At 38.9% G+C, this 1,147,632-nt stretch overlaps 29 protein-coding genes and 3 long non-coding RNA genes across 63 annotated transcripts; 17 read left to right on the top strand and 15 right to left on the bottom strand.

Annotated features, from left to right (window-relative positions):
- The first annotated feature begins 8,505 nt into the window (after window positions 1-8,505).
- Window positions 8,506-47,391, top strand: LOC114245256 (alkylglycerol monooxygenase). The gene is made up of 10 exons (XM_028177359.2): window positions 8,506-8,705; window positions 20,922-21,092; window positions 27,246-27,373; window positions 28,122-28,273; window positions 29,031-29,134; window positions 33,009-33,171; window positions 37,668-37,819; window positions 42,007-42,141; window positions 43,271-43,384; window positions 45,843-47,391. The coding sequence occupies exons 2-10, from the start codon at window positions 20,937-20,939 to the stop codon at window positions 46,107-46,109; spliced, it is 1,371 nt and encodes a 456-aa protein (XP_028033160.2). The 5' UTR covers window positions 8,506-8,705; window positions 20,922-20,936; the 3' UTR covers window positions 46,110-47,391.
- An 8,734-nt stretch (window positions 47,392-56,125) lies between these two features.
- Window positions 56,126-123,010, top strand: LOC114245254 (uncharacterized). The gene is made up of 6 exons (XM_028177356.2): window positions 56,126-56,356; window positions 102,429-102,551; window positions 113,913-114,032; window positions 116,982-117,096; window positions 117,623-117,785; window positions 122,405-123,010. The coding sequence occupies exons 2-6, from the start codon at window positions 102,492-102,494 to the stop codon at window positions 122,535-122,537; spliced, it is 591 nt and encodes a 196-aa protein (XP_028033157.2). The 5' UTR covers window positions 56,126-56,356; window positions 102,429-102,491; the 3' UTR covers window positions 122,538-123,010.
- On the bottom strand, window positions 106,043-110,082 carry mmm (missing minor mitochondria). Its single transcript, XM_089729609.1, has one exon. It carries the CDS (start codon window positions 109,373-109,375, stop codon window positions 106,106-106,108), a length of 3,270 nt encoding a protein of 1,089 aa, XP_089585735.1. The 5' UTR covers window positions 109,376-110,082; the 3' UTR covers window positions 106,043-106,105.
- A 35,156-nt stretch (window positions 123,011-158,166) lies between the features above and the next one.
- On the bottom strand, window positions 158,167-161,927 carry LOC149502355 (uncharacterized). Its single transcript, XR_016323507.1, has 2 exons — window positions 161,816-161,927; window positions 158,167-158,463 (listed from the first exon to the last, which is right to left on the bottom strand). It is a non-coding gene; the product is annotated as an uncharacterized LOC149502355 (long non-coding RNA).
- A 10,565-nt stretch (window positions 161,928-172,492) lies between these two features.
- On the top strand, window positions 172,493-174,372 carry LOC114245261 (carcinine transporter). Its single transcript, XM_028177369.2, has one exon. It carries the CDS (start codon window positions 172,564-172,566, stop codon window positions 174,301-174,303), a length of 1,740 nt encoding a protein of 579 aa, XP_028033170.2. The 5' UTR covers window positions 172,493-172,563; the 3' UTR covers window positions 174,304-174,372.
- Window positions 174,373-197,904: 23,532 nt separating this feature from the next.
- Window positions 197,905-469,524, bottom strand: CenG1A (Centaurin gamma 1A). Of its 5 annotated transcripts, XR_016323567.1 has the most exons (16): window positions 469,060-469,524; window positions 250,306-250,452; window positions 248,167-248,252; window positions 221,151-221,292; window positions 220,741-220,875; window positions 219,536-219,663; window positions 211,202-211,729; window positions 210,374-210,539; window positions 209,635-209,832; window positions 207,642-207,808; window positions 206,423-206,534; window positions 205,772-205,889; window positions 205,181-205,300; window positions 204,394-204,616; window positions 200,001-203,891; window positions 197,905-199,834 (listed from the first exon to the last, which is right to left on the bottom strand). XR_016323567.1 is itself a non-coding variant. In XM_028177295.2 (15 exons), the coding sequence occupies exons 1-15, from the start codon at window positions 469,253-469,255 to the stop codon at window positions 203,487-203,489; spliced, it is 2,871 nt and encodes a 956-aa protein (XP_028033096.2). In that variant the 5' UTR covers window positions 469,256-469,524; the 3' UTR covers window positions 197,905-203,486. The 5 variants fall into 5 exon arrangements, 4 of the variants coding, with proteins under 4 accessions (XP_028033096.2, XP_089586038.1, XP_089586039.1 ...); XM_028177295.2 differs by having other exon boundaries at window positions 197,905-203,891; XM_089729912.1 differs by having other exon boundaries at window positions 197,905-203,891; window positions 248,167-248,249; window positions 469,060-469,518.
- Window positions 389,235-393,509, bottom strand: LOC149502354 (uncharacterized). Its single transcript, XM_089729911.1, has one exon. It carries the CDS (start codon window positions 392,762-392,764, stop codon window positions 389,369-389,371), a length of 3,396 nt encoding a protein of 1,131 aa, XP_089586037.1. The 5' UTR covers window positions 392,765-393,509; the 3' UTR covers window positions 389,235-389,368.
- A 4,750-nt stretch (window positions 469,525-474,274) lies between the features above and the next one.
- Window positions 474,275-552,845, top strand: LOC114245205 (angiotensin-converting enzyme). Of its 4 annotated transcripts, none has more exons than XM_028177284.2 (12): window positions 474,275-474,377; window positions 537,442-537,663; window positions 539,928-540,183; window positions 540,975-541,118; window positions 542,563-542,754; window positions 543,183-543,450; window positions 546,412-546,536; window positions 547,551-547,678; window positions 548,698-548,912; window positions 549,663-549,803; window positions 551,590-551,765; window positions 552,675-552,845. In XM_028177284.2, the coding sequence occupies exons 1-12, from the start codon at window positions 474,363-474,365 to the stop codon at window positions 552,755-552,757; spliced, it is 1,965 nt and encodes a 654-aa protein (XP_028033085.2). In that variant the 5' UTR covers window positions 474,275-474,362; the 3' UTR covers window positions 552,758-552,845. The 4 variants fall into 4 exon arrangements, with proteins under 4 accessions (XP_028033085.2, XP_089586034.1, XP_089586036.1 ...); XM_089729908.1 differs by lacking the exon at window positions 546,412-546,536 and adding an exon at window positions 546,256-546,380; XM_089729910.1 differs by lacking the exon at window positions 474,275-474,377 and adding an exon at window positions 525,314-525,479.
- On the top strand, window positions 497,034-498,714 carry LOC149502353 (uncharacterized). The gene is made up of 2 exons (XR_016323506.1): window positions 497,034-498,183; window positions 498,269-498,714. It is a non-coding gene; the product is annotated as an uncharacterized LOC149502353 (long non-coding RNA).
- A 5,911-nt stretch (window positions 552,846-558,756) lies between the features above and the next one.
- LOC114245204 (angiotensin-converting enzyme) lies at window positions 558,757-574,014 on the top strand. Of its 2 annotated transcripts, none has more exons than XM_028177283.2 (13): window positions 558,757-558,867; window positions 565,812-566,033; window positions 566,229-566,484; window positions 567,505-567,648; window positions 568,196-568,387; window positions 568,809-568,906; window positions 569,358-569,530; window positions 570,195-570,319; window positions 571,230-571,357; window positions 571,640-571,854; window positions 572,270-572,410; window positions 573,043-573,218; window positions 573,876-574,014. In XM_028177283.2, exons 1-13 carry the CDS (start codon window positions 558,757-558,759, stop codon window positions 573,953-573,955), a joined length of 2,061 nt encoding a protein of 686 aa, XP_028033084.2. In that variant the 3' UTR covers window positions 573,956-574,014. The 2 variants fall into 2 exon arrangements, with proteins under 2 accessions (XP_028033084.2, XP_089586146.1); XM_089730020.1 differs by lacking the exon at window positions 558,757-558,867 and adding an exon at window positions 561,639-561,857.
- Window positions 574,015-582,948: 8,934 nt separating this feature from the next.
- Window positions 582,949-773,540, top strand: Ance-3 (angiotensin-converting enzyme Ance-3). The gene is made up of 12 exons (XM_028177281.2): window positions 582,949-583,732; window positions 599,698-599,856; window positions 600,304-600,544; window positions 600,828-600,910; window positions 601,094-601,300; window positions 602,868-603,037; window positions 615,131-615,255; window positions 627,633-627,876; window positions 635,588-635,686; window positions 763,405-763,545; window positions 771,924-772,112; window positions 772,980-773,540. Exons 1-12 carry the CDS (start codon window positions 583,094-583,096, stop codon window positions 773,107-773,109), a joined length of 2,427 nt encoding a protein of 808 aa, XP_028033082.2. The 5' UTR covers window positions 582,949-583,093; the 3' UTR covers window positions 773,110-773,540.
- LOC149502352 (UPAR/Ly6 domain-containing protein crok-like) lies at window positions 615,997-620,883 on the bottom strand. The gene is made up of 3 exons (XM_089730022.1): window positions 620,726-620,883; window positions 618,322-618,483; window positions 615,997-617,095 (listed from the first exon to the last, which is right to left on the bottom strand). The coding sequence occupies exons 1-3, from the start codon at window positions 620,784-620,786 to the stop codon at window positions 616,890-616,892; spliced, it is 429 nt and encodes a 142-aa protein (XP_089586148.1). The 5' UTR covers window positions 620,787-620,883; the 3' UTR covers window positions 615,997-616,889.
- On the bottom strand, window positions 640,921-642,746 carry Vajk1 (chitin-binding protein vajk1). The gene is made up of 2 exons (XM_028177287.2): window positions 642,439-642,746; window positions 640,921-642,075 (listed from the first exon to the last, which is right to left on the bottom strand). Exons 1-2 carry the CDS (start codon window positions 642,448-642,450, stop codon window positions 641,038-641,040), a joined length of 1,050 nt encoding a protein of 349 aa, XP_028033088.2. The 5' UTR covers window positions 642,451-642,746; the 3' UTR covers window positions 640,921-641,037.
- CPG12 (cuticular protein glycine-rich 12) lies at window positions 675,543-677,325 on the bottom strand. The gene is made up of 2 exons (XM_028177286.2): window positions 677,168-677,325; window positions 675,543-676,929 (listed from the first exon to the last, which is right to left on the bottom strand). The coding sequence occupies exons 1-2, from the start codon at window positions 677,177-677,179 to the stop codon at window positions 675,877-675,879; spliced, it is 1,065 nt and encodes a 354-aa protein (XP_028033087.2). The 5' UTR covers window positions 677,180-677,325; the 3' UTR covers window positions 675,543-675,876.
- Window positions 707,690-715,377, bottom strand: CPG13 (cuticular protein glycine-rich 13). The gene is made up of 2 exons (XM_028177285.2): window positions 715,217-715,377; window positions 707,690-709,024 (listed from the first exon to the last, which is right to left on the bottom strand). The coding sequence occupies exons 1-2, from the start codon at window positions 715,226-715,228 to the stop codon at window positions 707,930-707,932; spliced, it is 1,107 nt and encodes a 368-aa protein (XP_028033086.2). The 5' UTR covers window positions 715,229-715,377; the 3' UTR covers window positions 707,690-707,929.
- Window positions 773,541-778,869: 5,329 nt separating the features above from the next.
- On the top strand, window positions 778,870-799,422 carry NimA (Nimrod A). Of its 12 annotated transcripts, none has more exons than XM_089730019.1 (8): window positions 778,870-778,946; window positions 790,273-790,469; window positions 790,900-791,026; window positions 791,871-791,982; window positions 793,584-793,701; window positions 796,085-797,760; window positions 798,143-798,268; window positions 798,948-799,422. In XM_089730019.1, the coding sequence occupies exons 2-8, from the start codon at window positions 790,351-790,353 to the stop codon at window positions 799,229-799,231; spliced, it is 2,562 nt and encodes an 853-aa protein (XP_089586145.1). In that variant the 5' UTR covers window positions 778,870-778,946; window positions 790,273-790,350; the 3' UTR covers window positions 799,232-799,422. The 12 variants fall into 12 exon arrangements, with proteins under 12 accessions (XP_089586145.1, XP_028033111.2, XP_028033114.2 ...); XM_028177310.2 differs by having other exon boundaries at window positions 778,880-779,067; window positions 790,251-790,469; XM_028177313.2 differs by having other exon boundaries at window positions 778,880-779,229; window positions 790,276-790,469.
- Window positions 799,423-803,644: 4,222 nt separating this feature from the next.
- Window positions 803,645-824,128, top strand: LOC114245247 (uncharacterized). The gene is made up of 9 exons (XM_089729988.1): window positions 803,645-804,061; window positions 805,000-805,055; window positions 806,102-806,135; window positions 806,226-806,260; window positions 808,983-809,024; window positions 812,777-813,335; window positions 820,823-822,210; window positions 823,060-823,187; window positions 824,059-824,128. Exons 1-9 carry the CDS (start codon window positions 804,026-804,028, stop codon window positions 824,073-824,075), a joined length of 2,295 nt encoding a protein of 764 aa, XP_089586114.1. The 5' UTR covers window positions 803,645-804,025; the 3' UTR covers window positions 824,076-824,128.
- A 9,054-nt stretch (window positions 824,129-833,182) lies between these two features.
- Window positions 833,183-841,309, top strand: NimB (nimrod B). Its single transcript, XM_028177315.2, has 8 exons — window positions 833,183-833,326; window positions 833,930-834,059; window positions 835,337-835,429; window positions 836,841-836,889; window positions 837,431-837,737; window positions 838,581-838,662; window positions 839,473-840,426; window positions 841,144-841,309. The coding sequence occupies exons 2-8, from the start codon at window positions 833,935-833,937 to the stop codon at window positions 841,274-841,276; spliced, it is 1,743 nt and encodes a 580-aa protein (XP_028033116.2). The 5' UTR covers window positions 833,183-833,326; window positions 833,930-833,934; the 3' UTR covers window positions 841,277-841,309.
- A 19,574-nt stretch (window positions 841,310-860,883) lies between these two features.
- LOC114245248 (uncharacterized) lies at window positions 860,884-901,785 on the bottom strand. The gene is made up of 8 exons (XM_028177345.2): window positions 901,437-901,785; window positions 899,853-899,937; window positions 896,950-898,670; window positions 870,840-870,924; window positions 864,988-865,811; window positions 863,828-863,929; window positions 862,015-862,151; window positions 860,884-861,121 (listed from the first exon to the last, which is right to left on the bottom strand). The coding sequence occupies exons 1-8, from the start codon at window positions 901,547-901,549 to the stop codon at window positions 860,970-860,972; spliced, it is 3,219 nt and encodes a 1,072-aa protein (XP_028033146.2). The 5' UTR covers window positions 901,550-901,785; the 3' UTR covers window positions 860,884-860,969.
- A 2,876-nt stretch (window positions 901,786-904,661) lies between these two features.
- LOC114245228 (uncharacterized) lies at window positions 904,662-915,006 on the bottom strand. 4 transcript variants are annotated; one of them, XM_089730009.1, is made up of 5 exons: window positions 910,686-910,811; window positions 909,826-909,929; window positions 906,617-907,698; window positions 906,128-906,568; window positions 904,662-905,040 (listed from the first exon to the last, which is right to left on the bottom strand). In XM_089730009.1, the coding sequence occupies exons 1-5, from the start codon at window positions 910,725-910,727 to the stop codon at window positions 905,027-905,029; spliced, it is 1,683 nt and encodes a 560-aa protein (XP_089586135.1). In that variant the 5' UTR covers window positions 910,728-910,811; the 3' UTR covers window positions 904,662-905,026. The 4 variants fall into 4 exon arrangements, with proteins under 4 accessions (XP_089586135.1, XP_089586134.1, XP_089586133.1 ...); XM_089730008.1 differs by having other exon boundaries at window positions 906,128-906,748; window positions 906,797-907,698; XM_089730007.1 differs by lacking the exon at window positions 910,686-910,811 and adding an exon at window positions 914,709-915,006 and having other exon boundaries at window positions 906,128-907,698.
- Window positions 915,007-918,402: 3,396 nt separating this feature from the next.
- On the top strand, window positions 918,403-955,523 carry LOC114245230 (uncharacterized). 3 transcript variants are annotated; one of them, XM_028177325.2, is made up of 8 exons: window positions 918,403-918,754; window positions 932,111-932,311; window positions 945,606-945,749; window positions 950,277-950,438; window positions 951,037-951,213; window positions 951,436-951,588; window positions 953,714-953,958; window positions 954,237-955,523. In XM_028177325.2, the coding sequence occupies exons 2-8, from the start codon at window positions 932,143-932,145 to the stop codon at window positions 954,303-954,305; spliced, it is 1,119 nt and encodes a 372-aa protein (XP_028033126.1). In that variant the 5' UTR covers window positions 918,403-918,754; window positions 932,111-932,142; the 3' UTR covers window positions 954,306-955,523. The 3 variants fall into 3 exon arrangements, with proteins under 3 accessions (XP_028033126.1, XP_028033125.1, XP_028033124.1); XM_028177324.2 differs by having other exon boundaries at window positions 951,436-951,684; window positions 953,714-953,940; window positions 954,237-955,025; XM_028177323.2 differs by having other exon boundaries at window positions 951,436-951,684; window positions 954,237-955,023.
- Window positions 955,524-956,371: 848 nt separating this feature from the next.
- Window positions 956,372-961,632, top strand: LOC149502351 (uncharacterized). The gene is made up of 2 exons (XR_016323598.1): window positions 956,372-957,673; window positions 957,849-961,632. It is a non-coding gene; the product is annotated as an uncharacterized LOC149502351 (long non-coding RNA).
- A 5,187-nt stretch (window positions 961,633-966,819) lies between these two features.
- Hsc70-4 (heat shock cognate protein) lies at window positions 966,820-970,151 on the bottom strand. The gene is made up of 3 exons (XM_028177341.2): window positions 970,064-970,151; window positions 969,210-969,414; window positions 966,820-968,650 (listed from the first exon to the last, which is right to left on the bottom strand). Exons 2-3 carry the CDS (start codon window positions 969,412-969,414, stop codon window positions 966,906-966,908), a joined length of 1,950 nt encoding a protein of 649 aa, XP_028033142.1. The 5' UTR covers window positions 970,064-970,151; the 3' UTR covers window positions 966,820-966,905.
- Window positions 970,152-973,190: 3,039 nt separating this feature from the next.
- Window positions 973,191-982,434, bottom strand: emei (transmembrane protein 161-like emei). Its single transcript, XM_028177362.2, has 9 exons — window positions 982,031-982,434; window positions 981,585-981,947; window positions 980,803-980,882; window positions 980,184-980,399; window positions 979,098-979,214; window positions 978,667-978,807; window positions 977,055-977,229; window positions 976,288-976,491; window positions 973,191-975,883 (listed from the first exon to the last, which is right to left on the bottom strand). The coding sequence occupies exons 1-9, from the start codon at window positions 982,031-982,033 to the stop codon at window positions 975,764-975,766; spliced, it is 1,419 nt and encodes a 472-aa protein (XP_028033163.2). The 5' UTR covers window positions 982,034-982,434; the 3' UTR covers window positions 973,191-975,763.
- A 5,773-nt stretch (window positions 982,435-988,207) lies between these two features.
- LOC114245249 (V-type ATPase subunit a family protein Vha100-1) lies at window positions 988,208-1,027,948 on the top strand. 6 transcript variants are annotated; one of them, XM_028177346.2, is made up of 19 exons: window positions 988,208-988,527; window positions 991,263-991,442; window positions 991,983-992,111; window positions 994,386-994,474; window positions 995,751-995,789; window positions 1,014,009-1,014,135; window positions 1,015,814-1,015,990; window positions 1,017,927-1,018,139; window positions 1,018,359-1,018,509; window positions 1,018,949-1,019,088; window positions 1,019,923-1,020,159; window positions 1,020,646-1,020,758; window positions 1,021,781-1,021,929; window positions 1,022,010-1,022,146; window positions 1,023,150-1,023,236; window positions 1,023,751-1,023,864; window positions 1,024,563-1,024,689; window positions 1,025,548-1,025,680; window positions 1,026,701-1,027,948. In XM_028177346.2, the coding sequence occupies exons 1-19, from the start codon at window positions 988,411-988,413 to the stop codon at window positions 1,026,798-1,026,800; spliced, it is 2,559 nt and encodes an 852-aa protein (XP_028033147.2). In that variant the 5' UTR covers window positions 988,208-988,410; the 3' UTR covers window positions 1,026,801-1,027,948. The 6 variants fall into 6 exon arrangements, with proteins under 6 accessions (XP_028033147.2, XP_089586130.1, XP_028033149.2 ...); XM_089730004.1 differs by lacking the exon at window positions 1,026,701-1,027,948 and having other exon boundaries at window positions 1,025,548-1,025,921; XM_028177348.2 differs by lacking the exons at window positions 994,386-994,474; window positions 995,751-995,789 and adding an exon at window positions 993,475-993,560 and having other exon boundaries at window positions 988,213-988,527.
- Window positions 1,027,949-1,029,045: 1,097 nt separating this feature from the next.
- LOC114248975 (uncharacterized) lies at window positions 1,029,046-1,033,428 on the bottom strand. Of its 2 annotated transcripts, XM_089730003.1 has the most exons (6): window positions 1,032,996-1,033,426; window positions 1,032,714-1,032,905; window positions 1,031,681-1,031,986; window positions 1,030,751-1,030,880; window positions 1,029,691-1,029,792; window positions 1,029,046-1,029,345 (listed from the first exon to the last, which is right to left on the bottom strand). In XM_089730003.1, the coding sequence occupies exons 1-5, from the start codon at window positions 1,033,236-1,033,238 to the stop codon at window positions 1,029,707-1,029,709; spliced, it is 957 nt and encodes a 318-aa protein (XP_089586129.1). In that variant the 5' UTR covers window positions 1,033,239-1,033,426; the 3' UTR covers window positions 1,029,046-1,029,345; window positions 1,029,691-1,029,706. The 2 variants fall into 2 exon arrangements, with proteins under 2 accessions (XP_089586129.1, XP_028038226.2); XM_028182425.2 differs by lacking the exon at window positions 1,029,046-1,029,345 and having other exon boundaries at window positions 1,029,366-1,029,792; window positions 1,032,996-1,033,428.
- Window positions 1,033,429-1,037,761: 4,333 nt separating this feature from the next.
- Ppox (protoporphyrinogen oxidase) lies at window positions 1,037,762-1,039,375 on the top strand. Its single transcript, XM_089730002.1, has one exon. It carries the CDS (start codon window positions 1,037,924-1,037,926, stop codon window positions 1,039,334-1,039,336), a length of 1,413 nt encoding a protein of 470 aa, XP_089586128.1. The 5' UTR covers window positions 1,037,762-1,037,923; the 3' UTR covers window positions 1,039,337-1,039,375.
- Window positions 1,039,376-1,040,123: 748 nt separating this feature from the next.
- DCTN4-p62 (dynactin subunit 4) lies at window positions 1,040,124-1,052,640 on the bottom strand. Its single transcript, XM_089730001.1, has 8 exons — window positions 1,052,294-1,052,640; window positions 1,051,588-1,051,852; window positions 1,051,078-1,051,232; window positions 1,050,640-1,050,805; window positions 1,050,388-1,050,571; window positions 1,049,904-1,050,102; window positions 1,042,384-1,042,535; window positions 1,040,124-1,041,605 (listed from the first exon to the last, which is right to left on the bottom strand). The coding sequence occupies exons 1-8, from the start codon at window positions 1,052,420-1,052,422 to the stop codon at window positions 1,041,398-1,041,400; spliced, it is 1,458 nt and encodes a 485-aa protein (XP_089586127.1). The 5' UTR covers window positions 1,052,423-1,052,640; the 3' UTR covers window positions 1,040,124-1,041,397.
- Window positions 1,043,006-1,049,381, top strand: LOC149502350 (uncharacterized). 2 transcript variants are annotated; one of them, XM_089729999.1, is made up of 2 exons: window positions 1,043,006-1,043,419; window positions 1,043,975-1,049,381. In XM_089729999.1, the coding sequence occupies exon 2, from the start codon at window positions 1,044,052-1,044,054 to the stop codon at window positions 1,049,302-1,049,304; it is 5,253 nt and encodes a 1,750-aa protein (XP_089586125.1). In that variant the 5' UTR covers window positions 1,043,006-1,043,419; window positions 1,043,975-1,044,051; the 3' UTR covers window positions 1,049,305-1,049,381. The 2 variants fall into 2 exon arrangements, with proteins under 2 accessions (XP_089586125.1, XP_089586126.1); XM_089730000.1 differs by lacking the exon at window positions 1,043,006-1,043,419 and having other exon boundaries at window positions 1,043,427-1,045,255; window positions 1,048,352-1,049,381.
- A 10,312-nt stretch (window positions 1,052,641-1,062,952) lies between the features above and the next one.
- Window positions 1,062,953-1,098,370, top strand: LOC114248978 (phospholipase B1, membrane-associated). Its single transcript, XM_028182428.2, has 7 exons — window positions 1,062,953-1,063,324; window positions 1,087,932-1,088,187; window positions 1,089,821-1,089,990; window positions 1,092,966-1,093,182; window positions 1,093,614-1,093,759; window positions 1,094,915-1,095,083; window positions 1,096,178-1,098,370. Exons 1-7 carry the CDS (start codon window positions 1,063,244-1,063,246, stop codon window positions 1,096,354-1,096,356), a joined length of 1,218 nt encoding a protein of 405 aa, XP_028038229.2. The 5' UTR covers window positions 1,062,953-1,063,243; the 3' UTR covers window positions 1,096,357-1,098,370.
- Window positions 1,098,371-1,106,808: 8,438 nt separating this feature from the next.
- Tua2 (alpha-tubulin) lies at window positions 1,106,809-1,139,422 on the top strand. The gene is made up of 10 exons (XM_028182389.2): window positions 1,106,809-1,106,964; window positions 1,129,991-1,130,213; window positions 1,133,683-1,133,855; window positions 1,134,253-1,134,381; window positions 1,134,798-1,134,968; window positions 1,135,849-1,136,052; window positions 1,136,506-1,136,561; window positions 1,137,020-1,137,116; window positions 1,138,113-1,138,225; window positions 1,138,635-1,139,422. The coding sequence occupies exons 1-10, from the start codon at window positions 1,106,962-1,106,964 to the stop codon at window positions 1,138,816-1,138,818; spliced, it is 1,353 nt and encodes a 450-aa protein (XP_028038190.1). The 5' UTR covers window positions 1,106,809-1,106,961; the 3' UTR covers window positions 1,138,819-1,139,422.
- Window positions 1,139,423-1,140,704: 1,282 nt separating this feature from the next.
- LOC114248951 (palmitoyltransferase ZDHHC6) lies at window positions 1,140,705-1,146,057 on the bottom strand. Its single transcript, XM_028182390.2, has 7 exons — window positions 1,145,741-1,146,057; window positions 1,145,001-1,145,182; window positions 1,144,640-1,144,724; window positions 1,144,228-1,144,355; window positions 1,143,707-1,143,877; window positions 1,142,921-1,143,127; window positions 1,140,705-1,142,146 (listed from the first exon to the last, which is right to left on the bottom strand). The coding sequence occupies exons 1-7, from the start codon at window positions 1,145,793-1,145,795 to the stop codon at window positions 1,141,829-1,141,831; spliced, it is 1,146 nt and encodes a 381-aa protein (XP_028038191.2). The 5' UTR covers window positions 1,145,796-1,146,057; the 3' UTR covers window positions 1,140,705-1,141,828.
- Window positions 1,146,058-1,147,632: the final 1,575 nt, after the last annotated feature.

The raw sequence follows: 1,147,632 nt of genomic DNA, 5'->3' as shown, positions 1-1,147,632 counted from the left end.
GAAGCAGACACGCGGTCGCCTGTATAGCCGTGCAGTATGTTATGACCTTATCAGTGTGTGGCTCCGAAACTAGCGGTATATTTAGTATCGACTTTTCCTTCTCTCTACCTTCTCAACAATAAATAGGGCAGGCTTTACTTTATGTCTTTTTTTTGACCTATAGACAGATGAGCATACGGGCCAAGCCAGAGCCAAGCCGTTGCCTACCGTTTAATATTCTCCAACAGCCTCGTTTGAGGAAGGATATGTCATAGCGCTTGGGAAACACCGTGGAGGGAAAGCTCATTCCAAAGCCGGAAGGTACGTGGCAAAAAAGATCTCTGGAAACGCACTGTCTGTACCAATAAGGCTAATTTGTAAGGTTTGTTCAATCATAATCTGGTGATTATTTCAATTGAATTTTATGCAGCCCAATTACTTCCACATCAAATGCCCGTTACAGTAGTATCCTCAATGACCTGCAACCCGAGCTACCCTCCAAGTAAAAGCCCACCAACCACAGCTGATAGAATGCCGGCTGTTTATCTTCAGTCTTCAGTTTCAGTCACGAGGTAATGCGATCTCGTACAAGGATCAATTACTGGTTATTGAACCCGATGCACTAACGGTGCTTTTAGGTGACCCAAGCACTGGTCATCGTTCTCATCGAACCCTTCGCTTACGACGAAGGGCTCGGCGTATAAATTAACCCCCAGACACAGTCTACTGAGTTTCTCGCCGGATCTTCTCAGTGGGTAGCGTTTCCGATCCGGTGGTAGGTTCTGCGAAGCACGGCTCTTGCTAGGGTTCATGTTAGCAACATCGTCAGGTTTGAGCCCTGTGAGCTCACCTACTAGCCCGGCGACGATGGCATGGTCTCTCTAGACCATCAGCTTAGGTAGGAAAAAAAAAACGTTATTGAAATGCAAGATTTAGGTCGGACCAAATAGCGGAGGAACTGGGGATACCTGTCAGCGACGCATTCCCCCAAGCTACAAAATGGGATCGATGGAGACAGCTGGTTGACGGAATCTGACGGAGTCACGATCCTCAGCAGTGAGGGACCGATCGAAGAGACAGAGAGAGAGGGAACTCGATCTCATAACCAAAGGTACATTGTGGCATTCACCTTGGGGTATTTATGGATTCCGATAACTGCTTAACATCAGTCAGACTGTGACCTCGTCTGCCAACCTTAGCTAATAAATATAAACCACAAAAATATTTTAGTGAAACTACGTGGGGCGCGATGACTGCATTCGTTTGCAACTTTTTAAAATCTGCACCATTTGCGACAAAATGGTTTTTTTTGTCATGGCTAAGCGAAAGATCTCAATGTTTCTCTACCTCCACTTTCAAACACCAAAACTTATAATATTTTTATATCCTTTGTTATCTGAAATAAAATACCCTAAGTTTTTTTTTACGTTGAAAATCGCAGTATACATTTCTCCTTTACTTATTTATTTAAGTTACAATCGTAACAGTAACATAAGATACTATATTTTTACAATTTTCGGTACGCAGCGGCTTGGTTCTGCCCCTGGCATTGCTGAAGTCCATGGGCGACGGTAATCACTCACCCTCTCACCATCAGTTGGGCCATATGTTCGTCTGCCTACAAGGGCAAAATAAAGGCGAAAAAAACAATGGTCCACTGTATAGATCGTATTTTTTAGTTTGGAGATTTACTTCCTGGTATGATGGTATGAATGATTGGTAGGTAGATCATTTTTACATGTTGTAGTTTGATATCGATGCAGTTTTTTTTATTAAAAGAAAAAAAACCTGTGAGAGAGTCAAATTGACAAATGTTCTTAAAAGACGCCCGTTGCATTCGGGAAGCGAGTAATTACACACCCGATCCTGCGGACCGAATGGTAAACAGTCGACGTCACCGTAAACATGTTATTACAGATTCTCCCGATCCATTAACGATACTCTTCGGTACCTCAGGCACCGGTCACCGTCCTCGCGACGAAGGGCTCGACGAGTAAATTAACCCATAGACACAGCCCACTGAGTTTCTCGCCGGAACTCCAGAGTGGGTCGCGTTTCCGATCCGTTGGTAGATTCTGCGAAGCACTACCCTTGCTAGGCCAGTAATAGCAACACTCCCGGTTTGAGTCTCGTGAGCTCACGTACTCGCCCGGTTACGCTCTCAAGGCTCATCAGGTTAGGTGGGGAAAAAAAAGCTGCCCTGAAATCTTCCTGAGGCGCTCGGACAACTGTTAGTAAATCCTACCCCTCCTGGCTGAGCCTTTTCTCGCCCACTCTGTCCTGGTGAAATCGGAAAGACCTCCGGGCCACCAGTAACCCTTCCTATCAGTCGAATTAAATGTTGGGCCTGTGCTACTTCATGGTGGAAACCATTGTTCACGTAATTACGTTGCAAAAATTGACAGAACGAAAGTGCTAACACACCGGTGAGGTTACGCCATACACCATTTCTGTTTACAATAGTGTATAAAGTGCTGCATTTTAAATAACTATGATCTGAGAACTATTCAAGGACTCAAATTTTACTTATGAATATTCAAAAATTCGTAATGCACCTAGGGTCTTCGGAAATATTAAAGTCATCTTCGATGGTACCTACTTTGCATGCATTTATTCTCTTACGATTGTCCTCATACATTTGAATGTATTTTTTTATTCTGGGTTTTTATTATTTATTATTCAAATTCGTGAACGCTGATAGTCATCAGATAATGAGTGGCCACGAGAGCATAAAAATAAAAAATACATACACATTAAAAACATAAAGTCCGCCACCCACCTTGAAACATGAGTTCTAAGTCTCAATTCTATAGCACAACGGCTGCACCACCCTTCACCCTTCACCTACTATTACTGATGTTAGGACCTCTTGTGAGTCCGCCTGGGGGAGGTACCACCACCCCGCCTATTTCCGCCGTGAAGCAGTAATGCGTTTCGGTTCGAAGAGTGGGGCAGCCGTTGTAACTATACTGAGAAAATTGCCAGATGCTGGTTTGTTGGCACTTAGCTACCTGTGCAGGTTCACAAGTCGCCCTACTAAACGCTTTAACTTTGACTTTAGAATGATTTAAAAACCTGATACGATAAAAACCACAACGAACTTCAAATATAAACTAAAATTAGTAATGCAAATAAAAAAAAATGCTTGGTTTGGAAACGGGACGGTATCCGTCCATGTTTTACACAAAAAAGACGCACAGAATTCGAATTGAGATATCTCTTCGTCTTATTTTAAATCGACTAAATAGGAATCTATATATTAATACGTGAAGCAAAAACTTTGTACCCCTTTTTACGAAAATTGCGCGGACGGAGGAGTATGAAATTTCCCACCCTTATAGTGATTATAGAGAAGGAGTGCAGAATGCTATTTTTTTTTTTAATTATGCTTTAAAATACATTAAATCAACAAAAAAACATTACACACACTACCATGTATTCGACACACACTCGCGTGCATACTCTTATACATATTCATACTTACTCATTTACATACTCTTTGTTTATTTTCAAACTTTTATTATTGCTTAAAGTCTGGGGTCGAATTGAGAATATGTTAATATTGTTTATCTTTATGAGATCGTTATTCTACATCTATTATCTTTAAAACATAAATAATAATTTGTCTATAGTGTAGTCTTGGCGAAATCTGTGATTATAGAAATATAATATAGTCTTTGACAATAGAACGACAATAATGTTCAAGCTTATAATTTCAATTAATTATAGTCTAATTTCGACTACTGCGGCACAACTAGTAATTTTCAAATAATCGACGAAAAGACAGCTGATAATAATTACGCGCCCACGAAGACTTTAAGTTGAAATTTGTCTAAATAAAGATCGAAATGGCACCGCGATTGAGAGAAACGCAATATGCAGAGATAGACAGTAACTCATTTAAACTGATAGTACGTTTTATCTCTGAGAAAGTCGAGATAAAATTATCTGATTCAGCTTCGTAATAAAGAACCATAATAGATAAGATAGTCGATAAGCACAAGATTGTTATTAAACTTAAGTTGCACTGACCGTTGTTTAAGATATCTTTTTTGTATATAATATGTATCGAAAAAAAAAACTTTGGATATTATGTATGTAGAATAAGGAGGATAAAACAAGTACTGTTCCAAAATCTTCTGTTGTAATAATCTATATATTATATAAAAATGAATTGCTGTTCGTTAGTCTCGCTAAAACTCGAGAACGGCTGGACCGATTTGGTTAATTTTGGTCTTGAATTATTTGTAGAAGTCCAGAGAAGGTTTAAAAGGTAGATAAATATGAAAGTTACATAAAATGCTCGGAATTAAATAAAAATAACAAATTTGTTTGTTTTTATTTATTTTATACAAAAGTTTAGGTCTTTTATTTATCGATTGAGGCACTACGAAGTCTGCCGAGTCAGCTAGTAATAATTAAAAAATTATTAACACTTTTATTACGCCTTGCTCATTTTTTAACCGTCCTCGCCATCTTACTTTTCTTTGTCATTCTGTCATTCTCTTTTCTCTTTCTTTCCGTTTTCTCTTACTCACTTCTTAACACTCCGTTCCACACTCTTTTCATACGTTACGTTCTTACCAATCCTACGTAGTTATGTTTATCCTCTATGCGTTCCTAAGTTCCAGAAAAGGTTTCTGTCTACTTACAATAAGCGGAGAGCGACTTTGCAGTAATGCGTTTCGCTTTGAAGGGTAGGGCAGCCGTTAGACTGTAAAAACTAAGCCTTAGAACTCAACGGAGAGCGACTTTGCAGTAATGCGTTTCGCTTTGAAGGGTAGGGCAGCCGTTAGACTGTAAAAACTAAGCCTTAGAACTCAACGGAGAGCGACTTTGCAGTAATGCGTTTCGCTTTGAAGGGTAGGGCAGCCGTTAGACTGTAAAAACTAAGCCTTAGAACTCAACTCTCAGATGATGGTGGCATTAACCTAGTAGATTTTTATGAGCTCCGGTAACCACTTAATACCAAGTGGGCTGTGAGCTTTGTCCACCCACGCTAACAATAAAAAAAGGTTTACGTTCAAGGATTGAAAATTTTCATAATCAGCAAATGAGTAATGTGTGACCAAGTTTCACTAGTATTAATAAACCCTCAACCTTTGCTCGCCCACCTGGTGAAACTGGAAAGGCCTATTTGAAACAAAAAAAATAATAATGAAACAGAAGCAGAGAATTTGCTACTCTCTGGATAAAAGTAAATACTATAATTTAAATATTTACTGTCCATACGTGACCGAGTGACATAGACAATGCAAAGTACAGATATTCGGTATAAAGTATAAATATTAAATGAATCAACGCGGTATGTTGTTATGGCTGCATACGGCTAGTATTTACGGCCCACTTAATATTAAAATGTTACCTTAAGAGATGTCCATAGATCAAAAACGACTTTTTCACCTTACAAACTACGCGGCAGAAATAGGCGAAATTGTGCTGCCTAACCATTGTCAATAAAAAAAAATAGTTTAAAAAAACTAAAAAACACGCTTTACATAAAATTCAACTAAAAAATAGAAAATAAATTTTAATAAATTTAAATTGAAAATAGTGTAAAATATATTTTATTGTAAAAAAAGCGTGGGGTGCATGGTGTTATTAGTTATATTTTTCTGACAGATATGAGTAGAAGAATTATTTATTTTTCATTTTTTAGTTACATTTTCTATAAAAGCGTATTTTTAAAACTATTAAGTACTTTAACATCAATTCCTGCCTTATCGACTATAGATAAAAATTATATAAATTGGCAATAATCTTATTTTGCAAATTGAATAATGGAATAATCTTATCAAATTAGTGTATTGTCATCGGTCCTCGATAAATCTACAAAGTTTGAATGAAATCTGGCCGGTTAAAGTGGGTCAAAATCGCGTCTAAAGGAGTCAATTACAAACATACAAACATACATACAAGTACAAAGCGTGTAAAAATAGCAGGACACTCTATGATTCCCCAGGGAGAACAGGCTGAAAACTGCAAGCTTAATTACGAACTGACTACATCAATGTTTTCTAAGTAAAAGGGTCGTGTCTACAACAAATGTATACATATGTATACACAATGTAGTTTGCGGCAAAGAGCCGTGCATGTGTGTTATCATAACGTAAACACTCGCCGATGTGTGATGTGACTTCGAGAGATATTAATACGATATCTTAACCCTCTAACGATGACTGGGCGCAAGTGACAGCCGCTGCAAATTAAATTGTTTTTCAATTATTCAGTTATTAAGTTATTAGTACGGCAATTAATTTCATAGTAGATCTGACAAAAAAGATGCGTGGTGTAGTAGGACACCGGATAGGAACGAAGCTCCTTATTATAAAAATATTAATTTTAAGTTCTATTCGAGGTATAAAGAAGATAAAAGGTTTGAAGGTTTCGCAACAACCCACGGTCATTCGGTAACGTGCGAACTTATTGTGGTACACTTCATTCATGGTTGTTTGCATAAGAGTTAGTGTATTGCGCAAACGAACGCTCTGAGATCGTGGTCAATGAATGATAAAAACATATTATGTTATTTTTTGTACGTCATTACAAAGTTAAGTCGTACACTGTGTGCATTACTAATAAAAATTTTACATTACGGAAGTTTTTTCCTTGTAAGGGTACCCCTTCGCATAGTCCCATAAGGAACTTCGTTCCAAAAAAAAACACGTGTGGCACTCGGGGACTGCCGCGGTAAAGCTAGCATAGCTAGCATAGCATAGCATTTTATATCAACTTATGCAATTATATCAAAATTAGACAATTATAATTTATTATTAAAACAATAAAAAATAAGACCACGCTGTATTTATAAACATTAACAAAAGCAAAACATTAACTGTCCCCTTCACACTCATAAGCTAAACCGCGCGAGAGAGAGAGGGACAGACTTTTCATGATGCGTATGCAGTGCGACGTCACGCCGCGCGCTTATTCACAAACACTACACAAGCGCAACGCGTGAATGTGTTCAACGTGAGCTACATGGTAGCCGGATTGGGGCTGTTAGATTTTATTTTTATTACGGAATTTCTTGAGTCGGTCGCCGCGCTCAAAGCCCGCGATAAAAACTATGCAATAGCTTAAAAATTGTTAATGTGATAGTTTTACAAATTTAACTAAAATCTAAGCTTAAAATTACCGTAGAAATTATATGAAAACAACAGGAAAAAAATCAATATCTACAGTGTAGCATTTCAAGTATAATAAAAGTCACAACTGATAAGAGTATCTTGACTGACACCGTTTGTAACTAGTTAGAGCTGAAGGCCATTTGAAGCATCAAAATTAACGTTAGTTAGTTTTAATATGCTTGACGTTAAAAAAACACATACTGGACGTAATTGTCGTATGATGAAGCTTGTTAAATAGATTTCAGTGATGGTATGCCGTATTTTACATCCATACACGTTTGTACTTTGTTTTTTACAGCCCACCTGGTGTTAAGTGGTTACTGGAGCCCATAGACATCTACAACGCAAATGCGCCACCCATCATGAGACATAAGTTCTAAGGTCTCAGTATAGTTACAACGGCTGCCCCACCCTTCAAACCGAAACGCATCACTGCTTCACGGCAGAAATAGGCTGGGCGGTGGTACCTACCCGTGCGGACTCACAACAGGTCCTACCACCAGTAAGGTCCTACCACCAGTAAGTACTATCATTCCGATAAGCATACATTCACACAAACTTGTCGTTGTAAGGTTATGGGTCTAATAACTAATACACGGTGGGCTGTAAGATCGCATACTAAAATTTAAAAAATTGATTCGCGTAATAATCCATTGCACTATGGCATAGCGAGTATGCATAGCTCACAATACTATACAATGGAATGTAATACAAAATAGTTGACCGTGCTTAGCAGACCAAACTAACAACAATTTTTTTTCTTTTTTATTGCTTAGGTAGCGGACGAGCTCACGGCCTACCTGGTGTTAAGTGGTTAGTGGAGCCCATAGACATCTACAACGTAAATGCCGCCACCTACCTTGAGATATGAGTTCTAATCAGTATAATTACAACGGCTGCCCCACCCTTCAAACCGAAACGCATTACTGATTCATAACAGATATATAGAATGTGAAAAAAATAAATTTAAAACTGAAATACATTGGGTGACTTATCAAGTGATCTATTCCAGTAACCATTGCAACGAGATGGTTTAGGTAATTGGAGAGCTTACGTATACACGCATGACCTGCTTTTTTTGCCACGTACCATCCGGCTATGGAATGAGCTCCCCTCCACGGTGTTTCCCGAGCGCTATGACATGTCCTTCATTAAAAGAGGCTTGTGGAGAGTATTAAGCGGTAGGCAGCGGCCTGGCTCTGCCCCCGGCATTGCTGAGGTCCGTGGGCGACGGTAACCACTCACCATCGGGCGGGCCGTAAGCCTACAAGGACAATAAAATAATAATAATAATAACAGACGATGAAATGATTTTAGTACATCGCATAGGTCATAAAGACACCGTACAGCGGACGAAGTGTTACCATACTTGTCTTAGCCGCCCGGCTATTTATACAAATGCGACCTCCGTAGTCGGACTGTCCGGATTCGATTCCACGCGCGATCACACGTCCGGCTTCGTTCGGAAAAGATTTAAAATTTATTAAAAATAATAATTGCAAAGTTTTTTTTTTAAGTGTTCAGTGAGTTACGATGTATGAAAACTTTCAGTGAAGACTGTATTTAGATCGTTTTTATTTTGTTGCTGTCAATTCGGTGAGTAGTTTTATTTGTTATTTTGTTTTTTTATTGCTTAGATGGGTGGACGAGCACACAGCCCACCTGGTGTTAAGTGGTTACTGGAGCCCTACATAGACATCTACAAAGTAAATGCGCCACCCACCTTGAGATATAAGTTCTTAGATCTCAGTATGGTTACAACGGCTGCCTCACCCTTCATACCGAAACGCATCACTGCTTCACGTTAAAAATAGGCAGGGTGGTGGTACCCACCCGTGCGGACTCACAAGAGGTCTAACTAAAAAACTAAAAACCAGTGTAAACAAAACCCAATGATTGTGTATATATGCAGCAAATTGGTTGACCAATAATCTAATCCTAATCATCAATGAGCCGTAAATCAGTCGACCTAAAAAGACAATAAAAAAATTAATACTTTCTGTGGGGCGACTCACCGGTCGATGCTTCTGTCTCGCGCAGCGAGAATTTATGAAGTGTCAGAGATCATACAGAACACCACTCACTATCCAGAAATTATTACACCAACTACGAGGAGAGCTAGTCAAACGGTATCTTTAGCTGCGTTGTTCAGGGATTCGCGTCTAAGTGTCAAATAGCGATCAGGGCGGTTGGAAACACATCTTAATATTCCGCTTATTAAGCCGCTTTCAGACTACGTTCAGCCCACTGAGTTTCTCGCCGGATCTTCTCAGTGGGTCGCGTTACCGATCCGGTGGTAGATTCTGCGAAGCACGGCTCTTGCTAGGGTTCGTGTTAGCAACGTCATCAGGTTTGAGCCCCGTGAGCTCACCTACTAGTTAAGGCGACGCTGACATAGCCTTTAAAGGCTATCAGCTTGGTTGGAAAAAAAAATCAGACTACGCTATAATATAATAGCATATAGTATATAGCTCATAGCACAACAATATCGCACACCATACATTGTTATGGGCACGTTCACATTGTACTGTTCTATATATTATTGTCTAAGTACAGGCTATATGGCACTATAGTATAGCGTAGTCTGAAAGCAGCTTTAGTTTGTATCTGAGAGCTAAATTGTCAAATTACACGCATGACAGTTTCCAAACCAGAACCCCATTTTACCAGCGAACGAAACTAGCACACACAAAAACATGTGTACCAAATTAATAAAAACTACATAATCCTATTTTGAACTTAAACGTTTGAAGGATAAGCAAAACAAGGGTACTTACTACTTGCATTGCAAAAAGTACCCTATAGCTTTAAATCTTCGTGCGTAATTTCATTGAGACCCATACAACTATCTTTGCTTGATTAAGTAACAAACATATAAGAGCCAAATTTCCACATTTACAATATAGAGAGACAGCTCACGATTAAGAAAACTATAGAGTATTCGAAACTGTATATTGTTTAGACTTCGACTTCACTTCTCTATGAGCATGGCGTTGTTAATGTCTTTGGACTAAAGAAAACACTTGACTTGGAGTACTGTATTAACCTTATCAATTAAACCAGAGCAGAAAAAACGGGTATTTGGAGCATCAAGGTGCGGCCTCGTGAGGCTCCTTGAAGAGTAACTAAAATAAAGTATATTGTAATATTTCTGGAATTCGTACGACGCTTAATAAAAATATCCTAAGCTAAACAAATACGCGACACTATGATCTAAAGTAAAACCTCATCCATTCCACGGTTTCCGTGTCAACGGTATCGCGTACAATGAATCGATTACGAAGGAATATCAGTGATATCCTTGTTCATTTCCCATAGACCCTAGGGTTCGCCGTCCGAAATGTGAATGCCTTTTAATCTATAAATATAAAAATGAATTTCAGTTCGTTAGTCTCGCTAAAACTCGAGAACGGCTGGACCGATTTGGCTAATGTTGATCTTGAATTATTTGTGGAAGTCCAGAGAAGGCTTAAAAGGTAGATAAATATGAAAACGCTCGGAATTAAATAAAAATAACAATTTTGTTTTTCCTTTAATGTGTCCCCCGTCGGACGGATTCCTTTTGTTTGTTTTAAGTTTATTTTATACAAAAGTTTAGGTCTTTTATTTATCGATTGAGGCACTACGAAGTCTGCCGGATCAACTAGTCATTGATATCTTCTTGCCCGTATGTTGTTAACAATTGAAAGTATTAATCTCGCACACGTCATTTCGGATCCTCTCGATCCACTAACAGGGCGTTTAGGTATCTCAAGCACCAGTTGCCAATCTCGTCGAACCCGTCGCTTGCGACGAAGGGTTCGCCGAGTAAACTAAGCCTCAGACACTGCCCACTGAGTCTCTCGCCGAATCTTCTCAGTGGGTCGCGTTTCCGATCTGGTAGGGGCTTTTAGGAAGGACTCTTGCTAGGGTGTTACTAAAATTTGCCTTCGAGCCCCGTGAGCTCACCTACTCATTCCGTGAATCTAGTATGACCCCTCGAGGTCACTAGAATAATTAGTAAAAATTAAAGTTAATCTCGCTGCTCGCAATCAAGACATTAACTTAGTAATTTAGCTAAATAAAATTAATCATTATATCATCAACTCGTGTTATTTACGTTAATTGGTTTTAAAACCAGTACGAAAACATCGGTATCCGGTTCGGAATAACGTTTTCATGTCAACAACCTTATTGTATGTTGTTTAAAAATTCCAATAGCGTTCTTACTTAACGTTTTGTTTTATTCAAAGTCAAAGGCAATGGTTTTTTTATTTATTTTATTTGTTTATTCATTTACACGTGTTTTAAAATATTATTTTCATTTTAAACAGTCAACTTAAATACATTGTTTCCATATTTTTTTTATTGCTAGATGAGTGGACCAGCTCACAGCCCACCTGGTGTTAAGTGGTTACTGGAGCCCATAGACATTTACGACGTAAATGCGCCACCCACCTTGAGATATAAGTTCTAAGGTCTCAAGTATAGTTACAACGGCTGCCCCGCCCTTCAAACCGAAACGCATTACTGCTTCACGGCAGAAATAGGTAGTTCCATACAGTAATATCACTGTGTGATATTGTTCTTAAATCAAATGTGTCATTCTAAATTAACCGGCAGAGAGGAGGCAAGCACTCTTATCATTTTTGATTCATTAATTTCGGTTCAATGAACATTTCATTAATTCACGGAGGCTAGCCACGAAGTTAGCTTAGAGGGTCTATGAATGATCATAGTGTGATATTGTGTCAGTGGTTTAGTCCACTATAATATAGTGTAGATATAAAATATGTGTATTTGACTTGGAAATCATCGTATCCTAATTTTTTTATTATACGCACGGCCCGCCTTGTATAAAGTGGTTACTGAAGCCCATAGTCATCACAATGTAAATTCTGTCACCCATCTAAACACATGAGGTCTAAATCTCGATTGTATGGTATAACGACTGACTCACGCTTCAAACAGACACTCATTACTACTTCGCAAAATAAAACGGGCACTATGGGAGTATACTAATGGTAGGACCTCTTGTGAGTCCGCACGGGTAGGTACCACCGCCCTGCCTATTTCTGCCGTGAAACAGTAATGCGTTTCGATTTGAAGGGTGGGGCAGCCGTTGTAACTATATCTTAGAACTGACCTTAGAACTTATGTCTCAAGGTGGGTGGCAGCCTTTACGTTGGAGATGTGAATGGGCTCCAGATATCACTTAGCACCAGGTGAATCTAAGAATTAAAAAACTCTCTGCTACCAGTAGATCCCAGCTGTCGATAGTCGATCACTGTAGACTGGTATAATACTGAAGGAACGCTACTGCCAAATGTGCGGTGGTGCGGTGAATCCCTTGTTGGCTTTACGATACTGGAGCAAATAGGATGAGGTTATTGGAGTGGTGGGCCCAAGGTGGGTTTTCGGTTTTCAAATTCTGCATTTTGTTGACGTAGGTAATAAGGTCTAATAAATCGTTCAACACCGGCTGCACGCACGAAAAAGTGTCACGTTCCGCGAACGTGCAAGTGAGAGGGTGGAACAAGCGATAGAGAGAGAGGCACGATCGGCCCAAACGTTAATCTATCGAAGAAATTGTAATTTTCAATTAAATCCTTCTTTGTATTATACGAAATAATGATGATTCAGTGATAATAATTCAATTCATAAAATTATGCAATTTTTCATCAATATTTCTTTATGACTTTATCACATATAAAACTATCGTTCATAAACCGACCTTACAGACAACCAAATTTTTTTTGTATTATTAATATATTTTCTATAAATGGATTTTAGTTTTACATATTACATAATGATTCGTTTCGTAACAAAAAACATACTTTTCAAATGTAATTTTCAAAAGGCATTGCCTTACGTATACGACCTAGCACGACAGCGGTTTTTTTCCATGCAATAAAATGTAGAGGTAAAAAAATATATTCTCATCTGCCCAGGTGAATAGGCTTTAGGTATTAATCGCGATTCTTCTATAAAAAAAACAGGGATTTTCATTTGTTTCATTGTAGATATATTTTTTTTATTGCTTAGATGGATGGACGAGCTCACAGCCCACCTGGTGTTAAGGGGTTACTGGAGCCCATAGACATCTACAACGTAAATGCGCCACCCACCTCGAGATATAAGTTCTAAGGTCTCAAGTATAGTTACAACGGCTGCCTTACCCTTCAAACCGAAACGCATTACTGCTTCACGGCAGAAATAGGCAGGGTGGTGGTACCTACCCGTGCGGACTCACAAGAAATCCTACCACCAGTGATTACGCAAATTACAATTTTGTGGGTTTGGTTTTTATTACACGATGTTATTCCTTCACCGTGGTAGTCAATCGTGAACAGTTGTTGAGTACGTATTTCATTAGAAAAATTGGTACCCGCCTGCGGGATTCGAACACCGGTGTATTACTACATACGATTGCACCGGACGTATTGTCCTTTAGGCCACGACGACTTCATTTTCGACGATTTTCGAAATTCGAATTCCTTTAAAGACAGGTGGTATAATAAAATTTCTAGAAGAAGTTTCTACGAGACCGTCCAAATTATAGATTTATTTTGAACAAACCTTTGAAAGAGTAGAGGTAGAGGGGGAAGAGGTTGACCGAAGAAGACATGGATAGAGTGTGTGAATGACGATATGAGAGAGAGAGGAGTGAGTGTTGAGATGACGGCTGATAGAAGAGAATGGAAGAGAAAAAATAGTTGTGCCGACCCCACCTAGTGGGATAAGGTGGAGAAAAAGAAGAAACCTTTGAAAGAGTAAAGGTAGAAAAATAAATACACGTTCTTCTTTCTTCTTGTTTTCAAGTATGGCAATTTACTTCTAGCACGTCCATATTCCCAGTGTCGAATTTCTAAAAAAATCTTTAATTATTAAACACATACATATTCTGTCATATAAAAAATTATATAAAGCTAAATAAGATCAAGTTTAATTCGGGGCTTTAATCGAGATGAAGTTAAATGAAACGAGATGAAAGCCTTAGTAAAATGGTTACTCATTGCGAATTTTTCAGTGGACTTTTTAGAAGAAACCGAGAAGCTACGGACAGCGGCTTTGTTTCATTTTCCCACATTTGCACTTTCTAAACAGTTATCTAATGAACCACCTTTATTACTTATTACAGCTTCAAGATACACTAAATTAACAAACAAAAGAATTCACACAGTTTCGCTCCACGCGTTGCCGCCTAATGCACATCAAAGGACCTGAATCTAGGTAATAGGCAGCAAGCTTCACTCGAACCTTGCATAGAAAACATCGGAAATTAATCAAAGACCCCTTTGGTACATCAGTTCCGATTACTAAGATATTCGATAAAATTAAAAGTTATCTAAATATTCAAACGGCTTATCTCTCGTTAAATATAGAGTTGAGAAATAATCAATACATCTATTTCTTGTTTTCTCAAAATCACCACATTGGTAATGTATTTTAACCGTAATTTCGAAGGACAGAGACCGTTACAAAGGATTTCGAAGCGGAATAAATTCCTATGATTACCAATTGAAACATCAGAAATTTAGAAATTTGCGTAATTACTGATGCCAGTGCGTAGTGGAAGCCGGGACTTGTGGTTACTACGAACCCGACTATTTCTATAGCGAAACAGTCACGAGTTCCGCTTCTTGGTTTTTGACCTCATGTCTCAAGAGTTTGAGACGAGAACCGGCCGTAATTATGGGCTATCGAGGAGGGCAGTTGATAACCACAACTAGTTCAGGAAATATCACAGTTATTTTTTTTTGGTACTGTCGTCCACGGACTTCAGTTGAATAGCGATTTTTTTTATTCCTACCTATGCTGATAGACTTGAGAAGCTATATCAGCGTTACTTTAGCGTGTAGGTGAGCTCTCGGCGCTTAAACCGGAGGTGTTGCTAGCACTGGCCCTAGCAAGAGCAGTGCTTCGCAGAATCTACCACCGGATCGGAAACGCGACCCACTGAGAAGATCCGGCAAGAAACTCAGTGGGCTGTGTCTGTGGGTTATGCTTTTTCAATATGTTTTTACTTTTTATAGCATCCTTTATGCTACCTACATAAGAAAAGCAGACACTAGCCAAGGCACAGATTCGTTTTATTTACTTCCTACAACATACGTAAATTAACAGATCGTACCCCTGTAAAACTGAGGTCAGCTCGCTTATAGATAACAATTAAGCATACATTAACTTATTAACGTAATGCACATTCACTATATACAATAAAATATTAATTGCACGTGCAACTTACGTAATATTTATTGGAGTCGTGACAAAATTTTGAATAGCATGAGTATCATTCGTACCACGTACTATTTTGTATCTAAATTCATTTTTAAACACGAAAAACACACGAGTTTCTTTGCCCTGTGGCAGATGTAGAGCAGAAGTTAACACACTTCTTGTGTTAACTTCCTCTCTTTTAACTACCTTTTGTAAGTCCGCATGGATTGGTACCACCACCCTGCCCGTTTCTGCCGTGAAGCAGTAATGCGTTCCGGTTTGAAAAGTGGAGCAGCCGTTGTAACTATACTGAGACCTTAGAACTCATATCTCAAGGTGGGTGGCGGCATTTATGTTGTAGATGTGTATGGGCTCCGGTAACCACTTAACACCAGATGGGCCGTGAGCTCGTCCATACACCTAAGCAATAAAAAAAAGTTAAAGAAGAAAAAAACTTATATGTGCGGAATCACAAAATATCTTACCTACCCAGTAAAACTCAGTTGAGGATTGCGGAACGCTAGCGATTTATTGAGTCCAATCTTCAATCTCAATCAATAAGTAATTACAAGAAAAAAAATTGAATAAAAAACCTTGATCAAATATGCTGACAGCGAACATATTGATGATATACGCTTCGAAGGTGTGTTTGATGCATCCTAATTCAAGTACCTCATATCGCGGACACGGCGACTCACATTATGAGCTTATTGAAGTTTAGTGGTTTATGAGGTCATGCCTTTTATTTTGAGGTCAGAGGTCGAAGGTCCCACGACGTGCCCTCGCCTAGGGGGCGCACGGGGTATATGGGAGCGGATGGTCCGCAGATGTCGGGAGTATTTAGGGCCATAACCTCTAAACGACCCCCCTACACTCTCGCCCAAGCGTCCGACCCTCCGGGGTCAGACGGGCGGTCAGACGCATGGCTCTCCTCAAGGACGCCCGGCCAACATAACCTTTATAGCGAAAAAAAGGCTTTGGAACGTCGATCGTCTGGGTATTATTAAGTCATACCTATTTTTGCATATTAAAAATTAAAAAAAAGCACTGATGAAATTTATGAAACTGGTTTGACAAACGACCTTAAGAAAAAAAACGTCGAATAATAAAATTTAAATTTAGAAAACAAGCAACATTTCGAAAACGGAATAGTTTATTGACTGGTTTTTGTTTATTAAAATGTCAAATAAAAAATAACATTTCGAATAATATAAATTGATACTTTGAAGTACTAAATCGAATACAACGGTTGTATTTATAGCCGGTGACTTCATGCTTCCAAAAATAACAGGCTCTTTTTTATTTTATTTTCGATAGTTTATTGGATTAATATTCAGAAGAAACGGCACGAAAATTGATAATCTAAAAGCAGCAGTATATTATCTTCTTATTACATACACTATTATAATAATATATATCCCTAATTATTATAATGAAATATCAGAGTTCGACGTGAAACTTAACTCATACATCAGACCGCTGAGTTTCTCGCCGGATCTTTTCGGCGAGTTGCGATTCCGATCCGGTAGTAGATGCATTCGCGAAGCAGCTGCCCTTAAGTTGTTAGGTCACCTCCGGAGGCCCTCGGGCAGCTGTTAACAAGTCCCATCCCTCCTTGACTGAGCCCGTGCTCGTCCACCAGTCCTGGTGACACTGGAAAGGCCTCAGGGCCACCAGTGATCCTTCCTTTAATATATATATATCTCTTTAATCAGCATTCTGTAGTTAATTTGTGGCGGGAACTGAAACACGTGTTGCAATCTGACGCTCATGATAACAGCTGGCTTAATCATTGGCTTAACAAGCTCACAATACGATATTTGTTCTTTGGAGCGTATAAATAAATGGAATAAATAGGCTAAGATGGGCAGCATATCTTTAATATAATCAAACACATTTTTTTTTACTTAATTGGGTGGACAAGTTCACGGCCCACCCTATATTAAGTGGTTGCAATTGGCAATTTGCGCCCATAGACATCTACAACGTGAATGCCGTCACCCACCTTGAGAGTCGTCATGGCCTAAAAGATAAGACGCCTGATGCATTCGTGTCAAACAATGCACTGGTATCAGAATCCCGCAGGCGGGTACTAATATCCCTAATGAAATACGTACTTAATAATTGTTCACGATTGACTTCCACGTTGAACTCAATTGTACCGTGAAGAAAAATTGTTACCTGCCTGCAAGATTCGAACACTGTTACATCGCTACGTATGAATGCAGCGGGCGGGCGTCTTATCCTTTAGGCCACGACGACTTCGGTATACGATATCCTAGCTTAAATCATAAATATTATAATTATATATAAACGACCGTCTGGTGTAGTGGTAAGTGACATGGTCACTACACAAGGGGGTCGCGGGTTCGAATCCCGCCAAGGAAAGATATTTGTATGATAAATATAAATGTGTTTTCCAGGGTTATGGATGTATATTAAATATATGTATGTGTATAATAAAAATCTTACATTTATTTCCGTTATCTGGTACCTGTAACACAAGTTCTTTACGAACTTAGCACGGGACCAGTTAACGTGGCGTGATTGTTAATAAATATTTATTTATTTATTATTATTTATTATTTATTTATTATTATTATTTACTAGGGCTGCCATACGTGCGTTTCTTCCGGTCAAATATTATCTAACACAAGAAAGTCTCTATTATTTTACTCTAAAATTAATATTAGAGTGATTACATCTATGAGTCGTTTATCTCACTGAATGCACGCGTACAAATTTAAAGCCAATGTGTTGGATTCGATTATTGGGTCAAGTGCAATCTTATCATCGTAATGTTACACAAGATTTGCATGCTCCGTAATTATTACGATAAGTTATACGTTATTATAATATAATAACAATATGTAGGTGTATCTTTAAGCGAAAACCAAAACAGACTTCAATAAAATAAAATTAGAACATCTTTAATGTAGTAAGTCAGTTACATATAGGTTATTAAGGATAACCCAAAACTCTTGCTATCTCTAGATATCTTGATAAAACTTGACCACTTAAGAAATACCAGCTTTCAAATGAACCTTATAGAATGAACGCCTTATAGATATACAGGGTGGCCCATAAGTCCTTTGATATGAAAAAAAATTATTAAAATAAAACTAATTACATTATGAATTAAATTTTTATTTACATAAAAAGCTTAAAAAACGGGAATTATTTTTTGAAAATAACATCTCCTAAATGTAATCCGTTGCGATCACGGCACTCTTGCAAACGACGTCTAAAATTGTCGATGACTGCGCGGCACGTCACTGCTGAAATGCTTGTCATTTCTCTGCGGATGTTTTCTTTTAGGGCCTTAATTGACCGCGGGTTTGTGTCGTATACTTTAGCCTTAAGGTAGCCCCACAAAAAAAAATCCATCGGGGTCAGATCTGGACTACGTGGAGGCCAGGAAATGTCTCCTCTCTTAGAGATAACTTTGCCAGGAAAAAGTTGACGGATAACGGGCATAGCAGTGTTAGAGGTGTGAGAAGTGGCCCCATCCTGTTGAAACCACGTCCTGGCATTAAAGCCTGAAAAGTTTTGCAATTCTGGTATGAAAAACTCTTCGATCATAGCCACATATCGCTTACGAGTTGACTGTGTCGGATTTTCGCGAATAGACTGTGTCACTGTGTCTATGTTTTGTTCCGTACGTGACGTCCTTGGGCGACCCAACCGCGGTTTATCTAACGTCGAACCGGTCTCCTCGAACTTAGCAACCCAGTTCTTAATCGTTTGAAGAGTTGGAGTGTCGTCAAAGTTGTGTAAACCTTTGTGTTCTCGAAATTTACGATGCGCAACGGTTGCCGAATTGTCGTTTTTATAAAACTCGCGCACACAAAACGCACGGTCCGCTCCGGTAAAACGCTCCATCGCGACTAAATTCCCAGAAACCGAAGTTACTCCCCCCGTTTCCCCTGCACCGCTCACGCGCGCCCTGTTCGTTTTATTCAAATTTTACTTTTCAAAGGACTTATGGGCCACCCTTTTTTATTTTTTCCTACCTATGTTGGTAGCTTCGAGGGGCTATGTCAGCTTCTGCGAGCGAGTAGGTGAGCTTACAGGGCTCTGATCTGACGAGCTGCTAGGACTTGCAAGAGCAGTCCGTGCAAACTCTACCACTGGCTACTACCGGCTTTACAAACTCTACCACCGGATCGAAAACGCGACCCATTGAGAAGACCCGGCGAGAAAGTCAGTGAGCTGTATGTACAGATACGCTGCGTGTTACGTTTTAATGCTGCAAGACAGTGAATTCCAGTTTTAAGGGGGTAGGAAAGTCATTCAGCATCGCACATTAACATCTCATGTCTATGGACTCTGGTAACCGCTTAACACAAGACGAGCCGTGCGTACCCTGCATTGATCATGTTAAAATCACAATTTTCCACAATCAAACCGATTTAGGCGTGTCAATAAATTTTATATGCTTTATAAATAACTTTTAATTAAAATGATATATATTTTTCCAATCATGTAACCGATCGAACTCTTCCATATCATTTATTACAGAAACAAAAAAATATATATTCATTTAATTAGTTAAAAATTAGAAACACAGGATGCGATAAGTGACCTCTGTCGGCATAGATGAACTCGCTTTCTGCGATAAAAATTTGTTTAGTGACAGAATCTTTTGTTTTATACGATACATGTTTTGTTAGGTCATGTTGCGTTGGTATCATTTTTTTTTTTTTTTTTTTTTATTGCCTTTGTAGGCAGACGGGCATACGGCCCACCTGATGGTGAGTGGTTACCGTCGCCCATGGACTTCAGCAATGCCAGGGGCAGAGCCAAGCCGCTGCCTACCGCTTAATACTCTCAATCATACGTTGGTAATGCTGTTAGGTTAAATTCCTTTCCAATGGAGTGCCTGCTGATATTAACTTTTCCATTTTTGAGCCCGTAGGATTCTCTTCCTATTCGTACACTCTTGACAGAGTAGTCGTGGTCATGCATCAGTCGGATTCTGCGATACCGATGCTCTCGCGATGCGACGCCATGTGGCATGGTATTTCGCAGAGTGAGAGCAATCATTTATGTTGGAGCGAGTCACAGATTTTATGAGGTCGGTCCATCGTGCTGGAGATCGTCCGCGAGATCTTTTGCCCTCGACTTTTCCTTGCCCGCAGGATTAAACAAATGCAAATATTCCAGTGTTACGTCTCGAGGTGAGCAGTGGTATTCAGATTGCGATATTCTTGGGCTTTAGTAGTTGCATTTTACCACATAACCTATAAAGCTCTGCCTATTCAATGAAAATACCTCCCAGTCACGATGACTATTCAGTTTTTTTTTTATCTCATTGTTTATTCGAACTTATTTTAATTTTTTGTAATCTCGCATGACGAAAAAGATTATCAACAAAACACAGATTTTTTTAAAGCTTTGATTAAACACCGAGTTTTAGGGTTCAGTGGCCTATTGTTTTAGTGTAGACAGGGCAGCTCACTACCTGTTGTTGATGTCTATGGTCTCCGATAACCACTCAAGAAAAGGTGAATAGCGTGATCGTGCGTCCATTTTCACGTTTAAAAAAAAATTGCCTCCGATTATATGTATCTATTTTCTTTTTTTAAATAACGGCGTCCATTTTGTTTGCAGATAACTTAGAACAAAATGGCGGAATTCTCGTTCGCCAATGCGAGTGTCGAGAACGGTTTCTCGGATTTCGTTACGGATCATCTGAAGGGAGTCGGAAGACTTTTCTACATAAATTCCCCTCAAGACTCTATGTTTGAGAAGAAAGATGATGTGCCGAACTTTTTCAAGCAGGTAAATAATAGTAATAATATGTAATGTTTTTTTTTTTTTAATTTGAAAGATAAAAAACGCGCGGATTATTGTGATTCGAAATTAGATTCATACTCGCTCACTAGCCTTGATTTAAAGTTAAAAATCGCATAATTTTTTGTGTTCTCATTTTGTGTTTTGTGATGTTAAATGTTTTTTACTAATGAAACGGCTTAAAAGTTTCTAACATAACTAATACTAATTTGATATACTAATTTGATTTGATGATTTTAATTTTTGCTTGGAATATTGTTATGACCAGAAATTTTAAATGACGTGAAAGCTTAATGCACGTTGTATTTTAAAATTAAGAACATGAAACTTTATAAAATTATATTTTATTTGTGTTGGTATTCTAATTAATTTGTAACTGAATTGGTATTTGTGCAATTCCATCCGATCTGGCATTTTAAATAATTTTTTGATTAAGCAAGGATAGTAAATCGCGTACATAATCTCGCGTATAATATGTATTGAATTTTAAATTTATACGGGATTAGAAAAGAATCCTCATGGCAGCATCAATTTGTACCCCCTATGCATAATGACGTTGACATTACCATCTAAAGCATTAAACAATTGAAGATTCGAACTTCAAAGATACCGATAATCATCATTCTTCTGGCCTCTCCCAGTCACCTGGGGTCGGCGCAACATGTTTTCTCCTTCCATACTCCTCTATCATATACCATTTCTTCGCTCACGGGGAGTGCCTTAGACATATCATCTTCCACACAATCCAACCATTTTTTCTTAACCTCTTCCTCTAAAGCCTTCCATATTCATTTTTAAAACTCTCTTACCAACCTCATTGTCATTTCGTCTCATCACATGTCCATAACAAAGATTCCGATAATAAACCGTAAAATACAATCTCATGCAATTAAAGCTAAAAATAATATCAAACTTGTAAAAAACGTTTCGAAATAAGAACCTAAAGTATTAGCCTTGGCATTCTAATATGTAAATAGCCGTATCTATTTATATGCAATCGCATATATTGGGGTTACAACACATTTCATTGTCGCAATGTCATTAATTAGAAATAAAATGGTATTCAAGGTTTATGCGGAGTAAAGTCAAAAAGAAACAAAAGATTAAGCCTTTTTTTTTAAGTGAAGACTTATTTAGCACTGTTGTAATTTCAAAATCGATGAATCGAAGAAGACACTAAAACGATACTAAAGAGAAATAAACATATAGACACTTAGGACTTAGTCTGCAACAAACTGGGATCACATGTTTTTTTTTTGTATTCTTTTGTAGACTAATATAATCAAGTACCTATGCTATATCTGAACCTGCTAATGTCTAAAAATCTACTACTATCTTTCTTACAAGATATAAGCAGGCTGCTTAGAACTGAAGAAGCAATTGCATCTGGTGGTAGGACGTCTTGTGAGGCCGCACCGGTCGGTGTCACTACCCTGCCTATTTCTGCCGTGAAGCAGTAATGCGTTTCGGTTTGAAGGGTGGTGTAGCCTTTGTACTATAGAATTGAGACTTAGAACTTATGTCTCAAAGTGGGTGGCGGCATTTAAGCTGTTGACGTCTATGGGCTCCGGTAACCACTTGACAACCAGTGAGCCATGAGCTCTTTCACCAGTCTAAGCAATACAATAAAATAAATAAATGAATCAAGATCTAAACCGAACATTCGGAGTCAATAAAGTTGGTTTTGTTTGTACACGTGTGAAATTCCTACGAACTGTTTGCCAAGACATTACGGAATTCTTTTATTTGCAACACAAAATAAAATTACAATAATTAAAAATAATAACTTTTATGCTAAAATAAATTTTTACCCAACATTTTTGTATCTAGATGACAGCAGAATCGTATTGTTTTCGTATAGGATTCTTCAGAAACTGCTCAAAATATCTACTGGTTGCCATGATTATTCACATATGTTTTTCATAATTTTATTTATTAGAATAGAAAAAGTAATAATTGGTAAGGAATAACATCGTGTAATAAAAATCAAACCCGCAAAATTATAATTTGCATAACTACTGGTGGTAGGACTTCTTGTGAGTCTGCACGGGTAGGTACCACCACCCCGCCTATTTCTGCCGTGAAGCAGTAATGCCTTTCGGTTTGAAGGGTGGGGCAGCCGTTGTAACCAGACTTGAGACCTTAGAACTTATATCTCAAGGTGGGTGGCGCATTAACGTCGTGATGACGTAGATGTCTATGGGCTCCCGTAACCACTTAACACCAGGTAGGCTGTGAGCTCGTCCACCCACGTAAGCAATAAAGAATAAATAAAGGGCAGGAACATAATAATAATATATATATGTAATTGCTAAAATATTTACATATTAAAAAGAATTTATAGTAACTAGAACTAAAATATTAAAATAATCAAAACGCTACTTTATTTTGTAATCGATTACATGAAAAATGTAAACTCACCATTTTTATTCAACCTAAAAATGCGTGAAAAACCCGCATATTAGATCGAATTTTTTTAATGTTTCACCAAGTTGCGATTACAGGTTGACCTTTGAGATTGTATTTTTTAATTTTATCATGATTATATAAAGCTTTTTTTACTGTATTATATTATTACTGAACAATTGTAATTGTTGCCATATAGTTTTTTTTTCTAATCAAAAGTTTGCTTGAACTTTGATAAATAGATAATGATGTTGACAGTAAAATTCACGGAGAAGTAAAAATAATTTTTAAATTGGCATTCCTAATGTGATGTTCATGGCCCCTAGTAACGATTAACACCAGGTAGACAGTGAGCTCGTTCACTCACTTAGGCCATAAAAAAGCTAAAATACAATGATAGAGATGTCATGAACATACATATAGTTCAAATAAAAGCCTACTCAGTTTCTTGCCGTATCTTCTCAGTGGGTCGCGTTTCCGATCCGGTGGTAGATTCTGCGAAGCACTGCTCTTGCTAGCGCCAGCGTTAGCAACACTCCGGATTGAGCCCCGAGAGCTCACCTACACGTTAGGGCGAAGCTGAAATAGCCTCTCAAGGCTATCAGCATAGGTAGGAAAAAAAATGTTCAAAAAATCCAAGGTCAAATACACGTATTTTATATCTATAGTATATTATCGCGTCCTATACAACTGATCCTATATTACACTGTGATCATTCATAGACCCTCTAAGCTAACTTCGTGGCTACCCTGCGTGAATTAATGAAGTGTTCATTGAACCGAAATTAATGAATCAAAAATGATAAGAATCCTTGCCTCCTCCCTGCCGGTTAATTTAGAATGACACATTTGATTTAAGAACAATATCTCACGTCATATTAAACCGTATGAAAACAATGTATTTAACCTTATTGTTTAAGAATAGAACAATAATTGAATCTGATAAAAAACATTTCATGTGAAATATTAAATCGATTGCCGATGCAGGGTTTATTTCATACGATTCCAAATTAAAACAAAATTCTATATAACCAAACCAACAATTCAAATTCAGATATCTCAGATCAGTTCAGTTAATCTATATATATTTATATATAAAATAGGTACTACAATAATTGTATATTTTAATTAACTTTAGAATCATTAATTATTTTACGAAATTTAAATCAAGCAATAGCATGATTATATAAGGTTAAATGAAAAAAAAAAATTAATAACTTAAATTATTGACTGTGGTGATCGTTTGATAATAATTAATCCTAAAACAGTACACCAATTAATATTTTAAAAACACAAACTTACGCAAACAGCTCTTCTTATTATTTGAATACAATTCTGTCACTCTTTAATACGGTTGATTTTAGATCGACTAGCATTATTAATCGGTCAACGTTCTGAATACGTAATCAGATACTCACCAATTGAGACACGAAACATAAAACCGAACACATTAGAGAAGTGACGAACCAGTGATCCAAGATCTGATACGGTAACAGGTTACATACGTATTAAAAATACTAGTACTAAAATATAATAGGATGTTTTACTTTTGTATTGAGAGATCAGTATCGGTTAAAGATAGCTAAATAGTCGCACGGTATTTTATATTGAGTCGTCTATTATCAAAGGTGGCAATCTGTGCATTTGGACAAACAAATGTTATTGATATGGCCATACAGATTGATTTGAATATAATCGTCTCCTTCAAAGAATACGGTTCAAAACCTGCATTAAATAAAGTATCAACTTAACCTGTTATTTATCTAAGATGTCGTTCAGAGGAGTTTTGTGACTGCCAATAGAATACAAAGTCAATAATTCGTTTTTATGATTTACCAATAATTGTCGAAAAGTCACATTGCCGGCTTTGATAATAGTCGACTCAATTATAAGACTAGTTCTTCATTAACTACTGCAAAGTATAACCGGAAGTGTAAGTGAGGAAGTAAGGAAATGTATAGTAGTGTAAGTGTAGTAGGAGATTTGTATGCGCATAATACAGTTTGTACGTGTTATATCCTAACCAACCAATAACTGGTATTTTTAATACCAGATGTACCCAGCGTTTTCCTTTTCACATCACTTGCCTTGATAAAAGTGTCCTGTGTTAATTCAGGTTAAAAGCCCTCATTGAGCGAAATTTAATTAATGGAATAGTCAAATTTATCCACGGAAAACTTTCATTTGCGAATTCTTCGCCCTCCCACTTTCGAAGGCAGGGAAATAATTAATGAATTCAACAAAGTCTACGAATACAAAATTTAAATCAGAGAACGCTTGAGTGGTTCAGGTATCCAAATAGATAGTGCGAACGTTACAACGACGCCAAATCAACGACACAAATACTGTCAATTCAAATTTTTTTTCCTACCTGTGCTGATAGCCTTGAGAGGCTATTTCAGCTTCGCCCTAACGTGTGTAGGTGAGCTCACGGGGCTCAAACCGGACTGCGGCTAACACTGACCCTAGCAAGAGCAGTGCTTCGCAAGATGTACCACCGGATCGGAAACGCGACCCACTGAGAAGATCCGGCGAGAAACTCAGTGGGCTGTGGAATTCTAATATCTAGGCTATGATATTCTATGATATTCTAACTTGACTAATCGGCAAAGGGTCGTAAATTTTTAATGTCCATCGTCCAGCCATTGTTCCAATTTTAATTTCATAAACAGTCTAAAAAATGGACGACGCTCTTGAAGTCCAACGTTTTCTAGATTCAAAAATAGATAATTGCTATTTTGAAATTGTACCTTGTACGTAATAAAATTTTATTTGGTAAATAGTCTGCCGAGCAAAATGTCATAATTACGAGTATATTTATCGAAAGCATTCTAAAGTACCTGTCAATGTTCTAATCAAACAAAATTGAAATAAATATAATTATATTACCAATAAACAAACCAATGTTACGAAATCAAATTTGGATTCTAATTACATTACATTTCGCAATTTAACCACATTAGCGCGGTGAAGTTTATCGACACCTACAATATTGGGGTGTATATTTCTTAACCCGATTTCAATCAAAACAGTACAAGCTTTACGAATTTAACAAGAAATAAATGAATGTATCTGTGGTATTGATTATCAAATTTATTTTCTGTACATATTTGGACAACATCAGAGAACACAAACCGTCTGAAGATAATTGTTGAAGCCAGAACAGTACATATCATTAGCGGCAAAAACAAATAAAATATTCTCGTCATATCTTGTGATATGTAACATCCCCTGTCACTTGTTTGAAGTGTGATAGCCGCGTAATGTAACCGATACTTCAACCTCAACCTTGGTAGGCAGCGGCTTGGCTCTGCCCCTAGCATTGCTGAAGTCCCTGGGCGACGGTAATCACTCACCATCAGGTGGGCCGTATGCTCGTCTGCCTACAAGGGCAATAAAAAAAACAACCTCAGTCCTAAAAGCCCAGGCCATTAGTCCTCACTCCATAAAATAAGTAATTCTTTTTTTTTTTATTGCCTAGCTGAGTGGACGAGTTCACAGTCCACCTGATGTTAAGTGGTTACTGGAGCCCATGAACATCTACAACGTAAATGCGCCATCCACCTTACAATGTAAATGCGCCTCCCACCTTACAACGTAAATGCGCCACCCATCTTACAACGTAAATGCGCCACCCACCTTACAACGTAAATGCCCCACCCACCTTACAACGAATTCACATCAGACAGGCCACAAGATCTACTCCACAAAACTAAACACCTTTCTTTTATTACAGTCATGGCCGTATTTCTTCATCTTCATGATCCTGGAGCACATCGTCCTGAGGCTGGAAGGGAAGCCAGGCGTCAGACTTAACGACGGAATCACAAGTATATCGCACGGAATCTTCCAAGAATGCGGAAGGTTAGTCTCATTCCGTGAACCCATTTAAAAACAGTACTATTATTTGTAATTCTAAAATTACTGACCTACTTACGTTTTGCTATTTTATCCCAACTACGTATCCGCAAAATATGCTACTAAAGTAGAACAACGCTATTCATTTTCACAACACTATGATGAAAAAATGACGAAGCCGTTTGCTTGCTACTTTCGAATAAAAAAAGCAACAAAAAAATATTGACCCAAAGACCGTACTATAAATAAAAAATGCAAAACTAGTAGGCTTTGGAACATGAAGATAAACCAATAAAGATTCTTCGATAAATTATATGTGTATTTCTTTTTTCTTTTTTTTTCCTACCTAAGCTGATAGCCTTGAGAGGCTATTTCAGCATAACCTTAGCTAGTAGGTGAGCGGACGGGGCTCAAACCGGAGTGATGCTAACAATGACCCTAGCAAGAGCAGTGCTTCGCATAAAAAAAGGTAGGCAGCGGCTTGGCTCTGCCCCTGGCATTGCTGAAGTCCATGGGCGACGGTAACCACTCACCATCAGGTGGGCCGTATGCTCGTCTGCCTACAAAGGCAATAAAAAAAAAAACCACTGAGAAGATCCGGCGAGAAACTCAGTGGGCAATATGTGTATTTGATAAGCTACAGCTTATATACCGCTATCATACTATAAGGTTGGAGATACAGTGGGCTCTTTAGTTTTATTATTGCCATTTTTTGCTAACAGTTGAAAAACTGAACTTATTCCGTTTGTTTTAGAATTATTTGGCGTGGTGCTGAATCTTACTTGTACACGTGGATCTACACCAACTACAGATTAGTGGAGCTGCCCTGGGACAGCACGCTGACCTGGTATGCGGCAGCTCTTGGCGTCGACTTCTGCTATTACTGGATGCACAGGGCCTGCCATGGTATGAACATCTTCTAATGTAATTCTCCGACTGTATTGTTCGTCCTAATAAAATGAATTCGGTAGCAAACGTATCCATTACGTAGTTTGATTTGGCCATTGCATACAATATTCTGACAGTCGCGTGCCAATTACTGGTGGTAGGACCTTTTGTGAGTCCGCACGGGTAGGTACCACCACTCTGCCTATTTCTGCCGTGAAGCAGTAATGCGTTTCGGTTTGAAGGCTGGGGCAGCCGTTGTAACTATACTGAGACCTTACAACTTATATCTCAAGGTGGTTGGCGCATTTACGTTGTAGATGTATATGGGCTCCACTAACCGCTTTACACTAGATGGGCTGTGAGCTCGTCCACCCTTTTAAGCAATAAAAAAATGCTGCCGTAATTATAAGACTTAAATTAGTAAATCTACTTAGGGAGACTATTATACTGCATATAGCGATTCACATTTAACTACAAGAATAATATTTTCTTCGTGCTTTTTTCGTAATTTTAGCTTGAAGTTTAATGCTCTGTATAAATACTTAAACATCATACGTAATAGGCAGCTATGTAATAACTTGGCAGGCTTAAATTACCGTTGTACCAGTGATGCATGATTAAGTAATGTACTAGTAATGCATGATATAACAGTGCTTGTTAAGTTGGTCGGTAATGTACATTGTGGGACAACAAGGCTTTATTGTTTATGATAAAAAAATAAGTTAAAAAAAAAGAATCTCCGTAAAGCATACTCAAAACGATACTTTTGTCGCAGAGGTCCATATACTATGGGCGCAACATCAAGTGCACCACACGTCAGAAGACTTTAACATGGGCGTCGGAATACGTCAATCCGTTCTTCAAGGCTGGTGCGGATTTGTAAGTCATTAAACATCACAATTTTTCAGCTCTTAAAATCAAAAAGTGGTATTATTGGTGGTATTATTATATTATTAAGTGGTGTTGCCACGTACCATCCGGCTATGGAATGAGCTCCCCTCCATGGTGTTTCCCGAGCGATATGACACGTCCTTCTTGAAAAGAGGCTTGTGGAGAGTATTAAGCGGTAGGCAGCGGCTTCGCTCTGCCCCTGGCATTGCTGAAGTCCATGGACGACGGTAACCACTCACCATCGGGTGGGCCGTATGGTCGTCTGCATACAAGGGTAACAAAAAAAAAAGATATATACTTGGGCTATCGTCCTGCTCTTTTCTGACGTGAACCAACCATTTATTTCTGTCTAAAGACTAATATAGCGGTTATAACCAAAAATTATCGGTAGGTGCACTACTGTCATCGCCAGTATCAGCGATGTCCCTTGCGTTCGGGACTCTATTCAAATCATATTTATAGAAAGACTAGCTGACACCCGTCCGCTTCGCTGGGCATTTAAAATTAACATTATTATTTCTCACTCCCACAAAAATTCTCATCACTAATGCCCCCGCAGCTGATGTAGGGAGTCCAACACTCATATAAATATTAGCCACTGTAGATTTATATATTAGTATAGATATGACCGGCAAAGTGGAAGAAAAGAGGTTTAGGGGGCGTAGTTCCACGTCCTGGTCCGATCAGATTAAGACGACTTTGGACTTCAGCATTAATGTCGCTATCCACTGCGCGGAGGACAGGAAGGAATTGAGGAACATAGTCCTAACAAAAGTGCTCTGTAAAGATCACGGCCCTCAGCACTGAGAAACACAACGCATGAAGGATCCCAGAGCAGAATAGTCATCATCATCATCATCATTTCAGCCTATCGCCGTCCACTGCTGAACATAGGCCTCTCCAATAGATTTCCAGTGCGACCGGTCCATTGCCACCTGCATCCAACGAGACCCAGCGCTTTTTACTAGGTCGTCGGTCCATCTAGTAGGTGGCCGTCCCACACTGCAGAATAGTATGTAGGAAAAATATTAAAACGTACGGCCGATGATCCCAACCGTTCAGATGGCTTGAGGTTTTAATAGTAGAAAAGTATTAGCAGTAGTAGTTCTCAAAACTCCACCGGTGTACTCAAAAAAGTCGTCGTGGCCTAACAGATAAGGCGTCCGGTGCATTCGTGTTGAGCGATGCACCGGTGTTCGAATCTCAGGCGGGTAGCAATTTTTCTAATGAAATACGTACTCAACAAATGTTCACGATTGATTTCCACGGTGAAGGAATAACATCGTGTAATAAAAATGAAACCCGCAAAATTATAATTTGCGTAATTACTGGTGGCAGCTCGTCTTGTGACTCCGCACAGGTAGGTACAACCACCCTGCCCATTTATGCCGTGAAGCAGTAATGCGTTTCGGTTTGAGGGGTGGAGCACCGTTGTAACTATACTGAGACCTTAGAACTCATATCTTAAGGTGGGTGGCGGCATTTATGTTGTAGATGTCTATGGGCTCCGTTAACCAATTCACACCAGATGGTCTGTGAGCTGATCCACCAATCTATGCAAATTTTATTACCATAGGATAATGACCCCCTACCTTTGTGATTTAAGTTTCTTCTCAGGATTGTGGTACCAATCGATTTGACCTTACAACGTGTCCTAATCCAAACAATTTTTCATATTCAAATCATACAGAGTACATATTTATTATTATTATATTTAAATTCGCACATTATCAATTTAATACGTCAATAAACACCGAAGTGCTAGCAAGCAATTATGATTGTTATCTAAAGAAGTCAAGTTCCAATTTCACGTATACTTTCACTGTTTTCTGAACGTATTAACTGCCTGCAGTGCGTGACACTGAATATATTACGAACGTAGTTGATACACGCAAGGAACCCGCCTCATTTTGTTCCTTATATACATCTCCAAACGAACCATAAAAAATTCAACATAACACTTTAATTTTTAAATATTTTAAATATCACAAGTGTTTATCTGGCTTCAAAGGTGGAACCGGCATTATTATATCGACTTAGATCATGTCATAAATACACGTCTTAAAGTGGTGGCATTCTCATTGTGATTCCTATGCCTAAGCACAAGGTATAAAATAAATAAACTCACTTTGAGACGTACAGATGTAGTGAGAAATTATTTTCCTTCGGGAAAACTCGGATCTTTCGGAATACGATGACACCCGAACTGTCAATGAATGATCGTATTAAATGAGTGACATTTGTCATCCATTAATTTGGAACTTTATTGTTTGGTGTCAAATATCAAAATGAATAATGTTATTGTACTGAAGTTATCTGAGAGAGCACGATAAATACGAACTTTTCCGAAAAATTACGAAGGAAAATCTTTTCTCACTATATCTATAAAATGGGTGTGTTAATATTATTTTAATACGATTCTCTTATCCTTTAGACTAATTCGGGCTAGAAATATAATAGAGATACCCAGACAAAATCGATTTATATGATAGTATTCGAATCATTTAAATTCAATACAAAATAATTCACAGAATCAGACGTCCACGGAATTTATGTGTAAATGTCGATTGAGCGATCCAGCATAATAATAGAGATTCCTGTTTTATAAGAAAATATTGAAACAGCAGTTCGTGTAAACATTGTGGGGAACAGATAAACAAATGTTGTTTTAATTTTGTATTCTAATGCTATGATAACATGGACGATATTACCAGAAAACGTAATATTATGATACGCAGAAAACTATATAAAGTAAATGTAGAATATTTATTTTACATTGTTAAAGTAATACGATATTTATTTTATGAATCGTATATGATGAAATCAGAAATACATTTCGAAAATATTATTTTTAGATTTCCACAAATTCTATAGTTGTTTAGCTTTTCAAATTAATTTTAAATCTGCCTCTCTAAAAACTAGAAGATGAAAAGTATTCGGCAACTCAAGGTTATTTATTGTATTGGAATCATTTTGATAATTTCGCTTAGAGAATATTCAAGTCAGGAAATTAAAATGAAAAACACTAAAGTGTTGAACTTTAAACTAGTGGTATTGTTATTGTAATTTTCTGAACGGCTGCTGCATTGAATTTAAAAAAAAAATACGCGTTAAAATAAGTGTATGTAGTAAGCTTTTCTGATTCTTTAAAATCCGCTCTTCAAAGTTCAATTTTTTCTAAAAAATATATTTTAGTATTCCGTTTGATTGTCAATACTTCAATTCACTTCCTTATTTATTTATTTATTTTATTTAATATATTTTGTACACACAGCTGTTAGTAGAAGCACGACAATAAGGATACAGAGTACAAGAGAGGCACTACTTATTTCATGTTGAAACCTCGTATGCTTCAGACAAGATTTTCAAACTATAGAAACAAACAATACAATAGTAAAATACTTACAGCTAATATTAAAATGAATAGAACAAGGTAATTTAACGGCAATTCGATTTCTTAATTCCGTTTTCAATTTCAATTGAACACAAATTTATACTGAAGCATTACTGAACATAGGGATTTGAAGATTTTTTTAATTGTAAGTAAAATTCGAGAGTTGCAATGCGGCGAAGCTATCCCAAGTGATACTTTATTGATTATTGACTAGACTGGGATCAGCAATATCCAAATCCTCAACAAACACAGGCGTTGTTGAAAATTGTAAAATATATTTTGCGTTTGATTGTGTTGTGTTCTGTCCTTACTGCTTAAAGAGCTTAACATAATATCTTCATCTGAAAGTATTGGAGACAATGAAAATAATCTTAAGAGACAAGTTGTGTTAAACTTAGAAATACCAAGCATTTCAAGCAAAAATTATTGACATTTCACGGAATAATGCAAATTCTCTTCTTTCCTCAGATATTCTACCTACCTCTGGCATTTGCCATACCACCAGCCCAGTTTGTTGTTCACCACCAGTTCAGCTACCTTTACATGTTCTGGATTCACACCGAAGCCATCAAGAGCCTTGGTCCGCTAGAATATATCCTCAACACTCCAAGTCACCATAGAGTGCATCATGGTGAGTTTAACTGTTTGTTATCATGTTTACTTTTCAATGATAATGACACGATTCATTATTTAATCGAAAATGTACTGGCAATCCCGATAATCGTGGATAAGGGTGGCAGTATATAGGGTATCCCTAAAGAGAAGGATCTCTTAAGGGGGATGGATTTAGTGCAATACGCCAACCGATAACGCCGACAGCTATTAAGCCAACGGCTGCTGGGCCAGCATCTCGTCAAGGAAGCTGGCGAAGCTTGCATCAGCCATCACTCCCATTTCCCTTATCGAGTTTTGTATTAGACACTTGGATTTAAAAGTGACGTGAGGTTGATTAGTAGGCTCATCTCTCTACTACTACACGGCCCCAACATGTGGTATAATAGTAATTCAATCGCTCGCAAAAAAAAAAAAAAAAGTCCTAAGCAAGGCAAATGCTTTGACTAAAGTTAGTGACAGCTGCCTCCCAAGCTGGGATTTTCCCCTACATATTGGGTGGTGGAAACATACCAAAGCGAGACTAAAACAAATACTACATCGAGACCTTATTTTACTGGTGGTAGGACCTCTTGTGAGTCCGCGCCGGTACCGGTGGGTACTACCACCCTGCCTATTTCTGCCGTGAAGCAGTAATGCGTTTCGGTTTGAAGGGTGAGGCAGCCGTTGTAACTATACTTGAGACCTTAGAACTTGTATCTCAAGGTGGGCGGCGCATTTACGTTGTGGATGTCTATGGGCTACAGTAACCACTTAACATCAGGTGGGCTGTGAGCTCATCCACCCATCTAAGCAATAAAAAAAAAAACCTCAATTGCCAAAAACATTAGATAAGATACAGACTGTGTAAATAAAAGTCCCATTGTTCAAGTACAATTAGTTTCATTCGTAAAATCATGACCATATAACATCATAATAAAATCTTTTATAATGTAATTTTTTGAACATTACCGGCCGGCCATATCAAAGCCAGACTCCGTGGTGGAGCAGTCAGATTCATTAAATACTAAATCAACCAAACAACTGTCAGCCACAAAATACTCTTTTGTCAATTCAAAAATATACTCTGCTTCCAAATATAAAGGACTAGAAAGTGCGATATATCCATTTCTAACAAACAGTGTAACTTGGTTTGCGAAATCCCTAGTCTTTCTTCGATTTTTATTTCGGGCTTAAGTGATTGTGTGTAACGAACTGTGTCTTTGAATACGAATGGAATTCATTTATTCTAGAAAAAAAAAATCGTTTTTGGTTGCTGATGTCTAAATTTCTAAATTAACACACTTTACTTAGTGGGCTCATCTAAGCATGAAACATGGGTTAAAAGTCTCAGATACATGGTTTAATAAATAAATAAATAAATAATAAATATTTTACTAACAATCACGCCACGTTAACTGGTCCCGTGATAAGTTCGTAAAGAACTTGTGTTACAGGTACCAGATAACGGAAATAAATGTAAGATTTTTATTATAAACATACATATATTTAATATACATCCATAACCCTGGAAAAGACATTTATATTTATCATACAAATATCTTCCCTTGGCGGGATTCGAACCCGCAACCCCCTTGTGTAGTGACCATGTCACTTACCACTACACCAGACGGCCGTTGCTATATGCTATACGTGGCTATACCCACTTCAAACTGGTAGGATTCGTTGTAATGTGTCAGAAATAGGTTGGACGGTGACGGAAATCATCTAAACAGCTAATCAAATTACAAACCGGCTTATTAAAGCTTTTTAGTAATCCTTTCAACCCGAAACGCATTACCGTACAAAATAGGCAGCGTAATGGTACCTACCCGACGGGGCTCAAAAGGCGTCCTACCACAGGAAAAAGTATTACTACTAAAGTAATAATACGTATTCTGAACACAAATACCGTTTTCGTCAAACAATATGTAGTCAGCTAAACAAGCCGCCAGTTCACAAAGCGCGCTACGAATATCTTCACGACGTGACAGCTCCTTGGCTTACGTTACTCGTCAAAGAAAGTGAATATTTGTTTTGATTTTATCCATCGCTGGTTGTTGTTTATCTATAGTTTTATATTAAGATAGACACATGAGCATCTGGTCGACGTTTCAATCGTTTAGTTTTCCTTAAAGACTGAACAAAACGCAATCTTCCAATTGTCCATTTTAGTCAAATAGCTTTCGTGGCCGAGCCTTTGAGCTCACCCACCTGTACTGGTGTAGTTGTAAAGGTCAAGAAATAATATATTACCTAATGTGTTCATACTTAGTGCATAGAATGACCTTACCTTCTCTTAAATTGAGTACTGATGATATGACCTACATATATCCTTTTGGCTTCTTGTATTACTGACATCCATGAGCGTTGGCGAATATTCACCGTCATCTTTCTAAAAACAAAAGAGAAACCATAGCACAAGCATTAATGTGATGATTTATAGACTTTTACTATATAAATCCCAAGTCCCATTGGCCTCATTGATTGGATAAAACCAGATATCCCAAAATGTTACTTATTTAATCACACTAAAATATATTGACCTAGTTAGTAGCTTAAAGATAGTGAATATCGTAATTAAATTGATTGCCGCAATAGTGTTAAATTAAAAATGATTCGAAACACTTAAAATTAGTTAATTAATTAGCTGTCGTAACTTTTTAAGAGCTAAAACTCTACAAAATCTAATAAATTATGTGCAACATGACAACCTTGACTAACCCGCTTAAACAGCCCCAAAAATTAATACGAAAATAATACGAAATCAAATCCGCAAAAGCATGACATCAAATCAATTTCATATCTCGGATCCCACTGTTATCTGATGCCATTATCCGGTGTACAAAAATCGTACGTACCACTACGAGTTAAGACATAAAATTCGATGTAAATTTTTACTCAAAAGCGATCTTCAAAAGCCGCCATTATAATATCGTTATGAATCACATAATCTGGTATTTTATATGTATGTAAAGAGTATTCGTGAATTAGCGCTGTCGTTCTAGAAATACTTGGACTGTGTAAAAGAGGATAAAATATACTAGAGAAAGAATGTGATGATGTATCAAAACAAAAGAACTTGATGCGCCGACTCGGCATAGTGGGATTAAGGCAAGTAGGAAAATAATAATTCTACAATTGCCATAGAAAAGATACAATCACGATAAAGCATTCCTGTCCTGAAAAAACACTTTAAGTGGGACCTTATTACCTTAGAGGAATAAATTGAGTTTCTCATTTCTAAAAAATGTTGTACATTTTTAAATTTTTTTTTTTTTAAATACAATAATTAAATATGACAACATTATTAAGAATCCTTGCGATATAGCTGCTAAAAAGTAAAATAAAACGGTAAATGCCACATTGGCAACACCGAATAAAATTATCTACGAAGAGTCGTGTATATATTACTTTTGCGTTATTAAGCGGTAGTAGGAATAATATCCGGTGTCTACCCCTAAGTAAGTTTAGCAAATTATCTTATGGCTCGCTGATAATTTCAGAACCTCACGTGAATGTCCACTGTGAGACATTAGATTTATTATCTGCATTAATATACATATAATATAATATACATACATAGCGGCCGTCCAAAATTTTAAGCTTACGAGGGGTCGGAGTTCATTTGCTTATCTGACTTTTGATAAATGCGACCTGAAATAAAAACGGGATAACAATCGATCGACACTACTGTATTCATTTTAATATCAATAAATTCTAGAACTATGGAGGTATTAAAGAAGAAGTATTGTTTTATGTATGTTTATATATATGTATTTTTCATTTTATATTAGATTATTATTACTTTTTTTTTTCAAAGATGAGTTTAACAGTCATGCTTTGATACCTTTTATATTGTACACTTTTCCCCTCTTATACATCGTGTTTCTCTCTGCTAATGGTTGGCTGGAAGAAAACTCATGAATGAGTTAAGCTCGCCTTTAGTATTTGGACATTCTTTAAATCTGTTTTTATTGTATTTTCTTTTTGTGTACAATAAGTATAAAAGAAAAAGTATTTTGAATGAAACCACATAATATTAGCAAACGAATTAAATCTCTAATTGCTATAAAAAAATTGACTGGAAGAAAATGAATTAATGAAAAGAATTTAATTGGCTCAACGTGATCAAAAAACCAGAGACTGTTCTGGTACTTTTTTATACATGCCCTGTACCACTGTTTGTATAATACCAAACCATAACATTATACAAATTTTAAAAACATGGAATTTAGATCATTGCCGCATTATAAGGCCTAATTGAAAATTAGATTGGAAAATTTCAATGGAATTTTTAGGAAAGAAAATATTTATGATGCAGAATAGATGATGGCTTCATGTTGTAATTTCTTATTCGTTCCCAATTTAAAAAGGTTTTTAGAATTGCAAACGAGATTTCGACATTTTGGATATTGTAAGCAAGTAAAATCAGAACTCCATAGGGACGCCAGTACAAAATTCACATAAATCTTTCTTTCTACAGATTAGGTTAAGTGTATGAAATTTTAAAGTGTATTATTTTTTTTGTTATAGGCAGCAATAAGTACTGCTTAGACGTGAACTACGGTGGAGTCCTCATCATTTGGGACAGACTCTTCGGCACCTTTAAACCCGAAACAGATAAGATCGAGATCGTATATGGACTAATATACAATCAACCTTCATTCAACCCTCTGTACTTACAGGTAAGGAAATTTAACTAAACAATACCGTGCTCAAGAACCAAAATTTAAAAGGTGGAAAAAAAATTATCATTCCCAAGCTAGAATTCTATCTTCTGGTATGGGCACTGGAAATACACATAGAAAACAAAAACTAATAAATGTTTCGTACTCTGAATGCCAAGTAACTAATAAATAATAATAATAATAATATATATTATGTAATAGTTATTGATTAAATTATTTAATAAATATATTATAGAACATATTAACATTCCACTACTCGAGCTCTTGGCTCGGCTTACTGAGCTCCCGCCCCGAGACCCGAAAGGGTGGCTCAGTTTCCCCTCCTACGAAAGACCGTATCTCCCAAGACTTTCGTGATGATGGTGACTGTGTGTATGACAGCTTGTTTCTGCATGATGTGTGTGTTCATGTTCGCATCTAATTCCTCTATTATATTTATGCAATATAAATATATAAATAATATATTATATAATAAATAATAGTTATTGATTCCGACTACTATCGAACCCTAATCAGGTGGTATAGGTAACTAATCACTAGAGAAACAAGTTGACCGATTTTTTTCCAAAAAATATTGTTCAGAAAAAATTGTTGGTAATTTGGTTCTAGCTAATAATGTCTACCGTAGTAGTAAAATCGAATATTCAGCTTTATTTACAGATACTGCAATAATGTTTAGGGCTTTGTTGTTCACGCGTTCTCGCGCCGTGTTGGATACACATTGATCTTTAAATTCGTAGTTGTTTTTGGCACTTCGCAGAAATATTTTTGGCATAGTGCCATCATCATGCAAGAAGTGACGCTTGAGTGGTTTTAAATTGGCGCACTTCGAATCACAACAAAACACGAGAGCGATTCGCTTAAATTTTATTGTTTGGTTAGTTTCAATTTAATATAAATAATAATCAGTGATGTTAGGACTTGCTCTGAGCCTGTAATCAATTCTGGATTGGACAGTTATGTAGATGAAACACAATTTTTTTTTCCTTTTTTCTTTTTATTGCTTAGATGGGTGAACGAGCTCACAGCCCACCTGGTGTTAAGTGGTTACTGGAGCTCATAGACATCTACAACGTAGACGCGCCATCCACCTTGAGATACAAGTTCTAAAGTCTCAGTATAGTTACAGCGACTGCCCCACCCTTCAAACCGAAACGCATTACTGCTTCACGGCAGAAATAGGCAGGGCGGTGGTACATATCAGCGCGGACTCACAAAGTGGTCCTACCACCAGTAAAAAAATTATTGATTTAATTGCACCAACAAAGTGATCATCAATACAAAACACTTACAAATTGACAATAAGTACATGACAGATCTCATCTTAATGATAGGTGCAATCGACAGTGCAATAGTTGAAAATATTTTTAAAATTAGAACAGTAAAAATACAATGAGTAATTGAAAGTTAAATAACAAAACTTATGTTCATATTTAAATTTAAATTTGAAACCTCTACATCTACTTCTAATTTATCTGAATGCCTTCACAAATATAAAAATAAAAACCCTCAAATTACTTTAGTAAGGCATATTTTCATAGCCAATAATTCAGTCTGGTATCATTTCGCGGAAATACAAAGTCCCCTATTCATCTTCTCCTCGTTGATGGAGTGGACATCGTTAATATACTTCCTAATTATTCCGGAAACTTCCGAGAAAAAATCTACCGGAAAACTGTGAAAGTAGGAACTAATTTAATTTGACGTTTATTAGAATCCGCTAATGGTTCTTTTAATATTTGAATTGTCCGAAAGAAATCTACAACAAATTTGTATATTAATATATACCTAAAACAAAGTACTGAGAGTGTATTTTATTTCACCTCACCTCAAATCGTCATAATTTTGTACGACACTCTTATCTATTTGTTTTTTTTATTCCTTTGAGTATGACAAAAGTACTAAACCGAATCAAATTAAATATTTAATGTTACAATAGTTACTACAATTACGCAAATTATTTATTGTAGCAACATAAATTAACAACAAGATAATTACAATACATTTAATAGTAAAACCTATTTGATATGAGCCTTTATTTAAAGTACGTTCTTATTTTTTATTCAAAATCTAAAGCTTTTTTTTTATTGCTTAGATGGGTGGACGAGCTCACAGCCCACCTGGTGTTAAGTGGTTACTGGAGCCCATAGACATCCACAACGTAAATGCGCCACCCACCTTGAGATATAAGTTCTAAGGTCTCAGTATAGTTACAACGGCTGCCCCGCCCTTCAAAGCGAAACGCATTACTGCTTCATGGCAGAAATAGGCAGGGTGGTGGTACCCATCCGCGCGGACTCACAAGAGGTCCTACCACCAGTAAAACCAGTGATTCTCTACTATGTAAATTTACTCATTTTGGGTTTATAAGTTGTATAAATTAAGTAGAATACAAAACGTTGCTTCGTAACCATAACTTTAGGCCTAATTAAGAGTAAGTGCTGAACATGCGTGTGTTCTAAATTTGGTTTCGTTTCCTACGTAACATCAAGTTGGTCAAACAACAAAGCAAAATTAAAACCACTTAAATTAATGGGGAACTTCCGGAAACCGGAAATCAAGCCACCGTATACCCAAGGCAACCATTGCGGAGCTTTGAGTAAAACTTGTTCTGAGCTTTAAGTAATTAATCAAATATAATGTTTTATCAAATATTCAAGGCGCTAACCAAACACAAGGCAGCGGAAAGTCGCCCCACACATACATATCTACTTTCAGTCCTTTTGAAAAATGTATTGATTAAAATTTACCACAGCAGATGCTCAGGGGGTTAATATTGAACCGCAGCTTAACTAGGCGTCGAAGCATCTGTAATTGTAAAATTAATTACATAACTAGTATTTATAATAGTGATTGTTAATTTAATAAATTTGACGGTAGATTGCATGCGCTACATAGATATCGCAATAGATTCAGTGCATCTCTGGAATTGCTAACGTCCATGAGCAAGGTTTTTTTACTTTTATGTTTTGATCCCCTCATATCCTTTTTATTATCGCATCTCCTGCCATCGGAGCAGAGTTCATCCATATTATCTGGAACCGCTGCGTTCATTGACAGTGCGTTTTCAAAGATCTTTTTTTCCACGTACCATCCGGCTTTGGAATGAAGTCCCCTCCACGGTGTTTTCCGAGCGCTGTGACATGTCCTTCTTCAAACGAGGCTTACGGAGAGCACTTAATGGGAGGCAGCGGCTTGGCTCTGCCCCTGGCATTGTTGACGTCGATGAGCGACGGTGACCACTTACCACCAGGTGGGCCATATGCTCGTCTGCCTACAAAGACAATAAAAAAAGACCACCTACCTTGGAAAATAAGTCCCAATTTTATCTGTTATGCTGTGGAAATTCCCGTGAAGGCTTCCAATGCGACCTACCAGCTATAACAATCCGAACTGTATTTTTTTTTTACGAAAAAGATTTAATTTGCCAATACATAATAAATAAATTAAGATTTATTACTAAAACTTCCATTAAGATGAATCTAGATAAACTTAGAAAGTGTAAACACTAACACGCTATCTACATAATAATCAGTCAATGTCGTAGTACGGTAGATTCTCAATCTAGATAATGTATACATTATATTGTAACTTGGAATTACTGACATTTACAGAGGACTTCAGTAATTAGTTCGTGATGTGTTTAATTAGTGTGGAGTCATATAGATAGATTAGAATTCAGACTAGTTGATATGCACGTTGAGATAAATATGTTAATGAGTTATGTTTGAGTATAAATTAGCAAGTTCATAGCTGTATTAGTTTAACTATAAAGTACTCATTTTTTTTATCAGACCTATATTATATAGTGACAATTCACATTACGATCAAATGATAGATAGAAATGGATGAAGATTTAATGAAAGAAAAAATCATATCTATTGAACTTTTTTATTTATTTATTGCTTAGATGGATGGACGAGCTCACAGCCCACCTGGTGTTAAGTGGTTACTGGAGCCCATAGACATCTACAACGTAAATGCTACCCACCTTGAGATATACGTTCTAAGGTCTCAAGTATAGTTACAACGGCTGTCCTACCCTTCAAACCGAAATGCATTACTACTTCACGGCAGAAATAGGCAGAGTGGTGGTACCTACCCGTGCGGACTCACAAGAGGTCCTACCACCAGTAGACCTACCGTTACTTAACTTACCGTTTCAAACAAGTATTTTATTTCAGTCGTTCTATAATGGCTACGTGCTGGAGAAGTTCCGCAGCTATGAATCCTGGGGTGACAAGATGAGGGCTATCTTCTGGGGTCCGAGTTGGGAACCTGGCTCACCGAGACTTGGAGACGAGGACATGAAAGTTGACGTGAGTATTTAGATTAAACCTAACTACTGAACCGACTTTGAAACAAGTCGATATTTAATTACATAATATCTCGATGCACCTCTCTATTTCTGCAGCAAAGTGGATACCAGATACTGTTTAATATTACATATTCAATAAATCACGATAAGTATCAAATAAACCTAACCAAGTCAAAAACTCACAAACTATTATATCAGACTAGTAAAAGCTTTTCGTATTCTGATAAAAACTTCGTAACACGAAAAAATACCATCCGGTTTTAATTAACCGGGTAACAGTAACCGAGACAGTTACCACGATTATCGCTCGTAACTATGGACGCACTAAAAGCGCTGTAAAAGTAAAAGCACTGTTTTATTAAAGAGGCCTCACTTTCTCCAATTAACAGGCACTCCTGATTTTTGTAAGGGAAAAATAAAAAGCGTTTAAAAAGCATCGGGTTCAGGTTTTTTTACCTCAGCTTTTGAAGCACCGATCGTTATTTTAACAGATTAAGCTCCAAAACATTTCATAATAACAACTAACAGAAACTTCTTGTCTCCATTTTTGTACACTGTTTTATTCATTTCCAACAAAAAAAAACTATTGCTTAATGGGTGGACGAACTCACCGCCCACCTGGTGTTAAGTGGCTACTGGAGCCCATAGACATCTACAACGTAAAAGCGCCACCCACCTCGAAGTTCTAAGGTCTCAAGTATAGTTACAACGGCTGCCCCAACCTTCAAACCGAAACGCATTACTGATTTACGGTTGAAAGAGGCAGGGTGGTGGTACCTACCCGTGCGGAATCCCAAGAGGTCCTACGGTGGTAGGACTGTATTTACTTGTGAGTAAATACACAATTGTATAAAGCCATTGAGTACATAAGGCCGTCCAAGATTCGTAATCGCCACTAATGGACATTCCTCATGTTGAGGTAAATCGTTATGGTATTATTGGTATCCATTAAATATTCTGCTTACATCTGGTCTGAAAGAAAGTTCGACAAAAAATTAGACTGAAATAAGCATAGCTGGTTTTATTTTTATGCTTCCTTTTCACACCCCTATTGTTAAAATCAGAACACATTGAAGAGAAAAACCTTTTTTGTTTTTTGTTACTGAAAATGTTTTAACTTTTTTCCTCAGGTCGAAAATAGGGAAAAATACGACGTGCATTTACCAGCGTGGTGTAACACGTACTTGGTGACCCATTACGCGGTTGTTCTGTATGGATTCTTCGAGCTTGCTTCTAGACACATGGTATGTAAAAATAATATATTTACATATGTACATTACTTCTTGATTGTGGCGTTTATTTCACAACCCCCGATCACTGTCCTCGTCGATTCCGTCGCTTGCGTCAACGGGCTCGATGAGCGAATTAACCCACAGACACAGCCCACTGAGTTTCTCGCCGGATCTTCTCAGTGGGTCGCGTTTCCGATCCCGTGGTAGATTCTGCGAAGCGCTGCCGTTGTTAGGGCCAGTGTTAGCAACACTCCGGTTTGAGCCCCGTAAGCTCACCTACACGTTAGGGCGAAGGCCTCTCAAGGCTATCAGCATAGGTAGGTATAAAAAAACGGTACAAATATACATGGGCTATGTTTACTGTTTTCAAAGACACGTGATCTTACGGCCCACCTGATTGAAAGTGACTACCATCGCTCGTGGACATCAGCAATAACAAAAGCACAGTCAAGCCGTTGCCTACCATTCCAGACCATTTCTAATTTCGGTTCATTCAAGAACTAGATCGTATGGTCCAAAACGTTCCTTGCAATTTCAAGATATTCATGATGATGGTCTTAGGATAAATGTGAGGTGGGGATGACGGATTTTTTGGGTTAAGCTCCGAAAAATTGTTGTACAATTGTTGTCGCTGCCTTCAAATTTCATCTTATGACCACTTCCCGGCAAAAAAATAGGCAACACCGTATTAGCTACTAGTATGAACTCACAAATAACTGAAAGCATTAAGCAATGCTAAAAATTAAAATAATTATTAACATAATACAAATGTGTAGTTAGTTTTAATATAAACATCGAATGATAATATTTTCAGTCCGACTCTTACAGTGGTCTCAATTTATAATGTAAACAATCCCTTTTTGAAAACAAACAACATAATCCCAGTTTAAATATCAACCATATTTACAGTACGTAGAATACACAAAAACTTCGCTCCCCTAAGCTTCGGGCCATTCCGAGCTCAGTGTGTACCCGCCTTAGCTTTGGATAAATCCAGAATTTGCTTAATGAATTATAAAATCTAATTCGGTTACGTTCGTTCAATTTCAGTTTGGATCGCTCGTGACGTAATTACTAGGGTCCGTTAACGGCTCGGGGGGATAAGCGGAAATAAGTTTCAGGTCCCACAACTAGTCCGATTCATTATTTAACTTGTTACGAAAAATGATGTATGCTCATTCCTGATCCTGCGGAAAGAATGGAAAGCAGTCGACGTCGCCCCAAACACGTCATCTCGAATCCTCCCGATCCACTAACGGTGCTTTTAGGTACCCCAAGCACCGGTCACCGTTCTCGTCGAACCCGTCGCTTGCGACTAAGGGCACGACGAGTAAATTTACCGTCAGACACAGCCCACTGAGTTTCTCGCCGGATCTTCTCAGTGGGTCGCGTTTCCGATCCGGTGGTAGATTCTGCGAAGCACGGCTCTTGCTAGGGTTCGTGTTAGCAACTTCGTCAGGTTTGAGCCCCGTGAGCTGGAATAGCCTCTCAAGGCTACCAGCTTAGGTAGGAAAAAAATTTAAGACGTATGTAAAATACATCGGTTTGTACGTAAAAATGTCAAACGTATTCGTATGTGTATAAAGACAAAAGAGTTCAGTAGCATTTTCACATTTTCCAATCAATTCTGCCGCGAAGTCAAGACGACGATACAATTGTGATTCTTCATGTCTCATGATTTCCGATCACGATTTAACATCGGCGATATGCAGGCTTGACTGTTCAGCTACAGTTATAAAACAAGGGATTCATTCGCGAAGCAGTTGCTCTTGAGTTGTTAGGTCTCCTTCGGAGGCGCTCGGGCAGCTGTTAGCAAATCCCACCCCTCCTAGCTGAGCCCCTGTTCGCCTACCTATCGCGGAGAAACTGGAAAGGCCTCCGGGACACCAGGAATCCTTCTATCGTTAAAAAAAACACGTGTGGTACTCGGGGACTGCCACGGTAAAGTTATTGCATAGCATTTTTTATCAACTTATGCAATTATAATTAGACAATAATAATTTAATATTAAAACAATAATAAAATAAGACCACGCTATATTTATAAACATTAACAAAAACAAAACATTAACTGTCCCCTTCACACTCATGAGCTAGACCGCGCGAGAGAGAGATGGGCAGACTTTTCATGATGCGCATGCAGTGCCACGTCACGACGCGCGCTTATTCACAAACACTACACAAGCGCAACGTGTGAATGTGTTGAACGCAAGCTACATGGTAGGCGGAGTGGGAGTCTTAGGTTTTATTTTCGTTATGAATTTTCTTGATTCGGTCGCCACGCTCAAACCCGCGATAAAAACTATGCAATAGCTTAAAAAACAAGGGACAGATGGCGCTTGGGTCGCATCCACAACTTAATGTATTCCGTATTCTTTAATGGCCGTTACATTAGTTTATTAATTTTTTCTCAATATAAATCTGTTATTATAATGGAAGTTTATTTAAACTAAGCAATTTTTTTGTTTCAGGGCATGACACCCATCTCGGTTTTGATATTCGTCGTTTACATCATAGCATCGTTATCTGTAATCGGAATGCTGTTTGACAATTCACGACACGCTCCTATTTTAGAAGTCCTAAGATGTTCAGCTCTGGCGTTCTTGACTAGAACCATAACACTTACCAGCCCAGCTTTGGGCACGACCCTCCAGATATTCTACGTGGTCTCGGCAATGTTCTGGTGTTTAAATATGCTTAAGCTGTTAGAAATTAAAAAGACGAGAAAAGTGGATTAATTGAGATGTTCCTTGGTAGTTTTTAAGGTTTAATTCAATTTTTTTTGTTTTTTGTTTTATGCTTTCCCTAAAGCTTCAGTTCATGTCAAAACTGTTTTATTGTCATGTTATTAATCTTTATGATTACATAGAGTAATTATATGTAAGTAATTTAAGTAAATATCAGTCGTGCAACATCAGTAAACTACTTATTATTTGTCATGATCTTCATATCTTTAGATCGTGTCTAGACTGAATTTTCCCGGATCATATCACCATTTCATATCTTTCTGAGCTCAGCCTTGGTTAAAGCGAAGGCAGACGAAGCTGGCTTTTTTAGATTAACTAGACAGATGCTTTCATTTCGATAGCCTTTTAAAAAAACTGGGTTAAATTCGTTTATTGCTATTTGTGTTCCGCGGTTCCACCCGCGTTAAAATTGGAATAAACAATGTGAACATAAAAGAAAGGGGAACTTATATATATATAGCTTCCACTAGGTGGCATCAATAATATCTAAATTAATTTTAAGAGAGATTTTTAGTTCCGGAAAGTGTTTGTAAATAATTACATGTACACACATATCTACATATGTATGCCGTAATGTATCGCATAGCTGTTGATATGTGACTTAACTACGGTCAAACTTCAGTTTGACTCATAGCTATCTACATATAATCAGTGATGAAGCCCTGTAGAATGCAGCAATTTATATATAATTAGATAGCGTACACCAAATAATTAGGTAAATAAGTTATGAGACTATTTTTAGAGTGTTTTTTTATATATATTTCAAATGTATTATGTGTCGGATGATTTAATAATATTTTTAATGAGATTTTCATTTGCAAAATATTATTTTGAACTAAATTATAAATCATTTAATTATACAAAGTATGTTGATGTTTCGTAATTAACGCGGCGGTAAGGATCGCGTTCACACTCGATTTAATAAAACCAATGTAGCAATTAAATACAAAAATATTTCAAACTTTTTCCATGGTACACGCAAATGTAAGTGAAAATTTGAGACGTGAAATGTGAAGTATAGATAGCTCCTGAACTTTTTGAACGAGGAAACGTGAAATTTGTCGAAAAATATCTCAAAATTTTAATCAATCACTAAAAACAATTTTTAAAGCATCCACACATAATATACATTTGAACTTGGCAAATGTATTTGAATAAACTAACATAATTAGTTAAACAAAATGAAGCATTTCCTTAGTTCTAAGAAAATATTATGTAAAGTAATATTGTTAATGTAATTTATTAACGGATCGATATTAAAATATACAAACGATATTACTTATTTAATTATTCCATGTTGTTGTCCATGTATAAGATTTACCCTCTCTTGAAATATACAATATGCAACCCATATTCTAAATCCGGCTGGTAAGCACTGCCACTTGACGCATTTCTGCTGTGAGAAATAAGTTCATAGCTATACTTCAGTGGTGAGACAGCCACTAAACAATACCACTGAATCTTGAATCTAATTTTTTTTTCCTACCTATGTTGATAGCCTTAGGAAGCTATTTCAGCTTCTCCTTGACGCGTAGGTGAGCTCACGGGGCTCTAGCTGGGAATGTTGCTAATACTAGCCCTAGCAAGAGCTACTTCGCAGAATCTAACACCGGATCGGAACGCGACCAACTGAGAAGATCTGGTGAGAATCTCAGTGGGCTTGTCGTACCTAAGAGCACTGTATCTCAGAGTGACAGTTCTACGTAAAGTTTATTGGATGATACCTACTTAAGCCCAGGCAGATAGCTTTTTTTCTGGGCCGGGGCCGAAACTCCTGCGTGGACCCTGCGCCTAGGGGACTGCGCGTGGTGTATGTGGAACTAGAAGGTCTGCAGATTTGGGGAGCGGACCGTGGCCCCAAGGATGGTAGCTAGGCCCCTACTTACCCACTAAATGACTCGAATGCGTCCGATCCCCCTCCCAGGTCAGAACCCGGGTAGGGTAAGGGGTTACCGCGGTGAACACTACATACAGACGCACAGCTCACCCCAAGGCAGATAGTTTATCTTTTTAACAATCAGTACAGAAAGTTTGTTACATATTTTGTTCTAAGTAAAGAATAAAACTCATCCTTATAATATTTAGATGTAATCTCAAAAATATGCATTTTAAAGAATAGTTCAAGCTAACGTACCACTTCCATTCAAGAACGAAGCCATAATAAATAACGGATGTCAATATTCGCAACGATGTCACGTTATCGCGGATAAGATGTGGATCCAATGAAGATGGATATATGAAGTCCTTTGGGACGAAGTTTGGACCCATACGAAATAGGTTACCACATACATATTTTTACATTGCATACCTACCGAACATACCTCTTTTGCTAAGCCCTAGTGGCTTTTCACTGTATGACTTTAATACCTAGTATAGACAGAAAAGCTCGCGGTTCAACTGATGCTAAGTGCACAAAAGTACCAAAACTTTAGGCTCGCCCTTCAGACCCATGACTGATTCGTAACAGAAACATGCAGTACCATATTGGAATAACACACTAATTACACTTACGAATTGAACAAACAAGTCCATTCTAAGGCAGCTATACATCCGAAAAAGGCTCTCTTCCATCTGCCGGGAACGTGTTATGAGCTTCTTCGGACACATCATACGGTCTCCCAGACATGAATTAAAGGAGCTCATAATTACGGGTCGCATAGAGGACAAGCGCGCCGTGGGCAGAACACCAGCCAGATGGTCAGATCTAGCAAAAGAAGCACTTGGTGGTAGTCTGTACCATGCAGTCCATGCCACCCATGATCGAGCACATTGGAAGTACGTCGCATGTGGTCGCGATCCTCAGTAGTGAGGGAACGATATAGAAGAGAGATTAGAGAGGAGATGTAGATTTAGGAAAAAAAGGAAGATTCTGTTCCTGGCATAGTAGTTACAATAGTAAAATAGTTTAGAATTCATTCCGATAGAGGCACCCGTCACGTGCGGACGTGCTCATCGTCCACTCGATCGCCCGGTCTTTGTTCGCCCGGCTTTTGTTAGCCCGGCCATTGTTCGCGCGGCCTGTGTTTGTGGTACATCTGCCGACTAAGTGCTCTTTCTGGAAGTTTTTATTTGTTTTGTTTCCTTTTGTTGTTTCTGTGTTCGTGGTACATCTGCCGACAAAGTGGTTTCCTGCAAGTATTTATTTGTTTTGTTTCTTTTCGTAATTTCTGTTTTGTTGTGCTTTTTCTTTGTCCTGTAGTAATCGCGCCGCATTGCCACCTGTGTTCAATAGAACCGCTCAGGTCCGAGAAGTTGGGGCCTCGCCGCAAGGCGAGTGTTTTCAAGACCCGGGGCCGCCCCACCTGGGTACTCAGCGATCATGGACGCTGTATTCGCGGAATTCCTCCGACTTCGCCACCCACAGCTCGCCTCGGAGTTTTTGGCCTTCAAGGCCAATCACACTGCGAGCCCTCTCGAGGACTCCGCCGCGCTCGCTGCTCCTGCGTCGCCTGTACCTGCGTGCAGAGCTTCTGCATTGAGCACCGCAGCCTCTGTCGTGCCTGCCGCTCCCGTGTCGCCTATACTGGCGAGAAAAGCTGCTGCGTCGTCCGCCGTGACCATCGTTTCAGCTGAGCGATCATCCGCGGCCTCCGTCGCGCCCTCTAAAACACCTACACTTGCTCGTAGGTCGCCTGCACCCGCCTCCTCGTGCTCCGACTCTGACTCGGACATGGAGGTCGACCTCGCCCCCGCCTCATCGACGGATGGATTCACCCTGGTACAGAAGGGTAAGAAGCGGGCCGCGGAGTCTCGAGCTCCCGCGGCCGCTAAAATTAGCAAAGCCGTGAACGCGTCGCGCCCCCGCCCTCAGACTCCCGTTGCGCCCCCAGCCCGTGCCACTCCGTCGCCGCGTCCGGTGGCACAAAATAAAACCCAGACCCCTCCCCCGGTTATCCTTCAGGAGAAGGCAGCTTGGGATCGAGTTTGCCTGGCCCTTAAGGCCAAAAATATAAATTTCACGAATGCCCGTAACCTCGCGAACGGCATTCAAATTAAGGTTCAAACACCCGACGACCATAGGGCCCTCTCTTCTTACCTCCGTAAGGAGCGTATAAGTTTCCATACGTATACGCTCCAGGAGGAGCGCGAACTCCGCGTTGTAATACGCGGAATCCCTAAAGAGTTAGATGTAGAGCTCGTAAAAGCCGACCTGTTAGAACAAGGCCTACCAGTGAATTCTGTGCACCGTATGCACACCGGTCGCGGTAGGGAGCCATATAATATGGTTCTAGTCGCTCTCCAGCCTACCCCCGAGGGTAAGAAAATCTTTAACACACAGACCGTCTGTAGGCTCTCTGGTATCGCTGTCGAAGCCCCCCATAAAAAAGGCACTCCTAGCCAGTGCCATAACTGTCAATTGTACGGGCACTCTTCCCGTAACTGTCACGCGCGCCCCCGATGTGTTAAGTGTTTGGGCGATCACGCCACGGCCCTCTGCGCTCGCGACCAAAAAACCGCGACGGAACCGCCTAGCTGCGTCCTGTGTCGAACACAGGGTCACCCCGCGAATTACCGTGGTTGCCCCCGAGCCCCTAAAATAAATCGCCGCGTCGCCCGCCAAAACCGCCTCCGAGCTTCCGGCCCAGACATCAAAGCCTCGGCACCCTCTGCGTCGCAGGCTAAGCCAGCGTTCGTTCCGGCGGCGGTGCCCAGTGTCTCGGCCTGGGCAAAACCGCTGCCGTACACGAACACGGCTACAACTCCCTCCTCCGCGATTCGTCCCGCCCCCGCGACTCGTCCCTCTCCCGCGACTTGCCCTCCGACCGCGTCCGACAATCTCGCTTTAGCGATCGACTTCTTTCAGTCGATCAACTTTGAGCGCGTTAACGCTTTGGGCGACGCCATTCGCGCTGCCTCCACTGCACAACACTTTATCGCCGTTGTGCAGGAATACGCCGACGTATATGCGTCATTAAATACGTACGTCCTCCCCTCACTCCGCCGGTAATCAATGGCGTATATAAGTAGAATAAAGCCCCTATCCGTAACGATAGGATTTTTTAACGCTTACGGTCTCGCAAATCAACGTGATCAGGTTTCTGACTTTTTGCGTGACCACCAAATTGATATCTTTTTAGTGCAGGAGACCCTACTTAAGCCCGCGCGCCGTGACCCTAAAATCGCGAACTATAACATGGTCAGGAACGACAGGCTCTCTGCCCGTGGTGGTGGTACCGTCATTTACTATAGAAGAGCCCTGCATTGCGTCCCGCTCGATCCTCCCGCGCTCGCTAATATCGAAGCATCAGTGTGCCGAATCTCACTGACGGGACACGCGCCGATCGTTATCGCGTCCGTTTATCTTCCACCGGATAAGATCGTTCTAAGCAGTGATATCGAGGCGCTGCTCGGTATGGGGAGCTCTGTCATTCTGGCGGGCGACCTAAATTGTAAACACATCAGGTGGAACTCACACACCACAACCCCGAATGGCAGGCGGCTTGACGCGTTAGTCGATGATCTCGCCTTCGATATCGTCGCTCCGCTAACCCCGACTCACTACCCGCTAAATATCGCGCATCGCCCGGATATACTCGACATAGCGTTATTAAAAAACGTAACTCTGCGCTTACACTCGATCGAAGTAGTTTCAGAGTTAGATTCAGACCACCGTCCCGTCGTTATGAAGCTCGGTCGCGCTCCCGATTCCGTTCCCGTCACGAGGACTGTGGTGGATTGGCACACGCTGGGCATCAGCCTGGCTGAATCTGATCCACCATCGCTCCCGTTTAACCCGGACTCTATCCCGTCTCCTCAGGATACCGCTGAAGCCATAGACATCTTAACGTCACACATCACCTCGACATTAGATAGGTCATCGAAACAAGTTGTAGCGGAGGACTTCCTTCACCGCTTCAAATTGTCCGACGATATTAGGGAACTTCTTAGAGCTAAGAACGCCTCGATACGCGCCTACGACAGGTATCCTACCGCGGAAAATCGTATTCGAATGCGTGCCCTACAACGCGACGTAAAGTCTCGCATCGCCGAAGTCCGAGATGCCAGATGGTCTGATTTCTTAGAAGGACTCGCGCCCTCCCAAAGGTCTTACTACCGCTTAGCTCGTACTCTCAAATCGGATACGGTAGTAACTATGCCCCCCTCGTAGGCCCCTCAGGCCGACTCGCGGCGTTCGATGATGACGAAAAAGCAGAGCTGCTGGCCGATACATTGCAAACCCAGTGCACGCCCAGCACTCAATCCGTGGACCCTGTTCATGTAGAATTAGTAGACAGTGAGGTAGAACGCAGAGCCTCCTTGCCACCCTCTGATGCGTTACCACCCGTCACCCCGATGGAAGTTAAAGACTTGATCAAAGACCTACGTCCTCGCAAGGCTCCCGGTTCCGACGGTATATCCAACCGCGTTATTAAACTTCTACCCGTCCAACTCATCGTGATGTTGGCATCTATTTTCAATGCCGCTATGGCGAACTGTATCTTTCCCGCGGTGTGGAAAGAAGCGGACGTTATCGGCATACATAAACCCGGTAAACCAAAAAATGATCCGACGAGCTACCGCCCGATTAGCCTCCTCATGTCTCTAGGCAAACTGTATGAGCGTCTGCTCTACAAACGCCTCAGAGACTTCGTCTCATCCAAGGGCATTCTTATCGATGAACAATTCGGATTCCGTACAAATCACTCATGCGTTCAACAGGTGCACCGCCTCACGGAGCACATTCTTGTGGGGCTTAATCGACCAAAACCGTTATACACGGGAGCTCTCTTCTTCGACGTCGCAAAAGCGTTCGACAAAGTCTGGCACAATGGTTTGATTTTCAAACTATTCAACATGGGCGTGCCGTATAGTCTCGTGCTCATCATACGGGACTTCTTGTCGAACCGCTCTTTTCGATATCGAGTCGAGGGAACCCGCTCCTCCCCACGACCTCTCACAGCTGGAGTCCCGCAAGGCTCTGTCCTCTCACCCCTCCTATTTAGCTTATTCGTCAACGATATTCCCCGGTCGCCGCCGACCCATTTAGCTTTATTCGCCGACGACACGACTGTTTACTATTCTAGTAGAAATAAGTCCCTAATCGCGAAGAAGCTTCAGAGCGCAGCCCTAGCCCTAGGACAGTGGTTCCGAAAATGGCGCATAGACATCAACCCAGCGAAAAGTACTGCGGTGCTATTTCAGAGGGGAAGCTCCACACGGATTTCCTCCCAGATTAGGAGGAGGAATCTCACACCCCCGATTACTCTCTTTAGACAACCCATACCCTGGGCCAGGAAGGTCAAGTACCTGGGCGTTACCCTGGATGCATCGATGACATTCCGCCCGCATATAAAATCAGTCCGTGACCGTGCCGCGTTTATTCTCGGTAGACTCTACCCCATGATCTGTAAGCGGAGTAAAATGTCCCTTCGGAACAAGGTGACACTTTACAAAATTTGCATAAGGCCCGTCATGACTTACGCGAGTGTGGTGTTCGCTCACGCGGCCCGCACACACATAGACACCCTCCAATCCCTACAATCCCGCTTTTGCAGGTTAGCTGTCGGGGCTCCGTGGTTCGTGAGGAACGTTGACCTACACGACGACCTGGGCCTCGAATCAATTCGGAAATACATGAAGTCAGCGTCGGAACGATACTTCGATAAGGCTATGCGTCATGATAATCGCCTTATCGTTGCCGCCGCTGACTACTCCCCGAATCCTGATCATGCAGGAGCCAGTCACCGTCGACGCCCTAGACACGTCCTTACGGATCCATCAGATCCAATAACCTTTGCATTAGATGCCTTCAGCTCTAATACTAGGGGCAGGCTTAGGGACCCCGGTAACCGTACTCGTCGAACTCGACAAAGAGGTCGACGTGCAACCTAACCCATGCATCAGCCCGCTGAGTTTCTCGCCGGATCTTCTCAGCGGGTCGCGATTCCGATCCGGTAGTAGATTCATTCGCGAAACAATTGCTCTTGAGTTGTTAGGTCTCCTTCGGAGGCGCTCGGGCAGTTGTTAGCAAATCCCACCCCTCTTGGCTGAGCCTTTGCTCGCCCACCTGTCCTGGTGAAACTGGAAAGGCCTTCGGGCCACCAGTAAACTTTCAATCATAAAAAAAAAAAAAAAAAAAAAAAAAAAAAAAAAAAAAAAAAAAAAAAAAAAAAAAAAAAAAAAAGTTTAGAATTGAAGAATAGAAATTGTCAGAATGAAATTCGATTCATTATGACTATTTCAGAATAAACAATAAAAGACTTAATCGTGTGTTCCGTGATGAAATAACAAAACAATATTTAAAGCCTTTAAGCTCTTTTAATATTAAAAATTAAACAGTAAACAGTGTTAATAAACTGCACAAAACTGAACTCTCTTTTTACTCAATGCCAGACTTCACTCCATGACACGCAGAAAAATCCTTTTTAAAAAACTAAAGAATTTTAAATAATAAAGGTTTTTCTTTGCATGTCTATAGTCGAATACAATAGATTGAAACATAATATATTCGTACAAGAAAAAGCTGTTATTTTCCTACAGAAACATGTCATACAATATAACATTCATTTCTATCACAATGAACGTAACAATAACACAATAACATTATTACGATACGCTAACAAACTACCGAACACAATTGATTAATGTAATAAAATGAGTTGTTACCTCGGTCGTGGTATACGAGAGAAATTGTTATATCTCGCCGAATTATTGAATACTAGCGACCCGCCCCGGCGTCGCATGGGTAGTAGCGCACGCGATGTAAAAAAAAATATGTAATTTTTTACACGTTGGGTTACATTATTGGAGTTTCAGTAAGGATCCCAAATTTTTTTTAAAATATAATAAATATAGCCTATGTCACCCGGAGATAGCGTAGCTTTCCAACAGTGAAAGAATTTTTCGCATCGGTTCAGTAGTTTCGGAGCCTATTCAATACAAACAAACAAACAAATCTTTCCTCTTTATAATATTAGTATAGATATAGATTGTTATTAGTTTTTCAGTCTTACGAGTCCACACGGGTAGGTACCACCACCCTGCCTATTTCTACCGTGAAACAGCAATGCGTTTCGGTTTGATGGGTGGGATAGCCGTTGTAACTATACTGGGACCTTAGAACTATATCTCAAGGTGTGTGGCACATTTACTTTGTAGATGTCTATGGGCTCTAGTGACCACTTAACACCAGGTGGGCTCTGAGCTCGTCCAGCCATCTAAGCAATAAAAAAATAGACTATTAAAAAATTTGGTGAATGGCTTACCGCGCTTAAGACGTCGTCAAATGTCGGCAAAGAAACCTCGGTCGTCGATGGTGACCACGAAAACTGTAAGACATTCGAAACGTGGTTTACGCATACTGGTGGTAGGACCTCTTGTGAGTCCACACGGGTAGGTACCACCTCCATGCCTATTTCTGCCGTGAAGCAGTAATGCGTTTCGGTTTGAAGGGCGGGGCAGCCGTTGTACTGTTAAAAGTGAGACCTTATAACTCATATCTCAAGGTAGGTGGCGGCATTTATGTTGTATGGGCTTCCGTAACCACTTAACATCAGGTGGGCCGTCGGCTAACTCACCGACTTAAGCAATAAAAAACTCTGAAAAAATAAGAAAACAGTAAAAGTAGTATGTAGCTTTAAATAATTTATGTACGACTCGCGTTATCCGAGGATAACACTAAATCTTTGTATTCCTATGAGGCTGTTAAATTTTTTATAAGTTTCTTTGTTATTTTTTCACTAAACGCGCTCACGGTCCCCCGATGTTTAGTGATAACCGAAAACCATAGAAATCAGAAGGTAACGGCCAGAAAATTTTAGATTTTAGCTCTATCAAGTGAAGTTGCCGTTTAGGCGGACGAGCATATGGCCCACCTCATAGTGAGTGGTTACCGTCAGGGGCAGAGCCAACCCACCGCCTACCAAATTACTATTGGCAGTAACTGTAGCGGTAAAATAAGTTAGATGGTAATGGATCTCAGTACAGTCTACCAACAAGAAACAGTTAAGCATTATTGTACGAATAACTTACGCGGCTTCTTTCAAATTACCAAGCTCGAAGCTCAGTCGCTCACCAGCATTCGGGAAGCGAACACGTCACTCCGGTGACGAAATTTCCATTCGGCATTTCAAATAGAGAAACTCGAACTTAGAATTTCCCGTGCTTCGATGCTCTCGAATATAAAGTTTTGTGTGTGTTAATTTAAAGACTGTTTTTCTGTGACAATTTTTCAAGAATTTTTTTTCGTTAAGCTAACTTTGAAATGTTCGTGTTTCGTTTTTGAAACTTCAAAATCGGTGAGTAGTAGTCGTCTATAAAATATTTCCATCATTAATTTAAGTATACTTCCTATTATTGTACAGTAATATAAAAATAATAAGAAGATGTTCATCAAAAGTCGCATGACTTAATTTCAAAGTTAAATCTAAGCGTTTCGTGTGAAACGATCTCAAACTTTTTTGTATGTCGTAGATGTAGAAGAATACACAAAGGAAGAATACATACACACTAATAGGAGACAGAAATATGTAGAACCCTGTCATAGCAGTTAGTTGGAGCACAACAAATCGCCACAAGAAGCTTTTTTTTAAATAGTCCTGCCCCTTTGTTTCATCTGCATTAAATTTGTGATTGAAAAATAATGAAACACACTAAATTATTCAAGAATAAATATCACTTGTGTGACACTCTGGTCCTTAAATTATCAGTCGCTTTAGAAAGATGTTTGTACGTAAAATCAGTAATCATTACGCCCAATGTCGTATTTATAATAACAAATACGCGTACCCGGTGTTTCCCAGTTAGTAAAATTCACTTTAGTAAAAAGTACCTTAAAGTGCTAATCCTTATAAACTATTTTATCAGAAACCGCTCAGTGTTTTTTGCAAAATTTGCGTACTTAAATTACAATATATATGTGTAATTTATGATTAAAAGTACAGACATATAGTTACATATGCATACATATACTACAATATATACATCTAGAGTTGATAAAAATAAAAAATAAAAATATTCTCTTAAGTCATTAGCAAATATTTTTTGAGTTAACGCCTTGAATGAACTTCCTATGAAAAACATTCTAATTATATCAAAGATGGTCGATAGACTAGCGATTTGCTTAATGAGAACTGATCATTGACCTTCGAAATACCAATACTAGCAATAAACATTATTGGCTATGGAATGAGCTCCCCTCCACGGTGTTTCCCGGGCGCTATGACATGTCTTTCTTCAAACGAGGCTTGTGGAGAGTATTAAACGGTAGGCAGCGTCTTGGCTCAGCCCCTGGCATTGCTGACGTCCATGAGCAACGGTAACCACTCACCATCAGGTGGGCCGTAAACTCGTCTGCCTATACGGCAATAAAAAAAATACTTCCAAAATTCTCGTTTAGAAAGAACGTTGAAGCACCCGGGTAACCAAAGCCGTGAGTTAATTCCGAAGCTTGAATATACAGATCTCTCAGACATCACGAATGGACTTTGAGCCACCGCTATTGGGATATCACACATTTAACATTAAAGTGGCTTAACTAAAAAAATATTTCTTGTGAGTCCGCACGGGTAGGTACCACCACTCTATCTATTTCTGCCGTGAAGCAGTAATGCGTTTCGGTTTGAAGGGTGGGGCAGCCGTTGTAACTATACTGAAACCTTAGAACTTATATCTCAAGGTGGGTGGCGCATTTACGTTATAGATGTCTATGGGCTCCAGTAACCACTCAACACCAGGTGGGCTGTGAGCTCGTCCACCCATCTAAGCAATAAAAAAATAATAAGAAAATGCGTTTCATACTTCGAAACAATTTGTAAAATATTCTATCAGCTTATAAAATTAAACAGTCTCTTTTAGTCCAGAATAGGACAAACGTACTCTTTCCGTGTCTTTTAAACCAAGCGCATACATTAAATAATAAAAAGATCGAAAAACTAAAAAAAATTCAATTCTTCAATTTTACATTTTTAGAGTTTACAAAAAAAAACAATAATACGGTTGCTTCGCCGCAAAAATGTTCAGTATAATCACGATTTTATTGAACAATGCTGTTCCTACTTCGTGGAAGTCGTTCATAAGTGAGTCATCGCGAAAGCCACGATACATTGAATTCGAATTAGGACAGTGTAGGTATATTAAAATTCTAGCACTCCAGGAAAGCCATCAATGTATCACGAATTCTCGGTATTGTTACGTATACCAACCGAAGTGACATCCATTGCTCTGGGCGCAATCTTTCAAGACGTTTATTTAATGGGCTTTGTTTCGTATTAAAATTTTTGATCGTACAAAACCTTCGATCGATTTCAAATTGTTTAAAATTCAACAGTCTACAAACGCTCAATAGGTAACATTTAATAGTGGAATATCTTCGGACAAGTTGACTCAGCGGTCTAAATTGGACCGCTGAGTCCGCTGAGTCAACTTGTCCGAAGATATTCCACTATTAAATGTTAAGTTGACTCAGCGGTCTAAATTGGACCCCCGTGACAACGTTGCGGCGTTGCGACGTCCGCAGCGCGCGATTGCGGTCAGGGCGGTTCGTGGATACCGCACCGTCTCGTTTGAGGCGGCGTGCGTGCTAGCTGGGACGCCTCCCTGGGACCTAGAAGCGGAGGCGCTCGCTGCGGATTACGCGTGGCGATGCGATCTCCGCTCCAGGGGGGAGCCGCGTCCCGGCGCGGCGGAAGTTCGAGCGCGGAAACTTCAATCTCGGCGTGCCGTGCTCGAGGCGTGGCCTCGCCGCCTGGCGGACCCCGCCTACGGGCGACGGACTGTCGAGGCGATCCGCCCGGTCCTCTCGGACTGGGTGAATCGCGACCGAGGACGTCTCACCTTCCAAGCGACGCAGGTGCTCACGGGACACGGCTGTTTCGGTCGCTGCCTGCACCTCGTCGCCCGGAGGGAGCCGACGCCGAAGTGCCACCACTGCAGTGGCTGCAACGAGGACACGGCGGAGCACACGCTCGCGCGCTGCACCGCTTTCGCGGAGCAGCGCCGCGTCCTCGTTGCAAAAATAGGACCGGACTTGTCGCTTCCGATCGTCGTGGCTACGATGCTCGGCAGCGACGAGTCCTGGCAGGCGATGCTCGACTTCTGCGAGTCCACCATCTCGCAGAAGGAGGCGGCGGAACGGGAGAGGGAGAGCTCTTCTTCCCTCTCGGCGCCGTGCCGCCGCCGTCGAGCCGGGGTTCGGAGGAGGGCGTTTGTCCAGCTCCAGCCCCTATGAGGAGGCAGTCTCCTCCCGGTGATGGTCACGGGGCGACCTAAGGGGGTTGAGGCTGCACCGCACGCTACCGTCACTCTAGCGCGCTGGCACCAGGAGGACGGGACGGCGCGTCGGCGGCTGCGGACTGCGATGCGGTCCGCATTTTCGTCGTCGCTGTCGTCGCCGAACATACTGTTGAAGAGCAACTCGGTCGGCGGTGTATCGCGTTCCGACCCGGCAGGCTGGTTCTGGCAAAGCGGGGTATCCCGGAACACCAGCGGCACCGCCCGGGCGGCCTGGTAGGGCCGCCGTACCGCGGAGACCGACGTCGTTGGTCGTCGACTATCGCCTCGACGACCCGTCGGTCGGGCGTCCTCGGGGTGGCGCCGCGTGTCTGGTTGTAGTGTTGACCGCGGGAACCCCCCTACTCTGAACGGGTTCTGACCCCGGACGGAGATCGGACGTCGGGTGTAAGAGTGCAGGGGAGTCGTTTAGTGGGTGGGCCCTAAAATCCTTGGGCCCGCGATCTGCTCTCAACACCTGCAGATCGTTGAGTCTGACATACCCCGCGCGCCCCCTAGGCGCGGGGACCTCGTAGGAGGTTAGGCTCCCGGCCCGAAAAAAAAAAAAAAAAAAAACGGTCTAAATTACCTAAAATACCCTTATCGTGATAGAATATGCATCTACAAAATTGATCAATTAGCATAGCTGTATCGGTAATTAAAGATTATTTTCCGTTTTAGTTTTAGAATCAGTTGATGTACTTATTTTGTTCACATACAACCTTCATTGCGGCCTGAGAGTAATGTACCCGATATCGCCTCTCCTAATATTTAAATGCAATCCAAACTCTTAGCCATATGGACTCACTGGGCCCCAAAATTTTTTTGGTAAAATACCATCAAAACATTTTTTTTTTCTTTGTCCGATCACTCTTGTCAGAGCGGTCGTAGTGGTCAGTCAGTAAAGCTGTGGGCAGTCATCAGTGGGCAGATATTCTGCGGCTCACGGGCAATCGCCACTTTTCTGTATTTGTGGTGAGCCTGGTACACTCATGTAAATAGCTCCCAACTTGACTTGATCGCATGGGCAACCTTTCAGCAACAAATATGCGAGTTCAATTTTTTTTTTTTTATTGCCTTTGTAGGCAGACGAGCATACGGCCTAACTGATGGTAAGTGGTCACCGTCGCTCATGGACGTCAGCAATGCCAAGGGCAGAGCCAAGCCGCTGCCTACCAAAATAGAATCAAGAATAATAGAAGAAATAAGATCAAAATGTAAATATTATTGTTTCAAAAGCAGTCCATTCCCTCAAATCAGAACGTTAAAAATCCACATCTTATGTTTTAAGCAAAAAACTAGACTCAACAGCTTTTTTTTCTGTTCTTTATCAACACTTTAGATAATAAAGTGGGGAGTGGAAAAATATTCTAACTCTCGGCTTATTTTTTCTTTATACTCTGATATTCTTATATATTAACTTAGTATGTTCATAATATGTATTTTGATTTGAAATGCTTTCCATTTTTACTTGTTATATGGTTTTGTATTTACTATGCTTTAATTAAGCGAATTGTTTCCATTAAATGTCAATGACGTTGTTACAAAAGGACAATTTCCAAGATAGTTTTTCTGTGTTTTCCTGCAGACGACATAGTTCACAGAGCATTATTGTCTTTCGAGGAAAAATTCCATCATTTCCACGAACCATAGAGTACATGTTCTTAAAATTCCTCTGAAGCAGTAGTGTTTTTTTTTATGCCTTAGATGGGTGGACGAGCTCACAGGCCACCTGGTATTAAGTGGTTACTGGAGCCCATAGACATCTACAACGTAAATGCGCCACACATCTTGAGATATAAGTTCTTAGATCTCAGTATAGTTACAACGGCTGCCCTACTCTTCAAACCAAAACGCATTACTGCTTCACGGCAGAAATAGGTAGGGTGGTGGTACCTACTCGTGCGGACTCACAAGAGGTCCTACCACCAGTATTGTTAGAAGTCATAATTTTAAAATTTCGTATTCTCTTAAAGAATTAAGCACATATTTTTTTTTTTTCAAATATTACAATGTTTTTATCGACTCATTTTCCCTCATCATTAGCACATTTCTTCCATCTTGAGGTACGATGTTTTTGCAATAGTGCTCTGGGGATCTGTACTTTACAAAGTTTATGAAGGCCGCTTTCTCCACCGTTTCCTGATAACAATTTTTTTCCTTTTTTTGTTATTTTATTGCTTGCTGCTGAAAAAACTCACAGTTCACCTGATGTTAAGTGGTTACCGGGACCATAGACATAAACAACGCAAATGCCGCCATCAATCTTGAAATATGAGAATAGAACTCATTCTATGGTCTCTTTTTTACAGTACAATGACTGTCTCACCCTTTAAGCCGAATCGCGTCACTGCTTCATGACAGAAATGGGCAGGACGGTGGTACCTATCCGTGCGGACTCACAATCCGTGTATCACTAATAATTACGGAAATTATATTTATTGCTGGTTTGATTTTTATTAGACGCTTTTTTCCTTCACCGTCGAAGTCGATCGTAAACATTTGTTAAGTACGTATTTCATTAGAACATTTGGTACCTGCCTGCGGGATTCAAATACCTACACAGTTTCATCGCTTGATACGAATGCAACGGGTATCTTATTATCCTTTAAGCCACGACTTCAAAGAGAGAGATTTCCTTGCAAGAAATTGTCCGAATTGCCGAGAAAATTTGAATTCGGCTGTAATGTTAGGATAGTTCTCGATCGTTAGAAGGTCTAGCGATAGTGTGGAACAGTAATAGCGAAAATCGATTGACTAGTCCCCTTATCTGAGAGTCATTATTTGGGGATTTTCGCGATTTACATAAAAGACAATTGACAAGTCAAGCCCCTTTATCCGATAGTCATTATTTGAGGATTTTCGTGATTTATAACTGCTAATTTTGATGTACCAAAAAATTAAATATGGACAATACCATCTACTATGTGCATTTTTAGGTTTTCATTATCATAGACTCTACTCTGCCCTGCAAGTCACAATTCAATCTATCTTAATTTTCACATACATACTCATCACACCAGAACATTTTCAGTGCATATTCAGATCTATTAATGAAGCATCAATTTCTCGACAATTAATTAAGACAAACTGTGACGCTAATACCTTAGTCCTTCATTAAGGATCACCTATAAGCATTTATTTTAACTAGTGGCCCCGCAGTAGTCGAAATTCGACTACAATTAATTGAAATTATAACTTTAAGCATTATTATGGTTCTATTGTCAAACACTATTATACTTCGATAATAACTAGTCAGGTCATAGGTAAGTATTGTCACACAGTAAAAACTTTTTTTTTAGAATGCTGGCCACAAAAAAGTTTATTGAATTTGAATTTCGAATTGTTCATTAAAATAAAAATGTATACTTTTAGAATTTTAGTAATTTTTAAATACGGAGTGGACGCTTAAAGAAGACCGTGTTGCAGTTATTGCGTTGCATCGTTGCGGTTACGCGCCAATTCAAATTTTTAACATACTGAAAAATTTGAATATAACCAAAAGATTCGTTTATCGTACCATCAAACGATACAATGAAGACTTTAGTGTAGATGACAGGTCAAGAAGTGGTCGCCCTCGGTCTGTTAGGACTCCAGCAGTGATAAAAGCTGTGAAGGCGCGAATTCAAAGAAATCCCAAACGTAAGCAGAAACTGTTGGCCCTTCAGATGGGGTTAAGCAGAACCAAGGTGAAAAGGGTGTTAAATGAAGACTTAGGGCTTCGGGCATATCGAAGAAAAACAGGACATCGTTTGAATGCTCGTCTAATGGACCTGAGACTGAAGTGATGCCGCGCTTTGTTGAAGCGGTACGCGGGAAAAAAATATCGGGAAATTCTTTTTTCGGATGAAAAATTTTTTACCGTAGAAGAGAGCTACAACAAACAAAATGATAAGGTGTACGCACACAGTAGTGAAGAAGCGAGCTACCGTATTCCGCGTGTCCAACGAGGTCATTTTCCATCCTCGCTCATGGTATGGTTGGGAGTTTCTTATTGGGGCTTAACAGAGGTACATTTTTGTGAGAAAGGTGTAAAAACGAATGCAGTTGTATATCAAAATACAGTCCTGACAAACCTTGTGGAACCTGTTTCTCATACCATGTTCAATAACAGGCACTGGGTATTCCAACAAGATTCGGCGCCAGCTCATAGAGCGAAGAGCACACAAGACTGGCTGGCGGCGCGTGAAATCGACTTCATCCGGCACGAAGACTGGCCCTCCTCCAGTCCAGATTTGAATCCGTTAGATTACAAGATATGGCAACACTTGGAGGAAAAGGCGTGCTCAAAGCCTCATCCCAATTTGGAGTCACTCAAGACTTCCTTGATTAAGGCAGCCGCCGATATTGACATGGACCTCGTTCGTGCTGCGATAGACGACTGGCCGCGCAGATTGAAGGCCTGTATTCAAAGTCACGGAGGTCATTTTGAATAAACTTTAGTGTCATAAGAATCTATGTTTTGTTAAGTTCATTTTGGTATATGAATGGTTACATAATGAATAAACTTGTTTCAATTATTTTACATTAAACATGTGACAGAATTTATGACCTGACTAGGTATAATCACAGTATTCGCCAAAACTGCACTATAGATCAATAATATTAAAAACAAACAATATTAATCTATTTTCAATTCGACCACAGACTTTAAACAATAACAAAAGTTTCCCAATTGACAGTAAACAAAGAGAATTTTTTTATGTATGTGTTGTGTGAAATACATGGTAGTGTGTGTCATGTTTTCTTTATTGTTTTAAAGTATATTTTATGCATTATTCTAAAAAAATATTAGCATTGTGCACTCCTTCTGTATATTCTCTATAAGTGTGAGAAATTTCATACTCCTCCGTCTGCCCAATTTTCGTAAAAAGGTTTACAAAGTTTTTGCTTCACGTATTAATATATAGATACTACGTCATATTTTAATACTACGTCATTTCCGTTAGTACCTGGTTTTCCTTGGGGTTTATTTAAAACTTACCTGGTATTTGAAAATTAACGGAACGCTTTGAAAATTCAAAACAACGGTCTGTGGGTGACTCACATGTATTTTTTTTTATTTTTCATTATAATTACACTACACAACAATACGTACATACATACATACTTTATTTTATATGAACACATTCATGTAGCACACAATCATACAAAACATTATTTACACTATACAAAATTAATTCACAAGCACAGTCAAAGCAAAGACATTATAATTAATATTACAGACAACCTAAGACAACTAAACGGTCAGTGTCTAGTCCATACTTCAAGATATTATCGAGCTTATTAAGCGGGTGGAGCAGTGGCTCAAAATATGTCCTGCCATGTATAGAGTCTACATTTGAGATTTGAATTTCTTAGTGTGGGCAGTAAGTAAGATTCGCTTGGCCAAGAATATGTAGTGACCGAAAACTTAATCTGAACCGTTAGCTCTTCAATCTATATTGAAGATAAATATATTTTACTTTAACATTCAGAACATAAAAACGAAAAACTTAGTTGTAGCAGCTATTAATGGCGTTGAATGAAAAATATCTCACGTTATTTGGATACCAGAGCACATTTATTTTATATGAAAGGTATTTTTTTTTATAATTTCGGTTAAATTCGGTAGACAGCAGGTTGGCTCTGCCCCTGGCATTGCTGATGTCCATGAGCGACAGTAACCACTAACCATCATGTGGGCCGTGTGCTCGTCTGCCTACAAGGATATTAAAAAAATAATAATAATGAAATAATAAATTTGGAATATATCCTTATATTTTTATAATGAGAACTTTGTGAAGATAAATGTCATCTTATTGTCTTAGAAGACAAGCTGAATATTCAGAAAAAGCTTAAACTAGTAAAAGCGTAATTGAAAAGGCAATAAAAATTATATCAGAGTGAGACTTACAACACATTTCATTTCAATAAAATCAAGATCAAATTTATGTCCATAATGTTCTAACAACGGTTTTGTGATAAATTAATATTTCGTAAATTGTGTGCTTGGAGACAGAAAATTAATTTCGTTTCTGTCTTAGCGGGAATATTAATGTAATCTTTGTTTAATGTACGAGGAAAATACTGTGGCAATTAAAAAAAATAAAAACGTGTGGCACTCGTAACTGCTGCGGTAAAGCATAGCATTTTTTATCAACTTATGCAATTATAATTAGACAATGATAATTTAATATTAAAACAATAATAATACAATAAGACCACGCTATATTAAACATTAATAAAAACAAAACTATAACTGTCCCCTTGACATTCATAAGCTAGACCGCGCGAGAGAGAGATGGGCAGACTTTTCATGATGCGCATGCAGTGTGACGTCACGCCACGCGCTTATTCACAAACACTACACAAGCGCAACGTGAGAATGTGTTGAACGCCGCCTACATGGTAGGCGAGTGAGGGGTGTAAGGTTTTTTTCGTTACGGAATTTCATGATTCCGCTCTCAAGCCGCGCTCAAGGCCCACGATAAAACCTATGCAATAGCTTAAAAATAAAATCGTTATTCTGTGTTATAATGTAGGTACAATATTTCAGTTAATATATTTCGTTAAGAGGAAGTCACCGCCGAAATAATAAGTACCACTCCAAAAGAAATTCGTTTTATAAGCACTCCGTTATCGTGCTCAAAGCTTTTAATTTCGATAATGGAAAATATGAACGGAAAACTCTTACTAACTTTGATTTTCTTTTATTTTGGCGCGTGAATGGTTGAACGAGTACACTGCCCGCATGGTGTTAAGTGAACACCGGAGCCCATGACAGAATCATTTTTATTTATTTATTTATAAGGCACACAATACACATTACAAACTGAAAAAAAGATTAACCACAAAAAACAACAAGTAAAAAATCTGACTTGAAACATAAGCCATGTGTGCACAACTAATCAAAATAAATACACTAAATAAACAATATTCCTTACAACTAAAATAAGATAAAATAATATGATAACGAAAACTAATCTTAAAATGTTACGAAAGCAATTCTACTCACAATAAAGACTAAACAATTTTTTTTATTGCTTACGTCAGACGACTCCCAAGAGGTCCTACCACCAGTGATAATACGTACTAAACAAATGTTCACGATTGACTTCCACATTGAAGGAATAACATCGTGTAATAAAAATCAAACCCGCAAAATTATAGTTTGCGTAATTACTGGTGGCAGGACCACTTCTGCGTCCGCACGGGTAGGTACAACCACCCTGCCTATTTCTGCCGTGAAGCAGTAATGCGTTTCGGTTTGAAGGGTGGGGCAGCCGTTTTAACTATATAACTGAGACCTTAGAACTTATATCTCAAGGTGGGTGGTGCATTTACGTTGTAGATGTCTATGGGCTCCGGTAACCACTTAACACCAGGTGGGCTGTGAGCACGTCCACCCATCTAAGCTATAAAAAAAAAAAACATAATGACTGCCTCATAAAGCAAACGATTTTACCTCCCATCTGATGTCAAGTGCTCACCTGGGTGCTTAGTGCGAGTTTTTTAACGTTCTCGATAGCGTAAAAGTTAAGTCAAATTTATATGCAGTTGTAACAGCGCCCCAAGTTTTTTAACGTTCTCGATAGCGTAAAAGTTAAGTCAAATTTATATGCAGTTGTAACAGCGCCCCAAGTTTTTTAACGTTCTCGATAGCGTAAAAGTTAAGTCAAATTTATATGCAGTTGTAACAGCGCCCCAAGTTTTTTAACGTTCTCGATAGCGTAAAAGTTAAGTCAAATTTATATGCAGTTGTAACAGCGCCCCAAGTTTTTTAACGTTCTCGATAGCGTAAAAGTTAAGTCAAATTTATATGCAGTTGTAACAGCGCCCCAAGTTTTTTAACGTTCTCGATAGCGTAAAAGTTAAGTCAAATTTATATGCAGTTGTAACAGCGCCCCAAGTTTTTTAACGTTCTCGATAGCGTAAAAGTTAAGTCAAATTTATATGCAGTTGTAACAGCGCCCCAAGTTTTTTAACGTTCTCGATAGCGTAAAAGTTAAGTCAAATTTATATGCAGTTGTAACAGCGCCCCAAGTTTTTTAACGTTCTCGATAGCGTAAAAGTTAAGTCAAATTTATATGCAGTTGTAACAGCGCCCCAAGTTTTTTAACGTTCTCGATAGCGTAAAAGTTAAGTCAAATTTATATGCAGTTGTAACAGCGCCCCAAGTTTTTTAACGTTCTCGATAGCGTAAAAGTTAAGTCAAATTTATATGCAGTTGTAACAGCGCCCCAAGTTTTTTAACGTTCTCGATAGCGTAAAAGTTAAGTCAAATTTATATGCAGTTGTAACAGCGCCCCAAGTTTTTTAACGTTCTCGATAGCGTAAAAGTTAAGTCAAATTTATATGCAGTTGTAACAGCGCCCCAAGTTTTTTAACGTTCTCGATAGCGTAAAAGTTAAGTCAAATTTATATGCAGTTGTAACAGCGCCCCAAGTTTTTTAACGTTCTCGATAGCGTAAAAGTTAAGTCAAATTTATATGCAGTTGTAACAGCGCCCCAAGTTTTTTAACGTTCTCGATAGCGTAAAAGTTAAGTCAAATTTATGTGCAGTTAGAACAGCGCTCCTAGCGGCAAACGTAGGCAAAATTTGAATTTACTTTTACGCTATACTAAACACACTGATCTCATAGGCAGCTCGGAAGTTTGTTGATGATTGCAAACGAAGTAGCGTAACCGTCACTTGTTTTGGCATTATTTATTAATACTCAGTACAATCCAGAAGATTTCAAGTCAAGTCTGCGACTTTTAACTTCCTATTTATAATCAGGCATGTCAGGAATGCATAAATGACAGCTCTGGCGGGACGTCATAATGTGTAGAATAACTCCAACCCGTGCGTGTCGATAAAGTTGTCCAAAAAACACTTATCGGAAAGTGAGCAACTTGATGTAAATTACGGCATGCTGTCTTCACCGGCCCGTATTATTTAGGAGATTTTTATTTATTTATTTTTTATTGCTTAAATGGGTGGACGAGCTCACAGTCCATCTGGTGTTAAGTGGTTACTGGAGTCCATGGACATCTACAATGTAAATGCGCCACCCACCTTGAGATATAAGTTCTAAGATCTCAGTATAGTTACAACGGCTGCCCCACCCTTCAAACCCAAACGCATTACTGCTTCACGGCAGAAATAGGCGGGGCGGTGGTACCTACCCGCGCGGACTCACAAGCGGTCCTACCACCAGTAATGTCACTGACTTTTAAACCTGAGGTCATATTAATACATCGTAAACTGAACGATAAATACCTCTATGCGTAATTTGCTCGAAACTAATCAAATCAGTAAGTGTTTACACCCTCTAAGCACTTGTTTTAGGAAACGTGCGGTGCATATAAATAAATGTTAAATGCCAATAATAGTCGCTACAAATGAATTACTGTTAGGTAAAATTATTGGTATTCTAATGACTATATTGAGAAAAGTATTTTTGATGACATTAGATTTTTTTTAAGCTTGAAGTACGGAGTAATCTTTAATTATGTAGAGAATTTCATAAGAGATAGATTCTTGTATATTTAAACCAAAATCTATCTCTTATGAAATTCATCGTATTGATGATTTGTTTTTATAATATGATTTATAATAACTAGAGATCCCGCAGTAGTCGAAATTCGACTATAATTAATTGGAATTGTAAGTTTGTACACTATTATGATTGTATTTTACACTTCTATGATCACAAATTTCGCCAAGGCTACACTATAGAAAAATATTAATAACTAGCGACCCGCCCTCGCTTCGCTTCGGAAACATTAAAACACATGAAACCAAAAAAATTAAATAAAAAATAAAATAAAAAAAGTAGCCTATGTTCATCAGGGACAATGTCGGCTTCTAATGGAAAAAGAATTTTTCAAATCGGTCCAGTTGTTTCGGAGCCTATTCGAAACAAACAAACAAACAAACAAATCTTTCCTCTTTATAATATTAGTATAGAAGCACAAACAATATTTAATCTATTCTCAATTTGACAACAGACGTCAAGAACAAAAGTTTGACAATAAATAGTATGCAAGCGTGTGTGCGTCAAATACATAGTATGTAGTGTGTGTAATGTTTTCTTTATTGATTTAATGTATCTTTTATGAAGTAAAAATACATAAAATCAATAAAAAAAACATTACACACAATCTACCATACATTGACACACACACGCGTTCATGCATACTATTTGTTTATTGTCAAACTTTTCTTATCGTTTAAAGTCTGTGGTAAAATTGATAGTCTTTGACAATAGAATCATAATCTATACCTACTAATATATAAATCTACAGTGGTTTTTACGGATGGTCCGGTATAACTACTGAACCATGCATCCGATTGACTTGAAACTTGGTATCCATCTAGAAAATACATGTACTTAATGCATAGACTAATATTTATATGAATGTTGGACTACCTAATAATAATGACAATAAATAATAAAGTTAATTTTAAATTCCCAGCGAAGCGGGCGAGGACGGCTAGTAGTCTACAAAGTTATAATTTCTATTAATTATATTCGAATTTCGACTACCGGGGGACCACTAGTTAGAATAAATTAAGAATGTATTCAGCTAACAACGAAGAAATACATGTTTTTCTTTTATGAAGATATTTGACCAAACTCACGGTCCATTGGATTTTAATGGCTAAAGGAGTCCATACCAAAACACCGTCGAAGCTTTCGTTGTATTCGGTCAGTCAGTGTGGCTCAGCTGAATTGTTCCCGGATGAATAATTCTGTTCAGCAAATAAATCCAATACTATCTAGTTCTATCTAGTTTCCAGATACAAGGCGGACTATTTTACAGATATGAATAGAGTAATGTAGACTGTAGTACAAATTAAGTCACACATTTGACTTTGAAACGCTAATATAACTATAACTTTGCAATTCTTTTTAAGACAAAAACCATTACAACATTAGAAATCGTAACAAGAAGGCATGACGAGGGATAATATATGCTCATCAATCTTTCCCTTCAAGTGACTCGTGTGTAGAAACAGTTCACAAACCTCCATCCAAAGAGGATTGTGATGAAAAATGACGACTCTACCCGCGCTCCCTCTTATCAGTCTATTTGTCAATGTCATAATAAGTTTTTCTAGCTAAGTCCATTTGCCTTCATGCAGAAGATGGCTGTTGGAACTGTCGATAACTCCATTCCGGCAAAACGAAAACTCTGACTTTACGGAGTGAGGTCGGGTCTTTCTGGATTTTGTAACTGTGTTCTGCGTATCGTATGTATTGTCCGTGTGAAGTGATCTAAGAAATTGTCTGAGATGATTCCTTTCTGATTCCTTCTTTTTAGCCTAGCACCATCTGCCAACACGTCAGAAGTCACCTACACCACTTAGAACTACTGCATTCATCCGCAATCCCTTTCTAGATGTGTTTTTTTCACGTACAAGCCTACTTTAGAATTAGGCGCACCATACGATATTTCCTGAGGGCTATGACCTGATCTTCTTCAAATCGGGTTTGAGGAGAGTCCGCAGCGGAAAGTAATAGCTTGACTACACTTCACTCACCATCAGTGACTCATCAGGCTCTTCATCAAATTGTTTAATCTCTTTAATTCAACATCACCCAATCTAAATTTAGTCAATTTAATTCTCACCGTGCGATATTTCCGAAAATATAATCTAAACTAAATTTGAATAATTCGTATACAAACGACTACGTTACCCGCTTTAGATCTCGAAGTACGTACTATCTAAATTTAAATGCAAAACAGCACGAAAATTGCCTTACAGCCTTCTTACTTGGGGCCAAGCAATAATTATACCGTTGGCAAACAATAAATTAGCTTAGGCAATTGGCTATGCTGAATTATGAAACCTATCTATTGTTATATGTAAGTTTTGTGTTGACATTGACGTTGACGATACGACGATCGATATATCAGATCGATCGATCGATATATCAGACGATATATCAGATCAGCATTCAACCAGAAGAGGGAGCCACAAGTGGGAAAAAAAAAAGAAACGTGTTTTTGTTCTCGATCGGAATAAAATATATAATTCATTAAAACTCTTTGTGAATTTGCTTTATTATAAAACAAAAAAGGACGATTCAAGTTTGAATACAAGAATAGTAAATTAATATTTTATTGTAAATTTGTATTGTTAAATTGTAAATTAATAATAATATTTTACTGTCGATTCTCTGTTTTAGGTTAGTTATTATTTCATTAGTTGATATTTGTTAAGCAAAATATATCTGTATTTGATAAATTTTGATGATAAAAACTCTGTTTTAGATGAATTACGTAGTGTTTTGCTTTAATAAGAAATATAATAGGTTATCTTATATATAGATTTATAGTTGGATGAGCAAATCTAGCTGCTGAACAATGTTTACCGAACCGTACTATGCTTACCGGATATCACAGCTCGAATTCCTCCTCCTACCTCGATACATGTTCCCGGGTTGGCTCTCGGGCGGAGATCGGATGTCATTTCAAATAAACCAAGCCGTTTAGTAGATGGGCCTCCTTCAGCCCAGCCTTTACCATATTTGGCTGTAGAATCCCGCAATTCCCGCAAGTTTCCATGTTGCGGGAATCTCAACGAAAGTTAGATTAGGAAGGTTTAGGGTCCTGACATTACAAAAAGGTGTGTGGTGTCGTGGGACACCGGATAGGAACGGAGTTCCTTATTATAAAAATATTAATTTTAAGTTCTATTCGAGGTATAAAGAAAATAAAAGTGGAGATTTCGCAACAACCCACGGTCATTCGGTAACGTGCGAACTTATTGTGGTACACTTCATTCACGGGTTTTTTCTAAAGAGTTAGTGTATTGCGCAAACGAACGCTCTGAGATCGTGGTCAATGAATGATAAAAAATATGTTATTTTTTGTACGTTATTACAAAGTTAAGTGGTACACTGTGTGCATTACTATTTTGTACGTTATTACAAAGTTAAGTCGTACACTGTGTGCATTACTAATAAAAATCTTACGTTACGGACGTTTTTCCCGGTTAGGGTAACCCTGCATCGGCCCATAAGGAACTTCGTTCAAAAAAGGTACATGCATAAGTAATTTATTTTTTATAGCTGATCTATAATTATATTTACGGCTGATATTACAGACTGTGTCGCCGGTACAGGTTAGCTCTTCCACTTGGCCTATTTCTGCCGCGAAACAATAATGCGTATTCAAGAGCGTTTATGCTCTTTAGTAAGAGAGCATCAGTTTTGTGAGTTCGTGTGTCCATCTAAAGCTGAAAAGAGAGCTATAATCAAAACTACTTTCACGACCTAATATCAAGATTACCTCTTCGTGGTCAGACTATTAAAAACTTCTAATTTATTTTTTAACATCTCAAAGATTACTTTTAAGCCGAAAAAGGGAGTAATGACCAATGTAATCATAAAATACCCTAACACAAGTACGACTTTTTTTTCTTCAGTCCAGCCTTCGTCATGAGCACCATTAACACAAAGCAGCTCTAATTAAATTCATTCAACTGCATATTTCCAGTGCAGCGATCCAGATAGGTAATAATTCGATTTCGATAATGCTGCGGCATAGCGTATGCGAATGGTTCATGTGGCCAAATGTGGAATATTGTTCGAGAAAATCAACAGGGTTGGGCGGAACTATGATAATAATGTATTTTAAATTATTGCTGAAACTCAATTCCATTCCTTTAAATTAACGGCCGTCTGGTGTAGTGGTAAGTGACATGGTCACTACACAAGGGGGTCGCGGGTTCGAATCCCGCCAAGGGAAGATATTTGTATGATAAATATAAAATGTCTTTTCCAGGGTTATGGATGTATATTAAATATGTGTATGTGTATAATAAAAATCTTAAATTTATTTCCGTTCTCTGGTACCTGCAACACAAGTTCTTTACGAACTTATCACGGGACGAATACATTTTTACTGAGTGAGTGAGTGAAGCAATAATGCGTTTCGGTTTGAAGGGCGGGGCAGTCGTTGTAACTATACTGAGACCTTAGAACTTATATCTCAAGATGTGTGGCGCATTTATGTTGTAGATGTCTATGGACTCCAGTAACCACTTAACACGAGGTGGGCTGTGAGCTCATCCACACACCTAAGCAATAAAATTACAAATAAAAGCTACACATGCTATTTATATAACAATTAGCCATTACCCGCGGCTTCACCCGCGTGGTTTGGGAGGAAGTAAAGGAACCAATGTAGCTTCTTGTGGGAATGATAATATAATGTATTTTTAGGATAAAAGATAGTTAAAAGTGTGACTTTCAAAAAAATCTAGATCCGTTGCTTCGTTTCGACGTAAAAGAAGGACAAACAAACAAACACCCAAATACTTTCACACTTATAATATTAGTATGGATAACAATATTACAACAGAAACCTGCCCTACAGTTCAAAAACAACTATACCGAGCTTCATAATCCGATAAACGACTTAAAAACACATAGATTAAGACAAAGAAACATTTATATTTATGTATTTGTTCTAAACATTTATATGATGAAACATCAATGTCTTAAATAGTCTGAAAAGCCCTGGAGTCTCGGCGAACTCAATAATGCATAGTGCTTTCTGAAATGTGTCTAAGTTCTATTTGAATTTACGATACAGCGACGAGAGAAATGTTGTAAATACAAGAAACTTTGAAAATATAGGTACACGTTTATTTACATTTGACGTAAAAGAGACGCGTAGCTTCGGACGATACGAATTACTTAGAACATATAATTTCTAGTTTACCGGTGGCAGGGTAAATTGAATTCTATATAAATACGGTATTAAGATGTTATTAGAACTTGTCCCTCGTGCCGCAAAGTGAGTGGCGGTGTTGACGTTGCGATTTCTATAGACTCATGTAGTCACTTAACACTAGATCAGCCGTGAGCTCTTCAGTTCGTTGAATGGACCAGAAAATAAATCATTATTTTTTAAGTAAAAATTTCTTTAAAATGTTTGTTTCGAAAGTCAATGAAACGAAAAAGCGACAGTAAAAAGAGACAGACACATAAATTCATAAGATTTAACGTGAGAGTAAATGAGATAGGAAGCATTGTACGGTGTTTCTTAAATTGGTGGTTCTCTTTGTGCTCTGCTTCATGCCTAATATTTGTACATTCTGAATAAATCTATCTAATATATACGAATAAAATGTAAAATAATTATCAAGCTTTGTATCACTATCATTATTACTAAAACATACAATTATCCTCTTCCCGAAATTTTACATTCGTCTCATTATCTTGAAGCCAAAATTCTTGAAGGTTTCACTTTTACCACGTGTGAATTGCACATGTTTTTTTCAAACTTATTAGATAATATGATAATATAACAGTGTAACTAGTAATTCTTCATGAATATAAAGAACAATTAGGGCTTGCAAAAATGTGGAAATTTTAAATTAAATTTCTGGCTGCCGCACAGCCCTATTTATCCTGATCACTAACGGTCACTAATCACATAGACGTGCAATGTGCACTTAATGTGTCTTTCCTCAAATAAATCTATATGGCTAAAAGCTTTTAATGTGAACACAATAATTATTGCGTTTGTTGTGTTGAAAATTACGAGACCGCCAAAGAAACAAGAGACCTTAGATGAGTGGAAGAGCTCGCAGCCCACCTGGTGTTAAGTGGTTACTGGAGCCCATAGACATCTACAACGTAAATGCGCCACCCAATAAGTCCTAAGGTCTGAAGTATAGTTACAACGGCTGCCCCACCCTTCAAACCGAAACGCATTACTGCTTCACGGCAGAAATAGGCAGGGTGGTGATACCTACCCGTGCGGACTCACAAGAGGTCCTACCACTAGTAAACCACCACCTACCACCAGTAAGTATCGTCTGTTAAATTGCCATTTATACAATAATGTGGATTTATGGCCACCAGTTCATCACACCACGCGTGGGGCCTGCCTAAGAGTCGTACACATTAAACAATTTGCAGCAAACACCTCCGTCGCTCTCTTAGCGATTAGTCTTCCACAATATCCATTCTTCAAATTATTTTTATAAGATGCCAGAGCGCATCTTTAACGCCACTGCTGTCGGTCGTAGACAATGCCTACGCTCTAGGAAAGGCATCGCTACGAAGCGAGGTCGGTGACGGTGGCGTAGAATTCCAAGAGATCTCTATTTGTTTTTGAAGTCGTCGTGGCCTAACGGATAAGACGTCCGGTGCATTTGCATTCGTGTTGAGCGCGATGCACCGGTTTTCGAATCTCAGGCTGGTACCAATTTTTCTAATGAAATACATACTAAACAAATGTTCACGATTGACTTCCACGGTGAAGGAATAACATCGTGTAATAAAAATGAAAACCCGCAAAATTATAATTTGCATAATTACTGGTGGTAGGACCTCTTGTGAGTCCGCGTGGGCAGGTACCACCACCCTGCCTATTTCTGCCGTGAAGCAGTAATGCGTTTCGGTTTGAAGGGTGGGGCAGCCGTTGTAACTATACTTCAGACCTTAGGACTTATTCGGTGGCGCATTTACGTTGTAGATGTCTATGGGCTCCAGTAACCACTTAACACCAGGTGGGCTGTGAGCTCGTCCAACCATCTAAGCAATAAAAAAAAACCTTTTGGTTAATATCTAGGGTATCTAAGGAAAATGACCTTGTATTTGCAAGTCAATTGAGGAATTTGTGACAGGGTTCATTTATGAGCAAAGGCTAAAATTCCGGGAAAGAAACAGATCATTAATAGAACCTCTGATGTATAACATAACGCTGTGATAATGACATATTATAAATCGTATAAAAGCAAATCATCAATACCATATCTAAAGATTATAGAATCTAACGCTTCTGAGCTTCTCTGCACCATCAAAGATAACTTTGAGCTTCAAGTTTAAAAAAATCTAGATTTCACCAAAAATACTTTCTTCAATGTAGTCATTAGAAAACGAATAATTTTCCCGAACAGTAACCATTTGTAGCGGCTATTGTTGGCATCTTTCAACAATACGGAGGGGGAGAGTGATCAAAGAGATGTGCTTCGCACTAAATCTGAAATACTAAAAAATATGTAAAGGTCAATCTTTGACTTTCAATTCTATCATAGATGATGTTGTCAGGTGTAAATTAAACAACTTTTATTTTGAAAAAGATATATATTTTTCAGGAAAAAAACCCATTAAAATGTGAATTAAATATAAATTAATAAATAAATAAAATCAAACACAAATGCACAGAAAGGCATGGTCATATTTTAGAATTATTCAATAAAAATAATTACAATTATCTCTTTATGTACCGCCATCCTGTTTCCTATCGCGAGTAATGATTTCCAGCTTAAAGGACGAAATAGCCATTAATACCATTGAGAATACGACCGCATATCTCAACGTGGAAGCATTCATATTTTGATGTCATTAAACTCCAGTAACTCCACTTAACACCATCGCACATCACCCCACATCGGAGCAACAAAAAGTTTCAAGGCAAACATTGACCGACCCTCATCAGGTCGCCTAAGACTTCTTTCACATTCATGTTCAAAAAGCAATATCGCGGCCATTCAAGAATCACAATATGAAACATGATCGATCCCCGCGTCAGTACTTTGGATAAGAATACTTGACGAGGTGGAAATTGCTCTTTAATACGAACGTGTTGGCTTTTGTAGGTTGATAGTTGAGTAGAATTTGTTCGAGAGGTAATTCTTTGGAAGCCGATATTGTAACATCATAAGATCGCCTTGTTGATCTAGTGTAGCAGGATGTTAGATTTGGTTTCCGTTCTCGACGAATTACTTTTTTAAAGATATAACATCTGAGTTCGCTACAAAATATAAAACTATTTACTAATGTGATTAAGATAGCCTAGCTCCTTTTTAATACGCTTTTATTAGCTTCAGACGTATGTATGTTTGTAACGGAATCTTTGAACATGATTTTGACCCCCTTCAAAACGTCGGATTAACTCAAAATTTCATATACTTATTAAGGACCAATGACAATTCAAAATAAAATAAAATATGAAAAAAAAAATTAAAATTGAAATTAAACTAAAAAATGAAAAATAAATAATAATTTAAAAAATTAACAAAATACGCTTTTCTAGGAAATCCAACTAAAAAATAGAATATAATATAGCTTTTCAGGATATTATCAAAATAACCCTTCTACTCATATCTGTTCATAAAATATTTATATAACTACTGATACCATTTTTTCTTGCACTATTTTTAATTCAAATTTATTAAAATTTATTTTCTATTTTTTGTTGGATTTTCTGTAAAAGCGTATTTCGTTAGTTTTTAAACGATTGTTTATTATTGAGTTAACATCGTACCCATTAACATCACATGTAAATGCCGTCAGCTATCAAAACGAGATAGTCTCAATTCTAATGCTAAACAAATATCAATCTGAACTGAATGACTACCCTGTGGGATTAATGTTATCGGATTAGGTAGAACGGTGCTACCTACCCATTGGTGCTTACAATACGTTCTGCAGTACACTTCTCTAATACTCAGAGAACGTTGCTGACCATTACTCATTCAATAGTCTTAGTGGCTCTGTACAATACCTACGGAAAAATATTGGAGGCGCTATTCAAGTCCAAAAATACAGCAAAGTCCACATCTAAAGGCCCATTTAACGTAATAGTATCTGAGTCAATAAACGTTAATATTGTCGCTAATGTGCGGTATGATGTCCTTCATTGCCAAAATATAAATGAGTTTTCTAATCTCCAAACTGTAACTAGTAGGACAGATAATTAGGCATATAAAGAAAACTTCTTCTTTGGAGGAATACTGCACATTGTATACCGTTATATATCTTGGGACACCAATGGTCAGAATGTTATTGTTCGGAAATTTATTGTTGAAAACTTATCTTGGAAAGGTCGTTAGCGCGATTCAGGATTCTGTTAAAATATCTTCTATTCTGTGACAACCACTGTTATATTTCTAACATTAACTGATAAACTGGAAGTAGTGGCTAGTGGAAAAATTCTTGAAAATTAATAGCCTATTACATAACTGTTACTATTACCTACTGTATAACAACTGCCCATCTATTTACTATCAGAATAGAGTTGTTTTTTAAACTGCAACCTTTTTACCTGAATATCAAGTCAAATATGGTGGTAGGGCGTATTGTGCGCCTGCACGAGTACTCATGTTTCAAATTCGTGGCGGCATTAATGCTGTAGATGTCTATGTGCTCCGGTAACTACTTATCACTAGGCGAGCCATCAGTTCGTAGGCCAAACAGAGCAATAATAAAAATTAAAAGTACTATTATACAATAATGCTAGTGTATATCTATTAAAAAACCGAATAAATCCGAGAAATATCATACCAGTTCAGAATTACAATATCAGTACTGTTAATGTAACAAGTAAAACACTAGCTCAAAGTTGCAAGCAAGAAGGTTTTCCATATGCGTTACAAAATTAATTCGTATACAACGTCACAAATATCAGTTGAAGTCTTCGTAAAATTTATCCATTTGAACAAGAAATCTCTACCGTGTGTACCTCCTCAATAACAAGAGCCTATTATCGTATTTTATGAGCTATCAAAAGCTTTTGAAAGCCGGCCTCTCCATAAACCCCTTTCGCAGCTTATGTTCGAAGTGTCGAGGCTTAAATTTGCAAACATAATACCAGATGATTTTGGTTAAACGATGCTTTGAACGAAGTAAGTGATTTGGTTACTTGGTCAAATTTAAGCGTGACCGGATCAATGCTTGAAGTGTACTAATCATTCATTCTGCCGTAATTCCATACTCTAATAATTGTAATTTTCCTTTTTCTATTTTCCTATACGTATTCGGTAACAGTATTGTTACGTCGGTAAGAGTAACGCCATCTATCGCCGAATAGTGGAACGAATATCGAAGGATCTAGTAGCACCCAGAATGCTCAAGAATTACAATGCCATCTATTTACAGATAGCGGAAACTACGACCAGAGATGTGTGGAATATTCTCGATAATTCTAGGGATGAGGTATCGGCTATAAAAGCGTTGTAGGGATGGCACGCAGTCAGTCAGTAATCGGAACTACTCGAAGCGAAACAGCGAACGGATCACCTGAAGCGAAACGGAACGAGCGAATAGAGAGTTTTAAAGTGTTTGTTGAGTGTTTTAAAGTATTTGTGAAGTGTTTAAGTATTTCAAGTGTTCAATACAGTTTTTAAGTTGTACTTTGGTGAAGTTTTATTTGTCCCGAACCCCAGCTGGTAACAGTATTCTGAATTTATTTAAAAAAATCGGTTGTCTGTAAAGTCGATTTACTGACGATAGTTGAACGCGACAACGTCATAAGAAAATACGCCTCAGAGCGAGGTAACGCCGCATGAGTCATGTTTTTTCGTGCGTGCTGCCGGCTTCATCGAATTATAAGACGTCACGTCAAAAAAACTATTGGAACTACTGGAAACTAATTTGGAATCAATTAACCACGATTCTTAACCATAATAAAAAATACATTTACAGTGTAATGAGTATATTATTATCAGCACAATATTCAAACCAATATTAATTACCTTAGTCGTCCATGGTCACAAAAACTATGCAGTTTTCGAAACTCCAGATTAAACAATAAAAGTAGCATTATGTTTACGACTAGCAAAAATACGAATCCTACAACTAACAACAGCATAAAAAACTTTTGTACAAATCATCAAGAGCCAAAAAAAAACTTTGCCTTAATTCAATTACAATAGATGTAAAATTTTAACTAAATTTAAATCCCATTTAAACCTAAATTGGAGCTTTGACAAAGCTTTAGCACTAACAAGCTGAAAGTCAAACTGGAGGTCATCAAGGTTCACTAATTTCGCCTTGTTATAAAACACGCCAATTAATACTAAGCCCTAAGTTCTCCTGTTAAAGTTGAAAATTCATCTTCATGGCGTTGATGTAGTTTAAAATTTTAGTCAGGAATATACATTTTTTGCATAAGCACGTACGTTTTTCAAACTGATGTCGTTTTTCGTTGAAATCTGAACAATTTCTCTGTTCGTATTTGTACGAAAGAGCTTTAAAATCCAAAAAGCTTTTAAAAATACGTAAATCTGTTTGATAATAACTTCTTAAATCAAGCTGTTGTTAGGGAACTATTATTAAATGGGTGGGAATCTAAGAAAATAATACTCAATCTAACTACATTTCAACTAAAATATTTGCATTTGAAATTTCGCAACTTCTTTCTTTTTTTAACACCTTAAGTCATTGGAGAAACAGTGACACAGTTTATTTTCATTTAAATAATTAGACATGACATCATCCAAATGATGATGAAAATCATCAATTACAATGATTTAAATTAGATTAAATTTACTAAATTTTTTAATTAGACTAATTTAGATTAAAATTAGACAGTTAGGTTTGATAAGAAAACGAGGTTAAAAACTGCTAGTAGTTTAGATTCTTCTACAGCTCAGCTGTTAAGTGACGAATAAAACCTATAGACATCATAACGTAGATACCACGACTCTTATTGAATCAAGGCTTAAAGAAGTCCCAACTGCAAATCTGGTACGTTTTGGGACAGAAACACAACCTACGACCAATAAAAAAGTGTCGGTCAATTGTTTACCCAACCCCCTAAATCTATGTTAATATATTATATATAATATATAATTCCTTGTCATGATACTTATCTCGAAATTAAGATTCCAATAACTATAATATACGCCGGTAAGAGTAACGCCATCTATCGCCGATATAGTCGAATGAATATCGAAGGATCTAGTAGCATCTAGAACGCTCGAGAAGTACAACACCATCTATTGTCAGATAGCGGAAACACAATACTAGAAATGTGTCGAATATTCTCGACTATTCTAGGGATTTCGTCTCGACTACAAAAACGTTGCAGACACGGCACGCAGTCAGTCAGTAATCGGAACTACTCGAAGCAAAACAGCGAACAGATCACCTGAAGCGAAGCGAGAGAAGCGAATTGATGATTTTAAAGTGTTTGTTGAGTGTTTTAAGTGTTCTAAGTGTTGAATACAGTGTTAACCTGTAACTCGGTAGAATTTTTATTTATCCCGAACCCCAGCGCGTAACAATAGCAAAAATCCTGACCAAAGACTTTAAAAGATCCAAAGCATAGCAAAAAATTACCAATTAGCTTTCCATCTGCCACTTCCATCACGTGCACTACACTTTATACCGCTCATCAGTAGGCTAAAGGATGCCCTAAACGATTTCCATTGGAAATTTCGTCAAAATTGATTTAATGGAAAAACGTAATAGTCAGAGCCACTTTCGTATTTTATATAGATTCATCTGACCCATTTATTGTATCAATAAAATCAATTTTTTTTTAATCATCTAAAAATTCTACATCTTTTATCACATATTTTATATGCAATCTCTTCGCGAGCGTCATTTCTTTTAACTTTAAATCTATTTTAATTCTACAAAAGGAAATACGAGTACATGTAAATGTTCAAGACTAGGAACAGTATTGAAACTTAAAAACCACTTATCTCACACAAAGCATTGTTAAATCTTTCGAAGCTCCTTTGAATTTAAAGCTCCAGTAATCCGCTTTAATCTTACTCACTGAACGAAGGTTAAGTATGGAAATTTCGTTTCAATAGAGGGACGAATATTATTGTGGATTTACAATTGAATTTACATAGAGAATTCGCCATGAATAAATTGGATGAATTATGATTAACTACAATAAGAAAAATTTAAAAGTAAAGAGGGAGGGAACACAGATTATTACAATAACTCGATATATTTATTGTGGACTAGCTGACCCAGCGGACTTCATAGTGCCTCAACTTTTGTATAAAACAAACTTAAAACAAACAACCCCGTCCGATGGGGGAGACATCAAAGGAAAAACAAAATTGTTATTTTTATTTAATTCCGATCATTTTTATATTTATCTAACCTTTTAAACCTTCTGTGGACTTCCACAAATAATTTAAGACCAAAATTAGCCAAATCGGTCCAGCCGTTTTCGAGATTTAGCGAGACTAACGAACAGCGATTCATTTTTATATATAAAGATGTTTTTCGTGGCTATAACGTACAGTTTCGTTAGGAAAAATCTTCTCGAAAATACTAGGCATTTTGTCCTTAAAGCCAAGAAGAGTGCTTCAATCTACACTCGTGTGAACCCTAATTACCTTTGCAATGCATTCTTTGTTTAAGCTCTATTCTATGCCCCAACTCCATTACGACGCTGAAAGTAAACAAATATATTTTGTAACTCATACCCTGCAAATGAGCTGCTAATGGTTCTCAAACGTTACGCAGAAAAGTAATATTTCCGTTGTTCGATAAAAGCGTACGAATTTTAATATTGGCGTTCGGGGAATGCGAAGAATACGCTTAGAATATTCTTCAGCCAGTGAAATATCCATTGATTATTTTTAAATGGATTCGCGGAGGCGTTTCGACTTCACTTGATCGGATTAGTATTTGAAGGTTGTGTATTTTTTTATTTATTGCTTAGATGGTTGGACGAGCTCACAGCCCACCTGGTGTTAAGTGGTTACTGGAGCCCATAGACATCTTTAATGTAAATTCTAAGGTCTCAGTATAGTTACAACGGCTACTCCACCCTTCAAACCGAAACGCATTACTGCTTCACGGCAGAAATAGGCGGGGTGGTGGTACCCGTGCGGACTCACAAGAGGTCCTACCACCAGTGATGTTGTTGAAGTTTGAATATGGTGTTGATGTGTTGAACATGCTGTAGTGTTTAATTAAATGCAGTAATTAATTCCGATGGGGAGTGAAAAGAGTGATATTGAAAGAGTTATCAGAGGAATTGTTTCTATTTATTTTATCATCTTGTGATTGAACAGCTTTAGACTTTTCTTTGGGGCTATGTGATATGTGATAAGGGGAAATGGCCCAAAATCGACTCAAGACCTCAAAGATGTAATTCGTAGTTACCGAAGACACGTAGTCGCAATATTTGTGTATTCCTGATTATAAAATTTCATGAAAAGATTATGATGCTACAAACCTAGCCGTAACGGTCATTTGGGTGATATTATTTTTCATTATTAATGGCATACCCTCTTCATCATAATTTAATAAAAATCGGATGAATTCGCTTAAAAATATTCGTTATTTTTTTAAATATAAAAATGAAACCTCTTATTGGAAGACCTTGTACTACATTATGAATACACATACTTCGAGTTTTGAATTAACTTCGAAAATTAACAAAAACAAAGACGATGCTTTTGTCAAATAGTATCAAGTTAATCTATATATTAGTACGTGAAGGAAAAACTTTGTATCCCTTTTTACGAAAATTGCGCGGACGGAGGAGTATGAAATTTTCCATACTTATAGAGAATATAGAGAAGAAGTGCACAATGCTAATATTTTTTCAAAATAATCCATAAAATATACATTAAATCAATAAAGAAAACATTGCACACACTACATACCATGTATTTGACGCGCACACGCATGCATACTATTTATTGTCAAACTTTTGTTCTTGACATCTGTTGTCAAATTGAGAATAGAATATGGTTTGTCTTTGTTAATATTTTTTATAGTGTAGTCTTGGCGAAATTTGTGATTATAGAAGTATAAAATACAATCATAACAGTGTACAAACTTACAATTCCAATTAATTATAGTCGAATTTCGACTACTGCGGGACCTCTAGTATAAACTAAAATTGTATAATACAATTTCACGTTAAACAGTAAATGAATAATTTATGAAATGCTTATTTCACTGATATAGTGAAAAGCGTGGGTCTTGTTGTTTTTGAAATGAAGAACATATTTTCTTCAAGGCATTCCCGGCGACGAATCTTGTATTAAATTTGCATTTACATTAAGAATCAACCGACAGTACTGTCTTATTGGTAAACTTTCCGTGAATATTTTGCCATTTTTGGAATTTCAATATCAACAGGAACGTCAACCAGTGCTAGCTGAGGCCCGTGGCCGGCTAATATTATCTGTTTCGTGAAGGATATGATAAGTTAGGCGGTATCTATCACCCATTGTGGTTGCAGTCATTGAGATTGAGGTATAGTATAGTATTTAAAAAAAAAAAATTGTTTTTACTTATGGTAGGACATCTTGTGAGTCCGCACGTAGGTACCACCACCCTGCCTATTTCTGCCGTGAAGCAGTAATGCGTTTCGGTTTGAAGGGTGGGGCAGCCGTCGTAGCTATACCGAGACCTTAGAACTTATATCTCAAGGTGGGTGGCGCATTTACGTCGTAGATGTCTATGGGCTCCAGTAACCACTTAACACCAGGTGGGCTGTGAGCTCGTCCACCCATCTAAGCAATAAAAAAAAACAACAAAAAAAAAAGTATCCCTGGGTGGATTGTGATTGAACCATCCTCTTTTGCTTCCGGGTGCTGGATCCTCGACTATCGGGGTGACCGTCTCGCTAAGCCATCTACTCCCAACCACTGGTACATTTTAGTGTCAAAGTTAATAGTAAAAGGTAGTTAACGAATCAAGAATCACAAAAACTGGACTTCGAGTACGGTACTAGCGCGAATAACTGGGTGCTCCACTTAAACTGTTTAGCCATCTGCCAACACAGGCCAATTTAAAATTAACTCATTCATTAAAGTACTTTTCGTACCAAGTTTAAAAAAATATATAAGAAAAATAATCTAATTCGTCTTTCTATTTTCTTTCAGTCCCATAACCGTAGAATAATATTAAAGTCCACAAGTAAGGTCAACGTTTGAAAATAAAATATCAAAAAGCAATTATCGGTAAAAAAAAATAACGAGTAATATTTCAGGGCGGGAACTGAACAAACAGTCGGAATAGATTCGCAATGGAAAGCCACTGTTGACTTTGGCTCTGTACTACTGTCGCAGTATATTGAGCACTGTGAGCACTGTAGATACTGAGAAGTGGGTATAAGAAAATTTCTTTTCAAGAACCTGGATGTTTTGGATGGATGTTTTCGACTTGCTATTCTGGATTTTTGTTGTTAAAGACTATGAATAAATACAATAAAATGACACAAAATAATACCACTCAACTAATATATTGACTCGAATCAATAATCGAATCGAGATTGTGTGGTACAGAAAACAACCTCATCATCTTCATCATCCTCATCAGCCTTTAGCAGTCCACTGCTGGACATAGGCCTCTCTAATTGCCGGTGCTGACAGCACCCTCACTAACCCCGAACAAACAATTCACGAATCCCGAAACTCACGTGGTAATGGTATGAAGTATTATTATCAGTTTGGTTATTTTCACATTAAGTTATGCACCTACCACAGGATTCTCTACACAACCCTTGGTTGACTGGTAGAGAATGCCTCAGGCATTAAGTCCGCCATTATACTTCCGTGCATTAAGTTAAATAAATAAATAATCAAAAGTCATGCGATGCTAAGTGTTACTAGAGCCCAAATGCATCTGCCCTCTTGGAGAAATAAAAGGTATTTCTAACAACCCGGGTGCATGATTGCCTAGCTATAGAATAGGTATTGTAGGAATATACGACAAAGAGAAGATCTTCCACCGAGCGGGTGATATTGCTCGGTAGACCGACGGTCCAAATGTTGTTGTTCGGAACTTGTATATATGCGCTTTATCTTGAAAATGTCGTAAGCGAGATTCAGGCATCTGTCAATTATCTTGCGTTGTATGATGGCTACCCGCCACATCACTCCCCTCCGAGACTGGAGGTCGTGTCATTTTTTAGTTAGCGTTGTCCGTGCTGAGATTAGCTTGCAAGGGCCAGTGCTGCTCGAAGCCTGCGGTGAGTCGAGGCTGAGCTTGAATGCTGCGTGCGTGTCACCAGTGCTGCTCGAAGTTTGCAGTGAGTCGAAACTGAGCTGAATGCTGCGTGATTGTCGCCAGTGCTGCTCGAAGTCTGCGGTGAGTCGAGACTGAGCTTGAATGTTGCGTGCGTGTCGTGCGTAGTCCATGTGATGCAGAGCTGCCACGCCGGAGATGTGTGACCCCAAGCGTTGATGATCCGGTCGTGGGCTGCGATGAACTGTAGCGGCGTGATGAGGCAGTGAAGTTGCGTGCCGTAGGACCAGGAAGCGCGATGAGTCGGCTGCGATGGTCCTGTTGAGGCTGCGGTGCTGGCTTGCTGTGGGACGACTGTCAATGACGTTTTATTTGCGAGAATGCGGGGATTGTGGTAGCCGAAATTCTTGATGCGCTGATGATGAATCAGAAGGTTGCGTGTTCAGATCACGTCGCAGGTCACCAGTTGTAGGAATATACGACAAAGAGAAGATCTTCCGCCGAGCGGGTGATATTGCTCGGTAGACCGACGGTCCAAATGTTGTTGTTCGGAACTTGTATATATGCGCTTTATCTTGAAAATGTCGTAAGCGAGATTCAGGCATCTGTCAATTATCTTGCGTTGTATGATGGCTACCCGCCACAGTATCATAGAATTATGATAGCTCTTACTACTGCTAGCTTACCCACCAGTTTTAAGATTGAAAGACTTTAGATCGTAAAATGTGGCCAAAATATTGATACTCCGGACTGTGAGCGAAGTGCAACCAGTCCTTTAGACACTGAAATTATCCTCTTAGAATTTAGCGCTTAATGTTAGAAGCATTTCGTAAATTCCCAATTTGGCCAAACAAAGACGTACGTTGTACACAGTACATCAGAATTCTAACCACAAACGGCACTCGGAGGTGCGCCGGAAAAGCCTCACTTACACAATCAACATGTTCTCTATCAAAGCGGAATTCCACGGAACGAGGGTGGCAGATAAATAAATCCACCAACTACGTGTTTGTTTAGCCGACGTGAGGCCTCTTTGTCTTGTGAACTACGTCCAGTGATAGCTATACCATGACTAATTGAAACATTGAACAAATTCAAACAAACAGAAGAATACGTAGATAAGAACTTTAATTCTTTTTTAAACGGTTTTATTTAGCTCGACCTGTACGGAATTTGTTTTTTATTTATTTGGGTCAAAATTAGAAATTGAAATTTAAGCACCTTACCGTTGTCAGATTGATCTGAAATTTGGTACACACATTTAATTTAGATGACAATACAATATAATAAAATCAATGACATTATAAATCTAAGATGGCCGCCGATACAAAATGGCGGATTACATATTTTTCCTTAAACCCCTCAATATGGGTATCAAATGAAAGGGCTATACTAGTAAAACACGATGATTATGTCAAAATTTAAAATTCAAGATGAACGCCGTTCCAATATGGCGGACTAGGTACATATTTTTCCACAACCACCACAATATGGGTATCAAATAATAGGACTACACTAGCAGAATACTGTCATTATGTCAAAATTTCGTATTAGGTGTTACAAGTTACAAAATGGCGTATTAGGTGGGGGCATGATTAGTCGTGTCGAGAACAGTTGCGTCCAAGATTGTGTGACGTTAGAGGGGCAGATAAAAAAAAATAGGTAATTAGATACCTCGTTAGTAAGCGGTAGCTATACCACCCAAGTTAAGGTAATAGGTTAAAACGTGCCGAGGACTGTATGGCATTAGGGTGGGTAAAAATGTAATGTCGTCAGCGCTTCCCCCTCAAGATTGGGCGCATCTTGTTGTATATTAAGCCTTGCCCCTTTGCTGGACTTCTGGCGGGGTCGACCGTCAAAATGCCCCTTAATCGTGGGAACAACATGGTAACAATAAATAAAAAAGCAAACAAAAATAAAAACGAAACTGCTACACAACGAAAAAGAAGGCTCGAAAAGGCAAAAGAAAAGTATAGAACGAAACGTGCAAAGGAAAGTGAAAATGAAACCCACAGTTGACTACAGAAACGGAGAGAACGGTTAGCAACAGAAACACCTGAGCAACATGATACCAGGTTAATAGCACAACGTGAGAGACAAAGGCAGCTGGTAGAGTCAGAAACACCTGAGCGTCATGAGTGCAGGCTAGCATCACAACGTGACAGACGAAGAGAGCTAATAGCGTCATAAACACCCGAGCGTCATGAGTCCAGGCTACCATCACAACGTGACAGACAAAGAGAGTTGTTAGCATCAGAAACATCTGAGCGTCATGAGTCTAGGCTAGCACCACAACGTGACAGACGAAGAGAGCTAATAGCGTCAGAAACACTTGAGCGTCATGAGTCCAGGCTAAGATTACAACGTAACAGACAAATAGAGCTATTAGCGTCAGAAACACCTGAGCAACATGAGGCCCGGTTAACAGGACGGCGTGAGAGACGAAAGGAGTTAGAAGCTTCAGAAACACCTGAGCAACGCCACGGCAGGTTAAATAACCAACGTGAGCGTGCACAGCAACGCAGAGCTGAAAATCATGTACAAGCGTTTGAAAATGCCATTAACACATCGTGTATACACGTTTGTGACATTTGCACGAAGCATTAATATCCTAACCAAATTCATACTGTACGTTACAACAGTTTCCAGCAAAATTCAATTATGGTACGGCTGAAAGAAGGATGTTGCCCTTAGTTTTGTCATGGGCATCCACCGTCCATAAAATGCAGGGCAGCACCGTCGACCATGCAGTAATATATTTGGGCTCAAAATTGTTTGAGGAAGGACAAGCATACGTGGCTCTAAGTCGAGTCAAGTCTCTGGAAGGGCTATCTATGTATTGAGAAATTAGATTGTACTAAATTATCAGGTAAGAAACCATGTAATAATGATGCACTGAATGAATTAAATAGAATGAGGAATATTCGGTAGACAATTTCACTAAACACTAAAAACAAGAAAATAAAAATTGGTAAAAAAACTTTTAAGTTAAACGGTTTTATTTTATGTGCACTGAAAACTACAAAATAAATAAATAGTTACTTACCTATCAACCTACGTAGGTCATCTCGGTCATTAATATCTCTGATGGTAGTGGTTGTCATAACATGAACCATGTCAGCGGCCGAAAGGCAGTTCATGAAAGAACACTAACACCAGGGTTTGCTTGGTAGGTAAACTAAGCAGCCCACACTATAACAAGTAGGTATTTTGACCTTCTAGTTCAGAAATATTTTAGTACTAGGCCGAATAGCTTTTAGGCATATTAGACTAAAATAAAAACGTGGGGCCCCTCTGAAATCATACTATTAGTGTTCTTTCATGAACTGCCTTTCGGCCGCTGACATGGTTCATGTTATGACAACCACTACCATCAGAGATATTAATGACCGAGGTGACCTACGTAGGTTGATAGGTAAGTAACTATTTATTTATTTTGTAGTTTTCAGTGCACATAAAATAAAACCGTTTAACTTAAAAGTTTTTTTACCAATTTTTTTTGCTTATATTACTTGTATTAATTACTGTAAATTCGCGTACGGAGTGTCCTTGAACTATAACTATCGAAGATAGCATCAAAGACGTCATCTTCGTGATAAACTCTGACAAAAGCGTGATCCATCAGCAAATTAGGGAGATCTCAAAATGAGTGAACCACAAAATTTTTTATCACGCATGTTTGGGCATCAAGAGGCTTTGTGCAAGATGATTTGGACGAACATGTCATTAAATATGTCATCATCAATTTGTGTCGCGAAAGGTTTTTTAAAATTGACGACGGTACCTTTAAAACCGAATGGGGTGAATTGAACCAAGTTCAACCCGATAAAGACACAAGTTTGCACGTTCACTGCGAAGAAGGACCCCTTTGTCATGGCGCCGCAATTCCAAGGAGTATCCCTGCAACCTTCCGAGAATATCGGGATACTTGGGGTCGACATTTCGAGCGATGTCCAGTTTCGGAGTCATTTGGAAGGCAAAGCCAAGTTGGCGTCCAAAATGCTGGGAGTCCTCAACAGAGCGAAGCGGTACTTCACGCCTGGACAAACACTTTTGCTATATAAAGCACAAGTCCGGCCTCCCATGGAGTACTGCTCCCATCTCTGGGCCGGGGCTCCCAAATACCAGCTTCTTCCATTTGACTCCATAGAGAGGAGGGCCGTTCGGATTGTCGATAATCCCATTCTCTCGGATCGTTTGGAGCCACTGGGTCTGCGGAGGGATTTTATACCGTATGTTCCATGGGGAGTGCTCTGAGGAATTGTTCGAGATGATACCGGCATCTCGTTTTTACCATCGCACCGCCCGCCACCGGAGTAGAGTTCATCCACAGTGCGTTTCCAGAAATCTTTTTTGCCACGTACCATCCGGCTATGGAATGAGCTCCCCTCCACGGTGTTTCCCGAGCGCTATGACATGTCCTTCTTCAAACGAGGCTTGTGGAGAGTATTAAGCGGTAGGCAGCGGCTTGACTCTGCCCCTGGCATTGCTGAAGTCCATGGGCGACGGTAACCACTCACCATCAGGTGGGCCGTATACTCGTCTGCCTACAAAGGCAATAAAAAAAAAAAAAAATGTATGTTACACTCGTTACAATTGTCGAAACCTTACATTTTTGTTGCAATCCCTTTACCAAAAGTAAAGCTCAACGGAGGGTGTTTCTTTCTGAAGAATTACCAACAAAAGCAAAGAGAGGATGGAGCATGGGGTAAAATATGCTTCATTCTTTAGACGAACTGGCTATCACGATTGACGAAGAAAAAGTTAAATTCAAGGCGATATACCTAAATTATATGCCAGGTAGTTTGGAAATAATTCGATAGCAACGTCATCCCAGAGGATCCTCCTGCACCAGAACAATACGTCGGCACAGTCAGTTAGATGAACAGTAAAATTCTCGGAATCTTTTGGAAAGGATTAATTAGGATCAATTAAAAATAACACAAGGCTATAACTTCGACCTCCATAACATGCTCTTTTTATTTAGTTCCAAAATCAGAATAAAAACTAAAATAAATTTGATATCAAGAGTGGTGGCAGCATTCCAAAAGGCTACACGAAAATTATAGTTTCACTCCTTTTCTCAGTACCTTCATCGTTATGCAACGACACTTAAATTAAGATAGATTCATTTAAAAAAATAACTCGGTGTTTTTTTATTTTATTTGGATAATTTTTGGAAAGTTTCACTCTTATATTACAACTCATTTTGCCATCTTAATTTTTGCATGATAATTGCAAAATTAGCTGTAAACCAACTTACATGAAGACTATTGGCAACTTCATATATCATGTTATGACAGGACGCAAAGGATAAAACTAGCAATATGGGTCAATATTCGGAGGGAGACAGAGAGAATTTACGAGGAAAAGGAAAAAATACTGCTCCTTCAGATAAATTAAGGGAATGAAATAGCGGAAGCCCTACCGTGTCATTTTCTATTCCAATTGATTCTGTGTCCCTAAAATTATAACATAGCGTTTCTGTTTGTCACATAATAATATAAAACAACCCCCAGCGCTAAATTTAGATTGTGTTCTGACCTCCCTCGTGTTTTAATTATGTTAATTATCATAAATTTAAGTCTTGATTACGCAACATGATTTATAATTAGGTATTCTAATTTTCTATGGTTTTCGGGAGTCGTTGGCAAAATTAAAACTACTTTAGTTATTACGTTACTGTTTAGTCCCGCGTCTTTTGTTATTATTATTACTATCTCAGACGCTTCAAAAACTTTACAGTGTTCGTGGTCAATGACAAACTTGAAGACCCTTTAAACTGTAAGCTGTTAATAGTTTTAATTATAATTATTCTTGGTTACACGTGCACCGGACCGATTTAATAATAATATTTTTCAACTAGCTTCATGAGAAATTAGATAGTAGCAAACACTGTTGACTGAATGTTTTAATTTTTTAAGCTATTGCATAGCTTTTATCGCGGGCCTTGAGCGCGGCGATCGAATCATGAAATTCCGTAACGAAAAAACCTGACACCCCTCACTCCGCCTACCATGTAGCTGGCGTTCAGCACATTCACACGTTGCGCTTGTGTGGTGTTTGTGAATAAGCGCGTGGCGTGACGTCACACTGCATGCGCATCATGAAAAGTCTGCTCATCTCTCTCTCGCGCGGTCTAGCTTATGAGTGTGAAGGGGACAGTTAAGGTTTTGCTTTTATTAATGTTTAATATAGCGTGGTCTTGTTTTATTATTAAATTATAGTTGATAAAAAATGCTATGCAATAGCTTTACCGCATCAGTTCCCGAGTGCCACACTTTTTTTTTTTCATTTTAATTTTTGACGGATCAATGAGGTTAAATAATTACTGGAGTGCATAGATATCACAATTTGAATGCCGCTCCCCTTCTTGAGACATGAGGTCTACGTCTCAATCGTATAGTCTAACGGCTGTCGCATCCTCAATATCGAAACGTACAACTGCTTCATTACAAAATTGGAGATAACGCAGTTACTTACTTACCCATTCGCGGTCACAATGTGTAGATTAGTAAATTTTTATGATTCGATATTTACATTTTAGTCAACGATGCTATTTATGGTGGAAGAACCTCTGGTGAGTCTGCATCGCTAGATACCTGCTTATTTCTGCCGTGAAGCAGTAATGCGTTTCGGTTTGAAGGGTGGGGCAGCCGTTGTAGCTATACAGAGACCTTAGAACTCATATCTCAAGGCGGGTGGCGGTATTTACGTTGTAGATATCTAGGGGCTCCGGTGACCACTTAACATTATGTAGGCTGTGAGCTTGTCCACCCATCAATGCAATAAATAAATAAAACATAATCGTTGTAGTCGTAGCAATCATAACGTTCGTAAAGCTTTCGTCTTCCGGAAAACTTAATCGCTTTAAACAATCATGAACTTTAAGACGTATGTAAAAGAATTCAATATTACAAATGAATATATTTATTATATAAAAAAAAAAAACCCCTAAGGGGCGTTTGTGCGACCCTTTTAATAATAACGAAAGGAATTCTCATTCATAACCCTTTTCAGGGTACGTCCAATAAAATTTTCACAACACAAAAGATGACTATTTATTTGATCAAAGTAGGTATTATTTTTTTGTTCTGTGAAACAAAGGAGAACTCGTTTTGTAAATGGAGTTGAGGAAATCAGATAATGCTGGGGCGAAGGATGAATAACAAAACTCTTCACCGAAACGATAATTAAAACTCAATCTATACTAATATATAAATCTACAGTGGTTTTTACGGATGTTCCATTATAACTACTGAACAATGAATCCGATTGACTTAAAACTTGGTATCCATGTAGAAAATACATGTACCTAATGGATAGGTTAATATTTATATGAGTGTTGGACTCCCTACACCAGTTGCAAAGGCGTTAATCATGAGAATATTTGTGGGGGTGAGAAATAATTATGTTAATATTAAATGCCCAGCGAAGCGGACGGGTACAGCTAGTTTAATTATAAAGGTAGATTTCACTATCACAATTCACTTTTACGCTTGGCTTGTCAGGTAATCGGTACGTTGCTGTGCTTCGAATAGGAAATGCTTTATGTCGCCTATGACACGTTATTAAAGAGGTGTCGATTATATCCACAATTTTCCAGAACGTTCCCGATAATACTAGTTGTTTTGATATGCGTTTGCTTGCGTATCTGACGACAAATAGCGTTACTTGTACCAGCATAATAATACTATAACGCTCATGACTCTCACGAGTCTCAAGAATAGCATGTAATTACTAAATTTTCAATCAAGTGATAAATAATTAATGGTCAATATGATATCATAGTTACCTTCGTTAGTGTTCTGGTATTAATCAAGGAATGCGTTGTACGAACCACTTCTTACGATTAACACTGTCAATAACAGTAATATTCTCCTATTTGTCCTACTTCATATCCTATAAAGCTCTTCCATTTTTCAGTAATGTTAAGGCGTGCAGGGCCCTGAAACTGCGATACTGCCAAACTAGCGTCATCTTGTAGCGGATGTCCCTAAACTTATACGTTGTTAAAGTTTATTATGGTATAACTAAACACAGAAAAAATTTAATAATAAATCATACAAGTTTTTATTTGTTAGTTAAATTGATAAAATTTTATCAATTTGTGATTTCCGAAAATTTACAAAATCCCTCATTAAAAATAAAATATTGGTAATATGTTACTGCCGTCTACAGGGGCAATGAGAAACTAATCGAAGCGAATCCATCTAGTGGCCGATGCCCGTAAACATTTTTGTCGAGTGCTTGAGTTGCTTTTCTATATTTAATTTATGTGTATTATCTATGAAGGCGTGTTTTAACCTCTCACACGCGAGTACAGCCATCCTACCTGGCTTAGGAAAATAGTATTAATGTATTCTGGATTAAGGAGCAGAATAGATTATTCCAACGCAACTCAGACTCTGGCCATATTTTGATAAAAAGATGAGAAGCAACTTTCATTAGAATTTCCATGTAGTAACTGCGTAACAAATCGGTGGGTCGTGAGTTAATCTTCGCAGCTGAAATAGTTTAATAAAAAATTAAAATTACATTCGTTCAAAAATTCCTACGACAGACCACTTATTTAGCGCATTAACAGGGCTAATGACATGGTAGTGGTTGCTTTGAAGCCGCTGCCTATTTTAATAGAGAGACTTTATCATTAAAAAAACCATTAAGCAGTCTATCTTATCTACACAGTTGTACTTATATACACAAGACTAATTGGCCCAACCTCTAATTTGCACTGCGGCGCCCTCGACATTGAAGCCTATATAATTACTGGATAAATAAAGACATTTTCCCAGACAAATAGTGACTTTGTCGAATTTAATTAATAGAAAGAGATGTGAATTTTTTTTTATGAAAATTTTACAAATTTTAATATTTTATGAACAAATATGAGGAAAAGGGTTAGTTGGATTTTCTATAAAACGCGTATTTTGTTAGTTTTTTTTAAACTATTATTTATTTTTCACTTTTTAGTTGAATTTCAATTTTTTCAATTTTTTTTTTAATATTGACTTGTCATCGGTCCTTCTTAATAAGTATACCAAATTTCGAGTTAATAAGGCGTTTTGAAGGGGGTCAAAATCATTTTCAAAGATTCCGTTACATACTAATTTATATAGTAATACGTTAGAAGCTAATATAAGCGTATTAAAAAACAAAATCCTGTCCAAGCATCATAGACACGATCCCAGCAGTGAAGAAACGACGTCAGGAGACGAAGGAGAATCTTCAGAGTTAGTTTCAACAACCTTACACATTCTATTGGTTTACAATTGGCTTAACTTGCCGCTAAACGAAGGGAAACGGTTCCAACTCCATAAAAAATTGAGTTAACTTTTACGCGATCGTGAAGTTAAAAAACTCGCACTAAGCAGACAGACTTGTCCGTTTAATGGTAAGTAATCGATCGTGATATTAACAATGCTTAATGTGCCGGAATGCTCTACGGACCGCGAGCTTTGGACGCGTCATAAAAATATATAATATATTAATACGCTTTTATTAGCTTCAGACGTATGTATGTTAGTATGTAACGGAATTTTTGAACATGATTTTGATCCCCTTCAAAACGTCGGATTAACTCGAAATTAACTTACTTATTAAGGACCGATGACAATTCAATATTTAAAAAAAAATAGAAAAAATTTAAATTCAACTAAAAAATTAAAAATAAATTATAGTTTAAAAAACTAACAAAATTGGGTAATTTTAGAAAATCTAACTAAAAAATAGAAAATCGATTTTAATAAATTTGAATTAGAAATAGTGTAAGAAAAAATGATTTTATTGTAAAAAAGCGTGGGTAGCTTTTCAGGATATTATCAAAATAACCCTTCTACTTATATCTGTTCATAAAATATTTATAACTACTGATACCATGCATCCCCTATTTTTTTACAATAAAATCATTTTTTCTTACACTATTTTTAATTAAAATTTATTTTCTATTTTTTAGTTAGATTTTCTAAAAAAACCCGATTTTGTTAGTTTTTTTAAACTATTATTTATTTTTAGTTCGGATTCACTCAATATGTTTTTCATAAATAAATCTAATTAGCATTTCAAAATTAAGTTTCACGGCAGACAGTGGACAGTTGCTATTACGTGGACTTCTTTTAATTGCCTGTGAAGGCAGACGAGCATACGGCCCATCTGATGATGAGTGGTTAGCGTTACTCATGGACGTCAAATTCTAGGAGCAGAGCCAAGCCGCTTCCTACCGCTGCCTGCTGTAATTGGTTTAAATCGGGCAATCGATGAGGTGCATAAACTACAGCATTTTCAGTTTAGTTCGCTAGTATGGTGTACGTGCCCTAATCAAGCCGAGCTTAAAAAGCAATAAGAACCACATAATGACATCGCGCCATAACCTCATTAAGCGTTTTTAAAATCCCTCCCACGAAATTGCCTTTAACAACCGCCTTTCAATTTTTAGTCCACGACGTTATCACAAAGGCTATTTATTACGAGAAAATTGTGAAAGGGACAAAAGGTGCTTTGTTAGGGCTGTCACAATGTATTCATCAATTTTCTGCATGTTTCTTCATGGCGATTCAACTCGAATTATCTCGGGTGCTCACCGAAGGCTTGTTTGACGTGTCAGTTCTAATCCCTTTCTTATTCATATTAATAACATACAAAACGAAGCGACTACGCTGAGCGGTCGTAATCCAGGTCTTCGCCAAGTTTCTCTTATTCGGTTATGAAAATTTATAATTATAACCGTCTATATACCATATATACCAGGGTCCAATATACCGTCCGTATACTAGGATCTTGGAGACTCAGCTATTTTTTTTCTTATAGAAACCTGGCTGAACACAAACAAATAATAGGACAAATCGTCTTTTATTGTAACATGCTATTTTAATGTGTTAAGTCTTTAACGCCCTTACGTGTAGCAACTATTAAAAAATTTTCATACATGGTAAGTGTTAAAAAAATTAATAAGCCATCAGCAAAAGGCAGCCACTGTTTCCAAAACCTGCAAGAGAACAAACTTTCTTATCAATCGATCTCATTAAAAAAGTTATTCGAATATTATACATTAAATAATAATTTTGTTTTTTTTTTGTTTGTTAACCCTACATTTTGTCGTCTGGGTGTCCTTTGTCGCCTTTTTTGCGCCGGAGGTAATTCGGGTGTTAAATTATCAAGTACAGGATATCTTTTAGGATAAAGAGCGTCGAGGCACGACGGTTATTACTTTATTTTTATCTCTTCCAATTTCGGATACATTTTTTAATACATTCTATTACGTTCAACAAAAAAAATGCCTAATCAAAATTGAAAATAGGTTCCCAAAAATAATTTTTTGCTTAGATGGGTAGACGAGCTCACGGCCCCCCTGGTGTTAAGTGGCTACCGGAGTGCATAGACATCTACAACGTAAATGCCGCCACCCACCTTGAGATATGAGTTCTAAGGCCTCAGTATAGTTACAACGACTGCTCCACCTTTTAAACCGAAACGCATTACTGCTTGTATTTTCTCCTTCCATACTCCTCTATCATATACCATCTCTCCGCTCACTCCCCCTTAACACGTATCGTCTTCCACACAATCCATTCATTTTTTCTTAGGTCTACCTCTTCCTCTAAAGCCTTCCAAATTAAAAACCTTAAAACATGAAGTCGAAATCTCCATTGTATAGTATATAGAGTAGAAATACATTATCTCCTCAGAAATAGCTCCCTGATACATTTTTTTTTCAGCCATGAATTGTCATTTTCAGTCTTGATTCACGAATAGCTTTGTAAGAACAAAAGGCTAGATTTATAGGTCTCCGTTCAAGACGTAACGCTATCATAAAAACTGTCAGGATTTCAAAGTGGCTATTTCAAAAACTAGACGTGTGAAAAAGAATCTTTAAAATAGATAATATCTATAATATAGATAAATATTTTATTTTTTTATACTCCATGTAGAATTGTAGATAGACGAGCACACAGCCCACCTAATGGTGAGTGGTTACCGTCGCCCATAGACATCAGCAATGCCAGGGACAGAATCAAGCCATATTTACATTCGATTGGGGATTTCGTTTAAAACTTTGTTTGCATTAGATTAGACTAGCATACGATCCATCCGGTGTTAAGTGGCTATCAGAGACCATTGATAACGCAAAGTGAATATTGCCACTCGAAATGAGCAGATAAGAAGAAGTCACCATTTTGTATACAATGGCTACAATTTTCTAACCGAAGATATTATACTTGTTTTTTTTATTGCTTAAATGAGTAGACGAGCTCACGGCCCACCTGGCGCTAAGTGGTTACCGGAGCCCATAGTCATCTACAACGTAAATGCCGCTACCCACGACTGCCCTGCCCTTCAAACCGAAACGCATTACTGCTTCATGGCAGAAATGGGCAGGGTGGTGGTACCTACCCGTGCGGACTAACAAATCGTCCTACCACCAGTAAAAACAAAGAATTTTGAAGTTATTCCCACATTTGGAAATTCTTGAAAGTAACTTTGAGTGATATCCTTTACAAAGATAGATCTAATTTAAGCTAATCAAATCGTGTCAAAAATATTATTCTTCCAACTTACTTCTAAAAATCAACAGACTAATAATAATTGCGGTTAGTAAATTGCCGATGAGTTGTTTTCCTTGATACTTAGAGGTCGAAGTCCTACTGAAATATACTTTACCGGATTTTTTACTATATTATGGGTGGCGCATTTACGTTGTAGATGTCCATGGGCTCCAGTAACCACTTAACACCAGGTGGGCTGTGAGCTCATCCACCCACCTAAGCAATAAAAAAAAATGTACGAATACATTATGCATACTTGATATGAGAGTTTATTGTGTTTTCTTATAAAATACGCTATATTATTATTATCTTCAGAGAGTGGTTTAATTGAATTGTGTATCAAAATAATCAGTGTCCAGAAAAATAAACATTTTTATTTTATTTTATTTAAATAACATTTGGTTTCCATGAGAGTTTCATATCTACAAATAAATTAAAAATGAAACGTCAGTCTGTAACTTACAAACTTTTAATCGTAATTTCTGCAAGCCGGGACAGCCACCAGCCGCTTCAGGCAAGAAGAGTTTTGATCTCGTACGAAGCCAATAAAAACATTATTGTTTTATTTCGTATCTAGAGTAGTGGAGGCACATTTTTTTTTTTTTTTTTATTTCTTAGATGGATGGACGAGCTCACAGCCCACCTAGTGATAAGTGGTTACTGGAGCCCATAGACATCTACAACGTAAATGTGCCACCCACCTCGAGATATAAGTTCTAAGATCTCAGTATAGTTACAACGGCTACCCCACCCTTCGATCCGAAACGCATTACTGCTTCACGGCGGAAATAGGCGGGGTGGTGGTACCTACCCGTGCGGACTCCCAAGAGGACCTACCACGTGACGGTATACCATAATTTCGGAACGTTATTAAAAGAAACTACTGGTGGTAGGACGTCTTGTGAGTCCGCACGGGTAGCACCGTCCTGCCTATTTCTGCCGTGAAGCAGTAACGCTTTTGGTTTGAATGGTTGGCAGATGTTGTACTAAAAAAACTGAGACCTTAGAACTCATCTCTCATGGTGGGTGGTGGCATTTACGTTGCAGATATCTATGGGCTCCGGGAACCACTTAACACCAGGTGGGCCGTGAACTCGTGCACCCATCTAAGTAATAAAATAAACAAATTCTCTTTTAAATTACAGCGTCATATAAACTTTCTTAAAAAAAAAAAAAGTTCATCATTTTAATTTTCAAACTCCGGCATAATAAAACTGACAGTAAATATGATCATTATTAGAGCCGTGTTTACGATTTGTGAAATCGTCACAAAAAAAAAACGCACCGAGGCACCTGGATTTCTTGAGGCGCGGCCCCATAAATCCCGCGCCCTCGTTCTTAATAACCTACGCACGAACTAAAGACAAATCGCCATAAACATGTGTAGCATACAATCATATCAAATTCTATGTACAGGGTGTATTGGTATGAAAATAGTTAAGTACAAAGCTATGCGACTATACCGGGGGTTCGATTCTCAGAACAGGCATCGATAATTCAAAAACTACTTCCATTATAAATGTTAAAATGTGATACAAATCTTTTTGTGGAAATCTATATAAAATATTAATTAAAATGCTAAAAAATATTAATCTAGTCTCAATTTAACCACAGACTTTAAACAATAACTAAATTTTGATAATAAACAAAAGGGTATATATTATTCGTGTGTGTGTCAAATATACTATGGTAGTGTGTGTAATGTTCTCTTTATTGATTAAGTGTATTTTGTATGCAAAAAAAAAAATTAGCATTCTGCACTGCTTCTCTATTATTTATTATTATTATTAACACTTTATTTCAGTTTTTTTTTTTTTTTAAAACCATAACATTTTGTTAGTAATAATTACTTATAATCTATGTTAGTAACTTAAAAAAAAAAAAAAAAATCTAACACATAACTATCATTATATACATTTTACACAATTTTTTTTTTTTTTTTTTTTTCTCCTTCCAAGTGCCTACTGCAAAGGCTATTGATCAGCAGTCCCTCGATCTTGCTCGATACGATTCTCAAAAGACTTATATTCTCTATAAATGTGGAAAATTTCATACTCCTCCGTCCGCGCAATCTTCGTAAATAGGGATACAAAGGTTTTGTTTCACGTATTATTATATGTATAGATACTCTGCTTACCTTAGGGTGGATTCCGGTCACCGTCCTCGTCGAACCCGTCGCTTGCGACGAAGGGCTCGACGAGCGAACTAACCCATAGACACAGCCCACTGAGTTTCTCGCCGGAACTCTCTTCTCAGTGGGTCGCGTTTCCGATCCGGTGGTAGATTCTGCGAAGCAATGCTCTTGCTAGGGTCAGTGTTTTTTTTTTTACGCCTTTCCCCGCCCATAGACTCGGCAGGACCTTATTATTCTATGTAACACATTCATACAATTTCTCGCTTGTATGCCTTTCGCACTGACATGCCTCATACTATATCTTTCTTTCATCCATCACCTTCCTTTCTTAGCCGGGTGGGACTCCCGCTACTTGACTACCTTTTATTGTTATCTCTTGGGGGAATAATTTTGCTACGTATGTGACCGTTTATTGTAACCTTGGTGTTACTACATACTTTTTTGTTTAACAGCTTTACAACATTGTCCAATACAATACAGCTACAACATTTTTAAACTTCTATTTTCTTACTGCTAAGGTCAGTGTTAGCATTACTCCGGTTTGAGCCCCGTGAGCTCACCTACTAGTTACGGTTACGCTGAAATAGCCTCTCAAGGCTATCAGCTTAGGTAGGAAAAATAGGGTGGTTTAATGCTGTTACGATTTCTGGAACAATTTTTACACACCCTGTATGGGCCATATAGGAATCAGCTTTTATAACAGGAACGTAATCGGAGTCGACAATAAAACTGGATTTTTATTGGTTCTCATTGAAGATATAACGACCTACGTTAGTTCGGTAGGGTCATAATTTCTTTTTGGCACACAGATGGGTGTACCAGTTTACGACCCACATGATGCTGACAAATGGGAATACTCGCTTTGGGACATGAGGTCTAAACTCAATCAAATGGTAATAACCAGTCTCTCGCCTTTTAGAACACATTACTGCTTCGCACCAGATATAGTGGTGGTGTTTATCTATATGCAGGCTCAAAAGACGCCTTACCACCAGCAAAACATTTTTTCTACATACCTACTACATTAAGGTTTTTGTTTTATCTTTAGCTGATTCACTCAGAACAGATACAACGGCGACTGGTATTTGTTAATTTAAAGTCCAAGTGTTAGATTGAAAATCAAATTTTAGGGATAAAATATAAAATATAATAAAACCTATTTAGAATTTTAATTCAAAAGAGAATTCATCTCGAGCGTTATTAAAACAAATTTGCTATTTTTCAGTATCTGAACGTCAAAATGTCAGCGAGCGACGTCCGCCATGACACTATTCCTCTTTCGAATCTAGCCGCCAAGAGCAACACATCAATTTTATATTTCTCTTAAGTTATTCTTTAATTTGTCATATAAAGGACAAATAAATATCTCAAAACAATAAATACAGTCGACACTTATTTACCACAACGCAACAGCTATAAAACAAAAAGATAACTGATACAACAACATGCCAATATATTATATATTATATAGTTAAGTTCAAAACTACTGAATAATAAGAAAAAAACAACAAAAAAACAAATGGAAAACTAAAGATAAAGTCATACTCCGCGGCAGAATCAAACAAGCTAGAAGTACCGTATATCCATAAAGAAACTAAGTTAAATGTCATTGTAATGCTTTTTTAACTCTACCTAATTTTATTATCCACCTGATATTTATCGATACTTGGAATTGAAGTCTTAATTACATTGTTTATATGCTATTGTGTTTCTTAAACTAACAATTATTTATTATCGTTCTTTTTTCCAGATAAACTATTCGACGTTGAATGTCATGCCGTGAAGCGTTACAGAAGGACGACACGTAGTACTTATGAAGCGAAAACTATGCACTCCGCCCTTTAACTGTGACGACATGGAAGAGCTAAATGTTGTAAGTAGTTAATAATTTTTTGTGCTATTCATAAATTTTTTTTGACACGTTATTAAAGAGGTGTCGACTATATCCAGAATTTTCCAGAACATTCCCGATAATACTAGTTGTTTTGATATGCGTTTGCTTGCTATCTCACGACAAATAACGTTACTTGTACCGGTACAACAACATTATAAATATTATAACACTCATGACTCTGTAAAGGGTCGCAGGTAATCTTTTTTTTTTTTGCTTAGATGGATGGACGAGCTCACAGCCCATCTGGTGCTAAGTGGTTACTGGAGCCCATAGACATCTACAACGTAAATGCGCCACCCACCCTGAGATATAAGTTCTAAGGTCTCAGTATAGTTACAACGGCTACCCCACCCTTCAAACCGAAAGACATTACTGCTTCACGGCAGAAATAGGCAGGGCGGTGGTACCTACCCGTGCGGACTCACAAGAGGTCCTACCACCAGTAACGATTAGGCCGGATTCATTGTTTCGGAAACCCAGAGACCATGTGGGATCAGCGGTGGAGGCAGAAGTAAAACTAAAAGACATTCATGCCGTACGTACGTATGTACGAAAAATATTTAGCTGACTTATAAAATTTACTTTTTGTGTGTGACACTTCTGATATCTTACAATACTGTAGCACATTAATTCATGCCTATATACCGACATCAGAAACAAAATCAGTCAAGAGTGAAATCGTCTAATACAATCAATAGCATTTTGAACAAAAACCGAACTCAGACGTAACCTTAATCAACGGCATTACGTTCCTTTCACGAATATTCCATTTACGATTTCATTACATTTATTATGAACACCTCAATCTGTATTAAAATAGAATACGAATAAAGAAAAGCTTTCCTCACGTAAAATCCCCGTTTCGGCCATTTATCATTTCTGTAACCTTAAATCTCTGTAATGATGAAATATTTCGTCCAACGACCGAGCCATACTTAGCTTCTAACTAATTACTGAACTTATAAAATATTACTTAAGAATGACTAGCCGGATTGGGTGAATGGAGCTTCGATCGCGAAGATGCCGACTCTTCTAAAAGCCACATTTTGGGGTTACGCGAACAAAATGAAAAACAAAAAATCGAACCATCTTAATCCTTTAACGTTTTTTGATTTAATCTGTTTATTCGTCACCTGGTTGCCTGATAGCGAACTCGCTATCAGCAAAAGAACCATTTGCATAAACAGATTTATTTTTAAACAAGCTGTACCCGTCCGCTTCGCTGGGCATTTAAAATTAACATTATTATTTCTCACCCCCACAAATATTCTCATCATTAACGCCCCGGCAACTGGTGTAGGGAGTCCAACACTCATATAAATATTAGCCTATCCATTAAGTACATGCCTTTTCTACATGAATACCAAGTTTCAAGTCAACCGGATGCATGGTTTAGTAGTTATAACGTGACATCCGTAAAAACCACTGTAGATTTATATATTAGTATAGGCAATTATGAATGTATGCATTATGAAATGTAAATGAGATTAAAAAATACCTTTTCATACGGCAGAGTCATATTACTAAAAACCGACTAATATTGTAGCTAATAAATGAACAACGTGCATTGCATGTGTTAGTATTTAGAAGTGATATACTTCAGAACCATCCATCATCTAGACTAGCTAACCGTCATAATATATATCAGACTATAGTCTCCGGTCACAGCACCTGATACCTTCTACTATATTTTTTTTATTGCCCTTGTAGGCAGACGAGCATACGGCCCACCTGATGGTGAGTGGTTACCGTCGCCCATGGACTTCAGCAATGCCAGGGGCAGAGCCAAGCCGCTGCCTGCCAAATTTACCAAACCTACAATTTTTTTATTTATTTTTATATTTTAATTGCCTACCAAACCTACTATTTTTTTATTTATTGTTTAGATGGGTGGACGAGCTCACAGCCCACCTGGTGTTAAGTGGTTACTAGAGCCCATAGACATCTACAACTTAAATGCGCCACCCACCTTGAGATATAAGTTCTAAGGTCTCAGTATAGTTACAACGGCTACCCCACCCTTCAAACCGAAACGCATTACTGCTTCACGGCAGAAATAGGCAGGGCGGTGGTACCTACCCGCGCGGACTCACAAGAGGTCCTACCACCAGTAATTACGCAAATTAGAATTTTTGCGGGTTTGATTTTTATTAAACGATGTTATTCCTTCACCGTGGAAGTCAATCATGAACATTTGTTGAGTACGTATTTCATTAGAAAAATTGGTACCCGCCTGAGATTCGAACAGCAGTGCATCGTTCAACACGAATGCACCGGACGTCTTATGCTTTAGGCCACGACGACCAATAAATCTACGATATTAAGAAAATAAAGCTACTGTTTACTATACAACAGAAATAGGCTTAGGTACTAACGAGAAGACTACTAACTAACTAAGCGAAATAATTCCCTGATCTTTTCATAATTATTGTAAGTATATGCTATGATGAAATAACATAATCCTTATTGAATGCCAGGAACACCTTTGCGTTTAGACCTTAAGAAAGGATTATAAGGAACGCTTTGAACGTCGAGAAAGCTCGAGGTAATTACGTAATAATTATTTTCATCTACTTAATCATGCCATAAATGAAATTGCTATGAGAAAAACATTTCTTTTTTCTTTCTTTCATGTAAAAATATGATTCTTGTGTTTATTAGTTCATATAATATAATAGCAATCGTAATAATATTTTAAAAATATACATATCTTCATTCAATAAAAATTGTCTCTCTCTTTTAATACAATTAATTTAAACATAGTGGCCAACTATCGATTGAAATGCGCACTTTCATCATGGGATAACAATTAGGATCTCCAAATTATCATGGGGTATGATTCTGAATGAGAAATAAAGCATTATCAAGCGATTTAAGATCGGGAGTATACGATGGCCACTCTTCAATTCTGTAGTCGTTATTTTTCCAGCTACACTTCTGTGGATCAAGAATTCTGTCCCGTTGCCAAGCCTTGTTGAAAGGACCATTCTTGGTTAAGGAACGTGGTGTTGTCAAGGTCAACAGGTCAAGAGAGATCCACCTTCTGTAGAAGCGCATCTTGACACACTAAGCTCGGTGTTTTGATAGATTTTTCACAAAAATATAGCACAATGTATAATTTTATTGTTTTTTTTCTTATTATTCTTATTCTAATATAGTATGTATAGCCAGACAGTGTTTATCGCTTTGATTGATACACATAATAGGTACCTAAATAGTACATGACCTCGTAGTATTTGTGTTGGATATACATATATTTCAACGACGGAGATGCTTTTTTGTCCGATATGAAAAAACATTATTGCAAAATACATCAATCTTCAACTTTTTCTCGTCTATATCACTGTTCGGATTTACTCAAATATTTATTTAGTATGCCATCTGTCTTCTTCGCCACTTCAGAAGAATGATCAACATCTACATATACCTATCATTAAAATAATACTACCAGTAAAATATATAAATAAAAATTAAAATAAAACTTCATTTATTCAGAATTTTTACTAACAATAAAAAACAATAATCCTACAATCCTATTCAACTAAGACGCTGGAAATATCGTCCATTTGTTTATCAATTTCTTCCGAAGCATTTGACTCGTCTGCTTTGTTCTGAGAAAGCATAACAATAGACTCCCTACCATCTTCTTCGATTCTTTTCTTGTGCATTTTAATAAAGTCTTCGTGGGCATTTAATGCTTGCCGTCTCTCTTTTCCTTCAGCTATAGTCGCCTCCCAAGAGAATGGTATTTTATAAGGATTTTCTTTCACCATTTTGTGAGCAAAGCTTTTTAGATTTTCATAATCTTCAAGATACTCTCTTTTTAAAGATTCTTTATCGTCAGAGAGTAAGCTCTTCTTTACTTTTTCTTTCTTCTTTATCGCTTCGGGAAATAATATCGCGACAGTGTCATTAAATATCGTTTTTTGGTTTTTCATTATTTCTAGCATTCGTCTTTCTTTTTCTAATCTTTGAGCTTCTAGTTCACGTAAGGGTTTTTCGTGTTCAATCAATTCAGCTCGATTTATCCTTTTTTTGACAGCTATAGTTCTTTCTATCAACTTTTGGATAATCTTCTGCCACCTTTCCTCTGGGCCGACAACTTTTAATTTTGCTAGCCTCCTCGCTTCTGCCTCTTCTTCTAGTTTATTTTGTTCTTCTTCTCTAAGTCTCTTTTTTTCTTCTTCTTTTTCAGCTAGCAAAGCGCCTTCTTTCCTTTTCATTTCTAGAAGAATATGTGGATTATTCTTCATCCATTTGTCTTGCCACTCTATAAATGACGTCATTACTTTTAATTCTCTACTCATCATGTTTTCCATTCGAGATTTGTAGGTCGGGTTTTCAATCATAAATATAGGCGGTACTAAAAACATTCGAAATGACCCGTTTACGTCACTCACGCCTATTATATTCTTAGCCAATGGCAGAGTATGAAGACTAACTCCTGTCAACATATTTCCAGAAAGGGTCTGTATCGAAATCGGTTGATCGCTCCTTATAAGTAAATCCCAAGTCTCGAGTTCACCTTCGTAAGTGGTTAAAAATAGCAAACTTGGCTTATACAGAGACCAGGCGGCATCTGTCAACCGATACGGCCTTTTCTTCCAGAATAGCGGTCGTTGCATGAGATTATCAGACCAAATTGCGAAAATTTTACCACCGACTGTCACCGTTATACCACTGATAAAAGGATTTTTCTGTGTACACGTTATTATTCCATCGTGAAGAGTGCAAGAAAATTTAATATCACAATATTCTGAATTCACAACCTCCCCTGTATTAAACTCGTGGCCTTCCCATTGAATGCGTCTTATCTCTCCGTGCTGTGAACCACTATATACGATGGTATTTATGTCTGCTTCAGTTTGAGGCACGATTTCACATGTAAAATACTTTCTACCGCTACCTGTGTTTCTTGGAGTGTGAATGTAGTTTATAATTGGGGCATTCAATCCGAAACTTTGCACAGGCAATATTTCGGGTTGACCTGCGACACCAAGTATTAATTTGTACAACGGCTGCAAATTTCTATCCAAAATTTTATACGGAGAAACATCTACTAATAAGCCAGACGGTCGTTTTGGAACTCTTTTAGACTTTTTAATTTTTTTAGCATCAAATTGACTTATATTTTGTACTGATAAACTCCAAATCAAAATGTTACCATCGTCAGATCCACTTAGAAACATAAAAGTCTTCTTTTCCTTTTCATTTACCTCAAATTTCCCTGTGGCAGTTATATTAAAGTTGGGAGAGAGCCATTTAATTGCTGTGACAGATCCATAATGACTTGTCATCAAATTACTTAGAGCAGTGCTTTGTACCACAGAATCGTCTCGTATATTTTTCATCCAACCCATATGAGCATTCATTGCTATACGATACTTTTCTCTAGTCTCGCTTAAAACTTCAATCTTTTCAACATTATCAAGCCTGTTCGTTATATCCCATATTACAACTTGACCATTAATTAAACCACCTACAAGAATATTTTCATCAAACGGACAAAAAGACAAAACTTTCACCTCTCGAGGCGATTCTAAATACAGTTTTGGTATTAAACTATCAATATGACTCCAGATCATGACTGGGTTCATTCCGTAAACAGCTCTTTGTATTGGATCTTGACGCGTGCTTATCGTTTTCATAACGGAGGGCGAACCATCGGCGTAGCAAATCGCAACAATACCTGACCACATAGGGTGAAATACTGCACTAGCAATATATTTGTCTTTCGCTCTGACGTCAGTGAAACAAACGTATTCTTCGAATATCATCGAATTATAAATATCGGTTGTTTTTTGAACTATTAAATTTGGATAATCATTGCAGTACATGTCCATCACTGTATTGAGTTCTACTATCGTGTCCATTTCTTCACACTTCTTGGTCACAAAATTATTGATCATTTTGATATAGGACGGTCGTCGCATACGTTTCAACGCAGCTCTGTACGCCGCCAGTCCTACTTCATCTGGAGCCTGTTTGACCTCCGCTTCGTCCTCCTCAGAACTTTCTTCTTTATTTTTAGTTGGTGACGTTTGTCCTGTATCACCACCAGCCTCTACATCATCTACTTGACTTAGAGCATCAGCTATAGATTGAGTCCACATATTTTGAGGATACCTTAAGTCGGTTTGAGCTTCCCTATTAATCTTTGCAGGCGCTGCTTGAGAACCACAATCTATTCTACGCTTAAAAACATTATTAAACTTCTGCCGATAAGGTGTCAGCTCGATATAACCATCACGAACTGAACTTGTATCACGAATACGAAATTTATCAGGTTGATAAACAGTAGGAAACTTTGCCTTTACTTCCATTTCCATTAGAGGTCGTGTATTGATTGGAACGAGCCCCTTAATTTCCACTTCACTTCCAAAACTTTTCCAAGGCCTTGGTTTCTTTTGGACAGCCTTTTCTAGTTTCTTCTCTTGTCTCCTTATAAATTTATCAGATTGCTGCTTACAATGATCTCTTGCGTCTTTTGTAAGGCACACATAGAATTCATCAACGTCGTTTGATTCATCAGCAATGTACCCCATAAAAACTGTTTCACTATCATACGCTTCTATTTGTTGTTTCAAAGAATGAAATTCTGACAGTTCACCGCCAATATCGATTGTCTCTAATATTTTGGACTTAATGACTTCCTTCCAAGGATATTGAGCATTTACATGTGTTCCTACGACCATTTCGATTTGACTCTGTGTTTCTTCGCCTAGAACAACTTTGAATACTCCTTCTACTTCATATTTGGGTATGAATCGTTTTCTTCGTGGTTGTGGTTGCTGCGATAACATATTATCTTGCCTTGGCTCTTTGGTTTCGACTGAAATAAAAATGTTTCTAATTTAATATCGCAATTTGATAGTTACGTCAATTTATGTGACGTTTATTCATGAAGGTTTACAAAAGAAAACTAAACTGGAACTCTGTTCATAACAATTATTTGTATATTTAATATTTTATTGGTATCATAAACCCAATGGAGTAGATTCCACCATACAACTTATTTCAACAGCAATTGAACTATGAAGGTACTATTATAGTTTAGAGGCATAACACCAGGGGAACTCCGACTCCAACTCTACATTTTTACTAAAAACATTTAGAAATACCTATTAAATAAGTACATAGTTTCCTTTTTTTTAAGACGCTTTTTTAACAAGATTTCGAAATAAGCACATCATAATACGTTGAGGCATTTTTTCTTTAATAAGTTTCCCAAATAAGAGTATTTAATTTTTCCAAAATTATAATATGATTACATAAATTTGCTCATATCTCGCATCGAACAACGTACACAAAACATAATCAGGATCGAAGAAATCGACGTAAGTAAGTACTGTTACCCATTAACATGCAATTTTTTATCAGATTATATGAAGTCGCCGTGGCCTAAAAGATAAGACGTCCGGTGCATTCGTGTTGAAGCGATGCCCCTGTGTTCGAATCCCGCAGACGGGTACCAATTTTTCTAATGAAATACGTACTCAACAACGGTTCACGATTGACTTCCACGGTGAAGGAATAACATCGTGTAATAAAAATCAAACCCGCAAAATTATAATTTGCGTGATTAATGGTAGTAGGACCTCTTGTGAGTCCTCGCGGGTAGGTACCACCACCCTGCCTATTTCTGCCGTGAAGCAGTAATGCGTTTCGGTTTGAAGGGTAGGGCAGCCGTTGTAACTATACTTGAGACCTTAGAACTTATATCTCACGGTGGGTGGCGCATTTACGTTGTAGATGTCTATGGGATCCAGTAACCACTTAACACCAGGTGGGCTGTGAGCTCGTCCACCCATCTAAGCAGTAAAAAAAAAAAGATTAAATTTTACACGATGTACCTTCGCAGTGAAAAAGTTTCGTACCATCATACGCATAATGATTTAGAAAAATATTAGTCTAGTCAAAACGAAGCATCGGTCATCTTACACATTAGACCAACACAATGGACTCATAGAAATAACTTTAAGCAAACTTAGTAAATTAAATTAACGAATTCCACTCGCTTGCAAATGACAAAAGTTAAGCTGCTTGTAAATTAAACTATCGCATCTCAGCTAAAAGCTTTCCCTTTCGTATAACTTAAAATGTTCGTTAAAGTAATTTACGAAATATTATGACTTGGCTTTTGAGATTTTAACTACTTTATACTATTATAGTTTGAATGATACCATCGTGAGGTTTATTAGTTTTTTCATATATCTAGTGCATATGAATTGTAGTGCACTACAAAAAACTGGGACTATAACTGTTTGAGAAAAAAATGTTAATTTAAAAATCCTTTGTTTTAGCAGTTTGATAATATATTTTGTGATTTTGTGAGCACGCAGTATATGAATACGTACAGCAACTCGAAATCTCTAGACCGATGCTATTTTACGACTACCTGCCAGATTATAACTTGCGTCAAAAAAAATAAGCTGCGATTTTAAATAAATAAATAGGAACAAATCGTATATAATCATGACCTACTAATTATGTACATAATTCCTTAATTTAATAAGTTAATCTTCAAATTCTTTAATTTTTGTATATCTATATTTTGTATCTATCTAATTATACAAAATATAGATATTTAAGGACTTTTTGGCGGGAACGCGTGGGGTGAAGTTGTGCGATTTGTTTTATTTTGCCTATTTAGTGTTTCTTCAGGTTTAAATGTGTAATAACGGAGGTTTATTAACTGTTTAGAATCTGTGAAAGTGCACAAATGTGGGAAAATGAAACAAAGCCGCTGGACGCAACTTCTCGGGATCCTCCAAAAAGTCCACTGAAAAAATCTTAGTAAATGACCACCATTTTACTAAGATTATATTTCATTCCATATCATCTCATTTCATTTAATTTCATCCCAGTTGATTAATGTCTCAAATTAATCATTTTCATTTCATTTCACTCCATTATATCATTTTTCATAAAAATAAGAATATAAATTAAAATAAGACATGACTTAAAGGTCTTAGTTACCAGGTCATAAAATCACTTTAAAAAAAAAAAGATATTTAAATATTAAACACCCAGACATATTACATTACGTATTAGAGAAATATTAAATTTCCAGAAGTCTCTTTACTTATGTACGGTTTGTTTTAAAATAATAAAAATAAAAATGTTCATGTTAAAGTTAAGGCAATTTTCGGATTGCCAAATAGCAACACTGTTGGTGGTAGCAATGCCAGTAGTGTGGTCGTGACATAATAAAAAAGGCGGTAGTCTGAAAAAACGGGACAGAAAAGCAGTGTATTCGGTAGTGAGCAGATGTCTAAAGATTGTACAAGTGGAGTTACGAATAAAGCAATACAAAATTAAGTAAACTACTGCAAACTGCGTATTATTTCCTGATTGTTGGAAGCGTAGTCCTACACTTAGATGACAATTATTTCCCAGTTATATTTTACTAAGTAGTTATTTTAAGAGAATAAGAATAAGTAGTTATATCTACCCCCTTGGTTTATGTATTGCCTTTGTTCGTAGAAAAGCGTACGGCGTATCTGATGATAAGTAGTCACTTTTGCTCATGGTCATCAACACTGCCAGGGGCATAGTCCAGTCGCTATCTACTGCTGAGGATCTCCTCTAAGCCTAGTTTGAAGAATGACGTGTCATAGGGTTTGGGAAACAGTGTGGAGGGGAGTTCATTCCGATGCCGGATGCTACCAGTTTAAATAAATCGTTTTTGTTTACATTTTCTATCCCGAAAGATGAATCTTATTTTTCGTGGTTTTATGGACAGCTCAAAGCTATCTAATAAACAGAGTTTTTGAAGTAAAATAGATGAGCTTCGCTTTAGTTGGAGATCGTCTAAAGAAACAAGTAGATATAAATAAATAAAAAATTCAGAGTAACATTCTATACAGTTCACGGAGAGTAATCATTGTGTCTCCAAAGGTTTCAACGACTCTTTGTATGTTTTGTCAGTGTTAATGTCATTGGTGGCGATTTCTTTTAGAACCACTTGCTCTTCAATCACAAAACTAAATGAGTTACAAAGCTGCTTACCATCTCTCGGCGTCCCTGAATCTTCTGTTGTGAACTCATCATCGTCACTTGATTCCGAACTACCCCTATCTTTATCATCAACGCCTTTACCCTTTTCATTTTCACTATCAGTATCACTCATTTTGTTTTTTTTTATTACACAAAACATCCAATTAAACACTCCGAAAACACTCTATTTGCTTTTATTTATTATAGAACCAAATTAAGCTATGAAAATCAGATACTGTCACATCGCGGTTAAACTTTAACCTGATTTCGTGTTATACATTAGGTCGGCAAACACGTAAACGAGTTATCATTCCCTCCTAACTTCGAACGGCCATTTCTGTTTGTTTATGTTTCTGTTAAATATTTCCATAACTCCTTCTTTAAAATGTCAAGAACAGCTGCAACAAGTCACATTGCAATAGGATGAATGGTTAAGGGACGCACGAATAATAAACATGTTGAGAAACAGTCGTTTTTGTAAGTGTAGAAGACTAATGGTACGCATGCGCTGAAAATCCTGGTACTGGCAGGTACTGAGGGTTACTAAGAATGTTTTTGGAAGAACTGATCGTCAGGTTTGATTTTTTATTGGATTCATAACGTAAAGTTGTTTTGAGATATTTTTTACCGCCTATTGTAGTCCAAATGTATCTGCTGGTAGACTTTTCTTTTATGTTGTATTTTGGTGTGCAATAAGGTATATTATCTACTATCTACTTATCTTCTAGAATGCTCACGGTATTTTTTAATATTGCTCAGATGGGTCAACGAACTCTCTGCCCGCGTGATGTTAAATATTTACCGAGGAACATAGACATTATAACGTGAAAGCCACCACCCATCTTGAATTAAGAGATCGGCAGAATGGTGATACCTCCCAAGACGCCCTACCAGAACATCTATTTGATGTCATGCGACTGTCGGAACCCAATGACACGAATGCGGCGGTCCACCTTGAGATAAAGTGAATCCATACATAACCTATTACTGTTTCAAAGAGACAACAGTCTTAACTTATGAATCTTTTTGACATAGAACTAGGAAAAGCGGTGACCATCGTTAATGGGAACTTTGTATTTAATCAGTGAAGAGTCTTATTTCCAATTGCAGTATTAGCTAAAATTCTGATCAATTTTAATGATTCATGACATGCTCTGTATAGGAAGATTCTAGCATGGTTTATTTTCCAACGAAATCAAACGTACATATAGTCTTATAACAGTTTTAATTATAATTAAAGTGTTTTTTTTTACTTATTCTAGTGTATTTGCTTACAAAAATCTGTACTCTGCTCATTTTGTAATACATATGTAATTAAAAAAATTTCCTTTTTTTTTGCAGACAGCTCTATCGCGGCGGAAGGAATCCGCGGCTCCGCTGACAGGAGAAAGAGAAGGAACATTCTTCCATCAATCAACAACCTACCCTTTCGCTTTAGTACTAAGACTAAGGGTGTTGCAGGTAAATAAAACATTATCAAAAAAATTATTTAAATTGATTATTACGTCATCATGTCAAATACTAAAATAGGATAAAACTATGTATGATTTCTGTACCAAAATTATTTCTGTCCTTTTATTTGCTAGATGTAACTCATGGCCTTACATTATATAAGTTGTTGTCACAGTTCATAAGTATCGCTTTCCTGCCTATCGCTACATTTAAAAAGTCAGATGTTTTGGTATGAAGAGTGAGCCAACCGCCATATAAGTCATCAATTTCTTGCCTCAATATGGGCGGCGTTATCTATCCATAATTACTCCAATTACCAATGAATATAAGTATTCGTAGCCTATGAAGATAAAGTGTTACTTTGTTACAATAATTCACAATTCAATTCACGATTCAGAGATAAAATAAATGAAGTCCATCGTCACGAAAGACCCGACCGACTCGAATTTTATAATCCATCGTTTATTTTAATACTTATAATCCAGTCAACTTTAGATAAATCCTCTTGGAAACTGTTGAATATTCAGTTGTTTCACGGTTTTAATAAAATCGGGGAGACCTCTCTTAGATAACGTTATGGGGCCTACAATTTTCAAACTATTTCACTTTAGGTTTTAAACTCTAATGCAAATTCGAGCATAGTGTATTTTTATATATATTTTTTTTGTTTTTTGTTATTACTACATAGTACGATGAATGAGCTCACTGCCTACCTAACGTTAAGTGATTCATGTATCAAATATACAACTTAGGAACGGAACGAATAATATTGAAAAACTGCTTTGAAGCTCAATCCATACAATAACAAAAAAGTCACCCCGGTAACCGTACTCATCGAACTCGGCAATAAGCTTGACGTGCAACTTAACCCATGCATCAGCCCGCTGAGTTTCTCGCCGGATCTCCTCAGCGGGTCGCGATTCCGATCCGATAGTAGATTCATTCGCGAAGCAACTGCTCTTGAGTTGTTAGGTCTCCTTTGGAAGCGTGTAATAAAAATCAAATCCGCAAAATTATAATTTGCGTAATTATTGGTGGTAGGATCTCTTGTGAGTCCACACGGGTAGGTACCACCACCCTGCCTATTTCTGCCGTGAAGCAAAAATGCGTTTCGGTTTGAAGGGTGGGGCAGCCGTTGTAACTATACTTGAGACCTCAGAACTTATATCTCAAGGTGGGTGGCACATTTACGTTGTAGATGTCTATGGGCTCCACTTAACACCAGGTGGGCTGTGAGCTCGTCCACCCATCTAAGCAATAAAAAAAAAAATAGCGCTCGGGCAGCTGTTAGAAATCCCACCCCTCCTGGCTGAGCCTTTGCTTGCCCACCTTGGTGAAACTGGAAAGGCCCCCGAGCCACCAGTAATCGTAAGGATTCATAAAAAAAAACAAAACAAAAAAAAACATGAAATAAAATGCTTTAAAATATTTTTCCGTAATTTTTATTCCGGAAGCTTCCACGCAATTAAGTGCTTACAGTCAGAAGCCAGACAAACTTTGTAAAATTTCGCTTTTCCTCAAAATATTGTACAAAATAAGTTAAGGCACAATTTGTTTTTCACAGTATTCTCGGAACTGAAACTAAGTGGTTAGCTCTTATAAATTAGTATCCCGGGTGGTTGTGCAACCAACTCGATCGAAAACGTGGCTTGTACCAAAACAACGCCTTATTTTTTTCTTTTATTTATTATTTTTTCTTCAGTCTTCAACAATCATTCTTCTTCTCAGTCGTTTGCACTCTTGGCAGAGTGGTCGTGGTCATCATTTCGGGTGGTGGTGTGCTTCACCGGATGTCGCCATTCCTCGCCAATCATAGACATGATTAAAACTACACCCACGATTGAAATTTCGCGATTTTCATATATTTTTGCTCTCATTATATTATACTAGACGATGGCCACTTCCAGCCAGCTTCGCTCGGTTTTTTTTTTTTTTGATGGATTGTATTTTTTAGAAATTATATTTAAATACGAATTACATATTGATAAAATGATGAATTATTCCAAGAACGTTTAGGCATTTTTAAGTGGCTTCGGGTGGCTTAACAACGCCATCTGCTGAAATAACTTTAGTGTTATTGTGTCTTTAAAGCAGTTAGTTGCTCTCAATTATGAAAAATAGTATTATTATTCGCCAATAGATGTCGGGAAGAGTCATAAAGTTGATTATTGATAAAGTTGACACGAACAAAACAACATTTCTGAAAATAAATCGTAGCCAGATCGATTAATCGCCCCCGAAATCCCCTGTATAAGTATTATATATATAAGATATTATATTACTACCGACGTTTCAAATACTCCACAATTTTCATGGTCAAGGACTAAAAAGATATTCGCAACGTATTTACTTAAAATTACTACTTTTATAAAAAAAATAAAAAAATACCATTCACTACTAAAACGCCTCAGTGAATTACCAAAATTATATTTTCCGGTAAATTCAACTAAAGAAACATTTTAAGGAAAACCTCCCAAATGAAATCCTATTACAGCTTCTAAAGAAAATGGATTGAGGTTACTCAGAATGCTTTTCACAAAGAAAGATCTTTTTCTAAAGAAAGATTTATTAAAGATGCATTCATGACTAAAACGTCTAGAACAGTTGTATAATGAATAAGACAAATAATTATGTTACCAAAAATAAACCCTTCCGTCGCTTTTCTGTCCAAGGGTGCGATCCCCGCAGATGGCTACCTAGCAACATTTTCAACAGGTAGATTCAACTCTCTTTCCACATGCCACTCGAAAGGGTGGCGTCCCGAAAATTCAACCACAAAAACCTTTGCATGTTTTCACAAGACTGCTACAGAAAGAGGGTTTTTAAAATTAAAATCATCCAATTTTAACGCAAATATCGATTCATTGGGGTGTCGAAATCCGTTAAAATTAAAATCAAATCTAATTTATTTTGGATAACATTAATGCGTTGCATTAATAAAAACTATATTGTTTACAGATAGTATGTGGAATTTCAGCAATGGTGATGGGCAGCGTAGCTTTCATAGAAGAGAGGCAAAAGTTCAATATGGGTCTCGGAATACCGGCTGGCGGCCTTAGTGTGTTAGCAGCAGGTAAGCCTCAGTGATGCCTATAAATAAAACGATTTCAGGCGCGTGAAAACGCTTAGTATATTTTTTTCGCTTTTTTTTTCACATCTACAAAATCGAAATCTACAGCTTTACAATATTTTGTTTAAACTTCAAAACTACAACTAGCCCAATAACCAATTTCTTTTTTTTGTCATTGATGGGTGGGTGGATGACACCAGGACGTGAGCTATCCATCTAAGGAATAAAGCAATTATGAATTTACGTAATTAGTGCCCTTTATTGAAGAATCTATTTCAGTTCAAGATGTATCTTTGTGATCCTAATATGATCGTTCACGGCTGAACAGACATTCGACAGGTCGAACGAATTAAAAATAGACGCTTAGTTAAGGTGATACAAGCTACTAAGCAAATTAATAAAACTAATAAAAGGCAAAGTAGACTCACAGAACTCAAAAGCTAAGAATTCAAATAAAGAACACGAATAGGTTTTAATTATAAAAATAAATTAGAAATTAGAAATGTGAGTACAAAATGCTCTTCCGAAGCGGTCTCTATCCACACATCGCGAGGTTGGAGCACTGTGTCGGGTGTGGCGGGCGCAGGAGCGGGAGCGGCCAGCGTTTTGTGGGCCGCAGCCACGTGCTTACTACTTGCGCTTATCGTGCAATGCTGCAGAACTATCCTGGATCCGCCCGGGGTTAATCATAGGTAAGTTTAAATAAATCATAGCTTAAAAACGAGCCATTTACTAATTCTCCATTCGTCACCTCCAACTACAATATAACTTACACTCAATATTATGTTGGCAGAGAGCATACAACCACAACCTAATATCGAGAGGTAAGGTAAATAAGGTGAGTCGGTAAGGGCGAATACACTGCTCACTAAAAATAAAAGTCACACTCTCTTTCGGGCCTACTGAAAGGCCTTTCACACGCGCAACTTGTGGGCCTGGTATAGGCAGCGCTCGTCGAATGGCCTCCGTGTTCAATATAATAACAAGCTTAGGATACTGGTGCGGCTACTCCGCTTCTCTACCGCTTCAGACATGTTCGCAGATGCTCGAGTATAAAGTTTTCACACAACGTAAGGCCCATAGCACACCGCGTGTTTTAAACGCGCAGTCGACGCATAGATAACGCGCGTATATGCGCTTCAAAGGAGATTCGAACGAGCCCTAAGCACAAGCGGTGATCATGAAGCGCGCGTGTACTGCGCTTATGCGCGCAAATACAGCGATACAGACGCTTTGTGGTCGCTTGTAGCTTCTACGTTTTGATACTACGGCATGAGCGCGCGCCCCTCCTCTACCTCTCCTCCGCCCCTTCTTTTTTTTCCTACCTAAGCTGATAGCCTTGATAAGCTATTTCAGCGTAACATTAACTAGTAGGTGAGCGAGCTCACGGGGCTCAAATAGGCTGTGTCTATGGGTTAATTCGCTCGTCGAGCCCTTCGTCGCAAGCTCGACGAGGACGGTGACCGGTGCTTGTGATACCTAAAAGCACCGTTAATGGATCGGTCCGCCCCTTCGTTCGCGCTTCAAACGCTTTACGCGTGTTTGAATCTATACAAAGGCAAAAATCGGCATCTACGGCGCAGATGACGCGCGTTCCTGAAACACGCATCGTCTGCGCGTTTTAACTGCGCCGTGTGCTAGGGGTCTAAGAACGTGTCCTTGGCTTGCTGAGTGAGGGGTGGTTGTAAGAGCATTGCAAGACGTCTGGATAATACATGAATCGCTGCAGTGCTATTTCTCATGGTACGGCGATGGATGGCAGTGCGACTCAATATATGTATTTATGTTTGTAGCTCTAAATACTCTAAGATAGTTTTTGAGTTGTGCTAACATCTATGAGTCCTGGTCACTTGAAATACTATTATTATTATAGAGAATGTTGCATATCGTGTGTTTTAGCTTTTATTATCATGATCACTAAAAAATAATAAAATCATTCTGAAAAGAAAACCGATATTATTGAAATGCCCGAAACCCGATAGCGGTGACATCATGTAACATCAAATTAAAACCATCTTTAGTAAAATTTCAATAACTTCAACCCTAGAGTGTTTCTGTCTTAATACGTCAAAATAAAATCATGTCTTTAGTAAAATAATATTGTAATTAAAATTTTGGTAGCACAACTTTTTGATAAAATAACACTATATCAACATTCAAGATCAAGGAAAATTCACGGTACTCATTCATAATGTAAATTATGTATAAATAATAGCATGAACATTATTAAAACAAGCTGTATCCCTAAAGGATACACAGGGTTCAAGCTCTGTATTAATATAACACATTACAAGTTTATCTGATGGATAAACATTATCCATCAGATATGTACCAAGATCTGGAAAACAGGCCAATGGCCCAGTGATTGGACAAAATCTGCAATAGTACCACTTCATAAGAAGGGCTCCACAGCGAAGTGTGAGAACTACCGAACTCTGTCGCTCATGTCCCACGCGAGTAAAATACTCCTTCGCATAATAAACAGCAGACTATCAGCTTTCATAGACCACCAGATACCGAGAGAACAGACTGGTTTTGTAGCTGGAAAAGGAACTCGCGAGCAAATTTTGAACGTCCGAATGCTCATTGAGAAATTTCGCGAGTTTAACAAGCCTCTGGTGCTATGCTTTATAGATTATGCGAAGGCGTTTGACTGTGTTCGGTGGAGTAGCATGTTTGATGTGTTAATTGATATGGGCGTTCCTTCTCATCTCACACTACTGATACGGAATCTGTACCTTGATGGTTCTTGCTTCGTGAAACTGGATAATCGATCTAAACCCTTCAAAACAGAACGTGGAGTGCGTCAGGGCTGCATTCTGTCACCCAAATTATTTAATATCTACGGCGAATATATAATGAGAAGAGCACTTGAAGGCTGGAATGGCGGTATTTCCGTGGGCGGTGAAACACTCACAAACCTGAGATACGCTGACGACACTACCATGCTTGCATCAGATGAGGAGGAAATGGCAATTCTGCTGAGCCGTGTGGAAGAAGAAAGTGCTAAACTCGGTCTTAAAATTAACCACTCCAAGACCAAAATAATGATAATAGATAGAGCGCAACTTCTTCCACGTTCTGATGCACTCAGTGGCTACGAGAAAGTAGCAGAATTAATATATCTTGGGTCGCAAATAACATCCGAGGGTGGCTGCATGGGGGAGATACGCCGAAGATCCGGAATGGCTAAAAGTGCGATGGCCAATCTCAGGAAGATATGGAAAAATCGTAGCATCCGATGTAAAACCAAAGTGCGCTTGGTGCGGGCACTGATCTTTCCCATATTCCTCTACGGGGCGGAGACATGGTGCATAAAAAGCCGGGATATCAAAAAGATCGATGGCTTTGAAATGTGGGTGTGGCGGAGGATGCTGCGAATACCGTGGACTGCCATGCGAACAAACGAGTCCATTCTAAGGCAGCTAGACATCCGAAAAAGGCTCTCTTCCATCTGCCGGGAACGTGTTATGAGCTTCTTCGGACACATCATGCGGTCTCCCAGACATGAATTAGAGAAGCTCATAATTACGGGTCGAATAGAAGGCAAGCGCGCCGTGGGCAGAACACCAGCCAGATGGTCAGATCTAGCAAGAGAAGCACTCGGTGGTAGTCTGTACCATGCAGTCCATGCCACCCATGATCGGGCGCATTGGAAGTACATCGCATGTGGTCGCGATCCTCAGTAGTGAGGGAACGATATAGAAGATTACAAGTTTCTAAGTATTAATAAGTAGATACACGCCTAATCATAATAACGGTAAATTGTTGGTTATTCCTGATATTTTCTTTATTTTGTATTTTGTAACTACTCGTGTACTACTAAAATATAACATATTTCACTCTCTACTTAATATATGTGATTTTGATGGTAGAAACTTGTTTGGTTTTTGTTTTAGCTATTTTTTAATATATTATTATTTCTTTGATTTGTACTGTTGGTTTTCCAAATGAATAAATATTCACGCTTTCATTCAAGCATTCACCTTTCGTTACCGCCTACCGTTCAATTTTTATATATATGTAATGAATGATTGAATGTCAATCTGTCATATGACAATTGATAGTTGTTTAAATAATTTTTCGGTTAATGGACGTTGCGAAATGTGTGTTAAAGAATTATTGAAGAAAGGGCATTAAATGTTGTTTCTTGTTGTTTAGAAGAAACGCAATTTCGTCTTTTCTTATTTAAACACCGTAATTACCATTATATTTATTTTTTTAAATCTGTCTGATTTCTTCCTATACCATGAGCTCTAGATCCCTGTCTGAGTCAAAATCTTCGTTTAAAAAATTTAAGAAACGAAAATGTCTTAGGATTCTATCTGTTATTTTGTTACTTTTGTGCGCATAGTTTGATACCACTGTTTTGCTTGTCTCTGCCATGAAGTTACTGAACGGTTTCATTCTATTTAAAGGGTAATATTGCCATTTATTAACTACTAGCTGACCCGGCAGACTTCGTAGTGCCTCAATCGATAAATAAAAGACCTAAACTTTTATATAGAATAAACTTAAAACAAACAAAAGGAATGCGTCCGACGGGGGACACGTCAAAGGGAAAACATAATTGTTATTTTTATTTAATTCCGAGAATTTTCATATTTTTATACATTTTAAACCTTCTCTGGACTTCCACAAATAATTCAAGACCAAAATCAGCCAAATCGGTCAAGCCGTTTTCATGTTATGTCGTGACAACGGAAAACGGGTTTCATTTTTATATATATAGATAATTAAAATATCAGTTCACATTGTAGCAGATATAAGCTCCAGTGGCAGCTTACAACCAAGTGGCAATGGCTTCTTTCCCTTTGAAGCAGAAGCTCCAGATATAAACATTTAGAATAACGACTACCCTCATTTAAAGTTTATAATTATTTAGTTATAAATATATATTTTTTATTGCTTAGATGTGTGGACGAGCTCACAGCCCACCTAGTGTTAAGTGGTTACTGGAGCCTATAGACATCTACAACGTAAATGCGCCACACACATTGAGATATAAGTTCTAAGGTCTCAGTATAGTCACAACGGCTGCTCCACCCTGCAAACCGAAACGCATTACTGCTTCACGACAGAAATGGGCGGGGCGGTGGTACATACCCGTGCGACTCACAAGAGGTCCTACCAGCAGTAAAATCCACTAGTAAAACGACATATTATGCGTCATTGGCAGATCTCTAATTATAATTACATATAATAATTAATGCAAACATATTTTCCAGGCAACCCCATAAATAATTCAAGATTCTCGAAACATATTTAATAGGGCAATTTAACGAAAATAACTATTCGTATTTTGTTTTAGCGACGGACCACCAGAGGAGGAATCGCAACCCTCGTCACGCGATTTAGTCGTGATCGCTTGCGTTCAAATAGCCCTGGCATTAACCACGTTACTTAGCGCGGCAGTCTGCGCTCGGATAGACTGTGGCTCATGACGGGAGCCTCAGCGCTCGCTCACGCGACGCCGCGTAAGTGAAGCCCCGCTACCCGCCACCGCTTCCGCTTCAGCCGAACATAACGTGTCCGCACCCGACGACAGTGCTATCGAACGAGAGAAAGGAGGACGCGTTGCCTGGCTGATTTAATTATAAACTAAACGATATCATTAGTAGTTAATTTTAAGTATAGAATGAATAAAATGTTCTAGATTTTTTCGTATCTCTAACTATTAATTCGGTATTTGTTTAATAAATTAAAATTTTACTAGTTTATATAAATGTTTGAATATAAAAAAAACATTCGTTGCAAAATACATACAAGTGTAAAATATTACTTTGGAGATCCTAAATACGTATCTGTAATTATTAAGAAAATTTATGACATTTACCAAAATAGTAAAAATGTAAGTAGAATCTTCCAATGAATGTTGACATAAGTTTTCTAAATAAAATTTCATTTAGTAAGAGTATATTCAACTTTCATTTATATCGAGCTTAAGTTGGAACCCATACCAGTATTTTCATCGATTTTCGCAAATCTTGAACATAATTAAAATATTTTTACAGTTTAATTGCCGTTTAGTATACAGAGAATTAAATTTATTTTTAAGTAAAAATTTTTTTTTTTTTTTTATTGCTTAGATGGGTGTACGAGCTCACAGCCCACCTGGTGTTAAATGTTTACTGGAGCCCATAGACATTTACAACGCAAATGCGCCACCCACCTTGAGATATAAGTTCTAAGATCTCAGTATAGTTACAACGGCTGCCCCACCCTTCAAACCGAAGCACATTACTGCTTCACGACAGAAATAGGCAGGGCGGTGGTACCTACCCGCACGGACTCACAAGAGGTCCTACCACCAGTAATTACGCAAATTATAATTTGCGGGTTTGATTTTTATTACACGATGTTATTTCTTCGCCGTGGAAGTCAATCGTGAACATTTGTTGAGTACGTAATTCATTAGAAAAATTGGTACTCGCCTAATTTCTCATACATAATGCAGATCCATAGCAATGCTGGTGCTATTCGGTAGAAGCTATGTATTTTAAGGTAAGTTTTCATTTGGGGCATTGCCTAGGTGCTGAGTCAAGAATTACCAACACGAAGACCGCTTATGACTATCGTAAATAATCCAATTTTCATCGCAAGCGTTGTCAATTTGACGAAAATGAACCAGTTTTTTTTTTAATATTAAAGTTGAAAGCTACTACTAGCTCAGTAGTAGTAGTAACTTTCACTATCGCCTTTAATTCCTCGTTGTTGACTTGGATTTTTTGTTGTTGGATGTCGAAAAATAATAAACTTAAGATTAAAGCGTTAAAACAATGTTAATTATGCCTACCCATCTTTATTTTGTAACGAGTGGTAAAATTCAAATCGATACCTCCCCGTCACTGGCGTCCCAAAGTTCAAATGGAAAAAAAAGTATTATATCGCAGGGTGAAAGGCGTTGCTCAAAGCGACATTTCCGTTAATACGCGACATTTATCTTTGTAACTAGCGACCCGCCCTCGCTTCGCTTCGGAAACATTAATACACACATGAAACCAAAAAAATAAAATAAAAAAAAATAAAAAAAAGTAGCCTATGTTCATCAGGGACAATGTTGGCTTCTAATGGAAAAAAAATTTTTCAAATCGGTCCAGTAGTTTCGGAGCCTATTCGAAACAAACAAACAAACAAATCTTTCCTCTTTATAATATTAGTATAGATAATTTAAGGTCGTTTTTATTTGGTATTAGTGTCAACAGCACGATGTTTTTAATTGAACTCCTATTAAGTTTACTCCATTCAAATAGTTAAAGAAGTTTTTTTGTTATGACATTTTATCCAAACTTTAAATGGCGCTCCTGTAAAGTTGCAAAAATGTCACTTAAACCAAACCAAACCGTTTCACCCCTCGATCTGCTAGGAGTATTCTACCATAGTGTTAGTGGATCTTGGATCGTTGAGTTTAGTGATTAATGGTCGTGACAATACCCTTGTTCTCGATTTAACCAAAACTTTGCATGCCAGCCATTATAACAAATCACCATGTCTAAATGACGCGGCTACCTCACTCATTTTAAGACGCCAATCTAACCCAACAACTTTGCTACCTCTAACGGCTAGCATAGACAGCACGAGTAAAATAAGCACCCAAGAAAGTAATTAGTCAAAAATTTATGAAAAGGTTAGAAATTAGAAGAAAAAAGAATAAACCCGAAATCTCTTATTTGAATTACATGTTAATATGAGAAAATTTCGTGAAAGTTCATTTTAAAAATGGCTCCAATAGATATTTAATGAAAATATGAAATATTATATAATTTACGAAACATTACAATGAAACTCAAATAAAATAATGAATATAGAAAGGGCTTCGGATCGAAAAGGGGCACACAAAGCAATTACTGTTATTTGCTATACTTTCGCTCATAAAATGGAAAACAAATGGCTTTTTGTTATTGGTAATCCTGGCAATTTCATTATTTAATCAAACATTTTCGAGGATTTCGCCGATCGTAGGCGTTCAACGAGGGCGTTCGTTACAAAAAATAAATAAATATAAATAAATGATTGATAAAATGATTTTTAATTGCGATCTATGTGAATTCTTAGGCAGATTATGTGGGCGGTAAGAAAAATTTTAAACCATAATCACTAAATGTATTGTTTTAAAGCCATCGTGGCCTAACGGATGAGACCCCCGGTGCATTCGTATGTAGCGATGAAAAAGTATTCGATTTTTTCTAATGAAATACGTACTTAACAATTATTCACGTTTGACTTGCACGGTGAAGGTATAGCATCGGGTAATAAAAAGGACATCTTACGAGTCCGCACGGTTGGGTACCACCACCCCGCCCTTTTCTGCCGTGAAACAGTGAACTGAAATCTTACAACTGGTTCGAGGTGGGTGACGGCATTTAGGTTGTAGATGTCCATGGGCTTCGGTAACCGCTTAACACCAAGAGGGCCGTGAGCTAGCCCTCTAATCTAAATAAGCAAAAAAAAATAATTAGACCTTAGAATGACAGGGAAAATGCGAGATCTATTTATCTGATCAAGACAATTACATAGTCTTTTTTTACCTAACTATGCTGATAGCCTTGAGAGGCTATTCTTCTCCTTGACGTGTAGTTGAACTAACGGAGCTCAAACCGGGAGCGTTGCTAACACTGGCCCTAGCAAGAGCAGTGCTTCGCAGAATATACCACCTGATTGGAAACGCGACCCACTGAGAAAATCCGGTGAGAAACTCAGTGGGCTGTGTCTATGGCTTAATTCACTCATCACGCCCTTCCTCGCAAGCAACGGGTTCGACGGGGACGGTGATCGGTGTTTGTAGTACCTAAAGGCACCGTTAATGGATCGGGAGGATCCGTAATTATCCGTGTATAGCATTAATCCATGTTTAGGGCTTACATAGTCGAAACGCACTACTTATTGCTTTAATATGCTGCAATAAGTCCAATCACTTTCACATTTGGCTCATTTCTATGAAAATACTTGCTTGACCCGTTCAGTGAAGTTAACTCGCTACTTTCTTCATTGCTCTAGGTTCATGGTTCTCGTAGGCAGCATAATGTGAATGAATGCAACCACCCATGTAAGAAATAACATCGTGGATGTCATTCATAAAATACACCTGAATTGGAACCAGAAACATTCACATTTGCCAAGATAACTTTTCCAATACAGTCAGGTTCACTTGTTCAGTGGATTAGAATGATAAAATAAACATTAAATTCCCTATTTTATAGTACTAATGGGGCCTTTCCAGTTTCACCAGGACAGGTGGGCGAGCAAGGGCTCAGACAGAAAGGGGTGGGATTTGCTAACAGCTCTCCGAGCGCCTCCAAAGGAAACCTAACAACTCAGGTGCAGTTGCTTCGCGAATAAATATCTACTGGATTGGAATCGCGACTCCCTGAGAAGATCCGGCGAAAACCTCAGCGGGCTGATGCATGGGCTAAGTTGCACGTCGAGCCATTTGTCGAGTTCCAAGAGTACGGTTAACGGGGACCCTAAGCCTTCTCCTAGTGTTACAGCTGAAGGCGTCTAATGAAACAGTAATTGGGTCAGATGGATCCGTAAGGACGTATCTAGGGCGTCGACGGAGATTGGCTCCGGCGTGAGCAAAATTTACGGAGTAGTCACTCATAGTTGATCACTCTTTATTTAGAAGAGAAGGCAATTCATATGATCTCCAAATATCCGTTCGATAGACTTAAAATTTGGAACTTTTGTTATATAGACACTCACTTATAAAAATTTTCCGGAAGTTTTAGAAATAGATCTTTCATTTACTATTGCTTAATAGCAACCGTTGCTTTAGGACTTTATCCCAAAAAGACGCAGCAATTTCTTCTTATCTTTCTAAACAACCAAATTGACGCTGATAAAACTACGGGCCATATTATAATAACTTCAGGCTCAAATAAGTTGTCATAAACAAGATAATTTTCTGACGTTCGAAGATAGATAGAAGACGATTGATTATAAGTAAGATAGGATCTAGTTACAGGATTACAACCTAATACACTTAATCGATCACTCGGGATTTTATGTTCGTATAAATTTCGCTGGATTACAGTTTATGGTTCATTTGATTTCATTTCTTTGTTGCATAAACTTGTGACAAGCTCACGGCTTATCTGATGTACAGTGGTTAACAAAACTCAGTGTTTTTTTTTATTGCTCAGATGGGTGGACGAGCTCACAGCCCACCTGGTGTTAAGTGGTCACTGGAGCCCATAGACATCTACAACGTAAACGCGCCACCCACCTTCAGATATAAGTTCTAAGGTCTCAGTATAGTTACAACGGCTGCCCCACCCTTCAAACCGAAACGCATGGCAGAAATAGGCAGGGCGGTGGTACCTACCCGCGCGGTCTCAAAAGAGGTCCTACCAGCAGATTCGCAGAAAAAAACCAGTGACCCTTGCGTTTCACTGCCTAACCACAATTGTCTAGATTTTTCTCATTTACATTACGTTCTTTCGTATTGTTGAAAAGTTATCAGCTTTCCTAAGTACTGCACTACGTGGTTGTAGTTCAACACGGTCGGTATCAGTATTATAGTCAAAGTCATTTGGTATTCGAAATACTCGCTCTTGGATATGTGTTTAGTACTTATGATAGATACCGAAACAAAACCTAGCATTAGATATTCGAAGTGCGTGAAAGGTTTTTGAAATGAACCTACACCGTTTGTCTAGATACTCGCTGATAGGAAAACGATAATAAAAGAGGGACAAACGTATAGATTTAAAGAATACTAGCCGTACTCGCCCGCTTCGCTGGGCATTTAAAATCAACATTATTATTAGGGAGTCCAACACTCATATAAATATTAGCCTATCCATTATGTACATGTATTTTCTACATGGATATCAAGTTTCAAGTCAATTGGATCCATGGTTCAGTAGTTATAACGGAACATCCGTAAAAACCACTGTAGATTTATATATTAGTATAGATTTGACAGTTAAGACATCCCATTTGAGACATAAATAAAGATGTTCACCGTTTGTAGAATTTATCACGATATTTAGTATCACGTGAGGCATTAAGACAAGACTTTTCAGGGTTGATATTTGTTTTAAATTCCACTTAATGGTTGTACTAGCTGACAATCCAACTGGTGTCAATTACCGAATTGTCAATTGTCAAAGTGACAATTACTCGTCAACACCATATCTTTAGAAGTCATCGTGGCCTAAAGGATAAGACGTCCGGTGCATTCGTACCTAGCGATACAACGGTGTTCGAATACTACAGGCGAGTCCTGGATGAACTCCGAATCGACGACTTTCAATACTAGAGGTATACATGATACCATTGAGCTATGTGTGCATTGTCTGATTAATCATAAGAATACCCGTCGTCACATTTACGTTACGTTGATTCTACATCGGAATCATGTAGCATCGCCTAATTGTATGGCACAGTTCATATTCAAACAGTCATTCAATAGGGCAATATAAAATCGTTTTGGTTCAGTAGGGAAGATCTTGTAAGGTTAATATAACGACGGTGTTTTTTTTGTTAACAACTTTGTTTGGTTATTCGTTAAATTTTAGCTGCTAACGTAACTAAACTGAGGAAGCCTTATAGCTGTGTCGACTAGAAAGTGTATCGATCGAGGATTCTCTTCAAATGATGCTTGAAGACATTTTATAGCTCTTAAGAAAAATCTTGGGAGAATGACATTCCAAAGTCAGACGGTAGCTGTAGATGACATTGAACTTCCGGATAATTTCATCTGGGCTAAATAAGATTCAATAAAAGTTAGTAGGAATTAAAAATTGAGGTTAGGTACAATTCGAGCGGAAAAAGGTCATTCCGGAAAAAGCTAATGCCACTACGGATGAGTTACAGCAGTTACAGATAATTCAATTACTGGTGGTAGGACCTTTTGTGAGTCCGCACGGGTAGGTACCACCACCCTGCCTATATCTGTCGTGAATCAGTAATGCGTTTCGGTTTCGAAAGGTGGGGCAGCCGTTGTAACTATACTTGAGACCTTAGAACTTATACCTCAAGGCGGTTGGCGCATTTACGTTGTAGATGTCTATGGGCTCCAGTAACCACTTAATATCAGGTGGGCTGTGAGCTCGTCCACACATCTAAGCAATAAAAAAAAATCCAAGATTCTTCTTCTTCTATATCGTTCCCTCACTGCTGAGGATCGCAACCACATGGTGCGTTCCTCCACTGTGTTCGATCATGGGTATGCCACCATTTAGTTCTCGAATATTGAAATGGATTAAATCTGAAAACAACGGTCTTGAGATTATAATGAAAAATATCGGAAGCGAACCCAACAAATATCATTGAAATTTTTTTTGTCCTTATAGGCATACGAGCGTACTGCCCAGCTGATAGTGAGTGATTACCGTCACACATGAACCAGAGCCAGGCCGCTGCTTACCGAGGCAATCGATGGAACTATTTATAAGCGCACTGCGACCCACATACACCTGTTTTGACTGCAAAATAAATAAATAATCATGACATAGAACTAAACATAATAACTTAATAATCTTTTGAAATAGCCAAAACATTCTCTATTGATTCAGATACTCGTAAAATTTTCGACAAACCACATCAAGCATCATAAACCGAACAGTAAACAAGTTTTGATAGGGACTTTCACCTTTCTCTGGCTCGCTTAAAGATTATTTCCCTTGAAGCTGTAAAGTTTATCGCGTCGTTTGACTTAACGTCGGCTATTAAGGAGAATTACAGAACAGCGATATATGAAATATCGGATTCTCATGGATACATCTTTGGAACGGTAACAGCGGTCTTTAACTTGTATTGATTTTGAAATTCCGTAAATATTAGAACAATCTAATTAATCTACTGAAACTTTTAATATATATTTTTTTATTGCTTAGATGGGTGGACGAGCTCACAGCCCACCTGTTATTAAGTGGTTACTGGAGCCCATAAACATCTACAACGTAAATGCGCCACCCACCTTTGAGATATAAGTTCTAAGATCTCAATATACTTACAACGGCTGACCACCTTTTAAACCGAAACGCATTACTGCTTCACGGCAGAAATAGGCAGAGTGGTGGTACCTAATCGTGCGGACTCACAAGAGCTCCTACCACCAGTAAAATAGGCAGGGAACAAAGCGTCACTTGCAAATGTGGATGTCACCTTAGAGAAAATTTAGAGGTACAATTAAAAATTATTTAAAGGGTTTAATTTCGCGTTTGTTGTTTCTGACGTTTGTATACACAGTTTTCGTAGTCACTGATGACGGAGCCTTTTTAGTCTTCCTTTGTGTGTTAAGCCGTCTAATTTTCAACAAAAATATGCCTTGATATTTACGGTAGTAGTCATAATTACGTTCACGACTGGTTGAAACCGTTGAAAATTCTTTACTTTAGAGATAAGCTCTAACTTTAACCAAGAAATGTTTAATCTTAATTTGTTTATTTACGATTACAAAACTATATATGTCTTTTTTTGACACAATAGCACATGCTTTTAGGTTTCATCTGTACGTGTGTGTGTTTATTTGAGCATCAAACACAAACTGCCGAAATAATTTGTATTTAGGAAAGTCTATAGAACGAATTTTTTTTTTCAGTTTACCCTAAGTTAGTAATAATATTACCAGTGAATTTTGGGAACAAAATGCATACACCCTGTATTTAAATTCAGATTTCAAGTTTATAGATATGCACTATTAAATCAAAATACATTGCGAGCGACACTGTGGGACTTATCAAGTAGTAATCTGGGTATGAAAATAGGCGATATGGTAAGGTGGAACGTCCTAAAAAGACTTGGATGGAATATGTTTATTTTTTTTATTGCCTTATAATCCTAGTCAATATTTGTTTATATAATGTATTATGCAAGTAATTTAATAAAATTAATTATAGTAACCGTCATACGTGGTTTCTTCTTCACCATCACTCATTGTTGAACAACTTCTAAAATACCGATTATTTCTTATAATTCTCATTAAAATACAAAATATCCTAGTAATAACGAAGAATGAAATAAATAAATAAAAACACATTAACTTCACGAACAATACCTAGAATAAAATTACGCATACTGCATGTCACTTGCTCTGTGGCCTTCTTAACCTGCGTTCTGACGTCAGACTACATAAATATAATGACATCGTCGATATATCTTATGTCTATATAAGAAATTGGCGTATATATTTTTTCCTTAACATTATATTATTTCTCTGCAGTCTTCCTTTTATCAGAAACACGTATATTTATTGACACGGCTGGGCAATTACTGTGAATTTCTTCCTGCAGCAGGCTAATAACTGCAAAATCCTAGAAGACGCATTCTAACCGTCTGTAAATTATTCATTGAGTGTTTCATAAAGTCTATGTTCTATCCGCTCAGCTGTTTATGAATAAGTCTTATGGGAAAAACTGATCACAAACGTTGGATCACGCGTTAAATACTACATTACTTTTTCTTCTACTAATTCCTAGAGCTGTCGGAGCACAGTTCTCAACTTGGGCAGGCTATATACGAAATCGTATATTCAGATTCGTATTCCTCAAGCGTATATTGAAAAACTCTGTTTGTCCCATTAAATATTATATGTATATACATAGGTATACATTGATTTTCAATCTGTTTTATGTTTAAAATAGCAAAGTTATCATTGGTATTATTAAATATTGGTCATATTTTTTATTTTTATGAATATATATAGAGAAAAGATGCATGTGACTAGGAGTACTACTACTAGGAGGACTAGGAGTGATGTATGGAAATGGTAGTGCAAGGTAGAGGGGGAAGAGGTCGACCGAAGAAGACATGGATGGAGTGTGTGAATGACGATATGAGAGAGAGAGAGAGAGGAGTGAGTGTTGAGATGACGACTAATAGAAAGAAATGGAAGAGAAAAATTTGCTGTGCCGACTCCACCTTTTTTTTATTGCTTAGATGGGTGGACGAGCTCACAGCCCACCTGGTGTTAAGTGGTTACTGGAGCCCATAGACATCCACAACGTAAATGCGCCACCCACCTTGAGATATAAGTTCTAAAGTATAGTTATAACGGCTGCCCCACCCTTCAAACCGAAGCGCATTACTGCTTCACGGCAGAAATAGGCAGGGTGGTGGTACCCACCCGCGCGGACTCACCCGCGCAGAAAATTTAAAAAAACACCTCACGTAATTTATGGACGCCCCCTAATAATATAATTTCATAATTTTCAAAGAGAGATTATCAAATAAACAATGTAGAGAGAAAATTTTGCCGTTCAATTTATATGTTAAATTTAACTCTCAAAGTACATGTCGCAAAATGTATCCCGACTGTCCTTTGAGCTCTCGAGAGATTCCAAACTAACGGTATTATGACAACGAAGGTACTTGAAAAGGGTCAGACGTTAAATTTAATAAGGTTCCCTCATAATCTTATTTTAAATGATAAGCTAATTTTAATTATCATGTATCAGTCAATGATTTTAATTAAACTAGTATGAGATATGTTAGTGCTAATTAACTTATCGGTAGGCAGCGGCTTGGCTCTGCCCCTGGCATGGTTGACGTCTATACGCGACGGTAACAACTTACCATCAGATAGGCTGTATGCTAGTCTGTCTACTAGGGCAAGAAAAAAAAAAATTGTGAGTGCAAAAAGTTTAACCACTTTTAGCTATTGCCAAAGAACAACTCCTAGTAACTGATCCCAAAAAAATGCATATTAGTTTTGCTAACCGCCCATCGGTTTTTTTTTACTTCGTAATGTAACGAGTTGAAGTCGTCGTGGCTCAAAAGATAAGACGTCCGGTGCATTCGTATCTAGCGATGCACCGGTGTTCGAATCCCGCAGGCGGGTACCAATTGTCCTAATGAAATACGTACTTAACAAATGTTCACGATTGACTTCCACGGTGAAGGAATAACATCGTGTAATAAAAATCAAACCCGCAAAATTATAATATGCGTAATTACTAGTGGTAGGACCTCTTGTAAGTTCGCGCGGGTAGGTACCACCACCCCGTCTATTTCTGCCGTGAAGCACTAATGCGTTTCGGTTTAAAGGGTAGGGCCGCCGTTGTAACTATACTTGAGACATTAGAACTTATATCAAAATGGGTGGCGCATTTACGTCGTAGATGTCTATGGCCTCCATTAACCACTTCACACCAGGTGGGCTGTGAGCTCGTCCACCCATCTAAGCAATAAAAAAAAACGTCGCTGCTCGGAAAAAAAGCACTGAGCTATCAGTAAAAGCTACATATTCGTTCCCATAATCTTAACAATATCCAATATATGAAATCCTCGATCTGTCCGTCGACGTTCTGATGTAGTAAAAAGCATTAATAAGTTTTTATGTAAACATTCAAATGTAAAAATACACTGAGAGTCCTTAGACATTTACAGCGCAAATGCAGCCACCCACTATGAGAAATGAGTTCTAAGGTCTTAGATTTACAGTAAAAACAGCTGCCCCACCCTTCAAACCGAAACGCATTTCTGCTTCACGGCAGAAATAAGCAGAATTATGATGCCTAGCCGTCCGGACTAGACGTCCTACCACCTGTAAATTACATACATTTATACGAAAGATCTACAGATAACCGAGAACTCATTACTGTTTCAGTTTAATATAAACTGTATTTCTTGTGAAATTGTCTTTGTGTAAATTGAAATAGATGGTTTTCAAATATTTAATCTATGAGCGTGATAAACCATAATAATTCTAAACGTTATAATTAAAAGCATTTCGTGGGTAGTTCAGTTTTAAAAATCGCTAAAGGGGTACCTATTCGAATTACGAAAACTAGAATGAAGATTTTTATGAAATACTAGCTGACCCGACAGACTTCGTAGCCCCTCAATCGATAAATAAAAGACCAAACGTTTGCATAAAATAAACTTAAAACAAACGAAAGGCATCCGTCCGCCGGGGGACACATCAAAGGAAAAACAAAATTGCTATTTTATTTAATTCTGAGCGTTTTCATATTTATTTCACCATTAAACCTTCTCTGGACTTCCACAAATTAAAGACTGAAATTAGCCAAATCGGTCCAGCCGTTCTCGAGTTTTAGCGAGACTAACGAACAGCAATTCATTTTTATATATATAGATAGATAGATAATATATTATGTATTATATCTTTACAGACTTGAAGAATAAGGACAGGTTCATCTGACATAATTACTCGCAGCGTATTCAAAAACTTTGTGCAATATACAGAGATGATCTTAGAACTGTTCATAATCTCTTTAGATATTTGAATTAAATTACCATAGCGCCTGTTCGAGGCAGACCTATTTCCGATGTCGGACTGATGGCGACGTCTCCCGCAGTACCGGCGATTAAACAATCTCGATACTTTAAATAAGATTTAGTTATTTGTAGCATAAACATTTTACTCTTACTACTACTACTACTTAAGAAAGATTTCATGGTAGGCAGCGGCTTGGGTCTGCTCCTGGCATTGCTGAAGTCCATGGGTGACGGTAACGACTTACCATCAGGTGGGCCGTATGCTTGACTGCCTACAAGGGCAATATAAAAAAAAGAAAACTCGATCTATAGATATGATCACAAATAACCCAGAGCACTGACGATTATATCTTACGTCATCACATTAAGGTTGTTTTGATTCGTACTTGCTTGAACGTATAGTATCCGCGATTAAACAATCTCGATACTTTAGCTAAGATTTAGTTATTTGTAGCATAAGCTTTTTATTCAATCTATAGATATGATCACAAATCACCTAGAGCACTGAAGATTGGATCTTACGTCATCACATTAAGGTTGTTTTGATTCGTACTTGCTAGAACGCATAGTAGCGGCTGTTAAACAATCTCGATACTTTAACTAAGATTTACTTATTTGTAGCATAAGCTTTATATTCGATCTATATATACGATCACAACCCACTTAGAGCACTGAAGATTGGATTTTACGTCATTACAGTTTTTTTTTTAAATAATATTTTTAGCAAAAATTTTATAATCGCAATGATACCTCATATGATTACCGCCAAATACCGTTGGTTACTTGTACCAAGATCTCTTGTAGCTATTTCGATTTCGTAACTCACTTAAATAATTGAATTTGGTTCTATGTGAGCCTATAAACTTCACGCCTAGAGGTTGATATTTAACGCACAAAAAATAAAATAATTTTGTGGTTGATTCTCAGGTATACCTACCTATTATTTTAATTTTTTAAAATTCTTACTGTTTCAGTAAGGCATTGTTTTTTAATATTTTCTTCTTCTTCTTCTTGCCTTCATCCCACATTCTGTATGATGGCCTTCCAAATGAAGGACGATGAGTGTTCTTTGTATGTATTAAATATACAACTTTCAAACATAATTATGAAAAACCTACCTTTTTTTTACCTATGCTGATATCCTTGACAGGTTATTTCAGCTTCACCCTAACGTGTAGGTTGCTAACACTGGCCCTAGCAAGCGCAGTGCTTCGCAGAATCTACCACCGCGCACCAAACGCGACCCACTGAGAAGATCCCGCGAGAAACTCACTGGGCTGTGTTTATGGGCTAATTCGCTCGTCGAGCCCTTCGTCGCAAGCGACGGGTTCGACGAAGACGGTGACCGGTAGAACCTACCACAACTCATTCATGCCAATCAAATCTTGTTTGATTGTATAAAAAAAACATTTATTAGCGTTTAACCATAATCTATCATGGTGCTAGTAAGCCGGAAGATGATTATTAAGCCAAAAAGTACAAGAAGACCTTTTTCGCAGAATATAACTCACACAAAAATAAATGTTAACGCGGTCCTCACAAATCAATTCCAAGGAAAGCCTTGCTTGATCGATTCTCTCCTTATTCACGATAATAAAGTTCAATTTTTTGATATTTATTTTTTATCTTGGTATATTCATTGAGAGTCTAAAATAACAAGACATTCTGGAGAAATTGATAAATTGATTGGCGTAATAACTTTTTATGTGACTACGTTGATAGACTATCGAATCTCGGCACACAGCGACTCGATTCTGACACGTTTTTACTAGATCGCTTACTCGATATCTCTCCGTGTGGAAGTTTGTCAAATTTAATTAGACTTGCTGAACGTTTTGAGACTTGTAATTTTAAACGGTCGAATGAAGGAAGGATATAAAAGGAAATTAAGTAAAATAAGACAAAAATGGCGGTTAGTTCTTTTTTATGATTGAAGGATTACTGGTGGTTCGGAGGCCTTTCCAGTTTCACCAGGACAGGTGGGCGAGCAAAGTATCAGTCAGGAGGGATGGGATTTGCTAACTGCTGCCCGAGCGCCTCCGAAGGAGACCTAACAACTCAAGAGCATTTGGTTCGCGAATGAATCTACTACCGGATCGGAATCACGACCCGCTGAGAAGATCCGCGAGAAACTGAGCGGGCTGATGCATGGGTTAGGTAGCACGTCGACCTCTTTGTCGAGTTCGACGAGTACGGTTAGCGTGGTGGGTCCCTAAGCCTGCTCTTAGTGTTAGAGCTGAAGGCGTCTAATGCAAAGGTTTTTGGATCTGATGGATCGGTAAGAACGTGAAGGTGTTTAGTTCCTAGCGAGACTCAATCTCCTTAAAACCTAGGGAGTGTGATTAATTAATTAATGTTCGTTAGCCGATTACCAACCTTGAGCCTTGAATTCTCAGTTGTTTAGTAATTACACCTTTTTTAATATTTGATTTTAATTACACGATGTTATTCCTTCAACGTAGCATTAGTGGACATGATTTAAACATGTATTTTATTACAAAAATTTATACCAGTCGGTGGGATTCGAATACCGGCACAGTTCGATCACTCGTAAAGTACACAGCAGGCGTCTTATCTTTTGGCCACAACTACATGGTTTTTATAATTGTATACTCAAAAGAAAAGAGGACAATCCAAAATGATAACTTACTACGTATCAGCATATGTAATAACCGACACGATCTAGGAGAAAATGCCCCTGAAACACCCGCAGAGGATACCTTTATACGACTTTCTGATTGAGATGATTTGACATATAATTAAAACCAACATTAATCGTCGCCGTTTATTATAACTTACGAACCTTAACAGTCATCTTATGGAAATGGGTCAAAATCTCAATATAGGTAACGTCCGCACAAAAAATACGATTGTACATTACGCGGTACAAAAACATAGGGTAGCCGCACAATCCAACACACGCCCTGCCATTAGTCGCTTTAGAACTTAAAGAAAAACATCTCTTATCTTCTGCCTAATCGCTGGATAAACAGATTATCTTTATTACGTGTCTTAAATCGACTAATCTTAAAGAAATGAATCAAGCTCTAACAAAAGCCAGAAGAATAAATAGCGCATTCGCAATTTATATTATATAATTTACAAAAACAATGAATTTTGGTGTTTCTTGAGGGCAATCTCTAATGTTGAATGGTATAAGTTAAGAGATTATAGAAGTTATAGATTTGTAGAGATAGTCTAGAGCCTGAAAAAGACGTAGGCTACGTTTTAATGCGAAAAAAGGGATGTAAAGTGTTGAAAGGGGGGGGGGATGAAAAGTTGTATGAAAGCATCGTCATTTTTAAATCTAAAAGATTGAAACTTATTTTTTAGGCTGTGGATTCGATATCCATAACGACGATACTAAGCTTACACATCAGAATAACACATAGACTATAATTTATACAAATATTGTACGAATTACCCAAAATATAACGATAAGTGTCAAGTAAGAAGGAAAAAATCTGCCGTCTGCGAGCTATTTTCGCATGCAATTATGTAATTTCAGGAGAAACGTTGGAAAATTCAACATCTTATTATATATAGTTCTGCTAGACTAAAGAAATAAAAACGATAATACATATTTAAACTAAAATTTTAAATTTCATCAGTAAAAGCAAACATCTCACTGATATAACTATTAAAAAATGTATTTTCTCATACTCAGTTCAGTTTTAACAAAAATTGCATAAGTGACTTTATAGCACCGTATGTGCGATATGTTGATATTAAATTAATGTCGCTCACGGAAATCGAGAAATACAATGATAGGATGAAATGCTTCAAGCCCGCTTCCGCTTATGAATTGTACACCTGAACAGCGCAGGTGTAACTCCTGCTGCTGGAATAGCAACAAAGAGAAACATAACGCCCCCGGCAATCTAACCCCGGTTTTTGCGCGAACCTTACAATTCGGACGTTTCAGCTATTTTCTGGGTTAATCTTGAATTTTATCTTTGTGCTTCATTTATTAAGCACTTCACAAAGTAATGCTCTGAATTGTCTGTCCCTTTTCTGTTACTTTAAAAATGTTTTCTTAGAGACAAACGAAGATAAAGTTTTAAGTGATATTCATTGTCATATTTTTAATGGTATATATTTTTTCTGTTTATTTTAACTGGGAGAGTTAACTCCGTGATAGGTCTACTTAAGCTATATTAATACGTGAAGCAAAAACTTTGTATCCCTTTTTACGAAAATCGTGCGGACGGAGGACCATGAAATTTCCCCCACTTATAGAGAATATAGAGAAGGAGTGAACAATGCTAATATTTATTTACAATTATGCATAAAACATACATTAAATCAATAAATAAAAAGATGTGTAGTGTCGTGGGACACCGGATAGGAACGAAGTACCTTATTATAAAAATATTAATTTTAAGTTCTATTCGAGGTATAAAGAAAATAAAACTGGAAGTTTTGCAACAACCCACGGTCATTCGGTAACGTGCGAACTTATTGTGGTACACTTCATTCGCAGTTGTTTGCATAAGAGTTAGTGTATTGCGCAAATGAACGCTCTGAGATCATGGTCAATGAATGATAAAAAAATATGTATTTTTTTTTACGTTATTACAAAGTTAAGTCGTACACTACTAATGTCGTACATTACTAATAAAAATCTTACGTTACGGACGTTTTTTCCCGGTTAGGGTACCCCTCTGCATCGTCCCATAAGGAACACATTCCAAAAAAATTACGCTCGCTATCATGTATTTGACACACACACGCATATGTAGTTTTGTTTATTGTTTAATTTCTGTCGTCAAATTGTTAACAGATTAGTAATGTTTGTCTTTAATATTATTTGTTTATAATGTAGTCTTGACGACACCTGTGATTATAGAATTACAATAGTATTTGTCAATAGAGCCATAAACAATAGAGCCATCAACTTATAGATTACTAGCGACCCGCCCTCGCTTCGCTTCGGAAACTGTAATTTATTATTGATTTCTCCACTATTTAATGGATGTTATTATACATATAAACCTTCATCTTCAATCACTCTATCTATTAAAAAACCGCATCAAAACCCGTTGCGTAGTTTTAAAGATTTAAGCATACATAGGGATATAGGGACAGAGATAGCGACTTTGTTTTATACTATGTAGTGAAATTAGGAATTATAGTCGAATTTCGACTACTGGGGGACCACTAGTAATAAATAATTGTTGATGTAAGGACTACCCTAATTCCCAAGATGGTTGCTCGTGCTTGGCGAAGTAGAAAAACAAACTTGTAACAGTTTTTATCCCCTTTATAATATCCTGGAGTTACGCTCGCTACGGCGCTTCGCCCTCGATTCTCTCTTCAAACCGAAACGTATTACTGCTTCACGGCAGAAATAGGCGGAGATAGAACCTAACTGTGCGAACTCACAAGAGGTCCGACCGCCAGTAACCACCAGTTTTATATTAGTGTTGGCACGTATGGACGCCTTAGAGCACTCGCACATTCCGTTTCGCAAGCAGCCGTCAGTGGAGACTTCGAATTCCCCGGTAACCATTTAATACAACGTGGGTTATAATTTATTACAATTAAAAAAGACAACACGACGCTATTATAGGTATACAACCTAGTAATCAAGCGCCAAAGAGTCACAACAGAAATAAGTTACAGACAAAAAATAACATTTAATAGTATAAAGGCAAAAGTATTAAAAATACTAGCTGACCCGACAGACTTCGTAGTGCCTCAATCGATAAATAAAAGACCTAAACTTTTCTATAAAATAAACTTAAAACAAACAAAAGGAATCCGTCCGACGGGGGACATATCAAAGGAAAAACAAAATTGTTATTTTTATTTAATTAAGAGCATTTTCATATTTATCTACCTTTTAAACCTTCTCTGGACTTCCACAAGTAATTCAAGACCAAAATTAGTCAAATCGGTCCAGCCGTTCTCGAGTTTTAGCGAGACTAACGAACAGCAATCTATTTTTATATATACCTATATAAGTATAGATAAAGATAATAATGACAAAATTAATAATTAAAAACTTAAATCTTAAAGATGTAAATTACAAAACTCTCTGGCGTCACTCGTACCAATTAAAAATCCGAAAGACAAGGATTTTCATTATCTGAGGATCCGAGGATAACACTGATACGGGAAAAGTTAAGCAGAGATGAATTCAGAGACGATGGAATGATTACTTGTCGATTGGCTGGCTTGACATGCGTTTTCTTAATTCTAAATTTCGTAATCAGTTAACTATTCTCAATGTAGTATTATCTACGGTGTTCGCGTGTCGCAATTGGATCTTCTTTTAAGTTTTAATTTCGCCTTTTTTCGTCGATCACGCAAACTGTACAGTATTCGAGACATCGGTAATAACACGGAGACAATAAAAAACCTCCTCCTCTGTCTTTCTGTTAAACTATTTTCATTTTCGTCTAGACGCCATTCACGTGTTTCAGTGTTGTGGAAAAAAAAGATCAAAACGGAAAACGCAATGTATTATATAAATCTATATATTAATACGTGAAGCAAAAACTTTGTATCCCTTTTTAAGAAAATTGCGCGGACGGAGGAGTATAAATTTTTTGCACATTTATAGAGAATATAGAGAAGAAGTGCACAATGCTAATATTTTTTTAAAATAATGCATAAAAGATACATTAAATCAATAAAGAAAACATTACACACACTACATACCATGTATTTGACGCACACACGCATGCATACTATTTATTGTCAAACTTTTGTTCTTGACGTCTGTTGTCAAATTGAGAATAGAATATGATTTATCTTTGTTATTATTTTTTAGTGTAGCCTTGGTGAAATTTGTGATTATAGAAATCTAAAATACAATCATAATAGTGTACAAACTTACAATTCCAATTAATTAATTTTAGTAGAATTTCGATTACTGCAGGACCACTAGTTTAAATTAATTGCCAGTATATTTTGGTCCAATTTCGATCACTGGACGAACAATAGTAGCAATAAAAATCGGAACAGCTGGCGCAATCGGTTCCATATTGCATTGCATCGCAACATAAATTGTCGCAGTACAGGAACGGAGACACTTTTACGTGAAAATATGTGTACCGTTAAAACGTATTCTCATAGAAAATCATGTGAATTGCATTTCAACAAAATTGTGCACTTTTATTAATACGCTTTTATTAGCTTCAGACGTATGTATGTAACGGAATCTTTGAACATGATTTTGACCCCCTTCAAAACGTCGGATTAACTCGAAATTTGGTATACTTATTAAGGGTTATTAAGGAATATTTAAAAAAAAATTGAAAAAAGAGTACTGCAAAAATTGAAATTCAACTAAAAAAATGAAACATAAATAATAGTTTAAAAAAACTAACAAAATACGCTTTTATAGAAAATCCAACTAAAAATAGAAAATAGATTTCAATAATAATAGCGTGGGGTGCATGGTATCAGTAGTTATAAATATTTTATGAACAGATATGAGTAGAAAGGTTATTTTGATAATATCCTGAAAAACACCACACGCTTTTTTTACAATAAAATCATTTTTTCTTACACTATTTTTAATTAAAATTTATTAAAATTTATTTTCTATTTTGTAGTTGGATTTTCTATAAAAGCTAATTTCGTTAGTTTTTTTAAACTATAATTTATTCTATAGATCGTTGAAGGAGCTCACTGCTCTTCAGGTACAAAGTGTCACCCACCAAATTACATTCGAAGTTTCAATGGTAACAGCTGTCTCTCTTTCAAACCGAAACGCATGTTGGCTGCTTAATGACAGAACTTAATATTGGAACTTATCGTACGAGCTTCGATTGCGCTTTATCTATATCTATACTAATATTATAAAGCGGAAAGATTTGATTCTTTATTTGTATTGAATAGGCTCCGAAACTACTGATCCGATTTGAACAATTCTTTGACTGTTTGGAAGCTACATTATTCCCGAGTGACATAGGCTATAATATTTAAAAAAAAAAAAAATAGTATCCCTATTTACAAAAAGTGTCGGGACAGCATATGTGTAACTACATATTATAGATATTCCGCATTTAGTGTTATTTTATTTTAAAAAATAAAACAACGTCAAATATCGTTGAAAATTTTGTTAAAGACCCGAGCGGAGCCGGAGCGGGCCGCTTGTGACCTATAATTACGTAAATCTATACTAATATCTACAGTGTATCTATAGTAAATCTACAGTGGTTTTTACGGATGTTTCGTTATAACTGCGGAACCATGCTTCCGATTGACTTGAAACTTGGTATTCATGTAGAAAACACATGTACTTAAATGGATAGGCTAATATTTATATGAGTGTTGGACTCCCTACACCAGTTGCCGGGGCGTTAATGATGAGAATCTTTGTGGGGGTGATAATGTTAATTTTAAATGCCTAGCGAAGCGGACAGGTACATCTAGTTATACTATTTTTTCAAACATAATTGAGATATCAGCTCGTCAGACACATTAAATTAATGTGATACATTGTTAAAGTCCAGGAAATCCACTTTGTTCGATAAGCCTTCACAAGTTCGATGAATGGGGGGAGGCTTGCACAGGGCGGTTTTGTGGCGAACTGCAGGCACTCCATCAAAGGGAATAGTGCCGATCAATATCTACTAGAACCGAGATGGAAATTAATTAATTTGAGCTTCGGTGATCCTTTAAGTATATGATTAAGCGTCGAAAATCGATTTGATGTGCTTCTCCTCAGTTTTACATTTTGCTCAAAAATTAAATATCCACTCTCTCTGCCTAAGAACATGACTTTATTGTTCTTTTTTAATTTATTTATTATATCCATAATATTCTCTTATGTAAAGATTAAAGTGGCGATGGGCTGGCCACGTAGCACGCTACAGTGACAAACCATGGACAATTGTCCATGACAAAATGGAATACAAGCGACAAAATGGAAAGGGTCTAATGGGAAAAGAAGGCAAGAGCGACCTATGAAACGATGGAGTGATGATATCATACATAGTCACCGCTGGGAAGGAGTGGCTGAGGCAGGCTGGGAACAGGGAAAATTGGATTAAGCTGGAGGAGGCCTATACCCAAATAGGGGTTCCTGTCGAGAAAAGTGAACGGCAATGGAATTGGATCTGAATGTGGGAGTCATATATGGTTGAGAATATTTACATGTAATATTTAGGTTTCTAGACGGGTAATAAAAGGCTTATTATTATTACTAATATTCTCTTATCAATTGTTTGTTATTAAAAGTTTGTCAACTTTAAATCCACCGATGTCGGACAGTTTAGTGTTATGCGCATTGTTTAAATAAATAAATGATTATTTAACTTTATTTATTGCATTAAATGAATTAATAAACGTCTCCTCGATTACAGCCCCGCAGAGGTACTTCTCATTATTCGTAAGGAAATCGTATTAACTGGCATATTTAAATATCTAACTTCCTTTTTTGAAATTTTTTTATTAAAAATCCGAGTCGCTGCGACGTTGAAAAGGAAGTTATAATCTAATATTTCGTTTGATGTGCCGCTTCTATTTATTTCAGAGTTTCAATCTTGTTTTAAATTTAAAACGAGTCAGAAAAATATTTTCTGAGGAATGAACAGTACCTAATAATTTAAAGTAAATTGAAAATTATAACATTTTACTACGAGTACAAACAAACAAAACAATTTTTTTTTTTTATTGCTTAGATGTGTGGACTAGCTCACAGCCCACCTGGTGTTAAGTGGTTACTGAAGCCCATAGACATCTACAACGTAAATGCGCCACCCACCTTGAGATATAGTTCTAAGGTCTCAGTATAGTCACAACGGCTGTCCCACCCTTCAAACCGAAACGCATTACTGCTTCACGGCAGAAATAGGCGGGGCGGTGGTACCTACCCGTGCGGACTCACAAGAGGTCCTACCACCAGTAATTACGCAAATTATAATATTGCGGGTTTAATTTTTATTGCACGATGTTATTCCTTCACCGTGGAAGTCAATAGTGAACATTTGTTAAGTACGTATTTCATTAGAAAAATTGGTACCCGCCTGCGGGATTCGAACACCGCTACATCGCTAGATACGAATGCACCGGATGTCTTATAATTTAACTGTGCTTTGGCATTGATTTGATAGATTTGATTGATGATTAAACAGATCATGATATGATTATACATGCTTTGCGGCGGCAGAAGTCGTTAGAGTAGGTAACTACTCGTGCGAGCTTAAAATATTCCCTGCCGCCAATGATTACGCTTTTTTGCCGATTTCATTTTTATTGTTACGCCGGTAAGAGTAACGCCATCTATCGACGAATAGTCGAACGAATATCGAATGATCTAGTAGCATCTACACTCGAGAAGTACAACGTCATCTATTGTAAGATAGCGGAAACACAATACTCGAAATGTATGGAATATTCTCGATAATTCTAGGGATGTGGTATCGGCTATAAAAGGGTTGCAGAGATGGCACGCGGTCAGTTAGTAATCGAAACTACTCGAAGCGAAACAACGAACGGATCACCTGAAGCGAAGCGGAAGAAACGAATTGAGAGTTTTAAAGTCTTTGTGAAGTGCTTAAAGTGTTCCAAGTGTTGAATACGGTGTTCACTTGTAATTCGGTAGAATTTTATTTATCCCGAACCCCAGCGCTTAACATTATTATACGATGTCATTGTAGAAATTGTTCGTCAGCACTTGCCAGATATTTAGTTAGAATACTTGGAAAAGCTAAGTTTTTGACGATTTTAAGACAAGTATAGCCTCATCACGCGATACGAGCACAATGTCTGATCCTTACCCATTAATACAAGGACACTTCAAATATTCGAAATCTACATTGTTAAAACAGCTCTTACCAAGGCAAAATTGCGTCACGCGGGAACATTACCTCATTTGTAACCTAAGGGCACATCAGCTAAGGACCAGAGGAAATAATTTAAGAAATACACGCACATTTTTATTTATTTTAATGGCCAAGGAAAAGGACTTTAATATTCGTATCTAAACAAACAGAAGAAAACATAACAGCAACTAAAGACGGTAGATAAACAAAGTCGTTTGTCAAAGCCATTCCGTTGCATCCCGAGGTCTTACCGCGCAGCTTGAATTCCGGGAATATCTGGAGGACTTAGACCCCAATGGGGGGTCGTATCAGGGATTATAGAAATAAAACCGATATGAAGAAATCTTTCCCAGAGTTCAAATATTATACCTTATCGAACTTCATCAATGTCAGTTCAATGGTTAAAACGTAACAACAGACAAACAGAACTATTTTCTTATTAATTATATTATTAAAGATATAGCTTCGAACATCCAACAGTAAGTAAGCAATTAAAAAAGGGCAACAAAAAAAATACATAGCTTAAATTCTCCTCCAAATTAATATATTTTTAGGAAATTAATATTAAAATCCATTCCTTAGTTCCCACGATGTGCTCGAAAAAACCAGAAACAGCAGAGTTTAATTGTAAAAAAATTGCTTATTTATGTTCTATTACAGCTCTCTAGATACTACTCCCTTTCTGTTTTATTACTTTTCTTGGATGTAAAAACATATAGGATTTTTTTGTTATAAGTATTGATTGATGATGATGAGTTAACCTTCATAAGAAAGTTTTGTCAGATCGCGCACAAAATTGGCCAATTCTATTGCCACATCACATTTTCTTCCTTCGTCTAACTGCCACATAGATGTGCCAAAGTTTTAGGAAATTACCTAACTCCAATGGTGTTTGGGGAAACCAGACAAACTTTCTGATGTTTTGGTTACGGATTGGCTATAAGATTTCAGGTGATATAGATTCAATTTCATGAATTCATTTATTAAACATTGAACGTTTGAGTCTTATTTTTAAACATTTCCAAACAATTCTTGCTGCTTAATGTATAAGTATTAACTCGACCAGCATGAAACACTAAAAGTCTAATGCAATACCAACTAAGTTTTTGAAGATAAAAAATGCGAGAAACTATTAAATGAACTATCACATCGTCTGTATTACTTATTATGTGCCAAAGTTGGTCGGTATATGTAAATAATCACTTTTGAGCTTTAACGATGAAACTTTCGTACAGAAATGGGTGACTTTTATTTACTAATGGCAGAGTGTCGTAAGTCCGCACGGGTAAGTACAACCACCCTGCCTATTTATGCTATGAAGCCGTAATACGTTTCAGTTTGAAGAATTACCGCATCATTGTACTACAACACTGCGGCATAGAACTCATGTCTCAACACCACATGGGCCCCGAACTCATGTACCCATCTAAACAAAAAAAATATAAAAATATATCTCTATTGCTAGTTTCTTAAAATATTAACTATGTAACGGTCCGAGTCTCAATTTGACTATGTAAAAGCTGCCTAACCTTAAAACTGGAACGCATGACTGTTTCGCGACTTAAGTAGGCAAGATGTTAATGCCTACCCACGAGGGCTCACGATACACCATACCACATAGTTACGCAGATTTTTAGACATTGCTCCCTGGCATATTAGCACCACTGACAGCATAACATTTATTAAAATTACCAGGTTCAGTCCAAACAGATCAACTCTTCAAAATAATATCAACACCAAGAACACCTCTATTGATTTACATTATTATAGATATATTAATACGTGAAGCAAAAACTTTGTACCTCTTTTTACGAAAATTGCGCGGACGGAGGAGTATAAAATTTTCCACACTTATAGAGAATATAGTGAAGGAGTGCCGAATGCTTTTTTTTAAATTATGCTTTAGCAATTCATTAAGTCAATAAAAAAAACGTTACACACACCCATATATTTGACACACACGCATATGAATACTCTACGTTTATTGTCAAACTTATGATGCTCTGTTAGTCTGTGGTCAAATTGAGAATAGATTAATATTGTTTATTTGTCTATAGTGTAGTCTTGGGGAAACCTGTGATTATAGAAGTATAATAGTCTTTGACAATAGAACCATAATAACGTTGAAACTTATAATTTCAATTAATTTTAGTAGAATTTCGACTACCCACTGCGGGACCACTAGTTATTATAGATAATTCAATAATAAATTTTTATATTTCTTTTTGTATCTGACACAAAGACTGAACTATCCTGTAAAATGACCTTTTCCGAACCTCAATTCGAAAAATACTCAACAAATCGTATTTCTCTCTGCCGTGGAAGTTCGTTAAGAAACTTTATAACGACCCCCGGAGACTTGGAGGCGATTACTTTTTCCTTAGTTACGGCGAATTGTTCCTTGTAACTTCAGATTTTGTATTTAACATTATATACCTTTGTGATAAGCAGTGAGCATGCGCTAGTAGGCACTACCATCCTTTCTTGTATATACCACTTTTTTTTTCCTACCTAAGTTGATAGTAGACTTGCGCAAAACATCACTTCCCAATGTAATGTGATATGACATCACTTTTACAGACAGGTGATATTACTCGAAAACATTACACATCACTCTTAACATTACTCGGTGCGTTCAATAGATACTGTGACGACGAATACATTGTATCTATACACCCGAATCATTACTTAAGTGATGTGTTCATACTTTGTATTGTAATACACTGTTATATTACTTGACAGAGATTGACTTACTTAATAATATAATAATTTTATTTTTTACTTAATATAATTTATTGTGGGATCAACGGATTTCATATGGCGACTTAGACTGCAAATTGAGCTCGACGATAATGTTAATATACGATAGCAGTAGACGCATTATTTCGGCGCGGTCTCCTCAAAATGCATCCAAAGAGGACTGTACTTTCATTTAGACGCCATTCTTTTTTTCACTTATTAAACACGCATTAAAACAAATAATAAAACTATCTTCAAACAAGTGCTTAAGTAATTCAAACACAAAAATTAATATGAAATATTCTAAACAATTACGAGCAACTAGCGATTTTACAAAAGTCGCGAATAACAAATTAAGTAACTACTTGCGGGGAACTACCGGCTGGCCGCATGAAAAGTATAAACACAAATACCTATATTAAAATTCAGACGTACCGTAGGTATAAAAATGTACCTAGCGGCCAGGGCATACGGTTCAAAATCATTAGGAATAATTCCGTGTCGCTTGCTCATTTATTTTGCCTAGTGCTGTAGCACTGCACGTCAAGCCATCGCGTTGCAGCGTCGATCGGTCTGTCTCGCTCGCTCGGTTCCGTTCGTGCATTAAGCAACATTACACGACAAAGAAAGAAACATGTTGGGTGATAGTGTGATGTTTGTTTCCTTCGCGTAATGTGAGATGTTGCATTACATCGTAGAGTAATATTACCGGAGTAATATCACTCGCATTACTTACACATGTCTAGTTGATAGCCTTGAGAGGCTATATCAGCGTAACCTTAACTAGTAGATGAGCTCACGGGACTCAAACCTGACGACGTTGCTAACACGAACCCTAGCAAGAGCCGTGCTTTGCAGAATCTACCACCGGATCGGAAACGCGACCCACTGAGAAGGGCCGGCGAGAAACTCAGTGGGCTGTGTCTGAGGGTTAATTTACTCGTCGAGCCCTTCATCGCAAGCGACGGGTTCGACGAGAACGATGACCGGAAATACCACCAATCCTTCATCAACACAACAATGTAAATTCTGAAATTTCATCGCGCTAACGTCGTTGTCTTCACTTCATTTAAATGTGGATTGTGAGCTGGTACTGTCTAGAGCAGCCTTTCCCAAAGTGGGCGATAACGCCCCCTTGTGGGCGCTATGGGCCTAAAGGGCCCCCGTTTGAGACCCCCTAAGAGACCCGGAAAAAAAATGGGGGCGTTGTATAGTGGCTTGGGAGGCGATTTGTAATTTCATCTAGAAGAACTCTTAGACTCCGACTGAGCTCTCGCTATTGTGGTTTTTAAGTAGGTGAATAAATGGGGCGCTAAAAAAATAATTTATTCTCCAAGTGGGACAAAATAAGTTTGGGAGCACCTCTGGTCTGGAGTATAGTATAGTCGCAGAAAAAGCTTCAATAACTTAATATGGACAGACCGTGGCGAAAATAAAAGTAGAAAACGAAATTCAAAGCTAGATGCTCCAACAGTAAAAACAAATTTGGGACTTTTAAGGTATGAGTGGTATAAGCTCGCCTGACTTCCACGCCAGTGGGTATTAGCACTTTCTCCGCTGATAAAAAGATAATTTCTTAAATAGTTTACAAGATTAATATAAATTATATAACAAATGTGCGTTCCAACGTGCGCTTAAAGTATACTTTTTAAGTAAAAGAGGTAAACAAACGCATCTTTTATAATACTAAAAGCATTTATATACTTTAATCAACTTTGTTTATATTAATTCGATATAAAACACTGTTTACATATACATAATCTTATAATAAATAATAAATGTAAGCTATCTACTGTCGGATACAAGTATTATCATCTTCATCATCATCATTATAAGCCCACAGTCGATATGATCAAATTTATTTAATTTTCGGCTTCACATGATCCAGACTCAAATACAAAAGAACAGTTTATTTAAATTAGTAAAATGCTTTTATCAAGCACCGAATAACCTACAAAACAATAAAAATACACACTAAATAAACACATAAAATAACTACACCATTAAGAAAATAAGCCGGGAAACTAGCTCGCTTATATTCATTAACGTCAGCGAATACTTCGTATAGCCTTCTGTTTTATTTAGCACGCACTTTATTGCCCGCACATCTGTAAACTTTTTTTCTTTTTTGTTGCTTAGATGGTTGAACGAGCTCACAGCCCACCTGCTGTTAAGTGGTTACTGGAGACCATATACATCTACAACGTAAATGCGCCACCCGACGCCTTCACAGTGTAGTGTTTCATTGTATTTTCACACACAAACAGTATAAATTATTTAAAAAAAAAAAGATAGTCTCTTGTATAGCTCGACATAAGTAAATTCCACATATCGATTCTTGATTAGTATCACTCTCAGCCTCTATTGATGAATTTACGTACGCCGTTAGATAGAAACCTGTAGTGATCTCGGGTAGTTAAGATATGCATTACGTTCTTTTAGAAAAAGAAAAACATAGCTTTTTTTTAATTGCTTAGATGGGTGGACGAGCTCACAGCCCACCTGGTGTTAAGTGGTTAATGGAGCCCATAGACATCTACAACGTAAATGCGCCACCCACCTTGAGATATAAGTTCTAAGATCTCAGTATAGTTACAACGGCTGCCCCACCCTTCAAACCGAAACGCATTACTGCTTCCCGGAAAAAACAGGGCGGTGGTACCCACCCGCGCGGACTCACAAGAGTTCCTACCACCAGTAAAATATTTTATAGTTTATTAAAATTTATATAATTTTTTTTTAAATATTTTTAGTAGCTATTTTAGAACTCCAAATATTTCGCTATGAATTCATTTATCAAAACATGATAAACCGCCAAAGCAGTTTTATCCAGCAGCCGTTTCATTTGACGGTTGTAACATCCGTAACAATCGAAACATCGACTTCACGTGTCAAAGTAGATGCCGTCCATGGGCTCTAGTAGCATCCAGTAAAACACGATCTCGTTCGCTTATCTAGTGCAACAAAAAACATAAGCCTTTACAGTGCCTTAAATGAGTTGCCTCCATTGAGATAGTAATATAGACTAGTGGTCCCGCAGTAGTCGAAATTCGACTATAGTTAATTGGAATTGTATAATAACTTTGTACACTATTATGATTGTATTTAATACTTCTATAATCACAAATTTCGCCAAGACTACACTATTAAAAATATTAACAAAGACAAACAATATTTAATCTATTCTCAATTTGACAACAGACGTCAAGAACAAAAGTTTGACAATAAATAGTATGCATGCGTGTGTGCGTCAAATACATGGTACTAGGCTGCACTAAAAGTATCGGGAATGTAATATTTCCACTGTTCCTGTCATATTAAAATCTTTTTAATTGAATACTCCTTGGTTTTAAAAATCGAATACCATTTGTTTATTTTAAAAAAGATTCTCGGTCTTGTCACAAGGTTTTGTCAAACTTGTTTAGTCGTTGAGAAAATGGAATTGACTCGAGAAAATTCAAGAGCGATGATTTATTATGACTTTCGAAGTGGTTTAACACAAAAACAGTGTGTTGACCGGATGATTTCTGCATTTGGTGATGAAGCCCCATCCAAAACCACAATTTATCGCTGGTTTGCTGAGTTTCAACGTGGACGTGTCATGCTCAGTGATGATCCCCGTCAAGGTCGTCCAAAAACTGCAGTCACCCAAGAAAACGTTGATGCTGTGCGTAAGCTGATTGAGGAAGATCGACATGTGACATACCGTGAAATTCAGGCAACTTTAGACATTAGCATGAGTCAAATACAAATAATCTTGCATGAACAATTAGGTGTAAAAAACGTTGTTTTCCCGATGGATACCGCATTCGCTCTGTGAAGAGCAAAAAGCAGCTCGCGTTACTTGGTGCGTCAGAACTCTCGAAAGATTCCACGCAGGATCCTCAAATGCTGTATACAACATTGTATCAGGTGACGAATCCTGGATATACGCGTACGAACCCGAAACAAAAAACCAGTCACGAGTTTGGGTGTTCGAAAATGAATTAAAGCCAACAAAAATTGTTCGTTCACGGAGTGTTGCAAAAAAAATGGTGGCCACGTTTGTCTCCAAAAACGGCCATGTTACGACTATTCCTCTTGAGGGACAAAGAACGGTTAATGCAGAATGGTATGCTAGCATTTGTTTGCCACAGGTCGTTTCTGAACTCCGTAAAGAGAACTGCAACCGCCGCATCATCCTCCATCACGACAATGCGAGCTCTCACACCGCGCACAGAACAAAAGAGTTTTTAGAGCAAGAAAACATAGAATTATTAGACCATCCGCCGTACAGCCCCGACCTAAGCCCTAATGATTTCTATACTTTCCCTAAAATAAAGAATAAATTGCGTGGACAGAGATTTTCATCACCTGAAGAAGCTGTGGACGCCTACAAAACGGCCATTTTGGAGACCCCAACTTCCGAATGGAATGGTTGCTTCAATGATTGGTTCCATCGTATGGAAAAATGTGTAAAATTTCGCGGAGAATACTTCGAAAAGCAATAAATACATTTTTAAATAGTAATGTTGTGTCACTTCGTTAATTCCCGAAATTTTCAGTGCCGCCCTCGTATGTAGGATGTGTAATGATTTCTTTATTCATTTAATGTATTACATCTTTCATGCATTTTAAAAAAAAAAATAACATTCTGCACTTCTTCTCTATATTCTCTATAAGTGTGGAAAACTTCATACTCCTCCGTCCGCGCAAATTTCGTAAAAAGGGATACAAAGTTTTTGCTTCACGTATTAATATACAGATTGATTGATAATACGAATGGCTATTAATAGTTAATGGCTATTAATAGTTAATGGCTATTAATAAGTTTGTACACTATAATAGTGTACAATGCCAATTAATTAAAGTCGAATTTCGACTACTGCGAGACCTCTAGTACATATAATAAGACAATGGAATTGGTGTGTCTCTATATTCAAGAAAGGAAATCCAAATGGGAAGATGGTTACTAAAATTGACTGATTAGAAATTGACTAAAATTTATTGACTCATTGAAAGTTTCGGTTACTGATGGTAACTTCTACTGGTGGCAGGACCTCTTGTGAGTCCGCACGGGTAGGTACAACCGCCCTGCCTATTTCTGCCGTGAAGCAGTAATGTGTTTCGGTTTGAAGGGTAGGGCAGCCGTTGTAACTATACAGAGATCTTGGAAGCTATATCTCAAGGTGGATGGCGCATTTACGTTGTGATGTCTATGGGCTCCAGTAGCCACTTAACACCAGGGGGGCTGTGAGCTCGTCCACCCATCTAACCAATAAAAAAAATTACTGGTAGTAACTCGTCTTGTGAGTCCGCACGGGTTGGTATCACCGCCCTGCCTGTTTCTGCCGTGGGGCAGCCGTTTTACTGTAAAAACTGAGAGTTTAGGTGGGAGGCGGCATTTACGTTGTAGGCTCCGGTAACCACTTAATACCAGGTGAGCCGTGAACTGCGGGCCCATGGTACCTCTTTAACAATGTTTGAAAATATTGCATAATGCCTTCCCGCTTTCCTAAGCCAGACCAATTTAGCACATACACCACAAAACTTTATTTTCCTTAATCAGTATGAACCAAACGAATCAGTAAGTGACAAAAGAATATCATACTCATAAATAAATTCCACGTTCGGTGGACAAAAGTCCACGTGATCAGACCGCCAGCTGTTGTCTAACAAAATAATATTAAGATGATATTTCGTTACGACAAAGAGCAATCCAATTAGTATGTCTTGTTCAATTTGACGTGTGGTGTTTGCGATGAACGATTGACGAGTTTCTGATAAACGTACTTCTATAAGTTTAAATACATACATATATATTAAGTCAGTATCTGAAGTCGTCGTGGCCTAAAGGATAAGACGTCCGGTGCATTCGTGTGTAGCGATGTACTGGTGTTCGAATCCGAAGCAGGCAAGTTCCAATTTTTCTAATGAAACATACGTACGTATATAGATAACAAATGTACACGATTGACCTCCGCGGTGAAGGAATAACGTCGTGTATAAAAATTAAACCCGCAAAATTATAATTTGCGTAATTGCTGGTGGTAGGACATCTTGTGAGTCCGCACGGCTAGATACTACCACCCTGTCTATTTCTACCGTGAAGCAGTAATGCGTTTCGATCTGAAGGGTAGGGCAGCTGTTGTAACTATACTGAGACCTTAGAAATCATATTTCAAGGTGGATGGCGCATTTACGTTGTAGATACTATGGGCACCGGTAACCACTTAACACCAGGTTCGCTGTGAGCTCGTCCACAAAGAACGACAATAAACACCCGGACAAAGAGCAACAAGCAAACAAAGAAAAACCAAAACTATTCATCGCTCAATGTTTACCTGTTTTAAAAATCAAACCCACGACCTTCGGCGCAACGGTCAGAGGCGCTAAACAATACACCACCAAATATTTTTGCTTATGTAGTTTTATATGTTTAAAACTTGAGAAACACAGTAGTAAATTCTAGATTGAAAAATGGGCTATTTATGGATACTATCCAATTGAGAATTGTTCCTCACATCTGTAAAACCCAGTTCGCAGCGGCATACGCATTGTCATATCTAAGGGCTTCGGTAAGCACTAATTGACAGGTTGTACCAAATGTTTGTATTTCCATACATCGTGCAGACAAATAACAAATCAGGTGGAGTTAGGTGTTGGGGGATTACATTCAAAGAGTCTGCTGTCCACGACACCGGACACAAATAAATCTGGATAAGATTTACAGTGTCGAAAAAAGATATTTTTAAAAAACATTACGAGTAACATTCACGCAAAAATATACAGGGTATATCGTCGGCTTCCCCCCAAAAATATACAGGGTGTAGATAAAAAGCACAATCTGAATGCCTACGCGAACCTTAAAGTATGTGATAGGTATAAATTGGAATTGTAGAATGACAACCTTCATTCCGCTTCCACAAACTTAGCTCCATGTATAAGTACAGTGTGGGGTTTTTATTAGTAGAACTAGCGGACCCGGCGAACTTTGTTCCGCCACACAGTTTGTTTTAAACACATCAACTTGTTTTTCTTTTTATTGCTTTTATGTGCGGCCGAGCTCACAGCCCAAATGGTGTTAAGTGGTTACTGGAACCCATAGACATCCGCAACGTAAATCCGCCACCCACCTTGAGATATAAGTTCTAAGGTCTCAGTATAGTTACAACGGCTGCCCCACCCTTCAAACCGAAACGCATTACTGCTTCACGGCAGAAATAGGCAGGGTGGTGGTACCTACCCAATTTCAAAATTCTACTATAATTAACCATAGAATATATTACGTTTAGCTGTAAGTTGCGTTTTGTTATTCCATATCAGTTGCGTTTTGTTATACCACGCTTTATGTCACTTCCCACGGGAACGTGTTAAAAAGTGTCCTATGTCCTTCTCCTGGTTTTAAGCTACCTCCTCAGCAATTTTCAGCCAAATCAGTTCAGCCATTCTTGAGTTATAAATAGTGTAACTAACACGACTTTCTTTTATATATATAGATAACAAAAGCTTATTATAATCCAGTTTAGTAAAATAAAGCTGTTCAACTATTCATATGAATATTCCATTTCTTCTGAATTGGGCCAAACATTCTCATTTGTGCTTATTTATTTTCTTGTGCACTTGTCACGGGGATTAAGTTCGTAACTTTAATAAGCTTTAAGATAGAATTATAAGCACTAAAACTATTTATACGTCATCAACTTTCTAAAGAAAACTTGATATAAATTTCTCACAAAGTTTATAATTGTTATAAAACTAAATTTGTAAATTTAAAACTGAAATTATATGAAATGATATGAATTAACTTTAATCAATAAGTCACACATATTTTGTAACTAGTTAATGTTTTTATTTTATTGAAAAACTTTAACTCTTTAACTTTAATAAAGAAAAAGCTTAATGTACATACATTGGCGCGTTGCTCTGGATTCGACGAGCAACGCGCCGCCCTCGTCGCGGTCATAGGAGAGGACCTCTCGCTGCCGCGCGTCGTGGCTACGATGCTCGGCAGCGACGCGTCCTGGAAGGCGATGCTCGACTTCTGCGAGTCCACCATCTCGCAGAAGGAGGCGGCGGAGCGAGAGAGGGAGAGCTCTTCCCTTTCCGCACCGATCCGTCGCCATCGAGCCGGGGGCCGGAGGCGGGAATACGCCCGCACGTCCCGGCCCCTGTAGGTAGCGGCCTCCCCCCGGTGAAGGTCAAGGGGCGACCTGAGGGGGTGAGGCCGCGCGGCGCGCTACCAGCACTCTAGCGCACTGCCGTGGAGTGAATAGAGCGACCGGTCGACGGTGTATCGCGTCCCAACCCGGCAGGCTGGTTCTGGTCCAGCGGGGTATTCCGGGACACCAGCGGCACCGTCTGGGCGGCCCGACGGGCTGCCGTACCGAGACGGCCGACGTTTCAGAGCCTTCGATTCGCCTCGAAGGCTCCGTCGGCTGGGCGTCCTTGGGGTGAGCCGCGCCGTCTGGTTGTAGTGTTGACCGCGGTAGCCCCCCTACCTCATCCGGGTTCTGACCTCGGAGGGGATCGGACGTCGGGTGTAACAGTGCAGGGGAGTCGTTTAGTGGGTGGGTCCTAAAATCCTTGGGCCCGCGGTCTGCTCACAACACCATGCAGACCTTTGAGGTAGGAGGTTCGACCCTCTACCCGAAAAAAAAAAAGGATCTCATAACATTAATTTTTCTATATGAGCACAGCACTCAACCGAGTCCTTGCTTGATTAAATTGAAAAAAGACATTTAGAGATGAGAACGTCAGGAGAATCTTGCAAAATATTGATCTTTTTAAACTGACTGACAGTCTTTGCTAGATAAATAAAAGGTCGGTTGGTTCTGCTCTATTCATGCCAATAAAAAATACTTAATTTAGTGTTTGCCAACATTGACCACCAAAAATGTGAAATCAAATCTATATGTATGGGCACTACAGAAAATTCAGTTATTCGTTAATCAGTCCTACAAACAACTAATAACAATGATGATTGATTATAAGTGAAAAAAAATATGCCCGCGTTACTGACTACTGACCAAAGATTTGCGGAGTACTTTTGCCGTGTGAAGTATCATTTCGATTTCATAATTTCATGCCTCTGATTTGGACACGTTCTATGCGCGAAATAAAGTAGTATAAGCACATGAAAGGGAATTCCAATAACAATATCGGAAACCAACTTAAGCCTGACTTTGAGTGTATATTCCGTAGGAATTCCAGTATGCTCGTCGAAGAAGGCCCAGAGCTAGAAGTCCAATGCGCTGGTTAGACCAGATACGCTCCACTCTCAACACTTCAGTCCACGTTGCTATCGACACAGCCGAGGATAGGCAGGAATGGCGCAGGATAATCCAGGAGAAAGTAGTTTGAGGAGGCCACGACCCTCAGCATTGAGGATTATCGACGCAAGGAGGAGTAATGCTACTGGCTGCCTGTAGCCTACGCAATGCACATGACATTGTGGTTTGTTATTTGTCCTTCGCATTCGCGGGATATTTTACTCCGAACAAAATGCTGTCTGTGGGTGGCGCATTTACGTTGTGGATGTCTATGGGCTCCAGTATCTACTTAACACCAGGTGGATTGTGAGCTCGTCCACCCACCCATCTAAGAAATAAAAAAAAATAAAAAAAAAACAACATTAAATACCATTGAGTACTTTAGACGTTACACAGATAAACGTGGACTGTAATTTGTAGACTTATGTGCTCTGTTGAGAAGAGAAAGCTAAATGCTAAACCAAAATACTATTTTAATCACAACTTACTAATCACAAATTAATGCTCATCTCATCTGTATTCAAGACAAATTGGCTGCGAGGGTCAACGGGCTCAGCATGTGTTAATGAAATTGGCATGGTACGTATTCATGGAAGGGATAGCGTCAATACGACTTTATTGGTTTTCACCGTAAGGAGCGAAGTGAAACGGTAACTTTTGTTGTAAAAGTATTTATTTTATTTATGTACACACAAAAAAGAAGACATAGTACAGAGTAATATGAAAATTATGTACAAAGGCACTGCTTTTTACTTTAAGAATTATCTTCCAGCAGACCTGCGAGAGGATCATAAGAATAAAAAAAACCAAAATGTGGTGTCGTGGGACACCAGGTAGGAACGAAGTTCCTTCGGCTAATGTAGAATCGACACAATTTGCAAAAAAAAAATCGTGCTCAATTTTATGTTGGTTTTCTTGATTTTTCTCTTAAATTTTGCTGATTAGTTTTTATTTAAGTACAGGAAAGTTTTTAGGAAATTCAGTATTTTAGGAAATAATAAATTACGTAAAATTAAAATAAAATCATAATTCAAATTATCAATTAAAATAACAAAATATGTCTCTTTATTTTTGTTTGAGAACATAAAATTACATAGAAATAGAAATAATTACAAAATAGAGAGAGAAGGGATGAGAGAACGAAAAGAAAGAGGGAGAAAGAGAAAGGTATTATACACTACTCGCTTGTGTATACGACTGTCGCGCCTGCGCACGTCTCATTTAACGGTTTTATTCCACGCACTTTTTTCCACGGATTTTTTCCACGCACTTTTTTCCACGGATTTTTTCTTACGGTTTTACTATCACATTTTTTTCAGTTCGGTCGCGCAGCAAAATCCCTATCCCCTCCAAGCCTGCCGTAAGGAACTTCGTTCCAATAATTAAAAGTGATGAGTGTGTGTGTAGAACAGCTAAAATAACAAATACAACATGAGAATCATAGTAATGCACATACACATAGCAAATATTGTTAAACTTGAATACAAAATATTATAAGTAACACAGTATATACGAAGAGTATAGAACAATGATCATTCGGTTGATGAGAGATAGAATTGTTTGACCTTGTATTTAAAAACACAAACAGACAGAAACAGACAAAAAGAGACAGACATTTATATGTTTTAACAGATCACGATTGATTATCATTAAATTACTTTAGTGGTAAGGTATTTTTTTTATGTATTCACTCAAATTTATTTAATAAACATAAAATATACTATTGTACAATATAAAATATATTTTTCATATAATTTGCTAACTAATGTACATAAAAAAGCTAGAAGTGTAAAAAATAAAATATACTAGATGAAGTGTTTAAAAATTCAAGAAGTACCTAGATTTTTTTTATTAAAGTGTATAAGGCGAAAAATTTATGAGCTGCGTTTAATTCATACATCCGTTACATCCTTAGACATTTATTAGATATTAGACACAAGAGTTAAATTAGTATATCGTATCACTAATAAACGGCTAGCATTTCTCTGTATTTATAAATAATTTATTTCCTCTTATAAAGCAATCTTGATGAAAATAAAGACGGCTTCGAATCAAGATGATTAATTTTCCACCCCTTCAGACGTTCATAAAATACATTTCATAGGAAATTTTCAAGAGAAAGACAGCGTTCCATGAATCATCTTCGAAAATATTATAATGCTAGCGGCTCCGGCTCCGCTCGGGACTTTAACAAACATTTCAACCACGGAATAGATAAATAACCTTATTTATCTATTCCGTGATTTCACCGGTATTTGACGTTGTTTTATTTTTTTAAACAAAAGAACACTTATTGTGGCATAATTATAATAGTAAGATATATGCCGTTACGACACTTTTTATTAATAATAATGTGTTCTACAAAGTCGTAGTACATTATTTTATTCTAACATCAATAGTTTTCGCAGGGCACGCGATGTAAAGAATATTTAAGGTAATTTTTTTACACCTTGGGTTACATTATTGTAGTTTTAGTAAGGATCCCTAATTTTTTTCAAAAAAGATTATAGCCTATGTCACTCGGGAATAGTGTAGCTTCCAAACAGTGAAAGAATTTTTCAAATCGGTTCAGTAGTTTCAGAGCCTATTCAATACAAACAAACAAATCTTTCCTCTTTATAATATGAGTATAGATGAGTATAGATATAGATAAAATGTATATACTATAATCTGCCCAGATTTAATCGCGAAAACAGTCTACGGCTTAAAATGATGATATTAAATTAACACCATCGCACCGCATCGGAGTTGAGTTCCATACAACCTGGAGTCACTGCTTTCATCCACAGTACGTTTCCAGAGATCTTTTTTTGCCACGTACCATCCGGCTATGCTTTAAGCTCACAGCCCACCTACAACATTACCTACCTTGAGGTATGAGTTCTAAAGTCTCAGTATAGTTACAACGGCTGCCCCACCCTTCAAACCCAAACGCATTACTGCTTCACGGCAGAAATAGGCGGGGTGGTGGTACGGGTACTTACCCGTGCGGACTCACAAGACGTCCCACCACCAGTAAAAACACACGCCTTTTTAATTTTTTTCTGCGCTCCAAAATTAACCCAATAAAAAAATTTTGAAATGCTCGATTGTGACTAAGCCTTGGTACTACGTAAAACTGCACTAGAATTAACTAAATAACTTCATTGTAGTATAGAGAAAACGATTCCATCTTGAGACGAGAATAGTTCGGGAGGTCAAAAGGGTTCTGAGGGTTCAGCAAATTTCGCAAGTGACCGCCATTAGACCCGAGTTTCAATATAAGGAGTACTTCAAGTGTACTATATTGGTGCTCGCCGGATATTGGCTCACCTTTTACTCTGTGTTTAAGTCTCGTTACAACGATACGGAAAATTTAGTTTCAGTAGTAGTAGTTTGCGGTAGGCAGCGGCTTGGCTCTGCCCTTGGCATTGCTGAAGTCCATGGGCGAGGGTAACCACTCACCATCAGGTGGGCCGTATGCTCCTCTGCCTACAAAGGCAATAAAAAAATAAAAAATAAACCTTGTTTTTTATTATTTTACTAGCGGCCCGACAGACGTTGTGCTTCAAAAATTAATTCAAGTCTATCCAGCCGTTTAGTTGTAGTACATATAAACAGCCTAGATACCGGCTGCAGCGCCATCTGCCGGGCTGATTTGTGAATCTAAGCTATCCAGGGTATCACTCTAACGTATACAAAAAAAAAAACATTCAAATCGGTAGAGCCGCTTAGGAGGAGTTCAGTGACAATCACACGCACAGAAGAAATATTTATATGTTACTAGCTGACCCGGCAGACTTCGTAGTGCCTCAATCGATAAACTTTTGTATAAAATAAACTTAAAACAAACAAAGGGAATCTGTTCGATGGGGGACACATCAAAGGGAAAACAAAATTGTTATTTTTATTTAATTCCGAACATTTTCATATTTGTCTAACGAACAGCAATTCATTTTTATCTATATATTAATACGTGAAGCAAAAACTTTGTATCCCTTTTTACGAAATTTGCGCGGACGGAGGAGTATGAAATTTTCCACACTTATAGAGAATATAGAGAAAAAGTACATAATGCTAATTTTTTTTTAAATAATGCCTAAAAGATACATTAAATCAATAAAGAAAACATTACACACACTACATACCATGTATTTGACGCACACACGCATGCATACTATTTATTGTCAAACTTTTGTTCTTGGCGTCTGTTGTCAAATTGAGAATAGATTAAATATTGTTTGTCTTTGTTAATATTTTTTATAGTGTAGTCTTGGCGAAATTTGTGATTATAGAAGTATAAAATACAATCATAATAGTGTACAAACTTACAATTTCAATTAATTATAGTCGAATTTCGACTACTGCGTCGTATACGTACATACATACGTATGTATAGATATAGAAGATAATATAAAGTTATTGAAAGTATCTGTCACATGCTATGTCACTCAGTATCATGTAAATCTGGGTTGTTTGTTTTTGCGCCTGATAATAAAACAAAAAATGTCGTGTATCACAAGGTACTTAAATGAAGAGAAACCTATTTACTAAAATACAGAAATAATTATGAATGATTGATGTAGAAATTTAATTTTTTTTGTATTTTTTCCAATAAAAAAAAAATCTGCTTATTTATTGACATTAAGGCGGAACAAAGTTCGCCGGGTCAGCTAGTTTAATAATAAAACATAGACTAGGTACGTAAAAATATACATAAGCACACCTAATAGATATCCTTGAGGAATTTCAAAACAATAAACTATTACAGTTGCAACAACTTACAGCAGAAATTTAAAAAGCCGTATTTTTTTTCATTTATGCTGATAAACCACACCCACAGACAGTTCCCGATAAGAGTCGAATGAGTGTCAAGTGAGTAAACTGTCTGCTTTATAGACTAATTGGATTGGCTGAAAAGGTGTGGGCTGCGTGTCTCCCTAGATTAGGATCTACTGCGGTCAGACTGGGCGCAGTATCTGAATTATTTACAACGACAATAACGATCAGTTTTCAGGTTAATGTCTGCAATAATGATATCGGTTTATAGTACTTAGGTCTGATTACAATACATTAAAAAATCCGAGCGTTAGGAATTCTAAAAAAAAATCAAAGTTTTTTTGTTTGTCTTCTTTTGTAATTCTAATTGAAATAGACTTTTTTGTATAATTAAATTTAAGAATCTTTTTTTTTATTGCCCTTGTAGGTAGAAGAGCATGCAGCTCACCTGATGGTGAGTGGTTACCGTCGCCCATGGACTTCAGCAATGCCTGGGGCCGAGCTAAGCCGCTGCCTACCGCTCAATACTCTCCACAAGCCTCGTTTGAAGAAGGACATGTCATAGCGCTCGGGAAACACCTTGGAGGGGAGCAGAAACACTACCTTTTACCAGCAGTATTATTCGCGTAAACGTATGAAACATTAAATACATATTTTGTGAATACGCCTTTTTTTGACAATGTTTTTTTATAATATCCATCTCTGTATCCCTAACAACATGTTTGCTAAAATTCTTCAAGATCGGTAAAGCGAAACAAACCAACATATTTGTGGAGCAGACAGTGGCTTGACTGGGCTCCTGACATTGCTGAAGTCCAAAAGCCACGACTACTAATTACCATCAAGAGAGCCGTATCGTCGTCTACCTATAATCGCAACAAAAACACAAACAAACTCACTTAAGCATTTAATTTCAATGTTAATATTAAAGATTTAATTTTTCAACTCAATGAATTTATTACATAAGTACACATAATTTTATTTACAAAGCAAATACATACAAGCAAGAACGGCGAAGTTTCATTGACGTCAATTTAATTGTTTAAATAATATAAAGGATTTCAAAAGTCAATTAACGGAGTGTACTGAAACCATACGGGTAAGTACCAACCTCTCTTTTCCTACCGTGAAGCAGTAATGCGTTTCGGTTTGAGTGGTTTTTTTTCCTACCTATTCTGGTGAACTCGAAGGGTCATACTAGATATACCGGGCGAGTAGGTGAGCTCACGGGTCTCTAACCTGGCGACGTTGCTAACACTAACCCTAGTAAGAGCAGTGCTTCGCAGAATCTACCACCGGATCGGAAATGCGACCCACTGAGAAGATCCGACGAGAAACTCAACGGGCTGTTGAGTGGTAGGGCAGTCGTTGTACTGTAGAACTGACATTTAGAGCCCATCTCTCAAGATTCATTTTACATTACTAATAGGTACCAATAACTGTCTAACACCATACCAAGGTATCAGCTTTTTTCAGACTTCAATTCGATAGTTTTAGTTAAACATTTCAATTACATGCAGCAGAGATGCTGGTGGTAGGACCTCTTGTGAGTCCGCGCGGGTAGGTACCACCGCCCTGCCTATTTCTGCCGTGAAGCAGTAATGCGTTTCGGTCTGAAGGGTGGGGCAGCCGTTGTAACTTACTTGAGACCTTAGAACTTGTATCTCAAGGTGGGTGGCGCATTTACGTTGTAAATGTCTATGGGCTCCAGTAACCACTTAACACCAGGTGAGCTGTGAGCTCGTCCACACATCTAAGCAATAAAGAAGAAAAAAAAGATGCGAATGTTGCGATGGATATGTGGAGTAACGAGAATGGATAGAATACGGAATGATTAAGTTAGAGGAAGTTAGAAAGTGGCACCTGTGACAGAGAAGCTGAGAAGTTCGCGTTTGGGATGGTATGGACGTGTGATGAGACGAAATGAAAATGAAGTTGTAAGAGAGTGTTAACTATGAATGTGCAGGGATATAGAGGAAAAGGTAGACCTAAGAAGAAATTGATGGATTGCGTGAAAGACGATATGTGTAAGAGGGGAGTGACCGAAGAAATGGTATATGATAGAAGAGTATGGAAGAAGAAAACGTGTTTTGTGCCGACCTCAAGTGACTGGGAGAAGGGCAGAAGAATGATGGTGAGTTAAGCATTTCAAAATACACACAGCAGATTAAGTATTCAACACATTCTTTAAAGGATGGCGCAGATGCCAACATTACGGCCATATTGACCAGATTGTGTACCTTGAGTAAGGAAAACAGAAACGTAACGAAGTTAAATGTTTGTTCAAAGGTTTGTTTAGTGTATTTGAACTTGTCAAGTGCTCCCGAAGTAAACAAGATAAGGGCTACACTTCGGGTTACAGTTGATAATCAAAAGGGCGCCCTTTCAACCAATGAAAGGAAACGAATACCTCACTCAACTTGAAAAGGTCGTGTAGTTTCGAACGGAAATTGTTACAGCCTTCACAAATATTCAATTACTACATTGAACTACATTACATACGTTCTTGAAAATTCAATTGTTAGAGCGACAACTGAGTTGGCGGAAAATTGAAACTGGGTATTTGCGTTGCCACCAAACGGACAATGGTAGATGTAGATATGTATGTTAAGAAAAAGCTTTATTATTTAAAACTCTTTAGTTTTTTAAAAGGATTTTTCTTCAGTGTCATTGAATGAAGTCTGTAATTCATTAAAAAGAGAGTTCAGTTTTGTATAGTTTATTAATACTTTTTGATTTTTAATATTAATTTTTAAAAGAGTATAATGGCTTTAAAAGTTTTTTTTTTTTATATCACAGAAAACACAATTAAGTGTTTTATTCATTTTGAAATACTCCATATCATTATATGTATATTCATGTTGAAACAGCTTGTTCTAAAAACAGCTCGTAAAGCTAGAGATATGCGAGTATTTGACAAGAATAATTGTTTCCTGACTTTTATGACACTCGATAAAGCAGAGTTGATGTCCTTCAAAAATACTATATTGGGAATTTGAAAACTTTTGTCGAAAATTATATATTTAACCACAACAACGCCGTGAAACAGAAGGTAAAACTAATTTGAAACGAAATTATAATCCAGGTATGAAGAGAGAATCAAAGATTTAAACATTCTTCCAGAGGCACAATAAAACCGTCACGTACCTCTACTATTGACGCGGCAGTTTCACAACTGAAAATCATCTTCTAGGAACTCACTTAATCTTTTCCTTATGTATATGTAGCGTATGTATGTATTATACGTGAAGCAAAAACTTTGTACCCCTTTTTACGAAAATTGCGCGGACGGAGGAGTATGAAATTTCTCACACCTATAGAGAATATAGAGAAGGAGTGCACAATGCTATTTTTTTTTTAAATAATGCATAATTAATACTTTAAATCAATAAAGAAAACATTACACATACTACCATGTATTTGACACAACACATATATAAAAATATACTCTTTGTTTACTGTCAATTAGGAAACTTTTGATATTGTTTAAAGTCTGTGGTCGAATTGAAAATAAATTAATATTGTTTGTCTTTAATATCATTGTTCTATAGTGCAATTTTGGCGAATACTGTGATTATATTATCGAATTATAATAGTTTTTGACAATAGAACCATAATAATGTTTAAACTAATAATTTCATTTATTTATAGTCGAATTTCGACTACTGCGGGGCTACTAGTGTAATAAAATGAATGAGATGACGGCTGAGAAAGAACTACATACATTATTGTTTGTTAATTGACTATGGTACACTACTATCCTAGTACATATTTTTATTACTAGGTGACGTTAGTATGAATTAAACTATTATTATTTTCATCATAATAAACATATTCTAACAAAATAAATACTTATAAGATAATTTTAAATCAGTGCAAATAACAAAGGGTGACTTGAAGGAGAAACAGTGTTTACTTCGGTTTCCGAGTCGTAGATGTAATCAAAGTAACTTTTCCAGATTAATCTCGCTAAATTAGATGATAACAATTTTTACATTTCGACGAATAATACTTAGTTGTTTAGTAGTAAATATTGTTAGTCGTCCGTTTTTAATACGCTTTTTATTAGCTTCAGACGTATGTATGTTTGTAACGGAATCTTTGAACATGATTTCGACCCCCTTCAAAACGTCGGATTAACTCGAAATTTTGTATACTTATTAAGGACCGAAGACCATTCAAATTAAAAAAAATTGAAAAAACAATGAATAAATTGAAATTCAACTAAAAAACGAAAAATAAATAATAGTTTAAAAAATGAAATAAATTTTAATAAATTGGAATTAAAAATAGTGTAACAAAAAAATGATTTTATCGTAAAAAAAGCGTTTGATGCGCTTCAGGACATTATCAAAATAACCCTTCCACTCATATCTGTTCATAAAATATTTATAACTACTGATACCATGCCTACTTATTCGCTGGTAGCCTAAGCAGCTACGTGCGGACGGGTAGGTGAGCTCACCTGTAACTGACCAAAATCTATAACTGAATCAGAATCGCGATGCACTGAGAAAGTCTGGCGAAAAACTCAGTGGGCTGTGTTCATGGGTTAGTTCGCTCGTCGAACTCTTCGTCTTATCAACGAGTTTGACGAAGACGGCGACCGGTGCATAAGGAAAATCGTCCATCATCATCATTCTCCTGCCCTTCTCCCAGTCACCTGGGGTCGACATGTTTTCCCCTTCGATACTCCTCTATCATATACCATTTCTTCACTTACTCCCCTATTACACATATCGTCTTTCACGCAATCCATCAATTTCTTTTTAGGTCCTCTTCCTTTATATCCATCCACATTCATAGTGAACACTCTCTTACAGAAAATCGTCCGTGACCATAAAAAAACAGTAAAGTAGGAAAGAATATAATGGCATTAGAAAAATGCGATATTAAACCGTAAAAGTATTTTTTTTTCTTTTTGACAGATCACACATGGTTATCTGACCTCCAACTAGGATTCCCCGTACTACTGGAAACACAGACTAATATGCACATACACATACAAATTAAGCAACCAGATAAAGGACAAACAAGCTTATTCACCACACGAATGTTTGCGCGATGTGGGAATCGAACCTACGACCCACGGTCCAGCAGCCAGGAGCTTAACAACTGCGCCACCGAGTTAGTCAGTAGTTACGTCTCCGTGGCCGATTACTGACCAGAGATCCGCTGGCGCCATTGCTGTGTGGGCCGCAAATCCAAGTTCATGCGTTTTCGTCAATCACACAATTGCCGACTGTACATTAAACCTCCGCTATTGAGCTACTAAACCAAACACTTCTGTGATCATCGCCCTCAGCCCCGCCAATAAATAATTTCTCAAATTGTACCCAATCTTGAGCGACCGACTCTCGATTTCCCTCGAGTGAAAAATCTAGAACAAAAACACGAATAAAACTGAATATTATATAACTAAACACTGCTAGATATTTAACCGCTTTCATGAGTATATTTTTTACAGCTATTACACAACGACAAACAACTGGTGGAAGGACCTCTTGTGAGTCCGCACGGGTAGGTACCACCGCCCTGCCTATTACTGCCGTGAAGCAGTAATGACTTTCGGTTTGAAGGGTAGGGCAGCCGTTGTAACTATACTGAGACTTTACAACTCATATCTCAAGATGGAGGGCGGCATTTACGTTGTAAATGTCTTACACACTTAACACCAGGTGGGCTGTGAGCTCGTCCACCCATCTAAACAAAAAAAAAAACTTTCAAGGTAGATCTGATATTATGTGGAACTATAGCATAATGGTAGGAAACTTCTTGGCTATACCCCTGGCATTGCTGATCATGTCCATGAGTGACGATAACCACTCATCATCAAGTGGACCGTATGCTCGTCTTCTTACAAGAGCAATAAAAAAAACAAATATAAGTATAGTTGTAGTAGTGTAGGGGAATGATACCCCGTCCCGCTTAGCTTAGTATGCAGTTATTGTGCATATAGTAATGAGCAGATACGTTAGTCAGTCAGTGGCCAACGTGCAGCGATCCACTGCGGTTGCTGACGCGAATAATAAACATGTAATTAATTATACGTAGTGTTTTATTGACCACTCTGATGAGGTTTCCGGAGGAGAGCGCACAGTAAGCCCTCAACATCCACAAAGCCTCACAGTAGTAATATCACCCATACGGTGCTGTAAAGTCACTTATGCAATTTTTATCAACACTGAACTGAGTATTAGAAAATACATGTTGGAACGAAGTTCCTTACGGCAGGCTTGAAGGAGATAGGGATTTTGCTGCGCGACCAAACTGAAAAAAATGTGATAGTAAAACCGTAAGAAAAAGTCCGTGGAATAAAACCGTTAAAAGAGACGTGCGCAGGCGCGACAGTCGTATACACAAGCGAGTAGTGTATAATACCTTTCTCTTTCTCCTTCTTTCTTTTCGTTCTCTCATCCCTTCTCTCTCTTTTACCACTCCACCCCGCCAATACATAGTATATACTCATGAATTCATGGACAAGCACGTGGTGAATACTCACATTATAGATACATTTTACTCGTGAGTAGCCACGTTTATTTTTGTAATTATTTCTATTTCTATGTAATTTTATGTTGTCAAACAAAAATAAAGAGACATATTTTGTTATTTTAATTGTAATTTGAATTACAATTTTTATTTATTTAAAATAGTGCATAAAAGATAAATTAAATCAATAAAGAAAACACTACACACACTACATACCATGTATTTGACGCACACACGCATGCATACTATTTATTGTCAAACTTTTGTTCTTGACGTCTGCGGTCAAATTGAGAATAGATTAAATATTGTTTGTCTTTATTAATATTTTTTATAGTGTAGCCTTGGCGAAATTTGTAATTATAGAAGTATAAAATACAATCATAATAGTGTACAAACTTACAATTCCAATGAATTATAGTCGAATTTCGACTACTGCGGGACCTCAAGTACTCTCAAAAAGAGCAAGCGGCATTTAAAATCTTACATCCATTCTTCAGTTTGACGCGTTAATAAACAAATTTAGATGGAAATTTGAAATTGAATATCGAGCGTGTCATTTTACGTAAATTGTGTCTGACTTGTGTTTCATTAATGAAAAATTAATTTCGCGAAACTTTTTGGAGGTCCGAAATGGGAGGAGACAAGCTTTTCGCTACCGACCCGGTGCAAACAGTTAATTCGCTTTATAAATGAATAGTAAGTACCTAGTAGCATGTTTTGTTTAGTTTCTAGTATTTCGTATGTCCATGATCTTATCTAAAACTATCGACCCGCCCTCGCTTCGCTTCGGAAACATTAAAACACACATGAAACAAACAAAAAAATTTTTTTTTAAATTAAAAAAAGTAGCCTATGTTCATCAGGGACAATGTCGGCTTCTAATGGAAAAAGAATTTTTCAAATCGGTCCAGTAGTTTCGGAGCCTATTCGAAACAAACAAACAAACAAATCTTTCCTCTTTATAATATTAGTATAGATATAGATTCCGTAAAACTTTGACTATATGCGACAGCTTTGCTATGTCGTGACGGAAAAAACATTTATTTAACATTGCACAATTTTCATGGCAGGTATTTTATAGGCCCGTAATTCCTGAGCATTTAATATGTTCGGTTATTTATAGCTTTGTCACGAAAAAATGGGGCTATGGTTTTTGATGAATATCCGCACACATATAATACTTATTATCATGGTATGAGTTAACCCGAGCATTGACTGTTTACCGAATTATTGTGACTGCCTCTCCTGAAATTATATATTAATAACAAATACAAATTTCTACAGCATCAAAACAACGTGGGACTCAATACAAAGGAACGTCTGTACTCACTCCACTTCTCTGACGTACAAACTAATCCAAAGACCAGACAAATAATATTCTAATAATATCTACTAAAATATTTAGTAAACTCCCTCCGATTGAGAATTGAAGCACTATTCTGTATACAAGGTTCTTTATAGCGATTAAACAGGTACACTTTTTTTTATAAGCAATAAAAAAAAAATATGGGTGGACGAGCTTACAGCCCACCTGGTGTTAAGTGGTTACTGGGGCCCATGGACATCTACCACGCAAATGCTCCACCCACCTTGAGATATAAGTTCTAAGATCTCAGTATAGTTACAACGGCTGCCCCACCCTCCAAACCGAAACGCATTACTGCTTCACGGCAGAAATAGGCAGGGCGGTGGTACCTACCCGCGCGGACTCACAAGAGGTCCTACCACCAGTAATATAATATAAAAATATAATAAGTATTATCACCATATTTACTAACTAAGTTTAGAAAAATATTTACCATCTGGTTGTATAGCTATTTTAGTCTAAGACTATGTCACTCTATAACGGAACTATGACAAAAACAAGAAAAGCATCTAAAGCCTACCTTCATACCCTTCCAGAGATATGATAAGAAGGTTCAGATATGAAGCTATGAAAGAAAATAGTTTATGTGACATGCTCTTTTTAATATTTCATAATATATTAATAATTAAATTCGGAAAAGCATTAACCATTTAAAACAGCTGTATAGATTTTATTATGTAAAAAAAAACAATCCCGATTCCACTACTTTTATTTTAGGTTCCATTGGAGGTTACGAAAATATTGGCTTGTTTAGTATATTTTAAATTTATCTCACTACTTTACACCGGAACTCTTATTCAATCGTATGTATGCTGGAGTCAGTACATTTGATATTCTGTGGCAGGGTGTACGTATTTACCTACGAGTATGTGCATGATTCCGCAATCTACAATATGTTTACTCGCTAAGTATTATGTACGTTGAGTTTACCAAAGAATCGGCATCTTGTCAGATCTTCTCAACGAGTCGCGATTCAATAGTAGATGCCCTCGGATTGAGGTAGGTCATCGCGTAACTGTCAAGCCTTCTCCGGAGACTGAATTGATGAATTAATTGAACAGTTGTTAGTAAGCTTTCCCTTCCTAGCTGAACACAGGAGTTCGCCCATCTGCTTCGGTTAAGGATCTAAGACCAAACGCAATCCATCCATTCCAAATATTATTTTAAATATAATTATTTATATTAGATATTATAGGTATAATTTTATATGTAAAATAACTAGTCAGGTCATAAGTATTGTCACACAGTAAAAACTTTTCTTTTAGAATGCTGGCCACAAAAAAGTATATTGAATTCGAATTTCGAATTGTTCATGAAAATAAAAATGTATACTTTTAGAATTTTACTCATTTTTAAATATGGAGTGGACGCTTAAAGAAGACCGTGTTGCAGTTATTGCGTTGCATCGTTGCGGTTACGCGCCAATTCAAATTTTTAACATACTGAAAATTTTGAATATAACCAAAAGATTCGTTTATCGTACCATCAAACGATACAATGAAGACTCTAGTGTAGATGACAGGTCAAGAAGTGGTCACCCTCGGTCTGTTAGGACTCCAGCAGTGATAAAAGCTGTGAAGGCGCGAATTCAAAGAAATCCCAAACGTAAGCAGAAACTGTTGGCCCTTCAGATGGGGTTAAGCAGAACCACGGTGAAAAGGGTGTTAAATGAAGACTTAGGGCTTCGAGCATATCGAAGAAAAACAGGACATCGTTTGAATGCTCGTCTAATGGCCCTGAGACTGAAGAGATGCCGCGCTTTGTTGAAGCGGTACGCGGGAAAAAAATATCGGGAAATTCTTTTTTCGGATGAAAAAAATTTTACCGTAGAGGAGAGCTACAACAAACAAAATGATAAGGTGTACGCACACAGTAGTGAAGAAGCGAGCAACCGTATTCCGCGTGTCCAACGAGATCATTTTCCATACTCGCTCATGGTATGGTTGGGAGTTTCTTATTGGGGCTTAACAGAGGTACATTTTTGTGAGAAAGGTGTAAAAACGAATGCAGTTGTGTATCAAAATACAGTCCTGACGAACCTTGTGGAACCTGTTTCTCATACCATGTTCAATAACAGGCACTGGGTATTCCAACAAGATTCGGCGCCAGCTCATAGAGCGAAGAGCACACAAGACTGGCTGGCGGCGCGTGAAATCAACTTCATCCGGCACGAAGACTGGCCCTCCTCCAGTCCAGATTTGAATCCATTAGATTACAAGATATGGCAACACTTGGAGGAAAAGGCGTGCTCAAAGCCTCATCCCAATTTGGAGTCACTCAATACATCCTTGATTAAGGCAGCCGCCGATATTGACATGGACCTCGTTCGTGCTGCGATAGACGACTGGCCGCGCAGATTGAAGCCTGTATTCAAAATCACGGAGGTCATTTTGAATACACTTTAGTGTCATAAGAATCTATGTTTTGTTAAGTTCATTTTGGTATATGAATGGTTACATAATGAATAAACTTGTTTCAATTATTTTACAATAAACATGTGACAGAATTTATGACCTGACTAGGTATATTGGAACAGCAAATCCTAGCCTAGCTGTCGTTGATTTTGTAGCAAAGTTTGTAGATAACAACATCAAGTAACGTATTATTTATTAAAAAATATACATATTATGAAATTTCTTCAGCTCATAATTCTATTTAAAGTCATCTCAAACAGTTCGTCTGGAAAATAACTTAATCTTAAAATGATACTATGAACAAACGTCATAATAAACACACAAATCGTTTAACAAACAAATACCATTTGCCACTTTAGAACATTATCTCTGACGCTTACAGAAAATTATAAAAGACCTGTTTGAAATGAATCGTAATCATTTTAATGCCATTAATTGTAGAATAAACAACAGTAACAATAACATTAATAGAAATTAATACGGAAATGGCCATGGACACGATGAAGATAGAAAACAAATTTGACCGCGAAAAACGTATTGAACTAGAAAAGCCAAAAGAAGGAGCAGTCAAGCAGATAAACTTCGATGAACTATTGATAGCCGCTGGGGAATTTGGTATTTACCAAATTTTGTTGTTTTTCGCAACCTCTCCGTTTTTCTTGTTCGGTGTTTTCGTCTACTATAGTCAAATGTTCATCACTGAACCCTCCCCGAACCACTGGTGCTGGGTTCCTGAACTGGCAAACTTGACTGACACAGAACGGAGAACATTGGCTATTCCGATAGACGATTCGACAAAATTCGGATATTCACATTGCCAGGTCTATGATGCGAACTGGGATGAGGTATTAATAACTGGACAAATACCTAATTCAACATGGCCGACAAAGGCTTGTGAACACGGGTGGGAGTTTAATAAGACCGAAATACCTTACCCAACAATAACAAGCGAAATGGATTGGATATGTGACAGAGGCAGCTACCAAGCCACGGCACAAGCTCTTTTCTTTGTGGGGTCCATTATTGGAGGATTTCTGATTGGTTGGGTAGCTGATCGGTACGGTAGACTGCCAGCAGCTGTTTACAGCACCTTAATTGGATGTTTAGGAGGAATACTGACCACGTTTGCAAGAAACTTCACCGAATTCTCAATATACCGATTCATAGCAGGTATGGCATATGACAATTGCATGATGATGGCATACTTAATATTATTGGAGTATGTGACTCCTAAATACAAAACGATGGTGGCCAATATGGCATTTGCTTTATTCTACACTAGTTTCACTACAGCAATGCCATGGATCAGTTTGGCATGTGGACATTGGAAAACTATATCCATAGTGACTAGTGCGCCATTATTATTAGCTGTGTTAGCACCGTGTTGCATACCTGAAAGTCCTCGATGGTTGCTCTCTATGGGGCGTGTAGAAGAGGCTATAAACAAAATTTTAACGATCAGCCGAATTAATAAGAAAGAAATACCGCCCAAGATCATTGAACAATTCAAGTGTACAGTCTCGAAAGAGACGAAAGAAGAATCTCATAGCTGCTTAGAAATATTTAAAAGACCGCCAATTAGAAGAACGTTTATTTTGATGTGTTTGGAGTTCACCTGTTGCACGATCATCTTCGACGCTTTAGTAAGAAGTACTGGACAGCTGGGCTTCGATTTCTTCATATCATTCTCCGTGATCTCCTTTACCGAACTTCCATCGATGTGTGTTGTAGCTTTCATTATGGATTGGATGGGACGTAAGTGGATGACGATCAGCTGCATGATGCTCTGCAGCATCTTCGCCTTGTTAACTGTATTTGTTGGCAGTGGTGTACCTTCTGTGATGTGTACGGTGCTCGCTCGGTTCTTCGTGAACATTTCCTACAATGCAACCATGCAATGGACTGCAGAAGTACTTCCTACGCAAGTCAGGGGCTCTGGGGCATCTGTCGTCCACATTTGCGGGTACATAGGTACGGCTCTCTCTCCTTATATTGTGTATCTTCAGATTTACATAAGCTGGCTGCCGTTTGTGATAATTGCCGCTATCGCTGCATTCGGAGCCTTCATTGCCTTCGCGTTACCGGAGACCACGAAGAAAGATATACCGCAAACATTCAACGAAGCCGAAGAACTCTCAAGGAACATCAACCTGTGGGAAATGCCTTGTTTAAGTCGACCGAAAAATGTTGTGTCAGGTCACGAAAATGAGAGCTTCGAAATGTAATCTTGCTCTTTATTTTTCATAGCGACTTTTAATAAAATTTGTGAAACAATTTAATATTTACGCGGCACATGATTGTCTTTTATTCGAACTTTATTGAAACTTTAAACATTCTTATTGTACTAGCTTACATAAGTCTTCAAGGAATACCAAAAAGCATCTCGTCACCTCCCTCGTCTTTTCCATTTTTCTCTACGGCGCGGAGACTTGGACCCTCAAGAAAGCCAACCACCAACGCATCGACGCGTGTGAGATGTGGTGCTGGAGGAAAATGCTCGGGATTCGTTGGACAGAACACAGAACCAGCGAATCCATTCTTACCGAGCTCAAGATTCCAATGCGCCTCAGCACTACATGCGTGCGGAGGAGTTTCGAGTTCTTCGCACATATCGCCAGAAAGAGAGGTGACAATCTGGAGAAGCTGCTGGTAACAGGCAAGGTATGCGGGAGAAGGCACAGAGGCAGAAATCCAATGCGCTAGTCGAACCAAATACGCTCCACTCTCAATACCTCAGTCCACGTTGCTATCCACACAGCCGAGGACAGGCAGGAATGGCGCAAGATGGTGCAGAAGAAAGTTATTAGAGGAAGCCACGACCCTCAGCACTGAGGATTATCGACGCAAGGAGGAGGACATAAGTCTTCCAAACATTTACTTTGGAAACTTCTCTGATTGAGTATGCTCAGTAGACTTGTTGCTATTGATAGATTTCCTGTGAACCGAAAATATCAGACGTTCCTAAGTACCTAAATCAATATCAACCGTACACAATTTATTTCATTAACACCTCCAAGTGGTAAATTTCGTAAACAAAATCACATAAGTTACGAAATAAGGAAAATTGATTTTATTTTATCTCTAAGTTATGATATTCTTGGACTAGTTGAACTAAACTAGTTGAATTAACTAAAAATGATCTACAGAGTGTCCCAGAAAGAATGGATAATCCCAAAACACGTAATAGAAGATCTATTGGGGATTCAAAATAAAAAATAAAATAAAAAAATTCTTAGGTAGCACCCAAATTAAAAATAAAGAAAAATACCAAATTACATGATTAAAATTTAAGTTCATATTAACTTTTATAAAAAATTACACTAGCTACTCATACGATTTCCTGCATATTCCTTAATATAGTCCATGTAAAATATTATAACACCAAAAAGCCAATGGATTTCATTTATTTGTAGCTGTTGTAAATTCCAGAAACGCACAGCAGTATGAAAAATATCAACTTTTTTTTTTAAATACGTAATTTGGGTACTACCTGAGAATATATTTTTTTGTTTCCCCAATAGCTCTACTATGAGGTGTTTCATGACTTTCCGTTCTTACTGGGACACCCTGTGTAAAATTAACCTCCGCCTTGGTTGAGTTCTGTACAATTTTTCTCATGAATCTAGAAACATTTTGTGTGAGGATTCAAGTATGAGTATATTCACTCATCCCCCGAAAATATCAATCCAGAAACATTTAAATCATTTATTTTTTATTTGCTATGAAAAAGGAACATCTTTTCATGGCAAATTTTTAAATGGTTTCACCATAAAATCCCCTTTGTGTCTGTATATGGGTACAATTTAGGACGGTTATTAGAAAATATTGACTTAGAAATAAAACACTTAGTAACAGTGTACAAATATAGCATTACATTATATACGGGTTACATTATATAGCATTATTTTTTATTGGTGGTAGGACCTCTTGTGAGTCCGCGCGGGTGGGTACCACCACCCTATCTATTTCTACCGTGAAGCAGTAATGCGTTTCGGTTTGAAGGGTGGGGCAGCCGTTGTAACTACACATGAGACCTTAGAACTTGTATCTCAAGGTGGGTGGCGCATTTACGTTGTGGATGTCTATGGGCTCCAGTAACCACTTAACACCAGGTGGGCTGTGAGCTCGTCCACCCACCTAAGCAATAAATAAAAAATAAAAAAAAAAAAAATGCATTAACGCTAAAACTCAAAATACATTCGCCAGCGAACTGTGTACTCAGTGCGAGTTTTTTTTAACGTTCTCGATAGCGTAAAAGTTAACTCAAATTTGTATGGAGTTGGAACGTTTGCCTATGTTTGCCGTTACGGGCACTGTTCGAGCTGCATACAAATTTGAGTTAACTTTTACGCTATCGAGAACGTTAAAAAACTCGCTCTAAGCACACTGTTCTATTGTTTGGCGACTTCTACAGTACCTCTACCCCAGCTCCGTAACAACTACCGCACGCAAACCTGTAATTAAATTAATAAATTCAAGAACTCCAAATGAAGTTTAACTGTGGCAACACTTCCTCGCTGGCAGACTTGTTCATCTGTACAAACAACACACAGCGAGTTACAAACTATGTAGAAATAAACAAAGTTATGATTGCATTATGAAAATACAATTTCCGTGCAACTTCGCCAACGCGTAGTATGTAATTATTAGCTCGATCTATGACATCAGACTGACCTGAATTTTTATAAGTATTTATTATTATTAGCTAATTACTTCATGTTTTTTTTTATTCCTTAGATGGGTGGACCAGCTCACAGCCCACCTGGTGTTAAGTGGTTACTGGAGCCCGTAGACATCTATAACGTAAATGCGCCACCCACCTTGAGATATAAGTTCTAAGATCTCAGTATAGTTACAACGGCTGCCCCACCCTTCAGGCCGAAACGCATTACTGCTTCACGGCAGAAATAGGCAGGGCGGTGGTACCTACACGCGCGGACTCACAAGAGGTCCTACCACCAGTAATTACGCAAATTATAATTTTACGGATTTCACTTTTATTACACGATGTTATTCCTTCACCGTGCAAGTCGATCGTGAACATTTGTTGGGTACGTAATTCATTAGAAAAATTGGTACCCGCCTGAGATTCGAACACAGGTGCATCGCTCAACACGAATGCATCGGACGTCTTATCTCTTAGGCCACGGACGACTTCATGTGATAAAACCAGCGTTGAATCTACACAGCGTCTGTTACTGAACAAGGTGCTTAGTGAGTGTTTTTTATAGTTCTCGATAGCGTAAAAGTTAACTCTAATTTGTATGGAGTTGGAACGTTTGCCTACGTTTGCCGATAGGGGCGCTGTTCCAACTCCATACAAATTTAAGTTAACTTTTACGCTATCGACAACGTTAAAAAAGTCGCACTGCGCACACAGAATAAGTATTAAATATGTTTAATATTTGTAATGAAAGTACTGAAGAAACTTATTTTGTTGTTTTCTTTTTTTTTCATTTAAAAGTATCTTTCCTAACTAATAAAAGAGTCATTAGTGAATATCTCGTGCCAGCACAGACTAAAACTAAATTCAACTGTTTCGAAAATGCACTCCGACAAACATGTATCTTAATTCAGTACGTACTACAAATCAAAGATCAGCGTTGAATAATTTATGTCCTCAGGTACTTCAGGTACAGGAAAAAACCAGTTCAAAGGACTAGAAAAATAAAACCCACTTGAATTTCCTGAGACGTCAGCGCACTACGAGTATGACATGTAGAGCGTTATGAGGTGATGTATATTTGGAGCTGTGTGGGAGAGTACGTGACATGTACATTCAATTTTAACCGATTTCATTTTGTTCTGTATCCGTCTTGTTTGAGCTCACAGCCCACCTGATGTTAAGTGGTTACTGGAGCCCATAGACATCTACAACGTAAATGTGCCACCCATATAGTTACAACGGCTGCCCCGCCCTTCAAACCGAAACGCATTACTGCTTCACGGCAGAAATAGGCAGGGGGCGGTGGTACCTACCCGCGCGGCCTCACAAGAGATATGTAAACTAATCAACGCTAATGCCACTACATCCGTCACCCGATACACTAAATTTATACTATGTTCCGGCATTATCCTTCCTTTTGTAGTTTATATATCCTTAACTTTAACACAGCATCTAAAACAGTTCGTAAATATTAATATACACGACACTATTATGTACAATATAAATCGCGAATCAACAACAACGCACGACTTCCCTTCGGAAAACGAATCAAAATAAACAATGAAAAATTGCGGGATGCACGCTTCACAAAGCGTGGGACTTTGACAAATAGCGGCGATCCATCCGGAGGCCGCAGGGATTTCGACAGCCTTAATGTATGGGCGATAAGAGCGGGAATCAAACGAGCCCAGGTCATCGAGCCAACGATTTATTTCTGAGAACTAGGGCACTAGAGCTCTACCTCGAAATATAGTTCGTAAGTTTTTGCCAAATTTGAGACAGAGAAACTAAGAGTCCACGTGGACTATACTGCCTGAATGCCACCGTTTGCTTTGAGGCCTGAAGTCAAATCGTCGAGATTAAGGACAGAATTGTATAGGAAATCATTAAATTCTCCAAAATCGACGATAATCAAACTAACTTTTCCGCCTACATAAAAGAGCTCATGAACTAATCTTAATGCTTATTACCCTAGTAAACGATTATGACTCTTATAAACGAATGACAATGTTAATGCACCGCGAACCGTTTTGGAACAAATAATGAACGTAAACTTTGCACCTACCTTAATCGCAAAGCAATAATACGTCCGTCAGTATTATTAATATATTTTTTTTATGCCCTTGTAGGCAGACGAAGCATATGGCCCACCTGATGGTGAGTGGTTACCGTCGCCCATGGACTTCAGCAGTGTCGAATCTCAGGCGGGTACAAATTTTTCTAGTGAAATACGTATTGGTACTACTGGTGGTAGGACCTCTTGTGGATGTCTATGGGCTCCAGTAACCACTTAACACCAGGTGGGCTGTAAGATCGTACACCCATCTAAAATAAAAAAAAGACGATAGTCGATAAAAAAGACGATAGTCGATAGCCGAGACGATATAAGATAGTATGAGCAGGGATGTTTACTTGTGGTAGGACGTCTTTTATGTGTCCACGTACCACCCTGCCTATGTCTGCCGTGGGGTAGTTATGCGTTTCGCTATAAAGGGTGAGGCAAGCTTTGTACTTTTCTGTTGAGACCTTAGAACTCATAACTCAAGGTGGGTGGCGGCTTTAACGTTGGTGATGTTTATGGGTTCGATTACCATTAACACTAAGTAAGACGTAAGCTCCTACACCCATGAAAGCAATAACAAAAAAAAAAAAAACTCATATGATGTAATGATAATATGTAGAATAGATTATTGTGGAATTACTGCACTGGTGGTTTCGTTTAGAAGATCAAATAAAGTTAGTATGTAATAAGTAACCTAGAAAAACTATAAAACTAAGTAGTAATAAATTATTTTATATCATTTCATTATTTTCCTTAGGCTCGTCCCAAACTTGCCTACTACGTTAAAACGGAGCCACGCTATTGATAATCATTATTATCAAATAAATATTTATCACAGCCCATAAAGGTGAGGATTACCTTGACAATAAAATCAAAGGTCAAAGGATCAGGTCAGAATGTGACCTTTGTTATATTATCAACGATAACATCTCTAACAAGATATTCCACATAGTTGACTTTTCAAACTAGAAAATGAGAATGAATTGATGAATTCGGAAGGAGCTTCGTTGTAGGTTGTATTCGCATTTCATATGTGTATGTCTGGGTTACCAGGAACTTTGAAAATATGAAATGCAAATTTTTTAAACCTTTTAAATGTAAAGTTTTTTAAAGGATTAAAAATGCCATTGACATTAAAGTTTTTCAAAAGCATAGGCCCGAGCATATAACGTGTAAAAGTAGGATGATTAGAATGATTTTGAATTGCTTATAGTTTTACTAGCATCTGTAGAGCGCCCGAGTGCGGTCCTACGCCCAGTACCGCCCAGCGCCCAGTATAGTCTTACGCCCAGTACGGCTCTGCGCCCATGCATCGTGGTAGAATCTTCGAAGACGCTCACCAGTGTATTATTCTCATCAGCCCGTGTCAGATCTACGCTAGGTGCCCGCACTAGCTAATGATTCCTTTCACGATTGGTGCATTTTCTTTTTCATTTTGAACTATGAACTTACTACTATTACTACTACTACGGCTACTACTACTACAACTACTACTAGCGCCCTTGATTGTTGCACCGAAGGCTTTGGATTCGATTCAGGCTTGTTTTCTCTTTGTCTGGGTACTTTCACTTTAAGTATGTATGTCAGTCTCTGGTATCCATAACACAGGGAATACTATTTTGGGGGCGGATGACCGTGCGTGATTTGTTCCTAGTTATTTCGTTAATAAAAAATACAACTTATGAAACAGAACGCAGTGAATACCGATTTCTGCCTAAACTTGCAACATTGGCAGCAACACGGAATCAACGCTGGTTTCGTGTTACTTGCAACACTCAAATAACAGAAATGATTTGTTTTGCACACATACAAAAATTTTACAGCGACTGAAAAGCTACTGTATAAATGTGACTGTTTCTATGTAGGTACCTACGTAGAGAAAATCTTCCAAGTGGGCGTCATTACTCGGTGATTTGTAGCCATCTTAACGTCTCATGGAGCGGCTAATGCGGATTATCGTGCCTGATGTATCTCTGTCTTGTGTATCTCTTTATCTTAAAAATAACATCTTGAGAATAATCGTCTAATCCAATTAGGGTTAAGTTATAAAAATTTCATTTTATGTTGACGAATGGAAACACTTAAAGAACTAATAAAAATATTTCATTATAGCTGAGTCCCGGGATGCTACCAGCGGTGATTGTCGTACCGCAGGTGACACCGCGGGGCGAAGCTAGTCTAAAAAAAGTAGCCTAAGTTACTCTTTATATCATCAGCTACCTATCAGTGCAAGTCCCGTCAAAATGGGTCCTGCCGTTCCAGAGATTAACCGGAACAAACAGACAGACAGACAACATTTAAACAAAAATGTTATTTTATATGTGCTGTGTATACATACTTACGCATTTAGTAAAATAAAAAGTAGTTAGGTAATTCATTATAACAAACAGACACTCCAATTTTATTTATTTGTATAGATAAACGAAATAATTCAATTTTTTTTTCATATTTTTGTGGTAAAACTCTTGTGATCTAAAATTTACAAAGTCTATGTTGACATTTTCTTTTCTCGTTAAAATTGCTTAAAAAATTATACACTATTAGGCTAGCCCCAAAGCCGGCGAGTAAGAAGGCTAAAATGAAGTATCTAACTCCAAATATTGTTTCGAATTGTTTTAAACTTTCGCGCTTATCTACGTTATACAGACTGTTATTTTACAGATTCTTACAACGATTTGTACATTTCTTGAGTTCCCCATATTTCGAAACTGTTAAAGGGGCATGATTACGGGTATACTTACAGTTGTAACAATCACATACGGATACACTCACCAGAGACAAATCACATACGGTCATCTAGTCCCTAGTTAAGATACCTGACTTATATACCTACGTTTAGAAGGTTTAGATATACTACCCTAGCAAGAACAGTGCTCCGCAGAATCTACCACTGGATCAGAAACGCGACCTAGGTACTGAGAAGTTCTGGCGAGAAACTCAGTGGGCTATGTCTGTGGGTTAATTTACTCGCCGAGCCCTTCGTCGCAAGCGACGGGTTCAACGAATCTCCTGGTGAAGCTGGAAAGGCCTCCGGGCCGCCAGTAATCTATCAATCAATAAAAAAAAAGGGTTCGACGAAAACGCTGACCGGTGCTTGAAGTACCTAAAAGCACCGTTAGTGGATAAGGAGGATCCGAAACGACGTGGCTACTGACAGGCTGACAAGAACTTCGAGGAGTTATACTAGCTTCACCGAAGTCTAGGAGTGGACGGGGCTCAGTCTGCGAGACCTTGCTGATATGTACTTCGCTAAGCCTACTATCGGATCAGAATTGGGACTTCCTGAGAAGATCCGACGAGAAACTCAGCGGTCTGTGTCTAGGGATTAAGCTACACGACGAGCCCTTCGCATTTGACGGGTTGAATTCACCAAACCTAAGGCAGGTACCCTGCATTACGTTACAAAATCACTACTAAAACAGTACAACTTTGATTTTAACCATAACATAATCCGCTTGCGATTATATCATAGAATTGGATTCTCTTTCTTTCATCGCACGCCATTCTAGGAAACGAAAGAGCTGTTAATATTTGTCCAAATACGTATACTGATCCGCTTCACGCTTTTCGAGTACTTTAGTGTCCCTAAGCATAGATTTACATATCTTTACCCCGCATCCGACGCGATAAGTTCCCAATAAACTAAGCTCGCATATATAAGTGCTAACGCTAACTTTTTTACTGACGCTATTTCCAACGTGGAATGTACATAATATATTACTGAAGTATGAGTCAGATGAAATATTTAAAGGCGATTTCTACATTGCTCTGTTTCATTTGAGATCAAAAGCAAAAAAAAAACACGCTATATTTTAGTAAAATTTTTAGTATTTTTTTTTTCTTTTCTAAAATATAGCTCAGTAAAAATAAATTGTTCATCGCGAGTTCAAACGAGATTACGAGCTCTTCAAGCAAAAATGAATCGCGCCGATCTCCCAACTGATCTGTGATTGAGTTCCAGTCATTACCGAGGGCTATTAAGTTAATTGCAATTTTTATGAGTTTACATTGAGATCGGTCGTTAGATGCTCTGTCTTCTTAGTTGTTTTTATTATTATTGTGTATTGGATAATATCTTCTTATTATTGCTTTTGACGTTTGATGTTGACTTCAAAATCCCAGGCTATTGTATTTTCATTATGCCTAGCCGTGCGGATTTTCAATACGCCTCCTGATATCATCCAGATTTTATAAATAAATAGTTACTATACTACAGGAAAAACAATCACAGATATATCAAATTTCAAATAAAACAACTGAAATGGAAATGGACTGGACATTTAATACAATATAAACTATAAAAATATCCAATGATACCATTCTCTCACTTCTTTGTCGCATTTTATGCCAATGATATGAAAAGGGAAATAGAGGAAGACTGCAATGATAGACGGGAAGATGACATTATAATAGTGGCAGAAACGACTTGGATGAGACATTATTATTAAACGCTATCTTTATCTTTACTATAGAAAAGACAGTGATTAAAAAATTGTTTTCAGTGATCTTAAGCTTTGCAACGACCATGCAACTATCTAGCAACTGACTGCTCTCACGTATTATGAACGCCTTTGAAACCTTTACCCTATGGGAATTTCCAAGTTTGCCACTTAGGGAATTGATTTGTAGGAAGTTATGTCATGTCGGTTTGTGAATGAAATTTCAAACAGCTATTAGAATTCTGTTCAATATTCACGGTCTATTAACGTGCATGTATGATTGAACATCGAAATGACGAAAGCTTCTTGAGTGAGGCTCAGTTAACTGGTGGTAGGACCTCTTGTGAGTCCGCACGGGTAGGTACCACCTGCCTGTTTCTGCCGTGAAGCAGTAATGCATTTCGGTTCGAAAGGCGGAGCAGCCGTTGTAACTTTACTTGAGACCTTAGAACTTATTTCTCAAGGTGGGTGGCGCATTTACGTTGTAGATATCTATGGGCTCAAGTAACCACTTAACACCAGGTGGGCTGTGAGCTCGTCCACCCGTCTAAAAAATAAAAAATATATTGGTACACGGCACACTGTTGTTAATTTGGCTACATGTTACCAAAAGCATGAACCAATCATGATAAGGTTGAAAGCGGAGACGCGTCGAAAGATAATAACAGTCGAGACTAAATATTATCAAGAAGCGGATCACCAACTTTTTTGCTTGTAGACATTTTGTAGTTATCCACATTTTTATCTGGCTTCAAACTAGGACCCTTCCATAATGAGAACTTACATATAGACACTTGACGTGATATCAGAAAAAAGGATACCAAAGTTTTTTGTCATGCGCATGCTTACCTAAAGTGTGTATAGAACTATGACCTTTGATTAATCCAGCTTGATTTGCATTTCCATAAACAAAAGTGAAGACTATTACGATGGTCTATTCATTCCACCAAGGTCTTGTAACTCCTCGAAGCAACAGAAACGACAGTAAAATGCTAGAAGGTGCTTCTGTGTAGGCATTTACTTTCGGTACTCACACGGCAACTCGGACAAGAGCGACTTGAAGGATTACAATTTGGTAAACGCTTCAGCACTAAGTATCAAAAGTAAGTTCCTGAAAATCATGTTGTTCCTGTACATTCGTGTTGAGCGATGCACCGGTGTTCGAATTACAGGCGTTATCGTGATCTATTGAATAGCGAGATAAACTCATAATTCTATCAGTCACCAGTAAAAGATCTTTCGACATCAAAGTTTTAAGTATCATCGTCTCAGTAATCAGAAGTATAACTTGATAATTATCTTGTTCTTAATTTTGCCTAACGGCTAAAGGACCGTTGATTCCTATTCGTCCCAGTTTATTAACATAGCTCGACTCGTGTAGGTATGTATGTAGTATGTAAATCGAATTGTCGGATATTTCATTTATCAAAGTTCCACGTGAAAGTTGCACGGCGGCCGCGTTATGGAATTCGTTCGACGTACAAAATGAATTTCACAAAAAACTGGAAGGCTCGGTTCTGAATTTTTAAGCAGTTATTCAATATTTTTTTCGTTGTTTCTGTTTTGTTTTTTTGTTCGGAATGCGAATTAATTGTTTTTGTAGGACGGTTCCACGCGGTCTTTGCGTAGGTTATTAATGAATAGTATTTAGCCCGTACTCTTGATTGTTACCGTCCAAAAGATTTCTGATTTTTATTAAGCATGATGCTTAAGTTAATCTCGTCCGCGAGAAGCTGAAATAGCCCTTTAGGCTACCAGCGAAGGGAAAAAAAAGAAGTTGATGTACGTTTTTTTTTTATTTATTGCTTAGATGGATCGACGAGCTCACAGCCCACCTGGTGTTAAATAGTTACTGGAGCCCATAGCCATCTACGACGTAAATGCGCCACCCACTTTGAGAAACAAGTTCAAAGGTCTCGAGTATAGCTACAACAGCTGACCCACCCTTCAAACCGAAATGCATTACTGCTTCACGGCAGAAATAGGCAGAGACAAAAGCAGTGCTTCGCAAAATCTACCTCCGGATCGGAAACGCGACTCACTGAGAAGACCCGGCGAGAAACTTAGTGGGCTGTGTCTATGGGTTAGTTTACTCGCCGAGCCCTTCGTCGCAAGCGATGGGTCCCACGAGAACGGTAGCCGGTACAAGAGCTCCAAAAACGTAATAACGTATAGCTTTTAATTACTAGGTATTGGTGGACGATACGGTCGCCGTGATAGTGAGTGGTTAGTGATAGTCACTATATAAGGAATATTCTAACATAATTTTCACTAACTTCGTCCGCTTAACTTGAATATTTCACTGCACAATAAAATTTTATGAAAATATAAAAAGTGCTTTGTTCTAATATCTTGCTCAAAATCACAAGGATACTAAAATGTTTTTTTAGTTCGAGAGCAGTGAAGATAAGACAACGTATTTTGTTGGTTTTTAAAATATATATTTTTTGTTTTAGTTCGATAGTAAGGAGTATCTGTTGAAATTATTTCCGAGGATTTTACCTTACAAGTAGTCTGACTTGAAGGCTGAGACTATTAAAGCATTGACCTCGTATCTCGATTACTGTTAGTATTTATCTTCTTCTTCTTTTCTTCACCTACACTTTAGACAAATATTAATACAGACAAACAATATTGAATCTAATCTCAACTTAACCACAGATTAACAATAAACAAAATCATATATATTATAAATATGCGTGTGTGTCAAATACATGTTAGTGTGTGTAATGCTTTCTTTATTGGTTTACTGTATTTTTTACGCATTATTTTAAGAAAATATTAGCATTGGGCACTCCCTCTCTATATGTATAGTAATATATATAAATCTACAGTGGTTTTTACGGATGTTCCGTTATAACTACTGAACCGTGCATCCGTTTGACTTGAAACTTGGTATCCATAAAGCAAATACATGTACTTAATGGATAGGCTAATATTTATGAGTGTTGGACTCCGTACACCAGTTGCGGGGGCGTTAATGACGAGAATCTTTGTGGGGGTGAGAAATAATAATGATAATTTTAAATGCCCAGCAAAGCAAGGGCGAGTAAAGCTAGTTCCCTATAAGCGTGGGAAATCTCATACTCCTCCGTCCGCGCAATTTTCGAAAAAAGGGATACTAAATTTTTGCTTCACGTATTAATATATAGATAAATTATCTTTGTAGCTCTCATTCACCAGACCTATTTATTACCCGTCGTCTTTTTGCAGGAAACTAATCCTGAAAACCTTTACATCTTTCACACACAAACAATAGATTTGTATGAGCAACCAACCGACTCACCCTCCAAGCATCTGTCAGCTTTTCCCGCAGTGAAATTGATAACCTGACATAATAATAATGTGACCGGTTCATCGGACCGGTTCTGGCCAACGTTATCTCGGGATATTCTCGTACAAAGAGGCGTCTCGTATGATATCCACGTTTTCTTATCGACGTCGCATTTTGTAGAGCCTGGGATGTTAAAATTTGCTATGAATGTGTGGAATTATGGATTAAAGTTTCGCGGAATCTGGTATTTCGACAACATATGATTTGCTTGAAAATTGTTTTTCAAATATCCGATAAAAATACATGAGTTTTATTGAAATACTTAAAATAGTACAGCTTAAACAAATTATGTAATGTACACTCAAGCTAAAAACTATTCAGTGAATAACTTTTGTCTGTTTGTGGAGAAATGAGTAGCATTAAATATGCATTAAAGTTGCCCATTTTAGGTAACAAGGTTCAACCATCTTTTTTTTTATTTTTTATTTAATATATTTTGTACACACAGCTGTTAGAAAAAACACGACAATAAGGATACAGAGTACAAGGGCACTACTTATTTCATGTTGAAATCTCTTCCAGTAGGCTCGCAAAAGGAGAGAAGAATTATGAACTCAAACCTAGTGCATACAGTAAACATTACATATAATAATATATACATATTACAAGATACAAAGCAATACATATGCATACAAATATACAATACACACATATACTTACTTTATATTATAATACATTATACAAATATATATACTTTTATTTAATATGGTAAGGATAAATAGTGTTCTTTAACAGATTTCTTGAACGCTGCTAAGTTTAGGGTGCTGGTGGTGCTGCCCCGCTTTTGTAGCGCATCAGGGATGTTTGCAGACGCGCACATAGATTGTTTTTACGCTACCATGCGTAAGAGGTGTACAACTCTGGTAAACAGAGTGAGGGCCAGCTCCAACAGTATTCTGAGCATGATCGCAAGCAGGCTGGACTGTATATACATGGGTCGCTGTGGTGCCATCTCCCATGGGATGTTACCACAGTAATTCATTGTGATCTAAATATAACTACTAACATAGGTCAAGTTTTATTAACAATTTATATGAGTCATGGATACTTGAAATAAAAACATTATTATTATTATTATTATTATTATTATTATGGTTTTGCACGCTCGTATGCTTGGAGGGAGGGAATTCCAAAGTATAACATCGTTATGTAATAATAATAAAAATATGTTTTTATTGCTTATGTGGTTGAACAAGCTCATAGCCTACCTGGTGTTAAGTGGTTACTAGAGCCCATAGACATCTACGACGTAAATGCGCCACTAACCTTGAGATATAAGTTCTAAGGTCTCAAGTTTCGACGCACTGTCCGCATATATATTTCTGCCGTGAAGTAGTAATGCGTTTCGGTTTGAAGAGTGGGGTAGCCGTTGTACTGTAAAAACGGAGACCTTAAAACCCATATCTCGAGGTGGGTGTTGTTAAAACCAGGTTGGTCGTGAGCTCGCCCACCCATCTAAGAAAAAAAAAGCACATTTTTAATTCGTTCAATAAAAAGCAAAAACAGGCAAACTTTGTACATATTAGTACTTTAACCAGACCGACGGCACCGGACACATCACTTTTTTCAATTCCAAGCCGGAAATTGCTGACACATGTAAACATGGGTGCGGTTCAGAGTTTTAATGAAAAGATTTTGCTGAAATGATTCATTTGGGAGTATATATTTTGGCAATATATATATTATATATATTTCGGTATATATCCATTTCTTGTATGTATATATTTTCTATAATGTATTGTCAATGGTACACCGCAATATACCTAATATATTTTTATATTTTCCAGAATTTCTGTAAATTAAACGGTTGTCTGGACGCTTTTAGTGATAAGACCGCCTATGGTACAAATCTATCTACTTTTTGACTGTCTTTGAATGTAAATTGTGTTTTGGTGTGCAATAAAGTGTATTCTCTCTCTCTCTTTGGCAGATAATTTCTTTTTATTCTGTAACTAGTTGACCCGGGAGACTTCGTAGTGCCTCAATCGATAAATAAAAGACCTAAACTTTTGTATAAAATAAACTTCAAAGGAAAAACAAAATTGTTATTTTTATTTAGTTATATACCTTTTAAACCTTCTCTGGACTTCCACAAATAATTCAAGACCAAAATTAGCCACATCGGTCCAGCCGTTCTCGAGTTTTAGCGAGACTAACTAAAAGCAATTCATTTTTATATATAGAGATAACGTTTGAACTAATGTGATGTAATGAGAATCATCTTTACATGTTCTACAAGTGAATTCAATTAATCAATTAACTACATTCGTTTTGAACATGTTCGTTTGCAGGTATTTTATTCTATTCCATCATATACCGCGTTGACGAATAGCTAAATTATATAGTATTAGGTAAGTGGTTTGTGGTGGTGGTGGTTACTCCTATATAATATATAATACCTAAGCTGATAGCCTTGAGAGGCTATGCAGTATAACCTAACAAGTAGGTCTAACGCGGGTCTCAAACCTGACGACGTTGCTAACACTGAGCCTGGCAAGAGTAGTGCTTCGCAGAATCTACCACCGGATCGGAAACGCGATCCACTGAGAAGATACGGCGAAAAACTCAGTGAGCTGACCCAAGCTACCCACAACATTTACTGTCGTTACTAAACATTACTGAAAATATGGTCACCCCTCCATATACCAGAAAGGTCAAATATCTGGCAGTCAACTTACTTCCACATAGTCTGCCCGTTACCGCGCCGCATTTAACCTTGGCAGACTCCACCCTATCTACATGCGGAGTGAGCTGTCGCTTCTTAGCCAGGTGACTCTCCAATAACTTCCCGGTTCCATATTCACCTACGCTAAACCTAACCGGTTGTATCATCCCGCTGGTTTACGCTCAAGATATTTTCAGCGGGTCGCGATTTCGATTCAGTTGACGATAATTCACAAAATGGCTGCCCTTGAGCTGAGAGGTCTTTTTTTTTTATTGCCCTTGTAGGCAGACGAGCATACGGCCCACCTGATGGTGAGTGGTTACCGTCGCCCATGGACTTCAGCAATGCCAGGGGCAGAGCCAAGCCGCTGCCTACCGCTTAATACTCTCCACAAGCCTCGTTTGAAGAAGGACATGTCATAGCGCTCGGGAAACACCGTGGAGGGGAGCTCATTCCATAGCCGGATGGTACGTGGCAAAAAAGATCTCTGGAAACGCACTGTGGATGACCGCAGTGGCTCCAGGTAGTATGGATGAACTTTACTCCGGTGGCGGGCGGTGCGGTGGTAAAAACGAGATGCCGGTATCATCTCGAACAATTCCTCAGAGCACTCCCCATGGAACATACGGTACAGAATACAGAGGGAACCAAAGTCCGTCCGCAGACCCAGAGGTTCCAAACGATCCGTGAGAATGGGATTATCGACAATCCGAACGGCCCTCCTCTGTATGGAGTCAAATGGAAGAAGCTGGTATTTGGGAGCTCCCGCCCAGAGATGCGAGCAGTACTCCACGCGAGGCCGGACTTGTGCTTTATAAAGCAAAAGTCTTTGTCCAGGCGTGAAGTACCGCTTTGCTCTGTTGAGGACTCCCAGCATTTTGGACGCCAACTTGGCTTTGCCTTCCAAATGACTCCGAAACTAGACATCGCTCGAAATGTCGACCCCAAGTATCCCGATACTCTCGGAAGGTTGCAGGGATACTCCTTGGAATCGCGGCGCCATGACAAAGGGGTCCTTCTTCGCAGTGAACGCGCAAACTTGTGTCTTTATCGGGTTGAATTGAACCAAGTTCAATTCACCCCATTCGGAGACTCGCCCCAGAGAGTTCTCCACTTCAGACACAAGTTTTGATCGTCTCTCTTGCACCGCGCTCCGAGAGAGACTCTGATGGCCGATATATCGCGCATCCCCCGTGCTGTCATCCGCATAGCAATGCATGCCATCAATAGACAGCATGTCATTGATATACATACAGGATGAAAAGCGTGGGGGAGAGCACCGAACCTTGTGGAACGCCAGCGTTAATGGTCATGGTATCAGAACAGTCACCGTCTACAGCGACCGTGATGCTCCGCCCATCCAAAAAGCTAACGATCCACTTGCAGAGACCCTCGGGGATTCCGTAAGATGGTAGCTTCGATAGAAGTGCCCTATGCCAGACCCTGTCGAAGGCCTTCGCGATATCAAGGCTCACAGCAAGAGCCTCGCCCTTGCTCTCCAAGGCTTCAGCCCACCTGTGAGTAAGGTATACAAGAGGATCGCCAGCTGAGCGACCGTGACGGAAACCGTACTGTCGGTCACTGATCAGCTGGCGATCCTCAAGATACTTCAGGAGTTGTGTATTTATTATTCCCTCCATCACCTTGGAAAGCAAGGAAGTTATCGCGATAGGCCTATAGCTCGACGGGTCCGACCGGTCACCCTTCTTGGGGATAGGGTGGACGTGGGCGGTCTTCCATGAAGACGGAACCCTGTTAGTGCAATAAGAGAGGCGATACAAACGCGTTAGCGCAGGTGTCAGTTCAGGGGCGCACGTTTTCAGAACCACTGCGGGGATGCCGTCTGGCCCACTCGACTTATGGACGTCCAGGAGTCGGAGCTCCCGCCTAACTGCACACTGTGTGAAGCAGATATCCGGCAGGGAGCTATCACACCGGGGGATGTTCGGTGGTGTGGCACCCCCGTCGTCCACAGTCGAGTTCGAGGCGAAGAGTTTGACCAGAAGGTCAGCCTTCTCTTTCACGCTGTGGGCCAGAGTGTCATCGGACTTGCGCAGTGGTGGGAGACTAGACCTGCAAAAGTTTCCTTCTGCAGCTTTGGCGAGCGACCAAAAAGCACGGCTCCCGGAGGGATAGCTCTTTAATCGCTCGCCAACTCTAGCAACGTGCTCCGACTTCGCCTCGGCAATTACCTTCTTGTAGGACCTGGAAGTGGCGTTATATTTCCGCCTTTTCCCTGAGATATTAGGATCCCGACGTCTCCTGGCATTATCTCATGCCACGTATGCGGACCGCTTGAGGTGTGCAGCATCCCTGCTGGCAATGTTATACCAGGGTCTGCTGCGACCCCCAACAGGCACTTCAACGGAGGGAATAAACAATTCCATCCCCCGGAGCACCACGTCTTTAAGACGGTCCGCACAGACGTCAGGATCAGCAGAGGAAAAGCAGAACCGCCCCCATGGGTAGGATGCGTAAAATTCAGGCAATCCATCCCAATCTGCTGACATATACCGCCAAACTCTACGATACCCGATCGTCGTTCGACGACCAGGACGAGAGAGTGGTACGGCAGCACGAATAAGGCAGTGATCAGACGATCCAAGCGGAGCGTCGACCACCACACTGTATCCGGCCGGATCCGTGGTCAGCAGATGGTCCAACAAAGAAGGTTCGTGCCCCTCGATATCTGGGACACGGGTGGGCTGTGTCACCAGCTGTGAGAAGCCGTAGGCCAAGGCGAAATCGTAGGCAGTCCGACCCGGGAGGTCAGTGGTTCTGGACCCCAACCACTCTTGGTGGTGAGCTTAGAGGGATGGACGAGCTCACAGCCCACCTGGTGTTAAGTGGTTACTGGACCCCATAGACATCTGCAACGTAAATGCGCCACCCACCTCGAGATATAAGTTCTAAGATCTCAGTATAGTTACAACGGCTACCCCACCCTTCGAACCGAAACGTATTACTGCTTCACGGCGGAAATAGGCAGGGTGGTGGTACCTACCCGTGCGGACTCCCAAGAGGTCCTACCACCAGTGATTACGCAAATTATAATTTTTCGGGTTTAATTTTTATTACACGATGTTATTCCTTCACCGTGGAAGTCAATCGTGAACATTTGTTGAGTACGTATTTCATTAGAAAAATTGGTACCCGCCTGCGGGATTCGAACACCGGTGCATCGCTACACACGAATGCACCGGACGTCTTATCCTTTAGGCCACGACGACTTTATTTATAATGAATAATATCTGTTTAGCTAGTTAACCGCGATCGCGTGCTGCTGTGACCACGGCTAAACGTTTAAAATGCATTTAAAGAAACGATACATGTAACGTCTAAGCTAACCTGACAGTGATATTGATACTGCTACGGTACCCTATAAACCTTTGTCTAGAATTCAACGGTAACAACGGTTAAAGAACGCTTAAAAGACAAACATAGAAAGAAACATTGTTTTTATTGAATAGTTCAATTTTTAATTTTATATTTGTGTATTTCTTATACCCAATGATTTTTGATGCTTAAAAATTTGATATAATAGTATTTACGTAACACAAATGGATCCAAAGAAACGTTCTCATCAAGCTCTCTGACTACACGACAGTCTTCACAAAATTGCCTGGGAAATACTTTCCAGTTCTTTCCGAGACGAGGAAATGGCACGCGATTGTTCTCAGTATAGGGGCCGTCCACTCAATAAGCTTCGGAAGAAATATTTTTCTGCTAAGAACTATGTTTGTCCTTACAGAGTCAAAGGTTTGGTGTTTCATTCAATTTAACGTTTTAACAAATCATTATTCATTTTTTTTTTTTTGTTTTGTTTAGATTATTTAAATTTGATTTAATTGCCTTATATTAGTTATGTTTTCAGTGACACGTGTAAAATGTAAAATGAATGTGAAAATTTATAAAATATCTTACCTATAGAAGACCGAATGTGTTTAGAAAATTTGTGTTCGAAATTTTCTCTGTCTTAATGTGTAAGTTTTCATTTCCTAAATAAACCTTTATATGCAAAAACATGAATCGATTATCTGATGACATTTTTTATAAAAAAAAAACGACACTGTTACTTTACGATTTTCGCCAATGGCCTCGAGGGGCTATTTCGGATTCACTTAACGGATAGGCGAGTTCTCGGGGCTCCATGTAAAAGGACTTGACAGTAGCCCTAGCAAGATCAGTGGTTCGTTGAATCTACCACCGTGATTCACTGAAAACAAGCCAAAAAATTCAATGGGTTGTGTCTTTGGGTTGATTTGTAATTCTAAAGATGGGTAGACAAACTGCCCACCTGGTCTTACAATACAGCGGGCTATAAGCATAAGATCAAAGTCCCAATAGCGTGACAGCAGTTAAACTGAAACGCACGATTCCTTCGTGATAAAAAACAGGATAATTGTGGTATGTTGTGAATGTCTTGTGTCGGCCGAGAATAGTGTTACGACGCGCTGGGGTTTGAGATAAATAAATGTTCCACCAGAGTACAACTTAAAACTGTATTAGCACTTGAGAACACTTAAAATACTTCACAAGCATTTTAAAATTCTCGATTAACTTCTTCTGCTTGGCATCAGATGATCTGTTCGCTGTTTCGCTTCGAGTAGGCCCTATTACCAACTGACTGCGTGCCATCTCTGCAACGCTTTTATAGCCAATACCACATCCCTAGAGCTATCGCGAACATTTGTCAAAAGTTAAGCACTTTCGAAGCGTGCTTCCGCTATCTGACAATAGATGGCATTGTACTCCTCGAGCGCTCTAGATGTTACAGGATCCTTTGGTATTAGTTCGGCTATTCGACGATAGATGGCGTTACTCTTATCGACGTAACAAGAGCATACTCCATCTCTTGCCGTTGGCGTTGTAAAAAGTGGCAGAGGGATTTACATGACAACAGCTTTCTCTGGTATGGGATGTAGTGGGCAGCTACGGCTGGCTACCACCATCCTTTCACTGACTACCGCTGTCCACCGCTCCCGTTTTACATGGTGAAACATCCGTTATACATCTGAGTCTTCGTTTTCATGTCGGATGACGGCATACGCAAAAGGTGCCCTTGTCAAATCACAATATTTATTATAAGATTATATTTTGACTGTGGAAATCGTTTGTGTTCACTCACTACATACGTGTTTGCAAAGAGAAACATGTGCCTACCTTCAATGTCTAAGTGCTCATATCACTCGAAATTAATACTCAGATCGTCTTACTCATTATTACGAACATGTCGGAGAGCCCGCATTATTAAGACCATCATCAATCAGACATGATAGGGGCGAATAGGGTGATCGAGTTAAGTGGAATATTGAGTACACAAAACTTGAGAGAGAAACTTTGTGAGAGCTATGCTGAGTCGCACGGGCTGAGGTACAATGCCAAGAAGAGTGAATTGCTAGTGTTCAAAGCGCAGAACAAAACTTACGAGAACGTACCTACAATTTGGCTAGCGGGCGCAACGCTTACACAAGTCAAGTGCTTCAAGTAGGTACTTCGGTCACTGGGTAACAGAGGATGGTACGGATGATTGTGATATAGATAGGGCGCGTAGAGCGTTGATAGTAAGATGCAATATGCTGGCCCGCAAATTACTGGTTGCGATAGCTATGTCAAAGTTAAAATTTTTAAAGCTTATTGCCAGAATTTTTACGCCAGTAGTCTGTGGACCACATATGCGCGGAGAGCTTACAATGCCCTACGTGTTCAATATAATAATGCCTTTAGGACGATGTTGTCACTGCCGCGCTTTTGTAGTGCATCCACAATGTTTGCGACATCTCACACCGATGACTTCTTTGCAATAATGCGGAAGAGAAGTGCATCGTTATTGCGTCGAGTCAGGGACAGTGGCAACAGTCTCGAGGGACTGCTGATTAATAGCCTTTGCAGCAGGCACTTGGAAGGAAAAAAAACAAATCTAATATAATGATATAAAATGTATGTAATGATAGTTATGCGTTAGATTTTTTAAATTACTAACATAGATTATAAGTAATTCTTACTAACAAAATGATATGGTTTTTAAAAAAAAAGATGTGGTGACGTGGGACACCGGATAGGAACGAAGTTCCTTATTATAAAAATATTAATTTAAAGTTCTATTCGAGGTATAAAGGAAATAAAACTGGAGGTTTCGCAACAACCCACGGTCATTCGGTAATGTGCGAACTTAGTGTGGTACACTTCATTCACGGTTGTTTGCATTTTTTTTTTTTTTTATTGCCCTTGTAGGCAGACGAACATACGGCCGACCTGATGGTGAGTGGTTACCGTCTCCCATGGACTTCAGCAATGCCAAGGGCAGAGCCAAGCCGCTGCCTACCGTTTAATACTCTCCACAAGCCTCGTTTGAAGAAGGACATGTCATAGCGCTCGGGAAACACCGTGGAGGGGAGCTCATTCCATAGCCGAATGGTACGTGGCAAAAAAGACCTCTGGAAACGCACTGTGGATGACCGCAGTGGCTCAACAATTCCTCAGAGCACTCCCCATGCATAAGAGTTAGTGTATTGCGCAAACGAACGCTCTGAGATCGTGGTCAATTAATGATAAAAAAATATGTTATTTTTTGTACGTTCTTACAAAGTTAAGTCGTACACTACTAATGTCGTGCATTACTAATAAAAATCTTACGTTACGGACGTTTTTTCCCGGTTAGAATACCCCTCCGCATCGTCCCATAAGGAGCTTCGTTACAGAAAGCTGAAATAAAGTATAAATAATAATAAAACACGTTTGTAATCTTAGAACAATTTGGAAATCTTCTTTTGGCGTTAGCAAACGAAAACGAATGACAGTTCTTAGGATGGAGGCACCGCTCTTCAAGAAGGCTGGTTGGCCTATGCGCGCCTCTATCGGCTAGGCTCTGTCGTAGCACGAAGTTAGCCGAGGTCCGACGACATTACGATCGTGTTGTCACCTCTCGGGAATCGTGCTGCGCTTCGTTTTGCTACCAAACTAATGACCGTCTCCGACAAACAAATATCGACTTAAAGACTTGGTAAGAATGTTTGCTCTGTTAAGGGGTCCTCAACAGAGCAAGCATTCCTCGAGGCCTTCTCTATAAGCCGGAGACCCGAAACTGAACTAGGCCTTAGTGTACCAGTGCGTCTTAGTCCGAGAACCAAACAATCATTCACAACAAATACATCACACGTATGTACGTAGTCCACCTTCTTAGTGGTCGTTCGTGAGCCTCATAGATACATAGAAACAGTGAGGTCACGGAGCACTAATAAATAAATAAATATTTACTAACAATCACTCCACGTTAACTGGTCCTGTGCTAAGTTCGTAAAGAACTTGTGTTACAGGTACCAGATAACGGAAATAAATGTAAGATTTTTATTATACACGTACATATATTTAATACACATCCATAACCCTGGAAAAGACATTTATATTTATCATACAAATATCTTCCCTTGGCGGGATTCGAACCCGCGACCCCCTTGTGTAGTGACCATGTCACTTACCACTACACCAGATGTATTTATTGAACTTCGGATGCTCGTTGCGATGGACCTAGAAGAAACTGACGCAGTTGGCGGACAACTAAACGAATGTAGTAGTATTCTTAAGTATTCTCTGGACATTTTTGCTGGCACTGTTGACAGTTTTAGACGAGAAGTCTACAACCTTTCTCAATGAGTTTTTTCAATTAAGTAATAGCTTATTTGGTAGTAAATGTAATAATGTAAGATCTTCATGTAATGTTATATATAGTTTTTTTTTTGTTTTTTTATATATAATGAACCGCTTTTTTTTCAATACATGCAGTCGGTAATTGTGTTAGCATTTAGTGTGAAAGTGTGAAATCAATGTATATTCTGCCGTGAAGCAGTAATGCGTTTCGGTTTGAAGGGTGGGGGTCGCCTATATATAACTATACTTGAGACCTTAGAGCTTATATCTCAAGGTGGGTGGCGCATTTACGTTGTGGATGTCTATGGGCTCCAGTAACTACTTAACACCAGGTAGGTTGTGAGCTCATCCACCCATTTAAGCAATAAATAAAAATGATACCTGTAATGTTCTGTGCTGAACACATATTGGTACCCAATAAAAAAAAAATGTTTTCATCGCGAGACTCCCCGAGGCCATTGACTCGAACGCAAAAATCGACGTGCTTCCGAGAGCGAACGACAGCCATGAGACGAGACGAGGATACCATTTACACAAACTTCCTCGGCCTGTCTCGTGGTGTCTCGACGATCGTGTACAGCTGGCGTTAGTCGTTTCCGTAAGCAGCGACTTGTTTACGTTTGTCATTCAATGATAAATACCCACCCTCATTTAAATTAAAAAAAATAACCTTTTTTTATTGCTTAGATGAGTGGACGAGCTTACAGTCCACCTGGTGTTAGGTGGTTACTGGATTCCATAGACATCTACAACGTAAACGCGTCAGTTACCTTGAGATATAAGATCTAAGGGTCTCAAGTACATAGTTACAACGGCTGCCCCGCCCTTCAAACCGAAACGCATTACTGCTTCACGGCCGAAATAGGCAGGGTGGTGGTACCTACCCGTGCGTACTCACAATAGGTCCTACCACCAGTAAAACCAGTTTACCTTCGATTCCAGTCTCACACAGCTATGAGAAACCCACCCAAACGTCTATTGCCTATTAGGTGTTTAAGTAAAAACCAACTATGTCCGTATTACATGTTTATTTTCGCAAGATCAAGAACATCAACAAATCTTAAGATTACAACAACGAAATACTAAAAAATATTACGCATTTAAACATCGTTGACACGCGACTCATATATTTACATAGATTATTTAAGCTCTTTGGCCTGTACACAAACAAAATATACAAAACATAATAATAATAATCAAAAAGCATACTGGGGTAACGTTAATTAAAAGTTAATAATAATAAAACAAACAACTGTAACTGCCTTCGTCAAGAGCTGAGCGACAAACGAAAGATTTCAATTGAAACATTTCAAAATTAGCTCGGACTCTGTCTTTTGTCTCGATGAGCGAAACATAGAAAGAGACAGACACGAACACTAATGTTTATTGGGACATTTGAATAATCAACCCAGATATCATCATAATATCAGAGTACATTGGAAACTAAAATATTTTCGTCTTCATTGTACTGTTACATAGTTTGAACAGTCAAACTACAAATGCTGCCTTGAATAGAAATATCCAGTAAAAAAACGCCTTGATTATTTAAATGCAAACAACTGACAATCGATACTAATTTGAAATGTTTTAATTATTTTGATAACACACAAACTGAACTATTTCGTTCGTGTAATCATGAAATATGTTATTAATTTATAATGCCGGCCCTTCATTTGGCATTATTGACAAAAAAATATCATATTTTAACGTGGAAAAATCAATTTTATGCTTACTAAGGTTGAGATGGTTTTGCTTTGACCGAACAGTGCGAATGTTAATCGGCTTCAAAATCACAAAACACCGAAAAAAACAAACTTTCTAATTCTCGATACTTCAAACTCTATATTAGAAATATTAGAACAATCATTTAAAGATTTTAACCTTAAAATTGTCACACAGATTACCTCCAAAATATTAGATTTATTATAAGGCTCTTTTACGAATATTCTTATGCTTCTTAATTTCGATGATATTAAACACCAATTGAAGTACCAGCAATGAACGACGAACAAAATACTAATTCCTATGACCGCGTGCTCTCTAACATGCGCGTATATATTACACGTATTCCAAAAAACAGCCTTTAAATAGTTCGAGAGTGAGACGTACTAAATCTAGAACTATCGATAGGTTATCGTGAAGCAAAAACTACCTAAGTAGGCACAGAAGGGTTCAGTACATTTGGCTTATTGCGGGGACGACTTTATCACAACAACTACTCACACGTACATCGAGCGAACGATGCTAAAATATATATATATAAATAAATAAATAAAAACCGAAACAATGGAATGTCTTTTATTGTAAACTTCTAAAGTTCTGCTTTGATACTATAGATCGAACAATAATAATAATAATAATGTTTATATATTATTATATTAACGTATATACTTTGATTATTATTTTTAAACCAATAAATTGCATTTCCGCCCGTGCAACAAGGATAAAGCGACAATAGTTTAACACTAATTAAGTTTCATATTATTAAAACCTATAAAATTTTATCCTACAAAATAACATTGAGCTGAGATCTTGCACCTACTAATAATTTATGTATACCTAATAAAATTCATCTGTGTTTTTATTCAAACAAACAAAAGAGGAAAACGTTACGTAAACAAAACTTTACCGAAATAAACAACAGAATTTGATTAACATTAAAAGTAAGATCTGCCACTCCCAACAACATAACTCTAAAAAGTTTTTTTTTTTTTCGATTATAATTTTGGACTTCCCATACGACATCTTTCAAAACGTAAAGAGAAAACAAACTAATCATAAAATGTCGTGTTGTTTCAAAATCAGAAGCCATTCCAAAACTCGGACATAAATTTTACAAAACTTCGCAGAGAGCAAATTCATTACAAGTGACGTCACGTGGAGCCAAAAATCTACGAGCTTACCACAGATTATACGTTCGCATGACGATTGACCGCGTAAGACCTTAAAGAACCAACCACCAGTAATTACGCAGATTATAATTCTGCTGGTTCATAGTTTAATTTTCTTCGTCTTTATCGAAAACCAATTTCTATTAAGGATATTTTGGTTTTAATTGACGACTTCTGTCACAGATTATACGTTTGCATGACGATTGACCGCATAAGACCTTAAAGAACCAACCAGCAATTACGCAGAATATAATTCTGCAGGCTTGTAATTTAGTTTTCTTCGTCTTTATCGAAAACCAATTTCTATTAAGGATATTTTAGTTTTATTCGACCACTTCTATGTATATAATTATCAAAATATATATCGAGGGTGATATTAATTGGTTTAAGCAACATTTCGCTTAACCCGCAACATTTATCTTTGTAATTAAACGTGTGTTTTATTTGGTATTAGCATCAACCGTTCGATGTTTTTAATTGAACTTCAATTAAGTTAACTTCATTCAAAGAGCTGAAGAAGTTTTTTGATTTTGATGATTTTTTTTCCAAATTTTAAACTTAAAATGGCTCTCCTGTGATGTAGCAAAAATTTCGCTTAAGCGAACTATCTTTTCACCCATCGATATTATAAAAAAAAACCCACAAAACAGCACTTATATTGGGCTAAACAGTAAGATACATATTTTAGAGCACTGCGTTTATAAGCACGCACAGTTTTATCAATATGACACAATCTTGCATTTTTATTGATGAAGACGACGAAGAAACGAATTAAGCATTCCCAGATCGCGGTCCTGAAATCGATAAATGTTGTATACGAAACAAAAAATTATATCAAAATTACATTACGCTTTTTTATCGATAATGCTTAATTTTTTTTATCGACTATTTCATTAAAAATAAAATCGATATCGTAATCGTTAAATGATAATCGTTTCGTCCCTAGTCAACGTGAATGCGGCCACCTACCTCTCAAGTCTCAAGCCACTCTACCACTCAAGCTTCAAACAATAGCGCACGTTGGCTTCGGACAACGGTACCGGTCCGCGCGGATTGCTGCCAATACCATCGCCACCCTTCTTAAATCTTGCAATAAACTCGCTTGTCGATATCTCGACGTGCAGTATATAATAATATAATTGATATGGAGAGTAGAAGTAAAGAGCACTTTTTTTTAAAGGATTTTATGACCTGGTAACTAAGACCATTAGGTCAAGTCTTATTTTAATGAACAAAGAAATGAAATGAGATGATATGGGATGAAATATAATCTCAGTAAAATGGTGGTCATTTACTGAGACTTTTTCAGTGGACTTTTTGGTGGATCCCGAGATGTTACGTTCAGTAAAATGGTGGTCATTTACTGAGACTTTTTCAGTGGACTTTTTGGTGGATCCCGAGAAGTTACGTTCAGAGACTTTGATTGATTTTCCCACATTTGTGCACTTTAACAGATACTAAACAGTTAATAAACCACCATTATTACACATTTAAACCTGAAGAAACACTAAATAGAAAAAATAAAACAAAGCACAGAACTTCACTCCTCGCGTTCCCGCCAAGTCTCAGTAAGGAGCACGATCTCAGTGTATTAAAACGTGTCCGCTGAAAAGGAGCCAATTAAGATGGCGCCACAGTAGCAAGTGGAAGGATTTTAAAAACAGCACCTTAAACTATTAGAGTGGGAAATTAAATTAAGAAGGAAAGAAACACTTCCTATATAAATATAAATACTGCATATTTTTTTAACTACAACGAAAACTATTAAATTTTTCAAATCTGCACACTTCACTGAGTTAATTTTTTTTTATTGCTTAAATGGGTGGACGAGCTCACAGCCCACTCGTGTGAAATGGTTACTGGAGCCCATAGACATCTACGGCATAAATGCGCCATCCACCTTGAGATATAAGTTTAAGATCTCAGTATAGTTACAACGGCTGCCCCGTCCTTCAAACCGAAACGCATTACTGCTTCACGGCAGAAATAGGCAGGGCGGTGGTGCCTATCCGCGCAGACTCACAAGAGGTCCTACCACCAGTAATAATAAGTTTTGCTATATTCATATCATTTCCATTTTCTACACTAGCGCTATTTCGGTGGAGCTTTCCTACAATAACCTTCTGTTTACGGGTGGATACTTTCTCAATTTGTCTCCTATAGAAGATGGTTCTCCTTACTTCTACTTCTCATAATATCATTCATTCAATCGATAGGATGTCCATGATTTTTGCAAGATATCCAAAAACTTTTGTATAATAAAAGTAAAAATATATAGTCGTGAATTACATATTCTCACTACAAATTTACAATTTATAGTCACTTCTAAATTACTGTTCTGTAAATAAATAAAAGCATTAAAAGTACATATAATAAGAAAATTAATTGTGTTCATTTGAAAAAATCCACGTATCATTATAGAACATGTCATTGTGAATTCACTATAAAATTTTCTAAGTACTAATTTCGTAACTAACAAATATCTATTTACCGAACTAATTAATATTTGAACTATCAATTAATAAAAAAAACAAAATACGAATAAATTTATATTTAAAAAAAATCATTTATATATTTTGTATACGGATATTTAAAATTTTAATTAACTTTTAAATTGACGAAACGTAATTTTTTTTGTTTAATTCAAAAACATTTTTACTAAAAAGGTTTCAATTGTAATTTTATGTCATAAAATTTAAAAGGTTTTTTTTTTCTTTTTTCGTCTAGTAAAAATAGTATTAGAGAGTTATTTACAATTATTAAAAAATATATATAAATTAGGTGGGGGTCGGGGTAACTGTTCCATCTTTGAATTTAAAAATTAAAAAATAAAAAAGTCCAGAAAACATTTTTAGAGACGTCTTAGTCATGTTCCACATTTTCCGCAATACTGCAACGCAATACGATTGAAAGTAGAGCGAGCCGGTGTCCGGACTCAAACCTGCGGCCCCTAGAACCAGACGCTCACAGCGCAGAGCCACAAACGCGATAGAAGTGACACGGATCTGTTTTGTCACTCAATTAAAAATATATTAAAAACGAATGTTCCAGAACGATTTTTTCGGTCACAAATAGAATAATCAAAATTACAAATTAAACTTTATACAATATGACAACATCATCGCACACGGCTGCGCACGGAAACTATAGAACGTATGATTTAAAACGTATCCGTATTATATATTTACCTCCGTGATTCAAATGGACCTTAACTCAAAGGAATAACGTCGATTTTTTATTAATGTTGAGAATAATTTCAATATGAAACAACTCGGAATTTCGATTAAGCGTTCAGTGATCCTCAAATAACGACGACACAAAATTCCACTTCGAGCCAATTTACATTTCATTACTTAAGCCGACAAGTCCGAATTCGCAGCGGTAAATTTAAAAAATCCTCAATATCACAAGCCAAATTCGACTTTATCACGTTCACGGAGCGTTCGGTTTAGACCAGGGATTCCCAAACTTATTTTGTCCACTGCCCACTTTGAGAATAAATTATTTTTTAGCGCCCCCTTTTTTAACCTACTTAAAAACCACTATAGCTCATTCGGTGTCTAAGAGTCCTCCTAGATGAAATCACAAATCGCCTCCCAAGCCTCTACACAACGCCCCTATTTTTTTCTGGGTGTCTTACCGCCCCCCTTTAGGCCTGCAGCGCCCACAAGGGGGCGTTATCGCCGACTTTGGGAAAGGCTGGTTTAGACGATGCTCCCGCACTTCCCGTTGGTCAAAGAGAGATTTTGGCTCAGGGTCGGGCGGCCGAGCGTGTTGTGGGCGTACACTAGATTCGAATCGTAGCCGTTCGTGTAGTGGTTGTTCTGGAGGCCGATCAGCAGCTCGACCAGCGCGTTGCTAGCGCTCTGGGCGTTCAGGAGTTCGAATATGATGCAGTTGCACTCCGGCTCTGGACTCTTGAGGCTCTTGGAGCTCGAAGCGGACGAGGAGCTGGACGCGTTGGAGGGCGGCGTCGGGTGCAGAGGGCACGTCAGCTGCAAGTTCCGCGGGTACTGGGTGGGGATGCCCGATAGGTGGTTGGCGGCCGCGCGCGCGTAGAACACGCACGTGTGCCCGTCCGCGTCCGGGAAATTAGGGTTGCCGTTGTGCTGTAATACGAATTGTAGCCTTATAGATCTTAGTGCGTCGTGTTAAGAGTGCATTTTTTTTTATTGCTTAGATGGGTGGACGAGCTTACAGCCCACCTGGTATTAAGTAGCTACTGGAACCCATAGACATCCAAAACGTAAATGCGCCATCCACCTTGAGATATAAGTTCTAAGGTCTCGAGTATAGTTACAACGACTGCACCACCTATCACCGAAACGCATTACTGCTTCACGGCAGAAACAGGCAGGGTGGTGGTACCCACCCGCGCAAACTCACAAGAGGTCCCCACCATCAGTAGCTACGCAAAGTATAATTTTGCGGGTTTCATTTTTATTACACGAAGTTATTCCTTCACCGTGGAAGTCGATCGTGAACATTTGCTAAGTACGTATTTCATTAGAAAAATTGGTACCCGCTTGAGATTCGAACACCGGTGCATCGCTCAACACGAATACACCGGACGTGTTATCCGTTAGGGCGCGCCGAGTTCTAGAACCGTACCCATATGAGCAGCTGCGCGGCGGCGAGGTGCCCGGCGGCGACGGCGGCCCGCAGCGCCAGCGCGCGCTCGTGCGGGGCGGGCGCGCGGGGCGGGGGCGCGGCCAGCAGGCGCACGAGCTGCCCCACGGCGCCGCGCGCGCCCGCCCCGCGCAGCGCCTCCAGCCCGCCCGCCGCCTCCGTCGCGCTGTAGAACTGCCGCCGCTCGTACTTCAGGCGGATCCATCTGTCGGCAAAATATATGTTAATTTTGGTGTGACTGCATTTCATTCTTTCATTTTAAAAGGCGCCCTGAATAATTTTTTTTAAGATCTCATTCTCTCTACTGCGGCTGCCGGTGGGTATGACAATTACAGTTACATTAATAACACTATAATGGCTCACGCGGGGCCCTGAAACTGCGATACTTTAAGACCAATTTTTTTTTGTATGGAAACTATCGACATCTTGTAGCGAATGTCCCTAAACTTATATGTTAATAAAGTTAAGGCATTTAATTATTGTGTAACTAAACACAGAAAATAAAAATTAATAAATCATACCAGTCTTTATTTGACAAATTAACATGTACAAATTGATTAAATTTTATGAATTAGTGGTTTTGAGAAAATTTACAAAATCCTTCATTAAAAATAAAATATAGGATAGGTAATTTGTTACTGCCATCTACAGGAGCAATGAGAAACTAATCGAAGCGAAGCCATCTAGTGGCCGACGCCCCTAAACTTTTTTGTTCAGTGCGTGAGTTGCTTATCTAAAACTAATTTATTTGTATTATCTATGGGCTCACCGCTCTTTTTCTTCCCGGGAGGAAGTCGCAACCGGTTTCACGTGTCCCCGGAGGTCGGCCTCCCATATTGAATTGGCTAAGGCGTTACCGATCGACACCATGACGCTGACGTGACTCAACCTGTGAACAAAGGAGACGCAATTTATTTATTAATCAAAAGCAGGGCAGGACGCCCTCAGGCTCGATGGAGTGATGATCTGTGCAGGGTGGCTGGTAGGAGTTGGATGAAAGAAGCCGAGGATCGTGCTTAGTGGCGAGCAATTGGAGAGGCATATGTCCAGCAGTGGACTGCTATAGGCCGATGATGATTCATGTATTTATTCAGAGACGCATTTCAAGGATAAGCTGGGTAAATATTACTGGAGCTCATAGACATCTACAACATAAACGCGTCACCCACCTTGAGATGTAACTTCTAAGGTCTCAGTATAGTTACAACGGCTGCCCCACCCTTCGAACCGAAACGCATTACTGCTTCACGGCCGAAATAGGCGGGGCGGTGGTACCTACCCGTTCGAACTCACAAGAGGTCCTACCACCTATCCTACCACCCCCCAGCAGGTCTAAAACAATCCTAGGAGGTACACTTACGGCCATTCGTCCAAGTCCAGCGAGCGCACTCGCGATATGTGGGAGCCGAGGTTGCGGTGTACCCCGGAGCACTCTATGCAGATCAGCACGCCGAGGTTCAGACTCGCCCAGTCCGGATCTGTAACGAGTTTTATTTATACGCTTTTATTAGCTTCAGACGTATGTATGTATGTAGCGGAATCTTTGAACGTGATTTTGACCCCGTTCAAAAAGTCGGATTAACTAGAAATTTGGTATACTTATTAAGGACCGATGACAATTCAATATTTAAAAAAAAAAATTAAAACCAAAAAAAAATTAAGAAATTGAAATTCAACTAAAAAATAAAATTTATTTTCTGTTATATTATAGCCCTATTATATTAAGGCGTAGTCTGAAAGCGGCTTCAACTGTTTTTGATTTTGAATTACATTACTGGTTTTTTTTTAAAGTAAACTAATATATTTTTTTGCTGTACTTACATGATGAGCGTAAATAATGGTAATAAAACGTTTAAAAAAAATGATTTATTTTTTTAAATCAGTTTCGATTTTTTCCGTCGCATCATCAAAGGTGTCATTAGTACGACAAGACAGACGGATTGTCTTCGTTTTCGGAGGCGGTCTCCTAACACCCAGTACAGAGTGTAGTGTGGGTGGTGGTGGGACAGACCTGGGGCGCCGCAGTCGCAGCACTGGTGGTTGCCGGCGACGCGGCGCACGTAGCGCGTGGCGCGCACGTCGCCCGTGGTGTTGGCGCCCGTGGGCAGCGGCTGGCGCGACGTCTGTCGGGGCAAGCCGGTATGTCGGGTCATGAAAAGTTACCTTCATAGCGTAGCGACAGTTCCTCTCTGCCGGAACGCATGCTTGCAGCAAAAGCCTTGAGAGGCTAACTCAGCGTAACCTTAACTAGTAGGTGAGCTCACGGGGCTCGAACCTGGCGACGTTGCTAACACTGGCCCTAGCAAGAGCCGTGCTTCCCAGAATCTACCACCGGATCGGAAACGCGACACACTGAGAAGATCCGGCGAGAAACTCAGTGCGCTGTGTCTGTGGGTCAATTTACTCGCCGAGCCCTTCGTCACAAGCGACGGGTTCGACGAGAACGATGACTGGTTAAAAATCTCTATTTTTTCTTCTCGGCCGAGGGCTAACCCTCCTACATAGTGCTTGCACCTAGATGTCGCGCGAAGTACGCGCGAAGGTCCGCAAATGTTGGAAGCGAACCGCAAGCTCAAAGATGGTATTTAAAGCCCTACCCACTAAACGACTCCCCTACACTTTCATCCAAGCGTCCGACCGCTCCCGAGGTCAGAACCCGAGCGAGGTAAGGGGGATTACCACAGTAAACACTAAAGCCAGACACGCGGCTCACCCTAAAGACGCTCGATAAAAATCATAACATGAAAATTGTTTTTTTTTTAAGTGAAACTTCTAATGCGACTTCCAACAAGGTTGCGTTAAACGTTACCGCTACCATGGAATAGAAAGAGACAGAGCGAGAGTGAATGCGCGGCACTCGAACGCATGCGCGTAGTATACCTGTTACAGGTCAGCGCGAGCGTTAGCAACGAGTAGCGCCCAATATTTTAATGAAGTATTTAAAAAAAAATTATATTTATTTATTTTTCTATCTATAATTTAAAAAATATATATAATATAAATATTGAAAATGTCGCATATATTAAACACTGCATTTCCTATTACAAGAGCAACTGATTTAAGGATGAAAAATGAAGGAAACCACAATACTACACATCCAAAAAAAAGTTTCGCTTCATTCACGTGCAACAAGTTGCATGAGCGCAGTTTTTTTTTTTAAATATGCCTGAAACTTTTAACCACGTCACGTATTTGAATGAACAGATCTGCTTAGATTAGACGTTCCGTACCCTGCCCTGTAGGGAGGCGAGGATCTGCGCTTCGACGGCGGCGACCCAGGCGTCCCGCTCGGCGGCGGCCGCGGCCCCCGCGCCCCCCGCGCCGCACACCTCCCAGCGCCACCGCTTGCCGTCCAGACTCACGATCGTGAACTCGCACGACGTGCCGCACTCCCCCTCTGCAACAAAAACGAAATATTTTACTGGTGGTAGGACCTCTTTGAGTCCGCGCCGGTAGGTACCACCGCCCTGCCTATTTCTGCCGTGAAGCAGTAATGCGTTTCGGTCTGAAGGCTAGGGTAGCCGTTGTAACTATTCGGAGATCTTAGAACTTATATCTCAAGGTGGGTGGCGCATTTACGTTGTAGATGTCTATGGGCTCCAGTAACCACTTAACACCAGGTGGGCCGTGGCTCGTCCACCCACCTAAGCAATAAATAAATAAAATGAGCGAACGTCTCTCTACCTAGGATTTTCTGCACTATTTAAAACACACAAAAATAACGAATATTGGGTAAATTAACTGAAAGTACTGAAATAAGGAATGAATGTATAAAATTTTGATGAGCGAATGATGAATGCTTGTATGAATGATTGGATTGTGATGAATTACAAAGGCACAAAAATAACGAACTTTGGATACTTATATAAACTGAAATCACTGAATTAAAGAATGAATGTGTACAATTGGGGTGAGTGAATGATGAATGATTGAATGGTAATATTACTTTACTGGTATACTTTAATGGTATTATTACTTATATAAATGGTATTATTAGTACTGAATAAATAAATAAAAATCAAAGAACTTTGATCGATGTCGGATATCAGAAATTTCTTCAATGCAATTTCTTTTAATTTCCTCCAAACCAATTCAAAATCTTAACGATCAATACAAACAATATTATCTATGACAAGTGAAGGAAAAATTATTGTATTTCTTGTTTTCCTTCTTTGTCGTTTAAAAAAATCAGTTGCGTGCCACCATTCGTGAAACCTAATTTATTGATCAATTAATAACAATTATGATATATTACTGATACTAGTTATAAAACCGCCGACGCTGTTGTAATCGCACGGGACCTTTTAAAGCAACTAGACTTTTATTTAAATACAAAAGTAATGTATTATTCGACATGAAATATTTTCATCGGATGAAATATTAACACATACATAATGTAGACTAACCCTTTAAGACTATCTTAATTTCCTTCTTTTTAGGATCGACAAAAAATCCAATTTTTCATTGACGGGAAAATATTGTGTTCACGGCCCATCTGATGTTAAGTTATTAGGGAACTCATAGAAATCACAATACGAATACCATCACTCATTTTGAGACAGCTTCAATTCTCATTGTTATGTAGATGTCTATAGGTTCCGGTAACCACTTAGGTGGGCCGTCAGCTCGTCCACCTATTGGAGCAATAAAGAAATAAATAAACTATCAATTTTAATGTTCGTTTATTAAACATTACTGTGGAGGTAGCTATACATGAAAAAATGATTAAAAAAAAAAACGCGTGCGGCCCTCGGGGATTGCCGCGGTAAAGCTATTGCATAGCATTTTTTATCAACTTATGCAATTATAATTAGACAATAATAATTGCATATTAAAACAATAATAAAATAAGACCACGCTATATTTATAAACATTAACAAAAGCAAAACGTTAACTGTCCCCTTCCCACTCATAAGCTAGACCGCGCGAGAGAGAGATGGGCAGACTTTTCATGATCACGCCGCGCGCTTATTCACAAACACTACACAAGCGCAACGTGTGAATGTGTTGAACGCGAGCTACATGGTAGGCGGAGTATTAGGTTTTATTTTAGTTACGGAATTTCTTGATTCGGTCGTCGCGCTCAAAGCCCGCGATAAAAACTATGCAATAATTTAAAAATTAAGTTGACAGTTATATGCCTTATGCCTTTGTGAAGGTCTTGTGTCTAAATGAATCCAAGAAGGTCGCATCGCAATAGCTTAAAAAGAGGACAGAACGTACCTTCGTCTCCGTCCTTCTTGAGGCCGGTGCTTTTCATTCGGCGGTGTCGTTTCTTCACATGCGGAGTGTCCTTGTCGGCTCCGTTGGTGGAGCCCACGTCCGGCTCTGAGGCGAGCGACTGCCGGCTCGAGGCTGGCTCCTTCATCGTCTCAAACGCCGACATCAGCGCTTTGTCTGTGGCCCGTTTTTCTTTATACCCTGCGACGTTGTTAGCAGAATTTGCACTTCCCTTTCTTCTACGTTACTAGTGGTAGGACCTTTATGAGTCCACGCGGGTAGGTACCACCACCCTGCCTATTTCTGCCGTGAAGCATTAATGCGTTTCGGTTTGAAGGGCGGGGCAGCCGTTGTAACTAGACTTGAGATATTAGAACTTATATCTCAAGGTGGGTGGCGCATTTACGTCGTAGATGTCTATGGTCTCCAGTAACCACTTAACACCAGGTGGGCTGTGAGCACGTCCACCCATCTAAGCAATAAAAAAAGTACCTGCTATTCGCTTACAAAAATTGGTACCTGCCTGGGACCTTTCAACACCAATGTACGAATGCATCATCTTAACATTTAGACCACGACGTCTAAATTAACTTCATCTTCCATTTATTCTGCAGACCGTACTTTTTTGTATAATCTATGAATGTTTTTGGCCAATAAAAAAGCTAGAGTTAACTTAACGCTTACACCTACACCCTCTATACCAATGACTGGTAATTTGTGATCAGTATTGTCCACCACTCACCAAGAGAGAGTCCACTGATGCTGTCGTGTATATCCAGACTGCTGTATCCGTTGTATCCTGGTACTGTGGTTATGATGGACTTGGAACCTCTTGGCTTCTGTCCTGGTACTTTCACTGTCACATACTGAAGGGATATCTCTTTTCCATTGACATCTTCCATGTAGTCCTGTAATTAATGGGCAATTTCATTGATTTATGCAAACTATCACTAGTGTTCGGTTTGTATAATTTTATTAGTGGGGAAAATTAAAAGGTTTCATTTTCATTTTCTGTTTCCTAAGTTTTAAAACATCAAATACAGACTTTACTTATCATCACTTAACTCGCAATTTCGAGATGCCTTGACCCTATTTTGGACTGACAAAAATTTGAAGCTACGACTTCAGCATATCTGAAACTACGCGGAAAGATCTTCTTTAGGTGTCCATGGACTTCACAACTTAAGATCAGAGACTACTCTATCTGCTCATCTGGATAGGTTTGAATTTTTTTTTTATTGCTTAGATGGTTGAACGCGCTCAAAGCCCACCTGTTGTTAAGTGGTTACTGGAGCCCATGGACATCTACAACGTAAATGCCGCCACCCACCTTGAGATGAGTTCTAAGATCTCAGTATAGTTACAACGGCTACCCTACCCTTCAAACCGAAACGCATTACTGCTTCAGGGCGTAAAAGACAGGGCGGTGGTACCTGTGCGGACTCACAAGAGGTCCTACCACCAGTAAAAAATGTGTTACTGTAACTCCAGGTGAACCGGAAACCCTCTTTTCGTACGCTACCAACACAACCAGAAAAGTTAGCTGTTTCTTTATTAGCAAACTACTTACGTGTAAGCTGGGATGGTAGGTCAATCTCCCATCATCACACAGAGTCACATACTTTTTCTTCCACTCTTTGTTCAGAGCCTTACTGCTTTTCTTGTACAAGTATCCCTGTTTCAACGGTATCGCCCTCCCTGAGCCTAGCTCTCCATTTTTCAATCTATCGTCACCCTTCTTCGACGGCGTGAAGAGATTCGATCTTCTCCTGGTTTTCCTCGAGGTTGTGGGAGTTGAAGACGGTGTGGGCAGGTCTTTGGGGTCTTTCAGCGGCTGCAGATCGTCCAAGCAATGCCTGGCTGTGTATTTAACGTTGTTATTCTCCGTTGCTATGGAAACAAGGCCGGAAGACGATCCGTGGCTGCCGAGAGAGTTGCCCCATCGTGATGACGTATCGGAACCGTTGGTGCTGTGGATCTCGACGACGTGCGTGGACGAGATGCCGCTGCTGTTTGATGAGGCGTCAAATGAAGAAGCACCTCGATGTAGGTGATGAGATGACGCGGAGAGCGTGTGATGGCCCCGTGGTAATGAATCCTATTAACAAAAACGACAATTACAGTTGAATTTTATTGCTAAGTCAATCGTGAACATTTGTTAAGTACGTATTTCATTAGAAAAATTGGTACCCGCCTGCGGGATTCGAACACCGGTGCATCGCTACATACGAATGCACCGGACGTCTTATCCTTTAGGCCACGACAACTTCAAATCGTTCTTGACTACCACGAAAGGAATTTGAAGAAGACAATAGTCCAATACAAAAAGTAATACATCACCTAAAACGAAGTAGGTAATTGCGTTAAATTTCAATTAAAATTAACTTAATGCGACAGCTTCCTTCCTATTCGAGCGCGCTGAACTGAATAAAAACCAGTTTATCGCAAGTAGGCCATTTCCTATGGGGGCGACTGAAACGATGGCCCTATGTAGGACGAAGCTCCAGTATAATAATTGAATTTATCAACGCAACTGTATCTAATTGAAATAATGAGACCACGTGCATCAATGATGGTAGATAACTACTACGAGTGTTATTGTCGAAGATAAATTAACGTTTTGTTTCGGAGTTATGAAGTATATTTCCGTTATTATGACGAGTATAATGTTTTATTGACATAAGCCGTATAGTGCCTATCGTGATAAACAGACAAGACAACCCATAGACATCTACAACGTAAATGCGCCACCCACCTTGAGATATAAGTTCTAAGGTCTCAAGTATAGTTACAACGGCTGCCCAACCCTTCAAACCGAACCGCATTACTACTACACGGCAGAAATAGGCAGGGTGGTGGTACCTACCCGTGCGGACTCACAAGACGTCCTACCACCAGTATAATCACGTTTTTTGTTGTCGTTATATTAGTTCTGACGTTCGAATACTTAATAATTACTTAGATAATACAGTTTTCGTGGTCACCGAGTAGTACTTCACTGACATTTGTTTAATTTTTAAGGAATATTTCCGATTCGATTTGCAAACTTGTGTGTACACTATTTCTCGCGGCGATGACAGGAACCAGACACAGTCACAACGACACCCCATATTGAAAATAAATAAATCGATGCCTCCAATGAACACTACTCTGACTCCAAATTTTTTTATTTTCGTTTTTCACGCATATCGCTTCACTATTTTGAAAGTACTAGAGGTCCCGCAGTAGTCGATATTCGACTATAATTAATTGGAATTGTAAGTTTGTACACTATTATGATTGTATTTTATACTTCTGTAATCACAAATTTCGCCAAGCTTACTCTATAAAAAAATATTATTAAAGACAAATAATATTTAGTCTATTCTCAATTTGACCAGAGACGTCAAGAATAAAAGTTTGATAATAATTAAATAGTATGCATGCGTGTGTGCGTAAAATACATGGTATGTAGTGTGTACACACATGTTTTCTTTATTGATTTAATGTATCTTTTATGCATTATTTAAAAAAAATATTAGCATTGTGCACTTCTTCTCTATATTCTCTATAAGTGTGAAAAATTTCATACTCCTCTGTCCGCGCAATTTTCGTAAAAAGGGCTACAAAGTTTTTGCTTCACGTATATAATATGTCGCAGGCAATTTGTATGATTCCGCCGTTTACAAACGGCGTCGTCATTATAAAAACGCTCGCCGTTATGTAAAATGCCGAAGGCAAAATGATAACTCGTTCAATAGTTATAATTTCGACATTGGTTGTAGTTTTAGGGTGACCATAATAAAATGCAGTTTATAATAATCAGACTTTATTTCCGTAATCAAGTACTAATGAAGATTTCAAGTAAGACTAAATTATGTGCTTTGTTCTCTTAAAGTACTTAGTTAAAAAATTTAAGTAACAAAACAACATTTAAATTACACACTTTATATACTCATGACAATAATAAAACTTCTAAGGATAATATGACACTTTCAAATGAAACAAACAGGTCGTAAGTAAAACCATATTTTGAAGTTTGAAGTATTCATGGTCTTTACTCTGCTCATTAAAATCTCGAGATATAATCGGTTTAACTACGATACCTTTATTTGGTATGTTACGTTTGGATTCATAAACAGGACATAACGATACGAATAAATCAATCGCTTTTCTCACACTAATAAATCTATCCTTCGTTTGATACTGAATTTTGTCTCGATCACCATGTCCGCAACCTCTATTAATCTCTAACAATACATCGGAATATTCGTTCAACGGTATTACACGAACGGTTGGACTATCAGGGCTATCCCTTTTTAAAATAAGGTAATCCAATTCACTGATGCTCAGGACCTCGTATTGTCTTGACCAGTAGTAATCTGCAGGAGTCCTCCGCGAACTAGATTCTGTGGCCACCTTAGCATTTTTTAGGTGCCGAATAACTTCAAAAATCTTACTATTTGTCCAAGGCTTTTTTACAGCTTCCATTTGAGAATTGTATTTTTTTTTTAATTCACTATAATATATACCTTTAAAATCAGAATTCTTTCCTAAAATGTCTTCTCCACACGATATATTTGCACTGTTTTCAGTTATTTTTTGACGCGGTTGTTATTATTTTGATCAACAGTGGCGCACGTGGTAAAAAATTGAACTAAGCATTTCAATTTGCCGCGGCATTATGAAAACGGCGTTTGAATTGTCGATGCTATGTTGTGGCATATTATAAAGTGACACGGCAATATACATGTTGCCTTCGGCATTTTACATAACGGCGAGCGTTTTTATAATGACGACGCCGTTTGTAAACGGCGGAATGATACAAATTGCCTGCGACATATAGATTACAAATTCATTATTGATGGGGTTTGAAGCAAGAGTAAATCAGCTAGTTACACAAGAAAAAACCATAAATATATCTGCAATAATAAAGATTTTATCAACTTTTTTTCGTAGTTTAAACGCTCCTCCTGTAAACCTACGAATTCGGAGTTTGAGTAGTGTTCATTGGAGGCATCGAAATATTGTTTCAACAGTTGAAACATTACGGGGCGAGCTTCCGTTTCTAGAACTTTCATCAGAACACGCATACCTACATCCTTACAAATCAACGAATATGTCAATATGTACGGAAAGTCACGTTTTCACCGAAACATTACACATGATTATTATTGTATGTACACAATCATTAGATAAGTCGTTTTGATAAATTTTCAAAATAAGGAAGTACCTAAACTCTTCTATCAAGAGACTACTTATCCTCAAGCCGCCGACTCATTGAGGACATTCACAATGTACCTATTCAAGCCCTTTTTGGATGAGATGTCACCACCTTCGAAGGTCAGAGACACAGTGAGACGTGTCAGTAATAATGATTTTTTTTTATTGCTTAGATGCGTGGACGAGCTCACAGCCCACCTGGTGTCAAGTGGTTACTGGAGCCCATAGACATTTAGAACGTAAACGCGCCACCCACCTTGAGATGTTAGTTCTAAGGTCTCAGTATAGTTACAACGGCTACCACCCCACCCTTCAAGCCGAAACGCATTACTGCTTCACCACCAGTAATTACGCAAATTATAATTTTGCGGGTTTGATTTTTATTTTTTTACGGAATAACCATCAAATTATACGATTTTATTCGTTTAAATTTTGTTTTATTGCTTTACGCTGAAATACGAGCAAACGGTACAAGTCCGGCGAGTTTCAGATGCGCTCCCGCAAACTATCAGAAACATGACGGATCGATTATCCTTATTAAACGTTCGTGTTCGAGACGGAAGACACAGAAACTACGAAGGTAAACTGACGCAGCTGAATCTTTGACTATATCAGACTTTAAATTATTTAGTTACTGGTGGTAGGACATCTTGTGAGTCCGCGCGGGTAGGTACCACCGCCCTACCTATTTCTGCCGTGAAGCAGTAATGCGTTTCGGTTTGAAGGTGGGGGGGGGCAGCCGTTGTAACTATACTTGAGACCTTTTAAAACTTATGATTCAAGCTGGGTGGCGCATTTACGCCGTAGATGTCTATGGGCTCCAGTAACCACTTAATATCAGGTGGGCTGTGAGCTCGTTCGTCCATCCAAGCAATAAAAAAAAAAAAAAAAATTATAGAATTTATAAATTTCATTTTCAGACGACATGAAACCAGTGCACTCCTAGCCTTAAGGCCCGACCGTAAAATCAGTGGGTCACCAAAGCTATATGAGACCAAACGAATTATGATACGTTAAATTTTTCGAAAATTTCTTTTCTTATTCTTCTTCTTTGTCTCCACCTTATCCCACTAGGTAGGGTCGGCGCAGCGAATTTTTCTATACCATCCTCTTCTATCAGCCGTCATCACTCCTCTCTCTCTCTCTCTCATATCGTCATTCACACACTCCATCCATGTCTTCTTCGGTCGACCTCTTCCCCCTCTACCTTGCATTACAATTTCCATACATCTCCTAGTCACATGCATCTCCTCTCTATACGCATCACATGTCCATACCACGGAAACCGTTCGCTCTTTAAGAATAGCTCTTCAAAAGAATAAATTCATAAAGTACATTCGCCCCCAAAATATGCACGATAAATGTTATCCTGAACAGATTAGATATTGGTCGCACCGTCGTCCGTCGCTTGTTTTATTGGAAAACAATAAATCAAGGACATCATTATTATTCACTAAATTATCTTTGGATGATTAATCTGATTCAAAATTTACGAGTATTGAGATTCTTGACCGTGTATACATTATTTTATTCCCATTTATATATTCTTATCAGCATAACTCACTGTTGGTAGGGAATACAGTGAGCACACACGGATAGGTATCACCATACTGCCTATATTTTCGGCCGTTGCATGTACTGTAAAAATTGAGACGTAGGACTTATGTATATCTCAAGGTGGGTAGGAGCATTTAGGACGTTGATGTCTATGGACTCCGGTGACCACTAAACACCAAGTGGGCCGAGAGCGCATCCAACCATCTTCGAAATTATTTTTTAAATGTGGCACCCGGTGGTGTAAACTGTTGCCGAATTTCGGCGGCCCATACTTTAAGGCTTCGTCTAAGCAACTGACCGCGACTCTTTGGTCGACCTATTCTTTGTCCACTCTTAGGGTAGTGAATCGGAACTGAGGAAGTCTATAAATCGATTCACAGTTTTTAGTGCTCAATAAAAAAACTCTTTTGAGTAGTAAAGTAAATTAGCGTATTTTAACTTTGCAACATAATTAAAGAATGATATTAATTTTATTGCAAACGTTACACGCTTGAAATCATTTGACTGATCATAATTGAGTTATTAGAGTGAAATCGGATTACGTAATAACCATTCCGTTTAAATCATTTAGGTGCGTACGAGACGTAAAATATTTAATTATATTGATAATATTTTGTTATTATTTTTAAAAAAGGTTAGCTAATGAACGTTTGCTAAATCGTGGCCAAAAAGACGCCCAGTGTTACCTACTCATATCAAGCGATACGATCACGTTCTGATGATACAGTTTTCTCTAAGCGAATACGTACAACAAATATTCACCGATCGACTTCCGCAATGCAGGAATAGAATCGCGTGTCAAAAAATCTAACCAAAATTGATTCAACTAAGTACTGCCGTAGCATTTTCATTGGTTTTTGGTCAGTCGTAGACATAATAGTATTTGTACGATTTAATCTCGCGTTTATTATTGTAATAATATTATTTACATACACAAAAAAAAACACTGCTAAAAAAATAAATGATCTCTAATCAGAGTACCGAAAAGATAACTGGAATATATGAAATCAAAAATTCCCTAACCAGACCAATGTACAGACTTATAGAGTATTGTGTTCAATTAAAAACAAATTTCAATATTCCAAATTCAAGAAAAACATTAATTCAATAAAAGTAAATCAGTATGGAAATATTCCTTTCTACTGTTAAAATTAAATACATTATTTTTTTGCCGTAGGCAGCAGCTTGCCTATACCCCTGGTATTACTGAAATCCATGTGCAATAATAATAGTAAAAAATGAATTACATATTTGGATGTATTAGCTCACGGCCCACCTGGTGTTATGTTTACCGGAGCTCATAGACATCTACAATGTAAATTGATCCGTGATTCACTTTCACACATGAGTGCTAAGGTCTCAGTTTTTACATTACGACAGCCCCACCCTTTAAACCAAGACGCATTACTGCTTCACGGCAGGAACAGGCGAGGTAGTAAGTTAAAACAAGTTAAGTGCTGCTATTGGCTTACAAAAATTGATACCTGTCTGAAATATTTGAAAACCAAGGTACAAATGAATCATCGTAACATTTAGACCACAACGTCTAAATTTATCATCATATATATATCATCATCATTCGTCTTCCATTTGTTCTGCTGGCCATACTTTTTTGTATAATCTATGAATGTTTTTGATACCTACCCATGTGAACAAGACGTCCTACCGTTAGTAATGAACTTTTACTTACAACAGTATGATTACCAACAGGTAGACGGTATTCTGCCTACAATGGCATTTAAGAAAATATATATACGAGAGTGTATATTGCATATATTACCAGTGAAAACATAGAATTTAACACACATTCTCTTTAAAATTCTTTAACAATTGGCAATATTATTTTTGGTTATTTGCAGTCAAAACAATTATACCTTCTATTCAGAACATGCTATCAATTGAATTTGTAATATGTATAATGCATACCTGTCTTAATAGTAGAAGACAAAATGTTTAGATAATTTGAATACATATATCCCAATTTTGTTATATCATTTATGTCAATGATGAATGTTTCCAGTTGCCAGCATGTATTATCAGTACGCCTTCAATTCAAGCATTCAGCGATTATTTGCCACAAAATATTCATTCTTACTAGTTTATAGACTGTCATACATGACAGCCCTTTAATAATATTATATCAAAGCTTCCATCTCTACAACTAAACTTAAACCTATATCTCAAAAATCTTTATTTGTATTTAGATATTTTTTTTCTCTAAGCACTTGTCATTTTTGTGTATACTGTGACATTGGCAATCAAACACCGAAACAGTTGCATCGCTCGATACAAATGCACCAGGCATCTTATCTTTTAAGCTACAACAACTTTAGTCAATCACGAACATTTGATAAGTATTTGGCTAATATCACTGATAGATACCAACAATGCTAAGGACACTGTCAAGTCAGTGTACAGCTAATGACTTTTTCTCAGTTCTCATAAGGACTTGCCATAGGACTCAGGGAATACCTCGGTGGGAAGCCAAATCAATTCCTCGGAACACAGATATGACCATATCAGCTACAAGAAGTCATCTGTGACTCCAATGCTTTTAAGAGATTTTTTTCTATATATTTTTTCTATATAATTTTATTCTCTTCGATTGGCTACTAGCATTGTTGTATCATTTCATTCAGAATTTTATAGCACAGGTAATAATACATTTTAGTTTCATTTGCATATTAACTTGAATTTTGTCACAAAGCCAACGCTTGTTGTCTATTTCCAGAATTTCTAAATTTCAACTCAAGGTCAGCCATCTCTTGGCAAATACCGATTATCGTTTTTGTGTATAAATTGTACACAGTTTTTAAATTACTCATATAGGACATGGTTTTATCAATATAATTTAACAGACTTTTTTAATAAAAAAATTTGCTACAATAATTACATTAGGTATTGTATTAATGATATTTAACGTTAAATTGATCAAGAACATTTTATTTTTTGGGACATATTTTAGTACAATTTCATAAATAAAAAAGCATTCTCTATTTAAGACTATCTTATCACCTCTTATACATACTTAAGTTAAAAGTTTACTGTTCGGAATGCACAAAACTAGTAAGAACCTACTTAGGAAGGAATATATGGATTTTACTTCATTATTTTTTGCATGTTTTTTATAATAATAACGACTGACCTTATATAAAAACGATGTATGATTGTGGCTAGGTGAATTCGCAAGAGGCTGCGGAGTTGCCGGACGCGAGCCCCCGGAGAGGCACTGGGATGACGCCGAGAGCCTAGTCCCGACGATCTTCTGACACGCTGTAATAAACACCACGTTAAACAAAACACAACACATCGACTTTCACGGCACATTTTTTCATATTACTATTTCACGCACATTCAAACTTAGTCGATTTCCTACGATCGCGTTCTTCGGCTCTTTGTATGTTGTAGCACGAACTCCTACGTCTTAAACTTGAAATAGGCGATAGATTAGACTTGAAAATGAGCGTTCTCTCCATCCTTCCATTCAGAATTAGACTTTTTAATTTAAAATCAACGAACAACACTTCCGATGCTAAGCACTGTCAAAAATGTAAACAATGCGCGGAACGAATGAACAAGAACGACCACTCAGCTACAGGCCGGTGTTGCCACTAGCCGCGAGTAAACTCCTTGCGTCTCGCAATCGCCGAACTACTAACGCCCAACGCCAGTCATCGCGATGTAAAATCACGCGAGACGATACTCGTAAAATCATGTTACGTAATTTTATAACTCTCTATCTGATATCGATTTCAACGGAACGGATTCCATAAACTCGCTAGATCTGATAATGTGCATTAATAAAATTACTATAATTAATTTACGATTTCTTAAGGTTCCAACATTACTCTTCGTTTAAGGAACTGATTTTTTTTCCTTTCCTTAATCCCTATGATTGTTTACTGTTTGATTATTTAATTTTATTGTGAATTATATTTATACAGTATATACAATTTATACAGTAATTTTCTGCATCATGTTTCCTTTTTCTTTGAATTTAGATAATTTTCACAAAATGAATAAATAGGCCCTAAATTTCTTCTTGTTCTCCGTTTACTAATTATTTGAATATAACATAGTCAGCTTCTGTTTAAACTATAGAATGTGCAACTAACGACTTATGCCCGCTATACGTTTCAATCAACGAGATTGGAAATAAAATTGAACATTGATTCTATAAACGAATTCACACGGTTAGATTTCAATCAAAAGATAAACAACAAAAGAATTTCATGCAAATCGAGAAACGGTAACGGCATTCCTTGATAAAACTAACCAACGAAAACCTCGACTGGGCTGACATCATCCATATTTAAATATTCCGCGGCTGACTGAATTCGTTACACTTACCATCTTGAAACACTCGCTCCACGTTTAAGCCATAGGTAGCACATGTCTCGTAGTATGAACATCTTCGTAGTTCATTGGACAGCTTGCGAGCGCGGTTGTCGTCTACTACACGTGGACTACTTTCACTTATGGCATCTGGAAGAGCAACCAATAATTTAATAGGAAATAATTTATTAAATATCGAACCGTTTACGTAATTATGCATAACGTTTGGAAACTACTCTGTATTATTTTGTGAACAGCGAGTGGTCTTTTGAGAACAAATTTTGTCGTTAACATTCAGAACACTTAGATTCGAATTGAAATATACAAATCTAATCTTGTACAGCATAAATCTCAAAAGACAAAACTTTAAGGCAGATGTTTATTTAATCCACAAAGGGTATTGGAAGATGTGTCAATAAACTCACCTTGGGTTCCAACCAATATGATTGGAATTTCTGCTGAATTTCTATAATGGGACATTTTATTGAAGTAGCTAGATATTGTGTTGTAGCTGATCTCGTTCTCCAGGCTGAAGACAAAAATTACCGCGTCAACCCACGCGGTGAACTGAAACAAAAAAAAAACATATACATTTATATCATATGTTAATGTTGTGTGATTATGTTTCGATGTGTTGGTAAATTTTTTTTACTGATTACATAGATAGACGAGCTCACGACCCACCTGGAGTGAGGCGGTTACCGGAGCCCATAGATATCTACAACGTAAATGCCGCCGCCCACCTTGAGATATAAGTTCTAAGACCTCAGTATAGTTAGTTACAACGGCTACCCCACCCTTCAAACCGAAACGCATTACTGCTTCACGGCAGAAATAGGCAAGGTGGTGGTACGTACCCGTGCGGACTCACAAGACATCCTACCACCAGTAAAAAAATAGTTTTGTAATATGGATATACTGTTTGTCCACTGAACAAGCCCTTTGTACTACTACTACCAGTAGTACTGTATTTTCCTGGCTCACGGGAATTCTAGGTTTCATAGGCATATTTATTGTATTTGACATTGATTCTAGAACTAATTCGAAAATTATAAAGAAAGCTTTTGGGTTTTTAACAAGCTAAATTAATTGTCAATTTTAGAGTCGATTTCATTCATAATCGAAAATATTCAGTGAAATCTTTAAAAACAACTATCGCTTTTTTTGGTAATCCAATATTACGTATATCCCCATAACCCTAACATTGCAAAATTAAGCCCGCAGGAAAAAACCCACACCCTTGTCGAAGAGCCCCATTAAAATTACTTGGGGTAATTTCGTGCAGTCGCAGGGGTAAACAGAAGGGTTGCGTAAAACACGGAAAAGAAAGCTATAACATATGCAAAAGAATGCACATGTTATAATGTCTGCCACAATTTAAAATATTACATTAATTAATACAGATAATATAAAAAATTGGTGAATGAATTCGTATGTTAGACTTTGTTATTGAACATTCTTGTATGTACTTTGGTTAACAATAACACAATAGGCAAGAGAACACTATTGTTTCAATTTCAAGATTCAATTATTCAAGAACGAACATTACATCGTCATTTTGATTTGAAAAAAAATCCCGAGGTCTTTATTTTCGGTTAAATCTTAAGGAAATAATGTCATGGTTCTTTTTTATTGCTTAGATGGACGAACGAGCTCACAGGCCACCTGGTGTTAAGTCGTTACCGGAGCCCATAGACATCTACAACATAAAGCCTCTACCGACCTCAAGACACAAGTTCTAAGGTCTCCGTTTTTACAGTACAACGGCTGCCCCGCCCTTCAAACGGGAAACTCATTACTAATTACTGCTTCACGGCAGAAATAGGCAGGGCGCTGGTACATACCGGTTGAGACTCACAACATACCCGTGGGGACTCATAAGCGTCCTACCACAAGTAATTAAGCAATTTATAATTTCGTATTACTTTAAAATGTTCTAATCTCTTTAAATACTCATATTAAATATAGGCGTATGTCAATTTAGCTGGAGCCTGTCAAGTATATGACTAGCCCAGCTTCCACTCGAACGGACGTTGCGTAGGAGGGTGCCACCCCTTTACTCGACGAGTTAAACAAGAGCCGTCATCCGGCACCGGAGTGCGTGTCCGTGATGAGAGAGGAAAAACCATAGAAAAACCGGTTCTACCTTGAGAGTTCTTTGTCTAACTTATTCGTGTAAAGAGCGTCACATTTCAAACGTAACAGTTTCAACGGAACGTCTGTGTCAAGGACGTTTTAATAATATGCATGATTCATTGTTTTTAAGTGTGGTATGAAAAAATACAACACCCGGCAATATTATGTAATTACAGTTGAATAAGCCGATCATGAAAACAGCCACAATTAATTATAACAAAATATTTAGTATTTTTACTGGTAAAAAATATTTTTACTGATGGTAGGACCTCTTGTGAGTCCGCGCAGGTAGGTACCACCACCCTGCCTATTTTTGCCGTGAAGCAGTAATGCGTTTCGGTTTGAAGAGTGGGGCAGCCGTTGTAACTATACTAAGACCTTAGAACTTATATCTCTAGGTGGGTGGCGCATTTACGTTGTAGATGTCTATGGGCTCCAGTAACCACTTAACACCAGGTGGGCTGTGAGCTCGTCCACTCATCTAATCAATAAAAAAATATATAATAACAATAATAATCATCTAATCAAAAAGTATTACGGTTTAATGTTGTGTTTATGATTTTCATTTCATTATTTCCGAGATATCCCGAATTCTTTACACTTTTCGGGGTCAAGAGGTTACACAAAAGTCGTTTTAATTATATCCGCGATTTGCGAAAACCAAAGACAACACAGCTAATTATTTATTTACATATTTAATAAAATGTTTTGCACGCGCATTTCAGTGCTAAAAGTCCAACGTATTCCTGTCCAGAAACATTAATATAATGCGTTCCGGTTTGAAAAAATTATTAATCACATTTGCAATGTAATTGTAATTTCCATTATATTTCTTAGTATGGTTTTTATAGCTTGAAGTTACCGCTTAGTACCAGCCGGAGAATAAAGCCATCTGTTTTCTATTTATTATTTCTACACTTAGGTACTATTTATCATAACCTAAGCCTTGTACTAACATGCATTCTATTGTTTCTGAAGTTGTTTGATGCTAGTTAACTTTTTTTAATCACCATCACTATTACGAGTAAAAAGTTAAAATTGTCAATAATTTTAAAAATGTGTTAACAATAGTTTTTTTTACGAACATGTTAGTACTAATATGTAATAATAAAATGAACATATGAATACGTGTACATAATTATGTATGTGTATTAAATTATCTATACTAATATTATAAAGCTGAAGAGTTTGCTTGTTTGTTTGAACGGGTTGATCTCAGGAGCTACTGGTCCGATTTGAAAAATTCTTTCAGTGTTAGATAGCCCATTTATTGAGGAAGGATATAGGCTATATAACATCACGGTAAGACCAATACAAGTGGAGCACCAATAAATAATGTTTCAAGATAGGGGTTTAAATAGCTCCTTAACATTATATAATTCAAAAATATTTTCACTTTCTACGTAAATGAAATGGGGGGTAAAATGTAGCGTTATGCCAAAGTAACTATTCCACGCGGACGGAGTCGCGGGCAAAAGCTATGTAATAATAAAATGAACATGAATACGTGTACATAATTATTTATGTGTATCATCGAAATATTACTTTCCGAAGCCAGACACCCGGAAAATGTTAGTTTAAATGGCGCGTGAAATAAAAGTAATTTTATTGCATTCGTAAATTTAACTGCGGACCTTCGCTCGCGTTCTTGAAATAAGTATGACGATAAAAGAAATGCTGTTGTAATTCATAAAAAATATATGTAATAATCATCAGTCTAGAATTTAATGAGTGTAGAGAAAATATAAGTCAAATTAACGATAGGCAGCGGTTTGGCTCTGCCCCTGGCATTGCTGAAGTCCATGGGCGACGGTAACCACTTACCATCAGGTGGGCCGTATGCTCGTCTGCCTACACGTACAATGAAAAAATATTTTTAAGCCATTAAAATGATTTCTAAAACACCTAGTCTCTCGACCGTAATAATGACTGAACCTCAAAAGTAACTTAAATAATCTTACCACTAGGTTTACTAAAATTAGTCAATAATACAGAGCAGTTGGTTTTAAGAAGGATTATAGTAATCTCACCGATCCATCACGAATTTGAGATGTCAATAATAACACGATGGTTTATTATACGATATGAGACAATAATCTCATAATTTATTACTTTTTATTTTAACGAGCTGTAATAAAACAAATGCACACTCCACGAGCAGCTCTTGGATACTGGGCGGGCGGGCGACTTCAAGTGTAGGGCGGTGAAACCTTTCGCTATTTGCCTTTCAGTCGCACTCGTGGTATTCAGCATTTTGAATGAGATTGAAAAAGAGATAGAAACAAATGCATAGTGCAAATAACTTGTACCGTAGCCCGAAAACAGTAGTTGCTTTAAAGCCATTATTACTTTTACAATTAATAACTTAATTTTGAGTAAATTTAACTTTATCTCTCTCTCTCTCTCTCTCTCTCTGTATTCGTTTCGAACTGTTTAGAACTTAGAACAGTGATACATTAACAGTCATTTACTATGATATTTCATAAACAGCCAAAAATTGATTACTTGAGACTTCAGAACTTATATCTCAAGGTCTATGGGCTCCAGTAACCACTTAACACCAGGTGGGCTGTGAGCTCGTCCACTCATCTAAGGAATATAAAAAAATGTCTTCATCGAATATTTTTTTCATCCTGTCCAATAATTAATTTGTCTTACTACAGACTAGGTAAATTATTCTAAATATTGGACCTCAAAAATAGAGAACTAGCAGGGACGTCATCAAATATGTAATAGTAAAGCATGTAGTCACTTTAAGCTCGAAAATAATAAAAGCTGAATGAGACCGTTCTGTGTATGGATCCTAGACTTAAATCAGACACAGAGTTCTTATCTTGGTACTGGCGAGGTTTTTGAGTACAGCGTTGTGCATTGTAATTGTAATTTCTTAAAAGTTTTAGTGCAACACCCCAACAAGGTCAGACAACGAGAGAGAGTTTATGAATCTAGAAAACGAATTGATTTTGAAATTGCCGATTCACAATATCAATATCAGTTGTTTCGGTAATCGTTTTTCATAGCTCGTGAATAATGTACATAATATATATACCTAGTCAGGTCATAAATTCTGTCACATGTTTAATGTAAAATAATTGAAACAAGTTTATTCATTATGTAACCATTCATATACCAAAATGAACTTAACAAAACATAGATTCTTATGACACTAAAGTTTATTCAAAATGACGTCCGTGATTTTGAATACAGGCCTTCAATCTGCGCGGCCAGTCGTCTATCGCAGCACGAACGAGGTCCATGTCAATATCGGTGGCTGCCTTAATCAAGGATGTCTTGAGTGACTCCAAATTGGGATGAGGCTTTGAGCACGCCTTTTCCTCCAAGTGTTTCCATATCTTGTAATCTAACGGATTCAAATCTGGACTGGAGGAGGGCCAGTCTTCGTGCCGGATGAAGTCGATTTCACGCGCCGCCAGCCAGTCTTGTGTGCTCTTCGCTCTATGAGCTGGCGCCGAATCTTGTTGGAATACCCAGTGCCTGTTATTGAACATGGCATGAGAAACAGGTTCCACAAGGTTCGTCAGGACTGTATTTTGATACACAACTGCATTCGTTTTTACACCTTTCTCACAAAAATGTACCTCTGTTAAGCCCCAATAAGAAACTCCCAACCATACCATGAGCGAGGATGGAAAATGACCTCGTTGGACACGCGGAATACGGTTGCTCGCTTCTTCACTACTGTGTGCGTACACCTTATCATTTTGTTTGTTGTAGCTCTCTTCTACGGTAAAAATTTTTTCATCCGAAAAAATAAGTTCCCGATATTTTTTTCCCGCGTACCGCTTCAACAAAGCGCGGCATCTCTTCAGTCTCAGGTCCATTAGACGAGCATTCAAACGATGTCCTGTTTTTCTTCGATGTGCCCGAAGCCCTAAGTCTTCATTTAACACCCTTTTCACCGTGGTTCTGCTTAACCCCATCTGAAGGGCCAACAGTTTCTGCTTACGTTTGGGATTTCTTTGAATTCGCGCCTTCACAGCTTTTATCACTGCTGGAGTCCTAACAGACCGAGGGCGACCACTTCTTGACCTATCATCTACACCAGAATCTTCATTGTATCGTTTGATGGTACGGTAAACGAATCTTTTGGTTATATTCAAAATTTTCAGTATGTTAAAAATTTGAATTGGCGCGTAACCGCAACGATGCAACGCAATAACTGCAACACGGTCTTCTTTAAGCGTCCACTCCATATTTAAAAATGAGTAAAATTCTAAAAGTATACATTTTTATTTTCATGAACAATTCGAAATTCGAATTCAATAAACTTTTTTGTGGCCAGCATTCTAAAAGAAAAGTTTTTACTGTGTGACAATACTTATGACCTGACTAGGTAGATTGATATGCAGGCGTAGTGAATTTCGAAAAGTTTCTAATGAATATAAAACGAAGATGTTTTAGGTTTATTTATTACTATAGATGTACAGACCACGTCTTGGCCCCACCTTGTTATTAATTCGCTGCCTTAGTTCATAAAATCCTAATGTGTATAACAACAACCGGTTCGGAGAAATGCTGTCTCATACTTATAAACCTAACAGTCAGATTGATGGTACCCATCTAGTTATGCACCCATTTGTTATTGCTATTTAAGTGCGTCGAGAACAATACCACTAGTTTAATGGCTTTAGGTTTTATATAACGAACATATTATTACTGTATTTGTTTAGACTGTTCTGATGTAGCCTTGAAACTTCTATAAAGGCAATTAGATAACGCATTCGAGGAAATTCAACGAGAACTCGATTTCTTTTCCAAAAATGCGTAACTTTACCTTGGAACATGCAATGTTCAATTATATCTCCAAAACAAAATCGCTACCATTCTGTGCTAAAATTGCGATGAAAATGAATGAAGCCTAGTGCGTGTCATACATATTTCAACAACACATAAATAAAACCCTGACAACAAAATAAAAAACAAAGATAAAACGAGATATGGACCCTTGAAGAATCAACTTTCAAATGTAGTCAAAAATCTACATGGGTATATATATTTTTTATGAGATTGTTTATATTGCTCGTAAACTCGATCTTGCATAGGTTTCGGGGGCTTTTGTTATCTCCAATGAACTCGGAACCTGTTTTCGAGTATCCACAAAAACGGGGTATGATATGAACAAGATACAGTAAACAAAGTCGAAAGTGTTGGACGCTTTCTATTTCCGAAATAAAATTCGAAACTTGCTGGAGCATCGAAATCGAGACAAGTGATAACAAAGAATATCAGTTCATGTTAGTTTTTCTTAAAAGACAAGTAGGTAACAAAACATGCGGAACTAAGTTAAACAAACTAACTAAGTACTATCATGATTCTAAATTGAGGCCATCAGCGCAAAATAGGCCTAACCCACAAGATTCAATCATATATGACGTATATTGGAATTTATTTAAAATATAATAAATTTTGATGCAAAACCGGCCTATCCATAGTTTCACCCATAGATAACAGATAGCTTTGTAAACATATTTTTTGCGCGTATTGTTTTTTTGCCTATTCAAATTCAAATTCATAAAAATTCAAACCTAATTGCCTCCATACTAACTATGGTAAGCTTAGGCCACTTTTGCGCTGACGGCCTCTATTAACATACCTCTTTGATTGACTTTGCAGTTTTAGTCGATTTAATAGTTCACCACTTCATTATGAAGAAATAAATCAGTGCAATTGTTTTTTACCGAAAAACAATTAATTTAGCTGCTAGAGTTTGATACAGTTCTTATTTATGTATGAAGCATGAATATAACAACGCAGGGCCTGGTAACTCGATACGTTGTGACCCCTGTGTGTTGTCGCTTTGTGCAAGAGACATGATACTTTTACAACTTACACAAAGACCATACAAAAGAAACGGTTCAAAAGAATATCACAAAAGGATACGGGTTCAGGAAAGTGCTTCGGAGATTGACGGATTTACGGTCTAGTTGCTTGTAGTGGTGACAGTCTCGCTAGGGTATATCTATCTATACCAAGTTAATTAAATATAATATACTGAAGCTGAGAAAACATTTGGAGCTTGATGATAACAGAGAGAATTCAAATACCAAAAAGGTGCAATGAAAAAAGATAGTAGGTGGTATCATAATGAAGCAATAATGACCATAACTTTTGTCCATTTACGATACAGATATCTCGTATACACGTACCTATATAACTGTCGAAATCATTTTGTGCATCACTCTAATATTCCCGCATATTAATGGCTGCAATATTATGATTCGTTAAATTGTAAACTCCGTTGTCCGTACTCCGTGTTGTCATTATTTCAAGCGCATCTAATTTTGCCATAAAACAGCAACCAACCAACCAACCAGCAACCGAGCAACCAACCAACCAACAATAGACATCTTTTAATTTAAATTATTTCCGAAAGAGATTTTAATAAAGCTTTGTTAATTTGGATTTTGGGTAGTATAATTAATTGCTTTCATTCATCAAAGTAACAACAGTACCTAAAAGTCAGCAGCCCTATTAAATATGTATAACTGAATGACACTAAGATCGCTATTGATGACATCTTTAGTAATTTAAAATGACATTGTAAGTTTGAACAGTTCATTCAAAATACAAGGTTAATGTCGTCTACATATTTTAAGGTCACAGAAAAAAGAAACTTTGTTAGAGTTCTTAACGTTAGAAATATATTATTCAACTAATCTCATTGAGTATTATTTATCAACATCAAAAGCATTAGCGATTCGAATGTCTTTCTTTATTTATATTAAAACAGGATTAAAAGTGCAAATGCAAATTAATGAATCATTTAGTGCATGTAAAAAAGTATTTTAAAATATTTAAATGTCATGACAAACGAAAATTATATTTGGAAAGAGAAGAAGGTAACTCTTTTCTATGGCAACATTTTGAATGAACTAATTTCAGCAGAATGAAAACAGATTAGGTAAAACTACCGTCACAGAAATTGTAGTTGTCATACGTACTGCCGGCATTCATATTATTTAATTTTGTTGAAATTCTGTACAACTAATTACTTAAATGTATGGTATGTATGGCAAATATATAAAATGGTGTGTGGATCAATAATTCAAAATAGATGATCCATTTATTAAGTCGTTAGGTGAAAAAGTGTGCGAAATATTGAAATGTGATTTTAAATTTTAAATCGACGCATTCTAAGTATTCCTCCAAATCGATTTCGACAATAATCTATCGTCCAATTCTATTATCAGACAATGGCTTCCCATTACGGGATATATTCTTCAAACTTTGGCAATAACAAATGGAGCTGACGACCGCCTATCGAAATACGTATGAGCAGTTTAGTTTACATTAGATGCGTATCTCTGCCGAAATGTTGCTACCGACACCGATGAGTTAGAAGAACTGTCACGTACCAAACGTAACGCGGGGAAATGTTATAACGTTCGAATACATTCAGGGGAAACATCTACTACCTATTTATTAATAAAACTGTTTTTTTTTTTTCGATATATTTATTTCACGGTTATTATTACCATTTTTTTTATATTGCTTAGATGGATGGACGAGCTCACAGCCCACCTGGTGTTAAGTGGTTACTGGAGCCCATAGACATCCACAACGTAAATGCGCCACCCACCTTGAGAATAAGTTCTAAGGTCTCAAGTATAGTTACAACGGCTGCCCCCACCCTTCAAACCGAAACGCATTACTGCTTCACGGCAGAAATAGGCAGAGTGGTGGTACCCACCCGCGCGGACTCACAAGAGGTCCTACCACCAGTAATGAAGGATCCACTAGGAGATGTATGGAAATGGTAGTGCAACGTAGAGGGGGAAGAGGTCGACCGAAGAAGACATGGATGGAGTGTGTGAGTGACGATATGAGAGAGAGAGAGTAGTGAGTGTTGAGGTGACGGCTGATAGAAGAGAATGGAAGAGAAAAATTAGCTGTACCGACTCCACTTAGTGGGATAAGGTGGAGAAAAAAGAAAAAGAAAGAATTTCCGACGAAGACTGCTGCTAAGCTGTTATTGGTCACGTGGTTGGACGAGCTCATGGCGCTCCTGGTCTTACGTAAATGGTTTCCTGAGCCCATAGACATCAACAACATAGATACCGCTAAGCACCTTGCGACATGAGTTCTAGGGCTGCCCTACTCCTCAAATCGAATCAAATCACTGCTTAACGGCAGGAATTGGCAGGGTGGTGGTCCTACCCGTGTGGGCTCACAAGATGTTGGACCACCAGTATCGAATTTGAATATTATGCTAATAAAAATACTACTGGATGTGTCTCCACCGTTATATTGCTATTGACTACGATGACTTAGAACTTGAAAATTGTATCAATCGCAATCCAGCGAAGCTTGTATAATGCGAATATATTTAGGGGATGCGTAGGTATGTACATTTATGATAAGGCGAAATACGTATTCGACATGAATAATAACATTACAATATTTTTTTAAATATACAAGTTTACTCATGTGCTCACGGACCTCTAATATACTGTAGACACCGGAGCCCATAGTCACTGTCATGTCTACAACTCAATTGTATTATATTCACGGCTCAGTCTGAAGCGGTACAGCTAACTAATTCGCGGCAGAAATAAACAAATGTTGGAGCTTGATCGTGCGATATCAAATCAATTAAATAAAACTAAATAAGTTGTTAAGTTGAGATTATTTCGACACATAAATTACGTTAATTCGTTGAGCTCGTCCAACCATTTCTGCAATAAAATTAATAAAATAATAATAATATAAAAAAATGACTAATTTATTGTATCGTTGAAATGATTGGATTGGCGTATTAGGTGCGGGCCAATTCTAATTAATTATTCGAGAATGATTTAGGCGTACATTAATTACGTAATAAAATACATGAGGCTGTATGAATATCGAATAATTGTAAACAGACATGCTTTAACAAAAACCGACTTCAAATAGAAAAAAAAAGATATTCGAAAATAAATTAATATACACTAAAAACAATAATCATCGAAATCGGTTGGCGTGATATTGAGTTATTGAGTTATTCATCTATTTGTCGCGCACGTACTTAATGCAAATTTAAGACTTATATGGTTTTCTCATGGACACCATTATCAGAACTGAAAATTAAATGGGACCACACGGGAAGCGTCAGCTTTCTAATAAGAAAAGGAATCATCAAAATCGGTTCACCCAGTCAAAAGTTATGAGGTAACAAACCAAAAAAAAACATACAGTCGAATTGAGAGATTAAAAATATATTAAACTAGCTGACCCGGCAGACTTCGTAGTGCCTCAATCTATAAATAAAAGACCTAAACTTTTGTATAAAATAAACTTAAAACAAACAAAAGGAATCCGTCCGACGGGGGACACACCAAAGGAAAAACAAAATTGTTATTTTTGTTTAATTCCGAGCATTTTCATATTTATTTACCATACCTTCTCTGGACTTCCACAAATCATTCAAGACCAAAATTAGCCAGATCGGTCCAGCCGTTATCGAGTTTTAGCGAGACTAACGAACAGCAATTCATTTTTATATATATATATATAGATATAAGATATTTAAAAATCATTTCTACGTTGTTTGAAAACGACCTTTAAATCAATCCAAAAAGCGCTTTTATTTGTTGCTTCATTTAAATTTAAAAGTAACAGATTCAACAAACTCAAAATTCACAAAATAATTTCGATTCAGCTCTCGTCGTCGCCTCGATAAACCTTTCGTACCTCAAACATTTGACCTTCGCGACTAGCTCAGCGTTTGTGAACTATGAGATCAACGCACTCTCAATGTTAACGAGTCAACGGACCACAGTTCGAAGTTCGAATGCAGCGCCAATCGAAGCCGGAAAATCGATTTTGAACATCGACTTTTTTTTATTAGGTCTAATGAATTGTTTAAATTCGCTTTTAGTCCAGTTATTTTTTAGTTTAGTTTTTTTCTGGTGGTAGGACCTCTTGTGAGTCCGCACGGATAGGTACCATCACCCTGCTTATTTCTGCCGTGAAGCAGTAATGCGTTTCGGTTTGAAGGGTGGGGCAGCCGTTGTAACTATACTTGAGACCTTAGAACTTCAAGGTGGGTGGCGCATTTACGTTGTAAATGTCTATGGGCTCCAGTAACCACTTAACACCAGATGGGCTGTGAGCTCGTCCATCCATCTAAGCAATAAATGAAAAATCACATTATTTCATCTGAATGAAAAATGATTATTATAAATAAATATATAACTGGGAACAAATCACGCACCATCGTACGTGTCCCAAATTAAGATTCCTTGTGTTATGTCTACCAGAGACTGACATACATACTTAAATACGTTTAAATATATACATATATAGATAATAAACACCGGACAAAGAGAAAACAAACCTGTTCATCACAAAAATATTTGTCAGATGTGGGAATCGAAACCACGGACTCCGGCGCAACAATCAGGAGTGCCAACTACGGCACCACCGAGTCATCATACAACAACATCTTAATAGAAAATGTTACTATGGAATTGGTCGTCGTGGCCTAACGGATAAGACGTCCGGTGCATTCGTGTTGAAGCGATGCACCGGTGTTCGAATCCCGCAGGCGGGTACCAATTTTTCTAATGAAATACGTACTCAACAAATGTTCACGATTGACTTCCACGGTGAAGGAATAACATCGTGTAATAAAAATGAAACCCGCAAAATTATAATTTGCGTAATTACTGGTGGTAGGACCTCTTGTGAGTCCGCACGGGTAGGTACCACCGCCCCGCCTATTTCTGCCGTGAAGCAGTAATGCGTTTCGGTTTGAAGGGTGGGGCAGCCGTTGTGACTATACTGAGACCTTAGAACTATATCTCAAGGTGTGTGGCGCATTTACGTTGTAGATGTCTATGGGCTCCAGTAACCACTTAACATCAGATGGGCTGTGAGCTCGTCCACACAGCTAAGCAATAAAAAAAAAAAAAAAAAAAAGTATATAAGCCCAACCTTAATTTATCACAAATTTTATTATATAATGTTTTGAAGATTTAGAAGAACTTATATAAGTGAAGATTTTATGCAAATTCGAAACGAATTTATATTGACTAAAACCAGCAAAATCACTTGAAAGAATTCGAAGATGAACTTCTTAAAATAACACAGGGACGATTAATTTTGGTGGACGAAATAGCGTCTGCCTTATGATGGCTGTTATAGCCGAAAACGTGGTCACAGTGAAATTTTTACTGAAGGGAATAGGAAAATTACACAGGCTGGGATTTAGCTTAAAATCTAAATCGGGAAGAGTTCAAACGTGCGGCACACGCGCATCTTCGCATCTTCCCATCTAAGCATTAAAAAAAAAGAATAGTCTCACGCTGGTCATTGCATGATCCCATAGAAACTAAGAAACGGATCTAGGTTGAATGACTTTACAGAATATTTTGAAGCAGGCTCGTCTCGGCGCATTGGATATGGGTCATGAATATCGAACACCAATGACAAAGACCTGCAGCGACTTTGCATATCAAAGCGAAACGAGCGGGAAGTGAGCGTATAATCGCCTTTTCTAAGGTATTAGTGTCGGTATTTCTCAGAGATCAAAACGGTATCAATGATGCCGAATGCCATGATATCACACCTTTGGGTTGAAGTTTTACTGCACTGATAGTCCATAGTCCGGCTTCATAGTGCGCTGACACCACCACAACCTTACCGTGTACTAGACAATAAAAAAAAAATGGTGCGCGTGTAACTTGGTGCACGTGAAAGAAAGTGGAACATCTTTTGCGGTGTGCAATGTTGTGGTTTTCTTCATTTTTCATCCTTTAATTAAATTTCTCTTGTAATAGCGAATACTGTGTATAAGAGAAACAACCTAGCTCGCTTTGTCTGTTTTCTCACTCTCACTTTTCCTAAATTGTGTCTTTTCTCTCTAGAGTCTAGAGACGTAACTAATCTGTCGCGAGTTAAATTTTACTCTCAACGCGCCTAAAGAAGTTTCACTTCAAAAATTCTTTTTGGACAGCACCCGGTCAAACCTTTATCCGCCTTAAAATAAAATATTATATTGAAATACACATAATTTCCGCAAACTGATAAAACATTCACCGTTTCCTATTTCGAATCGGTATCCCACAAGTATTTACGTCTATGCATGTGAATAATAAACGCGTAAAACGCATTTACGATTCGCACAGGTGCCGGTATAATTCCGGTCAGAATTTATGAATACATTTATAGAGCGTGGTGAACCGTCTTCAGAGTGTTTTAAAAAAACTGAAAGGGGCTTATTCGGGATTTAGTTGAGAAACGGAAACGATTGAAATCGAAAATCTGATTTTCATGTAATTTCTTTTTTTAAATGCATTATAATTCACAAACACAGTAAGTAAGTAGCAAATTTAGATAAAGTAGTATCGTAAGAAAAACAAACGTATTTACAACACATTCTTGCAGTGCAGATGAGAGTGAGTGAGTCCGCACGGGTAGGTACCACCACCCTGCCTATTTCTGCCGTGAAGCAGTAATGCGTTTCGGTTTGAAGGGTGGGGCAGCCTTTGTAACTATACTGAGACCTTAGAACTTATATCTCAAGGTGTGTGGCGCATTTACATTGTAGATGTCTATGGGCTCCAGTTACCACTTAACACCAGGTGGGCTGTGAGCTCGTCCACAGAACTAAGCAATAAAAAAATAAAAAAGATATTGGTTTCTTCTTGTTTTTAGGCCTCTATACTAACCCAACACCGGGTCATCCGTGGACTCTGCTAATAAAAATAAAAGCCATTTAAATTACGCAGTCTAAATGTCACGCCAACCCCTCATTCGTTGGAAACACGCTTACCCTACACGAGAGACTGCCTAGATATATTTACAATAATATGTAAGTTACCAAACATGAACCAAAACCAGGGATATGGATTAATATCGTGTGACGAAAATAAAACCTCGCAAAATGTTTTCCAAAAGTTTGACTGTGTTGGCATTGAAGCAATCATGCTTTTGGAGAGCAATCGCACCCCAATCTAAGGTCGCAAGGTCGCATCGTTGGCTTTTAAATTTTACCCTTTAATTGGTTATAATAATAGTTGCTATCCACACAGCCGAGGATAGGCAGGAATGGCGCAGGATAATGGAGGCCACGACCCTCAGCATTGAGGATTATCGACACAAGGAGGAGTTACAATAAAACTATAGAACACCATTTGAGATAAAACTTTTCAACGTAGATAGACTTAACAACGTCGAAGCAAATAAGTCCGAAAATTAATTGATTCTATTTCTTTAAGCGTTGCACTTTCTCCAAAACTGATGACGCTCAGACATGCCAAACCCGTGCGAGATAAAGACACCTCGGTGGATCTTGATTCTCAGTAACATATTCAAACCCTCAAGAAAAGTAAAACCGGGAATTTGAACTAGAGCAGTTAGAGTCACATAGAACCTTAAAATGGATCGGAATTTTAGATTCCTGAATGAATACAAAGAATTAATAATGAAACGGACATTAAACATGCAATTTGTAGCTTGGCTTTCTAGTATTCTCGGTATAACAAACACATATGGGCATAGAACAAATATAGCCCGAATTCGAATAGCAAACATATTTAACAAAGACATTTACTATAACCGCGAAGAATATTTAGAATCATTAACGACCAGGCCAAAGCCCAATGTGTTTAGAGCGAGTTTTTTAACGTTCTCGATAGCGTAAAAGTTAACTCAATTTTGTATGGAATTGGAAAGTTTGCCGCTAGGGGCGCTGGTCCAACTCTATTAAAATTTGAGTTAACGTTTACGCTAGCGAGGACGTTAAAAATCTCGCACTAAGGACACTGATCAGATATTTGTAGGTTACGCCAAATGCAGGACATTTAAAAAAACTTTGTATCCATCTTAAGTTGAACACAACTTCATTTGGGTTTTTAATTCGGAACCGTACGAAACAAAATAGGTTTTAATATAATTAAATCCATCCAGGTATATTAAATTACACTTGAAAGAACTCGAAAGGGTGTTTGACAAATAAACCAGTGCCACCCCTCGGCGCCACACTGTCGGCGCGTGTTTTGTACGTACTATTCTGAACGCTTACTGTTTTATACTGGTATTACTGTGTTGCACACATACATAATTAGTTAAGGCATCGAAATATTCGCTAATATTAACCAATATTTCTTGTTACATTTATGTGGATGATGAAAATATCTCCTATTTTACTAATCACCAAAATTACAACCGGTTATTATTTAATATTCGCAAACAGAGAAACTTCATTCTGTACTACTTTTATTTATACTCGTAGTATAAAATTGTTGCGGGTAACCATCATACAACGCAAGATAATTGACAGATGCCTGAATCTCGCTTACGACATTTTCAAGATAAAGCGCATATATAATACAAGTTCCGAACACGGCATTCCCGATCCTGCGGACAGAATGGAAAGCAGTCGACGTCGCCCAAAACACGTCATCTCGGATCCTCCCGATCCACTAACGGTGCTTTTAGGTATTTCAAGCACCGGTCACCGTTCTCGTCGAACCCGTCGCTTGCGACGAAGGGCTCGACGAGCAAATTAACTCTCAGACACAGCCCACTGAGTTTCTCGCCGGATCTTCTCAGTGGGTCGCGTTTCCGATCCGGTGGTAGATTCTGCGAAGCACGGCTCTTGCTAGGGTTCGTGTTAGCATCGTGGTCAGGTTTGAATCCCGTGAGCTCACCTACAAACGTTAGGGCGAAGCTGAAATAGCCTCTCAAGGCTATCAGCATAGGTAGGAAAAAAAAAAACAACATTCGGACCGTCGGTCTACCGAGCAATATCACCCGCTCGGTGGAAGATCTTCTTTTCGTCGTAAACTTCCCCAACAAATAAACATTCAATAATCAACTCAAATTTTGTTATTTCACATGTCAACGTTTAGACAGTTCAAAGCAGGTGCTAAACAGAATGAAAACTACTACTTTTTCTACTATACTACTCTTAATAGCAGCGGCTTGGCTCTGCCCCTGGCATTGCTGATGGGCGACGGTAACCACTCACCATCAGGTGGGCCGTATGCTCGTCTGCCTACAAGGGCAATAAAAAAATAAAAAATAAAAAATATTTTTATCATGATAAAATTAGACTGTTCCAAACCCTGATAAGTGAGAAATGTCACTCCAAATCGATGACCAAGGACCTGTTTTGCTGACCGAAAGATATCACAACATCAATGCGGCCGTCCGCCTCAAGTCCACCATGGTACCCATGTCTCAAGGTCGATTTAGTTTGAAAGTCTCCATTGAATTATTTAACAGTTATTTTATCGTTCAAATAATTACCGCATCGTGGCTATCATGCAGGTTGGAAGTACCCACACGTGTGGACTGACCTGCCACTAATAATTCACTACACTCCCTCCTTATATACCTGTCACCATTTATTCATTATTATGTTAGTTAACTGTTTCACTATGAAACGAATACCAAAATTTTCCAATTTGAAGTTGTCAATCGTCTAGTCCTGGGTTTCCCGCTAATTAATTCTGAGGGATATTCCCTATCGATTTCCCCTTTTGTCCTTTTGAATCATATTCGGTCGTCGGGCAAATCATGATTACTTACAATAAATCCTCAATTTTACGTAATGAATAAGGGAGCTATCTATATTCGTGTTGTCGTTGATGTCCCAGAAATTTCCGAGGCCCAGTGAAACCGTTCACTATAACCGGGAAACCTCTACTGAACTCTACTACTCGTATTGGAACGATCTAGAAAAATCGTTCCATGTATTAAGTTCAGAAACGCATCGTTGCGGCTTCCTATATAAAAGATAGAAATAACTATGCGACGGTAAAAAGAAGACGGGACTTTCTTCTTCCTCTTTCTATACTCTTTATTCCACTAAGTGGGGTCGACACAGCGAATTCGAATTTTTTCTATTCCATTATCTTCTATCAGCCCTCATCTCATGACACACTCTTTCTCCCTCTCTCTCATGTCGTCATTCACAAACTCCATCCATGTTTTCTTCAGTCAACCTCATCCTCCTCCACGGAACCATCAAAAAGAATTACACCAAGCACATCAAATCAAACGACCTATATATAATTTATATAAAATCTTCAAAAAGCAACTAATACATTTAAGACGACTAGCTAATAAGTACGTATTAATAATTCAAAAGCCAGTGCGCGTGGGGGTAGACAATCAAGTCCCCTGTTGAACTTCAAAGGAGGATCATTCATATTTGATGTCCCTTCAGTGAGCATTCGTAATCATGTAGTGTATATTTTCAGCTTCTAATTCTTATATTAGCGTCACTTGTATGTTTCAATGTAACGAAAATTATAAATCACTACTTAAATTACATATAATCCACTTTGTCCGGGTAATATGTAATTTTTCAAACGCATGTATATTTCGGACTCACTAGCAATTTTTGGCCAATTTTGAAAAGGTAAGTAAAAGTAAGTAAGGTACATATATATGTAACTGATGTTTATACAATAATTACTTTTCACTGCGTCCTAACAGTGGCTGGGTTCAAGGACTACACGACAACCTGAAAATAGATCCCTAACTCAATCTTCTTTTGTTGTGTTTGTGGTTTTTAAGAAGAAAAAAAACCCATTCCCATTTATAAAACTGTTATCAGACCAATTATTATAATGTTCGGAACTAAAGCCTTAAAACCGAGAGATATTTCGCTCAAGATTTTGGGCCCAATCTAAAAAACGGACAGTTACTAGAGAGAGAAAGAGAATTTGTGGTAACTGAGTATAGACTGGAGAAGTTAATTGCCGATATAAATGATACAGGAGTGACCAAGATTCGGCGGGACCGATGGATAAGTTCACTTACAGTTTAGAAGAGAAAGGATCTGTATTAGACTAAAGCGTATCTTAGAATCCCGAATTACTGCCAACCTGACGGAGCTAATGCGGACTTGCATGAGGGTAAAGTTGAAGAGTGGCTAGAAATATCGCGAAACTGAAACCGTTTACGTTCTATCCACATTACTGGACGCTACGAGCTAATTTAGTTCGCGGCATGACCAGATGGGTAAGTAGTGCAAGTTTAATTGAACCAAACTACGAGAAATTGCAGTACGATTACAAAAAAAAACCTTAAATAAATATATCATAACTAGCTGACCCGGTAGACTTCGTAGTGCCTTAATTGATAAATAAAAGACTTAAATTTTTGTATCAAAATAAACTTAAAACAAACAAAAGGAATCCGTCCGACGGGGGACATATTCAAGGGAAAAAACAAAATTGTTATTTTTATTTAATTCCGAGCATTTTCATATTTATCTAAATCATTTTAAACCTTCTCTGGACTTCCACAAATAATTCAAGACCAAAATTAGCCAAATCGGTCCAGCCGTTCTTGAGTTTTAGCAAGACTAACGAACAGCAATTCATTTTCATATATAATATAGAAGATAGAAGATAGATAAATCACAAAATAATCATCAGTTGATATTTTGAAAGCGAAAGTATATGATCTCTTTTTCAAAGCACAGATTGCTTGATCGTTTTGTAGTACGTTGTGGTTTATATAATTTATTTTATTTGATATGGTGGTAGGACCTCTTGTGAGTCCGCACGGGTAGGTACCACCACACTGCCTATTTCTGCCGTGAAGCAGTAATGCGTTTCGGTTTGAAGGGTGGGGCAGCCGTTGTGACTATACTGAGACCTTAGAACTATATCTCAAGGTGTGTGGCGCATTTACGTTGTAGATGTCTATGGGCTCCAGTAACCACTTAACACCAGGTGGGCTGTGATCTCGTCCACACATCTAAGCAATAAAAAAAAATGTATTTCTTATCTATGTATTTATTTATATATTTTGGTAATGTAATTATAACCTAGTGTTAATTTTTACTCATGTCTACTATAATTCTTTAAATTATCGCCATGTATTAACTTTATCACATCTACGCACTACTTAAATCTTTCACTTCATCAACGAGGGTTAACTGGAAGAGAATGCCTGTATGAGGTTAAGTTGACCCTTGTACAATGTTTTTGTGCAATAAAGAATTTTTAATCAGTCAATCAATAATTAAGTTTTCTTTAATGAAGACTAGCGACCCGCCCTCGCTTCGCTTCGGAAACATTAAATTTTATTATTGATCGATAGGCGAAACCCGCCATGTTGCGCGCGGTACGACAATAACTGCGCGTGACGCCGCGGGGCAAAGCTTGTCTAAAAAAAGTAGCCTAAGTTACTCCTTATATCATCAGCTACATATCAGTTAAAGTCTCGTCAAAATCGGTCCAGCCATTACAGAGATTAGCCGGAACAAACAGACAGACAAAAATTGTCAAAAATGTTATTTTGATGTATGTACCGTATATATATTTATATGCATGTAGTAAAAAGCGGCTATTTCAATATTACAAACAGACACTCCAATTTTATTTATATGTATAGATGTTATGATACCGCTTCATTAAAATATAGGAGTCCATTGTTATCACAGCAATACATTTTGTGAATCAATAGTCTCAATAATACTCCTCATGCTTTCGAATGTTCCAGACTGAAAACGCCCCTATAAATAAACGCGAGTCCCACGTCTATATCCCCATGAAAACCAATTAAAAGTTGGCAGGGCGTTGGCGGGCTGTTGCTTCGTCCGGTTACGAACCTCCAGCGAACTAGGTCGCACTGCACTTTGCACTTCCGCACTTGGAGGCACGTTTTCAATTTAACACCAATGTGAAAATGTATACACACATAATGTACATAGTGCGCGAACGTTTGTTACGCTTTCAATATAACAGATTTGAAGAATCAAATTTTATTATATAACAGATTTACTGGTGGTAGGACCTCTTGTGAGTTCGCACGGGTAGGTACCACCACCCCGCCTGTTTCTGCCGGGAAGCAGTAATGCGTTTCGGTTTGAAGGATGGGGTAGCCGTTGTAACTATACTGAGAACTTCGAATTTATATCTCAAGGTGGGTGGCGCATTTACGTTGTAGATGTCTATGGGCTCCAGTAACCACTTAACACCAGGTGGGCTGTGAGCTCGTCCACCCATCTAAGCAATAAAAAAAAAGATGATTTCCTCAAGGGAAATGTGATACCGTGTGAAAAAATTTATAGAGCCCGATTTATAACAGAATAGTTTCTTTTTGTTGTTTAGACGATAGAATGAACTTACCGGTCACATAGTGTTAGATGGTTAGCAAGGCCCATGGACATCATCAAAGTAAGCGTTGCCACCCACCTCAAAACATGAGGACACGAGGATTAAATTAAATTAAATGTAAATCTAAGTCTCAATTATATTTCGCACTGGAACGTATTACTGCTTTGCGAGAAAAATAGGCAGGGTGGTGGTACCTACCGATGCTCACGAGACACTTGCTATCAGTAATATAATATAATAATGATTATTTATGTTTAATTGTACCTTTTTATAGACCTAAGAAAAAATCAATGGATTGCGTGAAAGACGATATGTGTAAGAGGGGAGTGAGCGAAGAAATGGTACATGATAGAGGAGTATGAAAGGAGAAAGCATGTTTCGCCGAACCCAGGTGACTGGGAGAAGGGAAGGAGAATGATAAATTGTTCCTTTTTTATAATGGACCCAATATTATTATAATATCACGTAAAATGATCGCATAGCATAATACGTCGACACTAAAACGAACGCGTCAAAGTGAGCTATATTTAGAGGACTATATCGGAACAATCAGACCACGGCTCGTAGGGTAATCTCGGCTAATGTTATGACGTCACCCAACAACCTCGTTTAGGGCAGAAGGGTTGGGTCCGGTGTTGTCGGGCGTAGGGTGTTGCTCGATATTTGCCGATTTTTTTTGTTTTATATTTGAACTAAATCTTTATACACGATGAGAATTTTACTCGATAATAACTGTTCATGATCTACAGATAAAATTTTCATTGTTTATTTCTAAAAAAAATACCAATTTCAACAAAATAAAATGATAATGTCAATGCAGTCGATGCATTTTGCACCTTTTGAAATTGACTTAATCCAAAATTCTTTGTTTTTGGTAAACGCTAGAAATGTGAATACTTTAATACGGCTGATAGAAGAGTATGGAATAGAAAAATTCGTTGTGCCGACCCCACCTAGTGGGATAAGGTGGAGACAAAGAAGAAGGCAAATGAGAAGATGATGATAAGGCGACTACAACTACATTAAGGAACTCTACAGTATCATGGCGTACATGGAGTAAGGAAACATCAAATGCTGAAGTCGATGGTGCAGTAGTACATAATATCGTAGTACACAAAACATTTAGTAGTTACGAATGTATTATAGTTCGTATTAGTAGTGTGTTCATCACTTCTCTTAATTAACATTCTTTTAATAAAACGGAACACGTATAGAAATGAATTCCAAACATTCCGAAACGCCTTTTGATTTCTTCTAATTTTTTTTTGTATTAATAAAATAATAATGATAGCTCTTTAACTAGTGGCGTAAGATTATATACTCTATGATCATCTCTTAAGTAAACCACATTTGTTGCAAGTTATTTCTTTTATTTTAATACTATTAAAACCATATTTTGAAATTTTTCTATATTTGAAATTCAGAACTGATTTTATAATAGAAAAAAAAAATATCAAAACACCTTTTGATCGTTTGAAATCGGCAACCCTGTTCTTTTTATCTCGCGCGCCAAATTGCCGGATAAACGGAAACGGAAATAGGCTCGCATTCGAACACAGAAGGTTAGATTAGGTCATAAGAGATATTTTCTGGTCTATTACGTAAATCGGGAATGCGACAAGCACGCGATATTAAAAACGAGCTTGAGTTAAATGGAGCGGGGGAGGAAATCTATAAAAAAATCCTTACATTACGTAGATGGTTTTTTTTACAATTGCAAATAGCAAATAGTTAGCAAATAGCTTTGACGATGAAAGAATAATATTATGCCAATTGCATATGCTATGCCTATTTTCTGCCGTGAAGCAATAATGCGTTTCGGTTTGAAGGGTGGGGCAGCCGTTATCACTATACTGAGACCTTAGAACTTATATCTAAAGGTGGGTAGCGCATTTACGTTGTAGATGTCTATGGGCTCCAGTAACCATTTAACACCAGGTGGGCTGTGAGCTCGTCCACCCATCTAAGCAATTAAAAAAAAGTTTCTATTATCGCAATGGAAAGCTTCAATTATATCAATAATATTCAAATATTTGTAATTTCTGTGGGTAGTCTGTGAATTGGGCTGCCATTATCCATTTCTATCGCGAAGAAGTCTTGCCTTCCCGTTTGAACATTTGCCTACAGTACAAACTGAGGCCTCGATAGCAAGATTCAAAGCGGCTTCCACATTATAATGTCTATGATAATCTAAGTGATCATCATCAGACACCGAGTGGACGAGAAAATCGCCTACCCACACTGTTGAATAAAAAACGAATTACTGTATATTACGTAAATGTACATATTGAAGTAATTATTTAAAAATACCACTCGCAATTAAAACGATGTTCTAATTAGTTGAGCGGTTCAGAAATATTAAAATGCTACATTTCTTTGAAATTGCTCACATTTTTCCGAGTTTTTTTTTGTTTCCTCTCAAAGAAGCCCTGCGGGCTGACGCTGTGCCCGACTTTTGGTCGAAAGTTTCTTTGATGTAATTATAAATGGGACTAGAAAGGCTTGGGGCAAAGAAGGAGAACAGAGATTCATAACAAAAATACCAAGAAATTTGGTTTGGGAAAGTAAATTTGGACAAGGGACTATGACGGCCCTTGTTTTGATGCTGTGTATATTTCGGTACATTCATAAGCCCTGGAAAAAGCTTAACTCGGAAGATCTGCGGTTGGCCCGACAACTTTGCTGCTTAATCAAACCGTATGAGCCAAACGCACTGAGTTTCTCGCCGGATCTTTTCAGTGGATCACGATTCCGATCCGGTGGTAGATTCTGCGAAGCACTGCTCTTGCTAGGGCCAGTGTTAGCAAAGTCTTTCAGGTTGAGCCCTTGAGCTCACCTATCCGTCTTTTTTTCCCTACCAAGGAATAGGTAGGAAATAAAAAGAAAAAGATGTGTCAACTCCAGTATCTAGCCAAAACAGAAAGATTAGCTAACTGCACGAGCGTCTTCGGAGGCCTAGCAGCTGGATGGTAGCTGCTTCGCGACTACATCTACCAGCGGAATCACGACCCATTGGGATATCCGGTGAGGAACTAAGCGGGCTGATACCACGGGCTGGAGTCACTATACTTTGACGGTGACCTGACTTTTTGGTTTCTCCATTTTCTGTAAAAAATATACCTTACCACCTTGTCATCTATATTAATAAGATAAAGCTGAAGAGTTTATTTGTTTGAACGCGTTAATCTCAGGAACTACTGGTCCGATTTGAAAAATTATTTCAGTGTTAGAACTGTTAGATAACCCATTTATTGAGAAAGGCCACACGGTAAAAGGCAATAAAAATGGAGCACCAATAAAGAATGTTTCAAAATAGGGGTTTAAATAGCTCCTTAACATTCTATAATTCAAAAATATTTTCACTTTCTACGTAAATGAAGTGGGGGGTAAAATTTAGCGTTATGCCAAAGTAACTATTCCACGCGGACGGAGTCGCGGGCAAAAACTAGTATGTTTCATAATACGTTACTTAATATGAAGATTATAAGAGAAAATGAATACTGGTATCGTATTTCCTATTACAATAAAAACAAATAATAATATATTTCGATCGAAAAATTCATAATCTAAAATAGCTTAACAGAAACGATGACGTCACTGAAAACTTTCACATCCTATTGTACTGATAAGATATAAAAATACAGCGCAAAGATATGTGAGTCTGATATGGCCTGAAAACTCTAAGCGCACCGATAATGATGACCTATTGTATTCATATATTGTTATATATGAAGTCGTCGTGGCCTAAAGGATAAGACGTCCGGTGCATTCGTTGTTGCGATGCACCGGTGTTCGAATCTCGCAGGCGGGTACCAATTTTTCTAATGAAATACGTACTTAACAAATGTTCACGATTGACTTCCACGGTGAAGGAATAACATCGTGTAATAAAAATCAAACCCGCAAAATTATAATTTGCGTAATCACTGGTGGTAGGACCTATTGTGAGTCCGCACGGGTAGGTACCACCGCCCTGCCTATTTCTGCCGTGAAGCAGTAATGCGTTTCGGTTTGAAGGGTGGGGTAGCCGTTGTAACTATACTGAGACCTTAGAACTTATATCTCAAGGTGGGTGGCGCATTTACGTTGTAGATGTCTATGGGCTCCAGTAACCACTTAACACCAGGTGGGCTGTGAGCTCGTCCACCCATCTAAGCAATAAAAATAAATAAAAAATTCTAGATCAGTCGCTGGAATTTTCAGACTTCTTACAATTCACAGAAGAACGCTTCGAAACAATTGTTCCTATATACATACATACATAAATGTATACACTTCAATCGTTATGGTTCTGAGATGTATACAGACACGTGACGATTAGCTGCTTGCCTACTTATTTATTGTGCTATTCAATAAAATTAGGTACCATTAGTGGAACAGTCACTTTATCAATGCATCGAGTAAGCCTTATAAAAGCTCGGTACTCGGCGTGGATGATTTTGATTATACTTTTTGAAAATTAATTTGTAATATGATTGTAAAAACGAAAATTGAGTAAAGCACTTTTGATGCTAATAGTACTAATTACAAATTTCAACCCACAGACACAGCCCACTGAGTTTCTCGCCGGATCTTCTCAGTGGGTCGCGTTTCCGATCCGGTGGTAGATTCTGCGAAGCACTGCTCTTGCTAGGGCCAGTGTTAGCACCACTCCGGTTTGAGCCCCGTGAGCTCACCTACACGTAAGGGTAATGCTGAAATAGCCTCTCAAGAATATCAGCATAGGTAGGAAAAAAAATAAGAAAACAAATTTCAAAAGTAACTGTGGCTTAGGGACGGAATGCATGTGCTCCTGACCTTGCTGATGTCCATCTGAAAAGTGGTAACTGGAACACGTGAAGATCACGGTTTTAATGTTGCTGCCCATCTTGAGACTTGAAGATTGCATCACTGCAGAAATAGGCAGGGACCACCACCCGTACGTGTTCACAATACGCCCTGGCCCAAATACTTGTGTCGTTACTAATTTAACCCACTGAGTTTCTCGCCGAATCTTTTCAGTGAGTTGCAATACCGACCAGTGGTAGATACTGCGAAGCGCTGCTCTTGCTAGGGCTAGTATTTGCAATTCTCTCGGGTTGAGCCCGTGAGCTCACCTACCCGTCAGCGCGAAGTTGGAATAGCCTCTTAGGTCACAAAAAACAAGGCAGGAAAAAAAGGTAGGTACTAATTTCATGTTTTCGAAATTATTCCTTTAAACTTTCATTAAATGTTCGTGTTTGTTTTATTTTTATTGCTTAGATGCATGGACGATCTCACAGCCCACCTGGTGTTAAGTTGTTACTGGAGCCCATAGACATCTACGACGTAAATCCGCCACCCACCTTGAGATATAAGAGGTCTCGAGTATAGTTACAACGGCTGCCCCACCCTTCAAACCGAAACGCATTACTGCTTCACGGCAGAAATAGGCTGGGTGGTGGTACCTATCCGCGCGAACTCACAAGAGGTCCTACCACCAGTAAAGATTCAGCGAAGCACTGCTCTTGCTAGAGCTAGTATTAGCAAATTCTCTCAGGTTGAGCCCGTGAGCTCACCTACCGGTCCGCGTGAAGTTAACCCTTTAAGCTAAAAATGATTCGGTAGCAAAAAAAATCATATTTTCGAAATTAACCATCGAGACATTCATTAACTGTTCGTATGCCGACGATAAAACAATCGCTCGCTGTTAAATTATTGATTTTCATATGGGGGAGGCGAACGACAATGAAAAGTTTCAGGTGTGTGGATTGGTAATATATTTTTTCGATTTCATGAATGTAAAAAAGGTTCTATAGTAACGTGTCATTATTATTTTTTTAACTTACTTAAAATTCCCTATGACCTAGAACACAAAGAATTCACTATTTATGACGTGCGTCTAGGAGAACAGACTAGTATCCAAGTTCCTTTGTTTATAATTGATGAGAGAATGTTAAGTAGTTAACTCTTGTTTTCATGTTCTTTTCAATAATTTTTTTGTCGTACTGTTAACATTTAAAATTAACCAATTTTTCCGCTGTTTGTAAAATTGCTGTATCATGTCATAGTGTATTATTATAAGAGATTGCTGTACATGCCTGTAACCGGCTTACATACCAGTACTTAATTTTATACATGTTAATTTTAACCTTAATAAAATACTATTTTTAACAAACACTACTAATAAGTTGATTACCGCTGATGGCGATGTGTACGAGCAGTGATAATAATAATGATAGCGCTAAGTTTTGAAACTAACCTGCATCTCTGGTGGTCCGCCTTCATCTCTGATGAGCAGGAGATAGCTGTGACCGTCTATGATGACTTCCTTCTTGAAGCGACCTCCTAGAAAAGAAATCGTACTAATTTGGTGTTGGAAATAGACGTTTTATAATAATAATTTTTTATTGCCCTTGTAGGCAGACGAGCATACGGCCCACCTGATGGTGAGTGTTTACCATCGCCCATGGACTTCAGCAATGCCAGGGGCAGAGCCAAGCCGCTGCCTACCGCTTAATACTCTCCACAAGCCTCGTTTTAAGAAGGACATGTCATAGCGCTCGGGAAACACCGTGGAGGGGAGCTCATTCCATAGCCGGATGGTACGTGGCAAAAACGACCTCTGGATACGCACTGTGGATGACCGCAGTGGCTCCAGGTAGTATGGATGAACTCTACTCCGGTGGCGGGCGGTGTCATGGTAAAAACGAGATGCCGGTATCATCTCGAACAATTCCTCACAGCATATTATGTACTAGCGACCGGGTAGGCTTCGCTTCGGGAACTGTAGTCTATTATTGATCATAATGAATTCTCTTTTATACAATTCTGGTTCTGACAGTAACAAACACAATAAAAAAGAATGTAACAAACCAAAAATCTAATCGTTCCTTTTCTTAAATTCATGGTTTACTATTTTGTGGATAATTGGCTTACACATTAAGGAAAGATATATGCTTTCGCGGTCTTTTTTGTAGGACTATTTAAGATAAAAATTTACATTTTACATTATTTATACGTGTAACTCCAACGGTTTTTGCAATGCACGCCAGAATACCTCGCAGATGGCTGATTTTTTCCTACTTATTGGACGCTTATTGTTATTGAGTAATTAACACTATAACTTTATAAATTAGCCTATATGTTATTTTGATATGTAAGCTATATTATTGTAAAGTTTCATGTAAATCCATTCGATAGTTTTTGCGTGAAAGAGTAACAAACATATACACTCTTACAAACTTGAAGTAGGATAACTTGAAGTAGGATATTCTTGAATGGCACCGGTGGGAGGGTTAGTCAACTGCCTTAGAGTTGACTTACCAGGGTCCGTGAACACTGACGTTTGGATTTCAGCAGTACTGGTGGCACAATCAGTCGACCGAGCACGGCCAAGTGGATCCTCCTCGAAGAAGGACACATCATAACCAACTTTCACTAGCTTGACTTATTTACATTTACCGAATCTTTCAATGTAATTTTCACTATCATCAAGACGTTGGATAACCTCAAAAATTCGTCCACATATCAAGAACCGATGATAACATTGCAACAATTTTATTAATTTGGCAGAGCATCCTAATATAATAAAATAAAATTATTTCACCCTTTTGTCCAGTTATAGATGCCTATTTTTACTTTTAAAAATAAATTTCTATATTTCTTAAATTTAGAGTCTGTTCTCTTTGCGATGCGATCTTCTTAGGATTCATTAGAACCCTCACAGAGGCATAAGGCATATAACTGACAACTTAATTTTTTTCTTTATCATAGTTAGATTTAGTAACATCATATTTAAATAATAAGAATAGACAAATCACTTAAAATAAAAGACCTTAACATTAATTTTTCTAATTCAATTTACCTATCTAAAATAAAGTCCACGGCAATAAGCATCAGCCATGTCTCAATATTGTTCAAAGGCCTGAGCGAAGGTAAACATTAAAATTAACACAAAATCCTACATTTTATTACTGTTATTAACGTTTGTTTACTGACAGTCTCAAATACAGGTGAACAAGTTTGTCTACTTTGTGTAAATACGTAATTGGCTCATCGAACGTCAAATAAATATATTAGATACAAAACCCACGCACAAGTATTGTAAAGTTGTCGTCCACTGTCGTCTATCAACGGGGCTCGATAAGGTCGATGAACCTAGATAATATTTTTTACTTAAAAAATATTCTTGTGCCATCTGTTGGGCGTGCTTAAATATGTTGTGGAGTAGAGCGACATCTAGTGTTCACTTTCGATAGCATTAAAGCTGGTTTATCGCCATCTAGCGGTAGGCAGTGAAACAAATGCTCTTCAAATTTTAGTTCTATAGATTTTGGGTAGATGGCAGTAATATAAAATTTTCTTAAAGTACAAACTAAGTTAATTGAAATAATAGTACCTTCAGGGCTTTCCTCTTGCATGTAAGCTCCAGTTAGGTATCGATGCACTAAGGCTGATTTTCCACTATCGGGTGATCCCAAAACACCGACTCTTAACTCTGTGACGCCCCTTGCTGCCGTCCATTCTTGACTGTTTACAAAAGAATCTGAAAAGAAGCGAAGTGAATTAAATTACGTTCACCAATTTAACAACAAAATTAAAGCATATTAGATTGCGATTGATGATAACTGGAATGATTTGATCAAAATGTTCTATTAATAGACTAAATCACATTAGATTAAATATTTTAGTTATTAAAACTATTAATAGATGGCAATAGATGGCGCTAGCAGCTATTCATTTAAATACAAGATGATTTATTAAAATCGGCTGCTACGCTCAGTACACGTGTACACGTGCTGAGTGCAACTAGTGTAGCAAGACTTCAGTATAAAAAACTACAACTTCTTTACCTATAAAAAATATACAAAAGTAAATTATTTATCATATTGATGTTCGGAATATCAAAAGACAAACTTTTAAATACTATTATTTATCATGTTGATTAATACTTATATATGCAGAATTTTGTATTTTTAGTGTAGAAAACGTGTTTATGGCCAAACTTTGTATGAATATGTGGTTTCTGCTAAAATATTCGTTTTACGTAATGTTGCTAGCGTTTATTGAAAAAACGCGTTTAGCGTCGGACAAAGAATGCGTAACAATCCTTCGTTGAACGATAAAGCAAGAATTTAGACACAGCTGACACTTTAATTTCAATTCGGTTCTAATAATAATATAACTCTTTATTTAACACCATATGTACAGAGTAGACAACAAATAATAGACGGTGACATAAATTGGTGGCCTTATCGCTGAAAGCGGTCTCTTCCAGGCAACCTTGCAGGGAGAGGAATAAGCAAACTAGCATGGACGGTGTTTTCCCTACTAATAATATATAAATGTGAATGTAAGTTTGTTTGTTACGCTTTCACGCGAAAACTACTCAACCGATCATCATGAAACTTTGTACACATATTCTTGGAGGTAAGGTAGAAGTAACATAGGACACTTTTTATTAAGAAAAAAAAAAATATTTTTTACGAAAAATAAAAAAATTGTCAAAAAATCTCAAAATCTAGCTTCTTCAACGCCATCTACCGGTTCAGTAATGAAGTTGCAATCCTGAGTACTGTAATACCGTTGCACTGTATTACCGACGGTCACGTCAATATCCAATCCAGTTGACTATAGTTTTAGCTGTTTGGGATTTTTCGCGCTAATCTCAGTAACTACTGGTCCGATTAGAAAAAAATCTTTCAGTGTTAAATAGCCCATTTATTGAGGAAGTCTATAGGCTATATAACATCACGGTAAGGCCATTACAAGTGGAGCACCAATAAATAATGTTTCAAAATAGGGGTTTAAATAGCTCCTTTATTAACATTCTATAATTCAAAAATATTTTCATTTTCTACGAAAATGAAGTGGCGGTAAAATTTAGCGTTATGCCAAAGTAACTATTCCACGCGGACGGAGTCGCGGGCAAAAGCTAGTATCTTAATAAACTTACATAAAAATACTTCTAACATTAATAATAAAAAAAAAAAACCTTCAATTCGATACATAAATACATAATAAAGAGGCCATAATTATGTCTGTAAATAATAGAGAGCTAGAAATAAAAAGCCTCCGCCGATAAGAGTAATAATGCTAATATATTTACAATTGTGAATTTAGACATTTAACATCCAAATGCCGCAAAGATACAACACTGGTGGTAGTACTATTTCTGCCATGAAGCAGTAATACGGTGTGAAGGTTGGGTCAGCCGTACTGAAAACTGAGATTTAGAACTCATGTCTGAAGGTGGGCGGTGGCATTGACATGGTTCATGTCTGTAGGCTCCAATTACCGCTATTGTTAACAATGAAAATTAAATTTTAAAAACAATCCAGGTAGGAACAAATAGCACCTAGTTCTCGGACGTCAATTATGTCCATCGATTTATTTTACTGTCATCTGTCTCTCCCTTCAGAGCGGAATGCAATATTGCTACGCGGTAGAAATTAGCAGCGTGATATTTTAACTAACATAAATACTATATATAGCAAACTTTTCCTTATTTACTAATATTTACGATTACGAAACATTCAATAAACTCTCTCTATATTGAAATGGTCGATGAGTGACCAATAAATAGTCAATCATAAAACGTTATTTCCAAAGACACAAAATTTCTGAAACTTTCGAGTGAAAAAAACCTTTTGAGAAGTTAGCACGTGCTCGCCGCTCTGCACAATGGAACTCGTCATTTGTCACAGTCCAGCGAGCTGTGAACGGGCCATTAAACCAGCGAGATAATTTATTTTATTTTATTTTAAGCTTACCACAGCCCGCTTTTTATTCCTACCTAAGTTGTTAGCCTTGAGCGGCTATTTCAGCGTAACCTTAACTAGTAGGTGAGCTCACGGGGCTCAAACCGGAGTGATGCTAACACTGACCCTAGCAAGAGCAGTGCTTCGCAGAATCTACCACCGGATCGGAAACGCGACCCACTGAGATGATCCGGCGAGAAACTCAGTGGGCTGTCTATGGGTAAGCCCTCTATGTAATGACAGACCAACGGACGATATTATCATAGTTCTCATGATATATTGTATAACAGTAGGTGGCTTAGTGTGTGGATAACGCGAAACTCCTGATCTACCAACAGAAAGTACTGAGACTTCAAGTATAAAATGATATGAATAAAAAAAAAAAACAAAATGTGTGCAATTCACACGTGGTAGAAGTGAAACCTTCCAAAATTAAAATACAATTATCCTAAACGTCTTAAGTATATGTAAAATTTTGTCATTAGTAAATAATTATAAGGTAGCGCCCTCTGTGAATTGATATTTTAATTTAACGTATAATCCTAAATTAAAATTCACTACAAGAGCTTTCATACACACGTTAGTATTAAAAAATCTCACAGATGGCGCTGTATTAAATAGTATGTATATTTCTGTCTCATTCTTTGCTGGCTTCATCCTACACATTTTTGTATTTGTGTCTCTTACCTGTCGTTTTTTCCGTTGCATCCGGTTTGAAATCACAACGATTCTAAAGAAGTTTTCACTTCAAAAGTGTTTACCGATTGACATGATCATGCACTATTGGATGTTATTAAGCCCTTTTGATATTTTTACGTCAAGGTACGTTGTACGTTGTAGCTGTTCTTCGATTTGACTTGCCGTGACTTGTAAGTGAGTTTTGTTTTAATGTTAGATTTGTTCCTTGAAGTTAACACCATTTAAAAATTGCACTTTTAATGTAAACCAATCTAATTGTTAAAGATTGTTTACTTAAGATGCTGTTTGAGGGATGATTGCTATTTTTTTTACAATATTTTGCGTCTGCTTTTACAATACATATACAAAGCTTAAAGTGTGTTTCTTTTTTAGTTTGCATGGGAGATGTAAAAACAACATACCCATAGACACAGCCGATTGAGTTTCTCGCCGGAATTCGGTGGTAGGTTCTGCAAAGCACAACTCTTGGGTTTGGCTTGGACTAGTGTAAGCAAATTCTCTCAGGTTGAGCCCGTGATCTCACCTATCCGTCCACGCGTATCTGGAATAGCCTCTTAGATTACCAGTGAATAGGTATTTTGAAGTATTTTAATATCGATAAATTTAGATTTGGAACTTCTCGCGTCTCAACGATATTTTTCAACTATTTCTTTTTCTATTTTAAATCGCCGTTAGCACGGCCTTAGTGGCCATCATCGAGACGTCACGACTCCGATTGCGACACCTACCGAAGCGAAACGTAAAATATCATCCGTAGCAAAACGAACCGAGTGACAGTCTAAAGAACAACAAAAGCCAACTTCAGTATCGCAAAGAATTGGGAACTACAGTGATTGTTTTAATTACATTTTTTTCCCTAAGGTTATTAAGTTTAAAATCTAAGCTCCGACTTAGAATGGCTTCGGGTCATTATCAAACGATATTGATATTGACCTTAAAAATTTTAAAGGGGGAATTACAAATCAATCAATACAGAATTAAGTAACTACTGCAGTCTGTATATTATTTCCTGTCCGGTGGAAGCCTAAACTTATAACACTAAAACAATTGGGAAGTTATTAAGATAACAAAAATTGCTCTGAAAGATTAGTGGCGTTAATCGTGCCTTCATATTCATTCGTCAAAATAACTCGAATCTGCGGAATAAATCACGAGACCAAACATTCTCAATACGTAACAAACACATTTTAAAGATACAATAGATAAGAAACTTCGTGTAAGTCTATAAAATAAATGGCCCCGTAATTGAAGTCGCAAATTTGAATACACGCAAAACCCTAAATGCTCTTTGAAACGCGCAAACAGTGTAATGATCGAGTTCTTAAATGAATAAGAGACAATTTACAATGTGAGCCTGTAATGTCATGTTCAATAAAACATGTCAAATGTGGATCGGTCGTAAAAAAAAGTGTTCCGAATGGATTTAAAGAACGCCGCTTTTGTATCAAACGTTTATTATAACTAGAGGTCCCGCAGTAGTCGAAATTCGACTATAATTAATTGGAATCGTATAATAGGTTTTTACACTATTATAATTGTATTTTATACTTCTATAATCACAAATTTTGCATAAGGCTACACTATAAAAAAATATTAATAAAGACAAAGAATATTTAATGTATTCTCAATTTGACCGCAGACGTCAAGAACAATGACAATGAATAGCATGCGTGTGTGCGTCAAATACATGGTATGTAGTGTGTGTAATGTTTTCTTTATTGACTTAATGTATCTTTTATGCATTATTTAAAAAAAAAATTAGCATTGTGCACTTCTTCTCTATATTCTCTATAAGTGTGGAAAATTTCATATTCCTCCGTACGCGCAATTTTCGTAAAAAGGGATACAAAGTTTTTGCTTCACGTATTAATATATAGATAATTTATTTTTACTTACGTATATTCCGTAGAGCACTCAAATTTAAGCTTTGAATTAGTTTATATAAAACTTAAATGTTGCACGACAGAAATTGTTAATACGGCAAAGTACTGTGAGCAACGCATCTATATGATTGGTTGCGAACTAATCAGTTGTGAGTTCTTAGTTACGCTGTCAATGTATGGTGTTCATTTTAATTATAAAATATATAGTTTTTACTGGTTAAACTATTTCTAATTATGCACATCCTAACAGAAATAAAATTGAATAAGTTTTATTTTTTTATATAATAACATAATATTGATAGCAAAGGTCAAGAAATCTTAGTTCATCAATGGTTCGACCAAAAAAACCAGAGTTTTTTTTTATTGCTTAGATTGGTGGACGAGCTCACAGCCCACCTGGTGTTATGTGGTTACTGGAGCCCATAAACATCTACAACGTAAATACGCCACGCACCTTGAGATATGAGTTCTAAGGTCTCAGTATAGTTACAACGGCTACCCCACCCTTCAAACCGAAATGCAGATACTTATCATTTTTGAATATTCACCTACCTATTCGCTGGTAGCCTAAAAGGCTATTCCAGCTACGCGCAGACGGGTAGGTGAGCTCACGGACTCAACCTAAGAGAATTTGCTAACAGTAGCCCAAGCAAGAGCAGTGCTTCGCAGAATCTACCACCTAACCGGAATCGTGACTCACTGAGAAGATCCGACGAGAAACTCAGAGGGCTGTGTCTATGGGATAGTTGAAAGAACAACAGACAAACTTTATTCACACTCTGATTTAATCTGCCAATTTTACATTGATGTATCCTTTTCAACTGCCCTCTTCTGACCGCCTGCATACACTTTTAAATATATCTCAGTCAGCTATCCCCTCTTGACCGGTCACGTGGCTTAGTCATGTGACTTTAAAAACAGTCAATTGAGCAACTAATAAACAATAATATTTAAATGTTTTGCAATATAAGCCTCATATTTAATAATAATTCTTAATATCTACAGGACTCCATATAATCATATTAATTTAAATAATCATAAATATTACACAACTGAGACAATCTATCAACAAACAAAGTGCGATAAGTTCGCGTCATACGTAAAGTATTCTAGCGTTTTTTTGGGCTGTACACAGCGCTCGTGCGAAGCGACTCTTCAATGCAAAAGGGTTGCCTTAAATCAGAGTTTCGCTGTGGGGGGAACTTTTGAACAAATTATACGTACGAACCCACCTTTATCCTGTTTAAGTGCTTATTAAATGCTAGTTTTGTCGGTGCTGTTATAAAGTCAATACATTTTATTTCGTTTAACGGGAGGGTTTGTTGTTTTGGTTCATTAAAATGCTTGTTTACATATTCAATTTCTTTCATCTTCAGATCTCGTTAAGCCATGATTGTGTGGCGTGAGCCATCATACACAAATGCCTGAATCTCGCTCACGATATTTTCAAGATAAGCTTGCATATATATGCGAACAACAACATTTGGACCGTCGGTCTACTGAGTGATATTTAACCAGCTCGGTGGAAGATCTTCGCTTTCTCCGTCGGTAAAACTACAAAATTGCATCATGACATATGACGGTTGTGTTAACACAATCATAACACGTTCAAGACAGGTATTGCTTTCCTGTATGTACTATTATCTGGTGTCTGGTTCTACCACCAGACTATCATGGGTTCCATGGGTGGGACAGCCACCTAACGTCAACTTCTTTTTTCCAGTTGGACGGTGATCTGGGCAACCCATTTAAAGCAATAAAACGCATGAGGATCATCGACACATCTGATACTATCCTTCCGTCGCGGAAACTGACAATTCCTACTGTTTCTAATAGCTAGGCAGTTGGCATGCACAGAGGAGGAAATATTTTTGCCAAAATCGACTTTACTTCGGTTTCATATAGTTCTTTTTCTCTTAATATTAGTGTCATGATCTCTAATGCAATTGAAAGAAGATTTATCGCCTTGTTACTTATATAATAATACGTGAATGTGTCAATCTGATTAGTATTTTGATGTAACGGCTCGATGGACGAGCTCACAGCCCACCTGGTGTTAAGTGGTTACTAGAGCCCATGGACATCTACAACGTAAATGCACCACCCACCTTGAGATATAAGTTCTAAGGTCTCAGTATAGTTACAACGGCTGCCCCGCCCTTCAAACCGAAACGCATTACTGCTTCACGGCAGAAATAGGCAGGGCGGTTGTACCTACCCGTGAGGACACACAAGAGGTCCTAACACCAGTAAAGATAGTCCGACCAGATTCCTTCAACTCTCAACTACGAGCTACATGACGTATGTAAAGCCAAGGATAAATACAGTCGGAGGGGAATCATTCAAGAAAAAATAATCTCACATAGGTTGAACAACGACTCCTCAGTAATGAAGAAGACGGGGCGAGGAAGTGGATATATACAAATAATCTTGTTTACCTACCATATTGATTCGCATACACTCAATATTTCGCGGCGACTTTTACACTAAACCAACCTTTTCCAAAGTGAGCGATAACGCCCCCTTGCTGCAGGCCTAAAGGAGGGAGGTAAGAGATCCAGAAAAAAAAAGGGGGCGTTCTGGAAAGGCTTGGGAGGCGATTTGTAATTTCATATAAGAGGACTCTTAGATACCGACTTAGCTCTCGCTATAGTGGTTTTAATTAGATGAAAAAAAGGGGGGCGTTCAAAAATAATTTATTCTCAAAGTGGGCAAAAATAAGTTTGGGAGCCCTTGACTAAACCGAGAGTTCTCTCAATTCGCTTTAGTTTCAGAGTAAAGATTAGTGGGAAAACAAACGTTTGATTCCCATAACGTTTGCCATGCAATATCAAATTACTGAGTATTACACACCGATAAGTGCTGACTTTAATATTGTTTTGAATTACATCTATCAGTCGCTTGAGTTAATTAACATACATAGGTTTGTATAATTCCTCTGAACTGGTCTTATCGTTGAACTCTTAAAGGGAAGAACCGGTTTTGACGATTTTTTGGTGTGCTTCTGCATTTTTATTTATTGCTTATTTGGGTGGACGAGCTCACAGCCCACCTGGTGTTAAGTGGTTACCGGAGCCCATAGATATCTACAACGTAAACGCGCCACCCACCTTGAGATATAAGTTCTAAGGTCTCAGTATAGTTACAACGGCTGCCCCACCCTTTTAACCGAAACGCATTATTGCTTTACAAAAGAGCGGTAGAAATAGGCAGGGTGATGGTACCTATCCGTGCGGACTCACAAGAGGTCCTACCACCAGTAAAAAAAAGGTCCTACCACCAGTAAACAAGAGGTCCTACCACCAGCAAGCAAGAGGTCTTACTACCAGTAAACAAGAGGTTCTACTACCAGTAAACAAGAGGTCCTACCTAGATGGTTTAGACTTATAAATTGGAGCCGGTGGGCGGCGCGGTGATCTGATTACAAACACCTTATTCAGAACAGGACGTTTTCTTATGAAACATCGTGTTTTGAGGGAATATTGTCTTTGCTTTGTCTGATTTTGTAAAATTGACACAAATTATAGGCGTGTTTTCGAAGCTTAAAACTTCAGACACCTCCATCCTTATGCTGTTTGGCCAAGGTTTATAATCAAGGTACATTATTTCAGTGGGTGGACAGGAAGACAAATACTTATTCGGTTAGACCTAACCTTGCATTGTTTGTGAGTAGGTGATCTATTACCTTTACTAAATTTCATTTTATTTTAATATTATATTAGTAGTTGAATTTTTAATTCAATTTCATTTGATTGGTTTGGTTTTTATTTATTTGTATTCTTTTTATTACTTTTTAATAATTCTGATAAGTTGTAATTTTATTTCATTTTATTTTGATTTCAATATTATGTAATTGTATGTGAAATGTTATGGGGTTAAGTTGCCTGAAATAAATGCATTTCATTTCATGTCATAGTACCTATAGCAAAAATATTTCTTGAAATGCAAAAACAATAACAGTACAGTAAAATTTTCACACGGGTAGGCACTACTGCCTTGCCTGTTTGGACCTCATATCTCAAGATAGGTGGAGGTTCATTCACATAGTGATGCCCATGGGCTCTGGTAACCACAAAACCAAGAGGACCGTGGGATTAATCATCACGCAAAAAAAATCAATCAATAAAAATACTGCTATTACTGCCGCAAAGCAATCATTGTTTGAACTCTGGTTTGAAAATTTTTTAAGTGTGGTCATCGCGGATTGCAATGAAGGCTTGGTCCCAACTCCCAAAGATGGATGGTAGATGGAGATATTCACAATATATACGAGCCCTGTTGACCACTTCTTATCAAATGAGCCATGGTCACTTGTGACAAATACGAAAGTATTTTTTTTTTATTTGTTACCCGTATATTAAAGCCGTGCAAGTAGTAATTACTTCGTAAAGAACCTTCACAATAATTACAATTCAGTAATTACGAGATAAAAACGACTGTCACGCTTCATCATACAACGTCTCCGTTACAATGGAGATGACCTCACTGAATGAGGTCGTAACAAAAACGTACATTACTGACCTCACCTTATTGCACTATACTCGCTTATTGTATTTTACTGTATTGTTATTTATGACTTTGGAATAACAAACCAAAAAGATTGACTGAGTTTTTTGGATTTCTTACTGGTAGGACTTCTTGTGAGCCCGCAAGGTTAGGTTAGGTTACCCTATCTATTTATTTATTTAATTTTTTATTACTTAGATGGGTGGACGAGCTCACGGCCCACATGAAGCTAAGTGGTTACCGGAGCCCATGGACATCTACAACGTAAGTGCCGCCGCCCATTTCGAGATATTAGTTCTACGTCTCAGTTTTTACAGTCCAATGATTACCCCAAGTTGCCCCAAGTCTCACAACAAATTAAAGAGCGGACGGTTAGTCCGGTATGGACATGTGATGCGTAGATAGGAGATGCACGTGACTAGGAGATGTATGGAAATAGTAGTGCAAAGTAGAGGTGGAAGAGGTCGACCGAAGAAGACATGAATGGAGTGTGTAATAACGATATGAGAGAGAGAGGAGTGAGTGTTGAGATGACGGTTGATAGAAGAGAATGGTAGAGAAAAATTAACTGTGCCGACCCCACTTAGTGGGATAAGGTGGAGAAAAAGAAGAAGAAGAAGAAGAAGATGTCTATGGGCTCCGGTAACGACTTAACACCAGCCGGGCCCTGAGCTCGTCCATCCCGTCTAAGCATTAGAAAAAACCATTAAAGTTCAAAGCCTCAACGTATGATCAAGATGATGATGTGTTGTTAGAATATCACGTACTAAAAAACAAATCTGGACAATTAATAATCTGTAGACGGACAAATTATATGGCCTAAAGGACATGTGGCAGAGCAGTGATTTATCATTTTTGGCGGGAACGCGACGCGTCAAATGTCACTGAGAAAATACGCGGTCTATTGAGTTTTATTGTGCATTCCTTAGAATCACTGATACTTTTACTTATCACTAACTTGTGGTAGTGCCAATCGATGAATGATTATTAAGATGTCTGTTTTTACCGCGAAGAAATCACGCGTTGCGTTAGAAGGGTCAGATATTATCGCAGCAATTTGTTTCATTATCTCCCCGTTCCATTTTAACATCACAGGATTAATACTGGCGTATTGGCGCCAAAAGTTAGAAAAACAATTGCACAACACAGATTGCAAATTTAAATATTTTTTTTGTGTTAAAGTGTGTTTATGGACACCGTTTTTAAAGCTGTTTAATTGACACAAAGTAGATTTAACTTTTTTTCAGGGATTTTATGACCTGGTAACTAAGACTTTTAAGTCATGTCTTATTTTAATTTATATTCTTATTTTTATGTAAAATGATAATATGGAGTGAAATGAAATGTGAAGATGATTAATTTGAGACATTAATCAACTGGGATGAAATTAAATGAAATGAGATGAGACGATATGGGATGAAATATAATCTCAGTAAAATTGTGGTCATGTACTGAGATTTTTTCAGTGGACTTTTTGGAGGATCCCGAGAAGTTACCTCCAGCCGCTTTGGTTCATTTTCCCACATTTGTGCACTTTCACAGATATTAAACAGTTAATAAACCACCGTTATTACACATTTAAACCTGAAGAAACACTAAATAGACAAAATAAAACAAATTACACAACATCACTCCTCGCGTTCCCGCCAAACAGTCAATAGATTTAACGATATTGTCAACAAACAAAATTAAATATCATATTTATTTTGTGCAGATTGTACCTGTATTTACTTATACGTTGGATAAACGACACCTCTCAGCCGGTAAGCATTTAATGTAACCAATCTGAATTTAACTTTACAATCAAGACGATTAAGTCGTAATTTCTGTTGCGTTTTACGACTAAAAATAGTGGTAAAACGAATGCAATGCAACATCCAGTTAGGAGTTAGGACCATTTAGGGCATATAATTGCGTCTCGCTCAGTTTTATCACCATTTCTAATAACGAGAACGAGACAGATCGAACTAGTTCGTAAGCGAATCGTGTGACCTTACATAAATTGTATACAGAATTTGAAATTAGTTTGACGTAAATTGCTGACTGTTTTCTTGTGAGTCCGCACGGGTAGAAACCCCTTCAAACCATTCAATCCCGTTTTTGCAGGATAGTCGTCCGTGGTTCGTCAGAAACGTCGACTTTCACGACGACCTGGACCTAGAGTCCATCAGTAAGTATCTACAGTCGGCATGCGCTATTTCGATGAAGCGGCACGACACGAGAACCCTCTCATCGTGGCCGCCGGTAACTACATAGCCGATCCTGCAGACCAAATGGTAAGCAGTCGACGTCGCCCAAAACACGTCATCTCGGATCCTCTCGATCCACTAACGTGTGCCGTGAAGCAGTAATGAGTTTCGTTTCGAAGGGCAACCGTTGTAACATATATCAAGGTGGGTGGCGACATTTACGTTGTAGATGTCTATGGGCTCTAATAACCACTTAACACCAGGTGGGCTGTGAGCTCGTCCACCTATCTATGCCATAAAAAACCAAATAGACTTTCACCCGGCGATATAATGACTAAATTAAATTCGGAATTAGCTGTAAAATGTGTTTTAATTATGTGCCTAAGAAAATGGTATATTTTTTAACACGGTCAAAGCAAGGTGTGGCGTGCCGTGTTCATACTAAATATATTAAAAATAAGGTTTTAACCTAAACCTTACCTAGAACTCTGGTGTGAGGGCGTAGTAACATTACCGGTCACGCAAATAGTAGTAATAACGTGTTTAGGTTTAATTATGTCCTATATAGGAAAAAAGGCATTGCCATGTTAGGTGAGAATTCAGATTTACGATAAAGTACAATGTAAGAATCATCTTTAATTGATGTGTATTTGTTTATGAATATGTGTTCACGTCTGTTTATTGTAAAAAGTATATATAATAAATAGGGGTTAAAGTATGAAATTGCCGTTACGTTCATTGTTTGAAATTTTTGAGTGAAACTTTTTTCAAATGGTGCCTATGAGGTTCGTCTTTTACAAAATATGCATCTTTAATTACAAAGATAAATGTCGTCTATTAAGCGAAATGTTGCTTAAACCAAATAACCTTACACCCCTAGATATGTTAAATACTTAAATATTTAGTAAAATGTAATCTTTATACCAAGTATTTTTAAGCGCAAAATACCTACTTAAAGCAAACAAAAAGATACTGAAATACTTCCAGAAAAAGTCTCAAAAGGTTATTAACCTGTTTTTTTGCAACTACCGCTGTCCCAGTACACTGCAGGACATAAAAAAAACTAGTTTTCATATAACTGGAGTTTGCTTGGTGCTTGCTATTCGAGCCGTGAAATTGGACGCTGAAAACGGGGCGACATCTTGTTTTTTTTATTTTCACAAAGAAATAAAAAATAAAATTGATACTTCGGTTAGTAGTCGGCACGTGTAGAATAAAATAGAATAGAAAAAAAAAATCGGATATGAAAGTGAAGTGAAGTGAAATGTTTTCTGTATCTTTTACCGTGCCATATAGTAGTAGTAGTCTGTCTTTGAAGCCGTACATTAAATAAAATGGAGAAGTGAGAAGAACATAATAAACATATTGTGTGGATTGAGTCAATTTTTAATATTAATTAACGTATGCTTCACGCAAAGGGTTCTAATCACGTCGGTAGCTTCTACTAGGCGAGTTCACGGGTGTGTCAACAAATTAGTTTCACTGCTAATTCATAAGGAAAAAAGTCAGTTGAAACATTTTCTATTTGCTTTTGTAAGGTTTGTTGTAAAATATATTTTTTTTATTTATTTATTTATTTATGTACACACAGAAAAGAGGACATAATACAGAGTAATAGGAAAATTATGTACAAAGGCACTGCTTATTTCTTTAAGAAATCTCTTCCAGCAGACCTGCGAGAGGATAATGAGAATAATAATAAAAAGTGATGAGTGTGTGTGTAGAACAAATACCACATAACTAAAATAACAAATACAACATGAGAATAACTATTGTATAAAATTTAAAATGTTGAAATTAAGATAATTTTGGGATTGCCCTGTGGCAACACTATTGATGGGAGCGATGACGGTTGTATGGACGAGATATGTATATCAAAAACGACAGAGAACGAAGTAAGGGGGTAGTCGAGAAAAAAAACGTGGAAGACTGTGTACTATGAAGTGAGCACGGATCTAAAAAAATTTAAAGGGGTAATTACAAATAAATCAATACAGAATTAATAAACTATTGCTGTATTAGTATTATTTCTTGTCTGAGGGAAACGTAGTTTAGGGAAAGAGAGAATGTACTTAATTGCTATGCTTGATACCTTACAACTTATATCTCAAGGTGAATGGCGTATTTACCTTGTAGATATCTATGGGCTCCAGTAATCACTTAACATCAGGTGGGCAGTGAGCTCGTCCACCCATCTAAGCAACAAAAAAAACTAAATCTCAATTAACATAAAAAAAACAACAAACAAGCAGATAGATTTGTACAATAGGCGGTCTTATCGCTAAAAGCGATCTCTTGCAGACAACCGTAGTTTACGCTTTTGATATTCCAGAAATACTCAACCCACCATCATGTTATAATAAACATCTCATCCAAGAGCTCGTAATTTAATTAAGAATCCACAATGGCCGTGTCTGTCCGTGTGTCGCGTTGTTCTTGACAGCTGCTCCAGTTTACCTGCACATCTGCCCGGCGCCTTTGTACTGATCGCCTTTTGTGTTTACACCATCTTTGTGCCAAAGCCGTCTCGGAGACGCGGATCTCCCGAATTGAAACGTAAATTGTCGCGTAAATTCGCTAAAAATTTTATTCCGCGCATCCATTTTTTTTGGCTTACACTGTATTTTACCAGATGATTATTATTAATGCGGTGCGGTAGCTACGATTTGAATTTTAAAATTGGCGAAACGTGTCTAAGTAACCCACTCGTATTTTAAAGATAAAAATGTTGTTTAAAAGCAATCTCTGATAAAATTATACTGCAGTGCTGAATTCCGTTGTTACATACATATCTTTTAAATTTATCCTGAGACTAATAATTATTCAAAAGGTAGTTTTTGCAAAGGCTAAAGGTTTGGTTAAAAATGTTATGACAATGTAAATGACACCGAAATTTTTTTTTTTTTTTCGGGCCGCCGGCCGAACCTCCTACGAGGTCCCCGCACCTAGGTGGCGCGCGGGGTATGTGAGACCCAACGATTTGCAGGTGTTGAGAGCAGATCGCGGGCCCAAGGATTTTAGGGCCCACCCACTAAACGACTCCCCTGCACTCTTACACCCGACGTCCGATCTCCGTCCGGGGTCAGAACCTGGTCACAGTAGGGGGGTTCCCGCGGTCAACACTACAACCAGACACGCGGCGCCACCCCGAGAACGCTCGACCGACGGGTCGTCGACTAGCCTCAAGATGGGTTGATATTCACGTCACGTCAAGGGCTCTATTGACTCCATTGACAACTTTACTTCGGTGAACGAGCTCACGGCCCACCTACTGTTAAGTCGTTACCGGAGACTATAGACATCACAACGTGAATGACGTCGCCCACTTTCATGTCTATGTCTCAAATGTTTTTAATAACTATTTATAATTTTTGCGATTTCATTAGAAAAATTGGCGCCTGCTTGCGGGATTCGAACACCGACAGTCGTATTGCTCAATACGGTGGTAGGACCTCCTATGAGTCTAAACGGGTAGGTACCACCACCCCGCCTATTTCTGCCGTGAAGCAGTAATGCGTTTCGGTTTGAAGGGCGGGGCAGCCGTTGTAACTATACTGAGACCTTAGAACTTATATCTCAAGGTGGATGGCGTATTTACGTTGTAGATGTCTATGGGCTCCAGTAACCACTTAACACCAGGTGGGCTGTGAGCTGGTCCACCTAACTAAGCAAAAAAAAAAAAAATTAGTACACCGGGCATCTTATCCTATAGACCACTAAGACTTCTATATCCAAGCTAATAAAAACTTAAATTACTAAAAACCATAAGTGATCTATAATGTATAACTAAAAAAAAAATTAGTACACCGGGCATCTTATCCTATAGACCACTAAGACTTCTATATCCAAGCTAATAAAAACTTAAATTACTAAAAACCATAAGTGATCTATAATGTATAACTAACTTTGTGTACAAACAGTAAGTAACATGGAAACATAATTTATAAAAAAAATTATCATTAAATAACCGCAGACCTATATAGAATTTTCTTTTGCGTTCGAGCATATCAGACAATAGATCTTAAGTGATGGAACAATGCTCGACCTATTTTATCGATAAACAATATCGATAATTTACTTTCGATAAGAACGAAAACAATTGTTTTATTATACGTAGGTTTGTATTAAACGCGGGGTTATCGAACTACAATCGTAAACGTGTCCGTGTTCATTAGAGAGACAAGATTAGATTTTATTTTTTTATTGACAACTCATGTTATTCATTTTGATAACTATAACGACGGACGAAAGGCTTTCGGTTTAACCGACATTCCGCTTAATACGCGACATTTATCTTGGTAATTAAATGTGCATTTTATTTAGTACTAGCTGACCCGGTAGACTTCGTAGTGCCTCAATCGATAAATAAAAAACCTGAACTTTTGTATAAAATAAACTTAAAACAAACTAAAGGAATCCGTCCGACGGGGGACACATCAAAGGAAAAACAAAATTGTCATTTTTATTTAATTCCGAGCGTTTTCATATTTATCTACCTTTTAAATCTTCTCTGGACTTCCACAGATAATTCAAGACCAAAATTAGCCAAATCGGTTCAGCCGTTCTCGAGTTTAGACTAACGAACAGCAATTCATTCCACTTCGATAAAGCAGCACGACACGAGAACCCTCTCATCGTGGCCGCCGGTAACTACATTCCCGATCCTGCGGACAGAATGGAAAGCAGTCGACGTCGCCCAAAACACGTCATCTCGGATCCGCCTGATCCACTAACGGTGCTTTTAGGTAATTCAAGCACCGGTCACCGTTCTCGTCGAACCCGTCGCTTGCGACGAAGGGCTCGACGAGTAAATTAACTCTCAGACACAGCCCACTGAGTTTCTCGCCGGATCTTCTCAGTGGGTCGCGTTTCCGATCCGGTGGTAGATTCTGCGAAGCACGGCTCTTGCTAGGGTTCGTGTTAGCAACGTCATCAGGTTTGAGCCCCGTGAGCTCACCTACAAAAGTTAGGGTTACGCTGAAATAGCCTCTCAAGGCTCTCAGCTTAGGTAGAAAAAAAAAAAAAAGCAATTCATTTTTATGTATATAGATTAGCATCAACAGTTCGAAGTTCTTAATTAAACTTCAATTAAGTTTACTCCATTGAATAGTCGAAGAAGTTTTTTTGTTATGATACTTTTTCCAAATTTTTAACTGTTTTAAATGGCTCTCCTGTAAAGTTGCAAAAATGTGGCTTAAACCATATAACTTTTTACCCCTCGATAAAATTATTGGAACAGAGACATTTATTTATTAATTACACATCGCTTTACATATTAAGATAGTATTTAATTCGCTTTTCGCCTCTTGTGAATCTTGAAAAAAAATTAAGTGACATCCCTAATATGGTTTTCATTTCAAAAGTCATTGTACCGAATTTGATGTCTAATAAAATCGATAACACAATAAGAACGCAACAAATTTTATCGATTCGAAAGCACGTGTTTACTTACCAGCCACGATTTACGATTCAGTACGTGGCGCCTAAACAACGACTTCCGTTTCCTTCGGTCGAATACAAAGACACGTGTACGCTGCGGTACACGCATCAGTATTGACGGCATTCGCAAGCAGTTTTATGTCTTTTTGAAATTTCCATTTTAATATACGATATTTTTTCTCTATATTACTTATACGAAATGTTGCTAGTTCTGTATACTTGACGTGTGAAATATTATTTAAAATATTCGAATAATTGACTGTAAGCTATCTATGGCCGGCTTCCTTTCCTATTTTTAGTTAATTTAAAAAAAAACCTAATATCATTTTAGTGACGTATCAAATTCGATGCAAATATGAAATTTTCATTTTCGTTTTCTGTTCTGCTCTATAACAAAGCAAACGATTACAAGCCCATAAATCCCAAACACAAATAGATAATTCAAACTTTTATTTTATTTATTTATTTTTGTACACACAAAAAAGAAGACATAGTACACAGTAATAGGAAAATTATGTACAAAGGCACTGCTTATTTCTTTAAGAAATCTCTTCCAGCAGACCTGCGAGAGGATTATGACAATAATAATTAAAAGTGATGAGTGTGTGTAGAACAGCTAAAATAACAAATACAACATGAGAATTTTATATTATGATCAATAATACAATTATTACCCGAAATGAGTAACGCGTAATTTAAAAACCTACTAATGTTTCAGGAATTTCACCTTGAATTTAATTCACGGTATTCCGTTTTATGTATACCGTTAAAACGTGACACGCTATATGATTTGTTTCTTTGAACGGGTTCCACTGAAATTAACTGTAGGTACACATTGAATTACCTAATGACTGAATAGCATACCGAGCGTTAGTATTACTGTTACACCACAGCTTGAACTGTGATTTGCTGATACCTACCCACGTGGAAGGCAAGCGCGCCGTGGGCAGAACACTAGCCAGATGGTCAGATCTAGCAAGAGAAGCACTCGGTGGTAGTCTGTACCATGCAGTCCATGCCACCCATGATCGGGCGCATTGGAAGTACATCGCATGTGGTCGCGATCCTCAGTAGCGAGGGAACGATATAGAAGAAGACCCACGTGGACTCAAAAACATATCTAGCTTTTTTTTTGTTTTTATTGCTTAGATGGACGAACGAGCTCATAGTCCACCTGGCGTTAAGTGGTTACTGGAGCCCATAGACATCTACAATGTAAATGTACCACCCACCTTGAAGTTCTAAGGTCTCAAGTATAGTTACACCCACTGCCCCACCCTTCAAACCGAAACGCATTACTGCTGCACGGCTGAAATAGGCAGGGCGGTGGTACCTACCCGCGCGGACTCACAAGAGGTCCTACCACCAGTAATTACGCAAATTATAATTTTGCGGGTTTGATGTTTATTACACGGTGTTATTCCTTCACCGTGGAAGTCAATCGTGAACATATGTTGAGTACGTAATTCATTAGAAAAATTTGTACCCGCCTGGGATTCGAACACAGGTGCATCGCTCAACACGAATGCACCGCACATCTTAATAGGGCTAAATAGGCGTAAACAAATCCCGACCGGCGCCCTCTTCTTCGATGTAGCGAAGGCGTTCGACAAAGTCTGGCACAACGGTTTGATCTACAAAATGTACAACATGGGAGTGCCAGACAGACTCGTGCTCATCATACGAGACTTCTTGTCGAACCGTTCGTTTCGATATCGAGTAGAGGGAACTCGTTCTCGTCCCCGTCATCTGACTGCCGGAGTCCCGCAAGGCTCCGCACTCTCCCCGTTACTATTTAGTTTGTATATCAACGATATACCCCGGTCTCCGGAGACCCATCTAGCGCTCTTCGCCGATGACACGGCTATCTACTACTCGTGTAGGAAGATGTCGTTGCTTCATCGGCGACTCCAGACCGCAGTAACCACCATGGGACAGTGGTTCCGGAAGTGGCGAATAGACATTAACCCCACGAAAAGCACAGCGGTGCTATTCAAAAGGGGTCGCCCTCCGAATACCACTTCGAGCACCCCACTCCCCAATAGGCGCGTAAACACCTCCGCCGTTAGCCCCATCACTCTCTTTGACCAGCCCATACCGTGGGCCCCGAAGGTCAAATACCTAGGCGTCACCCTCGACAGAGGGATGACATTCCGTCCCCACGTAAAAACGGTACGCGACCGCGCCGCGTTTATACTAGGACGACTCTACCCAATGCTTTGTAGACGAAGCAAACTGTCCCTCCGTAACAAGGTAACCCTCTACAAAACTTGCATACGCCCCGTCATGACGTATGCAAGCGTAGTGTTCGCTCACGCGGCCCGCACCAACTTGAAACCCCTTTAGGTTATACAATCCCGATTCTGCAGGATAGCCGTCGGAGCACCATGGTTCCAGAGGAACGTGGACCTCCACGATGACCTGGAGCTCGACCCCGTCAGTAAGTATCTACAGTCGGCATCGCTGCGCCACTTTGAGAAGACGGCACGACATGAGAACCCTCTTGTCGTGGCCGCCGGAAACTACATACCCGATCCTGTAGACCGTTTGGTAAACCGTCGACGTCGCCCAAAGCACGTCATCACGGATCCTCCTGATCCATTAACGGTGCTTTTAGGCAATACAAGCACCGGTCACCGTCCTCGTCGAACCCGTCGCTTGCGACGAAGGGCTCGACGAGCGAATTAACCCACAGACACAGCCCACTGAGTTTCTCGCCGGATCTTCTCAGTGGGTCGCGCTTCCGATCCGGTGGTAGATTCTGCGAAGCACTGCTCTTGCTAGGGCGGTGTTAGCAATTCTCCGGTTTGAGCCCCGCGAGCTCACCTACACAAGCTAGGGTACGCTGAAATAGCCTCTCAAGGCTATCAGCATAGGTAGGAAAAAAAAAAAAAAACGAATGCACCGGACGTCTTATCTCTTAGGCCACGACGACTTACCTAGTAACTTTAGTAGTATTGCTATACACGCCACAAACAAATGATACCACTTGAACTATAAGTTTCTGGCACCTACCTGCGTTGACTCAAAAACATATCTAGCTCCAGTGAATCCTGGTTTAAATCACAGTACACAGATATATCGTTATGGTAATAGTCAGAGAACGTTGCTATTTCTGCCGCGAACCAATCATAAGTTCCGCATTTGAGAGTGAGACAGTCTTTATCTATACTAATATTATAAAGCTGAAGAGTTTGTTTGTTTGAATCTCTCTCTCTAATCTCAAGAACTACTGGTCCGATTTGAAAAATTCTTTCAGTGTTAAATAGCTCATTTATCGAGGAAGGATATAGGGTATATAACATTACGCTAATACCAATACAAGCGGAGCACCAATAAAGAATGTTTCAAAATCATGGTTTTTTTCCTTTTTGAGAGCTTCCGCTGCGTGCGCTGCAGAAACGATTAAAGTTTCGCTAAAATAATGTATAACAGAATTGCTCTCCTTTAAAAGATCTAAAAAAAAGTCCGCGAAGCATATGTCTATATGTTAAGGTTGGCTCACTATAAAGTTTTTTATGCTGAGGAATATCGAGGAAGGCTATTATATAGGGTTAAGCAATAAAAAAAAAACACCATAAGATATATCTGTCAATCTCCAATTCTACATTTTTTTTAAATCAGTTATTCATTGTACAGTTAGACGACGGCGTGGCTATTTTCATAAAAGTATTTATGCCGTATAGAATAATAATACACGAAATGAAACACCGGAGGCAACCTTAGAGAAATTCCTGTACGCCTGCGTCATCATCATGAAATCTCAAAATTAGATTCACGAATATTTGAATTTCGAACCGTATGAAATACGACACGTACACACATAAAAAAAAAACAAAAAGTTTCAAAATTTTATGAAACAGTAGATAGAGAACACTTTTCGAATACATTCAAAGTTTGACAACCAATGTCTTTCGTGACCACGATTTTTTTATTTATTGCTTAGATTGTTGGACGAGCTCACAGCCCACCCAGTGTTCAGTGGTTACTGGAGCCCATAGACATCTACAACGTAAATGCGCCACCCACCTTGGATATAAGTTCTAAGGTCTTAGTATAATTACAACGGCTACCCCACCCTTCAAACCGAAACGCATTGCTGCTTCACAGCAGAAATAGACGGGGTGGTGGTACCTACCCGTGCGGACTCACAAGAGGTCCTACCACCATTAATTACGCAAATTATAATTTTGCGGGTTTGATTTTTATTACGCGATGTTATTCCTTCGCCGTGGAAGTCAATCCTGAAATTTGTCAAGTACGTATTTCATTAGAAAAATTGGTACCCGCCTGCGAGATTTGAACGCTGTTGCATCGCTAGATACGAATGCAACGGAGGACTTATCCTTTAGGCCACGACGACTTCAAAAACGAACTAACGAGATAAGATGACGTCAATAAAGGAAACCAATAATCCTCTATTGAGGAGTCATCTCGTCACATCTGTGTTCCGCCGTCTTATTCAATTTGGAAGCGTAATGCACATCTAGGGTTAACACTAAAATATTAACACTTTTAAATTCCAATGAACTTTTGCTCAGTTTCATCAGTCAGTTACCGTCGCTCATGGACGTCAGCAATGCCAGGGGCAGAGCCAAGCCGCTGTCTACAAATCAAGCGCTTCCCAGGTCCTAGGCAATGTGGACATTAGAGAGCATAACTTGTGTTTTTTTTAAAAGGCAGACCTGTATTAAATTATCGGGTATAATACGAAAACCTTGAAACCTAAAACCTAAATCTAAATCGGTCTAAGCCCGAATTTTATTTCATAATATTAATACAGTAATGGAAAGGGAGATGGTGGTACCTACTCGTGCGGCTTCATAATGCAGAGTAAGGTTGGCTATCACAATACGCGAGTATTATACAATATTCAGACGCTGCTCCTCATTCTCCGGTAAATGAATTTTTTTTTAAAACAATCTTTTACATAAAAAAATTACAATAAATTTATGAAAACTAGTGGCAGCCCTGATTTCCGGCAATTGCTGTATCCGGCGCGCATTTTATTTGCTCTCAAGCGAAATGTTTCAAGCAATTTAACTTTGCAATATTGTACATCTGTAACTCGAATACTCGTACTGTCGTTCTCATCAATACTGTACTCCCCACTGAAATTCTCGCCGGATTTTCTCAGTGGATCGCGTTTCCGATCCGGTGTTAGATTCTGCGAAGCACTGCTCTTGCTGGGGCCACTGTTAGCAACACCTCCTAGTTTGAGCCCCGAAAGTTCACCTACACGCTGATATAGCCTCTCAACGCTATCAGCATGGGTAGGAAAAAATATCTCTCAATACTGCAAAAGCATCAACCTTTTCAGAAACTGAAGAAGAGAAAAGAATTGTTGCATAATGCAGTCGTGGATTTTCTGTAGGTGGTGACCTCCCCTGGTTAAGGTCACGGGGCGATGTGAGCGCGTCGAGGTCGCGCGGCGGACTACAAGCACTCTAGCCGGTCAGGAGTGACATCATCGTGAAAAGAGCGACCGGTCAGCAGTGTATCGAATCCTAATCCGGCTGGGTGGTTCTGACTCAGCGGCCGCCTGGACGTTTTGGACGGAGCTGCCCTATCTGGTTGCAGATATGATAGGGGCAAGCCCCTTACTCCACTCCAGTTCTGATCTCGAGAAGGATCGAACGTTTGGGCAACAATCCAGTTCCAAACACCTAGCGCGTTCCTCAAAAGCCTGGGACCTGGTAGGAGGACCAGCATCAGACCCAAAAAAAGTGGTCGTAGCTTTTACTAGAGCCCATACAAACGCATAGTTGCTTGACGCAGATTTAGGACTGTGTTACACATCCGTCCGTGATTAATACGAATCACCATATGGCACACACCACTCAACCCAAATGAACTCACTTGAATGGTACAATGGCGCACAAAAGAGTCGGCGTATCAAAAACCAAGGCTTCTATTACCTTTTTTTCTTAAGGCGCTGTCACAACTAACGAGTTTCTATTGTGGTTATAAAAGCAAGCAATTTCCTTGAAACTAGGTCAACTGTCACATCGCAAGCGACCCTCGGTCCGGGCTAATGGTTTTTCCGATTGCATAGAAGCTATGCGACCTATATATGGACTTGCAATTTTTTTATTCTCCTATTGAACGAAAACAAACGGGTTTAGATTATTATAAGTTATTGTCAAAAACCATTTTTGTTTACAATGTTGGTAAAATAGAAAAAAATATATTTGGATTCGATTAGTTAGAAACGATTTTTCGTATTACCAGTTAAATCACTAGCCCCTATGACGAATCTGTTGAGGTCTTCCAGTATTTTTGATGCACTTGGCCTCACCTTCGAGCTTTTACTTTGATACTGTACATCGCTTGAAACATTGATCCCCAGAATTTCAATACCCTTAGTAGGCTTGAAATTGTGAATTGAATCCAAAAAGTTAGCGACAGCAGACTATGGGGATTATGTAAGCTGGTAACTTCGACAGTAGAGCCTCACATCAGACCCCGTCGTCGGCTCTCCAAGGCTTCAGTCTCCTTTTTTTTTGTAACGCTGGGGAATCCGTTTACGGATACCCGGTCGTAGTAGTAGTAGAGGCGTAACAGACCGGGTTATCTCGGACTCCGGCCTCCAGATTAGAAGAAGAAGAAGACCAAAGTCCTCCTCTTTTTCCAATTCCTAGCGGGTACGCTTTGAGAAAGGCGCGCCAGGCGCTGCGCGGCGTCAACTACGTTAGACCCGCCCCGCAAAACCGACTACCGACTAAAGGCTTAAAGGCTTCAGTCAGCCTGCGAGTGTAAGGTTGCAACACCACTTAATAAATATCAAAGTACGCTCCTAGATAAACCAGCGAAACTTAGCGATCTTGCCTTTAAATTGCAAATTAAAATAGATTTTAAATACACAAATTACACGATCAAATTATCATTAGGCATCCGCCGCGCACGGCAAGGTCGATTGCTACCAATAAAGTCAATTGTGTGAATCATAGGTTAGACGAGTCGCGAATGTATGAATTCTATACATTACGTCAGCTTTCAGAACCACTTGATTATGGTAGGATTTTGTGAAATTGAAATATGTTTTTCTCTTCTTCTTCATAGCGTTTTCCCGGTCTAGTACCAGGATCCGCTTTGCTACTTGAACTCTTTCACTTTTCCCGATCTTCGGCATCCTTCTGTGTGAGATTATTAAAATTTCCTCCATATGCGCCTTTACCACATCCAACCAGTTTCTTGGGCCTACCGCGCTAATTTAATCTATACTAATATTATAAGGAGGAAATATTTATTTGTTTGTTTGTATTGAACAGGCTCCGAAAGTACTGAACCGATTGAAAAATTCATTCACTGTTTAGAATGACATAGTGAGTCCCGAGTGACATAGGCTATAAATCTCTTTTGAAAAAAATTAGAGATCCTTCCTAAAACTCCAATAATGTAATCAAAGGTGTAAAAATTACCTAAAATATTCTTTACATCGCGTGCCCTGCGAAAACTATTGTTGATAAAATAAAATAACTTGTAATTCGGTAGAATTTTTATTTATCCCGAACCCCAGCGCGTAAAAAACAGTATGTACATAGTTCACTCTGACTCTCAATAACTACGTAATCACACTTAAATTTTTTTTATTCCAGTCAGTATTTTTTTCAATAATCGATTTTTCACCAAGGAGATCCAATTAAATCCCAAAGTAAGGTTTCCTTTCCGAAATCCCAAGACGAGTCCAAGAAGTCTTCCAAATAAATATAAATTGACGGGTGGGTACGAGCCGGGAAGCGATCCCGCGAGTGCGATACGTGTAGTAATAAACGCCTGCCGCAATACTTCGTGCGGAACTTGTTCAATAACGTAAGCCCTTTGACTGACCCCAATAAATTGCTCGAAGACTCGCTTAGGGATAGTTGAGCTATGAGAGATATAGCAGTTTGAGGGAAAAGCGATAAGCGAGTAAAAAATTGGAAAGATGATCTCTCACACTTTACTGCTAATTATTTTTATTATAATAAACCGGTTACCCGTGATTAGAAGAGAACAATGACCAGACATAAGTATTACTGGTGGCCCGGAGGCCTTTCCAGTTTCAGCAAGACAGGTAGGCGAGCAAGGCTCAGACCAGACGTAGACCTAACAATTCAAGAGTAGCTGCTTCGCGAATGAATCTACTACCGGATCGGAATCGCGACCGGCTGAGAAGATCCGGCGAGAAAATCAACGGGCTGATGTATGGGTTAGTGGCATATCTACGTCCGCTGTTCTTTTTTCTGTGATTGAAAGGTAAATTATTTTAAACACGCTGTCATTAGATTCACCTGCATGTCCACGTATGTTTGTAACTGAATCCTGGAGCGTTATTTCAATTCAGCTCGCGCTTTGTAATTAATAATATTGTTGATAGCTTTATTCTTATTTAAAAATTATTATTTTCTTTAATTATAATAAACCAGTTAACATAACATCGAAACACTCCGAATTTAATTTATATTATTCAATTGTTTGATCTTCGGTTAGTGACGAAAACATATTATCTGTAGGTACTAATATATAGATCTAGTGGTTTTTACGGATGTTCCGTTATTACTACTGAACCATGCATCCGATTGACTTGAAACTTGGTATCCATGTAGAAAATACATGTACTTAATGGATAAGCTAATATTATATGAGTGTTGGATTTCCTAATAATAATGACAATAAATAATAATGTTAATTTTAAATGCCCAGCGAAGCGGGCGAGTACGGCTGTAGTACATATTTTTTAGTCATTTTTTTTTTAAGTTACCGTTCGAAATCGCGTTCAAATTCTAACATGCGCCACGTTCCGCTTATATTGGCAAGCGGGCATTAAATGAATTTATTATAAGTTCGGAGAGCGGTGCGAAAGTTTTGCAATGCGTACAGCGTTCTTACGTAATGCCTCCCTTTCTTGTGCGGTCTAGTTAGATGGGATTATGTTTAGGAAGCGACGCAGAGGCTTGCCAATTTTTATAAAAATTAGACGCCTACGATGGGCAGGACATATGATTCGAATGGAGAAGACCAGAATCAAATCAAATCAAATCAAAAAAAATTTATACAACATAAATGAAAGTACATACTTGTTGAACGTCAAAAGAACTACCGCCAATTCACAAGAACTAGACTCCTTCCTGAGAAGAATTGGCAAGAAACTCAGCGGGCATGTCTTTTTTTTTTAAATATTAGATTTTTTTTTTAATATTAGATTTTTTTTAAATATTTATTTTTACAATGAGTATTATAACATAACAATTATTACAATATTGAAATGCCCGGAGCGAGCAACTCATTCCCACTTTGTGCAATCTTCTAGATAATCATTGACTTTATAGTAAGCTTTATTGCACAGATGTTCTTTAATAGTTTTCTTAAACCCATGTATAAGTATATGAATGCTAAGACAACTGCTCTATGGCAAACCAGAGGGCCGCAGAAGTCGTGGCAGACCCAAACTCCGATGGTTGAATGGCGTAGAGCGCGACCTCAAAGTTAACGGTGTCAGGAACTGTAAGGAAAAAGCCATGAACAGAGCAGTCTGGAGAGACATACTGGACCAGGCTAAGGCTCTGGGCTGTAAGGCCTAAGATGATGATGATAATGCAGAGGCTTGCCAGCGAAATAGTCAAGACATGTAGCTCTAGTGAACACATAAAGTACTGTAAAAACTGAGACCCTAGAACTCATATCTCAAGATAAGTGGCGGTATTTACGTGGTACATGCAGTGGCGGATTTGCAGTCTCGGCCGTCCTAGACCCCAAGCCATCAGCCGCCCCTTTCTCAGCATCCACCATACAGACTACATAATGAAATTACTTTATTGCCAACTTTTATCTAAATAGATTTAGATATTTAGGAAAAAAAAAATAGTTTTACGGGGTATAGATTGCACCATGCAGTGCAGTCCGCCCGCCATACGTTATAATAAGTTTTTGACACGATTGGGGCCGCCCCTAAATCTGGCCGCCCTAGGCCTGGGCCTACCGGACCTTAGGGTAAATCCGCCACTGTGTAGTCTGTGGGCTCCGGTCACCACTTAATATTAGGTGGGCCGTGAGCTCGTCCATGAACTTAAGCAATAAAAAAACATAGGAGACTGATCATTCCGAAAGAAAAACTTTAATATATCTCGAGGCAGTTCAACCAAACGCAATGATTGCAAATGAAAGACAGTCGTGATAACAATTGAGGTTTCTGACCTCAGCTCTCAAGGTTCAACACTCACGTTGCCTGATGTCTATGGACTCCAATGAGAATTTAACGGTAGTCAGACCGCGGATCCGTCAGCCAATGTATACTAACAAAAAATGTTTCTTCGCATCGTGTGACCGATTTAATAGTTAAAGTACCCACTTTATGTAATATATGTACCTATGTGCGAACATTAGTTGTTATAATTCTTGAACGCGATCGAACTATGTGCCTACGTATTTATTCAAGATTTACCAAATAATATATATTAACAGATAATTTTACTTATCAACAATAGTTTTAAAGATATAGAGCCTCACGTCAAATAATATTTAGATTGAAATGATAAATTACTTTTGTATATTTAACTTAGATATTAAAACTTTTTCTTTTCTTTTTTTTTTCTTTTCGTCGAAAGGTTTCTCATAATACAGAGATACTCACGAACCGTGATGTAAGGCTCTTGTATTTCCAGTCCTTAAACAAATGGATAATTTAAAGAATTATAAGCATACACTTATTTCATTCTCTAAAATAATACTGCCTTTAGACACTAATCAGTCGCTATTATTCAAGCGGCCTTGGTTTTTACAAATAAAAATATATCTTGAGAAATGAGAAACACGATATCGTGAGAAACAATGGCGTATGTGCGACAGGAACAACAAATCGTCTGATAGTGTTTGAAGAAATTGATACTTTATTTTTAATGCATTATTATTAACGTTCGCAACCAGATGTGGCGAGGGTTGGCGCTTCAGACAAAAAGAATTAGGGATGTGCAATTGCTCAAAAATAATGCAGAAATACCAAAATAGTAATTTTTATATATTTACCTACATATCAATAGCAATTCGTTCATATAGACTCTTGGTTAACTATTGCTAGTAGCCTCAAGAGGTTATGTTAGCTTCACTGAACGCGTAGGAGAGCTCACGGGGTTCAGCCTGTTAAACTTTGTTAACATCTGCCCTAGCAGCAACCTGCAGCTCCTATGTGGCATTTTGGAGGCAAAATGATGTTTTCATATATTATTAAAGCTATTTTGAATCTACTCATCATACTCAGCAAAAACTCCCATGTGCATATCTCAATATTTCACTTTATTACGCGTCAATCTTAAAAAATCCCAAGTGTCGGTTTGCATTTTATTGTGGATCAAAGTATCTTATGTGCTAAAAAAATATTTGCATATTTTTTTTTCAGGAGGTAGTTTTATTAGATTTTCTCGAAAACTACTGGTGGTAGGACTTCATGTGAGTCCGCGTGGGTAGGTACCACCACCCCGCCTATTTCTGCCGTGAAGCAGTAATGCGTTTCGGCTTGAAGGGTGGGGCAACTGTTGTAACTATACTTGAGACCTTAGAACTAATATCTCAAGGTGGGTGGCGAATTTACATCGTAGATGTCTATGGGCTCCAGTAACCACTTAACACCAGGTGGGCTATGAGCTCGTCAACCCATCTAACCAATAACAAAGAAAAAAACCTTTATAAACATAGGAAATTTCAAATTTGCAACGAAAAAATAGCCTTACACCACTCGGTATGTATAATTTCATAATTTGCTTTCGTCTGTCTGAACTAGATACTTAGTAATCGATATGTGTATTAATCATACAACATATTATTATTATATAATCGTATCGATTGATGGCAGGTGAGGTAGTCGAAACGTCGCCTTAATACAGAAACGTATCGATTCCCAATAACGCGGATGTTTCGTATGCGAAAACGATATTATTCGAACTAGAGTAGGTCACACGGTCTGAAATGACAATCGACGTGTCCTTATTATGGGCATTGCAGTGCTTAAGGCCCACTTCGATAAAGCGGCACGACACGAGAGCCCTCTCATCGTGGCCGACGGTAACTAGATTCCCGATCCTGCAGACAGAATGGAAAGCAGTCGACGTCATCCCAAACACGTCATTTCGGATCCTCCCGATTCACTAACGGTGATTTTAGATACCTCAAGCAGGGCTCGACGAGTAAACTAACCCATAGACACAGCCCACTGAGTTTCTCGCCAGATCTTCTCAGCGGGTCGCGTTTCCGATCCGGTGGTAGATTCTGCGAAGCACTGCTCTTGCCAGGAGTTCGTGTTAGCAACGTCATCAGTTTTGAGCCCCGTGAGCTCACCTACTAGTTAAAGCTATGCTGATATAGCCTCTCAAGGCTCTCTATCAGCTTAGGTAGAAAAAAAAAGCTTAAGGGCTATTTTATCATGAAATAAAGAAAACGTTGTTCACTGAGTTGATGTTCCTCGGGATAAATATAAGTTGTGAATCGGGTGATTTCTAAGATTATAATCACATAAAAAAAACGCATCCAAGTATATTTTTTTTTTACTAATATTGTTCCTATTCAAATCATATAAATTCACGTCAGAAACAAAGTTCCTATTATTAAAAACGTATCCTTAAGGGTCGGTTAATGAATCAAAACGGCAGAGTGATGTTTTAAGATTTTATCAGTTTAAATTTTTTTATTTGTAGCTTCTTCAATATTGAATTAAATTCTTCAAAATGTCAACCACGTCGGTAGCGTTATCCAACATGGTCTTCGGTTTTGAACTAAAGAGATGAAATAACCTCAATCATATCTGTACGGTTCTTTCATAATTCACATAATTTACTAGGTATATCAAATAAGAATAAGACATAAGAGCACAAAGAGAGAATTTTAAAAACCTTACTAACGTAATATTAAATAAATTCAAATGAGGAATTATTTGTTTTTTAACCGTAAGTATCAACTAAGCATACCTTTCGTTTTTCCTATAAATGGTATCCAAAATAGCTTAATACGTGCTTACGTTAGTATCCAACACACCAACAGCTCTTACTAAATTGTTTATTACAAAACATACCATCATAAAATGATATATGATTCTTTAATTAAGGTTACACATGATAGGTCAAAATAAATTGGAGTTCTAACGTAAGCTGTGACATTTCACTACGGCACGCGCCAGGTGCCACTCTAATTAGTGCTGTGACGTTGCGGTCGAGAGAACACGCAGGATATCGATAAAAAAAAACCCAACGATTATTCATTAGTCGTTAAAATAGGGTAATCACGAATTTTGTTATTTAATTGATACGATAAATTTTGATTTCGGCTACCTTTTAAGATTTTGAAGCAATCAACGGAATATATTTTATTAATGGTTTAAATTGAATGTAACAGCTGCCGTCTGTTTTAAAATGTGAAATGCAAGACTTAATTCTACTATACTAGGCTTGAAATAGAATTGTAGGACTGCTCCGAAATGCTGCAGAAATAAATGACTCTTGTAACAACTCTTGTAATTTTACACTGGTTGAATATTTCATTCAATGCATTCACTACCCAAATTATTAACACGTTGACTGCCATGTAGATCACCTGTGATCTGCGTGGCGCACTAACGTTCTACCCCACCTTTCAAACCGAAACGCATTGCTGCTTCACAGTAGAAAATAGGCGGGGCGGTGGTACCTACCCGTGCGGACTGACAAGAGGTCCTACCACCAGTAATTACGCAAATTATAAATTTGCGGGTTTGATTTTTATTACACGATGTTATTCCTTCACCGTGGAAGTCAATCGTGAACAATTGTTAAGTACGTATTTCATTAGAAAAATTGGTACCCGCCTGCGGGATTCGAACATCGGTGCATCTCTAGATACGAATGCACCGGACGTTTACGACTTTAGGCCACGACGACAAAAAGAGACGACGACGACTGCAAGACTTAATTCTACTATACTAGGCTTCCAATTGGATTTTAGGAGTGGCTTCAAAACAGAAATAAATGACTGTAGTAACAGCTCTTGTAATATTTCACTGACTGAATATGTCAATGTATGCACTACCCAAATCTATACTAATATTATAAAGAGGAAAGATTTGTTTGTTTGTTTGTTTCGAATAGGCTCCGAAACTACTGGACCGATTTGAAAAATTCTTTTTCCATTAGAAGCCGACATTGTCCCTGATGAACATAGGCTACTTTTTAAAAAAAAAAATTATTTTATTTTTTCGGTTTCATGTGTGTTTTAATGTTTCCGAAGCGAAGCGAGGGCGGGTCGCTAGTTATTAATAAAACGATGTTGAGAGCCTGCCAACTGTGAGCTTACATGAACCCATTTCACGTTACGCACCTACATAATTAAAAACCTGAAAAAGCAGTTTATATTTACAGTCCCGAATTTGCAATCTCTTGAAAGACGCACGCATCGAGAGCCCAGGGCTCGTGCCAATTAACCCGTCCGCTTTATAAACCTCGTTCATTGCACCGTCTGCCCTTCGTTTAACATTACAACACTGTTTATCGCTTACGAATCGATCTCAAAGCAAATCGATACGAACCCCATCGGATAACAGAATCCAATCGATTAATTACTTCATTGGTGGTCGTGTTTTAATAGATTTTATCGATTTTTCTATATGTATCGATTTCGATTTATCGTTTTAGCTTATTTAAATCGTAACGTACTAATATTATATGATATGACTTTAACAAAACTGACTACCATCATTGTTTTGTTTAATTCTACCGTAAAGCAATCATGCTTACCGATTAGAAGCGTGGTCAAATGTTATTCCAGTGGAACTGACTGGTAGACCTCTTGTGAGTCCGCACGGGTAGGTACCACCGCCCTGCCTATTTCGGCCGTGAAGCAGTAATGCGTTTCGGTTTGAAGGGTGGGATAGCCGTTGTAACTATACTGAGATCTTAGAACTTATATCTCAAGGTAGGTGGCGCATTTACGTTGTCGATGTCTATGGGCTCCAGTAACCACTTAACACCAGGTGGACTGTGAGCTCGTCCACAAATCTAAGCAATAAAAAAAAAAAAAAACTGAGATTTCAACTTCGTCTCAAGGCGAAAGCGCTAATTTCATAAGTACTTTCAGTACAGCCAACATAAATTGTTATCAATGAATCAGTGATTAAAAGACTACAAAGCAATTTCTAGTGCAAAGGACGTTGCACTCAAACAACATTACCAACCTCAGAATCTATCTAGTTCACGTCTTCTTTATTGCCAATTTATTGAAACAATTAAACTATAAGTAGGGTTGCCACTTATTTTTTTGAAAATAAAGTACATTGGTTATTGTAGATGGGAAAAAAGTACATGGTATTAAAATAGAGTACAATTTATCTTTTATTATTATTATTATGTTTAAATACACATTTTTTCTTATAATTGAACAAATTAAACAAGAAATTGTGATACTTAGTGACAGTGACATTGTTGACATTATGTTGAAATTTAAAAAAACGAGTGCTTAGGTGATGTGGCATTGGCGAGTGGCGACATCGATTAAGCAATCGATATATTTCGCTTAACGAAAAAATACTCAAGACAAAACTTTTCAAAATCCCAAATATACCAAATCATGCCAATAGAGTATTTTCGTGTACTTTATTGTTCACATAAAGTATAGAGTATAATTAGCTGGAATAACGTATAATGCTTTATTATAAAGTACAGGTGGCAACCCTAACTATAGGTGATATTAACCACGTATCTAGGTGACTATCGTCAAATTATATTACTGCCCGCGTTGCCTTTCCTACGCTGGTGTTGCGGGAATAGAAAAACAACTGTACAAAGTCTAAGCACGAATCAACTATGCGCGAACGCTTAGAACCTGTACAAACATTAAAAGTTTTATTCGTTCATTAAGGTATTGGAGTTTATGTATTTTCATAGACATCTAATTTGATATTTCAGTAATCTTTAAATTAATACGTGAAGGAAAAACTTTGTATCCCTTTTTACGATACTTGCGCAGACGGAGGAATATAAAAGGACAATGCCCAAAAGTGGGCTAACTTTATGTCAAAACTATTTGTACTTGAAAAACTATGCCTTATTTTTTCACGTTGTTTAGTTTATGTATCAACATTTCTTTCAACCTGGCATTGTTTTCCAAAAAAATAAATTACTTATTTGATAACATCCCAAAACTATCCATGCCATAGTTTTTAAATTCGCCAATAGGCAAAAGGCTTAGCCCATACAGCCTTATAGCAAACCTATATGCTGTCAAACGAAAGAGTTGTTTGTGACTTGAACAACAAATAAAAAAAAATTAGCTAATGCTTATAATTCACAGGCTTCTTAGTTTATTTTTGTTCAATTCAATATTTATATATTGTAATAATAATTATTACTTAAAACCATGAATTATTTAATATTTTTAGATATTAATGATTCCATTAATAAAAATATCAATGGCCTACCATTACTCTATTCTTATTATATATGATCAGAGAGTTTTGGCAGCAACCCGAGTTAAGCGTCACTTGAATTTTTATTTTAATGTTTTTTTTATAGTTTATTGTGTAATTTGTATTATTTGTATTTGTAATATTGTGTATAAAAGGTCTGCGTAAACTCATGCTCAGTCAATGTGGTATTCGTTGAGTTGACGTCAAAACTCCCAAAAAGCAATAAAAAGAGATACACCGGCTTTTTATTGACATAAAAAATATATAACTTCGACAGACTAGGCTGTATAGACTACGCTCTTTGCCTGCTTATTGGTGAATTTAAAAACAACAACAACAATATCGTTGCCGGCTTCCGGATTTTCATTTTATTTTATTATTATTATGAGGATACAATAATAATAAAATGTACGTAAGAGCTTATTTCTACCAACATTAACCACAATTTACTTATTGAATACTGTAAATAATGATGAGAGCGATTATTGATTTCGAAGAAAACAATTAACAACTTAATTTTAGTTGCAGAAAAAAACAGATTTCTCTTAAACCTGGGTGAGAATATAAAAATCGTTTTCTGAATATTAAACGATATTTCTTTGTCTATCAAATTAAGTTAAAACCATCATCACAGGACAACTTTTTTTAGGGGCCCAAACGCCCATAGAAAATGGGCATTGTCCTTTCCCACACTTATAGATTCAAATTCAAATTCAAATTCAAATTCAAAATCATTTATTTCAACTTGGATGTCATCAAAAACACACTTGTTGAATGTCAAAATGTAAAAGAAAATGTTAACTCTACCACCGGTTCCAAAAAAAGCCACAGTCCTGAGAAGAACCGGCGAAACAAACTCAGCGGGCTTTTTTTTTTTTGTATTTTCTCAACTATTTTCTTTTTTTTTTTAAACAAGAAAACATATTTACAGTATACAAAAAAACAAGTCAAAAAAATACAATTCAAATAAATAATAATATAGAGAAGGAGTGCAGAATGTTAATATTTTTTAAAATTATGCCTAAAACATACATTAAATCAATAAAAAAAACATTACACACACGCACACGTTATTTGATGCACTCACGCATGCATACTATTTATTTATTGTCAAACTTTTGTTCTTGACTTCTGTGGTCAAAATGAGAATAGATTAAATATTGTTTGTCTTTATTAATATTTTTCTATAGTGTAGTTTTGGCGAAATTTGTGAATATAGAAGTATAATAGAACGAATTTCGACTACTGCGGGACCACTAGTTGATATTAGTATGTCTTTATCACAGTGTTTATTATGTCGTACTTTTTTTAATTGCTTAGATAGGCGGACGAGCTCATGAACCACCTGGTGTTAAGTGGTTACCGGAGCCCATAGATATCTGCAACGTAAATGCCGCCACCCACTTTGAAACATGTGTTCTAAAGTCTCACTTTTAACCATACAACGGCTGCCCCGCCTTTCAAACCGAAACGCATTACTGCTACACGGCAAAAATAGGCAGGGCGGTGGTACCTACCTGTGCGGACTCACAAGACGTCCTACCACCAGCTAAAATAAGCATTGGCCATTGAACAAGAGGCCAGGCCCACTCTGGAACGCAATAGTCAAAGGACCTCAAATATTTTGTTACTATGCCGAAAACGAAGGAGATAAAAACTCATCTGACAAAAAATTACAGTCGTCGTCTGTGGTGATCACGAAAACCGTACGTACAGTTTTTGTAACGACAGAAAAATATATATAGCGACAGTAAAAACGCGAGATTAAACCATAAAACTATTGTTCAGTAAAACATTTTACAGTCTGTTACATGACCACAAACAATGTAACGAGGCAGATTTAAAATTTTCTGATTGACATTTCAAACAATGCACGTGTTGCCGGACTTAATGGCAGTAATGAATAGATAGATTAATAGCAGAGTATTAAATACACTTGACATTGGCGAAATCTAAAAGGAAACGCCATAAACCTAAGAGATAGATAGATAATGTTATCGCTGTCATCTTTTGTATACATTATACAGAGTGTCCCAAAACTCAACGTCGCACTCAATGCTCCAATAAAAAAAAAATGTGTGTGTGTGCAAGTCACACACGGTAGAAGTGAAACTTATAAACAAACTAGCTGACCCGGCAAACATTGTTTTGCCATATATAAGATTTCTAGGGAATTTCTAGCGTAGAAAACAAAACTAACTTATTGTAAGTGTGTAAGGATGTGGTAAATGAGTGAAAGAGGTATGTAGTGCTGTGAACGATGAGGGAATATATAATAAAAATAACAAAACCTCATTCAACCACATAATACCTCATTATAACAAAAAAAAAATGTCCAAATAAAAAAAATATGTTAGGAAAAAAAAAAAAACAAAAAAAGGGGTATTCCGGGACACCAGCGGCACCGTCTGGGCGGCCCGACGGGCTGCCGTACCGAGACGGCCGACGTTTCAGAGCCTTCGATTCGCCTCGAAGGCTCCGTCGGCTGGGCTTCCTTGGGGTGAGCCGCGCCGTCTGGTTGTAGTGTTGACCGCGGTAGCCCCCCTACCTCATCCGGGTTCTGACCTCGGAGGGGATCGGACGTCGGGTGTAAGAGTGCAGGGGAGTCGTTTAGTGGGTGGGTCCTAAAATCCTTGGGCCCGCGGTCTGCTCACAACACCATGCAGATCGAGGGGCGCGCGGGGACCTCGTTGGAGGTTCGGCCCTCTACACGAAAAAAAAAAAAAAAAAAAAAAGGTTGGACAACCCTAATCACTTAGGGGTATGAAAAATAGATAGTAGCCGATTCTCAGGCTTACTGAATATGCATAAAAACTTTCATGAGAATCGGTCAAGCGGTTTCGGAGGAGTAAGGGAACGAACATTGTGACACGAGAATTTTATATATTAGATAAAAATAATCGCAAGGGTCAACCACTAACCACTCCGCAGTGCAACAATTCCTGAATCGCGATGACGAGATGTTACACAGTTGATAGACGTTCTCGAGCTCGAAACTAAATAGAAATAATTGTAAATCATCTTTTATAGAATGAGGTAGCGCCGTCTGTGAATTGATATTTTAACTTCACGTTTCATTTTTTCGTTTCATCGAGTTTGAAATCACACCCAACGATTCTAAAGAAGTTTCACTTAAAAAATCTAGGGGATATAAATCTGGGGAACGGGCTGGCAACAAGATAGTGCCTGAACGTCCAATCCACCTTCCCAGATATTCCTGGTCCAGGAAATCTCTTACTTGCAGTGCGTAATGCGCTGGGCAGCCACATCTCGTTGATAACACATGTGGCGACGATCTGTTAGCGGTACGTCCTCTAACAAAGTTGGTAAATTTTCTCGTAAAATTAACAACCAAACTGCATAGGATATATTTTTTTCTGATTTTTCTCATGGTGGTTACAATCAATCCTGGCACCCCGTTTCGGCTTGACGTTGAGTTCTAGGACACCCTGTATTTGTTTCAATGCAATTACTGTGAATCACGTTATCAGTTACGTCAGTGCACGATTCTTTCTGTTTATTTATATGTCGGAGCATCAGTGGAAATAGCTTGATTGATTAGATTGCAGACGCCAGGTTAATTACCTGGGTGGAATCGGAGATGGCGCTGCGATCGTTATTGTTTATGGGTAGACTTGTTATTGACTCGTTCTATAGACTATATTATGTTCTATGTGTGTCAGTTAATCTGTGGATGACGTGTGACATTTGAAAGTGAAAGAATTCTCTTTGGAGATACCATTGCGATCGCACCTACCTCTAAGATCACCGCGTTTCTAGTCTGCAATTCTTTAAGAACACAATTAAAATTATTTCATATATATAGAGGTTACATCTCCCCCCACCCTCTCCTTCTAAATTATAAAGTTTGAAATTATTAATTAAGCCTCCATATGATTTATGACATAAATCTTATAGAGGTTATATAAAAACGACGTAAAAAGTCGTCGTGACCAGAAGGATAAGACGTCCGGTGCATTCGTATCTAGCGACGCACTGGTGTTCGAATCTCGCTGGCAAATACCAATTTTTCTAATGTCTAGCGTACTTAACAAATGTTCACGATTGACTTCCACGGTGAAGGAACAACATCGTGTAGTAAAAATCAAACCCGTAAAATTATAATTTGCGTAATTACTGGTACAAATGATTGCTCTCACTCTGCGAAACACCGTGCCACATGGCGTCGAATCGCGCGAGAATCGGTATCGCAGGATCCGACTGATGCATGACCACGACCATTCTATCAAGAGTGTACGAATAGGAAAAAAATTACTGGTGGTAGGACCTCTTGTGAGTCCGCACGGGTAGGTACCACCCCCCTGCCTGTTTCTGCCGTGAAGCAGTAATGCGTTTCGGTTTGAAGGGTGGAGCAGCCGTTGTAACTATACTGAGACCTTAGAACTTATATCTCAAGGTAGGTGGCCGCATTTACGTTGTAGCTCGTCCACCCACCTAAGCAATAAAAACATACATAGTATCGCAACGTGGTCAGTCTTATTAGACACAAACACGGATAAGTATGAACAGAAGATGATTCGCATCCGAATCACGTTTTCTCGAATCCATATTCAGCGGCCACAAACAAAACACTACAGACTTATTAAACTTGTCTTCATTACTTTATTACCTATGTTCGGAGCTGATGTCATTTGAAAGATTGAATTGTGAGCGCGATCTTAGTTAAGGTTTGGGTTGGTTAGCCAGGTTTTTTCGAATTTCGATTGATGAAGAATATGTAAGTTTTTTTTTATCGTAATTGTTCAGTCTTTAATTTTAATTGCGCAGCGGAAGACGTAACGTGGGACGCCCCCTGGCTAGATGGTGCGATGACCTCCGCACGGTGGCCGGCAAGAAGTGGATGAGGAGAGCCGCAGACCGGGCTCAGTGGTGTAGATTGGGAGAGGCCTATGTCCAGCAGTGGACGATTGTGGGCTGTTGATGATGATGATGATGATGAATTGTTCAGTCATGCTAAGGCAGAGATTACTGTTGAATCGGAAGGCAAAGATAAATGCGTACAGGCTAAAACTATGTACAACCACACACTGCCAGCAATAAATTATAATTGTGCAAATTTACAAACTTTACGACAATCGTTGTAAACAGTATTTATTCTTCGAACGTGGTTCATAAACATGCCACTTGTAAATACCATTAGTTAAATGCCACTATTCACCTTGAAACAAACATTACAGATAAATACGTATCAGATTGTTTTCCCTACCTATTTACTGGTAGCTTATGCGGCTATTCTGCTTCTCGCGGTATTTGAGTTTCTCGCGGATGAGTTGGTGAGCTCACGGGCTCGACCAGAGAGAATTTGCTAACACTAGCCCTAGCAAGAGCAGTGCTTCGCAGAATCTACCACCGGATAGGAATCGCGTCCCACTGAGAAGGTCGAGCAAGTAACTCGGTGAGCTGTGTCTATGGGTCGTAATATTACTGGTGGTAGAACCTCTTGTGCGTCCGCGCGGATGGGTACCACCACCCTGCCTATTTCTGCCGTGAAGCAGTAATGCGTTTCGGTTTAAAGGGTGGAGCTGCCGCTGTAACTATACTTGAGACCTTAGAACTTCAAGGTGGGTGGCGCATTTACGTAGTAGATGTCTATGGGCTCCAGTAACCACTTAACACCAGGTGGGCTGTGAGCTCGCCAACCCATCCAAGCATTTTTTTTTTTTTAAATCAACAACATCGATGAATTCTGTGTCTGGTGCTTTGAAGAATGATTGGATGGAAGAAAAAAAAAAAACATACACTACCACTCACCAGATTTCCGTTTTTCATTAATCAGCACCAGAGATTTCGTTCTCTTGACTCTCAATGAACGTCTTCTTATAGACCTCATGAGAGCCTCCGGCATCCGCGAGAAGCGAGGCGAGTCCACCCTTTTATCGGGCATAAAAAAATTCTTCACGGCCAACATTTTCAGAACAAAACAATTCCCATCACTAATGTAGACGGAATAATTTAATTTTTATACACCAAAACAGAACCGTTTACTTTAACAACACTTTAAGTATGTATTTAATTCGATTTATTTGAGACGATATTTTTTATTCGCGAACTTTATCGATACCCGTTAGTTACACCATTGTTCTGTTTTCGGTATCGTCACTATTGTTAGTTGTCATCGCTATGCAAGGGTTGTCGTTTAGCGGCGAATCGGTATATCGTTAAAATCCGGTGAGTCGGTAACACACGACCGCTCGATCACGGCTCCGGCACCGAACTAAATTTTATTCATGTTGTGTTACCAGCCCAAGCTTTGGTGTAGAAAATTTCGCTGTTTTTTTTTCTGTTTGATTTCTCTGGCATGCGCAGTCTTTCAGGTTTTTTTTTATATAGCGCGGCTCTTGAAGATGTTGTGTTCTAGATATTCGCTTGTTTCGGTATTTTACATTTAACGTTAAGTTCGCTGAAATAGAATCGAATTCAACATTGTCATATTATATATCTAGTAGTAGGTATTCATTAGTTTCTTTTGATCCATCCACGCCCCATTCTCAATTGTAATTTAGAGTAATTTTATTAGTTGCGTAAACTTGATTTTAAACTACGATGACAGACCTTCCTGAAGTTTTTTTTAACCTATGCTGAGCCTTGAGAGGCTATTTCAGTTTCTCCTTGATGTGTAGGTGAGCTCACGGGGCTCTAACTGGGAGTGTTGCTAACACTGGCCTTAGCAAGAGCAGTGCTTCGCAGAATCTACCACCGGATCGAAAACGCGATCCACTGAGAAGGTCCGGCGAGAAACTCAGTGGGCTGTGTCTACCTTGAGACCTTAGAACTATTATTTCAAGGTAGGCGGCGGCATTTACGTTGTAGATGTCTATGGGCTCCGGCACCACTTGACATCAGATGGGCCGTGAGCTCGACCACCCACATAAGCAAAATAAAGGCTACTATTCAAATCTACTATTAAAATCATTTCGATAAGCATAAATCAGAGGCAAATATACACATCGTTATCATAATACATATACAAGTTGTATTTATATAAAAAAATGCGTTATTTACACCGACACATATATTTATATTTATTTAAACCGTTTAACCATCTGATTATAATATCAATATATTGTACGACGCACCGTATTATTCCGTGAAATTTTTTAACTAGCAACACGATGTTCTCATACAAGGTCGAACGACTCTCACGTGCGCTATAGCAATCTTTATCAAAAACAGGTTATATCGCAAACTAAAACATTATTGTAATTTGCATTATATAACTCATGACTTAAACACATGATGATAATTGAGTCGACTATTATCAAAGCCGGCAATGTGACTTTTGGACAATTATTGGTAAATCAGAAAAACGAATTATTGACTTTGTATTCCATTGGCAGTCACAAAACTCTTCTGAACGACATCTTAGATAAATAACAGGTTAAGTATTAACCTTTATTTAATGCAGGTTTTGAACCGTATTATTTGAAGGAGACGATTATATTCTAATCAATCTGTATTGACATATCAATAACATTTTTTTGTCCAAATGCACAGATTGCCACCTTTGATAATAAACGACTCAATTGTCTGATTGAATAAAACTCAACCTTGGCTTCGTTAAACTACTGAAATAGTTAATAAAATAAGTTTGTAATGTAAATTAAGGTTTTTTTATTTTTATCGCTTAGGTGGGTGGACGAGCTCACAGCCCACCTGGTGTTAAGTGGTTACTGGAGCCCATAGACAGCTACAACGTAAATGCACCACCCACCTTGCAATATAAGTTCTAAGGTCTCAAGTAGAGTTACAACGGCTGCCCCACCCTTCAAACCGAAACTCATTACTGCTTCACGGCAGAAACAGGCAGGGCGGTGGTACCTACCCGCGCGGACTCACAAGAGGTCCTACCACCAGTAATATTTTATTTAATTTTCGCGATTCGTAAACATAACTAAAACGCCAAAGTATTCAAATTTAATTTCGAGCTTGTGGTCATATTTTTATTTCTTACATTTTCTATTTAGAATCTACGCCATTTCACTATGTCTATATCTGAAATGTACATATCGCCTGAAAGGTACTCTACCTTCTGACCAAAGTTAATAATACATCTTAATGCTTCTCACTACTTTTTTTTTCACTGGTGGTAGGACCTCTTGAGAGTCCGCACGGGTAGTTACCACCACCCTGCCTATTTCTGCCGTGAAGCAGTAATGCGTTTCAGTTTGAAGGGTGGGGCAGCCGTTGTAACTCTACTTGAGACCTTAGAACTTATATCTCAAGGTGGGTGGCGCACTTTCGTTGTAGATGTCTATGGGCTCCAGTAACCACTTAACATCAGGTGGGCTATGAACTCGTCCACTCATCTAAGCAAAAAAAAACCATAAACAATGATAGTTTACAGTATAATGATTATATAGATGCATTATAATAATAGCCTTTTATTTTTTTTTCTACGCTGATAGCCTTGAGAGGCTATTTCAGCGCAACCTTAACTAGTAGGTGAGCTCACGGGGCTCAAGCAGGAATGATGCTAACACTAACCCTAGCAAGAGCAGTGCTTCGCAGAATCTACCACCGGATCGGAAACGCGACCCACTGAGAAGATCCGGCGAGAAACTCAGTGGGCTGTGTCTATGGGTTAATACGCTCGTCAAGCCCTTCGTCGCAAGCGAAGGCTACGACGAGGACGGTGACCTAATAGCCTGTGGTTGTGCGTGTTGTAAGCGCGACATGGTAGGTACGAAAGTACTGTTGGTTTCTACCACAAAGCAATTATGCGCTTTGGTGGGACAGCGACTACACAATAACAGCCTTCATGTCTCAATGTGACCTCATAGTCTAAGCCTCAGTTGTATAATATAACTTCCTTTCAATGCTAAACTATGATTGAATGAATTATGAATGAATGAATGATTTATTTTATTTCAGACAACAATAAGTCCATAGGTGTACATACTATCATTGAAATATACTTAAAATTAACAAAACCAATCAAATAAAAAAGATACATTTATTAAAAGTAATTATCAGTTTTTTTTCTTTTTTTTGTTCTTTCTTGTTTTTATTGCTCTTGTAGGTAGACGAGCATACGGCCCACCTGATGGTGAGTGGTTACCGTCGCCCATGGACTTCAGCAATGCCAGGGGCAGAGCCAAGCCGCTGCCTACCATGCCCACTTGAATACATTTCAAATATTCCATTCAACTGATACTTACTTCGAACCAACCATTATTATTATTATTATTTAGTCCGCAAGTGAACCATGGTACAATGGTTCAAGTACCGACTATGTCCACGCGCAAAATGATGATACACTCATATGCTTTACCGCCCACTAAGCTATAAAGAAACGCATATCCAAACGCGCTATCATTATTATTTCAATGTAATTGCAACATTACCTCGACGTCTTTAGAACGACTTAACGTTTACCATTTTAAAGATAACGACTTTATGCTGAGCTCGGCAATACAGGAACGTATTTAGTAACAATAAGTGGGGACCAAAATACTTAATATTTTTTTTTATGATTGAAGGATTACTGGTGGCCCGGAGGCCTTTCCAGTTTCATCAGGACAGCTGCCCGAGCGCCTCCGAAGGAGACCTAACAACTCAAGAGCAAACTGCTTCGCGAATGAATCTACTACCGGATCGGAATCGCGACTCGCTGAGAAGATCCGGCGAGAAACTCAGCGAGCTGATGCATGGGTTAGGTTACACGTCGGCCTCTTTGTCGAGTTCGACGAGTACAGTTACCGGGGTCGCTAAGCCTGCTCCTAGTGTTAGAGCTGAAGGCGTCTAATGCAGAGGTTATTAGATCTGATGGATCCGTAAGGACGTTATACTTAATACCGTGCGAGCCAATCGTATAGTAATCATGCTTTATTAGTATTATTAATTACACCTCCTAATTTTGTTTTATTTCATAGCCTTGATAGGAAAATAGGATTGCATTTAGTTAGTACAAACCTATTCTCATGTTTACACTGGATAATGACTCCAGAGTTAGCCCACTGAGTTTCTCACCGGATCTTGTCAGTGGGTCGCGTTTCCGATCCGGTGGTAGATTCTGCGAAGCACTACTCTTGTTAGGGCTAGTGCTAGCAACGTCACCAGATTATAGCCCCGTGAGCTCATCTACTCATTCGACGATCTAGCATGACCCCTCGAGGCCGCTAAAATAGGAACAAAAAAAATGTATCCATTGAAAATGTTTTACACAATATCTCTCTATTTTCATATAATATCTGTCCGCTGTCATCGTCTTTTTTTTTAAATCAATTATTATCAAATTATAAAAACCTTCAAAATTTTGTTAAATTTCCTTTTTAATTTGTTTCAATTTTGATTCAATATTAAAAATTATTGGACAATTACATTTTAAAAAAAATTCAACTTAGCATACCCGTTAGTAAGTAGAAGTTAATTTGTTAAAAACACAATTTTGACGAAGCATGTTGCTGATAACTTTATTTCTGTAATATGACGAAGCATGTTGCGGATAGTAGCGTGTACTTTTAGGTTAGGAATATTGTGTTCTTTTTTTTTATAATAAATAAATTAATTATGAAAATTAAAGAGGTCTGCAAAAAAAAAAAAAAAACTAAATACGTTCGACTCTTGTAAAACTGGGATCATATTCTTAGTTACGTATTCCACGAGCTAAATGTTCCAAGTAAATTCAGCGAAACAAGCGCTTCACGCTTACATAGCATCATTTACATTAAGATTTCAGACGTGGCTGCGACCTTGAGCTGAATAGGAGTGTCATCCAGTCACGGCCAGTCTTGGGCCTAGTATAGGTTTTTTAGAATCCAAGATTATTTTCTTAGGACATTTTAGTCACATCTTATCTTTTTAGTAATTTCGGGTTCAGATGGGATCGGAACGTCGTGAATTTTCTTCGTATTAATAATGAGTTTCTATACGGATATAGAACAGGCGTACCTCGCGGTTTCATTTGCGATAAATTTGTATTTCGAGTCAAAAGGGAAATGAATTGTATGTATGAGTAAAGCTGGTCAGATATGCCGAACAATAATAAGAATGAATGATCCAAATTATGATATTTAAAAACTCCGAAAACAAATATCTAAATATTTTAGACAACGCTAAGATGCCATACATGAAATACACATTAACGGTCTTAATAAATACGTTGGTCATAGACACAGCTCACTGAGTTTCTCGCCGTATCTTCCCAGTGGGTCGCGTTTCCGATCCGGTGGTAGATTCTGCGAAGCACCGCTCTTGCTAGGGTTCGTGTTAGCAACGTCGTCAGGTTTGAGCCCCGTGAGCTCACCCACTAGCTCAGCGAATCTAGAATAACCCCTCGAGGTTACTAGAATAGATAGGAAAAAAAAACAAAAAAAAAGACACAATGCAAAATTATAACAAAGAAAAAGACCGACTCTAACAAAATAAAATAATTTTACGTCAACGTAAATGGAAGTCAATTAAATATGAATTATTAAGGAAAAGTACTGTACAGACCTTGACAAAATTTAAATGCGACCACACAAGCAACGCTAGATTTCAATGGAATCATCAGAATTGGTTAATCGAGTAAAAAGTTTTGAGGTAGCACTCATTATAGAAAATTTGTTGAATCTGAGAACCGTATCCTTTTTTAAAGTTGCTTAGAAATGCAAATAGATGTACTTATTTCTTGCAGCTTAAGAACAAAAGCGCTTTTTGTTTCTCTACATTACAAAAACTAAAGTCGTGCAAACAGCAATCTCCCATCGCAGCGTACACATCGTGTACTCTAAGTTTTACGAACCATTATAATTGGATCCGTGTACTTATTACACAAGAAAAGTTTACGTTTTGCCGTAGCACAGTCTAGGTACCAGACTAATCTGGTTGGATGGTTTTGCCAAGTATTCGTAAGCCAGTAAAGCGTTTTGCAGTATAATTGAAGCCTCTGGGTCTACGGATCGATTTTGCTTCTCGCTTTGTTTTGCCAACCATAATTTTCCTTCTCTAGCCAACTAGTGAGTGAAGCAATTCCAACGAATGTCACTTCTCCTCCTTGTTTTTTTTTATTGCTTAGATGGGTGGACGAGCTCACAGCCCACTTGGTGTTAAACGGTTACTGGAGACATAGAAATCTACGACGTAAATACGCCATCCACCTTGAGATATAAGTTCTAAGGTCTCGGTATAGTTACAACGGCTGCACCACCCTTCAAACCGAAACGGATTGCTGCTTCACGGTAGAAATAGGCGGGGTGATGGTACCTACCCGTGCGGACTCACAAGAGGTCTTACCACCAGTAATTACGCAAATCATAATTTTGCGGGTTTGATTTTTATTATACGACTTTACTCCTTCACCGTGGAAGTCAATCGTGAACATTTGTTAAGTACGTATTTCATTAGAAAAATTGGTACCCGCCAGCGGGATTCGAACACCGGTGCATCGCTAGATACGAATGCACCGGACGTCTTATCCTTTAGGTCACGACGACTTCAAACGACACGATGTGTCGATAATCGCTCAATGCTGGGGGTCGTGGCCTCTTCTAACAACTTTCTCCCGGATTATCCTTCGCCACTCCTGCCTATCCACGGCTGTGTGCATTACAAGGTGGACTGAAGTGTTGACAGTGGAGCGTATCTGGTCCGACCAGGGCATTGGACCTCTGAGCCTTCTTCCGCATACCTTGTCTGTTACCAGCAACTTCTCTAAATTGCCCTCTCTCTTTCTGGCAACGTGTCCAAATAATGTCACTAGCAATGTTAATAATATGTCTCTGACGTATTTGCGTTTTACTAACATTACGTATGACTAACTAATAGACATACTTCCCGATAAGGTATGGAATATCACACCAAAGTCATTCAGCAAATGGTTTCCACAAACAAAATATATCACGGATGTTTCTAGATTTTAATATACATGTTTGAACTCCAAAGAATCCACATGATTATTATTTTTTTACAATCTTTCAAGCTGCAAAATTCTCTCAAATGTAATAACTTCACGCTTCTTATCATAATTTATCAGTTGTATGACTAATGTTGCGGTAGTGAATTTATCCCGAGTGCGGTCTATAGACGCAACCAGTTCTGTAACTGCCAAAGTCAGCGGTTCCCAAAGTAGTCGAAATTGATATGAGCTCACAAAACTTTAAAGATTCGTGTGTGGCTACGACTAAGAACAGGCGCAGTTAACTGAAAGGACGCGTGAACAAAAAAAACTGGGTATCACAATCTGGAACCATAACTGAAAATGGTGTGCACGACGACAATATTTGAGAGCCACTGACTTACGCAAACTCGGACTACCGACCTGTTACAATCGTGATAGCTAGGTAACGGCTGATGGTAAGTATATGATAGTCTAGATTGCTTTCGAGGTACGTTTTATACAATACTTGGTAACAACTTTGTAACTTAATAACTTGTCATTTGAAGTGCAAGCGTAGAAATATGAACATCTAAAAGTAAGTTAAATCTATATATATAAAATATATAAAAAATGAATTGCCGTTCGTTAGTCTTGCTAAAACTCGAGAACGGCCGGACCGATTTGGCTAATTTTGGTCTTGAATTATTTGAGGAAGTCCAGAGAAGGTTTAAAAGGTAGATAAATATGAAAATGCTCGGTATGAAATATAAATAACAATTTTGTTTTTCCTTTGATGTAGGTATCCCTCGTCGGACGGATTCCTTTTGTTTGTTTTAAGTTTATTTTATACAAAAGTTTAGGTCTTTTATTTATCGATTGAGGCACTACGAAGTCTGCCGGGTCAGCTTGTCGTTTATAAAATACAGACGGCGAATCTTGTCGAAATAATTGAATGTTTAAAACTCTGGACCCGTAAACTAATATCAAGTATTTTTTTATGATGGAAGGATTACTAGTGGCCCGGAGGCCTTTCCAGTTTCACCGGGACAGGTGGGCGAGCAAAGGAGGGGTAGGATTTACTAACAGCTGCCCGAGCGCCTCTGGAGGAGACCTAACAACTCAAGAGCAACTGCTTCGTGAATAAATCTACTACCGGATCGGAATCGCGACCCGCTGAGAAGATCCGGCGAGAAACTCAGCGAGCTGATGCATGGGTTAGGTTGCACTTCGACCTCTTTGTCGAGTTCGACGAGCACGGTTAATATCAAGTATTGGGAATATCGTGAGAACGAAACTCATGGATGGAGCTGGTCACGACCCTCAGACACGAGGAGTACGAGTCAAGGAGAGTTGTAAATATATGCAGCATACTTATTGGCTGACGAATCAGAACATTACCATTGCAGTTTATTTGATTTGTGACGTAAAATTTGCTCTCTTTTTACCTGAAACAAATCAAACAGTTCCATTAGCATTGGTATCCTTAATTAATATTTTTTTTATATTTTACGACCATCATTGATTCAATATTGAGTCAATACTCTTAGCTAATCGCAGACTTTAGGAACTAAAAAGATTCAATATAATAGTTATGTTGCAAATTCTTGAGCACACCAACCGTGATGTGTCAAGCAAGTTACGTGAATTATTTTATTTTAACGTAATGCTCACCACTTCCCGAAATGGTGACCATGACCACTCCCTCTGACCTCTGAGTGCAAACAATTAAGAAGAAGATTACCAATAAGCCAATATGAAGTCGTCGTGGCCTAAAGGATAAGACGTCCGGTGCATTCGTGTTGAAGCGATGCACCGGTGTTCGAATCCCGCAGGCGGGTACCAATTTTTCTAATGAAATATGTACTCAACAAATGTTCACGATTGACTTCCACGGTGAAGGAATAACATCGTGTAATAAAAATCAAACCCGCAAAATTATAATTTGCGTAATTACTGGTGGTAGGACCTCTTGTGAGTCCGCGCGGATAGGTACCACCGCCCTGCTTATTTCTGCCGTGAAGCAGTAATGCGTTTCGGTTTGAAGGGTGGGGTAGCCGTTGTAACTATACTGAGATTTTAGAACTTGTATCTCAAGGTGGGTGGCGCGTCTACGTTGTAGATGTCTATGGGCTCCAGTAACCACTTAACATCAGGTGGGCTGTGAGCTCGTCCACCCATCTACGCAATAAAAAAAAAAAAAAAAAAAAAAAAAAGCATTGACACCATTACCTAAATACCGAAGACCTAACCTCTTTGTGAAATAAAACTGAAAGTCTCATTTATACTGGTATTTAGAAGGCTCCAAGCTGGATTGGATAATTTCTTCGCGGAAACATGCCCCAGTACCAGTTCTTAAGATCCGAATTAGGTTCTTCGAAATATCAAAATTAGAAAAACATTCCAGGATAACAGCAATACTATTAATTCAAGATAGGTAATAACAGTAATACATCTTTTGATTAATATCTACTCAAATTTTTAGTAGGTAAGGTCTTCTGACCTTTCACCGAGGGTATGAAGGTCAATGATGTATGAGATTAAAGAATTGCCGCATAAAAACATATTTCTGTATCCAAATATGCGGCCAAAACGAAAAGCGATATTACTATAATATTTTGTAACCCGTAAACTCAATTAAAGGAACGTAAATTTTTTTTACGATGCACATTATGAAAAAGAGGCTTACAAAATCACGTAGTAAAAATGTCTTTTGTGATCGTCATAAATTCATGTTCCCGATTTTGACCGGCTACATTTTTTGGCTATAAAACTTTAATCGCTTTTGTGACAAGTCGTGACAATTATTGGCAATTTGGGGCGTACGATGTATTTTTGTGTGTGTCGGGCAAAGTTGAGTATCATTCCAACGCGAGCGGTAGAGTTATCCATCGCGTTCTGGCTGTTTGCCGGGTTTAGTACCGTAATACACTTCTTATTAATATACGATTTAGTAGCAACATTATGCTTTTTTTTACCTACCTATGCTGATAGAGCTCTCGGGGCTCAAGCCGAAGGTGTTGCTAACACCGGCCCTAGCAAGAGCAGTGTTTCGCAGAATCTAGCACCGGATCGGAAGCGCGACCCACTGAGAAGATCCGGCGAGAAACTCAGTGGGCTCTATCTATGGGTTAATTTACTCACCGAGCCCTTGACCGGTGTTTGAGGTACCTAAAAGTACCGTTAAAGGATCCGTAATGTCGTGGCAACATGTGCGCCTGTGATTCTCAGTTTTATACGTTTATTGTCTCCTAAGTATTACCAGCATAACTAAAGCAGGAAAAAATCCTAACTCTCGCTAGGCAGCGGCTTGGCTCTGCCCCTGGCATTGCTGAAGTCCATAGGCGACGGTAACCACTCACCATCAGGTGGGCCGCATGCTCGTCTGCCTACAAAGGCAATAAAAAATATAAAAAATCATTTTTATTTTTTGCATGAATGAACGAGCTCACGGCCCACCCGATATTAAGTGATTACAGGAGCCCAAAAAGTCACGATTATGTATGCAACCGTTTTTTTTATTTCTCGCAGAGCCTACGGTACAATATTTATTCGAAGTTTTCTTCAAAAACTAGAGGTTTCAGAGCTGCAACAATATGTATCTTATTGGTATCTGTTGTTCAATGAATTAAATTGCGTCTCCCTTGAACTACTTCCAGCGCGGCCGATTGTGAACCGTTCACGGGACATTAGACAATAAATTAATGAATGCGAATTCGTAATTGTTTTGATTTTGCACGATCGTTTTGTTCGGGTCATCGGTTTGTTTGTTTCTTACTAATTTTTTTTCCTTCTTACCTAAGCTGATAGCCTTGAGAGGCTAATCTAACACCGGATTGGAAAAGCTACCCACTGAGAAGATCCGGCGAGAAACTCAGTAGGCTGTGTCTGTGGGTTAATATACTTGTCGAGCCCTTCGTCGCGAGCGACGGTCTCGACGAGGACGGTGACCGGTGCTTGAGGTACCTAAAAGCACCGTTAATGGATCGGGAAGATCGGTAATGACGTGTTTATGCGACATCGACTGTTTATCATTCGGTCCACAAGATCGGGTTAACACAAAGACGTCAGTGAATGACTTGAAATTCGACTCACACGCACAAGCAGTCCATGAGAACACAGTGTGTAAAAAAAAACAGCAACCGACCGATCAATATTACGCCTGAACGATTCTCAAACTATAAATAATCGAGACATAATCGTTACGAAAACTATATTTATATATATGGTGTATCGGATACGCGAACGAGGGTACAGAAACCGTAAATTCAATTTAGTTTTGGTTCGTAAATTGCTCAGGCCTAGTTGATGGTGAATTATTGTTAATTTATTTGATTTTTTTTTTCTGCATCTATCGGAATAATAGGGTGTGGATGAATAAAAACGTTTACCATGCCACATGTAACGGCCTTTATATATTTTTTTGCTTTTTCCTACCTATTGCTACTAATCTCGAGGGGTTTTGCTAGCTTCACTAGGCGTGTGGGCGAGCTCGCGAGTTTCAACTCGGGAGACTTTGCTAATAGCCCTAGTAAGCCCTAGTAAGAGCAGTGCTTCGCAGAATCTATCACCGGAACGCGACTTACTGAGAAGATCCGGCGAGAAGCTCAGTGGACTGCGTCTATGTTGCGATGTCCTTTACTCCTTGGCTATAAGAATAAACGCACCCAAAATATTACGCATACGTTTACCAAAGATACTGGCTATTGACTTGTTCTTTGGCCGCGGGTTGACTATGTCCCTGGCATTGCTCAATTAAACTAAAATATATTGGACATTGGATGAAATAGGAAAACAAAAATTCCTATCGGAAAAGCAGCATAATTAGGCTAATGAGGTGCTATAAATTTCGAATAAAAATATAGCAGGCGGCAGATTCAAGCAATGGTACAATAATTTATGCAAATACTATAAGGTTGTAAACCGCTCAGCGGCGAATGTTTCTCGTTTCAACTCGTGTACCGCGTTAATACGCAATTCAGGACATCCACTGACGTCATAGTAACAAAAATAATATTATTACGAACAATAACTCTGATCTCAATACTTTCTCGTTTAATAATAGACGGGTTTGAAGACAGAATACTTATTTCTTGACACGGGAGACTTAAAAATGATTGGTACAATTCCAATATCGTGAGTGCGAAAACTAAGAAAATAACAAGAATCTATATATTAATACGTGAAGCAAAAACTTTGTATCCCTTTTTACGAAAATTGCGCGGACGGAGGAGTATGAAATTTTCCACACTTTTAGAGAATATAGAGAAGAAGTGCACAATGCTAATATTTTTTTTAAATAATGCATGAAATATACATTAAATCAATAAAGAAAACATTGCACACACTACATACCATTTATTTGACGCACACACGCATGCATACTCACGTCCTTACGGATCCATCAGATCCAATAACCTTTGCATTAGATGCCTTCAGCTCTAATACTAGGGGCAGGCTTAGGGACCCCGGTAACCGTACTCGTCGAACTCGACAAAGAGGTCGACGTGCAACCTAACCCATGCATCAGCCCGCTGAGTTTCTCGCCGGATCTTCTCAGCGGGTCGCGATTCCGATCCGGTAGTAGATTCATTCGCGAAACAATTGCTCTTGAGTTGTTAGGTCTCCTTCGGAGGCGCTCGGGCAGTTGTTAGCAAATCCCACCCCTCTTGGCTGAGCCTTTGCTCGCCCACCTGTCCTGGTGAAACTGGAAAGGCCTTCGGGCCACCAGTAAACTTTCAATCATAAAAAAAAAAAAAAAAAAAAAAAAAAAAAAAAAAAAAAAAAAAAAAAAAAAAAAAAAAAAAAAAAAAAAAAAGCATGCATACTATTTATTGTCAAACTTTTTTCTTGACGTCTGTGGTCAAATTGAGAATAGATTAAATATTGTTTGTCTTTATTAATATTTTTTATAGAGCAATCTTGGCGAAATTTGTGATTATAGAAGTATAAAATACAATCATAATAGTGTACAAACTTACAATTCCCATTAATTATAGTCGAATTTCGACTACTGCGGGACCTCTAGTTGAAATAAATGTAGCATATTTGAAACAGCGCGGCGTCGGAAGCGTATTTGTATTAAGCGAAGCGACTTCGCCTGGAATCGAATGGGCCTTTAGATTATCTATGCATCCAAGCAAAGTAAAATTAAGCGAGTACAACATGAGATCATGTAGATATTGAACTACAAGATAACTCACGTTTGCAAAATACATACACCTGCAATGACTAATGCAGATTATAATTAAATAGACTTCAATCGATTCCGAGACTCGTGTTTCAAAAATGACTAAACGATTGGATAGGTCATGCCAATGTCAATACGAAAATAAATCGAGTGCATTATTACGTCACTTTGAATGTGAAATAATTCAAAGCGGTTAGTTCATAAAATCATTCATCGGTAAAAGAATCGATTGAAATAGTTTCAGAACTCAACTCAACTCATAGTTTGGGTCAATTCTTTTTTTATCTAGTTACAAAATATTCTGCCAGTCATTGTTCAAACGACATTAAAGAACATTGAATTATAATTAAGATTTGAGTGATTTAGGTAATCGGTATCGGGACCGCAATATATGGATACTCCTATTGGGCGTATTGTGTTTTGAAGTTGGTTAGGGATACGACCGGATCCGCGCCACCCTTGATTCCACTGTCTGAGATTCTCCTCGAGTAGCCGAAGATAGGATCATATGGCACATAATCCTGATATCGAAAGTCACAGATAAAGGTGGTCACAACCCTTAGGTATGAAGAGCACGACTGAAGAATCAGGAAAATTGTCTTTAAGGTACAAATTGTCTAGCAACCGTTTACCGTAATGGAATTAAGATAAGATGTAAATAAACTTTTTTTTTCTTACGCAGTAGACAAACGAGCATTCCCTACATCTGAAAAACAGTTTTCACAGTAGCTGATGGACATTAGCAATGCTAGGGGCACAGTTAAGGCAATGACTACCGTTAATGAGTCCTCTAGCCTCGTTTAAAGAGTTCGAGGAACATCAAGGTAGGTGGTGGGACCTGTTGTGAGTCCGCAGAAGTAGGCACCACCACCCCGCCTATTTCTGCCGTGAAGCACTAATGCGTTACGGCTTGAAGGATGGGGCAGCCGTTGTAACTATATTGAGACCTTAGAACTTATATCTCAAGGTGGGTGGCGCATTTACGTTGTAGATATCTATGGGCTCCGGTAACCACTTAACATCAGGTAGGCTGTGAGGTCGTCCACCCATCTAAGCAATAAAAAAAAGTCCATTCCAGTAACTAATCTCTGAAAACGCATTATTAATCAGCGCAGTGGTTCTATGTAGTGGCGATGACCTCGGCTCCGGTGGCGAGTATTATGATGACGATAAGTTGACGGGATCGAGTCGAACAATTCCTCAGAGCATTCCGCTTCTAACAAAAGTTTCAGCTACAGAAGTTTCACTGAGATATAACAGCCGTCCAAATATTGTCTCGCACATACTATGTGTTTGATTATGTGTAATTAATTAGAGTATTAAGCGGTAGGCAGCGGCCTGGCTCTGCCCCTGGCATTGCTGAAGTCCACGGGCGACAGTAACCACTCACCATTAGGTGGACCGTATGCTCGTCTGCCTATAAGAGCAATAAATAAAAAATCTCAGGTGACTAGATTCTGGTCTACCGTAGATATGAGTCAGAGAAATACTATAGTTATTCTACTGCGGGCGAACTTCCTATAATTCCCACCACCAGCAATTCCACGACTCTGAATAATGCAGATATAATTTTGTTTACAAGATATTTTGAAAATTCCATTCCAATACGCGAACGTATCGCCATGTACTTGCCGGCGATAGTCGGTCGGTCTGAACGAAAGTTCTCCAACTAAAATGACTCCGCTAGAGCTTGAAACTTCAAAGCTCCTTAATGCTAATAAGTCTGCAAGCTAATTTGTGCTCAAGTTTTGATAGGCTCCGCCGGCGCAGTTCGAACGAAGTTTTGGTAGATTGTAGGTTCAAGGGTGTTGGGAGTATTAATAAACTAGTGTTCGCCCGATGAATTAAATTTTTAAAATTATATAATTATAAACTAATTTAAGAAGACAAGGAAAAGAGACAGGCGTTCTTGAATGTGTAGTTTAAAACAAAATTAATGAATGATGAATGATTTAAAAAATTAGTACGTTTATTAATAAAAGGAACGCTCGTATAGTAGTCTAAATATTGTACAAAATCTGTTGAGAAAGCGAGGAAAAATTTGTACTTAAACTGTTTTGCTTTTAGGTATTTATATCAAGATAACTCGTCAGGAAAATATTACAGTACAAGTCATTGAAGTATCGGTGACCACGCTAACTGCAAAGTATACCTACATAACGTCGTAAATAATAAAATCTAAATAACAAAACCGTAAAAGTAGTTTAAATTTCCTACGCGTCGCGGACGTCATTAACATTTACTGTTTATGATGCAGTATAGTTAGGAAGTTTGAAAGTGGCACCTGTGACAGAGAAGCTGAGAAGTGCGCGTTTGGGATGGTATGGACATGTGATGAGACGAAATGAAAATGAGGTTGGTAAGAGAGTGTTAACTATGAATGTGGAAGGACATAGAGGAAGAGGTAGACCTAAGAAGAAATGGATAGATTGTGTGAAAAACGATATGGGTAAGAGGGGAGTGAGCGAAGAAATGGTATATGATAGAAGAGTATGGAAGGAGAAAACAAGTTGCGCCGACCCCGGGTGACTGGGAGAAGGGCAGGATAATGATGATGCAGTATAGTTAATGATCATAGATGGCAAAATGGAAATAAAACGTGACATTAAACCATAAAAATGATTTTAATTATACCCGCAACTATGAATCGAAACGGAAAATTCCTTTTAATGATAACTCAGATGATTTCAACTTGTAGAATATTGATGGTTTTCGCACTGATAAATATGTCATAATCGACAAAAACCCGCGCTTTGTCTTTTCATCGTAACCACAGACGGTATCCAAACAATTAACCCACAGACACAGCCCACTGAGTTTCTAGCTGGTTCTTCTCAGTGAGTCGCGTTTCCGATCCGGTGGTAGATTTTGGGAAGCACTGCTCTTGCTACGGCCAGTGCTAGCAACGCTCACCTACACGTCAAGGTAAAGCTGAAATAGCCTCTCAATGTATCAGCATAGGTAGGAAAAAAAATCCAAACAAAAGAACAATTGTCATACAGCGTTAAATCCATTCTTCAACCCGTATTCATCTAATGCTGTGTGTAGGTCTCTTCATATGCACTCCATTCTTTTCGGTCTCTTGCCTTTCGCACCCAGGTCCTACCAGCTATTATATTTTGACCAGGTCGACGGTCCACTTCATTACTTTTCTGCCCACATGACGATGTCGAATACGAGGTCTCAACTCCATTACTTTTATGCCCCACCAAACAGTGTTAAATACTACAAAACATTTGTTACAAACCACACACTTAAAGTTTCCCTTTGCGGAACGAAAATTACAATCGTTTCGATAGAAAGCTATAAATCTTTCGCAATCGCCGGTTCTCGACTTTAAAGACATAGCATTTAAGGCTACCTAGCAGTTACTAATACCAATTACCGGATGTGTGTTATAAGTGACTTTAATGTTGCGATTTTCCCTTGTCGTGTGTCAATAAATTTTTTTCAATACACATGAAAACGGCAGTTATAATTTTTGGGGTACCTCAATATAACGCGCCATATTTTTCAAGTGAAATTGGTCACGAAAAACATTAATACGCAGTCAGACTATGTTGATGAACAGACCTATTGTCGCATGTTGTGACTTGGAAGAGATCTCTTTGAAGTTTCAACATTTTATTTATTTGTTGCCCTTGAAGGCAGACAAGCATACGGCCCACCTAATGGTGAGTGGTTACCGTCGCCCAGGGACTTCAGCAATGCCAGGGGCAGAGCCAAGCCGCTGCCTACCAACATTATTTCACTTCAGCGACAATTCGAATTTAACGAGTGTATTGTCTTTCTTATTGCTTAATTATGTGAACGAGATCATGGCCATCTAGTTTTAAGTTACCCTAAAACCCCAGGTTTTATTTATCAATTCCTCCATCTATAAAGGCGGAACGCGTGACGGCTTAGCGGCCCAAATAGGCAGGATGACGGGACTAAGTCATGCGGGCTTACAAAACATTGTATTTCCCTGCCTGCGTGATTTGAACCTTGGCACTGTCGTATCGAGTGCATTGAGCGTCTTATCCTTTAGGCCACGACGACTAATAAGCTATGAAGCAACAAAGAAAATAATGTAATTTGCATAATTCTATTTGTATCTGAATATGTTTTATTTGGCTACCCGACTGTTTAAGACAGATAGCATTACATTACATCGTTTGAATTCTATTCCAGACAATGCAGATAAAACAAACGTCAACATATCCCAATATTATTTCACTAAAAGCGTATTCAGACGTAATCTATCAGGTTTAATTCAGAGCATGACTCGTAGATATTGATTCAAAAAAAAAAAAAAGTTGCACCCTCAAATAAGGGACGATATCACCCCCGTACCTACTAACAATACAGCGTTTCAAAAGACATTATTCTACTTGAGTTTTCCCCTAAATGTCTTTATAATATGTCCCTACTATATCTAACTATTCGAAATTTATAGTGACAAGTTGGAATATTGTGGGCTTGTAGCCAGATTTTTTTATTTGTGTGGTCACACTATTTTTCTTTCAGTCTAATGTTTTGATAAAAAAGAAGAATCGCGAATTCAGTGTGTCTATGTCGTTATTAGTGTTGTAGACAATATGGAATCGGACATAAGTTAAAGAAACGCGGCCATACGCAACTTACTGCCATTTCGTGTGACGTCATTTGAGGCTAAACTAAGCGACGAAATAACATACAGTGTCTAGGTAATTTACGTCATAATGCGTTGTAGCTGTTGTAAAGCTCACGGCCCACCTGATGTTAAGTGGTTACTTGAGCCCATAGACATAAACAACTTAAATGCCGCTTAAAAAAAATGCTTGCTTAAAATACGTCATCTCTTTTTATCATTCACACTTATGCTATAAAAACAATCGAAACATCTATATTAAATTTATTCATCAAATACCTGTCTATAGTTTGCTCCAAAGTTTCATAATTAATTACATTGAAATCGTAAAGCCATTTTTTTAAATCAAATTAATTGTCGATCTGTATTTTATTTGTTTTTTCACCGATGCCTGTCTGAGATTTTTATGCGTGTTGTTCACTGGCGCGTTTTTAATTGCGTCGCGTGTCGCCATCGCCCCTGTCGCGTCAGTACGCGATTGCGGGGGTGTGCATACACCCTAAAATATGGAATACTTATCACCTCTGTGTAGGGTCAGAAAATAATGGTAATCTCCATGACGCCAAGGACAGACACAGATGGAGGGGTATCATTAAAGAAGAATTGGGGAATCACGACCCTCAGTAACGAGAAAGTTTACGCGAGGAGAATCACTGTTGCAATAAGCGGTAACGATTTAAAATGCTACTCGAAGTCATACGATTTCGGTAAAATTCCTAATACAGTTTAATTAACACCCGCATTTGATCTTGCGAAAATTTAGCAGAATTATAATCTTTCCTTGTCTCTGAAAAGAAAGTCCGACGATTCCACGAGTCGTAGGTAGGACCTCTGCTGGTGGTAGGACCTCTTGTGAGTCCGCGCCGGTAGGTACCACCACCCTGCCTATTTCTGCCGTGAAGCAGTAATGCGTTTCGTTTGAAGGGTGGGGCAGCCGTTGTAACTATACTGAGATCTTAGAACTTATATCTCAAGGTCTGTGGCGTATTTACGTTGTAGATGTCTATGGGCTCCAGTGACCAGTTAACACCAGGTGGACTGTAAGCTCATCGAACCATCTAAGCAATAAAATAAAATCGTATTTTATTAGTGATTAAAAAACCAAAGACGAATCCAAGAATCTTCCGCTCCTAAATGACCATAAAAAAACCCCAATTATATTCAATACTCATTGAAAAAAAAAGAGCCGGTTCGATACAACAATGACACGCTAATTGTCGCAAGAATTACAATATCAATACTTGTCAAACACGAAAACGTGACGTGCGTTAAAGGATATTGACATCTGACAATAGACTGTAAACCAGAACTAATCCCTCGGGCGGGGGGTCCAATTACGGTAGTTCGAGATATTAATCCTCGTGATGGGATTTCAGTTTTTTTTTCTACCTATGGTAATAGCCATGAGAGGCTATATCAAGTTAGCCCTATCGTGTAGGTGAGCTCACGGGGCTCAAGCCGGAGTGATGCTAACACTGGTCCTAGCAAGAGCAGTGCTTCGCAGGATCTACCACCGGATCGGAAACGCGACCCACTGAGAAGATCCAGCGAGAAACTCAGTGGTCTAATCAGGATTTCGGCCGAAACAATTCGAAAATAGTTCAAGATTTCTGTGTGCTTAGTACGAGTTTTTTAACGTTCTCGATAGCGTTAAAGTTAACTCGAATTTGTATGAAGTTGGAACAGCGCCCCTAGCGACAAACGTAGGCAAACGTTGGCAAACGTTCCAACTCCATACAAATTTGAGTTAACATTTACGCTATCGACAACATTAAAAAAAAAACTCGCACTGATGACTGAGCATACTGTAAATCACATTAACTTTTCAATGATAATTTCTCACCTAATTAATTTAAAGATTTAATATCTAATTGAGAATTTAATTTTACTATTTATATTCTGCTTTCAAATTCAAATGACGGTACAGAATTATTTTAAGCTTTCACTGATATATTGCATTACACACACTCGGAGGTTGCGGATACAGTTTTTATTTCACTACTTGCTGACCCGGCAGACTTTGTACTGCCTCAATCGACAAATAAAAGACCTAAACTTTTGTATAAAATAGAGTTAAAACAAACAAAAATTCCTTTTGTCCGTCCGACGGGGGACACATCAAAGGGAAAACAAAATTGTTATTTTTATTTAATTCCGAACATTCTCATATCTATCTACCTTTTAAACCTTCTCTGGACTTCCATAAATAATTCAAGACCAAAATTAGCCAAATCGGTCCAGCCGTTCTCGAGTTTTGGCGAGACTAACGAACAGCAATTCATTTATATATATATATATATATAGATTCTTTAGAGCTCATTGTATCTTATCGCAAGATACCTGTCCTTTGGAGGACCCTTCTTCTTTTTCTAGCTCTTATCCTGCATTATGTGATTTCGGGGCTGCATGTTCTCTTATCATGGCGCATAGAGTTTTGGCATGAGCTTCACGACAGCCAGCACGCCAGTATCTCTGCAGCACCCTTGTATCCATAAGACAGACTGCAGACTGTGACGAGACTAACATTAACCAAGCTGAACGTATCGTCTTAGTTCCCATAAATAAAGATATCATTATTAGTCTGAGTTTTTTTAACGTTGTCGATAGCGTACATTTAACTCAAATTTGTATGGAGTCTGAAGATTTGCCATTAAGGGCGCTTGCTATATGGGCAAAATACTGCAGCACTCTATATACACATATAGTGGATAGCCTCTGGTCAACTTTTATCTTGTTGTGGATGAAAACGTTCGTCTGGAAAGCCGTCCAAGTGATGCGCAATATGCGCCGCCAGCACCACATCTCAAACGCGTCTATACGTCGCATATGTGACAGCACATATATTGTATTTAATTATAGGTATTGGTATTATAGACAGATGGAAGATGGACCAAAAGAGTTACTTTGTGGAGGGGTCCAGTGGGAAAGAGACACAGAGCTTACACAAGATGGCATGACATCACAAGGACAGCGGGTCCAAACTGGATATAAGTGGCCCAAAATAGGGAGCATCGGTTTTCGTTGGAGGAAACCTTCACTCGAGGAGAGGTTCTTGCAAATAATGAATACTTTAAATAATAATAATCATAATTAAATATGTGCCGGATTATTCGGAAGTTTTTGCAGGACGAAACATCGGACGAAATTAAAAATGAAAATGAACTCCACTTGGCTTAGGCCCGTGGTTTCCAGTATTTAACGAAATTCTAAAAAATTCGAGAATAAACAGTTTGTACATAATAATCATAATCATAATAAAAAAGAATTAAATTATTTTTATGTATTATAAGAGTTGTAAATTATTGGTTGCAAGAAATAAAAAAAGCTTTTTTATTTCTATTTATTTTTTATAGACAGTCATTACAAGCCCGTATGGATATGTCCTGTGGTCCTGCCTGTTTCTACCTCGCAGCAGTCCTACGCTACGGCTTAAACTATACAAAGTCCCAACTTCGTTTTCGTCCAAAGCAAAAACATTTCAATCGAGTACCGTAAAATCTCACGGTGCAACTTGAAGTCACCGAGTAAATAGTTCTCGGTAAATTATTTTCGTAGGGACCGGTTTTGCAACACGGAAGTTCATTCACACGGTTCATTCCCGTTTACCGGATAAAGAGGTCTGTACCAAACATCTGTCGGTCAAGATCATTGCGTAATGCTGTTTTTTATCGATTTGTGCCCTCAAGCAATCTGACTATGTAACTATGCGTTCCAGTATGAAAAGCGGAACAAGAGGTATTTACTGGTGGTAGGACTTCTTGTGAGTCCGCACGACCACCCTGACTACTTCTGCCGTGAAGCAGTAATGCGTTTCGGTTTGAAGGGCAGCCGTTGTAACTATACTTGAGACCTTAGAACTTATATTTCAAGGTGTGTGGCGCATTTACGTTGTAGATGTCTATGGGCTCCAGTAACCACCTAAGACCAGGTGGGCTGTGAGCTCGTCCACCCGTCTAAACAATAAATAAAAAAATATTCAAAGCAAAGAAATAATTTAACTCATTCAAAATGACTGGCCACATTCATGGCGCAGTCTTTATGGAACGCTTTTTTTTTTTTTTATTGCCCTTGTAGGCAGACGAGCGTACGGCCCACCTGATAGTGAGTGGTTACCGTCGCCAATGGACTTCAGCAATACCAGGGGCACAGCCAAGCCGCTGCCTACCATTATCGCTTGCCATTAAGAGTGTCTTAAGCGGTAAACTCGGTTACTTACTACTTAAACTAGTTCGTTCGTACTACTCTACGAATAAATACACTTATTATTTATTCGTAGGTACTACTGCTCAAAATATATTATGACATTTGTAACAATCGAAACTCTCTTGAAAGTATTAAACTAAATAATCTACAAATCGGTTGATTTAATAAATAATGGTTTTCGTAAATGCGTTCCAAACATATTAAAATTGTTCAGTGTGAATTTAAAAAAAAAAGCTTTTATATTTTTATTCAATTTAAGATAATCGAATACGCGCGAAATCAGGAAAAGGTAAGCAATTCTTATCACACAAATATGTACTTTATAACATACGAGTTAAAAGACAAAATTCCATTTTCATCTCTACAATTACATAAGGTCGTGTGAAACACGTCGACCTGCTTTTTACGAGACGTCACACATCATTCAAGGGGTAGTCTGACAGCCTTTGACGTGTCTCATTGCAAATTCACATATAGTTACTTTTTAATGAGGCCGACTTGTGGGGTCGTGGAGGGCCACTCAAGGGATGTTTGCAAAATCGTACGCCATCGCGAGCCCCAGCGCTATTATTCGAGTTTTTTTCACTCTAGATTTTACGGGAATGTTTTTCCTACTCTATGCTCTTACTACGTACTAGCTACCCGATAGTGGTGGGTGGTAGGTACGGTAATACCAATTATTTTTTTCCCACCTATGCTGATAGCCTTGAGATGCTATTTCAGCCATACCCTAGCGTGTAGGTGAGCTTTCGGGGCTCAAACCGGAGGTGTTGCTAACACTAGCCTTAGCGAGAACAGTACTTCGCAGAATATACCACCGGATCGGAAACGCGACCCACTGAGAAGATCCGGCGAAAAACTCAGTGGACTGTGCCAAGGACTACGTGCTCTAATGCCAATAATAAGCGTCCAAAGACAATAGATACAAAACTCTATTGAAGTAAGCCAAAACCTTAAATTAACAATGAAAATGTTACAGTTGTTGGATTTATCGCTTCTCTTCTACAGCTTATAATAGTATTATGTACCCTTCAAATCCATTGCGTTGTGACGAAAGATTCAAGGTCGCGTTTCCGTCCATTGCGGGCTCAGCATTCAGTGCGGTGTACAAAAACCTTAATCCCTTTCGCGTCAAGGAACACCCCTAATGTCCCTTACCAACGATTGATTTAATCCCTATTGTGGTGTACGATAATAGTGCTGTCAAATATTACCCTTGCCTCGGAGTCCGAGACCTCTTTCTTCTTGAAAATATTTGCGGGAGAGTGTGCTTACATTAGCCCCAGCAAGAGCAGTGCGTCATAGAATCTACAACCGGATCAGTATCGCGACCCATTGCGAAGATCCGGCGAGAAACTCAAGAGGTTTTTGTGATTACCACTCTTACTGCGGCAAACCCAAACGTTGCTTGCTGACGAGTGAGGTACCCGCTAATTCACAGCATCCTCAACTTCAAATGTCTGTTGAAAAATTGCAATACAATTGTGTCTTGACAAAAACTAGCTGTACCCGTCCGCTTCGCTGGGCATTTAAAATTAACATTATTATTTCTCACCTCCACAAAGATTCTCATCATTAACGCCCTCACAACTGATGTAGGGAGTCCAACATTCATATAAATATTAGCCTATCCATTAATTACATGTATTTTCTACATGGATACCAAGTTTCAAGTCAATCGGATGCATGCTTCAGTAGTTATAACAGAACATCCGTAAAAACCACCGTAGATTTATATATAAGTACAGATTCCCCGTCGTCATGAACAAGCGCGATGTTACGTCAATCATTCTCAAACAACAAACAACAACAACAAAAACATGTTGGTACCTTTAAGAAAACAGGAGCGAATGGCACTGCCGATTCGGTGACCGGTCCGACTTTGTCATTGTGCGCATTCACAACACTGTAACTGCATTTCAATGCGAAATTGAATTGGGCGAATCGCATAACACAGACGCCGCGTAAAAAGGGTTTGATTGTCGCGACGAAAATTGCGTATGTAACAAATTTGTTTGTACACAAACACAGCTACTTGAAGAATAACTCGGTCGACTACTAAGCAATTACTAGAGGCCCCGCAGTAGTCGAAATCCGACTATAATTAATTGGAATTGTAAGTTTGTACACTATTATGATTGTATTTTATACCTCTATAATCACAAATTTCGCCAAGACTACACTATAAAAAATATTAAGAAAGACAAACAATATTTTATCTATTCTCAATTTGACCACAGACGTCAAGAACAAATGTTTGACAATAAATAGTATGTATGCGTGTGTGCGTCAAATACATGGTATGTAGTGTGTGTAATGTTTTCTTTATTGATTTAATGTACCTTTTATGCATTATTTAAAAAAAATATTAGCATTGTGCACTTCTTCTCTATATTCTCTATAAGTGTGGAAAATTTCATACTCCTCCGTCCCCGCAATTTTCGTAAAAAGGGATACAAAGTTTTTGCTTCACGTATTAATATATAGATTGAAGACAATCGACATAGACACGTCGTGTGGCCAGATGCGGTGAAGCTTTCTTCAAAACGCGAGTACTGTCCATTGCTGGCTAATATACGAATTAGGGGACGCTGTGTAAAATAGTAGCCTACGTGTAATCAATGTTATGAGTTTCCCACTTAAAACTCCCGCGAAAGCATCACGCATTTCGTTCCAAAGTCGGAAGGAATAGCCTTCAACATGACTAGTACTAGCTGTCCGCTTCACATCAGATGAACCGTGAACTCGTGTCCATGCAAATCCAAAAAAATGTTCTTCGTAATGAAAAAAAAACACACACACTTACACATAAGCTAATAATTGGGTTTCAAAATTAAAGTGTACAATAAAAAAATGTTCAAACGAAAAAATTTCAAATAAAAAAAAATACTTACAATTTTAATGTCACTTACGTTATTTGAAAACAAGCCACGGAACGAGTCTCGCAAATAATCTTGCTCGTTACCGAATACAAATCGTTTGAGCTGAAACGTATTTTATGGGAACTTATGAATATACGCTAAACATATACTTATAGAACGGCACCAACGTATCTGCCGCATATGTTTTATTGTGCTGTAATCTATACTTCTATACTAATATATAAATCTACAGAGGTTTTTACGGATGTTCCGTTATAACTACTGAACCGTGCATCCGATTGACTTGAAACTTGGTATCCATGTAGAAAATACATGCACTTAATGGATAGGCTTATTTATATGAGTGTTGGACTCCCTAATGATAATAACAATAAATAATAATGTTAATTTTAAATGCCCAGCGAAGCGGGCGAGTACGGCTAGTAATTGTATAAAGACGGTACTAGCTTCAATGAGGCATCGATTGCTTCGCGACAGAAGTTAGTAAGACTGTAATAGATCGGGATTTGCATATAGCTATATCCTTTTCGTTAGCGCTCGTACAGGAGCGTATACTATCATTTTTTGGACAAGTCTCCCGGCGAGGAAACAACTCCATAGAGCACCTTGTCGTTCAGGGCAAAGTAGAAGACACCAGACCGCGTGGAAGGTTGCCCATGCGATGGACCGACCAAGTCAAGTCTGCATGAGTAGTTGTTTGCATGAGTGTACCAGGCTCACCACGAACCGGGAGGAGAGGCGATTGCTCTTGAGGCGCATAGCATCTGCCCACAGCAATGATACCGAATGACGACTACGACCGCTCTGACAAGAGTGATACGACAAAGAAGATTTACTCTTTACTGGTGGTAGGACCTCTTGTGAGTCTGCGCGGGTAGGTACCACCACCCTACCTATTTCTGCCGCGGAGCAGTAATTCGTTTCGGTTTGAAGGGTGGGGCAGCCGTTGTAACTATACTTGAGACCTTAAAACTTATAATATCTCAAGGTGTGGCGCATTTACGTTGTATATGTCTATGGGCTACAGCAACCACTTAACACCAGGTGGGCTGTGAGCTCGTCCACCCATCTAAGCAATAAAAAAAATCTTTTTACGTTCATAATTAACTAGCGACCCGCCCTCGCTTCGCTTTAGAAACTGTTATTGATAATGAAAATGAGATTTTTTTCTCACTTACTTGACACTTGTCGTTATATTTTGGATAATTCACACTATATCTTTATAAATTATAGCCTATGTGTTATTCTGATTTATCCGTTTATAATAGTAGTGGGAAGTAGGATAGTTGAATTATTTTTTTACATTTCGATTGAATTGTGCCAAATCGTGTTCTTGTTAGCACAATTATCGCTCAATGACTCGCAGGTGCGATACAAATTTGTAGTCTAATTGTTTTGATAGTTAGTTGTTTATTTTCCATAGGTAAGTTGATACTAGTATTTGTACGTATTGGAAAATTTCAATGCAAATAATCTGTGACTTATTATTATGGAATTATATTTCATTGTACATATTTTAGAAATCAAATGTATGATAGATACTTGCGGTAGGACCTCTTGTGAGTCCGCACGGGTAGGTACCACCACCCCGCCTATTTCTGCCGTGAAGCAGTAATGCGTTTCGGTTTGAAGGGCGGGGCAGCTGTTGTAACTATACTGAGACCTTAGAATTTATATCTCAAAGTGGGTGGCGCATTTACATTGTAGATGTCTCTAGTAACCACTTAATATCAGGTGGGCTATGAGCTCGTCCACTAATCTAAGCCATAAAATAAATAAAAAAGTGGTCTGAATTCGTTCGTTTCAATCCTTTAGGTGTGCGTCGGACTTCGGTTCCCTCTGTATTTTGTACCGCATGTTCCATGGGGAGTGCTCTGAATAATTGTTTGAGATGATTCCATCATCTCGTTTTTACTATCGCACCGCCCGCCACCGGCGTAGAGTTTGTCCATACTACCTAGAACCACTGCGTTCATCCACAGTGTGTTTCCAATCCATTGCATTTCTGTGAAGTCATAGAATGCAATTGACACAAATTTTTTTTACTTTTCGTATCAATTGAATGGTGTCACGGTGTCGAATTAAATAACTCGTTTATACGAACAATAAATTTGTTTAGTTGTTTACATTTGTTCAAAATTATGATACAATATTTTATTACGACATTTCGATGTTGAAATTTTGAAAAGAAAAAAAGTTTGTTTAAGTGTTTTAATTCCTATTTTTCGGGTTTTAATCATCTGAACGTTAGGTAGTAGCTAGGCTATTTTTATTGCACAAGATTTTTCAATATTAATCGAATTCAAATAAAATGGAGAATGACAACAGTTCGGGACTAGTCCATTAAAAACTTATTTTTGTCTTCTATTGACATCTAGTGTTCAGTTGCTGAACTAAATCTCAATACTAAACATAAAATGTTATTATGAATTGTAACTAGATGGCGCAATGTTAAAGCATGTAATATTTTCTAAAACTGCTAATAGATGGCGTTAGTGCGTTCACTTCAAGCCATTGTTTTGATTAATTTACCTTTAGGTTTAATTACTGAACTTCATACGCTCAAATTAAAAAAAAAAATGCGGGAGGCCGCATCGGAGCACTAACGCTAAATGATTCCATTAACTTTCTCTTCTCTTTATGATGCCTAAAATAACTTATCCAACCATAATATTTTAATGCTTTAGTCATTGAGCAATTCATAGAATTTCACTCCTACATCAAAACGTTTTCATAACATGAATAATCAAACCTTTAATCTACTACATGTAGGTTTGATTTACAAAGCAATCTTCTACTGCGAAAACAATCCTCCAAAGTAATGCATAAACAATTTGCTTATTCCTTCGTGTTCCTAACGCATACATTGTTAATAATGGGTTATATTAGTCGAGCGAGATTCGTGCCGATTATCCTATTCGTTTTTATCAGTTTACGCGGCGAAATGGTATTCTGAAGATTGAGGCTGAAAATTTTATTGGCAAAGGGTGTTTTCTTCATTAATACTAAGTTGATATATTTTATAATGTTCTGTTTCTAATACGCGAGATTAACCTGTAATAATCATGCGTTCTCACTGAATGTTACATGGCATACAATTGAAACAAACTTAATATTTTTCATCGGATTTCGAGAGCCGTCTGTCTATACAAGTAAAAACTACTTCTGTGTATTACAGTAAAATAGATATTTATAATAGTGTGATTTTACCGAAAATTCAGTGATATTTCCCCTTTAAGCTAATAATCACTACATACCTAGTATAAAACAAAGTCGCTATCTCTGTCCCTGTGTATGCTTAAATCTTTAAAACTACGCAACCGATTTTGATGCGGTTTTTTTTAATAGATAGAGTTATTGAAGATGAAGGTTTATATCTATAATAACATCCATTAACTAGTGTAGAAATCAATAATAAATTCCAGTTTCCGAAGCGAAGCGAGGGTGGGTCGCTAGTACCTTATAATTTACCTTTAAAAAATATTCCCGTTCGATTTTACCTGTAACAATGAAACATTATCATTAACGCATTTTCCAAGGAATTTAAATTAATACACCAAATCAGTTAATATATTTTTTCTTTCACATTACTTCGAGTTTATATTTCTAAAAATGAATTTTAGTTGATTAAAAGTTTGCTCGATGATTCTTCTCAAAACGCGACTGCAACGGGTAAGAAGCTTAAAGGTTCGCCGGATCTTCTCAGTGGGTCGCGTTTCCAGTTTGGTGGTAGATTCTGCGAAGCACTGCACTTGCTAGGGCCATTGTTAGCAACACTCCCGGTTAGAGCCCCGTGAACTCATCTACGCGTTAAGGAGATGCTGAAAAAGCTTTTCAAGGCTATTTTGGTAGGGAAAAAAAACTTAATTATTTTTAACAAATATTATTTCTTTACCTATAAAATTTCCGTTTAGTATAAAGAAAAATAGTCTATTATTTATAAACTAGCTGACCCGGCACACTTCGTAGCGCCTCAATTGCTAAATAAAAAAAAGACCTAAACTTTTGTATAAAATAATCTTAAAACAAACAAAAGGAATCCGTCCGCCGGGGGACACATCAAAGGGAAAACAAAATTGTTATTTTTATTTAATTCCGAGAATTTTCATATTTATCTACCTTTTAAACTATACTTGAGACCTTCGAACTTATATCTCAAGGTGGATGGCGCATTTACGTTGTAGATGTCTATGGGCTCCAGTAACCACTTAACACCATGTGGGCTGTGAGCTCGTCCCCATCTAAGCAATAAAATAAAAATAAAAAAAAGGACCAATATCATTTTGATGCTATTGGTTCAATTCAAAATGTTTCAAAATAAAACTATTTGAATTGCCAGTCACAATTAAATTACGTTTCAAGGTGGGTGGTGTTGGGATTTAACTTCTGATATCTCTGGGCTACAGTAGTGACTTAACACCAGCTGGGCCGTAAGCTTGTCTAGCTATTGAAACTAAAATTAATCTTCAATATTATTTTAAAATTATCCGTACTCGCCCGCTTCGCTGGGCATTTAAAATTAACATTATTATTTATTGTCATTATTATTAGAGAGTCTAACACTCATATAAATATTAGCCTATCCATTGAGTTTAAAATTAACATTATTATTTAGTGTCATTATTATTAGGGAGTCTAACACTCATATAAATATTAGCTTATCAATTAAGTACATGTATTTCCTAAATGGATACCAAGTTTCAAGTCAATCGGATGCATGGTTCAGTAGTTATAACGGAACATACGTATTAGTATAGATATAGATTCCAAACAATATTTAAAAAATATAAAAAATAGCTCCATTGCCACTTTGCCTCATTCGGACAATAGAAATGTTTTTCCTTAAGAAAATATAAGGGTTTCATGGAATTCCCTGAGTCTAATGGACGAACCGACGCCCTCTTTATGGGGTACATAAAAAACGATAACGCACCATCGGTTATACGGAGGCTGGCTTTGTGAACACCATCAATAAATAATACGTAGAGGTGTTCTTACTTACCTGGATATCTTTGGAATGATTTAAAAAAATATGTCTTAGAAGGCCGACGAGCTTACCACCTATTGTTGAGTGCTCACCGACGCTCACGGACGTCGCAACCAAGCCGCTGCCTACCGCTGAGAAATCTCCTCAAACAGTGTTTCAATCTCCGCGGTGAAGGAATAACATCGTGTAATAAAATCAAACCCGCAAAATTATAATTTGCGTATCTTATGAGACTGCACGGGTAGGTACCACCGCCCTGCTTATTTCTGCCGTGAAGCAGTAATGCGTTTCGGTTTGAAGGGTGGGGCAGCCGTTGAACTTTAAAAACTGAGACATTAGAACTCATATCTCAAGGTGGGAGGCGGCATTTATTTTGTAGATGTCTATGGGCTCCGGTAAACACTTAACACCAGGTGGGCCGTGAGTTCGTCCGCCCCTCTAAGCATTAAAAAAAAGCACATCGGGATGGTATAAAGACTTATGTATGGAAGCTCACTGGACATGCAGAGCAATAAGAGTGAACTCTGTTCTCGTGTCAAGTTGTGCAATTCCAAGCCGTGCCCAGCGAATGAGAGGTAGGGTTCGTCGTGCAACGTAATCAGCCCGCTGTATTTCACGCCAGATCTTCTCAGTGGATCGCGGTTCCACAACCAATCTAAAATCTAACTAAAATCTGCCCTAACAATGCCTCTTGTTAGGGCAGATTTTAGCAAAGCTTTTTTAATGATTGAGGGTTTAATGGTGGCCCGGAGGCCTTTCCCGTTTCACAAGGACATGTGGGTGAGCAAGGGCTCAGCCAGAAGGGGCGGAATTTGCTAACAGCTGCCCGAATGCCTCCAAGGGAGACCTAACAACTTAAGAGTTGCTGCTTCACGAATGAATCTACCGGATCGGAATCACGTTTAGCACAGCAAGGCTGAGACCCGAGAGTTGGGCAATCATAAAAAATATATTTAACGGGGCGTCTCAAAAAAAATCGTTAAATCGTTGTAATATGAGCCGTGTGATAAAACATTTATCTATATAAAAGGTTTATTGTTAAATACGATTTCAAAGATCCAATCGTAGCCTAAAGGCAGGAACTAGTGAGGTGATATAGTATTAACAGAGTATTAAAAATATGTACATTTCCTAAAAAATGTACAATAAAACAATCCCGTTATCGAACTATAAATCCATAGTACCAATAAGATAACAACGCATCTCTTACCTTATTTCTTTCAGCTTCATAATAATGTTTATTCCTGAACCGAATCGACGCTCAGCCGCTGAGCGAACGAGGAACCCTTCAGGTATTGATTCAGAAACGACCTGATCATAAAAACGTTGCGATATCAAACTGTACAGCGCCGTGATGTACGGCCTGGCGTTGTTTAGGGCCATCGGAAAATGTATACTTACAGAATTCCGTTTTTTAAGTTATTGCATAGCTTTTATTGGGGGCTTTTAGCGCGGCGACCGAATCAAGAAATTCCGTAACGAAAATAAAACCTAACACCCTCACTCCGCTTAACATGTAGCTCGCGTTCAACACATTCACACGTTGCGCTTGTGTAGTGTTTGTGAATAAGCGAGCAGCGTGACGTCGCACTGCATGTGCATCGTGAACAGTCTGCCCATCTCTCTCTCGCGCGGTCTAGATTATGAGTGCGAAGGGGACAGTTAATGTTTTGCTTTTTTTAATGAGCGTGGTCTTATTATATTATTGTTTTAATATTCAATTATCATTGTCTAATAATAATTGCATAAGTTGATAAAAAATGCTATGCAATAGCTTTACCGCGGCTGTCCTCGAGTGCCACACGTGTATTTCCAATCAGAAGTGGGTAGATGATATCTATGATTTTTACACGTAAATGACTTTTTGGCTGAAACGCGGGAAGTGAAGTTGTGTGATTTGTTTTATTTTTTCTATTCAGCGTTTCTTAAATGTGTAATAACGGTGGTTTATTAACTGTTTAATATTTGTGAAAGTGCACAAATGTGGGAAAATGAAACAAAGCCGCTGGACGTAACTTCTCGGGATCCTCCAAAAAGTCGACTGAAAAAATCTCAGTAAATGACCACCATTTTACTGAAATTATATTTCATCCCATACATCTCATTTCATTTAATTTCATCCCAGTCTCAAATTAATTTCATTTCATTTCACTCCATATTATCATTTTTCATAAAAATAAGAATATAAATTAAAATAAGACATGACATAAAGGTCTTAGTTACCAGGTCATAAAAGCCCTTAAAAAAATTACAGGTAAGTCGTAAAAGTAATTTTATTTATGTACCTACGCGATTCACACAAATCGATGAAACTACAATTTTTACCAATTAAAGAAATAACAAAAAAAAAACTAAATTGTTTTGACATCATCCATTCGGGTTAATGTGTAAATGGTAAATACGTGTAAAATTCCTTACAAAAGGAATTGCAAATTTAGATACATTCCAACAGCGAATATTATAGGCAGCCCTGGAGAGAATATTGAATACATTTTACTTCCACTACGGTACGACTTTAGGGCATGCGGATCGCCTGTGCGCGCGGCTGATTGAATTGTTTCATATAACATATTCTTGTATTTCAATGTACAGGGTTTTCGATATTAAATTTTACTATAGTGACGTACAGGCAATTTTAATATTTATAAAATACTAGCGACCCGCCCTCGCTTCGCTTCGGAAACATTAAATTTTATTATTGTCAGTTATCAATATGCTCCTATGCAATAATGTCCCGCGATGTTACCCGCGGTTATTGTCGTCCCGCGGGTGACGCCGCGGGGCGAAGCTAGTCTAAAAAAAGTAGCCTAAATTACTCCTTATATCATCAGCTACCTATCAATGAAATTTTATTATTACAAACAGACACTCCAATTTTATTTATTTGTATAGATGTGTATATCGAAATACGGACATAGTTCTTATTGATATTACAACTACATTCACAGTTATTTCATCAATATTTGATTTTTACTACACTGGGTGAGGAGCCCAGTCTATCTGGTGTAATGTGGTTCATGGGAATCAGCAATGCTGGAGGTACAGCCAAGTCGTTGGCTATTGTTAGGGACATTAGCTAAGCTTAAACACTTTTTCAACTAAGAAAAGCGTCCTCCTATGGAAAAATATATAGTTAACTAACAGATACATTAGGGAGACGGAGATATTTAAGAAATTTATTCTAAGCCTTTCTGTATTCAGCATCGATACATAGAGAAGATCGGAATTTTGAGTGATTTTGACACTTACTTGATTGATTAAGGAAATAAACATTAAACAATACAATAAATACAAGAAATTGAATATTTCAATGCAATTACATCTCCGTAGGTACAGCGGTGAGTTCATGCAAATTATATGATGCACTCAGCTGGCCCTTATTTCCCTTGGGGCTTGATCTTTCTTGTCTCGTTTGAAGGGTTGAAGCCCTTCAGGGTTCGAGATGATACTCGGAGGTTACAAGTTGGAATATTTATTTTTATTGTATTTCTTTTATTGAATTTGTGAATATTTTCGTATAGATTTTTTTGTTGAGGTCATTTATAGGCAGGTTTGTTCGTGGAACTTTTGGCTTTAAGTTTTAGCTCGTATTCAAAAACCTTTTTTTTCCGCCATCTATTCGAGCCAAAGGGGTTCTCTCAGGTTGAGCTTGTGAGCTTACCTATCCGTCCCCGCGAAGCTGAAATAGCCCTTTAAGTTACCAGCGAATAGGTAGGGAAAAAAATCGATAAATATTGTGTACTAGCTGACCCGGCAGACTTCGTAGTGCCTCAATCGATAAATAAAAGACCTGAACTTTTGTATAAAATAAACTTAAAACAAACAAAAGGAATCCGTCCGACGCGGCGACGGGGGACACATCAAAGGAAAAACAAAATTGTTATTTTTATTTAATTCCAAGCATTTTGACATTTATTTACCTTTTAAACCTTCTCTGGACTTCCACAAATAATTCAAGACCAAAATTAGCCAAATCGGTCCAGCCGTTCTCGAGTTTTAGTTTTAACGAACAGCAATTCATTTTTATATGTATAGATAGAAGATAGAAGATAGAAGACACCTTATTATGATAGCTGGCTAATACAGTGTATACATAATTATGTTTTTAACGATTTCTTACCACGTTTTTTTACACTAAACGAGTTCCCTATATTTCGGCGTGTAGCAAGCTTCATGATCATAGATAATACACACAAATTAATTATAGATAAGCAACTCAAGCAATCAACAAAAATGTTTACGGGCGTCGGCCACTAGATGGCGTCGCTTCGATTAGTTTCTCATTGCTCCTGTAGATGGCAGTAACATGTTACCTATTCTATATTTTATTTTTAATGAAAGATTTTCTGAATTTTCAGAAATCACATATTGATAAAACTTAATCAATTTGTCTATATCAAATAAAGACTTGTATGTTTTTTTTTCTGTGTATAGTTATACAATAATTAAATGCCTTAACTTTAACAACATATAAGTTTAGGGGCTTCGGCTACAAGATGTCGCTAGTTTCCATACAAAAAAAAAATTGTCTTAAAGTATCACTGTTTCAGGGCTCTGTTCATGATCACGAGTAAACTGAAGATTGCGGGTAAAAGGTTAGTGGTAGACAAATCTGCCTACCCTCCTCTTTATAATCCGTTCTACTAGTGGAACTCGACAAATCGCTCCAAATGTTTATACTCACGGTATCGACAGTTTTTTTCTGAACCCTTTGAGAACGCATTGTTTTTGGTTTACTAATTACTGGTGGTAGGACCTCTTGTGAGTACGCGCGGGTAGGTACCACCGCCCTGCCTACTTCTGCCGTGAAGCAATAATACGTTTCGGTTTGAAGGGTTGGACAGCCGGTGTAACTATACTGAGACCTTAGAACTTATATCTCAAAGTGGATGGCGCATTTACGTTGTAGATGTCTATGGGCTCCAGTAACCACTTAACACCAGGTGGAGTGTCGAGAGATCGACCATCCATCCGAGCAATAAATTAAAAAAAAATTTGGAAATTTTTGTCAGAACACTTTAAGGAAAAGTGCGTTTAAAACTTACTTAAAACGTCTTCATAATTTTAGAACGTTTTTTTTTCTTATAAAGCAATTTCTTTAAGACTCACAAGTGCTATCATATCTTTGTTTACTGGAGGTAACCTTGAGAGCTCGCACGCTTACCAACCACCGCCATACCTCTGTAAGTCTGCCGCAAAGTACCAATGCGTTTCGGTTTAAGGGGGACAATTTTAATAAACAATTGAAACTTAAACCTCATGTCTCAAAGTGGTGGTAGGACGTCTTGTGAGTCCAGACAGGTAGCTACCACCACCCTGTCTATTTCTGCCAGGAAGCACTAATGCGTTTCGGTTTAAAGGGTGGGGCAGCCGTTGTAACTATACTGAGACCTTAGAACCCATATCTCAAGGTAGGTGGTGGCATATATTTTGCAGATGACTATGGGCTCCGGTGACCAATTAACATCAGGTGGACCGTGAGCTCGTTCACCAACCTAAGCAATAAAAAAAGTTCGGTATTCACATTGTGATAACTGTGGTTTTCATTAACTTAACTCTTCTATGCAATGAAAAAACCTCAAAAACATTATTTAGATGTATAATCATTTCCGGTTTCAAACCTTCAACGTTTATCGTAAGTATATTAAGCTCATACAAGCTGTAGTGTGCTTATGTTGGAGGGTCCTTGTGATCGAGAGCGCTTCAGAACTATTACTAGGAATGCGCATTTCACAAGGAATACGAAGTTAATTTTATTTATCTACAATCCTTAGAAACTTCTGTTTCGCCATTCGTGTCGTCACTAAATATGTATATTTTAAGTGAATTTCTGTGAAGTTATTTTCTATTTATATTCTTGTTACTAATATATTTATTTTAAACTAGAGGTCCCGCAGTAGTCGAAATTCGACTATAATTGGAATTGTAAGTTTGTACACTGTTGTGATTGTATTTATACTTCTATAATCACAAATTTCGCCAAGGCTACACTATAAAAAATATTAATAAAGACAAACAATATTTAATCTATTCTCTATTTGACCACAGACGTCAAGAACAAAAGTTTGACAATAAATAGTATGCATGCGTGTGTGCTTCAAAAACATGGTATGTAGTGTGTGTAATGTTTTCTTTATTGAGGTAATGTATTTTTTATGCATTATTTTAAAAAAATATTAGCATTGTGCACTTCTTCTCTGTATTCTCTATAAGTGTGGAAAATTTCATACTCCTCCGTCCGCGCAATATTCGTAAAAAGGGATACAAAGTTTTTGCTTCACGTATTAATATATAGATATTCTATACAATTTTTACAATAATTAATGAGTACGTTCACATTTTTGCTAGACATGATTTCACTTACGCTGTCAACCGCTATCTTTGAGACGAGGAGGTTTTCAGTATTGTGCCGCTCATTTCCATATATAGGGCACTCACTCTGTTATTATGTGGATACTGGACTAAGACTTGTTTGGCTCACAGACGCACGAAGGATTTTCCTAGCAGTTGAATCTGCAAAAGTACTCAGAAAACCCTCCGTGCCCCGTCAGTATTTGCGTGGCGATGCCATCAGTACCAATACGATTTCACGATTTTGTATGCCGACATTGCATGAAGCAAGAAAATCTTAGTTACATCACCAGTAGTGCTTTCTTGGTACCTGCGATCCCACTCTCCAAATGAACGCTTTAGAATAATTCTCCTGGCGAATGAAATCGGGCTTCGATCGTACTTCGGTTTCCTTTTGGAACTTAGAGCAGACTCTTTGGTCAGATGATTGGCCCGCTCATTCCCCTCCCGCGCAAATCATGTAAGGTTTATTATAGTAAAAACAAATACAATAACAATTCCTTTATCAACCATAACAACGTAGGTACCTACCTAACAAACGACATTGACTGATAACTACGCAACGTATTCAAAAATGATTTCCATTTGGTAGGCAGCAGCTTGGCTTTGCCCCTGGTGTTGCTGACGTCCATGAGCGACGGTTACCACTTACAATCAGGTGGGCCGTATGCTCGTCTACTTACAAAGGCGAAAAAAAAAAACATTTGTCTGTTAATTTTTTTTGTACTGCAGATTGTCAGAAGATAACCTGACTTACATCGTACCAATACCGGGTGCGCTTCGGTTCGAACTACCAATTGTTTTATAGCACGTATGTATGTATAGTGCGCAACATCAACTTGTTAAATTAGTTTATTTATTCCACGTTTCTCACAAACGAGTCTTTAATCATAACAAACAGCCAGTGGCTCTCAACTGTGCGACCCCTGTTACCAAATAAATGCGATTCAACACCCCCGCGTTCACCTATCAAAATTCGCAGCGTGTCCGAACGTTGGTGAACTCTTCAGACGAATATTACGGGAGCTAATTCTGAGCGATGACGCCGTATTTGTATTAGCCGACGAACGCGCTGATGGAGACGACACGCTTTCTCTATCTCCGCGTTTTTATTATGATACAGACCAACTCGGGGACAGGGTTTCGCGTTTTTCAACATGGTAGGGGATGTGTGTAGACCGTATAGCACTATCTACGGAAGGTTTCACATATACTGGGTGTTAGAAGACCGCTTCCGAAACCGAAGACAGACGATAGTACTAATGACACCTTTGATGATGGGAAGGAAAAAATCAACCCTGATTAAATAAAAAACATATTTTTAAACCTTTTATTAGCATTTTTTACACTCGATCATGTTAGTACAGCTAAATGAAACCATTTTTTTATAAATAATACATTACTTCATTAAATAAATAAAAACCAGCAATGAAAATGTTTAAGCTATTGCATAGCTTTTATCGCGGGCTTTGAACGCGGCGACCGAATCAAGAAATTCCGTAACGAAAATAAAACCCAACACCCCCACTCCGCCTACCATGTAACTCGCGTTCAACACAATCACACGTTGTGCTTGTGTAGTGTTTGTGAATAAGCGCACGGCGTGACGTCGCACTGCATGCGCATCATGAAAAGTCTGCCCATTTCTCTCTCGCGCGGTCTAGCTTATGAGTGTGAAGGGTTCAGTTAATGTTTTGCTTTTGTTATTGTTTATAAATATAGCGTGATCTTATTGTATTATTATTGTTTTAATATTAAATTATTATTGTCTAATTATAATTGCATAAGTTGATAAAAAATGCTATTCTAAAATAGCTTTACCGCGGCAGTCCCCGAATGCCACACGTGTTTTTTTTCCGTCATATCATCAAAGGTATCATTAGTACTATCATTTCTCTCTTCGTTTTCGGAAGCGGTCTTCTAGCAGTCGGCATAGAGCGAACGTTCTGATCGTCACACCACGACAGGATTTGGACGCATTATTAGAAAATTTTGGAATTGATTAACAAGTTCTATACTTCACGTACCACAGCTGTATCCATACCATACCGATATCGAAGAAACGGTTTACGTCGTGGCTTTTAAAAAGAAAATGTGCCAATCGCGTCTGGTGACGTCAAAGTATCTGTAACGGACGTGACGTCAGCTGCCATGTTCTGGGTGGCGGCATTTACGTGGTTGACGTCTTTGGCCTCCGGTAACCATTTAACACCGGATAGGTCGTGAGCTCGAGGAATTTTACTTCGTCCCTCTAAATATTAAAAAAAAAAAACGTATTTGACCGCCCACTATAAATCTTTCGTTCATTATAGTATTTCTTTCGGGTTTTGTGAGTCTTACACACAATTAAAATAGTTTTATGGTTAGATCTCGTTTATTATTATTAATTTATCACTATTCCGTAACCAGGAAAACTGTGAAGTACATTTTCGAAAATGGTTTTCATCATCATCAGAGATTTCAATTCTATAAAGCGTCTATTCTCTGAAAATACCTCCCCTTATGTTATATTTCCGTGTAACTTCCGAACAGAAGTCTGTGTATGTTCAGCAAACGTTTCCAACCGTTCACAATAACTATCCTCGTCCGGAGAGCTATTGTCCCGTCTGTCCGTAACGGTACGTCTTGTCTGGACGTAGCTTCGGTATTGACGTTTGGTCTAAGTCATGGGAAAACGCTTTCGAGATCCACTATTGTTTTAGTTAAGAAAATATCTATTGGTGTTTTGTGAGCTCCGAGGTTTACTCCTACATTAATAATGGGAGGAAACAATTCATCCACAGTGCGTTTCAAGAGTTTTTTTTGCCACGTACCATCCGGGTTTGGAATGAGCTCCCCTCCATGGTGTTTCCCGAGCGCTATGACATGTCCTTCTTCAAACGGAACTTGTGGAGAGTATAAAACTATAGACAGCGGCTTGGCTCTGCCCCTGGCATTGTTGACGTCCATGAGCGACGGAAACCACTCACCATCAGGTGGGCCGTACGCTCGTCTGCCTACAAGGGCAATAAAAATAATAATAATAATTAGTTCAAAGTCACTAACGTGGGTTGAGGTTTCGTAGTCACCTTGTTTGTAGGTTTTTTTTTCAAACTTCAGTAAAACAGAATTAATATTTAAAACTAGAATACTAGTAAACATAAATCGCGTTAATATCGAGAATTCTGGAATAGTAAATAAATAAATAAATAGCTGGGAAAAATGACGCACGGTCTTCCGACCCCAATTTAAGATTTCCTGTGTTAACGGGTACCAGAGACTAACATAATTATATTCGTTTTAAAAGTCGTCGTGGTCCAAAGGATAAGACGTCCGGTGCATTGGTATCTAGCGATGCACCGGTGTTCGTATCCCGCAGGCGGGTACCAATTTTTCTAATGAATTACGTACTTAACAAATGTTCACGATTTACTTCTACGATGAAGGAATAACATCGTGTGATAAAAATCAAACCCGCAAAAGTATAATCTGCGTAATTACTGGTGGTGGGACCTCTTGTGAGTCCGCACGGGTAGGTACCACCACCCTGCCTATTTCTGCCGTGAAGCAGTAATGCGTTTCGGTTTGAAGGGCGGGGCAGCCGTTGTAACTATACTGAAACCTTAGAACTTATATCTCAAGGTGGGTGGCGCATTTACGTTCTAGATATCTATGGGCTCCGGTAACTACTTAACACCAGGTGGGCCGTGAGATCGTCCACCCATCTAAGCAATAAAAAAAAATTTATTACACGAATTTTTGCCGCTATGAGAATCGAAATCACGTACCTTGGTGCAACAGTCAGGGGCACTAACTGTAACACCGAGTCGGTCAATAGTACTTACAAATTTTGAATAAATTGATTTAGACCGTCGTTCTGTTTAGCAAATAAATTGGTTTGACTGTGAACGAACGAACGGTGGTGTAGAAAATAGAAAGGCATCGAAGGAAAGAATACAAAAGCATCAGACTAAATAACTTTGAGGCACTGTGTTTTCAGTTCTTCAAATGTCAGGGCATCAGACCGCCATTGTTACACAAATATTGCGTTGGACGATGGATAAACGGAAACAAAATAAGAGCGAAAGCGAGCTGTTTACGTTTTCACCCATGGTAATCAGTAGGCATTAACCAGTATTTGAAGGAAACTGATCTATTCCTGTTACAAAATACTCATGCTTCTCGGTTTGATCCTTTTGATACTGCTACGGCGGTAAGAGCAACGCCCGCAATAAAAGCTATGCAATCGTTTAAAAATATATAACTTATGTTCGCTGCTTGTTCATAGCTTGCGACCAAATGTTTCCCGCTGTGTGTGTATCCCCTGATCGTCATTCAGATCCCGTGGGCCCTCCTGGCGATGTGACGTCGGATAACTCAGCACGACACCCGTTAAACGCCCCGTATCACTTGTTTCCATTTCGCACTTCATATTGTTATTATTACTAATGGTCCCCCGGTAATCGAAATTCGACTAAAATTAATTGAAATTATAAGTTTGTAGACTATCATGATTATATTGTCAAAGACTATTATACTTCTAATATAATCACAGATCTCGCCAAAACTACACTTTACACAAATAAAGGCAAACAATATTTAATCTATTCTTAATTTGACCACAGACTATAAGCAATAAGAAAAGTTTGACAATAATCAAATAGTATGCATGCGTGTGTGTGTCAAATACATGGTAGTGTGTTTAATGTTTTTTTTAAATTGATTTCATGAAATTTTTAAGCTTCATTTAAAAAAATATTAACATTCTGCACTCCTTCTCTACGAGTATATTCTCCATAAGTGTAGAAAATTTGATACTCCTCCGTCCGCGCAATTTTCGTAAAAAAGGTTACAAAGTTTTTGCTTCACGTATTAATTTAAAGATATCAAGTGTTTTTTTTTGTCAACAGTCAACAGAAAAAGCGGTCTTGTGTTACTAATTCAATTGTATTCGTATTTCCGTGTTTAATCTACGTTAACCGGGCTTGTTGCAAGCTTTTCTCAGAGCAAAAAGCTTGGTAGCTTATTGGATATACAATGTTAGTACTAGTTATTATATTATAAAAATGATTATGTTTGTACAAGTTATTTGAGAAAATAAAATCGTCGAATCATTTGTTTCTGTGGATTCTTTTGCAACTTCACTTGGATCACTTTTATTATTTTACTAGCTGACCCGGCAGACTTCGTAGTGCCTCAATCGATAAACAAATGACCCTAAAGTATTGTATAAAATAAACTTAAAACAAACAAAAGGAAACCGTCCGACGGGGGCGACATCAAAGGGAAAACAAAATTATTATTTTTATTTAATTCTAAGCATTTTCATATTTATCTACCTTTTAAACCTTCTCTGGACTTCTACAAGTAATTAAAGACCAAAATTAGCCAAATCGGTCCAGTCGTTCTCGAGTTTTAACGAGACTAACGAACAGCAATTCATTTTTATATATAGAGATTAATTGCCACAATATGCGTAGCAGCATACGGTTCTTCTAATGGTAAACAATGTCAGTAATGGTCAGTAGTTGCCGATTGAATTAAGACACTGCTTAAATTTAACGAAGCCTTCGGAACGGACTCTTTTAGACAGTATATTTACACGAAATTCTTTATTAAAATATCGTATTCATAAATGGGGGTAGACACAATATCTTTTTTGCCTGTCAGCTGTTTCGTAAATTAATTGTTTGGCCTTGATCCGACGGGCTCGCGACGTCTGGGGATCTGTTATCACATTACAAAGACCACTTTGAACCTGCGACAGCCTGTACAAAGATAGCAGGGGCGGTTTTCACATCGGAACTCGATTTAAGCAAAAATTATATTAAACTTAATTTTCACGGGACATTTTTAGTAAAATTTCGATTTAAACAAACTACACTTATAATAAATTTATGTAAATCATTAATTATAATTATTGGTGTATTTTACGAAATTTAATTTAAAATTATTTATCATGTTTTTTTATCATGTTTATATTAGGTTCGACTCCCACATACCCCACCTGCCGTGCGGGTGGGAATCCGGCGATTTTCTCCTGTGGAAAAAAAAATCATGTTTATATTGTGTTGCTTGTCATAATGACAACCATCATAATATGATTCCACTTTTCTGTGTGTTTTCTAATAAACAACCCGAATATATATATGTATATATTTCTATAACGCCATAGCTCGCTATAGCTCCATGGCGATTCCGATCCGGTAGTAGATTCATTCGCGAAGCAGCTACTCTTGAGTTGTTAGGTCTCCTTCGGAGGCGCTCGGGCAGCGGTTAGCAAATCCCACCTCCTCCTGGCATAGCCTCTGCTCGCCCACCTGTCGTGGTGAAACCAGCAACCAGTAATAATCAAAAATAATAATAGCTCCATGGCTTCGTGGCTGAATGGGGAGACAAGCCGAGCTGGATTACAATTGAATGGAGTGTCTCGATAAATAAACGCACCGTTCGTCCAATATACAAGATTAATTTGAAATCGCTCGTTGACTCTCGAGTGCTGTTGACGGGACCCGCTTTACCGAGTGCTGTCTAGTGTACCCAGTAATGTAGTTGTGAAATAAACGTCAACTTCATTGAATTATAGTTTAACTAGCTGTACCCGTCTGCTTCGCTGGGCATTTAAAATTAAACATTATTATTAATTTATTGTCATTATTATTAGGGAGTACAACACTCATATGAATATTAGCCTATCCGTTAAGTACATGTATTTTCTAGATGGATACCAAGTTTCAAGTCAATCGGATGCATGGTTCAGTAGTTATAACGGAATATTCGTAAAAAAACACGATAGATATATTAGTATAGATGACTTTCCATTGGTTGATGGCTTTGTTTTCAGTAGCAGGTTTTGGTATTGTCTTTCCGTTGATTCAATTTCGATATTGGGATTCGTGATGTGGTAAGTTACCGTCGACGAAGAATATGGTGGACGAGTCGTGACACCGATACGAATAAGATCTTTTTTACCATCTGGCTTTGGAATGAGCTCCCCTCCACGGTGTTTCCCGAGCGCTATGACATGTCCTTCTTCAAACGAGGCTCGCGGAGAGTACATAGGCATTGCTGACGTCAATGTGCAACGGTAACCGCTTACCACCAGGTGGGCCGTATGCTCGTCTGCCTGCAAATGTAGTAAAAAAAACCGAGCGCCGCAATTCGCACTGAAACTTAAGTCTCCGTTGAATAGTATTTCGTCTGACCCACAGTTAAAAGGGCAACGCGGGATAGCATTAAGGTATAAATACCAAAATAAGCTTGTAAATGTGTTGATTCTCAATGCTCCCCTAAGCCCACTATAAGCAGTATATGCTAGGTTTGTTTGGTCAGCAAACTACTGATGGCTTTTGTCAATTACTTCAGTTCGGTTTCATTATAATGTATTGACAAGTCAAAAAATACAATGTACCATAGTGACTCAATACATAAAGGCACTCCCGTATGCAGTGAGGCGTGGCGCCCCATAGTCTACACTAAGTCATTGCAAAAAAGGGTTGAAATTAAGTTAACTGATTACAATCTTGTTGATTTTACGAGTGGGAAACACGACTCCGTAAGTGAGTGTGGTTTGTATTTATATTTTTGCTGTATGTTTAGAACGAGACCACGTTACACCTTTTCTTCAGCTCATAGATATCATGTTTACGAATACGGCCACGAACCTTGGAAATATCAATTGAGTTGCATGATTGTCGCACCATTCCAACCGGAATTCATGCCTGCTTTGTGGCAGAAATAGCCAGTTGACTATATTTCGTTCAAAGTGCTATTCGAGATTCATGAATAGTACCATTATAAATTCGACAAGATCTGTCCAGATTCGTCGTGCCACAAGGATAGTGCAAGATCGCACGGGAGACCACCCATGCCCTCGGTAGATCGACCAAGTTTACGGTTGGAAGTTCTTAAATGAGGTAGGATAGTCTCGAGCAAGGAGATATGGCGGTTCATCGTATTATAATGGGGTTTATTTCATTTAATTTGTACTTTTGGGTTAGTTAAGCAATAGTATTTTTCAGGTCGGAGGCCTAACCTCGAAGGATGTTCCCGCTTCTAATGGGGCCTGTCGGTGGCCGAAAATATTTATCATGCCAAGCTTAAGATGTTTAAAGTCCAATCGACGACTAAAAGACATAGCTTTGTTTTGTTACAAGATTCATGGCTTAATTATCTTATAGAAACGCACGTAGTTTGAAAGCCCACCGGACCCACTTTACTGGTCGTAGGACCTCTTGTGAGTCCGCGCGGGTGGCTACCACTGCCCTGCCTATTTCTACCGTGAAGCAGTAATGCATTTCGGTTTGAAGGGTGGGGCAGCCGTTGTAACTATACTTGAGACCTTAGAACTTATATCTCAAGGTGGGTGGCGCATTTACGTTGTGGATGTCTATGGGCTCCACTAACCACTTAACACCAGGTGGGCTGTGAGCTCGTCCACCCATCTAAGCAATAAAAAATAAAAAAAAACCCACCCCGCCACGATTTTAGTTCCGTTGTAACCAAGTTCTGCGGCGACTGTGTCTCTGACAATGAACGCTGAAATATTTATTAGTTAGAAATTGAGAAGAGAATTAATCGAAAAAAGTCAAACTACCGTGCATCCTGGACCGTTTCTAGTATAGAGCCTAGCATAGAATTGTGGCGGGTAGCCATCATACAACGCAAGATAATTGACAGATGCCTGAATCTCGCTTACGACATTTTCAAGATAAAGCGCATATATACAAGTTCCGTACAACAACGTTCGGACCGTCGGTCTATTATAAGCAACCATGTTTTTGGTTAGATGTTACAAGGTGGACGGACGACCTGTGAATAATCTTAATCGTAATCGTAGACTGATTTGTTCAACAAGCCCCAAACGTAAAACCCTGTAGGGAGTACCATCTGGTCGGCCTAATTACGCATTACGCTCCTTAACTAACAAAGACCATTTATTATAAAGTATTATAAACAGTAAAACGAAAAAAAAAACGAGCTATCGCACCCCGCACCGTAATTCAAATTGGATCATGAGACGGGAAATTACGTTAATTTAAGGAAAATATACAATGTTAAGGGCGGCTCTTTTGTGGGACCGTTTCTTGTGGAGTACAAATTGTATAAAAGGATTCCGTATAGTTTTTTTTTATTGCCTTTGACGGCAGATGAGCATATGGTACATTGTCGCCCATGGACTGCAGCAGGACCAGAGGCACAGACTGACTACCACCGTAGATTCCTTGTGATAATCCCGTTAGTATTATCTAATCTTACCTACTTGTATATGTGACCGTAATCAAGACATTTGATAAAATCTCCCGATACCTGCATTAAAAAAATCGCGATCGACAAACATTACCAGAGTGATTTGTTTTGCGAATCTCATAATGGAGCTAATTAAACCCCAACTGGGGGGTTCTTGGTATCGCGAGGGCGTTCGCTACCAGAGAAAAAAGAGTGAACAAAAACTTGAGCTTATATTACGATTACAATTTATGTTATCAGTTCATTTATAAGCTTAAAGTATATGAATATGATTGAGATATGAATATTAATTTTCATCTGAAGTAAGTTTGTGGTATTTGTATCGCAGACATAAACAGTGACGTCATTATTCGGGTATGAAATGAAAACGCCTAGTTTTTTTAGCCACAAAACGACACTTATAAAAAGATCTTGATTTAATTTTCATTTATCTTGGTGTACTTGGGATTCGTTTTTTGTTTATTTTAATTAATTTAAATATTTACGTTTCAGTATAACTGCAAACCGCAATTGACAATGTTAAGGTACATTGTTTTCTTTATTTATTTATTTTATTTTTATTTAATATATTTTGTACACACAGCCGTTAGAAAGAACACGACAATAAGGATACAGAGTACAAGGGCACTACTTCTTTATACTCGATGTTACGTGATTACAAGATCCCTTGAGAGATTACAACGTACTTATCACCATTGACCAATAAATTGTAACATATCTTTATATCGAAGCGCATTACTGCGCTGCGGCAGAAATAGACCTCGATAGTCTAAAAGGGTTTCCGAATGAGAAAAGTCTTCATTAGTTCCACAAAGGAACTCTAAGAAAAAAACGAGCGGAATCAGTAAAGAAGGGGAGTATTATGAGGTACACAATTTATAGTCTCAATCCACGTATACCAGCTGCGACATCGACGAGAGGGATTTAAAAAAAATTACGTTTTAAATTCCCTCTACGTGTATTAAGTATTATTCACCTCAGATAATGTTTCCTTAAGGATTGGTCGAATTGCAATGGAATACTTTTTATAGCTGCGACATATAATTCAACTCAATCATACGTACTACTTGTAAATCACTGCCAGATATATATACCTGTATATATACTACTCTATACTCGTGGCAGAGCAGTCGTGGTCTCTTTTTTTATTGCTTAGATGGGTGGACGAGCTGACAGCCCACCTGGTGTTAAGTGGTTACTGGAGCCCATAGACATCTAAAACATAAATGCCGACACCCACCTTGAGATATGAGTTCTAAGGTCTCAGTATGGTTACAACGGCTGCCCCACCCTTCAGACCGAAACGCATTACTGCTTCACGGCAGAAATAGGCAGGGTGGTGGTACCTACCCGTGCGGACTCACAAGAGGCCCAACCTTCAGTACTTGCGCAAATTATAATTTTGCGGTTTTTATTTTTATTACACGATGTTATTCCTTCACAGTGGAAGTCAATCGTGAACATTTCTTAAGTACGTATTTTGGAACGAAGCTCCTTATCGCGCGTTGTGCAAGGGAGCTAGACGGAAAAAATTCTTACGAAAAGTTGTCACGACACTTTTTATTTTTAGAGATACTACTGCCATCTATCAATTTTTATGGGAACAACTTAGACTGTTGAAATTATGGAATGAGTGCAACAGTTACTAACGCCTCTAACATCTGTATTATATTATAATATGAATGTCACACAATAATAATAATAGAGAAGTAATGAAATGTTCAACTATAAAATTTGGTGAGCCACAAAAAAACAGCATTGAAATCATTTGGTCGGCGTACAAAGATTTTGTTTGCAATTAAAAAAATCAGGCAGCAATCCTTGTTGGAACGAACAGCAGAAGATTTTTATTATTTATGTATAGTCTTAGTATAATTAATGGCTATAGTGTCTAATGTATAGTCTACATGCTGACGGTCATTATTATTATTCACATAAATAACTGTTTCTTTGTATATTACTTATATTTATTTTTGATAAATCATTGTGAATAAAATGAAGTTGATAATGTAGTTTTTTTATTGTTATCAATAAAAAATGTATACCCGAATAATTATTTTCTTTATACCTCGAATATAACTTAAAATTAATATTTTTATAATAAGGAAATTCGTTCCTGTCCGGTGTCCCATGACACCACACATCTTTTTATTAGAAAAAATGGTACCCGCCTGCGGGATTCGAACACCGGTGCACCGTTACATACGAATGCACCGGACGTCTTCTTATCCTTTAGGCCACGACGACTTCAAAGACCTTGACAGATCTTCTCCATAGCTCGCGAACTGAGGCTTGGCGCACGCACTCGTTAGCGGGGTTTTAGTAAGGTCTTTCACCTGATCAGTCCAACGCATGGGGCTTCGTCTATTCAACTAATGCAATATAAAAAAATTAAAAGTGTCATTGCCAGTTTCCTTTTTTTTTCCTACCTAAGCTTAGCCTTAACTAGTAGATGAGGTCACGGGGCTCAAACCTGATGACGTTGCTAGCACGAACCCCAGCAAAAGCCGTGCTTCGCAGAATCTACCACCGGATCGGAAACGCGACCCACTGAGAAGGTCCGGCGAGAAACTCAGTGGGCTGTGTCTGAGGGTCCAGAGTTTCAAAAACCATTTGTGCCATACAATCTGTTTGCAACAGGTATCTAGTCACGCTGGTTAGATCCTTAAACAGGAAGATGTACTCGCTACAATCTGAATGGTTTATACTTGCGTTATATGATTCTATTTCCAGACTTTCCGACTCTAATGCGATTAGAGGAAATCTTCTCTTCGGATGTTATTGAAGGATGTTGCTGGGCGATTTGTTTTGTTGAAAATTTTCTTAGAGAAATTTTTAAAATCTTTATGCTTAGTAACAAAACAGCGTGGTGCCAAATTTCTGCTTATGTCAGTGAAGAAGTGATAGATTCTGGAACCTAAGATAGTGGCTATTACAGTAAAAATAAGTTTATAACCAACCTTTTTCTTAAAGTAGACGGGGTAATCCAAACTGTATGTATAGGATATGGTAACATTAGAACTTGACGGGTTAGATGTTTCTTCATCTCTTTATTGTAAATACCTTCTTGTGACGGAAAGGCGAATTCATGAAGTCTATTGATATCTCCATTCTAACCTCGAATATTTCACGACCATTGAAACATCCAAACACAGATACAATCAAGTAACTACAGGAAATACAATGAAGGCGTACATTTAATTATAATGCGATGATTAGCAACCATTTTCACGGGAAGCCGCTGATGAATATCAAACGGAAGCTTTACAATTCATGAAAGCTTCGTGAATCTATTGTTTCAGGGCCATTAAAAGCTCATTGTGGTAGAGCGCGCGGACGCCAAACGTAATAAGTTTAATTGACTACGTTGAGATGGACCGAACTCTAAAAATTTTAGAAGGGGGGATATTAATTTAGCTAAAGGCAATGTTTATCTGTGCAGCACTACTGATATCCTCGTGTATCTTTAAGGCGAAGGTGGATCTCAGCATCCATTGCCTCCAAGCAATCAAATGTTTGATCTTAGTCCTAGTGGTTCTCTATTGCTGTATGCTGTATATGAGTTACTTAGAAACAGTCCATCTTGAAAACTCCACGATGGGCGGACGAGGCTAAGGCCTACCTGGTTTTAAGTAGTCACCGAAGCCCATAGACATCAGCAACGTTAATACTTCCACAGACTTTGAGACATTCGTTTTAAGTCACAGATTTCAGTACAACGTTTGTCCCACCATTCAAACCGAAACGCATTACTGCTTCATGGTGAAAATACGCAGAGTGGTGGTACCAACCCGTGCGGGTTCACAAGACGCTCTACCACCAGTGTAGTGAGATTTAATACCACCTGCTTTTTTACGACTCCATACAAAAGTTGGACCTTCGAAGTTCTGATCTGGTTGATCACTTGAATTCTCTTAGAACTGCTCTTGACTTTAGTGAAAATTACGTTGATAGATTCCGATACACAGATCTAGTTCAAGCTATTAAAAGCGTGTTAATATATAATACGTTGTAATTATACTGAGACCTTAGAACTCATATCTCCAAGTGGGTGAGGGCGTTTACGTTGTAGATATCCATGGGCTCCAGTAACCACTTAACACCAGGTGGGCTGTGAGTTCATCCACCGACCTAAGCAATAAAAAAAAATGCCCCCCAAAATTGTTCCCTGAGTACGTCCGGTAGATTGAGTTCGCTTAGTAAATTGTAACCGGAACCACTGCTTGTGTTGCTACACGGTCCACATGTGTGACTAATTGCATTTACCATGAGCAGGATAAAGGATAAACTGTGATAATAACGTTAATACCACATTTTCTGGTTGCAGAATTTAATGGGCTCTATAGTGTATATTTATGGTGGTATCTGCTAACGTTAGCCGTGCATGTCATGAATACCAACCACCACCATACCATGTGTGTGTTTTTAAATCAACTTTAATATCTAGTCACAACAAAAATCTACGCTCCTTGGGGCCAAATAAATAAAATGAAATGAATGAGAACGTCATTAATATCAGAAATTTATTTGAAGTTTACGTTACGAAAAGCGGTCCTGCTGAAATGCGACACGCAGATAAAAAAGGGTTCTGTTGGAAAAGTTTTTTTGTATCATTGTATTTTATGAGTGTTCGAATCTCCTTCAATATATAAAGGCTTTCATGTCTTTCAATATCTTTTTAAGTAACTAGTGTATCCATTTTTTTTTTCTTTATTTCGGGCCGGGGGCCGAACTTCCTACGAGGTCCCCGCGCCTAAGGGGCGCGCGGGGTATGTGGGATTCAACGATCTGTAGGTGTTGAGAGCAGACCGCGGGCCCAAGGAATTTTAGGGTCCACCCACTAAACGACTCCCCTGCACTCTTACACCCGACGTCTGATCCCCTCCGAGGTCAGAACCCGGACGAGGTAGGGGCGTTACCGCGGTCAACATTACGGCCGGAGTCGGGCAAAATACTTTTTTCATTGCATACGAAGGTGCACGGTACAACCACGTGTCTTAAACTGGGGGCGTTTACATCAATCACTTAACACCCAATTGTCTGGCATTTAGGGAAAATTATGGTCATATTGGCCTTGCTGATGGCAAACAGGTATCTTGCCTCATGTACATTGGCAATGGGGCATAGCCATGCTGCTGTCTGCAACTATTCAATCGTGTTGTAGATTGTCTGGCATTTAGGGAAAATTATGGTCATATGGCCTTGCTGATGGCAAACAGGTATCTTGCCTCATGTACATTGGCAATGTGGCACAGCCATGCTGCTGTCTGCAACTATTCAATCATTTAAAGAGTGCTTGTCTGAGCACTCAGGGAATACCGTGTACAGGTAAGATTTTCCCAACGGAAGGTAGCTAATTGATCACTGGAAATGCACTGTGGATGATGACCGCTATTCCTGGACTGGACTCTGCTTAGGTAGCGGGCGGTGGGTTATCTCAAAGCACCCAATTCTTCTAGGGACCCAGAGTGTTTTAGATATAGTCACAGCGATCATCAGCCTAATCTCATCAAGAGTATTATGGTCATCTAGGGACATAGCAACCGGGCATATTGTCGCCAGAGTAAAATTAGCATATTGCCAGCCAAAATGAGGCACAGAGCTAGCAGTGTCGTATTGTTATAGCTGACACGTGAAATTACTTAAGAACAGTTTATCATTAAGCCGCAAATCAGTTTATATATCGATCCGTAACACCTAATCCTGTTACAACCGACACGGATCAGTTACGTACACTGTGCGATATTTGGATTTATTTGTTTAAGTTAATTATGAAACTGACTGGATTTAATACCCAACTTTCACGGATCAATATAACTAATTCACAGAGAGACTGGGAACGATTGCTGTATACCAATCGGGCGAGTGGATCTATACCTATTATTTTAATATACTAATGGATCAGGTTAATGAAAGTTAATAGTATGCTCCTATTCAGTGCTAGACCCATTTTTTTGCTTTTTTAATAACCATACATTTTGGCTTGCGTGAAAGACGTTATGTGTAAAAGGGGAGCGAGCGAAGAAATGGTATATGATAGGAGTATGGAAGGAGAAGACATGTTGCGCCGACCTCAAGTGACTGGGAGAAGGGCAGGACAATGATGACATACATTTTGGCTTGGCTTTCCTTGACTGCCACCAAAGACACGGAAGGCAGCATTTATGTGGTGATGTCTGTGGGGTCCACTTCACCCTAGACCGGCCCTGAGCCCGTTTTATCATTCATCTAATAAATAAATAGAAATACGTCAGGAACGCGCAGATACACACAAAAAAATATGTCTTTGAATAGCGGGTTCAGGGCTTATCTGATGGTTAAGTTATTTCTAGAGTCTATAGCCATCAGAAAGAATTGTTTAAATAATGGATTTTGTTGGACCCTCAATAGAAAGCTGCAGCCAGTTTAGTGACAGCCAAAATTTGTGTTGTGAGGAACTTCAGATAATGCTTGGCAAGATCACTTTTACTTGCATAGGAAATATTGACTTTATTTTTGTTGCAAAAAACATTTATTCTATTGTGTTGTTTTTATGACACGGAACCCTAACATCACGGAAACAACCCCGCTTTTTAAAGTAACACCACTTAACGCAAATTGTCTCCTGTACCTGATAAAAGCGTTCACTTATCTACATTAATCACTGTGAGATGATAAATTATACTTTAACTTTAGCTCTGAAGGAGCCGCCATATTTTGAATTATACTTATTAATTACGCGTATTTAGTATTATTCCTTTAGATTTATGCCGGTCGTGGAAAAATTATTGAAAATATTTTTACGAAACTGTGAAATATTCAAAACGTCGAATACTGTTTAGTGTTAATGTTAATTCAAAAAAGGTTTTAGCTTTTGATAAGAAACGTTTTTTCTTAATTTTAGAAGTTCTTATAAGCTCCTGTCTGAGGCCTTGGGTTCTCTCATCCATCCTGTCTGAGCGGGAAGGTTTTTCAAGGACCACCGCAATGAATCTTTTACTGGCGGTAGGACGTTTTGTGAGTCCGCACGGGTAGGTACCACCATCCTGCCTATCTGCAGATTTAATTGAAATTTCTTTTATAAATTTGTTTTAAGCTACATTCAGTTTTTTTACACCCCCTTTTACAATATTTGCAGCACGCATTCTGTCAATGTTATGTCAAACGTCATACGGTTACATTAGAAAATTTAATATGGCGGTTATCTATTCTAAAATGTTTTTATTTTGCGCGCAATTTTCTTAATTTTTTCTTTCTTAACAACCTTCTCCTGACAATAACAATAACAAACGCAACACAAAAATAATAATTATCCAATTCCGATTTTATATTGCCGACGTTCTGAAGTTAGGCGCGTACATACATTACACAGATTCATTTTTATATATAAGAAGATGCAATGCAATACCGAGTTTTATTTTATTGGGATGGTCCAGAGGCTTTTCCAGTTACAGAGTTTGTTAGTTAGACTTTTAGGTCTTAACTACTAAACCAAATCAATAGCAATAAAATCTATACTAAAGCACATATCTTTTTTATTTTTTATTGCTTAGATGCGTGGACGAACTCACAGCCCACCTGGTGTTAAATGGTTATTGGAGCCTATAGTGCCAGTGCCCACATACACGAGACATTTACAACGTAAATGCGCCACCCAGCTTGAGATATAACTTCTAAGATCTCAGGATAGTTACACCGGCTGCCCTACCCTTATCCTTCATCCAGTAAACAAAGCTATTAATGGCTTGGAATTATTGTTTTCTCTGGTAAATAAACGGGACCGAAGCCTCGTTAAAAAGTTAGTTATATTCATCAAGATACAGATTAAATACAAACGTTCAATTTCAACATTAAACACAATTGAATATGTTTCAACACAATTTCGAAAAGGGCACATGTCGCATATCTAGTCAAATACGTTTTTTCATATACATGCAGTTTTGAGGCTTACCTACACCCATTTTATAATAATTATAGTAATTTTCAATTGCTAATTAACACTAAAATATATCTCAATAGTTAATATTTTAAATTTTACACTGCTTTAGAAAATAATCAGTTTTTTTTCATTTCATGAACATTTTACATTTTCAGAGATGTGCCCTTTTCGAAATCGCATATTCAATTGGAGATGCGTCTTTATGTCATTAACAGTGACCTGTGATCCTTTGTCTAGACGCAACTGGCGATTTAATTTCAAAACTCCAGGTGATGTTACGCTTCGAATGTAAACAGCGCGAAGCGGTTCCGGAAATGGATTCAGATTGAAATGTACGTGATTCACGGTTGCCGCGTTCGCCAAGTCATCAAAGTCGTGTAATAATAATATTATTAATAATAAACAATTATTTGGAGCATAAATTACAAGAATTAAAAAAAATTATATAGAAGCTTGGAAACGCTTACCGACGCAGCATTCTCATGGGCACAGCCCACTGAATTTCTTCTCAGTAGATGCCGATTCCGATCCGATGGTAGACTGCGAAGATTTTAAGCTATTGCATAGCTTTTATCGCGCATGCTTTGAGCGCGGCGACCGAATCAAGAAATTCCGTAACGAAAATAAAACCTCACACCCCCACTCCGCCTACCATGTAGCTCGCGTTCAACACATTCAGACGTTGCGCTTGTGTAGTGTTTGTGAATAAGCGCACGGCGTGACGTCATGACTGCATGCGCATCATGAAAAGTCTGCCCATCTCTCTCTCGCGCGGTCTAGATTATGAGTGAAGTGGGACAGCTAATATTTTGCTTTTATTAATGTTTGTAAATATGGCGTGGTCTTATTATATTATTGTATTAATATTAAATTATTCTTGTCTAATTATAATAGCATGAGTTGATAAAAAATACTATGCAATAGATTTACCGCAGCAGTCCCAGAGTGCCACACGTGTTTTTTTTTAACTATAATATGTATAGCAAAGTACAATATGATGCAACGACAAGCAAAATATAACGATTCTGGCTTAAATGATACACAATATCACAATCACATCAATGCAAATTTAATAGTAAAAAACAAGCAATTATAACAACAATGAAATGTATAAAATTATTGTTAGTATAGATCGCTCTGTTACCAAAAACGATATATTAATTTGGATAAAAACAGCACACAATGCCAATCCACAGTTATAAAACTAGTAACTACTTAACCATATGATATATTTAGTCTTTATTAATCAATGTGAACACAATGTCAGTGCCAAACAGTTATCCACATCAGACAGCCCGTTCCAGAGTGGAACACCTTGAATAAAGAAAATAGTTAGCGAGGAAACCAGAGTAGCGCCAAAATAATACAGAAAAGCAGAGTATCAGACTGCGTGGGCTGTCTCATACTTGTAGTTACAGAGATTTGGGTGTCGGCGTGCGAAATAGACTTTCCCGTTACGAATTCCACGCTGTAAAATATTAATGGTATTAAAAATATTAATCACTACAAAACCGATTTCAGTTGAGTGATGATTACTTTTAAAATACATTTTGTGTTATCATAAAATAATATAAAACGTGCCATCCACTGCCTAGCATGGCTCACTTTATGTTCAGTTATTGTTTCTTCTTGTGGTGTGTGTGTAACGCTGTGGACTCATGCAATAAGTCACCGGCAATCACCGGCGAATATCTCGACGGCCAGGAGGGGCGACATTCGAGCGTTTTCCATTGCAATCGCGACAGCTTACGATTCGCCTATTCAAATATCCGAAGAAATATGAAAACATTTTCAATTTCTTATGTTTTTCTGACTTTTAAATTGATACCTACCTAATTTCTTAGTCGTTCTGCGCGTCATACAGAGTTTCTAAATTCTAAAGTGTTACTTGTGTCTAGTGAAACCTACGCACTGCTATATTGACTACAAATTACTGGTAAATATAATACTGGTGGTAGGACCTCTTGTGAGTCCGCGCGGCTAGGTACCACCACCTTGCCTATTTCTGCCGTGAAGCAGTAATGCGTTTCGGTTTGAAGGGTGGTGCAGCCGTTGTAACTATACTTGAGACATTAGAACTGATATCTCAAGGTGGGTGGCGGAATTTACATTGTAGATGTCTATGGACTCCAGTAACCACTTAACATCAGGTGGGCTATAAGCTCGTCCACCCAACTAAGCAATAAAAAAAAGTATCGGTAATTACCCAATCAGGAGAGCCGACCTCACCGAATGTGGGATAAGGAAAAGAAGAAGAAGATTTATTTATCGCCATATGTGTTCATCTTTAAGTTGAAAAACTTTCAAACTTTGTTATCGTATGGGATTCGCCCGTCCATCTATGGTACATTAACAATAAAGCTGTGGTCCCATTTATTGAACGTATTATACTTATTTTATCGCAAAACGTGGTACCTTTTGGCTCAACACTCAGGATCAGAATCATTTATAGCTAGCTCTTAAACTTTGAGGAGGTGCGCGAAAAACCCTCAGAAGCACACTTCATGTATTAGGGTAAAAGGTTTTTTTTTCTTCCTAAATTCGTACTTATTTTCGGGATTATTTATTATGAGTTTGGTTTAAAAGCGTATCTAGGTTACCATGCTGTTAGATTAGACTAGATGTTGGGATTTATGAAAACTAAATTGATTGGTGCTACCTGATTGGTGATACGTACCTGACATACCTATCATCCCTAGTTCTTTAGTTTTTTTTCCTACCTATGCTGATAGCCTTGAGAGGCCATTATAGCGTAACCCTAACAAGTAGGTGAGCTCGCGGGGCTATAATCTGACGACGTCGCTAACACTAACCCTAGCAAGAGTAGTGCTTCGCAGAACCCGGATCTACTACCTCTGCTCTAGTATTCTACCACCGGATCGGAAACGCAACCCACTAAGAAAATCCGTCGAGAAACTCAGTGGGCTGTGTCTGTGGATCAATTTACTCACCGAGCCCTTCGTCACAAGCGACGGGTTCGACGAGAACAATGACCGGTGCCCTAGTTCTGTCGTAAATAACTTAAGCATTTCGTTTTGCGAGCAAGTGCATTGCGACAGAAAAAGATAGAAAAGTGGTACATATCCGAGCGATAGCCCTACACTTTACTAAATTTACTTTACCTATTACTAAAAGTAATAAATTTTGCGAGTTTGATGCTTAAATAATTTTATTTTCCCATGGCGAAAGTCATGCATAAACACTGAATCAAGTCGGAACTAATCTGGAAAACAGTAGAACTATGTGACCCATTAGGCCAACGACATCTCAAAAGCCCAAAGCCTAAAACCCGTTATAAATAACAGTAATCCATCCAACTGGTGGTAGGACCTCTTGTGAGTCCGCACGGGTAGGTACCACCATCCTGTCTATTTCTGCCGTGAAACAGTAATGCGTTTCGGTTTAAAGGGTGGGGCAGCCGTTGTAACTATACTGAGACCTTAGAACCCATATCTCAAGGTGGATGGCCCATTTACGTTGTAGATGTCTATGGGCTTCAGTAACCACTTAACATCAGGTGAGCTGTGAGCTCGTCCACCCATCTAAGCAATAAAAAAAAAAGTAAAAAAACTTGCTGATGGACAAATATAGACTATTGGAGACGATATCGATATCATTAAATTTTGTTAACTTTGCCCAAGAGAATTTTAAATGAACAATAATTTGGGAAATCGCAGTTTTATATATTGCAACCCTTAGCTCGCTTGAGTGGCGGCACGTGTCCTCGCATACAGAAGAGTTCTACAGGCGTGTTTCAATTTACAGTTTTTTTTTTTAACAGGAAAAAAGGTTTATTTGCGTTCGAAAAGGCTGCATCGACGTAATAATTCTGTTACGTTACGGCCGTGATGGAATCGGAAGGGTTGATTTTTAAGCGCAAACATTGGATTTGCGAGCCTTTGGGCACATTCTCTTTGAAAATTTTGATTAATGTTTTATTTCTCGGTTAATATTAATATTTAATGACAGATTTCCTATTAATATTTTATAATGTTTCAGCGAGCATGACCGGTGTTGCTGTCGGTCCGTGCCGGCAGTAAAACTCAGAGGGGCGGCATCAGAATAGAACCTCTTGTGAGTCTGCACGGGTAGGTACCACCGCCCCGCCTATTTCTGCCGTGAAGCAGTAATGCGTTTCGGTTTGAAGGGTGGGGCAGCCGTTGTAACTATACTGAGACCTTAGAACTTATATCTCAAGGTGTGTGGCGCATTTACGTTGTAGGTGTCTATGGGCTCCAGTAACCACTTAACACCAGGTGGGCTGTGAGCTCGTCCACACATCTAAGCAATAAATAAATAAATAAACTAATATTACGAGATCAATTTAGAAGACTAGACGCTACTAAATTGACTTTAAAACAAATTATTAAACAGGGAAGGTATTATTGCCGCCACTTACCTTGAGACATGAATTTTAAGGTCTCTGTTATTACAGTACAACGGCTGCCCCACTCTTCAAACCTAAACGCGTTACTGCTTCACGGCAGAAACAGGCAAGGTGGTGGTACCTACCCGTGCGGACTCACATAAGGGGGCCTGCCACCAGTAATTACGCATTATAATTTTGCGGTTTCGATTTTTATAACACGATGTTATTCCTTCACCGTGGAAGTCATCATCATCATCATCATCAACAACAGCCCACAGTCGTCCACTGCTGGACATAGGCCTCTTCCAATCCTTCCTCCATGAAAGACCGTGGAAGTCAATCGTGAACATTTGTTAAGTACGTATTTCATCAGGAAAAAATCCTTCGAGTCACTTAAAACATAAGTCGCGCTAAAGCAACATTCCTTTATAAAAAAATAAATAGGTTCGTTTATTTAAAGAGAACTAAACATGAATTTCCGAAGCGTTTCCTGAACATTTCATTGTAGTAGTGGTATCTTCTTTCCTTATACCACATTACGTAGGGTCGACACAGTCCCTACCTCATCCTATATGTGAAGGAAATGTGATCTCATATTCATGATCGGTCCAAAGCCAGTTTTGTTTACAAAGAAAATACCTATAAGGAACTTCGAAAGTGGTGCTAGTCACGAAAGCTTTGACTAAAGCTTGTTAGAACAAAATTACTTAGAATAAGTAGAATATTGTGGCGAACAGTCTAATTATGATGATATTAGAGAAAATAAACAAAGACTGACAGCTCAATCCAAGTCAATTTGATTTTGTGAAATACAAAGCCCAATTCACAATGTAACTACACTATTGTAAGAAAAAATGTTTTCCAGTTGACTGTCAGGCTAATGTTTTGGTAATATTCCTCATAGTACTGTGAGTTATAAATATTTAACAATAAAATCTGTCTTACCTTAAGTAGAGCGCCCTCGTAAATTATGCAACGTGTGTCTTACCTGAAAAAATTCAATCATTTTAATGCGGATTGTTAAGGTGCAACACTTTTTTTTTTATTATCGTAAATGAACAAAGAAACAAGATGTTTCTCGAGTATTAAGCGGTCACCGGAGCTTACAGACATTTAGAGACACTTTTTCTTTTTTTTTCTACTTATGCTGATAGCTTTGAGAGGCTATATCAGCTTCGCCCTAACATGTAGGTGAGCTAACGGGGCTCAAGCCAGAGTGTTGCTAACACTGGCCCTAGCAAGAGCAGTGCTTCGCAGAATCTACCACCGGATCGGAAACGCGACCCACTGAGAAGATTCGGCGAGAAACTCAGTGAGCTGTGTCTATGGGTTAATTCGCTCGTCGAGCCCTTCGTCGCAAACGACGGTTTCGACGAGGACGGTGACCAGTGCTTGTGGTACCTAAAAGCACCGTTGATGGATCGGGAGGATTCGTAATTAGAGACACGGGTTTGAAGTCTCATTATATAACATTGCGAATGTCCCACCCTTAACACAATAAATAATTATTGCTTCGCCTATAGAAGGAGGTAAGCATACGTTAGTTCTCCTAACAAGGTCATCCAAGACAAGAATTTGTATGTCATATGCGAAAATAATGTTGAGGATTAGTGGTTTTTTTTATTTATTGCTTAGATGGGTCGACGAGCTCACAGCCCACCTGGTGTTAAGTGGTTACTGGAGCCCATAGACATCCACAACGTAAATGCGCCACCCACCTTGAAATATAAGTTCTAAGGTCTCAAGTAAGTTACAACGGCTGCCCCACCCTTCAAACCGAAACGCATTACTGCTTCACGGCAGAAATAGGCAGGGTAGTGGTACCCACCCGCGCGGACTCACAGGAGGTCCTACCATCAGTAATATAGAGCAAGGTGTAAGCCAACAAAGGTAGATACCGTCACCAAGTTATGCATTCCGATTTGAAGGTTCGAATAGCAATCACACCATACAATTGGCAACTTAGCCTTCATGTTTCAATGTGGGTAGTGACATTCGTATTGTGATACCATGATATGCGGTACCTGCTGAATACCAAGTGAACAGTTAGTTCATTTAATAAATAATGCAATTTAAAAAAAAGTTGTCTTGGACATCAACATTGTCAACAAAGCAAAACCGCCGCTCACCGGTGCTGAGGGCTATTTTCAAAATACATGCGAATGGGGACATCTTATAGCACTCCCGATACACCGAGCCAACTGTGTCAATAGAACGACCTAACTAAACCTATGTCAGTTGTTTGGACTGGCGACTAAAAATAATCCAATAACATCACGGGCATGGGTATTCTGCTCACGAGTGTTACGTCACACCGGACAAGATTAATGTTATCCCAAACACTAACAGGATATTAACTTTCTCGACCGAAACGTTGGTCAACTAAGGGTTCAGGGCGTTTCAGAGGCCACGATTACGACACATCGTATCGTGTACATACACATAGAGTGAAAAAATGGTTAAAGCATCATACTAGTCGTAAGTGACCGTTCAGTCGGCTGTACCAGGTATATGCGCTTCTTTCGACAGCTAGATTTTTTTTTTTGTTGCTATATGGTTGGACGAGCATACAGCCTACCTGTTGTCAAGTGGTTACCGGAGCCCATAGATATCTACAACGTAAATACGCCGCCCACCTTGAGATATAAGTTCTAAGGTCTCGGTATAGTTACAACGGCTGCGCCACCCTTCAAACAGAAACTCATTACTGCTTCACGGCAGAAATAGGCAGGGTGGTGGTACCTATCCGTGCGGACTCATAAGAAGTCCTACCACCAGTAATAGTAGTACTTAATATGGTAAGTACCATATGATAAGTACCATATGGTAAGTACCACATGGTAAGTACCATATTAATGGAAATTTTTGGGCCATACGGAAATCGCCGGATTTCACCTACTAACCTACCTAAACGGCCGTCTGGTATAGTGGTAAGTGACATGGCCACTACACTAGGGGGTCGCGGGTTCGAATCCCGCCAAGGGGAGATATTTGTATGATAAATATAAATGTGTTTTCCAGGGTTATGGATGTATATTAAAATATATGTATGTGTATAATAAAAATCTTACATTTATTTCCGTTATCTGGTACCTGTAACACAAGTTCTTTACGAACTTATCACGGGACCAGTTAACGTGGCGTGATTGTTAGTAAATATTTATTTATTTACTTCTTGCGCATTGGGGGAAGTAAGCGGGTCATGTTTGGGTTGCACCGACTAAAGCTCTTTACTACTCAAGAACCCAAGTCTGACTATCGGCACCACGACCAAAGGACCTCTTGAGACGATAGCATAAAAAAGAACCCATCCTCTTTTTATAAAGCTGGAAAAAACAAAAATAAAAATCGTACTTTATGTCAGGACTTTTCAACTTTCAAACTGTGTCCGTATCCCTTTCGAAACTAATGATGTTTGTATTGTAATTCATTCTCGCAGAAATGGCGAACAATCAATCATTCACTCGTGGAAGTTTGAGGGCTCATTAGGAAATATGCTTTTTGGGGTTTCGTACCTTCTATTAATTACAATTTAATTTAATGTTGAAAGGAAATCTTGTTTTAATATATCTTTAGTTGCAACTAGACGTGAGCTCACGGCTGGTGTGAATGCTTAGGTGGGATTTACGTATTTTCTATTCCTAAGGAAACCATCTGAGATGTGGCATTGAATCAATTGTATAAGCAAATCACTGCTAGCGATACCAGTGGTGGTTACAGGTGGTTAAGGGCTTACAGAACGCTCCATCACAAAAATAATAAATTTCCGCCTTTTCTGTCGTTATCTCTAAGTTATTTTATCATAGCAGCAGACCCTCATGAGCGCCGGCAATGCCAGGGGGAGAACTAAGCTGCCGCTTGCCGTTAAGTACTCTCCACGAGCCTCGTTTGAAGAAGGACATGTCATAGCACTCAGGTAACACCGTAGAGAGGAGCTCATCCCAAAGCCTGTGTGTAATCCCAAAGTATGGTGCGTGGCAAAAAAAAAAACTGTGGAAGTGCTCTGTGGATGTGGATTTTATTGGTGGTAGGACCTCTTGTGAGTCCGCACGGGTAGGTACCACCACCCCCCATTTTCTGCCGTGAAGCAGTAATGCGTTTCTGTTTGAAGTGTGGGGCAGCCGTTGTAACTATACTGAAACCTTAGAACTTATAACTCAAGGTGGGTGGCGCATTTACGTTGTAGATGTCTATGGACTCCAGTAACCACTTAACACCAAGTGGACTGTGAGCTAGTCCACCCAACTAAGCAATAAAAAAAAATTACGTTGTAGATGTCTATGGGCTCCAGTAACCACTTAACACCAGGTGGGCTGTGAGCTCGTCCACCCATCTAAGCAATAAAAAAAAAGAAAGTTGACGGTATCACAGATGCGTTATTTAATATCATAACTTTTAAATACCTTAAGTTTAATTTCGGATTATTATTATTATATTGTTCATGTTACCCGCGTCGCCTCGCATGCGGTCTACGCACTCAATACCTAATTACGTGACCTGAATAGTCGAGTGTGAAAATAGCATCTACTGCCGTGAGCGAATTGAGAATGCATACCTGGCGACAATTACGTCATTTGAACCTGAATGTACGGTGGATTTGACCGTATAGTGAAGACCGTATAAGCGGTGAGAACTTTGGCGAGAACGCGAGGAGAAAAGTTGTGTAAATTGTTTTATTCTGTCAATTTACTGTTTCGGCGGGTTTAAATCCACTTTAAAGGTAATTTATTAACTGTTTAGTATCTGCGAAATGAAACAAAGCCACTGAACGAAGCTTCCCTAGATCATCGAAAAAGTTCACTGAAAAAGTCTCAGTAAATAACCACTATTTGACTGCGACTTTATTTCATCCCATATCACATACCATATCATTTCATTTCATGCCAATTGATTAATGTCTCAAAATATTCAACGTCATTTCGTCACGTTGCTTCATATCATTTTTGTTATAAACAGAACATACAAAAGATTTGGCTGTGCGCTGTGACACCTTCGCCTTTCGAGTTGGAAAAATGGAACTACTACTTAAAAACGTTTTATGCTTTTCAATTTATGATATTCCTAGCGATATAATATATGTAATTTCTTAAATATATGTAAATTCAAATATATGTAAATTCTTAAAACACAATTATGTAAACCGCAGTCTATTTTACCGCATCCAATCAGGAACATTAAATTTAAAGATGCGTTAAGTATTATGTCAATAGCACGGTAAACCTAATAAAGTCGGCCATCTTGTGAGACGGTGTGTAAACAAAATGGCGGCAAACTGAGTACACTTAGTGACAGTTACCTAACTGCAACGTAGAGGAGAAAACTTTGTTCTCACACAAGTGCTCGCTTGAATTTCACGTAATTCACGTTGTTTCAAGGTATTTTTTTTTAATTTAAATACGTATACATGTTTTCAGATTTATTATATTATTTGTAGCGGTAATAAACATGCCGTACTTGAGTTTTGATTTTCTTTTGGACTTGAGGACTGTATTTGGTTAAATTGAAAGACGTTTATCTTTTGAGATAATAATATTATAAAGAGGAAAGATTTGTTTGTTTGTTTGTTTCGAATAGGCTCCGAAACTACTGGACCGATTTGAAAAATTCTTTTTCCATTAGAAGCCGACATTGTCCCTGATGAACATAGGCTACTTTTCAAAAAAAAAAAAAATTTTTTTGGTTTCATGTGTGTTTTAATGTTTCCGAAGCGAAGCGAGGGCGGGTCGCTAGTCTTTTGAGATACCAGTTGGCGTGTGTATTCTTAATTAGCAATCTTACAGTTTTATAGGATAGTGGATTCAGGGAACAATATTCTCATCCAATAGCAACCGCACATGTTTCTAGCGTCACACACAGCTCGATTATAATTGGTCGCGAAAATTTATACAGTAATACCAAATAATAATGCTAATAACAAAATACAGATACAATAATTCCACGGATCGACATCCTCAGCATTGCAGATGCGTGAACATTATTATAAACAAGCGGCCCGCTCCGGCTTCGCTCGGGTCTTTAACAAAAATTTCAACGATATTTGACATTGTTTTATTTTTTTAAATAAAAAAAACAATTGTTGCGGCATAACTATAAAAGTTAGACATATGCTGTCGTGAAACTTTTTGTAAATAATAATGTGGTCTACAAAGTCGTAGTACATTATTTTATTCTATCAACAATAGTTTTCGCAGGGCACGCGATGTAAAGAATATTTTAGATAATTTTTTTACAGCTTGGGTTTACATTATTGGAGTTTTAGTAAGGATCCCTATTTTTTTTTCAAAAAAGATTATAGCCTATGTCACTCGGGAATAGTGTAGCTTCCAAACAGTGAAATTATTTTTCAAATCGGTTCAGTAGTTTCGGAGCCTATTCAATACAAAAACAAACAAACAAATCTTTCCTCATTATAATATTAGTATAGATTAAAAATGTATTTTTTCATCGATAACCTGGATCACACTATAAGTAAAATCCCCACTAATGACCGGCGCGGTACTAAATCGGTTTATTGGTCGTGATTGGACACACGTGAACCAACATAGAGCACTTAGTTTCGTGTTGCTATTACGAGGGATTACTTTATACGATCAACAACATTACAAGGCGTATGAATGGATGCTCTACTCGTTCGAGAATAATCTACAAACATACATTATGTTTAAACATACACATACAGTTGATCAACATAACTAAGAAAAGTATCTGAATACGAACACTGATGGTAGGACGTCTTGTAACTCATGTAATGTAATATTGTAATAATATTGGTTACTGGTGGTAGGACCTCTTGTGAGTCCGCACAGGTTGGTAGCACCATCCTGCTTATTCCTGCCGTGAAGCAGTAATGCGTTTCAGTTTAAAGGGTGGGGCAGCCATTGTAACTATACTGAGACCTTAGAACTTATATCTCAAGGTGGGTATAGTCTTACACACTTTATTAGAAAGCCGAACTTCAAGATAAATTATACACATTTTTTTTATCTTAGTGATCGTTGTCAAGTTGTTTTTTATTGCCCTTGTAGGCAGACGAGCCACCTGATGGTGAGTGGTTACCGTCGCCCATGGACTTCAGCAATGCCAGAGGCAGAGCCAAACTACTGCCTGACGCTTAATACTCTCCACAAGCCTCGTTTGAAGAAGGGCATGTCATTTTTTTTTTTTTTTTTTCCTACCTATGCTGATAGCCTTGAGAGGCTACTTCAGCGTACCCTAGCTTGTGTAGGTGAGCTCGCGGGGCTCAAACCGGAGAATTGCTAACACCGCCCTAGCAAGAGCAGTGCTTCGCAGAATCTACCACCGGATCGGAAGCGCGACCCACTGAGAAGATCCGGCGAGAAACTCAGTGGGCTGTGTCTGTGGGTTAATTCGCTCGTCGAGCCCTTCGTCGCAAGCGACGGGTTCGGCGAGGACGGTGACCGGTGCTTGTATTTCCTAAAAGCACCGTTAATGGATCAGGAGGATCCGTGATGACGTGCTTTGGGCGACGTCGACGGTTTACCAAACGGTCTACAGGATCGGGTATGTAGTTCCCGGCGGCCACGACAAGAGGGTTCTCATGTCGTGCCGCCTTCTCAAAGTGGCGCAGCGATGCCGACTGTAGATACTTACTGACGGGGTCGAGCTCCAGGTCATCGTGGAGGTCCACGTTCCTCTGGAACCATGGTGCTCCGACGGCTATCCTGCAGAATCGGGATTGTATAACCTGAAGGGGTTTCAAGTTGGTGCGGGCCGCGTGAGCGAACACTACGCTTGCATACGTTATGACGGGGCGTATGCAAGTTTTGTAGAGGGTTACCTTATTACGGAGGGACAGTTTGCTTCGTCTACAAAGCATTGGGTAGAGTCGTCCTAGTATAAACGCGGCGCGATCGCGTACCGTTTTTACGTGGGGACGGAATGTCATTCCTCTGTCGAGGGTGACGCCTAGGTATTTGACCTTCGGGGCCCACGGTATGGGCTGGTCAAAGAGAGTGATGGGGCTAACGGCGGAGGTGTTTACGCGCCTATTGGGGAGTGGGGTGCTCGAAGTGGTATTCGGAGGGCGACCCCTTTTGAATAGCACCGCTGTGCTTTTCGTGGGGTTAATGTCTATTCGCCACTTCCGGAACCACTGTCCCATGGTGGTTACTGCGGTCTGGAGTCGCCGATGAAGCAACGACATCTTCCTACACGAGTAGTAGATAGCCGTGTCATCGGCGAAGAGCGCTAGATGGGTCTCCGGAGACCGGGGTATATCGTTGATATACAAACTAAATAGTAACGGGGAGAGTGCGGAGCCTTGCGGGACTCCGGCAGTCAGATGACGGGGACGAGAACGAGTTCCCTCTACTCGATATCGAAACGAACGGTTCGACAAGAAGTCTCGTATGATGAGCACGAGTCTGTCTGGCACTCCCATGTTGTACAGTTTATAAATTAAACCGTTGTGCCAGACTTTGTCGAACGCCTTCGCTACATCGAAGAAGAGGGCGCCGGTCGGGATTTGTTTACGCCTATTTAGCCCTATTAAGATGTGCTCCGTGAGGCGGTGCACTTGTTGTACGCACGAGTGTTTGGCGCGGAATCCAAACTGCTCGTCTATTAGAATTTTATTCGCGGTAACGAAGTCCCAGAGGCGTTTCCGAAGGAGCCGTTCGTAAATTTTGCCTATCGCTGGGAGGAGACTGATCGGTCGGTAACTAGCGGTTTCATTATTCGGTTTGCCCGGCTTGTGTATACCGATAACGTCTGCTTCTTTCCATACCGCCGGAAAGATGCAGTGCGTCATAGCGGCATTTAAGATGGTAGCCAACATTGTTATCAGTTGGACTGGTAAGAGTTTTAACGCGCGGTTGCGGATGCCGTCGGAGCCGGGTGCCTTCTTAGGTTGAAGGTTGTCTATTACTTCTCTAACTTCGTCAGAGGTAATGGGGGGTAACGCGTCCGAGGGTGGCAGGGAAGCTCTGCGCTCGACCTCCCTGTCGACTGCCTCGGTGTGTTCGGGGTCCGCGTATTGAGTGCTGGTGGTGCACTGCTCTTGCAGTGCATCGGCCAGCAACTCTGCCTTGTCATCGGGGCATGTCATAGCGCTCGGGAAACACCGTGGAGGGGAGCTCATTCCATAGCCGGATGGTACGTGGCAAAAAAAGACCTCTGGAAACGCACTTTGGATGACCGCAATGGCTCCAGGTAGTACGGATTAGGCCAAAGTAATAAAAATCTAGAAGCATCACGGGTCCTTCGTACGTGTGAAAATTTTCTAGTTAATCAAACGTCATGTACGTAGTTGTTGAATTTTACATGAAAATATTCCATTACATAGACAAATGTTTATGTAAACAGATCGAGCTAACAAAAGCTTATTAAAATTTAATTTAAGATCGGAGAGAAAATTCATCACTTCGTTTACATTGATCCTTTCAATGTTTTTTGTTTTAGCAGCATGGTAAATTCCTGCTTATAACGTATAAATAACTAGCGACCCGCCCTCGCTTCGCTTCGGACACATTAAAACACAAATGAAACCAAAAAAATAAATAAAAAATAAAATAAAAAATAAAATAAAAAAAGTAGCCTATGTTCATCAGGGACAATGTCGGCTTCTAATGGAAAAAGAATTTTTCAAATCGGTCCAGTAGTTTCGGAGCCTATTCGAAACAAACAAACAAACAAATCTTTCCTCTTTATAATATTAGTATAGCTGATATAGATTAACATTTAAAAGACGCGTGTAATAACGAAGCAGGGATGTGGAGTAGGAGAATGTCGCTATCTCTGTCGCACACCTATACCAATTGCAGTAAAGTCATAAAACATTCGTCTTATAATTTGATGGAGCCGGCTGCACGCACAAAAAAATATGACTCATGCGGCGTTACCTCGCTCTGAGGCGTTCCATTTACGGCTTTAAGTGCAAGCGAGAGCGCGCAACGAGCGACAAAGAGGCACAATCGGCCTCCGCGTTCGGCAGCTCTCCTACTTGAGTGAGCGATGTATCCGCGTGGACAGCTGTTATACAATAATACATTTACATGTTTTCGTCAAGTATGAAGTTCAGTGAAAAGTGAATGTTGTGTCAATTGTTCATACAAAATATCTATCAAACAAATAAAATTAAAATTTTCTTTTGAAAAATGAAACCATTTCATCAGTATTTTCTTATGACGTTGTCACGTTCAACTATCGTCACTAAACCGACTTTACAGACAACCGATCTTTTATCGTATAATCTTTCAGGTTACATTGATGGTTATTGTAGCTCCATCGCTCGGTGATAAATTAGTATGACATTGCCTAGTTCATTTATTTATGCGGAAAATAAATCTTGATAAGTAAAATTTGGTAAAAATAATATTTATTGCATTTGGACGAAGACGAACAAATGGCCATTTTACAATGTGTGGCCATCGTCACTCGTGAAAACGAGAAATGTCAAGATACCTAACGATAAACTTAATCGCTAAAGGATTACTTGGTATTTGTGTTTATCAATTTATCTTTATTATTAAAAATAAATTCACCAACATTCTAAGTCACAAACACTTTTTTTTTTCTTTTCGAAGCTGATTATAACCTTGAGAAGCTACGTCAGCGTAACCGGGCGTGTAGGTGAGCTCACGGGGCTCAAACCGGGAGAGTTGCTAACACTGGCCCTAGCAAGAGCAGTGTTTCGCAGAATCTACCAGAGATTATATGAGGATTATACCGCCAATGGCATTTACTGGTGATTGGGCCCCAGGGGCGGTACCACCGTCTGTCTATTTTTGCCGCCTTAAAAATATCTGACACAATATACAAATTTCGCCGATTACCAAAACCACACGTTTAATAAGTTATCAAACGCCAAATTTCTCTCATACTTGCGATGATTATGAAAACATAATAAACGAAAAACTGGGCTCTGACCCTCGGGGCCAGACTGTAACGGCAGAGGAATGCTCGAGGCGAACACGAAACAATTTAATTAAGACCCTAAACACAGCCAGAGGCATATGGCGAGGCGTCTAACGAGTAACAAGATACCTGATCAGCGAAACAACCGTAAATATTAAAACAGTTTTGTGACAATAGACAAAATCGAAATAAATATAGTTTCAACCTAAAAAAGGACATACCCAAGTACTTAATCAAACTAAAGAATGTAATTTTTTGATCTGATCATGCTGATATTAACTAGGCCAAAGTAAGAAAATTATTGGACTGTCATCGAGGCATTTGATACGTTTGCAAAATTTCAAGTTGAATACGTCAGTGAGGTCTACGTATAAATATTCCATGCTTTATAGCGTGTTGATAATCAGAAAAATTGTGAAGTTTTATGTTTTTTTCAAGATATTTTATCATATAAGTTGAAAATGTATGCTGGGATACATAGACTTTTATTACTTTAGAAGCACATTAGTATTTAAATACGATTTACCTTGTACGTAGTGAGCTTTTTTTTATAAATTACTAGCTGACCTGGCAAACGATGTTTTGCCATATACAAGATTTCTAGGGAATTTCTAGGGTAGAAAAAAAAAGTAACTTATTGTATATCAGTGTGTAAGGATGTGGTAAATGAGTGAAAGAGGCGTGTAGCGCTGTGAACTATTAGGGAGTATAAAAATAACAAAACCTCATTCAACCACATACCTAGGTAATGCCTCATTATAACAAAAAAAAAGTCCAATAATAAAAATAAATGTTAGGGGTGGGCAACCCTTATCACTTAGGGGTATGAAAAACAGATAGTAGCCGATTCTCAGACCTAGTGAACATGCATATAAAATTTCATAAAAATCGGTCAAACCGTTTCAGAGGAGTATGGTAACTAGCATTGTGACATGAGAATTTTATATATAAGATTAAGAGTATAATGCACCCCAAAATTATAAATATGAATGTAACTCTGTATGTTACGTTTTCACGTCCAAACCACGGAACCGATTATAATAGTAATACTTTGTACACTAGGAAAGAGTATAAGGCTATCTCTCATTCTACAGCTGAGCATGGGTCTCCGACCAAGCGATATAAGCTGCATTATTCCATGCGAATGAAGCTGTGGGCACAGAGCTAGTTGTTTATATAATGAACCTACTTTTAAAGACGGTGGACAACAGTAATATCATACAGTTGAGATTATGTGCCAAGGCGGCGTGGTGACGTTTATGTACTCCAGTGAGAAATTAAAACTAGGTCAGCCGTGAACTCATCTGATCATCTAAATTACATCAGAATTGTGGATGGATCATTTTTTTATTATAATGTTTTATTTATTGCTTAGATGGATGAGCCCACAGCCCACCTGGTTGTTGAGTAGTTACTGGAGCAAAGGTGCCAAATGCGCCACCCACTTTGAGATATACGTTCTAAGGTCTCAGTATAGTTACAACGGCTTCGCCATCCTTCAAACCGAAACGCATTACTGCTTCACGGCACAAATATGCGGTGAGGTGGTACCTACCCGTGCGGACTCACAAGAGGTCCTACCACCAGTAAAGTTGTTTCCCTAAGATTCACACCATACCGTGTTGCACTTTGTCTAGAATTACAAAATAACAGTATCAACGTCGCTATATCCAAGATTAAGTAGGCTTCTCTCTTCACAAAAGGATATCGAAAGGACGGGCAAAACAAAGTTAAAAAAAAATAACCTGGTGATTACGTTCAGAATTCGTGCCCGATTTTGAGCGGTCATGGAACATGGCATGTTCTGATGACATTCCGACAAGTGCTCACGTGAACACAGTCGTTCAACAGACGGGTGGGATGATAAAAACGAGTATTCCGATTGTATTTAAGATCATCTTTATGTTCCGCGGCTGAATAACCGAAACGATAATGCACTGTGACACGTAATGCCGAGACGTAATGCTTTGAATTAATTCGATATTTATGTATTTAATGTTTGACTACTTTTTCATTTAAGGTGGATAGTACTATGGTGTATATGTACGGTTTATTAGGGATTAAAGTATTGCTGAATCCTTTCAATACCATAAATCCGGGGACACACTGATCTTATGGCCCCAAACTATTTTTTCTTCTATTCCTTATACGGGAACCAGTGTTTGATGTTCATACACATATTATGTAGATATCCAACACACATTTTACTGCGCCATCAAGTCAGTGAGACATCAATATCTTTTAAGAAATAAGCAGGGTAGTGGTACCTAACCTTGCGTTTTGACAATATCCGCTCATGCCAGAATGTGGGGGTAGGGGATCTCAATTTGTGCATAGAATACTCAGATAGTACTGCTGTCCAGATCATGTTTCGTTGTTTTTAGAACGCCCACAGGAAGAGAAAGGGTGAGGCTAATCTAGGCCACACAGACAAACTATTGTAGAATTATGGATGAATAGTTTTGGGAAGACGAGGTGACGAGACTTCTATACTAATATTATAAAGAGGAAAGATTTGTTTGTTTGTTTGTTTCGAATAGGCTCCGAAACTACTGGACCGATTTGAAAAATTCTTTTTCCATTAGAAGCCGACATTGTCCCTGATGAACATAGGATACTTTTTTTAATTTTTTTAATTATTATTTTTTGGTTTCATGTGTGTTTTAATGTTTCCGAAGCGAAGCGAGGGCGGGTCGCTAGTAGTTAATAAATTGCGCTTCATCAGCTTGTTCTATGATCACATTATAACAAGATTTTAGCTCTCTGTAACTGCTATAGTCCATATATAAATGTCATCACCGACATTCAACATAACGACGAAGTGTCAATTTTGTTAATAACAATTGGATACCCCTATCAAAACCCAAAAACCTGACTGCGCTGATGTGGTACTTATCCAGGCTAGTCATACCACGTTTACGCCCAACTCCCAAATAGGTAATTTGTAGTTAAAACGAATGCGAAACCAGACTTTACAAGACCCGATAGAAACGTACATTTCTGAAATTCTAAAGATATATTCATAACCCTTTACAGAGATATTGAAGAGAGCATTTCGAAATTCTCTTCGAGCATTCTGAAGTCGAGTATGTGAGCTTGGAAATTTTATTTATTCCCCCGTTCACGGTGCAAATGCGCTTCGAGAATGGAGTGGGAATCCAGACAGGGATACGTTATGCAGATTGGAGAAGCGAGAACGCATTTCTCGATTTGTTGTTGCCGAACTCTTATTGTAGAGCCCTATTATTATTTGATTATACGCGGATTTCTCAATCGTCCCTTCGTTTCTTTAGATTAGATTAGATATTTCAAACAGTACTAAGGATCAATACTATTGTCATTATAACCTATAGAGACAGCCCACTGAGTTTCTCGCCGGATCTTCTCAGTGGGTCGCGTTTTCAATCCGGTGGTAGTTTCTGCGAAGCACTGCTCTTGCTAGGGCCAGTGTTAGCAATACTCCCGGTTTGAGCCCCGTGAGCTCACCTACACGTCAAGGCGAAGCTGAAATTGCCTCTCAAGGCTATCGTAGGATAAAAAACAATTTGCCAATAAACGACAAAAATAAATTTGGACTTGGCATTACGAAAATGGAAAATAAGTAAGCTTGAGAATGAAAGCGCTCGCGATTTCACTTACGTGACTCTTAATTTTAAATATACTCGTAATATAATATGAGTGATTTAAGGCTTGTAAGCCATAGGAATTAGTACATTTACTGGTGGTAGGACCTCTTGGGAGTCCGCACGGGTAGGTACCACCACCCCGCCTATTTCCGCCGTGAAGCAGTAATGCGTTTCGATTCGAAGGTTGGGGTAAGCCGTCGTCATTATACTGAGACCTTAGAACTTATATCTCGAGGTGGGTGGCACATTTACGTTGTAGATGTCTATGGGCTCCAGTAACCACTTAACATCAGGTGGGCTGTGAGCTCGCCCATCCAACTAAGCAATAAAAAAATAAAAAATAAAAACATGGATTTAGATTTTTTCGTGTCTTTTTTTTTCGATGTTAATCTGCGAAACGGTTCTAGAAATTGATAAGATATATTTAATTGTAATTTAGATTGATTTCTATTTAATTTAATGTGAGTTTTATTACGGGATGCAATCTTCAGTAGATAAACAAATGAGATAGTCAATTGTGAGTAGTCTCATTATATATTCATTAGCGTCTATCAATCGGTCCAATGCACTCAATAAATACGTTTGATCGGTTAGTGAATAGACTCGCTTCGGCATTGTGTCAATTATTCGATTTGCCTGGTTAATTAGATCTATTTAATAATTTTTGTAGTGACTCATAATTGCACAGGTGGATGAACGAGCCCTTGCCCTGCTTGATGTTAAGTGGTTACCGGAATCCGTAGGCCAACAACGTGAATACCGTAACCATCTTTAAGACGTGAGGTCGAAATTTCGGATGTATTGTATCAGGGCTATCCCATTTATCCCAATGGAAAGCAAAACTACTTCCCGGCAGATATAGACCAATCAGTATGAATTTACTATTATACTAATTCATATTTTTACCGGATTTTCTTTATACTACACGATATTCCTTTAAAAAGGTAGTCTTTTGTGAACAACTACGTATGAAGGTTATTAGGTAGATTGAATTTAACTTAGGCACAGTAACAAAGGCATCATAGTTTATACAAGTAGACCAGGTTTCTTATCCTTTAGGTCCCGATGACTTCACCAATACCCGCGTTTCCTTTCATCATAAATACAAATATGTAAACCATCCTCACGATTCCCTATAAAAAGCGAAGCTGACATTTAAAAAAACATTCTGCGAAGGCATTTACGCTACACGGCCCAGTTCCACCCCTATTATGGGGGTCCATTCATAATCCCTCTATTTAGGTCAGGAGTGGTTTGGTCTGTAGGTTTCTGTCGAGTATATAGTTTCGTATAACTACATACTTTTTCATTTGAAACTGATCGATCAGTAATTTTAAGGTATCTTCAAATAAATGAGTTGCGTTGCCTGCCAAACATAAACGCCCTGAGGAAATTTTATTCCGAGAGAAGCGTCCGTGGCCCAGTCGGTAAGGCGCCCGGTGTACTAATGTAAATTGTTCTAAATAAACATGGCTTCGACGAAAAAGGAACAAGACGGTTAGTTACTACAATTCTATAAACTTTTAGTGAAGCAGTCATGATTTCTTGTTTGTTGAGTGAGAAATTCGTGGAAACGAGAATCTACACACTGAAATTTTACACAAACGATACGGCTACAATCACGTTCATAATAAATGTATTTACTGGTGGTAGGACCCCTTGTGAGTCCGCACGGGTAGGTACCACCACCCTGCCTATTTGTGCCGTGAAGCAGTAATGCGTTTCGGTTTGAAGGGTAGGGCAGCCGTTGTAACTATGCTGAGATCTTAAAACTTATATCTCAAGGTGGGTGGCGCATTTACGTCGTAGATATCTATGGGCTCCAGTAACCACCTCACACCAGGTGGGCTGTGAGCTCGGCCAGCCAACTAAACAATAAATAAAAAAACAAAATGTGTGCAATTCACACGTGGTAGAAGTGAAACCTTCCAAAATTAAAATACAATTATCCTAAACGTCTTAAGTATATGTAAATTTTTGTCATTAGTAAATAATTGTAAGGTAGCGCCCTCTGTGAATTGATATTTTAATTTCACGTATAATCCTAAATTAACAAGAGCTTTCATACACACGTTAGTATTAAAAAATCTCACAGATGGCGCTGTATTAAATAGTATGTATATTTCTGTCTCATTCTTTGCTGGCTTCATCCTACACATTTTTGTATTTGTGTCTCTTACCTGTCGTTTTTTCCGTTGCATCCGGTTTGAAATCACAACGATTCTAAAGAAGTTTTCACTTCAAAAAAATTCAATTAATTACTGTAAAAATGTAGGTGCAACCAATACATTTCAATTTGAATTTACACTATTCTTATATTCATCCTTATAACGAGAGAGATAAATACCATTTTACTACTAACTCGAAACGATTCGTTATGTATATAAATCGTGATAAGACATAGATTTTCTCAGTTCATTTGTTTTTTAATCTAAGTCAGTGAAGGAATATGTATAGTGATTTATTATTTTAGGGACCACTATGCGCAATTGCTTCGCGGCAGAAATATGCACATCAACGAAAGTCATCCTTGTGTGCAAATTTTACAAAAAAATTAAGGCGCTAGCTTCTAATATTACGAAAACTATTATAATTTTTCCAACATCGGGCTACGTAATTTTAGCAAAACAAAATAATTGAAGGAGTAATTATTAGAAAAGGGAATACGACACGTTACATTTTACTGCAGGTACCACCGCCCTGCCTATTTCTGCCGTGAAGCAGTAATGCGTTTCGGTTTGAAGTGTGGGGCAGCCGTTGTAACTATGCTGAGATCTTAGAACTTATATCTCAAGGTGGGTGGCGCATTTACGTTTTAGATGTCTATGGGCTTAACACCAGGTGGATTGTGAGCTCGTCCACCCATCTAAGCAATGTTATACCATTATTTGTGTTATACCTTTGCAAATTGTTATTTTACCTTTTTCTTATATAAATAGAAAAGTTTTGTCGATAAGTATTATATTTCCCGTTTGTTTTCCGATTTCGATACCACATTCTGTAGCGGTTTGAATACTTCGTTTGAGACTTGCATCTATTCTCCGGGCTTAGTAGTCGTAAGGCGTCTTGTAAGTCTGCACGGCTATTTATCACCATCCGCCTGTTTTTCACTTCTACCACTTATTGTACTTCATTTTAAAATATCTCGAGTTACTGGTCAGAAGATTAATACTATGTTAAGGAACATATACATATGTGTGAGGATTGGTATTTTTTTAGTTAGTTAACACTGGCACATTGGGTTTGTTTTAATGAAAATGAAATGGCCAATGTCAGTCATCGATGGATTGAGCTTACAAGATTACAAGTATTCTTTTTTAAATAAAAAAAAGATGTGTGGTGTCGTGGGACACCAGATAAAGATATTAATTTTCAGTTCTATTCGAGGTATAAAGAAAATAATTATTCGGGTATATGTAAATTTTTTTATTATGATTTTTTTATTGATAAAAATAAAAAAGATACTACTTTACAAAGTTATCAACTTTCTTTTATTCACAATGATTTATAAAAAATATATAATAAAAATATGTTCTTTTTTGTACGTTATTACAAAGTTAAGTCGTACACTGTGTCCATACTAATAAAAATCTTACGTTACGGACGTTTTTCCCGGTTAGGGTACCCCTCCGCATCGTCTCATAAGGAACTTCGTTCCAAAGTTTTGGTTTTAAAGTAACTTTTTTCCCGGCAATTCCGCATATATACTATGCCATAGATACAGTATGCCACGGTATAATATCACAATATCATCTCAGAAGGTAAAAAGGAATTTGAAATCGTTTGCAAAAAGTTAAAACCTGCAAAGGGGAACGAAGGCAATTCGATTAGTTCACACTGGCACATTGGGTATGTTTTAATGAAAATGAAATAAAAAATGTCAGTCATCGATGGATTGAGATTAAAAGATTACGAATGTTTTTTTTTTAAATAAAAGATTTTGGTGTTAAAGTAAGATTCCTCAGGCAATCCCGCATATATAATATGCCATAGATAGGGTACACCACGGTATAATATCATCTCAGAAGGGAAAAAGGAATTTGAAATCTTTTGCAAAACGTTAAAACCTGCAAAGGGGAACGAAAGCAATTCGATTAATTGAAACAATGAAAGAAAATTGTAACACGAACGTTTAAAGATTTATTTATTACCTAACAAACATATTTGAAAGGGGAAAATTTTGACAGACGAAACAGAATATTGTTTTGTTAATAAAACACGGCATGTTTACGCCTTGATCGGCTTAAGAGTCTTTGATGTTTTTGTTGCCAGAGCAACGGAAATGTCTTCAATTCTCGATTTAGAATAAGCACCGCGTTGTTTGTTTCCCGGACACAATCATTATTATTGTTAAAATAAATAAATTTATAAAGTAGATCATAGAAGTATTTGTAAACGTTTTGTTACAGATTTTTTCAATTGATGTGTGTTATTGTGAGAGCTAATATAATTAATTGTGTCCTTTAAAGAAATCTGAATAGAGTTTTATTGAAATACTGCCAAATTCCGATAATTATAATACGTAATTCATCTTAAATTTACAAGTCTAGAAGCGGCACATGGTCTTTATAAAAAAAAACATTCAATGTCCTGAAAACCATCGACACGTACGCTACTGATTTTGGAATATGATACCCCTTGTTTACGGGGGCGGTTAAACATGTCGCATCAACGTATTGTACATCTATGTTATGCTTGTTTGCATTAAGACCCCTGCGTTTTATGCACGGTTTTAATGATGCGAGCGTGCCTTGTCATTTTACAATGTTTTGTCGCGCGATCGACGTATTCATCGCCCTAAATATTCAGCTATCTTCACTTTTTTTACATTTATATTTGGAAGATCTCACGACCTCTTTTGTTATTGTTTTCTTTATTGCTTAGATGGGTGGACGAGCTCACAGTCCACCTGTTGTTAAGTGGTTACTGAAGCCCATAGGCATCTACAACGTAAATGCGCCACACACCTTGAGATATAAGTTCTAAGGTCTCAGTATAGTTACAACGGCTGCCCCACCCTTCAAACCGAAACGCATTACTGCTTCCCGGCAGAAATAGGCAGGGCGGTGGTACATACCCGTGCGGACTCACAAGAGGTCCTACCACCAGTGAACAGTTGTTGTTGTTATTGTAGTCCTAGGATACCCCGCTGGTACACAGGGCCCTCACAAGCTGTCTTCACTTGACCAAGTATGCAAAGGGCGATCAGGTCTTCTCCTGCTAAGCGGTTGCCACTCAAACGCGATGCTGCGTTGGCTCCGCTACGCCATAGAGTGTGTCCTATATTTTTTATATATGTTTAGTGATTACCGGGATAAACAAAAAATAAAGAATTTTATGGTGCTTAACGCGGTCAAGAATCAAAATAGAAATGACATTATCATTATCCATTAGATATTACATCTAAATAAAACAAATACCGCGCATTGATTAATGTTAATTAAATCAGCATTATTATATCCGTTTCCGAATGGCCGCACGAATAAACGAAGTTACTTTTATGCGACCATCAAAAACCCCATCAATGCTATGAAAGGTTTATGGCGCCCAACGTGGCACTGCCGTAAACATTAATTTCATTGCCTACCCGCGGTTATTAAGATTTCACGTTCTAGTAAATTGATCACGATTTCTGGAAGTTTTGTATGTAATTACTCATTGAATGAGTTGAGAATTTGAGTGTAAATGTCACGTGGTTGTATTGAGGCTGGTATTTTATATGAATCATGATTGCTACTTCATCATCGAGAGCATTTCACACATTTTCATTACCTCTCTTATTAGCTCGGCGTATATGTATGCTTTTTTTTCCTACCTAATCGTTGGTAAGGGGCTATTCCAACTTCGCGTGAACCGGTAGGTGAGTTTGCTGACACTAGCCCTAGCAAGAGCGGTGCTTCGCTGAATCTACCACCGGATCGGAAACGCGACCCACTGAGAAGATACGGCGAGAAGCTCAGTGGGCTGTGTCTATGGGCTAGTTCGCACGATGAACTCTTCGTCGGAGTAAAGGTATGCTTGTTTGTAAAATAACAGAATCATTGAACATCACTCTCGCCGACTTCAAGAGGTTCGATTATCTTGAAAATTTCCACACGCATGATGGACCGATGGCAATACATTTTTTTTTCCAATAACTTTAGTTCTAATATCTGACCTATCAATATGATAAAAGAGATGAAATTAATTGTAAGTTCGGTATGCTATTTAAACATATTTTTTAACAAAAGTATTTCTGTCAAAAGTAATCAGTGTATACCTTTTTGAAGTCGTCGTGGCCTAAAGGATAAGACGTCCGGTGTATTCGTATGTAGCGATGCACCGGTGTTCGAATCCCGCAGGCGGGTACCAATTTTTCTAATGAAATACGTACTCAACAAATGTTCACGATTGACTTCCACGGTGAAGGAATGACATCGTGTAATAAAAATCAAACCCGCAAAATTATAATTTGCGTAATCACTGGCGGTAGGACATCTTGGGAGTCCGCACGGGGTGGTACCACCACCCCGCCTATTTCCGCCGTGAAGCAGTAATGCGTTTCGGTTCGAAGGGTGGGGTAGCCGTTGTAACTATACGGAGACCGCAGAACTTATATCTCGAGGTGGGTGGCGCATTTACGTTGTAGATGTCTATGGGCTCCAGTAACCACTTAACACCAGGTGGGCTGTGAGCTCGTCCACCCAGCTAAGCAATAAATAAATAAATAAATCTACCACTATAAAAGTCTTTAATCAACGTTACAGTCGCTAGAACGCGTCATCATGTACAAACTAAGAAACTCAGTTACGTTATACACGTACTAATTTTATAAATACGAATGTTTGTGAAGACGGATCGATTTTTTGTTACTTCTTTGATGTAATAACTACGGGACGGAATTTGAACAAGTTTTACAAAGCAATAGCTTACATGCCAGAAGAGTACAAAGACTATAGTACGTTTAGCGTTTGGTAGATAGTCACAGCGAAGCGTGATCGAATTTCAGTAGTATCTAAAAATCGAATTTCTAAATCGCAACAACACTCTAAAAAATCTCGTTTATCGATTTCTGACGTTTCGGATACTTTATTTTCATATAACACATATATTTATTTATTTATTACACTTCATGTAAAATTTACATTGGCGGACTTAATGCCTAAGGCATTCTCTACCAGTCAACCAAAGGTAGAGCAGAGTAAATAGTGGTAGGTGCAATGCAATTTATATTAAATTACAAATAAATACACAATATATATATCTACAATCACATATACATACATATAATGGTTTATACAATATTAAAAGGAATATATTAATAATGAGGAATATATCACATATACTATAATATTAATTTACATGATGTATTCATGTTTGAATGCCAATGCATTGCTCTGACCAGATCCGCACACCACCCTTGATTCCGCCGTCTGCGAAGTTCTCCGAGTAGCCGAAGTTAGGCTGCACAATGTCGTGAGGACGAAAGTCAAGGATGGAGATGATCACAACTCTCAAGCATGAAGAGCATGAATGGAGAAGGAAGATACATTTTTTTTATTGCTTAGTTGGGTGGACGAGCTCATGGAACACCTGGTGTTAAGTTACCGAAGCCCATAGACATCTACAACGTAAATGCCGCTACCTACCTTGCGATATGAGTTCTAAGGTCTCAGTATAGTTACAACGGCTGCCCCGCCCTTCAAACCGAAACGCATTAGTGCTTCACGGCTGAAATAGGCAATATATTAATAATAAATATACAGTGCACGTGGTCAAAGAAGATTGAAATGGCATTGATCATTAATCTGACGTCAACGGTTGGGTTATAAACGGATAATTATAATTGATAAGTTAACAAAGATTAATCATATCTGATGAGTAGTACTGTTCAGATGTTCTCAATTGTTCAATCAAAACATGAACATTAGTATTATATTGAATATTTGCGTATATTCTTATTTTATTCATTTAAATTACAACTTGCCATGCACGGGGCTAAAAGGCTGGATCGGAAGAGAGGGTTGCCAAGCGCCAAACTTAAAATTAGCAACTTAGAACTTAGGTGTTACATTATAATATTATAATATAATTCTAATGTTCATATTTCGATTGAACATCAATGTTGAACTATATGAAACAGATACAAATTTTGGAGGATTACGATGAAAGGGAAGATCTTCCACCGAGCGGTGACATTGCTCGGTAGACCGACGGTCCAATTTTTTTTTTTTTTTTTCCTACCTAAGCTGAGTGCCTTGAGAGGCTATTTCAGCGTAACCCTAACTTTTGTAGGTGAGCTCACGGGGCTCAAACCTGATGACGTTGCTAACACGAACCCTAGCAAGAGCCGTGCTTCGCAGAATCTACCACCGGATCGGAAACGCGACCCACTGAGAAGATCCGGCGAGAAACTCAGTGGGCTGTGTCTGAGAGTTAATTTACTCGTCGAGCCCTTCGTCGCGAGCGACGGGTTCGACGAGAACGGTGACCGGTGCTTGAAGTACCTAAAAGCACCGTTAGTGGATCGGGAGGATCCGAGATGACGTGTTTTGGGCGACGTCGACTGCTTTCCATTCTGTCCGCAGGATCGGAAATGTAGTTACCGGCGGCCACGATGAGAGGGTTCTCGTGTTGTGCCGCTTTATCGAAGTGGCGCATCGACGCCGACTGTAGATACTTACTGATGGACTCTAAGTCCAGGTCGTCATGGAGGTCGACGTTCCTGACGAACCACGGGGCTCCGACGGCTATCCTGCAAAAACGGGATTGAATAATTTGGAAGGATTTTAAGTGAGTGCGGGCCGCGTGAGCGAACACTACACTTGCATAGGTCATGACGGGGCGACGGTCCAAATGTTGTTGTTCGGTATATATGCGCTTTATCTTGAAAATGTCGTTAGCGAGATTCAGGTATCTGTTAAATATCTTGTGTTCTGTGATGGCTACCGCCACAAAATAATATATATAGTTTTGAAAATACATACCTCTCGAAACGTTCATAAAAAATAATAAGAAAGACAAAATTTTTTAAACGTATTACCTAGAGAAATTGAATATAATAATCTGTTGATAATGTAATTCTCGGATATAATCTGTTAAGATCCCTCGAGGCTAATACTGTCTGCGTAATTATTGTACGTTACAAGCCAATACCCGAAATATTATTTAGGATTTCTTTAACGCACACTCAGGATTCGCGAGCTTAATTTTCCTTTGATTAACTAGGAATAAATATTATGTTCTTATAATTTATTTTATTCTCGTGTTCATCTTTTTAGATGATTTTGCCCTTGGCGTCTATCGGACAGAATTAAAAAAAAGTAACCAAATGACACTTCAAAAAATACCATCAAACATAGGCTTATAAATACAATAAAACAATCACGACTTTAAACAATTACAGAGTAATGATGATGATCGTTATATCCTAATGATTTTATTGATCATAATGAATTGTGCTTAGCTACAGCAGCTTTATAATCTTGTTGTAAAGAGATTAGAACTATTAGTAATAATCGTTAGATAGATTTAAAATCTAACTATCTCTTCAATAAAAGAGCTTGTTGGGTCTGATTTTCTTCATAGAACGCTTTTGAAGTTTTTTATTTTTTTTTATTTATTGCTGAGATGGGTGGACGAGCTCACAGCCTACCTCGTGTTAAGTGGTTAATCGAGCCCATAGACATCTACGACGTAAATGCGCTACTCACCTTGAGATATAAGTTCTAAGGTCTCAAGTATAGTTACAACGGCTGCCCCCCCCCCCTTCAAACCGAAACGCATTACTGATTCACGGCAGAAATAGGGAGGGTGGTGGTACCTACCCGCGCGGACTCACAAGAGGTCCTACCACCAGTAATCACAAGAGGTCCTAATCACCAGTAAAATCTAAAGTTGAATTCCCAAAACATTTTTCTACTGTATTAGCTTTAACGTACTCACTTCAATCTAATTATATCTGTTAGCCGACGGTTGAGAAATGTGATCCTTTAACTGAAGCGGCTTCGGAAAAACTAATTTCGAACGCCTCTTGTATTATCGCAATCGAAACACCAGTCAAACGACGTGCATAACACACGTCGTTTTAGAAAGAATGTTCATAAATGTTTGTTGCGGTGATTGAAAACCAATCCTAGAAAAACTGGTGGTAGGATCTCTTGTGAGTCCGCGCGGGTAGGTACCACCGCCCTGCCTATTTCTGCCGTGAAGCAGTAATGCGTTTCGGTTTGAAGGGTGGGGCAGCCGTTGTAACTATACTTGAGACCTTAGAACTTATATCTCAAGGTGGGTGGCGCATTTACGTCGTGGATGTCTATGGGTTCCAGTAACCACTTAACATCAGGTGGGCTGTGAGGTCGTCCACCTACCTAAGCAATAAAAAAAAAAAGATAAATTTTTTGGATGATGAGCAATTTCACCAGCGACTGTCGCTATTATTGATCTTTACATGAAGATTTACAGCTGAATCGCAAAGTAAAGTTGTCAAAGTCCCTGAACTCTGCGCAATAGCAATCGTGCGTTACGATTCGGAATGTAGGATAAAAAGAAATTGCATATCACTTGATTATCCTTCAAGTGGCCAAAGAAGGCGTGCGGCCGTTTCCAGGTGTGCTTAGCTAATCGAAGTTGCCTCAGCATATGCTTGTGGAGTAATATTAGGTTCATATTTTCAATCTGTTTCCATCGGTTGATATTCAATTGCTTTTCATTACAAAACGCAACGTACACATTCTTATATTAGTAAAAAACTTAAATTAATATTTACCTCCCACTCGTTTCTGTACGTAGCCAACGTAGCCAAGAGCAGTACAGTGGTAATAGATAAGGTCATACGTGGATAACAGAGCATTGAACATGTTCCACTATTTCGTGAGAAGAAAACGGTATTCGTTGCTAATCAACATAAACTGGATATCTATGAGCTTCAGTTATCACACAGCACCTGGTTAGCTTGTACATCTACAAACTCCAATAAAATTTAAATAAGCCAGTGTGCTTAGGGCGAGTTTTTTAACGTTCTCGATAGCGTAAAAGTTAACCCAATTTTGTATGCAGTTGGAACAGCGCCCCTAGCGGCAAACGTACGCAAACGATCCCGTTCCATACAAATATGAGCTAACTTTTACGCTATCGAGATCGTAAAAAAACTCGCACTAAGCGCACTGATCGCTCGAAAATTGGGTGGGCCAACGCCTTGAGCATCGTTTGCGGTAAATTAAAAAAAAAAACACTCATTAAAACCGCTAAAACAACCTTTGAGCGTAACAAAGAAGAATAAACAAGTTGGTTAATTATCTAAAACATGTGTCTAAAGTTTAATGCGTCGAAAAGTACACACGGTACCTTTCCAGAAGTTATGGAAGTTATAATGTAAAAGTTCTCTTCGTCGTCGTAACGTGCTGAGAGACTAGCGCCGATGGCTCTCAAACACTCAGGGGACCTTTTTTCATTGCACTTCATATTTTCGCAACGATATTATAAAGCAAAGGTTTTGTTGATTTAAACTTACACGCGTCAACGGATCGATAGTTAATTAGTGGTAGATATATTAGTGGTAGGACCTCTTGTGAGTCCGCACGGGTAGATACCACCACTCCGCCTATTTCTGCCGTGAAGCAGTAATGCGTTTCTGTTTCAAGGGTTGGGCAGCAGTTGTAACTATACTGAAATTTTAGAACTTATATCTTAAGGTGTGTGGCGTATTTACGTGGTAGATGTCTATGGACTCCAGTAACCACTTAACACCAGGTGGGATGTGAGCTCGTCCACACATCTAAGCTATAAAAAAAAAATCGATTAACTTTTGGGGGGGTCCTCCAAAAGTTTGTCGATTTTTTTACCACCCGGTAATAGAGGCTAAAATTTATTCCGAAAATCAAAAGAAAGATGTGATTGTTCTTCTACAGTTACAAAAATCTTAATGAAAACATTCGCCAATCAATGTAATGCCTAAAGTTTTTTTTAACATATGCGATGAGTACCGAAAATAAGTAAGGGCACATAGAGACAGAACCGTAATGCGAAGCACTGCTCTTGGTGGGGCCAGTGTTATCAACACTTCGGGTTTGAGCCCCGTGAGCTCACCTACTAGTTCAGTGAATCTAGAATAACCCCTCGTGGTTACTAAAATAGGTAAGAAAAAAAAACGAAATTTCCTCTCCAAAGATACCACTGCCTCTGAGTGCTAATCGAATCCGGACCGCATGGTCCTGTGGTTACGCTTGTTCACCCACCACTATACTAACGAGGCGATCCAACAAATACTCGCAACTTTTCTTTGGAGAAATTTGATAGGGCCAAATTTAATATGAAACATGAAAGTGATGTTGATGTTTCTACCTTTTGTTAATTAGAACCTTACTAGAAAATATTTGAGAAAAAAAAAGCCCGCTGACTTTGTTCGCCGGTTCTTCTCAGGACTGTGGCTTTTTTTGGAACCGGATGTAGAGTTAACATGGTTATTAATATTTTGACATTCAACAAGTGTGTTATACTGACATCTAAGTTGAAATAAATGATTTTGAATTTGAATTTGAATTTGTGCTATTCGTGAATACATTAGTTGGATGGATATGTGATTGCTTTGACTGCAGGACTCTCGTGACCTTGAGCTATTTTTCCGAATGTATTTATTAGTAATATAAGGTATATTGGAATGGTGTTACAAGCCGAAATCTATCTTAATAGTTTACTGAATTGAGTACAAATACTTTTCGATTTCTGATCACCTTAAGGTTTGGATTTATTTAAAGTATATAATGCTGTACTTTGATTTATTTATTAACATTTTCTCTTGCAAAAGTGAAAGAGAAAAAAATATTTCCTTTTTTATTGATAACACTAAAGTTCGTCCATCCAGCAAGAGCAGTGCTTCGCAGAATCTACCACCGGATCGGAAACGCGTCCCACTGAGAAGATCCAGCGAGAAACTCAGTGGGCTTTGCAAGCATGTCATTTACAATAAAATTGTATTTTCATCAAAATAACATCGACAACTTAGTTGCGGATCTTATCTATGCATATAAATAAAATTGGAGTGTCTGTGTGTAATATTGAAATAACCGCTTTTTACTACATGCATATGAATATTATATATACGGTACATACACCAAAATAACATTTTGTACAATTTTTGTCTGTCTGTCTGTCTGTTTGTTCCGGCTAATATCTGGAACGGCTGGATAATTTTTTTTAGACTAGCTTCGCCCCGCGGCGTCGCCCACGGTACGACAATAGCCGCAGGTAACATCGCGGGACTCAACTATCAATAATAAAATTTAATGTTTCCGAAGCGAAGCGAGGATGAATCGCTAGTATTTTTTTATAAATACTTCATTCGTCTTCATCGATACTGAGCTCTTCGCTTTTCCTTCTCCGTTTTAAACGAATATTTCTGTTTCTCGCAACTATTTGTAGATAATAAATCGATACCCGACCTTCACTAGTCTCTGTCTCGAGTCGGGATGTCTTCACGGAACCGTTTCGATTGCGATAATACAAGAGGCGTTCGAAATTAGTTTTTCCGAAGCTGCTTCCGTTGAAGGATCGCATTTCTCAACCGTCGGGTAACAGATATAATAGATTGAAGTGAGTACGTTAAAGCTAATACAGTGGAAAACTGTTTTGGGGATTCCACTTTAGATTTTACTGGTGGTAGGACCTCTTGTGAGTCCGCACGGGTAGGTACCACCACCCTACCTATTTCTGCCGTGAAGCAGTAATGCGTTTCGGTTTGAAGGGTGGGGCAGCCGCTGTAACTATACTGAGACCTTAGAACTAATATCTCAAGGTAGGTGGCGCATTGACGTCGTAGATGTCTATGGGCTCCAGTAACCACTTAACACCAGGCGGGCTGTGAGCTCGTCCAACTATCTAAGCAATAAAAAAAATAGATTTTGGTTGGGTTTAAAAAGTTTACCCATTAACCACATAAGCGCCACCGGTTCGATTATTATTAATGCAGAAAATACAGACTACCTTCCATTTGACTCGTGAATCCTTTGGATTCGGTTGGAAGGGTGGGGCATCCGTTGAACAATAACACTGAGAGCTGAAAAGGAAGGAAGCATTTACGTTGTCTATGTCTAAATCCATTAGCCACTGGACACCACGGGAGCCATGAGCTTCGTCCTTCCATCTAAGCCATAAAAATAAAGTTTGAATTTACGGAGGTCGTCTAAAGATTTGTTTGAGATGATCGTGTCATCCGCTTTGCTATTGGATAAATTCCTGCGATAAACAAGATCTTGACTGCGCCCCTGACGTCCATAGCGACGGTGAATACTGACCATCAGGTGGGCTTTATGCCGGCCTGCCTACGAAGGCAACCAAATACAGATATTCAAGTGATACTGGACTTGAAATCCTACGAAAGGTACAATTTTTTGTAAGTTAAACACAATCTAGCCGATAATTCAAAGCAGTGAAGTCTCCGCAGCTAAACTAAAAATCTTATTATGTATTTATATATACTAGAGGTCCCGCAGTACTCGAAATTCGACTATAATTAATTGGAATTGTAAGTTTGTACACTATTTTATACTTCTATAATCACAAATTTCGCCAACTACACCATAGATTATACACTTAATATATTCGAACTACACTATAAAAAATATTAACAAAGACGAACAATATTTAATCAATTCTCAATTTGACAACAGACGTCTAGAAAAAAAGTTTGACAATAAATAGTATGCATGCGTGTGTGCGTCAAATACATGGTATTTAGTATGTGTAATGTTTTCTTTATTGATTTAATGTATCTTTTATGCATTATTTTAAAAAAATATTAGCATTGTGCACTTCTTCTCTATATTCTCTATAAGTGTGGAAAATTTCATACTCCTCCGTCCGCGCAATTTTCGTAAAAAGGGATACAAAGTTTTTGCTTCACGTATTAATATATATATTTCTCAATATATTTATTTTCCCCGAAACATTGTCTAATGTCAACATATTACTTTGACCTCACTTCATAGTATATATACAGTTTAACGTGTTTGTTCGAGAGTTACTAATCTCTTCGTAAATAATTTCACCCGAGTGTCCAATGAGGGGCCGAAACTGTGATTCGGAGCAGACCTCCTCCCAACCCTCCTTCTAGCCCCCTCGTTAAATTTCCTCTTATTTGCGGTTGTCCATGGAGACAACCATTGTTTTAATACTATTTGCTAGTTTTAAGCAGTTTATTTGAGTGTTAAAGACGTAAACTGTTTGTTTGCTGTTTATTTTTTTTGGTACTAAAGTGGTAAACAGGTTTCTATCTGAAGTTAAGGAATTATCGAAGAATATCGTCATCCAAGTTAAAACATAAAAATGCTGAACTGTATTATAAAACTGTGGTCGTATCCTTCAAACGCAAGCCTGTTTCGTAGCAAATAGATCCAGAATGTTAGTGTCATGCAAGCTCACAGTACGTTCCACCATGAGTAGTTTCATGGTATTTTAGTGCAAAATTTGCATGTACTCATTAACTGCCTGCTCTTTTTGTACCGAAAATCCGTTGAGTGCTCACTCAGTGAATTGCCCAACCCGTCGAGATTACTCATTTTGGAAAAATCCACACAGTGATGGTCTTTCACCGAGTAGATGGTATTGTGCGGTAGACCCGAATGTTGTTCAGAAGTTTAATTTGTAAGTTTAATTTGTAAATTTCGTTCGTTCGTGATTCGGAGTATTACACGTTATCAGTTTCTTCTATAAGGGTAACTGATGCAGCTCATTAACCAGTAAAGTATTAGGTCTTGTAATATCTCAGTTTGCGATATATTAATTTGTATTTAAATGAGGGTAGTTTTTAGTTTTGTTTGCTCATGCTGGAGTGTTATTTTATTACATGATGATGATAGTCTCGTTTTTAATTTTTTATTATTAAATTATATTAATAGGTTACGGGACCTTTGTACGTCATTATCACCGCCTTCAAGACATCCGATGAACGTGAAAACTACACACAAGCATCAAATATCAATGACAATACAATAATTTTATAACTTTCCTCTGATATCCTGACCGGTATCAACTGGATACACTGATTTACTGGTGGTAGGACCTCTTGTGCGTCAGCACGGGTAGGTGCCACCACCATGCCTATTTCTGCCGTGAAGCAGTAATGCGTTTCGGTTTCAAAGGTGGGGCGGCCGTTGTAACTATATTTCAGACCTTATAACTTATATCTCAAGGTGGCTGGCGGCATTTACGTTGTAGATGTCTTTGGGCTCCAGTAATCATTTAACACCAGGTGGGCTGTTAGCTCGTCCATCCATCCAATCAACATAAAAAAAATGGTAATAAATAATTAGATCCGTTTTGGTCCTTTAGCCGGTTTTAAACTACATATATTTTGGAATACAAAATGCATAATATTTTTAATGGCGTTGCGGCGAGTGATTTGCGTACTCTCAGATGTTAGGATACTTTCTCGACCACGATGAGTTAGCGAACATGGGATCTGACAAAGCAATCGTAGTATTTGAACCGTGAATAGAAATTCCAATGACGATAGTTCATAACGCACTGATGAGATACTTACTACTATGAATTATATGAATTACTTAATGGGATAGTATAGGACTTGCCGATTCTGAACGGAGGATATGCAAATTGTGCCTAACAAGAATATAACCTAACATCATAGGCAATATGTACGTTGAGCAAGATGTCTATAAGCTATAACCTCTAAGCCATATTACAGGATCCAATTGGGCGTTGTTCGGAAATCGGGAGGTGTAGAGTACCGAGGCATGAATGAAAAGATCTCAAGTTCAAAATGTCGGGTCATTTCTTGCCTAGTCCCCAGAATTCAAGATAAATAAATATAAGAGACTTGTAAAGCATTTTAGATACTAGAATAATAAAAGTTGATTACCATTTAAATTGAAACATTCTCGAGACACATTTTATGTAAATGCAAAGTCTTTTCGGAAAGGTATCAAAGGTTCCGTCGGCGGAGTCTCGACTTGAGCAAATAGTAAATTATATTTATTTTAGTATTTTCTTTGCGAACTTTTTAAACTGCAAAAATATCCCACATGTTTATCCTAAGGTTTTTACTTTCATGTTTTGAACTATGTTGAGTGTAGCCTGCGGTTGGGTATTTATTATAAACAACAACATTATTCGGGATTCGACCTCATGTGTCAAGATTGGTGGTCAGTATCCAAGTTGTGATGTGTTCCGGGGCCTACCCAATTGCAGGCGGGTAGGAGTGAATTCATCTAACATTCCAAAACAGTAAAAAGAGCATAAGGCTTGAATATTCCAAATATTTTCCTTTTCTGTTAAAATTCAAAATTACCGTCTGAGTGAGTGCCTTTTCTAGTGACCGCAAGCTAAATTGAAATGTTTGCATTCCGTGGACAGGTCGCATCGCGGCCAGACGTGTGCACCGTCGGGAAATTAATTACATTTATAATTAAAATACACGTCTATAGCTCTGTGAGGTAGGGAATAGCGTAGGTAAGCTGCTATTAATAACGTGCTATCCGGTCTAAGCGTGTGGTATGCTGTCACTGAAATGATAAATGCTATTAATGCTATTATTATGTTTATGTTAGTGATATCAAAAGTATCTAAACAGTTCGAGTTATGCATTGATTACTGAAAACATAGCGGTGTCTCTTTATGGACAGAGATTGTAGTAAATCTCCTCGTTGATGAAGTAGTCAGTCTAACCGTTAGACTGACTACTTGATCCATGGGTACCGTGTCTATAGGTTAGACTCTAGCCCACTTTGCGATCCGGTGGTAGGTGAGCTCACAAGGCTCAAACCTGACGTTGTTGCTAACACAAACCCCAGCAAGAGCCGTGCTTCGCAGAATCTACCACCGGATCGGAAACGCGACCCACTAAGAAGATCCGGCGAGAAACTCAGTGGGCTGTATCTGTGTGTTAATTTACTAGTCGAGCCCTTCGTCGCAAGCGACGGGTTCGATGAGAACTATGTCCGGTGCTTGGGATACCTAAAAGCATCGTTAGTGGATCGGGAGGATCCGAGATGACGTGTTTTGGGCGACGTCTACTGTTTACCATTTGGTCCGCAGGATCGGCAATGTGGTTACCGGCTACGTGAGGCTTTTAACTAACCATATTTTTGTATTTAACTAACATTAACCCTTTTTTTTTAACGCTGGGGAATCCGTTTACGGATACCCGGCCGAGAGAGGTAACAGACCGGGACATACGAATAACTAACATTAACCCTGCTTTTAACAAACTATATAGTCGATTCTATGTAGTATCAGAGAACGTGTAAAATAGCGCGCTAAATAAGTTAGCCGAAGTGCTTTTTCGCAATGCTGTTGATTCGAACACCACTACACAAAGCATTATTTTAGCTGAAAATTGAATTTGTAGTGCAAAAACAAAGGGAAAACAGAATAAATCATTTATACAGTTTTCTAGTAAAATGAATTTGATAATATTTGTTTTAATTGTGTGTGCAATATTTGTTCTAGGCGTCACTTTTGAAGTTTTAACGGATTTTTTTTTTCAATTTTTTTTTATTTTTATCTTTCTTCATGTCTGTCTTTAAAGGTAGTTTACGGAGAGTACTTTTAATGGTAGGAAGCGGTCTGACTGTACACCTGGCATTGCTGACGTCCATGGGCGACGGTGACCACTATCATTTGTACCGTATGTTCGTCTGCCTATATGAGCCATAAAAAGTGTTATTTTAAGTAGTTCCCTATAAACATTACAATACCGTAAAATTGGATTCGCTAAATTGAATTGAATTTTAAATTAAGATTTAGATCGATAGATTTATATTTTTAGTCGAGGTCGGAGGCTTAATGAAACCAGAATTTCACAAACTATCCAACATCCTATTTCAAAAGCCTCAATATTTTTTATTACAAGCTCCGAGATAAACACGGTTCAAAAGTAATTACGCCATAAAAAAAGAGGTTGGTACTGAAATTTGAGTTTTCTACATTTCTTTCCAGCGACTTTTTTAACTATTTACAGGGTAATTCGAATTTTCAGAATTTACTAATAATACTGCGGAAAGATAATACTGTTACACTTTCGAAATTAATCTCCCTATCGTCACGAAACCGAACTTCAGAAGCAAAGCAATTTCAAAAGGCAAAGGAAAAGCTCTCTAAAATCAAATGATAGATCAACAGTGCCTATTATCAAAGGAATGGTTGGCTGCAGCCGTATCGGTATGAAAATATATTCAAACCTTCATATAACTTATCCATTTACAAAATAAATATGATAGGACAAAATAAATATAAATCCTCTCAATGCCCATACCGGACATGCGTCATCAGTCGATAACGGCGAATCACTGTGTCATTTTATTGATTGAACTGAAGCTCTCTAGAGTTTATTATTAAAATATGACGCAGTGAAGTTATTAAAATATTATTTTAAGATTATTTTTTATTCCCGTAAATTTTGAACGATGACCTTCCCAGACGTTAAGTAGTGGTAATAACGTGAATGCTGTCCACACTGAAATATCAGGAGTAAGCCTCGATTTTGTTGTACAACGGCTGCCCTGCCTCATTAATTGGAACTCATTGTTGCTTCGCGGTAATTTTGGTACCTGCTTACGGCATTTCAACACCAGCTTGGTCCTATCGGTAGATTCCAGTACAACGATCGCTGTACTCTGTAGGGCGAAGACGACTGGAATTGAATTGTTATTTTCGAAAGAGCTGAACAGTAGAAGGAAGGGTTAAAGCATTAGTGGAAATAAGAAAAAAAGGGAATAGAAGATAGCATGTGTGAAAAATACACTGGTGGTAAAACCTCTTGAGAGTCCGCACGGGTAGGTACCACCACCCCTTGCCTATTTCTGCCGTAAAGCAGTAATGCGTCTCGGTTTGAAGGGTGGGGCAGAAGTTGTAACTATACTTGAAACCTTAGAACTTATATCTCAAGGTGGACTGTCAGCTCATCCACCCACCTACGCAATAAATAAATAAAAATGCAACTACATATGTATAGGTCGACTTTAATCCAGTCTAAGGAATTATGAGGAAAATTAAAACATCTGCTTAATTGAGAGTTACTACGAACTACTGAGTTGGCTGCACATGTAATTTATAATGGCTATCTCTGCTAATAGCAAATATCATTCGATATATTGGTCTTTTAAGTGCGACAAAATAGTATCAAATTTATTTAATACCGTGGACTTAACAATAAAAATACCGATAACACCGGTAACTTATCCAAATTCAAAGATAATCTGCACCGCATATAAAATTCTGCACCGAAATTGAGTCCCAAGACCTCGGAGCCAGCCTAATAATGGGCCGGAAAAGGTGAATCCTCTCATATGGCCGGATCAAAGCATAAGCTCTGCTTAAATTGAAAATCCCACAGCTATAGAAGCGGAATTTTCTTAAATTTTCTTTTTCATTAACTGAATCTGAACACCTTTATTAAAGTCGCACTTCGGGATGGATTTATTATTTGAGTTGACGTGCTAGTATGGGTTAGTACAACTATTTTTATTATTCTGCCTGTTTTGTCACAAAGATTAGTTTTGTAAGTTATAAAAGCCGTATGTACTCTAGACTGATGTTGGTCATTGAAAAGCACATGTACATTTATGGAATATTCAGTAAATCAATCAACTGCTCTTGAGTTGTTAGGTCTCCTTCGGAGGCACTCGTGCAGCTGTTAGCAAATCCCACCCCTCCTGGCTGAGCCTTTGCTCACCCACCTGTCCTGGTGAAACTAGAAGGCCACCAGTAATCCTTCAATCATAAAAAAAAGTAAACCAATGAATACACATTTTACCAAATCCCCTTTCGATATTCCTGCAAGTTTTCTTCGAAAGAAATTATAATAGAATGAGACCCGAACCGAAGCAAAGGTTCGTAATTTATCACCGAAGGAGACATCCAAGAAAAAAAACCCTCATAAGTAAGTGTTGAAAGTGAAATATTAAATGCTGAACGCTCCTTTAATTTGGTGGCAAATTGAAGGCTTGTTATTGTTGGAGGTTCTTTGGCAATAACTTTAAGGGAATTGGAATCTCTCGAGATATTTTTCACGAGACCGTTCGGTTCGGAAGTACTTTTTTTAATGTTCTATTTATTGCAGGGTTGATTGTGGATAATGTCAAACTTGGATAGGATTAAGTAAAGCTGTTAAGAGCCATTAAAACTCGAAATGTAGCCGTTAAATCGTTTTTTTATTTTCATTGCTTAATTTGATAGTAAGGAGAGGCGTCAAGCGCTTCGAGAAATCATGAGAGTTTATTTCAAAGCAAGAACAAGCATTTTACTGACAAACACTTAAAAAAAATGTTTCTTTATTTGGACAGATGATAGTTTTTTTTTTATTACCCTTGTAGGCAGACGAGCCCACGGCCCACCTGATGGTGAGTGGTTACCGTCGCCCACGGACTTCAGCAATGCCAGCGGCAGAGCCAAGCCGCTGCCTACCGCTTAATACTCTCCACAAGCCTCGTTTGAAGAAGGACATGTCATAGCGCTCGGGAAACACCGTGGAGGGGAGGTCATTCCATAGCCGGATGGTACGTGGCAAAAAAGACCTCTGGAAACGCACTGTGGATGACCGCAGTGCCTCCAGGTAGTCTGGATGAACTCTACTCCGATGACGGGCGGTGCGATGGTAAAAACGAGATGACGGTATCATCTCTATCATCAGTTCCTCATTGCATTTGTTAATTTGCGTAGACGGGTGAATTAGCTCATAACCCATCTTGTCTTAAATGGTTACCGGAACTCATTGACATCAACAACATAAATGCCGCCACCCACCTTTACATATCACTTTTTGGGATGTTTAACGACGGAGGGAAGATCTTCCAGACGTTTATCTCGAAAATGTAAGCGAGATTCAGGCATCTGTCAAATATCTTGTATTCTGTGATAGCTACCGCCACAACTTCTATGTCTCAGATTAATAATACCACGGCTGGCTTACCTTTCAAACCGGAACGCACTACTGCTCACCTAATGTTAACATTTGTGCTTAAAAATACTTTTGTTCCGCAAACGATTCAAGGTTGTTCAACCATATACCCTGATCGTATCAACCACCCTTATTATGACGCCATGAACATTCCACAAGGGTAGCCGTAGATTCATGAGCTGTAAATCATATAGCTCCGTGAAAGTTGCCTCGTAAATTATAGTTTGCAATGTGGCCATTCTCCATTATTGTATAAATAGCTTCTGCTTATATTTTGTTGCTTTTGCCTTTGATCTAATTGAAACTACTTTTACCGTTAAATCTCTCGTTTCTTATTGTCATTATTACTTTCGACGAAAATTCCGATGGAATAAAAGAGTAGATTAAATTATGACTAGATTGCAAGGAAGAATGGACACAACCCCGAGAGGCTCATCGTGACCGGTAAAGTGGATGGGAAGGAGGTAGGTAGATGGTGGTAGGACCTCTTGTGTATATGGATGTCTATGGGCTCCAGTAACCACTTAAAATCTGATTGGCTGTGAGCTCGTCCACCCATCTAAGCAATAAAAAAAAGCGTTGTTACATTTCATGATTCATGTAACCATTTAGTTAGATTGTAAGTTCATTTACCGATATCGGCAATAAAATAAACCATAATAGCATAGAAACTCCATCGTCATGCCTGAAAGTGGGCGGTGACATTCACGCAACCCGTATTGCTTCTAGGGCGGTAACGATTCAGCGGTAGGCAGCGGCTTGGCTCTGCCCCTGGCATTGCTGAAGTCCATGGGCGACGGTAACCACTCACCATCAGGTGGGCCGTATGCTCGTCTGCCTACAACAGCGATAAAAAAAAAAAAAAAAGATTTCATTTTACTTCACAATTAGAAGGTCTCTTATCGCTTCATTCCCAGATACGAAAGTCTCTTTGAGCTCAGATACTGAAACTACATATTATACGAATCGAAGTTGATTTATAAAACCAGACTGCTTGAAAGCGGTTTCAAAGAAAAACTTTGAGAACATTATACATAATTTTTTTAATTTGCTATGTGATTTTATTTCATATGAAAATCGTAAAAAGAACTTTAGCATACTATACATGCAGATGCTATTTATTGAGAGAGATTAAGATAGATATTGAGGCGCTTTCGATCCGGTGGTTGATTCTGCGAAGCACTGCTTTTGCTTGAGCTAGCCAGATCCCTCAGATTGAGCCCGTGAGCTCACCTATCTGTCCATGCGTAGCTGGAAAAGCCCCTTAGGCTACCAGCGAATAAGTAGGAGAAAAGAAGAGATATTGAGAAGATGCATTCGCCTTGTGGTATCTATTGGCTCTGACAGTAAGTGGATCCTGAACTGTTGGCCAGTGAAAATATTATAGAAACAAAAATCGCATTCAAAATTCGTTCGAAAATACGATAACATGCATATTTAGAATGGAATGAAAATATTATTACCTATATACTAATACGTGAAGCAAAAACTTTGTACCCCTTTTTACGAAAATTGCGCGGACCTAGGAGCATGACATTTCCCACACTTATAAAGAATATAGAGAAGGAGTGCAGAATGTTAGTATTTTTTAAAATTATGCGTAAAAATGTCATTATATCAGTCTAAAACATTATACACATTACTATTTGACACACACACGCATGCATACTATTTGTTTATTTTCAAACTTTTTTTATTGCTTATACTCTGTGGTCAAATTGAGATTAGAGTAATATTGTTTGTCTTTATTAATATTTGTCTAAAGTGTAGTCTTTGCGAAATCTGTGATCATAAAAGTATAGAAGTACTTGACAATAGAATCGTAATAGTGTACAAACTTACAATTTCAACTAATTATAGTCGAATTTTGACTACTAAGGGACCAGTGACCACTATTATCTGTTCAAATGTTAACAAAAAAAAAAGAATCGCATTGACTATGAGGAAAAAAAGCACGACTCCAACTCCGGGTCGCTCCTTACAGAGCACAATAACTAATGACACATTCACGATATTCCAAATAAATAAAAAATCCACGTAAAAGGAGTTGCGAATCATCCATTGTGCTCGCAGGACGTCCGCGGGCCTTATTAGGTGTCCCGCGGAGGTGGGCACAGGGCCCTCTCAGTTCGACGACCTCGTTGCGATAACTACGCCGTATATATAGTTATTCATAACTAGCTGACCCGGCAGACTTCGTAGTGCCTTCTTCGACGTCGCAAAAGCGTTCGACAAAGTCTGGCACAACGGTTTGATTTTCAAACTATTCAACATGGGTGTGCCGGATAGTCTCGTGCTCATCATACGGGACTTCTTGTCGAACCGCTCTTTTCGATATCGAGTCGAGGGAACCCGCTCCTCCCCACGACCTCTCACAGCTGGAGTCCCGCAAGGCTCTGTTCTTTCACCCCTCCTATTTAGCTTATTCGTTAACGATATTCCCCGGTCGCCGCCGACCCATTTAGCTTTATTCGCCGACGACACGACTGTTTACTATTCCAGTAGAAACAAGTCCCTAATCGCGAAGAAGCTTCAGAGCGCAGCCCTAGCCCTAGGACAGTGGTTCCGAAAATGGCGCATAGACATAAACCCAGCGAAAAGTACTGCGGTGCTATTTCAGAGGGGAAGCTCCACACGGATTTCCTCCCGTATTAGGAGGAGGAATCTCACACTCCCGATTACTCTCTTTAGTCAATCCATAACCTGGGCCAGGAAGGTCAAGTACCTGGGCGTTACCCTGGATGCATCGATGACATTCCGCCCGCATATAAAATCAGTCCGTGACCGTGCCACGTTTATTCTCGGTAGACTCTACCCCATGATCTGTAAGCGGAGTAAAATGTCCCTTCGGAACAAGGTGACACTTTACAAAACTTGCATAAGGCCCGTCATAACTTACGCGAGTGTGGTGTTCGCTCACGCGGCCCGCACACACATAGTATTCCGGACGGCCACCGCTCAGGTTTCGGCCACCACGTGTGATTTTTAGACTTCTTACTCGTTGAAACGTGGTGGCTCGAGTATTGCCGCAGTGGCTGTCGCGGAACGGGTGCTGGGATTGGTTCGAGGAAAATAACGAAGGCTTCAAGTATGGCGTTCACACGGTCCTCGTGGCTTGACCGGCGCAGGGCGTAGGAGCGAGTCTTTTCTTGTTCGGTTGGCGCTCTCCTCTTCTTCCGGAGAGGTCTTGACTCGTCGGCTCGCTGTCTCGAACTGAATTTGCAGCGAGGTAGGCCCTCTATTTATGGTCGCCCACACGCACTCGGCCAGCGCTATTATGAGTCCGAGCACGGTGGGCGTCTATTGTTCTCTCGGCCGCCTCGCTCGCCTATTGTTTTGCCTAGTCGCTCTATTAGTTGCCCGTATTGTGACTCGCTCCTGCGTTCCCACGCCAAATTAAAGACCACGAGGGCCAATCTTTATTTTCAAACAAATATTTACAAATTTACTTATATCTATTTTTCTATTTTTAACTATCTCTATTCACATTTATTATTTCACAACATATCCGTTTATTTGGATGTCTATTTATTTTCGCTGTTCTTGGCGAACATATCTCTATTTAACTATTTATCTATTACTATATTTTCTATCTATTTTAAACTATCAATGTTCGTCGCGAACAATATCTATTCTAATCTTATATTTATTCATGTCCGTCGCGAACATCCTCCCGCCGTGCAGCGTCGTTCACGTCGCTGCATCCTCCCTGGTGAGCGGCGGTCATCGTGGGCAGCACGATAATCTTCTTCGCCGGGCGTCGCAGGATACCGCCGGCGGTGCGCACGTCGACCACTCGAGTGATGCCGTCGGCCCCCGGGTAAACCTCCTGGATGATCCCACGTGGCCAGGTGTTCCGTGGGAGCGTTCCGTCTGCTATTATCACGACGTCGCCTATCTTCAGGGCGGGCCCGCGGCTGTGGGGCTCCCGCCGGTTCTGCAGGTCGGGCAGGTACTCCCGGAGCCAGCGACTCCAGAACACATCTGCCAGACGTTGTGCTGCGCGCCAGTGTGCGCGCCCTATGAGGTCGGCGTCGTCAAATTTGCCCGGCACGGGGACTCGCGCCGGGCCTCCCAGCAGGAAGTGGTTCGGCGTCAGAGGGTCGGGATCGTCGGCGCTCACCGATACGTGAGTGAGAGGTCGGCTGTTCACGGTGAATTCTGCTTCAGCTAGCAGAGTGTGAAATATTTCGGGCGTCGGGTGCCTCGGCTGTTCCGTGGCCGAGAGCGCGGCCTTTACCGCCCGCACCATTCTCTCCCAGGCGCCGCCCATGAAAGGCGCACCCGGTGGGATGAAGCGCCATTGTATAAGCCTTAAGCTCGCTTCATGCTCGGTCGCCTTGTCCAAAGCTTGGCGCAGCTCCTTGTCGGCACCCCGTAAATTGGTGCCGTTGTCGCTCCATATCTCCGTCGGAGCTCCCCGGCGCGCGATCATGCGCCGGAGTGCCATCACCGCTGAGTCCGTGCTGAGGCTCGCTGCCGGTTCTAAATGTACCGCACGCGTAGTGAGGCATGTGAAGATGGCCACGTAGTGCTTCTGTGTGCTTCTGCCGGTGGTGACTTGATAGGGCCCGAAGTAATCGAGGCCCACGTATGTGAATGGTCGCCGATGGTGTGCCAGTCTGCTCGGTGGGTGGTCGCCTGTGGCTGGACGCGGTGGAGTGTCCTTGCGGATACGACACGGAAGACAATTGTGGATCACGCTCCGTGTCACTGGGCGTAGGCGTAAGACCCAGTACGACTGTCGGCACTCGGCGATCGTAGCTTCGGTTCCGGCGTGGTGCATCTTTCTATGGATGAAGTCTATCATCAGTCTCGTTTCGCGTCGTGATCCGTCTAGCACGAGAGGCGAGGTGATGACGTCAGCTCCCTCAATGTTGCCGATGCGTCCGTTTATTCTCAATATCCCGTCCGTGTAAGTTACGGACAAGTTTCGCAGTCGGCTCGCTGGGGATATTTGTTTCCCTCGTTGGAGCGCCAAAATCTCTTCCTCGAAGGCCGCCCGCTGGCTCTGTCGCCAAATGAGCGTCTCGGCGCGTCGAAGCGTGTCGGCGTCTAAAGTTTTCCATTGAATGACTGCTTGCTCTGGCGTCCGCGGTGTGTTCAGCGGGGTCTTCGAAGTCGTCTTCTTTCTATTTCTCTCCCACGTCGGGTCCGAACGCGGGTTCCGCCTGGTCCTCTCGTAATGAGTGCGCTCGCGACTTCTGCGGCATAGGTCGACGAATTGCAGTATTCGCCCCGTTGCACGCAGGTACTTCTCCCACTTGGAGAAGCGTCTTGGGTCCGGGATCGCTTCGCCGAGGCTCTCTCTGCTCACGGCGAGCGTTGCGCACTTCTCTTCACCCGTCTCTTCTGCCCTTCTTGCAGTCCGTTGTACGGGCCAATCATCCGGATGCCGTCTTAGGTATTCCGGGCCTATGAACCAGCGGTGGTTTCCTTCAAAGCCGACGGGTAGTTCTCTAGTGGCGTCGTCGGCGACATTTTCCTTCGTGGGGACCCAGCGCCATTCCTCCACAGTGCTGTTCTCTTCTATCGCTGCAATGCGGTGAGCGACGAACGGTCGATACGACCTCGACCCCGTTCGTAGCCAGGTCAATACGGTGGCGCTGTCTGTCCAGAACACTCTCGCGTCTGGTTTTCTATAATGTTTTTCCGTGACGGCCGCGGACATGCGGCTGCTCATCACGGCGGCTTGTAGCTCGAGACGCAGTATCGATGTCGGCTTTACGGTTGCGACTCGGGCTTTGGCTAGGGAGGTCCTCATCTCCCTGTCGGGCGTCTCCACGCGCCAGTACAACGCGGCGTCGTGGGCGTACTTGCTCGTGTCCACGTACGTGTGGAGCTTGAGGTCGGCGGCGTCCGGGTACTGCAGTCGGTTCTTCACACAAATGGCGGTTGCAGGTGAGCTTGTCGTGCCGAAGATGATGGACCTCATCCGGTATTCTATAGGCTCTTGTGAAGGGTCCTCCCTCCACAAGTACCGGAGCGCGTTGCGGTCCTCGCTTCGGACGTCTATCTGTAATAACATCTCCGCGATGTCCGTGGAGACGGCGACGGCGTGCTGCCTGAAGCACATCATCGCTCCGGGCAGCGACTGCAGCAGGTCCGGGTCGGTGAGCAGGAAGTTGTTTGGGCTTCTTCCCTCTAGTTTTCGCAGCGGCGTCGTGCACGATGCGAGGCTTCTTCTGCTTCGTCGGATGTGTTACGCCGAAGTGCGGCAAGTACCGGGTTCGCTTCTTCGTACCCGTCGACGGAGCTACTTCGGCGTATCCTTTCGCTACCAGTGCGTCCATTTGTTGCTTGTAGCGCTCTTTCAAATTTGGATCCTTCTCCAGTTTCTTCTCTACGGACGTCAGGCGATTCCGCGCGGCTTCGAAATTGTTGGGCATCTTCAGGCCCTCCTCACGCCACAGCAGTGCGGTCTCGTAGCGGCCGTCGGGTCGCTGTTGAGTGGTCCCTCGCAGGATCTTCAGCGCGCGCTCGTCTGGGTCATTCTTCGGCGTCTTGGCGGCGACGGTGAGTCCCTCGATCGCGAAGTAGTGCCTGAGGGCTTCGTCCATGTTCGTGTCGACCGTCGTCGTGTGTGCCACGAAGTTGACGCGCTGTCTCTTGCCTCCCGGGTGTGCTCCGTGCACGACCCACCCGAGCGGAGTACGAGACGCCACTGGTTGATCGCGTCGTCCCGTCCGCATCTCCTCCGTCACCAGCAGGTGCCAGTTGTCTTGGCCGATCAGGATCTTCGGCGAGGCGTAGCTCGTTTTGAAGTGATGGCGGAGGTCGGTGAGGTGATGGCACGACGCGAGGACTTCGACGTTCAGTCGCTGTGGTGTTAATTTTAAGCCGTTGACTGTCCGTAGGTTCAGGTCTTGCGGTTCCCCCGTGCGTCCGCATAGCTTCAGCGGGACGCGTCGTGAGCGTGTTGCGTCTATCTTGTTGTCTCCGATGGCAGTGATGAAGAGGGGTTCGATCGGTCCTTTGGCGCCCACTCGTCTCGCGAAGTCTTCGTCGATCAGCGAGATCGTTGACCCGTCGTCCAGCAGAGCCCATGTATCTGCCTCTCCCGCCGGTCCGATGACAGTAATTGGCGCCATCTTTAGGTAGGCTGTCGCTCTGCTTGCGGCCCACGTCGAGGTGACCGCCTCTTCCTTCTCTGCTGGTTTCTGCCATGCTGACTTCTTATGCAACAGCTCGTGGTGCGTGCGTTCACAGCTGTCGACGCCGCACTTCTTCTTTTTGCATACGTGTCCCCGGGACCGGAACCGTAGGCACCGGAAACACAAATTCTCGCGCTTCGCCGTATCCCAGCGCTCGCTGACGGCTGCTCTCTTGAATTCGGGACAATCTTGTGGGATGTGCCCCGGCTTCTGACATGCTGCGCATTTCCTCTCTTCCTTCGCTTGCGTGGTGTGCGTCCTCTGAGGCGTGTTCACCATCTTCCGCCGACCGCTGGTGTTCTCCACTCTCGTCTCTGGCTCCGGCTGTGCGTATGGGCTGCACAGGTCCGCCTCGCGTTGCAGGAAGCGCGACAGCTTGACGAGGTCCGGTTCTCCCGCCGGTTGAGTCGCTGAGAATTCGAACCAGCGGTGGCGTAGAGTGGACGGCAGCTTCTCTGATGTGATGTTGGTGAGCTCCGGGTTGTACATATAATGTACGCGGTCGAGGGCCCTCAGAGCGGCGACGACGTTGTTCACCTTATTCGCGAATACGCAGATGTCCCTCGGTGTGTCCGTGCAGCGTGGCAGCGCGCGCAGTCGTTCCAGCTCCGTTGCGGCGATTGCTTCTGGACGTCCGAAGCGCGATTCTAGAGTCCGCATAATCTCGGCGGGCTCGGTGTAATGCAGCAACAAGTTTTCGACCGCTTCTCTTGCTCTTCCTCTCAACGTACGCCGAAGTCTCGCAGTGTTCTCTGCGGCGCTGAAGCTGTCCGCTGATTCGGCGTAGGCGACCTTGAAGGAGAGCCATTCTTGGTGCGATCCACTGTACACTGGAAGCTCCCCGTAGTACCGATGCGATGGTCCGGGCCTGGCTTGGCGGGCGGCCGTCGCGATGGCAGCTGCTAGTTCGGCGATGTCGCTCTTCGGTGCGACAGGTACGGCAATCGGTGCCGCGGCAGGGGCCGGTAGCTTCAGCTGTTCTATTGGTGCGGGAAGTTCCAGTTGCGGTTGCTCGATGGTGGCTGGTGATCCGTGTGTTGGCTGCATTACTCTTTCTTCGACTCCCTGTAGCGCGATCGATCGTTGTTGACTGAGCCATGTATCGATGCGCTGTGATTGCTCGTTCTCGTCCTCCGTGAGTGTTGTGCGCGCATCTTCCTCCTCTTCAACGAGCGCTTCGGCTTCTAATGTTGAGATGCGGGCGGCGGCGAGCTCTGCTTGGAGTCGGGCTTGTTCTTCTTTGGCGCGAAGATGCTCTTCCTTGAGGCGCGCCATAAGCAACAGCCGTTGTGACTGTTGACTCGACTTTCTTGAAGATCCTCGTACTGGTGGCGCCATCCCGTCGCGGAGTGTGGAGCCTTCTTCTGTCGTCGAGATTTTGGCAGCGGCGTCCGTGATGTGGGACCCGTGTACAATTGGATTGGCCGTGAGCGCTGACTCTTTTCTGTTCTGGCTCGCGGATACGACGCTCTCCGTTGCTGCGTCGCCTGAAGTTGTTGCCGGTGTCGCGGTGCTGGGAGGTCTGACCACTCGTCGACAGACCCCGCTGTTCGGTCCCGTTGGCGACGCCGGCGAGTATTGCGTAGGCAATATTTGGCGGGAGGGGGGCATCGCTTGTGAGCCCCGCGGCACTCCCGGACACTTTTCCACTTGGGAGGAGGGTGCCGCCATCGGTGGCGGTCCCTGCGTCACTCCCGAACGCGGCGCGGTTGACTGGGAGGAGGTTGCCGCCATCGGTGGCGGTCCCTGCGTCACTCCCGAACGCGGCGCGGCCGACACAGCTCGTTGCTGTGCGTCTTGTACAGTTGAGCCCGAGACAGCTTCGTTGCCGGGCCGGTCAAGGCGTGACGACCTCATCTTCTCGGACCGTGTGAGCACCATTTCTTCAATCTTCAATCTTCAATTTTCTTCGATCTTCCTCAAATGAATCCGGCTCTCGAAGGACCAATATTCCGGACGGCCACCGCTCAGGTTTCGGCCACCACGTGTGATTTTTAGACTTCTTACTCGTTGAAACGTGGTGGCTCGAGTATTGCCGCAGTGGCTGTCGCGGAACGGGTGCTGGGATTGGTTCGAGGAAAATAACGAAGGCTTCAAGTATGGCGTTCACACGGTCCTCGTGGCTTGACCGGCGCAGGGCGTAGGAGCGAGTCTTTTCTTGTTCGGTTGGCGCTCTCCTCTTCTTCCGGAGAGGTCTTGACTCGTCGGCTCGCTGTCTCGAACTGAATTTGCAGCGAGGTAGGCCCTCTATTTATGGTCGCCCACACGCACTCGGCCAGCGCTATTATGAGTCCGAGCACGGTGGGCGTCTATTGTTCTCTCGGCCGCCTCGCTCGCCTATTGTTTTGCCTAGTCGCTCTATTAGTTGCCCGTATTGTGACTCGCTCCTGCGTTCCCACGCCAAATTAAAGACCACGAGGGCCAATCTTTATTTTCAAACAAATATTTACAAATTTACTTATATCTATTTTTCTATTTTTAACTATCTCTATTCACATTTATTATTTCACAACATATCCGTTTATTTGGATGTCTATTTATTTTCGCTGTTCTTGGCGAACATATCTCTATTTAACTATTTATCTATTACTATATTTTCTATCTATTTTAAACTATCAATGTTCGTCGCGAACAATATCTATTCTAATCTTATATTTATTCATGTCCGTCGCGAACACATAGACACCCTTCAATCTCTACAATCCCGCTTTTGCAGGTTAGCCGTCGGAGCTCCGTGGTTCGTGAGGAACGTTGACCTACACGACGACCTGGGCCTCGAATCTATACAGAAATACATGAAGTCAGCGTCGGAACGGTACTTCGATAAGGCTATGCGTCATGATAATCGCCTTATCGTAGCCGCCGCTGACTACTCCCCGAATCCTGATCATGCAGGAGCCAGTCACCGTCGACGCCCTAGACACGTCCTTACGGATCCATCAGATCCAATAACCTTTACACTAGACGCCTTCAGCTCTAGGAGGAGGCTTAGGGACCTCGGTAACCGTACTCGTCGAACTCGACAAAGAGTTCGCCGTGCAACCTAACCCATGAATCAGCTCGCTGAGTTTCTCGCCGGATCTTCTCAGCGGGTCGCGATTCCGATCCGGTAGTAGATTCATTCGCGAAGCAGTTACTCTTGAGTTGTTAGGTCTCCTTCGGAGGCGCTCGGGCAGCTGTTAGCAAATCCCACCCCTCCTGGCTGAGCCTTTGATCGCCCACCTGTCCTGGTGAAACTGGAAAGGCCTCCGGGCCACCAGTAATCCTTCAATCATAAAAAAAAAAAAAAAAAACTTCGTAGTGCCTCAATCGCTAAATAAAAGATCTAAACTTTTGTATAAAATAAACTTAAAACAAACAAAAGGAATCCGTCCGACGGGGGACACATCAAAGGAAAAACAAAATTGCTATTTTTATTTAATTCCGAGAATTTTCATATTTATCTACCTTTTAAACCTTCTCTGGACTTCCACAAATAATTTAAGACCAAAATTAGCCAAATCGGTCCAGCCGTTCTCGAGTTTTAGCGAGACTAACGAACAGCAATTAATTTTTATACATATAGATAGATTTAACGCAGATTTTTAAACAAGAGATGTTGCAAGCGTCAATGTGCTCGCTCCAGTAACAGAAGGATTCTTCTTCGGTAGGCAGCGGCATGGCTCTGCCCCTGGCATTGCTGAAGTCCATGGGCGACGGTAACCACTCACCATCAGGTGGGCCGTATGTTCGTCTGCGTACAAGGACAATAAAAAAAAAGATACGTGCATTCGTCCGGTATCCGTCTATTGATATAGGAATCTTGTTAAATATATGGTAAGGTTCCCTCTAATTAAATTTGGTGAGAGTTAGCATATTTTTTTTATATTTTTTATTGCCAAGTTGTGTGGCCGAGCTCACGGCCCACCTGGTGTTAAGTGGTTGCCGGAGTCCATAGACATCTACAACGTAAATGCCGCCACCCACCTTGAGATATGAGTTCTAAGGTCTAGTATAGTTACAATGGCTGCCCCACCCTTCAAATCGAAACGCAGTGGTACATACCCGTGCGGACAAGAGATCCTATAACCAGTAAAATATAAATATAAATGCTATTCAGCTCTGAAATGAATAACGAATGAATGGTTATATCTTCAAACACAAATATCCTTAGTGGTGTAACATTGAGATTTTCGATAGCAGTAACAAAAAAGAAATTACGCAAGTAACTACAAAAAAAAAAAGAACACAATATCTTCGCAAATGGAATAAAAATTCTTCCGACTAAAACTCATGAAAAGAAATAACAAATTTTAACTTGTAACATTCGAAGCTCGACCGTCTCGAAGTAAACACGTTCTGAATCGAATCTAGACACGGGACATTAGACGAATCGAACGACAAGTTTTATTTAAACTAAAAATCCTTTCTATAGATCGTCCATTTTGTTTTGTACGACACGAACACATTGTATTGATTTTACGTTGTTCTGAAAACAGTTTTTATGGTAATGGAAATAAAGAGTAATTTTCCATTCTTATCTGAATGATGTTAATTTGTGTGGCGAAAAGATAAATGTAAATTTAGATTTGACATAATATACCTCTTCAAGATACGTAGTGATTCTAATGATGCTTGTTAAAATTTTTGAGATCATCTATCTATATCTTAATAAGTGAAGCAAAAACTTTGTATCCCTTTTTACGAAAATTGCGTGGACGGAGGAGTATGAAATTTTCCACACTTATAGAGAATATAGAGAAGTGCACAATGCTAATATTTTTTTAAAATAATGCATAAATGATACATTAAATCAATAAAGAAAACATTACACACACTACATACCATGTATTTGACGCACACACGCATGCATACTATTTATTGTCAAACTTTTGTTCTTGACGTCTGTTGTCAAATTGAGATTAAATTAAATATTGTTTGTCTTTGTTAATATTTTTTACATTGTAGTCTTGGCGACATTTGTGATTATAGAAGTATAAAATACAATCATAATAGTGTACAAACTTACAATTCCAATTAATTATAGTCGAATTTCGACTACTGCGGGACCTCTAGTTTATATAAAAATGAATCGCTGTTCGTTAGTCTCGCTAAAACTCGAGAACGGCTGGACCGATTTGACAAATTTTGGTCTTAAATTATTTGTGGAAGTCCAGAGAAGGTTTAAAAGGTAGATAAATATGAAAATGCTCGGAATTGAATAAAAATAACAATTTTATTTTTCCTTCGATGTGTCCCCCATCGGACGGATAAAGCTTAGGTCTTTTATTTATCGATTGAGGCACTACGAAGTCTGCCTGGTCAGCTAGTAAATAAATAAAAACATGAATAATATTTTTAGTGCAACATTACCTTATTTTGAAATTTTCACCCTTTAAGGAAAGGAATTTAGCGCACCTATTACTTTTTTTCCTTCTAGATATGCAGGCGATGAGATTTACTTCGAAGTTGTTATAGGTTCCAATAAGCATCACAACTTGTTGATGATGCTACACACCATGAGGTATAAGGTCGAGCTTTGAATCGTATCATAAAACGGCCATTCCACGCTTCGAATCAGGAGCAGGAACACTCACAATGTGCCTCACTTTTGTGCTTTTCATAACAAAAATAATTAATTTTAACCAAATAATTTTGATAACCCTAATATTTTCACATTCAAAGCTATATGCAGGACTGAGTAGGTAAACGGACTCTTCAGCTAGGGTTGACAGGTAGATCCCTCGGAACCTTTGTCAACTGTTGTATTAGCGTGCATGCCTACAGTTTTTCTTGGCGACTTATTGCTTGTCACTTTAAAAAAAAACCTTTATTTATAGGCGCTTTTTTATATTTGTCGCACAATTAAGCCTTACGAAAATATTAGAATATTTCAAGACGAAGGATGGTCTATTCTCTCAAACTATTGGATTTTTTTTATTTTTTCCTACCTAAACTGGTAGCCTTGAGAGGCTATGCTAGCGTAACCGAGAGCTTAGGTGAGCTCACGGGCTCTAACCTGAGGACGTTGCTAACACTAGCCCCAGCAAGAGCAGTGCTTCGCAGAATCTGCCATCGCATCGGGAACGCGATCCACTGAGAAAATCCGGCGAGAAACTTAGTGGGTTTAGTTAGTTTACTCGTCGAACCCTTCGTCTCAAGCAACGGGTTCGACGAGAACGGTAACCGGTGCTATTACAAAAGACCGAAACATTGAAGCACTATTTCTTGTCAATATCAATTATAATTATTATTAAGCGCTAGCCGCCGTAGCCGACCATGAAGTCGTCGTGGCCTAAAGGATAAGACATCCGGTGCACCCGTGTCGAGCGATGCACCGGTGTTAGAGTCCCAAAGGCGGGTAGCAATTTTTCTAATGAAATACGTATTTCACAAATGTTCACGATTGACTTCCACGGTGAAGGAATAACGTCGTGTAATAAAAATCAAAACCCGAAAAAATTATAATTTGCGTTAAATAAATTATAAACTGGTGGTGGGACTTTTTTTTTTTTTTTCCTACCTATGCTGATAGCCTTGAGAGGCTATTTCAGCTTACCCTAGCTTGTGTAGGTGAGCTCACGGGGCTCAAACCGGAGAATTGCTAACACCGCCCTAGCAAGAGCAGTGCTTCGCAGAATCTACCACCGGGTCCTCTTATCCGCACGGATATGTACCACCGGGTGGTGCCTATTTCTGTCGTGAAGCGGTAATGCGTTTCGATTTGATGGGCGGGGCAGCCGTTGTAATTATACTGAGACCTTCGAAGTCATATCTCAAGGTGGGTGGCGGCATTACGTTGTAGATGTCTATGGGCTCCAGTAACCACTTAACACCAGGTGGGCTGTGAGCTCGTCCACCTATTTAAGAAATAAATAAATAAAGAGTACTCGTAACCATAATTAGCATTACATAATACAACTCACGTGATCCACGTGTCTTAAATTAAACTTACTGTGACACGAAAACGGTAAGTATGAAAGTAAATCCGTAAAAGTTCGAATTCAGAACGATGCTTCAATCCAGTTTGATATTTTCATTGTAAAGTTTCCTCATACGTTTTCTCTCGGGAAAGTAATAAAATAACTTAACCGGAGATAGTATTGGCCTCCGCCGTTGTAATGGAGAAACAGTATAGCAACTGTGTTATTATTTTCATTTTATCCTTATATACTAGTATATCCATGGTGTATTTTTATTTAGCTTCTTACATATTATCAAGAGCATCCTACTTTGCATTAAGATTCCTTGAAAAGCAATGGATATGAACTACTAACAAACATCACTTCTACAAATAACTCCAAACATTTCAATGGGGACATATTTTCAACACAACTTCAGTTATTGTCTGATACTTTAATGACGCAATATTTGTAGAGTTCCTTTAATAATTTTATAAAGACGTAGAATAAAATAGATCTTCAAAATATTTAAAAATATCGATCATAATTGTAGGGTTATTATTTATTGATGGTATGATCTATGGTAAGCCCGGCATATGCTTTGCCATAAGTATGGGTTTCAACTTAGCACCAGTGCGTTTACTGCGAGTGTTTTAACGTTCTCGATTGCGTAAAAGTTAACTCAAATTTGTATGCCGATGGAACAGCGCCCTTAGCGGCAAACGTAGGCAAACGTTCCAACTCCACACAAATTTTAGTTAACTTTTACGCTATCGAGAACGTTAAAAAACTCGCACTAAGCACACTGGTAGGCCATTAGCTAGCTCGAAAATATATATAATATACTGTACCTTCAATTACTCTCGTTTTTTTCAATGCAAACCGAAACTCTATTATTTGCAATAAACTAATAACAGTCAGACGGAGTTTATACGATTTCGATTTGATTATTTATATTTTTCTCTTCTGCAAGTTTCGACCGGGCTATTAAGATAATTGAACGGCTGTATAGTGGTGTCCCCTGATGGATGCAACAACGTATTTGAAATAAGCTATCAATGTAACACGTAACGCGGCATAACTAATTCTAACTTATCTTCTTAGTGCTGTTTGTTTGCATCATCATTTATTATTTCCATACTGTTGATGTATTATGTGTATGTAAGTATATTAGTATGTATTGTATGTAAGTATGTATATTGGTATATAATAATAAGTATATATTTCATATTATATGTAAACGGTATATATTTTGTTTATTGTATGTATATATTTTCTATAACGTATTATCTATAGTACACCGCAACATACCTGCTATATTTTTTTATTTTTTCCAGAATTTCTATAAATTATACGGTTGTCTGGAAGAGATCGCTTTTAGCGATAAGACCGCCTATTGTACAAATTTATCTGTTTTTTGATTGTTTTTTTGAATGTAAATTGTGTTTTGGTGTGCAATAAAGTGTATTCTCTCTCTCTCTCTCTCTAAACAATGTTCATTGTTCATTATGGTATTTTCTTCGGTTTTCGTAAGACCCACACGTGCTATTGTTAAAACTTTTATATTTAAAACTAATTTGGCTGAACGAAATGCACCGAAACATAATAAATAATAATAATAATAATATTTTACTAACAATCACGCCACGTTAACTGGTCCCGTGATAAGTTCGTAAAGAATTTGTGTTACAGGTACCAGATAACGGAAATAAATGTAAGATTTTTATTATACACATTCATATATTTAATATACATCCATAACCCTGGAAAAGACATTTATATTTATCATACAAATATCTTCCCTTGGCGGGATTCGAACCCGCGACCCCCTTGTGTAGTGACCATGTCACTTACCACTACACCAGACGGCCGTTAAATGATGAATGAATAATGAAACGTAAACGTGTAAAAATATTTATCATAGGACAATAGACGATAGTCAATACTTGTTAACGATAGTTAATCAGCTTGTTGGACAACAAAAGTGGCGGATGAAAGGCGATTGCATGCAGCAGAGATGCGAATGTTGCGAGGGACGTGTGGAGTAGCGAGAATGGATAGAATACGGAATGAATATGTTAGAGGAAGTCTGAAAGTGGCACCTGTGACAGAGAAGCTGAGAAGTGCGCATTTGGGATGGTATGGACATGTGATGAGACGAAATGAAAATGAGGTTGGTAAGAGAGTGTTAACTATGAATGTGGAAGGATACAGAGGAAGAGATAGACCTAAGAAGAAACGGATAGATTGTGTGAAAGACGATATGGGTAAGAGGGGAGTGAACGAAGAAATGGTATATGATAGAAGAGTATGGAAGGAGAAAACATGTTGCGCCGACCCCAAGTGACTGGGAGAAGGGCAGGATAATGATGAATGATGAGACGATAGTTAATACAATGTTCAAATTTCCACAAATAACGCCTTAATAGAAAAATGTAATGTATTCGAAACTTAAAAATATTAAGACAACAAAAACGTTTAATTAAACCGTAAGAGTAGTTTTAATGTTAATTTTTTACTGGTGGTAGGACCTGTTGTGAGTCTGCACGGGTAGGTACCACCAACCTGCCTATTTCTGCCGTGAAGCAGTAATGAGTTTCTGTTTGAAGGGTGGCGCAGCCGTTGTAACTATACCGAGACCTTAGAACTTATATCTCAAGGTGGGTGGCGCATTTACGTTGTGGATGCCTATGGGCTCCAGTAACCACTTAACACCAGGTGGGCTGTGAGCTCGTCCACCCATCTAAGCAATAAAAAATAAACATAAATAATCTATAGCCCATCGGTCATTGGTTACATTATTGATTCACTCTAGTTAATCTGGTTGTCTAAAACCCATATGAGGTCTATAAAAATACAGAATATTATAATCGATAATGCGACCGATCGTTGACCGAGTGAAGAACGCTCGCTCCCGTAATTGGATCATATGCATCACTGATTCCCGATACATTTATAGCTTTTTGAAAACAGGGTCACCTTTAATTTAATATTAATTTTATAGGTGAAAACCTTGATTTAGGAGTGGCGGGCTGTTTGTACCACCGTCTTAACAATTCGTTTTTTATACTTTATACTCGGTAGGTAGCGGCTTGACTTTACCCGTGGCATTGCTGACGACCATTGGCGACGGTAACCACTCACCATCAGGTGGGCCGTATGCTCGTTTGCCTGCAAAGGCAATAAAAAAATACTCCTTAAATGTTAATTTTTCTTTTTTTTATTGCTTATATGTGTGGACGAGCTCACAGCCCACCTGGTGTTAAGTGGTTAATGGAGTCCATAGACATCTACAACGTAAATGCGCCACCCACCTTGAGATATAAGTTCTAAGGTCTCAGTATAGTTACAACGGCTGCCCCACCCTGCAAACCGAAACGCATTATTGCTTCACAGCAGATATAGGCGGGGTGGTGGTATCTACCCTTGCGGACTCACAATAAGGAGGTGGTAATTTTCCGACCACTTTTTTGTTTTTTTTATTGCTTAGTTGGGTGAACGTTTAGACCGCCTGGTTAAGTAGCCACCAGAGCCCATAGGCACGTCAATTAAACCATCCACCTTGAGACATTAGTTCCTAGTCTCAGTTCTGTAGTACAACGGCTGCCCCACCCTTGCAACCGGAACGCTGCTTCGCTCCAGAAATAGGCAGGGCGGTGGTACCTGCCCGTGAAGGCTCAAAAGTCGTCCTACCACCAGTAAAATAATACTCATCCATGTTTATCTGCTACACTATAAAATCTTAGTTTCAAATTATATCACACTAGCGGCCCGCTCCGGCTCCGCTCGGGTCTTTAACAAAAATTTCAACGATATTTGACGTTGTTTTATTTTTGAAAATAAAAGAACACTTATTGCGGCATAACTATAAAAGTTAGACATATGCTGTCGCTTTTTGTAATTTTTTGTAAATAATAATGTGGTCTACAAAGTCGTAGTATATTATTTTATTCTAACATCAATAGTTTTCGCAGGGCACGTGATGTAAAGAATATTTTAGGTAATTTTTTACACCTTGGGTTACATTATTGGAGTTTTAGTAAGGATCCCTAATTTTTTTCAAAAAATATTATAGTCTATGTCACTCGGGAATAGTGTAGCTTCCAAACAGTGAAAGAATTTTTCAAATCGGTTCAGTGGTTTCGGAACCTATTCAATACAAACAAAGAAACAAATATTTCCTCTTTATAATATTATTATATTATATATTATATTATATATATAAGTATATATTTTGCTGCTACATCTGGCTGTAATAAAACATCAACAGTGAGCTTAGCTATAGTGGCATCTTAAGATTTGCATTTCAATCCGGCAGAGCAGATGCCGTCTTAAGAACCATGGTTTGAGTTGTGTTAACTTGTCAACTCATTTGCATTCGCGCCCTTTGTCATGGGATAAACGCGACTTTTAAATACATGTTATGTCATTTTTTGTATTGCTTAGACGAGTGTACGAGATCACGCCTCGGGAGCAGTGTTAAGGGGTCACTGGAACCCTGGTTACCTGAGTCATGAGGTCGAAATCCCAACCCCAAAATCAAACCCGCAAAATTATAATTGCGTAATTACTGGTGGTAGGACCTCTTGTGAGTCCACGCGGGTAGGTAAACAACACTATGCCTATTCCTGCCGTGAAGCAGTAATGCGTTTCGGTTTGAAGAGTGGGGCAGCCGTTGTAACTATACTGAGACCTTAGAACTTATATCTCAAGGTCTGTGGCGCATTCACGTTGTAGGTGTATATTGGTTCCAGTAACCACTTAACAACCAGGTGGGCTGTGAGCTCGTCCACCCATCTAAACAATTACAAAAAAAAATTGTATTATATTCTTAGGGCTGTCCGTCTGGCAAACTGGAGCGTATGAAAGCCCCGCGACAGAAATAGGCAGATGTCTGTAACCTTGTGACCTAGATCGGATATTATTTCCATATATGTGCCGATCACTGACGGTGCTTTCATAATCTACTGCCTTTGGTCTGTTGCTTTGAACGAGCGTGTATCCACAATTGTGATCTTTGACATATTTGCAATTTTTTTATCAATGTGAAAATGACGTTGAAAAATCATGTTAATTTTGACACATACGCCAAGCTAATGAAGGGGTGCTAAACATAAGATTTTACTAATACTTTATGCATTGTACGCAATATTAATTATTAAGAATCAAATATAAACACAAGGGAAACCGGGCGAGGCTTTTTTCTTTTTCTTATTGCCCTTGTAGGCAGACGAGCATACCCACCTGATGGTAAGTGGTTACCGTCGTCAAGTACTCTCCACAAGCCTCGTTTGAAGAAGGATATGTCATAGCGCTCGGGAAACACCGTGGAGTGGAGCTCATTCCAAAGCCGGATGGTACGTGGCAAAAAAGATCTCTGGAAGCGTATTGTGGATGAACGCAATGGCTCCAGGTAGTATGGATGAACTCTACTCCGGTGGCGGGCCGTGCGATGGTAAAAACGAGATTATCTCAATGGTGGTATTATCTCAAACAATTCCTCAGAGCACTCCCCATGGAACATACGGTACAAAATACAAAGGGAACCGAAGTCCCTCCGCAGACCCAGACGTTCCTACCGCTTTCAACTGCTAGTGCAGATAAAGTTTGGAATAACTATAAAAACACAACTCTGTACATTTTCATAAATTAACATGTTTTCTTGTTCACATTGCTATTATAGTTAATCGTTGTTGAGGCTATCGACATCTTTACAATCTACAGTCTTTCTATGGATTTGATAGGCTACAATTGAACTACAATTATACATTAACACGAGCGCTATGACATTAACATTTAAATTGGCAGTTATTACTGAGAGTAAGATGAGAACAGTCTGTCACTTGCGACCTCTGACTTCAATTAGCAGCGAGTCGGGCCTTCCAATTAATATACTCACGATACAATGACAATGAGTGCTAGTGTGGTATTAGTAGGGTTGTTTCAGTAAATATTAGGTACGTACTGAACGACGGCTGGATAAGAGCGATGGTAGATAGGTTTAGCATACTAGGTATTACTAGGTATTATTGTTTTACCTGCCTGCTCTAGTAATGATTTCGAACTGTATGTGCATATTCAGTATGTTTTACAGAAAGAAACGATGTCATAGGATTGGATTCAACCTGAGTAACATAAGACTAAATATTATGTAAAAAAATAGTAAGGACTAAATATATAAAAAAAGAAGAAGAGATATTTTTATACTAAAACAATTTTTCATTTGAAACATTAAAGTTCGTTATCGCTTGAATAATTTGGTCTTGATTCGCGAGCTTGTAGAGTCGTAAGTTCAGACGCCTTAGCGGTCAGAGTTCACAATTCTAAACTTGCGGCTGAATTTCCAAAGTGGTTTAACTCTGCAACTTGGTATCTGATTGTAAGTAATTACAAGATAGGATTGGATTTATGTTGAATAGTGATACGTATAAAGGCGATTGCATGCAGCATAGATGCGAATGTTGCGATGGATGTATGGAGTAACGAGAATGGATAGAATACGAAATGAATATGTTAGAGGAAGTCAGAAAGTGGCACCTGTGACAGAGAAGCTGAGAGGTGCGCGTTTGGGATGGTCGGGACGTGTGATGAGACGAAATGAAAAAGAGGTTGGTAAGAGAGTGTTAACTATGAATGTGGAAGGATCTTGAGGAAGAGGTAGGCCTAAGAAGAAATGGATGGATTGCGTGAAAGACGATATGTATAAGAGGTGAGTGAACGAAAAAATGGTATATGAAAGAGGAGCATGGTAGGAGAAAACATGTTGCGCCGACCCCAGGTGATTGGGAGAAGGGCATGAGAATGATGAGTGTTACGTATAAAACGAAACTAGTCAGAAGTATCTGGTAACCGAATAATAAAAGTGCCCTGTGTACCCGATATGAGTGATTGAGCCGTCATTCCGATTCTGATTGGGTTAAATCATCATCAATAAAATTCTTTATCGATATTCACGATAACCGTACAGTACATAGAATAGAATAGAACTGAAAAACACTATTATTGCATATTTACTGACGGTATATTGTGGGGGCCACAAATGCGTTTCGGCTTGTAGGATATGGCCTGTTTCAATATTAAATTTATCTCGTCCAATTTTCTTTAACAAACTTACAATCTAATTCTAAAATAAAATTCCAACCCCAAGAACGTCTTCCCCTTCAGGCCTTCAAATCCAATTCCCAATTCCCAAAAAAATAAACAACTTTTATCTACAATACATTGAAAGGAAAAATGAATCTAATTTATGACATGTTTAAAATTTATATTTCTATGTCATTCCCTCAATGTAACATCTATACAATACAAGCATAGTGACTATAAGGAATTCGTATGCGCTTACAGTTTGAGAATTTTAGAAGGAGGCAGTTTTCTCCGATAGCGTGGTGTTATTTCTATAATGAACATGTGAAATTCGTCAAATGTTAGAAGGAGAAAGTGTTTAGTGTCAGAAGAACGTTGTTTTCGTTCTTAACACATTGAACGCCATGCGACAGCCGGTGGGCCTAGCGTAAATCGGTATATTTATCAACTTGAAATTTTCACTCTAAAAAAATTTGATGTGTGGTGTCGTGAGACATCGGATAGGAACGAAGTTCGTTATTATAAAAATATTAATTTTAAGTTCTATTCGAGGTATAAAGAAAATAAAACTGGAGGTTTCGCAACAACCCACGGTCATTCGTCAACTTATTGTGGTACACTTCATACTATACTTGAGATCTTAGAACTTATATCTCAAGGTGGGTGGCGCATTTACTTTGAGAATGTCTATGGGCTCCATAACCACTTAACACCAGGTGGGCTGTGAGCTCGTCCACATCTAAGCAATAAAAAATAAATAAAAAAACACGATTGTTTGCATAAGAGTTATTGTGTTGCGCAAACGAACGCTCTGAGATCGTGGTCAATGAATGATAAAAAAATATGTTATTTTTTGTACGTTATTACAAAGTGAAGTCGTACACTGTGTGCATTACTAATAAAAATCTTACGTTACGGACGTTTTTTCCCGGTTATGGTTCCCTCCGCATCGTCCCATAAGGAAATTCGTTCCAAAAATTTATAAAGTGCGATAATTTGCATGGAACATAAAAATAAACGAATCTGATCGCTTCGTGAAGTTTACATGAACCATAATAGCGTGTTTATCATATTTATACGTGTATATAACACTGAAGAACTAAACCGTCATAATAAGTAACTTTATTCCGCAGCGAGTACTTTCGATTATTTGATGATACTCTTTCTCGAGTTATAAAATCACCCTCAAAAACATGACTTGAAATTTTAAATAGATCTTTGAAAATAACGACAAAATTACATCAAACCAAATACGCTCCATGAAGCTCAAAGCGCAACAATGCCTATCTGTCTGTTTGTCAAACCAAAACACTGTTTTGTGGCTGAAATTAGAAACTATTTGTAGCATTGAAATCTTGCACCTAAGGCCTTTCTGATCATGGCAGTACGATTTTACCAATTAGAACCAACAAGTCCAAAGGAAAGGTATGTTAATTACATGTGTCCAAGTCGTGAATGCGGTAAGTGTAATTAGTGCTAAAAGCCCTCACAAAGGTAAGGCATGTAATATTCACTGAAACACCACATTTCTCCCGACAGCGGAAAGACGGAGGCTAACGTTGTAAGCGCGCTCGTTTCGACGGGGTATTGTTGCAGGGTAAACGTAATTGAGTAGGTACATTAAATAAAATGTTGGTTAGAACTTTCCTTGTTTTTAAGAATCTCTTTATTGCTTTATTTCGATCCGCGATCCACGATATTTGATCCCACGGCCCACCTGACATTACTGCTTACTGGATTGTATGTGGACTAAGAGTCATTTGTTTTTATTTTTTAATTGCTTAGATGGTTGGACGAGCTTACAGACCACCTGGTGTTAAGTGGTCACTGGAGCCCATAGACATCTACGACGTAAATGTGCCACCCACCTTGAGATCTGAGTTCTGAAGTCTCAGTGCAGTTACAACGGCTGCCCCGCCCTTCAAGCCAAAACGCATTACTGCTTCACGGCAGAAATAGGCAGGGTGGTGGTACCTACCCGCGCGGACTCACAAGACGTCCTGCCACCAGTAATATATAAGGACTATTCTACCTAACAAGCGTTTGTATGACTGTACTGTGGCAGTAAGTAGCTATATGGCACGTGATGGTTCATAAACAGTCCTACCATCATACCATCATTAAGTACAACTACAAAACTATCATTTGATACAATTAGCATTATGACTCCATAGAGCGCCTTTTTGTTCAGGGAAAAATAGAAGGCACCAGACCGCGTGGAAGGTTGCCCATGCGATGGACCGACCAAGTCAAGTCGGCAGTTGGCGGCTGTTTGCATGAGTGTACCAGGCTCACCACAAACCGGGAGGACTGGCGATTGCTTGTGAGGCGCATAACATCCACCCACATCAATGATACCAAATGACGACCACGACCGCTCTGACAAGAGTGATACGACAAAGAAATCATCGTGCTCCACCTTCAATATTTAACTTTAATGTCAGATTTTAAACAGAATAAATCATCAAATCTGTCTTGAGAGATATGAAAGTCAACCACTATTCAACGTTTTCTGGAACCTTCTCGAACAATCATAAAACTATATAGATAATTCCGAAACAGCACGAATGAAACTATACTTACCGCTAGCTGTTTACTCTGAGTTTCCCCCGGAATAAGCCAGGTAGATTCTTGATATAACTAAGGATTAGGGTCATTGTCTCGCCCATTACCTGATTCTGGGTTTTTGTTTACCCCTATATAGTTAAAATATTCCTTTCGCCGACCTTTGTAATCAACATGTTCGTTTACAAAAGTAAAAGTTTCTCTCTTTAATTGATAATTACAACGCGAAAAGCTTTTCGGAGTTTAGACAAATTAAGGAGTCAGATTACAGGAATATGAAGTTTCATTTCGAAAGTTTCCCTGATTGTGTAAGGATTTTAGAGACTTTTAAGTGATGACTCAGGAAATCGATTTGAAGCCCTTTTGTATTCAAGCATATTGGTTGAAAGATTATTCTTGTAATCGGTACATCATTGCTTTAAGGTGTGACCTAATAAGTAAGATGCCAGCCAGATCTAATTATATGAATACTAGAATGCCTTGGTTCTAGACTGGAGTACATACAATTTTTTCTATATATTACCTACCTTTTTAAAACGGGTTACGGGTTCGCCGAGGACGGCGACCGGTGCTTGTGGTACCAAAAAGCACAGTTACTGGTTCGGGAGGATGATGATGATATTAATTTATCCCTAATGGGAAAGGCTGGATCGGAAGGATCCGTAATGGTGTGTAAGCACGTGTCAACGAACTGTCATGAATTTAATCTAAATGTGTTCCAGTTTTAAGAGTACGATAACCTTATTTCCGATGCAATTACGATTCTGACCGAGTTATTTGCTTCAGCAAAAGGTGACCCTGCTGTTTGTTTACAGTGGCAAAATTAAAATACCACTGAGAAATTAAACAAGACGATGAAATCAATGCGAATGGTACGAACGAGTTATGTGACTATTAAAACCAGGGTATCATCGTGTTTGTACAAATAATAGATGAGCAGAAACACGTTAATTATAATTTCAGGTAAGTTACTATTAGCTGCAGTAAATTTCCCATTTATTAATAATACACTTCTGCTAAATATGTGGCTATCGCAGAGAGGTTGGGCATATTTATGGATTAAAGGCCTATATATTAATAATGGAGAAATTCTATCCGGTCACCGTCCTCGTCGAAGCCTTCGCTTGCGACTAAGGGCTCGACGATTGATTTAATCCATAGACACAGCCCACTGAGTTTCTCGCCGGATCTTCTCAGTGGGTCGCGTTTCTGATCCGTTGGTAGATTCTCCGAGGCACGGCTCTTGCTAGGGCCAGTGTTAGCAACACAAGGAGAAGCTGAAATAGCCTCTCAAGGCCATCAGCGTAGTTAGGGATAAAAAAAAGGAGAAATTCTCTTACTGCCAATAAAATGTCGGCATTGTCGACTCAACTGTACCGAAGCTTTTTACTATAGGCACCGTATGCTCGTGATAATTCAAAGTGGATGGCGGCATTAATATTGTGATGTACCATTTAAAACCTGTTACTTCGTTCAGTTGTATTCACACGTTAACAAAGGTTAGCCCGGACAAACAAACAGGCAGGCAAACAGAAATAAGTTGCGTTAATCGTGTACAAACAACCAAGTAATGAGTTTATTAAAGTCCTTATTCGGAAATAATAGGCTTACATTAAAAGTTTATTTATTTACATTTGTTTGTTATGAGATTTAAAAAAGAAAGGTGTCTATTTATGCTACACAATAGAAAATGAAACGACCAATACTGAGTTTTTTGAAACAATTTATTCTTTCACATACCTGCAAAAGATATGAGGATGAATAACGTAACTTTATACTAAAAGACACCTGACAAAACTTATAATTGGGTTGGTTCAAACAAACGTGAATGTACCCTCAATACAATATTTCTGACGTCACAGTTCTCTGAAGACACGATGTATGATTAAAATATGACAATCTGTTATGGTACTTCTGCATATTGTGCCCTGTTTATTAATGGAGTCAGCCAATTGTGTGTAGCTATTTGCCTGCATCATACTATAGATCTCAAAAGAGCTTGCGATTAGTATATTAAAGAAGTATCTCTTGATCTTAAAGTTAAAAAGAAGTAGGGCCAAAAATCCAAACAGCTTTTTATTTCGTTACCATTAATAGAAGCACCCCATTCTGTAATTCTATTGAACAAATCGATATTTTATTTTGTTTCATAATCATTAACTATATGTAGTGTTTTTTCAGTAACTTAAATAATTCCAAAATATTCTTCATCTTACACTGGAATTTCAAGATTGTGGACACTCATGATACCCGTGATGGCAGCCTAAGCTTCTCATTATTTCGAATATTTCTTTGTTTTGCAGATGATCAACAATGACTTTGCATAAAGGGATGCAGTAATGTCCAAACATCGTAAACCTTTTAATTTATAGCGTACTTAACAGCTATCGCGGCGCACAAAGCATTGACAAATACAATTTCGGTCACGCCCGAATAAACAACGAAACACCAATTTTATATGTTAAAATGAGCCGACTCAGGTTAGGGATTCAGTTGAAAAGTTACTGGATAATATTTCGGTAAATATTGTAGGATATTTTAGGTGGCATTAAATTGAACATCTCGGTCCTACATCAGCTTAAAATGGAGAACGCTCAACGCCTGTCTGCCACCTGTCTGCAACGCATAATGCGCTACTTTGGCCACGTTGCCCGCAGAGGTGTAGACAACTTGGAACGTCTGATGGTCACTGGGAAAGTAGAAGGAAAACATCCTAGAGGCCGGAGCCCCAAACGTTGGTCCGACCAGATCTCCGAGCAAACCAGCGGACCACTTAGCGCTGCACTACACCAGGCAACTGACCGGAACCGATGGAGGCTGACAGTCGACAAGCTAAAACGGAGTCACGATCCTCAGCAATGAAGAAGAAAGAAAAGTGAGGTTAAAAAAAATCGGTCGTCTGTAAAGCCGGTTTACTGACGATAGTTGAACGTGACAACGTCATAAGAAAATACTGATGGAATTGTTTCACTTTTTCAAAAGAAAATTTTAATTTTATTTGTTTGATAGATATTTTGTATAGACAATTGACACCACATTCACTTTTCACTGAACTTCATACTTGATGAAAACATGTAAATGTATTATTGTATAGCAGCTGTCCCCGCGGACGCATCACTCACTCAAGTAGGAGAGAGACAGATGTCGAACGCTGCCGAACGCGGAGGCCGATTGTGCCTCTTTGTGGCTCGTTGCGCGCTCTCGCTTGCACTTCAAGCCTTAAATGGAACGCCTCATGAGTCATGTTTTTTCGTGCGTGCAGCCGGCTCCATCGAATTATAAGACGTTGTCACGTCAAAACCGTGTCGCGAAACCCGAAACTTGAGTTTTGTACAAGGTCAATCCCATGATGACTGCGTTTTTCTTTAACTCAGAAAGTCACAACGAAGTAGGAGTGGGTAATATCGGTTTTGCCGCGTATCGAATCGTATCTATATATCGAGGATCAATATCGGATATTGAATCTATATATTTTCTGAATCTATAAATAAATAAATAAATAAATAATAAATAAATAAATATTTACTAACAATCACGCCACGTTAACTGGTCCCGTGCTAAGTTCGTAAAGAACTTGTGTTACAGGTACCAGATAACGGAAATAAATGAAAGATTTTTTATTATACACATACACATATATAATATACATCCATAACCCTAGAAAAGACATTTATATTTATCATACAAATATCTTCCCTTGGCGGGATTCGAGCCCGCGACCCCCTTGTGTAGTGACCATGTCACTTACCACTACACCAGACGGCCGTTCTATATCTATATATTGATGGATGCTAGTAGATTTTCTCGATTCATGATATTTGAGATTTGAAACGATACGCTGATATAATATCGTAGTAGATATAGATTTAAGTCAACGTTATACGGTTGGTTTTCTGATATCAATTTATAATATGATCTTAAAGTAATAAAAAGAACATGAAAATAAAAATATCAAAAAAACTTGACTTCATGCTTTTACCAGGCTTAGGACTGGCTACATTATTTTCAGTTTTTAGTATTTTGTGTCTTAATTTAAAATTACAAAATATACCAAAAGAGTGTAGATTTCAAAAGTTTAATACAAACACAAGAAATAAACTCAATTATTTGGATTCAACTAAAAATAGAAAAATGTGTACTTTAAAAATCAAACACAAAAAACTTTTAAGTATTTATAAACACTTGTCCAAAAATTCTAGTTCAAGGTCAAAGCGCGTGAAATCAAATTCAACGATGCAAATAGGCTATACTGCATTCAAGTTAGGGTCGAAAGTTGAAACTTCTTTCCTTAATTGTATCCTGCTGATACGCTAAGAATAATCTACAGACATATGGACTTAAATATAAGGTTTACAATTGTATGGATAATGCTTGTTTCTGTTTCATTCATCACATGATATCCCTATCGTGCGCTCACTCACTCTGGCCGATTCGATACGAACCAAACGAATATTGCTGATATTAACGAATCGGTACGATATGCCGATGCGCATCACATCGAGCAATATCGTGTATCGGCTGATATCGAAATATAGATTTCGATTCACGAATCGGTACGATATGGCGATGCATCACATCGAGCAATATCGTGTATCGGCTGATATCGATATATAGATTTCGTGCGGGGCGATATCGGATTCAACGATATTGCTACGATATATAGATATTGAATCTACATACGATTTATATCACCCACTCCTACAACGAAGTGTTATTTTGGTTTCGTAGTAGGACAACGAGCTAATATGTCCTCGGGTTTCCATTTTTACTCATCAGAGTCCAAAATTCACCAATCATAACATGAAGATGAAGATGAAATCGAAGGCTATGTCGATGTTCAAGACTCCATCCGAAAAATCAAAATACAATTGATAATTGTTACTAAATCGCCTGGTTTCGTGCAAGAAAAGCCTAGAAAACAAAGCTTTGCAATTTTTTTTTATTGCCGTATAGGCAGACGAGCATACGCCCACCTGATGGTGAGTGGTTACCGTCGCTCATGGACGTCAGCAATGCCAGGGGCAGAGCAAAGCCGCTGCCTACTTTTTTCATTGAAATATCGCTAACCAGACATTTTCGAAGTGCCATGAGAGATGTAATTTTGAGTCGGTTCAATTCAATACACTCCAATATTCTGCCTTTCCGAGTTTCGTTCGCCATTGCGAATTTAATCGGTTCGTGGGGTATCGGAGCCTCGTGTGATCCTTGGAGCGTATTGTTAAGGACTTTCAAAGGATTTACCTCGACGTGTTACATTAATTTAAATTCTGAAGACCTGTTGCTTGGATTGTACATAATAGATTCGATTTTATGGCTATAAATTGATTAACATTTAATATGTATTTGTAAGTGATGCTAGGTAATAAGAAATAAAACGGACCTTTATTTACAAAGATAACTGCCGCGTATTAAGCGAAATGTCGCTTAAACCAAATAGCCTTTCACCGCTCGATATATACTCAGAAAAAAGTTCTGAAAGTAATTCCACAACTACATGTTAATTATTTTGACATGATCACTTTAATGCTTCGATTCATTCAGATAACGAAAATTCTGCTTCATATAATTTAGTGTTCTTGTATTTCCAGAGAATGTTTTCTCAGCTAACATCGATCAAGCAGTTTACTGTGAAAAAATAATAATGAAATCAAACCTTTGGAATTGTGAAAATATATTTTTCTCCGCTCTCCTACTATATATATTTCCAGTACACTGAGCCCTTTGGATGTACACCGCATTGGCTTGCTTAGATAAACGCACATTCTGAAGGGGAACACCGTACGTTGCCGAGATTATGGGTGTCTGCGATTTGTTTTCGAGGATTTTTGAGGGTAAGGACGAAATTCCGTTGTGCCAAATATTGTTATGAGTAAAATATACAACCTCCTTTGGCGGATTGAACGTGGTGTGAAGGAAATTTTGATAATAATGTATAGGTTTTGAAGTACCTGTTTGCGTCAAGTTCAGTAATGTCGGTGTCGATGTTATATATGTTTTTGGGGAGATATACGACAAAGGGAAGATCTTCCACCGAGCGGGTGATATTTGCTCGGTAGACCGACGGTCCAGGTGTTGTTGTTCGGAACTTGTATATATGCAAGCTTATCTTGAAAATGTCGTAAGCGAGATTCAGATATCTGTCAATTATCTTGCGTTGTATGATGGCTACCCGCCACATGTTGTTGTAAAGCATACCAAAAAAGAGTAGTTCTGCACCAATCGACGTCCTTAAATTACATTTATTTTGGGTGTGGTTGGGGGATCTTAGGAGGATCATGCCAGCACCGCCAATAAGTCAACCGCCCCGGGTGACTGATCGCTACTAGATCATAGCGGAATATGGCAAAGTCGAGGAGTACGCGTGCGGCTATCTCATCTGTCTCCATGCAGGTTACCAGGCTACTGGACATGATCACCGTCTCCCACTTTGAAACATGAAGTCTTAAATGTATTGAATATCGGGGAACCTACCCTTTAGCGAAAGAACGACTGCTTCATGCCAGAATTCAACGAGATGGTAGTATCTATCCGTGCGGACTTACAATACCAATCAAATACGGTGTTCGGTGAGCTCACATGGACCAGTGCTGTCGCCTGGTTTGTATGCGTCGAAAAGGAACATCTCTATATGGGCATTATTATTATTATTTATTGCCCTTGTGGGCAGACGAGCATACGACCCACCTGATGTTGAAAGGCTACTGTCACTCATAGACGTCAGCAACGACAGGGGCAGAGATAAGCCGTTGCATACCGATAAGTACTCTCCACTTGTTTGAAGAAGGACATGTCACAAAGTGTCATTTGTAGAGTATTGTTTAAGTTCCATTGACACTTCGATCTCTTGTAACTATACTTGAGACCTTAGAACTTATATCTCAAGGTGGGTGGCGCATTTACGTTGTGGATGTCTATGGGCTCCAGTAACCACTTTACACCAGATGGGCTGAGAGATGGTACACCCATCCAAGCAATAAAAAAAAAAAAAACTTGTCTTAAAAGCAGCAACTATACTGTAACGGTAGATTTTTTTAATCTACTTACATACTTTACTAATTCTCTTTTTAAAAAAAAGCAAACAACAAAAACAAAACAAAGTTCAAAAAAACTTCACTTCGCCCGGGCAGACTGTCCGAAAAGTTTTTTTTTTTTAAAGTGGAAACGAGCCGAGCGTAACGGAATTTAAATGTTTTCAGAAAAATTCCGTGAAACTTACAAGCGAACGTCCCGGAAGCTAATGATTTAAGTTTCAAGCAAATCTTTATAGCTCTTGTAAGGGCACTCTAAATTGCAATACAAATGATTTATTCAGAAAGGCGTCACGGTACTGGTGGTAGGACCTCTTGTGAGTCCGCGCGGGTAGGCACCACCGCCCTGCCTATTTCTGCCGTGAAGCAGTAAGGCGTTTCGGTTTGAAGGGTGGGGCAGCCGCTGTAACTATACTATGAGATCTTAGAACTTAAATCTCAAGGTGGGTGGCGCATTTACGTTGTAGATGTCCATGGGCTCCAGTAACAACTTTTTTTTTTGTAGAGCGAATTTAGTATTGTTAAGTTATTTTGTAGTAAAAATTCAATTAGTCGATGTCCGTTTGCACTCCTCTTTCCAAATCCATGTTTGCCCATTATCAGTTCTTCTCCGGGTTCTCTACAGCCAACTTGTGCATTAAAGTCACCCATGACTATGAGAAAGTTCTTATAATATTTTTTTATAATATCAGATAGTGTGCAGTAAAATCCCTCTCTTTCACTTTCCAATGCTAATTCTGTGGGTGCGTATGCTTGTATAATTGTCCAGGGTTTTTTGTATCTTGGTAAGTGAATGTTGAGTATTGCTATTCTGTCTGAAATGCCTATCAGTTCTTGTATAAAGTTCTTTAATGATTTTTTAATTAAGAAGCCCACACCTCTTTGGCCTGCTGTTTCACCTTTCTGATATAATATGTAGTTGTTTCGTTCAGTTATTTTTTCATCAAGCCTTCTCATTTCACATATTCCCAGGATATCCAGTTTTATATTTTGTAACGCCTTGTCCAGTTCAAGTAGGCTTTCCTGTGTTCGCAGAGTTCTTGTGTTGAGTGTTGCAATGTGGAATGTTTCGTTTCTTTTTGCTGGAGGGTTTTGGTCTAGTGCTCCCGCGGAGACCAGCCGTTGTGGGAGACAATTTGTTCGTTGTTTTTGCTTAAGCCTAATTGTTTTAGCCGTTTCTATTTGTTTCCGGTTTTCTAGGGCCTTAATTAATTTTTTGGGGTATTGGGGCAGGTATCGGATCTTGTTTTCTCTATATAACTCAGTATGTTTGGTCTTATAATTTCATTTTTCTGTATTTTAGTACTTGGTTTGGTTGTATTTCTGGCTAAATTACTTGTACTGATTTTTTTCTGTGTTGCTTGATTGGGAGAATCTGAGGGTTCTCGCCTTCTTTTTCTCTGCTATTGTCGTCCGGTTTTATTACTATGAGCTTGTCATGTTTTAGATATGCAATGTTACCTTTCTTTTTTTCTTCTTCCACTTGGGATTGTAGTTTTTTGCGCCTTTCCAGAGTTTCCTTGGAGTAATCCTCTTTAACATATATATTTGACGGGAGATTAGACTTGTTCTTGAGTACAAGATGCTTCTTCCACAGGGTTGTAAAAGAAATTACGACTGGTCGGTTTTTGTTTTCCGTCTTTCTTCCGATTCTATATATGTTACTAATCTCTTGGCTGTTCATTTGCACTCCTAGATCTTCTATGGTATCTTTTATATAATCTACTAATTCTCGCTCGGATTTTCCTATTTCCTCTACTCCGAAGAAGACGAGGTTGTTTTTTCGTTTCTCTCTTTCTAAGGATTTAATTTTCAACTCTAGTTCGGATACTTTGTTTGTGAGGAGTTTATTTTCTTCAATTATCGCATTTATTTTCTCGTCTATAGCTTCTGTGACGTTCTTAGTTACCGCCTTTGTTATCTGGTCGGCTTGTTTATCTAATTCTCTTCGAGTTTACGTAGAAGTAATTCCATATTTTTATCCATATTGGTTTACTACTCTGGTAACTTTCTAGTTTTGTGGTGTTTTCACTGTTTTTTGTAGAGATTTTTAATTATTTTACTGGCAGCCCCGATGTTGATATCGACTAACGTCACTGACACTCGAATATATTAAGTGTATAATCTATGACTGACACTGTATGAAATGTTGTGAGGTTGGCACTATGTAAGTGACGAGTCTATTCTATTTATTATCACTTTTTAGGTTATAATGACAGTGAATGAATTTATTTATTTTCGTAGTAAGTAATCGCCCGCACTGATTTTTATTTCTAAGTAACTTAATAGTCTTCGTTTTATTAGATTGTCACTGGAATAGTGTTGTATTCACTATTTTTGCACTGTTTATAAGTTATTTCACGCGGAGGTCTTTAGCGTACGTGTTGACACTTTCAATACCGGAAACGGATTTTTTCCATAAATCCATAAATAAAAGACCTAAACTTTTGTATACAATGAACTTGAAACAAACAAGGAATCCGTCCGACGGGGGACACATCAAAGGAAAAACAAAATTGTTATTTTTATTTAATTCCGAGCATTTTCATATTTATCTACCTTTTAAACCTTCTCTGGATTTCCACAAATAATTCAAGACCAAAATTAGCCAAATCGATCCAACCGTTCTCGAGTTTTAGCGGGACTAACGAACAGCAATTCATTTTTATATATATAAATAGACTAGACTAGACTAGATAACAATAAAAAATTAATGACACACACAAAAGTATGCCGCTTAAACTCCAAAATCTCTGAGTGCATCACTGTTTATCGCATATTTGAAGTATCGAGATTGGCCAAGCGCGTGATCCTATGCGGTGAAGTTTGGTAGCGATCAGACCAAAGTCAAATTAATGATTGATCAGTAAAGCGAGCCGGCTTATGGTGATAAATTTGAGCAATTAAGTAAGTTAATTTGACAAATTTAGATTAAGTTTTCAAATTACAGATTAGTGTGTATTTTTGCTAACGAGAACAATATTAGGGAAGCTCCGATTTCTAGTTTTTTAGTAGCTAAATAAATCGATAATTACATAAAACTTTTTGTAATTACTCATCGAAAGCTTTGATAAATACTGTTTTTATTAAAGTGCAAATATTTTTTATTATCATTACCGTGTACGGGTTCTGAGGCAGTGTGCTCTACACAAAGAATACAGTAAATGAACTTTCCAGGCAATAGTTGTCATATTATCTCGTATATTTTCATAATTTTTTTTCCTAAATTTAAAGTAAGCATTTTATCCTTAAATGTTCTCTTCCTCAAGAACATTTTCATCCCCAATTTTGTTTATCGAGACCAGCAGCACAATCGAGGTGATAGAATTTATTTTTGAATTTATATTGTGGCCACTCTTTCGCTGTTTAATAGTAAATATTGACACATTAAAGCTTGAGGAACAACTTGGTATACCGTATATATATTTTATCAATATTATAAGCAACGCAAAAAAAATTTGTATTCTTTATTTTGCTCTGGTTCCGAAAAAATATACTAGGTACTCCATAAAAATATATGTTTCTTGATCTACTTTATTTTCTACTAGCTGACCCAACAGACTTCGTAGTGCCTCAATCGATAAATAAAAGACCTATTGTATAAAATAAACTTAAAACAAACAAAAGGAATCCGTCCGACGGGGGACACATCAAAGGAAAAACAAAATTGTTATTTTTATTTAATTCAAAGCATTTTCATATTTATCTACCCTTTCAAACCTTCTCTGGATTTCCACAAATAATTCAAGACCAAAATTTGCCAAATCGGTGAAGCCGTTCTCGAGTTTTAGCGAGACTAACGAACAGCAATTCATTTTTATATGTATTGTTTGATCTACTTTATTTTCTATTACGCAAAAGGGAAGTCATATTTTCGATATTCTGACGTAAAAGGCGACATTCTAACCGACTACACTATAAAAGACCACGAACGATGACAGAATGCATCGACTGGCGTTATTATTAGATTTATCTTCTATACGTTGCACTGCGAACTCAATTACCAACGTCAGAGGGCGTGCTGAACGCATGCGCGTGTACCGTTCTATCTATTACTGCTAAGAAACCCTCATGCGACTAAGAACTTCTGCGTGATTTAAAAAAGTGGGGATGCCTTAAAAAACCACGGCAGTATACATCTTTACTGGTGGTCGGACCTCTTGAGAGTCCGCACGGGTAGGTACCACCACCCTGCCTATTTCTGCCGTGCAGCAGTAATGCGTTTCGATTTGAAGGGTGGGGCAGCTGTTGTAACTATACCTCAAGGTGTGTGGCGCATTTACGTTGTAGATGTCTATGGGCACCAGTAACCACTTAACACCAGGCGGGCTGTGAGCTCGCCCACCCATCTAGGCAATACAAAAATTAAAAAATACATGTTTGTGTTAAACATTAAGTCCAGGGGGCTAAAATCTAGACATAAACTTGCTTCACTAAGCCTGACCAGCAACACGAAACAACAAATTTATTATTTCAAATTGCTATTTACTGTATTCGAGTCGACGACAGCGGGGTGTTTTCGCGTGTATTCAAACAGACATTATGAAAGAGGAATTATTTTTGAGCTCCCCATTCACACGGAGTCGGGTTTTAGATGAGTTCGCTCCGCTTTTTTAAATTCATGCTTCATTATTTTTGTGTAAACGTTGTATATAGTTTTTGTTGATTTAAAATGTTCTGCTTCTCATTCGAGTGAGATAATGGAGGGCCAATTCGAAATAGTCTATATTTTTAGCAACGGCTTAATAATTTAAATAAATAAAAATACAAAAGTGGGTAGGAACGATCGACACAGAATATTAAATCTAAGACAAGTGAACGCTGTGCGCGCTTCCAGCAAAAGTGATCCGAGGTGGCGTGATGTCCCCGCTGGTCGGTCAGTTGCCCCTCCAGATGACGTCACGAGTCCACGTGAGTGCTCGTCGTCAATGGCTCCGCCCATCGACTTTGACTTAAGAGGGAATCGCCTCTAATACGGCCTCTCCTGACTGGTGGACGTCCACGTTCACCTCGATGTCATGACCGTCTTCAATCTCTGACGATGCAGGACTCACTGTGTGCACAGCGTTGCTATCGGGGTGTTCTATGATATCGTCATAGAAATAGATTGTTTTCATTACAATAATGATTTTGGTACCATGAACCATTAGTAAAAGTTAGTAGTTTTTGTGAGCATTTTACATAACATTTCAGTGTGTTCATGTATAGTAGGCTCTTGTTGATTTACGTTAGATGTACTGACGACACGGCACTGTTACCATATCGGGTGTATAATATACTGTGAGAGTAAAGTCTGGTTGCCATGGCCAAGTTAACATGTCAAGCTAATACACTCGTAACGTGAACTGCGTTACCACGTCACACCTTTACGTGAACTTTGTTACCACGTCATAACATATACGTGAACTATGTTAACACGGTACAACATCTACGTGAACTATGTTACCACGTAAATCTCTGCGTGAACTATGTTACCACGTTACAACATCTACGTGAACTATGTTACCACGTAAATCTCTGCGTGAACTATGTTACCACGTTACAACATCTACGTGAACTATGTTACCACGTAAATCTCTGCGTGAACTATGTTACCACGTTACAACATCTACGTGAACTATGTTACCACGTAAATCTCTGCGTGAACTATGTTACCACGTTACAACATCTACGTGAACTGTGTTACCACGTAAATCTCTGCGTGAACTATGTTACCACATTACAACATCTACGTGAACTGTGTTACCACGTAAATCTCTGCGTGAACTATGTTACCACGTTACAACATCTACGTGAACTGTGTTACCACGTAAATCTCTGGAAGCATGCAGTCAACCCCAAGAATGTTTGACATTACGCGTCACTGGTGACTCAACTAGTGCCTGAACCCTACGAGGACTCGGCCTTACCTGACCTCCACCAAAAATTAAATCAAATCGTGAATCTGTAGACTAGCGTTCGCGAGTCAACCAGAGGGCCCATTATGCCCCGTATCATTATTAAAGTTCCGAGTTTGTCAGTCAGACCTCTGACCATCTTAAGACAGAGCAACGATCTCCTGGCCCACTCGACGTATGATGCAAAGCAATCTGATGCTAATTGCATAGCATTATAAAGAATATTGGCATAGTCTAACTTTTGCGGACCCAACGGCTTAAAGTCTTTTACGAAGTTACCCCACGTCCGGTCACTAGACAATTACACGTGTAACCAAGTACGCTCATCACTCTTAAGACAGCCCAAAACTCGTGACAAATACTTGGTGCCTTCCCAGTTAAGGATCTAGCCCGTTCTACTTCCTTACACAATGTGTCTATGTATTGCACGGCAGGGTAAAACTTAGAAATAAGGTAACCATGAGTTTGATCTGAATTTACGAATCTAATGGATTCGGTTAACATCCGTGCTGATGTGGTAGTTGCCTCTTTATTGTCACAACGCGTGGTGGAACTATTTTACATCTATTCTCAAACGCGGGTACAATCGACACGGCGATGGAACAAGACGGCGTCCCGTTTACATGATCACCGACTTGGACAGTCGGACTGTTGTCTAATTGACGTATTGATTGAGTGTGCCGACTAGTAACATTTTGAACCCTTCGAATGTTATTTCCACCCATCGAAACTGAGCATTCAGTCTCGAGCATGTTCTATCGCGTCAATAAAAATAGACCGTAAGGTCGGTTGTGATAAAGTCGTTGACCTAGTTACTTGGTGATTTATTACATTTGATAAGAGGGTATCCGACAAAAAATCTACTTCGCACCAAGAATCGATATCATTAACGCTGGGATCAAAATTAGAAATATAAAAATGTTTCGACCTTACTTTGGACAGTGCACTTAATGCTCCGATGATCCTGTCTGTAGCGTCGTACGCGCGGGACTCTGACGGCGGCGGTGATGTGATTCCCAACGCCACCACGGGTCCGGCGCCACCACCGTCCGCGGTCGAGGGACGTGCGTCTTCTATCTGCGATCCTAGCGGGCTCGACTCACGCGCAACGTTCACATTTGAGTTTTAAGCAATTAAACGCGCCCATATTATTCCTAATTGGTCTCGAACATTCGGCGAATGCGAGCGTCCTCCTATCCTGCTTCCAGTTACACGTATATCGGTCATTACGTTGTTAATTTAATGCAAATTTTAAAAACAAACTGTACGCCAGGATAACCCAAAAGCGGATAGGGCACAAGCCCTATCCCACTTCTGATTTTAGCAACGGCTTAATAATTTAAATAAATAAAAATACAAAAGTGGGTAGGAACGATCGACACAGAATATTAAATCTAAGACAAGTGAACGCTGTGCGCGCTTCCAGCAAAAGTGATCCGAGGTGGCGTGATGTCCCCGCTGGTCGGTCAGTTGCCCCTCCAGATGACGTCACGAGTCCACGTGAGTGCTCGTCGTCAATGGCTCCGCCCATCGACTTTGACTTAAGAGGGAATCGCCTCTAATAATATAATATATTTAATTAGTGCTATTTCCTTCGGATGACGCGAGTTGTATACACAATTAAAGCTACCGTTTCTCTTTTTAATATCGCGTTTATTATTGTCACATTGAAAAAATAATTTAGTCGTTTCGTCATCACGGACAACTGGCAACATAGTATTTTCTTCGATTTTCGCAATTCTTTACGAAAACTAAAATTAGTTTATAAAATAATCAAAGACTCTCAGAATTCTTTTTAAAAGAGACTAAAGTTGATTTTTGATTTCATTGCCCTAGTCGCCCTATATTGCGACGTGAATTAAAACCGACCTCAAGAAGTGGTGGTTGGAGTCTCAATTGCATTACGTGACGGCTGTTCTACTTTCCAAGCCCGAGCCCATAACTGTTATTCCTGGCTGAGCCCTGGCTCGCCCTGGTAAAACTGGAAAGGCCCTCGGCCCACCAGTAATCTCTCAAACATAAAAAAACCATCATTGTTTTACGGCAGGAATCCACAAGACCAAAATCAAAAGATCAACTGTTTAACTAGTGAACACCGGTCAAGTTCCGTTGTGACAGTCGCTGATTTAATAAATAATAATTTATAAAAACTAGCAAAACACGCTTTCATAGAAAATCCAACTAAAAATAGAAAATAAATTTTAATAAATTTGAATTAAGAATAGTGTAAGAAAAAATGATTTTATTGTAAAAAAGCGTGGGGTACTTTTCAGGATATTATCAAAACTAGAAGTCCCACAGTAGTCGAAATTCGACTATAATAATTAATTGGAATTGTAAGTTTGTACACTATTATGATTGTATTTTATACTTCTATAATCACGAATTTTGCCAAGGCTACACTATAAAAAAATATTAATAAAGACAAACAATATTTAATCTATTCTCAATTTGACCACAGACGTCAAGAACAAAAGTTTGACAATAAATAGTAAGCACGCGTGTGTGTCAAACACATGGGTAGTGTGTGTAATGTTTTCTTTAAAAGATTGTTTTAAAAAAATATTAGCACTGTGCACTTCTTCTCTATATTCTCTATAAGTGTGGAAAATTTCATATTCCTCCGTCCACGCAATTCTCGTAAAAAGGGATAAAAAGTTTTTGCTTCACATATTAATATTATCAAAATAACCCTTCTACTCATATCTGTTCATAAAATATTAATAACTATTGATACCGTGCACCCCACGCTTTTTTATTTATTTTTCATTTTTAATTGAATTTAAATTTTGTCAATATTTTTTTAAAATATTGAATTGTCATCGGCCCTTAATAAGTATACCAAACTTCGAGTTAATCCGACGTTTTGAAGGGGGTCAAAATCATGTTCAAAGATTCCGTTACATACTAACATACATAATAATATGTCTGAAGCTAATAAAAGCGTATTAAAAATCATCGATTTCTTGAGAGCACTCCGAAATGCTATAAATTACAATAATTTTTAAAATGAAGATCGAAGTTACGTAAACCGCGCATTTAATAACCGTGAATAGCTACGAGTTAATTCACGAAAAAAAATAATCTAACAAAAACATTCTGTAGGAAGGACATTTTTTGAAGAGAATTTATTTAGCGAAAGGCAAAAATGTCAAGTCGAAAACCATTCTGTATAGATACTTGATATCAAAGGACTTTCACGGTATTCAGGTTATTTCATTCAAAGGATGTTCTACAGAATGTTTTCGTTACAATAATTCGCAAAGTTATTTTTCAGGTAAAACGCTGTGGTTTTATTTAACAAAAATTTATTGAACGAAATGTAAAAATATTAAGTAAGAATTCATTGAAAATCGGGTACAGTCATATTACATCTTTACCCTATTGTCCGAATGGCTGACTTATTAAACAACCATAAAAACATTACTAGTGGTCCCCGCAGTAGTCGAAATTCGACTATATTTAATTGAAATTAATAGTTAAAAAATTATTATGGTTCTATTGTCAAGCACTATTATACTTCTATAATAATACAGATTTCGCCAAAACTACACTATAAATAAATAATATTAAAGGCAAATTATATTAATCTATTCTCAATTTGACCACAGACTTTAAAGAATAATAAAAGTTTCACAATTGACAATACACAGGGTATGTGTTGTGTCAAATACATGTGTAATGTTTTCTTTATTGATTTAATGCATTTTTAATGCACAATTTAAAAAAGATATTAGAGTTCTGCACTTCTTCTCTATGTTCTCTATAAGTGTGGGAAATTTCATACTCCTCCGTCTGCGCAATTTTCGTTAAAAGGGGTACAAAGTTTTTGCTTCACGTATTAATGTAAAGATAAGCACCAATAGGCTGTTGTATGAATTCAGAGTTTATTATAAATGCGATGTCTGGTACCGCGAGTACTTACTGGGTAGGAATCGTCAATTTTCTCATTTAAAAAAAAAACATGTCCAAAAGTTAGTTTCAATTTGCCTAAAGCCCTTGTTTGTGCTGTACCTAACTTGTTTAATTTCGGCCCGAAGCGCCTTTGTGGCAGATAATAAAAGTTTTACCTCACAATTCAAACGTGAATGTGAGCGAAAAAACAGTATACGTTATATTTCATCACATAAACTCATGTTATAAATAACTATTGGTATATTTACAAAGTTCTACAACCGTGAGTGAACAAACATCATGTCTTTAAAACGTGTTCCAATTAGAATGTTGTTGTTGTCGTCGTGGCCTAAAGGATAACACGCCCGGCTGCATTCGTATGTAGCGATGCACCGGTGTTCGAATCCCACAGGCGGGTACCAATTTTTCTAATGAAATACATACTCGACAAATGTTCACGATTGACTTCCACGGTGAAGGAATAATATCGTGTAATAGAAATAAAACCCGCAAAATTATAATTTGCGTAATCACTGGTGGTAGGACCCCTTGGGAGTCCGCACGGGTAGGTACCACCACCCCGCCTATTTCCGGCGTGAAGCAGTAATGCGTTTCGGTTCGAAGGGTGGGGTAGCCGTTGTAACTATACTGAGATCTTAGAACTTATATCTCGAGGAGGGTGGCGCATTTACGTTGTAGATGTCTATGGACTCCAGTAACCACTTAACACCAGGTGGGCTGTGAGCTCGTCCATCCATCTAAGCAATAAAAAAAAATCAATTTATTTCAAACGATATTTCGAAGAGCCTCTTCATTCAATGAAGGAAAACCTAGGACCGATTTTAAAACATTTCTTCTTTACTAAATTGCTTTAAAATTAAAAATAACAAATCCGTTACGCATAATTTACACAAGACAAAGTAAAACACTAAATCCATACAGCTACTTGGCCTACAGACAAAGCGAAACATTCAAAACTATCTGCTAGTATTTTACTAACAAATTCAATTAGACAAAATCAAACAGAGCAACTCATTTGAAAGGTATACGTTTGACAAAACCTTCACTACTAGAAAATCCCAACAAGATCAATACTTTTCAAGTTTCTATATGGCGTGCTTATCAAAATTCAAAACGGAATAGCAATTAATCATGAATTCAGCAATCAAATAGCATTGAAAATGGGCTTTGAACGTTTCGCTTCAGGCACTTACCATTGCTAATACGGGCTTTTAGCTTCATTTGCGTATGATAATAGACTTGTGCGGGTCACAACTAGTCATAGTTTCAGTGGACTATTTCAAGACTAAAATTGTAAAGTCGAATTGTATAATGCGGATATTTTTAAGATAAGATTTTTTTGACGAATAGCTCTAAAAATTACTATAGTCGTTGAGGTCCTAAAAAATACAAAATAACTCCAAGGAATAAACGTGTAAAAAAGAAGATTCTGATTTTGAAAAGGTTTTGCAGCCAACTAATGATTATGTGAAACCGCGAAAATGTATTAGCATTAGTGTTTTGGTCGGAAGGATTCTTTTGTTTTCTTAAAAAAAGATCCTTACTTCTTTTTTTCGTCTCCAAAAATTTAATGACTCAGCAACCAAAAAAAGAGAAAGCAATAATTAATCGAATACTAAGGCTGAATCTCATCTGCCATCGCATTCGTCAGAAGGAAGAGAACAGAGAATATGACTGGCAGAGACTTATTGCAAGAGATTTTCAAGCTCCACGAATATTTCACGGAACAAAAACAGACGGTACCAGGTACATTTGTAGACGTTGTCGACTTGCACGTTTTAGAGGGCAGATATTATTTCACTGCCAATTTTTTTGACGCTTACGAATGTAGTGAATGTTTGAATTCTTGTCTTTTTTTATTTAGTACTAGCGACCCGCCCTCGCTTCGCTTCGGAAACATTAAAACACACATGAAACCAAAAAAAAAAAATTAAAAAAAAAAAAAAAAGTAGCCTATATTAATCAGGGACAATGTTGGCTTCTAATCGAAAAATAATTTTTCAAATCGGTCCAGTAGTTTCGGAGCCTATTCGAAACAAACAAACAAATCTTTCCTCTTTATAATATTAGTATAGATCATATTCTGTTTATAACTGTTCGTTCATCTCATCTTGTTTTCCGGTCAAACTATTCAATGTACCCCCGGTAAACTGGAGAGCGATTTTAAAAGTATCCGTTACCAATGTTGTGAACAATGAAATAAGCTGTCACTTGTTTCCGATGACGAGAAATTTATAATAAAAGTTGATACTATCTAGGTATGTCCACAGTTTCATAAAAATGATCCCATCACAAACAATGAATCCCAATCTCATATTATAAGTTTGAATAACAATACCAACATCGCGATAGTACTTAACATAATCAGTACCCAAAATACTTTTTCTCATAATACCATCGAAATCCAATTCCGGTCATAAACGTACCTATAGCAAACAATACTGTGCGATTTCATGTTGCTCAATGTTATCTTTGCGCGAAGTGAATTCGACTCTCTAGTGCGGTCATTACATAAATGAGGATATTGTTGCGGAGTACTTACCCACTTTAATCTTATGTTGCCCTCCTTAGGAGGGAATTAGTATTATTCCCTTCGGTAATACTCGTGTGGAAGGTAAAATAGACACTTGGGTTAGAAACATTTTACGATTATCTTTTTGTTCAGTGTTAAATAAAAGACTTTTGTTATCTTTACAATAGATTTTTATAACTAACCTATTCCAAACTTCACTGCTAACTGTACTAACCATTTATTATTATATGAAATGCTTGGTTATAGGTTATTTGTTAAAATGTCTTGCCCGCTTTTATTTTGATCATGCAAATTGTTATGCAAGTGCCAACATGTAGAAAGAATGGTTTCAACTCATTTGAATGAAACGTCATGCTAATGCAAAAGATTCAAGATGGAAGCGAAAAAAAAGTTTGTAATCCGTATCTACTAGAACCTGTTTTCGGCTTGAGACTAGCTGTTACGGTATCCAATAAGCTTAAGGACTTCTATGTTGCCGCCAATCACGAAAGTGTCTATTAATTTTTAAACCGACTACCTTACACGTTTCGCAGCTGAAGCATACAGGACGGTGGTACCAACCTAAGAGATCTCTGCACGTCCTCTTCTACTGATATTACTCGTGATTTAAAATAGGTTTACTTTTTACCTGAAATAGAAAAAACATTATTTGAATATTTAGTAAAAACAATAATCTAAATTTTGTTTAAAGTACTTAAAACTTCAGAAAGCGTTCTTCCAATCTAGAAGATAAAACTGAGATTATAATAACATAGTATGCAAAATAAGGTTCATGCTGGATAATCAATATTACTCTAGCGTGTCGTCCGGGAGTGACATCATAAGATCGACCGGTTGGTAGTGTATCACGTCCTGAAGTGGCAGGCTGGTTCTGACCCAGCAGGGTATCCCGGGACACCAGCGACATCGTCTGGCCGGTCTGACGAGAGGTGATATGTCGGTCCCCCGCCCCAAAAAACATACATATTACCATAACAAAAATGATTCATAAATCTAGATTTAGTGGCAAAGTCAATTAATTCGTCCATGTCCATAAATGAATTTATACTTAAGTAAAGGTTCGAGGATATTTTTTTAAATCGCTTGGAATCAAAATATGCATCAATAGTGACATATATAGACATTCTTCTTCTTCTCTTTCTTACCCTTATTGACTATGTGGGGTCGGTGCAGCATGTCCTCTTTATCCATTCATGCCCGTTATACGTCATCTCTGTACTGACACCATTCTCTCCCAGATCCTCTTTCACACAGCCCATCCAAGCTTTTATAGGCCGCCATCTCCTCACATTACCGTCTACTTTCATACACAGTTTCCACAGCCATAAATAGAAGTTTAGATAATTCACGATACGGTTAAATGTGTGATAAAGAATGTCATATTATATTGTTTGGTTGTATATGGTATGTATGAAATAAAAAAGAATTGCAGGCCTACTTAGATTGTTTTTGAACACAATTCACACACTTCCAAAAATTTGCAAAACATCTGTGGATCTCCATTATCTCGAACAGGCAATCTCGTGATTAAAATTGCTGTAAGATAGGCGAAACGATTCTTTAATTTTGTATTATCGGTGCAGGAACATATTTATTTAAGCACAGTTATTAAGCACAGTTTACGACGAAAAGTTTTACGCTTGTTAACATTTTTTTACAATTTGGAACTAGCCTCAAACTTTGTCTCGCTAAAACGCCTGACAGTGACATGACCCTCTCACAAACCCACGTTACCCAATATGTCTTTTGCTCCAACGAGGTATGTACATATTTTCTACTCATGAACGTGTACTTGATATATTTCTTTCAAGATACGTTCAACCGTAATAAAAATTATGATAACAAACATCACGATTTTATTCGGCTAACGTTATTTTAAGCTCAAGGCGAGTCCCGGACGCAAATATTTTGATGTTATTATAATAGTGAACATTTCCTTTGGATATTATTTATTTTTCTCAAAGCAGAAATTTAACGATTGTCACTTTTCTTTTTAAATTTCTCTCAAATTTAACTGTCGGTTAGGACGGTTTAACAGGCTTACACAGACTCTTGGCTTAATTTGTGAAATATCCGGCGTGATGCCAATGCCGACTAAGCCGGGCAGGATTTGACAGCCATCGTTAGGAATCCCAAGGGATGAGATGGCGAAACGTAATTCTTGTACCGTACTATAACTATTGCCTTCCATGATTCCTCTCCAAAACAAAGATCAGAATTTTTTTAGACGGGTGCGCCCGACTGTAACAGAATCTTAATGACATTGACTTGTAGTCGTCGTGGCCTAACGGATGAGACGTCCGGTGTATTCGTGTTGAAGCGATGCACCGGTGTTCGAATCCCGCAGGCGGGTACCAATTTTTCTAATGAAATACGTACTCAACAAATGTTGACGATTGACTTCCACGGTGAAGGAATAACATCGTGTAATAAAAATGAAACCCGCAAAATTATAATTTGCGTAATTACTGGTGGTAGGACCTCTTGTGAGTCCGCGCGGGTGGGTACCACCGCCCTGCCTATTTCTGCCGTGAAGCAGTAATGCGTTTCGGTTTGAAGGGTGGGGCAGCCGTTGTAACTATACTTGAGACCTTAGAACTTGTATCTCAAGGTGGGTGGCGCATTTACGTTGTGGATGTCTATGGGCTCCAGTAACCACTTAACACCAGGTGGGCTGTGAGCTCGTCCACCCATCTAAGCAATAAAAAAAAATCGGCTACGCGTGGACGGGTAGGTGAGCTCACGGGCCCAATATTTGAGAATTTGCTAACACTAGCCCTAGCAAGAGCAGTGCTTCGCAGGGTCTACCACCTGATCGGAATAGCGATCCACTGAGAAGCTCCGGCGTGAGACTCAGTAGGCTGTATCTGTGGGTTAGTTCGCTCGTTGAACTCTTCGTCATAAACGACGAGGTCGCTGCCTTTAAACCCCAAGAGTGGATCCGACAAGACATGTTTCGGTCGATGGCGGCTTTGCGTTGCCCCGTCGCCTGGGTATTAAATACCTTGGGTATTAAATAGCTTGTATGCCCACGTACGCTTTCAAAACTAATAAAAATGTCAAGTGGTTACCATGGACCACTACAGTACCGCAAGGGCGACGTTATGAACATTACCTAAAGCCGCAACTTTTCCATTAAAATGTTTACATAACAGTAATCTTCGTTAACGATGTTCCTCTAGCATATAACAGTTAAATGGCTCCTGTCATGCCCGTTTTCCACTTACTTCATACCATTCAACATTTTATTTTCCTGTATCTATATCAGTAATAGAATCTGGAATTACTCCGGAGACCCAATAAAGTCTCCACAGCGATAGTAAACCTGTGAAGTAGCCCTTGAATTATCTAGAAACATCGTAAAAATGTGCGATTCGTCACACAACCGTATTATATCCTGTTTGTAGGTTTCTGGACTTGAACTTTTGTTGTAGTTGGATTGGATTCCTGTAAGCTAGCTACTGTGAAATTGATTTACATAGAAAAATATAATATCTGCAAAATGATTGAAATTTATGCATGCATAGTCTCATTTTCCACTCTAGGAACTTTAAAACGGGCAGTGCGGCTATTAGAAAGCACAGATATGCCAAATCGAGCTGCTACTAAATCATATCATCATCCTGCTGCAGTTACTGTTATCTTACCTTATTTCTGGAGCTATTAATTCCTGAATTGATTTCCCAATTCATGGTCTACCATTCCCGAAGACGGATGATCTAATACAAAAGTGCGCCAGTTGTAAATTTGTAAATTGATCATACAACAAATTTTCGACTTCTCCTTGCCCTTATCCTATAATATGTGGGATTGGCGTTGTATGTCCTTTTACCATGCTGCATAAGAATTTGGGATGAGTTTTCAGACCGGCACCACCTGCCTGACATCGACCTTCCTTGGTTATATCTCCACTGCAACGGGCCATAGCAAGAGACTTTTCTGTTCATTATTTTATATAATATGTTATTACGATATATACATCATAGTATAACGATGATGCTTATTGTTTAAAAAGGAGACATAAAAATTTAAAGACTACTACCTACTAAGTAATTTCATTCGTTGCAACTTGTTTTTCGAAAGTTAATTGCATGGAAATTAATGGCAGAATTTACAAATTGAAAAATCTCCTCCGCCATCTTGTCAATTCCGCGTTTTCAAAACCGGTTATATTCGGTCCGGACCGCTTCAAATTGGATTCAACTGAACGGAGCGCAACGCGACCTTACATCGTAGTCTATTTTATTTATTTTTTGGTTGTTTTGGAACCGTGGTTTGTTCAATATAAGACAGTTTCATTGTTAAGGTACTTTTCCCGTGAAAGGTAGAAGAATTACCAGGGGAAAACCCCGAAACAGTAAATTTTTTGCACTTTTTTTTTTTTTTGTGTAATACATTTCAACAGATACATTAACCACAATTTTGAAAACTAGAGATACTTTTTTCGTTAGGATATTCTATTTAAATTTTAATGTCCCTTTGATCGTATTAATTCAATGAACACGTTGTATATATAAATCGTGGACAAAGTACAAGGTTTTGCTTTTAGTGAATTTAACTCCGGTTCGTCGAAGTCATTTTTATTTAATACTGTGCCTATTCTGTTCCATAATATTTTTGGAACTTCAATTTTGCGTTTTCCATTTAAATATGGTACTTGATATATGAGTTGGACTTTGATCATTACTGATATATTCTGCTCGTGATCTCAACACGAGAAAATTAGTTACAGCAAGAAAACAAACGTAGAGTTCAAGTAGAAATCAAGAAGCAATATTAACAAGATGATCATCTACTATCAAACTTGGAGAATTAGTCAATCGTACGTAATTATCATCAATAGTAAAATTAACAACTTTCCATCATCGTATCAGCTCAGAGATCACTGCATTTAAAGTACTTAACAAAATCAATAACCAGCAAGCCCTGTCCATGTTTTTAAGTTTCAAATCTTGCCAATCTTGTTTGTTGAACTATTGTTACATTAACGATTGCAATATGCGAAATTCATAATCATTTGTTTCATCTTGGATGCCATGTAAATTATACTATAGGATCTGAAGAGAACCACACCTTGTGATATTTAGGGGACGCCGATATTTCCTATTTTGAGTAACCATTGTCGGTTATTGTTTCATGTCCGCTGGGCCAGGATATCTCCTGCCATTTTAGCTTGGCTTAAAAATTACAAATATACAATTTTCCATCAGGTATTTTTGTTCGAACTCTGTTCGTAACTATTACCAAAGAGATTGTCGGAACTGTCCGAAACGATAAGGTCAGGATTCGCGGACGCTGTCACAGTTCACAAAGGGTCATACCATTGTTGGGTCCCTTTGACGGGATTATTGTTCAAAAACGCTTTGTTCCCCTCCGTTGTTAGGCTTTCATCGAGTTTATTATGTACAAAGATCTCTCTAATGTTAATTACCTGCTTTTGTGTTTCTGATGTTTTATTTATAATTCGTTAAATATTTGATGTGCTTATGATTTTGCGAATGAAATATTAAATTGTAATTATTAGATTTGGAATATCTTAGTACTGGGAAAACGACAACATAATAAGAAGCGTCTTTTTACAAACGAGGTATAAAAAAATCTTACTTTTTTACTGCAGGAGATAGGTAGATGACCAAAGTCTTTTTGAAGCTTGAGATCTATATCTCAACTGTACAAGGGCGGGTTCTCGGAAAAAGGTCAGACTTGCAACTATTTAAATCCTTTATTAGCTTAACTTGTATCTCTCTACCTCTATACCTTTATAAAGAAACCTTTTAACGTAAGATTAACCATCTCCAAGAATATCGACTAACTTGAGAATTTGCACGTGCGTTAAGGATCGATTGTAACATAAAGAAAATATTAGTTTGGCCAGACGAGATATTACGAAGTGAGTATTATGAAGACCAGTGAAGATAATAAAATATAAGTGTGGTTCGGTTTACTATTAAAGCGTTTTTTGGGATGGATGAATCTCTAGTCCTCTCTAGTCCTTTTTAGCTTAAATAGGATAATCAGATAAATAGAGCAGATAGCGCTGTAAGTGCATCAGATGGACGCATCAGGATACGTCTAGGGCGTCATAGATGACTGACGCCAGCGTGAAACGCATCAGGGGTGAAAAGCATATCGTTTCCCGTATTCCGACACTTTAAATAGGTACTACTTATCTATCTGGTTCGAAACCTTGCGATATTGCTCCATTTGAATACACCGGACGCTTATTAATTTAGACTACGGGCGTTTAATAGCGTTAGAAAAATGTGTGGCTTCTTGCCTGATAACGACAATGTCATTGAGTACTGGCAGCAACTAACGATAAGGTTCACTGGTAATCTAATTCTAAACAAAAACTCAATTACAAAATTATGGAAATAACAGAAACCCGTAATCCCAAAATACAAAATTTCAAGGGCTCACGAATGTAATTCGAACCAACTAAAACCCCGTAGGCGAACGTCGAGGTAAAACGTTAATTAATTAATATTCATCGTATAATTAACGTAACATTAAACCGACTGCGGGTCACAGCCTGAGGTAAGAAATCTATTAATGCCTACCATATTAAAATATTTTTTTAACTTTCTCTGGGTTTTTTTTGACTTCGATAGACATACGAGGTTACTTTTAATAATGAGCTGATACAAAGTACCCTGTGAAAATCGAAGTCTTCATTCCAAAGTAAGCCATTGCAACATCCGAAATTAATCTAAATGCTAAAACTTTACACGGTGCGCTGTGGCTACCCATACGCCACGCGCATTGCTCTCACCGCTGCCACAACACTAGCTCAGTGTGCTTAGTGCGATTTTTTCCTAACCCTCAGACACAGCCCACTGAGTTTTTTCGCCGGATCTTCTCAGTAGGTCGCGTTTCCGATCTGGTGGTAGATTCTGCGAAGCACGGCTCTTGCTAGGGTTCGTGTTAGCAACTTCGTCAGGTTTAAGCTCCATGAGCTTCATCTACTAGTTAAGGTTCCGCTGAAATAGCCTCTCAAGGCTATCAGCTTAGGTAGGAAAAAAAGCGATTTTTTTAACGTTCTGGATAGCGTAAAAGTTAACTCAAATTTGTATGCAGTTGGGACAGCGCCTCTAATGGCAAACGTAGGCAAACGTTCCAACTCCATACAAATCTGAGTTAACTTTTAAGCTATCGAGACCGTTTAAAAACTCGCACTCGTACTGTAAAGCTAGCCAAACAATTGAATTACTAAACCACTATTATTGGCGTATTAAAAACAAGTAAAGGTTTTTATTATAGTCATTCGCCTAGAGATACTTATAACAACACAATAAAATAATAATGTTATAACATGACTTTGTTAGCGATACAGAAGTGAAGTATGTTAATTCTCAATTGAAGTTCTACCAATGTTTGTCAAAACGGAATTATTTCATCTCGTAAAATACCGTAAAAGGGTTTTCCCAACGGAGTATTGTTACGAATTAGGGGCTGAGGACAGAAGCACGAGGCCAGTTTATTGCTCTCAAAATTTATTCAGCTTCAAACTCGTAAATAGTAGTGTGGTACAGCCATGAATACGTAGTTGATAAACATTTATTTTAGTTGCCTTGCACGACAACTATTGCTCACTAAATTCAATTTTGATACCTTCTGCCCACTGAGTTTCTCGGCGGATCTTCTCAGTGGGTCGCGTTTCCGATCCGGTGGTAGATTCTGCGAAGCACTGCTCTTGCTAGGGCCAGTGTTAGCAACACACCCGGTTTGAGCCCCGTGAGCACACCTACTCGTCAAGGAGAAGCTGATATAGCCTCTTAAGGCTATCAGCATAGGTAGAAGAAAAAAACCTTATGTTAAACAAAAAAAAACATGTTACGGCTTGGTGCTAATAGTACCAAAACGTAGATTTAAGGTTTCATATCAGACAATTGAAGATATGACTGGATGAAGGAGATATGATGCTATTTGTTAATTTTTAGAAAACGGGCTTCAAACTTTTATTACTTGTACTTTTTCTTCGCATATAACTCCTTCGTCACATGGAATTTCTGGAAATAGCCTTTATACTTGGAGTTTTAAGGTCTAATATGGTTTATAGACACACAACACCTTCGTTCAATATAAAAACTGAAAATTTTTAAATATGGTACTTAACCCCTTCATCCACTCATGTCTTCAATTATTAACGTTACATTGGAGTGTTGGCTGTGATCGAAAAAAGATCATGAAGACGACAGTGAACCCACAGGCTATCTACTACACCATCTTCATGTATTCAGATGCAAAATAACGCCACAAATATCTAATCAATATCTTTTTTAATGATTTTATAAATTACAATTAATAACAGATGAATATGATGGGAACGGATGCATTTCGTTAAATGACTCGACGTATGCAGTAACTGACTTGTCACCCCTGCCCTCTACCCGAAAAAAAAATGGGGATTTTTTTTTAAGGGATTTCGCGTTTCCGCCAAAAAGTGTCACCTACGTAATGCCGGCTACTGACATAACTGCGCGCAAATATTCGTACATTGTACGAATGTTTGCGCGCATGTGAAGGGCCGTCAAACATTCATTCGCAAATCTAGCGGCTGTGCAAATGGGTTCGCACACTCAATTTGCGAACCCGTTTGCGCTTCCTCCTACACTTGTTTACGAATGTCTCACGAATTTCTCCTCCTTTTCAATTCGTCAATAGAACATTGAAGAGAAAAAGTCTTGAATTCTTTCCCAGACATCATTAACAGCCATGCTGATTTTATGGAATTTCTTTTGATGAAGATACGCTACACTGTAGACGTCACGAACTATGAAAATGGCGTTACGTCCGTTACCTTCGCAATCGTCGGCGCAACTGGGCAAACGAATGTGTGGGAGATTACCCGAAGGTTCGCGGTTCGCGCGCTTAGATGTCTGATAAAAAACCGACACAGCTTGGAAAACCACGAATGCAACGAAAACTTTGCATAATCATTTGCAAATGTCGTCCCACACTTGCGGGTTTGCGTATTCGTGCGCATGTGAGTGACCGGTGTAAGAATGATAACCACAGACAAGAAAACTGCATTGACATTGATGTTTTGATGACAGTTATGACAGGCAGTTCTCACGAGCGACATTCGGGTTTTTATTTTTAGGTTTAGCCTTTCTGATATCGATCATTCAATTGAGTTTATGTTTCTAGCGTGTAGCATTTAACATCTTTAAGCAGTGATGCATTACATTACATTACTTACATTACATTACATTACATATACACTTATCAACATATATGTGTATCTCATATATAAGGCGATTATCACACCACAAAAATTAACGATTATTTAAAATTTCACCTTTTCGAGAACCGTTCGTTCTGAGTTTATTAAAAAAGTTTATATGTCAAACTTTGTCCTTTATGGTGCTCGGAACTGGATACATAAATTATAAGGTTCCAACTACACTGGGAGCAATTTAACACGATACAGCCCGTATTCTGGATTCGTGTATTTATTTCACTACCAAGAATAATGTTTTTATTTTTAATATACGTCGTAGCGACTTATAGGCTGCGGGCTCGATGTGCTCCTAGCGTTGTGAGGCGTTGCGTTGATGACGGTAACCACTTACCACCAAAAGTTCCTTTTAACGGTCTGCCATCGACAATAATAAAAACTAAGCGATTATGAAGGTAGAGACGTGGTTGTGCCCCTGGTATCCTGATGTCCACGGGCGACAGTAACCGCTCATTATCAGGTAGGGCTGCCGTCCGTTAATGGCAATAAAAAAAGAGTAACGATAAATTAGGTGAGGATGCGACTACCACGGACTTATAGACAAAAGTAGCAGTGCATCAAGAATCCTTTGATTATAAATTATCAGCCCGGTCACCGTCCTAGTCGAGCCCGTCGCACGCGACGAAGGACTCCACGAGTGAATTAACCCACAGCCCACTGAGTTTCTCTCCGGATCTTCTCAGTGGGGCGCGTTTCCGATCCGGTGGCGAAGCACTGCTCTTGCTAGGGCCAGTGTTAGCAACCTTTCCGGTTTCAGCCCCGTGGTAGCCCACGGGGCTACCTACATGTTAGTGTGAAGCTGAAATAGCCTCGCAAGGCTATCAGTATAGGTAGGGAAAATGATTATCAGTAGACCAAACTATCATTACTGATATCCTTTGATCTTTATACTACTTCGTAGAAAAAAAAAACAGAATAAGGACACGGGATGCATTTTTAAATTTCTCGTTACGAAGTTACACAGTACGCTATTCGACTACGACATCCCAACTTAGTCATTGTAACGTCACAACCAAGTATAGGTTCTATTTAAATTGGTACGTAGATCTTTCATCATCATCATCATCAGCGTGCTTAGTGCGAGTGTTTTAACGTTCTCGATAGCGTAAAAGTTAACTAAATTTTTTGTGGAGTTCGAACGTTCGCTGCTAGGGGCGCTGTTCCAACTTCATACAGGTTTGAGTTAACTTTTACGCTATCGAGAACGTTAAAACACTCGCACTAAGCACACATCAAACAGTCGTCCAATGCTGGACATAGGCCTGTCCCAATCCACATCACCCGGTTTTCGGTTCTCCTCATCTATGGGATCTTTTAATTCAAGTATAGTACGCCATTTTGAGCGTTAATTAACACGTTCTTGTTTTGTTGTACATGGCATATGTTCCCATTGACAATTTGATTGCCGCCGAAAGTGCAATATGCGAACCATCGAAGTTTTATTTTTATTTTTTTATTGCTTAGATGAGTAGATGAGCTCACAGCCCATCTGGTGTTAAGTGGTTACTGGAGCCCATAGACATTTTACAACGTAAATGCGCCACCCACCTTGAGATATAAGTTCTCAAATATAGTTACAACGGCTGCCTCACCCTTCAAACCGAAACGCATTACTGCTTCACGGCAGAAATAGGCAGGGTGGTGGTACCCACCCGCGCGAACTCACAAGAGGTCCTACCACCAGTGCGAATCATTGAAGTCATTTTTATGTCCCATTAGGTCTGTGCCACTCTTCAATCAGGAGTTTCAGTTCAATTCTCAGGACAGTGTTATCGTGTCGTGCCGTCACAATACAGCTCAATTAAAGTTTCTCAGAGGATTAATAAGGATTAATATAGCCAAACAAAACATTTTACTATGAGCGAAAGAGGGAAATCGGCGAAGTTAACCAATATCTCCCATCGATCATCTAATACAGGTTCCAAACATTGTTGTACGGCGATTCATCTTCAAGAAAGTACAAACTTTTGATTTCGACGTTGAGGCGTCTGCGTCATCCCATCCATCTTGTGAAATTTCGGGCGAGGTTTGTGGATGTTAAAAATTAGAGTAGGTAAAAGTAGAACATGAAAAAAAAAACCTTAATATTTTCCAAAAACTAAAATGTTTGTTGATTTGCCATGTTACACATAGTTTACGAATCGGTCAGTGAAATAAGTCAGAACTTATAGTTTATCCCAAAAAATACACGTATATAGCACAAATCAAAGTTTTGGGAATGGTAAGCTGTTTGGTATTGCAACATAAAATTACAATAAGAATTAATCTGATTTTAAACAGTGATTATTTTATTAAATTTCACAATAATAATAAAAACAGTATTCACACACAAGAAACACGAGCTCGAGTTGATTGGTGTGCCCTTCTACATAATTTATCTTCTACTAGCTGACCCGGCAGACTTCGTAGTGCCTCAATCGATAAAATAAATAAAAGTACTAAACTTTTGTATAACATAAACTTAAAACAAACAAAAGGAATCCGTCCGACGGGGGACGCATCAAAGGAAAAACAAAATTGTTAATTTAATTGAACTCCGAGCATTATCTACTTTTTAAACCTTCTCTGGACTTCCACAAATAATTCAAGACCAAAATTAGCCAAATCGGTCCAGCCGTTCTCGAGTTTTAGCGAGACTAACGAACAGCAATTCATTTTTATATATATAGATTATCAGCATCCTTGTCATGTGAGATCTTATGACCTAACTAAATCTTAATCCGTACCAAGGAATTATCCGGCCGAGCATTACCGAAGTACTAATCAATCCTTCAAAGACATTACGACTAAACTTGGAACATTAACGGAATTCGAAGGCGAGAGCCTCAGCATTCGAAATGCCATTAAAAACGTTAAATGAACACTATAAAGGGTAAAAACGGGTGTTAAAACGTGAAACGACCATGGCCGCCCCTCGTAAACATTAGTCATTTGAACGTTCCCGAAGCGGGACCGTGTCGCATTGTCAGCTATAAAGCGATTGGAAAAAAATTCGGGTCACAATTTTGGCAACTTTAAATTTACTAGTGGTCCCGCAGTAGTCGAAATTCGACTATAATTAATTTAAATTATAAGTTTGAACATTAATATGGTACTATTGTCAAAGACTTTTATTATACTTCTATAATCACAGATTTCGCCAAGACTACACTAGAGACAAATAAACAATATTAACCTATTCTCAATTTGACCACAGACTATAGAGCAACAAGTTTGTCAATAAACATGGAGTATAAATAGGTGTGTGTGTCAACTATATGGTAGTGTGTGTTACGTTTCTTTTATTTATTTAATGTATTATTGATGCACAATTAAAAAAAAAATACTATTCTGCACTCCTTCGCTATATTCTCTATAAGTGTGGGAAATCTCATACTCCTCCGCCCGCGCAATTTTCGTAAAAAAGGAGTATAAAGTTTTTGCTTCACGTATTAATATGTTGATTTCAAGAAATTATGCTAGCTGCAAATGTGTCTATCCAATTACGGCTATTAGAAATATGCGTTGGATTGGCCACGGCTTTGGTCAATGTTTTATAAAATTTGATGACACTGACAAAAATATAATGAAGCACAGTCATTCACAAGAATACAATGCTTTTTTTAATTCCTCACAAAAATTCTACAATATCAACATAATATTATTCTGTTGTATTGCATTTGAAAACAGTTTCTTTTGTACGTGCCCAATCCGATAATAACGTCTAACCATATTATGAAATACGAATAGATAAATCTATAGCATATCTATACCACTGCGACTAGAATATCCGTTTAATTTTATTGGTCACTCTGAGAGCATTTTATTTTGATGGGATTAAAGAGTTGAAACATTAAGCAAGCGAGTTGATAGAAACTGTCAGTACAAGCTTTAGGGTTTTCAAGTGAAATCGAATCGGTGGTTCGAGCGCGGAAATAGTATTGGCCTCATTCAATTGCATTTGTGACTTTTGTATTGGATGATTTACAATAAATTCCAGCGGGTGATGAGGAAACACTGAACCTTCTAGGGTTGGCGCCAGTCTTTTCTTTTTTCTTTCTTTTCTTCTTTCCTTTTTTTTTTTATTGCCTTGGTAGGCAGACGAGAATACGGCCCACCTGATGGCAAGTGGTCACCGTCGCTCATGGACGTCAGCAATGCCAGGGGCAAAGCCAAGCCGCTGCCTACTATTATTTACTACTTTCTATAATATGTTACATATTTAATTTAAAGACATCGCCTATTTATAATCGGGACCAACACAAAATTTTATTTATAGCTATTTCAACTGTTGAGGAATCCCAAGTTCTTCTCTCAAATGGTCCTTGAAAAGTTGATGTAAATGTTTGTTACTCTTTATCTTTAACACTTATAACAGAGACGTTGAAGTCGTGCCGTCAACTGCTTAAGCCTCTAATAATATAATAGCAGTTGAGTTAATCACAATCATTCTTAAAGCCATCCCAAGACCAAAAAAAACATTGAGGCCTCTAAAACATGGTAAAAAATTTCAAATACTGGTAAATATTTCCAAATCATTAGTAAATTTGGATTTTCGTACAATGCTTTTTCCATTAGCGTGAGTGCAAACGACCTAAGAGCTAATTGTAGATTGAGAAATAATAACAATTACAATTAGAATCGCTCGTGACGTAACGATCGTGTGCTGTTCTCTGACAGTCGGAGCAATTTTCGTGTATCACCTCTTGATTCCCTTCCCTTCCCTTCCCTCTGATGTCGAGAAATGTGAAACTACATTCGTTTTTATTAGTTAGGAAGCTTTCTATCGCAAAACAGTGTTACCAGTTATTCTAGCATTTTTACCATTTAAAATAAACTATAAGTCTCAAGAGTTATGTACCGAAAGTTTGCCAACTGGTGAGAGGATGGCGAAATGTCAGGGCCTCACATTTACAAATTATTGTTGTAGCATTTTTTTATGTTTTTGTAACGATAATTACCACATAAATTTTAACAGGTATGTTTCTAAATGATGATGTAGATTTTAATTTATCGATGACCGGAAAGAGTTGTTCAATATTCACACGTACGATTGGTGGTATAAACACTAATATCACGTTAGCGAACAGCCCAGTTGTGTAAAACTAAATCTTTTCAAGGCATCGTCTCGCGTATAATATTTAGAAATCTTGCAGATAATTAGAACTGCTTTTACGATTTAACCAAATGTTGAAGAGAGTATTGTCTTGAGGATAAGTTCCGATAAGTTCCGCTTTGCCTTTTCATGAGTTCTGTCTCATGAGAGGCTCGGACGTGAGTTGTTGAGCGACAGGAGGTTTTAGTCGGTTAGACTCCGACACACCCCGCCCGCCATCCCCAGTGGAGGGTGGGACTCCGGCGATTTCCTCCTGACCAAAAAAAAGGGGGCTATTCCAACTACGCGCGGACGGGTAGGTGAGCGCACGGGCTCAACCTGAGAGAATTTGCTAACACTAGCCCTATCAAGAGCAGGGAATAGCGACCCACTGAGAAAATCCAGCGAGGAATTCAGTGGGTTAACTACCCTAACAACCAATCCAAACGGCATGACTGTTTCGCGGCGAACTATAAATAAATAAAAACAAACACAAAAACTGGAGCAGATAAAATTAAGAACGAACTCATTTTTAGATGCAATAATCATAAATAAAACCCACGTTTAAAAAACACGTCATCTGAATTAATTTATACAATTATATTACAGAGACAGACAGACGGGTACATAATAATGTTACTGAACTTGCTTTATTAATAGATAAAGACGATCAGAGCTCTCACGCTTACAATACCCATCAAATTTGCACTGGATACGTTGACATAAAATACAAATACTGGAAAGACCATATAATATAAAAAATGATTTTATAAAAATGTGTTTCTGGAAATAGCGATTGATTCGTTGATAGTAGTGATGTAGTTAATGTTGGAATTCCATTACTAGTGGTAGGACCTCTTGTGAGTCGGCGGGGGTGGGTACCACCACCCTGCCTATTTCTGCCGTGAAGCAGTAATGCGTTTCGGTTTGAAGGGTGGGGCAGCCGTTGCAACTAACTTGAGACCTTAGAACTTATATCTCAAGGTGGGTGGCGCATTTACGTTGTGGATGTCTACGGGCTCCAGTAACCACTTAACACCAGGTGGGTTGTGAGCTCGTCCACCCATCTAAGCAATAAAAAAAAAAAGAATATCAAAACCGCTTTTCAGATTCTTTTGTCACGACAGATTACTTTGATGTCAAGAATACAGTCGCCCGTAAGTAATAGTTGGGGCTCTTAAGTTTTCTTTTCACAGAGCTCGCTAAAATGATGTGTATTTCAGATATATATAAAAAGAATACAGATATTTTTGTACATAATTTATATTCATTTCCAGTTGTGCACACGACGTCCGCGTCCAAGTCCGAGTGTCTGGAACAACGCCAAGGAGCCGACAGCATCAGTCGCGTAGCAAATCAAGTGAGAAATCGACTGGAAAACGATATGCCGATTTTATGGCTGACCGAACTCACTGCATATTCAACGAGGATCTCATCGATGCAAACGTTTCATTTCTGGGAATTGCCGAGGAGAATTCGGGCTATATACATTGCGTACTGCTTTTTGTATGTGACGGAATCTTTGAACATGATTTTGACCCCCTTCAAAACGTCGGATTAACTCGAAATTTTGTATACTTATTAAGGGCCGATGACAATTCAATATAAAAATAATAATAATAAAAATTATTGAAAGGACAATGCCCATTTTCTTAAGGCGTTTGAGCCCCTAAAAAAAGTTGTCGGGTCTTGATGGTTTTAACTTAATTTGATATACAAAGAAATATCGTTTCATATTCAGAAAACGATTTTTATATTATCGCCCAGATTTAAGAGAAATCTGTTTTTTTCTGCAGCTAAAATTAAGTTGTTAATTGTTTTCTTTGAAATCAATAATCACTCTCATCATTATTTGAGTCGTCTATTATCAAAGGTGGCAATCTGTGCATTTGGACAAAAAAATGTTATTGATATGTCAATACAGATAAATTTGAATATAATCGTCTCCTTCAAAGAATACGGTTCAAAACCTGCATTAAATAAAGGTTAATAGTTAACCTGTTATTTATCTAAGATGTCGTTCCGAAGAGTTTTGTGACTGCCAATGGAATACTAAGTCAATAATTCGTTTTTCTGATTTACCAATAATTGTCCAAAAGTCAGATTGCCGGCTTTGATAATAGTCGACTCATTTACAGTATTAAATAAGTTAATTGTGGTTAATGTTGCTAGAAATAAGCCCTTACGTACATTTTATTATTATTATATCCTCATAATAATAATAAAATGAAAATCCGGAAGCCGGCAACGATATTGTTGTTGTTGTTTTTAAATTCGCCAATAAGCAGGCAAAGAGCGTAGCCTATACAGCCTAGTCTGTCGTAGTTATATTTTTTTTTTCAATAAAAAGCTGGTGTATCTCTTTTATTGCTTTTTGGGAGTTTTGACGTCAACTCGATGAGTGAGCACATTGAGTGAGCGTGAATTTCCGCAGACCTTTTATCTTGAAACTCCTGAAACCAGACACTGCTATGTTAGCCACAGTTTTATTCCAATGCCTCAATAATCGTGAACAACGATTATTGACGTTTAATACACAAAACAACACCCAATTTATATATTACACATCACAATAAACTATTAAAAAAACATTAAAATAAAACTTCAAGTGACGCTTCACTCGGGTTGCTGCCAAAACTCTCTGATCATATAATAATAATAGAGTAAGGTAGGCCATTGAGTTTTTAATAATGGAATCAATAATATCTAAAAATATTAAATAGTTCATGGTTATAAGTAATAATTATTATTACAATATATAAATATTGAATTGAACAAAAATAAACTAAAAAGTCTGTGAATTATAACCATTAGCTATTTTTTTTTAATTTGTTGTTCAAGTCACAGACAACTCTTTCGTTTGGCAGCTTAAAGGTTTACTATAAGGCTTTATGGGCTAAGCCCTTTGCCTATTGGCGAATTTAAAAACTATGGCACTCAGTTTTGGGATGTTATCAAATAAGTAATTTATTTTTTTGTAAAACAATGCCAGGTTGAAAGAAATGTCGATACATAAACTAAACAACGTGAAAAAATAAGGCATAGTTTTTCAAGTACAAATAGTTTTGACATAAAGTTGGCCCACTTTTGGGCATTGTCCTTTAACAAAAAAAATTTAAAATAAATATTGATAAATAAAAAAGGGTGCTTTTAAAGATTTTATCGAAATAACCCTTCTACTCATATCTGTACGTAAAATATTTATAACTACTGATACCATGCACCCCACGCTTTTTTACAATAAAATTATTTTATCTTACACTATTCTTAATTCATTTTTATTAAAATTTATTTTCTATTTTTTAGTTGGATTTCCTATAAAAGCGTATTTTGTTAGTTTTTTTGAACTATTATTTATTTTATGACTACCGCATCTTGAATCTTGATCGGAAATTGATTGAATCGGGTTCTTGACCTTAACATACTAAAAAAAAAAACATTTCAAACGATTTTAATTCCCTCATCAAAAACACTCAACGTAAACCTAACACAACAAACTTAACAACACTGAATGAGGCAAGGATTGAAGTTTCCGTGGCAAACGTCCGAATAAAAACAATAGCTTTAATTAAATACTCCAGTATAAAGCTTAAAGTTTTTTCTTACAGAGAAAATTCAGTGAAGAATTCAGTGTAGAATAAGGAATCTTTTTTCATTGCCTTTGTAGGCAGACGAGCATACGGCCCACCTGATGGTAAGTGGTCACCGTCGCTCATGGACGTCAGCAATGCCAGGGGCAGAGCCAAGCCGCTGCCTACCATAAAGTGTGGTGGTGGTGGAAGTGTGGTGATTTAGTTAGATAATTTTGCGGTGGGCGAAACAGTTGCCCGTTTTTGTCAAAGTTATTGTCATGCTAGGAGACGGTCGCGTATGAGGACTTTACATGACAAGCTTCTATTATAACATACTGCTGGTACGAGAGTCTGGTGGTGACGAGAGTCTGGTGGTGACGAGAGGCGGATCCGGAAAATGACGGAGATCGCGCAATTTCCCCAACAAACTATTTGTTCACAAACGACTTATACAATGAAAAACAATTCAATCGAAAAGCCATCATTTCTGATATAATGGTTTTTTTTTCATAATGCCGCAGGCCCCTAGAGTATATCGTAAATATATACCTCAACCTTTACGTACCAAGTTTAAGATCTTGCGGTAGACCTAAGAAGCGCTGCTTGGACGTGGTAAAAGCGGATATAGATTTACTGGTGGTAGGACATCTTGTGAGTCCGCAAGGGTAGGTACCATCACCATGCCTATTTCTGCCGTGAAGCAGTAATGCGTTTCGGTTTGAAGGGCGGGGCAGCCGTTGTAACTATACTGAGACCTTAGAACTTATATCTCAAGGTGGGTGGCGCATTTACGTTGTAGATGTCTATGGGTTCCGGTAACCACTTAACACCAGGTCGGCTGTGAGCTTTTCCACCCATTTATGCAATAAAAAAAGACAAACACGTTCTTCTTATTATATTCAAAGGGACATCAAAATAAGCAAACTGTAGCGTTGGCTATTCCCTATTCTAATTTTACTGACATTTAATTTACTTACACAATCAGGGATTACAATAATAATTCACGATTTAGAAGTAGTGGGTTTGTGAATGCATGATCCCATGACAAACACAAATGCATCTAGTGTTGCCCACTCTTAATTAAAATTACCATTTAGTCGAGTAGAAATCGATTAATCGTTATAAAAATAACAGAATAATTCACTAACGAATAAAAATATATACCAACTATAAATTTGAACATTTAAAATTCACGCATTGTTCGTCCTTAAAAAAAGTCACGCGTCGTTATATATTGATTTTTTAAGTGACTGTTCCAGGTAGTTTGGGAAGTTCATTCGCTTCGTGAATCTAACGAACAGCGATCCTGATATCTTAAATTTTATACTAACTGAACATAAGTAGTCGCACAGATACGGTTCTCAGACAGACATCCTCGTCTGAGCGTAGCGGGAATAGCCCGCTAGACTACTAGCTAATAGGTAAGTTTACTGGTGGTAGGACCTCTTGAGAGTCCGTGCGGGTAGATACCACCATCCTGCTTATTTCTGCCGTGAAGCAGTAATAAGTTTCGGTTTGAAGGGTGGGGCAGCCGTTGTAACTATACCTGAGACCTTAGAACTTATGTCTCAAGGTGGGTGGCGCATTTACGTGGTAGATGTCTATAGGCTCCAGTAACCACTTAACACCAGGTGGGCTGTGAGCTCGTCCACCCAACTAAGTAATAAAAAAAACAGACGTAAGCTTAGTGAAAGAGAACGGTATTTTAGTTGTAGTAGAAAAGACATTTGTATTTCCGTAAATGTTTTATTATTAACCACACCAGCGTTTAAGGTACGAACCAAACAGCACGTATTATTGTTAGAACAGGGTATAATGCCAATAAAATAACAACTATCCCCTTAAATTTATGAACACACATATATTTTTTTCAAAATACAGTTTTTATTTATTTATTTTTTATTGACCTTGTAGGCAGACGAGCATACGGCCCACCTGATGGTGAGTGGTTACCGTCGCCCATGGACTTCAGCAATGAAGGGCAGAGCCAAGCCGCTGCCTACTGCTTTTTGGTAATCAAATTTGAATTAACCTAATGGAATAAATCAATCGGAAAATGATAGATGGGATTTACAAATCACACCAAGTCAAACTGACTGAACTTCAGCACACGACTGTGTTACAGAATGTGAGAAGGGCGGACCACTTCCGCCCAGTCATTTATAGATAGCGACGACCTACCCGTAAATAAAAATCTATACTAATATTATAAAGAGAAAAGATTTGTTTGTTTGTATTGAATAGGCTACGAAACTGCAGAACCAATTTGAAAAATTCATTCACTGTTTGGAAGCTACACTATTCCCGAGTGACATAGGCTAAGCAAAGTGAGGGCCAGCTCCAACAGTATCCTGAGCATGATCGCAAGCAGGCTAGACTGTGTATACATGGGTCGCTGTGGTGCCATCTGCCATGGGATGTTACGACAGTAATTCATTGTGATGTAAATATACTAACATAGGTCTAAGTCTTATTAACAATTTATATGAGTCATGGTTAATTGCAATAAAAACATTATTATTATTCTTATAATCTTTTTTGAAAAAAAATAGGGATCCTTACTAAAACTCCAATAATGTAATCCAAGATGTAAAAAATTACCTAAAATATTCTTTACATCGCGTGCCATGCGAAAACTATTGATGATAGAATAAACTAATGTACTACAAATTTGTAGAACACATTATTATCTACAAAAAGTGTCTCGACAGTGTATGTCTAACTATTATAGTTATGCCACAAAAAGTGTTCTTTTATTTAAAAAAATAAAACAACGTCAAATATCGTTGAAATTTTTGTTAAAGACCCGAGCGGAGCCGGAGTGGGCCGCTTGTTTTCACATAAAAAAAGAAGTAAGCATCCAACATTCGCAATAAAGTTATTTGTGCTACGCATCCAGTTCTCTAAAATATCCAACATAAAAATGATTAATTACGTCACATTACAACGCTCTTATTTAAATAACAAAAAAATGTTGTAAATTATATTTCACGACGTCACTATCATTAGGGGCGTGCGAGAGAGATAGCGCGATGTTCTCAGTTTTTCTTCTAAATTGGGCATATTATAAGCACTAAACTCATTAGCAATATCTGATTACGTGTAATATAGGAAAGGAAGTGTTCTTGCAAACCCTCAGATTTCCAAACACCAATTATGTCCGGAGATGAGTTTGACGTTATAATCCGGCTCGAAAGAGCATTTTGTAGTTGGGGAATTAAGGCGGTATTATATCATCATAGGTGATTGCGTTAAAAGCAAGGATACCTTTTGTGGAATCGTCTCAATCTCGGCAATAATGGGTTGAAATTGCTTTTCGTTTAATTTGATAGCTGAATAGATAGACGATAGTGGATCATGAACTAATCTACCTTACGAATAGACTTTAAAACTATTGCACTATATTCATTAATACAAAAACCTAATAGACAGAAAATGTAACTATACTGAGACTTTAGAACATATATCTCAAGGTGGGTGGCGCATTTATGTTGTTGATGTCTATGGGCTCCAGTAACCTCTTAACACCAGGTGGGCTGTGAGCTCGTCCAATCATCTAAGCAATAAAAAAAAAGTTTAACTTCTAAAATTAAAACAGTGAAACTTCAGCGCAGTCATCCTTCTTCCTTATTTGACTCACCGTCTAAGAATCCTAGCTCTTTCAGCAGTAATTGACGTTCGGGGCCAATTTAGCTGTTAATGGAATAGCCGATGTCACTGCTTAATGTGTCAGTTCCTATTTATAGAAACACCGGGAACTCCTCGGGACCAGAGGCAATTCGCCTTGTTGCGCGGCAGGGAATTAAGATGTACATTCTAATCTTTGTTACGGCGCGCATTAACTATCGGTACGGATTAACGTTTCTTTCTTTTGGTATTTATTAAAATTCACATTTCCCAAATTTTAAGTGGTAGTAGAGTTCATTGACCTTTTCAACGCTGTCTCGTACAGAAATAGTTGACATGACAGGATTTTTTTTATTGCTTAGATAAGACGTGCCCACGACCCATCTGGTACTAAATGGTTACCGGAGCCCATAGACATCTACAACGTAAATGCCACCACCGACATTGAGATATGAGTTCTAAGGTCTTCGTTTTTACAGCACAACGGCTGCCCCCCCTTCAAACCGAAACGCATTTTAGGAATAGGTGAGCCACTCGATCCAACAACGTCGTTGCTATCAGATTACTGGAGTTAAAGAAACCTATTACCAACGCTGAGCGAGTCTCCAACAAATAATAAGATAACGTAGTTTTATCCCAAATAGGCCAAAAAGGACCTTATTCCAAATTTAATAAGATCTAGAATTATATATTATATATGTTATAATCTCTATTTAATAAGATCGAGCTCGGATGGAGCAATTGGAGTCTCTGAACAACAAGCCGATCAAATTTCCTTCGACTGTTAAATGTTAAATAGCTCAATTTAAAAACCTATTAAAAAAAACACCAATCACTATACTTTACAAGTGGCAAACAGTCTGTCTATTCAGTCAATACTGACGAAGTAATACATGCCGATTGTTTTTATATAGAACAATAGCCCACAAGGTGATAAAGTGATGATATTATCAGTTTTATGTTTATATAGCAATCACTCGATAAATTATAGATTGTATTTTATTGTTACAATACTTGAAAACGGAGAATAATCGATGCTTACGGTTTTCAAGTGTTTTGTGTTAATGATGAAACAATGGCTTTCTTTATTGTTATCAGAAAGCGTTTCTTCTTCTAAATTATTTTATGTAAGTAGATAATCCGCAGTAATGCTAGTGCCATTTGGTAAGAAACTGTGATGAGTTATATTGGTACTAGATCACCGAACAGTAACCATGACTTTTTTCGGTGTAAGTTTTCGTTTGGGGATTTACTTAGGTGCTGAACTAGAGTCTAACGCAGGTGATAATACAGTTCAAAATCCCTTCGTCTCTGTGCCTGTTAAGCAAAGCAAGGTATACCAAACGCGTTCGTTGCTCTGGTGGCTCAGCTTGCGTGGTACCCGCTTGTCAAGTATTTTAGTCGTCGTGGCCCAAAGGATAAGACGTCCGGTGCATTCGTATCTAGCGATGCACCGGTGTTCGAATCACGCAGGCGGGTAGCAATTTTTCTAATGAAATGCGTACTTCTCAAATGTTCACGATTGACTTCCACGATGAAGGAATAACATCGTGTAATAAAAATCAAACCCGAAAAATTCTAATTTGCGTAATTACTGGTGGTAGGACGTCTTGTGAGTCCGCACGTAGGTTTTCCGTAGATTGTCCGTAGATTTTCATGTAATAAAAAAAAGTTGCCAGAGATACTTAAAGCATGAATACTCGGATGGATATTATTTACATGAAAATAATCTTCACATAAGTCCTCGGCGTCCTTGACACCGAACATGTGTTCGAATTAGTCAGGATTATAGTATTATGAAGTCATACTTCCAAATACAATACGTTTGTTACATACATGTGTCCGTAGCCGCGCCGTCTTTTTTTTTTATTGCTTATATGGGTGGACGAACTCACAGCCCATCGGGTGTTAAGTGGTTACTATAGACATCTGCGACGTAAATGCGCCACTCACCTTGAGATATCATTTCTAAATTCTCAAGTATAGTTATAACAGCTGCCCTGCCCTGCAAGCCGAAACGCATTACTGCTTCACGGCAGAAATAGGCAGGGTGGTGGTACCTACCCGCGCGGACACACAAGAGGTCCTACCACCAGTAAAAAATCCAAACAGTTCTATCCAATATATTTTTTCAAGCTCTATGTCATTACCCCTCTCATAAACAACATCATACACAACAGGCAAGACGCTGAAAAATTATCCGCTAAAAGACAAACAGGTATCCTTACAGGAAGATTGTTTCTATTCGTGCAAGCTCACGTCACTCCAACTGACAATAATTTTCGAGCCTTACCTAAAACAATAGGTAATACGGATTAAATAATTTCATTCAAAAGAATACTTAACTGAAAACATAAAAATAAAAGCGAAGATCTTCCCACGCGCAGTTTGGTTACCATCAAACAGCAAATTAAGTGTGAATCTCAAGAACGTAAATAAACTTAACGAACAGTCATTGTGAACAGGGGAAGCGGTCAACGAAAGTAAAACGGCATGAAAGGGAGAGTCTTGGGAAATACGAACACAATGACATAGGTACCGAAACAAAACTAGAGAAAGTGAAACATTAAGATAAATAATACGGATTTAGAGAAACCTGTCTAAACTTAATGAAGACCGTGTTTGCTCTGTGTAAAACTGGTGACAAAATTTTTAATTATTTTTATTTATTATTATTTTTTACTAACTAGCTGACCCGGCAGACTTCGTAGTGCCTCAATCGATAAATAAAAGACCTAAACTTTTGTATAAAATAAACTTAAAAAACAAACAAAAGGAATCCGTCTGACGCGACGGGGGACACATCAAAGGAAAAACAAAATTGTTATTTTTATTTAATTCCTATTTTCATATGTATTATTCATTTTCATTTTAATTTCATTTTCATATTATGCATTTTCATTTATCTACCTTTTAAACCTTCTCTGGACTTCCACAAATAATTCAAGACTAAAATTAGCCAAATCGGTCCAGCCGTTCTCGAGTATTAGCGAGACTAACGAACAGCAAACCATTTTTATATATATATAGATAGATGATCTAACCGCATCTAGGAATAGAAGATGGTAGTAATCGCTTTTCAAGATCGTAACGAAATCATCTAGCGAAAGAATTAATTATAGACAATTGTAGTTCATTCATTTAACTAAGAATTGATACGGTCTTCTCCTTGACGCTATACCATGAGATAATAATCACTAACGCCAGAGGCACAGCCAAGTCGTCGCTTACTAATTGCTCCGTGTCCATTATATCTATATATGAATCTGGTATTCATTCAGAATATTTGTAAGATACAAGAAAATCGAAAATCGACCTTAGGTCTGGAAAAAATAACGTCATATTAACAAGGCAATCATTAAGAACGTTATAGGGCAATATAGGGTAATAAAGCAAAAGCCTAGTAATAAAGCAAGAGTTTCCTTTTGTGGCAAAAATAACATCCACTTTCTACAACCGTTTTATATCGCTGTGTGCAGCAATATGGGTTTGAAAGAACGCCACAAAGAACCCGGCACCTAAGCAAATAAACTTATAAAACTTACCTTTGACGTACGTACGAGTTTTCAAAGTCCATCCGTTCGTCTATAAAACCATTGTGGTACAGGAAATGACAACTTATGGTTGTGATGTATGCGGACGCCGGCGACCACTTTATACGGTACCTACCTTTCTTTTCTTAATCGCAATTAAAAAATGTAAAACAAAGGCGCCACGAAACTAATGTAACTACATATGTATTTATATTATTTATTACGGCCAGTGTGATTGCTATAATGCAGCCTAGCATTAGGTTCGACGATCGACCGGTGGTCCAATAATGATGCATTTTTGTCTTCAAAAGCATTGGACTCGATCTATAAACACTGGTTTTACTGATGCTAGGACTTCTTGGGAGTCCGCACGGGTAGGTACCACCACCCTGCCTATTTCTGCCGTGAAGCAGTAATGCGTTTCGGTTTGAAGGATGGGGCAGCCGTTGTAACTATACTTGATACCTAAGAACTTATATCTCAAGGTGGGTGGCGCATTTACGTTGTAGATGTCTATGGGCTCCAGTAACCACTTAACACCAGGTAGGCTGTGAGATCGTCTACCCATCTAAGCAACAACAAAAAGGCTACAACTCACCCTAACCACCGGTCCAATAATGATGCATTTTTTCTCTTTGGAAGCATTGAACTCGATCTATAAAGTGTTTGATTTATATAATGGTCTACGGGCGATACATATTAACAATAATGTATCACTATTAACAGGGTACGGTCAACGCGTCGGGCCCCTTGGCGTGGTTCCTCAATGATCACGAAGGTGTGAAATGGCGTTCCGTTGTTCGCGCGGCTAACGGTTATAAATCATTTAACAATACATCTTTTAAACTGTGGTATTGTCTGCTCTAAGGTTGCAGTGAAAGAAAGCCGAACTGTTGAGGCTAGATTTCGTGGAACCCCGATGAAACTAAGGACTTATTAAGGTTACGAACAATTATAGCAATGCGATGAGCCCGTCTATTTTAATTGGTGGAATGAAAGCTTTGGCTCATGGCCTAAGACGGTGTTTATGCGATTATGCCATAGCTCGAACTTAGAAGCAGGTGCAATTTTATCTTAGGAATAATTTATTAAACATACTATAATACTGAATATATGCAAGTATATGTTTTTTTTTCGCTCTGGGAACACCTTGTAGGGGAGCTCATTCCATAGCTGGGCGGTGCGATGGTAAAAACGAGATGCCGGTATCATCTCGAACAATTCCTCAGAGCACTCCCCATGGAACATACGGTACAAAATACAGAGGGAACCGAAGTCCCTCCGCAGACCCAGAGGTTCCAAACAAGGTTCCAAATATGTCGGAATGACCGACAATATGATCACGCCTTTGGCTACTCTATGTGGGCTCATTGTAGGAATCCAGGCCAGAGAGTAATGTCCTTAATATTTTAGGTTTAAAGCACAACTACAATCACCTCAAAAATAATAGTAGGGCACATCATAGTCCGTTTGCCACTTTTTTTCATTCTACCCCACTCAAACTGTATAAATTTACACAGCGTTCGTGGGCTGTAAAAAGCCTGTACTTATGATCCGGGTGCTATATATAGATACCTATAATTAAAGGGAACTAAGCCGTACAAAAAGAACTTACATATTTACAAGTTTCAAACAATAATATTTGGACTAGCGGGCAATAACACGGGCTCGGTGGAAGACCTCCCCTTTGTCTCTCCCTATAAACAACTGTACACGAACGACTTACACGATAAACTGTAATAGTAAATTCAATCCCAAACGAAATATGAAGCGATTGTGAGATCACGCGGGTAGGTGCGTAAAATAAGCAGGAAATTGGAACTCCCCCAAAAAGAAGAGGTAAAGGTTACTTAACAAGTGAAAAATGTGTCTATCTTGTACTGAATTAATAGGCGACTAGATTGTTATCAGTATACGTTCATCTGATCTCGAATTTGCTCAAATTTCCACGTAAACGAGCACAAGCCAATCTTAAAGATATAACTAGGTCTCACAAATCACAATTCTTCAACGTTTCCTCAACTTAATCCATTTACAACGTTACGGCCTTAGCAGAATGTAATTGATTGGAACGTGATTCAGCTATTTCTCTAAGACTGAGCAATATCAGAGATTGCCTGTTGAATGATAAGAGGGGCTAACGTATCGGAAAACGTTATTTGATCGGTCGAGTGGTCCAAGATGATTTATTTACACACTTGTTTGACGAGTGTCAGATATCGGTGAAATGTTATTCTTCTTAGATAGGTTGCTTCTTTTTTCGTTGTAGCCCTTTCTTTTAGTTTTAAATTGTGTTTAGCATTCAATAACCTCGAGACTAATAGGGTGGTTAACATAGTTAATATTCCAAAAAACAACAAATAAATTTCGGTAACACAAACAGTCCACAGTAATTGTCCCCAAGCTGGAGCTTTCTAGGTGTTATTGAACACAGATATGAGACTTGTAATCCCAAATACCAAATAAATTTGGTAAGTCCGTCTAGCTATTCGTATGGAGTACGCGTTTCTGACCATCTGGTACTTTTTACCCTTTCAATTCTTTCCCTTTGCTTTATCCTATAAAGGGCACATTTTAGGCGAGTTAGTACGAGTATTCCACCTATTGCTGCCGCGAAGCATGCACTTGATACGATCTAAGGGTTATGTTAGCAGTATTACAACACCATAGACCAGTGATCGGCAACCCGCGTTTCGCGAGCCGCAAGTTGCTCTTTTACTCGTCAACTACGGGGCTCTTTGGCGAAAGATCAGAAACAAAATATTACTTAATATCTTGCCTTGTAACATACGAGTAAACATTTTGGAAACACAAGGTTATAAAAATATATGTTAAAAGAATGGTTCTTTGAATTAATTTCAATTGTATGTTATCTATATTTAGCTCTTTTGGTTGACCAGGTTGCCGACTATTGCCACTGTCACATATTCACTTTGTAAAGTCTATATGGAATTCTTTCGCTTATAAAATTGGAATTGAATGATAATTGAGGAATGATATCACGCAGCGGCTTCTAGCAAAAGGTCTTGAAATATCACCCAGTTCATACCGGTTGTCCTTTAGGCTAGGACAACTTTAACTTAGGTTGCTTTAAATTTTATTATCTTGGATTAGTAAGGACGTTACCGAACTTGTCCTAGAAAGACATTTCTCTCATAATTTTAGATTTTGGGTGAAATTAGTTGTTTATTAAAAGAATTGGCAGTTAAATTGACCGGTAATTGGCCTGTTAAATTGATTATTAACTTTGTACTCTATACGCACGCTATAGTATATTGATTTAGGGCTTTAATATCTTTGATTTAACACAAGAAAAAAAAAAATTCCGAAACGTTAAATGAGAATATTATAGGAAAAAATATTAATGAACCCAATCAGCTGTATTTTTAGTAACTAAGTATCGATTTTGTTTATCATTGCCTACTATCAGATATCTCTTTTGTACTCGATGCACGAGTATATTTTTATACGACTTCAATAATGATATACAGTGACCTAAATTCGAATGAATACCTAATACCTTCACTGATTAAAATCAATTAAGATTTTTTACATTTTTTCACTGTCATTAACACTGTTTATTTAAATTGGTCCACATTCGGCTCTTTTTTATGGTTTAGGCGAGTGGACGAGCTCATAGCCCACTAATTGGGTTTAAGTGATTACTAGATCCCGTAGACATCAACAGCTTTAATGTCACCAGATCTAGCAAGATAAGCACTTGATGGTAGTCTGTACCATGCAGTCCATACCATCCATGATCGAGCACACTGGAAGTACGTCGCATGTGGTCGCGATCCTCAGTAGTGAGGGAACGATATAGAAGAGAGTGCAGCTTGAGACATGACGCCCTACCAGCAGGTTTGAAGGATAGCTTAGCTAGACAGTCTAGTGGTACTCAGGGGCTTGGCTTTGCTGATGTCCATGAACGACAGTAACCACTCTGCATCAGGTAGGCCGGCGTACGTCCCGGCCCCTGTAGGTAGTGGCCTGACCTCGGAGGGGATCGGACGTTGGGTGTAAGAGTGCAGGGGAGTCGTTTATCAAAACCAATACGATAGAAGGTTGGAAATGTATAAAAAATCACTACTAAAATTAGTCTTGTACATATTGACATAGCACTCAATTAAGATCACAAAAAACACACACACAGAAAAAAAGCGTTAACTCTAAATCATGTTTCAGCGCCTATGAATAAATGATTAACCCTATTTTTAATTATGCTTGTTTTAATAATGTTCAATGCACTGTTTTATTTGGATGTTATTGTAAATGTATGTAGACTTCTTGTACCGCATGTTTAATGCCCCCCCCCCCTTCATTCGAGTTTTTCGAGTCATTTCCTTTTTACCATCGTACCATTTTTTTTTTTTTATTGCTTACATGGGTGGACGAGCTCACAGCCCACCTGATGTTAAGTGGTTACTGGAGCCCATAGACATCTACAACGTAGACGCGCCACCCACCTTGAGATACAAGTTCTAAAGTCTCAGTATAGTTACAACGGCTACCCCACCCTTCAAACCGAAACGCATTACTGCTTCACGGCAGAAATAAGCAGGGCGGTGGTACCTATCCGCGGACTCACAAGAGGTCCTACCACCAGTAATTACGCAAATTATAATTTTGCGGGTTTGATTTTTATTACACGATGTTATTCCTTCACCGTGGAAGTCAATCGTGAACATTTCTTGAGTACATATTTCATTAGAAAAATTGGTACCCGCCTGCGGGATTCGAACACCGGTGCATCGCTTCAACACGAATGCACCGGACGTCTTATCCTTTAGGCCACGACGACTTCAAGCTTGCTCGAAGCCTTGTTCATCTTCACCACCTGCTATTTCATTCACCTGCGTTATTGTTTCACCACGTTTCATCCATTTTATTTACCTTGCTTCAGTGCAGCTGTCTGCGGCACTTAGCGTCTTGATTATTCCCTGAAATTCCTTATCATCGTTGTCAAACCGAAATCTGCTATGTGCACTTTTTGAGATTTTTACTTTTTGACCTTTTCGTATAGTTCACAGACCTATCTACCGTATAAATAAAACACGTGTGGCACTCGGGGACTGCTGCGGTAAAGCTATTGCATAATTTTTTTTATCGATTTATGCAATTATAATTAGAAAATAATAAATATTAAAACCATATTAAAATAAGACCACGCTATATTTATAAATATTAACAAAAGCAAAACATTAACCTTCTCCTTCACACTCATAAGCTAGACCGCGCGAGAAAGAGATGGGCAGGCTTTTCATGATGCGCATGCAGAGCGACGTCATGCCGCGCGCTCATTCACAAAAACTACACAAGTGCAACGTGTGAATATTTGAACTCGAGCTACATGGTAGGCAGAGTGGGGGTGTTAGGTTTTATTTTCGTTACGGATTTTTTTGATTCAGTCGCCGCACTCTCTCACGGCCGCGATAAAAGCGATGCAATAGCTCAATAAAAAAAGCAATTGAAAATATTCATTCTTTGTAACTTGCCAGTAATTAGCCACACATAAATAATTGAATTAATAAAAAGCTCCAATATTCCTACCGTTTTAATTTTTTCTACCGAATATAAGATATAAGTAAGTACTCAAATTAAAAAAAGCTATTTATATTCTACTAAATATATATTCACTAATCACTTTTATTACATAGTAAATTCCATTTAAACAATCTTTCAAAATTATAAATATGTTTCATTCGCAGTACCAAAGTTAACATATGTCGTCAATAGATGGCGTTGAACGTTTCCTGAATCGCGCCATCGTAATATGTAACTCTATTATAAGAGGATGCTGATACTATTTGTCTGTTGCAGAAATAGGCAAAGACTTATGTCTCTTGAAGACATGTCATTTTTTTAGAATCGACCTAGGCAACTGTGTATACAGTTGCTAGAGGTGATCACAAATACTCTATCTAATAATAAAGGCAGTAAGGGCGACTCAGTCTTGTTTCAAAAATTAAAAAATCATTAAAAATTCTGCTATACATCGATAGATGGCAAAACTAAAAAGTATCGGAAAAATGTCGGAGTGGGGGGTGTTAGGTTATTTTCGCTACGGAATTTCTGGATTCGGTCTCCACGCTCAAGGCCCGCGATAGAAGCTATGCAATAGCTTAAAAAAACTGTTATGTGTCTATAGATTTAATATTTATCTATAGCTTTCATTTCATATAGTTCTTAAAAATTCACCTTCATTTAAACTTTTATACGAAAATGTTTTTACTCGTTAATTCAAAATAGAGTTGTCGTACAAGGCCGTAAGTTGCTCTAACTCCGTTAGTAATAAAGATGATACTAAGCTTTACGGAGACGAATTCATGATCCATCACTAAGTGGTTAGATTACTTAGATACTGTAATCATCACAGAGTGGTTGCCGCCACTTAGGGTGATCGAGACGTGAACTTCAAGGCTCCGCAATAATGGACCTATTACGTATTAAATCAAAACGAATTATTTGTTTGTAGCAGAAATGGCTGGTAGTAAGGTAATTTGATATGCCGCAATCAATCCATAGTTTTAACAAACAACACGTCAATAATAATTCGTAACGCAATTTTATTTCGTCGGATGAATGTTTTGTGTATGTTATTTTTTTTTTCATTTAGTTCCAGTCTTTATTACGCAAATTTACTTCAATTTTGTGAATACTTCCCAATAGGGTGATTCTTAATTAAGTGATTCGGATTTTAAGCTCTCGAGAGAGCGTGGGTGGATCTAATTGAATTCGTTATTGTCTAGGGAAACATTGTAGTACTTTGTGGCGTTCATTTGCAATATTTCATTTCTGGGGCGAATTCGAATTTAAGTTTTAATGAATTCTGTTAAAGAATTGACATTTTATTATTATTTATTGATTATTAATACTTTAATTGGGGATTCCAGTTTCCGGTTAATACTACCCATTTCTTCTTATTCACAAGCTACAAATTTCTCACGTACACATGCCAACGCGGGTGTCAACTCAGCAGTGTAGGCACACACAAAAACGAATAAAAATATCACTATACGTTTACGGTCAGTGACTTATCACGTCGCACAGCAAACCGCTGTACAAAAACACGTGGGCAGGACCGGAATCGCCGTCCTTCAGCCGCGTAACACCAGTCTTGCATTAAACAGTGGATTTCATCAAATTTGTCTTTACAACCCAAACTCACGTTGCAACGAGTTAAAGTTTAAATTACAATGGGATCAATACAAATCAAGTGAATACAGATGATTTCGTCGCGCCCACGCCACGTTGCGAAGTTTGGAGTTGCCAGTAAAATATTTGTTTATCTTGATGACTTGTTAATTAGTAGCGGAGTTGTGTTCGTTTTTAAATAGATAAATTTAGAAACGTCAGGAATATTTGTTTTTACCTATTATAACACCAAATTTTAGCCACTCCATCCAAGTTGCGAAATGATTGGGCAGTGTATTTATTATTTATGTGTTCTATTTAAAATATCTGGGCTTCTGTTTTCTACTTATATCTCCGAGATATTTCCTAAATGTCAATAATCAATTAGTAAGTTTGCAGTTAAATATTATGTTTTCGTATAAAAGTACACTTTACTGGTGATAGAACCTCTTGTGAATCCGCACGGGTGGGCACCACCACCGTGCCTATTTCTACAGTGAAGCAGTAATGAGTTTCGGTTTGAAGTGTGAGGCAGCCGTTGTAAATATATTGAGACCTTAGAACTTATATCTCAAGGTAGGTTACGTTGTAGATGTCTATAGGCTTCGGTAACCACTTAATACTAGGTGGGCTGTGAGCTCGTCCACCATCCGAAGCAATAAAAAAACATTGAAAAATTGTATTGTTAACAACTACGCCTACTTCGAAAACGCAAAAAAAAAAGTTTTCGCTAAACCCGTTCTCAACCTTATACAACGTTACTCAGCCAAATATGTACATTGTGTTAATGTACATCAAAATTCACGTCACGCAATTCGTAATTACCGTATTCTCCACTGATTGAGACTGCGATGATTGTGTGTTGAAATTATATGCTCGAAATACGTTTGATAAACACGCACAGTACAAATTGAAAATGCGAATAACGCATGCTGTTTTCAAGGTCTCTCTAAGCGAGCACTGGAAGTTTTAGCTTACACGGAAGTCGGTTAATCGTATTTACGGTGAGTTATTTATAATTAGATATCAACATTAATGTTTATTGAACTACTTTCTTTGTATACGTTTTAATAATTAAAGTAAATTTAGGCTCACACGACCGCATGAGGTATCCATCGCCGGCAGATTAACTTATTTTTTATTGCTTAGTTGGATAGACGAGATTACAGCTCACCTGGTGTTAAGTGGTTACTGGAGCCCTAGACATCTACAACGTAAATGCGCCACCCACCTTGAGATATAAGTTCTAAGGTCTCAAGTATAGTTACAACGGCTGCCCCACCCATCAAACCGAAACGCATTACTGCTTTTACGGCAGAAATAGGTAGGGTGGTGGTACCTACCCGCGCGGACTCACAACAGTTCCTACCATCAGTAATTACGCAAATAAAAATTTGCGAGTTTGATTTTTATTAAACGATGCTATTCCTTCACCGTAAAAGTCAATCGAGAGCATTTGTCAGGTACGTATTTCATTAGAAAAATTGGTACCCGCCTGGGATTCGAACATCGTGCATAGCTCAACACGAATGCACCGAACGTCTTATCCTTTAGGCCGCGACGACTCTAAATACTATTAGCACGGGATCTAATCTTAAAGGGCGCCTATGATATATTGTACAATATAATTATTAACCTCTAAAATCTTACAATATTTCTACTAGGTGGGAATAGCCCTGAAAAAAAAAATTCTAGTACATTTCGTAACAAAGCTACAAGTTTTTTGTTTCACTAATGTTAAAGAAAGTTTCCAAATCGATCACCGCAATTTTCGTCGCACAATAAATTCTTTTGATCAATTCATCGTACCTAATTAGAAGTCCAATTTCAGTTTCACTCGCTCCTTTTCCGTACGAATTACAAACGTTAATGACTCTGGAGACTTCCATGGAATTTTCCCGAAACCGTTTATACGTAAAATATAATTACATTGAATTATATTATCTATACATATAAATAAAATTGAAGTGTCTGTTTGTAATATTGAAATAACCGCTTTTTACTACATGCATATGAATATATATACCATTCACTAAAGTTTGTTTCGGCTAATCTCTGGAACGGCTGGGCCGATATTGACGGGACTTTCTATGATAAGTAGCTGATGATATAAGGAGTAATTTAGGCTACTTATTTAGACTATCTTCGCCCCGCGGCGTCATCCGTGGTACGACAACAACCGCGAGTAACATCGCGGGACTCAGCTAGTATATTAATATAATTGTAAAGATGTTGGTTTTTTTTAATTCATTTTACTTTTGTAATTTTTGATCAAAATCGGTTTCGCTCTGTCTCGCAAATCATGTTTATTTTAACATTAGAAAGCCTAATAAAGAAAACAGAAACTTTCAAAAACGTTTCGTAACACTTCATTTAAATCTACTAATATATTTTACTCTCAAATGTTTGCAGGCGTCTTTGGGGTGAAGGACCGGTTCTGCTTATAAGAGTATCAAGAAGCTCAACGCTTATGGTGTTAATTGAGGGATTGATCATCTATAGTATGTATATCACATCTAACATACCAACTTCTATATGCGAGCCAATTACATCTCGACGTTCGATTCTCTATCGACACCAGTACATTAGTTTAAGATATTCAAGGTTTGTGTTTCGGCACATTGGTGATTGTCTTGTTGTGTATTTCTAATGCCAGTAACACAGCAGAAAATTCTAGATTAGGGACGATTGGTGTGGGAAGTTTGGCTTCTATTAACTCCAAGCATTCATAAGGGCTTAGCTTATTTATTATTTCTGTCCAGCTGTTCCGATAAATTTGATGTTAGTTGCCCTACAAATTAGGTTGCTCAGTTGCTTAAGTTATTCGATTGAAAGTCATTTTTAATAGTGATTCTGAATGAAATGTTACAATTATAATAACAAATTCTTCATATTCGTAATTACAATAAACTAGCGTGACGTTCAATTTAAAACAAGAAGGTAGGAATAAAATTTAGTTAACACAATGAGAGCGATGCACACTATAAAAAAAATGAAATATAAATCACAAATGTAGCGAAAGTGTAAAATAACTCACTGTTCACGACTCTGAATGTTTATTTATAGATTAATTAGTAAAGTATTGGCACGTCAGTAGGTATAGTTTGGAGTTTGGATTGATGTATTCACGATGATTGATGCTTCGCTTCTCAGATAATTAGTGTTGTTTAGTGATTCAATTCATTATTTTCATGAATATAATTATTACTGAGTGTGTTTATGTGCCGAGCATTTTTTTACCTCGGCCGGTAAATGAGCGTACGACCCATCGAGTAGTTACTGCGACTCATGGACGTCACCAGCGCCAGAGGCAAAGTGAAGTTATTGCCTTTTTCCCTACTTAATCACTGGTAGCCTAAGGGGCTATTCCAGCTACGAATAGATGGGTAGGTGAGCTCACGGGCTCAAACTGAGAGAGTTCCTAACACTAGCCCTAGCAGGAGCAGTGCTCCGCTTAATCTACCACCGAGAAGATCCAGTGAGAAACCCAATGGGTTGTGTCGATGGTCTAGTCAGCACGTCAAACTCTTCGTCGTAACCGACAGTTCGACGAGGACGGTGACGGGTATTGGAAGAGCCTAAAGGCACAAAGAGTGGATCTGTTATGTAATAAGCATGCTGCCCATATAAGAGGGTCGTGTCGCGCCGCTTTATCAAAGTCGCGTTCTGAGCTACCTTAGGATACTTACGCATCGGTTCTGAATTTAAGTCGTCGTGAAGATGGTCATTCTTCGCGTACAGCTGTGTTCCGATGGCTATCCTGCAGATACGGAATTGGATGATTGGGAGAGTTAATATGTAAGTGCGAGACGCGTGAGCGAATATTACACTTGCGAATGTAGTGAGAACTGCAATGATTTTATTTTTTCTTAAGCGAAAGGAGATATCTATTCGTCTGAGTAACTCCTTCAGTCTCTAGCGCGGTATCTACTGTTTTTTTTTCTAATAGTCGGGAACGGCTGTCCTAGGCCACGACGACTTCAAGTTTACACAGCGCTGTTAGATGTTTTTCATCAAATAAGGTTTGAAGAGTCCTTGGCTGTCGAGACTTTGGCTTATTATACATCATGTGCAGGACCACTTTCTTCGGGCAAACCGTAAGAGCTATAAAAATCAGAATCTAATTGAAGTCGTTCGTACGAAAAAGTCGTGATCGCGTGCTCGATAATCGAACATTTCACGAACGTTGTACGTAATGCAATTACGCGGAAAGAATTAAAGTTTTTTTTTTATACTGTTAAGTACTTTATTCTTTTGACCGTGGCCTTGTATCGGTGGTACGTTGAGCGCTAAACGGGTTCGCGCGTTGCGACGTACGATTGAGCCGATACTTTTGATAGCTTTAGTGGCACGTATAACTGTTTGGACGGAATTATTCTTTGTAAATTCCTCTATCGATAAATTCGAAAGCGGTTCATCTAAAAAGGCTTACCTTCATTCGTTTACTAATATATTAGTGCATTTTTTTTTTATTGTAGATGGGTGACCGTGCTCACAGCCCACCTGGTGTTAAGTGGTTACTGGAGCCCATAGACTTCTAAAACGTAAATGCGCCACTCACCTTGAGATATAAGTTCTAAGGTCTCAGTATAGTTACAACGGCTGCCCCACCCTTCAAACCGAAACGCATTACTGCTTTACGGCAGAAATAAGCGGGGTGGTGGTGCCTACCCGTGCGGACTCACAAGAGGTCCTACCACCAGTAATTATGTACGCAAATTATAATTTTTGCGGGTTTGATTTTTATTAAACGATGTTATTCCTTCACCGTGGAAGTCAATCGTGAACATTTGTTAAGTGCGTATTTCATTAGAAAAATTGGTACCCGCCTGCGAGATTCGAGCACCGTTGCATCGCTAGATACGAGTGCAACGGACGTCTTATCCTTTAGGCCACGGCGACTTCAATACTAATTTTCTATATATGCATATACTACATATTTCTTGCATATACTAATTTTCTCATTTCAAACAAGTAAATTTGACAGCGAGCGAGAATACTTTGTCAAAAACGGCGTAATGCATTCATTAATTTACCTGAACCAGGCAATATAATACATCGTAATAAGTGACCGATTTTAATTCTGCCTAATATGACTGATTGAGTAAAATGTGCAGACTCAGTATCAATCACGGTCGACGGTCTGTTGTGAATCTAAATGACATACTTTTATTTATTTCTATATCGAAGTAGCTGACCTATAAGGTAATTTGCCGCAATTTATATTTATATTATATCAATACGTGAAGCAAAAACTTTGTATCACTTTTTAAGAAAATTGCGCGGACGGAGGAGTATGAAATTTTTCACACTTATAGAGAATATAGAGAAGGAGTGCACAATGCTCCTTTTTTTTTTTAAATAATGCATAAAAGATACATTAAATCATTAAAGATAACATTACACACACTACCATGTATTTGACCCAACACTTAGATAAAAATATACTCTTTGTTCACTGTCAATTGGGAAACTTTTGTTATCGTTTAAAGTCTGTGGTTGAATTGGAAATAGATTAATATTGTTTGTATTTAATATTATTGATCTATAGTGCAGTTTTGGCGAATACTGTGATTATATTATCGAATTATAATAGTGTTTCACAATAGAACCGAATTAATGTTTAAACATGAAATTACAATTAATTATAGTCGAATTTCGACTACTGCGGGACCACTAGTATTTATTAAAAGATATGGATGTGCCACGATACCATTATAATAATATGCCCATGGTAGTTGCATTCTTATTTACCCATAATTCTCTATTTCTAATTCTTCATCTGTTTGCACCGGTGTCCAGAATCCCCATCTTATTTATTATTTATTAACCTAACATTTACACTGCGTTCGAAATTGAGTACTGGTTTGAGGACATATTGTGAGCGCGCGGGTTAGTATCACGATGTTCATGTCGTTTCGTTTTTGGGCTTTCGCGCACTGCACGTGTTGACGACCTGGTTTGTTCATCTAATATCTACCTATCCAATAAACTAATAAAATAATTATATCACGGAAAACCAGTCGTAGTAGGCCCATCAACAAGGTTTCTCAAAAAGTATTAAGTAAAAGACGCACGACTTACCAAGTCATAGGAATCAGTTACTCCTGGCAGAGCCTTTGCTCGTCCACCTATCCTGGTGAAACGGGAAAGACCTCCGGGCTACCAGTATACCTTCCTTCATAAAATTTAGCTCAGGAATCTTTGAGAATGTTTATACTTAAAAATAGATGTCAACAAGCAAATGAATATACTCCAAAAATTATTCTGTATCGATCTATTAGACAACAATTCAAAAAGTTAAAACGTAATTCCTAACTGCTTAAACGCAAAAATCGTTTTCTTTACTAAATGATTCGTCATAAGAAACGAACAATTTATTGATAACAATTTGAATCTTATGTCATTCGATATTAAATTGGTTATTTGTGCGCCGGCATTCGAAAGGGTTGTGCACCTTGCTTTGAAGATTAATGATGACAAGGAACGGCTTTTGTTGAATCAAATTAGACGCCGGGCGTTGGATATACAGCTTATAATTTGCTAGCGCTAGCCATGCACTAATTGGAAAATCTTGAGGCGTGGAACGGGATTTTTTTAGTAGCTTATGCTGACAAACAAGCGGATTTAACAGTAACAGCTAAGTAGTAATGAGCAGTCAATAAAAAACGGCTGTTACCGCCAATAGATGTGCCAATCACTTTATTATGGAAAGAAGTTTACCCGCATCTTCAAAAGTAAGATATGTCCTTATTTTTGAAATAACGGCTATTATACCCTTTCTATCAGAATTAAGGGATAGTTGGGGTTGAAATTGGTAGATCCATGGAACTTCCCTCTAATATAGATCGTATAGGAAAGATCAATCTTATTCTATAACCATCCAGCTATTCCATCAATAGATTTGTTTATGGTCAGGCGTTGTTATTACGCCGGTTGTAAATTCTTATAATCTGTCTAATATTGTTGCGATTTCATTTAGTTGGCTTAAACAGATGGCGTGTTGTTTATTTTTTTATAAATGAGGGATTACTGGTGGCACAGAGGCATTTCTAGTTTCATGAGGACAGGTGAGCGAGCAAAGGCTCAGCCAGGAGGGGTGGCATTTGCTAACAGCTCTGGCATGGGCGCATACTATCATTTTTTGGACATGCCTCCCGGCGAGGAAATGACTCCATAGAGCGCCTTGTCGTTCAGGGCAAAGTAGAAGGCACCAGACCGCATGGAAGGGTGCCCATGCGATGGACCGACCAGATCAAGTCGGCAGTTGGCGGCTGTTTGCATGAGCGTACCAGGCTCACCACGAACCGCGAGGAGTGGCGATTGCTCGTGAGGCGCATAACATCTGCCCACACCAATGATACTGGATGACAACCACGACCGCTCTGACAAGAATGATACGACATACGACAACACCTCAAAAGGAGACCTAACAACTCAAGGGCAGCTGCTTCGCGAATGAATCTACTACCGCGTCAGAATCGCGGCCTGCTGATAAGATCCAGCCAGAAACATCCACCCACCCTATTTCCGCGGCGAAGCATCAATGCGTTCCGGTTTCAAGGGTAAGAGGACTACCGTTGTGTTATGCAACTGGCATTTACCATTTTGTTTTGGAGTTTTCATTGATTGAAAAACCATTACGAGGAAGAGGCTAGCTGATGACTGAAAACCAATTATTCACGAAGAACAATCTTTAAATACTAATAATTTTAATCTACGTATGTGTGTCCTCAAATGGCTTCATTCAAACAGATAATATAGTCTACATTGTCATTTATTCTGTGTACTCGAATGTAAAGTTATGATCTTATTTATAACCTCACAATACTTTATCTTTCAACGGGTGACTTGACAGAAGGATGAAAGGAGTAATGTCACAGTATTTTTTTTAAGGCAAAGGCTCCATTTTTTAATGCCACTGATGATGGTAATATTTCCAATTTATTATTTAAAAAAAAATATGTGTAAATTAAAAAATGTATATTATTAAATCAATGTCCATTGAGACTTATTTATGGTGACGCAAAGTGGTACTCAACACTTCGACAAGACATTGACATTGTCATATCTTTGGGTTCAGGAAACTAATGAGTCCGTTTACGCCTCAAAAAATATTTAAATCCGTTATTTCATAAGCAGGGTCGAGGAGAAATAAAAAAGCAGATGGATCTTAACTTTTTAATAGCTAGTTTCATTTAAATTTTGCATGAATTGTAATGATTCTGGCAAAGTTTCTGGGAAATACACTTTGAGAAGCGCTTTCGATTGGCGCATTCAATATTCAGACACAAGATTTCGAGACTGGTCAAAATGACGGCATAACGACTGTCGTGGTTACAAATATGATTAAATCTTGTCAACTCAGAGGTATGTAAATTCTTTGGCATATCCTTCGAAGTAAACAAGATATGCCTTAATATATTTTCTTATATAAAACACTGTTTGTTATAAAATTCCAGAAATATGCTTCCCACTTCCCAACTCCGGTATATTCTTCGATCTACGAAAACAAATTATATTTCCTGAATGAAACAAAACGTATTAGGTTGAAAAGGAAATGATTTAATTATTTCTTTACAAGAGAGGAGAGTAAAATATTTTCTGTACATTTTTTTATATTTTATACCCGATTCCGACGACGCCAAATAGCATCATACTTCTTTCTGTATAGGTATAGCCGATTAGCTTTAAGGTTATTTGCATCCACGGAGTAGATAAATAAGGTTTGCATCTATGCGACTTTCTTATTGAAGTAGAAGGTTGTCGGAGAGCACCGTGATACACGAGTTCGAAATGTCTGGCTAATGGCCGCCCTTAGAATTGGTAAGCACGATTAGTTGGCGCCAAAAATAGTAGGACGAGCTGACAACTTTTTTTATTGCTTACCTCGATGACCCACTTGGTGTCAAATGATTACCGAAGCGCAAAAGCATCAATAACGTAAAAGCCGCCACCCGTCTTGAGACATGAATTTTAAGGTCTCAGTATAGTTACAACGGCTACCCCCTAATCTTCAAACCGAAACGCATTACTGCTTCCGGCAGAAATAGGCAGGGTGGTGGTACCTACCCGTGCGGACTTACAAGACGTCCTACCATCAGTAAATACGCAAATTATCACATTTACGGTTTTTTATTGCACCATATTAATCCTTAATGGTGGAAGTCATTAGTGAAAATTAGTTAAATACCATTTAAAAAAATTATACCTGGATATGAACACCGACCCAGTTACATCGCTCAACACGAATGAATCGGGCGTCTTATCCTTAGGCCACCACGACTTCAAAACATATCCCAGCTAGTTACAGTATCCCAGTCATTACCGAAATTCAAAATTCTGTGACCTAGAATTTATTGCACAAAAGAATTTATAACCGCATTACGTCAACGTGTCAGATTTCAATTTTAAAATGTAATCTCTAGTATTGATCGTGTTCATTTTGGCTTCGTGATGGCAAACGGTCACTGCGAAATCACAAAGCGGTTTATAATTTCACGCGACTATCAACCATCCCAGTGGCCACTAAAAATCTTCGATATTAATAATTTAAATGACACTAACCTCTCGAAAAATAAATGGATTAAACTGTTTTGCAAATCTAGGTGTCACCTACAATTAAATTTTACATACATTAAGTAAAATATAATGGTGATAATTAAGTAAAAAAATATTATAAGCGATTGAAATTGATTGTACGAGTAATTTAATATTGTCATAAAATAATTTTTATTTGTAACTTTAAAATTTAATATTTTCGTTTATTATTTATGTGCACAATATTCTTAAATCGAAAATTTAAATATCATCATCGCACTCATATCCGTATTCGATTTGGCGTACTAACAGTTGACTTTTTAACGACCTACAGTTTTATTAATGTTAATAATTGTTAACACAACATTAGTTTGTTATCATTGATAATCGTCAACAATTTGTAACATGCTAGTGGCCGTCTGCAATTTCTACAACTTGTTCTAACAATATAGGTTATCCAGCATGCCTTATCTAAATAAACAACAATATCGTCTCCCTAGAAACCGATGATATTCTTTTCAACTAAACAAAAAGCACAATTTACACTACGTACCTTCAATGGCAACGACGTGATCTCTTATCTGCTGAGCGAGCAGTGGATCAGGCACCAACTCGACCAGATCGTAAAGCGCGTATATCGATGGATGTACACTTTCAAACCGCTGTATCTCTTGTCGTATCGACAAAGATGTATTCAGGCAAGCCTGAGAATGCTGCCGGCTGCACATATTACCCCTGTAGCCGAACATTTATCCAGATAAATGTGTACATACAAACACTCCACGACACTAAAAATGCATTCTCGGTTTACGCTCTACGTGAGCAATCCACCGGTCATTTTTGATCATTAACTTAACAATGCACTTGAATACACGTTAGTGTGGTTCGTTACAAGAAGAAGACACTGTTAACACAAAACACTATTGGTATCGGTTATAAAGAACATGTAAATAAACAATCTACACGCTTTCGAACTCCGACATATACACACCGCCTCATCGGCAGCCATTACCGGACTGTCGCGTTTTTGCCCAGCCAGGAATGGACGGGGTTGCCCATTATAAAATTTTCCGAAACTAAACATGTAAATTACAAAATTTGTATGCACTATTGTGTGAACTAGTCAACTAGCTTATGTATTCAAGTCAAATTTTCTGAACATTACAGTGATAGTATTTTGATCATATTGAAAAAAAACTAACTGAATATTATTATGCACGACAATTGCATAGGTATTATTTCGAACTTGTTATTTTTTTACAAAGCAAAGTTTGCTTTGATACATAATAAATTAATTAGGTCATCATATGTCATAGTTGAAAAAAAAGAATGATAAACGACTTCAACTAGATTTATTTAAACCATACTTTGTGTTTATTTTCTTAACGAGAAAAATCTTGTGAAAAGTTTGATTTGATTTTAAAGTATAAAAAGATCTTTTTAACATAGTTTCAAATATTAATAGTGAAAGGCAAGAGTTTAGCTGTGTCTTTCTGAGTGATAGTAACCACTTTCCACAAGTGGGTCGTTCACCGATAACGGATGATATCAAATTTTATTACAAACAAAAAACATATCAACGTGATTATTACTTCTAATGATATTTTGTTGTTGTTGTTGTGTTGGCGATAAATTTTAAATGACAGAGAAATTTCAAAAGCTGGTAGCACTAATTCAGTGCATGATTCAAAGACGAACAGAGATTTTTAGTTTAGCGACATCTATTGGATTTTATATAAACTTCTACATTGCAAAGCTAATGGTGTGACATTTTTAGTTTTCTAAAATTGTACCAGGGTGCGGTATTTTAAATAAAAGTAATTATCCCTAAAAAGGTTATTAAATAATAAAACCTTTTTTTTTTTTTCCTACCTAAGCTGAGAGCCTTGAGAGGCTATTTCAGCGTAACCCTAACGTTTGTAGGTGAGCTCACGGGGCTCAAACCTGATGACGTTGCTAACGCGAACCCTAGCAAGAGCCGTGGTTCGCAGAATCTACCACCGGATCGGAAACGCGACCCACTGAGAAGATCCGGCGAGAAACTCAGTGGGCTGTGTCTGAGAGTTAATTTACTCGTCGAGCCCTTCGTCGCAAGCGACGGGTTCGACGAGAACGGTGACCGGTGCTTGAAGTTCCTAAAAGCACCGTTAGTGGATCGGGAGGATCCGAGATGACGTGTTTTGGGCGACATCGACTGCTTTTCATTCTGTCCGCAGGATCGGGAATGTAGTTACCGGTGGCCACGATGAGAGGGTTCTCGTGTCATGCCGCTTTATCGAAGTGGCGCATCGACGCCGACTGCACTGGTGTACTAGGTCGTCGTGGAGGTCGACGTTCCTGACGAACCACGGGGCTCCGACGGCTATCCTGCAAAAACGGGATTGAATGATTTGGAAGGATTTTAAGTGAGTGCGGGCCGCGTGCGCGAACACTACACTTGCATAGGTCATGACGGGGCGTATGCAAGTTTTGTAGAGTGTCACCTTATTTCTAAGGGACATTTTACTTCGCCTACATATCATCGGGTGGAATAAAACCTAAGGACTCGTTCAGTAATTATCGAAAAACTTGTTTTTTTTAAATTGAAGAGTGCAGCATATACGTCAAACTAAGTGTATTTATTAGTTTAGACTACAACAGTAAGCTACGAGTGAGCATGAAAGGACCTTTTGGCAGGAACCTGAAGAGTGAAATTGTGTGATTGTTTTGTTTTGTTAATTTAGAGTTTTTAAGCTATTGCATAGCTTTTATCGCGGGCCTTGAGCGCGGCGACCGAATCATGAAATTCCGTAACGAAAAAAATCTAACACCCCTCACTCCGCCTACCATGTAGCTCGCGTTCAACACATTCACACGTTGCGCTTGTGTAGTATTTGTGAATAAGCGCGTGACGTGACGTCACACTGCTTGCGCATCATGAAAAGTCTGCCCATCTCTCTCTCGCGCGCTCTAGCTTATGAGTGTGAAGGGGACAGTTAAGGTTTTGCTTTTATTAAGGCGAATTTACATTACGAAATTAGTGGCATGAAACTAATTTCGTGACATTAGTTTTACCAACAGTTTCACGTGTAATTTAATACTTTCGTAATGCATGCATTAATTTCATGCATGCAAATTAGTTTCGTGCCCTGCGCGATTTTTTGGTGAAACTAATGTCATGCAACTAATTTCATAGTGTAGACGCGACGTGAAACTAATGTCGCGAAAGGGCCTGCGCCGCGCGGACGTTGATAAAAAATGCTATGCAATAGCTTCACCGCGGCAGTTCCCGAGTGCCACACGTTTTTTTTTATGTTTAAAGTTTGATGATGGTGACTTATAAATTTTTCTAATACATGGTGACATCTAAATTATTGGGAAAATTAAACACAGGCATTGGACGCAGCGTCTCGGTCTTCTCCAAATATTACAGTCAAGTTTCAGTAAATAACCACCATTGTACTGAGCCTTTATTCCATCCCATCTCATTTCGTTTCATTTGACATAAGATGGAAATCTCATCTTGTTTTATTTAATTTCATTACAATTTCTTGCGGTCTCAAATGAATTAACTCTTTTATTTATTTTTATTGCGTAGATAGGTGGACGAGCTCACAGCCCACCTGGTGTTAAGTGGTTACAGGAACCCATAGACATCTACAACGTAAATGCGCCACCCACCTTGAGTTATAAGTTCTAAGGTCTCAGTATAGTTGCAACGGCTGCTTCACCCTTCAAACCGAAACGTATTACTGCTTCACGGCAGAAATAGGCAGGGTGGTGGTACCTACCCGTCCGGACTCACAAGAGGTCTTACCACCAGTAATTACGCAAATTATAATTTTGTAGGTTTGATTTTTATTACACGATGTTATTCCTTCACCGTGGAAGTCAATCATTAGTATTAGAAAAATTGGTACCCGCCTGCGGGATTCGAACTCCGGTACATTGCTACACACGAATGCATCGGACGTCTTATCCTTTAGGCCACGACGACTTTAACTTTAAATTATTTCGTTATAAATAATTTTTAATATAGCTTAATTATGGTATTTATTTAATGAAGATTTTTATAAATTCGACACTGGCAACAATGGCATCGAAAAAAGCCAACTGCCATACTTAAAAAAGAAGAAGAAGAGCAATGAACGTAATCATTTAGCCATTATTGTTATCTACTTCTTCTGTACATTTGAAAATATCATCTTCTCAATCTGTCTCGAACCTACAATCTCTAGTCATGTTGCCACTCAGCTTTACCACTATGGGAGCGATTTCGATACAATAATGCTATTCATGTTTGTAAAACAGGGCGGCACATTTTCTTTGCTATAATAGTCGTATAAATTAATACTTGCACAACTGTGAGGTGCGATAACACGCGTTAGTTTGTTTGTTATGATAATAGATTAATTGTAACGTTCCGGTTAAATAAGGCTTTATTTTAACCATAGAATACTACAGGATTTTTTTTTAAATAAAAAATAAATCTAATATGGCGCCTGTGGGTGGTACGCGAAAGTAGCTACGTATAAGAAGCGGCTAAAAACAAGAACCTGCTATAAAAATATTTAAAAACAAATGCTTAAAAATTAAGAGACAGAGTGAGGAGACGCGACAAATAGCTTACTTGTAAAACTGCGTATTCAGTATTTAAAGTATATATGAGAACAGATTTTTTTTTAGTTGTTCATAGACAGACGATCTTTACCAACCCCGTTTTAAGTCGGCAACGGAGATAGTAGACATCATATCGTCGCCGTAAACACTTAAATATTAAGATTATCCGTATTTTTGTTTCAATTTATTCAACGTACATTAAAAAAATCACAAAAAAGAAATAGAACAGAGGTTTCACAAACCGCTTTTTAATCGAGGTCCGCGTTGTTTAAGCTGTTTGATTCTGAATGTAGTTCCCGCGAATTTTGCTGTCGTTCAAAACTTAAGTGAAATATGTCGAAGTACTAGTTATAATAATAAATCTTAAATCTATATAACTATATAAAAATGAATTGCTGTTCGTTAGTCTCGCTAAAACTCGAGAACGGCTGTACCGATTTGGCTAATTTTGGTCTTGAATTATTTGTGGAAGTCCAGAGAAGGTTTAAAAGGCAGATAAATATGAAAACGCTCGGAATTAAATAAAAATAACAAAAAAAAAATTTTTCCTTTGATGTATCCCCCGTCGGTCGGATTCCTTTTGTTTGTTTTAAGTTTATTTTATACAAAAGCTTTATTTATAGATTGAGGCACTACGAAGTCTGCCGGGTCAGCTAGTAATAAAATAAAATAAAAAGCCTTTTATTTCCTGCTAAAATACAAAGTAAATAGGTATTTAATAATTTTATTTTTCTTCACTAATGTTTGGCAGGAACCTATTAAAGATGGCGAAGGCCTCCTCCAAGTCCTTCCATTTGGTTCTATTTTGGGCTACCTGTATCCAACGAGGGCCAACAATAACTTTTATATCGTCCTCCCATTTTTATATCGGGCGACCCTTTTTTCTTTTCCCTTGTGGCCCTTCCCATGCAGTTATTCTTGCAGTCCATCTCTGGTCCTTGAGTCTTGCTACATGACCAGCCCACTTCCACATCAAGCTCTCTATAGATTTTGTTTTTTCTCTAATTTTTGTGTGCCTGATTCTATGAATCTTTCTTATATCCAGCAGACTTCGCTCCATTCCTCGTTGGCAGGACTAGTTACTTTCTAATAATTCCGACCCGATATCACAACAATGTTTTGTGTATTTTATTTTCTGTCGCTTCTCTCTGTTAGTGGCTAGTAATTTAGTAATTTATTTAGTGCGCGTCTAGCGTCGGTCGCGAGTAGTCGTTCATACGAATTGGTGTTGTGTCTCGTTTTTTCAATGCAGTAATAATGTTGAAATTCAAGGTAAGTAATGTGTCCGTATAAATTAACTTTAAGTTGGTTTCGTGTTGTGGCGATAAGGCTCGCCGTGAGATGCCAGGATAGGTGCTATAAGTTTGAGACAGAGCAGCATATTTTGGCGGGAATCGGACATTTGAGTGGATGACCATTGCATAAGGATTTTTTCTATGGATTCGAACCTGCAGCCCACCTTAAATCCTCACGTGAATGATGATTCTGCTATTCAATGACCACAAAAAATGGCATCAGTTAGGTAATAAATGCAATCTGTAGTACGAAAATCCACAACCAATTTTTATTCCAGATTATTTACTTGCATATTTTTAGTATTTATTTGTATTTAATCGTATGTAAGTCTATCTTATATTGTATTTATTTTTCACATGTGTATATAATTATATATTTTTATGTAAGTTTAGTAAGATATAGCACCGTCCAGTTCGCTTATTCCTCTCCCTGCAAGGTTGCCTGGAAGGGATCGCTTTCAGCGATAAGGCCGCCAATTTATGTCACCAACTATTATGTGTTTTATCTGCTTACTCTGTACATATGGTGTTAAATAAAGTGTTATATTATTATTATTATTATTAGCACCTTAACAAAAAATGACGAAAATTTTTTTAAATACATAATGTCACTGATCTTAACGTAATGTAGTTTACCCGGATAAGTTCCATTATCATGCCTGTTTTTGTTGTGAAAGACGGGCTAGTCTCCATAAATTACAATTGAGTCTTCAACCGTGTGTCCCGATATGGGAGGCAACATTCAATTCATAGCTTCGTGAGGCAGCAGGCTTATCTCTTCAAATAAAACACAGCTACTAAAATAATTGTTAATGTATTTTGTTATAGAAAATTTAGTTTTAATTGTATTTTCGTGGAAGCCTGTCATTGGCTTTCAATATTTTTTTATCTGTGATCAGCACAGATTATATTTTATATTGGTTCATTCTTATTAAATAGACTTTGGGGAGACTATTTTGACGTTAATCAATAAATTTCCGTTGTGTCAAAATTATATATTTCTAATTTATGTAATCGCGAGAGATCAAAGGAAATTGTATTAAATATAAATATTGTATTTTGTTGAAATGAGGTAGGTCTATGCGAATATAATTGTAAATAGACATGCTCTAACAAAAACAGACTTCATATTATTATAGAAAAAAAAGATATTACAAAACAAATTAATATACACTAAAAAGAATAATCATCATCAAAATCATCAAAATCGATTCACCCTGTCAAGAGTTATGAGTTGACAAACAAAAAAACATACAATCGAATTGAGAACCTCTTTTTTTGAAGTCGGTTGAAAAATATTGCAATCGGCCCGAACGTTAAATTAATATTTATCTATACATATAAATAAAATTGGAGTATCTGTTTATAATATTGAAATAGTCTTTTTACTACATGCATAATAGTATGAATGTATACGGTCTATACAATATACGGTATATCACCAAAATCATTTCTTACAATTTTTGTCTGTCTGTTTGTTCCGGCTAATCTCTGGAGCGGCTGGACCGATTTTGAAGTAACTTTTCACTGATAGGTAGCTGATGATATAAGGAGTAACTCTTGGCTAATTTTTTAGGACTAGATTCGCCCCGCGGCGTCACCCGCGATACGACATAAACCTCGGGTAACATCGCGGGACTCAACTAGTATTACATAATTACATTGTGGTTTGCTACGTGTTTACAACGTTATAACTTTTAACAAAAAACAAAACCTATTAAACCACGTAAAATTCACGTTTTCCTGTATTTAAATTAAGATCTTTTTGTGTTTAATATCGAGTAGACTTATGTGAATGTATACTTACTTTAGCACTGAATGTTGTTACAAGGACAACATTAATTTTATTCTATTACATAAAACATTAATTAGTTTAGTGTGTCTTAGTTTATATTTCGATGTATATTAACATTTGGATAATATGAGATCCGTATCACACGGCGTGAGGTCGGGCGAGAGTTTCGGCTTTTCAAAAAATGAGCGGGCTAGATGACATCCCCTGTGTTACCACGTTTGCATCACCTGTCTTATAACACTAACAAGGTTTCAAGGGACCACTGATGTCCAATCTCAAGAATCCTTAGAAATCCTCCAGCTACACGCCCATGGCGACAGCTTCCTTGCTTTCTAAAGTGATGAAGCGAATAATAAATACGCGACTCCTTGAGTATCGTGAGAATTGCCAGTTAAGTCACAATTATTAACACCATCGTCAGAGATATAGGGCGAAAAGGGGGATCGAGCTAAGAGAAATATTGAGTGCACCAATCACGTCTGTTGTCTTAGAACAATTTAGGAATCTTCTCTTGACGTTAGCAAACGAAAACAAATGACAGTTCTTAGGACGGAGGCACCGCTCTTCTAGAAGGCTGGTTGGCAACATAGATAATACACTTAAATTAGTTATAGATAAGCAACTCAAGCACTCAACAAAAATGTTTACGGGTGTCGGCCACTAGATGGCTTCGCTTCGATTAGTTTTTCATTGCGCCGCGCCTGTAGAAGGCAGTAACATATTAACTATCCTATATTTTATTTCTAATGAAGGATTTTGTAAACTTTCAGAAACCACAAATTGATAAAATTTAATCAATTTGTCTATAACAAATAAAGACTTATATGATTTATTATTTATTTATTTTCTGTGTTTAGTTATACAATAATTAAATGCCTTAACTTTGACAACATATAAGTTTAGGGGCATCCGCTACAAGATGTCGTTAGTTTCCATACAAAAAAATATTTGTCTTATATATAGTATTGCAGTTTCCGGGCCGTGGTTCCCCGAACACACCGAGGCAGTCGACAGGGAGGTCGAGCACAGAGCTTCCCTGCCACCCTCGGACGCGTTACCCCCCATTACCTCTGACGAAGTTAGAGAAGTAATAGAAAACCTTCAACCTAAGAAGGCACCCGGCTCCGACGGCATCCGCAACCGCGCGTTAAAACTCTTACCAGTCCAACTGATAACAATGTTGGCTACCATCTTAAATGCCGCTATGACGCACTGCATCTTTCCGGCGGTATGGAAAGAAGCGGACGATATCGGTATACACAAGCCGGGCAAACCGAATAATGAAACCGCTAGTTACCGACCGATTAGTCTCCTCCCAGCGATAGGCAAAATTTACGAACGGCTCCTTCGGAAACGCCTCTGGGACTTCGTTACCGCGAATAAAATTCTAATAGACGAGCAGTTTGGATTCCGCGCCAAACACTCGTGCGTACAACAAGTGCACCGCCTCACGGAGCACATCTTAATAGGGCTAAATAGGCGTAAACAAATCCCGACCGGCGCCCTCTTCTTCGATGTAGCGAAGGCGTTCGACAAAGTCTGGCACAACGGTTTGATCTACAAACTGTACAACATGGGAGTGCCAGACAGACTCGTGCTCATCATACGAGACTTCTTGTCGAACCGTTCGTTTCGATATCGAGTAGAGGGAACTCGTTCTCGTCCCCGTCATCTGACTGCCGGAGTCCCGCAAGGCTCCGCACTCTCCCCGTTACTATTTAGTTTGTATATCAACGATATACCCCGGTCTCCGGAGACCCATCTAGCGCTCTTCGCCGATGACACGGCTATCTACTACTCGTGTAGGAAGATGTCGTTGCTTCATCGGCGACTCCAGACCGCAGTAACCACCATGGGACAGTGGTTCCGGAAGTGGCGAATAGACATTAACCCCACGAAAAGTACAGCGGTGCTATTCAAAAGGGGTCGCCCTCCGAATACCACTTCGAGCACCCCACTCCCCAATAGGCGCGTAAACACCTCCGCCGTTAGCCCCATCACTCTCTTTGACCAGCCCATACCGTGGGCCCCGAAGGTCAAATACCTAGGCGTCACCCTCGACAGAGGGATGACATTCCGTCCCCACGTAAAAACGGTACGCGATCGCGCCGCGTTTATACTAGGACGACTCTACTCAATGCTTTGTAGACGAAGCAAACTGTCTCTCCGTAACAAGGTAACCCTCTACAAAACTTGCATACGCCCCGTCATGACGTATGCAAGCGTAGTGTTCGCTCACGCGGCCCGCACCAACTTGAAACCCCTTCAGGTTATACAATCCCGATTCTGCAGGATAGCCGTCGGAGCACCATGGTTCCAGAGGAACGTGGACCTCCACGATGATCTGGAGCTCGACCCCGTCAGTAAGTATCTACAGTCGGCATCGCTGCGCCACTTTGAGAAGGCGGCACGACATGAGAACCCTCTTGTCGTGGCCGCCGGAAACTACATACCCGATCCTGTAGACCGTTTGGTAAACCGTCGACGTCGCCCAAAGCACGTCATCACGGATCCTCCTGATCCATTAACGGTGCTTTTAGGCAATACAAGCACCGGTCACCGTCCTCGCCGAACCCGTCGCTTGCGACGAAGGGCTCGACGAGCGAATTAACCCACAGACACAGCCCACTGAGTTTCTCGCCGGATCTTCTCAGTGGGTCGCGCTTCCGATCCGGTGGTAGATTCTGCGAAGCACTGCTCTTGCTAGGGCGGTGTTAGCAATTCTCCGGTTTGAGCCCCGCGAGCTCACCTACACAAGCTAGGGTACGCTGAAGTAGCCTCTCAAGGCTATCAGCATAGGTAGGAAAAAAAAAAAAAAAAAAAAAAAGGGCCGTGGTTGGTAAGTGTGATGGCGTCTATGCGCCTCCATCGGCTAGGCTCTGTCGTAAGCTGAGTTCCGACGATACCGCAATCGTACTGCCATCTCTCGGAAATCGTGCTGCGTTTCGATTAGCTACCAAACTAATGACAGTCTCCGACATATTTAATAGCATAAATATTTTTTTATTCCATAAATAAAAGTCTATATGACTAAACCCAGCAAAAAACATCATTTGTTTTGCAAAACATAGGTAATGTGTTCTAAAATGTTAATCGTTCATTCATCTGTGTGTCGTATCTTTGTTTAAAAATCGGTGCGGAATTCCGTGGTTGTCAATCTGTCAATTTTACTTTTTGTTACTTATACGAAACATCTTACACGGAACATTTTGGAAATTACACTGAAATATACAAAGACTGACGCGTCTCTAAAACAAAATAGCTTGCTGTCTTTGCTCATTGCAAACATTCGAAGAGATAACATTGTATTCAGCTGCTATTTACGATTGTACCTCGATAAGCGCCTACTTCGATTTGAAATTAACATAAATAGGACTACATTTACGAACTAATTTCGAGTTTTTATTGTCACTATATCATTTCCGCCGTTTCAAAGACTTTATAGTTTTCATGACCACGGACGACTAAGCTGTTATATACTTGTTGATATTTCAATTATATTGCACAAAGTATCGAATATATTTGTGGGGAAAAAGATACTATTTTTTTTATTGCTTAGATGGGTGGACGCGCTCACAGCCCACCTGGTTGTTAAGTGGTTACTGGATCCCATAGACATCTACAACGTATTTTTTTTTTTTTTCCTACCTATGCTGATAGCCTTGAGAGGCTACTTCAGCGTACCCTAGCTTGTGTAGGTGAGCTCGCGGGGCTCAAACCGGAGGATTGCTAACACCGCCCTAGCAAGAGCAGTGCTTCGCAGAATCTACCACCGGATCGGAAGCGCGACCCACTGAGAAGATCCGGCGAGAAACTCAGTGGGCTGTGTCTGTGGGTTAATTTGCTCGTCGAGCCCTTCGTCTCAGGCGACGGGTTCGGCGAGGACGGTGACCGGTGCTTGTATTGCCTAAAAGCACCGTTAATGGATCAGGAGGATCCGTGATGACGTGCTTTGGGCGACGTCGACGGTTTACCAAACGGTCTACAGGATCGGGTATGTAGTTTCCGGCGGCCACGACAAGAGGGTTCTCATGTCGTGCCGCCTTCTCAAAGTGGCGCAGCGATGCCGACTGTAGATACTTACTGACGGGGTCGAGCTCCAGGTCATCGTGGAGGTCCACGTTCCTCTGGAACCATGGTGCTCCGACGGCTATCCTGCAGAATCGGGATTGTATAACCTGAAGGGGTTTCAAGTTGGTGCGGGCCGCGTGACGCGGTACGCTTGCATACGTCATGACGGGGCGTATGCAAGTTTTGTAGAGGGTTACCTTATTACGGAGGGACAGTTTGCTTCGTCTACAAAGCATTGGGTAGAGTCGTCCTAGTATAAACGCGGCGCGATCGCGTACCGTTTTTACGTGGGGACGGAATGTCATCCCTCTGTCGAGGGTGACGCCTAGGTATTTGACCTTCGGGGCCCACGGTATGGGCTGGTCAAAGAGAGTGATGGGGCTAACGGCGGAGGTGTTTACGCGCCTATTGGGGAGTGGGGTGCTCGAAGTGGTATTCGGAGGGCGACCCCTTTTGAATAGCACCGCTGTGCTTTTCGTGGGGTTAATGTCTATTTGCCACTTCCGGAACCACTGTCCCATGGTGGTTACTGCGGTCTGGAGTCGCCGATGAAGCAACGACATCTTCCTACACGAGTAGTAGATAGCCGTGTCATCGGCGAAGAGCGCTAGATGGGTCTCCGGAGACCGGGGTATATCGTTGATATACAAACTAAATAGTAACGGGGAGAGTGCGGAGCCTTGCGGGACTCCGGCAGTCAGATGACGGGGACGAGAACGAGTTCCCTCTACTCGATATCGAAACGAACGGTTCGACAAGAAGTCTCGTATGATGAGCACGAGTCTGTCTGGCACTCCCATGTTGTACAGTTTGTAGATCAAACCGTTGTGCCAGACTTTGTCGAACGCCTTCGCTACATCGAAGAAGAGGGCGCCGGTCGGGATTTGTTTACGCCTATTTAGCCCTATTAAGATGTGCTCCGTGAGGCGGTGCACTTGTTGTACGCACGAGTGTTTGGCGCGGAATCCAAACTGCTCGTCTATTAGAATTTTATTCGCGATAACGAAGTCCCAGAGGCGTTTCCGAAGGAATCGTTCGTAAATTTTGCCTATCGCTGGGAGGAGACTAATCGGACGGTAACTAGCGGTTTCATTATTCGGTTTGCCCGGCTTGTGTATACCGATAACGTCCGCTTCTTTCCACACCGCCGGAAAGATGCAGTGCGTCATAGCGGCATTTAAGATGGTAGCCAACATTGTTATCAGTTGGACTGGTAAGAGTTTTAACGCGCGGTTGCGGATGCCGTCGGAGCCGGGTGCCTTCTTAGGTTGAAGGTTTTCTATTACTTCTCTAACTTCGTCAGAGGTAATGGGGGGTAACGCGTCCGAGGGTGGCAGGGAAGCTCTGCGCTCGACCTCCCTGTCGACTGCCTCGGAGTGTTCGGGGTCCGCGTATTGAGTGCTGGTGGTGCACTGCTCTTGCAGTGCATCGGCCAGCAACTCTGCCTTGTCATCGTCATCGAAAGCCGGTGGTTGGCCTGAAGGGCGTACGAGAGGGGGCATAGTAGCGGTAGTTTCGGATTTGAGAGTCCTTGCTAGTCGCCAGTATGCTTGATGAGAGGGCGCGAGTCCTTCTAAGTAACTATCCCAATTCTCATTTCGGGCGTCGCTTAGGCGAGATTTTACATCCCGCTGTAGACGACGCATCCGAATCCGGTTTGAGTGCGTGGGAAGTTGATCGTAAGCCCGGATTGCCGCGTTTCTAACTCTTAGGAGGTTCCTAAGTTCGGGGGACAGTCTGATGCGGTGAAAGCTATCCTCCACATCGACTTCTTTTGAGGATCTTATGATCGCGGAAGAGATGTGATCCGTGATGATGTTTATGGATTCGACTGTGTCCTCGGGGAGTTGAATCCGGGCCGCAGGGGAGGATTGGTGGAGCGGCATCGGCTAAGCATTTGCCCAGCTTCTTCCAGTCCACCATGGTCCTCGTAGCTGTGACTGGGTTGTGGGGGCGTTTTTTTTTTTTTTTTTTTTTTTTCCTACCTATGCTGATAGCCTTGAGAGGCTATTTCAGCGTACCCTAGCTTGTGTAGGTGAGCTCGCGGGGCTCAAACCGGAGAATTGCTAACACCGCCCTAGCAAGAGCAGTGCTTCGCAGAATCTACCACCGGATCGGAAGCGCGACCCACTGAGAAGATCCGGCGAGAAACTCAGTGGGCTGTGTCTGTGGGTTAATTCGCTCGTCGAGCCCTTCGTCGCAAGCGACGGGTTCGGCGAGGACGGTGACCGGTGCTTGTATTGCCTAAAAGCACCGTTAATGGATCAGGAGGATCCGTGATGACGTGCTTTGGGCGACGTCGACGGTTTACCAAACGGTCTACAGGATCGGGTATGTAGTTTCCGGCGGCCACGACAAGAGGGTTCTCATGTCGTGCCGCCTTCTCAAAGTGGCGCAGCGATGCCGACTGTAGATACTTACTGACGGGTTCGAGCTCCAGATCATCGTGGAGGTCCACGTTCCTCTGGAACCATGGTGCTCCGACGGCTATCCTGCAGAATCGGGATTGTATAACCTGAAGGGGTTTCAAGTTGGTGCGGGCCGCGTGAGCGAACACTACGCTTGCATACGTCATGACGGGGCGTATGCAAGTTTTGTAGAGGGTTACCTTGTTACGGAGGGACAGTTTGCTTCGTCTACAAAGCATTGGGTAGAGTCGTCCTAGTATAAACGCGGCGCGATCGCGTACCGTTTTTACGTGGGGACGGAATGTCATCCCTCTGTCGAGGGTGACGCCTAGGTATTTGACCTTCGGGGCCCACGGTATGGGCTGGTCAAAGAGAGTGATGGGGCTAACGGCGGAGGTGTTTACGCGCATATTGGGGAGTGGGGTGCTCGAAGTGGTATTCGGAGGGCGACCCCTTTTGAATAGCACCGCTGTACTTTTCGTGGGGTTAATGTCTATTCGCCACTTCCGGAACCACTGTCCCATGGTGGTTACTGCGGTCTGGAGTCGCCGATGAAGCAACGACATCTTCCTACACGAGTAGTAGATAGCCGTGTCATCGGCGAAGAGCGCTAGATGGGTCTCCGGAGACCGGGGTATATCGTTGATATACAAACTAAATAGTAACGGGGAGAGTGCGGAGCCTTGCGGGACTCCGGCAGTCAGATGACGGGGACGAGAACGAGTTCCCTCTACTCGATATCGAAACGAACGGTTCGACAAGAAGTCTCGTATGATGAGCACGAGTCTGTCTGGCACTCCCATGTTGTACAGTTTGTAGATCAAACCGTTGTGCCAGACTTTGTCGAACGCCTTCGCTACATCGAAGAAGAGGGCGCCGGTCGGGATTTGTTTACGCCTATTTAGCCCTATTAAGATGTGCTCCGTGAGGCGGTGCACTTGTTGTACGCACGAGTGTTTGGCGCGGAATCCAAACTGCTCGTCTATTAGAATTTTATTCGCGGTAACGAAGTCCCAGAGGCGTTTCCGAAGGAGCCGTTCGTAAATTTTGCCTATCGCTGGGAGGAGACTAATCGGTCGGTAACTAGCGGTTTCATTATTCGGTTTGCCCGGCTTGTGTATACCGATAACGTCCGCTTCTTTCCATACCGCCGGAAAGATGCAGTGCGTCATAGCGGCATTTAAGATGGTAGCCAACATTGTTATCAGTTGGACTGGTAAGAGTTTTAACGCGCGGTTGCGGATGCCGTCGGAGCCGGTTGCCTTCTTAGGTTGAAGGTTTTCTATTACTTCTCTAACTTCGTCAGAGGTAATGGGGGGTAACGCGTCCGAGGGTGGCAGGGAAGCTCTGCGCTCGACCTCCCTGTCGACTGCCTCGGTGTGTTCGGGGTCCGCGTATTGAGTGCTGGTGGTGCACTGCTCTTGCAGTGCATCGGCCAGCAACTCTGCCTTGTCATCGTCATCGAAAGCCGGTGGTTGGCCTGAAGGGCGTACGAGAGGAGGCATAGTAGCGGTAGTTTCAGACTTGAGAGTCCTTGCTAGTCGCCAGTATGCTTGATGAGAGGGCGCGAGTCCTTCTAAGTAGCTATCCCAATTCTCATTTCGGGCGTCGCTTAGGCGAGATTTTACATCCCGCTGTAGACGACGCATCCGAATCCGGTTTGAGTGCGTGGGAAGTTGATCGTAGGCCCGGATTGCCGCGTTTCTAACTCTTAGGAGGTTCCTAAGTTCGGGGGACAGTCTGATGCGGTGAAAGCTATCCTCCACATCGACTTCTTTTGAGGATCTTATGATCGCGGAAGAGATGTGATCCGTGATGATGTTTATGGATTCGACTGTGTCCTCGGGGGATGGAGTTGAATCCGGGCCGCAGGGGAGAATTGGTGGAGCGGCATCGGCTAAGCATTTGCCCAGCTTCTTCCAGTCCACCATGGTCCTCGTAGCTGTGACTGGGTTGTGGGGGCGACCGACAGCATAACGACAGGTCGGTGGTCTGAGTCGAGCTCTGACATTGCTTCGATGGAGCGTAAGCGCAGAGTTACGTTCCTCAGCAGTGCCAGGTCTATAGTGCTCGGACGGAGCGCGATGTTATACGGATAACATGTTGGAGTTGGGGGACCGACTACTTCGAAGGTAAGGTCGTCTATAAACGCGTCGAGACGCCTACCGTTTATGTTTGAACTGTGGCAGTTCCACCTAGTGTGGTGGCAATTTAAATCGCCTGCCAGGATGACGGAGTCTCCCATGCCGAACAGTGACTCGATGTCACTGCTCAGAAGGGGCTTGTCCGGGGGGAGATAGACGGATGCGATGACGATCGGCTGGTGTCCCGTCAGCGAGATACGGCACACTGACGCCTCGATATGTGAGAGCGAGGGGGTATCGAGAGGGACAACGTGCAGGGCCCGCCTATAGTAAATGGCAGTCCCGCCTTTGGAGGCGGTGAGTCTGTCATTCCTAACCATGACGTAATTCGCGACTTTCGGGTCACGACGCGAGGGCTTCAGGCAGGTCTCCTGCACTAGCAGATTATCTACAAGATTGTCGCGGAGGAATTCGTAAATTTGATCGCGTTGTCGCGCGAGTCCGTTAGCATTGTAGAATGCTAACGTAAGGGAATATGGTTTCTCTCTAGCGTTTTGCGCCATTGATTACCGGTGATTTTAGAAAGTACGGGCCACGGACTCGTAAACGTCCATGTATTCGAACGCGGCCGCGAGCCGTTGTTCGGGGTTTACCGCCCTTCGCATCGCGTCTGCGAACGATCGCAGACGGTCGAAGTTGACCGCCGTGACGAAGTCGCGCACGAGCGTGAAGTCGTTGACGGCTGAGGGTTGCGGGGGACGGTACGCGGGCGCGGGGGGAGGTGCGAGCAGGGGCTGCGGCGCGGGACGTGTCGCGAGCGGGGGCTGGGGTGCGGTTTGTGTTCCCGACCTCGTATACGGCAGCGGTTTGTTCCACGCCGAGCCGGTGGGAACCGCAGCCGGTACGAAGGCGGGTTTCGGTGCTGAAGGCACCGAAGTCTTTGGGCCGACGGTACGGGGGGCTGGGTGGGTCGGACGTTTTCGCGGAGCCCTAGGACATCCACGGTAATTCGCGGGGTGCCCTTGCTTAAGGCATAGGACACAGCTTGGAGGTTCGGTCGCGGTTTCCCTAACTCGCGAGCAATCTACCGTGGCGTGATCGCCGAGACACTTCACGCAGCGGGGGCGCGCGTGGCAATTCCGAGCCGAGTGGCCATATAGTTGGCATCTGTGGCACTGTCCGGGAGTGCCACGTCTATGGGGGGCTTCAATGGTAACCCCGGATAGGCCACATACTGTCGCGAGACATGCGATCTTTTTCTTGGCCTCCGGGGTTGGTTCTAGAGCGACTAGAACCATGTTATATGGTTTTTTGTCGCGTCCGTTGTGCATCCGGTGCACACTTACTATCGGGAGGGACTGAGCGGTCAGATCCTCCCTTACGTACTCTATGTCGAGTTCCTTCGGAACTCCGCGTATTACTACGCGGAGCTCGCGGTCCTCCTGAAGAGCATAGGTATGGAAACCTATGTTCTCCTTTCGGAGGTACGCGGATAGAGCCCTATGGTCGCCCGGCGTTGCGACCTTTATTTGAATCCCATGCGCGACGTTACGCGCATGGGTATAATTTATTTTGTTTGCCTGAAGGGCCTGGGAGACGCGGTTCCATGCTGACTTCTCCTGGAGAATCAGCGGGGGCGGGGCGACGGTTTTTTGCGCGGGTGCGGGCTTGGGACGCGGCGGTGGGGTGCGCGGCGGCCGGAGTCCGACTCCGGTGTCACGACTACCTGCGGACGGGAGGCAGTCGCTGATTTTGTTTGTTTTGTCGTGGAGCTCCGGGACTCCACGGCGCGAGTACGTTTTTTCCCGCGTTTTACCGTTTGGAACCCATCCGAGGTTCCGGGCTGCGGGCTCGTCGCGGACTCGAAGTCCATCTCCGATCCGGTATCGGAGTCTGAACCTGAGTTAATTATTACGGACGACGCGACGGATGAGATTGGCGAGAATGACGTCGTGGGTGCGTTAGGCGCTTCGTTGGCGCTAGGCGCTTCGTGAGTCGCTACGTGCGTACGTGCGCTCAAATTGGGTTTGGGGGCGGGGCATGACTGCGCGGCTCGAAATGACGCGGCGAGGGACGCGGGCGGGGCGGGACTCGCGCGGGCGGCCCTGTAGGCCGCGAATTCGGCCGTGAGGTTGGATAGCACCGGGTACTTCTCGGCAAGTAACCCGAGAAACCCTAAGAGCTCTTCTTCCATTTTTTTCGTTTTTGCCCGGGGGGGGGCGTCCCCGGGACTTAAGGCACACTCGCCGAAAGGCGAGTCCCCTGAGTAGGAGTTCACCCCCTGAGCTTTACCAGCTCCAAGGGGGGGGAGTGCCTTTGCCGTGAAAACGGCAGTCGGCTAGGATTGGGGTGGTTCGCCCGATCACGATGTTCGACCAGCCCATACCGTGGGCCCCGAAGGTCAAATATTTAGGCGTCACCCTCGACAGTAGGATGACATTCCGCCCCCACATCAAGACGGTACGCGATCGTGCCGCCTTCATTCTAGGACGTCTCTACCCGATGATATGTAGGCGAAGTAAAATGTCCCTTAGAAATAAGGTGACACTCTACAAAACTTGCATACGCCCCGTCATGACCTATGCAAGTGTAGTGTTCGCTCACGCGGCCCGCATACACTTGAAATCATTCCAAATTATTCAATCCCGTTTTTGCAGGATAGCCGTCGGAGCCCCGTGGTTCGTCAGGAACGTCGACCTCCATGACGACCTGGACTTAGAGTCCATCAGTAAGTATCTGCAGTCGGCGTCCATGCGCCACTTCGATAAAGCGGCACGACACGAGAACCCTCTCATCGTGGCCGCCGGTAACTACATTCCCGATCCTGCGGACAGAATGGAAAGCAGTCGACGTCGCCCAAAACACGTTATCTCGGATCCTCCCGATCCACTAACGGTGCTTTTAGGTACTTCAAGCACCGGTCACCGTTCTCGTCGAACCCGTCGCTTGCGACGAAGGGCTCGACGAGTAAATTAACTCTCAGACACAGCCCACTGAGTTTCTCGCCGGATCTTCTCAGTGGGTCGCGTTTCCGATCCGGTGGTAGATTCTGCGAAGCACGACTCTTGCTAGGGTTCGTGTTAGCAACATCGTCAGGTTTGAGCCCCGTGAGCTCACCTACTAAAGTTAGGGTTACGCTGATATAGCCTCTCAAGGCTCTCAGCTTAGGTAGGAAAAAAAAAAAAAAAAAAAAAAAAAAATTGGGGTGGAAGTTTGGGAAGGTGGGGCCCCACTGGGTTGTGAGAATGCCACAACAAGCGGTGATCTCAGCGGGGGGTTAGTCTCGAAAGAGACTGTTTTACTCGCCGAATAAATAAATAAATTTAATAAATGATATGAGTGGATGATAATGTGAAGTCGTTACGAATGCACAATTGACAAGTTCGAGTTGCTTTTACGACACAAGGTCGCGACGCCAGCGATAGTGCGTCAAGAATTCGCAACAATGCCGCGATCGATGCGACAACGACAATGCAGCGAAACTCAAGACACAAGATCGCGACGGCAGCGACAGTTTCTCGCAAAAACACGTCCGGACTGTAAGGTGATGCAATCGGAACTGTGTGGGGGCGTCTACAACGTAAATGCACCACCCACTTTATATAAGTTCTAAGGTATAGTTACAACGTCGTTCCGATATCGAGTCGAGGGAACGCGTTCCCGGCCCCGTCACGTCACAGCAGGAGTCCCGCAAGGCTCCGCCCTCTCCCCGTTACTATTCAGTTTGTATATCAACGATATACCCCGGTCTCCGGAGACCCATCTGGCGCTCTTCGCCGATGACACCGCCATCTACTACTCGTGTAGGAAGAAGGCGTTGCTTCATCGACGACTTCAGACCGCAGCTACCACCATGGGACAGTGGTTCCGGAAGTGGCGCATCGACATCAACCCCACGAAAAGCACAGCGGTGCTCTTCAAAAGGGGTCGCCCTCCGAACACCACGCTGAGCATCCCTCTCCCGACTAGGCGCGTCAACACCCCCGCCCCCGCCGTTCGCCCAATCACGATGTTCGACCAGCCCATACCGTGGGCCCCGAAGGTCAAGTACTTAGGCGTCACCCTCGACAGTAGGATGACATTCCGCCCCCACATTAAGACGGTACGCGACCGTGCCGCCTTCATTCTAGGACGTCTCTACCCGATGATATGTAGGCGAAGTAAAATGTCCCTTAGAAATAAGGTGACACTCTACAAAACTTGCATACGCCCCGTCATGACCTATGCAAGTGTAGTGTTCGCTCACGCGGCCCGCATACACTTAAAATCCCTTCAAATCATTCAATCCCGTTTTTGCAGGATAGCCGTCGGAGCCCCGTGGTTCGTCAGGAATGTCGACCTCCATGACGACCTGGACTTAGAGTCCATCAGTAAGTATCTGCAGTCGGCGTCCATGCGCCACTTCGATAAAGCGGCACGACACGAGAACCCTCTCATCGTGGCCGCCGGTAACTACATTCCCGATCCTGCGGACAGAATGGAAAGCAGTCGACGTCGCCCAAAACACGTCATCTCGGATCCACCCGATCCACTAACGGTGCTTTTAGGTAATTCAAGCACCGGTCACCGTTCTCGTCGAACCCGTCGCTTGCGACGAAGGGCTCGACGAGTAAATTAACTCTCAGACACAGCCCACTGAGTTTCTCGCCGGATCTTCTCAGTGGGTCGCGTTTCCGATCCGGTGGTAGATTCTGCGAAGCACGACTCTTGCTAGGGTTCGTGTTAGCAACATCGTCAGGTTTGAGCCCCGTGAGCTCACCTACTAAAGTTAGGGTTACGCTGATATAGCCTCTCAAGGCTCTCAGCTTAGGTAGGAAAAAAAAAAAAAAAAAAAAAGTTACAACGGCTGCCCCACCCTTTAAAATGAAACCCATTACTGCTTCACGGCAGAAATAGGCAGGGTGGTGGTACCTACCCATGCGGATTCACAAGAGGTCCTACCACCAGGATCTAGATGTTTTCAATAAATTTCGAAATGAATGATGATATATGATAGATTTTATTTTGTTATCTTAAAGTAGTAATCGTAAAATAATCATAATTTTAATTTTATTTAAGATCCTACATATGCTTGTAGATAGATTGATATCTATATTTGATAATTGTGGATTATAGTGTTATTGGTGTCCATTAGTTTTCAAACCCCTATCAAATATGTACTTCTAAATCACACGAGTGCGTACTAAAACAATTATGACACTCTAATTTATAAGGCAAGCGGGCATAACAATTGAATAGCAGTTGGCTAGTTATTTGCGACAATTAAAACTGCTAAATAGATTCCACAGTTTTTTATTGCCGGTTATTGCCTCCTCGTGTATTTCCGTTTTCGTCTTCGGTTGATTGATCTTAAATATCATTACGCAGTATCTCAATTCAGACTGTACTTTGAATGTCGCTAAAACCGCGTCCATTTGAATGTTGACAACGTAGACTAAGTTCTTTTCTAAAATCGCATTGCTTTCGACTCTGAACTAATAGCTGTGTAGAGAATCTCGAGCTTGAAGTCTCGTTTGAAGAAAAACATAGCAGGGGGATATATATACTTCTGCGACTCCACCATATCGCAGAAAGAGGCGGTGGAATGGGAGAGGGCTAGCTCTTTTTCCCTCTCGGCACCGTGCCACCGCCGCCCAGCCGGGGGTCGAAGGATGGCCTTTATTCAACTCCAGCCCTTTGTGACGTGGCAGTCTCCTTCCGGTGATGGTCACTGGGCGACTTGAGGGGTTCGAGGTTGTGCCGTACGATATCGTCACTAGCACCAGGAAGATGGGATATTACTGGTGGTAGGACCTCTTGTGAGTCCGCGCGGGTGGGGACCACCACCCCGCCTATTTCTGCCGTGAAGCAGTAATGCGTTTCGGTTTGAAGGGTGGGGCAGCCGTTGTAACTATATTGAGACCTTAAAACTTATCTCAAGGTGGGTGGCGCATTTACGTTGTGGATATCTATGGGCTCCAGTAACCACTTAACACCAGGTGGGCTGTGAGCTCGTCCACCGAACTAAGCAATAAAAAAAATTTATATTCCTAGTTACATGTCTACCCCTTTCCAATGAGACCCAGAATTATTCAACATTCCTCTTTGTAACTTCGAACAATGAAAATGAAACTACATTTAGGCTAAATTGAAATACAATTGAAACATTGGAACAATCGATCTCCTCTGCTGAATTGATCTATTTAAAGTTCATGATCCATTTTTTTTTGTCTCCCCGTCTGATATCTTATTACTGTGTAACTGTTTCGTGAACATATTTCTTGAAAATAACTTGCGTAAAATTATACAAAGTGCGCAATATATTTTTTCCCCTACCTAATCGTTGGTAGCCTTAAGGACTATTCCAACTTCTCCCGGACCGGTAGGTGAGTTCACGGGCTCAACCTGAGAGAATTGCTAACACTAGCCCTAGCGAGAGCAGTGCTTCGCTGAGTCTACTATCGGATCGGGATCGCGACCCACTGAGAAGATCCGGAGAGAAACTCAGTGGGTTGTGTCTGTACGCTAGTTTGCATGTCAAACTCTTTGTCGGAGTCGACCAGTTCGACGAGGACGGTGACCGGTGCTTGAAGAGACTAAAAGCAATGAGCGTGGATCCGGGGTATCCGACAAGACATGTTTAGGGCGACGGCGGCTTTGCTTTGCCCCTTCGCCTGGGTCGTATTTGTAGTTAACTGTGGCCACGATAAGAGGGTTTCGGTTAGTTTACTATTAAAACTATAGTTAAGCTGCTTCTAAATTAATAATTAAAATCAAAAGCTAGACAAGCTATTTAAGACACTAACGTAAGTCACCGTGTTTATTGTTTTTTCTGGATTCACAGAGGCGTCATTTTTAAGATATTTAAGGTTTGTCTTTAGTTTGGTCTATTTCTCTACAGGCGGAACTGGCGGTGTACTGGGGATAGTTTATTGTACTTGTTCGATCTTTCGTACAAAATAATTCCAGATGGACCTAATATTCTAAGAAAATCGCATCGTAATCACTTAAATGATGACAATTGAGAAATAGTGCGTGATATAAAAGCAATGCCATCTCTTTCGCGTGTTGGCCTTCAACGATAATAGTCAACGTGATTGATTTTATAATTTTACAACTACAATCGGATCGAAAGATTTCTTAGTTAATTCAGAATTAATGTATAAATTGACATTCATTTTATGATTTTATTTTATTGCTCTTGTAGGCAGACGAGCATACGGTCACCTGATTGTGAGTGGTTACCGTCGCCCATGGATTCCAATGCCAGGAGCAGAGCCAAGCCGCTGCCTGCCCTATTTAAGCTGTAAAAATTATAGGATATTATAATTTTTTTAAGACTTCAGCCTCATTCGAATAAGGGGCATAATCGGTAATTTGTAATATGAATCGGCTCGTAAGCGCTACGATCTGGGGTTGTATACTCTTCGTTATTGGGAAAAAAACGCCAAAATGTCAGAATTCGTCAAATTCTCACAAGATACCATAATAAATTCAAATGTTTGGAAATCACGTAGCTAAAAGGTCAATCATCATTGGCTATGCCACGTATAAAATATGCTAGTGACCTCAGATATGATACAATTGATACACGACCTCCTTGACATGCTAGATTCTGTCACTAGAAGTCTCCGGCTCTAATCTGGTATTCCGAAGATATGGCCAACCAATATATAATTTGGTGGAATCGGGAGAGTGGCGCCAGCGCTGGTAAACGATCCCGTGATATGAGCTGATTAGATGGGAAGAGATATGCAGCGTACTAAATACTTCGCGTCAGGTGCGTTGCTCCGACCGAGGTATGTTTAATTGCTTAGATGGGTGGACGAGCTCACAGCCCACCTGGCGTTAAGTGGTTACTGAAGCCCAGAGGCATCCACAACGTAAATGCGCCACCCACCCTGAGATATGAGTTCTAAGCTTAGTCTCAGTATAGTTACAACGGTTGCCCCACCCTTCAAACCGAAACGCATTACTGCTTCACGGTAGAAATAGGCAGGGTGGTGGTACCTACCCGTTATTGGATCAATACCAATATATCCCGCACGCAACTCCCAGCGAGCGAAACTGCCGCTATTTCATCCCACAAAGAAAACAAGGTACACCAATAGTAATTAGTAAAATCCTATTCAACAAATTGTAGCGAAATATAACGTTGAAATATTGCGCAGATAGCATTAAGAGATTGCGTGCGGTGTGCGTTCGGTAAAACGGCGATGAGAACTAGGAAAATAAACTTAGAGGCTGTTTTTTTAGGTTTCTTAGAGATAGACAGAAAATGTAGACAGGAAATGATAAACCATGATTAAGAACCGGGTAAAAAAACTCTTGTTTTTAGACTTTTCAGAGGTTGAAGGGCAGTAATATTACGAAGAGAGAGCGCTTCGTTCAAGCGCATAGTTCTTTCGAGTATAGGTCATTTACTTCATGAAATACCTTGTTTTTGTGTTGGAGTAGGATAAAAGAACTCACAGCTCATCTAGTATAAGAGTTTACTGGTGGTAGGACCTCTTGTGAGCCCGCGCGGGTAGTTACTCTGCCGTGAAGCAGTAATGCGTTTCGGTTTGAAGGGTGGAGCAGACGTTGTAGATGTCCATGGGCTCCAATAACCACTTAACACCAGGTGGGCTGTGAGCTCGTCCACCCATCCAAGCAATAAAAAAAAGAGCCTGACATAGTATAAAAACTACCGCTGGACACAAAAAATTTTTGTACTAGTCATCCCCTGGTTGTCGAAATTCGACGTTAATTAATTGAAATTATAACCTTGTACACTATTATAATTCTATTGTTAAAGACTGTTATACTTCTAAAATCACAAATTTCGCCAAGACTACACTTTAGACAAATATTAATAAAGACAAACACTATTCAATATATTCTCAATTTGACCACGGACTTTAAGCAATAACAAAAGATTGACAATAAACAATGTATATGTGTGTGTGTGTGTGTGTGTGTGTCAAATATGTGGTATTGTGTGTAATGTTTTTTTTTATTTAATGTATTTTTAATGCATAATTTACAAAAAATATTGACATTCTGTACTTCTTCTCTATATTCTCTATAAGTGTGGAAAATTTCATACTACTCCGTCCGCGCAATTTTCGTAAAAAAGGGTACAAAGTTTTTTCTGCTTCACAGATTAATATTTTTGTATAACCGCTGTGAAGAATGCTCTGCACGCTTGATTGGAGTTTTATTTCAAAATCACTTTCTCCTCGACCACAGCGTGATAACAAAAATACATTTTCTATTAAAACAACGGTTAACAGTAAACAAACAGTTCCGCCCCAAATAAATTGTGTACGCATGTAGGCAGGAAGCGTTGAATGTTGAGTTAACGTTCCACTCGTGTCCATCTCAATTACGGAAGGAAAACTATGTAGGACATTCCTGTCGTGATTCACACGCTTAATCCCGATATGAAGACGGAGACAGTGCGGCTTTCGATACAGCATTCAAAATAGATCCAGACTGAAAATACTTGTCGATAAAGTCGAAATCCATATTTAGTATTTATAGGATTAATCAAACAATCTTTGAGAGAGTCTCATTGAATGTAATGCATTCCCGGAAAAAAACCCGTCGATATTTTCTAACCTCTTAATTGAAAAGTGTACTTTATAACAAACTAGCAACCCGCCCTCGCTTCGCTTCGGAAACTGTAATTTATTATTAATTTCTCCACTATTTAATGAATGTTATTATACATAAAAACCTTCCTCTTCAATCACTCTATCTATTAAAAAAAAACCGCATCAAAATCCGTTCAGTTTTATAGATTTAAGCATACCTATATAGGGAGAGACAGATATAGGGACAGAGATAGCGACTTAGTATGTTTTATACTATGTAGTGATATTATAGAACACTTTTATTTATTGCCCCACGATTTTTAATTATGTTCTGCGGCCCGTTGACCTGAGTCTTGGATAGCAGTCCCTTGGCGGTGAATTGGATAGCACTTATCTGACTATAACAAAAATTATTTTTTCCTTTATATGTCAGTCCTCTATCTGTTCGTGTTCTTGGCGCTTCAAGGAAGGTTTTTGTCTCAGAATAGAGTCATCTTTTTTTATACTTGCAACGATAGGAGTTTTTAATACGCTTTTATTAGCTTCAGACGTATGGACGTATGTTTGTAATGGAATCTTTGAACATGATTTTGACCCCCTTCAAAACGTCGGATTAATTCGAAATTTGGTATACTTATATTAAGGACCGATGACAAATCAATATTTAAAAAAATATTGAACAAATTGAAATTCAACTAAAAAATGAAAAATAAATAATAGTTTAAAAAAACTAACAAAATACACTTTTATAGAAAATCCAACTAAAAATTTAAAATACATTTTCATAAATTTGAATTAAAAATAGTGTCAGAAAAAATGATTTTATCGTAAACAAAGCGTGGGGTGTTATAACTACTGAGTTATAAATATCTTATGAAGAGATTTGATTAGAAGGGTAATTTTAATAATATCCTGAAAAGCACCTCACGCTTTTTTAGAATAAAATCATTTTTTCTTATACTATTTTTAATTCAAATTTATTTTCTATTTTTTAGTTGGATTTTTTTTTAGCGTATTTTGTTAGTTTTTTTAAACTATTATTTATTCTAATAATTCTTTTTACAAAGATTGTAAAAAATATGTATATCGCAGAGCGATATTTGTACATTGTAAAAATATGTATAGTCAAAACACAGTACTACTTATGTGTTGAACTATAAATACATATAAACGACGCATTACACAACTCTACAAAAAAAAATCGTTCTTTGTCCTAACGTTTATACTAGGTTTTTCCCGTTAATTATTCACAAAAACGAAAAAAAAAATACCTTTTTTTGGTATAAAGTTTGCTTTTGTGATAGTTATAGTAATAATACCGATTTTTCAATTTTTTTATAAATTTTAATTAATTTTAATACTTTCAAAAAAACCGCGCTATGAGAGTGGGGTGTTTACGTTTACACAGTGCCACTAGATGTCACTCGAGTCATAAACAACGATCAGGTGTTTTGTACAAGCCCAGAAAACTTAATATGTCACGAAAGTGTAAATACGATGCTGATGCATTTTGTTTCATATGTGGTCAATTTTTTAAAGTTCAAAAGCAAACTGTTTCATGCCATGTATATTTATTTCGACTAATTACGATCTAAAATATCGAAATTTTATGCTTTGCAATCAAAGTCAAATTTGGTGTTGACCCGTGTTATTGATATGCATCATCACACCGAGATCGCATTCTAGTTTAGTTAGTTGATGATAAAGCCATAAAGCCATTTGTGGTAGGCGCGGTAGGGCACGTTCGATTCTATACAAATGACCGCGGTAGACCAGATTTTCATAGTATTCAGTGCTATTTCAAGGTCAGAACTAGACGTCATGTTATAATTAAAACTACTATTAAGATATTTTTTATTTATTTTACTATTTTTTTATTGTCATTATATTATAAGGCGTTGATACGCAAGCCCCTTTTCTCCACAGCCACACGGAGATCCTCAAGTTTTACTAGCACTTGATCCAAAAAAAAAATTTTTTTTGTTGCCCTTGTTGGCAGACGAGCATACGGCCCACCTGATGGTGAGTGGTTACCGTCGCCCATGGACTTCAGCAATGCCAGGGGCAGAGCCAAGCCGCTGCCTACCGCAAATCCGGCGGCGTCAATACTATGCCGTCCGCATAGTCAATCTTCTCCAAGATATTAAGAAAGTTAAGGAGCTAGCGCAAGACTGGGTGAATTGGAGATAACTAATGAGGGCAATACAAATTATATCTAACTTTGCGAATAGTTTGTATTTTACGTGGTCACAAATGACGGTGCTATTCGTCGACATTTCAATATTGTGCCCCTTGCTATAAATTTCCCTAAAAAATGTACTTCTAGACATTTAATTCACGTTTGATTCCACACAGAACGAGCTAATAGTATGTTGAGATCTCGCAGTTAATTTCTCTTTGCTTTTTATTTATACATATAAATAAAATTAGAGTGTATGTTTGTAGTATTGAAATGACCGCTTTTTACTACATGCATATAAATATATATACACCAAAATAACATTTTTTACAATTTTTGTCTGTCTGTCAGTCTATTTGTTCCGGCTAATCTCTGGAATGGCTGGATCGATTTTGATGAGACTTTCACTGATAGGTAGCTGATGATATAAGGAGTAACTTAGGCTACTTTTATTAGGCTAGCTTGTAACGCTAGAAAAATTTAAATTGTTTTTTTTTTTAAATAACGCCCTCTAGCGTATTCGTGGCGCAGTGTGGGGAAATAATATGATTATGAAACATTGCTTAGTGCACTTATTCGACACTGCATGGCGTGACTGTACTATCTTGTCTGTGGTTCGAGGGTGAGATTGGCACAGCACTATAGGCGGAACATTCGAGAACCGTAAGACTATTAGTATAAAAGGACAAGTCACTTTGTCCGAAGCCTCCCTCCCGACTAGGCGCGTCAATACCCCCGCCCCCGCCGTTCGCCCGATCACGATGTTCGACTAGCCCATACCGTGGGCCCCGAAGGTCAAATACTTAGGCGTCACCCTCGACAGTAGGATGACATTCCGCCCCCACATTAAGACGGTACGCGACCGTGCCGCCTTCATTCTAGGACGTCTCTACCCGATGATATGTAGGCGAAGTAAAATGTCCCTTAGAAATAAGGTGACACTCTACAAAACTTGCATACGCCCCGTCATGACCTATGCAAGTGTAGTGTTCGCTCACGCGGCCCGCATACACTTAAAATCATTTCAAATCATTCAATCCCGTTTTTGCAGGATAGCCCTCGGAGCCCCGTGGTTCGTCAGGAACGTCGACCTCCATGACGACCTGGACTTAGAGTCCATCAGTAAGTATCTGCAGTCGGCGTCCATGCGCCACTTCGATAAAGCGGCACGACACGAGAACCCTCTCATCGTGGCCGCCGGTAACTACATTCCCGATCCTGCGGACAGAATGGAAAGCAGTCGACGTCGCCCAAAACACGTCATCTCGGATCCTCCCGATCCACTAACGGTGCTTTTAGGTACTTCAAGCACCGGTCACCGTTCTCGTCGAACCCGTCGCTTGCGACGAAGGGCTCGACGAGTAAATTAGCTCTCAGACACAGCCCACTGAGTTTCTCGCCGGATCTTCTCAGTGGGTCGCGTTTCCGATCCGGTGGTAGATTCTGCGGAACACGGCTCTTGCTAGGGTTCGTGTTAGCAACATCGTCAGGTTGAGCCCCGTGAGCTCACCTACTAAAGTTAGGGTTACGCTGACATAGCCTCTCAAGGCTATAAGCTTAGGTAGGAAAAAAAAAAAAAAATATCCGAAGCCTTTTTCAATCAACATCTCTCAAGCTGCAGTGCAAGTTTTATTACGTATTTACCAAAGTCAATTTATCAGTTCCTTGGTGTATTTTTATTCAACCAGGGTAAGTGTTTCATAATTTATTCTCCACACTGTGTCCGCAACCTATATCTAAATAGAAGTTAACACCACTTTGTCTTGTCGTGTAGGTCCTAATAACTGGTACATTACATGTACATCAGTTAGGGTGCGGAGTGTGAACTTATTATCACCTTCGAGATCCCGCAGTACTTTTCTGCGTGGTCGCTGCCGGAAGCGAGGTGCTCTGGCTAGGCGATCCAAGAAAGTACTTGACTACCGTAGAACAAGAAACACACCTGCATACACAACCTGGCTCGGATCCAGCAATCCCAGTTGCAGGGAAGCCATCCAGTGAACGTTCATCGTCAGTTTGTGAACTAAACTGGTGATACCGTCTTTGTATATAGTATTGTTATTTAATCTAACTTTCATTGAATACTTTCTCATGTGTTCGGTATACTTACCGACACACATTTAATCAAGGATACCTTACCACTAAATTTATTCTGTGTGAACAATTATAACCATCGAATCTGTATTCCTGTGTAGTGAATAAACTCAAGTGTAATATATATTGTAATTGTTTCATTTATTGGCGTGAGTCTCCCAGAGCGGTAAGTGGTGGCGCCCTGAGATCCTCCTCACAGAGTCTCCTGTTCACCGGTTGTCTACCGGTGGTGACGTGTCTAGAAGTGGTGCGACTCGGCCCCGTGTCTCTCGACCCATAGACCACCTTTTGGGGAGTGACGCGACTGGGCCTCATGTAACATCGGCATACCAGGGACACCCTTAGACACAGACACGTTATATATATCGCCCCGCGGCGTCACCCGCAGTTACGAAAATAACCGCGCTCAACATGGCGGGCTTCGCCTATCAATAATAAAATTTAATGTTCCCGAAGCGAAGCGAGGGCGGGTCGCTAGTCTTCACTATAAACGTGTTAGGCCAAAACCGCAGTAAATACTATGATAAGTAATGTTATTATGATAAGTAATGATAATTTGGAGATTTTTAAATGGTCCTCTACAAGCTTCTACTTTTGTTTATCTGTTATCAGCACGTAATAGTCGACAACACGAGATTTTAGTTTTTAAACGTACTTCAATCGAATTACTTCACCGTGCTTGCCTTCAAAGAGAAACTTCGTATTTAAAATACAATAAGTAATATTGTAATCGAGGCCCCGTTTTCAACAGCGTTGTTAAACGTACAAAGGTTTCACTTTTTGTATTGTGTATATTGGTACTTATTTGTGAAGTAATTTTCAATAATATTTATACACAATACAAGAGCCGGTTGCAACATAGTGCAGATACGTTTTTTTTTTAACTCTGCCTTTTTGTTCGTGATTGACAAATATAATTCAAGACGTGAAGATAATATTGTATTTATTGATTTGCTATATTTAATAGAGTTACATAGAAATCAAAAGATGATTGGCTTTGAGATCGAAGTATCAATTTGATTTTTAGGCTGCTCAGACCTTCATAACGGAGAGAATTGATGCCTAGCGAAAAAAACAGCGGAACATTCTATAGACATAAATCAAATTTAAGTTTGATTTATAATGTGATTTTAAAATCATTTACATATTTGCATCTTACGTCATTTTTTTTTGGTATTAATGAGGAAGGGGTAAAATTTGTGAACGCTTAAGGCGTGAAAACTTTAGACATTTGATTCAAAAAGAAAATTTATATTATATATTTACAACGCTTCAAATAATTTACAGTTTTTGTGGACAACTAACGTAATTAATAAACGGGAGGTTAAGCCGTATAAGTAATTGAAATTGTATCGACGAGTCCTGAGAACCGAAGAAGATACTATTCAAGGAAATATTTTCCTGAGGTTTCATCTATCGAATCAATTTTCTTTAAATATGATTTAAATGGTATTAGTATATTATTTGAGTTGGAAAACTTTGAGGAAAGCAGACGATAATATGAGAGGGCGTCTTAAAAGACTTAGATGTGCTATGTGGAACAGGATATGGAGAGAAGGGTGTGAATAAAAATGACGCATGATAAACCTGAGTGGAGAAGAAGTTTTATGTTGGAAAACTTTCAAACTTAGCTATCGTATAAGAGTCGCCCGTGATTACACAATCTGTGCAGTAATCGAAATATCTGAAATAATAAACGTGAATTGTCTATATTGTCTATAAGTAGTTTTAATTATGTCTACAACTCGCGGAACACCATAGGAAATACTGTAAACATATATATTTATTTTGTAACAGTATTGAGGGTAGTTTGTATATAGCTCTTAGATTCTTGTTTGAGATAGACAGGATAGCAGTAAGAGCCCGTGTAGACTGTCTCAACATTTGACTCAAATACAAGTGTTTGTGAGCTGCATTATCGCATGATCGCGTGATTGTCCTTCTGTTTGTCGTAGGTCAAACGTTAATCTGAAAATAGAATTACAATTTGTATCATGCGCATTGATTTATGTGTTTCTTATCAATACACGACAGTCATATTTGCGTTAATAAGAAATATAATTAATATAATATTATAAAGAGAAAAGATTTGTTTGTTTGTTTGCATTGAATTGGCTCCGAAACTACTGAACTGATTTAACAAATTCTCTCACCTTTGGAAAGCTACGCTATCCCCGGGTGACATAGACTATATTTATTATATTTTAAAAAAAAAATAGGGATCCTTACTGAAACTCCAATAATGTATGTAACCCAATGTGTAAAAAAAATACCTAAAATTCTTTACATCGCGTGCGCTACTACCCAAGCGAAGCCGGGGCGGGCCGCTAGTTAGAAATAAACTAGTTAGTTGAATTTGTGTTTCATACAGTGTGCTCTAGCGATGTGAGCAGGTTACAAGTTTTTTCAAAAAACCGGTAATAAACCGGAGCCAGAAAAAACCGGTTTTTTGGGGGGAAAAAACGTTTTTTTAAGGTATTTTTAGGTTTTTTCCATAAAGGCTAAATAATCACTAAATAAAACAAATTTACGCGCAAACGAAGAGTTTTCTTCATACAATTAATTGGGTGAGCATATTTTATATAGGCTTTTAACATATTTGTATTATCCAATAATAAAAAGCTTTTTATTTTTATGCAAGTACTATAGTTGGTCCACTGCGTCATCCAGAAGCCTGCTCCTTCTGGATGTTAGCACGTACCCCGACGTCGCAAACATAGGTACGTTCGGAAGGCACAGAAGTTGCTGGGACTGATAGGCACATAAATGCTATTTTGTTTAAAGGCCTTAAATGAGTATTGCTCATCCAAAAAGTGCCAGCAATTTCGGTGTGATTTCCTGTGGCGGCTTCAGTCTCAATATATATAAGATTATTAGGCAATGTCGTTTTATTAAAATAAAACTTCAATGTGTTGCTCTGAAAGAACAAAGAAACGACGTTAAAAGTTTATTTTATAATCTTGTAACTATCTAAATAGAAATTATTTTTTACAAAATTTTACACAATGACATATTGTTTATCTGTCAAGGCTTTTCGACTTTACAGCACATGCGCGGACGTTCCGGCACATGTCGACAGCGCATGCGTGACTATATTCAAATTAAAAAATCAAATTAAAGAAAGGAATAACTTTCTTTACATATATTCACTGCGGCCGCCGCGCCGTGTCGTTCGGAATATCCCGTTTTTGCAAAAAATCCAGAATACCAGGCTTTTTAAAATTGCTTGTGGTTTCTTCTGGCTGTTCCGATGCTATAGCGAGAGTTTAAAATTCTTTAAGAAGATTCCCCAGTTCACGACGCACCATCTCTTTTGCAGACAACATGTGCTCTAGTTGGCGAAAGCCATTTCTGAGTGTTGGGTGCAGATATGTGGATATTTGGGTCACGGTCCTCATTTCGTACGCTAAAAGTCTACCAACCATATTGTGGTTATTGCACTGTAGTTTTTAAATGTAATGCACGGTAATTTGAGTCTGAAACACGGTTTTTTTTACGTAGCTTGTATATTTGATCTGGTAGAACTGGTGTGAACTGTGAATGTAACGCGTAATTAAAAACCGGTTTTCTTAAATAAAAACCGGTGTTTATCGGTATGTATAAAAACCGGTTATTCTCCGGTTTTCTTCGAACCGGTTTACATCCCTAGTGTGCTCTTGATATGTTAGAAATTATATTACGAATTGGAATTACAAACAAATTCCATCATTTTACAATCGCACCGCCACCGGAGTTAATTCTTACTTCCCGGAATTCCTACGCTAATTAACAGTGCGTGACCAGTTCTGGTACTAGGTTCTGGAATATCTTTTACATGGTGTTCCTAGGACACTCTTACTAGTTATTTTTCAAATGATGTTTAGTTAAAGTGAGTCCTTATTGGTAGGCAACCCTCATTAGTAGGGCTTAGCATTGGTTAATGTTCTACACAACGCACTTTAAAAGGTAGTATTTTTGCTTGTCTGCCTTTGAAGGTAATAAAATCGTTTATCTAGCTCGTCTAAGTAAAAGAGTAAAAGTATGTTTTATGTAGGTACTTACGTAACGAACACCACACAGTGGTAGTTCGGGTTTTAATACGCCCTAATAAAATTAAAGGTCTAAAATCTCTGGTCTTCGGTCATATCTCCAGAAAAGAGGACTCGTAGTCCAAGATTGGTAGTCCAAGGCCGGGAGGAAGACAGGAGACCACACGGCCGATCACCAACCCACTGGACTGACCTAATGAAGAAGGCAACTGAGTCCATTATGGTCGAATGTGCTCGAAACGCTTAGAACCGCCACACCTGGAAGCTCATAGCCTGGACGGCGGTCCTCGGCAGCATGGGCGACCTAACGGGTTTTACTGCATGTACATCTTCAGCGAAACCACGACCGCTCTGACAAGAGCTATTACTGGTGGTAGGACCTCTTGTGAGTCCGCGCGGGTGGGTACCACCACCCTGCCTATTTCTGCCGTGAAGCAGTAATGCGTTTCGGTTTGAAGGGTGGGGCAGCCGTTGTAACTATACTTGAGACCTTAGAACTTATATCTCAATGTGGGTGGCGCATTTATGTTGAGGATGTCTATAGGCTCCAGTAACCATTTAACACCAGGTGAACTGTGAGCTCGTCCACCCAACTAAGCAATAATAAAAAAAGAGCGTTCGACTAAGAAGAAGAATAAACACAGCCTTTAGGAGTTTCAGGATTAAACTAGTTGTAATGTTTTAGTCGTGCGAGAAGAGGTCGGAACTGAGACTTTAAAACACCTGCATTCTTGATTTTTCAAAGGTTTTGTTTTTGCTTAGACAAGTGCTGGACAACCCACCCCGTGTTAGGTGTTTGCCGGTGGAACTTTAATAACGTAAATGCTACCTTGAGACCTGAGTTATAAGTTTCAGTTAAAAGGACAACGGTTAATCCACCAGTTAAACCGGAACGCATTACTGCTTAGGCATTCTAAGGCATTCTAGGCATCTATATAGGCATAGTGGATGTACCTAGCTGTGCAAGCTTGTGTTTGTAACCTCATAACAGAGGATACAGATCATCAATGTTTATTTTTGCCCTGTATCATTAAGTCGGCCTGCAGTGCAATGTGATAGACACAAACAAAAACACGGACAAACAAGCACCTATTGTATTCTATTCATGTCCGCTGCAACTGACATTTCATGATCACAGCATATTAGGGCTGTGCAACAAAAATTTTATTATAATGGAATATTTACTTACGTTAGAATTATATATTTTTTTATCAAGTTACTAGCTGACCCGGCAGACTTCGTAGTGCCTCAATCGATAAATAAAAGACCTAAAGTTCTGTATAAAATAAACTTAAAGCAAACAAAAGGAATCCGTCCGACGGGGGACACATCAAAGAAAAAACGAAATTGTTATTTTTATTCAATTCCGACCATTTTCATATTTATCTACCTTTTAAACCTTCTCTGGACTTCCACAAATAATTCAAGACAAAAATTAGCCAAATCGGTCCAACCATTCCCGAGTTTTAGCGTGACTAACGAACAGTAATTAATTTTTATATAAATAGATAGATAGACTGATCGGGAAGGAATTCTCTGGATAACAACCCGATCGTAAGTATTGGAAGTTGATAGTAAAATTCGGAAATAGTGGAGGCTTCCGACAGCACTGTAGCAGTACTATAAAACCGAAACTTGTATTGATATCATAAGGTGGGTAGCGACTTCACGTTGTTGAAGTCTATGGGTTCCGGTAACTACTTAACACCGGGTAGCTAGCGAAGTCGTCTACCGGTCTGATCAAGAAAAAAAGATCATCAACTTTTATATTGCTCATAGTTGTACAGTACCCGGCGATAAATATTGCGTACCGACTTTTGGTAAGAGACAATCGTCTAATTTTGGGTCTACCTATCCTATTAACATCGAGGGGTTATGCTAGCTTCACCAGACGTGTAGGCGAGCTCACGGGGCTCAGCGTGGAGACTTTGCTAACCCTAGCCCTAGTAATGGTCAAAAATTACTGAGACCATAATAGAAGAATCCTTTTTTTATGTTTGAGAGATAACTGGTGACCCGGAGGCCTTTGCAGCTTTACCAGGACAGGTGGGCGAGCAAGGGCTCATCCAGGAGGGGTGGGATTTGCTAACAGCTGCCTGAGCGCCTCCAAAGGAGACCTAACAACTCCAGAGTAGCTGCTTCGCGAATGATTCTACTACCGGATCGGAATCGCGACACTGAGAAGATCTGATGAGAAACTCAGTGCACTGTGTCTGTGAGTTAATTTTCACGACGGACCCTTCGTCACATTCGACGGCTTCGACGAGAACTGTGACCGGTGCTTGGAATCTCAAAAACCACCGATAGTGGATTTTAGGCATTCCCACATTATCTTCGTTTTTCAGTCTTCCTCCAAGGGTTGTAGCGTGCGGTCCTAATAGATATCAGACAGTCAGTGGATTTTGGAACCGCTGTTCCAACCATCAATCCGGATACATTAATGCTTCTCGGTAAGAATAGACAGGCTGGTTTTAGTACAGGCAGAGGCAGACAGGTTGGCTAGCTTTAGTAAAATTTACTGGTTTGTGCATTATTTCGCGAAATACATACTTGTCAAACAATCATTGTTTCCGCTTGGGATAATTTATTGTTGTTTCATAGTTAGAAACGCTCTGTATGTCTGTGAAATAACAAGATGAGAACCTTTTCCAATGAAAGTATATGAGAATGTCATCACCAGTGGTCGGAGTAGGTAGACTGATTTTATATACTTGCGTAAAGATATTATAATATGGACATGCCATTTTATGCATAATAATTATTTTCTTAAATTGAAATAAAATTATTTTTAATTTTCATCGGATACAATTTCTATATTTATGAGATAAAGTAACAAAAGCCCTGTCAAAGTTTTGTCTCATACTGACAAGCGTCATTTCTAATTCAACAGAAAGGGACAAAATACGGTGTAACTATTCCAAGGTGTTTTTGTATAAAATAAAATACTGATTTCTTTCACCATTAGCTAGCTAGCACTGGTAGCATAGCTTAATATTATTAATATGTTTTTCACCTTAAACACAGATTCATGCTAATTTCAAAATTCCGGAACAAATATCTTTTTTTTTTTTTTTTTTATTGCCCTTGTAGGCAGACGAGCATACGGCCCACCTGATGGTGAGTGGTTACCGTCGCCCATGGACTTCAGCAATGCCAGGGGCAGAGCCAAGCCGCTGCCTACCGCTTAATACTCTCCACAAGCCTCGTTTGAAGAAGGACATATCACAATAAATATGAAGCTCCGATATATTGGAGGCATATCCATACTATCCTCAACGTTTGACGTCAACGACCTTAAATCTATCTAACTACTGCGACCTCTAGTCATCACTTAGATCACCTAAAATTAAATTATTAAAAGTAACTCAAAAACAACTGGTCAGATTCCGATCTTGATAGAAATTTATATGGTACCACATGAGAAGCATCAATTTTCAAAGAAAAAATATAAAAAAAAATCATCCAAATTGCTTTTGAACGAAGTTCTATTGTAACAAAACTTTATTACAATCGAATTGAGAGCCGCAATATTTGAAGGTCGGTTAAAACAAACATGTTTCGACAGCAAAATAACCATAGTTTTAGTAACTTAAAGGCCACAAGCCATATTAATTTATCATGTATCAGAAGGGACACTCTTATTGTTCTTGAGAATCAAATACAACATTTATTGAAGATTTTAAGATATTGGAACTTTTAAATTTAATGCAAAAATTAACAAATAATTTCATTTCGTTTTTATCGTTTTCACACTAGCAAGGATATTAAAACAAAATTATTGTGTTTCATTGGTCCTTGATGAGTGTGGCAATTTTTAAGTTACTGGGAAGTCTTAAGGTCTTTGAAAATTACTGTTTTTTTTTTAAGCTGGTAGCCTGAGAGCCAACGTTTACGAACGAGAGAAAATGACGTTCAAATAACATTCCATACAAATAGATACCAAGCAAATAAGTGTCAAGGCGGGCTTCGGATAGCCTGCCGACCGAGAGGGCTGGTGGTCGTGGCCCCGACGACCGCCAGTCCGGCGTCCCGAGGGGTAGGGTGATGAGAGAGATGTGCTCCGCACTAAACGCTTCGCTTTCCCCCCTTTGCCTTTTCATGAGTTCTGTCTCATGCGAGATTCGGACGTTGGTTGTTGAGCGACAGGAGGTTTTAGTCGGTTCGACTCCGACATGCTCCGCCCGCCATCCCCAGTGAAGGGCGGAAGTCCGGCGATTTCCACCTGACCAAAAAAAAAACAAATAAAAGCGTGTTAAAAATCGAGTTGGTCGGGTGAGCTGTGTACACGTCAATCCAAATACATACTTATGGCCAGGAAGTCAATAATTTTTTCGTTCGACTTGGTAATTTGAAATTGGACAATTTCTGAACGAGCAATAGGTTACTCGGTCATTTGTGATTTGAAGACATCATTTTGCACAAGGTTGTATTACGTTATTGGTTAAGTTCTCTGGTAGGTAAATTTAAAAAACTCCGTCAGAGTTCATGTTCATTTTCCAGGTAGGTACTTACTGTACGTTTCTGGATTTGAGAATTACAATGTTGGATTTGTTTTTTTGTTTATTCGTGTGTCTTTTTTGCCTTTTTTCAGGGGTAATTGAATTCAATCATTTTATTATATCTAGTGTTTTCTCAATCGTACATTATCATCATCATCATAGTCGGTGGCTCTTGGCAGAGCCTTGACAGATGTTTTCCATAGTTTGCGAACCGAGGCCCGGCGCACGCACTCGTTAAGTGGGGTTTCAGTAAGGTCTTCCACCTGATCAGCCCAGCTCATGGGGATTCGTCCACGAGATCTCTTACCATTGACCCTACCCCGAACAACAAGTTTTTTTATTATATTTTTTTATTGCTTAGATGGGTGGACGAGCTCACAGCCCACTTGGTGTTAAGTGGTTACTGGAACCCATAGACATCTACAACGTAAATGCGCCACACACCTTGAGATATAAGTTCAAAGATCTCAGTATAGTTACAACGGCTGCCCCACCCTTGAAACCGAAACGCATTACTGCTTCATGGCAGAAATAGGCGGGGCGGTGGTACCAACCCATGCGGACTCACAAGAGGTCCTACCACCAGTAATTACGCAAATTATAATTTTGCGGGTTTCATTTTTATTACACGATGTTATTCCTTCACCGTGGAAGTCAATCTTTTTTTTTTTATGATTGAAAGTTTACTGGTGGCCCGAAGGCCTTTCCAGTTTCACCAGGACAGGTGGGCGAGCAAAGGCTCAGCCAAGAGGGGCGGGATTTGCTAACAACTGCCCGAGCGCCTCCGAAGGAGACCTAACAACTCAAGAGCAATTGTTTCGCGAATGAATCGACTACCGGATCGGAATCGCGACCCGCTGAGAAGATCCGGCGAGAAACTCAGCGGGCTGATGCATGGGTTAGGTTGCACGTCGACCTCTTTGTCGAGTTCGACGAGTACGGTTACCGGGGTCCCTAAGCCTGCCCCTAGTATTAGAGCTGAAGGCATCTAATGCAAAGGTTATTGGATCTGATGGTTCCGTAAGGACGTGTCTAGGGCGTCGACGGTGACTGGCTCCTGCATGATCAGGATTCGGGGAGTAGTCAGCGGCGGCAACGATAAGGCGATTATCATGACGCATAGCCTTATCGAAGTATCGTTCCGACGCTGACTTCATGTATTTCCGAATTGATTCGAGGCCCAGGTCGTGGAAGTCAATCGTGAACAATTGTTAAGTACGTTTTCATTAGAAAAATTGGTACCCGCCCGCGGGATTCGAACACCGGTGCATCGCTACATATGAATGCACCGGACGTCTTATCCTTTAGGCCACGACGACTAAAGACTCGATAGAGTCTGCTGGCCGTGCGTGCCCAAAATATCGAAGAATCCTGGATTGCACTGCAACAGTGCAATCATACATATTCGTTCATAAATATTCAACAGTTGTGTAGTTGATATTTAAAAAAATGTGCTAAATGATAACTCTCGTCCACGATTGCATTGGTAAAGGGAATTAGTTCCCACTAAATGTAAAAACAACTCAATTAAATTTTAAACCAAAAATAAACATTAATTTTAGTTCTCGAAATAGAAACTCTTTAAATCTATCATTTGTTACGTCATTCAATTGATTTAATATGGAAACATGTCGTGAGATTTACCTGTGTAAACTTTAATGAAACTGCAAAAACATTTATTTGTTGATTTATTTCTTCATTATACCTTTAGGTCATGTCTAATTTTAATTTTCTGAATAGTAGACGGTCAACGCTCTCGCGGCCGATCATCCACAAGGTGGACAGTATTGGTTAAGTTATCTACGAAGTGTTCCCTTACTGAATGTACACGTACCGCCACAAATAGAGAGAGATGGAGAAGGCTGTCAAAAGCCGCAACCAAACATTAAGACTTACGTAACCACGACCACACCGTCAGGAGTGTACGACTGAGAAGAAGAAGAATTTTAATTTATACTCTTATTTTATGAAAAATGATAATATGGAGTGAAATGAAATGAAGATTATTAATTTGAGACATTAATCAACTGGCTTGAAATTAAATGAAATGAGATGAGGCGATATGGGATGAAATATAATCTCAGTATAATGGTGGTCATTTACTGAGATTTTTTCAGTGGACTTTTTGGAGGATCCCGAGAAGTTACGTCCAACGGCTTTGTTTCATTTTCCCACATTTGTGCACTTTCCCAGATATTAAACAGTTAATAAATCACCGTTATTACACATTGAAACCTGAATAAACACTAAATAGACAAAATAAAACAAATCACACAACTTCACTCCTCGCATTCCCGCCAAAAAGTCCGCTCGTGAGTGATAATAGGTTTCATTTAATACCTTGCAATGTAGGTTACCCGTTGCGACTTTCGATAAATTAAATATTTCTGGGCTTCGGTGACCCTGTAACAGAGCACGTGCTCTGGACTTGGACGATTATTGTCCACCATATCTGTAAACACAAAGCAATCTAAATAGCTGTTGTTACGCGGTAATGACACTTGATAGTGGTACTTATGTATGGTAAGTACTTATGTACGGTAATAGGATTGTTAGTCCCAATGGGCAAACGAGCTCACAGTGTACGATGAAAATACACTTTGAGACGTGAGGTCGGAGTCTTGTGACGATGCATCTTTCGGAACCGACATTGACAATTTGCGGGAGTAATAACGATGATGGTTGTATCAATATTAATTTGTGTCGCAATAAGTTATATAGCAAGATTTTAGTTAGTCACTTGTCTGTACCCTGTAGCCTTGAGAGGCTATATCAGCTTCGCCCTAACGTGTAGGTGCCATTCCGATAGAGGCACTCGTCACGTGCGGACGTGCCCATCGACCACTCGATCGCCCGGCCTTTGTTCGCCCGGCTTTTGTTAGCCCGGCCATTGTTCGCGCGGCCTGTGTTCGTGGTACATCTGCCGACCAAGTTTTTTTCCTGGAAGTTTTTATTTGTTTTGTTTCCTTTCGTTATTTCTGTGTTCGTAGTACATCTGTCGACAAACTGCTTTCCTGGAAGTTTTTAATTGTTTTGTTTCTTTTTGTTATTTCCGTTTTGTTGTGTTTTTTCTTTGTCCTGTAGTAATCGCGCCGCATCGCCACCTGTGTTCAATAGAACCGCTCAGGTCCGAGAAGTCGGGGCCTCGCCGCAAGGCGAGTGTTTTCAAGACCCAGGGCCACCCACCTGGGCACTCAGCGATCATGGACGCTGTATTCGCGGAATTCCTCCGACTTCGTCATCCACAGCTCGCCTCAGAGTTTCTGGCTTTCAAGGCCAATCACACTGCGAGCTCTCTCGAAGACTCCGCCGTGCTCGCTGCTCCTGCGTCGCCTGTACCTGCGTGCAAAGCTTCTACATCGAGCACCGCAGCCTCCGTCATGCCTGCCGTTCCCGCGTCGCCTATACTGGCGAGTAAAACTGCTGCGTCGTCCGCCGTGGCCACCGTTCCAGCTGTGCGATCATCCGCGGCCTCCGTCGCGCCCTCCAAAACACCTGCTCGTAGGTCACCTGCGCCCGCCTCCTCGTCCTCCGACTCTGACTCGGAGATGGAGGTCGACCTCGCCCCCGCCTCATCGACGGATGGATTTACCCTGGTACAAAAGGGTAAGAAGCGTGCCGCGGAGTCTCGAGCTCCCGCGGCCGCTAAAATTAGCAAAGCCGCGAACGCGTCGCGCCCCCGCCCCCAGACCCCCGTTGCGCCTCCAGCCCGTGCCAGTCCGTCGCCGCGTCCGGTGGCACAAAATAAAACCCAGTCCCCTCCTCCGGTAATCCTTCAAGAGAAGGCAGCTTGGGATCGAGTTTCCCTGGCCCTTAAGGCCAAAAATATCAATTTCACGAATGCCTGTAACCTCGCGAACGGCATCCAAATAAAGGTGCATTCATCTGATGACCATAGGGCCCTCACCTCTTACCTCCGTAAGGAGCGTATAAGCTTCCACACTTATACGCTTCAGGAGGAGCGCGAACTCCGCGTTGTAATACGCGGAATCCCTAAAGAGTTAGATGTAGAGCTCGTAAAAGTCGACCTGTTAGAACAAGGCCTACCAGTGAATTCTGTGCACCGTATGCACACCGGTCGCGGTAGGGAGCCATATAATATGGTTCTAGTCGCTCTCCAGCCTACCCCCGAGGGTAAGAAAATCTTTAACACACAGACAGTCTGTAGGCTCTCTGGTATCGCTGTCGAAGCCCCCCATAAAAAAGGCACTCCTAGCCAGTGCCATAACTGTCAATTGTATGGGCACTCTTCCCGTAACTGTCACGCGCGCCCCCGATGCGTCAAATGTTTAGGCGATCACGCCACGGCCCTATGCACTCGCGATCAAAAAACCGCGACGGAACCGCCTAGCTGCGTCCTGTGTCGAACACAGGGTCACCCCGCAAATTACCGCGGATGCCCCCGAGCCCCGAAAATAAATCGCCGCGTCGCCCGCCAAAACCGCCTCCGAGCTTCCGGCCCAGACATCAAAGCCTCGGCACCCTCTGCGTCGCAGGCTAAGCCAGCGTTCGTTCCGGCGGCGGTGCCCAGTGTCTCGGCCTGGGCGAAACCGCTGCCGTACACGAACACGGCTACAACTCCCTCCTCCGCGATTCGTCCCGCCCCCGCGACTCGTCCCTCCCCCGCGACTTGCCCTCCGACCGCGTCCGAAAATCTCGCTTTAGCGATTGACTTCTTTCAGTCGATCAACTTTGAGCGCGTTAACGCTTTGAGCGACGCCATTCGCGCTGCCTCCACTGCACAACACTTTATCGCCGTTGTGCAGGAATACGCCGACGTATACGCGTCATTAAATACGTACGCCCTCCCCTCACTCCGCCGGTAATCAATGGCGTATATAAGTAGAATAAAGCCCCTATCCGTGACGATAGGATTTTTTAACGCTTACGGTCTCGCAAACCAACGTGATCAGGTTTCTGACTTTTTGCGTGACCATCAAATTGATATCTTTTTAGTGCAGATGACCGCGCCGTGACCCTAAAATCGCGAACTATAACATGGTCAGGAACGACAGGCTCTCTGCCCGTGGTGGTGGTACCGTCATTTACTATAGAAGAGCCCTGCATTGCGTCCCGCTCGATCCTCCCGCGCTCGCTAATATCGAAGCATCAGTGTGCCGAATCTCACTGACGGGACACGCACCGATCGTTATCGCGTCCGTTTATCTTCCACCGGATAAGATCGTTCTAAGCAGTGATATCGAGGCGCTGCTCGGTATGGGGAGCTCTGTCATTCTGGCGGGCGACCTAAATTGTAAACACATCAGGTGGAACTCACACACCACAACCCCGAATGGCAGGCGGCTTGACGCGTTAGTCGATGATCTCGCCTTCGATATCTTCGCTCCGTTAACCCCGACTCACTACCCGCTAAATATCGCGCATCGCCCGGATATACTCGACATAGCGTTATTAAAAAACGTAACTCTGCGCTTACACTCGATCGAAGTAGTTTCAGAGTTAGATTCAGACCACCGTCCCGTCGTTATGAAGCTCGGTCGCGCTCCCGATTCCGTTCCCGTCACGAGGACTGTGGTGGATTGGCACACGCTGGGCATCAGCCTGGCTGAATCTGATCCACCATCGCTCCCGTTTAACCCGGACTCTACCCCGTCTCCTCAGGATACCGCTGAAGCCATCGACATCTTAACATCACACATCACCTCGACATTAGATAGGTCATCGAAACAAGTTGTAGCGGAGGACTTCCTTCACCGCTTCAAATTGTCCGACGATATTAGGGAACTCCTTAGAGCTAAGAACGCCTCGATACGCGCCTACGACAGGTATCCTACCGCGGAAAATCGTATTCGAATGCGTGCCCTACAACGCGACGTAAAGTCTCGCATCGCCGAAGTCCGAGATGCCAGATGGTCTGATTTCTTAGAAGGACTCGCGCCCTCCCAAAGGTCTTACTACCGCTTAGCTCGTACTCTCAAATCGGATACGGTAGTAACTATGCCCCCCCTCGTAGGCCCCTCAGGCCGACTCGCGGCCTTTGATGATGACGAAAAAGCAGAGCTGCTGGCCGATACATTGCAAACCCAGTGCACGCCCAGCACTCAATCCGTGGACCCTGTTCATGTAGAATTAGTAGACAGTGAGGTAGAACGCAGAGCCTCCTTGCCACCCTCGGATGCGTTACCACCCGTCACCCCGATGGAAGTTAAAGACTTGATCAAAGACCTACGTCCTCGCAAGGCTCCCGGTTCCGACGGTATATCTAACCGCGTTATTAAACTTCTACCCGTCCAACTCATCGTGATGTTGGCATCTATTTTCAATGCCGCTATGGCGAACTGTATCTTTCCCGCGGTGTGGAAAGAAGCGGACGTTATCGGCATACATAAACCCGGTAAACCAAAAAATCATCCGACGAGCTACCGCCCGATTAGCCTCCTCATGTCTCTAGGCAAGCTGTATGAGCGTCTGCTCTACAAGCGCCTCAGAGATTTCGTCTCATCCAAGGGCATTCTCATCGATGAACAATTCGGATTCCGTACAAATCACTCATGCGTTCAACAGGTGCACCGCCTCACGGAGCACATTCTTGTGGGGCTTAATCGACCAAAACCGTTATACACGGGAGCTCTCTTCTTCGACGTCGCAAAAGCGTTCGACAAAGTCTGGCACAATGGTTTGATTTTCAAACTATTCAACATGGGCGTGCCGGATAGTCTCGTGCTCATCATACGGGACTTCTTGTCGAACCGCTCTTTTCGATATCGAGTCGAGGGAACCCGCTCCTCCCCACGACCTCTCACAGCTGGAGTCCCGCAAGGCTCTGTCCTCTCACCCCTCCTATTTAGCTTATTCGTCAACGATATTCCCCGGTCGCCGCCGACCCATTTAGCTTTATTCGCCGACGACACGACTGTTTACTATTCTAGTAGAAATAAGTCCCTAATCGCGAAGAAGCTTCAGAGTGCAGCCCTAGCCCTAGGACAGTGGTTCCGAAAATGGCGCATAGACATCAACCCAGCGAAAAGTACTGCGGTGCTATTTCAGAGGGGAAGCTCCACACGGATTTCCTCCCGGATTAGGAGGAGGAATCTCACACCCCCGATTACTCTCTTTAGACAACCCATACCCTGGGCCAGGAAGGTCAAGTACCTGGGCGTTACCCTGGATGCATCGATGACATTCCGCCCGCATATAAAATCAGTCCGTGACCGTGCCGCGTTTATTCTCGGTAGACTCTACCCCATGATCTGTAAGCGGAGTAAAATGTCCCTTCGGAACAAGGTGACACTTTACAAAACTTGCATAAGGCCCGTCATGACTTACGCGAGTGTGGTGTTCGCTCACGCGGCCCGCACACACATAGACACCCTCCAATCCCTACAATCCCGCTTTTGCAGGTTAGCTGTCGAGGCTCCGTGGTTCGTGAGGAACGTTGACCTACACGACGACCTGGGCCTCGAATCAATTCGGAAATACATGAAGTCAGCGTCGGAACGATACTTCGATAAGGCTATGCGTCATGATAATCGCCTTATCGTTGCCGCCGCTGACTACTCCCCGAATCCTGATCATGCAGGAGCCAGTCACCGTCGACGCCCTAGACACGTCCTTACGGATCCATCAGATCCAATAACCTTTGCATTAGATGCCTTCAGCTCTAATACTAGGGGCAGGCTTAGGGACCCCGGTAACCGTACTCGTCGAACTCGACAAAGAGGTCGACGTGCAACCTAACCCATGCATCAGCCCACTGAGTTTCTCGCCGGATCTTCTCAGCGGGTCGCGATTCCGATCCGGTAGTAGATTCATTCGTGAAACAATTGCTCTTGAGTTGTTAGGTCTCCTTCGGAGGCGCTCGGGCAGTTGTTAGCAAATCCCACCCCTCTTGGCTGAGCCTTTGCTCACCCACCTGTCCTGGTGAAACTGGAAAGGCCTTCGGGCCACCAGTAAACTTTCAATAATAAAAAAAATAAAAAAAAAAAAAAAAAAAAAACGTGTAGGTGAACTCGCGGGGCTCAAATCGGAGTGTTGCTAACACTGACCCTAGCAAGAGCAGTACTTCGCAGGATCTACCACCGGATCGGAAACGCGACCCACTGAGAAGATCCAGCGAGAAACTCAGTAGGCTGTGTCTGTGGGTTAATTCGTTCGTCGGGCCCTTCGTCGCAAGCGACGGGTTCGACGAGGACGGTGTCCGGTGACATGAGCCACGGTGACTGCTTGCCATTAGGATTGTCTTGATCATTGTATTAATGAATGCTTGAACGAAGTAATCGAGTTGTTTACGATTAGGGCTAAAAAACTGAATTGCCTAAATTTTAGATTCGAATGTTAGACCTAAAACTATATGTAGAAGGAATGTCGCAAATTAAAGTGCAAAACGTAATCGAGTGAACGAAGTTATTAAGTGGGAGCTTGGTTTTTTAACTCCCATTTGTTATTGTTGTTTTCACGAATTTTTGACGTGACAACGTCTTATAATTCGATGGAGCCGGCTGCACGCACGAAAAAACATGACTCATGCGGCGTTACCTCGCTCTGAGGCGTAGGTAAATGTTTTCGTCAAGTATGAATTTCAGTGAAAAGTGAATGTGGTGTCAGTTGTTTATAGCAACGATAATTGCGATAATTGAAAAATGAAACCATTCCATCAGTATTTTCTTATGACGTTGTCACGTTCAACTATCGTCAGTAAACCGACTTTACAGACAACCGATTTTTTTGTTGAAATTTAAGGCCGATCCGCAAACTATCGGAGCTTCGGTAAGTAACTAGCTGGATAGATTATTTCCGCCGAAGATCCACTTAGAATGTCTCGTAGGTCAAATGGTATCGTAATTTCAAAACGCTTATCTTCTAAGTATCAGATTCCTTTAAGCATTTAACTGCTAGGATAATAATAATATAACGTAATGGTAGTAGTGCTTACAAGTAGTTATTGCGTGCTTACTTGTTTCTCGCCGAATATTATTATAAAATTTAATATTTAATTCTTTTTAAAATATACCAATAGATGACGCTTTAACTAGCATCGGTCGTGACATCTATACGGAAGATTAATAACTATATATTTTATTCTGCTTAACGCTAGATGTCGCTTCTTCCCATTAAAACAAATATATTTAGTAATCTAACAAGCGAATAGGAGATGGACAAAAATCAAATGTTTTAGGGATATTAAATAATTAATCCTAAACTAGAACTAATGGCCGCGACATAAATATATATTAGTATGGTTTTGTGCTGACAACATGTAAAACTAGGAACTATGAGGGCGAGGGCAGGAAGAACTTGGGATGGAAAAGATGGTCGAAGAGAGGGTACTAAGCTGATGCTGATTTGACCAGGGTCGTTGACCTGAATTTCGCAATGAATGAACGGCACAAATTCTAATCAGTAATTTGTTAAGCATAATTATAGTATTATTAAATTGTATTATATTTTACTGGTGGTAAGATATCTTGTGAGTCCGCGCGGGTAGGTACCACCACCCTGACTATTTTTGCTGTGAAGCAGTAATGCGTTTCGATCAGAAGGGTGGGGCAGCCGTTGTATTGGGTCCTTAGAACTTATATCTCAAGTTATGCAATCTCAATTTTATTTTATAATGGCTGGTCCATCTTTTACACCGGAAAAGCACGGTAGAAATAGGCAGTTATAATATCTAGGCGTACATGTAGACTCATGGAGTAGAATTCTCTGATCTTTAAACCTGAATTCGTATGATTGTCCTTAAAACCGAAACCCAGGGTTGCTGCGTGGTAGAAATGTCTATCGACGGGTAGACTAACAGCAGCGCCATCCAGCGGGATAATAGGCAAACGAAATCCATATCATTTAATTTCATTTTTCATAATATTGACCAAGTTTTTTTAAATATAGATAATTGGTATATTATGATGATGAATTTCGCGTTATTCGGAGGTGTGTCCAAGGTTTGATGCCTGCGTCGACTCGTCCATTGACCCGGCCAGGGCCAACGACCCTCACATCCGTACGCATTTAAAGCCTTTGTAAAGACTCTTGGATCTCATTTCATTACTGAATTCGTTCATTATAATATATGCAAAATCCGTCCGTTATGTGCTAATTCTTGTAGAAAACTAGCGACCCGCCCTCACTTCGCTTCGGGGTCTATAATTTATTATTGATTTTATTTAATTTAATTTTTATATATTTGTTTCAAACAATATTCCAGTTTTTTTTACATCCTCTTTTATAATATTTATTGCACGCATTCTGTCAATGCTATGTCAAACGCCACAAAATTACATTAGAAAATCATTAGAAAATTTAATGTTAGTGGTTACATATTTATTCTTAAATCTATAATATATTAATACGTGAAGCAAAAACTTTGTATCCCTTTTTACGAAAATTGCGCGGACGGAGGAGTATGAAATTTTGCACACTTATAGATAATATAGAGAAGAAGTGCACAATGCTAATTTTTTTTTTAAATAATGCATAAAATATACATTAAATCAATAAAGAAAACATTACACACAATACATACCATGTATTTGACGCACACACGCATGCATACTATTTATTGTCAAACTTTTGTTCTTGACGTCTGTGGTCAAATTGAGAATAGATTAAATATTGTTTGTCTTTATTAATATTTTTTTATAGTGTAGCCTTGGTGAAATTTGTGATTATAGAAGTATAAAATAGAATCATAATAGTGTACAAACTTACAATTCCAATTAATTATAGTCGAATTTCGACTACTGCGGGATCTCTAGTTTTCTTAATTTTGCGAGCAATATTCTTTTTTAAGAACCTTCTCCTCACAATTATAAACGCAACATTTTTTTTTTGCTTAGTTGGGTGGACGATCTCACAGCCTACCTGGTGTTAAGTGGTCACTGAAGCCGATAGACATCTACAACGTAAATGCACCACCCACCTTGAGATATAAGTTCTAAGATCTCACTATAGTTACAACGGCTGTCCCGCCCTTCAAACCGAAACGCATTGCTGCTTCACGGCAGAAATAGGCGGGGTGGTGGTACCTACCCGCGCGGACTCACAAGAGGTCCTACCACCCGTAATAAAAAAAGAATTATCCAATTTGTTGCCAACGTTCTGAAGTTATGCGCGTACATACATTACACAGATTCATTTTTATATATACACGTAAGATATTTAGATTGCGTTGCTAAAATTTATCTCTGAGATGATTTAATTTGAGATGATCTAGCGGTATCCCGGGATTATTAAGTTAATTTATCGATGACATAATATTTTCTTTGATTTTTGCAGGTCGTAGACATAATAAAACTACTGTTACGACCTAATCTTGTGTGTGGTTTATTGTCAGTACATTATTTCTGACCTTTAGAATATTGACAAAATAACCTGCGGTCACCGTCCTCGTCGAACCCGTCGCTTGCGACGAAGGGCTCGACGAGCGAATTAACCCATAGACACAGCCCACTGAGTTTCTCGCCGGATCTGCTTAGTGGGTCGCGTTTCCGATCCGGTGGTAGATTCTGCGAAGCACTGCTCTTGCTAGGGTCAGTGTTAGCAACTCTCCGGTTTGAGCCCCGTGAGCTCACCTACAAATGTTAGGGCGAAGCTGAAATAGCCTCTCAAGGCTATCAGCATAGGTAGGAAAAGAAACCTTACAGCATTAACGCGGCAACATTGAAACTTAAAGAAGAAGTTTCAAATCACCATCCAATTCTCTAAATTATGTTAAAAAAACCGAATAAAAAAATTCACTCGATAGAAGATAATTTGTAGATCTTGTTATTCAATTGCAATTCGTAGAGGTTGTTACTGGTGGTAGGACGCCTTGTGAGTCCGCACGGGTAGGTCCCAAGCGGAATCAAGGTCAAATGTAACTCAAATTTGTATGCAGTTGGAACAGCGTCCTTAGCGTCAAACGTACGCAAACGTTCCAACTCCATACAAATTTGAGTTAACTTTTACGCTATCGAGAACGTTAAAAAACTCGCACTAAGCATACTGCGCATCAAAATGAAGTTGACGTATCAAAAAAATACGTTCAACAACACCCAAACTAAGCATTTCACACAAATTAAAATTAACATATATGTAGTTTCATACAAGCAGGATTCTTTATAATAGCATGTATTTATATTTCATCCCATATCATCTCATCTCATTTCATTTGATTTCATCCCAGTTGATTTATGTCTCAAATTAATCAACTTCATTTTATTTCATCATTTTTCATAAAAATAAGAAAATAAATTAAAATAAGACCTGACTTAAAGGTCTTAGTTACCAGGTCATAAAATCCCTTAAAAAAAAAAAGTATTAGTAAGCTGTGAGAACTCGCAAAACTCCTAATTAATCATTCGACGCTTTTAAGCAAACCTCATTAAAAATCTCAATACCAGCCATACTAGAGACCTACATTCGTTTATTTACAACTGACGTCGAGGTCACGGGTGTTCATGTCCTGAAAGTAAATTCGTTAAAAAAACTCTCCTGCCTTTCGTAATAATGTAATAACAAACGTTTACATAAGGACTTTCTGTGTCAAGGTTTCTTTAGAGTTTTGAGGTTGGAAATTCCGTAGCTTAAGCTCAATTTGTAGGTCTTTGTGATTACTGATAAAAATTAAGAATCAAAGAAACAGAATCTTTTTTAACCGACTTCAAAAAAAAGAGGAGGTTCTCAATTCGACTGTATGTTTTTTTTATGTTTGTCACCTCATAACTCTGGACTGGGTGAATCGATTTTGATGATTATTTTTTTATTAGAAAGCTGACGCTTCCCGCGTGGTCCCATTTCCATTTAGTCCGGTTCTGATAATGGTATCCATGAGAAAACCATAATACGATTATAAGTCTTTTTACATTAAGTACGTGCGCGACAAATAGATGAATAACTCAATAACTCAATATCACGCCAACCGATATCACGATTATTGTTTTTAGTGCATATAGTATTTTAATTTGGACAAACTTAAACTTCGTCTGTGTCTTTAGTTTAGCTGATCGAAAACGGTATGAAGTGGTCAATTTTGTTGAAGGTTCCTCTGAATTTTTAAAACAGTAATACTCGAAAAAAATTTACGGTAATGAGAAAATAAATTCACATGATTTGATATATATAAACATATCTACTGTAAGTGATTATTAATCTTTAGCATACAGTATTCATCATTCCCCTGCTCTTCTCCCAATCACCTGGGGTCGGCGCAACAAGTTTTCTTTTTCCATACTCCTCTATCATATATCATTTTTTCGCTCACTCCTTTCTTACACATATCGTGTTTCACGCAATATATCCTTTTTTTGTTAGATTTGCTTCTTCCTCGAAAGCGTTCCACATTCATAGTTAAAACTTTCTTATTAATCTTATTTCGTCTCATCACATGTCCATAGCATCCCAAACGCGCGCTACTCAACTTCTCTGTCACAGTTGCCACTTCCAGGCTACCTCTAATATATTCATTCCGTATTCTATCCATCCGTTACTCCACACATCCATCGCAACATTCGCATCTCTGCTACATGCAATTCCATTTCCTTTCATCCAACACTTTAATGGTGCAACAAGCTGATCCATACAAGACTGCAGGTCTTATTAAGGTCTTATATATGAGTCGACTATTATCAAAGGCGGCAATGTGACTTTTGGACAATGATTGGTAAATCAGAAAAACGAATTATTGACTTTGTATTCCTTTGGCAGTCACAAAACTCTTCGGAACGACATCTTAGATAAATAACAGGTTAACTATTAACCTTTATTTAATGCAGGTTTTGAACCGTATTCTTTGAAGGAGACGATTATATTCAAATAAATCTGTATTGACATATCAATAAAATTTTTTTGTCCAAATGTACAGATTGCCGCCTTTGATAATAGACGACTCATATCTTCTCCCCTTGTAGGGGAAGAGAAATGTGTGAGCTACACGTGGCCGCGTGGTGCCCGTGACCTGCCGCCATTTCATCCATCCTGCGTCAATTCTGTGCCTCACAGTACTTCATTAGTATATATAGTATTACTAGTTAATGACCGAGCTGTGCTCGGAATTTTTTTTTGGTAAATTGTGTTTTTTAGAAATTATATTTAAATACGAATTACATATTGATAAAATGATAAGATATGAACAATATTTTTCGATCATACCAACAGTATAATAAAAAAAATATGAACTGGTTATTTAAAGAAAAAAATCAAAATTATCAATAAAGTTGATTATTGAAAACACGAATAAAACAACATTTTCTGAAAATAGTTAGATCGATTTATCGCCCCCGAAATCCCCTGTATACTAAATTTTATGAAAATCGTTGGAGCCGTTTCCGAGATTCATATTATAAAATATATACTTATATATTTATACACAAGAATTGCTCGTTTCATGATATAAGACAGTGTAGTAAGTATTCTGGGGGGTAAAGAGAGGTAGGTATGCATTTTTAAGGACCAAACTTAGTCCGCGATTCCTATTAAGCTATTTTAATTTTAATGCCTAAACAACAAAATGTTTGTTTTCTTCACTGTACGTGGACAGGAAAAGCTATTAAACTATTCAAATCAATATTCTGTCGGCACTTAAATAATTACAGCTACGAACGCCAGCACATTCCTCGTTCATTTGTCAAAGAGGTAAGTGCAATTTCACATCACGTGTAAAATACTGTGCTAAATATTAATTTGTGATTTATGGCAGCACTGTTATCGAAAGCACGTAGAATAGTCGCATATTACGTTTTAATGGCCTCTGTGAATAAATACGACGCCATGTTGACTATGCGATCGAAAATAAATTTTAAACGATTTTGCTAAATCCGTTTCTCTCGCACGCCCCGTGTAGCTGAAACTTATTATTTTGTTGAAGATGTTCTAATTTAAGTGTGCGTGTATTTTCCAAAAACGAAGAACTGTTTTTTTATTATTATTATTATTTTTAAATCTCTGTTGATATATTAATGTAATGCATGCTGTGATTGCCTCTAATTATTAGAGTTGCAGTTATCAGTTGCTCTATACATGTCAATGTTATTTTAAGTCTTACTGTTGGTAGTCCTTAAATAAATAAATAAACTCAAATTTGTATGGAGTTAGAACAGGTTCCCTTCGTTTGCCGTTAACGTTTACGCGATCGAGAACGTTAAACATACTTAATGAATCACTTACCATCAGGTGACCCGTATTGCTCGTTTACTCTCGATGTTATAAAAAAAAAAAAAAAACAATTCGCACTAAGCTCACTGGTTGTAGTACTCATCTAAAGTTCCTTGAAAAATACAAACGTATTAAAACACGTCATCATCATCATCATCATCAACCTACAGCAGTCCACTGCTGGACATAGACCCCTCCAATTGCTCGCCACCGAGCACGATCCTCGGCTTCCTCATCCAGTTCGTAATAATAAAACACGTACTTACGGTTATATTAATAGATACAACTTTTATTGGTGGCAGGACGTCCTGTGACTCCGCACTGGTAGGTACCACCGCCCTGCCTATTTCTGCCGTGAAGCAGTAATGCGTTTCGGTTTGAAGGGCGAGGTAGCCGTTGTACTGTAAAAACTGAAACCTTAGAACTCATATCTCAAGGTAGGTGGCGGTACCACCTGAAGCCACTGCGGTCATCCACAGTGCGTTTCCAGATATCTTTTTTGCCACGTACCATCCGGCTATGGAATGAGCTCCCCTCCACGGTGTTTCCCGAGCGCTATGACATGTCCTTCTTCAAACGAGGCTTGTGGAGAGTATTAAGCGGTAGGCAGCGGCTTGGCTCTGCCCCTGGCATTGCTGAAGTCCATGGGCGACGGTAACCACTCACCATCAGGTGGGCCGTATGCTCGTCTGCCTACAAGGGCAATAAAAAAAAAAATTAGGTTATAAATGTCTATGGGCTCTGGTAACCCCTTAATACCAGGTAGCTGTGAGCTCGTCCACACACTTTAGCATTAAAAAATAAATGAATGCAAATGTTATTCGTTTTTATTAAGTCACCAGCGTATTGCGAACGGAATGTGATCGCCAACTACTATTTACTTGTGGTAGGACGTGTCTGAGAACGCTACCACCACCTTCCGCGCTGCCTGTATTGCCTTCATATCTGCTGCGAAGTAACAGTCCTTTGATACCATATTTCTAACAGAATGAGGTTCCAAAGTGGTTTCACTTGTGAGCCAGTCTGTCCACTTGTAGCAATAAAAAAAGTCCTATTAACCTGTGTTCAGTTCACACGAGAAGCGCACTTGTTACGAAGGCGTAATTGCCTCTATCGTATAAACATGTACACGTGTATAATTTTTGCTGTATGCATAAGTACCGTTGCACGACTCCGGTCCTTAGCTACGCAAGTAAACTGCGATGACTCAAACTCGGCAACTTGTTCCTATACTGTCGAGAGCAAAAGTGTTTTAAAATTATTTTATTTTGTATTCACGTCAGAATTTTTGTATGCAATTGAAATCGTGCACTCGTAACTGCAACGAAAATGTAGACATTTTGAAATATGAATGAAAGCTAAATAAATTAAAACACGGTAATATCCGACGCACAATTACAACCAAAAATCTTCATAAGTTTGTACATGGAGATCCGGACAGAGACCATCAATTTTATAAATAAACATATTATTGCGTCACTGTTGGTCAGTTATAACCGGAAAAGCTTTACGTCTGGTATTTAATCAATATGGACATGCTTAGTCTTCACAACATCAACTTCGCTGCCCACCTAAAACTTAAGGCGAATTTCTCAGTTGATTTGTATGAAAACAGTATCGTCCCACAGACGTGACGTTGATCTAATGACAAATGCTAATATTGTCTTCTTCTCAATCGTGTCACTGTTGACAGAGTAGTCGTGATCGTGTACTGTTGGAAGGGGCAGACTTGATGTGTCTCACGATGTCCCGCCATCTCTTAAATGTTGTAGAACCTATTTAATTTTGTTCCCGTTCGAACTGGCCAATATTTCACATTAACTTAAAATACGTATATAAACACCGAAAATAAAACAAAACATTTATCAGTAAGTAAAATTCCGAATTCAATGTTCCTAATTCAATTTCACGTGAATTTTTTATTTTTCAAGTTCGCTAATTTCGCAAATTGTAAAACATTTTTCTCGTCGACGCTCCTGCGACATTACAACGACAGCCAAGTCCGCAAGTCGTGTTGTCACCACACACAAGTAAACACACGGTCAAAGATAATCACGTAGACTGTCTATTCTGCTAGGTTTCGATTCGGTTCAATTTGGTCATTTATATTTTACAGAATTACCGGCGGTTCGGCGTATTGTGAGTTCGCAGGGTAACTTTGAATGTTGGGCCGGGGGTTATACTAAAGAACTGATACTTCATCCTCATTTCTCGACGTCGCTGGTACCGACCAAGTGGTTCTGCCTACGAGTTACGGTTATCACAGCATGATCGTGGTGGATCGTGAGGTTGTTTGCGCGTATAGGTATAAAAAAATGGAATATCGTAATGGAATAAAACAGTGTGCTTAGTGCGAGTTTCTTAACGTTCTCGATAGCGTAAAAGTTAACTCAATTTTGTATGCAGTAACAGCGTCCCTAGCGGCAAACGTACGCAAACGATCCCATTCCATACAAATATGAGTTAACTTTTACGCTATCGAGAACGTTAAGAAACTCGCACTAAGCACACAGGTTTTAGTTGATAGTGTCGATGCACCGAAAAAAAAACGCTAATTTTTCATCTAACAAATTTCCACTATTTTTGAACATAATCATGAGCTCTAGTGGTGATCTAGCTCTGCCTTGAACTGTCGCGAAGAAAATAAGTGTTCTGTTTTGTTTGACAGGGTAAACGTACGTCAAATGGTACTAAAATTTCTATGTGTGTGCAATCATACTCCTTCCACTTCTCTTCCGGATTTCTGATTTCTGAACAATAGCGTAAGCATTATCGGACTTTTAGTTTAATTAAATGCAGCAGACCCATCGTTCCTAACCTAAATATCAGCCCGCTGAGTTTCTCGCCGGATCTTCTCAGCGGGTCGCGATTCCGATCCGGTAGTAGATTCATTCGCGAAGCAGCTACTCTTGAGTTGTTAGGTCTTCTATGGAGGCGCTCGGGTAGCTGTTAGCAAATCCCACCCCTCCTGACTGAGCCCTAGCTCGCCCACCTGCCCTGGTAAAACTGGAAAGGCTTCCGGGTCACCAATAATCTGTCAAACGTAAAAAAAAACCACTGTCAAATCTATGACAAATTCTGTATACATCGAAACGTGCAACGTTTGTGTGAGTGAGGCGGCATGCAAGCGCCGGCCATTCACGTCGTGTCGTCAGTCATCGACTGGCCGGTACACGAATAGGCTGGCGTATATTTTTAATTACACCAGAACATCGCGAATTCAAACCAACAAAAAAAAATATCAATGAAGTTTTCGTCCAACGCCTAATTAATACAAGTAAGTTTTATCTGTAAGTTAATATGATTGTCGTTTTAATTATTTTCGACTTGGACTCGTAAACGGATCGGATTGCTAATTTCTCTTTTAAATATTAATCCCGATGTTTTTCTGTGTTTTGTCATCATAAGAACGTGAGTGTTGGACAAACGACATAGTGAAATAGGTATGTTACTTTCATTATGCATCTCGTATGTATTATATTACTGGAATTTTTATAAATGTTGATTGTAGAATGTGTGTCTGTGTATCCGTAGTGAAGTCGCTTTACCTCGTTCAAGAATAACTGCATTCCTTGAAACAAAAAAACTTTTTCCTGTAATATCTATGATTGGAATGTCAATAATCAGGCTTCGAGTCAATGTCGCCTCGTCGTAGCGAAATTTGAATTGATTAAAAACAATTTTACGGTTTTATTCCAAGAAATCAATGGAATATTATAAATTGTTCGGAAAAAGTCTGAGACAAACTGAAGATTGAAACGTAAAACTTTAATAAGTAAAGTAATCTTATAAGACGCATTTTCATATTACGCGACGTCAGTACCTCTCATAACACGGGTATTCCCCGTATAACGCGGGAGTTTTACTGTTACATTTCTCTACTGAGAAATTTTTTAATGATTTGTGTTCCTAGTTTTTTTATTGTAAAAACATTGGTTATATTGTATTATATATTTTGTACATAACGCGTTATGCGAGAAATCCCTTACAACGCGTTTCTTATAACCAATCTACGGTGTTATGGGGGGATTATTGTAATTGTATAATCAATTCTTGTCATTATTGTGTTTTTTTTTAATTCTTATTATGTAATAATATTTTCGGCTCCAATCTGTTGTCACGGGCCAGATTGACGTGAAATCAGGACGCTGGTACCACGGCCATCCCATACGTGAATTCTAAAAACATCGGGCTAGAAATGATCATGCTTATATCTACGGCGGCAGTTCCAATTCGGACTTGCTACATCTACCACTACATATCTAGTGGATTATTTATTAATTAGGAAGCTAAGTATTACTACTGCGGTCGGTTGATAGCGAAGTGGTGGTAGGAAGACAGGCTCGCAAACCCGCGAATCGCCTGATCAATACTCGGTTAGACTAATGTCATTATCATCGTATAATTGCATTATACTTTTGCGAAAAACTAGTTATATATTGTATACATATACGACTAATGGTTTTGGTTGTCTGTTGATGATTACCTCGATGCAATAAAGCTTGTGACACATTCATACAATTGTGAGTACTGGTAGTAACTTACTGGTGGTAGGACCTCTTGTGAGTCCGCATGGGTAGGTACCACCACCCCGCGTATTTCTGCCGTGAAGCAGTAATGCGTTTCGGTTTCAAGAGTGGGGCAGCCGTTGAAACTATACTTGAGACTTTCAAACGTATATCTCAAGGTGGGTGGCGCATTTACGTCGTAGATGTCTATGGGCTCCTGTAACCACTTAACACCCTCGCTGTGAGCTCGTCCACCCATATAATCAATAAAAAAAGTAAAATTGTATTTAAACATGAAATACCAACAATAGTTGTTATTTAGGCCTTTTTTTAATTATAGCTTTGTATTTTTTTTTCTCGTTGGCTTTTTATTTACGTGCTATTTAGTCGCTTTTTAGCGCTGAAGTCTGGCGTAGTCCGCGTTAAGCCTTAAATATGCTGTTGCATTACGTATTCAAGTCAATAAAGTTTCAATATAAAAGCAAATCGTTTTTCTTAACCGTACGCTACTTTTCCGTTTGTGTGATGAAATCATTCTGTGACCTGCTAATTTTTGTATATCTTGCATACGTAGTAATAAAGCTAGAACAGGAAAAACAATATACTAATTTAATAAAAAAACATTTTCCTTGTATGTCAGTAATCTATCTATATATCTTCATTCTCAGTATGCTTCGAAATATATTGTTTCCGCTAACCAGCTTAAATACAATCTTGCTCTGTAACGAAGATACGTCCTTTTGCAGACGAGAGTTCGAATTCTAGAATTTACTAGAATTGAATTGAATCTCGCCTTTATTATCAATATGTTTTTATTATTATGGTGAAGGAATAACATCGTGTAATAAAAATCAAACCCAAATTATAATTTGCGTAATTACTTGTGGTAGGACCTCTTTTTTTTTATTGCCCTTGTAGGCAGACGAGCATACGGCCCACCTGATGGTCAGTGGTTACTGTCGCCCATGGACTTCAGCTATGCCAGGGGCAGAGCGAAGCCGCTGCCTACTGCTCTTGTGAGTCCGCACGGGGTAGGTACAACCACTCTGCCTATTTCTGCCGTGAAGCTGTAATGCCTTTCGGTTTGAAGGGTGGGGCAGCCGTTGTACTGTAAAAACGGAGACCTTAGAACTCATATCTCAAGGTGGGTGGCGGCATTTACGGCGTAGGTGTCTATGGGCTCTGGGAACCACTTAACACCGGGCCGGCCGTGAGCTCGTCCACCCAGCCAAGCAATAAATAAAAAACGATAATTATTATACTATTCTCAGACGTCTGTGCGAAATTCATGTCTTAGACCAATGTATCCCTCTCTGTTAAAGATTTGTGTAGTTATTACGCATTTGCATAACGTGGTTGTCAAACCAAAATCTGCTATGTGCACTTTTTGAGATTTTTACTTTTTGACCTTTTCGTATAGTTTACGGCTCTATCTACCGTAAAAAAAAAACTGTCATGTGTCTATAGCTTTAATATTTATCTATAGCTTTCATTTGATATAGTTCTTAAAAAATCACTTTCATATAAAATATTATACGAAAATGATTTTACTCGTTAATTCAAAATAGAGTTTTTGGACACAGCAGATTTTGGTTTGACAGCGACGATTTGGGAAATCAAAGAGGTCAGAATAGACGATTCATAAAAAAAAAATTCGCTGTAAATAAAATCAATTACGTATCTCTACGTGGTCTCCCAGTAGTCGAATTTCGACTATAATTAAGTGAAATTATAACTTTGAATATTATTATGGTTCTATTGTCAAAGACTATAATAGACTTCTATAATGACAAATTTCGCCATGACTACACTTTAGACAAATAATACAACATTAATTAATTAGACCACAGACTTTAACAATAACTAAAGTGATTTAATCTATATAAATGCATATTTAAAAAAAAAATAGCATTCCGCACTCCTCTATATTCTCTATAAGTGTGGAAAACTTCATACTCCTCCGTCCGCGTAATTTTCGTAAAAAGGGGTACAGACTACAGAGTTTTTGCTTCACGTATTAATATATAGATTCTAATCTATTCTAAATCTAATAAATTGAATATGTACGAAGCAAGATTTTGTAATGATCAAAAATTTAAAATATTGATTATTTAATTTATAACAATATTACTTAAGGCACTTGAAATTTTATACATTTATTTCGGGTAATTCAGGTTTCTAGCGTAGCGTCATCAGTACAAAAATCGTTTTCTTTCATACCTACTACATCAATTTCGTTAGCATTGCAAAACGGGCCCGAATTTTGCAACTCAGCTACTTATATGATTTACTGACGCGTGATAAAATAGCTTTAAATCAGTTGCGACCATCATTTTTCGTTTACGTATTATTTATTACAGTAAGCTAAAAGATAAATAAGTCACCGAATAAACTCGGAAGAAAACGCTTTATTCAAAAAAGGTCCCTTAATCATATCGATGTATAAGATAGAAAAAAGCATGTTAGTAGATTTATTGCAACGTTTTTCTTTCGTTTTTTTTTTTCCAATCTACATAATTATAATTTGCATTTTTATCACAAAACGTTTGATGATTGTAAGTCATAAATTATAATTTTATAGCAGAAGCACGGTTTTTATAAGTAATAAGAGGCGGAACTAAATTTATAGTGCCATTAATGAAATTAATTAGAGATCGAAAGATATTCCTTTATAAATTAAGTCTTGGTCGGATCGCCCAGACTCACAGACCTAATGAGGTAATGTGACGTCACTTATATTAACGGTTCTTACCCATCACATTTTGCCCTAATAATATTATTTTATATAACAAGTCAAACTTAATGCCTACTGTTAATTTTATCTTTTGAATTATTTGTATTATCGTCTACAGATTGATAACCTTCTGTCGTAATTTTTCATGTTTTTGTTCCATTTATCTCGTTTTGTTTACGTAGTGTTTAATAAATTAAATGTTTATTAAGTCCTTCTGTTGGTATGTAGTTAAAGCTTTTTCGAACTGGAACACGTGATGTCTGCGAGGGAGATATGGACAGATTTTTTCTATATACATAGATATTTCGTTGTTTTTATCGGTGCTTTTAGGTACCTCAAGCACCGGTCATCGTTCTCGTCGAACCCGTCGTTTGCGACGAAAGGCTCGACGAGTAAATTAACCCACAGACACAGCTCACTGAGTTTCTCGCCGGATCTTCTCAGTGGGTCGCGTTTCCGATCCGGTAGTAGATTCTGCGAAGCACGACTCTTGCTAGGGTTCGTGTTAGCAACATGGTCAGTATTGAGCCCCGCGAGCTCACCTACTAGTTAAGGTTACGCTGAAATAGCCTCTCAAGGCTATCATCAGCTTAGGTAGGAAAAATGTTTTTACCAGCCGATATTTTACGTACATCATCAAAGTTCGCAGTGAACGTATCTTAGGTTGGTGAGTTCTTAGAACTCATTCAAGGAAGCATGAGCATAGTCGTGATTCAAATCTTATTTTACTTAATATGTTAAATCATTTCTCTAAAAATATTGTTTCCAAGAAATGAGCGATGATCCTGTCAGCAACCAAAAAAAAAACAATTCGACTGTTTTTTTTGTATAGGGTTGCCAACACTTTAATTATTAAAAAAATAACTACTGACACACTTCACTACTGTTATTAAAATTATTTAAATTACATTTAAATTATTGCACTGCTGACTCCCGAATTTCCAAATTGGAGAACCGTGCTGCACACGGTCTAAATATTGACTGATTTTAAAAATTGGAAAATATAATGAGCTAAATGCACCATAAGTACTTAGACATAAGGGTTATAATAGAACCCTTACCGTAAATTGAAAAAAAACTCCCAATCTTTGTATCAGGTCCTGTATATATCATCTTTTGGCAAACAGAGGTACCATATTTCATAAACGATACTGAGGAATGAAACTATATGAAATTAAAAGCGTCTTGAAAATGTTCAGTTTCCACATCAGTTCATCATTAATAATAATAATGTAGTAGTTTTAAAAAATATACATTGAAATAGCAAACCTACCTTAAAATAATTTCATACTTTTTTATCATGTCCACGCTGGTCAGGATATTAGCGGAAAATTACAAAATTATCGTATTAGCATCGGTCCTTGACGCGTCCTTGCAAATTGTATACTCAATCAGAAGTCTTGAAGTCGGCGAAAATTATGTTTATAGAGTCAAGCTAACAATAGTTATCATCAATATAAAATAACTCACTTAGAAATTTCTGAACATATTATTATAAATACCACAAGATATAGTTGCGTGCTTAAAAAAAGGTCGTAGATAAGAAAATATGCTTTTTAAATAAAATCGCATTGAATGAGATCACGTTGAGAATTTCGTCTTCAGTATGGAACATTTCGTCCAGTTTTATCCGACAGGGACTTTAGCTCTATTTTTTTAAATTACAAAACCGCTGCTATCGACTGTACCTAGGTACTTCTGTGAGCTTTTTGCGTCTATCCGAACGATGAGGTTTTTTTGTAGACGCCACAGAGTGCATGTGGATACCGGTTGGAGGTCAATGACACTTGGTTGCATTCCGAAGGTTTTTAACCCCATTGAAATGGGTTGGTCAGTTGAATCTTTTGTTTATAATTTATTATATTTCATTGTTTATACTAGAAGAGAAAGTACCATTTATTTGTTTAATAAGAAATGAAAACCAGCAGTGGAAATGAAGATTTTTTATGTCAGAGAAAATTTTATCAGGGGGTTGTACTTAAGATTATATTATATACCTGGCATTGATAATGAATATCAAAACAAGAATTGGATTGCTTGTGATATGTATAAATCTGTCATTTGATTATTATATGGTATTGTTTGTACGTATATAATGATGAAGTATTAACTATAAAGTCTACATATTAATTACTATAATTTTTCAATAGCTTTCTTGTAGATTTCTCAATCTATGTTACAATCATTTTAATAAATTTTACATTTCATCGCTCCAAGAAAGGATAGGTAAAATCTTCTCTCCTTAATTTGGCTTGTAGAGCATCGCAAGCCTACACGAGTGGACCCGTCATGTCATCGTTCGAAGGTTATATATAATAGGCGCTATACAACATAGTTGAAAATTTAATTCAATGTCTAAAGGTGCCTGGTTTGCACGCAGCAGAGATGTCAATGTTGCGATAATGGATAGAATACGGAATGAATATTTTAGAGGAAGTCTGAAAGTGGCACCTGTGACAGAGAAGCTGAGAAGTCTGGTATGGTATGGACATGTGATGAGATGAAATGAAAATGAGGTTGGTAAGAGAGTGTTAACTATGAATGTGGAAGGATATAGAGGAAGGGGTAGACCTAAGAATAAATGGATGAATTGTATGTATAAGAGGGGAGTGAGCGAAGAAATGGTGTATGATAGAGGAGTATGGAAGGAGAAAACATGTTGCGCCGAACCCAGGTGACTGGGAGAAGCGCAGGAGAATGATGATGTGTAAAGGTGCCTGGATGTATTCGCCTTGTAATGTCTGTGAACTTCAGTAGCCTATTTATATCAGCAGGTCGTTGAGTTCTGCTAACTGACTCTCTCTCCATAATTGGTATCTTCATTGCTGAAGGACACCTCTAACGCTGATCGGCTGATGCATCATGTCTAGTCAATTAAAAAAAAAATGTTCAAGATTCAAAATAAATACTCTCAAGACTTCGATCGTTCGAAGCACATTTCTCCGTTTGATCTATGACAAATATCATCTGAAATAATTTGAATTAGAATGCCCTACCAAGTCTGAAAAACTGAAAAGCCACCACTTATAAATTCGTGGCTTACCTCGCCTTCAAACTTGTGGTACTTACAAATCTATATATACTTATACTTATACTTAATATTATAAAGAGGAAAGATTTGTTTGTTTGTTTGTTTCGAATAGGCTCCGAAACTACTGGACCGATTTGAGAAATTCTTTTTCCATTAAAAGCCGACATTGTCCCTGATGAACATAGGCTACTTTTTTTTATTTTTTTTTTATTTTTATTTTTTGGTTTCATGTGTGTTTTAATGTTTCCGAAGCGAAGCGAGGGCGGGTCGCTATATAAAATAATAACCAAAAAAAAACTAACGTATTAACTTCAAAACCATTTATTTTAAAATCACGTCTTGAGCGTTACATTTCAAACTATTGTTTGTATCATTTGTTTTCAAATCTTCAGATTACATTAACAATAAGGTTTCTTGTCCACCAATGAGACATGTCACAGAACTAATCAAGAGCAGTTTTGATCAAATTATTTAATTGCACTTTTAGAGCAATGCGTTACTAATATCCTGTAACATTAAGCTTAAGAGGTGTATTTTGAGTGAGGTGTTTTTATAGTGTCTTGTAGGTAGAAGATAGAAGGAGCATACGACTCACCTGATAATAAGTGATTACTGTCGCTCATTGACTCCAGCAATGCCAGGGGTACAGTCAGACACTGTCTGCCTCTATCTATGCGTCTAAGTGAATGGCAGCAATCATCATTAGCATCAAGCAGTCCGAAATCTTGACTGACTTGAACATTGGCAAGCATGTTAGCAAAATATAATAACGCATTACGAGTACAATGTTTTTATCCCTGCTGAGTTTCTCGCCGGATCTTCTCAGTGGGTCGCGATTCCGATCCGGTGGTAGATTCTGCGAAACCCTGCTTTGGCTAAGGCGCAGCTGAAATAACCTCCTAGGCTACTAGCAAATAAGTAGATTTTTCTGTATTGCATAAATAATGCTTAAGTAACCACTTAATACCAGGTGGACTGTGAGCTCGTCCACCCATTTAAGCAATAAAAAAATATTAGATATATATCATCTACAACCTAAATGCGCCACCCGCCTTGAGGTATAAGTTCTAAGGTCTCAGTATAGTTACAACGGCTGCCCCCACCCTTCAAACCGGCTTCACGGCAGAAATAGGCAGGGTGGTAGTACCTACCCGTGCGGACATAGACAAGACAAGAAGTCCTACTACCAGTAAAAGGTAGGTGAAAAAAATGGTTTTTATATCTGTGACCCACAAACACAGTATAGGTGTTACGTGCGTGTATGTGATATTTAATTCATAACCCTCCTTCGTCTAATTCGTTACGGTTTTGAAACTACTTCCCATCATCGATTCGGGTATTTTTAAACGCGTTTTTTTTTTTATTGCCCTTGTAGGTAGACGAGCATACGGTCCACCTGATGGTGATTGGTTACCGTCGCCCATGGACTTCAGCAACGCCAGGGGCAGAGCCAAGCCGCTGCCTACCGCTTAATACTCTCCACAAGCCTCGTTTGAAGAAGGACATGTCATAGCGCTCGGGAAACACCGTGGAGGGGAGCTCATTCCATAGCCGGATGGTACGTGGCAAAAAAGACCTCTGGAAACGCACTGTGGATGACCGCAGTGGCTCCAGGTAGTATGGATGAACTCTACTCCGGTGGCGGGCGGTGCGATGGTAAAAACGAGATGCCGGTTGCGTCTTCAAGGAGCGTCTAACTTTTTTGTAATAAGACCGTTAATATATACAGAGCTAATTGCTTAGTAGCATAAAGTCTGTAAACATAATTACGCGACAAGTCAAAAAAATATTTACAATTGTTCACGGTGAAAAATTCAGAAACATCTTCTGTTTTTAGAACAAAACAATATATGCTACAACATAACAATATCATTTTCTTCGGTTTTCTCGAGACATGAAACATATTTAAAACAAATTTTACGGTTTAATCTAGATCTTTTTATCGTCATTATATTATTATATGTTCGACGTTAGGAATACTTTACAGTTTTCGTGGTCACGGACATGACGGAAATATAATAATGTAATGATGATTTTAAAAAAAGACGAAAATAAAGGGTAGTTTAAGTTTAAAACAATATAATAACAATACGATTGACTAGGTAGTGCAGTAGTTCCCATATCGATCAAACATTATGTGATTACCAGGTTTGTTTGATCTTCGTCTGGGTGTTTATCTATACTAATATTATAAAGATGAAGAGTTTGTTTGTTTGAACGCGCTAATCTCAGGAACTACTGGTTCGATTTGAAAAAAATCTTTCAGTGTTAGATAGCCCATTTATTGAGGAAGGCTATAGGCTATATAACATCACGCTAAGACCAATACAAGCGGAGCACCAATAAAGAATGTTTCAAAATCGGGTTTTTTTCCCTTTTGAGAGCTTCCGCTGCGTGCGCTGCAGATACGATTAAAGTTTCGCTAAAATAATGTATGACAGAATTGTTCCCCTTTAAAAGATCTAAAAAAAAATCCGCGACAGCATATGTCTATATGTTAAAGTTGACTAACTATAACGTTTTTTATGCTAACCATATTTTTTCTAAAATAAAGCATTATTTGTGAACTATTCCACGCGGACGAAGTCGCGGGCAAAAGCTAGTTATCTATATGTTATGTATACACTCTTAAATATTTGAATGTATCTCTGTCTCTGGTACCAGAGAATCCTAATTTGGGGCCGGACGACCGTACGTGATTTCTTCACAGTTATTTATTACTATTATTTATTACAAAACGCGAAATACCTATATACTGTCGTGCATACGTGCTCATGTCCGTTATACGAGCACATACGTAAAATATGGAATTTACGGATAATACGGAAATACGAATTTCTATTTGTTGAAATTTATGTTGTCTTTGTTGTTCATTGAAAATGAGATAAATACTAATCGAAGCATGTTTAATGAGAGGGAGGAAATATTTTGAAGAGTAGGGGTCGTAAACGAATGAAAACCTCTTTTGTTTATAACTCCAGATGGGTAGTTTGGTAGTAATAAGTCACAGGAGCTCACTGAGTGAATTCCGTTACCCATTAACCCACCAAGGAAACTCAGTTCAAATTTCTAGCCGAATCTTCTCAGTGGGTCAGCATTCCGATTAGGTGCTAGATTTAGCGAAACACTGCTTTTGCTAGGGCCAATGCTAGCAATTTCGTCAGGTTTGAGCCCCGTGAGCTCAACTACTAGTTAAGGCTACGCTGAAATAGCCTCTCAAGGTTATTAGCTTAGGTAGGAAAAAAAAATTGGCCGCGCCTTAGGTGGCGACAGGGGTGAGGGGGCGGGTTGCCTACTGCTCTATCAGGCTGAGCCCGGTGAGTTCCTATACCTATCTATCAAGATAAAGCCACAATAGCCCCTCTAGGTAGATAGATAAAATGAAACCGCTACCTATCTCGGGAAATGAGGTGGAAAGCTCCCTTATATTGTGAAAAGGCTGTCTGGTCCTACGGATCAGCACTGCCACATCGCGGTAGGAATACTCTGTATGTTGGCACCCGTCCATGCTCACAACATCGGTTACCACCAGTGCCATATTTAAAAGAAGACAACATTTAGGAAAAAAGTGATTGCTCCAAAAAGCTATTGAAAAATACGATTTTAATAGTTCTATAGTGTTAATCCACAGTGCGTTTCGAGAGGTCTTTTTTGCCACGTACCATCCGGCTATGGAATGAGTTCCTCTCCACGGTGTTTCCCGAGCGCTATGACATGTCCTTCTTCAAACGAGGCTTGTGGAGAGTATTAAGCGGTAGGCAGCGGCTTGGCTCTGCTCCCGGCATTGCTGAAGTCCCATGGGCGACGATAACCATTCATCATCAGGTAGGCCGTGTGCTCGTCTGCCTATAAGGGCAATAATAATAATAATTGTAAATCATCAGATGCTATAGTTTAAGAGGACATATTATCATGTTGATTTTGTCCTTCACTCCGTCGCGAGTGACTGCGCTCGGTTGGTTTCAACAAACCTCGTCTATGGTATTAGTTAGCGTTAGAATTTTTTAATCAGAAAAAGGTAATTAAATATATACTGCTTACCTTTTGGTTTGTACATACCCTTGTATACACAGGATTTTGCGAATCGTTAACCGGTAAGACGCCCGGTATAAAGGTGGCAAGTTAAGTTATACATCTATACTAATATATTAAATCTACAGTGGTTTTTACGGATGTTCCGTTATAACTACTGAACCATGCATCCGATTGACTTGAAACTTGGTATCCAAAAAGAAAATACATGTACTTAATGGATAGGCTAATATTTAAATGAGTGTTGGACTGCCCACACCAGTTGCCGGGGTGTTAATCATGAGAATCTTTGTGGGGGTGAGAAATAATAATGTTAATTTTAAATGCCCAGCGAAGCGGACGAGTACAGCTAGTTTAAGTATATATTTAAACGTATTTTTCTTGCCCTTGTACGCTGACGAGCGTACGGCCCACCTGATGGTGAGTGGTTACTGTCGCCCATGGACTTCAGCAATGTTAGGGTCAGAGCCAAGCCGCTGCCTACCGTATATAATAAGCATGTCAGTCCGTATCTGGTACCCATAGCACAGGGAATCCTAATTTGGTACCAGATGAATTTGCGTGATTCTTTTTCTTCTTTCTTTCCTATTACCCTCTGCTGGGTTGTAGGGTTCGAATCAAATCCTTCCATTTAAATCGGTCTTGGGCAGTCTATTCTAGCTACGTGCGTGATTGATATTTTTTTAATTTTTTATTTATTGCATAGATGGGTGGCCAAGCTCACGGCCCACCTGGTGTTAAGTGGTTACCTGAGCCCATAGAAATCTACGTAAATGCCGCCACCCACCTTATGATATAAGTTCTAAGGTCTCAGTATAGTTACAACGGCTGCCCCACTCTTCAAACCGAAACGCATTACTGCTTCACGGCCGAAATAGGCAGGTTGGTGATACCTACCCGCGCGGACTCACAGTAATTTTTTTTTTTTCAACAGACGATGCTGAAAGTGGGGGGCGGTGCGGTTTTGATCGCGGCGATCGTTGCCGTGTTCATCGTGGCCACGCAGGGACGGGACCCGGACCTGGAGGCGCGAGAGCATGAGGCGCGGGAGTACATGCTGCATCTGGACAAAGCGACCGGCCTCAGGAAGAATAGGGCCAGCTTAGCCGAATGGGAGTACACCTCGAATATCACGAAGGAGAACGAAGAGAAGTCGGTACGTCATTTTCATTATTGTTATGCGCTGGGGCTCGGGATAAATAAAACATTTAAACACTCTTCACAAACACTTTAAAACTCTCAATTCGCTTCTTCCGCTTCGCTTAAGTGATCCGTTCGCTGTTTCGCTTCAAATAGTTCCGATTACTAATTGACTACGTGCCATCTTTACAACGCTTTTATAGCCGATACCTCATCCCTAGAATTTTCGAGAATATTCCACACATCTCTAGTCGTAGTTTCCGATATCTGTCAATAGATGGCGTTGTACTTCTCGGGCGTACTATGTGCTTCTAGGTCCTTCGATATTCTTTCGACTATTTGGCGTTAGATGGCGTTACTCAGCGTAACATTATTTTAAATCCAATTTAAAACCCATCCAGCGAATTGTAGACCAAAAGGGGTCGATTTCAATCAAAAATATGGGCAAATTCTTTTAACGGAAATTCATTTATCATGATATTATTCACACAAACCTCAAACCTCGACCTTTAAAGGACTCACCGGAGAAGAAGTCCTATTTCAAACGAGCTATGAAAACACTAGTAAAGTCCCAAAAAGTAAAGGTTTTTTTTAGTATTGAAGGATTACTGGTGGCCCGGAGGCCTTTCCAGTTTCAACAGGACAGGTGAGCGAGCAAAAGCTCAGCCAAGAGGGGTGGGATTTGCTAACAGCTGCCCGAGTGCCTTCAAAGGAGACCTACCAACCTCTCTGTGCCTCTCCTATTATTGACGTGAATAGCGATACTGACCTTCAGGTGGGTCGTATAACTTACAAGGCAGTTCTAAACCTACATTGCGTTGCTTAGACACGTATTCCGGTCTGGTTATCATTAGTTAAACCACCTTTTGCCTAACATAAAGATAATAAAGTGATTGTCTAGTATTGCATTGACTACCACTTGATTCAGAGGCAAGTAGCACACGCTGTGACCACTTTTGTACAGACATTAGAATTCGTGATTGCGTGTTAGATTATAGTCTTAATGTCGTGATCGTAAGCACCGCATTTTAATACGTCTCGGTAATGATCAAGATAATAGGTTTGCGAGTGTCATTATATCTGAAAATAACCTACAAAACGTCGCTTGATCCTATAACTTCGTCGGTGTGTTGATAAATGCAAAATGAAAGACCTTTGCAAAACTTTTTGCAGTATTACTATTTTTACTATTTTCATTTAATATTTTTTATTACTAACTAGCTGGCCTGGCAGACTTCGTAGTGCCTCAATCGATAAATAAAATACCTAAACTTTTGTAGAAAATAAACATAAAACAAACAAAAGGAATCACTCCGACGGGGGACACATCAAAGGAAAAACAAAGTTGTTATTTTTATTTAATTCCGAGCATTTTCATATTAATCTACCTTTTAAACCATCTCTGGACTTCCACAAATAATTCAAGACCAAAATTAGCCAAATCGGTCCAGCCGTTCTCGAGTTTTAGCGAGACTAACGAACAGCAATTCATTTTTATATATGAGTCGACTATTATCAAAGCCGGCAATCTGACTTTTGGACAATGATTGGTAAATCAGAAAAACGAATTATTGACTTTGTATTCCATTGGCAGTCACAAAACTCTTCGGAACGACATCTTAGATAAATAACAGGTTAACTATTAACCTTTATTTAATGCAGGTTTTGAACCGTATTCTTTGAAGGAGACGATTATATTCAAATCAATCTGTATCAATAAATTCTTTTTGTCCAAATGCACAGATTGCCACCTTTGATAATAGACGACTCATAATAGATATGGATGGACGAGCTCACGGTTCATCTGCTGTTAAATAGTCACCGGAGCCCATAAACATTAACAACGTAAATGCCACCATCCATCTTGAGACCCGACTTCTAAGTCTCCGTTTTTACAATACACTGGTCCCTTACTCTTTAAGCATTGCTGTTTCACGGCAGAAACGGGTAGGGTGGTGGCACTAACCCTACAAGGTCGTAGATGTCTATGGGCTCCATAAACCACTTAATATCAGGTCGGCTGTGAACTCGTCCATCCAACTAAGCAATAAAAAAGAAAAAAAAAACATTCTGTCCGGACATGAGTTTGACGTCATCATTTCGGCTCGAAAGAGCTTTTTGTAGCTGGGGAATTGACGCGGTAACGACAGCATATATGTAGCATATACATAATATGTATATATGTTTAAATCTACTTTCACAAATTATTTATAGAGTTTCATAATTTTTTTTATATAAAAAGGTAATGTTAATTATTTGGGTTACTACTCTAAATTTCAGATACAAACTCACCTGGAGCTCTCGCGTCAAGAGAAAGCAGCCTGGGAGGAGACCAAGATGTACGGGTGGCAGGACTTCCAGGATTTCACGTTGCGTAGAATGTTCAAGAAATACAGTCAGCTGGGCGTTGCGGCTCTGCCTGACGACAAATTCCAAGCTTTGATGAGAACTGTATCGGGAATGGAATCGAACTACGCCACCGCGAAGATCTGCTCGTACAAGAATGAAAGTAAATGCGATCTATCTTTGGAACCTGGTGAGTAAACTTGTTTTTTTATTTTTATTGCTTGGATCGGTGGACGAGCTCACAGACCACCTGGTGTTAAGTGGTTACTGGAGCCCATAGACATCTACAAAGTAAATGCGCCACCCACTTTGAGATATAAGTTCTAAGGTCTCAAATAATAGTTACAACGGCTGCCTCTCCCTTCAAACCGAAACGCATTACTGCTTCACGGCAGAAATAGGCGGGGTGGTGGTACCTACCCGTGCGGACTCACAAGACGTCCTACCACCAGTAATTGTTAGTAGTAGGTTTTGACTGTTGTGACGAGTTGGGTGGCCTCGATTCCCGAATCAGGTAAACATTGTGTGATGAACAGGTTCTTACTGGTGGTAGGATGTCTTGTGAGTCCGCATAGGTAGGTACCACCGCCCTGCCTATTTCTGCCGTGAGGCAGTAATGCGTTTCGGCTTCAAAATTGGCACAGCCGTTATACTATACAGTCGTATGTATCAAAGGGTGTTAGCGAGATTCACGTTGTCATGTTTTTAGACTCCGATAGTTATTTAATGTAAAGTGGGCTGTCTGCCCCTCTTATACAAATCCAACCACCAGTAGTTCTAAAATAATAATAATGGTGAGAGTGCAAAAAACGGAGACCTTAGAACTTACGTCTCGAAGTATGTTGCGGCATTTACGTTGTAGATGTCTATGGGCTCCGGTAATCACTTAACACCAGATGGGCCGTGAGCTCGTCACCCAAATAACAAATAAAAGAATTGCGTTTGAAATTCGACACGTTGATTTTTTACGATTGTTCACAGAGATAACTGAAATATTCTCCACGAGCCAAGACCCTGAGGAGTTGAAGCATGCCTGGGTGGAGTGGCACAACGCGGCCGGCGCGACAGCGAAGAAGAACTTCACCGACTACGTGAACCTTTACAACGAGGCTGCCAAGCTTAATGGTGAGATTTCAGAGACCCTACTCCAGCCATTTATTTATACTGACTAGTGATCGCCCGGTAGTCGAAATTCGACTATAAAGAATTGAAATTATAAGTTTATGTACTATTATGATTCTATTGTCAAAGAATATTATACTTCTATTATATAATCACAGATTTCGCCAAGACTACATTTAGACAAATATTAATAAAGACAAACAATATTTAAACTATTCTCAATTTGACCACAGACTATAAAGCAATAAGAAAATTTTGACAATAAACAAATAGTATGCTTGCGTGTGTGTGTGAAATACATGGTAGTGTGTGTAATATTGTTTTTTAATTGTTTTAAAGTACTTTAATGCCTAATTTTAAAAAAAATTTAACTTTCTGCACTCCTTCTCTATTTTCTCTATAAGTGTGGAGGATTTCATACTCCTCCGTCCGCGTAATTTTCGTAAAAACGGGTACAAAGTTTTTGCTTCTCGTATTAATATATAGATATTAATCTTTTGTGTATAGGCAGGCAGATTCTTACCACCCCCCTCTTGAGATATGAGGACGAAAGACTTAATAGTTCTCTCGTTCTAACTCGGACTATGTAAACAAAGCATGGTTATGCCCACTCGTGTGGGATTAGAATTGTACTTTTTATAGTTTGGGAAACAGCTCTGCTGAAGCTGTTAGACGTGATTGAGGGTGGTAATAGAGAGGTGTTATCCGTGCGGACTTACATTACGCCATAGCACCGTTTTTGCCATGATTGAGTTTTTCTGATACTGGATAGGAGATCCGCAATATTCTGCCTACCCGTGATCATGGCGCTGAATTATGGAACTCAGTAAATCAGACTGCTCACTGAAAAACTCTGTAGCGATAGTTAAAAACAGGATACGTCATATATAGATATTTGGCTTTGATGGGTGAATTAATTTATTGCCTTACTGGCCTAGAGTGGTCACTACTACATGCTGTAGCTACATGCAGTCGAAGTTTCAATTGTATTTTAAAACGGTTCTCGTAGTCTCTAAACCTAGAGAGTGGCTTCACGACTGCAGGCCGCGAGTCTGGTTGTAGTGTTGACCGCGGGAACCCCCCTACTCTGACTGGGTTCTGACCCCAGGTGGAGATCGGACGTCGGGTGAGAGAGTGCAAGGGGAGTCGTTTGGTGGGTAGTACCCTAAAACATCCTTAGACCCGCGGTCTGTTCTGAACATCTGCAGACCGTCAAGTCCTACATACCCCGCGCGCCGCCTAAGCGCGTAAGCCTCACATGAGGCTCGGCCCCCTCCCGAAAAAAAAAGTCATGTCGGTAGGCAGCGCTTTGTCCCTGCCCCTGGCATTGCTGACGTCCATGGGCGACGATAATCACTCACCAGGTGGACTGTTTGCCCGTCCAGGATTACAATACGGAGCGTATATATACCACCATTACAATCGATTTCTTCAAACTCCCTTACAGGCTTCGATAACGTAGCCGAATGGTGGCAATCAGAATACGAAGTACCGGACTTCGAGGAGCAGCTGGCGAAGCTGTGGGAGGACGTGAAGCCTCTGTACCAGCAGCTGCACGCCTACGTCAGGAAGAGGCTGCGGGACAAGTACGGAGACAAGATCGTGTCCGCCAGAGGACCGATACCGGCGCATTTACTGGGTAACGCAGATACTTAATAAATAATTTTTCTTTTTTTTATTGCTTAGATGAGTGGACGAGCTCACAGCCCACCTGGTGTAAAGTGGTTACTGGAGCCAATAGACATCTACAACGTAAATGCGCCACTCACCTTGAGATATAAGTTCTAAGGTCTCAAGCATAATTACAACGGGTGCCCCACCTTCAAACTGAAACGCATTACAGCTTCACGGCAGAAATAGGCAGGGCGGTGGTACCTACCCGTGCGGACTCACAAGAGGTCCTACCACCAGTAATTACGCAAATTATAATTTTGCGGGTTTGATTTTGATGAACGAGTATATAAGTCACGACAAGTACTTACTTTTAAATCTTTGGATATGAAGGCACAGGGTTCGTTCTTTATACAGCCAGCTCAAATAACGTGTGTGTATTTTTTGTAATTCCAGGCAACATGTGGGCCCAGACGTGGAACAACATCGAATCCTTCACTCGTCCTTATCCGGACAAGAAGGAGATCGACGTCACACAAGCGATGAGAGACCAGAACTACACTCCGATGAAGATGTTTCAAATGTCAGACGAATTCTTTAGGTCGTTGAACTTGACCGCTATGCCCGAGAAGTTCTGGAAGAACTCTATAATAGAGAAGCCGACGGATAGAGAAATCGTTTGTCACGCCTCCGCCTGGGACTTCTTTGATGGCGAAGATTTTAGGTAATTTATTGATATATTTTATACGAGGGCGGCACTGAAAATGGGAATTAACGAAGTGACACAACATTACTATTTAAAAATGTATTTATTACTTTTCGATGTATTCTCCGCGAAATTTGACACATTTTTCCATACGATGGAACCAATCATTGAAGCAACCATTCCATTCGGAAGTTGGGGTCTCCAAAATGGACGTTTTGTAGGCGTCCACAGCTTCTTCAGGTGATGAAAATCTCTGTCCACGCAATTTATTCTTTATTTTAGGGAAAGTATAGAAATCATTAGGGCTTAGGTTGGGGCTATACGGTGGATGGTCTAATAATTCTATGTTTTCTTGCTCTAAAAACTCTTTTGTTCTGTGCGCGGTGTGAGAACTCGCATTGTCGTGATGGAGGATGATGCGGCGGTTGCAGTTCTCTTTACGGAGTAGAGAAACGACCTGTGGCAAACAAATGCTAGCATACCATTCTGCATTAACCGTTCTTTGTCCCTCAAGAGGAATAGTCGTAACATGGCCGGTTTTGGAGACAAACGTGGCCACCATTTTTTTGCAACACTCCGTGAACGAACAATTTTTGTTGGCTTTAACTCATTTTCGAACACCCAAACTCGTGACTGGTTTTTTGTTTCGGGTTCGTACGCGTATATCCAGGATTCGTCACCTGATACAATGTTGTATACAGCATTTGAGGATCCTGCGTGGAATCTTTCGAGAGTTCTGACGCACCAAGTAACGCGAGCCGCTTTTTGCTCTTCACAGAGCGAATGCGGTATCCATCGGGAAAACAACTTTTTTACACTTAATTGTTCATGCAAGATTATTTGTATTTGACTCATGCCAATGTCTAAAGTTGCCTGAATTTCGCGGTATGTCACATGTCGATCTTCCTCAATCAGCTTACGCACAGCATTAACGTTTTCTTGGGTGACTGCAGTTTTTGGACGACCTTGACGGGGATCATCACTGAGCTTGACACGTCCACGTTGAAACTCAGCAAACCAGCGATAAATTGTGGTTTTGGATGGGGCTTCATCACCAAATGCAGAAATCATCCCGTCAACACACTGTTTTTGTGTTAAACCACTTCGAAAGTCATAATAAATCATCGCTCTTGAATTTTCTCGAGTTAATTCCATTTTCTCAACGACTAAACAAGTTTGACAAAACCTCGTGACAAGACCGAGAATCTTTTTTTAAATAAATAAATGGTATTCGATTTTAAAAACCAAGGAGTTTTCAATTAAAAAGCTTTTAATATGACAGGAACAGTGGAAATATTCCATTCCCGATACTTTTAGTGCAGCCTAGTATAATGTAAACAAGTGAATGAACTAGTGGCACAGTTGTCAAGCGGTACCAGAACCCATGGGCAGTTCAATGTCAATACCACTAAGTAATTGGAGAAATCTTGTCTAAGTCCTCAAGGTACAGTCCTCCTCGCGTCGTTTTCCTCATTACTGAGGGTCGAGACTCCCCCGCTGCATCAGTTTCTCCCGTACGACATCCCTCCATCTGCCGCGATCCTTTGCTTCATGAAGGGCATTGTGGAAATTGATGCTCAGAGAAGATCGTATTTGGTCCGCCCATCTCGTGGGACTGCGTCCTCATGGTACAGTACCCAACAATAAATACTGCCCATCGAAATTTAACCTTCCAGACAGATGAAAATAGCTCAACGGTCGATGTGCGGTATTTATCGCCGGGTACTGTACTGTATAACAGCTTTACTAATCATGCTTCACGAAAGAAATAGGCAAGGCGGTGGTCCTAGTACGTGCACGCTCACAAGACATCATACCATAAGTAATCATCATGTATCGTATATAATTCATATTCTAACATTTCAATGGTCAAACTACCTATATAAAAATATTGGTTGTCTGTAAAGTCGGTTTACGGACGATAGCTTAACGTCAGTAGCAGAATAATTCGAGCTGCTAGCTCTGACGTCACGCGATAAGAGAGATAAATGTGTCACAAGCCAACGTTTGGGTCGATCGTGCCTCTCTATAGCTTGTTCCGCGCTCTCGCTTGCACGCTCAGGTTCAGGGGGAACGTGATACTTTTTGGTGTGCAGCCGATTTTCATTGATTTATAAGACGTTATCACGTCAAAAAATGTTGATTGAAACCCAAAAAATAATAGTTTAATAAAACTAACAAAATACGCTTTTATAGAAAATCCAACTAAAAAATAGAAACAAAATTTTAATAAATTTGGATTAAAAATAGTGTAAGAAGAAATGATTTTATTGTAAAAAAGCGTGGGGTGCTTTTAAGGATATTATCAAAATAGCCCTTCTACTCATATCTGTTCATAAAATATTTATAACTACTGATACCATTCACCCCACGCTTTTTTTACAATAAAATCATTTTTTCTTAGTGTTTTTAATTCAAATTTATTAAAATATATTTTCTATTTTTAGTTGGATTTTCTATAAAAGCGGATTTTTTTAGTTTTTTTAAACTATTATTTATTTTTAGTTGAATTACAATTTTTTAAATTTTTTTTTAAAGATTGAATTGTCGTCGGTCTTTAATAAGTATACCAAATTTCGAGTTAATGCGGACGTTATGAAGGAGATCAAAATAATGTTCAAAGATTCCGTTACATACTAACATACATACGTCTGAAGCTAATAAAAGGGTATTAAAAAAAAAATTTTTTTTACACAACATCGCCAATATCCCAGACAATACACTAACTGTGTAAGTTTGAATACGGAAATACTAACAAACACATAACACACAAGTATCAAGATTGTTTAAGAAAACTCATAACGTATCCATTTCGCTTCGAAGGATCAAACAGTGCACGACAGTCGATTACGAATACTTCCAGACCACCCACCACGAGATGGGGCACATCCAATACTACCTGCAGTACCGGGACCAGCCCGTTGTGTTCAGGGACGGAGCGAACCAAGGTAAATAAACGATTCTCCTTTCCACGTCCAGGATCAAAATGTGCACGACGGTGAACGTGGAACACCTGAGGACGGTACACCACGAGATGGGCCACATTCAGTATTTCTTGCAGTACAGGCACCAGCCTTCGGTTTTCCGCGAGGGAGCTAATTCAGGTGAATCTTGAGTCTGTTGTTTCGGGACGTAAAGAGGTCAGAGAGACCTTGAACGAAGGCCGTGTTTTTGATTAGAAACGATCGGTTAATTATAGAGCGCGCGGAACTAGATCGTTTTCGTTGAACCCGTTGCTTGCGACGAAGGACTCGACGAGTAAATTAACCCACAAACACAGCCCACTGAGTTTCTCGCCGGATCTTCTCAGTGGGTCGCGTTTCCGATCCGACGGTAGATTCTGCGAAGCACGGTTCTTGCTAGGGTTCGTGTTAGCAACGTCGTCAGGTTTGAGCCCCGTGAGCTCACCTACTAGTTAAGGTTACGCTGAAATAGCCTCTCAAGGCTATCAGCTTAGGTAGGAAAAAAAAATTTGGCCGCGCCTTAGGTCGCGACAGGGGTGAGGGGGCGGGTCGCCTACTGCTCGTAACGCAAATGAGATTACACAGTGATTACTAAATAAATAAAAAACAATTTTAGAAGTTGATATTGAACCCATTTAATTATATTGTAATTAATAGTAAAATAAACCAAAAACAAATTTAAGTATATGAAATTATTCTGACATATCCTCTAAATCACTTGTTTCTGAACTCTCTGAACTTGGTTCTGGAACTTACTAGTGGTAGGATCTTTACTGGTGGTAGGACCTCTTCTGAGTCCGCGCGGGTAGGTACCACCACCCTGCCTATTTCTGCCGTGAAGCAGTAATGCGTTTCGCTTTGAAGGGTGGGGAAGCCGTTGTAACTATACTGAGACCTTAGAATTTATATCTCAAGGTGGGTGGCGCATTTAATTTGTAGATCTCTATGGGCTCCAGAGTAACCACTTAACACCAGGTGGGCTGTGAGCTCGTCCAACCACCTCTAAGCAATAATAATAATAAAAAAACCGGCCAAAGTGGTACCAGTAAATGCACCAGCTCTTCTGGTGCATTTACTGGTACTACTACTAGGTCTGGTACTAGGTGGAAGTCTCCAGGACATCGGTCAGCTAATCCGTTCTGTTTTTAATTCCAGGTTTCCACGAAGCGGTCGGGGACACGATAGCTCTCTCAGTGTCGTCTCCGAAACATCTGCGTCGGGTCGGGCTGGCCACGGGCGATGCCGAGGATGAACAGACAGAGATCAATCAGCTTTATAAGATGGTTTGTGATTTAGCCGCGAGTGTGCGTGGTTGTAAAGCGTTGCTTGGACTATGTTCCTGTGTGTTCCTCTGCGCAGTGGATAGCTACATTACTTTCTGCACCTTATCCCACTAGGTGGGCTCGGAACAGCTAGTTTTTTCCTTCCATTCTCTTCTATCAGCCGTCAGCTCACTTCTTTATCATATCGTCATTAATGTAATAAAAATCAAACCCGAAAAATTATAATTTGCGTAAATTACTGGTGGTAGGACGTGTTGTGAGTTCGCACGGGTAGGTACCACCGCCCTGCCTATTTGTGCTGTGAAGCAGTAATGCGTTTTGATTCCAAGGGGCAGCTGTTGTACTATTAAAAGTGAGATCTTAGAACTCATATCTCAAGATGTGGAGGCATTTTCGTGTAGATGTCTATGGGCTCCGGTAACTACTTAACACCAGGTGGACTGTGAGATCCACCCATATAAGCAATAAAAAAATATTGATGCTGAAATCTAATGTCGTCTTAATTTGATCAGGCCAGAGCATGGGACTACGCTCCCTAGGCGTATACTAGAAGAATTCAAACAACTATAAATAAATAATTAGGATATGTAATACATGGTCACTTCACCCCACATTAGGACTCTGCCTATTATGTGAACTAAAGGGACATACAGTCTTACAAATAGTTAAATCTATATATATAAAAATGAATTGCAGTTCGTTAGTCTCGCTAAACTCGAGAACGGCTGGACCGATTTGGCTAGTTTTTGTCTTGAATTATTATATATCAAAATGCTCGCAATTAAATAAAAATAACAATTTTGTTTTTTTTCTTTGATGTGTCCTCCGTCAGACGGATTCCTTTTGTTTGTTTTAAGTTTATTTTATACAAAAGCTTAGGTCTTTTATTTATCGATTGAGGCACTACGAAGTTGGCCGGGTCAGCTAGTATCTTCATAAGAACCTCCTCGTCACACGGCTGCTTAGTGGTAACCACAACTGTCTGGAGTCACTTAAAATAATAGGCTTCCTTCTTTCAGGGAATAGACAAGATCGTATTCCTACCGTTCGCATACACCCTGGATCTGTTCCGATACGGTGTGTTCAGAAGGAAGACGCTGCCGGAAGACTACAACTGCCACTACTGGAAGCTAAGGGAGCAGCTACAAGGCGTGGAGCCGCCCGTCAATAGAACTGAGGACGACTTCGACGCCGCAGCCAAGTACCACGTGTCTGCCAACGTCGAATACGCCAGGTGAAGGCTGAGGGCCGGGGTGTGATGGAGAGCTTAGCATGAACCCAGTTGTTGTAAATGAAAGTCGTCATTAACTCACGCACTTGTATATTTACGGGAAATACAATAGGTACATGCAGGTTTATTATAGCTATCTAAGTGGAACTGTGTTCGCTGTATGACCGTTACAACTGGACTGTCGTCCCAATATCCTTTTCCCACAAGCGTGGAATGGTGAAGATGACACCTCGCATTACGTAGCCAGGTAACACGCCACGTACATGCCACGTACACGTACAAGCATGTGTGTGTGATCCTACAGAAAGGATACCAGCAGCGCCTGAAAGAGCTCACGGATCATACGGAACTCACAGACATTAACAACGCAATTCCCTCTACCCATCTTGAGGCATGAGTTCTGAGTCTTAAATCTATAGTCTGTAAGGTAGGGTACCTACTCGTGTAGGCTCACAAGACCAGCCCTACTTCTTCTTCATCGTTCCCTCACTGCTGATAATCGCGACCACATGTACTTTCCTTCACAGTGTTCGATCATGGGTGGTATGGGCCGTAAGGTATAGACTACTACCAACCGCTTGCTTTGCCAGACCTGACCATTTGGCTGGTGTTCTGCCCACAGCGGCTCCAGTAACCATTTAGCACCAGGTGGGCTGTGAGCTCGTCCACTCATCTAAGCAATAAAAAAAAAACTGCTACACAACACGAAATACCCGAATGCTCTAAACTGAATACGTAATCCTGTTGTTTCAGATATTACGTGTCGTTCATAATCCAGTTCCAGTTCCACCGCGCGCTGTGCCAGCTGGCGGGCGAGCACGCGGCCGGCGACCCCAACAAGAAGCTGGTCGACTGCGACATCTACCAGAGCGTCGCCGCCGGGAACGCGCTCGCGTGAGTCTGCTGCGACCTGATGACGTACTCGTGACGTCACACGGTCTAGTACACATAATATTTAGTCGTATTTTTTATTAGACTAAGTCAACTGACGTTTACTGTGTTGTCAGTTTTTGATGAAATAAAAAGAGTGTTGTGAAAAAGTGAATGATTGAAAAAACTCCTGAATTAATGAAATTGCTTCGTTTGTCTAGTGAATAGTTAGTGTGTCGAACTGCCGATATCGGGTACGGGGTTCGAATTTTAGTCGTGCTTTGTACATACTAACGAGTTTTCGACGGCTATGTTCCTATAATATCTACCTATACTGAATACTGAGTGTTTTAAACATTAAGGAAAACATTGCGAGGAAACTTGTAAGACTGTCCTATTTTCAATACATCATATAGTTGAAACTATAGATGTATAAAATATAACAATTATAGGTAGGTAATGAAAAGAAAAAAAACTGATTGTAGTTACATACTACTAGTAACATAATAATATATTAGAGCACTTTAATACAATTTTATTGTAAAATAGAAATAATATTATTTTATAGTTTGAAATGATTAACTATTCACCCTCATTGTTCATTCATCTGATTGAACGAGAACTGAACGCATCACTATTACTTTAAATATGGCAACATCATTTTACAAAGTGACATTAGCTACTGTCAGTTGGCTTCGTCTAATTTTTAAGGGATTTTATGACCTGGTAACTGAGACCTTTAAGTCATGTCTTATTTTAATTTATATTCTTATTTTTATGAAAAATTATATTAGGGAGTGAAATGAAATGAAGATGATTAATTTGAAACATTAATCAACTGGGATGAAATGAAATGAGATGATATGGGATGAAATATAATCTCAGTAAAATGGTGGTCATTTACTTAAATTTTTTCAGTGGACTTTTTGGAGGATCCCGAGAAGTTACGTCCAACGGCTTTTTTCATTTTCTCACATTTGTGCACTTTCACAGATATTAAACAGTTAATAAACTACCATTATTACACATTTAAACCCGAAGAAATACTAAATAGACAAAATAAAACAAATCACACAACTTCACTCCTCGCGTTCCCGCCCAAAAGTCCGGCTTCGTCTAATAAAAAATACGACTATATAGAGTACATACCTTCCGAGCCGGAACGTGCCGGGTTTATTGCGGACGGACAATGTGCGCCAAGACAAGTTGCTTTTGTTTGAGTCAGAGGCCGAACCTCCTCTCAAGTCCCCGCGCCAAACTGGTGTAGTTGCAGTTGCAGTAGAAGCCTAATGCTGCAGATATTTTTTGAGCTCGCTTTCATTAGTTCACAGAATCATGTGTACAATTCATGTGTGGCAGATCTGAAACCCTCAGTACTCTTTCTATCTCATTCTCTCACAGATTAGTTAATGTTGATTTTTCGTTTAATTGAGTTTAAAATAATTAAGGTCCTAAGCTTTTTATTTTAAAAACCTTCCGATCCACTATCGATGCTTTTAGACATTACAAGCATCGATCACCGTTCTTGTCGGACCCGTCGAGTGCGTTGAAGGGTTCGTCGTGTAAATTAAATCACAGACACAGCCTACTGAGTTTCTCACCGGATTTTCTCGCCGGGCCCAATTCTGATGGAATGGTAGATTCAAGCACTGCTCTAGCTAGGCAGATATTAGCTAATCTCAGAGGCTGAGCTCCGTGATCTCGTCCATGCATTCGGTGAAGCTAGCAAAGCCCCTCGAAGCTCCTAGCAATAAGTAGGTAAAGAAATATTCATCCTCGAAGGCGATACCAACTCTGTTGTCTTCCTCAGAAATATGCTGAAGATGGGTTCGTCTAAGCCCTGGCCGGACGCGATGGAGGCGCTGACCGGACAGCGGGAGATGAAGGCGGACGGCCTCCTGGAGTACTTCCGGCCGCTCCACGATTGGCTGCGGGCGGAGAACCAGCGGACCGGCGAGCACATTGGCTGGGAACCGACCAACATGGGTGACGTCATACTTACTGTTATTCATGAACACATCACAAACCGGCACTCCTGTGTGACCCTGCGATACTCAACTGAGTTGACTTCGACAAGACGGGCAGATAGTCACACTCATATACCTAATATAGAACCTCATTTTAAGCCAGTTTGTGTCTTGTGCTTTTATGGCGAATGGTGTTTTTTTTAGATGTGTAGACGAGCTCACTTTTGTGTTGACTGGTTACCGGAATCCATAGACACTTACAACGTAAATGCCGCCACCTACCTTGAGATTTGAGTTCTCAGTACAACGGCTGTCTCACCTTTCAAACCGAAACGCATTACTGCTTCACGGCAGACATGGGCAGGTGGTGGTACATTTGGGCGCGCACCGCGGTACCGTAAGTTTCGTGTAGTTGGTGTGGTGGAGCTCGATGGGGCTTAGTCGGTAGTTGGTTCTGCGGTACAAGTGCTTCACGCGCCCTTTTTCAAGGCGTAGTTACTCTCCTGTGAGAAATTAGGGGAGGTGAAAGACCTCGGCCCTTCTCTTCTCCCCTTCTTCGTCTCAGGAGGTGCCGGAGTCCGACATAATCCGGTCCGTTACCCCCCTCGACCGGGTATTCGTAAATGGAATCCCCAAGGTTAAAAAAAAAGGGTCGTGGTACATACCCGTGCGGACTCACAAGAGGTAATACCACCAGCTTCAAGAAGAAGTGAAGTGAGTAAAGTGAAGTCAAACAGGATACGAAGGAATAATATATAATATTTTCACTATACGTTATTATAATTTCGTGGGCGTCGAATTAACGTTGTTGTTGCTATGGGCTCCGGTAACTACTAAGCTAGCGGAGAGTTCGTTTTCTCGTCTAAATGATATTTAAATAAATTAAAAACAAATATTATAATCATATATGTTTTTGTTTGTCCTTCAGAGTACTGCACACCGAGCCAATTGTCGGAGCTAAACGTGAAGGAGCCGTCGTCGAGTCCAGCGACGCAACAATCTGACTCTTGACAAAAATAATGTACTTATTTAGTTTAACTTATACAAGCCGAGTGAGACAATATTTTTAAAATGCAATAAAAACAGATTTTTTTTTTCACTTTTTTTTTTTCTTGAGTCTAGCAACACATAAACGCTCTTGAAGATATGATTTTCTTGTGCTTTATGTTGCTTGCTTGAAAATAATACGAGGCAAAAACAAGTGTAAAACGACAAGTAGAAAATATACGTTTACCTTAATTTATGTAGTGACATTTTCTAATGTATCGCTTCTAAAACGATATAGCTTATTTCTAGAAGACAAGAAAGATGAAATGAAATGAGTTAAGTCATCAATAGCAGTGCTAAGACCATCACGATCACCCCTCCTACTTCCCCCGCTTCAGTCCTGGGCGAGGGTCGAGGAGCTTGGGCGAAAAATGAAGAGGATTCGTTTGGGTCGTTCCTTAAATTACCGCCATCTATTGGTGGGGGACTGCGTTTTGGGCTAAAGGTCGCGGGAGCCGCTGGATGCGGGCTGTGAGCGATCCGTCATTGTGGCGAACCTTCGGGAAGGCCTGTGTTCAATAGGGAACATTTGTCATATTGAACCATAGATAATACATATAAATTAGTTATAGGAAAGCAACTCAAGCACTCAACAAAACAGTTTACGGGTGTCGGCCACTAGATGGCTTCGCTTCGATTAGTTTCTCATTGCTCCTGTAGATGGCAGTAACAAATTGACTATTCTATATTATATTTTTAATGAAGGATTTTGTAAATTTTCAGGAACCACAAATTTAAAAAGTTTTATCTGTTCATGACGATGGTGAAGAAGAAACCACGCATGACAGTTAATTTAATAGTTTAATGATTTCACGTAACAAAATTTAAGGCGCCTTGCATTAGATGCTTTCAGCTCTAACACTAGGAGCAGGCTAAGGGACCCCGGTAACCGTACTCGTCAAATTGGACAAAGAGTTCGATATGCAACCTAACCTAAGCATCAGCCCGCTAAGTTTCTCACCGGATCTTCTCAGCGGGTCGCGATTCCGATCCGGTATTAGATTCATTCGCGAAGCAGCTGTTCTTGAGTTGTTAGGTCTCTTTTGGAGGGCAGCTGTTAGCAAATCTCACTCCTGGCTGAGCCATTTCTCGCCCACCTGTTCTGGTGAAACTGGAAAGGCCTCCGGGCCACCAGTAATCATACAATCATAAAAAAAGCTTAAGGCGGACGACATCGCTGTATGTTCATATTGAAGTTTTACTGAAATTAAAATTTCTATATCTCTGAACAAGTGTGTTTCATATAATTTTAGGGGCTTGAAACTACGAAATCATTTTAAATACAGTCAAACCTGGGTAAGTGAGAACTGGATAAGTGAGAAAACTCTATAAGTGAGAGTAATAGCCAGGACCCGACATTTTAAGCTCCCAAAACCTCTATTAGCGAGAAATAGAAACCTCTGTAAGACAGAGTCGTTTTTCCCTCATGGACCTCCTTAAGTGAGACTGCTACTTATCTATACCTCTATAAGCGACAGTCGAGCTTTATTTATTTATATTATTTAGGAGGAACTGCTCTATAGGAATCTGCTATTTTATAACTCACTCTTAACTTTCGTGGTACTTCCTACCATTGTTTTTGTATTGTTTTCTCGTCAATATTGAACCTATTTATTTCGTGGAACTAAATAACGTTGTTATTTTATCGCATTTTTTTTGAATGCACACGTATGCCTGTGTACCGTCCTGTTTGTCGGACTTACTCAGTTTATCGTTAATAAATTGCGAAGGAAAGTTCTGTTCTGCATCATGTCAAAACGGAAAATTAAAGTACTGTCATTAAGGGATAAACTTAAAATAGTGAATGCCTTTGAATCCGGAAAATCGCGAAATGAAATTCAGAGGGTGCATTAGCGAGAAACTCGGGTTAGTGAGAAACCTCTATACGCGAGAATGAGATTGTGCTCCCTTGAACTCTCGCTTATCCAGGTTTGACTGTATAAATTGTCATAATGAATATCTGAATCTATAATAATATTCAGTATTTTTGTATTCTGCATTACAAAACATTATGTAGACATTTTTAAATGATTTTGTAACAATATTTTGCGATAAGTATCGATAAGCTCATCCCGAATAGACTTATTGATAAGTACACACTTGTGATAAGATGAAGAAATGACACTTCATTTTGACTGCGTGCGTGAAATTCCCAAATACCTAATTTTGTATTTTTTGTAACTTAGATTTTGTGGAGATAACGAGTCATCTATTAATACGTGGTTATCGGAGCCAATAGATATTGAAATGTTAATGTCGGACGAAACTTGTGATACTACGCTTTACCGATTTGAGTGTGTTTGAACTTGGCGATTGACTGAATTAATTACAGGAAAAATCTGTCGCGGATCATCTCCCAATTAAATTAATCTTAAGCAATGAATGAAATGTATTCAAATCTTAGCTGTATATTTTTTTATTTTTGATGTTAATGCACTGTCGATTGCACCTATAATTGAGGTGACATCTGCCATGAACTTTTGTCAATTTGTCAATGTTTTGTATTGATGATCACTTTGTTGGTGCGACTTAATAAATAAATAAATAAATAAATAAACATGTCATTATCATCAGTTGCAGTGCTGCTCCCTTATCGTTAGATTATATGGAAACTGTCATTGACAGTCATTAGAGGTAGAGAAAGAGGTAGACCTAAGAAAAATGGATGGATTGCCTGAAAGACGATATGTGTAAGAGGGGAGTGAGCGAAGAAATGTATGATAGAGGAGTATGGAAGGAGAAAACATGTTAGACCGACACCAGGTGATTGGGAGAAGCGCAGGAGAATGATGACGTCATTGACAGATCGTATCCCTTAATGTGTGACTCCAATGTAATAGCAGAGGATCCCCGGTGAGATCGACTTCCACCCACCAGGGTACCCAATGAAAATGATATTTAATCAAAACAAATATATGTTTCTGAACATATCCCAATAAGGTTGCCGCAAAATATGTTCATGGTTATAATTAATTAAAATTATCAAAAAACATAGGTTAATCATTTAAAACACTTCCTGTTTAGAACTTTGATTTTGTTCGTGCTGTTTTTATTATTATTTTTTATTGCTTAGATGGGTGGACGAGCTCACAGCCCACCTGGTGTTAAGTGGTTACTGGAGCCCATGGACATCTACAACTTAAATGCGCCACCCACCTTGAGATATAAGTTCTAAGATCTCAGTAGTATAGTTACAACGGCTGTCCCACCCTTCGAACCGAAACGCATTACTGCTTCACGGCAGAAATAGGCAGGGCGGTGGTACCTACCCGCGCGGACTCACAAGAGGTCCTACCACCAGTAAAGATAAGTAAACCATTTATGTTTGTTATTTTGGATGTTTCGATTACTGCAGTTTTTGTGATCACAGACGACTCCTGTATGATAATTAAACTTGAAAATTTTCCAACATGAATCTTTTTCTTCTTGACCTTATCCTCCTATAGGGGGTCGGCGAGCATGTTATCTTTTTTCATATTATATATCATCTATGCACTGACACCTTTCTCTCGCAGACCTTTTTATATAGTCGTTGCGTCTACTTTCATACCTTCTTTTTTATTTTATTTTTATTGCGTAGAAGGGTGGATGAGCTCACAGCCCACCTGATGTTCAGTGGTTTGCGGAGCCCATAGACATCCACAACGTAAATGCCGCCACCCACCTTGAGGTATACGTTCTAAGGTCTCAAGTATAGTTACAACGGTTGCCTTTCAAACCGAAACGCATTACTGATTCACGGCAGAAATAGGCAGGGTGGTGGTGCCTACCCGCGCGGACTCACAAGAGGTCCTACCACCAGTAAAACCTGCGAATCATTAGTCATACATTATCAAAGATCAAACACATTTACACAATTTAATCTTCAATTCATGTGCTCTTATCTAGGTTAGCTGCATAGTTGAGGAATTAATGAACTTATCCTGTTATTAATGTATTCGCTCTATCAAATATTCATGTCGGTGATGTCAATCGGATCGACCGCTGATATGACTACATGATTTTAGCAGTAGAATCCGCTGGATGCAGGTTACGTAGGACCGGATAACGAGGCGTACCTTGGGTGAGGGATATGTCCCGCAGTGGAGGTCGGTGGCCTAAAACTGAAATAGATGAAGAAAGTGGACTGCCTCTGAAATGAATTATGCCGCACTTGCGCAGTTAGAAGAGGAGTTCGAATCAATGAGGATTAACAGTAAAAAATTAGTGACAGAGATGAAAAAATATGAAGATATGGAATTAATTTCTAGTGCTGTGAACTACTTTAATACTTTAATACTTTTTTTATTTATTTATTGCTTAGCTGTGTGGACGAGCTCACAGCCCACCTGGTGTTAAGTGGTTACTGGAGCCCATGGACATCTACAACTTAAATGCGCCACCCACCTTGAGATATAAGTTCTAAGATCTCAGTAGTATAGTTACAACGGCTGTCCCACCCTTCAAACCGAAACGCATTACTGCTTCACGGCAGAAATAGGCAGGGCGGTGGTACCTACCCGCGCGGACTCACAAGAGGTCCTACCACCAGTAATTACGCAAATTATAATTTTGCGTAATTACTTAATACAAAAATAGTCTTTAAATGTTGATACCTTGTATTTCCTGGTTATAAATATATACTACTAGCTGACCCGGCAGACTTCGTAGTGCCTCGATCGAGAAATAAAATACCAAAATTTTGTATAAAACAAACTTAAAACAAACAAAAGGAATCCGTCCGACGGAGGACACATCAAAGGAAAAACAAAATTGTTCTTTTTATTTAATTCCAAGCATTTTCATATTTATCTACCTTTTAAACCTTCTCTGGACTTCCAGAAATAATTCAAGACCAAAATTAGCCAAATCGGTCGAGCCGTTCTCGAGTTTTAGCGAGACTAACGAACAGAAATTCATTTTTAGATAGATTAGTTTATTATAGTTTAGTATGTAATTAAAACAAAGAAAAAAGCAACATCTTCTTGTATTGTTTTCCTCAGCGCTGAGGGTCGTGACCTTTACGGAGCATTTTTGTTCGGACTACGTTCTTCCATTCTTTCCTGTTCACTGCGCAGTGGATAGCTACCTTGATGCTGGAGTCAACAGAGTAACACATTAAAGTCTTGTTCGAAATTACAACAAAAAGTACAAATAATTAAACGTTTATAGTACTTATAAACATAAAAGTTACTATTCTGGGAATATGGTATTAAAGTCGTATTTTTTCTTCCGGTCATATTGTGTTTGGTGGGACAGCTGTGAAATGTAGGGAGCTTTTTTTTGTATTGCTTAAACGGGTGGACGAGCTCACAACCCACCTGGTGTTGAGCGGTTACTGGAGCCCACAGACATCTATAACGTAAATGCGCCACCCACCTTGAGGTATACGTTCTAAGGTCTCAGTATAGTTACAACGGCTGCGCCACCCTTCAAACCGAATCGCATTACTGCTTCACGGCAGAAATAGGCAGGGTGGTGGTACCTACCCGTGAGGACTCACAAGAGGTCCTATCACCAGTAAAAAATCTATCTACTTCTACTCTATCTATCTACTCTCTATCTATTTCGATCTAATGTCAAGGCCAAAGGCGGTATTCATGTTGTGATGACTACGGACGCTCACATCAGTTTGTCCATGAACTCGTTCGTCCAAATAAATGAATAAAAACTTCGAATCAAATAAAAAATAAAAAAATAAAATAAAAATCATTTAATTCTGACCATCTTAAGTCCATAATAATATGTTGTAAGTAGAGTAATATTTAGAACTATGTTAATAAAATTAAAATTAAAATTAACAAAATTATTAAAACATTTAAACATTTAATTCATAAATCTGCGTTGCTTTGAGGCACCAGGTACATGGGTAATCCAGTGTCTCAAAAAAGAAAATAAGAAATAAGTCTAAATAAGTCTCAAAATAACAAACAAACAAAATTTTTATTGGAAATTTACTTAAATTAATTTCTGAATCACTTGAAATGTTTATATCTGATCGTCTCTCGAGCTATCGGCTTAGGAACGAGATAAATATAAGAATACATGTGTCAATTGAATCAGTGTCCTCTGAAGACCCGAGGAGTGAACATCCTGTGAGTATATCAATCACTACATAGTATAAAACAAAGTCGCTTTCTCTGTCCCTATGTATGCTTAAATCTTTAAAACTACGCAACGGATTTTGATGCGTTTTTTTTAATAGATAGAGTGATTGAAGAGGAAGGTTTATATGTATAATAACATCCATTAAATAGTGGAGCAATCAATAATAAATTACAGTTTCCGAAGCGAAGCGAGGGCGGGTTGCTAGTTATAAATATTTTTATTTGGGGAACGCATACGCCCGTATTGTGAGTCCACACAGGTACGCAATCGTCCTTCCCATATTTTTGCCGCGTGGAAGTCAATGGTACCGTTTTGAATGGTGGGGTAGCCGTTCTAGAATACAACTAAGACTTTGATATCATGTTTGAAATTGAATAATGATATTTACGCTGTTAAAAGGCTCATAAAAACAGGGGAATGCAAGTTTTGTAACAATTTTGAGCAAAAAAATCACTCGTTTTTGCACTACCTTTCATTTAGAAATGTGTGTTCTTTTTGGGTGCAAATAAAATTAAGTGACGCGCTGGGTCAACGTTATAATGGTCGTTGATAATATTACCTTTCTAATTTAAAATTAACGTTTAATTAATATAAGCTATGTAGGATGTAGGACCTCTTGTGATTTCGCGCGGTTAGATACCACCACCCTGCCTATTTCTATAACTATACCCTGTAACTATACTTAGAACTTATATCTCAAGGTTGGTGGCGCATTTACGTCGTAGATGTCTATGGGCTTCAGTAACCACATAGCACCAGGTGGGCTGTGAACTCGTCAACCCGTTTAAGCAATAAATAAAAAGAAGCTAAGCGTGAAGTGCATGACTTGGCCAAAACGTTTTTATTACCTTCGTAACGAATATATACCAGAATACCCTGATGATTAGTGTTCACTGTTGCCCATGGATACCAATGCTACGGGCACAGCTAAGCTAGTGTCCACCGGTTAGGATTCCGCTGTAGCAACATTTGAAGAAGGTCATGATGCCACAGCGCTCAGAAATCATCGGAGGGGAGTTTATTGCAGAGACGTATAGTAAATGTCAAGAAGAGTCTCTGGAAACGTACTGTGGGGGAACACAGCAGTTCTAGGTTTTAGAGATGGTCTCTGCTCTGGTAGCTGGTAGTAACCAAGGTTAAAAGGAGACGAGAGAGTTATTTAAAGCACTATTCCACCGAAAATACAATACCTTTATACTCTGTAATGCCATTAATTGGGTTGACGGTACCATGTTTAGTTTCCACTGAGTTTCTCGCCGCATTTTCTCAGTTGATCGCGATCCCAATCCGGTGGTAGATTTAGCAAAGTATTGCTCTTGCTAGGGCCGGTCTTTCTCAGGTTGAGCCCTTGAGCTTTTAGGCTACCATGCAATAGGAAGGGGAAAAAAGTTTACGAGGATATGCTCAAGATAGTAAGTAATCTTTGTCCAAAAATGTCACTAAACACGTCACTCGCCAGAGTATTTATCCTATATATATATTGTTTTTTCACGGTTTTTGTGTATGTTCGTTTCGAAGTTTGAAATAATATGGATAGTGTTATACGTTAAATAGTCAAGATTTATTTTTATTTTATTTTTATGTAATTTTGTTGAAATGTCTATTCTATCGATGTCTTTACGTAACAGTTACAAATCGTGAAAGAGTAGTTAGTATTCTGGGGAGACAGTGCCTTTTTTGTTACATATACCCTTGTACAACAACCTCACGCTCCACCGGGTTTAAGTGGTTACATTTGGCGCCCTTAGACTTTACAACATTAATGAATGCCCATCTTGAGTAATGAGGTCTGAGCTCCAATTATATAATATAACGGCTGTCTCACACTTCAAATTGGAATGTATTACTGTTTCGTGACAGAAATAGGGAGGACCTACCCGTGCGGACTCACAAGGCGTTCTACCGCCAGTTTAGTTATTTTCCAACATATAGCGTCATATACATTTACCAGATTTTTTAGATATATTAACCACTAGCGGCCCGCTCCGGCTCCACTCGGGTCCTTAACAAAAATTTCAACGATATTTGACGTTGTTTTATTTTTTAAAATAAAAGAACACTTATTGCGGCATAACTATAATAGTTAGACATATGCTGTCGAGACACTTTTTATAAATAGTAAGGTGTTCTACAAAGTCGTAGTACATTATTTTATTCTATCATCAATAGTTTTCGCAGGGCACACGATGTAAAGAATATTTTAGGCAATTTTTTTACACCTTGGGTTACATTATTGGAGTTTTAGTAAGGATCCCTAATTTTTTTCAAAAAAGATTATAGCCTATGTTACTCGGAATTAGTGTAGCTTCCAAACAGTCAAAGAATTTTTCAAATCGGTTCAGTAGTTTTGGAGCCTATTCAATATAAACAAACAAACAAATCTTTCATCTTTATAATATTAGTATAGAAGTATAGATATGGATTGTGGGACCATATCTAAACTATTAAACATTTAGCATGCATACTGTATATTTATAAAAAAAAGTCTTAATAATTATTTTATTAGATAGCCGACGTGCTGATGTAAAGTGTTAGTATTTTAACTTACGGTTATTTGTGAAGTTACACGAACAAATTCTCAAACGTATATCGGTAAAATTTCTAGTATAACATTGTCAACGGCTTATGCAATTTCAATTGGTTTCTGATCTTTCAGCGAAATGGCTAAAATAAAATTTTCAAGGCTAATTGTAAATTTTTAGCTACGTGCTGTACATGAGCATCCGTAAACCATTTTCTACAACAGCACTCCGAAGACAATAGCTTCTAAATCGTCCACAAGCATGACAGACAGACCAACAACTTAATTCATTTACATGATAATTAAAGATTTTTAAATACTAAAACATTGTTCCAGTCGTTTCGTAGCTTTTGCGTTGAAAAGTAGTTTTAAAACTGAAGTGGATTTGTGTTGAGTTTATATATATGAAAAATGCCTTGCGGATATTTCAGTGAGACCACCAAAAAGGTTTTGTTTGTAAGTTATCATTTTACTACTAAGGGCATGTCTGAATCTGATGGTGTTACAGAGGTTAGAAGGCGCCATACCGATTATCATGCCTTGTTTGTTGTTTCTTTTATTATCCTTGTGGGCAGACGAGCATACGGCCCATCTGATGGTGAGTGGTTACCGTCGCCCATCGTCCTCCTTGCGTCGTATTCCTCACTGCTGAGGGTCGTGACCACTCTTTTGTATCACCTTCGCACGCCCGATCTTTCTCCATCTATTCTTGTCTCTGGCGGTGTGGAGGGCGTTGTGAAATGTGGACTGTCGCCCATGGACGTCAGCAATGCCAAGGGCAGAGCCAAGCCGCTGCCTAGCATTGTTATGTGATGTGTCTGGAGTGAGAGATTTAGTATAATCGTACATGAAATATTAAAATCTGAATGTGGCCTGAAATCATTACGAGAACACCATCACCAGCTTCAAAATTTCAAATGAAAGCTTAAAAAAGCCATTATTCCTTTGCAGAAGCAATAGGTGAATGTGATAAAAAAATACATATTGCAGAAATCAGTATATTTTCCTTTAATTATCGGCTATTTTTGCCAAGATTATTTTTTAGAATGCTTAGACTAGATACAAATGTCATGAGAGTAATAAGGATTGATGGTCACTGGCGTACAAGAGGGCTATATGAGCATGGAAATTTGAAGGTTTTGAGGAAATAGCTACTAGCTTCTTTTGCTTAGATGGTAGGACAAGCTCACCCACCTGGTGTTAAGTGGTTACTGGAGCCCATAGACATCTACACGTAAATGCATCACCCACCTTGAGATATAAGTGCTAAGATCTCAAGTATAGTTACAACGGCTGTCCCATCCTTCAAACCGAAATTCATTACTGCTTCATGGCAAAAATAGGCAGGGCGGTGGTACCTACCCGTGCGGACTCAAGAGGTCCTACCACCAGTAATTACGCTAGTTATAATTTTGCGGGTTTGATTTTAGCTATACCTTTATAACATTCTCCCTCTTATAATTAGTAGTTTACTGGTCAAATATTTTCCTTTAGTAGTGCTGATCACCATTCTTTTGTACACCACACTTTCCCATTACATCGTAGCTCCAATGTAAGAGATCTGATTCTGTGTGTGACTTTGACGAAATATGTGCTACAATTCGATGTTCCCTCAAATCGTCTTCTCGCATTAAAACTGTATAATCTCAAAACTTACTAATTTTACAGGAGAGTGTTTTAAAGGTTTAACATGTAATGTTTTTAATATTAATCATCTTTGCAACATTTATTTTGTTTTTTACCAGATACATTATCTGTCTTTTAAAGTAAGATAAAATTATGTATTAATTTTGTTAATAGTAGTCAAAATATAGGTTATCTTAAAATATATATACTAAAACTAAAAAACGCTCTTTTGACAGTATTTATGAGAAAAATACTGGTGATATCAAATAATTCCGCATATTAACTCAGTTTCGAATATTTTTGGGAATTGTACACTTTTAATGCGAAAAGACGAAATGTGGCTGCGACCTGCGAGATGTGTATGTAGTTTGCGTCTGTACGATCAGTGGATTTGACGTAGTCCAAATATGAATCGGTATTTTAATTGCTGAATTATTTAAACTCGAGGTCCCGCAGTAGTCGAAATTCGACTATAATCAATTGGAATTGTAAGTTTGTACACTATTATGATTGTATTTTATACTTCTATAATCACAAATTTCGCCAAGACTACACTTTAAAAAATATTAACAAAGACAACCAATATTTAATCTATTCTCAATTTGACATTCATTCAATCATTCAAATTTGACACAGACGTCAAGAACAAAAGTTTGACAATAAATAGTATGCATGCGTGTGTGCGTCAAATACATGGTATGTAGTGTGTGTAATGTTTTCTTTATTGATTTAATGTATCTTTTATGCATTATTTAAAAAAAATATTAGCATTGTGCACTTCTTCTCTATATTCTCTATAAGTGTGGAAAATTTCATACTCCTCCGTCCGCGCAATTTTCGTAAAAAGGGATACAAAGTTTTTGCTTCACGTATTAATATATAGATGCTCAATGCTATAAATATGCAGTCAATAAACTCTGTTAGTGTCTAATCTCTACAAGTAAATTTGAAAGACATGAGTTTTTTAAATATATTTGGCTATCTGAATTTGAATTTATTCATTGGTTGCGCTGGTTTACAACTGTCAGTTTTTGGTTTCGGAAGATCACAACAATAATTTGGTTTTTGCAAATCCTGTCCCATCCCTCTTCCGCACTTTACCTGCCGACGCGTGCGAGCGAGGTCGTGTAGCGACGTCGACTCTAGAAGAAAATGTGAAAATGACTGAACTACCGAGCGCGCGCGCTACGTGCCTCTGTTGAATTTGTACGAAAATAAGTGAAATTGTTGGTGTTTCTCATCGCTTATCGGTATGAGCCTGCAGTAAGGTAACATAAGCCTACATAAGGTACTGTGCATCCTCCATTTACCGCAGAACTGCCGCTTCTTATCGTTTCTGTCCGCAGTCTGTGTCCTTCCTTTGCAACGACCGAATTTCGAAAACTGCAACATTTCGTAGTTATCGCATTTTATGTTTTTACGACACCATAACTATTTTTTGTTATCGCTTGGTAAATTTCTCAAGGATACATTATCCTATCGTCATTACGGGATTAGAGGGTGTACCGTAATTCCGATGGAGGAAAAGTATTTGAATGTAGTAAGATAGGACGTAAAAAAGAAGAAAAAAAAAACATAAATAAATATGAATAATTAAATCGTTGGGATTACGATGTCTTGGTTAGTCAAGAAACCGATGATTTTTGCATGTTAATTAGCGCTTTTATTAAGACATACAAAGAGAGGTGATTTTGTAAAACTTAAAATTATTTTTTGCTAAATTAAGTATTCTCTATAAGCAGATAATGTAACTAAAAAACTCCGTAGACACTTTGTATGACTTAACCGTGAACCACTTAGTATTAGTGACAAGAGTGGTGACAAGCGGCAATAACTAACTACATCTTGACTTCTGTGCGTCAATAAATACTCAAATATAAATGCAAAAGTGAAGTCATTTGTTTGTCACGCTCTGTTGTCTTGACTCTACACAACAGATCTTGAATTTCGCATACACATTGTTAAAGATACAGAAAATAAAATATATGTCATCAAAGAGAAATACAGTAATTCAATACAATATGCTTATTTGCTTACATTAAACCGAACGAAGCCGCGAACAAAAGTTCGCTATATAACAAACGTGTAGAGACGTGTTTTATGCAATAAAACTCTATTGAATCAAACTGTTACCTTGACATCGCACGTCGTCCGACATTTTACAATGAAATCTGACATTATAAATATATAGAGATGGAAATCGTTTAGTAAGTGTGTTATTTATAGTGTGATAGTTACGATCGGAGAGCATCAGTAGGTTTGGCTTGTTTTAATTTTTATTAATTGAATTATGCCTTCGAACAATACTTTCAGTTGGTGGAAATAGTTTCGTTAAACCAGAAAAGCGTCATAGTGAGACTTACGTTCATTCTTTTTTTTATTGCTTAGAAGGGTAGATGAGCTCACAGCCCACCTGATGTTAAGTGTTTACTGGAGCCCATAGACATCTACAGCTTAAATGTGCCATCTTGAGATATGAGTTCTAAGATCTCAGTATGGTTACAACGGCTGTCCTACCCTTCAGACCCAAACGCATTACTGCTTCACGGCAGAAATAGGTATGGCGGTGGTACCTACCCGTGCGGACTCACAAGAGGTCCTATCACCAGTAAAAAACGCGCCAGTACTTCCAACGCAATATTCACTCGTGCTATTGAAAAACTAACGTTAGTGATAAACGGAGAGCTTCCGTGATCATATTACTCTCATACGAAGATCTAAAATGTCAATAGTCTGGAGTAAAAAATCAGTAAATTATTCTAAATTAATCAATCTTTGAACCAGATGATAATGAAAATTATCGGGGAGCTCGCCCTTCTGGGTGCTATCGCGTCAGTCTTCCTGGTAGCAGCCCAGGGTCGGGCAGCAGAACGAGCTGCAGAGGAATCCGCTGGGCGAGATTACGTGAGGACTTTGGACGAACAGACTTCTCGGCTCAGGAACAAGAAGACGATTGCCTCTTGGGACTATGAGACGAATTTGACAGTCCATAACGAACAGAAATTGGTAAGTCTTAAGGCTGCGTCAAACAGAACGCGTACTTAGCGCGCGTCAGAACGCTAAACTGACGGCGCGCTGTGACGCCGAGATGTGTTGCACTACTATGGTAATATACTACGGTTTGACGAAGCCTTTATTAATGTCGCAAAAGCGCTAGTGAAACATTTGCGTCCATTGATTGTACAATAATTTAAATTTCAGTTACAAGTATCCTTAGAGGTGGCAAGCGAAACGAAGGAATATTGGAAGGAGACCATGAGCTACCTCTGGCACGAGTTCGAAGACCCGGACCTGAAGAGGATGTTCAAGAAATACACGGAGCTGGGCACATCAGCTCTACCCGAGGATTTGAATCAGAGATTGATCGTGGCCATCAATAGCATGCAGTCAACTTACGCTAAGGCAACGATCTGTGATTATAATAATCGGACTAAATGTGATTTGCATGTTGAGCCTGGTGAGTTTACTTTGACTTGATCATTGTGTTGTCGTAATGAGTGCTGTATTTAGAACAAAACAGTCTGTTGTTCGGAGTAGGGATGGCGCGCTTTCTCTAATAATTATCGATCTTTATATCGATTCGAGTTGAAATTTGAAGAATCGATTTACAAAAAAAAATCAGAATATAAAATACCAATAAAAATCAGCTACAATCAGCTACGTTATCCAAAAGATTTTCCAGGAGTGTAACATGGTTTCCTTTAAGATCAGAGTTGGCTTAAGAAGAGTACATTACCGTAAAACGCTTTGTGATGATGCTTCTAGCATGCTTTTCAGAGACAATTACTAAATTTTACTACGCTTACTAAATAAGACTAGGAGATATAAATAACACTCAAGATATAAATAAGACATTTTTTATATTGTTGTTTTGAATTTTCTATGATATCAAAATACCTGCTTAATATCAAATAAATAGTCGATGTTTTTGTTCAATATTTTTATGCTTCAATTAAACGATTTCCGATTACTATTCATTGTTCGGAGTCTGCATGTCCTTGTTCATGTCTAGTCTTGGATTTTTTAGCTTAGAAAATTCTCTTTTTCTTTTTATTTCTCTTTTTATTCTTGGATATTTTTACTTTCTAGGATAGCTTGATTAACGATTCGTATTCAAATAATTTCAGTTGTAAGTCAACCTAGATGTATACTCTTCATTTTCACCTCTGTTTATAGCTGTAGATGGAAAAATTGACTTACCACATAAGCGTATAAAGTAGCATGTTGCTATTAGTATAATATTATATACTAATATCTTTTTTGTAGTTGTACAATGGTTAATAACATTTTTCAAATCCTTGTTTGATATATCGTAGCGATTGGGAAGCAACGTAGGGTATTTAACAAAATTGATCTCTGTCAATTCAAGGGTTTCATTGATGAACTCTGCTCCGGTCGTTAAACGATAAAAGAAGTTGATGTGCTACTCAAACAAAAATAAAACTCCTCCGATTTAAGCTTTGGTTTTTATTTCTAGAAATCACAAACATTTTTGCGACAAGCAGCGACGCTGAAGAACTCAAGTACACATGGCTTGAATGGCATAAGGCAGCGGGTGCTCCATCAAAGAGTAACTTCACCGAGTACGTTCAAATGGAGAACGAGGCTGCCAAATTAAATGGTAAAGATCAAATTACAGATCTATATTATGTGACGCTAGACCAGTTTTTATCTTAGCTATGAATTATACAACTCTATAAGGCTATGAACCTTAGCAGTGTTATTAGTCCTTTTAAAACAAGAGAACACGTTCGAGATAAACCACGTACCAATATGTCAGTTTATTTGAAAGTCTTAGATAGATAACATATTTATATTGTGACTAGCCGTATTCGCCCGCTTCGCTGGGCATTTAAAATTAACATTATTATTTTTGTCATTATTATTAGGGAGTCCAATGAGTGTTGGATTAATATTAGCCTATCCATTAAGTACATGTATTTTCTACATGGATACCAAGTTTCAAGTCAATCGGATGCATGGTTCGGTAGTTATAACGCAACATCCTTAAAAACCACTGTAGATTTATATAATAGTATAGATAGTATAGATTGTTAGCAATATGTGTAGCACTGGTAGCCGTGTGACTGCTTAAGCTTTAGGTAATAAAAAGCTAGGCTTAAAAACAGTTGAAAAGAGAATGTTGAACAGTGTCAAATCCATTTCAGGCTACGACACTGTGGCCGAATGGTGGCTCAGTGAATATGAAGCTACAGACAGCGAGGACCAGTTCGCAGCGCTCTGGGCGCAAATCAAACCGCTCTATGAACAGATTCATGCATACGTCAGAGGGCATCTTCGTGTGAAGTATGGAGAAGAAGTCGTGCCGAAGAAAGGACCCATTCCAGCTCATTTGTTAGGTGAAGCTTTTAGTATCTCTCCGTTTGATACAATTAATGATACCTACAATGATAACATGAAAAACAACTTCCAGTATTTGTGGTGTATTTCATTTCTTTAAACTCATGTATTTGGATATTTTTAATTTTGAACTAAAATGAGTTAGATTTTAAGATAACGTTAATGATAACAAAAAAGTGTCTTTATTAAAGTCTCTTTTATGTTACTGTTTCAAAATGAACTATTTTTTTGTTTTTTTCTTTTAATTGCCCTTATAGGCACACGAGCATACGGTCCACCTGATGGCGAGTGGTTACCATCGCCCGTGGACTTCAGCAATGCCAGGGGCAGAGCCAAGCCGCTGCCTAGTGTGGAGTGGTACGAACTTTTGGACCAATGTTTTCGAATTTTTTTTTAATGTTGTCGTTGTTTTATTTTTAGGTAACATTTGGGCCCAAACTTGGGGTAACGTTGAAAAATTCACAAGGCCGTATCCGGATAAGACCGATATTGATGTAACTGCCGCGCTCATTGCACAGGTAAGTGCGTATAAGAAGCCCAAAAACAATGAAAGTGTGGTTAGATTTAAATAGAATAATTCGGAGCGTGTAATGTGCTTTTAAATCACTAAATAACATCCATTGCTTACGTTATTTCAAACGTGTCTCAACGCTTATTGACTGCAGTTGCTTAGTTGACGCTAGTACATTAATAGATAAATCATTCAATACAATTTATTCGTGTTATTTATTACTGTTGGTTGATTTGATAAAATCTGAAGCGAAATCTACCCACGAACCAGAATTAGCTCTGAAAATATTAAAAAGCGATTTTTTGTATTTAATGTTACAATTTTGGCTACATAAATAGATGGAAAATAGGTACTAGGGAATTTAAGACATGGTCCAAAATCGAAAAGCAAATTATTAAAAAAAATATCCCCTTGAGTTGCTTAATACTGAGTATTGCATCTGCTCAAATTGTTCTCAGAATTACACAGCCCTTAAGATGTTCAAGACAGCAGAGGAGTTCTTTACATCATTGGATTTATCTCCAATGCCAGAATTGTTCTGGGAAAGATCCATCTTAGAGAAACCAACTGATGGAAGAGAAATGGTCTGCCACGCTTCTGCTTGGGACTTTTTTGACGGTGAAGATTTCAGGTAACATTTTTTTTTCAATAAGTTCAAACCTTAATATAATATTATTGAAGACAGGAAGTTTTTCTATTGCTGAATAGATATACACATTACCAACTTAGTAGATTAAAAAACTTATTTGGTCGATCGGCTTCAAATGATTTGTCTACGCAAATGATACGCAAAAGATAAATTTGAATATTTACATTTTTGTTTATTTGTTAATCGATCAGGCAAGAATGACGAATGGATATAAAATATGTGAAATTTCGTACAAACATATTTATAGCTAGGATTGGCGTATAGTATCCTTATCAGGATGAATGCCAAATATATATTTGCCAAAATAAATATGATAGTGTGTTTACTAGATTTTCATCAGTTTACTTCAATTCTTAATTTATGTATCAAAAATGAAACGTCTCTAATTTTTTCCGAATTACAATTTGGACGCCATCATAATCGTGGATGGTGGTACCTTGTTCGTAATATAATATTTTCTAATCAACGTTGCTTAAGCTGAATAAAAATCCACTAAGGTGTTCGTAAAGATAAAATGGCAACCTTTTAAACAATCTGCTTATAGTGGAGATGTATAGAAGTTGCGAAAATTGGAGAGTTAGGCCTTTGGTTAAGAACAAAAGTCGCAGAAACAGATACTTTCATAGTGTCGGCTTTTACTTTTCAGAATCCGTCAATGCACAACCATCACGGACGCGTTCTTCAAGACGACCCACCACGAAATGGGTCACATACAATACTACTTGCAGTACAAGGACCAGCCGGTGATTTACAGGGCTGGAGCTAATCCAGGTAGCGAAGTCATAAAAACGTATTCATAACACGAGAATCTAGATGAGAGCCCGATTTCACGGCCTATTTCATGCGGTCTCCACCTAATGACTATTTTATTAATACTAATAATTAAATGGGTTTATGTATATAATTTACCATTCATTAATCCATAATTCAACTAATAATTAAAAAAATCCATTTATATTGAATGTCGTCCCTAAGAAAATCATTTATGTGATAATAATTTTCACTAATAAGATTATTTTTTAGTTTTTTCTTAAAATGAAAATCGTCTAGGTCTCTTAAGTTCTTTGGTAGTTTATTAAATATCCTAACGCTCATACCTAGTATACTATTAGTCTTTAATGTAGTTTTGGATTTTGCGAAACATAGTTTATCGTTGCGGCGATTTCTATTTGCCACATTAGACATCTTGGTGAATCTATTGGGACAAGTTTTAACAAAAGATGCAACTTCGTATATAGACAAGGAAGGGTAAAAAGTTTATGCTTTGCATAATATGGCTTGCAGCTGTCGGTTATTGTTAATCCAAACATAGACCTTAAACACCTTTAATTTCTGTAAATTGTACTGTTTTGAGCTCTCTGGAGGCACAAAATGTTAGATTTGCTCGGTAAACGTTACTCAGCCAACTATAAGGATCGCTTGACAGTTCATCCAAACCCGTTGTCCGGTATGCTCTTGCAGCCAAATCCGATTAGAAGACTTAAGAGAGCTGAGAGATCCTACTAAGGCGAGACGGAGCATTGGCTCTGCCCCTCTAAACCATGACCTCCCGCAACTCACCAGATAGTCTTGGCGACTAATCACAGGAGAACTATTGTATCCACCTCATTACGCTGACCAGTAGTTTTATTGTCTGTAAAAATTATAGCACGTTGTTTCATCCACTCACAAATAATTACAGGTTTTCACGAAGCAGTTGGTGACGTTATCGCACTGTCGGTGGCGACGCCGAAACATCTACGGGTGATGGGGCTTCTCGAGGATGGACCAGAAGATTTGGAATCTAACATCAATCAGCTTTACAAAATGGTACATATAGAAAATTTTTCTTTCATTGAAAAAGTTACTGCAGGAAAAGGTTGACTTGTAGAAATCGTCACGTAACAAAAAGCGTTAGTTATGTCTTAGCTATTAAACACTTAATCTTAAGTGACTTTTAAATACAATCTTATAAAGACTTAACTCGGGTGCACTATTAACGTGAAACATGTGTTTACAAGTTTTGTTCGATCTTTAAATTGAGAAAATAAATTTATCGCCTTTCAATATACAAGAGGTAATTCTGTTATTGAATCAAATTTCTTATTCTAGGGTCTGGACAAGATAGTTTTCTTACCATTCGGCTACCTCCTTGATCTCTTCCGTTATGGCGTCTTCCGAGGAACTACCACAGTTGACGACTACAATTGTCACTTCTGGCAACTCAGAGAGTCCTTGCAAGGCGTGGAACCTCCGGCGCCACGAAGCGAAGCGGACTTCGATCCTGCTGCAAAGTACCATATAGCTGCCGATGTGGAATACATGAGGTAGATATCCGCCTGCATTGTCAAAGTTTCAATTGACCTTGAGCTATTTTTTATGCCAAACTTTCGGATTGATCACCAGACAACGATTGGAGGATTTTTTAATTGAGATTTATTAAAGCCACGATTCGATTAATTATTCAAAACGAGACCTAAGATTTTTTGTAGCAGCTAATCCAAAGACGTAAATTATTAATTTAAGAAAAACTGCGTAAAACTTTCTTTTGAGGGTCGAAACTCTTTGCTTGCTCTAGACATTGTTCTCTTCCCGGACGTGGGTATTTTGTAGGATATTGGGACCTTCAATTCTGTTCAAAAACTGCCGGTATAGCAATCAACCGTCGAAATGACTTGACTGATATGTCAAAAGTGACGCGCTAAACAAAAATAATCGAGATATTTTCTGTTTTATTTTCAGATACTACATCTCTTACATTATCCAGTTTCAATTCCATCGTTCGTTATGCCAGCTCGCCGGGGAGTACGCGGTCGGCGACTCCAGCAGGCTGCTCTCAAACTGCGATATTTACAACAGCACGGCGGCAGGAAACGCTCTCGGGTAGGGTCAACATTAAAACCATAATCAGGAAACATCATTCATCATCATTATCCCGCCCTTCTTCCAGTCACCTGGGGTCGGCGCAACATGTTTTCTCCTTCCATACTCTTCTATCATATACCATTTCTTCGCTCACTCCCTTCTTACCCATATCGTCTTTCACACAATCCATCCATTTCTTCTTAGGTCTACCCTTTCCTCTATATCATTCCACATTCATAGTTAACATTGGTTTACCAACCTCATTTTCATTTCGTCTCATCACATATCCATACCATCCCAAACGCGCACTTCTTAGCTTCTCTAAAAAAACAGTCAAAAAGCAGATACATTTGTATAATAGGCGGTCTTATCTCTAAAAGCGATCTCTTCCAGACAGCCGTTTAATGTACAGAAATTCTGGAAACTATAAAAACATATACATTTATTAAAAATATATACATATATTGAAATAAAAGTGGATGAAACGGCTTTAAATGAAAAACTAATGGAAGACTTATATTTGACACACTACTATAATCATTAGTATTAAAAAATACCATGACCAAAGTTAAAATATGCAATTTATTTGTTTGTATATAAGACATGATTTAAAATTAAAATTCACACGTATTATATTATTTGTACATTAGCAAAATGCTGCAATTGGGTTCTTCGAAGCCGTGGCCCGACGCGATGGAAGCGATAACTGGACAAAGGTTCATGGATGCCAGCGGCGTCCTGGAGTACTTCCAGCCTCTATACGATTGGCTCAAGGCCGAGAACGAACGAAATGGAGAATTTGTCGGTTGGGAACCTAGTACCGTCCGTGAGTTGATAATCTTAACTAACTCGATCTGTTAAATTTAACACCTTGATTGTGTTGAACGGGCTTAAAAAGCCCCTTACGCGATTGTCTCCTATTCAGCAGTCAAAGCAGTTTTTTCCTCGTTACAGGAGGTGTCTACCTTCAGATTTCTATGGGTATGGGCTTATTCAAAAACGCTCTTTTTTGAGGCCTATCTGGTCTGATACGCACTGTAAAAAAGTACAATATCGCCTCGAAAAGACCTTACACGCACTGGCTCGAAGCTCCTTTGAAGTTTGATTAGGTTGACGTTCTGTTGGCAATGTGTTTAAAGTTTACAACTGGAGTGACATGTCTCTGCCAAAATAAGGGTATTAAAAATGTTGTGCGCATAATCGAGTGTTCCAGTTTGAAGATAGAATTGAAATTTCAACCTTTTCTTTAAGTTCAGCGGCAATCACGATGTGGTTTTTGGGACCGTTGCACAGACATGTATAAAATATCATCATAGAGTTGTTGTTAATTGATATAGATAATATAGTCAATTGTTATATTATAATGTATATAAATACTGTATAATATATTATGAAATACTTTATAATAACAACAATTATATAGTCACATTACGTGTAGACAACAAATTGAATTTGTGCTAATGTTTTTGTTGTTCTGTCCCAGAATTTTGTACTCCAAACCAAAGAGCAGCGATGGAAGCGACCGGCTTTAACAAGAGATTGAAGAAATATGCAGCTCTATAGATATTTGAATAAAATACATAATCGTTAAATTTAATAAATAGTCTTATTACGTTACGTTATCGACGTGTTTTATTGTATTTGTATACAGACACTCCAATTAAAATGTAAAATTTTAATAATCGTCCATTCTAACTAACTCATAATAACTAACGGCCGTCTGGTGTAGTGGTAAGTGACATGGTCACTACACAAGGGGGTCGCGGGTTTGAGTCCCGCCAAGGGAGTCTATTTGTATGATAAATATAAAAATGTCTTTTCCAGGGTTATGGATGTATATTAAATATATGTATGTGTATAATAAAAATCTTACATTTATTTCCGTTATCTGGTACCTGTAACACAAGTTCTTTACGAACTTACCACGGGACCGGTTAACGTGGCGTGATTGTTAGTAAATATTTATTTATTTATTCTAGACTCCTAGATTCCTTCAAATGTGCGTTTTCTTTATTTAGTGTTCTTTATGTGTTAACGTGTAATATTGGTGAATTCGTAATCATTTAGCTTTTACGTAAGTGCACGAACAACAAAGGAACCAAGTCACCAAACGTGGTCACATGGGCACTTCCAAAAAGTCGTAAATTCCCTCCATTTTACTCTAATATTATTTCATTTATACCTGGAGCCACTGCGGTCGTCCACAGTGCGTTTCCAGAGGTCTTTTTTGCCACGTACCATCCGGCTATGGAATGAGCTCCCCTCCACGGTGTTTCCCGAGCGCTTTAACATGTCCTTCTTCAAACGGGGCTTGTGGAGAGTATTAAGCGGTAGGCAGCGGCTTGGCTCTGCACCTGGCATTGTTGAAGTCCATGGGCGACGGTAACCACTCACCATCAGGTGGGCCGTGTGCTCGTTTACCTACAAGAGTAATAATAATAAAAAATTAAATTTCATCTTGTTTCATCCTAATTAATTCAATTTCATCCAAATTGATTATAGTCACATTTAAATTCACTTTATTATTTCTATCCGTTATGATTATATGAGTATTTCATTCCTCTTCAACAATTTCTTTATTTAATAGAGTATCTTTCTAAAAAAAATATTGAATTTTATAAACTCGACAGTTGCAATAATCGCATCGGCTGAAGCCCATTGTCTAACCGAATAAAAAGAAGAATTTCATTCGATAATACATTTTTAAATAAACATTAACTTAGTATAGTACCAACAACTTATAATAAACATAGGTAGCCACAGTTTATTATTGACTGTAGCAAATTTTGGACATATTAACTATACAACATCCTTCTATAAAAGAGGCTTGTGGAGAGTTAAGCGGTAAGCAGCGGCTTGGCTGTGCCCCTGGCGTTGCTGAAGTCCATGGGCGACGGTAACCACTCACCATCAGGTGTGCTCGTCTGCCTACAAGGACTAAAAATAATACATACAACAGTTTTTTTTAATTTCAATAGTCAACAGTAAATTAAAGAAATCGATTAATCCAAATGAAATTTTAACGACATTTAAAAGTAATGAGCTCGACAATAATCCAAATAGGCCGGAGCATGTCTAACCAAACGCTAACGCAACAATGGGGGGAAATGACTCAACTAGCTACCATGACTTTTATGACAAAACTTTCGTTAAATGGAAATCACCAACACTAACATCGGTGGTAGGGCGTATCGTGAGCCCGCTCGGGTAGGTACCATTCTTGACCTATTTCTGCCGCGTATAAAAAGAAAGATAGCCTTGAGGTATAGTTCTAAGGTGTCAGTATAGTTACAACGGCTGCCCCACCTGTCAAACCGAAACGCATTACTGCTTCATGGCAGAAATAGACAGGATGGTGGTGCATACTCTCAAGACGTCCTACCATCAGTAATTGCGAAATCATAATTTCGCAGGTTTGATTTTTATTACACGATGTTATTCCTTCACCGTGGACGTCAATCGTGAACATTCGTTGAGCACGTATTTCATTGGAAAAACGCGACCCACTGAGAAGATCCGGCGAGTGGGTTGTCTATGGGTTAATTTACTCGTCGAGCCCTTCGTCGTGCTTGAGGTACCTAAAAGCACCGTTAATGGATCGGGAGGATCCGTAATGACGTTACTACCAGAACGGCAATACAACCAGCTTATATACCACGACATAGTTACATAACTATCCAAATTGTATACGCCATGAAGACTTTCTCATCGCAAATAAAATCGGTATCTTAGCCACATAAATCATAATAATATTATATTTATTTCTATACCGTACTTTTTACGGTGAGTTTACACAAAGGACACTTGGTCACGGATGACCTTGCTGCGTTCTTCGTTGATTTGCGGGCGACCGTGCGGGTAATAGAACCAACTCTATTAAAATAATGATATGACAACGTAATTTAACACCAATCTTTAATGTTAGCTGTTTCAAAAAATAATCGCTTTACTTCGCGCTTCCTCTCGCGATGGTTGTATTTGATTTTCTCTATGAAAGTTTCCCAGATTATAGATAGCTACATAAGTTTGATGAATTTTGAAAGCGAATAAGCCTCAGCGACATTTCTCAGCGATAATCGCCTTGAGAACGGAGGCACTAAAAGCATCCTATGTTATTCATTACGGTGGTATAAAAAATGCATAGGTACTAATATGGATGATCGCTTCATGGTAGAATAAGGCCGAAATTCGATAATAAAATGCAGTTCATGCGTCAATCTGGTAATTGTTATCAAAAAAGGAGAAATAGACACCATAACCTTACGACTCTTGCACCGAAATAAAATAACTCGAAAAAGTACTGGTGCTAAATCACGTCCCCTTACTTAATTAGAATATTATTTTACAAATTTTATTTTACGACAAGGATACCTTCTCTCAATCACACGTACAGACCCACAGACAAATACACACACGCTTTTGTCGACTAATGCACCCGTTGTAATTTCTGCCTAAAAACAATATCAACCTCTGTGTATTTTGGCAGCATATGCAATAAAGTAATTTAGATTGTAAATAAAACTTATATTTGTATGTAAATTTAATTTTGTGAAAACAATTTACCTTGCGACAGGGCATATACGATTTTTAATCTTAACTACCTTTTGTCAGGGTCAATTACAGTTTTAATGCGCTTCTGACCCAGTGGTCACATGCCATACGCTTAATCGCGGGTCCTAAGGTCAATCCAATGTCAAAAATCACGCTAGTTGACGACCAAGCTGTGTTTTGCTGGTGCCTGGAGTTAAGTCATGATAAAAATTAAAGGATCGAAGTATCCAAAACATCCATCCACACCAGAATTGAAAATTACTCCCATACACATTGTTTTTTTTTTTTTATTGCTTAGATGGGTGGACGAGCTCACAGCCCACCTGGAGCTCGTAGCTGGAGCCCATAGACATCTACAATGTAAATGCGCCACACACCTTAAGATATAAGTTCTGAGGTCACAAGTATAGTTACATCGGCTGCCCCACCCTTCAAACCGAAATGAATTACTGCTTCACGGCAGAAATAAGCAGGGCGGTGGTACCTACCCGCGCGGACTCACAAGAGGTCCTACCACCAGTTGTGGGTGTCAAGTAAGAAAAATAATTGATATTTTAATCAATAGATATCCCAACAAATATGTCTATAGACTGTAAACTTTTATTACTGTTAGCAAACTCTTTCGAACGATGATCAGAGACTGATTAAATTCAGATGATTGGAGAATGACACAACATTTTCTAAGGATCAAGTAAGACAAGATAAAAGTTCACTACTCATGACAACCTTGAAAATTCTATTCTTTAATTGTAATAGCTCATTGGCAGGCAAGCATCATGCTTTACTACCTTATAATATAATACTATAAACATAATTATATACTATAAAGCTATTAATATTTGAGTCATTCACTGTAAATAAACAACGAGTACCCGTGCAGACTGTTGTGAATTTAAATATATATAATTACGTATGTATGCGTCTAATTCCCACGGTGGAACTGGGACAATAGGAAACTTGCGTTCTTTGCTACAATGACGATTATACATCTATATAGAGCTGATGATTTTAATTTTTTTTTTAAACTAAAATGAGCGTAAGTTTGTCCGGCTATTCGTAGAAGGAATACATTTTAATACTTCCGGAGCGCTTTCTGACTCTGTTATATCTGATGCATTTATTATTCACTCGAAATATACACATATATGAACATTTTCAAGTCTTCTACCGCAAAATTTTTTTTATTGCTAATTTGGGTGGACGAGCTCATAGCCCGCCTGGTATTAACTGTTAACCGGAGCCCATTAACATCAACCGCGTTGATTTATGCGTATGAGGGAAGTTTCTGATTAATTTCTATTCAATTATTTTTTTTGCTTATATGAGAGGACGAACTCACATCTAAGACGTAAATGCGCCACCCACCTTGAGATAAAAGTTCTAAGGTCTTGAGTATAGTTACAACGGCTGCCTCATCCTTCAAGCCGAAACGCATTACTGCTTCACGGCAGAACTAGGCAGGGTGGTGGTACCCACCCGCGCATTCTCACAAAAGGTCCTACCACCAGTAATAATAATATTTCAAAGACGTCGACTTAATAATTTTTGTATCGTCTTAATATCACAACACAAAAACGAAAAGTAAATGACGATTGTATCATCATCATAGTCGGCTACTCTTGGCAGAGCGGTTGTGGTCATGTGAAATCCTTGTTTATTAAAGCCTTGACAGCTGCTCTCCATAGCTCGTGAACTGAGGCTTGACGCAAGCAGTCGTTAAATGGGGTTTTGGTTAAGGATTTTCACCTAGTTGTATAAGTTGCATAAATAAATAAAAGTAGTTGTAACAGCTTTATGTAGATAGCATTTTCGCAGCCACCCCGCCATGGTTCGTAGTGTGTCTCAATCATTTTTCCTGTTTAGTTTAATCTTTTACTGTAGTTTCTTCAGTTATAATGAATATTCTGTTAACCTGTAAGAGTATATGTAAGAAGTTCCACGAAATGTCGAGGGTCGATTATGAATAAGCATAATTTTTTTTAGTTATCTCAAAACACCGTTAGAGATGCTGACACATCTATGCCCATGTTGAAACACTTCTGGTGGACATGAAGTCGTCGTGGCCTTAAAGGATAAGACGTCCAGTGCATTCGTATCTAGCGATGCAACGGTGTTCGAATCCCGCAGGCGGGTACCAATTTTTCTAATGAAATACGTACTCAACAAATGTTCACGATTGACTTCCACGGTGAAGGAATAACATCGTGTAATAAAAATGAAACCCGCAAAATTATAATTTGCGTAATCACTGGTGGTAGGACCTCTTGGGAGTCCGCACGGGTGGGTACCACCACCCTGCCTATTTCTGCCGTGAAGCAGTAATGCGTTTCGGTTTGAAGGGTGGGGCAGCCTTTGTAACTATACTGAGACCTTAGAACTTATATCTCAAGGTGGGTGGCGCATTTACGTGGTAGAGGTCTATGGGCTCCATTTACCACTTAACATGACGATAATTTTCTCATTTTTAAGATTTGAAGTCGAAATCTCAGTTTTATGGTATCATGACTGGTTTACTCTTCACGAATGGCTGATACACGGTAGAAATAGACAGGATAGTGAACTTACCCAAGGAGGCTGATACGATCACTACCACTATTACGAAGACACGGTAATAGCTCGAAAAGCTTGAGAAAACCAGGTTCACATGCCTATATCTTATGAACTGTTTGTTTTATTGCCCTTGTAGGAAACTGATCTTACGGCCCACCTGATGGTGAGTGGTTACCGTTGCCCATGGACTTCAGCAATGCCATGAGCCAAGCCACTGCTTACCTTATTAATGCCTGTTATTGGCGCAGACCTTTAAGCTAACCATTCCGACTTTTGAAGAGTTCCTAATGTTGTATTATATGTTTCGGTGTATCGTATCACGGTTCTCCCATCCGCCAAGCCAGAGTTTACACATACTGTTTACACATATGCCGTCACATTAGTAACCCAATCGGTTTTAGTTGAAATGGTATTTTAAGTCGAGCACACACTATTTCAACAGGGGGTTATTTCCCAGCGATACGGTCTGTTATCTAACGCATCGGTACACTTACGGGTTGCGCAAAAATGCCTTTACACTCTTGTGCGCCGTACTTTAACAACGTTTGACAATTAACACATTTTTGAATGGAATTTTAGGAAAACACGCGGCTTTTGTAACCTCAGCACCAATGCCTAGTACTAACTTTATCTAGTCCTTTGTTATGGCTGTGATATATAGATCGGCTCGTAGAATATATTATAACAATCTCGTGTTATTAGCTACTCTCATAGAGACATGGAGCGGAAGCTTTTATTGTATTGCACATGTTTTTTTCCTACCTATTCTAGTAACCTCGATTGGTTATTCTAGATTCGCCGAGCTAGTAGGCGAGCTCAGGAGGCTCAAATCGGGGGTATTGCTAACACTGGCCCTAGCAAGAGCAGTGCTTCGCAGAATCTACCACCGGATCGGAAACGCGACACACTGAGAAGATTTAGCGAGAAACTCAGTGGACTGTGTCTGTGGGTTAATTTACTCGTTGAGCCCTTGGTCGGAAGCGACGGGTTCGACGAGGACGGTGACCGGTGCTTGAGGTACCTAAAAGCACCGTTAGTGGATCGGGAGGATCCGCAATGACGTGCTTAGGGCGACGTCGACTGTTTACCATTTGGTCCACAGGATCGGGTGTATTGTACAGGTTGTCAAAGCCAAACGTTAGGAAGCTTACAATACTGTTACGCAAAACAATTTTTTTTGATTTGATTATTTTTAATCTGGTATATGCGGGATTTGAACACGGGCATAGTCGCATCCATTAAAACAGAATGAACCGGGCATCTTATCCTTTATGCCACAGCGATTTCATAACGCTCGACTTTTTTCGAATCAGTGCCCTGCCTTGCCACTTAACGCCTTCTTTTACCGCTGATTTAAATTGAATATGCAATTTCGAAAAGGGCACATCTTTGAAAATGTAAAATGTTCAGGAAATGAAAAAAAAACTGATTATTTTCTAAAGCAGTGTAAAATTTAAAATATTAGCTTTTGAGATATATTTTAGTGTTAATTAGCAATTGAAAATTACTATAATTATTATAAAATGGGTGTAGGTAAGCCTCAAAACTACATGTATATGAAAAAACGTATTTGACTAGATATGCGACATGTGCCCTTTTCGAAATTGCATATTCAATTGTATCTAATGTTTTTACAGCACGTAGTTATGGAGTGTTGTCTGTCTTCGAAGTAATTCCTTAGTGACTTATCGCTTCGCTTTCGCTCTTATCATCACACGCATGGACGTTCTTAATGTGACGAGTTTAAAACAAATACTTTTGTTATAAGAAGTAATTTATTCTTGTAGGTCACAAGGTCCGTTGTCGTCCGTGTTTTATTAAAGATTTCAAGTCTTTCGGCTATTATTAATTTTCCTATTTAAATACAAAACTGGGTGGATCTTAAGGAAATAAATTTGCAAAATTTATAGACATCGGTAATCGGCATTAGGGCATATCAGGGTTAGCACGTGTCGACTGGTGTCACTTAGGACCGTATAAGCGGTCTTACATTCTACTTTCAACGACCAGACAGCTGTTATACGATAAAGTTAAGACCTAATATCTCAATGTGGGTCATTCAAGTTGTTGTGCTCATGGGCTCTAATAGTATTTATCATCAGATGGAGCGCGATCCAATCTGCTAGAGCAACAAAAATTGAAGATAAAGACAAAAATACAAATGTACAAAATAAATTAATTGTCACAGTTAATAAGATAAACGGTCAAGCTTAAATCCACTCAGAGATTGATTACAAATAACTTGCGTTTAAGTGTAACTATTCTAAGTTATATTAATTGATACAAAAGGCAATGAAGCGTGCAATTGTTTTTGTCAAGGCTAGACAAGTAATGGCTTATTGTGATCGACTAAAGATAGGTACGGGTTGTGAAGAATATTCTTTATTAATTCGCAGCAATACTACGAAATAGTTTGAATACGGAAAACTCGCATTTAAATCTCAAAATCAAACACACCCAGATCTGGAATATTAAATATCTAACAGATATACTGACCGTCAATATAGCCATGGTTCTTTGTTATCGCAGTTAAGTAGTCTAAGAAAAAACAACAATGGTTCGGTTTCTCTTGTTGCGGATTTTGGTAAATTATGGTAAAATATAACTATAAATGTACTACTATATATATATATTACTTATAGCCATTTAAGGTATAAAATTTGGAAAAAATATTGTAACAAAAAAAAAACCTTCAGCTATTTCAAGGGAGTAAACTTAATTGAATTTCAATTGAAATAATCGAACTATTATTGCTAATATCTAATAAAACGCATCTTTAATTACAAAGCTAAATATCGCTTCGCCTAAATAGCCTTTCTCTCCTTGATATATCGCCCATACGGTGCGATAACGTCACTGGTGGTAGGACCTCTTGTGAGTCCGCGCGGGTGGGTACCACCACCCTGCCTATTTCTGCCGTGAAGCAGTAATGCGTTTCGGTTTGAAGGGTGGGGGAGCCGTTGTAACTATACTTGAGACCTTAGAACTTATATCTCAAGGTGGGTGGCGAATTTACGTTGTGGATGTCTATGGGCTCCAGTAACTACTTAACACCAGGTGGGCTGTGAGCTCGTCCACCCATCTAAGCAATAAAAAAAAACTCAGTTCAGTTTTAACGAAAATTGCATAAGTGACTTTATAGCACCGTATGTGCGATATGTATTATGAATATACCATATAATTTTCAATTGTAAATACCTATACCAAAAAAATACCCAAGCAGCGACCAACAGTTATTAAGACCTAAGGTAGCTTCTTACTCTATTGGTGAGTGCGAAAATTTGACCGATCCATAGGCATCCTCCTACACATGAAATCTGTTGCTAAATCGTGCTAACACGTGACCTTCGTCGATACCAAAAAAAGCGCAAACGACCCTCCCGAATACGTGTCAACAAAGAGTCAAATTGAACTTGATCCAAACAAAAGCAATTCATAGTGGTCGACCGTGCATTGTGCACCGAGACGCGGCTTCAAACAGAGGCGATTCTCACGGCGGGTTCATAGGTAACGCCAGTCCGCGACGCGATACCAACCGAGCACAACGCTCCATTGAATCAGCAACGCGTTAAACTAGGCCAGCTTATCGGCCAGGAAAAAATGGCCTGTCTCACTAGGAAGTTTTCCCTATCATGGGTGCAGCTTGGTCTGGTTTTGTGCTTTATCTATTGCGCTATCGGCGTTCCGCAGTTAGACCTACCGCCGATTCCCAGTACTTCTCAAAGCGGCTATGGCCTATCCAGTACTCCGTCGTCTCTCAATTCTCCCGGGAATCAGTTTGACAGGAATTATCAGTTCAGCACTGCGAGACCGAGTCCTACCAGCACGCCTGGAGTTTACCAAGTTTCCTCCACCCCGTTTAACGGAATAAGTCCGGATATAAGCAACAATGGGTATCCAAATGTTGACTATAACAGTAGAAACCCTAGTTCTACGCTCCGGCCTTATGACGAAGGTAACGGAGACGACAGAATCGACATTAACAGTGATCCGAACTTCAGAAGAAACGACCCAAACTTTGTCAGGAACGACCCGAACTACGTAGGAACTAATCCGTATGATTTCAATCGGGGTGGGGATGTAAATAGTATTGATGATAGATACCGCCAAGTGAACTTGCAGCAGCTCAGAGATTTTCTGGCACAGGCTGACGATCAGGCTTCGAAGGAATGCACCAATAATGTTGCAGCGCAGTGGAACTTCGAAACAAACGTCAATGATGAAACACAGCATGCAGCGGTGAGTGATTACATCTTCTATACATCTTCAAAACATAAAAGCTATGTACTTTACAATAGATTGATAAAATGAATTGTAAGAAAATATGATTGAAAATCTTTTCCGATTCTTTTGAAAAGTTATTTTTTTATTGCTTAGATCTGTGGACGAGCTCACAGCCGACCTGGTGTTAAGTGGTTACTGGAGCCCATAGACATCTACAACGTAAATGCGCCACCCATCTTGAGTACATAGTTACAACGGCTGTCCCACCCTTCAAATCAAAACGCATTTCTGCTTCACGGCAGAAATAGGTAGAGTGGTGGTACCTACCCGTGCGGAATCACAAGAGGTCCTACCACCAGTAATTACGCAAGTTATAATTTAGTTAAATGATGTAAGAAGTTAATAACGACTACTGTTGAGAAAGTATTCGTGCTTCCGTGTTCACGTCGTGGTGTTAATGGGTCCAGGGACCTATTTGAAGGATTTTAACCATTTAAACCGTTTAAAGGATTCTCGATGTTGCGGGAAGACGAATTTAAAAAAAATAAAATTCTGCTCTAAGATTTACTCTATGGCAAGGGCCACGGCATGGATGGATTTGTTTTATTGCCCTTGTAGGCAGACGAGCATACGGGCCACCTGATGGTGAGTAGTTACCGGCGCCCATGGACGTCTGCAATGCCAGGGGCAGAGCCAAGCCGCTGCCTACCGAAAATCTCTAAAAAAGGATCTCTTCTGTAGAATGAAAGAAAAAAAATTGACAACCTTACCTCATAATATAATATTCATATTTCTTAAAATAATTCATTTTATTTTTATTCTATTATTCTTCCTCATCTAATTTCAAGATGTTGTTAATTATTGCACTGTCGATTGCGCCTATAATTGAGGTGACATTTGTCATATACTTATTGTCAATTTGTCAATGCTTATGATTGGAATTTGAGGTGCAACTAAATGAATAAATAAAATAATAAGTTGCAATGTAAAAAGAGCAGAAAGGGCTGGATGTTCAGTGTCAACTTCACTGGCGGTATTTTTCTGGTGGTAGAACCTCTTGTGAGTCCGCGCGAGTAGGTACCACCACCCTGCCTATTTCTGCCGTGAAGCAGTAATGCGTTTCGGTTTGAAGGGTGAGGTAGCCGTTGTAACTATACTAGAGACTTTAGAACTTATCTCAAGGTGGGTGGCGCATTTACGTTGTGGATGTCTATGGGCTCCAGTAACCACTTAACACCAGGTGGGCTGTGAGCTCGTCCACCCATATAAGTAATAAAAATAAAAAAACATGTTTGTGGTATACACGCATAGGCCTATTTCTATAGAGAAGCGTGTCTTTATACAATTGAGACTTCGAACTCATATGTCAAGGTGGGTGGCGACAATTTCTTTGTCTAAGACTTCCACTATTGGTTACTACTCGGCAATGATTGTGAGCCCATTTAAGCAAGTCTCGGCAAAAAAAATTTTGAAGAGCTTAGGACGTATCTTGTCAAACAATAAAGAATTTAGTTTCTCGGAGGCTACGCGAGTTGTCTTAAATCTGATTGTGTCTGTTAGATTTGTTTTCATTTCTTCTTTAATCTTTGATATAATACCGTCATCTCCAATTTTATAATGATTCCAACCGTCATATTTATCACTCATTAATATATTATTATGGAAATCAACCCATTCCCCTAGCGCATTCTCAGATATATTTTGATCCACGTGCCCGGCTCTGAAATGAATTCTCCTCGAAAGTATTACCCGAGTTCTATCATATTATGTTCTATCACAGACAAGACATCGATATGTACTGACATTACTGAAATCATCACAAATCATTGGCCGCATAAAATATCTGAACGCATAAAAATCTCTATAAACCTTAACAATTTAACGTCACACATTCTGTCTCGTAATTAAAGCAGCTTTAATTTTCACATAACTTTTTTTTTGTTTACATCATTTCATACGAATTCATCGCCAGTAATTATCGTTAGTGCTGGTACTCGCCTTCCGAGATTACTATCAAACGGACAATGAAGGAACAGATTTGCGGTGACGCGTCATATTTTATAATACATCATGAGAAAAATAAGTGTTATTAATCCGTGAAGCAAAAACTTTGTACGTATCCCTTTTTACGAAAATTGCGCGGACGGAGGAGTATGAAATTTCCCACACTTATAGAGAATATAGCGAAGGAGTATAGAATGGTGTTTTTTTTTTAATTATGCCTTAATAATACATTAAATCAATAAAAAAAGCTCTACGCATGTTTTTGACACACACATTACTCTATGTTTATTGTCAAACTTTTGTTGCTCTGTTAGTCTGTGATTAAATTGAAAATACGTTAATATTGTTTATTTGTCTCTAGTGTTATTTTACGTTTTTTTTGAATCACGCTTGTTTGCAATACGTCAGGTGGACAGAGAGCTATTTATCGCAAACGCTTAAAAAGCAAAGCTCTTGAATATTCATTTTTAATTTTTAAATAAATAATTATCTTTTTTTTTTATTGCTTAGATGAGTGGACGAGCTCACAGCCCACCTGGTGTTAAGTGGTTACTGGAGCCCATAGATATCTACTACGTAAATGCGCCATCCACCTTGAAATATAAGTTCTAAGATCTCAGTATAGTTACAACGGCTGCCCCACCCTTCAAACCGAAACGCATTACTGCTTCACAGCAGAAATAGGCAGGACGGTGGTACCTACCCGCGCGGACTCACAAGAGGTCCTACCACCAGTAAAAGTACCACCAGTAATTTATGCTAAAACAAATTTAACGCTTCAAATTCTGTCGAATAAAGCGTTACTGAAACCCGTGGTACAGTCTTAAACTCCGTAAAGAAAGACGTTCGATTGGGTAACCTAATATATAATCTGGTATAGATACTCGAGTCTGAGCGACTGCATCTAAAACTTAAGCGTAAAAATGAATACTCCTAAAAGCTTCTATCTGCTACGGAGCATACGACGACCTTGCTTCCAATTTTCTTGGAATTTCCAAGCCAGTACTGCTGAAAACTGACCCCTACGACTTCATCCTAAGCCCATTTCTATGACGGATCTCCTATACAAGCCATAAACTATACCCGAGAGAGAACAACACGTGCCTTTTCTATTTAGAAAGTTTAATTTCTCTCACACATTATTAAAAACAGTGCCGGTGTGAATGTTGTGTGTAGTTTCTATGCTTTAAATGAATGTCTTAGTTTTTCGTCCGATATTGTTCCGATGGCTGATATAATTAAAACGAATATTTCTTGTTAGCAGTTGTGTTGTTGTTTTCGTGACAACAAAGAGAGATGGGAGGGAGCAACTTTTCTAAATAGAAATTCGAAAAAAAAAAATGTAATTATTTATATTACTATGTACCTATAATTACTAGTGAATATTATACCTATTACTAGGTACCTATAATTACTAGTGAATATTATACCTATTACTAGGTACCTATAATTACTAGTGAATATTATACCTATTACTATGTACCTATAATTACTAGTGAATTTTGACCAAGTTGTAGTAACTACAATGTGTCATTCTTGGAGGATAATGCAGTTGTCTCGGAATTACGAATGTTTATAAACAGAGAAATCAATAAGAATGTGGCCAATTGAGCCCAACCCATTGAGTTCCTAGCCGGATTTTCTCAGTGGGTCGCGATTCCGATCTGGTGATAGATTCAGAGAAGTACTGCTCTTGCTAGGGCTAGTGGTAGAAACTTTCTTAGATTGATCCCGTGAGATTCGTAGCTGGTATAGGCTCTTAGGCTACCAGCGAATAAGTAGAAAAATAATGTAAGCTATTTCAAAAACAAATTAGCGAAACAGAAAAACACTATTTTTTTTTAATTATGCCTTAATAATACATTAAATCAATAAAAAAAGCTCTACGCATGTTTTTGACACACACATTACTCTATGTTTATTGTCAAACTTTTGTTGCTCTGTTAGTCTGTGATTAAATTGAAAATACGTTAATATTGTTTATTTGTCTCTAGTGTTATTTTACGTTTTTTTTGAATCACGCTTGTTTGCAATACGTCAGGTGGACAGAGAGCTATTTATCGCAAACGCTTAAAAAGCAAAGCTCTTGAATATTAATTTTTAATTTTTAAATAAATAATTATCTTTTTTTTTATTGCTTAGATGAGTGGACGAGCTCACAGCCCACCTGGTGTTAAGTGGTTACTGGAGCCCATAGATATCTACTACGTAAATGCGCCATCCACCTTGAAATATAAGTTCTAAGATCTCAGTATAGTTACAACGGCTGCCCCGTCCGTCAAACCGAAACGCATTACTGCTTCACGGCAGAAATAGGCGGGGTGGTGGTACCTACCCGCGCGGACTCACAAGATGTCCTACCACCAGTAAGAAACCACTATATTACGTATTAATAAATTTAGTGTTGTTGTTCTTGAAGGTATGTTTTAAATGTTTTTATTGACAACTAGCTGACCCGGCAGACTTCGTAGTGCCTCAATATATAAACAAAAGACCTAAACTTTTGTCTATACTTCTATACTAATATTATAAAGAGGAAAGATTTGTTTGTTTGTTTGTTTCGAATAGGCTCCGAAACTACTGGACCGATTTGAAAAATTCTTTTTCCATTAGAAGCGGACATTGTCACTGATGAACATAGGCTACTTTATTTTAATTTTTTTTTATTTTTTTTTTTTGGTTTCATGTGTGTTTTAATGTTTCCGAAGCGAAGCGAGGGCGGGTCGCTAGTATAATATAAACTTAAAACAAACAAAAGGAATCCGTCCGATGGGTGACACACCATAGGAAAAACAAAATTGTTATTTTTATTTAATTCCGAGCATTTTCATATTTATCTACCTTTTAAACCTTATCTGGACTTCCACAAATATAATTTTTTTTTTTTTAGACAAGTTTTTTTCTTTATTATCCAATATTTCCTTATTATCCAATATTTATCCTAAATAATGCTTATCTATTATTGACCTCGACCATGTTGATGATTGTGTTTTGTTGAAGCAGGTTAAAGTTTTTGTATTATTATTAAGAACCCTTGTAGTCAGTGACCTCCTTATTTTTTTATCGCATTTTTGGTTTGTGTAATAGATACAAAATAACAAATAATATTTTTTTCACTAATGAGATCTTATCTGCTGATTTTTCGTGTGAACGAATTGGCTATGCCTATACAGTTCGTGATTAATATTTTTTGTATACAGTTACTTCAATTATGCAAATTCGAGAACAAAATAATTCAACTGTTTATTTGAAATCAGCCTTTTTTTTGTGCGTGACTGTATTGTAATTAAGTTTTTATTTATTTATTTATTTATACTTTATGCACAAAACAAAAGTTGGTACACAGACGGATTTAATGCCATGAGCATTCTCTTCCAGTCGATCATAGGGTGGTGCAGAGATAATGCATGGTAGGTGCATTAACAAAAGAATAACAAACAACAACAAAAAAAAAAAAAAAAAAAAATCAAAACAAAATAATATGCATAATATGGACTTTAATATATTTGCATATTGATGATATAATATTATGATAATATGTTTTATTCAACAGAAACGCTTTTTGGTTTTGCTACTTATTTGCTGGTATCATAAGGGACTATTCCAGCTATGCATGGACGTGATCTCACGGGCTCAACCTGAGAGAATGTTCTAACACTAGCCCTGGCCAGTCCTACGATCAGAACGGAATCGCGATCCACTGAGAAGATCCGGTCAGAATTTATTCCCATTATGTCAAACCAATGTCGTAATGTACGGATTTAGCAATTCCTACAGAATTAGTGAATCAAACATGATTGACTCGTAACATCCTGCGTCCTGCTTTTACAGAAATCGAACAATAGCGTTGCAAACAAAATCAAATTTGAATCGTGCAGAACGCAATTGTTTGAGAACCCGAAATGAGTTTTGTAATATGTGCGTTTCCAGAGGTCTTTTTTGCCACGTACCATCTGGCTATGGAATGAGCTCCCCTCCACGGTGTTTCCCGAGCGCTATGACATGTCCTTCTTCAAACGAGGCTTGTGGAGAGTATTAAGCGGTAGGCAGCGGCTTGGCTCTGCCCCTGGCATTGCTGAAGTCCATGGGCGACGGTAACCACTCACCATCAGGTGGGACGTATGCTTGTCTGCCTACAAGAGCAATAAAAAAAAAACGATGTGACAAAGTTTTTAACGTGTGCTTACGTTTAATGGTGCATTGAATGATGACGTCACTATTCAAAATAGAGAGAGAGAGAGAGAGTATTCTTTATTTTACACTAACAGAAGAAGCAATGCGAAACATTAAATACAAAAAAAGTACAAAATAACGTTCCTTATCCAGAATAAAAGTTAATCGTCAAATTTATTACCATATTTAATTTTACCACTGAGTTTCTCGCAGGATCTTTTGAGTGGGTCACGATTCCGATCCGATGGTAGATTCAGAGAAGTTCTCAGACTGAGCCCAGTGGATTCGCCCAGTAATCAAGGTTGAGAGAGAATAGCCTCTCCAGGCTATCGGCAGTAAGGCAGACAAAAAACAGTTATATATTTTTTCTGTTTTATAAGAATCCTCATTCCTGTAGACCTTGCTTTGTGCTTCACTCTACGGTGTTTCCCGAGCGCTATGACATGTTCTTCTTCAAACGAGGCTTGTGGAGAGTATTAAATGGTAGACAATGGTAGACTTGGCTCTGCCCCTGGCATTGCTGATGAGCGACGGTAACCACTCACCATCAGATGGACGGTATGCTCGTCTGCCTAAGCCGGCAATAAAAAAAAACCAAACATATCTCAACATTAACGAAATTGTAAAAAATACTCAAACAGCGGATACATCGTCAATGCATGGTGCAACAAGACACATGTGGGAATGTCCTTACCACAATAGACACGGTAGCTTGTGAGAATCAGTACCGACAGCACGGCGTGACATTGAGATTGGTTCGACGGATTGTCTCATCATCAATCTGAAACTACTTTTACGGCTTAATCTTGAATTATTTCGCGTTATATTATTTCTAATCTATCGTATATTTTACAATTTTCGTGGTCATAGACGTATAAGATGACATCCGAAAGCTAATGACATGAATATTTTAATAACTGCCGCCTATCTATTTAAAACCTCAATATTGGAAAAAAGGTCATTCGTCGAATCCTATCGGTCAAATACCGCAGTGTCATGGACGAGAGTCTTTGACCAGTATGTATTTCCAGTGATGACATACGGTAGTGAAAGGTGGTCGCTGACAATAGGCGTTGATCTTCTCAGCAGGTCGCGATTCCGATCCGGTAATAGATTAATTTGCGATGCAGCTGTTCTTGAGTTGCTAGGTCTCATTCGGAGGCGCTCTATCTTAAGCCAACCCCTCCTGGCTGAGTCTTAGCTCGCCCGCCTGTCCTGGTGAAACTGGAAAGCCCACCAGTAATCCTTCAATAAATAAAAAAACAATTGTCCTTATCAGAAGGCTCAAAGTCACACAAAGAGCAACAGAGAGGGCTCTTGCTTAGAGTTTCCATGCGAAACTGAAATCAGAAATTAAGAGATTCGGATGATATTCACGATAAACAACAGCCTAAATGACTCCCAGGTGGAAATGATAGTGGGCAGGGTACGTGCTCGTAGAATTAGCCCCTAAAAGTTCTCTAGTGGCAGCCGCGTACTGGAAGACCTAGTGTAGGTAGGCTTCCCACAATGTGGACCGATGACCCGTTAAAGGTAGCGGGAATCCGATGGGTGCATGCAGCACAGGACAGATCTTTTTGGCGAGGTTTGAAGGAGACCAATGTCCGGCAGTGGACTGAGCCGGTTTCAAGAGATGAATCTATTCCTTTTTTTTGAGTTTAGTTGTGTAGGCGAACTCACGGCCCACCTGGTGTCAAGTAGTAACCGGAGCCCATAGACATCTACAACATAAATACCGCCACCCACCTCGAGACATGAGTTGTAAGATCTCAGTTTTTTAACAGTAAGTACAACGACTGCCCACCGTTAAAACCGAAACGCATTACTGCTTCAAGGCAGCAATTGGCGGGGTGGTGGTGCCTACCCGTGCAGACTCACAGCATGTCCTCAAACAGATGTAAATGGTGTCTCAATTGTTTTAGTTCCGTCAATAAATCCTTTAGAATAAAGCGTAACGCGGTGATTATGATTAACTAAAACAAACACACGGTTTTTCCTCGTACGCAGATCGTGACAAGGCGAAGCTGTTAATGTCTCAAAATTAATTAGCGCTGTGAGACGTCGTTTCAAGTTCAACTGAGCCGTGGGAACTTGAAATAATTTTTATGTAATAAGCAAGCATTTATAATTATGTCGACGCTTGGTAAATATATTCATTTTAGTGCTAGTCATTCTCTTGCGTTTTACGCCTACGACAAGAGGGTTTTCGTGTCGTGCCGCCTTCTCAAATTGGCGCAATGATGCCGACTACAAATACTTACTGAGTCAAGCTCCAGGTCATCATGGACATCCACATTCCTTAGGAACCATGGTGCACCGACGGCTATCGTGCAAAAACGGGATTGAATGACTTAAAGGATCTTAAAGTTAGTGCTGGCCGCATGAGCGAACACTACACTTACATAGGCCATGATGGGGCGTATGCAAGTTTTGTAGAGTGTCACCTTATTACGAAGGCACAACTTTACTTCGCTTTCAAATCATAGGATAGAGGCGTCCTAAGAAGGCGGCGCGGTCGCGTACCCTTTTAATGTGGGATCGGAATGTCAGCACTCTGTCGAGGGTGAAGGTCAAATATCTAATTTGACCTTCAAGGCCCACGGCATGGGCTGGCCAAAGAGAGTGATGGGGCTAATGGCGGAGGTGTTAACGCGCCTATTAGGGAATGGGCGGCTCGAGGTGGTGGTTCGGAGGGCGACTCAATTGAAGAGCACCGCTGCGCTTTCCGTGGGGTTGATATCAATGCGCCACTTCCGGAACCACTGTCCCACAGTGGTTACTGCGATCTGGAGTCGCCGATGCAATATCGACTTCTTTCTACACGAGTAGTAGATAGCTGTGTCATCGGCGAAGAGCGCTAGACGGGTCTGTAATGACTGCGATTTGTTATACAATGTGCATATAAACAAAAAAAAATTAAAAAATTAGAAGAAAGTATTAGAACACAAAAAACTTTAAATAATCTAGATTTTAGATAAATTTTGGTTTAAGGCATAGTCGTAAACAAGTTACAAAAACATTAGATCGCAAAACGAGTTCAAGTTTACAAACAAAAGTACAATCGTATACGTAAGCCGTTAGCACTAATTTTCGAAGCCTTTGGAAAAAGCTCTCGGAGTAAACTATTCAAATAGTGGTTTTAAGCAATTCTGAGTCTTAGGCCAAGGTGTTAAGAATTATAAAAATTGTGAACGGCTAAGGTCACTTGTTTGTCATCAATTAGCGCTGTTTAGAACGCGTGGGATCTGTGAATTACTGAATTGTTGTGTAGTAAAGTGAATCGGATTTTCAATGTGGTACTTGCGAGCTAAAAACGATAAGCTAACTGCATTAAGGTCAGAAGTATTTTGTCTGGATTCCATTATCCTGTGTGATTCTACTTACCACCAAGAGAACTAATTTTTTGGGGATGGCAGAACTGTCATAAATTAGTCAAAGGACGTTTCCATCCATTCTCCTTTAAATCCCATAATTACATTTTATGACAGTCACGGGAAAAGATGGGGTAGTACTATTCTCTATCACGGTGTCCAAGATGATCAGTAAGATAAATCACCAGGCTCGGGTGTTAACAAAAACGGACGCTGGTCAATGGGCAAACATTATTTCCAATACATCTATACTAATATATAAATCTACAGTGGTTTTTACGAATGTTCCGTTATAACTACTGAACCATGCATCCGATTGACTTGAAACTTGGTGTCCATGTAGAAAATACATGTACTTAATGGATAGGCTAATATTTCTATGAGTGTTGGACTCCCTAATAATAATGACAATAAGTTAAAATTTAAAGGCGCAGCGAAGCGAGCGAGTACGGCTAGTATTAAATAAAATTAAGTTTAATCCACATTTTTACGTGCGACTGTACCATAGGACGCAATTATTCAATGGAGCGAAAATGGCGCCAAAAAATTGTAAAACTCGCTCGATGACGTCACAGTAATGGCCGTGACATAACAGCTGATTACAAGGCGAAGGCTTATTTGTGATTAGAAGCATGCAATTATAAAATATTAGCGATGTACAAAGAAAATTTGTTTTATCAAAAATGGATGCGTAGTAAAAGAGTGTAAATTAAATTTTAATTTACAGTTTGAATCATTTTAATAAATAAAAAAAAACATCCAGGTTTAATAGATGTTGCTATGACAATCTGATCAACTATGGCGACTCGGACTCCACTCGAAATGGAGTGGTAATTAATATGTTTGCATAAATACGCGACATAAAATAGACGAAGAATAGCTTTCAATAACAACAACGGCAATAACAATTTAATTATTTAACTAAGCGATTAATTAATAATAAATTTAGAAATTTGTTAGGCCTTTGTAATTGCAAACTATTAGTAATTTATTAGTAATAATTTTATTATTGTAAGGCGTTATTAGATGTAGGTGTAGGTAGGTATGGGGACAAATTGAGAGCCTCTATTAATGGTACTTCGAAATACGGAAGAGAATAAATTATATTTTAGAATGTCATAGCATATAGAAAGGTATTAGTATCTTTTATAATGCATTTTATGTTTTGTTTTTGTTAAAAAAGTAAATAATACCTTCAAGGTTTTGATTGTGTACGTGATAATCTAGAATGTCACGTAACGATTTGTTCTTTGAGGTTTTTTTTTGAAAAAGTTCTAATGCGTTACGATCAAGACGAAGGAAGTCTGGTTTCAATTGACGGACTATGACGAGGATTGAAGTGCTCGTGAATAATTTCCACGAGGAAGGAATAACATCGTGTATCGATTGCCTATTTCGTATTACACTGGGGGAATTTAGGGAACTAAATTGTCTTTCTGTGCGCCCAGAGAAGTGACACTTCTCTAGGCGCACAGAGCGTCTCGCAATCGATTCGACCGTCGAGAGGGAAAAGCCAAAGCGAACTAGGTCGTTTCTCTTATACACAGCGTTCCCTATTACAAAAGGAATTTGGCTTAAACATGAAAAATGAAGAAAGCTACAATACTAAACACCGCAAAAGAAGTTTCACTTCTTTCGCGTGTACTAAGTTGCCCGCGCACCAATTTTAATTTAATTGTATAGGGCCAGCTGGTAGACCAGAGGCTATTTCACCTTCATCAGGCAAGGCATGTCTGCCAACAACTGCCTAGCGACTAGATCTAGTCTAATCTAAAGTGCGAGAAGCTCCTGCAAGAAAATCAACGAACTGATGTTATGGCTAAGTCTTCAACGAGTTCCACGAATATCTATGCGTCAACTGCTACTAGCATTAGAACTCTCAACCTCCAACAGAACTGACAGAAGATGAGTTGGAGCCCTTAGGTCGCCCTAAGGGTTAAAGCCCCTTAGATTCGCATCTAAGGCGATTTCCACTCTAAAGTGGTATATGCGATTAGATTTATTCACGAATATAATGTACCACGTGAATCTCGACAATCGTACTACACCTGTCAATGTCGTCTTATCTATTAGTATTAGTAACATCTTCATATATCTACGTAGCATTTCAAAGAAAACGTCTTTATACGGTCAAAAAACTATTACACGTATGCACCGAGCCACCAACTACATAATGGCCTATAGATAAAACGAACACAATGAGAAGCCTTGGAGTAACGTATTATCTGTTTGTCTCATAATCACAAGCCTTATAGGTCAAGAACCTGCTTTTATAGGTTAGAATTAGTTCCGCCATTTTGTGAGTTTTGTGTACGCCATTTTGTTTATTGGAGAATGCTTTAAATTTAATTCAATTTCAACAAATGCGTTCGTCTTTAACAAAGATACTGACCTGAATTCCATTCATGGTACGGTAATCAATGTCACAAAATGGACTCCCAATTTTTTATTTAACCGTTCAAAGTATTGGCCAATGTTTGCGATCCGGTAGTAGATTCAGCGAATTAATGGTCTTGCTAGTATTACCAATAATCTCAGGTTGAGCCCGTGAGCTCACATACCGGTCTGTACGAAGTTAGAATACCCAGATAGGCGGCTAACAGCGCTTAGGTATGGAAAAAACTCACTAACTATGTGGTAAGAAAGCGTTTTATTGTTTTCTGAGAAATTATAAAAGTTTTGTGATAAACAAATAATAAACGCTGCGTGCGCTGATAATAATTAGGAAGCGTGGACATTTGGATTTTAATTTTAATTGTACGACGCATTAGTAATTGTAAACGCGATTAGATTCCTTTTTAAAAAGGTCTTCGTTTTGTTTAAATTGAATTCTAATGGAATTCCTAAAATAACAGTGAATCTTTTGCTAATGGCATGTTACAGATGAAGCGTCAAGATCGTGTTGATTTGAACTTGAACGTTTTTAAGTGAGAAAAACCGTGAAGATGACAATCTAACAATTAGTTCCCAAGCGGAGTCAATGTCGTGTTAATGAATCAAGCCTTTGTTAAGGGAAAGGTTTTAATTTTAAATTAAGATGCCTTGTTTGGCTAGATCAATTTTTCAAAAGGCAGCCGGTAATGACGCTGACGTTTGATACGTAATTTTAGGATCATATTTTTTTGGCAGAATATCTTCACAGTTAAATTTTCATAGTATTTTTTTATTGTCATCGATGTCTTTGTTATCTTTCATAATCATTGGACATTCCATGGATGCTGTTAGTCAACCAGTGTTGACTCTTTTCCAAGTCTTTGGAACAACCTGGTAGAGCATCTTGTGGAGACCGCACGGGTAGGTACCACCGCCTACTCGTTGAGTCTCACATAGCCCTCGCGCCCCTATTGCGCGGGTACACATAAAAATTAAAACTAAATTAAAAAAAAAAAAAAAAAAGGTTAGGCCCCGTAACCGAAAAAAAAAAAAAAAAAAGTTACCACCGCCTATGCCTATTACTAACGTGAATCAGGTACTTTACAGGTTACTGTATATTATTTTTAAACATTAGACATATTCTCTATAATAAATGTTGTCTAAAAAAATATTACTTCTTTGTTTCAAATAATAACCATAACAATTAATTATTTTACGTCGATTGCCAAAAAAAGTGGGAGAATGATACGTTACATGTTATTGTTTAAGGTCATCATCATGATGAGGTATAACTTCGTAAAAAATATTTTTATTGAGTGAATTAAAAATAAATATTTTTGCAGTGCGATGACCCTATTCAATTTACTTTGCTCAGATATACTATAAGGCTATTAAAGTGCTTCTGTTTTAATTAAAACTGTTCTGTCAACCGTGACCACAGTAACTGAATATTCTAAAAGTCGTAAATTATATAATGACAATGAAAACGCGAGAATAAATCACGCACCGTCGTCCGGTCGCAATTTAGGATTCCCTGTGTTATGGGTACCAAAGTCTGTATAGGTTTTTTTTATGTCTCAGACGGGTAGACGATCTCACAACCCACCTCGTGTTAAGTGGTTACTGGAACCCATAGACATCTGCAACATAAATGCGCCGCCCATCTTGAGATATAAGTTTTAAGGTCTCAGTATAGTTATAATATATGTTTTGCGTATAACATAGGAAGTGCGCGTTTGGGATGGTATGGATATGTGATGAGACGAAATGAAAATGAGGTTGGTAAGAGAATGTTAACTATGAATGTGGAAGGACATAGAGGAAGAGGTAGACCTAAGAAAAAATGGATGGATTGCGTGAAAGACGATATGGGTAAGAAGGGAGTGAGCCAAGAAATGGTATATGATAGAAGAGTATGGAAGGAGAAAACATGTTGCGCCGACCCCAGGTGACTGGGAGAAGGGCAGGAGAATGATGATTGAGATCTTTCGATCGTATGCAATTTTTATTCCTCGAATTTATATCGCCACAAAATGGCGCTCGGTTTGTGATTTTCTCACATTCACATTCAAACCTGTCTGACTTATGAAAATCTGACTTATAAAAAAGCATTCAAAACAATAACTCAAAAAAAACAAAAAAAAAACGGATTCTCACAGTGAAGGTTCTAGCAAGTTTTATTAATTTTCTCAAATCACGTCACACGATCACATTATCTGGAGTTATCAGATGAATCACTAATGGTGGCACTACGCAAACAACTTTAATTGATGTTCTATGATGAATAAGCTTTTTTTTATTGCTTAGATGGGTGGACGAGCTCACAGCCCACCTGGTGTTAAGTGGTTACTGGAGCCCATAGACATCTACAACGTAAATGCGCCACCCACCTTGAGATATAAGTTCTAAGATCTCAGTATAGTTACAACGGCTGCCCCACCCTTCGAACCGAAACGCATTACTGCTTCACGGCGGAAGTAGGCGGGGTGGTGGTACCTACCCGTGCGGACTCCCAAGAGGTCCTACCACCAGTGATTACGCAAATTATAATTTTGCGGGTCTGATTTTTATATTACACGATGTTTTTTTACACGATTTTTATTACACGAAGCTAGTGTCGTTTGGAGTCAGAAGCTTAGTTAATTGATTTTTTTTATTAAACTGGTGTTTTTGAAATCGAATGATCCTATTGAAATCAGTCTCGTTTGAAATTGATTTTTTAAAATTTATTTCTTATTGCTTATATGGGTGGACGAGCTCACAACCCACATGGTGTTAAGTGGTTGAAAAATCAATGGCCTTAATTTAGGACGGTGAAGGAATAACATCGTGTAATAAAAATCAAATCCGCAAAATTATAATTTGCGTAATTACTGGTGGTAGGACCTGTTGTGAGTCCGCACGAGAAGGTACGACCACTCTGCCTATTTCTGCTGTGAAGTGGTAATTCGTTTCGGTTAGAAGGGTGGGGCAGCCGTTGTAACTATACTGAGACCTTAGAACTTATATTTCAACGTGGATGGTGCATTTACGTTGTAGATATCTATGGGCTCCAGTAACCACTTAACACCAGGTGGGCTGGCGAGGTGTTCTTGAGGCGAGCCCCGCGTCTAGTTTCAGTGTTGACCGCGATAACCCCCTTATCCCGTCCGTGTTCTGAACTCCGGGGGGATCGGACTCTTGGGCGAGAGTGCATAGGTGTAGTTTAATGGGTAGGGCCCTAAATACCATATTTGGGTGCGCGGTCCGCTCCAAACATCTGCGGACGGTCCAGTCCTATATACTCCGCGCGCCCCCTAATCGTGGGGGCCTCGTAGGAGGTTCAGCCCCCGGCCCAATAAAAAGGGTATGCCACTAAATGAATGAGCACCAGTTAGTTAATAATTAGTTTTAAGCTAAATTAATTAAATTAAACTGGAAACATTCTTCTTAAATACGTATCTCCCATGAAACGACCAGTTCCGACAGGGCAGGAATATACTGACAGTTAACCTAAAAATTCACATGATAATTTCCCATTGAGGTTGTGAAATGAAAATCTGCGACCTTGTACTACCGTGTATGGAGACGATGTGTGATCTCGTTAAGGCTCGTAGCGTCCATTGTCACTTGTCCCTCGACAAACTTAACCTTGCTGTTGTTGTTAAGAATGACCCGTGCATTTTAACTGCCGTCAAATAGGTTATTATTCAATTATATTGACTTTATTTTAAATTTTCATAGAGAATAAGTTTAAAATAAAATACGACCTTTTTTATTGCTTAGATAGGTGGACGAACTCACAGCCCACCTGGTGTTAAGTGGTTAGTAGAGCCCATAGACATTTACAACGTAAATATCGCCACAAACCTCGTGATATGTGTTCTAAGGTCTCAGTATAGTTACAACGGCTGCCCCACCCTTCAAACCGAAACGCATTACTGCAGATATAGACAGGGTGGTGGTACCTACCCGTGCGGACTCACAAGAGGTCCTACCACCGGTAAATGTTAGCTGGCAACCTTTAGCATGATCATCTTTTTATAGACGCGTTAATGTAACTTTTACTATTAATTTCAGCTGGACGCCCAACAACGCTATACATTGTTCCAGCGAGGACTCTGGGAGGCCGCTCAGCAAATACCTCGTGGAGCTATCAGGGACTTTGCGACCTTCAGACAACTCCGGCTTCTGTCTATTATAGGACCTGCAGCTCTACCCCCCGATCAGCTGGATAGGGTAAGTTATTATGTTAACTTAGATGACCAACTCAAACTTGGGTAACCAATGTGTCGAGGTCAAATTCGGTTTTCGGCAGCTGGTCACGTTACCTAACAAATATGGACCAAATGCAAAGACCTTCAGATCGGAACTTACGAATGTTTTGCAACAGATGTAGGTAGGCAAGCAGACACAGTGGTAGGCACACACCTGTGAATCACCAGTAAAGTATTTAGGGCTATGAGGCAGGAAAAGTTGATGACAAAAGAAGGTCAAAAGTGCATACGACTACTACAAATGAAGTTGTCGAAAGAAGTAAGCGGTAAGTAACAGGTTGTGCCTCTGGTATTCGTGTTCTCATCAGTGGCACGCCATCTGCTTTGGTTGGTCTGACATATTATTATTAGGATATTAGCTTAGGATCTTCTGACCGCAATTTCATCTATTACCTTACCCACTTTTCAGTACAACCGCATAATAAACGACATGCTGGCTGTTTACAATACCGCCGAGGTCTGCGCCTACAACGAACCATTTAAGTGTGGTCTCCATCTCCAACCAGAGCTGCAGTACATCATGTCCCACTCCAGAGACTGGGACGAACTTCAGCACATCTGGACCGAATGGAGGAGGAATACCGGTAGAAGAGTACGGGATTTATACGAGCAGTTGGTTGACTTGACCAATCAGGCAGCTAGATTAAACAGTAAGTTTCTACTGCTTGTGGGAATCAGCAGCTAATTTTTAACGGGATCCACAGTTGATCAGGATCTTACCTGCGAGCAATTATTTCCGGAGAAACCACTTACATATCAACAGATTTAAATAAAATAATCAATCAACGTCTCTCATCTCAACATTTACATGTAATCTGGCTCAGCTATTTTAACAGAGAAGAAAAATAAAGTTTGTTCATGACTTGATTAAGAGACCATAAACAAGCGCTTGTGTCGCACGAATGTCATTTTTGTAATTGTATTTTTTTGCAGATTTTACTGACGCATCCGCATACTGGATGTTTCCTTACGAGACTTCAAACATGCGGCAGGAGGTCGATGACGTCTGGCAGCAGGCAAGTATACAAAGATATTCTAATGATCAATATTTTAGGCCGGTATGGACGTAAAAATCTTTCGATAAGTCATATTAATTTCATACTTCAATTGGTCCTAAGGTGGATAAACGAGCTAACGTATTAGTCATGATAGTTACACGTTTATGAAATAAAAATTAAAAAAGCCTTTAATCATTCCAGATCAAGCCCCTTTATGACCAGCTTCACGCCTACGTTCGTCGTCGTCTGCGAGAAGCCTACGGTCCTGAGAGAATCTCCAGATCGGCTCCGTTACCAGCCCACATCCTGGGAGACATGTGGGGACAGAGCTGGTCGGGTATCGTGCCTTTTACCCTTCCTTACCCTGGGAAAAACTTGCTGGATGTCTCTCAAGAAATGGCGAAGCAGGTATGTTCTTTAAGTCTACCATCATCATCATCATTATCCTGCCCTTCTCCCAGTCACCTGGGGTCGGCGCAACATGTTTTCTCCCTCCATACTCTTCTGTCATATACCATTTCTTCGCTCACTCCCTTCTTACCCATATCGTCTTTCACGCACTCCATTAATTTCTTCTTAGGTCTACCTCTTCCTCTATATCCTTCCACATTCATAGTTAACATTCTCATACCAACCTCATTTTCATTTCGTCTCATTACATGTCCATACCATCCCAAACGCGCACTTCTCAGCTTCTCTGTCACTGGTGCCACTTACAGACTTCCTGTAACATATTCATTCCGTATTCTATCCATTCTCGTTACTCCACACATCCATCGCAAAATTCGCATCTCAGCTGCATGCAATCTTTAGGTCTACCATTACCTCCAATATCACGTCACTGATTACGTTGGCATCTAATACGATGCAAGCAAAACAAGGACACAAAATGAAATTAGAATTCATAGAGGTGACCCCCGATCCGTTCAGAGTGCTTTCAAGCCCTACCAAATGTTATTCTTCAAATGAGGTCTTAATAGAGGTCTCAGTGGTAAGCGTCGGCTGTAGGCCGTGGATCTGGCTTTGTGAGTCGGGGCCTAGGACGTACCTATGTTTCCGAAAGCTATTACAAAAAAAATGCATTTCACTAACATCATATATTATGTTAAGGTCCTTGGGTATAAATAACGTTAGACCCAAATTGCACATAACCACAAGGCGGAGGACTAAATACCTATTTGTTTTCTTCGGTGTTCTTCGCGAGTCGTAGCCATAATTAAAACTACTTTGATGGTTTAATATCGTGTATTTTTTCTTCGTTTTATTATTTTAAATATTTCGAATATTTTACAGTTATTATAAATAAATATAAATATAATATAAATATTTACTAACAATCACGCCACGTTAACTGGTCCCGTGCTAAGTTCGTAAAGAACTTGTGTTACAGGTACCAGATAACGGATATAAATGTAATATTTTTATTATACACATACATATATTTAATATACATCCATAACCCTGGCAAAGACATTTATATTTATCATACAAATATCTTCCCTTGGCGGGATTCGAACCCGCGACCCCCTTGTGTAGTGACCATGTCACTTACCACTACACCAGACGGCCGTTATGACCGCACAAGAAACAATTCGTCCCAAGATTAAAGCGTAGAAGTAGTTTTTACTGCTGTTCACAATTGGCGTGGACATTGCTTAGTATTATGCTAAGCAAAGTGAATGCTGTTAGATGTATTATCACTACATAGTATAAAACAAAGTCGCTTTCTCTGTCCCTATATCCCTATGTATGCTTAAATCTTTAAAACTACGCAACGGATTTTGATGCCGTTTTTTTTAATAGATAGAGTGATTGAAGAGAAAGGTTTATATGTATAATAACATCCATTAAATAGTGGAGAAATGAATAATAAATTGCAGTTTCCGAAGCGAAGCGAGGGCGGGTCGCTAGTGAGTTAATAATCTGAACTTTAATCAATGACTCGTTCAGTTTTGTAGTCCGTATGTTGTTTCAGGGTTTCACTCCGCTCACCATGTTTCAATTAGCTGAAGAGTACTTCGTGTCCATGAATATGTCTGCCATGCCTCCTGACTTTTGGGCCCTCAGCGTGTTGGACCAGCCTCCGGACAGACACATCCACTGCCAGCCTTCTGCTTGGGACTTTTGCAATAAGCACGACTATCGGTAAGTGGGTCAATAAATAGAGTATAGGGGACCCTCCTGTTAATCCGTTTACACGTAGTGTTGGATGCCCAGGAGTGACGATCTATGCAGAGTGGCTGGCTGGATCAGAGAAGCCGAGGATCGTGCTGAGTGGCGTTTAATTGGAGAGGCCTATGACCAGCAATGGATGTTATAGACTGACGATGATAATGATGGCTTAGGATTGGTTACATTAAGTTCCATGAGTACAGTTACCAGTCTCCCCTATGCTTGCTCCTAGTGCAAGAGCTGCAGGCGTCTAATAACAGTGACCGAGTGGAACTCACGCATATATCAAGGATTGATGCCAGTACAAAAGCTTATGACTTGACCAAGGTCACCGATACATAAGCAACGTGGGTGAAGGTTTGAAGGGTAGGGCACCCTTATAACTATACCTGAGACCTTAGAACTTATGTCTCAAGGTGGGTCGCGCATTTACGGCGTAGATGTCTATGGGCTCCACTAACCACTTAACATCAGATGGGCTGTGAGCTCGTCCAACTATCTAAGCAATAAAAAAAAACGTAAATGCCACCACCCAACTTGAGACATGAATCCTAAGTATCAGTTTAAGTACAACGGCTGCCTCACCCTTCAAACGGAAACGCATTACTGCTTCACGGCAAAATTAGGCAGGGTGATGGTACCTACTCGTACGCACCCACTATACGTCTTACCATCAGTAAAAATACGATGTTTTTTTGTATTTGCCCTCCCAATAAATATGTATATTGAGAGGTGAAAGGCTATTTGGTTTAAGCGACATTTTTGCAACTTTATAGGAGAACCATTTAAATTCGGAAAAACTATCATAACTAAAACACTAATGCCCGTATCTTTAGACGTTTCGTAAAATAGTCCTCCACTCTTAACTCATCCGATGATGCTCGAGAATTCCCTCCAAACTTACTCGAGTTTGGTATTTTTAGTCGACCATTACAATATTCCTCAACTGTCCTCGAGTGAGGTAATAATGATGAAAATTTGATCAAGCTAGCATCAAACCCATAGAGTTCTGTAGTCTATGGTCATTGTTTAATGTCAAAGTCAGGCTGCCGCTGTCTGTTTGACACTAGATGAACTTGTTTGATGTTTTGGTTGCTGAGTTATTCGTAAATATGTGTGCGTGCGGTAAATCTGAAAGTATATTACTTATTTTCTAACCTATTATTATTTTAGATTTCGGATCCGGCTTTGTATTTTTATTCGCCGCTTTTGTGTGATTTTGGTTGCATCGTGTTGTTGAAGTGCTTTTCCACAACCACCAGTTTATTATTATATAAATAAAACTTATAATCGCATTGACTTTATTTATCAGGTAGTAAGCAAAATATGACTCTTATGTAGGTAAATAAAATAAAGAGTTTCAAATGTCTAACCTCGAACTATTTACTTTATTAATAAATATTATCAAACTTAAATTATCAAAATATGCGCGAATCATGCACAGATCCAGGCCATTGCACAACAATATCATATATTTCCATTTGCGGTCCACATACTATTTGGACATCGATAGAAAACCAGCCTTGAGGAACGTTCAAGGTACGTCGCGACGTACCTTAACTTGACGGATCGGTCACTTCACTCCGGTTAGGAAATTTTTCCAAGGACGTTTGAGTGGAGTTTATTTTTACGACTAATCATACCAAAACGCGCGTTGGAGGTTAAGTCGAGTCGAGTTAAGCTCGTGTAAACGACTAAAGATACGGGTGTTACACCCGTATCTTTAGTCGTTTGCTAAAGATGCTAGCTTGATCAAATTTTCATCATTATTACCTCACTAGAGGACGGTTGAGGAATATTGTAATGGTCGACTAAAAATACCAAATTCGAGTAAGTTTGGAGGGAATTCTCGAGCATCATCGGATGAGTTAAGAGTGGAGGACTATTTTACGAAACGTCTAAAGATACGGGCATAACACCCGTATCTTTAGTCGTTTACACGAGCTTAACTCGACTCGACTCAACCTCCAACACGCGTTTTGGTATGATTAGTCGTAAAAATAAACTCCACTCAAACGTCCTTGGACAAATTTCCTAACCGGAGTGAAGTGACCGATCCGTCAAGTTAAGGTACGTCGCGACGTACCTTGAACGTTCCTCAAGGCTGGTTTTCTATCGATGTCCAAATAGTATGTGGACCGCAAATGGAAATATATGATATTGTTGTGCAATGGCCTGGATCTGTGCATGATTCGCGCATATTTTGATAATTTAAGTTTGATAATATTTATTAATAAAGTAAATAGTTCGAGGTTAGACATTTGAAACTCTTTATTTTATTTACCTACATAAGAGTCATATTTTGCTTACTACCTGATAAATAAAGTCAATGCGATTATAAGTTTTATTTATATAATAATAAACTGGTGGTTGTGGAAAAGCACTTCAACAACACGATGCAACCAAAATCACATAAAAGCGGCGAATACAAATACAAAGCCGGATCCGAAATCTAAAATAATAATAGGTTAGAAAATAAATAATACACTTTCAGATTTACCGCACGCACACATATTTACGAATAACTCAGCAACCAAAACATCAAACAAGTTCATCTAGTGTCAAACAGACAGCGGCAGCTAGTCAAGTTGCGGGCCACGCGGAGTACGTTTTAAAAAATAGAAATTATATTTTATGAACGTTTATTCCGTACCAAATCTGACTTAAGACTAACTTATTACTAATCTTAATCTAACGGGAAGGGCATCGGACCACCGGTCCAGCGGATGCCGTCGTCTGCGAATTCCACAATTCAGCAGTTGAGTTCGCCGAAGATCTGCCTTTGCAGACATGCGTCAGCAGAGGTGCCCGACGTAACTCCTCCCTCCTTAAGAACGGAGTTCTCTGTTTCAGGAGAACTACGTACTGAAATCTTACAAAATTTCATACGGTACTTATATACTAAGGCACATAACATGAAAGTTATTAAAATTACATAGATGCAAAGAGTCCAAACGCTAACACTTTTCACATGGATAATTGCCTTTTCACTGTTTTCACAACCACTAACACTTTTCTTCAGGGCGAATGAGAGCATCTTCAGGTCTGTAAGATCGACGTCTTCCAGGTGCACTGGTTCTGCAGTTTTTATTTTACTCGTTGAATCAAGTAGGGGTAAATTGAGCATCGGTGATTTTGTATATTCTATATTTTCCACATTGGTTTGGCGTATTTTCAGAGTTATATTTCGGACCTTAATTTCACAGGGGTCATCAAGGGTGAGTATATAGGTGCCTTTGATTTTCTGTCGGGATATTTCTTCAGGACAGGTTTTGGTAAGTAATGTCTCATCTCTAGCGTATAAAATCCATTGGTTTTGTTGTAGAATCTGAATTTTGATGTCTTCTATAATTACTGGAATTTGAATGCATGATTTCACGCTGTCTACGTACATCATTAGATCAGTTATGCAGGGGTCTTGTATGAATTGCAGCATCTCATCGTTGATGCAGATGAAGCTGGCCTCGTCGATTTCCTGACATGGCTGGGCAAGCAGTCTGATCTTCAACCCTTTCGCTAAGAGGTAGGGATATTTTGGAAGGATAATTACTGTGGGATTTTGAGATACGGGCAATGGTATTAGTTTATAATAGATATAGGTTTCCTTTTCGATCAAAGGTATTTCCAAAACGTAGGTAATTTGGCTCTTCTTAAAATAAGCCTTAAGTGTTATCGTTTGCTCTATCTTAACTAAATTTTCTAAACTAGGGGTAAAAACTAATTTATCTTTCTTATGAATATTTTCAAGTAAATTTAATAATTTGTTTGAATCAATAATGGATTGATGTAATATTCCTAATCTACTAAGTGCAAAACTAGTTTCTATTTCACTTAGTTTAGCATGAATCGTCTGAAGGTTATGGTATATTTTATTGTATGCGGATATGATTTGAACTTCAAAGTGTTCAATCCGTAAATTTTCAGTATAATTTTGCCACAATGTTGCAATTTCCTTATTCAATCGAATGATGTTTCTATTTAAGGTAATGGTTGAATTAGATACAATTTGCACCATTTCAGAGATTAACGTTAATTTTTTATCATTAGCGTCTTGATCTGATTTTATTTCACTAATTAATTTATCGTATTTTATGGCATCATCGTGATCCAGATTTCCTATAATGATTTTAATTAATGATCCAATTGGGTTAATCAGTCCGCGTTTGATTTTAAAAGTAGGAGTGATTTGTTCGAATTTGCTCACTGTTAGATTTTGCATATAGTCTACTTGTTCTCTTACATCTATAAAATTATAAGTAAAGTTCTTAATAAACTTAATACTAACTAAGCTATTTAGTTCCCTGAAACATTGAATATTAAGATCTAAGTCTTCTCTAATAGGTTTAAAGTCCAATACTCTTGCTATTATCCACTTGTCTTTGCTGAAAACAGCAGTGCCTTCCCTGACGGGTAAAACTCCGGGATTGTTATTTAATACCTGAAGTTGAAGGGCGTGGACTTGCGTCGTCATAATCGTCATCAGGAGGACGCGGATGTGCCTGTGAAGGGCGTTTAATGTTTTTTAGTGGAACTTTTGTAATGCGTTCTTTTATTTGAACGGGAACTGTGTTTCTGACTATGTCATCTGTAACTATAGCTTTTTGGTAACGCGGCTTATCTTTGCTAATTCTTTTATTTGTGTTTTTGGAAAATATGGTGTCTCCTGGTTTAATATTAAATTCTGTTTCTCCTGCTCTTTTTTCGTTTCGTTTTTCTTTCATTTTTATTGTTTGTTCCGAAATATGTTTGTATAAAAATTTAGTTCTTTTTGCGTGTTCTTTTATTAATTGTTGTATATATTGCTTATTAAAGTCGGCATCAAAAGTATTTCTAGAGTCTGTGTGACCTAGGAATATCTCGAATGGGGTGTAGCCAGTACTGGAGTGAATAGACTGATTATAGGCCATAATAGCATAGGTCATTATGGATGCTGCATCCGTGTATTTTTGTTCGTATTTAGCCAATCTATATATTTCTAGTATTGTGGAATGGAACCTTTCTATGAGTCCCATGGAGTTCGGGTTGTTAGGTGTACTGATGTGTAAATCTATTTTGTAAAATGCTAAGAGTTCTTTTAGAAGTGCATTATTAAATTCTGTACCGGGATCCGAGCAAATTTTTTGGGGTATCCCATAAAATGAAAAGTATTTTATTAGGGCTCGTACTACTTCAGGAGTAGATCGGTTTGTAATTTCTAGTGCTTGTCCCAGTTTGCTGAAGGCGTCAATAATAGTAAGATAGTAATGTCCTTCGATAGTAAATAAGTCGATAAAAAGTTCTTCTAAAGGTTTAGTCTGTGTCTGTGTTAATTGTAGTGTAGGTCTGAGGGGTTTCCTGTCATATTTCATACGTTTACATACTTCGCAAGAGTTTATGACACTTGAAACGGTTTGTTCCATTTTATGCCAAAAGTATGTGCGTTTAATGTGTGTAAGTGTTTCTCTTATACCTCGGTGACATGTTTTACCTGTATGATATTTTTCAACGATTTCCTTTTGTTCTAATTCATTTTCAATAAAAACTACTCTTATAGTGCATTCGAAAAATTGTACCATTTCCTTTTTGAATAAAAAGATTACTGCTTCTGTAAATTGTCTCCTATGTTGGTCATCTTCGAAATAAATGAAGTATTTAGTATTGTTCTTTATGTATTCCTTAAGAAACTGTTTAACGAGGTCAGGTCGATTAACTGGTAGGTGGACTTCTAAAATTCTTTGTTTTTCTCTAGACAAATTTTTAACTGAGAGTTTGTCGATAAGCCATGTATAGACTAAAATTTGATTTGGTTTTGTGTCTATGGCTTCTTGTAAGATAGGAATACCTTTCGATTCTGTATCTTGTGCGGAATGAGCAGTTTCTGTGTTACTAGGTGAACCTTCGGATGCGGTCAGGGTGGAACTAGAGTATGGTATTGAGTAAGGTGAGCGACAATGGGCTGTTAAAGTTCTCTCAGAGTCTGTGTCGGAAATAGACATAGTTTCTAAATTTTCCTCGGGTTCTCTACGCAAATTTTCTATTTCTTTAATAATTTCTTTTACATGTTTATTTCTATTTCTATCTTTGTCAACGTTTACTTTCAATGAGCTATTATCTTTGTCTAAGGCATTTATTTTAATACGCGATAAGGCGTCTGCGTTATTATTCAGTTTTCCACTTTTATGAATGATGTTAAAATCGTATTCTGATAGTCTAAGTCTCCAACGGGTCAGTCTACTGTTTGTCTCTTTAAGGGTATTAAGCCAAGTGAGGGGTTTATGATCAGTCACAATTGTAAATTTTCTACCATAAAGATAGGGTCGAAAATGTTTGACTGCCCAAACGATTGCAAGCAGTTCTTTTTCAGTTACACTATACCGTGTTTCAGCATCATTTAAAGTTCGGCTGGCATACGCCACAGGTTTGTCATTTCCTACTGTTCCTTGTGATAATATTGCACCGAGAGCGAATTCTGAAGCGTCTGTTGTTAATATATATGGTTTTTCAGGGTCTGGATATTGTAAGATAGGGGCATTTACTAATAACTCTTTACATTTTTGGAAGGCGGCTATATATTTTTCGTCGTCTATTGGCATTGAACGTTTTTTTTTTAATCTAGCGGTCATAGGTTGTGTAATCTTTGCAAAGTCTTTTATGAAACGTCGATAATAACCAATTAGTCCTAAGAAACTTTTTATTTCGGTAGTAGTACGGGGTAGGGGGTAGTTTAAAACTGCTTTAATCTTATCATTATTAGGCTTAAGGCCATTGCTCGTGATTGTATGTCCTAAGTATAGAACTTCTTTCCTCAAAAATTCTGACTTGTCTAACTGTACTTTAAGGTTGGTTTTTCGAAGTCTGTCAAAAATGGTCCTTAATTTGTCTAAATGTTCTTGAAGGCTAGACGAATAGACGATAATATCATCTAAATAGACTAGGCAGTGTATTCCTTGTAGTCCTCGCAGCACATTATCAATGGTTCTTTGAAAAGTAGCCGGAGCTGTCTTAAGTCCGAAGGGCATACGAGTAAACTCATAATGTCCTGCATTTGTGCTAAATGCGGTTTTTTGTCTGTCCTTTTCAGCGACTTCAATTTGATGGTAACCACTAGCTAAATCTAGGGTAGAGAAGTAACAGCTGCGTCCTAATTTGTCAAATAAGTCTGTAATATTTGGTAATGGGTATTTGTCATCGATGGTAATTTCATTAAGTTTACGGTAATCTATTACAAGTCTATATTTCTTTTCATTACTAGCGTCCATTTTTTTTGGTACTAGGTGCACGGGTGCACTCCAGGGTGAGTGAGAGTGAGTTACTATATTATTTTCTAACATTTTCTCAACTTGTCTATTTATTTCGTCGTTAATCACTTGGGGCTGTCTATATGGTCGTATAAAAATAGGGTCTTCGTTACGAGTGCGAATGTGGTGTTTAACATCGTTGGTAAAAGTCAAGGGTAGTTTTTCAGAATAAAATATATCTTTATATTCTGAGCAGAGTTTATGAATGTATGTTTTCTCCTCTTCATTCATGTGATCTAATCGTAATTTATTATTTAAATTTTCGGTTAATATACTATCTATGTCTATGTTTGTCATGTCAATGTCAGTTATATTGTTAATTTCACATGTGTCACTATTGTATTCAGTTACAGTTACTGGTGTAAGGAAATTTAAAGTTACTTCGCGGTCTTTAATGTTTTGTATGACTGTCGTCGCGAAACCGTTTTCGCATCTTACTATTGCACTAGGCATTCTAACTCCATCACAAAATATTTTATAATTCATTATTGCTTGTCCGTTCCGTAGGTTTGTAGGTAACCTAACTCTTTGTTCACAACGTGGGGCTATTTTAATTGAACAACCGGGATTATATATTATAGGTATTTTAGTGGTATTTGTATGTAGTAGTAAATTTTTCATATCAATTTTTGTATCTAGCTGTTTTAGTAGATCACTTCCTATTAGTCCGTCGTAACGTCCGTCTACGTCATATATATAAAATTTATGCATCTCGTCACTATTAAAGGTTGGAAATAATGGTATATATATTACTTCGTCGTGCTTACTAGTTGCGTGTGTGCTAATTACTTCAAAGGGTTCATAGTACTTAAATTTTTCGAAATATTTACTAACCAGCTTAGGGCTAATAAATGAGCGTGAACTTCCGGTATCTATCATAAATTTACCATTAATTTCGGGGATGTTAATATATGGTAATTTTAATGCGTTACAATTTAAGTTTATTATCTCGGGGGTTGGTTGTTGGTAATTATTTGAAAATTTTCTACTACGGGGTCGTATTCTTCGGTTTGATCAGTTTCTAATGTTTCAAACTCTTCCATTACTTCTGTATTACTATAATCATCGTATGAGGGCTTCTGAATTTCAGAATTGTTATAATTATTATCGTCATCGTTTAAGTTGTATAATTCGTTCATGCGTATTCCTAGTGGCTTAGCGGTACGCATACTAACATCAGTCGGTCCGTTCCTAGGTTGTAACACCTGTGGGGGACGATATCCGAAATGTTGGGGTTTATAACCGAATTGGGGGTTATTCTGATTTAACTGGGGTCGGTAACCGAATTGAGGTTGATTTAAGTTTGGTTTGTAACCAAATTGATTTTGGTTCAAAGGTGGTCGATATCCAAAATGAGTTTGATTTTGAGGTCGATATCCAAATTGTTGCGTTTGTGGTAATTTTAATTGTTTGCTAGCGGGAATTCCAAATTTAAATTTATTTTGCTGTTGAGGTTGATTTGACATGGTTGCGACATTCTGTGGAATACCGAATTTATACTGAGGCTGTGTGTTACTAACGAAATGAGGTTTTATTACATTTTTATCTGCAAACTGAAAATTGTTGAACGGTTGAGGTCTAGGCGCCGTACACTGGGTATTTTGTTGTTTTAACATTTTATTGCGTGAACTATATTGGAACATAAAATTAACTTCTTCTAATACTATACTTAGTGCTTTTTCTAACGAATCACATCCTTTTAATCTAACTATACGAAGAAGGTCCTCCGGTAGATTATATAAGAACACATTCATAGACATGTTGTCATATATTATCACTTTACTTTTACGAAGGTTATCATCCTGTATTAAATTTACTTTTGCAATCAAAGTACTTTTAATATGCTGTATTCTATTACAGAAATCTAGATACGATTCTCCGTTATTAATTTTTAAAGTTTCTAATTCTATTGCAATACATTCTTCCGAACGTGGATCTCCAAAATGTTGTTCTAGGGCTGTTTTTAATGAGTCCCATGTATCTAAGTCTTGTCTTTCGCTAATAAGAGCTGCGGCTTTCCCACACAATCGGGATGTCACAACATGAAATATATATAAGTCCTGTTCTCTACTATCATCTACACGACACAATCGAATTACATATTCGCATTTTCTAATAAATAAATTTAATAACTTTTCGTCACCATCGAATTTGGGGATGACGTTAGCAATTTCACGTGGTATCTGAGATATGTTGTACATGTTAATTTATTGTATTAATTAATTTGTTTAAATAAAATTGAAATAAATTTAATAAATATGTCGTATAAAATTTTGTAATTCTTATAACTAAAAGTAAATTTCAATATTCTTTAATTTTATGTATTATATGTACTTTTATTAATTTTACACTTAATTTCTACCTAAAAGAAAACTAAAAACACTTTTCGAATTTTGGAAATAGCGCTCTGTCTTCTAGAAAAACGTATAACTATTATACTAAGGAATGGAATGGAATGAAAATAGCGATTAGGGTCTACTCACAGACTGTCCATATCCTCGGGGTGAATCTCAAGCAGATGGTGGTGACTTCCGGAGCTGTTGTGGTCGTGTTGTCTTGACGAATTTATTTTGTTCGAATTTCCGTTAAACGCGTAAAAACGTACGTCGCGATTACTTCAAGATTGAGTTCGCGATCGCGGAAATCCTACCGGCTGCGCCAGTCAAGTTGCGGGCCACGCGGAGTACGTTTTAAAAAATAGAAATTATATTTTATGAACGTTTATTCCGTACCAAATCTGACTTAAGACTAACTTATTACTAATCTTAATCTAACGGGAAGGGCATCGGACCACCGGTCCAGCGGATGCCGTCGTCTGCGAATTCCACAATTCAGCAGTTGAGTTCGCCGAAGATCTGCCTTTGCAGACATGCGTCAGCAGAGGTGCCCGACGTAACTAGCTTGACTTTGACATTAAACAATGACCATAGACTACAGAACTCTATGGGTTTGATGCTAGCTTGATCAAATTTTCATCATTATTACCTCACTAGAGGACGGTTGAGGAATATTGTAATGGTCGACTAAAAATACCAAATTCGAGTAAGTTTGGAGGGAATTCTCGAGCATCATCGGATGAGTTAAGAGTGGAGGACTATTTTACGAAACGTCTAAAGATACGGGCATAACACCCGTATCTTTAGTCGTTTACACGAGCTTAACTCGACTCGACTCAACCTCCAACACGCGTTTTGGTATGATTAGTCGTAAAAATAAACTCCACTCAAACGTCCTTGGAAAAATTTCCTAACCGGAGTGAAGTGACCGAACTGTCAAGTTAAGGTACGTCGCGACGTACCTCGAACGTTCCTCAAGGCTGGTTTTCTATCAATGTCCAAATAGTATGTGGACCGCAACTGGAAATATATGATATTGTTGTGCAATGGCCTGGATCTGTGCATGATTCGCGCATATTTTGATAATTTAAGTTTGGTAATATTTATTAATAAAGTAAATAGTTCGAGGTTAGACATTTGAAACTCTTTATTTTATTTACCTACATAAGAGTCATATTTTGCTTACTACCTGATAAATAAAGTCAATGCGATTATAAGTTTTATTTATATAATAATAAACTGGTGGTTGTGGAAAAGCACTTCAACAACACGATGCAACCAAAATCACATAAAAGCGGCGAATAAAAATACAAAGCCGGATCCGAAATCTAAAATAATGATAGGTTAGAAAATAAATAATACACTTTCAGATTTACCGCACGCACACATATATACGAATAACTCAGCAACCAAAACATCAAACAAGTTCATCTAGTGTCAAACAGACGGCGGCAGCTTGACTTTGACATTAAACAATGACCATAGACTACAGAACTCTATGGGTTTGATGCTAGCTTGATCAAATTTTCATCATTATTACCTCACTCGAGGACAGTTGAGGAATATTCTAATGGTCGACTAAAAATACCAAATTCGAGTAAGTTTGGAGGGAATTCTCGAGCATCATCGGATGAGTTAAGAGTGGAGGACTATTTTACGAAACGTCTAAAGATACGGGCATAAGTCTTCTTCAGCTACTTCCATAGGAATAAACATAATTGAAGTTAAATTAAAAATATTTAACTGTTGATGCTAATACAAAAAAAAAAACGCATTTTTAATTATAAAGTGAAATGTCGTGTATTAAGTGACATATTGCCTTTTACGCCTCGATATCATTAAATGATTAATCATTGTGTGAACAAAACTTCAATTATGAACTTAAATCGTCTCCATTCTCTCGCGGGCGCACCATATGTGTTAATGACAATTGAGGGCTATAAAATCAAAGGCAGCTAAACGCCTTAATGTAGTAAAATGGATTAACTATGACGCCATCTTGTTTAGTTAGTTGGACACGCTTTAGTATTTTCATGTTATAACAAATGCAGCTAAATCTCTAGCAAATTCAGTTCAAAAATTTTATTTTTACTCTGTACTCAAATATAAACGAAGTTTTATCATATAAAAATCAGATTATTAGTAATATTCTCATTCTTTATAAATCTGCTTTAAAATAAAGAATATTGTAGCTACCCGAACAAAGTTATTTCGGCTTCTCAAACCGGGAGTGTTGCTAACACTGGCCCTAGCAAGAGCAGTACTTTGATGGATCGGGAGGATCCGTAATGACGTGCTTAGAGCCGATTTTTGTAGTTTTCCTGAATATTTGACAGACTTGGATTAAGCTGTCTTTGATTTTATAAACCTCAATAATGACAATCGCCGTAACGAAACACTCAAAGACAATTTAACGAAGACCTTGGTGAAATGTTCAGTGGTTTCTTTTGCAGCATCAAAATGTGCACACACGTGGACATGAAGGATCTGGTGACGGCGCATCACGAGATGGCCCACATCGAATATTTCCTCGCCTACAGGAATCAGCCGAAAGTTTTCCGTGATGGTGCTAATCCAGGTATGTTCCTAAAGGATCTTTTAAAAAAAAATACCCTATACAAAAATTTATAGGTGGTAGGACCTCTTGTGAGTCCGCACGGATAGGTGCCCTGCCTATTTCTGCCGTGAAGCAATAATGCGTTTCGGTTTGAAGGGCGGGGTAGTCGATGTAACTATATTCTGAACCCTTAGAACTCATATCTCAAGGTGGGTGGCGGTATTTACGTTGTCTATGGGCTCCAGCAAACAGTTAACACTAGGTGGGCTGTGAGCTCGTGCACCTATCTAAGCAATTAAAGATATATATATAAATATATATATCTTAAGCGCGACGCATCAGGGTATGTATTACATACATCTCTTCCCTTTATCAAGTTTATGTAGTTAATGGGTAATAGGGCGGCCTTGTTAAAAGTTCTCCAGTGTGCTTAGTGCGAGTTTTTTAACGTTCTCGATAGCGTAAAAGTTAGTCCAATTTTGTATGCAGTTGGAACAGCGCCCCTAGCGGCAAACTTAGGCAAACGATCCCATTCCATACAAATATGAGTTAACTTTTACGCTATCGAGAACGTTAAAAAACTCGCACTAAGCGCACAAGACGACATTTAAGATGAGTTCGGCCCTGAGTTCAGGAATGAGGCCCGACCGATCAACTTCTGAGAATTTATTCAAAACTGAACAACGTTGAATATCATACACAGCAGACTTTGTCTTCTAAATAGAATAGATAAAAATATTAAACACATAGATCAAACGTCGTAGCATTTATTTCCTAATATCGAAAACATTTTAATGCGCGTTCTAAATTTTAATAACAAATGACTAGAATTGGATCATTATAAAACATGGCAAAATACGTATTCAGTTGATTTACGATGTTAATAATATTTGCTTATCTTCATATTATATCAATTAATAAAGACAAATAACTTGTTCTTCGCTACGACCAGTGCCATCTCGTGATTGTTTTACGCAACTCTATCATATAGTTTGAATCAAAGATCAGCCAAACATTCAAAATTGCCGCAAACCTCTGAATCCGTTTACCACATTACGCATAAAATCAATAATACTTTGTCTTGTAAAATTAAACTTTTAAGCGCGTGATCAAATATTGGAAGTAATTCTATGATTAGGTTTGCGACTTGTCAAATACTAAACCTTGTAAAAAATGCCAAATGCCTTTGTACATAATTTTCCTATTACTATGTACTATGTCTTCTTTTTTGTGTACATAAATAAATAAATAAACCAACCAAGAGAATACTAAACGAAATACATTACATTCAAAGATTGAATAAGATAGATAAATCTTAATGAAAGTCATTCGAAGTATTTTATTAATTAATTTTAAAATCTTCACTTTGAAAAAGCCAAAGAAATGACCCATCCGACCAATACGATAGTGCCGGTAGGTACGTTTAATATTTATTTATTTATTTGCTACTTTTTAATTTACAACTTATTCATAACAATAGATTTAACAAAAATAATTAAATTAAGTAAAGAACAAAATAAATTTGGAATCACATCAAAAACAAACCTTATACACTAGTGAACAGCTTTGTAAGTAAGTACGAATAATAATATAAGCTTATTCCATTACAAACGAAATCACTAGAACTATTTAATATCTGTACGTAATTACAAACTTCAAAACAAAAACATTAATAAAATAGCGCCTGCAATCAACGCCATCTCTTGATAATTTCTTGCAACTCCGTTGCACAAATCAGTGTTGCAAGCGCAATAAGTCACAAATACTTCTCCTACTCCGACAAGTCTGCGACATGTCGTAGAATTCCATTCGTTGTCGGTTAAGTATCCACATTGTCGAACAATGCGAACTTTGGTGCTTACTGAAATGTGCAAGTAAACAATATAGACATTATTGTAAAAATAGTAAAACTTTTGTACTCGATTTTATGAACATTAAAATTTACATCCTTTTCAATCTACGTGAATCTACGTATGACGTGAAGTAGAGAACTATAGACCCTTAGGTCGTTTTCAATTTTGTGGCCAAAAAAGTAACGATTTCATTAATTAAACTTTGTGTAATCTCCATTTTTTCTTCCATTTTTTCTTCTTTCAAAAATAGCAAACAAGTTAGAATTTGAATTTCGAACTAGTGATACGAATGAGATTTGGGGTAGTTTTTATTAAATAACTCCTAATTTAACAGAGTTTACGAATATATAGATAAAGGACCACGTGCCTGTTGTCATGACAACAAATTTACTGTACTTATATTTACGGTAACATTAAGCTTATGAGAATTAAATCAAATAACTCGCTTTTGGCCCCAAAGTTGAAAACGACCCCGAAGGGGTCGAAGTATTAGTTGCCCAAAGTAGGTCGTAGATGAATCGCGGCGGACTTGACTTGGCTAATCTGGGCGCACCCAAAACTAGTTATAAAATATTCTAGATAGCACGAAGCAGTGGTAAAATTGCACTTCGAAAAAATTTGTTTCGAACGGCGTCGAGATGGCTTGATAAGTGCAAAAACAGCGCAATAATACGCAGAGCAATTTTATCTTATACCTTTAATTAAACGAGTAATTCTTGTATATATATAATCTGAATCTCGGAAACGGCTATAACGATTTTCGTAAAATTTAGTATACAGAGGATTTCAGGGCCGATAAATCGATCTAGCTACGATTTATTTTCAGAAAATATTGTTTTATTCGTGTTTTCAATAGTCAACTTTATCGATAATCAACTTTATACCTCTTCCCGATATCTATCGGCGAATAATAATACTATTTTTCATAATTTCAACTAACCGCTTTAAAGACACAATAACACTAAAGCTACTTTAGCAGATGGCGTTGTTAAGCAACCCGAAGCAAATAAGTGTTTGATTTAAGGTTAGACCAAGAAAATGAATTGCTTATTTATATTATTTGTGTCTTTTTAACTCACGTGTTCACATAAAAATGCCTAAACGATCTTGGAATATTTCATCATTTTATCAATATGTAATTCGAATTTAAATATAATTTCTAAAAAACACAATATATAAAAATAAAAAAACCGGTCATCATCTAGTTACATAGTATTAAACAGTGCGAACTCACTTTCCATCTTAATAGTCCTGCAGAATGTTGGTTCAACAGCACCTATGTGCTCGGGCGGGTCTCTCAGGGAGCAGTTGACGACGCCCAAGCTAAACGAATCGAACTCTTCGCCGCAGCGCGGATCGTAGGCACTGTTACAGTCGTAGCAAATGATTGGCGATACTGGAAAGTATTGTAGCAAGCTCTTAAAACGAAAGCGAGAAATATAGTAGCGACATCTATCGACGAATAGAAGAACCCTAGAAGTAAATATTATAGTCCTTCGGTAATTTTTTTTTCATTGCTCACAGCCCACCTGGTGTTAAGTGGTTACTGGAGCCCATAGACATCTACAACGTAAATGCGCCACCCACTTTGAGATATAAGTTCTAAGGTCTCAGTATAGTTACAACGGCTGTCCCATCCTTCAAACCGAAACGCATTACTGCTTCACGGCAGAAATAGGCGGGGTGGTGGTACCTACCCGTGCGGACTCATATGAGGTCCTACCATTAGTACTCATAAGGGGTCCTACCACCAATATCGGTAGGCAGCGGCTTGGCTCTATCCATGGCATTGCTGAAGTCCGTGGGCGACGGTAAACACTCATCATGTGTGCCGCTCGTCTGTCTACTGGGGCAATAAATAAAAAATCTTCCATACAGCATTTGGAATTGCAGTGGCTTAACTAAAAGTTCTAAGAAAATCAATTTTATAATCCGAACGACCTATAGACATGTATGTATTCTATCAGTTTTTATTATACTTTACGTACAATTATTTTATTATTAACATACTGTGTACACGGACGACTTTATTAATTAAGAATTAGTCCGTGTTAGTAGTTCAAATTAAATTGGTTTCTGGTAAAACGTTACAAATTTAATTTAGATTAGTACATGAAACCCTACGACCTCCTTGCGGACAAATCGGATCGCTGATCCTGTTACGTTGTTGACCACTGTCATTTTGTAACGTAAATATGCTGACGGCTCTAATTAGCCCACTGAGTTTCTCGCCGGATCTTCTCATAATCATCATCATCAGCCCAAAGTCGTCCACTGCTGGACGTAGGCCTCTCCCAGGCCATACCACTGAGCCTAGTCTTCGGCTCTCTTCATCCACTTCTTGCCGGCCACCGTTCGGATGTCATCGCACCACCGAGCCAGGCGGTGTCCCACATTACGCTTTCCGCTGTGATCTTCTCAGTAGGTGCTATTCCGGTGGTAGATTCTGCGAAGCACTGCTCTTGCTAGGGCTAGTGTTAGCAAATTCCCTCAGATTGAGCCCGTGAGTTCACCTACCCATCCGGGCGTAGCTGGAATAGCTTCTTAGTTTACCAGCGAATAGGCAGGTGAAAAAAAACCTCTAATACATGTGTATTAGAGTTTAGCTTCGACGCTGCTCATTGCTGCCACATGCGTTTCAGTTTGAAAGCCGTTTTTCTAAAAAACTGAGATTACGACCTTATGTTTCAAGGTGGGTGGCGGCATTTACTTACGCTGTAAATAGTTCTGGTAACAACAAACACCAGGAAGGCTTGAGGTCGTTCATCCAATCCAATATAAATAAATAAAACTGAAAGCCAATGTTAGTGTGGCAATGTCAGGGGAACAGCTAAGTCAAGTAATGATCCCCGCGAATCTCATATGATGAAGGCCATGCTATGGTGTTCGGAAGACCGTCGAGGAGAGCTTATTCCTGAAGCTGATGGTACGTGGCCAAAAATATCTCTGGAAATGGACTGTGGATGAACACAGTGGTTCTAGGTAGGTATGAGTGAACTGTGCTCTCCTGGCGCTAGGTGCGATAGTAAAAAGGACCGTCTTGATCAATTCCTCAGAGTACTCCTCAATGAATATGCTCCCCATATTTATAATGATTTATCTCCTCTTAGCCTTAGGGTGTAGATATTAAAGCTAACAGTCATAAGTCAAGGTTTCGGAATTACTTTACATAATATTATATTTTGGGATTTTTTGTATTTTGTACTTAACTGGGAATGATTTTGTACGTCTTGGCATAAGACCGAAAAGAATGCTTCTAGCATTAGATCCACGTTTTTTTTTTAATCCTACCTAAGTAGCCTTGAGAGGCTATGACAGCGTAACCCTAACATGTAAGTGAGCTCTCGGAGCTCAAACCAGGAGGCTTTGCTAACACTGGCCCTAGCAAGAGCGATGCTTCGCAGAATCTACCACCGGATCAGAAACGTAACCCACTGAGAAGATCCGGGGAGAAACTCGGTGGGCTATTAATGCTAGTACCCGCTTATAATTACGAGATCAGTGGGCTATCCGTGTTAGTACCCGCTTATAATTATAGCCAGCAGTATGCGGCGGCGCCACTGTTTATCTGGAATCGCTGTGGTCCACGGATGCGCGCGTCCATTTCCTAAGAGCGACAAAAAAAAAGGCGAACTTACCATTTTTTATCGAACACATAAACGCAAAGCAAAACACGACTACGTGACTTGTGAAATTCATTTTCAATGGAGATATGCAATATTTTGTTTTAATCTAAGACAGACAGATGCATTGTCGTGACCAATAATAGCCGTCGACTAAACTGGGTTTGTGTAACGCACGTTAATTGAGTTATCATTAGGCTGTGGCAGTTTAAAAGATAAGCTATTGTATTTCATAGCTTCACTTTTCAGTTTCAGTATTCCCGCGCGATCATGTACTTATTTCTACTTTTCAACTATGCATATTTTAAGACAGAAAGAAAAAAAAATTATGTCGTCGTGGCCTAAGGAATAAAAATCCCGGTATTCACGTTCGACTTCTGCGATGAAGAAATACGAACATGTATACAAACTTAAAGCCACATTTTTGATTTCATGAAATAATCATCCGTTCAAATTCCCGATCCCCTAACGGTGCTTCTAGGTACCTCAAGCACCGGTCATCGTCATTGCCGAACCCGTCGCTTGCGACAAAGGGCTCGACGAGTAAATTAACCCACAGACACAGCCCACTGAGTTTCTCGCTGGGTCTACGCAGTCGGTCGCGTTTCCAATCCGATGGTAGATACTGCAAAGCACTGCTCTTGCTAGATTGCTAGAAAACATTATACTTGCACGCGCTAAGACACGCCCGTATAGGTACCTCTTGTGCTTACTGGTGGTAGGACGTCTTGTGACTTCGCACGGGTAGGTACCATCACCCTGCCTATTTCTGCCGTGAAGCAGTAATGCGTTTCAGTTTGAAGGGTGGGTCAGCCGTTGTAACTATACTAAGACCTTAGAACTCATATCTCAAGATGGGCTGCGGCATTTGCGTTGTAGATGTCTATGGGCTCCCGTAACCACTTAACACCAGGTGGGTTGTGAGCTCGTACACCCATCTAAGCAATAAATAAATAAAAATAATTGCAAAAAAATACAAAAATTAATGCTCAATTCATACCAATATTATTTTAAATTGCTGTTAAATGTTATCTATAATCAAACTGTGCAATAGTCGGTAATCCGATGCTCCGCACTTTATACGCGTTAATAGCGAGTCGATTTATCAACGGTTCCGCTGAAAGGGTTAAGCGATCCGCCAGTGCCATCGAAGTAGAAACAAACAAGCCGGTTTTTTTAAATTATTTATGTATGTCATTATTTAAATTCTACACGTAAGAAACCTCCCAGGTCTGTTTATGTAAGCGTAAAAATGAATAAACATTAAATAACATAATCATAAAAGTAATTATTCTTAATAAATGTAAGTGGTTTAAAAATATGCTTAAAATTACATTATGAGAGCATTCGAAAGTGGACCGATCTGGGTAATGTTAATATATTTTAAGAGGTTTTATATTTATAAATATATTTAAAAAAAATACCTTTTGTTGGAAACAGGGTCGGAAGGAAATTTTAAAAGAATGTAGCAAATTGCTTTTTTTTAAACGATGAATTCGAATTCTAAACATTTTGCTATGCCCCTACCTCGCACATTTATCGTTGACTTCACGAACCATTACATGCTGCTCTGTTATTGGAAAATATCCACCAGGAATATATTAATTAAGACACTTTTACTGCTTCGTGTTAGTGACGGACACAATGGTGATTACCTCGTGGGGTTAGGTCGCGGAATTCGTGGCCTCATATTAAGGATCACACTCGACGTATCAGCCGTCTTTTCCGCGCTCCCTTACTAATATTATAAAAGGTTGTAGGATGTTTTCCGAGCGTTATGACATGTCTTCCCTACCTATTCGCCGGTATCATAAGAGGCTATTTCAACTACGTCCGGACGGGTAGATGAGTTCACGAGCTCAACCTGAGAGAATTTGCTAACACTAGCCTTAGCAAGAGCAGTGCTTCGGAATCGCGACCCACTGAGAAGATCTGGTGAGAAACTCAGTGGCTTGTATCTATGGGTTAGTTCGCTCATTGAACTCTTCTTCGACGAGGACGGTGACCGGTGATTGAGTGTCCTAAAAGCACCGAGTGTGAATCCGGGGGACCCGACAGGACATGTTTCTGGCGACGGCGGCTTTGCGTTTCCCGTCGCGGTCAGATAAGTAATTAGCGGCGGCCACGACAAGAGGGTTGTCGTGCCGCGCTGATTTTTCAAAGTAGCGTTCTGAATGAGAAGTCGTTCTTCAAACGAGGCTTATGGAAAGTACCAAACAGTAGACTGCGACTTGGTTCCATCATCAGGCGGTCCATACGATCGACTGCAAGAAAGCTTTGGTTTGAGAATGTATATTCTTAATTTGTTTTTTATCGAACATACACTTGTGTAAATTTAAATGCATCTCATATCCTATCTATAGTGAGTCATTCATCCTATATTTGTATACTATATAATATGTACATTGCTTATATAATATATTGTATACTATAATTATCTGTAACAGAACGCGTGCTCAGATTTATGTAATGCATGTAATCAATGCTGGCGCATGCTTGTGAAATATGGAACGCGGTGCGTGTTGAGAAATGCCTTTTTCTATGTGACGACTCTTTAATGTTTATTCAAGAAATTATGATGCGACTCTTCTATGTTATAATTTGCTATGCCTAGAGCTAGAGACAAAGGTCTTCCACTAAGCTGGTAATATCGCTCGGTAGACCGACGCTCCGAATGTTGTTGTTCGGAACTTGTATATATGAAAGCTTATCTTGAAAATGTCGTAAGCGAGATTCGGGCATCCGTCAAATATCTTGTTTTGCATGACAGCTGCATTACGTGTTTATTCATTGTGGGATGTCGTGCAATCCCAGCTATGGCATTCTATTTCGTTTCTATGGAAGAGAACCAAACAAATTGTTTTTCAAACATCAAAATGGGTTTCTTTGAAAGTAAATCGACGCACGAGATTCGGCAATCAAACCGGTGTCGTCATAAGCCTATCTATGGAAAGTCATCGAATAGGACTATGGTTGTACACAAGCGTTACTAATTTCACTTTTTTTGACTTTATCGATCGCCTAATGCAAGATGTACCATGTATTTTACGACATTTGCTAGCGACTGTAATACATGTCGTCCTTGCTACTATACTATATTTTACGATAATCGCACCGTTGAGATTATCTTGTTGTATGACACTGCCTTTAGTTACTGACATCAAAAAATAGGTCGAACCGTCTGCTTTCATTTCTTTCTACTATCACACTGGTTTTTACTGATGGTAGGACTTCTTGGGAGTCCGCACGGGTAGATATCACCACCCTGCCTATTTCTGCCGTGAAGCAGTAATGCGTTTCAGTTTGAAGGGCGGGGCAGCCGTTGTAACTATACTTGAGACCTAAGAACTTATATCTCAAGGTGGGTGGCGCATTTACTTTGTAGATGTCCGTGGGCTCCAGTAACCACTTAACACTCGTCCACCCATCTAAGCAATAAAAAAAAATTTTTCGTTCGTAGTAAAAGATATTTCCATTTTACGAGGATGAAGCTTGTTCTGTCTAAAAGCAGTTATTAACTTAAATAAAAACGTAAAAAAATAATCGCAAATAATCTTCGCACACTAGCTTATTGGACGAATAGTAAAAAATTCACGGAAATTAATTCTGAAGATTTATGTCGGTCAATTTATGTAACGCACGCGCGCATCTTAACGACTGGTGACTGGTTACACCGATGTGCATATAATGGAAGAGCCGTTGGACAGAGAAACTCCACAGACACAGCCCACTGAGTTTCTTGCCGGATCTTCTCAGTGGGTCGCGTTTCCGATCCGGTGGTAGATTCTGCGAAGCACTGCTCTTGCTAGGGCCAGTGTTAGCAACACTCCGGTTTAAGCCCTATGAGCTCACCCACACGTTAGGGCGAAGCTGATATAGCCTCTCAAGGCTATCAGCATAGGCAGGGAAAAAAAAACGGTTGACTGTAAAGTCAGTTTACTGACGATAGTTGAACGTGACAACGTCATAAGAAAATACTGATGGAATGGTTTCATTTTTCAAAAGAAAATTTTAATTTTATTTGTTTGATAGATATTTTGTATGGACAATTGACACCACATTCACTTTTCACTGAACTTCATACTTGACGAAAACATGTAAATGTATTATTATATGTATAACAGCTGTCCACGCGGATGCATCGCTCACTCAAGTAGGAGAGAGACAGATGTCGAACGCTGCCGAACGCGGAGGCTGATTGTTCCTCTTTGTCGCTCGTTGCGCGCTCTCGCTTGCACTTCAAGCCTTAAATGGAACGCCTCAATGAGTCATGTTTTTTCGTGCGTGCAGCCGGCTCCATCGAATTATAAGGCGTTGTCACGTCAAAAATACAGAGAAAGAGCCCGCTGAGTTTCTCGTCGGATTTTTTGAGTGATTCGCGTTTCCGATCCTATGGTACATTCTGTGAAGCACTGCTCTTGCTAGGGCTAGTGGTAGCCACGTCGCCAGGCTAGAGCTCCGTGAGCTAGCCTACGCGATCGGTTACGCTGGTATGACCCCCTAACTGACCTTACCTGATTACCTAGGAAAAAACGGTGCACGTGAATGAAGTAAAACTTCTTTTTTATGTGTACTATTGTGGTTTTCTTCATTGTTCATCTTTAAATCAGATTGCTCTTGTAATAGAGAATGCTGTGTATAAGATACGCGACATCTTCAACATTTATGTTATATATATTTCAAATTATAGATAGAAAAATAAATATATTTATTTGTTAAATACTTCATTAAAATATTGGACGCTACTCGTTGCTAACGCTCGCGCTGGCCTGTAACAGGTATACTATGCGCATGCGTTCGAGTGTCACGCACTCACTCTCTTTCTGTCTCTTTAGGGATGAAAAATGAAGGAAACCACAATACTAGACATCGAAAAAGAAGTTTAACTTCATTCACCAAGTTGCAACTACGCCGTCTTTATAATTTGGCTGTTACTGGGATATGCAAACTTGTTTGTCACTTCTAGTACATATTTAATTCGGCTGGATTCGTTTAGGTTGTATTTTTTTCTTAGAAGCGATTGATACACACACGTAACGAGGTCAAGTCCAAAGCCTACGCTGTGCTTTTTATAGTTTAGAAAGTTTTTAATATTTTTAGACTTAAAAATATCCGTTTTTTCTTGCATTAATTTACATACGCAGTCGCTTGCTATCGCGTTAGCTGTTTATAATTTGAGCAGATTATAATTAGATAAGATTCAAGTGTCAAACGAATATTTAACTTCTACAAATGTTTTTTTGTTAATGAAACAGAGTAGGTATATTTGGCATCGGTTCGCTTGATTTCAGGCAGTGAACTTTAAGATTTAACGAAATAACTTTTTTTAATTGCTTATTTGGGTGGATGAACTCACAGCCCACCTGGTGTTAAGCGGTTACTGGAGCCCATAGACGTCTACAACGTAAACGCGCCACAAACCTTGAGATATAAGTTCTAAGGTCTCAGTATAGTTACAACGGCTACCCAACCCTTCAAACCGAAACGCATTACTGCTCCACGGCAGAAATAGGCGGGGTGGTGGTACCTACCCGTGCGGACTCACAAGAGGTCCTACCACCAGTCATTACGCAAATTATAATTTTGCAGATTTGATTTTTATTACACGATGTTATTCCTTCACAGCGAAAATCAATCGTAAACATTTGTTAAGTATGTATTTCATTAGAAAAAATAGGTACCCGCCAGCGGGATTCAAACACTGGTGCATCGCTAGATACGAATGCACCGGACGTCTTATCCTTTAGGCCACGACGACTTTTAACTAACTAACAGCCGTTCCACGCTACTAATGTAAAGTCGATATCACAATTCGCTCGAAAGATAATGGCTATATACCACTCGATCCAAAACACATGGTTACCTCAGCGGCCAAAATGTCAATGAACTCCAATTCTGTCGAAGCTAGTATTTACGGGACTAAAAAAGTCGGCGCACACTTTCATTCAAAGCACGTACAACTCATAGCTCTCTTGATTACACTACGGGTGCCCCACTACACTAATACTAAAGTTGGTGACGACAAAAGAATTGCAACTTTAGTGTTTTCATTCGTGAGTGTAATCTTAATGTTGTTTGTGTTTGAGGAATTAGGGCATAATAATTGACGCGTTTGTGCGTCTGTTACTCAATGGCTTTACTTGTTCCTTTAGAAGAATTTAGAAGCTATCACTGTCCAATCTATTTCTGCAATTTTTTTTTATTACTTAGGTGGGTGGACGAGCTCACAGCCCACCTGGTGTTAAGTGGTTACTGGAGCCCATAGACATCTACAACGTAAATGCGTCACCCACCTTGAGATATAACTTCTAAGGTCTCAGTATAGTTAGTGACAACGGCTGCCCCACCCTTCAAACCGAAACGTATTACGGCTTTACGGCAAAAATAGGCAGGGTGGTGGTCCCGTGCAAGAGGTCCTACCACCAGTTCATGTGTTTGATGTTTGAGATAACCAGTACACAATATAGAACCTTCGATCTCATGTCTTAAGGAAGATGATGGCATTTACGATGTCTATGAACCTTAGTAACCCTTAAATATCGAGTTCTTCTGTGTAAGTTGTCATTCTCCCGTTAAAAATCATTAAGTTAATAGGAACAATCAAACCTTCTGCTTTTTATAAATCTTCTTTGTAAATGGACGAATCATAATGCTGGTACAAATATTCAGACCATTTTAAGTCATCTTAAGTAATAAAATTATTAAAATATTTAAACATTTAATTCATAAATCTCCGTTGCTTTGAGGCACCAGGTACATGAACAGGTATGTATATGAACCCAGTGTCTCAAAACAGCACATTCGGGTTTATTACCTATAACCATCAGGATATTGTTAGTACTCGCACGAACCCTACGCACCAGTGAGGCGGTCCGTTTATATATAACCCGTAATAAATAACCAAATTTCAATTTGTCAAAAGGTTTCCACGAAGCTATTGGCGAGACAATAGCACTGTCAGTTGGATCCCCTCGTCACCTGCAAACGCTGGGTCTGGTCCAGCGTTCGGTAGACGACACAGCCCACAACACGAACTTCCTGTTCACCCAAGCTATGGACAAGTTGGCGTTTCTTCCGTTCGCGCTGGTGATGGACAGGTGGCGTTGGGACGTGTTCACAGGAGACGTCCGCAAGGAGCAGTACAATTGCCATTGGTGGAGATTAAGGTTTGTAGCTTTCTATGTCCTTCTACGAGCTTTTTACTCCTGCGCGGGCGGAGGAGTATGAAATTCCCCACACTTATAGAGAATATAGAGAAGGAGTGCAGAATGTTAATATTTTTTTAAATGATACCTAACAAATACATTAATTCAATAAAAAAAAACATTACTCACACTATAGTAACCGGCAAACTTCGTGAGCAAATGACCTTGACTGCGCAGAACCGAATTTTAGATCACTTTGGTGGTGAGGGTGAGGCGCGACGGCAGGGGAAATCGTATCGAGCGCGTTATTGGTAGATCAGTCGAACCCTGCGCCCCGCACCGCGCCCTCGTTCCGCTTGCTCCCAAAAGTACGCTTGCGTACAGTAAAAAGTCTATCGTTATTAATCGTTAAGTTATTTGTTATAATTGCTTGTTGACTTTGTTGCCATTGCTATATGTTGAGTGTTTGTTGATTTTTTATAAAAAATACACTATGGCGTAGTATTCAAAAGAAAGGGTAGAAAATTTGTGTACGACGTATATTGCTTCATTATAAAACAGGAGAAGAATGATATGGAAAAAGTAAAACAGACTTCGGAAGCAAGAAAAACATCAGTGAGTACTGCTAGGTGCATTATTAAGGAAGCTAAAGACTCTGGCTTGCTCGCCGTATTTTGGACTCCGGGTAAGAAAAGATCAGGGAAGAAGAAAGTTACTACGAATCGAATATCTTCAAAAAATAATTAATTATAGACAAAAAAGAAGACCGAACCGACCGAGTTGTAAACTACACCGATGAGCCCTATGTCGACTCATCACGATGATAGCGACTCGGGTGATGAAAACATTGATGATGATGCTGGTCAAGATTATGATAACGAAAAAAAAAATACAAATACCAGCTTCGCTTCAACTGAACCAAGACCTGGCAACAGCTCTAGTTTTGACTTAATAGAAGGAATATCTATTTTACCCCAAGATTAAATTATTACAATTATTAACCTATATTAAATACATAATATGTTGATTTTAATAATTTAATAGCATTATGACGCAGAGTAAATATTGTTTTTGCACGTGAGTGTACCATGCGCGAACTTACCCCCACTACGTCGACAAATGCTTTTTTTTTTTTTTTTTTTTTTTTTTTTTATGATTGAAACTTTACTGGTGGCCCGAAGGCCTTTCCAGTTTCACCAGGACAGGTGGGCGAGCAAAGGCTCAGCCAAGAGGGGTGGGATTTGCTAACAACTGCCCGAGCGCCTCCGAAGGAGACCTAACAACTCAAGAGCAATTGTTTCGCGAATGAATCTACTACCGGATCGGAATCGCGACCCGCTGAGAAGATCCGGCGAGAAACTCAGCGGGCTGATGCATGGGTTAGGTTGCACGTCGACCTCTTTGTCGAGTTCGACGAGTACGGTTACCGGGGTCCCTAAGCCTGCCCCTAGTATTAGAGCTGAAGGCATCTAATGCAAAGGTTATTGGATCTGATGGATCCGTAAGGACGTGTCTAGGGCGTCGACGGTGACTGGCTCCTGCATGATCAGGATTCGGGGAGTAGTCAGCGGCGGCAACGATAAGGCGATTATCATGACGCATAGCCTTATCGAAGTATCGTTCCGACGCTGACTTCATGTATTTCCGAATTGATTCGAGGCCCAGGTCGTCGTGTAGGTCAACGTTCCTCACGAACCACGGAGCCCCGACAGCTAACCTGCAAAAGCGGGATTGTAGGGATTGGAGGGTGTCTATGTGTGTGCGGGCCGCGTGAGCGAACACCACACTCGCGTAAGTCATGACGGGCCTTATGCAAGTTTTGTAAAGTGTCACCTTGTTCCGAAGGGACATTTTACTCCGCTTACAGATCATGGGGTAGAGTCTACCGAGAATAAACGCGGCACGGTCACGGACTGATTTTATATGCGGGCGGAATGTCATCGATGCATCCAGGGTAACGCCCAGGTACTTGACCTTCCTGGCCCAGGGTATGGGTTGTCTAAAGAGAGTAATCGGGGGTGTGAGATTCCTCCTCCTAATCCGGGAGGAAATCCGTGTGGAGCTTCCCCTCTGAAATAGCACCGCAGTACTTTTCGCTGGGTTGATGTCTATGCGCCATTTTCGGAACCACTGTCCTAGGGCTAGGGCTGCGCTCTGAAGCTTCTTCGCGATTAGGGACTTATTTCTACTAGAATAGTAAACAGTCGTGTCGTCGGCGAATAAAGCTAAATGGGTCGGCGGCGACCGGGGAATATCGTTGACGAATAAGCTAAATAGGAGGGGTGAGAGGACAGAGCCTTGCGGGACTCCAGCTGTGAGAGGTCGTGGGGAGGAGCGGGTTCCCTCGACTCGATATCGAAAAGAGCGGTTCGACAAGAAGTCCCGTATGATGAGCACGAGACTATCCGGCACGCCCATGTTGAATAGTTTGAAAATCAAACCATTGTGCCAGACTTTGTCGAACGCTTTTGCGACGTCGAAGACGAGAGCTCCCGTGTATAACGGTTTTGGTCGATTAAGCCCCACAAGAATGTGCTCCGTGAGGCGGTGCACCTGTTGAACGCATGAGTGATTTGTACGGAATCCGAATTGTTCATCGATGAGAATGCCCTTGGATGAGACGAAGTATCTGAGGCGTTTGTAGAGCAGACGCTCATACAGTTTGCCTAGAGACATGAGGAGGCTAATCGGGCGGTAGCTCGTCGGATGATTTTTTGGTTTACCGGGTTTATGTATGCCGATAACGTCCGCTTCTTTCCACACCGCGGGAAAGATACAGTTCGCCATAGCGGCATTGAAAATAGATGCCAACATCACGATGAGTTGGACGGGTAGAAGTTTAATAACGCGGTTAGATATACCGTCGGAACCGGGAGCCTTGCGAGGACGTAGGTCTTTGATCAAGTCTTTAACTTCTATCGGGGTGACGGGTGGTAACGCATCCGATGGTGGCAAGGAGGCTCTGCGTTCTACCTCACTGTCTACTAATTCTACATGAACAGGGTCCACGGATTGAGTGCTGGGCGTGCACTGGGTTTGCAATGTATCGGCCAGCAGCTCTGCTTTTTCGTCATCATCGAACGCCGCGAGTCGGCCTGAGGGGCCTACGAGGGGGGGCATAGTTACTACCGTATCCGATTTGAGAGTACGAGCTAAGCGGTAGTAAGACCTTTGGGAGGGCGCGAGTCCTTCTAAGAAATCAGACCATCTGGCATCTCGGACTTCGGCGATGCGAGACTTTACGTCGCGTTGTAGGGCACGCATTCGAATACGATTTTCCGCGGTAGGATACCTGTCGTAGGCGCGTATCGAGGCGTTCTTAGCTCTAAGGAGTTCCCTAATATCGTCGGACAATTTGAAGCGGTGAAGGAAGTCCTCCGCTACAACTTGTTTCGATGACCTATCTAATGTCGAGGTGATGTGTGACGTTAAGATGTCTATGGCTTCAGCGGTATCCTGAGGAGACGGGATAGAGTCCGGGTTAAACGGGAGCGATGGTGGATCAGATTCAGCCAGGCTGATGCCCAGCGTGTGCCAATCCACCACAGTCCTCGTGACCGGAACGGAATCGGGAGCGCGACCGAGCTTCATAACGACGGGACGGTGGTCTGAATCTAACTCTGAAACTACTTCGATCGAGTGTAAGCGCAGAGTTACGTTTTTTAATAACGCTATGTCGAGTATATCCGGGCGATGCGCGATGTTTAGCGGGTAGTGAGTCGGGGTTAGCGGAGCGACGATATCGAAGGCGAGATCATCGACTAACGCGTCAAGCCGCCTGCCATTCGGGGTTGTGGTGTGTGAATTCCACCTGATGTGTTTACAATTTAGGTCGCCCGCCAGAATGACAGAGCTCCCCATACCGAGCAGCGCCTCAATATCACTGCTTAGAACGATCTTATCCGGTGGAAGATAAACGGACGCGATAACGATCGGCGCGTGTCCCGTCAGTGAGATTCGGCACACTGATGCTTCGATATTAGCGAGCGCGGGAGGATCGAGCGGGACGCAATGCAGGGCTCTTCTATAGTAAATGACGGTACCACCACCACGGGCAGAGAGCCTGTCGTTCCTGACCATGTTATACAAATGCTCAAGAAGTTTGCCGGTTATTATACCATGTATTTGACGCACACACAAATGCATACTATTTATTTATTGTCAAACTTTTGTTCTTGACGTCTGTGGTCAAACTGAGAATAGATTAAATATTGTTTGTCTTTATTAATTTTTTTCTATGGTGTAGTCTTGGCGAAATTTGTGATTATATTATATTATAGAAGTACAATAGTCTTTGAAAGTAGAATCATAATAGTGTACAAACTTACAATTTCAATTAATTATAGTCAAATTTCGACTACTGCGGGACTACTAGTGTGTTTTAATTGGCACGGATATGTACCACTATCCGACCTACTTCCGCCGCGAAGCCGATATGTCACAGTTGAGTTTTTGGTCTCATGTTTTAAGACAGTATTCAAGTTATGTTGCTTATAAGCTATTACTTACAAGGCGGACCATGAGTGCGTCTGTCAACCTGACGTCAAAAATATCTTATTAACGATTTTTTCTTTTATCTGTATCTTTTGTTGCTATTGAAAGATAATTTGACAATTGACCTCGAAGTTCTAGTGTATAAATTAGTTAATTTGGATTATTTTACTACTTTTCGGAGGTAATTAGGCTGCTAATCGCGGTTCTCATTAACAAAGAGTTATCCACGTACTTAATGAATACGATTAACAACCATGACAAAAAAAAAAAAAAAATTGGAACACTTGATTTTTCCCGGATTGAGGTTGCACGATCTATGCGTGGCTCTTCCATTTTACAACTATCACATTACGACCAACCTAAATTCATATAATTACAGTGGAACTGATTTAATGAGCATATTCAGCGAACACGTAATCTATTGACAGACGAAAAGGTATTTGTATGTAACTATTCAATGAAGCGTCTTATTATGTCATTTATTACCAATTATACATTTTTTATGTTCGCTGCCATGTTTTTTAGGTTTGCCAATATTGGTTGGTAGGTAGGTAATGTAGGTTATATAAGTTTTTTTTTGAGGAAAAACTGTTTTTTCAACGTTATAGATTGACTGAACTCTCTGTCGTTGAGAAAAAAGATGAGTTCAGTTTTATTTAATTCAAGAATACTATGTAATAACATAATTTGTGAAAAATAAAGGTTTTAAATGTTGTCTCCTTAATATTGTACAGAAAACGTTTTTTATTTAACGTTAAGTCTTTTATGTAACCACTTTTAGAATATTCCATATCATCAAATACATATTATATACATATTTCAATCATATAGTTTACCGCTACATTTAAGCAGTTTCCTGAATAAAGGTACCTACATATTTAGTTACAAATCTTATCACTTTGAAAAAATGCCCTATATAGTTCATTAGAGTCAATAAACTAAAAGTACATTGTCCTATTAGTAAACCGCAATTTAATTTTAGATACATAAAATTACACGGCGCGCAACATTTGTGTTTAGATAGTGATGGCTTTGCGGTCATTACACGGCCTTGACTCACGAGTAACGGGTTCGAATCTCGAATGAAAGGGACAGTGGTTGCAATTTACAAGCGGTAGCGAGTTTACATTTATTTATATCTTTTCTTTGTTGGTAACAGTCAATGAAAGCTGTTGACGCATGTTTGACTGTTGGTCATAAGTGAGTGCTATGCTATCCTAGCAGTTCCCAAGGTGGATAATGTCGATTAATGAAGACAGAAACTAAGAATATCAAAAGAATCACTTTAAAAAAAGATGTGTGGTGTCGTGGGACACCGGATAGGAACGAAGTTCCTTATTATAAAAATATTAATTTTAAGTTCTATTCGAGGTATAAACAAAATAAAACTGGATGTTTCGCAACAACCCACGGTCATTCGGTAACGTGCGAACTTATTGTGGTACACTTCATTCACGGTTGTTTGCATAAGAGTTAGTGTATTGCGCAAACGAACGCTCTGAGATCGTGGTCAATGAATGATAAAAAAATATGTTATTTTTTGTACGTTATTACAAAGTTAAGTCGTACACCGTGTGCATTACTAATTTGTACGCTATTATAAAGTTAGGTCGTACACTGTGTGCATTACTAATAAAAATCTGACATTACGGACGTTTTCCTCGGTTAGGGCACCCCTCCGCATCATCCCATAAGGAACGTCGTTCCAAAAAGATTGTCATGAGCTGCTTAATGCGAATAGGAGAGTATAGTCTAAAATATGATATTCACCGGACAACGATAACTGGGGGACAAACAAAGTTTGAGAGCCTATGGTTTGAAGTTATTATTACGAATTTTAGTGTTCGAAATACAATAGGAAAATATGTATTAAGAAAACCATATTACTTTACATCTAAGCCCAATCTGTCCATTCTGTATCACTCGATATGATTACACATAAAAAATGTGATTATGGCGAATGCAATTAATTCGATTTCATCGACTAATCGCTACATTACATGGTCTTTGACTCGAAAGGTCTGTTCAAACAAGATACACCGAGAATGCGGTATTATGTAAGTCGTATGCATCGTGTGTTTACTAGTGGTCCCCAGTAGTCGAAATTCGACTATAATTAATTGAAATTATAAGTTTGAACTTTATCATGGTTTTATTGTCAAATTATATTATACTTCTAATCACAAAAGTCGCCAAGGCTACACTATAGACAAATAATATTAATCTATTCTCAATTTGACCACAGACTTTATATAATAATAACATTTTGACAATAAACAAAAGAATATGCATGTGCGAGTCAAATACATGGTAATGTGTGTAGTGTTTTCTCATTGATTTAATGTATTTATGCATAATAAATAAAATATTAACATTCTGCAATCCTTCGCTATATTCTCTATAAGTGTAGGAAATTTCATATTCCTCCATCCGCGCAATTGTCCTAACAAGGGGTACCTACAAAGTTTTTGCTTCACGTATTAATATATAGATACTCTTAGAAAATTGACTTAACTTGTTTATTGAACTGATATTTATGAAGTGAAAACTTCTTTAGAATCGTTGTGATTTCAAACCGGATGCAACGGAAAAAACGACAGGTAAGAGACACAAATACAAAAATGTGTAGGATGAAGCCAGCAAAGAATGAGACAGAAATATACATACTATTTAATACAGCGCCATCTGTGAGATTTTTTAATACTAACGTGTGTATGAAAGCTCTTGTAGTGAATTTTAATTTAGGATTATACGTGAAATTAAAATATCAATTCACAGAGGGCGCTACCTTACAATTATTTACTAATGACAAAATTTTACATATACTTAAGACGTTTAGGATAATTGTATTTTAATTTTGGAAGGTTTCACTTCTACCACGTGTGAATTGCACACATTTTGTTTTTTTTAACTCAATCTTAAAATTATTCAATGATTATTAATAAAAAACTTTTTAAAAAACTATGTGTCGTAGTGGCACTGTTCCGGTGGTAGGTTCTGCGATGCACGGCTCTTGCTAGGGTTCGTGTTAATAACATCGTCAGGTTTGAGTCACATAAGCTCACCTACTAGTTAAGGTTACGCTGATATGGTCTCTCTAGAGTATCAGCTTAGGTAGAAAAAAAAGCGGCGTTACTGCTGTGTTTTTTATAAGCTTCGTTAACACGAGGTAGACAGTGAGCTCATTAACCAAAGTAATATAAAAAAAACCTGTTAGTTATGATCTTCGTTTCCCCAGGGAGCAGTACCAAGGTGTGAAGCCTCCCGTGCTGCGTTCCGAGCTGGACTTCGACCCTGGATCCAAGTACCACATACCGGCCAACATTCCCTACATAAGGTCAGTTTAGATTATAGATTATAAGTAACCCACTAACTATACTCGATTCCAATTACGAATAATCTATACATATAAATAAAATTGAAGTGTCTGTTTGTAATATTGAAATAACCGCTTTGTACTACATGCATTGGAATATATATACGGTACATACAACAAAATAACATTTTTACAATTTTTGTCTGTCTGTCTGTCTGTTTGTTCTGGTTAATCTCTGGAACGGCTGGACCGATTTTGACGAGACTTTCACTGATAGGTAGCTGATGATATAAGGAGTAGCTTAGGCTACTTTTTTTAGACTAGCTTCGCCCCGCAGCGTCACCCGTTGTTATTGTCGTACTCAGCTATCAATAATAAAATTTAATGTTTCCGAAGCGAAGCGTGGGCGGGTCGCTAGTTTGAAATAATAAACATTTTTGTTCATGGTCGTAAATCATCATTAAAAAGATACACAATCAATCTAAATCATTATAAAATTAATTCACATACACACACAATAACATAATAATGGCATCTGTCAAATGGGGACTACGTAATTGGAACAGAGCAGGGGTGGGCAAATATTTTGATAGTCGGGCCACATTGCAGATGAAAATTTGACCTCGGGCCAAACAGTTTTTTTTTCTAATTTTATATTGTGCGACTATTATACATACTGTAATTGTTCAATTATCATAATTGTATTTTCGAACAGGGTGCGCTGAAAATAGCGGTTGTCCGGGAGAACATTTTGGCTCCCAAGGGTCTTGATAATATGTATCAGTATTGCTTAATATTTTATCTAAAAAAAATTATGCACCAATTTATGTTAGACAAAAACTAATAATATATACAATGCTTCACGGGCCAGACAAAATTCTACCGCTATTTACCCAGGCCTGGAATAGAGTATAAAGACCAGCTCCGACTTCGCAAAACTCAATCAGGACATTGTACTGGACATAGCAGTTACTGTGTGCATTAAAATAAATAATTGATTTTGTATTATGAGTAACGCTTAGCAAATGTTATGCCATTGAATTCCGTGTTAAAAAAGCAATGAACTTCTCAGTTGTATATGCAGTCGTGTCTTTTACGTGACTTCTACGACATAAACGGGAAAATATGGGGTTGTGCTGTTCTAATTTCACTAGTCTTATCAATCCATTCGAAATTACATAATTAGAAGTTACTTACTACCTTTTTTGTAGATCATAGTGCTCGATGTAAGAAATTCTATAAATAGTACGGCTACGTTTTCCTAATTTCGGTGCGAATTAGATTTTTTTTTTTTAATAAATAAATATTTAATAACATTCACGCCACGTTAACTGGTCCCGTGCTAAGTTCGTAAAGAACTTGTGTTACAGGTACCAGATAACGGAAATAAATGTAAGATTTTTATTATACACGTACATATATTTAATATTTAATATACATCCATAACTATGGAAAAGACATTTATATTTATCATACAAATGTCTTCCCTTGGCGGGATTCTAGCCCGCGACCCCCTTGTGTAGTGACCATGTCACTTACCACTACACCAGACGGCCGTTGGATTAGTTGTCTTCTGTAGAGCTTCAGATTAAAACGAAGCTTTGATATTTACATAATGATGTCTATACAGAAAAGAAAATAATCAAAATACTATCAACTGTTAGAACACTCTTCTAGTTACGTGTATGTTTTTATTTCATTAGCGAGATGATTAATTTTTTTACGGAAATTACGAAAGAATTGCGGTTAAGTGTTGCTTTATTTAATTAAATCGTAAAACGAACAGCGGGGAAGTGAAAATGCCACGACCGGGACTTATGGCAGGATTTGGGGGAGGTCTATGCGAAAGCCAAACAATCTTTGCCGATGTCAAATGCTTAGAAAAATTACATTAACAAAATTATGCATAGATACGTGGACGAGCTCGCAGCCTACCTGTTGTTCAGTGGTTACTGGAGCCCATAGACATCTACAACGTAAATACCACCACCCACCTTGAGAACGAGTTCTAAGGTCTCACTATAGTTACAGCGGCTGCCCCACCCTTCAAACCGAAACGCATTACTGCTTCACGGCAGAAATAGGCAGGGGGTGGTACCTACCCCTGCGGACTCACAAGAAGTCCTACCACCAGTAAAAAAACAGCATTAATAGTATGTACCTAAATAATAATTTAGGTTGTTAATAAAGGCTTCTTTATCTTTATCTATGAATAAAAATAAATCCGCGTAAATAATATTCATTGATCACTGACTGATATTTTAAGAAAATATTTAAAATGAATGTCGTAATGTCTACTTAAATTATAATTTTAATTTCACTTTTCTACAATAACCTAAAAAAAAAACATGCATTTAGGTAATCTGCATGTCGTATACTTTATTATTAAATACTTTATTTACCTCTGTTAGCGTAATTCCGAGGACGAATTGCCATAGTCTTGTCATCCGATCCATACACTCGTAAAACATAATATGATGCGTGTAAAATATCTCTGACATAACTAATTAACTCAGCGCGAGAGATCTTAGAAAATAGGCCTAAATAATAAAAGATACATTGTATGAAAATAATGAAACTAGTATATACCGTAATTAGTTTAACTTCAAGTCGTTACAAATTAACGCATTACCGTTTTGCGTAATAATTGTGTAATGCGCAAGTGCCGCACTAAATTTACTGTCGTTTCTTCTACTATTGCTATTGGTGCATTGCTCAATTTTTTTTTCTCTTTTGTCCTTCATCCAAAATCTATTAATATTTTATGTTTTCTGAGCATCGATAGATTAACTCACGACACAGCTAACGTTAAATGGTGACACGAGTCGAAAGGGGCTAATACTACAGCCATCGTAAAATTGGATGCGAAGTCCCATATATTTTTCAATTATGTTTGTTTTTTAAGCCCATTTGCGGTAAAAATGGGCAGATTGCATGAATTCGGCGTGCTCAAATGATTCATGCCACACTAATCTGGTGATTGCGTAAATCAATATCTAATCAGAATATATTCTATATTAGAAATCTGATGTTTAAAACATGTTCGTTTTGCAACGAAAATTGCAGAGAAATTACAAATGCAAGCCGCAAATGGGCACGATAAACGATTCGTTTTGTATAACGTAATCATAGCCCCAAAAACATGCTTCGAAAACAAGCAACGCTGGCTCCATTTCACATGTGTTTATGTTGTCGGTTCTAGGCGCTCTTGAATGCAAGCGACTGTCTCCGCTGAAACGTGCCCTGTGGGGGGACAGCCAAGTTTAAGTGCCGTTGTTAAACATAGTGTGGAAACATCGGGCGGACATTTTAGATTAGGAATCTTTAATCCCTTCATAAATAAATAAAAAAGTTTAATTCCGGATTGTAGGACCAAATACCGTTTGTTAAATATAATTTGGAAACATCGGGCGGACATTGTAGATTAGGAATTTTTAATCCCTTCATAAATAAATAAAAAAGTTTAATTCCGGATTGTAGGACCAAATGCCGTTGTCTATACTAATATTATAAAGAGGAAAGATTTGTTTGTTTGTTTGTTTCGAATAGGCTCCGAAACTACTGGACCGATTTGAAAAATTATTTTTCCATTAGAAGCCGACATTGTCCCTGATGAACATAGGCTACTTTTTTTTATTTTTTTTTATTTTTATTTTTTTGGTTTCATGTGTGTTTTAATGTTTCCGAAGCGAAGCGAGGGCGGGTCGCTAGTTAAATATAGTTTGGAAACATCGGGCGGACATTTTAGATTAGGAATTTTTAATCCCTTCATAAATAAAGAAGAAAGTTTAATTCCGGATTGTAGGACCATGTGCCGTTGTTAATCATAGTTTGTAAATATCGGGCGGACACTTTAGATTAGGAATTTTTAATCTCTTCGTAAATAAATAAAAAAGTTTAATTTCGAATTGTAGGATCGGATATGATCTTTTACAGAGCTTATCTTTGGGCACAGTATTCTAAACATCATCTATTTTATACGCACATCGTCGATATAAAGTGAAGCCAAAAATCATGTGACTAGTGACGAAATTCGTCACTTTTGGGGCGAGAACATTATTTATAATTTATATGAAAATAATTCGTGCCACATTAATTAATTAATTTGTTCACTGAATGTTTGAATGTATAAATCGTATTATTATTAAGAGAGTTTCATAGCAGGATACATTGGTGAAGTAATATCTCCATATCTTTTTTCTAATTCAATGTTTCGTGTTGTCAACTTTAGTTAGAGTACTGAATTGTTTGAATGGATTGGAATATTTTTAACACCAAGCGATAATTCCTGACCTAACTAAATCAAAATGAAAATTGAAACTGGTGGATTTGGGTCATGCGTCAAGGTCAATATTCTTAACGTATATGTTGCACTACTAAGTCACCTGTGTGCTTAGTGCGAGTTTTTTAACGTTCTCGATAGCGTAAAAGTTAACTCAAATTTGTATGGAGTTAAAAAACTCGCACTAAGCACACTGAACTGTCGGCTCAAAACAGTTTTAAACTGTGACACGGAAACACAGTTTTTGGCTCACGCATTACAATTTGTATAAAGACAAAATAACAATGAGCGAATCTAACAATGGACGTCCTTATCACTTAGCGTCTCTGTTCCCGTAAACTTTATACGGAAATAAACTATTCAATGTCGACACTAGAATCAAACTTTCTCTTTTTCTTCAAACGCGAATGAAATTTAAAAATGGAAATTTAATCATACGTTTTAGAAGAAATCAAAACCGGCCAACAAAAATATTGATATTACGTAAAAGTTCGACTGATGAGAATATGTTTAACGACTCAAAAAAGGCAGGAGGACCAGAATAATGTTTTTTTTTCTCTTTCTTAGAAAAAAATAATATTATAAATAATATATTTTCTTTACAAATCTTTTCCAATCAAGAATTGTAAAAGACATCGAACTATAAGATGTCAATTAGATATTTATTTATGAATAAGACTCTACCACTGCCTTTGAATTGGATAGGTTTGTCCGGAGCAGTTTTTTGTTATTCATTGAGATTTCCACCTCATATCTCAGAACATTGCCTTAGAGCCTCAGTCACCACTTATCTGAAAAAAACTATCTAAAGATAAACTTATTTCTACGCTTAGAACATACAAATGACATTGATAATTAATTACTCCAATAAAGTATTTCACTACAACTTTTACTACGTCGTATAACAACTAAAAACGTTCTTAATGGAATTGTTTAGTGAATTAAATAAAAATTAATTAAAAAAAAACCACAATATTTAATACTTTCGTTTTTCAACTAATCACATCACCGCACACGTATGCAGACATAAAAACAAATCTAGACACAAGATAACACATTAAAACTAGAGATTAATAAAGAGATCAGTTCTTTAATGATGATGGTGGTCTTCAATGTGATGATGATGGTCGTCGTTGTGTTGTTCGAAGCCGTGATGGTCGTCATGGCTTCCGATGTGCTGGTGCTCCTCCTCGTGGTGGAAAACCGGCACTCCGATCTTCACGGGATATGGCACGTGCTTCTCAACATGGACTGCCACGTGCTTTTCAATGTGCACAGGAACGGGACGGTCGACTGGAATTTTGACGGGGATGGGCACTTTCCTTTCAACGGGATACGGTATTACTTTTTCTACAGGGTATGGTGCGGATACCGGTACTTTCACGGGGTACGGTACGGGCTTTTCCACGTGTACGGGCACTGGGCGGTCGACGGGCACTTTAACTGGGTACGGGACGGGCTTCTCTACGGGATAGGGTACAGGTTTCTCTATATGCACCGGCACTGGTTTATCAACATGAACTGGGATGGGGTTGTCGACTGGTACCTTCACAGGGTAGTGGATGATCTTCTCTACCGGGTACGGCACGTGAACTTTCACTGGAACCTTAACCGGGAAGGGTACTTTTTTTTCTACTGGGTACGGGTGCGGTACAGGCACTTTGACGGGTACCGGCACGGCCTTTTCAACTGGAACTGGCACGTGCTCGTATACTTTAACAGGTACCGGATTGTCGACGTGCACTTTGACCGGTACGGGTACGTGTTTCGTGACCGGGTACGGCTTGGGAATGTACTCTGGCACTTTGATGTATTCTTTAACCGGGAAGTGAACAGTTTTGATCACCGGGTACGGGTGTGGGACCGGTACTTTAACGGGGTAGGGTACGTTTTTCTCCACCGGTACTGGTATGTGTTTTTCTACGGGGTACGGCACAGGAACCTTTTTGACAACAGTGATGGTTTTCACGTGTTCTTCGTGGCCTCCTCCGTGCTCGTTGTAGCTTCCATAGTATTCGGACAGTCCTCGCTTGTCTTGTTTCTTAGGTTCTAGTTGTTCTTCAGCCTTCGCTGCCTTTTCCTCTGCTGCAGCCAGGCCTATAACCACAGCCAGGAGTAAGGACGATCTCTGTTAACGAATTATAAAATTTTAATCAGAATGACATCGAATTAAAACTATTTCTTGATTGTAATAAAAAAAAAACAATCAAAAGCGGTAATAGATAAAGATTTATTGATTAAATATTATAAATATGTAAGAGAGCTCAATCGCGGAAGTATTACACAGCTCGTGGCGCACTCTATTACAAATTACTTCGAAACATTAACGCTTCCGCGACAGTATTCTGATCCGTATGTTACCACCAGCTGGACGGTTATGCAAATCGGGAAATTACGTAATTTTTCGAAAAAAAAAAAAAACACAAAATAGAAAGAGATAGAGATTATTTCACAGGACCGCGTCACTGGGTCGTATTTTTTATTTATTTACCATTAATCTCATGTTCGCCTTGCTTTCGTCGTTTAGCGAATGTTAAGCCGGAGTGAGTTGCCGTATGTGTGTTCCACTTGTTTTATACTAAGTTTTATATGCGTGTGATGCAAACGCTTTCGCTGTCTCATTGCTGGCGCGTGTGCGTTTTAAACTATTATTATTTTCTCATCAATCGATGGGATTCCATATCGGGACGTGAATTTATCAGCTAGTTTACCAGTTGATACGGTCGTGCGCCCTTACCGGGGTGTGGTGCAGGCCTCGGACAAAACTACCCCGGCAGAAGGGTGGTACTAGAAAAATACTGTCTACGCTATGTCAATTTTCGAGATATTTCGTTGAGAAACTTTGTCTATTGAAACCAGTCGACATAGATTATATATTAATATATCAAAATAGTCCTAGGTTTGGGGTCCGAATAAATACGTTTATTTCGAAGTAGCCATAATAGACCCATGTAAGCCATAATTTTCTGTTGGGATGGAATTTTATAACTATTAAACAGCTACCAGTAAATTCCAGTTGTCGATTTCTGTATGCTTGGTGCGAGTTTTTTAACTTCTCGATCGCGTAAAAGCTAACTCAAATTTGTATGAAGTTGGAACAGCGCCCCTACCGGCAAACGTAGGAAGCTGTCCGAAATATAGTTTCGCATATGAGGACATTGAAAGAAGAAATAAGAGAGGTATTCATCTTTGTTCTTCTAACAAGTATATTATTATTAAAGATTCTTTCTTCATGCGATTGCACTGTATTTTGTAATTGTTTTATTCTTGCAAATACCGAATATGGTTTATTGCCTTTAATTATAGCCTGTTGGGCGTAGGCACATATTCACTGTCAGATATTTATCTATGTTAATTGTAACGTATAAATGTTAATGGTATTAAATTTTAATTGTTTTTATAGTAAGAGCGAAGAGCATAAATTATGTCAAAATGATCATGCTCATTGTTGGCTTATCAATGAACATTTCGGGTATTTTTGAAGCTTTTTGACAATTGCTATAAATGGCCTATAAATTGCTATAAAACTGACTTGGTTCTTCCTGTAAGTGTTGTAACAGGGTGAGCAAGAGATTCATCAGGGAAGCTTTGAGTTCCATACCAGAGAACAATGTGCTTAGTGCGAGTTTTTTAACTTCTCGATCGCGTTAAAGTTAACTTAAATTTGTATGGAGTCGTATGTTTAGCTGTTGACGTCGGAGAAGCTAAAATTAATGAAATGATGCTAAATTACAATGTAATTGTTATGAACGTCCAGCATACTATTATATGAACTAGAGGTCCCGCAGTAGTCGAAATTCGACTATAATTAATTGGAATTGTAAGTTTGTATACTATGATGATTGTATTTTATACTTTTATAATCACAAATTTCGCCAAGACTACACTATAAAAAATATTAACAAAGACGAAAAAGAAGAAAAAGATATTTAATCTCAATTTGACAACAGACGTCAAGAACAAAAGTTTGACAATAAATAGTATGCATGCGTGTGTGCGTCAAATACATGGTGTGTAGTGTGTGTAATGTTTTTTTTATTGATTTAATGTATCTTTTATGCATTATTTAAAAAAAAAAATTAGCATTGTGCACTTCTTCTCTATATTCTCTATAAGTGTCGAAAATTTCATACTACTCCGTCCGCGCAATTTTCGTAAAAAGTGATACAAAGTTTTTGCTTCACGTATTAATATAAAATGAACGATTACGCTATCCTTTAATGAATTATATGTTTTTCTAAATCTTTGACAAACTCAAGAAGGAGACTAAAATTTAAATGAGTTTCAACAATGCGGTGTTATTAGATTCGTCTTAGTTGTTGGAATGACACGATTCAATGTATTGTCTGTAAAAAAAATTAGAATGAACGAATAATAATTAATCGTTACAGAATACAGAATACCTAAGTATAATAATTTGTAATAAAGAATTGCTGTGGAATGGACTACCAGAGTGTTATTATTACATACGCGACGTAATGTGGTAAGGAAACAGTTAAACCTTATTACAATGCCTCTATTTTCACACAGATCGGTTTAAATCTCAAACCGACAGCGCAGATTACGTTATATTAGATTTATGAACGTGAATTATATTACGTGATTCGTTGCAGCCTGTAATTTTGGAAATAACGACAAAGGGATAATGCTCCACTTCTTTTTTTAATGAATGAATTTCTTTACCAGAATCTTGGCAGAGTTCAGCAGTTTCTGGAATCTTCTGGGTTTTTTTTATTTTTATTGCTTAGTTGTGTGGACGAGCTCACAGCCCACCTGATGTTAAGTGGTTACTGGAGCCCATAGACATCTACAACGTAAATGCGCCACACACCTTGAGATATAGTTCTAAGGTCTCAGTATAGTCACAACGGTTGCCCCACCCTTCAAACCGAAACGCATTACTGCTTCACGGCAGAAATAGGCGGGGCGGTGGTACCTACCCGTGCGGACTCACAAGAGGTCCTACCACCAGTAAAAAAGTGGTGGTAAGTGGGTTTCGTTCTAGGGCGTTTTCGGCGACCCTTCTTCTCTTTTTGAAATTCTAGAGTCATCTAATCTATCCCTACGGTAGTTCTGGAGCGCACATATCTTCCCTCAAACTCGATTTCCTACGAGGGCAATAAAAAACTATAAACTTTGAAGCATTGTGAGACTACACAATATAAAGTGGGAACAAGCTATTATAACATGATTACTATTTATATACATAAGTCTACTTTCATTGTTATCCTAGATAGGGTTGGCAAAACTTATCTTAGAAAAGGTGAAATTTGGACTGGTAAATCCAAAGTAATTAAATGAAAGATTCTAGTAAATTCGATAATGTAACATTAGAAAATGAAGCAGTGTTAGATTTAGTTAGTCATTTTTTGAAAGCTATTTTATAAATAAATAAATAAATAAAATTCATTTAATTCAGACCCTCTTAAGTCCATATGTTGTAAGTAGAATAATACTTAGAACTATGTTAGTAAAATTAAAATTAAAATTAGCAATTAAATTTTAAACCCTATATTTTTAACAGGGGACAGGGGAGTCTCCAACATGACCTAGAAGGGGGCCTTAAGGGGGCTAGGGATCTTTGGTTGGATGAACTCACAGCCCCCCTGGTGTTAAGTGGTTACTGGAGCCCATAGAAATCTACAACGTAAATGCCGCCACCCAACTTGAGATATGAGTTCTAAGGTCTCAGTATAATTACAACGGCTGCCCCACGCTTTAAACCGAAACGCATTACTGCTTCACGGCAGAAATAGGCATGGTGGTGGTACCTACCCGTGCGGATTCACAAGAGGTCCTACCACCAGTGACAAGAGGTCCTACCACCAGACAAAATTGGTCATACCACCAGTATCGGAATCGGATCGGAAGATATTGTTGCCTCTATCTAGTTCTTATTTACGAAACTGTTTGCTGTTAGATTATGCCCTGTGGAGGATAAAGAAAAAGCTGCTCTTCCTGCTGTTTATTGAACCCTACCATATGCCATTTTATACATGTACCCAGCTAAGACCGTAGGATCTATAGGACTGGCATGTTTCCACGTTCTTTTCACCAGATTAATGTACGAGCTTCTGAGATACACGGTTTGAAGCAGTTGTACCTTAAGACATGATGAGGAAGTCTGAATCGTGGTGTACAGAGGCAGCATCAGCCTTCAAGCCAGAACGTACTATTGCTTTGCGCTAAAAATAGGCGAGACGGTAGATGTCAATACTCTCCACAAGCCTCTACCTCCTATCTGTTATATTTTCTAGGAATCATAGGTCCCTCCCTTAGAATTTGAGCCTCCCTCAGCATGGTCATGTAGTTTACATATTACAACACCAGAAATTGCAAGTACAGTTACAATCTTTATTTCGACATAATGTTTTTAATATGATTCCATTCATTTAATGGGATTACCCAAGAAAAGCACACAGATCGTTTAGTTTGTGGGTGGTTTATTGGGTCAATCCATAAATGCATTCATTGCGCACACTCAACATACTAATTTGTAATATCAGAATATTCAATAGGAATGTAAATAAACAAAATGCCGTAATTAGATAAATTCAAGCCCTAAAAATACATTATATAGATGGAATGTTCATGAGGCTAAATGATAGGAAGATTTTTATTTATATCAAGTAATGAAAAAACACGATAAAATGTTTTTTCTTGTTCCCCAATACTGAACTAAAAAAAACTGTTGCTGCTAATTATGGGAGAGGTGATGGTGTCTGTTAGCTTTCTTCTCCGTCTGACTGGAAGGTAGTCGTCGTGGCCTAAAAGATAAGACGTCCAGTGCATTCGTACGTAGCGATGCACCGGTGTTCGAATCCCGCCGGCGGGTACCAATTTTTCTAATGAAATATGTACTTAACAAATGTTCGCGATTGACTTCCACGGTGAAGGAATAACATCGTGTAATAAAAATGAAACCCGCAAAATTATAATTTGCGTAATTACTGGTGGTAGGACGTCTTTTGAATCCGCACGGGTAGGTACCACCACGCTGCCTATTTCTGCCGTGAAGCAGAAATGCGTTTCAGCTTGAATGGCGGGGCAGCCATTGTAACTATACTGAGACCTTAGAACTTATATCTCAAGGTGGGTGGCGCATTTACGTTGTGGATGTCTATGGGCTCCAGTAACCACTTAACACCAGGTGGACTGTGAGCTCGTCCGCCCATTTAAGCAATAAAAAAAAAAGTTCAAAATATATATCTACATATTAACTATGAATCTTTATTATGTAAATACTACGAGTATAATGAAGAATGCAAATTCAGATATTAATATATTTCACGTTTTGTTTAACCAGATCCTTTAAATAAATACATAAAACATACGTTAATTTATTATCATAATTTACTTTTTTTTGTAACCGTAGTAATGAATGGCCTGAATCATACGAAAATCTGCCGACTGCTTCGTCACCATTTACACCGTAGCGTAGCGTTGTTTTTATTTATTTTAGTGTAATTTATCGCAAGACGAATTCCCGGCCCACTCGGTACGAATTATCTGTCAGAGTTTGTATGCAAATCAAATGCTGTCATCTTGACACATGAGGTCGAAGCCTCAATTATATTGTTATAGACATTATAGTGGAATGCATGATTGCTTAGAAATAGGCTGGATGGAGACAGTCGCCTAGTTAGCTAACTAGCATATCTAGCTTCCAGAAGATAAGATAGGAATTAGGTATGTAAGTGAGAAAATATAATTGTGATCAACATTTCTAAGTTCATGTTACATAGTGACCGACATTAATTTTTAATTTATGATGAGTCATGCAGATACTCTGCAAAAATTTCACAATATAAGAATAATTTTATTTCAAAATAATTAGAATGTTATTAGGGCAGGACGTATTGTGAGTCCGCACGGGTAGGTGTCACCTACCTACAATTAACCTACCTGGTGGTGCTGTCCCTGCCTATTTACGCCGTGAAGCAGTAATCCGTTCCAGTTTGAGACCTTAGAACTCATGTCTCAAGATGGATGGCGGCATTTCCGTTGTTGAAGTCTATGGGCTCCGGTAGCGACTTATAACCAGGTGGGCCGTAAACTTTTCTACCCATGTAATAAATAAAAAGAATAAAAATGCGTTCTTCGTAGCAATCATTCATGAACACTAATATCCAAGATTCACGTTCAAGAACGCCAAAAATACATATAATAAAAAAACTGACGGTTAGAAGATACCACAGCTTATTACAACAGATATTATTATAGTCGAGAAAACTCTAAGTGTTAGAGAATTGAAAGAACACATCATTTTTAACGCTACGGTGTCACACGCAGATTAATGACGTAATAGTTTTGCGTTCGTTCAGTGTGATACACAACGAGCCTCCGAATAATAATGTACACTCCGGAGCAAAAGTTTCGGCCGTTTTTTTAAAAAAGGATTTTTTAATTATCGCACATTTAGATGCACAGTCTACATTAACCGACAAACGAATACATTCGTTCCCTTTTTGTAAATATTATAAAAACAATCAAATAATTTATTTGTTACATCTTTATATGTATAATATCTGCAACCTTCGACATACTACTTGCTGCTTACTGACACGGTTATTGGTACGGACCACGGTTGAGTTTGATGTCGCCATTATTGTTTTCATTTTACTTTTTTTTATTGCCCTTGTAGGCATACGAGCGTACGGCCCACCTGATGGTGAGTGATTATCGTCACCCATGGACTACAGCAATGCCAGGGGCAGAGCCAAGCCGCTGCCTATAAGTTTTCCGACAGTTTGAATACTTTACAGTTTTCATGACCAAAGATGGTGATACGAAAACCGTAAACTACACAAAAGCGGTGTTAATTATGTTTACAATTCGCGAAGACCAAACAAAATTCTAAATAAAACGTTGTTTATTTACTCACTTCGAAGTACTACAAAACGAATTTAATAATGGCGTTGTTGTGATGGGGGATATCTCTGCTGACATCACAGATAGATACTTTGACCATTCAGTAAATGGTCAAAGTACTTTATATTATCAATATATTATTTTTGACGTTTTGATTAAAGTAAAACTAAAAGGTCGAGAAATAGGTCGCTAGGTAGCTAATACAATATTTAAAGTGACCACGAAAACTATGAAGTATTTGAAATGTTGAACTTAATATAATGATAAGAAACAAAAAACACTTTGTTTAAATTATATCTAAGACTCGCGAAACTTGTAGTATAAAAAAATCTTAATAAATAAAAATTCGTGGCATTTTAATGCGATTAACTGTACGCGGCATTAGGGTCACCTGGCATCAATTGTTTTAGACTTTATTATGTTTTAGTTTTCATCATGCGTAATCTTCGAATACTATTCGTTGTACAGAATACGTGTTTTGTAACCTAGAGTACTTTGTTAATGTAGGAAGTTATTGCAACAAGAATTGAATTACGTCAATTAGGTTAGGTTCGGGAGCGCATTTTGTACCTTATTGTGTTTATTACCCTACTTTCTAAGCTTTACGTTTTTCACAGAGTTTTTTATCTATACTAATATTATAAAGAGGAAAGATTTGTTTGTTTGTTTGTTTCGAATAGGCTCCGAAACTACTGGACCGATTTGAAAAATTCTTTTTCCATTAGAAGCCGACATTGTCCCTGATGAAAATAGGCTACTTTTTTTTTATTTTATTTTTTTGGTTTCATGTGTGTTTTAATGTTTCCGAAGCGAAGCGAGGGCGGGTCGCTAGTTGGCTATAAAATAGGCTGTACAACCGAAATTTCATTAATTTGATTAGTTTTATCAATATTGTTATCCTACGTAACAATGATAACCATAGACAAACAATTGCTTACTGCATTGACATTGACGTTTCATAGATTTGACAACTGACAGGCTGAATTTTCGTGGAATGTTCTAATGAGTGACATTGACATTCAGTTTATGTAATTATTGCTATGTCGAGCGTTGTGACATAATTTATGTAATTTAATATCTGTTAAGAGTATACTGCTATTCCTTAAAATTAGTTTGAGAGTAGGTTCTTGCTAAAAATATCCTTATATTGTCAGGCTTGGACATTTCATAGCTTTATTGTAAGGGAAAGCTAAAAATACGGTCTTCGCATTCTTCGGAAATCTTTCTTGCAGACTGGGGCTTAGCTTAATCGTACCTTAGACTATTGGCATTGTCTATATAAACTAACAGATTTTAGCAAAACTTAAAAGCTAAATAGCTGTTATAACTTATTTTTAGAAGTAGCAGTCTAATATTCAACAGAGAGGCAAGTATTGTAAAACTCTGTCAGATTTAGATACACCCAATAAAACCTGATAAATTTGGAACCCAACACCACATCGCTAGTTAGTTTTGTAACAGCATGCACTTTGTTTCGGCTGAGTCAGCATAGAATATGTAAGCGTGCAATGTTTGTTAAGATGAAATTTCGACACAGTGACAATCAAATAGAATCGAGTAGAAATCTTATGCAAAGTTACACTTTGCTCGAAAATGTGTTAGTAAAACGTGGCCAGACCGTTGGGCAAGTATTTTTTACGTTAGCAGATGTGCAAGTGACTTGCAACGGTGAGTGAGTTTCCATACATTACTCTGAGGAATTGTTCGAGATGATACCGTCATCTCGTTTTTACCATCGCACCTCCCTCCACTGGAGTAGAGTTCATCCATACTACCTGGAGCCACTGCGGTCTCCCACAGTGCGTTTCCAGAGGTCTTTTTTGCCACGTACCATCCAGCTATGGAATGAAATCCCCTCCACAGTGTTTCCCGAGCGCTATGACATGTCCTTCTTCAAGCGAGGCTTGTGGAGAGTATTAAGCAGTAGGCAGCGGCTTGGCTTTGCCCCTGGTATTGCTGAAGTTCATGGGCGACGGTAAACACTCACATCTGTCATCTCTACCCGAGTCTAACATAAAGTGGTTTCCGAAGGACACAAAGATATGCCATAATTCGATACATAGGGCAGATATTGATTGTTAAGTCGGGTGATTTGGATGCTATGAGACACCAAATTCCTTGACGAACTCGTGACTGCGACGAAGAGTCCGATATGCTAACTAGCGCAAAGACACAGCCCACTGAGTTTCTGGCCGGATCTTCTCAGTGGCTCGCGATTCCAATCCGGTATCAGATTCAGCGAAGCACTGCTCTTGCTAAGGCTAGTGTTAGCAATTCTCTCAGGTTGAGCCCGTGAGCTCACCTATTGATCAGCACGAAGTTGGAATAGCCCCTTAGGCTACCAAAGTTTAGGTAGGGGAAAAATCGCCAAAAGTGAAATATTAATCTAATATGGCAGTTGCCTGCAGATTTGTGGTACCTGAATTTCTTAAAAGGGTAAATCACTGAACTTTTACGTGATTGCACAGTTCTGTGCATGTTTCACGAAAAAACTTTCGTAGGTGGTCTGTTGATAGCGGAAGATGGTCTAGGACATCATGGCTTGGGGTTTGCTGGTTTTAGAAATATAGTTGTTCGAGTTCTCGCGTGACCTAAAGAATAAAATCGAGTTTACATAGGAAAATTTGCATAGGAATTTGACACATTATTCCAAAATTGAACTCATACATGCATACTCGAATCCCCGTGTTCAAATGAAACTGTGAGGCCCCACGTACGTACTTTGAAAGTATTGGCCGATATTTCAAGGTGGACTGCAGATAAAATATCGACATCTTATTTAGTGTGGTACTTACTGATCCACGTGTGCACACCAGTTTACCTTTCTGGGGGATGGGTTCAATTTGAACTGCTCTTATTCAACTTCAAGCCATCGATAGTTAGCCGGTTCTCCTACACAATCAACCCAACCAAGTCGTTTTGATGGCGCAGTATTTGCAAGCCAACCCAATCCAATATTAGCCGAGATGTGGGAGCCTCAAGACTGTATACCCGCATACCGATGGGCCAAGAACAAAAATGTACATACATACGATAAATTGGTTCACGTTTCAATTACTTCAGACCGCTGCGTTACACAAACGACAATTTGCAAAATGAAGATTGCATATAACCGATACTTTTAACTTTATTATTACTTACTAGCTAACCCGGCAGACTTCGTAGTGCCTCAATCGATAAATAAAAGACTTTGTATAAAAGAAACTTGAAACAAACAAAAGGAATCCGTCCGATGGGGGACACATCAAAGGAAAAACAAAATTGTTATTTTTATTTAATTCCGAGCATTTTCATATTTATCTACCTTTTGAACCTTCTCTGGACTTCCACAAATAATTCAAGACCAAAATTAGCCAAATCGGTCCAGCCGTTCTCGAGTTTTAGCGAGACTAACGAACAGCAATTCATTTTTATATATATATAGATAATATGACTTATTTTTTTAATTATTTATATTCGAACTATTATTTCGATGTTTCGAATATTTTACAGTTCTCCAGGTCACAGAAATCACAGAAGGCTAAAGCGTTATTTGTCGATATTATCGATATAATATCGTACTAATTACCGTAAAATTTTATATGCAAACTATTAATGATATTTAAGTTTATTTACGCAAAAAAGGTATTATAACTAGTATTTATTGGTAATAAATAAGTCTTTTGGATTATCTTCAAGAGGATTTTAGGAGTCAGAACAGGTGCAAAAAATGAACTTGAGCTTAAGCCGTTAACATTGTATTAACAAAGTTAACTTATCGGGTAGTATGTTGGAAATATACTACCCGTAATGTTCATTATATCCGAGATCATGCCGCATGCAAAGATGCTGACATCGTTACTAGTTCTGGCCCTAGCAAGAGCAGTGCTTCGCAGAATCTAGCACCGGATCGGAAACGCGAGCCACTGGGAAGATCCGGTGAGAAACTCAGTGGGCTGTGTCTATGGGTTCACTCATCGAGCCCCTCGTCGCAAGCGACGGGTTCGACGAGAACGGTGCCTGGTGCTTGTGGTACCAAAAAGTACCGTTAATGGATCGGGAGGATCCGTAATGACGTGTTTAGGGCGACGTTGACTGTTTACCATTCGGTCTACAGGATCAGGTATGTAAATTAGCTGTTAACTGCGGCTTCGCCCGCGTGTTCAAGGTCAATAGTCTAAATTATTTTTTATACGGTGTCAGGTAATTTTTTAGTTCGTAATAAATTTAAACATACATAAATTATTATGTCATCGACATGTGATAAGAATTAAAGCACAAATTACACGAAATATGTATTTATTGTTTTTTATTTTTTTTTATTACACTAACAATCACGCCACGTTAACTGGTCCCGTGCTAAGTTCGTAAAGAACTTGTGTTACAGGTTTAATACATAAAAGGTTTAATACATAAAGGAAATAAATGTACGATTTTTATTATACACATACATATTATTATATTCAATATACATCTATAATCCTGGAAAAGACATTTTATACTTATCATACAAACTAGCGACCCGCCCTCGCTTCGCTTCGGAAACATTAAAACAAACATGAAACAAAAAAAACAAAAAGTAGACTATGTTCATCAGGGACAATGTCGGCTTCTAATGGAAAAAAATTTTTTCAAATCGGTCCAGTAGTTTCGGAGCCTATTCGAAACAAACAAACAAACAAATCTTTCCTCTTTATAATATTAGTATAGATATCTTCCTTATCCTTAAATATCTATCTTCTATAAGAAGCAATGCAAAGCGCTTACATTTCGATCGTTTTTCATAATTTTTAGTGATGCGGTAATAAATAATACGTTGATGGACTAATAAAAGACAAAAGAATGTAGAAAGGTATGCATTGTGTATGCATTTTATATATTTTACATTGTTTAGGCCCCATCGGATTTTTAATGTTCTGAATTTATTTAATACATTATTAATACATTAACAATTAATTATTATTAAAATTAATGTTATTTGAATTAAAAATTATAATAAATCAAGTAAATTTATCCTCTTCCTCTTCGCTAAGTCTTAGATTTGCCATTTAGTCTATCTAAGTATGTAATAGTTTAGTATGGAAAATTGTAAAAACTATTTAATTTTATTCGAAGAAATAAAGAAAATCAGCACACCCCTAAACGTAAAACCTAATCTAAATAGCAGCCCTTGTTTCGCTGCACTAACGTAATGAATAGCATAGAGTTAAGTAATCACGTAACTAACTAGCCTATGCAATGTTTTTATCTCGATAAAATTTATCGATGAAATAACAACACTAGGCTAGAGTTGCGCAACTTGTCGGTGTGATCGAGGCGCGCGCGTTCTTCCGCTGAATTCGATTGCGAGTACTCACAGCTGGTACTGTCGAGTTCAAAACGTTTTCACAACTCGTACTGTCGAGTCCAAAATATTTTCACAGCTGGTACTGTCGCGTCTTAAGCGTTTATGTTGCATTACAAGGTCGTCTCGTTGTCTCGTGTGCCTCTTGTCGCGTACAGGCTCGACACGACACAACACCTTGTACACACTCGCTGTATCAATTGAACTTCGGATGCCCGTTGCGATGGACCTAGAAGAAACTGACGCAGCTAGCGGACAACTAAACGGACGAGTGTGTACAGGCGCACTCTCGTTTTCATCGCGCGACTCCCCGAGACCCTTTGACTCGAACGCAAAAACCGACGCGCTTCCAAGAGCGAACGACAGCCACGAGACGAGACGAGGGTGCCATTTACAGACACACTTCCTCGGCTTGTCTCTTGGTGTCTCGACGAGCGTGTACAGCCGGCGTTAAATGATTATATAGTTATTGTACATTTAATCCTCCTAAAACACGGTACTTCTACAACACGATAACGAGATTGTTGTTTAAAAAATGATTTAGAAAATTACATTATGCACTATGAACACACAATATATGGGAATAGCCGAAATTTTATTGCTTATTGTTTTTTGTTTAGTCAATAAAATACATACAGGCATAGATGAGATGTATCATTCAGAAAAATTACTATCCTTTTCGTACTGATCCCTAGTCTCATTTAAAATGGCTGGCAAAAAAAAAAAAAAACCTGTGTTCTTAACATTGGAATGATATTTCTGACTAGGCTCTAGGGATTACTCGTAATAGTTAGGGTATTGATCAGAATAAGGGATCGTAATATGACAATCACGGTTCCAATGATCGAGGAAGGCGATTGAACAATAATTCCCCTTCTATTATCTTGTTGCTTCACTTTAACCTTTCTATGACGTGTTTTGATTAAAAAACGTGACTGCTTTGATTAAAAAATTCTTAATACCGCTTTTCGTCTTGACTATCCACGCGACAAGTCTAACGTAACTCAGTCTATGTGACGCATCAATTTCCTTATTATTATTATTTTTTATCAATAAACCCAACGACAGCTCTCACATTTCGAGTATCGAGTTTTTGTGACACGTTCACGTCACTAATTTCCTGTTAGTGTTAATGGTAACCTAATAGAGGTTGGAAGAGTGTTAATTGACATGTCATAGACATTCCTTATTAGTGATGTGGAACGTTGTTTTTCTTGTTTGGTGTATATGATGTAAGCGTCCTTTTGCTGTTTAATATTAGTACGTAATAAATACTTATAATCTGAAATGTTTTCAGAATGTTTTGTTTTTGTGGTAAGGATAAAATTGGCCGAGGTTCAGTCTACGTTGTAAAACATATCAGAGTCCAGTAGATTAAAATCCTATGTCACTCAATAGTCCTCGCCAAACCCATCGCTTTCGACAAAGTGCTCGACGAGTAAATTAGCCGTAGACACAGCCCACTGAGTTCTCTCCGGATCTTCTCAGTGGGTCGCGTTTTCGGTCCGGTAGTAAATTCTGCGAAGCACTGCTCTTGCTAGGGCCAGTGCTAGCAACACTCCCGGCTTGAGCCCCATGATCTCAGCTACACGTAAAAGAGAACCTAAAATAGCCTCTCAAGACCATCAGCATAGGTAAAAAAACGCTGTCTTCATGGAGCTCCCTCATACGTCCCTTAGCCGGCAAGCATAACTTAGGTCATCATTTGAGCGAAATACCTGACAGATGCCCGAATCTCGCTTACATCATTTCCAAGCTTGCAGATATACAAGTTCCGAACAACAACATTCGGACCGTCGGTTTACCGAGCAATTACACCCGCTCGGTGGAAGATCTTCCCTTTGTCTGAATCACAAAACTCTTTGAAACTATAAATCCACAAATTAAACCAAAGGCCAGCCGTCTCGACAATAACTCGATTACGCTAATCGAGGAAGCGAATTCACTACAAGTACTGGCTGCTTACATAACGTAACTGGTTTAATGTAATTTTATTCATAAATTAAATAATTAAAGATGATTGGCGCTCGTATTGCGAGACGCCGGAGTCCGAGTGAGCCGGTTTTCAAACAGGACTAAAGTTACGACGAGTTGGACCGGTGACTTCCACTGGTAGTCATGGGCAAATGAGTTGTCGGATTTGTTTGTGGAATGTGCTTGTGGTGTTACTATTTATCACGGCGGTAGGGTCTATCGTCACTCACCAGCCCATTTGAAGTAAAAGCTATGTGACACAGCTGAGACAACGATCTCGGGACCGGTCATCGTTCTTGTCGAACCCGTCGCTTGCGACGAAGGGCTCGGCGAGTAAATTAACCCACAGACACAGCCCACTGAGTTTCTCGCCGGATCTTTTCAGTGGGTCGCGTTTCCGATCCGGTGCTAGATTCTGCGAAGCACGGCTCTTGCTAGAGTTCGTGTTAGCAACAATGTCAGGTCTGAGCCTTGTGAGCTCAATTACTTGTTAAGGTTACGCTGATATGGTTTCTCTAGACCATCAGTTTAGGTAGAATAAAAAAAAATTGAAGTTAAAAAACTCTTACTAAGCATACAGGTTCGTCCAGAGCGTCCAATAATTACATACTTTACTGCTAGTCATGTGAGCCCGAACGCTTGGGTTAGCCCTGTCTATTTTACCGCGAATCAGTATCGCTTTCCGACTTGAATAGTGGAATAGTCGTTCTACTATACAATTGAGACTTAGACAGTCTCAAGGTGAGCGGTGGCATTTACGTATGGAAGCGGTTCGTTAACTATTCCAAAACCGCGTCGGTCGGGAGCTATTTCATTAATCTACCTAATAAAATATATATCGCTAATAATAAGTCCACCCCGCTTGAATTCACCCTCTTCTTGTAATTACGAGGCGTACCAATTTGATTCTATATACATAGTAGTTAGAACACAATTCCAATGGAGTGGCTTTCAACTTTTTGATTCGAAAACGAGCAGCGATAATGATCTTCTAATTTCTAAAATTACTTTAAAATTAAAGTAAACTATTAATATTATATAACGCATGCACAACGCTGTTTTAATTATCCAAATAAATGAATGTGTAATTATCGGATGTGTAACACAGAACGCCCTCGTTGTGCACTCTCGAAAATAAATAAATTAATCGGAAATTACTTTAAACATTATTTCAGCTTAATTAATAATGCCTTTGGTTCGATTTTCGCTTGTCGTAATTACTCTTTACGGCCTGGCCACGGGGATCGGCGGTGCGAACAGCGAAGCGGTGGGCGAGGCGACCATTCGCGCAGCACCGTTTGCAGGCCACGGGTACTCACGTTCGCCGCCGCGACTAGTAAGGAAGTCCGACAGCGAAATGTCTATATCGAAATTATCTCGATATTGCTTACAAATTAATAGTTTTTTGGTTCAGGACCTATTATTTGGAAAAGATTGTGAAGTACATGATTTGAATAAGAATCGGAGTATACCTATAGATGGAGAATTCCACAAGAAGTACGAGAAATACTTTGAGTGGCTAGACTTCCAAATAGCTGGTCTAGCTAGTATTTCAACTATTTTTTTTTATTGCTTAGATGGGTGGACGAGCTCACAGCCCACCTTGTGTTAAGTGGTTACTGGAGCTCATAGACATCCACAACGTAAATGCGCCACCCACCTTGAGATATAAGTTCTAAGGTCTCAAGTATAGTTATAATGGCTGCCTCACCCTTCAAACCGAAACGCATTACTACTTCACGGCAGAAACAGGCAGGGTGGTGGTACCCACCCGCGCGGACTCACAAGAGGTCATACCCCCAGTAATTACGCAAATTATAATTTTGAGGGTTTCATTTTTATTACACGATGTTATTCCTTCACCGTGGAAATCAATCGTGAACATTAAAATTTGTTGAGTACGTATTTCATTACAAAAATTGGTACCCGCCTGATATTCGACTACCGGTGCATCGCTCAACACCGGACGTCTTATCCGTTCGGCCACGACGAGTTTAAAAATATAAAAAAAAAAATTAATAAAAAATATAAAATATAAAAATTTCGGCGTTCATTTTTCGCGGCGAAAACAACTAAACTCATTTAATCACTGCACTATTCGCCGCGACTACCGCTCGACTCCGTGGCTCGCGCCGTCCTTATTCATGCATTTGTTTTGCTCGCCCGCCGCACCGCGCGATTCGCTCGGTACATTTCGCCGGTCGCTTCGCCGGTCGCCGGTGCGCGTGGCTTGTTAGGTACATTTCTATGCGCTTGTTTTAGTCGCTAGACGCTTCGCCGTTCGCACCGCGCGAATATTCGTATCGGCGAATGTCCCGTGGCCAGGCTGTTAAGGTTTAATCAAGCGTTTGTTATCGTTTTTTTTTTTTTAAGGGATTTTATGACCTGGTAACTATGACCTTTAGGTCATGTCTTATTTCAATTTATATTCGTATTTTTATGAAAAATGATAACATGAAGTGAAATGAAATGAAATGAAGATGGTTATATTGAGACATTAATCAACTGGGTTGAAATTAAATGAAATGAGATGAGATTATATGGGATGAAATATAATCTCAGTAAAATGGTGGTCATTTACTGAGATTTTTTCAGTGAACTTTTTTAGGATACCGAGAAGTTACGTCAAACGGTTTTGTTTTATTTTCCTACATTTCTGCACTTTCACAGATACTAAATAGTTAATAAGCCACCGTTATTACACATTTAAACCTGAAGAAACACTAAATAGACAAAATAAGAAAAACACACACACAACTTCACTCCTCGCGTTCCCGCCAAAAAGTCCGTGTTATTGTCATTACATTATTTATGACTTTTAGAATACATTCAATACTAATATTAAATTTAAAATCAAACCAGAAAATTACATGTTTTGCAGGTTTTATTTTTGTAACACCCTTCATTCTTGAAGTCATTGATGTATCGCAGAATTGTGAAGGAATAATCCTTATTTTTTGTTTCAGGTAAGGCTGGCTTTAGAGCTCTACAAAAAAACAACTACATATACAATTAAACGGTATTTTTTTCTAATATCCTTATTAAGCTACGGGAATCCTATAATATGCTAATTATAGGTAAAGGTACTTTTTAAATTTAATGTAAGATTTCTTTCCATTTCATGGTAAAAAAATATACAAAGATAGGTACTCTAAAAATTTTAGTGTCTCTTAAATATTGTTTCCAAAAAAAAAAAAAAAAAATTAATAGTGATTTTAGAACCACTAAAACGCGCACTAGCGCCACAAAACCAGTGTCATAATTGGGTACTATAACACAAGCATCAAAAATTCAGAACCATACACAACACACATATGCACAACTACTTTTACTTTTTTTAAATCCGAATATCTGCCTAGTTCAGCGGCTGAATCAGAGATGTCGCTGTTAAAAATTAAGTTAGCAACTTTAAATTTAAATTTAATACCATATCGAGAGGTGAATGGTTGTTTATTTTAAGCGACATGTTTGCAATTTTACAACAGAGCCATTTAAAGTTTAAAATTAGGAAATAATATTTTAATAACTTAAACTTTTTCATCTATTTGAATGGTGATATTGAAGTTCAATTAAAAACATCCAATTGTTGATGCTAATACCAAATAAAACGGATCTTTAATTACAAAAATAAATGTCGCGTATTAAGCAATCTAGTCTTTCACCCCTCAATATCATTTATTGTCTTACAATTATTAGCTTCTGCCATCTTATAAATCACGTGAAGTCACTTTTATTTCAAAAACTCTTCAAGCAGTTCCATCCACTTATCCAAGCTAGTCTTTGTTTCGTATTGAAACGAAGCAAAGGCTTTTAGGCATTTTAACATGTCTTTTTTTTATATTAGAAGTGTTAGTTTAGGTCAGTGACGTAGGCTACTTTTTATCCCGAAAACCTTTTCGGATACTGAAATGGGATAGGTTTAGGAATTTAGGAAACTATAGTAACACTTGATCGCATGTACAAAGTCACGAGTAACAACTGTTGTACGTATATTCTAATGGGGAGTCTATCTATGCTTTTAATGTTATTGCTTCAATTTTGAGTAGTGCATCAAAAGAAAACTGAAATAAAGAGGTACATACATTCAGTTGCCAGGCAACTTAGGTATATTTCCCTTTCAGTTCCAATAGTTTGATCTAGAAAGGGTGTATCTATAATAATATCATATACCAGATAGGTAAGGCGATTAGTATCATATTGATTTATCGTGGTTCGTTAATACAATTTAAAATAGTGAACTTTAATTATTTTAATGGCCCACGGTGTAGAGTGAACACATAAATGCATCCAGACATATGCAGGAAGGTAGTACTAACCCAGATGAGCTCAGAATTTGCTCTACCACTTAAACTTATAACACGAATTTGGAAAGATGAATTTATTTAATATTTTATCGTGGATGTTATTCGTCGACCTCTCAATCTCATTGTATCATTCGATAATGAAACAGGTGGCGTGATCCTACCCTTTAATGCGTTGCTAAAAGTTAATCCCGATTTTTAGTAATCTGGAAACATAGTGGAGCGGTCCTGGTTTTACAACTCACCACACCACTGGGACATGATCACAGCGACCTTAATTTTTTTATTTTATTTAGCTTCAGCCTTTTGATACCCACTGATAGGAATAGCCCTCCCTTTTTTATGCCATAATGCTCGATCGCTCGCCAATCTTATCCACGTCTGTCCTGGCATCCTATGTCATCGGTCCACCATGCCATAGATCTTCCAGCGCCTCTACCACCTAATCTTGGCCGTCATTCCGTCACTGTGTTACTCTGTACTGTTATCATTTGGTCTTGTTAACAGTCCAGCTTAACTCCATTTCAGATTCGCTACTCTCTTACCAACTTCTGTAACTTTTGTTTGGCGTCCACTTTTGGTATTACGGACCCGATCTATTGTATTATGTCTTACTGACCTTTAATATTTGACATTTCAATCAAAAATCACTGTTCGTGATAAAAATTCACGGAACTCACAACAAAATGTTGACATGGTTTACTCCTGTGTGTCACAGAAAGTTCAAAATTTGGCATTTTATTTGGGGGAAGAGCAAGCGATCTTAAATACAGCCGTCATGCCACTAACGATGTCAGCATGCTTCGGAGATTTTGTCGATCGTTGACACTCAGTACTGAGGTTTCTGCTGCAATGCTGTCTCAGAATCTATAGATTAGAATATCTATAGAAGAAGAATCTATAGAATCTATAGATAGATCAACTTAAAGCCAGGAAAGCCGTGAGCTCGTCGAACCGTCTATGTAATAGTTGAAAACTGTTCTACCAATACTTTCAAGTTAGCGTCAAGTCTTCGACCAGTGTATGCTAGTTATGCCGTACTACCAGACTCAAAGACACAAAAAAATCACCAGAATGGGCTAAGCCTGATGAAGTCTCCATGCGAAGTCGAATCAAAAATGATTAGGATAACCACACTAACTATACAGTGGCCAAATAATAAGAAGCCCTTAAGCTTCTTTCTTAACTTATCTACAGAATTATGAAAAAACTTTAGACCAAGACTTCCACGTAGCTGTGCATATGACATTGAAGTTCTTTAAAAGAAATTTTTTAGTGCTTTTGAATACATTGAATACATACACATAGAAGCATCACCAACCCACCCGAAGACCCAAACCTCTATCTACCGTCAAGGATTCTATTTAAACCTCGTTTGAAAAAAGACATTACATCCTGCCCGGAAAATTTTATTCAGCAGAGCACATACCGGAGCCGATTGCGCACGTTTTTTATTTATTTATTTATTGCTTAGATGAATGGACGAGCTCACAGTCCACCTAGTGTTAAGCGATTACTGAAGCCCATAGACATCTACAATAGAAATCGGCAGGGTGGTGGTACCTACCCGCGCGGAATCACAAGAGGTCCTACCACCAGTAAAACGGCAGGGCAGTAAAGTGGCACGTGGCAAAAATAGTCCAGTGGCATGTGCAGTCTTTAGATTGAGACGAGAGGATGATCTCGAGTAAAATCTCAGAGCACTAACACTAGAAACACGTTGATATCAATCTTTAATGCCACCGAAAAAGATCATCTCAATTGCATAAAAGGCTGCTTTAACAAATGAGGAGTTCGTCTAAAAGAACATTGATAAACGAATGTACTAGCGGCGAGTGTAATCAGTGTAGCACACCGTTGCGCAATCCAAGAGCCCTCGTTTCCGCAGCGGCAAGGTCAAGAGCGAAAGTGAACCAACAGCATTGCGATGTAAGATTATGATGTTGTACTCTGCTTTGTAGCGCTTATTTACTCTGCGCGTGTCTCCGCGTACTACAAGACGTAATCGTTGTTGGTGAACTTTTTGTTGGCTTATTTTTTTCCGCTACTTATTTGCTGGTAACCTAAGGGGCCATGCCAACTACACCTTTTTTTTCTGGCTGGGGCCGATCTCCTACGAGGTCCCCGCGCTTAGGGGCGCGCGTGGTATGTGGGACTTGACGGTCTGCAGATGTTGAGAGCAGACCGCGGGCCCAAGGATGTTTTAGGGCCCTACCCACCAAACGACTCCCCTTGCACTCTCTCACCTGACGACCGATCTCTGTCCGGGGTCAGAACCCGGTCAGAGTAGGGGGTTCCCGCGGTCAACACTGCAACCAAACACGCGGCGCCACCCTGAGGACGCCCGACCGACGCGACGGGTCGTCGAGGCGATAGTCGATGACCAACGACGCCGATCTCCGCGGTACGGCGGCCCTACCAGGCTGCCTGGGCGATGCTGCTGGTGTTACACCGCTGAGCCAGAACCAGCCTGCCGAGTTGGAACGCGATACACCGCCGACCGAGTTGCTCTTCCACAGTATGTTCGGCGACGACAGCGACGACGACAATGCGACCGCAGCCGCTGACGCGTCGTCCTGTCCTCCCGTTGCCAGCGCGCTAGAGTGACGGTAGCGTGCCGCGCAGCCTCAACCCCCTTAGGTCGCCCCGTGACCATTCTATGGGGTTGACATGTCTTTCTTTAATGCGATTTGACGAGAAACATCAGCGGAAGACTTGATTGCGCTTGGCTGTGCCCCTGACAGTGATGATGTCCGTGAACACCAGTCACCACGTACATGTGGGCCAAGTGTTCTTCTGTTTTCGCAATAAATATAACATGTAATCATTCCTGGGTTACGACATGCTTATTAGCCACAGGGTTAGTGTCTGTTACAATACTCAACAGACTTTATTACCCAGTTAATTACGCTCACTGATCGATTACCGTTGCACCGCAGTTATTGAATACTGTTATGTAATCGAGTTTTTTTTAGTCATTTGGCCATTGCCAATTATTTAGTGCTAAAAACGTTGGTATAACCATCACATGTAAATTATTCAAAGCAATTTCATCAGTTCATTAAGCTAGAATCTTATGGATTACATCAACAGAGGTAGGCAAGTTAAGACTGAGTTCGAATGTAAATTATTCCTAACGGTTCGGTATGATTCTTGGGCATTTGGCCCTTTAATCTTTAAACCTAGGTAATTGAACAAAGAAAGAAGAAGCCACTGCTATACCAGAAGTAATAAGTATGACAGATCGTTCAAACTCTTCTTACGGTCGCGTATGACGAATCCTCTATAATAGATAGAAGATAGGCAGCCGATCTCACAGTTCACTTGATGACAGGATCTATAGACACCACAGTAGAGCAGTAAAGGCACCAATAAATAGAAGGAAGGAATTCGGCCGCGAAGTATTTATGTGGTCCGGTTTGACAACTGCCGCCACGATAGTATTGAGGCTTTTGGTTCATCAGGTCATAAAGTTGATAATGGCATTCGCGTTATTCATCATCTTTTGGGATAGTGGGTTTGTCTTACGTTGTGTTGTTAGGCCATATCGTGACGAGGACTGATCAAAAATGACAGACTGTTATGACGTTTCTAAAACTTAATTCTGTTACTTTTAAATCAATTATAGTGACCCCAATCCAACAGTTCAGCTGTGTGGAAAGCGTGCGCGATAGTAGATACTAGAGGTCCCGCAGTAGTCGAAATTCGACTATAATAAAATTGGAATTGTAAGTTTGTACACTATTATGATTGTATTTTATACTTCTATAATCACAAATTTCGCCAAGACTACACTATAAAAAATATTAACAAAGATAAACAATATTTAATCTATTCTCAATTTGACAACAGACGTCAAGAACAAAAGTTTGACAATAAATAGTATGCATGCGTGTGTGCGTCAAATACATGGTATGTAGTGTGTGTAACGTTTTCTTTATTGATTTAATGTATCTTTTATGCATTATTTTAAAAATATTAGCTTTGTGCACTTCTTCTCTATATTCTCTATAAGTGTGGAAAATTTCATACTCCTCCGTCCGCGCAATTTTCGTAAAAAGGGATACAAAGTTTTTGCTTCACGTATTATATAATAATATATAGATGATATTCTCATCTGTCGTGCTCGAAGTGTACTGAAATGGAATAGTTTCTGTGATTCATGACTTATACCACGTTTTTATTAGCTTTATATATATGTTTGCTTGTATGTAACGGTGTGTTTGTCATGACATTTTTACCGACTTCAAGGGGGCAGATTAATAATGAAACATTCCATACATACCAAGGATTGAAGATAATAACCAATTTAAAATCCTGATCAGAATCAACGGGATAAAAAAGTCCAGAATTGTTAGTTCGCTTAGCTATTTAATGGCGTTATTAATTTTTAAAATTCTATAATTTATTTTAATAAGTTCAATACAGTCTGAAAACAGACTCAAGTTCTATTTAATGATTGAACCAAGTGTCTCTGCAATGATCTCGGCTTGAAAGTTCCATACGAGGGCGGCACTGAAAATTTCGGGAATTAACGAAGTGACACAACATTACTATTTAAAAATGTATTTATTGCTTTTCGAAGTATTCTCCGCGAAATTTGACACATTTTTCCATACGATGGAACCAATAATTGAAGCAACCATTCCATTCGGAAGTTGGGGTCTCCAAAATGGCCGTTTTGTAGGCGTCCACAGCTTCTTCAGGTGATGAAAATCTCTGTCCACGCAATTTATTCTTTATTTTAGGGAAAGTATAGAAATCATTAGGGCTTAGGTCGGGGCTGTACGGCGGATGATCTAATAATTCTATGTTTTCTTGCTCTAAAAACTCTTTTGTTCTGTGCGCGGTGTGAGAACTCACATTGTCGTGATGGAGGATGATGCAGCGGTTGCAGTTCTCTTTACGGAGTTCAGAAACGACCTGTGGCAAACAAATGCTAGCATACCATTCTGCATTAACCGTTCTTTGTCCCTCAAGAGGAATAGTCGTAACATGGCCGGTTTTGGAGATAAACGTGGCCACCATTTTTTTTGCAACACTCCGTGAACGAACAATTTTTGTTGGATTTAACTCATTTTCGAACACCCAAACTCGTGACTGGCTTTTTGTTTCGGGTTCGTACGCGTATATCCAGGATTCGTCACCTGATACAATGTTGTATACAGTATTTGAGGATCCTGCGTGGAATCTTTCGAGAGTTCTGACGCACCAAGTAACGCAAGCCGCTTTTTGCTCTTCACAGAGCGAATGCGGTATCCATCGGGAAAACAACTTTTTTACACCTCATTGTTCATGCAAGATTATTTGTATTTTACTCATACCATTGTCTAAAGTTGCCTGAATTTCGCGGTATGTCACATGTCGATCTTCCTCAATCAGCTTACGCACAGCATCAACGTTTTCTTGGGTGACTGCAGTTTTTGGACGACCTTGACGGGGATCATCACTGAGCTTGACACGTCCACGTTGAAACTCAGCAAACCAGCGATAAATTGTGGTTTTGGATGGGGCTTCATCACCAAATGCAGAAATCATCCGGTCAACACACTGTTTTTGTGTTAAACCACTTCGAAAGCCATAATAAATCATCGCTCTTGAATTTTCTCGAGTCAATTCCATTTTCTCAACGACTAAACAAGTTTGACAAAACCTCGTGACAAGACCGAGAATCTTTTTTTAAATAAATAAATGGTATTCGATTTTTAAAACCAAGGAGTTTTCAATTAAAAAGAATTTAATATGGCAGGAACAGTGGAAATATTCCATTCCCGATACTTTTAGTGCAGCCTAGTATAAGTCATTAATCAAAAGAGTAAAGTTTCGTTATAGTGTTGGAACTAGCAACGTAATTGTTTATAAGCTTGTTAAAGAATAAATTAAATTAATGCAAAAAAATCGATTAATAAGTTAATTGGATTGCACAAAAATTATATTAAATATGTGATTAGTAAAGTTTTTGCAATGCCATAAATATTTTAATGATAACATCGTATTTTCTGTTGAGACGTTTTAGCGAACGATTGCATGTTTAATTCAGGGTTAAATATAATGATTTGTTTCTTTAGAAAACTTAACGAAATAATATTTAATTTAAATAAAGTTTCGTACAGAACACAGTGATCCTCTATTTTGTTATTTATTGAATTGACTGAGAAAATCTTCTATATATATATATATATATAAATGAATTGCTGTTCGTTAGTCTCGCTAAAACTCGAGAACGGCTGGACCGATTTGGCTAATTTTAGTCGTGAATTACTTGTGGAAGTCCAGAGAAGGGTTAAAAGGTAGACAAATATGAAAAGTCTCGGAATTAAATAAAAATAATAATTTTGTTTTCCCTTTGACGTGTCCCCGTCGGACGGTTTCCTTTTGTATGTTTTAAGTTTATTGTATACAAAAGTTTAGGTCTTTTATTACTCGATTGAGCCACAACGAAGTCTGCCGTAATTTCTAGTTAATTTTGAGTTACAATATATCTGCCTTTATTTAGTCATGATATCCTAAAAACCAACAACAACACGATTTCATTATTTAGACCCGCAGACCACAAGCTATTCAAAATTTGATTAATTGCCTCCTCTCTTTTGCATAACCAAATTCAATTAGACGAATAAACAAACCGTTTTGTGTTACAATATATTTTATTACCGACGTGTGATAACAATCGTTAATCTGTTATTACGTTTTGATATTATCATCAGTTCTTTTCGTTTGGCAATCGCCTGCATTAAAAATTTCGACTTCGACAAACTAAAGACGGAGCATTCGATATGTGAAATAATGTTTTTTGTCGTATGCGCTTTGATTAATGTATCTTCGTTTTTTTAGTCTGAGATCGGATACATTAAGGTCTCTAGTATCGATTAAGAAATCAATTGAGTCATAGATATTGGGGATTATTTATTTTTATTCAAACAGCGAAAACGTAATGAGAAGGAAAATAATATTATTGTCTTTCTGGTCTCTAACTACTCACTGGTAGCCTATGAGGCTATTCCGCTACGCCCTGACGTGTAGGTGTTCGCAGTGCTGGGCAGAATCTACCACCGGATCGGAATCGCGACCCACTGAGAAGATCCGGCGAGAAACTCAGTGGGCTGTGCCTATGGATTAGTTCGCTCGGACGGTGACCGGTGCTTGAGGGTCTTAAAAGCACCGAGGGTAAATTCGGGGGATCCGACAAGACATGTTTCTGACGACGGCGGTTTTGCGTTGCCCCGTTTCTGTGGAATAGCATTACGATCATTCTCAATGTGTATAATAAAGGAAACATGCTTTATATTACTGACAGACTTAAGCAAATGCACTCCTGAGTTATGCAGTGCTAAAGAATTTGCAAGAGCCGAGAAACTTCGCTGCATCAGTGTCAACAGCCTTGAGAAATTTGAATTTCAACAAAAACTATCATCTCGTGACGTATTAGTGAATACTCAGAATACAGAATATTTGATGCGGCGTCCAAGCGTGTCACCCATTAGGCCAAGGTCGCCTCAAAAAAATAGATTTTAATACTTCATTTTCTAATCCTATATTTAGCTTCAGTTTTACTGTACCACGTTCTATGGTTATTTACATTCTTGTAGTTGGTTAGTATCCCACAGCACGAAGGTCGCAGTGAAAGGCCTTTTGGAATGTATTCAGGAGCCATTGTTGAGTCTTGCTTAATACCTAAATTCAGGAATTTGTTCTAGATATTTCTATGCGTTATCGAGGCATTGCTAGCTCGTATTGTAGGCTGCAAGTGTAGTCACCAGTATCCTATTTATTTATCAATTATCTTTCGGGTTTGAAGGATCCCTTCTTTCCGTTACACAATATAATAATTAGGAGGTCACTCTTATGTTTTAGGGCGAGTGGCTGTAAGCACGTTTGTTATATCATTAATAATTTTACACAATATCAATTGGGCTGTGAGGCCGACTTCTTATTTTGTGCAAAACATCTAGAACTCACGATAAGCACTCATGCATTTCAATTTAACTATCTTTAATAATATGTACGTTACATATAATTATTAGGTCCGAGTGTATGTTAGTAAACTCCTACACGGCTGGACCTATTTTGATGAATTTTTTTGGGCGTGTTTCAGTGAATTTTAGAATGACTTAGATTCAGACTTCGGTCCACTAAAAATGCATTTTTTAATTATATTTTTGTGAAGAAAAAACCTTATAATTTTCTGATTTAGGGACAATGTTTGTTGAATTTACTGGTGCATATGTATATTTGATGATTGAATGAGCATGCCAATTTTTGATCGTCTCAATGTAGCCCGTGGACTTACAAGCTTGTCAATAATAAAAAAAATCGAAAAAAAGCTCGAGGACTGCATTGACCTAAAATAATATATAGTATATAAAATTAACTGAGGCTAATACAAATTTGCAGTCGATATATTGGCATCTCTAAAATATGCTTCTACTAAGCTTCTGAAACTTCTGAAAGGAGGCTTGTGGAGAGTATTAAGCGGTAGATAGTGGTTTGGCTCTGCCCGCGGCATTGCTGAAGTCCATGGACGAGTGGCGACGGTAAACAGTCACCATCACCAATAGGTGGGCCGTATGATCGTCTGCCTACAAGGGCAATAAATAAAAAAAATGTAGCTCCCAACTCTATGCGTGATGTTATCGACGAGGAACAATACTTATCATATGAGAAACACCAAAGCGAGTCATTAGATGATGACAATAGCAATTGTAATCAAATCATATTGTTTAATACAATAAATCGTTGACCTTTCTGTTTGCGATGTAATCGTGGAGGTCAAGCGGCTAAACCAGTTTCTAATTTACACATACTTATATTTACTGGTGGTTCCCCAGTAGTAGAAATTCGACTATAAATAATTGAAATTATAAGTTTGATCATTATTATTTTATATAACCAAGGTAAAACTGCTAAGTTGGAAAGCAATTGGGGATATTTACTAAGGCCAGAATTTGACACACTCACATCTAATTAAAAACCAGAGATCCTTTTCAATAGCATTCTTTCAGTTCTCAACTATCGCATACACTGTTAATTATCAATGATAAGATAAAATACAGTTAAATGGCGTAAAATGTATTGTAATAACAGAGCTAGACGTTTATTACACGGATAATGCGATAATTTGGTGTTTATGAACGAAATTAACATACTTCTTCAATAACATTTACTTTGAGCGATTGTTAACTCAAGGTCTAGGTTTTTTAATTAACAAGATGGTTCGGGATTTCCATCCGATTTACTTGTGTATTTATGAAGGTAAGTCCTGGATCAGATTTAGCAGATATTACTATTTAATTATAGCTAACTTTAGGGGGATCAATTTTCTGTCTACAACTAACTCTCAACTTGAATAAAACAAGTAACTTTAATTATAATTGTGTGAAAATGTCATAATCAGAATACCGATTATGACATTTTCATCATATCATATTTTACATAATTTAAAATACTAACAAGGTAGCTTAAATCAGTTTTTAAAAGTAAAATCAAATCTTATGATTGACGTGTCGAAGGATATTTAGCTGTTAGATCTATTCCAGCTCTTGGCTGTGTATGTAATGTAAGGGCCCCCATCTCACCCACCTCAACCACTCCATTTCTTCCTGTAGTTGTTGGCGAAAAACATATTCTCCTAATAACTACTACGATTTCCTACTGATACTTATTGTAAGACGTATTGTTAGACCGCATACCAGCGCTCTCCAAAGTACCACCGTCCGAACTACATCTGCCGCGGAGTAATCATGTGTTCAAGTTTGAAAAACGGCACATTAGTTATGATGTAAGATTTTTTTATTGCTTAGATATGTGAAAGAGCCCACAGCCCATCTGGTATTAAGTGGTTACTGGAGCTCTTAGAAACCTACAATGTGAACGCCACCACCAGGTCTCAGTTTTTACAGTACAACGGCAGTGCCATCCTTCAAACCGCAACGCGTTACTGCTTACCTACCTTACCTAACCGTGCGGACTCACATGACGTCCTACCACCTACCTGGTAAAAAGGTATTATAAATATTAGTATTGTCATCGATTCATCAAGAAAAGGCAACATATATAATCCTATTTGGGCTTTAGAAGTTGAAAAAATAAATATAAGCACACAAAGTAATCGTTAAGTAGTAAAAGTATGCATAAAAATATAAATCAGGAAATCCTTAATAACACAAAAAACTCAAATTAAGAGCGTTGCATTTCTGGTAACTGTAAAAAAATCATTGCTTTTTCCGTTCTGGAACGAATTCACTAGGCATTAAATTATGTTTACTCATATTGTGTCCTTGATGCGAATACGTTTTGGGGATACGCTCTGATTAACTGAATTTTAATAGCAAATGCTGTTATCAAATCTAGACGAATAAATAATTCAATAACCAAGGATTTTGGTGCATTTAGTATGCACTACGCTATCCATAAATTGATACAAACTAATCATAATAATTTGGTCAGAATTACTTTCCTCATCTTGTACCAAGCGTGTAATTGATAATGGTATATTAATTAAGTATTAATTATGGCTGGGAGGTGTTAATGCATCCGCCGTATAGACCTGACCTTGCACCTTCAGATTTCCACCTGTTTCGATCTCTTCAGAATTCTTTAGGCAGTGTCAGGTTAACAACACGAGAGGACTGCCAAAACCGATTGTCGCGGTATTTTGATCAGAAGCCCCAAAATTTCTATAGCAATGGGATCATGTCCCTAACTACAAGATGGCAAAAAGTTATCGAACAAAATGGTATCTACATACTTTAGTTAAATGTCTCTTAAAAAATGAGAAGAAACTTTTTCCCCAACCTATTATATAGCTAAATATATTTAATAATGTAATGAATGAAAATAATTGGTGATTGTTACTAAATCGAAACCATAAGGAACCTGCCTCGCTTGCATGCAGGCAACTAGCCAAAGAATTCCCTCCAGTAATGGCAGGAGTCACACGCGACTGAAGATGTATGACAGACTTGAAAGTGAATTAGCACATCGACCAATAATGACTCATAACAATATAAATTGTACAGAAGGTTCATTTTTTTTTATTGACGTAAAAAACGATTAAGTACCTATTGGTAAATTTCAGAGTCTGTACACGCTAGTAATTTCCTCAAAAGTGGATTATCATTAATGGCATTATTAATTAGGATATTATTGTCTGGCGTTTTTGTGTCTTGTACAGAAGAAAACACTGTATACTACAGATCAGGCTTCAGATTTTGTTATATCTATACTAATATATAAATCTACAGTGGTTTTTACGGATGTTACGTTATAACTACTGAATCATGCATCCGATTGACTTGAAAATTGGTATCCATGTAGAAAATATATGTACTTAATGGATAGGCTAATATTTAGATGAGTGTCGAACTCCCTAATAATAATGACAATAAATAATAATGTTAATTTTAAAAGCCCAGCGAAGCGGTCGAGTACGGCTAGTTCATTATAAAAAAATTCTTGAGTCGTGACCGCATACCGGAAGGAGTAGCGTGGTTAGGTATCCCACAAGATGGCCCAACGACCTATCGAGGATCGCGAGGATTCGTTGGATGCAGGTAGCGCAGGACCGATCTTCGTGGTGAAGCTTGGAGGAGGAGGCCTATATCCAACAGTGGAAGTCTGTGGGCTGATAGATAAATACAAATATAAAATTGGAATCTAACCCTGCAAAGAGCCCAAAACAACGTTTAAAATAATTAATTTAAAAAGTATTTATTGACGATTAATTGAGCGGTTTGCAAATGTAACACCTAAATAAATTATAACGCACATTCTGTAAAACTAGTGCTGTGTCCTCACTCGTTAACTGCTTGATTATCTGATTGTCTGTTTGTTGAACGAATACACCGTGGTTTTGTAACACATAGATTGCGTTCGCTAATTATTTACGATTTTTGAAAATTACTTGAAAAAAAATATAAATTTTCCGAGTTTTGCGTCAATGGGTTTCGTAAGTGTGGAGTAACTGATAGTATTTTAACATTAAAACAGTATAAATTTGAAAACGGAACAAATTATTGGAGTTTTCATATAACAGCAAAACAATTTTTTATTTATTTATTGCTCAGACAGGTGTAGGAGGACATACCGTGGTTCATGAGAATCGTTGACCTACACGACGACCTGGGCTCCGAATTCATCCGAAAACACATGAAGTCAGCATCGGAACGCTACTTCGATAAGTCTATGCATCATGATAATTGCCTTATCGTTGCCGCTGACTACTCCCCGAATCCTGATCACGCAGAAGTAAGTCACCGTCGACGCCCTTGACACGTCCTTACGGATCCATCAGATCCAGTAGCCCTTGCATTAGAGGCCTTTAGCTCTACCACGCAGGCTTAGGGACCCCGGTAACCGTACTCGTCGAACTCGGCAAAGAGTTCGATGTGCAACCTAACCTAAACATCAGCTCTCTGAGTTTCTGACTGGATCTTCTCAGTGGGTCGCGATTCCGATCCGGCAGTAGATTAATTCTCGAAGCAGCTGCCCTTGAGTCATTAGGTCTCCTTGCACTCGGGCAGCTGTTAGCAAATCCCACCCCTACTGACTGACCCTCTGCTCGCCCACCAGTTCTGGTGAAACTGGAGAGGCCTCCGGGCTACTGTAGCCCATTGATATCTTGCACCTTGGGACCCGAATTCTAAGTCTCAGTTCTATAGTACGACGGCTGTCACACTCTTGAAGCCGGACCGAATTAGATGTTCTTCGCGGTAGAAACCAGTGGGTGGAGATACCTACAAGTGCGGGCTCACGAAACGCCTTACCACCAATAAAACTTTGCTTTACCCGCCAACCTAAAAACAATTCCTTATAGTATTTTCGTAATAAACGTGAACCATGTTATTACTGTATACTTTATGCTGTCGTCATATTTGTAGTCACGGTGAAAATTACAATTGAACTTGGGCTGGCACGGAGGACATAATAATATTATCTTTAACATGATTTTAAAACCTTATTATAGTTTTATTTTTATTTTGGTGCTTTTATTTTGCTACCTAAGCTGATGGTCTAGAGAGACCATGTCAGGGCTAGTAGGTGAGCTCACGAGGTGCAAACCTGAGGATGTTGCTAACACGAACCCTAGCAAGAGCCGTGTTTCGCAGAATCTACTACCGGATCGGAAACGCGACCCACTCAGAAGATCCGACGAGAAACTCAGTGGCTTGTGTATGTGGGTTAATTTACTCGCCGAGCCCTTCGTCGTAAGTGACGGGTTCGACGAGAACGATGACCGGTGCTTGGGATACCTAAAAGCACCGTTAGTGGATCGGGAGGATCCGACATAACGTGTTTTGGGCGACGTCGACTGTTTACCATTTGGTTCGCAGGATCGGCTATGTAGTTACCGGTAGCTACAATGAGAGGGTTCTCGTGTCGTGTTGCATTACTGAAATTGGCGCTAACTTCTGTCATATCGTATCGTGTAAGTCTACCATCTCAGCTGTGAAGCAGTGACGCATTACGTTTGTAGGGTACGTTTGGTATTGTATAATAAAATTGCCTGTCTGACCTACTGCTTTAAGTTAAAAGGCCCGTAATAACTTAAGCCCAGGCCGTAAACTTCAAGAACTTCTTAAAAATACGCAATGTATTTAATTCAACATTATCATGATCAATATAATTTAAGTAAACTAAAATTTCACAGCAAAATTTTACTTAATTACATTTTCTGACAATTCTGGAAATGAAATCGGACATTTCCTCATATGATAATCTAAAATTCTAATAGGCCCTAAATCGAAAATGTTTTTTTTTAAATCGACTAAAATAGTATCTAATTGTGCATGTGAAAACCCTACACAGACGCTAGCCATTTCTTAATGTCACGATTAATAAAACTGTTGAAGTTCGCTTATAAAATTACATTATTATTTTACGTTTCATTAAAGACATAATATATCTCGACATTAGGGACCAATGGCATATCCATGATAACAGCCTTCCAAATTGATACCGCTGTTCAATATTTATAGGCTATCTTTTTACTGAGCGAATACTATAAAGAATTAAAGTCTAGACATAGAGAGCCCTAGAAAATTACAAAAAATAAATCCTGATGTGTATGATGGAGTTTATACTCTGCGCCATCCATTCCTGCAGTAAATTGGGAAGTGTCTATGGTCTACCCCTTAACCACCGGTCACAGTTCTCATCGAAGTCGTCGATTACGACGAAGAGTTTGACGAGCGAGCTAACTCATAGACTCAACCCGCTGAGTTTCTCTTAAGCTGGACATCTGGAGGACTAGTGTTAGCAAATTCTCTCAGGTTGAGCCCGTGAGCTCACCTACCTGTCCGCGCGTAGCTGAAATATCTATAATAACCCCTTAGGCTAATAGGTAGGGATAAAAAGGTCTACATTCAGAAGTTTATGTGGTGAATTGATGGGAAGATATCTATGTTTGTCTAAATGCTCCGCCTCACGCTACCTTTGCCACATGAGGTGCCGCGATCGATTATTATTTTTGAGTAATAGATTTTAATTGATTCAACTCAAATATATCCCATTAGCCAGTTGTAGATCTTGAGTTGAAGTCAATAGACATTTGTCTTCTGACCGAAAAAACCAGTTAACGATAATATGAATCCGTATAATGAGCATGCGTTAGTAAATCGGTTCTATCGCCTGAATTCATAAACTTCAATTTGCACTTAATAACAAAATTAATTAAACATTCAATTTTCATAATTAAAATAAGGTAACAACAAAATTATTTACGCAACACGTAACGCGTTAATAATGTTACCGCAATGCGTAATAGCGCAAAACAAAACATTACGCAAAAATACTCTAAGATCACATACTGTGTACATTGTCAAGTAAATAAGGAGGTTGCGTAATTTGGAGCATGAAGCCTTAACCGGGCCATATCATTTCATATTTTGCAATAATCACCTACTTACCATGCTAAATGGTCAGTTGGATTTATCATTACGATAATCGCCTTTTGGGGTAAGCAGAGCAATACGTTTTACTCTCACAGTTTTCTTGTAATGTTAGGTAATTTTGCTTTGTAAGAATTGTTTTAGTGTCTGACTGTTAAATCGTGTTTTCAATGTGAATGTACTTAGAACGCGTTCCACAATGTTCTGTATATGTTACAAGCAATGATATAATCGTAAATGGAAACAAAATTTGTTTATTATTCGAAAAAAACTTTTATTTCACGAGCAATTAATACTCATTTCGAATTACTAATAAAAATTGGAGACAGCTTTTCGTAACTTAACCATAACAGGTACATCAACTCAAACGTAATTAATTAAAAAAAAATCACAACAAAAAAATTATTAAAAATACATAGACTTAGAGTATTAAGTCAGTGCGTTCGATCTAAGGACGTGGAATACGTTAGGATCTGGAATCCGACCACTATCCTATTAGTGACACACGCCTCGTCTTTTATGTGCTAAGCTTATATTTATATATCACAATCAGATGTCTGCTTCCTGCAGCCTTAATAGCCTCCATGATGACCGAAGTCGTGACCGTGTTCGTGACCATGTTCGTGGCTGACGACGATTGGTACCGGTACCTTAACTGGGTACGGTACGGGCTTCTCGATGTGCACAGGCACGTGCTTCTCGATGTGTACTGGGTATGGCCTGTCGACGGGGATGTTAACTGGGAACGGCACGGCCTTTTCTACTGGGTACGGGATGTGCTTCTCGACGGGGTAAGGGGCGGGCACTGGTACCTTGACGGGGTACGGAACTGGCTTCTCGACATGGACGGGCACTGGGCGGTCAACGTGTACTTTAACGGGGTAGGGCACTGGTTTTTCTACCGGGTATGGGACGGGCTTCTCGACTGGGTAAGGCACTGGTTTGGGAATATGCACGGGGTAGGGTCTGTCCACATGGACCTTTACTGGTACTTGTACCTCTTTGTATACGGGGTAAGGAGCAGGCACATGTACGGGGACCTTCACGGGGTAAGGTACCTTCTTCTCTACTGGGTAAGGAGCGGGCACGTGCACTTCGACTGGAACATGAACTTTCTTTTCAACGGGGTAAGGTTCTGGCACATATACCTTGACGGGGACGGGTCTGTCGACTGGGACATGTACTGGGTAAGGCACCTTCTTTTCGACTGGGTAGGGTTGCGGTACGTGAACTGGTACCTTGACAATCTCTTTAACTGGGTAAGGGACATGTTTGACAACGGGGTAGGGTTGGGGAACGTGCACTTTCACGGGGTAGGGGATTTTCTTTTCTACCGGGTAGGGGATGTGCTTTTCGACGGGGTAGGGAACGGGAACTTTCTTAACGACAGTTACGGTTTTGTGGACCTCCTCGTGCCCGCCATAATGACCGCCGCCTCCATAACCACCGCCTCCATAACCACCATCGAAGCCGCCGTGCCAGCCGATGTCCAAGAGCCCTCTCTTTTCGTGTTTCTTGTCGTCAGCCGCCGGTTCCTTATCGGTCACTGCCACTTCCTTTTCTGCTTTTTTGGCTTCTTCCGCGTAAGCGAGGGCCAATAAAGCCACCAGACTGGCGGCCACGAGCTGCAAAAAACGAGAAAGAAAAGTTATTTTTGTGAAATTTATTCATGTATTTTTAGACTAATTAGAATGGGATTTTGTATATATCGGTAATGGTATATCGAGATTTTTCACACGAGTTTCCCGTTTAATTTTCTCTCTATTTATGACAAGACAACCCTAGGGGCGTTCTGTATCTGAATCGCGAACACATTTTCTTTGAATCACAACGTAACACACTGTATTATTATTTTGAACACACCATTGGTCTCATGATGCTGCACTAGTAGGTTGCACTGAAGTCAGCGAAGTCCTGAATACGAATGATGCGTGTTGGTCCGTAGCTTCGCTATATATATGCGGTATGAGCGGCCGAGCGAAGAAAAAAAACTGGCGGGCAGAACGTAGGACCACGTTACACTTTCGCTTTCGAAGGGGTTCGGAGCGCGGCACAAAGTCTGTTCCATTTCTATATTACATTCAGATTTGCGGCGACCGGTTCGGTTCATTTCGACAATTATATGCAATTTAAAGAGATGTAATGAACGAATCGATTTAATCCCGTTTTTGGAGAATCGATTTTTTGTTTGCTGACCCATTTCTGTTGACTGTTTCCAAAAAGAGTTTATAGTTTGAATTTTCAACAGGTCAAACGAAATTAAGTCTTAATGGTACTTTTATCTTTAAATTCAATATTTTTAAATCGTTAATGCACGTGATAATGATGTGGCAACGATTCTTTTTATTTATTCTTATTAACCTTTAATTTTTACGATGCAATTCTTGCGACATTAATTCAGATGTGTTTTTGACGAGACATTTTTAATGAAGGTAATGAATGTATCGCAGAGCGCATCGTCCGTGACCAAGTCACAATGAAATACAGTTTAGTGTTAGATTATATCAATGGGCAAAGGCAAAAGGTACTTTACCTGTACTAGGTACCAAGACTTTTGTATTAAGAAGCCAGGGGCGAAACGTTGATGGAAATGAAATAGAACGCATTTAAATATTTCAATAAAATAGTTCACTGGTGGTAGGACCTCTTGTGAGTCCGCACGGGTAGGTACCACCACCCCGCCTATTTCTGCCGTGAAGCAGTAATGCGTTTCGGTTTGAAGGATGGGGTAGCCGTTGTAACTATACTGAAACCTTAGAACTTATATCTCAAGGTGGGTGGCGCATTTACATTGTAGATGTATATGGGCTCCAGTAACCACTTAACACCAGGTGGGCTGTGAGCACGTCCACCCATCTAAGCAATAAAAAAAAAAAGTTGGCAATTATCGAAACTTTAACATATAGGAAGAATCCTAAGAAACCACGTCTAGCGATCTTGTTCAATTTCAACACGCTTTTGCACTTCCAAATATTCGTTAACAACAAGCCAAATACGTTTAAACCCGAAATACTGCTAAGATGACAATCAAAGAAACTATTTACGTGCCTTCATTCCTCGCGTTCCCATCAAAACTTGTCAGCCTTTATTTAAAGTGAGTATAGCTGTGCACCTTGAAACATCGCATCGAAGTCTTGGTAACTTTGAAATCTACTTTCATCTACTTTTGGAACTGGAACGCTCCAACGTGGTCGAAATATATGGAATAATGACAACCACCATCATGTGTAACCATGAGACTTTGCTAGCGGCAAACAATGAACCCTTGTTTGGTCAAATTTCCTCTCAGAGTCTAATCTCACTAGACAGAGGTAACACAGTAATTATCGCTTTGCTATCTATCCATGGGCAGACGAGTGAACGGTCCATTTGTGGTTTAGTTTCGGTGCTCGAAGACTCAAGTTTTGTTAAGTAACGGTTGCAATTGCAGTTGGTTTACCGATGTCTGCAATAGTAAACTAGTTTGGAATAGGATAGGAAAGGAAGACAGAAATAAGTCGCAGCGTGCAGGATCGCGCACTTATCTCTAACTAACCAGGCGGACTGTGTATTGTCATTGAAGACACGCCGACCTCTACATTTTTGGACTGTGTCAAATTACCATTTTAATTATGTTTTATTCAACGAATCTCGAAAAATTAGTAAGCATAAAGTTTTTGTGTATCCTTCGATTTTCGCGAGTCGCTGACCTAATTAAAACTAATGCTTTGCAGCTTAATCTCTTGGTTCTGTTTGATGATGTTAATTCAGAAGTTCCGCAGACTTACAGTTGTCGTGGTTTGGACGACGATTACTCCAGTGTACCAAGTGCGAGTTCTTTAACGCTCTCGATAGCGTAAGAGTTAACCCAATTTTGTATGCAGTTGGAACAGCGCCCCTAGCCCCTAGAAAACGAACCCTTTACATACAAATTCGAGCTAACTTTTACGCTATCGAGAACGTTAAAAAACTCGCACTATGTACACAGGACAACGGTCGTTCGGTTAACTTAAGTTGCGGACGTCAAGTATAATCGGGCGTACAAGTCTTCAGTTTGTCAACATTTTCTGGGCAGTGATGTCAAACATTTTATTAGACTTTATAAACGCGACGTGTCGTCTCATTGAGTAAGTAAAATCTTTACTGGTATCTATTGTATTTCTACAAGTATATGTATTTTAAGCTCATTTTCATTTCGTTAATTCCTAAATTTCGAATATTTTACAGTTTCCATGAACCCTTCTTCTTCTTTTTCTTCACCTTATCTCACTAGGTGGGTTCGGTACAGCTATTTTTCTCTTCCATTTTCTTTTATCAGCAGTCAACTCAACACACACTCCTCTCTCTCTCTCATATCGTCATTCATAAACTCCATCCATGTCTTCTTCGGTCGACCTCTTCCCCCTCTACCTTGCACTACAATTTCCATGCATCTCCTAGTCACATGCATCTCCTCTCTACGCATCACATGTCCATACCACGCTAACCGTCCGCTCTTTAATTTGTTCATTACCAGGGCTACTTACACACTTCCTCCATACTTACAGATTCTATGAGCATGAACCGAAAATAGACGACGAAATAATAAAATTAGAAATACTAAACGCGTGATTTAACTCTAAAGGTATTTGAACATTGAGCAGTTGGGATAGAATGTTGATTATCGTTTCTAAGAGCTTCCCTAGTCAGTCAGCGCTTAAGCCACAAGAATTCCACCACCGACTTATCAATAAATTCCATTAGCTTTTACGAAACTAACTAATTCTATTTTACTAACTAACAATTTTACTTAAATTTTATATAAGCAGCTTTAATAAATGGAATTTCCGATATAAACTTTCAACCCCTAACTCGCGCTCTTATAGGAAAATAGTTGAAACACGCTGACTTAAATTATTATATTTCTAACCAGGAACGGGTATTCAAATAATGTTATTTTTATACTCCAAAATGATAAACTTCTATGCAACTTTTATTGTTCCAATCTCTCTACGAAATCTCTCAAAGGGTGACATTTAAAAAATCCTATCCTAATGCGTGATGCGAAAAGCATAAAAGGCATCTAACATCCAAATTGAATTTTGCATTCGGAGCAGTTGTAGTCTGCTTTAATGGATCAGTTCAAAGTTGGGACGAGTAATCATATATATAAACTAACTGTACCCGTCCGCTTCGCTGGCCATTTAAAATAAACATTATTATTTCACACCCCCACAAAGATTCTCATCATTAACGCCCCCGCAACTGGTGTAGGGAGTCCAACACTCATATAAATATTAGCCTATCCATTAAGTACATGTATTTTCTACATAGATACCAAGTTTCAAGTCAATCGGATGCATGGTTCAGTAATTATAACGGAACATCCATAAAAACCACTGTAGATTTATATATTAGTATAGATATTAACGATTTCAATATCCTTTTTGGGTTATGATGTCGAAATTTTTTTAAGGACACATCTACATCGCATAGTCTACTTCGCACAGATTTGCATTGGCGCCACAAATTTATGATATCACATTCTACTGATTCAATATTAGTCGGTTCTCCGATTTAAGAAACGTATACATAATATGCATCATCATCATCATCATCTTTGGCCTTACAGCCCAGGGTGGGCCTTAGCCTGGTCCAGTATGTCTCTCCAGACTGCTCTGTTCAGGGCTTTCTCCTTTCAGTTCTTGACGCCGATATTTTTGAGGATTATATTATAGATATTCGTCTATCGTTGTAGTCTTTGGTATATTTTGTAAGAATGGTCTCAAAGTCCTGTTTTTTATCTATGCTTCTCAAAGTTTATCAATAGTTTCATTCATGTACTTAAAATATTAAAACCACTAAGAAAACTCGGCAAGAACTTCAGGGATTTTTGTTTTTCTAATCTTCCTTTATCTCTCTCCATTTTTCTCTAAGCATTTCTCTTTATCTCTCTCTATTTTTCTCTAAGCATTTCTCTTTATCTCCCTCGATTTTTCTCTAAACATTTCTCTTTATCTCTTAACATTATATCGTGCCTATTTCTGGTGTAAAGCAGTAATAAGCGGGTTTAAGGGTATGAGAGATACCAGAATTCTGAGACCGTCTCAAATAGAGTGGGGCATTTACAATGCCATCTCTAGCTGCTCTAGTGCTGCATATATATTCTGTTTCTAGCAAGGTTCGAGAAAGGTCCGTTGGCTACAAGCATGCTTAGGTAAATAGCTAATAATTTGTAATAGCTTTTGCGTTTCGGCTTCAAGGGTGGGGCAGCCGTTGTAACTATACTGAGGCCTTAGAAATTACATCTCAAGGTGGGTGGCGCATTTAGGTTGTTAATGTCTATGGGCTCCAGTAACCAGTTAACACCAGGTGGGTTGTAAGCCCGTCCACTTATCTAAGCAATAAAATAATAATAGCTTCGCAATTATGGTTTAAAAGAATTTCAGTTTTCTTCATTCAAGGAAGCGCAAATGCATTCTTTAATTAAAAAAGAACATGTCTCTTGATTACATCTAAGGAAATAAATTCTTATCTAAAGGTCGTTCACCTATTCTACTGAAACAAAGTAAAATAAAAAAGATGATTTTTAACAAAACTCCGCGAGGTCACAGCTTCGCGTTCCCGCGCATTCATGATTTTGTAATTATGAACATTATGAATAATTATTCGATAAATTATTTAGTGTTCGACGGCGCGTGGGACGATAAATAATACCGGGTTTGCATATTTTATTGGGTTGCGCTGAGAGACGAGCGAATATTTTAAACTTAGCAGCTTCGAAAACGACAACTTTTTTATATATCGTCTTTTCGCATTAGAAGTGTACAATTTCCAAAAATATTCGAAATTGAGTTAATATGCGGAATCATTTAGTATCACCAGTACTTTTCTCATAAATACTGTTAAAAGAGTGTAGTTTAGTTTTAGTTTTATTTTTAGTTTACCTAAATTTTGTCTACTATTAAAAAAAAAAATACATAATTTTATCTTACTTCAAAAGACAGATAATGTAACTGGTAAAAGCTAAAAAATAAATGTTGCAATGATGATTAATATTAAAAATATCACATGTTGAACCTTTAAAACATTATTCTCCTGTAAAATTAGTAAGTTTTGAGATTATACACTTTTAATGCGAGCAGACGATATTTCTCTTTAGGTCTCGTGAATCGCCCGGTCCTAACATCACACAAGTATGTCGCTACCCACCTTGAGATATGAAGTTGAATTGTTAATAGCTTAACAGATATTTGAGTCAGCGATTGCAGTATTCTCGTATAATATACAGGGTGTCCCAGAAAGAATGGATAATCCTGAAACACCTCATAGTAGAGCTATTGGGGACTCATAATAAAAAAGAAAAAAAAAATAGGTTTTTTTTTCGGGCCGGCGGCCGAACCTCCTACGACGACTCTGCGCCTAGGGGGCGCGCGGTGGTACCACCACCCTGCCTATTTCTGCCGTGAAACAGTAATGCGTTTCGGTTTGAAGGGCGGGGTAGCCGTTGTAACTATACTGATACCTTAGAACTTATATCTCAAGGTGGGTGGCGCATTTACGTTGTAGATGTCTATAGGCTCCAGTAACCACTTAACACCCGGTGGGGTTTGAGCTCGTCCACCCATCAAAGCAATAATAAAAAAAACATACCTACTAAGTACGGCTGTACAATTAATAAACTCAATTTATTTCAGACACAAGAGTTAGAGCAGTTTATAATGCACGTAATCGATGTAATGTAACATTAATCAAATTAATTATTAGTTCGAGAGAGGATGTGCTAATTTTTATTATACTGTTCAAGGTTTTACGTTTCTATATACTTAATGGTTTTATTGGGGATTTTTTATTTTTATTTTGACGGTCACTGGTATTTAGCAAGGTCTAAAGGTCACATCATCTCTAGGCCTCTCTTTGCGCATGAGACTGAAATGTCAATTAGTTTAACGGCTGATCCTAACATAAATAAAGATAGATTGCAAGTTAATAGAGTTAGTATAAGACTGTGTTAGCGTCGTCCGTTGCCCAGTATACTGGTATAATGTAATGAGGTGCCTATTTTCCTATTAAAATACATCCGTGTTCATGAATAGGCCCGATATGATGTGAATGCGGCCTCCCATCTTTAGGCATGAGACTGAACAGTCAATTAGTTGAACGGCTGATCCTAACATTAATAAAGACAGATTGCAAGTTAATAGAGTAGTATAAGACTGTGTTAGCGTCGTCCGTTGCCCAGTAAACTGGTATGCTGTAATGAGGTGCCTATTTTCCTATTAAAATACATAATTGTTCATGAATAGGCTATGAAGGCTTTCTTTTTTTTATAGCTTAGGTGGTTAAACAAGCTCACGGCCCATCTGATGTTACGTGGTTGCCAGAGGCCATGGTCATCAATAACGTAAATGCCTTGACTCGGCTTGTAACATGAGTTCGAAGTTTCAGATACAGTAATTATGGTATCGTGTAATAAGAAAACAAACCCATGTATTTTTATTAATTTACTGGTTGTAGGATGTATTGTAAGACCACATGTGTAGGTAAATTAGACCGATTAATTACTATCATTTATGATTTGTTGTTGGAAAGTTAGCCAATACTTACAAAACAATAATGTCTTTAGCAATTTAATTCCCAAAATGTGTTCATGTTTTTCCTTAGACTTTCTCTCTTGCTTTTCTTAAACGCATTGAGCTATAAAATGTGCTCTTATAAAACATGCCAGTAGATATTCACGACGATTCAAGATCTTAATTTAACAAAATGAAATGTGTTTTCTCTTTTTTTTTTATTGCTTAGGGTAGTAAGTGGTTACCGGAGCCCATAGATATCTATAACGTAAATGCGCCACCCACCTTGAGATATAAGTTCTAAGGTCTCAAGTATAGTTACAACGGCCGCCCCACCCTTCAAACCGAAACGCATTACTGCTTCACGGCAGAAATAGGCGGGGTGGTGGTGCCTACTCGCGCGGATTCACAAGAGGTCCTACCACCAGTAAAAACTATTAACTTATTTACTCCGATTTTCTTCTGAAGTGGCAATATAATTCGGACCATAACAAGATACGTAAAACGGAATACCAAACCGAATTCATAATGGCGTCTACCCCAGAAATTACTCAATGTCCACATTTAATGATATATTACCTAATTGTTTCCACTTTCAGCTGCATAATTAAACCAGATTACGTAATCGAATGATTACTTTATGTCGCCTTGTAACATTCTATGTACTCGTGTGATATTGAATTCTAGAAGACTGTCGTATTCTGCGGCGGTGCAGCCAGAACATTTTCGTAATGAGTAACGGTGATTGATAATTTCATTTGGTTCATGTTTGACGCTATTATGTGATTGTTTCGTAAGTACGCTCTGACTGGCGTCGAGAAACGCGCGAGACAATATTCATTGCTTGGCGTTGCTTGAAAAATATATATTTTTCTATTTTTCCTACCTATTCGCTGATAGCCTCAGGCGGACACATCAAAGGAAAAACAAAATTGTTATTTTTATTTAATTCCGACCATTTTCATATTTATCTACCCTTTAAACCTTCTCTGCACTTCCACAAATAATTCAAGACCAAAATTAGCCAAATCGGTCCGGCCGTTCTCGAGTTTTAGCGAGATTCACGAACAGCAATTCATTTTTATACATATAGATAGATAAAGAAGTATCTTTATCTTTAGATAGTATATAAAGAAGTATCTTTCTTTTGTACTCATTTTGCATTATGATATTCACCGTTTGACTTTTTTATGGAGTGTTTTGTGTATGAGGTATGTTGATACAAGAATTTAAAATCAGATCTTAGATAGCTTTCGTCAACTATCAGAATAATGAATAGATCGAAGGTACAACGATATTTGTTTCGGAAATTTATCAATACACATCTGTATAGCAAAGTTGAGTCTTATGTTTGCTCCATACTAATTGATGATGATGATGATGATTCAAATTATCTTTACTTATATCCATCTATATATCTTAACTTATACTAATTATCTTTAATTGAAAAAATGTAGCGAATTTGACAAAAGAGAAAAGGAAATATTAATGGTGAAATCCCAGATTAATTTGACGTATTTAAAGCCTAAGGCATTCTCTACCAATCAACCAAAGGCAGTGCAGAGTAAATATTAGTGCATATTTTCATTCCATTATTGGATAATCTAATGAAGCTTGATCAGTCTTATGATTATACAGTTTAAGTAAATTCCAACGAAAACCATTATCTATCAAGTTAAGTGTGTGTCTGTGTACTTAATATATTGGACCGAGCGTTTTTTTAACGCTGCGTTTATTGAACGCCTGTGGTCGCCGGCTTAGACACGCACAGAGTTTGTTTCGCAAAGCCGTTACCTACTCGCCGCTCTTTCCCGCCGATTGTCATGCGGACCAAGGTCCTTTTTGTTCTCTATACAGTTTTATTTTTATTAGGATTATATAGTTTTAATTGAGTGTTTCGTAAAAATGCGAGCGTTGTTTCAAAACGGAGTATTTACTACAATTGCCTAATCTTGTTTAATTGTACATAGTATGTATGTACCTTTTTATAACAGCGTGGCTGATCTGTTTCGCGGTTTGATAACGCTATTAATGTTAATAGATCGAAAGAGCGATTTACGGCTTAGTACATCGTGTGAAGCGAAAGAAATATGAATAATTTGCGGAATTAATGTGTCTGTGATTTATTTTAATGATTGAGAGTTTACTGGTGGCCCTGAGGCCTTTCCAGTTTCACCAGGACGGGTGGGCGACCAAAGTCTCAGCCAGGAGGGGTGGGATTTGCTAACAGCTGTCCAAGCGCCTCCGAAGGAGACCTAACAACTCAAGAGCAGCTGCTTCGCGAATGAATCTGCTACCGGATCGGAATTGTGACCCGCTGAGAAGATCCGGCGAGAAACTCAGCGAGCTGATTCACGAGTACGGTTCCCGGGGTCCCTAAGCCTGCTCCTAGTATTAGAGCTGAATGTGTCTGTGTCTGTCGGTCTGTGATATTGAGATTTACTGATTGTTAGGGCGTTCTTTTTGGCGCCAAGTAATAACACTTAGATCTTAGACTTGGATTGTCAATGTTTATAAGCGTTTCTCATGCATTTGTTTTTTTTTGTTTCAGGTAAGACACGGCAGATTTTAGCGATATTGACATTGGATTGAGTGAGTGATTAGACAATATCATAATTAGATTGAGCTACGATTTTTTTCTTACCAATTTGTAAAGTACATGTGTACAAAAATGACATCTATGACCTAGGAACACCGTCGATTGAATCGACCTGAACATAGTTTGTAGTTTGCGTAGGTTCTGGCGAGATGTCTTCTCTCCATGGATGGTCCAAAGCACCGTCCGTGCCTTAGGCGGTAACTTAGTAAGTACAAGCTGAAATGCAATATTGACTTAACGCGAAAGGCAAAGTTAGGGGTTCAATTTGTGATGTATTAAGGGGGAAATAAATCAATTGGATTTTTCCTAATTTTAACTTTGCTGTAGACAAACTTCGCTGCAGACGAGCGCTATGACATTTCCTTCTTCAAACGAGGCTTGTGGAGAGTATTAAGCGGTAGACAGCGGCTTGACTCTGCTCCTGGCATTGCTGAAGTCAATCGGCGACGGTAACCACTCACCATCAGGTGGGCCGTATGCCCGTCTGCATACAAAGGCAATAAAAAAAAAAGGCAGTGTGCTTAATAGCTATGTCTCCTATGTGGAATGGGAGGCGATATGGAAAAAAATCACGACCTCACAAAATAATTACCGTAACTAGACGCTGCTTGAGACACGGCTCAGCTGTAATGTAATAACTTTTTGAGGCAACATAAGTTTAATGTTTTCGCGTGTTACTTAAGTATTACCTTGACAATGTTTTAAGTTGTCTGTGTAATTGGTATTGCAAACCGTCTGACGGAGATGCCAGCTGATCGTATGTGGAGCGAGACACGACATAATCGCCCGCATCACAAGCGATAAGCATAAGCGTTTTTGAAACGAACTCACTTTTATTATATAAATATATTTTAAAAACTAAATAAATATGAGTTGTAATGTATGCAAACCCAAAGTTAAACACAGTTAACCAAAACACAGTTAAACACAGGTCAAATAGATATTATATTTTTTATCATAGCGACCCCCAGTCGGGATATTATGCAAAAGTAAGTAAGAATTGTATTATATGTATCTTGAAGTAGTTTTTTATTAAAATTGTATTAGTCTTAAGCAAAAGAAGCCTTAAACGGAGTAAGAACATTTTTTTATTGAAGATGTTAATGAAACAATTAATGAATCCTTTATTCTATTTCCAATTAATCGATGTCTACCTGTGAAATCTACATAAAATTCCGTCGAATAATGCCGAAGATGCAAACAAATAGACCGACAGAAAAGAACAATCAAAATTACCGGCTTATTTTCCATTACTATAGTTATCCCATCCTTTTTGTTCTTATTATTTGATATACAGACACATCCGAACGTGAGACTGTGTTATTATATTGACTAGCGATCCGCCCTCGCTTCGCTTCGGAAACATTAAATTTTATTATTGATAGCTGAGTCCCGGGATGCTATGTCCCGTCGTACCACGGGTGACGCCGCGCGGCGAAGCTAGTCTAAAAAAGTAAAGCCTAAGTTACTCCTTATATCATCAGCTACCTGCCAGTGAAAGTCCCGTCAAATTCGGTCCATCCGTTCCAGAGATTAGCCGGAACAAACAGACAGACAAAAATTGTAAAAACTGTTATTTTGGTATATGTACCGTATATATATTTATCTGCATGTAGTAAAAAGCGGTTATTTCAATATTACAAACAGACACTCCAATTTTATTTATATGTATAGATGTATAGATATACCTAATTTAAATAGTCAAAAGCTGATCACTTACACCATTCATTCGCGAATTTAAACGCACGATATTAAAAATTAAGGTTCCCGTAAAAAAGTGATTGTACAACGTAATTCTTCTCCTACAAATGCAATTTTATTTTATTTTTTTCTTACTTCTTTACTGGTAGACTATGGGGCTATCTCAGCATCTCGCGGACGGGTAGGTGAGCTCAAGGGCTCAATATGAGAGAATTTGCTAACACTAGCCCTAGCAAGAGCAGTGCTTCGCAGAATCTACCACCGGATCGGAATCGCGATCCACTGAGTAAAACTGGCGAGAAACTCAGTGGTTTGTGTCTATGAGTTCGACGCTATGTAATTTGATCGCCGATTTCGAAATCGCGAACGCTAGTTCAAGCAAAAAATAAGCTCTAAATAAATTTAATTAGGTATGTTAGTGAATTAATCATTAATACGTAATGTAGCAAGTACCGTGACTGGACACTATTGTGTGAAGTTATGGCTTTATATAATTTTTATTATTTTTTTGTTGCTTAGATGGGTGGACGAGCTCACAACCCATCTGGTGTTAAGCGGTTACTGGAGCCCATAGACATCTATAACATAAATATGCCACCCACTTTGAGATATAAGTTCTAAGGTCTTAGTATAGTTACGACGGCTGTCCCGCCCTTCAAACCGAAACGCATAACTGTTTCACGGCCTGAAATAGGCAGGGCGGTGGTACCGACCCGTAGGAACTTACAAGAGGTCCTACCACTAGTAAAAAACGTATAGAGTACCAGGAGCTAGGGATACCCATCCTAAATAATAACTCATGTGAAGTATTTCTTTACGCTTCAATTTCAAGTTTTACAGACGACGCAAGATAATATATTATGTTTTATCCAATTGTAATAGAGGTGTTAATCAATTCTTTGAAGTCGTCGTGGCCTAAAGGATAAGACGTCCGGTGCATTCGTGTGTAGCGATGCACCGGTGTTCGAATCCCGCAGGCGGTTACCAATTGTTCTAATGAATTACGTACTCAACAAATGTTCACGATTGACTTTCACGGTGAAGGAATAACATCGTGTAATAAGAATGAAACCCGCAAAATTATAATTTGCGTAATTACTGGTGGTAGGACCTCTTGTGAGTCCGCGCGGGTAGGTACCACCACCCTGCCTATTTCTGCCGTGAAGCAGTAATGCGTTTCGGTTTGAAGGGTAGGGCAGCCGTTGTAACTATACTGAGATCTTAGAACTTATATCTCAAGGTGGGTGGCGCATTTACGTTGTAGATGTCTATGGGCTCCAGTAACCACTTAACACCAGGTGGGCTGTGAGCTCGTCCATTCATCTAAGCAATAAAAAAAAAAAAAAAAAATTATGCGCTCATAAGTAAGTAAGTTGGTTTCAGCTCTTGTTTATTTATGAGGTGCTCAACGCGGAATACCGTGCTCTGTTTGTTTGTTATCATAACGATAACAGTCATCTAACATAACAGTCTGTTATAAGTTCATAAAACTGTACCCGTCCGCTTCGCTGGGCATTTAAAATTAACATTATTATTTCTCACCCCCACAAAGATTCTCATCATTAACGCCCCCGCAACTGGTGTAGGCGATCCAACACTCATATAAATATTAGCCTATCCATTAAGTACACGTATTTTCTACATGGATACCAAGTTTCAAGTCAATCGAATGCACGGTTCAGTAGTTATAACGGAACATCCGTAAAAACCACTGTAGATTTATATATTATTAGTATAGATAATCCATCGAAACGTTACATAAAACAATTAATGATTCCGCAAATCATATTAATCGGACACTTTGCGTATTACGATACGGTTCTGTCAGATATTGACGTGTTGCAATACAATACTTTCACAACGATACTTAATAGTTAATTTTGAAATTCGATTTAGTCGTAGTCGTAGGTAAAACCCGAAATTAGGGTTAGCGTTCAACGAGCAAGCGTCATCGGGTTCTAGTGGTGGGTTACGGTCGCCGGTGTCGCCGGCACGGGAGAGTACCATCATTTTTTTCACTACCTATTCGCTGGTAGCCTAAGAGGCTATTCTAGCTACGCCCGGACAGGAAGGTGAGCTCTCGGGCTTAATCTGAGAGAATTTGCTAACACTAGCCCTAGCAAAAGCAGTGCGTCGCGGAATCTACCACCGAATCGCGACCCATTGAGAAGATCCGGCGAGAAACTCAGTGGGCTGTGTCTATGGGTTAGTTCGCTCGTCGAGCCCTTCGTCGTAATCGACGAGTTCGACGAGGACAGTGACCGGTGCTTGAGGGTCTTAAAAGCGCCGAGAGTGAATCCGGGGGATCCGACAAGACATGTTTCTGGCGACGGCGGCTGCGCGTTGCCCCGTCGAGGTCGGATAAGTAATTAGCGGCAATCACGATTTTTTTTCCACAGGAGAAAATCGCAATGCTAAGTGGGTACCGCAACCCTATGCTTTTAAAAAAATGTTACTTGTCGGGAAACTCTCATTATCTTAGATTCACTCCTACTAATATAATAGTATATCTAAATAACTACAGCACGTATAAAAGACACTGTACTGTGGTTGTTATTTATTTTTGAAATAAACAGATGCCAGCAGTCCGATTTTAGTATGAACTTCGCTCCGCGGTGTGTCTTCAAATGAGGTTTATGGAGAATCCTTAGTGATGAGCAACCCCTTGGCTCTGCTTCTGATATTAATGTCCATGAATGACTGACTTGTTTAACCTGTTTTTTTTTTGTTCTAAACCTTATCTAAAGTAACGAGGAACAAACAAACAAACAAACAAACAGACATATGTGCTAAAAATTTAAATTTATATTTTTTAATAACCTTATTTACTTTCTTAATCAACTTATTTATCTTATCTAAGCTTAAGTAATTTGACGTTACAAATAGACACTTCAATGCTATTCATTTGTATAGATTAAGTGAATTGAGCAGACGGCCCGCTTGATGCTTAACGTTCACCAAAGCCTGTAAATACTGTAATATTCATATCTTTGGTCAAGTAGAGGCGTCATGTTTTAACGGCCGTCTGGTGTAGTGGTAAGTGACATGGTCACTACACAAGGGGGTCGCGGGTTCGAATCCCGCCAAGGGAAGATATTTGTATGATAAATATAAATGTTTTTTCCAGGGTTATGGATGTATATTAAATATATGTATGTTTATAATAAAAATCTTACATTTATATCCGTTATCTGGTACCTGTAACACAAGTTCTTTACGAGCTTATCACGGGACCAGTTAACGTGGCGTGATTGTTAGTAAATATTTATTTTTTTATTTATGTTTCAATCGATTTGTGTCAATGGAAATTCTTCCCAAACTGGAATGTAAGATCGCTTCGCAGCAGATATTGGCAATGCGGTACCAATCCATATTTGGGTTCTAGTGACCTTCACGAAATAATTAAATTAAAAATGATTTAAATGATAAACTTAATTTCTGTCATGTTTGTTTGAGGAAATATAATAACGTTTATAGCAATTTAATACGTATAATTTTAATTGCTGTTAATAACATCTAGTATGTATTTCTTGATATTTCAAGAGTAGTCAACACCGGTTTTTATTTTGGCCAACTGCTAGTTTTTCTACGGATTTTTTTGTATTTATCTTATCTAAAAAGAACCCAAATTGTAAGTTGAAAACATTTAATATCTTAATGTATATTATATAATTCTTCGGTCCGTGTGTATGTTAGTGAATTTATCCTAAAGGGCTGGATCGATTTTGATGAATTTTTTTGTGTGTAGTCCCGTGAGTTCGAAAATGGCTTAGATTCACAATTCGGTCATCTTCAAAAGAAATAATTAGTTAAAGATTTATAATAAAAACTTGAAATTTTCGGATTTAAGACAAGATTTACAAGATAACGACTGTCCGGTCCACAAGTAACCGTATAATGTACCGGACTAGCTTAGTGGACTGCAACGCTTATTTCATTTCTGAATAGCTATTATTATTGTTAGATGCTAAGTTTTGTTAAGATTAATAATATTAGATTGAAAGCAGACAGTAAGGTTAAGTTAACGAAGTTCAAAACTGTATTTTGGTTGACGCGACCTGCGATATGCTAAATAATAAAACTTAAATTATTATATTCAAAATATCTGTACCATCGTAGCTGCTTAGTTAAAGTTGTTTTAAGCTAGGACTACAAGCTCAGCTTTTAATCGGTGTTCACACTATAAGTATCTTCTTCTATCTATGCTGATACCCTTGAGAGGCAATTTCAGTGTAAACTTAACTAATAGGTGAGCACGGGGCTCAAACCTGACGACGTTGCTAACACTAACCCTAGCAAGAGCAGTGATTCCCAGAATCTACCACCGGATCGGAAACGCGACCCACTGAGAAGATCCGGCGAGAAACTCAGTGGGCTGTGTCTGTGGGTTAATTTACTCCCTTGATTGAGTATCGGAAAGATGTACCGTATCTTTGGTACGCAATATACATTTAAAAAAACTTGCAATATTGAATTGCAATAAGCGTTGCGATATTGAAATTAGGAATTGTTGCATTCTGAAGGACGCTCGTGTGAAACAAAAAAAAAATCAAAATCGATGCATCCCAATACAGAAATAAATGTATAATTTAACGCTTCGAAATAGCTATGCATCAAACCTGGGAGTGTCAGAATTGCGGTTTCACCATCTACGTAACATTTTATAACACGTTATAATCCTGATTGCTACATCCAAAAAAAGTATAACGAATAAATAAATGGTAATTTGGTTTTTGCGAAATATTATACATGAATATTTTTGTACTGCTTGGCTTAAGGGCCTCACAGAGATCAGTGTTAATGGCGTTATTCACCTCAAGTAACGAGATGAATGTCTCAATATTATTACCTAAACTAAGAAATGGAGATGCACTCCGCGACAAACGCGCCATCTTTTTTTTTTGCTTTGATGGATGGACGAGCTCACCGCCCACCTGGTGTTAAGTGGTTACTGGAGCCCATAGACATGTACAACGTCTAAGGTCTCAGTATAGTTACAACGGCTGCCCCGCCCTTCAAACCAAAACGCATTACTGCTTCACGGCAGAAATAGGCAGGGTGGTGGTACCTACCCGTGCGAACTCACAAGATGTCCTACCACCAGAAATAAATGTGTAATAAAAAACAAACGGGTTGATTGTGGTTCTGGAGTTTCCCGCTTCAATGGCGAATTAATAGTCCGGTATTAATACTATCCTATTGATACATATTCATAGTTATAAAATGATTATATTGTCATTCTTCGTACGCGTTTAGTCTACTAATATATAAATCTACAGTGGTTTTTACGGATGTTCCGTTATAACTACTGAACCATGCATCCGATTGACTTGAAACTTGGTATCCATGTAGAAAATACATGTACTTAATGGTTAGGCTAATATTTATATGAGCGTTGGACTCGCTAATAATAATGACAATAAATAATAATGTTAATTTTAAATGCGCAGCGAAGCGGGCGAGTACGGCTAGTTTTCTTATAATAATATGTCATAAAATAACAATCAAAAATTCCGTTACAAACAAACAAACGTCCATAAAAACATAATATTCATTATTAAAACTTTTCCTATATTGATTTCTTTGTTTTAATGAATGACTTCATGTAACAATGTAAATGAAGGCAATCAAACAATCCAAGTGAAGGCTAAGTTCGGCGAATGCTATGAATCTAACATGCTGTCACAACTAAGTCATGTTCAAGAAAACACCGATTATAAATATTTGAAATTGACGTTTTATTTACGAAAAACTTGACACTTAGGTTCAATTAGTTAAAGATCATTTTTGTTTATCGAACACTCAAAGGGATTGCGGTAATATTTAACGTTTACAAACACGAATTGTCGAATGATTGCATCCGTTTGCATCAGTACGGATACTCAACGACCTCTGGCTAACGTAAAACTAGTATTATTCAGGAATTCTGTTGTGAACAATTAATTATATTTACGTCACATCCGGTCAATAGTACAGTTTGATAGACGACACTCGTATATGCCTCATTTCAACGGTGAATTAGCTACGCGTGAGAAGATATCGTCCAAAATTATTCAATGCGCACATTCTTTACTCAAATTACATTTTAAGAATTGTAACATTTACAAAGGAAATTGAAAAAACCGCTTTAACTCTTAGTTTAGATTTACAAAAAAGCTTTCAGTCTAAGCTCGGTTTAAAGCTAGACAACGAATTGCGGGTCCGGTTGCCTATATTAAAGACAATGAAAAAAGCTCTCAGCGATAAACAGAGCACACCAATGAAAGCTGTGCGGATAGCCGATCGCGTTCTGATATGGTCTCTCTAGACCAGTGATTCTCAACCTTTTTTTTGTTGCGGCACATATTTAACGATTTCAAAATTTGGCGGCACACAAAAAAAAAAGATAAAAATTATTTACTTACTACAACACACTGCATAAATAGTTTATCAAAAAATTTTAATAAACGAAATAAACTAAAATATACTACAAATTTTTTTTTGTGGATTTAAATATATATTCATGTTTAAAATATTTTTCTTTTAAAATGATATAATTTAGTAATATTAATATTATTATATATTCGCAAAATTTGGCGGCACATTTTTGAAATTTGGCGGCACACAAAAGTGCCGCGGCACAGTGGTTGAGAATCGCTGCTCTAGACCATCAGCCTAGGATATAAATAAAAATCAATAAAGAAATTTCGGAGTCTCATTCGTCGTTCGTCGCGCAATGCGTTAAAGTCTGCTGGTGCCACTACTGCTACTACTGCTGTTCCAATACAAAACAAACCGACAAGTTCGTCTTTTCATACATACATTTACCTCACAAGTGTTGTACACGTATGCTCTCGTGAAAGGCACAAACAACAACGCAATAAGTGTAGCTAAATACAAAATAAGAGATCCAAAACCCAAATTATCTATAACATTCTAAATTTACGTTGTGTAACTTTCGTATTTTGCCTTGCAACTACAGTATACAGAAGTTTCTTTTGTTACGTACAGAAGATAGTTTTTAAATGTTTCCTTGTAAGATATACAGTCCTTTCCAATTTTTAGCTTTCGCCGAAAATTCTAAACACTCTTTAGTTATACATACTTCCTTTTGATGTGAAACATCTATAGCCGCACGTAAAACCGATTTCTGGCGTGGCGACACACGCCGTGGCGACGCGTCGCCACGCGATATGATGGTATATATATACAGTCTATATGCAGTAGTGTGTCGGTGTGGCGACGCGTCGCCATGCGCAATCGACTGTGCGATTCTCTCCCACTCGATCCGGCGTTAAGCCATCTCTCTCGCTACACTGAGCTCGGATACCTATAGTGTATACTCCGTAGTGTATACAGTGTTGTTTACTACAGTACACATAACCTGTGTTTTACTTGAAAACATATTATTTTTTCGTAATATTTTATTTTATCATTATGACATATTTAGTTCCTATCACAATCTGTTCTTTTCTGCATATAACTTTTACAAAATAATGTCGATGTTTCACATCTGCCAGGCGTCCCGTAACGGCTCACATTTTTTTAATAACTTATGCAATTATAATTAGACAATAATAATTTAATTTTAAAACAATAATAAAATAAAACCACGCTATGTTTTTAAACATTAACAAAAGCAAAACATTAACTGTCCCCTTCACAATCATAAGCTAGACCGCGCGAGAGAGAGATGGGCAGACTTTTCATGATGCGCATGCAGCGCGACGTTACGCCGCGCGCTTATTCACAAACACTACACAAGCGCAACGTGTGAATATGTTGAACGCGAGCTCTATGGTAGGCGGAGTGAGGTGCTATGTTTTATTTTCGTTACGGAATTTCTTGATTCGATCGCCGCGCTCAAAGCCCGCGATAAAAGCTATGCAATAGCTTAATATATAAATTTCCTTACCCAATATACTTTCAGATATCGTCCTGGTTCTGCCTTCAAATTAAAATCGTTGTATATACATACTTTATTAATAATATTTACATAAATTATGGGCATGAGGATTGACTCTAAATAAATATATTTTAATCATACTTCGATAGAGTTGGTTATTAATTCTACGTCTGTTTGTTCATAGTACTGCAATTTATATAAGTTGATCCTTCATGAGTATAGTGTAGAAATGGAATCATCACCTTATTTACATCAATGTTTTAGCTCGTTTGTTTAAATTACGTTAATAAATATAATGTTCGTAACATAATGCTTACACTAATTACCGTTTTTGTAAATAAATCTCAGATATTAGATGGCGCCATTAGGTTTAACTTCGCAATTCGCGAAACAATTCAGCGCGTTTAATTTGCTTGCTTTGTATACGACATAATTGTTCGGGTGGAATATTTATTGCTTTGTTCGATAAACAACTGGTGGTAGGACCTCTTGTGAGTCCGCGCGGGTAGGTACCACCGCTCCGCCTATTTCTGCCGTGAAGCAGTAATGCGTTTCGGTTTGAAGGGCGGGGCAGCCGTTGTAACTATACTGAGACCTTAGAACTTATATCTCAAGGTGGGTGGCGCATTAACGTTGTAGATGTCCATGGGCTCCAGTAATCACTTAACACCAGGTGGGCTGTGAGCTTGTCCACCCACCTAAGCAATAAAAAAAACTATTTTTTTCATACCTATTCGATAGTTTTAAGGGGCTATTCCAGCTATGCCCGGGCGGGTGGGTGAGCTCACGGGTTCAACCTGAGAGAATTTGCTAACACTGGCCCTAGCTAGGGTAGTGCTTCTCAGAATCTACCACCGGATCGGAATCGCGTCCCACTGAGAAGATCCGGCGAGAAACTCAATTCCACCACCCATCACGAGTCACGAATTCTAAGTCTCAGTTTTACAGTACAACGGTTGCCCTTTTTTTTTAAGAATGAACTGTAATAATATGGCTGGACAGGAAATTCGTATGATAACACAATAATCAAAAAAAAATTCTTGCTAAAAAAATATTCCTCTTTATGGAACTTTGAGCTTCTCGCGGTAGGCCCAAGAAACGTTGGTTGGATGTGGTAAAAGCGGATATGGAGGAGAATAACCTCAACCAGAAGGATGCCGAAAACTAGGCAAAGTGGAAGAGTTTTAGTAGGAAAGCGGACCCCGGCAAACCCGGAAACGCAAGGAAGAAGAAGAAGACGGAGCTTCGAGCTTAAAATGCACCTACCTTTAAAGAGATTATATATAAATGGCAGGCCCCTCGTTGGGAGGCCCAAGCACAGAACCGCTTGGAGTGGAGACGCTTGGTACAGCAGGGCGTGCATGTCTTTGAAAACGACAGGAGGCGCGAACTGGACGACAGACGAAATAAACTGAAAAATAGACCGCCTCCACCATTTTTTACAACTTCGTGGGTGGTGTTCTTACGTGTAGCTTCTGTTTGCGCACGCTTAAGAACAAGATAGGCTACCATAGCCATATTGGAGCGCATGAGAGGCGCGACCACCAGCTTTTAAGTTATTTAACAGAAAATTTTGGTCGCTGTTGCCGAAACCGGCTTGGAACCATGATGATGATGATGATATAAATGGCAATGAATTCAGCCATTTACCCGAATAAAGGTTGATGAAGTTACAATTCTATTGTTTAACGGCATCCCACCCTTCAAACTGGAACGCTGGACTTCGCACCAGAGATATACATGGGTGTGCTCAGTTCTCGACGTCCTCTTCTAAAATGGCTTGGTTCGACTGTACGAAATAGGATCTGCGAGAGAAGTGTTTGAGTGAAATGATGACGTGTGATAGGCCTGAATGGATGAAGAGGATATGCTGCCCTGACCCCATAAAGTGGGATAATGACTAGAAGAAGAAGATCTCTCCCAATGTGGTCTCACAATATGCCATATCGTCATTTATTGCACACACAAAACAGATAATCTCTACCTATATATATAAAAATGAATTGCTGTTCGTTAGTCTCGCTAAAACTCGAGAGCGGCTGGACCAAATTTGCTAATTTTGGTCTTGAATTATTTGTGGAAGTCCAGAGAAGGTTTAAAAGGTAGATAAATATGAAAATGCTCGGGATGAAATAAAAATAACAATTTTGTTTTCCCTTTGATGTGTCCCACGTCGGACGGATTCCTTTTGTTCGTTTTAAGTTTATTTTATACAAAACTTTAGGTCTTTTATTTATCGATTGAGGCACTACGAAGTCTGCCGGATCAGCTAGTTTATGATAAAGATTCAACATCCGTATCATGTTCATAGATAATACACATAAATTAGTTATCACATTTTAAACACATCCGTTTCTCTTGCAATAAACTAATGCTCGTTTGAGTTTATCAAAACGCAAATGTCGTAATAAGATTAAATATATCCTCACGTGAAACATCATTTAAGTAACTCATGATCTGATTTGCTTGATAAATTGATACATCGATTTTGATCTTCCAATTCGAACGGTAGATTATATAACTTCTCAACTACATAGTTAATAAGAGCGCTTTTTCTACATTGAAGAGTAATTAAATGAATGATTGTACTTATAAGTCAGTGTTATTTATAAAAATAACAGGGGATTTTAAATATTTTTACTATACTTTGCTATACTTTTATCATATTGGCCTATTTAAATTTATTGATATAAATAAATAAAAGCAAAAGAGCTATAAACCTACCGTTTGGCCGTTGTTTGTACTGCCTATTTCTGCCGTGAAACAGTAATGCGTTTCGGTTTGAAGGGTGGGGTAGCCGTTGTAACTATACTGAGACCTTAGAACTTATATCTCAAGGTGGGTGGCGGCATTCACGTTGTAGTGGGTTCCGGTAACCACTTAACCCCAGGTGGGCTGTGGCTCGTCCTTTTATCTATGCATTAAATTCTAATTCAAATTCAAAATCATTTATTTCAACTTAGATGTCAGTATGACACACTTGTTGAATGTCAAAATACAAATAACAATGTTAACTCTACCACCGGTTCCAAAAAAAAGCCAGTCCTGAGAAGAACCGGCGATACAAACTCGGCGGGCTTTTTTTTTGTTTTTTCTCAAATATTTTCTTTTTTTTAAATAAATAAAAATATTTACAATAAAGGAAAAAACAAGTCAAAAAATACAATTAAAAAAAAATAATAATAATGAAAAATGAAAAGGCCAGGAGCGAGCGCCTCATTCCCACGTAGTGCCATCTAGTAAATAATCCTTAACTTTATAATATGCCTTGTTCCTTAATATTTTTCTTAAATCTAGGAACAGGTAGTAATAGAACGTTTAGTGGGATCTTGTTGAAAAGTTGTACACCCAGCCCCCTAAAAGAGTTGCTTATTTTCTTAATTCGAGCCGCCGGCAACGCAAGCCTATGTTTGTTCCTAGTGTTCACATTGTGCAAATCGCAGACTCTGGGGAATTCTTCAATGTTTTTACGCACGTAAAATAAATTTTCAAAAATGTATTGGGACGCTAAAGTTAGAATTTTGATTTCCTTAAACTTGTCCCTCAAGGATTCCCTCGGGTGCATATTATAAATAGCACGAATAGCCCTCTTCTGCAGGATGAAAATCGTTTCGACATCGGCAGCATTGCCCCATAGCAAAATGCCATAGGACATAACACTATGAAAATAACTAAAATAAACCAGGCGTGCCGTATCTTCATTAGTATACGTTCGTATTTTTTTTACCGCAAACGCTGCAGAACTAAGTCTACCCGCTAACTTGCATATGTGAGGACCCCACTGTAGCTTGGAATCAACTGTTATACCAAGAAAAACTGTCGAATCCACAAGCTCCAGTGTCTCTCCACTTACAGTAATATTAGTGTCTACTTGTCTAACATTAGGTATGGTAAATTTTATACATTTTGTTTTTTTGTTATTTAATAACAGATTACTAACACTAAACCAATGTACCACGCGCGAGATAGCATCATTCACATCGTCTTATCTTCCAAATGTCGTTTAATTTTAAACAATAATGATGTATCGTTAGCGAATAATACGACCTCGTGACGGGTTTCAAAAAACTTTGGTAAATCATTGATATATACAAGAAATAGGAAATCCCAATATGGAACCCTGAGGAACACCCATATTAAGTAATTCACCGGAAGATCTCGTTCCTTTAACGTCTACCTTTTGGATTCTTCCGGATAAATAAGATTTAATAAGTTCTAATGAATAAAATAGATGTCCGTTTTTTTTATTTATAGGTATGAAATAACTTGACAGACACTTCATTCGCTTAATATCTATATACATCTTTCTATATTTAAGCTTAAATAAGTATGTAAATAAAAAAATCTATACAAAAAAAACAAAAACAAAATCGTCAAAAGAAACACATGATGTACGGCAGAAATAGCTAAGACGGTAGTTGCCAGGCCAGACTCTATAAATTTCCTACTGCATCAGCTTCTAAGATTAGGAGACGGACAGGCGGGACAGGAAATTATGTATTTGCAGTAATACCCATCGCATACTTGTATTTTTAAATTAATTTTCATTATGATCTTGGCTTTAATGCTACATCAGCGTTACTATTAATCTCTAAGCCTAATCTTAAACCTAATCCTAAACCTAAATCTAAACCAACTCCGTATGTAACTAGAGCTCACTTTCCAATGTTCGATTCCATCAACATTTAATAATTGTTTTGAAATTTAATTGAAGATCCTCCGTAATTTAGCCATCGTTATTTTTTAATTTTTTCAGCTTTCAAATGAATACCACCTATCGGTCACAAACGGAATTAAAAGCACCGTTCGAAACAAAATTCTTTCCACACGAACTAATATTATAGGCGCGTATCAAAAATACATTTACTTGCCAACGAATATAGATGGCGATAGTACGCTGCGTGCGTTGACCTTTAGCACGTTGCAGTCGGTTGCAGTGGGAGTTCTCGAATATATTAAGTGTATAATCTATGTATTAAGTGTATAATCTATGGTGGGAGTCGGTGTGTATAAAATATGTAGTATTCGTTGAAACTATGGGCGTTAGTGATTAAATGCAATTAATGTGGCTAATTTTACCCAAATACAGTTTTTATTATTATAAACAATAATAACAAAGTATATAAATATTTTTTTTGCTGATGCTACCCCTCGTTTGAGGCCATATTGTCAGTGGCAAACTTTGCGCGAAAGGGTAGTACTACCGTAAATTTTACTAATCACTAGAAAGAGACAATCGAGTAGCTTTCGCCAGTATTGTCGTCTCTGTTGCTCTATACACGAACGTCCCGCGTCTTTTTTCTTTTTTTTTCCTACCTAAGTCTAGAGTACTCTAGAGTCTAGAGAGACCATCAGCGTAACCTTAACTATTAGGTGAGCTCGCGGGGCTCAAACGTTGTAGATGTCTATGGGCTCCGGTAACCAGTTAATACCAAGTGGACTGTGAGGTTGTCCACCAAGCAATAAAAAAAAATCGTGTGTTGAACCAGAGAGAATTTGCTAACACCAGCAAGAGTGGTGCTTCGTAGAATCTACCACCGGATCGGAAACGCGACCCACTGAGAAGATCCGGCGAGAAACTCAGTGGGCTGTCTGTAGGTTAATTTACTCGCCTAGTCCTTCGTCGCAAGCGACGGGTTCGACAAGAACGATGACCGGTCCTTGGGGTACCTAAAAGCAAGGTTAGTGAATCGGGAGGATCCGAAATGACGTGTGAATAAAAGCATCGAATATAATTAATACAATATTTATTTACTGCATATATTCATAATTGGTTGGCAATAAATATTTCCGAAAAGTAACATGGGTTCAAAATAGCCGATCCTTTCCACCCGGGAAAATCAAATTCGCAACAAAATGTTTTAATAATGCTTTCTATGGTTTATGGTATTTATGGTCTAACATGAGGAGGAGCTTACAAACCGCTTCCACGTTCCATTCAAGTTTGTAAATACAGAGATTTAAGTTTCACATCTCATGACCGATGCTTTTTATTGCTTAGATGGGTGGACGAGCTCACAGCGCACCTGCTGTTAAGTGGTCACTTTAGCCCTTAGACATCTACAACGTAAATGCGCCACCCACCTTGAGATATAAGTTCTAAGGTCTCAGTATATTTACAACGGCTACCCCACTCTTCAAACTGAAACGCATTACTGCTTCACGGCAGAAATAAGCGGGGTGATGGTACCTACCCGTGCGGACTCACAAGAGGTCCTACCACCAGTAATAGTGAGTTTACCTACTTTTTATTTTACTATGCCTATTCGCTGGTAGCCTAAGGGACTATTCCAGATACGCGCGGATGTATAGGTGAGCTCACGGGCTCAACTTGAGAGAATGTGCTAACCCTAGCCCTAGCAAGAGCAGTGCTTCGCAGAATCTAACACCGGATGGGAATCGCGACCCACTGAGAAGATCCGCCGAGAAACTCAGTGGGCTCGCGCAATGGAGCCTAAGTTACAACAGACGATTACGTTAATATGAATTAACATATTTTTCAAAAAAGAACATTGCTCTGAATTTATTAAAGAACACCACACATTTCCCCACACGTATTGCGTATGTGCGCTTAAGGCGATGAAACAATGCACCCATTCAGTTGCATTGTGCCATTGTCGCTTTTTTCGCAAACCAACATACACGTACAGTGGCGTGCAAAAATAAAGATTATATCGAGACGTGAAAAGCTGTTTGGTTTAAGCGACATATAGATTTATAATTAAAGGTGCATTTTATGTATTTAGTACTAGCGACTCGCCTTCGCTACGCTTCGGAAACATTAAATTTTATTATTGATAGGCGAAGCCCGCCATGTTGCGCGCGGTACGACAATAACTGCAGGTGACGCCGCGGGGCGAAGGTAGTCTAAAAAGTAGCCTAAGTTACTCCTTATATCATCAGCTACATGTCAGTGAAAGTCCCGTCAAAATCGGTCCAGCCGTTCCAGAGATTAGCCAGAACAAACAGAGAGACAGACAGATAAAAATTGTAAAAATTTTATATAAGTGTATGTACCGTATATATAGGTATATTCCAATGCATATAGTACAAAGCGGTTATTTCAATATTACAAACTGACACTCCAATTTTATTTATATGTATAGATTAGCATCTACGATATGTTTAATTGAACTTCAATTAAGTTCAATGCCGCTCTTGTGAAGCTGGAAAAATGACGCTTAAACCAAATAGTCTTTCTGCGCTCGATTTTGTGATTTAACTAACGAAGATGGCTTTTGTAGATAGATGTCTGATCTGATCGAGAGACCTGAGCACTAGTGAATACGTTTCATCAATATTTTGCTACAAATTGAAACCACTTTTAATAATTATTAATTATAATTAGGACATTAGTTTAAAATAATAATAGAATCCACTAGAATTAATTAATATGTAAGAAAAGATGAATGAATGTAAATGAAAAATAAATGTAAAAAAGCTTGAATATAGCCAAGGTTTTCCATTTATGGACATTTGATACGCATTTATTAACTTGACCTGTATACATATTATGTAGGCGTTCGCTCCTGGCCTTTTCATTTTTCATTATTATTATATATTTTTTTTAACTGTATTTTTTGACATGTTTTCTCGTTTATTGTAAATATTTTTACTTATTTAAAAAAAAAGTAAATATTTGTGAAAAACCAACAAAAAAAGGCCCGCTGAGTTTGTTTCGACGGTTCTTCTCAGGACTGTGGCTTTTTTTGGAAGCGGTGGTAGACTTAACATTGTTATTTATATTTTGACATTCAACAAGTGTGTCATACTGACATCTAAGTTGAAATAAATGATTTTGAATTTGAATTTGAATTGGTATATTTATGGAATCCTTCGCCGTAATTTTCGCCAAATTCAGCCGTCTGATCAACTGGAAATTTGCACATCAAAATTTACGAATCTTTATTTTTTAACTACTACTTATGGTAGGACGTTTTGGTCCGCACTATCCGCACTGATAGGTACGACCACCCTGCCTATTTCAGCCGTGAAGCAGTAATGCGTTTCAGCTGGAAGGGTGGGGCAGCTGTTGTAACTATACTGAGACTTTAGAACTCATTTTTCAAGGTGGGTGGCGGCATTTACTTTGTAAATGTCTATGGGCTCCAGTAACCACTTAACACCGGGTGGGCTGTGTGCTCGTCCACCCATTTAAGCAATAACAAAAAAATTATAATCTTCGTATCATGCCGATTTGAGCACTTTGATACTGGAGATATACGATACTACTGCTGTGCGGTGTAAAGAAATTTCTGATTGTGAGTGGTAAGCTCATACTTAGATATATGGTATTTCCGCTTACCGAAGGCAATAATAAAAATGTATCTCATGTTCTATCATCTACTACGTTTAATATGGACGTAACAGCGCGTTTCATTTAGTAATCTTTAAAAATACACGCTTCTAGAAAATTCTCACAGGTATCTAAATAATTAATCCAACGGCATACATAATGGTCAATTCGAACGAAAAAAACAAATGCAAACAATAATATAATTAAGTGTAGGCAGCACTATTGTTCGCGATTGTACAAAGAATTTGCAAGTTCTTGTGAAAAGTTCCCAACTTGCCTTTTTCTGGTTTCGCCATTAATATAGTGCATCGCGAGTAATTAGGTAGTTAGTTCGATTGTTACTAATGCTAAAGCCAGCCAACTGAGTTTCTCGCCGGATCGTCTCAGTAGGTCGCGATTCCGATCCTTAGGTAGATTCTTCGAAGCATTGCTCTTGCTAAGGGCATTCTCTCAGGTTGAATCCGTGAACTCACCTAACCGTCCGGGAGTAGCAAGAATAGTCTGTTAGCTAGGCTATCAACGAATAGGTAGGGGGAAAAACTGTTAAATTTCAGTGGTTAGTTGCTGATGCTAATGAACATAAGTACTAAAATATCGTTTTATTTATATTGATGTGTTTATAAACCGTTTTTTTTCTTTCCTACCTATGCTGATAGCCTTGAGAGGCTATATCAGCTTCACCCTAACATGTAAGCAAGCTCACGGGGCTCAAACCGAAGTGATGCTAACACTAGCCCTAGTAAGAGCAGTGCTTCGCAGAATCTACCACCGGATCGGAAACGCGACCCACTGAGAAGATCCCGTGAAAAACTCAGTGGGCTATAATATTTTTTTTTTTTTTTTTTATTGCCCTTGTAGGCAGACGATCATACAGCCCACCTGATGGTGAGTGGTTACCGTCGCCCATGGACTTCAGCAATGCCAGGGGCAGAGCCAAGCCGCTGCCTACCGCTTAATACTCTCCACAAGCCTCGTTTGAAGAAGGACATGTCATAGCGCTCGGGAAACACCGTGGAGGGGAGCTCATTCCATAGCCGGATGGTACGTGGCAAAAAAGACCTCTGGAAACGCACTGTGGATGACCGCAGTGGCTCCAGGTAGTATGGATGAACTCTACTCCGGTGGCGGGCGGTGCCGGTATCATCTCGAACAATTCCTCAGAGCACTCCCCATGGAACATACGGTAGCACTCCCCATGGAACATACGGTAGGTACATATATAACGCGTCTTAAGTTAGTGCGAAAGTAAAGTATTTATTAGAAATGTCGGGAACTGCAAAATGTACAAATATAATGATGTGTTGGGATCTCGTAAAAATATTGCCTCATTTCTTCCTATCGTCCATAAATTTGGATAAATGTCCGAAGTATAACTTGATAAAACTTACATAATGTTAACTGTAAAAACGAAATTTTATTAAGCAAGAAAAATGCGCTCTGTAGTGGTTCGCGCTTAAGACATCCATTCGCTCAATTTACCGTACTCCTTCATAATTATCACTGATTTTAATACGACCACAGCTCTTATAATTATTTCGATAATTAATTCGATCATAGAAGTCGTCGTGGCCTAAAGGATAAAACGTCCGGTGTATTCGTATGTAGCGATGCACTGGTGTTCGAATCCCGCAGGCGGGTACCAATTTTTCTAATGAAATACGCACTCAACAAATGTTCACGATTGACTTCCACGATGAAGGAATAACATCGTGTAATAAAAATCAAACCCGCAAAATTATAATTTGCGTAATCACTGATGGTAGGACCTCTTGGGAGTCCGCACGGGTAGGTACCACCACCCCGCCTATTTCCGCCGTGAAGCAGTAATGCGTTTCGGTTTGAAGCGCGGGGCAGCCGTTGTAACTATACTGAGACCCTAGAACTCATATCTCAAGATGGGTGGCGCATTTACGTTATAGATGTCTTTAGACTCCAGTACCACTTTACACCAGGTGGGCTGTGAGCTCGTCGACCCATGTAAGCAATAAAAATAAAAACCCGGAACACAATGTTCACCCGACCATGTATCGGCTAAGTCATGTTATATTAAATCGATGCTAATCCCTGATGCAATGTATATTAATCAAAAATGCAACAAAGCTATAATATGCTAGTTAAATAATAATTACCTACATTACATAAAATAGCTAATCTGAACTGATGCACTGAGAGTGTGGACTTGATAAAAAGAATTAAATTATATTATTTATTTATTTTCTGCGTAGTAACCGTGGAATGTAGTCACCATAATCAGGGAAACAGATATAGTATTGTCATTCTAAGCAACACAACAAAAAAAAAATTGGATAGTTTTTTTTTTACGTACGCTAGAACGAATAGTGCCGAAAGACAAAGATACATTACGACGTATAGCTTATTAAGTTCTCCACATTAAGTTCTTCACACTAATAAAAATGCAATAAATATCAGTTGTAATACATCCAAACGAAAATTGTAAATGCGATAGTGCCTTTCTTTGCTACGATTTTGCGTATTAAATACTCAACTGATCATGATATTTTCTATAGACATAGTTAGTCATTGGAGCCCATAGACATCTACAACGTAAATGCCACCACCCACCTTGAGACACCAGTTCTAAGATCTCACTTTTAACAGTACTACGGCTTCCACGCCCTTCAAACCGAAACGCATTACTGCTTCACGACAGAAATATTCTGGGTGGTGGGTACCTACCCGTGCGTACTCACAAGGTGTCCTACGACAATTTCTAAACAATTATACTTAGTTTGTCATATCTTATAACAACTTAAATTTGTCAAATTTTTAATAGCACTGTAGTCATCGACGTTTGATTCTTATTTAGATTATAGAAAGATCGTTTATGCAATCTCTTTATATTTAGAATAATTTATACTAATATTATCTTACTTGGTGGACAGTAATGTCGTCTGAACGATATTATACAAGAATTACGCAATCGTAATATCAAATGTGATTAAGTTGTGAAATCCTTTTGACAATCTAGATTTGCCTTAATCTAGTCTTGGAATGTTGATATTGAAATTGTATTCGGATTTCGTAATATATTGATTATAAATTATAGAATAAATACGTGGGTGTATAATTACCTTTTGAATGAGCGGAACGAAAGATTTTAAAGAATTAATGAGACATTAAAATTTATGTGTTGAAATTTTTATTGAAATTTTTTTTTTTTTGGCTCAGGTTCCTAGTTTATGTATTAAAGCCGAGTACCGCGCTTGCATTCACGCAATTCAAATATTTATTATACAAATTATAACCGCGAGTAAGAGGCGTGAAGGCCGAACATTGTATGGCCTTTAGTCACGGCTTTTACTGCCTTTTCCTGCTAACAAGATCACTTCCCCAACCGAATGAAACAAACAAAAAAGTTTATTTACCTTTTATTACTCATAGCTTTTTACATTCGACTTAAAACTAGAAATGGTAACCTTTTATATCACTACGTACACGTGCATCTCTCTGCATACATGACATAAATAAAAAAAATATACATTTTAAAAGATAGTGGATCGAATTTTGCTGATGGCCCGGCTGTGCTAGGCGAGATATTCATAAATAATTTCGATAGTTACGAATGAACACGATGTGACTAAAATTAATTAATTTAGTGGCCGTAGTACGAACCGCCGTAGTTGAGTTGGCTGTAATGGTCGTGGTGGTCGTGATGGTCGTGGTGGTCGCTGACGAGGTAGGGAACCTTCACTGGTACCGGGACTGGCTTCTCGACTGTTATGGGCACGTGCCTCTCAACAGTTACGGGGTAGGGCCTGTCAACGGGAACTTTGACGGGAACAGCGACTGGCCTGTCGACCGCGTACGGCACGTGCTTGTACACGGGGTAGGGTTGGGGCACTGGCACTTTTACGGGAACGGCCACGGGCTTCTCAACGTGCACGGGGTAAGGCCTGTCGACAGGAACATGGACGGGGTAGGCCACTGGCTTCTCAACTGGGACAGCAAAGGGCACTGGCTTCTCGACGGGGTAAGGAGCAGGCACATGCACGGGGTAGGGCCTGTCGACGGGCACCTTGACGGGGACACCGACGTGCTTCACAACGGGGTAGGGCTGCGGTACGGGCACCTTAACTTCGACGGGGTATGGCACGTGTTTCTCCACGGGGTAAGGTTGGGGCACTGGAACCTTGACGGGGTAGGGGACGTGCTTTTCGACTGGGTAGGGCTGGGGCACGAGCACCTTGACGGGGTAAGGCCTGTCAACTGGTACGTGTACGGGATAAGGCACCTTCTTTTCGACTGGGTATGGCGCGGGAACGTGGACGGGAACCTTAACGTACTCCTTCACGTGATATGGCACGTGTTTGACGACCTCGTAGGGTTGGGGCACGGCTACCTTGACTGGATAAGGCACGTGCTTCTCAACTGGGTATGGAACGGGTCTGTCGACGGCGTAAGGTACAGGGACGCCTTTCACGAGGGTGATGGTCTTGGTGACGTCGGTATGTCCACCGAAGTTGAGGCCGTAGCCGGAGGAGTAGCCTCCGTCTACATAGTTGTAGGCGCCTCCGAGTCCTTGTCCGTGTCCGATGTAGCCAACGTCAAGACCATCAATACCGTATCCATACCCGAGGTTCAGGAGACCACGTTTGTCCAATTTCTTCTCTAGGGGTTCAGCTTTGCTTTCTGTCGTCTTCTTCTCACTGGCAGCCGCTGCTGCTACCAGCAGGAAAACTAAGCAGAGCTGCAACAAGGATAACATAACACTGTATTGAAATGCTTTATTGCCTTTTGGAAAGTAATTATTACGTAATATAAAGACGTAAGAATATATATGATAAAAAATGTACCCATTTTCTTTTGGCATTAACCCAAAATGGTGAAAGTTATTTACGTCAGTAGAGTCAATACGTTATACAAAAAATTATTTTAATTCTAAAAAGAATAAAATAACTTTTTGGTTAAAATAAATCTAAGGACACCTTAACAATGAGGTCAATAGAGCGGTTTATAAAAAATAGACACACAATTTAAGTTTTTTTTCTTTCTTATTATTATTGATTTAATGTAGAATAAGTCCTAAATCTGTTCATCAGTTTTAATAAATTCAACTGAATATTTGATGAATTAAATACATAAGAGAATGTATCTAGGATGGATTAGTATAAGAACTAACTGAATAATGAATACCTAGTTCATTGGGTATTGATTGGAAATGTTAGAACTGTGATATCGATTCGTGACAGCACGCTCTGTGCTTTGAACTATGAATATTCTATGTTAATGATATTAGAATTGAAAACAATTTTAAAATAACTCGACTAATCCGGTTAGGTAATTTAAACACATTTAACTTATTATAATTGTATTATCTCTAATTGTATTCAGTAAACCAGATTAGAAAAAAGCGCCATCTTGATTTTATTTCTAGAATGTTTTTCATTTATTTTGATATATTTTTAAAATTAATAGTTTTTTTATATTCAAGATATTCAAATAAATTAAAACTTTTTTTTTAATGTTTTCGTCGATAGAAAATTAACGAGATTTGAAATCTTAATAGGTTGCTGATAAAGCTATGATGTAGTAGATAAATAATTTATGAGCTAATTTTAATTTTTAGCAAGTTTTGCGACAAACAAATAGATCAGTTTTCATAATAGTTGCTTCTGATAAATACAACAAAATAATTAGAACACGAAAAAAGATACACTATCTTGTGTGGCAAAGCACAAAGTACATACACCGGAGGGCGTCTTTTGAGACCGTACGGGTAGGTCGTTGTACTATAATATTATTAAGACTTAGACCTCATGTCTGTAGTGATTGAGTTCAAATTGCGATTACTATGGGTCAGAATAGCCCCTTTACACCAGATGAGATCGTTGATCCATTTATATAATAAATAAGTCATTGTTCTACGTGAGCCAACTTTCACTTAAATTTCATAGCCTGTTAAATACCTACCTTGTTGAAATAAATCAGTAACTCAGTATTTATGAACACTAACAAACTTATAGCTCATTGCGATCAATAAGCAATCGGCAATGTTCGAACAAAATAAATCATTTAAAGAAACCAAAACATCATTAGTTGACTGGATCATAACGAGTTGCAATAAGCCCCGATTGAATATAATAACCGCTAACTACCGTTTTAAATATCCGAATAGCTTAAATCGATGGAGGTAACCAGACATTAAACGCGATCTGTCGTAACAGCCTCCGAGCGAAAAACGTAGTTATACAATTCCCGTGGGAGAATTAGCTTGCGCGCGTGCCCTGGTATTGCTTTATTACAACCGATTGTGCTATTTAGAAGAATAATATGCTTTTTATCGATAACGATCCGATTATAAATAAAATTGTCGGATAGTGTAAACGCCGCGAACGATGCCCTAAAAACAGGGTCAACAAACAATAAACATAACACAGCCAAGTTACGGTTGTTGCAAACAAGTTCCACGCTCAATTCTGTCCGTAATAAAAAAATTAAAAGTCAGGTCGAATTCATAAGAGCGATCGTTACGTATTTTATTATAAATTTAAATCGTACGATTTTTGGAATTCGTAATGAGATGATTATAGAATTAATCTGATTATAGGAAAATGTTTATTAACCCGAGACTTAATATTCGGAATATCGTCTATTTTGAAATCATTTTAATTTTCGTTTTGTATTTAAATAAATATATCGACGTTTTTTTTTTTTTTTTTATTCCTACCTATGCTGATAGCCTTGAGAGGCTATATCAGCGTAACCCTAACTTTAGTAGGTGAGCTCACGGGGCTCAAACCTGACGATGTTGCTAACACGAACCCTAGCAAGAGTCGTGCTTCGCAGAATCTACCACCGGATCGGAAACGCGACCCACTGAGAAGATCCGGCGAGAAACTCAGTGGGCTGTGTCTGAGAGTTAATTTACTCGTCGAGCCCTTCGTCGCAAGCGACGGGTTCGACGAGAACGGTGACCGGTGCTTGAAGTACCTAAAAGCACCGTTAGTGGATCGGGAGGATCCGAGATAACGTGTTTTGGGCGACGTCGACTGCTTTCCATTCTGTCCGCAGGATCGGGAATGTAGTTACCGGCGGCCACGATGAGAGGGTTCTCGTGTCGTGCCGCTCTATCGAAGTGGCGCATGGACGCCGACTGAAGATACTTACTGATGGACTCTAAGTCCAGGTCGTCATGGAGGTCGACGTTCCTGACGAACCACGGGGCTCCGACGGCTATCCTGCAAAAACGGGATTGAATAATTTGAAATGTTTTTAGGTGTATGCGGGCCGCGTGAGCGAACACTACACTTGCATAGGTCATGACGGGGCGTATGCAAGTTTTGTAGAGTGTCACCTTATTTCTAAGGGACATTTTACTTCGCCTACATATCATCGGGTAGATATATCGACGCTTGACAGGCTAAAGTGACTAAGCGACAATGCGTGAACTTTACAGTAGACTAATTTAAAGTTGAAATACCTGAAAAAAATCTATTTTAACGAATCTAACTGCAGGATTGAAATGATTTTAATAGACCTAGAAATATATCTTTTTTTGCGCATCGAATATGGTTATTGCCTATCATTTACGTACAAAGCAGTTATTGTCGCTTAGTCACGTTTGCCTTTCAAGCGTCGATATGAATATTTGATTACGAAGCTATTTTCTTGGCAGCATTTTACAAAGTCTAAATTTTGTTACCTAATTAAAAGTCTTATCACTACATAGTATAAAACAAAGTCGCTTTCTCTGTCCCTATATCTGTCTGTCCCTATGTATGCTTAAACCTTTAAAACTACGCAACGGATTTTGATGCGTTTTTTTAATAGATAGAGTGATTGAAGAGGAAGGTTTATATGTATAATAACATCCATTAAATAGAGGAGAAATCAATAATAAATTACAGTTTCCGAAGCGAAGCGAGGGCGGGTCGCTAGTTTGAAATAATATTATTGTTTTTTTTTTTTGTTGATGGTATTATACCAGTAACAGTAACGAGACTTTTAAGCCAAACGTCATTGCTAATTCAGTGCACATAACAATTTGTTAATCGCCTTTTATCTAATAGATCTACCGCTAACGAACATAAACGTCTCGGCGTGGTTGAACAAAAACAAAAGTGTACACGAAAGGTTCTTTAAAATATTCTGAACACGTACATCGTATATTAAGCCGTATTCCAGTTTTGTTACGTTCGTATCCAACTTTGTTATGTAACTTTTCTCTTAAGTTTGTCCAAGTTTGACAAATCGATACCAAAAAAAAAAACCCGCAGATAATCTGTCTTCAGTTTGAAGGTGTTGAGTTCATGATTATTCGATTGATGTTGAAATCGAATAAGAAAATTCTCACATCATTAGTATTTTATGGAATTTATATTAATGATAATTTGAGTATAATGAGACGTTAACATAGAGTAAATAATTTGAACGGTGAATAACTTTGCTTAGTTTTTTTTTTATTGCTTAGGTGGGTGGACGAGCTCACAGCCCACCTGGTGTTAAGTGGTTACTGGGGCCCATAGACATCTACAACATAAATGCGCCACCCATCTTGAGACATGAGTTCTAAGGTCTCAAGTATAGTTACAACGGCTGCCCTACCCTTCAAATCGAAACGCATTACTGCTTCACGGCAGAAATAGGCAGGGTGGTGGTACCTATCCGCGCAGACTCACAAGAGGTCCTACCACCAGTTGAAGCTTTTAACTGTTAGTTTTAGCGTGTTATTGTTCTTGATTCTCGAAGGAAGCTTTTAGCATTGTAAGGAATATAGAAAGTATAATCATGGTAAAATAAAATAAAAAAAACTATTGATACGAACTACGCTAATTATAGCAAAGAGGACGAGGTCACCTGTCGGTCTTGTGGGAGATCTCTTATGGGGCACTTTCGCAACATTACACCATTGTATGGCCGGTCAAATGAACGAGTTAAGGCCGTATTATTTTACCTACTCGATTCAAACAAAGACTCCTTGAAAATTTCGACTTAAAAAGGATGATTTCTTTTTGAAGTCGAATTTTATTACAAATAGCTGACCCGGCAGACTTCGTAGTGCCTCAATCGATAAATAAAAGACCTAAGCTTTTGTATGAAATAAACTTAAAACAAACAAAAGGAATCCGTCCGACGGGGGACAAATCAAAGGGAAAACAAAATTGTTATTTTTATTTAATCCCAAACATTTTCATATTTATCTACATTTTAAACCTTCTCTGGACTTCCGCAAATAATTAAAGACCAAAATTAGCCAAATCGGTCCAGCCGTTCTCGAGTTTTAGCGAGACTAACGAACAGCAATTCATTTTTATTTATATAGATTTTTGTGTTCTCTAAATATAAGGTAAATCGATTCTATTCAAACATAGTCTTGACATTTTAATACACTGTTAACGATCTATATCAATATAACAATATAATTTAGTGCCAGTGTTTATAATAAGTGCTATAATTTTAAATTCCTTTACTAAGTAAAGCACGATCGTGGTATAAAAAAGGCAATTTTTACAAATAAACCGCTACTTTGTGATGAATTATGAATTACTTCTTGAATTATGAATTACTTGATCACCTATGAATTACCTACTTCCGAACAACTATTTTTTAACGCATTTCAAAGTGCCTAATTCGAAAAAAATTAACTATCATGTTATCTTGTTAAAATGTTATTTTAAAGCTCAATGATGCTAACAAGCAAATTATTTTATAATTAACAAGATTCTCGGTAAGATATCACTGGCTGGTGACACCGAAGCGGTTCGAGTATGCGACGAGTTTTACAGGAAACATAATTCTTTGTAAGCCGATCGCTTCTAGAACTGGTTACCGCTAGAATTAGTTTTTCAATGTTGCAAAGGAAATATTGACTATCAGAAAAACTTTACGTTGTTCTTTGATGAATGAATTTCTCGCTTTTTTTTGAAGTTTCTAAAAAAAGTTACGGTCATTGTTAGAATTATTTCTGAAAATCTTTTTTGTTTTTGTTTTTTTTAGAACGAAAACAAAACACGCTATAAAGATTTACTTAATAAAGTTCTGCAGCTATTTTTCTTTTCCCATCCGAATGTATGAGACTGCTACTTATGAATTGGAACAATGACGATGACGATACGTCATTACGAAATGTATCACACACGTTTCAACATATATCTTTCTTGTACATTGAACTTATAACTTCCTATTATCATTTTTTTTTGTTGAATTGTGTAATATTAGTAAGAAGTTACGTAAAACTATATAAGATCTGTCATCGGATTCTTCCTGGTCTGGACTAGTTTGTAACCCGTTCGATGCATTGTGTTTGCAATGGGCATTGTGACGTAATCAAGCAAGATTAATGTGTGCGGTCCAGTGATTACTTGTATACTATTTACGTTGCAATTGCTGTTGTTCCTCGATTAACTAGATCGATGGCCCGTAAAATCATCGTATGCGTATTGCTTAAGAAAGCAACTATAAAGAATGTGTTTTTCACATGTTTTTATCACTTTTACGGATATAACGAGCTATCTATACTAATATATAAATCTACAGTGGGTTTTACGGATGTTCCGTTATAACTACTGAACCATGCATCCGATTGACTTGAAACTTGGTAGCCATGTAAAAAATACATGTACTTAATAGATAGGCTAATATTTATATGAGTGTTGGACTCCCGTTAATGATGAGAATCTTTGTGGTGCTGAGAAATAATAATGTTAATTTTAAATGCCCAGCGAAGCGGACGGGTACAGCTAGTATTTTGTGAAAAGCGTTGACTTCAAAAAAGCGTTTGATATCGTTTAAAAAATTATTAGCATCAGCTTAAAAGTTCTATAACGCACAGCACTATCACGCTTTTTTCAATTTTTTTAATTTTTAATTTTAACACTTCTTTGAAGTCATCACTTCGAGCACAACACGGCACGTCACACGCACTAGAGACGACACTCACCGCTGTTTTCATTATGCCTCTTCAACGGTGGATGAAGTCGGGAATCGAACTGGATACATTGCGGACCACGCCGTCTGTTTTTATAGTTTGTTATTTGTTACTTTCGCTATTGCGGGGGGCATAGCGGCTGGAATAGGCCGTCGTTTTGTCCGTCGTGTAAGCGAGTCCTTCGTATTCGATCGAACGTCGCGCGGGAAACTGGCGCGCCGCGCGTTCGAAAAACAAACATTTTCGTTTTTTTAATTTTCGAATTGTTTGTTTTGCCTGCCATTCTTTATAGACGCTTCGTTTAGTTTCAATTTTGGAATGCATTTAGAATGTTTTTTTTTTAATGCTCTTCAATTTTGGAATGCATTTAGGATAACTTTTTTTTTATGCGCTTTTTTATTTTTGTTTTTTGTACAATTTATTTATTTATTTATTTCATATTTGGAATTGTGTTAATGTGTGTTATTTTTTTTTCATTCTAGAACGTAAACATAAATCAGTCAGTGCTGTAAAATTTTAGTAATTAGACAAACGAATGATTTTTGAGTTTTCAATGTAGTCCTTCCAAACAAAATTAAATTTGTATAGAGAAAACGAAAATCTTAAAGGGTGAATGTGATCCAACAAAAAATTATTTATTACTTATTTAATATTGGCATTGTGTTTTATCTTCATATAAACGTTATTTTGGTCGTATAAAAAATAGAATTCCCAACTTACTAATAAATAATTACAAGTTAATTTTGAAAAACGTTAACGTCTTTGTTCTTTTAATGCGAATTGCGAGGATGCATGGGACCCGTCATCCTAATTAAATCTCCCGCGAATTTTTTTACGTTTTCTTTATCTCGTTTTTTTTTAAAGAATATCTTTTAATAATCTACGAACTCATAATGTCTAAAAAATATGATAAATGAAAAAGGCAACAAAATCTTATAGACTTAAACGATAATAAAATTTATAAATTTTATATGCTATTTTATATGCTATAGCATAAGAAATTTGAAATTGTTTCTGCTCAGTAGAATTTTTCTTCAAGCTTTTCTTCTCTCTGTCACATTTCTAAGAACATTTTGATAACCGTGACAATATTTAATCAATATGCAAATTATTATGTATTTCGAACGGGAAAGTACTTTTCAATTTTAATTAATAATCTTTTTAGCGTAGTACATCATATAATGTATAAAGAGTATATAGTAACAAATGTCTAATGATTTACTTAAATGACGCTCTAAATATAATTAGTACACTTGATCTTTGAAGTAACGAGCAATAAAAATTAAAAATAGCTACGTTTTACAAAAAAATACTGGATTAACATTTCCAATTCAAGTCGTCTAATAAATTCTGTACATAAATTGGGAATACGTCATTTGAAATTGTTGAGTACTAGAATGAAAATTTTTAAATAGATTTCACCGTGAGCAGATATTTATAGACTTATTTTTCCAATTTTAAATATTCTTTGTTCAAAATCAATCGATTTGTTTGAAAGAATCACGAATGTGTTTCTTAACTGGATTAAAGCTTCACCGATCGAAACGACATATATGCCATAGATGCTAACACATAATTTTTCTCGCGTCTGTGTATATCATATATCGTGTCTTCCGACTATGCAGTTTTCTATATTGAATAATGAATATCACTCTAACGAAATTAAGTACAGACCTATCATAAATGCGTAGTTTCTCCGAGTTAACTTAAATATATATTCTGTGAATGTAATTGAATGAAAACTTTCATACAATTTTTTGTCACAAAAAACCCTAAAGAAAAAGATCGGTAATCACATAAATCTGAAATCACAGCCCACAGATACTCCATCATTCAAATTGTGGCGATTGGTGTGAAGAAACATTTTATTATCTATGGATTAACTTAAAAATATTGACATATACAATGGTCCCGTAGATATTATATTAGTTAATTTATTCGCTTTTTTTACGATCGAGTATTAATCAAATTAATTTGCCAAGAAAATTATTCGTGCAATTCATTTTACTTCTTAATAATTCTACTAGTTATTTAATTCGGAAAAATGATTAAACGATCGATTACTAAATGGCCTCTTTAAATATTCTAATTTTTATAATCCTTGATTAGTATTGTCTATTCCACAGTTATGTATAGTTATAATGTTGCAACAGATTCGCAACCTATACAGCCATAACATAAGTCGATAATAAATCATCGGATATTAAAGGAAACAGTACGATTGGGTAATAAAGTTATTAAATTGTTCAGGATAATTAGTGCGTGGCGCGTAATTTAGTTATTATTACTATAATTGCTAGATGCGATGTTCGAAGCATTAACACTTAAGTCAGGCGTCAAAATAAAAAGGTTCAATATTTTTTTTAGATTGTTTTACGGCCCTGGATGCAAGTCTTTATGAGCCCAAAAAGGTACATACTTACTCTGTGTTAACTCAGTAGTGAAATGCGTGTCTCTGAAAATTATGTTTGAAATAAAATACTCCATTTTTATCGTCATCATCACGTCTTCACCACGAAAACAATCTTCACCAATACCAAATGTGGACATCATCAATATAGTCGAAGTTAATTAAATAATGCATTATTAAGGATATCTCAAAATCTAATGTTCTGATATCACATCGGAAGCACCAGTCCTCAAACGAAAATAAAATAAAAATCGGGTCACCTAGAAAAACGCTGAGAGGAAAAACACATAAAAACCTAGTCAAATTCAGAACCTATTCCTTTTTTTTAAGTAGGTTAATAAATTCTTTTTTTTCTCTGTCACATTCCTTTACGATGCCAGTGATGATATTTGAGCACAGTAAAATTTCTTCATAGTTTAGCGTTTGAAAATAACTGTCGTTTATCTAATAAGAAAGGCCAAATACTTCTGACTTAATACAGACAGTTCGGAGCGCTTAGAAACGTTCAGAAGATAACTGGTTTCTTACAAATAACTCTTACTGGTGGTAGGAACTCTTGTGAGTCCGCACGGGTAGGTACCACCACCCAGCCTATCTCTGCCGTGAAGCAGTAATGCGTTTCGGTTTGAAGGATGGGGCAGCCGTTGTAGCTATACTGAGATGTTAGAACTTATATCTCAAGGTGGGTGGCGCATTTACGATGTAGATGTCTATGGGCTCCAGTAACCACTTAACACCAGGTGGGCTGTGAGCTCGTCCACCCATCTAAGCAATAAAAAAAAAACTGTATCGAAGGGTGAAAGGGTATTTGGTTTAAGTGACATTTCGCTTAACACGCGACATTAATCTTTGTAATTAAAGTTCCGTTTTATTTGATGTTAGTATCGAAAATTAGATGTTTTCAATTGAACTTCAATTAAGTTTACTCCGTTCAAATAGCTGAAGAAGTTTTTTTGTCATGTTTTTTTTTTTCCAAATTTTAAACTTTAAACGGCTCTATGTATGGCTTTAAATGGCTAATAGTTGGGAAAATGTCGTTTAAATATAATCTTTCACTCCTCCAATTATTTGTTAAATCGAAAAAAAGAAATGTTCATTGATAGAAACGTCCGTACGCTCTGTACGAAGTTTGGCTTTAAAATGATTACTCTATGATTTCACGTCAAACACTAATTTCGGCGCCGTTATTAATACTAGAGGTCCCGCAGTAGTCGAAATTCGACTATAATTAATTGGAATTGTAAGTTTGTACACTATTATGATTGTATTTTATACTTCTATAATCACAAATTTCGCCAAGGCTACTCTATAAAAAAATATTAATAAAGACAAACAATATTTAATCTATTCTCAATTTGACAACAGACGTCAAGAACAAAAGTTTGACAATAAATAGTATGCATGCGTGTGTGCGTCAAATACGTGGTATGTAGGGTGTGTAATGTTTTCTTTATTGATTTAATGTATCTTTTATGCATTATTTTAAGAAAATATTAGCATTGTACACTTCTTCTCTATATTCTCTATAAGTGTGGAAACTTTCATACTCCTCCGTCCGCGCAATTTTCGTAAAAAGGGATACAAAGTGTTTGCTTCACGTATTAATATATAGATGAAGTTTGTTAACGCAAGTTAAAATGGACACTTTGAATTATTCAACAACAAATTAAAAAGCAGAATGAGGATTCGTTACGCCACCGCATTCAGTTCAACTCTATAAATTCCGACCTTGATTTTTGCAAAATATACAAACAACACCAAAGAATATAATAGATGTTTAATCGGAAAAACTTTGCACAACATTAACGACTGAAAATTACCCCACCGAATGGTTTTTGAGTTGGAACATGTTAATGTTTTCATCGAACTCACGTGTACCGGCCTTCTGTGGCACATAGACATCGCAAAAAGAATGCATATCTTGGGACATGAGGTCAAAACCTCCATTGTATTGTACTGTACATAGTATTTCATAGTACAGTACAGATCACTCTTACTATAGTTGCTACACAGTCCTTCTTCAAACGAGGCTTGTGGAGAGTATTAATCGGTAGGCAGCGGCTTGGCTCTGCTCCTGGCATTGCTGACGTCCATGAGCGACGGTAACCAGTCACCATCAGGTGGGCCGTATGCTCGTCTGCCTACAAGGGCAATAAAAAAACGTATAACATGCTGTCTCATGAATTGATAGTTCGCTATTGTTGTTAAAGATATATCCTATCATTAATACTTAATATCAAAGTGGCATAGGAATTTTCGAAGCTGTTGTGATCTTAAGATCTAACATCAAGCGTTCTGACCATCTGTTCAAATCCCGCAAGTTGGTACCAACATTTCTAAGGAGATAGTTACTTATCACATGCTCACCAATGACTTCCACGCTGAAGAAATAACATGACCAACTCGTTTTGTAAACTTGCGTAATTATTGGAGTTAGGGCGAATTGTAAGCTCAGACCACAATTTTCCTTTGTTTGTTCACTAATTTAAAGGGTAGAATAGTTGTGATTCAATACTAATAAATCTTCGACCATATGCCTTGTAAGACGGTAATGTCCATGGGCTCCCGTGAGTCTAATAAACCGTCAGCTCTTTTCTCGTCCAGTGCATTATGTATGAAAAGAGTATCTATGATATTCTCTCTACCCCGAAATTCTTGATTAATTCAAATTAATCTAACTAAATTAGCACTACTCTCTTTTGAAGTCGTCGTGGCCTAAAGGATAAGACGTTCGGTGCATTCGTATCTAGCGTATGCAACGGTGTTCGAATCCCGCAGGCGGGTACCAATTTTTCTAATGAAATACGTACTTAGCAAACGTTCACGATTGACTTCCACGGTGAAGGAATAAGATCGTGTAATAAAAATAAAACCCGCAAAATTATAATTTGCGTAATTACTGGTGGTAGGACCTCTTGTGAGTCGGCACGGGTAGGTACCACCACCTCGCCTATCTCTGCCATGAAGCAGTAATGCGTTTCGGTTTGAAGAGTGGGGCAGCCGTTGTAACTATACTGAGACTTTAGAACTTATATCTCAAGGTGGGTGGCGCATTTATGTTGTAGATGTCTATGGGCTCCAGTAACCACTTAAGCAATTCTAAGCAATAAAAATAAAAACTACACAGCTTCGTGTGTACAGGACTATTTTTAAATAATAGGAGCTCAAGTTGAATTACAGTTAGCAAATTCTATAGGTAATAGTTCTGTTGCGGTTAAAGGCCTATTTCTCCTATGCCAGTAATGTAAAAAAAAAAAATGAATGCGATAACTTAGCGTGCGGATAATATGATGAGTCACATAGGTTAATACGAGGTAATGCAAAGATCATCGGTCTAAGCGATTTGTCAAATCATCCGTTTTGTAATTTACGCTGTTTCGCGTGTCCCGGTGACATAGTTACCAATGAGCCGGTCGGAGTGTTATTTCACGAGTAGAAGTGCAAGATCAAACTATTATATTGCTAGCTCAAACCTGAACCGCGCTAGCAATATTCACCATGAAAGTTATAGTGTGGCGATAGGCCTTCCACTTCGATAAAGCGGCACGACACGAGAACCCTCTCATCGTGGCCGCCGGTAACTACATTCCCGATCCTGTGGACAGAATGGAAAGCAGTCGACGTCGCCCCAAACACGTCATTTCAGATCCTCCCGATCCACTAACGGTGCTTTTAGGTACCTCAAGCACCGGTCATCGTTCTCGTCGAACCTGTCGCTTGCGACGAAGGGCTCGACGAGTAAATTAACCCTTAGACACAGCCCAGTGAGTTTCTCGCCGGATCTTCTCAGTGGGTCGCGCTTCCGATCCGGTGGTAGATTCTGCGAAGCACGGCTCTTGCTAGGGTACGTGGTAGCAACGTTGTCAGGTTCGAGCCCCGTGAGCTCACCTACTAGTTAAGGTTAGTTATGGCTATTCCAGTTAAGGCTATTCCAATATCATTGAGACTTCAACCTCATATTTGTTTATAGCTGACGCTATCAGTACTGCAGGCCTACACGTGTATCAAGTACTCTGCTCCTAGAAGCCATTGTGAAAATTTTCCAATTTTTATATCAACAATTTCTTCGGTCAAAATTCCAAATGTGTACTTCAAAGCATACACTATTAATAGCTGATTAAACAAATCAACAAAAACTGAGTATAATATCGTGTTTATTACAAATGGAAAGGCAAGCGAGTCGATCAGCCGTGACGTGAATTGATCCCGACTTAGTCCAAGAGCTAGTTTATGCAAACATTACTGTGTTAGTTCTAATAACCGTTTATGGACGCATGTGCATATTGTGGGTCACCGTCCTGTTCACTTCAGCCGCGAATCAGCCGGATATTCCAATTTTAAGGACAGTTATGGCCGAGATTAGCCCGTTTTTTTTTTTTTTTTTTGACTTCAGCTATGCCATGGTCAGAGCCAAGCCGCTGCCTACCACGACGCACCATCTAATCTAACTAGGTTAGATGGTGATTCCTGTCCCTAATGTTAGTTTATGCTTTTTACCTCAGGATCTTGTATTTTAGTTTAAATATTAGGAACTCTTATTTGTTACCCAAATATTTTAAGCATACGGCCCACCTGATAGTGACTGGTTACCGTCGCCCATGGACTCCAGCAATGGCAGGGGCAGAACCAAGCCACTGCCTACCGTAAAACAAATAATACAAATCATTATTTGAGATGACACAAAGGTTTGTCTATTAAACGTGTTCTGTAATGAATGAAGTATCTCCTGTGATACTGATCCTGTCTGAGCACGGTGTTGCCGTAATATTTTGAGACCGATCTCATGTCAGAGCTCCCGTTACTGTACAAGTAAATCATGAACCGTCAGATGAACCGTCTATCCATGTAGAACCGTAAAGGATGTAATTGAAAGAAAAAAAAACATCGAATCCGCCTTCCAATAAATGTATAAGGAACAAAATGTCAACTAGAACTACTGCGTCACAATGCCCACACCCTAATTGAACCGGTAAATGAGTGCTCGACATACAAGGAAATATCAAATGTGATATATTTTACTCCAAAAAAAAAACCTGTCCAGAGCCAACAGACTAATAAAATACATCGCAGTAATATATTGGGCAAGATGTCATTTTAATAACATATATTAAGCAGTAAATTAGCATAGAATCTTCAAGCAAGCTGGAATTTTGACGTCGAATGTTGTAACTTCAATACAAGGTCGACATATTTAAGATCAAGGCTCAGAATCCAACCAAAGTGTTTACTTAATCTATTGATTTTCAGATGATGTGATACATTTCAAGATTTAATGTTGAAATTTTCGAATCCATTTCTTACTCTACAGATAATCATTTTCATTTCTTATCTTATCTGTACGAATATATTATACATGGCCACACAAATACGATACCGCATATATCTTATTGGTAACACATTAAAGACAATTCCTTGCGAATTTACTTAGAGAGCACCAGAATAGATATAGATAGCTTGGAAGCTTTAAGTCTACACAGAAACCTCAACTCTCTTTGTATTTTTTTCTTACCTAAGGTAGCCTTAAGAGGCTATGCCAGCATCACAGAGCGAGTAGGTGAGCTCATGGGCTGTAACTTGAGGAGTATTTTGTACCATTGTTCCGTGGGAAACGGCTTGAGATGGTTCCTTAATTTGGAGTGGAATAGAAACTAGCCGGAACCAATACGTTCATCCATAGTGCGTATCCAGAAACCTTCTTTGCCATGGTTTTGAAATGAACTACAGTCCACGGTTTCTCGAGGTTGATAGTTCCTTCTCCAAACGAGGCTTGGGAAGTACCCTCATCAGTAGACAGCGGCTTGGCTGTGCTCCTATTATATTCGTGAGTGACCATGACTATTTACGACCAAGCAGACCGTAAACCCATAATATGTAGCAATAAAAAATAGTTCTTTTCGATTTATCGCTATTGCTACGAGGCTGAAGAGGAGAGCACATGTTAGCGGTTCGGCTATGCCATTACAATTTCTTGGCCCAAATGTGAGTTAGATTAATTGTTTTTTATTCACTTATTTTATTGTCTAAAAAATCGAATAAATCGACTTTATGCAAAAATGTAATAAAACTCATAAAGATCGTAGTGTTCACCAATTTTATTAAATATCTGAGGTACCATGGATAAATGCTCTGAATGGCGGTAACGTACATTGACCTCGATAAATGAAATCGAAGGTTAGTTTGCATCGTGCAATAACTATAAGAACGCATATCTGTAATATCATACACAAAACATACAGAATGTAACACAAAAAAATGTTCTAAAACAAATTCAGCCTATTTCAGCCGTGAAGCAGTAATGCGTTTCGGTTCGAAGGGTGGGGCAACCCTGGTAACTATACTGAGACCTTAGAACTCATATCTCAAGGTGGGTGGCGGCGTTTACGTTATATATATCTGGGTTCCGGTAAATGGGGAGTACTCTGAAGAATCATGGGGAGCGCTCTGAGGAATCATGGGGAGTGCTCTTATAGAATGAGCTCCCCTCACCGGTGTTTCCCGAGCGCTATGACATGTCCTTCTTCAAACGAGGCTTGTGGAGAGTATTAAGCGGTAGGCAGCGGCTTGGCTCTGCCCCTGACATTGCTGAAGTCCATGGGCGACGGTAACCACTCACCATCAAGCGGGCCGTATGCTCGTCTGCTTACAATAAGGGCAATAATATAAAAAAAAAAAATTAACATCATTATCACTAGGTGAGCTGTGGAGCTCCTCCATTCATCTATGCAATAAATAAACAAATACTGTAATATGAAGTCAACAGCCTCCTGAACTATTATAGCTCTGTCGGTTAGGTTCCGGTCAAAGCGAACCTTGAACTCTGATACAGATTTACCGAGCGAGTGCACAAATTAAATATCACATTTAAGCGGAAAACAGTTAAGTAAAGGTAATAATAGTAATGTTACGTGCGGTTTTAAGATCGCTTGTCTCTTTAGTGATAAACAAAACTTGTTTGTGTTTTTTTTTTATGTTATATAGAAGGGTATTCGGGTTCATAGCTTGTCTGGTTGTGTGCTATTAGCGTAGTTCTTAATGTCATATGAGGTTAAAGCCTTAATTTCCAATAATTCGTTGGCTACTCGAACACATTCCGAATTGAACCGTACGCACACGAAGTTAAGGTCTAATTTTAATTTTGCAGAATTCTATACGGGCTTACGATTGATGCCTCCATTCGTGATTTAAGATCTTGAGATGATTTTGCTGGTGGTCGGACGTCTTATTAGCTCCATAGATAAAATGAAGTTCGATACATTTCGTGACCGCTCAAAAATAAACGCAATTTTCATTTTCAATTCTTTTCAATGACCCACGCTGGTCATTTAAAAGGAAATCATTAATGTTCACATTGAACCCAGAATTATCGGCGAGCGACATTAAGCTGTAGCAATAGGAGTGGAGGCCGCAGATACAAGATAAAATTAAGTTGAGGTTTTTAACCTTTCTAATTTAATATGTTGTTGTCAAGTTTCTTGCGAGGTAATTCACCAGGTCTCAAGCCTAGCAGGAAGACAATGTCAAGGGCACTGGCAAGTCGCCATTTGTAACTGAAGATTCTCTTCCAATCTCTTTCTAACAGCAAATTGTTTACCATCTACTGCTGAATACAGAACATCGACTAAGAACTATTGTGTTGGAAGTGGCCCGTATCAATAACGTTTTTATTAGCTTCATTAAGTTTGTTTGAATCATATTTTGTTTGCGATTTGTCAAACAAAATACACAGATGTAGCCTTCGTTAGCCGAAAATTGCACCACTCCATCTCTACCTGTGGGTGTCGTCAAAAGCAACCAAGGGTTCCCCGAAGACTGGACCGCGGCACTCTCTGAGTAGTATACCAGCATACTACGAACCTCGACCAGCATATACTGATGGTATGGCGTATTTTAAGCCCACACCAAGTACTATACCCGGTTTATTTCTGTCACGAAGCAGTCATGCGAAATCATGGTCTCCTGTAATTACCATCGGACAGATCGTCAGCTCAATTGTACATTTACCGTAAAAATGCTCGACAATATCCTCCGATGTTATGAAGTTTGCTTTTCCCTCTGAAACGCAAATCTTGTCATTAGTTATAAGTTGCGCTTGTGGTATTTCTATTCGAACGTCAATACTGAGCTGTCTTGGTGTGCTACAAACTCGTCAACCTGTCAACGCTAAAGTAATCCACGTGCGCTTACGTCGACCTTAGGAAACGGGGTGAATGTCGGTCATTTTGTAACTTTATATAAATTAGATTAGAATAATTAGAAAATATATTTTTTCCACGGACTTATCTGTCTGCTAGTGACCATGGAATATGATAATTATGATTGTTAATGATTAAAAATTATGTTAGCTTTGACTTAGATTCAGTCCGACCTTAGATTCAGTTTCGAGTTCTTATAATACTTCTCGATTTAAAGCTGTTGTAACGCAGCGCAATCAAGCGAACTTGTTGTGCAATAGGCCGCAGGTTCAAGACTGGGCATGTGCCACTTTGTTTTCAGCCTTTCTGAAAGCCTATAGTCTTATAGTCATTCAGAGAGAATTTGCCAACACCAGCCCCAGCAAGGACAGTGCTTCGCAGAATCTATGACCGGATCGGAATTGCGACCCATTGAGAAGACCCGGCGAGAAATCCATTGAGCTGTGTCTATGGGTCAGTTCTATAATCATAATTTCGATCGGGCGACAGTGGCTTTGCGTTACCCCGTCGACTGGGTCGGAACAATGCGTACAAGAAACAACATTAGTACCAATTTCATTACAAGAAGCCAGGAGAACGAACGAGAGAGATTTCCACCTATTTTGCGCAAAAAATTAGAAACTGCAATTATTCTTTGAAACTGTATCGCCTCTAGAACTTTACATCTAAAAAGCCATATCATAAACGTCTTAAACAAAATAATATCTTTTCCATTTTCGATCAGAAACACTGATGTATCTAGGAAAGACTAGTTTTCTTAATCTTATTTATGTATTTATTTTATGTATCTTATGATGTATCTAGGAAAGACTAGTTTTCTTAATTCGATAACAATATAGTAAACACATTAAGTCTGACATTTCGGTGAGCTAATTTTTATGTAAAATCCACATTATTCTAAATCTTAATTATTATGGTATTGCGGAATGTAACCGGTTTGGTTCCGGCTTAATAATTTTAGAATTTTTGTGGACGGATTTAATTAAGACGGATACAAATTTGTCGTAAACACGCAGCCCGTCTTATGTTCAGGGATTAACAGAGTCAATAGACATGGCAATCTGAAATTTGACTTAAGTCGAAACCTCGTTTTTATTGGACGACTGTCGCACCATTCAAACCGGAAAGCATGACTACTGCGGGGCAAAATTGGGGCAGTTCCTATTCGTGAGAGCTCTTCATCCAGTGCAATTAGCATAGCTAAGGTTATTTTTACAGATTTCTTACCGGCCGTTTCGTGTTGTCGATTTATGCATCACATTCGGCATAACTCCGGGACTTTTCTAACGCTACGATCATATTATGTTGCATGAATACATCCTGTTTTTCTTGTTACGGAGTTATGTTGCGTTCGGAGTACAAAAAAAAACTGTTAATTGATTCATAATAATAAGGAATTTACATGTTTTACGTTCGAATTTAATGGTTCGTTGACCATATTCATATCAAGGCTAAGATCGTTTAAAGGATACGTGATTCGTGAACTTTGTTAATGTTGTTGGCTTGAAATGAGATTTTTAATGAATTGCTCGAGTTTGTATAGCTGAAAGATCTTTGTTTAGCACACGTGGATCCTTGGTATGATACGGAATATAGCACCTGAAAAACCTACACACTACATTTTTAGCAAATCTTACTTGTGTAATTAATTCATAGGTTCTAGTGTTCATCATCATTATTAACACATAACATACACATTCTCCGTTAATAGATTCCATCGGCCAGTGTCCTCTGATCACATTTCGCCATTAACGCATCAGTTCATTCCTGGGACATTGGCTACCTTTTCGGAGCAATAGCGAAAACGCCAGCAAACCAATCCATATCAGCAGTTTCTTCATTGATACCTGGTGATCTAGGTTGTGTAGGGCACTATATGACACAAAAAGGTGCGCCTGAAGTTTCGTTCTCACTTCTAACCATCAATGAATTTAAATTTGTTAAGTATCCCTTTGTGGTGCTTTACATTTTCCTAGCATGGAATTTTTTGTGAGGCAATGAACCTAAATTGGTCACAATACGGAATAAAGATTAGCTGTGGTAGGAGCACAGTGGATATCGTCCAAGAATGGCCAAGAAAAATATGCTGTGGAACTCAGAAAAACTGAAAATTGAGGTACGTGGGTAAAATGTTCCCAATTTCCGATATTTAGCATACGTTGACAAAAATGCGATAATTCGCGCGAAACGTGGGCGGATTGGTGTCAACAGATCTAATAACTTGAGCAACGCGTGTTTGTTTCAAGAGACAAGGTTGAAAAGTATGTATTCATTTTGATAGTAATTGTGGATAGGCTATTTACAATAAAAGCTAGCAGATGAGCTAGCTCCCTACCGAAGACATTATCTGTATGTACACGATTATGACTTCTGATATTTAACAAAAATCGAAACCAATTAAAAAAGATCAACCCATTGATTTAGGTAAATGTGGATTATTTTCGTGGTCAGTTTTTCAATTTTGTAATTTTTACTCATTTCTACCTTATTAAGAACTAGCGGCCCGCTCCGGCTCCGCTCGGGTCTTTAACAAAAATTTCAACGATATTTGACGTTGTTTTCTTTTTTTTAAATAAAAGAACACTTATTGCTACATAACTATAATAGTTAGACATATGCTGTCGCAAGCATGAGTTCCTTTTGAACAGTCAGGGTCAAATGATATCTCTACGATTGTGGCTTAGAACTCATGTCTCAAGTAGCATTCACACTAAGATATCTTTGGATTCCAATTGTGCAATAATAAAATAATCAACAATCATAATTTGTACCCTCCCGAGACTCGCACTACGGGTTTTATTTCCTTCGTGAACATAACCCTGAATGATTCAAAGTTGAAATGGCAACGGTAATTAAAGGTTCATTACGGTGAATGACTAAGCTAAATGATTAAGTACGCTTACGAGATTCATGTTTTGCTTAAATATGTTCATGAGCCGTCAGACCCGGGGTCATTCTTCTTCTTCTTCTTGCTTCGGCTTCCTCAATACTGAGGGTCGTGACCACCTCCTCGCAACAAGAGTTTATTGCGGACTATTCCACGCCATTTGCCTCTATCTGTATTTTGTAGTCGTCGTGGCCTAAAGGATAAGACGTCCGGTGCATTCGTGTATACTTAGCGATGCACCGGTGTTCGAATCCTGCAGGCGGGTACCAATTTTTCTAATGACATACGTACTCAACAGCTGGAGTCATGGTCCAGACTGCTGGCCGATCCTTCGGCTGGTCGTAGGACCGTCGAGGCGATTCGCCCGGTTCTTGTGAACTGGGTGAATCGTGACAGAGGACGCCTCACTTTCCGGCTCACGCAGGTGCTCACTGGGCATGGTTGCTTCGGTGAGTTCCTGCACCGGATCGGAGCCGAGCTGACTGCCACCATTGTGGTTGCGACTTGGACACGGCGGAGCACACGCTCGTCGCCTGCCCCGCATGGGAGGGGTGGCGCCGTGTCCTCGTCGCAAAAATAGGAAACGACTTGTCGTTGCCGGGTGTTGTGGCATCGATGCTCGGTGACGACGAGTCGTGGAAGGCGATGCTCGACTTCTGCGAGTGCACCATCTCGCAGAAGGAGGCGGCGGGGCGCGTGACAGACGCACAGGCCCGCCGCCGTCGAGCGGGGGCCAGGGAGGCGGATCTCGCCCAAGCCCTGGCCCTCTAAGTGTTTCGGGTCTCCCTCACATGTCGGCCTGGGGTTGGGCGAAGGGGGCCTAAGAAGACGACGTGCAAGCTGCTCTGCACGCGTTTTATGCATGAGCATCCGGGTGATGGAAGGCCGGCTATCCTCAACCCCCGCTGGTTGTGACCCAGGGGGGTATTCCGTAGGATAGACAATTCTAACCGGCGCCATTTAGGCGGGCTTCGGATAGCCTGCCGACCGAGAGGGCTGGTGGTCGTGGCGCCGACGACCGCCAGTCCGGCGTCCCGAGGGGGAGGGTGATGGGAGAGATGTGCTCCGCACTAAACGCTCCACTTTCCCCCCCTTGCCTTTTCATGAGTTTTGTCTCATGCGAGGTTTGGACGTTGGTTGTTGAGAGACAGGAGGTTTTAGTCGATTCGACTCCGACATGCCCCGCCCTCCATCCCCAGTGAAGGGCGGAAGTCCGGCGATTTCCTCATGACAAAAAAAAAAAAAAAAACGTACTCAACAAATGTTCACGATTGACTTCCACGGTGAAGGAATAACATCGTGTAATAAAAATCAAACACGCAAAATTTTAATTTGCGTAATCACTGGTGGTAGGACCTCTTGGGAGTCCGCACGGGTAGGTACCACCACCCCGCCTATTTCCGCCGTGAAGCAGTAATGCGTTTCGGTTCGGAGGGTGGGGCAGCCGTTGTAACCATACTGAGACCTTAGAACTTATATCTCGAGGTGGGTGGCGCGTTTACGTTGTAGATGTCTATGGGCTCCAGTAACCACTTAACACCAGGTGGGCTGTGAGCTCGTCCATCCATCGAAGCAATAAAAAATAAATAAATAAAAACTGCCGCCGAGTGTAGTGCATCGTGAACTGTGGTGTCGAGGGTAGTGCGGATCTGGCCAGTCCAACTTGTCGGGCCTCTACTTCGTGGTCTTCTTTCGTTCACCTTGCCAGTCACTATTAGCTTCTCTAAGCTGCCGTGATCCTTTCTTGCAATGTAACCAAAGTATTCCAGAACTCTACGTAGGCAGATGGTAGAAAGCCTCGTCTTTATCTGGAGTTCTTGGAGGATCGACACGTTGGTGCTGTCCAGGGAATTCCTAATCCGGGGTTTTTAATGATTACCGAAGCCATGAGAAAACAGAGTCAGGTAAAGTTCTGAAAACATCTTGCATGTCCCAAACCGGAACCCAAGCTTGGTTCGCCACAAAAATAGTCGATATGCCGGTATGTACCCGTAGGAACTCACAATACGGCATACCGTCAGCTATAAAGCCCCAAAATTAATTGACAGATTATGTACATGGAAAGTGATGGTATATTAATTAATTAGTGTCGCTCGCACAATTACGCTCAATACATTTACGATTACTCCAATCACTTAAGACAAAAGCTATCATCAAGCAATTGATTTAATAATATCTACTTGTACCATAATATGAAGAAAAAACCTTATTACGAAATCGTTCTAGATAATTCAAAGATCTCTATATTTAAATGCAATGGAGATTAAATTTTGATTTGTTATCAGTCAGTTAAGACGAGTCTTAAATTTGTTAATCAAATTTTTTGAAATGTGAATGTCGAATTGCAATATCGAAGTAAATGAAATACCGAATAAAATATCCTAAAATTATTTATTGACTGCTGTGTGGACGCAAGTGTAGCGAAAATACATTAACATTAGTGTTATTTTGGGATTTTACAAATTAACATATCTGGGAATAAGTGTTTCCGTATTTTAAATACAAGGTCAACATATTTTTTGGTCATACCATATTTATATTTTATTCTAATATTCGTCCAATTTGATTCGATTGATAGTTGCTATTTATTATGTGGGTGCAACGTAATTCCACTGCGACCAGAAGTTCTCACACTCCTCTCTTGATTAAGATTAGTAGATTAAGATTATTAGATTGTAGTCGTCGTGGCCTAACGGATGAGACGTCCGGTGTATTCGTGTTGAAGCGATGCACCGGTGTTCGAATCCCGCAGGCGGGTACCAATTTTTCTAATGAAATATGTACTCAACAAATGTTGACGATTGACTTCCACGGTGAAGGAATAACATCGTGTAATAAAAATGAAACCCGCAAAATTATAATTTGCGTAATTACTGGTGGTAGGACCTCTTGTGAGTCCGCGCGGGTGGGTACCACCGCCCTGCCTATTTCTGCCGTGAAGCAGTAATGCGTTTCGGTTTGAAGGGTGGGGCAGCCGTTGTAACTATACTTGAGACCTTAGAACTTGTATCTCAAGGTGGGTGGCGCATTTACGTTGTGGATGTCTATGGGCTCCAGTAACCACTTAACACCAGGTGGGCTGTGAGCTCGTCCACCCATCTAAGCAATAAAAAAAAAAAAAAAAAAAAAAGATTAATATAAGTAGTAACCTATCATTACCTATAAAAAAATTAAATTCACAAAAACAGGTGGAAATCTGCGGGATTTAAAAAAAAGAATAAAACAATGGCGGGAAACCAGTTTTAATTTTAATTTTCTTCTTTATGTCCTAAATTTAAATGTAATGGCTTCAAAATCGGCTAGACACAAACGTACTGTAGAGTATTGGAGAGATACAGAAGAAGATTTTACTGCAACTTTTTACTTCAAATTACTACAAATACATTTTCTCAGTCAAAATTCAAATTCAAATTCAAAATCATTTATTTCAACTTGGATGTCATCAAAAACACACTTGTTGAATGTCAAAATGTAAAAGAAAATGTTAACTCTACCACCGGTTCCAAAAAAAGCCACAGTCCTGAGAAGAACCGGCGAAACAAACTCAGCGGGCTTTTTTTTTTTTTTGTATTTTCTCAACTATTTTCTTTTTTTTTAAACAAGAAAACATATTTACAGTATACGAAAAAACAAGTCAAAAAAATACAATTCAAATAAATAATAATAATAATGAAAAATGAAAAGGCCAGGAGCGAACGCCTCATTCCCACGTAGTGCCATCTAGTAAAAAATCCTTAACTTTATAATATGCCTTGTTGCACAAACGTTCCTTGACAGTTTTCTTAAATCTATGAACAGGTAGTAGTTGAACGTTTTGTGGGATCTTGTTGAAAAGCTGTACACCCAGCCCCCTGAAAGAGTCCCCCCCTGAAGTCCTGAATATATTCTATTCTAAGTGACGGTTTGTTTATACGAAGCGTTTATTTGTTCTTAGTGAGATTTAATAAGCGTTTAGTTCTTTTTTTAGTTGGTTGGTTGGTTGGATGAGCTCGTAGCCCACCTGGTGTTAAGTGGTTACTGGAGCCCATGGACATCTGCAACGTAAATGCTGCCGCCCACCTTGAGATACAGGTTCTAAGGTCTCATTATAGTTATAACGGCTGGCCCACTCTTCAAACCGAAACGCATTAGTGCTTCACGGCAGAAATAGGCAAGGTGGTGCTATCTACCCGTGTGGACTCACAAGAGGACCTACCACCAGTAATTACGCAAATTATAATTTTGCGGGTTTGATTTTTAGAACACGATGTTATTGCTTCACCGTGGAAGTCAATCGTGAACTTTTGTTAAGTACGTATTTCATTAGAAAAATTGGTATCCACATGCGGGATTCGAACACCGATGCATCGCTAGATACCTACGAATGCACCAGACGTCTTATTCTTTAGGCCACGACGACTTCTAAGTCTAGAAATTAGAAATTATGTGGATACCTTTGAATTTTTGTACAAATGAATGTAATTACCAGTTTTTTAGCTGCAACATGCCGCTTACTTCTCTTTCACAGAGCGCGAAAAGCGAAGAAGCTATTATATATTTAAAACCCCTTCATCGCTCGAACCGAATAAGGCAGAGAGGTCCAAATCCATCCTATTCCTGTTATCCATTTGGCTACAATATGTATTCTCAATGGACAATTATGTATCCACAGATTTTTTAGATTCGGGCTATTTCATGGCTGTTTAAAACGGATCTTTGCTGTCAGGAAAACCAACTCTTGCTAGTGTCTCGTTATTTGTAGATTTGAAATCATGTTAGCCTGATAATTTATTTCCTGTAGATTTTTTCAGATTAATAATTTTCTACAATTTTCCTAATTTCCAAATTAACCAAATTCATTTCAAAAAAAAAAACCAAATTCATTTTAATAATATAGACAAATTAATTTCTGTACGTTTGTGTTTAAGTCCACAATCTGACTACTGCTGGACTTGTTGTGAAGCAGAGGAGTGACTCAATTTGATATAAAAAAATTAGAGACATTATGGCCGTCAGTGGGTTTTGGACGGGAAGGCGTTACGACTATATTCAAATTGTATTTGATTCTAATGCATAACGACCATTTCAAGCTTATCTTGAAACTAGAATCTAAAACTATAGACCAAAGGTCGAAACTCCAAGAAAGAAACTGAAAAATCATACACGAATCAATATATAGAGCTATACGCGCTATTTATAACATGCACTCAAGGGAATCCCTGAGGGAGAAATTTAAAGAAATTAAAGTTCTCACTATGCCATCCCAGTACATTTTTGAAAATTTGATGTATGTTCGTAAACATATTGAGGAGTTTCCTAAAAAGTCGGACATACATAATAGAAATACTAGGAACAAACACAAGCTTGTTGTGCCGATGAGTAGGTTACGTAAGATACGAAATTCATTCGGGTGTTTGTCTGTGCGCCTGTACAACAAAATCCCACAAGATGTTCAGAACCTACATATACATAGGTTTAAGAAAACTGTTAAAGAACATCTGTGCAATAAAGCTTACTATAAAGTCAATGATTATCTAGAAGATTGCACAAAGTGGGAATGAGTTGCTCGCTCCGGGCATTTCAATATTGTAGTAATTGTTACGTTATAATACTCATTGTAAAAAACTCATATTTAAAAAAAATTATGTAATATTAAAAAATTTATAAATAATAATTTATTAAAAAAAAAAAAAACATGCCCGCTGAGTTTCTTGCCAATTTTTCTCAGGACGGAGGCTAGTTCTTGTGAATTGGCGGTAGTTCTTTTGACGTTCAACAAGTATGTACTTTCATTTATGTTGAATCATTTTTTTTTGATTTGATTTGATTTGATATAAATGCAGTTTTTGTGAATAGCCCTGACCTTATGCGAAGATACATACGAACTGTAGCATACATTATTAATGTATTTAAAACCAAGTATACACTAGTCAGTTAATAGCTTTGCGTAAAACATTGAAATATAATTACCTATCGACTAATAACTAGAACAGTTATGAAACTATAAGAAAAATAATCGTTCGAACAAAAGACTTTGTTTTAAATTAAATCAGAAATCAGATCATTGAGTTCTTCGTGTAAAACGAAAACTTCGGTGCTCTGTTATAGGGGACTAGATCATTATGAATATAAAACACCCCGACTGCCGTGTAGGTCACCGGTGCCCTACGCGACGCGCTCAAGTAATTATGTCGATTTCCTACTTCTATCTGCTTATGACGGTGCCGAAATATCTAGGAGACTCTGGGAAAGATGAATCGGAGATACTTTTTTTTCCTACCTATGCTGATAACCTTGCGAGGCTATTTCAGCTTCTCCTTGACGTGTAGGTGAGCTCACGGGGCTCTAACCGGGAGTGTTGCTAATAAGCACTTCGCAGAATCTATCACCGGATCGGAAAGGCGACCCACTGAGAAGATCCGGCGAGAAACTCAGTGGGCTGTGTCCGGTAACATAATCATTTACTTCAAAATAGGTCTTGTTTTAGAAACGTTTCTTGACTGATTTCTTAAATCTATTAACAAATAATATTTAAACGTTATGCGGCATTTTGTTGAAAACCGATATTAAAATATATAGTTTAGCCTGTTTTACTGAGTTACTTAATCTCTTAATTCCAGCCGCCGGCAAAGTAGTCTGGTGCTTATTCCCGGTATTTACATCACGCAAATGACAGACTCTGCATGGCATTTGTCATTATTATCAGACAGGTATATAGGTGTTATTTTTATTGCTTAGATGGGGGGACGAGCTCACAGCCCACCTGGTGGTAAGTGGTTACTGGAGCCCATAGACATCTACAACGTAAATGCATCACCCACCTTGAGATATAAGTTCTAAGGTCTCAGTATAGTTACAACGGCTACACCACCCTTCAAACCGAAACGCATTACTGCTTCATGGCAGAAATAGGCGGGGTGATGGTACCTACCCGTGCGGACTCACAAGAGGTCCTACCACCAGTGATTATGCAAATTATAATTTTGCGGGTTTTTTTTTAAATTTTATTACACGATTTTATTCCTTCACCGTGGAAGTCAATCGTGAACATTTGGTAAATACGTATTTCATTAGAACAATTGGTACCCGCCTGCGGGATTCGAACACCGGTGCACCTACGAATGCACCAGACGTCTTATCCTTTACGCCACGACGACTACAATAAGATTCCGAAAAATGATTTCGACTTAGATTTTTATTGCCCTAAAGTTTCATAGCTTAGGAACAAAGAATTAAATAAATGTGGAAGACGGAAAATTATTATTCTGAATGAGAGAAGAACTGTTAATAAATATATATTTTTTTAAATAACCTTACGCCCCTTTAGCCTAAGCAATAAAGTACTAATCATCTCAGTCTATTGACTATAAACGCGTGGTCGTGGTTGAATTTATTGATTATTATTTAGATGTAATCCAAATCTATGTTTACATTTTGACAATAACAAATTGCTAATTATAGAATAAAAAAGGACTATTTAAAAGAGAAGCGGATAGAACAAACAGGAAAGTATCTCTTTGTGTCACATTGCAATCGATTTACTACTAGGTATAACTCGAGGGGAGTTGATTAAAGATAGGAGCTTATGCCAAATCCCTATGTAGCATGATAAGAGGAGATGCTGACTCAGCTGATTCAGAAACCGTGGGATAAGAGGAAAAAGGAAATTGAGATGTTTTCAATTTTACTCATTTCTTTTATAAAGCAATTTTTGTAAAAATAAAATTGCCTAACAATTTTCATGTCGCCGAAACGTAATCAAAACTTTTAGCATTAGGCCTACTACGTACTAGAACCTTTGTGTTTATTTCAGTTAAAAAAAATTGAACCAATTGCTGCTATATTACAACGCGGTGGACTGCGTTACTATAGTTTCATCTTAGCTCCTTTTTTTTGACGTGACAACGTCTTATAATTCGATGGAGTCGGCTGCACGCACGAAAAAACATGACTCTTTGAGGCGTTCCATTTAAGGCTTGAAGTGCAAGCGAGAGCGCGCAACGAGCGACAAAGAGGCACAATCAGCCTCCGCGTTCGGCAGCGTTCAACATCTGTCTCTCCCCTACTTGAGTGAGCGATGCATCCGCGTGGACAGCTGCTATACAATAATACATTAACATGTTTTCGTCAAGTATGAAGTTAAGTGAATGTGGTGTCAATTGTCCATACAAAATATCTATCAAACAAATAAAATTAAAATTTTCTTTTGAAAAATGAAACCATTCCATCAGTATTTTCTTATGACGTTGTCACGTTCGACTGTCGTCAGTGAACCGACTTTACAGACAACCGATTTTTGTTGACAGAATAGAACACAGTACGAAATCATTGGCTTACATATATATAGATACAAACACGATATATTATGCCATTACAAGATACAACACAGATGCATCTATAAAATAAAACCAAACGTAATCTAAATTACTTGGAGCAGAAAATCCTTGACTCACATATTATTATAAATAATTAATTTAATTGGCTGCATGAAACTGAACTAGATTTGAGACGTAATAAGCACTTGTTACAAAAACATTATATTGTTTGATGAGCAAATAACTTGGCGGTTTATGCAGTATGAATCCGTAGCCAAGCACAAGGATCATGCCTAAACCCACATTGAGATATCGTGAGCCCACGCAAGAATTTATCGTGAGCACTCAGTGGCATGTACCACTATCCTGTCTAATAATACCACCAATCAAACAGGCAGTCTGGTTTGAATAATAAAAGCTGTTATTAGACATTTAAAACTTCGACTTTTTTTTTTATTTCCCTTTTATGCAGACGAGCATACGACCCACGTGATGGTGAGTGGTTACCGTCGCTCATGGACTTCAGCAATGCCAGCGGCAGAACCAAGCCGCTGCCTACAAAGGTGAGTGTATACTTGCCATAAAAATAATGCCAAGTAATAAGTAATACCAAGTTGCCACTCACCTTAAATTATGCCACGCATACTTCAAGGTGAGCGGTGGCCTTTAGATTTTAGGCTATGATTGAGTGAGTGGAGGTTTTTAGGATTCAATAATCATTTAAGACCAGGCAGGCTGTGAGATCGTCTGCCGAACTATGATTTTTTTAATTGCTATTATAGGTGGACGAGCTCACGGCTCACCTAGTGTTAAGTGGTCACTGCGTCTATAGACAACAAACAACATAAATACCACCTTGACACATGAGTTGTAATTCTTAGTTTTTTAGAACAACGGCTACCCCACCCTTCAAACCGAAACGCATCACTGCTTCACGGTAGAAATAGGCGGGGTGGTGGTACCTACCCGCGCGGACTCACAAGACGTCCTACCACCAGTAAGAGTTTCACATTAGCATCATACATCAACATGACTATTAAAACAATAACAGCGTAACCGCCATTGAAATTTTCAAACCGGAACTAATTACGGTTTTAATTCAGAACAATATACCCGGCTTATATACATATATGTATACAAAAAAACAGTAAACTGTAGGCTTAATAATAATAATTTAAATAATAAAACTAATTTCCGCACAGAACCGGGTTTTTATTCGTATTAACAACGTAATAAAAATTAAATAAATTTTTCTAATGAAATACGTACTCAACAAATGTTCACGATTGATTTCCACGGTGAAGGAATAACATCGTGTAATAAAAATGAAACCCGCAAAATTATAATTTGCGTAATTACTGGTGGTAGGACCTCTTGTGAGTCCGCACGGGTAGGTACCACCACCCTGCCTATTTCTGCCGTGAAGCAGTAATGCGTTTCGGTTTGAAGGGTGGGGCAGCCGTTGTAACTATAATTGAGACCTTAGAACTTATATCTCAAGATGGGTGGCGCATTTACGTTGTAGATGTCTATGGGCTCCAGTCACCACTTAACACTAGGTGGGCTGTGAGCTCGTCCACTCATCTAAGCAATAAAAAAAAAAAAAAAAATATTATTCACTGAACAAAGTAATGTAATTCGCGTTAAAATACATAATAATATTAATTGCCCACAAAACTCACAAAGAGAACGTAAAATAAAAGAATTCACCCGCATTTAGTTTGTAATAGACATCTAGTTTGAAATATAATTTAAATCGTAACTTTTATAATTCCAGGTGGTAGGACCTCTTGTGAGTCCGCACTGGTAGGTACCTCCGCCCCGCCTATTTCTGCCGTGAAGCAGTAATGCGTTTCGGTTTGAAGGATGGGGCAGCCGTTGTAACTATACTGAGACCTTAGAACTTATATCTCAAGGTGGGTGGCGTATTTACGTTATAGATGTCTATGAGCCCCAGTAACCACTTAACACCAGGGGGGCTGTAAGTTCGTCCACCCATCTAAGCAGTAAAAAAAAATTATATTAATATAAAAATTTGAACAAGTGTCACGTAAACTCGCGTCCTATTGGTTCTGTGCATAATTAGTGGTGTATTTCTTTATTGCTTAGATGTGTGCTCGAGCTCACGGCCCACCTGATTTTGAGCGGTTGCTGGAGTCCATAAACATCAACAAATCAATCAACAAATGCCAGCGCCTACTTTGAGACATGAGGCAAAAGTCACAGTTGCATTGTTTTAACGGCCTACATATAATATCGAATCACTATTAAAAAAATGCATACGGAACCCGGATACACGAATATTAACATACGAATAACTGAAACTAAACAAAAACAGTACAGAGTTATATACTAAAATTTTATAGATATAGTTTGACAAATTAATTTTCGCTGTCGAAAAAACGTTCGCCGGTACTTCGGTCTGCACCTTGTTTGATGCTCCCACCGCAAACATAACTTTGTAGCGGCACTCCACATTTTTTTTAAATAATCTAATAAATTTTTATGTTGTTTTCCTTTAATTGGGACCTTGCTTAGTGTTGAGCTTGTTGATTTTAACTTAACGGGAAGTAGGTTTTATTAAATTAACTAGCTTTTTCTTTCGGCTTCGCTCGGTGTATCTTAAAGTAATATTGCTTAAAAATATTAATATAGAAAGCATAGAAGATGTAATATTAGAATTCGATATGGTCTCTAAGCAAACATCTTGTAGCCTATTTTAATGAATCTATACTAATATCATAAAGAGGAAAGATTTGTTTGTTTTCTTGTATTGAATAGGCTCCGAAATTACGAAACCGATTTAAACTGTTTGTAAGCTACACTATTCCCAAGTGACATAGGCTATAATCTTTTTTGAAAAAAGTTAGGGATCCTTACTAAAACTCCAATAATGTAACCCAAGGTGTAAAAAAATGACCTAAAATATTCTTTACATCGCGTCCCCTGCGAAAACTATTGATGATAGAATAAAATAATGTATTACGACTTTATAGAACACATTATTATTTACAAAAAGTGTAGCGACAGCATATGTCTAACTATAATTATCGTTATGCCGCAATAACTGTTCTTTTATTTAAAAAAAAGACGTCAAATATCGTTGAAAATCTATATATTAATACGTGAAGCAAAAACTTTGTATCCCTTTTTACGAAAACTGCGCGGACGGAGGAGTATGAAATTTTCCTCACTTATAGAGAATATAGAGAAGAAGTGCACAATGCTAATATTTTTTTTAAAATAATGCATAAAAGATACATTAAATCAATAAAGAAAACATTAAACACACTACATACCATGTATTTGACGCACACACGCATGCATACTATTTATTGTCAAACTTTTGTTCTTGACGTCTGTTGTCAAATTGAGAACAGATTAAATATTGTTTGTCTTTGTTAATATTTTTTATAGTGTAGTCTTGGCGAAATTTGTGATTATAGAAGCATAAAATACAATCATAATAGTGTACAAACTTACAATTCCAATTAATTATAGTCGAATTTCGACTACTGCGGGACCTCTAGTTTTGTTAAAGACCCGAGCGGAGTCGAAGCGAGCCGCTATAATGAAATCATTTTGCTACTTTTAAAAATTCAAATGTAACTTACATTATAAGCTTTTTTTACGTATAGATAAAATAAAATTTCTTACAAAACACAAAACCGATCAGACAATGCCACAAAAATAGAGAACGTCAACAAGGTTGCTGTGAAGTTTAAAATTAGATCGGTTTTCAACAAAAATGCCTTATTTCTGTCGCATTAAACGGAAAGAGAACGGTTTCCTTATTCTGTATCCTTGATTACGGAAAGGGGCAATAAAACTGTAAAATTAAGCGAAGGTAGCTAGTTAAGTTACTGAAGCACAAGGATTTTTTTTTGTCAAAAATCTATATATTAATTACGTGAAGCAAAAACTTTTCACGAAAATTGCGCGGACGGAGGAGTTTGAAATTTCCCACACTTATAGAGAATATAGAGAAGGAGTGCAGTTTTTTTTTTTTTTTAATTATGCATATAAATACATAACATCGATAAAAAAAACATGACGATAAACAAACACACACACAAATATAATATATTCTTTTGTTTATTGTTATAGTCTGTGATCTAATTGAGAATAGGCTAATATTGTTTGTTTTTAATATTAATAGTTTAATTATAATGGAATTTCGACTACTGGGGGACCACTAGTTTATAGAGATACGACGAATATTTCAATTTGTTTTATAGAACGGTTTTATTTAGAGCAGTCGCATGGCTGTCTCCTGTTTGTTTTATTTTAACACGACGCGAATGCCCCTATCCACCTTGATGTATATTTTTTTAATTACTTACATGGGTGGACGAGCTCACAGCCCACCTGGTGTTAAGTGGTTACTGGAGCCCATAGACATCTACAAAGTAAATGCGCCACCCACCTTGAGATATAAGTTCTAAGGTCACAGTATAGTTACAACGGCTGCTCCACCCTTCAAACCGAAACGCATTGCTGCTTCACGGCAGAAATCGGCGGGGTGGTGGTACCTACCCGTGCGGACTCACAAGAGGTCCTACCACCAGTAAAAAATTAGGTGGAAGTATCAGTTTTACTGCAACAAGACTGAGCTACTCTTTCAAACTGGGGCACACGATTGTCTCGTGGCAGGAAGAGAAGACTTTACGGTATGCAGCTGCTTGACTCTGTCCCTGGGATGGCTGACGTCCACGACCATAACCACTCACTATCAGGTGGACCGAGCGCTAGTATGGTTAGAAGGGCAATAAAAAAATAAAAAAAGTTGAGAGTACTTACAGCGAACACTACAAAAAACTTTGGTTTTTTGTAAATTTAAAAACAGCAGAAACAAATGTGATGAACACATATTTGCTAATAAGATTCAACATACAAACGTTTCAACCCTCCAAAAATATAAAAAAATCGGTTGTCTGTAAAGTCGGTTTACTGACGATATTTGAACGTGACAACGTCATAAGAAAATACTGACGGAATGGTTTAATTTTTCAAAAGAAAATTTTAATTTTATTTGTTTGATAGATATTTTGTATGGACAATTGACACCACATTCACTTTTCACTGAACTTCATACTTGACGAAAACATGTAAATGTATTATTGTATAGCAGCTGTCCACGCGGACGCATCGCTCACTCAAGTAGGAGAGAGACAGATGTCGAACGCTGCCGAACGCGGAGGCCGATTGTGCCTCTTTGTCGCTCGTGTCGCGCTCTCCCTTGCACTTCAAGCCTTAAATGGAACGCCTCAATGAGTCATGTTTTTTCGTGCATGCAGCCGGCTCCACCGAATTATAAGACGTTGTCACGTCAAAAAATGAAAAAAAAAACAAGCAACAAAACAAAATCTAGCTTGATTGGTTATGACGCTGACCTGGGAATAGATGAAAACAGTTAATTGGCAAATAATTTAACCATATTCTTTTTAATTTATTTTAAACACACGGAAAACCTACTGAATCACGAAAACGAATTCAAAACCTTGAATCAAAAAACGTAATCAATTTATTCCTAATACAATTGCCTTTCAATAATATCAATTGTAATATTTAATGGTGTGTGTACAACATGAATATGTACGACATGACAGAGATTAAAATCAAGGTGTTTTTCCTCATGACTTTATCGAGTTATTTTCGCATTTATCACGAAATTGCAGAGTAGTGTGTGCTAAGGTAATTATTATACTAATGGATGACTAAAATATTGGTATAAGCCATTGATTTACTTTTTTATTACCTAGGCCTGTGCACCATCTCACGGGCCACCTGGTGTTAAGTGGTTATCGAAGCCCATAAATATGAACAACATAAATGCCGCCACCCACCTTGAGACAAGAGTTCTAAGGACTCAGTTTTTTACAATACAACCGCTGCCCCATCCTTCAAACCGAAACGCATTACTGCTTCACAGCAGAAATAGGCAGGGTGATGGTTTATATTATGAGCACTTACAGCAATTAATTTTATTGTGGATATTTTGAGGATGTTACGAACACCATGGACGCGGGTAGACACATCAAAAGTTAAAATCGTGGTTAGAGTTCGTTAGATAATATTATTTATTTAATTCAATGGTTTCATTAAACTTATATTAACTATTCAACTGATTTAAGTACAGACGTATAATTCGCAGATCTATGCGTAATTTTGAAGCTGAATAATACAAACGATCGATTCTTAGCATCTGTTAATTCTTTACGACTTTCTTGATTGATTGGTTATTTATTTTGCTACTAAGCAACGGCATCTTATTTCGATTCCCCATCAATCGATGTCTTTGATGTAGATGACATTTCGCACCTCACATGGATAGCTGAAATCATCCTGTCTATTTATGCCGCAAAGCAGTTATGCCTTTCCCTTTGAGCCTCAAGTTTCACTTCATGTCTCAAACTGAATGGCGACATTCACGCTGTGATATCTGTGGGTTTCCGGTAACCAGCTAATATTATGTGAACTAGTTCTCTCGTTCACACGTTAGATAAATAGATCAAGGCTGGAGGTTCAATTCTTGATCGCGGATCGTGTGATCGTAATCAGCTCTAGCATATAACGGAAGACAGGTCATATAGCATCCGGTTTTATTTCGCAATGCCCCCGGTATCGACTCCGACAACTTGGATGTTCACCGTTTTCAAGCTATTGGCAAACATTGGAGTAGGTTATGACTCGTTCGTTTTTCGTTTTGAATACGTCCGGTCTGCCCGTATCAAATGATGCGCCAATACTAGAAATCAAAACCCCGCAGGCTGGTACCAATGTTTGTAATAAAATACGTACTTAACTCGCGTTAATTTTTTTTTTGTTTTTTTTTTGCTTAGATGTGTGGACGAGCTCACAGCCCACCTGGTGTTAAGTGGTTACTGGAGCCCATAGACATCTACAACGTAAATGCGCCACACATCTTGAGATATAGTTCTAAGGTCTCAGTATAGTCACAACGGCTGCCCCACCCTTCAAACCGAAACGCATTACTGCTTCACGGCAGAAATAGGCGGGGCGGTGGTACCTACCCGTGCGGACTCACAAGAGATCCTACCACGATGAAGAAATAATGTAATGTAGTGTAATAAAAATCAAACGCGCAAAAATCATAATTTGCGTAATTACTGGTGGTACAAGTGCTAGTACAGGACGTTGTGAGCCCGCACGGCTGAATAGCAGAGTGTTTTAACCAAAAAAATTCGTGATAACTAATATTGAAGCAAATGATAAACCATTTTATTTGAAGTCATATTTTAGGGCACATCACAAAATACTGTTTAAAATCTTTACTAAATTACATTAAAACATTACAAATTAAGTGTCAAGTCGTCTCTTTCAACATGGTTCAAGTCATGTCATATGAAGGCTTGACTGCTTACACAAAGAAACAAAACTAAGAAGTTGACGTTTTCAATAAATAAATAAATTATCGGCGATTTTAAATTAATTCGTTTGCTATTAAACCACAAATATGTGCAAAGGTAGAAAGCTATTAATCAAAACAAAACCAAAACACTTCGAACGATCTATTGTAAAACCAAATGAAACCAAGCATAAACCAATGCGTCTGGCTTTAAAACCCGAAAACTAATGACTACGTTATTGTCACGGTCGAAAGGCGAAGGAAGTCAGTTGGATTGCACATTTAATTGACAGCAATTGCTTACAAACATCATCGAATGTTCTAAATACCAATATCAGAACAAAAGCGGTGTTCAAATTAAATTTTACATCGTTTATTATGAATTCGCAAAATTATTACTTAATAACTATGGAGTTTAATTTCTCAGCTCGGCGAAGCCAAGCGACACCTCAACAGAGTTTCTGATAACTCAAGAACAGTCGTTCTTTATCGATTATAAATTAGAGAATGGTCCGAAAACGAATCTTATGGTAGTCCAAATCACTCGTTCATTAATAAGTAATACCAACTCGATTATCAAAGTATTGGATTAAACTAACTCGAAAAAAAAATGCTTGGTTGGCCTAAAGCGAACAGCCACAAACTAGACCAATATTGGGCTTTGGGTGCTTAAGACGGACAGGACGTTGGTAATAATGTAAAAAGAACGCTTGAGCCTAAAGCGAACAGCCCCAAACTAGACCAACATTGGACTTTGGGTACTTAAGACGGACGAGACGTTGGTAATAATGTTAGGTCCAATGTAGTCGTATTACGAGTCCGGCAGAAACAGTCGGTGTCGCAACGGCATCCGGCCCGAACGTCCTTCATTCATACTTTTACTGCGTAGTATCGCGAGATTTGTGAATAAACGCCTTAAAATGTACTATTACATACAAACAGTTTACATTTTTAATTTTTTGAGTACCCGTTCTACAGTAAAAATAAAGTATGCCTCCTCAGAGTTGTGATGAGCAATATTTTCGAGCCATATTGTTTGGTTGCGGTAACGAGTTTTTATTTATTATAAATGGGCAGACAATGTCAGGGCCCGCTTAATGTTAAGTAGCTACCGAAGCCCATAAACGTAATTGCCACCGTCGACATTGACCCACGAGGCGTATTTTATTTTGTAATTTATGAGCTTTTCTATTTTTGAAATTAGAACGTATTACTGCGTCGCTGCGCAATCTAATGGTAAAAAGTCGACGTCGCCCTAAACACGTCATTTCGGATCCTCCCGATCTACTAACGGTGATTTTAGGTACCTCAAGTATCGTCACCGTTCTCGTCGAACCCGTCACTTGCGACGAAGGGCTTAGCGCGTAAACTAGCCCAGAGACACAGCCCACTGAGTTTCTCGCCGGTCTTCTCAGTGGGTCGCGTGTTAGATCTGGTGGTAGATTCTGCGAAGCACTGCTTTTGCTAGGGCCAGTGTTAGCAACGCCCCCTGGTTTGAGCCCTGAAAGAGCACCTACACGTTAGGGTTACACTGACAGTCTCTCAAGGCTATCTAACATAGCCTCTCAAGGCTATCTAGATTAGGTAGAGAAAAAAATCAATCTAGGACAAAGCCAGATGCGTCCTTCACGTCATGCGAGGTCATCAAGCCCGCGCGTCATCTGATTTTAAAATCATATTACTTTACGTGTAGAACAGAATAAAGAGTATATTATTTAATAATATTAAAAAAACATTCACATATTTTTAATATTATCACAGGTTTCGCCGCGTTATTAAATTATATGATAACAGCACTTTTGTCGATAACTGTACAATAATATTACTATAATATCCTGTACATTTTTTTTTTCTATTTATGATTATATCGTTATCCGAAACTGGGTTAGTTTAACACACATCTACAAATGAGCGACCTTGGCTCTGTTCTTACAAACGTTTTTAAATACAAGATTGATAAATAATTTGGCGATTGTACAATAATACGATTCAGATACTCAGATTGAGTATCTTAAGACCCGACTGGTAGACGCCAGCTTTAGACAAATAGGGGACTGAGCGGGTAATATTTTTGAGCATTATCATAACCTGCCCATAACGTAAAGACTGTCTGTTTAGAAGATATCGACAATATCGATAGCATGGGTGAAGGTTGGATTTATACACCGCTTTATTGGACATTGTATTGGTACGAAAAATTGTTTTAAACATAGCGGCTATCTGCATTATAAATACTATTATTTTTACGGATTCCTCTGATATGATCTCTTTCCTTCCTGATATGTTAGCATTGTCGCAAGCTTCGTGACCAAAGTTAGACTGAAAACCACGAGTAGAAACCAGTTGAAGTCCAGTTACCACACTTTACGTCATAAACAGACAGCAAAGGACTCACCCCAAAAGCAATTTTCTTTGAATCTCAGCTGCAAGCATATACTTTTAAGGATTTTAATGTAAAGTACAAGATATTTCATGTTGTGTTTCATTCGTTACAACACTATTGCGTATCGCCATACTCGAGTTATTAGTGACACGCAGCTGACGTTTCTGACGCCTGTCGATTGTGACATCTGTCATTACACTAGTTTGCTTAAATGAGTTCGTAAGAATTATGAGTCCAGTAGATGTAATGCAAATGTTGTTTTTTGCTAATATTGAAGCTAATGTGTTGTTTTTATGAGTAATGTTTTTTTACTAGTTCAGCTATCTTCGGCAATAGCAGGATTATCGTCAGCTTAACGTGTACCGTGGCGTGGCTTGGATTGAAGATTGGCTTGGCTTCAGCTGAAAAACTTTACCTAATTTCTAAAGCCCAGGGGTGTTTACCGTCACGATCATAGTGGCTTTCCACTTAATCAGTTAAAGTACGCGATTTCCAAAATTATTCTACCATTAAAAGTAAGAGTTCGGTGTTACAGTGCATATTTCTTGGATCACAGCGTAAATCGTTTATCTTGCCTTCAAAATAATACCAATAATTGTTAAGGGACAATCTAATTTCGCTCTAGTCTTTCAAAATTCCTCATTTGAATCATATTATGATAGACCACGCGCGAACCAATTTCGGTCATCATACGTATGTACCGATATTTCATTTTCTATTGATAAGTTAGACGAACGATCTAATGACCCACCTAGAGCTAGGTGGCTACTGGAGCCCAAATCGAATTCACAATTGTATTGTATAACGTTTACAAGTTAATGCCAGTTGGCAATCGTAGTACGCCTTACTGGTGGTGGTAGCGTGCTGTGAGCTCGCCACCACCCTGCCTATCTCTGTCGTTAAGCAGTAATGCGTTTCGGTTTGAAAGATGGGGCAGTCGTTGTACTGTAAAACTAAGAACTCATGTCTCAAGGTGGGTGGTGGCGTTATTGATGTCTATGGGCTTCACTTAACCAGTTGGGTCGTGTGGTCCATCCATGTAAGCAATAAAAAAAGATGGTAAAGTACTCAAGGAACGAAGCGGCCTATTCTTTTGTAATTTGATTACTTGCTTTTTAAGACGCCAGCGGGGGGTTGGGGTGTGCTGCTATTAGTTCGATTTAGGTGCTTAAATTTTTTAATATCCCGCCAACTTATTCCGATACCGATACTAGCGCTATGCATTGCCGCAATGTGTAAAACCTTTGGAAAAAGTCATTATTGAAATGGCGGTCAGTCCTTATTCCTTTACAACATTAATAAAACTGAGCTATCATCGTACATTTTTTTTTTTATTGCTTTGATGAGTGGACAATCTCACAGCACACCTGGTATTAAGTGGTTACTGGAGCCCATAGACATCTACAACGTAAATGCGCCACCCACCTTGAGATATAAGTTCTAAGGTCTCAGTATAGTTACAACGGCTACCCCACCCTTCAAACCGAAACGCATTACTGCTTCACGGCAGAAATAGGCAGTGCGGTGGTACCTACCCGTGCGGACTCACAAGAGGTCCTACCACCAGTGATATTCATTGAAACTCCTCTATATCACGTCTCGGTCTACGTGAGAAATGTACGAGCCTTTACGTATAATGTCTGGTTGTTGTAGCGCGTAGTTTGGCAGGAGAGAGGCAGCGCCCTTCAACAAGTCCGGCTCTAGGTTCCGGTACTTCGGTCGAATTCGACATTAAAGAAAATTTGGATGTGGCCATTTGTTCAAAACTTCAGAAATACGTTTGCAGTAAGCATTTCACTATTGATGTAAAGAGAAAAGATTTTCCTTCGTAATCTTTCGGAAAAGTTCGTATTTATCGTGTTCTCTCAAATAGCTTCAGTACAGTGACACTTCATTTTGGCATTTGACACTAAACAATAAAGTTCCAAATTAATGGATATGAAAATATCACTCATTTAATACGAACATTCATTGACAGTTCGGGTGTCATCATATTCTGATAAAGATCCGAGTTTTCCCGAAGGAAAATATTGTCTCACTACATCTATACGCGGCTTAAATTGTTTATCAATGACTTCAAAGTTTCAATTAAATAGTGAAATATTGTGATATTACTAAGTTATAAGCAATTTGTGGCTCGTGAAGATCTAAGAAAATCCGCAGTTTTGACCAACAAGATGACTTATTAGGACGTATATTGTGTAAATGTGTAAGTGAATCAATTACTCCAACAATAACGATTAAAAAAAGATATTAGTTTTTACTAAAGTCGGTTAACGGATGATAGAGAGACAAATGTGTCACAAGCCAACACTTGGGCCGATATTGCCTCTCTATCGCTTGTTCCGCGCTCTCGCTTGCACGCTCAAGCACAGGCGGAACGTGACAACTTTTCGCGCGTGCAGTTTAGCGATTTATACGACGTTATCACTTCAAAATAAGCTAGTATCACCGTTATTCTAAAAACGGACACAATAAGGGATATTCCGATTGAACCCAATCCCTAAAGCTGGCGTTTGACGGAACATAAAATTTTCATTCATCGCTTCTAATTCGAAACCAATTAATACCAGGATACCTTTTTATAGCACTTAGATGGGTGGACGAGCTCACAGCCCACCTGATGTTAAGTGGTTACTGGAGCCCATAGACATCTACAACGTAAATGCGCCACCCACCTTGAGATATAAGTTCTAAGGTCTCAGTATAGTCTCAGTATATTCCTGGTTTGATGCTTTCCAGAACACGTGTCATGTAGCATCACTATGAGATACTATCTATTTATCTCACGCTTTAACCCCTCGCGATTAGGTGACTGGTAAAACTTACGTAATAGCCTCAATACTCATAGAATAAAAAACAATCTTTCAAACCGTACCTATCCAAATTGAAAACGCCGTTCGTACATCCACGTTTCCGTATGACACATTGCAACGGCTGTAAAATAATTAAAACTTCATTCACACAGCGATAATCTAAAGATAAAATGAATGAAATATGATTTTGTTATTTTAAAATAACAGATATTGACCTCGCTCTTGCTAAAAAAAATGTACACTTCGAATGCGCAACGTGTGTCCTAGACGTTCGGAAATGAGATAGTTTTTTTACAACTTATAGACCATATACATAATAATAGTAAATGGGAATAAATCAGACACGGTCATCTGGTCCCAAGTTACGATTCCCTATATTATGGGTACCAGAGACTGACATACATACATAAATACGTTTAAACATATATATACATAATAAGCACCCAGACAAAGACAAACAAACCTGTTCATCACATAATGTTTGCCTGATGTAGGAATCGATCCCACGACTCTCGGCCCACCTGGCGTTAAGTGGTTACCGGAGCCCATGGACACGGTAGTGTATGCAGTGTTGTTTACTACAGTACACATAACCTGTGTTTTACTTGAAAACAAATTATTTTTTCGTAATATTTTATTTTATCATTATAACCTATTTAGTTCCTATCACAATCTGTTCTTTTCTGCATATTACTTTTACGAAATAATGTCGATGTTTCACATCTGCCAGGCGTCCCGTGACGGCTCACATATTTTTTTTCCCCCTTAAACCCGTTCTTGTCTACGTTAAACAATGAAATCCGTCGGCGACTCACATGATAGCATTTCACGTTCCAACCAAATGTTTTATGTAACTAGCACCAAGAATTCTGACGCTTTCCTCAATACTATTTTCGAACGGTCACAATCGAGCGAGACAACAACCATTATCAAAATCGATACATTGATAAATTAGTTCTAGACAACATTTCGTGTTCATCTTGACCCAGTGAAGCGACCGGCAATATTTACTCACGTGCTGTGTTATGTAACTGTGCAAGTTGTGTTACAAATATGCAATAATGTTGTTGACTAAGTTTATTGCTTGTTAGTTAGTAAAGAGATTATTTTATAAACGTAGGGTCATTGTAGGTGTCGATATTTGGTCAAGAGTGAACCGCGAGCAAGGTCTTTATGGTTAACTCATATGATAATGTTTTCTGGTGGCAGGACCTCTTATGAGTCCGCACGAGTATGTACCACCACCCTGCCTATTTCTGCCGTGAAGCAGTAATGCGTTTCGGTTTGAAGGGTGGGGCAGCCGTTGTAACTATACTTGAGACCTTAGAACTTGTATCTTAAGGTGGGTGCCGCATTTACGTTGTGAATGTCTATGGGCTCCAGTAACCACTTAACACCAGGTGGGCTGTGAGCTCGTCCACTCATCAAAGCAATAAAAAAAAATAAAAAAGGCTTCAAACACACACTACTTACTAAATCGAGATGAATTTGGGAAATTGCGTAATAATAAAAGTAATTTTGAATTGTCGTTTCTTCTCGAATGTTCAACTAGCTTAATAACTGCATAGCAAGACTGGTGGATGTGTGTGACTTCGTCATTCCCAGGAGCTGTTACTGTTAAGAAGGACTTTAGAGTCGGAAAAAAAATTACCAATATCTTATTATATTTACTATCTTCAAAACAAAGGATCATTTTTGCCACGCATCATCCGGCTTTGGAACTTCCTCTACGGTGGTTCCCGAGCGCTATGACATGTCCTTTTTCAAACGAGTCTTGTGGAGAGTACTTAAAGGTAGGCTGCCCACTGAGTTTCTCGCCGGATCTTCTCAGTGGGTCGCGTTTCCGATCCGGTGGTAGATTCTGCGAAGCACTGCTCTTGCTAGGGCCAGTGTTAGCAGCACTCCGGTTTGAGCCCCGTGAGCTTACCTACACGTGTCAAGCAGAAGCTGAAATAGCCTCTCAAGGCTATCAGCAGCGACTTGGCTCTGTCCCTGGCATTGCTGAAGTCCATGGGCGGTAACCACTCACCATCAGATGGGTCGTATGCTCGTATGCTTGCAATAAAACAAAAAAAAACTATCTAAAGATGTTCTCGTTGAGGGAAACAAAACTAATACAGAAATAAGGAATTTATATTTAAGCATCGAAGGCACTAATCAATTGTCTTCAAATTAAGACAAACGCATTGATCAATAGTTTTCCAGACTGAGATGTCTATAGACTGTTGCAAAAATATATGAGTGTTATCTGAAGATAGGGTAGAGGATGAATAAATGACAGAGGAGAGGTCTAGAATACAAGTGTCAAGTAAGCCATTGCCCGCCCAAGACTAAGATAAGATGACGTCAAAACTTATATTTGACTTACAAATTCTTTACAAAGTATTCGTACCACTAAATAAACAACGGCAGGTCAACGCGCGACAATGCACCAAATTAATACAACAAATATATTTTATCAAATGCTAAATTATTATACATAATTGACATGAATGGAGATATATTTGACGTCTTCGTTTTATTACGAAAGTTCACAACAAAAGTATTCATTATATTTACAATAATACAAACCAGTTGGAGATGCGTAAATCATTATTATAGTTTTGTAATAGATACCGCGTGGGATGTGCTCAGAGGGGGTCAATGGGACGTAATATTTAATGCGTTTTTGCGAGTCGTAAATACTATTAAAACTACTGTTACTACTACTACTACTAAAGCTTTCATGATTACGTACGACTCAAGTTGTAAAGTATTGTAAAAAAAACGTAAGTATTGTAAAAAAATCGGAAATAATAAAATGTCAACGAGCGATTTTGTTATCGTTGTACATTGAGCTTTTAAAGCTTTATAATGGCTAACCAAAGTGCATCATATCAGTACAAATACACAATTGTATATCCTGACCTACTTTTAATGTTTAAAATTAATTATGTTAGGTGTCTTTAACGCAACAACAAGTTTGCGAATGAATTTACGATCGACTATCGGTAAATAGTCGTTAATATTGTGAGTGAACGTTGTGAAAGCAATGAGCTTGAGTCACAGAAATATTACTTTTTTTATTGCTTAGATGATGAACGAGCTTACCTAGTGTTGAGGAATACAATGTAAATGCCATCACATACCTTGAAACATGTGTCAGGTGTACTGCTTCACGGCAGAAATAGGCAGACTAGCGGACACCAGCGCAGGTTCAAAGATAAGTACTAACAGTAACTGCACCAATTTTTTTTTCTTCTCCTTAATAAGCGTTCGATTTACGCGAATTTTCTAGATCATGTAAACACGTGCATTCGATAATGGTTCCAAATAATCAAATACGAATTTCAGGTTTGCCCGTAATAGGTAAATACGTCTTGAGTTCATCAAAGACTTATTTTGAAACTAAAGGTATTCCAGAGGTATTACAAAATAATGTTAAATAAAATAAAAAATGCACTTTAGTCGTCCCCAATCAAAAAAACTATGAAGTTTTGTCGGAAATTTTAAAACTGAAAAGAATACAGGCAAAATTCAACTCTAAGGACATTCTTGAATCTCGCTCAGGTAACATAATTGTAAAAAAACATTTCGATTATGGTAAAGGTTAAATTCTGAAAGTAATTCATACAATTTCGGATCCAGAATCTCCATCTGAATGCAGCCCTGCTTATCACCATAGAAGGTCGGTGTTAACATTTTGAATCCAGGTCAAAATGTTTAATTTCACCGACCTTGGACTTACGGGTGTATTTCATGTTATTCATTTAAATTATTACTTCACATAAGTTAGGAAAGAACTAAGCGTATTACATGTTCCGATGCGATGTTTACTGACTTAAAAAAAATTGGGTGCATCGTGTACTCAATTAATTTTGTCACTACAGCACCGGCTTTGACCTTTTTTTTCCTCCTACCTTTTTATTTTATTGCTTAGATGAGTGGACGAGCTCACAGCCCACCTGGTGTTAAGTGGTTACTGGAGCCCATAGACATCTACAACGTAAATGCGCCACCCACCTTGAGATATAAGTTCTAAGGTCTCAATTATAGTTACAACGGCTGCCCCACCCTTCAATCCGAAACGCATTACTGCTTCACGGCAGAAATAGGCAGGGTGGTGGTACCTACCCGTGCGGACTCACAAGAGGTCCTACCACCAGTAATTACGCAAATTATAATTTTGCGGGTTTCATTTTTATTACACGATGTTATTCCTTCACCGTGGAAATCAATCGTGAACATTTGTTGAGTACGTATTTCATTAGAAAAATTGGTACCCGCCTGCGGGATTCGAACACCGGTGTATCGCTACACACGAATGCACCGGACGTCGTATCTGTTAGGCCACGACGACTAACCTATGCTGATAGCCTTGAGAGGCTATTTCAGCTTCACCCTAGCATGTAGGTGAGCTCACGGAGCTCAATCTGGAGTGTTGCTAACACTGGCCATAGCAAGAGCAATGCTTCGCAGAATCTACCACCGGATCGGAATCGCGACCCACTGAGAAGACCTAATTACCTAAGCCTGCTACTAGCAGCTCAGGTAAAAACTGGCTAATATCAATACGATAGGCCATTGGGCATAATAGGTATAGGCACTTTTTAGTAGATAATTTAATTTCTGGCGGAACTTCCTTAGACGCGATAAACCACAATTTTAATTTTATTATCTATTTGCATTTAATCGTGTAATATAAAAAATCGTTAGGTGTGAAAAGATCGGCCCGATAATTACTTACGTACGTATTTATGGCATGAAAAGGAATTGAAGTAATCATATATTATATTACATTATCGTATCAACGACGTCAGTAAGATCATTTTAATAATGTAATTATACTTCTTTGACTATCGACACTAGGAGTATAAAAGGTAGACCGAATGGTTGGACATTTTTAAATTTAATAATTTTTATTTTAATATGTTTAGATATACAAAAATATTTATAAAAAGATTTCTGAAAATAGTTTATTAAAAAATCATATTGATTTTTAGGTCCAAACTTTAAGGAAATAGAATAGAAAAGCGGTTTTTTACAATCATACATCATTTAATTTTTCTCAAGAGAAGTTGCTTGGTCTCGATTAGTAAAGTAAAATGCCGCTCAGTGATAAATCACAGCATATCACTGTTCCATTACTCCCAATACAGAGTAATAACTCGGGAAGTCCAGACATTAAACGTATTATTTAAATTAAATTAATTATGTAAACACCCACGGGAATATATGAGGGGGTTCTAATTTCAGTCACCCCACAGCGGAATATAAGTGTCGTGGGATGGGCATCGATATTCATCTATGAGCTTTGTTAGACCACAGGCGTGCCGTGATCATCGAATGCCCGTCTAAGAGAGAAAAAATAATTGTACGTTTTTTTAATTACGTACGTGGTACGTATTTACAACATATCTGCGACGCAATGCAGCCTTCTCGATTACGGCCAACAATTTATTTGAAGCACATTAATTAAATCACTATGTCTGTGTTACGTTTTCTCTTCAGCATATTTTATCAATGTTTCATTACCTCTGTTGCATTTTTTTTAACCAGAGCTCCCTCATTATTATCTAGATAATTTTAGGATAAACATTTATAATTTTATGATTCTATTATATAATTTTTTCGAATCATTTAAAATAGTTTTTCGCTCCTGTTAAAATATAGGCTAATACTATTTATTTGGTTTTTATTTTTATAGCGTAATACCAAGTTCTATAGACTTACAATGGGAATACTGCCACCCACTCTAAAACCTGGAACCCATTACTGTTTCGTGACGGAGCCCATGCGGCATTACTATACGCTTAGACTCACGCAAGATCCAGCCACCGTCGACGCCATAGACATAGGGGTTTCCACTCGATCCACTCTTATTATTGTTTGATACTCTTTACTGCTAGAATCAGTCATAACACCGGTCACTTAATACGCTGAAGAGTTCGACGAGAAACCTAGTCCATAACTTCAGTTCACTGAGTTTCTCACCGGGTCAGTGGGTCATGATTCCAATCCGGTAATAGACGAATTTGCTGGACCTGGGTGAGCTCACCCACGTGACTTTACATAGCTGGAAAGATTTCCGGGACACCAGCTATCCTTCTGTCGCAAAAAGCTAACATTTCGTCTTCTCGCATTAAAACTGTATAATCTCAAAAGTTATAAATTTTACAGGAGAGTGTTTTAAAGGTTTAACATGTTATATTATTTTCAATATTAATTATCTTTGCAACATTTTTTTTTATCAGTTACATTATCTGTCTTTTAAAGTAAGATAAAATTATGTATTAATCTTGTTAATAGTAGTAAACTAAAAAAAAAAGCGTAGTTCAGCTACGCTCTTTTGACAGTATTTATGAGAAAAATACTGGTGATAACCAAAACATTCCGCATGTTAAATCAATTTCGAATATTTTTGGTGGAAATTGCACACTTTTAATGGGAAAAGACGATCATTATTTGCAGCTAATTTGCAACGATGTGTTTCTTATGTGTGCAATCAATAGGCAGGCGATCTTGTATAAGAGTATCGGTGCTTAAAGCAAATCAAAGGCGAACTCACGAAGCTGATTAACGACCGGTAACTTATCTTAGAGCAGGAAGCAGAAAGATCCTCGAGTGGAGACCACGTACTGGCAAGCGCAGTGTGGGACGTCTACCTACTAGATGGACCGACGACCCGGTGAAAATCGCTGGATCACGTTGGATGCAGGTGACAACGACCGGCCGCACTGGACATCACTTGGAGAGGCCTATGTTCAACAGTGGACAGTGGACAGACTGAGATGATGAATATTTATCTTTACAAATGAATTGGGATTACAAGATTGAGCCGTGCTCAGACGTCTAATTGATAAACAAATTAACAAATCGTTATTAAATTTGAACGAATCCAATATTATGTAAGATGCAACTACTTCTAGAAAATTCTAGGTTTACGGTATTACCATTAAAGTGTAATGGATCAGGATGCCTGATTCTTACGCAAAAGCATTACATAAACGTCTTTAGATCAAACGCCACGTCTTGCTGTTACACCAAGCCGTTTGAAAAATAACAATTTTTACTGATGACCACAAGCTGTAATGCATATTATTAGATGTTAATAATAACTAGAGGTCCCGCAGTAGTCGAAATTCGACTATAACTAATTGGAATTGTAAGGTTGTACACTATTATGATTGTATTTTATACTTCTATAACCAAAAATTTCGCCAAGGCTACACTATAAAAAATATTAACAAAGACAAACAATATTTAATCTATTCTCAATTGGACAACAGACGTCAAGAACAAAAGCTTGACAATAAATAGTATGCATGCGTGTGTGCGTCAAATACATGGTATGTAGTGTGTAATGTTTTCTTTATTGATTTAATGTATCTTTTATGCATTATTTAAAAAAAATATTAGCATTGTGCACTTCTTCTTTATATTCTCTAGTAGTGTGGAAAATTTATTCGCAATTTTCGTAAAAAGGGATACGAAGTTTTTGCTTCACGTATTAATATATAGATAGTAGTCAAGTAAATGACTCGCTAATTCTTTACTGTCGCTCGTGGAAATTGACAGTGCAGTGCAGAGCTGTCGGATCCAATTTAGTGCTCGCAAAGCAAGAGTTTTTGTTATAAACGTTTTCACCCAGATTGAACCGTGGGAGGATTCTTTTAAAAAAGCGAATTTTACGTATAAGATGATACTAGATGATAACGCCATCTTGTTGTGTCTTTAAAGCGGTTAGTTGCCCTCAATTAAGAAAAATAGTATTATTATTCGCCAATATCTATTGGCGAATAATAATACTATTTCAACTCTTCAATCAAAGAGTTGATTATTGAAAACACGAATAAAACAACATTTTCTGAAAATAAATCGTAGCTAGATCGATTTGCCCCCGAAATCCCCTGTATACTAAATTTTATGAAAATCGTTGGAGCCGTTTCCGAGATTCATATTATATTTATATTAATATATATACAAGAATTGCTCGTTTAAAGGTATAAGATAGGAAACGTACTAAGGACGACCGTAGCAGCCCTCAGAATGAGTTCTGTTTCGACGGCAGGTGATGCAATGATAAAATTAGAATTAACGATTGAAAGCGAGGACAGTGGTTCTCATATCTCCTGGAACCATAGACCAGGTGAACTTGGCTGGTCCAGACCCTTTTTTATTGTTGTTTTTTTGTCTATTTGGGTGGCCGAGGTCACAGCCCACCTGGTATTCAGTGGTTACCGGAGCCCATAGACACTACAACGTAAACGCCGCCTTAAGATATGAGTTTTGAAGTCTCAGTATAGTTACAATGGCTGCCCCACCCTTCAAACCGAAACGCCTTACTGCATCACGGCAGAAATAGGCAGGGCGGTGGTACCTACCCGTGCGGACTCACACGAGGTCCTACCACCAGCAATTACGCAAATTATAATTTTGCGGGTTTGATTTTTATTACACGATGTTATTCCTTCGCCCCGACCGTCAATCGTGAACAATTGCAAATACGTATTTCATTAGAAAAATTGGCACTCACCAGCGGGATATGAACAGACAATCGCTTGGCTCAACCTTTGGAACAAAATCCAGTTCACTATGTTTTGTGAACATTATGGGTGCAATTATTTTTTTTCGTAATTCTTTTTTTTATTTTTATATATCCGGTGTCCCACGACACCACACATCTTTTTTTTTTGTTGCTTAGGTGGGTGGACGAGCTCAGAGCCCACCTGGTGTTAAGTAGTTACTGGAGCCCATAGACATTTACAACGCAAATGTGCCACCCACCTTGAGACATAAGTTCAAAGGTCTCAGGTATAGTTACAACGACTGCCCCACCCTTCAAGTTGAAACGCATTACTGCTTCACGGCAGAAATAGGCGGGGTGGTGATACCTACCCGTGCAGACTCACATGAGGTCCTACCACCAGTACAAACTGTACAAACCACTTTACAAAATGCGCCAAAAAATTCACAGTCCATAAAATAACCGAAAAAACATGCTTGTTTTTTTTTATTCTAGCATTTTCCTGTTAGCAACAATTGAAACATAAGCAAAATACAATTGAAAGAGTGAGAATCGTCATTGTCTATTGCTACTTTTAATATAACAATAAAAATCGGGACAAATCACATACGATCGTCTGGTTCCAAATTGTTCTAAAGATATAAGTTATATATATTACGTGTCTTCATTATTGTGGGAGTATTGCATGTGTGAAATTCATACACAATTTAATGTATAATGTGTTTGTGTAATAATATTTATTGAAGTAATACGGTGTTACCGAATGCGAGCTGTCGTCTTTGTACGGGTGTGGTCTTACTGTAAGCGGGTCATTTGTGTAATTATTTATTCATATAAAAATAATGTTATTGTTACGCGCTGGGGTTAGGGATAAATAAAATTCTACCGAAGCACAAATTAAAAAACTGTATTAGCACTTAGAACAAAACTTAAAACACTTCACAAACACCTTAAAATTCTCAATTCGCTTCTTCCGCTTCGCTTCAAGTGATCCGATTGCTGTTTTGCTTCGAGTAGTTCCGGTTACTAACTGACTGGATCGTGGGGTCGTCGCGTCCCCTTGCGGGGGCGCGGAGCGGGTCTCGGGGAAGCCCTTCTGCCCGGACATGTGACTCCCTGCCTATTGAGGCAGGGGTGATGCGCTGCTGGATGGAGTATCAGGCAGGCTTGATGTTGATGGGTGGGATCGACTTCTTTCTTCATTCTTCATCTCTTCTTCTTTTTTTTTTTTCATTTACAATATAACCTTAGCCTAACTTAACCTGAAGTAAACCTAACTTACAACAAAGTGACGACGCACCGCTTCTGATCTCCGTGGAGTGCCGGGACAGCGCGCGCCACATACGTGCAACGCTTTTATAGTCGAGACGAAATCCCTAGAACCGTCGAGAATATTCCACAGAAGTCGAGTATTGTGTTTCCGCTATCTGACAATAGATGGCGTTGTACTTCTCGAGCGTTCTAGATACTACTAGATCCTTCGATATTCGTTCGACTGTTTGGCGATATATGGCATTACTCTTACCGGCGTAACAATATTATAAATTAATAGAAATATATAAAAATGACGCTTCGAAGAATTTATCTTTCGTTCCCGGGTTTTTTTATTTTGTTTCTCTGTTGCTATTTTGTAAGATAGCTTTTTTGAAAGAACCAATAAATTAAATTATTAAAAGAAAATTCACGAAGACGCTGAGTTTTAACAAAGTTTATTTTGACGTTCAACAAAAAAACAAAACTGTATTGACATTGAAGCAATCGATTGCGAATTCCACTTCCTACATATTATTTATTGCCCTTACAAACTAACCCACAGACACACCACTGAGTTTTTCGCCGGATAGAGCTAGTAGTATTAGTAAATTCCTTCCGTTTGAGCTCACCTACATCAGCGCGTAGCTGGCAACCAACAAATAGTTAGGGAAAACAAACTCGCTGTTACTAAAACCCCGCCCGATATTATTACATCAACCTAATTACGTTTACTAATGATTTAGTGTTTGTTCTCGATACTAACCAGACTGTTGGATTACATTTAGTGATCGAATACATCACTAGTATATGTAATTAACGTCAGAAGCTATAAACATTCGACACTTAAGAAGCCAGTAGTTCGATTTGCGTAATTCATCAATACGTACTGTAAGACTTATTGTATGCATAAGCACGAATCAACATACTAATACTGTCACTCACGTGTTCTGGTTCGAAGGATGGAGCATTGTTATACATTACAACTGAGACTCCGACAAAGCGGCACGACGCGAAAACCCTCTCATCGTGGCCGCCGGTAACTACATTCCCGATCCTGCGGACAGAATGGAAAGCAGTCAACGTCGCCCAAAACACGTCATCTCGGATCCTCCCGATCCACTAACGGTGTTTTTAGGTACCTCAAGCACCGGTCACCGTTCTCGTCGAATCCGTCGCTTGCGACGAAGGGCTCGACGAGTAAATTAACTCTCAGACACAGCCCACTGAGTTTCTCGCCGGATCTTCTCAGTGGGTCGCGTTTCCGATCCGGTGGTAGATTCTGCGAACCACAGCTCTTGCCAGGATTCGTGTTAGCAACGTCATCAGGTTTGAGTCCCGTGAGCTCACCTACTAGTTAAGGTTAGGCTGAAATAGCCCCTCAAGGCTCTCAGCTTAGGTAGGAAAAAAAAAAGAGTTTTCGATATCATGCTTCAAATAGGGGCGGCAGAATCAGAATTCTATAATACCACAGCGACGAGCAAAAGTATCAGGGACCCCTATTGAACTGCCAGTTCTAGGATAGTTTAGCATAGGAGATTTAATTATATTTTGTAACTTGTATGCTTCATTATAATAAATAATTAGTATTTCTTCGATCCGCTTTTTGATTTTATGACAGCAACCATTATGACAGCACCATTAGGTTTGAAGGGTGGGGCAGCCGTTGTAACTTGAGACTTTAGAACTTATATCTCAAGGTGGGCGGCGCATTTTCGTTGTAGATGTCTATGGGCTCTAGTAACCACTTAACACCAGGTGGCCTGTGAGCTCGTCCACCCAACTAAGCGATTGTCGCCACTCTTTTTTTAAAGCAGCCCGTAGTGTGTTTTATTAGTTATTAAGTCTCTGCGTATAAAAGCATCGAACTATTAATGCTAATACCAAATCAAACGTATCTTTATTTACAAAAAGCGAAATGTCGCTTACAACAAACAGCCTTTCACCCCTTGATTTATTTATGTAGCCACGCTGCTTCTAAATGCGGAGCACGTGTAACATTGAATTACATTGCTAAATCGATTTAAAATCGTGACATCAATCGATCATCGATATCCGCTTACGACTGAAAGATTTAAATACACGAACGTTTTAATTTATTTATGATTTGTTTATTGTCTTTGTTTAAAACAACCATGGTGGTTGGCCTGTGCCACTTTAGTATAAAGAATCATTTGGATTGTGTGGCGGCAGTTTTAGTCTTCGAATGGAGCGCGTGATTGGTTCGCGGCAGAATTAGGCAGGCTTGTTACTGTTGCGGAAATTTTTGAGCATACTTCCCCACGGCTATTTAAACTGCCTTACCGCTTAGTTATTCAAAGACAAAGAATACCGCCTTCTAAAATTAATTAACATTTCAATGCAACATAAGCTATTTAATAATAGTCGGGGACAATCCAAACACGATCATCTGGCCCCAAACTAGGAGTCCTTGTACTATGAGATTACATACTTTTATACGCTGGTGTTAGATTCTGCAAAGCACTGCTCTTGTTAGGGCCAGTGTTAGCAACACACCTACATGTTAGGGCGAAGCTGAAATAGACTCTCAAGGCTATCGAAAAAATATATTATACGTTTAATTATAAACAAATAACCAGACAAAGAGCAAAAAAACTGTTCACCATATGAATGTTGGCCCGATGGAAATCGAACCCTCGATGCTCGGCTCAGCTGTCAGAGTCGCTAACTACTCAGAGTCAGCTATGAGCGGTTTAATCTATGATGAGGTTTCTTGAAGCTCACATTAGCTTTCCTCTTCCATTCAAAATGTTAGCCACGTTAATAAAATATGTAGGTACAAAAAAAAACGGATTGTAATAGTTAGTAGCCCACTAATCTATTTTAGAGACGCCATTACAAAATTCGATTACAGAATTCCAAAACTGGTTTCAATTAAACATTTTGCACATCGTGTCGGTCGGTGCGTCGGCAACTGTTATTACATTGAACGATTTGAGTCGGTTCATTACAAAACTTTCGCGCAGGATTATTGGATTACACCACTAAACGGACTTAGGACTAATGCTAGTCTAATGCAAGTGGTAATTTATTTATTGCTTACAGCTCATGGTCATGCTCAACTAGCTCATGGCTCAGCTGGTATTGAGTGGTTGCCTGAATACATAGACATAAGCAACATAAATACTACCACCCACTTTGAATCATGGGTTCTAATACCTATTGCAATTCTTTAAAGCGATCACACCATTGCTGTAGTGGTGAGTGGCATTGAATGTAGTAACGCCAGATTTGGGTTCGATTTCTGGTGAACTGAGTATCTTTGTTAAAGGTATTCGATATCCTTGATGATCTTCGCGGAGACTCTTTCGGAACAATTTTTTCTTCATCTTTTTAGTATCCTTTCTCTGAAAGATTGCATTTCTGGAGATGTATGGGCATTAAAAAGGTGTTTGTTTAAATGAATGATTGTTGCTAGAAATGTAATTTTTTTACAGTGCAAATACATAAAATGTCATTGTAATTTATTTACCATACCTATTCGTTAGTTGTCTAAGGGGCTATTCGTGGATGGGTAGGTGAGCTCGCAGGCACAACTTAAGAGAACTTGCCAGCACGAGCCCTAGGAAGAGCAGTGCTTAGCATAATCTACCACTAGATCGGAATCGCGACCCGCTGAGAAGATCTGATGAGAAACTCAGTGGGTTATGTCTATAGCTTAGATCATTTGCAGTTGCGGTATATAATCTAAGGTCTATAGGTTAGTTCGCTCGTCGAACTCTTCGTCGTAATCACTGTCTCAACTTCATTTAATTATTTTTATTATGCATTAAATATGAACCCACAGACACAGGCCACTGAGTTTCTCGCCGGATCTTCTCAGTGGGTCGGTTTCCGATCCGGTGGTAGATTCTGCGATGCACTGCTTCTGTTAGGGCCAGTGTTAGCAACATTCCGGCTTGAGCCCCGTTAGCTCACCTACATATTAGGGCGAAGCTAAAATAGCCTCTCAAGGCTATCAGTACAGGTAGGGAAAAAAAAGGTCGTATCTCGATAGCCAAACAAAAGTTATGTAAAATAAAAAATAAAACTGAAATCCACCGTCAACTAAAGCCATCTCCTCTTTCACAGATACTTCGTGAGCACGGTACTCCAGTTCCAGATATTCAGGGCCCTGTGCGAGAGAACGGGCCAGTTCATCCCAGGAGACCCGACCAGGCCGTTGCACAAATGTGATATTTACAGAAACCCTGAGGCCGGAAGGATTCTGAAGTAAGTGTAATAACTGTCATTAGAAGCCTTTTTTTTTGTCAGTACGAAATCGCCGGACTTCCTCCACCTCCAGTGGAGAACGGGGCATGTCGGAGTCGAACCGATTAAAACCTCCTGTCGCTCAACAACCAGGATCCAAACCTCGCATGAGATCATTACAAGCCTAATCATAATGCTATATTGGATTAAGCATTATAATTAGCGCTACAAGATCCATTTTCCTTTAAATTATTGACGTAAAATTATACTTGGTAGATTGAATGATGCAATGCAGGACGCCCTCAGGCTCAGTGGAGTGACAATCTATGCAGGGTGACTGGCTGGATAAGAGAAACCGATGATCGTGTTAAATGGCGAGCAATTGGAGAGGCCTATGTCCAGCAGTGGACTGCTCTAGACTGATGATGATGATGATGAAAAGCTGGGTGTAAGATGAACAGTATAATCGTTTCAAGGGACGCAAATGCACAGTAATTAAACGGTAAATTTCTCTAATTGAAACACGTACTCAACATATTCACACGAATACTTTCCACCATTTATGGTTAATGTGGTGTGATTAAAAAGCAAATACGCAAAAAATGCAATGAATCATTACTATACAATTGAAACATAGACTTTATATGTCATAGGGTAGCATTCACTTATGACTCCGGTAACCACTAACTATTAGATGGGTCGTGAGCGCCTCCACCTATTTATGCAATAAAATCTAACAACTTCCATAATGAAGACACAACATTTTCCCTAAAAAGTAGGGGTAGAGTAGGCTGTGTAAGCCAGCACACGCCTACTACCGGATTCCATATACCAATTTCCATATGATTAAAACTTCTCTGCGAGTAAATTAACCCATAGACACAGCCCACTGAGTTTCTCGCCGGATCTTCTCAGTGGGTCGCGTTTCCGATCTGGTGGTAGATTCTACCAAGCACTGCTCTTGCTAGGGCCACTGTTAGCAACACCTCCGGTTTGAGCCTCGAATTAACCTACACGCTAGGGTAACGCTAAAATAGCCTCTCAAGGCTATCGGCACAGGTTGGGAAAAAAAATTATAACTTCAACTTTAGATGGTTAAGAACTGCTGTCAACACAGCACCAGGTGAGTGACGATAGCATTTGCGTCATGCAAATAAATGTCTAGATTATATAAAAATATTAAATGCCAATATAATATACCTAAAACTGACATTATTTTGGTATTTTATTGAACCACATTTTTGTATAGCAAATTGAATAAATTACACCAATAAAGATGAAGCATTTTATGACATTGAATAGATTAGCTGCATATGTCAAATAAAACTGGACCAGAATGTTAGTGTCGTAGTGCACTACGCTGTGATAGGTACTACTGTACCATCTAGTGTGCTCAGTGCGAGTTTTTTACTTCTCGATCGCGTAAAAGTTAAGTCCAATTTATATAGAATTGGAACACCGCCCTTAGCGACAAACGATGGGAGGCTGTTATAACTCCATACATATTTGATTTATCTTTAACGCGATCGAGAAGTTAAAAAACTCACACTAAGGACACAGATCCCAAACTGGATTCGATTCCCGGTCGAAATGCTCTTGAAAAATGAGAGTGAGATGCATGGACGGCATGGTACAGACTACCACCAAGTGCTTCTCTTACTAGATCTGATCATCTGGCTGGTGTTCTGCCCGCAGCGCGCTTGCCCTCTATGCGACCCGCAATTATGAGCTTCTCTAACTCATGTCTGGGAGACCGCATGATGTGTCCTAAGAAGCTCATAACACGTTCCCGGCAGATGGAAGAGAGCCTTTTTCGAATGTGTAACTCCCTTAGAATGGACTCGTTAGTTCTCATTGCAATCCACGGTATTCGTAGTATCCTCCGCCGCCATTTCAAAGGCACCGATCTTTTTGATATCGCGGCTTTTCATGCACCGTGTCTTGTACATTTCATTTAGGCAACACTAAAGACTGTCATTAAAAAAACATAATGAAAATAAGTTGCCACAAAAACGCAATCACTAAAGGATTAAGGAACTGAACTGTTTCATGTATGTATAGGTTTATTCGACTGTAATGGATAGTAATTATATCAATCATAATGAAGGCCATTAGCTCTTTATGAGGAAATGCTTATTCATTTCTGCAAATTCTTGAAGAGCAATCAAGTAATTAAAGTCTATATCCCTGTACCAAATTTATCATTAACAAAATTAAGTTGATACAATCCATATACCATGCACATGATATTCTTTTCTATAATATAATCTACATATTGAGGGGTGAAAGGTAGTTTAAGCGACATTTGGCTTGATACGCGATATTTATCATTGTAATTAAAGGTCCGTTTTATTTGGTATTAGCATCGATATATTACCATCGATGGGTAATATGGAAAATGGATAATATATCGATGGGTATTAGAATCAACAACTCGTTTTTAATTAACCTTCAATTAAGTTTATACCCCATTCAAATAACTGAAGAAGTTGTTTGTTATACCTACACGAGTTTTTTTTCAAATTTCAAACTTATAATAAAGTAATTAGTAGTAATAAGCTCTCCTGTAAAGTTGCAAAAATCTCGCTTATTTACCCCTCGATATAAAAATAAAATTTAATGCTTTGAGAATCGCTAAGCCCTTACATAAATCTGTATCTACTAGTAATATCTGGGATAAGCACTTCTGTTTCTGCCGTTCCCGTGGCTTATATTTAAAAAGACAAAGTACTCCCAATTCCCATTAGATGTTTTACATTTATTTAATCTTCTTTACGTATTCTGGATGGTCATAATAAGCCCGCTGATGTCCACACAGCTGACAGCGTACCCGCATCATTGACAAGCATTAACTGGTCATTTCCGTGTAGACGCCAAACGCAAACGCATTTTGTACTATCAAACATCACGTTCAAGCTAAAATGTCCCTAATCTCAGAGTACAGTAAAACCATATTTCTATCTATAATCATTGCCTTTAGAGTTCAAACGATTTACTGTTTTATCATTATCACGATAAAGTTGAATAATATTTGGTAGTTTTTGTTTATTGCTTAATAGGATTCACGTCAATTTATTTAATGCGTTTTATTAATTGTTTTTTTTTTGTTATACGAATAACTATGGGTAGTTTAGGTGTATTTTACGATACCTACTATTAGCCGTCTAGGATACGGGCCTTCAAAGAGTAACACATTACCCCGGTAACCGAACTCGACAAAGAGGTCGACGTGCAAGCTAACCCGTGCATCGGCCCGCTAAGTTTCTCGCCGGATCTTCTCAGCGGGTCGCGATTTCGATCCGGTAGTAGATTCATTCGCGAAGCAATTGCTCTTGAGTTGTTAGGTCTCCTTCGGAGGCGCTCGGTCAGTTGTTAGCAAATCCCACCGCTCCTGGCTGAACCTTTGCTCGCCCACCTGTCCTGGTGAAACTGAAGAGGCCTCCGGGCCACCAGTAATCTTTCAATCATAAAAAAGGAACACATTATTGGCATTTGGTAAAAACAATAATTTCGAAGTCGTCGTGGCCTAAAAGGATAAGACTGATGTCCGGCGCATTCATGTCGAGCGATACGCCTGTGTCGGTGTTCGAATCCCGCAGGCAGGTAGGTAGGTACCAATAGTTCTAATGAAATACGTACATAACAAATGTTCACGATTGACTTCCACGGTGAAGGAATAACATCGTGTAATAAAAAATCAAACCCGTATCATTATAATTTGTGTAATTACCGGTGGTAGGACATAATGTGAGTTCGCACGGGTATGTACCACCACCCTGCCTATTTCTGCCGTGAAGCAGTAATGCGTTTCGGCTTGAAGGGTGGGGCAGCCGTTGTAACTATACTGAGACCTTGGAAATCATATCTCAATGTGGGTGGCGGCATTTACGTTGTCTATGGGCTCCGGTAACCACTTAGCACCAGGTGCGCCGTGAGCTATATGTTATCGATGATTAATAATTAAATTATAAAAATTAAATTACCAAATTAATATAACACTAGCGGTCCGCTCCTGCTTCGCTGGGGTCTTTAACAAACATTTCAAAATAATAAATTATAATACACACACATCAACCCTTCGATTTGCGTCAGCTTACTAAAAAAAGAAAATTAAAAAGATCGTTGCAATATTATTATTTTAATGAACTTTTATTTTCATTTAAATATGTTTTTATTATTATTTTTATATTATTATTTTTCTAATTTTCGTAAAAAGCTCATACATAAAAAACAAAAACCATTGAGTTTAGGCAGGCATCTTGGTAGGCAGCGGCTTGGCTCTGCCCCTCGCATTGCTGAAGTCCATGGGCGACGGTAACCACTCATCATCAGGTGGGCCGTATGGTCATCTGCCTACAAGGGCAATAAAAAAAAAGTTTATTGAGTCAGAGCTTCCCTGTAAACAATTGAAGTTATTTTATTTTTTTTAAATAAAACACCTATTGTGGCATAAATATAATAGTTAGACATATGCTGCCGGAACACTTTTTATAGATAATAATGTGTACTACAAAATCATTGTACATTATTTTATTCTATCATCAATAGTTTTCGCAGCGCACGCGATGTAAATAATATTTTAGGTAATTGTTTTACACCTTGGATTACATTATTGGAGTTTTAGTAAGGATCCCTAATTATTGTTAAAAAAAGAATATAGCCTATGTCACTCAGGGATACTGTAGCTTTCAAACAGTGTAAGAATTTTTCAAATCGGTTCAGTAGTTTCGGCGCCTATTCAATAAAAAACAAACAAACAAATCTTTCCTCTGTATAACATTAGTTAAATTAAGTGAGAAATGCTTAGAAGCATTTTAAATGTGAAGAATCAAACAAATAATACTTGTGGATCCCCAATTGAGAATCCTTATTGAGTGCGTTTAAAAAGAAAGTATGTTAGAAGAAGAAGAAGAAGTAAAACTTTATTCGCCAGAAATATAGTTTACAAGATATTGTGGATATAGGACATAGTTTCATATATTTCGCCTTAGGATTAAGTTTGCCTTTAAGTACAAATAATCTGAATACCAAAAGGAGCATTACTTAACAATAACGTAACGGTAAGAGAGTGACGCACGCTCGGTAACGCAGCGGTTTTAGTCTGCGTGTTCATTCCAGTATAGTTTACTTACATAATTTAATTCTAAATTCGCACGAGCGTTTCGAAATGACGCGTATTTTAAAATAAAGACTCAATATGTATGTGGTAAATGTACGGTGGTGAATGAACGGTGAGAATAGGTTTATTTTTGATAGATAGGAAGAACACAGCATATTTGATATTAAGTGGTTACCGGAGTCTAGGTGCACGTGTGCGTGTGCGTGGTGTGTTGGGTGTAAATTCCGTCATCGCGGAAGTCATTAGCGAACACGTGTTGTTTAGTACTTCATTAGAAAAATTGGTACCTATCTGCGATATCAACATGGTCGCATCGCTTAATATGAGTACAAAAAAAATATTAGACCCATAATTATTGTCTCATTCATCATTCTCATCATCATGTCGTAATTTCGATTCACATTAACGATACACTGTTTTCAACGCCCCTATGAAGTTTATCAATACGAAAAGATTTCAAAAAAACTCCGGGATCCTTCGACGCGCGTGCGAACACGAATCACAAGAATCGTGATTATTCTATACTGCAGCTACGAGAGCAAGACTCAACTGATAGGAAGCGGAATATAGGGCATGTTGCGAAAAGCAACTGGACAAACAGAAGTGGGGCATCTAAAGTGCGTATCTTGACTTATCTTAATTTTAGTGAGAGCAGTCGACAATTACTGTAAGCCGTATTAAATTGAGGCTGTAGCAATTCAATCTGCCGATAAGTTCCTTTATGCGTTAATTCTCTTCTTATTTCTGCTGTAAATATACTTTCTGATGACATGTGATGGATAAATATGTTAGTCACAAACACCTGTTAAGACGTTTTGGAACCTCTGAATGATCCTTTCATCTCGTTTTTACCATCGCACCGCCCGCCATCGGAGTAGAGCTCATCCGTACTACCTGGAGCCACTGCGTTCATCCACAGTGCGTTTCCAGAGATCCTTTTTGACACGTACCATCCGGTTTTAGAAATGAGCTCCCCTCCACGGTGTTTCTCGAGCGCTATGACATGTCTTTCTTCAAACGAGACTTGTGGAGAGTACATAACGATAGGTAGCGGCTTGGCTCTGCTCCTGGCATTGCTGAAGTCCATGGGTGACGGTCACCACTCACCATCAGGTGGGCCGTATGCTCGTCTGCGTACAATTACAATATATACATTTTTTAACTATGTTTGCCTACCTGTAATTATGGCTATATCAGCTTCACCGTAAGTGAGCTCACGGGGCTCAGCCTGGCGAGTTTTCTAACACTAGCGAAGACCAGATCATAACACCTAAGTTAATGTTTTCTGAACTACATATTATGTAGGATTTTCTTCAGTTCCTACGTTCAGTACATTCGAGGCGAATCGAAGGCTCTGAAACGTCGGTCAAGCGTCCTTGGGGTGAGCTGCGCCGTCTGGTTGTAGTGTTGACCGCGGCAGCCCCCTACCTCACCCGGGTTCTGGCCTCGGAGGGGATCGGACGAACTACTTGGCGTCATGGAGTTGGGGAACGACACGGGGGAAGAGTTTCCTGATAGAGTGGATTAACTTTAATAATGACTAATCATAATATAATTAATAAAAAATGCCATGTTTTTTTTAAATTGCCTTTCATCAAACTCAGGTGTAGAATTGTTATAATCAAAACAAAGCTCTTCAATGGGATGAAAAAGGATAGGCAGGGTAGTGGCTCAGTGATGTCGACCGGAGCGGAGTTGCGTTGGCAGTGTCCCTGGACATCGCCAATGCGTTTAACACAATGCCCTAGTCGATGATTGCGGAGGCGCTGGCATATCACAACGTAGTAGTTCAGTAGTAGAAAATCTTGTGGTGTCTTGTCAAGAAGTAGCCCCTTAAAATAATATTGATTTTCTTGATTCGAGCCGCGAGCCTTAGGCAGTAATTCAAGTCTAAATTTCCTTAACACAGACCGGTATCTATTACAAATACACAGTTATATAACGGCGGTGTAAGACAATAGTGGACATGGATACCTTACGTAAACTCCCTTCCTTGCTAAACCATCCCGCATAATAGGTCACTGTATTTCCATACTTCGGTTGAGCATTGGTACCTATATAAAATTATAAGTCCCTTTCAATACGCTAGCTGCAGACCGTTTTAGACAGTACGGTTTGTGCAATCCCCAAATACAGCTTTATTTTAGTGCCATATCATCTTATTTAATTTCTATGTTGCTCAAAGCTAGCTCTGAGTTTTTGCTCTAAGTTTGAGAAGTTGAAAAGTGCGCGTTTGGGATGGTATAGGCGTGTGAGGAGACGAAATGAAAATGAGGTTGGTAAGAGAGTGTTAACTATGAATGTGGAAGTATATAGAGGAAGAGGTAGACCTAAGAAGAAATGGATGGATTGCGTGAAAGACGATACGTGTAAGAGGGGAGTGAGCGAAGAAATAGTATATGATAGATGAGTATGGAAGGAGAAAACATGTTGCGCCGACCCCAGGTGACTGGGAGAAGGGCAGGAGAATGATGATGATCAGATTATTTAATTGACTCCAAGACACTCTTTTGACTTACAACGAGTCTTCAACGGCAAACAGGATCAAGTGTACTTAGAACATCATTAGCCTCTATAGAAAATGGAAAAAGTCAGATGCAATTAATAGGTGACCTAGAATGATTCTTCTCAAAGCTCGCAAATATTAGTTCTGTATCGGTAAAGTGAATCAAATTATTAAAAATTTGGGAGTCATTCTTAGAATACACTATAGGCTATTCGGTAAAATCGAACTTTTCGAGGCTAGTTTTTTTTTTCTTTTTTATTGCTTTGATGGGTCGGCGAGCTCACAGCCCACTTGGTGTTAAGTGGTTACTGGAGCCCATAGGCATCTACAACGTAAATGCGCCACCCACCTTGAGATATAAGTTCCAAGGTCTCAGTATAGTTGCAACGGCTGCCCCACTCTTTAAACCGAAACGCATTACTGCTTCACGGCAGAAATAGGCGGAGCGGTGTGGTACCTACCCGAGCGGACTCACAAGAGGTCCTACCACCAGTAATTACGCAAATTAGAATTTTACGGGTTTGATCTTTATTACACGATGTTATTCCTTCACCGTGAAAGTCAATCGTGAACATTTGTCAAGTACGTATTCCATTAGAAAAATTGGTACGAATATGCAACGGTGCATCGCTAGATACGAATGCAACGGACGTCTTATTCTTCAGGCCACGACGAATTCAACTGCTCATCAATATTTGGTGGCAGGATGGTAGCAATGACATATCTTCAGCTATTAGTTGGTCCAAATTTAGCTAACACAACATTCTCTTGCAGCCGTTTAATGGAGCGAGGTTCCTCAGCGCCGTGGACTCATATATTACAAGAGGCCATAGGTGAATCCCGACTAAACGGGGAAGCCATGAGGGACTACTTCCGTCCTCTTGAAGATTGGCTCAGCAGCGAGAACCTTCGTACCGGAGAATTTTTAGGTTGGAGCTACGACGGAGATTATTGTAAATTTAGGTACGTATTCTCGATTAGTTGAAGCGGAAATGAATTAATTTTTGTTAATCTTGTAAATGATCTGACAAGGTCACGGCCATGTTTAGACCACATACCACTAATTAGCTTGAGACATGAGGTCTCGATTTTAGTAAACAACACATGTCCCTTTTCAATTAGATCGCCAAATGAAAAAGTCGCTTATTCATTTCCACCTATTCTATGAGCTATGACGATAAATTTTGGGCCGATAAACGTGAGCCATTCTTCAAATTACTTAAGTAAAATCTTTCATAAAGTCTCATGTTTCAAGAGGACAATAATCAGGGTACAAGGTACAGATGGTCACCTGACCCTAAATTAGGCAATACGTTTATATATTATTATGGATATTAAATAGATAGATAATATATACCTAATAAAAGATAATGCTTTCTTAATTTTTTTTTTTTTTTTATTGCTTAGATTGGTGAACGAGTTCACGGTCCACCAGATGTGAAGTGATTACCGAAGCCTATAGAGATCTACAACGTAAATGCCGTCACTTCCCTTGAGATATGAGTTCTAAGGTCTCAGTTTTTACAATACAACGGCTACCCCACCCTTCAAAACGAAACGCATTATTGCTTCAAGGCAGAAATAGGCAGGGCGATGGTACGTACCCGCGCGGATTCACAAGACGTCCTACCACCAGTAAATTGATTGTGTTGACAACATTGTCTTATAGTATTTATGGACGCCCTAATACAAGCTCAAATACATAAAAGCTGATGTGATATATATGATAAGCTACAGACGCATAGCACCAGTCAAGCCGTGATCTCTTATGCCTATTTTAGTCAATAAGTATACAAAATTAAGATCATCGATCATGAAATTCTTTCGCAGCATTGAAACCGCTGGTCTCCAAGTCTACGGAGGGTTCTACAATGCTGCTCAACGCCACTATGACGTCACCACTTTCATAGCACTGTTTGTGACATCAGCGCTCGTGACCATAGCTTTCAGATACAGATAGATGTCTACAATTCATGGATAGAGTGATAAGAATCGTCGTGTAACTAAAAGCGAAAGTTCGCACGAAAAAAGAACGTAAAATAAATGTGTTTAGGTTTAATTTGCTATGTTTCTTGAACTAGCTTAAATTAAATTCTATCTGTATTATATATTGTGGTTATTAATTATTTTTGAATAAAAATTTTATGCACTTATATGAAATGGTATAGCGTTGTACGGAGATTCCAGTTATTTTAGTGCTCACATGTCGAAAGTATGTTTGAGAATGTGGACTTTTTTTTTTTTAAGCTTGTAACACCATTTTTATATTGATACCGTAGTGTTTCAATTTAAATAAAAACTATTCTTAAATATGTTATTAATATTGTGTTTAGAATAATTGTGATAATGTTATTTTTTTTTATTCAAAATAAAAATCGTATTATCGAGAAATGTTTTAATTGTAATTATAATATAATTACTTTAATTGTTTTAAGTGTAAGGCACAAAACACTAAGAAACAAACGAATCTGGCAGCTTGAGAGAGATTGCTAGCATCTACCAGCCAGGGAGTAAGTACTATGAATCCGCACGGGAAGTTAGTCTGTTTAGAAAAAAAAAATGCAATGCTATTTGAATTATGAGACAGTTATTAATAAAACCTAATTAAAACTTGGACCTCATGACTCTAATACGAGTGACGTTATTACGCCCTTTTTGAGGTGGATCATCAATCTAGAACAATAAAAAATTGCAAGTAAATAAACTGAAAATGGCACCACAATTTTTCCAATTTCTATTGCAAACAAGACCCCTAATCCTTCTGATCTGTCTTCGATCCCATGTCTCATGTTTATTGGTGCACTCATATAGTTGCTTAACATCAAAGAGACATCTACATCGACTTATTTGAACAATTAAAATGCGTTTAAAACGCAAGTCGATATTTTTACCCCGATCTTCACGACAAGGATATCTGGCCAAGAAACCAAATTATTGTAATATCATTAGTCCCCAATACGTGTGTAAATTTTCAATCATTAATCAGATGTCTTGAAGTTATTAAAAAGTATGTTGAATTATTCGGTTAAATAGATGGTAAAAGCTAATAACTTGGGCGGGCAGCGGCTTGGCTTTGCCCCTGCCATTGCTAGAGTCCATGCGCGACGGTAACCGCTCTTCGTCTGGTAGGCCGTAGGCTCGTCTGTCTACAAGGGCAATAATAATAATAAGAACATATTAAAAACACATCCTGATGCTTACCCTTTGTTTGACACAAGTCTATGAATCATCTATGATATAATTATAACAATATATGCAATACAATTAAATCACGCAACCTCTAAAGTCAGCACCGACTAACAAAAACGACCTCGTTGCCCAAAGGTCAAAGCTTGGAATGAACTTAATACACTTAATTGTACAATTGAAGGCAGACAAATTACCCAATTCATGCTTATTCAATTGCCAAGATAATTTAAACCTTTTTCTTACTCGTAACGCCCGCATATAAGATTTCAATGAATAATTGCCACGTATTGATGAAAAATGATGTACGATGAACTTACAGACGGGCTCCACAATACATATTCTAAGTAGGGATGACAATGAAATTAAGACGATTATCCAATCACTATTTAATTTTGTTTGTAATGTTAAATATTTCAGTTCACTATATAATAATACTAGTATTTTTGCTAAAAAAAGCAGAATACATCCATGTGGGTAATATTTGTTAAAGTTTTAATGGTAATGCTTTTATTATCAGTAATGTTTCAACTGACTTCAAAAACGAGGAGGTTCTCATTCAATCGTACTTTTTCATCTGCGTATCTGTCATCACCTTAATATTTGTAAATGAACCGTTTTTCCCATTTAAATTCTAAAAGACCTAACCAGTAGTTTTTGCATTATCCTTAATTTATTTATTTATTAGACATGTCAAAGAGCTCGCGATACGCCTGGTATGAAGTGGTTCTAAGTCTCAATTAGCCATTGTACTACAAATGACTACCTCGTCTTTCAGATCAGAAGACGTGACTGTCACATACCATCTTCAGACATGAGGTTAAACAACTTGCATGAATCCTGCTGTATAATAACTATCCTGTTCTTCGAATTGGATGAATTTCACTGCAAAAATCATCACGAAGGATATATCTATCAGTGCTTTTTTTTTTTTTGGTCAGGAGGAAATCGCCGGACTTCCGCCCTCCACTGGGGATAGAGGGCAGGGCATGTCAGAGTCGAACTGACTAAAACCTCCTGTCGCTCAACAACCAACGTCCAAACCTCGCATGAGACAGAACTCATGAAGAGGCAAAGGGGGGAAAGTGAAGCGTTTAGTGCGGAGCACATCTCTCCCATCACCCTCCCCCTCGGGACGCCGGACCGTCGGCGCCACGACCACCAGCCCTCTCGGTCGGCAGGCTATCCGAAGCCCGCCTAGATGGCGCCGGTTAGAGTGAGCTATCCTACGGAATACCCCGCTGGACCAGAACCAGCGTGGGTCGAGGATAGCCGGCCTTCCATCACCCGGATGCTCTTGCGTAAAACGCGTGCAGAGCAGCTTGCACGTCGTCTTCTTAGGCCCCCCTCGCCGGTCCGCAGACCGACATGTGAGGGGGGACCCGAAACACTTAGAGGGCCAGGGCTTGGGCGAGATCCGCCTCCCTGGCCCCCGCTCGACGGCGGCGGGATTGTGCGTCTCTCACGCGCCCCGCCGCCTCCTTCTGCGAGATGGTGCACTCGCAGAAGTCGAGCATCGCCTTCCACGACTCGTCGTCGCCGAGCATCGATGCCACAACACTCGGCAACGACAAGTCGTTTCCTACTTTTGCGACGAGGACACGGCGCCACCCCTCCCATGCGGGGCAGGCGACGAGCGTATGCTCTGCCGTGTCCAAGTCGCAATAACAATGGTGGCACTCTGCCGTCGGCTCGGCTCTGATCCGGTGCAGGAACTCACCGAAGCAACCATGCCCAGTGAGCACCTGCGTGAGCCGGAAAGTGAGGCGTCCTCTGTCACGATTCACCCAATCCACAAGGACCGGGCGAATCGCCTCGACGGTCCTACGACCGGCCGAAGGATCAGCCAGCCGTCTGGACCATGACTCCAGCACGGATCTATCAGTGCTGCTATGTATTCTATCCAAATAGTAAAGATTATAAAATAAAATGTTATTTTAGAAAAGAAGTGCGAAGAAAAAAGTACTTAATTATGAAAATGTTTTTCCGCTGGTTATCTGTTTCATTATTTTTTTTTCGAGTCGGGGTTCGTACCTCCTACGAAGTTCCCGCGCCTAGGGGGCGCACGGGGTATGTGGGACCTGACGACTTGCTAGGTGTTGGGAGCAGACTGCGGGCCCAAGGAATTTTAGAGCCCTACCGCACTAAACGACTCCCCTGCACTCTTATACCCGACGTCCGATCTCCGTCCGGGGTCAGAACCCGGTCAGGTTCCCGCGGTCAACACTACCAGATAAACTGCTTCATAGCCTAAGGTAAGTGCGCTGCCAACCCAACAACATCTATAGAAAAATCTTTATACATTCACCGGTCAAAAACGGGTTCACCTAATTAAGTAAAAGGTTTGTGCCGCTTTTTTTCAGACAGTCCACTGATTTTCTCGCCAGATCTTCTCAGTAGGTCGCGTTTCCGATCCGGTGGTAGATTCTGCAAAGCACTGCTCTTGCTAGGCCTAGTATTAAAATTCATCAGGTTAGAGCCCCGTGAGCTCACCTACTCACCCGTTGAATGTATGACCCCTCGAGGTCTATAGAATAGATAGGAAAATAAAACCGTTTTTAGTTTAAATATTTATCATAACACCGTCCAACAACCAATATGTACCGTGCGAGTCTTCTTAAGTAATTCATTCACAAACAGTGACCGGTTTTCAATAGTTCAAAATGAGAGAACCAAAATGAGCTTATTATACCAGGAGAATAAAAGCGTTGGAAAGTTACGATAACAACATGGGCGACATAGTGGCGCCTCCTGAGCCGCCCCCTCTTATTTACTCATCAGTTGAACGTGGGGTGCTTTTAGACGTTATTGAGGTCAAATAATACGGTGGCTTGGTAAAAAAATAAGTATCTATTTTGTTCCGAAGATAGGACCAAGCTTAAGGTAATGATATAAAATCAATTATGGACAACCGTGTTTGTTATTATTATAATTTGTTATTGTTACAAGCCCTGGACAGAGCAGTCTGAGAGAGTTTGAGTTTGAGTCTAAGAGTCAGAGTCTGAGAGAGTTTTTTACTGGCGGTAGGACCTCTTGATAGTCCGCGGGGGTAGGTTCCACCACCCTGCCTATTTCTGCCGTGAAGCAGTAATACGTTTCGGTTTGAAGGATGGGGCAGCCTTTGTAACTATACTTGAGACCTTAGAACTTATATCTCAAGGTGGGTGGTGCATTTACGTTGTAGATATATATGGGCTCCAGTAACCAATTAACACCAGGTGGGCTGTGAGATCGTCCACCCATCTAAGGAAAAAAAAAGAAGGACATACTAGACCAGGCTAAGCCACACTCTGGGCTGTAAGACCTTACATGATGATGATGTGTTTGCTATTACAAAAAACAATATTAAGCTTTGTTTGTCGTATTTTTTTTAGTTTGGATGGATTGCTGATAGCCCATAGCCCTTTCCAGCTGAATGGTCTTTGGAAGGTTAACGCTAAAGGAATATCTTACACTAAATTGCTCAGTAGACCGATGGTCCGAATGTTATTGTTCGGAACTTGTATATATGCAAGCTTATCTTGAAAATGTCATCAACCAGATTAGAACATCTGTCAAATATCTTGCGTTCTATGTTAGCTACCTACACAGGTATATACAAGATCTCAGCTAGGGAAGGTTACTTACTAACAATTGCCCGAGTTACCTGATGTATGTACTGGGTTCGCGACTCGCTGCGAAGGTTCGGCCAGAATCGGTGGATAACCATCATCGCGTCGTTGATTTTTTGTGACTGTGAGACGTGGCATTATGGTTTATTTACACAAATAAGCAGATTAAGTCTCTGATATTACGTAGCTACCGATTCGACGCCATGACTTTAAAACCACGGTTTTTATCGTTTTCAATGGCGAGCATTCTCACCTGCCAATGAATGCAATACCACAAGAACCGTCAAGCCGGATGGTAAGTGAAAAACATATCTAGGTACATCATAAAATGGCAATAGCATTAGCGTTTCTGTGTTACACTTTTATCAGGCGTATCGCAACGGAATCCTAAAACGACATAATGACCGAATTACATCTGAAATACTTCAGTCATATCGCTCGTGGAGACCCTGATAACTTAGACAAGCTGATGGTAGTTGGTCAGCTTGGCGGGAGAAGATCACGCGGTCGCTCACTTACCAACCGATCAGATCTGGTATAGACTCTCACCGACCTTCCGATAACCGAGGCTATAAAGACCGCCGAGGACAAGAGGACGTGGAGAAGTGTGTGATGTGAAGATAGTAAATCGAGTGATCAATTCGCTAGACACGACCTTCAGCAATGAAGAGACCGATTAAGGAAAGAAAGAATACGACATCCACTCACTAAATCGACTACGTTATTACGCTTATGATAATCTAACATCTATCTATCTATCTATCTATCTATCTATCTCTGAAGCATAGATAGTGTTTTCTTCAAATTTTCGAACGTTAAAATGAAACAGAATTTATTTTTAAAACGATATAATAATCAGACAATAACATTCCCGCATCCCCTGCAACATTATTGCTTGTTTATCTTAGTATGGCGACGTCCCAATGGCTCCCGCGTTCCCAGTTCTGCCCCAGCTTCGTCGGGACACACATGTATACTCCTTAACGATTCTGTGCGCCTGGTACTTGTGAAAGATTCAGTGACGTGTTAAAACTCTTTATTTGTGATCTAAAATCGTCAATTACGTTAAATAAGTACTTTAAGCGCTTATGGCTTAGCAGTATCTAACTAAAGAGTTATGGGTTCGATTATTGAGCACAAATAATCTTCTGTTTTGTAATTTAAAGTGTATTCTTAGGAGTAAATTTAAACTGACGTATGCAAACGCGTGGAGGGAACAAAAAATCTAAATAATTACTTGATTTTTTTTCTTCGTGTTTTTTTTTAGTGCACTTGAAGATTTGGTGAGTTCATTTGGTGGCCACTTGAGCTCATAGATGTAATTAATATCTTCATCGTGGAAGGTACGTCTTTCCTTCGAAAGATTAATAACTACTGGATTTAAATATCAGCTCATTCGCATCACGAATCGTGCTATTTATTCTTTAAGGCGACGACTTTTAACAAAAGCGTTTGGGAGTGAATTACTTTACATCGGAAAAAGCTAATCTAATTTAAAATTATAAAGAGCCGTAGCTCTCTTCTTCTCTCTCTCTCTCTCAGTTCTTCATCATCATTATCCTGCCCTTCTCCCAGTCACCTGATGTCAGCGCAACGTGTTTTCTCCTTCCATACTCATGTATCATATACCGTTTCTTCGCTCACTGCTCTCTTACACATACCGACATTCACGCAATCCATCTACTTCTTTTTAGGTCTACCTCTTCCTCTATATCCTTCCACATTCATAGTTAACGTCTCATCACATGCCCATACCATCCCAAACGCGCACTTCCACAAAAAATTACCTCAAGAGAACTATAAGTTTGTTAACGTTGTTGATATCTATGAGCTCCGATAACCACTTAACATCAAGTAGCCCGTAAAGCCTCAATAAATAAATAAAAAATGCGTAATACTTAATTGTTATTACATATTCGGGTGAACAATCTCTCGGCCCACCTAGTGTTCAGTGTGACAAACCCAATATCGGTTCCCAATTTGTGGTCCGGTCCATATCTCAATTAAGCAGTAATAAAGTAAATTATAGTTTAGAGTTTTTTTCTTCTTTTTATTATTATTACACGCTGGTAGTCGATCATTCATGAAGTACGTGCTTTATTAAAACAAATGGTATCATCCGTCTGCGCGATTTGATCACCGCCATTGTCGCATCTTTGGGAGGTCTTATGCTTTAGGACACGACTTTTTTTTATGACAAGTCGTAAACAAGTCATCAGACACGTTTCAGAGGATTTTATCTCGCATTTATATTGTACAGTACAAGTTATTCGCGCCTCCTGGATTCGCGTTTTCAATAATCGCGGATTAAAAAAAATATCTAATCGGTACATACACATTGATAAAGAGGATTCCAATTAGGTATCCAACCGAATATCCTTTGTAAACGCTTTGTCAAACTCACTAATAAAAAAGTAAAATAGACCTTATTACAGCTATGCCTAAAGTATAATGTAAGTGTATTGTTGAAACAAGCTGCCTTCGCCATGCCATGGTTTTAAATTATCATTCCATATTCACGGTTTATTTACGGAACATATTGTATACGCCGCATATAAAGAGCTTTTGTGTACCTACATTTTATTTATTGTTTTTATTATACCTACAATTTTCTTTGTGTCAAATGATACACTGTCTGTTACGTCTTTTTTGAGAATCTTCGAGAATCAACAAACAATACATATTCCTATTCTTCGATCTTCCCTTAGTCGCTAACCTTCCCCTTTCCCTTCCGTTAGTCCCTTAGCGCATAATTTACAGTTTACATGATCGTTTTGACCCTCCGAAAGAGTAAAATGAAAGATGTAAGTCGTAAAAGTACTTTAAATTATTTTAGATTAACATTTTGGACATAGCATGCAAAGTTGTCATTTGCAGTAACACGCCGACACATGCTTCGCTCGTTGTATCAATTAAACAGTCATGTTCGCATTGTGATGCTGCATTATCAATTAACGCTTCATTTCCGTCGGACATTCAACATGGGACACCGCGTAATAATAAAATATTCACTCCAAATTTCATTGGTCCTATACAACGAATTTTCAGGAAAAAACATGGTGGTCATTGAATAAAACCGCTAACACTAGTTTAGTTAAGAATAATAATATGATTGTTTTTTTTTGCTTAGGTGGGTGGACGAGCTTACAGCCCACCTGATGTTAAGTGATTACTGGAGCCAATAGACATCTATAACGTAAATGCGCCACCCACCTTGAGATATAAGTTCTAAGGTCTCAGTATAGTTACAACGGCTGTCACACCCTTCAAACTGTTTGAAAAACTTATCTCTAGATCAGTGTCGTAACTGCAGGTTTGATCTGATGGCAGGTTGCTGGAGAATTTATGAGAAGCTTTTTTTTTATCTTAAGCAAAAAAAAAAGATAATATCTCACCACAAATAAAACTTAATCAGTCAGATTAGAATTAACATTAATCAATTTCTATAGTTTCTAGTATTTGAGTGACATAGATATCAGCAGCAAATCTTGAACATGTCCTTTATGTACGTAAAATAATTTTACTAGCCGAGCATCAGGTATATTTATTTAGTACATTATATACCTAGTCAGGTCATAAGTATTGTCACATAGTAAAAACTTTTCTTTTAGAATGCTGGCCACAAAAAAGTTTATTGAATTCGAATTTCGAATTGTTCATGAAAATAAAAATGTATACTTTTAGAATTTTACTCATTTTTAAATATGGAGTGGACGCTTAAAGAAGACCGTGTTGCAGTTATTGCGTTGCGTCGTTGCGGTTACGCGCCAATTCAAATTTTTAACATACTGAAAAATTTTAATATAACCAAAAGATTCGTTTATCGTACCATCAAACGATACAATGAAGACTCTAGTGTAGATGACAGGTCAAGAAGTGGTCGCCCTCGGTCTGTTAGGGCTCCAGCAGTGATAAAAGCTGTGAAGGCGCGAATTCAAAGAAATCCCAAACGTAAGCAGAAACTGTTAGCCCTTCAGATGGGGTTAAGCAGAACCACGGTGAAAAGGGTGTTAAATGAAGACTTAGGGCTTCGGGCATATCGAAGAAAAACAGGACATCGTTTGAATGCTCGTCTAATGGACCTGAGACTGAAGAGATGCCGCGCTTTGTTGAAGCGGTACGCGGGAAAAAAATATCGGGAAATTCTTTTTTCGGATGAAAAAATTTTTACCGTAGAAGAGAGCTACAACAAACAAAATGATAAGGTGTACGCACACAGTAGTGAAGAAGCGAGCAACCGTATTCCGCGTGTCCAACGAGGTCATTTTCCATCCTCGCTCATGGTATGGTTGGGAGTTTCTTATTGGGGCTTAACAGAGGTACATTTTTGTGAGAAAGGTGTAAAAACGAATGCAGTTGTGTATCAAAATACAGTCCTGACGAACCTTGTGGAACCTGTTTCTCATACCATGTTCAATAACAGGCACTGGGTATTCCAACAAGATTCGGCGCCAGCTCATAGAGCGAAGAGCACACAAGACTCCCTGGCGGCGCGTCAAATCGACTTCATCCGGCACGAAGACTGGCCCTCCTCCAGTCCAGATTTGAATCCGTTAGATTACAAGATATGGCAACACTTGGAGGAAAAGGCGTGCTCAAAGCCTCATCCCAATTTGGAGTCACTTAAGACATCCTTTATTAAGGCAGCCGCCGATATTGACATGGACCTCGTTCGTGCTGCGATAGACGACTGGCCGCGCAGATTGAAGGCCTGTATTCAAAATCACGGAGGTCATTTTGAATAAACTTTAGTGTCATAAGAATCTATGTTTTGTTAAGTTCATTTTGGTATATGAATGGTTACATAATGAATAAACTTGTTTCAATTATTTTACATTAAACATGTGACAGAATTTATGACCTGACTAGGTAATATACACGTGCTACATATTTGTTTACTAATTTTTGGTTTCCCTTCCATATAATAATAAAGATACCTTATATTTAAATAAAAATTAAGATACTTAAAGATACCTTATAATAGAAGATACCTTCCATATAATACTAAAGATACCAACCGTCAAATTAGACGTAAGAAAAGTATTTACGGCCGAACAATCCTACGCCTCGACAAGGAATAGCAACGTTTTTTTCGAAAACCCTTAATTGGCACTTTATTCTTTAAACATATTAATCGACACTGATCCTGACACGTCCAAACATGATTTCCGGTCGAAATCAGACTCTTTGGTATTTGGTATTAAACAAATTCTAGAAGCTCTTATTCATATACATATCTTAACTGCCTGGAGCGACATTAACCAAAAAATTAAGTTCCAGATTGGTGTCATTAAAACAAACATAAATTCCAACACGGAGCGTTTGTACTAGAGATCCAGCCAATCAATCACGGAGGAGGATAAAACTATAAAATATTTTGTCATAAACACTTAGCGTAACTAGGTCCGGTGGGCCCCCTACGTAACGAGATGTTTCCGGCTTTCAATAAACTGATAATGCGTTTGGGAATGGACGGTAGCTATTCGAAAGGCAACGGTAGGTTTTAAACAGATTGGCCCTCTGGTAGATGTACTTGAGCAATCCCCAATACTGAAAATGCCGATACTTTTTCGGTTGGGAAGAATGTAAGGTTAAATTGATTCATCTTTTATATTGTCTTTCCGTTTTCCTTTGTTAGGGTCGCCAATAAGTAAAGTTTAATCTAAAACATATAAATAAAATTGAAGTTTCTGTTTGTAATATTGAAATAACCGCTTTTTACTACATGCATATGAATATACCTATATACGGCACATACACCAAAATAACATTTTTTACAATTTCTGTCTGTCTGTCTGTTCCGGCTAATCTCTGAAATGGCTGGTCTGATTTTGACGAGACTTTCACTGATAGGTAGGTGATGATATAAGGAGTAACTTAGGCTACCTTCGCCCCGCGGCGTCACTCGCGGTACGAAAATAACCGCGGGTAACATCGAGGGACTCAGCTATCAATAATAGAATATCATGTTTCCGAAGCGAAGCGAGGGCGGGTCGATAGTCTAACTAAAGTCTGTAAGAGTGTGTTTGTTATGTGAAAGAGTTAATCTAGAAATAACATAATTAATAGTACGGCTATGTACTGTTTAATTTTCGTCTTTTTTATTTTAATTACATTATTTCCAATGTTACGGATAGTTTACAATTTTTATGGTCAAGAACGACTGACCTTATCCCTTTATTGACTTTAATCTGATGATAAAACCGTTAAAGTAATCAAAATTATGTCGACGACTCGCGTAAACCGAGGAGAATACTGTTTATCTGATATAGCGGCCCGCCCTCGCTTCGCTTCGGAAACATTAAAACACACATGAAACCAAAAAAAAAAAAAAGAATTAAAAAAGTAGCCTATGTTCATCAGGGACAATGTCGGCTTCTAATGGAAAAAGAATTTTTCAAATCGGTCCAGTAGTTTCGGAGCCTATTCGAAACAAACAAACAAACAAATCTTTCCTCTTTATAATATTAGTATAGATAGTATAGATTATCTGATATCTATTCACTAATGTAGTGAGTGCATCTTATTTTCTTTTTTTGATGTATGTAAAATTATCCGCATGATCCATAGACATATCACAACACTTTTTTTTGTTGTTGCTTACATGTGTACCTGTGCATGTGTGCATGTGTACCTACCAACAGAATATTCATATCCTCTGCCATATACCTCTGACTTAGGTGCCAAAACAAATAATCAAACTTAAGATATGAGAACGAAGTTTCAATTGATTGAGAATATAGAACTTTTCGTAAGGCTAAACTACGGTACATATCCGTGCAGGCACACAGAATGACCTTTTCACTGATGTAGATAAGGAGACTAACTCACGACCCAATTGGGTACAGATTCCAGGGTCGAGACATGGTAATATGGTACGACCATACCGGGTGTGGCACTATTAGAGCAAGGCTCACGGACTGCTACTCATTAAAGTTTTTCGTAAATTGATTTCTCGAACAAAGTAATGAATAAGTCATAGGCATACCACTCCCAGGCGATCTGATGGAGACAATGATTTCATTCTTCAAACTGGGCTTAATAGCTGCACAGTTGTTCTTTTACTAATGTCGACTCATGATTTACTGGTGGTAGGACCTCTTGTGAGTCCGTGCGGATAGGTACGACCACCGTGCCTATTTCTGCCGTGAAGCAGTAATGCGTTTCGGTTTGAAAGGTGGGGCAGTTGTTGTAACTATACTGCGACTTTAGAACTTATATCTCAAGGTGTGTAGCCCATTTGCGTAGTAGATGTCTATGGGCTCCAGCAACGACTTAACACCAGGTGGGCTGTGAGCTCGTCCACCCATCTAGGCAATAAAAAAAAAAAAAATAATAATAATAATTCTTTGATGCATTATCACTAGCGTCGATAACAAACTACGCAACATCCTATCTATATAGATCACATCCTTTTTGTGCAGCTGTAAAGTTTAATACGTAATCAATATTTAAATGAATATATGTATGGTAAGATTATTTCTTTACTCGCATTACATCTCCACTTGTGAAATTTGGTGCACCTACGACGAAGCCTATACAATCAAAATGGCGATAGGAAAATAGATTTGCGCGAGAACTGAGGTCAACGCCTCTGATATATCTTTTAACAATATGCACTTCCTGTAGTATACGAACTCGGTACCGGAGGTCATAAACTTCAACATTAGACGTAAAGTAGTTTTCAAATTGAATATAATAAATTGTAAGTAGCGTTAAGAGAGGGGCGGTAGGGTTTTGCTCTTTCAAAAACATTGATTATCTATGCTTCTTGAAGTTATACTTCTTTAGGCGCGTTATGAAAAATTTATGAGAGTGAAATCTTACGATGCGCGCGCACCGTGACACAAAATTAACAGAATGAAGCTGCGCACTAAATCGCTCATTACAATACAACCGACGTAACTTGGCGAGTCTGAATATAGCCGCAGGTGAACTTTCGCGCATGTACACTCGTAAAAAAGTGTTATTAGCATTCATTTTTTAGTTTTATAAATGGCAATATTATTATTTAATATAATTCTTACTAAATATTATTAAATTATTAACGTTAAATATTTATTATTAATTATTTAATACTAAAAAAAAAAGAAATAAATTTAATAAAAATAAAGTATAACTTCTTACGCGCGTACATACCTAAGTACACGCACCCTTTTTTTTTTGAACATTCCAAAATGTATAATCCTACAAATTTCTAGCTGACCGTAGCAAAGTTCTCAAAGTTGTCACGTACACCAGAAAAATTGTATTAATATTGTCTCCTCACACCTCCTCCTTCTGTTACCTCAATGCTGAGGGTCATAACCACTTCCTTGTAACAAGAGTTTGTTGTGGATCAATCGACACCATTTGTTCCTATCTCCCCCCCGAGGGTGGACTAACACGGGCCCTGGTATCGAGAGTAGTGCGAATCTGGTCAGTCCGACATGTCGGGTTTCTACCTTGTACTTTTTTTCTATCAGGATATCATGTCAATCAATTAATCATGTCTACGTCTCGCAAAAACCGAAGAAAATACACAGAGATAGATAGTTTCGCTTGTTTTGTATTCAATTTACTGTTACCCTGGAGAGAAAAAAAAACATAAATGCATTAATATGAACAAGGGTTATATGTCTGTATTTGTTTTGCCGATTTTTCGCAGCACTGCGTCTCATCGTCACATACATATGTAGGCAGAGCCACCAGCAAAAAATAGCATGAAAACCTTAACTTCTACAATTCTATGAACACCAAATCAATAAAAGTTAATTCATAAATAAACTAGATGGCGTTGGTGGTTTTATTAAGTATAAGATTTAATTCATAGTAATGTATTCTATTCTTACTTCATTACCTAGATGGCGTTAGTAATAGGTTGAACCATATGACTGTATATGCAATTTTACAGCCAACTTTACATATGATGGTAGGACCTCTTGTGAGTCCACGCGGATAGGTACCACCGCCCTACCTATTTCTGCCGTGAAGCAGTAATGCGTTTCGGTTTGAAGAATAGGGCAGCCGTTGTAACTATATTAGGACCTTAGAACTTATATCTGAAGGTGGGTGGCGCATTTAGGTTATAGATGTCTATGGGCTTCGGTAACCACTTAACACCAGGTGGCTGTGAGCTCGTCCACCCATCTAGGCAATAAAAAAAAGTAATGACTCGATGTTATCTGCTAGCGTGCGCTAATTCAAAACATAACTACAGCCTATATTTCGTGTGTATGTTTTATTACGCAATGTTCATCACACGTCATTTATGACAATTAGCGCGAGGACCCGCAGGCCCCCATCTTTCGAGTTACTTGACCCCACATCCGCCGACTAATGGAGGGAGATACTGTAAATTGGCCGTATTTGAACTAGGGTTCAACGTTAACCACTCGACGGGCGTATCGTGACGACACATATAGTATTTGTACTGTTCCATAGGCAGATGGACATAGAGCCCGTTTGACTGGTGATAAACATAGCCATGCCCTCTGCATTAGTTGAACTATATGATCGTGTCGATATGGTTTTTTTGGCTGCGATTATTTGAGATGATACCATCACCTCGTTTTTACCATCGCCCGCCACCGGAGTAGAGTTCATCCGTACTACCTGGAGCCACTGCGTTCATCGACAGTGCGTTTCCAGAGATCTTTTTTGCCACGTACCATCCGGCTTTGGAATGAGCTCCCCTCCACGGGGTTTCCCGACCGACATGTCCTTTTTCAAACGAGGTTTTTGGAGAGTATTAAATAGTAGGCAGTGGTTTGGCTCTGCCACTGGCATTGCTGACGTCGATAAGCGACAGTAACCACTCACCATCAGGTTGACCTTAAGCATGTTAAGCAAAAAAAAAACGATCTCTAAAATTTAGATACTTACCTATAACCTACGCGTATGTGTGAGAATACTAAATTAGTAAGTAAAACAAATAAGTTGAGCTTTGAACGAATGAAGACTTTTACGACGAGTTTATTCTCGAAGTATGCACGAGTGGTGGCTGCTTCTAGATGGACTGAAGACTCTCCACCTGTTGATTAGATATTCATATGAATGCTTTTGACACATAGACCTATATAGTAGGGACACGACATATTGTTCTATACGTACAATTGCTTATATAAATAGCACCCATTTTGAAGGCACATACATAAACATATATCTATCTCGTTCTTACTCAGCACTTTAACTCGCAGGAAAACAATATAACAGTATTTCAGTGCGTACATAAAATGAAACATGAATATACGTAAATGTCTCCGTCTCCGTCTAATGAGGCCGAAAATCCGCCATGTTTAGCGCGCCAAATGTCATTGTCACGTCAGTTCGGCCGTCTGTTTTGGGTTGTACATTATTTATTGACTTTGATATCGATTTAATATTATGGCTTATATAAAATTTCTTATTTTATCATGCTTAAAACATACAAAAATAATAATTAAAACATATTTTATAGGATCTCAAGAAAGTCGATGCCCCAAAACTATTAACTATTTATATTTAAATTCATTATGGAGCCCTCATCCGAAAAATCGGACACCATTTTTCGATCGGAATCTATTGATCATGACACTAATCATAAATACCTCTTTAAAATATGTCATCAAAACATATTTAGACATTCTGTTTAGATATTTCAGGAAAAAGGCTACCGACAAAATCTCTTCGGAACTATTTAAATAAAATAGTTTTATTCCGCTGTGAGTAAAACACTATTGTCAACTCGTTAAATATTTAATAATTAAGTGAGTTTGGAGAGGAAGTCACAAGGAATGACGTTTGTAATTTTATTAACGAATAAATGTTCTGTAGGTGTTTTTTTTGTCAGGCGGTCCCTTGATAAGTTTAAAATTTGGTCCGGCGCGGCGGCGCACCTTCCTTGAGGTGCGCTGCGGTAGTGTGTTACGGGCTTTAGAGTCAGCAAAACAATTAAAATAGATTGTAATAGTCTAAGAAAAACACGTACTCAAAATACGATAACATTCAGCATGCTAGAAATGGGCAGATGGCACTGTACTACGCCATATCTTTATGTTTTGCGGCAAACGACAACTTTATAAAATCAGTGTAGCAAATTTTAAAAATCGTCATATCGTTTACTTGGCAAATTTGAAGCACGAACTCGTCTTAGATTTCACATAATATCTAAATCAAATCATCTTTGCACATAACAATATACTTACTTCCTATTAAAGTATAAATTCTACAAATAGATTCACTCAATAATATTTAAAATAAAATGAGCCAAGAACGTTTATCGATAAAACCTACTAACATTAAAATCTTCTGGGCAGCACTAAAACCGCCATGTTTTGTGGCCAGATGACGTCACAGTGGCACGAATTTTTGTTGACGTTTCATTTCCATAGGTTTCCTACTTCAGTGTTTTGACAATATTACCTATTAAAAAAAACAGATGTCAGTCTGACAGCTGTCAAACACCTTCTTTATATTAAAAGCACTGAAGTATGAATACTATATAGCCAATAGAAGACACGGTAGACGAAAGTACGGTTTTAAAATCTATTAATTGAAAAGGAAGTTTTAACATTACTTAAAAATTAGGCTAGACAAGGACAGCACTATTTATACAATGACGTCATTGTTCAGGAACACGATGCAAATCGCGTCGCGGTATTTATTATTTCTGCCGTGAACCAGTAATGCGTTTGAAGGGCGGGGTTGTAACTATACTGAGACCCGAGAACTTATATCTCAAAGTGGGGGGCGCATTTACGTTGTAGATATCTATGGGCTCCGGTAACCACTTAACACCAGGTGGGCTGTGAGCTCACCCACCCATCAAAGCAAAAAAAAACCAATACACGGATTCTACCCATCATTGCCCATTTACAATTAGATCATTTACTACATTTAGCCCCCAAAAACATCGCGCAACATGAAGTTACGTCCATCTGCCTATTGACCGGTTCAATGAGTTATATGTCCCCAATAATTAAGCTTGCCATTGATCATTTCACTTTAGATATCCACGACAATAATCAATGACTCCATTCCATACTAAATATCTGTCTAATTGAAGATCAATACTCTATTCTTCTTCTTCGTCGTTCTCTTCATTTCTGAAGGTCGTGTCCCTGATACTTGATCGTGGCCTGTCTCGTGAGCTGTTTCCATCTCGTCCGGTCCTCAGCTTCTCGAATGGCGGTTGCGACTGGTACCCAGTTAGGGCGGTTATTTGACCACACCAACGGCTAGGTAATCAGCCGCGGGGTCTATTTCCTTCTACTTTGCCCGTCACAATCACTTTATCCAAGTTACCTGACTGTCGGCGGGCAATACTCTATACAATACTCTATAGCAGTGCGTAAAAAATCCCTTAGAAGCAATGTTATTAGTAAGCAGCAGTAATAAAAAAATGTGAATTGCAAATAAAAAATGAGTGAAAATTAAATTTAACAATGCACCAAGGACATGTGAAATTTCGGACACGATTATGGCTAGTGTTGCCAGTTTTAGTGGCTGTGTTGTTAGAAGTGGTGAGCCTAAGCGGACCCAACGTGTGCATCGTCAAGCAGAAGTAAGTCGCCATTTATGAAGCTTTTAATTAATGTGTTTAATTTCAAAAAGTAAATACCATCACTCTCTTTAGACATGTTTACTGGTGGTAGAACGTCTTGTGAGTCCGCACGGGTAGGTAGCACCATCCTGCCTATTTCTGCCGTGAAGCAGTAATGCGTTTCGGTTTGAAGGGTAGACCAGCCGTCGTACTGTTACAACTGAGACCTTAGAACTCTTGTCTCAGGGTTGGTGGTAGTATTTACGCTTGTAATTGTCTATGGACTCCGGTAGCCACTTAACACCAGGTGCGCCATGAGCTCGTCTACCCATCTAAGCAATTTAAAAAAAACGTAAAAGTCTCGAATTTTACCCACCCAGAAGGTCTGAATCGTGGCACATGGTGATAATTATCCTTCGTTATGTTAATTCGGCATTCATTCCTATATCAGGTACAACATAACAAAACGCGTCAAGTACAGAGCTCCGATGTCAGTGCGGACGTACGTCTGGTGTTTCTCCATGCCCCCGCGTTGCTCCAACTGGACCACCGAGATGAGGGACTTGACCAAGCTTCAGGTGAGAGCCAGAGTTTTGTACAAACATAACCACGGCGATGGAATAATACCTGTTTCTGTCACTTTTTTTTTTATAGCTTAGATGCGTGGAAGAGCTCACAGCCCACCTGGTGTTAAATGGTTACTGGAGCCCATAGAAATCTACAACGTAAATACGCCACCCACCTTGAGATATAAGTTGTAAAGTCTCAATATAGTTACGACGGCCAACAACACCCTTCAAACCGAAACGCATTACCGCTTCACGGCAGAATTAGGCAGGGTGGAGGTACCTACCCGTGCGGACTCACAAGAGGTCCTACCGCCAGTAAAAATTCAGTAATGATTTTTTTTTATTGCCTACATGTATGGACGAGCTCACAGCCCACCTGGTGTTAAGTGGTTACTGGAACCCATAGACATCTATAACGTAAATGCCGCCACCTGCCTGGATATATGAGTTCTAAGGTCTCAGTATAGTTACAACGGCTGCCCCACCCTTCAAACCGAAACGCATTACTGCTTCACGGCTCAAATAGGCAGGGTGGTGGTACCCGTGCGGACTCACAACACGTCCTCGTACGTACGTACCTCCAGTACAAGAGGTCCTACCACCATTATACGGCCTCTGTAGGCAGACAAGCATACGGTTCACCTGATTGTGAGTAGTTACCATCGTTCTTGGAAGTGAGCAATGTTAGGGGCTCTGTCGAATCGCTGCCTATCGTTAAGCACTCTCTGGCAGCTTCGTTTGAAGATGGACATGTCATGGCACCCGGAAAACCCACATCGATCTTCAAGAGTTGTAGACATATCGCACATTCCCTAGATTTTGAAATTGTAAACTCTGCTATTAACTTTCTCAGACTGAAGAGAAGACAGCAGAAGTGGCCGTCTGCTGCCAAGGGTACAAGATGAAGGACGGCTCCTGTGTTCCGGTCTGCCCTAACGGAAAAACTGGGCCAGGTTGTTCAGAGGGTATGGATATAATATAATACTGAGCACTATGATATTGTTACGCGCTGGGGTTCGGGATAAATAAATAAATTCTACCAAAGTATAACTAAAAAACTGTATTCAACACTTAGAACACTTAAAACACTCAACAAACACTTTAAAACTCTCAATTCGCTTGTTCCGCTTCGCTTCAGGTGATCCGTTCGCTGTTTCGCTTCGAGTAGTTCCGATTACTAACTGACTGCGTGCCATCTCTGCAACGCTTTTATAGTCGAGACTTAATCCCTAGAATCGTCGAGAATATTCCACAAGTCATACATACACACACACACACACATCGAAAGTACTATGTGTGATTCCGCTATCTGACAACAGATGGCGTTGTGCTTCTCGAGCGTTCTAGGTGCTACTAGATCCTTCGATATTTGTTCGACTATTCGGCAATAGATGGCGCTACTTCTCTTCAGATAAGGCTTGCCGAAAGTACTTAGCGGTAGCCTGGCTGCTCCCCTGCATCTCTTACGTCCATGAGCGACGGGAACCACTCCCTATCAAATGGGCCGTATGCTCATCTGCCTAGAAAGGCAATAAAAAAAGCTTTGTTGTGTATGTCAAAAATTTAATTCAAAAATAATTGAAAGCATTTTGGTAGAAGCATACTCAATTATCAAAAGTAGAACTGAATCTATATTAATACGTGAAGCAAAAACTTTGTACCCCTTTTTACACTTATAAAGAATATAGAGAAGGAGTGCAGAATGTAATTTTTTTTTAATTATGCATAAAATTATATTAAATCAATAAAGAAAATATTACACACACTACCATGTATTTGACACACAACACATACTCTTTGTTTATTGTCAAGCTTTTGTTATTTCTTAAAGTCTGTAGGCAAATTGAGAATAAGTTAATATTGTTTATCTTTCTTGGCGAAATCTGTCACTATAGAAATATAATAGTCTTTGACAATAGAACCAGAATAATGTTCAAACTTATAATTTCAATTAATTATAGTCGAATTTCGACTACTGCGCGCTCACTAGTATCAATAGTCACTTAAAATTGTACTGATGACACATATATAACATCATATGAAGCGTGACTAATGATATTAGCAAATCCGAGTAAATCTGTCCACGCAGCCGGTGTCGTGAGTGAAGCCAAGCGGCGACGCGCTGTGATACATCAAGCACTCTACTTTACATACGCTAAAATACATAAGACACTGGTGGTAGGACCTCTTGTGAGTTCGCATGGGTAGGTACCTCCACCCTGCTTATTTCTGCCGTGAAGCAGTATCGGTTTGAAGGGCGGGGTTGTAACTATACTGGGACCTTAGAACTTATATCTCAAGGTGGGTGACGCATTTACGTTTTAGATGTCTATGGGCTCCAGTAATCACTTAACACCAGGTGTGAGCTCGTCCACCCATCTAAGCCACAAAAAAAGACATATTGCGATTCGAAATACGTTCTAATATTATATTAGTGATTTTGAATGGTAGAACCTTCTTCTTCTAAACTACTAAGTGAATTCGCTTAAAATGGACACAGAAAAGATAAAATATGAAAGAGATGATCACGAGATTCGATCGTTAAAAGAATTTTTAAACTACACAGATTGTCTGTCAAACAAATGGGGCCCGAATTGTGTGAACGATTGTGAGCCCTGCGACCACGGGACCTGTTCTCCTGTAGACGGCACGTGCCGTTGCGAAGACGGATGGCAAGGTGAGAGGTAGGTCCCACTGCTATTTATCAGACTCATCATCATCATCATCATCTTAGGCCTTACAGCCCAGGGTGGGCCTTAGCCTGGTCCAGTATGTCTCTCCAGACCGCTCTGTTCAAGGCTTTCTACTTCCAGTTCTTGACGCCGATAGTTTTGAGGTCGTTTTGAGGTCGCGCTCCACGCAATCCAACCATATATTTATCAGACTGGAGCTGTTCAAAATCTATATATCTCTATATATAAAAATGAATTGCTGTTCGTTAGTCTCGCTAAAACTCGAGAATGGCTGGACTGATTTGGCTAATTTTGATCTTGAATTATTTGTGGAAGTCCAGAGAAGGTTTAAAAGGTGAAAATAAATATGTAAATGCTCGGAATTAAATAAAAATAACAATTTTGTTTTTCTTTTGATGTGTCCCCCTTCGGACGGATTCCTTTTGTTTATTTTATCGATTGAGGCACTACGAAGTCTGCCGGGTCAACTAGTTTTCAATAAAAATATAACCTATTTTTGATTTTCATGAAAATATTCGTGCCCTCTTCGGTACAGAGGAGTCACTAGCTCAGAGGTCATCCCGTTTATGCGGTTACTGCCATTCAATATAAAAGTATTAAAATATCAACTTGACTATCATTCAAACCAGAATGACCGTAATTGGGGGCGTAACGAAGAAGGAAGGGTGACGCTGTCTTTTTTTTTTTGTTTTTGCTTAGATGGGTAGTTCACAGCCCACCTGGTGTTAAGTGGTTACTGGAGCCCATAGACATCTACGACGTAAATGCGCCACCCAACTTGAGATATAAGTTTTAAGGTCTCAAGTATACCTAGTCAGGTCATAAATTCTGTCACATGTTTAATGTAGAATAATTGAAACAAGTTTATTCATTATGTAACCATTCATATACCAAAATGAACTTAACAAAACATAGATTCTTATGACACTAAAGTTTATTCAAAATGACCTCCGTGATTTTGAATACAGGCCTTCAATCTGCGCGGCCAGTCGTCTATCGCAGCACGAATGAGGTCCATGTCAATATCGGCGGCTGCCTTAATCAAGGATGTCTTGAGTGACTCCAAATTGGGATGAGGCTTTGAGCACGCCTTTTCCTCCAAGTGTTTCCATATCTTGTAATCTAACGGATTCAAATCTGGACTGGAGGAGGGCCAGTCTTCGTGCCGGATGAAGTCGATTTCACGCGCCGCCAGCCAGTCTTGTGTGCTCTTCGCTCTATGAGCTGGCGCCGAATCTTGTTGGAATACCCAGTGCCTGTTATTGAACATAGTATGAGAAACAGGTTCCACAAGGTTCGTCAGGACTGTATTTTGATACACAACTGCATTCGTTTTTACACCTTTCTCACAAAAATGTACCTCTGTTAAGCCCCAATAAGAAACTCCCAACCATACCATGAGCGAAGATGGAAAAAGACCTCGTTGGACACGCGGAATACGGTTGCTCGCTTCTTCACTACTGTGTGCGTACACCTTATCATTTTGTTTGTTGTAGCTCTCTTCTACGGTAAAAATTGTTTCATCCGAAAAAAGAATTTCCCGATATTTTTTTCCCGCGTACCGCTTCAACAAAGCGCGGCATCTCTTCAGTCTCAGGTCCATTAGACGAGCATTCAAACGATGTGCTGTTTTTCTTCGATATGCCCGAAGCCCTAAGTCTTCATTTAACACCCTTTTCACCGTGGTTCTGCTTAACCCCATCTGAAGGGCCAACAGTTTCTGCTTACGTTTGGGATTTCTTTGAATTCGCGCCTTCACAGCTTTTATCACTGCTGGAGTCCTAACAGACCGAGGGCGAACACTTCTTGACCTGTCATCTACACTAGAGTCTTCATTGTATCGTTTGATGGTACGATAAACGAATCTTTTGGTTATATTCAAAATTTTCAGTATGTTAAAAATTTGAATTGGCGCGTAACCGCAACGATGCAACGCAATAACTGCAACACGGTCTTCTTTAAGCGTCCTGTCCATATTTAAAAATGAGTAAATTTCTAAAAGTATACATTTTTATTTTCATGAACAATTCGAAATTCGAATTCAATAAACTTTTTTGTGGCCAGCATTCTAAAAGAAAAGTTTTTACTGTGTGACAATACTTATGACCTGACTAGGTAGTTACAACGGCTGCCCCACCCTTTAAACCGAAACGCATTACTACTTCACGGCAAAAATAGGCAAGGTGGTGGTACCTACCCGCGCTACCCTATCTAATAGAATTATAATTTTCAGAGCCCTGCCACCCAATCTCCGGTGAATCGCCTTTAACGGCAACCACGTGAAGAGATGGGGAGACGTTATTCTAGAATATCCCACAGCTTAAACGCACTTATCTGTTACTTCTTCTCTACTGCCAATATTTTCTTTTTACAGTTGCGAGCTGAGCATGCCAACTACAACGCCAGCCACAGTAAGCAAACTAACAAAGAAACCCACAACTAAAATTCCTGCTCGAATTAATACCACGCCTGCCACTGCGATATTTAAACTTTCCACTGAAACTCCCTCGGCCGTTTCTCAAAGGACTACTGCCGGAACAATGGGGTATACCACAAAAACTTCTTCTACACCCCCTCTCAACGCCACCACTGAAAGGATGAGCGAAGAATTTTCTAGAAATACTCTAGTCGCTACAACCGGTATGTCCGCCACGAAGAAACTAACAAATAGTGCTATTGAAACTCTAACGAAAATTGCTTCGACCACTTATAAGACCGTTGACTTCGAGGACACTATAATAGAAAATACTACGGAAAGAACTGAGATACAAACTACGAACGCGACCAGCAATGAAATCTACACAACCGAATCTTCAATTAACAAAGGAAGCAACATTAACTCTAATCAAAATATAAACAGACAAATGGAAAACAGACAGCGACCTACCACTTCTGTCACCACGGAGTCTACAACAGACATGACTGTAATAGCCACAAAGATTATAAGTGAAAATTCTACTGCCACTCTTCGTTTAAATGCTACGACAGAAATGGGATTCACAGATATTATTAGTGAAGAACAAAAAACTTTACAAACAACCACTGAGTCAATTAAGATGACAACGAAAAGCCAAAGCGCTTTTCGGACCGGAACAAATAATGATCTATCATCAAATTCGACTAGTTTGAACAATATTACAAATATAACTACAACAAAAATTCTAAGCGAATTACCTAAAAAACCAGAATCTACCACGCGGCTAACAACTGTCAATTTTAAACCCAAAGAAATATGGATAAAGCCGGCGCAAAAAGGTGATGCTTTTGAATCTAAGAAAACGATATACGATGTATCGAGACACAGGATTGCGGCCAATAATGACAATCCGAACACAACACCGAAGACAATAATAGTATCCATAATACCCACGTCAGTGTCTTATGTAACATTTAAGCGGATAGCCTTAACCACTGTGACTTATTTGACCCAGAAACAAAACGCAACACGCTCTCAACACACAACCGAAGGATTCACTAAGCCAATCCCCGTGCAAATAACAGTAAAGCCAACAATTAAGACAGATAACTTTTCATTTACGACACCACAAATAACCAATAGATTAAAAAGCACGCCGATACCAGCAAAACGATTAACAGATAACAAAACTAATCGCATGATCGAAGTAACAAGTTCACTTAATGAACATACTACAGAGAAAATTGCAAGTTCTACAAAAACAGCTAATAAAACAGCCAGTAACAACTCAACTAAGGGAAATGAAAAGTCTAACTTTATACACATAGTGACGACGGATAACCCAGTGGATGAAGAAATATTTCATATTTTGACAGAGCCTGAACACATAACAGCTGTGATGGGAGACAAAGAAATGGGAAGGTCTTCCGTGGACTTAACGTCGGTAGTCAGCATAGCGGTTGGTATAATGATAGTAATAATCACAGTAGCCGTTGTTATTGTAATGATTGAGAGATGCAAAAGACCACGATATGACGAAGTCAGGAAGACGGATGATAGAATGCAAGATATTCCACATAATGATGATGCACCGCCACCTTATGTGAGGAGTATTTTCCATTCGCCATTGCCAGGTTAGTAAGTCTATTTTATTAGTGCGATAAGATGAAAAAGTGAGAAGCAGCTCTTCATCATCATCATTCTCCTGTGTCGTCTGCTCCCTCGTCTTTCACGCAATCCATCCATTTCTTCCTAGGTCTACCTCTTCCTCTAAAGCCTTCCACATTCATAGTTAAAGCTCCCTCACAAATCACACTAAAAGCGGCTCTTCTTATGCATAGTATGGCTTCGATTTATTTTAAGCCCACCTAAATTTCAATCTATTAGGTATTGATGGTTAATTAGCTCAATTACTTAGGGGTCGCGTAATGCCTTAACTCGTATATCGATACTGATTAAGTGTTAATTAAAACATAGCTTATAAATTGATAGATCTTTTTAAATTTTATTTTGCAGAATTACCTTCAACGGGACCGTCGTGTCACTACCAACCGATCTCAACTTTGGATCGTAACTTGAAACAGTTCATGAGACCGGTCGTAGTTCAATCGATTTCGCCAATTATGCTCGAGAACTTTAGAGGTAAATAAATATATGACATAATATGTAGTTTTTGTGTTGACTAGTCTATACTAATCTATACTAATATTATAAAGAGGAAAGATTTGTTTGTTTGTTTGTTTCGAATAGGCTCCGAAACTACTGGACCGATTTGAAAAATTCTTTACCATTAGAAACCGACATTGTCCCTGATGAACATAGGCTACTTTTTTTAATTTTTTTTTAATTTTTTTTTTTGGTTTCATGTGTGTTTTAATGTTTCCGAAGCGAAGCGAGGGCGGGTCGCTAGTAACTAATAAAATTTGTGTTTTCTTTAATATGCCTACGCAAGCGAATAGCTTAAAAATGTATCTAAATCTTGAATTATCAACAATTACGGTTAAATAACAATAATTTGGACACTAGTAAAGCCTAATGTTATCTATCTATCTATCTCTTAGGTTTATGGCGTTTCCTTTTAGATTTCGCCAATGTCAAGTGTATTTAATACTCTGCTTTCTATAGCGGGCTTCGTGAATGAGCAAGGTCACAGATATTCACTAAGAATTAAGTGAGTAGCTAAGAATGTTTGATGACAGGATTTCTGTTGATTTACCTAAAACAAATAAGACGCACACAATATATATACAGGGGTTAGTTCGATAACAGACAGACAAACTACAGCTTAATATTATTATGGTTAATTGTTACTTTTTTTTAGATATTTTGGAATGTCACTACGACCATTTGCCTAGGAGGAGTCACAATTTATCGATAGATGGACGCTGCTCACTAGCGCCATCTATGACGTGTTGCACTGAACTACGTACACATTGCATGACCGACGAAACAATTATTGAATCTTTAAAAAGAGAAGCAAGACTCGACATTATCGATAACACGACATCAGAACCGCTGTACGCCGAGATCCCTTGCTGGAGACCCCCGTCAGAACACGCGGTGGAAATATTAAACATGAACGGCGAAGCTGTGACTGAATTATGACTTTATTTTATCCAATTATCTACTTCGGTTTGAAAATCAACTTTTAGTACTATTGTCTACCGGTAGATGGCATTAAAATAAGTTTGTGAATACCAAAGATTTTGATTCCAATAAAACATTTTAATTATATTTACACAAAATTATTTAGTGTTCGTAAAAATTATAAATAAATAAAATATTGAGAAAACAAATTTCGTTTATCTCTAGAATGTTATTTTTTGTGGTCGCAACTAGCGATACGATTAGTTTTTAATCACCATATTAACATAAGTGACACGCATATACAAAAAACTCATTGGCATGTATTTCCTCCTAATGGGCCCAATGAACCAATTTTAGCGGTAGGCAGCGGCTTGGCAACAAAAAAAAAAAAAACAAAAAAAGAACCGGGAGAGTCTCAATTCTTTAATGCGTCCCACCTGATTTAGTAGTGCATGAACATTTTAGGAAACAGCCAGACCGCAGTCCGCAAGGATGCTTTTCAAACCTCGTCTAAGTAAACTCAAGCTATACATCGAGAAAATACCATTTGGGCGATTCGATTCCTGAACCGCAAATGTGCGTCGCAAGATTTCGGTTAATAATAATTCCTATAATGTAAGTCCTCATTGTAACTATACTGAGACCTTAGAACTTATATCTCAAGGTGGGTGGCGGCAATTACGTTGTATATAGATGTCTATAGGCTTCGGTAACCACTTAACACCAGGTGGGCTGTGAGTTTGACCAACCAACTAAGCAATATATAAAACATTTAAAAAACAATTATACAACACTAACAACATTTTCAAGATAATCTTGCGCAATACAATTTAAAATTTCGATAAATATTGTAGCAACAAGGAAAACGTAGGTTTTTTCCTGTAAAACACGTACTGCCACGTTCATCTATATATTAATTACGTGAAGCAAAAACTTTGTAGCCCTTTTTACAAAAATTGCGCGGACGGAGGAGTATGAAATATCTTTCACTTATCTATACTAAATCTTATAAAGAGGAAAGATTTGTTTGTTTGTTTGTATTGAATAGGTTCCGAAACTACAAAACCGATTTGAAAAATTCTTTCACTTTTTGGAAGCTACACTATTCCCGAGTGACATAGGCTATAATCTTTTTTGAAAAAAATTTGGGATCCTTACTAGAACTCCAATAATGTAACCCAAGGTGTAAAAAAATTACCTAAAATATTCTTTACATCGCGTGCCCTGTGAAAACTATTGATGATAGAATAAAATAATGTACTACAACTTTGTAGAACACATTGTTATTTACAAAAAGTGTCGCGACAGCATACGTCCAACTATTATAGTTATGCCGCATAAGTGTTCTTTTATTTTAAAAAATCAACTACGTCAAATATCGTTGAAACTTTTGTTAAAGACCCGAGCGGAGCCGGAGCAGGCCGCTTGTAGAGAATATAGAAGAGTGCACAATGTTAATATTTTTTTTAAATAATGCATAAAGATACTTTAAATCAATAAAGATAACCTTACACACACTACCATGTATTTGACACAACACATACATAAAAATATACTCTTTGTTCACTGTCAATTGGGAAACTTTTGTTATCGTTTAAAGTCTGTGGTCGAATTGAAAATAGATTAATATTGTTTGTCTTTAATATTATTGATCTATAGTGCAGTTTTGGCGAATACTGTAATTATTTAATCGAATTATAATAGCGTTTGACAATAAAACTATAATAATGTTTAAACTTATAATTTCAATTAATTATAGTCGGATTTCGACTACTGCGGGGCCACTAGTGTTAAGTAATTTTCGAATTTTAAGCTCATACCAAAACACTGCTCTGTCAAATAAGTTCCGCGAAAAGATCAATTTTACACAAAATGTTAGTAAATCATTAAAATTTATTGTATCCTTCAAAGCGTGCCCCTTCAGAAATGGTACTTACACCTACTTACACCAACAAATAATCTAATCATCAAAACTTTTTAGACGCTTTTTTTCTGAAATCGTGTTCTGTTCTCGCCGAATTCTGCTTTATACTCTTCTAGCGAATGAAAACGGCTGGCACGAAGTGATAATTTGAGTTTAGTTAAAAAAAAGAAGTCGGCTGGAGTCATATTATCCAGTGCACGATGGAATTTGTTAGGGCTTGTACCGACCATAATGAAGAGCTCATATATACATATAAATAAAATTGGAGTGTCTGTTTGTAATATTAAAATAACCGCTTTTTACTACATGCATATGAGTACTTAGTCTGGCCATAAATACTGTTACAAAGGAAAACAAAAAAAAAAGTATGGCAAATAACATTTATTACTTTTACAGTGTGTTAGTTTAATACATAAATATAAAACAATTTAAAGTATAAAAAGCTTATTCGAAGTGGTCTCCATTGGCTGCAATACAGTCCTTTAAACGTTGAGGCCAGTTATCAATAGAAGCACGCACTCTTTCCATGGGAAAATGTTTCACTGCCAATCGTACGGATAGTTTTTGGGACTCCAAATTATCATGGCGTTTAGAGCAAGCCGTACTCTCTAAAACTGACCATAAATCATAATCCAGCGGATTAAGATCGGGACTAGACGACGGCCAGTCTTCAGCTCTGATGAAGTCCGAAACGTTCGTTTCCAACCAAGACTGCGTAGACCGAGCTTTATGACCTGGCGCTGAGTCTTGCTGGAAGGACCATTCTTGATTATTGAGCACGGTGTTGTTAAGGGGCTTCACTACCTTCTCAAGAATGGTATCTTGATACACTTGTGCCGATGTTTTGATACCTTTTTCACAAAAGTATACCAAGCGTATGGAGAGTTTTAAAAATTGCATTTGGCTCCATACCTACTTTGTGTAATGCAATGCACAGCGATTCGGTTCTCTTTATCACCCCACTCCATTTTAATATCGCAAAATATTGTACAATGTATTGGCGCCCAATCATATAAAAATGACAGATTACAAATTCAAATGTAATATTTGTTTATTTTTAATTGTAACAGTATTTATGGCCAGACTAAGTATATATACGATACATACACCAAAATAACATTTTTTACAATTTTCGTCTGTCTATCTGTTTGTTTGTTCCAGCTAATCTCTGGAACGGCTTTATCGATTTTGACGGGACTTTCACTGACAGGTAGCTGATGATACAAGGAGTAACTTTTTTAGACTAACTTCGCCTCGCGGCGTCACCCGCGGTATGACAATAACCGCGGGCAACATCACGGGACTCAACTATCAATAATAAAATTTAATGTTTCCGAAGCGAAGCGAGGGCGGGTCGCTAGTACTGAATGTATGAACCGTTTATATGGTGTAAAAAAAAAATTGAACGAATCGACTCGTGAGATTGAGAAAATTCGGCGGCTATCTCCCACAAACTTGAATGAGGAGTTTCAGACACTATTTTCTTCACTCTTGCGATGTCAACTTCAGTTGCAGACGTTAATGCTATCAGAGCGAACCAAATCCTCCATCACCTCTCAACCGCTTTTGAACCGCTTAGTACTACTACTCATGAGCACACGTTTTTGATAAAGTCGATCCACCGTAAGCCTTCTGTAACATTTTCTTATAACTCTTCGGCGTAATCAACGAGTTCGAAGCAGTAATGCGTTTCGGTTTGAAGGGTAGAGCAGCCGCTGTAACTATACTGAGACCTTACAACTTATATCTCAAGGTGGGTGGCGCATTTACGTCGCAGAATAATAATAATAGGGCTCCAGTAACCACTTAACACCAGGTGGGCTGTGAGCTCGTCCACCTATCTAAGCAATAAAAATAGATAAAAGTTGGGGCGTACAGCGTGCAAACCTGTGAGCCAGCATATTGCCCCTAACTGACAACGCCCGGTGCTCTCTTTCAATATCAACGTCATCTGCAAGCGTCCAACCAATGACCCAAAGTCCCAGATGTTTAATGTGTGTGCGTGCCACGTGGGCCAACACTGTACTTGCATAGGTCATGAGCAGAATACTCATAGCTTTATTCATTCTCTGAAAAAATAGGAAAGTCTCTATCTCGCGTGCGATTTCTAGCGTTGGAGCGTGGAGGGTATCCGATCCTTCTTTGTCGAGGGGCGCACAGTGATCAATGCGCCCATTAGCGGCCGTCCGTGGCCTGAGACAAGACACCGAATAAAGTCATTGCAATCCGAATGTGCCTGGCTTCAAATCACGCAGCTGCTACCAATTTTACTGCCATACGTACCTAACACGTATTCCACTATGAAGGAATGATAAGCATAATCGGCGGTCGTAGGATTGGGACTCGCACGGGTAAGAGCCGGTATCTTGGCTACTGCTGCCGCAAATATCAAACGGTACCTACGCTTGGTAGGGTAAGACAGGCGTTCTGAGCTCAGATTTGGACCTTCGCGTCTCAACGATGTCTGGCCGCATTCGTGCTGTAATGTCTACGAGTCCTGGTGACCACTGAACATCAGATTGGCTATCGGTGCAATAAGTATCCCCTGACAAATACATTCACATTCTCAATGGTTTTATTAAAAAGTCCGTCTTGCTCTTTAAGCCTGAATCTTTTGTGTCAGAATTAAGTTGAATTGATGGTGGATGTTACGACGTGCTCGCACAATGTGCCGGTTTTCCCTGCTTAAAGTAAATGCCATTTTAATTTTTAATAAATATTTCGATTACAACAGGAAAATAAAAAAGAATAGGAATTTAATATTTGAATATATAAAACCACAACCGATATGATGTGCATTAGTTAAATACATACATCGATCAGTTCGTAATCGTTCGTTGAAGAGTGACATATTATACATTTCGGAACGCTCAGCGAGGCTCACGACAATGGAGCCGAACTTCATACTCCTCAAGATTATTCTGGTAAATAAACAGTTTTATTCAACCAAAACGAATTACCTAAAAATAATTTGTCAAACCTAACTTTTTCATCATTCAGATGTGTTGAACAGTCCCAACATCATCTGGTGTTGAGTAATTACCCAAGGAGACGGTCGAAGTCTCAATCGAAATGTACTTACCGGCGGTAGGACCTCTTGTGAGTCCGCACGGGTAGGTACCACCACCCCGCCTATTTCTGCCGTGAAGCAGTAATGCGGTTGGGTTTGAAGGGTGGGGTAGCCGTTGTAACTATACTGAGACCATAGAACTTATATCTCAAGAGGGGTGGCGCATTTACGTTGTAGATGTCTATGGGCTCCAGTAACCACTTAATACCAGGTGGGCTGTGAGCTCATTCACCCATTTAAGCAATCACTATATGAATGGAAGGTAACTCTAAGCTACAGTTGCTGTCCCCGCCTAAGCCTAAAGTGCTATTCTAGCTACGCCCGGACAGGTAGATGAGCCCACGGGCTCATCCTGAATGAATTTGCTAACATTAGCCCTAGGCAACAGCAGTGCTTCTCAGAGTCTAACACCGGATCGGAATCGCGACCACTGAGAAAATTCGGCGAGAAACTCAGTGGCTCGTATCTATGGGTTAGTTCGAGGGTGATGGGAGAGATGTGCTCCGCACTAAACGCTTCACTTTCCCCCCTTTGCCTTTTTATGAGTTCTGTCTCATGCGAGGTTTGGACGTTGGTTGTTGAGCGACAGGAGGTTTTAGTCAGTTCGACTCTGACATGCCCCGCCCTCCATCCCTAGTGGAGGGCGGAAGTCCGGCGATTTCCTCCTGACCAAAAAAAAAATGGGTTAGTTCGCTTTCGACGAGGACGGTGACTTTAAGATGTGATCGGCGACCAAGGCCGCAACAAATTTAGCACTAATCTTTCAATTTTATACTAATTGTTCAATTTCAGTTCTCCATGCTGTTCTGCATCAGAGTTCAGTGTAAGAGCATCGTTCCGAGGGACAGGTAAGATATTTTCATTTATATACACCGTGTCGCAGCTTAAAATAACACCATCCCCTGTCTTCTCTGGTCTCTATGTCGCATGGGCAATGGTGTTCTTTGAGTATACCAGCATAAAGCGATCCCTAACCGGCATTTGCTAGTTTTTTTTTTTGCTTATCTGGGTGGATGAACTCACGGTCCAGCTGGTGCTAAGTGGCTACCGGAGCCCATAGATATCTGCAACGTAAATGCGCCACACACCTTGAGACATGAGTTTTAAGGTCTCAGTATAGTTACAATGGCTACCCCACCCTTCAAACTACCTAATAATTCCTTCACCGTGGAAATCTATCGTGAACATTTGTTAAGTACGTACGTATTTAATTACAAAAAATTATAAATGAATGCGGGATACGAACGCCGATACAGTCGCATCGCCTGATACAAATGCACCGGGTGTCTTATCGTATAGGCCACGACGACGTTAACTTTAAAAAATAATAGTTTAAAAAAACTAACAAAATACGCTTTTATTACAATAAAATCATTTTTTCTTACACTATTTTTATTTCAAATTTATTAAAATTTATTTTCTATTTTTTAGTTGGATTTTCTATAAAAGCGTATTTTGTTAGTTGTTTAAACTATTATTTATTTTTCTTTTTTTAGTTGAATTTAATTTTTTTCAATTTTTTTAAAAATATTGAATTGTCCTCCGTCATTAATAAGTATACCAAATTTCGAGTTAATCCGACGTTTTGAAGGGGGTCAAAATCAAGTTCAAAGATTCCGTTACATACATACGTCACAAGCTAATAAAAGCTTATTAAAAACACGGCGGCTTTTCGTTGCCCCTTGGCCTGGCTCAGATATCTAAAAACTGTAAAGAACTCATTGACGACTGAAGCTATGTGATGGCATTTACTTTATTGACGTTTATAGGCTCCAGTAGCTACTTAACATCAGGCGGGCCGTGTGAGCTCGTCCATACATCTAAGCTATAACAATAAAGAAAACTTTTAAATGCTACTTAAAACTTAAACATAATACAGTACATTTATTTTCAGTAACGACAGTCCAATCGATTCGCAAGAACCAAAGGTTAGTTCTAAAACCATTTAAAATTTGACTTTCATTATCTAAGTTTTTATTAAATACATAATTTTTTAACGTCTCTGTTCTTATTTTCAGTGGATCGATTCAACATTCAAATTAAATGACAAAGGGTAAGCATGCATTATATTCAGGTAATTAATAATGATAGCATTATATCGAGTGAAAGTCTTTTTTTTTTCTTAGACGGCTGGACGAGCTCACAGCCCACCTGGTGTTAAGAGGTTACTGGAGCCCATGGACATCTACAACGTAAATGCGCCACCCACCTTGAGATATAAGTTCTAAGATCTCAGTATAGTTACAACGGCTGCCCCACCCTTCAAACCGAAACGCATTATTGCTTCACGGCAGAAATAGGCAGGGTGGTGGTACCTATCCGCGCGGACTCTCAAGAGGCCCTACCACCAGTAATTACATAAATTATAATTTATATAAGTCTATATCTTATAATATAAGTCGTTAATTTATTATTAAAAAAAACGATTCGCTTCGACTTTAATCACTTTAATCAACAATAATTATTATTTTATAATTGTTATCATTGTTGATTAAAGTCGATTTCTTAAGACAACAATGGAATTTTATTACGGCTATGGCGATAATATGATCACCTTCTCAAATACGTTTACAAGTTATCGAACAAATACGTACATAACTAAATGTATATTTAAATAAATTAAACCACAAAACATACGTTAGATTTGAAATTCGAAAAGCGTTATCCTCGACCTTATAAACAATATTTTATGTTAGTATTGAATCCGATATACATTTAAAGTTTATTATTTAACTAGCGACCCGCCCTCGCTTCGCTTCGGAAACTGTAATTTATTATTGATTTCTGCACTATTTAATGGATGTTATTATACATATAAACCTTCCTCTTCAATCACTCTATCCATTAAAAAAACCGTGGGGTGCATGGTGTTATTAGTTATAAATATTTTTCAGACAGATATGAGTAGAAGAATAATTATTTCAATAGTATCTTAAAAAGCACCCCACGCAAGGCTATAGGCTATTTAACTAGTCAGGCCATAAGTATTGTCACACAGTAAAAACTTTTCTTTTAGAATGCTGGCCACAAAAAGTTTATTGAATTCGAATTTCGAATTGTTCATGAAAACAAAAATGTATACTTTTAGAATTTTACTCATTTTTAAATATGGAGTGGACGCTTAAAGAAGACCGTGTTGCAGTTATTGCGTTGCATCGTTGCGGTTACGCGCCAATTCAAATTTTTAACATACTGAAAAATTTGAATATAACCAAAACATTCGTTTATCGTACCATCAAACGATACAATGAAGACTCTAGTGTAGATGACAGGTCAGGAAGTGGTCACCCTCGGTCTGTTAGGACTCCAGCAGTGATAAAAGCTGTGAAGGCGCAAAAAGGTGAGCTACAACAAACAAAATGATAAGTTGTACGCACACAGTAGTGAAGAAGCGAGCAACCGTATTCCGCGTGTCCAACGAGGTCATTTTCCATCCTCGCTCATGGTATGGTTGGGAGTTTCTTATTGGGGCTTAACAGAGGTACATTTTTGTGAGAAAGGTGTAAAAACGAATGCAGTTGTGTATCAAAATACAGTCCTGACGAACCTTGTGGAACCTGTTTCTCATGCCATGTTCAATAACAGGCACTGGGTATTCCAACAAGATTCGACGCCAGCTCATAGAGCGAAGAGCACACATGACTGGCTGGCGGCGCGTGAAATCGACTTCATCCGGCACGAAGACTGGCCCTCCTCCAGTCCAGATTTGAATCCGTTAGATTACAAGATATAGCAACACTTGGAGGAAAAGGCGTGCTCAAAGCCTCATCCCAATTTGGAGTCACTCAAGACATCCTTGATTAAGGCAGCCGCCGATATTGACATGGACCTCGTTCGTGCTGCGATAGACGACTGGCCGCGCAGATTGAAGGCCTGTATTCAAAATCACGGAGGTCATTTTGAATAAACTTTAGTGTCATAAGAATCTATGTTTTGGTTCATTTTGGTATATGAATGGTTACATAATGAATAAACTTGTTTCAATTATTTTACATTATACATGTGACAGAATTTATGACCTGACTAGGTATAGATAGCATCACGCTAAGACCAATATGAGCGGAGGACTAATAACCTCCTCTTTGAAGTCGGCTAAAAAGCATGATTTTGGTACCTTAAATAGCTCCTTAACATTCTATTATTCAAAAATATACTTACTTCTACGCAAATGGAGTCGCGGGTAAAATTTAACGTTATACCAAAGCAACTATTCCACGCGGACGAAGTCGCGGGCAAAAGCTATAAAATATAAAAAAACAGTTTTAGTAAAACAATTTGTAATTATTTTTTTTACACGCTGAACTAATTCTGGGCTATCATTGCCGCTCATGGTCATCAGCAATGTCCATGTAGTTTCTGTATTACCATTCCAAGTTATCTGTCTTTAAACGTGCATTACTATTTAATATTCGGTAACCGAAGAATACATATAAATAAGATATAATTTTTTTTTAGCTTAGACTTTTAAACTTAGACTTTAGGTTAGACGAGCTCACAGCCCACCTGGTGTTAAGTGGTTACTGGAGTCCATAGACATCTACAACATAAATGCCGCCACCCACCTGCAGATATGAGTTTAAGGTCTCAAGTATAGATACAACGGCTGCTCCGCCCTTCAAACCGAAACGTATTACTGCTTCACGGCAGAAATAGGCAGGGCGGTGGCACCAACGCGTGCGGACTCACAAGAGGTCCTACCACCAGTAATACCTTCAGATGTTCATTTACTGTTAGTAATCAATGAGTAGTGACTATAAACTGTTCTTTTTTCATAGAGCGATGTACATTCTTCTGCCCGAGGCGTGCAAGGATGCCGGGTAAACAAACTCTGTTTATTATGGCTTAACCTGATAGCGCTGAACTAATTTTAAGTGAAATAGATGTTGTAACGTAATGTTACAACTGAAATCGTCGGCAAAATCGTACGTTTGTATTCGAGTTCAGTTAAAGTTCGTTTTCAAACCTAGACGACTTACCTACAAATAATTTATTTAAAAAAATATATTTAGTACAGCAATATCGTGTGCTGTTTAATATTAACACGATTAAAATAAACCGATTCGACCCCGCTTTTAGGGGTTCATGCCTAGCTGCTTTTTCACGCTTCTTGCTTATTGCTTCACCCGATAACTGCGTGTGCTGAAAAGGTCATCTCCACCCAGTAACCCGTACCCTGGTGGTCTAGCCAGCCCAGGAAACCTCCAGGAGTCCAGACGTGGTGCTTCAGCGGGTCAACCCACGTCCATTGGCTGCCGGAATTCAGGAGGGTAACCTACAGAGGGAGAGTCAGATCGGCCGTACAATCACGCCCTACTTGTGTGCTCAACTGTGTTTTTTTTTTTTGTAATATATATTTTTTTACTGAGACACTAGTGTTTTGTTTTTTCCTAAGGGGAAAGACTAAGCAGTTGTCGCAATGTTTGTTCTAATTATCTCACAACTTACAGGTCTGTCGCGGATCATTTCCCAATTAAATAGAAATTAATCTTAAGCAATCATTCAAATGTAATCAAATCTTAGTTATATTTTTTTTTTTGTTTTTTGTTTTTAATGCACTGTCGATTGCACCTATAATTGAGGTGACATCTGCCATGAACTATTGTCAGTTTGTCTATGTTTTGTATTGATGCTCACTTTGTTGGTGCAACTCAATAAATAAGCCTAACGTGTGTCGGGAATGGCGCGGTCGTGTTTATTCTTCATATATTTATTTTAACTAGAGGTCCCGCAGTAGTCGAAATTCGACTATAATTAATTGGAATTGTAACTTTGTACACTATTATGATTGTATTTTATACTTCTTTAATCACATATTTCGCCAAGGCTACACTATAAAAAAATATGTATAAAGACAAACAATATTTAAACTATTCTCAATTTGACAACAGACGTAAAAAACAAAAGTTTGACAATAAATATTATGCATGCGTGTGTGCGTCAAATACATGGTATGTAGTTTGTGTAATGTTTTCTTTATTGATTTAATGTATCTTTTACGCATTATTTAAAAAAAATATTAGCATTGTGCACTTCTTCTCTATATTCTCTATAAGTGTGGAAAATTTCATACTCCTCCGTCCGCGCAATTTTCGTAAAAAGGGATACAAAGTTTTTGCTTCACGTATTAATATACCTAGTCAGGTCATAAATTCTGTCACATGTTTAATGTAAAATAATTGAAACAAGTTTATTCTTTATGTAACCATTCATATACCAAAATGAACTTAACAAAACATAGATTCTTATGACACTAAAGTTTATTCAAAATGACCTCCGTAATTTTGAATACAGGCCTTCAATCTACGCGGCCAGTCGTCTATCGCAGCACGAACGAGGTCCATGTCAATATCGGCGGCTGCCTTAATCAAGGATGTCTTGAGTGACTCCAAATTGGGATGAGGCTTTGAGCACGCTTTTTCCTCCAAGTGTTGCCATATCTTGTAATCTAACGGATTCAAATCTGGACTGGAGGAGGGCCAGTCTTCGTGCCGGATGAAGTCGATTTCTCGCGCCGCCAGCCAGTCTTGTGTGCTCTTCGCTCTATGAGCTGGCGCCGAATCTTGTTGGAATACCCAGTGCCTGTTATTGAACATGGTATGAGAAACAGGTTCCACAAGGTTCGTCAGGACTGTATTTTGATACACAACTGCATTCGTTTTTACACCTTTCTCACAAAAATGTACCTCTGTTAAGCCCCAATAAAAAACTCCCAACCATACCATGAGCGAGGATGGAAAATGACCTCGTTGGACACGCGGAATACGGTTGCTCGCTTCTTCACTACTGTGTGCGTACACCTTATCATTTTGTTTGTTGTAGCTCTCTTCTACGGTAAAAAATTTTTCATCTGAAAAAAGAATTTCCCGATAATTTTTTCCCGCGTACCGCTTCAACAAAGCGCGGCATCTCTTCAGTCTCAGGTCCATTAGACGAGCATTCAAACGATGTCCTGTTTTTCTTCGATATGCCCGAAGCCCTAAGTCTTCATTTAACACCCTTTTCACCGTGGTTCTGCTTAACCCCATCTGAAGGGCCAACAGTTTCTGCTTACGTTTGGGATTTCTTTGAATTCGCGCCTTCACAGCTTTTATCACTGCTGGAGTCCTAACAGACCGAGGGCGACCACTTCTTGACCTGTCATCTACACTAGAGTCTTCATTGTATCGTTTGATGGTACGATAAACGAATCTTTTGGTTATATTCAAATTTTTCAGTATGTTAAAAATTTGAATTGGCGCGTAACCGCAACGATGCAACGCAATAACTGCAACACGGTCTTCTTTAAGCGTCCACTCCATATTTAAAAATGAGTAAAATTCTAAAAGTATACATTTTTATTTTCATGAACAATTCGAAATTCGAATTCAATAAACTTTTTTGTGGCCAGCATTCTAAAAGAAAAGTTTTTACTGTGTGACAATACTTATGACCCGACTAGTTATAGATTAGCTCTACAGCCAACTAACCTCTAAGTAGCCTCTTGTCGGTTTTTAGCTAAGTACACTTTGACTGATTAACCAGCTCAATGAGGAATTTTTGGCTGGATTCCCGAACACGGAACGTCACTTCAGATCACATCCAATGCACTCAATAAAAATTTACCATTACTCTTTGCGTGCATAAATTATTAAATATTTTTTATTGATTCCGGGATCGGTGAACGAATTCGCGTCTGGTGTAGTAATTACTGGATTTTTTAATGTAAATTCCACCGACCGCATCGAAACATGAGATCGCAGCCTCAAATATCTCCTCCAATTACGATGCAAAGAAAAACCAATTTCGACAACAATTGCTTAGTTTAGTCAAGATAACTCTAGTCTAGTAACCGATTTGATAGGCGACGGATTTGCCTATAGATATTTCAATAAAATCACAAGTTCACTTAAACAATCGACTCTACTGGGCAGCAAATATCTTGCTAATGTAGCATACGCTAATGCGAAATATGTAGGTTTTAATAATGACTAGTCAATAAGAGCCTTTTGTACCGTATGTTCCATGGGGATAGTTTGAGATGATACCATCATCTCGTTTTTACCATTGCACCGCCCGCCACCATTCATACGACCTGGAGCCACTGCGTTCATCCACAGTGCGCTTCCAGATTTTTTTTTGCCACGTACCATCCGGCTTTGGAATGAGCTCCCCTCCACGGTGCTTCCCGAGCGCTATGACATATCCTTCTTCAAACGAGGCTTGTGGAGAGTACTTAACGGTAGGCAGCGGCTTGGCTCTGCCCCTTTGGCATTGCTGAAGTCCATGGGCGACGGTAACCACTCACCATCAGGTGGGCCGTATGCTCGACTGACTACAAGGGCAATAAAAAAAAGGCTATTGTATAAGTATGAGTGGTGCATTTAGTTCATCAACAGTGAAAGCTGTGACGACTTTCCACCAGCCTGCTGCTTGCTAGCATGCTGGTCTTCTATTGGAAAGAAAAATTCCTCGACATCCTAATTATAAAAGTGAACAAAATAATACACACTAACTCATCCAAATAAACAATTATTAGAATAGTTTATAGAATAATAAACGAACCACAAACTAAAGTACTAGTACTTTTCAGGTACATAAGGAGCCCAGAAAATTTAAATCCACTGTCTACAATAGAAACATGGCCTATATCATCAGTGGAGAACCTAATGAAAGGAACATCTGGATTACAAACAGAATTATCAGAATCACCGCGTATAGCTAGATCGATACGACCACCTGAACAAGTATATGGACCACGGCCAGAACCTACCGGAGCCGAGACAGCACCTACTGCACCACAGACAGGACCTATTAGACCACAGCTAGAACCCACTGCAACACAGCCAGAATCAACTGGAGCACAGCCAGGACTTACTGGAGCACAGCCAGGACTTACTAGACCACAGCTAGAACCCACTGCAACACAGCCAGAATCAACTGGAGCACAGCCAGGACTTACTAGACCACAGCTAGAACCCACTGCAACACAGCCAGAATCAACTGGAGCACAGCCAGGACTTACTGGAGCACAGCCAGGGCTTACTAGACCACAGCTAGAACCCACTGCAACACAGCCAGAATCAACTGGAGCACAACCAGGACTTACTGGAGCACAGCCAGGACTTACTAGACCACAGCTAGAACCCACTGCAACACAGCCAGAATCAACTGGAGCACAGCCAGGACTTACTAGACCACAGCGAGAATCAACTGGACCACAGCGAGGACTTACTGGACCACAGCCAGGACTTACTGGAGCACAGCCAGGACTTACTAGACCACAGCTAGAACCCACTGCAACACAGCCAGAATCAACTGGAGCACAGCCAGGACTTACTGGAGCACAGCCAGGGCTTACTAGACCACAGCTAGAACCCACTGCAACACAGCCAGAATCAACTGGAGCACAACCAGGACTTACTGGAGCACAGCCAGGACTTACTAGACCACAGCTAGAACCCACTGCAACACAGCCAGAATCAACTGGAGCACAGCCAGGACTTACTAGACCACAGCGAGAATCAACTGGACCACAGCGAGGACTTACTGGACCACAGCCAGGACTTACTGGAGCACAGCAAGGACTTACTAGACCACAGCTAGAACCCACTGCAACACAGCCAGAATCAACTGGAGCAGAACCAGGACTTACTGGAGCACAGCCAGTACTTACTAGACCACAGCTAGAACCCACTGCAACACAGCCAGAATCAACTGGACCACAACCAGGACTTACTGGAGCACAGCAGGACTTACAACTGAAGCACAGCCAGGACTTACTAGACCACAGCTAGAACCCACTGCAACACAGCCAGAATCAACTGGAGCACAGCCAGGACTTACTAGACCACAGCTAGAACCCACTGCAACACAGCCAGAAATAACTGGAGCACAGCCAGGACTTACTGGAGCACAGCCAGGGCTTACTAGACCACAGCTAGAACCCACTGCAACACAGCCAGAATCAACTGGAGCACAGCCAGGACTTACTAGACCACAGCGAGAACCCACTGCAACACAGCCAGAATCAACTGGAGCACAGCTAGGACTTACTGGAGCACAGCCAGGACTTACTAGACCACAGCTAGAACCCACTGCAACACAGCCAGAATCAACTGGAGCACAACCAGGACTTACTGGAGCACAGCCAGGACTTACTAGACCACAGCTAGAACCCACTGCAACACAGCCAGAATCAACTGGAGCACAACCAGGACTTACTGGAGCACAGCCAGGACTTACTAGACCACAGCTAGAACCCACTGCAACACAGCCAGAATCAACTGGAGCACAGCCAGGACGTACTGGAGCACAGCCAGGGCTTACTAGACCACAGCTAGAACCCACTGCAACACAGTCAGAATCAACTGGAGCACAGCCAGGACTTACTAGACCACAGCTAGAACCCACTGCAACACAGCCAGAATCAACTGGAGCACAACCAGGACTTACTGGACCACAGCCAGGACTTACTAGACCACAGCTAGAACCCACTGCAACACAGTCAGAATCAACTGGAGCACAGCCAGGACTTACTAGACCACAGCTAGAACCCACTGCAACACAGCCAGAATCAACTGGAGCACAACCAGGACTTACTGGAGCACAGCCAGGATTTACTAGACCACAGCTAGAACCCACTGCAACACAGCCAGAATCAACTGGAGCACAACCAGGACTTACTGGAGCACAGCCAGGACTTACTAGACCACAGCTAGAACCCACTGCAACACAGCCAGAATCAACTGGAGCACAACCAGGACTTACTGGAGCACAGCCAGGACTTACTAGACCACAGCTAGAACCCACTGCAACACAGCCAGAATCAACTGGAGCACAACCAGGACTTACTGGAGCACAGCCAGGACTTACTAGACCACAGCTAGAACCCACTGCAACACAGCCAGAATCAACTGGAGCACAACCAGGACTTACTAGACCACAGCTAGAACCCACTGCAACACAGCCAGAATCAACTGGAGCACAACCAGGACTTACTGGAGCACAGCCAGGACTTACTAGACCACAGCTAGAACCCACTGCAACACAGCCAGAATCAACTGGAGCACAGCCAGGACTTACTAGACCACAGCTAGAACCCACTGCAACACAGCCAGAATCAACTGGAGCACAACCAGGACTTACTGGAGCACAGCCAGGACTTACTAGACCACAGCCAGAATCTACTGGACCACAGCCAGAATCAACTGGAGCACAGCCAGAACTTACTAGACCACAGCCAGACCCCACTGCAACACAGCCAGAATCAACTGGAGCACAGCCAGGACTTACTAGACCACAGCTAGAACCCACTGCAACACAGCCAGAATCAACTGGAGCACAACCAGGACTTACTGGAGCACAGCCAGGACTTACTAGACCACAGCTAGAACCCACTGCAACACAGCCAGAATCAACTGGAGCACAACCAGGACTTACCAGACCACAGCTAGAACCCACTGCAACACAGCCAGAATCAACTGGAGCACAACCAGGACTTACTAGACCACAGCTAGAACCCACTGCAACACAGCCAGAATCAACTGGAGCACAACCAGGACTTACTGGAGCACAGCCAGGACTTACTAGACCACAGCTAGAACCCACTGCAACACAGCCAGAATCAACTGGAGCACAACCAGGACTTACTGGAGCACAGCCAGGACTTACTAGACCACAGCCAGAATCTACTGGACCACAGCCAGAATCAACTGGAGCACAGCCAGAACTTACTAGACCACAGCCAGACCCCACTGCAACACAACCAGAATCAACTGGAGCACAGCCAGGACTTACTAGACCACAGCTAGAACCCACTGCAACACAGCCAGAATCAACAGGAGCACAACCAGGACTTACTGGAGCACAGCCAGGACTTACTAGACCACAGCCAGAATCTACTGGACCACAGCCAGAACCAACTGGAGCACAGCCAGAACTTACTAGACCACAGCCAGACCCCACTGCAACACAGCCAGAATCAACTGGAGCACAGCCAGGATTTACTAGACCACAGCTAGAACCCACTGCAACACAGCCAGAATCAACTGGAGCACAACCAGGACTTACTGGAGCACAGCCAGTACTTACTAGACCACAGCTAGAACCCACTGCAACACAGCCAGAATCAACTGGAGCACAACCAGGACTTACTGGAGCACAGCCAGGACTTACTAGACCACAGCTAGAACCCACTGCAACACAGCCAGAATCAACTGGAGCACAACCAGGACTTACTAGACCACAGCTAGAACCCACTGCAACACAGCCAGAATCAACTGGAGCACAGCCAGGACTTACTAGACCACAGCTAGAACCCACTGCAACACAGCCAGAATCAACTGGAGCACAGCCAGGACTTACTAGACCACAGCTAGAACCCACTGCAACACAGCCAGAATCAACTGGAGCACAACCAGGACTTACTGGAGCACAGCCAGGACTTACTAGACCACAGCTAGAACCCACTGCAACACAGCCAGAATCAACTGGAGCACAACCAGGACTTACTAGACCACAGCTAGAACCCACTGCAACACAGCCAGAATCAACTGGAGCACAGCCAGGACTTACTAGACCACAGCTAGAACCCACTGCAACACAGCCAGAATCAACTGGAGCACAGCCAGGACTTACTAGACCACAGCTAGAACCCACTGCAACACAGCCAGAATCAACTGGAGCACAACCAGGACTTACTGGAGCACAGCCAGGACTTACTAGACCACAGCTAGAACCCACTGCAACACAGCCAGAATCAACTGGAGCACAGCCAGGACTTACTAGACCACAGCTAGAACCCACTGCAACACAGCCAGAATCAACTGGAGCACAACCAGGACTTACTGGAGCACAGCCAGGACTTACTAGACCACAGCTAGAACCCACTGCAACACAGCCAGAATCAACTGGAGCACCACCAGGACTTACTAGACCACAGCTAGAACCCACTGCAACACAGCCAGAATCAACTGGAGCACAACCAGGACTTACTGGAGCACAGCCAGGACTTACTAGACCACAGCTAGAACCCACTGCAACACAGCCAGAATCAACTCGAGCACAGCCAGGACTTACTAGACCACAGCTAGAACCCACTGCAACACAGCCAGAATCAACTGGAGCACAGCCAGGACTTACTGGAGCACAGCCAGGGCTTACTAGACCACAGCTAGAACCCACTGCAACACAGCCAGAATCAACTGGAGCACAACCAGGACTTACTGGAGCACAGCCAGGACTTACTAGACCACAGCTAGAACCCACTGCAACACAGCCAGAATCAACTGGAGCACAGCCAGGACTTACTAGACCACAGCGAGAATCAACTGGACCACAGCGAGGACTTACTGGACCACAGCCAGGACTTACTGGAGCACAGCAAGGACTTACTAGACCACAGCTAGAACCCACTGCAACACAGCCAGAATCAACTGGAGCAGAACCAGGACTTACTGGAGCACAGCCAGTACTTACTAGACCACAGCTAGAACCCACTGCAACACAGCCAGAATCAACTGGAGCACAACCAGGACTTACTGGAGCACAGCCAGGACTTACTGTAACACAGCCAGAATCAACTGAAGCACAGCCAGGACTTACTAGACCACAGCTAGAACCCACTGCAACACAGCCAGAATCAACTGGAGCACAGCCAGGACTTACTAGACCACAGCTAGAACCCACTGCAACACAGCCAGAAATAACTGGAGCACAGCCAGGACTTACTGGAGCACAGCCAGGGCTTACTAGACCACAGCTAGAACCCACTGCAACACAGCCAGAATCAACTGGAGCACAGCCAGGACTTACTAGACCACAGCGAGAACCCACTGCAACACAGCCAGAATCAACTGGAGCACAGCTAGGACTTACTGGAGCACAGCCAGGACTTACTAGACCACAGCTAGAACCCACTGCAACACAGCCAGAATCAACTGGAGCACAACCAGGACTTACTGGAGCACAGCCAGGACTTACTAGACCACAGCTAGAACCCACTGCAACACAGCCAGAATCAACTGGAGCACAACCAGGACTTACTGGAGCACAGCCAGGACTTACTAGACCACAGCTAGAACCCACTGCAACACAGCCAGAATCAACTGGAGCACAGCCAGGACGTACTGGAGCACAGCCAGGGCTTACTAGACCACAGCTAGAACCCACTGCAACACAGCCAGAATCAACTGGAGCACAGCCAGGACTTACTAGACCACAGCTAGAACCCACTGCAACACAGCCAGAATCAACTGGAGCACAGCGAGGACTTACTGGACCACAGCCAGGACTTACTGGAGCACAGCAAGGACTTACTAGACCACAGCTAGAACCCACTGCAACACAGCCAGAATCAACTGGAGCAGAACCAGGACTTACTGGAGCACAGCCAGTACTTACTAGACCACAGCTAGAACCCACTGCAACACAGCCAGAATCAACTGGAGCACAACCAGGACTTACTGGAGCACAGCCAGGACTTACTAGACCACAGCTAGAACCCACTGCAACACAGCCAGAATCAACTGGAGCACAGCCAGGACGTACTGGAGCACAGCCAGGGCTTACTAGACCACAGCTAGAACCCACTGCAACACAGTCAGAATCAACTGGAGCACAGCCAGGACTTACTAGACCACAGCTAGAACCCACTGCAACACAGCCAGAATCAACTGGAGCACAACCAGGACTTACTGGACCACAGCCAGGACTTACTAGACCACAGCTAGAACCCACTGCAACACAGTCAGAATCAACTGGAGCACAGCCAGGACTTACTAGACCACAGCTAGAACCCACTGCAACACAGCCAGAATCAACTGGAGCACAACCAGGACTTACTGGAGCACAGCCAGGATTTACTAGACCACAGCTAGAACCCACTGCAACACAGCCAGAATCAACTGGAGCACAACCAGGACTTACTGGAGCACAGCCAGGACTTACTAGACCACAGCTAGAACCCACTGCAACACAGCCAGAATCAACTGGAGCACAACCAGGACTTACTGGAGCACAGCCAGGACTTACTAGACCACAGCTAGAACCCACTGCAACACAGCCAGAATCAACTGGAGCACAACCAGGACTTACTGGAGCACAGCCAGGACTTACTAGACCACAGCTAGAACCCACTGCAACACAGCCAGAATCAACTGGAGCACAACCAGGACTTACTAGACCACAGCTAGAACCCACTGCAACACAGCCAGAATCAACTGGAGCACAACCAGGACTTACTGGAGCACAGCCAGGACTTACTAGACCACAGCTAGAACCCACTGCAACACAGCCAGAATCAACTGGAGCACAGCCAGGACTTACTAGACCACAGCTAGAACCCACTGCAACACAGCCAGAATCAACTGGAGCACAACCAGGACTTACTGGAGCACAGCCAGGACTTACTAGACCACAGCCAGAATCTACTGGACCACAGCCAGAATCAACTGGAGCACAGCCAGAACTTACTAGACCACAGCCAGACCCCACTGCAACACAGCCAGAATCAACTGGAGCACAGCCAGGACTTACTAGACCACAGCTAGAACCCACTGCAACACAGCCAGAATCAACTGGAGCACAACCAGGACTTACTGGAGCACAGCCAGGACTTACTAGACCACAGCTAGAACCCACTGCAACACAGCCAGAATCAACTGGAGCACAACCAGGACTTACCAGACCACAGCTAGAACCCACTGCAACACAGCCAGAATCAACTGGAGCACAACCAGGACTTACTAGACCACAGCTAGAACCCACTGCAACACAGCCAGAATCAACTGGAGCACAACCAGGACTTACTGGAGCACAGCCAGGACTTACTAGACCACAGCTAGAACCCACTGCAACACAGCCAGAATCAACTGGAGCACAACCAGGACTTACTGGAGCACAGCCAGGACTTACTAGACCACAGCCAGAATCTACTGGACCACAGCCAGAATCAACTGGAGCACAGCCAGAACTTACTAGACCACAGCCAGACCCCACTGCAACACAACCAGAATCAACTGGAGCACAGCCAGGACTTACTAGACCACAGCTAGAACCCACTGCAACACAGCCAGAATCAACAGGAGCACAACCAGGACTTACTGGAGCACAGCCAGGACTTACTAGACCACAGCCAGAATCTACTGGACCACAGCCAGAACCAACTGGAGCACAGCCAGAACTTACTAGACCACAGCCAGACCCCACTGCAACACAGCCAGAATCAACTGGAGCACAGCCAGGATTTACTAGACCACAGCTAGAACCCACTGCAACACAGCCAGAATCAACTGGAGCACAACCAGGACTTACTGGAGCACAGCCAGTACTTACTAGACCACAGCTAGAACCCACTGCAACACAGCCAGAATCAACTGGAGCACAACCAGGACTTACTGGAGCACAGCCAGGACTTACTAGACCACAGCTAGAACCCACTGCAACACAGCCAGAATCAACTGGAGCACAACCAGGACTTACTAGACCACAGCTAGAACCCACTGCAACACAGCCAGAATCAACTGGAGCACAGCCAGGACTTACTAGACCACAGCTAGAACCCACTGCAACACAGCCAGAATCAACTGGAGCACAGCCAGGACTTACTAGACCACAGCTAGAACCCACTGCAACACAGCCAGAATCAACTGGAGCACAACCAGGACTTACTGGAGCACAGCCAGGACTTACTAGACCACAGCTAGAACCCACTGCAACACAGCCAGAATCAACTGGAGCACAACCAGGACTTACTAGACCACAGCTAGAACCCACTGCAACACAGCCAGAATCAACTGGAGCACAGCCAGGACTTACTAGACCACAGCTAGAACCCACTGCAACACAGCCAGAATCAACTGGAGCACAGCCAGGACTTACTAGACCACAGCTAGAACCCACTGCAACACAGCCAGAATCAACTGGAGCACAACCAGGACTTACTGGAGCACAGCCAGGACTTACTAGACCACAGCTAGAACCCACTGCAACACAGCCAGAATCAACTGGAGCACAGCTAGGACTTACTAGACCACAGCTAGAACCCACTGCAACACAGCCAGAATCAACTGGAGCACAACCAGGACTTACTGGAGCACAGCCAGGACTTACTAGACCACAGCTAGAACCCACTGCAACACAGCCAGAATCAACTGGAGCACCACCAGGACTTACTAGACCACAGCTAGAACCCACTGCAACACAGCCAGAATCAACTGGAGCACAACCAGGACTTACTGGAGCACAGCCAGGACTTACTAGACCACAGCTAGAACCCACTGCAACACAGCCAGAATCAACTCGAGCACAGCCAGGACTTACTAGACCACAGCTAGAACCCACTGCAACACAGCCAGAATCAACTGGAGCACAACCAGGACTTACTGGAGCACAGCCAGGACTTACTAGACCACAGCCAGAATCTACTGGACCACAGCCAGAATCAACTGGAGCACAGCCAGAATCAACTGGAGCACAGCCAGACCCCACTGCAACACAGCCAGAATCAACTGGAGCACAGCCAGGACTTACTAGACCACAGTTAGAACCCACTGCAACACAGCCAGAATCAACTGGAGCACAGCCAGGACTTACTAGACAACAGCCAGAACCCACTGCAACACAGCCAGAATCAACTAGTGCACAGCCAGGACTTACTAGACCACAGCCAGAATGTACTGGACCACAGCCAGAATCAACTGGAGCACAGCCAGGACTTACTGGAGCACAGCCCGAACTTACTAGACTACAGCCACACCCCACTGCAACACAGCCAGAATCAACTGGAGCACAGCCAGGACTTACTAGACCACAGCCAGAATCAACTGGAGCACAGCCAGAACCCACTGCAACACAGCCAGAACCTACTAGACCACAGAAAGTACCTACTGGAACACAGCCCGTACTTACTAGACCACAGCCAAAACTCACTGCACCACAGACAGGACCTACAGACAGGACAGGAGCAGCGGGATCAAAGACCAGAAATCTAAAAACAAGCCCAGTGAGTTTTGTAGAAACAGACAGGTAGGTACCTCCACATCGTTTCTTTATTTCACAAATCTTCATGAGTTCCCAAGTTTAAGGGGAACACAGAAATACTGTTGAAACTTTAGCCTCGTGCCTCAAACTAAGTAGCGATAGTTGCCTCATGTATCCTATGGGTCGCGGAAGTAACTTCAAACGAGGTAAACCGTGCGTCCGTTACTCATATGTAGCAAAACATAATACATAATTTATTGTAAGAAAGAATTTATTTGAATCTTAAAGCTATAGAATAAAATAAAAGGCACCGATAAAATTCACAAAACTTTATCAGCTTAAAAAGAAAACCTTTGAGAAAGCTAGTGTCTGTATTGGGCTCAACAAAGACCGGTATTACAAATCGCCAGGACTTCTCTTTCTTAGGTGAACGCTTATGTTGTGAGTAGATGTCACGATTCGTAGTGGCTTAAAGGATAAGACGCCCGATGCATTAATATCGAGCGAAGTGACTTTGCCTGGACGCTCCCAACTCGATAAACCGCCTTATGTAACGCCGCACGGGTAGATATCAACATCATACCTACTTCTGCCGTGAAGCAGTAATGTGTTTCGTTTGGAAGGATAGGGCAGCCGTTTTACTGTAAAAACTGAAACTTATAACTTAACTTAGGTTATAAGTCTCAAAGTTGGCGGGTCAATTAGTCAATAAATAAAAAAGTACAAACACGATTTTCTTTACACATTAAATTAATTTCGCCTGAGATTCGAACACCGGTGCATCGCTCAACACGAATGCACCGGACGTCTTATCCTTTAGGCCACGACGACTTCAATAGTGATCTGTGTAAGTAGCAAATAATTGCATTACAATACAATGTTGCTGTGTTTCAGTGAATCAGAGAAAATCCATTCAACAAAAGCACTAGTGGCCGCTATCCTCGGAGCAATGGTAGTCGGCTTGATCATCGGATGTCTGTTTCATATCCTATACATCAATAAAAGAAGAAGCAAGTCATATGGTACGTCAACTGCACAATAATTATGGATACTTCATAACCTGTATTTAATCTAAATCTTTTGAAATTAGCTTTGTTTGAATCAAAATGTTTGTGGGCTTTTTTTTGATGGATAATTACTTTAACACCGATTCAACAGTGAATAGAATCATTTGCTCTTCCAAATACAAGTAAAATATATTTAGCAGCAATAAGACTAAAGGTCCGTTCAGATACTGTTACAGTGTGAAGTACAATTTTAAACCTCTTCACACTCTTCCATCAGTTACATTCAGACACTCTTTCATTATAAATACCAGTCATCAACAAAAGCTTAACCCACATACACAGCCCACTGAGTTTCTCGCCGGATCTTCTCAGTGGGTCGCGTTTTCGTTCCGGTGGTAGATTCGGCGAAGCACTGCTCTTGCTAGGGCCAGTGCTAGCAGCACTCCGGTTTGAGCCCCGTGAGCTCACCTGCTAGTTAAGGTTATGAAATAGCCTCTCAAGGTTATCTATCAGCTTAGGTAGGAAAAAAAATAAAGTTAAATTGATATGGAGATGTGAGGGAAAAAATAGTAGTAAACGATAATGGAGTGTTTGCGCCAGACCGTATAATAGGTTGGGGAAAAAGTCTTTTCACATTACAGTATGTACGGACTTGTAATAAAATCTCTTAGGCTATACTATTTATGTCTGGCTGGTTTTAGTATCATTAAAAGTTTAAATTTTAAAGAAGATAATTCACACACTCCGGTTTGAGCCCCGTGAGCTCACCTACACGTCAAGTAGAAGCTGAAATACTCTCTCAATAGGTAGAAAAAATAGGAAAAAAAAGCACAAAGCATGCAACGAAGGTTCAACGGTTCTGACTAAAAAAAAACTTTTGTTTCAGATATAACAAGATTGTAAAATAAGTGAGATATGTTGTTTTATTATAAATAAAAGCTACAACTGTTACTAAACCTATTTTATTTTCTTTGTCTCGTGTGTTTCATATATCCAAATTCTAATCATGAATACTCTTCATGCATTTTACTTTCCTGTGTGCTTAGTGTGAGCTTTTCAACGTTCACGATAGCGTAAAAGTTAACTCAAATTTGTATGAAGTTGGAACAGCGCCCCTAGCGGCATACGTAGGCAAAAATTCCAACTGCATACAAATTAGAGTTAACTTTTACGCTATAGAGAGCGTTTAAAACTCGCACTTAGCACACTGAACTAAGTATAACACAATATTTTCTAAACAAGCACGCTTTCACATTCCACTTCCAGGCAATAATATCGGGTAATACAGTGAAACCCTCTCAATGTCTCGATCCGCGTAATTGCGTATTATGTGCAATTAAATTAGGCGGCTGTTGGTATTTTTTATTTATTCTCGGGAATGATTCATATTGTAAGAACATCGATAGCTGACCACAAATAATTATTTGTAATTGCTTGCGCGAATTCACGAGGCGCGCTTTTGGTTTTGAACTGAAATGTATTTATTGATTGTAAAAATTGTGTGAGATGATAGATAAAAAGAAGCCGTTTACTGACTTGTCAGCCACTGAACAGTTCTTCTTCGTAGAAGGTGGGCTTCTCCAGTCGACAATTCTTGGAGTTGATTACAAAGTACAATGCAGTTGGCGACTGTCTAGATTGCTTTTAAACATTGGAATTAGTTTTATAGAGCGATTAACGTGATAAAAAATTTCCACTTCATTTTTAGTGGTAGCTTTAATATTGTCAAGTTTTTATACGTTTATTTTTTATCCTTAATTTTTAATTATTATTACGTTCAATTACAAAGCAATTAAATATAATAATAATAAATATATATAGGCATTATTAATTCTCAAATAGACCGACGTCATTAATTTCTTAATTTGTTGCTCTAACGCTATGCTAATGTTCGCGAATCATTCGTTTTGTAAATACGTGACACACATCGATTTTTAACCTAAGGCTAAGTTCATATGATCGCGCGGTACGGCGCGTCACTGCGCGGTGGAAGCGTTCACATGACAGAATATGTACACGCGAAAGTCTGGCATTTTTTTGAACTACCTACTTTAGGATGTCAGTTGTATATTTTGATTTTTTATATGATTGCGTTGAAAACTATTTAAAATCGATAGACACAATATCGTCTTCGCTAGGTTTTTTTTTTATTTATTTATTTATTTTATTTTTATTTTTTATTCCCTCGACTGATGGCGACGGCCGGCTCTTTGAGCCGGCTGCTTCCAAACGTCGGGGGTCCCGATCAGGTGGCGCGCCGCCTCTACATGGGGGTGGTGCGGTCGATGGCACTATACGGGGCTCCCGTATGGTGCCACGCCCTGACCCGCAAGAACGTCGCGGCGCTGCGACGTCCGCAGCGCGCGATCGCGGTCAGGGCGATCCGAGGATACCGCACCGTCTCCTTCGAGGCGGCGTGCTTGCTCGCCGGGGCGCCACCCTGGGACCTGGAGGCGGAGGCGCTCGCTGCCGATTACCGGTGGCGTAGCGACCTTCGCTCTAGGGGGGAAGGGCGCCCCGGCGAAGGAGTAGTTCGAGCGCGGAGGCTCCAATCTCGGCGGTCCGTGCTGGAGGCGTGGTCTCGCCACTTGGCGGACCCGTCGGCCGGCCTCCGTACCGTTGAGGCGGTCCGCCCGGTTCTCGCGGACTGGGTGGGCCGCGACCGCGGATGCCTCACCTTCCGGCTGACGCAGATGGTGACCGGCCATGGGTGTTTTGGCCGGTACCTCTTTAAGATAGCCGGAAGGGAACCGACGGCGCAGTGTCACCACTGCGCGGACCGCGACGAGGAAGACACAGCGGAACATACATTGGCGCGTTGCTCTGGATTCGACGAGCAACGCGCCGCCCTCGTCGCGGTCATAGGAGAGGACCTCTCGCTGCCGCGCGTCGTGGCTACGATGCTCGGCAGCGACGCGTCCTGGAAGGCGATGCTCGACTTCTGCGAGTCCACCATCTCGCAGAAGGAGGCGGCGGAGCGAGAGAGGGAGAGCTCTTCCCTTTCCGCACCGATCCGTCGCCATCGAGCCGGGGGCCGGAGGCGGGAATACGCCCGTACGTCCCGGCCCCTGTAGGTGGCGGCCTCCCCCCGGTGAAGGTCAAGGGGCGACCTGAGGGGGTGAGGCCGCGCGGCGCGCTACCAGCACTCTAGCGCGCTGCTGTGGAGTGAATAGAGCGACCGGTCGACGGTGTATCGCGTCCCGACCCGGCAGGCTGGTTCTGGTCCAGCGGGGTATTCCGGGACACCAGCGGCACCGTCTGGGCGGCCCGACGGGCTGCCGTACCGAGACGGCCGACGTTTCAGAGCCTTCGATTCGCCTCGAAGGCTCCGTCGGCTGGGCGTCCTTGGGGTGAGCCGCGCCGTCTGGTTGTAGTGTTGACCGCGGTAGCCCCCCTACCTCATCCGGGTTCTGACCTCGGAGGGGATCGGACGTCGGGTGTAAGAGTGCAGGGGAGTCGTTTAGTGGGTGGGTCCTAAAATCCTTGGGCCCGCGGTCTGCTCACAACACCATGCAGATCGTTGAGTCTCACATACCCCGCGCGCCCCTTTTGCGCGGGGACCTCGTAGGAGGTTCGGCCCTCTACCCGAAAAAAAAATTTTCTATGACCTCCCTTTGCGTACCGCTTCAGTAGTTGTTTCGATTTTACCACCCTATTCTCTTTTAAATTATCAGTTAAGAAATGACCAGTACGTCTCTTATAGACTGCAAGTCCAAAGTCATCTTTTAAAATACGCGACATGGTTCTAGGTGCTATCTTCATCTCCCGAGATAAAATCTTTTGCTTTCGGACAGGATTTCTTCGAATTCTTTCCCTTACTGCTTTGACCACCTTTTTCGTACGACACTACGTGGACGGCCAGATCTTTTTCTGTCACAAACAGAGGAGGTCTCATTGCACTTATTAATAGCCCGGTACACAAACATTTTACTAATACCAAGCGTATGGAAAGTTTTAAAAATTGCATTTGGCTCCATACCTACTTTGTGTAATACAATCACAGCGATTCGGTTCTCTTTATCACCCCACTCCATTTTAATATCGCAAAATATTTTACAATGTATTGGCGCCAAAATGAGAAAACTCAATGAGCAATCATATAAAAATGACAGATTCCAAATTCAAATGTAATATTTTGTTTATTTTTAATTGTAACAGTATTTATGGCCAGACTAAGTATACTCGTAATTATGGTTTCGGCTACATTCTCTCTCGTAAATAGTTAGGGTTCTAGCGTAGGAATTGAAAAACTCCGAAAATCCTTATGAACTCCCAGACAAGACAGGTCGAGTAAAGAAAATAATTCGCTCACGTGTCTGAGGTATTGTGGTGTTTCGAAGATACATCCTTCTCAAAATGGTCCATATTTAAATAACATTTCCACATATTCTTAACATTATGATAACCTAAGGTCACAGTTGTTGACGCCAATTGTGGTTCAGTTTATATTTAAATAATCTTGAAAAACCAAACAACTTATGTATGCGATTTTTCTGTTTATACTATATAATGAGTTTTTTTAAGTTATTGCATAGCTTTTACCGCGAGCTTTGAGCACGGCGATCGAATCAAGAAATTCCGTAGCGAAAATAAAACTTAACACCCCCCACTCCATCTTCCTCTCGCGTGGTTCAGCTTATGAGTGTGAAGGGTACAGTTAATGTTTTGCTTTTGTTAATGTTTATAAATATAGCGTGGTCTTATTTTATCATTGTTTAATATTAAAATAATATTTTCTAATTATAATTGTATAAGTTGATAAAAAATGCTATGCAATAGCTTTACCGTGACAGTCCCCGAGTACCACTGAAATTAAAATTTGCGCAAATACTTGTGGTAGGGCGTTTTTTGACATCCGGGCTGCCACCAGTTCGGGATGACACTCAGTATAAGCTAGAAGCCTGGTGGGAGCACCCGCGGCGAAACCTCGTCGCGATGCTAGGGCAGGACCTCTCTTTGTGGGCTTTCGTCGCCCGTATGGTGGAGGACTGGAGTTCGTGGAAAGACATGGCCGGGTTCTGCGACTTGGTCATGGCATTTCGTGAGGCTGAGGAGCGCGAAAGGGAATGGGATCCCTCTTCGGCTCCTTAGCGCAGAAGGCGGGGTGGACGGCGCGGGCGAGAAGCCACCGCTCAGCCCCCTAAGGACTATCGACTGCCAGGTGCGAGGGCGCCCGGCACTCGACTGTTGGTCCGGTGGTGAAGCGGTGCAAGGTAGCTCCTGTGCACCGCTGACGATGTGTCTCCCGAGACGACGTCCTTCGGGATTTTCCTGGGGATGAGATCCCGTCTTATCATTAGAACGGGTACCGGCGAAGACGGGACTTTCGGCGCGCACTGCGGTACCGTAATTTTCATGTAGTCGGTGTGGTGGAGCTCGATGGGGCTTAGACGGTAGTCGGTTCTGCGGAGCAAGTGCCTCGCGCGCTTTTTTCAAGGCGTAGTTAGTCTCCTGTTAGAAATTGGGGGAAGTGGAGGACCTCGGTCCTTCTCTTCTCCCCTTCTTCCTCTCAGGAGGCCCCGGATTCCGACATAACCCGGTCCCTGACCCCCCTCGACTAAAATCCGTAAATGGATTCCCCAGCGTTCCCACACCGGTAGGTACCACCATCCTGCCTGTTTCTCCTGTGAAGCAGTAATGCGTTTCGTTTTGAAGAGTGGGGTAGCCGTTGTAACTATACTTGAGACCTTAGAACTCATATCTCAAGGTGGGTGACGCATTTACGTTGTAGATATCTATGGGCCACTTACACCAGGTGGGCTGTGAGTTCGTCAACCAATCTAAGCAATAAAAATAAATTTATGTCAATATGAGTCATCGATTGAGTAGTAGTAGTCGTTTTATTTTTCCAACTGGAAAGGCAAAGGTGTCATACAATACAGCCTAATCTTTTATGTACATATATCAATTTATCTATATATTAATACGTGAAGCAAAAACTTTGTATCCCTTTTTACGAAAATTGCGTGGACGGAGGAATATGAAATTTTCTGCACTTATAGAGAATATAGAGAAGAAGTGCACAATGCTAATATTTTTTTAAAATAATGCATAAAAGATACATTAAATCAATAAAGAAAATATTACACACACTACATACCATGTATTTGACGCACACACGCATCATCATCATCATCATCATCAGCCTTTATCTGCCCACTGCTGGACATAGGCCTTCCCCAATGCTTTCCACATAATGCGGTCCTCCGCCTTCCGCATCCAACGACTTCCCGCCGTGCGCACTAAGTCGTCAGTCCACCTGGTTGGAGGACGCCCCACGCTCCTTGTACCCATCCGTGGCCTCCATTCGAGGACTTTCCTCCCCCACCTGGCGTCGCTGGCTCGACAGATGTGACCGGCCCATTGCCACTTCAGCCTGCTAGCTTTGAGAGCTATGTCGTCGACTTTGGTTCTCCGTCGAATTTCTTCGTTCCGGAATTTGTCCCTTAGAGAAATACCTAGCATAGCTCTCTCCATCGCCCGCTGTGCGACTCTTAACTTATGGGCCAGCCCTGCCGTCAGTGTCCAGGTTTCCGTGCCGTAGGTCATAGCGGGGAGAATGCACTGGTTAAAGACTTTTGTCTTCAGGCATTGAGGAATTTGCGAGGTGAGGATTGCACGGAATTTCCCAAATGCCGACCAACCCAGTCGTATGCGTCTCTCAATGTCTGTATTGAAGCTACCCCGGCCAAGCTGGATAGCCTGACCGAGGTAGACAAAGTCTTTTACCTCTTCAATGACTGCATTCGAGATGGTAACTTGGCCCGGGACGATTTTATCATTGAACATGACTTTCGTCTTGTCAAGGTTCATCCGCAGTCCCACGCATCGGGAAGCAGCATTGAGATCGTTGAGCATACGACTGAGGTCCTCCATCGATTCCGACATTAAGACTATGTCATCGGCAAATCGAAGGTGTGACATGTACTCTCCGTTGACGTTGATTCCACATGTTTTCCAGTCCAGCGTCTTGAAGACATCTTCAAGTGCAGCGGTGAACAGTTTCGGAGATATAATATCTCCCTGTCGGACACCCCGCTGCAGCTTGATAGGTCTAGACTGGCAATCCTGAATTTGTACGGTCATCGTCGCGGCTTCGTATAGACTTTTCAACACCTCGATATAGCGATAGTCTATCTGGCATCGCTGTAAGGATTCCAGAACTGACCAGGTCTCGATAGAGTCAAAGGCTTTCTCGTAGTCCACGAAAGCCACGCAAAGTGGCAGATTATATTCTGTAGACTTTTCTATAATCTGTCTGAGGGTGTGAATATGGTCTACGGTATTGTAACCCTTTCGAAACCCAGCCTGCTCCGGTGGCTGGCATTCATCAAGCTTTCGGGCGAGACGATTAGTAATGACCCTAGAAAAGACCTTGTAGACGTGGCTCAAAAGAGATATCGGTCTATAGTTCTTCAACAAAGTTTTATCACCTTTCTTGAAGAACAACACGACCCGCCACGCCAATGGTGTAGTCCCATTGTGTATGACGGAATTGTACAGGCTCCATAATTCCTTCAGGATAGGAACCCCTCCGGATTTCAGCAGCTCCGTAGTAATTCCATCTTCACCAGGCGCTCTACCATTTTTGAGCTGTTCCAGGGCCATCCGAATCTCCCCGATGCTGATGTCCGGGACATCATCCGAGTAATGCCGAGTAAGCGGTGCTCGGCTGTCACTAGCTCGGTTGGCGGGTGTAGGTAGAGAGGTGTGCATTGCGTAGAGTTTGCCATAATATTTTTCGACCTCGCCTAAGATTTTTGGCTTGTAAGTAACTATAGAACCATCTTCTCGCTTAAGCTACACAGCTACTACACACGCATGCATACTATTTATTGTCAAACTTTTGTTCTTGACGTCTGTTGTCAAATTGAGATTAAATATTGTTTGTCTTTGTTAATATTTTTTATAGTGTACCATGACATGGGGTAAATTGGGATCCTGGGGTAAATTGGGACAAACCTGCGGAAGATTCTCAAAGTACCTGTAGCACGGAGTCTACCTAATTTTGTTTATGTTAATATTTATCAATGTATAGAAGAAAAACCAAGCTAACTATGGAAGTACTAAATATGAGTTAAGTTGGTCCCAAAAATTCGTCAAATTAAATTGAAAATAGTGGTTGAAAAGTGCGTTTTAAAACAGCTTACAAAACTTTTAAAAAAAGTAATATTATCGTTGTTTTTTTAATAAGATCACAGTTTATATAAGTTTTTAATACACCTGGAAATACCACAACAAACTCTAAGTTGCAATATTCTTATTTTAAATACAATATTTCGACAAAATAAAAAATGTATATTTTTTCCTTTCTTTTTGGGGAAAATTGGAACGTAAGTAGGGTAATTTGGAACGAGACTGGAAAAAATTGGGACGAGAAAACACAAAATTGGAACGCCAAAAGACAAAATAGGGATGGCTTGTTAGGGTTGTCACTGATATCTTATAATAAATTTTTTAGCCTATACTATCACTTAATTGCGTGATGTAAAGAAGGTTAATGTGTTTATCAGTTAGTTTATGTAAGTATTATAGGTAAAAGAAAAGTATATATATAATTACTTTTTTTTCGCGACATTTACCTTGTAATATCTGCCCGGTCGTATGTTCTTTATAGCAATAAAAAAAATTAAAAGTTAAAAGAACTCAAACGAATCAAAACTTTTGTTATTTCAGAATCTATTCACGCGTCGAATCTTGATTTTGTTAACATTCACAACGCACACACAAATAAAAACAGGCCTCAGATTTTAAGTGTAACATTAATTAAAAATCCGAGATATCTAGGTTCCAATTATGAGTGAGTGAATTAATTGAGTTTAGTTATTTAGCTGAGAAAGAATTTCTTTTATTTTTGTTATTATAGGCAGTAATCAGATAAATCTGCTTTTTTATCTTATTCACCTGATATCTTACTCTTGCTCAAAGATTATTTTGAAAATGTTGATTAATAAAATTGTATTATTGCATTTCCAGTCCTTTTGTTTTCTATTTTTTATTCTATTTTATGATTTTGTTTCAGAGTTGTGATTTTTAAGGAAATTAAATAATAATTTTCTAAAATATAACATGCACATACTTTTTCTGATCATTGTATTGTTGATTATCATTCACGTCACATCGCTTCGGAATAGAAACCAGCTTAATTTACACTATGTTGTGTATTGTGCTTAAATTATGGATTGTATTCATCATTTCGGTCCATATAAATAATTATATGGCACCTACCTATATATCGCAGTACTGCGAGCTGACAACCCTTACAAATATCCCAATTTAACCCTTACCCGTGTCAATTTACCCCGGACGCTGGGTAAATTGGGACGGCCATTATTTTACCGATTATTTCTTTAAAATGAATAATTAAAATAATGTAACGGTTTTTATCACCTAGGTACGTTCAAGACTCAACTTATTTCTTTGGTTGAGCATTGACTATTTAATTGGAACTATGTTAAAATTCAATCTGAAGTTCGATTTTGTCCCTATTTACCCCATTTGACGGTAGTCTTGGCGAAATTTGTGATTATAGAAGTATAAAATACAATCATAATAGTGTACAAACTTACAATTCCAATTAATTATAGTCGAATTTCGACTACTGCGGGACCTCTAGTATATATTATTATATGATAGTATGAAGTGAAATTATGAGATGATAAGGAATGAAGTTTAATCTCAGTAAAATAAATGGTGGTCATTTACTGAGACTTTTTCAGTGGACTTTTTGGAGGATCCCGAGAAGTTACGTCCAGCGGCTTTGTTTTAAATTCCCACATTTGTGCACTTTCACAGATACTAAACAGTTAATAAACCATCGTTATTACACATTTAAACCTTAAGAAACACTAAATAGACAAAATAAAACAAATCGCGCAACTTCACTCTCCGCGGTCCCGCCAAAAAGACATCGTCTCATTACGATTTTACCAGTGTTTTTTTTTAAATTAAGATTTTAGAGTTGACATCCACAAGATTTTTCCCTACCATCCCACATATTTATTTATATACGTATACAGAACCAATGTGTTTGCGCTGTGTCCTGATTACAGAAGACAGCACTGTTTGTCGCATATATATTTCGTGAAGCACAAAACCAGTGTAGTGTCGGCGTTTGTGACGAGAGGTCGCCTTGACCCTGATACACAGCTCGGGTAAGTAGCGTGCATTATGTCATACTTGTTATGATGAGTGTTTATCAAAGATAATATCGATTCTTAGAACTTTAGTATTATATCAAGACTTTTCCTTAAGCATGACACTATAGTTTCTTTTTTTTATTTATTGCTTAGATGTGTGGACGAGCTCGCGGCCCACCTGGTGTTAAGTAGTTACCGGAGCCCGTAGACACGTAAATGCCACCACCTACCTTGAGATATAAGTTCTAAGGTCACAGTATAGTTACAACGGCTGCCCCAATCAAACGCTTTACTGCTTCACGGCAGAAATAGGGAGGTATATACCTACCGGTGCTGACTCACAAGAGATCTTAACACCAGTTTCCCATTGTTTTCAAGATATATGAGCTGACAACATATTAGGTAAGTACCACCACTGCCTATTTGTGCCGCGAACCCCAGATATGGCTCGGTTGGATGGATGGGACCCCCGCTGTACATAACAATTGAAAATTCGACTTCATCTTTCTGTGGTGGTTTGGTTAGCAGCCCTGGCTGTTACGTCGAGGGTCGTAAGTTCGATTTCCACGTCGAGCAAATAGAGTCTTCAAAAGCAAAATCTGCTCTTAACTATTTCAGGAACAATGTTGATTATATATGTGCTCGGGCTCTTGCTGGTATCCACCGGCGGTCAGTACGCGAAGTCGGGGGTCAAAGGTGGCTACGGAGGTCGCGGCTTCCAAGATAACACCAATGAGAACATCGCCAAGTTTGTATTTTTGTGATTTAGTAAATATTTATAATATTATCACATAACACCCCCCCCCCCGGGCTCCAATACCCATTTCATCTGAATGCTGGAGATGAAAATGGAATTTAGTGCACTGACGGATGAAGGATGTCAAGGCCTGCTTAGCGTTAAGTTATTAGAGCCCATGAGAATCCAACCTTCCACCACATTCCATAAGGTCGAGGTCACAATAGAACTGAATTACAGTTAGCCTACTCTTCAAACCGTATTTCCGTTTTGGCAGAAGTTGGCAGGGTGATTGATACCCGTGCGTGCCCATGATAGCAATAGTGTTTTTTATTGTCCTTGTAGGCAGACGAGCATACGGCCCACCTGATGGTGAGCGGTTACCGTCACCCATGAACGTCAGCAAAGCCAGGAGCAGATTCAAGCCGCTGCCTACCTGGTTCCGCAAATTTATCAATTTTGCGGGTATGTTTTTTACGACACGGCGTTATTCCTTCATCGTGGACATTATTAGGTACGTTAGAATCATTGAAAAACTTACACAAAAGGCTTTATTTTTATTACATTACGAGATTTGAACACCGACATAAGCGCATCGTTTGATACTATACTAATACTCCGGGCGTCTCATCCTTTAGGCCACGACAAATTCGTATAAATCAGAAACTTGATCCATTAATTATGTTTTTTAGCTCTTCAAGGACTATTTGACATTGGCCCTCTGTAACCCCGCCATCTATTTTATTGAAACTTGCCTGTCTCTGTTTTTCTAAGGTCTATTTGTATATATCTATCTTGTTTCTCTGTAAAACTATCTGCCAACTTAAGCCAAAAAGTTATTCTTTGCTCTGACAAAAAAAAATCGGTTGTCTGTAAAGTCGGTTTACTGACGATAGTTGGACGTGACAACGTCATAAGAAAACACTGATGGAATGGTTTCATTTTTCAAAAGAAAATTTTAATTTTATTTGTTTGATAGATATTTTGTATGGACAATTGACACCACATTCACTTTTCACTGAACTTCATACTTGACGAAAACATGTAAATGTATTATTGTATAGCAGCTGTCCACGCGGATGCACCGCTCACTCAAATAGGAGAGAGACAGATGTCGAACACTGCCGAACGCGGAGGCCGATTGTGCCTCTTTGTCGCTCGTTGCGCGATCTCGCTTGCACTTCAAGCCTTAAATGGAACGCCTCAATGAGTCATGTTTTTTCGTGCGTGCAGCCGGCTCCATCGAATTGTAAGACGTTGTCACGTCAAAAGTTTATTTTCCGTTGCAGATTTTACGCGAACAACACCAGCCATGGTTTTCTATCGCAAAACCATACGATTAACACCATGAGCGATGTCGGAGTATGTTATATCGAAGTACCGTAAGTATTTTTTTACAGGTGGAAGGACGTCTTGTTAGTTCACACGGGTAGGTACCACCACCCTGACTATGTCTGCCGTGAAGCAGTAATGCGTTTCGGTTTGAAGGGCGGGGCAGAAGTTGTAACTATACTGCGACCTGAGAACTCATATCTTTTTTTTTATTGCTTAAATGGGTGGACGAGCTCACAGCCCACCTGATATTAAGTGGTTACTGGAGCCCATAGACATCCACAACACAAATGCGGCACCCACCTTGAGATATAAGTTCTAAGGTCTCAAGTAATAGTTACTCAAGATGGGTGGCGGCATTTACTTTGTAGATGTCAACAAATACCAACAACAACAACAACAAATACCCGCTCCAGTGACCACTTAACATCAGGTGAGATCGTCCACTCATCAATTAAATAAATAAATAAATAAAACTTATGCCAGCTTTTTTTTGTAACCTAAAAGCTTATTATCAACACACGGTCGTTAGCTGAACGGACGTTCCTCTTGATTCTGGAATCCAACATCATAATCTGAATACTGTCACCCGCTTAAGGACATTAAAGACAGAAGATAAGCAAACATATTATAAGCAAAATTGTAATTTGAATCAGGAAGATTAGGGCTGCTTCGCGACAGATGCTGATAAAACTAAATTATTTTATACATAACTATATAGCTGTACCCCTCCGCCTCGCTGGGCATTTCAAATTACATAACATTATTATTTCTCACCCCCACAAAGATTCTCATCATTAACGCCCCCGCAACTGCTGTACGGAGTCCAACACTCATATAAATATGAAGCTATCCATTAAGTACTTGTATTTTCTACGTGGATACCAAGAGTCAAGTCAATCGGATGCATGGTTCGGTAGTTATAACGGAACATCCGTAAAAACTACTGTAGATTTATATATTAGTATAGATTTCTATAGCATATTAACATATATATTAGTATAGATTTCTATAATACTGGTGGTAGGACCTCTTGTGAGTCCGCGCGGGTAGGTACCAACACCCTGCCTATTTCTGCCGTGAAGCAGTAATGCGTTTCGGTTTGAAGAGTGGGGCAACCGTTGTAACTATACTGAGCTGAACTATACTAGCCGTTGGAACTATCTTAGAACTTATATCTTAAGATGGGTGGCGCATTTACGTTGTAGATGTCTATGGGCTCCAGTAACCACTTAACACCAGGTGGGCTGTGAGATCGTCCATCCCTCGAAGCAATAAAAAAAAAAAATAAAAAAAAATACACAGCGTTTTTGGTCAGTATTCGCGTAAAGTCGGAAAGAATATAATGACAATTCAAAAAGGCCAGATCAAATTACAGAAGCAGGCTTAATTATGTCTGCGGCTGGCAAAAACCAAGAGAAATACTACAGTTACTACAGCAAATATATATTTTTGTTCCAGTACAGCTCAACTTGTCGAGGATCAGAGGCAGATACCTAAAGGAAACGGAGTGAGTACAGTTCGGACGTACAGAAAGTAACTTTTAGGACCAGTATCATATGGCTTTATTTTTAATACGTTTTTATTAGCTTCTGACCTATGTATGTAACAGAATCTGATGCATGGTTCAGTAGTTATAACGGAATATCCGTAAAAACCACTGTAGATTTATATATTAGTACTAGCTGACCCGGCAGACTTCGTAGGGCCTCAATGGATAACTTAAGGACCTAAACTTTTGTATACAATAAATTTAAAAGAAACAAAAGGAATCCGTTCGACAGGGGACACATAAAAGGAAAAACAAAATTGTAATTTTTATTTAATTCCGAGCTTTTTTATATTTACCTACCCTTTAAGCCTTCTCTGGACTTCCACGAATAATTCAAGACCAAAATTAGCCAAATTGGTCCAGCCGTTCTCGAGTTTTAGCGAGACTAACGAACAGCAATTAATTTTTATATATATAGATAGATAGTATGCGTACCGTGGCGAGCCACAAAGTATTTGAACAGAGTTTAAAGCTAATCCAAATAAAACAATAATTTCAGTCCCGGCCCGATCTCAGCGTCATTCGTTCTTGCTGCAATGGCTACGTGAGGAACATCTACAACCCTAACATTTGCGAGCCGCACTGCAGCAAAGGATGCGTCAACGCATTGTGCACGGCGCCTGAAATCTGCACGTGCTTCCCTGACCACGTCAAGAACGCCGGCGGCTTCTGCATCGCTACATGTCCGATTGGATGTCAAAATGGCCACTGCTCCGGTCGAGAGTGCGTCTGCAGGGATGGCTTTAAACTAGACTACGGTCGTAAATACTGTGTGCCAGCTTGCAGTAACAACTGCGCCGGTGTCGGTGAGTTGTACTTTATTTTTTTGTTAATAGCCTTTGTTGAGTTGTGATGCTGGCGGTGCATGTCGCGCATCCCTTGGACGGTTTTGCGGACGAACGCTTCCATCCTCAACGAGCTAAAAGTTGATCAGAGGCTATCCACCATATGCCTATATGCTCCAATATTTTGGTCATATAGCAAAAAAGCCCTCTGACAACCTGGTGAAACTCATAGTGATGGTAAAGTGGATGGAAGACGATCCAGAGGTCGGAGCTACAAAAGATGGAGTGACCAAGTGTCCGAGCGTCTGGATACGAGATTGAGCCGCGCATTTCACTGTGCCACTGACCGACATAAGTTGTTACATATTACAAAAAAATGTCGCATCTGATGTTCAGCAATGAGCGATCGACTGAATGAAGGAGGAGGAGGAGGAAGCAGACAGGCATACGGCCCACTTGATGGTAAGTGGTTACTGTCGCTCATGGACGTCAGCAATGCCAGGTGCAGAGCCAAGCCGCTGCCTACCATCGAGTACTCTCCGCTAGCCTCGTGAAGAAGGACGTATCATAGCGCTTCAGAAACAGCGTGGAAGGGAGCTCATTCCAAGGTCGGAATTTCATAATTTTAACCGAATAATAAGCACGAAAATTAAACTGAACAGCTACCGATGTCCCCTACTAATCGAACACTTAAGCTTCTGGTAAGCAGCGGCTTGGCTCTGCCCCTGGCATTGCTGACGTCAATGAGTGACAGTGACCACTTACCATCAGGTGGGGCCGCATGCTCGTCTTCCTCCAAACGCAATAAAAAAAAAACTTAAGATCTTTGCAGTACATTTTTTTTTTTGTATTTATTGTAATTAGGTAATTGCACTTCACCAAACCGATGCGACTGCGCACCTGGTTATCAGGCAACACACGATGGATCGTGCAGTCCACAATGTCGGTACGTATTTAACTAATTAAATATCTTTTGAAAACCATTCTTAATTGCTAGTGGCGGATTAAAGGTCCAGAGCGCCCTAGGCAATCACTTTATCGGCGCCCCTGTACTGGCCATAAATGGCCATCATAATACTATAAATTTTAACTAGTTGTTTTTGCAATTACGATGACGTTGTATCATCAAACCCTAGACTTTAGAAGACCAGGACCCTTGTACTTACGCTAATGCGCGAATGAAATATGACGTTATAACTGTGAAGAAATCAAGAGGGACGACAGAACGAACATCGAAATTCATGATTCCTCTTTGCTCTAGGAAATAGGCCTTAATGTATCGCGTCGCGCGCGAGGACGACGCGACGACGAAACAAACACTCAATATTGCATAATACGAGTATATCGATGCTTGTGCAATATAATCTATTATAGAGTCACCCCATAGACACAGAGTTTCTCGCCGGATCTTCTCAGTGGGTCGCGTTTCCGATCCGGTGGTAGATTCTGCAAAGCACTGCTCTTGCTAGGGTCAGTGTTAGCAACTCTCCGGTTGAGCCCCGTGAGCTCACCTACAAACGTTAGGGCGAAGCTGAAATAGCCTCTCGAGGCTATCAGCATAGGTAGGGAAAAAAAAATAGATTTAGATTATAGATCAGCATAATCGTCAATATGTTATTTTCTTTATTTATTTCAAAATTCTGAGCCCCTAGGCACGTGCCTAGTTTGGCTTATGGATAATCCGCCTCGGTTAATTGCATACTTACAAATTTTCAAAAGATTAGATATATGCAATGTTCATTTACTTTTTTTTCAGCGATTGCGCGCCCGATGCTTGTGTTGCTCCGAATGTGTGCTCAGGCCCTACCAGAATTCCGTTGCCGGGACAAAACACCCAAATCCCTACATCTAATTATCCAGGATATCATAGTTCCACTTTTTACAATCGTCCAGGGATCGCACAAGGTCCTCTTCCCACCCAACAGCCGAATTATGTTGTCGGTCCCTCATACGGAACCAGCCAACCAGTTTCTGATAATCAACTAAATGGTCCTTTACACAACACTAGTTTATATCCTTCTTATTCGTTGCAACAATTGAACAATAGCTATCCAGGGCAACAGCCTCAGTATCCTCTACCCAACCAGCCTCAATATCCTTGGCAGCAAAACCCACATTCCAATCAGCCAAACTACACCTTATTGAATAGCACTCTACACCCACATTGGAAAAATAATTACTTTGATTCCAATCCGTCACCATATCAACCACAATATCCAGGACCATTACCGAGCCCAGGCCAACAGCCCATTTATCCAACACAACAGTTTAATCAAACTCAAATGCCACCTCACTATCCTAATCAAAACATTTATCCTTATCCTTCTCCACTTCAGCCTTGGTTTCCTGGACAAATACCCGCAAACGGTAACCACACGCAAAACGGCTTCCTGGACTTATCCAATCGCACTATACCTGGTCAAGGTGGCTTCCCTCCCCATCAAGGCTACTATCCGTATCCGCTTTATCAACCGTCGTATCCTCAACCGGGATATTTTCAGCCCAATCAGTCCAACTCCGGATACTATGGGCAGCAACCAACACCAAGCACAGATTCCTTACATGCGGGCTATTATAACAATTATGACGGGTCAAATCCTCAGGCGCCTGTATGCTCTCAGCCTTGTCTGAACGGAGTCTGTGTCGAAGGCAACAGATGCTCCTGCAACATTGGATATGTCACTGATAGTATGGACCCCAGTGGATTTAGGTAAGGCATCTAAATATTAAAATAAATAAATAATAAATAAATATTTACTAACAATCACGCCACGTTAATTGGTCCCGTGATAAGTTCGTAAAGAACTTGTGTTACAGGTACCAGATAACGGATATAAATGTAAGATTTTTATTATACACATACATATATTTAATAGACATCCATAACCCTGGAAAAGACATTTATATTTATCATACAAATATCTTCCCTTGGCGGGATTCGAACCCGCGACCCCCTTGTGTAGTGACCGTGTCACTTACCACTACACCAGACGGCCGTTAACCATTAACCATAACGTTACCATTAAAATTGTTTTTCGGATTCTTGTAACGGGTTTTAGTTTTAATTTGTTACCGATATTTCGGCGCTCTTGTAAGCGCCATGATCATGCATAGACTGAAGATTGATGGTAGGATTTTGGGAGCTAATACATTTGCCTACTGGGTTCCACTGAGTATTTAGTTTAATAAAAAAGAATTCTTCCTCGAAGTGTCCTAAATAACTTTAAGTGCACGTTGTCGGGACGATCCATCGAGAGCTCCAACACCCAAAAACTTCCTAACAACATTTTTCAGTCTGCCCGTGATCACGCACCTCTCAATAATGCTGAGCCCGTTAAATAATAGTACCTATTTGTTAAGCTGAAAAGCATGAAAGTTTAAGTATACGGTTTTTGCATCAAAGTTTCCATGCAGTTTTTATGTACAGGTGCATACCTCACTGTGCCGGAGGGTGTCCTAATGGTGTCTGCTCGGCACCAAACCTGTGCATCTGTAACATGGGCTATAAAAAGGACACTAGCGTCAAGGGCAGATCTGTATGTGTCAAGAAAATCAGATGAGATGTACAATAAATAATATACTAATTAATATTATGGGTGTTGTGTTTTAACCGCATTTTAAGTTTTTTTTTGTTTATCCTTTTCAGAATTTCTCTATTTGAGAATAGAATGACAATGAGAATTTTCTCTATTTCATTTATTTTACTGGTGATAGGACCTCTTGTGAGTCCGCACGGGTAGGTACCACCATCCTGTCTATTTCTGCCGTAAATCAGTAATGCGTTTCGGTTTAAAGGGTGGGGCAGCCTTTGTACTGAAAAAACGGAGACCTAAGAACTCATGCCTCGAGGTGGGTGGATTTACGTTGTAGTTGTCTATGGGCTACGATAACACATAACACCAAGTGGGCCGTGAGCTCGTCCACCCATCTAAGCAAAAAAATAAAATAAAAATTGAGAACGGTTGCTTGTAAGTCATATATTTTAGCGATAAATCCGCCCATTCTAGAAATGATACTTTCCTTTGAATTATATTTTCCTAATTTGCAGTATTAATATATTTTATTGTGCAATAAAGAATACTCAAAGTGTATTGGAATCGCCGTGGCTTAAAGGATAAGATGACCGATGTACTCATATAGAGCAATGTGAGCGATGTGAGTGAGTTTACATTCCGCGTCACGTTCTAATTTACGTAATGAAACACGTACTTAGCTCACGTTCGCGAGTGACCACCAAAATTAAAGAATAAGAACCATGCATCAAAAGTAAAACTCGCAAATATTGTAATTTGCATAATTACTGCACAATTGAGACACGTATAGTTGTATTTTTAATTAGACGAAGTCAACTGACGTTTGCTGTATTGTCAGTTTTTGATTAAATCAAAATAGTGTTGTGACAAAGTGAATGATTGAAAAAACTCCTGAATTAATGAAATTGCCTCGATTGTCTAGTGAATAGTTAGTGTGCCGAACTGCCGATATCGGGTTTTTTTTTGGTCAGGAGGAAATCGCCGGACATCCGCCCTCCACTGGGGATAGAGGGCGGAGCATGTCAGAGTCGAACTGACTAAAACCTCCTGTCGCTCAACAACCAACGTCCAAACCTCGCATGAGACAGAACTCATGAAGAGGCAAAGGGGGGAAAGTGAAGCGTTTAGTGCGGAGCACATCTCTCCCATCACCCTCTCCCTCGGGACGCCGGACCGGCGGTCGTCGGCGCCACGACCACCAGCCCTCTCGGTCGGCAGGCTATCCGAAGCCCGCCTAGATGGCGCCGGTTAGAGTGAGCTATCCTACGGAATACCCCGCTGGACCAGAACCAGCGTGGGTCGAGGATAGCCGGCCTTCCATCACCCGGATGCTCTTGCGTAAAACGCGTGCAGAGCAGCTTGCACGTCGTCTTCTTAGGCCCCCCTCGCCGGTCCCCAGACCGACATGTGAGGGGGGACCCGAAACACTTAGAGGGCCAGGGCTTGGGCGAGATCCGCCTCCCTGGCCCCCGCTCGACGGCGACGGGATTGTGCGTCTCTCACGCGCCCCGCCGCCTCCTTCTGCGAGATGGTGCACTCGCAGAAGTCGAGCATCGCCTTCCACGACTCATCGTCGCCGAGCATCGATGCCACAACACTCGGCAACGACAAGTCGTTTCCTACTTTTGCGACGAGGACACGGCGCCACCCCTCCCATGCGAGGCAGGCGACGAGCGTATGCTCTGCCGTGTCCAAGTCGCAATCACAATGGTGGCACTCTGCCGTCGGCTCGGCTCTGATCCGGTGCAGGAACTCACCGAAGCAACCATGCCCAGTGAGCACCTGCGTGAGCCGGAAAGTGAGGCGTCCTCTGTCACGATTCACCCAATCCACAAGGACCGGGCGAATCGCCTCGACGGTCCTACGACCGGCCGAAGGATCAGCCAGCCGTCTGGACCATGACTCCAGCACGGACCGCCGAGATTGGGCCCTCCGCGCTCTGACCACACTGTGGCTGGGACGCGCCACGCCCCGGGCGCGAAGGTCAGCCCGCCACTGAAAGTCAGCGGCGAGCGCCTCCGCTTCCAGAGCCCAAGGCGGCGTCCCAGGCCGATATCGGGTACGGAGTTCGAATTTTTTTTAGTCGCGCTTTGTACATGTTTTCGACGATTATGTTCCTATAGTATCTACCTATACTGAATACCGAGTGTTTTAAACATTAAGGAAAACATTGCGAGGAAACTTGTAAGACTGTCCTATTTTCAATACATTATATAGTTGAAACTATAGATGTATAAAATATAACAATTATAGGTAGGTAATGAAAAAAAAAACTGATTGTAGTTACATACTACTAGTAACATATATTGGAGCACTTTAATACAATTTTATTTTAAAATAGAAATAATATTCTTTTATAGTTTGAAATGATTAACTATTCACCCTCATTGTTCATTCATCTGATTGAACGAGAACTGAACGCATCACTATTACTTTAAATATAGCAACATTATTTTACAAAGTGACATAAGCTACTGTCTAATTAAAAATTAGATTTTGTGGCGGTAGCCATTAAAGAACACAATATATTTGACAGATGCTTGAAACTCGCTTACGACATTTTCAAGATAAGCTTGTATATATATAATAGGTTGGGGTAAAAGTCTTTTGCATTATAGTATGTATGAACTTGTAATAAAATCTCTTTGGCTATATTATTTGTATCTGGCTGGTTTTAGTATCATTAAAAGTATTTTAAAGAACATAGTTCCAAATTCAAATTAGGATAATGTGTGATTTTTATTTATTTTTCGTACTGTCAAGATGAGTGAATCTAATGGAGAAATTCGATACATTTTAAAATATTACTACAAAAAAGATAAAAATGCAACGCAAGCCGCGAACAAAATTTGCAATATTTATGGACCTAGTGCAATGTCTGTGAGAGTAGCACAAATTTAGTTTAAGCGCTTTCAATCCGGAAATTTTGATGTCAAAAATGCACGTCGCTCTGGTCGCTCTATTACGGATAAAATGGTTGTCATTTTTGAAAAAGTAGAGCAAAATCGGCATATCAGTAGTTACGACATAGCTGAAGAACTGGGAATTGACCACAAAACAGTTTTTGCGTACTTGAAAAAAACTGGGTACACAAAAAAAAATCGATATTTGGGTACCTCACGAGCTCACTGAAAGAAACCTAATGAACCGTGGACTCATGTGTGATTCTTTATTACGACGTAATGAAACCGAACCATTTTTGAAGATGCTGTTAACTGGTGATTAAAAGTGGATCACGTACGACAAGAACGTGTGAAAAACGTCGTAGTCAAAGGCCGGTCAGGCTTCACTGTCTGTGGCGAAACCCGGGTTAACTTGCAACAAGGTGATGCTGTGTGTGTGGTGGGATTGGAAGGGCTTTATTCATAATGGGCTGTTACCACCAGGCAGGACCATCGATTCTGAACTCTAATGCGACAACTGATGAGATTAAAACAAGAAGTTGAGAGAAAGCAGCCGGAATTAATCAAAAGAAGGGGTGTGGTTGTTCAACTTGATAACGCTAGACCTCACACATCTTTAACCAGCGCAGCAAAAGTTAAGAGAGCTTGACTGGGAGGTGTTAATGCATCTGCCGTATAGTCCTGACTTACCCCTTTAGATTTCCACCTGTTTCGGTCTCTCCAGAATTCTTTAGGCAGTGTCAGGCTAACATCACGAGAGGACTGCCAAAACCAATTGTCGCGGTATTTTGATCAGAAGCCCCAAAATTTCTGTAGCAATGGAATCATGTCCCTACCTACAAGATGGCAAAAAGTTATCGAGCAAAATGGTACCTACATACTTTAGTTAAATGTAAATAATCTATATTAAAAAATGTTGTGAATTTTCTTAAAAAATTGTGAAGAAACTTTTTCCCAACCTATTATACCTAGTCAGGTCATAAATTCTGTCACGTTTAATGTAAAATAATTGAAACATGTTTATTCATTATGTAATTCATATACCAAAATGAACTTAACAAATCATAGATTCTTATGACACTAAAGTTTATTCAAAATGACGTCCGTGATTTTGAATACAGGCCTTCAATCTGCGCGGCCAGTCGTCTATCACAGCACGAACGAGGTCCATGTCAATATCGGCGGCTGCCTTAATCAAGGATGTCCTGAGTGACTCCAAATTGGGATGAGGCTTTAAGCACGCCTTTTCCTCCAAGTGTTGCCATATCTTGTAATCTAACGGATTCAAATCTGGACTGGAGGAGGGCCAGTCTTCGTGCCGGATGAAGTCGATTTCACGCGCCACCAGCCAGTCTTGTGTGCTCTTCGCTCTATGAGCTGGCGCTGAATCTTGTTCGAATACCCAGTGCCTGTTATTGAACATGGTATGAGAAACAGGTTCCACAAGGTTCGTCAGGACTGTATTTTGATACACAACTGCATTCGTTTTTACACCTTTCTCACAAAAATGTACCTCAGTTAAGCCCCAATAAGAAACTCCCAACCATACCATGAGCGAGGATGGAAAATGACCTCGTTGGACACGCGGAATACGGTTGCTCGCTTCTTCACTACTGTGTGCGTACACCTTATCATTTTGTTTGTTGTAGCTCTCTTCTACGGTATAAATTTTTTTCATCCGAAAAAAGAATTTCCCGATATTTTTTTCCCGCGTACCGCTTCAACAAAGCGCGGCATCTGTTCAGTCTCAGGTCCATTAGACGAGCATTCAAACGATGTCCTGTTTTTCTTCGATATGCCCGAAGCCCTAAGTCTTCATTTAACACCCTTTTCACCGTGGTTCTGCTTAACCCCATCTGAAGGGCCAACAGTTTCTGCTTACGTTTGGGATTTCTTTGAATTCGCGCCTTCACAGCTTTTATCACTGCTGGAGTCCTAACAGACCGAGGGCGACCACTTCTTGACCTGTCATCTACACTAGAGTCTTCATTGTATCGTTTGATGGTACGATAAACGAATATTTTGGTTATATTCAAAATTTTCAGTATGTTAAAAATTTGAATTGGCGCGTAACCGCAACGATGCAACGCAATAACTGCAACACGGTCTTCTTTAAGCATCCACTCCATATTTAAAAATGAGTGAAAATTCTAAAAGTATACATTTTTATTTTCATGAACAATTCGAAATTCGAATTCAATAAACTTTTTTGTGGCCAGCATTCTAAAAGAAAAGTTTTTACTGTGTGACAATACATATGACCTGACTAGTTATATACAAGCTCCGAACAACATTCAGACCGTCGGTCTAACGAGCAGTATCACCACCTGCTAGAAGATCTTCCCTTTGTCGTCCACAATTTAAATCCAAGGTGAAGCAAGTGAGTGAGTGAGTGAATGAGTGAGTGGCGGCAGTCACGCTATGAAGTCTATGATCTGCGGTATCTACAAAACCTTAACTGTGTCTTTTTTTTGTTGCTTAGACGGGTGGACGGTCTCACGGTCCACCTGGTGTTAAGTGGTTACCGGAGCTCATAGACACCTGCGACGTAAATGACGCCACCCATCTCGAGACATGAGTTCTTAGCTCTCAGTTTTTACAGTACAACCCTTCAAACCGAAACGCATTACTGGCTTCATGGCAGAATTAGGCAGGGTGGTGGTATCTACCCGTGCGGACTCACAAGATTTACCACCAGTAATTACGCAAACTGTAATTTAGCGGGTTTGATTTTTATTACACGATGTTATTCCTTCACCGCGGAAGACAATCGTGAACAATTGTCAAGTGCGTATTTCATTAGAAAAATTTGTACCTGCCTGCGGGATTCAAATACCGATGCATCGCTTGATACGATTGCACCGGACGTCTTATCCTTTAGGCCACGATGACTACGGTCGTGAACTCATTACTCTGACAACACTACAACAAAACTCTCGCCATGGCTGGAAATATTCAGGTAGGATGTAATATCCAAAAATTTGAAACTGAAACGGAATAGTGCGCTAAATTCAACCAGGCTTCATGCTCGTCTGCTTTTATTATTTATTTTTTTGTTGCTTAGATGGGCGGACGAGCTCACTGCCCACCTGGTGTTAAGTGGTTACTGGAGCCCACATACATCTACAACGTAAATGCGCCATCCACCTTGAGATATAAGTTCTAAGGTCCCGTATACAAGGTACAAGTTACAACGGCTACCTCACCCTTCAAACTGAAACGCATTAACTCTTTGACGGCAGAAATAGGCAGGGCGGTGGTACCTACCCGTGCGGACTCACAAGAGGTCCTACCACCAGTAAAGCAGTAAGACGATCTTTATCAAACCTAATCCAAATACTGAAGTCTAAATATGAACATTCCCTATAGACTCCGAAGCAGGTTGACGAACTTTGATGAAATTCTCAGGCTACTTTCAGATTCCTACGGATTCCTACGATTAAAACGGGCCGCGTTTGCGCATCATTAATATAATTCTACTGTGTGTGTGTGTGTGTGTGTATGTGAACTCCTCTTAAATAGTTGGACCGATTTTGATGTAATCTTATCTGTGTTCAAGTGCATTCTAGAACGGCTTAGATTCACAATCAGCTCCACTACAAAATGTTTCTTTTATTTCTAACTAGAAATGTTAGAAATTTTCAGGATTTAAGAGGTGTGTAAAGGACAACGTCTGTCGGGTATACTATACAATGATATTGAAGTTTATCCGTCTGTTCGCATATTTTTTCGCTGCAAGACTGCGTACGTTTCACCATCAAAGCTTGTCAAATGCCTGCACGTGCTCGAACGTTTAAGGCATAATAATATTACCTTTAACGTGCGGCGAATGATCCTTGTGTAGGTAAAAAAAACAAGCGTCTCTCATAAGATATTCTATGACAAAAAAGTACATCACATGTTAAAAAAAAAAAGCAGACTCTATTTTCAACATTCTATAATTAGTTAGCGCTAGATCAAATTAGATTAAATTGGTTAACACGTCAACAGTCCCTATACAAGCGTTCCGAAACACGCCATATGTCCAAGTGTGATTATATGTTTTTTGGCTATTATTAGATGTCCACCTATCGGCTGATGCATTAAAAGTAACAAAATATGGTCGTTAACCCCGGATATACCCGTGTACAGCGGGCGGTACACGGACTTATGAATTAAATTACCGGGTAACTTTAACGTGTACCACAGGCTCATGAGTGTTCCAGTAGACGTATGTATGGTTAGTTTATTACCATATCGATGGTACACTTCCGCGGCAGACTACTTTTCCGCCAATACATACCCTCAAACACATAAATATAACATAAAATCTATAAACTATGGTCTGCAGAACACTTGGCGATACCACATTTACAATGGTCAAAATGTGCAAGTTTTTGGTTTGGATACCTCCGGAAGTATAGTAGTAACATTGGCAAAGGTTTACTTGATGAAGGTCGCTGCATGATAACTGACAACTACTACACGAGCGATTCTTTGACAGAATTTATGCTTTCTCGCAATACAGACCTCTGTGGCACGGTCAATAAAAAGAGAAAAGGTTTACCGAAAGAGGAGAGAAGGAGAGAAAAGCATTCTAGCAGTACATGAAACGTTCAAGTTCAAGTTACGCCGCTGAGAAAAACACATTTTTTTGAGTTTTTGGGCAAGAAAGAATCTCGATTCATCCGAAGACGATGCGTGGGATGCTGCCAAAACCTTCTTGATGAAGGTCGACTTGCTCCATATGCACAGGCCAAAGCCAAAAGGATATCAACGCAATGTAAAATTTGCAAAAAAGCATATTGTGTTGTTTGTTTTTCTAAACTTTTAGTTCACCAATTAAAATTTGTATCTTTTTTTCTAAGTTTTTTTATGTCGTGTTGCTATACTAAGAATTTAAAAAAAATATGACATGTCTTTGACTTTTTCTATTTATTAGATCCTTGGCCACAAGTCCACAAAGAAAACACTAACTAATTTGACAAGTCCGTGGATCTAGGCCCCGTAGAGAAACACATCGGCTCGTGTACCTCATAGGGCGCACGAACTCGGCGGAACCGCTCACCGTGTACCACATACGTAACACCGGACTGTTAACGTGTTAAAGGTTTTTCTTACTCTTTCGCGAAGAGATGAACTTAAATAGTTATTTCTAACAGCTTTCTCTGCTGGTTGTAGTGTTGTGGAAATTATAGCTGTCGTATTTCCTGTTAGATTGGATGAATTCGTTAATAATCCTGGCCAAACTGAAAATAATTGTTTCTCTGGGGCAGCTGTTAACGGTGATTCTGATGAGGTAGCTGTATATGGCACTGTTTCTGTCCTAGCTGTAGATATTTCTTCCTCTTGGTCAGCTCTCGACGGTGATTCTGATGAAGTATCTGTATACAGTACTGTTTTTGTCCAAGCTGTAGATATTTCTTCCTCTGAGTCAGCTGTCGACGGTGATTCTGATGAGGTATCTGTATACGGTACTCTTTCTGTCCAAGCTGTAGACAATTTTTCCTCTGGGTCAGCTGTCGACGGTGATTCTGATGAAGTATCTGTATGCGGTACTGTTTCTGTCCAAGCTGTAGATATTTCTTCCTCTGGATCAGTTGTCGACGGTGATTCTGATGAGGTATACGTATACGGTACTGTTTCTGTCCAAGCTGTAGATATTTCTTCCTCTGGGTTAGATGTCGACGGTGATTCTGATGAGGCGTCTGTATACTGTACTGTTTCTGTCCAAGCTGTAGATATTTCTTCCTCTAGGTCAGCTGTCGACGGTAATTCTGATGAAGTATCTGTATACGGTACTGTTTCTGTCCAAGCTGTAGATATTTCTTCCTCTGGGTCAGCTGTCGACGGTGATTCTGATGAAGTATCTGTATACTGTACTGTTTCTGCCGAAGCTGTAGATATTTCTTCCTCTAGGTCAGCTGTCGACGGTGATTCTGATGAAGTATCTGTATACGGTACTGTTTCTGTCCAAGCTGTAGATATCTCATCCTCTGGGTCAGCTATCGATGCTGATTCTGATGAGGCGTCTGTATACTGTACTGTTTCTGTCCAAGCTGTGGATATTTCTTCCTCTGGATCAGTTTTCGACGGTGATTGTGATGAAGTATCTGTATACTGTACTGTTTCTGCCCAAGCTGTAGATATTTCTTCCTCTAGAACAGCTGTCGACGGTGATTCTGATGAAGTATCTGTATACGGTACTGTTTCTGTCCAAGCTGTAGATATTTCATCCTCTGGGTCAGCTGTCGATGCTGATTCTGATGAAGTATCTGTATACTGTACTGTTTCTGCCCAAGCTGTAGATATTTCTTCCTCTAGGTCAGCTGTCGACGGTGATTCTGATGAAGTATCTGTATACGGTACTGTTTCTGTCCAAGCTGTAGATATCTCATCCTCTGGGTCAGCTATCGATGCTGATTCTGATGAGGCGTCTGTATACTGTACTGTTTCTGTCCAAGCTGTAGATATTTCTTCCTCTGGATCAGTTTTCGACGGTGATTGTGATGAAGTATCTGTATACTGTACTGTTTCTGCCCAAGCTGTAGATATTTCTTCCTCTAGGTCAGCTGTCGACGGTGATTCTGATGAAGTATCTGTATACGGTACTGTTTCTGTCCAAGCTGTAGATATTTCATCCTCTGGGTCAGCTGTCGATGCTGATTCTGATGAGGTATCTGTATACGGTACTGTTTCTGTCCAAGCTGTAGATATTTCTTCCTCTGGGTCAGCTGTCGACGGTGATTCTGATGAGGTATCTGTATATGGTACTCTTTCTGTCCAATCTGTAGACAATTTTTCCTCTGGGTTAGCTGTCGACGGTGATTCTAATGAGGCTGTATACGGTACTTTTTCTGTCCAAGTTGTAGATATTTCTTCCTCTGGGTCAGCTATCAATGGTGATTCTGATGAGGTATCTGTATATGGTACTGTTTCTGTCCAAGCTGTAGATATTTCTTCCTCTGGGTTAGCTGTCGACGGTGATTCTGATGAGGCGTCTGCATACTGTACTGTTTCAGTCCAAGCTGTAGATAATTCTTCCTCTGGGTCAACTGTCGACGGTGATTCTGATGAGGTATCTGTATACGGTACTGTTTCTGTCCAAGCTGTAGATATTTCATCCTCTGGGTCAGCTGTCGATGCTGATTCTGATGAAGTATCTGTATACTGTACTGTTTCTGCCCAAGCTGTAGATATTTCTTCCTCTAGGTCAGCTGTCGACGGTGATTCTGATGAAGTATCTGTATACGGTACTGTTTCTGTCCAAGCTGTAGATATCTCATCCTCTGGGTCAGCTATCGATGCTGATTCTGATGAGGCGTCTGTATACTGTACTGTTTCTGTCCAAGCTGTAGATATTTCTTCCTCTGGATCAGTTTTCGACGGTGATTGTGATGAAGTATCTGTATACTGTACTGTTTCTGCCCAAGCTGTAGATATTTCTTCCTCTAGGTCAGCTGTCGACGGTGATTCTGATGAAGTATCTGTATACGGTACTGTTTCTGTCCAAGCTGTAGATATTTCATCCTCTGGGTCAGCTGTCGATGCTGATTCTGATGAGGTATCTGTATACGGTACTGTTTCTGTCCAAGCTGTAGATATTTCTTCCTCTGGGTCAGCTGTCGACGGTGATTCTGATGAGGTATCTGTATATGGTACTCTTTCTGTCCAATCTGTAGACAATTTTTCCTCTGGGTTAGCTGTCGACGGTGATTCTAATGAGGCTGTATACGGTACTTTTTCTGTCCAAGTTGTAGATATTTCTTCCTCTGGGTCAGCTATCAATGGTGATTCTGATGAGGTATCTGTATATGGTACTGTTTCTGTCCAAGCTGTAGATATTTCTTCCTCTGGGTTAGCTGTCGACGGTGATTCTGATGAGGCGTCTGCATACTGTACTGTTTCTGTCCAAGCTGTAGATATTTCTTCCTCTGGGTCAGCTGTCGACGGTGATTCTGATGAGGTATCTGTATATGGTACTCTTTCTGTCCAATCTGTAGACAATTTTTCCTCTGGGTTAGCTGTCGACGGTGATTCTAATGAGGCTGTATACGGTACTTTTTCTGTCCAAGTTGTAGATATTTCTTCCTCTGGGTCAGCTATCAATGGTGATTCTGATGAGGTATCTGTATACGGAACTGTTTCTGTCCAAGCTGTTGAGTGTGTTTTTAACAGCTCTTGTAGAACTCTAGGTTCTGCTGATGCTGGTCTACGTGATCCCTCTGGATGGCTTAAGAATCTGAAAATGACTGGTGTTGATTATTAAGGTTGCGCGACACCCATCTACCAAGTTTTTAGCTTGCTAATTTGATGCAAATTGAACAATATTGTTCCGATGCTAACGTTGAAAACTGCTGCTAACTCAGCGGTAGATTGAGCGGTATCATCAACTGTCACCTTTAATATGTCGTACATTTCTTTAGTTTTTTAGACTACAGGGCTCATTTTTAGATCATTTTTTTTATTCCCTAAGCGTCCAAACCAATATCGAGTCATGCGTTTGTTTCTAGTGTTCACTACGTACCCGTTATTAATACTATGAGTCGACTGTGCGGCATTGCTACCGCGACGGAACTCGCATTCCACAATTACTAATACATAATCATTAAATTAATGAATGAATATTAGTTAAAAAAAAAATTGAATTTATTGCCACCCATATATATTACGTTTTAAATGGCCCCAATTTTTTAAGAACGGTAACTTCAAAACTCAATAACTTTAGACCTAATCTTAAAACATTAAAGCAGAACAGTCGGTAGCTTAAAACTTCTTACCCAGCGGCCTTGCACACCTCAAGCAAATCGTCTTTCAGTACCCTGAAAAATAAACAGAAATTTAATTCTACATACTGTACTTCCTTTTTTATCTCGAATCAGTAATGCGTTTAAGTTTGACAGGCTATATAATGAAATTGAGTATTCAACTTCGATTTTCAAGGTAAGGCATGGTTCTGGCCCTTTTTTTTAATGCTGGGGAATCCATTTTCGCATACCCAGTCGAGAGGGGTAATAGACCGGATTATGTCGGACTCCGGCGCCTCCAGAGAAGAAGAGGGAGATCTTCCACTTCCTACCGGGAGACTACGCCTTGATAACTTTAAACTTCAGTAGCCACTTTACATCGTATGGACTATGAGCTCGCTTGGCCATTTTTCTCACACTACCTATTCGTTGACAGCATAAGGGGCGATTCCAGCTGCGCTATGGCTGGTAGGCGAGTTCACGGGCTCATCCTAGAGAATTGCTAACACTGGTCCTATCAAGATGAGTGTTTCACTGAATCTACCACCGGATCGGAATCGCGACCCACTGAGATAACTCGGCGAGAAACTCAGTGGGCTATATCTATGGGTTAGTTCGCTCGTCGAACTCTTCTTCGTAATCGAAGAGTCCGACGAGGACGGTGACCAGTGCTTGAGAGTCCTAAAAGCACCGAGAGTGAATCCGGAGGATCCGACAAGACTTGTTTCGAACGACGGTGGCTTTGCGTTGCCCCGTCGACTGGGTTAGATAGGAAATTAATGGTGACAACGATAAGACAGTTATCTACCCATTCGCCATGTGTGATCGCACGCACATTCCATGCAAAAATAATTATATACTTTAAGTGTCACCAGCATGTCAAACATTGAATTCAGAAAGAACTTAGTCGGTCTGCTAACGAATTATTTTTTATTATTATTGCGAAAAATATTTTTAGGCAAAGAAAACCTTTTAAACCAATTTTCAATTCAATTCAATATGGCTAAACTCTTTAAAACGGCAACGCCATACTTTGACCTCTGGTGTGTAGATTAAGACCTTTTTACTACTTAGATGAGTAGATGAACTCAAGACCTACCTAATGTTCAGTGGTCACCGAAGCTCATATAACTTATTCACTACATAAACAGAGTTGTGGCGCTTAAGAACGCACCTTCTTTATGATGCGTGAGCCGGAACGCACGAAAGGTGGAAAAAAAGAACATAGTCTGTGACACGGGGGACCTTTTTATCGCCGAAAATTTGTATAACTTAGAACTGTGTAAGCCGCTGCAACAATAAAACTCCTATTGTTTCAACTGTGGTGTTAATTACGAGTGATCCAAAAACACGATTTTCCCGCGAAATAAAGAAGGGACCCTATAAGGACTCCCTCAGAGTATCCGAATTACAATGAATATCACCTACCTGATTTTAAATAGGCGGTCATGACAATGAGCGGTGCACAACAGGCTCAACTGTAAATAGAATAGATTAAAATCCATGAAATATGTTTCAAAACAAATCAAAGATTTCATGGTCGAGCCAAACGTTGTTGATAGAAATTCAAAGCAAGTAAAATTATGTAGCGTCTTCCTCATTTTTAGTTTTGAAATATGAAGCAAAAGAAATTCACAGTTTTAAGATAAATAAATAAATATTTTCTAACAATCACGCCACGTTAACTGGTGCCGTGCTAAGCACGTAAAGAACTTGTGTTACAGGTACCAGATAACGGAAATAAATGTAAGATTTTATTATTATACACATACATATATTTAATATACATCCATAACCCTGGAGAAGACTTTTATATTTACCATACAAATATCTTCCCTTGGCGGGATTCGAACCCGCGACCCCCTTGTGTAGTGACCACGTCACTTACCACTACACCAGACGGCCGTTAGATAAAGATAAAGATAAGGCTTCCTTGAAATGTTGAGAAGTAGGCTAATAGCGAAGCACTAGAAATATATTCGATAGATGTTCTACACGATGCTCGGAAATGAGCTATTAATTTTGTGTTATTATGAGCTTTGTCCTCAGTTTCAGTTTATCCTGAGAAACACCAAGCTTCACTGTGGATATAGAAAAAGCGCGCTTTTTATTTTAACTCCTATTAACGTTAATTGTTTGGATGTTCGTTGGCTTGGTTTATTGTTCATCCCGGACCATATCAATTGAGTGTGAAGCATGTCTTTTTGCTTTTTATTAGTGTTATTCCATAGTACTTTATCTTCAAATACACACATATACAAGTACCCATAAATGCGCCACCCACTTCGAGATATAAGTTCTAAGGTCTCAAGTATAGTTACAACGGCTGCCCCAGCCTTCAAACCGAAACGCATTACTGCTTCACGGCAGAAATAGGCAGGGTGGTGGTACCTACCCGTGCGGACTCACAAGAGGTCCTACCACCACTAATTATGCAAATTATAATTTTGCGAGTTTGATTTTTATTACACGATGTTATTCCCTCGGCGTGGAAATCAATCACTCATTTCATCAAATCAATCATTTGTTGAGTACGTATATCATTAGAAAAATTGGTACCCGCCTGAGATTCGAACACCGATGCATCGCTCAACACGAATGCACCGGGCGTCTTATTATTAGGCCACGACGACATCAAACTGTAAAATAATGTTTGAATTAGTATAATTATTTACCAGAATAATTTTGAGGAGTCTGTAGTTCGGTTCCATTGTCGTGAGCCTCGCTGAGCGTTCCGAAATGTATAATATATCACTCTTCAACGAACGATCACGAACTGATCGATGTATGCGGCATATCATATCGGTTGTGGTTTTTGAAAAACTTTACAAAACATATATATAAAATATTTCCTGTTATTTATAATTAATTAGTACTATTGATTAGGCATTCGCGTTAAAGACGAATCAAAAAACAACTAAGTCCTCCGAATTGAGAAATTCCTCATATTTTTAAGTATGTAATTTTTTTTATTTGGCTTTTTACTTTGTTTTATGTGGAATAGTAATCGGTTCGAATCTTGAACTCTCGACAAAAGTTTTTTTTTTTTTCATACCTAAGCCGATAGCCTTGAGAGCCTATTTCAGCTTAACCTTAACTAGTAGGTGAGCTCACGGGGATCAAACCTGACGAAGTTGCTAACACGAACCCTAGCAAGAGCCGTGCTTCGCAGAATCTACCACCGGATCGGAAACGCGACCCACTGAGAAGATCCGGCGAAAAACTCAGTGGGCTGTGTCTGAGGGTATCGACAAAAGTGTGCGAGGCCGTCTGCGCATCGTACACATAGGGTGAAAATAAATGGTTCACTCATGTATTTAATATATACTAGAGGTCCCGCAGTAGTCGAAATTCGACTATAATTAATTTGGAATTGTAAGTTTGTACACTATTATGATTGTATTTTATACTTCTATAATCACAAATTTCGCCAAGACTACACTATAAAAAATATTAACAAAGACAAACAATATTTAATCTATTCTCAATTTGACAACAGACGTCAACAACAAAAGTTTGACAATAAATAGTATGCATGCGTGAGTGCGTCAAATACATGGTATGTAGTGTGTGTAATGTTTTCTTTATTGATTTAATGTATCTTTTATGCATTATTTTAAAAAAATATTAGCTTTGTGCACTTCTTCTCTATATTTTCTATAAGTGTGGAAAATTTCATATTCCTCCGTCCGCGCAATTTTCGTAAAAAGGGATACAAAGTTTTTGCTTCACGTATTAATATATAGATTTATTATAATCAAATTAACTTCGTTCAATTTGAGATTTAAAAATGTATTAGTAATAGTATTCTTTTTCTTCAGATTTCACACGTTTTTAATTATAGGTTTCATTCGATCATTAATCATTCAGCATATTTTTTCTGTTGTTATTTTAATTAGCATCATCTCATTAACTTCGCCTGTATCTATGTAGTCTTTGAACCTGATTTTCATTGACTTCAAAACGACTGATTAATTTAAAATTCAGCACACTTATCGAAGACCGATGGCATTATGTTATCCTATTTGGTTATTCTAATATGCTGACTGCGATCTCTAGAATGAGCGATTTTTATTTCCGAAGACAAGGTAGTGTAATTAATTTATTTGTATTATCTATCAAATGCCAACAATATGCTTGAAGTGTTTGGACACGCAAGACTAAAAGATGAAAATCTTATAAAGAAAAATAATAATAATAATGGTTATAAACCGTAGGTATATTGCAGTAATCCCAATTAAAAAATAGAATATTACTTTTATAGTAGAAGTAAAATAAAACAGTAATTAATGGTGAATCCCCTACGACGTACTCGTTTAATTTTTAATTATCATTAGGTTCAATTACAAAGCAATTAAATATAATAATAATAAAAATAATAAATATATATATATATGGGCATTATAAATTTTCAAATAGACCGACGTCATTAATTTCTTAATTTGTTGCTCTAACGCTATGCTAATGTTCGCGAATCATTTGTTTTGTAAATACGTGACACACATCGATTTTTAACCTAAGGCTAAGTTCATATGATCGCGCGGTAAGGCGACTCACTGCGCGGTGGAAGCGTTCACATGACAGAATATGTACACGCGGAGAGTCTAGCATTTTTTTTAACTACCTACTTTAGGATGTCGGTTGTATCTTTTGATTTTTTATATGATTGCGTTGAAAACTATTTAAAATCTATAGAAACAATATCGTCTTCGCTTGATACTCATTTTTCTTGGATCTATGCGTCTGTCCGTCTCAAACCGCGCGGATCAGCTGAACAGGTAGATCTACAGTTTTGCAGAACTTGTACCGCGCCCGCCAAGCGCGTTCACATAACAGCTTAGATTAGAATAAACACTGCTTAGATTGATCTTGTACCGCGCGGTGAGCAGTTCCGCGACATACTGCGCGGTCATGTGAACTTAGCCTAAATTTCAAAGAACGTATACTTAATCTGGCTATAAATACTGTTACAATTAAAAATATACAAAATATTACATTTGAATTTGGAATCTGTTCTTTTTATATGATTGCTCATTGAGTTTTCTCATTTTGGCGTCAATATATTGTACAATATTTTGCGATATTAAAATGGAGTGGGGTGATAAAGAGAACCGAATCGCTGTGATTGCATTACACAAAGTAGGTATGGAGCCAAATGTAATTTTTAAAACTCTCCATACGCTTGGTATTAGTAAAACGTTTGTGTACCGGGCTATTAATAGGTGCAATGAGACCTCCTCTGCTTGTGACAGAAAAAGATCCGGCCGTCCACGTGGTGTTCGTACGAAAGAGGCGGTCAAAGCAGTAAGGGAAAGAATTCGAAGAAATCCTGTCCGAAAGCAAAAGTTTTTATCTCGGGAGATGAAGATAGCACCTAGAACCATGTCGCGTATTTTAAAAGATGACTTAGGACTTGCAGCCTATAAGAGACGTACTGGTACTCTAAGAAAGCTTCCCAATTAGTCAACAGAGTGCAACGTGGGCACTATCCGACTTCAGTGATGGTTTGGTGGGGTATTAGCTATGAAGAAGTGACTGAGCCATACTTTTGTGAAAAAGGTATCAAAACATCGGCACAAGTGTATCAAGATACTATTCTTGAGAAGGTATCACTACCTTCACAGTCCCTTAACAACACCATGTTCAATAATCAAGAATGGTCCTTCCAGCAAGACTCGGCGCCAGGTCATAAAGCTCGGTCTACGCAGTCTTGGTTGGAAACGAACGTTTCGGACTTCATCAGAGCTGAAGACTGGCCGTCGTCTAGTCCCGATCTTAATCCGCTGGATTATGATTTATGGTCAGTTTTAGAGAGTACGGCTTGCTCTAAACGCCATGATAATTTGGAGTCCCTAAAACAATCCGTACGATTGGCAGTAAAAAATTTTCCCATGGAAAGAGTGCGTGCTTCTATTGATAACTGGCCTCAACGTTTAAAGGACTGTATTGCAGCCAATGGAGACCACTTAGAATAAGCTTTTTATACTTTAAATTGTTTTATATTTATGTATTAAACTAACACACTGTAAAAGTAATAAATGTTATTTGCAATAGAATTTTTTTTTTCTTTGTCTCAGTATTTATGGCAAGACTAGGTATTTTTTATAACTATCTTTTATTTTCCTGTTCATGAATTATCAAGGTCAAAGTCGCAGAGTTCATTTCCACATTTAGCCTTGTAACTAATGGTTGCCAATTGCCATCTAGCGACGAAATGCAGAACGACTTTACATGTTAGTCTTTAAAATTAGTCGAATCGAAAAGTCTATCCGACGCCATTGAGTTCCTCTTAGACTGAGCCCTAGAGCGGTTAGTGAAGTTTAAAAAATCTGGGCCATAAGAAATTACACATTTAAAAAAGAGCGCCATTGAGATGCAGTCGGCTACAACTAGATGGCGACACTAGTACGAAATCAACCTACAGTATTCTAAAGTTTCTTGATATATAATTTATTTTTTGCTAATTTATGAAGTTATAGGTGAAATAAATCTTCTGACAGAATGACGGGTATTGAAATGTTCAATTTCAACTGTCCAAATCAGCAATACCCTAAGTACAACAATTACTATAAATTTTTAACTAGACAAATCCTTTTTAACATGTAAACATTTGTTTATGAGAATACTTCGTCATTACGGTTCCTCCCGATCCATTAACGGTGCTTTTTGGGTATCACAAGCACCGGTCACCGTCCTCGTCGAACCCGTCACTTGCGACGAAGGGCTCGACGAGCGAATTAACCCATAGACACAGCCCACTGAGTTTCTCGCCGGATTTACTCAGTGGGTCACGTTTCCGATCCGGTGGTAGATTCTGCGAAGCACTGCTCTTGCTAGGGCCAGTGTTAGCAACACTCCCGGTTTGAGCCCCGTGAGCTCACCTACAAATCAAGGAGAAGCTGAAATAGCCTCTCAAGGATAGCCTTGCTGAAGATGCTGATAGCAGCATAGATAGGAAAAAAAAGAGAATACTAAATGTTCAGGCCAGTGCCTTCAATTCTTTTAATAACATTGTCAAAGATGCTAGCCTTCTAAGGCGCTAAGCATCAAAATTTAATAACTCAATGTATTTCACCCTCATGGGCCACCAATTTATGTACCGGCTTGTGGTACATAAGGGAGTTTCTTGTGGTAATAAAACTCCAGCACTTGATATTATTCTTATATATTTAATAGAGATGTACAGCGTGCTTGAAGAGCGGGTAGTGAATGAACGAATGATAGTGAAATACATTAAGTTATTAAACTGTGATGCTTAGCGCCTTAGAAGGCTAGCATCTTTGACATTGCTATTAACAGAATTGAAGGCACTGGCCTGAACACTAAATATATCGATTATAGTGAAACTAAGACCTACTCAGACCTAAGTATACAGCAGCACTCGTACATTCCCTAGCTCCAGCAAACGAGGCTTGCAGATGTCTGTGGTAGCCGGGCATCGCTGGTGTCTGAACAGCGATGACTGGAACTAAACTATCTAAACCTGTCCTGACCGAGTACGGTGCAAATGACGTAACCAGTTCTCATGACGCCGTAACATTTTGAGGCGGGGTGTACCGTGAGCTCGGACGGATGTCTACCACAATCCTTCATACTCCTGCCACAGAGCAATTCCGCGTTCGCTTTATTTTTCTTACCTATGCTGATAACCTCGAGGGGTTACTACAGCTTAACGGAACGAGTGGGTGAGCTCACAGGGCTCTGAACTGACGAAATTGCTAACATTAGCCCTAGCGAGAGCCGTGCTTTGCAGAATCTACCACCGGATCGGAAACGCGACCCACTAAGATCCGGGGAGAAACTCAGTGGACTGTGTCTGTGGGTGAATTTGCTTGCCGAGCCCTTCGTCGCAGCCGACGGGTTCGACGAGAACGATGACCGGTGTGCTTAGTGCGAGTTTTTTAACATTAACAAATTCGCACTGACCCGCGTTCGCGTACGTAAAGCGAGACAATGCAGCTGTTACCAAACTATCAAAAGCTACAATTGGGAACAAAAACAATTGTACTATTCAATATAATTTATTTAGAAGACACTTAATTTATACAAGACTATTGCTATTTACATTGCTGGTTTCACATCACGATTGGTTCAGTAGCTCTCGTCTCGTAAGGGGACTTCGTAAGTGAGTTCGGTTTCGTCTGTCGGCGGGAGGTCGTCGGAGTAGCCCCTCGTGACGTCACCGGGCTGGGTCTGCAGCAGCCTGTTAGGGTTGCTGCACATGACGCTGTAGTTGCCGGGGCCTGGGGACATCGAAAGTTGCATCTATTCGTACATTACTGTTCTTTATTACAGAATAGAGTCAATAATCCTGTGGCACTACGGCAAATGACACTATTCGTCGGGCAACAGTATGCGCGGGCGGGAGTGCGTCGCCACCACCACTTATTCGCGGCGTTGGCGGGGCTGAGGACCCGTAGAGCTAGGGACTGTCCAACGGTCTGGGCAATTGCGCTGTTAAACGAATTTCTATCCGAAATCCAGGATGCTGACGTATTTGCCGATAGTTGGGGAATACTTTATTCCAAAATAATTTTATTTTTAGCATAATATTATAATAGTACTTAATAGTTTCAATAATGTTTTTGTGTTAACGAGTCAGGCGTTTTGGTGAAAACTGTAAGCCTGACTTTGTATTTAATGGAATCAATAAATAAATAAATCGAGGCGTCTCTTATCGCGGACCGTGGACTGTGGTCCGTGGTCACTGCTGTTTTGTCACAAGCGATGATGCATCACGTCGTGTGCCTTGAGACACGAGACTGCTTCGCGGCAGATATAGACAGGACAGAGGTAACGTCCCGTGCGTGCTCACAATAGGACACACGTTTAGCGATTATGCAAATTTATAACGGAAACATCATTTTGTTTATCTGAAGCCCGGGACTGCATCTCCCATCCCAGTGCGGATCCAGAAGCCACTAAATAGCTCCCTACGGTGTTTCCTGAGTGCAATGATATCTTCAAACGAGGTTTGAAAATAATTCTAAGTTATAAACGAAAAGCAGTGGCTTTGCTGGCGGTATTGCTGATGTCCACAGACTACGGTGGCCAGGATTTACCAATTGAGATATTGAATATTATTTCATAACTATATGGATGGACTGCGGGGGTGTTTTAAAGAGCCTCAACATACTTGCTTGGTCTTCTTTGATCTTTTTTTCGAGTTCCAGTCGTCTTCTCCAAGTTCTGTGGATGACGACGAGTAGGAGCGTTAGCAGCAAGAGCCCCACGGCCCCGCCCAGCAGCCAGCTGATCTGCAAGCCCGCCAGCCTGAGGAGCAGTCGATGAACACCACTTACACACTTGAACACCACAGAGCTGTTAAGTACCGGCCATCACTCCCCGAGGTGACTGGTTCCGACGCAGCCATGGTATTGTTACGCGCTGGGGTTCGGGATAAATAAAATTCTACCGAATTACAAGTTAACACTGTATTCAACACCTAGAACACTCAACAAAAACTTTAAAACTCTCAATTCGCTTGTTCCGCTTCGCTTCAGGTGATCCGTTCGCTGTTTCGCTTCGAGTAGTTCCGATTACTGACTGCGTGCCATCTCTACAACGCCTTAGTAGTAGTTTCCGCTATCTAACAATAAATGGCGTTGTACTTCTCGAGCGTTCTAGGTGCTACTAGGTTCTTCGATATTCGTTCGACTATTCAGCGATAGATGGCGTTATTCTTACCGGCGTAACAGTATTTTGATTCCGAAACCAGAACCTGATTTCTCCTTGTTGGTAAAATGTAAAGTTACAAGAGACATTTGATCCCTCTTTAATGGAGTTCTCCCTCGATCTCAGAGTAGAACAGAATCCATACTTTTCACTAGAGTTTCGCAGAAAGATAATATTTTTTTTATTGCATACTACATACATAATAATTATTTTTATTGCATATATTATTAGGACAAAAAATAATAATTTTATGTTGGTTCAGAATACAGTTGATTGTTAGAGGAAGCCAGTAGACGGTGACTTCAGTCAGTGGTGTCTTATATTTGAAGATTTTGAAGAAGAAACATACTCTCCATCTCGATAGACCTTTCAGAAAATGATTAGTAGGTACACCGCAAAACGCCTGCCATAGAATCCCAATCAATAGGAATGCCATAAAAACTCAATCCCTGCTTCTGCTATTAAATTTTACCGATAAGAGAGTGAATTAGAAGTTGAAAATCAAATATGGTAGGTTATTTCCTCTTCTTACATGAAGCAGCATATAATTCAATAAGCTCTCTATGCCGAGGTTAACAAAATGTAATTCATATCGAGGGGTGAAAGGCTATTTGGTTTAAGCGGCATATTAGAGAGCCATTTAAAGAATAAAATTTTGGACAAATTATCATAACGAAAAATCTTTGCACGCGTAGGCACCACCACCCTGCCTATTTCTGCCGTAAAGCAGTAAGTCGTTTCGGTTTGAAGAGTGGGGCAGCTGTTGTAAGTATACTGAGACCTTAGGACTCATATCACAAGGTGGGTGACGGCATTTACGTTGTAGATGTCAATGGGCTCCAGTTACCACTTAAGACCAGGTAGACTGTGAGCTCGTCCATGTATGCAATAGAAAAAATTTAAAAATTAAAAAAAATAGTCTTTCATTCACCTCGAAAGGCTGAACTAAACTATATATCGAGATATATAGTTTAGTTCAGCCTTTCCCAAAATGGACGATAACGCCCCCTTGTGGGCACTGCAGGCCTAGAGGGGGGCGGTAAGAGATCCAGAAAAAAAATGGGGCTGTTGTGTAAGCTAGGGATTTGTAATTTCATCTAGGCCTCTTAGATACTAACTGAGCTCGCGGTGTAGTAGTTTTTAGGTAGGTGAAAAAATTGGGGCGCAAAAAATAATTTATTCTCAAAGTGGGCAGTAAACAAAATAAATTTGAGAGCCGCTGGTTTAGTTGATTGCACAATCAGCACCATGTCCTAGTGAGTACGCATACGCACCCTGCGGAAGTAACCTCGGCGGGGAAGTGGGTTTGCTCCGACGGGCAGCCGCCGCCGAGCCCGCACTCCTCCCCGCCCGCGCTGCAGTTAGCGGAGCACGCTCTGCAACAAGCACGAAGGACCATAACTCAATCGTCTGCTTACTAGTAGTTTAAAACACAAGCTCAATTTTCTCTGCTCTAGTCAGAGAAAAGGCTTGTGTAAGCCTATTTCCCGATACGCCATTCATTCCCAAGCCTATTCTAATAAGGCAAAATTTTAAGCTAAGATATAAAGCTATTTATCGCTTTCCCCATTTCTAGTCAGAGAAAAGGCTGGTGTAAGCCTATTTTCCGGTACGCCATTCATTCCCAAGCCTATCCTAATAAGGCTAAATTTAAACCTAAGATATAAAGCTGTTTATCGCTTTCCCCATTTCTAGCCAGAGAAAAGGCTAGTGTATGCCCATTTTACGGTATGCCATTCATTCCCAAGCCTATCCTAATAAGGCTACGTTTTAAGCTAAGATATAAAGCTGTTTATCGCTGAGCAAGCTGCGTCCTAGCCAGGACTAATTAGACCGGACTTACCCGAGGCAAGTAAAGTCTGCTATCACTTTAACGGTATTCATATGATTGTATGAGAGAAGCCAAGGATCGTGTTTAGTGGCGTTCTCTTGGAAAGGCCTATGTACAGCAGTGGACTGCTATAAGGTGATGATCATGATAATGATATGACTTCAGGGCGTATTAGAACTCCGCAAAGGTAGGTAGGACAACCGCGATGTAAGAATTTTCACAACAGAGACTTCGATTCATTTGATATCTGTGGGCTCCCATAACCTGTTACCACGAGGGGACCGGGGTCTGGTCAACCAACATTTACCGTTTGGTGTAAAATTATGTACCATTTATATGTCGATAATTAAGTTCTTTAATACAGCGAAGCTCATGTGTGTCATACAACTGGGTAAATTGGTTATTTTTGTGAAAAATTAACTATTTACTGGTGGTAGGACGTCTTGTGAGTCTGCACTGGCCGTGAACTCGCCCATCCATCTAAGCAGTAATAATAAAAAAACATGCACATTTTAATCTCTTCTCAAGGGACCAGACAGTGCGCCGGCCCCCAGGGGTCAGCATCATACACGTGTGTTCACTATTAATATGAAAGCCACTTACGTATTATTTCGTATGCATGTCCCATTGGACAGTATGTATCCGGAATCGCAATCGCACGCTCCGTCCAAAGAGCACCGGCCATTTTCGCAAGCTCCATCGCATTTCTTGTAACAAACGTTAGGATTCGTATCGTTACGCTCGTAGTCTTTGAAGCACGTGCACGTATTAGGGGACGAACAGCGAGAGTTCACGCAGCGCTCAGAACAGACCGGCAGGCAGACGAAAGGATCCTCGGGACTCAACTGGTAGCCATCGTCGCACGTGCACTTATCGGGCTCCGAGCACGCCCCATTTGTGCAGGCCCGGCGGCACACAGGGGCGCACGTGCCGTTACTCATGGCGTAATTGTCGTGACAGAGGCAATCATTGGGAGCCACGCACTCGCCGTTGCGGCAGTCCAAGCACTGAGGCACGCACACGTCATCGATGTTCTTGTAGCCGGGGTCGCACGTGCATAGGCCGGGCTCCGTGCACGTGCCGTTGACGCAGCGTTCGCACCGCGGGGAGCACTCCACGGGATCGTTGTAGTAGCCGTCGGGGCACACGGGAGCGCACTGGGAGCCGTTCAAAGCGATCGTGTTGTTCACGCAGGTGCACACGTTGAAGTCGGTGCAGCTGCTGTAGGAGTCGCAGGCTGGTGAACACGTGGGCTCCACGCAGTGTCCGCGTCTGAGGACCAGAGGCTCTGGACAGGTGCAGACCTCGGGCGCCTCGCAAGTTCCGTTCACGCATCCGCTCGTGCATTTCGGTACACAGCTGTCGGTCTTCGCCTCGTATATCCAGCCGGTCTTGCATGATTGACTCTTCTCAATGCTCACGTATGACTGTAACAACATATTTTTATTAATACGTGAAGCAAAAACTTTGTACCCCTTTTTACGAAAATTTGCGATGACGGAGTAGTATGAAATTTCCCACACTTATAGAGAATATAGATAAAGCATGCAGAATGCTTATATTTTTTTAAAATTAGGCATTATAAATACTTTATATCAATAAATAAAACATTACACACACTATTATGTATTTGACATACACACAAATATAGATATATATACTCTGTGTTTATTATCAATGTTTTATTATCAATCTTTTGTTAAATGTTTAAAGTCTGTGATCAAATTGAGAATAGCTTACTACTGTTTATCTTTAAAATTATTTGTCTAAAGTGTAGTCTTGGCGACATCTGTAATTATAGAAGTATAATAGTCTTTGACAATAGAACCATAATAATGCTCAAACTTATAATTTCAATTAATTATAGTCGAATTCGGACTACTGCGGGACCACTTGTATAATACAAAATCGAGCGAAGCTGGCGAGTACGGCTAATAGACCTACCTTCCTCATATCTATTCCATTAATGAACACCCCATTATTTAAAATATTTACTAGAGCCCATAGACATCAGACATCACTCTGCAGATGCCGCCACCCACCCCGTATAGTATAAAGGCCATTCCACACTTAAAACCGGAACGTGATACTATTCTGCGGCAGGGTAGTGACATCTGGTAGGCAACGGCTTGGCTCTGCCCCTGGCATTTCTGAAATCCATGGGCGACGGTAACCACTCATCATCAGGTGGGCCGTTCGTCTGCCTACTAGGGCAATAAAAAAAATCTATGTGCGGGCTTACAATATACCACCAGTAAAAGCCAAGTCCAGTCAGTAGTTGGCGGTTGTTTTCATGAGTGTACTAAGCTCACCACAAACCAAGAAAAGTGGCGATTGACTCGTAAGGCACATAACATCTGCCCACAGCAATGATACTGAATGACAACGTCGTCGTCAGAAGTCGTCGTGGCCTAAAGGATAAGACGTCCGGTGCATTCGTATCGAGCGATGCACCGGTGTTCGAATCCCGCAGGCGGGTACCAATTTTTCTAATGAAATACGTACTCAACAAATGTTCACGATTGACTTCCACGGTGAAGGAATAACATCGTGTAATATAAATCAAACCCGCAAAATTTTAATTTGCGTAATCACTGGTGGTAGGACCTCTTGGGAGTCCGCACGGGTAGGTACCACCACCCCGCCTATTTCCGCCGTGAAGCAGTAATGCGTTTCGGTTCGAAGGGTGGGGTAGCCGTTGTAACTATACTGAGACCTTAGAACTTATATCTCGAGGTGGGTGGCGCATTTACGTTGTAGATGTCTATGGGCTCCAGTAACCACTTAACATCAGGTGGGCTGCGAGCTCGTCCATCCATCTAAGCAATAAAAAATAAAAATAAAAACAACCAAACAACCACGACCGCTCTGACAAGAGGATACGACAAGGATCCTATTTTTTATCAATTAGTATGCATTTACAAGTCCGACACGTCAGAGCACAAACAAAAATATCGATGTACGCTAATTCGTCTCGAATTATCGTCAACATCATAGATCAAACGCGACACGAATACAAAATAATTTCATAGGGACATAAAGTCAAAGGACGATAGTCAAATGGAATATTTGATTTCTAATTATTAATGTTTTGCTTTGTCCTTGTGGACAACGTAACAATGCGCGTGGGCTTAAGACTTTTATTTTTCTCCAAACCAATAATGGTCTCCAATATCCAATAGCACGATATTCGTTTTCTAATTCAGAGATCACAGAATGATTACAAAAAAAAAACAGCGTTTTTCTTACGATCAGTGAAAGTAAAAAACAAACACAAGCGTTCCGGTTTCACGGTTGTAAGTTTTCTTGTAAAATAATCTTTATATATGTAAAAACTAGCTGACCCGTCAAACGTTGTTTTGCCATATATAGGATTTCTAGGGAATTTCTGGTGTAGAAAAAAAACTGTATCTGTGTGTAAGGATGTGATAAATGAGTGAAAGAGGCATGTAGCGCTATAATCGATGAGGGAATATAAAAATAAAACCTCATTCAACCACATAATGCCTCATTATAACAAAAAAAAAATTGTCCAAAAATAAATGTTAGGGGTGGACAACCCTTATCACTTAGGGGTATGAAAAATAGATAGTAGCCGATTGTCAGACCTACTCAACATGCATATAAAATTTCATAAAATTCGGTCAAACCGTTTCAGAGGAGTATGGTAGCTAAAATTGTGACACGAGAATTTTATATATAAGATGAATTGCTGGTCGTTAGTCTCGCTAAAACTCGAGAACGGCTGGACCGATTTGGCTAATTTTGGTCTCGAATTATTTTTAGAAGTCCAGAGAAAGTGTAAAAGGTAGAGAAATATGAAAATGCTCGGAATTAAATAAAAATAACAATTTTGTTTTTCCTTTGATGTATCCCCCGTCGGACGGATTCCTTTTGTTTGTTTTAAGTTTATTTTATACAAAGGTTTAGGTCTTTTATTTATCGATTGAGGTACTACGAAGTCTGCCGGCTCAGCTAGTTTTATTCAATTCTCGGATTACCATGTTGCAAAACTGTTGGTAAAGCAATGGTGATGGCTTTTTGGCGGGAACGCGAGGGGTAAAGTTATGTGATTTGTTTTGTTTTGTCTATTTAGTGTTTCTTCAGGTTTAAATGCGTAAAAACGGTGGTTTGTGGTGTTTAGTATCTGCGAAAGTGTAAAAATGTGGGAAAATGAAACAAAGCCTCTGGACGTAACTTCTCGGGATCCTCCAAAGAGTCCACTGAAAAAATCTCAGTAAATGACCACCATTTTACTGAGATTATATTTCATCACATATCATCTCATCTCATTTCATTTAATTTCATCCCAGTTGATTAATGTCTCAAATTAATCATCTTCATTCCATTTCATTTCTTTTCACTCCATATTATCATTTTTCATAAAAATAAGAATGTAAATTAAAATAAGACTTGACTTAAAGGTCTTAGTTACCAGGTCATAAAATACCTTAAAAAAAACCAATGGTGATAGTGGTGACGAGGCATACTAATAACGGCGGAGACCGAAGTAAAGCGGGTAGTCGAGAAAAAAACACGAAAGGCTCTGTGTATACTTTACAGTAAACTTGGTTCTGAATTTTTGTAAAAGTGGCAATTGCGAATAAATCGGTACAGATTTAAGTAAACTACTGCGCTTTCTGTATTATTCCTGTCTGGTGGAAAAAAATACACTTTTGACAAAAAACTGATGGTAGGACCTGTTGTGAGTCCGCACGGGTTGATACCACCGCTCTGTCTATTTCTGCCGTGAAGCCGTAATGCGTTTCGGTTTGAAGGGCGGGGCAGCCGTTGTAACTATACTTGAGACCTTAGAACTTATATCTCAAGGTGGGTGGCGCATTTACATTGTAGATGTCTATGGGCTCCAATGACCACTTAACACCATGTGGGCTGTGAGCTCGTCCACCCATCTAAGTGACTAAGGTAACTGAGTGCGACTTTTCACTCGCTTACGTTTCATAGTTAACGCGCAATGTAACCCACCGCATTTTAACCCATAATAAGACACGTAATCATTTGCGAAACATGAAATGAAAAATAAATGTTGTAACAATTAATCTAGAACAGTAAACAAAACTAAACGAAGGATGTGGTTAGATTGGTTTAAATAAAATTAATTAAGAGTTAAGTTTTTTATTTATTGCTTAGTTTGGTGGACGAGCTCACAGCCCACCTGGTGTTAAGTGGTTACTGGAGCCCATAGACATCTACAACGTAAATGCGCCACCCACCTTGAGATATCAGTTCTAAGATCTGAGTATAGATATAACGGCTGCCCTACCCTTCAAACCGAAACGCATTACTGTTTCACGGCAGAAATATGCAGGGTGTTGGTACCTACCCTCACGGACTCACAAGAGGTCCTACCACCAGGAGAATAAACTAAGTTAAGTTAATTTTTCCTACCTCTTCGCTGGTAGCCTAAAAGGATATTTCAGCTACCTCCGGACGGGTAGGTGAGCTCACGGGCTCAAGGTGACAGAATTTGCTAACATTAGCCCTAACAAGAGCAGTGCTTCGCAGAATCTACCACCAGATTGGAGACCGAACACCGGGGCTGTGACTTAAATCATTCACGCAATGAGCATAGATAAAATTTGAGTGCTTTTTGCATCCGCATAGGGTGGTTATCTGAATTGGTTAAAGTTCATAATATGTTGGCGTGCGATACTTGTTTTTTAAATCTATATATTAATACGTGAAGCAAAAACTTTGTACCCCTTTTTACGAAAATTGCGCGGACGGAGGAGTATGAAATTTCCCACACTTATAGAGAATATAGAGAAGAAGTGCAGAATACTATTTTTTTTTTTAAATTATTCATAAAAATACATTAAATCAATAAAAAAATCATAACACACACCACCATGTATTTGACACACACATATACATATTCTTTGTTTATTGTCAAACTTTTGTTATTGCTTAAAGTCGGTGGTCAAATTGAGAATAGATTAATATTGTTTATTTATTTAATATTATTTGTCTAAAGTATAATAGGCTTGGCGAAATCTGTGATTATAGAAGTATAAGTCTTTGACAATGGAACCTTAATAATGTTTAAGCTTATAATTTCAATTAATTATAGTCGAATTTCGACTACAGGGGGGCCACTAGTAACATTAAATTTAAGAAAATGGCCATTGCTTATGTACATATATACAAGTATGTACATACGTTAAAAAGTTTGAATATGCAATTGCGTTTGATGTCTAAAAGTCAACCAATGGTGGTGTAGAGAATCTTGTAATAGCTGAATTCCTTTTTCAAAATAACGAGAAATAACAATAACAAAATATTATATACTTAAACAAATACATAATATACACAAATAATGTGTATAGATACATAAACATAACAAGGCCGTACGTATTATAATATAATAATAATAGTAATATAAAATTTGGTGTTTTCATATAATAATAAACTTCCTTCTTGTTTTGTTTACTTACTTCGGTTATAACGCACGAGCCGCTGTTAGTCTTGCCGCGACATCTTTTCTTGTTGTAGACCAAACGAGTACGTTGCCTTATGACCCTGAAAAATTACGTAAAAACAATTTAAAATTTAAAACGATAACTTCAATTTTTTACAGCGGATCTTAAATATTAAGTGTATTTGTTATCTATGACAAGGGCGCAATTTATTAAGACCACGGACGCTAAAAGTAAGGAGTACCATCTCAGCGTTTTTATTTATTGCTTAGATGGGTGGACGAGCTCACAGCCCACCAGGTGTTAAGTGGTTACTTGGGCCCATAGACATCTACGACGTAAATGCGCCACCCACCTTGAGATATAAGTTCTAAGGTCTCACTATAATTACAACGCCTACCTCACCCTTCAAACCGAAACGCATTACTGCTTCACGGCAGAAATAGGCAGGGTGTTGGTGCCTAGTCGCGCGAACTCACAAGAGGTCCTACCACCAGGGATTACGCAAATTAATTTTTATTACACGATGTTATTCCTTCACTGTGGAAGTCAATCGTGAACATTTGTTATGTACGTATTTCATTAGAAAAATTGGTACCCGCCTGCGGGATTCGAACACCGATGCATCGCTACATACGAATGCACCGGACGTCTTATCCTTTAGGCCACGACGACTTCAGAAATATAAGTTACAACGGTGAGGAAGTGAGTGAGTGAGTGAATGAGTGAGTGGCGGCAGTCACGCTATGAAGTCTATGATCTGCGGTATCTACAAAACCTTAACTGTGTCTTTTTTTTGTTGCTTAGACTGGTGGACGGTCTCACGGTCCACCTGGTGTTAAGTGGTTACCGGAGCCCATAGACACCTGCGACGTAAATGACGCCACCCATCTCGAGACATGAGTTCTTAGCTCTCAGTTTTTACAATACAACGGCTGCCCCGCCCTTCAAACCGAAACGCATTACTGCTTCACGGTAGAAAGAGGCGGGGCGGTGGTACCTACCCGCGCGGACTCACAAGAGGTCCTACCACCAGTAAGTAATTAGTGTATTAAAAAGTGTCCGCTAAGAGGTTGCCAAATAAGATGTCACCATAATAACAAGTGGAATGATTTTCAAAACAGCGCAATAAACTACCACACTTCTCTTCAATCCAGCACACTTCACTCTGTTTAAAACTGCTATATTCATAATTCGACGCTTGAAAGACAAACGTGTCAATGCGACAATAACTGCTTTATACATAAATGATAGGCAATAACCATATTTGATACGCAAAAAAATATATTTCTAAGTGTATTCAAATAATTTCAATCCTACAGCTAGATTCGTTGAAATGGAACTTTTTCAGGTATTTCAACTTTAAATTAGTCTACTGTAAAGTTCACACATTGTCGCTTAGTCACGTTTGCCTTTCAAGCGTCGAATCATATCCACATCCTACACTAGCGCTATTTCGGTGAGTCTTCAAACTTGCCGTTTACAAGTGGACACTTTTGTAACTTGTCCCATAAACAAGATGATGCTCCTTAATTCTGCCCACCATAATTAGAACAGGAAAACAGATATATTGGAGTTTACTCCTTTAGAATCGATTTACATATATAGGCCCGGGGTATGAAAATTATGGGGACCAAAATCGTACTAGCATGTCACACGAAATGCGTTATGCGCCTAGCATGTCACACGAAATGCGTTATGCGCCTGATTGGCTCCTGATTGCGTGATGCGTGCGCGCGCCAATCAGGAGCCAACGCGCGGCCGCGTTATCGCAGGTGACGCCGGGCTGCTGCGCCGGCAGTCCGCCACAAAGCCTCGTACTGATCGCGCGTTTCTCTCATTATTGTATTTTCATATATTTGTTAGTCGTTTGTTTTGTGTCTCGTTAATTTGTTAATAATCTGTTGTGTATCGTGTTGTCGTAATATAGAACTATTTCTCGTATTGTTTCGTTTAATTTTTTATATCCAGTAAACTCCAGTCGTGCGTCGGAGCGGACACACACACTTTTTTTGTTTTCTTTTTTGAGAATGGTTTCATATGCTTTTTGCACATATACACCGATCAAGCAAGTCAATGTACTTTCCAATACCTTTTGATTTGAGACTATTAAATGAAGGACACCTAACGAATTGTTAAGCCGCTTTCACACTACGCTATAATATAATAGCATATAGTATATAGCCCATAGCACAACAATATCGCACATCATATATTCACATATATTATTGGCTAAGTATAGACTGCTATACTATATGGCACTATAGTATAGCGTAGTTGAAAGCAGCTTTAATCCTCTTATTATCTAGTGGCGGGTTCGCTGTGGGATCGGGTATGATTCCGATCGGAGCCTGTATTTTTTCTTAAGTAAGTATAAGGCATTCGGGATTTGGTTGTTCCTGTTATTATTTTATACGTCTATATGTATTCCTCAAACTGAACGCAGATGCGAAACGATTAAGGTTTGCTTTTGGAGTTTTTCAATTTAATCTTCTAAGAATTTACATACGAGAGAGACGGGGACACTTACAGAATCGGTAGGGATGGACAATATGCGCTCCAGTATGCGCAGACTGATTAGCCTGACATACCGGATGTACTGGATGTTTCGTGAATGAAAACAAAATACTCACTTATGATTCAATTTTCACCGAAGTGTAGGCAAAATTCAGATTGTTATTATGTTATTTATAATGTAGTCTGAACTTAAATTTCAGAGCGCCAAAACAATAATTGTTATCTAGCATAACAATGTCTTGTGATGATAGGATGATAGGATGTTTTTTGATACTTTAGTGTTTTTTTTACTCAAACCCGAGAAGCCATCACCTTTATGCACACTTCTAGATGCAAAATATTTAATAAGACGCAATTATTTTTAGGATTAAAACTGAACAACAATGAATTTAACAAAACAACTTCACGAGCCTCGTTTCCCGCTAAATGACATCACATCTACGACGTAACTACCGCCACACACGTCGAGACATGAGTTCTTATCCCATGATCTGTATATCCCATCATCTGTAAGCGGAGTAAAATGTCCCTTCGGAACAAGGTGACACTTTACAAAACTTGCATAAGGCCCGTCATGACTTACGCGAGTGTGGTGTTCGCTCACGCGGCCTGCACACACATATTTATTTATTTATTTATTTAATTAGTCTACTTACAAATTAACAGTATAAACCAAAACATTTGTAAGGTATTAATAATTAGCTTAAGTAATTCCTGACAACAAAAATAAATCGCTGCAAACCATCATGGAATATATCCATTTCCGGAGCATAAGCTAGCAAGCCATTGAGTAGCGAGACAGCACGATGCGTCGGGGAGTTAGCGGTGTGCTGCGTACGCGCGTGCGTAGTACTAAGAAGCTGCCGCTGGCGACGCACCCCTCCACACATACATCCGCGCATGTAGCCATCAGGCACATATAACGACACTGATTCCAGTGCAGTGGAGTTATCAATTTTGTTATGCAATAGCTGATAATAATGCACCATAAGAGTCATCTTCCGTCTGAGCTCAAGAGTATCTAATCCGACCATACCAGTCACATAAAGTGATGGATACAAGAACGGATAGTATCCATACATTTTCTTGAATAGGAACCTGCAAAATTTTTTATGTAGTTTTTCCAGCATTAGCTTTTGAACTGCTTCGCGAGGATCCCACACGAGTGCGTTATATTCAAGACTACTTCGCAAATAGGCATCGTACAGCATAACAATCACACGATGGCCTACAAAGTCGTGCGTCTGACGAATTATGAACCCGAGCAGACCACTACCCCTTTTACATATATTTTGTGTGATCTTTAAACGTTAGCTTGGAATCGAAAATAACTCCCAGGTCACGTATAACTGCCACATGATTCAAAATGACTCCAGATAAATGGTATGGAAACAACACGGGCGACCGTGACCGGCTGTAAGCAACGACCTTGCATTTATTAGTATTAAAATGCAAGCGGTTACGCTCTACCCATTCTGCAACCCGAGTAATGTCGCGTTGCAAAGCATGGCGCTCAGCATCACACCCGACCCCAACGTACAGCTTAAGATCGTCAGCAAACATAAGACACTTGGTCCTCTCACTGAGAATAGAAGATATCATGATTAAAAACTGAGTGGGACCAAGGTTACTACCCTGACTGACCCCTGATCTTGTAAAATAAGTTTTAGATTTGAAACCCGCTAACTCAACATGCTGAGACCTATCAGAGAGATAAGAAGAAAATAATTTGAGGAGTTTTGGGGTAAATCCGAATGAAGCAAATTTCATCAACAGTACGTCATTATCGACACGGTCGAAGGCTTTTTCAAAGTCTAAGTATACAGCGTCGACTTGTTTCCCTGCATCCATTTCAGCAGCAACATAGTTGACGAAATTAATGTGGTTAGTTGCCGTAGATCTACCAGCTCGAAAACCATGTTGACTGTCAGTCAATTGGTTCCGGATCTGCGCACTAACATGTTTATTAATAATGGACTCAAATATCTTTGCAAATACTGATAATACTGCGATGGGTCGATAGTTTTTCACATCTGTGCGGTCACCACCCTTGAAGACCGGAGTTACTCTAGTGTGCTTCCACGTAGATGGATATGTGGACATTTGGAGTGAGAGATTATAAATATGTAGTAGTGGTACACTAAGCACACTTATACAATCCTTAGCCAAAAAGGAAGGGATACGATCTGGACCTGATGCGGAGAACGGCTTAATGCGCTTCACAGCACAGCGCAGGTCGGAATTATCTACAGAGCTACTCGAGCACTGGAACAAAACTGTGATGTTATTGCTGCACTATGCTGGGCCTCAGTTGGATCTAATTTGGGTTCATCGGCTAAGAAAACTGAACTGAAGTAAGTTGCAAATGCATCTGCCGCGTATTGTCCTTCCACAGGTTTTCCCAAGTAATCATAATATTTATTACAATTATGCCTAATTTGTCGCTTGTCTTTAATAAACTTCCAAAATATTTTTGGATTATCACCGATGTCTCTCTCTATACTCAACAAATATTTTTTATACGCTGTCTCGATCAGATATTTTATTCTACTCCTATAATATTTAAACAATTCTAAATTTACTTCTTTTCCCTCAGCTTTGTACCTTTTGTGGTTAAAATGTTTGAATCTTAAGTTTTGTATTATTTCGGAACTAAACCAAGTTGGGTATTTATTGGTTTGATTTGTTACTATACAACGTTTGGTCGGCACACAGTAGTCGATTATAGAGTATAATTTGTTATAAAATGTATTAAGAGCGATGTTGACATCTGTCTCAGAAACAATGTCACTCCAATCAATCTCAGCAAAAGATGCATATAGTACATTAATATCAGCTTTACGAAAATTCCATTGGAAGCCGCTATCCAGTACGTAGGCTGGATCGGATGATAGACACGCTCCAACCCCTACAATCCCGCTTTTGCAGGTTAGCCGTCGGGGCTCCATGGTTCGTGAGGAACGTTGACCTACACGACGATCTGGGCCTCGATTCTATCCAGAAATACATGAAGTCAGCGTCGGAACGGTACTTCAATAAGGCTATGTCATGATAATCGCCTTATCGTTGCCGCCGCTGACTACTCCCCGAATCTTGATCACGCAGGAGCCAGTCACCGTCGACGCCCTAGACAGGTCCTTACGGATCCATCAGGTCCAATAACTCTTGCATTAGACGCCTTCAGCTCTAACACTAGGAGCAGGCTTAGGGACCCCGGTAACCGTACTCGTCGAACTCGACAATGAGGTCGACGTGCAACCTAACCCATGAATCGGCCCGCTGAGTTTCTCGCCGGATCTTCTAAGCGGGTCGCGATTCCGATCCGGTAGCAGATTCATTCGCGAAGCAGCTGCCCTCGAGTTATTAGGTCTCCTTTGGAGGCGCTCGAGCAGCTGTTAGCAAATCCCACCCCTCCTGGCTGAGCCTTTGCTCGACCACCTGTCCTGGTGAAACTGGAAAGGCCTCTGGGCCACCAATAATCTCTCAATCATAAAAAAAGAACATGAGTTCTAGGGTCTCAGTTTTAATAGTACAACGGCTGCCCGATTCTACAAACCGAAACGCATTACTGCTTCACGGCAGAAATAGGCAGGGCGGTGGTACCTACCCGTGCGGGCTCATAAGACGTCCTACCACCAGTAAATAATAACATAGATTTAGAATGCTTAGACAAATGAGTGTAGTTATCAAACATTTCGAACATTTTGAAACGAAATAAAGCAAGATTATAATACATAATTTTCACAGTGAATGTGTATTCGGAAGCTTATTAGCCCGCTTAAAGACTACTAACTATCTAAAATTGTTTTCGTATTTATTACGTAATATTTTATTAATGACTTCTATTACATTATTATAGCCTTAATTTCTTTTGTTTATAAAAAAAATGAATAATCCTTTTAATATATATCAATGTTCGTATGTACGTATCGTAAATAATAACTAACAAGCGTAGGTATGTGTTTGTCTTTTACGAAATCTTGTAACATTGATCCGAAAGTGATGAAACTTGATGCAATTGTTAGTGGCAATCCAGAGAAGGATTCTATGTTAGTACCATCGACGGACAATTGGTTGAGTCGGTTTATTATCAAGAAATGTTTAGGTATTTTTACTGGTGGACGTTTTGTGAGTCCGCACAGGTAAGTACTACCACCCTCCTTATTTCTGCCGTGAAGCAATAATGCATTTCGGTTGGAAGGATGGGGCAGTTGTTTTTAAAAACTAAGACTTTAGAACTCATATCTCAAGGTGTGTGGCGGCATTTATATTGTACAGGTCTATAGACTCCAGTACCCACTTGAGTGCCCACCAAGTGAGCATCGTGCGATCATAAACCCATCTAAGCATTTTAAAAAAGGCATGATATTCATACAATTTACGATAATCTGAGCGTGACCAATTCTGAATAGACAATAATAAAAATGTATAAACTATGCGACCTATGCTTTTGCCAATTACAAACTGTGAATGTTCCTATCAATGCATTACTGAAAAATAATATGTCTAGCTTAATATAAATTGCAATTCGTAAGCAACCAAGTAACGGCGCTTTCGCGACAAAAAGGAACGTAATACGTCGACTTCAAGCACCCAGCACAGCATATCACGAAAAAAAGATTAAGGCCTTACGGTACGTCCACGGTGGCAACTCCTTTCCCATCTTTTATGGCATCACAAAACAATGATCGTTCGCCGATGACGAATAACAGAACTGATAAAACATTTCCACACAGCATAGCTCTATGTTCGCGTTCCGACGCGATCGTTTACAGAGCTTATCGCAATTAAAACCGCAATTTGAATGTGTTCAGCAAGGAACCGTGCGCCTTCGACGCTAACAAACAAACGATTGATAAATAACAGTATTTTAGCGGCAACTGCATCAATGTACGGGCCGATTGTTAAAGTTATTTTTAATAAACTGATAACGCATTTCAATTGTTAATTTTAATGACGTTACAATTATTAAAACTGTTTCTGTCTCGCCCTAGAATAATACTAAGGGTTCGAACGACAAACTCTTTATAAATCATCGTGGGTTTTTGCATACGATCAGCTATTTTATAGACGTCCGGATGTTTGTAAAGCGATGTTTGGCGACAAGTGAATACGAAATAACTATATACTGAATACGTATAATAATAAAAATAATCTAATAACAATAACTGGATACTTTTGTCGAATACAAAATAACTTTGTTCGTAACTTAACTGTTCTTTTTTGCCCTAAACACGTCATTACGGATCCTCCCGATCCATTAACGGTGCTTTTAGGTACCTCAAGCAACGGTCACCGTCCTTGTCGAACCCGTCGCTTGCGACGAAGGGAATGACAAGTAAATTAACCCGTAGACACAGCCCACTGAGTTTCTCGCCGCATCTTCTCAGTGGGTCGCGTTTCCGATCCGGTGGTAGATTGTGCAAAGCACTGCTCTTGCTAGGGCCAGTGTTAGCAACATTCCATATAAATAGCCAGCAAATAGCCTCTCAAGGCTATCAACATAGGTAGGAAAAAAGTTCTTTTTGGCATTTCGCGTAAAAGCCTTTTGAATCTTTGAAGCTTTTGAATCTGTTTAGTTATTTCTGCCGACTTCAATAAAAGGACGAGGTTATGAGTTCGACTGTTTTTGTGTTACCTTAGAAATTTTTTCTAGGTTAACCCATTTTAATGGTTCTTTTTAATTGAGATTATTTGAAATCTGGTATTTTTCATGTGGTTCCATATTAATTTTATCAATACCCTTTAGAACACATGTTTAGTTGACTACACTCATTCTGTATATTTTGCGGAAGTAGGTTTTCTTTTTGGTTTATCTTTTGTATTAATTATAACAGAAACGTTTGACCAGCTAGTCCAACTGCATACACATCCTAAGCTGCAGCCTATAGTCTATTAATGCTGTTTTACCTTGTGACAAAAGCTCGAATTTTCAAATGTATTGAAAGCCTTAAACAAAAGCTTCAAACCGCATAATTACTTCGTGTGCCAAATAGACAGAACTATGGTACCAATCGGTTGGATCCTGAATCACGCTCTAGACCTATTCTATACATACTCAACGATACTATACATACTGTTCAACCTAATGTACTCTTGGTTGCCGATCCACTTTGTCGTGCTTCAGGGAACCTGGTGGTAGAACCTCTTGTGAGCACTCATAGGTAGGTACTACCACTCTGCCTATTTCTACCGTGAAGCAGTAATGCGTTTCGATTTGAAGGGTGGGGGGTAGCCGTTGTAATGATACTGATACCTTAGAACTTATATCTCAAGGTGGGTGGCAGCATTTACGTTATAGATGTCTATGGGCTCCGGTAATCATATAACATCAGGTGGGTCGTGAGCTCGTCCACCCATCTAAGCTATAAAATAAAAATAAAAAACCCATCGAGCGAATTCAGGACCCGGATTCAGAAGTCAGCCCTTCGCTATTTACCTGGATCCAGCTCACACGTAGCACCCCACAGCCCCGACCAGTGGTGTAATGATCCGATACTCGAACATGAATAAGTTACAGTAGCCTTTCCTAAGGTGGCCGATAACGCCCCCTTGTGGGCGCTGCAGGCCTAAAGGGGGGCGGTAAGAGACCCAGAAAAAAAATGGGGCGATTTGTAGAGGCTTGGGAGGCGATTTGTAATTTCATCTAAGATGACTCTTAGACACCGACTAAGCCCTCGCTATAGTTGTTTTTAAGTAGGTGAAAAAATCGGGGCGTTAAAAAAGAATTTATTTCCAAAGTAGGCAGTAAACAAAAAAGTTTGGAAGCCCCTGAGTTACAGGAATCATCTTTAATATTCATAGTAATTTAATATCTATGTTAAAATTAATCATCCTACTCGCACTCTTTGGTTTAACCATGGTTATCGTGCTTGCGACAAGGCTGTTCAATCTATATATTAATACGTGAAGCAAAAACTTCGTACCCCTTTTTTACGAAAATTGCGCGGACGGAGGATTATGAAATTTCTCACACTTATAGAGAACATAGAGAAGGAGTGCAGGATGTTAATAGTTTTTTAAATTACTACTAAATTACTCGGTTCTCGACTAAAATACTCGCCTTTTTTTTTTATTGCTAAGACGTGTGGACGAGCTCACAGCCCACCTGATGTTGGTTACTGGAGCCCATAGACATCTACGACGTAAATGCGCCACCCACTTTGAGATATAAGTTCTAAGGTCTCAGTATAGTCACAACGGCTGCCCCACCCTTCAAACCGAAACGCTTAAGACGCAAGGCTTAAGACCGCCTATTGTACAAATGTATCTGCTTGTTGACTGTTTTCTACTGTTAATTGAGTCGTCTATTATCAAAGGTGGCAATCTGTGCATTTGGACAAAAAAATGTTATTGATATGTCAATACAGATTGATTTGAATATAATCGTCTCCTTCAAAGAATACGGTTCAAAACCTGCATTAAATAAAGGTTAATACTTAACCTGTTATTTATCTAAGATGTCGTTCAGAAGAGTTTTGTGACTGCCAATGGAATACAAAGTCAATAATTCGTTTTTCTGATTTACCAATAATTGTCCAAAAGTCACATTGCCGGCTTTGATAATAGTCGACTCAATTGTCTTTTGGTGTGCAATAAAGTATGTTCTCTCTCTCTTTCTCTCTACTCTTTCTATCCGGTAAGTTTTCAACACACGCGAAATATGTTACACCCTAAGTATTCGTGTTTCAAATTGTTTTTATCGTAACGTTAAATTCTAAAATCAGGACACGTACTTCAATTAACACACGCCGCGTCTGTAGCCTGACAAGTTGTCGCCGATTTGAACGATTTACAATGTCTATTAAAATTTATTTCAATTCTAATTTATGCGGATTTTCGAAGGCTTGTTTATTGAGTTACATGGGCGAGCGAGTTCACGGCCCTACTGGTGTTAAAGGGTTACCGGAGTCCATAGACTGATGTATTCACGTTATTATGCCCCTAATACTGCCACCTTGAAAAATGACTATTCTCGAATGCGTTGGCTTAAACAAAAGCTTTTTTTGTTTGTTTTTTTTAAATGTAGGATTACTGGTAGCCCGGAGGTCTTTCCAGTTTCACCAGGACAAGTGGGCGAGCAAAGGCTCAGCCAGGAGGGGTGGGATTTGCTAACCGCTGCTCGAGCGCCTCCAAAGGTGACCTAACAACTCGAGAGCAACTGCTTCGCGAATGATCTAATATAGAAGTAAGGTGGTAGCTTCCCGTGCCTTCTTGCAATATGATATACCGCTAGTAACAAAATATTCAAAAAATTGTGATGCAATCGTTTCTAAACACTAATTAATTAAACTAAATAAATAGGATAACTAAAGAAAATAAATAATGGTAGGACGTCTTGTGAGTCCGCACGGGTAGGTACTACCACCCTGCTTATTTCTGCCGTGAAGCAGTAATGCGTTTCGATTTGAAGGGTGCGGCAGCCGTTGTAACTATACTGAGACCTTAGAACTTATATCTCAAGGTGGATGGCGGCATTTACATTGTAGATGTCTATGGGCTCCGGTAACCACTTAACTCCAAGTGGGCTGTGAGATCGGTCACACGTCTATACAATAAAAAAATAAATAAAAAAAAATACTGGTCATCTTATCCTTTAGGACACGGATCCTCTGCGAGCTAATCTTCATATAATAACCGGTTGACTATTAAGGCAACATAAAAAACTATGAGCCCGAGAGTTCAGGTAATATGTCATTAGGCGCTAATACTGATTAGGTATGTAATTAGTTAATATTTCCTTTTAACATTAATTAGTACTACAATATTGTACAATTAAAGCTTCAATTAAGGATTTCCTGTTGACACATTAAAAATTATTAAATTGTGTTGATTTTTTTGATAAGCTTCACGTAACTGATCAAAGCATTCATTCAAATATTTCATTTATATTATATTAAACCTACTTGTCAGTAGATATATCAAAACACTATTTCTCAATCATGCGTGTAGACATTTCTGGAAACGGAACAAAAATATTGTACTATAGGATTTACTTACTAGTCTTCACTTAGAAAATAGTATCAGGGGGTCCGTATTTTCGTTTTGAAATTAAATTAATTAACATTAGAAATTAGAATCTTCTGCGGTTTTCGCTAGTAGTAGAACTAAATAAAAGTACTTTCAAGGCTTAATCTAACTTTTTTATTGTCATTATATTATTAAAAGTCCGACGTTTCAAATACTTCACAATAAACGAGATCACGGACGAGCATGTTGTTTGTCGACGATATTTGTTTTTCTATTGCTTAGATGGGTGGACGAGCTCACAGCCCACCTGGTGTTAAGTGGTTACTGGAGCCCATAGACATCTACAGCGTAAATACCGCCACCCACCTTGAGATATAAGTTCTAAGGTCTCAAGTATAGTTACAAGTATAGATATCTAAATATTGTTTTTTTTTATATGGCTTAGATGGTTGGACGAGTTCACGGCCCACCTGGTGTTAAGTGGTAACCGGAGCCCATAGACATCTACAGCGTAAATACCGCCACCCACCTTGAGATATAAGTTCTAAGGTCTCAAGTATAGTTACAAGTATAGATATCTAAATATTGTTTTTTTTTATATGGCTTAGATGGTTGGACGAGTTCACGGCCTACCTGGTGTTAAGTGGTAACCGGAGCCCATAGACATCTACAGCGTAAATACTGCCACCCTCCTCGAGATATGAGTTGTATTATAAGGCCTCAGTTTTAACAGTACAACGGCTGCCCCACACTTCAAACCGAAACGCATTACTGCTTCACGGCAGAAATAGGAGGGATGGTGGTACCTACCCGTGCGGACTCACGAGACATCCTACCACCAATAAAAGGCTACAGTCTATTTTCCCGATTGACTTTTTGATTTCATTAAAAATCGGTACGAAATTAATACAGTTGGTTCAAGAATCGCAAATGGTGGTAGATTGATTATAGAATGTAAATAGATATGTAATAATCTTTATAAGGATTCGCCAGTGACACACATATATTACAGTATTTGTATTCCAATGCAGTGTACACTAGCGTCCTTTTATGTCTATCTTTATCAGATCCATTTTGAACAAAAGATTCTGATCGTGAAACAGAGAGCTGTTTTTGCGAAAATCTACGCAGGAGTACGCATTTCAAATTCAAATTCAAAATCATTTATTTCAACTTGGATGTCATCAAAAACACACTTGTTGAATGTCAAAATGTAAAAGAAAATGTTAACTCTACCACCGGTTCCAAAAAAAGCCACAGTTCTGAGAAGAACCGGCGAAACAAACTCAGCGGGCTTTTTTTTTTGTATTTTCTCAACTATTTTCTTTTTTTTTTAAACAAGAAAACATATTTACAGTATACGAAAAAACAAGTCAAAAAAATACAATTCAAATAAATAATAATAATAATGAAAAATGAAAAGGCCAGGAGCGAACGCCTCATTCCCACGTAGTGCCATCTAGTAAAAAATCCTTAACTTTATAATATGTCTTGTTGCACAAACGTTCCTTGACAGTTTTCTTAAATCTATGAACAGGTAGTAGTTGAACGTTTTGTGGGATCTTGTTGAAAAGTTGTACACCCAGCCCCCTGAAAGAGTTGCTTATTTTCTTAATTCGAGCCGCCGGCAACGCAAGCCTATGTTTGTTCCTAGTGTTCACATTATGCAAATCGCAGACTCTGGGGAATTCTACAATGTTTTTACGCACGTACAATAAATTTTCAAAAATGTATTGGGACGCTAAAGTTAGAATTTTGATTTCCTTAAACTTGTCCCTCAAGGATTCCCTCGGGTGCATATTATAAATAGCACGAATAGCCCTCTTCTGCAGGATGAAAATCGTTTCGACATCGGCAGCATTGCCCCATAGCAAAATGCCATAGGACATAACACTATGAAAATAACTGAAATAAACTAGACGTGCCGTATCTTCATCAGTATACGTTCGTATTTTTTTTACCGCAAACGCTGCAGAACTAAGTCTATTCGCTAACTTGCATATGTGAGGACCCCACTGCAGCCTGGAATCAACTGTTATACCAAGAAAAACTGTCGAATCAACAAGCTCCAGTGTCTCTCCACTTACAATGATATTAGTGTCTACTTGTCTGACATTAGGTGTGGTAAATTTTATACATTTTGTTTTTTTGTTATTTAATAACAGATTATTAACACTAAACCAATGTACCACGCGCGAGATAGCATCATTCACATCGTCATAATCTTCCAATTGTCGTTTAATTTTAAACAATAAGGATGTATCATCAGCGAATAATACGACCTCGTGACGGGTTTCAATAAACTTTGGTAAATCATTGATATACACAAGAAATAAGAAGGGACCCAATATGGAACCCTGAGGAACACCCATATTAAGTAAGACACCGGAAGATCTCTTTCCTTTAACGTCTACCTTTTGGATTCTTCCGGATAAATAAGATTTAATAAGTTCTAATGAAACGCCCCTAATACCATAATGGTGTAATTTCCTCAACAATGTATTATGCTCAACACAATCAAAAGCTTTAGATAAGTCGCAGAATACCCCAAGGGCATTATGCGATTCCTCCCAAGCCTGAAAAATATTTTTAATAAGATCTAAACCTGCATCAATAGTCGAACGGCCTCTAGTGAATCCATATTGTTTGTTATGAAGCAGGTTATTGGAATAGAAATGGTTCAAAAGCTGTGCCAAAATAATTTTTTCAAAAATTTTACTCAATGTAGGTAGTACTGAAATGGGTCTAAAGTTAGTGGGGTCAAAAGTACTACCAGATTTAAACAGAGGTATTTGTTATTAATATTTCAATAATTAATAACATTTCCATCCACTCCCTTGTAATTGTCAACCGTTATCGCCAACACAACAAATGTTTTAGATACGCCATTTTAACATGATGTTTTCCTCATATATTAATTATGGTAAAGAACAAATTGAAATGTTCGGTTATACATATCTTAATTTATGTTCCTAGTTAATTTTATTATAATTAAGATTTTTTTTTATTTCAAAATATATTCACTATAGATTACGGAGTTACTATTCTGAAAGCTTCCATTACAAGGGCGGAATTCTGTGCTCATTCTTTTTTTATTTTTTTGTCCTACTTAGGCTTATAGCCTTGAGAGATCAGCGTTACCCTAGTGTGTAGGTGAGCTCTCGGGGCTCAAACTAGGTGTAACTAACACTGGCCCTAGCAAGATCAGTGCTTCGCAGAATCTACCACCGGATCAGAAACGCGACCCACAGAGAAGATCCGGCGAGAAACTCAGTGCGCTACTCATTCAGTAACCTCTCGACACATACTGATCATGCCAAAGCAGATCGGTACATGATGATCGACTAGGAATAAGATATAATAAGATAGATCTGATGATAATATAATAATGAATAAAGATATCGTAACGAGCTTTTGACTGTCGGTTAGAAGAGCCTTGATATAATGCTCTTACGTGGCTTACGTAGGCTTAATATAGATGTTATAGTTTATATTTAGTTTAGTAAGTATAAATATTTAACGAGAAATATGAATAAATCACCAGTGACAGAGAAAATAAAGAGTGGAGTCGTTATCGTAGTATAGGCATGTTAGGCAAAAGTTAGGATGATCATGTGGCAAAAAGTATATGGTATATGGTACCACAAGCGCCGGTCACCGTCCTCGTCGAACCTGTCGCTTACGACGAAGGGCTCGACGAGTAAATTAACCCTCAGACACAGCCCACTGAGTTTCTCGCCGGATCTTCTCAGTGGGTCGCGTTTCCGATCCGGTGGTAGATTCTGCGAAGCACGGCTCTTGCTATGGTTCGTGTTAACAACGTCGTCAGGTTTGAGCCCCGTGAACTCACCTACTAGTTAAGGTTCCGCTGAAATAGCCTCTCAAGGCTCTCAGCTTAGATAGAAGAAAAAAGGTAGAAGATCTTCCCTTTGATGTACATCTCTACAGTATGGTTTATAGATTCAATTATAAGCTTCCAACGTCGAGATATAATGTTTGATGGTTACTCAGTTATTGTTCAATATACGTTTTATCATGAACTGATACGCGGTGGCGCCGGTGACCTCATTGATACGGCTCTATTTTACATGCGTTCAGTTATTTTGCGAAACCGACCCCGAAGATACTGAGAATATTATGGAATCCTAGTCTGATCAGCTTTTGTCCGAAACAACATGTTGTAACCCAAAAAACAAAGAACACGGTAAATATCAATGGCTCTCATTCCAAGGCTAAGCAATGACACTAAGCTATCAATGTCTCTATACACATATGTATGGAATAAATGTATTCATGAGTATGTCCTTCCCGATGGATAGGTACCACCGCCCTGCCTATTTCTGCCGTGAAGCAGTAATGCGTTTCGGTTTGAAGGGTGGGGCAGCCGTTGTAACTATACTCGAGACCTTAGAACTTATATCTCAAAGTGGGTGGCGCATTTACGTCGTAGATGTCTATGGGCTCCAGTAACCACTTAACACCAGGTGGGCTGTGAGCTCGTCCACCCAATTAGCAATAAAAAAAAAAAAGACGAACCGTTAATCCAGGCATAAAAAATACTAATCACGATTTATATTCATTTTTAATTTCTTTTCGTGACGTTTTTCCTTTTTTCTCATAAATAAACTATTTCGAAATTTCAAACTAAAATCTGTTGACAAATATAGGAGTAACGATCCTGAATATTTTTTTCTTATTTTTTTTAAGAATAATGACGAAATGCTTACCAAAGAAGTCATATCATTAAGATCTTATTAAATATCACTAATATTAATAATTCAGAAATAACTAGTTTTGAAATGAAGGGTTACTTACTGGTGGCCCGGAGGCCTTCACAGTTTCACCAGTATGAGTGGGCAAGCAAAGGCTCCGCCAGGAGGGGTGGGATTTGCTAACAGCTGCTCGGACGCCACAGGAGGAGACCGAACAACTCAAGGGCAGCTGCTTCGCAAACGAATCTACTAACGGATCAGAATCGCGCCCGCTGAGGTGATCCGGTGAGAATTTGTGATGCATGGATTATGTTGCACGTCGAACTCTTTGCCCGGTTCGACAAGTATACGTACATTGCTCCTAGTGTTAGAGCTGAAGGCCTCTAATGCGAAGAGTTATTGAATCTGATGGATCAGTAAGGACGTGTCTAGGGCGTTGACGGTGACTGGCTCCTGCGTGGGCAGGAACTGGGGAGTAGTCAGCTGTGGCAACGATAAAGATTATTATGACGCATAGCCTTATCGAAGTACCGTTCCGACGCTGACTTCAGGTGTTTCCGGATCGGTTCGAGGCTCACGTCGTCGTGTGGGTCGACGTTCCTCACGAGCCACGCTGGGCTGAGTGTTTTGTGTACCCGCACGGGCTGTTACCCCCATCCTTGTTTCTACCGCAAAGCAATTGTGCAAACGCGATTTAAGCCAAACGCCAATAAAAAATACGGCGGGCAAAATGAAAAATTTCATTAATCAGGTACTGGTATTTGGTACAAGGCTATAAAAAACAAGGAATCCACATGACCACTACTGCTCTGCCAAGAGTAATCAACTTTGATCATGATTTGGTACCAATATTTTCTTTATAAATTTTGTTGTAAAATGTTGGTTTATATCCAAGTGTTATGATAGTAATTTATATTATCTTGACAAACTATTTTTCCTAAATTAATTTTATCTACACACATTTATTAAAACACTTGTTAACTAATTCAGTTCGTTTCGTAATTAGTTTCATTATTGTGTAATCACATCAATAAAATTTACAAACTTTAGAGTAATTTACAAAAATTACCAGATTGTTGCACTTGTCGTCAACCTGTGTGCTGCTCAGTACGAGTTTTTTAACGTTCTCGATAGCGTAAAAGTTAACTCAAATTTGTATGGAGTTGGAACGTTTGCCTACGTTTGTCACTAGAGGCGCTGTTCCAACTGCATACAAATTTGAGTTAACTTTTACACGATCGAGAACGTTAAAAAACTCGCACTAAGCACACTCAGGATATTAGGCCTAATTAATAAAATTATAGTATTGTCGTAGGAGGGCAATTTTTTAAGTTATCCAAGGTTTTTAAAAAAGGCAAGCTGTTTTTTTTTTTTCGGTGATGTAGATTTTGAAATTCAAGCAGTAGCTTGTCGCTTTGACGACATTTAAGCTTGGAATAAATATTTTGTTTTTGAATACAAACATTCCTACTAACAGCATTTAGGAATTGAAAGCTGCACATACAAACAAAGGAAAAACCAGAGTATTACGACGTTATTTTTTATTTTTTTATTCATATGGGTGGATGAGGTAAAAGCCCACTCGAGGTTAAGTGGTCACCGGAGTCCATAGACATCAACAACATCAATGCCGCCACTGGTGGTAGGATTACTGGTGGTAGGACCTCTTGGGAGACCGCACGGGTAGGTACCACCACCCCGCCTGTTTCCGCCGTGAAGCAGTAATACGTTTGGGCTCGAAGGGTGGGGTAGCCGTTGTAACTATACTGAGATCTTCGAACTTATATTTCGAGGTGGGTGGCGCATTTACGTTGTAGATGTCTATGGGCTCCAGTAACCACTTAACACCAGGTGGGCTGTGAGCTCGTCCACCCATCTAAGCAATAAAATTTTTTATCATGAAACATGAGCCCTAAGTCTCAGTTTTCAAACAGCATTACTACTTCACGGCAAAAATAGGCAGGTGGTACCAACCCGTGCGGGCTCATAAGACGCCTAAACCATCACCATTGTCTAAAATTTGTTGTCTGTCTGTCTCTCGTATGGAAACCAGAATAACTGTGCAATTTCAACGACTAATGCAAAACGTTATTTAAAACAATGTTATAAAGACAATAGCAACGGATGGCGACATCCGACACGTCACCAACGCATCTGCAAGTCAAGAGTACAAGTACTTATTGACTAGTGCCTATGCGTAATCAGCTTCCGGCCGGCGACTTCCAACACTACAACGATAATATAAATGCGAGAATAACAACACCCATTACAGAATCATAATGCGTAATATGTTAATACAATGTTTCATGCGGTCATTTATCGTGACTCGAAGAGTACTCAATGCTAGGCAGCGATTTGACTGTGCCTCTGAGCGACAATAACCACTCACCATCAGGTGGACCATATGCTCGAAAGACAATCAAAACACGTGTGACACTCAGGGTCTACCGCGGCAAAGCTATTGCATAGCATGTTTTATCAACTTATGCAATTATAATTAGACAATAATAATTTAATATTAAAAAAATAATAAAATAAGACCACGCCATATTTATAAACATTAACAAAAGCAAAACATTAACTGTCCCCTTCACACTCATAAGCTAGACCGCGCGAGAGAGAGATGGGCAGACTTTTCATGACGCGCATGCAGTGCGACGTCACGCCGCGCGCTTATTCACAAGCACTACACAAGCGCAACGTGTGAATGTGTTGAACGCGAGCTACATGGTAGGCTGAGTGGGGGTGTTAGATTTTATTTTCGTTGCGGAATTTCTTGATTCGGTCGCCGCGCTCAAAGCCCGCGATAAAAGCTATGCAATAGCTTAAATGTATAAAAAAAACCGGCCTGACATTGCCGCGACTGAAAATAATCATTCATCTGAACGATGAAACACGGATCTGCCTTAACATAAACAAGAATCGCCATTAAAAATATACGAATGAGTCTGTTCATACCGAAGGCGAACTTAATGCCGTAGAAAGGTACATGAAGTTTCCTAGCGTTCAGTAGGTGTTGAGACTTGTAGACACCAATGAGGATCATAGGTCAATGGTTTCAAGATACCTTACACTATGTTTAATAAGAACACTTTCGCGTTAACAAGTATACCTTTAAATTAATATATGAAGCAAAAACTTTGTGCCCGTTTTTATGAAAATTGCGCAGACGGAGGAGTATGAAATGTCCCACACTTATAGAGAACAAGCGGCCCGCTCCGGCTCCGCTCGGGTCCTTAACAAAAATGACAACGATATTTGACGTGGTTTTATTTTTTCAATAAAATAACACTTATTGCGGCATAACTATAATAGTTAGACATATGCTGTCGCGACACTTTTTGTAAATAATAATGTGTTCTACAAAATCGTATTACATTATTTTATTCTATCATCAATACTTTTCGCAGGGCATGCGATGTAAAGAATATTTTAGGTAATTTTTTTACACCTTGGGTTACATTATTGGAGTTTTAGTAAGGACCCTAATTTTTTTCGAAAAATATTATAGCTTATGTCACTCGGGAATAGTGTAGCTTCCAAACAGTGAAAGAATTTTTCAAATCGGTTCAGTACTTTCGGAGCCTATTCAATACAAACAAACAAACAAATCTTTCCTCTTTATAATATTTTGTATTGATATAGATATAGAGGAGTGTAGAATGTTAATATATTTTTTAAATTAGGCATAAAAAATACATTAAACCAACAAAAAAACATTACGCACACTACCATGTATTTGACACAACACATATGTAAATACCCTTTGTTTATTGTCAAACTTTTGTTATTGTTTTACGGCTGTGGTCAAATTGAGAATAGATTAATATTGTTTGTTAATATTATTTGTTAATAATAAGAGGTTCAAGTATGAAATTGACGCTTTATTGTAATAGGTACTTCGAATGGACATAATAATATAACCTTCATGGTTTGAGATTTTTGAGTGAAACTTTTTTCAAACGGTACATGAGGTTCTTCTTTAAAAAAATGTGCAACATTCAATTATCGCCTTTCAGTTGTCTTTTGAAGTTATACTTCTCTAGGCGCGTTATGAAAAATTGATGAGAATGAAATTTTACGATGCGCGCGCACCGTGACACAAAATTTACAGAAATGAAGTTGCCCACTAAATCGCTCATTACAATACGACCGACGTAACTTGGCGAGTCTGAATATAGCCGCAGGTGAACTTTCCAAACCGTACCGAGAATTACCGAATTTATACGATGTCAAGAAAAGGGATGTCCACTATGCGTGTTTGAGGATGTTGTTTATTCGATTTTTTTTCAAATTCATTAAAATTTAAATTAAAAAAAAGAAATAAATTTAATAAAAATAAAGTATAACTTCTTACGCGCGTACATAAGTACACGCACCCTTTTTTTATTCAGCTTAGACAAGAAAGATGGATACTTCGAAAATTCGAGCGATTCTTGAATACGAGTTCCGACGCGGAAGTAACGCTGCAGAAACAGCTCCCAATATCAATGTTGCATTTGGAGAGGGGACTGCTAACGAACGCACCGTACTATTTTGGTTTAAACGCTTTCGTGATGTAAATTTTGATTTGAAGAACGAACCACGTGGAAATCTAAAAAAAAAACGAATTTCAATTTTTCAGTGCAAATCGGCAATTTCAGACTTTAACCCCTACTAATATATTATTTGTTTATAGTGTGTGTAGTCTTGGCGAAATCTATGATTAAAGAAGTCTAATAAATAGCCTTTGACAATAGAACCAATAATAATGTTCAAACTTATAAATTCGATTAATTATAGTCGAATTTCTACTGGGGGACCACTAGTGCAAATATAAGAAGATATCTATGAACTTCTAACTTTACTTATTGATATAATTTTAAGTGAAGTCGTTGCTGTGTAGTAATAAAGAAAGGATATTTAAAATCTAGTTTATGGTAAAATCGTTCACAATTCGACTTAGAAAATTATCTTTGTAACTTAACATTTCATCATCTCTGTCACCGGTGTTTTATTGATATTTTACATTAATTCACACTCCTTTCCAAACAGCACAATCACGGAGCAGGTTAAACGTTAAAGAAAGCCTACTTTCTTCAAGGATAGTTAAAATAATCTTTTTTTTATCGCTTAGATAGATGGACGAGCTCACAGCCAGCAGTTAAATGGTTACCGGAGCCCATAGACATCTGCAGCGTAAATGCCGCCACCTACCTTGAGATATAAGTTCTATGGTCTCAAGTATAGTTACAACGACTGCCCCATCCTTCAAAACGAAACGCATTATTGCTTCACTGCAGAAATAGGCGGGGACTCATAATAGGTCCTACCACCAGTAACTCAAGATAAAAAGACAGAACGAAATGTACTTGTTGAACTTTTTTTTTTTACTTTTTTAATTATTATATAATATTTAAAAAAAATATATATTTTAAAATTTTAAGTACATGTTTATTATCCGCAACATGCTTCGTCAGATTATAGAAATAAAGTTATCAGCAACATGCTTCGTCAAAAAGTACAATACTTACTTTCAGCTGCAAGCGTCGTCATAGTTGAACTTAACTTAGATTAATTTTATTGTAGTACATATTATCGGTTCTCAATACACGGCTCAATAATTTTAGGCAATAAATGGAAAAGCAATAGGTAAGAACTGAAAAAATTAAGTTTGTAGACAGACCAATATCAAACTTTTCTCTTAGTTTAAGTTGGTCGTAATTTATTGATAATTACAAACAATTTATTTGTTGAAGTGAAACTTATTTACGCACCCTTGACTTGCTGATGAATGCGCGACGAGAGCGTAACGAAAAATGTGATCGGGTGAGGCAAACGGAAGTTGAAAGAGAGATTAAATTTAGAGAGAGTTAGATTAAAGAGAGATTAAAGCTAGTCGAGATAGAAAGAGAGAGAGTTGCGTTTTGTTTATTACTGTAGGAGCAAGAGAAAGCAGTGCACGAGCACTTTTCCTTTCTCTCTTCCTCTCATAGCCAGTGCATGAAAATAATGAATAAAAATAAGAAAATATGCAAAAATATTTGTCTATACTAATATTATAAAGAGGAAAGATTTGTTTGTTTGTTTGTTTCGAATAGGCTCCGAAACTACTGGACCGATTTGAAAAATTCTTTTTCCATTAGAAACCGACATTATCCCTGATGAACATAGGCTACTTTTTTTTTTGGAGTTTACTCCTTTAGAATCGATTTACATATATAGGCCCGGGGTATGAAAATTATGGGGACCAAAATCGTACTAGCATGTCACACGAAATGCGTTATGCGCCTGATTGGCTCCTGATTGCGTGATGCGTGCGCGCGCCAATCAAAATCGTACTAGCATGTCACACGAAATGCGTTATGCGCCTGATTGGCTCCTGATTGCGTGATGCGTGCGCGCGCCAATCAGGAGCCAACGCGCGGCCGCGTTATCGCAGGTGACGCCGGGCTGCTGCGCCGGCAGTCCGCCACAAAGCCTCGTACTGATCGCGCGTTTCTCTCATTATTTTATTTGGATATTGACGACCATGGAATAGCACGAATATTTATTTTATAATCGTTCTTGAGGAGTAAACTCCAGTCGTGCGTCGGAGCGGACACACACACTTTTTTTTTTTTTTGGTTTCATGTGTGTTTTAATGTTTCTGTGCGTGTGGTGGGCGCCTAAGAATACCCCCAACCCAAACTTAGCTCATGGGTGTCGTAGAAGGCGACTAAGAGCCAAAGCCAGACCAAAGCCAATAAAACCTCGGCCCAAGGTCAACAAAAGCATTCCCAAGGAGGGTTGACGTCAGGCAGGCGGCCGGTCATAAAAACTTTGCCAAAACTTAGAGCAACATGAGAAGGAATAAAAAGAAGAGCACCAGGGCTAGGGCGTCCCCCGCAGGCGACGCGCAGGGACAGCACCCGGTCTCTGTGGAAAGTGGACGAGGGTTGTCGCATCACGGGCGGGTGCGACGTAAGACGCAAGCCCAAAATGTGAGAGAGATGAGATTGAGGTATGCAAGCTGGAATGTGGGCAGTATGACTGGGAAAGGAAGGGAGCTAGTAGATGTGTTAAAGAGGAAAAGAATAAATATAGCATGTCTGCAAGAGACTAGGTGGAAAGGAGCGAAAGCTAGAGAAATTGGTGAAGGATATAAGCTGTATTATAGTGGAAGTGATGGAAGAAGGAATGGCGTGGGAGTAGTGTTAGATAAGGATTTGAAAGATTGTGTGGCGCATGTCATGAGAACGAGTGATAGGATAATAACCGTAAAAATAGTTTGTGAAAGTGTTATTTTGAATGTTATAAGTGTGTACGCGCCTCAGTCCGGGTGCAAGGAGGACGTGAAAGAAAAATTTTGGCAGGATTTTGATAGTGTTATGATTCGCATTCCAGAGAGTGAAGAGATTTGTATAGGAGGTGATTTTAATGGACATGTAGGAGCTACAAATGAGGGCTATGAAAGGGTGCATGGAGGGTGGGGGTATGGCAATCGTAATGATGATGGAGACCAGTTGCTCCAAGCTGCGACTACCTTTAACCTGGCAGTGGCGAATACGTGGTTCCAGAAACGGCCTGAACACCTTATCACCTATAAGAGTGGTAATCACGCGACACAGATCGACTACTTTCTGATTAAGAGAAGTAAGTTGGTCTGTGTCAAAAACTGCAAAGTACTGCCGGGTGAAGCATTGGTGACGCAGCATAGACTGTTACTAATGGACATTACAGTCAGTTACAAGTACCTAAGGAGAAAAAACCGTCTCTCGCCAAAAATTAGATGGCGTATGCTAGAGACAGATGAGTATGCTGGTCGATTTAGGGAAATAATGATAGAAAACATCTTGGAAATGAAGGATATGAAAGAGAAATCTGCGAATGATTGTTGGGATGAAATGGCAAATAGTGTCAGGAAGACAGCTAAGGCTGTGCTCGGCGAATCAAAAGGGAAAGGTATAATTGACAAGGATACATGGTGGTGGAATGAGAATGTACAGAGAGAATTGAAAGAAAAGAAGAATGCATTCAAAAAGTGGCAACTAGAAAGAGGTAATGAAAGTGAGAGGCAAGCTAGGAAGAATGAGTATAGAGAATGTAAGAAAAAGGCCACTAAAGCGGTTGCTATAGCCAGGTCTGACGCTCAGAAACGGTTGTATACCGCTTTAGATGGACCTCGTGGACAAAAGGAACTTTACCGTATTACAAGAGCTAGAGAAGAAAGAGCGAAAGATATTAAGCATGTCAGATGTATGAAAAATGAGACAGGTAAAGTTTTAATGAGAGATGACGAAATAAAAGAGCGCTGGAAGATATATTTTGAAAAATTAATGAATGAGGAGAACGACTGGAATAGAGTGATTAATAGGAAGCCAGAGAACGTCGGACTTGTGAATGAGATTAGTATGTATGAAGTTAGAGAAGCAGTGAGAAGTATGAAAAGCGGAAAATCGGAAGGACCAGACGGTATACCAGTGGAAGTATGGAAGATACTGGGAGAAGACGGATATAAGTGGCTGACTTTATTCTTCAATAAGCTGCTGCAAGAAGAAGTGATCCCTACGGAATGGAGCATCAGTACGCTGGTGCCCATATACAAAAATAAAGGGGATGTGCAAGACTGTGGCAGCTATCGGGGAATAAAGCTTATGTCTCATAGTATGAAAGTTTGGGAGAAAGTGATAGAAAAGCGATTGCGAGATGAAAGTGAGATCACCCAAAACCAGTTCGGGTTCATGCCTGGTCGCGGGACAACGGACGCCATATTTGCACTACGCCAAGTGTGCGAAAAACATCGCGACGTGCACAGGAATCTGCATATGGTGTTCGTTGATCTAGAAAAAGCGTACGACCGAGTACCTAGAGCAGTTTTGTGGTGGGCATTGAATGAGAAAGGTATACCTGGTAAGTATGTGAGGTTAATCTGTGCCATGTACAGTCGAGCCAGGACGTATGTACGAACCGCCGCGGGGAATTCCGACGAGTTCAATGTGGCAGTGGGCTTACACCAAGGGTCTGCACTAAGTCCCTATCTCTTCCTGCTTGTGATGGATGCCTTGACATCGGAGATACAGGAAGAGCCCCCTTGGTGTATGCTGTTTGCCGATGACATAGTGCTCGTCGGAGAAAACGGGCTCGAGGTCCAAAACATACTGGAGAAATGGCGATGCAAGTTGGAGAGTGTTGGCCTAAAAATCAGCAGATCGAAAACCGAACATCTGTTCTGTGATTTTGGTGGTCTCTCCAATTTTACACCCATTTTCCTCGACGGAATACCTTTGCCAGTATGTCAAGACTTCCGATACCTAGGGTCTGTTATCCAAAGCGACGGTGAACTGGATCGTACTGTGAGGCACAGAATTGACGCAGGATGGATGAAATGGCGGCAGGTCACGGGCACCATATGTGACTCGCACATCCCTCTTCCCCTAAAAGGGAAGATATATAAGACCTTAATAAGGCCTGCCGTCTTGTATGGATCAGCTTGTTGGACAACGAAAGTGGCGGATGAAAGGCGATTGCATGCAGCAGAGATGCGAATGTTGCGATGGATGTGTGGAGTAACGAGAATGGATAGAATACGGAATGAATATGTTAGAGGAAGTCTGAAAGTGGCACCTGTGACAGAGAAGCTGAGGAGTGCACGTTTGGGATGGTATGGACATGTGATGAGACGGAATGAAAATGAGGTTGTTAGGAGAGTGTTAACTATGAATGTGGAAGGATTTAGAGGAAGAGGTAGACCTAAGAAGAAATGGATGGATTGTGTGAAAGACGATATGGGTAGGAGGGGAGTGAGCGAAGAAATGGTATATGATAGAAGAGTATGGAAGGAGAAAACATGTTGCGCCGACCCCAGGTGACTGGGAGAAGGGCAGGATAATGATGATGATGTGTGTTTTAATGTTTCCGAAGCGAAGCGAGGGCGGGTCGCTAGTAAGCTGATAAAATTTAACACTTACGTATTGTTCTTTCCAAGATGATCACCGCTGACGGTATTTTCTTGACCACAATCGTGATGTCCGCATTTTCGTCTGCAGGTACCGTTGTGCATCTCGAAGCTCTCATTGCACAAGCACACATTACCCTTTGAGCAAACACCATTTTCACAGTTTCTACAAACAGACCTGCATTCCCCATCAATCAGACTAAATCCATCATTGCAGGAACACTTTCCCGGTGCCACACAAACTCCATTCGTACACTTTGTACATTCAGGACGGCAATGTGTCGAATTGATCCGAGTGTATGCATTCAAACACCCACATGTATCTGGAGCCACGCAAGTTGCATTGATACACGTGCTCGAGCAGAAAGGCTTACAATCATCAATGACTCTACTAAAGCCTTCGTTGCAAGAACAATTATTTGGCGCCACACAAACCCCATTAAGACAATTCCTGCATTCGGGTCTGCAATGTGTCGAATTGATCCTAGTGTATCCATTAAAACACGCACATTTATCTGGAGCCACGCAAGTTGCGTTACTACACATGCTCGAGCAGACGGGCTTACATTCACCACTAACTCTACTAAAGCCTTCGTTGCAAGAACAATTATTTGGCGCCACACAAAAACCATTAAGGCAGTTCCTGCATTCGGGTCTGCAATGTGTCGAATTTATCCGTGTGTATCCGTTCAAACACGCACATTTATCTGGAGCCACGCAAGTTGCGTTGCTACACATGCTCGAGCAGACGGGCTTACATTCATCACTGACTCGACTAAAGCCTTCGTTGCAAGAACACTTATTTGGTGCCACACAAACCCCGTTAAGACAATTCCTGCATTCGGGTCTGCAATGTGTCGAATTGATCGGAGTGTATCCGTTCAAACACGCACATGTATCCGGAGCGACGCAAGTTGCGTTGCTACACGTGCTCGAGCAGACGGGCTTACATTCACCACTGACTCGACTAAACCCTTCGTTGCAAGAACAATTATTTGGCGCCACACAAACCCCATTAGTGCACTTTGTACATTCAGGTTGGCAATGCGTCGAATTTAGCGGAATGTAACCATTCAGACAGTCGCACTTGTTGGGCGAAACGCAAGTTGCATTCTGACAAGCAGTGGGACATACAGGCTGACATTTACCACTAACTCGGCTATAACCCTCTTTGCACAAACAATTATTTGGCGCCACGCAAACCCCGTTAGAACAACCCGCACATTCACGTCGACAGTAAGTCGAATTCACCCGAATGTATCCATCCAAACAGTCGCATTTGTTGGGGGCCACGCAAGCAGAGTTGATGCACTTTTTCGAACATGCCGGTTCGCACGTGCCATTTTTGTAATGATACCCTTGGTGACAGGAACAAGTATTAGGAGCCGTGCAAGTTGCATTAACGCACTCTAGCTCGCACGAAGGCTTGCACACCATTTGGCTGTCGAGTGTGAAACCTGCATCACATAAGACACAGTGTGTCGAATTGTACTTCTGATGCTTTAGTAAACATTCGCAGGAATTATTCTTGCAGATAGATCCGATGCATGGACGGTCGCAGGTCTTTGGGAGGCATTGGCCGGGATGCTCTGGATTTATGGTACACGAGCAAGTCCCTGGGGTATCGCAGGTAGGACAACCGGCGCTACACACCGGATCACAAGAGTCGCGTTTCACGTTGTATATCCAATCTAAGCAGCATACAGTCTGATTGGTCCATTTGATGGTTGGTTTCTGTGAAAGTTTAAAAACTACGATTATTTCAATGTTTTTATACTCATATACAAACAAACGGTCGTAGTGCTATTATTCGGTTAAATTTGCAAGATTATTATCTTATCTGAAGTCGTCGAAGTCAAAGTCGAAGGATAAGACGTCTGTCAAACTGTTTAAATGTCTGTCAATCAAAGCGAATGAAAGCTTGAACAAGAGGAACATTAGCAGAATTTGGAGTTGATTTTCCAAATATCGAATTATTATTTATCATTATATTATTATTGCCTTAGTGGACATAATATGGCTCTACTGAGGATATGGAGTTGCGGACACTCATGGAGGTCATAATGCTGAGCCGCTGCCCAGCGATGGAGTCAGCAACGCTGGAAGAGGGTTAATCCCGAGGTCGAATAATACGAGAAAAATATATTCCTTAAGCATAATATGGATGAGCATAGTTGTTCTAGGCGTCCTTAATATTTCTTTTTTTTTTATTCCTACCTAAACTGATAGCCTTGAGAGGCTATGTCAGCGTAAACGGGCGAGTAGGTGAGTTCAAGGGGCTCAAATCGGGAGTGTTGCTAACGCTGGCCCTAGCAAGAACAGTACTTCGCAGAATCTACCACCGGATCGGAAGGGAAGATCTTCTACATTTTTTTTCTATCTAAGCTGAGAGCCTTGAGAGGCTATTTCAGCGTAACCTTAACTAGTAGGTGGGCTCACGAGGCTCAAACCTGACGACGTTGTTAATATACGAACCATAGCAAGGGCCGTGCTTCGCAGAATCTACCACCGGATCGGAAACGCGACCCACTGAGAAGATCCGGCGAGAAACTCAGTGGGCAGTGTCTATGGGTTAATTTACTCGTCGAGCCTTTCGTCGCAAGCGAATGGTTGGGCGAGGACGGTGACCAGTGCTTGAGGTACCTAAAAGCACCGTTAATGGATCAGGCGGATCCGTATTGACGTGTTTAGGGCGACGTTGACTGTTTACCATTCGGTCCACAGGATCAGGTATGAAATTTCTTACTGGTTTTAGGAAGTGCTGAGTCATGCGTTCCGATTTCATGGCTTTGAATTGAGGCTTTGACCTCATGTCTCAAGGTGTGTAGAGATATTCAAGTCGTGTTACTTCAGGTCACGTTACTTTATTAACACGAATGTGACACTATTAAAATATTGTAAAGTGTTGATACTGACCATAAGCTTCGTTTTTTTGAAGTAGCATCGTCGACCGCCGCACCATCTGCTGGCCGTGTAAGTCCTTGAACGTCTTTGAGTCGTGCTGGAAGGGTACGTTAATTAATGCATTTTCAATCGACCTCAAATCGGTAAGTACTGTAATTTATTAAAACCACCAAGTAAGGTTGACAAGTGTTTATTAATAAATATCAAAATACCCTCAACATCTCCCCTTTTACGATATAAGCGTGATACAAGATAAACTTAATATCAAAGTTAATTATTATTACTTGGTATTCTGCTTACTTCTACTAAAAGTAGTAGGCGGATAAATGTGAAGGTGATGAACTTGAAGAACAAAACTGTTCAATGTTTATTTTTTAAGGCCACGTTTTAATTAAGCTCACAGCCAATTCGTTGCCGAAGCTTCACGTGAGATTTAAACCTTCTGCTCTAAAACATCTCATCCGATCATCTTAGAAAATGGCACGCGTATCGAGCATCGATGACAATAAAGAAAAAGATGTGTGGTGTCGTGGGACATCGGATAGGAACGAAGTTCCTTATTATAAAAATATTGGAGGTTTCGCAAAAACCCACGGTCATTCGGTAACGTGCGAACTTATTGTGGTACACTTCATTCACGGTTGTTTCCATAAGAGTTAGTCTAGTGTATTGCAAAAAAGAACGCTCAGAGATCGTGGTCAAAGAATGATAAAAAAATATGTTCTTTTTTGTACGTTATTACATAGTTAAGTCGTACACTGTGTGCATTACTAATAAAAATCTTACGTTACGGACGTTTTTGTCCGGTTAGGGTGCAACTCCGCATCGTCCCATAAGGAACTTCGTTCCAAAACTTCGTTCCAATAATTTTATAGCTTCGTTCTAATATCCTGTCATGTATTCATTAACAGGCTAAAAAAGAGATTTTTTTTATATCGGTTTGCTATTTAACCTATTTTTTTTTTGTGTTTTCACCGCATTATGAAGTCACAGCTAAATATTTTTCGGTATTGTTTCTATTACATATATCTATCTAGAACTAGAACAAACCGGTATTCCATTACCGATATTGACTGTAAAATAGCCGACAAAAGTGCCCAAACCTGCCTATTTCGGGGGCGAAGAAATATGTGTTCTGATAAAATCTTGGAGTCATTAACTCTTCGTCAGCTACTTCTATAGTATCCAAAATATGCAAGTTTACTGGTGGTAGGACCTCTTGTGTACTGGTGGTAGGACCTATTGTGAGTCCGCGCGGGTAGGTACCACCGACCTGCCTATTTCTGCCGTGAAGCAGTAATACGTTTCGGTCTGAAGGGTTGGGCAGCCGTTATAACTATACTGAGATCTAGGAACTTATATCTCAAGGTGGGTGGCGCATTTACGTTGTAGATGTCTATGGGCTCCAGTAGCCACTTAACACCAGGTGAGCTCGTCCACCCATCAAAGCAATAAAAAAAAAGTTTCCAAAAGCAACCAGTTCCATTAAGAATCATTTTTATCCTACACTTCAAACCCTTTAAATATTTTATATCGCACAGGTCTAGAGGACCATATGGCCGTAAATGTTGTATGCATAATAAAAATTAAAATTACCTTTTTCTGATAACACAGACTCCCCTGTCGTTTTCTTTCAATGCATTAGATTCATTCACGAAACACAGTACGATTATGAAGCCACAAAAAACTATCAAAACTCTAAAAGTCATCTTGTTTTATTTAAAATTTGGAGGAGACAAGAAAAATAAATCAAATTTCGCGGTATTTTGGTTGAACACGATCCAAATTCAAATACTACTGTTCTTAATTAGAATTAGTTTGTTTTCAAAATTCGAACACCAAATTCTAATTGTAATTCCAAGGTTTGCACTTTTTTTTTTAGTGTTAATATAGTTTTTATTTAATTTTTTTTGTAAATCACAGACAGGAGTATCTTTCGCGGACCGCCATTGTTAGGCGACGCACGATACGATATGACAGTACTATCTCCTAAGTACTTAATAATGTTCGTAATGTGAATAATGCAGCCTAATTACAATAACATGACATTACGCGTTTAAAAATAAGCTTATCTCAATGTTATAAAAACTTTTACTAGGGCTTTTGACTACTAGGTTTGATCTCCGGTTTGACGTGTTGATTTTGCGCAAGCGTAAATAGACTCAATGAGATACATGTTCGCGGAACACTATAGATATTCTCGAATTGAACTTCTTAGAAGGAGTAAAGTTGCTGACATAGGCCGTCGAGTTAGCAAGCTGAAGTTGGAGTGGGCAAACCACATAGCGTGAAGATCAGATGGCCGATGGTCCAGAAAGATCCTCGAGTGGAGACCACGTACTGGTAAGCGCAATGTGGGACGACCACCTACCAGTTTATTGTAATTTTATACTAGCTGACCCGGCAGACTTTGTAGTGCTTCAATCGATAAATAAAAGACCTCAACTTTTGTATAAAATAAACTTAAGACAAACGAAAGGAATCCCTCCAACGGGAGGGACACATCAAAGGAAAAATAAAATTGTTATTTTTATTTAATTCCGAGCATATTCATATTTATTTACCTTTTAAACCTTCTCTGGACTTCCACAAATAATTTAAGACCAAAATTAGCCAAAGCGGTCCAGCCGTTCTCGAGTTTTAGCGAGACTAACGAACAGCAATTCATTTTTATATAGATATATAGATTGCTTAGGTAGACGAGCTCACGGCCCACCTGGTGTGAAGTGGTTACCGAAGCCCATAGACATCTACAACGTAAATGCCGCTACCTACCTGAGATATAGCTTCTAAGGTCTCAGTATAGTTACAACGGCTGCCCCCTCCTTCAAACCGAAACGCTTTACTGCTTCACGGCAGAAATAAGCAGGTGATAGAGCTCCCCGTTGGCACACAAAGACACCCTACCACTAGTGGTTACGTAAATTATAATTTTTTCGGGTTTGATTTTTATTAAGCGATCTTGTTCCTGCACCGTGGAAGTTTATCGTGAAAGTTTCCAGAATCATTGCATCATCATCATCATTAAGAAGCTTCACAATTGATGCACAGCCCAAAACACGTCATTACGGATCCTCCCGATCCATTAACGGCGCTTTCACCGTCCTCGTCGAACCCGTCACTTGCGACGAAGGGCTCGACGAGCGAATTAACCCATAGACACAGTCCACTAAGTTTCTCGCCGGGTCTTCTCAGTGGGTCGCGTTTCCGATCCGGTGGTAGATTTTGCAAAGCACTGCTCTTGCTGGGGTCAGTGTTAGCATTACCCCGGTTTGAACCCCGTGAGCTCACCTACTAGTTAAGGTTACGCTGAAATAGCCTCTCAAGGCTATCAGCTTAGATATGAAAAAAAAGACGCACAATCTCCAAATCAACGAACGAATATAAATAATAAAATTATAAACATAAAAACAGGATCACAATGGTGTATCTGCGGAGCGCATCCTGAGTTCGAAACTGTGACACTATCAACAACGTTTTATTTTAATTGTAATGTGTACCGGAACTGTGATAAGAAACATTTTCTAGCTCACCCCGGTTCGGATCATCGTCGGTCTAGCAGGAAACTTTTTTTCCTACCTATTCTAGTAACATCGAGGAGTTATTCTAGATTCACTGAACTAGTAGGTGACTCAAGGTAGGGGCTCAAACCTGACAGCGTTGCTATCTAGCAAGAGCAATGCTTCGCAGAATCTACCGGCTGATCGGAAACGCGACCAACTAAGAAGATCCGGCGAGAAACTCAATGGGCTGTGTCTGCGGGTTAATTTACTCGCCCTTTGTTACAAGGGGCGGGTTCGTCCTCGTCGAACCCGTCGCTTGTGACGAATGGCACGACTAATGAATTAACCCATAGACACAATCCGCTGAGTTTCTCCCCGGATCTTCTCAGCGGGTCGCGATTCCGATCCGGTAGTAGATTCATTCGCGAAGCAACTGCTCTTGAGTTGTTAGGTCTCCTTCGGAGGCGCTCGGGCAGCTGTTAGCAAATCCCACCTGTCCTGGTGTAACTAGAAACACCTCATGATTACCAGTAATCCTACAATCATAAAAAAATCGGTTCGGCTCCGACATGCCCCGTCCTTCAGTGGAGGGCGGAAGTCCAGCGATATCCTCCTGACCAAAAAAAGGGAGCCGAACCACATGCATATTTTTGAGATCAGACCGCAGGTCCAAGGATGTTTTAGCGCCCTACCCAGTTGTATACTTGTCCTGAATGACTGATTCGTCAATGCATTGGAATCTTGAGAGTTCCTGCATTTCATTATCTAGCCATTCAAAAAGGAAGGGTTTTCAGAAATGTCGCCCCTATCAGGGTAATGTAAGGGCTGTACCGTGGTATAGAAGTTCATTACTTTAAAAGTAAAAACCGTAGTCTGTTTATATTTTGACCAGATGAGCTGCGTTGTATCAAGCAATCGGAAACATTGAAGTGATTGCGACTTGTAGGATTTATATTGTTTTGTATATTTATTTTTATCCACACTCTGCCTTCGCCGCGCACTCGAGTACTTCGGTCATATTGCTCGGAAAACACCGGATAGCTTAGAAAGACTATTCGTGTCAGGGAAGATCGAGGGAAAGAGATCGCGCGGGCGCAGTCCGACAAGGTGGTTCGACCAAATCCGCACCACACTAGAGATCCCATTCCACGACGCCCTTCATGCGGCCAATGATCGGAGGCGCTGGCGGGACATCACAAGGAGTAAAATCATGTCGAATTATAATGGTCACGACCCTCAGCAGTGAGGAAACGACGCGAGGAGGAGGAGGAGTATATTTATTTTCAGAATTATGTTTGTTCTTCAAATAAAATAATAATAATATAACATCATTTAATAAACGAATATTGATTTCCATTTGCTTCGGCCTAGGGGTGTTCCGTTTTAGCAAAGGGAACAAACCGTCTCTTTAGGGTTTGTATTAGAGATATGAAATGTCAATGTCAAATGAGGTGGCAGCATCGCGCCAATACTTAACCGCCTCTGGTTTCAGAATGAGTACGGTTTTTCGGTAATTTAGAAACTCCAAATTCGTTCATCTGATCGATTTGTTCCGTTGTTGTTGTTGTTATTAAGAAAAGGTTTTCTGTAATTCTACCGTCAGAGAAACGGAAGGAGGTTCGTTTTAGCAGATATGTACGGCGAAGCATAATTGAGGCTCAGAAGCGTATTACGGAATTAGCCTCACGATGACAAATCTGAAACATAAAAAGAAACGCATGATTATAATTCGTGGTGAAGGAACATCTGAAATTCACTCAATTCGGTCAAGGGACATCGCAAACCGCCCAGTTTCACCGCTGACCCATGTTACTCGTAGTTAGGAATCGTAATAATATTATTTTTAGAAGAAAGCAAGCATACAGCGGCATACCGAGTCGACAAGCCATGGATAGAACAAAGCTTGGCCGTGTGGTATTAGACTCCTCGTGCACTAGGCAGCTTGGTTGCGGCAACCGGACTGCGGTATATATATGGAGATGAATATATGGCGTTGCATGGGAGCCCGCGCCCATAAACAGCCCGGAACTTTTTTTTTTTTTTTTTTATATGATTGAAAATTTACTGGTGGCCCGGAACTCTTGGCTGCGGTAGCCAATACAACGCGCCTGTTGCACGGCAGCCAATTGGCTATGCGTAGCCAGAGCAAGTGTTGGCGAATGTATGTGGCTACTGTCAGTTCCCGCGCACTTGCTGTAGCAGCTAATGCATATTCGTTTTGCCAAATGTTAGTTATATGACACAGCATGCTTGTACAATCTCTACTTGTATTTAAAAAAACCGGTCTGGGTATGTACGAACAGCTTTAAAATAGTTATAGAATAAGCCTTTAATGCCGTTCTAGAAAAAGAGGATGAATCCAGTATCTTTTCTTGGCATGGTTTTTTTTTACGAGATAAAGTCCCAATCTTTCGACGAAAGGATCTTAACTGGGCGTCGATTGGCTGTTATTACTGCCTGCTCAAATATTTCGGTTGCCGCAGCCTTGTTGCGCAACCAGGCTGCCTAGTGCGCGGGGCCTTAAACTTAGATTAAAGATTTCACAGGGATTTTTAGGAGGTGATTGGTTCAGATTGTACTCTATATCGGAGTTCTAATTTGTAGGCCTCGATTATGTTAAGCCTTAGTACCGACATGAGATTGTACACCCATCCCATTACCGTTATCAGATCTACAGTAAAAAAGACCTACTTCATAAACTTCTTACTATTTTGTTAATAGGCATATATACCCTTATATTTTAGAATTTTCAGGTTAATTTAGTCTATAATAAAAAAAACTCACAGTATCGTCCAGATTGAAACATCTCGCTTAATTTATGGCATGCGACAAAAACGAACAACATAGAACCGACTGCTAATAAACATGCCAATGTAATTGCGAAAACCGGTATATTCGATTTATTCTCGTGTTCACCGGCCGTTATATGTTCTGCGATTACATTTGTTGTACCAGTGGTTTTGTTTCCAAATAATTTCTTGAAGAACTCACAACACTCCAACATTTTATTTAACGGGTCATGTTCTGTTGTACTCTTCATCATTTCGTTCATGTTGTCTGTATTCTCATTACGTACGTTATAATTCTGTGTACTACTGTCAATTAGCTGATCGGTTTCATTTATGTTTTTACTTTCTTGATTAGGTTTATTTTCATTATTCGAATTTTGTGTGTTCTGTGTGCTACTGTCAATTAGCTGATCGGTTTCATTTACGTTTTTACTTTCTTGATTAGGTTTATTTTCATTATTCGAATTTTGTGTGTTCTGTGTGCTACTGTCAATTAGCTGATCGGTTTCATTTATGTTTTTACTTTCTTGATTAGGTTTATTTTCATTATTCAAATTTTGTGTGTTCTGTGTGCTACTTTCAATTAGCTGATCGGTTTCATTTACGTTTTTACTTTCTTGATTAGGTTTATTTTCATTATTCGATTTTTGTGTGTTCTGTGTGCTACTGTCAATTAGCTGATCGGTTTCATTTATGTTTTTACTTTCTTGATTAGGCTTATTTTCATTATTCAAAATTTGTGTGCTCTGTGTGCTACTGTCAATTAGCTGATCGGTTTTATTTACGTTTTTACTTTCTTGATTAGGTTTATTTTCATTATTCGAATTTTGTGTGTTCTGTGTGCTACTGTCAATTAGCTGATCGGTTTCATTTATGTTTTTACTTTCTTGATCAAGTTTATTTTCATTATTCGAATTTTGTGTGTTCTGTGTGCTACTGTCAATTAGCTGATCGGTTTCATTTACGTTTTTACTTTCTTGATTAGGTTTATTTTCATTATTCGAATTTTGTGTGTTGTTGGTAAGTTTTTGGTCCGTTTCATCAGCTTTTTTATTGTCTTGGTCCTCATTTTGATCTACTTTTGGACCAACTTCATCATTTTTTAGGTGATACAATTCATGTTCTTCTTGACTGTCGACGGTTCTGTTCTTGTTATTCTCACTATCGTGATGTACATCATTATTAGAATTATGAGTGTTATTAGCAATTTTTGCCTCTGTTTCATCAACTTTTGTACTGTTTTTATCATTTTTTGATCCACTATCTGTTTTATTACTCATCTCTTGCTCATCAAGTTTATTGTTTGTATTTTCAACATCCTGATCGTTTTTATCATCACTTCGATTATTTTGACTAATATGTTTCTCATCCTCATCAACCTTTGGTTCATTCTTATCAGTTTTATTGATGTTCTGTCTTAGCTTGTCAAAATCATCATCTACGACTTCATGAACGCTGGCATTTGACTTCGCGGGATGGGAATTGCATGCATGGGTAGTTTTTAGACAAGCCACTTCGATGTAACAATCCTTTGAATAGCTCATCATATCCCAATCGACATCATCTCTGAAAGAAGAGAATTCATTTTTAAAATAGGTAAGCAAGAAACACTAACTTAATTTATATAATGTTGGTCAAGGGTTTGATTCTAAGCGAGACATGATATAAGTAGAAAATAATTTACGTATTATGTCCTTTATTAATGGAGGGGCATCTTTGAGCTATGTTGTTTGTTCCGCATGTGTGAAGCGGCGCCGTACCGTTTTCGCTAATATATCTTGAGCTTCTGCGAGCCTAGCTTCTTGCAGAAGGAAATGGAGAAGCATGAAATTACTCTTCTATTTGCCTATAGATCTGTCGTATCCAGCCGGGAGCAAGATTCCACCATGTTCCTCTCCAGTAGTTTTAAGGCCTTTCCAACAACGTAGGTTATTAAGACAAGACAGCCTGCCATCTAAACATACGGCTGCTTCACAACAATAGATAAATTCAAAAATAAAACCGATTAACTTCAAAAACAAAATCGAAACCGCTCAAAACGATCCCACTCAAGGAGACTCAAGGAAAATACAAACGTTAAATCACCGCTATTTTTGTGCAACGTTAATTTTAATATAAACAAATTAATATTTAATTATCCGCGTACGTTTTCATTTACACGGTCAATGTTTTTAATGCAGTCATATCATTCGAAGCTTTGCGGTCTTGTGACCCTGAGTAAACAGGGCAATTAAAATAGCAAAATGATAAAGATTGCGAACTTGTCTAATTCAATCAACAATTATTACTAAATCTAAGACAATAAATGACACAAGCACAACTGTCCTGATGCGTAGCAGTTTAGTTTGGAAGGAGGACAGTCACCGAGCACCACTTAAAATTTTGGCCTGATGTCTTAAAGCGAGTGATGATAGTCACTTTCAGTGCCCGAGGACTCTGCCAACGTCTTGCCAACGTCTTGCTGCCAAGGGAGCAATGAATCGGCCGGTCTACCGACAGACATTACAGAAAACCATGGCGACAATTAATTTTACGTCTTATAAATGAATTTAAGTGGTCCTCGGAGCCCATAGACATGACAGACCGTGAATGCCATCTTCCACCTTGAGACATGAGATCTGATTCTCAATTTTATTTTCTAGCTGCAGTCTCTTACCTTCTAACTGTAGTACGGGTTCGCGGCAGAAAATAAGCGGATGATGGCACATAGCCGTGCGGACTTACAAGACGCCCTGATCCGGTTCTAGGCGCAACCTACGACTAACCTTCACAAAATACTACTGTGGGCTATATATAAAGGCGGGAATACTACCACCACCAACGCGTATTAGAAAATTAGTAGTAACAGCACTATGAAGCTGCTATCACGTGATAAAAAAACAGGGATCTTCTGATCATTAGTCGAACAGACTTGCGTTAATGAGTGCATCTGACCGAAACTAAGCCGTGGTGAACAGAGTTGTCATAATTGGAACAAGAAGCGGTCTCAGCATCCCGATCTCATGGTTTATTTAGGAAGGAAGTATTACTGGTAGCCCGGAGGTCTTTGTAGTTTCACCAGGACAGGTGACCGTGCACGGACTCGGTCAGGAGGGGTGGGATTTGTTAACAGCTGCCCGAGCGCCTCCGAAGGAGACACTTCACGAATACATCTACTACCAGATCGGAATCGCGACCCGCTCAGAAAATCCGGCGAGAAACTCAGCGGGCTGAAGTATGGAACTGTTATGCGGGGTCTCCCGATTAGGTTTTTAAAAAAGAATTTTGAAAGAGAGATTTCACTTTTATTGGTTCAATTACACAAACAATTAAATTATGGAAATTGGCAGAAAGGAGATATTGTCTAAGACCGCTTCCGATGGGTGACTAAATACGACTGACTGACTTTCGGTCGCTAACTATTACTAAGAGATTTCTTACTATGCTTACTCAGCATCAGTGGTTATTAAAAAGGATGTAAAATCACTTTAACATTTTTTTTTATTGCTTAGATGGGTGGACGATCTCACAGCCCACCTGGTGCTAAGTGGTTACTGGAGCCCATAGACATCCACAACGTAAATGCGCCACCCACCTTGAATGGTAGGTGGCGCACCACTACCTAACATGAGGAGTCTGTAACAAAACGGTCTCATGGCTGCTGTGCGCACGTCAAACCATTTCACCATGGGTACATCCTGAAGAGATACTCACACATATGCAGGCTCGTAAACGTGAAATGTTTCATTATCCATATTCTTCTCCAAGATGGCGTAGTAGTTGTCACATTTCGATAGTATAGTTTGGAACTGGTTCATCTGAAAACAGAAACATCAGTTGCTTATTGCAGATCTTCGAATGTAATTGTGTTGTTTTTAATACGCTTTTATTAGCTTCAGACGTATGTATGTTTGTAACGGAATCTTTGAACATGATTTTCACCCCCTTTAAAACGTCGGATGAACTCGAAATTTGACAGACTTATGACAATTATAGAAAGACCGATGACAATTCAATATAAAAAAAATATTGAAAAATATTGAAATTCAACTAAAAAATTAATAATAAATAATAGTTTAAAAAACTAACGAAATATGCGGTACATGGTATCAGTAGTTATAAATATTTTATGAACAGATATGAGTAGAAGGGTTATTTTGATAATATCCTGAAAAGCACCCCACGCTTTTTTACAATAAAATCATTTTTTCTTACACTATTTTTGAATGACGGTCCTGGACGCACGTCTTGACACCTAGTTGAAGTCGTCGTGGCCTAAAGGATAAGACGTCCGGTGCATTCGTGTTGAGCGATGCACCGGTGTCCGGTGGACGAGCTCACAGCCAACCTGGTGTTAAGTGGTTACTGGAGCCCATAGACATCTACAACGTAAATGCTCCACCCACCTTGAGATATAAGTTCTAAGGTCTCAAGTATAGTTACAACGGCTGTCCCACCCTTCAAACCGAAACGCATTACTGCTTCACGGCAGAACTAGGTAAGGTGGTGGTACCTACCCGCGCGGACTCACAAGTGGTCCTACAACCAGTAAACGTAAATAAATAAACACTTACCATAAAATATAACAGTAAATAATCCCAAGCCGTCGGTTTCATAGCGACCGTGTTACTTTGTTGATGTAGAATGACTAATTATCAAACAGAACCACGCTCGGAATTCAGAACGCTTGTAATATGTAGTTATATTAATAAATGTATTTATTGCATGTTTATTTATTTACACTTAATTTTACCTGTACTGAGATAGGTCGGTTCTAAACAGGCGCTGTTTGGTTAGCAACGTGAGCGCTATGTTTAACTCAGAGCACTGAAACTGCGCTACTTTAAGACAAACATTTTTTTGTATGGAAACTTTACTGGTGGTAGGACCTCTAGTGAGTCCGCGCGGGAAGGTACCACCACCACCCCGCCTATTTCTGCCGTGAAGCAGTAATACGTTTCGCTACCCGATGATATGCAGGCGAAGTAAAATGTCCCTTAGAAATAAGGTGACACTCTACAAAACTTGCATACGCCCCGTCATGACCTATGCAAGTGTAGTGTTTGCTCACGCGGCCCGCACTCACTTAAAATCATTCCAAATTATTCAATCCCGTTTTTGCAGGATAGCCGTCGGAGCCCCGTGGTTCGTCAGGAACGTCGACCTCCATGACGACCTGGACTTACGAGTCCATCAGTAAGTATATGCAGTCGGCGTCGATGCGCCACTTCGATAAAGCGGCACGACACGAGAACCCTCTCATCGTGGTCACCGGTAACTACATTCCCGATCCTGCGGAAAGAATGGAAAACAGTCGACGTCGCCCCAAACACGTCATCTCGGATCCTCCCGATCCACTAACGGTGCTTTTAGGTACCTCAAGCACCGGTCACCGTTCTCGTCGAACCCGTCGCTTGCGACGAAGGGCTCGACGAGTAAATGAACCCTCAGACACAGCCCACTGAGTTTCTCGCCGGATCTTCTCAGTGGGTCGCGTTTCCGATCCGGTGGTAGATTCTGCGAAGCACGGCTCTTGCTAGGGTTCGTGTTAGCAACTTCGTCAGGTTTGAGCCCCGTGAGCTCACCTACTAGTTAAGGTTCCGCTGGATTAGCCTCTCAGCTTAGGTAGGTAAAAAAAATGCGTTTCAGTTTGAACGGTGGGGCAGCCGTTGTGACTATACTTGAGACCTCAGAACTTATCTCAAGATGGGTGGCGCATTTAGGTTGTAGATATCTATGGGCTCCAGTAACCACTTAACACCAGGTGGGCTGTGAGCTCATCCACCAATCTAAGCAATAAAAAAAGAAAAAAAAACTAGCGACATCTTGTTGTTAAAGTTAAGGCATTTAATTTTTGTATAAACACAGAAAATAAAACATTATTAAATCATAGACAAGTCTTTATTTGTTATAGAAAATTTAGTTTAAAATCCTTCATTAAAAATAAAATATAGGATAGGTAATATGCTACTGCTATCGGAGTAATGAAAAACTAATCGAAGCGAGCCATCTAGTGGCCGACGCCCGTAAACATTTTAGTTGAGGGTTTGAGTTGCTTATCTGTAACTAATTTATGTGTATTATCTATGCTTTAACTCTCTCGTTGCCAGAGAGACCAACCCCCGGTGATGATAAAAAAATCAATGCAGAAAATAGACAATGACTAATTAATGGATGGACTACGGATTTGGAATGAGCTCCCCTCCACGGTGTTTCCCGAGCGCTATGACATGTCCTTCTTCAAACGAGGCTTGTAGAGAGTATTAAGCGGAAGGCAGCGGCTTGACTCTGCCCCTGGCATTGCTGAAGTCCATGGGCGACGGTAAGCACTTACAATCAGGTGGGCCGTATGCTCATCTGCCTGCTCGGCCAATAAAAAAAAATCGTATTTTCCTCATATTTAAAAGACGAATGAATGAGTAGATGAACATTTCGAGGGATAAAAGGCTATATGGTTTAAGTGAAATTTTTGAAACTTGACAGAAGAGCCATTTAAAGTTTAAAATCTGGAAAAAATCTCCTGAAAAAAAAACTTCTTCAGCTATTTGAACGGTTTTAACATAACTGAAGTTCGATTTAAAAAACATAGTAATAGCACATCATATAGTATGATTAATGTGACCATACGTCTCGATTTGGGCGGGACAGTCCCGCTTTCGGGCATTCTGTCCCGGTATCCCCAGTGAGGCCGACATAGTTCCGCTTTTGCAAACAGATCACCCGACAAATTTATTTTTCAATTCAACATAGGGCTAGAAGTGTTTATATGGGCTAATTTAATAAAAGAGGTACAGACTATTACAGAGTACTATTTTGTGTGTAGTGCTTTGATTCTTTTGTGTTATTCTATCTATACTAATATTATAAAGAGGAAAGATTTGCTTGTTTGTTTGTATTGAATAGGCTCCGAAACTACAGAACCGATTTGAAAAATATTTCACTGTTTGGAAGCTAAACTATTCCCGAGTAACATAAAATTAGGGATCCTTTCTAAAACTCCAATAATGTTACCCAAGGTGTAAAAAATTACCTAAAATATTCTTTGCATCGCGTGCACTGCGAAAACTATTGACCATAGAATAAAATAATGTACTGCGACTTTGTAGGACACATTATTATTTACAAAAAGTGTCGTGACAGCATATGTCTAACTATTAAAGTTATGCCGCAATAAATGTTATTTTATTTTAAAAAAAAAACAACGTCAAATATCGTTGAAATTTTTGTTAAAGACCCGAGCGGAGCCGGAGCGGGCCGCTAGTCTTCTATGAGAAAATACTTGAAAAACACTAAATACTTTTTATCATTATATAATTCCGCAAATGTCCCGCTTTGACAAAATAAATTAATGGTCACGTTAAGTATGATGAATCTGCGGTAGGTGGCGGTTTTTTTAATTGCTAATATTGGTGCATGAGTTCACTGATGGTAAGTGATCACTGAAACCCATAGATGTCGATCACTTCAATAGCTAACACTATTGAAACATGAGTTGTAAAGTCTCAGCTTTTACAGTACAACGGCTGCCCCACTCTTCAAAATGAAACGCATTGCTGCTTCGTTTTTATTTTATTTTTATTTACTGCTTAGTTGGGTGGACGAGCTCACGACCCACCTGTTGTTAAGTGGTTACTGGAGCCCATAGACATCTACCACGTAAATGCCGCCACCCACCTTAAAACATGAGTTCTAAGGTCTCACTATTAACTAGAGTATTAGTAGTTAGTATAGTTACATCGGCTGCCCCACCCTTCAAACCGAAACGCATTACTGCTTCACGGCAGATAAGCAGAGTGGTGGTACCTACCCGTGGGGGCTCAGAAAACGTCCTGCCACCCGTAAATGCATCCAGAGATAGGCAGGCAAACAATAATCTATGTTTTCGAATATATATCTCGTATATTAAATTTTTATATTGCCTTTTCGGAGAAACGAGGATAGGGACCATCAGACGGTAAATGGTTACCGTCGCTGGTGAACAATAGCAATGCTGGGGCTATACGCCAATTCTCTGTATTCCCTTAAAGATAATAATGTAATATTAAAACAAGTAGCAGTTTAAGCAAAACATAATTATGTGAACTTCATCGAGTTTAGATAATTAAAAAAAAAACTATAATAGCATTTATCCCAGTCGGGTACAATTGACTAAACAAGATTTGGAATTATCTATATCACAATTTGAATGTAGTTAATTTTATTTTCGAATGTTTACAAAATGAAAGATGTACTGAATCTAAGTCTTGAAGTGTCAGACTATGGTCGAATTATGATTATAATAATTGGGTAAACACTAGTTTAAATTATTTAAATTTTTATATTGTCAATAAAATTTATATTTGCAAATTTTCATATGCTATTCAGGAATGCTACGTTTTAAAGTATAATCTGTGCTTAACTTGTACTGTATTGAGTCCCCGAATTACGTCATATTGTGCAGTAGCCATTTTTGTCATTTTACGCGGGAATTTCGAAAAATAAAATGAACCCCTTTTCTGCTATGTAAGTTTATTAACATTGTTTATGGTCATCATTTAACTTAACTTAATGTAAAAAATAAACATCTGGAGCTAATCCTGAATTCAGATTATGCTTACCATAAAAATGCATTGTCATCGAAATGAAGTATGTCAAAATTCAACTCCGTAGGATATGAGAAAGCGATTCTAATTTGACTTGCAACTTTTAAAGTATACAAAAATTAAATAAAAGCGTTTACTATATTCTGTTTTAACGTCTGTGCGCTCACTGGCGGCGACTACAGTCCTTACAAAAACGACTTCAAATTACGTGTAGTGAACGCGGATTTTTCGTTACGACACCATTTGTTTCTTTTAGAATTGCACCCCTTTTTGTGACAGAATCGTAAACGTCATTCCCGCCCGTGCTGTCCTCATGGTATCGACTCTGTATCCTTGAGTCACCTGCGTGGTGAAGAGAATCTATACAGACTCGCGCATGCTCCGTACAATTTCTTCTGCCAAAATTTATTAGAATTCGCAGTTCGCACTCTATGAAGAAAACGGGGTGGCGATATTCTATAAATTTCCGTGAATATATGATTTTCTTGAGAAAATTTAAGAATATCAAAATCGCTTCCCAGTAATGTTTCGGTATATATATTTAAATAGATAAGTTTCAGATTTTTTCTGTTGTCTCTTGCATCTTCCACTTTTAAAGTTCAGGTTACTTAACGTACTATAAACTATTATAAATTATCAATGTTACACCAGAATGTATTTTTGTAACCACAAATTTCACAGAAGTCTTGTTTGGGGATATTAACGAAAAAAAGATTTTAATCTTCTTTCTAACTGATTTAGGTAACTTTTTTTTCTTTTTTTTTTGTCCTTTGAATAGAGTACACTCATAATTGTGGCTACTAAGTGCTTACTGCCCGTCAATAATGCATTGTGATTAGCCCCAACCATAATGGATATGTGATCTAAGTCTAAACTGTCTATAAATTCATTAAGTTGACGGTTTCCGTCTAATATGATATGAAGGATAAGATATTATAGTTGCATATGTAAGTTGCACGTAAGATGAAAATGATTTCCAAATACCCTCAAGGTAAATGTTTCCAGATAGTGATTTTGACTTGGGTTTTTACCTTTAATGTACCTTTAATTTTACCTTTAATATTTATATTTTTGTATAAAATTTTAGGAGTTTTTGACGTGACAACGTCTTATAATTCGATGGAGCCGTCTGCACGCATGAAAAAACATGACTCGTGCGGCGTTACCTCGCTCTGAGGCGTATTTTCTTACGACGTTGTCACGTTCAACTATCGTCAGTAAACCGACTTTACAGACAACCGATTTTTTTTACTTGTTCTATATTTCGGGGTAATCGTTTCGAATTATTGATAACACTACGTATTGTACAATACAAACTGCCGTTTACTTCAGGCGGGTTTGCCTTCGGGTTGACTCGGGAGCGCTCGGCTCTCTCCGAGAAAGCCTCGATCACTTTCCGACGCTATGAGCCGGAATCAGACACGAAAATTAAACCTCGAATTTAAAAATAACGATTGGAGGTGCTTTGTATGTGGTTATTAGTGTTGTGAATACCGCCTCTTCTATGATACTGCTATAGCTAATAGGCAATTACTCGCACACGACTAAACGTCGTATGACGCCTACGTCACATCACTTGGGGTTATTACCAATATACGGCTATCATCATCTTCATTAGCCTGTATCTCTCCACTGCTGGATGCCTTTCCCAAAGCTCGCCGCAATGAATGGTCGTCCGTCTTCCGCATCCAATCTTCTTCAGCATGTCGCCGCAGATCGTCGGTCCACCGGGCAGGGGGACGCACAACGCTGCGCTTACCGGTACGTGGTCTCCAGTCCAGAACAATACGGTTATATGCCAATATTAGTGTCAATTGGTTTTTGTATATAAATACGTGTTGTCATTATATTCATTAAGTATGTTTTATAAAATTGACCAGATCAATACAAGTAATAAAACCTCAACTTTGCTTATCTTCAGATAAGGATCGTCAGATCCTAAGGATATTATTGTTTGCTCTTTGAACTTAATAAGCTTACTTTACATCCAAATCTTAGTGTGAGAAACATAAAAAATAAAATGCAATTGATACGATCGAATGAGGTACATCTGTCAAGGCAAACCATACACGATGCGACCTTGATTTCTTTCATTCATTTTTCCGAACGCCGCCAAAAACATTCATTTAAAATTCGGATGTTTTATTTCAGTATATCAATTCCAAAAACTAATGACTAATAATTAGCTCTTATGATATAGTTGGAAATATGTTATTTTCTAAATTTATTTTTAAAAAAAGTGGTTGGTTAAGACGTTCCAGTTTCTTTGTGTGTAAAAAATATGTTTATAATAAACAAACACCTTTTTTACCAGCCACTGTTGTTTAGAAATCGTGTGGTTAATTTTAAAATTCATACATTAATACACGTGACTTTTTGGCGGGAACACGAGGAGTGAAGTCGTGTGATTTATTTTATTTTGTCTATTTAGTGTTTCTTCAGGTTTAAATGTGTAATAATGGTGGTTTATTAACTGTTTAATATCTGTGAAAGTGCATAAAAGTGGGAAAATGAAAGAAAGCCGCTGGATGTAACTTCTCGGGATCCTTCAAAAAGTCCACTGAAAAAACCTTAGTAAATGACCACCATTTTACTGAGATTATATTTCATCCCATATCATCTCATTTAATTTCATCCCAGCTGATTAATGTCTCCAATTAATCATCTTCATTTTATTTCACTCCATAATATCATTTTTCATAAAAAAATGAATATAAATTAAAATAAGACATGACTTAAAGGTCTCAGTTACCAGGTCATAAAATCCTTCAAAAAATAAAACACGTATTTTAAAATCTAGCCCACTGAGCAGTAAGACACGATTCCGATTCGATGGTAAATCCTGCGAAACACTGCTCTTACTACAGCTATTGTTAACAAATTCTCTCAGGTTGAGCCCGTGAGCTCATCGACTCGTCTGGGCGTAGTTCGAATAGTCCCTAAAGCTACCTGCAAACAGTTACGGAAAACATGTCATTTCGGATCCTCTCGATTCACTAACGGTGCTTTTAGGTACCTCAAGCCGTTCACCGTTCTCGTGGAACCCGTCGCTTGTGACGACGAAAGATTCAGCGAGCAAATTAACCCAAAGACACAGCCCACTAAGTTTCTCGCCGGATCTTCTCAGTGAGTCGCATTTCCGATCCGGCAATAGATTCGGTGAAGCACTGTTCTTACTAAGGCTAGTGTTAGCAACGTCAGTGGCTAGTTTTAGAGCTAAGGCTAAGGCTAGTGTTAGAGCCCCGTGAGCTCACTTATACCTTCGGCGAATCTAGTATAACCCCTTAAGGTTACTCGAATAGGTAGGAAAAACGGAAAAAAAACAAAATCTTCAATCTCTCCGAGGTATTGATTTACTAATTTAGACTCTCTAACTTTTTTTTTTTTATTGCTTAGATGTGTGGATGAGCACAGCCCACCTGGTGTTAAGTGGTTATTTAAGCCCATAGACATCCACATCGTAAATGGGCCACCCACCTTGATATATAAGTTCTAAGATCTCAAGTATAGTTACAACGGCTGCCCCACCCTTCAAATCGAAACGCATTACTGCCTCACGGCAGAAATAGGCAGGGCGTTGGTACCCACCCGCGCGGACTCACAAGAGGTCCTACCATCAGTAATAACTAAATTAGTTTTCTGAGTTCGGCCCCGTTATCAGGGGTGCAATGTCCGCGCCGGCGCGCTCCTCTATAACGATACCACCGCCGCCACCGCCGCCCCGTCCCTTGCACCAAAAGCACGTTTAATACCACTTCTATACTACACTATGGAAATGTGAACTGAAATATTAATTTTAAAAGAAAAACCTATAAACGTTACATAAAACAAAAACTGTTTGTAAGCTCTGTTTTGTAAAGCAATCGATCCGTTGAATGGATGTTTAAGTGTTGTGTCATAAACGATATTTTTTATAAATACGTGTTTAAATTTACCATAATATAATATTAGGAATGTATTTTTGAAGGAGGAACAGTTTTTTTTTTTCTAACTTCATATACTCGGATGATAGTTTCCGACAGTGCGTGGATGCGGAGCTTGCGTAATTTCGGCGGCAATAGGTGAGTTAAAACCTTGCTTTAATAAAACAATTTCCAGGGTAATTCGGTAACCAGTAGCATCCAGACACAGACGAACTTGGATACACCTTTTCTGACGTAAAATTTCACGAGAGTCACCCATCTGACGTCAAACCTGACTACCGCAGGAATTAGCTAATCAAATGATAACTTTACTATTTTGTGGCTATGACTAGGAACATATTATCATAAAAAATTATTTCCGTATAATGCAGTTGCACGTATGTACCGCGTCAAACAGAACAGAAGTAGAAGCTGTTTGTGAGCACTCATAAAATCTTAACGTATTTAAATAACAAGTTAGGTGTTGAACTCAAACAATCAATACACCAGCGGAGCGAAAGCGCACCCCAAATGAAAACTTCAATCAACCACACCGTCTTCACGCATTAGTTTGCCAATCTAACAAATGGGATATGAGGATAACGTTAACAAATGTATACTGATTTAAGTTTGGGTTTTTTTTAGTTTTTTTTTTTTATGTCTAAGATGGGTGGACGAGCTCCAGCCCACCTGGTGTTAAGTGGTTACCGGAGCCGCTAGACATCACGCAAATGCGCCACTCACCTTGAATTCTAAGGTCTCAAGTATAGTTACAATTTTAATCGTATCGTCACAATATTAGGTTCTGGTCAACTGTCAGTCCGCGGTCGTAGAATTAATATTACGACAATAGAAAACGCAAGATTAAACCTACGTCTACGAGTCACGAATACTGAAGAAACCTGGGTTTATCCGGTTAAAATGTTTAATAATAAACATTATTTTTCTAATCGCTCAATGAGCTAAATATTTCAATACGCAACATTATTGCTTTCAATATTCATGTAATAAATTGTGCGTCATTTTATAGCGTTTTTCACTGGGTTTTTTTCATTAATATAATAATTTATATACTTTCTATAGTATATAATATAACTACTTGACATTCTCAACTATCATGGAAAACATTACGTATTCAATTTTTCGAAAATAATAGAGTGAAAAAATCCATGTAACCGGAGTTTGATGAGTGGGACAACGTATTTAGGTTGTTCTTTCACAATATACGTATTTTTTAATGCTAATTTTACATTTCTTTCATTGGTTTTAATTTTACAAGTAAAATTAATATATGCGTATTATTCAAATGAATCATTTCTAATGAAGTCACTTTTGTTATTGTGAAACATTTTTGTAATTCTAATTTTGATACAACCAAATAAATGTTTTGATGATACTAACTTTTTTCCTTCGTCTTGTTTTGACGATGGAACATATTGCACCGTATAAATCCAAACATCCCGTCTAATTTAGACGGGAAGCAATAACGGATTGGAAATATTTTGTCCCAATCAAATTCACACCTTAATCTTATATCAGAACAGTGGTTTTCATTTTGTAATGCCAATGGGCTCTAGTAGCTGCCATCAGACCGTGAGTTCCTCTGATCATCCATAGTATTAAACAAGTACATTAACATATAACATTGTTCTCTACCTAACAGTGGTAGTAGCAGTAGTAATTGAAGTCGTCGTGGCCTAAAGGATAAGACGTCCGGTGCATTCGTATGTAGCTATGCAACGGTGTTCGAATCCCGCACGCGGGTACCAATTTTTCTAATGAAATACGTACTTAAAATTTTATCAGAGGAAGTGCGCAGGTAGCCCTGGTAATTAATAAATTAAAGAGCGGACGGTTAGCGTGGTATGGACATGTGATGCGTAGAGAGGAGAAGCATGTGACTAGATGTATGGAAATGTTAGTGCAAAGTAGAGGGGGAAATGGTCGACCGAAGAAGACATGGATGGAGTGTGTGAATGACGATATGAGAGAGAGGAGTGCGTGTTGAGATGTCGGCTGATAGAAGAGAATGGAAGAGAAAAACTATCTGTGCCGACCCCACCTAGTGGGATAAGGTGGAGAAAAAGAAGAAGAAGAAATATGTATTTAACAATTGTTCACGATTGACTTCCACGGTGAAGGAATAACATCGTGTATTAAAAATCAAACTCAATAATAAAAAAAAGTAGGGAAACTCTGCGACTGTTATATATTCAGCTCATGCCTCAAGCCAGCGGCTCTCAACCACTTCGTCGCGAGATTGACTAATCGATATTTCAATAAATGCATCTCTAGAGTACTTACATATAGAGTACAACACAATACAAACACAACTACAACCGCTTACTAGATGTTAACTGATTAATAATGAAATATTTAGTAAATTTACCCATAACTACACTCAATTAACAAATTTATGTAATCATGTAAAGGTCTCGCGAATTTCTAAGGTTTGAGAGCCGCTGGTCTCGCCTTTAGGCGAATCTCTCACGATTTTTCCAGAGCTCCTGCATCGCTGACCTGAATATTTACATATTTATTGAATGAACTCTTGTTTGCTTTACAATTTTTATTACAAATTATGTAAATAAATACCACAATGCCCACAAGTCGCTGATCGGATCAACCAATTTAATTGGAACTTCAATCCTTTCTAGTCGAACTAGTATTTTTATTTTATTTAGTAGGACACGTGGTATATAATAGTTTATTTTTATTATTTTATTGCTTAGATGGGTGAACGAGCTCATAGCCCACCTGGTGTTAAATGGTTATTGAAGCCCATAGACATCTACAACGTAAATGCGCCACCCACCTTGAAATATAAGTTCTAAGGTCTCAAGTATAGTTACATCGGCTGCCCCATCCTTCAAACCGAAACGCATTTTGGGAAGTTTATACGACAAAGGGAAGATCTTCCACCGAGCGGATGATATTGTAGTCGTCGTGGCCTAACGGATAAGACGTCCGGTGCATTCGTGTTGAAGCGATGCACCGGTGTTCGAATCCCGCAGGCGGGTACCAATTTTTCTAATGAAATACGTACTCAACAAATGTTCACGATTGACTTCCACGGTGAAGGAATAACATCGTGTAATAAAAATGAAACCCGCAAAATTATAATTTGCGTAATTACTGGTGGTAGGACCTCTTGTGAGTCCGCGCGGGTAGGTACCACCGCCCCGCCTATTTCTGCCGTGAAGCAGTAATGCGTTTCGGTTTGAAGGGTGGGGCAGCCGTTGACTATACTGAGACCTTAGAACTATATCTCAAGGTGTGTGGCGCATTTACGTTGTAGATGTCTATGGGCTCCAGTAACCACTTAACATCAGGTGGGCTGTGAGCTCGTCCACACAGCTATGCAATAAAAAAAAAAAAAAAAAAAAAAAAAAAAAAAAAAAAAAAAAAAAAAAAAAAAAAAAAAAAAAAAAAAAAAAAAAAAAAGATATTGCTCGGTAGACCGACGGTCCGAATGTTGTTGTTCGGAACTTGTATATATGCGCTTTATCTTGAAAATGTCGTAAGCGAGATTCAGGCATCTGTCAATTATCTTGCGTTGTATGATGGCTACCCGCCACATCACTCCCCTCCGAGACTGAAGGTCGTGTCATTTTTAATTAGCGTTGTCCGTGCTGAGATTAGCTTGCAAGGGCCAGTGCTGCTCGAAGCCTGCGGTGAGTCGAGGCTGAGCTTGAATGCTGCGTGCGTGTCGCCAGTGCTGCTCGAAGTCTGCGGTGAGTCGAGACTGAGCTTGAATGCTGCGTGCGTGTCGCCAGTAGTCCATGTGTGCAGAGCTGCCACGCCGGAGATGTGTGACCCCAAGCGTTGATGATCCGGTCGTGGGCTGCGATGAACTGTAGCGGCGTGATGAGGCAGTGAAGTTGCGTGCCGTAGGACCAGGAAGCGCGGTGAGTCGGCTGCGATGGTCCTGTTGAGGCTGCGATGCTGGCTTGCTATGAGACGACTGTCAATGACGTGCTTTTATCTGCGAGAATGCGGGGATTGTGGTAGCCGGAGTTCTTGATGCGCTGAAGATGAATCAGAAGGTTGCGTGTTCACATCTCGTCGCAGGTCACCAGTTTGGCGAGTTTACGACGAAAGGAAGATCTTCCACCGAGCGGGTGATATTGCTCGGTAGACCGACGGTCCGAATGTTGTTGTTCGGAACTTGTATATATGCGCTTTATCTTGAAAATATCGTAAGCGAGATTCAGGCATCTGTCAATTATCTTGCATTGTATGATGGCTACCCGCCACACGCATTACTGCTTCACGGCAGAAATAGGCAGTCTGGTGGTACTACCCGCGCGGACTCACAAGAGGTCCTACCAACAGTAATACTTGCGGTCAAGGACTATAAGTTATTCGATCCAGAAGCAAGAACGAAACTTATCTATTTTACTCGTAATTCTACCGTACTAAATTAGCCATTCCGTTCTCCTGTGTTACGCAACACATATTAAATTAATCAGTCACCACTATACAGGCCTGTATCTTGCGAGGTAGCTGCGTATGTCTCTTAAATTAATCAGGCAAATACGTATCCTTTTAAAATAGGCAATGAATAGCTCATCTTTTTTTTTAATATATTACGAATTATTTCATCAAAAGGCCCAATTGCAGTTGTATATGAAAAACTTTTGTAGCAAACCAATATTAATCTTAGATATTTAGGCGGTGTAAATAATAAAACAAAATCAAGTAATAACAAAACGAAAATTCTTTACAATGAATTGTATGATTTGATTGTAATTGGAAAAAAAAAAAAAAAAAAAAAAAACTAGAAAGGCCTCTAGGCCACCAGTAATCCCTCATACATAAAAAAGGTATACTATATTAGGATTATGTGTCTAACTCCGGTTTGAGCTCCCCTACACGTTAGGGCGAGGCTGATATAGCCTCTCAAGGCTATAAACATAGGAAGGAAAAAAAAATGCTGCCGCTGTAGGCCATAATACGACGATTCCCAGAACTGATGAAGCTGACCTCCATTCCACTTCCTCCAGGTCACCAGCAACCCGCATTTCCTTCCCTTAGTTACGTAAGATTATAACTGCGTTATCATTACACCCCCCACGATTCGCACACAATCTTTTAAACATATTTACAACGATTATCTCATATTTTCTTGACAAAACTGAAATAAATCCTCTTAACACTATAAAATCAATTAACTCAGTATTTTCCTTGACATTCGCGAGTCGCAACATACCTAGAACAGCGTTCACTGTTTAATCTAGAGTTTTTTTTTAATTTTCATTAGATTATTTCCGAACATTTTAACACGTTAACTGCGAAACGAGGCCTAAATCACCCCTCATGCAACTTCCTTGTGGTGCGGCAAGGAAAAACGTGAACATCTCTGTCGTGCGAAGGGCATAGCTTTGGTTTGGTCCAATATAGAAAAGAGATAAATGTATATTTGAGACGTGCTAATGGTCCCGGACTCGGTGGTATACCTACCTTGGTACCGGATGTCTTAGGCCTCGTACCGCACTGAATTAATATAATTTTAATGCAGTGCGGAACGAGGCTAAAACGTCCCATATCCCTCCGGACCTCGTACCGCACCCAACGCGAGCTTCCCGCGACTAGTGTTGTGCATCACGTCGATTGAAGAGCACGTCTTTTTACATCGCCGAACATGTCTAAACGATGTCGGAAGAAGTTAATTTTAAAAAACCCAGAAACAGAACCAAAACAGGTAAGTTTTTTAATTGATATTTTTGTAGGTAGTGAAAAACTCCACAAAAAACGCAAAGCAGCCGTTGACAAAACAGGTAAGTAATTAATTAATAATTCAGTAGTACTGGAAAAAAGAAGAGAGGAACCGATATGAATGCATAAAAAAACCAGGATGTGTTCTGCTGTACAATAAAACAAAAAAAGGCATTGACTTTTCTGACCAGATGTCATCTTATTATACAACGTTGAAGAGAGGAATCAAATGGTGGAGAAAAGTTGTAATGGAGCTAATATTCGGTACAGTGCTAATTAATGCCTGGATTGTGTTTAATTCAATCCAAACTGATGAAAAAAAGTTACCGAAAAGACTCTTTGTGGAGAAACTTATAGAATCTTTTATAAAAAAGGAAATCGATGAGATCCCAGGTAATGTAATGCTCAGATATATTTCTTGACAGTTAAAACAAGTAAACTTTCAATAGGCTCACGATAGTCAACGTGTAGAAGCTTTCATAAACTAAGCCTGACATTTGGTCATTATTAAGTTTTTTATTATTGTTTCCTTTTCGCAAAATTAAATTATTTTGAATTTAAGCTACCTTACCTACCTACTCTTTCAACATTTTAAGCATAAAGCAAACATATTCATTTAATGCAGTTATACATTATCATTGTTATTCTCATCTTCGATCTAACCTAAGTAACAATGCTAGTTTTATTACGTTATCTATACATTTTTGTTATTTTTCAGCACCTTAAAGCAGCGCACGTCATTGCCTTGAAAAGGGTGAAAAAAGAAGAAGATGTGTTGGTTGTTACCAGAAACTACGCACATTTTTACCATCTCGTGAAGCTGACAAAAAATCCAAAAAGATTTTGACTCAGTGCTCTCAGTGCAAAAAATCTTATTGTCTACCCTGTTTCAATGAAAAACACTCATAAATAAGTACAAAATATATATTGAGATTTTTTATAAAAAAGTATATTGTTACTGAATTTTTGTATGTTAATTCAAGTTCTAATAAGTGTGTTTTTAAAGCCCGAGGCAGAATAAATAGGATAGTTTCTTTTCTACTTCTGGTTTTCTTTTTTTTCTATTCTGTGAACCGCATTAAGACTTTTACACTTTCTTCTTCTTCGTCGCTTTCTTCATTGCTGAAGGTCGTGTCCCTGAAACTTGACCGTTGCCTGTCTCGTGAGCTGTTTCCATCTCGTCCGGTCCTCAGCTGCTCGAATGGCGGTTGCGACTGGCACCCAGTTAGAGCGGTTACTTGATCACACCAACGGCTAGGTAATCGGCCGCGGGGTCTCTTTCCTTCTACTTTGCCCGTCACAATCACTTTGTCCAAGTTATCTGACTGTCGGCGGGCAATATGACCGAAGTAGCTGAGGATCCTCTGGTAACAGATTGTTGAGAGCCTGACTCGGATGCGAAGCTGATCCAGGATAGATTTATTTGTCCTCTTGGCCGTCCAAATACAAAAATAGATAAATGTCGTTGCGTCGATATTATTTTTCTCATCACTAATCTTAGCGAAAAATTACCCTATTTCAGTGCGTTACGAGGTGTATAAGATCCCATATTTTGTTTTGCCAATAATTAATAAACTAGCTATCAGATCCCGGGGCGACGGTACATTAGGGTTCATCAATTCACTGCCTATATCGATAAGGACCAAAATTTTCATTTATCTTTGATTTCGCGCCAGAAAATGGATTTTAGTCTGTTAAAGGAGGTGGGGTCTAATAGACCGCGTGTCGCCCTAACGTCTGGTCACGGTGCGGGCCGATAATACCTCGTGCCGCAGGAACGGAAAGTTTGCAAAAATTGGTGCCGCAGCGAACGTGTTAAATACTCCATACTTAGTTATTGTGGCACGGAATAGTCCGTAAAAGTAGTGTCAACTACATTTATGTGTAAAGAAAAACCTTTATTGTCTAAAACTCTTTAATTTTTTAAAAGGATTTTTCTTGAATGTCATTTAGTGAAGTCTGTCATTCAGTAAAAAAAGTTCAGTTTGTTTAAAATATTAATTTTATTAGATTAAAATAGCTTTAAATGTTGTTTTCTTAATAAATAATACATATAACAGAAAACGCAATTAAGACTTTTATTGTTTATTGAAGTATCCAATATAATTATATATAATATTAACTTGTTTTAATCCTTTGACTGCCATGAGGGCAACAGTTATATCGTCTCCTGTCACCAAGGCGCCTGGATTGCCTTACTTTGCCTCCTTTTGTTCGTTATTATATATTTTAGTTTCTTCGGATTCGTCTTTCCCAGGGTCTACTAGATATACCGGCGCCTTAGTAATAGAAATAATTACTATTACTTTACTAAAATAATTACTTCAGTGCGCCACGTAGGGTGACCTACACGGCAGTCATAGTCATAGGGTTAAATACTTTTTTTGAGTTATTATATTTGGCGATATGATCTTGTTACGTCGTAACAAAATTCTAAAATATAAAATTAATACAAAATATAATATAATATATGGTCATTAAGAAGCTATCACTAGTTAAAGCGTGCGGTTTTCATTAATTGTAATAACTAGTTGTTTTGTTTGTTTGTGTGTAATTATATTTTGTATTCATTTTATATTTTAGAATTTTTTTACGACGTAACAATCTTTTAGAACAATCCCGCTTAAAATAACCACGGCAAGGCTCTGTCGTCGATGGCAAAAGGCACCAGTCATCCGGTTGACGGGCTTCAAAAGAAATTTCACTGGTGTTGCCAACCTAAATATTTTTATTACTGCCTTCATATACATTTCGCATTCCACAGCACGACGCACGGTACCGCTGATATATTATTAATCGTCGAGTGCCATTTTAGATATAAAGTGTTCTATTCACACCCCAGCTTGTCGGGCGAAGCCATATACGGGCATGAATAGGCGATGACTCGGATAATACGTTTACACAAAAACGCCTTCGCCTAGTCGAACTCGTTAAGTTATTTTTAATGCTTGCTTCATATAAAGTATTAAAACATTAACACCGTCTTGCTTTTGGTTACGAAAAGACTCAGCTCATTCAGGCCAATTCGTAGACTAATGCCAGAATTGGGTTAGTGCATCCAGTCGGGACTTTGAACAAATATTCCTAAATATATGAGGAAGGTTTAAATTCGGTCTATATTTATCATTCTTCCTTGATCCTTCTCGAGAATAGATGATATCGTTTATAATTACTGTACCCTTAATGTAAGAAGGGAATAGAAGGGAAGGAAATGTTGTAGGCAGCGGCTTGGCTCTGCTGAAGTGCATGGGCAACGGTGACCACTCACCATCAGGTGGGCCGTATGCTCGTCTGCCTATCATGGCAAATAAATAAGAAGAAGTGGTAGGCATGATTGTCCCCTTAGCAAATATACAACACGCCCCGCGACCAACGCAATCATTTACGCATTTTTAGTACATCTAATCAAAAAATCTAGTCACGTGCATAACTCATAAGTTTCTCATACGCAAATGGACGCTCATAAAATTCTACGCCTAACTGTATTGTATATTTGGCGAAAGTCATCGATCACAATTAATCCGCCTTTGAAATTATCGTAAACAGCACTTAAAAATCTAGGCGTTTAAGTCGAAAATCTGATATTTCGCAAAGCGTGTCCGCAGTGCAGTGCCGCATAACCACTGCATGTAGAGTTTTTTAACGAGTTAAAACGGGAAGAGTTTCTCGGATCGGGTGAGCGTCTAATTCCACCCCACCATAATTCAACTCTAGCTGCAAAACAACCTTATTATGTTCTAACTGGAAAATAAAAACATAAGAATTGATAAAAAATGGGTTTTTGTTTTTTAAAACAAAAACTAATTTGCAGCTCTTTTCTCTATTCTATTCTTCACAATCCTGATGCCCCTATCTATCTCCGTGAACGCTTTGAATATCTGATTCCTGACGGCAAAGTTAGTCGACAAGCCACTTCTCTTCTTTTAAAAACTCCCATACACAGCTCTAGTCGCTATAGTGGCTCTTTCACAATACAAGCAGTGCGATTATGGAATTCTCTCCCTCAACCTATTCGTGCTAGTTCCTCTCTAGAAGTTTTTAAGAGTCAAATGAAGAAACATTTCCTGTCACTTTAATCGTATTTAAGTTATTGTTTTATGTATTTTTATTTATATGTATTTTTCATTTAATATTAGATTTTCTTTTTTTAATACTTAGTTTAAAAATCATGCTTTAATAGCTCTTATATTGTACACTATTCCCCTCTTATACATCGTATTTCTCTCTGCTAATGGTTTGCTGGAAGAAAACTCATGAATGAGTTAAGCTCGCCTTTGTACATATTATTTAGACATTCTTTAAATCTGTTTTTATTGTATTTTCTTTTGTGTACAATAAGTATAATTAATATAAGTATAATTTATGAAACGATTCTGAATATTTATTAAATACTAGCTGACCCGGCAGACTTCGTAGTGCGTCAATCGATAAATAAAAGACCTAAACTTTTGTACAAAATAAACTTAAAGCAAACAAAAGCAAGCCGTCCGACGGGACACATCAAAGGAAAAACAAAATTGTTATTTTTATTTAATTCCGAGCATTTTTATATTTATTTACAAACCAAAAATAGCCAAATCGGTCCAGCCGTTCTCGAGTTTTAGCGAGACTAACGAACAGCAATTCATTTTTATATATATAGATTCAAGATTCATTGTAGTTATTTTTCTAATAATTGACTGAAAATTTAATCGCTTTTAAAAGTGACGGTGGCATTAGTGATGTAAGAAATTTAGAGGAAAAATTTTACATACACAGAGTGAATAAAAATAAAGGCTATTACATATCGAAGAACAGATAAAGGACTAATAATACATAGAATTCAGAATATTGGTAATTAAAGAAATAAAATCATTAAAAATGTATTTTCTGTAATCTATTAATCGAAATTGTATTTCTATCAAATGAAATTTAAAAAAATGGTGAATACATATTCTCTTCAGAATTCACATATAAGTTAAATGATTCTAATATTAAGAAATAAAGGACTCGTCATGTGTTGAACATATAGTTCACCTTTATTTAGTAACTTAGACTTCAAATAAGGAAAAATGATATTTATTTCTAGCGTTTATAAGCTTTAGATCGCGGCAGCCGCTAAATGTGCCGCGAACTCTTGGTCAAAGAAGCCCTGATTTCAACAACGCAACGAATAAACACAGATTTATTGGAACTTTATTTATACTAGGAACTTTATAGTACGCGAAGTGCTAGGAGGAAATGCGGTCGCTCCGCTATTAGCTCGGTTTCCTTCCAGGATAATGACATTAGAGCCATTTAACTGATTTCAAAAAAGGAAGAGGTTCTCAATCCGACTTTTTATGTACGTTTGTGGAAGTGGAAGTCGTTTTGGTTATTAGTTAAATTTTGTAATATTAATATGGAAACTACACATACGTTTTTGAGACACAAAATGTTTTTGTAGCGATCTTCTGTAATAACAAAAAGGTTTATTTAACCACCATTTTGGGACATCCAAAATTCGTGACTAAAAGAAAACAAAATCAATGAACAGCACTAAAATTAAAGCCTTCCTTAAATTATAGGAAAATATGGAAAACATATTGCCGGAATCGCGATACGTTATCAACTTTGTGAACAAATAACGTGACAAATAACAACAACTAAATTAGTTATCGCACCGAATATCTCATAATTTTAATTGACTAATATATTTCTCCAAGAAAAACTTAGCTTTTTTTTGTTGGTGGATTAAGAGGCTATTTCTAATTCTAAGGGGCTATTTATATAGGCTCAGGCTCAACCTGAGAGTATTGCTAACACTGATCCTATACAAGATAAATATTTTGCTGAATCTACCACTATATCGGAATCGCGACCCACTCAGAAGATCCGGCCAGGAACTCAGTAGGGCCTATGGTTTCCAAGTCCTATTGTCTGCGGCTTAACGGAAAAATAAGTCGGAATTATCTTCCGATAAATCTCATTGCAGGATTTTTTTGGCGCGACAAAACTCACGCCCCCTCGTCTCATAGGCCGATTCATAGCCACCTAGGTTAAGAATATTTGGGATCTAGACTTCTGGTTCTAAAATGTGATCCAATAGAGAACATACTCTAATCTTAATTAAAATTATAATATATGAGGCTCCAATAAATCAAGGAGTTCACATTAAGAATATGTAACTAAAGCTAATGAAGTTTTATCGGGCACTGTCAAAACGAATTTATAATGCGTTCATTATAGCTACATAATTAAAATACCGTCACGCGAACCTGTTGAGTTGGCTTAAAATTCTCAAGATCTAACGCCAACGCGGGTCACGCGGCCGTATTTCATTAGCTGATCATCATGACTGATCATGAAGAGAGAAGTTTATTGTTGCCGCACTTCTGGCACTTTTGACTGGTGGTAGGACCTATTGTGAGTCCGCGCGGGTAGGTACCCTGCCTATTTCCGCTTTGAAGCAGTAATGCGTTTCGGTTTGAAGGGTGGGGCAGCCATTGTAACTATATTTGAGACCTTAGAACTTATATCTCAAGGTGGGTGGCACATTTAAGTCGTAGATGTCTATGGCCTCCCGTAACCACCTCACACCAGGTGGGCTGTGAGCTTCCACCCATCTAAGCAATAAAAATAAAACCTCTGCGATGAGAAGTCTTTCGTGACATAGATACATTTACGTCTCAGTTTTATGAGCATATATCTCGCCGGAGTGGTTTTCAGCAGTTCAAGACAGACCGTGAAGCAATGCGATTTGCTTCAGGACCATAAACCTGTTGCGGTATCAAAAATCTTTCATCAGCTCTATAAATACCGAATAGGCGAAGATCTTCCGCCGAGCGGATTTTTGTAATTCGGTAAACATGTATAAACGCAAGTTTATCTTCAAGATATCTTTCGTGCAGTTCAGGATTCGCCGGATATCTTGCTTCATCATCAGTCGTCTTTGGTCTTACAGCCCTGGAGTGAGTGTTAGCCGGATCGCCACCGTTTCAACGGCTATCTGATAATTTTGACCGCACAACGTGACATCCTCCACCTCTTGAGACATTTGGATTCTCAAATTACTTCCGCGATTAAGGAAGAAACAAACTAAATTATTAAATTTCAACAGAAAAACAACGCGCTTACACACAGCACACATACATATATAGTTAGTTAGCAATAATAATTACACGAAACGTTAACTAGTCATTTATGTTTCTGTGTGCCTTATTGCCAATTTTTTTCCCTACCTATGCTGATAGCCTTGAGAGGCTATTTCACCCTAACGTGTAGGTGAGCTCACGGGGCTCAAACCGAAAGTGTTGTTAACACTGGCCCTAACAAGAGCAGTGATTCGCAGAATCTACCACTAAATCGGAAACGCGACCCACTGAGAAAATCCGCCGAGAAACTCACTGGGCTGTATCTATGGGTTAATTTACTCGTAGAGCCCTTCGTCGTAAGCGACGGGTTCGACGAGGACAGTAACCGGCTATTGCCAAATAAGTACATAACTTATTACTAGAATTTTTTTTTTTGCTTAGATGAGTGGACGAGCTCACAGCCCATCTGGTGTGAAGTGGTTACTGGAGCCCATAGACATCTACGACGTAAATGCGCCACCCACCTTGAGATATAAATTCTAAGGTCTCAAGTATAATTACGACGGCTGCCCCACCCTTCAAACCGAAACGTATTACTGCTTCACGGCAGAAATAGGCAGGGTGCTGGTACCTACCCACGCGGACTCACAAGAGGTCCTACCACCATTACCACAGATTATGGAAAGAGAACACTTTTTTTTTAAATCCATTCATACATAAATACAATTTTTTTGGTTTGTTTCAGAGCATCCTCGTTGCTCGTGCGGTGATGACGCCATGGATGCACTGGTCCCGCTGGCGGTGGTCTGGTTGGTGGTAGTGAGCGGCGCTCCCAACGCGACCCGACGCCGGCCCGATGCTTCAGATGAACCCCTACTGCCGGAAGACGAGGACGAACTGGCTCATCACCTCGACTACTATGATGAAGAGAGGATTAACATATCAGGTAAGTTTTGGAAGCTATTGTGGTTGGAGAGCGTATTTTAGATCAATACTACCGTCTTACAGAGTACTACAGCTGTTGTGATCTTGCGTTTGTATGGACTTCAGTCATATGTCTAACAATTACTAATCCAAAAAGTACACATAGCCTTCATAGAGTGATCCATCATAGATCATCGTCGTTTCTGTCTTATTTGGATTTTACATAAAACATATCTATGTAGATAGGTAGAGACAAAATAGTTAAGTACAATTTTCTCGTCTGATTGTTAATCGATTATCTTTTCTTGGTTAGTAGCAATTAACGAGCGACAATGGTACCACGAAAATAGTTTTGGGAGTGGCAACTTTTTTGTCAACATTTTTGTTAAAAAAAACATACAAAAGAATACGTAATACATAAAATTGATTAAAATTTTGAAGCGTCAGACATTACGATCGAATGTTCGATCATTTTCACCAGGACAAGTGGGCGAACTTAGCCAGGAGGGGTGGGATTAGCTAACAGCATCCCGAGTGCTTCCGAAGGAGACCTAACAACTCAAGGGCAGCTGCTTCGCGAATGACTCTACTACCGGATCGGAATCGCGACCCGCTGAGGTGATCCGGCGAGAAACTTAGCGGGCTGATGTATGGATTAGATTGCACGTCGAACTCTTTGCCGAGTTCGACGAGTACGGTTACCGGGATCCCTAAGCCTGCTCCAAATGTTAGAGTTGAAGGCGTCTAATGCAAGCGTTATTGGTGGTAGGACCTCTTGTTAGTCCGCGCGGGTGGGTACCACCACCCTGCCTATTTCTGCCGTGAAGCAGTAATGCGTTTCGGTTTGAAGGGTGGGGCAGCCGTTGTAACTATACTTGAGACCTTAGAACTTATATCGCAAGGTGGGTGGCGGCATTTACGTTGTGGATGTCTATGGGCTCCAGCAACCACTTAACACCAGGTGAACTCAGAGATCGTCCACCCATTTAAGCAATAAAAAAAAACTAATCGATCCGTAAGGATGTAACAAAGAGCTTCGTGCTCATCACAAGAATGTTTGACCGATGTTGGAATCGAATTCAAACACACACATACATTAACACATCGAAATACTAGTTACTCTAATAATTTCAATTGATAAAGAAAATGCAGTCACCTAGAACTTAGACGACAAGCTCCTTGTTTGAGAAACAAAAAGCTCTATACGTTGGTGGTCCAAAAACAGATGTTAACGTCATGTCGGCACACGTCACGTAGTAAAACGCATTGCGAATGCAAATATGTCAGCCGCGGTATGACGCCGATGGATATGACTTCCTGTCCGTTTCTGTGTCAAACTCTCGCTGCCTCCTCATTGGTCAGCCAACTATTGTTTTACCTAACTACAAGTTAATTTAAGCACATGTTAATTTTTATGGAACGAAGTTCCATAAGGGACGATGCGGAGGGGTATCCTAACCGGGAAAAAACGTCCGTAACGTAAGTTTTTTATTAGTAATGCACACAGTGTACGACTTAACTTTGTAATAACGTACAAAAAATAACATATTTTTTTTATCATTCAGCGACCACGATCTCAGAGCGTTCGTTTGCGCAATACACTAACTCCTATACAAACAACAGTGAATGAAGTGTACCACAATAAGTTCGCACGTTACTGAATGACCGTGGGTTGTTGCGAAACCTCCAGTTTTATTTTTTTTATACCTCGAATAGAACTTAAAATTAATATTTTTATAATAAGGAACTTCGTTCCTATCCGGTGTCCCACGACACCACACATCTTTTTGATTTTATTGCGTAGATTGGTGGATGAGCTCACGGCCCACATGATGCTAACTGACTACCATAGACATCCACCACAAAAATGCCGCCACCCACCTTAAGATATGAGTTCTAAGGTCTCAATATAGTTACAACGGCTGCCCCACCCTTCAAACCAAAACGCATTACTGCAAAAATAGGCAGGGTGGTGGTACCTACCCGTGCGGACTCACAAGAGGTCCTACCACCAGTAAATTTTGGCTGGCAACCTTTAGCGTTATCGTCTTTTTATAGACGCGTTAATGTAACTTTTACTATTAATTTCACTCAGAAATAGGCACAAATAGGTGGTGGTACCTACCGGTGCTAACTCAGATGTCCTACCACCAGTAATAATAACATAAATTTAAGATTTTTTTCATAAAAAGGGGTACAGAGTTTTTGCTTCACGTATTAATATATACTTAAAGATGTATAGATTAATTACATTATTAATTAGCTATTTGCCATAATCAGGTCTCGATTGAAGTGCGAGTTCGCCGTGCGTCTTTTCCTTTAGGTGGCTACGACTACACACATGTATAATGATTAGAGGTCCGAGTAGGTAGATTGATTTAAGGTCGTTGACGTCAAAAGTAGAAGATAATATGAAAATGCCTCCAAAATACCGGACCTTTTTTACTGGTGGTAGGACCTCTTGTGAGTCCGCGCGGGTGGGTACCACCACCCTGCCTATTTCTACCGTGAAGCAGTAATGCGTTTCGGTTTGAAGGGTGGGGCAGCCGTTGTAACTATACTTGAGACCTTAGAACTTATACCTATATCTCAAGGTGGGTGGCGCATTTACGTCGTAAATGTCTATGGGCTCCGTAACCACTTAACACCAGGTGGGCTGTGAGCTCGTCCACTCATCTAGCAATAAAAAAAAAAAAAAAACTTCATATTTATTGTGATATTTATTCCGAAATTTGGAAATTAGCATGAGTTTAAGGTGAAAAACGTATTAATAATATTAATCTACGCTACCGGTGCTTGTTAATTGTGAAAGAAATCAGTATTTTATTTTATACGAAAACACCTTGGAATAGTGACATCGTATTTTGTCACTTTCTGTTAAATTAGAAATGACGCTTGTCAGTATGAGACAAAACTTAGACAGGGCTTTTTGTTACTTTATCTTATAAATATAGAAACTGTATCCCATGAGGATTAAAAATACTTTTTTTCAATTAAAAAAAATAATAATTATGGATAAAATGGCTTGTCCATATTATAATATCTTGACGCAAGTATATAAAGTATAAAAATCAATCTACCTACTCCGACCACTGATAATGATGTACTACACATATTTTTGTTATCAACCTACGATATTGACTATGTATTATTTTTGTTCGAAATATCTTTACGTCACTGTAGCTCATGGACTCTACCTGCGGTCAGGCGAACAGATATTATAACGTAATTATAAATTATTATAGTAATTATAAATTTGGTTACGGAACTTTAAAAATAAACGATACTATTTTTATCACCGCAGTTTCGTAAACTCGTGGTTATACCACACCCTGAATGTTCTTCGGAAAGTTTTTAAGTGTTAAACAATGTCTACTTCGCTTTGTGTGGTGGAGTTCAATTAGTTTTACGTTTTTTTCACTTCGCTACGGCAGCCCGCAACGTTCCCGAATCGATTTGCGTAACGCGATGAAGGTGACCACGCTGTTGCGATAAAACTTCGACAAAATCTACTTATTAATATTGTCTATCTCGGCGGTCCGTGCTGGAATCATGGTCCAGGCGGCTGGCCGATCCTTCGGCTGGTCGTAGGACCGTCGAGGCGATTCGCCCAGTCCTTGTGGATTGGGTGAATCGTGACAGAGGATACCTCACTTTCCGGCTCACGCAGGTGCTCACTGGGCATGGTTGCTTCGGTGAGTTCCTGCACCGGATCAGAGCCGAGCCGACGGCAGAGTGCCACCATTGTGATTGCGACTTGGACACGGCAGAGCATACGCTCGTCGCCTGCCCCGCATGGGAGGGGTGGCGCCGTGTCCTCGTCGCAAAAATAGGAAACGACTTGTCGTTGCCGAGTGTTGTGGCATCGATGCTCGGCGATGACGAGTCGTGGAAGGCGATGCTCGACTTCTGCGAGTGCACCATCTCGCAGAAGGAGGCGGCGGGGCGCGTTAGAGACGCGCAAGCCCGCCGCCGTCGAGCGGGGGCCAGGGAGGCGGATCTCGCCCAAGCCCTGGCCCTCTAAGTGTTTCGGGTCCCCCTCATATGTCGGTCTGGGGACCGGCGAGGGGGACCTAAGAAGACGTCGTGCAAGCTGCTCTGCACGCGTTTTACGCAAGAGCATCCGGGTGATGGAAGGCCGGCTGGTTCTGACCCAGCGGGGTATTCCGTAGGATAGCTCACTCTAACCGGCACCATCTAGGCGGGCTCCGGATAGCCTGCCGACCGAGAGGGCTGGTGGTCGTGGCGCCGACGACCGCCAGTCCGGCGTCCCGAGGGGGAGGGTGAAGGGAGAGATGTGCTCCGCACTAAACACTTCACTTTCCCCCCTTTGCCTTTTCATGAGTTCTGTCTCATGTGAGGTTTGGACGTTGGTTGTTGAGCGACAGGAGGTTTTAGTCGGTTCGACTCCGACATGCTCCGCCCGCCGTCCCCAGTGGAGGGCGGAAGTCCGGCGATTTCCTCCTGATAAAAAAAAAAAAATTAATATTATCTGTTCGAATTCCGAAATACACCTTACTCACAAAAAGCTCGATCTACTTGTATATTTATAGAAAAAAGTCGAGTATTTTTTTTAGTAATTTAGTATTTACTAGTGGTCCCGCAGTAGTCGAAATTCGACTATAATTAATTAAAATTATAAGTTTGAACATTATTATGGTTCTATTGTCAAACACTACTATACTTCTATAATCACAGATATCACCAAGACTACACCTTAGACAAATATTAATAAAGACAAACAATATTTAATGTATTCTCAGTATATCTCAGTTTGACTCTGTTGTCAAGAACAAAAGTTTGACAATAAATAGTATGCATGCGTGTTGCGTCAAATACATGGTATGTAGTGTGTGTAATGTTTTCTTTATTGATTTAATCTATCTTTTATGCATTATTTTAAAAAAATATTAGCATTGTGCACTTCTTCTCTATATTCTCTATAAGTGAGGAAATTTTCATACCCCTCCGTCCGCGCAATTTTCGTAAAAAGGGATACAAAGTTTTTGCTTCACGTATTAATATATAGATTTATAGTGAAAATGTCCATTTGTTTTATACAGAAGCTTGTCATTCAATCAGATTCGTATTAACAGTGAGTCGTGTCGCTATGGATGTGGTATCTGAATAATTATTCGGACACTATGTCAATTTTAAATAATATTTATAATTCCGTTTTTAGTTAAAGCATGTCTATTTACAATTATGGTCTACAACACTTTTACCGAGTAGGGACCACTTGTTTCGTTACTCATATTAAAAATTAAGTAAAAACACTAAATTCAATGTTTTGTATTTCAAATCATGGTGGCCCTAATAGAGGAACCTATGACTCGGCTTACGAACTCCATCTAACCCAATAAGCAACCACACTAAGCCCTAATAAGGTCTTACTCGGAAACAGGATTTTAGATTTAAAAAATCTATTCTTCTGTTACTTTGTTTGCTTTCATCTGATATTAAAACAAAAACAGTAATAGGCATTGATAATTATATGTACGGTATATATTTTAATAAAGACCGATTTATGAAACTAATTTAGTTTTTTTCTCTCTCAAAAAGTCACTCTAGGTAGTTAATTTTTAATACCTAGTTAATCTGACATTTGAGTCGTACACAGAGTATATAAAGAATATAGGCTAAGATTTATGTTTAAATAAAGCCAATGATAACGTTATTTGAAGACACACAAAGGTCAAACATGTTTTATTCAAAATATTAGTGATTAATGATTATTTTTCATTTAAATTTTCTGTTATAAGCTAGCCTAATTTTCGAAATGGTTTTACAGTCAAAGAAACTCACTCAGAAGCACTCGAGACAGCAACGACGAGGCAGGAGACTAGAGATGAGAATCATAACTTTAAAATCTGTAAAAAATTATCTTTTGAGACTTCAGAGATGTTCGCCTATCTTGATTATCTTCTGTCTTTGCCCCACATTTTCGTAACAAATAAGTTTCATTTTAATATAATATGCCCGTTATTAAATATGCTAATTATCATCTGACCTTTCGTAGTAAGTTCAAATGGCCAAATTATCTTTTCAGCCTTTGTTATTGGCAATAACATTCCTCGTAGCATATTAAATTACATCAAAAGTCGGTAATACGGAACGCCACCTGGCACATTTGGAATTTTGCCAGCAACTTGGCATGCCAGCTGCCAAATGGGCGCCCAGCCGGGACAACCCAAGCAGTTTATTAATATTTATGTTGTGACCTGAATGACATTAAACTGTTAACCTAATTATATTCGCTTGTTGACGCAAGGCTGTCTTAGCTGCATAATTGCATTAGGTTCGGGCCCACTGAGTTTCTCGTCGGATCTACTCAGCTTGTTCTGTAGCTTCGCCTGTTTTGACTACTTTTGTTCGCGAGACCAAAGCCCCGAAATCGAGCCGTAAAATAGAAGTCCATATTCTTTTCCAAGGATCAAACTATATCCATGCCGTCAAAATGAATTCAAAGGGTGTGAAAAGGTAACGGACAGACCCTCAGACACAGCCCACTGAGTTTCTCGCCGGATCTTCTCAGTGAGTCGCCTTTCCGATCCGGTGGTAGATTCTGCGAAGCGCGGCTCTTGCTAGGGTTTGTGTTAGCAAAGTCGGTTTGAGCCCCGTGAGCTCACTTACTGGTTAAGGTTACGCTGAAATAGTCTCTCAAGGCTCTCAGCTTAGGTAGGAAAAAAAAGATAGAGAGAGGTAGTGTCGTATTAGTGGTATTATGTGCTGTAACAGTTAGGAGAATAATAATAAATTCCATAAATATTTTAATGACCTTCGTGTTCTTTGGATCATCCAATTTTTGGATAACGCGGCCTATATTCTACTCCAAATTAGTACCTGCCTACCTGTGAAAACTATATGAAAATTAATTATGTAGTTCCATTAATATACGCAAATAACAAGGAGACATTTGATAGAAACCTTTTTTTTTTCAATTTTCTTCGAGGGATCTTTTTTTTTTCGAGGCGGGGGACCAACCTCTTACAAGGTCCCCGCGAAAAGGGGGCGCGCGGGGTATGTGGGACTAGTCTGCGACTGCGAACCGCGGGCCCAAGGATATTTTATCCTACTCATTAAGCAACTCCTCTGCAATCTTCGCCCAAACGTCCGATCCCCACCGAGGTCAGAACCCGGATGAGGTAAGGGGGTTACCGCGTTCAACACTACAGCCAGACGGCGCAGCTCACCCCAAGGTCGCCCGGCCAACGGAACTCAAGGCTCTGAAACGTCAGCCGTCTCGGTACAACAGCCCTTCAGTCCGCCTAGACGGTGCCGCTGTTGTCCCGGAATATCCCGCTCTACCAGAACCAGCCTGCCGGGTCGGGACGCGATACACCGCCAATCAGTTGCTCTTTTGACAATTAGATCACTCCACGGCAGCGCGCTAGAGTGCTGGTAGCGCGCCACGCAGCCTCCACCCCTTCAGGTCACCCCTCGACCTTCACCGGGGGCTGGCACAGAGACCAGATACAACTTTTTTTTATATAACCAAAGAATATTTCATTTGAATTTTCAGACACTTATTTTATTACTTAAACATATTTCAAAATGCATAGGTAAGTACGTGTGATTCTGTGTATTCAATTCTATGAGACAGGGCGAAAAACAATTCTAGCAACACGTTAATACTGGAAAAACTTCGCATATCTTTACGAACAAAGCAAGTTCTAACGAGAATGTGACAAGAGTAGCTGTTCACAATTCAGAAACGTCACAAGTCAACACATGCTCTTCAATTTTGAGTCGTAAACCCATACGCTATACGTTTTTCGGAATCAACTTGAAAATTCGTGCCAATATCACTTTCAGTTGTAAAGGCTTGAAAAAGCTACGCGCTCTCCGCGTTTCCTTTTCACGACGAGATCTTTGTAATTTTAACACGTCATTTTTAATTAAATGGCTGACTTGCGATATAACTTAAAGCTACTTTTACAATTTATTATTTTCATTACATTATTTCCGTGATTTATATTACTTTAAAGTTTTCGTGGTCACAGACGTGTTTGACGTCGGTGAAGGCGTGAACAGAAAGATTAAACCGTAAATGGAGTTTAATTTTAAAGCCTCATTTAACAGACTCTAGATCAAGTGACGTCGGACGATCCGATTGACACCCGGCGCCATCCGGTACCCGGGCCGGCTGGTGTGAAATATGCTACCTCAGTCCACGTTGCTATCCACACAGTCGAGGACAGGCAGGAATGGCGCAAGATAATGCAGGAGAAAGTTATTAGAGGAGACTATGACCCTCAGCACTGAGGATTATCGACGCAAAGAGGAGGAGGAGAGGAGTTTTAATTATGTTCCCGTCTCACGAAAACCAAAGAAAAACTAGTAAAAGGCTAGACTAGCACCGCTCGGTGTCTTCCTGTAGATGTCGTAAAATGAGACTAAGGTACTCACTAGATAATTGGCAGCAGCATTCTTTGAAATTTATAGTAGAGTACAGCAATTGCCAACTGTTTTTTTTTTATTGCATAGATGGGTGGACAAGCTCACAGCCCACCTGGTGTTAAGTGGTCAATGGAGCCCATAGACATCTACAACGCAAATGCCGCCACCCACCTTGAGATATGGGTTCTAAGATCTCAAGTATAGTTACAACGGCTGCCCCACCCTTCAAACCGAAACGCATTACTGCTTCACGGTAGAAATAGGCGGGGTGGTGGTACCTACCCGTGCGGACTCACAAGAGGTCCTACCGCCAGATGTAAATGCCGCCACCCACCTTGAGATATGAGTTCTAAGATCTCAAGTATAGTTACAACCAATATTTATTGGTGTTGGGGTGTATTGTATGGTTGGTCAGATCAGATAACTGCACTCACTGGACTCTCTGTTGCGACCGCCCTGAAAGAAACCAAAAACCGAAAGAAATGGAAGCTGACGGTCCAAAGAGCCACGAAGGGCTTTCAGGGACACGACCTTCAGCAATGACTAAGAAGAAGAAAATCTGAACAGCTATACATCCGTTATACAGTACTGTGGAGACATCGACCATGTAACAAGGTGTGTGGCATCCAGTGACGGATTTACCCCTAGGCCCGTGAGTTGTGACGTTACTGCAATTTTTATTCCCTACCTATTCTCTGGTAGCCTAAGAGGTAACGCTGGGACGGGTAGGTGAGCTTATGGGCTCAACCTGAGAGAATTTGCTAACACTAGCCTTAGCAAGAGCAGTGCTTCGCAGAATCTACCACTGGATCGTGATCGCGACCAACTGAAAGAATCCGGCGAGAAACTTAGTGAGCTATAAAACTATATTATAAACCTTTATTTGTAGAAAAATAAGAAGCGCCTTTTCTTTGCAGTTAGCAATATCACAACTAACAGCTTTGCATCTACTACTTTTGTAAACATTGACATAATGTATAACCTAAATATCTTGATCGATTTTAACCGACTAGATACTTCAAATGCATTATAGAGCATATGGCGTCTATGAATAGAAACAAAAGGAGAACTATGCTACTAATTTTAATTCGAATTACCAGTTTTAGGTCTTGTAGTTGGCCTAAAATGGCCGATGTACGTTTATATCATCTTCTATGTCGATCTAATTTTTGAAAATTTAGGAATATGAGTTTTGTTTTATGTCCCATCGATCAAAAGAAAAGTCTTCGGAATTAATCCAGCAATTAACGAGCTGCCAATCGCGAACATACGAGAACATTTTTTTTCCTACCTATGCTGATAGCTTTGAGAGGCTATTTCAGCTTCTTCTTGACGTGTAGGTGAGCTCACGAGGCTCTAACCGGGAATGTTGCTAAAACGGACCCTAGCAAGAGCAGTGCTTCGCAGAATCTACCACCGAATCGGAAACGCGACTCACTGAAAAAATCCGGCGATAAATTCAGTAGGCTGTGTCTATGGGTTAATTTATTCGTCGAGCCCTTGGTCGCAAGCGACGGGTTCGACGAGAACGATAACCGGTGCTTTCAGTACCTAATAGCACCGTTAATGGATCGGGAGGAGGTCGAGAACATTGTTTTCTACACGTACGTAATTCTAACGATATTCAGAAACTCGAAAAGTTTTTAAGAACTTACCTAAAATGGTTTATTTGAAAACATTGCCGACAGCCAAAAGACTAATTGCCGTATCGGAATATGATTTCGAAAACAAAAGTTACATCGTTAGACAACTAAAAGCGTTTGTTATTTTATAGCCTAGAAAGTATATAACTAACGCCCAGCCTCAAACGTATAGTATTACAAAAGGAGGCGTTTTAAAATGTCAGAAACTTGAGTTGTTTGTTCCACTTTTGTCACTAAGCTACGTGCCGGTCTGCGAGTCGAGCTATTGTAGTTATGTATCGTGCTACTTACTATCATCATATTTCTGCGCTAACTACTAGTGTAAATAGATCAATGGGACATAATGGTGTGCTTAGTGCTAGTTTTTTAACGTACTTGAAAGCGTAATAGTTAACTCAAATTTGTAAGGAGCCGGAATTTTTGCCTACCTTTGCCGCTAGGGACGCTGTTCCAATTGCATACAAATTTGAGTTAACTTTTACGCTAACGAGAACGTTAAAAAACTCGGACTAACACACCGATGTGAAAACGTTCTCAGGACTAGTGGTGAGGCGTATTGTGAGTTCGAACAGAGAGGTACAATTGCGGCGGTTTCTGCCGCGAATTAGTGCTAAATTAAGGCTTCGATCTCGAGGTTCAGGATGGGTAGCGATATTCGCAATGTGACGTGCACGGGTTCCGATGTGACTCATCCATGAACTTATCTGATGAAATCTTTTTTTATTGCTTAGACCGGAAAGGAAGTCTTTTTTTTTTATTGCCTTTGTCGGCAGACGAGCATACGGCCCACCTGATGGTGAGTGGTTACCGTCGCCCATGGACTTCAGCAATGCCAAGGGCAGAGCCAAGCCGCTGCCTACCGCTAAGTCTCGGGCTGATGTCAAGTGATTAAGGGAGTCCATAGACATCAACAACGTATATGATGCCACCCACCTTGAGATATGAGTTCTAAGTCTCAGTTTGATGGAATAACTGCTGCCCCAACCTTCAAACCGAAACGCACGACTGCTTCCCGACAGAAATAGGCAGAGTGGTGGTACCTACCTTTGCAGGCTTACAAAACGCCCTACCACCACTAGATACGGAAACTAGAATTGTTGCAGATTTTTACTGGTGGTAGGACCTCTTATGACTCCGCGCGGGTAGGTACTACCACCTTGCCTATTTCTGCCGTGAAGCAGTAATGCGTTTCGGTTTGAAGGGCGGGGCAGCCGTTGTAACTATACTTGAGACCTTAGAACTTCTATCTCAAGGTGGGTGGCGCATTTACGTTGTAGATGCGGTAGGCAGCGGCATGGCTCTGCCCCTGGCATTGCTGAAGTCCATGGGCAACCGTAACCACTCACCATCAGGTGGGCCGTATGCTCGTCTGCCTACAAGGGCAATAAAAAAAAAAAAAGATGTCTATGGGCTCCAGTAACCACTTAACACCAGGTGGGCCGTGAGCTCGTCCACCCATCTAAGCAATAAAAAAAAAACAATTTTAATTACACGATATCTCAATATTGCTAAAAAGCGTTTTTATTTTTTTCGTAATCACTAATTTATTCTAGCGTCTGTGATCATAAAACAACATACATAGACCTTCCCACTTTTATAGTAAAAAGAATCCATAGAGCGTAGAGGCTCGCCGTGTTGTCAAAAAGTATTATTCGAATACAAATCGATGTTTGTTTAGAGGTGAAGGCTGCTCGATCCAACCGCATTGTCGGCTATTTATAAACGACAGGTCGACAATTGTAATCTAGCGGTCGATGAAAACTATCTCATCGATTATGTTACGGACCAAGGTGCATTCGAAGGTCTGATCCACGTCTTAATGCGCACGGTTACAATTTGAAGAGTACGCGTGAACTTGTTCTTGTCTACCTAACCGTTGGTAGCCTAAGAGGTTATTTTAAATTCGCGCGGACCGGTAGTTGAGCTCACGGGCTCAACCTGTGAGAATTGCTAACACTAGTCCTAGCAAAAGCAGTGCTAGTACTTTTAGGACCCTCAAGGACCGGTCACCGTCCTCGTCAAACTCGTCGATTACGACGAAGACTTCGACGAGCGAACTAACCCATAAACACAGTCCACTGAGTTTCTCGTCGGATCTTCTCAGTTGGTCGCGATTCCGATCCGGTAGTAGATTCTGCGAAGCACTGCTCTTGCTAGGGCTAGTGTTAGCAAATTCTCACAGGTTGAACTCGTGAGCTCACCTACCAGTCCGGGCGTAGCTGTAATAGCCCCTTAGGCCACCCGCGAATAAGTAGGGGGGAAAAACAGTGCTTCGCTAAATATACCACCGAATCGGAATCGGACCCACTGAGAATATCCGACGAGAAACTACCTAGAGACAAGATTACGAAGTCAATTGTATAGTATAACAACGGTCCCATCCTGAAAGCCGGAACGGATGACTGTTTCGCGGCAGAATTAGGCAGGGTGGTGGTACCCGTGTAGACTCATAAGGCAGCTGTGTAACAGCTTTTGTAGTCGTCGTGGCCTAACGGATAACACGTCCGGTGCATTCGTGTTGAAGCGATGCACCGGTGTTCGAATCCCGCAGGCGGGTACCAATTTTTCTAATGAAATACGTACTCAACAAATGTTCACGATTGACTTCCACGGTAAAGGAATAACATCGTGGAAGAAAAATGAAACCCGCCAAATTATAATTTGCGTAATTACTGGTGGTAGGACCTCTTGTTAGTCCGCGCGGGTGGGTACCACCACCCTGCCTATTTCTGCCGTGAAGCAGTAATGCGTTTCGGTTTGAAGGGTGGGGCAGCCGTTGTAACTATACTTGAGACCTTAGAACTTGTATCTCAAGGTGGGTGGCGCATTTACGTTGTGGATGTCTATGGGCTCCAGTAACCACTTAACACCAGGTGGGCTGTGAGCTCGTCCACCAAATTAAGACATAAAAAAAAAAAAAACCGGCATTCCATGGTTGGCAGACGTCCTCGGGGGAATCTCGCGTCTGCTTTTACTGGTTTTGACTGTGGGTTCCCCCCGTCTATAGATCCATTACGGGCGGGGGTCGCACACCAGAATCATCGATGGGGTTTAGTTGGTAGTCGTCTTTAAGTCCAATAATCCGTGGCCATCCGTAAACTAGATTCGCCAACGTAAAAAAATGGAAAACGGGTGCGTTAGTACCACTTAGTAAATCATCAAAGGTAGCGTACTTGCAATTTCGTTTTGACGTATTTCCCACAGAGCGACATTCCCACAGCAGAGCGCGGTCATAGAACACCTTCTAGTTTAATTATTACCTTTTTGTTTCAGAAAAGGGCCGATATTTGGGCTCCCCGTGTGAATTCACTTGTAACCCGAAGCTGGTCCACGTGTTCTGCGACCCGGCCACTTCGACTTGCCAATGTGACCATAAACACCCGGTGCCGCTGGGAGTCGCTAATGGTTGTGCTAAACGTAAGTAGTAATAATGTTGCTTACCGAGCGCTATGAATGTCATAATTGAGGCAGTCAATGCAAAAAAAATTAATAAATTTGAATTAAAAATAGTGTAAGAAAAAAAGATTTTATTGTAAAAAAAACTTTGGGGTGCTTTTCAGGATATTATCAAAATAACCCTTCTACTCATATCTGTTCATAAAATATTTATAACTACTGATACCATGTACCCCACGCTTTTTTTTACAATAAAATCTTTTTTTCTTACACTATTTTTAATTCAAATTTATTATATTAAAATTTATTATCTATTTTTTAGTTGGATTTTCTATAAAAGCGTATTTTGTTGTTTCAAACTTGTTGTTTTTCATTTTTTAGTTGAATTTCAATTTTTTCAATATTTTTTTTCAATATTTTTTTCATATTGAATTGTCATCGGTCCTTAATAAGTATACCAAATTTCGAGTTAATCCGACGTGTTGAAGGTGGTCTAAATCATGTTCAAAGATTCCGTTACAAACATACATTACGTCTGAAGCTAATAAAAGCGTATTAAAAATGACCTAACCCACAATTCATTTAAAACATACTAAATTTTAAGGCAAAACCGGCCTCTCCCTATCACTCTCCCTCTAGGCCTATCCCTAGTTTCACCTTTCACCCATAGATAAGAGATGGCGTTGTAAACATTATTTTTGCGCGTATTGTTTTTACCACTGAAATAGGAAACCTATTCATAGATTATACACTTAATATATTTGAGATAGATGCGCAACTCTCATTTTTATTTTTGCTTTAGTTAGAGCCCAGGACAGCAGGCGTCGCTGCTGTCGATTATTAGTCTCCCTACCCCCCACCAGGTGGCTTTTTTAGTAATTTTAATATTTTTTATAATTAACTCTCTTTATGAAAAAATCTTATCGTTTAGAATCGCTGAAATTCCCGGTAGTACTTATGAAATATTAAAGAACGTTTGATTGTGTTCAGCATTCTAATCGATAAGACCTTTTCATACAGAGAGAAAACAGTTTTTTTAAATAAAAAGCTGTAATTCTCTGTAAGCTATTTAATTTCCCTATATTACAAACAATTTACTGTTAAAAGATAGTATGAAGGTACAATTGTATAAAATTTCGAATAACAATAACTCCTCTAGATTAATCCTACTAGAGTACTTAATAACATTAAATCGAAAGTTATCTAAAAGTTAATTAAGTCTAGATAATCAAATCATTCAATGTCACTTAAGTCATTTGTGCGAAATATAAACATGTCAGCTTTCCATTACAAACATAGTAGACAATTTGAATTAAATTTAATAAATTTGTTTCTTAACTATAGCAGTTCTTGCTTAAAGTTGATCGTGACAGATCATGACCTTGTATGAAAATATTACATCTATAAACACTACCTATGCTTCGTCATACAATAATTGTCATTTATACTAGCATTGTAGAGATAATACACACACTAAAGTGAATACTAAATTATTCTTAGCATTCTTATAAACATTTAGAAATTTAAGAAACGATTAACCCACAATCATGTTCATAACATGTGACATTTTGTTCTGCACAAACGTTTTATTACATGATTTGAAAAACAAAAAATGTTTAAAAAATGTAATGATGATTTAAAGTACTCTTAAATATTGATAGTTTGTACTTAATGACGCTTATAGTAATCTTAGACATGATTACATTAGTTATACTTTTATTCCCTATCTAAATTATTTCTATTCTGACGTTTCTGATGCTTTAGCTTTGGTAATACTAGATGAAACAAACAGCAGATTGAAAGAAAATCATCTTAAAGTTAATTACATTCATTACAAACCATTAGTTTACATTTTGTTAAAAAAGAAACTGGTGTTCGTTACATGCAAATGAATTATAAACATACACATGCAAACATAAAATGTAAATTTATCTTTTAATCCAAATTAAATGTACACTAATATTACATCTAAATAATAGAAAGGGTTTCGAAAATTTTTATTGCACTCAACAGCAGACGAGCACGCAACCCGGCCCATGATAAGTGGTCACCAGTGCTTATAAACTTCAGCAGTGCCATAGGGGTTGCTGTCTATCACTTAAGTTTTAATAAATTATTAATATACTCAGTCACAAGCATATTGATTTCACATAATGAAAATGTAAGAAACATAATCATGTTTGGGCATTTTCATTTATATCTGCTCATACAGAAAACAGTCTCTGAAACGTTATTACACACATGAATGAAGTTGCAAAAAGAATTTCTCATAACAACGCGCCAGCGCGCACCAAGATAGCTCTTCTCATAACAGACCTTTGACAAGTCCTCAAAGACTTTTAGGACTTTCTCAGAGTTTTAAGAGTTCGTTACAAACAAAACTCCGACTGTGTTAACGTAAAACTAATTATAAATTATTAATAACACCTTAACCTTTCATAATTGTAAATCGACATGCTTTAACAAAAACCGACTTCAAATAGAAAAAACAAGATATTCCAAAACAAATTAATATACACTAAAAACAATAATATAATCATCGAAATGGGTTGGCGTGATATTGAGTTATTGAGTTATTCATCTATTTGTCGCGCACGTACTTAATGCAAATTTAAGACTTATATGGTTTTCTCATGGATACCATTATCAGAACAGGACTAAATTGAAATAGGACCAAATGGAAAGCGTCAGCTTTCTAATAAAAAAAAAATCATCCAAATCGATTCACTCAGTCAAAAGTTATGATTATGAGGTAACAAACATAAAAATAAAAACATTCAGTCGAATTGAGAACCTGCTCCTTTTTTGAAGTCGGTTAAATTTTTTTTATTTTTTTTGATGTTGAGACCAGCTCATGCCTTAACTGTCGTTAGGTAGTTAGCTGTTTTTATTCGTTGGTAGCCTAAGGGACTATTCCAACTACACGCGGAAGGGTGGGTGAACTCACGGTCTCAACCTGAGAGATCTTGCTAACACTAGCCCTAGCAAGGGCAGTGCTTCCTAGAATCTACCACCGGACCGAAAGCGACCCACTGAGAAGATCCGGCGAAAAACTCAGTGGTTTATAGTTATTACAAAGCAACTTCAAAGAAACTTGAGGTATGATGTCGAATTCTCAATTATATTGTACGACGACAAAACATAAATTAATCAAAAAAAATTGTAAAATTTGTGAACGAGTAATTAAAAATTAGAGGAGTCATTTTGAAGAGATAAAAATTTAATGAAAAATATTTTAGTCTGATGTTTCATCAAGATTTAAGTGTATTAATTAATGAGTTATGTGTTTTAGAGACATTTTTATTTAAATTACCTTAGAAAAAAAAAAAAAAAGCCTATATTTCCTTATCCTCAACTTTCATTTCAAATGTGATACTTATTTGTTAATGTTTAGTTAGTTGTGAATGCTTATTGTCTAAACGTTAGTAAGAGTTAGTTTTTGTTATTGAATATGGACCCCTCCTCGGGTGAAGGCCTCCTCCAGTTCTTTCCACTGGTCTCTGTCCTTGCCGATAGTTTGCCAGTCCTTTCCTATTATTTCGGTTATGTCGTCAGCCCATCGTCTAAATTACCTTAGTGCTTCGAAACTTTTGAACGGTAGTGTATGATCGCGGACTAAGAACATGTCCCTACCACGATATTTTAATCATGCCTCGTTAACAAAAGTCTAACTGTCTAATTAGTAAAACATGTTTAGGTAATATCTTTACGTCTTTTGTATAAGTTTCGTACGCTCATAATGGATGTATATATAATGCAATCTTCTAATACGGTATACTTCCAAACTGGTCTGTTGATAGATCTGGCGGACAAGGGCTCTTCAAAAGCCATTAGCTAAACCATCAAATTACGAGTTTATCTTCGATTTACATAATGAAAATTTCTTAAATCTTAAGGCCGTAGATTGAGAAAATGTAAAGGGAAGATGCAAAATTCTTGATGCACGTACAAATTTTCAAGTTAATCCGACGTATTGGAGTCCATGAAAATGACGTTCAAAAATTCAGCTACATACAAACAAACATAAAAACGAATCTAATAAAAGGGTGTTAATATTTTTTTTATTTTTTTATTGCTTATGTGGGTGGATGAGCTCACTGCCCGCCTGGTGTTAAGGGGTTACTGGAGTCCATAGACATCTACAACGTAAATGCGACACCCACCTTGAGATATAATTTCTAAGGTCTAATATAAGTTCTAAGAAATAGGCGGGGTGGTGGTACCTACCCGTGCGGACTCACAAGAGGTCCTACCACCAGAAATTACGCAAATTATAATTCTGCGGGTTTTGATTTTTATTACACGATGTTATTCCTTCACCGTGAAAGTCAATCGTGAAAATCTGCCAAGTACGTATTTCATTAGAAAAATTGGTACCCACTTGCGGGATTCGCACACCGTTGCATCGTTGCATCGCTAGATACAAATGCACCGGACGTCTTATCCTTTAGGCCACGACGACTTCTTAATAACGGCTTTAATTATGTCTATGAGTACTTACGAGAGGAAGTTTATTAGATATTTTTTTGTATTTTTGTTTTATTACAGCGAAGAAACTTGGCGAGCAGTGCTTCTACCGACAAACGTGTCGTGCCTTCGATGCCCATTCGTCGTGTGTGCAGGTCAATCACAACGCTTACTGCAAATGCGAGCCCGGGTACCACAGCACTTCGCACTCCAGGCCCACCTACCGAGTCTTCTGCACTGAAGGTGATTACGCTGACGTTCTCTTAATAAATATACTAATTTTCGGATTTAGTAGATTTTGTCTGAATACTTAAATTTTTATTGAAAGATTACAGCTAATCTTTAAAAAAAAAAAGTGATGACAAATACAGCTATTTGCCCCCACTTTTTTTTTATTGCCCTTGTAGGCAGACGAGCATACGGCTCACCTGATGGTGAGTGGTTACCGTCGCCCATGGACTTCAGCAATGCCAGGGGCAGAGCCAAGCCGTTGCCTACCGCTTAATACTCTCTACAAGCCTCTTTTAAAGAAGGACATGTCATAGCTCATTCCATAGCCGGATGGTACGTGGCAAAAAAGACCTCTGGAAACGCGACCAAAACGCGACCACTTATAGGAGATATTTCATGATTCAGAATAGAATAACAAATGAATAGTATGTAGATGGAAATCAATATCGTGGCGTTGGCGATGGCGTTACAATTCTCTATCGTTCTTGATATTACTAGTTCTTTTGATATTCATTTCTGCTATTTGATGACAGATGACATTACTCTTACCGGCGTAACCGTGTTTCTACTAGCAAATCCTTTAACAACGTATTCGTCTTTTTGTTTCCAGATATGGTGTTGCTGACAGCGGACATGCCGACGCTCCTGGGCGTGGCGTCGGGGATCTTCGTGTTGGCGGGATTGCTCTGCATGGTGCTGCATCTCTACACTAAGGCGCGGTACCATCCTACGCACCTTGCCGACGCGAGGCTAACCCCGCCTTGCTTGTATTCTCTCAACGACACTGGTAAGTATTTTAGGGTATATTTATGGATGAAGATTCTCATTGTATGCATGCAATGTTGTCTTTTCAAATTAATAAAAGGAATGGACAAGGCTGAATAACATTCGTAATTATCTTTTTCATTTGTTAACACCAAAACAGAACAATCCCTTCAGGAACAAGTCCGACGTATGAGTGTAGTGACATAGTGGTGGCTGGTGAATGACGACGCGTGTCGGTCGGCAGGTGGGACGCTGAGCGCGACCCGTGCGTCGTCTCGGGCGTCGTCCCGTGCATCGTCCCGCAGCGGATGTACAAGCGGCACGCTGGACGACGGCGGGGGTGCGGGGTCGGGGCGGGGGTCGCGACGGGGGGTGCCGGTGTCAGCATCGCGCGCAGGTGCGGCGCGCAAGGCGGCCATCTTGCTCATCTCGCGCCACCTCGCGGCCGTAAGGCGGGACGGCGGCGCGCACCCGCCTCGGTGCGCCGCCAAAGGTGAACTGGATGATGTATGCAGCGCGGGCCCCGTCATTTGCACGTCTCGGTGTTCGGACGGACGCGCACGAGGTTCGTCTACACAAATACACTGATTCCGTTCGCTTCAAAGCATTATAGATAAAGACTTCTTTCAAATATAAGAAACATGAATAATCGTTTAGAAAATTATGTTATCCTTCGAAACCTCCGTCATTTAAAACGTTCAAAATCCACATTCGAATGTAATTCAACTGTGAAGCGACCGGATCGGTATAGGAGTGGAGACGGACGCATGTGTCGCCGCGCGCCGCCCGTGTCCGTTAGATGTTGCGTTTGGTGTTAGTGACAGGGACTGACGCCAGCCTGCGACTGCTCGTGGGGACGGTGTAACTCCAAATATGCCACTCTGAGCCCAACACTGTAATCATGGCTACATGTCAACGCGGAACCGCATCTCCCGGGCCCTTCACACGCTAAAAATTAATTACACGAGCGGGCGAAACCTCGCTCACGGGATACAAATAAAAGTCCCCAAGCCCAACGATAACCGCGAACTCAACTAAATACTCATGTAAGGCAATTAATTATGTCAGAAATATCTTAACTGTAGCTCCAGCTCAATTTTTAGAATTTTGTTTTAAGACTTACATCGTGGTATCAAAATGTGGTTGTTAATTTTCAAAATTATCCCAATGCTAAATTCAATAATAACCTAATAATTGAAATTAATTTTATAAACGTCGTAATACGATAGCTTTTTTAATTATTATGTATTTCTTGTTTTTTGAATCCCCAAAGGTGGCATATATGGAAAACATCAATAAATTGGTTGTTTGTAAGTACAGCTTTATGTGAGCTTATTGGCAAATGGGCTTTCAAGATTCGAAAAATAAGAATGTGCAATCAGCGGAGCGAGCAAGATGGCCGTGGTCCTTCCTTTGTATCTATTTATCACGCCTTTTATGTATGTGTGCTAATGAAACTGAAGATTACAACATTATGTGCACCATAACTCTGTAAAGTATGTATACATTAAAATTTTAGCTTTCACCGTCACGACTTTCAACATGTATCTGGTTGTCATATGTTTAGCGTGATAGAAACATAATATAAGACACATATATTAAATCCATTATCAACTAATCGTGGTTGTACCAAGCCACAAATAAATCATCGATATAAACATAAACTTCTCTTTAGTAGTAATGTGAAAAAGGATTAAATTTTGACTTTGATCGTCCTACTGCGGGAACAAAATATATAACTAAACAGTAAATTGAATTAAATTAGTAAATCATTTAAATAGTACAATTAACATACAAAGATTTTCAATAGAAACTTCAGTTTCCTGAGCAGTGCACGTTGCTTACACGCTTTTCGTTGTACTATTTGGCGTGCATGAAAGCGTTTGCAAATATCATATATCGTCTATGTAAACCTGAAAAACAAATAAATGTACTGTCTTTTATTTTCAATATAATTTTAATACCACTTATATTTCGAATATTTGTATGTATTTGATTGCAGTAATAATTAGATTTGTGTGCAGTCAGAGTAGCAAAATGTAATTAGTATACTTTAAAAGAAAATCCATTTGATAATACGCAATCGTTGAATTCAATACGATGTAATATGTTGTTGTTTCAATATAGTTTAAGGCTATTTTTCGATTACTCACTTTTATAATTATTTAGAAAATTTGAAATAAAAACACAATTTGGTGCTGTCTGTCGTTTTGTAAAATCTGGTATTTACCAAAATCCAATTTGTTCGTCACTATAATAATATGATCCTAAGCATTTCTCCCGTGAAAACCGTGTAACATTTTTTTAAATACCAATTGAAAAACTTTTAAGCAATTAAAGTAGCCTCTTCGACACCAGATATTATTAAATCCAGTACCTCAAATATTACAAATATTTGTTTACCACTAATACAAATATTTCCAAATTCAACATCCGCTTGTACACTGCGTCACAAATCACTAGCAATGCAATTACACCAAATTATTAGAAGCAGACAAATTATATGGTACATTACGTCGCAGGTTCGCGACGTCCAAGTTTAAGTTCAGTGCAGAGCAGCACATCATCGATAAGGAGTTACAGTGCGAAGAGATGGGAGAGAGAAAGAGAACAGAAAGAAAGACGTCAGATGAGTATGCGACTTGCTCAGCTGCACGACAAGATGTCTGCGGGCCGCGAGGTTCCTAAGCATGCCCCAACACCATCACCGCGCTCGCCTAACAACTCCACAGATGGACTGCTACCGTCTGTATGTGAAATTAGAGAAGTAAGATCATCCACTTCCTATCCTTTGTGGACTTTTACGATTTCTAAGCACACCCATCTTTTAAGACTCCCTTTTAAAACTCAAGACAACGGAACAATTTATTCCTAAATGTGTGTGTCTATTCATTTGTGAATGTAAAACCTCTGTATGTTTTCAAAGAATTCACCTAGAACTTTGACACGATCCAAAAATTATTGTGTTTTTCCTAGAATTACCAGCAATAACTTATGATTCTGGGACTCAGTGAGCGGTTGTACAACTATTAATGTTAATTACAGTTGTTATCGAACCCTGAGCAGCAGCTGCAGGGAGTGGACGGGCCCTGTTCAAGCTCCTCGCTGTACTGACAGCAGGCTCGGTCGAAGACGGCGCACCTTCGCCGTTCCTTAGACTCCTTGTCTTCGGACGGATCCCCAGCTATTGCCTGGATGTAGGCTGACAGACATTGAACCAATCGAATTATTCCCGTGAGTGATCATCGAATCTCGACGAAATTTGTCTACAATTTGATGAATTTCAGGACGTTTCGTAGGTTAAGTTAAGACAGAAGCACACAGAAGACCCCTATGGAAACACCACGATTTAAAAGTAGTGTTGTAAACGCAATAGATTATACCATTGAGCTCCCGCTGTTGAAAATTATTGTAATAAATGAAAGCGCTTGAGCTTCTAGGATGAGGTGGAGCAGCTAAGCTTTGTATGTTTAATAATTTATTTGTTCATTCTACAATTTGTTATTATATGCGCCGGATGTATCTTAACAGGAAATTGGTAATTTATTTTCCTACAATATCTTCGTCTTCCCATATATTTTTTTAATACAGATCGTTATTACACACTATAGTCAATAGATAATTTTACTTAAAACAAAAAAACAAATTATCTTAACAGATACGGCGTTTTCCTTTCGTTCGTTACGTCTGTTACGTCTGTACATACAGAGGTTTCTCGGGAAATTTTAACTCCTGCTTCGCTTAAGTTAGCTCCACCGACCATTAAAACAAAAAAGTCTAGAAACCTTAGATAGTACTTTAAAGAATTATCATAAAAAATATGTTATTATGTAACTTGTTGAATCTGCATAATTTTGGATAATTTAGAAATATGTAAGTAAAATTTATTTTTTGTTATTTAGATAACAATCGATTGTGTAATATAATTTTTATTCTAGTTTTGGACCGATGTACCTGATGTTGCTTTGGTTTTAAGTTTCTCGTTAAATGTTTCTCTCAACAAATCTAATTCTTCGTAAAATATTGTAGATAATGCGCTAATATTGCGTTCTATTTACGTGCTGTCCAATTACATAGAATCCCGTTGCTGAATTGAAGACTACTATATTATTATTCACAACGATTAAAGCTACAAAAATGGCCACACAACATAATATAGCAGTCTAAGGCTCAGCAGGCATATACGTTTCGGCTTGAAGGGTGGGGCAACCGTTGTAACTATACTGAGACCTTAGAACTCATATCTCAAGGTGGGTGGCAGCATTAATGTTGTAGATGTGTATGGGCTCCGGTAACCACTTCACACCAGGTGAAATAAACCCCACAAAAACATAAAAACATAAAAATAAAAATAAAACATATGTAAGCTTGAGGGTAGACATTATTTTGTTGAACACCAAGTTAAACGAAGTCACCTTTGATTTCTGATTTAATCAACAATATGTTATCTTAACAATTCACTTTAACACTTGTCCAACTTTAACCAGTACGTACAACAGTCACTGAATCACACAACGTAACAACGATATAGTAAGTGCACCAGGCAAACGCAGTCCAACGAATGTCTTTCGCAAGGCACGCACCGCCTTTTTATACTAGCCGGCGCAGCTGGCTTATGAGTCACTTCTGTTGCACGAGTGGAACGACATGGCCGGCGCACCCGGCTTGTGTGAGTCACGCCTGTTGCACGTGATGTTTATTAGAAATATTGTTAACGCCGTCACGGCCATACTGACATGCGCTCGTCCTCGTGCGCCTTTTTATGGTTGTTCTGTAGACAATAAGCGTATTCGTTCATCCTGACATTAACGGATGCAACTTAAAACGTGGTCTATGATATTAACAATCTAATACGGTTCGGTTCGCATAATTCTTCAGAAAATCCTATACTGGCTATAAATACTGACTGCTTACATACCTGGGCCAGTTCATTTAAATCTCTTCAGGTATGTAAGTATGTCCCTTTTAACTTAAATCGGAATTGTTATCCCTTCAGTTTTTCGAACTGGACCGGATAATGCTAGACCGGATCGCAATCCCTGTAGCTAATTGTTGTGGCTAGTCCGGATGAAAATCCCTATAGCCAAGCCATTGGACCGGACAGACCCTTCAATGACTTCACACTTTTTTTTTTTTCTTTTTTTTTTTTTTCTCTTTTTTTTTTTTTTTTTATTCTTTGCTAGTCCGGATCAACATCCCTTTAGCCAAGTCGTTGGACCGGATACACCCTTCAACGACCTACATTTTTTTTTTTTTTTTTTGCTAGTCCGGATTAACATCCCTTTAGCCAAGTCATTGGACCGGATACACCCTTCAATGACTTACAATTTTTTTTTTTTTTTTTTTCTCTTTTGCTAGTCCGGATTAACATCTCTCTAGCCACATACAATTCTCTTTTTTTTTTTTTTTTTTTTTTTAATCTGCGTGTACGGTAGCGTTTGTTAAAACATCTCTTAAACCAGAACATTTATACGGAATTTCTTCAGAAATAGTGCGAGCCCGACCATCGTTTTCTACATTTCCAACACCTGCACCTGAGGTGCCTGAGCTTACAGACATTGTATCACTACCCGCAGACTATGTTTGCTGTATCGCTATTTGCGGACAAAAATGTCGCTTCTATTGTCAGTGATAGAGTCGTCATCATTAAGATCAGTTTCATGAACAAGATTACTTAACCCATCTGTGTACGCCGTCACGTCATCGTCACTATAATTTTCAGAAATTTCTAGTAGGCCTGACGGGCCTCGAGGTACTTCGCGTAAGTTTTCATGGGAAACTTTGTACACTAGAACCATTTACATGTCTCAACTTATACCTATCGTTTTCCAAAACTGCAGATGATTGAAAGATTACTGGTGGTCCGGAGGCCTTTCCCGCTTCACCGGGACGGGTGGGCGAGCAAAGGCTCAGCCAAGAGGGGTGGGATTTGCTAACAACTGCCCGAGTGCCTCCAAAGGAGACCTAACAACTCAAGAGCAATTGCTTCGCGAATGAATCTACTACCGGATCGGAATCGTGACCCACTGAGAAGATCCGGCGAGAAACTCAGTGGGCTGATGCATGGGTTAGGTTGCACGTCGACCTCTTTGTAGAGTTCGATGAGTACGGTTACCGGGGTTCCTCAGCCTGCTCCTAGTGTTAGAGCTGAAGGTATCTAATGCAAGAGTTATTGGATCTGGTGGATCCGTAAGGACGTGTCTAGGGCGACGACGGTGACTTGCTCCTGCGTGATCAGGATTCGGGGTGCAGTAATGTTGAAGGGACCTTTATATTTTCGGTCTAATTTACGAAAACAAAACCCCCAGCGGAAAAGAGTTTGACTTTAGCTTTGCCTCGACTAAACCAAGCTTCTGTTTGTGCCCATTTTTTTTTTTTTTTTTTTGTTTTCGCAGGCCTTCGACCGTGCTAAATCAAGATCTAATCTAGAGGGATTATCACTCTGTTGAAACTTAGATATTTCAAGTGAACTACCCTGAACGGTAAACATCTATTCTATTGGAGTAAACCCTGTTACTCGACAACGTGTACTATTAAGGGCGAGTTGAATATCCCCTAACTGCTCTTGCCATGATTGGTCCGAGTTACTGAGTGACTTGTTCATGAAACCGCTTACCATTGAATAAATTACTATGTTTTTTTTTTTTTTTTTTTGAGACTACATTCTGACCTTGAATGGAACATAAAGGGGAAGCCAAAACCACTTATCTGTAACACACTGAAGCTCTGGAACACACGTTGACGTCTCTGGTTGGACCTGCCACAGCACAGTCTCCTACGAGGCGGCGCACCCTAGCGCAAGTGCAGCCGGAGCGCGGGGGCTCCAATATCGGCAGTCCGTGCTGGAGGCGTGATCTCGTCGTTTGGCGGACCCGTCGGCCGGCCTCCGTACCGTCGAGGCGATCTGCCCGGTTCTCGCGGACTGGGTGGGCCGCGACCGCGGAAGTCTCACCTCCGGCTACCTGTGCAGACTCACAAGACATTTTACCACCATGCAAACTTCTTACCGCAACAAATCTTACCAGCCACCACGCAAACTACAATTTTACGGGTTCCACCTCTCTTACACGATGTTACTCCCACACTGAGGAAGCCAACCGCGAACACTTGTCAAGCACGCACAAGCACGCACAAGCACGCACTTCACCGGAAAAACCTGCATCCGCCAGCGGAACCCGAACACCGCCGCATCGCCAGACACGAACGCACCGGACGTCTTATCTTACAGGTCACGACGACTTCAGATGTGTCAATTTTTCTTCCCCACGGAAACTTGCTTTCTTGTTTGCTTGCTTGCTTGCTGGAGCCCGAAGTCATCGAACGTGTAGTGTTATTGGTATTGAATCGAGTAGATTCTAAAATTTCAGCGACAATTCACAGTCTCATGTCCTGGTTTACTGTACTAGTGCCATATAACTCTAGCAGTAGTCATTGGCTTAAAAACGATTCGTGTCGGAACTACCCACTCGTCGTGACAGATCCATTATTGCGATCGAAGTTTCACTTGAGATTTGCACTTGCCTTAATTTCTTGCAATAGCTTGTTACGTGTTGTATTTCCGTTAGTAAACGCCATGTGATGAAGTCGACAGTCAAACTGGGCAACATGAGCCAGAACGTAAGATGTGACGATTTCTTCGTGGCTCAGATCTTCCATCGAGGTAACAGAGACGTTATTACACGACTTACGTATGCTGCATTCACGTTCTTGTGGCGTACCACTACTAGTATTCTGATCTGCATAATGTTTTTTTTTTTTGCTGTACTTCGAACATGTTGAAACACGTCACGCCAGTGAGAGTAGAGTCCTGATCTCACTTCTGATGTAAGCTTGAGGGTAGACATTATTTTGTTGAACACCAAGTTAAACGAAGTCACCTTTGATTTCTGATTTAATCAACAATATGTTATCTTAACAATTCACTTTAACACTTGTCCAACTTTAACCAGTACGTACAACAGTCACTGAATCACACAACGTAACAACGATATAGTAAGTGCACCAGGCAAACGCAGTCCAACGAATGTCTTTCGCAAGGCACGCACCGCCTTTTTATACTAGCCGGCGCAGCTGGCTTATGAGTCACTTCTGTTGCACGAGTGGAACGACATGGCCGGCGCACCCGGCTTGTGTGAGTCACGCCTGTTGCACGTGATGTTTATTAGAAATATTGTTAACGCCGTCACATACTTCAATTTAAATATAAACAAACTCTTCAACAACCTGCTTAATAACAAGAAATCTAACATTATTTAGTTTAAATTAAACTAAGTAGCTGGAATTATGACTTTGCTATATATTTAGTACAGAAAAAGATTATCTGGTGTAAAACTTGTGGCGTAGCTATCATGGAATACAACATATTTGACAGATACTTGAATCTGGCTATCATGCAATACTGGAGAGATGCTTGAATCTGAACAATAACACCAGGACCATTGGTCGACCGAGTTTTTGTCGAAACCCTCTGCTCTATCGTATCCTTATCTCCTGCACTTGTTATCTAGACTTTGCTTATCACTTGGCGCCGACACCGCAACGTTGAATATCGACATAAAATGAAATTATTGGACAGTTCGTAACAAAGAACGCAGTATGATAATTAAGGTGTAGTACTAGTAAAGATGGATAAGATATGGCTCAGGCCAGGCCTTAAATAAATAGTTGGAGACGGTACAAGGGTCGTGCATAGTCCTTATGTTTTCTACACGTATCTGATCACAATAAATGATACGATTTAGATCCTACACAGACACATGACGACGCTCGTGTAGATGACAAAAATGATCGAAGCCTTTTTTCATTTTTAGGGTTGTGAAAAGTCTCACATATTCTCAATAACACTGTTACGATTCAATCTGCGTCTGGTGAGTGATTGAAAATGTCGTAAACTTATTGAATATAGGCGAGATTTAGTCGTAAATGTGCTTTTGATTATTTCTTTAACCTCATTTACTAGAGTTAAAAAAAACAATTCATCAAAGAGCCACCACGACACTAATACCGTCCTCACCATGAGAAACTAGTTCACAGTCTTAACGACTCTCCATTAAAGCCGGAACGCATAGCGGCTTTACGGTAGAAATAGGCAAGTAATACTTACCACATCGAGAGGAGCGCGCGTTAGTGATAATATTGTCCATGGGATCCCCGTACCCCAGCGGTTGGGGAACTTTTTTAATTATTACCCCAAAATATTTTTGTGTAAGTTGATATTACCCTATGGCGAAGAACAAAAAAAAAACGAAATCGCTTCTTTTTAGTATCTTTCATATTATAGCCCCCATGATAATTTTGAAAAGAAAACAATAACTAAAAATTTAACCATTCTAAAGAAGTTTCACTTCTATATATATATATATATATTTTTTTAACTCACAAAAATTTCACTTACCCCCCAAAATTTCATTTTACCCCATTTGAGGTAATTTACCCGGATTCCCCGATCGCTGCCCTACCCTCATCCGAGTTCCATCTCAGGCATGGATCGGACGTCTAAAGAGAGCTATCACTAAGGCTTAATCGGCAGTCATCTTGGAGTCCGACATAACCTGACCTAATCCTCATCGTCCGGATATCCGTAAATTGAGTTTCCCCAACGTAAATAAAAGGATAGTTACCGGGGCAAACTCACGGTGTCGCTACCACTGGTGGACTTATGGATCACGTCGCGATCTTGGAAGTAGTTGGGAATTTTATTTACGTATTCTAAAGGATTAAACTGGGTTAAAATCGCCCAATCTAGATAAGATTGATTATCCTTGGAGGAAGCCTTTACCCGAGGAGGGGTTCTTGCTAGTGGGAAATACTACCTACTATTACTCAACAAAGATATTTATTAGTTAACTAATCTTATAGATCACATTGCGTTAATTTTTGTTTGATGTCACTTGTATGAAATAAAAGGCTTTTATTATTTTTATTATATTACTAGCTGTACCCGTCTGGTTCGCTGGACATTTACATTATTATACATTAACATTATTATTTCTCATCCCCACAAAAATTCTCATCATTAATACCGCACTGGAAGTCGAAGCGGTGGAGATCGATTATTTAGTGATTATATATAATATGTACCAGAATTATAAATTATTTAAGCGCCAACAAGTAGAGAGCACCGGTTTTCGCAAGCCCGTGTCTACTGAGCGGATAGACTTCTATAAAGAAAAGATCACGTGTTTGAGCGTCAAGATCGCCTCATATAAAAAACTGTGTTATCTAACTTCTAAATTTATTCAAAAAGTATTTAGGATTCTGATGAATTTTTGTCTTGAAATAAAAAAAGTTTTCTTTGATTTGAAAATCGCTTCGAACGGTCGTCGTGTGTGTGTGCAGAGGACCTAATATAGTCATAAGCGTCTGCTTGCTGGAAATTTGTATGTCACTATCTGTTTTTATGATACGAGGGGACATTAAAATGAAAAAAAAAACCTATTCACTTTTTTGTTTTATTGCATCGTCTTGCATAAATTAAGCTACGTTTTTGAAGTCGTCGTGGCCTAAAGGATAAGACGTCCGGTGCATTCGTATCTAGCGACGGTGCCGACGTTCGAATCCCGCAGGCGGGTACCAATTTTTCTAATGAAATACGAACTTAACGGATGTTTCACGATTGACTTCCACGGTGAAGGAATAACATCGTGTAATAAAAATCAAACCCGCAAAATTATACTTTGCGTAATTACTGGTGGTAGGACGTCTTGTGAGTACGCACGGGTAGGTACCACCACCCTGCCTATTTCTGCCGTGAAGCAGTAATGCGTTTCAGTTTGAAGGGTGGGCAGCCGTTGTAACTATACTTGAGACCTTAGAACTTATATCTAAAGGTGGGTGGCGCATTTGCGTTGTAGATGTCTATGGACTCCAGTGACCACTTAACACCAGGTGGGCTGTGAGCTCATCCACCCATCTAAGCAATAAAAAAATAAAAAATAATTCTAAGATGTCATATCGACTATAAAAGCGTTGCGGGGATGGCACGAAGCAGTAATCGGAACTACTCGAAGCGAAACAGCGAACGGATCACCTGAAGCAAAGCGGAAGAGATGAATTAAGATTTTTTAAATATTCTGTGATACAGTTCTGTAATACAGTTTTAATTTGTACTTGGGTGGAACTTTTTATTTAATTCGAACTCCAGCGCGTAACAATATTTATTGTAAATCAATACAATTAATTAACTAAACATGTTTCCTCGTGGAAAACTACGGTACAATGTGTCCTCAACTAATTTCCGTGTTAGATAAAAACATTTGTTGCGTTACATCGAGAAAATTAGGTCCAAAAATATGTAGAAAACTTAATTAGCAATATTCCTTTTCAACAGCAATGACTTATCTCTTCCTTGGCTTTTATTTAGTATATTATTTAATGGAATTAGCTTTAACTTATCACTACATGTGGGTGTTTGAGATTGAGAAGTTCTCTTCAGTAAACGGTTTCAACAGACATTTAATTAACTTGATTTTGTTATTGTTGTTAGTTTTTGTCTGAATATGTAGGTATTACACCGTGTACATATGCGTATTGCAGCTTATTTAGAATTCAGTCAAATATTTTTAGTTGTTAATCGCTGCATATACCTATCTTCCTAACAATTCTGATTTTGGTGTTTATTCCCCTAAATTTTACTGTAAATTACCTACTGTAAAATGCGGTACAGTTACATTGTTAATAAATTATCCACTCCTCTGATTTCCTTTGGAATCTCATCCTAAGCAAATTCAAAACTGAATAAAGATTTTTTTTTTTGTAGCAGCTTCTATTTGTCCATTGACTCGAAAAGTAAATCTGTTTTTACAGTTGGGAACGCGGCAATGTTTAGGAAACCAATAATAGTTCAGCCGAAATGTATTTATAAAACGATACTGCGATCATAAATATCTACGGGAAAAGCTCGCTATTTTTAACATTAGAAATAACGACGTGTGCAATAATACTATTTATGTGGTTGTCCGAAATCGGTTTTCGTTCCCTGTGTTGTATTTACGTGAATTATTGGTAACTGTTTGCTGAGTTTTATTATAATAGTATTCATGTTTAGAGCAATTCTAAACATGAAGCTTTTATTACTATTTTTTAAATTTTGAAATAGAATAATAATTTTGACAACACAGTCATTGTAAGTCAATCAACAATTCAGGTCGTACGTGCACGCGTTGTAACTATGTATATTAAAATAAAATAAAAATAACCTTCTATCTGAATATATCTAATTATTGATGGTCGCTTCAAAATACAAAATACAGTCCACGCTCTACACAATTCACACCCGAAATTTAAATCGTGGGTCCGTTGGTTGTTCTTCTTGGATAGTTTTCAATGGTAAAGTATAATAAGTGTAATAAATTTTATAGTAATATAAGATAATTGCGAACTATTCATAGCAGCTTCCAAAAAAATAAAGCTATATGAAGATAGAGCACGTATCGACATATAAAATTATTAGCGATAAAGTTTATTGTAGATTCCCACGATAGGGCACCAATTCTAAACATACATTCTAGCTGCTTCTTTTGGGAGTCAGTCGTTTTTTTTAACGATTACTAGTGGCCTGGAGGCCTTTCCAGTTTCACCAGGACAAGTGGGCGAGCAAAGGCTCAGCCAGGAGGAATGGTATTAGCTAATAGCTGCTCGAGCGTCTCCAAAGGAGACCTAACAAATCGAGAGCAGCTGCTTCCCGAATGAATATACAACCTGATCGGAATCGCGACCCGCCGAGAAGATCCTGTGAGAAGCTCAGCGGGCTGATGCATGGGGTTAGGTTATAGTTCGAACTCTTTGCCGAGTCAGTCGTGCTTTCTAGTCGATATATTATTATTCTTAAAGCGTATTCAATAACATAATTAAGACTCAGTGTGTTTCAAGTCATATTTCAAGATTAGTGGCTACATGACTTGCTCATGTAACTAGTTTACACCAGATAGACTACGAAGTCGTGTGCTTGGATAATGGACTAAATTCGTAGTTTATATCAGAATCGCTATTAGGCAACCTATTTAGACCATCTGTATAATTACTTGCTACATAAATCAAGAAAGAACATTGAATAAGGCCCTAACAATAGCTAACATGCCGACTTTCACGGAACTCAGTCATTCTCATGACCTTCTTCCTTGTTAACCAATTCTTCCTTGTTAACCCGGTTACTTCTAGGAAGAGTAAATGTTCACTTTTTTAGACTTGTATACTTTAAACGGCCTAAAGAATAAGACGTCCGGTTTACCTACTAAAATAGAGCGATGCTACTGTGCGATACATTAAAATGAAAAAAAAAACTATTCACTTTTTTGTTTTATTGCATCGTCTCGCATATATTAAGCTACGTTTTTGAAGTCGTCGTGGCCTAAAGGATAAGACGTCCGGTGCATTCGTAATCTTGCGACTGTGCCGGGGTTTGAATCCCGCAGGCAGGTAACAATTATTAATAAATTACGTACCTACGTATCAAATGTTCACAAATAATTTCTACGATGAAGAAATCGCCCTGCCTATTTCTACCACGAAGCAATAATGGGATCATTAATGGTGGTAGGACCTCTTGTGAGGGGCGCTGGTAGATACCACCACCCTGCCTATTTCTGCCGTGAAGCAGTATAATGCGCTTCGGTCTGAAGGGTAGGGCAGCCGTTGTAACTATACTGAGATCTTATAACTTATATCTCAAGGTAGGTGGCGCATTTACGTTGTAGATGTCTATGGGCTCCAGTAACCACTTAACACCAGGTGGGCTGTGAGCTCGTCCACCCAACTAAGCAACAACAACAAAAAAACTTGAATATGGCCAGCCGGTATACTATAGAATTGAAACCTCACGTCTCAAGGTGAGACGATATTCATTTTGCGATGTGTATGGGTAGCCACGTAACGTCAGGAAGGTCGGATGTTGGTTCATCTATCAATAAAATTATTGAGAAACCAGTCGCAAGTTAATCCAAAAAAGTAACCAGTTTTCTATATAGTAAGTTTACCGACTTTTTATAATGAAATTAAACTAATAATAGTACATGTTCAAATGAAAAAATTAGAGTAGGTATGTGTGTAACATTATTAATAGTAGGTTGTAGCCTTCCATTGTAATGCCTTTTATGAAGAAATATCCATTAGAGGCGGAACGAGACTGTGCCAAGAAAACTTCCTCGTCTAGACTGAGCTCACGACTGTTAACCCTGTACTACATACCTTACTCGGAACAACGGTATGATGTTAAAAAAACACTTTGTTCCTAATTACTTCAGGTTTGTATTTAAAAATTTAAAAACATTTAAAAACGCTTTATTATTGTCTTTTAGTCAAACACTCGCTCGTGAACATCAGCAATGCAGGAGCCACAGTCAAGCTGCTGCCTACTATAAACTACTCTTTTCAAACATTGAACATGTTATAGCGCTCGAGATTATTAAATGAATATTAAAGAAAGTTTTCATAAAATTCACAATTGTTTACATATTCGTGCTTAGAATTTTTAATTGCAAATAAACATATTGTGTCGATTATTGTTTTCTGTTCGCTTACAGCACAGATATGATTGTCAAATCGTTATTTTGCGAATGAGGCGATAATGCTCTCGTCAGAACGAAATTAGCCCGAAGAGAAATAGAATCGATAGAATTAGAGCTATAGTCTCTACTATGTTTAATATTTTTTTATGAAACTCTAATAACATGGTGAGTTTCTAAACAAAAGCTTGGTCTGGTGAGTGCTCTTGCAAAAAATAAACTAAGTATTCAACCGGATATAGTGACGTAGCGGTAGTAAATTTTAGTTTATTTCCAGAGTTTTGGCTCACGACCACAAGATTTCGGGGCGTTTCCCTTTCTAATTAAAATTCAATGTAGCACTGTTACTATTTAGATAAGTATTGTAGGGAAAACTCATACACATCGGAATTGTCAATGACCCCGAGCCACAGCAGTTCTAATCACAAGACTCGAAAACCACTGGATATTTTTTTCTTTGGATTCCATGGCGTTTTAGTGTCGCCGTATTTTGAATCAAATAGAGCAAACAACCTAATCTTCCTTAGTTCTCGAAAACGGTTCTAATACCTTTAGTTTTTAAATTACGGAAATAAAATGGCAACATAAAAAACATGTTTCCTAGTTTTTCAAGTGGACATTTTTAGAGGCCAAGATATGTAGGTTTCTAAACAACTTCAAGCCCAAGCTGCGAGATATTGCCGCTCTTTATAAAGCCCTTTCGAGTTTCGTGACGTAACATGATTTAGAAGTACTGCCAACAAGCCTATTCCCAAATATAGAAGTCAAATCTGAGAGCGTGACACTTGTTCGCCTCATCTTTTATATTAATAATAGTCGTAGGAAAACTCATTTGTTGAAAGTTAACTTTGAAGGCTAGTATTGGAAATTTAACTACTTTAATTATTAACAAAAACTTAACACTATGTATACAACGCTTTGTAACAACTAAAATAGGTATTTCGTAAAATCTCAACATTTCAGATTGAAACTAGATTATACAGCCAGACAACGTGATCAACTTTCAGTTTTCAAACCTGTATACATGACATTCCTGTCTCACTAAATACTGTCGACCAAAAACCCAATCCATAGTCAAATTTTGTACAACAGATTCTTTAAAGGTAAGTATAAATTAAAAAAGCAACTAAGTTCGATATTTATTTATTTCAATCAAGGAGAGGTTACAAGGTGGTTGTTACAGGTAGGTTTACGTGTGGTGTGGAATGTTGGTTTAATCGACCTCCTCGATGGTGGGGCCAGCGCCTCCAGCCCCGGGGGCGGCACCTCCGGCTCCGGGTGCTCCGCCCGGGAAGCCCGGCATACCTCCGGGGACTCCTCCGGCACCCTGGTACATCTTCGTTATTATCGGATTGCAAATGCCTTCCAATTCTTTCTGCTTGTGCTCATACTCCTCCTTGTCGGCCAGTTGGTTGGAATCCAGCCACTTGATGGTGTCGTTGCACTTGTCGAGGATGGTCTGCTTGTCAGAGTCCGAGATCTTTTCTTTGAGCTTCTCATCCTCCATGGTAGACTTCATGCTGAAGCAGTAAGATTCCAATGCATTCTTGGCCTGGATGGTCTCCTTTTGCTTGTCATCCTCGTTTCTGTACTTCTCTGCCTCATTAACCATACGCTCGATCTCTTCCTTGGAGAGACGACCTTTGTCGTTGGTAATGGTGATCTTGTTCTCCTTGTTGGTGGATTTTTCGATTGCGGAAACGTTGAGGATACCGTTGGCATCGATGTCGAAGGTGACCTCAATTTGAGGCACGCCACGCGGCGCCGGTGGGATCCCGGTCAGCTCGAATTTACCGAGCAAATTGTTATCTTTGGTCATAGCACGCTCACCCTCAAATACTTGGATGAGTACTCCGGGTTGGTTATCGGAGTAGGTGGTGAATGTCTGAGTCTGTTTAGTGGGGATGGTAGTGTTACGCTTGATGAGTGTGGTCATGACACCTCCAGCAGTCTCAATACCGAGGGAAAGGGGTGTTACATCAAGCAACAGCAGATCCTGCACCTCCTCAGACTTGTCACCGTGCAAGATAGCAGCCTGGACAGCTGCACCATAAGCTACGGCCTCGTCAGGGTTAATAGATTTGTTGAGCTCCTTTCCATTGAAGAAATCTTGCAGGAGCTTCTGCACCTTGGGGATACGAGTGGAGCCACCCACCAGTACAATATCGTGGATTTGAGCCTTATCCATCTTGGCATCACGGAGAGACTTCTCCACTGGCTCCATGGTAGACCTGAACAGATCGGCGTTCAGCTCCTCGAAGCGAGCACGAGTAATTGACGTGTAGAAGTCAATACCCTCGAAGAGAGAATCTATCTCAATGCTCGCTTGTGTGGACGATGACAAGGTCCTCTTTGCCCTCTCACATGCAGTACGCAAACGCCTAAGAGCTCTCTTGTTGGTAGCGAGGTCCTTTTTGTATTTCCTCTTGAACTCCTGAACAAAGTGGTTGACCATGCGATTGTCAAAGTCCTCACCTCCCAAGTGGGTGTCGCCGGCGGTGGATTTCACCTCGAAGATACCATCCTCGATGGTAAGGATGGACACGTCGAAGGTACCGCCGCCGAGGTCAAAGATAAGTACATTTCGTTCTCCAGTACCCTTTTTGTCAAGACCGTAAGCAATCGCAGCAGCAGTCGGTTCATTGATGATTCGGAGAACGTTCAAGCCAGAGATGGTACCTGCATCTTTTGTGGCTTGTCTTTGAGAGTCATTGAAGTACGCGGGAACCGTGATAACTGCATTCTGCACAGTTTTGCCGAGATAAGCTTCGGCAGTTTCCTTCATTTTCGTAAGCACCATGGAACTGACTTCCTCGGGGAAAAAGGTTTTGTCTTCACCCTTATATGCTACCTTGATCTTAGGTTTGCCTCCATCACTGACAACCTCGAAAGGCCAGTGCTTCATGTCGGCTTGCACAGTAGCATCTTCGAACTTACGTCCGATGAGACGTTTGGCATCTGCAACAAGTGAAAATTATGTCAATCCAAGTGAAAGGACGAATATCCTGAAGAACAAATTATAGTTTTTTCAGATTATTTTTATCATTCAATATGTTCAGAGACTCTAGTCTAGTATATTGGGTATCATCATAAATCACTTTAAAGAGAGCTCAGACTAATCACATTACAAACGTTTGGTTTTTCAAACTTTTTTCATTATCTACATGTTGAGGAAAAGTATGTACAATTAAACATATGACACATATGACAAGCCTAAGAATTCTAAAACTAATTTCCTCAAATCAGATAATGGTACAAATATAATTACTTGTTCTCCTATTAATGTTATGGCACATCTCAGTAATTGTCCATAATTGCAACAGGATTAAATACGTGCTTTTATCGTAAAATATAGCAATTATTTTCCATGAACAAAAAATAGTTTAAATAAATAACCCTATGGCATATATTTGTCGATTCGTCCTTCCTGATTAACTACGTTAAATTAAAACAAGATTTATACAGCCTCCATACAAAATTCCTGAATTACCTAACGTTTAATTATTTCGATACATACCGAATATTGTGTTGTTGGGGTTCATCGCCACCTGGTTCTTGGCGGCATCTCCGATGAGACGCTCGGTGTCTGTGAACGCAACATAAGACGGAGTGGTCCTGTTGCCCTGGTCGTTGGCGATGATCTCCACCTTCCCGTGCTGGAAGACACCAACGCAAGAGTACGTGGTACCCAGATCGATTCCTACTGCGGGTGCTTTTGCCATCTGGTGAAAATAAAATTCATCAAAATTGTAGGTATTCACAATCACGAAACGCAAGGTCAATTGGCTTTGATCAAGACGTAGATTCACAGCAACCTTGCGAGCTTTATTTCAAATCCCAACATCTATTAGAGCGGTTAAATAGCTTCGGTGCACCATCACAGCGCATGGCATGGAAGCCGGCGCGGCAGCCATTGCAACAAAGATATCGATCGCAGAACATTCTCGAATAGAGGTCATTGTTTAGAATTAATGATCCACTTATTAATAGGCGTGTGCTATGACACTTCAGCTTGAGAATTTTCACATGTTATAACTTGTTAGGTACCTACCACGTGCCATTAAATGTCTGACTCGAACAACGGGTTTACCCACGCCCAAGACTGCACTATTCTTTTAAACTTAATGGCTGATGAAATAAGTATTTTTATAAATCTATCAGCTAAATCAAACAAAAGACAAGTCATAAATCAAACACGAGACTTCCTGAAGACCGATGACCTCGTGGTGATAACGAAAAATGGTATCCATTAAAATACAGAATCCTAGAGAATTACAATAGATATATCGTACATTGTTATTAATATAGCCGTTTGTTCAAACCGCATTAAATAATCATAAAGAAAGAGAAATAAATAATTAAAGTACTCACTTTGTATTTTTAATCAGTCTTGTTACTTGTTCTTAAAATAACTCAGCAAACGTGCGCGATTGACGGCTTCTCTTCAGTAAATGATTCAATTCGAATCGTCGAGTTCCGTTTTTGTACATGAAGTACATACTCGATGCGTCACTAGCTCAGACGTCACTAGGAAATTCTGGAACATTCCGTCAATTATCCAATCAGAACACAGCTAGCTCGACGCAGTGAAAGGCTATTGGTTGGATAGTCAATGCTGTTGCCGTATTATGGATTACGAAATACTACGTCAATATCTAAAGTGATGTCCTCGTGTTTTAATTAATCGAGTCCAAAATAAATATAATTAATTACGCCATAAACCTAAGAGATAGTCCAAAATAAAATTTACCTTGCATAAAATTGTTAAATTGTTGTTAAATTCTACGACAAAACAGTAAACCTAAATAAAAACTGTGTATAATAATATGAAAACATCCACGATTCACAATTTTTTTTAAAATTTAAAATATTGGTACTATCCGAAGTGGATTTTTTGGCATTGTAACTAGAGTTTTGGATTGTTTGTAGGGTAAAATGCTGTTTTGGCCTAGAAGCCAAACTTGCTTATTGCAAAATCAAACAAATCAGAATCAAAAGTAATTTTAGAAAAAAATATGTAAACATCATCAAAGTAAAAAAATCTAAAATGCTATCACATGTATGTACATTTATATATTATCAATTAATTTATGGTTCTTCTTGTTTTCATGGATTACTCCAACTTTGGAGGCATTATAGACAAATTATATGTATAGTATAGTCATATCTATGCCTTCTACGCATGTCTATACCTTCCGTGCTTTAAAAATAATGTGGCTGAATATTACTATTTAATGCGCTAAAACTTACTGTAAGTTAATGTATATTTTTTCGGTAAATAGCAAACTATCAGCCACGAAAGCATAAAGTCGTAGCCTGTAAATTACTATATTTGGAGAAGTCTCTACTTTAGCATTCTGCATACATTATTTTATCGAAGTTCATTATTTTATCAAGAAAAAAGTTCAAAATAATCTGAACTTTACTGAAAGTAAAACATCTATCTGTCTATTGGGTTTATGGCGTTTCCTTTTAGATTTCGCCAATGTCAAGTGACAAGTGTATTACTCTGCTTTCTATAGCGGGCTTCGTGAACGAACAAGGTCCCAGATTGTAACTAAGAATTAAGTGAGTAGCTAAGAAAGTAAAATAAATTAAATGATTTATCGTTTGAAATTATATACAACACTACACATATGCCATAGACTTTTTGTTGTTCTCGTTCAACTGAATAACGAAAGAGATCAAAACTCATACAGCCAAATCCTTTATAGGCTTATTTTCGTACTTAAATGTTTTTGCCATGCTCGCAATCAAAGTGATCAAATTATAGAATAGCTATTGGATTGGATTCATGACCTCGTCAGATGCAAGTTGTCTGTCAGCCACTTTCGTTTGAGATTAAGAGATTACGAAACATGAATTTATTAAAACGATGAGCGCCTAACCCAGGTTAAATTAAGTGATTTCCGCTTATTAAAGAAAAATTCTCAAATATTTATCAAATATCAAAGACAAACGAGTGAACAAGCCTCTTGATTAAAAGTGACCACGTCAGTACATTAACTAATTAATCCGAAACCACAGCAATGACACCATTATGGAAGCAATCAAAAATAGTTGCAAGGTATGTTAATGAAATTTAAATGATGATTCGATCAACATTATTGTGAAATATTAATGATTCTATTCATTAAATGGTATTTATAAATGTATTATCTATGGTTAGCGTCGTTTTTTGCTCCGGAGGATGTTGTATTTACACGTAACATAATTAATTTGCATTCAATCGTACTGTGTACCTATGTAGTTTGCGCGGTTATTTTGAAATATGGATTATCCAAATTTGAATTTGAATTATGTCTCTCCACTGTGTGACCTAGATTTTTTAACGACGACAATTTTCGGGAGGCGAAGTTTCTGGAATTTCGCCTGATATTTTTGCATGATATAGAGAGCGGTTCGTCTAGAAACCCAGCTTTCACAAATCAAATGGACATTTACATGATGACTCATAGCATGCGTAATTAACTTAATTTTTCCCAGAAATTCTGTAAAGTTCATTTCACAAAATTGTCGATGATCTCACGAATCTTCGAGTATATACGGGAAGTACTCTGAGGAATTGCTTAAGATTATCTGATTATCTTATATTATGCTTATTATTATAACAGTACGACCCAGCACCGGAGCAGGGTTCATTTACCCGCGCTCACGCTCGGCGATATTCGGGAATTACTTTAACTTTGGCACAGTCTAGATTATTTTTTTATTGGCCGAGCAGGCAGACGAGCAATTTTTTTTTTATTGCTTATATGGATGGACGAGCTCACAGCCCACCTGATGTTAAGTGGTTACTGGAACCCATAGACATCTACAACGAAATGCGCCACCCACCTCGAGATATAAGTTCTAAGGTCTCAGTATAGTTACAACGGCTACCCCACCCTTCGAACCGAAACGCATTACTGCTTCACGGCGGAAATAGGCGGGGTGGTGGTACCTACCCGTGCGAACTCCCAAGAGGTCCTACCACCAGTGATTACGCAAATTATAATTTTGCGGGTTTGATTTTTATTACACGATGTTATTCCTTCACCGTGGAAGTCAATCGTGAACATTTGTTGAGTACGTATTTCATTAGAAAAATAGGTACCCGCCAGCGGGATTCGAACACCGGTGCATCGCTTCATACGAATGCACCGGACGTCTTATCCTTTGGGCCACGACGACGACGAGCATACCGCCCACCTGATGGTAAGTGGTTACCGTCGCTAATGGACGTCAGCAATGCCAGGGGCAAAGCCAAGCCGTTGCCTACCATTGAGTACTCTCCACAAGCCTCGTTTGAAGAAGGACATGTCATAGGGAAACACCGTGGAGGATATTTGAGGGTCTAGAACGTTCCTCCACTAACAAGTTTATAGAGTCACCAGCAGTTAGCAATGGTTAGTTTGGAGTTTGGCCCCACATGGCGTCGGAAGTCGTTTAATGGTTTAATTTTCTATCGTTTTCCTCACGTTGAGAACGTAATAGGGAGGGATAATAATAAAAACTATTTGCTTCAGATAATTTATTACAACAATCCCATACAAATTTTCATAATCGTAATTTTTCAACTAATAAGCTATTAATCACAAAAAAACAAATTGAATTAAATCAAATACCAATTCATTATTTACCGAAAAGTAATTATAATGATATTATTTACGCATGTATTACGCTTAATAATTACGCTTAATAATTATTAGATAAGAATAATTTTAAGCTGCGACTATTTTTATTAAAGACTCACTTAACGGGATTCGACAATTCTTACTTTCAAATATCATGAACTATATAGTGAAAAGAACCGGTCGAATAATTGCGCTTAATAATTACAGTTAAATAAAATGATTTGTTTTCAATTAAATTTAAAATGAGAGTAATGAATACATAACTTTTATAACTCATAGTACAACTTCGGTCGAAACAATATTTGATATTATAAATGCGAAAGTCAGTTTTAAAAAGTAAGGTCTTCTATGACCAGGTACAATAGAACACTTCATTATTTTTTTATCATTGAAGGGTTACTGGTGGCCCGGAGGCCTTTCCAGTTTCACCAGGACAAAACACTTCATACATTCATAGTCAATAGAACAGTTCAGTTCATACCTTTTAATTATTAATGAATTTCAGTTTAGTTTTACACAGTTACAAATATACAATAATTTTATAATAACTCTAAGATAGATTAACAGAAAGTAAACGTAAAATTAACGTTATCTACAGAGCTAGACGCCGCACTAGACAAGGGTCTAAGCACCATACGTCGCGAGACTATTTGTAATTAACATCATAGTTATAGCTCATTATATTAGAAACACATAAGAATAACAAACTAATGTAGCACACAAACAGGTTTAAACATAACACAAAAATCACAAACTTACACAAACATAACAAAAGTTGTCTAAAATATAATATTAAATAATCTTGTTTTTTCAATGCAATTTCGTGTATATAATTTCGTAGCAACCCTACGAATTTAACATGACCTATAAAATAAATAGTACAAAAGTGGTCATTTTTAAAATCACTGAGGTCTATTCACACTTATGTCTTAATATTTCAAGATTCTTTAAATATGTCATGAATTTTATAATAGAACGAACAGGTTGGTTCGCTCTGTGTGCGACCGGTTAATTTATATAAATATGTATTTACATATGTATAAGTATGTATCAGTTCCCGTAGTACAGGGAGCCCTACAGGACACTTGACCGGGTATGATTTATCCTAGACTATTTATTAAATTAAAAAACAGTATTTAAATGAATTTAAATCTCAAGATGTCATTGATTTTAACAGAATTTGAAACGACGGGTAAAAAACCTGTTGAATAAATTATCAACTATTGTTTCATCGTAACATTATTCAAGATACAGGTCAATACAATGACCCCGAGCCTTCGGTCGAAAAATTTGAATTCAAACTCACACCATTAAAATCTATAAATGTAATAACTAAATTCTAATTAAAGGTAATTTTTTTCATAGTGATGAACATAACATGGACATTTTTCTTTAACTTTTTATAATTTATGTTATCACCAATCAACACGTGCTAAATTATTATTAACAATGAAATGCAGGTTTCTTAAGCTTTATTGGTAATAACTTTTTATTATCCAATATTTTAAAGTAGCTGTCAATCTATGATGTGTTTCATATTTGTGAAGTCCATGAGCATCAGTGACCACTGAGTATAAGAACTTTTTTGTTATATAATTCGAATGTTATATATTTTTTTAATTTTACATTTATAAACTTTCTTATATCTTACTTAGATTCAGTTACCTCCAGTAAAATGACTGAGCAAACTATGTAATGATGTCTTTTATTATTTATTTATTGTAAAGAGTATGGCTTCAAGTACTACCTAAAATTAATAGATAAGAAAAGTTAATTACAAGTTAAAACCGGGTGAAGCTTTTGTGGCAATCGACAACAGGAGGTGGTGTGCATCGTATCAACATAGTTGATGGTGCTGTATCGAGAAATTTCCTTGGAGTGCTAACTTTTAAGGCTTCATCAAACAGAACGCATACTTAGCGCTGCGTGTGTTCATGTCACACAAATTGACTAGATGAGTCCAACGCTCCTTGACGCAACGCATTCGCCAAATCATAGTGCCTTTCTATAGCAGTCTGAAAATTTAAAAGTATTAAGATATCGAGTGATTCAGATGTGGCATTGTATAAGCACGGGTATTGTCTAACTAATTCTATTAATTTTTCGGGCATTATTCAGTATTTTAATACATATTCACTCGGACATTAAAATGAAATTAGGAAAAAATGACAACGCCTGACGTCAAATCGTTCTAACCCCGCGACGGAGCGTTGCGTACTTATAGCGCTGGCGCTCTGTTCGACAGTATATTACCATAGCAGTACAACACGTCTCGGCGTCATAGCATTCTGACACACGCTAAGTACGCGTTCTGTTTGACGAAGCCTTAACACAACATTCGCCTTTAAAATCACAACACATGCTTTGGCCACATCAGGGTAACGTCCCACAATGATCTTCGACTAGAAAACTACATATAATTTAAAACGAATACAAATAGGCATCAGCATCAGCATCAGGAGATCCTGAAGTAACTCTGGTAGGCGGCTCCCAGCGCGGTGGTCACGAACCACGCGAAGCTGCACCACCACGTCGCGAAGCCCAGCACTCCGCGACACACCTCCGCCGTGAACACCTGGAGACATTCCACTAACTTTACTAATTAGTTAAACAGACCACGTTCCGTTGTTTTTTAATTTTATTATATCGAAATTATAGAAGAATTCCCAAAAAAAATCTTTTTTTATTGCTTAGATGGGTGGACGAGCTCACAGCCCACCTGGTGTTAAGTGGTTACTGGAGCCCATAGACATCTACAACGTAAATGCCGCCACCCACCTTGGGATAATTCTAAGGTCTCATTATAGTTACAACGGCCCCACCCTTCAAACCGAAACGCATTATATTTCACAGCAGAAATAGGCAGGGTGGTGGTACCCACCCGTGCGGACTCACAAGATGCCCTTCACCCAGTAATTACGCAAACTATAATTTTACGGGTTTGATGATTTACAGTACATTGCTGGACCGTGTAATTACCATCTTCAGGTTTTCCCAGGCCAGCTGGTACTGGTCCGCGCCTGCGGGGGCGGGGAGGGGCGCGGCGGGGGGCGCCTCGTACAGCAGGCTGGTCCACGCGTGGCCGCCCAGCGTCTTGTACATCAGGGCCAAGTACAGCATCATGATCACGGGGCAGATGTACTGCAGCGCGACCACGCACAGGTAGTAGAACACCGAGGCGACCTGGGAAAGTTCACCGTGCGTCAACTTCATTACGTCAGGCTGAACCGAGCTTCCGTATGTGTGACGTCATTTGCAGTTAAACTAAATGACGAGTCATTTTTACTATTTTTTATTGTGCAATTGAGCGGAGCCCGCAGACGTGACGGCTGGTGACGGTGACGTCACCGTCTGCTGTGACAACGTGGTGTCGAACGTGGCACTCGGACCCGTCCTGCGCCGTGGTCCAACACCAACAATGAACCGTGTTGTTTCAAAATAAATTAAATATTAAGTAAATATTTACTGGTGGTAGGACCTCTTATGAGTCCGCATGGGTACCACCGCCCTGCCTATTTCTTCCGTGAAGCAGTAATGCGTTTCGGTTTGGAGGGTGGAGCAGCCGTTGTAACCTGACCTTAGAACTCATATCTCAAGGTGGGTGACGGCATTTGCGTTGTAGATGTATGTCTATGGGCTCCAGTAACCATTCAACACCAGGTGGGCTGTGAGCTCGTCCACCCATCTAAGCAATAAAAAATAAATCTTTGTAACTCAATGTTTATTTATTATTTTTATGTTCTCACCTTTTTCTGTAAATCGATATTGGTTATCCTGCCGGCCTCTTTCTTCTGCACGTCGAGCCTCCGCTGTGCAATGTCCAGGTAGGCCTGCAGCTGCCGCGGCATCAGCGCCACGCGCAGCGCCGCCGCGCACACCACCAGCACGATGCGCAGGGTGTCGAAGGCCTGCGACGTCATTCTGAAACGTAAGGCCAGGTTGGAGTTGGGCACCGCGACACGTGGTGCGGGGACCGGATACACGCGGTATTGGCAACACTATAATTGTTTTTTTTTAAAGAATTTTATGACCTAGTAACTAAGACCTTTAGGTCAAGTCTTGTTTTAATTTATATTCTTATTTTTATGAAAAATGATAATATGGAGCGAAATGAAATGAAGTTGGGATGAAATTAAATGAAATGAGATGAGATGATATGGGATGAAATATAATCTCAGTAAAATGATGGTCATTTACTGGGATTTTTTCAGTGGACTTTTTGGATCCCGAGAAGTTACGTCCAGCTACTTTGTTTCATTTTCCCACATTTGTGTACTTTCACAGATACTAAACAGTTAATAAATCACCGTTATTACACATTTAAACCTGAAGAAACACTAAATAGACAAAATAAAACAAATCACACAACTTCATTCCTCTCGTTCTCGCCAAAAGTCCTCCTTTTTTGCCATATCGCAACACTATATTTGAGCTAATCAAAATAAAAAAGGCATAATTTTAAAAGAACAAAATTTGTGTATTTTTCTTACATTAATAACATGACGAAAACATACAAGAAATAATTTAAAATTTATTAAGTCGAGCCACTTAACTTGATTTTTGAGCTTCAGTTTTCATTTAAACAATTGACCAAGCAGGTAAGACTGGTTAGAAATATTATCATGGGCAATAGAAACAGTTATTATCACACCTCCCGTAATATTACGTCAAGAGCAGTCAAAATTAAATGGCAATAGGCCCAATGACAATATTGCCATATTCAAACAAAATAGACTGCAATGGGCACTTTTTCTTTTCAGAAAAGTTTCCAATTTAAAAATGAACTGTTAATATTTTAATTATGTGGATCAAGTTTTCATTTTTACTACTATATAATATGATTTGGTTATCTACTACTATCACTGTTGTTCTTACGTTTGTATAAAAATAATAACAGGATTTTTTGAATGGGTAGTCAAGCTCACATTACACCTGGTGGTAAGACATTTTGAGTCCGCACTGGTAGGTACTACCGTCCTGTCTATTTCTGCCATGAAACAGTAATGCGTTTCGGTTTGAAGGGTAGGGCAGCCGGTGTAGTGTTAAAACTGAGACTTAGGACTTATGTATCGAGGTGGGTGGCGGCTTTTACGTCGTAGGTCTCTATGGGCACCGGTAACCACTTAGCAGCAGATGGGTCGTGAGCTCGCAAACCCACCTAAGCAATAATAATAAAACCTTGAATCTCACCACCCACCATGACTTCACAGAGACTTGGGGACGAATTCTCTATTGTATTGTGTAAAGGACTGGACTTTCAAATGGAATACATAGTGGCTTCACGGCAGAAACTTAAGAGTTGGTCACCTAAAGGCTGAGAACATGTTATGCTCAGAATTAAACAAATAATTAACTTACAAAGGTTTCTCCATCCCGCTGAATACTCGAGCTGTGAGGTAGTGCCTCGTAATTGGACGCACCCACAACAGTACAAGTATGAACGGCAGAGCAAAATTAAAATTTAGCAACAAATACTTTATTTTGTTTTCTCCGTAGTACCTGAAATTTTAATAAATTTCGAGTTTAACGCATTTTAGATACATAGTCTATAAATATATGGAACGATTTAGTAATCACCTTCCTACACCAAGTTCTTTCAATTACATGGTATAGAGGCAATTCCATCCATTGTTTCGGATAATACGGTTTTTTTTTATTCAAACAATATTTGTTATGTATCAGAAAATCTGAATTGATATTAATTGAACAAAGATGTTGAGATTCATTTTACTAGAAATATTTTAGAATTCATCTTTGTTATTGTTAATAGGCATAAATCAATTACGTACCTCAGTGAGTCCCAATGCATTCTGGAAACTCTGAATCCCGGAAATGTAAATATGGTACCAATGATCGCAGCCCACACGGCAAAAGCAAACTTTATCACAAGCTTGGATGCTGGACCACTGAAATTTATGAAATTACGAGATTTTTATATTTATAAATATAGAATATTTATAGAATAGAAATCTGTTACAATCTTTAAACAAATACATGAAATGATATGGAATTTAATCTTTGCTCTGAATAGGCTACCTTCTTCGATCAACAATATTGTTGATCGAAGGCTACCTTAGATAATGCTAAAAAGCAATACGTCGACCATACAAACAAGCACTGCTTTTAAAATTAATTAATTTTCTTTAACATTGAATAAAATTTTCTGTTTTCTCTCTCATCTTATTAATTAAATTTTTTATATATTTCCTAATAAGTAAGGATGTAGTGAAGTGGATGAGAATTGTCTCCAATCAAACATTATAACATAAGAAAGGATAGATCTATGCTCAACAGTGGGTACTAAAGGGCTAAAGGTTATGATGAAGGCTGTTGTGAGTCAATTTTAGGGAGAACCACTATCTTCACTACAAGCTGAAAGGCGCGACCCTTTGGTGGATAGGACTGCCATTCTACAGTAAAAATTACACTTCCACCTCATGGTTAAAGGGGGTTGCAGTATATCATTTTGACTTTTGATCGTAACATTTTAATATCTTCAATTTAGAGAACAATTCTCAGATGTTTCCCACCTGGGATTTCCTAAACAATAAAACCACAGTTGATAGGTTTTGGTAGTTTTTATCAACCATGAAGCTAGTTGTAGACTATATTGAGTCTGCACAGAATAGATGCTACCACCCTATCTGATTCTGCATTTTAAAGTAATACGTTTTGGTTTGAATGACAGGGCAACTATTGTACCAGTATAACTGAGACCTCATACCTCAAAGTAGACAGAGACAGTCACACGGATATCTATTGGCTTTGATAATAGATAACAATGGTCCAAGTGTAGATTTGCACCAATTTACATTACATGCAAAAATTCATATTCTTTATTATGAATAATAAAAATAAATAGTGACGAAACTCACACAGAACTCAAGCCTTGACTATCGAGAAACTTAGAAGCATTTTCAAAAAAGCTGTCATAAGCAGGGTCCACACCAACTTCCAAGTTTTTTTCATCTACGATCAGTACCATCATGGCTATGAGGAGGAAAACGCAGAATGCGACAATGCATGTTGATCGTTCACCGATTGATTCATCACTTGTGAAATATTGTTTGGTAAGTGATAACAAGATTTTACTGTCATATAGTTAAGGTTTTATATATTTATGGCATGTGTTCCTGTAAACCTGTGCAGGGCAGGGAGAAGAATAATGGACCAAAAGCATTAAATTATATAATGCAAATGAATGGATACTATTATCTTGCCTATATCTACCATAAAGAAGTATCATTGTCATGCTTTGACATTAGAAGTTGGTTATGATGAAATTTAGGTTGAAATAAATTAGTTGCATTTGAATTTGAATAGCGTGTTCTGATTTATAGGGCTTAATGGAGTGTATACAAAAGTGGAAAGCAAAAGTGAGAAGGCCCAGGATAGCTTACATAGGCAAGTAAGTTTATTGCAAAAGGAGTAGATTATTTTCTTCAATAACTTCTTAAGGTCAATCTATATTTAAAATTTATAATAAAAGGATACATTGAAAACAAAATAACGAGTAGACACCAGACCATGCTCAAATTGAACTCATCTTTTAATGGAAATATTGAGGTGTAAACCTGAAATCAAATACCAAAAAAAATTTAAACTCTGAAGAAATAACATTATTTATGCAAAATTATCTTTACATTTTATTAATTACATCTGAGACACTGTAGAGAGCAACACTAGGTACAAATTTATCCCCAGACACATATCTATGATGTACTTATTAGAAATGACTTAAACCACTGATGGTGTGAAAGACAGTAGACAATTATTTCAAAAATTTAATCATAATGTTTACATTTTTTTATCTTTTAACACACTTGTCCATAATTTAATAGAGGATTTATCAAAATTAACATAAAATTTATCAAGTTAGCAGGATTATATTAATCAGGCTGGCTAAATTTTTTCATTTTATATTCTGATTGAGTAATAACATTTCCAACTACTGTATTCAGCCACACTTTTGGAGACTGTTATAAAACCAAAACACCAACTACTTTTAATTACTCTTTAACTCACTGTTGTAACCTTAAAGTAATTTGGTTGCCTTAGCAGACAAACAAGCATACAGCATATGAATAGTTACCACTGATCTTTTATATCAGCAATGACAGGGGTACACCCAGGTTTTTGCCTCCCACGAATATTTATCTGCATCAAAAGCTAGATTTTTTTTCAACCTCTAAAACGGTTTATAGATCACTTGCACTTAAAGCTGTCAGATGGACATCTAACAGAACCAATTAAAATGTACATGAATATTCTCATACCTCAGACATAATGTATACTATGGCTGTATACAATGAAAAATCAACAATCCAAAGATATTCTGTGTAGAATCTCAAATGTACCACGTCCAGCGCAGTAACCGGTGCAGTTTCCAATTGGATTTCCAAGCTTCTAGGCACGTGAAATGTCTCCGGTTTACCGTTACTCTCATATTTACCACCTTTTTTCCCCTTAGATCTCTCTTTAGGAACCCCAGCCAAATTCTTCAACTCATTATTGTCCGGATACAAATACCGGTATAAGCCCTGAGAGCACAGCAACCACTTCGCGAACGAATAATTGCCCAATTTCTGTATAACTGATACCATGATCAAAGTTATTACAAGCTGAGCCCCCAATAATGCCTGCAGAGGTAAATATGACTATAATTAGAACATGAAACTATGATACATGAGTTGTGTAACTACAATTAGTGTAAAAAACTGACCATTGTCTCTTTTTCGTTCCCGTTTAAGTTAATTCATAATTTCATACTAATTCATAGTGTCAATTTGCTGAATTATTTTGAATTCAAGCTAAATCTAACCTCAATTTTCACAACAAAATAAAGTTCAATTTTTTTTTTAGTAGGCTTACGGTTCAGTTAAAAAACCTCACAGAAAAGACAAGAATAGAAATATAGCTGTTGTCAAATTGAAATATCAAGGGATCTTTTCTTTAGATTTATTAAAGTAATAAAGTTTATAGAGAATGATAAATGAATGGAAATTTCAAACTGTGTATCCATTAAAGAAAGAAATAAAAGTTTTCAAGTAACATAAAGAAATACAAACACTTCCTTAGCTTTGAATGAAAATAGTTTGGAATGAAACTCAACTATTTGAGTTGCCTATTTGAATCAATAATTATCTGTGCTTAACATTCAGAGTTTTTTTGACATCTTCGGGCGGGTTCAAGGGATCGGGGGCCAGAAGCTGGCCAAAGTACGGGAACCCTCCTACTCTGACCGGGTTCCGACCCCGCGGAATTTGATCGTCGGGTGTAAGAGTGCAGGAGAGTTATTCAGTGCGGTAGGGCCCTAAAAATAACCTCAGGCTCGCGGTTCGCAGTCGTGGACAGTCCCACATACAAAGTGCGCCCCCAAGTAGCATGTGCTTAGTGCGAGTTTCATAACGTTCTCGATAACGTAAAAGTTAAGCCAATTTTGTATGCAATTGGAACAGCGCCCCTACCGACAAACGTATGCAAACGATCCCATTCCATACAAATATGATCTAACTTTTACGCTAGGTATCGAGTACTTTAAAAAACTCGCACTAAGCACAGCGGAAACCTCGTAGGAGGTTCGGCCCCCGGCCCAAAAAAAGGGAAGTTCGCGTGGTCAACACTACAACCAGACTCGCGGCGTCACACCGAGGACGTCCAACTGACGGGTTATCGAGGTGATCGTTGACGATCATTAAAGCCGGTCTCCGTGGTACAACAGTCCGTCAGGACATCCGGGCGATGCCGCTGGTGCTACGGGGTACTCCGCTGGGTCAGAACCAGCTTTCCGGGTTGGAACACTATACCCCGCCGACCGGGTTGTTTTTCAGAGCATCAGTGGGCTTGGTATATACATTGACATTCTATGGTGGGCTTTCTCATTTTTCGATTTCGATTCGTAAGTCAATAATAATCCACGTTTAAACCGGAAGAAACATGGAATTATTCAGCTTGAAAAAAAAACCACACATTTCGGTCCTTGCGTTCCCGCCAGAAAGTCCATAGAGATGACAGGTTTTTTAAAGAGATTTTATGACCTGGTAACTAAGACCATCTGGTAACTGAGGTCATGTCTTATTTTAATTTATGTTCTTATTTTTATGAAAAATGATAATATGGAGTGAAATGAAATGAAACGAAGACAATTAATTTATAACATTAATCAACTGGGATGAAATTAAATGAGATGCGATGAGATGACATGGGATGAAATATAATCTCAGTAAAATGGTGGTCATTTACTGAGATTTTTTCAGTGGACTTTTTGGAGAATCCCGTGAAGTTACGTCCAGCGGCCTTGTTTCATTTTCCCACATTTGTGCACTTTCATAGATATTAAACAGTTAACAAACCACCGTTATTACACATTTAAACCTGAAGAAACACTAAATTGACAAAATAAAACCATAGACCTATATAGTAGGGACACGACATATTGTTCTATACGTACAATTGCTTAATAAATAGCACCCATTTTGAAGGCACACACATAAACATATATCTGTCTCGTTCTTACTCAGCACTTTAACTCGCAGGAAAACAATATAACAGTATTTCAGTGCGTACATAAAATGAAACATGAATATACGTAAATGTCTCCGTCTCTGGCCGAAATTCCGCCATGTTTAGCGCACCAAATGTCATTGTCACGTCAGTTCGGCCGTCTGTTTTGGACATAGACCTATATAGTAGGGACACGACATATTGTTCTATACGTACAATTGCTTATATAAATAGCACCCATTTTGAAGGCACATACATAAACATATATCTATCTCGTTCTTACTCAGCACTTTAACTCGCAGGAAAACAATATAACAGTATTTCAGTGCGTACATAAAATGAAACATGAATATACGTAAATATCTCCGTCTCCGTCTAATGAGGCCGAAAATCCGCCATGTTTAGCGCGCCAAATGTCATTGTCACGTCAGTTCGGCCGTCTGTTTTGGGTTGTACATTATTTATTGACTTTGATATCGATTTAATATGATTGCTTATATAAAATTTCTTATTTTATCATGCTTAAAACATACAAAAATAATAATTAAAACATATTTTATAGGATCTCAAGAAAGTCGTCGGAACTATTTAAATAAAATAGTTTTATTCCGCAGTGAGTAAAACACTATTGTGAACTCGTTAAATATTTAATACTTAAGTGATTTTAGAGAGGAAGTCACAAGGAATGACGTTTGTAATTTTATTAACGAATAAATGTTCTGTAGATGTTTTTTTAATCAGGCGGTCCCTTGATAAGTTTAAAATTTGAATCACTCTCAAGTGAAAGTGATTCAAATGGTGCGGCGCACTTTCCTTGAGGTGCGCTGCGGTAGTGTGTTACGGAGTCAGCAAAACAATTAAAATAGATTGTAATAGTCTAAGAAAAACACGTACTCAAAATACGATAACATTCAGCATGCTAGAAATGGGCAGATGGCACTGTACTACGCCATATCTTTATGTTTTGCGGCAAACGACAACTTTATAAAATCAGTGTAGCAAATTTAAAAAATGGTCATATCGTTTACTTGGCAAATTTGAAGCACGAACTCGTCTTAGATTTCACATAATATCTAAATCACATCATCTTTGCACATAACAATATACTTACTTCATATTAAAGTATAAATTCTACAAATACATTCATACTCAACAATATTTAAAATAAAATGAGCCAAGAACGTTTATCGATAAAACCTACTAACATTAAAATCTTCTGGGCAGCACTAAAACCGCCATGTTTTGTGGCCAGATGACGTCACAGTGGCACGAATTTTTTGTTGACGTTTCATTTCCATAGGTTTCCTACTTCAGTGGTTTTGGACAATGAAGTAGGAAACCTATGGAAATGAAACGTCAACCAAAATTTCGTGCCACTGTGACGTCATCTGGCCACAAAACATGGCGGCTTTAGTGCTGTACAAAACATTTCAATGTTATCAGGTTTTATCGATAAACGTTCTTGGCTCATTTTATTTTAAATATTGTTGAGTATTATTTATTTGTAGAATTTATACTTTAATGGGAAGTAAGTAGGTATATTGCTATGTGCAAATATGATATGATTTAGATGGGTGAAATCTAAGACAAGTTCGTCCTTCGAATTTGCCAAGTAAACGATAAGATGATTTTTAAAAGTTGCTACACTGATTTTATAAAGTTGTCGTTTGTCGCAAAACATAAAGATATGGCGTAGTTCAAAGCCATCAACCCATTTCTAGCATGCTAAATGTTATCGTATTTTGAGTACGTGTTTTTCTTAGACTATTACAATCTATTTTAATTGTTTTGCTGACTCTAAAGTCCGTAACATACTACCGCAGCGCACCCCAAGGAAGGTGCGCCGCACCATTTGAATCACTTTCGCTTGAGAGTGATTCAAATTTTAAACTTATCAAGGGACCGCGTGAAAAAAAAAACACCTACAGAACATTTATTCATTAATTACAAACGTCATTCCTTGTGACTTCCTCTCTAAAATCACTTAATTATTAAAAATTTAACAAATTTGCAATAGTGTTTTACTCACTGCGGAATAAAACTATTTTATTTAAATAGTTCCGAAGAGATTTTGTCGGTAGCCTTTTTCCCGAAATATCTAAACAGAATGTCTAAATATGTTTTGATGACATATTTTAAAGTGGTATTTATGATTAGTGTCATGATCAATAGATTCCGACCGAAAAATGGATTTTTCGGATGAGGGCTCCATAATGAATTTAAATACATATAGATAATAGTTTTAGGACATCGACTTTCTTGAGATCCTATAAAATACGTTTTAATTATTATTTTTGTATGTTTTAAGCATGATAAATTATGAAATTTTATATAATCAATCATATTAAATCGATATCATAGTCAATAAATAATGTACAACCCAAAACAGACGGCCGAACTGACGTGACAATGACATTTGGCGCGCTAAACATGGCGGATTTTCGGCCTCATTAGACGGAGACGGAGATATTTACGTATATTCATGTTTCATTTTATGTACGCACTGAAATACTGTTATATTGTTTTCCTGCGAGTTAAAGTGCTGAGTAAGAACGAGATAGATATATGTTTATGTATGTGCCTTCAAAATGGGTGCTATTTATATAAGCAATTGTACGTATAGAACAATATGTCGTGTCCCTATTATATAGGTCTATGGTTTTGGATTGTACATTATTTATTGACTTTGATATCGATTTATATGATTGCTTATATAAAATTTCTTATTTTATCATGCTTAAAACATACAAAAATAATATTTAAAACATATTTTATAGGATCTCAAGAAAGTCGATGCCCCATTTTTCGGTCTGAATCTATTGATCATGACACTAATCATAAATACCTCTTTAAAATATGTCATCAAAACATATTTAGACATTCTGTTTAGATATTTCGGGAAAAAGGCTACCGACAAAATCTCTTCGGAACTATTTAAATAAAATAGTTTTATTCCGCAGTGAGTAAAACACTATTGTAAATTCGTTAAATATTTAATAAAATGATTTTAGAGAGGAAGTCACAAGGAATGACGTTTGTAATTTTATTAACGAATAAATGTTCTGTAGGTGTTTTTTTTTATCAGGCGGTCCCTTGATAAGTTTAAAATTTGAATCACTCTGAAGTGAGAGTGATTCAAATGGTGCGGCGCACCTTCCTTGAGGTGCGCTGCGGTAGTGTGTTACGGACTTTAGAGTCAGCAAAACAATTAAAATAGATTGTAATAGTCTAAGAAAAACACGTACTCAAAATACGATAACATTCAGCATGCTAGAAATGGGCAGATGGCACTGTACTACGCCATTTCTTTATGTTTTGCGGCAAACGACAACTTTATAAAATCAGTGTAGCAAATTTTAAAAATCGTCATCTCGTTTACTTGGCTGAAGCACGAACTCTTCTTAGATTTCACATAATATCTAAATCACATCATTTTTGCACATAACAATATACTTACTTCCTATTAAAGTATAAATTCTACAAATACATTAATACTCAACAATATTTAAAATAAAATGAACCAAGAACGTTTATCGATAAAACCTCCTAACATTAAAATCTTCTGGGCAGCACTAAAATCGCCATGTTTTGTGGCCAGATGACGTCACAGTGGCACGAATTTTTTGTTGACGTTTCATTTCCATAGGTTTCCTACTTCAGTGAATAAAACAAATCACACAACTTCATTCCTTGCGTTCCCGCCAAAAAGTCCATATGACAGGTAAAAAATAAATGTTACCAGAATTCGATACTACTAGATTTTAAGGGTAAAAAAAGTATGTTTCTGTTAATGTTATCTAAAAGTATTGAAATGTTATGGTTTTTATTTCGTTAAAAATTTGTACTTTCATGTTTGAGTACTTTGTCATTTATCGAAACGAAAGCTTATAAATTTTACAGAGATGCACATCTGAAAATTTTGTAGACAGTTATTTTTATTGGCTATTAAAAAAATGTTCAGGAAACAGTATATTTCTTAGAGCGCATTTTTTTATCTTTTTATTTAAGGCGCTTTTTGTAATTCTTATATCCAACAGGCTATGATTAATCTAGACCGAGTGAATAAAAATGCTATTTTATACTATAATGTTATGTAAACTGTAAAACTAATAATTTCCTATGCGACTTAATCATAGCCTTTTCCTTAACGTTGAAAATTTGTATTTAAATGCATATGTTTGGTTTGATCCATGTGCTCACAATCATTAAAGGTTTTACGTTAAAGAGTTTTTAAATTTTTTTTAAAGAAAATGAATACTTTTCTGTCCTTGGAAATTTTACCGCTCTGGGCACTAGCTTCCATTGTTTTTATTGTGAATTTATTACCGTTTACATGACTCTCAAAGCAACTCATTTATAAAAAAAAATATCCTTGTGTAGGCAAATTAAATATGTTAATTTCAACAAGGCATCCCTGAAACAGATGTCCGCGTTGCGCACTGGTGACGAATGTTTGCATCAAAATTTTCATATCGATCAATTTCATCGCACATTTAATCCGGTTTCGTCGCTGCTGAAGTCTGCGCGCAGACGAGCGACGGAGCTTTATTTCAATTTCTATTATTATTTTTGTTTCGTGTAGTGTTATAAACTTTCAAGATGGGGTCTTTGTTTCGGAGTGAGGAGATGACACTATGTCAGCTTTTCCTGCAAAGTGAAGCTGCTTATGCCTGCGTGTCCGAGCTCGGGGAGTTGGGGCTAGTTCAGTTCCGAGATGTGAGTAATATAGCCACATAACTACGTGCGGCGCGTGTCTAACGCCCCTTTTTCGTATTAAGTTCAAAGTATCAAATCGATGAAAAATATTGATGGAATCATGACCTCGTTTTCTGGTACATAGTGGATTATCTTGTACTACATTCAATTTACCCAGTTGTTATTGATTTTACTAGGATCTTAAACGCTCCAAGCTAATTTGTCCAACTTGAATTTGCGGAGGAATGATCATTATTAAAATTAAAATAAGATGTACATTACTGGAAACGTCACCATTTTCGTATTTTGACAATAAAGTCGAATATAATAATATAATTTTATGTTAATACATGTACATTAATAATCAGTAGCTTTTTCAGAAGTAGGTTTTAACAGAAAAAATCTTATAATCATGGGTACTGTGGTTCCTCTTGGTAAACTGCCGTTGAAGTCTTTGTCCTGTATTACAACCTATTACTTCATCTGATGTTCCAATGAATTTTATCTGTAAAAAAAGTATTGAAGCAGGAGAATGTTTACAATGAATTTTTGAGATATACAGCACACAAAAATGAGACAAAGTACATTATTTTATAAAGGAAACAAGTAGGGCATGGGTTACAAAAAAAAAGAAAAAATTACAACACAAAAATTATGTTAAAATAACTACACTACATTATTTTTTTTAAACCAAAAAGTGAGATACTAAAATAGTAGTGATGCAACTACACTGGTGCTCAAATCACACCCACAGGTATAAATTTTTTTAAGGCACAGATTTACAATTGTACCTATATACTTAACAAGGTCGTGAACCGGGGCCTGGATATGACCTCTTTGCATAATACCATCTACAAACTATGCTTAGAAATGGTATTGGAGCTTCAAAGTAGGTAACAAGCAACATAATGATGATCTCAATTATGGTCACATTGGCAAATCCAGCCAATGAAATCATTTTTCACTAATGGAACTGCAAGCCAGTGATGACAATAGAAAATGACTCTCCTTTATACAAAATAATTAATTTCACTGCCTATTGAATCCCCATTAGAAATTAGATTCAGGTATGCTTGTTACCTTAAATATAAATTTTGTGGCTAAAACTGTTGTGTTTATGCAAATAAGATTATCAGATTTTTTAGAAATTACAAATGTAGCAAGATGCTAGCCAGGATCACTTCTGGTTTGCAGTAATTTGTTTTCCAAATATATATCTTTGAGGAGCAGTATGCTTGAGTTAATGCCCTACGGGTCTATGATGATCTCTAACATTTTAACAACTTTTGCTTTAAGAATTAGATGTCAGTTCGGATTTTTATTTGTGACACAAATTAGCTAAGACCATAGTGAGTGTCTAAAAAATATAAAGTTTAATATTAAAAATAAATATACAATACAATAAAGTGTTTATGAATTATTTAAGTGTACTAAATATACATTTCAAGTAATGCCAATATTTTAGGCAAGTTAAATTAAAAACCGAATATATGTCATGTGACTGATTAAAAAAAAATGTGATTATGATTTCTATGATCGATCAATTTCATTGTATTTAATCAGAGATTAAGTTTGGGTTTGGTATCTGTAGATAGTTGTTTTGTGATAAGATTTAACATACCAGTTATATAATTAAAAACTGTTCAATAATAAGTGTTATATAAAAAAACATTGTTTTTGCCTATTTACAACTAGGTGCAGATATTAAAACATGCATCTAATTTGTAATTTGATTTGTCTGAAACACTAATGACGGCTTGTTTTTTTGGAGATTGGGTAAATACTGGACTGTTGGTGTGGTGGGCCGTCAAACCTGAATATATATGTAAATAGTGTCACATTGCTCTACATCTAAGCGTCTGAGCTTGAGACAGAATTCGACAGGGTAATACCACATACACAGGGTAATACCAATAGGGAGACCACATAGGGAAATACTCTGCTGGTCCAGCATGATTCTGGTCTGAACCTATGTTCTTTTTTAAAATCCCTAGTTGTCTACGAAACAACATAACGAAGGGCCCCTAATGCATATTAGGGAGTAGAAAGTAGCCTGTTTCTGACACCTGCATCGGACATCAATGACAATCTGATAAGACCAATAATGTGTAGAATTTGTGAGAAGTGAAAGTTACAAACACAGATTTAAAAACATATACCTTCAGAAAATCAAGCTTCTTAGCAGGCTCATTCAGTGGTTACTGGTGTCAAAAGAGCTTTCTTGAAAAATGAAATCGAAATTTCGATTGTACCGAATAATGCTTGTCTCTCCATTCAAGGCGGAAAGCATAAATATTATGTGGTAAAATTGGGTACCCACACACGCTCTAAATAAGCCCTATCATGAGTTCATCTATACATATAAATAAAATTGGAGTGTCTGTTTGTAACATTAAAATAACCACTTTTTACTACATGCACATGAATATATATACGGTACATACACCAAAATAACATTTTTTACAGTTTTTGTCTATCTGTCTGTCTCTGTCTGTTTGTTCTGGCTAATCTCTGGAACGGCTGAACCGATTTTGGCGAGACTTTTACTGATAGGCTGATGATATAAGAAGTAACTTAGGCTACTTTTTTAGATTAGCTTCGCTCCGTGGTGTCACCCGAGGTACTATAATAACCGCGGGTAACATCGCGGGACTCAACTATCAATAGTAAAATTTAATGTAGGCGAAGCGAGGGCGGGTCCACTAGTCAGTAATATAATCATAAAAAACGTGTCCATTTGTGTGTTCGGCAAACAGTTGAATCCTGACGTAAACGCCTTCCAACGTAAGTTCGTCAATGAGGTACGTCGCTGCGATGAGATGGAACGTAAGCTCCGTTACCTGGAGAAGGAGATCAGACGTGACGGGATCCCCATGCTGGAGATCCCCGGAGAGTGTCCCGAGGCGCCTCAACCCAGGGAGATGATCGATCTTGAAGTAAGTTTCGAAGAGAAGTTAGATGTTGTCATGTAGTGATTGTGTTTGTATGTGCGCAGTTTTTTTTCAGACTTTGTGATTAAATAAAATTTAGAAGTACCAATTGATTTCAGTAGATGCCGCCCAAATGTGAACTTATACTTGATAGTGGTGAGAGAGCGTGTTATAAGAACTTGCCTAACTCTATCCTGCTTAATTTTCAATTGCTATAGACCTGTTGAGACTCCATAAACACCATAACCTGACCCACACACCTTCAGACATGGGTCGAAGTGTAAATTGTATTATTTAATGGATGTTCCACTCTTCAAAATGGAACGTATGATTGCTTCGCATCAATAATATACAAGACATTGGTGCGGGCTCAAAATATTAACATAGTAAACTCAAGTTTTTAGTGAAAATCAACGACATTCCATTACTGCCAACAGGCCCCTATGAATGCCACACGCATCATCAGCTTATCTGATCATTAATTTTTTTTGAACTTATCACGAATCCCAAGCACGTATGGTAATAATCTAGTCTTAAATACTACAGGCGACCTTCGAAAAGCTTGAGAATGAGCTGCGAGAGGTTAACCAGAACGCTGAAGCTCTTAAGAGGAACTACCTCGAGTTAACAGAATTAAAACATATTTTGAGGAAGACTCAAGTGTTCTTCGATGAGGTGAGTCTTAACAAAATAACGCCAAACCAATCGCGGAGTCGGTGACGTTGCGCGAAATTTAATCCAAGACATGTATGGGGGAAGGGGATATGGAAAACTTAGATTCGCTCTTTTGGCTGTGGTATGCGTGAAGTCTCGCACCTTGCACTATTCTAAATTTCTAAAAGTCTTAGGTAAATGTTAATATTAAGTTGGTTAATAATAAGGGCGAGTTTAAGCCAAGCGCTTGTCTGTCAATGTTAACATTACCAAGAACAAGACCTGGCTGTATGGACTAAAGTTCTTTGCCTTTCCCATTAGGGATAAATTAATATGATCATCATCATTATGTTAACATTTAATCCCTCCACTCATCAACGGGGAAGATTCACAGCATTTACCTGGTATTGAATACAGGCATTGTCTGATATTTAAATACTGAGAATTAAAAGATTAACCAATGTCTATTGTTTGTATCATAACCCCTTGATCCACTCGTGTTTGATTGGTGTAATGAATGCTCAGAAGTCCGGTTTTATTAATTAATTTTCAACGTCACCAGTAATCGTAAATTTTACAGCGGATAAGATAATAACGTTGGTAAATCCTCGTGATTTGTTAACATTTTACTTCGAGCAATTAATTATGGACGTAATATTAAATTATGTTTGGATTAATTACGTCAAGCTCACGGCGTACAATTAGGTAAATCATTATCCATCACGATGAACGATGATTGGTTCGAAATGTTTTATTTGCGAGGGATGAGCTAATTAAGAATTATTCAGTGAACGGCTCTGGCACTAGTTTTAGTGTGGCCGAGGTCATGTTTGGTCAATGTTGCTGTTGTAGAAAAAAAATAGCTCCACGATCTCGATGTTTACGTTTTTAGTTCTGCCATCAAAAACAATATTATTTTATATTTCTTTCAAGCAATGTTTCATATTATTTTATTATTATTTTTTCTATTAATTTTCTTGACAGTCAATTATGTGATACGTAGTCAGCACAATAATATCGATTACTAATTTATGTTTCGAACACGTTTTTGTTACCTACTTTTTGTTATTTTTAAAGTTCAATATTTTCTCTAAATAGATTCTGAGATATATTTTGTAAAAAACCCGCTATGATTTTAAGTTTACCATTGTTCGAGTTATGACGTAAACGTCAATGTCACACTTTCGAATCTAGTTTAATTTTAGACAATGGAATCCATTAGTGGACCGTCATTAAATCGAAATGCTTCGGCAGTTGAAATATTTTCGGAATCAATCAAAATTGTCCGCTCGGTGACTATAATTTTCACGGTCGATACGAACGTGACATTGACAATTCGGCATGTTGTTGACTATGGCGCCTCACTGGCGCTTGTTTGTAAAAGATGGCGGATCCGTCGAGGGAGGAGGAACAAGTCACCCTACTGGGGGAGGAGGGCCTCATGGCGGGAGGGCAAGCGCTCAAGCTGGGGTATGCTCCGATTGCTTATTGACAGCTCGTCCGACGCGTTTTGACCCCCATTCCGATGAGAGTCAAAGCATGTCCTAGAGCGTTATTATTTTTGCAGCGCTTGTACTGTGACGCTGACGTGGGAGTCTACCGATCACCACTCAGGCAAGCATTGGAGTCGGCCGGTTTATAGTATTATCATCATTAACACCTCTTGAATTCTAGTGTGTTGGAATGTTAGCTTAGTGGCACAGCCAAACTCAGTCTTCCTTTATGTCAAATCTAATAATCGTTAGCATTAATAATATGTCCCTGACGTGCTAAACAATTGCTGCCTGAGTGAGTTTTTTTTTATTATTTTTATTTAATTTTCGACTAACTCAAAAAAAAAAATCGTTTTATTTTTGAAGTCCATGAGTGAACCCGTTTTCGGATCGGCCGTATCAATCAAATCAAATTGTAATTGTCGTGTTTTATTGTTCTCTTTTTTTTTATGTTCTCATACAGTCATGCTTTTGTATGTCATATTGTGCATGCCTTTTTTATTTTTTATAATTTCATGTATAAGTAGTTCAGGACACAAAATCGAGACAATGTCCACATTGAAAGTTCCTTGCGAAACGACACCGTATTTTGGCCGCAATACTCGAAATAGACACTTACTAACAATGCATAAAAGCTTCATAGGAACACGGTAGCTATATAGGAGCGAACGCCGCGTTCATTTTTCAGTTGAATGGCGCTAATTTTTTCCTACAACAGGCAAAGGGGTATGTCGTTTATTGTGTGTCGTCAAACGGGTGGAATGTACGTTTGTCTACATGTTTATGTTTGTTCTGAATGTAGCACGAGGGCGGGGCGAATACTACCGAGTCGATGACGCGGGCTCTCATATCCGACGATCCTAACAGGCATATGGGCCATGTTCAGCTCGGGTATGTATGCGTGTACATACAGCACTATTGGCACACGTAACCTCCACCGATTTTGTGAGCGCTGCGGCGTGAAAGATGAGATTTGAATTGATCGGTCTCGTTATATGTTAGATGCTTTGAGACATTCTGCAGTCGTCGTGGCCTAAAGGATAAGACGCCCGGTGCATTCGTGTCTAGCGATGCAACGGTGTTCGAATCTGGCAGGCGGGTACCGATTTTTCTAATGAAATACGTACTTAACAAATGTTCACGATTGACTTCCACCGTGAAGGAATAACATCGTGTAATAAAATTAAAACCCGCAAATTTATAATTTGCGTAATTACTGGTGGTAGGTCCGCACGGGTAGGTATTACCACCCTGCCTATTTCTGCCGTGAAGCAGTAATGCGTTTCGGTTTGAAGGATGGGGCAGCCGTTGTAACTATACTGAGACCTTATAACTTATATCTCAAGGTGGGTGGCGCATTTACGTTGAAGTTGTCTATGGGCTTCAGTAACCACTTAACACCAGGTGGGCTGTGAGCTTGTTCACCCATCTAAGCAATAAAAAAAATGCTAATTGCTTTGAGACAACAGTGAAGCGCGCTATATAGCGCTTAAGGTGTTAAGTATTGTTAAAATTGTTGTCCCTAAGACATGACGTGACCGATTTGTGGGGTATGGGTTAACCGTTTGATAATGCGTTTGAGGCTTGCACCTTTCGTCTCAAGGTGGTTGGGCGGTATTTGTGTTTTTAAAAAAGGGGCTTCTGTTAATCGCTTTATACCAGATGGCCCAATAAAAATGGTTACCCCAACAACAAAAAAGGCACTTTTTAAAGACACGATCCATAATAGCCAAGTCTGCTGATGATGATATTGGATAGGATTTTGCGGACGCGTGCACGAACCGTCCGTGAAATTCTTGTCGAGACGAGGCGATCAATCGTGACTCCTCATTCTTGACGTTTTTATTATTTGACGATAAAGAATGCGCACACGTAACGTAAATGTGTACCTAACCGCTCCGTTGCGATGTTTAATTGCGAAGTGTGCGGTTAACCGTTTGGATCGTGGCGGTTTTTTGAGCGTTTAGAGACCAATGTGTTTTCAGTGTTTTTTTTTTTTTCTGAATACTATACGAACGTAAAGTTGTGTTTGTTGTTGACAATGTCATTGTCAGGTGACGGTTGCGTTTAAAAATGCTTACGACGATTTTATAAGAGAATAAATTTTTAAAAAGTAGGTCTTGGTTTATAGTATTGCCTAAATATTTACGCTTAATTTATTCCCTAGTTTACGGGATAAGCAAGAATCCTTGGAATTTCTGCCCTGGTTAGTAGTGTACATTGTAATATTCAATGTAGTTTTTTTTTTTTTTAATACATGGTGTACAAACGGTGTCCGGGTATAATTTATGTGGGAACATTGGTGTCTTTCTTGTCGCATATTTGAATCGATTGGCTAAGGAGGCTGAAATAATTTTTAAATTATCTATATGAAATTTGAACGGCAAAGGTGATATACCTTTAATGGTAATTTACAAATGCGGAAACTAATTTGGACGAAAGCCACCTCTGAAACGAATCGATTCGCGTATGAGATATCGAATAACTTTTAACACTTTCACATGCTTTATTAAAAACAAAAAAACCTTCACTTATTTTATAAACGTTTGGAAACATATTATATGTCCGTGTAACAACACGGAATGGACTTCAAGAATAGACGAAGTATATATATATAGATATATAGGGCGAAATGTAAATGCTGTTTTCTGTGCGTCCCTTCGCGCTCAAGTTTCTGTATAATATTCCATTAACCGCGCCGAAATGTGATTAAATAGCTTTGAAAGTTTCAATTGGATTAGCGAGAACGAAATGCTATCGGCTAACTCATAACAGCGTCTTGGTACGAGTGTCTTTTTATTTCGGTTACCCCTTTGCCTCCGAAACGTTTCTCGCTCGTTACTAGTGATGGGATTACGTTTTTTCTCGAAGCAACTTAACTAAGCAAACACGGTTTTTTTTTAATGGATTTTATGACCTGGTAACTAAGACCTTTAGGTCAAGCAAACACGGTCGCTGCTTGAGTTATTGCGTTAAGTTGTTACCCGAGTGTCGCGTCTCGGAAGTAAAGGGTTAATCTTTTTTGTTGGCGTTTGATTCGAACAATTAAATTGAATAAATGTTCAAATCTGACGTCAACGATATGTACATAGTTTTAGTATTAAAATGTTATTCATTCACAATATTCTTGTATGTGACCATAACAACGGATATATTATTATTAATCTTTGAATTTTTCTGAAGTCCGACCATGGTCGTGATAGTACTGAGATTCGTCAGGGCAAGATTGTTTCGCGATTAATATTTGTCTTATTCATTAGACGAAATTCTTGGCATTCCAAGGATATGTCGTATTGCAAATAGGGATGTAGCAACCCAAAAGCCAAGGGCTTTAATATGTGTTAAACCGATGCCTGCTAGAAATGTTGTTAAACAAGATTTAGAACAGTAAAATCTGGTTTTAACCGATATCGTGTCATCAAAACGTACGCGAGGATTTATATATTGTACATAAAGTCATAATGTTGAAGCGGTTTTAGTGTTTCAGCCTTGAGATATTCGTATAAGGTTGTGATAAATTTGTTTAAGACGCACCATATCGGCAGTGCGCCTGCGTAATGGACTAATCGATGTGCGAAACCACGCCAATTGTGTATTTGGCAGTTACCGTTGTCACTCTGGAATATCGATTTTGTTATTTGATCAGGTTCTGAGCATTTAGCAATATCCACCTATTTATATTAAAATGACAGTTTATCAACAAAAAACTGAACATTCGTGAGCTTGCTATAACATCATGTAATAAAAATGATACCCGCAGAATTATAATTTGCGTAATTACTGGTGGTAGGACCTCTTGTGAGGCCGCGCGGGTGGGTACCACCACCCTGCCTATTTCTGCTGTGAAGCAGTAATGCGTTTCGGTTTGAAGGGTGGGGCAGCTGTTGTAACTATACTTGAGACCTTAGAACTTGTATCTCAAGGTGGGTGGCGCATTACGTTGTGGATGTCTATGGGCTCCAGTAACCACTTAACACCAGGTGGGTTGTGAGCTCGTCCACCCATCTAAGCAATAAAAAAAAATAGCTTGCGAAAAATTATGCGTCCCCGGTGTGCGTAATTGCGATCTCTAGAGCGCGACTCCTTACTAACACGAGTTATAGCCGGTCATAAATTGGCATCGATATTCGCAAACAAATGCTAGAGCTGAACTTGTAGGTTTTTTTTTAAATGGTATCATGCAGTGCGCTTTGCCACAGACAAAGGTAAGGAAACGGAATAGTAAAGGAAAAGAATTTTACATCGGACGAAATTTACATCGGATAAAGGATAAGATCGGCAGGATAAAAAACCTATCTCTAATACAAAATACTACATTATGGAAAGAAACAGTAATTAATAAACTAAATCAGATACAATACTATTTGTATACGAACTTGTAGGTATGTAATAATACGTAGGGGTTTATATACAATCAAAACAATCGACAAAAACAATCGATTCCACAGAACGGTATTGAGATGACTGATAAACTTCAGACGATAACCGGTATCTCTAGTATAGAATTTAAGGGGGATTAGTGAATCAGTGCTCCTCTAATAAATCTGTTCAACGCGAAGACAGGCAAGGTTTTTAGAACACTCGAACTAATCTTTCCGTGTCGTTTGATATATTGTATTTAATGGTTTCTTTGGAAGATTTTGATTTTGATGCATTATTATTATTAACAATGATGTCTAGCATTTTGTCACCCTCGTTGGCCGCGATAAGGCTTTGTGTGAAGATACCACAGTGCTCACATCCAGCGTACTGTCAGAAATATCTTGACCATGTTAACGGCATGCCTGTGTAGCATAAGTTCACAATGATTTTTTTTAATCTGCAATCGTCTTCACTTCACTGTTCTCTTGGGTTGATAACTTAAAATGACTCTCATGCCATCTATAGCACAATAATGATACTAATTTTTGTTTAAATTACTGCATTTGCAATTTTACAGGATTGCCGTTTAGAGTTTAAAATTTGAAAAAAATATATAATAATAAGAAATAAAACTTCTTGAGATATTTGAATGGGGTAAACTTAATTGAAGTTCGATTGCAAACATCGAATTGTTGATACTAATACCAAGTAAAATGGACCTTTAATTACAAAGTTAAATGGCGCGTATCAAGCGAAATGTCGCTTAACCCAAATAGCCTATTATAGCCCTCGATGTAGAAACAAAGAAATACGCTATACGCTACTGCTGGTAGGACTTCTTGTGAGTCCGCACGGGTAGGTACCACCACTCTGCCTATTTCTGCCGTGAAGCAGTAATGCTTTGTAACTATATTGAGACTTAACTTGTATCTCAAGGTAAGTGGCGGCACTTACGTTGTAGATGTCTATGGGTACTCCGGTAACCGCTTAACATGAAGTGGGCCGTGAACTCGTCCACCAACCTAAGCAACAAAAAAAAAAAAAAATATAATGTTGATTATGATTACTTAATTAGCTGTCGTTGAAAACGTTCAGGGTCGTAAATTACGAAGAAAAATGTCTTATGAACGCGAAACATTAAAATCTTGATTTTCGTCTCGTCACGTACGTGGCTTAAATGCGATTATACATTATGTTGACTGACATAAGCACATATGCACGCGATTCCGGGATTTTGTGCTAATAATTATAAACCCGAATTTAGTTTTTGTCTCCTCATGATTATCATGATTATTATATTATACAAGCGGTCCGCTCCGGTTCCGCTCGGGTCTTTAACAAAAACTTCAACGATATTTAACATAGTTTTATTTTTTTAAATAAAAGAACACTTATTGCGGCATAACTATAATAGTTAGACATATGCTGTTGCGACACTTTTTGTAAATACTGATGTGTTCTACAAAGTCGTAGTAGGTACATTATTTTATTCTATCATCAACAGTTTTCGCAGGGCACGCGATGTTAAGAATATTTTAGGTAAATTTTTTTACACCTTGGGTTAGATATTTGGAGTTTTAGTAAGGATCCCTGATTATTTTCAGTGTAGCTTCCAAACAGTGAAAGAATTTTTCAAATCGGTTCAGTAGTTTCGGAGCCTATTCAATACAAACAAACAAAAGTTTCCTCTTTATATATATATATATATATATATATATATATATATTTTTTTTTTTTTTTTTTTTTTTTTTTTTTTTTTTTTTTTTTTTTTTTTTTTTTTTTTTTTTTTATCCTACCTAAACTGAGAGCCTTGAGAGGCTATATCAGCGTAACCCTAACTTTTGTAGGTGAGCTCACGGGGCTCAAACCTGATGACGTTGCTAACACGAACCCTAGCAAGAGTCGTGCTTCGCAGAATCTACCACCGGATCGGAAACGCGACCCACTGAGAAGATCCGGCGAGAAACTCAGTGGGCTGTGTCTGAGAGTTAATTTACTCGTCGAGCCCTTCGTCGCAAGCGACGGGTTCGACGAGAACGGTGCTTGAATTACCTAGAAGCACCGTTAGTGGATCGGGAGGATCCGAGATGACGTGTTTTGGGCGACGTCGACTGCTTTCCATTCTGTCCGCAGGATCGGGAATGTAGTTACCGGCGGCCACGATGAGAGGGTTCTCGTGTCGTGCCGCTTTATCGAAGTGGCGCATCGACGCCGACTGCATATACTTACTGGTGGACTCTAAGTCCAGGTCGTCATGGAGGTCGACGTTCCTAACGAACCACGGGGCTCCGACGGCTATCCTGCAAAAACGGGATTGAATAATTATAATATTAGTATAGATGTATTATAATTTGAGAGTTTTATTTCGCCTAGTAACAGAAATCAACATAATTACAAAAGTGCGCCCATTAGGTCACTAGTGAAATACATGGCTGTCAAAGGGTTAATTTATTTTATCTTCGCGAACAACCGAACGAAAACTATTGTTTGCCTTTTTTTGTTCTTTTTTATTGCTTAGATGGGTGGGCGAGCCCACAGCCCACCTGGTGATAAGTGGTTACTGGAGCCCACAGACATCTACAACGTAAATGCGCCACCCGCCTTGAGATATAAGTTCTAAGGTCTCATGTATAGTTCCAATGGCTGCCACACCCTCCAAACCGAAACGCATTGCCTAAGACGACCCCTTTACAATATTAATACGCACCAGTCAGTCCTCTGTCCCGGTCACCGTCCTTGTCGAACCCGTCGCTTGCGCTTGCGATGAAGGGCTCGACGAGCGAATTAACCCACAGACACAGTCCACTGAGTTTCTCGCCGGATCTTCTTAGTGGGTCAAGTTTCCGATCCGGAGGTAGATTCTGCGAAGCACTGCTCTTGCTAGGGTCAGTGTTAGCAACACTCCGGGTTGAGCTCACCTACATGTTAGGGCGAAGCTGAAATAGCCTCTCAAGGCTATCAGCATAAGTAGGAATAAAAAGAAGTCCCCTGTCTTCGCCTCATCTAATTAACTGAATTAAAAAATCAAAGCGCTTCGTAGTATTTTTGAACTAGAGCAAGTTTATGGTTCCTCCGTAGAATTTAGTTTAGATATGTGTATTTAAGTAATGATTCATATCTATTCGTGGAATAAGTTCTCAATATATTTTTTTGTATCGACGCTATATTTCTCTACTCCCCTTTATTTATCTTGTGAGATAACCGTTATGTATACGAGTACAGTTGTCCGATCGTCGACCTCATTCGGCACTCGTGACTGACACATTGTCGTCTCAACGAATTCGGATCAAGTTCAGGTACACTTTATTGACGTTGTTGTGACGGTGATGATCGCATTAACATCGCTGTAACTTGATTTTAAAAACAAAAGTATCGTTACACACTGGGGTGGTCTGGGATAAATAAAACTTCCACCGAAGTACAAATTTAAACTATTTTTAACACTTTGCTTCAAGTTTCAAGTGATCCGTTCGCTGTTTGGCTTCGAGTAGATCCGATTACTAACTGCCTTCGTGTCATCTCTGCAACTCTTTTATGGTCGATACGACAACTCTACAATTATCGAGAACATTCTCGGTAAGGCGAGTCGTTTCGATATGTGGTTCCGCTATTTGATAATAGATGGCGTTGCACTTCTCGAGCGTTCTCGATTTTACTAGGTCTTTTGATATTCGCTTCTGCTATTCAACGATTACGTTACCGGCGTAACAGTATAATGGATTGTTGATTGCCTAAAGATTTTTTTTGTTCGGCATATCTCTAAATATACTATCAGTAACAAGTCCGAAATTCAGATAATTTGTGATATGTACTAGAAAAGGTTTCATTATTACCCCTTAATTTTCACAGGATAACAAGTCGTTATGAAAGTATATTTGAAATATTATACCAATGTATGAAGAAATATAATTATAGTGGTATAACTGCTATGTTTAATTTCTTAATTACCTTTATATGAGCATGTTTGTGGTCAGAATCGGAAAACTACTTTGCGACGCGAGACGATTTCTTTTATGGCTCATTAGTCAACCATTGTCAACGCTCTAGACACGTCCTGAGGGATCCACCTGATCCATTCTCATTGCTGTTGAACGATTCTTCCTAACGCGAGCAGGAGCCAAAGAGTTTGGCTACTGACTGCCCTTGAGCTGCTAGATACCGGGAAAGTTATCAGCAAACGCTCCTTCGCTGTTGAATTCTTGAGTTAGTTCACTTGTCTCGTCCATCCAACAAATTCTTCAGGGCTACCTACCACTCTGCCACTCACTCTTACAATGGAATTGGTATCGTTAACATTGACAATTATTTTCAGTTTTTTTGTTTAAAAATGAATACGAGAACATTCCTTGTTCATTCCTTGTTGACATCATTCGTTTCCTCGTGTATTTTAATGTTTGAATTCAGTTCAAATGTTTACGACCGATTTTACAGTTTTCAGCGAGCTTTAAGATTACGAGTTGGAACGTTCTTTAATCTCATAGAGATCAAACGTTCCGTCTAAAAAATGTTAGGGGAAACACGAGTATATTCCGTACAAACGTTTTCCAAGAGAAACATCCAAGGAACAACTATTTTTATCAAAGCGGAGAAGGGTCATTCTAGGGCAGCGGTCGGGGAATTTTTTTAATTATTACCCCAAAATATTTTTGTGTAAGTTATTTTACCCCATGGCGAAAAAAAAAAAAAAAACGAAAATATATACTTTTTACTCACAGAAGTTTCATTTCTACCCCCCAAAATTACATTTTACCCCATTTGGAGTAATTTACCCCGGTTCCCCGACCGCTGTTCTAAGGAACTCGCGGTGACTCTGCCGTTAACTTACCAGAAACTAGAAACACGTCAACGTGATTGGCCAACCTTGAGACATTCGGTCGAAATATTAGTTACACTATAAAAACTGTTATCCTGTCGTTCGAAGTAAAACTCGTAATCACGCGCGGCAGCTAAGAGGAAAAACCGGACTTTCGTAGTTGTATTCGCTGTACAAATAATGATTATTAACGCTGAAATAATACATTGCTGTCAGAGTTCAAACTTAATAGTACAAATCCATTAGCGTCATGTAATGAGATTCTGCGAAGCACGACTCTTGCTAGGGTTCGTGTTAGCATCGTCGTCAGGTTTGAGCCCCGTGAGCTCACCTACTAGTTACGGTTACGCTGGAATAGCCGCTCCAGGCTACCTACCAGCTTAGGTAGGAAAAAAAAAAGTCTTGTTATGTTATTTGTGATGTATTAATTCTTTGAAGATAGTATGCGCATTTCTTCTTCGTGGAATATTTGTGTGCCTAGTGCGAGTTTTTTAACTTTCTCGATAGCGTAACGTTAACTCTTTAAATGGAGTTGGAACGATTGCCGACGTTTACCGCTAGGGGCGCTGTTCCAACGAGAACGTTAAAAAAATTGCACTAACCACACTGATTCTAAAAATTTCACGCGATCATTACGAGTTTTATAAAAACAATAGTTTATTATTAAGCATTTTGACCTTTCGCTGTCGACGCGACATCCAAACCTGCATCTAAAATCACGGAAAATCCTATAAAAGTTTAAGACGCAATTATTTTTCGTTGAGACAAAATGTAACGTTCCATCAAATTTACTCCAAATTTTCAACTAAAACATGTCACCGTGACGTGATAATTCTACAGTCGTAATAGTGATTATTGTGTAATCAACTCTTATCGTTTGTACAGTACTCGTACCTACGTTTCCACACTCGATGGCGCTCGACATTGTCCTTGATTTCCGTTTCCTGAATACATTTTTTCCTATATTTGTGATAGTCCAATTGAACAGTTAATTTAAATTAAATGAAAAGGTATTTGATTTGAATTTCGTTTTTTTTTGTCATTGCGACACGTTTCATTAACGAATGATAGCCAGATATAAATAAATAAATATAAATATTTACTAACAATCACGCCACGTTAACTGGTCCCGTGGTAAGTTCGTAAAGAACTTGTGTTACAGGTACCAGATAACGGATATAAATATAAGATTTTTATTATACATACATATATTTAAGAGATTTAATATTATACATACATCCATAACCCTGGAAAAGACATTTATATTTATCATACAAATATCCTCCCTTGGCGGGATTCGAACCTGCGACCCCCTTGTGTAGTGACCATGTCACTTACCACTACACCAGACGGCCGTTGATATATTTTCGTAGTGAACATTTACAACCAATTTTTTTTTTTTTTTTTTTTTTTTTTTTTTTTTTTTTTTTTTTTTTTTTTTTTTTTTTTTTTTTTTTTTTTATTATTGCTTAGATGGATGGACGAGCTCACAGCCCACCTGGTGTTAAGTGGTTACTGGAGCCCATAGACATCTACAACGTAAATGCGCCACCCACCTCGAGATATAAGTTCTAAGGTCTCAGTATAGTTACAACGGCTACCCCACCCTTCGAACCGAAACGCATTACTGCTTCACGGCGGAAATAGGCGGGGTGGTGGTACCTACCCGTGCGGACTCACAAGAGGTCCTACCACCAGTGATTACGCAAATTATAATTTTGCGGGTTTGGTTTTTATTACACGATGTTATTCCTTCACCGTGGAAGTCAATCGTGAACATTTGTTGAGTACGTATTTCATTAGAAATAATTGGTACCCGCCTGCGGGATTCGAACATCGGTGCATCGCTACATACGAATGCACCGGTGTCTTATCCTTTAGGCCACGACGATTAAATTGGGTTCACGTCTATATAGTTACTGAAATTCTGCCGATACAGATTGGGCATTCAATTTCGATTCTACATGATTTCCTGTTCACTAGATGGTTTTTTTGTCGTATTTTTTGAGATAAACTGGTAATGATAACTAAAATAAAAAATACGCGTTTTCCTCTAAAATTTTTTATTTTAAAATATGCGTCTCTTTCAATATATATGCTATTTCACTGTGAAGGAACAGGATTAATAGCTTACCATATAATACCAGGTGAGCCTGTCTGACTATTTAGAGCAATGCGAAAACTTATGAAATCGATGGGCGGGAAGTGCCTGACGTACCCACATTCACACTTTTGGTGCCGATTTGATTCTTAGCGATAGTTACCATTAAGCGGCAATTCTACAATCAATAATTGCACGTTTCTTATAGAAATAATATTGTAAATAACATATTTAATGACACTGGTGGGCTGTGGCACCACATCCTGGTGGTAGGACCTCTTGTGAGTCTGCACGGGTAGACATCACCAACCCGCCAATTCTGCCGTGAAGGAACAATGCGTTTCGATTTGAAGGCTGGGACAGCCGTTGTAACTATACTGAGACCTTAGAACTTACATCTCAAGGTGGCTGCATTTACGTTGTAGTTGTCTATGGGTTCCAGTAACCACTTAACATCAGGTGGGCTGTGAGATCGTCCACCAACTAACCGACCAACCGTCGACCTAAACAGAAAAGAAAAAAAAAAAGTACAATGTCTTGTAATGTCCCGTTTATTTTTATCACTCGCGATACAATAAAACAAGTCAAAAGTCGCCTAGATACAATCAAATAAATCAATATGTTCGAACGAAACCTTGACTGCTTCGTTACTATTGAGATTGAACACAAGCTAAATTGTATAACACATGCAATAATACATGATTTGTGAATGAATAACGCATTGGACGCAAAAACATCTCGGATTGTGTAGATGATTTTTATTGTATTGGATTTTTTAAAAGAACATAATATATTTAGCATGTTCTGATTCAAAGTTTGAGATTTAATTTTTGTTATTATAATTCAATCAAATAATAATTTTACAACAACAATTTTAAATGAACATTCGTATGCTATCGACACAAACTAGGATGTATTTGTGATATTTTATAGAAAGACATTGATGTAAGCAACGTTTTTATTTATCGGTTAACATCTATCATGCAGAGGCTGAGGTAAGTTAACAAGATGACAAAACTGGCACGTATTGATTGAAATATTTACCAAAATTCATTGACTCGTACAGTGCAGTGTTCAATAGTGTACATTTGGTAGCTTGGTAGCGATTGTCATTGTTAATTACATGGCCAGTCGTGCATTTGAATCGATTCGTCCTCTGCCAGTCTAAGCTAATAAAATTTATAAGGCAAAGCAAGTTAATCAATGATTAACGAAACTGTTTACCGAAAGTTACGTTAAACGCCAGTTAAAAGGGTTTTGCGTGAAGCAAAAACTTTGTATCCCTTTTTACGAAAATTGCGCGGACGGACGAGTATGAAATTTTGCACACTTATAGAGAATATAGAGAAAAAGTGCACAATGCTAATATTTTTTTAAATAATGCATAAAAGATACATTAAATCAATAAAGAAAACATTACACACACTACATACCATGTATTTGACGCACACACGCATGCATACTATTTATTGTCAAACTTTTGTTCTTGACGTCTGTTGTCAAATTGAGATTAAATATTGTTTGTCTTTGTTAATATTTTTATAGTATAGTCTTGGCGAAATTTGTGATTATAGAAGTATAAAATACAATCATAATAGTGTACAAACTTACAATTCCAATTAATTATAGTCGAATTTCGACTACTGCGGGACCTCTAGTCTAAAATTAATCAGCAGTTTTTTATTTACTACGTATTTAGAAAATGAACGGCTTGTCCTTTCCATTTTGCATTACATAGCAATAAATTTATCTCTAGGTATATATCTATGTATAATACATCATTTTATAGGCGACTGTTTACATAACATTCACAATCTTTACGCAAGGATTTAATTGCACGTACTGTTAAAATAAATGGCTGACATGTGTTATGAGTCGTATTATAATTTATGATGAGTGTCTCCTGAATTAGTTTGAATGAAAATTATCGAGAATATACTGTGTTGATAATTACTGATATCAATAGTTTCACGTGGAGCGTGTCTTTTAGGCTACGTAAATTTAAGACAGGTCTTATAGTGATAACTCTGGCTACAAGCAATGCGACGACCTTGTTGGCCAAAATGACTGTCTATGTGATTTAATACTGAAGTACCACAAAAAACGTAATTACTTTGATCATCGGTGCGAGTTGGACATTGTGGAAATCCCATCCGTTGATATGTAGAATTTTTCTAGATTATGTGTTGTTAATATGTGTGTGTGTGTGAATGACGATATGTGAGAGAACTCACTCCGAGTTTGAGCTAACGGCTGATAGAAGAGAATGGAAGAGAAAAATTAACTATGCCGACCCCACCTTGTTGGATAAGGTGAAGAAAAAGAAGAACATGTGTTGTTAATAAGTGATAATGTTTGAGTGATTTTTAGCTCGTCCTTATTTATTATAAATTGTATTTTCTTTTGAACGATTAAAATTGAAAGCGTGATCAGAGAAACGTGTGAAAATTGTCCATCTATCACAGACAATTGCGATATAAGTAATATAAAAAAGTCGCGCTACCCACTCAGCGTCGAACATCGCGTTTACCGCACGTGCGTTGCCAAAATATGCGAAAGTCCAGACGGCTTCCAGAATCCTGGTGTGTATTTTACCAGACGGAGACATTGGTGTTTTGCCAAGGTGACGTGTGCTGACCTAAGTGTGTGACGTCACGAACGTCGTAAATACACAGAATTTACGCTACGTCCTACGATATTTGCGCTTTTTCATCAGAACTATAAATAATGATTTAGATGTTGGTACTGGATATAGATAATTAGAATGATTGTTGTTTATGTTGCTTAGTTGTTACTTTATTTCGTAGGTTCCGTAAAAGGTAACTTGGGGATTCACCGGAAAATGGGTAGTAGCGTTCTCTGAGTATTATACGAACGCATTACGATCGCTAACTATTAACTGGTGGTAGGGGCTATTGTAAGTTCTTACGAGTAGGTATCACTATCTTGCCTTCGAACCAGTTTAATGGGACAGGCCGTTACGCAATACAAGAAAGACTGACCTAAGTAACCATTCTGGACGAGGTGGGTCGAGATCTAATTCATCCATGTAAGCAATATTTGAAATAGAATCTGTGTTAATCAGGATTCTGCGGTTGTTATACTGGAGAAAGTAATCGATTTTGAAGTAACACAGAGATTAGCAACTGCCTCAAAACTGCAGTAAACTTTTGGATGTACAGCTCAAACAATAAAAATCTGGGAAAAGACACCGGAATAGCTGGAACAAAAGGGTCTTCAAGAGAGCCCCTCCATAAGACATTCTGAGTGTCCAAATAGCTGTAACAGACGCTCTATAAACATTCCTCAGAAATTGATGTAGCTCTTGGGAGAAAACGAGTGGGTTCATGTGAAAGAGTGACTGACAAATTTGGACCGCAATTGATATGCACAAAAGTACACGTGGAATTGAAATGCAAAACAAAAGCTCGCTGCGAAATCAATTGATTGCGCAATTATTGTGCTCAATTTGTTGTTTTGATTGTTGTGTGTGTGTGTGGTGATTGTTGAATTGTTTTCAACGCAGCATCGAGAGCAGTCGATACAATAGTAGTCTTAATATCAGTGCTAGTGCAGTGTGCATATATGTATCTCGCTCGTGGTCTGCTAGAATCCGTAATTTCCCTAATAAGAATTAAGTTCGACCGACCCGATTATTCGCATTGACTTTAGTATGAATGATGCCGTCGGTATGAACACTTATCAAAAAATCTAAAGATACGGTTTGACAATAATCCATTACCCACTTAATCAGTCGGCTGTTTCTTTAGATGTTGCTGAGCGATAGAGCACGATGTGAATTTATAAAGTACTAAAGACAAGAAATACATTAGTAATACAAACAATATCACTCTCTTTCACTTTCGGGGAATTTTCATTTTATGTCATTCAATTATTCGATTGTTTCTCGATAATGTATTCAGTAGATATCATACGTCATATCTACGGCGTTTTGCAAAATTAAGTAATAAAACAACTAAATAAAAATTCAAAGAAATTATTTCACAAACATCACGACGACGGGTTGCGGGTTTGTCAGAAAAAAAAAGAAAACTAAACTGCTTTAATAATAAGGAAATTTGAATTTTAAAATGTCATAAGAGTATATTTTGCCATAAAATATGTATGTTGAAGTTAATAAATGTAGGTGTTAGTCATCTCACGTGATAATATGCAAATACAGGCGTTTCTGATTGTGACATCTGCAAACTTGAGGACGTATATATATTTATTTCTTTGCGTTTTTTTAAACAGCCGTAACACTTCCTTGAGATTGCCGATGACTTACGAAATGTCACTGTCATTGGGACACTAGTTCAATGACCCCAATATGACATTGATACAGGTTGTTAGTGCCATTAAAACCGAAACAAACCGGAATCTTTTGAATGACATCCGAGGTTAATCATTGGATCTTTGATTTAACCACTTACTTCAAAGGTTATAATTCGGGCAGTCTATTTCTTAATATTTCTTAATTGAATGAATAACTTTGACATGGTCTTGGCATAAATATTCTTACCCGGAAAACATTGAGTATGTGTGTCACAATAGTGAATAAATTAATATAACAGAATTACCTTAATAAAGTCCTTTCAGAAAGGTTTGCAGATACAATATGTAATTTCATTGACTGACGATCTTATGGAAGAATTTAAGGATTCCAAATTATCGTGGTATCTAGGACACGCTAAACTCTCTAAAAGAGACAACAAAGCATAATCATGCGGATTGAGATCGGGAGTAGACGGCGACCAGACTTCAAGACTAATTATGCCAAAGAAATGACATAATCTTTCCCTTTTCGCCACGTTTGTGTAGATCAAGTTTTAAGTACAGAGTTTTGCTAAAAGGATCATTTTTGACCATAAATATGATGCCGTTAAATAGCTTTACCCGCTCCACAATCGATATCGTAATTAATAACTGGGCCGTTGTTTTAGTATTGTTTCACAATCAATTTTCTTTATTCTTTATTGTACACACAGTTAATACAATACAACAATTGCGAAAAGTTATAAAATGGCGAGCTTAACTCAACAATTGAGTTATCTACCGACTAACCGTTCTTAATTTTCGTGCCGTCTTAGCAGTTATTATTATTGTTACTCATTTTTATTGTCTTAACAGTCTTCATGGCCAGGCTTGTATAAATATTCTCACAGACTTGTGACCCGTTTCAATTTTTGTCTCAAAGTAATTGTGTGATGTATTTTTAATGGAGTAACTATTAAAGTCGCAAACGCTGGTCTCGAAACTATATAGTTACCGTTGGTCTTGTTTGGTTTTTGAATGTTCGTTTTTAGTTTGAATTCTATCTAACAAAGCAACAATAGCCTCTAGATAATGGTTTTCAGTCAGGATTGCGATTTTGTAATTTACGATCCATTCCGAACTTGTGGCTTCACACTGTATATATAAATTTAGATTTAATGTGCCATCAACGAAGCCACAATGAAGCCATTGTATTAATTTACTGATCACCGGTCACTCAAACTGACGAGCTATAGACATAAACTTAATGGAAATATTGTTTTAATCAGGCTAAAGAAATACCGACCCTAAGCGCTTCGATTTAAGATAGAGAATTTGCTAAGCATGAGTTGAGAGCTGCGAGACAAGGTTCTAGTTAAATAGGCTGCAATGTTTCGCGGTTTTATAGTACCATATTTCGATCGGCAACTGACATTTACTGGTGGTAGGGCGTATTGTGATTGTGTGAGCGTCTTAAAACCCTACGATAGGCAGCGGCTTGGCTCTGGTATTGCTGAAGACCATGGGCGACGGTAATCACTCACCATCAATCGGGCCGTATGTTCGTCTACCTTCAAGAGCAAAAAAAACATGGATGGATTGTGTGAAAGAGGATATGCGAGAGAAGGGGTTGAATGCAGAGATGATGTTAGTTGCGTTTGCATGGCAAATAGTACATCTGCGCAATCCCATACGTATTGTGGGATAAAGGCAAGGAGAAAAAGAGGGCGTGTTATGATTCTATAAGGATAGGTATCATGCCATTCCGACCGGTTTCGTTACGAAGTAATCAAGCGGTAGGCTCAAAGGAAATGACAGCGGTTATACCGAACAATTGACTCTTCCAACCATCAGCTCGGTAGTGACATTAACGTAATGATGTCACTACTGAGCCTATGCCCTTTAGTGACCGAAGATCTATGTCCCGTGATGACCGAAAAAGCGAACGGATATGCTACCACTCCCTTTGCAACATTATATTGAACTAGCTGAGTTACTTGCGGTTATTGTCGTATAGCGGATGACTCCGCAGGGCGAAGCTAGTCTAAGTTACTCCTTATATCATCAGCTACCTATCAGTGAAAGTCTCGTCAAAATCGGTCCAGCTGTTCCAGAGATTAGCCGGAACAAACAAACAGATAGACAGACACAAAAATTTAATAAAATATATATTTTGGTATAATATGTACTGCAGTATACAATACTTACGCATTTAGTAAAAAGTGGTTATTTTATTATTACAAACAGACACTCTAATTTTATTTATTTGTATAGATTGCAATGGAACTCTAGGAACTTTCCAATGCATTAGAATTACGAACGCTCACACAAAACGCAACACCAAACTGTAGGTACTTCGTCTCTTACATTTCAGATATCAGCTGTGACTTAATCTCACTTAGAATTTTCTTTTATCACAAGTAACCTGGTTCAGTACTCCGTTCCCACGGTATCCGTGAACAATCAACTTCACCAAATCTCTTTTATCCGTTATCATAGTTTCTTCTCATTACGAATGTTCGTCTAGAATCGTAATGTGACGACAGCTTACGTAACGCGTCCCTATCTTATCGCTTTGATTTGTAGGACACTATTGCACACAGACATAATGTATTTCTTTATTGCATTTAATGTAGTGTGTGTGTGTGTGTGTGTGTGTGACTAGCGTATGGGAAAATTTCGGGTTTCATAATAACATCTTATAGCACACATTACAATAAAAACTACACGTAATAAATTTTTTTTTTTTTTTTTTTTTTTTTTTTTTTTTTTTTTTTTTTTTTTTTTTTTTTTTTTTTTTTTTTTTTATTGCTTAGATGGATGGACGAGCTCACAGCCCACCTGGTGTTAAGTGGTTACTGGAGCCCATAGACATCTACAACGTAAATGCGCCACCCACCTAGACAATTGAGTATTCATTTAGAACGCTTATAAATATTAAGGAAAAAAACTATATTACCTACTATAAACAAGACACGCACTCTTTAGTAAGAAAACAGAACACAATTACGTGGATATAATTGAGAATTTGTAATGTTATTTTACAATGGTAACTGTATCGCGGTGACGACCGTGACCGCTAAAATATGAATTATTTAATACGTAAACGTGTTTCATTATACATATCTCTTTGTTGCCAATCGATCCAATTATAACAACAATATATAATAGTTTAAAAAAACTAACAAAATACGCTTTTATAGAAAATCCAACCAAAAAATAAATTTTAATAAATTTTAATTAAAAATGGTGTAAGAAAAAATGATTTTATGGTAAAAAAACGTGGGCTGCTTTTCAAGATGTTATCAAAATAACCCTTCTATTCATATCTGTTCACAAAATATTTATAGCTACTGATACCATGCACCCCATTTCTCAAGGCTCATTTATTTGAATTATTAATTTATTTACTTAAAAGGTTTGATTAATTAATGTAGTAGTGAGACGATAGAAAAAAATACGACATAATAAAAAAATAAAACTTAGTTTAACTACTCGACTGCCGGAGACGAAGGCCTTTAATCTCGTATGTGTAATTAAAAATCTGCGAATTATTGATTTTGTACGCAATTAAAACTAATTTTACGGTTTCAATTTATTTATTTTCTTGTTTTTCTAGTACCATTTTTTTTTTCTACCCCGGCGTCGTCACGAAAACGGTCATAAGGTACTCTAAAAGTCGGAAATAAGAACAATAATAAACAGAAAAAATCCGATATTCGTCCGTAAAACTAGTTTTAATATCGACTAAGACAGGCGATATCCGAAGATATAATATCGAGAGGTTAAAGGCTATTTGTTTTAAGCGACATTTCGCTTACTACGCGATATTTATCTTTGTAATCAAAGATGCGTTTTATTTGGTATTAGTATCAATCAACAGTTCGATGTTTTTGATTGAACTTCAATTAAGCTAACTCCATTCGAATAGATGAAGAAGTTTTTTTTATTGTTATGATGTTTTGTCCAATTTTTAATCTCTAAATGGCTCTCCTGTAAAGTTGCAAAACTATCATTTAAACCAAATAGCCTTTCACCCTCTAATATGATTTTTTACGATTCGATTGTATTATTAGGATATTCGTAAAGGATCGATGAGTGTAATTAAACGATAAATGCTGCCAACGGTTGTGATTTCGTCCCTTATATTCATACTCCTAGAGAGGAAAATCATTTGTCAACCTTTGTGACCTATGATTAAACAACGCTGATTAAAATATGCACTACATGAACAATGCACTACGAGTTGAAATAAAATAACGTTTTAATACATCAATGTCTTTAATACTATGTTAATAAGGGTCAATTCTGACTACTCTTTATGAAATTGTAACATATTATACGATTCCATAAAGTAGTATAAATTAAAAAAAAAACATCAATAATATTAGAACAAGGTGAGTTAATATATAACTATAAACTAAAATAAATAACGTCCTCAAACACAATTTATTCAACAAATAAAAACTAATAATTTTATATTATCATATTAGTTTTGTTTGGAAGAGCGTTTGAAATAAATAAAAAATATACGACAAGAAAATACTTTTTGACCTTTAACGGGTTTTTTTAAAAATAATCAGAAAAACTGTTTAAAAAATACTTATAAATAATGGTGTAAGGATAGTAAGTTTTATAATAATACATAGAATATTATCGGATTTTTTTTTGCTTCGAATATTTGGATGTTTTTTTGCCCTCAATCAAGTTTAATAATTTAGTATTTTGCACGTGAATTATAATTGGTATTTGTTTGAATGAGAAATTTTGTCAATTATGCTGGAAAAAATTTCGTTTTTTTTTTTAGTTGACAAAATTTCTCTCAAATTCAACAGTCTCTATTGATAGAATTAAAAAGATATATGATTTTGCTAATGTAATACCCGTGTGTTCAGTTTCGTCGCGGGCGTGATTCTGAGGGAGAGAATACCGGCGTTCGAGCGCATGTTGTGGCGGGCCTGCAGGGGAAACGTGTTCCTGAGGCAGGCTGAGATCGACACGCCCCTGGAAGATCCATCATCAGTAAGAGCTTTACGACTCCTCAGTCGATTGGTCAAAGAGTCATCATCATCGTCATTATCCTGCCCTTCTCCCAGTTACCTGGGGTCGGCGCAACATGTTTTCTCCTTCCATACTCTTCTATCATATACAATTTCTTCGCTCACTCCCCTCTTAACCATATCATCTTTCACGCAATCCATCGATTTCTTCTTAGGTCTACCTCTTCCTCTATGTCCTTCCACATTCATAGTTAACATTTTCTTACCAACCTCATTTTCATTTCGTCTCATCACATGTCCATACCATCCCAAACGCGCACTTCTCAGCTGGTCAAAGAGTGTTCCCATAAAATTTTGTACAACTATCTATCAACTATTGCAACTCGCAAAATTATAATTTGCGTAATTACTGGTGGTAGGACCTCTTGTGAGTCCGCGCAGGTGGGTACCAACACCCTGCCTATTTCTGCCGTGAAGCAGTAATGCGTTTCGGTTTGAAGGGTGGGGCAGCCGTTGTAACTATAGTTGAGACCTTAGAACTTTTATCTCAAGGTGGGTGGAGCTTTTACGTTGTAGATGTCTATAGACTCCAGTAACCACTTAACACCAGGTGGGCTGTGAGCTCGTCCACCCATCTAAGCAATAAAAGAAAAATCTTGAACTGGAACTATATTGCAACATTCACTCTCTTCTTTTTCTCCACCTTATCCCACTAGGTGGGGTCGGGACAGATAATTTTTCTCTTCCATTCTCTTCTATTAGCCGTCAGCTCAACACTCAGCCCTCTCTCTCCTATCGTCATTCACACATTCCATCCATGTCTTCTTCGGTCGACCTCTTCCCCCTCTACCTTGCACTACCATTTCCATACATCTAGTCACATGCGTATTTTCTCTACGCATCACATGTCCATACCACGCTAACCGTTCGCTTTTTAATTTGTTGATTACCGGGGCTACTTTCACACTTCCTCTGATATACTCATTCATACCATATTGCAATATTCACTCTCCATATATCAATCGTCACCGGAGTAGAGTTCATCTATACTACCTGGACGTATCACTGCGTTCATCCACAGTGCGTTTCCAGAGGTCTTTTTTGCCACGTACCATCCGGCTATGGAATGAGCTCCCCTCCACGGTGTTTCCCGAGCGCTATGACATGTCCTTCAAACAAGACTTGTGGAGAGTACTTAACCGTAGGCAGCGGCTTGGCTATGTCCTTGGCATTGCTGAAGTCCATGTGCGATGGTAACCACCTACCACTAGGTGGGCCGTATGCTCATCTGCCTACAAGGGCAATAAAAATCAATGAATAATCTGTCAGTACTCTGTCCTTGGCATTTCTTTATAGCAACAGTTCCCAAACTTATTTTGTCTACTGCCCACTTTGAGAATAAATTATTTTTTAACGCCCCCATTTTTTCACATACTTAAGAACCACTATAGCGAGAGCTCAGTCGGTGTCTAAGAGTCCTCCTAGATGAAATTACAAATCGCCTCCTCGGCCTCTATAAAACGCCCCTCTTTTTTTCTGGCTCTCTTACCGCCTCCCTTGGGTCCTCCAGCGCCCATAAAGGGGCGTTATCGCCCACTTTGGGAAAGGCTGCTTTATAGGATACCAACGCGTTATTCTATTTCAGAATCTCGTCGAAATGAACGAAATGAAGTAGCTGACATTATCCTTTTGTTTTTCAGTCGGATCAGGTTTACAAATCGGTGTTCATCATATTCTTCCAAGGCGATCAGCTGAAGACGCGCGTCAAGAAAATATGCGAAGGTTTCAGGGCGACGCTGTACCCGTGCCCGGAGTCGCCGGCCGACCGCCGGGAGATGGCCATGGGCGTCATGACCAGGATCGAGGATCTGAACACCGTAAGTTCTACCATTCCACACGATATTGGGTTTGTGTCCCTTTGTTTTGGGGACGGCGCGACTGTACCATAGATAGTACACAATTAAATTAGCTATAGATAAGCAACTGAAGCACTCAACAAAAATGTTTACGGGCGTCGGCCACTAGATGGCTTCGCTTCGATTAGTTTCTCATTGCTCCCGTTGATGGCAGTAACAAATTACCTATCCTATATTTTATTTTTAATGAAAGATTTTGTAAATTTTTAAAACCTTTAATTGATAAAATTTAGTCTATTTGTTTATAACAAATAAAGACATATGTTAGGGCCATCAGCTACAAGATGTCGATAGTTTCCATACAAAAAAAAATATTTGTCTGAAAAGTATCGCAGTTTCAGGGGCCGCAGCTATGTACGATTGTAGGTATTCTAATCGTAATTCTCATTAGCATTGCTCATTGTTTTTGATTAGTGTTGGACGAATGCTGCTCTCAGCGATAAATAAAAATGGAGAATGCCAATCGAAATCGATGATTTGATACGGTTATTGTGTCTTAAAAATAACCCTTGATCCATGGGTGATCCTGGTGGTAGGACCTCTTGTGAGTCCGCACGGGTAGGTACCACCACCCCGCCTATTTCCGCCGTGAAGCAGTAATGCGTTTCTGCTTGAAGGGTGGGGCAGCCGTTGTAACTATACTGAGACCTTAGAACTTATATCTCAAGGTGGGTGGCGCATTTACGTTGTGGATGTCTATGGGCTCCAGTAACCACTTAACATCAGGTGGGCTGTGAGCTCGTCCACCCATCTAAGCAATAAAATTTCATGGTTCTATTGTATACTGGGTATAAGAAGACCGCTTTGTTTTATTTAGCTGTTCTAACCTGATGGAGCGTAAATAATGCTAATAAAACGTTTTAAACATACGATTTTTTTAAAATCAGGATCGATTTTTTCCTTCCCGTCATCAAAGGTGTCATTAGTACTAGTCTTGTCTTCGTTTTCGGAAGCGGTCTCCTAACACCCAGTTTGATTTTTGCCATAAATCAATGTAACTGAAGTTTAAATTTAAATAAAGCTAAAAGGAAGGATTCCGTTCAGAGATGCGGATAAGCTCTTGATATGCCTCGTGTTATTTGTTGGTCACTGGGCTTGAGACATGAGGTCGCGGTATCAACTGTACCTCACGAACTCAATGGCCGCCCTCACCCTTCGAACCGGAACGCAGTAAATTGCCACTGCTCATCAAAATACACATACTTTTTATATTGTTCGATGTAAATTTTCGATGTTTATATATAATTATGTTAATGTGTGTAGTAATAATGTCACCGCCATAATTATTTCAAATAACCACCTTCTGAACTCCAGAATTCAAGGTCAGCGCAGTGTGTGTGTTCCCATAATATGTACTGTCTGCAATAAACTCTAAATACAGTAAAATTTTAATGAATTTAATATTGATATAAATAGACTTCTGTTCTTGATATTGAATATGTAAACAAAAATATTGATTCGCCTGTTACGTTTCACTAACGGATAATAGAATGATTTGTCAAAATAATCCATATTTGGTATAATTTATCTTTATTCCGGCAACATTCCATTCCCATTTAAAATTGAAGCTATATTTTACTATTATTTGGGGAATTCCCGGAACGTATTTTTTTTTTGCTTGATAACTGCATTTTTTTCTGCGGCGCTTCATCTTTTGTAGTTAATTTAATTAACCCGCAAATGTGTGTAGTTTGGACAGCTCTGCTCTAGTTGGTTGTTGGAATTCGGTATTAATGACATTGATGGGGTTCGATAACCACTTGACACCAAATGGGACGTGGCCTTAATCCCCATATGCTTTAAAGAATAATTTATGTATACCCTACTTTAGGTTTTGTATAATTATTATTTTTCTTTTCGTTACACGTCACTAACCACTTCGAATCTGAACTCCCAGGTCTTAGGTCAGACCCAGGACCATCGTCACCGCGTGCTGGTCGCCGCCGCCAAGAACATTAAGAACTGGTTCGTGAAAGTGCGCAAGATCAAGGCCATCTACCACACGTTGAATCTGTTCAATCTGGACGTGACCCAGAAGTGCCTCATCGCCGAGTGCTGGGTGCCCGCGCTCGACATGGAGACCATCCAACTGGCTCTGAGGAGAGGAACGGTGAGTTTGTGCTGTCGATCAGACCTGATGTCATTAGGGGTTTATGTATTTCGGATATATGGTGGTAGTATGGATATACAGTGGTGGTTATACTGGTGGTAGGATCTTTTGAGTCCGCACGGGTAGGTAACGCCGCCCTGCCTACCCGTATTCAGTAACAGCAGGTGGGCTGTGAGCTAGTCCACCCATCAAAGCAATAAAAAAATCTATTTGTAACAGGAACGCAGTGGCAGCTCGGTTCCCCCGATCCTCAACCGGATGGAGACTATAGAAGACCCGCCGACGTATAACAGGACCAATAAGTTCACTTCGGCCTTCCAGCACCTCATCTACGCGTACGGCGTGGCCACGTACCGCGAGGTCAACCCGGGTGAGTTCGCCGCGGCCTCTCCCCCCAACCCCCCTCCCCGGCACGCTAGCCCTCTGTCAATAACTTTTTGGCGGGAACGCGAGGAGTGAAGTTGTGTGATTTGTTTTATTTTGTCTATTCAGTGTTTCTTTAGGTTTAAATGTGTAATAAAGGTGGTTTATTAACTGTTTAGTATCTGTGAAAGTGCACAAATGTGGGAAAATGAAACAAAGCCCCTAAACGTAACTTCTCGGTATCTTCCAAAAAGTCCACTGAAAAAGTGTCTGATCACCATTTTACTGAGATTACACTTCATTTCATTTCATAATATCATTTTCATATAAGAAAGTTACGTATCATTAAAATTTAAAATAAGACTTGACCTAAAGGTCTTAGTTACCAGGTCATAAAATCCCTTAAAAAAAAAAGGTCTCTGTCAACAATGTGTTTCATCTTGCAGCGCCCTACACGGTCATAACGTTCCCGTTCTTGTTCGCGGTGATGTTCGGCGACCTCGGCCACGGCGCCATCATGGCCGCCTTCGGGTTCTGGATGTGCTACAAGGAGAAGCCGCTGCAGGCCAAGAAAATCGACAGCGAGGTCTGTATCCCGCCATCCACCATCTACCATAAACATTAATACACAATCACAGATACACTGTCTTCAGTTTACTGGTGGCAGGACCGCTTGTGAGTCCGCGCCGGTGGGTACAACCACCACGCCTATTTCTGCCGTGAAGCAGTAATGCGTTTCGGTTTGAAGGGTGGGGCAGCCGTTGTAACTATACTGAGATCTTAAAACTCATATCTCAAGGTGGGTGGCGCATTTACGTTGCGGATGTCTATGGGCTCCAGTAACCACTTAACACCGGGTGGGCTGTGAGAACGTACACCCATCTAAGCAATAAAAAAAAAGTTTTCGCGAGAAAATGATTAGAAGAAAAAAATGCGGTATTGTTTGTTGTATGTACGCATACCTTTTCCGAACGACAAAAAATATTTTGAGTCACCCAAAGCGGTAGCAGTTACGATCTTATAGACAACTTGACTGCAATCAGCCAACGCAAAGAAGTTTCACAAAATTATTTTTGTAAACGTGTTACGTAGGTACACACCAACACACAGACACACAGAGCTGTCTTTTTCATCAATAATCAACATGAAACAATATAATATGGTATATAGGCATATTAGCTAACAGTCCGTCAAGTATAAAGTGGCTACTGCAAAATGTGAGTGTCATGTCGTCTACCTTAAGACACGAAATTTAAATTCAATTCAATAAAAATACAAATCAAAGATTGATGCTTAAAAAAAAGTTCCTGCTGGGATTTGAACTCGGGCACCCTCGCAGCGTCCATGTGCACCGGGCGCCTTATCTCCCAGGCCGCGGCAGCTTCGAACAAGCAGCTCACCTCTGTACGTTTCTCCGCAGATCTGGAATATATTCTTCGGCGGTCGCTACATCATCCTGCTCATGGGCCTGTTCTCGATGTACACGGGCCTCATATACAACGACATATTCTCGAAGAGCTTGAACATATTCGGCTCATCGTGGAGGAACAACTACGACGGCTCCACGCTGCAGAGCAACCAGCTGCTGCAGCTGAACCCCGACTCCAACGACTACCTGCAGTACCCTTACCCGTTCGGCATCGACCCGGTCTGGCAGGTGAGCGTCATACAGATATTGACCGAGCATCCGGAACTCGTTTTTTTTTTTGTTTATTAGAAAAGCAAAGGGATCGTGGTTCATACAGCCAAGTTTTTTGAAAGTTTATATTTGAATAAAGCTGGTTTGAGGTGTTTCCCGAGCGCTACATGTCCTTCTTCAGACGGGGTTTGTGGAGAGTATTTAACGGTTGGCAGCGGCTTGGCTCTGCCCGTAGCATTGCTGAAGTCCATGGGCGACGGTAACCACTCACCATCAGGTGGGCCGTATGCTCGTCTACCTATAAGCGCAATAAAAAAACAAATGTCGGTTCTATTTCATTAGATTCATATAAATTCGCATACTTTAAATGACATAGCCTCGGAGAAACTAAGAGCACTTTTGTACTCGCGCTCCTTCAGGACCTTCACTGGCCGTCGGATATTACTTCGGGCTGTGTAGTTTATAATATTATTGGTAAAAAATCATATTATATATCTTTTCCAGCTCGCAGAAGCCAACAAGATTATCTTCATGAACGGTTACAAGATGAAGATTTCCATCATAATAGGTGTCTTCCACATGTTGTTCGGTGTCTGTCTCTCGCTCTGGAATCATTTGTGAGTAACGAACGATTGGACAAAATATTACATAATATGCACATACACATATAATATATGCACACCTTTGTATATAAATAAAAATTCAGATGGTGTTATTGCATATGTGAATAACTACACAAGTGGTGAATTCTATTAATTGTTTACCCCAAAGTCAATATATAAATGCCATACGTTCCCCTGATTGTAAAGTGGTTATCATACCATGGATGGACACGTTTGGACATTGTCAATGCCAGTGGTACAGCCATTTCGCTGAACTTCGATGCCTTGTATATTTACCTTATACACAAGATAAGACGGGTGAAATTGGACTTTCCTCTGAGACTGCTTTTCATTGATCATATTAAAGTTATTTGTGGAAAAACAAAACATCAAAGTTGAGTTGTCTGATGACTTTTACATTTGGCCGGGCTATCATTCATTTATTCAATGAATTATGTTAGGTCTGTCGTCAGCTTACTGAAACTATAAAGGTTGGACTTAACATTGCAAATGCTGATCAAAGTAATAAAAAACTGCCAATATTGTATGATGTATTGTTTTAATTTTTTTAAATTTTTTTTAATAAAGGAACACTCTTTGTGGCACAACTATAATAGTTAGATATATGCTGTCACGACACTTTTTGTACATAATAATGTGTTCTACAAAGTCGTAGTACATTATTTTATTCTATCATCAATGGTTTTCGCAGGGCACGCGCTATAATGAATATTTTAGGTAAAATTTTACACCTCGGGTTACATTATTGGTGTTTTAGTAAGGATCCCTAATTTTTTTCAAAAACGATTATGGCCTATGTCCCTCGGGAATAGTATAGCTTCCAAACAGTGAAATATTTTTTCAAATCGGTTCAGTAGTTTCGGAGCCTATTCAATACAAACAAACAAACAAATCTTTCCTCTTTATAATATTAGTATAGATATTTTATTGTATTTAAAAAAAGTATCTATTGACAGGAATGCAGCGCGCGGCCGGCGTTTGTCTTTTGAAATTAAATAAAATTTTATTTGATGCAGGTACTTCAAGCGTCGCATCAGCATCTACGTGGAGTTCATCCCCCAGATACTGTTCCTGAGCCTGCTGTTCTTCTACATGGTGCTGCTCATGTTCATCAAGTGGACCACGTACGGCGCCACGCCCGGACACTTCGGCAGCCAGGACCCCGGTCAGTACCACCCCCCACTCCCTCACCCCGCTCGCCCGAGGGGGAGCGACACTTGAACTAAACGTGCGTGTCCGTTGCAGAGATAGTGAAGACGAGCGCGTTCTGCGCCCCGTCCATCCTCATCACGTTCATCAACATGATGCTGTTCAAGCACGACAAGAACACGCGGCCGCAGTGCGACGACTTCATGTTCTCCGGACAGATGTTCATACAGAAGGTGCGCCTCCTTTTTACAAGCTGCTTCGGACGCTAGCCACGCGCTACTGTGCTCGTGCCCACTGTGAACTAACAAAGAACCTTGTTCCCGTCTGGTTCTGTCACCTCTTCGTTGACCCCCCAGTGCTAAGACAAGTCTTCATTTAAACTGGATTAAACGAATCAGGGGAAATGTGTACAAACGCAGTTGTGCTGCAATAGTAATGACGAGGTCTCACCGCGGTCACTCTTCAAACTCGTCGACCAGGGAGTCGCCTAGTGTCTGCTGCTGCGGAACCTCCGAGAATTCAAAAGTCGATATGAGGACCCGTTGAATAGCAGTGCGTGCGTGCGTGCGTGCGTGCGTGCGTGCGTGCGTGCGTGCGTGCGTGCGTGCGTGCGTGCGTGCGTGCGTGCGTGCGTGCGTGCGTGCGTGCGTGCGTGCGTGTGTGTGTGTGTGTGTGTGTGTGTGTGTGTGTGTGTGTACGTACGTACGAACAGTCAAACAATTCCTCAGCACTCGTGGAGTAGTATCTCGTGGTACTGTCACGGGGTGGGTCCAGGAGCTCTTTATATAAAATAAAACTGTGACTGACACTATATGTATGTGCTTCCACTACTTACATAATATGTTTCCACTACTAAAGCCAAATCTGTTCTGCCACGTTTTTAATAATATATCGTGTTTATAGAAATACGATGCTGTAGGTATAACGATAAAAGCAAAAGTCTTCTACGGAGCGGGTGATATTGCTCGGTAGACCGACGGACCGAATGTTGTTGTTCGGAACTTTTTTTAATTTTTTTTTTTTTTTGCTTAGATGGGTGGACGAGCTCACAGCCCACCTGTTGTTAAGTGGTTACTGAAGCCCATAGACATCTACAACGTAAATGCGCCACCCACCTTGAGATATAAGTTCCAAGGTCTCAGTATAGTTACCTCGGAGGTCCCAGAAGATCGATCCGTCCGACAAATGTCACAAATATATTGTAAAGTTAATAACATTGTCTGTGCGTTGTTCCAGCTGTTCGTGATCGTGGCTCTGCTGTGCGTGCCCATCATGCTGTTCGGGAAGCCGTACTTCATCATGCGCGAGCAGAAGCAGCGCGCCGTGAGTGTCTCGATTATAGTCAACCACGTTGCACTGGTCCGGGATAAAAGCACCACGAGCCTGGGAACGTCCTGCTGACTTTATTAGAGCCGTCCGCGGCATGGCATCAATTACTATATTTTTCTAAATTTTTATTACCTAGATGGGGGTGGACGAGCACACAGCCACACCTGGTGTAAAGTGGTTACCGGAGCCCATAGACATCTACAACGTAAATGTCGCCACCTACCTTGAGATACGAGTTCTAAGGTCTCAGTATAGTTACAACGGATGCCCCACCCTTCAAACCGAAATGCAAATTTAAAGGGTTCTATGTGTTAGTCTAGATTATAAATTATCTTTGTACGAAAAATCGACTGAATCATTTTTGCGTGATTTACTTACAGAAACCTAAACTAACTTTCACGTTTGTAATATTATTGATTGTATATTATTGATAGGATACATTATCACACGAGTATAAGTACAGCGTATTGTTCGAATGTTTTTGAAGTATCAATTATGCACGTTCCAGAGACAAGGTCACCAGCCGGTAGAAGGTAACGCCGAGAACGGCACGGCGGGCGGCGCTCCCGTCCCGGCCTCGGGACATCACGACGAAGAGATCACCGAGGTCTTCATTCACCAGGTAAACGAATAGCAGAAGCTCTTTTTGACTACAGTGTTTTTTTTTTTAATGAATTTTTTAATGAAACAAAGTCCTTTAAGCCAAATCAGTATTTTTGTTTCTTCATCACTTTACCATAGTGTATTTTTTAGGGTATTTTTAGTGTATTTTTTTTAAGGGATTTTATCAGCTGGTAACTTAAGACCTTTAAGTCATGTCTTATTTTAATTTGTATTCTAATTTTTATGGAAATTGATAATATGGAGTGAAATGGATGGAAATGAAATGAAATAAGAATGATTACTTTGAGACATTAATCAACTGTGATAAAATTAAGTGAAATGAGATGAGATGATATGGGATGAAATATAAACTCAGTAAAATTGTGGTTAGTTACTGAGATTTTTTCAGTGGACTTTTTGGAGGATCCCGAGAAGCTACGTCCAGCGGCTTTGATTCATTTTCTCATTTCACAGATATTAAATAGTTAATAAATCACGGCTATTACACATCGCTTCGCTTCGGAAACTGTAATTTATTATTGATTTCTCCACTATTTAATGGATGCTTTATACACATAAACCTTTCTCTTCAATCACTCTATCTATTAAAAAAAAACCGCATCAAAATCCGTTGCGTAGTTTTAAAGATTTATGCATACATAGGGATATAGGGACAGGGAAAGCGACTTTGTTTTATACTGCGATGTCTGTCCGCAGGCCATCCACACCATAGAGTTCGTGTTGGGCAGCGTGTCGCACACGGCGTCGTACCTGCGGCTGTGGGCGCTCTCCCTCGCGCACGCGCAGCTCGCTGAGGTCGCCTGGAACATGCTGCTCAGGAAGGGTACGCATGTCAACAAGCAATGTCCGCCATGACACTAAACCCCCTATCAAATCCAGTCCACCACGAGCAACGCATCAATTTTACAGTTTTCTTAAGTCTTCTTTTACTGGTGGTAGGACCTCTTGTGAGTCCGCACGGGTAGGTACCAACACCTATTTCTGCCGTGAAGCAGTAATGCGTTTCGGTTTGAAGGGTGGGGCAGCTGTAAAAATTGAAAAAAAATCCTTCATACAGAATACAAAAATAAAAAACAACAACCATTTCGGATTAAAGTTATAACAAAACTACCTTAACCTTATAAGCTGCTTTGGATCCAGAATAATGGGAATATTCAAAAAGTTTTTAACTTTAGGTTTTTTTTCTTTTTTCCTTTATTAATGCACAAAACAAATTACAACCATATACATTATAAGTTTAAATATTTAATATAGCAATCTGGATTGCAATTCAAAACAGGTGCATACAGAGAAATTAAAACAACTGAACAGATGCCTTGTGTGTATTTTTATGTATATATATATTTATTTGTTGCTTAGATGGGTGGACGAGCACACAGCCCACCTGGTGTTAAGCGGTTACTGGAGCCCATAGACATTCACAACGTAAATGCGCCACCCACCATGAGATATATATATAAGTTCTAAAGTCTCAAGTAATAGTTACAGCTGCTGCCCCACCCTTCAAACCGAAACGCATTACTGCTTCACGGCAGAAATAGGCAGCGCGGTGGTACCTACATATACATACATGTTTTATAATCGACATGAATAATTTAAATAATGTCCACCTCAGTTCTGTTCATGTAGCTAGCTGCCCATTGTCTGCTCTGTCTGTAAGTCAACCCCATATGTTGTGCAGGTCTGATGTCCAACGACTACCAGGGCGGGATCTTCCTGTACGTGGTGTTCGCGGGCTGGGCGGCCATCTCCGTCTCCATCCTCGTGCTCATGGAGGGGCTCTCGGCCTTCCTGCACACGCTGCGTCTGCACTGGTATGGGCACACACCAAACCAATACATTTCATCCATTCAAATTCAAATTCAAAATCATTTATTTCAACTTAGATGTCAGCATAACACATTTCTTGAATGTCAAAATATAAATAACAATGTTAACTCTACCACCGCTTCCAAAAAAAGCCACAGTCCTGAGAAGAACCGGCGAAACAAACACAGCAGGCTTTTTTTTGTTTTTTCTCAATTTTTAATTTTTTTTTAATAAGTAAAAATATTTACAATAAACGGAAAAACAAGTCAATAATTAAAAAAAAAAAAAATAATGAAAAATGAAAAGGCCAGGAGCGAACGCCTCATTCAAATAACTATTCGGGAACAAAATTATTACCTGACCGGAACACAATACAATGTATGTATTTAGAATGATCGTTGATTACCATATGCAGTATACATAAATGGATTAATCAAATCAAATCAAATCAAAAAAGTTTTATTCAACATAAATGAAAGTACATACTTGTTGAACGTCAAAAGAACTACCGCCAATTCACAAGAATTAGCCTCCGTCCTGAGAAGAATTGGCAAGAAACTCAGCGGGCATGTCTTTTTTTTTTTTGAAATATTACATTTTTTTTTTTAAATATTAGTTTTTTTTAAATATTCATTCATATTCATAAATCAGAATGTAAACTTTACTGCGTCGTTAAAGCCTAGTAGGCAGTCCTAAGTTGTTTTGCTACAAAAGTTATTGGCAAAGTATAGCCCGTGAGCACTTGTGAACACATTTTATATTAAATTAGGCTTTCAAGATGGACGAAAACAGAGCGATGACTTTTGAATATCTTACATGTTGATGTGCTTTTCAGCTTCTCTATTATATTGGTAATGGACAAATGAGGTCATTTTCTCCAACTAAATGACACCTCTCAGGTGCAAATGCAGAACTAATTTTAAAAGTGTTTTTTTTTTCTTTGTTACGAAAATTTTTTTAAAACATTGTATGTCACAATGTAGTTGAGGATGTTTTTTTAAAGTAATTCATGTTCGATTTCCCAGGGTCGAGTTCCAGAGCAAGTTCTACGGAGGAGAAGGCTACCTCTTCCAGCCTTTCTCGTTCGAGATCATTCTAGACTCGGCGGGTCAGGCAGAAGAATAAAAGCCTTTGTCATGTGCAGCTGCTTCTGTAATTCCAACATTACAGAGTACAGGATGATTTAAGAAACGAATTTGTAAAGGAAGAAGAATAGGAAACTTCAAGATGATTGAATCGAATCCTGCACATGGAATTAATCTTTCGTCAAATTAAATAAATGTAATCAAATGTACCCTAGCGAGTAGAATGTTGATGTTTCAAATTAATAATAGCCTATTCATTAATGAGATATAAAATGTTTATTAGAGTTGATTGGTCGTATTAATGTGTAGCGAATAATTGTTATTACTTCTGACACATGTCGTTGATTCTGTTATTGTCTTGTCAATGTTGCAGTAGTAAATTTTAATGTGCGCTTTAGACACATAATAAAAAGCTTTTCTTTTCAAAAAATGGAAATAACATTGATATTTAGTGTGAGTAATGCCAATGTATACATCACTTTTTTTAGTTAAGGATAAACTAGCGCTTTTATATGTCGATATTGGATTCAAATAAAAGCTCCCATTAAAATTATCAAAAAAATAGATGGTTATTTTTGAAGAGAGAACTTTGATTCATTTTAGCTTTCAGGGTACATGTTACATTATTTTCTACATTTCCTTAGACGAAAATTTAAGTTTTTTTAATTATTATTATTATTGTGTATTTAATCCCTTTTTTTATTTAAACTCGAACAATATAAAACTAGAATGATAAATAAGAATGTACTTACATTAATTAAGCGATGTTTTAAAAGTATATTGTTCTTTGTATACAGCATGTTGTATTTTGGGATTAAAAAAAGAGTTTTTGTGTGAATATTTCTCCACATAAGTAGTTAGTTTTTTTAATGTTGCTAAATATAGTTTCAGAAACAATACCGACAATTATAAAATTGAAAATCATCTTTATAAAATGACGCGATGAACCTCAAAATGATTTTTATTTTGCCGAATAATTGTATAGTCATCAAACATCAAACTGTCGTTTAATATCTCGAAGAAATGTTCTTATAAATGTATTTATCTAAACGCCGCATTCCCACTCCGCAATGTATTGCAAAAAGCAAAGCTCTCTTTGTATTCCGCATTCCAGTGTTAAAGTATTGGATGTATCAGCCGTGTAATAAATAAATAAATATTGTGAATAAATTTCTTTTTCGTAGCAAACTCCATGGAGTTTTATTTTCAAGTGGCAATTAACAAAAGTTAAGTTCTTTTTAAGGGTAGACATATATTTGTCAATTAGAACAAAGCTAAAACAAGTTGGCGTTCCTGTGTGTACTCGTGTTGAGGGATACGACTGAGCATGTGTTCGATTTTTTTTTATTGCTTAGTTGGGTGGACGAGCTTACAGCCCACCTGGTGTTAAGTGGCTACTGGAGCCCATAGACATCTACGACGTAAATGCGCCACCCACTTGTGAGATATAAGTTCTAAGGTCTCAGTATGGTTACAATCTTGAAAGACTGATGTTGAAGGGCTGAGCCCCGTGAGCTCGCCTACACGTTCGGTGAAGCTGGTATAACCCTTCAAGGCTACCAGTATAGGCAGGCAAGAAAAAATGCTGAAGGAATAACATCGTGCTATAAAAATCAAACTCGGCATGTACCTAACTATACTGAGACCTTAGAACTCATATCTCAAGGTGGGGATGGCATTTACGTTGTCAATGTCTATGGGTTCCGGTAAACCCTTAACACCAGGTGGGCTGTTAGCTCGTCCAACCATATATGCAATAAATAAAATCCCTTTTTTGCATACTGGTGTGAGGACCCGTGGAACCCCGCATCGGTAAGCACCGCCATCCTGCTTGTTCTTGTCGCGAAGCAGTCCCTTATATCGGTTCGAAGGATGGAGTAGTCGTTCAATAAAGCTGATTCCGACGATATTATTACATGCGATCTAAAATGTGCCTCGAAAGCATAGATAATATACAAAAATTATTTACTCGAAAGTTTAGTTTGACAGATATACCTATCGACAACAACTTGTTTTTTTATTGCCCTTGTCGTTAGACAAACATACGGCCCACCTGATGGTGAGTGGTTACCGTGGACCATGGACGTCAGCAATGCCAAGGGTACAGCCAAGGCGCTGCGTACTGCTTAGTACTTATTCTCCACGTGAGATAGCAGAATTAGAATGTTTTTAAAATTACCAATTTTTTTTACCGTTTTCATATTTCCGTAACCTGCCCAATACAACAAAACAAAAATAAAACAAACAGGTACAGTCAAAGCCCTTCATAAATTACTTTGAATTTTGTTCATTTTTACAGTATTCTTCAGACATCCAAACAAACTTTGCCAATTAAAATATTAAGTACACATATATTTTGCGCTTATATGCTTGTAGCGGTGTTTATTTTTTAAAGTTATTTTTTAATACATTCTTAAAATTTCTCGGCATCCACGGTCCTTTATAGACAATGTTGCACTTCATGCAGAAAGATTGAGGAAGTCCGTCTTTCTTGCAATAGAAATTGTTGGCGAAATGTCGATCCGGGCAATGAAGTAGTTGTCTATTGGTATACATATTATGAAGATAAATAGTTATAAATATGAGTCTGTTTCTGTTTTTAAATACAAGGTCAAACAATTCTATCTCTCATCATTGTTCATCATCATGATCATCTCAATGATCATTGTTCTATACCTACTCTTTGTATAGACTATGTTACTTATAATATGTATGCTATGTTTATGTGCATTACTATAATTTTCATGTTGTATTTGTTATTTTAGCTGTTCTACACACACTCATCACTTTTAATTATTATACTCATAATCCTCTCGCAGGTAGGCTGGAAGAGATTTTTAAAGAAATAAGCAGTGCCTTTGTACATAATTATTTTTCCTATTACTCTGTACTATGTCTTCTTTTTTGTGTGTACATAAATAAATAAATGAATTATGATAAGCTAGTCTAATCATATTCAGCTCCGATCGTGATGCTGAGGTCTCCCGGGAGAACGGTAGTCCTGTGATACCAACGGTTCGTGTTCACGACCACTGAAACAAAACATGTCAGAGTTACATCATTATTTTGGTTGAGGGTGTCGTCGTAGGAATCGTCTATAGTCTAATAGGTAATACCGAGCTGGCGACCGAGGATATGCCAGGGTCAGCATTTTTAGTGCTCATATAGGCGGACGAGCTCACGATCCACGTGGTGTTAAGTGGTTACCGGAGCCAATAGACATCACATACTGTAGTGGTATTACTAGGGATCACAAGACGTCCGACCATCAGTTTCATAGGCAAATAAAAAGACAGAAATAAGTTTCAGTACGATATAAAGTTATTTAATTTAAAGTCGTCGTGGCCTAAAGGATAACATGTCCGGTGCATTCGTATCTAGCGATGCAAGAATTTTCGAATCCCGCAGGCGGGTACCATTTTTCTTATGAAATACGTACTTTTTTTTTTTCCACAGGAGAAAATCGCCGGATCCCCACCCGCGCGGCACGTGGGGTATGTGGGAGCTGAACCCACTAAAAACTCCTGCCGCTCACAACCGGCGCCCTACCTCGGACCGGGCCGGAGCCCAGTCGGGGCTATTGAAACGGCGGGACAGGGTTGACGCAGAGCACATTACATCCATCCCACATGAAATACGTACTCAACAAATGTTCACTATTGACTTCCACGGTGAAGGAATAACATCGTGTAATAAAAATAAAAATCGCAAAATTATAATTTGCGTAATTACTGGTGGTAGGACCTCTTGTGAGTCCGCACGGGTAGGTACCACCGCCCTGCTTATTTCCACCGGGAAGCAGTAATGCATTTCGGTTTGAAGGATGGGGCAGCCGTAGTAACTATATTGAGACCTTAGAATATAATAATATATCTCAAGGTGGGTGGCTCATTTACGTTGTGGATGTCTATGGGCTCCAGTAACCACTTAACAGCAGGTGGGCTGTGGGTTCGTCAACCCATCTAAACAATAAAAAATTATAACACATACATATTTCACCAGGAGAAACTGTGAATTGAATCCAGGTGCAATGGTAGAGGCACTCAGGAGGGGGCGCCAGCTCCCATTGCTTGCGACCGCGGATCTGCGCTTGCCAGGACACGTGTCTTACAGAGTCCACCTGCAAACGAAAGAGTGTGTGGACTCAAAGGCTGTCTCCAAGCGTTGTTTTTCTCATCTTTGCTGTATCTGCCGTGCATACATCTACTGTTTCGAAGGATGCCTTAATGCAATTGAGATTTAAATCGTATGCCTTAATAAGGTACGCCATTTGACTTATAGTGTCTATGAGCTAAACACTCAGCATCAGATAAGCCGTGATCTGATTCTTAGATAGATTCCAAAACGAGCACACATAATCCATAATTAAAAATAAAAAAATTAAAATAAATATATATACATATAAATATAATAAAATAAATATATTTTGTTAAAATCTTTTTTTTTCTCTTCCTAAGCTGATAGCCTTGAGAGGCTATGTCAACGTAACCCTAACGTGTAGGTGAGCTCTCGAGGCTCAAGCCTGGCGACGTTGCTAACACTAGCCCTGGCAAGAGCAGTGCTTCGCAGAATCTACCACCGTGTCGGAAATGCGACCCACTGAGAAGATTCGGCGAGAAACTCAGTGAGCTGTGCCTATGGATAAAATCTCTAATAGATTTTTTTTACGGCTCGATAGGTGGACGAGCTCATAGCCCACCTGATGTTAAGTGGTTACTGGAGCCCATAGACAGTTACAACGCAAATGCGCCACCCACCTTGAGATATAAGTTCTAAGGTCTCAGTATAGTTACAACGGCTACCCCACCCTTCAAGCCGAAACGCATTACTGCTTCACGGCAGAAATAGGCAGGGTGGCGGTACCTACTCGTGCGGACATGATGTCCTAGATCTAACCAAGTACCTAATAGTGAATCTTACATGCATATGCGCCCCTTGTCCGGGTCCGCCCATAAAAATCCAGTCCACCGTGTCGCTCTCAGCCGTCCGCGGGAGAAAATACGGCCGATTGTAATAGGATCTTAGTTTCTTGGTCTCCTCATCGAAGCAGGTACTCCAGCCTACGTACCACGGCTCTCCGGATAAATTGGCGCGTCTCTCGTCCATATTGAAGACTTCTTGCAGGGAATTCAGACCGGATTTGTAGGCGAAATAAAAACAATCGTTGGTCTGTCTACCTAAGTTATTATTGCTGTAGAATCTCGAGAAGAAATTAAAGTCGAACACCTGCAATTATGAATTAGATATGATATAATGTTATGAAAACTGCATATGATATTATGTTAAAAGTCGTCGTGGCCTAAAGGATAGGATATGTACATTCGTATCTAGCGATGCAACGGTATTCGAATCCCGCAGGCGGGTACCAATTTTTCTAATGAAATACGTACCTATCAAATGTTCACGATTGACTACCATGGTGAAGGAATTAACGCATTACTGCTTCACGGCTGAAATAGGCAGGGTGGTGGTACCTACCCGCGGGGACTTACAAAAGATCCTACCACCAGTAATTACGCAAATCATAATTTTGCGGGTCTGATTTTTATTACACCATGTTATTCCTTCACTAGGGAAGTAAATCGTGAGCATTTGTCGAGTACGTATTTCATCAGAAAAATTGGTACCCGCCTGGGATCCGCACACCGGTGCATCGCACAACACGAATGCACCGGACATCTTATCCTTTAGGCCACGATGACTTAACTTGGTTCACTAGGTGTTAAACAGACATCATAGCCCATACACATCATAGCTCATACCATTGATGCGTTAACACTTCCTACTCTCGATGATAAAACTAATTAATGCCTCTCACCCATGAAACCAAAGTAAATATATGGCGACAAACACAGATCATTAGCATTTCGAAACAATTTACTACGAGAAGAGTGCCCTTCTACAAGATTAAATTTTAATTAGTATAAAATGCATATCACTAAAGTTTTCAGACCTTCATCGCTGGCCATTTTTCGGTGGCATCAGTGACAATAACCGGCGTGGCGCTGTATGCGTATTTGTCTTCAAATTCTAGTGGTGTTACATTAGTCAATCTAGTCACACCATCGACTCCGATACACATGGAACAGTCTTCGGGAGTTCGGAATAAAGTTTTTGAAGATGACGGCAGTTCCAGTAGACAATTCTAACCAGAAAATTAATTGTTTTTATATTATTATTATTTTTAATTTACCTATTATGCATTCGAAATACACAGAAAAACATTTATTCATACCTTGGTTGATGGCCATTCTTGATAAATAAATTTCAAAACGATCACTAGAAACAAAACGCTCAATAGAAAACAAAGACGTTTTGAATTTCCCGCGATAATTCGTCTGTTAATTCCGGCGTCTAGACTACAGATATACGCGTTACTCAATTGAAAAGTGTCAATTTTATTAACAATTTTAAGAATTTTTATTTGAGCCAATTTGATTTTTTTGTCGCAATTTTTTAATTTTGTCTCATCGGTCATCGTGGTCGCGTGTGACCAGTTTGAGGACTTAGAACGAAATGAAAGGAGTTGCTTTATACAAAGGGGTTTATATAGACATCGCCTTACGTAGAAACTCGCGTACTAAGGGTGGTGTTAGGGGGAAATCAACGTTAATCCAATGAAAGTTTCAGGTAATGGCTTGGTTGTGGCTCTATGCAATGCTGATAGCCATTAAACGACGGTGATTGCTCATCATCGGCCCTGCCACCGAAAGTAAAGTAATGTTATGAAACTTAAGTTAACGTTAAATGTTTACATACCTGATCCTGTGGACCGAATGATAAACAGTCGATGTCGCCCTAAGCACATCATTACGGATCCGCCCGATCCATTAACGGTGCTTTTAGGTACCACAAACACCGGTCACCGTCCTCGTCGAACCCGTCGCTTGTGACGAAGGGCTTGACGAGTGAATTAACCCATAGACACAGCCCACTGAATTTCTTGCCGGATCTTCTCAGTGGGTCACATTTCCGATCCGGTGGTAGATTCTGCAAAGCATTGCTCTTGCTAGGGCCAGTGTTAGCAACACGCCCGGTTTGAGCCCCGTGAGCTCACCTACACGTCAATGAGAAGCTGAAATAGCCCCTCAAGGCTATCAGCATAGATAGGAGAGAAAGAAAAAAAGTTAAGTGTTAAAAAAGCATCTGAATTTACTTTGGATGTTTTTGTATCTGATAATAAGCTATCTTTGTTCAACCAGCAGTTTCACATGTTATCATTGGTTTAATTTATAACCTCCAATTGCGTAGCCCGATTAAGTCGGTAAAAATATCATAAGATCAATTTATTTTCAGACTATATCACAATTTTTGCATTGCTCGAACAACTGGCAGCTAGGGCCGAAAGGCTCGAGTGACGACCACGGACAGAAAAACATTGTGGGTAGACCTCCCACGCTGGTGGCTGATGACCTGGCAAAGGTCACGGGAATCCACAGGATGCTAGCTGCACAGAATCAGTCCTCGTGGCGAACCTTGGGAGAAGCGTATATCCAGCAATGAACATCTGTAGCCTCCACAGTAAATTCAGAATTTAAAAAAGATCATTTAACACTTTTGAAAGACCGATTGATTTTTGGACAAATATCGGAATTAATAAAACAAAGGTCCGATGTTCACGTAACAATTTTAATCGTCAAGTTCATCTGTTTTGATACTATAAAAATAGTAAGATAGTAAAAAGTACAGAAGATAAAGTAAGAAACAGAGCGTGTTAAACTCCGTGCGTAAGTTCAATAAGTATGAAATTGGAATTCATTATCGGGCGGCGCAGCTGCGGGACCGCCACATGCTTCAGCGCTCAAATTGACAATGTGAAGCTATCAATTCACAATTTGCCATTTATGTACTGTAATATCCCACCGATCCAACGTATCCAACGGAATATCATTTGTAAACGCGCTTTTCCTTAATTGCGGTTTCTGTATGCGCGGCATATTTACAGAACATATAGTCCTAGAATAAATAGCTTTTATTATGTATATACAAAAATCTATATATATAAAAATGAATTGCTGTTCGTTAGTCTCGCTAAAACTCGAGAACGGCTGGACCGCTTTGGCTAATTTTGGTCTTGAACTATTTGTGAAAGTCCAGAGTAGGTTTAAAAGGTAGATAAATATGAAAATGCTCGGAATTAAATAAAAATAACAACTTTGTTTTTTCTTTGATGTGTCCCCCCGTTGGACGGATTCCTTTTATTTGTGTTAAGTTTATTTTATACAAAAGTTTAGGTCTTTTATTATCGATTGAGGCACTACGAAGTCTGCCGGGTCAGCTAGTACTTCATAAAACTTATCTTGAAAATAAAAACATTTTATAAACTATGAGCTATGAGCTTTGTCCATTGCAGGATATATTTAATAACAAAAGAGTAGAATTATTATTTACTCATTACAAGTTTTGCCATTTAAAAACACTATAAGACATGATTCTCACCAAACAGCTTGTATCGCATCGGGTCGATACAAACTGACATCGACAGCAGTATATTTTTTCTTAGGTACCTAATATATTATAGAGTGACCTAACGCGGTCATGCTAGATTCACGGAGCGGGTAAGTGAACTCACGGGGGTCTAACCTGTATGACGAATGAAATGACCACTGAGAAGATCCGGCGCGAAACTCAGTGGGCTGTGTTTAGTTTAGTGTTTAGTTTGCTCGCCTAAGCCTTTGTCGCAAGCGACAGGTTCGACGAGAACGGTGAGCGGAAATACTCCATTACACTTAAAACGCAACATAATTATTATGTTATAACTCATTCTCTTAATTATTGTCATAGCATGTACATGTACGTTTATTTATGTTTCAAATCACACCAGTCCTAAAGTGGTTTTCACCTGAAAATACGTCATGTTTCATATGGTCAAGTTTTTTGTGTCTATATTTACCCTTTGTGAGTTATAGAAGTCTGTCGGCGGCTTGTAGAAATAGATTGATAGCCTTTATTTATATTTAAAGATAGTCTGTGACACGGGACCTTTTTACCGCCGAAAAATTAAAACGGACAATAAATATAATGTGTATAAACAATAGCTAATAACTTAGAATTGTTTATGCCGCTACAACAATAAAACTCCTATTGTTTCAACTGTGGTGTTAATTACATAAAACACGATTTTACGGCGAAATAAATAAGGGATATGGATTCCCTCAGTGCGTTTTCAAAAATCTTTTTTGCCACGTACCATCCGGCTTTGGAAGAATTCCCCTTTACGGTATTTTTCGAGCGCTATGACATGTCGTTCCTCAAACGAGGCTTGCGGAAAGTAGGTACTTAAATGGTAGGCAGAGGCTTGGCTCTGCCCCTGACATTGCTGACATCCATGAGCGACTTTGACCACTTGCCATCAGGGGCCGTATGCTCGTCTGCCTACAAAGGCAATAAAAATATTAATTAAGTAGGTGATATTTAGGAGCCCCAGGACTTTTAAAAGGTCCATTGAATTCTTAGTACAATTCTATCATCTTGCTTTTATCTCATTCAATGCCAATTACGTTTTATCAACTCACTCACTTAAAGTTATGCAGTATTTGAAATTCATTCCTGCCATTTAATTTTTTTTAATGAAAGATTTAGCTTTGGCCTTCAGCAGTATGGGCTAAGTTGTTTTTGTCTGTTCAAGCAAGAAGTCGGTACAGTCTTAGAGTCAGTTCTCTTAAAGTGCTTCCAACAAGATATGGAGGGTAGAGGTAAGGAGAACCGTGTCATATGGGAGAAGCTTGATAAAAGTGTTCCACTTTCAACACTAAATAACATTTCAAAAATCCTCCATAATGGCGCTAGCATAGGCACAGGATATGATATGAATTGAGCAGTTGTTAACTGATTGAAGTATGCTATTAGGAAATTTAATATATTTAATGACTAGAGTAGTTAGTGACAGTGTAATATACAAGGCCTCACATGTTTACGTAGTCCAAACTAATTTCGTCAATATAACCGAAAATTATTGCTGTGGTAAAACGTGGAGATATCGATTGCATTTTCTTATCAGTTTTAAATAAAATACTTTATGTGATTTTGTAGTGCTTACAGTACAGTTACAGTAGTACAGTTCTTTCGTCTTTTATTATTTCTCTATCTTAAATAAATTCTAATAACTTTCCGGGCTTTTTTTTAAATTTACCCGGTTGCTACTATAGGGCCACCCTTATTTAGCAGATTTTAACGGACACTTTTTCACAGACAGAGATGGTTCTCCTTATCTCTACCCTCCATACTACAAAAGATCTATCTTCAAATGATTTCAAATCGAAGTGACTTTTTGGCGGGAACGCGAGGAGTGAAGTTGTGTGTTTTGTTTTATTTTGTCTATTTAGTGTTTCTCCAGGTTTAAATGTGTAATAACAGTGGTTTATTAACTGTTTAATACCTGTGAAAGTGCACAAATGTGGGAAAATGAAACAAAGCCGCTGAGCGTAACTTCTCGGGATCCTCCAAAAAGTCGTAATGACCTCCGTAAATGACCACCATTTTACTGAGATTATATTTCATCCCATATCATCTCATCTCATTTCATTCCATTTCGTTTTTATTTCATTTCATTTCATAATATCATTTTTCATATATAAATATATATAAGATTAGACAGTATGGTATGATACTTTTGCCTTTCCAGTTGGAAAAATAAAACTACTACTACTACTCAAATCGAAGTGTGAACAATCGATTCTTAGATAACTCTAATTTGATATCGATTTTTGAATTGTGCGAGTTTTGGAAAACGTTACAGACACGAGTCACAACAGTTCATGTCTTAAACTAAAAGCACAAAAGACAATGAATCATGCTTCTATCTACCTGACATTGGCAGAGTCATCGTCAAAGAAGAGACTCGAGCCATAAAAAAAAAACAATGACATGCTGTTATTCATTGCATGTGCATTTATGGTTTAATTTTATCTCAAACAGGACATACGCTTTTTAGTTTCCGATCGATTCATTGGATTTTATCGATTAAAACGATTCTGAGATTTCAGTCAAAATTCTTAAATGACATTTGACATCATTAGAAGCGATTAGCGAATCTAAAACGGTTAACTTTCGGCTACCTTCATATTGTTTTATTAATATCAAAGAAAGCCGGCGAGTCTTATTAATTAAATTAATACATAAATATAATCCTACAATTTCTTACCAGAGTTAAATGAGAAGACAATGGCCGCTATACTTGGCGGTGGGCTGGGTGGTCTCTCTACAGGCTATTATTTGCTCAAAAACAATTTAAATTCTAACAATAATTTAAAACTTTACCTTCTAGAGGCTACTAATTACTGCGGCGGATGGATTAAATCCATAAGGACAAAGGATTACGTTTTTGAGCAGGGCCCAAGAACTATACAGCCCAAAGGAGTTACCGGGCTTAATACACTGAATATGATACAAGATTTGGGCCTTAGCGAGCATATATCACCTATAAAACCGGACCACCCTGCCGCTAGGAACAGAATGATATACGTAAACAATAATTTGTATTTATTGCCTTCAAGTTTAAGAGGTGTATTCCAAAAGAATGAGCCCTTTTCGAAGCCGCTGATTTACGCACTTTATCACGATTTAAAGAAGCCTCACAAACAGTTGAAAGATGATTCGATTTATAACTTCGTTGAAAGGAGATTCGGGAAGGAAATTGCTGATTATGCAATTTCACCAATGATTTGTGGCATCTGTGCTGGGGACGCTAAAGAGATTTCAGTTAAATTTTTAATGAAAACTCTATTTGAATGGGAGCAAACCCACGGAGGTGTCGTAAAAGGTTTGATGAAGTCATTGTTCAGTTCGAAGACTGGAAATGAATTAGTACTAAGTGATTTAGCAAGGAAGGCTCAGGAAGAAAAATGGAGTGTTTACACGATAAAAGGTGGCTTGGAAATGTTTCCCAACAAACTGCAAGCCCACTTAAAAGATAACAATGTAACCATGAACTTGAGTACAAAAGTTGAAGCCATAGAATTTGTAGACTCTGGATCTGTTTCGTTAAATATTCAAACAGGAGAAAAGTTATCAGTGAATCATGTGTATTCTTCAATACCAGCTTATTGTCTAGCAAGCTTAGTACAAAAACAGCATCCAGAATTAGCTAAAACACTAAAAGATATACCATTTGTAACTGTGGGGATAGTAAATTTGTATTTTGCCACTCAAAAACCTTTGATAAAGCCGGCGTTTGGTTTCTTAGTTCCTCCGATTGAAAATTCTCCCATATTAGGTGTAGTCTTTGATTCGTGTTGTATGCCAGATCAAAATGGAACTGTTTTAACAGTGATGCTTGGAGGCAGATGGTTTGAAGAAAAATTTGGAAAAAATACAACATCAGAGAATTTATATAACATTGCTGTCAAAGAAGTAGGTTCGATATTGGATATTAAAGACAAACCAACAGCATTTAATGTGAATATTTTAAATAGATGCATACCTCAGTATGTAGTAGGACATTATGAGAGAGTTGATGAGATTAGACAATACATAAAAAGTAATAATTTGCCAATTTCTTTAATAGGCAGCAGTTATGATGGTGTGGGTATAAATGATGTTATTTATTCTGCAAAAAGTCAAGTTGAAGAGACTTGAGAATTGTTATTACTTATTAAATTCTCAAAGTATAATTAACCATATATTTTTATTTATTTTTTAATTTTTTATTATTTATGTTGGCACACATGCCCATGGTCTATTTGCAGTAGTGGTTTCTAATACTATTTGAAAATTACTACCTTACTTGATTGCCTCATTGAGATAGTGAAGAATTATTCACTACCATACCTTTGGATCTGGGTCCAGGGGTAGTGTTTAAGAACACAGTTTTTCAGAAAAAGTGCCTAATTTTGCACCTAAGCAAATATGATACTGATCATTATGTAATTAATTGCATATGCAAAATTATTAAGTTCTAGATACAGCCAAGTACCTATACAGGTATTGCATTATTTTTTAAAGAAAATTTTCTGCCGTTCTTGAACAAAAGATTCTATTTAAATAATTCAGAACAGGTCTAAATTATTAGACTGAATACATTATGCCATATGCTGCGAACGCAATAAAATAACTGCAACTCTGTTACAAGACTGAAAAATAAATAGAACTGAGACAGTAATATATATTTGTATTGTATAATTTTTTTTAAAATATTTAAAAACTAAAACTATTTATTAACATTTTAAAAATTTAATTTTTATTTTATTTATTTCTGACAACTAGACGATTACATAATTATTATGATTTAAAAGTATAATTTTCATCTCGGAGTATTGTTGATAATGAAAATAGTAATCTTTTTATTATTTCAGTAATCGGAATTTAAAAAAAAAACCTGCTTAACGTGGCCACACAAAATCAACTGTGTAAACAAAAAATATCATTAAGTGTGTAAATATTTTATTTATGCAAACATACATTAGTTGTTAATAGTGCACAAAAGTAAAAGAAACCACCGAAATGGTTGCAGCTTTTCCTTCTTATTTCCTTTAATTAGAAGATAGTTCAAAGTATATAAATATTTTAAAGCCTTCTTAATATTTGCGATTACTTAAATATATTTTAAAACTAATGAGAACTTATGATAACCTGCTACAGGAATACTTACAAGCTAAAAACCTTATAAAAATAAATTAAGCTTTTATTTCATTTCGTTATAAATCGCCTATTAGTTTAACGAGTCTGCGTAATGCCAAGTTATTTCATTTTCACACAATTGCTATAACAATACTTTTATGTTGTTATATTCGATTTAGAAAATATACGAATGAATCTTTAATGAGCATACTTTGTAGTGCAATATACATATTACATATTTAGTTGACTGAAAGATTATTATAATTTAATCTATGTAATAGAGTTTATCCAATGACCAAGATCATAGAGGTCTCAAGATATAGTTATGTTTCATGTATTTTGTTCACATTTCCTGTGTAACTGAGAAAGTGTAAGAATACCTACATTATTATTTTTGTTTTAAGAAAGAAAAGATATGACATATACTAAAATACATCAATGATAATTATTGTCGGATTTTTTAGCTGTTATTAAAGGAGAAATGTTGACAAAGGAGACAATGGGCTTTAACTGTTTTGTTTAAAAATTACATAAACCAAAAAAGGAATTGAAGATGGCGGCAATAGTGATGCCTTCGGCTCGCACGCTTTCCACTCCGTCGTGCGCGTAGTGCTATCAAGTGAATAACAAAAATGATATTGTTACGCCAGTAAGAGTAACGCCATCTATCGCCGAATAGTCGAACAGATAGCGAAAGATCTAGTAGCACCTAGAACGCCCAAGAAGTACAACGCCATCTATTGTCAGATAGCGGAGACAATACTAGAGATGTGTGTAATATTCTCGATAATTCTAGGGATGTGGTATCGACTCTATAAAAGCGCTGCGGGGATGACACGCATTCAGTAATCGGAACTTCTCGAAGCGAACGGATCACCTGAAGCGAAGCGGAAGAAGTGAATTGAGAATTTTATAGTGTTTGTGAAGTGTTTAAGTGTTGAATACAGTTTTTAAGTTTTACTTCGTTGGAATTTTATTTATCCCGAACCGCAACGCGTAACAATATTCTATTATGTAAATTATATGACTCGCGAAAACAGAAAACACAATGCGCATAAGCTGCAGCTTTGAATCGGAGACTTAAGCCACGTTTCCCAGTGAGAGCAACGCCGTCGTGTACAGAATATGATTCCTCTGGTTCGGCGCGTTGGCGGCGGGCGGCACCGTGTTGCGGTACGAGTACTGGAGGGCCAGCGCCAGCAGCGCCGCGCCGCCCCGCGCCGCCCCCGCCTCCGTCGCCACCTGCACACGGACGCCCAGCTTGTTCGCCTTCCGCCACACGATTACACTGGAAATATCACTATTAATTTAGTTTAGTTAGGATAAAGTACTCTTTATTGTATTGTAGCTACTGTAGATAAACATAAATGTGTACAATCTCGTTTGGAACAGGTCAGGCGGGTGTAAGAGCTCAGAGCGGTGGCACATTTTTTACTGGTGGTAGGACCTCTTGTGAGTCCGCGCGGGTAGGTACCACCGCCATGCGTATTTCTGCCGTGAAGCAATAATGCGTTTCGGTTTGAAGGGTGGGGCAACCGTTGTAACTATACTTGAGACCTTAGAACTCATATCTCAAGGTGTGTGGCGGCATTTACGTTGTAGATGTCTATGGGCTCCGGTAACCACTTAACACCAGGTGGGCTATGAGATCGGTCACACGTCTAAGCAATAAATAAAAAAAATGATGTGTTGCGGCGACACACCGGGCTTTCAACCAGCGAGACGAGGTGGGGAGGGGTGAACGCGTATTAACAGACTGTTAAGAGCTGCTGGGGCGCCGGCGTCGCCGCTACGACGTAACAACATTGCGGCGCCGCATCGCTCATGTGCCCGCCGATACGGTGAAATCTTTGTGGTGCGGCGCCGTAACGCATCGTGCCCTCCCGGTCTTACGGTACCTGTTCCGGTCACCGGAGCGCACAGGACGTCAGAACGAGTTCCAAGTCTCGACTGTATAGTGTAACTCGCACTCATCGAGTTAGGATGCCTTACTGCTTCGAGGAACCGTGCGCACCTACAGCCCGCCTGCCGTTAGCTACTCTAAGCCGTATATAAAGTATAGTAACTCGTTAGCGTCGTGCGTGGCGTCGTCGTCGTACTCCGCGGCGTCGTCCCGCTGCGGCACGGCGACGCGCACGGGCGGCCCGACGGCGCGGACGCACGGCGCGGCAGCGCGGCGCCATGCGGGCGCGACGGCCGGCTTGCACGCCGCGGGCTCCTGGAACACATCGATCAACTCTAAATTATATAAAATGAAGAGTTGTTATCGCACAAGTTTTATAAAGCATAGCTCAATGACAATGTATGTAGAACGAGCTAACTAAGAAAAAGCTACTTATAGAATGTAGTCTATACGAAGATATTTTAGAACACACTCTTTAAATTTATTTATAAGAATTAGCAAAAAAAAGATTCTACTTTTTATCAACACAGTTTTTATATCTTACTGGTGGTAGGACCTCTTGTGAGTCCGCGCGGGTGGATTTGGAGGGTGGAGCAGCCGTTGTAACTACACTTGAGACCTTAGAATTTATATCTCAAGATGGGTGGCGCATTTAAGTTATAGATGTCTATGGGCTCCAGTAACCTCTTAAGACCAGGTGGGCTGTGAGATCGTCCACCCATTTAAGCAATAAAAAATTTAAGTATTATAGCCTGATTTTTGCAAGCAATAAGAGTTAAAAGTGGGTGGTGGTTTAATTAGGCAGTAGTGTCTGCGCCAGTACGTCACATACGAGCGGGGACTACGAGGTCTGCGGGGGGGTCCAACCACCACCACGGCATCGACGACTCGAGCGGCGATGACCGAACACACACAGCGAAACAGAACACTACTGGAACGATATAGAATCGCACGCGCGACTCGCGGCTAATATTGCATTAAAACTTTATATACAGTCCACTTAACAATAAAACCTCAAGAACAAAACCTTTATTTTACTGAGCTACCGAACATAATGGTCCCAAGTGGAAGAAGAGCCGTCTTATAAGTCGCCGTGAAGAATTTTACCAACAAGATTCAATCATTCGGACTTTCTACCCGACCCGCCCGACATTACAACGTAAAAAAGTGTCGTCTTCAAGGATCGAGATTAAAACCGAGTGAGTCCGTTCCATATCCCATCTTTATTTGTCCTCTTATTCCCTAGAAATTTATATAGACTTATTTTGTGCCATACACGTAATTTTTTTCTGCTAACTTGTGTGTATTTTTTTTTTTCGCTTGACCTTCACATGACCTGCAGCGTCCCATTGTTCTAGATCGATCACCCGACCGGACCGCATTCCTGAATATCTATTTCCTTATACCTATTGCTACGTTGATTTTATTAAATTAATTGCTTTTTTGCTTAACTTATTTTTTTGATTTCTACCTGCTTACTTTTATTATTTAAATTTATTTCCTTTAGCTTATTGCTCATAATCTTATTGGCTTGCTTGAAAACAAAATGTCCGACGAAAGAATTAAAAAGCTGTTAAAACTACGTAGCAGTCAGAAGGCGAAGTTAACGCATTTTTCAAATTATATAAACATCGCGAAGTCATATTCATCATTAAGCAATCCGCACCGAATAGAACTACAAAATAGACTTAAGGCTATCGACGAAGCTTACATAGATTTTAATAAATTACAGACTGAAATCGAAACTATTTCAGAAGATGAAGAGAAAGAGTACGCAGAACGGGAGCAGTTCGAGACTGTTTATTTTACAGTCACTGCGCTTGCGCATAGCATGTTGGAACCAACATCCAGTTGTGGGCAAACCAGTTACGGTGGATCCGGGACGATCTCAAATGAAAAGAAAGATTTTTTTCGTCTTCCGGACATCAACCTACCCTCTTTCGATGGAGACTTGCATCACTGGCTCGAGTTCCGAGATATGTATATTTCTCTTATACACGACAACACACGTATTAATGAAATTAGTAAATTCCATTATTTGCGAACGTCCCTGAAGGGAAATGCGTCATCAGTGATTCAAAGCTTAGAATTTACAGCTAATAATTACAAAATTGCATGGGAATTATTAACGGAAAGATACAACAATAAAAAAATTCTTATTAATAATCATATTCAGGCTTTATTCAACGTTGAACAAGTGCAAAAAGATTCATCAAAATCATTAAGATTTTTAATAGATATTATTAATAAAAATTTAAGATCACTAAACATCTTGGATCAGCCCACAGACCAATGGGATGTCTTGATTATATTCATGATGAGTAAAAAACTAGATTTTATTTCAAACAGGCAGTGGGAAGAGTTTAAAAGTTCATTAAGTGAGCAACCAACTTTAAAACAATTTATCACATTTTTAAATAACAGAGCAGAATTATTAGAAACACTTAGTAGCAACAAACAGCTACACAAAAATCCTCAAACTGACACACAAGTTCATAAATCAAAATCATTCGCTATAGTTACAAACAATACAAATCAAATAAAACACCCTATCTGTCCACTGTGTAAACAAAATCATTATCTATTCAGTTGCGATGCATTTAGAGCTTTAGACGTTAACTCACGTATTAATAAAGTTTCTACCTACCATAATCTTTGTAAAAATTGTTTACGCACAGGTCATCAAGACAAAAATTGTAGACTTACCCACTGTAAGTATTGTAACTCACGTCACAACACTCTCCTTCACCGAGAAGTTGACAAAAATACAACTTCGAACATAAACACAGAAAACATAGTATTGTCTGTACACACAAATTCGTCATCAAACATCCATTCATCTATTGCACCCAATCATCAAACCAATGTATTACTTTCCACAGCGATGGTTAAAGTGATGGACAAGAATGGACGTTGTCACAACGCCCGGGCTCTGCTGGACAACGGCAGTACTTCTAACTTCGTGACCTCCGACCTCTGCGAGAAACTAGGTCTGCCGCGTCATAACACAAACTCAACTGTCATCGGAATCAACAGTAAACTTTCATCTAGTACTAAAATGTGTACATTGTCACTACAAGCTTGTAATGGCAGCTATAAGGCGAGCGTCGATTGCTATATATTGCCAAATATCACTACATCATTGCCTTCAACATTTATATACAAAGAACACATACCCATACCTACCGGAGTCGAACTAGCCGACCCCTCTTTTAACGTTCCTTCGGCTATTGATATACTAGTCGGGGCTAGCATCTTTTGGAGCATTTTAGGATCAAACACAATAAGCCTAGGTAAACATCAACCCACTTTACGTGAATCCAAACTAGGATGGATTGTGTCTGGCAGTGTTCTTCAACATTCCTCTTTCAAAAATACTCACACGCATTGCCACTTCACTCAATCTCTTGAATCTCAGCTTAGTCGGTTCTGGGAGTTAGACTCAGTCTCTTCTAGTCATTCTTTGTCTAAGGAAGAACGAGAATGCGAGACAATCTTCAGAGAGACAACAAGACGAAATAAAAACGGTGAGTTTATAGTTACTATTCCTCTTAAACAGTCACCTGACGTTCTGGGATATTCATACACAAAAGCAAAATTAAGATTTCTTTCTGTAGAGAGAAAATTACAGCGCGATGAGAAACTGAAGAATGATTATCATAATTTTATGCGTGAGTATATAAATCTTGGGCATATGATACAAAATACACCTCATACACATAAATCAACATCAAACAATCACTCTTCTAACATAACATCGGACACTCATTCATCGTACATAACAAAAAACGTTCATTCATCGGACAACACATCAAATAACAATCCTTCTAGCATTACGTCAAACATACAATCACATAACACAACATTAAACACATCCACACAACAATCCGAACCATACAACACTTCAAACATAATACCGAAATCTACATCTGAGAATCTGCACGTAACTTCATTTAATAAAAACATAAATAATTACTTACCTCATCATGGAGTGATACGGGAATCCAGCACAACCACTAAACTACGAGTAGTGTTTGATGCATCAGCAGCGACGTCCTCCGGTAAGTCGTTTAATGACATACAGCACATTGGCCCTACAGTACAGGACGATCTTCTTTCCATCCTGCTGCGATTCAGGCAACACAAATATGTGGTTACCAGCGACGTGGAGAAAATGTATCGGGCTATACAAGTAGAACCTTCTCAACGTAGTTTACAGCAAATATTATTTAGATTTGATCCGTCAGAACCGTTGCATACTTACATTCTGAACACTGTAACATACGGAACGGCATCCGCTCCCTTCTTAGCTACTCGATGTTTAATTGCTCTTGCTGAGCAATGCACAGATCCAGAGACTAAACGAGCAATAGCACATGACTTTTATATGGATGACTATTTGGGAGGGGGTAATTCAATTGAGATGGTAACAAAACTTTGTCGTAATATTATCAATACACTAGAATCAGCAAAATTTAACTTACGTAAATGGCGATCTAATAGTACAAAAATATTGCAAACTATTTCTGAAATTAAGGCAGATAAAGATAAGACGTTAAATTTGAATAACTCTGCGCCGAGCAAAACTCTTGGTCTTCACTGGAACTCTGAATCAGATAACTTCTTCTTTTTGTTAAATTCACATCAGACCTTTAAAATCACTAAACGCACAATCTTGTCAGAAATTAGTCAGGTTTTCGATCCTTTGGGGCTCGTCGGACCATGCATTGTAGAAGTAAAATTAATAATACAACAGTTATGGAAAACCAAGTCAGACTGGGATGAAGAAGTTCCAATCAACTTAAAAACATCATATTTGAGTTTAATGCAATCACTTCCATCACTTAATAATATAAATATTCCTCGATGGTCCTTTAACGACGACACTGTTACCATCGAAATTCATACGTTCTCAGACGCATCAGAACGCGCTTACGGAGCGAGTTGTTATATTAAAACTATTACAAGTAATGGCAATATTCGCGTTCGCCTTTTAGCTTCTAAGAATAAGATTGCACCCATTAAGTCAAGTACAATACCTCGTCTTGAATTATGCGCGGCCTTATTAGGTACTAGACTATATATAAAAATTATCAAGTCACTCACTGTTCAGTTTGATCGTTCTTTCTTCTGGACAGATTCTACTATTGTGCTAGGATGGCTAACCGCACCTTCTAATCGCTTAAAATCGTTCGTTCGAAATAGAATTAATGAAATACATGAAAGTACGAATGGCCACAACTGGAGCTACGTACCGTCTAAAGAGAACCCAGCAGACCTGGTTTCTCGGGGGGCGAGGGCTGATGTACTCAGCGCATCCAGTCTGTGGTGGATTGGTCCATCTTTTTTACATTCAACACATACACAATTTCCAGTCAATCCTAACGCACAAACACTAAAAAACCTTCCGGAGATGTCTTTTGTTGTTAACACTACAGAAAATTCAATTGTCATGTTAATGAATAAAATATCAGATTTTTCGAAATTATTAAGAATTACAGCATACATCAAAAGATTTATTTATAATTTAAAAAATAAAAACTCACGGAATACAGATAATAATTTATTATTTACGGAAATATCTTCAGCTCACAATACCTTAATTCGTCTTGCACAGCAGGATACGTTTCCGGAGGAATATCATATTCTCAAATCAAACCAAATTTTGCCCTCGAAAAATAGACTTCTATCTCTTTCTCCTTTTCTCGACTCTGACGACATTATTCGAGTTGGAGGTCGACTCAATAATTCTTTCTACAGTTACGATGTTAAACACCCAATACTCTTGTGCAGTAAACACATTCTTACAAAACTTATTTTTGTTAAACAACACAAAGATTCCCTTCACGCTAGCCCTTTACTTCTACTTTCACAAATAAGACAGAAATACTGGCCGCTTGGTGGGAGAAATTTAGCGAAGCGTATAGTAGGCCTATGTATTCGCTGTGTTAGGCAGAAGGCTAAAACTACACAGCCCGTTATGAGCGACTTACCGAGCGATAGGCTGCAATTAGAATTTCCGTTTCTGAATACTGGAATTGATTACGCCGGGCCGGTGATGATTCTCAATCGAAAGGGGCGTGGTGGTAAACTGATAAAATCATATATTTGTGTTTTTATTTGCTTTGCAGTGAAAGCGTTGCATTTGGAGATCGTCTCGGATCTTACCAAGGAGGGCTTCCTTAGCGCACTCGATCGCTTCATAGCCCGTCGAGGGAAACCGCAGAATATTTACTGCGATAATGGAACTTCGTTCGTTGGAGCCTCCAACTATTTAATTCATAATTGTGTTAATGACATCAACAGTCTAGGTATAAGGTTTAAATTTATTCCCGTTTACTCACCTCATTTCGGTGGACTGTGGGAAGCTGCCGTTAAGTCTGTTAAATTTCATTTGGTAAGAATATTGGGTCAATCACACTTAACTTATGAAGAGATGACAACTTGTCTGGCACAGATTGAGTCTATTTTAAATTCTAGACCTCTTACACCGATGTCATCAGATCCATCTGACTTAACCTTCCTTACGCCCGCCCATTTCCTTATTGGTCGGCCACTCACTTCGGTACCATATCCCGACATCACGGAAGCCAACATCACTCGTCTTCAACGTTTCCAACGAGTTGAAAGCCTAAAGCAACATTTTTGGAGGCGATACTCTAATGAATATGTTTCTCTCTTACAACAGAGATACAAATGGAAAAAATCTTCAGGTCAACTGCGGATCGGTGCAATGGTCATTATCAAGGACAAGACATTGCCGCCAATGATGTGGCTTTTGGGACGAATAGTTCGTCTCGTACATGGCAACGACGGCATCGCGAGGGTTGCTGACATTGCAACCACGAAAGGCATACTACGCCGGGCATACAATAACATATGCCCGCTTCCTGTGGACTCCTCGGAGATCCATATTGAAGAAGACGACTCTTCAACGCCGGGGAGGATGTCTGCGCCAGTACGTCACATACGAGCGGGGACTACGAGGTCTGCGGGGGGGTCCAACCACCACCACGGCATCGACGACTCGAGCGGCGATGACCGAACACACACAGCGAAACAGAACACTACTGGAACGATATAGAATCGCACGCGCGACTCGCGGCTATTGCATAAAACTTTATATACAGTCCACTTAACAATAAAACCTCTAGAACAAAACCTTTATTTTACTGAGCTATCGAACAAGTAGTTTCATTATGCCCCCGGCATTCCAGAAGTCTATGAGCGACGACAAACGTTTAGCATCAGTAAACCACGTGCTCGTTACAGAGGCCATAGAAACAGTAAATTGAAAATTAAATTGAGAACTAATAGAACGCCTATTTCATTGTGGCCTGGAGCATCATTAACATATGTAGTTTATTTCAAACATAAACTGCTAAAATCATATTCACTTCTTACTCGTCGATCTCGGCAAAGAGTTCGACGTGCAACCTAACCTAAGCATCAGCCCGTTGAGTTTGTCAGCGGGTCGCGATTTCGATCCGGTAGTAGATTCATTTGTGAAGTAGCTACTCTTGAGTTGTTAGGTCTATCTTGGAGGCGCTCGGGTACCTGTTAGTAAATCCCGCCCCTTCTGGCTGAGCCCTTGCTCGCCCATCTTCCTTGTGAAACTGGAAAGGCCTCAGGGTCACCAGTAAACCCTCAATCATAAAAATTTCATCATTAGAAAGGACTTACCTTGTCCAAAGTGAGTGATTTCTCAAGTGAATTTTCAAGTTGCTCTTCCTCATTGTCCACTTGCGGTATATCTTCAGGATTCATCAGGCATAATGTCATTTCGTGAGCAGTTGGATTGCTCAGTTTCAACAACACAGTTGAATTCTCACCTGCCTTCATTGGTTCATATGATATTATTTTCACTTCGGGTATGTGATAACTATAAACATTATTTATAAAATAAAAATTTTACACGTTAAATATTTAGTTGCAGCAGTTTGCTGATAAAAATTGCTGATTTTTACTTATCGTCTACTGAGATCCTACTTATACCATATGACTGGCCACAATATATTTCTTAAGTATCATAATAATAAATATTCAATAAATTGTGATCTTACATTACCATGAAAGAAAAACATTGGGTTTAGATAGTTTGTATATCGTAATTAATTTAATTATTTTGTTTTCATCAATAATGACATCCTCCAAACTTAATACTTACAAAGCCAGTAACTCAATCTTGAATTTTATAGAGCCCGGATTATACTCTGGTTTAGTCAGATTGTGGTCACACTCCCTGCACCGTTGGCTACGTTTTACACTCAATAGTTTAGCTATTGGATGCAGTCTTGAAACATCAGTAGGCTGCCACTCCGGTGATAGAAGACGTTGCGGCATACTGGTTACTGTAATAAAATTAACTTAATAACTTTGAGAGCTTTGAACAGAATTCAATATATCTTAACACACTTACTCTGATTCAAGTTGACTTCTTTAGTGAAGTAATCTTCGGGCAATTCGTCCACTTCTGCACTAGCTTGGCTTGGAACGAATTTGGCGATAATGGACGATGACCCAGAGTCGGAAGATGGAAGTCCTGCTATGTTCCTTGCCATAGCTCCAGTTAAGCCCGTTTTATCCTGGATTACATAAAAAATTGTGATAGTGAACATTTTAGATGGGGTGTACAGATGGGATGTGTGTTACAGATGGAATGTAAATATATTATTTCCGAAATTGAAGTATATTAACACAGCATATACAAAAAAGCTATATCCGCTTATTAAACTAAGCAAAAATATGTGTGATTCATATTCCATGAATATGCTACTAATTAAAACTAGCCAGCAGATACACCTGTTCTTTCTTTACTGTATCTAATACAATCCAAAAATAGTAAAGATGTGCTCACAGTGAGTGTTAGGTATTTCCCTCTGATGGCAAACTTTTTTCTTTCTTTTTCAATTTTCTCCTGTTTCTCTTGTAATGCTATTGCCTTGTAATATTCTAAGAGTTGATTGATTTGTGTTGCAAATGGATTTGGTCTCTCTGGCCATCCACCTGATGCTGAAAACAAAAATATAAAGATGACGAGTAGATCTCTAGAACCTTAGAAAAAATATTACAATATCCTACAAAATACTGAGTACATTTTAATTTAACAGTCATAGATATAACTAAAAGTACTTTAGCTTTAGTATAATATTAAAATAATAAACAAGATTAAGAATGTATTATAGTAGTTTAAAAAAAACATGTCCATTATACTACTAATAGCCACTTGAGAAAGGCATAATTTGAATTCACATCATTTGAAAAACATCAAAGAATAATAGCATCCCATAAATTTACTTTTTTTTTAAATTCAGTTATAATCAATACAGAAAATATTATTTGTTACAATGTGCTGTGAAAATCTTACCAACAGGCTGATCAGGAATTCCCACATCTCTAGATGTCCATCTACAATTGAAACAAGCTAAATAGTACATCTTTTTTTGATGTTTGTTTTCTACTTTCCCATCTCCAGCACCTTCTTGCTGCCGAGGTTGGACCAGGCTAGCTCTGGTGGACAAAGTGTGGTAGCAACTGGGACAATCAAAGCAGCTGCTGCAACGGTTCTTCTTTAATCTGGCTTCTGATGATGGCATATTCTCGAGGCAGTTCGGACAATAATGTGAGTCGACCTGGAATGAAAGAGTAATTGATATTGTGACTCCTGTTTAACATAAAACAGTACTGCTTAGTTCTAGGTAGTAGGTAATTATGTAGCAAACATTTAGCTTTTAATGAAATTTAGTTTACCTCTGATTAATTTAATAATAACATGTACATTAACTGACACTTAAAAGACTGTGTTCAAAATTAATGAGATATTGGATTTTGAAACGGTTACTTTAATGTAGAACAGAGACTAAATATTAGTCCATCGGTTTCACGACTATAATATACAGTACCTGTACGTCGTTAATAAATTTATAAGATACAAATAGTGCTATGTTAATTAGTGAAAAACAGAGGCAATAGAAATAGCCTTGTTTTTTTTAAGTGAAATAAAAGACGAAATACTTTTTAACAAGAGTTAACTGAAAGAGTATTTTAGGATATAAAATCGTTATGTAGGTTACCTCATGACAAATACAAAAACCGCAACGTATTTTCAAACAATGCCGACAGAAGTATAAACTAGTGATTGGTTTCAGTTGACCGCAAGTACAAATGTATCTCACATAATCAGGTTGAGTTAAATATGCCATTTTAAGGTGAATAAATATTTTTTAAATAGTACACTCGAGACAGAAATATCAGTGTTATACACAATTGGTATGCCAGAATAAATTAATTCAACAATACATTAACAAATCAGCCTACATATGTATTTAAAAATTGTCATAAGTCTATGAAATACTATGAATCATATAATCATAGACTATGATTTAAGGTGGGTAGTGTCAATCGTCTCATGGATTCTATTTGACGTTGACATTAATGTTGACACCTATAATTTGTTTGGAAAGTCAAAAGAAATATGGCCAATACTGCCAAATCTTTTTTGTTTAGAGACCGAAGCCATGCTTATTGTTCGAAAAATTAAATAAGTCTGGTTCTGGAATGAAATGAAATAAAACAAACCTTAGTAAATTGATAAGAATTTATTGAGTGGTTTTACGGAACTTTGTAGGATAGCACGACAAGTCGTTTAGGGATTTAGTTCCTTAATCTCTCTCATGCACATTTTTCACTTTTTAACAAACATTACACGTTTAAACAAAACAAAACGAAAAAATCACACAGGAGAAGCAAAGGAGGAACAGGAGGGGCGAAGTTCTATGAATCGTTTTATTTTATTAATTGAGTGTTTCTTCAGGCTTACTAACTGTTTGGCATCCATATAATGGTACAAATGTATGAAAATAAAACAAAGTCGCTAGACGTGACCTGTTCCTTCTTCTTCGGGGGTTCTTCCAAAAAGTTCACTAAAGTCTTAATAAATAAAAATCATTTTACGAAAAGTTTTGAAATTTCATGGTTAGACGAGCTTACGGCCCACCTAGCGGAGGCTATAGATATCATAAATTCCATCACCCACCTTCAGACTTATATGCTAAGTCTCAGTTTTACAGTACAGCGGCCGCTCCACCCTTCAAACCGGAACGTATTACTACTTCACGGCAGACATAGGCAGGGTGTACGGGTTCACAGAATGTCCTATCACCCATTAAATATAGCAATACATATAATATTTTTCTCCTACCGACGTCGAAAGTTCGGTTTTCGTCCCGCTGTACAGGGAAGAAAGTGTAACTTTTCCTCCCGCTGTACAGGGATGAAAGTGCAATTTTTTCTCCCTGGGTACAAGTGCGCATGCGCGTTAGTGTCTACGTCTGCTCTCACGCAGCTAAAATTCTCCGCCATTGTTGTGCTCGGGTAATTTACAATATTGTGTTTAGTGTAAAAGTGAAATAAACAAAAGGCAATAAAATTTAATAGTGAAGTATTAAACAAAGATGAGTTCATCACAGCTCTTATTCAATTAGTAGTAGTTTATTTAAAAATAAAAAAACAGTTAAATTGTTTTTTTACGAGTACGGGGGCGCTCCACCCCCACTACCGCCTGCCAGGGCTTCGCCCCTGGACCCCGGCTCGGTACTCCACGAACTTTCGGCCTGGTACAAGAAAAAATAGTATGTGCACCAAGGGAGAAAATTTGGACATTTCCTCCCGCGTGTAAAATTAACCCGAGCCGAAGGCGAGGGTGGCAAACACATTGTACTATTAAGATACGTAGCGCACATTGTGAGTTATGGAGGGTAGAATAGAATTTCTTCTTCCTTCTCGGTGTGGACTTTTTGGCGGGAACGCGTGGAGTGAAGCTGTGTGATTTGTTTTATTTTGTCTATTTAGTGTTTCTTCGGGTTTAAATGTGTAATAATGGTGGTTTATTAACCGTTTAATATCTGTGAAAGTGCACAAATGTGGGAAAATGAAACAAAGGCGCTGGACGTAACTTCTCGGGATCCTCCAAAAAGTCCACTGAAAAAATCTTAGTAAATGACCACCATTTTACTGAGATTAGATTTCATCTCATATCATCTCATTTAATTTCATCCCAGTTGATTAATGTCTCAAATTAATCATTTTCATTTCATTTCACTCCATAACATCATTTTTCAGAAAATTAAGAATATACATTAAAATAAGATATGACTTAAAGGTCTCAGTTACCAGGTCATAAAATCTCTTAAAAAAAAAAAAACTTCTCGGTGTCTTTGTTATCTCTACCTATTCGCTGATATCCTGGTGTTTTAGGAGCCGGAATTCACGTTTGCGATTGCTATTGGCCCCACTAACCACTTAAAACCGAAAAGCCGTGATCCATGTGGTGCATAAAAAATTAGTTTGCTAGCGGTACCGGACATCCCAAATAAAATACCATGAAAACGGTTTGACAACGGTAATATGGAGGACCGTAAAATCTTTGTAATAAACTAAAGAATGCTTACATATAGATGGATAATTTGATATATACATGACAAAATTGGTGATTTTCGTTCATTAACTTTTAATGAGTTTCTCGTAAACTTTACCAACAAATAACAATGTGCTGAAATAAAATGAATACACGCTAAAATACTGAATAATTGCACAGTAAACCATAAACATAGTATGTAATTTTAATTAAGATTAAGTTGTTGAAAATTCAGTGTATAATGTAAAAAAAAAATACAACTGACGTGAACTATGCAACCAAATAATTAATTTCATTTGCAGCATTTTCTTTACAACTTAATTCACTGAGCACGCGTCACAGGTGTCCTAGAAACGTCAAATTCTTTCAGAATAAAATTAATGTGCGGATTCTTCACACGCGAAGCCGTGGCGCGAATGTTAACTGATAATACAGGTCAGCATTAAGGGCTCAGTGCTGTGTTGTCTCTTCGTTATTTTTATTATTAATGTACAGTGGTACGCTAGACAAAGAACAGCATTTGCAAATTAACTATACGCTAGTGAAAGCCGGTCACATTGCGGTTTTTTTTTCCTACCTAAGCTGGTAGCGTTGAGAGGCTATTCCAGCGTAACCTTAACTAGTAGGTGAGCTCACGGGGCTCAAACCTGACGACGTTGCTAACACCAACCCTAGCAAGAGCCGTGCTTCGCAGAATCTACCACCGGATCGTAAACGCGACCCACTGAGAAGATCCGGCGAGAAACTCAGTGGGCTTTTGTGACTGACAAACTGTATGAAAAACAACGATTTCTTGAGATTACCCGTGTGTCAGCATACGTTAAAAATACTGTACCAGAAACCTTCCTGTACTAAAATATAAGAAGCTCATCACAACCGTGTGAATGCTTGGGATGCATAAAGTTCTTCTTCTCAGTCGTATGCACTCTTAGCTGAGTGGTCGTGGTCACCATTTCAGGTGGAGGTGCGCTTCACTTTATTTGGTCGACCCATCGTACCGGTGATCTGCCGCGCGATGTTGTACCCTATATTATTATTCTATGCATCAAAGAACAAAGAAGCAAATTAATGTTGATATTAATTTATACAGATTGTTAATAAAATATATAGGTCTGAAATGTCATGCACGCTGTCGATGGTCAACATTTTTTTAAATCGGGATGCGAGATAATGAGTGTAGAATAGAGTATGGTTTTCACATATCGTCTTTCACGCAATTCAACCATTTCTTCTTAGGTCTACCTCTTCCTCTAAAGCCTTCCAAAAGTATAATAAGTTTTATTTTTAGTCTTAAGGTTAGTTTTTTCAAATCCGTTCCTGTACAAAATCTTTAGGTCTTTTAAGGTATGCCATGAGGAACTACGTGTTTACTATAAGCTCTGCTTTCTAATGTCGTAATAATGTATTGCGAAATCGATACGATGCGATCGATTATGTCACTTTAGTATTAATTACAAACGACAATGTTGCAGATTAAGTACACTTTTTCTATTTACAAACTGGTATTTTTTTTAGTACCCATTGAAACTTTTCATTTTTTATTGAACTGGCTGTCTGTTGATCATAATTTTATGTAGTAACTTGTAATGCAAACATGTTAAATTTTTTTTGCAGTATTTTTTTGGGAATTTGGTCTTTCAATTTTTTTTGGCGGGAACGCGATTGGCCATTTTGCGAGAATATCGTATTGTTGTATTTCTTTAAACGCGTAATAATGATGGTTTATTGACCATTTAGTATCTGTGAAAGTGCACAAATGTGGAAAAATGAAACGAACCCGCTAAAAGCCAAAAAGTCAACTGTAACCTCAGTAAATTTTCACTATTTTACATGGGAGGACATGGGATGGTTTATAATTCAGAGTCAACAAATATCTATAACGTAATTTAATCTGACGGGGAAAAGTTTGCTTCAAACATCAGATCTTATGCTGTGTTCATTTTAGGGTTAATGTTGCTGTTTTTTAGTACAAGGATCAAGGATAGATTGCGTGCTGGCTGAGCCTTTGCTCGCCCACCTGTCCTGGTGAAACTGGAAAGGCCTTCGGGCCACCAGTAATCTCTCAATCATAAAAAAAAAGATGCGTGATATAATTTCAAGAGCTTACTATAGGACGTTAAGAGTAGACGCAAGTTTCATTCACTCCATCCATCGTATTACCCAGAATTACCCTTTTTCTTCCATGGATAAGGTCAAGATTGTCCGGAAGCTAATAACATGCCATCAATCAATCGCAAAATGTAGAGCCAAATTAGAAAATATATATCAATGAAATCATTTAAAAAATAATAAATATTATTTAAAAATCGTCGCATTTGATAGAAGATATTTATAAACAATACATATAATGAAACGCTAAGGTGCGATGTGTCTGTATATTAATGGAAATTCGAAGCCGAACTTATTTCATTATAGGCAGGCTTCATTTAATTTTATTAATTTTTGAAATGTTTTATGCTAGTAGTCAAATATCTACTAGATAATTTCAAGCCTTAACTATAAAACCGCTTTGATGAAATTCATTTGAACCCCCGAAACAATACAACTCTTCGTCCCATTGCTGGGAACGGATCTTCGCCCACTCGATGTAAAGTGCAGTAAGTGTACTTAAGTAATTGTCGATTTCTGTCTTTGATCTTCTCAATAAGGCGCCGGTATATCTAGTAAACTCTAGGAAAGACGAATCCGAAGATACTGAGAATTAATATATTTCTAAGAGATACGGGAGAGAGAGAGAAAGAGGCAGAGAAAGGGAGGGAGAGAGGGTGACAGCGAGAGAGAGAGAGAGAAAGAGAGAGAGAGAGAGAGAGAGAGAGAAAGAGAGAGAGAGAGAGAGAGAGAGAGAAAGAGAGAGAGAGAGAGAGAGAGAGAGAGAGAGAGAGAGAGAGAACATGCTTACATTCAAAAGAAAACAAGACAAAGATAAGAAATCAAAGCCTTTAGTAACAGAAATCGTCATAATTGCTTCAGAGCGCCGCGTAGGGCACCGGTGACCTATATGGTAGTCAACGTATTAAGCGTATGTATTATATAATATCTATTGATTTAAAACACATAAATAATATTGAGATTCTCTTTCATTTCTCTCTGTCACATATATCATGCTCGTTTGCGTATTCTAATCTAACCTAATCGACATATCGATGCTAATGGGCTAAAATGAATTAATTCAAATCATTTCACTGTTCCATTAATGAATACTAAAACTATGTTTGTTTCATGTAATATTGTGAATCTGAGCTTAAAATACAAATGACGTAAGTGAACTTTTTCATCATCACTTAAATAGTCTTTGAAAATAAACTGCATGCTAGTTCGTGGCATAGGCACGTGTGTGCGCGGGCATATGAATCCTGCTGGCAGGTACCAATTTTTGTAATGAAATACGTACATAACAAATATTCAAGATTGAATTCCACGGTCTATATAAATTCGGTTCAATCGTGTTATAAAAATGAAATCCGCAAAATTATAATTTACGTAATTAGGTACTTACTGGTGGTAGCACGTCTTGTGAGTCCGCACGGGTAGGTACCACCACCCTGCCTATTTCTGCCGTGAAGCAGTAAGGCGTTTCGGGTGAGGCAGTCGTTGTATTGTAAAAACTGAGACCTTAGAATTCATATCTCAAGGTGGTTGACGGCATATACATTGTAGAAGTCTATGGGCTCCGGTAACCACTTAACATCAGGTGGGCTGTGAGCTTGTCCACCTGACTAAGCAATATAATAAAAAAAATATCTCGTTCATCAAAGAAAATATGATGATCCTTGATCTGTCGTTTCGATATCATATTTTTGTATCTATATTTAGGTTTAGTCTAGACTAGTCGAATCTTGATTCGATCGATCGGATTATATATTGTATAATACTGAATGTTTTCTGTTCGTTGATTTTGAATAAGGATTTTTTGTGTAATAATAAGATAAAAAAGATTTCGTGCTAAGTGGAACCATACCCTTTATTTCAATCTGTAATCATAGTTTAACCGTAACGAAAGTTTAATTGCGGTAAGTTTATACCGGCTGACGCGTATTCGTGAACCTCTCCAACTTAAACAAGGTTATAAGTGTATTTTGCCAGAGTTATTATAATAAAACAAATAAGAATTCTACCTGTTTCCGCGTCACACCGGTTAACGTCCGATTAACAGAATTTCTCTAATAGTTGAGCAACTAGTTTTTATCTAACCAGCCGGAAATAATTATCATACGCACGTTTGCTAAAAACCCCAAAAATACCGGTTTCATCGCGAGACTAACCGTCGTCAGAGGAATTATTTAAACAGCTTAGTCATCAGATATTTGCAATGTGGATAATGTGCATTTTACTTACCCTATTTATATAGCTAGGTGGATTCTTTGAATGTTTAAACTACACTATACACTTTTAAAGAACATATAGTTCTTTATGATTATATAGGTAGTATCAAGCATCTAGTTTCATCGTCACGACCAAAAGGATAAGACGTCTGGTGTGTCAATTACTGGTATCAAGCGATATAACTATGTTTTGTGTTTTCCCGTTAGCTTAATTTTTTTTTTATCGTTTACCAATGAAGGATTTAATTGGCGCACAAAGTAGAAAATAACAGAAGGAACTTCTGAAGTCATCGCTTACTAGCTTCTGGAGTCTGTAAAAAATACAAGAGGTGCGCTTCTTGTTTTGGTTGCCGAGCCCTGTGGCGATTTAATTGAGAAATGTTTAAAGATTTCATTAATTGGTTTGTTCAATCGTTGCTGTAAATTACAAATGTAACCTTTGTATTTTTTATTCATTTACTATTATCGCCGTGTCACTCTTATAGTTAGTGACTCGATTAACGGTCAGAATAAGAGATTTTGTGAAATATATTACGTAGTCGTGATCTGGACGTATCTGTTCTTGTATCGGGTGTATCTATGATGATTGTTGGACAGTTTTTATTTTATTATGATATTGAAGCTTAGGAAAACAGTTTTTCCTTGTTAGTGATTTTTTAAATATTTTTTATTGCCCTTGTACCTGATGTGTAACCTGATGCTAAGTAGTTAGTAACCTTCGCCCATGGACATCAACAATACCAGGGGCAGAGCCAACCGCTGTCTACCGTTAAGTACTCTCCACAAGCCTCGTTTAAAGAAGGACATGTCATAACGCTCAGGATACATCGTGCAGAGGAGTAAACTATATTATTTATACAGTATACATGATTAGGATTATATTACTCACAGCTAGAAGTACTTTTCCGGTCTAATTTTGGCGATTTTTATTATTACAATATATTATTTATAATATACTTTAAATATACTTTTCAGATATTTTTAGTCGTCCTTTACAATGAAAACTGTAGATCATTCGAAATATCGGAAATAACATAATGACAATAGAAAGTGTTTTTACTTTAATTGTAAAAGCGTTTTTATTATGGTCTAAATCTCGCAAAAACCGAATAAAATACAATATATTACTCATGTTTGCAATTAGCCATTCGTCTATGTGCCAACGTAAAGCCAGTAACACCGTTTTAACATATTGTTACTCAATTTGTCTGACTTATTATTCATTAAATTAATTTTGTAAGAAATAAGAAATATTGTTTGAAGTGATATTACGTCATTTGCGTCTTGGTATTTCCGTCCTTGTTGTGAACTGAATATCACGCATTCTGCAAACGGTTTTAAATCTTAATACTCTTTTTTTAATAATTTCATATTGTTACTCAGTTTTTGAATCGTTATTCATTAATATTATTTTGTAAGAATTAAGGAATTTTGTTTGAAGGTTTTATTGTGTAATTCGTATCTCGGTATTTTCGTCCGCGTTGTGACCTCAATGAATCATTAATAATATTTGAGTATAAAAGTAATATCCTTTTATTCTATTAGTTAAATTATAATTATTTTTAACGTAATTTCAACTTAACTTACAAGATAAGTTAGCAGCTATATACCTAGTCAGGTCATAAGTATTGTCACACAGTAAAAACTTTTCTTTTAGAATGCTGGCCACAAAAAAGTTTATTGAATTCGAATTTCGAATTGTTCATGAAAATAAAAATGTATACTTTTAGAATTTTACTTATTTTTAAATATGGAGTGGACGCTTAAAGAAGACCGTGTTGCAGTTATTGCGTTGCATCGTTGCGGTTACGCGCCAATTCAAATTTTTAACATACTGAAAAATTTGAATATAACCAAAAGATTCGTTTATCGTACCATCAAACGATACAATGAAGACTCTAGTGTAGATGACAGGTCAAGAAGTGGTCGCCCTCGGTCTGTTAGGACTACAGCAGTGATAAAAGCTGTGAAGGCGCGAATTCAAAGAAATCCCAAACGTAAGCAGAAACTGTTGGCCCTTCAGATGGGGTTAAGCATAACCACGGTGAAAAGGGTGTTAAATGAAGACTTAGGGCTTCGGGCATATCGAAGAAAAACAGGACATCGTTTGAATGCTCGTCTAATGGACCTGAGACTGAAGAGATGCCGCGCTTTGTTGAAGCGGTACGCGGGAAAAAAATATCGGCAAATTATTTATCGGATGAAAAAATTTTTACCGTAGAAGAGAGCTACAACAAACAAAATGATAAGGTGTACGCACACAGTAGTGAAGAAGCGAGAAACCGTATTCCGCGTGTCCAACGAGGTCATTTTCCATCCTCGCTCATGGTATGGTTGGGAGTTTCTTATTGGGGCTTAACAGAGGTACATTTTTGTAAGAAAGATGTAAAAACGAATGCAGTTGTGTATCAAAATACAGTCCTGACGAACCTTGTGGAACCTGTTTCTCATACCATGTTCAATAACAGGCACTGGGTATTCCAACAAGATTCGGCGCCAGCTCATAGAGCCAAGAGCACACAAGACTGGCTGGCGGCGCGTGAAATCGACTTCATCCGGCACGAAGACTGGTCCTCCTCCAGTCCAGATTTGAATCCGTTAGATTACAAGATATGGCAACACTTGGAGGAAAAGGCGTGCTCAAAGCCTCATCCCAATTTGGAGTCACTCAAGACATCCTTGATTAAGGCAGCCGCCGATATTGACATGGACCTCGTTCGTGCTGCGATAGACGACTGGCCGCGCAGATTGAAGGCCTGTATTCAAAATCACGGAGGTCATTTTGAATAAACTTTAGTGTCATAAGAATCTATGTTTTGTTAAGTTCATTTTGGTATATGAATGGTTACATAATGAATAAACTTGTTTCAATTATTTTACATTAAACATGTGACAGAATTTATGACCTGACTAGGTAATACTAATATAATATATACATAATATGTAGGATTGGTAAGAACGGAACATCAAGATGTGAGTGAGAGTAAACGGTAAGAAAGGGAAAGAGAATGACAGAGAAAAGAATGATGGCGAAGTCGGTTGAATGAGCAAAGCTTAAAAGGTGTCAGTTAATTTTTTATTTTAATTAATTATGTTATAGAATATTTTAGAAAAGAAGAATAAAAGTGTAGTTAACAGTGGATTAATTTTATTGTATGATCCGAAAACTACCCATATATACTATAAAATAACAATAATAATACCAGTAACACAATCGGTTTGAAATATGCCTAGACATGGCACGCCACTAGCCTATATTTTCTCTCCTTCATTAATTTCATTAATTTCTGAATAAAATAATGTATTCAAATACAAAAGACAATGAAATCTTATTGCATTATTAACTGTTCTGAGCAGATGATTTGGTGTAATTGAATTGCTAATTAACAACAGTAAAAAAAAAACATTATTGTATGTACGTACATTAATATTTCCGCTCTCTAATTCTCACAGTTTTGTGAAAGAGTTTTTTTTTTTCATTTAATTACAAATGACCAACAAAGGCGCTCGGTTTTGGAAATTTAAATTTTTTTGTAGTACGTATCTAATAATACATGTCAAGTGGTAAACTAATGGTAGGAGGACCTCTTGCGATTCCGCACGGGTAGGTACTTTCACCCTGCCTATTTCTGCCGTGAAGCAGTAATGCGTTTCGGTTTGAAGGGCGGGGCAGCCGTTGTACTGTTAAAAGTGAGACCTTACAACTCATGTCTCAAGGTAGGTGACGGCATTTACGTTGTAAATGTCAATGGGCTCCGGTAACCACTTAACACCAGGTGAGCCGTGAGCTCGTCCACGCATCTAAACAATAAACAAAAAAAGACATTAATAAAACTATATTCAAAACTTAATCTCAGATGATTGAGTAAATAGCATTTACAATAATAGAATAGAAATTAAGACTTTTAGGAAATTTTACGACATATGCATAATTTATTATATTTATTACAAAGAAATAAGTTAAGTAATGAGGCCAAAGCTCTTCAAGTTTTGCTCGTCACTATCACTTCGAACGCGTCCTTCAAAAACGTGTCCCCAAGCGCGCGCGTATCAATTCTATTGTGCAATATGACGCGGGCGGGAACTGCCGCTTTTGCGCGAACATTTTCCCGCCAAGCGTGGAAGGCGCTTAGTCGCGTTCAGAAATAAAAAAAAAACATGTCACAATAAAAAATTAAAAACCCCTTTAAAAAAAATGTAAATTTATTTTATTGTTTATCGATTTTGTTTCGTGATTGTGGTCTTTTTGTGTTGTGTTTTTTGTGCACCGTGATGCATTTTACAAAATGCGGCTGGCACTCGGTCAACTTTTGCTGTTGACTGATATTGTTGCTACTAATTTAAATTTAACATTTCTCGAAGATGTGGTGAGTTTTAAAACGCTTGTATCTATTTAATTTGTAACGAATGAAATACAGAAATCGTTGATTTATATTTTGTCATAAATAACTTTAGTAACTTTTTTAAGTTAAAGAATAATTAATTACAAAAATATAAATACAGTATGTACTTACCTTACATAGTTATTACTTCTTTTAATCTTTAATATATCTGAACGCATTTTTTTTAAGTTTTCATAAATAATTTAATTACGTATTCGCGAAAAGTAAACGAAGCAAAATATATTTTTCTATTTATGCCACCACCATTAATACACCAGAAATTTTAAAATATATTAAAATAATATGTGCAAGAGTAAACGCAAGAGCATACCGTAAAACCGAAAAGATAGAGTAATATTTGTTTGTGAATGTATTCCGATTAATCCACCTTCTCGCAGTTACCAAAGTACCAATCATATTTTAGACAAATAGGTTCTGTCAATAAAGTATAGATAAGAAATAATATTTAATTCAAAAACAAATCAAAACGAGCAACCTGGTGATGCTACCCAAACGAGTAAAATATTTATTATTGACCTTAATCGTTTTGTTCACATGACGGTATGAACCGCTCGGGATCTAGACGAAAAAAAAGTGGTCTAATAAAACATAAGTAGCAGTTTTTATTAGGTTATCAATTTTTTTTAAATAATATTCTACAACAGATATTTATAAATCGGATTCTTTATTTATCCTTATTAAATAAAAACTCCTTGGTAGAGAAGGCGTTAAGTGAAGCCCTTAACGTGAATTTTGCCGCCCGATTTGTGAATCGCTTGCTTCAAACTAGCCAGGACTGCTACTGCTAGAAACTGCCAGAAAATATCCAGGACAGTAATACCAACACAACCTAAATTTGTTAGCTAGCTGGTGCCAACTTAGCGGCAAAAATTTAATAATTGCGCACTTTTATATTAATTTTAGAATGTTTGGTTCAGAATGAGGTGCTATAAACCCGTTGTCAGATTCCGTGAGCATCGTGACGTGAATGCCGCCACACTTAAGGTTGAAGTCTCGATCGTATTGCTTAATGCCTGTTTTGACTGACCGAAGAAATGGGCAGGACACTTTAAATAGTCTTTCTCGTCAGGGACCAACATGAAAATTCAAACTTATAAGATACATATTTATATTAACATTCCTGCAACACCCGTAACCCGAGATGACGGATAGCCATTTTATTTTTATTGCGTAGAAGGGTGAACGAGCTCACAGCCCACCAGGTGTTAAGTGGTTACTGGAACGTAAATGCGCCACCCACCTTGAGATATAAGTTCTAAGGTCTCAGTATAGTTACAACGGCTGCCCCACCCTTCAAACCGAAACCCATTATAGCTTCACGGCAGAAATAGGCAGGGTGGTGGTACCTACCCGCGCGGACTCACAAGAGGTCCTACCACCATTTTACTGGGCTCCGGACCCTGCTGATGTTGGTTAACTTAACAGCCGGAGCTGATCAGAGGTTCGTTTGTCTACGCCGAAAAGTATCGTCTAAATCTCAAACATTGTTTGTAGACAAGTTCGTTATGCAATCGCGCGTTGCGACAGTGTTGTGGCTGGTCTCGAAGGACCAAGGAGTAAAGGCCGACGACAACCAGTCTCGGCAGTCATACGTCGTTGCGTCAACACCTAACGCGGTGTTTCCCAAGGTGGGGCCCACGCTCCACAAGGGGGCAATTTGATAATCAAGGGGGGCAATCGCATTATATTAATACAGAAGATCTGTATTAAAATTATTTTGAATTTGAATTTTAGTTTTTTTGTTATATGTTTTGAAATATTACTTACTGTATTTTGATAACAATTTCATAGTAATTTTATGCTAAATTTATGTTTCTTAGGTGAACAGATCAATTTTATTAAAAATTATGTATGGAGGGCATAGAAATTTTAGAAATGTTACAGTGGGGCATGGCGCAAAAAAGTTTGGAAAACACTGGCCTAACGTGTCATGTCGCATAGTTAAGAGCTTGCAGTAATGAAATTGTAACACGTTCGGTGTTCTTCCACAGACATCCTAATTCGTTATTTGATTATGAAACACGAAGCGTGTGCTTGTCTAGTTTTTTTTGGCGTCTTAAAGGTCGATGAACATCGGCTGCACGCACGAAAAAGTGTCACGTTCCGCCCGAGCCTGACTGTGCAAGCGAGAGCGCGGAACAAGCGATGATAGAGAGGCACGATCGGGCCAAGCGTTAATTTATCGATAATTGTAATTTCCAATTAAATCTTTTTTTGTATTATACAGAATAATGATAATTCATTATTCAGTCCGTAAACAAAATTTACAGACAACCAATATTTTTTTTATTGCCGTCGATGGCGGACGTGCGTAAGTGTATATTTACGACGGTAATGGCCATCTCAAAAATTTTTTAATGTCGTTTGAAGAAAGACTTTGCATAGAGTTTGTTGTACTAGAATAGCATCACATCTTTCGGTAGATGCCGTAAAAAGCTATTAAGGGAGGACTTTGCAACAGTGGTCTCTGAGTATTATACCAATATACTGCGATTGCCAACCGGCTTGTACTGTTGGTAGCGTGTATTGTAAGCCCACACGGGTACGTACCACCATAGTTCTTTCTGCTCTGGTTGAAATTCCAACTTCGCGTCCCAAGGTTCGGCATATGGACCTCGGTACCTAATAACTTTACATAAGATGGGTCGTGTACTCCTTTGCCCTTAAAAATCATAAGAAACCACAGTACAGATTCATCTCTGGAAACGTATTGTGTAAGTTATAATTAACTAGTCGACTTGAGATGATCCTAAAATCGACTGACTACAATCGTCGGTTCTTAAGGATTCAGAGACTTCTAGAAAATATTATTACGTCAAATTGTACAGCAATAATGAATTTGAGCTTGAAGGTTAATTGAAATATTATGATATTTGTTTTTTTTTTAATTACGCTGGCGGCGCGCGTTAATTACGTAAATCGGTCAAATTATATGTATATTCATTTTGTAATTTTTTTGGTGCAAGTATTTTATATTGAAATACCCTTCTGACGTCATTTTTCTAATTGCCGAGAGTCCTGACTTTCTAGATGAGACATTAATATATCTTGTAGATGCTCCTCCAACTGTGTATCTCCTTCGAGTCATAGAGAGTAGCTTGGGGTTTGAGTATTGAGGAAATTTTTTCGAATCATCTGATTTGTTTGCAACCTCTTAGCCTTGTTCCATCGATATACATTTAATTTTATGTAATAACTTAATAATATACCCAAATTATTCATGTATGCTCTTCGAATCTATTAATATTCACGGAAACTTTGACTAGAACATTGTGACAGTGTAGCTAAATGCATACCGGCCAAATAAAATATCGCAGCACATAAGCTGGGCGCGTGTTAGAAGGTTTTTAGTAGCTACTAGCCCAGACGGCGGTATCGGAACCTTTAAGTCTTAAGTAAATTACGATAAAGACTAATAATACTCTTCTCTCTAAGCCGTAACGTCACGTGATTTGTGTCCAAGAGTACTTAAGGTGTGTAGTCAATATGAATGCATCTTCTATTTATTGATTTTTTTTATCTATCTATATATATAAAAATGAATTGCTGTTCGTTAGTCTCGCTAAAACTCGAGAACGGCTTAACCGATTTGGCTAATTTTGATTTTGAATTATTTGTCGAAGTCCAGAGAAGGTTTAAAAGGTAAATAAATATGAAAAAGCCTGGAATCAAAAAAAAATAACAATTTGATTTTTCCTTTGATGAGTACCCCATCGGACGTATTCCTTTTGTTTGTTTTAAGTTTATTTTATACAAAAGTTTAGGTCTTTTATTTTTCGATTGAGGCACTACGAAGTCTGCCGGGTCAGCTAGTCTTAAATAAAATTCACGACGAAGTCTTTAACCACGGATCGTTTATCAGTGTCGATGGTTAAAAACACACTCACGTATCAAACGTGCTCACACACATCCACATGAATATAGGCTTGTCTATAAATAGCACGATATTTATTACATCAACTATCACTACATACGTATATGAGGCGATTTTTATTATGACCAGATTACAAAACCGACCAAATACCGGTTCTACGTTTTATAAAACGTAAAATGGATTAACGACCTTTGATTATATGATAGAAACACGAATATATTTAATATAATAATATACGATGATGATTTTATTTTCGTAATCGTCTGTATTATATCAGTGTTAACATCGATAATTCTATGTGTTTTAACATGCATTCATTTGTTTGGTGTGTTCCCCCGTGTTTGCTTGTATGTGATAGAATGTTAGAAGGTAATTTTCACCGACTTTAAGACGTCAATGTTGGCAAAATGTGAATATTGACGTTATATATCCTGACACGTTTGACAGACTTTTACTGGTGGTAGGACCTCTTTTGAGTCCACACGGGTAGGTACCACCACCCTGCCTATTTCTGTCGTGAAGCAGTAATGCGTTTTGGTTGGAAGGGTGGGGCAGTCGCTGTAACTATACTGAGACCTTAGAACTCATATCTCAAGATGGGTGGCGGCATCTACGTTGTAGATGTCTATGGGCTCCGGTAACCACTTAACACCAGGTGGACTGTGAGATCGTCCATCCATAGCGGTAGGCAGCGGCTTGGCTCTGCCCCTGGCATTGCTGAAGTACGGCGACGGTAACCACTCACCATCAGGGCCGTATGCTCGTCTGCCTACAGGGCAATAAAAAAAATATCTAAGCAATAAAGAAGAAGACTATCTGTCTAGGATGAATTATAATGGGTATGATAGTTTCGTCTTATGAGACAAAGGTAGACGTTAAAGGAAAGAGATCTTCCGGTGTCTTACTTAATATGGGTGTTCCTCAGGGTTCCATATTGGGTCCCTTCTTATTTCTTGTGTATATCAATGATTTACCAAAGTTTATTGAAACCCGTCACGAGGTCGTATTATTCGCTGATGATACATTCTTATTGTTTAAAATTAAACGACAATTGGAAGATTATGACGATGTGAATGATGCTATCTCGCGCGTGGTACATTGGTTTAGTGTTAATAATCTGTTATTAAATAACAAAAAAACAAAATGTATAAAATTTACCACACCTAATGTTAGACAAGTAGACACTAATATCATTGTAAGTGGAGAGACACTGGAGCTTGTTGATTCGACAGTTTTTCTTGGTATAACAGTTGATTCCAGGCTGCAGTGGGGTCCTCACATATGCAAGTTAGCGAATAGACTTAGTTCTGCAGCGTTTGCGGTAAAAAAATACGAACGTATACTGATGAAGATACGGCACGTCTAGTTTATTTCAGTTATTTTCATAGTGTTATGTCCTATGGCATTTTGCTATGGGGCAATGCTGCCGATGTCGAAACGATTTTCATCCTGCAGAAGAGGGCTATTCGTGCTATTTATAATATGCACCCGAGGGAATCCTTGAGGGACAAGTTTAAGGAAATCAAAATTCTAACTTTAGCGTCCCAATACATTTTTGAAAATTTATTGTACGTGCGTAAAAACATTGTAGAATTCCCCAGAGTCTGCGATTTGCATAATGTGAACACTAGGAACAAACATAGGCTTGCGTTGCCGGCGGCTCGAATTAAGAAAATAAGCAACTCTTTCAGGGGGCTGGGTGTACAGCTTTTCAACAAGATCCCACAAAACGTTCAACTACTACCTGTTCATAGATTTAAGAAAACTGTCAAGGAACGTTTGTGCAACAAGGCATATTATAAAGTTAAGGATTTTTTACTAGATGGCACTACGTGGGAATGAGGCGTTCGCTCCTGGCCTTTTCATTTTTCATTATTATTATTATTTATTTGAATTGTATTTTTTTGACTTGTTTTTTTGTATACTGTAAATATGTTTTCTTGTTTAAAAAAAAAGAAAATAGTTGAGAAAATACAAAAAAAAAAAAAAAGCCCGCTGAGTTTGTTTCGCCGGTTCTTCTCAGGACTGTGGCTTTTTTTGGAACCGGTGGTAGAGTTAACATTTTCTTTTACATTTTGACATTCAACAAGTGTGTTTTTGATGACATCCAAGTTGAAATAAATGATTTTGAATTTGAATTTGAATTGAAAAGACAAAACTCGGACTTCGAGTGCGAAGTTTGAAAAAAATGGCCGTTGTAAGTTTGTATTTTGCGAATAGTAAACCAATAATAACATATTTAAGTTAAATTTGTAGTCAGGGCCAAATTTGGACAAGTTAATAATTTAAAGGTGCATGTTTGACTACCGTCACCGACAACAATTCAGCTATGTATAAGATTATATCAGTAATTTATTTTATTCGCTTACTTTATAGTTCAAGATAAACAGGAAAACATTATTCATCTTTTGCTATACTAAACGCCAAAAGTAGCATAGTAAACGAGGGAACCAAGATAGAAATTATATTTTTGTCTCTTTTTAACCCAAAATAGATCTCGGAGAGGTACAATTGCAGGTCATATTAAATATATTAAGTCAAAAGTCACAATCGATATTTCGCAAATCTAAAAATAGATGGACTTTTTTTAATAACTGACTCTTCACCTGTGATTGTTTGTTTTGCTGTAGGTATTCATTTTTAATCACAAATTGTGAAAAAATTTGGTAACTTACGTAATTTGCAACGATTCTTAATGATTGTTATAATTAAGTAAGTCTACAAATCAACGTTGCGTAAGTTTTGACGAATTCTAGCTTACATCGTATTTTGGCGCTTTCGATCTTATTAGAGCTTCCTGTGTCATACATATGTATCAGGTTTACGAGGCCTCACAGTTCGATTGGGTTCTTAAGTGATGTGAACTTCTTCGCCGGTCAACACGAACTAAAAACGAGTTCCATTATCCTGATCACGCAGGAGCAAGTCATCGTCGTTGCCCTAGACACGCCCTTACGGACCCATCCGATCCAATAACTCTTGCATTAGATACCTTCAGCTCTAACACTAGGAGCAGGCTGAGGAACCCCGGTAACCGTACTCGTCGAACTCGACAAAGAGGTCGACGTGCAACCTAACCCATGCATCAGCCCGCTGAGTTTCTCGCCGGATCTTCTCAGTGGGTCGCGATTCCGATCCGGTAGTAGATTCATTTGCGAGGCAATTAATCTTGAGTTGTTAGGTCTCCTTCGGAGGCGCTCGGGCAGTTGTTAGCAAGTCCCACCCTTCCTGGCTGAGTCTTTGCTCGCCCACCTGTCCTGGTGAAACTGGAAAGGCCTCCGGGCCACCAGTAATCTTTCAATCATAAACAAGAGTTCCATTATGAAGACAGTACAATAAATTGACAAGCTAAACTTTTACGTTTCTCCGCAGCACTACAATGTAAATTTTGCGGTCACTCAGTTGTTAAACTTTTATTGCATTGCCGAGATGCATTATGTCGTTGACGGAAATGTAAGCAAACTTGAATTTACGTAACGAAAAAGAGATTTGTTTGTGGAAGCGCTAAACTCGATTGGATAGCTTCCACCTTCATGTGTATTTCTGTAAAGGAATTGGTATAGAAATTATATTACTGTCTCTTTTTAAACCCTCTTTGCGTTCAAAAAGGGACTATTGTAGTTCATATTGAAAATAATTAAGTCAAAAGTCACTATCAATATTTCGCGAACCTAAAACGATTTACCATAGAACAGATGATATTTGCCAGATCCCTGAATCGCGATAACGACGTTTCTAAGATAAGTTTGCACATATACAAGTTACAAGCTGTGAGGAGGCAGTCTCCTCCCAGTGATGGTCACGAGGCTGCAACGTACGCTACCCTCACTCCAGCGTGCTGGCACCAGGAGGATGGGACCGCGCGTCATAGGCTGCGATCCGCGATGCAGTCCGCATTGCCGTCGACGCTGTTGTCGTTGAACATACTGTGGAAGAGTAACCCGGTCGGTGGTGTATCGCGTTCCGACTCGGCAGGCTGATTCTGGCCCAGCGGGGTATTTTGGAACACCAGCGGCATCGTCCGGGTGGCCTGGTCAGGCCGCCGTACCGCGAAGACTGAAGTCGTTGGTCGTCGACTAGCGCCTCGACGACCCGTCGGCTGGGCGTCTTCTGGATGACACCGCGAGTCTGGTTGTAGTGCTGACCGCGGGAACTCAATTATTGTGACCGGGTTCTGACCCCGGGCGGATATCAAACGTCGGGTGTGAGAGTGCAGGGAAGTCGTTTAGTGTTGTAGAGCCCTAAAATACCCTTGAGCCCGCGGTTCGCAGTCGCGGACCAGTCCCACATACCCCGCGCGCCCCCAAAGCGCGAGGACATCGTAGGTCCTCGTAGGACTTCGTAAAAAAAGTATCTAAATTCTTAAAATACGAATTTAATCTGTCTATGTATTTCTGTAATAAAATCATATCGTCCGAACGATATAATGAAAGTTACCGAAAACCCGTAGAAGATTTAAATCTGATGATAGGTCTCTTATCAGCCTTCAATATAACCTTAGCTTACGTAGTACTCAGCAAAATTAAACGACACATTTCAGGATTACTTAGAAATTACATTAATTACTCAAGTTACAATGCGGCATTTTATGACTATTAAGTCATAAAATGATTGATTATCAAACGATTATAGCTTATAGTCGTGCAATAATAGCGAAATAGCTCACTAGCACTGACAAGTTAGATACCTAGTTAGAGAAGACAGGCGCTTAAGGTATTTAAAGCTTAGGCCCGCCGTCGACACGAGATTGTTTTTTTTTTGCAGGCAGACTAGCTTACGGCCCACCTGATGGTAAGCGGTTACCGTCGCTCATGGAAATCAGCAATTCCAGGGGCAGAGCCAAGCCGCTGCTAAAATCTGTTAAAATGTTTTTTTTGACGAAGGTAAAACCGCGTGTTTGAAGAATGGCCTTTGTAATTTTTAAAAACAGTGTTCATAATTATTATTTATGCGCTTAATACACATAATTATGAGATGATGTTGAATAATTTCTGTGGCACGTGTGTAATTGCTTTTGAACTTTTTTTTTCCTACCTATGCTGCTAGCCTTGAGAGGCTATTTCAGGTTCTCCCTAACATGTAGGTGAGCTCACGGGGCTCAAGCCTGACGACGTTACTAACACGAACCCTAGGAAGAGCCGTGCTTCTCAAGGTTATCAGCATAGGTAGGAAAGAAAAGCAGTACATAGAGATGCTTCAGGTCGCAAACACGTATCTCCCAACAGCCTGGTAAATTTATTTTGAAGTAGAGAGCGGCTTGAGTGCGCCTCAACGTTGCTTATGATCAACAGGCGATAGTGAGTAATTACCATCATGAGCTCGTCTGCTTACAATGGAAATAATATCAAAAAACCTCACTACTGAAGATCGCGACCATGTGTTGTGACGTTCTTAAGATACATAAGTTACCATTATTTTTTTTTTATAATTCTGATCAATTGTACTTTTAATTTTATTGTATTTTGATTTAAATATTATGTACTTGTATGTGAAAAAGTCGTCGTGGCCTAATGGATAAGACGTCTGGTGCATATGTGTTGAGGCGATGCACCGATGCTCGAATCTCAGGCGGGTACTAATTTTTCTAATGAAATACGTACTCAACAATTGTTCACGATTGACTTCCACGGTGAAGGAATAACATCGTGTAATAAAAATCAAACCCGCAAAATTATAATTTGCGTAATTATTGGTGGTAGGACCTCTTGTGAGTCTGCGCGGGTGGGTACCACCACCCTGCCGATTTCTGCCATGAAGCAGTAATGCGTTTCGGTTTGAAGGGTGGGGCAGCCGTTGTAACTATACTTGAGACCTTAGAACTTATATCTCAAGGTGGGTGGCGTATTTACGTCGTAGATGTCTATGGGCTCCAGTAACCACTTAACATCAGGTGGGCTGTGAGCTTGTCCACTCATCTAAGCAATAAAAAAAAAGTGAAATTTTATGGGCTTAAGTTGCCTGAAATAAACGCATTTCATTCATTTCGTTCATTTCATTCAGTAATACCTTACAGATGTTTGGTTGAACTGTTAGTTTGTAAGAAGACTGAAATAAATAAATAAAAATTAGAATTCAAAGACAAACCTTCATCAATATCGTGTCAATTAGTTATCGAATCAGTAGCTTTTGTATTTAGAGGCCCATTTAATTATCGCTAATGCTCGGAACCGCTTTTGATCTGATTACGATAATCACGATGGCCGACCTTGTATACGTGTGAAGTTAGAGAAAGGTGGCAATAAACAGCTGAATCATTTCACAATGCGCATATTTAGATTACTTAATTACGTCGTTTGTAATTGATGAATAATTTGAAAATATGACCTTCGTAATAGCGGTTCGGCTAGCGAAATATTGTAACTCTCCGATGTTTCTAGAATTCTTGTAGTAATTTACAGGCATTATATATTCATGAGTTTCAGTTTGATGATTACGGCAATTTTTTATAATGAAATAGTTGCAGTAATGCGTTTCGGTTTGAAGGGTGGGGCAGCCTTTATAACTATACTGAGACCTTAGAACTTGTATCTCAAGGTGGGTGGCGCATTTACTTTGTAGATATTTATGGGCTCCACTAACCACTTAACACCAGGTGGGCTGTGAGCTCATCCACCCACCTAATCAATAAAAAAAACATATAGTGTTATCTCACTCCCTGCAGCTCTAGCACTAGGAGCAGGAATAACGACTGGTGAGCTTAACATCGGCCCGCTGAGTTTCTCGCCGGATCTTCACAGTGGGTTGCGATTGCGATCCAGTAGTAGATACATTCGCGCAGCAGCTGCCTTCTAGCTATCAGGTCTCCTTTGGAAGCTGCTCGCAATTCACACCTGACTTCATTATCCTTCCAGTAAGCCTTAAAAAAATGAATCTAGGTTTATGTATTAACACTAGTGGTCCCGCAGTAGTCGAAATTCGACTATAATTAACTGAAATTATAAGTTTAAACATTATTATAGTTCTATTGTCAATCACTATTATACTTCTACAATATAATCACAGATTTGGCCAAAACTACACTATAGATAAATAATGTTAAACACGGTCCGGCGTCCGGGAAGAAAAATGTGCTCCGCACTAAACGCTTCACTTTCCCCCCTTTGCCTCTTCAAAAGTTCTGTCTCATGCGAGGTTTGAACGTTGGTTGTTGAGCGACAGGAGGTTTTAGTCAGTTCGACTCTGACATGCTGCGCCCTCTATCCCCAATGGAGGGCGGAAGTCCGGCGATTTCCTCCTGACCAAAAAAAAATAATTCTTAATTAAAAATTAAAATTGAGAATTTTGACAATTGACAATAAACAAAGAGTAATTTATGTATGTGTTGTGTCAAATACACAGTAGTATGTGTAATGATTTTTTATTGATTTTATGTATTATTAGTGCATAATTTCAAAAAATATTAGCATTCTGCACTTCTTCTTTATATTCTCTATAAGTGTGGGAAATTTCATACTTCTCCGTCCGCGCAATTTTCGTAAAAAGGGTACAAATTTTTTGCTTCACGTATTAATATATAGATAAGAATAACATTTTTTCTTCGGTCTTCACGAGTCGTCTGTCACTGACGTCTGTCTAAACCATTAATAAAAATAGAAACAGCACAGCTAACAGCCCGATACATTATCTCGCAGAGATTGAGAGAATTACAAAATTAATTTGTGACTTCACCGTTATGTATGATGGGTGCTTCAGATGATATAAGAGGTCGCGATTTCGAAAGGGCACAAAAACACCGTTTGACACGTGTAATCATCTGCTGATCAACGTAAAAGATAAATATAAAATTCTAATTTTTTATCAAAACATATTAATTTATTCAACGCCCCGGCATGTTACTTCCACCGTATAGTATTGCCCCAGAATAAACAAACTGAATCAAACCTCTCATGAGATCAGCGCGTGGCTCTGAACTCCGTGAAATTAAAAATACTAGTGATCCCCTGGTAGGTAGTCGAAATATGACTAAAATTAATTGAAATTATAAATTTGTACCCTATTATTTTTCTATTGTCAAATATTGTCAAATACTGACCAGACTGACAAATTTGACCAGAGACCATAAGCAATAAGAAATATTGACAATAAACAAATAGTATACGTGCGTGTGTGTGTCAAATAAATGGTAGTGTGTGTAATGTATTTTTTAAAGATTTAATGTATTATTTAAGCATAATTAAAAAAAAACAACATTGTGCTCTCCTTCTCTATATTCTGTACTAGCGACCCGCCCTCGCTTCGCATCGGAAACACTAAAACACACATGAAACAAAAAAAAAAAATTTAAAAAAAATTTAAAAAGTACCCTATGTTCATCAGGGACAATGTCGGCTTCTAATGGAAAAAGATTTTTTCAAATCGGTCCAGTAGTTTCGGAGCCTATTCGAAACAAACAAACAAACAAATCTTTCCTCTTTATAATATTAGTATAGAAGTATAGATATAGAAGTATAGATATAGATAAGTGTGGAAAATTTTCGTAAAAAGGTATACAAAGTTTTTGCTTCACGTATTAATATATAGATGATAAATCTTTTCTCGGTCGGACACTTTTGTCAGAGTGGTCGTGGTTACGCTGACAATGTATATGCAGAAGCACTAGTTATGTCGCCCATGCTCCCAAGGTCCACTCAGCAGGCAATGCGCTTCCAGGTCTAGCGTCAAGTCAAAGGTCAGGTCAGTTCAAAGCGTTTCGAGTACATTCGAGTACAAAGATATAATAAATAATCGCCATTAATGATATTGTAATAATGAATAATCTTATTTATTACAATAAAACATATTTACGGCGTCAAAGAATATCATGTCGATAGGGCATAAGAATACTAGAGTGGAGATGTGTGTTTCCGCTATTTGACAATAGCTGACGCTGTATTTCTCGAGCGTTCTACATGTTACTAGATCTTTTGATATTCGTTTCGGCTATTCGGCGATAGATGGCGTTAATTTTACCAGCGTAACAGTAGCATGGGTAGTCAACTAATATGGTGGATCGACAACTTGGTCAAAATAGCTGGTAGGGAGTGGACGCGAAAGGCAAGAAATCGAAAGGAATGCAGTGCATATGAAGAGACCTACACTCACCGCTGGGTGGAGACGGCTTGAAGAAGAGATCAAAGAAAAGCGGTCAAAAAATGTCAAAGGAGAGCGAATACAAAAATTTAAATTAAACGAACCATATTTGAAGAATCCGTGTGACATACTAAAAGCCTCTAAAACTGTAATGTATTTCCGGTAATTCACAAATACAACGCGAATCTTTAAATTATAAGGTCGAAGCTTCAATTGAATGAGACTAACACTTGGTTTTTTCTTTTCGTAATACCTACTACCACAATAATAATTTTATTGCAAAACATAAAATCATAAAAGAGCAAACGGATGTTGCACAAAATGATAGATACACTTTTACCGTGGCGGTTATGTGCTATTTTAAACACGCCGTTTATCCAATAGGGACTCATTGTTAATAAAAATAATAATTATTTATTGAATCAGAGATCATGATTTATTTGTTTATTGATCGTTTTAAATCGCTTAGCTAACATACAGACATGACTTCAAGCTCAATTTATATTTAGGTCGAGGTAAAAACTTTTAAGATTTCGACATTTAACGCCCGACGGAAGGGTAGTCCTGACTCTAGGGTACATGACCTATGAGTTTCTAACCAACGAAGTGATCAAACAATGATTATAAATTATCTAAAGGCAAATTTCGGACTTTTATTTATTTATTGCCTAGATGGGTGGACGAGCTCACAGCCCACCTGGTATTAAGTGGTTACTGGAGCCCATAGACATCTACAACGTAAATGCGCCACCCACCTTGAAATATAAGTTCTAACATCTCAAGTATAGTTACAACGGCTGCCCCACCCTTCAAACCGAAACGCATTACTGCTTCACGGCAGAAATAGGCAGGGTGGTGGTATCTACCCGCGCGGACTCACAAGAGGTCCTACCACCAGTAATAATATCGGATAATCGGATAATCACATAATCACATAATCGGATACGGCAATTTCACGCGCATCCACGCATTCGTACGCTCGTGTACCGTAACAGATAATAAGCACAAAGCTTATTCACCAATAAAATAATCTGTAAGACATTACAAAGGAAACAGTAAAGCTATTATTATTATTATCAATGTTTACGTAACGCGCGATGTTTTAATTGACCGGTTATATTTACGAAATTGACATTTCCGTGTGAATAACTGCGTGGTGGCAGAGCTTTGACCCTCTCCGTTCTTGACTTATCTAACTTTCGCATTTTGATGGTATAAAAAAAAAACTAATGACTTTATTATTTGCGCGTCGCAGAGGTTTGAATGCTTCGTTTTTTTTTTCTTTCTATTCTACGTAATTAATAAAGGAAAGTTTCTTTGTATATTTGTCCTCTTGTCGTTCTGAGATTATACGAACCGACTGCCATGAGCCTTGATAGTTGTTAAGGACAAATCAGTGTGCTTAGTGCGAGTTTTTTAACGTACTCGACGGCGTAATTTATTTTTTTTATTGCTTAGATTGGTGGACGATCTCACAGCCCACCTGGTGTTAAGTGGTTACTGGAGCCCATAGACATCCACAACGTAAACGCGCCACCCACCTTGAGATATAAGTTCTAAGGTATAGTTACAACGGCTGCCCCACTCTTCAAACCGAAACGCATTACTGCTTCACGGCAGAAATAGGCAGGGTGGTGGTACCCACCCGCGCGGACTCACAGGAGGTCCTACCATCGGTAAATTTATATGGAATTGGAACGTTTGCCTACGTTTGCCGCTAAGGACGCTATTCCAACTCCATACAAATTTGAGTTAACTTTTACGATATCGATAACGTTAAAAAACTCGCACTTAAGCATACAGGGAAGGTGTCTGTTATAGTAAAATTAACGTAGGACATGTAGTGCGCATGTACATAGAAATATTTAGGGAGATTGACAGCAGACGATAGCCAGTAATTGCATTTAATTAAATAACACAATCGTTTTCTACTGGTGGTAGACCATACTCTAAGACCGGACGGGTAAGGACGACATGTTTCTCGGGCGATTTTTTTTTTATTGCTTTGATAGGTGGATGATCTCACAGTCCATTTGGTGTTAAATGGTTACTGGAGCCCATAAACATCTACAATGTTAATGCGTCACCCACCATGAGATATAAGTTCTAAGGTCTCAGTATAGTTACAACGGCTGCCCTGCCTTTCAAACCGAAAGGCATTACTGCTTCACGGCAGAAATAGGCAGGGTGGTGGTAACTACCCGTGCGGATTCACAAGAGGTCCTACCACCAATAAAAGTGTTGGTTTTATGTGGTATGTGGTCAGTTGGCAATACGTTCTCGAAGCTCAATTTTTTTCCCTTGTAAGCAGTTGATCACACGGCCCGCCTGATGGTGAGTTGGTACCGTCGCCCATGGACGTCAGCAATGCCAGGGGCAGAGCCAAGCCGCTACCTACCTTTAGCCAAGCTAGCCAAGGTTAAAGCACTTTAAGAACTAATTAGCGATCACACACAAGGTATACGTAAGTTTATCAGTAAACATTACGACAGTGTGTTGTCTGGTGTAGTTAAACGTTGAAAGTATCAAGTCTCAAGGTGAACAGCCTCATTCGGGCTGTGATGTCTGTGTCGGGAATCTGTGTCCTTAGTGCGAGTTTTTGAACGTTCTCTATAGCGTAAAAGTTAACTAAAATTTGTATGCAGTTGTAACAGCGCCCAAAGCGGCCTCGTCCTTTTTTTTTTTTATTGCTTAGATGGGTGGACGAGCTCACAGCCCACCTGATGTTAAGTGATTACTGGAGCCCATAGACATCTACAACGTAAATGCGCCACCCACCTTGAGATGTAAGTTGTAAGGTCTCAGTATAGTTACAACGGTTACCCCACCCTTCAAACCGAAACGCATTACTGCTTCACGGCAGAAATAGGCAGGGCGGTGGTACCTACCCGCGCGGACTCACAACAGGTCCTACCACCAGTAAACGTCGTATTCCGTCGTATTCCTCACTGCTGAGGGTTGTGACCGCCTTTTTATATCACGCAATTTCGCACGCAAAATCTTTCTCCATTTATTCTTGTCTCTGGCGGTGCGGAGGGCGTTGTGAAATGTGGAATCAAGAGCGGTGCGGATCTGGTCGGACCAACGTATTGGACTGCGCATCCGAGGTCTTTTCCCATCTACCTTACCGGACACGATGAGACTCTCGAGATTGCTACCATAGCGGCAAATGTCGACAAACGTTCCAACTCCATTATTGAGTTAACTTTTACGCTATCGAGAACGTTAAAAAGCTCGCACTAAGCACACAAGTATGGACTCAATGCCAAATGGCCCGATCGTCTGCCAATAACATTTCGTTGACTCAGAGTACGCTGTCTATATATTACTATGTGAAGCAAAAACTTTGTATCTCTTTTTACGAAAATTGCGCGGACGGAGGAGTATGAAATTTCTCAGACGTAGAGAGAACATAGAGAAGAAGTGCATGATGCTAATATTTTAAAAAAATTATGCATTAATAATAAATTAAATCAATAACGAAAACATTACACACACTACCATATTTTATTTGACACAACACATACATATAAATGTATGTATGTACTCTTTGTGTATTGTCAATTGTGAAACTTTTGTTATTGTTTAAAGTCTGTGGTTAAATTGAGAATAGATTAATATTGTTTGTCTTTAATATTATTTATTTGTAGTGTAGTTTTGACGAATCCTGTATTATTATAGAAATATAATAATGCTTGACAGTGGAACCATAATAATGTTTAAACTTTTAATTTCAATTAATTATAGTCGAATTTCGACTACTGCGAGACCACTAGTATTGCTTAGCAAATAACACGTCATCTATTGATTTTCACATACGGATAAATTAAAATACTCCATCGATTCGCTCACGGCGCCGTGATCGAACTGATTTAGGTCATGAGAGAATTTTTCAATCTCACGTATGTATGTAGAGCTACTATTGTTTTATTTCGATGTAATTACTGTGTTGAATAGTTTTACCTATTAAAATTTTCAATATTGTTTATCGTGAGAATGTTCTATTAGTACGAAATTATTTTGTACGAACTTTTGATGATGTCGAAATTTTAATACTGCGTCTTTATCGGTTCTCGCGATTCAAGTTGTGTCAACTGGTAAGCGGAGCTTATTTTATCACAACGTGAATGCTGTACTTGCCTTGAGACATGAGGTCAAGCTTTCAGTTATACTGGATGCTTGTATGCATTGCTAAAGTCGTCGTGGCCTAAAGTATAAGAAGTCCGGTGCATTCGTATCTAGCGATGCACCGGTGTTCGAATCCCGCAAGCGGGTACCAATTTTTCTAATGAAATACGTATTTAACAATTGTTTACGATTGACTTCTACGGTGAAGAAATAACATCGTGCAATAAAAATCAAACCCGCAAAATTATAATTTGCGTAATTACTGCGTAATCACTATGCATGATTGCTTGGCAGGGGAAGTATTGATATCTATGCCTTCCCTATTCCTACCCCCTTACAACTTTTTCTGCTGACGATTATTTGTGAAGATTAGCTATTCACGGCTGCTAAGAGGTTGTCGTGAAGTACCGAGCATTATCACCTGGTATGGTACCATGGTGTAGGTACAATCGACTTTTGAAATTACATAACTTGAATGTTAGGAACGTCGTCAGGTTTGAGCCCCGTGAGCTCACTTACTTGTTAGGTTACGCTGATATAGCTTCGAGGCTATCAGATTAGTTAGGAAAAAAAAATTGTGCCATCCTGTACGCACAAGCATGAATAGTTATAGAAAGAAATCCATCGAGGTGTATTCCTACTGAGAACCAATCACAAGTTCCGTACGCGCGAAACATCCACTATGATAATGCATCCTTGTCTTTAAGCGCTTTAATTAATTTTTATTTTCTTCGCTAAAACACTTTGAAACAAAACTAACTTTCTGTATTTATTTGACTTAGTTTCCGCTAGGGTTGTTACGCAAGACCGCGTTTGAGATAAACGTAATGTTTATTCACCGTGATCTCTTGAGGTACCTATTAACCTTGTTCTTAGGGCTAGCTGACCCACTAAACTTTACGAATCACGCTTCACATACGAAACGTATGACTGCACTGCAATATGTCGTGCCGGTTGACTGTTTTTTTAGAAAAATCAGTCACGTTCTATCTGTAATTGAGTAGCTCAGTGCTGGAGAACAAAATCGACTGAATTACCTCGTCCGGTTACGCTGGCATAACTCTTAGGCTAGGTAGCTTAGGTAGGAAAAAAAAACAAACTGAATTTCGTTTGAGTTTTATAAATATTTTGGCTAGATAGTGTTGAACTGGGCCCCCCTGTCTTTCCGTGGGGAAAATACGAGTTAGAAACTCAACGGCGACTTTTTTTATTGCCTTTGCATCCAGACTTTTACTGGTGGTAGGACCTCTTGTAAGTCCGCACGGGTAGGTACCACCCTGCCTATTTCTGCCGTGAAGCAGTAATGCGTTTCGGTTTGAAGGGTGGGGCAGCCGTTGTAACCATACTGAGACCTTAGAACTTATATCTCGAGGCGGGTGGTGCATTTACGTTGTACATGTCTATGGGCTCCAGTAACCACTTAACACCAGGTAGTGTGTGAGCTCGTCCACTAAGCAATAAAAAAGACGAGCATACGACCCATCTGACGGTAAGTGGTTACCGTCGGTCATGGACGTCAGCAATTTCAGGGGCAGAGCCAAGCCGCTGCCTACCATTAAGTAATCTCCGCAAGTCTGCACAGCAGTGTTCTTTGTGGACGAACGGAAGGAACTCTGCGAGTAAAGTAGTCGTGTGAGGAAAAAGTACCGCTTCAAGGCAGAAATGTGCATGATGGTGATACTTATCCGTGCGGCCACCAGTAAATGCTGGTTGTAGATTGTTGTACGCTCACGGGAAACTCACGGGCAGATGAGGGGTGATACTAATATTGGGCAACATCAGACTGAGAATTTAAAATCCTTGTGTCTTGTAGAGATATATTAATCAGTTGCTTTTTTGCTTTGTTTAGTTTCAATTCTCATTCGGAGTGAGTGTGTTTGACAAATATCATTCGAGTTCTGAGCGTTTTCGTTCCGTTTTCATATGGCTAGGTATTCAATAGGAGATATTCTTGGCGTGATGCATGACTGTCTAAATTCAAGCTGTCCTTTTCATTATTATGTTGAGAGAAAGAGACTCCGTCCTAATTACTGAAGTGTTTTCCAAGTTAAACTGAATAATCTACCTTTTTCAATTGCGTTACCAAATAGCGTTACGGATTCTAAATACGCAACGTTATTTACTTGCTGCCTCATTTGAAACACATTCGCTTTCACGCCCCCACGTCTCCTGAATGCCAATTAGTGACTGAGAATCAACGTTACTATTTATTGGTAATTACATTAAATGTTCCTAACCTTCTTCTGAATAGCACCGCTGTGCTTTTAGTGGGTTTGATGTCGATGCGCCACTTCCGGAAGCACTGGAACCACCATCCCATGGTGGTTGCTCCGGTCTGGGGTCGCCGATGAACTTAACCACTTCTTTCTGCACGAATTGATCAATTAAACCAGTGTACCAGACTTTGTCGAACGCCTTCGCAATATTAAATGAAGAAAGCTCCCGTGAGAACGAGGCTGCATTTGTTAAGGCCTGTATGGCTCCATGAGGTCGTGCATTTCTTGGACGCACGAGTGTTTAGTGGGGAATCCAAACAGCTTGTCGACTAGAATATCTTTTAAAATGATAAAACCCCAGAGGCGTTTACGTAGGTGTTATTCGTAAAGTTTGCCTATCGCCGAGACGAAGCTAATCGTACGATAATCGGACAATAGCTCGCGTGGGAGTGCGTTACCCATTTATATCCAATTATGACGTCCCCTCGGCTGATCAGAGTTTCGTTACAGTACTCCATCAACTAACTGGTTTATCAATCAAGTTTCGGGTTGCCGCGGTCGATCAGTATGCATTAAACTCAACATCGATCGCGATTTTAATTGGCGACCTATGACAGACTGCCATAACGATTCTGTAACTCAATTAATTGTTTATTCATGTGCCACATTTGATTATGTAATCAAGTAGCGTCCGTCCAAACGAATTCTACAACTTTCTGGTCACGACCATCGAGATGGTTTATTACAGTGTTTTTATTTGTTCTCACGGGCTGGTGCATTCGACATGCCTTTTGTGCATTAAAGCCTGGATTCTGGATGTAATAGTTGGTATTTCGATTGAATCTCGGTGTTTGGTCTCGTCACTCAAAAGGCATTGTGTTTGTCTATCGTTTGCCATCTATCAATATATTTCTAAGCTGACAATGGCAAATCGCAGTCAGCTTTATAAATGCAGATAGATAGGTGGAGTTCGCAGCCCCAGAAATAAGGGTTTGATTGGGACACATGTGAATGCGGAGATATTTTAAGATGTTCGCGTTTTCACGTTTTGCTACGGAACCCTAAATAAATGAATTTAATAGTTCACGGGTAAGTTTGAAATAATTTCGAACATAAATTCTATAATGTAATCTTAGTCTTACACAGTAACCGTTCCGATGTTATTTTAACTCATTATACATCATCTGTATTGGAGAGGCACTTAGATCTGCAATCATGTTCAGACCGCAAGAGTGGCGCTGTAGTGTGGTCTTGCAATAACAATGTAGAAATATTGATAATGTATTTTAAGAAGAAAGAAATAAAAAAAGCAATGTTAACATTTTCATTTCTCTGCGACCTTTAGGTTTAGTTGCGTAAATAATGCGTCAGCTGTGTGCTGTGGGGTGTGTTGAGAACAGTCTTGCTATGTGAGATACCATACTGTATAAGCTATTATATGTATATATATTTACGCTTACGTATGGTATGTATATATTTCTATGTATGTATTTATAATTTAATATAAATTTCTTTGCACCTAACACTATTAATTTCTCTGTCCTACCTTTGGTTGATTAGCAGAGAATTCCTTAAGCATTAAGTTCGCCAATATTAATTTTACATGAAGTGTAATAAATAAATACCATTAATAATAATAATCAGGGGACAAGAAAAAAATGGTGATCTAGCCTCAAACTGGGATTTCCTGTACTATGGGAACTGGTGGCTGATATATATGCATATTATATAATACATATATGTGTTTATAATACGTTTAAATTGATTTTAAGCACTTAGGTAAAAAGTAAACAGACCTGCTATTATTTTATTACTATATAGGTGAGCTCACAGGCTCAACCTGAGAGAATTGACTAACACTAGCCCTAGCAAGAGCAGTGCTTCGCAGAATCTACCGCCGCATCGTAATCGCGACCCACTGAGAAGATCCGGCGAGAAACTCAGTGAGCTAGACCTGTTATTTGAACGAATGTTTGTTCGATATCGCGGAAATCGAACCCACGACTCGCGGCCCAGCAATCAGTAGTCATCAAAGTAATTGTCACGTAACGATATTCAAAATAGTCCAATACTTTCTTATCCGAGTGCCTTATAACTATATCTATGTTTTTTTTTTATTGCCCTTGTAGGCAGACGAGCATACGGCCCACCTGATGGTGAGTGGTTGCCGTCGCCCATGGACTTCAGCAATTCCAGGGGCAGAACCAAGCCGCTGCCTAAATGTTTACGTGTCTACGTATTTTTGTTAAGGATATTTGGCGAATTGTCTTTCTATGATGCCTATTGTCTTACCGACAAATAGGATACAGAGTACATAATCCTAGTTCACAAACGTTGATAAGGTACTAATAGACAACGTCTGCAATGTACTAACTAATAGAGGAAAAGCCGTTGTGTTTTTTTTAATTAAAAAAAAAATAACCTCAAAGTCCGATTTGAGGACACAAAAATTCTAATAAAACAAACTCCAGGTCGTGTCCTCCAAAAGGAGAATCGTAATAAATTACCAAATATTTAACCTCAAAACCTCAAAAGTGCTCAAAAACTGAAGAGGCTATTACATCAATGAACAATATTGGTCACGCATAATATTTGTTTGCTTTCAAAACGATAATGTCAGTTCTAAATCCACTGATATTTGCGTTGGTAATTTCGCTCTACATAATAATATGCGCATTGCATTATGAAGAATGGGTTGATTGCGAGAGAATTTCGGTTGACTTTGTTTGGGTAATAATGGTCTACCGCCGCTCACAAAAGATTCTTTGACGTAGCCTTGGAATCTTGGCTGATGTCGTTGACATTAAAATCAATAGAAGAGTAGTCGTTTAATAATTATTCAAGAGTTTTATTTAATCATAAATTTTATTTCCTACGCCTACTATTTTTATTTAATGTTTTGACGTTAATCTTTACCCTGTTTTGTACACTTATGTATATAATTATGTACTTTCTATAACAATGTTCCTCCGATTTTAGTCTACTGGAAGGAAATTTTACTGGTGGTAGGACGTCTTGTGAGTACGCACGGGTAGGTACCACCACCCTGCATATTTCTGCCGTGAAGCAGTAATGCGTTTCGGTTTGAAAGGGCAGGACAGCCGTTGTAACTATACTGAGACCTTAGAACTCATATCTCAAGGTGGGTGACGGCATTTACGTTGTAGAGGTCTATGGGCTCCTTTAACCACTTAACACAGTGGCGGGTCGTGAGCTCGTCCACCCATCTAAGCAATTTTTTTTTTTTTCATAGTTTAATTATGTATCACATTTTTTACGGATACCATCATGTGAGGTTGTTTAATGGCTTTAGTTCTCACATATCCATCCCACAGATCTAATGTGTGGTATTTAGATATCCAAACTCTAGTCTAGAAAAAGCCTGTTCATTCTAGGTCCCGACACAAAAACAATACACGTATGTAAGGCTACAAAAAAATTTCCAATTTGAAAAAACAGTACTGTGGGTTTTGTGCCCAAAAAAAGAGCCAGCAATGGTTTTGAAAGTCAATGGCTGAACAAAGACAGTAGTCTCATTTAAAACACCATTTTAACCTTCAACCACGCATCCATGATACGTTTGGTTAGCTAAAACGATGAATTAAAGACCATTTACATTGCACAAACGTTGATAAACCAAGGTTATGTTTTCATTGCCACGTCCTCATAAGGAGCGCAGTTTTCAGGGCACGTTGGGCTGATAATGGTGTCGTGACGCACGTAACATCGACTCCTTTCGAATAATGATTAGTTGCGCAATCTGGCAGGACTGTAGACTTCGGATTGTGAAATTCTAAGTGATTTTCCGCTATCGTCATTCTTTGGGTTGTTCTTAGTAATGTTTGCTAAGTAGTTAAACAGATTTTTAAAGGATGTTTAATTTTGCCTAAATCACTTGGTTATTAAGGCATTTTAATTTACGATGTTCTGGTATTAGAGTCTGCACGAATAGGTGCTATCGTCTTGTCTCATTTTGCCATGAAGCTGTAAGATGTTCCGGGTTGAAGGGTGTGGGTGGCGGCCTTCACTTGTATATAGGTTCAGATAACTACTTCATAACAGGTGGACCATGAACTCATTAATCAATGTCATCATTATCCTGCCCTTCTCCCAGTCACCTGGGATCGGCGCAATATATTTTCTCCTTCCATACTCTTCTATCATATACCATTTCTTCGCTTATTCCCTCTTACCCATATCGTCTTTCACGCAATCCATTCATTTCTTCTTAGGTCTACCTCTTCCTCTATATCCTTCCACATTCATAGTGAACATTCTCTTACCAACCTCATTTTCATTTCGTCTCATCACATGTCCATACCATCCCTAACGCGCACTTCTCAGCTTCTCTGCCACAGGTGCCACTTTCAGACTTGCTCTAACATACTCGTTCCGTATTCTATCCATTCTCGTTACTTCACACATCCATCGTAACATTCGCATCTCTGCTGCATGCAATCGCCTATCTATGAAATTTTAAACGAATTCGCAAGTCGGGGATGTTATTGTCGTCTACAATGACAAAAGCCCGTTATTCTAAATTAGTTACCCAATTTAGACCGTATGTTTATACCTTTAGGTAGAATTCACAAGTCCAGGCCAGTGACTGTACTGTCGTCCTTTAAACAGATCTCAATTTTCGATCTAACTAGTTTTTATATTCCCGGTGCTTCCTATTTCCACCAGAATTTGACTCCGTCAGAACTACAACTTAGATAGGTGTTTTTTTTTATTTTTTGTAAATTCATATTTGTGTAAAGAGGAAGACGAAATTCAATTATCTGGTATTGTTCAACTGATACAGCTTACACAGTTATAGTTCGTTTGTTATAAGTCGTCGTGGCCTAAAGGATAAGACGTTCAGTTCATTCATATCTGGCGATGCACCGGTGTTCGAATCCCGCAGGCGGGTACCAATTTTTGTAATGAAATACGTACTTAATAAATGTTCACGATTGACTTCCACCGTGAAGGAATAACATCGTGTAGTAAAAACCAAAGCCGCAAAATTTTAATTTGCGTAATTACTTGCGAGGTAGGACGTCTTATGAGTTCGCACGGGTAGATACCAACTACCCTGCCTATTTCTGCCACGAAGCAGTAATGCGTTTCGGTTTGAAGGATGGGACAGCCGTTGTACTGTAAAATGAGACCTGATAGTACCATCAGCTTACAACACGCTGCGAGAATCTTTCAACCAACCAGGCATTTTGGCGAAAGTCATGATGAAGAGTGTAAGCTGCGTTGGTGAAGTAATATTGAAGTTTGATATTGCCTTTTCCAGTGGAGGGTCCGCTATCCAGTCAGAAGATCGCACGTTCGACGCCAACGCGCTATCCCACCGTCGACACCATTTCCATGCGAAGATGCCTTGTCCTGGGGCAGAAGTAAAGAACGGCCTACATCAGTGCACAGACTTCGACCTGGTGATATTGATGTGGTGGCTGCTATCGGAGACTCGTTGGTCGCTGGTAGTGGCGCCCTGGAGGAGTTCGCTCTGGGCGCCTTTGTAGAGTACCGCGGCGTCTCTTGGTGCATGGGTAAGTTAGAACCAAAAAGCAAATCTATGATCTTACTATTACAAAAATGCTAATTATTCTCAGTCAAACAGTTATAGTGCCCAGCTATGAAACAAGCAATGATGTCATTTAATTTTCGTAATTAATAAAAAATTAACTACATTTTGTTGTACGGAAAATTATTGAAAAAATAAAACAGACACTAAAATAAGATAAACCTTACATATACTCTCTATCTACGGACGTAACTTCTTTGGCGTAATTGAATTTTTTACCAGTTCAACATTCGCGAAATTACATGATTATTATTATACTAGCGACCCGCCCTCGCTTCGCTTCGGAAACATTAAAACACACATGAAACCAAAAAAAGAAAATAAAAAAAGTAGCCTATGTTCATCAGGGACAATGTCGGCTTCTAATGGAAAAAGAATTTTTCAAATCGGTCCAGTAGTTTCGGAGCCTATTCGAAACAAACAAACAAACAAATCTTTCCTCTTTATAATATTAGTATAGAAGTATAGATAAATTTTACTCATAAACATAACACATGTTACATCGGTGCGTATTAAAACATAGACTGTTTTCTAGAAAGCGCCAAAAGAACTTACAACGTCAAAAAAGTTTTACTCATAAACTTAAGCTAATTGTTTACAATCAAATGAATTATAATATGTTACATCGGTGCGTATTAAAACATCGACTTTTCTAGAACGCGCCAAAAGAACTTACAACGTCAAAAAAGTCATTTTATATTTCAACTAATTCAAAATGATTATCTCTAGCTCTCTTTTATAATAAGTTAAACTTACTATGATCCACTGTGACCATAAAGCTAATAAAAAATAATTGTTAAATCTATTGTTATAATGACCCTTCCGCAACCAACATCGTGTTGATGTTACTACGGCAGAGACTTTCACATAATAAACAACAAATTTCTATTAACACCGTCCATGCTATACAGACTAATTTGATAAAACGATACGCGCGCCATCTGTCGTGGTCTCATTATAATATGCCAGAATCCTGCCCTGTATTGACCACAATAGCTGCGTAAAGTTTCAAAACGAAATCAATAGACTTATAATCGATCGAACATGATCCAGCAAACGGACATTTGTTCGAGAAAGCGGCGTGGCACGTTACATATCAGACCTAGACACCAGGAAGCTACCCTGGTAACCGTACTCGACAAAGAGTTTGACGTGCGACTTAACCTATGCATCAGCATAGCAGTATTCTATACTGGTGGTAGGACCTTTTGTGGGTCCGCACGGGTAGGTACCACCACCCTGCCTATTTCTGCCGTGAAGCAGTATATGCGTTTCGGTTTGAAGGGCGGGGCAGCCGCTGTAACTATACTGAGACCTTAGAGCTTATATTTCAAGGTGGGTGACGCATTTACGTTGTAGTGTCTATGGGCTCCAGTAACCACTTAACACCAGGTGGGCTCTGAGCTCGTCCACCCATGTAAGCAATAAAAAAAATATAGCCTGATATTAACACTTTTTGAAATAAGTAGGCCTGAGTTTTGCAAGCAATAAGAATCCAAATCCTGCTTATAATGTCAATAAATTGAAATAAGTATTATTTAAAAAACGATGTTTTTAATCGGTGACGTGGCGTACTAACTGTCTTCATTCGACTCCAGGTGGTGACGCAACTTGGCGCGAGTTCCTGACGCTACCCAACATCCTGAAAGAGTTCAACCCGAACCTGAAAGGTTACTCCACGGGAACTGGAGAATGGATCACAAAAAACTCTAAGCTCAACGTGGCCTTCCCTGTGGCTTCTGATGAAGACGCTTTGAAGCAGGCTAAGGTATTGTTTGCATTGGTACAGTGTAGATGCCCAACCATTGAAGTCTGAATTAATATTGAGTAGTATGGTGAAATCTCTCGCGCTGGCTTGCAAGACATCCTAATATTTGATTAAGTAATCTATATTTTTATACTAATATTATAAAGAGGAAAGATTTGTTTGTTTGTTTGTATTGAATAGGCTCCGAAACTACTAAACCGATTTGAAAAATTCTTTCATTGTTTGGAAGCTACACTATCCTCGAGTTACATAGGCTTTATTATTTTTTAACAAAAATTACGGATCCTTACTAAAAGTCCAATAATGTAACCCAAGGTGTAAAAAAATTACCTAAAATATTCTTCACAAACGCGAACCGCTATTTATAAAACCTTCTTAATCTCTATTTGAATAAAAACCTTTTTAGTACCTACGGACTTTTTGAAATCTGTTTTGTAACCTCAATTTTTTTCATTGTACCTACTTTCTAGCCTATGAATTATGTTAGTAGTAACGAAGTCAATGCATTTGAAATAAAAAAAAAACTAATTTAGTTACACGCAGTTTGCTGTTTATGGTGATATCATCAACTAAAGTTCCCATGAAGTCGCCAAACTATGTACCTAATATTTGTTAATGCCCATACTATTTATAATAGCAAAGGTCATATAAAACGATGCTAGTTTCGCCAAGTGGCTTAACGATTGGTAAGAACGGAACATATGAAAAGAGTGTGGAACAGAGCGTTAAGATGTGAGTGAGAGAAAACGGAAAGAAAGGGAGAAGAGAATGACAGACAGAATAACAGAGAAAAAAGAAGATGGCGAAGACGGTTAAGAAATGAGCGTAATAAAAGTGTTAATTAATTTTTAATTATTATTAGAACAGAAGATTTTGGAACAGTGTAACTTTTATTTTATGCGCTGCGATCCCTAATTTATCCACTGAGTTTCACGCCGGATCTTCTCAGTGGGCTGCGATTCAGATCCGGTGGTATATTCAGCGAAGCACTGCTCTTGCTAGAGCCAGTGTTAGCACCTCTCTCTGGTTGAGTCCGGGAGCTCACTTGCCAGTCAGTGCGTAAAGTTTAAAAATATGGCTTATTGACTCTCCCTACTGTTTGTATAAGCTTGCAAATCCCAACCCGTATGAGCCCGGGTTCCTTACCGTTCCGTCCCAATACAATATCTCCTACGTACGATGACCCGACCTCTACCATCCATAGTTTGAAAGCTACAAAAGTGAAGACAGTAAAATACCGTTTCCCGTTGCGATCGAAAGCAATGTCACACCTAATGAGACGTACGTATTAGCTAAATGATCTGTTCCTAATGTTGTAGTCCGGAAAAGATCATTTAGCGTCGGTTCAAAGTTAGTCTCAGTCGAGTCTATGTCGTTATAATAGGTCTTTGTTACGTAACCTGTGTTTTGTTATTATTATTGCACAGTTGAATGACGTATGCACGGTTCGCCTGATGTGAAGTAGTTAGTATGGTCTATAGATTAGAGACTACACCGTCAATTTTTTTATTAGATAGATGGGTGGACGATCTCACAGCCCCACAGGTGTTAAGTGGTTATAGGAGCCCATAGACATCTAGAACGTAAATACTGCCACCCACCTTGAGATATGAGTTGTAACGTCTCAGTATAGTTACAACGGCTGCCCCACCCTTCAAATCAAAACGCACTACTGCTTCATGGCAGAAATAGACAGGGTGGTGGTACCTACCCGTGAGGACTCACAAGAGGTCCTACCACCAGTAAGAATATACCAGAATACCACGCACATTAACGTTTGCTTAACGATTGCCCCACCCTTCAAACTGGGGTGAGTGACTTCGCGCACTGAAAGCGGATTCAAAGCACTGATTAATATGGTTTTTGCGAATTGCAAATTGTAGCCTTACCATAGAACCATCAAGGCTGATAATTCGATGATCTGGAAATGAATGAGCAAATTCTAAGTTTCATTCATTTTAAGACAGCTGTTGCAAATTAGACTCTATGATTAGTTTAAATTAGACATTCCGCCTTCGACTGATGGTCTAATACACATTGTAGTACTGTAGTAGTCTTTTGATCAAGAGTCATTATTCTAAATTACACGATTCGGGGCGAAATACGTTTTAATCGCCGATTTAAAAAGACTATGACCCATTTGACGGTATGTGATTACCGTTAGGGTCATTGCCAAGGCGCTGCCTACAGCACGAGGCACCATACCCATAAATCCAGAGTCGATAATCTTCTGATCTCACGGATGTTTTGAACCTCTGAAGCTATGGAAAAACTGCGAGTCCCTCCCTCTGTGGTTTGCCTTCGATTGCCTCCGTGCTTTGTATCGTGCTTCTTGAAGTAGTCGTGGCCTAAAGGATAAGACGTCCGGTGCATTCGTGTTGAACCGATGCAGCGGTGTTCGAATCGCAGGCGGACACCAATTTTTCCAAATGAAATACATACTCAACAAATGTTCACGATTGACTTCCACGGTGAAGGAATAACATCGTGTAATAAAAATCAAACCTGCAAAATTATAGTTTGCGTAATTACTGGTGTTAGGACGTCTTGTGAGTCCGCGCGGGTAGGTACCACCACCCTGCCTATTTCTGCCGGCCGTGAAGCAGTAATGTGTTTCGGTTTGAAGGGTAGGACAGCCGTTGTAACTATACTTGGGACCTTAAAACTTATATCTCAAGATGGGTGGCGCATTTACGTTGTAAATGTCTATGGGCTCCAGTAACCACTCAACACCAGGTGGGCTGTGAGCTCATCCACCCATCTAAGCAACAAAAAAAAAAAGGTTCCATGGGGAGCGCTCTGAGAAACTCTTTAAGGATATCCCGTCAACTCTTTTACCATGATATCCATCTGCCTCCGTTTAGATTTCATGTCTAAATCGTCCACAGTTCGTCCTCTCGTGGGTCCTGTGATTACCGACATTAATAATAATAGCATTTCAAAGTTCACCATCGAATGTCTCCCGTCGTTTCCAGATCATAGTGGCCAGGATGCGTGCGTCCCCCGACATCGACATAGCTCAAGACTGGAAGATGATCACGGTGTTCATTGGTGCTAACGATATCTGCTCGGCCGCCTGCATCAACCCGGTATCCTGGTCGCCGGCTGCCCACGCAAGGAAGCTGGCCAACGCCTTGGACTATCTTCAGGAAAAGCTGCCGAGGACTATCGTTAATTTAGTTCCTGTATTAGGTAACATATTTTAGTGGTCCGCTGTTTGATGTCGCACGGTATAGCTTTTTTTTATTGCTTAGATGGGTGGACGAGCTCACAGCCCACCTGTTGTTAAGCGGTTACTGGAGCCCATAGACATATACAACGTAAGTGTGCCACCCACCTTGAGACATAAGTTCTAAGATCTCAAGTATAGTTACAACGGCTGCCCCGGCTTTCAAACCGAAACGCATTACTGCTTCACGGCAGAAATAGGTGGGGTGGTGGTACGGACTCACAGGAGATCCTACCACCAATAGAATTCCCTGCTTATCTCTGCGAAAGCAAAATGACGCTTCCTCTGGAGAGCAACAATAGTTATTATTCAAGTTCAGATCTCTAAATGTGTTGTGGTTACGTTGTGTTGTCCATGGACCTTACTACAGTTACAAACCGGATATATATTCCAGATGTATCGGTATCCGTGCGGGTGCTCCGCCCCATGATGTGTCGCCTGATGCACTCCCTGTTCTGCTCGTGCTTCCACCGCGGTGGAGACGAGCTCCAGGACATCGTGAGGATGTCGCGGCTCTATCAGAAACACGAGGCGTTGCTTGTGAGTATTCCCTTATACCCTCCTTCCTGACGCCGATGTGAAATGTTCTGATATGATTTATATCTACGTTCTGGCTTAGTAGCTAAACGCATTTAACATACAAATCTATAAACATTCACTTTTATAAATACCTTGTTTGCCACCCAGCAATGTAAGCGCCCGCGAACATCGACCCGAGTTCATTGACTCTCGCCTTTTTTTATTTTGAGATTGCGGGTTCACATGAAATTATTACGATTATACTTAGATTTGATAACAGTTATAATACAGCAGTGTATTACATATATCTTCCATGCTTTTACAAGTGAAAATTATTATTGTATTTGTAAACCTCAATCGTTTGTAATAAGAATAAATTATAGTTTAATTTTTTTTTAAGTCTTCCTGTCATCATCATTATATGCCCTTCTTCCAGTCACCTGGGGTCGGCGCAACATGTTTTCTCGTTCCATACTCCTCTATCATATATCTTTTCTTCGCTCACTCCCCTTTTACCCATATCGTCTTTCACACAATCCATCCATTTCTTCTTAGGCCTACCTCTTCCTCTAATCGAATCCTGGCTGTATTTGTAGTTAATTAATCTTAATACTTGATATTAATACGTGAAGCAAAAATTTTGTACCCCTTTTTATGAAAATTGCGCGGACGGAGGAGTTTGAAATACTTATAGAGAATATAGAGAAGGTGTGCAGAATGCTAATATTTATTTTAAATAATGCGTAAAAAATACATGAAACCAACAAAGACAACATTTCACACACGCGAGTTTTTATTGCGTGGTATAATAATATAGTCTTTGACGATAGAACCATATTAATATTCAAACTTATAATTTAAATTAATAATTATAGTCGAATTTCTTTTTCTTTTTTTATATTGCTTAGATGGGTGGACGAGCTAACAGCCCACCTGGTTACCGGAGCCCATAGACATCTACAACGTAAATGCGCCACCCACCTTGAGATATAAGTTCTAAGGTCTCAGTATAGTTACAACGGCCGCCCCACCCTTCAAACCGAAACGCATCACTGCTTCACGGCGGAAATAGGCGGGGTGGTGGTTCCTATCCGTGCGGACTCTCAAGAGGTCCTACCACCTGACCAGTTTCGACTACCGATTGACCACTAAGAGTTGGTCCTGTGCGATGTCCAGGTGGACAGCGGCCGGTACGACGCTCGCGAGGACTTCACGGTGGTGGTGCAGCCCTTCATGAGGCTGTTCAACGCGCCCTTCCCCCCCAAGCAGCCGCTGCCTCTCGTCATACACCAGTCCTACATCACGCACGACTGCTTCCACTTCTCGCAGAAAGGACACGCTTTAGGTAAATTACTTAACGTTTTATTTAAAACATAATTTAATATCGTCCCTTCATAAAAGTTACGAAAAAAACTTTTTTTTTTATTGCTTATATGGGTGGACGATCTCACAGCCCACCTGGTTTTAAGTGATTACTGGAGCCCATAGACATCTACAACGTACATGTGCCAGCCATATGTACAGTTACAACGGCTGCCCCACCCTTCAAACCGAAACACATTACTGCTTCACGGCAGAAACAGGTAGGGTGGTGGTACCTTCCCGTGCGGAATTTTCTTGTAGATGTTTTGCATTTGCATTGTAGATATCTATGGCCTCCAGTAACCACTTAACACCAGGTGGGCTGTGAGCTCGTCCACCCATCTAATCATTTAAAAAAAGCTACAAAAAATATTCTTACGATAATTGAGATGTCAAATTATTCAACATTACTCAATTAATTACATATATGATTGCGAATGGTTTTAGCACGACATAAAGATACTTTTATAGATTCCGTCAAGAATGTGTTGTAAAGAAGAAAAATGGAAAATAATAATAGAAATTGCAATGTGATGCTTTGAAGCAATCCTTCAGAAATTTAGTTTAAGATCGTTTTGTGATATTTATTTATTTTTATGTATGTATTTATTAAGAATCGGTCCGTCAGTTCTCGAATAATAATTATCGTTTACTATAATATATGTATTTATTATTTACTATATAATAAGAAGTTATTGGATTTTATAAGCAAATCGTAAGATGTTTCGCTTCTCTTTAGTGAAGAAGAACGATTTAGTAAAAAAAACGTTCCGATATCGGTGCCAAATATATTATTATCGTGTCGGATATTGAAAAATGCTTTTATGGATTGCAAAATATTTTCGTAAGCGTTATGTGACTGAGTTATGAGGATTAATCTCAATAGTTTTTTTTTATTGCCCTTGTGGGCAGACGAGCACACGGCCCACCTGATGGTGAGTGGTTACTGTCGCCCATGGACTTCAGCAATACCAGGGGCAGAGCCAAGCCGCTGCCTACCGTTTAATACTCATGGTATCATTAGTGCAAAGAACAAACTGGAGTCTAATATTAATTCCATTGAACATTAACTTCCAGCGGCGAATCTCCTGTGGAACAACCTTCTAGAGCCGGTCGGCAACAAATCTGACAATGTGCCGCCGGTTTTAATGCGTTCCTTCCGCTGCCCCTCGCGGCAGGCGCCTTTCATCTTCACTGCTCGCAACACGAAGACCTACCTAATGACGGGGCAGCAGGAAGGCGCTTTTGAGTTATGACCTCGGATCTCGGCTAACTTTAAGAGCATTTAAAATCCTTTACTGTGTATTAACCTTTCATTAGTTAGGGGAACGACATATCATCTTTTCGCATTAAAAGTGCATAATTTCCAAAAATATTCGAAATTGAGTTAATATGCGGAATCATTTAGTATCACCAGTGCTTTTCTCATAGATAATGTCAAAAGAGCGTTTTTTTTTTTTTGCTTTACCTATATTTTGACTACTATTAACAAAATTAATACATAATTTTATCTTACTATATTAGACAGATAATGTAACTGGTAAAAAATAAAAAATTAATGTTGCGAAGATGATTAATATTAAAAATATCACATGTTAAAACTTTAAAACACTCTCCTGTAAAATTAGTCATTTTTGAGATTATACAGTTTTAATGCGAGAAGACGATATATTGACGAAATTAAATTAACCAGATGCATTCGTATCGAGCAATGCGGCTAAGTCGATGCTCGAATCCCATAGACCAGTTTTTCTAATGAAATACGTACTTAACATATTCACACGAATCACTTCCGCGTTGAAGGAATAACGTTGTGGAAATGAGCTCGGAAAAATTATAATGGCGTAATTACTGGTGTTCTGAGCGCACACGGATCTGTACCAACGTCCTGTCGATTTCTGCCGCGAAGCAGTTATCTCTTATACAATACAATTGAGACTCCGACCTTATCACGTCCCATGTGGATTGTGAAATTCACAGGCTCCGATAACCGCTTAACACCAGTCGGGCCGTGAGCTCGTTCGCTTTTCGTACAATAAATTAATAAAAAGTCGATACACAAAAGGCGAAATTGCAAACGCTAATTAGCTTCCAAGAATATGTTAAAAACAAAAAAAAAACAAAAAACAAGAAATATCTCGCGATCTGGCTGTTTGGGCATGAAGCGTTGTACGTTGCACGTTAACGAATAAAGTAAAAAAAAACAAAATATCTTTGATTAATAGGTAGGTATTAAAATAAATTGACGCTGTATAGAACGTGAATTATTACGAGGCGTTTAACAATTAGAAACATTACGTAAACATCTTCGATCGTTTAGCGCAAACCTCATTGTGTGATTTTAAATTAGATTAATTAAGTAAATAGGTATTTAGGTAATGAAAGTAAGCTAATTACGTCATTAGCATTTAGAAAAAAAAATTGAGGCTATACCTACATACATTAACGATGATTGCGACACCGGACATAAAAATATATAAAAAAAGATGATTCCAACGTCTGTGGTATCGCGGCTGTTTTCCGATGTAAAGGACACAAGCTGGAGACCATAGATAATAAATACACATAACATTATTTTAGGATTGGAGACAGAAACAAATCTATATTTCAATATTTTTCTGAAAATTTTAAAGTTCGTTCACGCACGCGTGTAACCTTCATCTTGAATATTCCTCACGACTACATACCTGATGCTTACACTGTGTTAATAAAAGAATTACCATTACCATATAATATATGTCAACGAATTAATATGGCGGGAATTAAAATGACGGAGGTACGCACGAAATGACACATCACCCATCGGTACCATTGTGTTCCGCTGACTGGCCAAAGAGATAATAAAATGTATAAACATCGGAAGTCGATAAACCTTCTTTTTCTTTCAACTGGCCAGATACTTTTATTGGTCTAACGTAAGAATATCAAACGAGACAAATATGAAATTATTGCCTTGAAATGGGACATTAATGTAAACTATATAGTATCTTTACATATAAATTAAAATATCGAAATATCCGATTTACATTTGGTTTGATAATTAAATGTATGCTAAGTTAATGTGTTTATAATAATCACAATAAAAAAAAATCACATTGTTCGTTTTTATTCCCGTAGCTTATTGATGAAAAAATTAAATCAGAATTATGTTTACTATGAACAGCTGTTTATGTTGCGCCATTTTGAAATATATTTCTACGAATTCTAAACGAGCAGAAATCGTACCTACCAACTGCAATATTATTGCTAGATTAAAATTAAGCTTACAATGTTGTGTAGTTTTATTGGGAATAAAAAAATTGAATTCCTTCCTTTTTCCCCGGTTGGCTGTTTTTAAGCTAAAAGGGTTATGTAATTATAGAGGTTTATTGTCAGTATTTCTTTATTTTCAACGCTTGATATACTGTTCTCTGCTGTTAGGTAATTACGTTATTGTCTAAGTTAGTATTCAATTTTATAATTTAGTGCCATCGACTGTAGTATGAAAACCAAATAATGTGTGAATATGTACATAGTGTAAATATTACGATGATGTTAATATTAATTTTAATTAGTTTATGTTAGTGAGTTGGGATATCATTATTAAATAAAATTAGATTATCAACACTTTGTTTATTTATTTTATCAATTTTGTACCTTTTATGTTCTATATTATATATTTATTTCTGCATATACCTAAGTGTGTTATTTTGAATGGAAATAAATAACGATGCTAAGAAGCTAGGTAGTTGGACGTTGGCCAACCTATGTTGTGATCTATCTATACTACTCGTAATACTTAAAGGTGAATATGAAAATTTATAATTTGTAACTTGCATGTTTGTTGAACAATCACGCATTGGCAAAAAATGGCTGAGCATTTCAATTAAATATCTTCTGCAAATGTGTAGGTACGTCTCAGCAATACTCCCAATACTAAGCCCAAAGCCATTTTTTCTTGCGAATCCTAAGTATAGCCCTTCATTTTGCTAGGAAATCAGATTTTCGTACGTAAACGGCCTCAAAGCATCCACTTTTTGAGTATATAATGACCACTCTTAATAATAGTAATTCCTATTACAATGGAAACATCTTCCCCGGAGCTGTATTGACTCGAAATACTGATAACTTACGAATCCGCTCGGAACTTTATGTATAATTCAATACAATAACTTGCATGTACAATACAAGATATTATTATGTTGAAACCATATACTGTTTTTTTTTCTCCCTGCCCATTCGCTGGTAGTCTAAAGGGCTATTTCAGCTGCGCTATGACTGGTAGGTTAGCTCACGGGGCTAAATCTGAGAGAATTAGCTAAGACTGTCCTCAGCAACAGCAGTCCTTCGCAGAATCTACCATCGGATTCCGATTCACTGGGAAGATCCGCTGAGAAACTAAGTGGGCTGTCTCTATGGGTTAGTTCGCTCGTCAAACTCTCGACAAGTTTGACAAGGACGACGACCACAGATCATAGAAACATATGTGATGTTATTCTATGATCTGTGACGACGGCAGTTGCTTGAAGAGCTTCAAAGCACCGAAAGTGGTTCTGAGTTCTGGGGTATCTGTTATCACGTTCGCGTGACCAACCTCATTTCTGAATATTGCTACTGTGACGCACCTTTTTCCCATACAAAGTTTAGCAACGTCTAAAAACGTCTCGCCCTAATACGTACATCATATGATGATTTTTTTAGGGAACGCGGCGGCTTAGGCTATGAAAATCGAATGTGTTGCGGCGCTAAGTAGACGCGCCATAGGAATCTGCCCATAAAAAAGACGTCCAAAGACGTTCGAACAAAATAAATATGATAATCTAGAGGCCGTCATATGACGTTACGCCATTTCATAATTTTAAAAAGACGACGTTGTAAGACGTTGCTCACGCGAAAGTGTCAAGACGTGTTTCGGACTACGATATTCTTGCTTTGCCCCATCCCCTGGGTCGGATATGATAGTCAATGTCATTCAGGCTTGGTCAGATTTATTCTATTCAACGTTGCACATCTATGTTGGTTGCGTGTTGATAACGCCGATAATAAACTTGAACAACCACAATTTAACAATTGCTCATAAATATTACATCAATGTTTTTAAAAAACGGTTGCTATCGTTATTTGAATAGGCGTAGTATAATTTTACGACCACAGCCCACGAGATTTATTTTGTGCGATTGATTTTTATTACACAACGTTGTATGTACCTTCATAGTGAAAGTCAAATTGAAATTGGATAATTCAACTTACTAGAGGTCCCGCAGTAGTCGAAATTCGACTATAATTAATTGGAATTGTATAATAAGTTTGTACACTATTATGATTGTATTTTATACTTCTATAATCACAAATTTCGCCAAGGCTACTCTATAAAAAATATTAATAAAGACAAACAATATTTAATCTATTCTCAATTTGACCACAAACGTCAAGAACACAAGTTTGACAATAAATTATAGTATGCATGCGTGTGTGCGTCAAATACATGGCATGCAGTGTGTGTAATGTTTTCTTTATTGATTTAATGTATCTTTTATGCATTGTTTGAAAAAAATAGTAGCATTGTGCATTTCTTCTCTATATTCTCTATAAGTGTGGAAAATTTCATACTCCTCCGTCCGCGCAATTTTCGTAAAAAGGGATACAAAGTTTTTGCTTCACGTATTAATATATAGATAATGCTGTTGTCAAATGTCATAAAAATCCCCATTTTTTTACGTCGTAGAAATATGTTTAGGCGTATTTCCTTAGAAAATTTTGTGATACCCAACTGAAGAGGTTTGAACACTGGCGTAATCTTTAAGCCATGAGGACTTTTATAACTAAAGTCTTGACAAAAGTGATCACCCGAACGAGATATAATAACTCCAATTACCCATTGTTAATGTTAAACGATCCACACCTATCATTTATTACTTGAGACAATCTATGATCATACATCTTTCGATTAAGAGTGGCTGTGTTGACACGGTCTATTTGCCGGCCTAGCCTCCATATGAGACTACCTTGAGATTAACATGGAATCGTTTGTTTCTATGTTTGAGGTTATATGTGGGTCGAGTGATTTTATAAAACGTAAGATTGGTGCTTGCATCCGGCTAGTGATTACATCTCTTTCAGATATCCTCCTTTCTTTTTAATTTTTTTTCAAGCAGTTGTTACCTATTCAAACTCTTCTTTTATGAGCTCGTTCGCGATCATCTGTCTTAGTGAAACTTAAAAGACCTAGGGTAATAAGCTTGGCGAAGGACTATGTCCAGCAGTGGACGTCTGTGGGCTGAAGGATTCGATAGGACATACATTTGGTACATTAGCAGTAGCGTATACAATACAATAATACCTACTTTCAGGGCGTTATTGAGATTTCCACGCTATTGTAATTTGTAATGCATTCGTATCTAGCGATGCAACGGTGTTCGAATCCCACAGGCGGGTACCAATTTTTCTAAAGAAATACGTACTTAACAAATGTTCACGATTGACGATCCACGGTGAACGATTAACATTGTGAGTCCGCACGAGAGGTACCACCGCCCCGCCTATTTATGCCGTGAAGCAGTAATGCGTTTCGGTTTGAAGGGTGACGCAGCCGTTGTAACTATACTGAGACCTTAGAACTTATATCTCAATGTGGGTGGGTCATTTACGTTGTAGATGTCTGTGTGTTCCATTTTACACCAGGTTTTTTACTCCATTTACATTCCATTTAACACCAGGTGGGCTGTGGGCTCGTCCACAGATAAAAGCAATAAAAAAAAATCAGGTATGTTCGCCGAAACACACACTGATGACTATTTCGCGATAATGCGCAAAGACGTGGCATCCATTATGCGTAGAATAGGAGGAAGCACCAACGACGTCTTGAGGGTGTTAGCTGAAAGGCTGAATGGACCGACCCTTTGTAGGTTCATCATGTTTCAGTTTCTTGCTGCTCGATGAGGCTGGCAGAGACGAATTTGATATACTTAGATTTACTTAAATACTAACATAGTTCTTAAGTTATTTGTAATACTAACACACTATGAGACTATGATGTATCGAAATAAAAGATTTTTATTTTATTTATATTTATTTATTAGCATTGTTTATTTATAATGCGCTATTTCTATAACTATCAAGGAAGCACATAAGTATAGTATTTTCTAATTTTAATTACTTACTCAATAACATATGATTTCATAACATGTCTGTATGTTGTAATGATCGAAAAGCTTAAAAAAATTCAAACTTCCAAATAGTTCTTTACGTTTAAACATTAAGCACTTAATTGTATTATAAATTAAGCGAATTGTATTTAAAAGCCGAATCGGGCTTGTAAGCAACATTACATTGATCTTTTAACTGCAAACGACTCAAATTGGTAAGTAGGCGTATTGTAAGTTATGTGTATCTACCGATACCGATTGTATTGATGTCTTCAAAGTGTGGTCTAAGTTATGAGATTTTTCACTAAAACATCGTTTTATTACGTGAATTTAACGACACTCGCATTTTGCTTGTATGTATTAGTAGCTGAATTGACCTGAATTGATTTAAGGATATCGTGCTCTTTGTGCTGCATTTTATTTACAAAGGAAACGACAGTAATGTGTTTTGGTTTGAAGAGGGGGCAGCCGTTGTAGTGTAAAAAAAACTGAGACCTTAGAACTCGTACCTCAAGGTGGGTGGCGGCATTTACGTTGTAGATTAACATTACGCGGGCCGTGAGCTCCACACACCTAAGCAATAAAAAAACGACGAATATGGAGCCGATATTAAATGGTCAGACTTACTCAAGGTACAAGTTTAACTTTGTTTCGACAACAGACATTGTCTGAACCTTTCAACTGACAAAACAGAATACGAATTGTATCTTGCCGTCAGTTCCTCAACACTGCAGACCAAAGCACACAATACTGAATATCTAATACCACATCGAGGCTGTTTGGATGATGCGAAATTTTTGCAACTTTGCAAGAGAGCCATTTAAAGTTTAAAATCTGGAAAAATATTATAATACAAAACTTCGGCTATTTGAATGGAGATTACTTAATTGAAGTTCAATTAAATACATCGAATTGTTGATTCTAATATAAAATAAAACGCACCTTTAATTACAAAGATAAAAGTCGCGTATTAAGCAAAAAGTCGCTTGAATTAAATAGCCTATCACTTCTCTATATTATATTACAATAAAAATAAGGTTTCAAATTAAAAACGGCTTTAACTTAGACCATTTCTCAGCAACAATTAAGGAACTAGAACAATCGGTGGCTCGTTACGGAGAGACGACGCGATCAACTCAATATGTTTATTTATTGTTCGATTCACAATGATTGGCAAGGACCTATTCCATTAGAAAATGCATCTGTATTTATAGAATACGCATCTGTATTTATTTAACTTATTTTAAAATTGTAATACCAGTTTTAAATATTATTAATCATTAATAAGGTACGCAATAACTGATGATGATGATTCATCCGACCGATTTCGGACATGGCGACCACTTTGACTCCTATCCGTCGATTTGGCGCTCGTGCGCTCGAAGATATAGCTCGCTTATATAGCCTATCTTCGCGGCAAAACTCCTTGCGCATTGAGGGCACGTAAGCACGCTACGTAATAACTACGAAAATTCTAATTTGAAGGACCATCCCCATGTATTTTAAACGCAATCGACAGTACGATTTTATGACTGTGGTTTTTATTGGCGCTAATGATTAATTAGATAATTTCATCAATCGCATGATACGAATCCAGAATTATAGTCGCCTCTGTGGTCAGTTTTAGATGTTGACTTAAATTTGTTCCAAACATTTTTGATCTTTGATACTTTCGTAGTAAGACATCAGCTTATTAAACTCCGTATTACCTACAAATTTCGTAGACTAGTGGTTGAAACACTCACAGAGTAATCTCTTAAACCCTAATCCAAAATATCTTAAATAACAAATTCGAAAGTAGCTCTGTCTATCTTTTACGTTTTGACGCCAAAACTTCGGCAAAATTTAGAATGAAAATGGGAATAACTAGAAATTTACTCACCATATATAAATACTCTGCTAGGGAAACAGCGTAGAGGGGATTTCATTCCAAAGCCGGATAGTACATGGCAGAAAAGATATCTAGAAACGCACTGGCCCATTTTGCAGTGGAATAAACTGTGCTCCGGTGGCGGGCAGTGCAATGGTAAACGGTTGCAATGGTCCCAGAGAGTCGAAGACATCAGCGAGAATGGGATTTTTGACAATCCGAACGGTCCTCTTTTGCATGAAGTACGTAAGTAGTTGGTACTTAGGACCCCACTCCGGAAATGGGAGCAGCACCCCAGGCAAGGTCGGACTTGTGCTTTGCAAAGCGAAAGACTTTGTTCAAGCGTGAAGTACAACTTCGCTAAACAGAAAGAAGTCCCAGCATTTTTGAAGCTAGCTTGGCTTTGCCCTCCAAATGTCTCCCGATACTGGACATTGTCCGAAACGGCGACCCCAATAATCTCAATACACGTGGAAAATAGTAGGGAAACTCATTTGAATTGCAGCGACATGACAAAAGGGTCTTTCTTCACAGTAAATGCGCAAACCTTTATTTTTAATGGGTTGAATTGAACTATATAATGTAAAATTAAAAGTAAGATTAAGATATTGAATAAAGGGTGCATTTAAATTGCGCCATATAAATAGGACAAGGTATATTAATAAACAGCGTGGTCTCCAACAAACAGCTTCGTTTATTTAGGTACCTACATATGTATGTGTAATAACTCATTAACATTTATTAAGATAACTTTTGATCTTTGATATAATTTGGTCTTCATAAACAAGTCTGGTTTAGTACATCATTAGACATTAGTAGACATTTAACACTAAAGGGTTGAGTAAACTCAAAAATAAATCAGGATAATTGGTTCTCAAACATTTGTAGGCACTCTTAATGATGAAAAATCTTTTCAAAAAAGCTTTCAAGCGATTTGTACAAAAATAGAAAAACAGCACAAAAATAACTCAGTTGTTTTTAACGCGATAAATAAAACCATTTGGATGAATTTTTGATTGTTTGCATTATACTGATGGGAATTTTTGTTAAATTTACTTTCAAATTATTAAACAAATATCTACATACATTTTTTGACAGATACTCAATTTTTTGTCGACTTTTCCTAATTTATACCACGCTACCCCCGGGCTCGTTAGCGGCACCTGATTTGGTAGTCTCTATTATAAATGAATGTATATCATTGTTTGGCCATTAGCTCGGTTATTCAGCGGATAATACGAATACGTTATCTTGTAAGCTACTTCTTCCCTAATGGTCCTGTCACCTGCCCCTAAAGTAAGTAAATACATCCATCCAACCCCTCATTAAAACAAGTATACTAACACTATTGCTTAGATCTATATCAGTTCTAACTATTCGTGCCTTCTATTGCACGCATTCATAAATACTATAATTTAAAAACGACACGAGAACCCTCTCGTCGTGGTCGCCGGTAACTGTTCTACATTCCCGATCCATTCCCGACCGAGTGGTAAACAGTCGACGTCGCCCAAAACACGTCATCTCGGATCCTCCTGATCCACTAAGGGTGCTTTTAGGTACATCAAGAACCGGTCATCGTTCTCGTCGAACCCGTCGCTTGTGACGAAGGGCTTGGCGAGTAAATTAACCCACAGACACAGCTCACTGAGTTTCTCACCGGATCTTCTCAGTTGGTCGCGCTTCCGATCCGGTGGTAGAATCTGCGAAGCACTGCTCAGTCTCGTCAGGTTTGAGCCCCGTGAACTCACCTACTCGCTCGGTTACACTGGCATAGTCTGTCAAGGCTTACAAGGCTCAGCTTAGATAGAAAAAAAAGAAAGATAAAAAAACATAACAATATACACCAAACAAAGGAATATTTGTTTGGCTTTCGTTTTCAATATTACTAAATAGTACTTAGAAATTGAATACGAAATAAAAACAAGCCCTTATGGGATGAATGTTAGCATGAACTATATAAAAATAGAAATATTCTTCTTAACATTACTCATGCGATACTTTGGTCATGTTATGATTAAACCAATATGTATCGAACAAACTAAATTGAGCGAATCATACAGCTTAAGTTGAAATTCATAAATAATATTTCTGAGACAGTTTTGCAGCGACTGATATTGCTAATTTTAAATTAATTTTGCGGTATAATCTGCCGGTCATTATTTAAACTTTACAATTTTTTAAGTTCCCAACACACTTTGCAATTTTCATGAACAAAAAGAACCTACAGTGTCTTTAATCCCACAATAATCACGTGATTAAATCAACAATTAATGAATGAACAAGTTGGGTAAAGTTTCAAGTTCAATGAAAAAGTTGTAAGGATCGATGAGAAGTTAAACTGTTTGATCTTCTAGCCCAGCGTTTAGGCTTTCATACAAGAGGTCTAAAATGGATAAACAATCTGTAATCAGCAGGACTTGTCATACAAACTCATGGACTATCCAGTGTTAAATGACCCCAATAAATATGCAATAGGCAGGGGCTTGGCTATACCCTTGACATTGCGGATATCCATGACCGACGGCAGCCATTCACCATCAGGGGCGCATATGCTCGTCTGCCCAGATCTTCATAGTTTTAATGGAGGAATATCCGACAGTGCCATTGTCTATTGAATTGCTGCAAAAATAAGCTAATAACATACCCAGCTACGCAAAATATTAACAACGAAGTGCGATATATTTTTTCATTACGATATAATTATGTTGTCCATTTGATTCGTATACATCGTCTGGACTATAAAGCCGGCGCCGTGGCTGCGTCACCCCACAGTCGGACTCGGAGCGTTGCATAGCGAACCGCCTTGGCCGAGCACAAACGCTTTTTTCTTCTAAGTCGTTTTTTTAAGAAAATCTTCTTACAAAATGGTGAGTGGATTTATTGAATTACAAACATTTGGACTGTGTTTTTTTCTTCTTTTTTTTAATTATAGTTTTATCCTGTATTTATTTAATTTTATCTTTATCAAAAACATTAACATTTATCTGCAATTAGAATTTTTTAAAAAACTATAGATTTTCCTCGGTTTTCGTCGATATCACTAAAACTACTCTTATGGCTCTAACGTTTTACGTTAAAGTTGTCTAAGCCTTTTTATTTATTTTATTACAATATTCAAGTATCGATTAATAACACTATCGAATAATAACTTAGCCCACGAAAACCATGAAATAGTTGAATCGTCGGAAATTATATAATGGGAATAAACGCAAGATAAAAGCAGTTTATTTATATAAAAAAAAACGAAATTAAGAAATCGCTTTAAAAATTATTTAAAATCTGTGGTGAGAAATTGTTCAGCCTAGAACCTTCTTCAATAAACGGGCTCTCTCACGCAAAACTAATTATCTAACTCCGACTGATATTTTCTTACATTAACGCGATCAAACCAATCGTTTTTATCCAGATTTATAACAATACATCCTAACTATATAAAACAAACTACAAGCTATCTAGACAAAATGCGTACAAAAGGGGACTGTAAGGTTTTATTTGTTTTGAAAGATTGCTATTTGGGCTTTGTCGAACTGCAGGAATTAAAAAATCATACTTTACGTACGTATGTAATATCACTACATAGTAATAAAACAAAGTCGCTTTCTCTGTCCCTATATCTGTCCCTAATCCCTATGTATGCTTAAATCTTTAAAACTACGCAACGGATTTTGATGCGGTTTTTTTTAATATATAGAGTGATTGAAAATGAAGGTTTATATGTAGAATAACATCCATTAAATAGTGGAGAAATCAATAATAAATTACAGTTTCCGAAGCGAAGCGAGGGCGGGTCGCTAGTAAATATATAAAACAATAAGAAAGTTAAAGTTTTCATAATCACGGAAATGTAAATTACTAAATTTGTTTACATAGAACACTGGAAGATAGAGTTTATTAAATCAGTTTATATTTCCGTCTGTTGCGGTTATACCAAGGAAACCTAAACCTATTAAGTTTATTGTTTTGATAATAATTCTAAGAAAATAATGAAATACTATCCTGTTGATGCACTCCGCAATACAACTGCAGTACCAACATAGTATTTAGGGCGGTTGTGATTTCATACGATAACTCAATATTTCATCTTTTAATTTGACAACGATTTCAGTGGATTACGGTTCATTACGTTTTGTATCATCAAACATTGAAAAAATTTCATTCATCGCATTAAAGACAAATAAATGAATAGGTATTAAATTTGGACTGTCTTTTTCTTTCTTTATTCAAATTACTTGTCCGCAACTTTGAATACTGAAATATTTTTTTCATAGATAAAAGTGTCGCGGCGAAAAAAGTTTGAGATCCAATGTGCTAGGCAGTTTCCATATTTAAATGTTTTTCATTTTCTTCATACTACTTATGGTTTTCAATTGGTGGAACCAAAGTTTCGTGACATTTGGTAAATAATTAATTAAAATGTACATACACGATCGATGTTTCTTGGGAACACTAACGTCTTGTCGTGCTCTTGATTAGAATAATAAAGTTCCTTATATTTAAAGTAACATTCTCAAGCCCAATACTTCGATGCTAATAATATATTATGTATCGTCACTTAAATTAAAGAGGACGTTGATTAAGGTAATATGATGGATTTTTATAAATTAACATTTAAAGAGATCGCAGAAATACTAAGTCGTTTATTTTTCATCGGGACAATATAAGCTTATAGAGTAAGAATAAAATAGAAAAAATAGAATTAGATTCTTTTGCCTATCTTTTTTTTTTTATTGCCCTTGTATCTGTATTAAAATCAAAAGTTTTTTCCTTAATAATTCTCATTCTACGTGGTAACAGCTTAATTGAAATAGGCATTTGAAAATGTTGTTATAACATTAATGGGAACCTGTGCTTTCCCGTGAAGTAACATTGAGTAATTTTCTTTTGAACGAAGGTTTGGCTTGTGGTCCGAACGCTTTTAAAAATTCCACTACAACGGATCGGCGAGCTCATAGGCTCAGTCGGTTGGAGTTTGAATCACCAATAATCACCATGTACCATTCGTAGAAACTGTAAAATGTACTTATTCAATATTATAAAAAAAAGAACAAAATATTCCTAACCTAAAAGTACATGTTATTATCCGCAACATGCTTCGTCAGATTACAGAAATAGAGTTATCAGCAACATGCTTCGTCAAAAAGTACAATACCTACTTTCAGCTGCAAGCGTTATCATAAGTAATATATAGGTCCACGCTAACAGCAATGCGCGCGTAGGCATTGGCTAGTCAAACAACTTATTCAATATGTCTGAATTAACTGGAACCTATAAAATTGAACTGTCAAGAATTGTTACTGGTGGTAGAACCTCTTGTGAGTCCGGGCGGGTAGGTACCACCGGCCTGCCTATTTCTGCCGTGAAGCAGTAATGCGTTTCGGTTTGAAGGGTGGAGCAGCCGTTGTAACTATACTGAGATCTTAGAACTTATATCTCAAGGGGGTGGCGCATTTACGTTGTAGATGTTCATGGGCTTCAGCAACCATTTAACACCAGGTAGGCTGTGAGCTCGTCCAAACACCCAAGCAATACCAAAAAAATACACTTCATAAATGTCCATGGTATTCTCACAAATAATAATATTTTTGAGAAAATCGATGGATAGGACTGTTATATTAATTTCTAAGACCAATCTAGTGATCACCCTGAGCATCGCTCACTTTATAACCTAAAAATTATAACCTCAAAAGGATTTTGATTTCTAGTTTTGACTCAGTTTTAATGCCAGTCTGACGATAATCTCTTTCGCCATTCTACTTATTAAGCTATTTTGTGCTTTATTTTTAAACGTCGAAAATGCTTTGGTTGAATAAACATCCCCTACGATTTCAAGATTATGAAAGCCAACTTATTTCCAGCCTTTCGGCGTCATGTGCGTAAGACGTTTCTTCAGAAGGGTTATTATTAACATCATTAAAGACATAGAAAACAGCCACTGTCATTTATAAGCCGCTTTCTCCTCTACTAGTGCAAATAGAAAAAACTATAAGTATTAATTAGTGCTTCGTCAAAGGAAAGTCTCGGTAATTGATAAATAATTAGTAGCTGTCAAAGTTATATTATGATTTTTTTTTCTGTTTTTACTGCAGTACATTGGTAGGCGATCTCACTGCCCATCTGGTGTTAAGAGCAGCTTACAGACATCACAATGAAAACGCCACTACCTTGGGACTCACTCGCGAAGCAGTTGAGGTCTTAGGTCTTAGGTCTCCTTTGGAGGCACTCGGGCAGTTGTTAGCAAATCCCACCACTCCTGGCTGAGCCTTTGCTCGCTCACCTGTCCTGGTGAAATTGGAAAGGCCTCTGGACACCAGTAATCCCTCATTAATAAAAAAACCTTGGGTCATGAGGTATCAAATGCCCTTTATAGTGGCTGACCCACCGGTGGACTGCGATACCTGTCCTTGGGTGATAACACACCCTACTACCACCTTTTGCAAAATTTACGAATTTAATTCTTGCTAAACGATGCTATTGCATCATCGTTGAAGTTGAACATGGGCGCTTGTTAAGTATTTATATATACTAAGAACTGTTACCGCCTTTAGGGTTTCAGTCCAGACAAAGTCGCTTCATCTAGCCATTACGCCACGAAAACTATCACTGAAGGAGATTCTTGATGAAATGGACTAGACATTGATCATCCGTGACTAACACCTGCCTACCTTCTAGGCAATGGGCATTAGCGTCTCGCTATCTGCTCATATATCCTGCCAATCTGCCGCAAAGCAATCATCCGTACCGGATTGAAGGATGAGACTGTCTGACTGTATGATTATAAAAACAATAAAATGGAAACTAAACTTAAATATCAAGTCTCATTTCTAAGAGGTAGTAAAAGCCAATTTGTAAAGATTAACAAACACCTTGGCACAAATTAAAAAAGAAATAATCGCTAATTGAAAACTTCCCTTCTTTTTCGATTTAATTTAAAAAAAAAATGTTTTTTATGGTCTGTGGCCATAGTTGCGGTTTTAATGACTTTAAGCTTACCTTTACTACCTTACCTCTCGCTAGATGGCAACGTTAAGATACCAAAATAACTCAATAAAATTGTAAGAAAATTTTCACCCTTCGGGATACGACCAAACGTGTTTCGCATTTTATCAGTAAAAAACAAAATGTAAACTTAAAAAACAAACTAGTTAGGGCCTTTTTTGAAAACAATCGTTAAAATTATTGATTCGATGTTTTTTAGCTACCGCGATAAATTATTTCGGTGTGCAAAAAATTAAAAAATAGAACTCATTGTTTGAGAATGAATCAGAACTACCAAGAAACGTGTCTAGACAGATGTCAGTGAATCCGAGCGAAACATAACCAAAGATGTTTCATTTCGTGTTTATTATTAACAACCGGGTACACGTCACCATAAGGGAAGATCGCTACTGAATATTTTACGTACCTACTTTAAATAGTGTTTAAATATATGAATCAGCATTTTTTTTCTCTGTCTGTAGGTTTTTAATTTTATTTCAAATTTACGTCATTATCACAGTATCGTCAACCTCAGAACTTCACGCCTCAATGTGATATTAATAAAAGTTGATTTATTACCATTATAATTAATAGGTAAAAAAAAAATTATACCACGACTTAACCCAACCTAATCTATTTTAAGAAGGAGGGAGCCTGGAGATCAGTAATACAGGTCTTTGAACCTAGTACAAACTTCAGCTCTTTCAAAGGCTTACAAAATAAATTAAAAGGTTAATTTCCATTTGTATTTGTACTATACCTTTAAGAGAGAAATAAATAAATTATTATTATAATTTTTTTTTAATTGTCACCAATATGCGCATATTTATTTTAAACGGTATTTTCATACGTATTTATAAAATTTTGTCGGCACATTGTAATTGCGTTTTCTGCTACACACATTTTGCGTGAGTGCAATAAACATTAATTTTAAAGTTTCATAGACAATGTTGAAAAAAAATCTATATATTTCGTGACAGAAATACAAATAAAGTACAGTACAGAACGTCATTCGGTTTCATAGCACGCACCACCATTAGTAATTAAAAGCTTAATAAATTACAGGCATACCTACATACCACGCACGAAACATCAGAACGTAATACATGAGCCGTAATGTAATTTAATTAGGTTAATTTGTTTTATATTATAATAATTGTCTGTCATAGGAATTAGTAAATTCTGATAAGACGATTTTTTTATTAATTAATGTTTTGAGTTTTGAATGTCTTTGCTTGAGAAACGCTAGAAACTTAGAATCATCTGCATTGTCATTGAACGTAGATGGGTTACACTCCATTCAAAGTATGTATTTCAAAGTAAGGAGTACATTAAGGGAGTTGAGACCAGCTTGGCTGGGCGTAAAATAATAATCGTATGTATCTTCTTTTAAACTACATAAATTGTACACCAAGTCAAATTTTACTCTCTATTTTCTATTTGGAAAATAATACATAAATTGCATCGACAGCTTTGTAGTCCATAACTGAGCCTTAATAGCAATCAATATAATTGAAGCACTGTTTAAATTGCGTACAGATACTTTTCAAGCGGTAGCTATCACACAATTGGACAAAAAAAACCAAAATGTCGCTTACTCAGAGAAAATTTCAAAATCATTTTTGAAATTAAATGCTTATAAGTTTCAAGATCGCTACACACGGATCGAAATTATATCGATCACAACCACTGATTAAACGCCAGAATAAAAAAAAAAGCATTTCGGAAAACAAACACGCCAAGCCCCTAGCAGCGCAATAAGCTATCATTTAAACGCAACTACATCCTGATAAAATCGTATAATGATTAGTTAACGTCGAAGTTCCTCCTACACATCTGACGCTCTATTGTTTCGCTTTTAATGAAATTGTTCTTTTGAAATCTCATTTTTTTTTTTTTGTTGCTTAGATGGGTGGACGAGCTCACAGCCCACCTGGTGTTAAGTGGTTACTGGAGCCCATAGACATCCACAACGTAAATGCGCCACCCACCTTGAGATACAAGTTCTAAGGTCTCAAGTATAGTTACAACGGCTGCCCCACCCTTCAAACCAAAACGCATTACTGCTTCACGGCAGAAATAGGCAGGGTGGTGGTACCCACCCGCGCGGACTCACAAGAGGTCCTACCACCAGTAAAAATAGAAGATGAAAAAAGCACCGATAATGACTGTAATCATTTACGAATTTCAATATCTAGTCAAGATAGAAACCGGCGGGAAACTCACGTGCCTTAATGATGTTGTTAAAGTATTGTAAATTAAGTTTTTTTTTTAAATGCTGAATAATTGCCACCACAAATGGAATTATATTTCTAGAGTTTTGTGGTCAAATGACCAAAAACGAAACTCATAATTTTGTTATCTCTGTCTATCAAATTAATATCTATATTAAAATAATATGCAATTCTAAAGACATTAAAATAAAGTTACGTGTAGTAGAAACACGTATGGAGCTGTCAAGTCCAGTATTAAGGGATCTAATTTTTATTTAATTAACATTACAGTTAATATGTTTCCACGTACACGCTTTCAGCAACATAATTTTGGTCATTTGAGTCACGCGGGAGCGCCAAATGACTGGTTGACTCCTCTACCTTATATACAGGCGCACTTAATAATCTAGTCTTCACCGTGTTTTGTGGCTTTAAATCGTACATAAAATTGTCTGTAAATATAATTTATATAATAATAGATGAATATACGTGATCACAGCTACCAAAACCCGTGAGCGCCAATTTCGCTACTGTATGCTTAGTGCGAGTTTTTTAACGTTAACGTTTTTAGCGGAAAAGTTAACGGAAATTTGTATGGAGTTGGAATGTTTGCCTACGTTTCCCGCTAGGAGCGCTGTTCCAATTGCATACAAATTTGAGTTAACTTTTACGCTATCGAGAACGTTAAAAAACTCGCACTAAGCACACAGATCCGAGTTAAAACGAACCATCACGGGACCGATTGCGTGACTGTTTCGCGATGGAAATAAGTAGAATGGTGGGATTATCGAGCGGGCTGATAATAGGTCCTACCTTTGGTAAAAGTCTAACACAAATCTATGAAATTTATCAGTTTGTTTTTACTACACAAACTTAGTATTTCATCAGTCGTACGTTTCTTTATATTTTATCAGACTTGGTGGTGGTGTTCAAATATCGGCACTGCCGCATCGCTCTGTTGTGAGGATATAAATATATGACAGCTCGCCATTAGTATACACCGGGTTTATGTCAGCGCGGCTTTTATAGCCTCACTGTTCGCGCGAAAAGCCTTAGACCCCAATAAATAATTTTATATTTTTTATCTGTGACTAATGTCATTGTGTCACTGTCTTGAATATTTGTTTTTAAATATTACACTCTTTATGAAAAACGCAAGCGCTTTTAACTTACTCAATCCATTCAAGAAAATCAATAAGGAATAAAGGCTTATTACACTTGGCTAAAGTCGACTGAATTCAGAAGCAAATTTAGAAGCAAGTTAGAAGCTTCTGATTACACTGTTCTTAATTCAGTTACTGAATCAATTGCCAGTTTAAACGCGACAAAGTTGGACGTGTCGTGTGTGTACGAGGATGACCCCAGTATTGTCTAGACAATAAAAAATTGGTCAAGGCGCGGCGTAGTCCTCGCTGTCGGCTCAATTGAAATAAAAAAAGAAAGGAAATGAAGCCCATTTGCCGAAACACTCACTAACCGAAGCGGGCTTACACTAGTAATGTTTAAATAATAAATATTGTTTAAATCGATTAGAATATTCTATAGGAACTACAAATGTTATACCAAGTACTCGGAGTCGCGTCTTTACCTTCTGATAATCGCTCAAAATCGTCTGGAAACTTGACTATTAAAAAAAAGGCCATGACACAGCTCAAGCAGTTGGCTTCATAATTTTTTTGTATTCAACACTCAAATCGGAGATGGGCTGAGAAAGCCAATTCACTAAGAACTGCATTTATAATGAAGGAACACAGACCGAGAGTTCAATTTAAATTTTGTTTTCTGTTAGGTGAAGGAAACGAGAACCACTTCAAAAGAACTGCAGCTGTGTTACTCTAGTTACATTTGCTGGATCATTTTACGATTGTTGCATTAGTTCGTTGAACCGAACGTAGTCCGCCATTACAGTAATCATAGTTTGGCATGCATATTGTCAGTACAAATTGTGTGTAGATTAGATGAGTAATCGACTTTTGTTTCACGATATAATGGCGTCCGAATTGATAGGTATACAAAATTACATTATACATTCCACTCCATTGATTCCTTTGTTGTGGAAGCCTTTGGTAGATACATGGCTGATGGAGTATAGCTGTCCCCTCGTAGAACTTCCGGCCGAACACTATACTTCTTAAAACAAATATTTGGCTTCCCCATATCGTTTCTGAAGATCATATTACCCAGAACAAAGTTTGAATTGAAACGCATACTTTTTTTATTTTTATTGCTAAGATGGTTGGACGAGCTCACACAGCCCACCTAGTGTTAAGTGGTTACTGGAGCCCATAGACATCTACAACGTAAATGCGCCACCCACCTTGAGATATAAGGTCTTTAGGTCTCAAGTATAGTTACAACGGCTGCCCCACCCTTAAAACCGAAACGCATCACTGCTTCACGGCAGAAATAGGTAGGGTGGTGGTACCTACCCGCGTTGACTTACAAAACGACCTACTACCAGTAAAAAATACTTAAAAATACAATAAAAAATACAATACTTTTATAATAATTTTACGATCTGTAAAAGCTGCCGCCCAACTTGAGACGTAAGTTTCGATCGTCACACGTAGCTTTCCTGTTTAGTGTAGCTTAGTTATTGTTTCAAGATTATTGAGACATTGACCTAAAGTTTCTGAGTGCGCGTTATTCACATAGGCTCACCGTGTGTGCTACAAAGAGTGATGGATTAACGCCTAGGCCCGTGAGGTCTAAGCCTAGGGCGGTATGATTTGAGGGGAGGCAAAATTTTTGAAATGCCAATATTTCAGAGAAGAAAAAAATTAAATACAGACTCCCCTGAAAGTTAGTTCAGATTAATTATTACTAGTGGTTCCCCCAGTAGTCGAAATTCGACTATAATTAATTGAAATTATAAGTTTGAGAATTATTAAGGTTCTATTGTCAAAGATATAATACTTCTATAATCACAGATTTCGTCAAGACTGCACTATAGACAAATATTAAAGACAAACAATATTACGATTAATCTATTCTCAATTTGATCAGACTTTAAACAATAAAAAAAGTTTGACAATAAACAAATATGTTTTGTGTCAACACATGGTAGTGTGTTGAATGCTTTTTTTAATTGATTTAATGTATTTTTCTCTATATTCTCTATAAGTGTGGGAAATCTCATATTCCTCCGTCCGCGCAATTTTCGTAAAAAGGGGTACAAATTTTTTTCTTCACGTATTAATATATTAAGTGTAATAAAGTTAATATATAATAAAAATAATATAAATTTATTTTTTATAAAAATATTGTATCAAAATTGATAAGATTTATAATTTAGATTTAAACTAAGGGCGATAAATAGGACGTAGGACAGCATCGAGCCTAAAGTCACTAAAAAAGTACCTAAAAAAGTCACTGGCTAATAAAGCCCCGTCGCGACCTATACGAGCTATACCAGTGATTAATGGTACGTCTCCGATCGTACCAGACTGTACCCGAAACCAATTTAATGTAAAAGTCACAAAGTATCGTGTGTTATTAGAAAAATGTGAAAAGACAGACAGGTACCTACCTACCGTTTTTCGTCCACTATTGTTGATGACAAAATATGGGGTGGCTTTAATAAGTTTTCGATGGCTTGAAGTTTAATACATTTGCGTTGGCAGCGAAAACGGAAAATATTTTAAGTGATTTATTGCTGTTTTAGATTGCTTTTCAGAGTTTCGAAGATAAATGGAAGCCTTAAAAACACTCCACTCCTCTTGCACTGGTGGTAGGACCTCTTGTGAGTCCGCGCGGGTAGGTACCACCGCCCTGCCTATTTCTGCCGTGAAGCAGTAATGCGTTTCGGTTCGAAGGGCGGGGCAGCCATTGTAACTATACTTGAGACCTTAGAACTTATATCTCAAGGTGGGTGGCGCATTTACGTTGTAGATATCTATGAGCTCCAGTAACCACTTAATACCAGGTGGGCTGTGAGCTCGTCCACCGATCTAAGTAATAAAAAAAAACATTGTAATCTTATATCCTTGGTACACTTACTTTCTTGTACTTTAATAAGTTAAAAGAATTTTCCTAGCTACAATATTCTATGAATATATATTTCGACATATACTTACAATTGTAATTACAAAAACACATTGATTTATATTTCTATAAATTTTTGTTAACAACGATATTTACATAAAACATTTTATTAGCCTTGAAACAGCTGTATAAACAATTACAGCGGGATATTTCAATCATTAAAATTACTAAACCTCATAATTAGAAGTATTTATCACTTTTAGCAAGAAATCACTAAAATACTAAAGATTTGAAACATTGACTATTTATATGACTAAGAAGATAATAATATAACTAATAAACAAAGATGTTTCGAACAAAATTAATTTTACTTTTATTGCACACTAGCTGACCGGCAGACTTCGTAAAATAAACCTAAAATAAACAAAGTAATCCGTCCAACGGGGGACACATCAAAGGGAAAACAAAATTGTTATTTTTATGTAATTGCAAGCATTTTCATATTTATCTACCTTTTAAACCTTCTCTGGACTTCCACAAATAATTCAAAACCAAATTTAGCCAAATTGGTCCAGGCGTTCTCGAGTTTTGGCGAGACTAACGAACAGCAATTCATTTTTATATATATAGAAGATTTTGCGTAACTCTCGTAAAAGTTATTTAAACTATAAATCAAAGTCAACAATCTATATATTTATATGGCTATAAAAATATCATATTAGCCGTGGTCAAAACGCCACTATTGAAGGAACTTAATTGTTATTTTCACATTGGTCTGGCAACTCATGATATTGGTGGTCTATGGTGAATAAATCGTACAAAACCGATTCAACCGGTCATCGTTCTCATCGAACCCGTCGCTTGCGACAAAGGGCTCGACGAATAAATTAACCAACAGACACAGTCCACTGAGTTTCTTGCCGGATCTTCTCAGTGGGTCGCGTTTCTGATACGGTGGTAGATTCTGCGAAGCACGGCTCTTGCTAGGGTTGGTGTTAGCAACATCATCTGGTTTGAGCCCCGTGAGCTCACCTACTAGTTAAGGTTACACTGGAATAGCCCATAAAGGCTAACAACTTAGGTAGGAAAAAAAACGATCAACTTACAAATCTGTATTGACAGATAATATTAAATGACATGTACATAAATCAACAAGGACTCAAAATAATGGAACAATTGTTATTTATATTACAGTGAACAATAAACAGAATCTGTTTCGATATTAAAATCGATTGCTTGAAATAAATAAAAGCCAACCTTTAGATTATCTAAGAATAAGGATTATTTCTAAAAATATGTAGTTCGGTCCTTTTAGTTTTGAGTTCTCGAAAATACTAGGTATTTTTATGAATTCAGTTTGTTTGAAGTACCTTATTTACTAAGTTCGTTAATCGTTTTATATCACAAGAACGCGTTGACTTAAAACCTTATTTGGATCGACATTATGAACTTGCTTTTTTGCCAAAAACTTCTCATTACGTATAAACAACCAAAATAAATGATCAACGCCAATTAAATTGATAACTTTGTATTAGTTCATAACTCACTCGGCTTGTTTGTGTATTACAATTGAAAGGGTCATCTATACTAATATTATAAAGAGGAAAGATTTGTTTGTTTATTTGTATTGAATAGGCTCCAAAAGTACAGAACCGATTTGAAAAATTATTTCAATGTTTGGAAGCTACACTATTACCGAGTGACATAGGCTAAAATCTTTTTTGAAAAAAATTAGGCATCTTTAGTAAAACTCCAATAATGTAACCCAAGGTGTAAATTACCTAAAATATTCTTTAAATCGCGTGCCCTGCGAAAACTATTGATGATAGAATAAAATAATGTACTACTATTTTGTAGAACATATTATTAATTACAAAAAGTGTCGCGACAGCGTATGTCTGACTATTACAGCTATGCCGCAAGAAGTGTTCTTTTATTTAAAAAAAATAAAACAACGACAAATATCGTTGAGATTTTTGTTAAAGACCCGTGTGGAGCCGGAGCGGGCCGCTAGTAAAATATAAAGGCAAATGCAACCAATATTCGCCCTTAAAATTCAATCAAATTTAAAGATCAAGATTCTAAAAATAATTATTTACAAGTGAATGAACAACGAAGAACAACCGTTTCCATGCTTCAGTTAACAGAAACAATGTTAACGTGATCTCAACTGATTTGAATAAACAGTGGCGTCTGATCAAGCATTCGACAGATAATTGGGTTTTTCTGATTAAGTTATGGTTATTTTCCCGGTATACTCTGTGCTGAAGTAGCATTGAAATAAAAAAAGATATACCAAAGATTAATAAAACAGACAATTAGTAAACTCAGCTAGAATGGGAACAAAGACATATTTTTTTAATTGCCAGTTTTATATTCAATGTGATTCCTCTATTCGTCTCACGACAGTCTGACTTCTGTCTTATGTCTGCTGTCTGACTGTCATTATTTAACCCAAAATAACAATATGTGTATAATAAATTCAACACTGGAACTAATAAATTCTATTAAGACCTGCCGTCTATGCAGTCATACTATTCCATGAACCTTGAATGCTTTGGTATAACATGTGTTATGAAATACAGATTATATTACAAAGAACAAAAAAAAACAGTTAAATAAGATCCGTAATATCCAATTTTATTGAAACTTTCATTCGTGTGTTCGTGAACTATTAAATAAAACGTGGAATACGGGATGGGTCTAATGCGATGACAGCACGCATTAGATTCGTATCGCTAGTACAATAGTTTCAGACATGCACGTATAGATATCCACACACCCCGCGTGCCCCCTAGGCGCTGATACCTCGAAGGAGGTTAAACCACCTGCCCAAAAAAAACATGGTGCGCTTGCAACTTGGTGCACGTGAAAGAAGTGAAACTTCTTTAGCGCTGTGTAATATAGTGGTTTTCTTAATTTTTCATCCTTAAATCAAATTTCTCTTGTAATAGGGAATGTCATGTATAAGAGAAACGACCTAGCTCGCTTTGTCTTTTTCCTCTCTCCACGGTCGAATGGTTCGAGAGATGCTCTATTTTCTCACTCTCATTCTTCCTAAATAGTATATTTTCTCTCTAGCCGTAACGAATCTGTCGCTAGTTAAATTGTATTCATAGCGTGATTAAAGAAGTTTCACTTCAATAAAAAAATATAGATAAAAATAAGAAGTACACGCATTTCGATATTGGCTAAATGTATTTTATTCACCGGTAACTTATTCAGTGTTCGTCGCGCACTCCACGAGACGAGAGATCTAAATACCTTAAACAGAAATACTCATGTTAAACATCATTAGCTAACGTACACAGAATGACATCAAATTCTGCCGCAAATCAGTCATGCGTTTCGGTTTGAAGGTTTCGATAGAGGTTATACAGGGAATTTGATCTCGTGTCTCAAGGATTCGGTAACTGCACACCACCGGGGGGCACGTTAGCTATATCACTCGTGTATGCAATAAACAGACTTTTAATGGGTAATGAATACCTACTATGCTCTTTTACGGCTATGACTGTATGATCGTTTTTCCTTACCTGTGCTGATAGCCTTGAGAGGGTATATCAACGTTATCCTTATGTGTCTCTCTCAAGCCGGAGTTTTTGCTAGCACTGGCCCTAGCAAGAGCAGTGCTACGCAGAATCTACCACCGGATCGGAAACGCGACCCACTGAGAAGATCCGGTGAGAAACTCAGTGGGCGGCATCATCGTCGTAACGAGGCCAAACAGCCAACGAAGTGGACATACGACCTGGTCGAATTGGCTGGTAGTGACCGGATACGAAAGGCAAGAGACCGAAACCTACTGGTGGTAGGACCTCTTGTGATTGTGAGTCCACACGGGTCGGTACCACCACCCTGCCTATTTCTGCCGTGAAGCAGTAATGCGTTTCGGTTTGAAGGGTGGGGCAGCCGTTGTAACTATACTCGAGACCTTGGAGCTTATATCTCGAGGTGGGTGGCGCATTTACGATGTAGATGTCTATGGGCTCCAGTAACCACTTAACACCAGGTGGGCTGTGAGCTCGTCCATCCAACTAAGCAATAAAAAATAAAAAAATAAAATGGGGTGCATTCGAAGCAACCTACGCTCAGCTGGGTGGATACGGGTTGAAAAAGAGAATATATCACCATTGTGCTCATTTTCGGCACAAATCAATCACGCGTGTCTGCTTAAATATTGATACTTCGTTCTCCTACCTCTAATAAGGTATCAGTGGATGCAGTAATGCGTTAAGCTTCGGAGGGTGGGGCAATCTTTGTACTGTAATAACGGAGACATTAGAACCCATATCTCAAGGTGGGTGGTGGCATTTGCGTCGTAGTTGTCTATGGACTCTGATAACGACTTAACACCAGGTGGGCCGTGAGCTCGTCCACCCATCTAAGCAATAAATAACAGTACCCGCGTTGTGTTTCATGGGCTTATCCGCCAATAAAGTGTACAATGAAAAACTTCTTTAAACATTTTTTTTATTGCCTTTGTTGGCAGACGAGCATACGGACCAACTGATGGTAAGTGGTTACCGTCGCTCATGGACGTCATTAATACCAGGGGCAGACCCAAGCCGCTGCCTACCTTTGAGTACTCTCCGCAAGCCTCGTTTGAAGAAGGACATGTCATATTTACGATAATTCAATTATACTTCGATCAATGATCGAAGCAATTATACCAATCTTTTAGGCTAAATATTGGAAGTGTCGATTTTATGGGAATTATTCTTGAGATCGAATGAGCATTCTGTTTGTAAAACAACCGATGACTGAACAAACACGGGCAGTCGTGCATAACGAATGTATCAAATGATGAGAACTAATGTGGATGTGGAGATTACACGCCTCTTGTTATAAAACTTGGAACCTAATCCCGAAAGCGATCGATCACTTAAAGCTCTAAAACAAAATCACCATTGTAAGACGTTATAAATATCACTCATTTAATAATTGAATAGCATAAAATGCTTTTATTAACGGTGAGCAGCGGTTTGGCTCTGATCCTGGCATTGCTGGAGTCTATGGGCGACGGTAACCACTCCCCATTAGGTGGGCGGTATACTCGACTGCCTACAAGGGCAACAAAAAAAAATTCAAAAAGGAAATTCTAAAATTTTTTTTTATTTGTGTAGATTGGTAGAGCGCGTTGTGAGGCCGCAGGGTTAGGCATCCTACGACGAAGCAGTAACTGCTCATGTTTTAAAGGTTGGATCACCGAAGCTACAAGGACATTACAATTTGGACCTCATGTCTCAAGTCAGGCTACGAAGCAACCTCCGATAGTTAATGACCAACAGATTGATTCCTGTTGTTGTCATGCAGAAGCTATAAGGAAATTGCAATTCGGATCTCATGTCTCAAGTCAGGCTACGAAGCGACCTCCGATAATTATTGACCAACAGATTGGTTCCGGTCGTTGTCATGCAGAAATATCAAAAAAACATTCACTAGAATAATTGTTCTATCAAAAAATATTCTAACCCGTATTCCTAAATTCTAAGTGGGCTCCGTAAAATGCAATGTTTCTTTTCCAAGTAATCTTTTGTTTAAAATATTACTCAAAAACAAAGTTAATGATGAGAAACTCTGTGTGTATTGTCGACTATAATTTTTCAATAATCATCATTAGATCATCAGAAGAAATGTAAAGCAAAGACACAAAATTACACAAATTATTCTAAGAACGTAATGACGTCACAGGTCAATGCCTGCTTTTTCGTTTTACGTAAACTGCAGATTCGTTGTAATAAGATTAAAATTATTCTATACTGTACTGTAGATCAGCAACTCGTTTAGCTAATATCACAATGAGAATAAATAAATACATAATGCTATTGGTATTCAAGTTAAATCTCCGTAACATTCGAACAAATAGAACTGTCCATTCATTAATGTAGATATTTTCGAAGTACATATTTAACTTGGCCGTGTAGCGATGCAGTAATAGAAACTATGAAAGTTGTTCCACTATAATGCGTCACCGGGACTCGAAAATAAAATCGAACAATAAAAACAAAATACTGCATTATTTTAAAATTGAGAGTAACACATAAAAATAATGTTTAAAAACCTTAACACAAATACAGGAGCAAATATCTAGAACTGAAACATGTGTGGAATGACTCATTAAGTACCACAGCACAACTTTAAAGCACTCTAAGCTATAGCACGAGATGCCGATAAGAAACGTATTTTTATTCTTAGAGGCATAAAGTCGTTTTTCCCGTACGAAGAAAAGCACATAATATGTGTTTTATTTATTTATTAAGTTCAATAAATGTTTAGTCATCGCAGGATATTAAGGTTTTGTGCTACAAATTGTGAATGTATCGAGGGCTCATTGTTCCTTTAATCATTCCGATAGAGGCACCCGTCACGTGCGGACGTGCTCATCGTCCACTCGATCGCCCGGTCTTTGTTCGCCCGGCTTTTGTTAGCCCGGCCATTGTTCGCGCGGCCTGTGTTTGTGGTACATCTGCCGACTAAGTGCTCTTTCTGGAAGTTTTTATTTGTTTTGTTTCCTTTTGTTGTTTCTGTGTTCGTGGTACATCTGCCGACAAAGTGGTTTCCTGCAAGTATTTATTTGTTTTGTTTCTTTTCGTAATTTCTGTTTTGTTGTGCTTTTTCTTTGTCCTGTAGTAATCGCGCCGCATTGCCACCTGTGTTCAATAGAACCGCTCAGGTCCGAGAAGTTGGGGCCTCGCCGCAAGGCGAGTGTTTTCAAGACCCGGGGCCGCCCCACCTGGGTACTCAGCGATCATGGACGCTGTATTCGCGGAATTCCTCCGACTTCGCCACCCACAGCTCGCCTCGGAGTTTTTGGCCTTCAAGGCCAATCACACTGCGAGCCCTCTCGAGGACTCCGCCGCGCTCGCTGCTCCTGCGTCGCCTGTACCTGCGTGCAGAGCTTCTGCATTGAGCACCGCAGCCTCTGTCGTGCCTGCCGCTCCCGTGTCGCCTATACTGGCGAGAAAAGCTGCTGCGTCGTCCGCCGTGACCATCGTTTCAGCTGAGCGATCATCCGCGGCCTCCGTCGCGCCCTCTAAAACACCTACACTTGCTCGTAGGTCGCCTGCACCCGCCTCCTCGTGCTCCGACTCTGACTCGGACATGGAGGTCGACCTCGCCCCCGCCTCATCGACGGATGGATTCACCCTGGTACAGAAGGGTAAGAAGCGTGCCGCGGAGTCTCGAGCTCCCGCGGCCGCTAAAATTAGCAAAGCCGTGAACGCGTCGCGCCCCCGCCCTCAGACTCCCGTTGCGCCCCCAGCCCGTGCCACTCCGTCGCCGCGTCCGGTGGCACAAAATAAAACCCAGACCCCTCCCCCGGTTATCCTTCAGGAGAAGGCAGCTTGGGATCGAGTTTGCCTGGCCCTTAAGGCCAAAAATATAAATTTCACGAATGCCCGTAACCTCGCGAACGGCATTCAAATTAAGGTTCAAACACCCGACGACCATAGGGCCCTCTCTTCTTACCTCCGTAAGGAGCGTATAAGTTTCCATACGTATACGCTCCAGGAGGAGCGCGAACTCCGCGTTGTAATACGCGGAATCCCTAAAGAGTTAGATGTAGAGCTCGTAAAAGCCGACCTGTTAGAACAAGGCCTACCAGTGAATTCTGTGCACCGTATGCACACCGGTCGCGGTAGGGAGCCATATAATATGGTTCTAGTCGCTCTCCAGCCTACCCCCGAGGGTAAGAAAATCTTTAACACACAGACCGTCTGTAGGCTCTCTGGTATCGCTGTCGAAGCCCCCCATAAAAAAGGCACTCCTAGCCAGTGCCATAACTGTCAATTGTACGGGCACTCTTCCCGTAACTGTCACGCGCGCCCCCGATGTGTTAAGTGTTTGGGCGATCACGCCACGGCCCTCTGCGCTCGCGATCAAAAAACCGCGACGGAACCGCCTAGCTGCGTCCTGTGTCGAACACAGGGTCACCCCGCGAATTACCGTGGTTGCCCCCGAGCCCCTAAAATAAATCGCCGCGTCGCCCGCCAAAACCGCCTCCGAGCTTCCGGCCCAGACATCAAAGCCTCGGCACCCTCTGCGTCGCAGGCTAAGCCAGCGTTCGTTCCGGCGGCGGTGCCCAGTGTCTCGGCCTGGGCAAAACCGCTGCCGTACACGAACACGGCTACAACTCCCTCCTCCGCGATTCGTCCCGCCCCCGCGACTCGTCCCTCTCCCGCGACTTGCCCTCCGACCGCGTCCGACAATCTCGCTTTAGCGATCGACTTCTTTCAGTCGATCAACTTTGAGCGCGTCAACGCTTTGGGCGACGCCATTCGCGCTGCCTCCACTGCACAACACTTTATCGCCGTTGTGCAGGAATACGCCGACGTATACGCGTCATTAAATACGTACGTCCTCCCCTCACTCCGCCGGTAATCAATGGCGTATATAAGTAGAATAAAGCCCCTATCCGTAACGATAGGATTTTTTAACGCTTACGGTCTCGCAAATCAACGTGATCAGGTTTCTGACTTTTTGCGTGACCACCAAATTGATATCTTTTTAGTGCAGGAGACCCTACTTAAGCCCGCGCGCCGTGACCCTAAAATCGCGAACTATAACATGGTCAGGAACGACAGGCTCTCTGCCCGTGGTGGTGGTACCGTCATTTACTATAGAAGAGCCCTGCATTGCGTCCCGCTCGATCTTCCCGCGCTCGCTAATATCGAAGCATCAGTGTGCCGAATCTCACTGACGGGACACGCGCCGATCGTTATCGCGTCCGTTTATCTTCCACCGGATAAGATCGTTCTAAGCAGTGATATCGAGGCGCTGCTCGGTATGGGGAGCTCTGTCATTCTGGCGGGCGACCTAAATTGTAAACACATCAGGTGGAACTCACACACCACAACCCCGAATGGCAGGCGGCTTGACGCGTTAGTCGATGATCTCGCCTTCGATATCGTCGCTCCGCTAACCCCGACTCACTACCCGCTAAATATCGCGCATCGCCCGGATATACTCGACATAGCGTTATTAAAAAACGTAACTCTGCGCTTACACTCGATCGAAGTAGTTTCAGAGTTAGATTCAGACCACCGTCCCGTCGTTATGAAGCTCGGTCGCGCTCCCGATTCCGTTCCCATCACGAGGACTGTGGTGGATTGGCACACGCTGGGCATCAGCCTGGCTGAATCTGATCCACCATCGCTCCCGTTTAACCCGGACTCTATCCCGTCTCCTCAGGATACCGCTGAAGCCATAGACATCTTAACGTCACACATCACCTCGACATTAGATAGGTCATCGAAACAAGTTGTAGCGGAGGACTTCCTTCACCGCTTCAAATTGTCCGACGATATTAGGGAACTCCTTAGAGCTAAGAACGCCTCGATACGCGCCTACGACAGGTATCCTACCGCGGAAAATCGTATTCGAATGCGTGCCCTACAACGCGACGTAAAGTCTCGCATCGCCGAAGTCCGAGATGCCAGATGGTCTGATTTCTTAGAAGGACTCGCGCCCTCCCAAAGGTCTTACTACCGCTTAGCTCGTACTCTCAAATCGGATACGGTAGTAACTATGCCCCCCTCGTAGGCCCCTCAGGCCGACTCGCGGCGTTCGATGATGACGAAAAAGCAGAGCTGCTGGCCGATACATTGCAAACCCAGTGCACGCCCAGCACTCAATCCGTGGACCCTGTTCATGTAGAATTAGTAGACAGTGAGGTAGAACGCAGAGCCTCCTTGCCACCCTCTGATGCGTTACCACCCGTCACCCCGATGGAAGTTAAAGACTTGATCAAAGACCTACGTCCTCGCAAGGCTCCCGGTTCCGACGGTATATCCAACCGCGTTATTAAACTTCTACCCGTCCAACTCATCGTGATGTTGGCATCTATTTTCAATGCCGCTATGGCGAACTGTATCTTTCCCGCGGTGTGGAAAGAAGCGGACGTTATCGGCATACATAAACCCGGTAAACCAAAAAATCATCCGACGAGCTACCGCCCGATTAGCCTCCTCATGTCTCTAGGCAAACTGTATGAGCGTCTGCTCTACAAACGCCTCAGAGACTTCGTCTCATCCAAGGGCATTCTTATCGATGAACAATTCGGATTCCGTACAAATCACTCATGCGTTCAACAGGTGCACCGCCTCACGGAGCACATTCTTGTGGGGCTTAATCGACTAAAACCGTTATACACGGGAGCTCTCTTCTTCGACGTCGCAAAAGCGTTCGACAAAGTCTGGCACAATGGTTTGATTTTCAAACTATTCAACATGGGCGTGCCGGATAGTCTCGTGCTCATCATACGGGACTTCTTGTCGAACCGCTCTTTTCGATATCGAGTCGAGGGAACCCGCTCCTCCCCACGACCTCTCACAGCTGGAGTCCCGCAAGGCTCTGTCCTCTCACCCCTCCTATTTAGCTTATTCGTCAACGATATTCCCCGGTCGCCGCCGACCCATTTAGCTTTATTCGCCGACGACACGACTGTTTACTATTCTAGTAGAAATAAGTCCCTAATCGCGAAGAAGCTTCAGAGCGCAGCGCTAGCCCTAGGACAGTGGTTCCGAAAATGGCGCATAGACATCAACCCAGCGAAAAGTACTGCGGTGCTATTTCAGAGGGGAAGCTCCACACGGATTTCCTCCCGGATTAGGAGGAGGAATCTCACACCCCCGATTACTCTCTTTAGACAACCCATACCCTGGGCCAGGAAGGTCAAGTACCTGGGCGTTACCCTGGATGCATCGATGACATTCCGCCCGCATATAAAATCAGTCCGTGACCGTGCCGCGTTTATTCTCGGTAGACTCTACCCCATGATCTGTAAGCGGAGTAAAATGTCCCTTCGGAACAAGGTGACACTTTACAAAACTTGCATAAGGCCCGTCATGACTTACGCGAGTGTGGTGTTCGCTCACGCGGCCCGTACACACATAGACACCCTCCAATCCCTACAATCCCGCTTTTGCAGGTTAGCTGTCGGGGCTCCGTGGTTCGTGAGGAACGTTGACCTACACGACGACCTGGGCCTCGAATCAATTCGGAAATACATGAAGTCAGCGTCGGAACGATACTTCGATAAGGCTATGCGTCATGATAATCGCCTTATCGTTGCCGCCGCTGACTACTCCCCGAATCCTGATCATGCAGGAGCCAGTCACCGTCGACGCCCTAGACACGTCCTTACGGATCCATCAGATCCAATAACCTTTGCATTAGATGCCTTCAGCTCTAATACTAGGGGCAGGCTTAGGGACCCCGGTAACCGTACTCGTCGAACTCGACAAAGAGGTCGACGTGCAACCTAACCCATGCATCAGCCCGCTGAGTTTCTCGCCGGATCTTCTCAGCGGGTCGCGATTCCGATCCGGTAGTAGATTCATTCGCGAAACAATTGCTCTTGAGTTGTTAGGTCTCCTTCGGAGGCGCTCGGGCAGTTGTTAGCAAATCCCACCCCTCTTGGCTGAGCCTTTGCTCGCCCACCTGTCCTGGTGAAACTGGAAAGGCCTTCGGGCCACCAGTAAACTTTCAATCATAAAAAAAAAAAAAAAAAAAAAAAAAATGTTCCTTTAATGGATTTTTAGTGTGCGATTGTTCATATATGGCCCTTTTTGAAATATACAAACCTTTTTAGTGATTATACCGAAATGTATTAATAAATGTATTTCAAAGCCATTGGAATAAGGCAACTTATTCTGATCATTTATTTACCTGTTTCAAAAGATAGGTTATAAGCTAAATAACGTTACCCTAGCTTGAACTCCAGATCGATATTTTTTTGCTTTGATGGGTGGACGATCTCACAGCCCACCTGGTGTTAAGTGGTTACTGGAGCCAATAGACATCTACAACGCAAATGCGCCACCCACCTTGAGATATAATATAAATTGTAAGATCTCAAGTATAGTTACAACGGCTGCCCCATCCTTCAAATCGAAACGCATTACTGCTTCACGGCACAAATAGGCAGGGTGGTGGTACCTACTCGTGCGGACTCACTAGTGGTCCTACCACCAGTAATTACGCAAAGTATAATTTTGCGGTTTTATTTTTATTACACGATGTTATTCCTTCACCGTGGAAGTCAATCGTGAACATTTGTTGAGTTCATTTGGAAAAATTTTACCCGCCTGTGATTCGAACACCGGTGCATGGCTCAATACGAATGCACCGAACGTCTTATCCTTTAGGCCACGACGACTTCAAATCTCCACTCTCTCGGAGGAATTACTTCTTTTAGAAGTTGACAAATTACACTAGTAGCCAGGCAATCTTTTTCGAAACCTAATTTACGACCAGGGCTATCTTGACGAGAACGAATCATTTTCCCAAACGGGTCTTTTACTTATTCATGGTAAAAACAGGCAGGAAAGCGATGCTAAGGCCTGCGAGCACACAATACTTCTCCTCACTAGTAAAATTGACGCTTAGAAATGTACACATTTCGGAACACACCGATGCCAAAAAAATATTGAATTCTTGCGTTTGTGTACACTAAACAATACACATTAAAGGGGTGCTAATTAATACCGGCATTAAGAAACGTTCAGGAAAATATTTGAATTTTTATAAAAGAAAATATGATTATATACCATTATAAGCATATTCCGCAAAGAGGTGTTCTAGTTTTAACTTGTAGTTAGCTAAAATTCAAGTGGTTAACGACAAGTTCATGTATAATCCATGAAATTTAATAAAAGGTTCGTATTTACGTTTATCCGCTGCATTATACAATATACTAAAAGCATATATTCTTCTACAGAGGGAATGCATCTCCGTTCACATCGGTCAAGCCGGTGTACAGATTGGCAACGCCTGTTGGGAGTTGTACTGCCTCGAGCACGGAATCCAGCCTGATGGTCAGATGCCGTCAGATAAAACCCTCGGCGGTGGAGACGACTCCTTTAACACGTTCTTCAGCGAGACCGGCGCGGGAAAGCACGTGCCACGAGCTGTCTTTGTCGATTTGGAACCAACTGTAGTCGGTAAGCTGGAGATACACTTTAATCTATACTAATATATAAATCTACAGTGGTTTTTACGGATGTTCCGTTATAACTACTGAATCGTGCATCCGATTGACTTGAAACTTCGTATGCACGTAGAAAATACATGTCCTTAATGGATAGGCTAATATTTATATGAGTGTTGGGCTCCCTCCATCAGTTGCGGGGGCGTTAAGGATGAGAATCTTTGTGGGGGTGAAAAATAATAATGCTAATTTTAAATGTCCAGCGAAGCGGACGGGTACAGCTAGTGTTTCTATATAATCTTTTTTATACTTTGGAGCCTCTCAGTCTATGGAGAAACTGTTGCTGAGCTTCTCTATGTGTTTCAATGGCTACGTTCTCACAGAGTTGCTAGGATCATATTTGCCACGTGAACTCTTTGATATGAACTCCGTCCAAGGTGCTTTTTGAGTGTTGAGTGACAAAAATTGTCGTTAGCACAGTTCGAATTTTTTTTTCTATTCCGTAATAAACACGGCTACACGTGCGGATGATTCAGCAACTTCCTTTAGCATGCTATGTATAAACAATCACATGGAATCACCGTTATGATTTTAGTTTATTTCACAGCCGCAATCCAATCAACAACCGAAGAAATGTCAAAAAGCTTACGAATTTTCTCGCTCAGCTACGATCTCAAACAATTACTGAATACAGTAAGCCGTAACAAAAAAAAAGTGCAACAAAAACCGTGGTTCGAATTAACTATGAAGGTTGTTTAATAACGTCGGGGTAATGAACCCTACACCGCGATGACTAAACTACGGTGCAATCAATGTAATAACAACATTAGATATATACTTGGATAAGCACGTTTACAAACTCTCTTTTTTATGTTTAAAATTAATTTGAAATATCTTTAAAAAAACTTCGCTGTTTGCAGTTTCAATAAGTTCCTTTCTTAGATACTACATTAGTAGATAGTCGCGAAAGTTTAAAACAATCCTTACTCTTTCTTCAATCTAAAATAAATGAAAGAAACCTTTGTTTAAAAACTGACGAGATTTATCAACCTGTCGGAATAGCTTTTAATCCTTTTAAAACTCTTTGTTTTATGTTCATGTATTCAATGGCTATAATAAATTTTGTTGTGATGTCCACTAAATGGTAAACGAACAAAAAACGTAACCGACATTCTGTGAACAAATTACATTTACGAATTGATAGATACATTGTGTTTTTAAAACAGGAAAATTTCTGATAGACGATATAGTATATACATATACGATATATTATATACTTATGACGACGCTTGCAGCTGAAAGTAAGTATTGTACTTTTTGACGAAGCATGTGCTGATAACTCTATTTCTGTAATCTGACGAAGCATGTTGCGGATAATAACATGTACTTTTAGGTTAGGAATATTGTGTTCTTTTTTTATTTAATAAATTTTAACAAGTCCATTTAAAAGAGAATAGGGTGGTAAAATCGAAACAACTACTGAAGCGGTACGCAAAGGGAGGTTATATACATATGTTATGAATAGTGTGTATAAATAGTAAATCATTATACGTCCGAAGAATTGCAAACATACCAACATCTTTTTTTTTTACCTAAACCAATCGCTGGTAGCCTAAGGGCTATTCAACTACTCAAGAACTGATAGGTGAGGTCTCGAGTTCGATTTGAAAGAGTTTGCTAACACTAGCCCTAACAAGAGTAGTCCATCGTCAAATCTACCACCGGATTAGAATCGCGACACACAGAGAAAATCTCGTGAAAAACTCAATGGTTTGACGTGAAAGTCACATGTACACACAGCGTACTTTTACAGTAAACAACCTATCTTTGTCAGTTTATGTAAACTGACTATTTTTTTGGAAACTTTATTAAATTAATGATTGCCATAGTGCATTGTGAACCAATTGTTCAAATTCGAACCATTTGATTGAAAAAAGGTTTCATGCCAATTATTTTGTAGTGAAAACTAAAAATTTAATTTTTACTATGTCAATTAAAATAATTATTAATTGAATGACTATTACTTAATAATTCTTTATTTTAAAATTTAAATAAAATTTCCTCGTTCGACGTATGAAAGCGTGGACCTAAAATATCATAAGCCGTAACACCAGCCTATCTAATGAAATTTCCACAGTAATACAACATGCGTCTGAATGCATAAGTCAAATCTGAAGAGCTGTTTCAATATATATTATTATAAAACATATACAGCTGTTAGTCTGATCAGAGCAATTACAATGAAGTGGGAATGCATCTGCTACAATTAAAATGATACTTGACGTGTACTGAAAACTAAATTTTATTTGTTGCTACTATTAGATTGAAATAGTTTAACAAATAAAAAACGTGTGGCACTCGGGAACTGCCGCGGTAAAGCTATTGCATAGCATTTTTTATCAACTTATGCAATTATAATTAGACAATTATAATTTAATATTAAAATAAGACCACGCTGTATTAAACATTAATAAAAGCAAAACATTTACTGTCCCCATCACACTCATAAGCTAGACCGCGCGAGAGAGAGATGGGCAGACTTTTCATGATGCGCATGCAGTGTGACGTCACGCCACGCGCTCATTCACAAACACTACACAATCGCAACGTGTGAATGTTTTGAACGCGAGCTACATGGTAGGCGGAGTGAGGGGTGTTAGGTTTTTTTCGTTACGGAATTTCATGATTCGGTCGCCGCGCTCAAGGCCCGCAATAAAAGCTATGCAATAGCTTAAAGAACTCACAGACAATGAAACTACTGACATCAGAAAATTTTCGGCAATATTATATTATTTTGTGCAGTAGGTAAGCTATCAGGAACGATCGCATTTTATTTTGAATATATGTAATGTAGGTGGATCCTCCCATTTCAAGAGTTTAAGTAACAGCAACAACGGTTTTGTCCTATCTAATATAAAATGGCTACTGTTATTAAATCTAAATGAGTCGATTTCCGCCGTCTGTCGTCAGACGTGAGGCCATTGTTTATTTTCGCTTGACTTCTTGATGGAACTTGGAGACAATGGGAAAGAATAAACATATATTTAATACGACCCTTCTTTACTTCGTAATTACATATCTGAGTGTGTTGACCATGAGGGCTCCCTCTTCGTAATCTGTTACTGATGATGTCAACTATAAGAACTTGGTAGGAAAATTAATGTGATTTTAGTAATAACATTTTGTTTAAGTTGCTTATTTAAATATTATGTCGGACTCAATGTAATGGATCATGTATTTGCTTTGCGTGAGCTCAGGGGATCAAGAATAATTGTTCGTAAAAGTTTGTTTTATAATTAATAACTTGTTCTTGGAGAGATATGGAAGAGAGACCTTTTAGGGGCTAAAAATTGGATCAAGTAAATGAAAAATGAGATCGTGTTGAGCAACGAAGCGTGGAGAAGACTTATTTAGGTTTATTTTAATTCGAAATACACTTGCGTCATTGAGCGATGGAAGTTAAAGGTATTCCTGATTCACAGACGAGGTTCGAACCGGCACTTACCGTCAACTGTTTCACCCGGAGCAGCTCATCACTGGCAAAGAGGATGCTGCCAATAACTATGCCCGAGGACACTATACCATTGGCAAGGAGATCGTGGACGTAGTTTTGGACAGGATCAGGAAGCTGGCTGACCAATGCACAGGGCTTCAGGTAAGAATAATAGACCTCTTGGTGGCTCATAAGCTTATAGAAGATATGACTATGACCAATGGTAGGTAGCTCGTTACCGTCGCGGCTCATAAGCTTATAGAAGCTATGACCAAATGGTAGCTGGTTACCGTCGCTTCTTCTTCGTCGCTTTCTTCATTTCTGAAGGTCGTATCCCTGAAACTTGATCGTGCTCTGTCTCGTGAGCTGTTTAATCTCGTAGGTACCATTAATCCATGCTGATTGTGCCTGAATGCTCTAGAACCGTAACTAATTTTATATAGCTCATGCCATAGGCCATCAGATCAATAAAAAACCAGACGTTACTCTTAACGACGAATAAAAATCAACCTAAAGCTATGAAAATGATGTGTTTTTAAAACGGCTTGGTTTTCCCAAGGGTTTCCTCGTGTTTCACTCGTTCGGAGGTGGAACCGGCTCCGGATTCACATCACTTCTGATGGAGCGTCTCTCCGTTGACTACGGAAAGAAGTCCAAGCTTGAGTTTTCCATCTATCCTGCTCCACAGGTAAGTAATTTAAACTTAAAACTCGTATACATAAATTTCTCATTATTAGAATATTTTCAGAAAGACGTTTACGATATAACTTAATTGCTCTAAACAATTGATAGTTTAGTTAGTGCTTCGTTTGTAGACCGAGTTACCAATTGAAGTACCTACGTATTTTCTTCGAAAAGTTGATACTTACGTGCCAGATTTGAACACGTCTTTTGATATCTTATCCTTTAGGCCACGACGAATATAACTGTGACAATTTACGCTCAATAACTTATAATATTAATATCACGAGTATTTAGAGGATTTTTAGTTAATATCTATGTGCTAAGTAAATAATGTTTACGTAGTGTATCGATAGGCGGATCTTAAATCATACATCATAATTTGGACTTGTTACTCAAATATTGTTATGCATTTTTTCCTAGGTGTCCACAGCGGTGGTAGAACCTTACAACTCGATCCTGACCACCCACACCACCCTCGAGCACTCGGACTGCGCGTTCATGGTGGACAATGAAGCCATCTACGACATCTGCAGACGCAACTTGGACATCGAGAGGCCTACATACACTAACCTGAACAGACTTATTGGACAGGTGAGCATTGTGCACCCGTCGCTTGCGACGAAGGGCTCGTCGAGTAAATTAACCCTCAGACACAGCCCACTGAGTTTCTCGCCGGATCTTCTCAGTGGGTCGCGTTTCCGATCCGGTGGTAGATTCTACTAAGCACTGCTCTTGCTAGGGTTCGAGTTAGCAACGTCGTCAGGCTTGAGCCCCGTGAGCTCACCTACTAGTTAAGGTTACGCTGAAATAGCTTCACAAGCCATTCCGCTTAGGTAGGAAAAAAAAAAGTGAGCATTGTGAAAAACGATTTACCTACTTTCTCATTTATTGTATTGTCAATGGAAATTGGTTTAAGTTGCGACAAGTTTTAATGCCGGGCTATCCTCCTCTCTGAGTCGCATTCCTCCTATCTGAGAGTCGTGATCATCTCCTCCCATTTTCCTTCTCTGGATGATGTTTCGCCATCTTCTATTCTCGGATTATGCTAGGTAGGCTATATCGCACCAATAATAGTTGTGTGCATATTAAATAAAAATTACGATTGAACCTTGTGTTGATTATTATCATCTTATTGTTGCCGACTTGTATATACTCCACAATAAATAAACAATAAAAGACGTGCGTTTTCTGTGATATATCTGTAAGAAAACATTGAAGGCCCTTATTCTCTTTTAAAATTAATATAAAAATTTATACAGTGTTATTCACTGAAGTATATAGGTGTATGGTATTATTACACTATATAAAACTAAACTTTCTTTTCACTGAAGGACAGACAGGTAAATGATTTCGTCTAAGATTTTTTTTTTTAAACTAAAGAGTTTTAAAGGTTTTAAATTATAAAGGTTTTTGTTTACATGTATTCTATAACGACTAATGGAGTGATGATAACTAATAAATCGTCGAACAGATCGTGTCTTCAATAACCGCTTCGCTTCGCTTCGACGGTGCGCTGAACGTGGACCTGACGGAGTTCCAGACGAACCTGGTGCCGTACCCGCGCATCCACTTCCCGCTCGCCACGTACGCGCCCGTCATCTCCGCGGAGAAGGCCTACCACGAGCAGCTGACGGTCGCCGAGATCACCAACGCGTGCTTCGAGCCCGCCAACCAGGTGCTCTGTCCGCTGACTTTCTCGCCGGATCTTCTCAGCGCGTCGCGTTTCCCGTCCGGTGGTAGATTCTACGAGGCACTGCTCTTGCCAGGGCCAGTGTAAGCAACACTCCGGTTTGAGCCCCGTGAGCTCACCTGCACGCTAGAGTGACGCTTGGCATTGCTGAAGTCCATGGGCGACGGTAACCACTCACCATCAGGTGGGTCGTATGCTCGTCTGCCTACAAATGCAATAACAAAAGAAAAGAAAAAACTGATGATAGAAAAAAAAGTAATTAATGTATAAAGCAACCGATTTCCAAATATGTTTGATAAAATGAACCACTAAACAAAGTTGTAAGACGGCCTCACAAAAGTATTATTCTAAATTACTATACGTTCATTGAATAACTGTTAAGAAAAATATAATGTTTTAAATAATTTTTATAAGTTTGTGGTTGATCTAATTTTTCAGATGGTGAAATGTGACCCGCGTCATGGAAAATACATGGCTTGTTGTATGCTGTACAGGTAGGTTGTAATTTAAATTCAACTATACAGCTATTTGTCTAACAGATTGACAAGTAAATAGGTTACTTAAAGATACGTTTTGCTCAGATTTTTAATAGGTACTCTTCGTTAAATAAATACCATAAACAATAAAATACACGTTGATGAAATAAATACTATTATACAATTTTAATAGAATTATCTAAAAAGATTGCGATACAAAAGTACGTACCGTTAAAACATTATGAGAAAAATGATGCCTTGAATTAGAATTCACTGTGAATAAGTTCAGTGATTCTAGGTAGTACGAATGAGCCAGTCAGGTCAGAGGTCAGCTAATAAGAAATACATATATCGCACCCAATCAGCGAAAAAAAGCTTTTGTTAAAATAAATCGCAAAAAATCATCTGCCGAATTTAGTCTGGGATTTGTTCTCTAACGGCACCCATGAGGTTTCATTTCAATTATAATATTCCAGAGGAGACGTTGTGCCGAAGGACGTGAATGCGGCTATCGCAACCATCAAAACCAAGAGAACCATCCAGTTCGTGGACTGGTGCCCAACTGGTTTCAAGGTACCTAGTCGATTGGCGTTATCTTGTCAAATATTTAATTCTATCTACTGATCGCTCTTTGGATTCTTTACCAATATTAATATCTAATACGACAGTAGGACGTTTAATTGGTCTTTATTTCTGTTACGAAGCCATGCATTTAGACTGGAAGAGTGGGACAGCCGATGTAGACCATTATTTGAGACTCCGACCTCTGTCTTAAGATGTGTGGCTGCATTTACTGTCTCCAAGTTCCAGTTGTTACTTCAAGCGAGCTGGCTCATGACCGTCTGTGCAGACGGGGCAATGACATTAACATTAAATCAAAATAAACGTTATTTCGTTTGTTTCTGGCGCAAAGCGCTCGGCTTTGTAAAGAACGGAGACTTCAAGTATTCTTTAGGTTGGGCGGCTATTTATATGTAATTGCGTCTATGAGCTTTCTTAATGAATAAAAAGGAAGTAAATGAGGCCGTCGTAGCAAATGACTGTAAAGGGAAGATCGTCCACCAAGCAGGTAGACCGACGAGCCGAATGTTTTTGTGGTCCTTAGAACTTGGAAAGATCTCTTGTAATTGTTAAACGGTGATTTAGATTTTGGTCGATGGATACCGCAACTGAACTTAGGCGCAAACGTATAGGTAACATCGGAGCAGCATTAACTTGAAATCAATTTGTCAATAACACTAACGAATTTGTAAAGGAAGTGTGAAAGTGGCTCCGGTAATTAACAAATTAAAGAGCGGGCGGTTAGCGTTGTATGAGCATGTGATGCGTAGACAGGAGATGCATGTGACTAGGAGATGTATGGAAATGGTAGTGCAAGGTAGAGGGGGAAGAGGTCGACCGAAGAAGACATGGATGGAGTGTGTGAATGACGATATAAAAGAGAGAGGAGTGAGTGTTGAGCTGACGGTTGATAGAAGAGAATGGAAGAGAAAAATTAGCTGTGCCGACCCCATCTAGTGGCTTAAAGTTCAGAAAAAGAATTTAGACTAAAGAATTTGTATTTCCAAGGTGGGTATCAATTACCAACCCCCAACGGTGGTGCCGGGCGGAGACCTCGCGAAGGTGCAACGCGCCGTGTGCATGTTGTCCAACACAACCGCTATCGCTGAGGCGTGGGCCAGGTAATATAATTAATTAAGCTTTTGTTGCCGACTATAAACATAAAACAGCTGTCAAGGCTTTAATAAACAAGGATTCCACATGAACCACACGTTGAAACATTAGGTCAAAAACGCAATGTGTTGAAATGTGCTGGGGATCTGACCAGCAATCCATCCTTCCATAAGCAACTATACAAATGTATAGATTTGACGATTTCATTATTATTATACAATGCTGTTCCTTCATCGCATCGTTCGTGATAAGTGCGAAATACGTATTTCATTAGATATTTTATTACTTGCATAGGTACACGAGTTTTGCCAATTTACTACCTACCATTCCAAAGACAGATTGACATTAGTTGCTTAAACTGCTATTGCAACAGGACATGAATAATTAATGACTTTCCAACTACAAATTATATTCCAGGTTGGACCACAAGTTCGACTTGATGTACGCTAAGCGCGCATTCGTGCACTGGTACGTGGGTGAGGGTATGGAGGAGGGGGAGTTCTCCGAAGCCCGCGAGGACTTGGCAGCTCTAGAGAAGGATTACGAGGAAGTAGGCGTGGACTCCACTGAAGGGGAGTTGGACGAAGAAAATGAATACTAAAGCGGGATGAAGAACAGTCGACGTGTCCTCGGCCGAAAGGAAATAAATTCATATCGATACTTGAAATCGACTGTTTAAATTAACGATTGTGATTTTTTTCTTTACAATTCCAAATCGATATGGTTTTATTAAAAATCGAATACGTTTCATGAATCGAATTATCGATTAAAGTTTAGGTATTAACAACATCGTGATCACTAACATATTATTTTTTAATCGTTATTTCGGATACCGTCGGCCGTTCTTTAGTAATGATCAATTCTACGTAACGTTTTGTCAATTTAAAAACATAAGTTTTAACCGATATTTTTGTATGTAAGTTTGAATGTGTGCGTAATAGTGCAAATATTAAATTATCGAATCATCATCTGGATCTCTGGAGAATTCGGCGTTATTTGCATTTATTAATTTTTACATGTACATTTAAAACGCATCGTGATAATAAAATAATCCTTTACGGAAATTAAGATTAGAATATTATAACTTGTTAATTAAGCTAATTTATTTGGAACATATTTTTTTTTTGCTTCTCAAATATTTGTAACTGTGTGCGAGATAATTTTGTAATAATGGTTTTAATGCACAATAAAATTTTACACGAGAATAGTTTTTTTTCTTTTTGTATTTCCGTACATGTTGGCGCACTCACGGCGCGTACATTCTTAAGTGACTACCATAACTCGCGGACGCCGCGGCAAATGAGCTAGAAGTCACACCTTTTTTTTTCTTCCTATCTAAGCGGATGGCCTTGAGAGGACATTTCAACAAGTAGGTGAGCTCACGGGGCTCAATACTGACGACGTTGCTAATACTAACCCTATCACCGGATCGGAAACGCGACCACCTCAGTGGGTTGTGCGCGCCCGTTGCAATAGTGGCTCTCTTATACAACTAGCTGCTCGCCAGCTAGCTGCAGCCAGCGGCCTCGCTCGCGTGCTCAAGGAAAAGTGATGACGTTTTTTTTTTTAAGATAAGTGTGGCCTACGTCACTATCCGGAGCAAATACTATATACTAGAGGTCCCGCAGTAGTCGAAATTCGACTATAATTAATTGGAATTGTAAGTTTGTACACTATTATGATTGTATTTTATACTTCTATATTCACAAATTTCGCCAAGACTACACTATAAAAAATATTAATAAAGACAAACAATATTTAATCTATTCTCAATTTGACAACAGACGTCAAGAACAAAAGTTTGACAATAAATAGGTAGTATGCATGTTGTGTGCGTTAAATACATGGTATGTAGTGTGTGTAATGTTTTCTTTATTGATTTAATGTATCTTTTATGCATTATTTTAAAAAAATATTAGCATTGTGCACTTCTTGTCTATATTCTCTAAAAGTGTGGAAAATTTCATACTCCTCCGTCCGCGCAATTTTCGTAAAAAGGGATACAAAGTTTTTGCTTCACGTATTAATATATAGATTTTGTTAAATCATGTCAATCTGTAGCTTTGTATCGACGTGATAGAAGGACAAACAAACGTACTTTCACATTTATAATATTAATTATGACTATGGATAATTCTAATTGAAATGTAACTGATTAGCGACAAGAACAGTCGGTCCCGTGCACCCAGCCGGGCAGGACGCTCTGACTACTGTGTGCTTAGTGCGAGTATTTTAACGTTCTCGATAGCGTAAAAGTTAACTAATATTCGTATGCAATTGAAACAGCGCCCCTAGCGGCAAACGTTCCAACTCCATTCAAATTTGAGTTAACTTTTACGCTATCGAGAACGTTAAAAAACTCGCAATAAGCACACTGTACTTATGTGTCTCGACAGACGAACAAACCGGGTCATCGCGCACAGTAGCGAGCCCCTGGACCGCTGCGATCCCACTGTTAGCCTCAGATATATTTAAAAAAAAGACAACTCTTTTCAATAATTTAATTAAGTAAAATCTTTGTTCCACATTTACACTTACTATACAATAATAGACATTCACTACGTACACTTTCTTAGTCAATTTGTTGTTTCATAAAACTATTTAAAGCGCATTAAAATAAATAAAATGTATATTATTTGTATATAATTAAATGCATTTGTCACTTGTAAATTCGGTATATTCATTGAAAACCGTGAAGCAAAAACGATTAGTTTTCACTCCCACTTTCCATATATTAAAAGCAAATAAAATTATAATTTAAGACATTCACAATTATTTCTCGGCTAAAATAAAGCTTATTTAAAAAAAAAATGTCAAGTTCTCAAATAAATTCGTGTTAAAACTTCTTTGTTGATTCCCCACTTGTTGTACAGTAAAAGCACCTTATTCGCGCTTCCTTCATTCGCGGATTAAAAAAATGCGACCCAATTCCTATATTCGCGGCTAAAAATTTCTTTATTCGCGGATCTAATAAGTACATACATATTAATAAATGGATTAATAAAAAAAGTAAAATATATCTTATTACAATCTTGAATAAAGTATGTTGTTGATTTGATATGTTGATGATATCGCCGAGTGAGCCGGCTTCACCGCGAACGTTATTTTTGAGAATATAAACAAACAGAATGAAAGAAATCTTATTACACAATGAATAAAGTATCTTTTCAAATAATGCTGCAATTGCAATACAATGCAATTTTCTATGGTAAAAACTAAAAGCCGCTTTGCGTGTTTTATCGTTTCGTCTTTCACATTCGTTACAAAAATAGTGATGTGAGTCTCTTCCGCTCTTTTACTAATTTATAATGTCAACTAAACAAACTGAGAACCGAGTTTCAACACGAAGTAAACCTGTGTTGCCGCTTAAACTGAAAATATAAGTTTTTTTGTCACCTAGGAACGTATACCCTATAATCCCATAAACATTACCATTCCGTATTCACTGTATTCGCGGCATATTTATGGAACATATACGCCGCGATTAAAGAGGTTTTACTGTATAACTAAATTTATTTAATAGTTTTGTAACAAGGTGTCGAGATTTTTCGACGTTGCACAAAATATATGGCGGCGGGCTCGCGGGGGTAGGGAGGTTGGGGGGGCGCTCGCTAGTTGGACTTGGCTTTGGCGGGGTCGCGCTCGGGCAGCACGCAGTTGCGCGGGAACCAGCCCCGCGGCCCCCGCGCCCCGCCCTCGCCCCCGCCGGCGCCCGCCAGCCGCTCGCCGAACAGCCAGTGGCGGCGGTGGCGCGTGGCCCGCAGCGCGTCGCCCCGCGCCAGCGGCAGGCGCGGCTCGTCCGTGCAGGGCGGCGCCAGCGCGGCGCGGGGGTGCTGCGCTAGCGGACACCAGCGCCCGGAGTAGGCCGCGCGGCACACGTACAGGCGCGCCCGCACGCGCTTGTCCGCCTTCTGCGCCTGCTGCTCGCGCTGCCAGCCAGTGACGGTTATTTTTTATTGCTTAGATGGGTGGATGAGCTCACAGCCAACCTGGTGTTAAGTGGTTACTGGAGCCCATAGACATCTACAACGTAAATGCGTCGCCCACCTTGAGATATAAGTTCTAAGGTCTCAAGTATAATTATAACAGCTACCCCACGCTTCAAACCGAAACGCATTTTTTTTATTGCCCTTTTAGGCAGACGATCGCACGGCCCACCCGATAGTGAGTGGTTACCGTCGCCCATGGACTTCAGCAATGCCAGGGGTAAAGCCAAGCCGCTGCCTACAAAGCTGCATTACTGCTTCACAACAAAAACAGACGGGGTGGTGGTACCTACCCGCGCGGATACACAAGAGATCCTACCTCCAGTAATACCAGTTTATAGCACTACTGACCTAAGCTATCCACCTACGCACGACGGCACGTCTGATATGAAACTAGGTGTTGCTGCTTCTACAGCCCCCGAGGCGCCGGCGACCACTTACCCATGGACCATCGGCTCATATATTTATTGAACGGCTGTAAAAGCTTATTAAATGCTATTGAATTCGGCTGCTATCCCTAGTTCACTGGCTATCCCCATATGATAACTATTCGCTTTTTACTTCACCAGACAATGAAAGTTTTTACCAATACAAATATCTCTAGATAAACCTTCTTCCAGACGACCCCCAACCTGCCTGCAGTACATATGGTACAGTTATTACTAAATCTGACCCAGTGCCCTACCATGCCTAATTATAACCTCGTTGAACACTTACGGTCAGATCATACTGGCCACAGCCGTCCTTCAAGGGCCACCGGATTCCATCCCCTCTACTCCGGGACAGCACCGAAGCTATATTCCTCTTCCAGCCCACGTCGTAAGGGAAGACGAACGGAGGCAGACCCTGTTCTTCTCGTCTACCTGCAGCTTTTTCCATGATCCAGTCCTCGATCGTAGTCTGATTACGAAGTATGCCTCTAATCTGAAATGAAAAAATACTGAAGACATTGTCGTTGTCCACAAACAACGGTGATCCACTCACCAAGAGATGAGCCGAATGCTCATGCACCCTCGAAAGTATCTCTTCAAAGGCAGAGAACTACCTACATTAGGACAGCATTTCAATTTGTGAATAAGTCTGGTAAAGTTTGAATTTATCTGTTATAGACAATGATAAGTATGCTCATTGATAAGATTATATAATTAACACTAATAACCTGAGTTAACATTTAAGGCGTTACCTACTTCATAATGACTTACATCTTCATCTTTTGTTAATTACATTTAAATTATATAATAAAGTACCTAGGTAATTATTGTGATATTACATAAAAAATTTACTACATTAACGTAATTCCTTCATTTTGGAAGTCTTTGTGAATGTATCAGGTACATATACCCTTGAATAAAATACTATACATACAGAACTTTCTCTCTGGCACAATCGTATATATAAATACCAATACCTCAGGCATCTTATTTAGATGTTTGGAAGTTTAAAAATATGTAACTACGTATTTTTAATGTGTATGTATTTATAAATTGTAAATTATACACGTACCTGCAAATAAAGTAATGTACCAACAGCCAGTACCACACCAACAGCCATCCCTATTGAGAGTAGGGTCAACAGTAAAGTGGTCAAAGTGACGTAGATCATGGGCTCGTCACCGAAGCCGTGGTGGATGTACCATATCCGATTTATCGCATGATACATACAAATGGATAATACCTGTTAAGATATTTATTAAACACAAATTACGAAGAACTTTCGAAAGTCCATGGGCAACACTTTGTATTGTAAATTAAGGTTAGTCAAAACTATTTATTCTAAGTTTATTGAAATTTAATTTTGTAATTACTTCTATTGTATTGAAAAATAAATGCTATTCTTTAGTGAGTGCATAGTAGGGATGAATTGTGCAATTCTTTTGAAGAATAATAATTGTACATCAACATTTTCTAAGTTAATGGAATGATACTTGATGCGATGGCATGTTAACCACAATGTGATAAAAGTACCTGAAAATAATATTTATGAAACCCAAGTACTATTAACTATAATTATAGGAAACCACTTACGACAGAGGCATGGAAGCATCCAAGAACTGCAAACATTAGAAAAGTAGTGAAATACCCGTGGTTGGCGTGACCAACGCAACAATTTATCCACGGGCAGTGATGGTCCATCTTCAAAACGCACAAACCACCTGTACAAATTTTCATAAACCTTACATTATTATTCCAGATTATTCTTATAGTTTTGTATTAAAAATGAAAAGGAGACTGGAATCCAGTAGAACACATTGTAGCCTGCACGATCAGGTCCTAGAAGTTGACGTCCAATCATTAGAATAACCATTACAGGAGCTTCACTTATATTGGAAAGTCACCTTGTCTCATAATTGACACCAACAAAATCATATCAGTGGGTGCGTTAATAATTTTTTTTTGTGATTTCAATGTCACTTGATTTGTGTATGTTAGAACTTACATTTCCTACAGTGGTGTGACCGTGGAGCCTTGTAACCTTTACAAACTGTGCAAAATTGTAGATATTGGGCATCCTCTTCTTTGTCCTGGAAACATTAAAATGAGTTTGATTAGAATCAATCATGTGCAGAATCTAAATGCGGTAGTAAAACCACTGGAACGAAGGTAGACTGATTTGTCTGCTCGAAACATCCTACCTGCAGTCTTCAATCTACCTGTGATCATGGCTCTTGTGACACAAGGTGAGAATATTGGAAACTCATTACATGTGAAAATCATGGTAAGAGCACATTACAGAAGTGTCTGTTATATAGATCGCGAAAAGTGAAAAGAGCACCATAAGATTAACAGTCTATACTTACAGGTTGCCATCCCAAAGGCACGAACCCAGGTCCCTCAAGTAATGATTGCAAGAAATAATACAATGTGCCAGCAGCAAATGACAGGAACATTGCTGCATGAAGCGATGCATAGAATGAAGTTTGAGGGGGCCACCACATTCCCAGCATGTGGACCATGGCCCATGTTATTAATTTTATTATACCTGAAAGTTATAGAGAATTCAAAACATTGACCTTTTGCTATGACAAGTGACCGTTAAAGGATAGGTTTTAATCAGAAATATGCAACTACGTTTTTCAATTAAATCTCAGGTTTTATTTTTTCTACTACTTTTACTAACTCTATTGAGGCAAGATGACATTATTTTTCAAAGTTTTATGATTTGCTGTCTTCTGAGCAGTAATTAATCTGCATCAGTATCCTCTTCCTTACTAACTTTAGTTCTCTCCTAATTCTTATCATAAATATTAGTTGAATGTTGTGAACCCACATGGACCTGTATGCAAGTTTTGCCTATTTTTACAGCGAAATGACAAAATTGAGGATTCGACCTAATGAAGGTAGCGGCATCCAGAATATGGTGCACCTAGGATCCAGAAACCGCTAAACATTACTTCATGAACTGTGGGATCATCTGATCGTTGGCTCATTTACGCTATTAAAATGATGTTTGTGACCGGTCAAAGTAGCAGTTTGGTTATTTTCTAACTAGTTGGCACGTACAAAATCTATTAAATGTAAAGAAAACATATTTACGTACCTAAAACCGATATGGGACCCCAGTGCAATAATCTTCGAAACGGAGAGAGAACCATTGTTTTCCAATATGAGTTCGGGTTCGATTAATTTACTTACAGAATGATTAAAAGAGCGGGATTCATTAATAAATCATTTTTGATTTTTTTCTATTTTTACTATGCTTATACGTATACATCATTTAATTTACAGTATATTTGATACAAGAAGTCGAGTTCTAATGATTCTGAATCAGGAAAAATATTGTATTACCACTTTCCACAAAAATAACAACAATAAGTATGTACTTATCGTACCTACCTACACTTAAGCTACACATTAAAAATATTAAAATCAACGAAGTGTCATACTTCAAGTTGTCAGCTGTCTCAACCCCAATTTTTTTAAAGGGATTTTATGACCTGGTAACGAAGATCTTTAGGTCAAGTCTTATTTTCATTTTAATGAAAACTTTTTATATGAAAATTACTGTTATAAAGTGAAATGAGATGATATGAAATGATAAGATATGGGATGAAATAAAGTTGATTAATATGAAACATGGCATGAAATGAAATAAAAACGAAATGAAATGCAATGAAAACGAAATGAAATGATGTTGTACGGCTATATTTGAGGGGACTGGTTTCTGTAGGTTGAGGGATTATTTATAAACACTTTGCTTTATTATAATTATATTGCAAATACTTTGTACACTATTACACCATTATAATATTTTATATTTTTATAAAACTCTTAGATGTTGCTCTGACCGTGTCTAGATGAGAAGTCATTGTCTTCACTGACGAGAAGACAATTATTTGTTTTAAACATTTAAAATAATGTCAATATTCGAAATCTGTAACCTTACATGTGTCAAGTGTTGCCTGCCAGTAAGGCATCTCATTTGTTGGAGTATGAATATGAACGAGATGATATGGGATGAAATATAATCTCAGTAAGATGGTGGTCATTTACTAAAACTTTTTCAGTGGACTTTTTGGAGGATCCCGAGAAGTTACATTCAGCGTCTTTGTTTCATTTTCCTACATTTGTGCACTTTCACAGATACTAAACAGTTAGTAAACTACCGTTAACATTTAAACCTGAAGAAACACTTAATAGACAAAATAAAACAAATCACACAGCCCCACTCCTCGCGTTCCCGCCAAAATTCCCACAAATTATTAAATTAAATTAATGAAGGATTTTAGGGCAAAAATTCAACCAACAAAGTTTTTTTTATATATTATTACTTCATAGGAAAATCGAATCACATGAAACATAAGATTTTTTTATTAGTTTATGGAGATTATCGTAAATTATTACTAAGTAGTGTCAGGTTTTCTCAACTAATATGTTAAAAAGTTTAAATTTCTAAAAATGTACGACTAAGACCCAGATAAAGCCAAGGCGGCGTAGTCCTTAAGGCAGTCGCAGCTTTATTTACTCGAATAACAAAAATTTCATTGTCACTAGTCACATTTTTATAAGTGAAGTTGAGAGTAAAATTTTCGGTAGGCAGCGGCTTGGTTCTACCCCTAGCATTGCTGAACTCCATGGGCAACGGTAACCGCTCACCATCAGGTATGCTCGTCTGCCTACAAGGGCAATAAAAAAAATTACTCGCTTACAAATTCGTTACGGCTAGAGAGAAAAGACACAATTTAAGAAGAGCGAGAGTGAGAAAATGGAGGTCATCGCACCACCTTGGCTAGGTGGTGCAATGACCTCCGCACGGTGGCCGGCAAGAAGTGGATGAGGAGAGCCGCAGACCGGGCTCAGTGGTGTGGATTGGGAGAGGCCTATGTCCAGCAGTGGACGACTGTGGGCTGTTGATGATGATGATGATGATGAGAGTGAGAAAACAGACAGAACGTCTCGCGAACCACTCGACTCAGCCTCGGCCATTACATG

Source organism: Bombyx mandarina, chromosome 09, assembly GCF_030267445.1.
Source record: "Bombyx mandarina strain Sakado chromosome 09, ASM3026744v2".
NCBI classification, from domain to species: domain Eukaryota; kingdom Metazoa; phylum Arthropoda; class Insecta; order Lepidoptera; family Bombycidae; genus Bombyx; species Bombyx mandarina.
This window is presented reverse-complemented; position numbering and strand designations above follow the sequence as displayed.

Excerpts from the sequence above, each read along its gene's own strand:
- LOC114245256 (XM_028177359.2), top strand. The coding sequence starts at position 20,937 with ATGGCGGAATTCTCGTTCGCCAATGCGAGTGTCGAGAACGGTTTCTCG. Across the intron at positions 28,274-29,030 it reads GATGCACAGGGCCTGCCATG|AGGTCCATATACTATGGGCG; the intron begins GTATGAACATCT and ends CTTTTGTCGCAG. Across the intron at positions 42,142-43,270 it reads ACGAGGACATGAAAGTTGAC|GTCGAAAATAGGGAAAAATA; the intron begins GTGAGTATTTAG and ends TTTTTTCCTCAG.
- LOC114245254 (XM_028177356.2), top strand. The coding sequence starts at position 102,492 with ATGAAGCGAAAACTATGCACTCCGCCCTTTAACTGTGACGACATGGAA. Across the intron at positions 114,033-116,981 it reads TAAGACTAAGGGTGTTGCAG|ATAGTATGTGGAATTTCAGC; the intron begins GTAAATAAAACA and ends TATTGTTTACAG. Across the intron at positions 117,786-122,404 it reads CCGCCCGGGGTTAATCATAG|CGACGGACCACCAGAGGAGG; the intron begins GTAAGTTTAAAT and ends ATTTTGTTTTAG.
- mmm (XM_089729609.1), bottom strand. The coding sequence starts at position 109,375 with ATGTTATCGCAGCAACCACAACCACGAAGAAAACGATTCATACCCAAA.
- LOC114245261 (XM_028177369.2), top strand. The coding sequence starts at position 172,564 with ATGGCCATGGACACGATGAAGATAGAAAACAAATTTGACCGCGAAAAA.
- LOC149502354 (XM_089729911.1), bottom strand. The coding sequence starts at position 392,764 with ATGGTGCTCACACGGTCCGAGAAGATGAGGTCGTCACGCCTTGACCGG.
- CenG1A (XM_028177295.2), bottom strand. The coding sequence starts at position 469,255 with ATGTTCGGCTACAGGGGTAATATGTGCAGCCGGCAGCATTCTCAGGCT. Across the intron at positions 209,833-210,373 it reads CATCAGTGGACTCTCTCTTG|GGTATAAAGAAAAACGGGCC; the intron begins GTGAGTGGTGGA and ends ACAACGTCGCAG. Across the intron at positions 205,301-205,771 it reads CTGGACTTGGACGAATGGCC|GTTGAGTCACGTCAGCGTCA; the intron begins GTAAGTGTACCT and ends CTTTGTTCACAG.
- LOC114245205 (XM_028177284.2), top strand. Across the intron at positions 542,755-543,182 it reads GATACCGGCGCATTTACTGG|GCAACATGTGGGCCCAGACG; the intron begins GTAACGCAGATA and ends TTGTAATTCCAG. Across the intron at positions 547,679-548,697 it reads TCAATCAGCTTTATAAGATG|GGAATAGACAAGATCGTATT; the intron begins GTTTGTGATTTA and ends TCCTTCTTTCAG.
- LOC114245204 (XM_028177283.2), top strand. The coding sequence starts at position 558,757 with ATGTTTATATCTGATCGTCTCTCGAGCTATCGGCTTAGGAACGAGATA. Across the intron at positions 570,320-571,229 it reads CAGGGCTGGAGCTAATCCAG|GTTTTCACGAAGCAGTTGGT; the intron begins GTAGCGAAGTCA and ends AAATAATTACAG. Across the intron at positions 572,411-573,042 it reads GCGGCAGGAAACGCTCTCGG|CAAAATGCTGCAATTGGGTT; the intron begins GTAGGGTCAACA and ends TTTGTACATTAG.
- Ance-3 (XM_028177281.2), top strand. The coding sequence starts at position 583,094 with ATGGCCTGTCTCACTAGGAAGTTTTCCCTATCATGGGTGCAGCTTGGT. Across the intron at positions 600,911-601,093 it reads TCGATGACGTCTGGCAGCAG|ATCAAGCCCCTTTATGACCA; the intron begins GCAAGTATACAA and ends TAATCATTCCAG. Across the intron at positions 772,113-772,979 it reads GGAGATTATTGTAAATTTAG|CATTGAAACCGCTGGTCTCC; the intron begins GTACGTATTCTC and ends ATTCTTTCGCAG.
- LOC149502352 (XM_089730022.1), bottom strand. The coding sequence starts at position 620,786 with ATGAATTTCACAAGTCACGTAGTCGTGTTTTGCTTTGCGTTTATGTGT. Across the intron at positions 618,484-620,725 it reads TATGTGTTCGATAAAAAATG|TATCGCCAATCATTTGCTAC; the intron begins GTAAGTTCGCCT and ends AATACTTTCCAG. Across the intron at positions 617,096-618,321 it reads CAGGACTATTAAGATGGAAA|TAAGCACCAAAGTTCGCATT; the intron begins GTGAGTTCGCAC and ends TGCACATTTCAG.
- NimA (XM_089730019.1), top strand. The coding sequence starts at position 790,351 with ATGCACCAAGGACATGTGAAATTTCGGACACGATTATGGCTAGTGTTG. Across the intron at positions 791,983-793,583 it reads TGGGCCAGGTTGTTCAGAGG|ATTGTCTGTCAAACAAATGG; the intron begins GTATGGATATAA and ends TAAACTACACAG. Across the intron at positions 798,269-798,947 it reads TATGCTCGAGAACTTTAGAG|ATATTTTGGAATGTCACTAC; the intron begins GTAAATAAATAT and ends ACTTTTTTTTAG.
- LOC114245247 (XM_089729988.1), top strand. The coding sequence starts at position 804,026 with ATGGAGCCGAACTTCATACTCCTCAAGATTATTCTG. Across the intron at positions 804,062-804,999 it reads TACTCCTCAAGATTATTCTG|TTCTCCATGCTGTTCTGCAT; the intron begins GTAAATAAACAG and ends GTTCAATTTCAG. Across the intron at positions 806,136-806,225 it reads TCGATTCGCAAGAACCAAAG|TGGATCGATTCAACATTCAA; the intron begins GTTAGTTCTAAA and ends TCTTATTTTCAG.
- NimB (XM_028177315.2), top strand. The coding sequence starts at position 833,935 with ATGTTGATTATATATGTGCTCGGGCTCTTGCTGGTATCCACCGGCGGT. Across the intron at positions 834,060-835,336 it reads ACCAATGAGAACATCGCCAA|ATTTTACGCGAACAACACCA; the intron begins GTTTGTATTTTT and ends TTTCCGTTGCAG. Across the intron at positions 838,663-839,472 it reads TCGTGCAGTCCACAATGTCG|CGATTGCGCGCCCGATGCTT; the intron begins GTACGTATTTAA and ends CTTTTTTTTCAG.
- LOC114245248 (XM_028177345.2), bottom strand. The coding sequence starts at position 901,549 with ATGACTTTTAGAGTTTTGATAGTTTTTTGTGGCTTCATAATCGTACTG. Across the intron at positions 898,671-899,852 it reads TCAAAAAAACGAAGCTTATG|AAACCAACCATCAAATGGAC; the intron begins GTCAGTATCAAC and ends AAACTTTCACAG. Across the intron at positions 862,152-863,827 it reads GCCGAGGTTACTTCCGCAGG|GCTGGCGGGCTTGCAGATCA; the intron begins GTGCGTATGCGT and ends ACTGCTCCTCAG.
- LOC114245228 (XM_028177319.2), bottom strand. The coding sequence starts at position 910,727 with ATGAAACCGACGGCTTGGGATTATTTACTGTTATATTTTATG. Across the intron at positions 909,930-910,685 it reads ATTTACTGTTATATTTTATG|ATGAACCAGTTCCAAACTAT; the intron begins GTAAGTGTTTAT and ends TTCTGTTTTCAG. Across the intron at positions 907,699-909,825 it reads GTTTACGAGCCTGCATATGT|AGATGATGTCGATTGGGATA; the intron begins GTGAGTATCTCT and ends CTCTTCTTTCAG.
- LOC114245230 (XM_028177323.2), top strand. The coding sequence starts at position 932,143 with ATGGATGCACTGGTCCCGCTGGCGGTGGTCTGGTTGGTGGTAGTGAGC. Across the intron at positions 951,214-951,435 it reads GTATTCTCTCAACGACACTG|GTGGGACGCTGAGCGCGACC; the intron begins GTAAGTATTTTA and ends GTCGGTCGGCAG. Across the intron at positions 951,685-953,713 it reads GCCTCGGTGCGCCGCCAAAG|GTTCGCGACGTCCAAGTTTA; the intron begins GTGAACTGGATG and ends ATTACGTCGCAG.
- Hsc70-4 (XM_028177341.2), bottom strand. The coding sequence starts at position 969,414 with ATGGCAAAAGCACCCGCAGTAGGAATCGATCTGGGTACCACGTACTCT. Across the intron at positions 968,651-969,209 it reads CCCCAACAACACAATATTCG|ATGCCAAACGTCTCATCGGA; the intron begins GTATGTATCGAA and ends CACTTGTTGCAG.
- emei (XM_028177362.2), bottom strand. Across the intron at positions 980,883-981,584 it reads TAGTATACATTATGTCTGAG|GTTTACACCTCAATATTTCC; the intron begins GTATGAGAATAT and ends ATTTGATTTCAG. Across the intron at positions 979,215-980,183 it reads AGTCAAGGCTTGAGTTCTGT|TGGTCCAGCATCCAAGCTTG; the intron begins GTGAGTTTCGTC and ends CATAAATTTCAG.
- LOC114245249 (XM_089730004.1), top strand. The coding sequence starts at position 988,411 with ATGGGGTCTTTGTTTCGGAGTGAGGAGATGACACTATGTCAGCTTTTC. Across the intron at positions 994,475-995,750 it reads ATGGGCCATGTTCAGCTCGG|TTTACGGGATAAGCAAGAAT; the intron begins GTATGTATGCGT and ends TTTATTCCCTAG. Across the intron at positions 1,022,147-1,023,149 it reads GACAGATGTTCATACAGAAG|CTGTTCGTGATCGTGGCTCT; the intron begins GTGCGCCTCCTT and ends GCGTTGTTCCAG.
- LOC114248975 (XM_028182425.2), bottom strand. The coding sequence starts at position 1,033,238 with ATGACCGATGAGACAAAATTAAAAAATTGCGACAAAAAAATCAAATTG. Across the intron at positions 1,032,906-1,032,995 it reads AAGAATGGCCATCAACCAAG|AATTGTCTACTGGAACTGCC; the intron begins GTATGAATAAAT and ends TTTTCTGGTTAG. Across the intron at positions 1,030,881-1,031,680 it reads GACAAGGGGCGCATATGCAT|GTGGACTCTGTAAGACACGT; the intron begins GTAAGATTCACT and ends TTTCGTTTGCAG.
- Ppox (XM_089730002.1), top strand. The coding sequence starts at position 1,037,924 with ATGGCCGCTATACTTGGCGGTGGGCTGGGTGGTCTCTCTACAGGCTAT.
- LOC149502350 (XM_089729999.1), top strand. The coding sequence starts at position 1,044,052 with ATGTTGGAACCAACATCCAGTTGTGGGCAAACCAGTTACGGTGGATCC.
- DCTN4-p62 (XM_089730001.1), bottom strand. The coding sequence starts at position 1,052,422 with ATGGCATATTTAACTCAACCTGATTATGTGAGATACATTTGTACTTGC. Across the intron at positions 1,051,233-1,051,587 it reads AATTCCTGATCAGCCTGTTG|CATCAGGTGGATGGCCAGAG; the intron begins GTAAGATTTTCA and ends TTTTGTTTTCAG. Across the intron at positions 1,042,536-1,049,903 it reads AATCACTCACTTTGGACAAG|GAGCCCGCGGCGTGCAAGCC; the intron begins GTAAGTCCTTTC and ends GATGTGTTCCAG.
- LOC114248978 (XM_028182428.2), top strand. The coding sequence starts at position 1,063,244 with ATGCGGCTGGCACTCGGTCAACTTTTGCTGTTGACTGATATTGTTGCT. Across the intron at positions 1,093,183-1,093,613 it reads TAATTTAGTTCCTGTATTAG|ATGTATCGGTATCCGTGCGG; the intron begins GTAACATATTTT and ends TATATATTCCAG. Across the intron at positions 1,095,084-1,096,177 it reads GCAGAAAGGACACGCTTTAG|CGGCGAATCTCCTGTGGAAC; the intron begins GTAAATTACTTA and ends ATTAACTTCCAG.
- Tua2 (XM_028182389.2), top strand. Across the intron at positions 1,133,856-1,134,252 it reads ACCAATGCACAGGGCTTCAG|GGTTTCCTCGTGTTTCACTC; the intron begins GTAAGAATAATA and ends GGTTTTCCCAAG. Across the intron at positions 1,136,562-1,137,019 it reads GCTTGTTGTATGCTGTACAG|AGGAGACGTTGTGCCGAAGG; the intron begins GTAGGTTGTAAT and ends ATAATATTCCAG.
- LOC114248951 (XM_028182390.2), bottom strand. The coding sequence starts at position 1,145,795 with ATGGTTCTCTCTCCGTTTCGAAGATTATTGCACTGGGGTCCCATATCG. Across the intron at positions 1,144,725-1,145,000 it reads TGCCTTTGGGATGGCAACCT|GACAAAGAAGAGGATGCCCA; the intron begins GTAAGTATAGAC and ends TAATGTTTCCAG. Across the intron at positions 1,144,356-1,144,639 it reads GTCACACCACTGTAGGAAAT|GTGGTTTGTGCGTTTTGAAG; the intron begins GTAAGTTCTAAC and ends AAATTTGTACAG.